Consider the following 1,114,628-nt stretch of genomic DNA (forward strand, 5'->3'; position numbering starts at 1 on the left):
CAAGACTACATTCTTCCTCCTCTGAAATTTAATGGTCCCATTCAACATATTTTACATCGGCCTCGTTTCTATATAAGTTTATATATGTACCAGTGCAGGCCAGTGTTACATGAGTCCCACCGCCGCCATGTGGTTTGAAACCCAAGAGAGTTGGGTTCTGACATTCTCTAGAGGCACAGTGAAGAATAAAAACTCACTGTACTTCCCATTCCTCAACACAGAAACTGCCCTTGTCCACGGTGGATTTGCCAGTGAAATTCCTCTGGGGGCAGGAGGAAAGGGGAAAGCCACACGAAGATCTCACAACTCCAGAGCACAGCAAATAATGCGGTATATATATATTTAGAAAACCATAATGCAAGCCTGGGGGGTGGGGAACCCCCCAAAACAAAAAAAACCATGTAATCAAAAGCCCATACCAGCCTGGGTGATCCCTGCTAAAGGACCTACAGATTCCGAAGGTATAATCTCTGCCCCTTAAAACTCGATTCAAACCACGACCCCCAGCAACATGCGACATGGCAAACTGGATGCGAGTTATGGCTCCAGAGTCCCGGAAGAGCGCATCTCCAAGCTGCTCCGAGGTCACGTGTCTTCTAGAAGGGCATTGGTGTGACCCAGGAGAGCCCGTCCAGGATACGTGCGCCTGTTTGCGCTCTGGGAGGGAAGGCGAGGTGGGATGGAGCTTGGCCGGGAAAACAGACCAGAGAGGGGTGGGAGGAGAGGGAGGGGAAGGAAAAGATGAACACGTCCCTGAACTTTCCTCTCCCCTCGTCCCACACACTTGAAATAGAAATAATAATAACAACATAAAAAACGCTTTACAACCACGATGATATCTCCCTACTTAAGTTGCCTCACTCTGGAGGGTATGGGGTATAAAGTGCAGACTGCGGCTACCGCCGCTAGCTTGTCTCGGGAGTAAAGGTTCTGGCCGGTGTGGGTGCGCGCGCGGGTGACCCCACCTTTTGGGAAGCCGGCTCCCGGCTCTTCCACGCAGTAGCCCCGGCTGACCCTCCCCCCTCCCCTTCCTCCTCTCCTCCCTCCTTCCCTCCCTCCTTGCGCGTCTGCTCTGCACCGGCCCCCGCGGAGGAGGCAGGCGGCAGCACCCAAGCCGCCGCAGCTCCTGCCCGCAGCGCGCTCGCCCGCGCCCGCGGATCCCACGTAGCCCGAGCGGCGGCAGAGGCGGCCCCGGGCCCGCGCCGCGCGCCCTGCGCACGGCCCGGGCTCGCTGAGCTGCCCAGCGCCGCAGGCGGCTGGGGAGGGAGGCGCGGGAGACGACGCGGAGACGCAGGGGCGGCGGCGCCAAGGTGACAAGCTGCGCACCTGGAAAGTTACCCGGCTGTCTGGTGAGGTTCGCGGGCGGAAGGTTTGGGCGCCCGGGACAGCGCAGGCGGGGGACGGGGTCGGGGCGCGCGCGTGTGCCTGCCGTGCGTGCACTGCGAGCTGTGCGCTTCCGTTCCACACCCCGCCGGTCTCGTGCATGTGCTGTTTGTGTGTGGACGTGTGCACGCGTTGCGTTTGCTTGGTGTGGCAGCCTTCCGTGAGCTCCCGGAGGCGAGGGAAGGCTACTTGATTTTAAGAAGCTTGGCTGGGGGCGGCAGGGGAGAGCTCAGCTCCAGTGGGGATTCCTCAGGGTTGTCAAGCCTTGAGCTCCGAGCAGAACGGCGGTGGAGACTGTCGCTCCGGGCGGGGGGCTAGGCGCTGCTGTCCGGGCGTGCGCTCCAAGCGTCGCCTAGCCCTGGGTAGCTGCTAGGAGACAAGTACTCGGGCAAGGACTTTATGAGTCCTTGTAAACTTGTGTGGGTGTTCTGTGGCACTCCCAGCACCGTGAGGCGCTTTCACATCGCTTGCTCTGTATTTCCCAGTGATGAAAAAACAAGAGCAGACAAACAGAAAACAATAAACCAGCCACTTAGGGGATGAGAGAGAAAGCAGTGGGTTCAAGTTGAAGAACTAGGGTGCGAACGCATGGCAGTTGAGGCCAGAGATGAGACTGGAAAGAAACAACTCGGGCAGAATTAACAAGTAGAAAGGTCTGATAGGAGCCTTGGTGTCCTGATCTTCACCTTGTTCTCAAAGTTCCTAGGGGCTTTTTTATTATAAAGGAAGAGAGCAGCATACAGCGTCCCCCCCCCCCCCCCCCCGCAGTTCCTTACAAATTATTGTCTCTTTTCTTTGCAAGTTTCTATTTAACTACAGGACAAGGTGCTCATCCCACATAGAATACAGTATCTGTTGCCAGCAGTCCTGTTTAGTGTGACACGGGAGAGTATGAACTAATACGGTGGAGAATTCTCTTTGGAGAATTAGAGGCCATCCTCCCTACTGAAATGTGTAACTGAGAATAAAATATACGAAACGATGGTACTCAGAGATCTCTCTCTTCCGTGTGAAATCGTTACCTCCAGTCCTCTGGAATCCTTGCAGAATCCTTACAAGTGAGGCTAATTCACCACACAGTGAAGGCGTATGTTGCTTGGATGTTGCCCAAATCTTTTGATCTCATAGTGTCTTGCTTCCTCTGGGCCGTTTTCCTATCAATTATTTCCTCTTCTATGTTTTCACCTACTCTATCTATCTTCACTGCTTCATTATTCCAGGCTTACAAAGACTCTCAAGTTTCCACTGTTCTAAAAATCCATTTCATGAACCAAGATACCATCTTGAAATCCCTACTCTTAGCATTAGCTCTTGTCAGCTCCTTTGTCATTGGCTTTCTATCCCAACTCTTGTGTGAAAGGCTAAATCCAGTGCTTTTCCCTCTGGTATAATTTGTTTTGATGTATCTGTGGGATGTGAACCGCAGCCTGCTTACCTCTTGAAAACCTTATCTTCATGGCCTCTGTGATACTTCTCCTCGATCTCTTACTTGTACTAGCATTCCTTCCCTGTCTTTGTTATTTGCTTCTCCTGCACTTCTATAAATAATATCCACAGGTATTTTCTAGATGTATTTATAGAATAACAGAGGCGTTCCTTTCTTTTCTCCCTTAGTGATCTCATCTGCTAATGGGACTTCAACCTCTCACCTCTGTAAAGCAGTCTCTTGCCTTGAGCTCTTTTTTTTTGCTACTATCTGCTACACATTTCTACCTTGATGAAATTCAGGCACCTTGCACTCAACATGTATAAATTCAGCCTGATTACTGTCTCATAAAGTGCACTCATTCCTCTGAATTAAGACAGTGTCACAGTACTCAGCCCATAGTTGGTGCTCTATTCAGTTTTGAATGAATGAATGAGTTAATAGTAGTGCCTTCCTCCAAGCCTTCTAAGATCAAAATATTGGGATTATTTTTTTTTAACCTCCCTCTGTGTGCACCCATTTAATCACCACATTGAGGGATTCAACCCCTGCAGGATTCCTCCCACCTTTGCCATATTTTACCGTGAATCCACTCACACCCTTTTCCACTTTTGCCAAAACAATAGCTTCTTCTTAGCATATCTCTAGTTTTTCTTTCAAATGTCATATAGGCCTAGACACTTTCTCTCCTCATGGCCAGTCTCCTGGGCCCTTTCATCCACTACTTCAGCTTCAGCCTCTACTTAGGTATCAAAGATTGCTACATATTTTCAGCTCCCCCCTTCTGGGTTTCTAGTCCCTCATATCTTACTGTCTACCGAACTCCTCCACACCAAAGTTTCCATGGGTCCTTCAAACTGAGTGTGTCCAGGGGCGCCTGGGTGGCTCAGTCGGTTAAGCAGACGACTTCAGCTCAGGTCATGATCTCACGGTCCGTGAGTTCAAGCCCCGCGTCGGGCTCTGTGCTGACAGCTCCGAGCCTGGAGCCTGTTTCCGATTCTGTGTCTCCCTCTCTCTCTGCCCCTCCCCCATTCATGCTCTGTCTCTCTCTGTCTCAAAAATAAATAAACGTTAAAAAAACATTAAAAAAAAAAAAAGCTGAGTGTGTCCAAAGTTAAACTCACTATCTTAGGCCTCCAAGATGCTCCTCATTTTGGTTAATGACATCACCTCTTACCCAGTTGCCACAATGGAAATTTCCAAATCTTCGTTCTCTTTCTTCTTATCACCACTCAAATTCCATCAGTTATAATCTCTTGACCTACCCATATAGAATTACATTTCTCTGTCTTGGCCTGTCTATATGATACTTCAGCACCCCAAAATAGCTGAATGGAACGCCACCACATTTGGCAGTGAACATATAGGATATGTGGCATTTGTAAAATTCACTATGAACATTCTGTTGGGTGGAGAGGCACTTCGAAGAGAATCAACCTCAGGAGTAGCTGAAACTGTAGCTCATATGACTGCCTGACAAGGGAAGATTACTCTCCAAACTAATATGTTGTGGATAGAGAAAAATGTCAGTAGATTAAAAACTGAGCCCCAGGTCATCAGTTACAAGGTCAGATGGGCAGATGCTTTTAATTGTGGCATTGATAGAATTGAGCTGTTCTCACAAGGGCAGCTCTGTGTGCTTTCCTTCAGGGAGAAGAAGCAGGGATTTACATACTTAGTGATGGTTAATTATTTTCTAAAAGAACTTTGTTGAAACAAAGTTAAGGATAACACCAAATGCATCAGTTTCATATAGACTTAGAAGACCGTGTAATTCACTCCTCTGATTTCAGGGTAAAGTACCCTTATCTTGGAAAAGAATCTATTCTGTGTTTCATTATTTATTAAAGGGAAGCAAATTGCAGCCTTACCTATGGCCACAACTTTTACCAAATCCCTGATGATCATGTTTTTCTCTTCTGGCTACCATGGAGATGATCCATTTTTATCTTGAGTTCAAGAAGTTCAAGACACTAGAATAGGGTTGGGGCTATGGCCTTATCCTGTCCTGAGCACCTTTTACTTGGGTTGGTGCAATAACCTCTTACTGTTTCTCTTCCTCTATGCTCTTTTCACTCCATTCTATATTTATAGCCAATAAAATTATTTTATTTTTCTCAAGGGCACATCTGACCACATAACTTGAAAAACACTTGACCTCCACTAAAATCCAGATACCATCACATGATATATGAAGTTCTTCTGCATCTTATTCCTGCATCGGACTTTTCATTTCTCATGACTCTCTTTCTCCTGTCATGCATTTCAGCTATTTCCTGGATATGCCGTCAGCCTTTTTGCATTCACTCCTTAATACATGTTCTTTTTTTTTTTTTAATTAATAGACTTTAGTTTTTAGAGCAGTTTTAGGTTTATAGAAAAATTAGGTGAAAAGTACAGTTTGCATATATTCCCCTGCCCCCCCATCCTCTATTCTTAACATCTTATATCAATGTAGTACATTTATTGTAATTGATGAACCAGAATTGATACGTGATTATTAACTAAAGTACCTAGTCTGCAAAAGGGTTCATTCTTTGTGTTGTACCTTCAGTGGGGTTGGGCAAATGTATAAGACATGTATCCACCATTACAGCATCACACAGAGTAGTTTCACTACCCTGAGATTCCCCCATACTCCGCGTATTCATTCCTCCCTCTCTCTCGCCAAGTCCCTGCAATCACTGATCTTTTTACTGTCTCTAAGTTTTGTCTTTTCCAGAATGTCATATAGTTGGAATCATGCAGTATGTAGATTTTTCAGATTGACTAATTTCATTTAGTAATATGTATTTAAAGTGCCTTCATGTCTTTTCATGGCTTCATACTTACTACTTTTCAGCCCTGAATAATATTCCATTGTCTAGATATACCATGGTTCGGTATATCTAGATATACCTTCCGTCTGTTCATTGAAGGACATCTTGATTGCTTCCAGGTTGTGACAGTTACGGATAAAGTTACTATAAATATCTATGTGCAGGTTTTGGTGTGGACATACATTTCCATATCAGTCAATTTAACACCAAGGAGCATGATTGCTGGATTATCTGATTATTTAGCTTTGTAAGAAACTCCCAAACTGCCTTCTAAAGTGACTATGATTTCACATTCTTATTAGCAATGAATGAGAATCCTTGCTGCTCCATGTTATCCCCAGAATTTGGTGTTGTCAGGGCTTGGATTTTGGTCATTCTGATAAGTGTGTAGTGGCATCTTACTGTTGGTTTAATTTGAGATTCTCTCATGACATATAACGTTGAACACCTTTTCATATGCTTACTTTCCACGTGTGTATCTTCTGTGGTGAGGTATCTGTGTATATTTTTGCCCGTTTTTCAACTAGATTGTTTGCTTTCTTATTGTTGAGTGCTAAGAGTTCTTTGTATATTTTGGATCCTTGTCCTTTATTAGATATGTGCTCTGCAAATGCTTCCTCCCAGTCTGTGGCTTGTCATTGCATCCTCTCAACAGTGTCTTTGCAGAGCAGATGTTTTAAATGCTAATGAAGTTCACCTTATAATTTTTTTCCTTTCATGGATTGTGCTTTTGGTGTTTTATCTAAAAAGTCATCACCAAGCCCACTTAGAGTTTTGCCTATATTGTCTACTAGCAGTTTTATGGTTTTGTGTTTTACATTTAGGTCTTTGAAATATTTGAGGATTATTTTTGTGAAAGATGTAAGGTCCTTGTCTAGATTAATGTGTGCACACGAGTATGGGTGGTTGTCCAATTTGTTAAAAAACCATCCTTTTCCCATTGAACTACTTTTGTTCTTTGTCAAAGGTCAGTTAACTATATTTGTCCGAGTCTATTTCTGAGCTCTAGTATGTACCATTAACCTATTGGTCTATTCTTTAACTGATATCACACTGTCTTGATTACTGCAAGCTTTATAGTACTTCTTTCTTTCTTTCTTTCTTTCTTTCTTTCTTTCTTTCTTTCACTCTTTCTTAATAACAAGTCTTAAAGTCTGGAGGTATCACCACTGACTTTGTTCTCCTATAATATTGTGTTTATTTAGTACGTACTCTTTGATCAATAAGTTTTTCTACTGAGTTATTTTGTTGGGTAATGTTAACAAGTAATAATAGCAATGTTTGATATGGTTTATCTCATTTGACCCTCTAATAAGTCTAAATGATATGTATAGTCATTGTATCTGCCTGTAGCTCTATGTGTCTGTCTATCTCTTCTATTATTGACACTTGAGCCCCACGTCATGCCCAAGGGCATATATATACTAAGTGAAAATGCTCGGATTGAGACTCTGGCTGTGTAACTTTAGCCAGCACTATACCATCTCCCATATTTACAGATATATGTATTTATATCAGACTCCAGATGGGGGAGAGAGAGAAATAGATATTATCTAGATCAGAGCCAAGATTTTGGTTTCAAACTACTGTAGAGCTGGAGGAAAAACAGACAACAAAACCTAATTCCTCCCACGCTGGCTGTCAGGTGTTAATCCACCTGCAAGAGCCTTCAGGGTTTTGCTTTTCCTGTGTCTTTTCTAGTTACTTCTCGTAATGACATTTCCGAAGTAGTTATCACATTAACGTAATAATAATTAAAAAAATTATGTAGGTTTCCTCTCTTCCTGCCAAATGCCACAATGCATTCTATTCCTCTTGCCTGTTTCTGGGTACAGAAGAATACTGCATTCACAGTGAGTCATGTTTTTTTATTGTCTTCAAAAACAGTTAGGCAGGCCCCTTTGGTTTCAGGATTACACTGCAATATGTGAAAACAGGTAGGGACAGTAGGAGGGAATTATGAAGCTTGAGGAGTCCTTGCAATCCTGTAACCTGGGCTGGGTCATTTGTGATGCTTTCTGGTCTCCATGTTTTGGTGGAGTTTCCCTTATCAGGGTAGATTTCCCTAAGATATTCCAGAATGACTTCTTTTCTTCATGGAAGAGATAAACCAGGTCGAGTTTAGGTTCCCCTAACCCCAGGGAGTAATTGGCATCTTTAAAGACTTCTTGTCTGGAAGGCATGCAGCATGCTAGACTTTGTCCCATCCAGCAATGATTTCTTCTGGAGGTTTCCTTGCACCAAGACACTCGATGCCTTGTCTCCAGCCACACACTGTGAGAGCTCCCCGGTGCCTGCTGTGTGCCAAATATTGTACAGGATACCTAACAAACGTAATCTTCATAATAATCCTATGAGCTGGGTATGACTTTCTAGATTGGAAAACCAATCTAGGATTCTAAGGCATTTGTAGAAGGCTACGCAGCCGGGAAAGGGCAGATTGTTTTCCTACCCTGGCTGGCTTGACTCCATTACTTATGTTAAATTCTGATCTTCGTCTCCAGGCTCATTTCCTTTTACATCATGTCTTGCCCCCTGATTCTAAGAATGACTCTATTAACCCACAGTTTCTGGATCGATGGAGAAACAGCTTCTGTTGCCAGCAATACATTCTCCTTGTGGCTAGCAATACATTTTTGAGAAATAGATTACCTATCTTAGTGACGAATATAGGAAACAGAATGAATCTAATTAGGTTTTGTGAAACCAAACACTTGTCTTGGCTTGAGGGACAAGAACATTTAAATGAGTGAACTAAGTAAGAAATCAGACTTAGTGTTGAGCCATTGGGGAACTTACTTATATATCTTAAATTAGTTACTTGAAAGATGAGCTAGGTACTCTCGTTTCACCCCTCTTTGGAATTCTAAATAGCTTGAAAGATTTACACAGTTTCTAAACTGTCTTCATGAAAACCAGAGAATGGTTAGTGTTTGGGGAGAATTTAACACCTACCTAATTGTGTTTCAGGTTTGTAAAATTATTGGATCAGGACAGAATATTTTGAACACCATACATACAGCAAAAATGTTTCTAAAGCTTTTCATGTTTAGAATGCTAGCCCTGTTTTCTCTGTCAAATTTATTGCAAATTCATGGAGTTATGCCCCTGATATAATACATGACAGTTAGGCTTTAGTAAACAATTGTTCTATGAATAAAGATTGAGTTAGTTTGGGGAGCCTGGGTGATTTAGTCAGTTAAGTGTCCGACTTCGGCTCAAGTCACGATCTCATGGTTCATGGGTATAAGCCCAACTTGGGGCATTGTGCTGACAGCTCCGACCCCCTCCTCCACAAGCTCACACACTTTCTCTTTCTCTCTCAAAAGTAAATAAACATTGAAAAAATTTAAAAAAAAGATTGAGTTAGTTTAATATTACATTTGAAGGTTTTTATGCTCATTTTTCTTTATAAAGCAGCTCCTTTTCCTCTGACCATTCCCCTCCTTCCATCCTGCCGTGGTTAGGAATGCTTGTCCATGGACCCAAAAAGCATGTCTGGAAGATGCTCACTGCTGCGTGTTAAAAACTTGTGCACACATTAATTTAAGAAACCTCTGGGGGCACCCATCTCATGCCTGTCATTCAGAATCTCATTCAAGTTCATTCCTAGGTCCCAATCTAACATCTTCTTTATTGCTTATTTGGGATACAGGGGTGTCCAGGGCCACGACTATGAATTCTAGTCTCCTCAACCTTTTTATATATTCTTAATGTATAAGAATAATAAATGCTGCCAAGTCAAGAGAAACTTAGAGATTAAACCTGCCACATCTCTGCTACATAGTAAGGCAATTCTCTGGAGGCCAATGTTTATTAATGACTACTTGGAACCTGAATTCTATGAGGACTATCTGGGTATTGCAAGATTACTTTTACAAGTACATTTATTTTCTGTTTGTACCATCCATCTTAGGTGATATGCATTGGCTACTTGGTTGCATCTGTTTGAGGCTTAGAGGCTATCTTACATCTTTCCATGTATGCCTTTATTGTTTTAGAGATCACGACTATTCTGGGAGAGCTAGCAATATCAGTCTAAGCATTTCATTTCTCCTTGAGTTTGAAATTTGGAGGGAGAGAGGGGCAAGAATGTGTGGCTTATATAACTACAAAGTTTCGTCTAGCTCTTTGGATATTATATAATGAGAGGTAATTTAAGCTTAGTTTACAAGTGTTATTATGCTTCTTGATTAAGGCTGTCAAAAATTGCACATGCACAAGTATGAAGTTTAAATAGGTAGCCTAAAAAGACTTAAACCTTATGGTAATTAATCAAAGCAGTATTTTCCAAACTCACCGTTTCAAGTTCTCTTTTGTGGTCTTGCTCAGGTCTGCTTAGTATCTGCAGATGATTTTTATTTTTATTATTTTTTAAGAACTTTTAAAGGGTTTATTTGTTTTTGAGAGAGAAAGAGTCAGAGAGAGAGAGACAGAGAGAGAGACAGAGAGACAGAGAGAGAGACAGGGTGTGAGCGGGGGAAGGGGCAGAGACACAGGGAGACACAGAATCCGAAGCAGGCTCCAGGCTCTGAGCTGTCAGCATAGAGCCCCACTCTGGGCTCCAACCTGCAAACTGTGAGATCATGACCTGCACCAAAGTTGGATGCTTAACTGACTGAGCCACCCAGGCGTCCCTCTGTAGATGATTTTTAAGAAATTTTCATTGAACTGACTCAGTAAATCTAAATGCCTAGTTTATCTTTCACTTAAGCAATAATGTCAATGAAATCGCAACTTTGTGGGGGCAATTATTTATATTTCTAATGAATGTTAAAATAAACACATAGCTTTGAACTAAAAAACAACAACAACAACAACAAAACATTCTGAGTCAACTAAAATCACCCTGATGATCCTGATTTGTGTATCACATTCTGAGATTTGCTGGATTAGTGACCATTTTGGGGACTTCACTGAGCATATTCTTAATAGGAAAAGAATGAGCTCTGCGCTCATACCTCATCATATTTTGGACAACCTTGGCTTTAGGATATAAAGTAAAAGAAGTCAAAGAATCCGCATGCCTCTGTTTTACTTTCTAGTAACTGCCACCCAGCACTTTTTAACAGCGAGCCCTATCCGAAATGCAAAACATGCTCGGTCCATAGAGCGGGAGCAAAGTGTTAATAAAGCAGTATCGACTCAGTCTCCTTCTCCAGAGGAGTGCAGATGTGCTGCTTTCTAACTCGGGCGTAGTTTCTCGCTGTAGCTGCACAGAGCGCTGACAGAGCGGTGACATTTCCAAGCCTCTGCTTCTGTGGCTGCTCATTTGTGTTGCATCTTTGCCATGCTGACTTCCAAATTGCAGTCTTGTTGTGATGCTTTTGACAGCTGTCCAAGGAGAACGACCAGAGAGAACAGCAGGTAACTCAGGCCACTTGTGCAAAATGCTTAGGTGTGACACCTGTGCCATCAAAGGGACAGGGAAGAATGAATCCAAGGCCAACTCATGGAGAGATCAGGGAAATCAGTCAATAGCTTTGCTTCCGGAAGCAAAGGGAATTGATTGCTTATCAAATAATGATGGCCGCTGTGTTTCTATTTATGAACCAGATCGGAATGAGGAGTGGTGGGGGCTGTGGGGTGGTGAAGTTCCACTATGTAATTGCCGGTTCTCTGCCCTCTCTCAGGTCCTTGAGCAAAATGGGAAATGGTTCAGTGAAACCCAAACATTCTAAGCATCCAGATGGCCACTCCGGGAACCTCACCACCCATGCGCTGCGGAGCAAGGTGACAGAGCTGGAGAGGGAGCTGAGGAGGAAGGATGCTGAGATCCAGGAGCGGGAATACCATTTGAAGGAGCTGCGGGAACAGCTGTCGAAGCAGACCGTGGCCATTGCTGAGCTCACGGAGGAGCTCCAGAGCAAGTGCATCCAGCTGAACAAGCTTCAGGATGTGGTGCATATGCAGGGAGGGAGCCCGCTTCAGGCCTCTCCAGATAAAGTGCCTCTTGAGGTCCACCGGAAGGCCTCGGGATTGGTCTCCCTCCATAGCAGGAGGGGAGCAAAAGCAGGGGTGTCTGCTGAACCCACCACCCGAACCTATGACCTCAATAAACCCCCTGAATTTTCTTTTGAGAAAGCAAGGGTCAGAAAGGACTCCAGGTAAGAAGTTCCCACACCCTTTTGACTCCAGTAGCTTTAAGATTATGAAAGACTAGGGTGATATTTTTTAGGCCGCCTCAGTGGAAAAGAGATAATAACCCTTTCAGATTTGGGGATAGAGGGACTTCTAAACTTGGTTTGGTTTGGATAAGCAAAACTTTTCTTTAAATCAGGAATTGCGTGTTAGCCAGACTTTGGTTTGTGGTGCGTATAACTGAGGAGCTGAGTTTATGAAAGTCATTTCCATTATCTTGAAAACCCTAGGGGAGTGAAGAGGTAGTCTTAGGGATTCTCCCCTTCTCTCTGTCTATAGGAGGGGATTTAAAGGTGTCCACAAATCACAGTGAACTATGAATACGTATAGCAAAACCTGCTTGCTAGCACTTAGTCAGCCAGCGTCATGAAGAAGGAGTAAGTTGGATCCTCCAAGGAGGAGGAGTCCATTCATTCATCTCATAGGTGAAGCTGAGTACTACCACCTGCCAGCCACTGTGTTAGATGCTAAGTGTATATTAGTGAGTAATAGGCACAGAGCCTTTCTCGGGGGGGAGATAGACAGTATACACAAAAACAGGGAGATGCTGTGTAATTATTAATTGGGATACATGATATGATGGAAAACAACAGGATAGTGCGGGTGTCTGCGATTAGGGAGAGAGAAAATCAATGGAAAGTATTACCATCCAATTTTCTTTTCAACTTCTGTTCTTGAATATCTCTTACTTAACTCTTCCTTCTCAACTGCAGTTTTTCTGCAGACAGAATTGGGATTCTCATGGAGGCCTGGCTGAGGAGGTGACTTTTATCTGGGACCTGAAAGAGGGAAAAAAGCATAGAGGAGGTGGAAAGGGCATTTCAGAGAGAGGGAACAATGGAAAGTTAGAATTAAGTTTGAAAATAAAGATTTTTTACAAGAACTTATGAAAGTTTATAATAGCATTCTTGCACGTGTGTGTGCACACATGTATGTGTGCATGAGTGTGCGTGCATGTGTACATTTTCTAACTGAAGGTTGAATTTCTTAAACAGGAAAGATGAACTAGAAACATCCCAAGTTAGGGTCTCATTTCTGCATTATTTTTATTTTATTTTTTAATTTTTTTTAATACTTATTTATTTTTGAGAGAGAGAGAGAGAGCGGGAAGCAACAGAGAGAGAAGGAGACACAGGATCCAAAGCAGGCTCCAGGCTCTGAACTGTCAGTGCAAAGCCCTATGAGGGGCTCGAACTCATGATCAGTGAGTTCACGACCTGAGCCAAAGTCGAACGCTCAACCAACTGAGCCACCCAGGCGCCCCTGCATTATTTTTAAGTGAATGAATATTTATTAGATAAAATTAAATCTTGTGCCTTGATAATGTCTTGGCTGAGCCTGAATTTCTCTCGGAAAATGCAGTATTTGTGAATTTAAAACAAATTTTAACTTACTCATAAACATGAGTCATATAAATCAACGTAAAACATCCGACTTAAACAAATAAATGATTAATTTTGACAACAGAATTACAAAGGGAGGTTTAATTCATCAATTTGTTGACAGTCACATAGTGAGTGATCAATAAATATTTGCTAAGGAAACAAGTCATGCTGGATTATTAATCATAATACTCTGTGGCTGAAAGAAATCTGATTAATGTTAGAGTTCAGAAGAATTTGTTGTAAGTCAACAGTTTTATTATTAGTTGGTTTAGAAAGGTCTTATCTATTCCCTTTGCAAAAGTAACATTTATTTTTAATGGTGTGATTTCAGAAATTATAAATGTTACAAACTTGTGCTTCAAAAATTGGATATCATCTAGTGTTCTCTGTTGATATAACAGATATAAGCATATATAGTAATATATATGATATTACACATTGTGCGTTATATTGTATTATATTGCTATTTCTGTTTAAGCACAATATATTATTTATCCACAAAAATCTTTCAAATAGGAATGTTATTGTATATCTGAGAGAAGCATGAAAGAATTTGATAGTCAATCATCTGCTTTGACCTTCTCCCTACATACTCTACCAGGTTTCTCTTGAGCAAAAATCATGTTCAATTATTTTGTTCCAGAGACTTGACCATCTTGAGACAGAACACCATTCTCCTAGTGTTAAGTGACTGAACAATCCAATATAAACATGTTCCTTTGTGTTTCTTTATTAGCTCCATTATAACCAGGAAAAGAAAATCAGTAGTTAGGTACAATTTCTAGAAAAGAAAATCAGTAGTTAAGTACAACCACCTATCTTAGTGAGAGGGACAAGGGAGGGAAGATATTAGAGCTCTTGAATAAGCATTGGCAGTGATTCCCCTCATCATAAAGGGAAGCCAGATGGGTACAAGTCTACATTGAGGTCATGATGAAGAAATAGGCTAATGATTTTTAATGATTAAGTCCTGAAGAGATCAGACTAGATCATCCCTGCCCTCATATTCCACATATACTTTCATAGAGCCTTGTGCTTCTGAATTGAAAAATTAATTAGAATTTGGGAATCACTCTTTTTCATTGATTGGTTTGTGCCTCAGGTTCTACAAGTAATGCCGTGCTCACCGCAAGTGTAGCTGCCATCTGTCACCATACGATGCTATTACAATACCATTGACTATATTCCCTATGCTGTACCTTTCATTCCTGCGACTTACACATTCCATAACTGGAAGCCTGTACTTCCCACTCTCCTTCACCCATCCCCCAGCCCCCTCCTTTCTGGCAACTAACTACCAGTTTGTTCTTTGTATTTGTGGGTCTTATTCAGTTTGTTTGTTTGTTCTGCTTTGTATTTTAGGTTCTACATATAACTGAAATTATACGATATTTATCTTTCTGTTGACTTATTTTACTTAGTACCATACCCTCTAGTTTCCACCCATGTTATCACAAATGACGAAATCTCATTCTTTTTTATGGTTGATATTCCACTGCACACACACACACACACACACACACACTCCACATCTTCTTTATTCATTCATCTATTGATGGACACTTGGGTTGCTTCCAATCTTGGCTATTGTAAATAATGCTACAGTAAACATAAGGGTGTACATACCTTTTCAAATTAGTGTTTTCATTTCCTTTGGGTAAATACCCAGCCGTGCAATACTGGATTGTAGGGATTTCTGTTTTAATTGTTTGAGGAACCTCCGTACTGTTTTCCATAGTGGTTGCACTGATTTACATTCCCACGAACAGTGTCTGGGGGTTCCCTTTTCTCTGCATGCTCACTAACTCTTGTTATTTATTGTCTTTTTGATAATAGCCATTCTGACTGGTATGAGGTGATATCTCATTTTGGTTTTGATTTATATTTCTCTGATGATTAGTGATGTTGAGCGTCTTTTCTTGTGTCTGTTAGCCATTTGCATATCTTCTTTGGAAATAGATTATGTGTTTCTGACTGGAACTCCTATCTTCTGAGATGGGGATTATGACCTAGAGAAGTTTGGGAAAACTATGTAGACAACACAGGACCTGTGTTCAGTTTTAGGGCAAGGCCACAGAAAATGAGAATGTGCCTGTCAGATTGAAGTGGGCACAATAGGGTCACTCTTAAACCGCACTGAACCAACAGTATATCATAGTCTTTTGTAGTGACTTGGCTTTGTACCTACTGACCATTTTTGAGCTTCTGAAGCATGCAATTATGTGGGCACATAGACTGTTTCTATAACAGGTACTCAGCCTTATTGAAGTATCATAAATCATGATGAGTCAGAGCACTCCAGTATGTCAAATGCTCTGATCTCTGATTTAAATTTATTATGGTAAACAGCAGAGGATTTAGAGCTGGAAGAACCTTAGAGATTGTTTCACGCTACCCCTTTTCTTGGAGAAGGGGGGAAGCAGGTGCAGGAGAGTTGCTGGTTATGCCATGGTAAGTGGCAGAACTAAGATTAGAATCCAAGATTCTTGACCTTGAAACCAGTTATTTTCATTTACAATCCTAGTACTTAGAACTCCCCACAAAAATCAAAGGCCTCAAGTCAGGCCAGTTTAGGTACCAGCCTGATTTATTTTGACATGCCACACTGCTTGGTGGGAAGAACAATGGTGCTTCCTGGCTTCTTCCAAGCATAGCTGAGCAGAACTTATCCATTGCATCAATTCACCACGTGCTGGATCCTCAGAGCTCGGGCCTGTGTGAAGAGGATACAGGGAATGGACTTGATCCACCTGATAGCATAGACTGTGGTATCCTTGGGGGGGGCATGAGTGGGTTCCCAAATGAGTACAGTGCTTCTCAAGACAGAACTGAATGTCACTGGCAAAGGAGGGTGAGGAAGAGTTCAGATAGCATTTCTGTCCATGTCTGACCTGCCTTGAGTACCAAGACAACCATGTATTCAGAGGTCAGGCCTTTCACTGAAATTGAATTTTCTGTTTATGTAGACATTGTTTAGCAAACTTCAGCATTGGCAGAGCAAAATTACAAGCTCATGCTGAATGTCTGGTGGAACACAGGCAAATTAATCAGAGACATCTGGCAAGTTGCTAGTATGACTGCCTTTCGCTAAGAATGCAAAAACTATCATTTGAAACCATTGTTCTTCCCTGAAAAGGAAAGATAAAACAAAGACTTGCCATCTGACTTCAGACGTTGACTCTAGTTTTAGGAAGGACAATTAGTTTCATTTGTCACTCCCATCCCAGGAGCAGAATAGGTAAAAGTGGAAAATGCTAGTGAGTCATCCATTTAAATAAGATCTACATCAAGGGATTGAGGAAGAGTATGGTTGTTATTATTTGTGTTTCCTTTGTAAAGCAGGGCTGAGTATTTGAATGTGCAGTATAGAAATGTAGCTCCTTTATTGGGCAGGAGTGTTTGTATGGAATGACTAAGAATAGTACTAATAATACCATTTTTATATCACTAATTATGTGCTGGGCACCATTCTGAATGCTTCACAAATACTGGATTATTTAATTCTCGCAACAAACCTATACGATAGATATGATTATTTTCACCCTGTTCAATACATGAGGAAACTAGGACATGCAAAGTTTAATTACTTGCCCAAGATTACACAGCTTTTAATATCAGAACCAGTATTCAAATCCAGAACATCTGCTGTCTCAAGTCTGTTCTAATGACTCCTCTATACCACTTTTCCAAGATGAAAATTACATTTTAGTTGGGAAGCCTTGTAAAAATTCAAATATATAATTAGAAATAGATGCTTTTCTAATGCTTTTTTTTTTTGTATGATTACAAACTGCTTCTGGCTATTGTTATTTCTCCCGGAAAATTATGCTTCCAGAAAGTGCTGCCCTGTTCTCAGTTCGCAGTAAAGGAAAATCTTGCTGCCTATGGAAGGGAAAGAAACTTTTTTTTTTTTACTTCCACGAAATAGCAACTTAGATGCTGCTTTTTCAGAAGTTCCATGTCTAGATTTCACATCAATAGATTATTAAATATTTTAAAGAACATATGTACAGACTTTTAATAATCAGTTGGATAGTTAAAAAATTTGTGCATATGCTTATAAATACTATTGCCTTAACTTGAGTCTTCTGAAAAGCAGAAAATGAAACTCCCTATGTAAGGAAAGAAAGAAGAGAAAAGTGTAGTTGTGGGGTGATCTGATAACAAGAAGCTGTGGGTGATGGCAGCCGGGTGATGTATCTGATGAAAGTTGTCAGAATGTTTGAAAACAGAGGTTCTGTTCTACAGAAATGGTGTGCATTTAGACACCCCAATCAGACCTACCTACTCAAGGATGAAGTAGGAAAACCGTTACTGGTTAACTGCTAGATGTCTGTTGTTTTCTCAATGTTATCTCATGGAGGTAGGACACTTGCCTAATGAGGTGAGTGTTGCCTTTCCATTGCGTCAAAGAAGATGAAATGAAAGTTCAGAGTCATTCAGCAATTTGCTCAAGGTCCTGGTGTTGGTAGTTCCTTGAACCAGGTTTTAAATCTGTGTCTGCCTGATGCCCAGTGTGTGTTCTCTACCACGATGTGCACAGCTCATACAGAAAGTGCAGCCTGCAGTGTGAATGGCTGCCCTTGGGGGTGTGTGTGGAGGGGAAGTGGGGGAGGGTGGTGCTGTTTAAAAAAAAAAAAAGAGAGGTAAAGAGTGCAGGCAAGTTGAGGAACCTGCCTAGAATTAGGTGGCAGTTGCCTGGACGTCTTGGTGAAGTTAAGTAGGTTTTGGCAGACTTTCTGAGTCCTGGCCCCAGTCCCTCTCACTTCCTGCCTCTGACTTTCCTTCTTTCTGTCTAAGAGCCAAAGGCCCTGGGCTCCTTCTCACTGCGCACCCACACTCGGGCCCTCTCGCAGCTTCTGTGATGATCTTCTGCTTGGTTCATAGCCCCTCTTTGTTCCTTCTCACTTGATCCTCAAATCTGTCAGTCTGCCAGTTGCCAGGTGTTAGGAAAAATGTTTCCTTAAGCCTCAGAACACGCTGGGCACTCAAGGACTCATTGCTGCGAACAGTCAAGAGTCCAAGTGCTTGTGTAAGTTCCCAGCGGACTCCAAGCCACCCCTCACCTTGTGGTCTACGTGCCTGAGAGTCCTAGCAGGTACTGTGATGTTCTTATACCACCCAAAGACCAGTAGCCTTGGCTCGCAGCTATGTAACGTCCAAGATTTCCTTTAGTCCTCAGGTTAACACATTCAATTCAGCAAATATTTATTGAATATTGAATTTCTTAATCATAGAAGCTCATTCTTTAATTTTGTTTTTCTTTCTCTTTTGCTTCCCTTTTCTGTATGTCTTTCTGTCTCCTCTCTCCCATTTCTTTCATGTATACTTTTATAAATTTTTTTAATGTTTATTTATTTTTGAGATAGAGATCATGAGCAAGGAATGGGCAGAGAGAGAGGGAGACAGAATCTGAAGCAGCTCTGAGCTGTCAGCACAGAGCCTGACATAGGGCCTGAACCCATGAACCGTGAGATCATGACCTGAGCTGAAGCCGGATGCTTAACCGACTGAGCCACCCAAGTGCCCTTCATGTAGACTTTTATTTTGTTCCCTCCAAATTTTCCTCTATTCTTAGTATGAGAGTAGTCAGTGGCCACCAGTACCAATCTCAAGTAGCCATCACAAGCCAGGCACACTGCACTATGACTGAAGTTAGAATTAACCTCATTTATTTTCACAGTAAACCTGCCACCTAAGTATCGTTGTCTGCAGCTTAGCAGGCATAAGTAACTAGCCCATGGCCACCATTTGTAGTGTAAAGCTGTTTAGCCTCACCTCGTTGTCAGGACATCTGCTACTTAATTAGAGCCACTCTGAAACCTATACTCATTTTATTTTGCTTGCTATCATATTAATTTATACAATATTTGTAGTAGTTTGTGGGTCTGCTTGGCTACAAATAAGTTCCTCCAGATGAATTTAGCAGTGCTTGCCCTGAACCACTGTCCTGAAAGCCTGAGCAGTAGCCTCCAGCGCCCCTCATTTACATCTTCAAAGTGCCTTCTAACTCGGTTTTTTCTTACAGACATTGCATGCCTTTCTGGACACTACCCATTTCCTTGCTAGATTTGCAGGAAGAGTGTAGTAGAAATAGTAGAGTCAAGAAAACAGTGAATTTTTTTTTTTTTTTTTTATCCTCGGGGCTTGTTGGATCAGAGGGAAGCATTGCCATTGACCTTTGCCTCCTAATGAGCACTGCAGCTTCCAGAGGAGCCTCCCTTTTCTTTCTGGAAGCCTGAGCAGCTCTGCTCCTGTCACCTTGTTTTTCTAGGGTTTGAATTGCAATAGAATTCTCAGGAAAGGGAAAATATGTGAAGCCCAGGATGAAGCTTTTCAGTTTTTAGACTCTTTTTGGAAGTACCTTCTCTGTGAAGATACATTTCTTGTATTTATCTTTTGATTAAAACTGTTTCCTTTTCTTAAAATCTCATTTTAAAATTATTTGTCTCCTCCCCTCCTTGACTCTCCTTTGAATTATTTTTTAGTTATAGACATTTTAGTGCAGTCTTGTTTGACAGGATTTTTGTTTGTTTGTTTGTTTTTATTTTGTTTTGTTTTGAGATCTATAGCCAGGAATGGACAGAGGATATTATGTATATAATTCATAGTAAAATGTGAGTGATCAAGAACTCTCAATTTCCATTCAGTCCTTCCAGGAGTAGATGTTTGTCATGTCAAATTAATTTTAATTGGTAAATTTCAGGCAGCAGTTTTTATCATCTTTCTGGGGTTTATAGATCAAGCTCTGGGAAATATGAAAGAAAGAAAGATCTGTAGCTTTGAGTTCCCTTTTTCTAGACTGGATGAGGAAAAGGGGGGTAAAAAGTGAATAGGTAATAGAAACTAGGGAAACCAAGGTATATTAGTTTTCTATTGCTGTGTGATAACCTACCACAAACCTGGCAGCTTAAAACAACACATATTTGTGTCTCAGAGTTTCCATGGGTCAGGCATTTAGGCACAGCAATTAGGTCATCTGCTCAGGGTTTCACAAGACTGTAGTCAAAGAGTCAGCTGGCTGTGTCCCTTTCTAGAGCTTTCTAGTGGAAGAAGCCCTCCTCCAAGCTCACATGACTGTTGGCAGAATTCAGTTCCTTGTAGTTGTAGGACTGAGGTCCCCATTTTCTTGCTGGCTGTCACCAGAGGCTTCTCTCAGCTCCTTGTGGCTGCCCAGAGTTCCTAGCCATATTCTTTTCCCCAAGCCCATTCACAGCGTGGCATGCTTCTTCAGGGGAAGTTGGAGAATCTCTTTACAGTTGACTAAGATGAAATCTTATGTTACACATATGGGCTGACCCTCCCATCACTGTTGCCATATAATGCTGGCAAGGATCAAATCACTGGTTCCATATCACTCAAGGTTGAGGATTATACAAGGCTTGACACCAGGGGGTGGAGATCATGGGGCCATCTTAGAATTCTGCATACTACACTAGGCCCTTGTGTTTCCCTGCTGTGAGATTCTCTGGCCAAGAATGTTGGCCATGCTGGGTATGTAAAGCTATGTATAAAAAGTCCAGAGTCTTGTACATGTGTGTTCCTAGTAGCATGTTGTGAGCTATTTATAGCAGCCAAAATGTGGAGACAACCCAAATGTCCACTGATGGATGAATGGATAAACAAAATTCCTTCTTGTTTTATGCTACAACATGAATGAACCTTGAAGACGTTATGCAAAGTGAGTAAGTCAGACCCAAAAAGACAAATATTGTATTAATCCACTTCTATGGCATACCTAGAGTAATCAAATTTGTATAGACATAAAATAGAGTTGGAAGTTGCCAGGGGCTGGGAAGAACAGAGAATGGGAGTTATTGTCTCATGGGTACAGAGTTTTAGTTTCGGAAGATGAGAAATTCTAGGGTGGTGATGAATGGTGATGATAATTGCAAAACAATGAGAATATAGTTAATGCCACTGCACTATGCCCTTGAAATGGTTAAAATGGTACAGTTTATATACATTATATACATTATATAATGTATATTTTGCCACAGTTAAAAGTCCAGAGTCTTGGGGCTGACTTGACAGCATTGCCCCAGTGGCCTGGCTAGGACATGTTTCAGGTTCTGTATGGTTTCCTGGGAGAAGGGACAGGGGAGTAATGATTTTGTCATTTCTGTATTTATTTGTAATATTGCGGCAGAGAATAAGATATGGAAAAGTCCTGTGACAAACGTTAATTGATTATTGTTAATCAATCATTGTTAATTATTTGATAGTAAATGATTCATTGCACAATGAACCTTCAATGGAGTCGTGTTCCCAGTGCAGTGGGAATAGAGGGAAAAGACAGTTTCAAGCTCCCTTGCATCTTCTTGTTTACAGCTGTAATTCTTAACCTTAAGTGCACATTGTGATCACCTGGGGAGTGGTAAAAAATACTGATGCTTGAGGTTCAACCACCAGGGAGTCCTATTAAATTGGTTTGAGGTGAGCGCCCTGGGTATTAGGATTTGTAAAATCTCCCCAGACGGTCGTAATGTGCAGTGACAATTGGGAGCCAGTATTTGTTATAGGAACAGGCCTCCCTGCAGCTGACTCCTGAAATGTTCAGTTTGATGATTTAAGAGCAATACTCATTACAGACTTTTAAGGGAACTATTTACCATTTCTACCTAATTACCATGCAGCACAATGATGATTATGCATATCATTGAGTGTGTCAGATTAACTTCCTTGTAAATTTTAGTTGTTTTCAACATTTCGTTATTAACCTCTGTTGGCTGATGCTCATGGGAATAGGATCATCTGCACACATTTAAGAAAGGGAGAGAGAAATCTTTGTTGTGAGCATGAAGTAACAGTGAACATGATTAGATTACAACAGTATTTAATTACATGGGCAATAGGGTAAGAAAGTTGACCGGAGAGTCATGCCCATTTTCTGATTACACATGGAATGACCTCATCTTTCACATGCTAGTTTCTCAAATAATAAACTTGTGCACTTATTTTTGTTTTCTTGTTGGTTTATTACTCAAAAGATATTTGGAAGAAGGAATTAAAGAGATGCTTCTATGCTTATTATCTGTGTCTTGTTTGGTAAGGTACTGACATTTCTTGTCTCCATCCTTGTCTCTGTACCCATAATTTTTAAACTAGGAGAAAGAAATTTTTTAAATGTATATTTATTTTTGAGAGAGAGAGAGAGAGAGAGAAGGAGAGAGCGAGAGAGCGTGCACAAGCGGTGGGGGGGGGGGGGGCGCAGAGAGAGAGAGAGGGAGACCGAGAATCCGAAGCGGGCTCTGCACCGTCAGCATGGAGCCCGATGCAAGGCTTGAACTTCAGGAACCTTGAGACCATGACCTGAGCCAAAGTCCGATGCTCAGCTGCCTGAGCCACCCAAGGAGGAAGAATTGGAATGTGCTTTAGCTTTCTTAATCTTGTTGAGTTCCTACTGTTTGCCAGGTGCGCTTATAGGTTTAGATAAATAAAAGGATGTTCAAGAAAGCATAGTCACAGCATCGGAGATTGCAGTCTCTTTGGGGAAACTAAAATGTATTGCAGTCTTGTGTGGTTCATATTCTAAGAGGTGGGTGTACAAAGAAAGGAGGGAAGGTACTATGCCTCGTGGGATCGGGGAAAGTTTCATGGACAAGAGGATCTTGAGATGGATTTGATTGGAGGAATGGCTGGCAGGGAGACAAGGGGCTTGGCCCATTTGGGGGCCTGCGAGTAGTTCAGTGGGCCAAGGGTGCTCTGAGCATGGGGAGGCCGAACAGGAGGACCGCCAGCAGTTTGACCGACATTGTGTAGGGTCTCCCTTAAATAAAGGCAGTCTTCAGTATAGTTTTTAGGGCTGTTTTGACTCGAAGGTTTTTATATTGCTGGTAACTTGCTGACTTATAAGAGTAATAGCTGTCCCTTAGGTAATATATTTTATGTGTAGGGCGCTGTTCTTAGAGGTTTACATTGTGAACACATTAAACTGTCATGGAAATCCTATGCCCTGTGGACTGTGTTTATTATCATTTTACAGCTGAGAAAACTGGAGATTAAATGACTTGCCCAGGGTTCTACAGTTCATAAGGGGCAGAATTAGGAATCAAACCCTGGCATTACAGCTTCAGATCTAGTGCCCTTGATAAATATGCTTTACAATATGCTTTCTATTTGTATATATAATTAAGCTATGAAACACCACATGGGTTGTATGGCCTCAGCTTCTATGCTCACAAGAAATTCTTGAGAGATGACAGAGAAGGCAGAGGCCACTGGCCCCTGCTTTGCACTGAGCCTTATGCAAAGAAGGTTGCAGGGTTACGTGCTATGACCCAACAAAAGCAAACAATGGGAACAGAGGCCTCTAATATTCAGGACCAGGGAAAGAAGATGGAGCACCCTATATACCAAGAACTGTTGGTGGACTTTGACAAGTTAAACTTCCCGAAGCAGCTTAGAGAACAGAAATGTATTGCTTCCAAGAATGTCGGTTATGAAAGTGGGGGATGTAAAAGGATTACAGGAAAGATCACCAATGCTGCCGCCAATGTGCACGAACTGGAGATCCAGACCTGCTGGAGGAACTTTGAACTGAACTGAGCCTCTTTTTTTCTCCCTGGTTTCTTTTCCCATTCCACTCTTGCCCTCCAAAAACGTGCCATGAGTACTGCCATTACCAGCTTCTACTGCTGCCATTTTTAAAGTATTTACTGGCAGCTTATCTTAGTTAGTGTGCATGATATTCCTAAAAAGTAGATCTGATTACCATGCTCTGTTCATGGAGGACAAGTGGGAAATTTGGAAAGGTTCAGTGACTTGTCCAAGGTTATACAGCTAGGATGTGGCAGAGCAGAGATTCGAACCTAGGATTATATATTTAATGTTTTATTTTTAGTTTTAGTTTTGAGACAGAGAGACAGCACGAGTGAGGGAGGGGCTGAGAGAGAGACACACATACAGAATCCAAAGCAGGCTCCAGGCTCTCAGCTGTCAGCACAAAGCCTGATGCGGGGCTCGAACCCACAAACTGTGAGTTCATGACCTGAGCTGAAGTTGGAAGCCCAACCGACTGAGCCACCAAGGCGCCCCAAAGCCATATATTTTTTTAATATTTTATTTTTTAAGGGGTGCCTGCGTAGCTCAGTCGGTTAAGCGTCTGACTCTTGGTTTCAGCTCAGGTCATGATCTCATGGTTTCATGGGTTCGAGCCCCGCTTCGGGCTCTGTGCTGATTGGCGTTCTCTCTCTCCCTCTATCTCTCTGCTCCTCTCCTGCTCATGCTGTCTCTGTCTCTCTCAAAAGTAAATAAACAAACCCTAAATTTTTTTTTGCTGTTTTTTAAAATTAACTTTTCAGTGAAGTACACAGATCATGAAGTGAACAAGCACAGGTAACCAACAAACAGATCAGGTAATAGAACATTCCCAGCACCACAGCCCCTCTTTCTCCCTTCTACTCTATACCCATTAAGTACCTCAAAGGCAGCCATTGTCTGTACTAGTATTATTATAGGTAACTTTTTGCCTATTTTTGAATTGTATTTTAATGGATTTAAAGAGTATGTACTCTACAGAATCTAGCTTGTTTGGTTTACATAGCTAGATTCATTTATGTTAATGTATGTAGCCGTAATTCATTAATTATACCACAGTTTATCAATTCTACTATTGTTGGGCATTTGGTTAATTTTGGTATTTAGCAATTTTGAGTGTGACTTCCATGAACATTTTTGCATGTCTCTCTCTCTGTATATGTTTACCTATATCTATATCTCTCTCTATATACACATTATGTCATGTATATATATGATTTGTGATGGGTATATATCTAGGAGTGGAATTGCTGGGTAGTACAAGGTGTCTAAGTTCACATTTAATATAGATTGTCAAGCAATTTTCCCAAGTGGTTGAACAAATATATACTCCCACCAGTAACCTATGAGTATTAAGTTACTCTGCATCCTCAATGGCATTTAGCATTGTCAGTCTTTTTCATTTTAGCCATTCTGGTGGGTATGTTGTGGTATCTTGCTATGGTTTGGGTTATCTTTTCCTTGATAATTAACAAGGGAGGGGCATCTGGGTGACTCAGTGGGTTGAGTATCCAATTTCGGTTCAGGTCATGATCTCATGGTTCGTGAATTTGAGCCCCACATCCGCCTGACAGTGTTAAGCCTGTGTGGGATTCTTTCTCTCTCTCTGACCCTCCCCCACTTGTGCTGTCTCTCTTTCTCAAAATAAGTAAAGGAAAAAAAAAAAACAAACACACAAACAAACAAGGTGAGCCCTTTTTAGAAGTATGTATTTTCCATTGATGTCTGTTTTTCCCCATAGCTCTGCAGTATAACTGTTGTCTTAAATTAGGTATCTATGGGGGCACCTGGGTGGCTCAGTCGGTTAAGCATCCGACTTTGGCTCGGGTCATGATCTCACGGCTTGTGAGTTCAAGCCCCGCATCAGGCTCTGTGCTGACAGCTCAGAGCCTGGAGCCTGCTTCAGATTCTGTGTCTCCCTCTCCCTCTGCCCCTCCCTGCTTGTTCTCTGTCTCTCTGCCTCTCAAAGATAAGTAAACATTGAAAAAAATTATAAAAAAAAAAATTAAGTATCTATGTATGTGTAGCTGGGTTTTTTTGACTTTCAATTCTGTTCCCAAGGTCTTTATTGTACATTCTGGTGCCAAGAGTATCTTCTCTTAATAATTTTGATTTATAATAATTCTTGGTACCCATTATTTTAAGTCTGCCAACTTTGTTGTTGTCCTTCAGTGTTGTAATGGCTATTCTTCGGCCTTTTATGACTAAGAATTTTAGAATCAGCTTGTTAATTTTCATAAATTTTTTTTTTCAGAATGTCAATTGGGTTTTAATAGACCTTGATCAATTTTAGTAAAATTGATACCATTAAAAAATTGAGTCTTCTCATCCACATCTATGATATATGCTTCCATTTGTTTCTTTTTCATTTCTCTCAATATTTTGTACTTCTCTGTGGGGGTCTCACACACTTTTGTTACATGCAACCCTGTATAGTTGATTTTTTTATCTTGTTAAAATGATGTAATTTTTAAATTTTCATTTTTAATTATTTGATGCTGGGATATAGAAATATAATTGAATTGTTTGGAGAGCTTGTATCCAGTGAGATTGTTGAAATAACTTGTTAATTTTGATAGTTTACTTGTACATCCTTTTGAATCTCTCACTTATGCAACGTGTCTTTAGAAGGAATGGCAATTTTATTTCTTTTCCGATGCTTACATCTTTTATATTTTTCTTTTTTTTTTCTTTGTAATTATTTTTCCCACTCACCTTATTAAATTTGCTCAGACTTCTGGTTCAGGGTCAAATTGAAACAGCCCATTTCTGATATCTGGAGGGAAACTTTCAGTATTTTACCGTGTGAGATAATGATTTCTGTTTTTTGTTTTGTTTTGTAGATAATGTTTTATAATTTTGTAGATAATGTTCAGATTAAGGACATTCCATTCTAGTCTATTCCTAATTTGCTAAGGGCTTTTTTAAAATTTAGAAACCGGGTGGCCTGGCAGGCTCAGTCAGAGGAGCATGTGACACTTGATCTTGGGGTCATGAGTTTGAGCCCCACATGGGGTGTAGAGATTACTTAAATAAAACTTAAAAAAATAAAATTTAGAAATCATATATAGGTGTTTAATTTTATCAAATACTTTTTCTGCATCCAATAATATTTTGCAGTTTTTTAATCCTTTATTCTTTTTGTGTGGTTAATTACATCAGTTAATTTTCAGTGTGATTTAGAATACTTACTTTACATACTTGTTTTGTTTTCTGACTTTGCACTTACCATCATTAGGGATATTAGCCTTTAATTTTTCTTTCTTGTGATGTGGGTTTTGTTCTCAGGCTATTCTCATACTATAAAGTAAATTCGGAAAAATTATTCTTTTTTATTTTCTGGAAAAGATTATATAAGATTAATGTTATTTTTCCTTAAGTGTCTGGAAAACTTAGTGGTAGTGTCATCTGGGTCTAGAATTCCTTTTGTGAGATATTTTTATCTTTTATTTAATTTTTTAATTGCTAATTTTTACTTCTTCTTGTGTCAGATATGGTTTGTTGCATTTTTCTTGGAAGTTTTTCATTTCATCTAAATTTTCAAGAATTGGTTACACTATCCATTCATTTTTTTCATATCTATAATATCTATAGGGATGTCTCCCTTCTTATATTTGATATTGATAATTATATGTTAATATATATGTTTATATGTTAAATTATATGTTATTTATATGTTAAATTGTATGTGAATATTAATAATTATCAACACATAAATTGTATGTGTTGGTTCTCTTTATTGTACTTTTTTTTCTGTTTTACTATTTTCTGCTTCCATTTCATTGTTTATTTCCTTCTCCCTTTTCTGAGTTCACCTTTTTTTCTAGCGCTTTTAGGTGGACACTTAAGTTATTCAATTTTATCTTTCTTCTTTTCTAATGTATCTCTTTAATACTGTAAGTTTCTTAGCGTGATTTATGTGCTCCTCACAATTTTTGGCATGTCACATATTTATCATTTATTTCAAAATATTAACCGATTTTCCTTCTAATTTAATCATTGATCAGAGGGCTATTTAGAAATAAATTGCTCAAAAAATGTTCAATTTTCAATTCACACTCAATTCTCAAACATTTGAGAATTTTTTGATTATGCTTTGTTATTGATTTCCCTAGCTTAATTCTACTGTACTCAAAGAACATATTTTGTATTTTTGAGACTTGCTTTATGGCCCACCATATGGTCAACATTGATGAAGGTTTTTGTGCACTTGAAAAGAATGTGTGTTCTGAATTTGTTGAATGCAATCTTTTGAAATATCAGTGAGGTCAAGAAATTAAGTTTGATAGTCAATTGTTTAGAACTATGTTCTAACTAATTTTCATCAACTTTTTCCATTGGTTACTCAGAGGGATGTGTTAAAATCTCCTAATTGTGGATTCATTTATTTCTTCTTTTATTTTTGTCAAATTTTTTCTATATTTTGAGGCTATTTAATTAATTGCATACACATTTAGAAATATTTATATCTTCCTGATCATACCAATATGAAATATCCCTCTCTATTTCTGGAAATGTAATTTTTTTGCACTCTACTTTCCAGTATCAAGAAACATTTTCTTCATAATTGGTGTTTACATAGTATAAACATCTCTTTCTACCTTCTTACGTTCAGCCTTTCTATGTCATTATGTTTAAAGCATGCTTCTTATAAGTAATACACATTTTGTGTTTCCTTTTTACTTTATTTCATTTTTCAATCTGACAGTCTTTAGTGTTTAGTGTTTTTGTCTCTAAGTAAATACAAGTATTTGCATTTAACTCTAACATAATACTATTTGTTTCTTATATGTTATACTTCTTTGGTTTCTTTTTAAATTAGATGTATTATTAATTTTTTAAGAGAGAGAGAGAGCAAGTGGAGAGGGAGAGGGAGAGAGAGAGAGAGAGAATCTTAAGCACCTGATGCTGAGCTCAATCCCACCACCCTGGGATCATGACCTGAGCTGAATTCAAGAGTCAGATACTCAACTTACTGAGCCACCCAGGATCCCTGAATTAAATATATTATTATTCCATTTTCTTTTCTGTTAGCTTCCATTGAAACATTATTTGGCTGATCTTGTAGGGGTTACCCTAAATTATAACATCTTCTGTAATTTATTAAATTTCTAATGTAGATTAGTACTTGCATCACTTCCTGTACCTTAAATTATGTTTACTGCCACCCTTCCCCCTCCTCACAACTTGGCTGTGGTTCTCAAACATTGTATTTATCATACATTTTATTTTATTTTATTATTTTTTATTTTTTATATGAAATTTATTGTCAACTTGGTTTCCAAACAACACCCAGTGCTCATCCCACCAGGTGCCCTCCTCAATACCCATCACCCACTTTCCCCTCTTCCCCACCACCTATCAACCCTCAGTTTGTTCTCAGTATTTAAGAGTCTCTTATGGTTTGCCTCCTTCCCTCTCTGTAACTTTTTTTCCCCCTTTCCCCTCCCCCCTGGTCTTCTGTTGAGTTTCTCAGGATCCACATATGAGTGAAAACATATGGTATCTGTCTTATTTCACTTGACTTATTTCACTTAGCATAACACTCTCCAGTTCCATCCACGTTGCTACACGTGGCCAGATTTTATTCTTTCTCATTGTCAAGTAGTATTCCATTGTATATATAAACCACAATTTCTTTATCTGTTCATCAGTTGATGGACATTTAGGCTCTTTCCATAATTTCACTGCTATAAACATTGGGGTACAAGTGCCCCTATGCATCAGCACTCCTGTATCCCTTGGGTAAATTCCTAGCAGTGCTATTGCTGGGTCATAGGGTAGATCTATTTTTAATTTTTTGAGGAACCTCCACACTGTTTTCCAGAGTGACTGTACCACTTAAACACGGCATTGCTATTATGCTATTACTTCTTTATAAAGACAAGCTTTCTTTAGTCATCCACATTATTACTTTTTCCATTGCTTCTTTCTAACGTCTATTAGTTTCCATCTGGGATCATTTTGTTTGTGTGGAGCTCTCCACTATTATGAGTCTGTTGCCAATGGAATGACATTCTAAAGTGTATTCATTTCACTTGTATTTTTAAAGGCAATTTTCACTGGGTAAAGATACTGGAAATAGGCATTTTAAAGCTTTTTGGAGATATTCCAAATATCTGGCTTTCATTATTTCAGTTGAGGAGTAAGTCAGTTATATTGTTGGTTATTTGAGGTAATGTATCTCTTCTTTATCTGCATTGTAGATTTTTCTCTTTTTATTTGGTTTTCAGCAATTTGACTATGATGATCCTAGGTATGGTTTTTTTAAAGATATGTTTTGTTTGGAGTTCATAGTGTATCTTGTCTGTGATTCAATATCTTTTCATGGATTTAAGAAGATTCTTAAATATGATCCCTATATATATTGTTTCAATCCAATTCTTTCCTTTTCTTCAGGGAAGAAATTACACCTATGTCCAAATTCTCTGTGATGACTCATACGTCTTCTATGTTTTGTACTGTTTTTGTTCTTGTTGCACTATTTTCCATCCTATATTCTCTCTAACTGCCTATGTAGATATATTCTACCTGCTTATAGTATTCAGTTTCTAATCCTTTTCAGCTGTGTCTTGCAGATTTTAAATTCATCTGTCGAATTTCAAGCTTCAGATGATGTATTTTTCAGTTCTGGAATTTCCATTTGATTAAAGCAAAAAAAATTGTGTTCTCCACTGATAGTCTCCATTTTGTTTTTGATTTTATTAAAAATAATTAAATACAATTCTATTAAAGTCTGTCTGACACCTACAATATCTTGGTCTGTTAGGTCTGTTTCTGTTGTCTTTTTTCTCTTGGTCTTCAGTCATTTGGTCTTTTCTCCTGCTATGTCTGGTAACTTTTGATATTTTGCCAGATACTCTTTAGAGAAAAACTCTAGAGAAAATTTGAGTCTCTAGATTTTGTGAACATCCTATGGAAAACACTTACCTTTGCTTTTGGAAGGCAGGCTAGGGGCAAATCATTTTAACCAAAATAGGAATTTGTCATTTTGAAGTTGGTTTTCAGTCTTTTCCTGAGCTAGCCTCTTTTGGGCTGCTGTATTTACTCATAGGTTACAGCCTTGCACTTGTCCCATCTGAAATCTTGGATGTTTACCAGGATTCTTCCTTCATGGGGTGCCTTGAATATTGACTCTGGTCTTCCCGATCCTTTGAGACTGCCAAAATTCTGCTCAGCGCTGACTACAAATCAGCAAATGCCTTGAAGGGAAAAGCAGATACGAATGTCAAGCTCATATTATCTCTCTCTCTCTCTCTCTTTTTAATGTTTATTCATTTAGAATAATAGAGAGAGAGAGAGAGAGAGAGAGAGAGAGAGATAACATGAGTTGGGGAGGGGAAGAGAGAGAGGGAGACAGAATCTGAAGCAGGCTGCAGGCTCTGAGCTGTCATCAGAGCCCCATGTGGGTCTTGAGCTGGTGAACCGCCAAGATCGTGACCTGAGCTAAAGTCAGATGCCCAACTGTCTGAGCCACCCAGGTGCCCCTATATTCTCTAGTGGATCATGGCTTTTCAAGCTGTTATGTTGATAGGTCTCCAGTGCTTTCAAAGCAGGTTTGCAGTATATTAATTTAATTAGTTTTTGTAGTTGTGTGAGTAGGGAGAGTTGTTCTGATAATAGCTTGCCTATCATAGTTGTAGAAGGAGCAGTAAAGTTCATACTTGTAGGCACTGCTATCTGTTGCCTCTTAAACAGATAATTCAAGAGAAGACCCAGTCCTTCAAAGATTTATAATCTGGTTTGGAGGAAAAGTCATAGAGACAATTCTTTTCTAATAATACAATATTATAATATGGTTATTCAGTAAATTAAGTTTAAAGAATATGAGGCCATGGACCATGTTTAATAAATTTTTATATCCAAAGTAAATGTTTGATAAAATTTTTGAATTTAATAGACATGAATATAATACTCTAAGAGTTTAGAGTAGAGTTAGAAGATTGTGTGAACTATAGCATCCTTGCCTGGATCATAATGGGATAATTATAAGGTTTGGGCTGGTTGAGGGGAGAAGAAATGAAGTTAAACTGGAGGAGAAAACAGAGGCTAAGCCTAAAGATAAAGCTGGCAGGCATAGGAGACAATGAAGATACCAGCCTGTCTGTAGCAAAGGGTTTGTTTAATGAAGTGAGTACTAGATGGATGGAGTAGAGCCATGTGGTGGGAAATGGTGAATACCAGATTGTGGGATATTGATTTTCTTCTATGGGCAAAAGGGTTTTCAGACTACTTCCATGGAATGTTCATAGAAGTTAAGCCAAAAGAAGAAGTAAATATAACAGACATTGAGGTTTGGGAAACATTGGTTTAACAGATTTGTTTACTGAAATATTTCTTTGAACTCTGAAAGTATGCATTGTAAATTTCCAAAATTGTTCAAACTCAGCACACTCTTGCTTATAAAAGAAGAGCCCTTCCTGGAACATATTTTGGGAAATTAGGATATGTGGGCATTGATGAAACACTAGCTGGAATGTTACAAGATCATGGAAGGCCCATGAAAGATGGGGCTTTCTTGGTACTGTTCACAGTTCTACTGCTTGCTCTGAGAACATGTAGCAAAAGTATTTTCTCAGTATATATTAAATGAATGATTTTTTGGCTTTAGAGGATAAAGAAAAAATGAGATCAGAATTAAATCAGTTTTTTTCCGCAAGATTAATCTGATAATATAGTATAGAATAGAATATGAGGGAAAGAGGCTAGAAGCTGAAATGTTAAAAAAGAACGTATTAAAAGTTTTCCCGACCTAAGATTTTTTTTTTTCTTGGACTGTGGCGACATCTTTGAAAATGGAAACTAAAATGGATAACAATATTTTGTAAAGAGAAATGACAAGATTTGGTGATAAATTAGTTGCAGGAAGAAGTAAGTTTTCAAGGTACTCAAAAGAGTTTGTATGGCTCTGAGTCACTATAGGGCAGAAGGAATTTCTTCATTGTTTTCTAAATGTAGCCTAATGATCTGATGGATGCGGTTTTGAAGGAAGTATCCAATCCCGTGAAAGTTTACTTTATGTCTACTTTATGTTTGAGAACTTTCTGTGTAGAAAAATAGCACAAGTTTTGAAACAGTAAAGCTAGTGATGGGAAAGAGTTTGAATGAAAGATGCAGAAAAAAAAAAAACCCTGTTTTTAAAAATCATGCTGAATTTGGGGCACCTGGATGGCTTAGTCAGGTAAGCGGCCAACTCTTGATTTCAGCTCAGGTCATGATCTTACAGTTTGTGAGATCAAGCCCTGCATCAGGCTCTGAGCTGACAGCAAGGGGCCTGCTTGGGATTCTCTCTGTCCATCTCTCTGTCCTTTCCCTGCTTGTGCTAACTCATGCTCTCTCTCTCTCTGAAAAATAAACTTAAAAAAAAAAAAACTACATAAAAAAAATCATGCTGAGTTTGACTGAAAGCAAGTATGTTGTGCAGAGTCTAACTTAGCCCACAAATTCACTTTTCTGCCAGCTCAATAATTCTATAACAGCTGCATATAAAGTATGTTGATTAAAACATTTGAAAGTTATGGTAATTAAGATTGGGTAATTATTTGAAGCTACTTCTCTTCCCAAAGAAAAGAGTATTTCAGGATTATCAACAAGAGGGCCTTGGATTTGAGGAATGAACAGGTTATGAGACTGGAAATACATATTCTGTGTAGTCTAGATATGCTAAGAGTCAAAGTCTAGGAAAACCCAGACTACTACCATCACCTTCTGTGTCTGATCTAACCTAGTGAGTCCCAAGGGAACTGACTGCCTTGGCTCAGAAGAGGCAGGGGATGGAATGGAAGCCATACAGGCTTCAGACTCACAGACTTGGATTTAAATCCTAGAGGGAATAAGTTGCTTGCTTTTTAGGCTACTTATCCGTAAAGTAATAATAGTGATTATTTCACAGGATGGTGGTAAAGATTAAATAAGATATAAAATAGCTAGTACTATAGGCACTATGCATGCAAATATACATGAATAAATGAAAATAAAACTGAGTACTGTGTTGTAGTTTCTTAAATACACCTTCTACCAACCAACCAGATTTTCTTTCCACCTAAAAAAAAAAAAATCATGTATCATGTTATTAACATTAATCTAGGGATCTTGAGAGATGCTACACTTGTGATGATGGCAGCCAGGAGTGATAATAAAATTGATGTAATACCAATTACAGAAAACTATTCAAAAATACTTTCAAAGGTTTTACATGTAAAGTAGGGCAGTTACATGGGTCAAGTGTTGGTGGGACTAGAAGAACAATTTGTCCTTGCTGGAAAAGTTGTAAGTACTAGAATCTAAATGAGGTAAATCTAAATAGCAAAACATGGTTTTCATTAATTGTAACGTAATCTCTTTTTGCCATTACACCAGCGAGAAGAAGCTCATTACAGATGCCCTTAATAGAAATCAGTTTCTGAAGAGACTGGATCCTCAGCAGATCAAAGACATGGTGGAATGCATGTATGGTAGAAACTACCAGCAAGGGAGTTACATTATTAAGCAAGGAGAACCAGGAAACCATATCTTTGTGCTAGCAGGTGGGTTTCACAGGTTTTTCCAGTTCCAGTTCTTACATAACAAATATTTTGCCTATTGCCTTATGATTTTTTGCAAACATTTATAAAAATGCAAAACCGGTTGCTCTGTTTGTATGAAACCATAACAGAACGAGCTCATGAAATAGTAACATTGTTGACCTAATCGTAATGGTGATAATAATATTTACTGAGTGCATTTTATGTGTCAAGCATCCTACTGAGCACTTTATAGAGAGATCTCATTTCATCTTCTCACCAACTCTGTTAGGTAAGTGCTGTTATCACCTTATTACTAATGTGGACTTTGCCACAGAAAAGTTATGTAACTTACGCAAGGCCGCAAAGCTCATAAATGGTGGAGGTAGAATGCAGATGTAGATAATCTGACTCGTGTCCGTACTTCTAATCACAATGCCACCTACCCAGCAACTGCAAAAAAGGTGTTTCTATTTAAAATACTGCTGCTTATGTTGACATTTTTAGGTTGTTGTAGCCGGATAAAGAAAACAATTGTTTTTGTGGTTCTGTAAAATATTTGGGTTATATACGAATGCTTTCAGAAGATAATTTAGGTACATGTAACCAACATGTGAATCAAATGGAATGCATTAAGATTAAAACTGGTGTCTTTAGAACCATTTAAATGGTCTTCTCCATATACAATTATAAGAACAGGTTTACATGCTGGGTAGATTTTAATAATCAGATAGGCAAAGGATTTCTTAAATGCATACCAAATGCATGCCTTATACTAGTACTCAAAAATGATTTTTGTTAGATATAGAGACAAGAAATTATATGAACAGGGTGTATGTTTAGTGAACACCTTCTCAAATTCTCAATTGCCCCAACTTTTTGAGTTTTAGGGAAAAAGTTAAGGTGGCTTACCCAGATGGAGTGGTAAATTGAGACATGCTGTGGCCTTTTATTTTATACTGTAGTTCCTGGCAACCTAGGAATGCTTTCATGATTCTTGTTTCCTTGGGGGCCTTAGGTGTAGGGCAGAAGTCGCCATTCCAAACAAATTAATAAATATGTATTGTTGTGTTTATACCATATAAAAGATTGTTTCCATATGCTCTGATTCCTTAGACATGCTATTTTCATAAATATTGGTGTTTATTTGCCATAAACGTCTCTGTAGACACCCCTAAAATTATACAGTCATTCTCAAGAAATTATTCTCCCAAGAATTATTCTAATTCTATGGTCTGAATTTAGCCAACCTTCAAGTTTTTGGGGACGATAATCCAGGGCAGTTTCCCCATCTTTCAACTTTTCTCTTGGCCATTTCATTTCTACTTTAGCAACACCAGAAACTCTGGCATGAAAAAATAGATCATTAACTCAACAAATTTTTATGGAAGCTGTTAGGAAAAGATGAGAAACTCATGTCAGCCCATCTTGTTCCTTGCCGATAACTCCAATGAAAGACTAGGGAAGAGAAGAGTTAGAACAGAAGCCAGCATCAGTACAGTCATTGACATCAGGGTTACAGCACACATGGAAATGAAAATTGGACAGTTTTTTATTTGAATAAATTATGGTGTTATCTCAGGACTGACTTGCCTGATTTAACTGATTGGGCAAATTAGTTAATTAAAAATCTCCCTTTTATAATATATGGCATGAATAGCAAATATTAAAAGCATATTTAGCTTAAACTTTGATATTCCATATAATTCTTTAGTATTTCCCAAGTCCCATGGGTCATACTCAAATAGAAAAAAAAACTTTAAATGCACTGAGACCCATGATACAAACTTGACGGTACCACTAAGTGGTTTCAGTGGAGTGGAATTTAGTTGTAATGAGAAATTATTAAATTTTGTATTATATCTGTAGGATTTGGAGCCAATGCAGCTTTTTTTCTTACTATAATGTAAGTTCTATCAGAATAAGTAATTTAAAAAATTTCCTCAACATTTTTATTCATTTTTTGAGAGACAGAGAGACACAGAGTGTGTGTGGGGGAGGGGCAGAGAGAGAGGGAGACACAGAATCCGAAGCAGGCACCAGGCTCTGAGCCATCAGCACAGAGCCCAACGCGGGGCTCCAACCCACAAACCCGCGAGATCATGATCTGAGCCGAAGTAGGCTGCTTACTGACTGACCTGCCCAGGCGCCCCCAGAATAAGTATCTTTTGTGTCTCTTTGGCAGTTGTACCAGTTCCTGCTACAACATAGGTACTCAAATCAGATTTGGTGAATGAATGGCTGGGCAGAGATGATTCAGAGCTGCTTAGTGGTGAACTAGGAGAAGGAAAGATGAACTCTTCAAGGGAAAGAGAATAACCCACCATTTTTTCCCCCTCAAAGAATGGAGGTCTCTTTTGCATGTAGCTTTTTGTTAGGTAAGGTTTTATTTACACTCATTTTCAAAAGGAAACGAGAAGAGAATCACTGGGGCCAAATAATTGTGAGGAGGTGGCCTCAAATACTGCCTCTCCCTTTCCTTGATAGGCACTCTTCTTTCTCATTTTTATAAGACTTTATTTTTTCTAGAGCAGTTTTAGGTATGCAACAAAATTTGGAAGGAAATACAGAAAATTTTCCATATACCCCTTGTCCCCACACAGCCACGGCCTCCACCATTATCAACATCACTCACCAGAATGGCGCCTTTTTTTTTTTTTAAATCAAGGATGAGCCTATATTGATATATCATCAAAGTTTACCATAAGTTGCTGTTGTACCTTCTATGGGTTTAGAGAAATGTATAATGACATTTATCCATCGTTATAAAATCATGCAGAGTATTTTCACCATCCTAAAAATTCTCTGTGCTCTGCCTGTTCATCTCCCCTGACCCTATCCCTGGCAACCACTGATCTTTTCATTTTCTCCATAGTTTCCCCTTTTCCAGAATGTCATATTGCTGGAATTATGCAGTATGTAGCTTTTTTAAATTGAATTCTTTCACTTAGTTGTATATGCACTTGAGGTTCCTCCTTGTCTTTTTGTGGCCTAATAGCATCTTCCTTTCTTTCTTTCTTTCTTTCTTTCTTTCTTTCTTTCTTTCTTTCTTTCTTTCTTTCTTTTTCTTTCTTTCTTTCTTTCTTTCTTTCTTTCTTTCTTTCTTCTTTTTCTTTTTTTCTTTTCTTTTCTTTTTTTTTTGAGCAGCAGGCAAAGGTTTATTAGAATACAAGATTAGAAAGGAAGACTAGTAGGAAAGCTCTCACTCTCTTTCCAGAGAGGGGACATTTGAAAGTGAATGCCCCTAAAGCTCATTTCTCTTGAGTACTGAATAATATTCCATTGGCTGGATGTACCACAGTTTCTCTGTTCATCCATTAAAGGACATCTTTGTCATTTCTAATTTTTGGCAGTTTATAAATAAATCTGCTGTAAATATCTGTGTGCAGGTTTTTGTGTGGATCAGAGGTTTGAACTCCTTTGGGTAAAATGCTAAGGAGGGCAATGGCTGCATTGTATGGTAAGATTATGTTTAATAGAAGAAAGTGCCAAACTGTCTTCCAAAGTGACTGTCCCGTTTTACATTCCCATCGGCAATGTAGGAGAGTTCCCCTTGTTCCATGTACTCACTAACATTGGGTGTTGTCAGTGTTCCAGGTTTTTGTCATTTTACTAGGAGTGTGGTGGTATTTTACTGTTGTTTTAATCTGCATTTCTCTGATGACGCATGATGTGGGGCATCATTTCACATGCTTATTTACCATCTGTCTATCTTCTTTGGTGAGCATCTGTTAAAGCTCTTTGGCCCATTTTTTAATCAGATTGTTTGTTTTCTTGCTGTTGAGTTGTTAGGGGTTTTTGTATATTTTGCCAAACATACTTTTATCACGTGTGTCTTTTTGCAAAAATATTTTCTTACAGTCTGTGGCTTGTCTTCTAATTCTCTTGATACTGTTTTTCTCATGCACTTTTCTTAGCAACTGTCATTTATTACTTCATGTCAGTGATTGAGGGTTTAGACAACAATGCAGGCATGGTGAAGTTACTTACCCAAGGTTACACAGCCAATGATTGGACAGAGCCAGGCTGTCTGACTCCAGGGCCCATGCAATTCTAATTATGACAAGTTAGTCCTTCTGTTAGTGTGGACAGCTAGGATGTGTTTTCAAGACATACAGTAATTGTTGTGTTCCTTGGACAAAAGAAATAGTTTTATGTGCTACATTTTCTTGGGGTAGAATGAATTTTAAATACAACACTTGCCATCCACTGCTTCTGGAGAAGAACTTTGTAGCAATGATAATAACATTAACAATAGCTAACATTAACATAGCATTTTCTGTGTGTTAGCCATTGTTCTAAGTTCCCTACCTATGTTAACTAATTTAATTCTCACAGCAACTGTCTGAGGTGAATATTATTATTGTTATTATTATTATTATTATCCCCATTACCGACAAAGAACCCCAGGCAGAGTAGGGAACCCCTTTCTTTCAAAGTGATCAGCTAATAGAGAGTAAGTGGGACAGCTGCTTTTAGTCTACACTGTCAACCACTATATTATAATGAGAATCATAAGAGATCTTGCCTGTATGCTTTGTGTACCTTCTGATTGTCTTACTTTTGTAATTTATTTGGATTATTTGTGTTTTTTCTTAAATTCTGCTTGACAGAGGGTCGACTAGAGGTGTTCCAAGGGGAGAGATTGCTGTCATCCATCCCTATGTGGACCACTTTTGGGGAGCTAGCCATTTTATACAACTGTACAAGAACTGCCTCTGTGAAAGGTAACGGGATGAAAGGCTCTATTTTTGAATCGTTACACAATGTTTATGGCAATCTAAGTCACTACTATTGCCTGCTGAGTATTTCTGTCTCCCATTGTGCCCCATGTGCTCTTGTTAACAGAAATGCTATGCTTACAAAAGAATTTATTTTGAAGCACTTGTCTAAATAATTCAAATTTAAGAGAACTTTTCCTTCAGGTACCTGCATATGAAATATGAAAATGGCTTTATATTACTGAATTATTCCAATATTTGCTTTAATTACCACTTCACTTTTTTTTCTGTGTAAACATCTGCCTTTGGTTCATCCAGAATGTTAGCTTTTCATTCTCTGTGATGTTCTGAACATATTATAAACCAGAAAAATTAATGAAACCAATGAAAATATATAAATAGCCAAAGGGAGGTGAATTAATTAATGAGAGTTTTCCTGAGTGACTCCTGGGATTAGTTTAAGGCTTCTTGTTTTTATTGACATTATTCATGGTTATCTTGGGCATGAATACTTAGATGTGTATCTCAGTGTTTAGGACTGGGTTAAGTGTCTCAGAATTGCTGCAGTTTTGATTAAAAAATGCAGATTCTGGGGCTTCACTCCAAACACAAATCAGAATCTCTGGCAATGGAGCTTAGGGATCTGAATTCTTTTTAAAGTTTTTTTTAATGTTTATTTATTTTTTAGGAGGGGAGGGACAGAGAGGGAGGGGGACAAAAATCTGAAGCAGGCTCCAGGCTCCAAGCTATCAGCACAGAGCCCAATGCAGGGCTTGAACTCACAAACTGTGAGATCATGACCTGAGCCGAAGTCAGATGCTTAACCTATTGAGCCACCCAGGTGCCCTGTATGGATTTGTATTTTTAACAAGAATGTCAAGATAAATCTAATTCATTCCAAAATTTAGTAAACCAAAGCTTTGGATTTTGATTTATTTTATAGGCCCTCATTACTTTTTTTTTTTTTTTAAATACAATTGTAACTTCATCTAGATTTTTTAGAGCTGCTACTTCTGCTCTTCTTCCTGTTTAGATTTTATTCTTGCTTTCTATGTCTTTCCTATAAAAAAATTGTCTCAAACACTGTTTTGCATAATTTCTATGAAAATGATTTGTATGTACTTTATACAAAAGTAACCATAGAGATCCTTAAAAATGTATTGGCTCTCGTTAGCTACAATGTCTGAACAGCATAAAAATACATAAAAACATACTCATACACTCAGATCTTTAACTTTCAATTATCTACTTGTGAATTCTTCACTTTCTGGATTAGCTACAGGCTGGCTGGTTTTCTCTTGTATCACAGCACAAATCTGAAATACATCCTGATGATGTAGTATGTAATTAGGAATTGCAAACTAATTTTGATATCATCCTAAGCAAAACATAATTAGAAAGGAAATCTTTTGCTACTCACTTCCAAATCATGGTTCATTTCAAAGCCAAAGATGATTTTATAAAATTACCCACTATTTATATCACTGCTTCCTTCCATTTGCATGTTAAATAATGCTATTTCCAAGAAATATCATTTGATGAGAATATATGAAAAATTTATCAATTAACATTTTGGACTGTTTTCTTAATGTGGGGCTAAACAATATTTTATTATTTTCTTGATTTTTCTAAAGCTATTACCAATGTTAAAACTTGGGCACTAGATCGAGAGGTATTCCAGAATATAATGAGAAGGACAGCTCAAGCTAGAGATGAACAGTACAGAAACTTCCTCAGAAGGTAAGAATAACGCATTGTTGGAAAGAGTAGAAGATGGTGTAGTTATATTGTGGATATGTTGGTTTTATCACAATAATTACTTTACTAGAGCTTTCCTCATTTAAGCAATTTCCACATGACTAAACCAAAGGAACAAAAGTATTCCCTTGCAGTAAAGGCCACTATATTAAAAAAATATATACTTAATTCCAATTAGCCTTGCACACTGATTTATTTATCTTTCACTAATTTTGCCCTTGTATTGATGGAGTCCTTGTATATAGTATAGAAAAATGTGTGAAAAGTCTTAAAATATTCATCTGGGTTGCTCAGTTGACTTTGAAAGATAGCCTATAATTTGGAAGTGGATAGCAAAAGATCATCTTTCTAATAATGCTTTGCTTAGACTAATATTAAAATTAATTTATTTTGCTATCTTTAATTGCTTTACCTGAGACATTATTGTTCTCATTTATATAACCACACCATCTTCCAAATTACTATTATTTGTAACAAATTAACTTGCCAGAAATGTCACTGTGTGTGTCTTGATGACACAGATCCTTGGAACATATTTTGTGACCTGTTCTGTGCCCCCAACAACTTGGGTACATCAATTTAGAAAGAAACAAATACCTATCTAACTGAAAAAGTCAGTTATGCGTATACAGAGTTTGTTTGTTTTTTTTGGAGAATATACATTCTTTTTTTTATTAAATTTTTTAATTTTTTTAATTTATTTTTGAGACAGAGAGAGATAGAGCATGAACGGGGAGGGGCAGAGAGAGAGGGAGACACAGAATCGGAAGTAGGCTCCAGGCTCTGAGCCGTCAGCCCAGAGCCCGACGCAGGGCTCGAACTCACAGACCGTGAGATCGTGACCTGAGTGAAGTCGGACGCTTAACCGACTGAGCCACCCAGGCGCCCCTGGAGAATATACATTCTTTAAACTATTTCTGTGTTATTTTTTTGGGGGGGTTGACAATCTCTAAAGCTTCAATACATACTGTAATGAAAGGTTACCCATGCTAAGTGGTAATAATAATAAAATATCCCACAATTTCCAAAAATAAATTCTAAGCTCTTTTTAATATTAGTGATTTTACTTTGCATAACTAGCCTAGTATATAGCAAGGACTCAATAAATATTGATCGGATGTCTTTTTAATCATCAGTAGAACATTGTAGGCGTTGAGGGTTTTCCTACAGAATCTTGCTGATTTGCCCTCCCCAGAGATAATATTGACTCCCGGCAGAGAGCTGCAATAATGATAAGTAAGTGCCTTACCTATATGCCAACCAATGCCTTAGCTATCATGTTGTGGGCTCTACCTGAGTATAGGTAATCTAAATATCCAGTAACTGAGCAATACAGGTCAGCATTTAAAGCTAATGAACTACACTCATGCAAAGGCCAAAGGGGGATAAATAACTCAACCAGTCCTTGTGGGTTGCCTCTGAATGTGTGAGATAAAACTTGAATTACTAGGGATAGCATTTCATTCCCTTGGAGTCTAGAGTGTTCTGTCTCAGTAGAAGGACCGTGGAGAATTTACTAGTACATAAACCTTCTTTCCTTTTGTCTTCCTTTTGTTATCTGATTCATCCATTCATTTAACAAATACTTATTGCTAGGCGCTAAATATTGTGGATTCAGTGGTGATCCAGATAAACCTTATTGCTTTTTTTATAGTGGGAAGACAGACAAAAGAGTTTTCCTCATATCAATTTCCTCACTAATCCCCAAAAGTGATAGTTTATAGAAGAGAATTTTCACTAACATTATAGACTCCCATTTGGACCAGAAGTAGAACTTTCACAATGAAGAGTATGTTAATCAATGACAAGTTCTGGTTACCATTTTACCTTTTCATTCATAGGAAGGTAGATTAGAAACTCTCTTTGTTTCATAATATACAATGAGCTCTTTCTTTTTCCATTTACATCTTTTCATTTTGAAGTATGTGATATCTAGAAAAGTTACATAGTACATATGTAAGTTTTAAAACATAATAACAAAAGTGCCCAATCTAAGAAGTGGAGCATTGGCAAAATGGAAAGTTCTTTTCCTGTGGTCCCCATTCATTTCCCGGCCTCCTACATGCGTCTCCATGGAGTGGCCTGTATTTTGAAGTTTAGAAATCATTCCTTGGTAGTCTTTATTACTTTGTCTCTAGCTTGATTTAATTAACCTATTTTTCAACTTTAAAAAGTGTTATTTTTGCAACTCAACTTTTTATTCAATCTTTTTTTTTCTATTTCATCCATCTGGTTAAGTTCAGTCATTCCTCCTGTTTTAGAGTTTGGTTATCTGACTCTACTACAGTGTATTTATCTGTTCTCCAATTGGGGCATGTTCTGCAGTTACAAATGATTCTGATACAAACATTCTTAGCCACGTGTCCTGGCCACGTGCCTCCCTGTGAACATGCCCAAGGATCAACTAGAGCTATTATTTTAAAAAATTGGATCCAATTATGTATTTTTGGAGTAGCATCATTTTTTCTTTAGGGGTGTCAAATTTTAGATGGTAGGAAATATGTTTTTATCTTACAGTAATTATGTCAACGGTCCCGAGTAAAAATGGGTAAAGTAGAGGAGAAATTTCTCCAAAGGAACAATTTAATCATTTGATTGGCTAATCATACTGAGTGGAATTTCTGATGTTTTTTCTCAAGTAATAACTTTCAGTAATCCATTTCATTCCTGATATTATTACTATATGTAAAAATGTTCCTATTACGTGCCCCTGGCTACCATTAATTTTAAAAGTTGGTACAGTATGATTAATAATCAAGATGATTTCCATGCTAATTCCTACATTCCCCCTGGATTCAGCCTTTACTTAATTACACAGATTTAGATGAAAATCATATCCTCCTCTGAAAGCAGAGCTCCTCACCCATGCTAATAAAAGACATACTGAGATGTGGCAAGAAACACATTTCTGGGTGTAATTCACTCTGAAAACCAACAACAAATATAAAGTGTTTTTTTCCTTCCAAACAGACAAAATAAGATTTTTTTCCCTTTTTAGTATCTTACTGTCTTTACTTATTTGCCTGTGATAAATATCTGTGATTACACGTGGTTATATAATTTCAATGTATTTGAAATTCAGTTGTTTATGTGTGATATATTTTGGAGGTTTACTTTGGAAAAATTAAAGTGCATTATATATTTTTTAGATGCAGGTAAAGGTTTTTTGAACTACATAGAAGTGCATATTTAATTCAGGAAGATAATCAAAGGTTTCTTTTTAATTTTGAAGTGTATCCTTGCTGAAGAATTTACCTGAAGATAAATTAACCAAGATCATTGACTGCTTGGAAGTGGTAAGAAATTTTAAAGGAAAAAATACATTTTATTAAACGACTTTATTTAAAAATTTTTTTTTCTTAATGTTTTTATTTTTGACAGAGAGAGACAGAGTGTGAGTGGGGGAGGGACAGAGAGAGAGGGAGACACAGAATCTGAAGCAGGCTCCAGGCTTTGAGCTGTCAGCACAGAGGCCAACGCAGGGCTTGAACCCACAAACTGTGAGATCATGACCTGAGCTAAAGTCAGATGCTCAACTGACTGAGCCACCCAGGCACCCCTTATTTAAAGACTTTATAATTTAGTTGTTATTAGCACTGTAAATGAAAAAAAGGAAAGGATGGTAGGTGGCCTGTCTGCAGAGACCAGGAGCCTTTTTCTATTGTGTAAAACCTTAGACCAACTCGCAGGGAATTAAGGGGCTGGGATCGGTTTAGGCCACTCTTCTGAAATGTATAAAAGGAAATTGGATTTGCATGTGTAAAATGACACTTGATTTACATACTCTAACCTTTTTAGTATATTTTGTGAAACTAATCTGCCTTACTCAAGAGGCATGTGATTTTCTGCAGTTAACATCACAATCCCCTGTAGAGTTTTCCTAGTATAAAGGAGTCAATGATGTTTCATTAGGTAATGGTGTAGAGGAGGATATATTGGAGCTTTAGGGGACAGCTTTCTGAATCAGGCTATGAAACAAGTCCATACTTGAAAACTCTACACCATGAAAAGACATTTTAAAACCCTCTGCATTTAAGAAGCACTTTACCTATTTTAACATCTAGGGGAAAACAGCATAATGGAATGTGTTCAAAAACTCATATGAGGCATCACCCAGATGGTTGGTTCTAGTCCAAGACTAGCCAAGTTTTTTTGTGAATAAATCTTTTATAACATGTACCTTGGATTCTAATGATATGCATTATATGAAAACCTCTTCAGATTTCAGAGATTAAAATTCAAAGCAAGAAATTTCTCTCTGATTTTTGGTGTGTGTGTGCGGGGAGGGGGGGGCGGGGGGGTCAATTTCATTGAAACCAAAATGGCTTTAATGGAATTTGAAGGAGGTAAGGAATAATAAAGAAGTCACATGTTGACTTTAAGTGTTTATAAAGCTGTTCGCAGTGGGAGATATAAAAGTCTCTGCAAGACTGATTGTTGACAGATTCATGCCTCTGTCAATCACAGTATACAATGCAAACTAATATCTGTTGAGAAGGGAGCACTGACCATTTTATCCTTAAGTGTAAGTGACACCAGTAATGTTTCCATTTACAATTCATGGAACCTGTCCAGCAGTTTATCAAGGACAGGCCGTGATGACACAGTGCCTGGCCTTGTGTCCCCAGAGTGTTCAGAAATGAAGTCATTTTCAAGAGGACTGCTTGCCCTGCATCTCTTGGGATTTTCCCAATGTAACATAACCCAATCACAGATGTTACAAATTAATAATTCATCCTAATTTCTGAGAGTATGTGTTTTTTTTAAAGCTGGAGTAGCCCTATATTTTTTTGGTTAACTGAGAAAATCTGTTTTTAATATAATACTAATAGAGTAGATTCACCAGAGGGGGATTCCATGCTGACAGCAAATATTAAAATTTAGTATCATTAAAAATAAATGGTAAATTAGTCATATTTATAGCAGCCACAGGCAATAGCTGCAGAATATATAGATGGGGCACAAGTCCAGTATTAATTAACACACAATTTGAGTTTGAAAGTTCCCATCTTTTAAAACACCCTAGAAAGGCTTTATTATATCTCTGCATTTGCAGACAGCAGCACAGTTTATAAAGGGCTCTTTATTCGTACCTGGCAAACAAATGTGTCTCTATAGCGTGTGAAAATTCTCAAATGCAAAAGTGATTAACAAGGGAGTAATGGGATCTATTTAGCACTAAGAAAAGCACATAATTTACCAGCATAGCTTGGACTAATGACCCGTCAACGGGGTCCTGACAACAGCCAATCACTAATGCATTGGAGTTATAACAGAATGCCTGCTGAGTTCCAGGACCAGCTGTCCCACAAACTGGCTCCGTGATCTTTGACAAAAACAGGCTGAATCTGGCTTAAAGTTTAGGAATTGATTTGGGAGGGTTTTAACTTTTGTGTGGGGGCAGGAAAGGGGTATTGGAATTTCCCACCACGACGCAGTTGATCTGAAGTGTTTGTTAAGACTTTGACTATTGAACATGTAGACCAATGGCTCCAATTATTCAGTGTTCCAATTACATATCTTGCTTTAGCTTAAATCACCCAGCCCTTTCAATTCTAGAGGCAGACATCCCCTTTAAGCCTCCTCTTGTGTTCTGATGGGAAAATAGTACCAACATATTTGAGAATTAACTGATGAACATCACGAAGCATGATACAGATTTCGAATGCACTGAAAGTGTTAATGGTAATGAAAATGATAATGTGAATTCTGCACCCACCAGTTGTGCAATATGGAGCACAAGAGTGGAAGGAGTCTCTGTTCACACATACAGGAAGCATGGGATTTGACTGTGGTTGATTGAAATGTCACCTCACTCTTTGTTGCAGAGCTGTGGTATGTGACCCTGTGGCCCCCTGTACTGAGACTCTGACATGCCATCTTTCATGAAACTGGGGGTGTAGTAGGAGTGGGGTAGGGGTGGGGTCATGTAGAATGTTGTTGCCCTTCCTTACTCACATCACCTGTGGCGCTGCTTAAAAGGCAGATTTCCAGGTACCACCCGTACTTACCGAATCAGAAACTCCGGGATATTGGCCCAGAAATGCACACTTAATACGTTACTTGATTCTTATGCTTATTAAAGAGAATATTTGAGAACCACTAGTTTAAAGTTATGAATAGAATACATATATTTAGAGCCTTGCCATCTCTTCATTCAGGAATTTTCCATTTTTCATAATTTAAAAAAATCTGGTTTTCTTTCTTATAGTTCCTGCTAATACCTACAAAACCAGAGGGTTTTCTCATTTTAATGATTACATCTGGAGTCATAAAGAAAGTTGAGATAATTGTGGATTTTGCCTGTTTATGGACCAGTTAGCTAGAGGTGGGGCAGCTAGGTGCAATAGAAAGTCCACTAGTCCGAAGTCTGGAGATTAGTGTTTATGGTCACGCTTCTTTCACTAATAGCTGTCAATTAATTGTGGTAAGCATTAGGGTTTTCTCATCTACAAAATAAGGGTGAGTAGTCCATATCTCTAAGGGCTCTTTCAGTGTTTCAGTTACAGAATTCTAAACAGTTGGCTCACCCAAGTTGGAGGAATTTCTGTTGGTTTTCATTTTGTGGGCTCTAGTTCCTTGGAAAGAAGCAATCTGCTGCTAAATTTTGCCTGAGTGGTTGATGAGGGCCCACCTGGTCCAATTGTATTTGTTTTAAAATTTCTAAAGTGTTTTAACTGTTGTACTTGGGTGAACAAAAAAATGTCGGTAACGACCCAAATAACTGTATCCAGTTTTTTAAACAACCAACATGGGTTCATAGTCATATGATGTGGGGAGTGTGTGTGTGTGTGTGTGTGTGTGTGTGTGTGTGTTTGTGTGTGTGATACATCTGATTGTGCATCATCAATACTTCTTTGTAATGAAGATTTCTGGCCACACATTAAAGACTCTAAGGAAGTCTTAGGCTTGCGTTTTGGTCTTTGTTCTCCATCACCTTTGGTTTTTCTTCTGGTTTTCTGTATACTGTTTATAGGCATTCAAGTTCTAGCATTTCCTAGATATCACAGAATGAGCATTTTCTTTACAGTGAAAACCTCTTTGCATCATTCATTAGCTATTGCTTTTGTATAGTTTTCTTCTGACCTTTACCTCTTAGTCTGCCCTGGTATTGATTTCCTTATTTTTCCCTCTTGTTATACACTCAGTAACTACTCTTAGGGTTTCCTGCACATCTTTTTTAAAAACATCTTTTTCAGGAGTGCCTGGGTGGCTCAGTCGGTTAAGGCTTTGACTCTTGATTTTAGCTCAGGTCCTGCATGATCTCACGGTTCGTGGGATTGGGCCCTGAGTCTGGCTCTGTGCTGACAGAGAGGAGTTTGCTTGGGATATTCTCTCTTTCTCTCTCTCTCCTCTGCCCCTTTCCCACTCGTGCTGTCTCTCTCTCTCTCAAAAATAAATAAATAAACGTAAAAAAAAACATCTTTTTCAGACTCTGGGTCATAGCTCATTAGTAGATCATGAAATTAATTTGTAGGAACATTTTTTAAAAGTATCAGAGTAGTAAGTATAAGTATTATTTGAATATGTTTTAATTTTATATAAATGTCTATATGTGTGCATACTCCCATACGTGTGTTTGGGTGTACAGGTAAAATGTATTTCTTACTGTAGGTCACAGTAAAAAATGCTTGAAAATCATTGCTCCCCCAGATAGGATCTATGGCTTCTTGGTCCTATAAGGGACCCCTTTGCAGTGTAACCACAGGACAATAACCACACTGTTTGCATTTCTCTTTTTGGTCTTGGTGACCACCCTGGCTAGACTGGCTGCACTCCCCAGTTGGCAAACACTGGCCAGTCTAGCATCATAGCCAGTGCTTACCACTATATATTTTTGGTCTGACCTACATCCACAGCCTTTTCTGATCTATGAAGTTACTGTCAACACACTGGGAGGTATTATTTATCTTCCTCCCAAGGTTTTGGGTGACAAAGAATCATCCCTAGGAAAAATACCACTAGGAAGGTTGCCCCTTAAGAAACAATAAAGCTCTTTCTCAGTGTTCCCTTTTAAGCTTCCCATTAGCTTCTCTGACTGACAGGAATTAAAGCCTCACATCTGCACACACCACACGCTTTATAATAACTGAAGAACAACCTACCAGCACTTCAGAAATTCTCCATGCTCTCGAGGTGCCTGGGTGGCTCAGTCGGTTAAGCGTCTGACTTTGGCTCAGGTCATGGTCTCATGGCGCGTGAGTTCGAACCCTGTGTCAGGCTCTGTGCTGACAGCTCAGAGCCTGGACCCTGCTTCCGGTTCTGTGTCTCCCTCTGTCTCTGCCCCTCCCCCACAGGCACTCTGTCTCTCTATCTCAAAAGGAAATAAACATTAAAAAAAAAAAAAAGAAAGAAATTATCCATGTTCCTTCTGTTCCATGTTCTGAAGGGACTAGGAGAGACTATAGAGCAGACTCTCTGAAACAAGGACATCTAACATGACGCCAACCTTCCTAGGGAAGAGGAATGAACATTAGCTGCATAACAGATGCTGAGCTGCAGTGGCATGGTCACTCACTCAAACACCAAGGCTCATGGCCATCTCAACTGCAAAATTGAGCTTGGAGGTGGTGAAGGTTTGTGATAAAGCTAAAATAAGAAGGAATGAAGAGTTGGAGTAAGCACACTGTGATGCAAAAGACTCAAAATCTCATTTTGCAAATAAAGTAGAGGTTTGTCTCTTGCTCACATAACAGTCCAAGGAGGATAGTCCCAGTTGGCTATACAGAGTCATTCAGGAACTCAAGCTAAAGGCCTTACGATCCTCTCCCAAGATCTCTCTGTGAAGACACATGCCTGATACGGCTCATAGACCTGGCACGGGGGGTGGCACACATCACTTCTGTTCAGGTTCCTTTAGCTAGAAGTTAATCACATGGCCACAGCTACCAGGGAGGCATTTTACCTGGACAGCCACGTATACTGTGGAAGGCTTGGACAACTGGCTCCCAGCCTCTTTCACAGGGATTAACCATCAACGGGTGCCTAGCATGTACCAAGTATGCTATCAGGTGCTTTAAATACCCTCTTTCAAAGTTAGGTGTGGTAGGTCATACAGTTTTAATTTTATAGCAAAGTAAACTGAGGTTCAGAAGATTGAAGTGACAGCCTAGCAAACCATTATCATCTTCCTCCTCAACATGGCAGTTATTAATTATTTACTATGTTTCAGGTGCTTTCAATGCATCAAAACATTGTCTTTTATTGGCTTATTGTGGTAAGGCAGAATGGACTCCCCCCCCGCCCCCCCCCAGTGTCCCAGACCGCAATCCTTGGAATGCGTGAATATGTTATGTCACCTGGCAAAAGTGACTGGGCAGGTGTAATTAAGGTTCAGGACTTTAAAATAAGGAGATTATCTAGATGGGATGACTATAATTACATGAACCCTTAAAAGCAGAGAATTTTCCCTGGCTGGAGTCAGATTTAGCATAAGTGGAAGTCAGAGAGATTTCAAGTCTAAGAAGAATTTGATGAGCCATTGCTGGTTATGAAACGCAGGGGGCTCTGTGCATGGACTTAAGAGAGATCTTCAGAAACTAAGAGGCCAACAGCCAGTACAGAAATGAGACCTTATCCTATAACCTCAAGAAACTGAATTCTGCCAACAACCTGATTAAACTTGAAAGTGGATTTCCCCCCAGAGCCTCCAGAAAGGAACACAGCCTGACACTTCTGAGTTCAGTCTTGAGAGACCCTTGACAGAAAAATCCAGGTGAGCCATGCTGTGCCTGGACTCCTTGACCCACAGAAACTGTGAGATGATAATGAGTGTTTTCTTTAAGCCACTAAGAAATGTGTGGTTATTTGTAACAGCAGCAATAGAAAACTAATGTGCTTCTCTAAATCTTTGAAGGTAAATGTTCTTATTTGAACTTTATGCATTGTTTTTTCCCTAAGATATGCATCTTTCCATATGTTGAAATATCTTGTAAGATGTATGTAGTGCTATGTAAATAAAAGATAGGTTTAGTCATATTAGAAGTAACATTTATTTCAAAAATGTAAGTAGATTTTATTAGTCAGTGACCAAAATAGATACTGAAATACAGCAGACATAAAAGTGGCTTTGTCTGGATTTTGTTTTTAAATCTAAAAGAAAAATAAGAGAGAGCTATGATGTTAATTATGCCTTTTTAAATAAATGAAACAGGCCCATTTTTGTAGAAATAATTAAGAGTTCCATTTTGGTTCTATGACTTTGAGACAATGTTAAAGTGGAGTAGAGGTGGACAGTCTAATCCATCTTTCGTTTTCTAAGAGACTGTATTGCTCTATCAGTCTGACATATGGATGAATGGCTTTTCCCTGCCCAAGAATTCTCTGATTACACACACACACACACACACACACACACACACACGAGGGAAACAAAGAAATATGTGACAGTTTGAGATTCATGAGGATAAACCTACCTTGAAGAAGAGAATTTACATGTGAAAAATTCTAATGTTGATATTTTATGACGACACATCTTTGAAAAGAATCCATAGGAAAGAGCTACTTCCTCTGTCTGTAGAATTTTCCTAGCCTTTGCCCTTCAAGGAATTAGAAGTTGACGCTGATATTCCTAATGTCTGCTGGGGATAATATTTTCAATTTCTTAGATATTCTTTTTCTAAACACTAGGCCCGGTTTCAGGCTGTTACAGATCACTGAACAGTTTGTAGTTAGATTCTTTCAGTGAAAGCCCACCTGGATGTCAGTGATTATTGTCTTGCTTTTGTTTCTCTGCATGTTCTTTAGTCTCCATGCCTGAAAATCAGTCTTTCTGGTGAGTTCTGTGAAAGACAAAAAGAAATGCAGGTAATAAGGCAAAAGTCTCTTTACTTGTCTACAGTTTATGACTGCAATGTTTAAGAAGATTACAGTGACAATAGGCAACAAAGAAAAGCAGCAGGCATGGGACGCTCATTTCAAAGACATGGGGAGTTCTGTTACATTTATGCCTTCATCTGGATGTCGCCACTGGATTTAACGTTTTCTTTTTCTCTTATCCCAATAGGAATACTATGACAAAGGAGATTACATTATTAGAGAGGGCGAGGAAGGAAGTACCTTCTTCATTTTAGCAAAAGGAAAGGTAAATATGAATTAAAGCTTACTTAAAGTAAATCATGGAAGTCTTTTCACATTAGTTTGCCCTGCACCACAGCACTGGAAAGTCTCTGCATTGAACAGGTAAAGGAACTTCTGCTCAGAAGAGTTCCTTGGGGTTTGGTCTTAGCCCTGGGTTTGGGGGCATAGGAGAGCTGTTCTGGGTTCTGGCTGAGACAGTAACTTCTTAGTGACCTCAGGCAGGTCCCTTGACTTTCGTTGTGTTTAAAATGACTAGATTCTTTCTCAGATCCCTTTTGTCTGTGATTCCCAATCAAATCAATGATCCAGGATCAGGGCTGGAAATTTTTTCCATCCAGCAGGGGTGACAAGCAGCAGGTGGAGGAGAATGAACTTGTCAGTGGAGGACAGCAATGGCTGGGCATAAAGCTGTAGAGAGGGCTCGGAACTTCAGTTCATATACCATAGCTCAAGTTGGTTTGGGTGCTGATGAAAAATTTATGCTAGTATATACAGTAGATTTTTCTCTTCACTTAAACTGTGAGTGGATAACATGTTGCCAGTTGTTCCTATGTTGACTCTTTACAATGTTGCTCAGAGATAAAAGGCATTTGTGAAAGACTGAAAAAAAAGAGTGAAACCTTGAGCAACTGCATCCATAACCTGTCCGGTTTTTACAAGTATTCTTTCTTCCATGGAAGTGTTTATCATCAGGCACTGCCCTTTGTAAACTGGTTGGTTGTCGAACCTTGAACTGGGCCCCCAGTGAAAGAAAAAAAAATAACAAAATGGTTTCAAACCTCAGAAACTCTTCAACACTCAGAACATTTTTTTTTTTTTTTTATCATTTCTCTTCCACCTGGACCTGATGCTTTCAGAATTTCTAATCAACAGGAAGCAACCCTTGTGATTATGTTGAATTGGCATAAGACTAGCCACATACAAGGAATATTGAAGTTTTTGTTTGGTTCTGCTGTGGGACTTCTTAAACCTTCCTGGGCCATGGATCACAGTGAGACACCCATGAAAGTTATGACCCTTCTCCATATCCACATTTTACATCTAGGTTTAGGGGGTAAAACAGAGGATTCAACAAATCAGTCATGGACACTAGATTCAGAATTCCTGACACTTAGCCTTATTCTTGATTAGTTTGTCAACTCTTTGGCTTTTTGCCATAATAAAAGTTCCCACAGGAACATTAGGATTTGCTTTGAATATTCCTAGGAAGGAATTGCTAGATTCACATAAAAATTTTTTTAACTTTGGGAGGTGGGATTTGAATGGAGAATCTTTCTCTTACAGATGGGGAGTCATTTGGTCATGTTAAGTCACAGGATTTCTCAGTCCCTCCAAGTGAATTGCCTGTAGTAAGATCGTCCTAAGTGCCGCAAAGTTAGAGCAAAGGCTCTTCTATTTCCTTCTTTCAGTCAAGTTTATATAGATTTGGAGGGTCTGGTTGAATGAATACGTGCTCAGATTTTCTTTTTTTCCCCCTTCTCTTTATCTTTTTAATTGTTTAACATCATGTAGGTAAAAGTCACCCAGAGCACAGAGGGCCACGATCAGCCACAACTGATAAAAACACTGCAGAAAGGAGAATACTTTGGAGAAAAAGCTCTTATCAGGTGAATCCACAAAGTCTATACCATACTTAAAGAATTCTTTTGTTGTTTTGCATGTGTAATTACTCATTCAGAGTTGTCAAATTGAGCTGCCAAATTAATGTCAGCAAATATCCAGGAATTAAGAAAAAAAATAAATTGAATTCTGAAAAAAATTCATTCTCATGCAGGAAATAAGTACACTAACTGCACAGAAAAGAAATGGGAAAGGCTTAAATTTGCTAGTGAAAATAAAATTGGTATCCCATTCGAATCTTTAGTTTAAAAGAGAGTCACAGAGGGGCGCCTGGGTGGCTCAGTTGGTTAAGTGTCCAATTTAGGCTCAGGTCGTGATCTCATGGTTTGTGAGTTTGAGCCCCATGTTGGGGTCTGTGCTGACAACTTGGAGCCTGGAACCTGCTTTGGATTCTGTGTCTTTGTCTCTCTGTGCCCTTCCCCTGCTCACGCTCTGTCTCTGTCTCTCTCAAAAATAAACATTAAAAAAAAGTTAAAAATTTAGTCAGAGAGATTAAAGACATGAGAATTACATTTTTTTTAAGAATGAATTTTTATATTTCCAAGGTTTGAAATGTTGCTGTTCCCCCTTTAAAAATTATCAAATAATAACTTTCCATGTTTTTTGTGCTTTTAAATTACTATGTTAAAAGCAATATTTTCTTAAGGATTTTTATCAGCTCATTTTGCAAGTTTCAGAAACAATCAAAATAGTGTGTAGGAAACTTCTACCTGACCCTTAGGTCTTTGGAAATATGAGTTTATCTACTGTTGATCTAACTTATGGAAGAAATATTTATAAAGATAAATCAAATGTCTCAGGAGATGCTATGTACTTCCTGGAATTCAGAAAACAACTTCAAGTCTAAAAACACCACATTTTAAAAAATATAAATCACTTTGTAAAAGATCAAATTAGAGTTTTGAGCAATACTGTTTGGAGTTACATATGTTTTTAAATGAATACTTGAAATTAGTTAAGACATCACTTAAACTTTATATTATTCCTAAATGGTTGTTATTTCAAATGTATGCTTATAGAAAATGAGTATTATTTCTGTTCATTTTCTTCCTTTTTAATTTTTGTCATGAAGTCCCAGTTCTGCTGATTTGTTTGTCATGATAATATTAAGTACAGAGCAAAGAAAACATGTTCATAAATTACTACAAGACAAATTTGATTATGTAAAAATTATAAAGCTCTTATTTTCAAAGGAAAAACACATAAACTTAGTAAGTTAAATTATGACTACTTTGTAAACATTTTAAAAATGGAATTTAAATGCAAGTAAAATTTTTTCTTTCTCGTTTTCTAGCTAGTAATTAACTTGTTTCAATAACATGGAAATTGTCCTTTGTAAAATTTTTTTGTTTGTGACTGAATACAGATACATTCATGTAATATAATTATGTAATTTTATTATTCAAAACTTCAGTGTATTTGTTTTTAACATTACTAGATTACTTTTTTCGTACCTCCCAGCGAAACAATTAAAGTTTGAAAGTGCAGAGAACTTTATAAATGTACTACAGCGTCAAAATAGCTGTTGAAAGGAAGTATATTGTCTGATTTTGCCGGATCTGCAATGATTTACTCTGTATGTCACAGCTAGCCAATTACAGTGTTTTCCACTGAGAAACATGGGAATTCATATTTACTACAGATACCCAACTCCCTAGGCATTTGAAAGCATGAAGCTAAAATCAGTGAACAGGAGCACTGAATACAAATGCTTCTACATTTTTGTGCATTTTTATGCTATCAGTTTTTAGGGCCACTGACTGTGACTCTATATTCCTTATATTCTGTATATTTCCATGACTTGACATTAAATAGTCCCAGGAGTTCTTTCAGCATTTTTTGTACAACAGTAAATCCATGGCACTTACACAGTTATTATGAAAGAAACATGTGTATTTATAAACACCTAATATTTATAAAGTGTTTGCAGAGAATATTCCTAGTCAGTCTTGACCCTCACAAGTGAAAGGGAGGCCGCATCATTCCTTTTTTTGAACTCACAAATCAAATTGGCTCATATCCTAGATCATATGTGTATGTATATGTACATATATATGTACACGTATATGTGTATATATGTGTATATAGATAGATAGATATAGATGTCTCCACACATACACATTGAGTAGTGACTGCTCAGCTCCCAACTCAAAAGCTCATCAACCCGGAATGTTTTTGCTGATGTCTTCTGGCAAGGACCCTGTAGACATGTCAGGAGCTGTGTTATGTCAGAAGGACTCTGGATGTCACCTATGTGAATAGGGGACTTCTTTGGAATGAGAGATGGGCCACCGAAGTTTTCCTGTCCTATCACCAAAGGAAGATGAAGGAACTGTATATACCATGTGGTTTGCATGTTTGATGAAGTCGCTCAGAGCAGGCCCAATATGTTTGTTCCTCCCAGTTACCTTAAATGAATCTCACAGCACTGGGTACCATATGGGGGTACCATTTTTCAGTGTCTTATTTTGTAACTAATAGAGGGAGGAAACTCATATAAATAAAGGTCTCTAAAGAAATACTTTACCTAATGCTTGGCCTATGGTATTCATTAGGTAATTAAATTTGCCGTCACTAGATCATATGCTGTAATTCACTGAATCTAGGATATCAATTTTGAGAGGCACCATTATATAATGTACCTCTGAGAAAGAAAGACAATGCTATTGATTACATTATGATTCATCATCAATTGTAGGACATGCTCTGATTTCAGAGATTCTAGTGAAAAATGTACATCTTAGGCTTTATGCAATTAAAGTATTTTAGTGTTTACTTAATCTTTGGGTGATACGGCACTAAAACCACTTTCTTTGGGTTTTATTCTTTTTTTAAGTTTATTTATTTTGAGAGAGGGTGAGAGAGAGAGAGAGAGAGCAAGTTGGGGGAGGGGCAGAGAGAGAGACTCTCAAGCAGGCTCCCTGCTGTCAGCATGGATTCTGATGCGGGGCTGGATGCAGGGCTGGAACTCATGAACCCTGAGATCATGACCTGAGCCGAAATGAAGAGTTGGACACTCAACCAACTGAGCCACTGGTTGCCCCTGGGTTGTATTCTTGATTGGCTTTTTTATTGTATATTGATTACTTGAATGTTTTTCCAATAAATTTGTTTGATTAGTTAATTTCAGGTTTTGGCTGCTTATTAATTAGCAATTCCCATTTGATCAGAGGAGAGTTATTTCATTTTGCTGACACAAAGCACAGAATGAGATTTCATATGCATTTGTAGTCACCAGTTCCTCTCTATTCCTGTGCAATTTGCCTTCTTCTCTGAATTCCTTATTGAGATAACCTTTATTGGGACACATTTCAAATCCTTTTTTGGAAAGGGGTGGAGTATGTTATGATTAAAAAAAGCAGTCTTTGGAAGGTTTAAATGATGGTGTTTCATAAAAAAAGTAGCAGATCCTCTAATAAAAATGGATGTGTAATTTCTAACCATAGAAAATTGACTTTCCTGGTTTTGTCTGCAGTGAGGATGTCAGATCAGCTAACATCATCGCCGAAGAAAATGATGTCGCATGCCTGGTTATAGATCGAGAGTGAGTATGCGGATACTGTCTGGGAAGGCAGGCTATTGCCACCTTTGAAGACTTGGCCTTCTGTTACTCCAAGGGCCCATCTGTCTTCTCATTCATCAGCACTTAGAAATGCTGGCCAATCCTCAGCTGCGAGTATATTCTATTAAAATTCATGGGGAGGAACTGGGCCTTCTGATCTGAATCTGTCTGTGGCAGTGGCAGATGCTGGCAGGCTAAATATTTTGTGTGCAAAGTTTGTACATAAATATCAGCAATAGACCGATTTAAATTCTGCATCTTCTAGAGAAATAAGCTTATTAGTACTCTTATAGATTTTCTCCCATACGATATAGTGAACCATTCCATAATTTATTTCTAAAATGCTGTAAGCAGTCAAAAAATTTTTTTGAACAAAACCTCTGTCTCGGACATGATGTAAAATACTCATTATTAGCTATACATGTATTTCCAGAGAAGGTTTAATTTAACATTTGCAGTAACTTGCAAGTGACGGCTGTTAATATTAATTTCTAAATGTCTCAGGTTATTTTTCAGAAAAAAGTCTTACTTTGTGTCCTTCACTCACTTCAGATCATATTTGAATCTGGCCCTTTGAATCTCTCACTAATGAGTTGAATATTGATCAGTTATCCAGATATCATAAAAGGAAATGCAAATATACCAAAGCTAGGCCGTTGTCTAAGAAAACTCATAGTAAAGGGCACCTGGGTGGCTCAGTGGGTTGGGCTTCAGACTTTGGCTTAAGTCATGATCTCCCAGTTTGTGGGTTCGAGCCCCACATCGGGCTCTGTGCTGACAGCTCAGAGCCTGGAGCCTGCTTCCAATTCTGTGTATCCTCTCTCTCTGCCCCTACCCCGCTCTTGCTTAGTCTCTCTCTCTCTCTCTCTCTCTCTCTCTCTCTCTCTCAAAAATAAATAAACATAAAAGAAATTAAAAAAAAGAAAACTCATAGTAAAGTCAAAGAAATAGGGTATACCCATATGAAATATTAGCAAAAAATAGTAAAATGAAGAAGTATCACAAGGGAGTATGTTGATTGAACATAACATTCATTGAATCAGGGGTTTAGAACTGTAATGAACTTTAGAACACTTTTTAAAATGTTTGTTTATTTTTGAGAGAGAGAGAGAGAGAGAGAGAGAGAGAGCAAGGGAGGGGCAGAGAGGGAAGGAGACGGAGATCCCCAAGTGGGCTCTGTGCTGAAAGCTGAGAGCCTGATGCGGGGCTTGAACTCACGAAACCGTGAGATCATGACCTGAGACATAGCAGACACTTAACTGACGGAGCCACCCCGGTGCCCCAGAACTTTAGAACATTAAAAAAAATCTTTTTATTGTGGAAAATTTCACACGTATTAAAAAGCAGACAGGATGGTATTATGAACCCCATAATGCAAGTCCAGAAATTATCAATTAATGCCTTATCTGGATCCCTTTGCCACCCTCTCTCTGCCTTCTCCATACTATTTTCAAACAAATTGCCAACATAAAATGATTTCATCTATAAATTTTAGCAGCATTTCTAAAGGATAAATGTTATTTATAAGGCATGACCACAATAACATTAACATACCTAAAAAGTTAGCAATATTCCTTTTTTATTTATTATTTTTAAACGAGGCATAATCAACACATATTTAGGTGTACAACATAGTGCTTGAATATATGTATATATTGCAAAATGACCACCACAGTAAGTCTAGTTAACATCCATCACCACAGATAGAACAATAATCCTTAATATCACTGAATTATTTTAATCTCTGTTTTATGGATAAGAAAAGAAGTCCCAGATCGGTAAAGGGTTGTCCCAGTGATGCTGTCCTGTGTTGGACCAGGAGCTACTGACCGGGTGTCCTGACTTCCTTTTGGAGTTCTTTCCACTGTGCCATTTGACTCCCATAGCATGTATTCAGAAAGAGGGGAAATCACGACGTGGTAAAGTGGGCAAGGTTTAATTTTGTTAAGTGTGGACATGGGGCTTAAAAATTAATAGGCAAATAGGAAATATAGAAGTCACTCCAGGTGAAGTAAAACTTAGAAACGAAGGCATAGGGCTAGAAAGTGCACAATAGGTTCAGATAAAGGTAATCTTTGGATGCCAGCTCAGAAATGGAAAATACATGAGTATGGTATGGTCCTGATAATGCATTGCTTCGTATGAGTTCATTAAAAATATATGCATGCACTGAATAGCATTAGCTGTGTGGTAGAATCTTATAAATTGCTCTGAAATGCTAGGACTAAAAATACGAGAGAAAGGAAGAATTCCTTTCCTTTTTCTTCATTGTAATCACACAAGCAAATGTTTATACAATGTCTCATATATTCATAATCCCTGAAAAGGATGCAATTATTTTATAGAGTTAATATATTATTTGGAAGTTTATAATTTTAAAATGTTCAACTTACATGTTGATTCTCTAATAAAGTATTAGGCTCGATGAGACTTAAAAAGTTACATGCATTTCTTCTATCAGTGAGAGAAGCTGAGTCTCAGCTGTAACTGGGTTGACCTACATCCTGGATTTCCTGGACAGTCTGGTTGGCCCAGCGTATTTGTTATTGGCACCACCTTTCAGTCAGAAAAGTATTCAGTCTGAACTGAAAATGATACGATCCTGGTAGCTATGACTAGTAGACTAAGTTAAGATCCCATGATAATTATCCCATAGTACCTTATCTACACTTATATCATCATTCACATTTTATTGAATTACTTTATTTAACATCTGTCATCTCACTGTTCTATAAACTTCATGAGTCCGGAAACACTGACTTGTTCACTGCTGTTGCAGTGCCAGCAAATGACATAGTCCTTGGCAGACGGCAAGTGCTCCACATGTTGGCTGAATAAAGGACACCATCCTTGCAATGAAATACAGTGACTGAAAGCCTTTGGCTCTTTATTTCTTCTTTCCTAATGCGTTCTTTCAAAAATGCTTAGAATGAATACACTGCAAGGAGGAGAGTTCAAGTTTTCCTATTTTTAGGTATAATGAAATGTGCAAAATGGCAGTATCTCTAAATATGTGGAAAGTGTTATTTGTGACATCTTCATCATTCTTTGGTTGTTGGGAAAGATCTCAAGGAGCTGATTATGTCAGAATGAACCATCAGTACCATCAAAATGATTATAGGCTGTTTGTCACAGCTAGAATGTTGTAGCTGTTTACATTTACTTTAACTCTAAGTTGTGGAGAATTTCTCGGAGCCTGTGATACCAGTATCAACTATCTTTAAAAAAATGAGATTTGTTTACGATACTTTAATTAGTTTAACAGCAAGCAAAATAATGGTGATGTATAGAATAAATAAAAGCAAAACAAAGTGAGGTGCCTGGGTGGCTCGGTCGGTTGAATGTCTGACTTCGGCTCAGGTTGTGATATCATGAACCACGAGATTGAGCCCTGCATCAGGTTCTGTGCTGACAGCTCAGAGCCTGGAGCCTGCTTCAGATTCTGTGTCTCCCTCTCTCTGCCCCTCCCCTGCTCACTCTCTCTCTCTCTCTCTCTCTCTCTGTCTCTATCTCTCAAGAGTAAACACTATTTTTTTTTTTTAAAAGCAAAACAAAGTACAAGAAGTATTTCCCTTTTGCTTGCAAATTTCACCCGTTGGATATTTGAAATTTCGTGGCAGTGCTCTTTGTTTCTCACTATTCTATCAGTCCATGGAGCAGGATAGAAAAGAGTGGAGAGTAGATCTGAAAAGAAAAATGGAAAATACCAGCACAGTATATAAGATATACTTAATCATGTGAATGTATATTGGGGTCAGTTCAACATGGGGAGAGGTCTTCAGGGCTAGGAAAGCAATAAATGGCAACAGTACAGTAATGAGATGGCTCTGGTTTATTAGTTTTAGTTGTTTTGAGGTAAATTCTCATTCCTTTAATTTTTTATGCCCAAGTGCTTAAGATTTACCAAGAAGATTAAAGCGTAGTTTCTAGAAGGATACTATATTGCAGTAGGCAAGAGAAGCACCCTAAAAAGTCACAAATCAAGGTAGATTGTCGAATGTAAGGGCAGAGAAACATTGAAAAGATAATCGAGAAAATATATTTCACTGGTGAGGAAGGGGATTCTTTATTTTTCACGTGCAGTGCTTTGTATGAGTTCCCGCAGACAGTTTGGTGGGGATGGGGAAAGTAGATGGGGCAAGGTCAAGTCTGATCTGTGAAGGGCGAGAGAGGGCAAGGGAAGATATTGGCGGGGCCTCAGAAAACTACCAAGATAAAGTAAAACATGTAGATTTAATTATGAAGAAATGTGAAATGAGGAGCATTATCGAGGGAAAAGAAAAGATAAATTTTTTCCTTGATTTTTAAAATAAATAGCTTAATTTGATGAAGCAAAGTTAGGAAAATCTGCAGTCCATGTAACCTGTTGACTCAGTAAACAGATTATGTAGACTACTTCCTGTCCACTGTCCTCTGGGGGGAAAAAAATTGCTGGTAAACCTGAACCACAAGACAGAAAACTCCAGAAATATTTTCTCTTTTCTTTGTTTTCATAAACTCACAGGATAAATTATATAACTTCTCCATTTATGGCAACTTTAATGTAATATAAATTATTGAAATTATTGAGAAACCATTTACAAAGCCATGAATAACCATACAAATGGTCTTTTATGAGCTTGAGAAAATGTCAGGTTACAATAGTAACTGTTTATTTTATTCACTTAGGACATTCAACCAAACAGTCGGGACTTTTGAAGAACTCCAAAAATACCTTGAAGGGTATGTGGCAAACCTAAACCGTGATGATGAGAAAAGACATGCAAAGTAAGTGGAAGAACGTTTTCTTAAGCCTCATAGGACTTCCAGCAGTAGATGAAAGAGCACAGGAGTGTGATTCGCCATGTACTAATAACTTTCTGTGTGCCATCACTAGAAAATTTGGGGGAGTTCTTTTAAATTGATCTTCTACAAAGAGGATGCTACTTAACACTACTAGTGTAGATATTATTTTAGTCTGCAAGTAGTCAGCTTTGAGTAGTAATGTTAGGGAGACATTTCCTGATAGGCGGCCTTGGGATGGGAGTCTATGTCTGATGACTTAGCTCAAAAGGAGATTAATTCAGAAATGGAAATGGAAACCACACAAGAATGCCAACGGACTAGTGTAAGCCATTCATTCTGATTCCAGGTAGACAGCTGGGGTAGCATCAGAATTATTTCAGAATATAAAGGAGTTATTGCCCAGGGGTGTGTGTGTGTGTGTGTGTGTGTGTGTGTGTGTGTACAGGAAGGAGTTGGGTAATAATAATAGTAATAATAACAATAATAATGATATGGTAATATTGATGAAGAATTTTGTGCTTAATAGAAAAACTACTTTGTAAAATTAAAATTTGAAAATCCTTTACATTTTATAGAGTAAATACTTAAGAATATATTCACTTAAGAAGCTGGAGTCAAAAGTTCTAGAAAACTAACATTTGAAGTAAATGAGAACATTCAATCAGAACCTCAGAATTTTTTTGCTATGTGGTGTTTTTTTGTTTCTGTTTTTGTTTTGTTTTGTTTTTGTTTGTTTCCTTTTGGCAAGGAATGTATTTGCAGTTTTTATGTCAAAGGCCTTTTGTAGTAAGAACAATTTATGAATATATAATCCAGAGCAGTAAACCTTAATTAAAAGAGAAAAATGAGTATTTCCAAATAATGATACTTAGCTACAAAGTAGGAATGTATTTTTCATGTTTGACTAAGCAGTTATTCTGGTTCATCCATGGAAAGCTTCGAAACCTGACAAAAATAGCAAAACACAGCAAAGATTCTCAGCGTGGCATTCTCCTGTATGTGTAGCAAAGGAATGGCTCACTGGTTTTATTTCCTCTCGTTGATTCTTCAGAAACAACAACAACAACAACAACAACAACAAGAACAGATTTATTGAGATATACTTTAAATACTACACAATTCAGCTCTTTTTACCTCTCATTGATTCAGTTTGACATTTGTCTATTAATGTGTGTGTGTGTGTGTGTGTGTGTGTGCGTGTGCAAGTTTTTTGTTTGTATGTTCTATTGTTTTTCTCTCCAGACATAACTGAATCTGATCCTCTACAAGTTGAAACAGCTTTTGTAGCAAGCATGGGTAGTAATTACTGGCAGAAATAATACTATTGTTAAGAGTGGGATTTAGGTGTGGCATGACCCTGGCCTGACTAAAGGAGTGTATGCAAAGTTTCGCTTTTCTTATGCAGGAGATCCATGTCTAACTGGAAGCTGTCCAAAGCACTCTCTCTGGAGATGATTCAGCTGAAGGAGAAGGTGGCCAGATTTTCCTCATCATCCCCATTCCAGAACCTTGAGATTATTGCAACACTGGGCGTTGGTGGGTTCGGAAGAGTTGAGCTTGTAAGGGGTTTACGTTTCAAGCATCTGAGAGAAGCCTTTTGACTTTTTTTGTTTTATATTCCAGGGTATCTTGGAGGAATATATGAATTGTTATTGCTATCTTAAATGTTGCTTTGAGCTGAAATTGAGAAAGTAATTTTTCACTCTGTGTGTTGTATAGTAGCAGGTCTGTGCTAATAAGTAACTTGTAATCATATAGGTCGTATTGCAAGCTTCTTGCATCACATCCTTTTGTGATTTTTTTTCTTGATTATAATTTTTGGAGAATGTACCAAGTGAGCACTCCCAGAGGCTATAAAACATTAAAAATGTATTTTCTAACAGCAAAATGTATACACACACACACACACACACACACACACACACTTATGACCCGTTAACTATATACTAAAGAAAAGAAGAATGTGTCCAGGAGAAGTGCTATAGAAATAAAATCTTTAATATTGTAGTTTACACAACTCTACCGCCATGTCTGTATTTGGCTTTCATTATCTTATTTTGGGATTGCTCAAGATTTTCCATCAGAAACGAAGAAAAGAAGATGAATTTAAAGAAATATTTAAAGAGCAGCCTTCTGTAGTGGTGATCAGGACACCTGGGAACTTATCCTGATTTGGGCTATATTTTCCACATCACCACCTCTCTGAGCTTTATAACTGGCTTCCAAGGAGTAACAGAGTGGTATTGTCAGATCAAGTGCTCTGAGGAAACTGTAGAATGGAGATCTGTGACCTTACTGGGTACAGATGGCTCTGAACCCTTGGCAATTACCAAGTCCTTCTTCGTCCAGCAGATTTTTCACGATTCACTGTACATTAACCTCCGGGAACCAGGCTGACACCTTCATCTGCTGGATGGCCCTAGACATGAGCAGATCTGACATGCTGCCAGGAGACCTGGATAGTACGCTCCATACCCAGTCAGTACTTCCTCTCTGATGGGTGAGGGGGAAAGAAACTATTTCTTGATAAGCCAAAGAATATTTGGCTTTTTTTTTTATGCCATACGGAGAGACAAGGGCACTATCCATCTGCAGTGGTATTTTTCACCGAAGATCCTGGCAAAAGGATTGAGTTAACAATCCTGAGATCTGTTTTTTTTTTTTATATAGTTAGATGATAATAATTGAAACAATAATTCCAATAATTGAATAACCCAATAACAAGCCATAGTTGAAACAATAATTCCACCACTGATTTAAAAGTCCTAGGCAGCACCAGCGGCAAATGTGTGCAAAGTATGGGGTGCAGCCATTTCTGCGCAGTTTCGTTTCTTGTCAAATATAGTCTGCTTATGGAGTCTTAAGCCTATCTGAATAAACATCTCTTAAATTTTTTTTTATTTCCTTTCAAGGGAAAATTTTGTTTGTCCATCTAAAGCAGCAGGCTTCAAAAGAACTCCCTGCACCGATGGAAATGTTCTATCCCTCTGCTATCCGGAGGGTAGTGACTAGCTGGATGTGGCTGGCAAGCTTTTGAAATGTGCCTAGTGCAACTGAGGAACTGGATTTCTAGTTTTAATTAATTTTACATTAAATAACCCCATGCGACTACTTGCTGTTGTATTGGATAGCACAGATACGGGTTTTGATTGAATATGTTTTGTTTGGAAAATCAAAGAAGTGAATCTTCAGACAGAACAATTCTTGGCAGTTCTGGTCAACGTTTTTTAGATCACACACTCAAAAGTGAATAGATTTCTAACCATTAAATCTAAGTAGAGGGTTTTTTTTTCTTGTGTTAATGCAAAGATTTTAGGGCCATGTTCCAGATACGTGAACTCTTCTGGAAATTACAATGAAAGGGAAGGGTATACACCTGAATAAAACTTAGTGCCCCGAGGGATGAGTGGTTGAAAGGTCACATACCATTTAAATATGAAAGAATTTTAACTCTCACTGGTTACTATTGTTTTATATAGACGTTACAAATCTTTCCTACTAAGTTAGTTTTGACGGATCTTTCTCTTCTTACTTAGGTTAAAGTGAAAAATGAGAATGTGGCTTTTGCTATGAAGTGTATAAGGAAGAAGCACATCGTTGACACTAAGCAACAGGAGCACGTTTACTCAGAAAAGAGGATTCTAGAAGAGTTGTGTTCTCCCTTCATCGTGAAGTAAGTGAGCATTTGGCCCCCGGAATTTGGACTGTAGGCTCTTTTGAATGTTTTCATGCAAGAGAACAGAAGAGGGAGAGAAGACCCCACTCTGAATTCTCCATCCCTGTCACAGCAACAACACACAAAATGTTAGAACTTTGAGGTTTGGAGTCAGGAGTTTGGATTTTTTTATTCTTAAGTAAATCTCAGGAAAATTGTGTGTGTGTGTGTGTGTGTGTGTGTGTGTGTGTGTGTGAATATAAAATTATTGTGGAATAATTTCAACTGATTATTTAATCCATACCTACGGCAGAACTTAGGAAGCAAAGAATTCACATGAAGCCCTCAGAGGACATGCTGTTGGTGAATTTCTGCAAGAGGTGGCATTTGGGCAAATGGAGGTTACCAGTGAGCAACAGAGCGCAGTCCTAGCAATGCCTAGATGCTGAAAGATCCATCTCCTAATAGTCACTGTTCTTTCTGTGGTTATGCCCAGAGTTTAGAAGAGATATGTTATTCTAGACCACAGCTCTCTTTACTTGTGATTCATCAGTTGGTGGTGTAGGCCAGTCAAGACATTTATTTTCATACATGTCCTGACCTCAGAGTGTAGCTTTAGTGATTCCTGGGTGATATAAAGTGCCCCTATAACGAATAGAATTTATGTCTTTTGATCAAATGTCTTGAGAGAATCTTCCTGCCTACCCGTATTCCCACACCCATTTTCTTTCAAGACAAAAAGGTTTGAACCCAGGCAATGCTGGCAATAGAGTCATCCAATTATTTTTTATGTTAACTATGTTTCCAGAATGCCCCCCCCCCTTTGATCAATAATTCATTAACAAACTATCGTGAACAGCTTTGGGGCATGGATTGGATTTTATTCCTGTTCTCATTTCTAGCTCTTTGCAGAATGCTTGGCATATAGTAGGGCAATAATAACATAATAATCAATGTTAATAACACTTATTCAGAAATTAACATGTGCTAGACACTCTTCTTAGCAAACTATGTGGTTATATATATATATATATCTCACCTATATAATATGTGATATATATATTTAAAATATTTTTATTTATTTTATATATTATGTATGCAGATATATAACCTACATTAAATTAATGTATAATTAATTTATAATCAAATGAATATACATATATTCATCTGACCTTTATGATATGAGGTAAAAGTAATGGTTGTCCTCAAGAGCAATAAGAAAGCTGGGTTGCACAACTAATAAATGGTGGGTCAGGGATTCAGACCTAGGCATCTTGGATCCAGAGCCAACACTGAACCACTTTATTAGATTGCTTCTGCTGTCTGCACATGATCTGGCCAGTAAGCCTTCACCCACTATTGAAGTATGGCACCCTACCCAGGTCCCACATCGGGATTGAGGCTGTCGTTCCTACACCGTCTGGGAGTGTCGCCAACTGAGGACTCTAGCTCTAGCTCAGTCCTTTCCTGGCCATTGCTTTAAGGTAGAGAGAGCCACCTTGCCCAAGATTCTACTCTGTCTCCAGATACATCCTGCATCCAATAATGGCAGAGCTCCTTGAGGCTGAGGCTTTTGTTGAAATAAGAAACTAGAATAGCCCAAGTCTCCTGCTGCCCAAGTGTGTCTTATTCCTCCCCCGTGGATGTTGTTCCCAAGTACACTTCCCACTAAACTTACTGCTTACAGGTCTCTGTCTCACAGTCTAGTTTTTGAGACCAACCAGAGGACATAAGAGACATAAGACATGGGCATGAAGGCAGCTCATAAGGAGACATATGCAGAGGTCTCTGGGCTTCTGGAGAAAAGACAGACTGTATTTGGTAGGTGGGATAATGAGCTTGGTCTTGAGGAAGGGATAACACTATTGCAGTGAAACTGAGATGAAGAAGGTTACTCTGTGTGGAGAGGGAGGGCAGTCTGAAGAAAGGGGTTAACATGTGCAAAACAACACAGGAAGAAAGATCAAGGAGGATTTGGAGGGAAGTCCCATGTAGCTGTAGGATGTTTGGAATGAGATGAGCACCAGTGTTCTAAATGTTATTGGTGATGTTCTTAAGCAACTTTAAAAAGCTTTCAAAAATAGATTTTTAACGATAAACATGTTTTTATGTGTCTTCACAGATTATATCGTACTTTCAAGGACAATAAGTATGTGTACATGCTTCTGGAGGCCTGCTTAGGTGGGGAGCTATGGAGTATATTAAGGGACAGGTAATGGAAAAGGATTATAAACAATAACCTGTGTTCTCACATCTGATCTAAGGGATGATCTACTTTATTCATGATCTACATCTGATCTACTTTATTCATGATCATTTAAAGAGATAGAAGGTCATTACGAAATGGTTCTAAGAGAATATTATGACTTGATAAAATAGTAGTGGGGGTATTTTCTTAGCTAACATTATAATTATGCAATAGACACCCTGTAAGGCAGTCACTGTCATTTCCATATTAGGGATCGAAGAATCCCAGGCTTCAACAGGGTGTGAACTCTCCACAATCACATGGTTAGTGTGAGGCAGGGTGGCTATAAGCCGAAATGTTACTGATTCTGAATCTCTCCCAGGGAAATGAAGAAAGGGGGTGGGGAACATGAAGCCCCCACTAAAAGCAGAGTAAGATTCCTGCGAAGATTCAGTTTTACAGAAGGGGTGATTCCTACATAATTGAAACCACACATATTTATTGAGTACCACCAATGGGGCAAGGCTCCATTGTGGGCAGTGTGGACATTTTCTAGACAATGTAGACTTTTCTAACCAGAAGGATAAAAACTATAAATTTTTCTCCAATAAAGTTTAGATTTTATTTGGGGAGATAACATAATGCGAAGTTTTAAAACGTTCCATTATTGCTTTTAAAGTTTATGTATTAATTTTGAGAGAGAGAGCACATACACGCATGCACAGGCAGGAGGGGGGCAGAGAGAGAGGGAGAGAGAATATCCCAAGCAGGCTCTGCACTGCCAGCACAGAGCCTGACACGGGGCTCGATCTCGCAAACCGCAAGATCAGGACCCAAGCCTAGATCAAGAGTCTGAGGCTTAACTGACTGTGCCACCCAGGTGCCCCAAAACATTTTATTATTTAGTGTGTACGCTACATATGACAGAAGAGTTGGCAATTTGTAATTAAATGCCAAATGAGTGTTGACGATTGTAAGCTCAGAGGAGAGGAAAGATATAAAAATGTGATGACAAAGGAAAGACTGGAACTAAATTCTAAAGGTGAACAAAATTTGGGAAGGCAGAGGGGAAGGAAAACCAATGTAAAATATGACAGGAAGGCAGAAATAGAATTATGTCTCTTTGTGGATAATTTGGAGCAGAATTATCCCAGCAAAACGGGATGGGAAGGTAGTTTGCATGAGATTGTGGAGGTTAATTCCAGGCCACACATTTGGACAGGTATTACTTGGGCCTGTGGGTCTTAACTCTGGCTTCTTGTTACAATCAAGTGGAGAGCTTTACAAAGTCACAATGCTGGGCGTTAGTGCCAGAGGTTATGATTTGCTTCATCTTGGATGGAGTCCAGTAAATGATTTTTAACTGTCTCTCAGGCAATTCTAATGTGCATTCATAGTGGAGAATTACAGACCTAGGTAATAGGAGACTTTTGAGTATCTGAGAAGAGATAGATGTGTTTGTGTTAGGAACATATTTTTGGATGGATCCCAATGGGGAAAACCTGGAAGGGTGCAAAGACTTGTGCATGATACCTACAAAAACATTTGTGTCCTCCATCATTGCTTCCACTGGCAAATCTGCTTAGGAAGGGAGTTGCTATCTGTTAGGCACTGTGTCTGATTCTCAAAACAAACCGTGATGAGTAGTAAACCCATTTGACAGAAAGGGAACTGAAGCTAGGACAGTCACACAACTTGCCTGAGGACATGGTGATGGAAGACGCCGGAGTCAAAACCAGTTTCTCTTATTCCGAAGCCACACCCTTCTCTTACTGCGTGCAGCAAATCACTGACACATTTTAATAACTAAGTGTGTAAACCCACGGATAGTGCTGCCACAGGGCAACTCTAATATCACTGAGCTACACTAAACAGGAAAGAGTTACGACCCTGTTCCTACATGGGTTATTGTTACGTGCTATACCAACAGGAAATGAAAATGATCACTTGAGTCATTTTTAAGTCAAGCAATAAATTACAGAAATCTGCTTTAAGCTGCCCGTTAAAGTAGTTGTATTTTCTCCAGAGTTTGCCAGAAATGTCTAAAAAAGGCTAATTTTTCTTACGTTTCTATTTTGTGTGTTCATATATGATTACCAGAATGGTGTTTGGTTGTAGACACTTTAATTTTAACTAAGTACTTCTCGCTTGCACCAAGTATCCCCCTAAATTTCTTTAGTGTAATTCATTGGTGGTACAAAATGCTACTCAGTGTTGATACCCTACAAAGCATTCATGTTGTATACATTTACCAAAGCAATAATTGACATGTAGAATAGATAATAAATATGTGTGTCTAGAGCATTAAGAGGGAAAATGATTTCATTGCAGAGGCAGCTTTGATGAGCCCACCTCCAAGTTCTGCGTGGCTTGTGTAACAGAAGCATTTGATTACCTGCACCGACTAGGTATTATCTACAGAGACCTGAAACCAGAAAACTTAATTCTAGATGCTGAGGGTTATCTTAAATTGGTAAGACAAATTCTGTAACTTACAGTATCATAAGAGCTATTTTCTAAACACAGAGTTGTGTCATAATTGCAAATTTGTTTATATTTTTGTACACTGGTTATTTTTACCATGGGGGATATGCCCTGTGGTATTGGCACCATTAACACAGAAGTGTTACGAGTACATTCTTTTTGGCTTAGAAATTTTATATTTCAACCATATTTGTGATTGCTACAAAGGATTCACTTAATAGAATGCCTATAAATTGGATTCTGTTAATATTTTTGTTTAATGAATTGAAGTAGGTTTTAATACATTCCTGCTGTATATAGGGACTGGTTCTAAGGAATAAGGAAAGAAAATGATTGTCTTTCTTCTGTCCCGAGATAGCCACTGTCTGTATAGGGAGAAAAGATACGCATATGACAGGCTTTCTTTTTTTTTTTTTTAATCTTTCTAGGTGATTCTAAAGTACAACCAGGACTGAGAATCACAACACTAGACTCTAGGCTTCTTAAGAACAGAGACTTTCCTTGATATCCGTCTTTATAATCTCTAATGCCTCACATAAATCCCCTGGCAGGTCACACTACAAAAAAAAAAAAAATGCTACCAATCACATAAACTGCTTTCAGTGTGAAACTATAAGAGAACTGGGCAGTCATAATTGAGGAGAAACCAGGGCACTTCGGACCTCAGGAGGGAACCCCATCAGGATGGAGAGCCCAGGCTGAGTTTTCCTGAGTTTATTTTGTCAGTTTGTCGGGAACATTAAACCATCTCTGAATGTAACATTTGCAAAGATACTAAAAGTTTCTCACGTCAAAACTTTTATATATGGAAATAATAGCTACCATTTTATAAGCAGTTTAGTGTGTTATGTGTAAAGAATTGTGCGAAACATTTTGCAATTAATATATTTCACAATTGATGAGATGGGTTTTATCACCCACATGTTACATAGAATAACATGTAATTTAGCTTATTCCTATTTAGCCTCAGGAATTAAATTTATTATGTGTAATTGCTAAGTGATTCCCCTCCATAGTAAAGGAGTAAAATAAGTCCTTTCATGTGAAATCTGGTGTATTTCCAAGAAACATTTTGATCCATTCAAGCTTTATTTTGTCTGTGAAAGACAGCTTTGAGAACTGGTGAGGTACTAACACAGGCCTCAATCACTCCTCTTTCTTCACAATTCCTTCGTTGGCTATGCCTCTTGCAGCTATTTAGGGAAACTCTTTGGAACATTCTAGAACTAAAGCCATTATGAGTTGTACAGACTATCCATTCAATTCATTCCTTTTTTTTGTAGTTTTTTTTTTTTTTTTAAATCTATCATTTAAAATATGATAGCATATGGGGCGCCTGGGTGGCTCAGTTGGTTAAGTGGCCGACTTCGGCTCAGGTCATGATCTCGTGGTCCGTGAGTTCGAGCCCCGCGTCGGGCTCTGGGCTGACAGCTCAGAGCCTGGAGCCTGTTTCGGATTCTGTGTCTCCCTCTCTCTGACCTTCCCCCGTTCATGCTCTGTCTCTCTCTGTCTCAAAAATAAATAAACGTTAAAAAATTAAAAAAAAATAAATAAAATATGATAGCATATTCATTATTCACAGACATGGAGGTCAGTAAATATTTCTCCTGTTTGCCATTGTTATCCATCTAGCTAACTCATTTGCCAACTAGTTACATGAAGAATGACAGCTAAAGCTAAATCCTTTAGAGATTAAGACATAAATTTTCAATATTTCCATTTCTGGCTATATATCAAACTCGATGTACTGAAATCCTGTCACTACCAAGTGTCTAAAAATGTGGATAAAACATGAAAAACAGTATTACGTGCATGGCTGACTTTATCAGACAGCACTAGGATTCCCCTGAGGTGGGAACCAGGCTTGAGCAGGAGTATAGCAGAGAACTCAAACAAGGAAGCTGCTGTCTTGTGGGCACCCAGCAGTCTAGATGACCTAGAAGTTGGATTTTAGTAGCTTCACCTTCTGAGAACAGGAGACTAGGTTTTGGACCTAGGAAGTGTGGGAAGTTGAATCACAGAACATTTATAAGAGCCAGAGATCACACAGATTACACTCTTAGAAAATTAGAAAACAAGGAAAAAAGGATTTAATTTATAAAGACAGAGTGCATGCAAGAAAACATGCTTTTCTCATTATTGAGCATTTGGTAGAAGAACAGAAGAGTCCCCTTTAGGAATTCTTGGCTATAGGCTCGTCTTCATGGAGGTTGGGTGCTCAGTCTTCAAAGATAGAAAAATCTATGCAAGAATTTTAAAATGGATTCATGTTGGTAGCATGCTCAGCTTTTCAAGAATCAGTGGACATTCTCTTTGGATGAATGTACTCTTAACTCAGAATACAAAGAACTCCCAGAGATAAAATCCTAGAGAATATGAGCTCACATTTAAAAAAAGACAAAACAAAAAGTATATATGATGGAAGAAAGTACCATGAGCATTCCTTGGCAGGCATATAAGTGCCTCATATATTGGAGTAATCAGACGCAGAATGTAAAATTGATACATCAAATGCCTTTTAAAACATAAGACAGAGAATTGCAAGTGAGTAAGGAACAGAGAAAAAATCCAACAGGTTTAGAAAAAAAACTAATCGATAAAAATTCTATTAAGGACTTAAGAATATATAATTAAAATTATATATCCAAGGAAGTTTCATTAATGGTGGAGTTGCATGCATTGGACTAATCTTCTTGTTGAGATTAATTATAATATACATGTAAAAATGTGTGAATGACAGCAACAAAAAGTAAATATTCAGAGCTTAAAAAAAGGGAACCATGCTGGGTGAAAAAAATCCACATTGCTACAGCTGTTTCCAGCTATTCATTTCAGGACACACTTCACTGTATAACGCATGAGGTATAAATCTTTAGTTAACATCATACCTAACAGTGAAATAGTGAACAGTTTTACATTAGACTGTGAACAAGATAGGTATATGTCTCCTACATTTTTTTTTCAACATCATAACAGAGGTCTTAGCAAATGTCATAAACCAAGAAAAAGGAATGAAAGGCCAACGATGAGAAAGGAAGAAGTTACCTGTCTTTATTTTCAAACAACATGATTGTTTATGTAGAAAAGCCTAAAGAATCTACCAAAAAGGACTAGAAATATTAAGCGTGATTACCAGTTCAAAGTCAATATATAAATAAAATAAGTCAAGTAAGTCAATTAAACCAATTATATAAATAAAAACTGTATTTAATATACTAACTTCAAAAATTTATAAATGAAATAAAATACCATTTACAATAACATCAAAAGTTATAAAATAAATTTGAATACACTTAACATGTAAAACTGTGTAAGACCTCCACTGAAAACCACAAACTATTGCTGAGAAAAAAAATATAACTAAATGGTAAGGTATAAATGTTCATAGATTGGATAACTCAATATTTGGCAAGATGTCCATTCTTTCCAAATTACAAATTCAAGGCCATTGTGATATAAATTGGAGTAGGTGCCTTTTTAGAAACTGAGCCATTTACTTGAAAATTTACATAGAAACACAGAGTTTAGAAAAATTAATAATCACTTTGAAAAAAGAACAAAATTGAAGAATTTATATCTGACACTATAAAGCTACAGTAATCAAGAGAGTGTCATGATACAGGATAGACAAATAGCTTAATCTAACAGAATAAAGTCCAGAAATAGACATATAAAGTCAGCTGATTTTTAGCAAAAAGAGAAAAGCCAAGCTTCTCAACAGACAATGCTGAAACAACTGGATATGCATATGTGGAAAAAAAAATGAACCTGACTCCCACTTCACACAATACAGAAAAATGAATTCAAAATGGATCAAAATAGACCTATAAAGGTCTATCAAAATAGACCTATAAAGCATCCAAAAGTAAACACACAATAATATCTTCACAACATGAGGTAGGCAGAGATTTCTTAGAATACAAATAATAGTAATCTTAAAAATTTTGTGCTGCTATAATAAAAATTCATAGACTGGATGACTTAAATAACACGCATTTATTTCTCATAGTTAAAGGCTGGGAAGTAACAAGATCAAAGTGCTGGCAGATCTGGTATCTGACTGGTCAGAAACCACTTCTAGACTGAAAGGTGACTTCTCATTCCTTCAATGAGAGAGAGAGAGAGAGAGAGAGAGAAAGAGAGAGAGAGAGGTAGACACACACAAACAGGGCATGGGATTGGGAGGCTCTTTTCTTATAAGGGTCCTAATTGCATCATGAAGGCTTTACCCTCATGACGTGATTACCTCCTAAAGGCCCTACCTCTAAATACCATCATATTGGGGATTAGGGTTTATACATGCAAATTCTGGGGAGACACAAACATGCAGTCCATAATAATTTGACTTTATCAAAATTAAAAACTTCTGATAATTAAAAGACACTAAAAAATGAGTAGGCATGCCATAGACTGAGAGAAAGTATTTGCAATACATATTTAAATGACAAAGGACTTGATTGTATTGGAAAATATATAAATAACTCCTACACCTCAATAATAAAAACACAACCCAATTTTTTAAAAATATTTATTTATTTATTTTTGAGAGAGAGAGGAAGAGAGAGGGAGAGAGAGTTTTCCAAGAAGGCTCTGCATCATCAGCACAGAGCCTGAGGTGCGGCACAAACTCACAAACTAAGATCCATGACCTGAGCTGAAATCAAGAGTTGGATGTGTAACCAACTGAGCCACCCAGGCACCCTGAGACAACCTGAAAAAAAAAAAAAAAAAAAAAAAAAAAAAAGGTCAAAGATCTTGAAAAATTACTCCACAAAGGAAGACACTGGAATGATTAATGAGCCATATCAGTTGTCAACAAGGAAATGCAAATTCAAACCACAAAGAAGAACCATTTCATATCCACTAAAATGACTATAATTTAAAAGACTGACAATACCAAGTGTTGGTGAGGACTTTCTCCTAAATCTCTAGTGGAGAAAGACTGAAGAATAATTTGTCAGTTTTATAGAGTCAAGCATACACCTTATCTATGACAAAAAAATTTGACTTATGGGTGGAAACTTCACTCGTTGGTATTTATCTAGAAAAACTGAAATCATGTCTTCAAAAATCTTGGGCAAGAATATTCATAACAGCTTTATTTCTAGAAGTCCCCAAGTCAGAAACAGCCAAAATGTCCATAACCAATTAAATGTATAAAGGTAAAGGGATAGAACATTAAGGAAAGGAATGCTCTTCAGTGACATAAAAGAATGAATTACTATAAGCAACAATATAAGATGTAACAATGTAACAATGAATTTTAAAAACCATGTTGACCAGAGGGAGTCAGATACAAAAGAGTATCTTCTGTATGATTACATTTATTGATATTCTAGAATAGATGGTAGAAATCAATACAATGAGTGCTTCTGGGAGAGGCATTTGACTGGAAAGAGGCATCCTTCTGACCTATTGGGTGTCTATATCTTGACTATATGGTAGTTGTGGTTACATATATAAGCTACATAAAAATTAAATGAACTATATGCCAAAAATCTATGCTTATTATCGTTTGTAAATTATATGTTAATTTGAAAAATGTAATAGGTTAAATGTCAGATGATTAACAAAGAGAAAAACAGTTCACTGAAAGATAAATTTAAATAATTTTCACAGAATGTTGCATAGAGAGACAAAAAAGATGAAAAATAATAAAATACAATGAGAAGTTCTTAAAGTTTTGAACTGGAGTCCAAGATAAATGTAATATAGAAAGTGAGGGAAAAGCAATATTTAAAGAAACAACATCTGAGAACTTTTCAGAAATTATGAAAAACACTAATCATCAGGTAAAGGAGCCCCAACAAATCCCATCTGGGACAAATTGTATATGCTGTAGCTCTATCTTTGTGTAACAAATCACTCCAAAATGTAATGGCTTAAACCAACAAGACTTGTTTATGATCTCTCACAGTTTGTGTGGGTCAGAATTTGGGGAGTGGTTCAGCTGGGTGGTTGTGACCTAAGCTCTCTCATGAATTTTCAGTCAAATGTTGGCTGGGGATTCAGTCACCTGGAAGCTTGTGTAGGACTTAACCAGGGCATCCAAATCCAAGGTGACTTACTCATATGGCTGGGAAATTGATGTTGGCTGTCAGTTGGGGGCATTATGGGCCTCAGTAATGGTTGAATGTCTTCACAGCATGGCAGCTGGCTTGCCTCAGAATGAGTCATCCAAGGAAAAGCTACGATGCCTTTTAAGACCTACTCTCAGAGTCACATCTCAGCACTTCCACTATATTCTGTTGGTCACACTGGGCCAGCCCTGATTTACTGTGAGATTTATTGTGGCAGAGGACAGCAAAAACAAAAAGAGTATTAAAAGCTATCAAAGAGAAAAGACAGTTTACATATAAAGTAGTAAAAATTAGGCTTTCAGTTGACAACGCAATTGCGACAAGAGAATCCATAACACAGTGAGAATTTTTTAAATTCTGACAGAAAATAACTGATAAACTTGAATTGTAAATCCAAGGCTTTCAAAAGGGTGAAATAAGGGCATTTTTAGTCAAAGATGAAGGGTGTTTACCACCTTCATACAAAGGATGTGCTTTAAGGGAGATGAAAAGTGATCCCTGATGAAGGGTCTGAGATGTCACCTTAGAAAGATGGTAAACATGTTAAGTCTTTTAAAATTATGGTGTAAAGTAATCATTCTCATTCTGCTATATACTCTTGAAAATGAGAAAATGCCAAATAACTGAACAACAGCAGCATGAAAACTGAGTGTAGGTATAATTGGAATTAAAGTAGGAGACAATGTCAGTCATTTTAAAAGAAGACAGCAAGAGAGAACCAGGAAACCCAGGAACCAATCCAAAAGAAAGTACAAAAACTGAGAGTAGAAAGAAATCTAATATGTGTAGCCTGCTTTCCAGATTAAAAAAAATAAAGATCATCAAATAGGTTTAAAAATAAAAATCAGGGGCGCCTGGGTGGCGCAGTCGGTTAAGCGTCCGACTTCAGCCAGGTCACGATCTCGCGGTCCGTGAGTTCGAGCCCCGCGTCGGGCTCTGTGCTGACGGCTCAGAGCCTGGAGCCTGTTTCCGATTCTGTGTCTCCCTCTCTCTCTGCCCCTCCCCCGTTCATGCTCTGTCTCTCTCTATCCCAAAAATAAATAAACGTTGAAAAAAATAAAAATAAAAATAAAAATCAGTTCCATCAGGTTTATAAGGGACAGACATGAAGCATGAGGATACAGAAGGCTGGAAGTTAAAAGGATAAAAAAAAATGATGTCTGGAAAATAGTCAACAAATGTAAATGCAGATTTCATTGTTAGGAAAGAAGTGATGCTAGAGATAAAATCTTTACCCTTTGATGATATGAAAGATAATATGAAAGTCCAGATCTTTTATTTGCCCACCAAAATGCTTCAAAAATAAGCAGAATTTGAAAGACATAATAAGGAGAATTGAACAACTGTAGGAAATTTTAATATACCTCTCAGAAATTGATGGAACATTCAGACCGAAAGTCATTAAAGCTTTAGAAGAGGTGCACAGCACAATTAATAAACTTGATCTACTGGCCTTATAGAATATTATTCCCAAGAGTTGAAGAATACGAATTAATGAAATTTGAGCATACACTAGGCCATTAGCAAGTTTCAGCAAATATGAAAAATAGGAATTAGGTTGTCGGCTGGCAGCCCAGCTGAGCTGTCCCACTGAGGGTTCCTGAGGGGACTGCAATAGAGGTGTGTGTGTGTGGCGGCGGGGGGGGGGGGTGTGCCTGGTGACAGCACAGCAAGAATGCACATCTGGGTAATGGACACTAGGCGGTCTAGCCTTGGACATCAAATACTCCTTGTAAGGCTGACCTTGACCTCATTCTACAAATTTTGATTAAATGGTGTTTCTCGTCTTCCTACATCATTTCTTGGCAATATCTGTGAGGAATCAGGTATCTAAGGACAGCAAGAAAGGAATGGCCTTTTATTTTTTCCAGCAAAGCACAACCAATTAAAGCCTGGAAAATAAGGACCTACGTAAGAGAAAGGTCTGGGTTTTAGAAGTGTCTCTGTAGAGGATGTAGGGATGTGCCTTTCTGTGATGATTACAGAGGATGAATTTGTAGGATGTGAGGCATGAAGACTTCATTCTACTCTTCTTCCCCAAGAGGAAGAGATTGGCTTCTGCCTGAGATTGCCAGCCAGATTTGTTCCCAAATGAATCCTACCTGGGCCAAGCTGTCTCTCAGTAAATACACTGAAAGGAGATTAAGGATTAGCAGATATTACTAAAAGAACATGAAGAATCTCACATCACCATCTCTGACCCGTCCATCCAGTAATTTCCTGTATCTTTCTCTACTTTCAAGGCCAAAGAAAGCTGATGAAGGCAATAATGGTTAAGGGTCTTACTTCTGGTTATCATGAATGAATCAAGGACAATGTTAAGATGCAGGACAGTAGTTAAAGAAAAGCCCACCTGTTCTCAGTCCAAGCAGAATTAGTGTAGTAGTTAGCCTTCTTGGGTTTGCTCAGGAGAAAACTTGGTAGTCATCCAGAAAATCAATAAACATTCTCTATGGTCGTGCTATTAACTCATCACTCATCAGTAAATGTTGTATATGGTCGTGCTATTAACTCATGTGAGTAATGCTTCTCATGTGGTAATAGAGCAACTTAATCTTATAGTGAGTATTATATAGGAAAATACAATGTAGAGCATATTACACATTGATACTGTTGCCTGCTTCTTTACGACCTGTCTTCCCCTCTATTCTAGTAGCCCCATGAGGATAGAAACTTGTGCTCTGGTGCTTACTGCCAGACTTAGCACATTGCTAAGCATATAGGAATGAATGAAAGATTCCAAAATAGGAGCATAAAAGTTTTGTTCACTGATATCAATGTATTTAAGGTAGAAATTAAAAGCAAACAAAAAACAGGAAGAAACCGACAACAAAAATCATAAATCATCTCACTGGAATTTTAGGGATATTTCAAAATAAGTGAAGAAGACACTTTAATGAATATTATAAAACAGAGTTGCACAATAGATACTACATATCAACGCATGTGGGTTGTAACTAAAATGATAGAGTGATATTTATAGTCTTAAATGTTCCAACTAGGAAACAAGAAAGGCTAAAGAATTAATGAGTTCAGCATTCAACTTAAGAAGATGGAAACGGGAAAAACAAAATAAAGCCAAAGAAAGGAAGGGAAAAAATAAGCATATGACTCAATAAAATATGAAATAAAAGGGATACAGAGCCAAGGTTGATGTTTTGAGAAGACTAATAAAATTAACCAACTGGAAGTATTGATCAAAAGAAAACAGAAGAGATACAGACAAATACCATTATGAATGGACATAATTTCAGTTAAAGCAGAGATTTATGTGGTTTAGAAAGTATTTGGGCAACTTTACTACTGCATATGAAATATGTATTTATTTATGTAAATGCTGTATATATATGAAGAGTTGGGTTCTGGTGAGAGCTCTTTCTGGTTTGCAGATGGCTATCTTCTCACTGTGTCCTCACGTGGCAGAGAGAGAGAGAATCTTTCTTGTGTCTCTTTTCATAAGGGCACTAATCCCATTCATGATAACTGGCCTAATTTGTGGCCTACTTACCTCCCAAAGGCCCCACCTCCAAATGTCATTATATTGGGGTTTAGAGCTTCTACATAGGAATTTTGTAGAGACCTAGATATTCAGTCTATAGCACACCACATCCAGAAGATTCACTTCAAGGACTTATAATTCTAATCATATGTGAATTCTTTCAGAAAGGAGTAAGAGATAATTTCCATCTTGTTCTGTGAGGCTAGTATGAACTTGGTTCTCCAAAGGAAGCTCCTTGGGAAGGCAAATGAATGTCCCATCTAGCCATCCAGCTCGTAAATTTAGTGTAAAAATCAAAAGTAAAATATTAGCAAACTGAATACAAATTATAACAAGACATCATAACAAAACTGGATATATCTCAGGAACTCAAGCATAGTTTAACATTAAAAAAAATCTATTAAAGGGGCACCTGGGTGGCTCAGCCGGTTAAGCATCGGACTCTGGCTCAGGTCACCATCTCTCAGTTTGTGAGCACGAGCCCCGTTTCAGGCTCTGTGCTGCCAGCTTGGATCCTGGTGCTTTGGATTCTGTGTCTCCCTCTCTCTCTGCCCCTCCCCCCCTCTCAAAAACAAGTAAACATTAAAAAATTAAAAAAAAATTCTGTTAAACCAAATCACCATTTTAATATATTAACAAAGAAAAACAACGATATAAACATCTCTGTAGATGCAGAGAATTTTTTGATATGTTTCTACATTCACCTATGATAAAATCTTAGCCATTAGGAATAGAAATAAATTGTATTAACCCAATGGAAGATAGGTAACAAAAATTTGGAGCAAACACCACGCATAATGATGAAACAGTAGAAGTATGCTTTTAAAAGTCAGTGAAATAAGAGCTTCTGTGTTTTACTGGAGGTTCTAACCCAATGCAGGAAGATATAAATAAAATGGAAAGATTGAGACATAAACAACAAAACCTATTTTCCTATGTGACAGGATTATATAGAAATCCAGAGTGTAACAATAAATTATTAAAATTAAGTGAAGAGTTTAGTATGATTCTGATACATGATTAGTAATATGAGAACTAAGTGTGTTTTTAATTATCAAAACCACAGTTGATAAATACAAATTCAAATACCATTTTTAAAAAACATGTGAACATATATATTTTACATGATAGAAATAAAAATATAAGTCTAGGACTAAGTCTAACAAAAACGTGTAAGAGCTTTGTTGAGGAACTTAGATGAATTCATAGAAAGACGTTAAAATATGTAAATTAATAGGCTCATTCTCTTTCTTCTGGGCACAGAGCTAGACAAGGCACCCCATCCTTCCTTGTGGCCAGGTGTGGCCCTGGGGCACAGTTCTAGCTAATGAAGTGTGAGCTGACATGCTGTGTACCATTATCAGACCTAGGCTGATAGTGATCCCTGCACATGATCTTGATGCAGTCTTTCTGCCTTGCGGCCAACAAATGCCGAGATTTGAAGTTGGCAGAGCCATAACATGGAAAGAGCCCGTGTCCCTGTCCCAGTGCTTGAAGGTCCCCCTACTGCTCAAGAAAACTCATTATGAAAAGAGAAATAAATTAATGTCGAGCTTTAAGCTCTTATACTTTCTTAGATATGTTTGTTACGGTAGCTAGAGCATTAATTACTATAACTCAGAAAGAGGTACTAGGTTTAAAAATAACAAGACTCGGGGCGCCTGGGTGGCGCAGTCGGTTAAGCGTCCGACTTCAGCCAGGTCACGATCTCGCGGTCCGTGAGTTCGAGCCCCGCGTCGGGCTCTGGGCTGATGGCTCAGAGCCTGGAGCCTGTTTCCGATTCTGTGTCTCCCTCTCTCTCTGCCCGTCCCCCATTCATGCTCTGTCTCTCTCTGTCCCAAAAATAAATAAACGTTGAAAAAAAAAAAAAGAAGACTCGACATCACAAAGATACGAATAGCCTCCGAAATGATCTACAGATTAGATACACTTCCAGTGGAATTCCAGAGAACCTTTCCTTGAAGTTTGGAAAACTGATGCTAAAGTTTATCTAGAATAACCAAGGGCCGAGAATAGGCAAGACATTTCTGAAGACAAATAAGAACAGGGTGGGAGGAAACTCTCTCAGATATCAGAACTAATTATAATGCTGTAGTTCAAACTAATTACTAATGTGGGGGGAATGCGAATTGAAACCACAGTGATTCGATGCTTAAAAATGGCAAAAATAAAAGTCGATATCACTAAAGGATGCTGAGCAACAGGAATGCTACACATGCTGCTGGTGAAGGGAGTGCTAATACAGTAGGATCCCTAATGAAAGTAATTTGACAATATGTCGTAAAATTGAAGACACCGCATCTTTGGCCTTGTACTTCTCCCATTTTTCATCTACATCTGCTAGGTAACATGGAAGATGATGCTAATAGAAGCATTTCTATGATAGCACACAATAAGGTTTAAGACAAATGCCTGTTAGCAGCGTAACAGACCAAAAAACCATTGCATGTTAATTCAGTGGTGTATGATACAGCAGTGAAAATAAACACACGCCAATATCAATCGAATTCACAAGTATAATTTTAAGTGAAAATGGGCATTTTGTGCAAACTAAATATAGGGTTTTTCTAAAATTTTTAGAAACAAGAATTTATTTTACTTAAGGATTCTATGCGGTATAATTAGAAATGAATACGAGTACCTGACCAACACAAAAGTCAGGATAGTGGTGGCCTCTTGGTAACACGCAGGAGGACACCAAGCAAGGAGCACACAGGGCTTCTGCATTGGTTCTACTTTGTTAACCTGGTGGTGGGTACAAGGGTGCTTTTATGCCCATGCTTTATAACCTGCATGTATGTCACCTTATTTTATATGTATTGAGTTTTTCCTAACTTGAAAAATAAAAGGAATCATCAGGTTCAGCTATATTCCTTTTCCCAGACCATTATCAGCTGGATTTATTAAGTAACAACTCAGCTTTTCCCACCAATGTGCTTAAAATATGCTGCTTCCTTGCCCTTAAAAGTTGTCTGCTTCCTCATCAATTTATGTAAAATGGGAAGGCTCCCTTTGAAACCTGGTTCAAGTCTCACCTCAAGTATCCATGACCTTCCAATACTTTAATTTTTTCATCTTTAACATTGAGGTGATAGTCCCTAGCTCACAAAACTGTTGTAAAGATCATACATATACATTTACATATCTTACTGAAACCAGTGTTAACAGTTATCTCTCCATGCAGCTTTTTTCACCAAACAGGTGTTGAACATATGCTGTGTTATAAATGCTGTAGGGGCTACAAAATGAATAGGACATAATGCTTCTCTTCAAGGAGCTAGATGTACTCAACACACAACTAGATGATGCTGCATGAGGGATGTAACTGTGGAGTATAAACAATGTTAAAGAACTTCATAGGAGAAGAGAATTAGTTCTGTAAATGCAAGAAAAGCTTCAAAGAGGTGGTGGCATATAAGATGAGCCTCAAAAGATTTTTTTTCAGTTTGTGCTCGTGCACGCAGAGCTCCTCTTGACCTTGCCCACTTACTAGTAAATGCTCTAAGTATTTCAGGTGAGTCACAACACCCCCATAAAAATGGGCTGTTGCCATGAAAGACTCATCCATTCCATACCCTAGCCTCCCTCACTCCCTGTTCCATACAGTGGAAGCCATCCACTGTTGCCTGTTTTAGTGGATGGACGTTAGTATCGCAAGGACGTGAAATCATCTTTGGTTATTGCAGACAGGATAAACAGATTCCATTTTACCCTTGTCTAGACTTGGGCAAAGTAAGTGACCTGAAAATTCCACATAAATATTTTTTTGGAATGTTATGTCCCCATGAATCATTTGGCTTAATTAGACTGGTCATTTTGTATCCACTTTTTATGTGACCAAGAGAACCAATATCTGACAAATTTACTGACCCGGAGAGAAACTTCTGGGAAAGAAGCTAATACTTACTGGACACAGGTCCAGCAAGCCACAATGCTAATTTTTCTACTTCTGAATGATGCAATCACCGCTACAGGTTTAGAAGCATCTTAAAACCTTCTAGTTCATTAAAATCTTTGGAGACTTAATGCTTTTGAATTCCCAGCATAATGTAAGCTGTTTTTAATAATAGAAATTTAATAGAGACAAGGGAAAGCCTGTGTGTAGCTTCTCTGGATATTCTTCTTGAAAGCCCAGTTTTGTTAGAATTTCTTTTCTGAACAGTGGGGGTCTGTTTTCTTGCCTTCTAGAATGATTGTTTTAAGACATTAGGACATGCATCACCCTTCTTTATCCTCCAGCAGTCTCTTAGACAAAAAACAAATCTGAAGCTCTTTCTGGGGCTTGCCAGACCAACACATAATCTGCCCTCATCCACTGTCTCTCTTCCCCTCATGCAGGGACCCAGCCACACTGGCCGTCTTGCTGATCCTTGAACTTACTATGCATGTTCCCAAATGCTGGGGCCTTTACACTCCTCTTTCTCGGTCAGAATTAGTCTTGCTTAGATTTTTATAGAGCTCTTTTTCTTATTTCACACAGATTCCTGCTGAAATCTGCTCAAATGCTACATCTTCAAAGAGCCTTTTTGTAGTCATCCTATTTAAAGTAAAATTCCTATTGATCTCCATACCTAACTCTGCCAGATGTTTCTTCACAGGATATGTCACTATCTGGCATTATTATATGTGATCTTCTATTTTTATGCATATTCTCTTCTTTCTCTTGAATGTAATCTCTGGGAGAAATGGGGCTTTGTATCCTGGTGTTTGGTACATATTGGTATTCAGTAGATACTCATTGACTGAATGAAGGAAGAAGCTTACATTTCTGTTGCCCAGAAGAGATAGTGTTAAAAGAAGACTGAGGCTTCATGGTGGAATCCAGAGTGGTACAAGACAGAGGTGGTATGAATGTCTATAGAGAATACACAGAACTTGACGTCAGAAGATCTGGGGCCTTCTTTATTAGGCACGTGACTTTGGATGGGTCTGAGTGTGGATTTCCTCTGACCAAATGGATTAAAATAAAGTTGATGGGATCAAAGGAGAGAAGTGGTAAGTTTTCGTAAACCTTAAAATCTTAATACAATTATTGCCATCTCTGTGGGCCAATATTCAAATATTACAAAAGCAAACCCAGCTGTTCGAATTAAAATTCCCCACTTTCAGGGCTGGAAAACTCTCCTAAACATCTAATGACCTTCCAGTCATTTTGAAATGGAAAACTTAAATACAATGAAACAAAAAATGAGTTGAAAGGCTATTACGAAACAACAAAATGTAATATTTCCATATGTGCATGCACACAAATGCAATTATAAGCATTGCTTTCTTGTCTCTTAAATTTCAGTCTTTATAAAATTAGCTAGGATTTTCATATCAGTTCTTTCTCTGAGGAATAAGTAGATAAGCTAATCTCAGCTGGTTACAGATTTTAATTTCATAATATACTCAGTCATCCCTTAGATATCATCTTTATGAGTCATTTTGTATAGATAAAACAGTAAAAGCCAGCTTCAAATTAGGCTGTTTAAATTCCCTTTTTCTAATAAGGAAATCCTTGCTGTTGTATGATAAGTACTAAAAAGCATTAGTAAAAAGCTAAATTCCTAAGAGATTTAGGGTAAAACAAAGACTTTAAGTATTAATAGTCAAGTAAATAAACGAGGGCTGGGTTCTCTAGTTCAGTGACATACGCTTTTAGGTGAGGGCCTCTTTTGATATATTAGCCTTATTTTCTTTTGGCCGATATTATTGCCATATTATTGGGATAGTCCATGCATAATGAAACTATTAACATGTGCATGTTGAGGCCCAGGTATAATTTGTGTCTCTGTTTACTTCAGAGAGGTGGAGGGTGGTTTTATTAAAATAATATCTGTATGTATTAGAGATGAAAAGTACATGCTAAATAGCCCCTGTGGACAGAAACCAACTGTTTGTTTTGCAGGGCAGGATGTCAGTCATATACACTGCCTCCATTCAGTGAGAGAGCCTTCTGTTGCTCCGGCCTTCTTTCCTGTCTCTATTCTGTGCACAGAGTTAGTTCGTTGAATAGAGTCTCAGAGAAGTGGAGGGCCCTATTCGGAAAGGATGGATGAGGGTAGCACTAATTCATTACCCTAGGAGAGTTCCTGATCCTTAGTCAGGGCCAGGCTCAGATATTACCTCCTAATGACATCTTCCCTAGTGGTCTTCTCCCTTATGTTCCAGAAGTCTGTGTTTCTGTCCCTCTGTACAATTGTCTACTGTGTCATGTATCACATAAAATAATATTAATCACATATGTATAAGTATTCCCAATACTCTGAGTTTCTCCTAGTCAGCTCTGTATCTGTAAGCCTAGCACAGAGCCTGGCCGATAGTGGGCGCTGACTGTGTCTTTCCAGAACAAATAATTTCGTGCAGGTGCTATTCACCACTGACCTCCCTCAGAAGGATTGAAAGTGTACACAGTCTGGCCAAAGTTGAGATGAGATGATCCCAGCTTTTTCTTTGGAATGCCAAAATGTAAAGGGTGTGGACATTGTTCATAATGGTTTTTAAAGATTGATCAGAATTTTAAGACCCCCTTTCTTTTTTTCAATAATGTTCCCTTTCCCAAACTCTGAATTCTGTTAGTATTTTTCTTTTTATGATGGAGCTTGAAGTGCACCAGGGCCGATCTCTTCCCCTTTCTTTTCTCTTCCTGATGAATATACCACCACTGATTGGAAAATTATTTGTCTGCTTGCTCTGAGCTTCACATTTGTTGTAATCGTCTACTCTTGCTAGCCATTCCTCTTATCCTCTAGGGGTCTTGGGCATAGAGGGTGTGTGCATGGAACTTTCTCCAGTGTAACTAGATTCATACCTGGACCTACAAAAGAATACATGAGAGTGTCAGTGTGGTGTGTGTGTGTGTGTGTGTGTGTGTGTGAAGGGGAGGATGGAGGTATAGACAGAAGATAGGAAAAGTCAGAGGGAGACTTAAAGAACATGAGTTTTATGGTCTCTGAAAATGTCTTCGACATTCTTTCCCAGGTTGACTTTGGATTTGCTAAGAAAATAGGATCTGGACAGAAAACGTGGACATTCTGTGGAACGCCAGAGTATGTAGCTCCTGAAGTCATTCTCAACAAAGGACATGACTTCAGTGTGGATTTTTGGTCCCTGGGAATTCTAGTGTATGAGCTCCTCACTGGCAAGTAAGTACATTCAAGTTCACAGAAGTGCCAAAATAGTTTACTAATGATAAAAATATATAATTTAAGAGTTTAACATTTTATAAATGTTTTTGATTCGATGTGATGACTCTCCCCGTATGTATGTTTTACATGTAGCATGCTTGCTGGTTTGTAACGTGGAGAACACATTCAGGAAGGTACAAGAAAAGGAATACAGAATTTCTATGGTCTACCTAAAATGGCAAGGCCTCTTTTCATGGATAACATACTAAGGGTGTGAAGATTTTGGTAATCCTGTTTTAAGAATAAGAAAAGGAATTTCAGTTGTGGGCTGTTATTATTTCCTCTTGTATATATTTTTTGTAGTTGAGAAAATAGTAATCATATTTCAATTAAATCTGTTAAAGAATGAAACTGCCTTTAGCCATGCTTTTCCATCTTCCCAATAAATCATTAACGAGAAAAGCTAAGAGAAAGGAAAATTACTGGATTTAAATTTTAATCTCCTTGTCATCTGCTTTCTAGAGGTGCTAATGAACAGACACCAGACACAGCAGGAAGTTTAGCAGTGAAAATTGAATTATCGTTCCTGGAGGGATTAAAGGGCTATGTTAATGAATCCAAGATCCCAAATACTCAACACACATGCACACGTACACATACGTGCACATGCATTTATACCCACACGTGCACACACACATATATAGGCTTTATGTAATACTACTTCACGTTGTGAAACACTTTGCAAGTTTACAAAGCACTTACATGTGTGTTATCTAGTTTTGCTTTCATAAATCTATGTGGAAGTTAAAGAATTTTTATTATTTTATAATTTAAATCTTTATTATGATTATCTTATGATTTAAATTTTATGGATTAGAAAGCCAGGCCCGATGGCTGCCTGCTTAATATCAGGGATTTGATCCCAGATCTTCTAACCCTAAATGTGACACACTTTCCATTCCATGCCCATGCCTTATACGTATGTGTTTCTATTTTTTTAATGTCTATTTGTTTTTGAGAGAGAGAGAGAGCATGTGCATGGGGTAGGGGGAGGGGCAGAAGGAGAGGGGGAGGGGACAGAAGATCTGAAATGGGCTCTGTGCTGACAGCAACCAGTCTGATGCAGGGCTGGAACTCACGAACTGAATGGTGAGATCCTGACCTGAGCCGAAGTTGGACATTTAATGGACTGAGCCACCCAGGTGCCTCCATATGTGTTTTTAATGTAATGCATGGACATACACACAGGATTCAGTTCAGTTTTCTGCCTCTGTTTCAAACTGTTTCGATCATCCCTATAAACTTTTATAAACAAATGTTGTCAGTCTTATATTCAGGGAGGATTTGCATATGGAGTGACATAGGAAATACTGGAATGAGTTTGTTGACGGGGATTCACGTCTCTACACATACTTAATGAGTTTCATATGGGGCGTCTGGGTGGCTCAGTCAGTTGAGTGCCAGACTTCGGCTCAGGTCATGATCTCATGGGTTGTGGGTTCAAGCCCCACGTCGGGCTCTGTGCTGACAGCTCAGAGCCTGGAGCCTGTTTTAGATTCTGTGTCTCCCTCTCTGTCTGCCCCTTCTCAGCTCACACTCTCTCTCAAAAATAAATAAACGTTATGTTTATTTATTTTTGAGACAGGGAGAGACAGAGCATGAATGGGGGAGGGTCAGAGAGAGAGGGAGACACAGAATCTGAAACAGGCTCCAGGCTCTGAACTGGCAGCACAGAGCCCGACGCGGGACTCGAACTCACGGACCGCAAGATCATGACCTGAGCTGAAGTCAGACACTTAACTGACTGAGCCACCCAGGCGTCCCCCCCCAAAAAAATTTTTTTTTAATTTTTTTTTAACATTTATTTATTGTTGAGACAGAGAGAGACAAAGCATGAACAGGGGAGGGGCAGAGAGAGAGGGAGACACAGAATCTGAAACAGGCTCCAGCCTCTGAGCGGTCAGCACAGAGCCCGATGAGGGGCTCGAACTCACGGACCGTGAGATCATGACCTGAGCCGAAGTCGGACGCTTAACCGACCAAGCCACCCAGGTGCCCCCAAAAAAAAATTTTTTAAGAAGAGTTTCTTAGGGGCACCTGGGTGGCTCAGTTGGTTGAGCATCCGACTTCAGCTGAGGTCATGATCTCATAGTTTGTGGATTTGAGCCCCAAATCGGGCTCTGTACTGACAGCTCAGAGCCTGGACCCTGCTTCGGGTTCTGTGGCTCCTTCTCTCTCTGCCCCTTCCCCGCTCACACTCTTTCTCTCCCTCTCTCTCTGTCTCTCTCTCAAAAATAAACAAACATTAAAAAACAAGTTTCATAAAATCTTGAACTTTTACACTAAAGATTCCAATGTCAGATTACCTGTGGGCTATAGTCACCTCAGTGTCCACATACATTAAGCACACAGATACAGAAGATTATATTATCTGTATTCATTTTCCAATATTAGTTGCTTAAGATTTTTTTTTTTAATTTTTTTTTTCAACGTTTATTTATTTTTGGGACAGAGAGAGACAGAGCATGAACGGGGGAGGGGCAGAGAGAGAGGGAGACACAGAATCGGAAACAGGCTCCAGGCTCTGAGCCATCAGCCCAGAGCCTGACGCGGGGCTCGAACTCCCGGACCGCGAGATCGTGACCTGGCTGAAGTCGGACGCTTAACCGACTGCGCCACCCAGGCGCCCCAAGTTGCTTAAGATTTTGAAGAAAAGAAGAGAAAATTGTCCAGACTGTCATTCAGAGAGAAAGTTTCTTAAAGTCTTGGGACACAAGGAGTTCTGTCTCAAGAATTTGTTCTTCATCCCTCGGAAATTTGCCAGCTGCATTTCTAAGAGACACACGTGGTTCTTGTAGGTAACTAGAGAATATACATCTCAGTCTTTATCAGCTGGAATAAACGGCTGCAAGGAGTAGGGAAATCAAGGGAGCGAATAAGGAAGAGGGGAACCTCAATAATGTGGATTTGCTAAAGTGGCTTTGAGCTGTCAAAAAGAAGTTGAGAAATTATTTTTGTAAAGTTTTCAGGGTAGGGCAAGAGAAATGTTCATTTTAAGTGACCCGAACCCTAGAGTCAGAAGGTAAATGAAAATGAGAAAAGAACTGAAACAAACCAAAACACAACAGACACAACATAGCTGTAAATACGTAAGTATTGAAAATATAGTGATACCTTTTGTTTCATCCCTCATTTTCTTTATAAGCAAAACACAGACTTCTGTTTCACACTTGGTGCACCAACCTAACTTCAGGTTTATTACTAAGAGTGGGAACTCCTAGCAGCAAAAGTTCTCAAGCATGTCCAAGATATTGGCAGGGTAGTTCATGAAAGTCATCTTTGCTTTTCTGTTATCCAAATTCAATGGCCAATTCTCAATGCTTTCTTACTCACCTCAGGAACACTTTCCTTGAAATATTCTCTTCACGTGGCTTCTGGGACCTCCCTTTCTCTCATTTCTTTTCTCACACTGGTGGCTCTACCTCAGTCTTCATTGCTGGACCCTTCTCATCCTCCAGCCCTCTCAGCATCAGGCCGCTTCAGTCCTTGATCCCTTTTCTGTCTACTCACTCCTCAGTTGGTATCATCAAGCCGGAAATATCATCTGATGATGCCCCAGAATCATACCTCCAGCTCTGACCTGTTTCCTGAATGCCAGACTCCTAAATTCAGCTGCCTGCTTAGCCTATTTGGACATCTACAACATAACTCTATTTGGATATTTCATAACCTGCTCTGTACCCCTGCACCCCCACCTCTGGCCCCCACTCCAGCTTTTCTCCTCTTGGTGAACGCTAGCTCCATTCCATAGGTCAAAACACTAGCATCATTCTTGAATCCTTTTTTTCTCCCACACACCACACTCACCCCATTAGCAATTCCTGTTGGCTTTACCATCTAAATAGATCCAGAATCCAACCACATCTCACCACCTTCACTTCTACAATCCTTAGTTCAGGCTACTGGGCCTTACTTCCCCTACCACCAGCGCTGTCACGGGTCATTTTTGACACTTTTTTTTTTTTAAAGCTTACTCTGACTGCTGTAAACTCCATCATCTGACTCAGAACATATCCCTAGGCCCTTACCATCATCCACTAGCTTCACATGATACGGCCCCCATCTCTTCTACTCCCCACCTCCTTGCTTACTCATTCTGCCAGCAACCCTGCCCTCACTGTTCCCAGAACATCCCAGGTCCCGCCTAACTCACGGCCTTTGTACCTGTTATCCTGCAGTCTTTTGCCTGCAGATAACAAGTGTGGCTCATTCCTCCCTCTCTCCACTGATACCGCCGCTCAATTGTCAACTTATGAAAGAGGCTTTTCCTATCCACTGGGTCTAAGAAAATCACACCTCTCTCTGTCACTCTGTCTCCTCCTTTATTTTTCTTTTTAGTGATTATCATCACCACCTGACAAATTATCTCTTGTGTATGTGTGTAATTTGTTAAGTGATGTGAAACTAATGAAACTATTTTCCTGCATATATACATATACTTTTTATTGAATGTCAAAGGAGAAAGAATGGGGGAGGGTGGAAGGGAGGAAAAGAAAAGAAACTCAGTTGTAAATGGATCTGAGAAGTTGGTCCTAGTGTCGTGTTTTGGCTTTTCTTCAGCCCTCCCTTTTCCGGGATTGACCAAATGATGACCTACAATTTGATTCTCAAAGGAATTGAAAAAATGGATTTTCCCAGAAAGATAACAAGAAGGCCTGAGGATTTGATTCGCAGGCTTTGCAGGTGAGAATGAAAATTAAAAGCCCTAGTTCCTGGGGAAGGTGTGAAGTGTTCTCATTTCTGTTTCCATGCATTTTAAAATTAGGTATAGGTTTACTTTTTGTACTTTTCTATGTAGCTAAATCATATTTAAAGAAAGTCATTTTCTGTTTTGTACTGGGAATTTGAGTTTACTTCATGTTTCAGAATCATAGTACCTACTTACAGTTTAAAAGAGATCCACATTTTTCAGCTCATCTTTGAGAATCGCCTTTATCTGTTAGAGGGCAAAATGAACCTAAGTTTAATAAAGGATTATCAACTTACCACCTTGTTATTTTGAGAGAAAATCAGTGGTGATGATCAAATGTTCCTAAAAGCCCTCTCAGCCTTCATTTTAAAAAACAGTACTTCTCTAGCCTTATTTTAAATTATTCTAAATTTCTGTTTACCCTTAAAAATAATTTATTGGAGAACAGAAGACTTCTGGACTTTGTGTTTTAACTTTATTTTGTCACTGTTTTCTTTTTTTTTCATATTTGAACTTTTTTTTTTTTTTAATCATTACCATTGAGTAAATTTAGGATGTGAAACCTAACTGTGGGCTGCTGACAAATTTCTGCATGTTTCTAAGATTCCAGCTCAGATGTAAATGATTCTTGAAAGCTTTCTCTGGTTTCTTAGCAAAGTTGGTAAGATAGCATCCTCCTGTTCTTTTAAGCATTTATTCATAGCTCATTTAAAGCACTGGGGTATGTACGTCTATATACATACACACATGCCAGAAAGGGGCGTGTGGTTTTCATCTCCCTTTACTCAGCTGCCTGGTCTGTGGATATTGTTGAATAATGAATGAACAAATATATATATAAAAAATGTTAAATTTTAATTTAAAATTCACTGAGGCATAATTACTATAAATTGCCTTTTCAAAAAACAATTTTTTTTTTTTTTTTTTTAGGCAAAATCCAACGGAGAGACTTGGAAATCTGAAGAATGGAATCAATGACATTAAGAGACACAGGTACGTAGCTAATTCTCTGCCAGAAAAAAAAAAAAGAAATTTATAGAAAAAAAATGAAGCTTCTCTCAGTAGGTCACAAGGGTCCCTTTACGGATGCTCAGTTTCTCCTTTTTGGTGGTTTTCTTTTTAATTTGTGTTTTACTAGTGCAGTTACAATAATCAGTCTCATTTCTTTACTGTTGGAAATTCACATCAAGAATGTGAATCACGTCTTTAAGTTATAGTGACTTAGCTTTTTATACACTGCTATTCTTATTTTTTAGTATCAACTTGGATTCTATAGACGAATTAATTTTTAATTTTGACCTTTGATTTATGAGTAAAGTACAATATAGGCTCTGTTGTCAATATTAAAGAGAAATCAACTGTTAAATAGTGTTCTTTTTTAGTTTTAGTAATAATATGTATTTATTTTAAATATAATTTTCCTCTGACTAGCTCTCCAAATTTTGAAGCCTAGTGTTGTATTTCACTTTTGGGGTAAAGTACATTGATTTCCACAAAACCTCAAACAGTGTTTTAGCCTTATACAATAATCTAATATGCATCTCTTTGGCTCTGTGGATTTCTAAAGCTGGTCTTTAGAACCATTGGTGACTTGCATGAGTTATCCTCTTTGATGTGGTTGCATATGAGGAGTTAAAGCCTTTCAGATTTTTTTTTTTTTTTTTTTAGAGAGAGAACGCAAGCAGGGGAGAGGGCAGAGGGAGACAGAGAGAGAGAGAGAGACAGAGAGAGAGAGAATCTTAAGCAGTCTCTGTGCTTAGCGTGGAGCCCCATTTGGGGCTCAATTCCATGACCCTGGGATCATAACCTGAACTGAAATCAAGAGTCAAACGCTCAACTGACTGAGCCACCCATGTGCCCCCAGATTTTTTTTTTAAATTGATGCCTAGCTAAATCCTGCAGTCCTCAAGATGTTTTAATTTTCCTCATGGTATACAGATATAAAATATCACCTGTTGATAGTACTATTGATAAAAGAAAAACTAAATTTGAGAATTTCATCATTGAAAACATGTGAACCCGCTAAAGTGTTTTCTGTTCAGAAATGAAAACACCTCTCAGTATTTCATTCCTATCTGGATTTTTTTTTTTTTTGTACTGAAGAAGCAGAGGCATATAAATGCAGCATGGAAATAAAGGGAGAGAAGCTTCTGAATAGAAACACTATTCATTTTGCTTTAACAGTAGTGGTGCAGCTTCAAAAAAAAAAAAAAAAAAATCCCCTGCTGCCAGCCCTGCTCCATCTATTCATGAACTTACTTGAAATAAAGCCATGTATTCAACATTGTAAATTCATATTGGGCCTTGCCTTAAGGGTGTGTTAGGAGGGAGGGAGGATGATACAGACTCCTCTGCGCATTTAGAGACATCAAAATGCTTTTGGTATTTTATTGTTCTTTGTGATCCTTTGGATTGCCCTCAGTGTCAAGCTCCTTATTTGTCTTAGATTCCAATTTATCTTTCTTTCTCCATGCTGTTATCACAATTTCTGTTCTCATTATAAAATGACACATAAGCCCACTATTCATATTAGGCAAACAAGTGTCCTGTCAGTTAAAGTCATTCTTCCAGTATTATTGTCCTCCTTTCTCTCATTAAAGAAGCGTCTTCAGTTTTGCTCTGGGATGGTTGGGTTAACAGGCTCTGGTTTTATCTTTTATTTCTTATTTACCTGAGGCTCATTTAAATGTGGCTGTCAAATTGTGATTGGATGCACATACAAATTGATACTAAAGGCTTTTCTCACGTCAGCGTGGTAATGAAGAATTTTGAATTTCCTTCCCTGTGGGGATTAATTTACCCACTCTTCTTAACAGGCAGGGTGTTCTTTGCCGCATTAGGGTACAGAGTGCCGCACATGAGATAGAGGTCAGTAATGAGATGTACCAAATTTACACAGTGCCGTTCAGTGAGCCCCAGGAGCTCAAAGACATCATTTCATCTGATTTTTGTAGTGCTTCTTATGATACAAAGCTGAGGCAGGGGGGACCTGAAAAAGAGATCTCTCCCTGCCTTCAAGTAGGAGGGTTCTAAAACCTTCCACATGTCTCCAAGGCTTAGAGCTTCCCTACTCAGTATATTCTTGGACTTAAAAAGAATATCTTTCTGAAATTTGCCATCAGATTTTCCCACTCTTCTCTAAAGTAAAACATATGCTTTTTTCTTAGAGAACCATTCATTTTAAGTTTGTATTTAAAAACAATACAGTTTAACATGGCCTGTTGTTGGTTGTCCGTTCTGAGTTGTCACCTGAACTAAAAATAATCAGAGCGCCTCCCTCCCCTATTTCTGAGCTAACTTATAAACTAGGCACCGATCACGTCTCCCAACACCTATCTGAAAAGAGGGATAATATATTTGTAGGGTGCAATTAAATCTTTCCTGCTAGATAGGGGAATAATTTGTTTCAGGTATCTTAATGTTACCCTTAATAGGTCTAGCCACTAAAATTACTTTCAAAGAATAGCTTCTACAGGGCTTCTAAAAATGAAGAAGCAATTTATGTGCCATTGCTGCTAATATTTTTTTGGTGAATATTTTTCCCACATGAATGCATGCTGGCACTGGCATTACTTAAAATGTGGTTGGTGTCAAAAGGCCAAGTGTTAAGTGAATGGCCACTCATGTTAAGTAAATATTGCCATAAGTCAAATTGTAACAAGTACTCAGCGAAGAATGTATAGGCTCTTTGATTCGGTAGAGTAACAGCAGTGATTTTTATTAATATTTATGGAGTAGCTTCTGGGTAGAGAGCACTGTAAAATATGTTAAAAGAAATTGTGGCGATATCTGGTGGCAAAAGAAAAGAATCCACATAACTGTGCACCTAGAAATCCCTAAAAATGGAGCCTCAGTCTATGCATAGAAGCTGATGGGTGGATCAAGGAGAGGACTTCTGTGGTTTTGTAGCAAGAACAGAGGAAGCCATACAGTTGGGGCTGCTGTCTGACTTTCACTCTTTGATTAGTGTCTCAACAGCTTTCACTAAAATGGCCCTTTTGGTTAAGAATGCCATCTGAAATGGAATGTACTAGAGCCTTCCCTCTGTTTATAGTACTTTTTGTCTTGCTAAGCTTAGACTTGGAATGGGGAAGCCAGAGACTGAATGAAGACCAACTCCAGGGGTGGGAAGAGATTAGAAAAGATGGAAGAGTGTAGGGAGCCTGGGTGGCTTAGTCAGTTAAACATCCCACTCTTGATTTTGGCTCAGGTCATGATCTCACCATTTGTGAGTTCTAGCCCCGTGTCAGGCTCTGTGCTGTCAGTGAAGCCTGCTTGGGATTCTCTGTCTCCCTCCATCTCTGCCCCTCCCCAGTTCATATTCTCTCTCACTCAAAAATAAATAAATGAACATTAAAAAAAAAAGATGGAACAACATAACTTCTGGCGTGGCTCACAGACAGGAGTGGAACAGCCTCCCAAAATCACCCAGCCTTTAGCCTCCCATCTCTACCAAGGCCCTGCCGCATCACGGCCCCCTGTGGTCATGCTCCACACAGCAGCCAGAATTATCCTTTGGAAGTGTGCTTAGATTCCGTCATTTCCTTAGAACTTTCTTTTTTTTCTTCTTCCTTTTTTAAATCTTTTTTTAAGTTTATTTATTCAGAGAGAGAGAGAGAGAGAGAGAGAGAGAGGCACGAGCGGGGGAGTGACATAGAGTAAAGGAGCAAGAGAATCCCAAGCAGGCTTCTCACTGACAGTGTGATGTCACTGAGAGTGACTTTTTTCCTCTTCCTACTTCGATTTGACACATTTTATTAAGTTTGCTTTTTTAATTTATTCTGAGAGAGAAAGCAAGTGGGGATCGGGAGCAGAGAGAGAGGTAGAGAGAGAATCCCAGGCAGGCTCTGTACTGTCGGTGCATGGGGCCTGATGCAGGGCCGAAACTCACAAACCATGAGATCATGACCTGAGCCAAGATCAAGAGTCGGACGCTTCACTGACTGGGCCATCCAGGTGCCCCTTGCTTAGAACTTTCTAATGGCTTCCCATTAAGCATAAAATCCTGATTCCATACTATGTTCTACAAGGCTTACGTGGCCTGGCCTCTGGCCAGTTCTCAGAGACCTTATTTTTTGTTCTAGTTTCCTCTCCATTCACCACCCTTCAGCTCATTTCCATCACTTCCTTTCATTTAGGGCCTTGCCACGAGTTTTCCCATGGATCTCCCCTCTCTTCATTCCAGCCGGTCCTAACATCCTATCTCAGTCACCCGCCACCACGTTATTCCCTTTTATCTTCCTAGTCCTTACTAGTATCTGAAATTAAGTATTAGTATTGTTTATTTGTTTTGTTTATTTCCTTGTAAACTCCTACAAAAATATAAATATCCTAAAAGCAGGACCTTTGTTTGTTTGTTTGTTTGTTTATTTGTTTTTGATGCCTGGGACCAAACTGATTTTCCATAAATTGTGCTGACGAGCTTTTCAATAGAAAAGATCAGTGGGTATAGAAGAGTATTATTACATGTTCCTTATAAGATTCCGAGAGACAGGATACATTATTTACATCCAAGAGAAGCAAGGCCTCCTTACTTCTACTGTTACATTTCCAACCCACCAAGTTTGATATGTGTCCTAAAGACCAGATCATTACATTTATTTATTTATTTATTTATTTATTTATTTATTTATTTTCTTCTTTTTTTTTTTTTTTTTAATGTTTTTATTTACTTTTGAGAAAGAGAGATTGGGAGAGAGCAAAAGCAGGGGAGGGGAAGAGTGAGAGGGAGGCAGAGGATCTGGAGAGGGAGGCTGACAGCACAGAGCCTGATGCAGGGCTCGAACTCATGAACCATGAGATCATGACCTGAGCCAAAGTTGTACACTTAACTGACTGAGCCACCCAGGCACCCCCAGATAATTTTATTTTTAGATTAATGATGTGGAAGCAATAAATAAAAAGAAACTTCATCTGGCTATCAGCTTAACCTCATTACAGATTATTGTAAAATACCTTTTTATCTTGGAGCTTTTTGTATACAAATCACCAAGAGCACCACCAAGGTGGAATGATATTCTAAGACATGATAGGAAGAGGTTATGCATAAGTGTCTTCTCTTGAAGAGTCATTCAGTTATTCAACAAACATTTATTGGGGCGCCTGGGTGGCGCAGTCGGTTAAGCGTCCGACTTCAGCCAGGTCACGATCTCACGGTCCGGGAGTTTGAGCCCCGCGTCAGGATCTGGGCTGATGGCTCAGAGCCTGGAGCCTGTTTCCGATTCTGTGTCTCCCTCTCTCTCTGCCCCTCCCCCGTTCACGCTCTGTCTCTCTCTGTCCCAAAAATAAATAAACGTTGAAAAAAAAATTAAAAAAACAAACAAACATTTATTGAGCCTGGTTTGATGACTAGTCTTGCTCCTAGTGTCAGGGACACAGAAGGAAAGCAAACAGATGAAAATTCTTGTCCTCATGGAGCTAGCATTCTAGCGGGGAAGATAGGATGAACAGGATAACTAAGTAAAGTATATGGCAGATACATCAAATAGCAGAGAACTAAAGCAGGAAGGAGGATAAGAAGTGGGGTGGGGGGGTATGGAAGTGAGATGTTATATTGGATGGTCAAAGAAGACCTCACTAAGAAAATGATCTTAGAGAAAAGACCTGACAGTATTGAGGGAACAAACCACATGCAAATCTGGGGAGAGAACCATCTAGCTTTGAGTGCAAAGGTCTGCAAGTGGGAGCATCTCTGCCTTGTTGGAAGAACGAGGAAGAAGAGAGGAAGGAAAGTAGGATGGTGGTGAGGTGGGGTATGGGGTGGTGGTGGAAAGGGTGGTGTGCAAGGCCTTAGGGGTTACAGTGAAATCTTGGCCTTTCACACTGAGCAAAGTGGGAAGCATTGGAGGGGGGGTGTTGAACAAAGGTCTGACGTGATCTGACTTATGTTTTAAATGATCACACTTGCTGCTCAGTGATTTCCTGTGGACAAAAGCAGGAAGACCTCTTGGGAAGTTATTGCAATAATACAGGTGAGGAATAGTAGTGGCTTGGCCCATGCTGGTAGAGTGAAGGTGATGAGAATTTTTCACATTCTGAATTCAGATAGATTTTGAAGGTAACACTGACAAGATTTGCATTTGGACTGAGGTAGAGATGAGAGAAAGGATAACTCCAAGGTCTTTGGTTGGAGCAACTGGAAGAGTTGAGGCCAGCTCGTTGGGGGAACATTTGGACCTCCAGTGTGGGCCTGCTACATGCTCGATGCAGGTTAGACACCTACTTAGGAGATGGGGAATAGCAGCTGTAGCTATTAGCCTGGGAAGCAATGGAGAGCTCTTGATTGGAAATAGAAATGGTTAACCAGTGTATAAATGCTATCCAAAGCTATAAGACTGAATGAGTTTACCCAGGAAATGAGGGTAGTTGAAAAAAGAAGGTTCAGGGACTGAGCCCTGAAGCATACCGATTTCCTTTGGAAATAGCAGTGGGAAAGGAGGGACAGCACCCAAAAAGGTAGGAGAATAACATGTCTTGGAAGCCAAGTTAAAACAGTATTTCAGGAAGCCTGAGTGATGAACCATGGCAAATGCTCATAGGTTAAGTAAGACAAAAACTGAGATTTGAAGACTTCACAGGAGTGAAGGGGGTGAATGCTGATTGCATTCAGGAGAAATACAGGTGCAGTCAGGAGAATATTGGTAAGTAGAGGGATTAGATCATTCTTCCAAGGAGTTTTCCTGTGGTGGGGGGAGAAAAATAAAGTGAAAGTTGGATGGGCACTCAGGTCAAGGGAGGGCATTTTGGGGGTGCCTGGGTGGCTCAGTTGGTTAAGCGTCTGACTCTTGATATTGGCTCAGGTCATTATTTCAGGATTCGTGAGTTTGAGCCCCACGTTGGGCTCTATGCTGACAGTGTGGAGCCTGCTTAGGACTCTCTCTCTTTCTCTCTCTCTCTCTCTCTCTCTGCCCCTCCTGTGCTCTCTCTGTCTCTCTCTCTCTGTGTCTGTCTCAAAATAAATAAATAAAATTTAAAAACAAAGGGAAGGTGGTTTTGAGGTGTTGGAAGAAATAAAATGCCCCCATACTGATGGGAACGATCTAGCAGGTAGACATTAAAGATTCTAGAGAGAGGACAATGGCAGATACATGCCTCTGAATAGAGACGTCTCCAGATCAAGTACCCGGTGGAGGAGCTGAGCTGAGCTTACCGAGTTAACCCTGGTGCACCAGGGATGCAAGCACGTGGATGTGGGCAGGCAGGCAGATATGCTGGTAGGGGATTGTGGCAACTCAGTTTTTTTCAGTGAAACAGGAAGCCAGGTCACCATTTGGGAGTGAGGATGGAGGTGGGGAAGGTTTCTGGAAGTTTGAGGAGGGAGGACCAAGTATGAATTATGAGTCTAGGGGAGTGTGACAATGGGTGGGACAACAGGGAAATCTAGACCAATTGCTGGGCAGCATTAACTGCCCCCTTGAGGTTAGTGGGCATGGATTTAATGTGACAGCAGACAACCAGACAGACATGCATTTTTCCACCAGCCACTTGCAGCTGCACTGTCGTGGGTGGGGAGAGGGCAACAGAATGGACTGACAGACACCTTGATATGTTAAGAGTTGATCTGGCGAGTAATATTCCTCTGTACTGTTTTTACTTCTCAGGTGGTTAAATGGTTTTAATTGGGAGGGACTGAAAGCGCGGAACCTTCCATCACCTTTACAAAGAGAGGTATGGTATCTACTCTACTCCATTTGTTCTAGTTTCTGTTTTTACAAGCAGAATATGGGTGTCTTTGTGTGTGCCACAGTTTAGATTTTTTAATCGGTTTTTAAAAGTCAGTGAAAATGTCACAGCAGTTGTGATTATAGGGACTAAATAGCATTTCTTATTTGATGGCGATTAGCTCAATTCTCAGGAACCAGTTACATATAAATCTAAGTCCCCATGTCGTTGGTGTTGGTCAGACTGACAAAGGGCTCTAGAAGTATATAATATGAATCATACGTATTATTTAAAATTTTCTAGTTAGCCATAGGAAAATGAAACGGGTGAAATTAATTTTAATCACTACAGCGTATTAAAAACTTGCCGTTTTGATGTGTCATCGATATAAAATTTTAATGAGATGTCACGTTCATTTTTCCATACTGTTTTTGAAATCCCAAGTGGATTTTACAGTTACAGCAATCTCACTTTGAACTAGCCACCTTCCACGTGCTCAGTCACCACCTGTTGCTGGTTGGACAGCCCAGCTCTAGAGAAAGCAGATCATCTGCTAACTTGCAAGGGGAAGAATGACTCAGGAATGATCTAGGTCAACACCCTACAGACTCTATGCAGTGTTCTCGTTACTGGAATTTTAAAGATCTGTGACTCCCTCGTACATTTTTAGATTGACATCTCAGTGTTTTCATCACATGCTTAAATTATTGTGAAGGATGTGATTTCTAGTTTGTTGTAAATATTGACATTTTGAAGTAAAACATTCCTCCTTTAAATATATGCAATGTGATCTAAATACCAGTGAGATTTGATGCCCATCAGCCACTTAAAAAATACAGACAGCGGGGCGCCTGGGTGGCTCAGTGGGTTAAACATCTGACTCTTGATTTTGGCTCAGGTCATGATCTCATGGTTCCTGAGATGGAGCCCCACCTTGGGCTCTGCGCTGACAGCTCAGAACCAGCTTGGGATTCTCTATTTCTTCCCCTCTCCCCCCCACCCCACCTTATGCTCTCTCTCTCTCTCTCTCTCTCTCTCTCTGTCTCTGTCTCTCAAAGTAAAAAAATATACTTAAAAAATAAAAAATACTGACAGCAATATTACATAATTCTTTTTTCTCCCTGAATTTATATTTTTATATTCCCATCCTATTTTCCCTAAAAAAATTATTTATGTAAAAGTATTCCTATGCTTGCCAGTATTTGAGTATTCTTTAAATGCCTTCGAACTATAGTTTTCTAAATTTTAAAATCCCTGTGAAAAAACAGAAATTTCTGTGACAACATAAATATTTCTTCTGGATTCAGTTATAATTACATTTTTATAGCATTGAGTATCAATCAACAGAAATATGTTATAAAATTTTAAAGTAAGTATTTAACAAATATTTCCTGAAAAGAGAGAAATGTCACTTATTAAAAAAATGGGATCAGGGGGTGCCTGCATGGTTCAGTAGGTTGAGCGTCCAACTCTTGATTTTGCCCGGGTCATGGGATCGGGCTCACTGGGCTCAAGATTCTCTCTCTCTCTCTCTGCCCCTCTCTCCCACTCATGCTGTGTCTCTCTCTCTGAAATTAAATAATAATAATAACAATAAAATAACAATAAAAGAATGGGAATGGGTTCAGGGTCCACATCAATTCTATTCCTTTTTAAAATTATATTGGGTGGCTCAGTTGGTTAAACGTCTGACTTTGGCTCAGGTCATGATCTCACTGCTCATGAGTTCAAGCCCCGCATGGGGTTCTGTGCTGACAGCTCAGAGCCTGGAGCCTGTTTGGGATTCTGTGTCTCCCTCTCTGCCTGTCCCCTGCTTGTGCTCTCTCTCTCTCTCTCTATTTATCTCTTTCTCAAAAATAAATAAATACAAAAAATATTTAAAATTATATGGATATAAATGCTAAGAGCTGTGTTCACATAGGTAAGTGGGAATGGAAGGTTTTATATTAGCAGTGTTGCTTTGAATACCTTATGAGTGATCTCCAACCTCCTCTAAAAACACATTATGACCTTCCATAAGTAGTATTTGTACTGATTTATCAGCTGAGAGTCCAGTTGTGTACTTTTAAATTTTGTTTGCAAGCAAATAATTGAAAACCATCTGATTTGCAAAATAGGTTAATCCCAGAATCATTTCACTCTTTGAACAGGGTCAGTCATATTTTAAATTGACCCTTTGGCATTCTGGAAACTTTATATGGGTCAATTAACTGTATAAAAATCCACTTTTATAAAGTGGAAAAAGTATTTAAAAGTGGCAAATTTTGATTTTTTAAAAATATTTGCTGTTAAAATGTTTTTCAATCTGAAAAAAAAAAAGATATAATTTCTACCACTTTTTCTTTTGGATGTACCTCCTCAGGCCAGGAAGCTTCTATTGAATGTAATGCAGTGACCAGATCCATTGAGGCTCAAAAACGATAATTGGTAGGGGCGCCTGGGTGGCTCAGTTGGGTGAGCGTCCAACTTCGGCTCAGGTCATGATCTCGTGGTTCATGGGTTTGAGCCCCGCATCGGGCTCTGTGCTGACAGCTCAGAGCCTGGAGCCTGCTTCGGATTCTGTGTCTCCTTCTCTCTCTGTGCCTCCCCCACTTGTGCTCTGTCTCTCTCTATCAAAAATAAATAAATGTAAAAAAAATTTTTTTAATGATAAATGGTCATCTTTTCCTTACATGTAACTTACCAGTGGTTGCAGTATAAAATCGTTGTTCAAATATAAGAAGAATTACCTGTATATAATAGCTTGCTCAGTCAACGTTCTCCTCACCTTTGGTTTAATTCTTCCTCTATTAGCTCAGTGGACCCACAGACCACAGCTACTTTGACAAGTATCCCCCTGAAAAGGGTGTGCCTCCAGATGAACTGTCAGGCTGGGATAAAGACTTCTGACAGAAGAAAAGATGATTACTGGCCGATACATACAGAAGAAGAATGTAAGGACCAATAACCCAGTAGTGATCATTTCTCTCTTTGGAGTATTATAATATCTTTTGGAAGACCATTAGGGAAGAGGAATCCCTGGCCATGAGCTGGGTGGACGATGTGGCTATGAAGGTGGTTCTGAATTATAATGTCTCATTTAGATGCTGTGAATTATTCATGTATTCTATTCTTCGCTTTTCTCAAATGCTGAAGGCTATCCTATTCCCCTCTCCACGGTCTGAACCAGTTGTGCTGATGGGGCACCATTTTCTCTGCAATCTGTTGCTCCATCCCAATCATACTTGTCTCCTTTGAATCCTAATAAGGTTTAAAAAGTGTCTTGCCTTTGAGCAACTAAGTCACGCAAATGGAAGGAAGAACAGGGGTGAGCTTTAGAAGGCTTCCCCTGTGACAGCAATTCCAAGTAAGCATTACGGCATCTCAAAGTCGTGGTTTGCAGAAATCTTTGTAGTCCATACAAGCTCTTGATTTTCACCTGCATTCCACCTAAAAACATGTTAACATGTTTCTGGTGCTGGTCTGGGAAAGGCAAGTTTAAGTATTAGTGGTACCACTTCCTAACATAAATGAGTTAATTCATCCAGCCAGTAATTATATTCCATTGGGGAACTTGGAAAAAATAAAGCAAAAAATATTTTTCATTCTCCTGTGACCATCTGTGATACCTCAGAGACTTTTCAAAAGCCTTGTTAAAAGTAGTTATAATGTGTGATCAGGTGATGGGCCTTTGGAAAGGTTTTATCTTATATGCTAAATATTTTCCCAATCAAAGTAGAAAACGCACAGGCACAAAATCGTGAAGGCTTTTTCTTCTCATTAAATATGGAGGAGAATAATTTCTAATGGGTCAGGTTGCTGACTCTGAAACCCTGAGATATTTTGGCCAGTTCTATGAATGTTGCTGTTAATCAATCAAGAGTATAGAATAACCACAGTTAATTTTTAATGAAAGTCCCATTGACTAATGTTGATGCACTGTAATCACTGTTGCATCAATAACTTTTTAAGGAGATTTGAGTCATGGATGTGTTTATAATTTTAGATTTTTGAGGTAGGCAAGCACCTCGAGAAGTCATAGGACTTAAGTAAAAGGGACATCCAGGATGTGCCCTTCTGTCTTCTCACAACCTTCCAGATGATGAATAGACTAGTTTCAATGGCATTGGATGCCAGTGCCTAAGAAGTTTACTAGAGAATGTTTTTATGTATCGACCAAAATCCTACCAAATGGATGGGAAGCAGACTTTCTCTGTATCTTTTTGATCTGGCAGAGTAAAAATAACATCTAAGTTCCTGCATTATTCAAGCTTCTGGTTATATTTTCACATGCTAATGTTCTATGGGAAAAGCAACCTCTACCCACTCTCCACCCATATTTTCAGCATTCAGAAAGAGTCAGCTATATGCTTCCTGAAAAGTCAAACCAGTTAAGTGAGGCCCAACCCAAGAAGGTGCATCCTTAACAAACTGAATTTCCACATTTAGAGAATCCTTTTGCTGAACCAAAGAATTTTTGTTTCCTGGAGTAGTATTTTTAAAGATTATGTATTGTACATAGACAAAGCATTTTTAATAGGATCAACATAACCTGCTTAATGAATTTCTAAGATTTTTAAGAGATTTTTATTTGCATTTGGTTTGTAAGCATTGTATGTTTTTCATGTATATATTTTTAAATTGCCCACCTATAAATGTAGAAAATTTATGCATTCGATGGATATTAGAATTATATAGTTATAATAATAATTAATATTCTCGAAGGAGATCAATAGTTGTAATTCAAAAAAGACTTACATACATACAATAAAAACCAACTGAGAGTACTACAGTTTTATTTTGCCTGTGATTGGCCATATCAGTATACAATCTCCACATTTGATTTTATTTTGTTTTCTTTACAGTACTTAATAAAGATGAAGAAATGAACCATCATATAATCCCAATAATTCCACTGTTTCCTAGCTGGGTGACCTTGGGAAACTGAGTTCACTACTTTGAGTAGAGCACTAGCTTTCTCACCTGTAGAAGAAGGCATGGTAAAGTGGTACCTACTTTAGAGGCCTGTTAAAGGCCTTAACAAAGACACCCAAAGAGTACTTTGCTGATATCTGTGAAATAATCAATGCTGCATAGGTGGGAGCTACTGTTACCGTCTCTGGTAGAATTAAAGGGGACTTAATAACCATTTAGTCTTGAACCTATGTATCATTGATATCTGTATGTACAGTTGTTCCAATTAAAATCAGTATTTATCTTCTTCTTTTAAATCATGAAGTAAAGATGAAGAATTCTCACCAAAATGAAGTGCTTTATTAACAGCTCACCTACATTTCTAAACTCTAATTTTTAATGAATTAAGGACATATATGTGTATATATATTCTTAGAAAATACAGCCCATCGTATTCCTGATCATTAAATCATTCTTGTTCTCTCTTTTCCAAATGCAAGGTTAAGTTTTCATTCTTGAGGCTCTTCTCTTTGGGGCCAACTTTTCACAATTGTAGTTTCTGAATATTTTCTCTAAATATGAAAATGTCTGGAGAGAGAAGAATATAATGATGAAAAGTAAGAGTTTTGAAGTTAAAAAGATCTGGGTTTGAATTCTAGCTCTGCCCAGATTTGTGTGAACAGTGAACCATATCTTTATTCATCTGTAACTCAGAGAGATATACATGTACAGCTTTGGAGTATTGGGCCAGAATATTAATACTTGTAGGTCACTGATAATAACCATTTGGAAATAAATATATACATATATTTCTTTTGGCATAATAATAAATCCTTGTTCTTTATTGCTAGGCATTGTGCTAGGGGTATTTACATCTTTTATCTGATTCACACAAGATTCTAAAGTAATCATAAACGTACTGACTGTTGATTGCCCTCAAAGCTAGACATTGGCTTCCATATACATTTCATTCACAATTTCACTGTTGTGGTTTTTCATAGCTTAGTCCCAGTTATTATGACTATATAACAACCACAATTTAGTTGCTTAGAACAACGGTCTTATTATTATCCTAGATTCTGTGGGTCAGGAATTCAAACACACAGAGAAGATGGCTTGTCTCTGCACCACAATATCTGGGACATCGGGGGGAAAGACTCATAGACTGGGGTAACTTCAATAGCCGGAACCTGGAATCACCTAAAGCCTTGTTACTCACTATCTGGAGCCTAGGCTGAGGACACTCAAGACTAGGACTTCTGACCAGAGTGCCTGCACATGTCCTCTCCACAGCTTGGATTCCTCACATTGTGGTGTTCTTAAACTAGTCAGACTCCTTTCATGGAATCTTAGCGTTTCAAGAGCAAGCATTCCAGGAAACAAGGGAGAAGCTATATATTTTTTTATGAACCATCCCTGGAGTCACATATTCTGTTGGTGGAAACACTCAAAGCCCACTCAGATTTGATGAGAGGGAACATAGACTTCACTTCTTAATGAAGAGAGTTTTAAAGAATTTGCAAGCAATTTTAAAACCTGACACAATCCACTTTCTGGTCCCAGGTGAGTTATACTATTATATACGCAAAATAAACACATTCCCTCCCAAGAGCCTCCCTAAAGATATAATTTCATTACAGCATCAGGCACAGGCTTAAGATCTAGGATCTTGTCATCTAAATCCATTCCGGTATGGATAAGGCTCCTCAGGTGTAATTCCTTGGATATATTCTTTTAGGTCAAAAAGTATGTGAACTAAGTAAACAAACCGTCTATCAGCACACTTCCAACATCGAATACTAAGACCATCAAAGGATAAGCCAACAGATACTTGCATTCAGAGAGAAGACGGGAGGCACAAAGCAGTTACTGGTCCATCGAATTCTGAAATCTGGTCTGACACATGGTACCTTTTCTCTGCTTAGGGCTCAGCCAATACTCCTGGTGAGTTGTTCTCCATGGCTCTTGGCCTCATCTTGTAGAATCCTGGTTCTGCCTTTTGAGTCATCCTTCCTTTTGCATAAAATATGGCTGGTATTTGCAACTGAGCAGACTTCTTAGCTTGCTTGCAACTGTTTGGTGGTAGACTTGAGTTTTTTTTTCAATTTGTCTGTCTCTGTCTCTTTATTCCAAGTTGATATGTTTCCTTTAAAAATTTTGTGAGTTTCCTCTGTATAGATCTTTGATTCACTCCATTAGACAAATGCTATATTCACAAATCTTTCCTGTGAAGATGCTACAGGGAAAATAATTCTTAAAAGTTCTCTTTTAAAAGAGGGGGTGTGCACAGCATATACTTAATATGCTCAGAAGGCCTTTGATCCATTTGAAAGGGCCAGGTAGATAGCTTCAAAGATGGCTTTTAGTGATCACCACTATGGCATTCATATCCTTTTATAGTCCTCTCCTCTTGAGTGTTAACTGAGCCTACTGACTTCTTTCTAACAAAAAGAATAAAATAAAAAATCACTTCTAAAATCTGATTAGAGAGTGACTCTACTTCTATCCTGTTCACTGCCTCTTGCTCTCCCATTTGCTTGCTCTGACGGAAACCAGCTGCCATGACCTGAGCTCCTTTATGGAAAGGTCCATGTGGCCAACAGCCAGTGAGAAAATGAGGCCCTCAGTCCCACAACCCACGATGAACTGAATCCTGCCAAAGACCACAGGAGTGAAATTGGAAGCAGATTCTCCTCCAGATGAGACTGTAACCCTGACCTACACCTTGATGTTAGCTTAATGAGAGTCCATGAGTCAGAGTAGCCAGATAACAACTCCCATATTCCTAACTCACAGAAACTGTGAGTTAAGAAGTGTTTGTTGTTGTTGTTGTTCTTAATATTTTATTTATTTATTTTGAGAGAGAGAGAGTGCATGAGTGGGGGAAGGGGCAAAGAGAGAGAATCCCAAGCAAGCTCTGTGCTGTTAGCTCAGAGCCCTATTCAGGGCTTGAACCCACAAACTGTGAGATCATGACCTGAGCCAAAATCAAGAGTTGGATGCTTAACCAACTGAGCCACCCAGGCGCCCCAGTGTTTGTTGTTTGTTCCCAACTAAGTTGGGAAGGAAAAATGGTCCTAAAGTGGGGAAAACAAGAACTACATGGACATCTGAAGACAAACTCAGATCCCTAAGGAAAAAGTACAATTTGTAATGACAAACCAGAACTCATGAGGACAAACTGGAACCCATGTCTGTCTTTCATGGTTGCCAATTTTGTCATACGGGTGGCCTACAGGATAAGCTGCAACCTTATACCATATACCTGGCTTGGGATTTGCAGATGTTGAAGGCTCAATCTGGCTGGAGCTGGAGGAACCAGAGACTGGCTCCTGCCTTTCACAAGTAGGTGACAGGCAGATCAGCAACAGTGCATGAGCTGCCAAAGTGGCTTGGTCTTACATGACCTCCAGAGTATAAATACGGCTGCTACTCACTTTTGCATTTCAGATCTTCGGCAGCTTTCTTCTGTGGCAAAGTCTATCTCAGAACCATACAGAGAAGGTAATCCTGGGAAACACTTTGTTTCTGGCTTAGCTATCTTGACACAGTACAAAGTCACTCATTTTCATACCTAGTAAAATATATGGTATATAATTGTTATTATTATAGGATATATTTAGTTTGAATTTTTAAGTTACGAGATTTTCTTCCTCTCTTTCGACCCAGTTGAGTTATCAAAGTGTACATAGAGACAGGACACCCGACCCAGTTGAAACCAGCAAAAACAATTTGTCTTCAGATGATTTATAGGGAAATTCTAAATTGAAGAAGAGCTGGAGTATTTTCAATTTTGAAAGACTTAAAACCAAGATTTTTTGTTTACTTAATTGTTGGTTACTACATTAAAAATGGTATAATGAAAAGTAACATGAATTTGTTTTGATACATAAAACTTCCTCAGTAAGGAAGTAGATATGCATTGAGAAAAGGAAGAAAAAAGGCAGAAGAAAATATGACGTGATAGAGGAAAAACACCAGCAATGCATCAATCCTGGAAACCACGTAGAGCAAATGGGGCTTCTCTCAAGGGGGATGGGAGAAAGCCAGGCGTCACACCAGAAGACAAGCTGACTATGAGTCAACTATCCAACCCTACTATTTAAAATTCAGGAGGATGCTCAGATTGCTAAATGGATCATAAAACGCAAGATCTGGAAAGTTGCCCTTTTCTATATTCTGCTTGGCCTGTCTCTTTCAAAGTCTGTGCTCAGTTTTGCATTTAGGAAGGATAGTCGAAAGATTAAAGTATGCCTAGAAATATTAAAAATTCAATCCACGAGTCAAGGCCAAAGAAAGTAAAGAAAGACTAATGAAAATACACAAATGAATATTTTTCTTTTTGAGAGTCCATAAGGATCAAAGGGAGTAAGGGAGATCCTCTTATTCTAATGGATAGTGACTGTGAAGAAAAATATTTCCTATATATCTTAGTTAACTCATTCATCAAATATTTATTGGGCACTGTTCCAGGCACTCCTAGATGTTGAGGATACAGCACAGAGACAAAAATCACGATCCTAACATAAACTCATACTTACTAATAATTAGGTTAACAGTGATGATCTCTAGGTGGTATGATCGTGGATATTTTTCTTCGATGTTTTCTGTTATGTATTAGATTTATACTTTATAGTAAGGAACAAAATTTACTTTAAAAAATAAATTTGAATCAGATAAGCTAGATATCAGAAAGGTCATTGAAGAAAAGGACTGTTGAACACCAACTACACATTTCACTGTGTCACATCACTTTACAGGAAGCTGACTGACATACCATGTCAGGCCTCTCCAGCATTAAGCGCCTACTTACTTAATTCTTTGAGTCAAATTTTTACAGACTCCCTTTGTTCCTTACCTCTCAATTCTGATGTATTTCCACATGTTGGGATGCAAAGTAAGCCTTCCAGTTGAGAGGGGCAGGTAATTTACTTCTTTCGATGGTTTTAGCTGTTTTTGAAAAATACAGTAAAACCTTGGATTGGGAGTAACTTGTTCTGCGAGTGTTCCGCAAGACGAGCAAACGTTTCTAATAAATGTTAACATGATAAATGAGTAATGTCTTGCAACACGAGTAGTGCGTGATGTCAGATGTCACATGATCACAACTGAGCCAATGGTTCTTGAAATTTGCTTTGATATATGAGTGCTTTGGATTCCAAGTGTGTTTCCAGAACCAGTTATGCTCACAAACCAAGGTTTTACTGCTTTTGCGCCTTGTTTCTCTACCTTCTTCCTTATCCATAGATAAGGCATCTCCTGACACAAAATTCTCTCTGTTAAATGCCTATGTGTGAATCAGTTAATTAATCAACTGATTGATTCTCAACAAATATCTGACTGACTACTTTCTGCTAGACACTGGTGTTCAGCAGTAAACAAGATAGGATCCCTTCCATCATGAAGCATGTATTCTCATTGCAAGAGGATAACAGTAATTTATTAAACAAATGGAGCACATTACATAATTGAACTCAACATAAAGTTTGGATGTACGTGGAAAAAGTGTAAATTAAAAAAAAATGCATCTGTAGCTGATCTCATCTCCTTTGAGCTTCCACCTACTGGTTAGTGGGAGGGACGTTTCAAAAGTCTCATCTAGTTTAAAGTTAATCCAAACAAATAATGTGAACAGTCTCTCCAGGACAGTGGTTCTAAAATTTTGGTGGGTATCAGACTGTGATAGGAAATGATACAAAGCCTAGGCTCCATTCCACTTCCAGAAGCCTGTGCCTCTGTGGGCTTTAGTAGCTCCCAGATGGTTCTGATAAACCAATCACCAAGTATGAGAACCATTGCTCTATAAAATGCTCAGTCTCTCTTCGGCTAAAATGCTCAAATTCTCATTTAGCCTCTCTCCTAATTTTATCCCTGGCCAAAATGGAGGATGAGTCAAAGCTCTAGGGCCAGATAACTACTTGGTTGCTATTTGCTTGTTGTTTGGGGCAGAAGTGTATGGCGGGGGAAGGTCATTATCTGTCCTCTCTTAGGGCTGAGACAGGCCCTAAGTCCTCCGTCGATGCTTCAGGTTCCTCTTGGTTACTGCTGGCACTAGGGGCTTTTGGGGTTTGACGATGATCCCTTCCATGTGTAGCTAAGACCTGCTTTTCAGAACTCAGTACAAAGCCACCTGCTTCCTACTAAGGTAATTCCCTCTGATAAGCTTCCCTGGCCAGACCTACAGAGTTCTAGGTCCTGTTTTTACATGGCACCCTTGTAGAAGGCAAAGGGTCTCAGGATAACTATATAGTTCTGGGCCTCATACAGTGGGCTATGCTGTGCCCCCATGGTTACTATCTGTGTTTAGCTTGTGATGAGACCCGAGTGGGGGAAAGAGGGGCTTCCTCTCCTCCCTCTTTCCTTCTACAGTCCCCACCGGGTAGAAAAGGGCAGGCTTCCTGGTCTTTCTCTTCTTTCTGAACTTCCCTATGTACATAAAATTCTCTGATCTCTTCCACAAAAACCTGGTCTTTTATAAGCTAAAAGAGATAGAAGAACTTAGATAATCCATTTTCAGGACCAAGCGTGCCTTTTGAATTTCAAAAGCTTAATGTTACCTAAGACTTTCTTAGTGCAACCCTAACTGGCATTAATCCTAATCAGCAGGTGGATGATTCTAGAAAGGGGCCAAGATTTATTCGCAGAAAGGCAAAAATAAGATCACATTAATAACTTAAAAGGAGAATTATTTTCCCTTTGTGAAAATGAACAGGAAACTTTCATGACAGTGATAAACTCTATTAATATAATTAAACAGGCTTCTTTGACAGAGTGGGGCTGAGAAGAGGTGAGAACAGCTTTGCGGCTTTGAGTAAGTGGCAAGGAAATGCTTTCCTGGGTAGGTGACATTTGAGCTGAGACTTGAATGGTGAAAGGAAACCGCCTTGAGACAGTCTAGGAAAAAGTGTTCCGTGCAGAAAAATCAAATGCAAAAGCCATGAGGTATTAATGAATTTGGCATGGTTGAGAAAAGAAAGAAGTCTTGTAAGTTTCCAGTATAGTGAGTGCTCAGGGAGGTAGGCAGGACCAGATTGTGAGAACCTCATAGGCCACAGTAAAGAGTTGGGTTTTTATCCCAAATGAAATATGAAGCCATTTGATTTTTTTTTTTTTTCTTTTGGAGCAGGGGAGTGACTTGATCTGATTTATGTTTTCAAAAGATCACTATGGTGGCTGTGCCATGATGGAGCGTAGACTGGGGAATAAAGGAAACAGGCAGACATGTGAGCAGGCAGTTGAATTATTCAATTCAGGGGAAAACAAATGGAAGCTGGCTTGGACCAGACTGTCACCTGGGTCAAGTACAAGGAGCAAAGGGTGGGACTTCTGGAGAGAGGTGACAGGATTGGATGTGAGGCATGAGAGAAAGAGAAGAAGCAAGCACGGATGATTCTTGGGGTTTTCAAGGTTCTAGGTGAGTAAATATACATATACAGGTATATGTATGTGTGCATATATGTATATGTACATGTAAGTCTATATATGTGTCTAGATATATAATGTAATTAAAAATATCCTTTCCTCTAAGAACAGTTTTCAGACTGTGGTCTCAATTATTTTTAGGTAGGGTTGCTACATATTGATGATCACACTGTTTGTTCAAGGCAGAAAGAAAGGATTGACATTTTAATCACTTCCATGAAAGGTGGTGTGCCAAGTACTTGATACATGTTATCTCACTTGAAGTTTATGCCTGGGCTTTATGAAGTCATTATTTCTACTACTTTATTCGTGAGGAAACTTTTCCCTGGAGGGAAAAGAAACTAACAGACTTCAAACATTTGTTCAATGAACACTTTTAAATGACCTACCCGTGTGTGTTATATTCCTAGTTGAGGATAAGAATGGGTATCCTCATTGCCGTATACTATGGCATTAAGACCATTCACTGGAAAAATAAGTTTTAAACGCTCCTTGTTGTGTGGTCTATTTTCTTGGTGCAAAGCTAGCCTTTCATTCATTAAGTTCAATCAGATATAGCACCTGTGGCCAAAAATCTTCTCAAGCATACACTATATCAATACGGTGTCAGTGAAAAGTAGTTAAAATATATCATGTACAAATAATGTTATTATGGTTTTAGATGGTAGAGTGTGACCAGGGTGGGGGTATTTAAACTTAGTTTTTTCTCTCTCTTCATGCCAAGTTCAACTTCTGCTGCCTTTGTGTTTTTCTTTGTAGCAAAGCAGAGCTGGGGATGCCAGCTCTTCTATGCAGCTGCTCTAATAATGGCCTACAGTTGTTAGTTACATCACATCTTTCTTCTGCAAGAGTCTAAAATATCTCCCTTCTATGGGTAGACCCAACCCACAGACTCCAATGCGGCTTTCATAGCACTCCTCGGTTAGCTTTTCTGCACTTTTTTCAAACTTAAGTTCACTTCTGGGTATCCCCAGAAGGATTGGGCTATCAAATTTATCTCCTATTTTCACATAGGTCTTATTGGCACTTTTTTTTTTGCTTCTATTCCTTGCATTCATGGTGTGCAAGTATGAAAATAAATGCACAAGATAATTTTTAATGATAGCAAATATATATTCAAAAGATTTCTGACTACTCAGGAAAGTTGCCTGCAGAATCATGTTTATTCTTTCCTCCAACTTCTCTATAGATGAAAAGGGCAACCTAAGGATATGTGGAAACAAATTGGAAATGCACACAAGCCAAGTCTGAAAATACAGACCAGAAGGAATGACAAGCAATATCATTTTGGTTCAAAATGATGTACTGGTATTAAGAGAAGAAATTTATTTTCTTGTAAACTGGGGATGAGGGATAATGCCAAAAATTTGGGAATACGTGTGTAACCTCCCCCCCAAATTACTTTAGGCACTGAGGGCAGCACACATTCAGAAGAGTAAAATCTAGTATGCTTGCTAGATATTGGGTCATATCTCACACCTTCCTCTTCCACCTCCACTTGCCAGACTCTATTTATCTGCTGTTTTTTCCTACCTGAATTAAAACTCACTGCTCCTATAACTCTTTAATCAAACTCTGGGCATTCATATTTTCAATTTCTACTATATTAGAAGCTTTGGTACTTTGCACTAAACTTGTCTAAAACACTGGTCCTCATCCTTCATCCTCCAAATCTTGCTTCTCGTGTCATTTCCCTATGGAGGGGGCAAAGAGCTGTTAAACTCAACCTCCGTGGCTATAGAGGCCAACTAGCTTATATAAAGGCTCAAGTATAAATTCAGCAGTTCCAATTTAATACTCTGTTCGGGACTTCCGTATTCTATCTCCCTTTATTCTTCGCAGGTGGTCTATACAATCAAACCTTGACCACTCCATTCCTTTGGCCCATCAATTCTTTTTATTTTTTAAATTTTATTTATTTATTTATTTATTTATTTATTTATTTATTTATTTATTTATTTTTAAATATGAAATTTATTGTCAAACTGGTTTCCATACAACACCCAGTGCTCATCCCAACAGGTGCCCTCCTCAATGCCCATCACCTACTTTCCCCTCCCTCCCACCCCCCATCAACCCTCATTTTATTCTCAGTTTTTAAGAGTCGCTTATAGTTTTGGCCCATCACTTCTTACAGATGACTTTGCCTCCTACTTGATGTTAAATATCACCTGTATCACTGTAACTGCAAGTCCCTACCTTCAGACCAGACCTTCCTGCTGAATTCCTGACCAGTAGGCCTCTGATGGTATTCACCTAAATTTTCTAGTAGCGACAAACTCAGTTCAAAACCGAATGCATCCTCATGCATCTCCATATCTGTTCAGGTTAACGCCGTTTCTTGCAGGATTATTTGAGCTCTTCAGCATTGTTCCTCTTGCCTCTGGCCTAGATTTCTGTTGGTTAGCATTTGTATTTTTGTTTCGTTTAAATTTGTCTAATTTCATTTTGCTTAAAAGTGCTTCATCCAAATTAAAACTAACTTTGATGTTGAGTTAAATTTTAGATAAAGGGTCTTAAGGGTCATCCAAGAAGTGCTTATTGTGTTCAAAGTAGATTAGAAAAAAAAAATTAAGCACACAATGCAATAGAACTAGAACCAATAGTAGAGTAACCCCCAAGTATTCGGTAGGAAGTAAGATTTGTTTTCAAAATGACTCTATAGTTTTAAAAATAATGGGCAGCCTGAGTGGTTCAGTCGGTTAAGCGTCCGACTTCAGCTCAGGTCATGATCTCACGGTTTGTGGGTTCGAGCCCTGTGTCAGGCTCTGTACTGACAGCTCAGAGCCTAGAGCCTGCTTCAGGTTCTGTGTCTCCCTCTCTCTCTCTGCCCCTCCCCCACTCTCTCTCTCTCTCTCTCTCTCTGTCTCTCTCTCTCAAAAATAAAATTAAAACATTAAAAAAAATTAAAATGACTTCAAAATATAAGATTTCATGGGGGCACCTGGGTGGCTCAGTCAGTTAAGCATCTGACTCTTGATTGCAGCTCAGGTCATAATCTCATAGTTCGTGAGTTTGAGCCCCACATCAGGCTCTGTGCTGATGGCACAGAGCCGCACAGAGCCTGCTTGGGAGCTTGGGATTCTCTCTCTCTCTCTCTTTCTTTCTCTCTCTCTCTCTCTGCCCCACCCCTGCTCATGCTCACTCTCTCTCAAAATAAATAAATAAATAAACATTTAAAAAATATATATGATTTCATGGTAGAAATTAATAAGAGCATGAGCAATACATTTGAAACACCTGTGGGATATAGTTAAATAGTACCCAGAGAAAAATGGTTATTCTTACGTGGACTTATTAAAACACTATAAGAATTGAAAATAAGTGAACTCCATATTCACCTCAAGAGGCTAGAAAAATAAAAAAAATAAATCCTACCGATTACAAGAAATTATTTTATTGATTAAAGCATTACTTAACACAAGAAAAAAAAAACCTTATTCCTTATTACAGGCAAAAGTTAATTTTCTTAAAAAGATCGTCATAACAGGGGCACCTGGGTGGCTCAGTCAGTTAGGCTTCTGACTTCGGCTTATGATCTCGCGGTTTGTGAGTTCGAGTAAAATAAATAAATAAATAAATAAATGATCATCATAACAGGAAACAAATATGTAAGATTGACCTAGGAAGAAAAAGAAAACATAAATAATGATGCCAGGACTAAGAACAGGAATAACAGATTTGGGTTAATGTAAATGAGAAAATAAATTACAAAGGTAGTTTCCAAGAGCATGTAAATTACTAAAAGTCAATTCCTGTAGAATTAGAATATCTGAGTAGTTGAAAATTAAATGGTAACCACTTATCTCCACAAGTCAATCAGCTTAGATAATTTAATAGTGTTCAATAGACAATTCCGATGACACTGAAATCTTTCTGTACAAAGAATTTCTCAATTCACTCTCTATAACCATGATATCCAACTACACAACTGTTTTGTATATAACAACAAAAATGTGCACCAATTTTATTTATAAAAATGGATGCAAAGTCCTAAATAAGATATCATAATTCAAATCCCAAACTATATTACAAGATTCACTGTACAAGGTAGAGTTTAGCTCGTAACTATTTGGGAACGTTTTAACGGAATTTGTAAGATAAATGTATTAATGGAAAAATATATAATCATATTGATAGGCAATTTTTAAAAGATAAAATTTAGGATCCAATTGGGAAAAATCTCTTTGTAGAAGATCAGTATTTTTCAAATGAAACTGAAAAATTGTTTCTAAAGTTGATCTGAAATAGTATATGCAAAAGAAAAGTAAAAAAATTTATAACTAAGAACCTTATTAATAATCTCATCCTTGTGAAGAATTTACAACTTCCAAGTCATTCTCATCTGAATTATTAAATTTGATTTGAAATGTAGATGGGACCCATACTGCTGCTCCTTAGATCAAGCCACCATTATCTTTTATGTTGAGTATTGAAATCGGTGCCTCACAGTCTCACAGCTTCTACTTCTGGCCCCATTCATCTATTCTCAATACAATAGCCCAAGTGATCTGTTAAATATAAGCAAGATTACTTCTCTCTACAGAACTATAATTCCCATCTCTTTCAGAGAAAAAGCCAAAATCATTCTTTCCCTATAGCCTAACCCATTCTACCTCCACTTCTGTTAATTCCCTCACTTCCTGTTCCAATTATTTCTCCTGCTCTCCTCCAACCACACTGGGCTTCTCACTCTTCCTCACATATGGAGGTTATACTCCAATCTCAGGCTTTTTTCCCCGGCTCCTGCCTCTGATCCATGCCTTTTCCTCATACATTTACCTTCTTTAGACTTTGACTGACTTTTGATTTTGATTTCTCACCTCTTCAGTGTGGTTTTTCTTGATGACTCTCTTTAGAATTGCAGGCTCCTTGGTTCTCTTTATCCTTCTTCCCCTTGCCACTTTCTTCCACAGCATTTCTTGCTCTCTAATATGATACACATTTTATATATTTGCCTTACACGCATCGCCTATTTTCTGTCTTACTCCAGTACAATGTAACCTTGATGAAGACAGGCTGCTCTATCCCCAGTGTCTAGAACAGTGCTGAGCAGATGTGAACTCACAAGAATTTCTTAGATAAATGTCTGAGTTACAGATGAGGTAACCGATCCCAGCATGGTTAGATAACTTCACCTATGGTAGCAAGACTTCATTAGAACATCCATCTTCCTACTCTCTAATCCAGTATATTTTTCCAACTCCTTTTTTATCACTATGATATCCATATCATAAATTTGAATTAAGTGTGAATTTGTTTAGGTTGTTTGTTACTTTTAGATACTTTCAAGTGAACAGATTTCGTGTTTTTTTTTTTTTTTTTTTTTACAAAACAACCACAGAATTTAGAGTATAGCTTTAATCTGTTCATTTCTCACAAATAATTCCTTTTTAGAATTTTACTGCTTTTTTTTTTTTTAATCGAAGTTACAACCTAAAGAAGACCCAAGAATGTTCAAATTAGTATATTGAATAGAGGAGCACAGTAGACCAAGTCGTGTATAGATACACAAATGCTATTTTTATGAATGTAATGAGATGTATAAAGGTTCTCTAGAAATGCCATGATTTGCAGAAAATTCAGGGGATGTCATCTTTAAATATTTATATGAAACCCTCAATATTATCCAACATTCTGACTTTCACATCAAGCTGCAAGACCCAGGCTGTCCTTGTACATTTTTGCCGAAGACTCATTATTTATCAGGGAACTAAAAGAAAATAAGGGTATTAGATTAGTTTTCAGCTGGAACTGTATACATTAAAAGGACATCTGTAGGGATAGGTGATATTACATATTTTTAAAGTATTGAAAATATACCTGGGACTTTTGTTTAACCTGAAATTTTCCCTAGTCCTGGAGGTCACGCATAAGGCATTCCTTTACTGTTCAGTTAAATAAGTGATTATTTTCCCAAGTTTGTCTTTTAAATGTCTCAGTCATTCTGAAGCTTAATAATATAAAGGTTGACGGAACTGGAGGGTATTATGCTAAGTGAAATTAGTCAGTCAGAGAAAAACAAAAATCATATGACTTCACTCATATGAGGACTTTAGGAGACAAAACAGATGAACATAATGGAAGGGAAACAAAAATAATATAAAAACAGGGAGGGGGACAAAACAGAAGAGACTCATAAACATGGAGAACAAACTGAGGGTTGCTGGAGGGCTTGTGGGAGGGGAGGATGGACTAAATGAGTAAGGGGCATTAAGGAATATACTCCTGAAATCACTGTTGCACTATTTGCTAATTTGGACATAAATTAAAAAAAAATTCAAAATAAAATTAAAAAAATAAAAATAAATACATGAATAAATAAATAAATAAAAATAATATAAAGGTTAATGCAGGGGAGCTCTGTCATATTTGTTACAAACTTGAGCTGTTTAGAGGGGAACAATAGTATTTATACTAATACTAACATATTAGTATAAATCTGTGCGGTGATATTTTCTTTGTTTCCAAATGAGGATTAGGTTGACTTGACTGATGGGAAGCCTCCTGGGGAAGCTGGGGTGATTCATTTTGTACAAGTAAAGCGAATGATCTTGAATTTTAAAAAATGGGAGTGCTCAGGTTATAGCTGCCATTCTTTGTTCTATTTGTCTTATGTTTAGCCGTGTCTCATTTGTGTTTCTATCTGATGGCTCAAGGAAATGCAAGTCACTGCTAAAAACTGCACATTAAAAAATAAAGCATAAAAAAGAAGGGCAATTGCAAAATTTGCCACATTCTCTGTGAAAACTGACTGAAAAAATAAATAACGTGACAAAAGCACTCTTGAATATTATTTCCTGAGAAGGTTTTATTTGAGCAAGAGATGAAGAAGAATTTCCATTCTGGATCCATCTGGCATTTAATCCTTTAGATAACATTAAGAGGTATACCTATGTCTTGATTTTTTTTTTTTTCCTATCTCCTTTGGGCAGAAATATCTGACTAAGAACAGAGATGCAGAGAATATTCTTTGTCTTTAAAAATAATAAAGAGAGAGAGAGAGAGAGACAGGAGAGAATAGGAGGGGGAGAGGGAGAAGGGGGTCCAGGAACACCTAAAATGCAATTTCAAATGTTTACTGAAGAGCCTCACAAATGGATAATTAGTTCACAACAAAAGAGACAGACAAAATCCTTTGATCTCCAGTCTTGTCTAGAATTGACCCCACTGGAAGCAAGGGCCACCTAAGAGCCGGTTCTGCACAGTGGCGGCGCCATATTCTGCTTAACCCGAGGGTCACGGGGTACGCTTGGAGGCTAGGATGCACTTTAGCATGCCTTCTTCTCTGCAGGCTAATAGCTGGACTCCATCTAGTGGTCAGAGTAACAAACTGGGATTTAGCTGCTTACATAGACCAAACCAAAGCAAAAAGATGGATGCTGTTCTTGAGATTTGACTGTTGCTGTTGTCCGAGGGTCTGAGGTGACTAAATAAAAGAACAACAAAACACAGAGCCTCTGGGTCCTGGTATCAGATACTCTGATACCTCCTTTTATAGGTAGGAGCCTGTAGTGGCTGAAGCCCTGTAGGCCATGCAGGGTTTTTGCTCACTCTGATGGTTTTCTGAGATGCATTTTCTTGTTGTGTGACACAAGGAAGAGGGCAGAAACAGTAGTGGATGGAGTGTCGGAGAATTGTTTCTGCTATGTGACTCTGGGCGGGTCTCTGGAGCTAAATATCTGTGGGACAGTTTCCTGGTATCTAAGAGGTAAGACATAGAGCTTTCCTCCATTCATCTACTTAATAATACCTGCCAGTCCCACGCCTGGGTGCTTTGGGGGCTCAAGGAGCTTACAATTGAAGAGCATAGATAGATAAAAGTTTAACATATGCATCAAAAATACATTATAGAAGGTGCAAAGTTCGGTACTGGAAGACCACAAGAGAGCTCCAGACAGAGTTGTCTAACTCCTTATAGGTGGTAGGAGTGAGAGGTGACAGAGAAAGTGAATGATGCCTGTGTCTGTGACTGTCCATGTCTATATCCATATCCATACCTACTCTCAATGTGTGCTTTCATATAAAACATTTATACATATACTTGCAAAAGCCAATTTTAAATTTTCAAAATCAATAAAAGACAAATGACCACCTGGAGAAAACATTTGGAACATGAACAGCAGATAAAAATTTCATATTGCTCATGTATTCTTACAAACGAACAATTTAAAAAACAAACTCCTGGGGCGTCTGGGTGGCTCAGTCGGTTAAGCATTCATCTTCAGCTCAGGTGATGATCTCATGGCTCATGGGTTTAAGCCCCACACTGGGCTCTGTGCTGGCAGCTCAGAGCCTGGGGCCTGCTTTGGATTCCATGTCTCCCTCTCTCTTTGCCCCTCCCCACTTGCACTCTGTCTCTGTCTCTCTCAAAAATAAGTAAACATTAAAAAAAATTAAAAAACCACAAAAAAACAAACTCCTTAGTCACAAAGTGAACAAAGGACACGAACAGGTCACTCTCAAAAAACAACTACACATGTTTAAAAAATCCATGAAAACTGTATTTAAGCTTACCAACAATTAGATTAGTTCAGCCTTTAAATAATTCAATTAGTGGGGTGCCTGAATGGCTCAGTTGGTTAAACGTCAGGCTCTTGGTTTCAGCTCAGGTCATGATCTCACATGATCTCTATCTCTCTCAAAATAAGTAAATAAACATTAAAAATAAATAAATAATTAAATTAGCTTGCATTACTGATTAATTAACTAAAGTTAATTGTTAATAACAATAAGTTAAAATTTCTTATTAGAGCAGCAAAGTTTAAGATGGTTGAGAGTCCCTAATATTGAATGTGCTGTGGGGAGAGCAGGCTTTTATGCACCGATGACGGAAATGTACTCATTGATCTGAGTAAAGCTTAGTAATGTGAATCAACATAAAAAGATTCAATTGTCGGGGTGTATCTAAAAGAAACAACTGAATAGGCAACTACACAGAAATGTATTTATAATAATGTTCATTGTAGGATATTATATAATAGCAAAAAAGAAAAAAAAAACACAGCAAATACCAACCATAATAAATAGTTTGCTATTTAGGAGTGGTAAAAATAATTGGGGTATAGCCACAAAGTACGCTGCTAAATTGTAATGAAAATTTGTGCAGATCTGCATTTATACTGTAAAAAATATTTATACTATGCTAAGGAGAAAATAGCTTACAAAAAATGTGTACAGTGTGCCACAATTTTACTGAAATAATAAACTGCATATGTACATGAATTAGCATGGGGAAATATCCAGAAAGATATAAATTAAAACATTACTAGTGATTATCTCTCAGTAGTGAAATTATATTTTCCACTTTCTTTTTATACCTTTCTCTATAGTCTGTGTGTATCCCACAATTATGATAGATTACTTTTATTATCGGATAAACCAATTAAGAAATTTTTATTGAAGATGAGAATAAAGCCTGAGCAACTGGGACAAATTTCCGTGAAAATCTCTAACTGTGCTTTCTACAATGTTTCCTAATCTGAAAGTATAATTTCCTGCTTCGGTTTATAGTACTGCAGAGGTAAATAAAGGGACTAACAAAAGAGATGTATCTTTCACAGGCCATAAAAGTTCCATTTCACTGGTGAAAAATTCTCTCTTCTCATATCCCTTAGGCACTATATTAAGTCTCCATATGGAAGGAGGTAAAAGGGAAACTTGCAAAGACACAAAGACTGTCTCTGAAGGAGGCAGACTAACCAAGAGGGCTTGCATGGTCGGGACACACACCCTCTGCCTGCAGTCATCTGCCCATGTGCTGGTGCATGTGCTGTCGCCGGGTTCCCATGGGCTCAGTGACATCTGTAGGCCTCCTATCTCTATACTCAAGGTTCAGGTCCTGAGTGTCTCTGACCAGTAGAATGATTTCCACGGCTTCTCTGAGGACAGTCTTTCCTGGTCTTTACTATTGTTGTCAAACTTACTGTCTGCTGCTGCAAGGAGCGAGACATACTTGAGTTTGATTCATAGCATTACCATTTCATGTATTTGTGATCCCTGTGCCAGTAACTGAACTCTCTAAAATTTCAATTTCCTCATCTCTGGAGCAGGGATGATACCCTTACATCTGACTCTTGGGAAGGGTGATGTGACAATAGCACCCGGCACTAGGCTTGGCACATAGTCAGGTTTCTAGAAATGAACATTAAGCCGTTTCTGTATGTTCAAGCAAAGCAGATATTAACCCCCATTCAATATAAGTTGGATGACCGTCCAGTCTATCAAACAAGTAAGATCATTCCTGAGAGTGAAAGGCGGGGGAGTTCTTCGGTTATGCTGATGCGAGATGTGATCTGGGAGCTGACCTGGGCAAATTAAGATGGATGGCCATTCTGGTTCTTAATTTGATTCCCTTGAACTGTACAACATTCAGGATGGTTAGTGCATTATTATCAGCACTAAATGTGAGTGAGTGCCTTATGGGATGGGGGCCAGGAGAATCTGATGATGCCCTGAGCACATATCTATGGTGCACTTAGGTTGCATTACCGTTATTTGCTTGCGTGTCAGCGTCCCCATGGTGTGTTGTGTGACTTTACATCCCTGGTGCCTAGCATATTGTATGTGCTCAATAAATGTTGATTGAATTTATGACCAGATGCCCTGGAACTATTAGTGTCAGATGCCAGGAAATGGCTCCTACACTATCCGGGTGGTTCCTGGCTGTAAGCCCAGCTTCCTAGCAGTTGGATAATTGCACCCTGATGGTCAGCCAGAGGCAGCAACAATCATCTCCACTACCTGTTGGGTCAAGAATAAAGGTTTCTGACTGCTGCTCTCCTGATGCTGTACTGGGACTTTCTGAGGGGGAAGGACCCTGGCTTTTTTGGCATTGTGTTGTCTCTCTCTGCTTTACCTGCTGAATCACCTGTTGAGTCCATTAGACTGTGAGCCCTTTGAGAGCAAGCAGCAAGATGACCTTGCTTATACTTGTATTCTCAGCTCTATAAGAGGGCACAGGGCCCAATAAATATTTGTGGGATGAAAAAATTTTGAAATGGTAATAGTTAAATAGTTATGAAATAAAGAACCAAAAATTAAAAAAAAAATTGGAAAGAGTATTGTAATTTGCATATAAATTTGGAAAGTTCATTTATCTTTGGGCCTCATTTCCAATATCTACAGAATGGGAATAAAACCCTCACAGTGTGAAAAAAATATCTCACAGTGTGGCCTCAGGTATGCCAGTTGTCACCAAAATGTATAAAGTGTAAGTAATATTAATAGCGCAAGTCTGTAAATCATAGTGGCAATGCTAATAGCTTTGGATTCAAATGCATCAGAGTTCAAATGGAATCTATCTACCTATAATTAACTATTAGAGTTCGAACATTTTAAAATATAATTTATTGTCAAGTTGGCTAACATACAGTGTATATAATGTGCTCTTGGTTTTGGGGGTAGATTCCCCTGATTTATCGCTTACATACAATACCCAGTGCTCATCCCAACAAGTGCCCTCCTCAATGCCCATCACCCATTTTCCCCTCTCCCCTGCTGTCCCCCACCCATTCAGCAATAGCCAAATTATGGAAAGAGCCTAAATGTCTATCAACTGATGAATGGGTAAAGAAGATGTGGTTTATATATACAATGGAATGCTACTTGGCAATGAGAGAGAATGAAATCCTGCCATCTGCAGCAATGTGAATGGAACTGGAGGGTATTATGCTAAGTGAAATAAGTCAGTCAGAGAAAGACAAATATATATTTTCACTCATATGTGGAACTTGAGAAACTTAACAGAAGACCATGGGTGAAGGGAAGGGGAAAAAATAGTTACAAACAGAAAGGGAGGGAGGCAAACCACAAGAGACTCTTAAATACAGAAAATGGAGTTTGAACATTAACTTGGCTTATCCAAGTCTCAATTTCCACTGCTGTAGAGATAAAACTAGATTTTTAAAAAATGTTTATTTTTGAGAGAGAAAGACAGCATGTGCGTGAGGGAGGGGCAAAGAGAGAGAAGGGACAGAGGATCTGAAGCGGGCTCAGTGCTGACAGCAGAAAGCCCAATACAGGGTTCAAACTCACAAACTGTGAGACCATGACCTGAGCCGAAGTCAGACGTTTAACCTACTGAGCCACCCAGGCACCCCCAGATTAAGCTATATGTTGTGAAAGGAAATTAGTATTTTCTATTGCTTAATAAAGATATTATTACCAATATTACTATTCATATCAAAGGTTACTTTACAGTCTTAGAATTTTATGAATTTGTTTCCATTATCTACATATCTATTATCTGTAAAGCAAAAGAGTATTTTTTATTTATAAAATATTTAACATTCTTATTCACAATTAGAAAGCCAGGAAGGTTTATTAGATTTGTATAATTGGGGATTGAGGATAAATTGATAGATACAATGTATAGAACCCAATAAATACTGAAAGTTCTTATACAGTACACAAAATACCTCCACAGGATTCATAATGTTGGAATAAACTATGAACTGTGGGTAAGTTTTCATGCATTACTGTGGATTGCATTTATTCCTCACCATATTATTTGGGGGTTCCCATGGATGCTAAAAACCATATGTAACTCATTTACCTGGCTGATTTAAGAGGAGTTTGATAGCTTCCAAAAGTTTCCACTCTCTCTTTTTTAGCCAGAAAATCAGAATGCAGGTGCATCAGAGAGACTGGAAAGAGTTTAATGTAGATTTGTTGGGTGGGGGAGAATACTGGAAGAAACACTTTCTGTAAATGTGTGTGTGTGTGTGTGTGTGTGTGTGTGTATGAACTCACAAGCATCTCTGTCTACACACCACACATAAGAAAGAGGTAATAGAATAGTGCCCTTCCTGCATTCAATGAAAAGACTCTGACAAAGAATCTTAACAACTTACTCTGAGCCATGGAATAGTTTCAAAGCAGGTGCTTAGACCTCTTTACTCTCTGGTCCTTAGAAGTGTCTCATTTGCAAAGTCTACTTAGTTTACTAATAAGTCCAGTTACTAGTTTCTCAACCAGAACTTGTGAACACTTCTCAAACTTAACACTTTATATATCCACATGGTATTATATTATCATCTTTATTACTTATCACTGCTCACAGTTTCCACTTATAAAATCTTACTTCAGTTATTACATTTTTACTCAAAACTGGTTGTAAGCAAGAATGAATAATTCAGCACTCATTTTCATTTATCCATTCATGTCTGGAGATGGGATACTGGGAAAAAACCCCAGGGCTACGTACACATTTTGGAAACATAACTAAGATGTATTTCACACATACGATCCCATCCTCAGTCCAGAAACATTAACACTTTCAGTCTGTTGACACAGGCTTTTGTGCGCTGGAAAGTTAAGAAATGCTTTTTAGAAAGGTTTTAGAAGAAAATAAGTGCCCCAGAAAACAGAAAGCAAGAATGTTGTCTGGGTTGTAGAGACCGAAGTTTTCCCTTCTAAAACAGAGACTCTGGACAAACACTCAACATTATGTGGAGAAGCAACAAGACTTGAAATTGATGCCTTTGTCTAGTTTATACCCACAACTTTCTTTTTCAGCCTTGAGAATGGCTGCCTTTCTGACGTAATTATTTTTAACTGTTTATTACCTATTTTGATAGCAATCTATCTCAAAGGAAGGAGGACTGGTGATATATCTGTATCTTATAAAAGGGACTGTCACCTTTTTGTAAGATACAGATATATAATTTTAATAATATTACGCTTTTTTTTTTCCAGAACATTTACATGGTTTTAATCAGCGCCTTTCATTTGGAAAGTCATTTGCTTGTAGAAAACATATTGAACAGAGTTATTGTCAAAAAGGAATTGAGATAACTTGATGGAAAACAAGATAAAATGGTTTAACAGTATTTAACTTCAGCTTTCTATCTATTATAATCATTATCATTATCATCAGCACCATCATCTATTAGGTACATGTATTCCAAATGTTCAGAAAGGGCAAAGGACCAGTTTCATGCAAAAGTGGACTTAATGAGTTAGGAATAACTGTGGAAAAACTTAATGTTATCATACAAAGTTGTTTAGAGTCAACAGAAAGGCAAGTTACAAGTGTCCTGCCAGGTAGGGCAGCCCAGCTGGGTTTGAATGGTAATTAACATCTGTATTACAAATAGCAAGTGAGTAAAACCTGTACCTTGGGCCAGGACTAATGACTTGAGGCAGCTTTTAGGTCACAGAGTGATTAACATGTAGTTTTAAAGAAGTATGGATTCTAAATTACAGTTTATAATAACTTTTCACTTTTATTAGTCACAAGGGCGCTCGCATCTTTCATTGATATTCAAAGCCTACATATTGGCTAAGAATCTACTTATTTGATAGTACACCTTGTTCAGATAATGGATATAAAATAGAAAACATTTTCCTGAAGACTCAGTGAAACTGCTTCCGTTTATCCCTTAGATCAGCACTGTCCGGGAGAAGGTTCTATGATGATGGAAATGTCCTATATCTGCCTTGTCCAATCAGATAGCCACTGGCCATGTATGGCTATTGAGCATTTGAAATGTGGTTTGTTGGACTGCGGAACTGAATTTTTATTTTTATTCCAATATTAATTAATTTAAAGTTAAATAGCTCCATATGGCTAATGGCTACAGTATTCGTAAAGCTTTAGATTCAAGCTCTCTTAACTCTTTTGTTGCTAAGGGCATTTTTCTGAATGGTTTCACGCTATCAGATGCTGGACCTTTAAAACCTTGGCCAAAACTAAAACTCAAGCTTCCTGTCCTCCAAACTACTGAAGAATTTCTTATTTAGATTCCCTCCACTTGCAGCCACCAGTGTTTTGGTCCATTAATGAATAAGTTACCATCTAGGACCTCTTGTCTCTAGCAGTAGTCATGATAACAGTCTACCGATTCTCAGGGGTTCAAAACAAGCATCTTTTCTCTTTTCTCTTTCCTTTCCTTCCCTCTTTTTTTTGTTTTAAGCGGATTTACAATCAAGCTAATTATTTTTCATCAGTTGTAAATATCTAGCATGTGGCTCTGTTTTTTCATGAAGGCAATAAACTTAAAAGAAGACCTTTTCAGTAAGTACATGTTCAATGTGTAGGTTCAATCATTTCATTTTTCTTTGTATCCTAATTCATATGTGTTTTCCATCATCTGTATATGCCTGATAACCACTCTGGAGGCTATTCGACCTTCTCACAAATTCAAACCATTATTCCAGAAAGCTGCAAGAGACCCGGGAAAGAATAATAATGAAGTCTAAGATTCATTAAGATCTTTTAAATTTAAAATACGATATTTTAATTTAACTCAGCAGACTCACGTTTATGTGATTTGTCCCTTGTTCTCAAAGCACTGGGTCATTTTCTTATGTGTCTCAGGTGATTTGAAGCAGAATTCAGTAGAGGAGTCTGCCTGCTACTAGACAGAAATATCTCATCTTAACCGTGAGCCCTAGATATTGGTTTTCTAACTAGAGAGACTGGCGTAGGATTTTAATATAACCTCTATAATGCTCTGCTAGGGAAAATGGGAACTGCTGACGACATTACAGGCAACTATAACTTCAAAATGCTCTCATCCCAATGTATCACAGCTGAAATTTCTCCTCGCAACATGTGGCTATCCCTTGGAAGTATTATAAAGTGAGTTTCATATTAAAGGCAGTAGAAAGCACAGCTCCAAAGGGCTCAGTTATCTCTTGCCGCACACCCCTGGCCAGGCGGGCCATCCTCTCCGGCATTATAAAATCATCCGAACGTTACTAACACCTCTGGGGTTTCTGATTCATGTTACCGACACCAGAGTGTAGGCTCTAGATTCCGCACAGCGTTTTTCTTACTGGTTCAATTGGCAGAATTTTGATATTGTGTAATTAATTTCTTCCATTTCTAACAAGATAATTTAATGAAATTACATATGTTGGACCCAATGTTGAAAGTATGTTCATGCACACGTATGTCAGTGTTTATAGCGATGGAAAATCTCCAGAAAGCAGGGCTGAAGTCCTAAAAACACCAAGATGTTTCTCTTAAGTAATTCCATTTTGGGAAAAGCTCTGTCACATGGTTCTTGCACATAATTGCCTCACCTCTGGACTGCTGCATTCACATCTGGCCTGAGCCCTCATGAGGTGGGGGTTGGTTTTGACTGTAACCTGATGGCAGTTTGCCCATGTTTTGAGTCTGAAAATGTAGTTGGTTAATATTTTGAGTCAAGGGGTTGGAACATAACCATACCTCGCTCCCTGCTTCAGTGACATTGCAGTGGAGCCAGTGTGTGTGTGTGAGATATTGGGTATGGGCTGGGATGAAGGGAATGTGGGGGAGGAAAACACCTGCTACTCTTGGATTTTAACTTCTTCAGGGCTGGATTTCTTATTGCCCTCAGAGCAGCATTTCAATGTCCCAGAAGGAAATGAGAACAAAATGAAAATCAAGTTGTTGCAAACTAAAATGGACAACATTGAGGGTGGGGGGGAGGAGTGGGCTTCATATTTTAACCTTGTTAGTTACAGCAGCCTCCTATCGTTTCACAGAATAGACTTCTCTCTCCTATAGGCTGCAGCTCAAATACCCAGACCACTATGGGCTTGGACTCAAGGAAGAGCAAAGTTGGATTATTTTTTGCCACATCTTCTGAGTGTCCAGGAGGAAACAAGAATAATAAACAGGGCAGAGGAATTCTTACAAAATAGCTAACTGACATGATCAGTGTATGTCATATTTGCTCCTTTTAGATTTATAATAAATGTTCATTATAATCAAAAATGTGATAGGAGACAGTTCATATAACAATTTATGTTAAGGGAGTCACTTTTACCTCATTCCCCACCTTTCCATAGTGGGGCTCCATTTCTACCCCACTTGCTAAAAAGGTACAGTGGTCGAAGACATGCCCTGCTCCATCCTCCTCTGGGGCTTCTCCCCCCATGGGAAAGGAGCAGCTACCCCAAATAGTGAAAGAGTGAAAATTGGCCATCCACCAGGTGGCTCATATTTCTCAGTAGGGCCAGGGTAAGATTTAAGATTATAATAAAAGATTATAGTCTTGTTCTTTTGGGCTCTTCACACTTAAAGGGATGTAGGGAAGAGCATAATTTCCCATTATGATAGCACTGTAGGAGTTGGAGGAGGAGGCTTTTAGTGATACCTGACTTCCAGTTTCCCCATACAGGGAACAAGAGTCCTGTGTACTCCCTTCTAGGAAAGTATCGAAGCAATATTTTTGGTTCCTGTCTCCATCCTTTCTTTTTAAGGCAGACCGCTTACCCGACTGATGATGGGGAAAATGGCAACATTTTCTGGGAAGAAAAATGGCAACAGTTCAGTCCCTACTTGACTTTTCCCTTTTCAGAATTATCTACTCAAAACACACCTGTTCCATCTTCCAGGACCTTAGCTCATCAGTCTCCACATCCCCTGGGACTGGCCTACAATTGGGCAGGAAGTTGAACTCAGGCAAACAGCCTCAGATCTAAACACTAACCAAATATTGCCATTATTAAAATTTATTTTTTTTGTTCCCTGATACCTTTGCCTACTTCCTCAGTATTTCTCAGAACTCTCAGAATATTTACTTTGATGGCTTTCTTTAGGAAGAGGCATCTGAAGGAAAGTGGAAGAGAACAGGACAATCAGAACAAGTCTACTACTACTGCTGGAACCCCAGCTATGACACCAGTATGGCTCTTACCTTGGTTAAATCAATTATTCTTGATGGATAAACTGGGGATAATGCTGAGACCATCCTTCTGAGTTCAAATGAGGACTCATTCGTGAAAGTGTATAAAGTACATTTAAGATACCAAAAAAGCTAATGTTATAGAACATTTACTCTGCATTATGAATAGTTATAAGTGTTTCACATGTAATAAGTAATCCTTTCAACTCTGCAAGGTAGGCTCTGTGTTTCATTCTTATTGTACACACGAGGACACTGAAGTATGGAGACGTTTTATAACTTCTGTAAGTCCACACAGCTAGTACTGACAGAGTTGAGATTCTGATGCAAATAATCTGGCTCCAATCCTGAGCTCGTAACTTCCGTGATGCATTCTCTTTACAAATAGTGGTAGATAAATTTGGTTTTTGTTTGTGTTTTAATTTTATTTGAATACTGTTGACACGCGATGTCACATTAGTTTTGGGTATACATCATAACAATTCGATGAGACTATACATTATGCTATGCTCACCACTGGTGCGGCTATCATTTGCCACCACACAATGCTATTACAATTCCATTGACTGTATTCTCTGTGCTGGACCTTTCCTCCCTGTGACTTATTCATTACATAACTGGAAGCCCATGTCTCCCACTGCCCTTCACTCATTTTGTCCATTCCCTCTGTCCTTCTGACAACCACCAGTCTATTCTCTGTATTTGTAAGTCTGGTTCTGCTTTTTCTGTGTTTGTTTGCTTTGTTTTTTAGATGAATCCAGCTCTTAAAAATTATTTTTTGCTGTTAAAATGAGAAGAGGAATGCTTCAAGTATGTTTATGAAAGAGACAAGAGTCTGGCAGACACCCATCACACAACAGAAGCGAGACAGAATCTATGACCTCCTTCCAAGTTGAGGGATGGCGACCTATTTCCTCAGTTCTTTCTGATGTTCTTCCCACTTCCCCTTTCATTATTGCTCTTGTTGCTGTTTTTTCCTAAGACATGATCAGGACTGAAATGCTTAGGAGTTGTGATTAATTAAGTAAGGATGTTTGGATCCTAGAATCTAAGGTACTAGAGCAAGAAGTGATTTTAAAGACCACCTAAGAGAAAGCTGAGGCCACCAGGAGGTGAAGAAACATAGCAAAGCACACAAGCCCAGAGCTGAGCAATGCCAGGGCTAAAGTCCGGGGTTACAGCGAGTGCAACTGGAAAATACAAATATTAGAACCCAAATGAAATTTTAAAAAGTCATACTATGAGAACATCTATTTGTATGTGTGTGTGAACAAAAGAGCATGACGAAAAGATTCGTGGATTCTTAATTTTGTGTGTTGTGAATCTAAATGTATAACCCTGTGGCATTGTGCTTTTTCTTATTGTATACTCTGGTTTTATTGGTTGATGTTCACTTGAGGATAGTTACATATAGCTAACCTCCAGTTTTGAGACTGTGTACAATTTAGATACTGATGCTCTGTATCAACAAGCACATCTCCACCAACCGTGACAGTTTTGTGCAATGTGAGCTAATCCTGGGTAATACTAAATAATTTTTAGGAGGATGCGGATTTGTGCTCAAAGTTCTTATTCTCTACCCCAATCTCCACCACATCTTCTAATAGCCACAAAGACCAATCGTAAGAGATTTTTCAAGGCAATCCTCTGGCACAAATACCGAGTCAACCTATTACAATAGCAACTCCTTTGCAAGCCCCTCTTAGTCACAGAACTGACCACCTTGATGGTATGATAACCCAGTCAATATTCCTCAAAGGCATTTGTCATCCTGGTAATAACTAGCAGTGCCAGGATCACACTGGAAGTCAGTTTGATCTCAAAGACCATGTTCTCTCCATAATGTTACAAAGGGCTCTAAATACCAATTTTTCCAGTAGTTTGTTGTATGGCCCCGGGAATTCTCAGAAGCTCAGTATCTTCACGATTCTTTTTGGTTACAATTTACAGACACTGGCTCAGTTCTGCTTCAGAAGAGTGAGCATTTTATGGAGTTTGTAGGAATATCTCATATAATCCAAGGACAGGAAGTACAGTTTATGAGAGACAAGAACAGAAGCCATAATATCATCAGGAAACAAGGCAGCTACTCTCCTTACTCTGTGAAACTCCATGCTTAATCTGTGCCCATTTTTTTTTCTCTGAACACTGGTTTTTAAACTTTTTCACGTACCTGGTGCAAAAGAGTTACAACCCTCTTCGGCAGCATTGCTGCTAAATATCCTCCCAGCTTTACCAATATTGTTTCAGCTTTTGTTCCATGACCATATTTGTCGTGTGTCAAGGAACCCATCCTTGTTGATGGCAGCCAGATTTTAAAGGAGGGCATAATCAGCAGACATCCAAATAGGTATAAACTATAGTATATCTATATTTCCCTCTTTGGGAAATGAGAAGACTCGATTTGATAATAATAATAATAGTAATAATTGATAGTAACTAAGTCTTTATTCTATTTCAGGCACTTGGCAAAATAATTCACACATCTTATCTTATTGCACCTTGTAACTACCTTATGGGGCAGGAAGTTTATGCCCCATTTTAAAGGTTTATTATTTTTGAGAAAGAGAGAGAGAGGGCACGAGCAGTGGCAGAGCAGAGACGGGGGCACAGAGGATCTAAACCAAGCTCTGCACTGACACCAGACAGCCCAACACGGGGCTCAAATACACGAACTGTGAGATCATGACCTGACCAGAACAGGATGCTTAACCCTCTGAGCCACCCAGGTGCCCCATAGATAAGTTAAATGGGGCACAGATAGGTTAAGAAATTTGGTCAACATGACCTCTAAAGTGCCTTATAATTCCAAAATGCTATAGATTTTAGTTAAATATCACAGTCTGAATAAATCTGATATACATTAAGTGAGTGAAAATAATATGAAAATATATTTTACTTCTTGATCTCAGGTCATTCTTTTTCTTAAAGAGAAAGCTAGTACGTACACAAAAATAATGCAATATAGTTTGATGATCAGATTAATTAATTTAAATACTTATCATCCCAAAATGTACCTAGAACATGGTGATAATAAATGATGAAATACCAGGGGATCAGGCACCCAGAAAAAATATCTCCAATGAAGAAATGGGGACTTTGTGGTTAAAGAAGAAATATAAAACCAAACGCAAAAGAATTCAAATTGAGTTACTCCAGTTTGGAAGACATGTTTTCACCTCCCGGGTGTGTTTCTGTATTGTTCCACAATGTAACCATGCTTTGTTGACCATGGGTTATGACGCTCCATTCATGGCACCATTTGTAAATATTTAACTCTGTGCCCAACCTTTATAACCTCTTTTCAAATGCAGCACAGTTGAAAAAGTTTTACAAATGCAGTCTTTTCCAATTGTAGTAGAAAAGAATGGGGAAACATTCAATTAAGTAATTTTTATTTTCATACTGTATAATGAAAAGCTCTCCATTACTGGAAGAAAATGATACAAAGTCAGCAAAGCTTATACATCAGTAGTGAAGTGCTCTGCACAGTTTCACTGCAATGTGCCCCTTTAGTGGATTTGACTAAAGAACCAAATTTCATTTTACATGTAATAACTATAGTAAAAAGAATTTTTCTCACCATTTAAGGATGAAAATTACCATTATAGAAAGACAACAGTCATTAAATAAATTAAAAGCATCTTTAAAGTTTTCCATATATATATATAATATATATTTTAAATCGCCATTAACTGTACAAGCATTAAATTCTGGACTAAGACATTTACAGAAACTAGTGTGAAAAGCTGAAAAGAAGGCTTGGTTTTTAGAAAAGGGGTGGTCATTTAATCGCCTATATACTACATTAAAATACAATTCTCCAGGGGAAAAAAAGCTATACAGAGCAGTCAGATTTATCCCACATTTCTTATTTAATTTTAGACCTAATCTTATACATCAGGCGTGCATAGCTATTCTTTAAACCAACCTTGATTCAACAAGAAGTCAATATCCAGATACTAGTTATTTGTTAGCGCAGAGAAAAGTGAAAGGAGAAAGACTAAACTGAATAATGTAATTATAGAAAGAAATTATGGAAGACTGATAATTGTATTATACACATAGAATTGTCTATAAAAATATTAAACAGGCGACAAGAGGCTTTTTTTTCAGAAATAAAAACATCTATCTTAAGTGAATAAATGATCATCAGTTAATATATAGCTAGGTGAATGTAAAAATGTATCTGGAGTATTACAGTCCTGACATCTGGGGAGTCCAACCTTCAAGTTTAAATTCCACAACCCCAAATCCTGTAAATTGTATACATTATCTACACAGCTTACAATCAGATACTTTGAAAATACTATATTGACATCAGCAGCCCCTGAATTTGAGTTCAAGAGAACAGTTATTGAAAAAAATTTCGTTTTTAAGTGACTCTGTGTGTGTGTGTGTGTGTGTGTGTCACATCTAGGAGTGGGGGTGGAATGTCAGTTTGGAAAGAGAAGCGGGGAACAGGAGAGAAGAGGGAGAGATAGGCAAAGATGCATGATTTAGGAAATGGCATTTCTAAACATAATTTCTTTTCTTACACCATTGCCATTTTTATATCAGGAGATTTATAAAAAGTCTATGTAAAAATTATGCATATACCAGTACCTAAGAAATTGTGAAATAGTCGCTTAATTTTCCAACTATTTCAAGTAAATTTTTATTAGTTAAAATATCATTTCATTTATTTCAACCCCCTCGACTGAAAAGAAATCTTCCTTTATTTTTGGGGAATAAAACTTTCCCTGTTTATGTCCTCAGTGTGGTAGTGAAATGATGGTTATGAGGCCACACAGCCATAATGACTGGTCAAAAAATATTTTGATTGCTAAGAGACTCCCAAGATGATTCACTGTGTTGCAATTTTGTTATATAAGTTGCTAATTAAAATAAAATCTTAGTTATTACTCAGAAAGTTTTATTATTGAGAGACTTTCCTGGCCATTGTAGGATTTAATCTGTAGTAAGTAGGCATCAGTTAAAATTAAGAAAGGTAACAAACAGATATCTAGATAGAAGACTGAAAAGTAATGCTGGGAATGGCTAGAGATGTTGGTTGATATATCTCTAGAGAAAAAAGCTAAATTAAGAATTTCCTCATATCTACGAACAAAAAAGAGGTTTCTTTATTGAAAGATGGTATGACTAGGATAAGATGGCCACACACTGGCTCACTTCTATTACATAGTTTTGCTTTCAAATTTTTGATAAAGTTTGTTTGTTTGTTTGTTTTTAAATGTTTATTTTTGAGAGAAAGAGAGAAGAAGAGAGACAGAGAGAGAGAGATGGGTGGGAGAGGGAGGGCAGAGAGGGAGACACAAAATCTGAAGCAGGCTCCAGGCTCTGAGTTGTCAGCACAGCGCCTGATGTGGGACTCGAACTCACGAACCATGAGATCATGACCTGAGTCAATGTCGGACACTTAGCCAACTGAGCCACCCAGGCACCGCTCAAATTTTTGATAAAGTTTATTAAGAGTAAGTCCCTTACCTATCTCAGTTTGAATATTTAAAATAATGCTACCAGAATAAAAAAATTAACTCTAAGAAACCATAGTAACTCAGGCACCAGAACTTAATTTATTAGTTCTAACTAGTGTGTCTCATTCATCGAGTTCATATATACTCACACCAACCTCTGTGTCCTCCAAAAGTGTCAAAGCGCTTCTTTCATGGTAATCATCTTCAAATGGATCTCCAAAAATAAGTTAGAAATTTAGAAATATGACTTAAACCACGGGGAATTCCATACTCACCCCCAAAGGCTGAAGACTAGAATGTTCTTGCCTTTGGTTTATGAACAGAGATATTTGTAGTATTTTTAGATCTATTGGTATCATCCATTTAAGGAAGATGTGTACAAAGTAGCTCATATTCTAAAACCCAAACTTTTAGGGTCAGAAAGTTCTTCTGGCTCAACTAGTCAACCTGTTCATTTTACCAGTGAAGATGCTAAGACACACAGTTAGCACAGTGCCTTTTACAAAATAAATGCTCAATAAATATTTATTACATGATGAACCACAATAGGTAGCTATAGGTAGAGACAGAACAAAACCCCACGCCTTCTGATACTTCACAGCCTCTGAAATGGCTTAGTTGTCTCTCATCAGCGGAGACTCAACCAAGAGGAGGGTTGGCCACAGATAGGACATCAACAACCCATGGTCTGAAAACATCGTTGTCACACATGTGAATTCGGAGAAAGAGAGATTTTTGAAACATGTTTTCTAGGGCAAGGTGTAAGAGGATAGTTGTGACAAATGGAAGTGGGGAAAAAAACAAAGTGTCTATATTTGACTTCCTTTTTTTGGTGAATAATTTTTAGTGAGCTTTGCTAAAGTAGATTTCATGGCTGAACCTTGATCCATGTGAAAAGGTGCCTGGACCTGGACGTGGCTGAAGAATGATATTCAACACGTGATGGTGATTAATTTGGTCATTTCAAGAAACCTCCAATATTCCATCCATTTTTGAGCCTCAGGTATTTATGGATTGCTTCATAAGAAGTAAAAGCATATCAAGAGAACCCAAATTTTTATTTAATTTAAAAAATTTAATTGAATTTTTGAATTCAATTTAAAAGAACAAATGAAGGTATTTGTGAAAAAGAAGAGGAAGTACATGTGGGTTTTTGAAAAGTGGGCTGCAGGTTCCCTTTTCTAGGAGGCAATGAAATGAAAACAACTGTATTTCAAATTAAATGGCTGGGCCAAGTGGTAACTCTCTGCATATGCTCTTGGATCACTCTGTCCTTTTTGGTAAAGTTCTTATAATTGAATGGTGCTTGCCAAAACATGAAATGGAAAACACAAAGAATCCTGTGTAGATTGAACTATAAAACCATGTTAAGCAAACCTTCCTAGAGAGGGGACAGGCACCTGGCAATGTACACACATACATATACTCTTAACACTCAGCCCACACTCTCCACTCACCTATTCATACAATTACACATGGAGGAAAAACACAGGTAAACAAGAGTCTTAACAGATTTGAAGATAAACATAAAAGTTGGTTGGGTTATTTAGCACTTGCTGAGTCGCTCAGGAATCTATGGCAATAAATCTACTTCAAAATATGAAAAATTTCTATTCTCTATGAGTAGAGATAAGTGATAAGCTATTGGTGTTTTTCCAACCTATTTTCAAAGCTCCTTACAAAAATAAATCAGTGTGTCCTCTAATAGCTCTGAAAAAGAGTTTCAGTGATCATTTTTCCTTTGTGAATTTTTTAAAAAAAGAAATAAATGTCCATAGTTATGAAAATCCTGCATTTAGTTACATTCAGAGACAAACACAGTCCAGTTCTCCTTGATGGAAATCGTCAGTCTGTCTGCTCATTCTCTTTGACTATAAAAAATCTTTTGGGATGAAATGCATTGGCAGTGCAAAACAAGGGTGGGGGGGAGAGTCCATTAAATAAAGTAATGATTGAATTAAGCACCCAGATGAGTTCTTTGCCAGGTTATCTGCAAGCACAAGACTCTACTGTCATATTAGGATACACTTTAAGTACCACGTTCTTATTCTCATCAAAGAATAAGATACTGAGTGAGGACATCTTTTCTGGCACACAGCAAGGCTCAGGGATTCCAGGAACGACGCCCACAGCTCTCACTATACTCTGGATGGTAGCATGGTTTGATGGCTTCAAAGACTAGAAAAGAAATGGGAGAACATATAAGTTAGGTGGAACTCCTTTCCCACTCTTCACTGTTCATCCCTAAGGTACGTACGCAACGAATTCGTTTCAACAACTTTATAACGCTCTGGCATCATTACCCGTTCAGCACGATCTCCTATACCTTCATCACCAACATGGTTATCATTTATTAAGTACCTGCTACGTGCCAGGCATGTTATATATAGTATCTGTGATCCTTATAACAAAACTACCATTTTTAAATATTTTACAAATAAAGAAATAGTCTCAAAAAGCTTAAATGACATGTCTAAGGTCAAACAACTAGTAAGTGGTAGAGTGGGTATGTGAATCCAGTTATCTAAGCCGGAATCACTTAACTAAAAACAATTTAGTTGCCAAACAGGGGATTAACACACTCTAGGGTGTTTTCAACAACAGGACTGCAACAAAAACCATTTGTTCTTGATTCTACGCTAATCATAATGAACCCTAGCAAACACCCTATTTAATTAACATAGACATATTATTACCACTGCTATAGCGATAGTTATACTTTGTTGTTAAAATACAACCAAGCACATCAAGGAGCACTGATTTATTTAGTAGTCGCCACCAGGATGAACTGGACGGTAATCACTCCACTGTAATTATTCACCTCTTCTTCGGAGCACAAATCCTGGGGTTAAGAAGATCACCCCATTGGCCACTGGGGGTCACTGTTGCTTCATGGGTTCAGACTTCAAGGCAGTCATGTTAGAAGTGTTCCAAGTGTGGGCCATATATATCTTCTGGGAATATTCTAGGGGGCCGAAGGTTATCTCATGGATATCAGAAGTTTGACCAAGGAAGAAAAATTTGTTCCTGAGAAAATGCCAAGTGGAACCATTAACATCCATGTGAGGCAAGTGGTTTTCTTTAGAGTGCCAAACAGCTCTGCTCAGCCTTAAAGGACAGTCACTTTTCCAAGCCCAGAATGTTCGGGTATTGCCAGAGTGGCATGAACTTCTTCAGGAGAGATGCCACGCTTTTCAGCATTAGTTTTCCCCAATGTCTCTCTAAGGCAGGTGAAACAAGTTTTGTTTTAAATATATTTAGAACCAGAAATTTGGTAACTTGCCAGAGATCACATGTCAATTCAGAAGTGGGATTTAGGCCAAAACTCTGGGTTTTTAATTTCAAGACTTCAAGCCATGTTTCTCATGGCTCAGAGGCACCTCTGAGTTGATATTTTAATTTCATACCCCTAAACCTCCCAGTACGGGAAACTGGAACAAGTTAAAAGGTTAAGGTACATACAAATCAAGGGAGAAGCAAATAATATAGAAAGCTGGCATACCACTAAAAAAAAAAGAAAGAAAGAAAGAAAAGAAAATGGATTATTTTTGTTAGACAAAGGGCAAATCCGATTTGCCTCATCCCATCTTTTAACTTTAATTAAAGAAATTATCTATACATTAGACTTTAAATTTATTGTGAAGGGCCATAAATCATTTAAAAAATGGTCTTGATGAGGTGCAACTTTTTTTTTTTTTACTCTTTCTTCCTAGAAACTTTAAGTATATGTTGAAAAGAGTTGTTAACTTTCACTCAATTAGCTTTGCAAAGCAAGGTATTCTCCCTTTAAGAAAAGGAAGTCTATGTTGTTCTATTTCAGGTATCTTGTGCCTTGCAGCATCGCCAAAATCTGTGTAACTGACACAAACTGTAATTGGTATTGTACCGTAGAGATCAATAACCACTGTCGTTATTTCATCAGTATTGGTAATTTCCAAAGAAAATTTTTGCAGCCATCCACTTTTCTCTATTGATTTATTCCTAAGACTCAGTGATCCAAACAGCTTATAATAATGTCCCAAAGGATTTTTTTTTAACCATAGATTTTCTGACATTATTCTGTGACTTTTTATGTCTTAATGACTCCTATAATATTTAAATTTCATAAGAAGTGCATCTATTTAAGTAGAAGAGGTCTCGAAGGATAAATACTGCTCTGCATTGCTGTTCTCCAGTGCCTGGAACAGTATATGCTCTGGGCACTGAATATTTACTAAATGGATGAACTACTTCTAAGAAATATCTTACCCTCCATCATACCTATTTCTGTGGAAATAATTCCCATCAACAAAAATAAAAGTTTCTGTGCAAATGACCCAGAGTAGATACGGAAAATATTCATGGGTGTTTCCTAGGAAAATTCCTGTCCTTTTTTTTTTTTTTTTTTCTTAAGCTCTAACTCACAAATGATAGATTCAGAAACTATGAACAGTCTCTGGTGGGCTCGCTGGAATTCAGGAATGGGCCCTTGATTCTGAGTTGGTGTGTCTTATCAGACAACTTCAATTTTCTAGGGAGTTTCCCCATTTGACTCACTATGGAATCCTCTGATCAGGCTGCCATTACCAGGAATCATTATGTCATGCACAAAAGATTCATGCACTAATTGCTCATTTGAAGCACGCTGCCAGTCTATAATTTGTTTGTTTTTGAGTTCAGATCATGCTTCTCATGACTCTCTTAATATAGCTTAATAAATTTGTCCATCCCAACTGCAGTCTGTGTTATTTCCCTCCCTAGTCTCTGTTTTTAATGCGAGTAAAACATGACTTTAACATCAGTTGAGGTGATTTTTGCTTAGGTAACTCAGTGCATCAAAATTTAGGATTTTTGGGTCATCTTTTCATGACCAGGGATTGGAATTGGAAACCCAGGAAAGTAATTTGAGGGTCTATCACTTTGAAGTCATTACATGTGAATTTCTTCTTGATATAGGATATTTGGCTCAACGTGTTTAGATTCTTTGCTGCCCAATTCTATTGTCTTTGCTATCCTTAGCTTCCGCACAATTAACTCCATTCCTCTAATCCTTCTTGGTTCTCTCACATCTCGGTCAGCAACAACGGCTCAATCATTTTCATTTCATTTGAAAGCTCTGTTTTCCATCTCCGCTAAGGTGGTGAGGGGGAAGCAAAGGCATACGACTTGGCCTTAGCTATATGGGTATTTTTCATCTCATGGCAGAATTCCAAGGGTCTCTCCCTGGGAGAACAGATTGGCTGTAGGGGCTAGAAATCAGAAAAATCCATGCGGCCGTGTCTGTGAATGAAATCTGCAGTGGTCCGGCCCGCACCTGCCAAGCGGCGCCTGATGTCCTCGAGTTGAATTTGATTACAAATGCATTAGCAAGGGAGAGTGTGTCATCAGCTAAGAGCCTTCATTCCTGACCTGGGCCATGGGGTTTTGCTCCACACTCTCCCAGTCCAGCCCACATGGGTGTGATAGCCCAGAAACTATCTAATTGGAATCAGTGAAAGGGCAAAGCCTGGAATTTGGGAAAGGCAGCACACAGCTGTTCTGAATTACAGAACAGGTTGTCGACTTTTGCAGACGGAGAGCCCCGCCATATAGAGCAGGCTTTCGAGAAGGAGGCCAAAAGGAAGGAGGGCCAGCAGAGGAGTCTGGCCTGGGAGAACTTTTCTCTGGGGCAAAATGTATATCTAAAGTCTGAAAGTTCTTTGGCGCCTCAGTTATTCCACATGTGTTTGTACTGATCTGGTCAGAGACCTTATTTTCCTCTGTTGCTTCGACTGTATTTTTCTCTTAATAGCTCGCTCTGGTTACCATGTTGGAAGCTGTACTAATAATAGCAATGCTTATTAATTACCCCTAACATAGCAGCTTCGTATTGCTTCATGTTACCCATCCTTTTGGTTATCACACCACCTGAAAGCCACAGAGCCTGGAAGGCCGAAAGGGAACCACTAGAAAGCCTTAAAAGTTAAGCCGATTCTCACAAGGTGATGAGAGACGGAGAACTCCATGTAACAGCCAAACTTCCACTCTCAACTTGGCAAAAAGAAATCTCAGGCTCAGAGAGAAAACTCCACACTTCTCCCTGTTATGTCTCCCTGGAGTTCTGATGCCATTCCAAGTTTTGACAAATATTATGATGAGTTCAGTTGTTGCAACCAATGCTGTCCTGATTCTATTACTCTCCAAAGAAACGTTACTGGAAGAGCTTATAGGCTGTTGAACCTGCAGGGAGAGTCCTATTTTAGGCTTTGTGATGTTTGAAAAGGGAGTAGAAACATTTGTAAAACTTTTCCTTGACTTACATCTTTTATTCTCTTGATCCCTTTCCCCATTTGGTCTTCCTTCAGCCCCCTACATTGAATTTTCTGTTCTCCTCGGTCTCAACAATGACCTTTAATACAAATATTAATAGCAAATACTTATGGAGCGCCTACCATGTACACGGTGTTCTACTGTTTTGTTTACCCACTGTTGTTATTATGTAGAAACTATTGTTTTTATCATGTACTATTGTACCCATTTCAAAATTGAGAACACTAACATACAGCTGACCCTTGAACAATGTAGGTTTGAACTGCATGGGTCCACATATATGTAGATTTTCTTTTGGATAAATTCAGTAATGCAAATGTATTTTCCCTTCCTTATGATTTTCTGAATATTTTCTTTTTTCTAGCTTACTTTATTGTTAAGAATACAATATAGAATACATGTAACATAGTAAATCCATGTTAATCTACTGTTTATGTTATTGATAAGGCTTCCGATCAACAGGTGGCTATTAGTAGTTAAGTTTTAGGGGAGTTAGGACTTACTGATGGATTTTTGACTGTGCGAGACATCAGTGCTCCAAACCCCCGTGTTGTTGTTCAAGGGTCAACTGTATGAGTTCTCCCCCAAACCACATTTAGCCCTCAATTTTGCTACTCAAAGTGGGATTTGTGGTCTAGCAGCATCAGCAACACCTAGGAGCTGCATTGGATACGCAGAATATTAGACTATATGCCCGGAACCACTGGATCAGAACCTCCGTGTTCCCAGGCAAACTGCAGCCGCATTACAGTTAGCAAGTCCTGCTACAACCAAGCATGTACATTTAATCATTCTGCTGCATTAACACACTTCCCTCCTTAAACTTATCTGTTACTCTTAACTTATCCCTATAAGTTTTATTTTTAATTTTAATGTTTATTTATTTTCCCCCAGAGAGAGAGCGCAAGTGGGGGAGGGGCAGAGAGAGAGGGGGACACAGAATCTGAACCAGGCTCCAGGCTCTGAGCTGTCAGCACAGAGCCCGACGTGGGGCCCAAACCCACGGACCAAGAAGTCCTGAAGCTGAAGTCAGAGGCTTAATCGACCGAGCCACCCAGGCACCGCCCCCCCCCCCATAAGGCTTTTAAATAATTATTCTTTGCATCACTGAGAACCATCATGAAGAACTACCAAAGCAATGGCAGGGTTTTGCATAGTCAGAGCAAGATGGAAGGGGTAAGACGGGGTAACTGTGGCAGAGCGGAGACCAGACCAGGTCTCCAGAGTGGGTAGTTGAAAACTCACTGAATAGCTCCATATTGTCATGGCTCCCTGGGTAGGAAAATTTGGAGTCAGGAAGAAAAATTATTTCCCCAGGCTACATAGAAGAAACTACAGTTTACGAGTGTGAGAGATTATTTGCAAAACTCACAGACCCACTTAAAATCAGTCATCCTGGATTCAGAGACAGATTGTGAATTCATTTTGTCTCTCAATGCCACAAAGCAACCCACACTATAAAGATTCATCACTGTTAACATTCTGCATCTTTGTGGCCTGCTTTTCAATGCTATCCCAGGGCGTCTGGGTGGCTCAATTGGTTAAGTGTCCAACTTTAGCTCAGGTCAGGATCTCATGTTTTGTGAGCTTAAGCCCCATGTCAGGATCTGTGCTGACAGCTCAGAGCCTGGAGCCTGCTCGGATTCTGTCTCCCTCTCTCTCTGTCCCTCCCCCACTCATGGCTTTGTCTTTCTCTCTCTCAAAAATAACTAAACATTAAAGAAAATTAAAAAAAAATAAATGCTGTCCCAATTGGCAAAAGTTTTGTTTGACAGTGATATACCCTTTATGAATACTTAGACAAGATAAGGCTGTTTATATCATAGTAAATGTATATAATTCTTATTTTGTGTTTAGATTTAAAGAACATGGAGTCGACAAAAATCCTTGGGAGAGACAAGTCTTAGAAGATGTAGAAAACTTTTTCTTCTGAGACATTCTAAGAAGAAAACGCGATTCCAATCAAGTTACTGGCCCGGAGGCTGACCTGCTTTTGTTCGGCCAGACCTTTATGCATGTGTTCCATTAAACATCCCAATGAGCATGACACTAGAACATGAACATGATAATTTAAAGATCTATAAGTAGAAGTTGCTCACTCTTTGAGGCAAAAGATTTTTTTTCTCTGTTATTATGCAACAGCAAAAGTTGATTCCCCTCAAGTTTTGAGAAAAAGAACAAAAAAAACCCATCTCTATTCTTTCTCTGAATTCTATTCCTACAGCCCCTTTTCATTGTATGTCAGAGATTCAAACTGTTATAAGCTAAGAATAGAGGTTCAGAGATAAGCCTAACTGAAGGCCAGAGGGCACCACTGTACTTTACTAACTCTAAATTCAAAGAAAATAGTCACTTGGATTTGCTGTGCAAGGCAGTGGTGGGATTGGGGAAGCTTCTGAGAATATATTCGTCAGGATACTGAGTACTGATACGATACAGTACAGTTTCCACTGATTTTGGAAGAGACACAGGTAAGCTCTGACCGGATGAAGTAAATTTTGGAAGAAGCTTATAGAGTCCACGTACCCTATGTTACCTTTGTTTTTGATGTTTATTAGGGAAGCAAATGAAATAAGCATCTGGTGGATTTCATGAGGTGAGTTTACCTGGCCCAACCCTGATCCTGACTCTGGTGGGGCCAGTTCATCTCATGAGAAACTATCTGTCAAAAAATTCTGCACAGGGCATCGATGCAATTAGTCCTTTCCCTTCCTCTTCCCCATGACATCTAGTCATTCTCTGAATATCCTCTCCAATATCAGCCTTCTGTCGTTTGCGGCTTGCTTATTGTGGGCAGATACAGATTTGCCCCCAGCTGAGTAGACCACATGGCTGATTGCACTGTGTTTGGAAGAAGCACAAAACACATATTTTACATTTTTTCTCATATCCTTCCTCATACCGATACTGACTTCATATCACCTTAGCAACCATTAAAGAAAAACCAAGCGTAACCATTCTTGCCTAGTACACGTCAGAAGGCAATAAATAAGTGTCCAGATGGATTTCGTAAATGAAAACACACTCTCGGTCAGTGTGTCTTTCTCCTCTACGGAAACAGGAAGTATAGGACAGAGAACAACGGCTACCTTTGGCATGGGGAACTGGCATGCTCCGGAGCAATAATAGGCATCGAAGGATTTGGGGGAGATGATCCATTCACTCCAGCCAATATCCGCAAAGTCCACTTTAAGGTACCGCCTGGCACAATTGCGCGGTTCAATCCACTGCTTTCTTCTGGCCTTCTTCAGGGTCTGCTCATCAAACTGGAGAGTCTGGCTCTTCTGGGGGGGTCCCTTTCTCTGTTTCTTTTTGTTTTTAGTCTTCTCTGGGGCCTGAGTCTGAAGGGTCTTGTAAGGCTTTCTCTCCTCCCATACCCCGTCCTCCCTATACTGATATTCTGCCCCAGGAAGCTCGTTGTTCTGCAGAGGCAGCAGGACCCCAGCCGAGCGCTTCCTTCTCCGTTCAGTAGAAAGGGCAGCCTTGATATGGCCGTCCGGTCTAGGCACAGCTCCAATGGGGAAATTCCGGTGTCTCTGCAAGCTTGATACCACACTCTCCGGCTCAGAAATGGCAGCATCGTTGGCATACACCAAGATATAAGGCTCGGGGAAGGGCAACATCTTCTTTGGCAGCTGGTGTCCTTTGGAGGTAATGTTAAATCCTATGAGGAACTCTTCATTTTCCTTGGCCCTTCTCAAGAGCTGAGTGATGTCTTTAGACAGCCAGGACCCAAGGTCTCGATGAGATTTGGCTACGTCTACTGAAAGGTGACCGAGGTGTTGACTTTGGTTTCTGTCAGATTTGAGGATCCACGCAGAGAGATCAATCAGAACGTGTTTCCTCTGAGCATGAGGTGAGCATCCTCGGGATGCCGGACAACTCAGGCTGATGTTTATTAGCTCTCCAATATAGAAATACAGTGTGGCAGATAAAATGTTTTCAGACTTGGTTAGAGAAGTCAGGTTAAAGATGTGTAGTCCTTTGCTTCCAAGGGTTCCTAGGAAGGGAAAAAAAAAAGAAGAGTAAACAAGAGTAAGCAGGAACCCTACCTGCCACCACATACAAAAAGAAACTCAAAATGAGTTAATGGCCTAAATATAAGAGCTAGAGCCATCAAATTCTTAGAAGAAAATATACAGGTAAAATCTGCCTGGCCTTAAATCTGGCGATGGATTCTTAGATAATGACACCCAGGATATGAGCAGCAAAAGAAAAATGGATGAAGAAAATATTTTCAAATCATACACCTGACAAAATGTGGTATCCAGAACATGTAAATAATTCATACAACTCAACATCAGAAAGTCAAAGAAACCAATAAAAAATGGCCGAGAACATCAGATAGACATTTCTCTAAAAAAGATATTTAAAGGGCCAACATGCACATGAAAAGATGCTCAACATTAGTAATCACTGGGGAAATGTAAACAAAAATCACACTGTGGTACCATTTGACATACACCAGCCTAGCTATAAGAATGAAAAACAGGGGCGCCTGGGTGGCGCAGTCGGTTAAGCGTCCGACTTCAGCCAGGTCACGATCTCGCACTCCGTGAGTTCGAGCCCCGCGTCAGGCTCTGGGCTGATGGCTCGGAGCCTGTTTCCGATTCTGTGTCTCCCTCTCTCTCTGCCCCTCCCCCGTTCATGCTCTGTCTCTCTCTGTCCCAAAAATAAATAAACGTTGAAAAAAAAATTAAAAAAAAAAGAATGAAAAACAAAATAAGTATTAGCAAGGATGTGGAGAAACAGGAACACTTTACATTGCTGGTTGAAATGTAAAATGCTTCAGCTGATGTGGAAAAGTTTGACAGTTCCTCCAAAAGTTGAACATAGAGATATCATGTGAGCCCACAACTCTATTCCTTTATAGACAAAGGTAGTGAAAACAAGTATTCAAACAAGTACATGTACATGCATGTTTACAGTAACACTATTCACAATAGCCAAAGGTGGAGACAGCTCAAACCTCCATCAACGAATGAATGGAAAAACAGTGTTCTATCCATGCAGTGGAATATTAGTTAGCCATAAAAAGTAATGAAGTGATACCTGCCACAATGTGGAGGAAGCTTGGAAACATTGTTAAATGAAAAAAGCCAGCTACAAAAGGTCACATATTGTATGACTCCGTTTACATGAAATGTTCCAGAACAGCTAAATCCGTAGAGACAGGATGCAGACTGATGTTTTCCGGGGGCTGGAGGCATGCAGAATGGGGAGAAACCTCTTATTGGGTAAGGGGTTTTATTCTAGAATTATAGAAATATTTTGGAATTAGGTAGACTTGGTGGTTACACAACCTTGTGAAGGTATCGAATGTTGCTGAATTGTTCACTTAAAACATAGTTTATTTCACGTTATGTGAATTTCACCTCAGTTAAACAAACAAAAACGATAATAGGAGTAATTTTAAAAGCTAGAGAAAGATTAAAGCAAGGATTCGCCGTTTTTACTGATTTGCTTTTTCCTTTCCTGAAGCACTACAAATGTGTGTAAGTTGTAACACAACAGTAAACTTACTGGTATGAGAGCTGAGAGCTCTGGCTTTTCATTACGTAACTACCAAGAACTAGTCCTGTAAATCTGGCACAGGATTGGAATATCTTCTTATTAGTGGGAGTGTATAGCCTACTGGTTACAAGCATTGATGAGATTAGATTCACCTTGATTCAAGTCCTGACTCAGCCACTTTGGGCAAGCTAGTGTTCTCATTCATAACATGGAGATTGTGTCTACATCTACTGCCATCGGCATTAAATTAGATGTGTGTAAAGCAGTTCATAAAGCACCCAGAAAGGGTTTCTCTAACTATAATTCATTATTGTTATTAGTGTATTATGGGATTATATCTTCTTCTACCTGCCTCACAAAGTTTACAGTGCAGGATGGGGGTAGGTGAGCAAGACCATCTAACTCAATATTCAGGTAACATGTGCGGAACAATGAGCCACACATTCAAACGTGTCATAAAGAATTAACACTGTTGCGGAGCTTGCCTGGAGTTTATGACCTCTCAAGAATTCAAGAGTTGAATAATTTCTTCTTTCGATGAAATTACTGACCTGGGTCAAATTGTGTTCCAAGTCTTCAGAAATGAGAGTAACAGAACAAGAGATTGATTAGGAAGGGAAGAAGTTGGTTCCTTCTCTTCAGATCATCTACCAAATTAGTGGTAAGGCTGAGGTTAGACTCAAGAATGCCCAGTCCTGGGACCAGCCACCAGAGCCCGAGTCCCCCTCCGTGCACTTGTTCCATATACATACTGGTTTCAGAAACATGTGCGCACTTGTGAGATTATGTTCTTGATCAAAAACATATTTCAGTAAAAACAAAACATTTCTACAAAGACGTGGAAACTTAGAATGAGTTCCCTAGGTCCACAAGCACAAGGGAAGTGCAATGGGAAACATATTTTACTCATTTTTAACACCGTGTGAAGGAAAAGGAGGAAGCTGCCATTTGTGCCCATTTGTATAATCCATGAGACCAGGATAATATTTTACAGACCTTTACAACAAAGCCATGGCATCAGGGTTGTTCAGAGACTCTAGCCTTAATTCGTACCAGTCACTGTAGCATATACTTTTACCCAAACTTCTTGTAGCAGATGGAAGTTTAAAATGGAAGGAAGAAAAGTCTCTGTTCTAAGTATGTGGCAATCGAATGGTTGCCAAACAGACATCCTGGCAGGGAAAAAACGAACTACATGGGATCTGGGTGGTAGTGTCTTAATGGGTAAAGTAATAGTGCTCCTTTGCCCAACAGTTTGCTTCAAAATGTATCCTCCTCCTGGAAAAAAAAAAAAAAAGTTCCCTCTTTCAAACTGTTTCCAGACACCTTGTGACCTGCTGTTAAGCAGCCTCCACCCCTGTGTCTAATCTTCAATATCCTCTCGTAAATGCTTCAGAATCTGTCAGGCTGCCTCTTGTGATGGCTCTCATTTTAGTTCAGTACACTATTTTGAAGTCAAAGCCCCATGGCCCAGGCCCAGCTCCACCACACCCACTAGCTGTCCTCAGGCAAATAATCTAAGCTCTTTAAGCCTCAGTTGGCTTTGTTATTATTTATTTATTTATTTATTGACAGAGAAAGACAGGGGAAGAGAGCGAGAGAGAGAGAGAGAGAGAGAGAGAGAGACAAGAGAGAGAATCCGAAGCAGGTGCCACACTCAGCGCGGAGCCCGACCCCCCGGCTTGATCCTACGACCCTGGGATCATGACCTGAGCCAGAATCAATAGTCTACGCTCATCCTGATTGAACCACCCAGGCGCCCTTCAGTTTGCTTATTTGTAAAAAGAGTCCAACAGCATCGACTGCAGAGGTGTGCAAATTAATTGACAGAATGCAGGCAGAGCTTGCAGCACACAGAAAATCTCAATGAATGTTAGCTAACTAGAACGGTCTGTCCGATATGGTGGTGACTGGCTATTTAAGGTTGAACGGCAATGTGCTGTTCAATGTAAAATGCACGCTGGATTTCAAAGACTTAGTACAAACATGAATGTAAAATATGACATGAATGTAAGTTTACATCGATTGCATATTAAAGGATAATATTTGGATGGATGGGGTTAAATACTGTGATAGATACTGTGATTTAAAATAAGAAATACATATATTTGGTCTTTGTCCTGTGTCTGTCACAGAGCTCCTAAAACCCTTGGAATTTCCTAGGTGATGAGAACTATACAGGTGCCTTTTGTTATGTTAACAAGGTGAATTTAGAGGACTGGTGGGGATGGGGCTGGTTGCAGGGGAACCAACCCACTGATTAGAGGGTTGGCATTTTTAGTCCTATCTCTGATTCACAAGGAAAGAGGAGCCAGAGGTTGAAGCCATCACCAAAGGCCAATGATTCAATCAATCGTGCCTATATGATGAAGCCTCCATAAAAACCCAAAAGAATGGCGTTCGGAATGCTTCCAGGTTGGTGAATACATGGAGATTTGGGGAAAAGCAGCGCGCCTGGGCAAGACATGGGATCTCCACACCCTTTCCCCCTACCTTGCCCAATGCATCTTTTCCATCTGGCTGTTTCTGAGTTGCATCCTTTTATAATAAACTGGTAATCTGGTAAACAAATACATTTCCTGAGTTCGGTGAGCTGCTCTTGCAAATTAATTGGACCCAAGGAGGGGGTCATGGGAACCTCTAATATGTATGTAGCCAGTTGGTCAGAAGCACAGGTAACAACCTTGGCTTGTGACTGGCATCAGAAGTGGAGGGTGGTCTTGTGGGCTGAGCCCTTCGCCTGTGGGATCTGATGCCATCTTCAGGGAGACCAAATTGAATTCTCAGATACCCTGCTGGTGTCTGAGAATTGCTTGCTGGTACGGGGAACTTCCTCCCCTCTCACCCACACCAGAAACTGGGTACAGAACATTTTCAATATAATCGTATGTTATTCAAATTAATTTCACTTGTTGCTTCTCATATTTTTAAGTGTGGCCACTAGAAATTTAAAATTACATATGTGGCTCACATTTGTGGCTCAAATGAAAATTTCTGCTGGACCATGGCAGTCGAGGATAACCACCACTTTTGTAGTCACATATAGTCCAAAAGGGAAGAAAAAAGGCATTTATTTCTTTCCAAGTGCAGAGAAGAACTAGGATTTTGCTAAACATGAATCCTTAAACCAAAAAGTGAACCGGGCAAAAGATTCCCTTCTTGGAATGCGACATACTTTCCTTTACCAAGAACATTAGATAAAGATAATTTTGGTGGTTACTTTTTAATTTTCCCTCCAGCTGTAGCTAATTGGTTCAATCTGCAGTCAAAAGTCTAAGGTTAACAAACTGCTCCAAAATAGAGTTAAAAGAGTTAAATGGGCAGTTTAGCGACAGTGCTTTATGGCATAGCGATTCTACACATAGCTTCAGTTGTGTTATTTGGGTATCTCACATGGTTATCCACTACAGCCAACAAAGAACCAGAAGCAAAGCAAAACCAATGTTTCGGTTTAACAAACATGGGGGTGTCGAACACCTCCTAGGGACTGGACCCTGCCCTGGGTCTCAGGGCTGCACAAATGGCCGCTGCTGTCCACACTGTGGCAGGGGGGAAAAGACCGATAAGCAATAAGCAGGTAGTTAGGCCATGATGATGCCACTTGCTGTCAGAGGTGTGCACTACATTCTTGGAGTAGCACCAAGGGGGGAGCAAGTAACTTTGCGCATGTAAGGGGAAGAAGGATACACCGGGAAGAGTTAACCTTTGAACTAGACTTTTAAGAATGAAGGGAAAAGGGGAAGTTGGGGGTGGGAAAACGGAAGGAGCATGTTCTGGCAGTATGCAATACCGGAGGTATTTGCATAGCGATATTTCCAATGTTTTAAGTAGACATTTATAAAATATCCCAAATTAATCTAGATTTTTGAAGTCCTAACAGACATCTAAGCTGCCGAAATTCAGAAAAGGGATGGCCAATTCTAACTACAGGATGGCCAGCTCCTAACTACAGGTGCTGTATTATGCCCGGCACTCAATGTCTTTGCCATTTCTACCAGGCCAGGGGGCGCATTAGCCCTGGCTGTTCGAGATGACCTCGACTCCCTCTTTGTTCTAATAATAAGCTACAAGTCTCAGCCATTTCGCCAGAACATTTTTTGACTTCTCCAACCCATACTTTATTTTTGCCTTCTTTAACCTTAAAACATTTAATTTCTGTGCAAGTTAATGCTCCTTCCCTCCAAACGCCCCATCAAATGCTTAGTATTTACAATGGATGAAAACAGGAATAAGAGAGTCGTGCAGAGTTGCATGGAGTTGAGTGGAGAGGAATAACTAAGGAGATAAATACCTCCCTGAAAGTGGAAATAAGTGATAATATGTATTCAACCACTCTCATGCTTTTTATCTGATGGAGTTTTAAAATTAATTTAACTTTTCCAAATTAGAGTCTTCACATACTTAAGAACAGGGGTTTCGCAGTAGGCGTCTTGCTCTTTTCCCTGGGTAGTTGAGTCTTATCTACAGACACAGGTATATATGTTCAAATACCAGTAAATGAAAAATGCTAGAGTGCTTGCTTTTTCTTTTCTTCTGAACTATTCTGATACTTAGCTATCTGGAATTATTGAATTAGAACCCCAAGGTACACTTTCTGATTAATAAGAACAAACTGACACACTAATAATATAAAAAAACAATGGTGGGTTTTATCAGGTGAAAAAAAAACAATAGTTAACGAATTTTCAGGCTGTCTGTAGTCTTCAGGTACCAGGAAGCATTAACTGCCACACCAATCTAACTATATCTAGAGTTGCATGCTTAATTCTGGGTGTTCTCATTTTAACCAATTTATTGATACAGAAGAGAGTAACCAAGATGTTGACGGGTCTGGAAACTGTGTCTTACAAGTTTGAGTTGAATAAATAGAGAATACATGGTCTGAAGGAAGAAAAAAAAAATAGTTTACCAACGTTATGAAAATTGTTTGCAAATAAGGGGCTGAAGAGAGATTGGGGTTTTTCTTTCCAGGGTCAAAGATGAGAATGAGGTCTAAAGGTGAGAGTTGAATGGAGGCAGTATCCAGGACAATATGTAATGACTTTCTAAGTGTCTAGTACGATAGGGATACCCTTCTGTGGGACTGAGCAAACATAAGATAGTCCTAATTCAAGACTATTGCAGGAGGATCTTTTTCTGATATGGAGGGTGTGGGAGATGCACTAGATAACCTCTCAGATCCCTTGCAAGGAACTGCAACAGGCTTTATTTTCAGCTCTTCCTAAGGAAACGTTTTTGATGCCAAAATATAACTACCAATAGGTGGTGCTGTTTTCTTACTGTTTTCTGGCACTGGCACAAGCTTGGATTTTCCTTGCTTGGGAACACATCAACTGCAGTCTAGTTAGGATTTGCCATTGGCATTATAATTTTTTGAATTTTCTAAAATCATCATGTCTGTGAATTTAAAAAGCCTCCAGAAGTCAGGTGAGTTTCAGCCACACGCCTCTTCGAACACCTGTCAGGGTTTTGCACCTGCTGCTGTTTCTTCCTAGAATGCCTTCATCTGCCCTGCTGTCCTTGATAATCCAGACCTGCTTTGTTAAGGCAGAGAAGCGGCACCACTCTTGAGGCACGCTTATCATGACAACCCACTCCTTCGGTTGGAATCCCGCTTCTAATACGATTTTCATCATACTGTCACTCCTTCCTAAGACCAAGAACTCCTTAAAGGCAAGGTCACCTGTAGTAACTTTTATCAGATTCGTCAGCCCCAAGCATAGGGCTTAACTCTAAAGCAGTACTCAGTAAATGCTGCTGTCATGAATAAACAGACCGAGTCCAGCCTATTCATTGTAGAAATTCAAAAAACGAAGCACCAGCTAGGTAACATTGATTTTGGAGAGAAGCCCAGGTCTTCTATTAACTATATAGAATTTTTTAGGGAGTTTGATTAATAGATAAAGGCAGAGGATTTATTTCTGTTTTTATCTGAAGACAAAGCATCTAAGCCTAATAAAACCAAGGACTCAGTAGGAACCTGTAACTTAGGACAGGCCGTGCTATGGCAAGGTTCAGCTCCTGTCAAGGAGTAGCTGAGGCGGTGCCCTGGGAGTGGTAAGTTCACCTTCATGCTGGCCCATGCAGAATGTTTTCAGAGGGAATTAGGACATATAATGGAAAGCTTTCTATGTAAAGTCTGATTTTAAAACAAATAGCCTAAATGAAATCTTGATGATTAGTTAAATCCCCAGAAAGCAGGAAAAACATTGTAGTAATACAGAAAATACGTAACTAAGGACAAGTATTTTTCCCCCCACTTCTTTCTCCAAAGTACAACTGCTAGAAATGCCGGGGTGCCTAGGAAAGAGTCGCATACACCTGCAGCCACTGGCTGAGTGCTTGTGGATTACTGACTCCAGACTGCTGCTTCTCTCTGCCACCTTCAGCTCTCAGGCAAAGGCAAGATGGAGACTTTCTAAATAGAACAGAAAGTCACAGAATTTTGTTTTTCTTGCAGAGTGCCGTCAAACGACTGAGTTTTATGGGATTCCAAGACAACCATTCTCTATGTCCAAAGTAAAACATGGCCAAAGATGATATAATGTAGGTTTCTCTAGAACAGCAAAATGTTCATTAATCAGTTTATCTACTCTTAGCCTCTGCCCAAGGGCATTCCTAGACTGTGAGCTCTCAGAGGGCAGACCCATGTCCTAATAAATCTTTGAACTCTTAGTACTTTGCACAGTCTGGAGTATTTATATCCTGAAAAATATTTGTCAGATGTGTTGAATGAACAACTGTGTAAACTCACCAGATTCAAAAATGTTTCCTACTTAACACCAAAATGAAAAAAAACCAACTTTCAAGTAGTTTCAACTTCCCAAAGTCAGCAGAAGCCCTTCTTGGGCTTACGTACCATATGGCGTTATGGCGTTTCCTTTCAGCTCATCAGGAAAAAAGCATTATTAGAACAGTTGTATATAAAGCAGAATAGCATTGCCATTTGACACGTACATAGTAAAATGCCTCATGGAAACTTCTCTCATGGCAAGTTTATTTTTAAAGGATCTTTTGCCTGGCTAATAGCTTTTCTACTATCTCTTCTTATCTAGTCCCCTGAACATCTAATTCAGCTCAACTGAAATATTTACTGAGTGCCTGCTATGTGGCAAACTACACCAGATCCTCAGAACACAAGAGTGAAATGAGATATGCTCTTTGCACTTCAGAGACTTGCTTTACACATTCCTCTTCCATATCCCCCTTCTAGCAGGTCTATTAGGCTCCAAACTCTCTGAAACTATGACAGAAGGGTAAGAAGTCTTTATTAACTTACTTGAAAGCCCACTCCAGAGAAAAGACTACCTTAAAGATGCTAATATACCTTCTAAAGTGAAAGAAGCCTGCTATTATATAAATTAATAAACCATTTGTCCACAGAAAGGTCACTGAAAGCACTAGATGAGATCAGGTCTCACACGTGAATCAATCCTGGATTTTAGAAGCTGGTTATAAGATACTCAAAACCTTAGGGACATGAGGTTAGACAAGTATGTCTCGAACATGCATCAGAATCACCTTGATGGCTTGTTAAAATAGAGATTTCTGCGTCCCACCCCCAGAATTTAATTCAGATGGTCTTGGGTGGGCTGGAGAATATCCAACAAGTTCCCTGGTGACACTGACACAGCTAATACAGAGACCATCCTTTAGAACATTTAACCTCACTACAACAAAGTGTAGCCGTGCTCACTCAGCCATCAAGGCCAGGACAGAAATAGTACCTTCTTGAATGTGGGTTTGGGGTATTATGGATTGTATTACAAGAGGACTATCACCTGTTTATATTTACATTGTTGTTGTGTGTTACAAACAATTGCACGTGAGCCCCATTTTATGTATGTTTATGGCTTTGTGGGAAGCTAGAGAGAGACACCTTTTAAAATATTAAAATATCTCATTTATACAGAGCTTCTAAACTTTTAATGCATTTTCCCAATTGAGTTTTACCATCTGTCTTTGAGACTGGCACAGTAGGTATGACTTAACCATTTGATAGTTAAAGAAACTGAGACTGGCAATGTTAGATAACTTGATTAATTAGCAATTCAAGCAAGGTTAGCCTTTAGATCTCTTAACTCAGCCTCAGGTAATAGAAAAATTAAAGTACCAGGAATCTCTTCTTTGCTTGAAAACCATTTACCGTAACCCATGCCTAAGTGTAGCCGTTACACTTAATTCAAATAGTCTTTAGTTTAATTCCATGCAATATTTTAATTTTAAATTTTCTTTGAAGGAAAAGCAAATAAGATCGTATTGGGTCTCAGTTGATTTACCTGTAAAATCAGATGATTGGACAAAGAATCTTGCATTTCTACAACTATTGGATGCCTTTACTTTATAAAAGGAATATTTAAAAGAACTCACTCAGTAGAGTAAGAAATACTTACTGAAGATGGTAACCGCGTAGCATCAGTTTGTCCCCAAATTTTATTCCTAGTGGGCCCAAATAAAACCTAGGCACTGCATTTACTGTGGTTCTGTTGCCAAGAAAAGATGGTCTGAAAGGTAAGTCCATCACTGAAGGACTCAATAAACACACTGCTCAATTAGCTCTATGACTTACATGCATAGGTGTTTGAAATAAATAAAGAGGCATCTATGCCTTTAAACATATCATCCCGGGGTGCTTGGGTGGCGCAGTCGGTTAAGCGTCCGACTTCAGCCAGGTCGCGATCTCGCGGTCCGTGAGTTCGAGCCCCGCGTCGGGCTCTGGGCTGATGGCTCAGAGCCTGGAGCCTGTTTCCGATTCTGTGTCTCCCTCTCTCTCTGCCCCTCCCCCGTTCATGCTCGGTCTCTCTCTGTCCCAAAAATAAATAAACGTTGAAAAAAAAAACATATCATCCCTAAAAAGTGTTTTACCGAAAGTACTGTTTCAGGTACCAATATGCTAGGACACAACCACGACTAATATGTGGTAGACCAGCAACTTCACGCATTTCTAAACAGTCCATATATGAGCGCTCTTCAGTTACACTGTCATCATTTAGTACTGTCCAAAGTAGATATTATCCTGGTATACTCGTGTCACTTGATTAATACTATGTCAGTGTTTCCATTACATAATTCTATGTTCATGGGCTCATAACCATAACAATGCACTCTGAACTGAAACTTGGCATAGGAAGTTCAAGCTGAAACTGTTTGTGATGCTAAACTTATTTCCACTACCACCACTAAAATCAAGTTAGTAAGTTACTAATTACTAGGATATACACATTGAATAGATGGGAAAACCATCCAAATTTGGAGAGAAAACTTCTGATGCTGTAGCAAAATTTCCTGGGTAACAAATAGAAAGTATATGCAAAGTTGCTCAGTATTTTTCACTAGGCTTTTTGATAGGTACGATTTTTTTTTTTTCAACGTTTATTTATTTTTGGGACAGAGAGATACAGAGCATGAACGGGGGAGGGGCAGAGAGAGAGGGAGACACAGCATCGGAAACAGGCTCCAGGCTCTGAGCCATCAGCCCAGAGCCCGACGCGGGGCTCGAACTCACGGACCGCGAGATCGTGACCTGACTGAAGTCGGACGCTTAACCGACTGCGCCACCCAGGCGCCCCGATAGGTACGATTTTTATTATGTCTAATAAATACAGCAAACATTGGTGATTATATAAGGGATTTGATAGGTGTCTTGAGTGTTTTTTTTTTTTTTTTTTTTTTTTTTTTTTTTTTTAGTGTCTTTCATCAAGATACTACTGGCGATACAGTTAAAGTTATGTGTGTAATCTCCAGTGAATTTTTCCACAAATAAAGTAGATTTCCTTTTAAAAGCATCATACTAGCTGTGAACTAATGCAGATCAAGTCCAGAGAAGACAACAATGGAGAATTCATAAAGAAACTGGGAAAATGGGAATTTAATAACAGAGAGATTCTATGATTACATTCAGAGAAGTTTAAAACATGAAAGCAGGAAGATGATATGGTGCCAGTTGGACCCAAGTCCAAAAAGTAAAAATGGAAGTTGCCATCCTGACATAGGTATTAAATGGGAAATGAGAAACGAGACCATTTCAGTTGTGATATTTACTCACATTTTGCATATCTTCCTTTCCTGGGGAATTAGGAAGTGTCCGAACCAGTGTTTCCCCAACTAGATATCTTAGAACCATAATTCTCTAAAATGCTCTCTCAGAGGGAAAATGATCCACTCTTAGGAGGACTCACTATCATTTAAAGGCCCTGAGATTCCCATAGCAAATTAGAATGATAGTTTTTTCCCCCAAACTTATTTGACCATGGGACCCAATTTTATGTAACACCTGTTAACATCTTCCAAAGACACTTTAATAAAATTTTCTCCTAGAAAATTAGACTGGAATATTAGAAATAATAGGTTTTGAGCTGAGCTCACTCAGTATGTTTGAAAAATTGTCTGGTAAATACAGTGTGACATCCATTTCTTCTTCCATGTAAGGGGGGTTGAACTTGCTCTCTTTAAGGCCTCTTCTACATACAAACTTGTATAATTCCAAAATGCCTAAGAGCAGATTTGACATTCATGTCCCTATTTAATTTTTAGAGAGATCTAAACTGGGTCACTCAAGTGCTCATAAATATCATTGCTTGCATAAGATATACATGACCACCTTAATATATTCTTAATTATGTATATATTTTTAATGTATAAATATTTCCTGAGTGAATTACCTACGTAGGGGATGTTTTTCCCACTGACCCTCATGGTCTCTTGGCTTCTTTGAGTGTGTCTAACTATACTGAAAAGCCAGATTTAAATAAATTTTTTTCATGTAACTCATTCTCTTTCTCTTTTCCATTAGTATGGATAATCAAGAATTCATGGTATTATGGATTTTTAAATGTCAGAGATTGTAAAGCTGTCTTGCCCATTACAGTAAAAACTTCATTAAGGGCTGTCATGTATTCAAAGTAGTATGTAATTCACAGCAGCCATGTATACACCTCCCTTCTCCAGATGTACTGTTGTCTTTTGAATACAAACGTTAGATAACCCGAGTGCTCTTTAACTTCAAGCCTAGTTTCTAGGTGCCAGAAATTTTAAGGTAACTACGTTTTAATAACGTTATTATATTCCCTTGCCATTAAACCCATTAAAAGTGATGTTCTACCACTGGCCCGTGCATTTTACAAGGATGGCCCTACTGGAATGCTCGATTTGCCCTTAACTCTATCTTTTCCAAAGGTTTACATTTTAGTCTCGCACTTCAAAATCACATCAAATGATAATCCTTTATTTTTAAATAGTTTTGGTCACAGTAGGAAAGACGCTCCCTTTCTCATTGAAGGAAAATATTCACTTTTGGGTCCGGATTACCTCAATTTTCCAGTCTGTGTGATTTTTTTTAAAAAGGTGACACACATTCACCGAAATGTCATCTTTTTGTAGGTACATTTCATGAATTAAAGTAATGATACTTTCCTAATAAGAACATGTGTGATTTAATCACTTTTCCTAAAGAAGTTAAATTTGTGAAGAGGAAATATAAGAGTAAGTAGCTATGGGAATAATGAGAAACTAATGAGCACAAAGCGTGTACCCTAAAAAATCAGGCCAGGAGAAAACCTTCTGTGAAATATTCTTCTTTTTACACACAGTAGCCACGGACAACCTAGACTAAGATTAAAATAAAAGCTGATTTCATATGCCTCTGGTGTTCCTACAAGACGGTGTGTTTTTATAAATCTAAACTGCTCTGTCGTCAATAGTTTTGTAAATTACTTCTTACAAAGGAAAAGATAAAACCTATCTTTATGTAAACCCTTACACATCACAAAAAGACTTATGAGTGTTCCAAACTTACGGTTTTGGCACACCCACTGCATAGCATTGAGGGAGGAGAAAAGGGGTTAGCAGAAAGTGTATTTAGGATGAATGCCACCCACCATCAAGTAATGGTTTAAGTAGAAAGTAATCAGAGGGATACCACAGCAGCTACATTTCAACCAAAGATATTCTAGGTTTAGAACAATAAATAATTTTAATCAGGTATGTTCCAAGGAGCAAATAGGGCTCTAAGGCTATAACTCAGCCTGAATAAGCACTTGGAAAGTCTGCCTGATCAGCAGCCACTCCACATACACAGCACACCATCTGACCTTCCACTAAAATTTGTAACATCGTTGCTATAGAGAAGCCCATGTGCTGTGAAACCTAAACACCATGGGCTAGAAAACATATCTGATTTATTAAAGCAGACAGCATCTTTCACCTATATCAGAACATACGTCGCAAGACAAAGAGAGTTATGGAAACGTTGATATGGACAGAGGAGAGGGGCACACAAAAAAAGCCTTAGCACCTTCCCCAAATCGTGCCTTCTTAGAGCCAGAACTGCCTTATAATAAGGTCTTTTTAGTGTGTTAGTAACTAAACACTCTTGGAAGGGGTCCAACATGAACCACCTCTCCAGGAGTCTCCGATGCGGTAACATGACACTTAAGCTTCCACAAAAACCAGTGTCTACGTTTGATGAATAAGTCATTAAGACAGTCTCTAGGATGCTAAAGGGATTACCTTCCTTATCAGGGCACACAGCCTTGTATATATGCTTCAAGCTGCAATTCATCATTTCAAGGGAACTTCTGGCCTCCGTATCAGAGTTTATCATTTGATGGTATGAGACCAGTGAGACTGATAAGGGACACTGAAATTATAATGCACAGAATGAGCGGAAGCCCAAAAGTCCAAGGGGCCTGAGTTATTCAAATCCTTATCCATCTCCCACACATGGTTCACTCAGCCTAAAACAAACATACAAACAACTATGCAATAGGTATGAATGAAGCAAACTCACAATCCACTTCCAAACCCTGTGATTCATACTAAAAAATGAAACTTGTTGATAAAAAAAAAACATACTATATGTCTCTTGGGTGCTTTGGCTACTCCCTAGGAATATCACACACACACACACACACACACACACACACACACACTATCAAGGTAAGAGCGACTTGAGTATCTTCATTTACTGCCACCTGCCTTGCCCACCCAACTTCTTTCCAATTCCTGTTGTTCCCACGCTGCTCCTTCACTGAGCTCTGCTCTCAGAGTTGCACTGAAATAAACAAGGCATTCGCTGGTCTAGTCAGCTGTGAGGATAGGCTCAAGTGGCTGGCATACCAGGGAGAGGGCAGCCCTTTACACAGTATGTTCATGGTTTTAAGAAGAAGGTGAAATCTGGTTCAGCTCAGACTCTAGCTAAAGACTCTGCATTAGAAAGCATAATTCACATTTATTGTAAATGTCATCATGCCTAGGAGCTCTAGAGTGTATTTACAGTGTCAACCTAGGGCTTTCCTTGATGGATGCTTTGGTTTTCCTTTTTTTCCAGGAGTCCTACATATCAAAGCTTCAGGAGATTTCTTTCTAGTGATTCTGACAGAATGGATAGAGCATGAGGCCAGGCCTCCTTACTTGAAGATTCTTGGCTATTTTTCACCGGTTCACTGAAGACAGGCTTTGCAAGTTACATTTCCCTTTATCGTGAATGTAGTGAACAAAAAAGCCTGATGCGTCTTCAAAGCATATAAACCAAGTCAGTGTCCAGGAAACTTTCCCTCAAGCTGTTAGCACAAGGGAGGCAGGCTGTTAGCATAAGTTATTCGCTTCACCACAGGGGACAGGAGAAACCTTGTTAAACCATGGATCTCAGTCCGCAGTGATCTGTGTGTTGAAAAATGGGATGAGCAGATTTTCATCGGCGGATTCCAAGAGGTGTTTACATCCACGCTGTCCACCCCCGCCCCCCTCAACTCCTCCCAGGGTGGAATAGGTACAACCCCTATTTGCCCAGATGGGTTTTAAATAATCAGAACACCAGACCACCTGGGTTCGTTTGTGTGTTTGCCACCAAGGGACTATCAGATAGAAAGTGTCAAATACAGTAAACACAGAGAACTGTGCAAGTCAAGAGGGGGTGCAAGGTCTGGAGAAGCGACTGTCTAAAGGGCGAGGGGAAGGCGTCTAGTTCCAGTGTGACTTTTCTCTCTGGTGCCTCGGGTTGGCATAAAATGACAGCTGCCTTTAGGTAGACATGGCTAAAGCCCAGTCCAAGGGAATTTCCGCTGGCTGGCTTAAGAAACATCAGCACGAGGGACCCCGAGAGTGCTTCAGACACCCAGCGCCGGAGGGCTCCGCTGGGCAAGGGATAGCCCCTCACCCTTTTCCAGGCAGTTCCTCCAACCCACCCCTACCTACCGGGCTGCTCAGCGCCTTTCTTCTCTCCAGATCTCCCTCTCAATTCAGGCTCTAAAACTGGGATTACTCGCTGGCGAAACGCGGGGTGTGACGGGACCGAGGGGCTCGGTGGGCGGCTGCACAGGGTGAGGGAAGGTCTCTAGGTCGCATCAGAGAGAGGAGAGCAGACAAAGAAGCTGTGTGTAAGTGTGTGTGTGTGTGGGGGGGGGGGTCCCAGGAGAAACCTGCGGCGGGACCGCGGAAAGGGGGCGTCTCGGGCACTCACCTGATGCTCCGGCTCGAAAGCTGCGAACCGTGTTGCCTTCGCGCAGGGGTGGGGGGCGCAGGGGCTGAGAGCCCCGCTCGGAGGACCGCTGCGCCCGTTCCGCCTCGGCCCTGCCGCCGCCGCTGTACCTGTCATAGAGCCGCAGCATGTGCTCCGACACCTTGTCGTGTGGCTGCAGCACGGGGCCGGGGCCACCACCTGCCGTGCGGTCTCCTGGCACAGCCCTGTGCGGCTCCGGGACATTGCGCGTCAGTCCCTCTCCCCGCGCCAGGCTCACGCAGAAGCAGCCTAGCCACAGGCACAGCAGCCGGAGCGCCCCAGCCATAGCGACGTCCCGGCGCCGCGCGTCCGCTCCCCGCGTGGCGGGGGGACACGCCGAGGGCGCGAGGGGCCCGCGACAGAGCGGAGGGTTGAACTTCAAATTAGCCGGGGCGAGGGCGCCGGGGGCTCCAGGCACTGCTTGAGCAGGACACCGGCAAGTCGCGCTTTTTGCCCTGGCCGATCTCGGACCGGCAGGTGGGCTCTTCCCGGGCAGCCGCGCGGACCTCCCCGGGGCAGGGCGCTGCTGGAGCCGTCCTCACTGGTACGCCGAGAAAGAGCTTCAGTCACGGCGTGTGTGGCCGGGGTGTTTTCAGGATCTGTCTCTATCCTCCCTCCCCTCTTTATCTTCCAGAAGAGCCAGCCTAAGCGGTGACGCTGGGGAAAGCACCAGCGCTGCGTCCGGCGCACTGACGGAGCCCGGGTGCGCGCAGCGGTCCGGAGGGCGCTCGATTGCCTTTTCCAGGGATTGGAGCGGCCGTGGTGCGGCAGGTCCGAGTTTTGAGTGTGTGTGTGTGTGTGTGTGTGTGTGTGTGTGTGTGTGTGAGAGAGAGAGAGAGAGAGAGAGAGAGAGAGAGAGAGAGAGAGAGAGACTACTTCGTTCTTTGGCTGATCCGTACAGTCCGCAGCCAATCTCGCCCCGTCCCTCGCAGGCAGCTTGGACCCTGCTATAGCCGGGAGAGAAGGGAAGGGGGAAGTAACCAGCAAACCAGCAGGGGGAGAGAGAGAAGAGGAAGTAGGGGTGGGGTGGTCGGGAGAGGAGGAAGAAAAGGTAGGAGGGACAGAGTATTTTTTAATCCCCTCAAGAATATTGGTTGTGTCCCGGCCTTCAAGAGGGCAGAGGAAAGCAAACTTCCTCCTGGCTTGTTTCGCCTCTGATACCAGACAAAATCAAGATGGGAACAGCATCCTTGCCTCCTTTCCTGAGCCTCTCCTTATCTAAGTTGTGGACCCTACACCTGTGCCCGGTGGCCACCTCTTCCGGTCTCTCTGAGGGCTTACCCATCTACCCTTTGCATCTCTCCCCAGGAGATGAGTATGTGTGAGTCGGTGCATCTCAAAAACTAACAAGTAAACACACCACAACACACACAGTTCACCACTTCATTCCCCTTTAAAGGGGTTTCTCTGCAGGAAGGTGGGTGAGGATGAAACACAAGTACCTCTGGGAGATCCAGGAATCCAGAGCAAGCTGTTAGGGTTGCTAATTCTGAGACCTTTACTCACTCTCTCTTTTCTTGGCTGTAAAATGGAGGTTGCACTATTAGTTAACATTTTACCCCATACTTCTCATGCCCTAAGCACTCGTTGTTCTTTATATTGCACCTGTATTTTTTTAAAGCACTCTCTACCCCCAATGCGAGGCTCGAACCCACAACCCTAGGATCGAGAGCTGCAAGCTCTACCAACTGAACCAGCCAGGCGCCCCTCACCTGCATTATCTTTAAAGAATTTTCACAAGGAAGTCCATTTTACAGATGAGGAAACTGAGGGAAAAGGACACTCCTAGATGGCACAGCTGAGCTCCAAACTCAGGGAGTCTGACTCCTGGCCCTTACTGTTAATAATGAAATTAGCATTTAAATTGACTATTCAGGGACACCTTGGTGGCTCAGTAGGTTAAGCGTCAGACTCTTGGTTTCAGCTCAGGTCATGATCTCACAGTTTGTGAGTTCAAGCCCCTCACTGGGCTCCATGCTGACCGGTGAGTGTTGATAACTTGGAGCCTGCTTGGGATCCTCTCTCTCCCTCTCTCTCTGCCCTTCCTTTGCTCTCTCTCTCTCTCAAAATAAATAAACTTGAAATAAATAAATTGGCTTTTCAATGTGACAATTCTGTAAATATTCTTAGCAGGGAGCCTGGCCTGGTGGAGTAAAGCCAGCAGCCAATGTCTGTTGCAGCTATCTGTCCCCTCCTTTGTAGCAGAGTCAGGCTTATCGAAAGGAAGATAGGCTCCTGGATCATACTGGCCTTCCAAATCCCAGTTTTTTTCTTTGAAGGGGAATAAGGACACATCCTTTTTAGACTTTTGTTCGGATGAAATTGGAAAGCAGTGCTGAAGTGGCCAGCACACTGACTAGCCTTTAACAAGGGCTCAATCTCTTTTTATCCCAAACTTATCCCAAAGGCAGAAGACTACATTCTCCCCTCTCTGTCGCTTCTCAGCCCCTTGCGGTTTGGATTTTGCCCCCAGCCATCCCCAGAACTGTTCTGCAGATAATAACACACACTTCAAGGGTGGTTGGGAGGATGGAATGGGATCGTGTGTGATCTTTGCTTGGCATAAAGAACATAATAGCTTTTGTGATTAATAATAAAGACCCAATTGCAAAATTTCAATAGGCCCTGGGAACTCTCTTCTGCGGATTTTTCCCTGAGAATCTCTGGTTCTTTTCCTCTCCTTTCTGCTTTCCCTCAGCTCTGTGAGTTGCCTCCTCCTTCCTCCTCTTTCCATTGTTCCTCACATCCTCATATTCTTCCCTGGAAGATGCCAAATTGAGAAGAAAAATCTTCTTCTGCCTTGATGGTCCCCTCTGATCTTTAAATACATAGTCCTGGGTCTCCACCAGCCCCACTCTGCGTCATCAAAATTTCATCCCTCTCCCCTTTGTAACCATCCCTGAAACTTCTCTTCCATTAGCTTTTGTGTATATATCTATGGCAACCTTTGTTACTCTGCACTTGACATAATTCTTCATTTGTAGAAGCTATGCTGTGGGGTGCTCGGCTTGACAGCCTGTCTCCAATGCCTACCCTTCCACTTCTTCCTAGATGCATGTACTTTCCCTTTCTTGTGCTTCCATTTTCTTATTTGAGCCATAAGTACGAAATAATAGTTCCTGTCTCACAAGGCTGTTGTAGAGAATCATCGGGCAGTCCATGTCAGGAGATTAGTACAGGGCCCACCACATAGCTAAGGCTTCAGAAACTTCAGCCATAAGCTAAGATAATTGCTTGTATGTTTCCGTGTAAAGCCAAGGCCAAGCCACATCCACCTTTATATTTCAGTGACCAGCCGTCACATTCAGCATAAACAAAGTAACAAGGAGATGATAAGTAGGTAGAATAACCCCTAGCTGGGACTCTCAGCTGTAATTGCAAGGTTGGAAAGGAAAGTGTAGATGAAAGCCAGCAAGCTGAAAAACACTGGTGGCAACCAAATCCTGGACCGAGAGAGGCTGATTTGCAGGTAGCCTACACCCAAGGAGACAGAGCAAGGGATGAAACAGATGAAGCCCGCAGCCTCATGTCCGGCAATGACAAATAAATGGCATCCATGCCAGACCCTCTGAGTGACCTGCTGGGGAACTGAGAGCAAACTGATTTGGAATTCATAGTTCCTTCATCAGAACATCTGGAGATGCCATCTTGTGATACTTCAAGATCATAGCACAGTGTTTCTTTTATCAAAGGCCACAGAATCTTAGGTCTGGATGGATTAACTAGTCTCTGCATGCTGGCATCTTTAGATGCCTTCTCCCCGAAGGAACAAATCCTAGGACTCCTAATTCTGGGTGAGCATCTGGCTTACTTGATGTATGGAGGATTTAGAGCTATTCAGAAACAGGAACTTCAGAATTGAATATAATGGTGGTACAAGTGCCTGTGCCTGATTTTTTTTTTTTTTATTGAGTCTAATTAATTTAAATTTGTTTTATATTTCAGTAATAAGAATTTCCCTATTTCATGCTGGAGAATAAGTGTTACCACTTCAGTCAACCAGTGAATCAGAGGACACTTATCAGCCCTTTTTCCTAAAAAGAAAGGTGAAGTAAAGAAAGGCATTTTTATAATTAAAAATCACAGCAAACACTAATTTGGAATTTTAGTGGATTCCATTGAACTGGGCTCTATTTGAGACCACAAAATCCTGTGTGTGTGTGCTTATGTGTATTATGTGTGTCTTTCAGTTCCCTTAAGCACTTTATGCCTTTATTTCCTAAAAATTCCATCAAAAGGCTGCATTAGCAGTTGGGAGAATATGGAAGGAGAATGTGTCTTAGGTTTGGGGGAGTTTACCTTCTAGTAGGTGAACCAAAGAAGCCCACATGGGACAATTAACAACTAGTGGGAGAGGGATTAATCCAGTGTTCAACCATGTTTTGTAGACCATGTGGCAATTTGCTATGTCAGTAAGAGGAGGAGATGAGAGGGAGATGGAGTAGCCAAGGAAGACTTCCTGGCAAAGTTGGGGCCTTATTCAGCCTTGGAAAATGGGTAACATTTTAGAGTCAAACATAAAGGACTTGCAGTTTAGGAAAGAATAGCAGTAAGAGAGGAGCCGTAGAAGTGAGAATGAGCTGGCCATGTTACGAAAGCCATGTCCCTTGGGACAAAGGCTGGCCTGACTTTACAGAGTATATACCCTGGACCGCACAGGAAAATAGAGATGGGATGCAGTGTGGAATGAGTTTATGGAGGACCTGGAATGCTTGACCAGGGGGAAAGAGGGAACTTTAGAACATTTTTGAGAAGAGAAGGCTTCCTAATGTCAAATTCTCCAAAATGGTCTGGAAAGTTTTAGTAACTAATGAATGTCCTGCCTCTGGAAGTATATACACATAAGGCAGATGACAACTTAAAGACAGTTTAGGGCTGATTCAGATATCAGCAGGCTGATTGAAGATATTTAATGTCTTATTAGCTGCAAGCTTATTTGGGGGGGGGGTCAATAAAATATATACCTATATACAAAATTTGTATCTGTATCTCTCTGTCTATTTGTATATATCTCATTGACAGCGGCTTAAATGCACAAGAGTTTATTTTTCCTCCTGTTGTAAGAAGTCTGTAGTGAAGGAGCTGTTGGTATCTGTTCAGTGGCTTGACAAAAGCCATTTGTAGTGTTTAAAGGACTCAGGTACCATTTCTCTCTTTCTTGCTGCCTCAGGGTCGCCAGATGCCTCTTGCAACTCAGCCATCAAATGCTTGCTCAAGGAAGAAAGGAGAAGGAAAGGGGAGGTACCAGGTATATCTTTTCCTTTTCATCAGGAGAAGCAAAAGCTCTCTCAGAGCCCTGGCAGGTATCTCTTGTATCTCACTGGTCAAAATTCTATCACATTTGTCACCTCTACCTGCAAGACGCTTGATTTCCCAGTCCCCCTTTCCTCCTGTCTGCACAATGCCACTGCAGGTAGGATCTGCGTTCAGTCTCCAAGGAGGAAGGAGCAATGAAAACTGCGAAGTAACTAACAGAGTCTTGCATAAGGACCCTTCCAACGTGAACAGTCTATATATCTTATAACCCATTTATGAGTCATTTCCTATTCTGCTTGTAAACTTGTTTAGTTTTTCTCCAGTCCCAAGCCAAAAACACACATCAAAACTTTTTTCCTTATCTATTTCACAGACTATCATCCTATCACTTTCCTTTCCTTGATCTTTGAACTTCTTTAAAAAGTTGTCTACACCTAACATTTCACTTTCTCGCTACCTCTATCACATCGCTTCATCTGATTCCAAACCATTGGTAATTTGATCGTTGTACTCACACTGTTCTTGTGTTTGGCACTACACTTCTAATCACTAAACCAACAGCTCCCCACCACCAAGTCTTCATCCTTATTTATCTTGAAGGGTTTGACACTATTTACCACCCTTTTTTGGAAACTCTCTTCCTTTTTATCTTATGTATGTGACGCTATTCTGGTTCCTTCCTATCTTTTTGATTATTCCTATCTTTGGTTCATTCACTCAACAAATACTTAGTGTCTGCTGTATTCTTGACACTTGACTTGGTGTTGAGAATGCAAAAATTAAATAAAATGGCCCCCGTCTTCTGAAAACTTAGCTGGGGGGATAGGAATACTGTCACTTAAGAAACCTTAAGATAATATTGATAGGTTGCAAAAGGCAGAGGTGCTAGGAGGAGGAGATGATGCTTGAACTGAGATTTGAAAGTTAAGTTGGTGGTTTTCCAGGGTTATTTCAGCTAGGATATTCCAGGAAGAGGAAGTTTCAAGAGCACAGAAATGGGAGAAGCCTTTCCTCTGAGATCCTCATTCAACATCATACCAATCATTTTCTCCAATTATTCTTCAGCTAACTCACTGTAGCCATGCATTTTTACTTATTTACTAGGAACTCCAAAAATGACTTTCCTAATCTAAACTTCTCTATGAAATTTCAGACTCCCGTTTTTTATAGACTTGTGGCTATGCTGTTGGCATCACAAATTCTGCGCATCGGAGATGAAACTGATCATCCCCCCACCCCCACCTTATTCTGGATTTCCATTCTTCTATGAAGGTGGCATTATTGTTTCAGCCATCCAGGTTTCCCATCTCACCTCTCTCTGACCACTGTGTCTAATCCACTGCTAAGTCACATAGAGATTATTTCTTTGATCACTCTTCCATCTGTCCTCCTTATTTTTATTGCAAGCTCTTTCATTAAGTTACTCATTTATTCTAATCTAGACTAGTTTGATAGTCTCCCAAATGGCTCCCAGTTCCTCTTCATTCCACCTGTATTTGATGTTTTTTTGTTTGTTTGCTTTTGTTTTTGCTATATAACAGGTTAGCACAAACTTAGGGACTTAACACCCATTTATTATCTCACAGTTCTGTGAGTCAGAAGTCCAGGTGGGATCACCTGGCTTCTCTGTTCAGGGTCTCACATTCAAGATGTTGGGTAGGTGGTGTTCCTATTTGAACGCTCTAAGGAAGAATTCTCTTCCAAGCTCATTCACATGTTAGCAGAATTCAGTTTGTTACAGTTTCAGAACTGAGGTCTCATCATCTTGCTGGTTATTACCAGGGCTTGTTACCAGCTTTCAGAGGCCACCTGCCATTTCTGCCATGTGGTCCCCTCTATCTTCAAGCCACCAGTGGATAGGATCTTACATAGTACATATAGTACTTCTAATCTCTTTCTCCAGAAAGATATCCCATCCTTTTAAGGGACCTGCCTGAGCTCAGGCCCACTGGGGATAACCCCCCTTCCTCAAACTCAATTTTGCCACATCACATAAGCTAATTACCAGAGTGATAGTCCATCATGTCCATAGTTTCCTCGTGCAGAAGACGGAGGCAATTATGCAAATGACTAAGAGTCATTTTAGACTCCTGCCTGCCATAGCAATCATGTAAATACTGCCACTAGATTTATCTTCCTAAAACTTAGTTCGGTGGTATTTTAAGCTTTCTGAAAAAGCAATAAGTAGTTACTCATTACCAATTAGATTTAAACAAGACAAAATCTCCGTTTAGTATTCGTAGCCTTCCATGATCTGTCCTCAACCTAGTTTTCTTGTGTATCTCTACTCTTTCCCAATACTAGATGGTCCTTTATTACCTTCCCCACTTGTTATTTTCCTATGCCTGGTTTGTGCTCCTCAAGACCCATCTGAAAATGCCACCTTCTTTTATGAAGTGAGTCCTAATCAGTCCAATGTCTTGTGAACTGCATTTAGTACTTCTCATAGCACTTGAGAGACTCTGTCATGTGCTACTATTGTTTACTTTATAAAGAAATGGCTGCTTCTCTAGTAAAACCCAGCTCCTTCAGGGTTGGCAGTAATGGGAGAACATCCACCTGGGAAGAAGGGCTGGACTCTTATCTAACTCTTCATCCTCGGAGATTTTCCATCTGTCTGAGCCTTCTGTGGCTGATTCCATTTTTTCCTACCGCGCTTCACTAAAGGATTCTGCTACTCTTTTCTCACTTATTTTGGCTAAGTTTTTGCACACAGCTCATCCTTACTTTTTGATTTTTGTCACATAGCTGAGGCAAGCCTAGAGCTTGCAAACAACAATTGAATAAAGGTTCATGGAAATCGACATGAGGAAATCAACACACAACCCCACAGTCTGGCTTACACTACATTTTTGCTCTTGGTTTTCTGCTTTTTGGGTCTTTTTCTTCCTGGCTCCTGTCCTATCATTATTTTGCTAACAGTTTTTTAACTGAACATCCTCTATGGACCAGAAATTCTTTCAGGTGCTGGAGATAAAGCTGGGAACAAAGTGAATGCTTGTGTTGTTTGTTTGTTTGTTTGTTTTTTAAAGAAAATCTAGGGTTAATACAGTAAGACCCAGAGAGGGAGAGGCAGGTGATTTCTCTGTCATTTGTTCATAAATATTCACTGAGTGTACATCATAAGTCATTCACTATTCTAGAAGCTGGAGATATAGCCATCCAAAAGACTTTGAAATCCCTACCCTTGTGGAGTTTCTATTCCAAGAGAAATGGACAATAAACCCAAACCAAAAAATATATAAGAATTTCACAGAATTACCATGAAGATAATAAAACAAAGTGGTAGGATCAAGAATGGTGTGGATATGGGGAAGGGAATGTTGGCAGAGGTGGTGTTCCAGGATGGTGAGGTGGTCAAGAGAGGCCTTTCTGAGGATCCAACATTTGAACTGAGACCTGAATGATAGCAAAGTCAGCCTTAAGATGGACTGGAAGAAAAATGTTCCAGATCCTAGGAAAAAAATGAAACGGAGAGCCTGCTGAGCCCTGTCCTGTGATTGAGGATCTCCCACTTTCTTAATTGAAAATAATTAGACACTCAAAGGGTTTTACTCAAAGCCTTGGCCCTGTTCTCTATCCTAAATAAGAAAATCAGACTGGAATCTAGGGCATAGACTTGGGGTTAGGAAGAGGTGGAAGCAACACATTGATCTTATTTCTTATTGGATGCAAGAACCTGGGAAACAGGGACAATCATTCATCTACCCCCATTGCCTTCCCCTAATATCCTTATACCTCATTATATGCTTAACAAATAATTGTGGGACCGAATCCAATTGAATAGCGAGTGATAAGATGGAGGGGTGTTATATCAAATATCTCCCACCAAGAAGATTTGTAGTCCTATGTAAATATACAGACTAAAAAATATGTTTATCTTCCTATAATATGAAATGATTTGACTTTAGTCTTCACTTCCTTCCTTTTTTTCTGTATTCTTTTAACTGTTTCTCAACTTTTCAAGACTTTTTTTTAAAACTTTAATGATATTAAAATTAAAGATGACTAAACAAATATAATAAGGAATAAGAATTAGCTCCTTGAGGGCAGAAACTGTATTTTATGTATTTTCATATTAGCTGTAATCATAACAAATAAATAAACAAAACCAAAATTGGTATCTGGGGTATATCTTCTCAGCCTTCCTTTTTCTATGCCTAGAGCATAGAATATTTGCCTATGTTAATTATATCTCTATAATCATGCAGTATTTTGACCTTTCCTGTTTAATTGAAAAGGAATTCTATTGTGAGCGACTGGATTTCTTTTTTATGCTATTTTATACTCTGCCTCCTAATTAACATATCAGAACACACACACACACACACACACACACACACACAGATTATATAACTAAATGACATGCCTAGTCATATATCCCCTTGTGTTACTCAATGCCACCTATACTGAAAATTTGTACTGATAATGGTGCTGTGAGAATTTACAACTACACCTACCCTGCCCCCATCCCAACCCACCAAAATGAAAAGGATTTTTAGGGATTGTACCTATAACAACTGCTATTCTTCTCCTGGTAGAACGTTTTGTGTCTTGCTTACATGACAGCATGAGAAATTTTGCAAGCCCACCTTGCAGGCTGTTCTTCCACTGACTGTTAATTTAGCCCTTGTGATTTGATGGCTGCAGCGTCTCCCCAGGTGATGTTCAGATGTTCTCCCCATGTTGTCAGATTCTTGTCTTTTGGGAAAAAATTATTACTTTAAAAAAGTCTTTTCTTCTTACAATTCATCTCTCCTTTCTGTCCCGCTGTTTTGGCGATCCCTTCCTGAGTTGGGTTTCTAAAAGCCTAACACTGAAATTATTCTGTGACTAAGCAATTGTGCCATACATAATTCCACTCCTATTTCCATAGCATTTTTCCAGGTAATCATGTCTCCCAACTCCATTAAATGCAATGTTGAAGTACATGTGGTTCCCTGTTTTCCTCTCTCTGCCTTTTGCTGTCAAGGTCAAACCCCTCTCTACCTTCTCCCGCTTTCCTATTCTACTTCCTTTTGTTCCTCTTCCTTCCCACCAACGCTTCCCCTAAATACAGCCCAGGAGATGGCTGGCAATGGGACTGTGGACTGAAGAGGTTACTGACCATCCAGTAACCTGGAACTGAAAGGCACAAGAGGGAGGTGATCTCATTTGTTACCTCAGCAACCCGGGGACCCAATCATTGCCATGGTTGCAAGCATCTGCCTTTTCACCCTGAAGGTTTCCAGGTGTAGCTGCTCAGACGACCCATGTAAAACCTTAACAAGATCAATTCAAGTTGTTTAGGCATGGTGACGAGTGCTTTAAAAATATGGACACATGGGGGTGTAGAAATGATAAATATCACCACTGGGAACTAATTTTATTCTTTACTTTTGCTTCAGGATTTCCAGGTGTTTTTCTGTCGTTTCTTCCTTGAGGGAAGTCATTTTAAACTGCCCCTGGATATCTGCCCACAGAAAAGCAAACAGCTTGCTCTGACCACAAATGATCACCACCAACTCCTCCACCCTGTTTTTCAATTTTTGAACTCTAGGGTAAATACTTGCCTTATAAAATTAAGAGCTAGATAACTCTGGCAAGGAGCCAGGTCCTGTGAACCAAATCTTTTACTGGCAATGAAGAGTGATTGCATCAATGCTATGTAAATATTTCAAGTATCTGTGTTGTCAATCCTAGTAACTACTGCTGAGCTGTGAACAGAGCAGGAGTATCTGGACGGTGCTAGGTGACCCGAGTAGAATTTGGCTGAGCAGGAATTCAGATTGAATGGAAGCTGACAGACCCTAAGCTCTGCGAGACCAAGGGTGACTGCTTTTCCAGTTTTGTAATCCCCACATTTACGCTAAGTATGCGACACATTTTCAGCGAAGTACATATTTTGGAGGAAATGCACATAATTAAAAAGGGATTTGTGATTACCTTTGCAGCTAGGTCAGTATATATCTTTGAATTCTAAGGAACTGACGAGGAACAGCCTCAAGAATCTGTTGCTGTCCTGTGGTGGTTGTTCTTGCTTCAAACGACTGGTGCAAATTTCCTCCTAAAATGACACACAACTAAAACCCAATGTTTATTCTCTTCAGATCAGTAAATTCCAGATTTTAATGTTTTCATAAAGCCTTCCTAAATGACTCAAGACCATTATTACTTGATACATAAACACATGAGAAGTGAACTGACCACATAAAGTGGGCATTTGTGTACATTTGCATCTCTATGTCAAACATAGCTTCTTATGGCTGGGATAACTCTTTGCCTACAGTAGGTATTCATTAAATATCCTTTAGAAGAGCGGCTGAAAGAAGAACACATAGAATCAGTGACATCCTAATGCTGTCACCTAGGATGGCAGAAAGATGCAAAGAGAGGCTTCCTTTTTTTTTTTTTTTTTTTTTTTTTTTTTTTTTTAAACCCGGGCATAGTCTATTATTATGTCTCTGCAGCCTCAGCAGAGTTGTACAGAGGAACTTCAAGTTGATAGAAATTTGTTTCCTTTTTGGGGTGCCTGGGTGGCTCAGTCGGTTAATGGTCCAACTTCGGCTCAGGTCATGATCTCGTGGTTCGTGAGTCGGAGCCCCACGTCGGGCTCTGTGCTGGCAGCTCAGAGCCTGGAGCCTGCTTCGGATTCTGTGTCTCCTTCTCTCTCTGCCCCTCCTCTGCTCATGCTCTGTTTTTCTCTCTCAAAAGTAAACATTAAAAAGATAAAAAACGAGGGGCGCCTGGCTGGCGCAGTCGGTTAAGCGTCCAACTTCAGCCAGGTCACGATCTCGCGGTCCGTGAGTTCGAGCCCCGCGTCAGGCTCTGGGCTGATGGCTCAGAGCCTGGAGCCTGCTTCCGATTCTGTGTCTCCCTCTCTCTCTGCCCCTCCCCCGTTCATGCTCTGTCTCTCTCTGTCCCCAAAAAAATAAATAAATGTTGAAAAAAAATTAAAAAAAAAAAGATAAAAAACGAAGAAATTTGTTTCTGTTTTTGATAGTGGAAACACGGTACTAATTATCTTTCAGTGGTGTAATTGGAAGGGGTAAAACGTTCAATATTTTTCTCTGTGCGTTCAGACCTTATACATAATGTGTGGTTGCCTTCTCCAGAGCTTTGAAATGATGCATGCCATAAAATACAGGCAAGTGATTATATAGCAAACCTCATGGCCTAAGTTCCTAGTTCCCGCTTTCCTCTTGAGTCACGTGTAATAGACTGGCTATGTGAAATTACAGAAAATCAGATTAAGTCCTAATGAAGAGCAATGGCAACCAGGAATTTGCTGGTGGTTTCAGATTGTTCCCTTTCCCCACTTCAGGTTGGAAGAGATCTTGAGTGTTGTTGAACTTGGAAATGCTGTGGAAAATGTCATCCTGCTAGGTGAAAGAGATCCCACCTGGTGGCAGTTTGGATTGTATTCTCAGCACATTTCAGGAGACAATACACTTGCTAACAATACTTGGGCACAAAGAATGTAGTTATAAAATGCTCAGGCAGGACCCCCTCGGTCCTGATGTCAGGTAGTTTTGGGCACCAAGATGACGCTTTCGTTTTTATTTCTGTCCTTATGACAAAGTAAAACCTCAGTGTACTGGTTGATGTAGTAGGACAGGAGGCTTCTCTCTGGGGATGGAGAGTACAGGGGGAAACGGCCCCCCCAGTAGTCGGCTTTGTGAGCTCTGAGAAGAGAACAGACTCTTCATCAGCGAGTTAAAGAGCTCCTTTCTTTGGACTCTTGACATTCAGCCAGTTTTCAGGATCCCCCTAATAAAAGGTAGATATTCCTGGGAAGGCTAACACCTTGAGCATTATCAACTGGTGTCAGTTAACACTTTGAGGGAGACTTTGGAGAATTGCTCAAAGTTGGTAGAGAAAGAAAGAGAAAATGGAACCAGCACCTGGGATGAAGTATTGCCTCCCTGACTCTGTCATCCAGGATCAGCCTGCTTTAGTCTCCAGAACAAGTGGACTTCTGTCTTACCTCAGTGGCCTTGGGGAAGTCATTCAACCAAGCTAGTTTCTAGTTTAACTGTTAATTGGAGAGAGTGATTATTCTTTATCTCATGAAGGGTGTTTGGAGAATTTATGGTCTATAAAACATTTGCCATTTTCAGTGTGAGGAAGTTCATAAGTACAAAGTGTTATTATTAGTTTTATTATAGGATTGGAAAGGAGAGCCAAGTAGCACCTCAGAGTAATATTCTGTGGAAATATTTCTCTTTACTTCTGCAGACAGGAGGCCTTTTGTATCTATTTTCCATGTCATGGTAGAAGTCCTGCTAAATACTGAGTGTAGATTAGGTCCTGATCTAGAGGAGATGTTGTTGGCATTTATTACCTAACACAGGTGTTTTATGGTGTTTCTTATCAGGGAGTAATAATGGCCAAATGTATTACTGAGCCCTGCTCAAAGTCAGTCTTGATAGGAGTTTTTAAAAATCCTCTGAAAAAAGTGGGAAGGCCTTCTCTTCCACACCCACAGTCATACGATTATCCTAGTGCACAATGGCAGGCCTCACTCATATTCCTGCCAGTTTAGAACAATCGCTTGCTTACATTCTCTAGCTCTTTCCACACACAGAAATAGGACAACAATATCCAAGGATGGCCTGGGGTCTTCAAGCTCCAGGAATCTATAGTGACTGTTCAGAGCCTAACATCTTTAACATTTGAACTCTTCAGTCCAGAATTTCAGGGCCTCTTTCAACAGCATCATTTCTATTTACATTTTTCCATAAACTCAACACACCTAACCATTTTCTAGCAAATGGCCTGCCTTTGTGTAAACTCTATGACTGTAAGGACAGTTATGGCCTCAGAACCATGAAAAGCATCTGGTTCACAGTAGCTGTTCAGTAAAGAGTTATTGAATGCATGAATAAATGATTTAAATCCTGAAATACTTTTCCTCATTCTCTCTCGTAATCTGTGTTCCTTGAATTGTCAGAATCTGGCTCAAAACCTAATTCCTTCAGGCAACCTTTTAACTCCGTGTGATACATCTTTGGACATGCACTGTATGTATAATACTATGACCTCCTTGATTGAGCCCACCTGATTATATATGCCATTCTACTTATTTATTTTTCACTTTTTTATTTATGAAACATGTTTATTTATTTATTTTGAGAGAGGGAATGAGAGCACACCCACTTGTGCACAAGCAGAGGAGGGGCAGAGAGGGAGAGGGAGAGGGAGAATCCCAAGCAGGCTCCACACTGTCAGCGCAGAGCCTGACAAACGATGAGATCATGATCTGAGCCAAAGCCAAGAGTCAGATGCTTAACCGACTGGGCCACCCAGGCACCCCAGTTTGTCCTCCTATTTCGACTCCATACTTAAGTTTGAATTTAATTCCCCCAAGCTGCTGTTTTATAAACGCGAGTGTTTTATTTATATGTAAGGAATTCCTTATATGTAAGAGAATGGGCCTCAGTGTCAGAAGCCAGCCTTGTTCTTTTGCCTCTCCAATTGGGATTTTGAGTAATTTGCTGAACCTCCCTAAGCCTTAGTTCCTCTATATATTACACATACACACATTTGTACATAATATTACTAAAATACTTGGAGGATTAAATTAATAAAACCATTCTCTCAAATCTCTACCGTTCCTTGGGAGTGGAAGCGGGTTGCTAAGTGATTTCTGCAAAGATTTGTGCATAGAGGGTATAGTATTATCGGGGAGAAACAAGGTTAGGAGAGGATCTTTGCAAAATTTATCTTGTGGTCCTGAATGAAAACTTTAAAGAATGCCTTAATGTTTTCTTTTTGTTTTAATTCTTGTTTTGTGGACTCTTTTACAAAACCTGGTGTCCTTAGCATAGTGTTTTTGAGGCATGTATATGGCATAGCATGTATTCAGTACTTCATTCTTTTTCATTGCCAGGTAAGATCCTTTACATGGATATACCACATTTTGTGTATTCCTTCACTTGCTGATGGACATTTGGGCTGTTTTTATATTTTCATTATTACAAAATAGAACTGCTCTGAACATTTGTGTACCAGTCTTACCTTGCATTTTATGATTTCCATTTATAGGAAGTACCTAGACAGGCATGTCCATGGAGACAGAAAGCAGATTAATGGTTGTCAGGGCTTGGGAAGAGTGATGGCTTAATGCGTATGGGATTCTGTTTGGGGCGACACAAAGATACCGCAAGTAGCTAGTGGTGATGATTGCACAGTGGTGTGTAACTTTAGATTGGTTTAAGCGGTAAATTTTATGTTATGTGTACTTCACCATACATAACCACAGCCTAGTGTAGTGCAAAGTTAACATAGTTTGACTTGTTATTGACTGGATAACTTATGCCAACAATAATTGGAAGGATCCTGTAAATCTGTGTAACACTAATATTCCCTTTCACCATGCAATCTGCTGCAGGGAAGAGATACTTTAATTAGGGTGACCAACTTGTGTTGGTTGGCTCAAGTCTATCCTGACTTTAGGGCTGAAATGTCCATGTCCCACACAATCTCTCTGTCCTGAGCAAACCAGGGTGGTTGGTCACTGGATTAGAGTTCTCTAGAGAAATACAACCAATAGCACGCACACGCACACACACATACCGATAGATATCGTCTGTAGATCTATCGAGAGATTGATCTATCAAGAGATTTCTCTTAAGCATCATACCTGGTTCAGTGTAGGACTCAGTTAGCGTTTAGTATATGGTGGCTACAGAGACGGTAACAGAGTCTAAGAAATTACCACGCACTGAGCACTTTCACAGGCTAAGTATCGCGCTAGTCACTTTGATCCCCATAACCACCTGATTATGTTGTGATTGTTAGTGCCCCCACTTAATCAGTGAGGTAACCAGACTTGGGGAGGTGGTTAACTGAGATTCCAAGGTCAAACAACTAGTAAATGGAAGAACCCATTGGTTTGAACCCATGGTTTGAACCCAGCCACTATGTTCCTAATCCTTCTAGCGCATTGGCTATATGGAAAAATGAGTAGAGGTTAAAGTCTCTAGATGAAGCTCATTTTGAATAATTATTGAACCTGTTATTCCCTAACTGGAAGGCCTTGGTCAAATTATTTAAGTTTGCTAGGTTTCTATTTCCCTATATAATGACTGAGTAACAGTCATTATAGTCAATCCTCATCATTTGCAGATTCTGTATGTGCAAATTCACCTGCTTGCTAATATTTATTTGTATCCTTAAAATCATTTTTTGGCACCTGTGCAGTCATTCATGGACGTGTGCAGAGTGGTGACAAATGTGATGTGTCCAGTGTGCACATTTCCAGCTGAAGTGGGACAAGGAGACACTCTGCCTTCTCATTTCGGCTTTCATACTGAAAACAGGTGTCCTTTTCAGTCTGTTTGATGCCACGTTCTTTTCACATTTTTATGCTTCTTTGTTGGTGATTTTGCCTCTACTATGGCCCCCAAGCATAGTGCTCAAGTGCTGTCTAGTGTTCTTCAGCATAAGAAGGCTTGAGGTGACATATGAAGGAAATACATGAGTTATATAAACTTTATCAGGCATGAGTTATACTTGATTGTTGGCCATGAGTTCAGTGTTAATAAATCAACAATTTATAGAAGATAAGGTGTCTTTAAATAGAAATATACATAAAACACGGCTATGTATCGATTGGTTAATGAAAATAACTGAACAGAAGCTTGCAGGAACATAACCTTATGTTTCTTTCCCCAGGAGCATTGGTTTTCTGTCCTCCAATACAGTGTTTGTGGTGACTTTACAGAAGGTGACTATTGTATAACAAAGAATTGACTCTATTTCTTAAGATTATTTATAGATTAAATAAGATAATCTAATGTGCTTGACACAAAGTAGAAACTCAGCAAATTGTAATTAGATTTCTCGCTCTTTCAAGCTACTGTATCACTTCGTTTTATGTTTAAGTTTATTTATTTATTTTGAGAGAGAGAGAGAGAGTAAGAGCAGGGAAGGGACAGAGAGAGAGGGCAAGAGAGAATAACAAGCAGGCTCTGCACTGTTAGCACGGAGCCTGATTGTGAGGTTTAAACCCACGAACCGTGAGATCACGACCTGAGCCAAAATTAAGCGTCTGATGCTTAACCGACTGAGCCACTCAGGCGCCCCTCGCTTCATTCTATTTTAAAGATCATTTAGTGCAAATCTTACTAGGTTGTTCCTATACGTCATTTCTAAAAGGTACCTTTGAAAGTACATGGTATAAATGAATACATAAAATAGGTGAAGGCTATTAAGAAGCACAAACTTCCAGTTATAATATAACTAAGACATGGGGATGAAAAGTACAGCAAAGGGAATGCAGTCAATGATATTGTAATAACTTTGTATGGTGTCTACCTACACTTACTGTGGTGAGCATTACCTAATGTATATAATTGTCAGATCACTATGCTGCACACCTGAAACTAATATAATATTTACATCAACTATACCTCGATAAAAAACAAAAATTGAAAGGAAAAATACATGCTATAAACTGTATCTCAAAGAAAGAGAAGAAAACATTTTTTAGAATGCTATAGTTGGAGGATATATGGCAAAAACTGTTGCCTCTTAGACCTACTGTAAATCCTCATGTGTAGATAAATAGTACCTCATTTTCTTCTTGGTCATCCCCGTGGATCGTGAACAGCATTTAGTACAAAAAGGATGTTTAATAAAGTGAATGAGTGAATGAATGAATGAATGAATGACTGCTACCCAGGTTCTCAGAGGGGTGTGTGCGTGTGTATTTAGATAAAGCACATTGCTCTTTTTATTCAAGGTACATAGCTAGTGGGTGGAGGGGCAGGTTAGGAAAATACTGTTCTTTCGGATCCAAAGTTATTTACATTTTATCCTTAATCTTTAGCCTCTAACATTAAATGCGGGATCCTTGAGACCTAGTGTGTTCTGACAAGGAGATCTGCTTTATGAAAGGTGGTGAGTCTGTCCGAAAGTCGATGTCCTTAAGAATAAATAAGGGGTCATTCTCAAATGTGTTTTTCTTCCTCCAACACTTACTTGTTTTTGGTGTAATGAAGGATATCTCCACGAATTGTAAAACAAACCGTTGGCTCTAATGCAGCCTATGTTAACATTAAGGATCTTACTGATGAATTTAAGATAAGTAACACGGAAGCCTAAGAACTACTCTTGACCCCAGTGCCTGGAAAGCTGTGAGTGTTCTGACATGTCTTATCAGTTACCACCGGTTTGAGGAAGAGTTACTGATTTCTTGGTTTTCTGTAGTTCTTAGAACGACTTAGGTCATTTACATTAAGAAATTATTCTCTATCACGTGGGCTTTCTTAACTGAAAATGTCTCATCATTTTACAATCTTTCCTTCCTCTTTTATCCTCTGTCTCTAATTATTTCCAAGTTCTTCCAGTTCTGTTAAAGGTCTCATCCATTTAAAAATAGTCTCATTGACATCGCTCTAATTCACATTTCTTTGGAGAACGATGTTAATGCAGCTCAGGAAACTCAGGAAACAGTTTCCCAACCTTTCCAATTCTTGATTTTCCTTCTCTTCCATCCAGTTTGTATAGACCTAATCCACAGTCTTTCTGCAGTATGAATTGATTCTGCCTTTCCTCTGATAAAAACACATTTAATGGTTCCTTGTCATCCATTTGATGAAGGATGAAAGGTCCAGGTAACTCAGGGTATAACCTTTAGGGGAGTCTCATGAACACGTTTCTACGAGCTGGCCATAAAGCTTACGCTCTATCCCTTCTTTGCTCATGGCTCTATCCCAGGATCCAGCAGGGCCTGGGGCATAAGGAAACACTCATGCACTGTTTTTGATTGAACAAATCAATTAAAAAACAGATTTTTAAATTCTATTTGACTTGGGTTTAACTTCTAAATGAAATATGTAGTTCTAGGACACTTCATGTCAAGGTACTGGAGTCACATACGGAGGTACTTTAAGTCTAAAGGAGACAGGAAGGTAGGAATTTAGATCCAGCTCTGCTTCCCGGACAACCTACAACACAGTCAAGTTTCCTGAACTTTTTGCCTTCATACATTAAGTTGTCCCGAAATAGCAATGGTGCATGGATGACTGAGTCCATGAATATATCTAGTTTTTTGTTTGGTTGCTTTTAGTTGTTGTTTTTATTTATATTCCAGTATGGCTGAAGTGGGGAAAGGCTGAAACAATGGGAGTATGACTATTTGGTTTCCTCCTATTTCTTCCAGGCCCAGTCCTAGTGAGTCTCCAGTTTTCTCTCCTAACACCATTCAGTGGACACAAAAGGTGAGTGGAAGCCTCTCCACTAAGTATTTCATAAACTCAGCTTTTTCTGCCTCATCTCCATTGCATCTCTAGTGATTCTGCTATTCTGCCCTGTATGTGGGTGCTCTAAGACTTTTATTTCTAAGCCAACTTTTACTATTAGGGGAAGGAGTAGTGGGTGCCTATCTCACCAGGTGCAGTATCATTTCACATTATGAAGGCGGAATAGATCAGCTTTTCCATATTTGCTTCTATTGGGAAAAGTCTTTCAATCCTCATCAGTTGACTTCTCTACCAGTTAAATCTTGTGAATCCTTCCTTGGGTTTGACAAAGGCTGGGCTCAGCTGTGACTTTTTAAATCGGCTCTCTCGAGATGTCCATGCTGCCCTTTTCTACTTCTTTCTGACCCTTTTGTCCCTGCCCCTCTTCCTTTCCTCCTGTCCTCTCTGCGTGTTTGTGTTCTTGCCCAACATCTGCCCTTGGACCACAGGGCAAGTTCCGCTCTGGGTATTGTCTATTTTTTTTCTTTCTTTCTTTTTTTTTTTTTTTTTTGCAACATCTCCCTCAGGGCAATAAACACAAATTTGCATTTCAATAGCAACTCCTGGTTATGTTTAAGAAGTACCACCCACAAATAATTAATATCTTAACACAAGAAACTCTGTGGTTCCCCTTTCTGATCAGTCTTTCCTCTGCATTCAGAAGTGGCGCTACATCTCTCACACATTGCTTGCCATGAGTGCAAGTGAAGCTTGAAATAGCCATGTTTGACTGTGCTTTTCACACACCTTGACCTTGTGATGAAGGTTCTTTAGCTCCTGGTTGAAACTGCTCTCTCTCACCTTTTTCCTCAGAGACCACACCTTGTTCCACATAAACCACCTAGTGCTTAACTTACACAGGGAAGCAATGCTAACTCCCTTCTCTCACTTCACATCTGCAGACAATCCCTGGAAACCATCAGAAGGAAAGATAATTGAAGATTCTCCAACTTCCTTCTGTAGGAATGTTTACATCTCCTTTTTTTCATTCTCCCCTTAACTTCATGCCCACACCTCTAGATACGTAAAGGTAGACTGAGAGGGACAAATTCTGTGTAAACATACCTGTGGCTTTTCACTTTTTTCAAGGAAGTGAAATAAAACTTACTTGTGTACATCATTTGTAAATTCCACAGTACTCCCATTTGAAATTTATAATAGCCCTTTGGGGTAGGAAGGGACATTAAATTATAATATTATGTCTCTCTATATTTCCTGAAGGAAGAAACTGAGGTTTAGAGAGGTAAGGTAATTAATTGCCAATTTGCCAAAAACCAAAAAATTAAAAAGCACACATAACACATATGATTTTGTAATGTCTATCTTTTTATAGCTCAGGATCAAACTCATTATTTATTCATCCGGCTCACATTTCTTGAATTCCTACTATGAGTGAGGTTTGGTGTTGGGGTTGGTTGGGGTGTGCTTATGTTAGATCGTGTGGCTTAAAGTTGTTCTGCACATGTCTGAATAAACCTGTCTTCCTCCCCCCCGCCCCCCCTTAATGCTTTGACTCTACTTAAGCACCACACAGTTGGTTCCTGCATCCTATGCCATCTGTCCTTCCATAACTGGAGAACTAGTTTTCTAACAAGTGTCAGTTATGATCTTTGTAGCTGTTTACTGTAACGATTCCTTCTCAAGAATTAATGGGTTCTTATTTGTTGGACTCAGATTTTCTTGCTCACACACTTTTCCAGATTATTCCTTGTATTTAGGTTGTCTTTTGGGGAAAAGAAGAAGTCATGCATAATTATTTCCTATCCCATTAAAAATATGGCATATTGACATTTCATTTGCCAACATTTTATTAGACATTAAAAATAGGAAATAAGATACTAAATAAGTATCAATACTTAATAGACAAACCAAAGAAGAGAATAGCAAACATGTCGTTGTTTGTTTGTAATTCTTGAAATACTTGAAATGTATTACTTGTACATGTGATACTTGAAATGTATTACTTGTACATGTAATACTTGAAGCAATTTGGTCCTGGTGTAACAGGCAGTTTCATTCATTTAAAAATATTGGAAGGGGCGCCTGGGTGGCTCAGTCGGTTGAGCGTCTGACTTTGGCTCAGGTCATGATCTTGAGGTTTGTGGGTTCAAGCCCCCATCGGCTCTGTGCTGACAGCTTGGAGCCTGAAGCCTGCTTCAGGTTCTGTGTCTCCCCCTCTGTCTGCCCCTCTCATGCTCATGCTCTGTCTCTCTCTGTCTCTCAATAATAAATAAACGTTAAAAAAATAAAAAAAAAAATACTGGAGACAAAGGGTGCCTGGGTGGCTTAGTTGGTTGAATATCCTACTCTTGATTTTGGCTCAGGTCATGATCTCGAGGTTATGGTTTATGGGCTCCAGTCCTATGTCAGGCTCTGCACTGGAGCCTGCTTGGGATTCTCTCTCTCCCTCTCTCTCTCTCTCTGCCCCTTCCCGGCTCGTGCTCTCTCTCTCTCTCTCTAAATAAATAAATAAACTTAAAAAAAAAAAGAGAGAAAAAAATTATATATATGGAGATAGGTAATGAGGAAGATGTGATAATGCCGTCCGGAAGGGTTTTCCTTTAAATGAGCAATTAAAGTTATAAAATATTGGCAACAAGAAATTGATAAGAATGTGTTCTTGTTAAGTTTCTTATACAGCAATACAGTAGTTATACATTATAAATTAAAAGGTAGAAGGTAAGATAATTTTCTAGGAATGGGTTAAATTACATCAATAAATCCATAGTTCAAATATAAATTGTATACCCTTCTTATAGTATAGAGCCATTTTTGAAGTAAAATGGCAATATCTCTGTATTGGTCTCATCTAACGGTCAACTAAATTGTTTAATAGTCAGCTTAGATAAAATACTGAATTAATTTTTAAAACAATTTTTTTTTGTTCATTTTTGAGAGAGAGAGAGAGAGAGACAGAGCAGAGCATGAGCAGGGGAGGGGCAGAGAGAGAGGGAAACACAGAAAACGAAGCAGGCTCCAGGCTCTGAGCCATCAGCACAGAGCCTAATGCAGGGCTCGAACTCACAAACTGTGAGATCATGACCTGAGCTGCAGTCAGATGCTTAATCTACTCAGTCACCCAGGTATCCCACTGAATTAATTTTTATTGAGAACTTAGTATGTGCTAAGGGCTATCCTAAGAACTTTACATTTGTTGCCTTTCTAAATTATTTTAAAAACCTAATACAAGACCTACTATTAGTCTTCATTTTATAGCTGAGGAAACTATGGCTCTGTGGGGCTAGATTGCATTCCCTGGTTCACACAGCAAGTAAATAGCAAATAGGGACTGTGTCAAGAACCCAGGCAATCTGGTTTCAGAAACATTAACTCTTGCAATTGATTCCTTCAAGTCCAAGTTCTGTGAAACACATTTTGAAAGGAAACCCTCACAAAGCCCACTGATGGTAGATGAAGCAAAAACTTATTCTAACCATGTTTTCTAACAAAAAACTAGGATACGTAGTTTGACAAATACTGTGGCGCATGGGGACTACTACTCAGTAGAGTAATTGCCTGAGGTGAATAGGACAGGATGTTTGAAGTCAAGGTTGTCTCGGAAAACCTTGGGAGATGTGGTATCATATATATGCTCTTCAAGATGTTAACCATAGACCTTATGCATTAGGTGCAGATTTGACATTGTTCCTCTAGAATGGAATACTATTTGATACTCTGTTTCAAGGCGGTGTCAGTGTTCATCTAGTCCTTCACCTAGAACTGAGTCACTTAATCTGTTGACTTGGTTGTAATATTTAAACTCTTGATAACACGTGAATTGATAGAATGTTACTTACCTGGTAGAGCAGGAAACTTAAAATGGTTGTTGTATTATTTATCATTAACTTTAATCTAGACGTGATGCAGCATTATGGTATATTTTCCCTGGTCAAATGGAATGTTTGCTGAAGATTTTCTTAAAAATGAAATATTGTAGGGGCGCCTGGGTGGCTCCGTTGGTTGAGTGTCGGACTTCAGCTCAGGTCATGATCTCACCGCTCCTGAATTCAAACCCCGCGTTGGGTTCTGTGCTGATGGCTCGGAGCCCGGAGCCTGCTTCAGATTCTGTATCTCCCTGTCTCTCTGACACTTCCCCCGCTTGCGCTCGGTCTCCCAGTCTCTCTCAAAAATAAATAAACATTAAACAATTTTTTTTAATGAAATATTGTACACTGGTTGTTATTTAGCAATTAAACATAAAATCAAGGCAAGGCGAATGGGGAGAAAAGAGACATTCTTGCTCTTTTGTTTACAAAAAAAAGAAAAACATTTCCAAAAGAAACATTGCCCAGTTCCATACTCCAATAGAGGTTACAGCTTCCTAAATCACTTTTTTTGGAAAATTCAAATAAATCTGTCTCTATTTGAAATTTCAGGATGTTGTGTAAGTCAAGTCTTCACACAGAAGAGAAGCAGCAGCAGAAACAGAGCTTGTATGTGGCCCATTGTCATTCTTGCAGGCCCTAATCTCCTGCCGTCACTGATTTTTTTTTTTAATTTTTTTTAACATTTATTTATTTTTGAGACAGAGAGAGACAGAGCATGAACGGGGGAGGGGCAGAGAGAGAGGGAGACACAGAATCGGAAGCAGGCTCCAGGCTCTGAGCCATCAGCCCAGAGCCCGACGTGGGGCTCAAACTCACGGACTGTGAGATCGTGACCTGAGCTGAAGTCGGACGCTCAACCGACTGAGCCACCCAGGCGCCCCGTGCCATCACTGATCTTTAAAGGAATCTTTTTAAAATAAATGTGAAAAGTATAAACTAGTTCAGCTTACTTGAAAGGCATCTCCAGCATCACCAGTGATACAGTAAAATACCATGAAATAGAAAGTCTAGATTCACTTAGGTTCTGGTGATTCTGAAAAAATGTATCAGTAAAAAAAACCCATCCAGACACACCTCAGGAGGGATGAGATAACTAGGCAGAAAATGTTATATGCTTACATCACACTGTTTTATCCAGTTGGTTGTATATGTATTCCCAGTGATAATTTATGTGTAGAATTTAGAGTATGTAATTTTAAGATAATCAGTGAATGAGGGTGAATGCTATACTTATGGAAATATGACAAGTGGATATTATAAAGACAATTTCTTTTTTTTTTTCAGCTCACTCTCCTATGTATGTGACAAATACAATGCAGAGCCAGCTGTACCTTTAATTGTTACATTCACAATCTTTTCTTTCAAATGTCACCCCCCCAAAAAAATGAAATGAAATGAAATAAAATAAAATGCCACCTGAATGTGAAGGTCTTTGTTCCACCAAAAAAATAAAAGTAGCAAAAGTAATCACATGAAATATTCTTAGAAGCAATGGCAGGGTAGATAAGAGCGTGATCTGGGGCCCCAGTGCGCGTGCTCAAACCCCAGTCCTGCTGCCTGTCATCATGTGACTCTGAGAAATTTACATGGCCCTCGTGTGCCTCAGTTTCTGCATCTGTAAAATGAGGCCAATTAACAGCACTTCCTTCAAAGGGCTGCTGTGAAGATTAATTAAAATAACACAAGTTCTTAGAACAGTGTAAGTGCTACCTGTTCAAATTATCTGCAAAACTATTCCCTGATGAAGCAGATTGCAGGTGTGCAGTCACAAAAGTGTCTCATTTTCTTTTCTTTTTTTTTTTTTTACAAATTTTTCTAATGTTTATTTATTTTTGAAGGAGCAACAGAGCGTGAATAGGGGAGGGGCACTGAGAGAGGGAGACACAGAATATGAGATGGGCTCCAGACTCTGAGCTGTCAGCCCAGAGCCTGACATAGGGATCGAACTCACAAACTGCAAGATCATGACCTGAGCAGAAGTCGGGCACTGAACCGACTGAGCCACCCAGGTGCCCCAAAAGTGTCTCATTCTAATTGAGGTATGTAAGCTGTTTCTCCAGAAGCTAAAAACAAGAACCATAGCCTAGTCAACGTTATTGCACCTGATGGATGAAGAATATATCAACAGGTATATTTGGTATTGGCCAGGGGAGGCAAAGAACAATTTATTGGTGCAAAATTCGACCTGGCTGCCATAAATGGTGCTGAGCAAACTGGTTCTCCTTGTCAGGTTGAGTCCCACTGTGGAGACAGACTAACATGACTCCCGAGTTAATCCGAACCCCTTTGAGCTTACTCCGTGCTCACTCACTAGGCCCCTTGCTGAGAGGAGTTTGGTTTCTTCTGTGCTGGGAAGGGAATAGACTGGCCAGCCAACTTGAGTATTACAATGTTCTTGGCATCGAGATTTCTTGTTATAATTCTTTCTATGATTGCATTCTGGGTCATATCGAGTTCTTGTGAGTTTTACTTAGAAAGACTGTATAATGTGCAAACATTTTCAAATTTGAATGTATGAAACTATCATTCAAGAAATTTTGTTTTGAAACATACTAGATTCTTGTCCCTTTTGCTTCCACAACACACACACACACACACACACACACACACACAACAGGATTTGGCTGGAAGGTCTGGCCTGAGGTTGAGGAACCTATGTTATTTATTAATAGACACCCCAAGTGATTCTGATGCAGGTAATCTTAGACCCCACTTTGTACTGGATTATTGAGGAATGTAACTTTACAGAGAGATCAGGGTTTGAAACAAGCTCTACCTTCTTCTAAAGTCTTTTGATTTGGGAGCAAGTTATTCAACATTCCTGCGCTTCAGGTCCTCGGCTTGTGAGATGGGGTATATTGCAGGGAAAGTACCTAACATGGTCCTCGCGTGGCAGTTCTTATGACTTTATCAATGTGTGGTGGACTTTCAGAACTTATTCATCTCAAGGAGAAGCAAAGGATCTATCAAAATGCTCCAGGGGCAGCTGGGTGGTTCAGTTGGTTAAGTGTCCAACTTCAGCTTAGGTCATGATCTCACAGTTTGTGGGTTCGAGCCCCACTGTCAGGCTCTGGGCTGGCAATAGGGAGCCTGCTTGGGATTATCTCTCACCCTTTCTCTCTGCCCCTCCTCTGGTCATGCACTCTCTCTCAAAAATAAATAAACATTTAAAAAAATGCTCCGAGGGGCGCCTGGGTGGCTCAGTCGGTTGAGCGTCCGACTTCAGCTCAGGTCACGATCTCGCGGTCCGTGAGTTCGAGCCCCGCGCCGGGCTCCATGCTGACAGCTCGAAGCCTGGAGCCTGCTTCCGATTCTGTGTCTCCCTCTCTCTCTGCCCCTCCCCCGTTCATGCTCTGTCTCTCTCTGTCTCAAAAATAAATAAAATGTTAAAAAATAAAAAATAAAAAAATGCTCCGAACTATGAATGCTCAAGACTAGAGCTCAGAAGAGAGTGACCCCACCAAGAAGCCTGCCCCCTTCAGAGGTCCTGTCTTTTCTATGCACTTATTTTAAGCATCTAACCCACAGTGAGTGCTAAATGGATATCAAGTTCCTTCTCTCAGGCATGGGCAGTAGCATCCTTCCTGAGACCTTTTACTACGTATCCCTTCATTTCAGAATTTGCAACTTGACCAAGTAAAGTTCCAAAGCACACGGTGGTACCTCACACTTTTGTTCTATTTAGGGGAAACAGCTCTCAAATTAAAGTTAAAAAAATTGTCTATTTTTCAATCTTACCTCTGCAGCTAAAAAAGTAAACCACAGCCTGGTGATGCTTTTATTTATATTATGGAGTTTTTCAGCTGGAAATAAACTTAAAATCATCTGGCCTTTGTCTAATGTAAAGATGAAGACACTTAGAGCTGTGTCTTGATTCCTGTTTCTTGTCCTTTCTGTTACTCTATTTTTTTAATGGTCCTCTGGATAGATGTGTCACAGCTACTCAGAGCGCTTTGAGCTGTGAGCATGGGTCGGGAGTGGCAGGTTACACATTGACTGGGTTCTGTCCCCGGTAAGGAGTGGCCGTGTGAGTGACTTTAGACAGCTTTGCTGTGCTTCCCAGATGAGAATCTGACAAAGTCCAGGCACTTTGGATACCACAGCATGCTGACAAATGGCTTGACAAATGGGAGATGTAAAGAGGGTGCTGGTGGGTGGGACAGGAGGCTAATTCTCCCCTTGGGAATATTGTAGACAAAAGCTAAGGGCTACAAAACGATTCCTGAGTATGTGACTTTTTAAAAGCTTCATTTGACTTAACTGGAATGCCTCTTTTTGTCATGAGTTATTTTGTGTTTCATTTGATATGCGTTGGCAACTATCAGAGGATTGGTCCTTTCTATTATGAAGGCTAAGTTAGAAAATTATTTTAGTTTTAGATGGTGAATTCATTATGGAAATAAGAGGAAGTGTGCTTTGTCTATTCCTTATAGCATTATAATTTTTTTCTCTGTAAGGTATTGGGAACTGAGAATTATATGCATAAGCGTTTAGACCTTAAACTTGGTTTGTACACACTGAGAAGAACCAAGGTTCAGCTTGATACCCCAGAAATCAATTTTTCACTCCAAGCTTTTCTTTAACGTTTATTTATTATTGAGAGAGAGAAAGAGAGAGAGAGGGAGAGAGAGAGAGAGAGAGAGAGAGAGAGAGAGAGAGAGAGAGAGAATGAGCAGGGGAGGGGCAGAGCACAAGAGAGACATCGAATCCAAAGCAGGCTGCAGGCTCTGAGCTGTCAGCATAGATCTCGATGCAGGGTGTGAACTCATGAACCGTGAGATCATGACCTGAGCTGAAGTCAGACGCCCAACCTTCTGAGCCACCCAGGTGCCCCATCACCCCAAACTTTTAATAGGAGTATTAAAAATCCATTTCACCCTCACAACACACTTTTGTCTACTCCTGATTAATGGATCCTGATTCTGTGACTAATTTTTTATATCCTATTTGGCCAAACTACTTTCCAGAGAATGAGGGATGAATTATGTGTGATCTGTAACATTGGCAAACAGTGCCATGTATTATTTCAGAGCCTTGATGGAAGGACAACAATAAGATAGTAGTGGGGACGGGGAAGACATGAGAAGGGAGGAAGGATAGAAGAAAGGATAGGAAGGCAGATAGGAAGTCAGAAAGGAAGGAGAGATTGAAGTAAGAGGGATAAAAGAGAGAGGGAGAAAAAAAGACAAACACCAAGGAGAATGAATAGTTTGGCTACATTAAGGGCTAATGGGAAATGGTGGTTTCTGGGAGAGTGAGGGCTTAGGTTAAGTAGGGGGAAGATCATGGGAGAGGCAAAAACTCTGTTCCTGCTCATCTCTATCTTTCTAGGAGTAGGGGCGCCTGGGTGGCTCAGTCGGTTGAGCATCCGACTTCAGCTCAGGTCATGATCTCCCGGTCTGTGAGTTCAAGCCCCACGTTGGGCTGTGTGCTGACAGCTCAGAGCCTGGAGCCTGCTTCGGATTCTGTGTCTTCCTCTCTCCCTGCCCCTCCCCCGTTCATGCTCTGTCTCAAAAATAAACAAACATTAAAAAATAATTTATCTTTCTAGGAGTCAGTACAGATGCTACCAGACATGTCTCCCCGATGGACATATTTATTGACACCTGTCTACCACATGACTATTCCTTTGTGTTCTGCTCACCTACTCCCGGTAGAAGCATCAGGGGACTCAAGAACGTCTATGTTTGATTTCCTTAACTCAGTCTCTTGACACCATTCAGTGTGCTCTAGCAGAAAAAAAGTGGGATTTGCAATGTAACATATCAAACTAATGGCACACGTCTTCCATATGTCTACAATGTGATCTTGCACAAATTATAAAACCTATGACTCAGTTTCCTCATCTGCTGAATAGGGATAATAATTGGCTCTTAGAGTGGGGTGCTGGAGGGGGCTTGTACCAACTCATGAGAGACCAGAGTGCCCATCTGGTCCTACGTTAGTAGATTGAGACTGAAATATCAGTAATGAAAATATTCACACTAGAGACATTGGCAAAGACTACAGATTGAGACCCTGCTTCTTTCCAGGGAACCTATTGTTAAACATGTATTAGTACATCTCTGCTTATGGTAAGATAATAAATAGTTTCTCATCAATTGCAGGGATGCAATATTAATTTTCCTTTACCTGAGCAATATTTATAGAATAATGTATCTGAAAACTTTTTATCTCAACACCCCTAGATAAAACAGAATGACCATAAATTGTTATTTGGAAACACCCTTTCATATTATTATCTCCATACTTAGTTTATGGAATTTTATGTATAATTCTGTTGTTTTCTGTCTGTTTCTCTTTCAAGACAGCTCAAACGAGATTAGAACAAATTCACCTCTTTCCTCTAATACTCCTTACACGATGAATAATACAATGTTCTGTGGAGATCATTATAATATTGCATTTTAGTGATGATTTTAAATGTGAGCATACATAGTTCAACATCTTTTTGTTTGGTTTTTGTTTTATTTATTATTTATTATTTTTTAAGTTTATTTTTGTGAAAGAGAGAGCACAAGATGGGGAGGGACAGAGAGAGAGAGAGAGAGAGAGAGAGAGAATCTGAAGCAGGCTCCAGGCTCTGAGCTGTCAGCACAGAGCTGGATGCAGGGCTGGAACCCACTAAGTGTGAGATCATGACCTGAGCCAAAGTTGGATGCTTAACCGACTGAGCCACCCAGGTGCCCTGTTTTTGTTTTTATTTTTGAGAGACTGGGGGGTGGGGGTAAACATGTGAGTGGGGGAGGGGCAGAGAGACAGGGAGACAGAGGATCCAAAGCTGGTTCTGAGCTGACAGCAGAGAGTGTGATGCAGGGCTCAAACTCATTAATCGAGAGATCATGACTCCAGCCAAAGTCAGAGGCTTAACTGACTGAGCCACCTGGGCTCTCAGTTCAATGTCATCTTTAATGGGTTTCGATGAGTTACAAGCGTAACATGGTAAGTTGTATGGGTTTAACATATATAAAAGGCAGGAAAAAACTTTCTTGAGAGAGATGGCCTTTGTGATCTGTAAAATAGGGTCAGATCTCCCTGGAAGGAGGTAAGAATAAAGTATAAGATAGATGGGTCAGAGAAGTCTTAACTGCATGAGGAAGGGCAGAAACCTGGGATACAGCTGGAGAGATTTGTGTGGGTAAGGAGTTTAAAATACAGTTGGAAGGTCAGGCTGAGACTACATCTTAAAAGGCAGACAGAGGAGTTTGTACTTCATTCGCTGCAAGAGAAGGGCACTGGAGTAAAAATCATCAGAACTCTACTTAGGAAGACTGACTAGGTAGTGTGAAAGATGAAATGGGGAGAGAGCAGACCGGAGAGTAGTATAGGTCTCCCCTAGCCTTAGCTGACTTGTCTGCCCCGTGTGGACAATAAATAATGTCCTCCTTTAGGGGTTATTGCCATGATCAGAGGCAGTCATGGTTGTAAAAGAAGCACATGAGCCTGGCATCAGATAGATACCTAAAGGACCCTCCCTTCCTTCCAACTCTGTCTTCCTATAGTTGACTTTTTACATTCCCCATAATAATAGCATACTTCAGACATAATTGGGAGCTGATAACATACAACTGGGTGGAAAAGATGCCAGTAATCTGTAAAGACACAGATGGAAACTGTTTTCCTTTCCAACACTTAAGGGCAAGAGAGAGATGTGTGGGAGGCAGACCTGCCATAGAAATACTGTTCTAGTATGTAGGCTCTGATTCTCAGCACTCACGTAATTAGCACATCTTGACAGGGTGAAAGCGGCCACCCAGCCTCTCTCTTTGAAGGGGCAGAGGTCAATGACAGCTGCTGCTCGGGCCTTTGTGGGGGGTGGGGGTGGGGATATGCTGCTTGAGACCAGCTGGGGGAAATAGATCCGCGGGAAGAGTGGTCACTCAGTGATGAGAGCTCCGTTCCTTTTTCTTGTAAACAGTGAACACCCTTGAAGGCCCATCTGCACTGTTCCAATACATTCTGCACCTGGGTTTTTGTTTTCTTTGCTGAGGAACAGTTGCCTGGTATGCACCAGGAGTCCCCATCTGCCTCACAGATAGTCATGGAGCTCTTGACTGTGTGCATTTTATCTGAGAATGAGTTACTCAGTTCATCCCCACTCCAAACAAAAGTCTCCCCCTGGCCCCAAATCGCAATTCTATGAATGTTTCAGTGGCAGAATTCTATTGTAGTGTCCGGTAAAAAATTATGTACCTGCACACGATGTAGAAATGATACACTTCTTGCCTGGTCATTTAATTAAAGTCTCCTACTTTTTCAGACTTCGACTTCAGATTTTTTGGCAAACTTCAGTGTCTGCAAAAACACTGTTCCTCCGAAAATTCCAAAACACTTTACATTTGTCACTTGGTGAGAAATACTGAAATTTGTATTTTGTGAGTTCAAAAAGCAGGAAACCAAAGAGTCAAATACTTGCCAGCACCCTTTTGGAAAGCCAGAGGAACAGAGGGGCAGATAATTTATGAATCCGTAAGCGCCCCAATTCTAATTCAGCCTACTAAAATTCTTTACAATGTCTTTTTGTGGATTGTTCCTTCCTGCCCAGTTATTGTTGCATACAGAGTATATGCCTTTCTTAAAAGGCAGCAGCATCTGATGGAGGGGTGCTCTTTTGCCCTTTCCTCAAGGAAGGGAGAACCAAAGAGATTTCCTGTCATACCTAGAAATTCCATCTATTAACTTATTATTCTGAAAACATGTCTGCCTAGATCACTGGAAGTGGCTGAGCAGAGCTGGGACCCCAGTCTAGAGCTAAAGAAAGTAGTCTTTTAAAGAGAGTGGACTTAATGGACAACAATTTTTGCTACACTGTACCACTTGGTGGCAAATCCTCTAGCTAAGTGTAGGCTGATTCCTGTTCCCCATTCTGGGTCCTAACAGCACTGGTAGTGCGATGTGGAAATTGAATTGAACTCTCTCAGCCACTCCTGGCGACTCCGAAGTGCCTTTCCACAGTGAAGAGGGCACCACTGAAAAGCAGTTCACAACAGGTTTTGACGTTTACTGCCCAGTGTGCTTAAATGAACACACCAATTCCATGAAGACACGGGTGACAGAAAGCTTGCGTATGCTTTTGACAGAATTTTATTTGGTTTGTCCCTGTCCAAGTATCTTTACCCTTAAAACGAGGGCTATTATGTACCTTACAGAGTTGTGGTGAGAGTTAAGTGAAATAACCCTGGAGAGTTACCTGGTGAGTACTAGCTTGTCAATTAATGTTTGTTCAAAGAGTGACTGAATCAGTCAGCAACCAAAATACAGAGAGTTTCCCTGAAATGCCATGACTTGAACATTGCCTTGCCCCAAAAGGGAGAATTTTAAAAATTTTAAATTATTTTACAAGAAAGTAGACAAAATTGTTTTATAAAATATGTGTGTGTGTGTGTGTGTGTGTGTGTGTGTGTGTATGCACAAAACTTTCTTCCAAAACTTTCTGATAAAAGGTGACTCACCTTTTGGAAATACTCTAAGAGTGGATTATCATTGTAGGTCCTGGATACAGGTCTATTATGAATGCAAGAGGCCACAGTAATTCAGTCTAATTATATATTTTTTTCCCTTTGAGCAAGGACTAGGTGGGTTTTTTGTTTGTTTGGTTTTGTTTTAGAGATAGTGAGCATGAGTAGGGAAGAGGGGAAGCAGGAGAGAGAGGAAATCTTAAGCAAGCTCCACACTCAGCAATGAGTCTGATGCAGGGCTTGATCCCACGACCCCGGGATCATGAGCTGAGTTGAAATCAAGAGTCAGATGCTCAATCAACTGAGCCACCCAGGGGTCCCTGATGACTAGGTTTTTTGAGAACTCTGTAGTTGTAGATGATGAGACATAAAGTGTACAGACTACTCAGTGTTCCTTAGATGTTTAAAAATAAAAATGTGGATAATAATGTAAATTTACCCCTGAGTATTTTGAATAATTAAATAGTCCATTCCATGTTTAAGATTGCTTCCAGGATTTACAAGGTGGGAAACTTCATTCCATCATTAAAAAAAAGCTGTATAAGTGGAAACAGTTAGGATATATGATGAACATACAGTCTTTTAAAAACAAATTCTCACGATCTCGCGGTCTGTGAGTTCGAGCCCCGCGTCGGGCTCTGGGCTGATGGCTCGGAGCCTGGAGCCTGTTTCCGATTCTGTGTCTCCCTCTCTCTCTGCCCCTCCCCCGTTCATGCTCTGTCTCTCTCTGTCCCAAAAATAAAAATAAACGTTGAAAAAAAAATATTTAAAAACAAATTCTCCAAACTCTATCCGTCATGGTCAGATACTTATATTTCACCAACAAAATTCATTAGAAGACAAAATAAACTTCTGTATAGTATAGCCCAGCCAGCCCAACTCTGTGATATAATTCATTTTGTAGATGTCACAATTACAGAACAACTTTTCATGTGTTTCAAAACAAAGACTCCTAGAACAGCTCCCGATTTAGTCCAATTAGGCATGTTTTTGGTTTATTTGTTCCTTTGATGATAATGTTCCTTGCGTTTGACCGTGCATCTTATACATCATTTTCACTACGTTTCTCTCTTCTACATCCCTGTGAAGTGGGTTCGTTATGAAGAGGGAGACTCCGAGACTCTGAGAGGCTGTTTGTTCTCACCTACGTGCCTGCTGTGACTTGGCAAAATCAGGGTTAGAACCCAGGTCTCCTGACTATGAGTTCAATGCTCACTCACTCTGCAAGTCTGTAGGTCTCTCTGTGGCTTTAAGAAACTGGCTTCGGATACGGATTAAGTGAGTTTTAGCTATAAAGAGGAGGCACCGCTCAAGCCCCGTATCAATTCAATTGCAGAAATAGTAGAGGAACAGGTACTAAGCAGGTTGGGGCAAGAAAAATAAAGGAAAAGATATATCTGGAGTAAGACGAGAAAGAGGAAAAAAAAAACGGAGGAGACAATGGATGGAGGAGGGGGAAGAGAGGGCCACTTATCAATTTTCAGATCACTTCTTTGGATTCTGTTGCCTTCCACACCCACAGCTCTTATGACACCTTCAGGTGCTTCAGCCATGTTCTTCCATAGAACACTGTTCCTCTTTCATTGCGGTATTTACCACACTACATTACATTACTTGTTTAACCATTTCCTTACTTTTTGTTAAGCCCCGTAGAGACAGGTGATGTCTTTCACACCATTAATATGGATATGCAATATGTGCTTACTATACATATTTTGAATGCATTTATAAATAGGGAATAGTATCATACCTTGCACGGCTTGGATGCCACTAAATTTTGGTCACGTCTCTTCTACAGGCAAAAGATCTTGAAGCTAGGATGCTTGCTTGAAAGTGAATCTGAAATGGTTGGATCTTCAAGGAGTTGCCACTTACATTAATGAAATATTTGCTATTATTCAGAAAATGTAATGGATATTAAAGACTTTAAATGAGACTAGAGGACAAGTTCCTCTCTGTTGAGGTGTAATTTTTTTTTAAATTTTTTTTTAACGTTTATTTATTTTTGAGACAGAGAGAGACAGAGCATGAACGGGGGAGGGGCAGAGAGAGAGGGAGACACAGAATTGGAAGCAGGCTCCAGGCTCTGAGCCATCGGCACAGAGCCCGATGCGGGGCTCGAACTCACAGACCGCGAGATCATGACCTGAGCTGAAGTCGGACGCTTAACCGACTGAGCCACCCAGGCGCCCCTAGGTGTAATTTTTTTTTAAATGAATGATTGCTGATTCTACTCCATTTCTTTATAGTAAGTTTTCAAATTACATAATTGGCCATGATTTGCATTACAGCCATCTTAGAAAGTGAGTTTATTTCATAATACTGAATCTGTTTGGTAGTGGAAAGTTTATTTCTTTTTCTTCACTAATTTGATTAGGAAGCCCATTTCATTCTCTTATGATAATAATGGCTCTAATGCTTTTGATCTGTGCCCGAGGTCATTTATACCTAAAGAGCCTTTATGCATCTTTTCTATCTTGTTTCACTTCCTGAGTTTAAAGACGATCTTTATTAAAATATCAGGTATTTGAATAAGAAAACAGGTAAGGAAAAAAAAGGTCTTCCTGAGAAAGAGTTTCTTTAATTGAGTTTTATGTTAGAACTTGTAAGAAGTATTTGAACTCTATAGAACCCTAGGGCAATTCTTTAAGGGCTTCTCTGTCTCCCTACTATTTAAATCTTACTTAAACTGGAGGATAGGCACATGTTTTTAGAAGATGGAAAATCATAAACTGCAACTCTTCAGCTTACTCTGTATGTGAATTTCTTTCACTAAATTGTATAATATGAATCACATTATTAACATCAGACTCAAGTAGCTGTTTTGTTTTTCTGAAGCTTAGGACCCATTTAAAATTCTGACTTTTTGGGATAGTAATCCCAGTTCACATGGTGAATAGTCCAGAAACGTTTCTAGCTAATGAATAAGTCTTGAAATCATATGAAATTTGAAAGACAGCTGTGTGTATGTCTGTGACAATGCATTTTGAATTGTAAAAAATTTCTTTTAATGGACATCTTCTGATTGTGCATGTTAATATGGAGCCCTCTACACAGAGGCTAGACAATTGCTAGGCTGGTATAGGGTCTGGAATTTCTGAAAAAAAAAAAACACAGTTTTAGCCTAGCCACTGTCCTACCTCCACGTAGAGGGCTCCATATTAGCTTACACAATCAGAAGACACCCACTGAAGGACATTTTTGTAACTCAAAATGTATTTACATTGTTCAAACTTCAAACAATGTAAACAAATATACATTGAAAAGTGTTATTCCAATTCCCACCTATCTCATACAGATGCACTATAGGTAACCACTTCTGTTAGGTCTTGTTTTTCTGTTTCTAATGTGTGCTTTAAGAAAGAGCATCTACTATTGGGGTGCTAGAGTGGCTCAGCTGGTTAAGCCTCCAACTCCTGGTTTCGGTCCAGGTCATGTTCTCACTGTTTGCGAGGTAGAGCTCCACATCGGGCTCTGCACTGATAGCACAGAGCCTGCTTGGGATTCTCGCTCTCGCTCTCTCTCTGCCCCTCCCCTGCTCTCTCCCTGTCTCTCTCTCTTAAAATAAATAAATCCATTAAAAAAAAAGAAAGAAAGAAAGAGCATCTACTAACTGCTTAGTGTCAGGGATGCACTAGTAACAAATTACAGTCTAGAGAGTGAGGCAGACAGCAAAAACTCACACAAATAGTAGAATTATTACAAATTGCCTTACATTTCTTAAATAAAATAATGGGTATTGAGAGGTCAGTGGTTCTCAAACCTGAATGGGGAGCAGAATCACTTTTTTTTTAAAGAGTACTAATAGATCTACACTGTAAAAATAAACTATACACTATAGAAAACTATACAGTAAAAACACATATATTCCCCAAGTGCTTTTCCCCAAAGGTTAAATTGTAATATGTATAGGTATTGTTCAAGATATTTTATATATAAATTCAAACAGACTTATAGATACATATATAATGTTAAATATGACTTGTTATCTCAGAATTTCTGCTGAGGCTCCAAAAGTCTAGAACAATAAAATAGGTACCAAGTTCTCCCTTCATAGTAAAGCAAGATACTAGATTGTCTATATAGGGTGTACTCAGAAGCCTTAAAGTTTTGTGTGGCCACTGTTGGCTCATTATCCATTACAAGGCTATATACAAAAAGAAGCTTGGGAGAACATTTCTGGAACATTGTGTTTCTGTTTATGGATTCCTTTCCTCACTGGGGTGGGGGGGGAGTGGATTTGGGGGATCTTTCCTCTTCATATTAGCCCAAGTGGGAAAGCATGTTTTGTGAGACTTACTGACAGATTGTGACCTGTGTCATCTGGAGTTTGGAGGGCACAGGAATCCTGACTTGCGTTTGCCAAGTCAAGGGCAGTAGACTCTTGAGGGACAGAGATGAAGAGATGATAGAGGGTTGCAAGTGCCTATTTTCTGAGGGAGGAGATGTGGACAGAGGACAAATGTGGGCGGGTGAGAGAAATCCTATCAGGAATCATCTTAAAATGATCTCATCTAAGGGGACTGCTTGGAAGGACCATGTAACCTCAATAGAAGATTGGACCCTCTGAGTCCAAAGGCTGAGGGAATGACCTAAGCAACCAGCCAGGGAAGTATCCAGAGACCAGCAGTTGGAGGTCCCCAGCCTGGACACTCTGATCTCAAAAGAAGAAGAGTATAGTGATTGTGCAGCCGCCACAGCCAGTGGGGACCAATGCCAGATTATAACTGCACAGCCACCTACAGCTGTGTCCCTTCCCCTTAATCATGTCTCCTTTAAAGCTCAACCTTAGAAAGATCAGAAACAGTGGTATTAAGTGGTGAGAGGAAGACGATTATAGCAAGGAGACTAGAGAAGGAGCTAGTCACTTTCTTCTGTTCCTCTCCCCCCCCCCATTCTAGGCTTCTAAGCCTCAAGCCAGCTATAGTCTTGGGGTTCGGGAAATGGGGTGTTATTTTATTTTAACGTTTTTACTATTTTACTTTTTACTTAAAAACTATTTTATTAACACCTATTTTATGCAAAATTCATACTTCCAGTGCTCAGATTTTAGGGAGGGGATAATTTTAAGTTAAATGTTTCATTGTTACCCTCAACTAGTGTTGGTAAAACTGGATCTCACCTCCAAAAAAACCCCTGATTTTTGGCATTGGTCAATTTTGTGGTGTAAATACTTCCATTATGTCTAATATCAAGCTACCAAAGCTTTAACAACCAGTGTGAAAAACCTCTGAATAGTAGACAAATTTAAAACGAAACTGAGCTGGTGCGAGCTCAGTTGACATTGTTTTTGAATAAGCAGAGAAGAGAAAAACTATAGGATAAGTTTATCATTATGGAGTCTTGGGTGGGGATTGGTGGGAGCAAGAGAACAGGCCCAGAGAATGAAGTTAGCAGGGAGTGATAAGAAATAATTACATATCTGTATTAGGGTTCTCCAGAGAAACAGAAACAATCAGGACATCTCTTTCTCTCTCTCTCCCTCTCCCCCTATCTATTATAACGAATTAGCTCATACAGTTATGGAGGCCTAAAATCTGTGGCTGGCAAGATAGAGACACAGGAGAGCCAATGGTATGCTTCCAGCCTGAGTCTAAAAGTGTGAGAACCTAGAGAGCCAATGATGTAAGTTTAAATCTAAGTCCAAGTCAGAAGACAATAGAAGACCTATGTCCCAGCTTGAAGACAGCCATGCAGAGAGAAATTATTCTTTCTTATCCAGCTTTTTTGTTCTACTTAGGCCTTCATTGGATTGGCCGAGACCCCCACACATTAGGAAAGGCCAATCTGCTTTACTCAGTCTACTGATTCTGATAGCAATTTTATTCAGAAACACTCTCATGGACACATCAGAAATAACGTTTAACCAAATATCCGGACACCCCTGTGGCTAGTCAAAGTTGACACATAAAATTAACCATTACAGTCTTTTTATTATTGAACTCAGCTCACTAAGTTTAAGTATCTATGGAACAGGATATTAAAAGTGACATCCCGAATGTTGGCTAAAGCTGAAAGCTGAAAACAATAAGAGATAAGTATTCCCATATTCTAAAGAGAATTGCTAAATTGATCTCCTCTTTTTGCATGGTAAATGAACTTGTCTCCTCAAGTAGCAGGATTTATATCCAGCATATAGAGGGATAAATTATAATTTAGAGAGATCAAGTTTCTAAAGAAATGTAGAGAAGTAGAAAATATTTTGACTTTTCTTTTCCCAGAGAGAAGAAGAGGCTGTTTCTTTTCTCAGCCAAATAACAGCCTCTAAGTCAAGAAACATTTAGGAGGCTGGGCAGGCATGTATTGGAATTGACTGGGCTACAGGATTATGCACTGAAGTAGCCATGGGCCCTGACCAAAGCATCAGGTATGACCTCAGTGCATGTTCCCTAGTGGTGGGGAGTCTAGGTTGCAATAGGGATTAGTGATCACTTCGCACCTTGAAGATCCTGAAAGTGGGAAGCTAGCAGGTTGAGGAAAGAAGGCCACATTTGGGTAAACTGCCCATTAGCAGGGAAGTAAAGCATGTTATTTCTTGAAGATAAAGGAGCATGTAGGATGGTGGCTAGGTCTAGGCTGTCTTGAAAGGAGCGTACCCCAGTGGGCTGCCTGCTGGGCCAGGGCACTCCAACTAAAAGGGGCTCTCTCATAATTTTTAATGACAGTGTCCCAGTCTAAAGGTTTTGAAGCATAGAGCTAGGATGTAGCTCAGAATATGTATTTTTAAAAAGATTTTCCAATTATGGCTAATATATTAGGCCAAGGTTAGATGCTATCGGATTTGTAGATGGTAACCTGTTTGAACATTCCTCTACAACAACCTGCCTCATCACTGCCTCTCTACAAAAATAAACAATCTAGAAATAGTACACTTTTTCAAGCTTCTTGGAGACCACATATATAAAAATGCAAATGAGAATATACATGCAATTATAGACATGATTTCTTATTTCCCTTACTGCTCGAACAAGCGCATACTCTGTGACTTCCAAATATAATCTTTTTCTTTAGCATATTGGTGTTAAATTGCTGTATTCCTGGGAACTGACAATCAGCTACTCAGAGAAGTTGTAACTGTCCTCACTTCCACCCTTGTTTCAGAAATTAGAGGGATTGAAGTGCAATCACATATAGTTGTTTTCTGATATTTTCTTCCTAAGTTTTAAGTTGATTTCACTCTAACATTTCAGCATCTTCTCTCCTTTTCAGTGGTCTCAGTTCAACACACACAGCAATCATGTCGCAAAGCAGAATATAACATATAAATGGTGTACACACATACTTTTCTCAGGGGAAAAGTATACGTGTTTTAAGGTATAATTCTTTTTCCTGCATTTCAAAATATCACTCATACTATAAAAAGAACGGCAGTAGGGTTTAGCAGAGCAAGCTGTTACAGATGAGAATAAATCCTCTCTGGCCTGAGTACACATCCTCACTGAAGCCAGCTCAGTTCTGACAGCCGTCTGGAGAGCTGAGCTTCCCTAGGTGCTTTGGGGTGAATGTAATTCCTGACATTGCTTTTCCTTATTACCATTTTGAGATACTGCCCAGGGAGATGGCCAAGATCCGTGCTTTTAGGACACACGGCTGGCTTCGGTCATTTATTTATTAGCTTTGATTTTGAATCTATTGTCAAGGTCTATCTCTGAAAAGTTGGAGGAAGTGAGGAGCTTTCTTAGAGGTTAGCCCATGTGACCGCCCAGAGATCTGGAGCAGGACTTTCCGGAACTGTACAAAGTCTGGTTGCAAGTTCTTTTCTCCAAAAAGAAATCAAGAAATAAAAACCATTAAAATACACACAGATCTATATCTCTGTATTGCTTCTTTTGAATAAGGGAACGTCTTAGTTTGTTTGTTTTTGTTTTTGGTTTTTCACGAGAAGAGATAGATAAAGATCCCTATTCCCTTAGTTCCACATGCCATCCTTTCCCTTCTGTCTTGAAACCAAATTCCAGCCTGCTGACACTGTTCTCCTCATTTCTTCCCCCTCAGATTCCTAATCTGGTGTCGTGATTTCACAAACAGTCCAACATAATAAAAGATTCCACTGATTTCCCAATATGGGGACAGTGACACATATTCACACCCAGACCACATCCAGTTCAGAGTGTGATGATCATATGTGTGTGGATCCTGCAGAATTTTTGGTGTTCACATTTTGTACTGGAACAGAAATATTTGAATGTGTTCAGATTCTTAATTTCGCTCTAAGAAAATTTAGCCCTTGGCCTTCTGGAGTTAATTTACTACACGTATTGTTTCCATCATTAAGGGTAATATGACTGACCTATTGCAAGTGTTTGGATGGACAAACTGGCAGGTTTTGCCAAACTGCCTTTTCTACTTTCTATTGGCAAAACACTATACAAGTCTCAGAAAGCCAGAGACTAAATAAGATTTCAGAAATGAAGCTTTGTTATGCAGACCCTATGTAATGCTGGCCCCAACACAGGGAACTAGACATGAGCCTATTTAGAATATTGCCATCCAGTGTCCAAAAGATATATTACAGTTCTAGCTTATCACCTGCCACTAGACCAAATGGATTGCCATGTTCTCGAAGATGTGCAAAGCTAAGTGCCCTTAAAGTATAACTCTGTCTATGGCCTACATTTGGACTCAGAAATGAAGAGCATTTGCTAGTCTATGACCTTGGGCACAATAGCCAGTTACTTACAAAGCTAAGGGTTAGGCTATGGATGTAGTCAGAGATGACTGCCTCAAAGTTTCCTGAACTTTCCCGGATGTCATCTTCTTCAAGTTTTGTGAGTATTAGAGCACATAGTATACAAAAATACTCTAAAACAGTGCCTGGACATCGTAGGTACTCAGTAATATTAATATCTTTTCCTTTTGCCAAATAAAAATATGTAGAAATCCTTCTAAGGGGGTGATACAGAGGTCACTTGCATGCACCTTGTTCTATGTATTAATGACATGTTTGGGCAAAATTTTAGAAAACATTTTAAATGACCCATCATATTAAATTATAAAGTTTTAGCCCTTGGAAAACTTAAAGCTAATAAAGGCACTGTGTTAATACATGTGCATCAACACAACAAAACATATTTTTCTCCCGGGTCCCCTGTGAACTCTGTGCCACTTTCAGCAGGTTTGATGTTGTTTAATGGATGCCACCATCACTCTCCTAGTTTCCCAGGCTGGAGGTCACTGGGGCATCTATAGTTTCTTCCCACCTCACTCCCAACAAGTCTCTCAATCATGTTAATACTGCTTCCAAAATACGGCTAGCATTTGTTTCCTTCCTTCCAGACCTCTGTCACTGCCTTATGATTCTTGCAGGATTACTGCGGTTGCCTCCTAGGTGACTCCCCTGCCTCTCATCTCTCCAGTCCAGTCTACCCATGACATTGAGCAATCCAATTACACCCCTGCAGAAGCTTAAACACTAACCAAGCCTCTCATTTTTTTTTTCCTTCTAACCCCATGTGATCTAATCTAGACACAAAAATGTTCTTCCTTCCATTTTATCTTACCTCAATCCTATTGATTATCCAAAAGTTTCCACACGGTTCTCCTGGGTTTGTCAAAAGATAATACAAATGCATGGGTAGAGTGTGTGAGACCTTTTGTGATCTGACTTCTGTTTATCTCTCCTTCTTCATGCTTCACGCTTCGCATCCTGCTTCAGATATTTTGTGTCAGCAGGTCTAATCCCTTAGAGTTTCTCAAACTCATCCTGTCCTCTCTTAAATCCTTTTATTGTAGATGCCTCACTTTTGCCTGGATGTTTCCTTCTTCAGGACTTATCTCAGCCATCACCTTATCTATCCAGCCTTCTAGATGTTTCTTCTGTAGACTATCAAATAATCTGGTGAAAACTTCTGTCATACTTTTTATCCCACTTAATTCAAATAATTTAATTATTTATTCCTACTATGATATTCTCAGTTCTCAGAAATTCTTGGAAGTTCTCAGAGTCAAGTCAATTGACCACAAGTCAGATCACTGGAAACAAATTATCAAAAGTCAGTTAGCTCCTTAGTGAACTAACCAAGTTTGAAATGGCTTAGAATTTCGGCTTCTTAAGGGCAAAGCCTTATATTATTAATTTAGGTGTACTCAATTCCTATTCTAGTGCCCAGCAGAGCTCTCATTCAATAAATGATCTCCCTAATATAATTTAATTACTAGTCTCTTTATGTCTCCAAACATTGTTAGTTCCAATGGCAGTGATTTTATTTTTTTCATGAAAAAACCATTTCCCAACAGTCCCATTTTAGAAGCAAAGTCAATATTCTGTAAGAATAATGAAGACATTTTCATGTCAACAAGTGATTCTCTTTTCCAAAAATATTGAGCCAGTTTCCTTATCCTTTTTCTTTTTATATGATTCCCACTTCAGCCCATATAATTTGCATTTTCTTTGGCTAAAAAGTCCCGCAGCCCAGGAGGACATTCTGAGAACTTTCATGTGGTTATCATTTCTCGGAAAATCATTCCCCTGCATACATATGTTTGTCACGTTTGTCTTTCTCTGTCTGCCTAGGGCTCTGGGTTGACATTGTTTAAAGACTACAATGTTGTCATTTTCAAAATCAGAAAAAATAAGCAAATCAGAGGATGGGGAAACAAACATTGGAACATCCTTAAGGATCCATATCAACCATAGGAAAGCTATCAAGACTACAAGTATTTCATGGCCTAAAGATTATCTATAGCATTTATTGCATTGTATGTCATTGATAGACCCAGATGATACTGTTGCATCAGAAGATTTTTATGATAGCTGTCTTTCTATGACCATAACATGATATTTAGTCATTAGTACCATAAAGATAATTCAATAAAATTTGTTTCAAAAGTCTGAAGCACTCTTTTTAAAGAAGATCAGGTATATTATACTAGGCCCTCTTTAAACTGGTCAAGAGGAGATGACATAAAATGAGTGTGTTTTCTACACTTATTTATTCATTCCTCTAATGTTCCTCTGTTCTAACAAAAGAATTCTTGACTATTTATTTAGTGCAATGACCTGGACTCATTCAAAGATAAAAGTCAAGATTCTTGTTGTTGAAAAACTAATAGATGTAATAAGGACAAGGCAACATTTTTGCATAAAGAAGATAGAAACTAAAACAAAATGAAGAGATAAATGGTAAAGAAAGCACAGAAGAGAAAAATGACTCATTTCTAGCCACAGAAATCAGAGAAGGCCACTTGGAGGAGATGGAGACGGATTTCAAATTTGAAGGACGACCAGAATTTCAGCAAGTGGAGATGAAGGGGATGCACATTTCAGAAAAAGATGTGCCTAAGCACAATGGTGGGCAAGTAAGGCTCTGATTTGGGGAATGGCTTATAGACATTTCTTAGGTGTGTAATGGTGAAGGAAAATGGTGGAAGATGTCTGCAATGAAAGTATAAAGTCTTTTGTATGTAAGGTAGAGTCATTTGAATTATACTTGGCATGTGAAGGGTGGCTACAAAGTCTTGAGTTGGAATAAGGGAGTAGGGATGTTCCTAAATTGATTAACCTAGCAGCGCATGCGTATTCACTTTCATTTGCTGCTGCACCAAATTACCACAAACTTAGTGGCTTAAAACAGTACAAATTATAGGTCTGTAAGGCGGAATTTGAGGCAGGTCTTGCTGGGCTAAAATCAAAGCGTTGGCAGGACTGCATTCCTTTCTGGAGGCATCAGGGGGGAATGTTTCCCTGTCTTTGCTTTTTCCAACTTCTAGAGGCTCCTTGCATTCCTTTGTCTCATGGCCCCCTTGTTCCATCTTCAAAACTATGCCCTTCTGATCCTTTTTATTTAGTCACATGACTAGTCTCTGATCACATGACAAAAAATTTCTTGATTTTAAGAATCTATGATTAAGGTGGGCTCAGTTGAAATCCATGATAATCTCCCTATCTCAGGGCCCTTAGCCTTAATAACATCTGCAAAGTTCCCTTTTGCTTTGTCAGGTGACCATCACGGGTTCTGGGGATTAGGACATGAACATCTTTGGAGGCCAGTATTCTGTCTTCCACAACGTAGATGGGTCGATGCTAGGAGGAAACTTGTCCTGAGTAACTAATGAGGCTGCATTTGATCTAGCCTAGGCAAGGGATAGTACAGAACTGAACTAGGGTAGTGGTAGTGAGAATAGGAGACAAAGAAAGTGTTGATACAGGGATCAAAGATTTAATAGATGATCTCTGAAATGAAGTGATAGTTCCTGGGTATTGACAGGAATAGAAATGTCAGGAGAAAGACAAGGTTAAGAAAAAAAACAATTATGAATTCCATTTTGAATTTGTTGAGCTTGATGTGCTAGTGAATTATTCAGGCAGAAAAATTCAACAGGCAGTTGGAAACATGCATCTGAATCTTGGGAGACAGGTTGAGGCATATAAATATTATGGTAAAGATGTAGGCCCCTATAACATGGGACTACATATACCTCTCTTGACTATGTGATACATCAACTTAGATATAACAACCTTACATAATGTTTATCATAAAAATTTAAAAAAACAGATTGCATCTTGTCACGTGAATGCAATTAATGGAGCAAAATTGGTAGTTCCCATATCAACTTATAATTTATAACATACTCTTATTTTATGTTCTTAGCTTTCACACTGATATGTAAAAATATGACTTGGCCTTTAATATTTTTGCCCTAAATTTCACTAGATTTAGTCAATTTCTTTGGCATTTTAAAAAAGTAGTTACTTTTATTTCAAAGAAACATTTGAAAATCTCAAAGATTGTTATCTCAATGTAAGATCAGGGTATTGAGGTTTGCCTCTCGAAAATGCTAACAGTGGAGATAGGATCATCTGAATTTAATTTGGGGGTTTAGTCACCTCTTTCCTGGCCTTCTGCCTGTGCTGTTCTGCCATTGCTTACTGATGTTCCACCGAAATGAACAGAACATTAGGACATGTTTTATATTGGGCAATAGGAAGAATTCTGCACTTTGGGGTGTTTTGAATTGTTCAGTATCCATAAAAACGACAGCTGGAAAAAGACATTAGTGCTAGAAAAAGAATGTATCATTTGAAGATGACTTTAACCTTATAAATATTTTCTTCTTTCAATATTTAATTGCAAGGGATTGTTTCAGGTATTCTATGAGTTAATTTAGCAAGGATGGATAGTATCCCTCTTCTTCATGTGAGGAAGCTGAAGCTTGGAAAATTAAATTATGATTTACTTAAAATAATTCTGCTAACATGGCACATGAATGCAGGTCTCCTGAGTCCACAGTCATTGCTTTTTATATTATACTATAGCTGTCTCTCAATCTTAGAAGCACAGTTCAAGATTAGAGAGTAATGCTGCTCGTGGCTGTTTGTTTGTTGTTTGTTGTCTGTTCCTCACTGGAAGGTAAGATCCCGGGGTTAGGGACTTTGACCATATTGTTTGCCACTCCAGTATCAGGGTGTAAGAAGATTGCCTGGCACATAATAAGTGCTTAAAAAGTAAGTATTTGCTTTCAGGGCACTTGGGTGGTTCCGTCGGTTAAGTGTCCAACTCTCTATTTCAGTCTTGGCTCAGGTCATGATCTCACAGTTCATGAGTTCCAGCCCTTCCCTGGGTTCTATCTACACTGATGGCATGAAGCCTGTTTGGGATTCTATCTATTCTTCTCTCTGCCCCTCCCCCACTTGTGTGCTCTGTCTAAACAAACAAACAAACAAACAAACAAACTTTAAAACTTTTAGCAAAAAGTATTTGTTCTCTGGCACTTCATGTTCTAGGACAGTTTCAGATGTAGGCCTTCAGGTGTGATGAGCTGCACACTGACCTTCGTCAAGGGGATGACTGAAGGAGGGCTCACAAACTAGTCCTCAGCCTATGAGTGCGGTACTCTGGTACGATACTCAAAACTATGTGACGTTAGCCAGAGAACGATGAAAGAGACGTGCCACTAAAAAGCAGCTCAGAGTAATTAAAGAGCTTACGTAAACTGCAGGGGGTATATTATCAGAAGATGAGGTTGGGTCTTCTAAGGCTAAGGTCAGTGAAGGTTTCTGGAATGTGTTGGCATCTATGGTGGTGGAGAACGAAGGCATATGGTACCTTCTTGCTTGCATTTTTATAGCTATGGCTGGGCAGAGCTATGGTTAGCAATAACAGTTGCAGAATAATTTGGAAAATGTGTCTTTAGGTGCAGGTATCCAAAATCATAAGTTTTTATTACTTACATTTCCAAGAGCCCCTTGAAGTTTTTTATTTGCTTGATCTGCTTCCCCTACCACCCCAGTGTATGTATATATGACTTTCTAAGTTTTCAGCTTCCTTAGTACACTTTTGAACTTACACCAGAATTCCTCATTATAACAGTTAATGCTTCTTAGAGTGATAATTTGAAAGGAACACTTACCAATTGAAAAATAATTGACAAATTAGGGGCACCTGGATGGCTTAGTCAGTTAAGTGTCCAACTGTTGATGTAGGCTCAGGTTGATCTTGATCTCCAGGTCTGTGAGTTTGAGCAGGTCTGTGGGATCTGCGCTGAGAGGGGGAGTCTTCTTGGGATTTTCTCTCCCTCTCTCTCTGCCCCTCCCCCATTCTTACTCTAAATCTCCCTCTCCAAAATAAACATTTAAAAAACAAAATAAAAAATAAAAATAACTGGCAAGTTAAAAACTAAGAATTTGTTTCATAAGTTCACTGATCTTTTAACTTTGACTAGTGCAATTTTTTTTTTCATTTTTACATGCCAGCTATGGAATAAAGACACTGCCAAGAAAAAAGACAGAAATTATTTTTCACTTTTAAACATTACTTATTACATAATCAGATTAGCAAACACCTACTTATTTGATTTCCTGAAAGAAGTAACCACAACATATTACTGGCTGAATGTTTATATTTCTTCAGCAGGAAATTATTTCTGAGAAAAGGAAATCTTTCAAATGTTGGGGTTTGTTGTTGTTGTTAAAAGCCACTTCAAAATTAAATGACATATTATGCTTCCTTAGAAAGTGACAGTTGTGATCTGTAAAAAATAGTCATTATTAAAATAAGATAATATTAAAATCAGTGATAAGGATTGGGAGAGCCAAATCTGGTCGTATCCATGGATCCATTTTCCAAAGGGTACAGATAGAGCACATGAAATGTTAGAGAAATTAAGAGTCCAAACTAGCCAGGTAGAGAAAAGTAAAACTAAAAGCAGAGACTGAATGACTTGTAACATCACAGTGACCAGGTACCCACTTCTCAGGCTTCTGGAGGCTGAAACCCATCAATGAGGAGACACTGCTTGATTGCTTTATGTTTATTTGCTGATCATCCTTAACTGATAAACAGGTTCCATATTACTCTGCCAGTAACTTACAATTTAAAGCCTTCAAGGAGGCTGCTATGAAATGCTCTCACACTAACAGGAACTGCCACAGGTTTTCTAACCCCATAAACAGGAAAACACTAAACCTAATAGAGTCTGGAGGGAACTACTGATCAAAGGCTGGTGAAGTGGGTTGAGAAACATAATTTGTCCTCAAAAGCAAACTTGTCAAACTGAAGGCAGATCTGGAGGTGGTTCATGAATCTACTCTCGTGGCCTCACTACACAAAAGCCTGACTTATACCAGTAGTTCTCCATTGTGACAGTTTTGCCAACCATGTGATTTTAGGCAGACATTTTCACCTGGCATAATTGTGGAGGAACTGCGACTAGCTAGAGGCTAGGGATATTGCTGAACATCCTACAATTCACAGGATATTCCCACTACAATAAAGAATTATCCAGCCCAAAACATCAGTAGTGCTGATGTTGAGAAACCCTGATCTATACTAACTACAGAATTGGACAGGGGTCTCTCTACTGTATTGTCCTCTCCTTTCCCACCTTTATTTATCCTTTTTAAAGTTTATTTATTTATTTTGAGACAGAGAGAGAGAGGGAGAGAGAGCCAGTGTGAATGGGGGAGGGGCAGAGAGAGAGGGAGATCGAGAATCCCAAGCAGGCTCCATGCTGTCAGTGCAGAGCCCGACATGGAGCCCCGACTCACAAACCGTGAGACCATGACCCGAGCTGAAATCAAGAGTTGGATGCTTAACTGATTGAGCACCCCGGCACCCCCTACCCACCTTTATTTTAAAAATAATGTCATCGTTTGTCCAAATAAAGTATTTCTTGAAACAGAAAGCTGAAAATGCACAGAAGTCTTGGAACATCACTAGCACTGGCTCCTATTATTACTCTTTGAGATGGCTCTTAAGGCTTTTAAACATAACTTTAAGGCTCTGAAGAATACAATTTAAAAAACACTGCTCTCTGACATGGCTACCACTGTTCTAGCACCCCTAAATAACTGGAAAAGAAGAAGAGGGGCTCCTTATAGTGGTATTTTTGTGGGCCCCATGTATAATACCCTTGGGAAGAGATAGGAATAATTTTGGTAAAACTGTCTGCCAGGAATATCAATTGTCATGGTATCCTTTGGCGTTTGGCATCATGAGCATATGAGAAAGTCCCACCTCAGTGAAGGAGAGCTACGCTATAGACATGATTTCTAAGGACAGCTGCATGCATTCTGGTGTGGTTGAGGAACAGTTGGGAATAGAAAATCCAAGCAACATCCAAGTGCAGAGTGAGTGGAGACAATGGACATTTCACCTGCTGTGGTAGCAAGCACAAGGTTTAGATAGACTTTACTTTATAGGAGAATTAATTAAAGAGCTAAAATTTATTAAGTATTTACTATGTGACAGGTGTTAGTAAAATTCTTACCTTAATTGCCTTTTAATCCTTATATGCTCCTGAAATTTGAAAAATTATATTAAAGATGATGTAAAAAAAATCATTGTCAACCGTAAAAAAAAGGAATGAAGATGAGCTTGCCCTAAATATATTAAAAGCTGTAAGAATAAAGAAATTAAAGCATGCAGTGACCCAGGAATACATAATATAGAGACACTAGAAATAAGCTAAAAAAAAGGAGTGAATTTATAATGATAAATTTGGGATTTAAAGTTAGTCAAGAAAAAATGGATTATTTTGAAAAATACTGGGGCAAATGAATAGTTACTTGAGAAAAATTTTTACTAAATCTCTGTATCATTCTTTATATCAAAGTAAATCTCAAATGGACAAAAACGTACATCTAAAAAATGACCACAGTCGTGTCAGAAGAAAATTTAAAAGTAATTACTATCTTGAAGTGGGGAAGTCTTTCTGTCATGAAGTACAACAGCTATGAATAAAAGCACCATTGAACTTGACTACTCAACACTTAAGTCCTTTTGCACAAGAAAACTTACCGTAGAAAACCAAATCACAATAAACTGGGAAAAACATTTGCATCACATATATCAGAAAAAAAAATGAGTTCTTCAGTATATCCCAAACTTTTCCAAATCAATTAGAAAATAAAGAACATAAAAAAATAACATCAAGCTAATAGGCAAAACCTAAAAAGATAGTAAAGGTATTAGATAAATATACAAAAATAAGCTTAAACTCACTTAAAATGAAAGAAATACAACTTAAAATTGCAATGGAATACAAATATTTACCTATCAGAGAAGCAGATATTGAAAAGATTGCTAATACCTATTATCAATGGGGGGAAGATGCACTTTGGTGTTCACTTTAGGGTTATGAACTGGTGCAACATTTTGGAATGTCAATTGGATAATATCTCTCAATGTTTAGACACACCTGCCTTTTGATCCAACAGTTCCATTTTCAGGAATTCCTCCTACATATATGTTCACTTCATTGCACATAATACATGGAAAAAAATGTTAACAAAATCATAGTTGGTGACAACAGATACTTAAACATCATCAATACCAGAGTGGTTGAAACATCATGGTACATCCATACACTGGAAAAACATGCAGTTTTCAGAAAGACTGAAATATGTTCACGCCCATTGAGTCTTCATTTTGTTTAAATGCCTAAAACAATAGGTACCCAGAAGGCTCTTAGTAAATATTTGTTGAAGCGAGTGGATGACCCTATTCTATGTGTGGAGCAACAGGGAACTACATAGAGTGATGATCCCAAGTATTATAAAAAAAAAAAAAAAGCCACATACGCATGCATGCATCCATGCGTGCACGCTTGCACGCACTCACAGAGTTTTCTGGAGAAACAAACTGTCAGCAGTAATATCTTTTCTGCAGTGGAATAAGTATCAGGAAGCAGGGCTGGACGTAGGGTGAGGTGAATAAGGTACCCAGGGTACAAATTTGAGGAAGTAGCCTGAGATGGTCTCCTTAAATTGTGTGTTAGTTATCTCACTTGTCTTACCCTATCCCTGACCTGTGAGGAAGGAACTTCACTTTTATCTATGTTTTCAATTCTGTTTGAATTATTTCCTATGTGAATGCAACTGTAATTTTGTAATTAACAAGAGGAATAAACAAGAAAAAAAAGCTTCACAAAATTAGAATTAATTGGGATTTCATGGTATAAGAGGACAGAGGGTGATATTGAAACATTTTAAAAATAGAGCTAAGAATAATTGTCATAAATGTTGCTACAAAACTAACTTTAATTTTAAATGAATATTATTAATAATAACCAAGCTTTATGCCACCAGATTACACTAATAAACACTGAAAAATGTTGGGAGTGGTAATGAGATGGCTACTCGTTTATCAGACAAATAAAAACAGAAATAAAGCAGGGTTGATATTTTGAGTTTCAGGGAAGAAAAATAGGATTCAAGTTTTAAGAAAAAGGAAGTCGAAGGTTCTTTTCCTTTAGTAAAGGTACAATCCATGCTGACAATACCCATGGAGAATAGCAAAAGAGGAATTTCAAAATCAATTAAGCAAAAATTGTTAGATTTACAAGCATTAAAACTGTTTTTGGTAAAAAAAAAAAAATCTTGGTCACATCTTTGTTAGCCTTTGATGCTCCAAAACACATGCATTCATACATATGTACATACATACATGAATTTATATATAAAACAAGAAATACAGGTCTTGGATAATATGTTATTAAAGCTTAAATACATATTAAAATAAACAACATGCAGGTTTTTTTCAACCATCTGTGAAACATTAAATTAAAAAAAAATAAAGCTAACTGTAAGCTAAGTTACAAGAAAATAAGAATAAAATCCTCAAAATAGGGACTGTAAAGGCAAGGTTCTTTGGCAATAATGCAATAAAATTAGAAATCATGCTCAAAGCATAGATAAAAGTAAATATGTTTACTTTGAAATTACAACAAAAACCAGCAAAAATTTTGCTAGAGGCGAATGCAAATAGTGCAAATATGGAATATGTATAAAATAAGAAAAATGAGAACAATAATTCTCAAAATTTGTCTATTGTGGCCAATGGTGTTCTCAGAAGGAAAAATTTTGTGTTAACGGGTTTTGTCATTTTTAAGAAGCAGAAATAAAAATAAATGACTAATTACATTTCAAAATTTGGGGAAAAACAATAAAACACGCATTGAAAAAGGCATGAAGAAGGATCTGATGAAAAATAAAAATAGAAACAAAATTAATGCAAAACAGAATCTGAATCAATTCAAAAGCAAATGGTAGGTACTTTAAAACCAAATCTCTTATAATTAAGAGAAAAGGTATAATTAAGATAAAAGGTATTTTAAAAATAGGAATTAGACATTTGATATGACAAAAAAGTACACAAGGAATATATTATAAATTCTGTACCATTCTATGAAAACATATGAAAAGATTTCAATGAGGTAGATTATTTTTCTGAGAAAAACTTAACATTCAAAATTGGCTCAATAAATAGAAAACAGTAATTTCTCTAACAAAAAGTAATCAAAATTTTGTCTTCTGAAAAGCTTTGAGCCATGTGGTTTTACTGTTGAGAGTTATGTCAAACTTTAATAAAAAGATAACCCAGATATTTACATAAAAACTTTTCTGAGATATGGAAAAATCCAAATTAACTTTGTTTTTTTTTTTAAAATCTGTTAAAGATAGTATTTTTTAAAAAAGTATATTACTTTAAGAGAATGAAGACAGAAGCCATAGACTGGGAAGAAATATATGCAGAACAAATATCTGATAAAGGCCTCGTGTCCATAATTTAGAAGGAACTCTTAAAACTCAATAATAAGAAAATAGGGGGAAAAAGAGAAGAGAGGGAAATAAACCACAAAAGACTCTTAAAGATAGAGAACAAACTGAGGGCTGATGGAAGTTGGCAGGTGGGGGATGGGCTAAATGGGTGACGGGTACTAAGGAAGGCACTTGTTGTGATGAGCTCTGGGTGTTGTATGTAAGTGATGAATTACTGAATTCTACTTCTGAAACCAATATTGCACTATATGTTAACTAAATAAAATATAAATAAAAAATAAATTAAAAAAAGACAATAAAAAAAAAAACTGTGCAAAATATCTGAACAGATAGTTTACCAAAAAGATATACAGATGGAAAATAAGCATGTGAAAAGATGCTCGACATCAGATGTTGTTAGGGAATTTCAGATTAAAACAACAATAAGATAACATTACACACCTAGTACAATGGCTAAATTTCAAAACACTGACACCACCAAATGTTGTGAAGTATGTAGGACAATAGGAGCTGTCATTCACTGCTGGTTGTGTAGCCACTTCGGGGGACAGTTTGACAGTTTCTCACAAAGCTAAACAGTCTTAAAACCATATGATCCAGCAATCATATTCCTAGATATTTACTGAAATGAGTTGAAAACCTACGTTCACACAAAAACCTGAGCATGGATGCTTATAGAAGTTTTACTCAAAATTGTCAAAACTTGGGAGCAGCTAAGGTATCCTTTGGTGTATTGATAAACTGTGGTACATCCATCCAATGGGATATTTTCAGTGATAAAAAAAACATGAGCTATCAGGTCATCAAAAGAATGGAGGAAACTTAAGTGCATATTGCTAAGTTAGAGAAGCCAATCTGAAAAAGCTGTATGCTGTATGATTCCATAAATGACATTCTGGAAAAGGCAAAACTACAGACAGTAAAAAGGTAGGTGGTTGTCAGAGATTAAAGGAGGTAGAGGGGGAGAGATGAGTAAGTGGGGGGCACAGAGGATATTTAGGGCTTCTGGTAGACACAAAATAGTATGTATCTATCAAAACACATAGAACTGAACAACACAAAGAGTGATCCCTAATGTAAACCATGGACTCCAGTTAGTAATTTTGCAATATTGATTAATCAATTGTAATTCATATAGCACACTAATGCAGGATACCAATAACAGTGGAAACTAAGTGTGGAGAAAGGAGGTATATGGAAACTATATTTTTCAGGTCAAATTTTCTGTAAATCTAAAACATCTAAGAAAATAAAGTCTATTAATTTCAAAAAAAATGTATAAAATTCAATAGCCAATGTCCATAAATAAATTAGAAAAGAAGGAAAAATAAAACAACTATATATATAGAAAGCATTTTCATAAACAGAATTGCAAAAGTCTCAAATAATAAATGAGTAAACCAATTTGGACAGTTTATTGAAGAAGCCACTCAAGAAGCATTTTTTTTACCTGGAATGTATCTCAAAATTTATACATGCAGCATATCATCTAATTTTATTTTATTTTATTTATAAAAATAATTTCAATTAATGGCAAAACTTCGTTTGGAAGGAAACACTGACGTCCATTTCTGGTTAAGTCTCAAAACAAAATTGGGAATAGGAGTATATTTCCATCCAATATTAAAATATTAATATTAAATCGAGTCAACATCATACTTAATGGTTTCTAATAAAGTGTGTTTATAGTACGAGTTTCAAGAGATTTAATAGTACATATTTCTTCCCAGCTCATAATCCCTCTTTCTCTAGAAACAGGCCCTTGAGGAACAGGGATGGACCTCTAGGTGTTATGACTACCTTCTGACCTTGACCACTGCTGATTGATCCAGAGATAGACACCTGACCTTCCTGAGGCTGATTAAGTTTGCTCTCCTGACAGACAGAGACTGGGAAGTAGTTGTAACTCAGCTTTATAACTGGAAGTGTGTGCTAGTTAGACTTCCAGAATTCCTTTTTATTTTTCTTTCCTGAGTCTTGATTTTCAACTCTGTTGGATTCTAGTACATTCTTCTTTCTGTTTAAATGTGTGAGATGTTTTTGTGTGTGCGTGGCTTGCAAACAACAAAAAACCTCAAGTAATACAGACACTAGTAGGTGTTTTATGGTGAAAATGGGGGGATGTTGATTAGTGGACAATTTGGGAACTTAGATTATTAAACAAACTGAAATCTCTTTATTTTGGAACTTCTCAGAGTCAATAATAGGTCACTTATTCAATCACAGAATTTTTCTTGGAAGAAGATACTTTTAAAAGACTAGTATGCTATGGAACATACTTAGGACAATACTTCCCAAGTGGTATTCCCAATAAATCAGCAGCAGCATCTCATGACAGTATGATTCCAGAAAGTCTTGGCCAATTCATGTAGCATCTACAACAATCTATTGGTAGCTGAGGGGAAAATCCATTCACAATAGCAGCTGCAACAGGAACAATAAAATCATAATATCCCTCAGATTCCTTTTTATTCCAAACTAATGGATTTCTTGAGGGAAGCACTTATTTGTTGTTATGCCCCTAGAAATGTATCTGGGCCGCACTTGGTCCTTCATAAATAAATGAGTATATATTTCCTTTTAATTTCCTTGAGATTAAGAAAGTTTATGGTTACTATCTGTGGTTGAAAGCATATTATTCTGGGAGCTACAATAACATTGAAGAAGTTGGTCATATATCAGGTAGCTTTGATTATGTAATTGTTTATCCCAGACAATTGTGTTATAAAACAGGAAGCATACAAAGAGAATATTCATCCTATTGCTACTGCTGCTTTGTCTTCTGTTGTCACCACCAGTGAAAAGGGGAGAAATGAATTGCTGCTCTATGATTGAGTACCTGAGCATCCCAGACTTCTCCCTTTCCTCTCTCCCACACTCTCTGCTCCATTCAACTGGATGGATTGCTGTGTCCCAGAATTACCTGCTTTTCTGAAGATTCTCATTCATTCACAAGGTTACATAGTGGCTGTAATTGTGGGGAATATATTCTGTACAGTCTGACCATTTTAGATTTTAAATTTTTAATAGGGGCTGGGCTCCTGAGTAAAGCTGGGTCAAGTGTCCCTTCTCTGGGATTCTGGACTTGGGGAAAAGAGAGAGGAGAAGGGAGGGAAGGGATGAGGGAGGGAGAGAAGGAGACAAGGAGGAAAAGAGGGAGACAAATGAAGGAAAGGAGGGAGGAAGGAGAAGAGAGGAGAGGAGAGGAGAGGAGAGGGGAGGGGAGGGGAGGGGAGGGGAGGGGAGGGAAGGGAAGGGAAGGAAAGATGGAAGGAAGGAAGTTGTGTGTATGTTGAAAGGCAGTTCTGTTGGAAGAGAAAAATGATGCACTGAGGAACACAATAACGAGATAGAGCAGTAGTTCCCATAGTGTTCAACTTTGATTATGATTATATGATTTTTCCTAGGATTCAGACATATTCCTTTCTTTAGCTCTGGGAGACACCTCCATGTTTTTATAATAAAGATTCAAATTGGATTTCTGTCACTTGCAAGCAGAGTCTTGGATAATACACTTAAACTGTCATTTGGAGAAAATTACACTTAACTTACAAAGCTATTCTATTCAGCTGAGGGAGTCTATAAATAGATTAGAAAAACAGCAAGGGAAATCATAGATGTTTTGGATTTTGAAGAGACCTTCAAGAGCCAGAATCTGGAGAGATAAAGTGATTTGGCCAATTACCATCATCAGTTTGCCAAATAGTCTGGTTCTTAATGCTCTTTACTTTTTATTGCATTGCTCAATTTCTTGTTTCATTTCCTTTTGGTCGGCTTGCTCATTCTTTGGTCCTGTGTCTTTGGCGCACTGCTCTTCTGCTGATTCTCACATACATTTCACATATTCCCTTTCTTTGGCCCTGCATTTCACTGTTAGTATCAGGTTAAATTACTTTCTTAGTGTATCCTGTACTCAAACATAACAGTTCTCTAATTGCTCTCTATTCTTTACTGGGTTTAAGTCACCTTAATGAGCTTCCATGAAGGGAATTTCTAGTCTCCAATAATTGCATTAGTTTGACATTAGAACTGTGACCTCAGAGCAAAATAAGACATGAGAAATATACTCGATACAGTCAGATGCCACTTAAATATTTATAGGTGTTGTGACTCTGCTGATAGAAATATGAAAACAATGCAAAAACAGAATGAAACCTTACATAGATTCACTGAATTTCAGTTGACCTGGGTGGATACTACAAACTCAAAGCAGACTGTAAAATCAGGTACAACAATATGTGAATCCAAGGCTCTTATACAGCAAGGCAACCCACATTTGAAAGGCATGACATTGGAACCCTCAGAGGTCTAGACGTGGCTTAGCATTGGCTGAAAGGGTCTAATCATGAGAAAAATATCCTGGATATTTTTGGTCTACATCCCAAGGTAAGGGGTGAATCGTATCCCTACAGAATTCATGGTTGAGGTCTTATCCCCCAGTCCCTCAGAATGTGACTGTACTTTGAGACAGCCTTTGAAAGAGATAAATTAAGATGGGGTCATTAGGGTGGACTCTAATCCAATCTGGTGTTCTCATAAGACGAAATTTTGCTATGTGAACAGACACCAGAGATACCTACACAGATGAGACCATGAGAAGAAATAGCAAGAAAGATGCCATCTGCAAGTAAAGAGAGAGGCCTCAGCATAAATCAAACCTGCTGACACCTTAATCTTGGTTCCAGTCTCTGGAAATTTAAGAAAATAAATTTATGTTGTTTCAACCACCCAATCTCTGGTATTTTGTTAAGGCAGCCCTAGCAAATGAACACATCCCATAATCCAACTCAAATCTCCATGCAGTACTTACTAGAAGTAAATTCAGCTCAGAAGCTAATGTAAAAAATTATTTGTGATGAAATAATTGATTTTTTAGAGTCTTAGACCTTGGGATTAATGATAGGAATAGTCTGTAAATATATTAAGTATTTTAAATATTTTATAAATACCCATACTTAAAAATATTTAAAATAGTTAAAACATTTATGAAACACTGGCATATACTCTCCAATTTAAATTGTGATATTTGAATAATTAATTTAGACATGATTTCAATTAAGTTTTATAAATTTACAAACCATACTGAAACTTTTTTTTTTTTAATTTTTTTTTTCAACGTTTATTTATTTTTGGGACAGAGAGAGACAGAGCATGAATGGGGGAGGGGCAGAGAGAGAGGGAGACACAGAACCGAAAACAGGCTCCAGGCTCTGAGCCATCAGCCCAGAGCCCGACGCGGGGCTCGAACTCACGGACCGCGAGATCGTGACCTGGCTGAAGTCGGACGCTTAACCGACTGCGCCACCCAGGCGCCCCCAAACCGTACTGAAACTTTTAAGAGAACATGAGTCTTTATATTTATACATTTAAATTATTAAACTTACAAAAGTTATGTATATGTATATGAAGGCTTATTTGCTAGTTAAATTTTGAAATAATTAGAAAATCGAATGTAATGGAGATCACAAATAAAATTTAAAATATTTAAAGAAATTTAATTAAACTATAAAAGAACTCATAAAATGACAGTAAAAAATTTCACTGTCTATAGATAGAACAATAAAATTTATGCAAATACTTAGAATATAAGTAACTAGAGTTTTGAATTTATAAATGTAATAAATCAAATACTTACTTTATTTCAAAATAATCTCAGAATTACAGAAATAGTATAGCACAAAGACCTTTTCCCCCCGAAATATTTATAAATAATTTGCTGACATGATGCCTGTTGACTCCCAAATGCTTTAGTGTAATTTCCCAAAATCAAGGATATTTTCTCATATAACCACAACATAATCATCAAAAGTAGGACATAGACATTTTACATTACTACATTTTACATTACTCATCTTCAAAAAAATTCGAATTTCACCAATTGTCCCCAAATCCCCTTTATAGGATAAGAATGTAATTCAGAATCATGGGTTGCATTTGATGATCACGTGTCTCTAGTTTCCTTCAATCTGAGACAGTTTCTCAGTCTTCTGTTTTCAAGAACTTGACTCCTTGAAGATTTCAGGCCAGTTATTTTGCATAATGTCCACAGATTTTTTTTCCTGAGTTTTCTCTTGGTTATATTCAGGTTATGTAAATTTGGCAGGATTATTACAAAAGTGATGAGGAGTTCCTGTGTTCATATTACTTGGTGGGGAACAAATTCAGTTTGCCTCATTACTAAACACATTCTCTTTGATCACTTTTTGAAAGTGGTGTCTTCCAGGTTTTTCCATCATTCCCTCTATAACTAATACATGTTTTGTGGGAGATACTATGTAAATATCCTGTTCTTCATCAAACTTTGCTTTTATTCCTTTCTGTGGATCCTTATGGGCTCATAATTTCCTGCTTTCTGTTGTTTTCATTATTTTGATGCCCAACCTTTCTCAGGTTTGGCCAATGGGAACGTTTCCAAGGTGGATTCATTATTCTTTTGACAAATCCCCTTCATTTTTCAAGAACTTCTTTGATTTCTGGTACAAAAAAAATTATTCTAGCCTTTGTATTTTCCCTGTCTCAGCCCAGGACATTTTCCCAAGGATTGCTATTTCCTTTTGGTAGAAAATGGTGGTGACAAACTAAGATCTGGGTGCTATATGTGCTCATCCATATAGGGTGTTGTTGCTTTGAGGCCCTCTCTTTGAACTGAGTGAGGGAAGATGTATATGTACATACATTAACATACATTCTGTATCTGTTGTATATATTGAAAATGATAAGATCACACCAAAATATCCCATTCTAATTTAACACCACTCTACTCATTCTGAGTGGATCTACCATCTCATGTCGGGCCATCAGTTTCCTGCTGAATACACCTTGCTCACCCCATTGGAACTCTGACACTCTGCTCTGGGCTTTCCCATTCCCACATAGTGAGCAGATTTCTACCTTGCTTGGCCCAGCTGATTGCCTTAGTACTAGGTTGTTTAGAATGGGAAGAGAATAGAAAGAAGAAGAAGAAACTAATATTAATTGTTAAACCACAAGTGACCTCTGAATAATATCTTTTCTGCACAAAAGCCACCTGCAAGGGCACATTAGGAAAGCATGCTTTTCTCTAATGAAGTCCTCACTTCTCTAAAATTTTTCAGTTTCTCTTAGATTTCATTGTCATGGGGTTCATATTGTCCAGGCACATAAACATATCAAACACTTCATTCATTTTATACATCATGTCATGGGACATTTCAGAATTTATTTACTCATTTAGGTCTATTGAAAACTTTGTATTTATATTTTTTTACTCTTGTTCTTCAATTTCAGACCTCTTATCGATATTCAACAAATTTAGTAGACAGCACTGCCACATGGTATGGGTTTTGGTCCACTATATTTGGCAACAGTAGGACCTGGAACATTTTTGTTTTGGAAGATCTGAGTTACAATATAGTCACTAATTACTATATCTTTAAAGTAGCAAGAAGATTCTCTCCCATGAACTGTTGCAGTCAGCTTCAGTATTTAGGGTAAAAATTTAAAAAAAAAAACTCAAATGGGATTAATATCTATACCACACAAAGACAGTCAAGATTATGGTTTTCTTTCTAATTTCTTTATCAACTTTTATTATTCTAATTTGTCTTCCAGCTACAGAGCTCATTTATTATTCTAATTTGCTTCTGGTTACAGCATTCATTTAAATTTAGCAAGCCCATTAGGGGGGCCATCTAGCATGTTGGTAGTTAAGTCTTTCTTCTGGAAATGTGGTCAAAAATGACAGCTTGAATGTAGAGGTCTGTCTGGATAGGGATTCTAGTAGAGTTGTCACCTGGGGGAACCTAAAATATATAAATCATATTGTCAATCAGTCCAGTCCATACAGATGATGGGCAGTAAATGAATTTTCTTCTTGCTTCAATGTTATAGTAAACAGAACAAAAAGTGCTATGGCCATGGAGACATTTTCGTGTTTCCTCTCAGATTCTTTTTCTTGAGAGTAGTGATAATTCCAATCAGAAGCTTTAAGTCCCTGGGCTGTGACATTGCTGAAAATATCTAGGGTCAAAACAGTCTCCAAGGCTCATGCTTGTCTAGACTCTACTAAACCCCAAGGGTCACTAACTCTGTAGAATTTCCAGTGAAGGACTTTGTAAACGCATGTGATCACAAGTTAATAAAACTAAAAGAATTCTATCCTAATTTCAAAAATTATCCAATAAAAAATGAACTCAAGTTTGGAATTGATTCAGACTAGTGGAAGTACCTGACCATAGTGGGTTTAATGAAAAGCTTCTGCTCTGTTTTAAAAACTATCTGAACTGCTTTTCCCCACCTTCAAATTATAATCTGTGAAAAAAGATTTGCTCCTTTTACCTTATTCAGGATAGTCTGATAGTCAGGCTTCTACAGGGCTCCTGTGGGAACGAGTATTCACTAATGTGGTATTGATAAGAGAGTAGAGAGAGATTCTGAAAGAGTTGGTAATATCTACAATTAGCAAATATTATTCAATGCACAAAAGAATGAAGTTACTTGCTCTTTCTTCTTATAGGAAGAGATGATAAGACATTTAGATGTGGGACTGGAGGAAAGTTTTGGTCCTGCCTTGTTCTTGTGGTACTAATTTCTTATGCTAGAGAAAAAATATATTGGACCCATCTCTTATTAAGTAGAGTCAGCAAAACTGTAAAGACTGAAATGGGCAAATAAAAATAGTGGGTGTCCTGAGTGACTCACCCAGCCAAGTTTTTTCTGCCTTTCATTATTTTTTGTGTTATTTTACAACTCTTTAAGATGTGGAAAACTTGATATAATGCAAAATATTCTTGTCTAAAAAGATGCAAATTAATTGTACCCAGTAGAATTCAATTAAGTAGTCCCCTGCATTGAGTCCTATTTTGCATCTATTTGTAAATTAACTTCAGTTTTTCTTATTCCCTATATATGTTTTGCTCTTAGAATTCTCCTCTGAATTGCTTGCAACTTCCTACTGGTTCCCTCTGTAATTAGTAAATTAAATAAAATAGTTGGCACATTCATTTCATATCTGTATGAGAGTCATATCATTTTTACATGAGAGTTATATCCTTTTAAGAAAAATTATTTCGGAAACTACAATGCCCAGTGGATTCACCTGATGGCTGAGGAACCTGTATTGTTGGAGGAGTGCTGTACCTCATGCATGACATAAGTCAGGGCATTTCTTGGCTCCAAGAGGTAAATTCTCTGTTGTAACAGAACTTTCACTTTGCTGATCCTCTATTTCTTTACATATTTTCCATTTTACTACTTTTGTGTTTTGTTTTTGTTTTTGGAACTTTTACAATCAATAAATTATTCCCTACTGGTGACAGTAGTGATTCAGAATTGGGATTTGTGGCCAAAATTTTGTGATCTCTGTAAATGGAGTAATAGATTATAGAGATTTATTCTTTCTTGGATGTAAGACAACAGAGAATCTGATTTATTAGTATTTTATTTTATTTGTCTACTTGTGTATTTTGAGCTCAAATTAAGAATCTGGTGCTTATCAGGAAAGGAAACAACTTTTTGATATATGGACTGATAATTTCTTTGTTTACTTTTGGCCTGTGGCTAATGTTAAAATTCCAGGAAAATGAGGAAATCAAAGTTTTGATACTTGATATATGCTATATGTAAAAGGTTATTCTTATAGAAACTCAGAAATATTTCAGACATTTAAGTTCATGCAGTTAAGGTAAATTTTTGGCAAATTAGACGAGTCTAATGATTTTGGTATAAAAAAAATCTTATAGTCTGATTTATCAGTGTTGGGTGTAATATAAGCTTACATTCTATTCTGCTTGGGTTTGCTTTTCTTAAATTTATTCAGGTATACTGATCAAATAAGCTAACATTATTCCTACACAATATTTAAGATAATGAAAAATGTAAATTTGTATTCAACAAAATCAAATCATTATTCTGATAACTTTATTTCAATGGTAATTAGGTTTTATTTTTAGTATGTCAACTAGAAATTAATTCCCAAGATCTTTATAGATAACATAAAACCTTGGCCTGCTATCAAGTTGAATTATATAATGAATATTCATTTGATATCTAGATAATTTCTAAGATAGAATACTGATCATTTAATGCCTAATTATTAGGCATCATTTTAAATTTATATACTTTTGCTTATATCTCATGAAACATTCCCATTTTGTCTCTTTAAAAAGGTATGTATGTGGCTGAAGAAAGTTGCAACATAAACTTGGCTTTCTGTTAAAATGCTTTTGGAAGAGAGACCATTGTTAACTTTCTACCTCTAGTTTTTTCTATGAAATAGAAGTTACTTTACACTATATATTAACTAACTTGAATTTAAATTAAAAAAAGATGTCCTACACACACAATATTGCCATTGACAAATACATAATTTTATTATTTCCTTTCAAAAAAAAAACCCAACGAATAAAGCTGATAGGAAAAACAACAGAAGAAATAGAAGTTACTTTGGTTAAGTTTCAATTAATATGAATGACTGAGTTTACACTAAGTAATAGGGACAGACTAATACCACTGTCTATGGGCTTTTGTATTCCAAAGAGAAAGTAGTTTTGTCTTATAGAGGAGGTTTTAAAGTAGTGGTTTTATATATACTTATACACTGTATAAATACATACAATAGTGTTTTTCAGGCCTTATTTTTTTTTCTTTTGCTCCTTTTCAGAACCCCTATACAATCTTGAGACTTACTGGGGACTCCAAAGAACTTTTATGTGGGTTATAACCAACATATTGGAAGTTGAAATTGAGAAATTTTAAAATACTTACTGATTCACTTGATGAGAGCAACGATGAATGTGAATTAAAATGTTAACAGAAATAACATCTTAATATTAATATAAAAATTATTTTGAACTACTGGATACACTGAGAATTGCTTTGATAGAAAAATCAAAATAAAGGGAAAATTTGGAGATAAAATTTACTTGCCTTGGTTTATAGTCCTTGAGTTTGTAAAGAAGTGATGAAATGTACTAAAATTTTAGTAATGCTTGCCTTATCTTGGTGGGCTTGCTTTCTTTATTTACTGGTTCATTCCTTTGCCTACTATACAAAAGATTTTTTTTTTCTTTTTGACCTTCTGTGTAATCTCTAGATAGCAAATATTCTGCATCTTATAAGAATATTTTCCTGTGCTTTATATTGAATTTATTACATTCTTGATTAAGAAAAAGAAAGAAAAGAGCAAAGAACAAAAATTCCTCACTTATAAAAAATAAGGTCTTTACAATCATTTTAATGTCCATATTTATTTAAAATGTTTTATTATTTTAAATGTTTATTTAATTAAATATATAACTCTGTATTATATGATCCTATCTTAATAAATGTCCAAATATCCTCTGACAATTTTTTTTTCTAATTTTTGCTTTCCCATCATTGGATTCTAAGTATAGAAAAAATTAAACGAAACTTTACACCTACTTTATACTTACTTTCCATGACCATTTAGTTATTTGCATAGGTTCCATTAGAAGCTGTTAATTTATTTTTTTTTAATCAGGGTGTAATTATACAAATGGAAAAACCAAGGTTTTGCTTGCAATGTCGCATTTGAAAATAATGCTCACTTAATCAGGTAGGAACAGCCATTCTTCAGGGATTAAGTTTGACTTCACTTATGGAAGCAATGCCTACAAAGCCCTGGCCTACTTCTTGGCTTAGAAAGTCTAAGAATATTATATATTAAATAGATGTAACCTTAGTATATTTGGGGGACCTTGAGAAAATAGGAATTTACCCAAATTTATAGGTATTTCAGGTGAAATACGGTGGAGAGCATTTCTTGGGCTTGGTTTCCTAGCCTCAGGTCAACAAATAATAGAGGGTTTTAAAAACCCAATTTGAGATTCTTTATGAAAATTTCCAGACACAATTTAATTTAGTATTTGTTCAAAGTTGTATGGTTTTAGAGTTTACAAAGGAAACTTAAGGTGTCCTATATGGTAAAATAACACTGTCACTGCATTTATGTAAACAACCAGGCAAATCTAATGGCACCAGTCTTATTTTATAAGAATAATCATTCTTTGAATTCATTATGCTAAAAAGAGGAAAGGAGACTGTCAGAAAAAAATTGAGAGAGACTGCGAAATGGGAAAAAAACAAATAGCAGCTATCATGACTACTCACTCATGTAGGTTTTCTCATCTTTAACTGGTATTACAAACCTGTAAGTTGTAGAAATCTGATAATAATGCAAATAATTCATGTCCATATAAATGCAAAGTAGTGTTCCTTAGAATGCACCTGATTTTTGCATTGATGTTGACAGGCCAGTTTTGTGTCTATTTGTAAATTCATTTCAGAATTTCTTATTCCCTTTTCACATCACTGCCCTTTGAATTCTTCTTCACACCAATCATAACATTTTACTGGTCGCCATTAATTAATGAGTTAAAAATCTTTGACGCATGTTTATTTTATGTCTATATGAGAATCACGATTCTACCTTCTTTTAAAAATTATTCCTTAACAACACATAATAAGAGTTCTAAAAACAATTTTACATATACAACAACAATAAATGATGCCATTGGTTGAGAAAATTCAGTACTTAGGAAAAACTCTGATTTCAAATTCACAGCACTGTAAGGAGCTAAAAGACTTCTACTTGAAGGTCATTACTAGTTCCCAAGAGAGATGGGACTCCTAGCCAAATATAAAATAGAAGTAAAACAAGTTATTGGGATAAGATCAATAGGTATAAATTACTGAGAAATAATACTTGATGGAACAAAGTAAAAAGATTCCAATATTACTCCATAAAATCCTAGAAAAATTACAGATTTAAACAACATATCAAGGAAACCATAAACTAATCTAGAAGGAAATATAGGTCAATATTTGTTTCAGTCTTATGTAGAAATCTTTTTAAATATAGAAACGCAGAAGAAATCAGAGAGGGAAATTAATGGTTTGAACTATAAAGTTTAAAGTAAAAAAAAAAATTTAAAGGAAAGTTTATAAAAAACTTTATAAAAAAAGTAAAAAACTTGATAAAAAAAGTAAAAAAACTTTATTAAAAAAAGTAAAAAAAAGTTTATAAAGTTTAAAGTAAAAAAAACCATTAAGTTAAAAAATAGATAGCTAAAATATAATATGTCACTAAAAAGTATGATAGCCAAAGGTTTACTACCTTTTATATATAGAATACTTAAAATTCAATTAAAAAAAAACCTTACTAAAACTCTATATAAAAGTGTGTAGAGGACAATAACAATTACAGAAGAAATATAATGTGCTGACATGCATATGAAAATGTTCATCCCTAATAACAATAAAAAAGAAAATGAAAATGACTCCAAATAAAGGTGAACTATAAAATCAACAAGCTTAAAAAGTATGCAGAATAAATAGGGCATGGTGAATGGTCAGCCTTCAATAGTTTAGTAAACTGATATTGACTCATGCAAAGTAGTTTGCCAGTATCTCTATAAGGCTTTACTATATATGTATCTATCTTTTCATGAAACATTTTCCAAGTTAAGAATCCATCTTAAAGATTAAATCAGAAACTTAGTAATAGACAGTTGTTATTTAAACTTGGAGAGAAAAACAGAAACCAACCTAAATGTCCATAAATGGGAAATTCCTATGTAAATTATGACTACTTCATAGGAGAGAATATTATTTACATTGGTTTACAGCTTGTTTTTTCACTTAATGTATCTTGAACATTTACTCATACTAGGACCTCAACCTCACTAAATACAGCTTTATTCTTTTTTAAGACTCAGGTATATTATTTCACTGAGCTGATGTACCATAATTTATGTAACCATTGCCCAGTCATGGGCATATAGATTATTTCTAGCTTTGAACTATTGCAGGGAAAAATGATATTCTTTTAGGACGTCCACTGTTTCTAAGTTGATACACAAGGAAGCAATATTCATTCACTGAACACCTTATTCATTGGCACATCAAACACATTTTCTTATTTAATCTCCACAACAACCCTTTGTGAAACGGTTGTTTTTATGGATTTTACAGATGAGAAAATAGAGGTAGAAAAGTGCTCAGAGAGATTGAGCAATTTGCCCTAATCACAAAACTGATAAGACCTATTTAAGTCTTACTCATTTTCCCTATTTAGGCCCCTCTCAAAGGGCCTTTCCCTGCTTGAGTCCTGGTAGTTATTCCTGTCCCTTTCCTACTCCTCCTCTTGTTCTACCAGCCCCTTCCAACTGCTTCCATGTATTTTGGAGAGTCCTCAGGTCTTCAATTTTTAAGTGGAATTCATTAAAAGATTTATGATTTCAATATCCTAAACTATTATTATGCTACTTGGTGTGTATGACCATATGTGTTTTTTTGTTTGTTTGTTTGTTTGTTTGTTTAGCCAAATACATGAAATTTGTCAGACTTTTGAAATAAGTTGTATTTCCCAAAAGATTAAGAACCTATCCTCTGGAGCAGTGTCATGTGCTCGTAAGGTAGTTTTCTGGGGTACCAAGTTGGGGCTACCATTTGTTTGATTGTGTTTTACACTGAGATATCCCAGCCAGCAAAAACAATTGAGAAGTTGTCAACAGTGTTATTTTCCACTCTTGCCAATGGCCTTGATCACTGTTCATGCTATTGTGTTCCATGTTCCAATAAACTTCGACATCCCTTACTCTGCTTTGGGATTTCAGTGCCTCAGAAACTCTAAGCATCTGCTGGGGTGGAGAATGGTTAAGAAGGAGCCGTGGGAGTTGACGACTGGTTCAACTGTTGAGACCCAGAAGAAATCATGCTCCCTTTGAATTAGAAATAATCCCTTAACTGTGGTTTTGCACCTGCAATGACTCCATGCCTGACTCATGGGTTTTCTGGTGTCTGTTTCTTTGTCATTAACTATCAGGTCTTTGAAATCATAGAGGAAACAATTCTTTTGTTCTTATTTATTCATTTCATTCAGCCAGGAACCTAACCTTCCACTCTTTCTAAGGCTTCTCATTCTAATTTGTGACAATAAATTTTGCAAAAAAGTGAGCGTGAATTGGGACTAAACCTCTCGTTCAAATTTCTCCTTTCTCACTTCCTTGTTGGTCTTATTATACCTTTGGTATAATGTTTGATTAGGCTGCCATTCTAGTTCGAAGCTTAAAGCAGCATTTTTTTCTTTGTCATGTATGTTTTATTGGGATATGTTCTTTTCACTGAAGATATTCAACTTGGAAGTGTTATCATTTATACTCTTATTACTAAGCACTAATATACAAACAATAATTCAAAATTTTATATTTAACCTTTTTCTTTCCTCCAGCTCACCTTTCTTGTCCCACACTTCATATATGAGTTCATACATTGGACACTTAACAACAATGTGCTTATCTCTGGGGGTTGTTCTGTAATACTGCATATAAAATTAAAATCAGTTTTTCAGGTCAAGAGGAGGGCATAGCATTTAAGTTTTAGGAGTTCTAATTCATAAAAGCTAAGCTCTGTTATGTAATTTTTAATGTATTCCTCAAGGCCATTGATTTTAGCAGCAGTTTGTTGAGTAAATACTTAATTTATATGTGGTAGACTTTCAGTTCAGGTATACCAGGTGATTGCCCAGGGGAGAAAATGTTTAAAAGCTTCTTAGTATGTGGGTGTTTTAGGGCTATAATCAACCAAACATTCAGTAATTTGGGCAGCAAAACCAGAAAGTTGGCAAGGCCTCAGCTTTACTTAATAACTGTGCCTGTGCCACGGTTAAAAAGGAACATTTACAAGAGGCCCCGGAGGAAAATCTAGGAGCCAGAAGAGTGGTGTTGGTAATTCAGTGTCCCTTGCTCTATTACTTCAAGTTTGCGTGGGGTTTGAGGGAACACTGTTGGAGACTTTGAGGAAACCATACCTTTGCTTAAACATATTCTATTCAGTATGGGTTGTTTGTTTGTTTGTTTTCCCTAAATATCCAACAGGAAATACATCTGAACTCTGTAAAAAGACAGATTGTAAAATTGCGAACCTTCACTAGGAGGGTGGAGCCTCAAGAGATTAACTTCGAATCATCTGCGGACAGCCTGTAGAAATGTTATGGGCCTCCATTTTGAGAGGAAGAATTTCAATCCTGTGACAGGCTCCCTCTCATTTTAATGCAGTCAGTGAACTGGGAGGGAGCATTAAGGAGGCAATTAACACCTTTCTTACTAACAGCAGCAAATACTTGGGTGGGTGTTGCTGGGAGGAACAGAACAGAGCAGAGCTGTGATAAAATACCACTATAACCTTCCTCTAGATTGACCAAACAAAAATATGTTTTTATTGGTAGGAGTTATTTTTAATCTTAAACTTTGTTCATATAGATATTATTTTGCTCATAGAAAAAGAAAGAGAATGTCTTTTTTTAATCTGAATTAACATACCATGATGACCATACATTTACTTTAAAAAAATAATAAAAATAATAAAAATATTTTTCTCGTTCACCCATGGACGTAACATATCACCACTGCCCTGACACCCAATGTCACCACTCCAAAGTTCAGCGAAGAGCCCCCAGGTTTAATTCACCTACCAAGGAGGGAAAAGCACCAGAGTCAATTACTCTGGTAATTGCTAAAAATAGCAGATTAGCTCTACATATGTTTCTAGTGCCTAAGATCCTAAAATATTTTAAAGTTAACCTCAAAAGTTTCCAGGATTATTTTTGGCCCTACTATTCATTTCTTTAGCAAATATTTAATATTCAATTTATTCATTCCACAGATGTTTACTGAGCATCTACCATATGCTAGCACTGGAGATACAACGGTAAAGTGACCAGAAATGTTCCTGCCCCATGTTTCAGTTTATGCTTTATGAGTTTCTGCAGCATATATTGATTCATTTGAGTTTCTGAACAAACCTACCTGACAAAGTGATTCTTGGTGAGCTAGTGATGGCAGCAGTTTATCCATGGAAGCATCTAGTGTGGTCAGTCATATTACCATGGAGGTTATCCAGAAGTCTTTGGTATACGGTCTATACTTTCTAGTCTGCAGTCTCAGGAATGTGTAATTTGGGCTACTTAAAATTAAGACTGTTGAATTAAAACTTGTTTTAGAGGAGCAAAGTTTGATTACTTTAGGGGCATACAGTAAGGTGAAACCAACAGCTCATAAAGTATTACTAATTTACTAATAAAAGAACAATGGATATGGAATCCAGCTAATCTGTAGGATCACCTGAGGAAACATTTAAAAGTACGGATTCCTGAACCTTCCCACAGATCAGTTCAGTTTGAATCATTTGGGGTGGAGTCTAGGGCTCTGATTGGTCAGTGTGCGGAGAGGGAAAGGGGAAATCCTTTAATGAATTGACAGAAATCGCTCCTAATGAAGCCATCGTGGGTTGGACACTGATGAGGAGCACTTACGATAATAGTTTGCATTTATTATCACATTTTATGTTTGAGCAATTACAGTTTTCAAAAGGACAGGTCTGGATTAGGGGTGTCCTGTTGTACAGTGAGGAGTATTGATGTATAAAGAGAAAATAAATACATTCTGCTAAGTCAATGTACAGTCTGCATTGCACGTGCCTTTCAAGTTCTGTGACACTCAGGATGGATCCAGAAAGGTTTATTCTATAACAATGTCTTTTGTTTCGCCAATATCCTACATCAAATAGAAGCCACACATTTCTAAGATATCTTAACATGTTTTTTGTTTGTTTGATTGTTTACCAGCCATTTATCAAGTGACTACACTCAAGTGTACTTTATTAGACATTAAACAAAAATAATTAAAGGAGACTCTGTCCTATGAAATTTCATATTTTTCATACTGATTTTGTTTTGCACACCAAGGGAATTTCGCCCGCAGAAGAATAACATCCCCTCCTTTAAAAATTGTTTAATCATTTTCATACTCAGAAATTCTGATTCTAAGTCATGACTCAAATGGTACAGATTCTCACTGAACCGTGTAAAATGACAAACAAACAAACAAACAACAATTCCCCCCCCCAAAAAAAAAAACCCTATTGGATTTGGCTTCTACTTAGAGTTCCATTTTCTCTCAGATTTTCTCTGCTATTACTCTCCTTCCTGCACCTTGATCTCAACCCTGGTTGCACATTAGAATCATCTGGGGAGCTTCTGAAAGGTAGAGATGCCCAAGCCTTCCACTTGGACCAGTTAAATTAGAATCTTTGGAGGTGAGATCAGATGTTATGTATTCTAAAATTTCCTTGGTGATTCTGACAGCTGGTGCATGCTCACAACTCCTCTTTAACCCAAAGGGGCTCCTCTCCCTTCTCATGCAGCCCATGCCTGGTCCTTCCCCACCCATGTATATGAGGCTCCCTCCTATTAGAATATCCCTTCTATTCCAATCCTCACGTCCTCACCATACCCATCCCTTAAGATCCATTTCAGATGCTATCTCTTTCATTAACTCATTCTTGAATGCCTTAGAGCCAAAGTAAATTGTGCCTCTTCTCAACTCCTTAGAACTTTTTCTGTCCCTCTCAGCTCATTTGTTAGGTTGCCATTTCTGTGCATATTATATTTTCCCACCTACCCATCAATGAACCTGTAAGCTTTTTAAGGGCAAGAAACCCACCTTTCTGATTCATTTTTGAATCTCACAGTGCCCAGAAGTTACTCAGTAAACATAAGATTAGGAAAAGGAGGATGAATGGAAGGGATGCCTGGGTGGCTCAGTTGCATAAGCATCTGATTCTTGATTTTGGCTCAGGTCATGGTCTCGTATTTTGTGAGGTCAAGCCCTGCATCAGGCTCTGTGCTGACAGCACAGAGCTTGCTTGGGATTCTCTCTCTCTTCTTTTCTCTGCCCCTCCCCTGCACATTCTCCTCTCTCAAAATTAATAAATATATTTAAAAAAAGGAGGATGGAAGGAAAATTGAAAAGACAACAGACTTACCAATGTTCATTAAGCTCACATTTTTCTCTATACTTGTCCAGCACTAGCTCATATTCTCTCTCTTTCCTGAAGGTTGGGGTGAAGTGAGACTTCTCAACTACTTTTTCCAAACATATGCATTCTCTAAGTTTTCTCTTTGCCTGAATGATCAGGTAGTTGCAATATTAAAAACTTCAACTCAGAAACTTACTAACCACAGCAGGACCCCTATTCTAGGCCTCTTGGCTTTCACCTGGATTGTTGTTATGCTGGCACCTTCTTTAGTTTGTCCTCCTTAGTCTGTCCTAATGTACACCCTCTCCTCCCTTTAAAACATAACTTTCATCCTGTTATTTTCCTATAAGATCTTTGATGTATCCTCATTTCCTACCACGTCCAATCTGAGATTCTCATCAGCACTGCATTCAAGTCTTTCTATGCTTCATTCCCATGATAATCCTTCTTCAAGCCAATACGTCAGCCAAATCGAACCAGTGAGGTTTTCCTCTGTCAACCTTATCTTTGCTAACTGGGGTCACTCCTGGTATTGCCTGCCTCACCATCTCTATGAGTTCAACTCCTAATCATTCTTCAAGTCCAATTAAAAGATTACCTCCTCTATTATCATCTAACCATCCCCAACCCTGTCCTCTATCATGCCCTCTCTACCGGCTCCTACCCCGGATCAATAATCATCTCTTCTTCCGTAGAATTCCCAGAGTATTCCTCTTTTTGCAAGATATCACTTTCTGCCTTATGCTTATGTTTTTTAAAAGCATGTATTATTTTTCATATGTCTGTTTCCCTAAAAATATTAGAAGCTTAATAAAGGGCAAGGGTTGAACTCTTGCTCATCTTTAGATCCCCTATGGTGTCTCATAATATTTACATTTAAGCTCCATTACTAGTTTCTGCTAATAATGAACTATGTGACTTTGAGTAAGTAATTAAACATGTTTGAGGCAATTTACTCATAAATTAAAAGCATGTTCTAATTCAACAGTCTTTTTTTTTTTTTTTAATTTTTTTTCCAACGTTTTTATTTATTTTTGGGACAGAGAGAGACAGAGCATGAACGGGGGAGGGGCAGAGAGAGAGGCAGACACAGAATCGGAAACAGGCTCCAGGCTCTGAGCCATCAGCCCAGAGCCTGACGCGGGGCTCGAACTCACGGACCGCGAGATCGTGACCTGGCTGAAGTCGGACGCTTAACCGACTGTGCCACCCAGGCGCCCCGTAATTCAACAGTCTTAATTTGAGATAGTTTAAATTATATATTCCTGGGTTTGCACAAGAAAACTTGAAAACACATACCAAAATTAAAATTTCTGTATAACCTTTACAAAACCTAAAACTACGGTTGCAAGAACTGTTTCTGCTGACAAACTCCTGCAGTTGTGTTTTCCCAGCTTATTTGGATTAATATAGAACGAGGTGGCTATTCCCATTCTGGCTATCATTGCTATCTCAAGTATCAGAGAGATAATCTGCTTCCCAACTTTTAATTAGCGTAGGATTATTTTTGTGTGTTTGAGGGAATCATTCAACCATTTATTCCATGAATACTTATTAAGTGTCTATTAACCAGGCATTTTTCCAGGTGATGGGCTCTCACATTTAGTGAATGGAAGAGGGGAGAGGAGAAAAGCTGGTGACATTAAGGAAGATTTTTCTTTTCTTTTTTTTTTTAAATATTTATTTTTGAGACAGAGAGAGACAGAGCATGAACGGGGGAGGGGCAGAGAGAGAGGGAGACACAGAATCCGAAGCAGGATCCGGGCTCTGAGCTGTCAGCACAGAGCCCGACGCTGGGCTCGAACTCACAGACCGTGAGATCATGACCTGAGCCGAAGTCGGAAGCTCAACCGACTGAGCCACCCAGGCACCCCAAGGAAGATTTTTCTTATTTTTAATTGTTTTATACAATCTGTCTCTCCAATTAGTAGATCAGGAAGGTTTTAGACCACCTAGGTTATTCTAAGACTCAAGGAAACTCTCCCATGGTTGATGCTTCCTAAAAGGAAAAGAAAAATGCCTATTTTTTTTTCATTTGTCCAGATAATGTAGGGAGTGAGTGCAAAGTGCTTCCACTCAATCCTTCTAAAGATAATACACTGGAAACATTTTGGTGGGTGTGAATCACTCAGACAAGCATTCTTCATTCAAAAATAGAAACTAACTTTATTTGTTCCAGATGTTATACAGCTGCAGGGAAGTTAAAGCCAGTGGTCCTGTTTTCAATGCAACCAAACTCTTATTGCATTTGGAATTTCTTAACCAATGAACTCATATTACTTGTTCTAAGATCTGCACAATTTTCTTTTTTCCACTGTTACCGTTCACAAACAACTATGTTTCGTGGGAACCACTTTTCAGAATTAATGAGTCTACATCTGTCTTGTGCAAAGACATCCTGTTTATCACAATTTCCACCTTTCATTTATCTTGACCTTTAAAAATTTTAAGCATAAAATATTGCAAAGAGATCATCTGAAGGAAAGGAAAAGGAGAGTTGAGTTGTATTGTTCTTACAATATTTTAGAGTACATTTTGGAGTTATAAGTTATGGTGTTTATTTTAGCAAGAATTTCAAATAAAATTATTCATAACAATGTTGAGTATAAAAATGTATCTTATCATTGTGCATTTGTAATTTAAAAAACTTGACAACTTTTTTTTTGATTCTCCTGTAGGCGTGTCTACAACAGATACTGTATGGGTGCACGTAGGAGAGGTACATGATAATTTCATATCTAATCCATAAAAATCAAAATATATTTGAGAACGCTTATGTTTGAAAACAAGAGTGCTAGATCTCTTGAGATTATTGTCTTTTTATGGAGAAGCTTTTCTCAAATTGTGGTTCATAGATCATCTGTAGCAGAATCTCACTGGCTGCCTGTGAAAATATGTATGTCTGGGACCAGTGGAGTCAGAATCTCCAAGAACTGGGGCTGTAGAGGGACCCTAGAGATCAGGGAAGAGCAACAACAACACTCACATCTTCCATTATGAACTAGAAAACCCTGAGAAGTTAAGTGAATTTCTCAAGGTCAGTCAGTTAACAGTAAAGTAAGGCATAGAATTTTGCTTATTGATGCTGAAACCAGCATTCTTTTCCATTAGGTCATCTATTAGTTTTATCTTCAAAGAGATAAAATCAATATAAAAATTAAATACATATAAGTATCTAAATATTATCAGGTGTCCCACCAATAATTTTTTTATAATTAATTCTTTTAGTAATTCCTTCTTCTCATCACTAATTAACTAAACCCTTGTTCTTTCTCCAGGATTTGGAAATACCTTTCCTTCAGACTCATCATGAATCTTTTGAATTATAGTCAAATTATAATCAAAACCTTCCTCCCCCAAAGAGGAAAATGTTGTATTTCATGTATTGCTGACTAAATCTTTGAAGTATCATGATTAATTATTTAGGAAATGAGTGTTTTAGTTAAGTTATTTAAACCATGTTCAAATAACAATTTGTATTCAATAATGATTCCACAAAGACTATAAAAACTGTAATTCATGACATACATTCTTGAAGTATATATATGCTGTTAGTTAAAACAGAGCCTTAAAGCTTAAAGTAGTTTAAGTGTGATATCATTCAAAACTGATTCAAAAATTTACTTCACACATCTTAATGAAGCTGTTAATAATTTTATATCTTTAGCCCTCTCAAAGTCTCTGCAGATGTAATTTATTAACTTTCCTGTACTTTGCCTCAATTTTGACACTCATTTGTGATAAGGAAAGGGGCACCACTAGAGAGAAGATGTGTTGGTATTCATAAATTCATACTAAATATGGCCCCAATGATTTTCAAGTTCAGTTCTTCATTTTACTAATGAGAAACCTGAGACCAAAGGGGAAAAGAAAAAAAGGAGTAGTGTTCTTTTTTTTTTTTTTTTTTTTACTTTTATTTATTTAAGTAATCCCTACATCCCATGTGGGGTCTGAACTCACAACCCGAAGATCAAATGTTTTATGCTCCTCCTATTGAGACAGCCAGGCACCACAAGAGAAGTGTTCTCTTGAAGGAGATAGTGTTGTGTCAGAAATGCTAGCTGTCTACCCAAACCTCTTTTCTCCCTTTTCCAGAACTTCTGATTTCAGCTAAGTGTTTGACCACCCAAATAAAGATTCCATTTCCCAGCTTTCCATGCAGATAGATATGGCCATGTGACTAAGCTCTTGCCATGGAACATAAGTGACCCTTTGTGAAGTAGCTTTTGGAAAACTTCCTTAAAAGGTACTGCGGGGGTGGGGGGAAAGGGGGGATGTCCTTCGTACCTTTAAACTCCTTCCATGAATTCTGTCTGGGATGTGGTTGTTTTGGCTGGATTTCTGTTTTGGCCCATGAGGATGAGGTCCACCTTTGCCTATAGACTGTGGAGCTGCCATTTTAGATTTGGAGTCACACTATCTAGACTCACACTTAAGAGAGAAAGAAGCTTCTATTCTGTTTAAGTCACTGTGTTGGGGTTTCTGTTATTTGGAGCTATATCTGATTGCAGACAACAATCCATTTCTTACTACAAAATTTCATTTATTCATTTTTTGAGCAATTTTTTTAACATTCTTTGAGTTATTGGGCAATATTTATGAGCAAGAAATTACACTAAGTAGATATGAAACAAAAATCATTTTGTTTTTTCAATTTTAAATTTCTAAGAAGTCTTGGAAAAGTTTTTAGAACCAGACTCCCACTTTCCTTTGGTCCATCCTTGCCCTTATCCTAGGCATATCATACAATTCCTATTTCTTTCACTATGAAGGATTATTTTTCTTGACTTGGATTTTAGACTGATGCTGTCATGTGAATAACATGTTTTTCAGAAGTTACAAACAAGATGCCTAAGCAACTCAAGCACAAATGACTTTAAGTTTTAACCTTCACCTCCAAACATATGACAAGCCATGATTAAAAGTCATGATGCAAACAGTCTTTGAAAATATATAAATATTTGTCCTTGAACAAATTCAAAATACCATGGGACATGTCTTTAAAATATTCAAATAAAATATATTTTCTAAGTTACCACTTAGAAATACACTAAGGGCAATACTGTTTTCAGTGTTAGTCACATACAAAAAGGGACGTTAAAATTCTGGGAACATTTGTGAGGTGAGAGTCTCCCTTCTGTAAATGATTCATCTATCCACTTAGAGCAAAAAGTACTAGACATCCCCAGGATCAGAGCACACAAATGCATTGCTCACTGGCTCCCTGATCTAATTTTGCTGGTAGGCACAAAGAAGCATTCTCACTTGTGAGTTCTATTTAAATTCTCTCAAACTCTTCCTTATTGATTTTCAAAAATTTGTTAAATTTGAAGGTTTTTTTTCTTTAAGAATAATGCATGCTCTACATTTCAACATAGTCTTTTATTTCTAGATTCAAATACTGAAGAATGTCAAATATTTAATAGATTTTTTAATAATGGAAGAAATGCAACAAAATTTGGAGAGATATATAAATGTAAAAGCAGTCTTACCTTTGGATCCACATTGAGAATTTTTCTGTCTCTTTTGTATTTGAAAAGTAAGCCTTCTAGATTATCAGCAATCACTTGATAATTGGGAGTTGAATTCCAAACAGCAATATGACTGTCCCAGTTGTAAAAGCTAGAAAAATAAATATCTATTAGAAATGTATATGTATGATATAATAAATTGACAAATATATTTGAGAAAATATTTGAGGCAATTCAGTTTCAAGATAAATGAACTGCATCATAGTTTGTAAAGCCATGGAAGACACATGTGTCATTAAAATTCTTGCAGAAGAGGGGGGCCTGGTAGCTCAGTTGGTTAAGCATCTGACTCTTGATCTTGGCTCAGGCCATGTTCTCACAGTGTGTGGGATTGAGCCCCACATCGGGCTCTGCACTGACAGTGTGGAGCCTGCCTAGGATTCTCTCTTCCTCTCCCTCTGCCCCTCCCCTGCTTACACTCTCTGTCTCAAAAATAAATAAATTTAAAAGATAAAATTCTTGCAGAAAAGATTAGGCTGGGCTATTCTCAAATTCTTTGAATACATATTTATGACTATTTTGTATAATATCCTCATTTGGACACTCTAGGCATTAGGTTCCTATTCCAGTATTCTATTCCCTAGGAAGTCGTGGAGAAAATTGACGCATTCTGAATCTACTTCTTCCAGCTCAGATTCTTCAGGGTCTTAAGAGTATTCAGGGTATTAAGAGACTCTTTACTGGAAAGAAAGGCAGGCTAAGTCACCTCTTTTCATTCAAAACAAATTAATTCATTTCTTTCAGGCTTTATTTTTTAATAATATGTTTCCCAGGGAGCGAGGAAACTCTGCGAGTTTGAGAGGTTACCATAGGCCAGACATGACGTGATGTATTCTATCATAACACCCATATGAAGCTGCTCTCATTTCACAGACAAGGCAAATAGACTAGGAGGTCAGCTGGCATGGCTGAAGCCCTGTAACGAATACATCATAGGACTAATATTTCAACCCAGATCTGTGTTTCAAAGCACATGTGTGTTCTTTCTACTGCTCAACATTGCATACATTTTATCCTATTCCTATTTTTTGTGCTTGATCTATGGAAACCTCCCACTTTTTTTTTTATGTCTTGCTTTATACCTATTTGTCAAAAATTAATATGTTACTTAAGATGAGTTGTAAGAATTCTCAATATATTAATTTCACAGATCTTATTCCTATTAACACAATTCTAACAGTATGTTAGTATGTTCAAATGTTAACATGTTTCTCATATGTCTAATATTATCCTGTATCTGTGTTGTTTTGCCCTTTATTATTCCCTTTACTCATTGATTAAATGCACTCTGAATGAGTGTTTTCTGAGGCATTAATTTTTGTGCTATCACCTGAAAACGTAATGTTTACCCTCAAAGTTTTCACTACTTAGAAGGATTCACTACATCGATCATATATTTATATGATTGAGTGCATATTAATTAGAACCATTTTCTCTCTCCCCCTACTACTTTTTCTATGGTCAAGACACAGGAATACCTGCCCCTTCTGAAGCACAGAGTTAGGAAAAGTGGTTTTCTAACTATCTTTGTGTGCTCAGTCTGTCCTCCCCAAGAGAGCAAGAATGACTATTTGATTGGTAAATAGAGGAAAGATGCTGAGTACCCATGACTTTCTACATCCTTACTTTACCTACCCTTCAAAAGTGAAGTTTATCATGGCAGGCTCAGCCCTCAATAGGTTGATATTAAGGTAGCAGCCTACAGCACTGGTGATAAATTCAATACAGTGGTGAAGGTATTAGGAGCCAATCTGACTATGCACCCAGGCTATATTCTCAAATTCTGTTTAATCCATAATTAAGATAATTTGACCTCCACCTAACTGGCTATTCAGTTAAAAGATTGCTAAATTAGAATAGGGGACATGGGTGTGATTCAAAATCTCATATATGTCTCTCTAAATAATTATTTATGAGACATATAGATAGGGATAATCCCAGTAAAATGCTTGAGTCATAGCTGTGTTTAGAGTGGCATGATTCATATCACACATTCCTGTCTTCTTGCTCTGATCTCAAATTAAAAATCTTATTAAAGTCCAGGCAGATTTTATATATATATATATATATATATATATATATATATATAAAATATATATTTATATTTTATATATATTACATATATATGTACATGCATATGTATGTATATGTATATAATACATATATATGTATGTGTAATATATATATATGTGTGTGTGTGTGTATATATATATATATATATATATATATATATGTTCTTTATACAAAAACTTAATTTGGGGGTTGCTTAGTTAGTTAAGCCTCCAACTCTTACTTTCAGCTGAGGTCATGATCTCCCGGTTATCACATATTGAAAAGAATTTCCTTCTTGTTTTAAGGCTGAATAAATATTCCATTGTATGTATAGACCACATTTTCTTTAAAAAAATTTTTTTTTAATGCTTTATTTATTTTTGAGACAGAGAGAGACAGAGTGTGAGCAGGGGAGGGGCAGAGAGAGAGCAAGACACAGAATCCGAAGCAGGCTCCAGGCTCTGAGCTGTCAGCACAGAGCCCGACGCAGGGCTCGAACTCACAAACCGGAGATCATGACCTGAGCTGAAGTCGGACGCTTAACCGACTGAGCCACCCAGGTGCACTTACATTTTCTTTATACATTGATCTGTGCATATACATTTAGGAAGTTGCCACATCTTTGAATAGTTTCTTCTGGACTGCGTATAGTTGAGTTTTTGTTTGTTTGTTTGTTTGTTTTTGTTTTTAGATGCATTCAGCCACTCTGTGTCTTTTTACTGACATTTTAATCCATTTACACTTAAATTATCAATGGGAAAAAATTACTTGTGTCATTTTATTAATTGTTTTCTGATGGTCTTAGAGTCTTTTGCCTGTCTTCTCTCTTGCTGTCTTCCTTTGTGTTTTGTTGATTTTTTTTATTGATGCGGTTTGAATACCTTTTTTTTCCCTTTTGTGTATCTTCTATAAGTATTATTTTGTAGTTACCTTGGGGTTCACATAATATCTTATAGTTGTAATAGTCAATTTTAAACTGATAATAACTTAAGTTCAATCACATACATAAAATCTACATTTTAACCTCTCCCCTTCATGAACTTTGTATTATTGTTGTCATGGTTTACATCTATTCATAATGTGTTATCTTTTAATGTTATTTTTAGTTCTATTTTAACTTTTAACTTTTATAGTAGAATTAGGAGTGATTTGCCCACCACCATGACAGTATGTATTACATAAAATAGTTTCCTACTAAACAAAATGCTTTTGTATTTTGTTTAGCATCCTTTCATTTCAACCCGAAGGACTCCCTTTAGCATTTCTTGTAAGCAGAGTGATGAACTCTCTCAGCTTTTCTCTGTCTGGATAAATCTTTGTCTCCCTTCATTTTGAATGACAGATTTTCTGAGTATGCTTTACTAGGTAGCTTTTTTATTTTCTTTCAGCACTGTGAATATATCTTCCCACTCCCTTCTGGCCTACGGGGGCTGCTGCTGAAAATGTGCTGATTGTTTATGGGAAAGGGGGTTTCTTGGAGGTGACAAGTCATGTTTCTCTTGCTTCTTTTGAAACTTTCTTTGACTTTTGACGATCTGATTATAATGTGTCTTGATATGGATTTATTTGGATTTCTCTAATTGGCATTCTTTCAGCTTTTTGGATCTGGATGTCCATTTCCTTCCCCAGATTTAGAAAGTTTTCAGCCATTATTTCTTGAATAAATTTTCAGATCTTTTATCTCTCTCTTCTTCTGGGAATCCAAAAATTTATATATTGGTCCCTTGATGGTATCCACAAACACCCTAAAGCTTTCTTCATTCTTTTATATTCTGTTTTCTTTTTAATCCTCTGACTTAATTATTTCCAATGATCTGTCTTTGAGTTCACAGATCCTTTCTTCTCTTTGATCTAATGTAATGTTGGGCAAGCAGACACAACCCACAGCTGCCTACTTCTTTCTGGGAAAGGAAATGTTGGAAGAGGACTTGTAGAAGTCAAATGGCCTTTTTTTTCTTTTTCTTTTTGGTACAATTAATATGTTCTTTACCTCCATGGTTTCTGTATCGTACATTTTAATATTTTCTATCTCTTTGTTGAATCTCTCACTTTGTTCATGCATTGTTCTCTTGACCCTAGTGATCATCTTTATGACAATTATTTTGAATTTTCTTTCAGGCAAATCGTGTTACTCCATTTCTTTAGGGTCAGTTTCTGGAGATTTATTTTCCTTTTTATTTTTATTTTTTGGAACATCTTTGCTTGACTCTTGATTTTCTTTGACTCTCTCCATTGATGCCTATATGTTAAACAAAGCAGGCACCTCTCCAAATCTTCATGGACTGGCCTCATACAGGAGAAAACTGTTACCAAGAAGCCAGGCTACAACTTCTAGAGTCCTCTTCCAACATTTCTTTCCCCAGAGAGAAGCAGGCAGCTATGGGTTTTGTCTGCTTGCCCTGTAATGAGCAGGGGGGCATTATTCTATGGTGCTTACTAGCCCAAGTCACTGCCTCCCTTCTTCCCTAGGTAGATAGGCTGTGCTGGTCTTGAGCTCAAAGACTGGCAAGATAGAAGTCAGTCCTCTGGAGAGCCCTCTCAGAAAAGTTGGGGGTTTGGATATACAAACCGACTCCTTCCTCCCTTGGGAGAAACTGAGAATTAGGAGTTTCTTTTTGATCATAAGGTGCTGTGTCAACAGTAAGAATTCTGGTAGAGGGTATCCCAAACCTCTCTACTGGGTTTGGTCAGTCTGGTTTTGCATTTTTCTGGGGTGCAGGGCATTTTATTAGTTCCTGGATTTTTCACAAATTGTTGCTGAATCTGTATTTGCAAGGGGAGAGAGGGTTCAGAGTTTCTTACTCTGCTATCTTGCTGATGTCACTAATCCAATTATGTATTATTCCTGAATTATTTTTAAGTGGCAAAGTACTTGTCAATGAAGAATGGGTTAATGCATATCTCAAACTTAATTCCACTCCCTTTAAGACACCTATATCCAGATCCACACTCTAAATGTTGTCATAACTCCTAACTCTTATTGAATTTTTATTGTCTGTTATTATTCTTTGTTAGTTAATCTACAATGCTATTTTTACCTCATTGAAGCCTTGAGTTCCTTGGCTCACTCTTTTTATCCTAATTTACAACAACTAATTTCTTTACTTATTCATGATTCACTTGCCAATAATCACAACTTTATTGCTCAATTGACCCTATTTATATTGAAAAATACCAGCTCAAAATTGATTCAAATGTTTGTCTTCTCTGTTTCTCCATATGGTCTTCTAACAACTCTTGCTGAAACAACTCTATCACTGATGTAATTCTAAATTCCAAATTTCTAACCCCAGTTGGATTTCAGGTGCTGCAGAGCAATTTTTTTACATGTCTCTAGTTATCTTTCTCTATCATTCATTATATTGTTCCTGTCTCCTATTCCTCCACTTTCCTCCTTAGTCTCAGAAGATGAGTTATCTCTTACTTCACTAGAAAAATAAAGAACATCAATGGAAACATGATCAATATCCTGTTCCATCAGTAGCAAATTTGTTTATATTGACAATGTCCCCTACCTCCTTCCATTCAACTCAGAGGAATAGGTGCACCTCTTCCTTTCCAAAGAAAAAATCATATCCATCTATATTCTAAATTCCATCCCTTAATCCCTCTTTAGTTACTTCAAATAATTATCTAAAATTTTTCTGATATAATCAAATTCAGTTCATCATAAATTTTTCCCCAGAACCAACAAACACACGCCAATGATCCCAAGTAAACAAGAAAAGAAAGAAGGAAGGAAAGAAAGGAAGAAAAAAAAGAAAAGAATGGAAAAGAGAAGAAAAGAAAAGAAGTAGAAAGAAGAGGAATAAGAGAAAGGGAAGAAGAGAAAAGAGATTTAAAAATTTCTCCAAACTCAGATTTTCTCCAGGCTGTCACATTTTTCTCCTAATACTTATAATTAAACCCACCTCCCTTATGCCAATTTACCCCACCCTCTGCTCCATCTCAGTTTTCCCATCTGAGTTGCTAATCCACATCACCTGCTTAATTGTATTTACTGGGATAAACCACAGACTTCTCAATCTCAACATATCAAAAACTGAATTTTACTCTCTCACCTTCCAAACTTATTTATCCTTGCTGTACTCTTTCTATTTTTTTAAAGATTTTCTTAATGTTTATTTATTTTTGAGAGAGAGAGAGAGACAGACAGAGACAGGGTGCGAGTGGAGGAGGGGCAGAGAGAGAGGGAGACCCAGAATACGAAGCAGGTTCCAGGCTCTGAGCTGTCAGCACAGAGCCTGACATGAGTTCAAACTCAAGAACTGCAAAATCATGACCTGAGCCGAAGTCAGACACTTAACCTACTGAGCCACCCAAATGTACTTTCTATATTATTAAGTGGCACTCAATAAATGTTTATGGATTAAATAAATCATATATACCCATCTCTACTATTATTATTTATGACCCAATTAATAATATTAATTTCAGTTATTACAGAATTAAAACAAAGACGAAGCAAGAAAAAAATTATTTTAAAAGGAAATTAAGAGAATTGATCTAGAACACTGACCCAGTACTTAGGAAATCTGAAACCTGATGCAATGATTTCAATTTTCTCTCATCTGAAGTCAGAAGTTGAACTGCATATTTCAAAGACTCTTTACAATGTTATGATTATAAAAGCCTCTTTTGATTCAGTGAGTTCTTACACATTATTTTGATTTATGTCTCAGTCAGTGTTCACAACTTAAAAATACAGAACAAACATAGTATATCCATAATAGATAGAAGAAATTCTGAGGTAACGTATATAAAATTATTTAAGCTTTTGGAATAAAAGAACAATTTTCCATTTACTCCTTATGATAAATATATTGGAAATTGGGTATTCTAGTATACAGGTATGAGTGTACTTATACACAACTTATACAAGTAAACTGTGATAATAAAGTGATAAGGGGACCTCATGTATATTTTTTGAAACAATTACCTGTTTGTCATTTATTTTGCATGATACTTGTTGATACCAGAGAAAATATTCTAATGACATCACAGGGCAACAGGGCTTTGGACCACCAGGGGGAGTAAATTTCAAAGTCATTGTCCAGAATACCTTTTTTGGCCTAGTTTTGTTCACTACCTTCCTTTGAATGAATGGAAGGGACATAGTTATAGAAATTATGAAAACACAAAATGCACAATGTTATTAAAGATTTTAAAAATTGCATTAGAATATATTTAGAGGCAAGCTAAGGTCTTCGGGGTGAATACAGAATAAACATAATGATTGTGACAATTCCAGTCACCAGTATGTAAAGCACAGAGAAAAAATGAAATCACTACCATGTAAACATGAGATTTGACATCACAGAGAACATATCACTGGAATCGAAGCTATTCTTGTCTAAGAGATTTTTCCTATGAATACAATCAACAGTTTATAAAAATTAGAAAGGAGTTTTGTTTCAATCTCTATTAATAATGGACTCTTTCTGGATTTTATATAGTTGGACCAATAGAGTTTTACAGTGCCTAAGACTTGCATATGGTTATAAAATTAAAACACATTCCATTTGAGATAAAAGGAAAGAAGGTATATTGATAAAATATAATTTGTAGGACAGAGAAATACTCCTATTTAAAGGAAATTTGTAAAAACAGAAAGTTAAAATCCTACCAAACTAGTTTTTGTTAAATCAAAAGATTTTATCAAAACCTAAAAAAATCAGGAGATTTCATATCAACCATGGGGACACTTAAGGGTTAAACACTATTGTTTCCTTTTTTTTAAATCTCTGTATAGACAGCCTATATGTAAGATTGCCTGATAATTTTACTGTCCAAACTAAGATCCTCTTGGAGAAGGTAGGGGTTGCTACTAATAATTGTGCCAAGACAATAAGAATAAGCTCAGATGATGCTGGACAAGCCAAGATGTATGGTCTCCACACCTACAAATCTAAAAATTTAAATGTTGCTGTTTTAGGGGCGCCTGGGTGACTCAGTCGGTTGAGCGACCAATGTCGGCTCAGGTCATGATCTCATGGTTTGTGAGTTTGAGCCCGTCGTTGGGCTCTGTGCTGACAGCTCAGAGCCTGGAGCCTGCTTCTGATTCTGTGTCTCCCTCTCTCTCTGCCCCTCCTCCACTCATGCTCTGTCTCTCTCGGTCTCAGAAATAAATAAGCATTAAAAAAATTTAATAAATATTGCTGTTTTAGAGTTGATCCACCCAATGTTCATGTAAAATGTTTCCAAAGTTCTGCCACAGATTTGCCAAAAATATGATAAAGATATTTAAACAATGCTAAAACATGTTTTCTTATGGTTGATTTTTAAAAAAATTTATTGCTGTGGAAAAATTACATTACATGGAATCGCAATTGTGGCATAGAGACATGAATTTTAATCTAGAATAATAAATATTCTTGTTATTTTTTAATTTTCCATATAAAGCAAAGTAGTAAAACATTCTATAATACCTAATTTCTGAAATATCATGTTCCATGTAAAAATATATGTTTGATCAATTATTTTGGTTGGTGAGAATATGAAATCTAAAGTTTAGTTTTTCCATAAGTTAGTTTACTTGGTTAATGTTCATGGCTATACATTGCATCTCTAAATTCAACAAGCTATGTAATAAATGCTCATGCCAGTTGGGAAAATATAGATAATTGTTGAACAACACACTGTAACTATTAAGATAATTGGGAACATTAAAAGCCCCAGTGATAGATAGTCAGAAGGGTCATTCAATTCCATTCAACACAATTTCAAGCATCTATTTTGTGCCAGGAATGGTCCTCAGTATTTAACAATAAGAAACAAAAAAATAAAAAACAAAAGAACAGTTCTTACTTTCAAGGAACTCATAGTCTATGGGACATCAAAAAGGTAAACAAAAGATTATGAGAGTATGAAAAATCATACAGTAGAAATTTATGTAAGGCACTTTTGGACTGTAAGGGTCAGAAAAGAATATATGTATTGGTCAAATGTATTTCTAGTGAGCGTTTCCTGACAGAAGGCAGTAGAGCCAAGCATTCTAGGTAGAAAGGATAGTAAAAGGTAGATTTTATAAGAAATGAAAAATGTGCATACCTCAGTATTCACCATTATGAGAAATTTTTAGTCGTACACTGGAAGGTAAGGCAGAAGGTAAATTGCTGTGGGTTTAAAATTAAATATGAAATATGATTCTTAACTGTCTCCTACTAAAAGGCAGAAACTGTGTGTGCCTTCCCTTTGGGGACACAGTGTGCTCAGTGAAGCATGGAGAGCTAGTGAGGTTGGCTCTCCTATCATCTTAAGGCACAGGGGTACAAGGGGGAGCTCACTGCCGGTAGGCCACCATTTTTAATTTTCACTTGTGCAAGAAGACAGATTAGCACCTGTCTGGCATGCTCACCATAGCGCTTTGAACCAAAAGTATTGTGTCAAGTGGATGGACTGGTGGTAGAAAGCACCGAGGGAGAGGTGAATGGAATATAATACCTGATACCTGACTAATTGTAATAGATTCCCTAGGGTAGAGAATAATGTAGCCAATATATTTCTTAGGTCACCACCAGGGAGCAGCTTGTTCTGAGGGACCCTTCTTACAGGCAAAGGTTCTGAGGAAGGATTTCATACCTCTTTCCATAATCCTAAACTGTAAGCTGGCCTCCTCACTGGGGACCCCAGCCCTCTGGCGGGGCATCTCGAATGCTTTATTGCCAGCCCCACGCAGTGGAAACACAGTGGGTAATAGTAACAGATGAACACATCATCAGATTTCCCCCATAATAGGACTGTGGAAATAGATTTACAAGTTATACAAACTCTTTCTGATTTGTCAATCAGAGCAAGTATAAAAACATTCTGGAGCGCCTCTCAGTTACAAAACCTAGAGCGAGAACCTCAAGCTCAAGCAAGAATGCCAGCAGGTAGTCCCATAGCAATTGGCCTATATGGCCATTTGTGGTAAAGAGACTGAAGAGGAAACACTTTTCCAAAGCAGAAACTTGAAGGGATGGTGCAGGGATGGAGTGAGGTTCATAGTGAGCCCTCCCTTAATCTCATTCTCTTTCTGATATTATTGAAACAATAGCTGCTAATTTTGCATTGATGTAGTGCTTTATCACTTACAAAGAGCTTTCACTTTATACTCTTGTTTAACGTCCAAAACAATCACGTGAAATAGGGTATATATGTATGTACATATTATAATAATAATAATTATTATTAAATTATTACTTTATAGAAAATAAAATTAGAGCTACAGAATGTTCTAGATATTATGTAGCAAAATCAGCATTCAGCCAGTGATTTTAAGATGATTATTTCATTGTTTGTCTTTACTAACTATTACTCTATGTCAGGTTTATCAGGCTAGGCAACATGCTTATATCCCATGCAAGCAGTACAGATTCTCCCCTGGGAGCAAACCATGAGGAGGAAGGCAAGGAATAAACTCCAAATAGGGAGCTTTTTGAGCCAAATTGTCCCTTTAGGGTAAAAAAGCAGCTAAAAAGGAGTTATTTCATCTCATGGGGTGTGAAGAGGCACTCTTCTCAAAAAATTGGGCCTAATTCACCATGCGCATTAGAGTAGGATTAGAAACCTCCGAGCTTTGCTTGAGTTCACCAGGCTGGGTGTATGTAGGGTGTGTTTATTAAAATGCAGCATAGGTTTTCTGACCAAGCCATGGTGATAACTGAAATAAAGCCTTTCTGTGCAGTCTATTTATGTTTGAGAGTCCCCTCTTGGCACACTATAGATATTGTAATGGGTGGATCTTGTAGGAACAATTGCTTATATCACGGTTATCACCTGAGTGAGACAAAGTGTTCTCTGAAATGAACAGAATCAGAGATCTGGTCTAGGACATCTCTAAATATGTGGCATCATTCATGGAAATTTTGCCATCTGGATTAAAAAGGTGCTCCCCATGTTAGGTACCATCTGCTGTCTTCCTCCCACCCAATTAGGCCATCTAAGGGGTTCTACTAGGTAAATATTTAAGAAAATAAGGCTTTTGGAGGGTTTCTCACTTCAAAGTCCTTTGTCCAATTTTTCCTGCAGGTTAAGAGAGAAATATTGTCTAGATGCCACATGCTCTAGCAAGGCAAGGAGGTGAGAGAAGTATCTGTGAAGTCACGTTAATTAATTCACTAATTCATTCATTCATTTTTTAAGAGAATAATAATGGAGAAGATATACTATATATATGTATATGTAGCAAAATCAGCATTAATCCAATAAAATCAGATATACTATATATCTATATATACAAGATATGCTATATATATATATATATATATACTATCTACATATATGTACATATATATATTTCAAGCATATGTATATATATATATATATTTTTTTTTTTTACACGGTTTTACATGTTTGGGATAGAATGAGGAATAACATACAGTTCCTGCCTTATAAGTTCACTAACAGGAGAAAGCAGATAATTCAAGCAATACAAATATGCCTGAAATTTGATGGGAAGACAGAGGAGAGAAACCTTACTCTGACTGAGAGAAGTTCAAAATAGCTCCCTAGATGAAGTGACACGAGGCCTGAATCTTAAATAAGTGATAGGAATTAGCCAGGCAGAGGGATGGCATCAGGGATGGAAAAATGGCCCTCCAACTAGATAAGACATCATGAGGAATCACGCTGTGAGAAGTGTAATGGAGAATGCTGGGGGTAGGGTGGCCAACAATTCAATATCAATTGAACAGAAAGTTCAAGTAGGTGGGTGAAAAACGAGACTGAAGACATACCCAGGAAACAGGTCACCGAAGGCCTTATTTATCACACCAAACAATACTATCTTCATCCTGTAAGCAATGGGAATATCTGAGGATTATAAATAAGAAAGTGGCAGGGAAAGATATGCAGTTTAGATAGACTATCCTGGCAGTGAATGAAGAATGGATTTAAGGAGATGGCAGTAAAGAATGCTAGAATCCAGGTGACCAGTTTAAAGTATGTTTCATTAATCCAGGCTAGAACTGAAAAGTATTATAGGTTATGGGGTTGCAGAAACATAGACACAATTAGGGTATATATAGCAGACAGCAATTCTAGAAGTCATTACTAAGAAGCATTACAGATGACTCTTAGGTTCCCAGCTTGAGGAATCGGATGGGTAGTGATACTAGAACTTAGGAATGTTAGAAAAAATGCTTTTTCTGCAAGCCTCCATGACGAAAAAGAATTTACTTAAATACACCTAGCTTTTTGCTCTACTGATTCGGTGAGAACAAGAATAGTGGACTGTGAATAGTCCTTATGAACTTACACATATCCTAATTGTTTACAAATGCTATATTTTCTTTCTGTATTGGCCCTTATATCATTATATAATGATCTCTTTTTGCATCTTATTATAATCTATATTTTAAACCCCATTTTGTCTGATGTAAGTATAGCTGCCTCTGCTTTCTTTTAATTTCCATTTGCATGGAGTATCTTTTTCTATTCCTTCACTTTCAGTCTGTGTGTGTCCTCAAAGCTGAAGTGAATCATTTCTAGGAAACATATAGTTGGGTCTTGTTTTATTTATTTGTTTGTTTGTTTATTTATTTATTTATTTATTATCTTGTATTCATTCAGACACTCTAAGTCTTTTATTGGAGAATTTAGTCCATTTACACTTAATTATTGATAGGTCTGGACTTACTAGTGCCATTTTGTTTTCTGGCTGTTTGCAATTCCCCTGTTCTTTTATTGTTTTCTTACTCTCTTCCTTTGTCATTTGAAGATTTTCTGTAGTGGTATGTTTAAATTTCTTCCTCTTTATAATTTTTGTATTTGTTATAGGTTTTTGTTTTGTAGTTACCATGAGGCTTACATAAAACATCTTTTATTTATAGAGTTTATTTTAAGTTGATAAGAACTTAACTTTGAATGCATACAAAATGTTCACATTTACACACTCTCCCCTGTCTCATTTTATGTTTCTGATGTCACAATTTACATTGGATATACATAAGTGAAAATCCCAAGAAGGAGACAGAGAATTGCATACAGCTGTAGGAGGGGTTAGGATAGGACAGTACCATAAGGACAAAGGGAAATAGAAGGTGTGAAAAAACATAACAAGTAGATCCTTATTACCAAATGCAAGCAAGGAATAAGAAAATGAAGCCAAAACATGATGGTTATTATTGGTAACTTTCCTTAGGGGAAAGGGGGTAGCATGCATTCAAATTGTAAGATTAAAATTCTGTTCTTTAAAAATAACAAATGTTCTTTGATTTATCATATTCTCTCTATCCTAGAAGGTCTTGGAAACTCAAATTTTGTGAATATAAAATATATGGAGCTATTCCATCAGCAAACTCTTCATTCATTTTTACATTTTGAATATTAAGATGCTTTTTCAGCTTATTGGCCTTCCTATGAATAGTCACAAAGTCTACATTGTAATTACCATACTTTTCTTTCATATCTGTAGATAGGCTTTTGGAATTATAATTTTTTATTCATGTGATGGGTAAAGACTTTCATTAAAAGGCATGTTAGCATATTGGAAAAGGGAATCTTGGTTCCTAGAGATCAGGTAGAGAAGTTGGGAAGAATACACAGGGGGTAGGTATGTTGTGAGGAATACTGACCACTCCTTCAGGCTCAGGCTGTGTAATTGTGCTTTGAGGTGAAATGGCTCTGAATGTGTATAAGCCAAAAGAGATGTGCAATTAGAGAATCATATTATAATGAGTATTGTGAAACAAAGTTTAGCAATGTGGAGCTGTGACGGAGCAGCATGTCCCTGGAGGTGAGAATATGGAGATATATTAGCTCCAGGTCATTAAAATGCCTCTCTTAAGTGGACAGGAGTTTTACTAGGCAGATTCATTATCAAGTTTTGATGGTAGTGCTTATCTAGGAAACAGGATCATTTGGTAGATAAGGAAGATGATTTTGAGAAGGTTGAAGTTCGCTGGTAGGTGCCTGGGTTTCAACAGGGATAACTTGCTACGTCAGAAAGGGGATTTCTTGGTAATTGAAAATGGTTTTGTGAGTTTGTGTCCCTCAAAGGATAGTAACTAAGACTTATCTCTTGGTAACAGGTAGACGTGGTTGGCAGAATTAAATATATCTACTGTGATCTCTACCCTCTGCTGTTGTATCTGCAAATATGTTACATTCTGTGTTAAAAGGGACTTTGCAGATACAACCAAGTATATAAATTAAAATAGGAGAAAATCCTGGATTATCCAGGAGGGCACAATGTAATCACAAGAGCCCTTAAAAACAGAACAGGGAGGTAGAAGAAGTCAGGGTAATCCAAGGCATGTGAAAGATTTGATGCTCTGTCGCTGGCTGTAAGTTGAAGGCGCAATAGGGACTTCGGTTCTATCATTAGAAGGAACTGGATTCTGGCAACAATCAAAATGGGCTTGGGAGAGTCTTCTTCCCCAGAACATCCAGAAAGGAATCTAGTCTGCTGACAAATTGATCTCAGCCTTGTGAGACCCTGAACTGAGAATCCAGCCATACCATGCTAGACTTCTGACCTGCTAACTATGACATAATGAATGAGTGTTATTTTAAGCTGCTAAATTTGTGGTAATTTGTTACTCAGCAATAATAAGCGAATATATTAGACATCATGGAAGCTTTGGAGTTACCTTAAGGGAGCGAGCTGAAGAGGAAATAAACATTTATGACAGGATACTGGGATGGACCACAGGGTCAAAATTTATTTTGAATGTTAAAAGGAATGTGACCTCATTTTGTACTCAAGATTGGGGAAACAGGAATATAAGATATAATTAGAATGTGATCAAGGAGAAATAACAAAAATAACACTGAAACAACATAGACTAAAAGCATCGAGAGTCCACATAATAGAAAAACAACCTGAGGCAGAAAGAGAAGCTTAAATGATTCACAGCCTTCTCTGGAAATTTGGTATTTCTGTACATAATGTGGAAAACTATCTCTAAAAAATGTCTGTCTACTTCAACTGTACAGAGCTAAGCCAAGGAAAGAGGTGTTGTTTCTTCTGAGCCAGAACTAAATGGGGGCAGCTATCTGTTGGGGTCCGTCGTGGTGAGGGTGGGAAGAATCAAAGAGGGAAAACATTAAGGAGAAAGAATTAGAACCGCTCATCCAGCTATCCCTCTTTAGCTGACACGTCTCTGTCTGAAGGTCTTCTTCATTTAAATAGTAACTGAGATCATTAACTTATACTTGTTCCATAAATTGTTACACCAAAACCCTTTGCACTACACTACAATGCTATGCCATCTTTTCCTTTGCAACTGATTCTGCTTCCCCTTCCTTTGCCAGTTTTTAAGAGTGAAACAGTAGAAACAATGTCTTATCATGTTTATGAATCATGATTTGATGGGTATGAGTCATCAGCACGTGATACCACTATCCACCTAGTCACCTAAGCTGGGAATGTGGGTCATCTCAAGCTTTTCCCTCTCCCTCACCATGCATCCTGTCTTTCATCAAGTCTTAGAGATTCTACCTCCTAATCTCTCATGTTTATCTGCTTCCCTCCAAATGCTGCATCATACACCAATTCATACCTGAATTAATACAATAGCTTTGCAATCAGCTCCCCCTTTTGTCTTCATCCCCTCTCAGCCTTCATCCCCTTGCAATTACGATTATCTTTTAAAATATCAGATATTACATCCTTGTTTAAAATATTTCCCTAACACCAGTGGCTTTCTAAACACATTCTGTAGCTCAGCATACAAATTCTCCAAAACCTGGAAGCTGCCTCTCAGGCCACCCCGTGCATTCCCAACCCCAGATTTCTCTTGGGCTTTCCCCCGCTACGTGCTGGAGGCGAGGTGGATGGGGGGGATGGGTTAAATGGGTGATAGGCATTAAGGAGGGCACTTTTCGCGATGAGCATTGGGTGTCCCGTGTAAGAGATAAATCACTAGGTTCTACTCCTGAAGGCAAGACGACACTGTATGTTAACTAACTTGAATTTAAATAAAACAAAAACATAAACAAAAATAACACGTCATTTCAGGCCCTGCCAGGGTCTCCCTGTAAGACATCCTGTTTTCTTTGCCTAGATTGCCCTCTCCACATTTTTTTTTTCTATCTAGCCAAGTCCTACTCAGTCTTCAAATCTCATATCACACATTATCTCCCATGGGAACCTGTGACCCTCAGCTAGCCTAATTTACATTCCAGTGTCTGGGATGAATAGATATTCTACCATAGAAACTGAAGCTCTGTCCTGTAAGAATTGATGTACTATTCTGCTTCTCAGCTGAGTTAAGGGTAGAAACCAGGCCTTATCTGATTATTCCTAGAGCAGTACCTGGCACTTGTTTAGTTCTAACAAATGTTCAGATTATTCCTCTGCTATCCTGAGACTGCCATGAGGGGTGTGACTTGATATTCATCTTCAGAATCAGCTTCTCTCCTGCTCTTGTGTCTGCTTTCACCTTCTTTCTCCTCTAGTCTTCTGCCGTGCTAAAAGCTTGGGGTGAGGACACTTACATCAGTACAAAATAGTTTGTCTCTTCTTCCATTTGCCAACACCATGTATCTCTAATTGTGGGGTATCTGCTCTGTCACTATAAGAGGAGATATTTTTGAGTAGACAGTGAGACAGTTTCTTGAATCTCCTTCAACCATATCATATACTCAGCAACCTCTTGTTTGTACAAAGCATAACTCCCTTGACAGTATGATGGACAGATTAAACACACCACTGGAAGTGGAATAGCAGAGAACACACTGCACTTAAAAATCCATTGTTTCATCCTTAAGAACCTGGTAAGATATGCCAGCTTGATAATACATGATAACAAACATAAAAAGGTAAACCAGCAATATTTTGTTCGGGACTAACAGAGGAAGAAGTTTAAGAGAGAAAATGTGCCATAAAAAACCTCCAATTATAAAATTCTCTTATAAAGTAATTTAAAAAATTTCAATGGTCCTAATTAAATATGGGGAGAGGACAGAAATAGATAGACCACAGAAAATAAATAATAGCCAACAAATAATTGAAATGAGGATAAGCTTTGCTAATGGTAAAAGAAATTTGAGTAGGGGCACCTTGGTGGCTCATTTGGTTATGGGCCCCACTTCAGCTCAGGACATGATCTCACAGTTCGTGAGTTTGAGCCCCTCGTCGGGCTCTGTGCTGACAGCTCAGAGCCTGGAGCCTACTTTTGATTCTGTGTTTCCCTCTCTCTTTGCCCCTCCCCCACTCTGTTTCTTTGTCTCCCCAAAATAAATAAATAAACATTAAAAAAAAAGCAATCTGAGTAAAATGAAATGTTTTTGTCTTTCAAAGTGAGGAACAATTAAAAAGCCTACGGGCGCTTGGGTGGCTCAGTTGGTTAAGTGGCCCGCTTAGGCTCAGGTCATGATCTCATGGTCCATGAGTTTGAGTTCCAGCCCCGCGACAGGTTCTGTGCTGACAGCTCAGAGCCTGGAGCCTGCTTCTGACTCTGTGTCTCCCTCTCTCTTTGCCCCTTCCCCACTCACATTTTCTCTCTCTCTCTCTCTCTCAATAAATAAATAAACACAAATAAATAAACATTAAAAAATATATTTAAAAAAAAGCCTACCAGCTAGGGAACCATAAGATAAGCATTCTCATTGATAGCTCATGGGAGTGCAACTTACTCATTTTTGGAAAGCAATTTGACAACATGCATAACAAGCCTGATAACTATTCCTATTACTTGACCCTGCAATCCCACTTGCAAGAATTATAGACAGGGATATACACACATAAAGACTCTTCACAGGATCATTTATAATGGTGATGGTTTGAAATTCACCAAACTCCCATTCTAGGCAATCAGAAGTCAGGATTCTGATTTAAATTGGGTCTGTAACAAGCAGTAGCAACGAGTTAGTAGTGGGAAAAGGCTGACTGGGAGGTGGAACTTGGGGAGAATACTCATTTTTAAACAGAGGATGTTGTGTTCCTTTCTTGAATTGCAAAATCAAATTTGTGGGCCACAGCCAGAATGAAAGTATGGAATAGCATAGAATACAATGGAAAATATCAGAAGGCACTTCACCGGGAAGGTGAACAAAAGTTTCACAAAATACTTATTTAGTGTATTTATTTAGAGACTCAGTTCACCCCTTATTCCCCTTTTAAAAAATGTATTGTGGAATATTTCAAACATACCTAAAAGAAGAGAGACTAATGAATCCCCATGGGCCCATTTGCAGCTTCAACAATTCTTCACAAAGGGCCCATTGGAATCATCTCTTTCCTCCCACAAACTCACTCCCATCAACTAGATTATTTTATGTCAAGTCTCAGACATCATATCTTTTCATCCAAAAAAGAACTTCAGTGTGGATTGTGTGGTTTTGTGATATAATAAGAAATATATATCTGGTCTTCATCCTGTTCGAGGCACCGAGCTCCTAAAACCCTTGTAATTTCCTGAGTGACAGGCTGAGAGGAGCGTCTGTTCTTCACAATGAGCTCCTTCCAACCACGCCTGAGTTTATGCCAATGAGGCGACTCTTGGTGGGGCCTCAGATAGCTTCAGGATAGGAGCTGGTTGTCAGAGGAAACAACCATGTGATTAGCGAGTTAGAACCTTCAGCCTGACCCTCCCATCTCTGTAGAGGGGAGAGGGGCTAGAGGGCTAGAGATGGAGTTAATCGCCAATCTTTCATACGTATGTAACGAGACCTCTATAAAAACCTGAAACAATTGGGTTTGGAGAGATTCTGGGCCAGTGAACACATTTGCATTTCATGAAGATGGTGTACCCCAAATTCCATGGGAACAGAAGCTCCTGTGCTCACAGCCTCCCAGACATCACCCTATGAACCTCTTTCTTGGCTGTTAATCTGTATTTTTATAATATTTTTTTTTATAAAAGCCCTGTAAGCATAAGTAAATTTGTCCTTGAGTTTTGTGGGCTGTTCAAGCAAATCATCAAACCCGAGGGTGGTGGTGGTGTGGGAACTCTTGACTTTGTAGCCACTGGACAGAAGAGTGGGCATCCCTGAGATCCATTGCTTGCAATTAGCATCTGAAGTAAGGGCAGAGTTGTGGGACTGAGCCTTTCAGAAGTGTCGTGAGCAGGGTCAACAATCTTCCTTTAATCTTTCAAAGATCACTTTTAAAACTGTAACCACATTTTATTATCATGCCCTAAAATTATAATTCTGTAGTATCACCAAGTACCCAGTTGGTATTCAAAGTTCACCAACTATCCCATTTATTTCTTTTCAAGTGTGGTTTGCTCAACTCAGAATCTAAACAAGATCCATATTTTGTAGGAGTCCTGAGATGTCAATCAATGGAGGACAAAGAGCCCTCGCATGCTCTAAGATGATTTCGAACCAATGTGAGGTAAATGACCCAAGAACAGCATAAAAATAAGATACTGACAGCTCTTGTAATTGATGTTCATGTAGAATTTTCAGAGAGAAGATAAAGTGCTTAGACTGTAATAAGATTCAGAGTTGCATATATACAGTAAGAGAGCAAATGCATTCATGAACACACCTACATGTGCAGTTGATCACTTGCCAGTCCTTGTCACTTTTGAAGGAACTTCTCCCTTCTTATAATATCACAGAGAAAAGGGGCAAAGATGTTCCTGAATCTTGGTTTCCTGGCACTGAGAGCAGCATATATACACTATATGCTGTTTTCTGTATATCCTGAGAGCAAAAGTAAAGGGTGAAAAAAGACAGTGGTCAGTGTGGTGACAGGGTCACAGCTTGGGACTCAGTTGGATGCAACTCCAACTCCCCAAACTGGGGGGAAGCCTGAGAGTGTCGGTAAGCCCCCATTCCTACCTGGCTGGGGTCAAACTGTTCTTTAGCAAAAGTTCTTTGAAGGCAAAGCCCACAGCAACCATGAAGGAAACCCTCCTTGAGTTAGTGATTTGTTTTTTCCTTAGGAGAAGGTTTTTTTAAGGAAAATGTAAATGTTTTGCAGCTTTTGTCTTTGTTTAGAAAGTAGCAGGCAAGCAGCTGATTAGACAACCTACATCTGACCTACAGTCACTGACCTGGTGAGCACACAATTTTGCCCAATAGCCAATCTCCTATCTCTTTAATATATATTTGTGTGTATGTGTGTATGTTACATATATGTATATTATATATGCTATATTTATATACCTATGAAATTTATATTTATAATATTTAAAATATACTTATAAAATTTTATAATCATAATATTTCTTTACAGTTTTTTTTTCTTTTTGAGAGAGAGAGAGAGAGAGAGGGAGAGAGAGAGAGAGAGAGAGGGAGAATGAGTAGGAAGGGGGCAGAGAGAAGGAAAGAGAGAATCCCAAGCAGGTTCTACACTTATAGTGTGGGTTCGACGCAGGCAGGGCTGAATCTCACAAACCGTGAGATCATGACCTGAGCCCAAATCAAGAGCTACCCAGGAGCCCCTATATTCATAATATTTTAACATTTATAACACTTTAAGATTTTGAGTTGAGAACTTAGGAGGGATTTCAATTTTCTCTCTTATACTTCATACTCTTCTACAGTTTACATATTTTCCACAAGAGTAGGCATAACTTTTAAATCCAAAAAGAGCAAAAGTGTTTCTTTTATTTATTTATTTATTTTTAAATGTTTTTTTAATCTATTTTTGAGACAGAAAGAGACAGAGCATGAACAGCAGAGGGGCAGAGAGAGAGGGAGACACAGAATCCAAAGCAGTCTCCAGGTTCTGAGCTGTCCGCACAGAGCCCGACGCGGGGCTCGAACTCATGGAGTATGAGATCATGACCTGAGCTGAAGTCGGACGCTTAACTGACTGAGCCACCCAGGCGCCCCAAAAGTGTTTCTTTTTAAATGGAGGAACTAGAAAATCCTTTGTTATAAGATGTGTATTGAGTAGATAAATAAAATACTAGGTTTTCTTTTGGCTCTAAACATCTGTCTGTGATATGCTTTGTAAGATTACATGAAAAACCTTGGGGTAGAAACTGGGGTCAATTTTGAGAAACAGTAACCTTTAGGTTTTTATCTAGGATAGTAAGAATACACATGAAATCCACCTATGAATAGTTAAGCTATTGTGCTTTCAAGAACAATATTTACAATTACCCCTCAAGTTTTTAGTCATGAAATCATAAAAAAAAAACAATTGTGTCTGTTTCCTTACCTTTTATAATTCACAAGTAAAACTGAGAGTGTATCTGCCAACTGTATATCTCAAAAAATCTGTGCTATTCACAAGTATATAAAATAATAAGTCACTCTTCAAAAATAGTAAGCAAAGCTGGCTATCTTGTAAAAAGAACGTCATCACTGCTAATGTTAGAAAAAATGACCTCCTTGAAAAATATCATCTTTTCTTGTTGTTTTAGTTACTGTTTATATGTTGAAAGTTCCATATATATTTCCCTGCCCAGTCATCTCAGAGATTCAGACGTACCTATCTATCCATGGTGTTCTAGATATTCCACACCATTTTATTTTTTTTTTATTTTATTATTTTTTTTTTCAACGTTTTTTTTTTTTATTTATTTTTGGGACAGAGAGAGACAGAGCATGAACGGGGGAGGGGCGGAGAGAGAGGGAGACACAGAACCGGAAACAGGCTCCAGGCTCCGAGCCATCAGCCCAGAGCCTGACGCGGGGCTCGAACTCACGGACCGCGAGATCGTGACCTGGCTGAAGTCGGACGCTTAACCGACTGCGCCACCCAGGCGCCCCATTCCACACCATTTTAAATGCAACCTGCGCAGAACTGATCTTGATCTTCTCCCTGAGCTACCATCACCTTGAATTTTCTATCTCATGTTTGCCAATTCCTGTTTATTGAGACACCCCTGACTTTGACTTGGAATCATGTTCACTTCTTCCCTGTCCTTATAGCCCATTTACATACAGTGCTGCCAATTTCCCTCCGTAAGTATTTGTCCCATTGGGCAGGCCCCTTGTCACTTGTCCCTCCACTACGGCCCTAATCCAGGTCCTGAGCAGCAGCTTGTTTGTCTCCTTGCCTCCTGTTTTATATCTATTCAATCCATCTTCCTCACAGCCTCCAGGGGTGTTTCTCACACATGGATTTAACCATGCAAATCCCTTTCAATGACTCATTATCACTTATAGCAGAAATTCCAACCTTCTTAATTTGGTTTGCATGGCCCTTCATGTTCTACTGCTTTGTGTTTGAGGTTTATGCTGTAGCAACCCTGAACTGCTAATAGTTGCTTTTTTATAGATCACGTTATTTATTTATTTATTTATTTTTTTCAGTTTTATGCCTTTGTTCATGCTGTCCCCTTGGCTTAAATCCTATTTCCCTATCGTCCATGCTTGGAAATGCCTACACATTCCATACGAATAAGTTCTGTCAGCACCTCTTCTGGTTAGTCTTGCCTTTCTCCCACCCAAATTCCCTCTACAGTTTCCTTTATACTTGGATATGCCCTGGGTAAATCTAGATCACCGTATTTCCAAATTGTTTTATGATTATCTCTCTATGTTGATTATCTCTCTATGTTCCTTGAAGAAAGGAATTGAGTCCTATTTTAGCTTTCATAGAATCACCTAACACTATGCCCAATGCATAACAGGTTTACAAATAGAAATTTAGAAAATAAAGTAATAAATCACGTGTGGGAGGGTATACTCACTTCCTGGGGATTAAGGATATGATTTTGGGTTTGGTGCTTGTCTTTGTCAATTAACAGAGGGGGAAACTGTCACAAATATTTAGACTCAAGGGAGGCAAATATACCTACAGGAAATAAGAAAATGGTTGTTAATTCATGGGGAACAGAATTAGTTAATAGAAGGAATTTGTATTTTTCATAAGGATTTGGTCGAGTACCCTTCAATAAGAAAATAATATTTTATTGGTAAATTGGATTTTTAATTTCAGTCGTATTTAGAAAATCAGCCACAGGCCAAAATAGAAGTCTTCATCCTTATTTAACAACATCTCAGACCTTCCTTTCTTGAATCCCCCCAAGTGCCCCCTGCCAAAGTAGTAGAAAATGAGGTGAGAGTTCACCCCCTGCTGCAGAGAGAAGTCATAGGCATTCAGAAGACCTCTTGAGATCATTAGTAAGCAACAAAAAGAAACTGGAGGTTGAGGCATCACTATTTTGTAGTAAAAGGTCACATGTCAAAGGACAGTCTGGCTCAGAGACATCACATGGAAAGGAGCTAAAAGGAGGATGTAATACAGGAAGCAAAAGTAGGAGAAAAGGTTAGAATTTGAGGATAAGAGAGCATCCATGTGGCATACCCTCTCGAGACCTAAGGACATGGTGTGAAGACTTCAGTCATGAGTCTTGGCCCCTTCTGTGGTTCAAAGAAGCAGGTTAGGTGATGGCAGTACAATCTAGCTAGAACCCTTCACGACCCCACTCCCATTGCTTAGTTTAGCTTTGGTTCAATTTGGTTCAGCCAGGAAATGCTTCCATCTCCAACAGGATCCAGTATGTATTCAATGGAAGGAAGATAGATGAGTCATGGGTAACTGAAGAGCTAGTTACCTGGCTCCATATTAGTCTCTGGGTATTTACCAATCCTCATGATGAACTTTTTCTCAGGAAAGATTTCTGATCGGGATTATTTGTCTTGCTCCATAGATGTAAAGGAAAACATAAAAGAGTAGAAGTAACTTTGATGCAAGATCCGAAGGTGGCGATATGGGTGAGAAAACACATTGTATAAGAGTAATACTTTGAGGATAATAGATACAGCACAGGGAATATAATAATCAATGGTGTTGTAATAGTGTTACATAGTGACAGATGGTAGCTACACTTGTGAGCTCAGCATAACATATAGCTTGTGGAATCCCCATTTTATACACCTGACATTGCATGACACTTATACTTCCAAATAGATTAATGGACTACAATGCAAACTATAAAACAATGGAAAATATATAAATGATGTATAACGACAAAAAAGAGTAGTGTTTTTCGTAAAAGGAGGTTCTGCATGTCTAAATTTTTCAGAATTTTAATTTTAATTTATTTACATTAATTTTATTTTTTTTTTGGTCATATAACGTATTTTTTATTTAAATTCAAGTTAGTTAACATACAGTGTAGTCTTGGCTTCAGGAGTAGAACCCAGTGATTGATCTCTTACATATGACACCCAGTGCTCATCCAGAAAAGTGCCCTCTTTAATACCCATCACCCATTTAACCCACCCCCATCAACCACCTCCCCTCCAACGACAGTTTGTTTTCTGTAAAGAATTTTTTAAAACAGTTCAGATAATTCTCTAAGATAGAAATTATGTTTGTGGCCCACATTGTGAAGCTGGGTGAAGTATGCTAGCGGGCCCACAGATAGGAAGAGCACATCAAAACCCTGACCGTGTAAGTGATCTGGGGTAGGCATCCAATTTTTGGCACCCGAGGCACTTGGGTTCATGTAAGAAAACTACAGTCACCTTAATTCTATCTGTATGGTGATCTTTGTAATAGTAGGACCTAACATTGGTCTGTAATTAATAGAAATTACTACATTTTCCTCAAATGAATTCAATGTGCTGAGAGTATGTGTACCAGATAAATTTGGCCTGAAACAATAGAAAATGATGTCCACCTAGTAATGAAATAATTCAAACATTGAATTGGTGAGTCACGGACTCAGAAGAAAAACATTTTCTTGTGTAGCTTTGAAAATGGAAAAACTGCTTAACTTTTAAGTAATGGATAATTCAACTTTACCTGAGGATCTCATACTGATGGTGGAAAATGGAAAACACTGCAATAGCCTGAAACTATAATAGAAAATTCTACCCATTTGAATTATAATGTGCTGAGAACTGCAGATGACTGCATTTTTGCTTAGACAGGATTGTGACCAGGGGCTAAATTCTTGAACTTCATGTACCACATTTGTCCAATAAGTTGAATTAGAGAGTTGTATGGTAATTCAACATGGTTATTAAAACATATAGAGGCTAAAATACTGATATAATATATTGGATTAGAACCTGCATTGTGGAATCTAGAAACCATCTAACTAGGAATATTCTCCTTGGCAATTTGCTCAACTTGGAGCATGCTTTAGGAACTAATATTTAGAACTAAATTCAGGTCCTCAGGGTTTTGGGTTTAGTGCCAAACTGTGTAAACTACAGACAGTCCTTGGCTTTTGCCCAATCACGTTAAAAAAAAATTTTTTTTTAAATATTTATTTATTTTGGAGAGGTGGGAGGGGCAAAGAGAGAGGGAGCCACAGAATCCTGAAGCAGGCTCCAGGCTCTGAGCTGTGAGCACAGAGCCCAATGTGGGGCTTGAACTCACAAAGTTGAGATCAGGACCCGAGCTGAAGTCAGAGGCCTAGCCAACTGAGCCACCCAGGCACCCCTTGACTATTCACGTTATAACTAATAGTTACATGTTCTGTTCTGTGGGGCTCTCCCCTCGCTAGCTTGATTGAAAGAGGGGCTGCTATTGTGGCCAGACACCTCAACTACCATCACAGTCTACAGATCTTTTACTTTCATGTACCTTACTTACAGATGGACCCTGTAAATAAAACTTTCATCCTCTGAGACAGTTCCCTGAACCTAGAGCTTCCCTGATTTAGCAGCTGCCCCTGAAACAACCCAAACACCAAACCGTTAGATTTGTAAGATTCCATCATCCTCTCCTCCCTCCTTCCCTCTGCCCTTCTTTCTCTATTGGAGCTGCAATTGTGCAGCCTAAGTAGGGTGGAAAAGTATCCTTTTGTTTTGGGGTGGGGGAATATGTATTATTGGCAGCAAAACATGTAAATTTATAAAAACATGTTTTACAAACCATTATTATAAATTAAAGATAGTTATCAGTTTGTCATTGAGAGTTTAGGCGTGCCTGGGTAGTTCAGTTGGTTGAGCGTCTGACTTTGGTTCAGGCCATGATCTCACGGTTAGTGAGTTTGAGCCCCTCATCAGGATCTCTGCTGTCAGCATGGAGCCTGCTTTGGATCCTCTGTTTCCCTGTCTCTCTGCCCCTCCCTGCTTGCACTACCTCTCTCAAAAATAAACATTAAAAAAAAGTTCACACACACACACACACACACACACACCCCAGAAGTAATACTATCAATGAATTTACCTAAGTGCAATATATAACACTGTTGGAGAAAGTATAGTAAATGTTTCTAATAGCCAGTTTGCTAACTTCTGGAAAACAAATCTTATGTAAAGTGGGGTCTACAAGGATAAGCTAGATATGATTAAGTCATAAATCACAATCTATTATTTATTAGCTTTTCCTTCACTTTAAAGTGGGGAGAAGGGTGCCTGGTGGCTCAGTTGGTAAAGTACATGACTCTTGATCTTGGGTCATGAGTTCAAGCCCCACATTGGGTGTAGAGATTGCAAAAATAAATAAATAAATAGATAAATAAAGTGGGGAGGAAATTTGCTTTGTTATTCATAGCCTTGGAAACCAGAAATTTATCTCCTAATTGGAGTCAAGGCATGTAGTAACAAAAGAGAGGTAAGCAAAGTACTTGTTTTAGGTTTATTGTGAAATCAACTGAATCATTATAGGCCAATTACTGGGAGATTACCCAGTGTTACCCAGCTGCTTTATCCATGAGTGGAATAGAAAAGTAGGACATAATAAGAGACTGACATTTAAGGTGAATGAATCAAGAAAATCATGTTTGATTTGCATCTTCTTAAGAAGCTTTTCAAAAATGTTTGCAAGTTAGCAGAGTTAATGGTGCAGTGTATAGCACTGGGCAGAATAGCAAGAAATTTAATTTTACTTCTAACTGTGCCGAAAATCTGAGCTATACCTTTCCCAACAACAATTTTTACATCTACTCAATAAGGGATCTGGTGATTTCTAAAGTGCCCTAGAATGCCATAATTTATGTTTTCATCTAATTAATTCAGAGTAGTACTGGTGAATGGGTTGCTACCTCAGAAAATTGTGTGTAGAGAAAATTGTGTGATGTGTTCTGGAAATTGCCTGTATCATGGAACAAACAAAATCATAATGTGTTGTGTTTCTAAAGCCTATTTCTGCTGTATGAAATCTTTCCTCAAAATGCAAAAGGCCCAGATTCTTTGGGAAATGTGCCATGAAAAGGAAATGAAAGCATTAGCCTGGCAACTGCTGGTGGGGACTATTGAACTATTTGGAGGCTTGTTTATGTGAAGGTTAGCCAAAATCCTGGTAAAGAATATGGGCTGGAGTCCCCTCAAACACAACAGTTTATGCGAGGCTTCCAATACTTGTGTAAGTAATTACACAAGAATAGCTTCCCTTGCATTATTATGATATTTCTAATTCCTTTTCAAATCTAGAAACCAAAAGGCATTCAAAATCTAAAACAGAGAAAATATTATTAGTTTTTCTTTTATTAAAGTAAGATTGACACGAGGATAGAGTTTTGAACAGTAACATGTTTAAAAAGCAACTAAACTTATCCATATTAACCATGTCTCTTTTTGTCCAGACTTAGGTCTCCTGCTCAGATCTGCTGTTTGTGAAACTGTACGTTATTTTTCAACAGCCTCCAGGACATTGTTACTTGGATGTGCCACCTTCATCATAAAACAGAAGTCCAAAACTTACTCATCATCTCCCCTTGAAAGCTTTTTTCCTTGTCCATTTCTTTTAGTATCATCTTGGATAGGAATCTTGGTAGTCATCAACCCTTCCCTTTCCATTTCTAATATCATTTTATCCAGTTTGTCACCATGCTTTTTCTGTCTAATAACTTCTTCCTTGCAAATGCTGTTCATATGAACCATTTTCTCTCTTCTTGCTGCTCTATGCTCATCACTATTGAGCAACACCTGGATTAAATTGACTTCCTAGCTGTTCTCCCTATTTCTAGCCTTTATTTTCTTGAAAGAACATATTACTTCATCCCAGAATTTATTTCCTTATATTGTATCATTTATCTTCTCAAAAATCAGTAATAGCTCCATCTTTACTCTTAAATTAAGTTGGAACTTGGCTGTTCAGCTTGACTGTCAGTCAGTGTCTTTTATAGTTTATATTCCCTTATTTATATAATCCAAACAACCATTATTCTCCTTTCAGCTAGCATTTTCTGGAACCTGCTCTGACTACATTGAAAAAATAAAGAGTTTATTAAAAATATCAAAGGAAGAGTTCCCAGAACTCACACAGGATTGGAAGCAGTTCATGTTCTCCCCAGCCAGCAGGCAGAGAGACCACATAATACATAGATTATTGGGAAGAATCACTGGAACAGCCTCGACCTAGATTTGAGGCTATTTGGACCTGCCCAAACACAGTTTAACAAGACCTCATTGATTCTGAATAACTTAGTTACATTTTAAGACAAAGTGCAACATTCTTTAAAGGAATAAAGTATCCAGAACCCAAAAATGTAGAATCCACAGTGCCCACTATCCACTATCCAGTAGGAGACAATTATAAAATGCCTAGTCTATATTTTATAAATATGCTCAAAATTTACATGGTAAGAAAAGAATATTGAAGGTATGAAAATAACCAAATAAAATCTTAGAGAGGAAAAATATATCTGAAATAACAAATACATTTCAGGGGATTAAAATTAAGATTAGACACTGCAGAAAGTAAAAAAAAAAATAGTGAATTTGAAGACATGTCAATAGAAACTACCACCCCATCCCATACACACACAAAATAACAGAAGCTTAGTGAGCTAACATATATATAATTGGTGTCCTACAAGGAGAGAGGAGAGAGAGATGGAGAATCCAGGAAGGTAGTAGAAAGGGAGTTCTGAAAAAAATACTTGAAGAAATGAAGGCTTAAATTTTTCCAATTTAATGAAAACTACAAACCCACAGATTTACAGTTCAATGAACTTCAAGTAGAACGAATACCAAAAAAAAAAATACACCAAGGTACCAGTGTACCCCAAATTATGAAAAATATATCAAAGTGTGGAAAATCAATTACAAAAAGAAAAAAAAATATTTGAAACCAGATAAGAGATACATGGTGTGCATATATAAAAAAGGGTAAGGATGATAGACAATATCTCATCAGAAACTATGTAAGCTGGAAAAGCAATGGACTGACATCTTCAAAGTACTTAAAAAATCGTGTCACCTTAGAATTCTATCTATATTTATCAAAAATAAAGGTGAAATAAAGACACTTAAGAAAAAAGATAATTGAGAGAAACCTCCAAGCCTTTTTAAATAATTTAAATAAATGGATCAAAGCAAAAATTGCAAGAACATTTAGAAGATATTTGAAATAAATGAAAACGAAAAGAAATATATAGAAATTTGTAGGAGGATACTACAGCAGTGCTTAGAGAAAGATTATGGCAATAAATGCTTATATTAGAAAAAAAATCCTCCAATAAGTGATCTAAGAAAAAAGGAAATGATAAAGATAAACGTATGCATCAATAAACTTGAGGGCAGAACACAACACAGAAAATCTATGAAATTAAAAAGCTTGTTCCTTGAAAAGATCAATAAAATTGAAAAGCCTCCAGTTGGTTTGATCGAGAAAAAAGTGAGAAGACATATCCTACAGATAGTAAAAAGGGTAATGAGGAAATATTATGAGCAAATTTATGTAAATAAAATTGACAACCTAGATGAGACCTGACAAGCTCTTTGAAAGGCACAAACTATCGAAGCTTAACTGAGGAAGTAGATAACCTGAAGAACTCTATATAAGTTCATGCAAAGATGTTCACTGCAAGAGTGCCTGCATGGTTCAGTTGGATAAGCATCTGACTCTTGATATTATTGGCTCAGGTCATGATCTGACAGTTTGTGAGATCAAGCCCTTCATGGGGCTGTGCTGACAGCGTGGTGCTTGCTTGGGATTCTCTCTCTCCCTCTCTCTTTGTCCCTTCCCACTTGCACTCTCTCTCTCTCAAAATAAATAAATAAAAATAAATGTTTTTTTCCTCGGGGCTCCTGGGTGGCTCAATCAGTTGAGCGTTGGACTCTTGATCTCAGCTCAGATCATGATTTCAAGGTTCTTGGGTTTGAGCCCCATATAGGGCTCTGTGCTGACAGCGCAGAGCCTGCTTGGGATTCTCTCTCCCCCTCTTTCTCTGTCCCTCCCTTGTTTGAGTGCATGCTCTCTGTCTCAAAATACGTGAACTTAAAAAATAAAAAGATGTTCACTGCCATTTGTCATTAGAGAAATGTAAATTAAATCTACAATATGCCACTACATTAGTGGTTCTCAGTAAGGAGGAGTGTATTTACCCCCAGGGGACTTTTGGCAACGTCTGGAGACAATTTTATTTTATTTTTTTTATTTTTTATTTTTTTAAAAATTTTTTTTTCAACGTTTATTTATTTTTGGGACAGAGAGAGACGGAGCATGAACGGGGGAGGGGCAGAGAGAGAGGGAGACACAGAATCGGAAACAGGCTCCAGGCTCCGAGCCATAAGCCCAGAGCCTGATGCGGGGCTCGAACTCACGGACCGCGAGATCGTGACCTGGTTGAAGTCGGACGCTTAACCGACTGCGCCACCCAGGCGCCCCTGGAGACAATTTTAATCATTACAACTGGAGGGGTGCTACTGGCATCCTGTAGGTAGAGGACACCTTACAATGAACAGAACAAAAATTCTCTGTCTCCAAATGTCAATAGTGCCGAGCTTATGAAAACTGATACACACACACACACACACACACACACACACTAAAATAGCTAAAATTAAAAAGACTTAAAATACCAATGTTGGCAAGGATGTGGAGCAAAAGCAACTCATAAAATGATGATAGAGGGGAACCTAGGTGGCTCAGTCAGTTAAGTGTCAGACTTCAGCTCAGGTCATGATCTCTCGGTTTCAAGCCCCACATAGGACTCTGTGCTGACAGCTCAGAGCCTGGAGCCTGCTTCAGATTCTGTGTCTCCCTCTCTCTCTCTACCCCTTCCACACTTGTGCTCTGTCTCTGTCTCTCTCTCTCTCTTAAAAATAAAAAAAAAAAACATTAAAAAATTTAAAAAAAAGTAAAATGCTAATAGAAGTGAAAAATGTTGCACTGTCTTTGGACAAAAGTTTGGCAGTTTCTTATAATGTTAAATATGAACGTACTGTATTCGATGATCCCACTGATAGGTATTTACCTAAGAAGAATGAAAACTTACATCCACACAAAGATTATCTGTTTTATTCAGATGTATCTATTTTATTCAGATTTTCTACAAACTGGGAAGAACTCAAATGTCCATCAACTGGTAAATGAATAAACAGACTATAGATTAGATACAGATATAGATGATATAGATATAGATAGATAGATATATAGGAACACTACTAAGAAATGAAAAGGAATAAACTATTGATACATGCAACAGCATGGATGACTCTCAAAAGCATTAATCTAAGTGAAATGAGTCATAAACCAAAAACCACTTGCTATTTAATTTCATTTATATGAAATTCAAGAGAAAGACATACTATAGGACCCAAAAAGCAGATCAATGGGGCTAGAGTGGAGTTGGTGATTGACTATATAAAGGGGTAAAAGATCATATCTCAAAATAAACTGATTAAATTCAAAAAAGAAAGAAGAAAGAAAGAAAGAAAGAAAGAAAGAAAGAAGAACGAAAGAAAGAAAGAAAGAACGAAAGAAAGAAAGAAAGAACGAAAGAAAGAAAGAAAGAAAAAAGGAAAGAAAGAGAACCTGTATGCCAAACACGGGAAACTCCTCTTACAGCTAGGAATTTCAGAACCACTTAGCCTCTGTCAAAATCAGGAACCCTCCTTCCCAGGTAGGAAGCTGCATCTACAATTTCAGCTCTCTCTGCCTCTTCAGCCATAGTGCACACCACCAAATTAGATGCTCACCACCTGCCTCTTCTCCACAAAATCACTTCCACATTGCAGTAGGGAAGCCTATCATTTAGTGAGAATCCCAGCGGTCTGAAGTGTGAGCAATGTCTTTTGTTAGCTATCCAAATTCCACAGTACATTAAGGCATGTTAAATAGAAGTTGGAACTGAAAACAAATGAGCCATTCCAAAGTATCCACCACAATTCCTTAGCTCACCTTCAAGCAGTGACTAGCTCGTCTCTGCCCCACTTCACATGTAAACTATTTATTTTCTTCTTTGTCATCTGGGATTTCTCCCTTGCTGCCTCCCAAACTTTCCCTATTCGATTACTGTTATGTCCCTCTTTCTTTTTCTCTGGATCCTTACTATCTTTCCAAGTCTACTCCCAGCCTTTCTTTCTGACAGTACTGTCCTTAGGGCAGGGAAGCAGAGCTAATATCTCAGGGGCCCCCATGCTTTGGAGTGCCTTTCTAAAAAAATCTCTAAGTTCCCTTTCAGTGGTACCTAGTGATGGGAACCAACTGTGGTAGTTAGCCCTATATGGGTGGAGAATCAGACTGCAACGAGACCTGTATTCTCCCTGGTCCTTGTTTTTCCCTTCCTGGTGCTCTCTGACCCTTTATCCCTGGCTCCTGCTTGTGGAGTCTACCAGAAGACGCAAAGAATCTCCAGAACCCCCACCTCTGGGGTCTTCAAAACCCTCTAGCTGGGCCCCTATTCCAGGAGGGTGGTTTGGTTAATGGATGGCTCCCACTGGCTGTCACAGCATTTCCTTCATAGGATCACAGGAGATTGTGCTGCCAGAGGCTGAAGTCGGATTTTGAGTGATTCTCACTTATGTCAGACACAAGAAGTGTTCAGGACAACAGGTACGTCAGCTGTCCCCGGTGTTGGGACTGCACCTTAATCAGGTCTGTAGCACCCCACACCCTCTACAGGCCCCAGGCAACGAAGGAGGCAGTGTTCCAGGGGTGGCCAGGCCTGTCTCTTCCATGGGCTTTCGACACTGTTGCTCAGTCAGGCCAGTTGGTTTTTCCAGTTGAAGTCCTCTCTGGGCTCTGATAAACATGATGACATTGTGTTCTCCTGGGTCTGTCTGAGGTCATGTGGGCCTAGGAAAGCACGAGGTCTTCACTCGCTCTGCCCATGAGCCCCCCACTGTTCTCCTGGTGTGAAAGTCAGGGTGTGACGATAATTTGATGCTTAAACATTCTTTAACTGCACCCTAAATATGAATTTTGCAGTGGAGACAGAATAAGATCTTGGAGAAGAGGCACTGTATCTTAAGTATCTTTTGCATCTTTTGCTGCATCTAGCTTTCTATTAGGCACAAACATGTGCTTATTGTTTGTTTTTTCTCTGACAGATTGATTGAAAGGCCCACAGAATACTCAATATTCTCAATAAATCAAACATTCCATTTAAGGGATCAGATGCTTAATATTTCCTCACTAAATAAAAGAAGCTATTAAATAATGTTGACTTATTACCCTAAGGTCAGTATTCCTCAAAAAAAGAAAATAAAATATACATTTTTTTTTTCCTTTTCGCAATTGCAGACAAATTTTGCCCTTGAGATTGGGCTCTAAGTCTTTTATAATGTCAAAGACTAAAACATTTTTTGCATAGTCTGAAAAAAAACCAGAACAGTAAGTGAATGGGTTTCTTGAATGTAAGATAAGCACCTCTTCCTTTTTTGTAAATCATTGGCCCCTTGAAGTACTTATTATAGCATTGTGCTGATCCTGACAGAAATAATTCTGACTTCCTTTCTCTGATATGCGGTATGGTTTTGGAGGTTGGTGTGACGTACTTTAGAAGGACATGAAAGTCATCATGAATTAGTAGGATTGACCAGAATGTTATTGCAGTCAAGTTTTTTCCTAACGACCCTAAGCCTGACATCAATTTGGATGATGAATGCACTCAATTTAAATTTCCTCTTAGCATATAGACAAATTAATGGTAAAAAAAAAAAAAAAAACAACAAAAAACAAAACAAAACAAAAAAACTGGAATAGTTACCTGGTTCCAAATCTATCAAAATACTGTTAGTAGTAAAACTAAACCAAAAAAAAGTTTTGATTCTCTTTCTTTAGTCAACACATTCACTTGTATGTTTGATGTGAAAGTTTTTGTAAACTGATTTGTTGTTATGTCAGAATAATGTCTTTGTGAGTTTTGCAGAATACATTGGGAGGAATGTGTGAGTGAAGAAGGTGGGGAATGGGAGAAAAAGTAATGATAATAGAGAAAAAAAAGATATAGAAGATGGATTAAAAAACCCAAAATCAAACAAAAATAAGAAAAAACCTTGAAATAATCAAATAGACCAGAAATACAAGAACACAGAATGAGACAAACAACTTGTGTTTTATTTTATTTAAAGATTTTGAAGTGTTCGATTGTAAAAAACTAAGTATTTTAAATATAAATATTTTAAGAGTAAAGTGTTAAATTTGAAATGAGTCAAGAAATTAAAAGTTAAAGGTTAGGAAAAGTTTATGAAGATAGAGGGCTCTTGAACATGTTGTTGAATTATCCAAATTGCTTTTTTTTTTTTTTTTTAATTTGGAAGTGCTTCTGATAATCTGTCTTGAGAACTAGAGAGGATGGGAGAAATGTTGCAGAGAACTCTGAGTTCATATTTCCCAGGTTATTCTACTTACAGAGTAGCCAATAATAACAATGACCTGTTTTAATGAACATAATAACTTCTATAAAATAAACTCTCTATTTGGAGATAAAGTTCAGATGTAAACTTTGATGTACCAACTTGCTAGTCTAAGAGGACTTTTTATGATCAACTGTATATTTCATGTATTAAACCTTTTCTTTGCATATTTAATTTTGATATAAATATCAATCTGTGAACTTTTTCAAGCATGGATTAATTCAAGCAATTATTATTCAAATTATACTCAGTAAAAAATAGGTTGTTTTATTTCCAAGTATGGTTTTAAAAAAATTCAATTATTTTACTATATTGAGCCATTAAAAAAACTGTTATTGTTGCAAGCCTGTTTCAGGAAAATACTGAAATTATATAAAGGGTTTAAAGCATACTGTTTTCTATATCTTACATAGTCCATTCTTCCCTTTTAGAATCACAGAGGCTTTATAGTTTTAGAATATTAAAATATTTCAATCTGTGAAAGAGAATAAGAATTTTAAAAAATATGGTAACTTCTTTTTCCACTTGGATTTTAAGAGAGGCAAGGTGTAATGAAAAAAAAACTTCCTCAGAATGAAAAATTTCAAACTGCAAAGCATACACTGTATATTAAATTTCTAGTTTAAATGTTTTCTGGGACTCCAACATGGCATAGTATTGATACTATTCCTTTGGAATATTAGACCATCATATAGATTCATTTCTCACATCTGTTTAGAATAGCAAATTATGAATTTATCATTAAAATTGTTATAATAATTAAATTACAAATTTTAATCTGGTGCAACAGCTGAAAACTGAATCTTGTAACAAATGTCCAGATAAACTTTTCTAGAAAATATTGAACTCTTTTTTTTTTTTTTACTACAATTATGAACCACCCTGGACACCTATTGACATCTGGTGCCTGTTGAACCTAATATAGTTAACTTTTAGTATTCAGGTAGGAGAAAAAATAAAAGCAATTGATAAGATACACTTGGATTCAAATCAAGAACTGTCACTGCAGATGTGAATTTTAAGTAAGTGATGACAGGTTTTGCATTTGTAAAATGGGGGGAGAATTGTGAGAATGACAGAAAGTTGTGTAGGTAGTTTGGAGAGCACAAAGGCCTTAGCATGCTGTGAAACTACCCAGAGTTTGGGAGGTGCATAAGGTCAGTGTTAGCATATGACTCTCATTACCTGAGGGTTCATATCAGGTGGAACTAAGGCAGAACGTGCACGTGTGTATGTGTGTTTGTGTGCCCACAGGCACATGAATGTGTGTACATTTAAAATGCATTTCCAAACATTTGGATTAAATCCAGAGCTGTGATTTTGGTATAGATCCAACACAAGAGTAAAGCAGTAATGATTCAGGTGAGCATTAATACCTTAGGGTAACATTAACCAACCCATTTTAGCATTTGTATCTATTGACAATGAAACAACCTTAGCAATATTACCCAAGGCATGGTGCACTCTAACCAACAAGGCAATGTGGCTTGCACGATTACTTCCAAAGGACATTTTGATCTGGAGATGTAATGAGAAGCAGCACTTTGGGAAATGCTTTCTCTCTGGTGACTCTAATGTGTAGGGGCAGGGGCATCACCAAAGCAGAGTAGGCAAGAATAAAATTCTGGCACAGAAGCGACTCTATCTTGGATCCGCTCTCCACTGATTTTTTCCTAGCCTTGTTACTTAAGCAGGTAGGAATGTCATGCTAAATCCATATTCTTAAAAATATTAAAGAAGAAGTGGGGGAGAACAAAACCTGGACCCAAAAAAATACTTTTTGAAGTTTAAACACTGCGGCACATCCTATAGGCAAAATAAAGTGAGCATTATTGACTTTGTTTTGCAGCAAGTTACACAACTTTGATAAATGTGACCCACAGATCTGTCCACCACTTACATTCAAGCTGTCATTGGATACAGATGTAAAATGTCTGAACCGCAACACTACAGTTCATTACACACTAACTTAGTGGCTATCGTGGACCATTGAGCCAACAGAAGGGTTCGTCAGTTGAGAAATTCAAATACCCATGAAGAAGACACTTCAGGCTTCCTGAGGAAAGTTTGAAAACACTTTGCATTTGCTTGTTAATCTTGAGATTAAAAAAAAAAAAACACATACACATAATGAAAATCACAGGGATGAGCGCTTTGCCATAGAGAGACTGCACTGAAAGCCAACGGGAACTAACAGAACTATTCTTCCATTTGCTACAAGGTGCTGGGACACAGAGTCCCGTCAGCTTCCTGGCAGATTTCTCTAGGTGGACTTGATGCTTTTTTGGCACACATGTAGGTGAGGGAGACGCAGATTGAAAACACCGTCAGATTTTCTTTGAGATCTTACTGCCGTGCACATCCAAGTCTTTAGAATTCTAGTCTTTTTAGAACAGTTATACTTTCTGGTTAAAACTATTTTAATGATTAGAAGGAACAATGGAAATCAGCCCAACAGAAGGAGCAGGAATTAGATGGTAGTCCATATTTATGGGCAAACTCCCCGGTAAGTTTGGTGTAACAGCTGTTTTCTTTTTCTCCTAGCTTTTACTTTTTTAAATTTTTGTAATGTTTATTTATTTTTCAGAGAGAGAGACAGAGCATGAGCGGGGGAGGGGCAGAGAGAGAGGGAGACACAGAATCCGAAGCAGGCTCCAGGCTCTGAGCTGTCAGCACAGAGCCTGACGTGGGGCTCAAACTCACAAGCCGTGAGGTCATGACCTGAGCTGAAGTCGGATGCTAACCAACTGATCCACCCAGGCGCCCCCTTTTTTCCTAGCTTTTTGCCTGAATGGACTAGATGCAAATATATTGCCCATTAACTTGATGGGTTAAAATGATTCAGTGGTTGAAACAGAAAAGTTGGCAGTCAAGTAATACGTAGATTTGCACTGCAACCAAAGATAATTGTTAGTTTAATTAAGCTTTTCCAGTTTTGTTTAATCTCAAGAAATAGGGACCTTACTATAAAAACTATAGGGGTGGGGATACCGTGTCTTTTCAAAAGTGTTTAACTTAAAAAATTTGGATCATATTCTCATTACAAACTTTTCTCATGCAAAATTTCATTAGCTCACACGTACTTTTAGATATCATAAAGCTTGGTATTCAAACAAAAGCTTATCATATTGCAAAAACACTTTTTATTCGTCTCCCAAAGTAAAATATTTCTTTCCTCATACTTAGCACGTGCTTTTTATTGCCTGTGACAAAGGCTTAAGATACTCATGTTTGCTTCTTATGACATATATCACAGGGTTCCCTGTGGATCAATATCAGTTTCACTGCATACCAAAAGGTTCAGTTCTTCTCTCTAGGATGTATACATGCATGCTTTTTTATTATTAGGCTTTTGTTTCAAATCTCAATGTGTTCTCTTGAGAACCACAAGGCTGACCCACAGGGAATCACCAAGGGTGGCTCTCCTTGGAGCAGGTTGACCTGAGGCCTAAAGAAAACATGCTGACCAACTCCCCTGTCCTTTTCATCTGGGTCCATCTCTAATATCGGTCCCTCCAGACCTTAACACACCAATTGTGAGGAAAGTCAAACCTCAAGGAAAAGTCCTTCAAGGAAAATGTCGGGGGAAATAGCATTTCCTTTGCTAGGGTATGAAACAAAAAGGTGAAATTATCCAACTTAGAGTTTCTTTAAAAAAATTTTTTTTAATGTTTATTTTTGAGAGAGAGAGAGAGAGAGAATGAGCAGAGGAGGGGCAGAGAGAGAGGGAGACATAGAATCTGAAGTAGGCTCCAGGCTCTAAACTGTCAGCATAGAGCCTGATACGGGGCTCAAACCCACAAACCATGAGATCATGACCTGAGCTGAAGCCGGATGCTTAACTGACTGAGCCACCCAGGTGCCCCCAGCTTAGAGTTCCATAGCATCCAAGCAAAAGGGACATGCCTGCCAATTTGACCAGGACCTTGAGGTGGGGTGGGGAAAGGCAGATGTCCTTATGTCTTCCTCTTTACTCCAGCAAGCCTCACTCATTGACTTGCTAATATGTACTCCAAACTCTTTTAAAAAGCTGAAACTGTTTCCAGTCTGAGTCTGAACAATTTTCTCAGAAGCACTGTTTGGATCCAGTGTTCCTCAGACAAAAACTGTTCATACTTCCAATCAGATCACAGCATTAAACCAGATAACACTTAGCATCATGCTTCACAGACAGAAATAAATGTAACATTTCCAAACACAATATATTCAAAACTTGGAAACTCTTCTATGTTACTTTAAGTTCATAGACAATTAGATAATTGCACCTCACATTTGTTGCTCTAAATAGAATCTAAAACATACATATACATAATTATGAGAATTATTTTAAAATAACATTACCTTCATGAAGTGTGTCATCAAACAGTGACAGATTTTTTTAGTGTATATGTCTTTGAGCAGTTCAAAGAATGCTTCTCCATGCTCCTTATCAAGTATGAATTTAATTTTAATCTTATTTTCTATGAATCTCTATATAAATGAAGGAAATAAAAGTTTCTTGAGACCAATGACTATGTGTTACATTATTGAGTCTGTTATAGATAATCAACATTACTTAATGGATTTCATTGGGAACTGACTGACAGGTACCTCTCAGATATATGTTTGAGGGACTTCCTTGAAATAATTATTGTAAACAAGACTTTCTCAGAGCAATTGAAATTATTTTGTATAATAGCATGATTAAATATTTGAAAAAAGCTATATTAGGATCTACATATTTTATCTATTTATTTTTACATTGATATCAGCTTAAATACTGCTAATATTTACATCAATTCTATACATCTCAATATCTATATCTCAGTATCTATTCCTATATATATCTATGTACCATTAGTAGTATATATCTATATGTCAATATACCTATATTTACCTCTATATTGACATCAATTTAATATTGGTAATTACATACCTCCTCACATATAGGAACACTAGAAGGCTAAAATTCAAATGATAGTAATATCTCAGAATGGTAAAATCAGGGCTGATTTTGATTTCCTTTATACTTTTGTGTACTTTCTTTATTGCCTTCATAAAAGTAAATTATCTTTATAATTACAATAAAAATGTATTATAATAAAAATTTCTTATGAAAAAGTTCTTTACATTTGATTTCACTTTTTTCTATGCAACTGATAGAACTAGACATTTGTCCTTCTGGATAATCAGTAGAGGTAGCTTCCTCCTTTTTTTATTCCCCATTTTCTCTGGAATTTTAGGCTCTTTGTTGGGCCAGAAGGAAAAGTCTCCACTTCACTATGCAGGCTAATGATACAGGTGTGGACAACCATAAGCACTCCTTATCCCTGACCCATCTGCGGACAGACATGATTTGATTTCTAAGCTCAGGGTGTCCCCGAGTGGCAACAGTCATCAAAACAGAAGATGCTTTGTAACACTGTACTGCTTACCCTACCCGAAAATATAGGAAACCTTCCAATATCACCTCACCAAAGATTTAGGTTTTCTCACTTTGTCTTAGCCCATAAATTCATTTAAAAGGCTCATCTCTGTGGCGCCTGGGTGGCCCAGTCGGTTAAGCATCCAAGTCTTAGTTCTGGTTTGAGTTATGGTCTCATGGTTCATGGATTCAAGCCCTGCATTGCGCTTTGCATTGACAGCACAGAGCCTGCTTGCGATTCTCTCTCTCCCCCTCTTTTTCTGCCCTTCCCCTGCTGCTGCTCTCTCTCTCTCTCTTAAAATAAATAAACTAAAAAAAAGTATATTAAAAAGAGACTCACCTTTGAGGATTTCTAAGAATCTAGTAAGTTATAAATAATGACCTGGTTTTACTGTAATCCTTTATAAGAAATTATACTAAGACATTTAAATAGCCTTAATTTCTTTCCAACATAATAATATTCCTTGACAGATATTTATAATACACATACTTACATAGCATTTTTATGTATACATATAAGTCAATAAGCCACTGCCCTAATGTCCTACATATTCCATTTTACTCTGTAGAAATAATTTATTCTCTGATATGAACAGTTATAAAATCAAATCGGAGGTAAAAAGCAGTGTATCGTCTTCTTCAAAAATAACTTCCCAAAGCGTGCATTTATACAGGGCGATATTCTCTTGAATAATTTCTTCCGTGGTTAGCAAACCGACCATTTCTTTTTTACCAAAGACCGATGATATATGCCAGTCCTAACTAGAGATCCCCTAAATCTATTAAAAAATAAATTACTAAACTGCATCCTCTGCCACGAATTTACTACAGGTGTGTAGACGGTTGGGATAGATCTTATCATCCTGTCCCCAGAGAAATAAAAGGCTCTGGGTTCGTGTCCTTCTGCTCCCCCTGCCTTAGGAAAAATATTCAAACTTTCCCACAGAAGAAATGGGACTTGAGGGAGGCACCTGAACTCAGATGAAAAATATCACAATTTTACTATCTAAAAGCATGGCTCTTGAATGTCACTTTTTAAGAAAGGCTGTATATACATGCAGAAGTGTATAATTTTAGAGATAGGTGGGAAGAACAGAGGAGGGGCAGAGGGAAAACAAACATCAGCCTAAGATAAAAGCTATCTGGCTAACTCAGGAGGGAGGGGAAGAATTCAATGGGCAATTCTTAAAAAGGAAACATGAAAATTATTCTGAAACTTTAAAAGAAGAATTAATTTAGAGTTCTCTTTGGACATTAGGCCTCTGGCCATAGTCAAGATAAATTAGGTATCTATGTGTGAACGAAATGAGAGAGTTGGACAAAAACCTGGAAATGGTCAGGCCAAGAGGACAAAACATGAATAATCAATAAATCTATTGTCCAGTAACCTGTTATTCTAGACAGTGGGACCAGATGAAAATTCACACAGTGACACAATTTCCATGGGTTTTTACAGTTCCAACTAGATAAAACAAGCTTTCATATACCTGTGGTCATGACAAAGTGAAGGGTCATGACAAAGTGAAGCCACACATCTTTCTTAAAAAAAACGTTTACTACCTTGGATGATAGAACAAACTCCTGCCGCTCTTTTTTTTTTTTTTTTTTTACCTTTAGAAATACCCAGAATGTCTAAGAAGAGTATCTTGTAACACCCATTACATCATTATACTGCTTCATCCAGAGAAGAGAATGTTTCTATCAGATCCTGAGAGCTGCCAAAAAAATCAACGCTTTGATAAAGCAATGGATTTCAAAAATGATAACTGCTTAAGATGTGATGTGCTTATGTGTGTATGTGTCTACGCATGTTCTAGTCTGATTCTACAAAAATAGATCCTATACCCGAAATTTTGTTTTATAATATTGAACTGGGTATATTTTGTTTACCTTTCCACATCCCTTTCCCACCTTTATTTGTGCCCCCTAGGGAGAGTCCTGCCTCAGTAGCAACCTTGCCATCTGATTTGTGCATAGCTGCTTACTATGGCGAGGATTTGTGATTTTACTTACACTGTTCCACAGCTGAACAATGTCCAGTTTTAGGGCCAAAATTATCCTGTACTTCACAGTTTTTTTCTCAAAATATAGTTCATATTATAGATGGTCTATGAAAATTTACATTTGTGCCGGCCTTTGTAAAATTTTTATCCTACTTTTTTTAAAATACCATCTTTACCACTCACTGATAGTCAATACTCCTTAATAAAAAATTTTAACAATGCCTTAATATATAGATGCCTATATATAAATATAGATGCCTTCTATATTTATAGATAGTCTATATCTTCTATTATAGGTTGGTTTTCATGCTAGGTACTTTACATGCAATACTATATTGGTCATATGATCCTCAGCCAATTGAGGAAGGTATTATCAATTTGTATAAAGATGCAGATAGTACATAGAGGTCAAGATACTTGCCCAGGATGATAAAACCAGAATTAGAAATGAGGTTTGAGTGATTCCAAACCCCAGGATTTTCAAACATAAGGTGTGCTACCAGATTAGGGTGTTGTTATTTTAATATTTCCCCCTACTATATTCATTATGCAGTTATAGAATGTGATAATAAGAGAACAACATAAAATAATTGATTTACAATGCCGCAGGATGAAATGATTTGATTGCTTTCCAATTCTTTTTTGCTCTTACATCTCTTATCCTAAAAAAAAGCTTTTTCTTACTTCCCATATCTTTCTTCCATAATTGACTACTGTTTTCATCTACCATATGAATGCACACACAGACTGTAAATACACACACACACACACACACACACATTTCTTTCATTTCATTTTCATTTATTTCTTTTCTCATCAAATTTCTACAGTTTTCTACCTATGTTGTTTCTCTTTTTCCATCTCCAAGTCACCTTTTAATCCACTACAATATAGTTTTCTCCTGACCCAGTTCCACCGGCACATGACAGAAACAGTTCTTATAAAAGTCACTGATGTTCTCCACGTATCCATATATAATGGATATTATTAAATGCTCATCTTAATCAACAGATGGCACTTCTTCACCTTTCCCCTGCTTTATTGAGCTGTAACTGACATGTAACACTGTATAAGTTTAAGGTGTATAGTATGTTGATTTAACATAGTTTTGTATTGCAAAATGATTACCAACCATAGTGTTGGCTAAGACTTGCATAACATGATACAATTAATATTTCATTTTTGTGATGATAAAACTGAAGAGCTACCCTCTTTTGAACTTTCAAGTATATCATACAGTATTCTTAACTATAATCATTAGGCTGTACATCAGATCCTCAAGACTTACTCATCTTATAGCTGGAAGGTTTTACCCTTGACCAACAGTTCATGTCCATTCATCTGTTCATGGACTCTTACGCTGTTTCCCTATCTTGGCTATTATGAATAATTCTGCAGTGAACATAGGAGTGCATATAACTCTTTGTTATCCTGTTTTAATTTCCTATGGATATATACTCAGAAGTGGGATTGCTGGATCATAGGACAGTTCTGTTTAGTTTTTAATTTTTTGAGGAAACTTCTACTGTTTTCCATTACTTCTTCATTCCTGAAATACTTCTCTCTCTTGAATTCCATGATATGACAGTGTTCTGCTTTTCCTCCTATACCATTGTGCCTCCCTTCTCAGTTCAGTTTGTTGGGTTCTATCTGTCTTCCAAACATCTAAAATTTGGGATTCTCACATTCTGCCTCTTCCTAGTTACTAACATTCCTTCCCAGAGATTTAAGCCCTACATTTCTTTTGAATTACTTTCAAATTTGTTATCTCCGGACTTTCCAACTCAAGACATATCTCATAGATAACTCAAACTTAACATATTTGTAAAATTAGTGACAATAAAAAACGTGTCTATTGCATGTACTATATTCTAGTCACTGTTATAAGTTCTTTAAATCCACAAACTCTAATAATCCTCAAGTAACCTTCTTGGGTAGGTATAATTACTAGCCCCAATTTATAAACAAGGTCATATGATAAGTTAAAGGGTTTGAGTGATTTCCCTAAGATCATAAAGAGAAGCAAAGGGGTTGTTTTGAATTAATTTATTTATTTTGAAAGAGAGAGAGAGCGTGCACACAAGTGGCGGCGGGGGGGGGGGGCAGAAAAAGAGGGAGAGAGAGAGAATCCCAAGCAGGCTCCACACTGTCAGCACAGAGCCTGACACGGGGCTCGAACCCACAAACCATGAGATCATGATGTGAGCAGAACTCAGACACTTAGCCGACTGAGCCACCCAGGCACCCCAGGAGCAACAAAAGTTTTAGCCCAGTTCGGTTCCAGAGATCTTGCTCTTTAACTACTAGACACTGTATGATCTCTTTGCCTAAAATCAGATTTTCCTTTCTCTTCTTGTGAGAAGTTATGAAGCACTCTCATCTTTTATAAATAAGCCTAAATTTTACCTATCAAGGGAAGATGCTGCCCTTGATCATCTTGTCTACAGCAGCTCCTACCTGATGATGCTCAGCCTTAGCCCCCCACCCCCCGTTCACTTCCTTGAAATCATTTATTAAAAGTTGTAAGTCACGCAATTTACTCATCACTTTTGTCAGATACCATGGACTGTTATGCTCAATACTCTGACCACTTTCTGGTGTGCCTTCCAAAACGCAAAGGTGAGAGAGCTATGACGTACTTTTCTAAGGTTACCTCACAAGTGGGTTTTCATGTGATTTATTTTTCACCAATCAGAAGCTCTCATGGGAGCATTTGATTTGGAACTAAGTTATGTGGGGGAGACACAGAACACGAGGAACAATTTTGCTCAAACAGATCGTGGCAGAAAAAGCACAATTCTAGAGAAGTCAGGTGTGGCAGAAGATTCCAGATGGTGCGGCTCCTGATTGTTGCATGAGCATGCTCCTGGAGCTGTCAGCAGTGGTGGAAGCTTCCTGATTGTGGTGGAGTCTGTACCTTTGCCAGCTCAGACACTGCAGTGTGGCTTACTCAGTGTGGGTGTGCAAATTCAATCCAGAGGCTGTTTCCTCAGTCCTCCAAGTGATTCTGTGAGCTATTTGTAGCCGTATTAAATCTCTGCGTGTTTACACCAGCTTGCGTAGACTCTGTTGTCCGCAACTCAGAACGCTGATTAACACACCTAATAACTCTTGGGGTCTCTGTTATCTACCAGAATATAAGCACTCCAAGAGAAGGTATACTTTTTGCTGTCAATTGCTGAGGTCTCGACGCCAGGGACAGCTTAACTTGTGGTAGGTGTTAATATATAATCACCGGATTTCATGGCAAAGTTTTAGAAAGACATAGCTTCCCTTCCAGTGATAGAAACTGCTTTAATATACCTTCTAAAGAACTTTCTGCCAGCCTCCTTTGCTCTTTCTCTATGTGTATTATATTTCATTTCAGCCTGGTCCTAGAATATGACATATATAGCGATTTGAGAGAGCTGAATATCAGTTACTCGCTGTTTCTAAATTTGTCATGTTTCTGCTCATATTTAGAATACCCCTTTAGAATACCTCCACTTTTCTATTGGGCAGACTCCTACTCATTTTTCAGGGACAAACTGAATTATTTTCTTGCAGCAGCCTTTCTTGCGCTTCCCCAAATATTTAATTAATTGCACCTTAATCTGTGTTCCTATAATACTTTGTAGATTTTTTATAGCATTTCTAGAATAATAGGTGACATTTTATTATTCTCAGTCACTGTGTTATAAATACTAGGTGAAATAAATGTATGGGTAAAGATCCTGAAAAAAACATAATGCTTGTGAAGATGTGCTATGAACTCACAAATGTAAGTTATTGTCTTTAGTATTACATGCAGAAGCAGAGAAATATTATTGCTTAATTTTATTTATTTCTCTTCCCAGGTAGATAGACTTCCAATTTATTGCATTTATCTTTTTTTTTTTTTTTTTGCAGACTTATTTGCCTTACACGTGACCTGACTTTTGAACAGACTAGCCAAGAAGCCCCAGGAGGCCACGTATTAACTGCATGGCTGACTTGAGGAGTAGATGAATAGCAATATTCAATCAGGGTACTTCCTGAGGAAATTGAGGAAAAATTCATTTGGAACTAGTTTATTCCTGCACACAAACATTACAGGGGCACCTGGGTGGCTCAGTGGGTTGAGTATCTGACTCTTGGTTTCAGCTCAGGTCATGATCCCAGGGTCACAGGATCAAGCCATGCATCAAGCTCCTCACTGAGAGTGAAGCCTGCTTAATACTTCCCCCCACCCCATCTCTCTCACCCTCTGTGCCTCTCTCCTACCTGTGCACACACTCTCTCTCAAGTTAAAAAAAATTATGATACTATCCTCAATCAAACATAACTACATCATTTTTACTTCCTTTTTTTCTTTTAAATGAATTATACCCACTTTGAAAATCATACTGTATTCCAAGTACCAGAAAATAATTACTCTGGTCATTTGGAGAGTTTTTTTTCATAGTAGTTAATATATTAGGTGACTCATATTCAAACAACATAAATGTTTATTACTTCCAATATTTTCACTTTCTTTAGAGACTTCGTTAGCATATGTTAGAGAGCAGGTAATATTTTGAATTTTGAATATTTTGTTTGAAATATTTAGCATCTGTAATATTAATACCACATCTCCCCACTGATTTCTATTTTATCTTTGTTAACAAACCAACATTTACATCAAAAATAAAATTAAAAAATGAAAGAAGTAATATTTACAATATTAAACATAAGCCAGATGTGGAAGCATGCTTTTCCAGATTAAACATTTACTGTGTTGGCAGGAAAAGGCTTTCTTCCTCATTCATCCAAGTAAGTTTTGTTTGAATGGATTCTAGTCTCTTATTCCTTTACCCTTTTCACCATCTTTCTGTTGCTTTGTTTACCTAATAGTGGTTTTTCCTTACCACATTGCCTTCCATAGTTCTGCACAGCTGCTTCCCAGATGAGCTAAATAACTCATTTTCATCTTTAGAAGAGTTTAAACTACGGGCTAATCCTAGATGGCTTGTATAGAAATAGTGACTGAAATCTCTTTGTGACAGTTCTCATTAATACCTTTTTTTAAAAGAGAGCATTCAAGGATATTGACTATAGAAAGACACCAAGAATAATAATCTGGTTCTATATCCTTCAAGTCATAGGTATTCCTTGAAAACTAGTGAGGATGAACCTAAATTTATGAAGAACATAAAGTATGCATTTGGAAAATAAAGCAAACAAACCTTTCCAGCAAAATGAGAAAGTTTCTAATTTTGTTCTTATCTATTACAGGTAGATTAACCAACTTCTATGGAGTATTTTACCCAAATGCCTTTAAAGTGGCTTTAATCAACATGAATTGAAGAACCAAGGCAAAAATTCTTGCTTGATGGACTCTCTTTATGTATTCACACATGAAATGAAAATATTCAAGATTTTTCAAGTTAGGTACCTCAATATAAATGTCAAGCTTTTCTTTTTTCCTTCTTTCCTTCCTCCCTCTTCCTCCCTTTCTTTTTTCTTTCTTTTCCTTCCTCCCTCCTATCTCCCTTCCTTCCCCCCCCCGCCACTTTCTCTCTTATTTCCTTTTCCCTTTCCTTTCATTTTGTTTCCTTTCTCTTCCACGTTCATTTTTCTGCACTTTCTTGATAGTGCGTCATAGTCAAAGGACTTAGGCACCCAGCACACCCTATGATTTAAACAGGAAACTCACAAAGGTTTGGCATTGCAGACTTCCAGTCAGATGGAAAATAATGAACAGAGATTATGGGAGTTAATAAGAAGGGACGTTGGCATTCCCAACGAACTGCCTTTTCGTGTTGGGCTTGTGTTTTTCCTTTCTTTATTAGAAGGTGGGAAAGGGAAACAAGAGGTTGAATTCTGGGTTAGGACTAAATAAGCTACACTGCTTAAGAAAGTGCCATAATTCCATTTCATTACATTTTGGCACAGGTGCGTGCACGCGTTACCGGGCTGTAAGGTTGGTCATGAATAGAATTACACAGCTGAAGGGTTTATCTCCTATTCTTTCTTTAAAAAATTGTTATGCAAAAATCAACCATAAATAGTGGTAGGAAATAAACACGCTTGAGAGTTAAAAGAAGAGCAGTGTTGGCAGAGGGGTTTTAAATCCATGTAACCAAATTATTTTTTTAACGTTTTATTTATTTTTGAGAAAGACAGACAGAGTGTGAGCAGGGGAGGGGCAGAGAGACAGGGAGACACAGAATCCGAAGCAGGCTCCAGGCTCTGAGCTGTCAGCACAGAGCCGGACGTGGGGCTCGAATTCACGAACCGTGAGATCATGACCTGAGCTGAAGTCGAATGCTCAACAGAGCCACCCAAGCGCCCCAAGTCCATGTTACCAAATTAGCTTTCCTTCTGCTGTGCCTTTATAGATGTATGGGTGATTGAATATTAATGACTCAGAATATTAATGTCTTAATAAGCCTTTACTATTTGTGTGTGTGTGTGTGTGTGTGTGTGTACGTGTGTGTGTGTAAGAGTTTAAATGAATACATTATACTGCTGTTTCTACATGTAACATCTAATTTTGCTAACGTGGGAAAATCGGGCAAAGAATTATGTTAATCGCTCCTGAATTCAAATGCTCAGGAGAACTGCAGTTAGGTTTGACTACTTCAGGTGAACACGGTTAGGACTGGGTGTGAAATCTTCAAATGTTCCTGGATTTTCCTATAGAGATAATCAAAGATCAAGCATAATTGACTCAGGGTTTCTGTTTCATTCTTCTCAAGTTAGTCGATGGATACAAATTGAGAGATCATCAAATTGAACTGAATTATTTAGTTATTTAAAATGACTCATTTTTACTCCTAAAAGTAGGGGTAGGGGAATTGCAAAATAATATACGGATCGTTCTTTTCACAAGAGAATCCTTAACATCAATTTGATTTTTCAAAATGTCCTGGTTTTGAAATTTATGGGACATTTTGTAATATTAAAAAGGAAATCCTATATTGTTTGAAGAAGCTGGTTTACCATTTTGCCTTTCAATTTCTTAAAATTGGAGACGAATTTAATAATGAATTTTATAAGTAATTTGGCAGTTGAAGTTTTAAAGTTCAAGCATAAGCTTCGTGTCTCATTGCCCAATGCGTTCCTTTTACATAACAAACTGGAACCAGGAAATTCAATAAAATAAAGAAAATCATTTCTATACTAACGACAGCAGGAAATTCAGAGACTCTGTACATATCACACATGATACTCTTGGATACTTAGGAAAACAATAAAAGCAAGCTTATACTCAAATTTTAATTACTCTCTAACTTTCACTTCATGCTGTGAGACCGAATTTGATTTGGAAAACACCTATGAAAGGATTACCATGTTATCTGACAGTTTCAAATCTAGTAAAAACTCTGTCCTACCACCAAAGCAAATTCTGTGAGTCAATGGCAAATAACCAGACTTAACATACAATATAATAAAATCATATAATACTCTTTTGACAGAATTGCTATAGTATTAACAACCAGTTCAGTTTCAAAATTACTGTGCCAGATACCCAGGGTTATTAAAAAATAAATATCAACTCCAAGTGCAAGGAATATACAACTTTTCTCTCGTATTGGAATTCTCTTTCACAATGCTGTTTAAGTAAATATTGTAAGTGAAAACTTCATTCCTGAAAGTTTTCAAAATTGGGTTAAAGATTTCCTTAGTAAAAATCACTCGTTTCATTACACTTGTTCGTGTAATGAAGTTTTAGTAAGTCCCTGCCATGTGCCAGGCCTTAGATAGGCATGAGAGGTACAACTGTAATATAAACAGGAACATATTGCCCCACATTTCCACAGAAGAAGGCTTCTGTAGGAGGGGTAACTGATTTGAGGTGTGGCAATCTGACTTCCTTTGAGCCAAATATTCCCAGGGGTAAGGGTTGCTACATTGAAAAGTCAGCACAGAGCTACTTGGAACTTGTTTTCTTTTGTGCAATGCCTTCAGATGGCGGCCTGTTAATGAGATAGGGCTGCTGGGAGTGGGGCCCAGAAATCTGGTTTTAACAAGCACTTCAGGTGATTCAGGGGTGTGGTGAAGTGTGACGACCACAGCTCAGAGCAACTTGGTCAGGACACTCAGTGCTTGAAATTATTGGACCGCCACTGACAGATCTGATACTTTCGGCTCCAGCAGCCTCTATTTTTCCCTACTTCTCTCTCTGCTCTCTCATTTATGCAGACAGCATGATTGTGTAAACATTTAATGCACATCACACCATTCCACTGGTAAAAATTCTCCAGTGAGTTGCTTCCTATTTTACTTGGAATAAAAATGAAGTCCTGGGGCACCTGGGTGGCTCAGTCAGTTAAGTGCTTGACTCTTGATTTCAGTTCAGGTCATGCTCTCCGGTTTGTGAGTTCAAGCCCTGTGTTGCCTTCTGCACTGACAGTGTGGAGCCTGCTCAGGATTCTCTCTCTCTCCCTTTCTCTCTGCCCCTTCTTCTTTCTCTCTCTCTCTCTCTCTCTCTCTCTCTCTCTCTCTCAAAATAAATAAATAAACTTAAAATAAAATGAAATCCTTACAATCTGTAAGGCTCTATGTGATTGGGATTCTGTTACCTCCTTGACCTTGTTACCTAAACTGTTTCCCATGGCCACTCCACTGCAGCCACACTGCGTGGCCTCCCTGATGTTTCCCACACAGACAGATTCAGGGCCTTATGTCCTCCGCCTACAAAATCCTTCTGTCTGGTCTCTCCGTGGCTCAATTTTTCAGGTCTCTGTGCAAATGCCAGCTTAACAGTGCAGTGAGGCCTTCTATGGCCACCTTAATTTAAAATGGCAACCAGAAATCTCCTTCCCTGTTTTATTTTCCTGCACAGCACTTATCTTGCTCTAGCATTTCATATCGATGTTGAATTTGCTAAACTACTTAACATAAATCTATATAATATATATGTATTTGTATGCATACATATAGATGAAGAGATATATTTGTCATTGGTTTATTTTCTGTCTCCTACTACTGACAATAAGCTCCATGAGAAAATGTTTACTTTTTTTCTGGCAATTGTTGTAACCTCAGCCCTAGAACTTGGTAGGTGTTCAGTAACCATCTGTTGAATAACTCCCCATGGGGATTATTGTGTTAGTTACTTGCCAGTTATAGCTATGAGAAGAGAGGAGGTACAGATATTTGGCACCCAGAACCTCCAGCATCATGGTTGTTCCTGTGTTGAAGAGCTTACAGTAAACGTGCCAAAATCAAGTTGTATCTGATACAAAGGAAAAGAGGTGGACACAGTGATATGGAATCATATTGGTGAAATCAGTCCAGAGAATTGAAGAGTTTGGAAAAGAAGGTCACACTTGAATTGTGTCTTCAAGAAAAGGTTTGCTCAGGGGGACCTGGGTGGCTCAGTTGGTTAAGCATCTGACTTCAGTTCAGGTCATGATCTCACAGCTCGTGACTTTGAGCCCCACCTTGGGCTCTGTGCTGACAGCTCAGAGCCTGGAGCCTGCTTTGGATTCTGTGTCTCCCTCTCTCTCTGCCCCTCCCCTGCTCACACTCTGTCTTTCTATGTCCCTCAAAAATAAATAAACATTAAAAAATTAAAAAAAACACACACACAAGAAGAAAAGGGGTTTGCTCAGTGGAGAATGTGGGTACAGGTATTTCTGGTAGAGGGTCATGTAAGAGCATGATGTATCTAGAAAATGGTGAGTAGTAGTTCTTTGTAATTAAAGCATGAGGAGAGGTGGGTAGACCCATGAAAACAGACAGGGAAGTTGATGGGAGTTTTTAATTTAACTTTGGAAGGTTTTGATTGTCTTGAATCTTAAAAGAAGTTTAAGTAGAATTCTATCTTACTGAATGCTAATCTCTACTCCTGAAGTTTGAGATGATTCTTCTAAAGTGAAGAGTAGAATTTCTGGGGGAAGTGGAAAACAGGGTGGGAAGAGAGCCATAAATCTCTCTGTTAAGTTCAATTTCAGAATGGCTCCACAATTTCTCCCACGGGAAGTACTGTAGATAGACCCCACTCTCCATTTTCTTTGCATGTTAACTCAGCCACCGACCAGAGACAATGGTATAGTTTGATATGTGATTAAGATAATTATTTCAAGCAAGTGGACTAGTTTTGCTTGTCACTGGTTAAGCTAGTGCTGCTTTTAAAATAAAATGAAGCAAAGCAAAATACAGACACTCAAGTCATATGTACAGATAGATAAATATACAGCATGCTGGACTCTTAAAAGAATCTGGACTACGGATTAAGAGACCTAGGACCTAATAACCTTTCTATTACATCCACTCTTTTGTGCTTAAGCAAGCCATGAATCTTCTTCTCATTTGTGAGATTTACACTCAAGCATCCTTACATTTCTAGATTTCCAATCATCAGTATATTTCTAGTATTCTCTAAGCTTCAAGTGTTGGGCTTTTGAACAGAATCTACCTGGAATGTATTGACTCATATGTATTTTAAAATTAGAAACTGATCTTGCCTACTACTCCAGAGAGCAAGGTGTATTCCCTGAGGCATCACGTTATCTTACTTTTTGATTTTGTGATGGTCACAGTTATGGCATCTGAATGAACGTGATCATGGTGAGTCCCTACTTATTTTATTAACTCAGTGAGATGGCTGTCATATAGCTGGAACAGCAAAGGTACAGGAGGGTGGAGACATCTCTTTGATGTCCTCAAGTTTCTTTTTGTTACATACAACAGAATTAATTTTTCAATAGAAATAATGGGTTTGACATTTTGTGGAATGGCCCAGTTTCTCTAGGAAAATGGTTCTGAGTTTCAAGCAATAAGCAAGTGTAATTTTGGTGCACACTGGAAGTTGTCTGTGATCCCTGATAACACTACACTAAAACTTTAACTCCATTTGATGAATTCTGTTATAACAAATACCATCTTTTCTCCTAATTTAGAAAATTAAATGAAAAAATTCTGGATATGAAGGTTAATTTGCTAATAACCTTTCTTTTAAAAATGTAGATTTTAAACAGGAAATAGACAAACAAATAAGTTTGTACAAACACATAAATGTTAGTTCATATTAGGTTAGCTACTATAAAAATTTTGCCAACAAAGGAAAATAAATATTTTCAGAGGAGATATTTAACAATTCTTCTTTAGCTTGGGGTCAAACTGAGCATTACTAATAATGGGACAAGTTGACATTAGGTATCTCATGATATGATGCAATATATAGTTACTCACCACTGAAACTCCTTGGTGAAAAAATATTTACACTTAATACAATCACTCTTTTAGACATATCTTCCAGTTTCAAGAAAATACAGAGACAAGAGAAACAAGTTAAAAGATACCACAAGGAAAGAATCAGACAAATACATAATGTGGGACAATGTAAAAAGCAACTGGCTTTATCTCATTAAAAAGTCAATGTCATGACCAAGGGGGAAAAAAATCTTGTTGGGATGTGCAGGGGAAGTGGCTTAGATTAAAAGGCAGTCAAGAGCCATAAGCGATGCAATTTTTGTACACTGATTGGATGATGCATCACAAAACCACTTATAAAACACATTTTGAAACAATTAAGACAATTTGAATTTGAGCTGATGATAATAGGAAATAATTACTAATTTTCTCATGTATGATAACGGTGATGTTGTGTAGGAGGATATTCTTATTCTTAGGAGATTCACGGTGAAATATTTAGGGGTGAAATCTGCAAGCTATTTTAAAATGGTATACACACACAGCAACATACTAAAGAGAGTAGAAGCAAATTTGGAAAAATGTTAACAACTGTTTAGTCTAGGTTGTGAGTATATTGGTATTTATTGTACTGTTGTTTGAACATTTCCAAAGTTAAGATAATTTTTATAATAAACGGGAAGTGTTGCATGACGATTTAAATGTATTTAGTGCCACTGGACAGTGCACTTAAAAATAGTTAAAATGGTAAATTTTATGTTACATATGTTTTACCAAAATTTTTAAATGTTGGAAAATATCTTGCATAAAGAATAATCCTGTCCTAATCACAGTATTGTTGACAATAAACTAGAGGTTGTCTCAGATCTGTAATTATTCACTTAAGGTTTACCCAGAGCATAATTTTTTGGGAAGCACATTCCAGACAATTAAAGAGACTATCAAATGATAGCTCTGATAGTTTGATTTTTTTTTTTTTTAACAATGAACCAAACAGGGTCTGGATAAAATTCTACAATAGAACAATGCAGGCAGATATTTCAGTGGGTGTTTGGTAGGAACAGTTAGTTCTAGTATGTTTGGGTTTTATATAGACAGGCAGGAGGAGGTCCATCTGAATCTAACTTTGGGGACCTCTCTTCTTCATCCTTGAGGTTTCCATGAGAGATAGGACTTAATGTTTAGCTTGGGATAAAGAGAAACTGAAATGAGTTAAGTATTGGAAAATTAAATTTATTTGTATAAGAATTCCAAGTAAATATTACAAAAATTATGTGAACCACAGTTCAGAGGATATGAATAGATTCTAAAAGTATCCTGGGACATAACTGAGGTTCAACAAGTCAGGGCCAATTTTTCCCTAAAGACTTTTAGGCTGAAGCCACAATTAAAGGCCACTTTTAGTTCTGTCCAGAGCTCTTCCACACACAAAGCTGTGGGACGCTGTAATTCTTACTCATAGTGACTGAAAATAAAAGCCTGGTTAAGTACAAAGGGCTGTTTTCTGCCAAGCTCAATGAAAGGAGGAAGTGGCAAGGGTGGGTACAGGATGGCTGAAATTCCCCAGTCTTAACTGTGGATAGCGGGATTGCTTCAAGTTCTGCAAAACAATCCCAAATTAGGTCTTGTCAAGTCAGATACACATCTGCAAAAGAAATATACAACCTGACAATGACTAGGATATAGAGATGAGACCAAAGGGAAAATGATATCTTTTCATGACAGAGTCCTAAAGTAGAATCATGTACTGATTAAAAAAAAAAATCATGGCATTTGGGGTTCCACAGATCTCTGTTTGGTGCTGAATTTCTAGTTGTGAAAGCAAATGTATCTGTGTGGAACTTTGGGTTAAGCCAATTAACACCTCTACGATGCACATTGTTTGAGGTTAGAAGATGAAAAAAAAAAAAAAAATCCCTAAGCCATAAGGCTGCAGTGAAGAGTAAGTGAAATAATGCATATAAATTATTTGTATATTTTTATGAGTTCCCTGTACACAGTAAGTGCTCAGTTAACTTTTATCAGCATCATAATTATCTCTGACTTTGAGTACAGCCTCGTACAGTGGCATGGAGGAACCTGAGTGGGTCTAAGGGCTGGAATTCAACTCATCCAGAGTGGTAGAGCAACACAGGGCATGACTGGACTGACGGCAAATATGACTCCTAAAATCTGAGAAGTTAATTTAGGCCAGGAGTCAGAAACTCAAATGCCTGCAAGAATCCAGGCGGTGCTAGAAATAGGTAACTTAAGGGGGATAGTGCAGATGCCAGTTTGTGTGAGTGGTCAAGTCCACGACTTTGTTAACCTGGTGAGAACATACCCCATCTCAGGAGGCAGCGGCTATTTAATTCTAGATCATGTTGAAATGAGAGAATACGGGCTCAGTGTGGGAAGACTTTAATTAGTTTTTAAGAGAATCTGAATCCAATATACTTTATGTGACGTTTCCTGTTTCTAAAACACTGAAACAATTATTTAAATACATTGTATAGGCCAAACAAAACATGTCTGCAGCCAGACACTAACTGGATCTTTGGTCTATGGCTTCTTACATCACGCCTATCTAAGATTAATATTGGTTCTAAAATCAGGATGGGATTAAACCTCTGGGTTGAGGACAAGTAGACAGATATACACATACCCACATACAGAGAAAGAGGTGGGGGGGGGGAGAGAGAAAGAGAGAGAGAGAGAGAAAGAGAATTGAACAAGAGCCACATATGTCACTGTAAATTTTCTAGCAGTCACACTAAGGAAAAAAAAAAAAAAAAAAAAAAAAAAAAAAAAGGAAATAATTTTAATAATATATCTCATTTAACCCAACATATCATTTTAGCATGCAATTAATGCATATCTATTATTCAGATAGTTAATATTTTTATAAAAAATCTTCAAAATCAGGTATGCATTTTACACCTGGCATATTTTATTTCAGAGTTAGTTACATTTAAAGAGCTCAACAGCCACAGCACAGGTCTCGAATATGCTTCTCAAACTTTAATATGCATATTGAAATTTGGGGGATCATGTTAAAGGCTAATTGTGATTCACTGGTTAGCGTAGAGCCTCAAATGCTTTATTGTTGATGCTACTGGTCCATGGACTACACTTTGGACATCAAGGAGCTAGAGGGTTGTGGAAAGTCTCCTTCAGTCGGAATTCTTTTTCACTTAAAGTATTCCCTCTCTTTCAAATTCAGTAAATATCTGTTAAAGAGACTAAACTGATATTCTACTAGTTAGTCACCATATTTAGATGTGGAACAACATTAATAACTTTAAAAATAGGCAATATTTTACATACCTCTTGCAGAAGAACTGAGTCATTTACTCCTTTTTCTTTTAAACATGAGAACCTGCTAATCTATTACCAGATGGTTTCATGAGAACGCACTTAGGCACACGGTAAGCACAACTTTAAATTCTAACTTCAGAAGTTTGGCATGTTAAATATTTTCATAAAACAGACAATGGGATTTCAAGGGAAATTTGATAAATAATATCTCAAAGCTTGAGTATTTAGGGGCATTCCTAGGTCAAGGGTATGAATATTTCATAGACTCTCCAAAGAGAAACACGAAGAAAACTTTTTCATTTCCTCCTGACCATTCAACTTGAGAAATAGGTAGTGCTCTCTAGGCAGACCTTAGATCTTTGTGGACATGATGTGGATACATAAATATGGAAACATAAGCAGCTAAATGTGGAACAGAATAGAAATCAAGGATTCTACATAGCGCAGTTATGCTCAGAATACAAAAGCTTTTTTTTTTTTTTTTTAAATTTTTTTTTTTCAACGTTTATTTATTTTTGGGACAGAGAGAGACAGAGCATGAACGGGGGAGGGGCAGAGAGAGAGGGAGACACAGAATCGGAAACAGGCTCCAGGCTCCGAGCCATCAGCCCAGAGCCTGACACGGGGCTCGAACTCACGGACCGTGAGATCGTGACCTGGCTGAAGTTGGACGCTTAACCAACTGCGCCACCCAGGCGCCCTACAAAAGCTTTTAAAGCCAAAATAGTGTTCTGGAGGTGAGCAGTGAATTACAGTTGCTAAGAACTTGCTCTCACTCACCATTGTTTCTCTCGTGAACTTTACCAAGTGGTTTACCTATTCTCTCCTCTCTCAGATGGTAAGAATACTGTGTGTTGAACAACTAAGTTATTCACATATGCTGACCGGAAGGTATTGAATCTTAAACACGTGGTCAGGATGGACTGACAAAACGTCAAGTTCCCAGGGCCCTTTCTTCTGCTGCATTTCATAATAGCCTCAGCTGTGATATTTATATTTTCCACAACACAGGATTCCAATCATAGAACTAATGTCTCTTCCTACACAGAATAAAATAGCATGTCAAAAGGTAAGTAAATATAAAGGGACTTTTATGAAATCTTCAATTTTAAAGTCTTTGTTTTAGTTCTGAATTGAACTAAGTATGGAACTACATATACCAAATATACCCCCCCCACACCGGTAACAACTGTTTAGTCATTTTTTTTTGGCATGAAATCTGTTGAGTTAAACATCTAAAGTTTGATTGTGATAGATGGCTTAAGTTAAGTTCATGTGGTAAAAATTATTCAGTGGGATCATTAGAATAGAGATAACTTTTTTAAAAAGTCAGAAATTATCTAGCACTGAGGAGGAAAAAAATGATAAAACTCACTAATATGTTAAAAGAAATTTTAAAAGGCATAAATAAGTTAAGTAGATAAATGGAAGATTTAATAGCATAGAGATGCCAATTAATTGTACATTGGTGACAACTCAAAAGCAATTCCAATCAAAATTACAACTTTTTTGTGTGTGAACTTCACAAACCAATTCTAGAATTTCTATGTTAGAGTAAGGGACAAGCGTAACCTAAATGCTTCTGAAGAAGAAAAAACCTACCTTTCTTCATGCCAAGAATTATTCCTAAAATATACTAAATGAGCAAGATCCTATTATTTCAAGGAAAGACCAATAAAACTAAAGAGTGAGCCCAGAAACAAGCTAACATGTACAGAACCTAACTTATGCCACAAATGGTGTAGCAGATGTGAGAGAGATGATAGTGAACATTTCAATAAATGTTCTAGGACAAACTATGAGTCATATAGGAAAACAATAATAAAAAGTAGACCCTTGCCCAATAGCCATATATAATATTAAATCTGTCTGGGTTAAAGATGTAAAAAAAATAAAAGCAAAACCATACTCTATAGGACAATATCATTGTGTCTTCCATAAGGACAAGGATGGTTAAACAAAACACAAGAAAGTGCAAACTTCAGATGAAAAGAAATATATTAATGAAATATATTAATCTGACTATCAAAACCTCTGACTTCTGACCATCAAAAGTTAATGTAAAGGAAGTGAAAAGAGAGTTGCACATGGGAGGGTGGGATTTCTCAATACATACAAGAGACAAAGGATTAATCAATGTCCAAAAGATAAAAAGAATTCACAATCTATAAGAAAAAGAGGAATAAATAACTAATAGAAAAGATGAGGAAAAGTCTTGATAATTCACAGAAAGGAAATTTGAACAACCAATAAAAGATACCCAGCCTGATCAGTAATTACAGAAATGAAAGTTAAAAACCACAATGAGAGATCTTTTATAATTCACTACAGGGGGAGGAAAAATGTGTGTTAACTATACAGCACTTCTGGTGGGTACAGATGAGTATAACCACTTTGAAAACAATTTAGCATTCTCTGTGTACTCTTTCGTGTTTTTGATTTTGCATTTTTTTCATAAGTATAGGAAAATAATCAAATATTTATTTTGTTTTTCTGCATGAACTGAATTCTATTTTAGGATAACCAAATAAGTGATGAGGAAAAATTATTCTCTGTGGAAGAATTCTAGCTAAAAATGAGGAACAAATGACAGTAGTAGAGAATTACCATTATACATTCCTTGGTAAAAATATTTAGATACATTTCATTATTATATGCTAAAACCATTTGGGTGAAATGATGGGGAACTTTATTGTGCAGTGATCAGACTGATACCACCTGAACCCACTCATCAAGCTCACAGAGCTTCACATATTAAAAATTTTTACCTAAAATAAAAAAAATTGAGCCTGGATTTCATCAAGCTGGCTGACAGGAAATAGAGGGATAGAGGTGGGATGTAAAACAACAGCGTAGAGTGATCAGTCACATTTAGAATACGAGACATTTCTTAGGATAAATGAAGTGGTTTCTCCAACAAATCAACAGCATAAAAAATAAAAAGAAGGAGGGGATTGCTACATAGGAAAAGAATTGCAGAAGATAGAATAAGAAAACACAAAATTATTTGGATTTCGATGTGGTTAAACCAACTGTGAAAAAATAACTTTAAGACAATCAATGAATTTTGAGTAAGAACTAACTATGTATTAGATGATATTAAAGAATTATTAGTTAGTATGACAACATCTTGATGTTTTCTGTTAAAATGTTATCAGATAAAGATTCATACTGAAATATTAGTATGAGCAATTCATATAGGTGAAATGACACATTTTACATTTGCTTTAATATAAACAAAGATGTTTAGGTTATAGAATCTAGTATTTTTGGTAAGTTATTAGTTATGGAGTGGTGGTGGAGAGGAAGAGGTCTAGGATAACATCTGGATATGCCTTGGGTTGCAAGGGCAATGCCATTATCCAAGGCAGGGGATACAGAAGCAACAGCACACTTCAGAGATTAAAACAAGTTTAATTTTGAAAATAAATTTTAGGTGCTAATGAGATACACAGAAGGTTCTCTGAAGTAAGCAGTAGGATACATGAATATGAAATAAGAAGAGAGATCTGTGTTAGGGTTGTAGCTGTGAACACAACTCAACTCTAGAAAAGTGATCAAATTACCCAGGAGAATGCACATTATAAGAAAAGAAGCCTAAGGATGATCTCTGGTGAATGCCAACATGTATGAAATAAACAAGGGGACAGCTCAATGAGGGATTCTGAAAATAAAAAGGGTATTTGAATAGTGTTGAGAAGAAAGGCTGATTAATCAGCATAATGATTAATCAACACTAACCAAATAAGGTAGAGAAGTTAAGTAAGAGAAGAACTGAAAATAATCCACAGGGTGTTGAAGTTGGCAGTCATTGGTGCTGTTTGCAGGAGTCATTCCATTTGAATAATGGTGGCAGAGAACTAATTACTGTGGGTTAGCACCTACCTGAGGAGTGAGAAATGGAGACACTTGTTATTTTGAGGAGCTCAGATAAAAACTGAAAGAGAGGGAGTGAAATAGTTCGAGTGCAAGGAAGATTTCCTTATTTGTTTATTTTTTATATTTTTAGTTTATTTTTTATTTATTTTGAGAGAGAGAGAAAGTCAGGGAGGGGCAGAGGGAGAGGGATAGAGAATCCCAAGCAGGCCTTGTGCTGTCAGCACAGAGCCCTGATGCGGAGCTTGATCTCATAACAGTGAGATCATGACCTCAGCCAAAATCAAGAATCAGATGCTCACCCGACTGAGCCACTCAGGTGCCCCAAGATGATTTCCTTTTTTAATATAGAAATGGCTTCAGCATGTTTAGAGGCAAGATAAAGGGGCTAGTTGAGAGAGTCAGTTTGAGAATTTTTAAAAACAGGGAGAACAGATGAAGTGTAGCTTCAGTGGAAAGATGGATGGAAAGCATCAAAAACATGTTGAATAAATTAGCTCTAAACAGAACAAGTTGGTATTTTTTCTCTGGATTTGTAAAAATGTTGTGAGACTAGATATATGTATAAAGGAATATTTCACTTGGTAAGAATAAACTATCAATTCTTCTTCAAGAAATAAATCTATTTCTAAAAGTAGAGTGTGCAGCCACCTAAGGTCAGACGTATTTTGCTTCAGAACTGTCACCAGAAAAAAAGCCTGAGTCATTCCTAGGGCATATATCCCTTATAGTTCTTGGGGAAGCATAGGTCTCGCTGTGTTGGAAGAATGTGCACAGGTTTGCAGCAAATTGGCCCTCTGAGAACTGGGCGAATGGACAAGACAGCATGGTTGTAGGCCAAGAGTCAGGAGAAGTCATATTCTGAATGTAGATGGCAGGCCCAGGGGCCAAAGGCTGCCGGAATGGAATTGTGAGTGAAAATAATCAGAAGGGTACTCTGAGGGGAACACTGACTAGTGAGGAAGTCTATTTTGGTTGACAAAGAGAAAGAATCAGTTCGTAGTCTCTATGTTTAGACTGAACGTAATATGTGAAAAGTGAGGCAAATCATATATTGAGAGGAGTCAGTGTCAACAGTTGGCAACAAAGGTCTTGAGGATGGGGTGGAGGTTTAGAATATTTCTGGATATTTTTTAGAATATTTCTGGATATCCACACCTTGGTGAAATTTCCTAAAATTTCCCCTAGGAGAATCCAGGAATTTGGCTACAGGTGCATTAAAAAAAAAAAATAAATAAAAAAATAAGTCCGTATCAATCTACTTTTGATGTTAGCAGGATAGATACAGCCAAAGCACAAAAAGATTGGAAGAGAGGAGTTAAATGACTTGTAGGTGAGATAAGAAAAGGTGGGTCCATTAAGGTGATGATGAGTTAAGAAGTCTTTAGAAAATAGCAATAGGATGCATAAAAATGGCAGGAATGTCAGAGGAGCAGAGTGTTATTTATTGTAAGTGTCAAATAGTCTGGATACAGTGGAGAGTTCAAGTAGAATACTGCTACCACTTTTGAATTCTATGGAAAGTAAGAGAATTAAAAAGTTAGCTTGAGAGCTATTCAGAAGAAGATAGAAGGGCTGATCTGTGAATAAACTGACGGTATAGAGCAGATCATCTGTGATAGGTTGAGGTCTCCAGAGGAAAGGGCAGGGGTCAACAGTAAAAAAGAATGTGGGTGGGGAGGAATCCCAGAATAGGCCAGTGATGAGAATAAATGAGGGTGAGCTAGTCAAAGGCTTGTACTTTGGTTGGTGGCCAAAGAAAAGAGGGAGGAGAATGTGTTAGATGGACTGTTCCCGAGGCCCCTAAGCAGACCAAGTCCCCAGTGGGCAAGAGCTTATGAGATTAGCCATTTTTAGGCTCTACTTATCATTTAAAAGGAATGTCACTGAAAATTTACTTACCTCATCTCTGAAAAGTTCTCTTCCTCAGACTGTTAATGGAAAAAGTACATCTATGATCATTCCCCACTTAATTTTTTTTATTTTGTATTCAAACCAACTTATCATATTCCAAATGCATATGTATATGCATATCGACACAGATATATATATATATATATATATATATATATATATATATATATATACTTTAGAGACAGAGATAGAGAGAGAGAGAGAGATACATACACACATATCTATATAGATATATATAGATATCTCTACTCCAGGCACGATGTAGAACATAAAATAAAGATCTTTTACCATGCCACTGAGGAGCTTGTTCTCTTATTGAAAGTGTGAAGAGTGCATATAATTTACCTCATATCTGTGGGTTTTGGAAGAAGTCTTCTTTTTCCACTAAAATAGACTTCAAAATCTTCAATCTTTAGTCTGTGGGCATAGTCAATGTATCCTGACACTTCCTGCCCATGCGAGTTTTTGTCACGAATAAAGATCACGGTCTGGTAGAACACACAAAAGATGGAGAATAGAAAGAGTAAATGAACAAAAGTTATTTGAATACATTGCATATGATAATGAAAGCTAGAGATTTGGGGCGTTACATGTATCAGACCCTATTCTTAAATGCTTTACATTTCAGCCTCGCCATGATCCTAGGAAGTCGGTATGATTATTTACTCCTGACAAATGAAGAAATTCATTACAAGTTAACTTCATATTCATATAATGTGCATTTACAATAATTTTATATGACAATATCAGTAAATAATTTACAGAGGTCTTCTAAAGGGCAGACATTAAGTATTTGTAGTATATTATTTACTTGTCCCCCAATCCTATGGTCTTCTTGATGTCATAATTTTTTTAAGTTTATTTGTTTATTTTGAGAGAAAGAATGGAAAAGAGAGAGAGAAAGCATGCACAGGAGTGGGGAAGGGGCAGGGAGAGAGACAGAACCCCAAGCAGGTTCTGCACTGCCAGTGTAGAGCCTGATGTGGGGCTCGAACACAAAACCACCAGATGGTGACCTGAGCTGAAATCAAGAGCTGGATGCTTAACCAACTGAACCACCCACAAGCCTCTTGTCATACTATTTTTTTTTAGATGGGAAAACTGAGGAACAGAGAGGTTGAGTACTTCACTCATGTTCTCACAGCTAGAAATGGAAAATTGAGATTAAAACTCTGGCTCATGTGATTGTCTTTCTAATCACTACATCATTTTTCCATCTGAATGCTTATATATTTTCTGTTATACAGATATAAATATCTGGTTCCTTCTCATGACCATGAAAGTCAAAAAATCTCTTTATAAATTAAAGTCACCTTACAAATTAATTCCATAAGTCAAAATAAACAGCAAGTACATATTTCTCATTCATCTTAATTCTTGAACAATATTGTTATTCACCTACTACATGTTAGGTTCCACTGTAAGTGCCAAGGACACAAGACAGTAAGTATCCTGGCCTCTCAGAACTTATGTTCTGGTGAGGGGAGACAGATGAGATATGGAAAGGAAAAAGTACTTCTGGAGAGTGATAAATGCCATATAAATAAAGCAAATAAAGAAGCAAATAAAGCAAATAAATAAACAAAGCAAATAAAGAAGATGGTTGACTGGAGAATGAGTTGCTTGTGGTGAAGCTTACTTCAAGTAATCAGAAAAGACCTTGGGGAGGTTAATTTAAACCATGACTTGAAGTCTGAAGGATGAGAAAAAGTTAGCCATGTAAAGATCTAGAACAGAAGCCTCTCAGGCAAAGGGAATACCTGATGGCAAGGTCCTTAAGTGGGAACAAGCTCACGCAAATAAAAGAACTGTAATCTTTTCTCTATCGAGCCAACGGACATTGATCTCAAGTTCTAAGAGAAAAACAAAACAAACAAGTGAGGAAACAAAAAAATACAACTGTAACTGGAAGAGTTCTTGATGTATTTATTTCCAAATTGAATTCAAACTGCAGAATTTTATGGCAAAGTTCTACATTTGGAAGAAACAATAAAGAATCTTCCTTTTCCTCTCCAGCAATCATTAGATGGTTCCTTGTTGTATCTTTGTGTAGTCAATTATAGGAAGTACTAACATGGGTTACCTTAGACAGCAGAGCTTCCAGAAAACTAAAAGAATTTTTTCCCAGCTGAACCTGAGGAAACACGTTGCTAACAGTTTCCCAGTTGAAAAGCAGAAGAATAAGCCATGGTTTACTGCTAGTTGCTAGTTTGCTAAATTTCACCTGCCTGCTGTGATTGTTTGGCATTGAGTGCTAAGGATACTGTGTTGAGAAGGATTCTGAGGCACATTCTTGGCTTAAGGACAGGAAGTATGGTGACGGATTAGTACCATTTCCCATAGATATGGCAGAAAGAGCTAGCATTGTCATTCCTGTGCTCAGACTTACATAGATTCAATCCCTAGTCCTTTTCATTTTCACCATATAACTCCAGTTAAATTTAGATTTCTCCATGCTTTTAGCCACACAGTTTTTAGCTTTTGCAGCACAAATTCTTAAATGGATGGTATCTCAATGAGACTTCCTGGGACTATTACACTATTAAACCCATACCTAACATTGCTTTCCCTGCTTAAACAACACTATGTGCTGTAACTATCGATGTTTCCTATGCAGTCCTAAAGGTGCTTGGAATCTTTATGCCATCAAGGTTGCTCCTGATGTTAGGCAAGTCATACAGGCAGAGAGAGAGAGAGAGAGAGAGAGAGAGAGAGAGAGAGAGAGAGAGAAATAAAAAGTCCCAAATAAGGGGCGCCTGGGTGGCGCAGTTGGTTAAGCGTCCGACTTCAGCCAGGTCACGATCTCGCGGTCCGTGAGTTCGAGCCCCGCGTCAGGCTCTGGGCTGATGGCTCGGAGCCTGTTTCTGATTCTGTGTCTCCCTCTCTCTCTGCCCCTCCCCCGTTCATGCTCTGTCTCTCTCTGTCCCAAAAATAAATAAACGTTGAAAAAAAAAATTAAAAAAAAAAAAAGTCCCAAATAAGTCCTCTACTTTAAAATGGAACTCTATTAACAGGGGGGAAAAAAGACTCCTCTGTCTGCCTCTGTCTTTGTCCCTGTCTCTCTTTTTAAATGAGATGGGCCAGCCTTATTTTTTCAGCAGGATGGCATACCAAATATTGTAACAGACCTTCCTGCTGAAAAATACAAATTCTGGGTAATATCTAAAAAGCAACTTGTAACATGCGTTGATGCACGGGCAAGAAAACGAGGAATACTAGAGTCAAACACTTAGTGAAACCAGACCCCCAGAAAGGAAAGCAGAGCCCTAAAATCATCTTTGGCCTGCAGGCATGTGCCCAACCCCAGGGAATCTCAGCAAGAATTTCATGATTTGGGTGGTTGGAGGGGACCGGAAACAAAATCCAGCCTTTCAGGTAGAGAGACTAATAGGACTTATTGCCTCAACATAGGGCAGAGAAATAAAAGGATGAAAACAATCTTCCATGTGTCCAGAGAAAAGAAGAATCATTCCAGAAGTATACATCCAGAGAAAGTATCTTTCTAGTGAGCAAAATATAGACATTTTCAGACCAAAGAATGAGACTTTTCTTTGATTGACAAAAGACTCTTGCTCAGAGAAATCCTAGAGGATGTCCAGTTGACCCTTGAACAACGTAGGTTTGAATGACACAACTCCACTTGTATGTGGATTTTTTTTTCAATAACTACAGTACTGTAAATGTATTTTTCCTTCCTTATGATTTTCTTAATATTTTCTTTTCTCTAGCTTACTTTATTGTAATAATACAGTATATAATACATACAACATACATGATATGTGTTAGTTAACTGTGTCATCAGTAAGGTTTCCAATCAACAGTAGGCTATTAGTTAAGTTTTTGAGGAGTTAAAGTTGTATGCAGATATTTGACTGCGTGGTGGGGTTGGCACATTTAACTCCTATGTTGCTCAAGAGTCAACTGTACTTCATGCAAAAGAAAGTGACTCTAACTGAAAGGTCAGAGATAAAGAATAGAATGATAATCAAAAAAAATAGTACATATATGGAAAAAATATAAACAAATACTGACTGTGTAAAAGAATAATAGTAATGTCTTCTGTAATATAAAAAACAATAATATGTCTAAAATTTTAAAACAAACATATATGTTAAAATGTTGGAATGTCCTTGGATTTTTAAGAATAAAGGCAGTTATATTGATTAATTCTAGAATTTGATAAATATACATGTATAAATCTAGGACCACCATCAACAAATAGAAAATATGATCTTTAAATTATTAAAGGAAGAAAAAAATGAGGAGAAAGTGATCAATCAATGAAACAGAGGGCAAGAAGGTAGATGAAAAATATGGGAGAGGCAGGAAAAATCCACATACAAGTGGAGCTGTATAATTCAAACCCACGTTGTTCAAGGGTCAACTGGACATCCTCTAGGATTTCTCTGAGCAAGAGTCTTTTGTCAACCAAAGAAAAGTCTCATTCTTTGGTGTGAAAATGTCTATATTTTGCTCAAAATGTAATGAAAGTGGTATGGGCTGAATTGTGTCCCCTCAAAATCCACATGTTGAAACCCTATCCCTCAGTACCTCAGAGAATGTATTTGGCCATATGGCCTTTAAAGAAGTTATTAAATTTAAGTGAGCCCATGAGGGTAGTCCCTAATCCAATCTAACTTTATAAGAAGAGGATATTTGGACCTATAGACATCAGGGGTTTGTATGCAGGGGAAAGACCATGTGAAGACTTAGTAGGAAAGGGGTACTGGCAAGCCAAGGAGGAAGGCTTCAGAAGAAACCAGCCCTGCTGACATCTTGATCTATCTTTGACTCCTAGCTTCAAGGACTGTGAGAAAATAAATTTCTGTTGTTTAACCACCCAGTATATGGTATTTTGTTATGGCAGCCCTAGCTAACTTATATATATGGTAGTAAATTAAAGTAGTTAAGTAATGACAATGTAAATGTCTAAATGTTTAAGTTAAAAAACAAAGGTTCTTAGAATGGATAAAAAATATGATATAAAATGTACAGTTGAAAGTTAACTGTTTAAAGAATATGCATACGAAGATGTCCAAAAGAGGGTTGGTATTAGCATATTAGTATGAGAAAAATGAGTTTGAAGACAAAAACTGTTCCTAGAGATGGAGAGTCACTAGACAATGATAAAAGATTCAATACAGAAAGATAGAACAATTATAACCTTGAACGAACCTTTGAAAACATAGTTTCAAAATATGGAAAGCAAAAATGGATAGAACTACAAAGATAAATACACAAGTCATCAGCATCGTGGTTAATTTATCTCTCACCTTAGGTTTCAGATCAACCCATAAATTCCATAATCATTCTAAAATTAATATAGATTGTAAAGAATTAAAAACACAAGCTTGAGTGCTCGGTTTTTACCTTAGCCAAATACCTAAACATCTCAATGTTTTGCGGATAAAATGACTGATGGTCTAAAATTATATATATATTTAGCCACGATTTCACTATTTTATATTATTATATAAAACCTTCCCATGTGAGTTAAAGACCATTGTTCATGGGAATCTGAAGTAAATTATTTCAAATCCCACTTCTCCAGCCTCGTGAGAGTTAAGTGGATGCTCTGTGATTTTTGTGACTCCTGGGATTTTTCTGGAGCTAGAGAACTTAAGTCAGGCCAAACTGAGTATAAGTGAGGGTTCCTCCAGGTTCACTGTATGTCTTTGAGTGGGTTGTTCAAACTCTTAACACCTCTCTATATTCATAAGGCTTATGCCCTAGGTTGGTTCCCGCAAAATCTACGGAGCTTCTACCAAACAGAACTAAATACCTCCAAAACAAATAGAGAAACAAACAAACAAAACCAAAATAAACAAAAGACAAAAATCCTGTTTGGACCTAAGCATTTAGTTAGCTAAGCCTTCTTTAGCCTCTTCCTTCTTCCTGTTTCTCCTTCAGCTCTATAGAGCAACAAAATAATCTCTTTCGTTTTGCATGGAATTGCTCAGCTCATAAATCAGGTGCTGTCAGAGGCTTACCTTCTGCCCTATGCACTCAATTTGTTAGCAACATGCAAATATTGCTTCTTTTTCAATGGGGGATTTCTAGTGATCATTGTATCTATAATTTCTTTTCTTTTCCATAGAAACAAATCAGTTCACTGATGACTTTCCAAGTATGGCTACATAGGTGTAAAAGTATATTTTGAAAGACTTTTTAGTAAAGTAAAAAAAAAAACTGCTAAAATAAAAAAAAATCCTAATGAAGATGCTTCATGAAATCATTTTTAAAAGTTGATTAAAGCTATTGATGTGTAGTAATTGGTGACAGATTGTCAGGAAATTACAACTTAACATTTAACTACAGAATTACATCATTATAAAAGCACAGTGCAGATAACAGGAAAAAATAATAAAACAGAAGAGGTAAGAGAGAGGTGTAGTATTTGACAGCTGGTTGAAATGTTATTGTCTCATTTATTTTTTATTATATGAATTGTCCAAGAATTAGAATTCAGTTAACTAACACTCTTGACTAATACATTTAATGTATTCATCTACGAAATGTATATTTTCCCCTAAAGTGGACACTAATTACTCCTACTATTAGTACCACTAGGTATCATTTCTTAAGAAGACACTATGCTCTGAGCAAATAGTAAAAGCTTTATATTCATTATCTTTTTTAATTCTCTCAAACATGTATAATGGCTAGATAGCATTGTTTTCCTCATTTTGTAAATGTAGGAGTTAAAACATTGAGAAGATTCCCTTCAAAGACCTGCAACCAGAGAATGAGGTACCCACATCATACCCAGGATGCCTTCTCATGAAGTCCATGTTTTTAACCACTCCATGGTGGACACACAGACTGGGATCCAAACATGGCCTTGCCATCTACTTACTTCGTGACACTGATAAAGTCATTATCCTTTTTTAAGATTCAGTGTCACCTATTACAAAATGAACATAACAGCTGCTTCTCAGAGTCGCTGTGTGAACTAAAACCATTTTTGCTAAGCGATGAACAATGCTTGGCACACGGTAAACATTCTGAATATTGTCTATTGCTTTTTAAAATTTTTATTATTACCATTACTATTGCATTTATACTATGCTAAGAGTTTTATCAGTTCCTTAGGGATAAGGAAATGGAATATTTTTATCAGAATTCCATTGCCTGGGTGTGTATAATTATGTTGCAGGACATGGTTCAATTCATTTGTTACGTTCAGTCATTCTCAGTTAAAGCTTTGGATGTATTTGGAAGTTAAAATTTAAACAATTTTTCCGGATACTATTATATGCAAACAGGATGGACCCAATTGACAATAAAATCATAATGCTGGCATCCAGAATGGGCAGAATAGGCTAAGAGAACTTTTTTTGAAGAATTAGCTTAAATCAGCTTGACTGTGATGCCTTTTAGTAGTTGCAAGCTTTCTTATTTGGAGCCTTGTATTGTTTCACTAGGAATTATCAAACGTTATAAATAATTGGGGCACTTGGGTAGCTCAGTCGGGTAAGTATCGGACTCTTGATTTTGGCTCAGGCCATGATCTCACGGTTTGTAAGTTCAGGCCCCGCATCAGACTCCATGCTGACAGTGTCTGCTTGGGATTCTCTCTCTCCCTCTCTCTCTCTGTTCCTCCCCGACTTGTGTTCTCTCTGTGTCTTTCAAAATAAATACATAAGCTTTAAAAAATTATTATAAATGTTTTAAGTTTCTCTAATAACACTTTCCTTTAAAAAAATAACAGCTTTATTGAGGTATAGTTTACATAACATAAAATTCACCCTAAAGTTTTAAATGCACAGATCAATGATTTTCAGTAAATTTGAAGGGCCATGCAACACAGTCCAGTTTCTAGAATATTTGCATCACCGCAAAGAGATCCCTTGTGCCCATTTGCAGTCATCTCTGTTCCCACCCCCATCCCCCGGCAACCACTAATCTACTTTCTGCCTCTATAGATTTGCCTTTTCCGTATTTTTCATATAAATGGAATCATACAATATATGGTCTTTTTCATTCTAATATTTTTTTTTATCACAGTTAATTTCCCAAAAGACACATGAAAACTATAAGGGCTCTTTTAAATGATGATGTTATGTTTATAAAAAGGCAAACTTCCAAAATGCTCACTGTCCGTAGATAAAACCGTTCAGTCCTCTTTAGAACAAGTCAAAGTATAACCAACACAAATACCTCAGTCAATCAAATGATATTCATTTGAAGCCATGAACACTGGTTTACATTTATTTGCAACCTAAGCAGAAAACACTAGTTTTTGTAACAATGACAAAAACTACAAGAACAAGCCTTTGATAAATATTAAGATACAAGTATTCCTGATTTTGAAAAGGGTTCTGACACCAAGGAGAATAGGAAATCTGAGATTTTATGAAGAAGGTCTGTGACCTCAAGTGTGAGTCAGTGTTAGTTGAAAAGACTTATGGAATGCCTAGTCAGGTCCTCATTACTTCTCATGTGTTAGGAAAAGATGAATTAAAGTACAATTTCGACCATTAATATATCATTTGGATCTTTGGCTGCTTGTCTTTTCCCAGAAGTGGATTAAAATACAAATTCATAAACTTGTTATGAGTTGAGTACATGTGTTGCCTGATTTTTCTTGCCAAACGCTAATGAGGAGACATAAACCTGATACACTGAAACGGGACTTTTTCAACAGTGAAGCCAAAGTCACTTGGAAAAAAAAGAAAAAAACATTGCAAGCAGTTTGTTGCTAAAACTGAAACACCCATTTCAGGGTATGAAAGCTGTCAAGCAAGCTAAGTTCTTGTACTGCCCCTCTGGGATGGTCAGTATGCTCCCTGAAGGAGAACAAGTGAAGAAAGAATTTGTATCTCCTGTAATTTTAAAACTCTTGGAATGCTTTCATGAATCATTAGTTTTAGGGAATCTTCTCCTTTCAGAAGAGAAATGACTCTGCAAAGGGAGTCTAAGTTCTGACAATCTTTTGTAACATTTCAAAATGTCTGTCCTTACATACATTTCTCTAAAACAAGCTCCTTTCTGAAATTTATACCGATAATTATTTTAAAATTCTATATCCTCTTACGTGATCGCAATTGGACACATTTCTTTTTACTTACACACACAATTCTCGTGGGTATGTTTAAGAGAGTTCTTTGTTCTTCCTGTTGGGAGACTTAGGCTGGAACCAGCACACTTTTGTTTCTATACCCTATTGGCCAGAGCAGGTCAGAGGCCAGCCCAGATTCCAGAAGCCGGGAGAGGAACTTCTTGATGGGCGGAGCTACAAAAGTGTCATTGCAAAGGGGCGTGGATAAAGGACAAAGTGGAGGATTGTGGCCCCTTTTTAATCTATAGTTATATACCGTAAAGAACCTAGGAGTCGGGCATGTCGCAGGTTTACTCATTTTGCAACAGTTGGAGATTCGATTTCTGAGAGGAATCATGGACTCATAACTTTTTTCACTCCCACATTATATAACAGATCCATATCTGAAAAGGTTTTTTGCATTACCAGTGAGGTTAAGAATAATTTAGGAATATTTGGCCCCACTGCTAGTATCCAAAATGTTCTGGAAATTCTAGTGAATGAAAATAATACTAAAAGTACATATAAGCTCTAAATACATGAAAGGAGAATAGGAAGTTATTATATTTTGTATTAAAGGGTAATGACTTAGAAAATCCAAGACAGCTAACTAAAACACTTCTAAGACCACTCAGTAAGTTAATCCAATTCAAAATATCTATGCAAAAATAAAAAATAATAGCATGGTTTAACACTAGCAATAACCTACTAGCTACTGTGCTATCAATATCTATTTAAATGATGCTTTTTAAAAAATTATAACATTTGGGGTGCCTGGGTGGCTCATTTGGTTAAGCGTCCTGCCGACTCTTGATTTTGGTTCAGGTCATGATCCCATGGTTCGTGGGGTCGAGCCCCGTGTGGGGTTCTGCACTCCAGGCTCCATGCTGACAGTGCAGAGCCTGCTTGGGTTTTCTCTCTCCCCTCTCTATGCTCCTCCCCTGCTCAAGCACATGAACTCTCTCTCTCGAGAATAAATAAATAAATACATTTTTTAAACAAATTTAAAATATTGTAACATTCCTCCAAATATTTTTCACAGTTTTTTTTTCTAAAAAAATAATAAAAATTAAACAAAGAGGCTACACTGCTGAAAGGAAAGTTATTATTATACAATAAATGTACTGAAATTCTAAGCAAAACACCAATGGAGCATTTCCGATTACTTAAAGCTCTACCTTGAAGAGTAAGTGGTTAACACTATCTAAGATAATTTTTAAAAGGAAAAATAAACAGCAGAACTTGTACTACTAGATATAATGCTATCGTAACTAAATCTTGTATCATTGGTAAAGTGATAGATGCATAATGGAAAGTAATAACTTCAGAAATACCCCCATACATACAAATGCACACAGTATACATGTTTTTCTATAGGGTGATATTTTTAAATGTTCTACAATGAATATCTATTCTTCCTTTAACAACATGATCCCAAAATCTTGTCTTCAAACATACCACTCTCTGACCTCCATCTCCTGGTCTTTGTAGCTCACACACTCTGGAAGCTCCATTTCCACAGTGCTTTCAGATCTTTGGAGCTGCTAATCCATTAAACCACCATGTTTCATTGTTTATTACCCTCTTCACATACCCCCCTGTTTATCCAGCTTACGTTCCACAGTGCAGCATCATAATTGTTCACTTGCACACCCTTTCAAATTCCTTTCACACATCCTTTCGGTATGCTCACTGAAAAAAAGCCCAACATTGTTTCAAACCACCTTCCCTCTCAGTATGCTTTTGCATAGCAACAACGGAGTTTGGCTGGAGAAAAAGAAAACTATGATGACTAGTCTCACAAATATTAACACTAGCAGCATGAGCTCCCTGCAGCATTTGACTATAAACTCTATTGGCCCTATATAGTCCTTGCATATTGACTGACTATGGTAATTTTCTTCCTCCTGCAACCTGATTTTTTTTTATATTCTTTCCTCAAACTTTCAAAAGTATCCTTTTTCACACTCAATAGTTCTCTCTTTGAAAATAGAAGAAATCAGAGCAGGGCCCCTCATCTTCCTTCAATCAAATCAATCTACGCAAGTTAGATTGAGGATCTACGTGAGGATTTGCGTTCTTCCGTTTGTCCTGTTGTGAGAGCTGTAGTATCCAGGCTTCTATCCAAGGCCAGCCTGTTGTTTTCCACATTGAACCACAATGAGTAACCTCTCTTGTTACTCTTTAATCATTGATGTTTTACCTTCTGTAATATCATCACTACGGACATATAAATATACTGTATCATCTATTATTTGAAAAAAAAAAAAAACCCAGCTAGTTGCAGTCCCAAGGTTTTGCTTTTCTTTACAATTCTTATGATCTCCTTAGCCATTCAAACAGGTTTTCCTGGAGCACTCTGATAAATAGTTCTGTCTCTCACATCTACTATTCCATCTTGCCAAATCCCATGGTCAATTCTCATTTTTAATTTCACTTGAACTCCCTGCAACATTTGACGTAATTGTTCACCTTCCTCTTTCCTGAAACATTTTTTTTTCGTGTAGTTTCAGGGACATCATATATTCCCAAGTTTTTCTTTTGCTTCACCAATTTTTTCTTTATTGGATCCTTCTTTTCTTTCTAATGTCCAAGTTTTATAGCTCTCCAAGGCTCAATCTTCATCTTTTCTCTGTCTGCATTCACTCACCAATTGATCTTATCCGGTGTTCCATAGCTTTAAGTATCAGTCTTAGTCTCTCATGAGCTTTAGACTCATGTGGATAATTTTTATAAAAATCTTTATCTCCAGCCTTGAGGTTTTCCCTGAATCTCAATCAACGTTGTATGTGTTTTTGTCTACCACATCATTCTAACTGGATGCAATCTGGACATCTTGGTTTGCAGAACCATACCATCATTCTGTAAATCTGCTTTTAATTATGCCTCCTACAAAAGCAAGTAGCTTCAACATCAAAATGTAGATGTCTCTGCATTAACCCTGATTTCTCTTCTACTTCCCACATCTAATAAATCACCAAGTTCTCTTGATCATACCTTTAAATATATATTTCAAACTATGCCTTCGTTTTCCATAACCATTGCTAATATCAAATCAGATATCTGAAATAACAAACCTTATTGTTTTTCTGCTGACCTGTCACAACTACCTTCTGGGACATCGTTTTTCACTCCAACCACCTTCAAAAATATCCCAGAATTTCTGCTGTAGCACAGAAATCTGAATGTATTTCTCCTTGTTTTGGTAGTTATTTGGAGTCTGAACTGCTAACCTCTTTAATATTGTAGATTGTCCATGATCTGATGCCAAACTACCAGTCCAAGCCCACTCTCACCTCCTCTTTCATGTAACCCCTTTTGTGCAAGATATTTGCTTAATTTCTCACTTACTATTTCTTTGTATTTAATAATGCATTTATATATTTTCAAAGACGCAAATACTACCTCAAAGCTTATCTAGAAATACAATTTTATCTTCATCACTCCTCCTTGATCTTGGTACCTGTTCCTCACAAGAACCCCATTTACTTTTTCAACTGTTTCTAAATAACATATTAATACTGATACTTCTTACTTTTTTTCTTTTTTTACCTACTTCCTACTGTGGAAGATGATTTATCTCTATTACCTTTCTCCTTTTTCCTCTCAAACCACTTCTAAACCTTTCTTCTATTCAGCCCCCCAGTAGAGCAATATTATAATTTTCGGTTAAGTGATTATGTATTGTTTACAATTTTAGTACCATTTAAACATTACCACAACTAAGCCACAGAGTTAGAGAGGTCAAGGTGTTTATTCCCCCAGCTATGATTACTTTCCTTTCTTCAAAACTTTTTATTTTCCAGAAGTTTAATGACCTTGGCTTCCCACCCCCGAAGTTTTCTATGAACCTATCACTAATCCATTCGAAAATTTTCAACACAACTACCACTGTCTCCTCAATGCATTCATAATGCAACCATTTTATTTTTTCTCGGAGACTTACTTTTTGGAGTTCAATCTTCTTTCACCTATATTTAATTTCTTTCTAGTCTTCCACCAGAATTAACTACCATTTTTGGGAATTCTCTTCACAATTATTTTAGGAATCTCCTCTGCTTCTCACATGCGCTCCCATAACATTTTTTCATTTATTTCTTTATTTAGAGAGAGAGAGAGACAGAGAAAGCAAACAGGGGAGAGGCAGAGAGAATTGGGGGCAGGGAGAGAGAATCTCAAGTAGGCTCCGTGCTATCAGTACGGTGGCCAACACCGGGCTGGAACTCATGAACTGTGAGATCCTGACCTGAGCAGAAAGCAAGAGTCCGACTCTTAACCGACTGCGCCACCCAGGCGCTCCAACAATAACAGTTTTTAAAATGTTTCTATTTTGTACCTACTACTTTGTAGTATTTGAGTACTTTGTAGTATTTGAGGTCCTTGTAGGCCAGAGACTGTATCTAATTAACTTCGTATGCTTTATCTAACTTCGCATGCTTCATATCTCTCCTGGTTCTTAGTTTATGGTAGGTTTCCAACCAGCAGGTTGGAATTCAGTTGATTAAATAAAGTCCAGCAAGATCATCTGCCAATGTACTATTGATTTAATTATTCTTCACAGAAAGTGTCCCCATGCAACAGAATAATTGTGGTGCTAAAAGCTAACTTTTTATGAGTGTTTACTGTATGCCAAGGTCTTCTCTCGTTTAATCCTAACAAAAGTTCCGTAATATAGGTAATAATAATTATTAATTATATTGTTCACTACCTATAATATTATTCATTATTTATATTATTTATTTATTATTTATATAATTTATTATTATAGTTATTATAGATACTATAAATATTATGTTTTATTATTGATAATATTATTATATTATTAATTATTATTAATTATACATACTTATCATGAATTCTATTTTATAGATTAGAAAACTAAAGCACCAGGAGGTGTTTGGGCCTAGGTTCATATAGTTAGTGTGTCATCAGAATTCTAACAGAAAACAATGGCAACACTTGTTTATTAACAAAGGAACTAATGGATGATGTACTGGGTCACCTCAAGGAATACTGCATGTAGCTGGGACTACTAGTAGTGAAACTGACACCATCCCTGCCACTGGCCTTCTCCTTATTCCTTCAAGTAGGAAAGCTTACCAGAATCCCAAATGGAGAGAGAGATACACAGATTGAGAGCATCCTGGAGAAGAGAAGAGACCTTATATCAAGTGACAAAGAGCTGGAGGAAATTCTGCAAAAGGAGGGCCAAGGGAATAAATCCTTCCTGCAGGAGCTCCATGCTGGCTAAATCTAACTGGGGCCAGATCCCTGATACCACATATGTACTCCCATAGAAGCAGCCTCCCTGGGTAGAGAGTAGATTGGAGAAAAATGGAAGAGAATCTGAAGTAGCAAAACAAAGGTACTAGGAATTGTAATGGTAATGCTAGGATTTGTACCCAAGTATTTGGTTTTTTGCCTATGCTCTTACTACTGTGCTATGCTTGTGGGGTGGCAGGCAGGAAGAGAGGGTCTGTCTTCAATTCAGATTTCAGAAACAAAGTGATTCTTATGAACAAAGGAATTCTTATTTCCTTTTCAAAATCAACATCCATCTTGCAAGGAAAATGCAACTGTTTAGGAGAATAAGAGACATCTTGGAACCTAACACAAAAATGACTACAACATTGCATTGGCATTCTCATTAGCAAGCAGATAGGCCCTGGGTACATAGCAGAGTGTATTGCTTTGTTTGGATCAAAGGGCTCATGCACAAGCAAAGACTAAGCAACCAGGAATAAGAAAAGCTTCTCTCAATGGGATACTAGCATCCTATGACATGCAACAAAGGATATGACCAGGCCAGAATAGAGTCTCATCAATTAACAGGTCTAATTATGGGCTAAAACCACTTCCTTGGTATGGAGCAACTATATATTGATATCTGAATCCACTTTGTAGGCTTTATAATTGATTGAATATGAATTTGTAGTAAATTATTTATCATTGTCATTATGGACTGACATTTGTCCATCTCAAGAAATCCTTTCATTGTCTCCGTACAATTCTCAATTAAAAAAACCCCTCATTTTTGTCTTTTAATACAGACTTCTGAAGAGTGTAAATTATACTATGCTTTAGAGGGGATAATTCAAATACAGTAAAGCCTTGGTTTGTAAGCATAATTTATTCCAGAAACATGCTTGTAATCCAAAGCAATTGTATATCAGAGAATTTCCCCATAAGAAATAATGGAAACTCAGATGATTCATTCCACAACCCAAAAATATTCATATTAAAATTATCACAATATTGTAACATAATACAAAATAATAAAGAAAATACAAAAGAAAAAGAAAAATAAACAAATTAACCTGCATTTATCTTTGAAAACCTTTGTGGCTGGAAGCAGGGAGACAAGAGAGAGGAGGGTTATTGCATAGGACAACTTTCACTATCACTAAAGGAATCACTGCTATCTATTGGCTCGATGGAATCTTTTTCTTTTTGTTCAACTTTAACAAGGGACCTATCCAATAACGCTCGCTTTTGCCTCTTTTTGGGCATTTCGCAGAAATGTGACATTGCATTACGATCACCCACAATCTCGCAACAAGCGAGCAAGCGCACGCGCGAGAGAAGAACCATTGGCTCAGTTGTGATCATGATCATTGATCACGTGATGTTTGGCATCACACACTACTCGTATTGCAAGACATCACTTGTTTATCAAGTTAAAATTTGTTAGAAATGTCTGCTGGTTTTGTGGAACACTCGCAGAACAAGTTACTTGCAATCCAAGGTTTTACTGTATACTTAAAGAGAGATCAGGAGGCACCAGGTGCTGTCCTCGGTCCTGGAGATATAATGTTGAACAAAATAAGACCTTGACCTCATGGAGTTCACAGTCTAGTGAGAAAGACAGACAACTTCTCCATTCTGGAAATCTGGAATAAACTTCCTCTCCTTTACTGCTTGAGCATTTTCTCCTATCCTTTGAAACTCATCTTGGAATATTTTGTGGACAAATCCATCTCTCTCTTACAGTGTCCCCACACAAGCCATTTCTTATCTCCTCCTTAAATGATCACACTGTATCTTATTGGTCTCTTGACTGATTTGTCTCCCTATTAGATTGTGAGCTGCTTTGTGATCAGGGATGCTATAATGTGTTTTGGTTCTTCCATAGCCAAGCCTCATGCCCAACACAGAGAAGACACACAATAATGTTAATTGATTAAATGCATAAACAAACAAAAGAAACAAGATAATAAAAATATCTTTTTTCTACCCACTTCCGATACGTTAATCTCAAAATGGGCATGAGTCATCTACATGATTGATGGTGAAAAGTATAAAGGTCACACATTATTGAAAATCCTCTATGTGACAGGGACTTTACTTGTATGTATGTTAAGTAAGGTGGTCATTTTTATTTCCATTTTTTAAAATCATATACGAAAAACATTAAATATTTTGCCCAAGGACTCACAGTTAGTTAGTCGCTGAGTTGGAGCTTTGAATGACAGTTTATTAACTTACATCTTTGATCCCTCCATTATACCAGTCTGCATTCCAGCAAGCATGGAAGAATGTCTCAAAATTAATTGTGAGTTGTTGCTATGACAACGAGCACATTCTCTACGAGGATGTCATCAACCTTATTTATAAATTAAAAACATAGCAGGGTTTGAAAACTCACACTGTCCTTACCTCCTCTTCTATATATGATTGTGCAAGATCTAAGGAAATGACTCAAATTCTTATTTCACTTTCTTTGTTTAATCACTGAGGGCTTCCACTTGAATTCAGGGTGACTTTTTTTCTTTAACCTATAGATACAATATCAAGCTCTTTAGTTGATGGAATAAACTTTTAAAAACCTGTAATATAACTAGAGTAAAGATCAAAGGAAGTGACTATTTTTCCCATAGCCTTAAATAGACTTCTAAAATGTTTAGGTTTAGGAAAAAAGACTTTTTAAGTGATATGCATTCATTTAAATTTAAAAATAACATGTGGTTGTTTGGGGTTGGGGGGAGGCACAATGGAAGAACTTTGAACAGACCAGCATAAGACACATAATAGGCACTCAATAAATATTTGTTGAGTAAATAGATGAATGGCTACTTGAATTAAAGAAAGTAGGCATGACAGAAAGTCATGCTGATTGCTATCTCTTCTTGCTTAAATTATTGGGGGGGGGTCCCATAAGGGGCATAGAAAATGCAAATGAAAGTGGGAAAGTTAAGAGGAATGGCATGGTAATGAACAAATAAAGAATGTACAGATAAAACAATGCGAAAAAACAGTTGTGGTTTGGAATTGCTTAAAGGGTACTGGTGAAACTCAAAGAATATAAAGAAGTCTTCATGTTTTCTGGGACCAAATATCTCCAAGTGACACTGCCTGGAAATGATGCCTTTCTGGTGGGAACTCTAGGGTCCATCCGAGGGTTTTAATAAGCGTCTCTGGGGGCCCTGGGTGATTTAGTCGGTTAAGCTTCCCACTTCGGCCCAGGTCATGATCTCGTGGTTCATGAGATTGAGCCCTAAGTAGAGTTCTGCAATGATAGCTTGCAGCCTGGAGCCCGCTTCAGATTCTGTTTCCCTTTCTCTCTGCCCCTGTCCCACTTGCCCTCTGTCTCTCTCAAAAATAAACATTAAACATTAAAAAATTTTTGATAGGTGTCTCATCTCTCCTTCCCTCACCCAAAACAGAGGTGGTGGTGCCTCACCCAGCAAACAGTGAGGAAATGCACAAGGGAATACTGTAGTATTACCAGGAAGGTAAAATGCAGGGTGATCATGTAGGGAGTAAAACGGTTATATAAAAGATAGTTGCTATGAAGGTAGCAAAGTTCTACATATTATTACTCAGTGCTGAATTAATTTCAGAGATATTGAAAGGAGAGTAGGTAGTGACCAGTTTACTATTAAAGGAAGATACCAGGCCATTCATTTATTCTCACATTTAATAAATACTTATTGAGAGTCCATGAGCAAGTCACTGTTCTATAAACTGGTGATAAATGGTGAATAAAATAAGACTTCTGCTCTCAATACATTGCTTTTTTAGTAGAAAAAGAAAAAAATGCATATGTAAGCAAATAATTATAAGTAGAGCTATTGTACTGTGAGGGCAATAAAATTGATATTAGTTAGAAAGGGCTTAGCTGCTTTAGACAGGAGATTAAATCAGGCCTCTTGGAGAAGAAAATGTGTTTTGTTGTTGTTGTTGATTTATTTTGAGAGACAGAGATGGAGAGAGAGAGTGCACATGTGAGCAGGGGAGGGGTAGAGAGAGAGAGAGAGAGAGAGAAGGAGAGAGAGAGAATCCCAAACAGGCTCCATGCTCAGCCCGGAGCCTAACGTGGAGCTTGATAAGGGCTCTGTCCCACGAACCATGAGATATGACCTGAACTAAAATCAAGAGTTGGTCAGTTAATGGACTGAGTCACCCAGGAACTCTGGAGAAGAAAATATTTTAACTGAAACTTGAATAACGAGAAAGACGTAAGAAATTGCAAGGGAAGAACATTCTAGGCAGAAGGAAAAGCAGGTGCGATGGCCCTCATACAGGAAATAGCCTGGTTTGTTCAAGAAACAGAAAAAAAAAAAAGTCAACGTGGTTGGATTACAGTGAGAGCAAAGAAGGAGTTAAGGAAGGAATGACCTGAGATAAATTTTGGGATCAGGAAGTAGCCCAATTCTGCAGGCCAAATGGGCTCAAAGAATGGCTTTCGATTTGATATAATTGCAATGGGAAGACATCAAGTAGCTTTATGATATCCCATGGTCAGATTTTCAAGTTCACTGGAGATTTTGAAAAGTGTCTTAAAGAAGGCAGTGTGGGGTTTGAGCAGATGATGCTGTGATGGGAATGAAGGATAAAACAGAAGGGATGACTGAGATGTGCAAATAGGGTGAAGCTGTGGCCCAAGCCCTTCAGGGTGAGAGGGCTGCTACAGCAAACAGGAACACAGGAGACATATAAATTCTATATGTTTTTGTTTTAAGCAGTGTGTTGACATTCAACCTACATGACGGCTAAAGAAATGATAGTAAAAGTGTATTTAGCTAGAATACCCCAGGGTCTCAAACCTTATCCACTACCCACTCCTGCAAAGAATCTGAAGGAAATAAACTTCATGACCACTTGGAGGCTTTGTTGTCAATGCCTGGTGTCACATCGTAAGGACTTAGGCTCAATCACATGAAAAGACCCTGTTATTTAGGTGTCTGAACTAAACTACAGTCGAAGATCATATCTGGCTGAAAAGCTTCTTCTTCCCTCATTCCCTTTGTGCTCACACCCAACCTTTGGCTCTTGTTATTAAAATCTAATATTTACTGAATGATGAAACGGGGTCATGCACTGTGTTAAACACCTTATGTGCATTATTTCATCTAATAGTGAACTTACTAAGCAAGCACACTTATCACATCCATTTTACTGATTAGAAAACTGTGACCTAAGAGAAGTAATTTTCCAAAGTTATGTGACAGAGCTGGAATTAGAAGCCAAATGTGTCTGATTCCTGAGCCCACTTTCTTCACCATTACACACTCCTGCCACTCTGTCATCCTCAGGGCAAAGAAAGCCAGTGATAGGAGAAAGGAAAGAGATGCCAACTGCTCCTTTGTGGCTGGGATAGAACTGGTAAATATTTCACGTGGACAAGTTCACCATACAGTAGGTGGTGGCACCAGGATTGGAACTCAGTAATCCATGGATATCACCCAAGAGCACGCTGCAGCCTCTTCTCATCTATGTATAATCTATGCTTCGGTCTAGAGGAAGATTCAGCCAAAGTCGCCTAACTTTCCCTCACCAGCAGTCACCTCCCTCATACCACTCCCAAGAGGAAGTGATGGGTCAGGTTCAAGGATGAGTGTCTACCAGAAGAGCCATGGGCTGCTGTTCCTTCTCCTTGCTTGCACACTGAGAAAGACTGGGGTGAATAGACTAGGCTAGTTCCCTCTTGTCCTATGAAAGAAATTCTGGCTTGTATTCTTGCCCAGACTTTCTCATCAGACTGGCAAGCAGAGATTTTGGAGAGCTTGGTTGAAAAGGAGACAAGATGTCTTCTTAATCTACTTCAAGCATCTTAGGTTACTTAGGATAAAATCTAGTATAGGCAAAAAGGCACCCTGTATGTGGTTAGCTTAGCTCATGATGGGTCTACTTTGGGATTTGAAACAAAAGTCTCATTTTAAAAGAAAGTACCCATTTGCCTGGATTATTACCTTAGAGTCCTATTGGGGAATGTTGTCACACTAGTTTTAGTTGTCTGGTATTTAGATCAAAATATTTGGATTTAGATCACAATATTATCATAATACTGCCTTAGAATTAACTTACATTTTCATTTGGTAAATTTTCAACTACTTACTTGGTTTCTTAAAAATCTTATTAAAGGACTCTATTGTGACAGAAATTGCTGAACCTGTGAGGGCCTGTCTGCTCATCTAGGCAGCATAACCATATAGTCAGGGCTGTGTTAGAATATCAACTTAAGGGGTTGTGTATCTGTATAGGGACCTTTGTATGGTCACTTTGAACATCAGGATTTTTGAGACAAGTGCTCTCGAGGTGGTTATTTCCTCTGAGACAGGAAGAGTTCATGACCTTTATGCCAGTGAGACCACAAAATGAAGGCTAATTGAACAGCTAGGTTTCAATTAAGATGTTTAACTCAGTCAAAGATGATGCACTGATTCCTATGGCATGTAATAGAGTTAAATGAGCACTGGTCAGCAGCTCAATTATTCAACATATATTTATGAAGTGTTTATTGTTACTGAATGCTGGGCACATGAATGAACAAAACACCAACCTTGCCCCCAATATTCCTACATTCTAATGCATAATTACATATTTCTCCTTCTCGGAAACATTTCATTGCCACGAGTGGCAGTTTGGTATAGTGGAAAGAATCTAGACTGGGTGGGACTGAAAACATCAGTGTCTACTCCCAGTTCTGCAATTAGCCAGCTCTATGACCACAGATAAACAACTTGAGTTCTTCGTGACTCAATTTCTTCTTCTGTAAAAGGAAGGTGGAAGGATTGGTTAGACATCTGAATCTAAAAATCTAAAAGGCAAACACATTTTCTGAGGCTATTTTAGTTTGGTATTTTCCAAAAACTCTGGAATAACTTGTGTGCTTAATAAATATTAAATAAAAATAAAATCATCTTAATCCTCTTCTTCCTTTGCTCATAAATCCAGAGAATCTTTAAAGAACTCAAAACTTTTATGTATCATGCTAGGGAAAAAAAAATCAAACAAACTCTGAGAATAAGCATTAGATAAAAAGAACTTCCCTTAATCCTAAACTCTCTGAAATCCAAAACATGCAGGATGTGGTTTAAGGGTAATGTGCAAATACAAAATTGTGATCTCTAGACTTAAAAAAAATGATAAGTGTGTGTTTGTCTTTGTTATCTGCCCATGTAAAATCCTTCTGTTCTTAACCATAATAATTATGCCAAAATAGCATTTAAGACAAAACATCAACTTGTTTTACTTATATTGATGTCAATTTAAAATAGCAAAGTCATCCAGATCCTTTCTGCCTGCATGATTTGTTTAAGCATTTTTAAAGTTCATCAAAATGGTAAACAGCTTTGATAGACTTAGCCATACAAGCCATACAAGTAGGCTGTATTGCATTAATTAATGAAGATTGGAACATACCACATACCATCTAGTTAAGGTTACATATTTTGATTATGAGAAATATTAATTTGCATGTGGATCACTCAAATCTGAAAGGTCAAATTTGTGAATTTTTCATAAGCTATGTACTTCCTGTTAACATCAACAAAAAATAGATTAAGGGATGAGCATTTTCAATTTTCCTGAGTCAAACACTTAAAACCAATAAGCTTTTGCATAAAGGTTTTCACAAAAGTTATCTTCTTTGCAACTCGCGACAATCCTGTGAGGCAGTTTTGTCATCTGTACGGTGGGGACAAGGATAACAAGACACGTGAAGCTTCAGAGTGAGTCTGGTTTTTCCTTGCTGAGATCATGATCATTCCTGAGTGTTTCCCAGGGACATCAAAGTCTCAGAAGCAAGGAAGGCAAATGAGTTGCTCTAGCGTAGCACTGCAAAGCAAAACAGCAGCTTTTATTACCTTGAAACACATTCGAGGGAATTTTTATCATTGTGGGCTGGGATGATCAGGATAGGCTTGTTAGAAGATAGGAATTTAATGAGTTTTGATGAATTTGTGAATTTGAGACAAGTGTCCACATACCTAAGAAAATTAGCAGATGGGAGTCTGCTAATTTTCTCCAACACGTAGGCAACATATACAGCTAAGATGTTAAAAATGAATCAATAAATTGGTGACAATAAAATTTAAAGAAGTGCAAAAAATTATAGGTAAAATATTTCCTACTTCTAATTTTGGCTGTTTTCCCCTTTGGACAGGTATTGATAAAACCAATCTCTCCATCTCAGCTTGCTAATTTATAAAATAAAGTAATTCTTTTTATTCACCTCAAAAGAGATCATCTAACAAGTTACTAAACCATACATTTTAAAATAGTACTATTAAAAATGATATGTACCCTACAAGCTACAAGAAAGAAAAATGAACGCATGTGTCCATTGATAGATGAATAGATAAAGAAGATGTAGTACACACACACACACACACACACACACACACACACACACTGGAATATTACTCAGCCACAAAAAAAGAATGAACTTGCCATGCAACAATGTAGATGAAGCTAGAGTGTATTATGCTAAGTGAAATAAGTCAGTCAGAGAAAGACAAATACCATATGACTTAATTCATATGTGGAATTTAAGAAACAACAAAAAAAATGAGGAAGGATAAAAAGAGACAAACAAACAAACAAAAACCAGACTCCTAAATACAAAGAATAAACTGGTGGTTGCCAGAGGGGTGGTGGGTTGGTAGATGAGTGAAACAGACAAAGGGGATTAAAAGTACACTTATCTTGATGAACACTGAAAATGTGCAGAACTGTTGAATCACTATATTGTACCCCTGAAACTAATATAACACTGTATGTTAATTATACTGGAATTGAAAAATTAATTAATTTTCAAAAAAGAAAAAAAATGAAGTAAACAGTCCCATTTACAATTGCATCAAAAGGAATAAAATACCTAAGAATAATATTAACCAAGGAAGTGAAAGATCTGTAGACTGAAAAGAATAAGATATTGATGAAAAAATATGAAGAAGATACAAATACATTGAAATATATTCATACTCATGGTTTGTAAGAATTAAAATTGTTAAATTGTTCATTGTACCCAAAGCAATCTACAGATTCAGTATAATCCTTATCAAAATCCCAATAAGTTTTTCACAGATATAGAAAAAAAACCCTATTTCATTTTTTCTCATTGCCACATAGTATTCCATTGTGTATATATACCACAATTTCTTTATCCATTCATCAGTTGATGGACATTTAGGCTCTTTCCATAATTTGGCTATTGTTGAGAGTGCTGCTATGAACTTTGGGGTACAAGTGCCCCTATGCATCAGTACTCCTGTATCCCTTGGATAAATTCCTAGCAGTGCTATTGCTGGGTCATAGGGTAGGTCTATTTTTAATTTTCTGAGGAACCTCCACACTGCTTTCCAGAGCGGCTGCACCAATTTGCATTCCCACCAACAGTGCAAGAGGGTTCCCGTTTCTCCACATCCTCTCCAGCATCTATAGTCTCCTGATTTGTTCATTTTGGCCACTCTGACTGGCGTGAGGTGATACCTGAGTGTGGTTTTGATTTGTATTTCCCTGATAAGGAGCGACGCTGAACATCTTTTCATGTGCCTGTTGGCCATCTGGATGTCTTCTTTAGAGAAGTGTCTATTCATGTTTTCTGCCCATTTCTTCACTGGGTTATTTGTTTTTCGGGTGTGGAGTTTGGTGAGCTCTTTATAGATTTTAGATACTAGCCCTTTGTCCGATATGTCATTTGCAAATATCTTTTCCCATTCCGTTGGTTGCCTTTTAGTTTTGTTGATTGTTTCCTTTGCTGTGCAGAAGCTTTTTATCTTCATAAGGTCCCAGTAATTCACTTTTGCTTTTAATTCCCTTGCCTTTGGGGATGTGTCGAGTAAGAGATTGCTACGGCTGAGGTCAGAGAGGTCTTTTCCTGCTTTCTCCTCTAAGGTTTTGATGGTTTCCTGTCTCACATTTAGGTCCTTTATCCATTTTGAGTTTATTTTTGTAAATGGTGTGAGAAAGTGGTCTAGTTTCAACCTTCTGCATGTGCTTTTGTAGCAACGTGGATGGAACTGGAGAGTGTAATGCTAAGTGAAATAAGCCATACAGAGAAAGACAGATACCATATGGTTTCACTCTTATGTGGATCCTGAGAAACTTAACAGGAACCCATGGGGGAGGGGAAGGAAAAAAAAAAAAGAGGTTAGAGTGGGAGAGAGCCAAAGCATAAGAGACTGTTAAAAACTGAGAACAAACTGAGGGTTGATGGGGGGTGGGAGGGAGGGGAGGGTGGGTGATGGGTATTGAGGAGGGCACCTTTTGGGATGAGCACTGGGTGTTGTATGGAAACCAATTTGTCAATAAATTTCATATATATATATATATATATAAAAAAAAAAAAAGAAAAAAAACCCTAAAATTTGTATGGAACCACAAAAGACCCCAAATAACCAAACCAAAATGAAGAAACAAGAACAAAGTTTGAAAGCATCAAATATTATGATTTCACGCTGTAATACAAAGCTATAGTACTCAAAGCAGTATGGCATTGTCATAAAAATAGACATATAGAGCAATGGCATAGAGTAAAGAGCCCAGAAATAAAACCATGTATCAATTAATTTATGATGTAGGAGTCAAACATATACAATGGGAAATGACAGACTCTTCAACAAATGGTGTTGGGAAAACTGAACAGCCACACGCAGAGGAAGAAATTGGACACTTATATTACATACACATACATACACACATACATAACTCAAAATGGATTAAAGATTTGAAAGTAAGACCTGAAACCATAAAACTCAGAAGGAAATGTAGGAGGTAAGCTCTTTGACATAGGTCTTGGCAGTTATTTTTTGGATTAGACTCCAAAAGCAAAGGCAAAAAAAGCAGAAATAAACAAGTGAGACTACATCAAACTAAAAAACTTCTGCACAGCAGAGGAAATTGTCAACAAAATGAAAAGGCAACCTACAGAATGGGAGAAAATAGTTGCAAACTATTCATCTGATAATATTCATATTCATATTCATATTATATTAATATTCATAACATATAAAAACTCATACAACTCAATTGAAAAACAAACAAAAAGCTCCCCCAAAACAAAATCCCTGAAATCCAATTAAAAAATGAACAGAGAAACTGAAAAGACATTTCCAAAGAAGACATACAAGTGGTCACTGGACACTTGAAAATGTACTCAGCATCACTATTCATCAGGGATATACAAATCAAAACCACAATGAGATATCACCTCATACCTAGTCCAATGGCTATTATCAAAAGGACAAGAGATAACATGTATTGGTGTGGGTATGGATAAAAGAGAATCCTTGTGTACTGTTGGTAGGAATCTAAACTGATGCAGTCACTATGGAAAACTGTATGGAGTTTCCATAGATTAAAAATATAATTGTGATATGACCCAACAATTCCACTTCTGGGCATTTGTCTGAGGAAACATAATCACTATCTTGAAAAGATATTTGCACTGTAATGTTCTTTGCAGCATTATTCACAACAGTCAAGATGTGGAAACAACCTAAGTGCCTAAGTGTCCATTGATAGATTAAAGAATAAAAAACATCATATATGGTCGCTTAATTTATATAAATATATAATTTATATGTATATAATGAAACATCGTCAGCCACAAAAAAGAAGGAAATCCTGCCATTTGTAAGAACATGCACAGACACTGAGGGCATTATGCTAATTGAAATAAGTGAGACAGACAGAGGCTAATACTGTCTGTTCTCTCTTATATATGTAATCTAAAACAACCCAAAAATTATAAAACAGAACAGATTGGTGGTTGCCAGAAGTAAGGGGTTGGGAATGGGCAAAATGGGTAAAGGTGGTCCAAAGGTACAAACTTCCAGTTACAAACAAGTTTTGGGGATGTAATGTACAACATGATGGCTATAAGTTTTAAAATTATTAGGTATCCCTTCTTTAGGAAAACAACAATTCCAGTATAAAAATTACCATAACAATAATGATTCTTAAAATAGTTGAAAGCTTAGAACTGTATTTAGCAGCATTTTACAAAGGTAAAATAGTTGGATAAGTAATGCTTTAAGGACTCTTTGAAACATATAAACTACTAAAACTGAAACAGGAAGAAATGGAAAACTTGAACAGATCTATAACCAGCAAAGAAAATGACTCAGTAATCAAAAATCTCCAAACAAAAGTCCAGGACCAGATGGCTTCCCAGGGGAATTCTATCAAACATTTAAAAAAGGGTTAATACCTATTCTTCTCAAACTATTACAAATAATAGAAATGGAAGAAAAACTTCCAAACTCATTCTATGAGGCCAGCATTACCTTGACTCTAAAACCAGACAAAGACCTCACTAAAAAAGAGAATTACAGGCCAGTATCCCTGACGAACATGGATGCAAAAATTCTCAACAAAATACTAGCAAATCCAATCCAACAGTACATTTAAAAAAATCATTCACCACAATCAAGTGGGATTTATTCTTGGGATAAAGCGTGTTTCAATATTCACAAATCTATCAATGTGATACACCACATTAAAAAAGAAAGAATTAGAACCATATGATTCTAATCATATGATCCTCTCAATAGATGCACAGAAAGCATTTCACAAAGTAAAATATCCATTCTAGCTAAAAGCCTTTAACAAAGTAGGGATAGAGGTAACATACCCTGACCTCATAAAGGCCATATACAAAAGACCCACAGCTAATATAAGTCTCGATGGGGAAAACTGAGAGCTTTTCCTCCATGGTCAGGAACAAGACAGGGATGTCCACTCTCACCATTGTTATTTTACACAGTACTAGAAGTCCTAGCCTTAGCAGTCAGACAACAAAATAAATAAAAGGCATCCAAATCAGCAAGGAAGAAGTCAAACTTTCACTATTCACAGACAACATGATGTTTTATGTAGAAAACTGGTAAGACTACACTAAAAATTTGCTAGAACTGATACACAAATTCCGTAAAGCCACAGGATACAAAAATCAATGCACAGAAACCCATTGTGTTTCTGTACACCAATAATGAAGCAGCAGAAAGAGAAATCGAAGAATCAATCCCATTTACAACTGCACCAAAAACCATAAGACACCTATGAATAAATGTGACCAAAGAGGTAAAAAGATCTGTATGCTGAAAACTATATAAAACTTACGGGAAAAAATGGAAAATTTCACAAAGAAATGGAAAAACATTCCATGCTCATGGACTGGAAGAACAAATATTGTTAAAATGCCTATACTATTCAAAGCAATCTATACATTTAAAGCAATCCCTATTAAAATATCACCAGCATTTTTCACAGAGCTAGAACAAACAATCCTAAAATTTGTTTGGAACCACAAAAGACTCTGAGTAGCCAAAGCAGTCTTGAAAAAGAAAAGCAAAGCTGGAGGCATCACAATTCTGGACCCTTCTAATTCTATTGCATAGCTGTAGTAATCAAGATAGTATGGTACTGGCACAAAAACAGACACATAGATGAATGAAAAAGAGTAGAAAATGGAGAAATGAACCCATAACTATATGGTCAACTAATCTTCAACAAAGCAGGAAAGAATACCCAATGGAAAAAAAGACAGTCTTTTCAACAAATGGTGGTGGGAAAACTGGACAGCAATGTGCAAAAGAATGAAACTGGACCACTTTCTACACCATATACAAAAATTCAGAATGAATGAAAGACTTAAATGTGAGACAGGAAACTATCAACATTCTAGAGGAGAACACAGACAGCAGCCTCTTTGACCTCGGCCACAGCAACTTCTTACTAGACATGTCTCCAACAGCAAAGGAAACAAAAGGAAAAATGAGCTATTGGGATTTCATCAAAATAAAAAGCTTTTGCACAACCAAGGAAACAATCAACAAAAGTAAAAGGCAACCTTCGGAATTGGAGAAGGTATTTGCAAATGACATATCTGATAAAGTGTTAATGTGCAAAATATATAAAGAACTTATCAAACTAAACACCCCCAAAACAAATAATCTAGTTAAAAGTGGGCAGAAGATGTGAGTAGACATTTTTCCAAAGAAGACATAGAGATGGCTAACAGACATACGAAAAGATGCTCAACATCACTCATCATGAAGGAAATACAAATCAAGACTACAATGAGCTATCACTTCACACCTGTCAGAATGGCTAAAATTAACAGCACAGGAAACAACAGATGTTGGTGAGAAGGGAGAGAAACAGGAACCCTCTCACACTGTCGGTGGGAACGCAAACTGGTGCAATCTCTGTGGGAAACAGTATGGAGGTTCCTCAAAAAGTTAAAAATAGAATGATCCTACCATCCAGCAATCACACTACTGGGTATTTACTCAAAGGATACAAAAATACTGATTTGAAGGGACAGCTGCACCCTGATGTTTATAGCAGCACTATCAACAATAACCAAATTATAGAAAGAGTCCAAATGTCCACTGACTGATGAATGGATATATTACATTTTCTTTATCCATTCATCAGTCAATGGACACACACACACATGTATGTATATGTGTATCTATGCATATATCCCATTATAAATATTCCATTATATGGAATATATAAATATAATGGAATATTACTCAGCCATCAAAAAAATAAAATCTTGCCTTTTGCAACAATCTGGGTGGAGTTAGAGTGTTATGCTAAGCAAAAGAAGTCAGTCAGAGAAAGATAAATACCATATGGTTTCATTCATATGTGGGATTTAAGAACAAAACAGAGGAAAATAGGGGGAAAAAAAGAGAGGTAAACCATAAAATAGACTCTTAGCTATAGAGAACAAACTGAGGGTTGCTGGAGGGGGTGCCAAAGGGGGGGTGAATTAAATGGGTGATGGGTATTAAGAGGGGCACTTGCTGGGATGAGCACTGGGTATTGTATGTAAGTGGAGAATCACTAAATTTTACTCCTGAAACTAATGTTATACTATATGTTAATTAATGTATTTAAGTTAACATTTTGGGGAGAAAAGAACTCTTGTTTTAATTGAGTAACTTTAGAAAATACAGTTAAGATAAAAAAAATCAAAAAGGCTGTTTTCTAACAGCAATGTGAAATATTAAAGCCTCCATCACCAGAATTAGGTTGTAGGTTTTTATATAGAAAGACTATGTAACAAGTACGGTAGGCAAATAATGGCCTCCCAAAGATGTCCACATCTGAATCTCTGAAATTTGTGAATATGACACCTTACACGGCAAAGGGACTCTGAGTTTGTGATTAAAGTTAAGGACCCAGAAATGGAGAGATTATCCTGGATTGTCTGGGTCAGCCCAGTATAATCACAAGGATTCTTAAACACTGTCATCAGGGAGGGAGATTCGACTACCGAAGAAGGGTCGGGAACACGTAACATTACTGCTTTGACTATAGAGGAAGGGGACCCTGAACCAAGGAACGTGGGCCACCTCTGGAAGCAAGAAGAGGGATGAAAAGTGATTCTCTCCATGAGTCTGTAGACAGGAACTCGGTCCCTCTGGCACTTTGATTTCAATTCAAGACCCAGGGAAGATTTCTGACCTACACAAGGTAAGATAATAAATTGTGTTGTTTTAAGCTTCTTTGTGGTAATTTGTTGTAAGCAGCATAGAAAACAATGCAGCAAGAAATTTAGATTACTTAACTTACTTTTGTATTAGAAGGGGTCAATTAAATATTTGTTACAACCAGGGATTAGAAGAATGAAATGCTATGATTAATTATATCTAGGCTTAGTGCAAAACGTGCTGAGCCAATTTCAGAGTTGCAAGAGTTAATGAATTAAGTAAATGGGCTGACTCATTGAGGGACAGCAATGTCTCTGCTGCTAAATATATGTGTTTCTAAAACTGAAAAGTAAAATGAGAAAAATAAGCAAAAGTTATATCATGCAGTTATGTGAGATCATACAAGGGAGTTTTCCCCATCAACTTCAGGTTCCTAAAAAGTGTTCTCAGAAAAGGGTACGAATTTTAATGACACTAAAGGATGAGGAGTATTTTATTTAAAAAGGAATTAGAGCTGGCATATTTGTTTCCTAATGCTGCTGTGAAAACTTTCATAGATCCTGAGGCATCAGGCAACACAAGTTTATTCTCCCTCAGTTCTGGAGTCTGGAAAACCCCAGATCAAGGTGTTGGCAGGTCTACACTTCCATTGCAGGCTTTAGGGGGACAATCCATTCCTCCCCTCTTCCAGCTCTGGTAGTGGCATTCCTTGGCTTGTAGCTATATCCCTTGGACTTCTGTTCCATCTTCACATGGTCTTCTTTGTGTGTGTGCCTGATCTCACTTTGTCTAACACTTGGGTTTAGGACCCACCTGAATAATTCAGGAAAACCTTTTCAAGACCCTAATATAATTATATCTACAAAACCTTTGCAATATGAGGTGATATTCAGAAGTTTCAGTGCTTAGGACCTAATATCTTGGGGGGCCACTATTCATCCAACACTATAATTGATTCCTGGAGTGCTGGTAACTGCCTTTTTAAAAAATATGGATACCACACTCAGTTGTATTTACTTTATAAAATGTGTCTGACTCCAGACCTGCTGAAAGAGAAACTGCGCTTTAACAAGATCCCAAAGGGACTTCTGTGTATATTAAAATTTGAGAAGCACTAGTCAAGAAATATTTTAAGGTAACATTGTCTTAACGTACGAGTGGTCCAATGTGGTGCCTGGAAGTGAAGGAAGATTTGGCTCCTGCTCTGTGTGAAATGTGATAAGGGGCTGGTCTGTGAATTGAACACCAAGATTAGTAATACTTTGTTAGTCCAATATAATGGGCATGAAGTTGTCACACACTTATTCTGAGTATCTGTGTCACAGCAAGCCCAAATGGAGACTAGTCCAAGAAAGCCACTGAATTGTTTGGCTGAAATGTGCACAATCTGATTGGACGCTCAGTGGAAATTCTCTTAGTCAAAATTAGGAGCTCCCAAAACTCTTGGCCTCTCATAAGGCATTAGCCGTTGCAGCATAGGTAACAGCATATTAACCCTGGCAACCATCAAGAGTTTTTTGTTGCTGGACACCCTCTCCTAAAGAGCTTTAGGGTCTGCAGCAATCCTTACAACAACCCAGGAGGTAGGGAGGCACTTCACAGATGAGGGGACCATGGCCTTCCTTTGCACATCTGGCCCTCATCACTTCTTCCTCAGTAGGACCCTGGCTCGTGCAACACTGTCCAGTGCCTTTAATCACAGAGAGTCTTAGAAATCCTCATGGGCATATCCATTTGGTAAATATTTATTGAATACTATGTAATGTGAATGAACTGGGAATACACATCCACTTTGAGGAAAACGAAAGGCAAAACAAAGCCCAAAAGCCAAAAAACTGAGTATTCTCCTTTAGATACACATACAGTTAGCAAACAACTATTTCCCATCTGAAATGACTGAAGGAGCTTTACTTTAGTGCTTCTCTCTTCTTGTGGATCTAATTTGTGAACTTACCACTTCCATGTACTTTGTAATGTGCTACTGATTTGGGATCTTCTCTACCAGCTGCCATTTCTTACTCTATTTTGTGCTAAGTATTAAATCTTTATTTCATCAAGAAGGTTGAATTGGAGTTGTCTTGTTTATCACTGAGCAGTAATGTCAGTGCTAGGGGAGAAAAATGTTTTGTTTTGTTTTTTTCCCACCTCTACACAGGCAGCTTTTCCCTTTGTTAGAATAGGTATATTCCACCAGAGATTTAGTCTACTAGAAATCTAGGTACAGATTTTCTCTACAGGGTATGTCCCACCGTCTGCTCGTATTTGAAATTCCATATTCGTGAAAATATCTCCAATAATCAAGCAGTCATTCCTATCGGGGGAGAATCATAATGAATGCATGAAACATTGAGAGAAATCCCCAAACACACCTTTAATCAACACGCCGTATGTTTCCTTCAACTTATTAGAGTCGCCAAGTGGTAACAAAATTGTTCCATTTATGTTTTGCCTCTTCTCTTTCCCCTCCTGATTTCATCATAGTAGGTTCAGTACATGGTATTTCTCTCCCCATTCACAAAACGATTGATAATGTAAAAGTTACAATGAAGCATCAATCTGGAAAGGGCAAAATGAGTGTATGTGTGTGGGAGTAGGGGGCGCATTACATGGGCTCATAGCTCCCAAATAAATGTTAATTTTAACTATCAATGTTTAATATATTTTAGGTCCAAAAACATTAACGTGTTTGTCTTCACTACAACACTCTGAAATTAAAATGATAGTACTTCATAAAATGGAAGTTTATGGGCTTGTAAATTGTGCCCTTTATTATCTGAAATGTTTGACCCAGTTTCGGTTACTATGTTCAGTAAATACTGCAAATTCTGTTCTTCATAACCATGTGCTAATTGGGTAAAATAAAATATTGTTGGAATATATGCCAAAGAAAATATAATTGACAAAAGTTATAAACTGACAAAAGTTAAAATGTAGTACTGTCTTCCAGTTATGAATATTTCACATTTAAACTCTTTTATTTAGAAGACTCTTGGAATTAGAAGAATAAAAAAAAGCAAAACAAGTCAAAAGTCAAAGAGAAACACCTGATTTTTTAAAAAATTAGAATTTTTAACTAGATATTTCTAAATGGTAATAATATGCCAAATTTCTTGAAACAGTTGAGACATACAATCTTGTTACAATGTAAACATAAAATGGTGACTTTTTTTTTTTTTTTAATTTTTGTGAGAGAGAGAGACAGAGCAGGAGCAGGGGAGTGGCAGAGAGAGAGACACAGAATGAGAAGCAGGTTCCAGGCTCCAAGCTGTGAACTGTCAGCACAGAGCCCTAGATGGGCTTCAACCCACGAGCCTTGAGATCATGACTTGAGCTGCAGTTGGATGCTCAAACGACTGAGCCACCTAGCTGTCCCAAAATGGTGATTTTTATGGTGGAATCTCTTTGATAAAAATGTTTACTTAATCTCACAACAGATATCTGTAACAGAAAACATTCTCTAGGTAGGATCTCAACTTTTATGATACTGAACATTGTTCTGGAAGTGAATTAAAAATCATCTACTTAACCCTTAAACAGTCAAGATTAAAATAAACAATCTTACGTTTTTACATTATAAATTAAAGCAAATTAAGAAAAAATTAGAACTTTATATTTGCTTTAAAATGGAATATTTTTGAAAATTGTATATAATTTTTTTGTGATCAGGAGCCACAGTCTTTATCACTTTTTTTTTTTTCCCTGAGCCAAATTTCATTTTGGTAAATACATGTCTTGCTTTTCTTTTATTTACCAATGTGCTTTTATTTTGGTCAACAAGTTTACATGTACCGTGTTAAGTAATGCAAATACTTCCAATGCGATATATATATTAGGAAATGGTAAAGCGAGACATAATTTAGATTTTAAAAATTCCCTTGGGGTATACTTATTGCCTCTGAGAACTGACATCAGGGTGCACATCATAGACCACAATATGAATGGTGCCCCCTGGAGTTATGCAGTGAATATCCTGCATCACTGTATATGACAGCCTTAACTAATGGACACATGGGAGGCCAACACCAGTGGGGGGGACTTAAAAGTCCATGAGCATTAACCAACAAATATTTTGGAGCATCAAAGGAGTAGAAATCCATTCATATTGTGCTCACTGTTCTGACACAGAAAAACAAATCTGACACATGTTTTCTGTGCAAGCCTTATTTGGAAAGAGATCCTGTAATCTTGCCATGGCCTAGATTTATTATGAATGGGCATAGTATCATTCTGACATGCAAAATTGTTTGGAACACTATTAATGAGTACCAGTTCCTGCTGATTCAAGGAATTGTGTTCTCTCTTTCATTCAATAGTAACTAATTCAGGAATGATGAGAAATGAAGTATTATGTTTTTAAACAGTTAACAAGAAGGAACAGAAAACTATTTGATGTTAAAATGGTATATACTCAATGGGTAGTATCAGTGTTACACATTTGGAAGAGTAATGATATAGTTTTTATTATTAAAATATCTATAATATGAATGGAGATAAATACCATAGACTAATAGTTGTGAAAGTTTATTGTATAGAAATACCATTTGGGAAGCCAGCTCAAATGAGGTTTCTGGGCCACACTCCCAGATACTCTGATTTAGAAGCATGGGAATGGACCAAAAATTTGCATTTTAATAAGCTCTCCCAGATTCCTAATGCCAGCAATTTTGCTCACCCATTTTGAAAAACAATGCCATAAATTGTATATAATGGTGGCTCATAGCCCTAGCATCTCTGAGAAGTTTAAGAAAAATACAGATACTTCTCCCTGTATTTACTTCACGGAATGAAGTCCAGGCATGCCTAGATTTTTTTTAAAATTCTACAGGTGATTTTGGTTTGCAGCTATACTGAGAAACACTAGTCAATAGAATTAACTTCCATTTGCTGTTTATTATTATTATTATTTTTCTTATTTTTTTTAACTTGTTTTATTTTTTTTTTTTAATTTACATCCAAATTAGTTAGCATATAGCCAACAATGATTTCAGGAGTAGATTCCTTAGTGCCCCTTACCCATTTAGCCCATCCCCCCTCCCACAATCCCTCTCATAACCTCAGTTTGTTCCCATATTTATTGTTTTAAATGTTTATTTATTTTGAGAGAGACAGAATGAGTGTGAGCAGGGGAAGCACAGAGAGAGAGACAGAGAGACAGAGAGAGTCCCAAGCAGGCTCCGCACTGTCACCACAGAGCCCAGTGCGGAGCCCGATCTCATGAACTGTGAGATCATGACCTGAGCCAAAAGCAAGAGTTGGCTGCTTAATCAACTGAGCCACCCAAGTGCTCTTTTTTTTTTTTTTTTTTTTTTGCTGTTTATTACTAAATGCTTTTAATAGTTGACTTATTTAACCTAAGAGAAATAGTAAAACTTCTTTCAACATTTAGATAATGAAACTAATAAATTAGATAAAACATCCATTTCCACTAAAGTGTTTTACAAATATTTTCATTATCTTGATCTTCTTCCCAATCCATCCTCTCCTATTTTTCTTCGGTAAATGCCCATACCACCTACCCAGGTAAAGAGAAATTTCCTCAGTACTAGATATGCGCATGGATTTGGGAACGAACAGCCTTTGATTGCAGCCTCATTTTTGCTATTTCCTATCCACATATTCCCTAGCATTTCTAAAATAGTAAATATCTAATTATTGTGATAATTACATGAAATGACTTACATTACATGTAACATGTTAAATGCAATCCCTTGGCGGTGAAGAGCCTTTTAATAAGTTAGCCATTGTCATCTTCTTAACTCCGTGCTCTTCCCATAGATGGTCACCATTTTCTGACTCTTCCACTTGTTAATTAGCTGAAGTTATCGCCCACTTGTATCCATTCTTCTTTTCACTACCTTACTCCAGCCAAATCACCCCTTACCTGGATTACTACAATTTTCAGGCATACTCCTTCTAGTTGCAGCCAGGGACATCTAACAGACCAAATCCCCACTAAAGTCCTTCAGTGGCTGACTTTTACCCTACAGAGAGTCTGATCTTCCTAACGTGACTTAGTAGATACTCCTCATTCTAGTTCCTTCCCAAACCTCCAGCCTTGCCTCTTCTTCTGTGCCACACTTTAATTTCAGACTATATTGAACATTTTTCATTCCCCAAAATGACAGACTCTCTTTCTAGACTCTCTTTTGTTTCTGGGTCTATGTACAAATATTCCCTCTGCCTAAAACCACATATCCATTTCTCCTCATCTTCTTTACTTTTTTCTGGAAGGTTATCCTGTCCCTAGGCTAGGCTTGATCATTCTTCTATGGGCTTGTCTCCATTTAATACACGCCATATTTTATTATGTTTACTCACTTGAGTTCTTCTCATACTATACCATGGGGGTCTGGATAGTTCTCACAAACATTATTTGACAACTGAGACTCTTATAACATTTTTTAAAAATTTGATACTTTACAAAAAAAAAGCAAATATATTCTGGAATAGCTGGATGACTGTACATTTTATCATCTGTATTTTTAATGTTTTATTGTAAAATATACATAACATAAAATTTGCTATCTTAACAATTTTAAGTGTGCAGTTCAATGGTATTATGTATACTTGTATTGTTGTAAGCCTTCACTGCCCTCCATCTCCAGAACTTTTAATCTAGCAGAACTGAAACTTTATATGCATTAAACAATAACTTCCCATTCGCTCCTTCTTCAGCCTCTGATAACTATTATTCTACTTTCTGTCTCTATGATTTTCATTACTCTAGGTACCTCGTATAAGAGGAATGGTACAACATCTGTATTTTTGTGGTTTAGTTTACATACTGCTTTCAATGTTCCCCATGTTGTAGCATATGTCAGAATCTCCTTCCTTTTTAAGAATAATAATATTCTGTTATAAGTATCAACCACATTTTGCTTATCCATTCATCCATTGATGGACACTTCCGTTGCTTCCATGTTTTAGCTACTGTGAAAAAATGCTGCTATGGACATGGGTATACAAGTATCTACTTGAGATCCTGCTTTTAATTCTTTGGGGTATATATTCAGAGATAGAATTGTTAGATCATATTGTAATTCTATTTTTAGTTTTTTCAAGAACTGTCACTTTATGGTCTACAACGGCTGTACCATTTCGATTCCCATTGACAGTGCACAAGGGTTCCAATTTCTCTACACCTGTTAACATGTTATTTTCTGGTTTTGTTCGTTTGTTTTTTTGATAGTAGCTATTCTAATGGGTGTGAGGTTGTATCTCATTGTATTTTTTTACCTTTATTTATTTATTTATTTTGAGAGAGAGAGAGAAAGCACATGAGCAGGGGAGGGGCAGGGAGAAATAGGGAGAGAAAGAATCCCAAGCAGGGCTTGGAGTAGGGCTTGATCTCACAAACTGTGAGATCATGACCTGAGTCTAAATCAAGAGCCAGATGCTCAACCAACTGAGCCACCCAGGCACCCTTATCTTATTGCAGTTTTGATTTGTATTTCCCTAATGATTAGTGATGTTGAACACTGTTCATGTCCTTATTGGCCATTTGTATATCTATTTTGTAGAAATATCTGTTCGATTCCTTTGCTGATTTCTGAATTTATTTGTTATTTTTTGGTGAGTTTTAGGAATTCTGTATATATTCAGGATATTAGTCCCTTATCAGATATGTGACTTGCAAATACTTTCTCCCATTCTATAGGTTACCTTTTTATTCTACTTATAGTGTCTTTCAATGAACTAAATTTTTAAATTTTTCCAATTTGTCTATTTTTTCTTTTGTTACCTATGCCTTTAGGGTCATATCCAAGAAATCATTAACAAATTTAATGCCATGAAGATTTTGTCCTATGCTTTCTACTGAGAGTTTTATAGTCTCAGCTCTAACATTTAGGTCTCTAGTCCATTTTGAGTTAACTTTTGTATATGGTGGTAGGTAAGGGTCCAATTTCATTCTTTTACACGAATATCCAGTTTCCAGTACCATTTGTTGAAAAATCAAACAAACTATCCTTTCCCCCATTGAATGGTCTTACCATCCTTGCTGAAAATCATTTGACTATATGTGTGAAGGGTTAGTCTGGGCTCTTCATTCTATTCCATTAGCATCTATGTCTGTCTTTGTACCACACTATTTCTATTACTATAACTTTGTAGTAAGTTTTGAAATCAGAAAGTTCCAACTTTGTTCCTTTTCTAGGTTTTTTTTTTTAAATTTGACATTATATAATGAATTTTAGGATGGACTTTTCTATTTCTTCAAAAAAACATCATTGTGACTTTGATAGGGATTGCATAAAGTCTGTAGATCACTTTTGGTACAATGGACATTTTAACACTAAGTTTTCCAACCCATGAACATGGAATGTGTTTCCATTTACTTATGTTTTCTTTAATTTTTTTCTGCAATGTTTTATAGTTTTTAGTGTACAAATTTTTTACAAGTTAATTCCTAAGAATTTCATTCTTTGTGATGTTATTGCAAATGGAACTGTTTTCTTATATTCCTTTTCAAATTGCTAATTATTAGAGCATAGAAGTATAATCAATTTTTGTGTATTGACTTTGTATCCTGATATTTGGCTGAATTCATTTATTAGTTCTCAGAGATTTTTGTGGAATCTTTAAGGTTTTCTACATATAAGATCATTATCACCTGAAAGCAAAGATAATTTTAGCTCTTTGTTTCCAGTTTGGATGACTTTTATTTTTTGCCTAACTGTTCTTACTAGGACTTCTAGTACTATATATTTTTTTGTCCCATTGAATAAAAATAACATTTAATTTTTGAACATTGATGTTTCTTTCAAATTTATACCATTATCAAAATTATATAATAATCATCTTTCTATGTAAACTGTTACCTGTTTTTTGAGTATTTTTTAAGTTTTTATTCAAATTCCAGTTAGTTAACATACAGTGTCATATTAGTTTCAGGTTTACAAATATAGTGATTCAACACTTCCATACATCACCTGGTGCTTATCAAAGTACACTCCTTAATCTCCATCATCTATTTGACCCATCCTCCATCCACCTCCCCTCTGGTAACCATCAGTTTGTTCTCTATAGTTAAGAATATGTTTCTTGGTTTGCCTCTCCCTCTCTTTTTATCCCTTTGCTCATTTGTTTTGTTTCTTAAATTCCACATATGAGTAAAATCATATGATATTTTTCTTTCTCTGACTTATTTCTTAAATTCCACATACGAGTGAAATCATACGGTATTTGTTTTTCTCTGACTTATTTTGCTTAGTATAATTCTCTGTAGCTCCATCTATGTCATTGCAAATCATATGATCTTATTCTTTTCTTACAAGTAAGTAATATTCCTTGTATATATGTACCACATCTTCTTATGCATCCATCAGTCAATGGACATTTGGGCTCTTTCCATAATTTGCTTATTGTTGATAGTGTTGCTATAAACACAGGGTGCATGTATCGCTTTCAATTAGTACTTTTATATTCTTTGGGTAAATACCTAGTAGTGCAATTGCTGGATTATAGAGTAGTTCAATTTTTAACTGTTTGAGGAGCCTCCAAGCTGCTCTCCACAATGGCTGTACCAGTTTGCATTTCCACAATAGTGCAAGAGGGTTCCCCTTTCTCCACATCTTTGCCAACACCTGTTATTTCTTGTGTTGTTGATTTTAGCTATTCTGACATGTGTGGTGATATCTCATTGTAGCTTTGGTTTGTATTTACCTGATTATCAGGGATGTTGAGTATCTTCCCATGTGTCTGTTGGCCATGTGGATGTCTTCTTTGGACAAATTTCTATTCATGTTGTCTGCCCATTTATGAAAATTTATAAACAAGCAGAAAAATTCCAAGAATTATACAGTGAACCCTCAGACACCTGGTGTGTAGGTCCTAAAACTAACATTTTTGGAAGAGGCTATCCAAATATTAATTATATGACTTGGTAGCTGGGTAACCGTGGGCACCTTACTTAACCTCTCTGAACCTCAGTTTCCTCATCTGTAAAAGAAGGATAATGAAAGGACTTACTCTATGCAATGTTGTAAAGATTAAATGATATAATCAATGCAAAGTACTTAATCTACTACCAGACACAAGACTGATATATTCAGTCAGTGTAAGCTATGGTAATCAATATTTGTTGAAAGAAAGAATGGAAAAAATACATATAATAAAGTTCCTGAATTTTCTAAAGGAAATTTAACATCTATATTTCAACTGTTGGATATAGAACAGAGGTATCTTTACTTAAGGACAAGCATTCAGAAGAATATGAAAACAGAAAATTTTCTTAATCGCTGAACCAATATGCCTATATAAGAATTGTACCAACCCAGTTATTTGCCACTTAAATTGTTCTGGTTACATGCAGTAAAACAAGGTCTCCAATATGTCCCTTGGATTTCTTTCATAAAAAAAACATAAAAGGACAAAATGGGGGAAATACTCTAGTCTCTGATTCACTAATATGTAGCAGAGACTAATGGCCAAACTGATTTCAATTGTCTGTTGCAGCAAAGAGGGGAGGTATGGGAGGCAGATGAAGACCCGAACTAGGGTGAAACAGGCAACAGAAAGGTCTTGGAACAACCCAAACTAAGACCCAAGCCTCTTGCTCTCTCCAGGTTCCATCCCAGTCCCTCAGGAGTCCTAAGGGCATGTGTTTAGGGTTAGGGCGAGGGGGGAGGTGCTAAGTAGGTCCAGGTGGGATTCTTTAAGGCAAATTCGCTTTTCTCCAGCTTCAGTTTTCACATAGTTTCTGCAGCTGCATTGCTGCGTAAACCACAGCTGGTATATCCTCTCCTGCTCAAGAGTGGTTTGGACGACAGGTTTTCCCTGCTATCTGAAAGTAAGGTGTTCCTACGAAAGCCCTGTAAGCTGATACAGCCTAAAGTGAACAAGCAGTTACCATTACTTTATAGAGAAACATTTTGAGCCTTCCCAGACCCCCCAAACATAACCTCTGTTACGCTTTTCTCATCTTGCTAACGGATGCACAAAACAAATCAAGATAAAGCACAGGTGCTCACAGACACAGTCCAAAGACATGATGGTTTGATGCTGAGACTCTGAGCGTAGTTGGGAGGAGGAGATTGGCAGGACCACTCTCCTACTCAGGGGGGAACACTGCCTCTATAACTTGCTGCAAAACAAACGCTGAATGCTATTTGCACTTTTCACCTTTTTAGGAAAAGTGAAAACTCAAACAATTGTCTTTAGATTTCCTTTGATTAGCGCAAACAGGTACTGATGTAGGTCTTTCCTAAAGGCGAAGCAATGTAATACGAACTTTCAGAAAGCAGGGGATACCTGAATTCGTAAGACTTGATGCAAGTGATTTTAAGGAACATCAGAAAGATGCATTTTGCCAAGGAGAAAAAAATGAGATAAAAGATTTTAATATGCTAGGATCACTAAACCACAAATTCAGAGGTAGTACCCAAATTTTTAGCCATTTTTCTCACTGAAGATTAGTGTATCATTGACAAATTCATAAGGAAGACGTATACAAGATAGGTTGCACAATTTTGTAGAAAGAGCATACTGTAGTACAGGTTTGGAATCTAGTATCCATCTTTACTCTGTCCCTATTATATGGCCCTTACTTATATTATGTTACATCTGTGGGTTCAGCACTTTTCTATTGTTATGCCCTCTCCTACGTCTTACACAGTTTAAAAATATTGCGAATTTAGTCTCATGTTTTCGAACCTGCACAATTGTAAAGATCAGCTTTCCTTTATTTCTTCTATCGTGAATAAGCATTAGTCAAAAACACTGGGTGTACTGAATATTTTAAATCCCAAGCAGGCTCCTTAAAAAAGTTAATTATTGTATTTGAATATATTTGAAATAACTTAACTTTCATAACATGGTGCATGTTATTATATATACTCCTACTGACCCATTACCAACTTCAATCGTATTTTCTGAATTATTTAGAAAACTATTTCAGACTTGAATTCATGGAAGAAAAAAAGACCTGTGTTGTCAATTCCAAGAAACCCAGTTCTGAAAAGTTTTCAAATGTTAGTGAAGGCTTTTTAGGTGACTTGAATGCACCTGCTTGATCAGACCTTCAACAAAGTATTTTTGTTGGCAAATATGTAATTTGTGAATAAATAAGAAGTTGGATCCTAAGAAACTGTAATAATAAGCTCCATGCCTTAAAGTCTTTGCGCAAAGGCTTGCTTGCAGTTTCCACCAAACTTTTGCAAAATTAATTGCAGCAAGTCCAAGCGCTTGGGATACAAGGGGATGAGTGCATACAGAGGCCTTTTCACACGTTGCTCCCCACAGTCAGCGGTTCTTTTCTTTTAGCACTCTTGGCAGTCCAGCAGGCCCTCAGGAGGGTCCTTGGTAAACTTTGTTCGTGTGTGTGTGTGTGTGTGTGTGTGTGTGTGTGTGTGTACTGAGCTGGTGGATGGCTACCCATCCAGCCCCAGTCAAAACGTTTCCCCTTGGATGAACAATCCCGCACTGTGAGTGTTCTGCAGGTGTTTGTGGGTGTCAGCTGGCCTCTGTTTATTATTGGTGTGCTGTGTACAGGGAGGCTGAGCCGGCCATCAGTAACAACTCTCTGCAAATGGGTCAAGGAAATGAAAATAAAGCCTGTGCAGCGGGAACTTTTAGGGTCTGGGGTTTTGCTGGCCAACTCTGCCTGAGTTCCTCTTAAGGTGCTACTTTAAAATTGCTGCTTGTTTGACTTGGATGAGACTTCACATGGCAAGGCACTGTGAGATATGTGAAGGGGGTGCAGCTGGAAGCAGGTGTGCTTGCTCCCTCTTCATTTCAGCTTTTACCAGAAGAACACATCCCCTGCTTGGTTTTGAGGCATTTCTCTTCCTCAGAAGTTTGTTTGTATAATTTGTTTTCCAAAAATGGGGGAGGGGTCCTATTTAAAGGAGTTAGGAATCATTCGCATGATTTTGAAGTATTGTGTATTTCAGATCTATTGCTCATAGTTGAACAAAAAGAAACAAACATCTTTTAAAATTTGAAATCTTTTCCTTTGCAGCTTACATTTTCAGCAACCCAAGAATAGGAATGGAGCTTCCTTATCAAGATTGCTCTAGGGGTGCCTGGGTGGCTCAGTCAGTTAAGCATCTGACTTCGGCTCAGGTCATGATCTCAAGGTTCGTGAGTTCAAGCCCCGTATCAGGCTCTGGGCTGACAGTTCAGAGCCTGGAGCCTGCTTCAGATTCTGTGTCTCCCTTTCTCTCTTCCCCTCTCCCACTCACACTCTGTCTCTCTGTCTCTGTCTATCTCAAAAGTAAATAAACATTAAAAAAAAAAAAAGGTTCTGTGATGCATTTCCAAATACCACTTAATCCAAGGGAAGATCACTGGTTTACCTACAAGGCTGACTCACAGTCACATATGTAAAGTTTAACATCTTAACTACAATATTCAAAAACAATTTCTGCTCAAGGAATTACTCATTCATAGAAGTCACAATTGTTTTATACTAAATCAGTTCTGTCATCTTTTATTGCCATCTTTTCCTACGATTACTAATACTCGGGACTCTATTCACTACACTTAAAGAGATGTGATAAAGTTAAAAGTGGTTCAGCATTATTAGTTTGCAAATCTTTTAACTGGCTCTCAGGGCTTAAATATTTTCTGTCTAGTAACATATGTTACCCCAAATCATGGAATATATCATTTGAGAAGTTGCTCTTTATTATGTTCATAAAATCTATAGTCAGTCATAAACATCTTCATTCATTCATTTATCCACTCATTCACTAGGCATTTATTGAACCACTAATCTGTGCCAGGCAATGTGCAAGGCAAGGCAGTGGGGACACAGTGGGAATGATACCACACTTGTACTTCCACACTGACCCACTACAGCTAGAGGGACGCTTTTAAAACATGAGTTGACCACATGGCCCTCTGCTTCAAACTGCTCCAACCACCACGAAGGCTGGCTCCTCACTCCCTCCCCACTCTCATGTCTTACTCCACCCCTCCACTCACTCTGCTTCAGCAACACTGGCCTTCCTGCCTCAAACACACCAAGTATCCATCCTTAGCTTCCTGTTCTACAGACTTTGTACATTTCTCTGTTATCTCCATGGGTTTATCTCCTGATCTGATTCACTTCTCCCTGATCTCTACTTTGGTCTGAACTCCTAATTATGTTAAGTTTCATGAGGGCTGAGTTTCTCATTTCAATTTACTCTCTTCTATTCCCTTTGTCTGGAATAGTCCTTCATATAGTAGAGATTCAATACATACTTGTTCAATGACTGAAGGGACGCATGAATATCTGGTCTTTAGTCCAGTTAGAAAGAGTGATATGTGAGTAAATAATCATATCACCGTAAATCATTAGGGTGTTATGTTATAACATGTTACAGTGATCATATAATTGTCTATATTTCTTAAAATGCAAATTTACTAAAAGGTAAATCCACATGATATTAAAGATATGTTGAGAAGTCAAGGAAAACATTTTTTTCAAGTTTTCTCATGTTACTAATATTTCTTTTGGCTACTGTGATACAGCCACTTCCATCTGTAATTCTCTGATCACTTAAACTGTCTGGAGTCCAAAGGAAAAAAAAAGGAAAGAAAGAAAGAAAGAAAGAAGAAGAAAGAAAGAAAGAAAGAAAGAAAGAAAGAAAGAAAGAAAGAAAGAAAGAAATAGATGAAGAAGGGAATGGGGAGGTAAGAAAGAGAGAGGACTCTCCTCCTCCTTGCTCCCCCCTCCTCCCTCCCCTCCCCCCTTCATCTCTTCTCCCCCCCTTCTCCCTCCCCCCCCTTCACCTTTCCCTTCCTCTTCCTCGTTCCCTTCCCTTCCCTTCCCTTCCTTCCCTTGACCTTCCCTTCCCTTCCCTTCCTTCACATGAAAGGAATCCAGGAACGACACCAGTTTTTTCAAGCAATTTTCAGCTTCTTCTCAAGAACTCTGGCTACAATTTTGGAGTTAATCTCAGGAACACTCCTCCTCAGGCTTTGACTATCTATGAGAATGGAGCCTTTTTAAAAGTCTCTAAATAGTAGGAGCATGATGTTGACAACATTGTTGTATTTGTGTTTCACTTTTATATTAAGACTCTCATAGTACTTACTTAAGCTAAAAGCTTTTTTGGATTTTACAAATTGGGATGTTTCCCAATAGATTTTCCAGTTTGGGAAAACAGAAATGATTAAGGTCAGTGTTCATACAAATCGTTCTTGTAGCCTGGAAATGAATAATTCTATTGCTCCCCTACTTATTCTTATTGAGATCATAAGTTATGTAATTTCCTCCTTCACACCATAAGCGATTATTTTTTCTTTTGACTTGTCTAGACATCAAGTTAATTTTGACCACCTACCTGGCTCATTCAACCTGAAAACTTACTTGTTTCTAGTGGATGTGTTTAAGTGATTAATGTAGCTTTTGTCTGACTCCATTCTCTTGACAGTCTCCAAAACCAGTTGATTTGATCTCTTCTTTCAACCAACTCATTCTTGACACTCGTACCCAGAAGTCCTAGGTCACCTGCACTCCATTGCTGAGGCTTGCCTTTAGTCGGTATTTTTATACTGAAGCTGTTCTAGAAACCTCCTGTGACTTCTCTGAAGCCCGCAGTTTGTTTTCACTCTGAATTCTTTGTTGCCTACTTGAAGCCTTCATAAATCCCACACAGCTTCTTCTTCTGAGGATTGATTGCTCAAATTTTATCATTTTCAGCATTTTCTTGCCACACATTATATCAATTTTATACACAATGATTTCCTAATACACCTAAATCAAAGAAAATTACAGCCTTCCAGTTCTTACGCTACATGTGCCCATCAGGGTTTGTAAGCAGTCTGAGTTACATGTACACACGTCCCAAGCATAGCTTACGACATAGTGAGGTTCAAGCATTTCCTTCCTCTCCCAGGCCATTTGCTCTGAGAGACAGCCTCTCAGCTCACCCCCCTTCAATGTGTGTCAGTAATTCAGGTATTTCTTTCTTCCCTTTTTTTTTTTTTTAAGAACTTTAGTCAGTGATTTTTATTTAATTCAACTGAAATAATACCAAGATGACTTAATAAGTCAACATTTAAAAGGGTGGGTAAAAGGACAACACTTCAAAAGGGGGGAATGTGAAGCCGGAGAGAGGAGAGAGGAGAGAGGGGGTGGCTTGTCGTCCAGTATTTGCCATGACAGTATATACAATCCTGCTTAATTTACTGGCACAGACTTTTTTATGGGTAATATATTTTCCAATTCCAAATCAAGGGCTACTAGGTAATATTTTTAAATAAAATTGTATATATTTAAGATGTACGTGATATACATACACATAGTGAAATGATTATACTAGAGTCAAGCTAATTAATATGTTATCTCCTCACATATTTACCTTTTTTTTTGTGATGACAGCACTGAAAATCTACTTTCTTAGCATATCTCCAGTATTCAATACAGTATTATGAATTATAGTCATCATGCCTGTACATTACATCTCTAGACTTATCCTATGTAACTTCAGCTTTGTACCCTTTGACCAAACTCCCTGTTTCCTCTACCCTCTCCACCCCCCAGTCCCTAATAACCACCCTGTTGTACTCTCCGCTTCTCTGGCATTTTTGTTTGTTTTGTTTTGTTTTGTTTTGTTTTAAGATTTCACATATAAGTGAGATAATACACTATTTGTCTTTCTCTGGCTGACTTAAAATTTAGTTATTTCTGATTTTCAAAGTTAGGATTCTGTTTGGAGAACACTAAAATCATTTCAAGGAAAATGGTACATTTCTATGGTCCTAGGTGACATTAATATGATAATTCACTATTTTTAGTTCCTTATGTCAAAGTGTTATCAAGGCTATCCAAATCTCTGTTTTGATATGTCTCTTTGATCGATCTACCTTTTCCAATTTCAGCAAATTAGTGTGCATCTAGATTTATTGTCTTTTCTTAATGAGTGTAGGGGATTTTATATTACCTGGAAAGAATGTGAGAGAACCTAATGATATGTTAAAGAGAAGACTAAGGAAGCATGTGTGGCTGACTAGGTATAAAGAACAGGATAAAGCTATAATAACTTTATTATTCTATTGATAGCCAAGATACTGTTTGAGCAAGAGAAACAAATATAATACACTCAAGTACGTATAAAATAATTTTGCAACTGAAAAAGTAGTATTTCTTTTTTTTAATTTTTTTTAATTCATTACAATGTTTATTTTTTTCAATATATGAAATTTATTGTCAAATTGGTTTCCATACAACACCCAGTGCTCATCCCAAAAGATGCCCTCTTCAATACCCATCACCCACCCTCCCCTCCCTCCCACCCCCCATCAACCCTCAGTTTGTTCTCAGTTTTTAACAGTCTCTTATGCTTTGGCTCTCTCCCACTCTAACCTCTTTTTTTTTTTTTTTTCCCCTCCCCCATGGGTTCCTGTTAAGTTTCTCAGGATCCACATAAGAGTGAAAACATATGGTATCTGTCTTTCCCTGTATGGCTTATTTCACTTAGCATCACACTCTCCAGTTCCATCCACGTTGCTACAAAGGGCCATATTTCATTCTTTCTCCTTGCCATGTAGTACTCCATTGTGTATATAAACCACAATTTCTTTATCCATTCATCAGTTGATGGACATTTAGGCTCTTTCCATAATTTGGTATTGTTGAGAGTGCTGATATAAACATTGGGGTACAAGTGCCCCTATGCATCAGTACTCCTGTATCCCTTGGGTAAATTCCTAGCAGTGCTATTGCTGGGTCATAGGGTAGGTCTATTTTTAATTTTCTGAGGAACCTCCACACTGCTTTCCAGAGCGGCTGCACCAATTTGCATTCCCACCAACAGTGCAAGAGGGTTCCCGTTTCTCCACATCCTCTCCAGCATCTATAGTCTCCTGATTTGTTCATTTTGGCCACTCTGACTGGCGTGAGGTGATACCTGAGTGTGGTTTTGATTTGTATTTCCCTGATGAGGAGCGACGTCGAGCATCTTTCCATGTGCCTGTTGGCCATCCGGATGTCTTCTTTAGAGAAGTGTCTATTCATGTTTTCTGCCCATTTCTTCACTGGATTATTTGTTTTTCGGGTGTGGAGTTTGGTGAGCTCTTTATAGATTTTGGATACTAGCCCTTTGTCCGATATGTCATTTGCAAATATCTTTTCCCATTCCGTTGGTTGCCTTTTAGTTTTGTTGATTGTTTCCTTTGCTGTGCAGAAGCTTTTAATCTTCATAAGGTCCCAGTAATTCATTTTTGCTTTTAATTCCCTTGCCTTTGGGGATGTGTCGAGTAAGAGATTGCTACGGCTGAGGTCAGAGAGGTCTTTTCCTGCTTTCTCCTCTAGGGTTTTGATGGTTTCCTGTCTCACATTCAGGAAAAAGTAGTATTTCAAAGGAATTGTAATATGATGGTTTGTTCAATAAAAGCCCTTGCAAAAAACAGAAACAAAAACAAAAAAGTGGCAAACTATTTGGGCCCAAACAAAAGAAAATCAAAAACAAAATAGTTATCCTGTAAAATTGTACATGGGTTATACACAGATTAAAGATGGTCAAAATATAAAAGGAAAACTATAAAACACTAGAAGAGAATAATGGCACTAGAAGAAATCTGGGATGGTAATGCGTATACTGAGCGTGGCACCAAAGTCATAAATGGGAAAGTCATTTTATTATAAAAATTTTCTCTTAAAAACTTGATTTCCAAACATAGATAAAATTAAGAGGCAATGAAAAGTTTGGAAAAATATATTTTGGACCTACCTACAAAAATATTTTTGAATAATAAATCATTCTAATTATAAACAGTGTGCCAGATTTGTCCTAAATGCAAATCATTGATTGCCTCTTCTCTCATAATGCTTCTAGTCCAGTAAAATTAAATAAGATTTTTATTTTATTAAGCAAATATTCACACAGATGAATATATAGTTAGAATAGTGTGAGGAAAAAATTGCATGATGATATAAGAAATAATACCAAGGGGCACCTGGGTGGCTCAGTCAGTTAAGCGTCTGACTTTGGCTCAGGTCATGATCTCACAGTCTGTGGGTTCAAGCCCCACGTCAGGCTCTGCGCTGACAGCTCAGAACCTGGAGCCCGTTTTGGATTCTGTGTCTCCCTCTCTCTTTGCCCCTTCCCCGTTAGCGCTTTGTCTCTCTTTCAAAAATAAATAAACATTAAAAAAATTAAAAAAAAAGAAACAATACCAAGGGAATCTAATTTGTCTTTGGGGATCTAGAAGACCATGTTAAGGTAGCTGCATTTGCAATGCAATTTTAGCATATTCATACTAATATAGAACCACTTAATTTTAATTCATATATATATATACTTACAAAACATAGAATATGAACATTTCCATATTTCATATTATCACTTATGTCAATCCTTACATTAAATATCCTGTCATATTCCTAATATATAGGGAAACCTTCTGTGTAATAAGAAAACTACATTTAACCTGACTGAAAAAAATGGGCCAGCAAATATGAATATGTAGCTCATCAGAGAAATTTACAAATACCTAATGTAAACAATTCTACACCAAGAAACATATCCTAAGGAAATTATCATGAGTCTGCACTAACATGTATTATGCACAAAGATATTTTCTGTAGGATCATTTTAATAGCTGAATTTTTACAACCAAAAGTCTATAAGTAAATACATCCTGTACTGTTTCACTGAACCATCATGCAGCAATTCAAAAAGATATAAAGATAGATAAGATGGAAAATATTCATAATCTATTAAGCACTTTTGGTCAATGATTTTATTTTTGAAATAAATATATAGAAAATGTTTTAAAAAGTTACTTTTAATGAAAACATTTATATAAAGGAAGAAAACTGGAAGAAAGTATACAATACTTTGGACTTAGAATGGATTAGAAAGCTCATTGTCTTAGGGGCTCCTGAGTGGCTCAGTCAGTTAAGCATCTGACTCTTGGTTTTGGGTCAGGTCCTGATGTCACGGTTTGGTTCGAGAGATGGAGCCCTGTGTTGGGCTCTGTGCTGATAGCACAGAGCCTATTTGTGATTCTCTCTCCCCTCTCGCTCTGCCCCTCCCCTGCTCTTGCTCTCTCTTTCAAAACAAACAAACAAACAAACTTTAAAAGAAAAAAAAAAGCCAATTGTCTTAGATTGGATTCCCCAGTAAGCAGATTCTGAGATGAACATTTGCAGGGAGGAGATTTTGGAGGGTGTGTTCTAGAGATCGCCACTTGGGAAGAGTGAGGGATGCAAGACTGGGCAGAGAGAAGTTGAACTATAATGCAACTGTAACAGATGCCTAAATTAATCCTCTGGAGTGCTCTGGAGCTGGGATGGTCTGCAGAGAAGCCTTGATTGAGGTAAAGGGGACAGGCCTTTTTAACCCTCATTCCTAACATGGCCACTGGCTATGGGCTGCTCCCAGGGACAGGGTGTAACCTGGTACAAAGTAGCTTCTTTTGGTTGAGGGCACTCTTGGGAAGGGACTCAGTTGCTGGTAGTTGGGGAAGTGATGCCCTGGACCTGAAGGAGAATGGAGAGAATACCACAGCATCTGTTATACTGATTGCTTCTTGTTGAGAATTACATGGTATCTGTACAGAGTTATCCAAGGTCTAGAATCATATTCATTATTGAATTTATCAATTTCTCCCTTAACTATGAGAAAAAGGGAATGGATTTACATTAACACAATCTGTAAGAGAGTCATATACACGTCAAAACTCCAATTTATTAATTTTCACTGAGATATATAGCTGCCACAGGGACCAACTTTCTCTGCTAAGTTGGAAAAAAAAATCTCCTTTGAAATCTACTTGATATTAAAAGGTTTCTTCGTTTGTATTGTTTCAGGAAAAAATGATGGTATTAAAAGATATCTGCTTTCAAATGGAGACAGTCCCATTATGCCATTTTTTATATTAGAAAAGTTCATTTTTCTTTCCTGCTCAAGATACACTGATAATTCCTTTTCATCAAAATTTTTTTCCAGACTTAATGTAGATTCTACAATTTATCTTTCTTATTGTTTACATGTTGTTTACATTGTTTACATTGTTACATTGTTACACTGTTTACATTTACATTGTTACATTGTTTACATGGAAGAATCTTATTCACAACCATTTATAAATCATCTGCAGGGTGAATTGTTCTTGGGGAAATTTTTCATATATTTTATATGAATTGTTATTCCAAAGAGGGTGTTTTTTCTGTAAATGTATTTATTTATTTTGAGAGAGAGTGTGTGTGAGGGGGAGAGGGGCTAAGAGAGAGGGAGAGAGAAAACCCCAAGCAGGCGTCATGCTGTTAGTGCAGAACCCCATGCAGGGCTTGAACTCATGAACCATGAGATCATGACCTGAACCGAAATCAAGAGTGCATCGCTTAACTGACTGAACTACCCAGGTGCCTCAAAGAGGCTGTCTAAAAAAAAAAAAAAAAAAAACAAAAAAAAAAACCTACTCTCAAATTCTGACATACTCTAATTCATTGACTTTCCAAGTTGTTTTGTATGAAATTTTTTGTCACAAAGGAGTTTTATGATCACATACGCAATAATTTTCTGAGTTCAAAATATTTTTCATTGATAGATTATCTTTGGAAAGTAGCAACATCTTTCTCATTTTAATGTTACAAGTATTAAAAAGTATTTTATTGGGAAAATTATTCACTGTGTTTCTTTATTCCTACTCTCAATTCTAGTTCAATTACGACTCCAGAGGGAAACATTGTTAAAAATGTGATGTACACCTTTCTAGTCCTTTACCTCTACATTCACATTTATACATATACACAATGATCAAACATAAGTGTGACCATAATTTACAAATAATTCTACTTGATATATTTTATTTTTAAGACTGGAGAACTTCTCAGGGCTCCAGAGTATGCTTATGGCAAATTCATGGATAGAGCATCTATTTTAATAGATAAATTTAATCAATTCATGTTTCTTATGATTGACAATATGTTTGCTACTTTATTTTTCCTGTCATCTTATTAATTTTAAACCAATGCCTCATCAGGCCATGCCACCACTTATTTAATATTATGTTTTCCTCTTTCTTAAATTCATTTCATGTTGGTATGCAAACTTCTTACCACAGTAATTTTAAGTAATTACAATAGAAATAGTTTTTACTTAGTGACTTTCTGACACCTGACTCTGAACACTGTTTTCAACTTTGGAAATTTCTTCTTTTTATTTCTTTGTTAATTTCTTTGCCTGCATTTTCTTAGTCCTATCCTTCCAGAACTCCTATTAGACTCCTGCAAGAACATGTGACTTTCTATTTTGTCTTTTGATTTCTCTTTTATATTTTCCATATTTGGATCTTTTTGTGTCACATTTTAGAGATTAGTTTGATCTTTCAGCTCATTAATTCAATCTCCAAATATATCTGTTTTGTGCTTCAACCTTTATATAGGAAGCTGTATTATTTAGATGACCACATATTTCAATCAGGGTTCAACTGCACTCTGGCTCGTTAAAGCAGACAACATTTAATAGATAGATAGAATTCGATGTTTACAAAATGATCTGAAAGTTGGGATGAGGAGTCTGTAATTGAGAAATCCAAAAACAATTCCCAGACATGATAGAACTGGCCAGGGAAGGGGCAGACGCTTTTGCTTTGGTGGAGAATCTTCCACCACCATTGCTGGCTCCATGTCCAAATGCCTCAGCCACAACCCAGAGATAAGGTGCCATTACGTGATATCTCTGCTGGCTACAAGACTACGCAGCCTCAGCCCTGACATGGACCAGGAAAAAGAGGTCACATGCTGTCTCTGAATGCCCTTAAAGCCAGAGAATAGACACCTGGACATCTGCTGGAGCTGCCGCAGGAAAGTCGAATGCCTCCTACTTGCATTTGCCAGTAGATACAACAAAAGCAGCAAAAGTGTGGCCTCCACCTCAGCACGTTCTCCTCTGCCTTCCAAACCTCGCACATTGTGCTCTCCTTGTAAGAAGCTAGCTAGGTCCCACACAGAACCCAAGTGGTAAAGGAGTTTGAGAAACACAAACTTCCCAGTCCTAGCATGCAATAGAGTGTGCTCCAAAGGAGTTGGAAGAGAGTCACGAGAAAAGATCTGCAACATTGGCCACATCGTATTTTTAATTTTACAGACTTTTGTTTCTCTCTCATAGTAGCTTCACTTTATTTTATAGATGCAATATCCTCTCAACTCTAAGTACATTAAATGCCAATTTTAAAGTTTTTCTCTGTTTTCACTATGAACTCTTTCTGGTTGCTAAATCTTCCATTTGTTGAGTTTGGCACTTCTCTGGGGCTATTGGTTTTCATCAAATTTTGGCAAGTTTGGTTTATTTGCTTCTATTTGTACTTGATAACTCCAGTTTGCCTTTGGTGAATGTGTGGGGGCAGATTATGTATCCATTTGAGATGTATGTTTGGCATGTCTACTGGATTTTATATCCCTTGGGGTCACTACCTTGATACCTGGGTAAGAATTTTCAATGCAGACTTTAACCTAGAACAGTCTTGTTCCTTAATATTTTTCCCTTTGACTGTCCTTATGGAGATAAGAGGTTACCTCAAGTTTTGCCCTGCTTATTTTTCTAGGGTCAATATTCACTTGGGAGTTCCTCTCAGCCAAACTGTTTAATTTATTAAGAAAGGAAACCAAGATTTTTTTAACTTCCATTTTAAATGAATAGCTGAAAGCAAGTAAAAATCACTAATTTTGCTAAATACTCCAAGGAAGTTTTTTAAATCACATACTTAAGAGTTTAAACAAGTTGGAGACATTAAATTATTCCCAAATTACAAAGAATCTCAGGGAAAAAAAAAATCATACGAACACAAAACTCACTGGGGAGTTGATTTCTTACATATTTTTCTATGGAATGTGTGTTCTGGCTCAAGTATTCATCTTTCATTGAAACTCTCCAAAGGCCTTCAAAATCCACTATAAATATGGAAAAACCTCTCTCTTATGGGTTTACTAATGACATGATGACACTCATGTCCATCTGTGTTTGATACCAAGTGCCAACATCAAGTGCACTTCCAAAGCATGAAATAGGCACGTGCTTTTAACAAGTTCGGGGGGTCGCTGAGGAGCATGTGTGGATGTCTCAATACACATTTTAAAAGGAAAGGACATCATTAGCTCACTTGTTTAAGGGAAGTGATGAAGTGTAATAGAGTTCAACCCATTCAAACATACTTTACAAAGCTTTGAGCAGCAGAGTTCTTCTTACAGTTCTGGGAGAGAGCAATGACAGAAGACAGAAGAAAAAATAATTATGCTAAAAAGAAGTTCGCAGTACTTTTGAGAGGTAGCTAATATATATTCAAGCACCATAGATTGGAATATGTAGAACAAAGTGCCCTAACTTCTCCAAACACAATTAACTAGAAAAGAGAAAATAAACAAAGATCAATTATAGCCTATCTTTATTTAGTAATACCAATAAATTTAGACAAATTGATTAATTTCATAATAAGCTAAGGACTTTTCAAATACTTCTTCAAATTTGCTGGGCTTTTTCTTTTTTCTATTCTGGATAAGAATTATACCAAATATTTGCCTGCATTGGGTTTGGCCTCCAATTTATATTTACACTTGTATCAATGATTTGATGGTGTTATTTTTATTTGTCTTATTGGTTTGTCTTATAATACCTATTATGAATGCTCACATATCTACTTCCCCCAACCCCCAAAAGAGATGTTTAAATGAACTCCAGTTTCTAGACTTCTGAATTCTCTGTGAATTAATCAAAGTGTTAAGCCATGTAAATTCTGTCTTATTTGGCACAGATATAGTTGATGAGCCATAGGTTTTATTTACAAGCCCAGAAGGCTTATTATTTGGACAAGAGACCTACCTCTAATAAACACATTAGGAGAAACAGAAGATATTCTTTCTATAAATACATAAGGAGAACTACGTGACCCCATTGCTTACTACCCTATATACAACTCTCCTTGATTTTCACAAAAATTCTTTAAATGAGAACAGTTTTAAGAATAAACTTGTACAGTCCACAAAAATTCCTTTATTCACGGAAATCTGCCTTTCATAAATCTAGCTGTTGAATGATAGAAAATTGCTTCTTAATTTTTTATGTCAGAGACCCAAGACAATCATTATTCTCATATATATAATGACAGTCTAAAATTTGATGATATAAGTTTTTTTTTTGTTCTAACAAGTATGCTTTAATTAAGTACATAGATTCTTATATGCATGTCAACATTTGGGCATACTGGAAGAATAAGCATTTTATATGCCTGTTGGATGCAATAGCTTAACAGGTGATGAGGGTTTTTCACATTACTCTTATATCATGAAGTATTCAGTTAAAATGTGTTTTAAAGCAACGCAATTTCTCCTCTAACATTTTCTGAACGTCGACTAATAGAACACTGTGATAGAAAATAACTCTTCATGAGAAATGTCAATAATCTTTTAAAGAAATGTTCATAGGCTTCAATGAGTATGCCTATAAATAAATATATTTATTAGTGATGGTGTTAGACTCAAATGTGAAATATGAAACCAACATACACTGTAATAATTAAGACATAATTCACAAGCATATTTTAGCTAGTCTTTAGGATACAGTGATCTGAAACTTATTTATGTAAATTATGATCAACTAAAGTATTTTCTCTTGTAACCATTCCATTCTTAATATGAATGCTCTATTTTTCCTAGGTGAAAGTTTTTATGAGTTTGAAAACAATATAACAACTATTCCTGCTAATCTAACCATATTGATTGCCCATACTGTACCGGAAGGTCCAGATTAGATTGTAAATCTCTGGAGGTTTTTCAAGCCCTCTGTAGTGCCGTGAGAATGGATGGCTTGAGAAATACTTGGTAAGTAAAGAAACAGAGCAAGTGCAGGTTTTAGGGCTTCCACCACTTTTCAGAGCCTCCTTTTTCAGTTTAAGTGACATCTCATCTGGGAAGCCTTCCTTGTTCAATTTCAGGATAAAGGAGGGAATTCTCTTAGGTAATATGCAACCCCTCTGCCTACAAGACTCTATCAAAACACTTGTCATCCAGGGGCATCTGGGTGGCTCAGTCGGTTCAGCGTCCGACTTCTGCTCAGGTCATGAACTCGGCGTTTCATGAGTTCGACCCGCGTCGGGCTCTGTGCTGACAGCTCAGAGCCTGGAGCCTGCTTTGGATTCCGTGTCTGCCTCTCTCTCTCTCTGCCCTTCCTCTGCTCACGCTCTGTCTCTGTCTCTCTCTCAAAAATAAATAAAAATTTAAAAAAATAAAAACAAACAAACAAACTTGTGACCTGCCCTTTCAACAGTATCAGCGCATCCACACACCTCTGCAGTCTCGGGGGAGGTAGGGACTATGTGTCTAGAGAAGTTTTTGGCACATACCAGGTGATCAGTAAGTGTTGAGGGGAAAAAAAAAAATCAAGGCAGTGGAAAAACAATTCCTGCAGCTGCGGCCCAAGTTATCTTACTGGGCACAGATGATAGACCTATTTTTACAAGCTTGGTTTTTGCAATTTTGGGATATGGGAATACATTACTCTCCGTCTCATTAAAAAGAGACTTCATCTCCCACTGTTGAAACCTTGTGGCTGCTCTTGTAATTCCCTTTCATATAATTGTTTTGTTTTTCTGCTACTTCGCATATTGCATTTTTATGTATTGACTACCTCCTATAATCCTACTTTATTCCAGATCTGTTAAATTCCCTGATTCTTTCCAAATTTCTGTCTTTGTATTTTGTTACGCTTCTACATCTGCTCTCCTTTTCATCCATTTCTGACCCCAGGCCTACGGCTTACACCAAGATCAACCTCTTAAGTATGAAGTGCCAGATGCCTTATCTTCAATCTTTGAAGTCCCGTAAGTCAGCTCTCCGACAGTGCAGCTTCTCAGCTCGCTGCCCTTTGAGCAGAAAGCAGACACGGTGGACCCCGTGTTGGCAGGTCACTTCCCTTAGTGACCACAAATTTGCAAGTCAGCCAGGTGTGGTAAAGGGGACAGTCTGTAGCTGCAAAACTGACCAGGCCATAAGGAAATGAAACCCCTGGCCTTAGTCAGGTCCTTGAAACACTAATTATTAACAATTCAATGAAACAGTCACCAATGCAGCCATCATATTAACTAGATGGCAAATTTAGGTTATCCATTTTCAAGCACGCATTTTTACCTAATGAATAAAAAGTTTACATGAGAAACAAATGATGATCAGACCTGAAAACAATTTATACAACTAAGTCGTGTTTTAAAGAAGAGCTGTACTGCGATGGCCACATATTACATATAATGTTTAATTGGGGAATATGTTATGTTTTTGCAATTGGTGTTGGATACACATGCTTCTGGCTATCAGTGTGACATGATATCACTGAAAAGGTGTTTAAGTATACATTTTGTATATGTTAAACCTAGAATTTGCATGCTAACAATAGCTTGGTAAAAGATGGTTGCAACTTGAATAGTTTTTTGGCAGATTTTTCAACAGATGTAGAGAACCATATTTTTCATACAGTTCACAGGCGATTTGGATCAATCAATTAACATTTATCATAGCTTAGGGTATTAAAATTACCATCAGGGGCATAAAAATGTGTCGGGGATCAGTTTTCATCCTTATGAAGTTGAGAGTCCGGCTGTGGAACCAAGGCATACACACGTGTAAAAGCAACGAGGTAAGTACCAAATGCATGGGGCAGATGGCTCATTTCAACAAAGGTTCAGCACAGGGTGTGTTCGTTGTCAGGCTGGAGTGATTTAAGCAGTGAAGGTTTCACCACATAGGTGGGAATGGAGCAGAGACTTGAACGATGGGTACAATGATGTTCACATATTAGTTTCCAGAGGCTGTCATAACAAATTGTCACAAACTGGTGGCTTATAACAACAGGAATTTTCCCCCTCGTAGTTCTGGAGGCCTAAAGTCTGAAATCCAGATGTGGGCAGGGTTGGATCTTTCTGGAGGCTTTAAGTGAGAAACTGTCCCATGCTGCTCTCCAAGCCTCTTGCTAGGATTCTTATGTTGCAATGATCCTTGGTGTCCCGTGGCTTGTAGAGGCAACCCTCTAATCTCTCTTCTGTCTTCACACGGTCTTCTCTGTGCCTTTCCGTGCCCTGTCTTCTTTTTAGAAGGACATCTGTCAACAGACTTACGACCCACCATAAATCCGGCATGATTTCATCTCAAGATTCTTAATTAATTACTTCCTCAAGGCTGCTATTTCCAAATAACATCACATTTTGAGGTTCAGGATGAATGTGAATTTTTTCATAGGTGACACTGTTTAACCCACTGTAGATGGGCAGACTAGTGCTCACAGAAGCAGAGGACTCTGATTAAGTTCCTTCAAGAACCAGGTGCACAACAAGTATGTTATCAGAAAGTAAGATCAGTCCAAAGAGTATGAAAATTCAAAGAAGTAATTAAACCTGCTTGCCAGATAGCATACTTCCGGAGGAAAGGTTCAACGAGAGGATGCACAGTATGTGTACTCCAATAAACAACAGCAATAAAATAGCTATCAATGTGTGATTACTTATTTGTGCCAGGCACTGTTTTACATATAATATTAATATGTTAAATTTTCACCAAAACCCTGAAATGTGGGTGCAATTATTAAAGTCACTTTATAGATGAAGGTATTGAGCCCCAGGGTTGTTAAACCACTGGTTGCCAGTCACATAACTGGTGAGTGAGGTGACTGGACCTCAAACCTGGACAATCTGAATTTAAGGACCCATGGGCAATTCCCAACAGGATACTGATATGGTACAATAGGAAGGGACACAGCTAGAAGAGGAGTTTGGAGACACTTTCTGAGGTTTGTGAAAGCCAGGTAAGGGAATCTGCAAGGAGCGGGAGTCACTGAAGTATTTGAAAGGATGTGTGACATGATAAAAACAGGAAGGTGGGAGGATTGTGCTAATGGTTTGTGTCCAGGAGAGACTGAAGAATGGGGACCTTGATGCAGTCTGTTAGGAGACATTTTCACTAAGAAGCTTCTGCAATAAATAGTCCAGAGGTGATAAAAGCCTGAACTAGGGCAGTGGCAATTATGACTCATTGCAAACATATGCTGGAGGGAATAATCCTGGTAGTCTAGAGATACCTCTTTCCCCTTTTCTTTCTTTCATAGAATTTAAAGAGTCTCTCTATGCAGCCTTTAAGACAAAATATGAAACATTATCCTAGACCACCTGTATGGTTCATTCTGTGGAGAATTTTATTTCCCTAAAAGTTTCACTTCTTGTCACCTCGATCGAAACAATGCAATCCTCCCGTTCCCACCCAAAGGATTTAGCTATAATACACTATCAACAAAATCATGAGTGATCCCTTCCCATGTAATTACAGGGTGTGCCACTGTACAGATGTCTCCATGCAAAGCAGGAATAGCCTGCAATTAGCCAGAAGAATTCTGCAGCAAATGTGGTTACAGGCAAAAGGTTTACTCTAAATTTGACAGCTTGAGCTATAGCTATAAATAGTTGGTTGGTTTTATGTTTTTTGTTTTCTTTTGTGTGTGTGTGTGTGTGTGTGTGTGTGTGTGTGTGTTGGTCTTTGTCAAGGATACTTTTGCTTCATCCGAGTGTTTTCTGCAAAATAGTGTTACAGCTATAGATGCCATATGTAAAAGCTGTTTTTGCTTTGGATTGGTTTCTCCCCACTCAAAATGGTCTGAATAATCCATTATAAAAAGGTCTCTGCATTTTCCCTGCATCTGGAAGGTATGCATATGAATTTATAACGCTTATGTGAGGCATAAGTCAGTGGCTAATCCATCTGATTGTAAATCATGCGACTATGTACCATGACCACATTAAACTTAACCACAAATAAAAAGGGAGAATGGGCTGTAACCTATAATTGTGGCTCTTAGAATCAAGACGCTCACAAGCATTTAGTCCTCAATGTGTCGCATGTAAGAGATGCTTGAAAAATCACATTAGTTAATGTCTAACATGTGCAGCACATGGACTGGCAGGTTAGCAGCATCTAAATGCTTATTTTACGGAAAGACAGAAAGGATCACTCTATGCTCGGTGCAAAGGCATTAGGGCCGGCTAACGTATACTGAAATCAAGATGTTTACTTCACACAACTCTGTGAATTCCCTGCACATCAGAATTAAGGGTGTATTTTAGAGCATTACAAAGCATGCATTTGAATTCAGAATTAAGTTCGATATTTCTGTTCATGAAATTATGGGGCTATTCTGGCGGAAAATAACTTAAAATACACATCGACAACACATAACTATGTTTGGTACTTCCAACCCTTTTGCGCGCAAACGCTTTCACAAAGGTCATCCAGGGTAGCAGCAGATTATGATCGCTGAATGCCAAATTCCTTCTTCGAATGTAATTTTGATTAGTAACCAAAAGGACTCTGAACGAATATGGTTTTGTCATAATGGTAAACATATGCACTTAGAAAATGTTAACAGCCAAATTAATTAGCTTAACTCAATATTTCAGCATTTCAGTATCAAAATGGAAAAAAATTAAAATATAATTTTATGAACTTTAAATATTTCCATATAAAATCCTTTAATTTATGTCTAGCAGTTTTTAAAGTTCCATATTATAAAATGTACTGCTTTCCCCCCCACCCCCACCCCCACTGCCCAGCTTTGTTTTCTTTGTTCCTCACTAGCTGTTTAAATTGCACAGGGTCCATGGGCAGGTTCGCTTCTTGGTCTTCCTTGTTTGCGACATCTGCATGCAAATTTTAGAAATAGTGACTCAACCAAGGAGTTCCCCTCACCTCCCCTGCAACACCCCTGACTTTTAATTATGACCCACAGTGAAATGGAGTATGTTTTCATTTTAACTGCACGATACATCAATACTGAACTGAGGCTCCCTAGCATATAAGCTTTGAAATGTTTGAAAAATGTCATCCATCAGGGGAACGCAGAAAATTACTACCAGAATGATTTTTTTTTAATGAATGCTTTCTGTCATGTTTATTCAGGGTGAAAGTCAAACTGACTCAATTTTTGTATTCAAGTCATTGAATTTTTGAAAGCATTAAATAAATGTCCCTAAATAATTTCTGATCTTCCTCTGGTATTTCTTTGTGATAAATGAGTACAACCTAAACTGTGTATGGTAAGGCATAGTGCACTATCTATTAATCACATCACAGCTGGCAAATGTGTGTATTAATTCTGAATCTAAACTAACACCAAAGTCATAATGTATTCCTGTGTTGTGATTCTTGAAATGGTTGCACATTTGCAACATACATAACGTTTCATTGCAAAGATAATTCTTTATTTAAAATATTGCTTTGCCCCCACCACCCCCCCCCCCGGGGCGGCTCAGTCAGTTAAGTGTCTGACTCTCAGTTTCAGCTCAGGCCATGATTTCATGATTTGTGAGTTTGCGCCCCTCATAGGGCTCTATGCTGACAGTGCAGAGGCTGCTTGGGATTCTCTCTCCCCCTCTTTCTCTGCCTTTCCTCCATTCATGCTTGCTCGCTCGCTCTCTCTTCTCCCTCTCTCTCAAAATAAATAAATAAGCTTAAAAAAAAATTGTAGGGGCACCTGGGTAGCTCAGTCAGTTAAGCATCGACTTTGGCCTAATGATAACATATGCAGTATGGTCATCCTACAGCACATAGAATGTATTCAATAAGTCACCAAATTCAAACATTAAATCAGGCAGCACGAATAGTTGATTACCTTCTTCTTTAAGAATGCACAGAGAAAAGTGAGTCCATAACCTCCCTTAGTTGGTATTTAGTATTTTATCGTTCTGGTGTTTAAGCTGCCCTCCTTCTATCTAATTTATTATTATTTCACATGTTATTCACTACTATAATTCCCCCAAATATGTCATAGGATCCTGTGCTCAGATTATTATATCTGCTTATGCTCTCAGAGCTTTTAGCATACTACCGTGCTCTGGATAGGTATTCAAAAACTAATTGCCACTTCATTCGCTAAAAGCGTGTTTGCTTTAACTTAGTTTATGTTATTAATTAAAGAGATGTGGAATCTACTTTCATGAAGCATTATAATTCAATGCAAAGGTCCTATTCATATCACCTTCCTCTGAGAATTTGTGGTTCTTTTCTTTTTTTAAATGTGTGGTGACAAAAAACTGTACTCTGACAAAAGAGTTACAAAGAGTACAGCAAACGTTTGTGATTTTGTATCTCTCAATATTATCCAAAACCACCCAGTCTCAAAATTTCTTTTTTTTTTTTGAGACCTAAATATTACAACCTAAATATTACACCTAAATATTACAACCTGAAGCTTATGTTTGTATTCTTAAAATGAAAATTCCATTAATGATAATGAATAGTTTAGCTTCTGTGTACTTTAGATCCCTTATCTGTAAAATGGGAATGATGGTAGTAGGATTAGTACAAAGATTAAGTGATACTACAGTAAACTCTCAAACATAGTAGCAATCTTCTTTTTTTTTTGATCATATTTTCTAGAAGTTTGGAAAATGTTCAATTTGTCAAGGTCCTTTGGAATTTCATAGTACTCTAAGACATCATTGTTCCTTGAACTGATCTACAGATAAGTTATGTGAATAAAAATAGATAAGGAACACGCATAATAAAAACAACTCAGTAGAAATAATATCTAGAGAGTAGAGATGAATGGGAGAGGCAATGATGAATGGTCAGTTAAATTTATGCATCATCTGCATGAAAATTTCACAAACCACAACAGAGGGCTGTGTAACTGCTGTTGACCCTTGAACAAGGCAGAGGTCAGGGGTACTGAGTCCCTGCACATTTGAAAATCCATAGATAAACCCAGACTCCCCCCAAACTTAACTACTAATTGCCTACCGTTGACCAGAAGCCTTACTAATAACATAGAAAGTCTATTAATACATATTTTGCATGTTACTTGTATTTCATACTGTATTATTACAATAAAGTAAGCTAGAGAAAATGTTATAAAACTCACTAGGGAAATACAAAAAATGCAAATACAAAAAATACAAAAAAAATTGTAAAAAAATCATTTATAAGTGGATCCAGTGTACTTCAAACTCATATTGTTCAAGGGCCAACTATATATGGATAAGAGTAATGTAAGTTTTCTTTTGGAAATTTTATTTATCTATTTTGAGAGAGAGAGAAAGAGAGACAGAGGGAATATGCATGCACACTCATGCTAGAGAGAGCTGGGTAGAGGCAGAGAGGGAGAGAGAGTATCCCAAGCAGTCTCTGTGCTGTGAGTGTGGAGCCCAACGATGCAAGGCTTGAAGCCACAAACTGTGAGATCGTGACCTGAGCCAAAATCAAGAGTTGGATGCTTAACTGACTGAGCCACCCAGGCACCTCAAGAGTAATGTAAATTTTCCCAAGTTCAATCATGTTTGCTAATACACTGACAAAACGTATGCTTCCATTATACGCACAAAATGATTTACAAACCATTAAAAAAATTTTAATCTTTATTTTTGAGAGAGAGAGAGAGAGAGAGAGAGAGACAGACAGACAGAATCCAAAGCAGGCTCCAGGCTCTGAGCTGTCAGCACAAAGCCCGATGCCGGGCTGGAACTCACCAACCGCGAGATCATGACCTAAGCAGAGATCGAGGCTCAACGGACTGAGTCACCCAAGTGCCCCTACAATATCATTTTAAAGGTATTTTTCCTAATGTTTCAAATGATTCCACTATTAGATGTAAAGGTAAAAAAGAGGTCAGCGAATTCTCATTCATGTAGGTGGGTTGTGGGTGCTCTAGGTAACTGAATATTTTAGTTACTGGAGCGTTGTTATTTCATAATTTATGCATTAATGATCAATTGTCATGTGATTAAAGTTATAGCTAACACTCATATCATTTAATAGTATGCAAAGCACTGCTCCACTGCTTTATATTTATTAACTGTATCCTCACAACAACCATGTGAGAAAGGTAAGCTATTATTATCTCAATTTTACAGAAAGGAAAACTAAAGCACAGAGAGGTTAAGTAAGTTGCTCAAGGACTCACTGCTAGTAAGTAGAGACAAGATTCAAACCCAAGAAGACTGACACCAAAATCACCGCTCTTACCCTCTACACTGTGTTTCACAGAGTCAGAGTCAAAGTCAAGCATAAAATACCTGGGTTAATGAGACAACCAACTTAAACCTGTTCAGATCGGAAACTACGCATCATCTTCGGGACCTCCTACTCCCTCAGACCGACTTGAAAGTGATCCGTAGTGTCCACTCAGCTCTACTGTCAATCCACCTTTCAATGCCACCTGCATGATCACTACTTTGGTTCAAGTCCTTATCGTTACGTGGATGGCTGCAAAAACCTCTCAGCCGGTCTCTCTGCCTCCAATCTGTCCACTTTTGATTCACCTTCCAAACTGTCAGCTCAATGGCATGGACTGGCTGTATTATTCCCCTGCTTAAAATATTTGCTATTTTCTGTAGCCAAATCATTCTGGATAGTAGCCACTAGACCAGTGTGCCTATTAAGCACCTGAAATGTGGTTGGTTCTAATTAAGAAGTGCCATGAGTGGAAAATACACATGAGAATTTAGTATAAAAAATGCAATATGGCTTAGTAAGAATTTTTGTTTTGTTAAATATTGAAACAATATATTAGATGTATTGAGTTAAATACAGTGTATTATACTCTGCATATTAAATATTATTAACATTAATTTTACAAACTTTTTTTTTAATATGCCTACTAGAAAATTTTAAATTACATGTGTAACTGATGTTCTGTTTTTATTGGACAGAATTGATCCATAGGATAAGTGTAAGCTTCCTCTTCTCTGGTTTCTACCTTTCTTTTCAACCTGTACCTGATCAGTGAATCAGCCTATGTTCTGGTCTGTGATCCAGCTTGGTATATACTTCATGACCCGGCCCGTGATACTCTTAACATACGTTCAGATTTCTAAGTACTCTAATCTCTAATCTCTAAAAGGACAGAGATCCTTTTAACCTCTGATTTCCTTGGTGAAATCCTAGTAATGTTGCAAAACTTATTTCAATATTTTACTCCATGAGATCTGCTCTGACCTATCCAGACAGCATCGGACACTTCACTGATGATGTTCCCACGTCTAGATGCAGGTTAACGACTTCCCTTACTGCACTTTACCGTAATCACTGGTGCACACTTACTCCTACAACAGACTTGAGTTTTCCTACAAACTGCAAACACACTTAATAAGTGTTTATACAACAAAATAACATAAATGGAATTTGAAGTCAAACAGATTTGCTTTCAATTATGTCTCCATCACTGATTAAATATGTAAATTTGAAAAATTTATTCGGACTCTAATATGCAAATGATATAAGATATTGGGCTGAATCTGTGTTTATTCTATTACATGCCATTTGATACTCCTTTTTAAAAATATATCCTTTATATTAGCTTCCTTGCCATTTATTTAACCTTTTGTCAATTAGAGATGTTTCCAGGATTTACAAATAAAGATGTCTCCAGGTTTTGGCTTAAGGTTAATGAGAAATTTCAGTAAAAGTTACATGAAGGAGGGTTTAGTCGGTTAAGCGGCTGACTCTCAATTTCGGTGCAGGTCATAATCTCACGGTTCATGAGTTTGAGCCCCATGTTGGGCTCTACGCTGGCAGTGCAGAGCCTGCTTGAGATTCTCTCTCCCTCTCTCTCTGTCCTTCCCTGCTCGCTCGCTCTCTTTCTCTCTCTCAAATAAATAATAAACTTAAAATTTTTTAAAGAAAAGTTACTGAAATTATACAAATTAATAATCAGGTGCCATAATTTAAAATGACAACTTCTTGCATATTATTTTAAATTATGCAATTTTCTAAATGTATGAAATTCATTATAGTTAAATGGTCATGGAATGCTTATACTAAAGAAAGGCTAAGTGAAAGGCAGTATAATCTTTGCAAATTATACTTAGGGAGGGAGATGGAAAGAAATGAAAAGAAGGCATGGTGGGGCTCATTTCAAATATTGATCATATTCCCAGAATTTCTTCTAAATACTGGTGGTTTCAAATATCAAAGACTGTTTTTGATGGCAGAAAGAGTGGAGTGCATCTGGGAATTTCTAAGATGGTGGAGGGAAAGACAAATGCTCATAGATGACCACTAATGAACCGACATCATAGCAGCTAATAATGAAACCATATTAAAGGCAAGAATTAAAGGACCCATAATTCTATTATTATTTTAAAATGAAATATGATAGAATAAGAATAAGAAATGAAAAATAAACAATACCATAATTATATATACCACAACTCAAAGCACTCACCCACTTCTAAAAACATATATTTTGAGTAAAGCCAGGCCTCAAAATGGATAAAGCATAAGTGTTGTAAAACCTCTGTTCCATTGCATTCAAAATATATTTAAAATTATTTACTCCTTCTTCCATTCCTATAATCTCTGCGTCTTGTCTTTCTGTGGTAAAATAAGCCACGTGTTTGACATAAGAATGTTTTCAAATTCTTTAATTAAAATGATGAGTGAAACAATCATAGTTTGATAAGTTTTAAGCTAATTCATTTTGAAAGTTTAAATCATGTTTTTAAAAATATAGTGTTTTGCTCTTTATGCTAATTTGTAACTTCCTGTTTCAACAACAAAAAATGGCTTTAGAGAGACAACACAACATGTTTCTCTGACATCAAAAGTGCTTGCAAAACACTGTGCTGAATTAGTTGAAAATGAATCAGAAACATAAGGATTGCATTCTATTGAACTTCACAGAAGCTTGAATGTGAGAAACCAGAGTGCTTTGGGCAGAATGGGATTTGAGATTTACTTAACCCATTCTTGTGAAAGTTAGAGGCACCTCTTTCTGCACAAAGGTTTGCTTACTTCAATTTGATCAACAATTTCTTTTGCTCTCCTTTGTCCTTCTTCCCAGTTGATGTTCTAACTATACAGAAGTTGAGAAGAATCCGCAAGCAACTTACAGGTGATAACTAGAGCATGACTGACTCCCTCCCCCTTCATGGTCTCTTCTGCTCACCATGCTTCAGAAGAAGCAAGAGATTCTGGTTTAATAATTCATAAAACTGACTTGGAATGAATATTTTAAAATATAGCCTTTATTCTCTCTTACATATGTGAATTTAATAAACAGCCTATCAATATCTTGTCAACCACTTATTTAGTTTGGCTGACAATGCATTTTTATTGAATTTTACTTCATAGAAGATTTATTTTCAGAATAAAGTGATAAAGATACATATTTTATTGATAAAATCAACCCAGTAATAACATTTGTTATTATTCACAGATTCGATTTCATAATGTCTTTTTGGTGGGTACAGGGAGATAATCATTGCAGGTAGAAAATTCTCAAAACCATAGTTTCCAAAACTAGTTACTCATTTAGAAAAATGAAAATCATTTTTGAAGGTCAAAATTCATTGTTTTGTTGTTGAACAAGAAACAAGTATCGTTCAATTAAACAGTAAAAAAAAAATAAACAAATTGTTTATCATTAGATCCCTACTACTACATAAACATTATGGAAGGACCAAGTTCAGAATCTCCTTCTGATGCACAGCTAAATGTATGCAAAACATCAGATGAGCAAGTTTTCAAGACCAAGAGTTGTACATGGATATATGTTGATCTTACAAAATTCAATAGCCTACACACTGGGTTGTGGAAGGAATACATGCAGAAAACCTATTTGAATAAATATTTCTCAGCAGGCTTTGTTTCTGTAGGGATGTAAAGAAAAGTAATTTCAGGTATGATTTACTTAACAACCCTTGACTCTTTGCTTATCAGTACTGTCTCGGGGGGTGGGGGGGCTATCAGTACTGTCTCGGGGGGTGGGGGGGCTGGATGGCTGAGTCTGTTGAGTGTCTGATTCTTGGTTTCAGCTCAGGTCATGATCTCACAGTTTGTGAGTTCAAGCCCTCCATGGGGCTCTGCACTGGCAGCACAGAACCTGCTTGGGATTCTCTGTCTCCCTCTCTCTCTGCCCCTCCCCCACTTGTACTGTCTCTGTCTCTCAAAAGAAATAAACTTCGAAACAAAAGCATACTGTCAAACACTGTAAAAATAACATTTAAATGAAGCTTAAAACTCATAATCATTGTAATGACAGCATCAAATATTGACACTATGGTTTCACTCAGAATTTTTTCACTTCCTACTCATTTCTAACTTCTCTAAAGGTTGCTCAATTCTTTCACTATCTCTGGAGTTTTTCTTTTATATTTACTTGGGTTGTCTATAACTCATGGTTTAGAATTAAATCCAAAAGTATAATAATCCTACTGCAACTCAGTCAGATACTCAAATTACTTATGAGACCAAATTAACCTAGATATAATTGTGTTTTAAAGTTCTATCTGATGCCTACAAAGGCTTTACTGTCAATAGGGTGGAACAGAGATCATGGTCTTTTTAAAAATGTTATTACAGATCCAACTCAGTGCTACCAAGGAGCTAGATTTTTAATTAAATTTAACTAATTAAATTTTAATCGTAATATTCACATGTAGTTAGTACTGTCATATTGTCTAATAAAAATTTCAAGCCCCACATACAAATTATATATGCTAACATGATAACACTAAATAATAAATTCCAGATACAATTTATTGTGACATCAGGTTATTAATTTAAACTGATTTGGTGTGTTTTTCATTTAGTAGCCCTTTGCTGAAGTTGTTTATGTTTTGATAACTCTGCTCTTCAGTGTTGTCTGCCATGCTTACGCTTCCAGGAACACACGGGAATAACTAAGATTTTATGCATTTCAAACATATATTCTCTGAGGGAATATCGTCTCAATTTCCTTTTTCAGGGAGATTCTACAGTTTTTATGAATTATTTATGTAGGTAGTAATACAGCTAAGCTCCTTGGATCTTCAATAATTGGTTTTTATTCCGGACTTATTTATTCTTTCTTTAAAAAATTAATGTTTATTTTTATTTTGAGAGAGAGAGAGAGAGAGGAGAGCGCAGGGGAGGGAAACACAGAATCCAAAGCAGGCTGCAGGCTGCAGGCTGCAGGCTCCAGGCTCGAAGCTGTGAGCATAGAGCCCAACATGGGGGCTCAAACCATGAACCACGAGATCATGATCTGAGCTGAAGTCGGACACTTAACCGACTAAGCCACCCAGTACCCCCAAGACTTGTTTCTTTCTAAAGTCAGCTTACATATATTGAAGGTTTTGTAAAAGTAGTAAATCATGTGTTCCTTTCAATTTATCACCAATAACATTTCATTCCCTGATTTCATTTAAGTTCTAATATGCATGGAGGGCTTATTTATACCTTATCAAAATACATAATATGCCTCAGTAATTGCTACAATTGCTAATACATATTGAAGATCTTCTATGTACAAGAATGGTAATAAATACTTTACATTGGTTATCTCACCTAATTCTCATTACTGCTTTTGAAAGTGTCATTATCACCATGGGTATCCCTTGAATAGGAGTCAGGAGGTTAAATATTTGCCCAAGTTCACACAGCTAGGAAATAACAGAGCTAGGATTCAAATCCAGTATCTCTGACTTGAAAGCCCACAGATTTAAATATTTTTATCCATGAAACTCTCATCATTAATAAGAAAATTTTATCTCTATATTCATGAAATAAAAGACTGTCTCAGTAACACATTTCCTTTCTCTAGAGTATAATAAAACTTTGAGTCAGTCAAAAATTCAACTTAAAACTTTGTTCATGTTTCCTTAAGCCAATCACTGAAACTTAAGAGAGTTTCCCTCCTGCAACCTGCCCCCCCCGCCCCAGGTAGGATGAGTATATGTTCAACATTATAAATTAGAAAACTGCAAAGCCTCAGTTACATAGTGTGTGGCTTAGGATATATTCAAAAACAAGTGTCCCATTAGAACTTTATCATAAGGACAATTTCTTGCTATTTAAGATTTGGGTGAAATATTTCTAATCTCATCATTAAATAAACGTTCCTTCCTCATATGTAATGGTTGTTATACTTTAGCAAAAAATGTCAGTACATCACGGGTGTTCTGATTGTGGTTCAAGATGGGTCTCAGTGTTTAAGAAAAAGGAATTCATGCTGTGACATTAAGACAGAGAGTTTCAAATCCTTTAGAGTTGTGAATCTGTGTTATGCTGTGGCCATGAAACTTCAAGATAGGGTGTGAACTAGAAGACGGTACAGAAGTTTCATGTGACTTTGCAATTGGTAAACATATCTCAAGGAAATCTATGCAATTAAAATGGAACCTAGTGATTTTTAAACTCTGAAATAGTAAATAAATTATAGTAATGCTTCAATAGAAATAATACTTGCTCTTACTTTATGGACATAAAGAACTGTAACAAGAATCCACATGCAAAGGCAAGGAAATTTGGATTTGGGGGAGAGAATATAGTAATATAGAGTCTGACTTTTTTGTTGGATAATCTTGAGCAAGTCTCCTACTAATTCCTACAAAGGAGATAAAATGCTAGTAGATATATTAATACTTACTTTTATCTGCTCATTACAAGTTGAATATGTAAAGGTGGAAGGTACATTTTTATTTCTTAAAAGGCATATCAACCCTTGGGCAAGTGGTCTACACCGCAAAATAGTTGGATGAATAACATACAGAAAGAGTTAAGGTAGCTTTAACATATGGGAACAGATGAATAGATTACCATGCCTCATGAAAAAGACTTTGCTGAAATGTAGTAAGTTCTACATTTTAAGTAAGAATTGTCCCTAAATCTGCTTACTCAGAGTTATTTTCTTGGGCAAATCTCTCTTATTTAGAGTTTCTGTTTGCTTATCTTTAAGGTCATGATAAAAAATGTATGTTCGAGAGCCTGAAACATAGCACATGCTTAATGATGTTGATTTTTCATTCATAGATGGTAAAAAGTAACTGAACATTGGTCTATGGGTGTGTTTAGGACATATTACTTTATCAGAGTATTAATAAACTCATCCCCTAATAATCCTATATCAGATAACTTCCTGTCAGTATTCACTTACGAGGTTATCTAAAGTAAGTTGAATAGGTTCTAATTTAAATCAATTGCCATTTCTTTTTGTTTTTTTTAATGTTTTTACTTATTTTTGAGACAGAGAGAGACAGAGCACGAGCAGGGGAGGGGCAGAGAAAGAGGGAGACACAGAAACCGAAGCAGGCTCCAGGCTCTGAGCTGTCAGCACAGAGCCCGACGTGGGGCTTGAGCTCACGGACCATGAGATCATGACCTGAGCTGAAGTCAGACGCTTAACCGACTGAACCACCCAGGTGCCCCTCATTTGCCATTTCTGAATGTTTATATGCTTTCCTCCCTAACTCCCCACCTAAATACACTTAAAATATCTGTTTATTCTTGGTACCTAAGTCACTCCAACATAGGAGTAAGATACTTCCAAAGGTATGCCCAGTTTCCAAGATTTCAGTGGCAAGCATTACCTCAATGACATCCTAACCACCTGACAGCCTGAATCACCTTCCTTACCATCCAACACTGGTCAGAACAGAGCCAATTGTATATTTCTATTGGAAAGATAGGTGTTCACCTGTATTTTCCTAGAATTGAAGACTTTTTTTGTAGTAAAATCCCTCAGTATTTAGTGTGCACATATGTAAACCTCCAGATGGAAAACTAACCTCATACTATATGTTAATCATTATTCAAGAACTGTACTTCAGCCGCCCTCAAGTGACTCGGCAACGTGCCGAGGAGAGCAGATACAGGAGATGAAGAAAGTATTAGACGTTTATGTTAAGTCAACCACATTTAATTTAAAGGCTTACCCATTCCAATGAAACCAAAGCTTTGAAAATTCAAGAACATATTGTATAACCCTAAACCACTTTTAATAAACAAGGACTTTCCAGTTATGGCAAATCATGTTTCAGAGGCCTATTATGTGTCCTCTGTCTTCTACATAGCGGCTTTCTCTTCTCCCTGCTTCTCCTGCTCCCCACCCCCTACAGAAACTGGCCAGTATAAACTGTGTGGTCAATATGGTTATAACATAAACAGGAGAGACTTTTCAAACAAATTTCTTCATAATTCTAATAAGACAACCACTTACTAAGTACTTAAGATGTACTAGCCAATAAGCTCATCATTACACCTACACACACACCAAAACCCAGAGAGGATTATATCAACACATATGTATATATGTAATATATATGTCATTACATTAATTTAATCTTTTCAAAATAAGCAGATATGGTGGGTACTAGTTTTTTTAATTTTTTTTAAATTTTTTTTTAACGTTTACTTATCTTGAGAGGTAGGGTGAAAGCAGGGGAGGGACACAGAGAGAGGAAGACACAGAATCCAAAGCAGGGGCTCCAGGCTCCAAGCTGTCAGCCCAGAGCCCAATGCAGGGCTCGAAACCCACAAACTGTGAGATCATGACCCTGAGCCAAAGTCGGACGCTTAACTGACTGAGCCACCCAGGTGCCCCTGGTGGGGTTCTAGTTTTTAATCCTTAAAGGGAGATGAGGAAAACTGAAAGACCGTGACAGTTAGAATTAGTTTACCCAATGGCTAGTTCATATCCTTTGTGCACAGTTCCTGTGCATCTCCCAGGTCTGTTAGCTTTGATTTTTTTAGCACCAATTGCTTACTGAGTATCAGGCGCTGTGCTCAAGTACTGAAGTACATATAAAGACCTGAGACCAAGTGTTTCCCTTCAAGGAGTACACAGTCGAGTTGGGGAAATTCTACCCTGTCTTACATTTCCTATGTTTAATTAAAACCTGAAACAGTGATTCTCACAGTGTCATGCCTCGATTATCAGTACCAGCTTCTCCTAGGGACTATTAGAAATGCAAACTCTCAGGTCCACTGAATTTAAATTTAGGAATCTGGTGTTTTAACAAGCCCTCCAAGTTATTTTGGTGCATAGTAAAGTTTGGGACCAGTGGTCTAAATAGACAGGTTGGAGATACACATATTGCCTAACTTGGAGATGTGGGAGAAGGCTTCCACAGGAACTGACACTTGGGTGAAGTGCTTCTAATCTCTCTCCCTGTGCCAGGGAGGATTATACATCTTATTTCCAGGCAGAAGGGACAAAATTAACAAAAAGCAGAAAGGGAAGAACGCCATGTGTTTGACATCCCTAGAAATTGGAAAGTCAGAGGCAGGGATGGCAACAGAGAAACAAAGAATAGACTGAGTCCAGAGTCTATGTGTACACCTTGAATATTTTAGGCCTTGTCTCATAACAGCGCTTGAAATAAGGGCCGTAGCAAATAACTTCAGTAACCCAATGTGAAAAGGAGCTGGAATTAGGCTCCTGATGGTCCCATGGGCTAACTCTTACTGACCATGGCTCCCTGGAGCAATCTAATTAACAGATCATTGTCCAATCAGGGAGTGCCAGGAGAGAAGGAGGGAATCAGAAGGAAGCCCCAGACTTGAGTGCTTTTGGGTAGGGCTGAAATGTCTGGGACCTAGCTGGACTTCGACAAATTTGACCAAAGGTGACGGAGTTGGAGTAAAGGGAAGGAAGAGAGGTGGAAAGATGGAAAAGGTGATTTTAACTAAAATTCTGGTTAACTCTATTGTAAATGAACGACACACACAACAACAAAAGAGAAAATTTAGATTAACCACATGGATACGTATGGCTATCATATAGTTATTATACTCAATTCACAGACCGGGAGGTAGGACATTCTCTTTTCTTCATCATGATCTAAGATACTTGTGACAATGACAGGGTCAGGGATCAGCTCTGCACACTGTTCTAGCTCTTCGTGTATCCTCACAGCAATCTGTTATTTACGAGGTTGGGAGAGTTATTTTATAATCATCAAACCCATTTTATAGGGACAATCTCTGAACAGCCTACTTGTCTATTTTATTGATCAACTGTGTCAGAAGGACAACCTTCTTCTTTGCACAAATAGAATAAACATTTTGAAGAGCGAAGGACTGCACTTGAAGTAAATATTTTGTATTAATCACTGGGGAATCTGGGTTACAGAATGTGGCCGCCTTTGAGAATCGGTAGCACTGTAGCAACCAAAAAACACTTTCGAACTCTGGGGCCTCCAGTGGCTGAGGTACAGCTACAAATTTAGCATTCCCTCATTTTAAGCATTCCAAAATATTTTAGTGATTGTCTTGATAGGATTCCAGTAAAAAACAGCTGTCAAAATGTATCATATATTTGCAAACCTCCTACACAGCACTGTTACTATAATTGGTTGAGGTTTGTTTTTTTTTCATTTGACTTTAAAAAGGTTGTGGAAAGCATAATTTCGGTTTGGTCAAACTTTTATTAATGTTCACAGGAGAAATACAGTCCATAATTAGACTTCAGTTTTAAAGTATTTCATATTTGAAAAACAAGGCAAGCGCAGAGGTGGCCATTTTTCTTTACAGCTTCATTAATCTGAAAGTCAAACCCTTGTGGACTGGAGTTTGCGCATAGTATTGCAAATCACCACTTTTAATCGTTGTATCTGCTCCATCAATAGCCAACGTAATTGGTCAGCAGTGTTTTCATTGTTTTAAATAGCTCCTTCCCCACCTCCTCCTATTCCACTCCAAACTATGACTTAATTGCACTAGGGTTATCCTTTTAAAGCCATGACACTAAATAGCCTGGGGCACTATAGTTCTTTCTGCAGAAACCATAGTCCACTAAACAGAGGTCTATTTCACTACCCACACGTCGATCATGAGTGTCTTAGAATTCAGGATAACTAGTTTACTGGTTAAAACAGAGCCAAAAACAATAGCAATTCCAAACGGCAAGATTTTCTAGAAAATATGTGGAGGTCCTTTCTGACATTAGAAAAGAAAAAAAAAAAAAGCAAAAACTTATGAGTTTTTTTTTTTTTTTCATTATTCTGTTCTGCTTGGCCCTGAACATTAAATTTTGTTGCCAGGCTCAAGACGGGTACCTCAAAAAATATTATTTTACTTCTCTGAATTACTTTAACTGTGTTTTCAAGCAAGGCACTTTCCTATATTGATGAATCCAATTATAGACTCTTCCAATTAAAAAAAAAAAAAGTTACACTGTGGAAAATATTAACTCCAGTAATCGCCAGGGAAAATATCTGTTCATATGGCTTTAACAGGCAGCTCTATATGCCTCATAGATCAGAACTTCTATCCTGACCCTTTGCCCTCCATGCAGCCAAATGATTCTTAAGATCTATCAGACATTGCCATCTCCTTGTTATCCAAACATGGTTGTCTACATAAGCATCCACAATTCCATATTTTCACTATTTTTAGTAAACAAATATTTGTGGTACTGAATACATGGGCCTAGCAGGGAGTTGCCAAGGTGATTATAATGTGAATTGAAATTTGGCCATGGAATGGAGAGGAAATAGTGGATCCCAGAGATGCTCTGCAAGAATTCTAGACTTGATGGGTAAGAGAACATCTTAGCTCAAGGACAGTGGAAAATGGGAAAGTACAAGGTCATATACAGATATCCATGAAAGAATAACCTTACATTTTCAGCAGGGAAATTTAACACATATAAATAAGAACCTTAGATTAAGGCAAAAAGAAAAATAATTCACAGATAAGAAGCAAACATAAAATGCTAAACCTCAATATAAGGAAAATATTTAGACTTTTCTTTTGGGTGGTCCCACATAGTTTCTCACTGAAAGTTAACACTGAAATTGGTAGACTGTATCAGCCAATCTGATTCTGCTAAAATAATCTTTTAAATAAAGTGATTTGATACAACTTGTCTTCTTAATCACAAAGCATTTACCTATTCTGTAATATGGAATCTGCCATGTGAACAGCAAGGCCTAAACACACTTAAACAGCTATTAAACTCTTGACTTGATGAACTAAGCAAAGCCTTCTAAATATTATGTTGGTCTCCCCACCAAAAATCAATATGAGAGGATGAAAAAATACAGGCTGATTGGGGTACTTGGGTGGCTCAGTTGGTTGCGTGTCCGACTTTGGCTCAGGTCATGATCTCTCGCAGTTCATGAGTTCAAGCCCCACATCAGGCTCTGTGCTGACAGCTCAGAGCCTGGAGCCTACTTCAGATTCTTTGTCTCCCTCTCTCTCTGCCCCTCTCCTGTTTGTGCTCTCTCTCTCTCTCAAAAATAAATAAACATTAAAAAAAATGAAAAAGAAATATAGGCTGATCAAAGCAAGAAAAAGGAAGACAAAGGATGAATATTAGTATTCAGGGTATTTGGTGAGCTATTTTTTTTAATCCATTAAAAATGTGCTCTGCATAAGATTATTTTTCACTTTACTTATAATTTGCTTCTGTCCAAATAAGTTGGTTACCTACAAGTGTAGGGATACTGGTTGTATTTGCCTCTATGAAACTTCTTTGCCCTTCTCTGCCTGGCTGTGCTCCCTGAAGGCTGGCCCTGATTGGTTTTGGCCAATGAAGATGCCAGGGATGTTGTTCCATATGTCATAATTACACAGAATCGCTAATGAAAGTCTTTGCAAGAGATGCTGCTTTAAGCCTACTAATATTGTTGAAACAAAGAATATTTCAGTGTAAGTGGTAGAGGGAAACACTAAATGAGTTTTATGTTTATGGTTTTATATCATTTTATAAAGAAAATGAGTTGCTGAATATGTTATAATTAAGTAATAATGTGTAACTTTTACTGAGTTAACAAAAAAAGCACTGCACTGTGGTTAGAGAACTGTTCTGGAAGAAGACTGGCTAGGTCCCAAATCTTGTTTCATCATTTAGTAATGTAACCTTAAATAAAGTACTTAAATATTCTAAGCCTTAATTTTCCATCTATAAATGGATATAGTAATATACTCTGTGTGGTTAGTGGTCCATATGGTCCAATGGGTCCCTGCCTCCTGATATTCCCATCCTTGAGTAATTACCTCCTACACTGAATCCAGCTAATTTATATGACCAGTAGGGTGTTATGTAAGTGAATAGTATCACATAAATACATTGAAACTTTTGTCTGTATTGAATCATTCACTCCTCCATCTTGACAGTAGATTCTCCAGCCCCAGTCAAGTGTTCATATATCTGCAATTCTAAATGACATTTTAACTGAAACTTCATGGAGATGATGAGCCAGAATCATCAAGCCGCTCCCAAATACCTGACTTAGAGAAACTAGGAAATAATAAATCTAAGCATTCATATAATTTGTTATGCAGCAATAGATAATTAATATCCCCTGACGGATGAGGTTGTAAGGGATTAAATAGAATAATTGTGTGAGGCTCATAGAACAATATCTAGACTATAATGATACACAAGAAGTATCAGTTATATTCCTGAGGGATATAATATCTATCTCTATATATAATAGATTATATAATATATATCTATATTATACATAGATTATAATATTAATCTAAATAATTTAATTTTGTCATAATTGATGTAAAATTTAAATATACTAAAGCACATAATTTTATTATAATTTATATAACATCTGTATTATAATTTATATAATTAAACCTCATATATTTAACATTCTTATGTTTCAGGTGTCAGAAAACCTAACTCAAACTGGTTTAAGCTGAACCCCCCTTCTAGCAACCCCCAAATAAGGAATTCGTTGGTTCAAGTAACCGGAAGTACAGGGGGAGAGCTTGTCTCGCAAAGTGCTAGGTTCAGGGGCTTAAGCAATATTCCCCTGGTCTTCAGATTTTTGCTCTCCTCCTAGTTATTTTAGTTCTCATGCTCCTCACAGACAGATGACTTTCAGCAGCTTCAGGCTTACCTTTTCTAGGTTCTAGTCCAGTGGGAAAAGAAGTGACTTTTCTTCCCAATATCCCAGAAAATTCTCACTGTATCCATTTGCTCTGACTGGACACCAAATGTCTCTGACCCAATCGCAGAGCCAGGGTTAAGGAGAGCATAGTTGGCCAGGTTAAATCACACACTTCCTCTTATGAATGCTAAGCTAAAAGGGAAGGAGGAGGTGGCTACCAGAGAAAACCAGGGTCCTGGCGTCTTCTGGTTAGAAGGGCAAAATGGGTGCTGGGCAAAAATAATAGATATCTGCCATGCCTCATATCAATTATATGAGTAATATGATAAAATGATCACATTCCATAGAGGACAATAAGCACAGAGCTTGAGTGGCTTGCCTGCAATTGCACAGCTACATGTGGAAGATTCCAGAGACCTTGTGCTACACCACATTACAGTATTACCTCTCTAAGCAATCCTGTGAGTCATTGTTTTATTGTGGACTTGGCAATTTGAGTTTTTACACATTTCATCTGTTCCACTCTCTCTATCCTAAATTATACTCCTGTTCTGTATAATCTGATCAATTTCTTCAATATCCTATCTCCTCAACTATGGAACCTAATGTGTGAATCAGATAAAACACCTCAAACTGGCTAGGCTGTCGAAAATCAATGTGGAATCTTGTTATCTAAGCCTTTCACTACAGTTATTGGATGAATAGTGAGTCTTAATAAATTCCCTTCAGTCCTTTAAGATAGTCCTGTTCTAGCTCCTAGCAGACTAGATTGAGGGCTGTGACAGGCAAGTTTTTGTTGGCTATCCCTTCTGCTCTTTATGAAATCTATTCCTTGAAGATTAGATCTCCAAAACAAAATGATCTATAGTCCTAAACTATTACACAAATATATCAGTGATTACCTACTCCTTCATTTAATATATCAATATCACATATCTCTTTTGAAATTTACTCTCCCAGGCTCTTTTGAAGTACCACTTAAAAATTGTTAGCAATCGTTAAAACCACTTTGTTAAAAGCAATCCTAAAATTTGTATGGAACCACCAAAGCCCTGAATAGCCAAACTATATTAAAGAAGAAAACCAAAGCGGGAGGCATCACAACCCCAGACTTTAGCTTGTACTGCAAAGCTGTAATCATCAAGACAGCATGGTATTGGCACAAAAACAGACACATAGACCAATGGAATAGAATAGAGACTCCAGAATTGGACCCACAATGTATGGCTAACTAATCTTTGACAAAGCAGGAAAGAATATATAATGGAAAAAAGACCACCTCTTTAACAAATGGTGCTGGGAGAACGGGAAAGCTACATGCAGAAGAATGAACTAGACCACTGTCTTACACCATTCACAAAAATAAACTGAAAATGGATGAAGGACCTGAATGGGAGACAGGAAACCATCAAAACCCTAGAGGAAGAAAGCAGGAAAAAAATCTCTCTGACCTCAGCCGCAGCAATTTTGTTACTTGACACATCTCCAAAGGTGAGGGAATTACAAGCAAAAATGAACTTTTGGGACTTCATGAAGATAAAAATCTTCTGCACTGCAAAGGAACACAATCAACAAAACTAAAAGGCAACCAAAGAATGGGAAAAGATATTTGCAAATGACATATCAGACAAAGGGCTAGTATCCAAATCTATAAAGAACTCACCAAACTCCACACCCAAAAAACAAATATCAAGTGAAAGAAATGGGCTGAAGACATGAATTGACACTTTTCTAAAGAAGACATCCAGATGGCCAACAGACACATAAAAGATGCTCAATGTCACTCCTCAGTCAGGGAAATACAAATCAAAATCACACTGAGATACCACCTCACACTGGTCAGAGTGGCCAAAATGAACAAATCAGGAGACTATAGATGCTGGAGAGGATGTGAGAAACGGGAACCCTCTTGCACTGTTGGTGGGAATGCAAATTGGTGCAGCCCGCTCTGGAAAGCAGTGTGGAGGTTCCTCAGAAAAATTAAAAATAGATCTACCCTATGACCCAGCAATAACACTGCTAGGAATTTACCCAAGGGATACAGGAGTACTGATGCATAGGGGCACTTGTACCCCAGTGTTTATAGCAGCACTTTCAACAATAGCTATATTATGGAAAGAGCCTAAATGTCCATCAACTGATGAATGGATAAAGAAGTTGTGGTTTATATATACAATGGAATACTACTTGGCAATGAGAAAGAATGAAATATGGCCTTTTAGCAATGTGGATGGAACTGGAGAGTGTTTTGCTAAGTGAAATAAGTCATACAGAGAAAGACATATCCATATGTTTTCACTCTTATGTGGATCCTGAGAAACTTAACAGAAGACCATGGTGGGAAGGGAAGGGAAAAAATAAGTTAGAGAGAGAGAGAGAGCCAAACCATAAGAGACTCTTAAAAAACTGAGAATAAACTGAGGGTTGATGGGGTGGGAGGGAGGGGGAAAGTGGGATGATGGGCATTGAGGAGGGCACCTGTTGGGAGGAGCAACTGGTGTTGTATGGAAACCAACTTGACAATAAATTTCAATTAAAAAAAAGAGAAAATTTTGAAAATGGAAAAAAAAATAAAGACTTTTACTAAGGCTTCCCCCCCCAAAAAAAAACCCCAATTTTTAAGTTATTCAAAATCAAAAAATACTAAAATGGTTCTGATGATAATAAATAATTTCCCTCTATGTCACTTTCCCGAAACAAAGAGAATGGTATTACTTTTCCCTCAAAACGCATTCTTCGTTCATCAACAATAGAAGATATTCAGGGGCATCTGAATTTCACTCTTCTCTTCCTAGTATCTCATACTAGGGCTTCTTTGAACTTAATTAAATATAAATCTTCTTGAAAGAAAAAAATGTGGTGTGGATAATATTATCTAAACATAAAAAAACATATAATTATGTATGTGACAATTATGTAATGCACATTTTATATAAATCTCTTATGGAGAAGGCTGTCACAAAGAACCAGCATAGCATAAAATAACATGACTTTGGCGGACAATTCATAGGCATAACATACTTAGCAAAAATAACAACATATCAACTCGTTTTTTTCTTTAGATTTTTATTTAGACCAACTACATATTTATTTCTACCATAAATACAGACTGCATCCACCTCATCACTGCCTGTGTAATCACTGATAGGCTTAGATAATTACTTTTATATTTGTGTTCTTTTCCAGATTCAGTTCTATAGGCATATATAGGGTCGACTATTGAATTTCCATTAGCAGAAGTCATTAGCAATAACTATGCATATGATTCAACGAGACACATTTTTCTAACTGAAAGTCTGTTTTTTTTTAAATTTTTTTAATGTTTATTTATTTTGAGACAGAGAGAGACAGAACATGAATGAGGGAGGGTCAGAGAGAGAGAGGGAGACACAGAATCTGAAACAGGCTCAGGCTCTGAGCTGTCAGCACAGAGCCTGACACGGGCTTGAACTCACGAACCGCAAGATCATGACCTGAGCTGAAGTCAGACGCTTAACCAACTGAGCCACCCAGGCACCCCCTGAAAGTTTGTTTTAACCGTATGAGGGGGATTACTGATTTCAAGAAAACTATGAACGTCTGTAAGAATCATTTGCTTGTTTCTAAAGCTACCCAGAATTCAATGATGTTTCCCTGAACACGGAACATATCACATAATTTTTAGGCCTCATGCTGCAATGCTGTAAACATTTAGTTATTCATTCACAAAAACGATGGGGTGGGCCATATATGTAGTATGCTGTGCCACTTGCTGTGGGTGGGATACAAAAAGAATTTTGCCTAATATTATGTAGAGGCAAAGATGAGACTGAGCAATTGGCATTGCCATTCAAGAGCTGTGATGGCACAAAGAGACCATCAGCAGTGATAAATCTCAATACAAGGGAACAATACAAGGGAACATATGCCCAATGATGTATTGATGTAGGCAACAGCTGCCAGAGATGTTGGTGAGAAAAACAAGGGGTTTGGGTGAAGTTAGGGAAGAAGGTGGTTCTTAAAAAACCTTTTAGAGTCTTTTTGTTGTTTGTTTTTAATGTTTATTCACTCTTGAGAGAGAGACAGAGAGAGAGTGAGAGCAGGGGAGAGGCAAAGAAAGAGAGAGGGAGACACAATCCAAAGCAGGCTCCAGGCTCCGAGCTGTCAGCAGAGAGCCCGACGCGGGGCTCGAACTCACAAACCGTGAGATCGTGACCCCAGCCGAAGCCAGCCACTCAACTGACTGGGCCACCCAGGAGCCCCTAGACTTTGTTTTAAAAGTGAATAGTATATTAACTAACTAAAATTTAAATTTTAAAAAAGTGAATAGGAAATGCAAATATGGAGGAGCGGTAGATGAAAATTCCAGGTAAGAACAAAATGTCAGAAGCAAAGCACAAAACGAAAAATCATGACAACAAAAATGGAAATATGGGGAGGAGGAAAGGAGGGCCCAGAGGGGTGGAACAAGGAAGAAATAATGTAAAAGTGGAGTAAATGGAAGAAGTGTTTTCAAGCTCTGTTCCACAGAGCCTGGAACTGAGTCTTGGGATTCTGGGCTTTTTTTTCAATATTTATTTTTTTTCAATATTTATTTTTATTTTTGAGAAAGAGAGAGAGAACACATGTGGGGGAGGGTCAGAGAGCAGGAGACAGGGAATCCAAAGTGGGCTCCATAGTGACAGCAGTGAGCCAGCCCGATGTGAGCTGGAACCCAGGAACTGCAAGATCATAACCAGAGTCAAAGTGGGACACTCAACCAACTGAGCCACTCAGGTGTCCTCAGACTATTTTTTTTTAATACCTCTTATACACTGGGCTTTTGCATATGCTCTCTTCAATGAAGAGAATTACTGTTTTATACACAAATAAGTAAATGAGTAAGTAAACAAACAAGCAAACAAATAAATAAAAGCCAAAGATTGAGAAGATGCTATAATGCTGAGTAAGGAGTGACAAGAAGTGGGAAATGGTGTGCCAGGGGACCAGAAAGGAGGGTATGCGTCATTGGGGGTTTGGGAGGGGAGGCGGGTCTGGGAAAAGCTAGAAGATAAAAAGGTATGTGTGCTCTGTTATAGCACATATAGAAACAGTATCTGAATATAGACATTTATTATCTTGAAGGGATTCAGGTGTGTGGTGACAGGGTCTGGACCTACCTATGGTGACACAGAGAAGCAATGATAGATTCAAGGGGAAGAGAAGGCAAGTAACTCTTATTATCCCTCCAACATGGTGCTAGACAGCTGATGTGCCTGGGTTCCTTTAATTGTCATACAAGTCCAGTAAAGTAGGATATAAAGCTGGCTAGGAACTGGCCAAGTTGTGACCTGAATTTAGAGTCGCCAAAAAAATAGATATTCTGTGACAGAACTAGATAACAAATTAAACAGAGATGTTGACTCAAAAATTCCCATTGAGTGCCCACTTAGAAAATATGGAAAAGCTGAAAAAAGGAAGATATTTGTCAGGATATGCAGCGCATATTTTAAGAGCATAGACACTGGGTCAGAATGCCTAGCTCAAGTTTCACCTTTGCCCCTGGTTTGCTATGTGACACGGGGTGAGATACTTAACCTCTCTGTGCCTCAGTATTTTCATCTTTAAAATGGAGATAATAAACAGTGTCTACTTTCTAATCATGTTCTGAGTACTAAGCGAGTTAATATATGTGAGATGCTTATGACACTGGGTATATATTAACTACTACGTGTTAGCTATTATTTTTATAAACAGTTCATTTAAGACATAGCATCTGTACAAAAGCATAAATGCATGGGTTAACCTATACATGTGGCAAAACTGCATTGACCTAAATACACGTACGACGATGAATGCAAGTAAAATTGAGGAAATCTGAGGAAGACTGATGAGTTACATCAATGTCAATATACTGGTTGTGATATTGCAATATAGTTTGTAAGATGTTAGCATTAGAGAAGAGTGTAAAGGGTAATATTTCTTATAACTGCATGTGAATCTCTATCCCTTTATAAATCTGTGGAAGAAATGTGTGTTGCAATGCACTGGTTTATGTGAATGGAAGGATTTCACGTGATGTGAAGAGAAGAGTGATCTATTATGGCCTTAAAAGCAATTTGTACCATCAATGTGTGAAGAAAGGAGGGAGAAGTAAAGTATTGGGAGAAAGTGGGGGGGAGTAAATAAGTCATTTTCTATGACAAAAAAAATCAGGTTAACTGCTAGTGGAGACTGGAAAATGGAGAAAAGATTCCATAGTCCCAAAAGCTGGTGTAATCTGTTCAGTGCACAACTGCACCCAAATGAGGGATCAGCAAAGGCTGGAACTCGGACCCCAAACATGTGGCCTCCACTAGAGGAAAGGGCCTTTTGCCTATTGATACAAAGTAGCAGTTAGAGCTAGTACAGGGACAGAGTAAGACTCCTCCTGTCCAAACTGGGGTACAAAGCACCGTCTCTGTTGGACCTCAGCTAGGAAGCCTTGGACAGTTTCTACAGCACAGATAAAGAGGAAATTAAGAAAAAAAACAAAAGAGAGAAAAATCTTGATCCTTTATAAAGGGACTGAAACTCTAGAATCTAGATATATTGTTTTGACTTTCCATGTTTCTGAGGAAATACATGGACTTAGGGCTAATAAAAGAATGCCAGAAATGCCTTTTTTGGTATGAATTGTAAGCTCATTTGTTCAACTCAAGAAGCTAAAAGCATTTTTTGTCTTTTCTGGTACATTTCTGGTAGTCTTTTTAAAATTTTGGCTTTTTATTATTATTATTTTGTATGTATGTATGTATGTATGTATTTGTTCCCATCTCTCAACATTTCTGGTAGTCTTTTTAAAATTTTGGCTTTTTTATTATTGTTATTTTGTATGTATGTATGTATGTATGTATGTATTTATTTATTTTAATGTTTATTTTTCTTTTTGACAGAGAGAGACAGAGGCAGAGCATAAGTGGGGAAGGGCAGAGAGAGGGAGACACAGAATCTGAAGCAGGTTCCAGGCTCCGAGCTGTCAGCACAGAGCCCGACGCAGGGCTCGAACTCACAGACCACAAGATCATGACCTGAGCCGAAGTCGGAGGCTTAACTGACTGAGCCACCCAGGCGCCCCGGAATTTTGGCTTTTTTAATATAGAAATGTTCTAAAACACAAGTATAAATATAGTTGTAAAATGGATTTCCTATATCCATTGACCAGCTTCAAAAATTATCAAATGGCAAATCTTATTTATCCATAAAACCACACCTCCACTGAATTCTGAAAAAGGAAATCATAAATGTCATATTATTAATGTGTGTATCATTCAGTTTATGTCTCTAAAAATTAAAGTTTTTTTTTCCTAAAAGTTTTTAATGTTTTATTTATTTTTGAGAGAGAGAGAGAGAATGGGAGAGGGGCAGAGAGAGAGAGGGAGACACAGAATCTGAAGCAGGCTCCAGGCTCTGAACTGTCAGCACAGAGCTGGATGCGGGGCTTGAACCCACAAGCCATGAGATAATGACCTGAGCCAAAGTCGGATGCTTAACCTATTGAGCCACCGAGGCACACCTCTATTGCATTCTTAATGTCATTATAATTGTATTTATCAACTTTAGAATTTTCAATTTTTTCATCCATTATACTTCCGTGGTGAGTTATCAATACTGTCATCTCTTTTCTTACATATATTAATCAGTTATTTAAAGGTATATACCTGGTGGGGAGCCTAGGTGGCTCAGTGCGTTAAGTGTCCGACTTCGGCTCAGGTCATGATCTCACAGTTTGTGGGTTCGAGCCCTGCATTGGGCTCTGTGCTGACAGCTCAGAGCCTGAAGCCTGCTTCGGATTCTGTGTCTCCCTCTCTCTTGGACTCTTCCCAACTTGTGCTCTGTCTCTGTCTCAAAAGTAAATAAACATTAGAAAAATTTAAAGTATATGCTTGGTAACTTTAATATCTTAACCACTTTAAGGTCCCTTTCTATTATTTGGTTTCTTTTCTTGCTTTTCTGTCATTTGTTCCATCTCTCAACATTTCTGGTAGTTATTGGTTAAATGTTAGGTGTTGAGTATAAAAAGATGTAAAAGTTCTGGATAAAAGTTATTTTCTTCCAGAGAGGATTTACTTTTGTCAAGGTGTCAGTAAAAACTGATATAAATCAATGACTTTTATCTCATCAAAGACTGAGATGAATCGGGCTGCGTGTTACTTTTATAGAGGCATGTCTCTTTTGAGTTTTCCCTTGGAGCACATAGCACAGCTTTTCAGAGGTGTCAACTGAAACAGAGTTTTCTGGGGCCCTTTCTCACTGGTAGCTCTAAAATCCAATATTTATCCTTCCAGCTCCATGAGAGGGGCATCAGTTCTGCTTCACATGCTAGACAGTCTCTGATAAAACTGGTCCACTCTGCCATTGGTTATGTAAACCAATGAGCATGTTGTGCACAGCAAGTCAGATTCGGCAACTGATTCCTGCATTAGGCCATCACTTTCTGTGCTATGCCCGAAATCTGGTTAGTACTTCATGGGGGGGAAATGTCCGAGAAAGGTGGCTCATCTAAATTTTTTTTCTCGAGTGTGGGGCCCTCGGAAGCTGGCTGCTTTGGTTGCTGGTTGATTACCTTTCAACAATGTATTTACTTACTTACTTACTTATTTATTTATTTGCCTTTTAAAATATTCTGCCCTTATAATTTAACTCAGTAGAATAGATGGTCTGATATAGATTATTCCATATTAGCCAGAAATAAAAATTTCATCTACATGTCATTCCTCCTTGTGATTATGGAACCTGTCTTCAACATAACCTCAAGATTCTTTGATAGCTTCCTTGATTTCTAAACATGTCAGGATATTCTATGTTTATCTCCTATGTTCAGAGGGAAACAGGTGTTGCATCTTGATAGACTTAGACTGGCTTTACTTGAAAAATAAAGACATGAAGGAGAGGAAATGCTTATTTATTTATTATTTATTTATTTATTTATTTATTTATTTTTAATTGGGTAAGGGTAGAAGGAAGCAGGCAACAATCCAGGTAAAGTAAACAGCAAATATCAAGCTTTGAAATGGGAGTTTGTGTAAGATGTTTTAAGGAACAGCAAGAAAGGCAGGATGGCTAAAGCAGAAGAGTAAAGGGGCCAGTAGAAAAATAAGTTCAAGTATAGACCTATGCACATGGTGTAAGACCTAAGAATTTACTAAGCATTCCTCAGTTTTCTGTGTATATTATACCATACAAATATAAACACTGCTAAACATTGAATGTGGGGGAGAAGTAAGGATTAAAGCTATCCTAGAAGATTATGTATAGATTATCTTTTCCAATTCTTACAACACTGTAAATTAGATAGTATTTCCCTTTTATAGATGAAGAACTTGATGCTCTGAGCTGTTAACTAAACTGTATCACAACTGTTACACAACTGTATCACAACTGTTTATTTAGCTGTTAACTAAACTGTATCACAACTAATAAGTGATAGAAGTAAAATTTGAATTTTAAGTGTTTTACATCTATATGACTTGGTAGAGATTGTCATTTTAATACCATTTTTGGTTTTTTGATTATTTGAGCTGTCTGAAAATGCAATCACCTATTTCTACAGTGGTTCTTAATTTTTTGAGGTCACTGACACTTTGGGAATTTGATTCAGTATAGACACTAACCCATATATTCAAAAATTCAACTATAATTTCAGGTGTTATCTGATCCTGAACCTCATTTAGGTACCCTTATGGCATCTATTACCTCAAGGTAAGAACTTGGGAGAGACTGAGAGTTTTCTGGTTCTATAAACATTCAAGTAGAGGCTGGACAACCAGTATAGCCTGCATTGTAGAGAAAATGGAAGCATGGATTGATGAACTTCTGGTGATGATCCTAAAATAACTGTGAAAATTGCCAAATTAGCATGATATATTTGTATGTTCCCTCTCTTGATCACCTGTACAAGTATACCCTTGTATCTTACACAGTCGTAAAAGCCTCCATCGCCTTGAGCATTTCATCCAGTGCAACTTTAAATTATTTCCATGGTGTTAGAGTTGGCAAGAGAGTGCTTTGAACCTGGTGGCAAGGATCTCCATCCAGGGGGAAAAAGGAGAAAAGAGATGCAATCTGAGCCAGAACCAACCACCATCTACTCTACGAGACAATTTCTTTTATAAATGCCAATATCCTCAAATGGCATCGAATTGTCATATTTATTTTGTTGACTCAGTTGGTTCCTAAATTGCAATTCAAATCACTTACTGGAATATTTTGATGTGTTAAAAATAATATCGAGGCAAACAAAGACTCATGCCTTTCTCACTTCATATAACCATTTTGTTTATGAATTTGCATCCCAGACAAACTTGCTTTATTTGGATGGCCAGTCTTTCAAAAATATTCTCCAAAAGTCTCACAGGCCCAAGATTTTAAACTTTTGTACAAACATATTTGTACTGATTTTTTTCACTTTTAGTGTTCCGTTGCTTCTTTTAGTTCATTTTCAAATTATTTCTTATTTTGAAGTGAAGTCTAGGGTGAAGGATATTTGGTTGGAATCTGAAGGAATATATTCTAATTTTATTCCCCAAACTGATCAACTAGACTATCTAAAAACACAGCAACTAAACAGAGCCAAATATCAAGAAAAAAAATCGGTATGTTACACACAGAAAAGGCCTCATCAGAAATTAGTAAATACGATGAATGAATACACAACACTCAATATCCTTATTTTATTATTAAATTTTAAATCACTTTTTGTTTATGATTATTAAGATAATGCCTACTCACTGAGAAAAACCTGAATATACAGAGAAGCATAAGGAAAACCTATTTAAGAGTCTATAATTCTACTACCCTAAAATATCAAAATTATAATACTTTCCTGTCTTCACTTATACCCTGCAAATATATCTCTATAGTACTTTATTTGAAGCATGTTTATGTAAGTTTTTTATAAGGTCATGTATATATGTTTATATAAATATATATGTTTCTATCTTAGTTTGTAATAAGCATGTCTCTATGACATTACTCTTTAGAACAAAGTTTTGAAATGTCTACATCATAGTTCACCAAATATAAACACTATTTTTCAATAAATCCTCACTTTGGATATTTATTCAAATATTTTATAAGCATAACTATGGGAAATACCCTTGTCCATAAATATCTAGAATCACTAGGTCAAAAACCATGGATATGCTAAGCTTTGACACGTATCACTAATGTCTCTGACTCTTTTCCAGAAGCATTTTCCATGTATGCAAGTGCTCACTTCACATCACTAATTTTCCAACCGTGCTTGTTAAATAATTGCCAAAATGAAATATGAAAATCATGGAGTTATCTTAATATATATTTAATTGCAGATGAATTGGAGCATTTTTCACATATTTTTTTGGCCATCTGTAATATTTTTGAGAATTGGTTTTTTAAGATTTTTGTCCAAAGAAACGTATTTTTTAAATATGTATTTATTTTTAAGAGAGAGAGAGAGAGAGCAAGAAGGGGAGAGGTAGAGAGAGAGAGAGAGGGAGACACAGAATTTGATGAAGGCTCCAGGCTCCGAGCTATCAGCATAGAGCCGGACGCGGGGCTCGAACTCACGAACCGTGAGATCATGACTTGAGCTGAAGTCAGACACTTAATCAAATGAACCACCCAAGCGCCCCAAAGAAATGTATTTTTTTTTAAAGAAAGAATGTAAATTTTACTATGTTTATAGATATATATGTATATTTATATTAGCAGAGAAAAAAGTTTGAAAGGATACATGCCACTGAAAGGGGGTGCTTGCAAGTGCAGAAAATTTTTTAGTCTTTATAAGTACCTTTGTTTTGTCTAAATAAGTTATTACTTTTGTTTTTAAAATATAAAGTATTATATACTTACCTGTGTATTTATCTGTGTAAAATTTTGGTGATCCTGAGGGTAACTTTTGTGCCTGGAGAAATTATAACCATTTGGATTTCTGAAATTAATATTAAATTTGATAAAATCACAAATACAGATTTACTTAAGGTTTTAAGTTCAAATTTTAGGTTATGTTGTATTTTTCATTATTCTTTTTATAAATCGAGTAAAATTTACAAAATCTTTCAAGAAATTTTCTGATTAATGTAAACTGGAAAATTTTTAATCTTTACCATTTACAAACTTGGTTAATTCTTTGACACTATTGACTATGACTCAAGTATAAATTTAATATATTGTCTCTTTTGAGTTGACCCTTAAGCAATGTGATGGTTAAATAGGGCACTGACCCCCACAACACACGCAGCTGAAAATCTGCATATAACTTCTGACTACTTCCAAACTTAACTACTAATAGTTTACAGTTGACTGGAAGTGATAACAGTTGATAAACACATATTTTGCATGTTATGTTTATTATGTACTGAATTTTCATAATAAGGTAAGCTAGAAGAAAGAAAATGTTATTAATAAATCATAAGGAAGAGAGAATATATTTATTTATGGTGCTGTACTGTATTTATTGAAAAAAATCCAGTGTAATTGGACCCACACAGTTCAAACCCATGTTGTTCAAGGGTCAACGCTAATTCAGTTACTCCCAGTTAGTAATTTGCTAAAGTACTTAAATAACTTTAGTAATCCTAATATATTAAAACTCTCAAATACAGTGACACCTAAGACTTGAAAAATTATTTTATAAGTTTTGACTTAGAAATTGTAAGTCCTAAAAAACTGCTCAGATACACATTTAATTGGAATCTAAGGCTATCCTGCCAAATGCTCTACTATCCCCAAATGCCTTATTAAAATAGTTAAAATATCAAATAAAACTAGTTGACCAAATTACTACCAAAAAAATCTCCATTTCTAGATTTAACAGAAACATAGTAAGGCTATGATGATAATTTACACTTTATCATCTATATTTTCAATTCTAATATTTCCAGAGATTGAAAGAAAATTATCCACCAAAGAAAAAAAAGAAAATTGGGTCACCATTTTTTTAATTTAATTTTTTTTTATTTTCTTAATTTACATTCAGGTTAGTTAGCATATAGTGCAACAATGATTTCAGGAGTAGATTCCTTAATGTCCCTTACCCATTTTGGGATGACCATTTCTGTGAAATGAAGGAAAAAATGGATTGCAAATATCCAGATGTATTTTTTTTTCCCTTGTCACTGAGGGACACATTGGGCTATTTTTTCAAGTCACTGTAACATCCATGACTTCAAATCCATATCTTCCAGATAGATTTGGTCAGCCTTATATCCTGGTCACTTTACCACTTGCTAGGATTGAATGAATCTATTCCCTCCTTCATACTATTCTGAATTTGTTTCATGTTCTTACAGTATAGCCAAGACACAATTCTTAGGATATTTCAATGATAAATGATTATATTCCTTAATCTCTCAGAGCTATGCTGATTCAGCAATTATATCATTTAAGTCATCCTAATGACAATTATTAAGAAAACAGTGCATATTAGGAAAATGTACTTTTTCATGCAGTAACAAATATTAACCTAATTATACATGGGATTTTAGTTTAATTATTTGCTTAGAGTCACTATTCTACTTAGCATAAGCGATGAGTTCCCTAAAATGGAAGCAACATTTGATTCAGAGCTAAATAAAATCAACAGTACCTGTTCCCCTCACAACTGTGTTCCTATGTCTATATGTGGTCAATCATACCCTCCTTTCTTTATATGCCCTGAAGCAATCTTGTGCCTGAAATACACTTTTTTTCTGGCAACTCTTGACATTTTTTTTTTTGAAACTTTTCTTCAGGTACCACTGATGTTCATATTTCCTCCATAAAGCAAAGAACTTCTACTAATTTCTTATTGGCCACTTATCTGTACCATCTGTGTGTTTGGTTGGTACCTTAGGTGCTTCTCTCTGTTCCAAGCCAGTAAAACTTTAGATTTTCATAACTTGTGTCATTCTTCTGCACTATAATTTTCCTACCTTCGATTAGCCAGAAATGATAGGTCAAAACTGGTCATGACAATTTCAAGGACTGGCCAATCATTGGTAGCAATTATAAAACATGTGGCAGTCATTGCTAATGGTCCTCAAATCTCCACTGCTCCTTTTTCCCATATTAAGAAAAATTTTGGCTGGATCTGTCATTGTTCACCAAAGACTAAACTTGTTAGAGTCCTTTGCAGGTAGGAATTGCCATTTGACTAGGTTCTAATAAAAATGAGATGTGAGAGGGAGCTAGTTATCTTCTTAAACAGAAATGCCCATGCCTCTCTGTTCTTCTCCTTGTCCATGTTGGCTAGAATTTTGGCAGGGGCCAGAGGAGTCATCTCAGAGTACATAATGGAAGACATGAATTTAATATGGCTGAGCAACAACATGGAAAGAGCATGGGTCCCCAGTGCCACAGGGCCACCATGTCAAAACTAGATCCTTATAGTGAGCCTGTTATGTAAGGGAGGGGAAAAAAAGTATATCCTGTACTCTACCATTTATTACCAGTTGAATAGACTTCTAACAAGTAATATAAGCTAAGAAGATGCAGTGATGTGCCACACAAATTTTCTTTGGTTGAGAACACATAATCGATTTTATTAAATTGAATTGACTGGATAGGAGAAAGAAAAATAGTTATATTAACTGCACCATTAACTACTGCAGTGAATGTTTATATATGTAAAATGTTTCTCTATCAAATACCTATCTTTCTGAGTAAATATGGATTTATCTCTTCATTGGTGAGAGGTAAATAAATTTGGCCTGTGCCTAATACTTTGAAAAAGTATGTACCTCTATGCTGGCTTTAATATGCTTATTAAATTAAGAAATATGCTTCAAAATAAGCCTAAGAGATGGTGGTAGAGCATAATACAAAGGGAAGAAACTTTAGAGCAAAAAGAGATCTGGATTTGGGTGATAGCTATGCCGCTGTGGCAGGCAGAATTCCGAATGATCCACAGGATTCCCACCTCCTGATTTGCCTACCTATTGTCGTCTCCTTTCTTTGAATGTAGATAGAACCTGAGACTATAATAAGATACCATTTCTATAAATAGCTATTTATCAGTTGACTCTGAGTGAATCAAAAGGGAGAAAATCAAGGTGAACCTGACCTAATTAGCCAAGCCCTTAAAAAAAAAAAAAACAAAAAATGACAGACCATTTCTAAAGTCAGAAGGAATGGAAGTGTGAGAGTTCATATGGTGAAGGGTCATGTGGCAAGGACCAAAAAGCAGACTCTAGGAGCTGACAGTGGTCCCCAATTGACATGTAGTAAGACAACTCCTCTAATCCTACTCCCACAAACAAAGGAACTGAATTTGGCAAACAACCGAGGGCAGTCAGAAGCAAAAATGTCCTTAGTTGAGCCTTCAAATGAAAAGGTGGCTGGCTAACACTTTGATTTCAAAGAAACACATTTTTGAAAGAAAAGAAAAAACAAATATTAAATATGTCTGTATGTATTTGTATACATTTATATTAGCAGGTAAAAAGTGTGAAAGGGCACACACCTTTAGAGGAGATGTTTGGAAGTAAAGAAATATTAGTTTTTATATGTTCCCCATCTTGTCTTAACAGGAGGAAGAGAGATTCTTGTAATGGCAGAATGCTTAGCAAAACTCTTTCCAATTAGGTGGAAAACTGAGCTTTTAATCAATAAACTTGGGCATAAAGTTGAGATTTCCAAGCAAAACACTGGAGGTGTTGCCTGGGTGCTTCTCGCTGCTTATAGTAAAATGTCAAAGAATTAATTCAGTCGTACAAAGGTTATTTCAAGAGATTAGGATTTGCCTCACACATCTCAAGCAAACCAGAGGACCTCTAAGAAAAGGGGCAAAAATGAAAGAAGGGGTTATCTTGAAAGGATCTGGTATGCCTTTGGTAAAATGGAGTTAATGCCATGAAAATCCATGGAAGGCCTACACAGTCCATAAAAATATTGTATCAGCAAAAACCTCTCAATCTTGGCCTAAAAAGGACAGAGGAAGTACAAATGAAAGACTTTGTCAGACATCACCCTCTCCCATTGTACTGGCAAGAAGCAGGCTGATAAATTAGTCAACTGCAAATGTGGGCTACTTTTCACAAAAAAAGGAAGGATGAATCAGAAGGTAAAACCAAGAACCCAGGGAGTAGAACCAGGAGCCACAGAGAACTATTCACAATCTTTAAAAACTAATCAAGAAACTCCCATTTACTGTATGGATTACAGAAGTGCTTTGGACCGGTAACTCCTTTTTATCTTCCATCTCCACTTTTTAAAATCAGAATGTTTATAGCTATCATCCCAAATGCCTGTCTCACCACTGCATGTTGGGAATGTTGTGCACAACTAACTTCTCTTTACTTTTATAGGTCCACAGATGGAGAGGAATTGTGCCCCAGGAGCTGTATTAATGGATTATAGTAGGGCCTCATCTGCCCCTCACGAGGACGATTTAGATGATGAGACTTTTTTTACTTGAAGCTAAGGAAATTTAGATACAATTTTGGACTTCACCTGATGAAATTATGAAATTTATAATTAGGTGACGAGATTTTGGACGACAGCTGACGATGTAATGGGATGAGTCTTTTCGGGATCTTGGGAGTGAATATATTTTGCATTAGGAAGGGCATAGCATGACAAACAGAACTGTATGAGGGCCACCATGACTTCTGCCCCCTGGTGTACACACCCTAGATAGTCACCTCCCTTCAAATATGGGTGGTTACTGTGCATATGAATATGATAGGATAGTTATTCATTTTTAGGTTAAGTTTTATGCCAAGTGGTGATGGGATTGTCATTCAGTGATTACCTGCCATCATATGAGACTCCAACACAGCAGTCAGTAGAATTATTTAGAAGTCAGAGGGATCAGCTCCTGTTGGCTTGGAAGAAAACCAACATTCACACTGTGAACTTCCCATGGGAGTCTGCTAGAAGGGGACTGTGGGCAAACTCTAGAAGCTAAGAGTGGTCCCCCACCAAGAGCCAGAAGACCTTAGTTGCAGGGACCTTAGTTGCAGCCATAAGGAAATATATCATGTCAACAACAAATGAGCTTAGAAGAGGTCCCCAAGCCTCAGGTAAGAATCACAGCCCTGGTTAACATGTTGATTTCAGTTTAGCAAGACCCTGAGCAGTGGACTCAGCTAACCTGTACTTGTATTTCTGACCCACAGGCCTGTGAGATAATACATAGGAACTGTTATAAACCACTAAGATCATGGTAATTTGCTGTACAAGAATATTAATCGGGGGCACCAGGGTGGCTCAGTCGGTTGAGCCTCCGACTTCAGCTCAGGTCATGATCTCATGGCTTGTGAGTTCTAGCCCCACGTTGGGCTCTGTGCTGACAGCTCAGAGCCTGGAGCCTGCTTCGGATTCTGTGTCTCCCTCTCTCTCTGCCCCTCCCCGCTTACTCTGTCTCTCTCTCTTTCTCTCTTTCTAAAAAATAAATAAAAACATTAAAAAAAGAAATTAATCAAGTATAGCTACTAATAAGCTATGTCACTCTCAGAAAAATTGTGTAACACACTCACTAAACCTCAGTCTCTGCACCAGTTAAATAGCATAGTTAGTAACACCTATGTCATACCATAGTGTGCTAAATAAAATCATTCTTACCAAGCGGAAGTAAAATGTCAGGCTTAGTAAGTGTTTAACAACACGTATATACCATTATTTCTAAGAAAAGTATAAAAACCGTAAATACACTTCCTTCAACTATCTTGACATTTATCAAAGGTTTAACCTAAAGTAGTCTAATGTGCTCTAATCTGTTACCCACCTGCTCTCCATCTTTGAAATACACTCCTGCACTTCACCTTCAAATGTCTCTTCCTGCCTAAAGCTTTACTTGAATCTCTCTGAAAGCCTTAATCAATCTGTTTTCGGAGTGACCACAGTATCTGCTATGTAGTTTTATTTAAGGCATACTTTATTCTACCCTATATCTGGTGGTTTGCATGGCTGCATTCTCTTCGAATGGCAGGATGTTTTAAGCCAGTTTTATTCTTCTTGGTATCTATGCCTTGGACCTTTGACTCCAGAATCTAACAAAGTGCCTGATACAGAGTAGAAACCTAATCAATATGCACCAAATTGCAATGAAACACCAGAGGGGAATTCTACATACTATACTCAGGTAATGCCACACTTTCAATTTCCTATGACCAAAAAAACAAAAACAAAAACAAAACAAAAAAACAAATGTTTTCCTGTGTATTTTGTAATGGCTAAAAATTGGACTAACTTAGGCAAGTCAACACAGAGAAGGCGTGGTAAATTATAAATCTATTTTCATGCTTCAAGTATGACTCTATCTTTAACACTGAACCAATTACATACTAGTACTTATGTAGTATGCAACACTCATATTTATAAATCTCAATTAAAAATCATGTTTTGCTCAGTATATATGAGTATAATATCTGCTTGATAGACCAGGTTTACATTTCCACTGATGTTTTCTTGCTACTGCTGAACAGTCTCTTTGACTTTAGGCTTTAGGGTAAGACATTTATACTCAAAATAGTAAACAGATTTAAGTTAGTATTAGGGGAAGCCTTCTTACTTTCAGGTATATCATGCAACTTCTTGAGAACATCTGTGGAAGCTTCTGTGCTTTCCAAAAGTTGCGTTTTAGAATGGTGTCATTATTAAAGTTTGGTTAATGATGATTCATCCTTCCTGAAACAAAGAAAATGGGTGCCAGTAATGTTGATGGCACTCTAGACCTTGCTTACTAAAAGGCTCTGACTTGCAAAACTGAAAGCATTAAGTATATTTTTATGTCCAAGGCAAACAAATTGTGCACAACCATAAATACCCCATTTTATTAAAAATTACAGCGTTGTTTTTTAAAAAATCAATGCAAATATTAATTTCTTTGGCAAAGATGCATATAGATGCAACTAAAAGAAAATGATGGTTAACTAGTGAAACAAATAAAAAACCCTAGAGTCTATTTTGATAAAGGAGAATTATGTTTGATAAATAGTAAAGGAAAAATCAAGTTTTCAAAATAATGAAAGTTATCTGATAATAGAGCAATAAATCAAGTGACGAAAAGAAAGAAGGATACAATTGAATACTGAAAATAATACTAAATAAAACTAAACTAAATAATTATTGTCATTATTATGTTATTCAGGGCTTATGGAAATACACCATGACTTATATCTCCTTAAAACTGAAATTTATTCTTTTAAAACACACACATGCACACACATAATTTTAACAAATTGACTCTCCACTTAAGAGCCTTAAATCAGAGAGTTAAATAAGAATGAAGCAATGGCATCAGAGTAAAAGAAAAGAACAAAGCAATGGCGTCACAGCAATTTGCAAAGCAAAATTTGATGAGATCTTGTAAAATTTCAGTTGCGCAGACTTCAAACACAAAACGTCATTTCTAGCATGAAATAATATTCCTGTCCAGGGTAACTCTGTGTGTGTGTGGTGTATGTCTGAAACTTACATAGAAATGTTAAAGTGGCATATTAGCTACAAAGACCCCAAAAATGTTACAAAACTAGTCTTTGGCCATTGCCAATGATTTCTTATTATAACTACGCAGAGAGGATAAAATTCAATTGTCTTAAGCACTTAAAAATGAGTAAGTTATTTCCTGTATCTATTCTATATCTGCATGAGTAGAATCTTAAACAACAATTTAGCGGAGTCCAGAATTCTAGTGGAACATTATTATCCTTATGGAAGTTGACCCTATTTTCTCCTTGTCTTTTGATCTCTATTTTGTTGGCATTTTAGACTATTGCAAACATTTTAACTTCTTAGCCAAATTGTTTTCACTTTGCAAGCAGGCTATCTGAGTTTTTTCTACAGTTGCTTTGAAGATTTTCTCTTTGTCTTCAGTGTTCTACATTTTCACTAAGTTGTGTCCAGGTGATGGTTAATTTTTATTTATCCTGCTATTAACTTGTGCTTCTCAAGTCTTAGGATTCCTGCCTTTCATCTATTCCAAATTTTCTTCAGCTACTGTTTTTCAAATATTGCCTCACTGCCATTCTATTTTGTCTTTCAGAAACTTACAGGTGATGTGTTGCACTATCTCATTATATTGTCTGTGTGTCAAAACCGCGTTCATAATTTTCAAGTTTTATATCTCTGTACTGCACTTGGGGAAATTTTTTCAATTCTATATCCCAAATTACTAATTTTTTCTTTGGTTTCTTTTTTAATTATTTTTTTTCAACGTTTATTTATTTTTGGGACAGAGAGAGACAGAGCATGAACGGGGGAGGGGCAGAGAGAGAGGGAGACACAGAATCGGAAACAGGCTCCAGGCTCTGAGCCATCAGCCCAGAGCCCGACGCGGGGCTCGAACCCACGGACCGCGAGATCGTGACCTGGCTAAAGTAGGACGCTTAACCGACTGCGCCACCCAGGTGCCCCTGGTTTCTTTAATCTATCCATTGAGATTTTTTTTTCTCCTTTCATCACAATGTCTATTTCATTTTATTTATTTTATTTTTGTTTGTTTAAAAAATTATTTATTTTAAGAGATGTACACATGCACATGTGAGCGAGGGAGGGGCAAAGAGAGAGACAGAGAGAGAGAATCCCAAGCAGGTTCCGTGTTGACAGCACAGAGCCTGACATTGGGCTTGATCCCACAAACCGTGAGATCATGACCTGAGCCCAAATCAAAAGTCTGGTGCCCAACTGACTGAGCCACCCAGGCGCCCTGCAATGTTTGCATTTCATTTTAGAAGTTCACATTAGTTCTGTTAAAATTTTAAAATTACCATTTCATAGTGTCTTGTTTCTAAAAGCCTAATTATTTTCTTTTTAAATCTATTCATTAAATTACCAATTAAAAATTTTAATCTAGTTATCTTGAAAATTCTTGAAACTAAGAACTCAATATACTAAGAATATACCATAAGAATATGGTATAATACGAATGCCTTAGTATATTTATGTCTACCAATTAATCCATATTGAATTTTCTTGATTTGTTTTGTAAATTTTTGTTGTGAGCTATTTCTTTTTTGGTAGAGGAATCATTTCCAGCCCAGGAGGTGTTTCGCACTTCTCTTTTATGACAGTGAAGTCAAGTGCTATCTCTGACTAAAGATGGATTTTATAATTTTTCAGCATGAGGCTTCCTAAATTACACAGAGCACATTTGGACCTCAACACGGACGGGCAAGTCCACATCTATCACTTAGCTTGTCCAATAGTCTTTTGTCCCCTCCCTACTCAGAATCTTGGGAAAAATAGGCAGCCGTTCTGTGCCATGAGGTGGGTTATCTCTAGATCACTCTTTCGCCAAGCATACAAGTCAGACTGAGTTCTCTGGAAGGGAGACTGAAGAAAAGTTGAGAGTTCAAGCTATTCGTTGGGAAGTGTCCTTTAGATGAACACCCATGCCAGGAAAGGGAAGGAAATACAATTAGATGGTGGAAGAAGTGGAGCTGAAATGCAGTTCCATTAAATGCATCTGCTTACTCTTTGTGTGGCTTTCGAGCTGGTGTGGACTTCTGTAGTTGTTTCCCACCAAGGAAACCGAGCCAGGCCTCTGTACCCCTGTCAGTCATTGGACGCTGACCGCCCTGAGAAAGGGGTATGGCTTTACTGAGACAGTTCTCTTTAGCTAGCTGAAATAATTTCTAGAGTGGGATGGCAACAAAAGGCTGTTTGCCAGGCATTCCTCACAACTGGGGTCATAAATCCTTTATTCCTGAAAGGGGATCCAGCAGCATTTTATTCACCACAGAGGACTTCAAGGGTCCCAACTCCTCCTCAGGTGAACTCCAAATGTTACCTCCTGTTCCCATGTGAACATGAAACTTTTGCTCTAACTCACTGACATCAAAATTAAAAACTCCATTCCTACCACACTCCATCTCCTACACCAGGACCAGGTGCATTAATAGTTCATGAGCTTCTAGTTCCTGTTTATAATTACTGGAGTCATCTAAACCAAGACATTTTTGGAAGTCCAATTACACTGGAGACAAGACTGTCCCAGGCAAAATGGGAAGTATATTATTTATTTCAAGTATCTTTCTTTCTTGTGCTTTTATACAGGGGGTCATTTTTTTGCTTTTTATATTCTCCCTACCCCTGGAATTTCTTCATATATATGTGGGAAGTTTTCCATTTTATTTTAGCCCATCAATTTGCAGGAAAGGAAATGGATGTGGTCAATTTTTACAACTTAACCTGAATTTATCAGAATTGTATCAAAGGTAATAGATGCCTATTTCATTATATTTTACAGCAAATTAATATCCAGCACCATTTATGAAATAATTATTTACCCATTGATTTAAAATGATACTTTTATTATACTTGAGTCCCTGACACATATAAACATGCACCCAGATATTCAAACACTGAAATCTATTCTCATATTTTTCCGTCACCTCCATTAATCTTCTTATCCATGCATTCTTTTTTATAATTTTATCTTCAATAATTAACCTGTGTCACATAGATTTGATATTTGTGGATTCGTGATTCATTTTTCTATACACGGTCCTTCTATGCTCTGCTAACATAGGCTGTAACTATTACTTAAAACAAATGTTGACATTGCCTTTAAAACTGCACAAAACTCCCGCCAGAAATTTGATTGAAACTTCACTACATAATTAGACCTGAATATTTTTGTTATTTTTCTAATTTGTCTAGACATTTTATATTTATTATTGAATTTTTTCCCTGTTGATTATTGTAGATAGGGAGGAAAACATTTGCTTTCTTTCTTTATACATTGTGCAGCTACCTACTTCATTGAATATACCTTTGGATTTTACAGCTTGGGTAATTGAATCTAAGATGAAACATTTTCTCTTTCCTCCCCCCGTACAAATATGTCATTTTTTGAATTTTGAATAGTACAGCATATCATTGTAACTAGTGATTAACCAGGCTGATAACAACCACAGGAAGTAATGCATGATTGTGGTTAGCAGTCTAATTCTCAGCAAAATTCCACTGTAGTTAGTTTACAGGAGAATCCTCCTATATTTTCCTTTGTATAAAAACAAAGACCACAATAGTGACCACCCAGAAGTAAAGGACTTGCTGCTAGAAGGATACGGAGAGAGAGAAAAAACTTTGCTTAAACACATGTTCTTGTTTATATTTTACTTAGACAAATTTAAATTGAGATTTTAAAATAAAATGCAATGTTATCTGACTTACATATTTCTAAAACATCTGCTGCGAGATAATAATAGCAATTAAACACATCAGAGGTACTTTTAAAATGACAATCCTCAGATAAATGAGTTACTCTCGAAATAAGTATGGAACCAGGAAAAAAAATATATATATATATTTATAACAATTTACCAAAGAAACATCAATTTGTCCATTACAAGTTACCTGTTTCTTTTGAGAACTCAGTATCCGAGTTCCTCTGAACTTGTCTCAGTTCTCCCAAGACCCCATACTCTCTCTTGATTCTGGGGCATTTCATGCCAGTCTCCTTCCCCTTCTTCCTTCCCCATCCATCACATCTGCCTATCCATCCATTTCCATGTCTCATTGCCTAGGAAGGTTTTACTGGTGAACTCTTCTCAAAGGACCTCAACTATTGTCTCCCACTTTTTACCTGTACTTCTTCCTACATTTTTATTCTAATACTTCTTATCTTTTGCACCTGAAAAAAAATTGAATTTTGAGGAAAGGGGGCATTCTCTCTTGTAACTTTATCTTCAATAATTAACAAGGAGCTGGACAAGTAGTCAATGCTTATTAAATAGCTGTAGACTAAATGAATGAATATGTAAATGATTCTTCAAAATAGCAGTGTGGTAGTTTTGCATTATGTCAACTTGGCTAAGCTGAAAACTGTTTCTCAGAATCACCTTTCCTATATAATTCCTGGTTAAAGTTAGGGAAGAGAGAAATGAGCACGTTTAGAAACTGGAAATTAAACAGCAGTCATTGCATTCTGAATGTCATTGTGGTTCAATATGGCGGAAGTAGCTGCAAAGTGGGTGATAGGTCTCACTTTGTCCTTGCCCTCCCTCACTCTGCTCCAGGTCTCCTTCCTTCCAGACCCCTAGTTACTCCTCAGCTTCTTCCAGAGTTACATGAGGTCTTATAAGGAGTCCTTTATTCCATAATTCTCACACTAGTCCTGCTTTTCTGATAAAACTGTGAGACACAGAGTAATAACCACAATTTCTCTCTTTCAGATTTTGTCATGCTTTGTTAAAAATGTTGGAGATAAAAAAATTAAGGTTATGGATTTCCTATGAGATTTTCATTGCAGAAAAAAAAATTGAACCAATTTGGAAATTAAAAAAAAAAACTCACAACAGCCTACCCTTATGAAGAGTTTATGAAATCTATAAAATAGACTAAATCAGGGTAAGCTAAATAAACAAAGATTTTTCTCTGGCCTTGGACACATTTCTTAGGCTTGTGAAGAGGCTCTCTGCAGCTGTGTGCAAACCTACCCATAACATAATCCCAAATAATAAAATATAAATATAAAACATAGAAATATAAATGTGAATCCAGATATATATATGTATAATATATTAATATATTATATGTAAAGCTGAAGAAGACTAGGTCCACATCGAGGTGAGGCAAGTTATGGGAAAATCAGGAATAAAATATGGAATGAAGTCATGGAATTAATTAAGTTACTAAATAAATGTTATGTAAATCATTGTTATTTCTATTTTTGTTAAATCCCTGTAAAACTGACTTCAAATAATTCCAGTGTGTCATGTTTACTGGAAAATCTTTCTCTAACAATAAGAACAATAAAACAATTCCATAAAGACATGAAATAATGGTGGTGTAAAATTGCCACGGATATACAATAGTCAATATTATTAATTTGATATTTTTTCTCCCTATTTCTAAATATCTATGAGAAAAGTGGTTGAAAGGAGAAAAATAAAACAAAACCAAACAAATAAAACAAAAGACAACTTTGGTCATTCTTCCCCTCTATAGCATTTAAACATAACCATAATCATAATTGCCCTCAGTTCAGAAGTTTTCAATGAGTATGGAATAATGTTCTAACTATAATGATGGCATCCACAGTTTTCTCTTTAATCAAGATTGCAAACTATTACTTTAAAATTTTGTTCTCATAATCGTAGGTACTGTCTACATTCTACATCAACTGTTGGGACAATAAGTATCTTGAGAACCAGGCCTACACATTCACCAACTCTGTATGCTCTTCTGAGCCTAACATGGGTCCTGGAACATAAAGGGCATTTGAAAAGATTTACTGAATTAAAGCGATTTGAACCATGCTGGAAAAAAAAAAAAAGCCTAGGAAGCTTTAGGCATGGATATGACACAAATCAATTTGTGTCTTTTTGTAGTCATGACTCTTATTTTTTTTTAATATAAATATATTTCTCAAAATAATTTGAGTTAGCTTCACTATTTTTTTTCCATAGTTAATTTTAAGAATAAGAACTGAGGACAGGACAAAAAAATATAATAATGTTTTTCTGCTGTTTTAATATTTAGAAGATTATAAGAATTCTTTTTGGCTAATATAATTTGCCCTGATTTTATCCATACTTGAGAAAGTTTACCTCTGTTTTCTGGTTATCTTTGACATATAATTTTCTCTATTTTTCTACCCTTAGAAAACACATTATGTTCACATGACTGACATGCATTGTTTTTTGGCAATCAAATTAAAATACTTTGGGAGGGGCGCCTGGGTGGCGCAGTTGGTTAAGCGTCCTACTTCAGCCAGGTCGCGATCTCGCGGTCCGTGAGTTCGAGCCCCGCGTCAGGCTCTGGGCTGATGGCTCAGAGCCTGGAGCCTGTTTCCGATTCTGTGTCTCCCTCTCTCTCTGCCCCTCCCCCGTTCATGCTCTGTCTCTCTCTGTCCCAAAAATAAATAAAAACGTTGAAAAAAAAATTTTTCAAAAATAAAATACTTTGGGAAGGGCAATGGTGTTATACCTGTATCAATCATGCAGGTCTACAAACTTCTGTCATTTGGATATCCTTTATTATCTCTGTTGGTTTATAGTATGAATATGTTATAAATCATAGGTCCATGAGTCCTCAGTTTACTACAACTGAGTTTGGGAAAATATGAAACTGATGCCATGAAAAAGTTAGAACTACTGTTTAACAGTGAAATAATGCTGACATTAATCTGCTAATATCTGATACTAGATTAGCAAACCAAATAAAAGGAATCAGCTCTGGTAAGAAAATATAGAAGCTTTTGGGATAGAAGTATTGTCTTGATATTAGAAAGACTGTAAAAGAATATTTGGTATAAGTAGGTGAGCTGTCAGTATATGCTTTGAAAAAATCAATGTAAATTAAAATAACATAAATTTTCTACTGAAATTATCTGTGAAACATTGCTATTCTCATTGGTGATAAACTCAATTGTTTGTAGTCATGGGAAAAATAATTTTAAAATTATTTTTAAATGAACTTTTGAACATTAAACAACCTTTTGGGTAATAAGATATTTTAAAAACTGAACTTTTAGTAAATATCTGATATTTTGTTTCTAGTTATAATTTTGCTTTTTAAAAAAGTTCCTTCCAATGCCTCTTAAGTGAGATAATGAAGAGAGAGCTTATTAGAAACAACTTACTAGAACACAGGAACCACCAAACATGGATAGGTTGTGAGAATAGAAATATGGTATTAATTTCTATGTGTGATTTGAGTAATCATTCTCATTATTTTAAAACTGCTCTTCACATGAAATGATTAAATGATTAAAAGTCCACCCATGTGTGCATCTTGGGGAGGTATCAGTATTAATGTCAAATAATGTCAAATAATGTCAAAATAATGTCAAATACATTATTTTGTAAATATCCGGTATATCTTAGGAAGCCATGAATTCTAGGATAAAGTTGACAATATCCAGCCCTTTGCATCATCTACTGTTAAGCCCACTTCTTTCCCTTTGAAATATTATAGATCTTGATCAATCTAGACACTTTATATACAGCAGAAGTCAGCAAACCTTTTCTTTAAATTGGCAGGTTATAAATATTTTAGGGTTTGTGGGCCATATAGTTCTCTGGCAACTACTTGACTCTGCCATTGTAGCAGAAGGCAGTCATAAATAATTCAAAAAAACAAATGAGTGTGGCTGTGTTCCAATAAAACTTTATTTATGGGCACTGAATTGTAAATGCCATATCATTTTCATGTGTCATGAATATTATTCTTCTTTGGATGTTTTTTAAAAAAACATTCAATACATGTAAAAAATCATTCCTAGCTCCTGCATATACATAAAACAAGTGGTGGGCTGGATTTGGCATATGGGCCATAGTTTGCCAACTCCTGATATAGGGTATAAGGTGCCTGTCAACTGATTCCATAACAATCTTGATTGATAACAATCTTGAGCTTACTGATGGTGGTCAGACATAAAAAATTAGCTTAAATACATTTTTATACTTAAAGAATAAACCATGGTAAGTTTATATAAAGACAAGTAGAAGGAGTGACATTATGTGAAGGCAACCAGATAAATATCTGAACTGTACCTCCTTCACAGAAAAAAAGAAAAAAATGGAAAAAAATCTGGGGCACAGAAAATAAAAAATAAAATTAACAAAGTCACACAGATGAATCTATCATGCTATTTGATTTTCTGTTGGAGAACTATTACAATTTATCCAAGATTAGCATACATAATATTTTCTATATTAAAACTATCCAAACAACAAAGCAGAGGCATATTAGTTCCCTTTAAAAACATAAAATTGTGGTGGACAACAAGGGGTTTAATAGAGAACATGTGTTTTCCCTTCATTCCACAAGCTTGGGTAACTGATATTTTCTTGAAGGTGGAGAGAGCCGAGTTCACACAATTCAGCTCTTAGAAATGCCTAATGAGAGAGACCATGGGCAGGATGGTAAAACTGCCCTAAACTAGACTAGCCATCTGTTACCAAAAGTACCAAAGGAAAGAGAAAGACCCCTCTGAGCCAGTCTTTTTAATTTATTCATGTTAAAGTACAAAAATACTTACCAGTAAAGTGAATGGAGTAGATGTTTCTGCTAGCCACAAAATCCTAATAAAGCTCACACTGCTTATTACACAACAATTACATCTTAGGAAGGGAGACTTTAACTTTCTTGAGCAATGGCAGAGATCTATCTAGGATTTACCATTAATTGTATTACGTTGGATTTACACTTCCCACTCAGTTTGATTTCTACTTTTATTATCCACTTATCATCCTACAGAGGAAAGGGTGAATTTCATAATTCAGTGGTAAAGTCTTCTAAACAGTCTTCTAAGTATTTGTTCTACATTATTTATGGCCCTTTAATTTAATTCCCAGGATACTTTGTCATAATATATAATTGAGAAAATACTGAAGAATGGCTTCAAAATCCATTAAATGAAGTGGAAAGAAGTACTAAATTTTAATGTCTTACCAAGAGCTTAACACTGCTCACCCATGATTTTTGTTTGGTTGTTTCTTTTCTTTGTTTCAGCTCACCCCAAAGTAGCCATTTTTGCATTTAACCTAATGCTTATGGTTGCATTTATCTCTCTCAAAGAGCAGATTAAATAACATCCCATTTTGATTCTTTCCATAAAGTAATCACACAAAAATTATAGGGAAATAACATCACTGCCCACTTATCTACCTATTCCATCTTTGAACTATTATAGACTCTACTCTATCTCATTTGATGATCATTGACCTAGAAAAATCTCAGAATGCCCTGATCCCTAGGACTAAGATTCTTGTTGTCTCTTGATAATAAAAGACTTAAAAATAAGTATCTGGTTCCACACAGAAAATAGAAAGAAGGAAAGAGCATTGTTGCTACCCCTATAACAACAACAGGTACCAATGAACATATAGAAGAACTCAGTTGAAAGTTTTAACAAATTGCTGCAGGCTAAATGTGGGACAGCAATAGAAAATAGAACGGTTGGGAACCATAGACACAAGGAAAATTCATACCATCTCTCAAGCTCTTTTCTCAAATAAGACCAATGAGAGTCATGAGAAAGCCTCCTATAAGGTACAAGCCTATTAGTATCTACGAATAACCACTTTTAGAAATGGCACAGACTGCCCAGATCGTTCCCCTCATTTATTCATGGGGAGAAAAAAAAGTCTTAAAATGGTGGTGGAATGGCAACAAACAGTATCACTCAGAGGGACCTTAAGAAAACTCATTGCAACAGGTGAAGGGAAATAAACACGCACACACACACACGCACATGCACACACACACACACCCGCAAGTGCACACACAGACACAGACACACACAGACACACACAGACACACACAGACACACACACACACACACACACACACACACTCCTTGGAGGAGAAGGAGAGTACATGCATGGCACAGACCTAAATCTGGGTTTGGGATAAGTCCACCAGATGGTCCTACTTCAATACCCATTGAAGAAGTGTTTGCCTAAGACTAGGTCTTAATCAGTTCAACAAAGAATGCCCCTGTCCCCCTCCTGTGGGTGGGTGAGAATCAGCAGTCTTTCTACTTTTGAGAAAGGGACAGAAGCTTGTAGGAAGACACTCTAAGGCACCATGCAAAGAGAAGACCTAAAGCTAAGGGTGGAGCATCCTAAAATACATACATTAGAGCAGAAAAAAAAAAATGAAAATCAACAGTCTTAAGCATTCATCTAAGAGAGACAGAAAACAACAGTAATATATATGAATAAAAATATAATGAAAGGAATATAAAAGATAAAACAATAGAGAGTAACATGGAAACAAATGTGAATCTTTGATTATAACAAAAATTATCCCCTGGTGATACTGATAAAAAAAGAATTAAAGCATAAAAAATCTAATAACAAGGTTGAAAAGGAACTGTACCTCAGATCACATAGACTTTAAAAAGATCGTATAATAAAAAGATCAAAATCATTTTACAAATAAGTTTATGCCACTAAATTAGAAAATATGTGAAGATATGGGGCGCCTGGGTGGCGCAGTCGGTTAAGCGTCCGACTTCAGCCAGGTCACGATCTCGCGGTCTGTGAGTTCGAGCCCCGCGTCAGGCTCTGGGCTGATGGCTCGGAGCCTGGAGCCTGTTTCCGATTCTGTGTCTCCCTCTCTCTCTGCCCCTCCCCCGTTCATGCTCTGTCTCTCTCTGTCCCAAAAATAAATAAACGTTGAAAAAAAAAATTAAAAAAAAAAAAAGAAAATATGTGAAGATATAAAATTCTCAGAAAAGCACAGTCTACTAAATTGACATAAGAAGAAAATAATTTCCTTGAATCCATAATATTTTTATTCAAATCAGTAGATACAAATCTTGTGAAGCTATTAGAACAAATAAGTGAATTCAGTAAAGTTGCAGGATTCAAAATTAATGTACAGATCTCTTGTGTTTCTATACACTCATAATCAATTAGCAGAAGGAGACATTAGGAAAACAATCCTATTTACAATTGCATCAAAAAAGATTAAATACCAAGGAGTAACTTTAACCAGGGAGGCGAAGGCCTGTACTTTGATGAAAAAAGCTGAGGGAGACACAAATAAATTGAACGATATACCATGCTCATGAATTGGCAGGATTTTGTTAAAATGTCCATACTACCCAAAGCAATGTGCAGATTTAATATAATCCTTATCAAAATGCCAATAGCATTTTCCATAGAACAACAATAGATAATCCTAAAACTTGTATTAAACCACAGAAGACCCCAAATAGCCAAAACAATCTTGAGAAACAAGAACAAAGCTGAAGGTATCACAATCCCAGACTTCAAAACATACTACAAAGCTATATTAATCAAAGCAGTATGGTACTGGTACAAAGACAGACAGATCAATGGAACAGGATAGAGAGCCCAGAAATAAACCCACATTTATATGGTCAATTACTCTATGACAAAGGGGGTAAGGATATGCACTGGAGAAAAACAGTCTCTTCAACAAATGGTATTAGGAAAACTGGTCAGCTACATGCAAAAGAATGAAACTGGACCACTTTATTATACCACACGTGCACATGCACACACAGACACACACGCACACACACACCTTCAAAATGTATTAAAGACCTAAATGTAAGACTTTAAAGTATAAAAGTCCTAAAAGAAAACAGAGACAGTAAACTCTTGGACATCATTTTTACTAATATTTTTCTGTATCTGTCTCCTCAGGCAAGGGAAACAAATGCAAAAATAAACAAATGAAACTACATTAAACTAAAAATATTTGCACAGCAAGCAAACCATACAAAACAAGAAGGCAACTTACTGAATGGGAGGAGATAAATGCAAGTGATAAATCCAAAAAGGATATATTATCCAATTAATACCCAAAATATATAAAGAAATCATACAACTCAACACAAAATCAATCAACAAACAATCCAATTAAAACCTAGGCAGAAGACCTGAACAGACATTTTTCCAAAGACATACAGATGGCCAACAGATACATAAAGAGATTCTCAACATCACTAATTATGGGGGAAATGCAAATCAAAATAGATAATTATCTCATACCAGTTATGATCACTAGTATAAAAAATACAAGAAATAATAAGCAAGGATGTAGAGAAAAGGGAACCCTTATGCATTGTTGGTGGGAATGTAAATTGGTACAACCACTCTGGAAAACAGTATGAATTTTCCTCAAAAAATTAAAAATTGAAATACTATGTAATCCAGTAATTTCACGCCTAAAGAAAATAAAAACACTAATTTGAAAAGATATATGAACTTCTATGATTGTTGCAGCATTATTTATAATAACCAAAATATGGGAGATACCTATTGTCCACTGATAGATGAATGGATTAAAAAGATGTGGTATACACACACACACACACACACACACACACACACACACACAATGGAAAAATTACTTGGTCATAAGAAAATGAAATCTTGCCATTTGAAACAACATGGATGGAACTAGAGATTATTATGCCAAGTGAAATAAGTCAGAGAAAGACAAATACCATATGATTTCACTTATATGTGGAACCCAAGAAAACAAAACAAATGAACAAACTAACAGAAACCAGAAACAGACTCATAAATACAGAGAATAAGCTTGTGGTTGCCAGAGGGGAGAGAGGTGGGGGGATGGGTAAAGAAAAAAAATCCCAAAACTTTTATACAACAAAACTCTGCCTCAGACAGTTTCATCAATAAACTTTATCAATTAATTTAAGGAAGAAATAAGGTCAGTCTTGTAAGAACTCGTTCCTAATATGGAGAAGAAGAAAATACATCCAAACTTGTTTTATGGAGCTAAAATAATCTTGATGCCAAAATCTGAAGAGAATATTATAGGAAGAGAACATTACAGGCTGATTCATTGATTAAATATAGCTGAAATATTCATATTCAAAGTATGACAAACCAAATCTAGTCATATATAAAAGGAATAAAATGTCATACCAGGTGTATATTTATTAACAATAGAAAATCAATTGATGTAATTTAAGACATTAACAGAATAAAGGGAAAGGGAATCAAATTCTTGTCTCAACATCTAGAACAAAGCATACATACATTTATGGTTAAATAAATAAATAAATAAATAAATAAATATTTAAAAAGTAAAATAGAGATTAGAAGGGAATATATATATATATACCTCTTTTTGGATCAGGTCAATTTTATTGATTTGAGTCCACTAGAAACATCTGTGCTTAGAAGGGAATATTCTTAATCTCATAAAGAAGATCAACAAAAAAATCTAAGTAAATCCTGGGTGCCTGGGTGGCTCAGTTGGTTGAGCGTCTAACTTTGGCTCAGGTTAAGATCTCACGGTTTGTGGGTTCATGTCCCATGCCAGTTTCTGTGCTAACCCCTCAGAGCCTGGAGCCTGCTTCAGGTTCTGTGTCTCCCTCTCTCTGCCCTTCCCCTACTCACACTCTGTCTCTATCTCTCAAAAATAAGTAAACATTAACAATTTTTTTTTAATCTAAGTAAATCTCATACTTAATGGTAAATCTTTCCCTCTGATATTAGGAACAAGAAATGGATGTCCACTATTAGCACTATATTCAAACTGTAGTGGAGAGCCTCATGAATAAAATTTTTTTTAAAAAGAAAAAAAAACAGAAGAAAGAAAGCAACAACTATGAATCTTAGAATGAACAAAATATATAATTTATTTGTACATAAGATGACTGTGTATATAGAAAATGCAAATGAAAACTTTTTTATAGTAAATAAGTGAGTTTACCCATCTGGCCCGATAATCAGTATTTTCAAAAAAATAAATTCATATTCCTATTTATCAGATACACAGAGTTAAGAAAATCTTCAAGTCACCATTTGTAATAAATAATAACACATCAAACATTTAGAAATACATTTAATAAACATTTTAAAGCATTATCTTGAGACACTAAATAAATCTTAAATAAATGGAAGGAAATATCGTATTTATGAATTGAAAGGCTCACTTTTAAATGCCCCCAATTTTCTCCAAATTGTTGTGTATAGTCAATAAAATTCAAAATCCCATCAGATTTTTTTTTTTGGTGTGAAAATTGACCAAATGATTACAAGATGGTTACTGATATGCATAGGTTAAATAGCCAAGACAACTTTGAAGAACACGACTGGAGAATTTACTCTTCTTAATATCAGGACTTATTATAAGACAAAATTAATTCAGACATGTGTGTTTGTGCAAGGACAAATAGATCAATGGAATAGAGAGGGAAGCAGAGAAATAGATCTATAACATAAAATAATCTCATTTACAAGAAAGGTGCCTCCAGTATCAAGGAAAAAGTGCAGTTATCTTAATAAACGGTCCCCAATTCAAAGGAAATCTGTTAAGGGGAAAAAATAAAACCTAACTTCCATACCTCATATTATATAAAAATCCATTCTAGGTGGTTGGCAAACATAAAGATGAAAGGTAACACAAGATAACATGGGAGAATATCTTCATGTCATTAGGAGAGGGAAACATTGCTTAAACATGGCGGGAAAAAGGCACTAACCATAAGAAAGAGATCATAAATTGTACTACAATCATATTGGGGGCTTTTTTAGATCAAAGACACCATTAGGAGAATGAAAACATAAGCTATACAGTAGAGATGAGAATTTCCTTTTTTTATGTTTATTTATTTATTTTGAGAAAGAGAGAGAGAAGGAGTGGAGCAGAGAGAGATGGAGAGAAAGAATCCGAAGCAGGCTCCACGCTGTCAGTGCAGAGCCTGATCCAGGGCTTGATCTCACCAATCGTGAGATCATGATCTAAGCTGAAATCAAGAGTGGGATGCTTAGCCACTGAGCCACCCAGGTGCCCCAAGATGAGAATTTTCTTAAAGCTCTAACTGATTACCACAAACCTATTGAATTAAGACAACAGAAAGATATTCTTTCAGAGTTCTGGATGACTAGAGTCTAAAATCAGTATCATTGGACTAAAATCAAAGTGTCAGCAGGCCCTAACTGAGAAACTGCTCTTTGCCTCTTCCAGTTCCTGATGACTGCATCAACTGTGGCTCTAAGTCCTGTGCCCGTGCCAAATCTCCCTCTGCCTCCCGCTTAAAATGATGCATGTGATTGTATATTTGGTCTACCAAGATAAACCAATGTAATCTCTGCTTCTCAAAATCCTTAATTTTATCACATCCAAAAATATTTATCATATTAGGTAACATTTACAGATTCCAGGGATTAAGACCAGATACAGTTAGGTGGCCATGATTCAGCGTACTGCACAATGTAACCAACTATGGACTCAAATCTAAATTATATAAAGAACTCTAATAAATTAACAAGATAAAGGCAATCCAAGAAACATAAAAGATACAACTTCATAAAGGAGAATATCCAAATGGTGAACAGATGAAAAAATGGCCAACTCTATTAGAAATCGTAAATGGAAACTCAAAATAGAATGGCTAAAAAGGAAGCTGACAGACCTCAATTTTGCTGAGACTAGAGAACTGCAAGTCTCACACTCTCCAGATGGAAGTAGGAACTATTTAACTGCTATGGAGAACTGCTGGTATCTTCCACTAAATGAGAAGCTAAGAGCAATACATACACAAGTCCACCAAAAGACAAGCGAAAGAATGTTCACAGCATCATTATTCATAAGAGCCCAAGGCTGGAAATCAACTCAAATGTCTTTCAATAGTATCATGAATAAGTAAATCATGGTGTATTTAATACAAAGGTATTCTATTTGTAACAGGTCTTACAATGCTCCACCCATATCTCCTTGTATCACTTTGCCATTTTCGTGCATGTGCTTTCATTTTCAACAGCCAACACTTGCATCTCTAGATCAGAAGGCTGTGCACAGAGAGTGCACATAAATCTTCATGTACCCTATAGGCGACCCTAAACTAATGAGTGACAGATTCAAGAGTACGTTTCCCAGCTCCTTTACCCCTGATCCAGACACCTCTGACTTGAAGTTACACTCTGCCCAGAGCTCCCCTGTGAGATGGACAAGCACCCCTCCTGAGAATTTTGCTTTCTATTGTACTCATGCCCTCCAACCTTCCCAAACCCACGTCCACTGTCCCCTACCATTTGTTTCCTGAAATTTTATCAGGAATGATAAAATCTCTTTAACACAAACTGTGGTCTCGGGTTTTGCTTCCGGGAGCATAGTTTAAGACATTTTCAAACATGAAAATTAACACACTACTGGTACACAACGACACAAACGGAGCTGAAAATAATAATATTGAGCAAAATAAGAAAAGAATACATACATAATGGTTTATTTGTGTAAAGTTCAATACCAGCAAAACTACCCTATACAGTTAGAAGTCAGGTTATTGGTTTGCTTTGTGGAAGAGGTTTAAAAAGAAGAATACTGCATCAATGATGAAATGGGTAAAGGAGTGTTTCTGGGATACGGACAGTGTTTTATTTCTTGATCTTGGTATTATTTATGGTGGTATGTTCACTTTGTGGTACCCTGAGACACAGACTGGGGACTTGTGCATTTTCTAGATTTAATAGTATATATATAAAGGTTTAAAAAATTAACAGCCACATAATTGCATAATAGCCATAGCATAGCCAAAGCTATAAATCTGTCCATGGATCCTCTGTTTTCTTATTTATGTTACAGAAAATATAAATTTAAATTTTAAGACTGTATAAATATATATTTAATATATGATCAAGTAATTAGGTCATACCTCAAGCATAACTAATTATTCACAACAAAACCATAAGCTAGATGCACATATAAACTCTGAGATGAAAGATCAACTTTAGGCAATAGTGTAACTTAGATGCACTTACTTTGGTAGCCTGCCATTTTGCCTAAAATTAACCCTAATGACATTTTTAGAAAATTCTGAATGTCAACTTCCACTGCACTAAGAATTATTACCTTGGTAGTATAACAGAATTGAGAGATGGATAATACACTTAGATACAGGAGATATTATAGCTGTTGGAAAGCCAAGTTTTAGAGATAACGAGCTTCCAAAAGTGTTTAGAGTTGCCTGGCCCCTCTGGACCAGAAGTGATAAAGAGGAAGCAAAGACAATTTCCAGCTACTTAATCATCTTGATTAATGAAACTACAGCTTCACCATCACCAGCATTAGCATTCTTGTTGCAATCTTCAACTTTGTCATCATCAGTATAAACCAGTTAAGTACTGCAAATTCTTAAGTAAAGCCTCTAGATTAAATCACAGTGTGTGTGACTTATAAAAAACTATTAGATTTTATCTTTTGCGATTTACTTATTTAAGGTGTCTAAGGTGGCTCTTTCCCTCTAATGACAGATGGAATTCTTCAAGTTGTTCTTGATATCCAAATTTACAGAGACGTCGTCTGTAATACAAGAGACTGGGTGGCTCATGAACAACATGAATTTATTTTTCACAGTTCTGGATCTGAAGTCCAAGATCAAGTCACTGGCAGATTCAGTGTCTGGTCAGTCCCTGCTTCCTGGTTCACATACGCTGTCTTCTCACTGTGTCTTCTTGGGTGGCAGAAGAGAGAAGGGAACGCTCTGGGCTCTCTCTTATAAAGGCACTTATCCCATTCATGAGGTCTCTGCCCTCAGGATCTAATCCTCTCCCAAAGGCCTCACCTCCAACTACCATCAATTTGGGGATTAGGTTTCAACATGAATTTGGGGGGTATACAGATATTCAGTCTTCGGTAGACGTGTTACATTAGTATGCAGGAAAAAGAAACAGTAATTACATTGTAAATAGAATGCTTTATCTTCTCAGTATAGAAAGAAAGAGTTGTAGACAATAGAAATGTAGTCTGAACTTAAACCCGTCTGATTACAAAACTGTAACAGCATTCCTTCTTTAAAAAAAGATTTAACATGTAACAAATAGGAGACAACTCAATTTAGAATGATTGCATACCTTTCTAGTTTTTCATTTCTGGGTTTATAACGTGTTAATGTTTTAAAAACTTGAGCATATAAATAATGGACTTTTGTTTTCATTTTAAACTAAACCTATCTAACTCTTGTGTATTTCAGGTTCTTATCCCAGAGTGGTAGCAAAGAAATAAAACTACAGGGAAATGTATTAGGGTACATACATTTGGAAATAATTTTGGGAAACAACCTATGTATATGCTTATAACTAAAACATTCTTTAGTACAAAATATTTCTTTGAATTGAATGTTAATGCAAAGAGTTTGTCATGTTTCAATATTCCTCTCACATAAATAGTAGCTAAAGACATCATATATAGCTTGCCTCCTCCAAAATTAATCCTACTTATACATATGACATTACATATTCAATATATTAAAAATTGATTGAAAATCCCCAGAGCTCTAAAACTCAAAGCTACCATTCTGTAATGACATGTATATGAATTTAAGAATATATACTCCCTCTATCAGAACCTATCCTAAATTTCTCTGGCTGGAATTAAATGTTCTACTCTTTGTATTCTCATTTGCTCAAAAATCCATTATAGAAATTTGAATGTGCCCCCCGCCCCCCAATTCTTATGTTGAAATCCTAACTCCAGTACCTTAAATTCAATGGTATTTAGAGATAGGGACTTTAAAGAGGTGATTAAGTAAAAGTGAGGTCATGTGGGTGAGCCCTAAGTCAATATGACTAGTGTCCTCATAAGAAGAGGAAATTAGGACACAAATACACAGAAGGAAGATGATGTGAAGACACCAGAGGAAGAAGGCCATCTACAAGCCAAGCTTGAGAGAGGCCCAAGAAGAAATCAACCCTGCTGACACCTTGATCTTGGACTCCTAGCCTCCAGAGTCGTGAAAAAAGAAATTTTTGTTGTTTGAAGCCATCCAGTCTTTGGCACTTTGTTACGGCAACCCTAACAGAGTACACAATACACTGTCTCTAGCCAGAGACCATTACACATGGGAATATTTTAGACACTGGAAAGTAGGGATCTCATCCTTTTCCTTCTGTAATACCTCTTCCTGTCTTTTTCTTTTGCCCTTTCTTTTTTGACTGTTTTTTTCTCTTCTTCTACTCCTTCCTCATGGTGTCTCTCACAGTCCCTGTGTATTTGTCAATAAAGTTTTTAATGAACAAAAATATGTCAACAGCAACTCTAATATTTAGAGAAGGCAAAGGAGAGAAAATAGTGGAGATACGACGGGGAAAATAAAAGTAATAATATAACCTAATATTTGCCAATGAACACATTTTAAAGGATAAGAAAATTAGAAAGGGAATGATCTCTCTTTTGAACAAAGCTCCCCACATACTTCAACTTTCTCTACTTTCTCTTACTCTACTCAAGTCTACTTGATAGACTTTTTGCTGGAAATTTATTATGCTACCTGGAATCCTGGCTTTCTTTTTTCCTCCCTTCTACTTTCTCAGGGCTCTATGATAAGTTGTCAAGTTAAAGGTGCACCAAACTCCTGGAAGTCTGAACATAGTATTAACTTGCAACATTCTTTATGATTTTGTCTTTCTTAAAGAATAGTTTAAGCATAGCCTAGCATAATCCAAAACACGTTTTGTTTCTGATGTCTTCACTACATGATCAAACCATGATATTGCCAAAGCAACTCACACATGGGCTGCAGCTTTCAGCATGACTTAAATCAAACACAAAGTCTGTCCTATAAATAACACTAATGGTTCCAAGCCCATGAGATAATGAAAGAAAGAATATAATTAATGACCACTGTGTGTTCTTATCTGAGAGACAGGTGCACTTTCATTGGTGTTGAAAAATTATGGCTGAGTTCCAAGATCATAAAGCCACAGGTGGATCCCTCTTATACAAGATTTATGATTCTCATTCACAGATTTCATTGTTACCATGCATGTAGTGAGCTTGATAATGGCATTATTTCACACATGAACTCAACAATTATACTTTCTCGTACATCAGAATGTTACAAAACCTAACTATGACTTGAGTATTAAGAGTAGAATACTCTTCCCACTTAAGTATGTAAGGTACTCAGCAATTTTTATGATCTAAATGTGTCAAACATGTTATAAATACTGTAAAGTGTTATTATTTAAAAAATATTACTAGTTTCAAATGTAATTCTACAAGGGTGGTGGAGATACTTTTTATTATAATACCATTTTGCAGTTTGAATGATTTAATATTTATATACCCTACTTATACAATGTCAGAAATATTAAATTTGAAAAAATAAGTCTTGATATATCAGATTTAAATATTTTATAGTACAAGCAAAAATTTCAAATGATTTATCTTCCTAAGTTTTACTTTAGTAATTGCTAAGATTTATTAATTGCTTACCATGTGCAAGGTACTATGAGTGCTTTCTTTCTTTGTCCTCACAATAGTTCTATAAAATAAAGTATTTTTTTATTTCTATGTTATACACAAGGAAACAGAAAACAAGGAGCTTGAATAGCTTTCATGTGGTGCAATGAAGATTCAAAACCAGACTGTAGATTCCAAAGCCTACTACCGAATAGTCAGCACTGTCTCACAGGCATTGAACACCATGTAGCATTATTATTCACAATTCTCTAACTATTCAATAAATATCTTAAAATAAATGGATGAATGTTCTCTACCTATTTAATGACATATAAATAGATCTCAAGCATATATGTCTGTAGAAATGTTGCCTATTAAGTAGTGAAGGTGAAATGGTTAAAGAGAAAAAAAATCATATTCTATAGAGAAAGAGGAAGCTAAAATAGTTAAATAGTAAGTATTATGGTAATCATAGCGCCGCATCATGTATGTGGACAGAAGTTTATTTGTAATATTGCACCCCAAATTTTTGCTAAAAAAAAAGAAAGAGAAGGAAAGAAACCTGCCATTGTTGCCGTATGGCTCAGAATGTATAGGCTAACCACATGGGCAAATGATCAGAACATATAATCCTTCTAAGAGGGCAAAGCTAGTCCCAAGGCCTATAAGCAAATAGTGGCAGAAATTCTGCACAGCATATTGATGAGAGGAGATCTCCTTGGGGATATGATAAAGTAAAATGTTGTACTTAAAATGAAGTTGAACAGATTCATAAATAATATTAAACATCTAATACCAAAATAGTGACAGTTCCATATAAATATGAAAAGAATATCATGATACATTTTATCCATTCAATAAAAATATATTGAACGGCTACTAAGTGCCAAAACAAGTGTTTTTCATGGAGTTTAAATCTGATAGAGAAGACAGACATTTACTTAGCAGAGTGAAAAGAGATGAAGCTGAAGAAGTCAGCAAGACTAAATTATGCCTGATGGTTTAAGCTATTTTAAAGCATTAAGGAATTTTTATTACCCAAAATGCATGGGAAATCATTGAAGGGGGTTACACAAGGGAATGACAAGTTAATATTTGCATTCTAAATAGGTAACTCTTCAATGTGAAGGAAGGGATGGAGTTATAGAGTAAATGCAAGGGGGCTAATTAAAGACTTGTTGGTATCTGTCAATGGCTTGATAGTGGCTTGAAAAAGGAAAATATTTAATAACAAAAAAAAGAGGCAGGATTACATACCCTAGTAAATAAGGGATGATAAAGAAAAGATGGGTACAAAGGATGATTCCCTCTGACTTGTACTTGAGGATGTATGGTGGTATGATTTACCTAGTTAGAGAACACTAGAGTGGTAGAAAGATTATGAGTTCATTTTTGGACATATCTGATTTCAAGTGACTGTAAGACATCCAGGTAGAATTATTATTTGGGTCTATAAATCAGAAATTTGGAAAGGATGTTTGATCCAAGGATATAAATGTGTAAGTCATCTAATATGGGAAGAATACCTGAGAAGGAATACATTGTGAGAAAAGAGGAAAATCTAGGAGAGGGAACTTTATGAATTTAATCATTTCAAGTCAGATATCATAGAGTTTAGAAAAGACAAAAACGCAACCGACAAATAAAATCAGTCAAGAGCTAGCTATGTCATGGAAGATAAGGGAAATAATAATTGAGTAATTAGTATATAGTCAACTATGCAGAATTCTACCAAGACATTATAGAAGTTGAGAATGTAAATAATGCAAAAAAGAAACCATAGCCAAGATTATTCTTATCATTGTCTATGGCTGCTCACTGCCCACAGATCTTCAGGGAGGATAAAGATAAAATTTAATTCAGAACTCTATTATATAACTATCAGATACAGATATCTCTCTATCATCAGTCTATCTATCTATCATCTATATATCTATTTCTTTATCTATCTCCAATGAGAAAAGATTAACAAATTGGATACATTCATTTTGAGAGCTTCTGTTCATTGAGACATCATTAAAGAAATGTAAGCACAAGCGATAGAGTGAGAAATGACATTTACAATCCATATAACTAACAAAAAGCTAAAATACAAAGTATGTAAAGACCACTTAAAAATCAACAAGCAAAAGAGAATTGAATAAACAAAATAACAACAACAACAACAACAACAACAACAACAACAACAAAAAAACTGGCAATCACTTCCACAACCTCACAAAAGATATATCCAAGTGGCCAGTAAACATATGAAAACATTGTCAACCCCATTAGAAATCAGAAAAATGCACATTAATACCATAATGCGGTACCTCTACAAACTCACCAGAACAACTAAGAAAGAGATCAACAATTGCCAGTTTGGGTGAGATTATAAAGCAACTTGAAGTCTCACGCACTTGCAGTGGGCATTTAAACTGTTACAGCTATTACAGAGAACTGTTAATATTTTCTACTGAATGTGAAACCACCCATGGCCTAGAAATTCTTCTGCTGGTTATATTTCCTGTAGTAATGTATGGTCCACCATAAAAGAAATGTTCATGGCAGCATTATTCATAATGGCCAAAACTGGAAACAACTCAAATGCCTGGAGTTTCCCTATCTCTTCCTGATCCTAATATTTCTCTTACAAAATCCTGCCCAATTTTAAATCATATTTCGTAAGAATTATGTCATCTCTTATATACATCACATCAAATCACTGAAATTAAGGCATTCCTCCCTATCCAAATCAGAAATAATTTTAAGTAGGTGAAGTTTATGTCAGAGTGGAACAGGCATGTGTTAAGTAACACACACATGGAAACAAAATCGTCACTGGTTGGTTCATAGCTTACTCTTTGCTACCCCAAGACCAACTACAGGGCTCATACCTGTGGAAATCTGGAAAGTGTCATTATGAGAATGAATCAAAAAGATGTGGATGAAGGAAAAAGAGAAAGAAAATAGGCATCAAACTTTGCTTGGAATTTTGACTTTTTTGTGTGTTTTTTTTAGGGCTCCAGATGAGTGCCATCTATAGGGCAGCGACTCTATTCAGTGAGAGAAGTCTCTATTGTTTTATCACTGTGATAAACGTGTACCTAATAGCTACTGGGTACTAAAGGATAGTGCCCTCAAACCACTGATAATCCCAGTGGGCAGATGAGAAAGCCCTCAGCTAACAGATGCATAGCAATAAAGGCATACCACTGTGCGGTTAAGTGCCAACTCTCTGCACTCTTGTTTTTTTTCTTTCCTTTTCATTCTTTTTTTTTTTTTTTAAGCGACTGTTCCTTGTCAAAGTAATTTGATTAGTAGTAAAATCACAGACTCTTGACTGTTTAGAACTATTGCCTTGGCAATGTATGTATGAAGGCTGTTTTCGGGAAACAAAGCTGCATGCTTGGGATATTGTCTATAGATATGCTGACGTCATGGCACCTGGATTGGAAACAGAACATGTGCTCATCTGTAAGCCAGTTGGACTTCAAACATAAGACTGCCATTTGGTTGCCTGCTCATTGAATAATTTCACTGAGGCTTTCTAGTTTCACTATGCCCCTCCTAAAATAAGTAAATAAATAAATAAATAAAATTAAATAAAGGAGGCTTCGATCCAAGAATACTTGTCTTTCTTGTGCATGTAGCCATTTTTCCCCCACCTTTTCAAAATTTGCTTAGGAATACTGGCTATATTGAAAGCCTCAAGGCTTATTAATGTTGACCCTATTTTGTTCCTATGAAGCAGTAAACAATGAGACTACCAAACGAGTCCATATTTTCTATGATTATAATTACAATTGTTATCTAGAATATGTTCAAGTTTAAGGCTCAGTTGAAATTTTCTAACTTGGGAAGAGCACATTCCTTTAATGGAGACATCAGTAAATAATACTTGGTTGTCATGCCACTTCATAATTTTCTAAGTATTTGATTTCGAGTCTATACTAGATTCAATGACTCCACACAACATTATTTATGGATGAAACAATTCTAGCTTATAGATGGTCCCAACATGAAATGTTTGCTCAAAATAATACAGATTTTAAGCAACAATCTAGCTAGAACTCAAGATTCTGGTCAAAATAACTTTTGCTCAATTTTTAATTTTTATTTGATATTAATAGTTACATTTTAATGTGCCAACCTACATTCTTTAGGCCTTAATTATAAAAGGGCATAATAGGATATATAGGATTTAATAAGTACTATTTTGCATCACTTGATTATTTGGTTCATTAATTGCACATCTTCTTTGTTATTTTTGGTTCCTCTTATTCTAATTGTGGGATCTCTTCTACTAAAACATGGCAACCTTAATTCCTAGAGCTGAAAAGGAAGTATTATGTGTATTTTATAATTTCATTAATTACTGATTTCTGGCAATTGTTTAAATTAATTTATTTCTGAGTTCATCTTAGAGTTCAGTGTCAAGAATTGATGTGATCATTAATATGCCCTTACACTTAAAATAAAATTTGAATAAGTTTAGTAAAAATAAAATCACTATCAAACTAGTATTGCATTTATTTTTTTAAGTTATTTATTTATTTTGAGACAGAGAATCCCAAGCAGGATCCATGCTGAAAGCGTGGAGCCCCACAGGGCTCGAATTCACAAACCATGAGATCATGACCTAAGCCGAAATCAAAAGTCGGACACTTAACCAACTGAGCCACCCAGGTGCCCCTAGTATTACATTATTAAAAATTAAAGAGATTTAAGGGAATTTCATTTTTAAATTTCCTAGTCATATACTCTGTGTATATTAAATTTTAACATTCTTTCCATACCTGATATTTTCTGAAACTTTAGTAAAATCTTAAAGAAGGCTATAATATACACATACAAAGAACTGTTACATATTGTTTGGAGCAAATAAATTTTTATTCTTATTGTATGTATTAGTTATTTCTTTTCCTCTCACAATAAATATTTATTCCCATTTGAATTTTCAGATCACTACCCATTTCTTTATATTCATAGCCTTAGAAAATAAGGTTGAGCTTCAACCAAAATGAAATAAGTCCTCTTTATATTTAGATATACTTTATGAATATATGGAAACTGCTTCAGTGAAAATGTCTAGAAAATCAAACTATTCCAGTTCTTTTTTTGAGATTATTATGACTCTATTACAATCGTGGAGAACAGGTTAGCTAAACTATGAAACAAAGCAATCAAATATTCAGTTCATCCAAGCAAAAGATATAAATCCCCTTTACCATTACAGGAGGATCAAATTATAACTGCAAAGATTTCCACAGTCTTTCTAACATGTACCAGTGCTGTCCTCACCTTTTTTTCTATATCTTTATTTACATTTCCATCTCAGAGGACTTAAACCATCATTCACCTGCTTCAGATAAACTTAAAATTGTCTTAGAAATAGGGATTTCTTCCAAAACCAAATTAAATGGAAAACAGGAAGAAGAAGCAGAGAACATTAAATTTCCTTTAGGCCCCCTGCCTAATTCTTCTTGGGCTCAGAGCCCAATTTCCATTGAGCCCATTCTGGTTTCTTTAAAACCATGGACACAAAGGCCAGTCCTTATTATCATGATCACTCAATCTTATTTAGCTTGTCATATTCCATAGACCATTTCCTAGTTTTTAGTTTTTAGTTTTTTTTGTTTTTTGTTTTTTGTTTTTCCTAATGGCCTTATTTTGCACGCAGGATTTGAATGGGCTTGATTAGGTTACTTTTCACAGGCTAACTGAAAAATGCATTACAAATAAGACTACATATTATCTCTTGCTATTTTTACTATCCATTTGAATAGAAGTCTGTGCAAACAGCTGTCTGTCCCAATACTAGATTATTTTCACTATAGAATTAACTATTGTTTGACTATGAATGTAATTTTAATCATTAGTTACTCAAAGATGATCACCTGACCATTCTCTGCTCCTGAAAGAAGTCATGTCAACCTGACTGATACCAATCTCTCAATTGATAAACAAACTTTAGCACTCTAAAAACTGACTAGATTTTTTACTCAGAGAAAGAGCTATGGTGTCATCCTAGTGAAACTATATGCAAAAATGTTACTTCCCTTATGACCATACATATTTTCAAATTAAATATTTTCACAAATTAAGTGGGCTTACTTCTGAAATCCCTCATTTTTAATACATTTTTATAAAAACCTATTCTATGCTCAACTCTTCTTATGTAGTACGTAATACTATTTTAAAGATACTATTTATTAATAGCTTACTATGTCCAGAAATTACTATATCAGAAAGTAAGCATGCTTCTTTCTTTTAATTCTCACAACACCCTCTAATGTGGAAAGTGGCCCTTTACTGATGAGTAAACTGGTTCTAGGAGGTGAATTTACTTGGCTATGTACAAAAATCTAATAAATGAATCAACCTGGCTCAGGTATAGGTCCTTTTTACCTTCAGTGACATTCCCAATTCTTTGCATTCAGAAAAGCTCCAGGTCCTAACTTGTATCTCAGGGTCTTTACTCCATGATTACTTGAGCCCAGATAGAATTGATAGCCACAAGACTGTAGAAAATTTGAATAAAATTTTGATTCCTTGGGAAATATCTTAGTTTAAGACACATACATCAAATGAAAACATATCAGACAAATCTTTACTGAGGGATGTTCTAACCAGTACTCCTCAAAATTGTCACGTATTCAAAAGCAGGGAAGCCAACAGAAGCCTAAGAAACATGATGACTAGGAGCACCTGGGTGGCTCAGTCAGTTAAGTATCTGACTCAGCTTGGGTCCTGATCTCATGGTTTGTGAGTTCCAGTCCCGCATCAGGCTCTGTGCTGATAGCTCAGAGCCTGGAGCCCGCTTCAATTCAAATTCTGTGTCTCCCTCTCTCTCTCTCTCTCTTTCTCTCTCTCAAAAATAAATAAATATTTTGTTTTTAAAAGAAAGAAACATGATGACTAAAAGTCTGTTTCCTTACGGGTGAAATGGGAGTAACAATAGGTGATTTATAGATCGAGGTTAGGGTGAAATGAGAGAATGGTATCAAGTCTAGAGGAAGATCTTCATATATGTAAGTTCTTAAAATAGATTGCTACCCTATTCAAACATGATTTTTGGGTACAGAACACCAAATTTTGCTTCCCTGCCTATAACCATCTGAAAACTTCCAGAGGGTATGTGGAACAAGGTAGAAATAGCTCTTTAATATGTCTCTACAAGATGGGCCGAGGCTCGTCCGGATGAATTAGCAAACACGGGTAGTGAGGTTAAAGTTACAGCACAATTACATGCAGTCACCATTTCTGAAGACTTGCCGTCTCACTGCTTCAAGGTCATGTTGTTCCCTGTGACTTAATTAATGCCTAACTCCACTGTGGAGTTGGCTTCAACACTTAGCATGTTTATGATCTTTATTTTAAAGTCAGTTTTTATCTGTCTTTTTCAATAGTTTTTAGCCAAATGAGCTGTTTGTCTTCATCTTGGTTGAAATGAACAACGCACTGGGAAACTCCTCTTCGCTGGTGTAAGCCTTAGTTCAGAATGCTTTTATTTCTCTATCAGAAATGTTTTGGGCGCCTGGGTGGCGCAGTCGGTTAAGCGTCCGACTTCAGCCAGGTCACGATCTCGCAGTCCGTGAGTTCGAGCCCCGCGTCGGGCTCTGTGCTGACTGCTCAGAGCCTGGAGCCTGTTTCCGATTCTGTGTCTCCCTCTCTCTGCCCCTCCCCCGTTCATGCTCTGTCTCTCTCTGTCCCAAAAATAAATAAACGTTGAAAAAAAAAAATTTTTTTAAAAAAGAAATGTTTTGTTATCCTTCAGGAATACACACTGCCATATATGAGGTGATCAACCCAACTCCCCAACCAGTCAAGTAGCATTTTACATAATATTTTTTAAAGAAAGTGATATGCATCTGAGATGATTTGGGTTCTTCTCAATCATGGAACTCACTTTCACAAGATGGGGAGAAATTTGAGGCTTATTAGTATTTAAATTTTTTTTCAACGTTTTTTATTTATTTTTTTGGGGACAGAGAGAGACAGAGCATGAACGGGGGAGGGGCAGAGAGAGAGGGAGACCCAGAATCGCCCATCAGCCCAGAGCCCGACGCGGGGCTCGAACTCCCGGACCGCGAGATCGTGACCTGGCTGAAGTCGGACGCTTAACCGACTGCGCCACCCAGGCGCCCCAGAGGCTTATTAGTATTTAAAAGGTTGGTCGCATTCTTAACAAATCAATGTACTTCTGTCAACTATATAAATGACTCGTAAGGAATAATTTACGTGCTGGGTGTATCTTGTCTGTTAATAAAGATTAACAAAGTGAGAAGACATTAGAAAGAAAAGAAAAGGAAGACCATAACTCGTAGGGGAGAGGCAGTGTTCATATGTAGAGAGGCAGGTCTATTTGCCAAAAACAGTGCCCTAATATGCAAATGTTAGGCTGGCCTGCAGTGGCAAAATGGGTACGTCATTTTTTTCAAAAATGGAGATGAGTGTCTATCCATTCATTCACTATTTTTTCCCAGTTCTTTGAACCACAGTAATTACCTCTGAGCTGGCTGCCACAAACCAAGATACAGAATACAGCAAGGATTCTAACCAGGACCTGAATGAGGCATGCTATCCTCGGATTCTTCCTGGGACATCAAGACAATGGAAAGATAGCAAGACCACCTCTGTTAAGGTCACTATATTGCTTTCTTTAAAATGAGATATCTCTATTATGAAGAAACTGCCATATTATTTTATTACCCTTTTCTCTTATTATCTTCTTTTATAGAAAATTATGAACATTCAGTCCTCATATGAATTACATAAGTAAAGTTATACATATCTTTGAGACATAAATGAAATAATCTAATCTACAGTTTGTAGCAAAGTACAAAGATATTATCTTTATGGAAAACTCACATCTGTTAAGAGTTGCAAACAGACTGAACCAAATTTCCCGAGGAACAGCCTGGGTCCATATTTACAATCTGGCAACAATCATATTTACTATAAATGATGAAAAAGACCACTTGTGTTGTACATGTAGTCATGAAAGACCTTTAGATACATTTGCTTTTATGGCTTCTGACATGTGGCAAATGAAGTCATATTTTATAGATTTCAATTCTACTCATTCTCAAATACCACCGAACAGCTGAATAGTCTCTTTTTAAGATCCCTACTTAGGCTAAGCCCAAAACTAGTTGGTAAAAACCAAGTCATTATATACTGTGGACTCCAAATTCAATTTACTGTTATTTTGCATTTAAAATCATTTATCTACATATATTAGGGGCCATCATCAAATGCTATTCCTATTTTATCAGAGGTAAAAAACGAACTGCAGGATCAGATAAATCTATCTGTGTGTGTGTGGAGGGGGGGCAGTGTTTATAGAAAATACAAATTTATATACAAAATAAGTTGACTTATGATATTTCAAACTTTCCTTCCTCTTAATTTTTGGTCATTTCTAACAACAAGTTATATGTCTATTAAGTAATAGCTCTACAAATACTTTTTGGTGAATGTTTTCATGCTGGTTTGAAATGGCTCCTTTAGCGTTTACATGCTGGGTTACGGGATTAGTGGGGGATATTCAAATGACGTGCCTGGGGTGCCTGGGTGGCTCCGTTGGTTAAGCTTCTGACTCTTGATTTTGGCTCAGGTCATGATCTCATGGTTCATGAGTTTGAGCCCTGCATGGGGCTCAGCACTCCACGCCCTGTGCTGACAGCATGGAACCTGCTTGAGATTCTCTCCCTCTCTCTCTCTCTGCCCCTCCTTCATTCTTTCTCTCTCTCTCAAAATAAATAAACTTAAAAAAAAAAGAATGATGTACCAAAAGTGAGCATTACTACTGTGGAGTGAAACCTAGTTATATCCACAATATATTAATTAACTCTTTGAAGTCAAGTGTACTCATAAATTTAAATGCATACTTAATAGTTATTTTTATGAGGTTTGGGGCAAAGATGTAGATCTTCTCTATAAGGAAGAATTGGCAATTATTTTATTTACCTAGATACATGCTTTCAAGAACTAATATTTATTATTTCTTTGTGTTTTTTTTTTTTAAATAAAAACTCACTAAATAGAAGTGTAAGAGTTTGATTTAGTTTTAGGGACAACATATCCTCTCAAATCCAACTCTTTTCTGCTGGTGAAGTGAACACAGTTCTATCTTGTTTGAAAATATTACCCACCTCCTGAACTTGAGAGAGACACCTGATGACTGAAATCCAACTTCATCCTAAAAATTAAAAATAATACACTACTGTTTGCCATTAACTGGTTGCTTGCTAATCTACTCCGGAGAAATCCAAATACTTTAATGATCATTAATAAAATAATGTTTGAAAACTGGCCTGAACCTCTCTATAAATGAAACACATTATTATCTAACTTAAATGCATCATGCATGTAAATACACACACATATACTTATATAACTCCAATGACACATACAATAAATATTTAAATTTGACAACAAGCTACACAATCAGGTTGAGTCAACCACACAATTAGTTAGATGCCACCACGTCAACTGACTTCACACTTTCTGGGTGAAATTTTTAAATACGTTATCGATAAATATTTTCCAAAACAGTACTGTCTACACATCTATCTGAATCACCTTTTCATAAACGAAGAACCAAGACAACTGAATTGCCATAAATGAGTCACATTTCCTGTAAGATGAAATATTGCCTCTGTTTCTGACATAAAATTGTCTTGCTTCGAGCTTTTAAATACAGAACACCGAGGCTGTCTACATGTCAAATTAAATTAAAACAAATATTTTTTGGCTTCCTGGGCATCCACAGTTGGTCTCCTATATCTCACTCTTATCTACGGCATTATCATCTTTAAAATTACCTCACTTGTAGAAAACATGTTCCGATCTTGATATCATTCTGATTGATTTTTCCCCTTACCAACTTCTAAAATAGCCCACTCAGTCTTTGACCCTTTTTTCTTCTTAGCACTTATAAAACACTGATATTATTCTTTCTTTTTCTCTTTTTACCCACATCACATGGGTGTTGCTTTATTATGAACTAAATTAGGTTCTAGGACAGAAAATTAGAGAATTTTTTAACTCCTATTATATCTTGATAGCCAGGCAATAAAAAATTGAGAAATACAAATTCATACTAGTTACATATGTTTATAGCTTGAATTAATTTGTCATTTGCCTTTTTTCATTTCTTTTTTTTTTAACTGTTGCTCAATGTTTTTACATAAACTTTACAATAACCATTTTAGTGGTGCATATTACAGGTAGGTTCACATAAACTTTACAATAACCATTTTAGTGGTGCATATTACAGGTAGGTTCTAAATTTACTTAACAATCCACTAAAACTGATTAAACTGTCTTCCATTTTCCACAAATGTAAATAATGCTAAAATAAACATTTCCTGATGACACATTTCTCCATATTTGTATATTTATCTGTCAACATAGGTATTCATAGGCTAATGGGTAAAGTGTCTGCATATTTTGTCTTCTTTTTATTATTGAAATAGAGTTCACACAGTTACACTAGTTTCAGTGTTCAACATAGTGACTCCACAACTCCATATGTTGTGCTATGTTCAGTAGCCATGACTTTATTCTATCCACCCAACTGTTTGTCTATGTTCATGTGTGTCTGTTTGTCATCAGGCTATGACAGATTTTTTATGATCTGTCTTCACAAATAGAATTTCACCCTCCTTGAGGGCAGGGAATTTGTTTTACCTCTTGCAGCAGCCTTTAGAAACTCAATAATTATTTCTTGAGTGAAAAAAAGGAAATTAATAAATAAATGTAATGCCTTTCATTAGAAAATGCCTTATTTTCAGGGCAGCTGGGTGGCTCAGTCGGTTAAGCAGCCGACTTCAGCTCAGGTCTGATCTCACTGTTTGTGAGTTCAAGCCCCTCATCGGGCTCTGTGCTGATAGCTCAGAGCCTGGAGCCCACTTTGGATTCTGTGTCTCCCCCTCTCTCTTTCTCTGTGACCCTCTCTTGCTCTCTCTCTCTCTCTCTCTCTCTCAAAAATAAACATTAAAAGAAAACAAGAAAATGCCTTATTTTCATAAAATTCATAAAAGTAGCTATGTACTTTCTTTTATCCCCTGTTATAGTCCTGTGTTAAGCTGTGAGAATATTAGCTGCTCATTAAGACTGGTGTAAGTTCAGGGGCACCTGGGTAGCTCAGTCATTTAAGCGTCCAACTTTGGCTCAAGTCATGATCTCGTGGTTTGTGAGTTTGAGCCCTGTGTCGGACTCTGTGCTGACAGCTCAGAGCCTGGAGCCTGCTTTGGATTCTGTGTCTCCCTCTCTTTCTGACCCTCCCCAGCTTGCACTCTGTTTCTCTCTCAAAAATAAATAAACATAAAAAAAATGTAAAGACTGGTGTAAGTTCAGAGTAAATTAGTGGTTCATTAGAAGTTTATTTGCATGTCTTTACAAGTTTTAATTTACATTCAATACCCATTCATAGATTTCCAGTTATAGTTCAGACTGGTAGATTTATGTAGACCTCAAAATTATTATATGCAGAATTTATTATATTATTGTCTCAAAGTTACAGCCACATACAGATGATAAGCAACCACAGTCACAATACTGATTAGTATTCCTGGGGTTTTGAAGATAACCCATACCAAACACTTGAATGAAGCTTTTAATTTATCAAGAGTTAGAAAACAAAGTTAAAATTACTGCCACGGGGCAGAAAATGATAAATTTATATTGAAGCTCTTCCTTCTTGCTTCCTTTCCTCAAAACATTTATTGAAAGTCTATTAAATAGCAGACTTTTTTCTCACAAAGGAATATGGAGAGGAATGAGCTCAAAGTCTAGAGGGATACAAAAAAGTGAACAGAAAATAAGAATGCAGAGTGATAACTACTCAGTGTGGGGGACCCGAAAGCAGTATCAAAGAAGACTTTTCTTAAGGATTTTGATCTCGATCTTGAAGTATAGAAGGGGAATTTGTCAGGAAAAAAGAGAAGAATAAAAGTTTCTAAAACTTTCTGAAAGTTGAAAAGGAACAGTAAGAATTAAAGATTATATAATGTTTCAAAAGAATTTTTGTCCAGTTGCTGTTTCTTTATTGGATAAGTAGATTAAAAACTAAGATGAATTTTCTAGCTAACTCTTGTGTATGATCTCACTGTCTTCTGTACTTTCAGTCAATAATGAAGGTAATTTCCTAATTATTAAAGAGCTGAGGAATCAAGGTTAATGTGTAACAGAGGAACAGGTAGCAGGTCATTCTATGCATCGGGAAACAGTGAGCAGAACTCATAGTACAAGGTGTGTGATTCTTAAAGCAAACTTCCAGAGTATCTATGGCTTTTATCCAAGTGGCCAACAAGATTTGTGGAGGAAAATCATGAAATTGAATAATTTCTTTCAAATATTCCACCCTTTCTGGCACATTTCCAATCAGGTTGGTTCTTTTCCTGCTTAGAGTGTCTATACTCAAAACACGCAATTCTGTTTGTTTTACTCCAGGGAAATCTTTGCACAGCATTTTTAAAGACAGATCACCTATAATAAAGAGAAAAGCTTATGGAAGCTTTAATTAATGAGACAGTTAAGATAGCAAACACATGACAAGCTGATAAGTTAAAAATTATAAATTATAAAAATAAATCAGGGCCACACTGAGGGCTGATAGAACTAAAAAAAGGTCAGGGATTTTTTTAGAATTCTATGCCTAGGAAATGAACAGGTAATAATCACGACATCATGAGGAAGGCAGGAGTAGCTGATGAAAATAAACTCGGACAAAAGCTTCCATCGTTCTAGGCCAATGAACTTAAGAATAGGAGATCACTCACTGTTTGATCTTGGTGACATCAAGGAATTTTTTTTTCTTTCCATGGGCAAATTGAGCTGGCCATGGCAGTGCTAAGAGTGATGAGGGTAGGCAGATGGAGCAGGTAGTAGGGGAACAGTGAGTGATAACCGGGATCAAGTGAAAACAAAAACAGAGTAAGAAACAGCTGCACCTGCACCCATTAAAGGCTGGTAATGGCCCCTGGGCCTCGACAGAAACCAGAGGCTCAACTCCTTGTAATTTGAAAGTTATTTTACAAGCCATTATTGTGCATTTCCTCATGCATGCCTTCCTTTTTATTGTCAGTGGAGGTTTCAAGGAAAATTGCCACAGGGCGTTTTTAAAACGCAAAAGATCTGGTGATTTTACTGTGCCTGCCTTTGTTTACCCACGTATTCCAAGGTAACATTTATTTTAGCAATGTGGAACCACCTTGTACCTACTTCCACATGGGACTTGATTGGCATTCTAAAGCTTTCAGAAGTTAAAAATAAATAAATAAACCAGGCACCTACCACTCTCACAAAGATTTTCCTTTATATTTTTTTAAGAGGGAAAGCAGGTGTCCTCTTAGAATACACACACACAGACAAGAGAGGCATGCAGAATTCGATGGTATACTCGCGAGTCAGCATATGTCATTACAATACAATGTGAGTGGTAGGTACAAAGCACAGAAGTAATGCAAGGGGGAGTGCTTGCACCTCAGGAAATCTCAGAGAGAAACTGAAGAACAATCAGAGATGAAGGGGTGGGCCAGGAAGAAGAAAGGCACATGAAAAGGCTGGAGGAAATTAAACATGGTGTGTATGGGAATAGCTAAGTAATTCAATATTTTATCAGTGCAATTAAACTAATGGTAGCCAATGAATTGCATGGAGGTGCGTGAAGAATGTTGCAGGTCTTATCTATGGCCCAAATTACCCCCCAAATTGAGCTGCTTCAAACAAAGTTTTATTATTTCACAGTTGCTGCGAGTCAAGAATCTGGGTCCAGCTTAGCTGCGTGCTGGCTCAGGGTCTGTCATGAGGCCGTAGTCAAGCTGTTGCCCAGGGATGCAGTCATCTCAAGGCTTGGCCAGGTCTGAAGGATCTACTTCAAAGCTTGCTCAAGTGGGCCACTCTCCACAGGTCACTCACTGGTCAGCTTGTTTGCCCTCAATCCCTTCCAGTGAGTGATCTAAGAGAAAGTGCCCAAGAAGGAAGCCACAGACTTTTTATAACCTGATCACAAGATGGCATACCATTATGTCTGCTGTATCCCATTTATTAAAAGTGAGCCACAAAGCCCGGCCCACTCACAGGGAGAAAATTGTCTGTGTGCATGAATATTACTAGGGGAGGATCACTGGGAGTCATCTAAGAGGCTGCCTACCACAAACACATGTGTATTTACTTCCAGGCATGGGTTAAGGTAACATTGCTCAGGCTGAGGACTTAGCAACCAGAAGAGTATTGAATTGGCCTTGGTGTAAGCCAAAGCCTTCACACAGAACCTTTTCTGTTGTTCCATGAGACCAAATTGGTGGTCTCAACTCCGCATATGGCTAGGAAATCGCTGAAAGCTTTGGAGCAGTACCCAGAGCTACAGACAGGGTAAAGATGCATCTACCTTCCATTTTTTATAATGTCAACCTCATCACTGAAGGGCGACAAGCCAACAATATCAACTAGCGATCTTTTTTATATAAGAAACTTGTCTTGGTTAATCAAAGTCATTTTTCCTTATCACAGGAAAAAGGAGTTGATCTTGTTTGGTTGTATATGAGTTGGGGGAAGCTTTTAGGCTGTGCATCTTTTAGAAACTGAGTTTACTATTGGTGCAAAAGGCAAAGCAAGACATTGGACAAATAAGCAGAAACTAGGAAAGACAGACTGTCTCTCACACTAAAGAGCTTAGATTTATGCTGTTGGAAACATCTGATCTCTGAAGGGGATTACATTTTACAGAGAGCACATTGACAGCTACGTGGAAAGAATGATCATTTCTCCAAAAGTCCTCATATTAGGGACTAGGGCAGCAACTATGATAGGGGCAGAAAATTCAGAAAGAGTAGAATTGAGAAATTTTTAAGAAGCAAAATGCATGGCACTTAGCAAATGACTAAATGTAGAGCATATGAAAGAAGAAAGGGTTTAGGTTACTTCTTGGTCTCCTATTTTTGTTGATGAGATCAACTAGGAATGCGGAAGGAAATCTAAGTCTGAAAGAAATGATAATAGGAAAGGATAAACAAAGGATATGGCTCTGAATAGTTTTATAAATTTAAGGTCAAAGTGAAATGAAAAAAAACTAAAATAACAATTGTGTTACTGGAAAAAAGTATTTATTATTATTACCATTTTTATTTTTATTTTTTAAATAAATTCCATAGCTCCATGCTGACGGTGTGGAGCCTGTTTGGGATTCTCTCTCTTTTCCCCTCTCTCTGCCCCTCTCCCTCTCCAAAATAAATAAATAAACTCTTTAAATAAATAAACAAACAAATCAATAAAATCCATAGTAACATCCTCAGTCTACCGTTTTTTTGGTTTTTCCACAATACCTTTTAGTCTATTACTCCTTTGTTGTTGGAATATGTGTAAAGTGTTAAGCCAAAGTTTTATGGACTTGAAATTAAAGAAAAAAAAAAAGCTCTAAGTTTTGAGAAAATAATAAGTCTACAGGTTTGGAAACATAAGGGGATAAAAAAGGATTTTACTATTGTTCAGTAAGTCATATCAGTTGGAAAGTTACTTACTGGGATTTGAATATGGAAATATTAAAGATAGTGTTCTTTCCAAAACCACCTGGAATTTTTTCTTGCTATTAATTTTTAAATTGTAATAGATCTGGAGGAAAATTCCTGACATTCATGGTTTTAGACATAGAAATTGTTGTTATTCATTAAATTAAATGCATAATTGATTTGAGCTTTCCTTAGGTTGCAAATTAACTATGACAAACAGATTTTTCTATTTATACATTTATTAATATTGCTACCACTTCAAAATAGTACAAGGAATTTCCTAACATATTTTATAAAATTTTCCAGACTGTTTATCAAACATATTTTCTAGACTGTTTTCTAAATATATTTTGCTTGTCAGTGAAAGCCTAGGAGGTCAGGAATCAAGACCTAAGGTGTCTGTCCCAAATCTAACAATAGAATGTACTTGGGCAATATTTTGAAATAAGCTTCTTCTATTCAGTAATAAAAATAATAGTTTATGATAATGACAATTAGTACATAATATTTACGGAGTTCTTCCTAAGTAACTGACACTATCTTATGCTCTTTATGTCTGTTACCTTTATTTCTTTTTTTTTTAAAGTTTATTTATTTATTTTGAGAGAGAGAAAAAGCATGAGTCAGGGAGGAAGAAGAGAGAATCCCAAGTGGGTCCCAACACAGGGTTCAAACCTACAAACCATGAGATCATGACCTGAGCCAAAGTCAGATGCTTAACCGACTGAGCCACCCAGATACCCCTGTGTGCTACCTTTCTTTAAGTTACTTAACATTTCTATGTGAGAAATTACTAGCCATATTTAAAAAATGAGGAAACCAAGGGCCATGCTTCCATAAGACAGTGGTGGAATCCAGATTTGAACTCAGGCAGTCTGGCTCAAGAGTCCATTACTCCTAACTGCCTCTACATATTTTTTTAAGCATTTTTGTTATTGTTGTTGTTGTCCTTAAAGCAAAAACATATAACAGTAGCATGTAAGTTAATACAATTAGTGTTCCACAATCTTTATCTTTTGGAAGAGTAAAATGAAGTACAAGCTGGTTAAATATTTTTCTGAAGATATTCTAGCTATTTTAAACTATTATAGTAGTAAAACAGTAAATAAAATATTCTAGAAGAAAAGTAAGAACATGTAGATACTTTCCTTAAATGACCTGGAATTCTGAGCTATGTCATATTTTACTAGTGATCAAATAAAAATATTTTTTTCTAGAAAGGATACATAGGTGTTCTTTCACATGGAAAGTAAATATTTTTCTTAAAATATTGAAATGTTATCTTGGAACATATAGGACATTGCTCTAACTCATGAAGATCTGTTTTCTTTTATTTATTTTTTACTTTATTTTTGCTGGAAGGCTGGGGGAGAAGTGTGGAAAGAGGAAAACAAGATTTTTTTTTTCCCCTGAACTAAATTACCAAACTGAAAGAAAAACAATACAATCATGAAAAGTATTCCTACATGAGAAAAGACCAATTGATAAACACATACCTGCATCCAACTGCTTATATAATACCCCATGGGTGCTGTGGTAACACTGTAAAAACATGGTTTATATCTTTGAAATATCAGATTTAATTTAAATCAATTTCAAGCCAACTACTTTATTCCACAACTGGTGAGTAACACAGCCAGTCCCCACAATGTTTAAGTTAGTGAAGAAATGGAAAATCAGGGAAAGAACATATGCTAGTCTTGATCTGCTATGAATGTGAAATGCCAAAAGCATTACAAAGAAAGATAGCTCATAACACATTTCAGCACTAGTGAAGTATGGGGGAAAAAAAAGTTAATCTCTTCTTGATACATTTTGTTTTTTCTTTTCCTTTTCATTCTCATTATTTGATGCTTACTTATCCAACTGTTAACACAGGTTGAACAAATATACTTGTTTTAATTTAAGTAAATTTAAAAGAAGTATAGCATAAAATAAATATGAGATAAATATATTTGGACGCTTTTAAACAGACATTTTATTCTCTTTTCAAATACAAGTTACATTTATCAAGTATAAATGATCCCATCACATTTATGGGTTAAAAGTTTTTAAAAGGCAAAAGAAAACCCATGCAAATACTTGAAACGTACAGGCCTCTTCAATATATAAAATTTAATGTTATCATCCTAGTTATGTCATAGGGGAAAAATCCAAGCTTCCAGTTAAATATGATAGATTGAACACATACTGTACTTATGCTCCCACTGGAAAGCCTAATGAAATAACAGTAAAGGCATACAAATTGTATAAATTCCTAAGGGCAGTCAGAACTAGGAGGAAACGAATGAAGAAGAGAGAAATCCACAAAACTGTAGAAGATGAAAAGCAGATTGTTAAGCCATAGTTAATACAACAGAAGAGATTAATACCCCAATGTTCTCTTCAGAGGGGAAAGAAAATTAAAGGCACTAGGTAGTTGAAGGCACGAGTAGATGTGGGGCCAAAATCAGAATTATGGGAAAGCCTGTATAAGGACCAGTTAGAACTACCTTTCATATCCTCCCTAACTTTGGCAGCAAGGAAAGTATCCTTCCCTCCCCAATTCTACAAAAGTTTTGAGAAGTTGAAAAATACAGGGTCTCTGGAACTCAGAAATCAAGCAGGAGCATCAGAAGCCATATTGAAAACAGGATCATGAAGTGAAAGTCAACAAACCTGAAGGTCTGAATAAGAAGACCCTGGTTGGTCCCTGGTTCCTTTTTTCTTTTCTTTTCTTTTCTTTTTTTTTTTTTTTAACTCTCAGGTTGGCAGTGAGGTCTATATTTGTCACCTTTTTATCTCCATTATGGGCAGAAGATTAGAGAAGTCTTTGCTGGTGAAACTGACCTCTGAAAAGAAAGAATAAAACTTGGGGAAGGTCTTCCCTAACTAATCAATGGCTTCTTCACTGGATACCTCCACGGTGAGGTACTGGTACCTTTGTACTTTTAGGAAAAGCCAGCCACAGGGATAAAACTTTCCAAATGGCTTTTTAGTGCTTTTTTTAAAAAATATAAATTAACCAAGGGTTCTAGATATTGGAGGGTGGCTTCTAACATGAAACAAAGATTATAAAGAAATCAAACAGAAAAGAAGATTCGGAGAAAATACAGTCAATGAAAACAAAATAAAAACCTAAATATAAATATGTAAAATTAATATATTCAAAGAGTTAAGAGAAAGTAGTTCATCCACGATATGAAAAAGAAACATATCAGAGAATGAGGCAAAACTTTGGGAAATTAGAAAAATGATGGAAATAAAATATTCAATAGCAAATATTCAGAAAGTACTTGGAGGAAGTGGTGTATCTAGGATGGGGCAACGAGAATGATCTTACCAGGGTGCAGGCAAGAAGGAGGTACACTCTGTGCAAAAAATTTAACAATAATGAAATGACTAAAAGTAGGATGTCTTTTTTTTTTTTTCTTTTAAGTAGGCTCCACACCCAGAACAGAGTCCAATGGGCTGCTTGAACTCATGACCCTAACTGAGATCAGGACCTGAGCAGAGATCAAGAGTCGGACCCTTAACCAAGTGAGCCATCCAGCAACCCCTAGTATGCTTTTTATTATTTTCCTGAACCAACAATTCTAAATAATGTCAATGATAAAGTATTAGTCACCAGTTTATGTGCAGGCAGCTTTTAGACATTTGTGGAAGTTGCTGTTGGGTATAAGAAATAAACCCAAGGAGACAAAGATATGGATGATATTAAAATGTCTGAAATTCACTGTGTAATGAAATTTTTATGTTTTGTTATTTATGTCATCATTTCTTTGTATAATTTTGCTTCCTTTCCCCTTTTTCTTTATTAAATTAGCTGGTCTAATTTGTCAATTTTTTTCATAGCAACAGATTTTGATATATTAGTTAGGTGGCTATTTTTCCACTGTCTACCTCATTGACTGCTATTTTTATATTTACTAACTTCTCCTTAAGGGCTTCTTTGGTTTATTTTGTTGTTTTTTATCTAGGCTTTTTTTTTAATTTTTTTTCAACGTTTTTATTTATTTTTGGGACAGAGAGAGACAGAGCATGAACGGGGGAGGGGCAGAGAGAGAGGGAGACACAGAATCGGAAACAGGCTCCAGGCTCTGAGCAGTCAGCACAGAGCCCGACGCGGGGCTCGAACTCACGGACCGCGAGATCGTGACCTGGCTGAAGTCGGACGCTTAACCGACTGCGCCACCCAGGCGCCCCTCTAGGCTTTTTTTTTAAAGGGGGTGAGTATTTAATCCATTTATGCATTTTATAATTTTTAACAGGTACCACTGACTTACATTAAAATATGCACATATTTAAAATGTACTACTTATGTTTTATCTGAGTAAAACCCATAAATCATCCTGACAGTATGGATAATCAATATCGTATCACCCAGTTAATTTTTTTTTTTTACCTTCTGTAACTTTCTTCCTTTCTCTCCCAACCCCTCATCCCAAGAGAATCACAGATCTGTTTTCTTTCAACGTAAATTAGTTTGCAGTTGTAGAATTTTGCATAAATGGAATCACCTGTGGACTCTTTTATCTGACTTCTTTCACTCAGTGTAATCATTTTGGGATTCATCCATGTTGTCACATGTATCAGCAATTCATTTGCCCTTTGCTAAGCGGTATTCCCTTGGATGTCTACACCACTGCTTCTTTATCTTTCAGCCTGTGAGTGGACATTTGGGTTGTTTCCAGTTTGGGGCTGTTATGAATCATGCTCCAATGACCATTCATGTACAAGTTTTTGTATGGGCATATCTCTTTCATGACTAACTAGGAAAATGGCTCAGTCATATGTTAGGTGTATGTTTAACCTTTAAGAAACTGTACAAAATTTCTCCAAAGTGATTGTACATTTTACATTTTAGCACTTCCTTAGTGAGACTAGTAATGTTGAACATCTGTTCAAGTAGTTCTTTGCCACCCATATGTTTTCTTTGGTAAACTGTCTCAAAAATTTTGCCTGCTTTTATTAGTGCATTATTTCCTAAGCATTGAATTTTGAGAATTCTTTATATATTCTGGATACTAGTGTTGATTCAGATATGTTTTGACTGTGTTATCTCTCAGTAGGTGATTTGCCTTTCATTCTACTAAATATCATTTGAAGAACAGACATTCTTAATTTTCATAAAGTACAATCGATCAATTTTTCTTTCATGGATTATGGATCTACATGTGTTAGAAAATCAATAATTCATCATTATTTTTGCTTTAAAGTTTATTCTATTTTAAAGATATTTTAAAATTTTTTAAAAATCTTTCAATTTACCAATGTACTTATCATTTATGTCTTTTCTTTCTTTCTTTCTTTCTTTCTTTCTTTCTTTCTTTCTTTCTTTCTTTCTTTCTTTCTTTCTCTCTCTCTCTCTCTCTCTCTCTCTTTCTTTCTTTCTTTCTTTCTTTCTTTCTTTCTTTCTTTCAGAGATAGAGAGAGAGAGAGAGAGAGAGAGAGAGAGAGAGCGAGCATGAGTTGGGGAGGGGCAGAGAGAGAGAATCCCAAGCAGGCTCCGTGCTGCCAGTGCAAAGCCTGATGCAGGGCTCAGTCCCACACACCACAATATCACAACTTGAACCAAATTCAAGAGTCGTATGCTTAACCAACTGAACCACCCAGGAACTCCTGATTTCTTATATTCTTTATTCCTTTGTGTAGATCCAGGTTTCTATCTGGTCTTATATTCCTTCTGTTTGAATGACGTCTTTTAACGTTTGTTGTAGTGCAGATCTGCTGGTGATGAATTATTTCAGCTTTTCTATGCTTGACAAAGTATCTTGCCTTCATTTTTGAATGACAGCTTTGTTGGGTAAAAAAAAATTCTAGGGGGACAGGTTTTTCCTTCAGTTCTTTAAAGATGTTTCTTCACCATCTTCCCATTTACATTGTTTCCTACCATAAATACACTCTCCTTTATCTTTGTTTCTCTGTATATAAAGCATTTATTTTCTCTCTCCTTGCTGCTGCTGCTGCTTTTAAAATATTCTGTTACCGGTTTCAAGGAATTTGATTTTGATGTCCATGATGTAATCTTCTTTATATTTCTTACACTTCAGGATCATCGAGTTTCTTGAATCTGTGGGTTAACAGATGCCATCATATTTGGAAATTTTCAGCCATAATCTCCTCTCATACTTTTTTCTCTCCTTTGTGAATTCAAATTACATGTGTATTAAGCTGTTTGAAGTTATCCTGCAGCTCACAGAATTGCTATAGACTTTTTCATTCTCTTTCTCCCTGGGCTTAATTTTGGTTAGATTCTATTGTTAATTCTTTAAGTTCAGTAAATGGAAGAAGTCCCAGTCGCCTAATGGATAAGGCATTGGCCTCCTAAGTTCACTAAATGGAAAAGTTCACTTTTTTCCTAAATGTCTAATCTAATGTCTAATCTGCTATTAATCCTATTCAGTGTATTTTTCATTACAAACACTGTAGTTCTTATCACTAGAAGTTCAATTGGGGTCGTTTAAAAAACATCTTCCAACTCTTTACTTAATATGTTCAGTCTTCCTTCTAAGTTCTTAAACAGATGGAATACAGTTATGATAACTATTTTAATATCATTGACCATTTATTCTATCATTTGTATGAATTCTGAGTCAGTTTTGTTGATTTTTCTCCTCATTCAATAGAAACTATTATGTGTAGTATTTTTCTGTTTCCTTGTATTTTGGATAATTTCTATTTTCTAATTTCTTATTTTCTAATTTCTATTAAATGCCAGATATTGTGAATTTTACCTTTTGGGGTAAATTTGGATATTTTTGTATTCCTATAAAAACTCTTGAGCTCTATTATGGAAAGTGGTCAAATTACTTGGAATTAGTTTTATCCATTCAATTGTTGTTTTTAAGTTTTGTTAGGTGGGGCCAGAGCAACATTTAACTACAAGTTAATTTTCCTTACTACTGAGGCAAAACCCCTTTGAGTACTCTACCTGATGCTGAGTCATGAGATTTTCCACTCAAGGTAGTGGTCTTGTGTTGGCTTTCAAACTTGTTCCTTTTTATCCATTCAGATAATCCACTCCCCTTACTCCAGATAAAATGCACATTGCCTCCCTGATACTGGGCTCAGTGCTTGAGGGGGACCCTCTACAGATATCAGATGTTGTCTCTCTGTGCAGATCACTCTTTTCCAGTCTACTGGCCAATGAACCACAGCTGCCTTGGCCTCTTGAACCCACCAGCTTTATCTGTTCAACTCATGGAGACTTCCAGGCTCTACCTGGTTTCTTTCTCTCTGCACTGCAACCAAGACACTTTCTCTGGGCAGCAATTTGGAGAAATTGTAGGACTCACTTCATTTACTTCCCGTTTCCCAGGGATTACTGACCTTTTCCCCTGATATCCAATGTTATAACAATCATTGTTTCATATTTTTTTAGACATTCATTTAGTTGTTTCATGAGGGAGGTAAATCTGGTTACAGTCACATGTGAAAATCCCCTAACTATTTTATAAACCACCCAGAGCTGGTGTTCCCTTCACCTGCTTCTCCTTCCAATTCTCCACCTGTGCATTAAGACAGCAGCAGCAAAAGTGCTCATTGATTTTTTTATTCCTTCATTTTTTTTGTGTGATAAAAACATTGAGTGCTTTGAAGTTTCTTCTGATTACCGTTTAAATATATGCCTTTGCTCCTGGTATGTAGTATCTTTAAGTATTATTACTGCTTATAAATTCTATTATTTCAGTTTATTTTTCTCTTTTCATCTAAGAACTGTTTAATAGAAGATTTTATTTTTAATTTATAGATGAAAGGATCTTTTTGTCTTCATTATGTCAGTAATTTCTAATTTTATTGCCCTGTGATTTAAGTGTTTTTGTTTTTTGTTTTTGGTAATATTTTCACTTCAGGAAAATAACTGATGTTTTATTTGTGACCTAACATATGGTTAATCTTTTGAATAGTAATCTGTATTCAAGTTCTTCAATACTTTTCAAACCTCCTTTCTGACTTCCATTAAATTCCCTAATAGTTCCCCTACCATCGTTGACTCTTGACAACTGTTCCAAAATAGTATATAGAGACATGTCTCCTATATGTTCCTACTGATGGAAAGAGCTGTTTTAAGCACATTCCTTACTGAAGAAGTCCTTTCCCTGCCACCTATATATTCTTCAATTCACCAAAAATTTATTGATCTTAATGTGGGTACCATAGATACCATGCTAAAGACCTAGGCTTTTGTCCCAGAGGAAGCATGGTAATCTGTCTTGTTTTTGTCTCCTTGAGTTTTACGAGAATCTCTTATGGTTTTGTTTTCATAGTTTCACACAGAATGTTCCAAGGACTTACTACTGCCATAGGCTGTTACCAAAATTAATGTAGACCTTATTTAGAAAAACTATACTGATGATCACCAATAACAAGATTGTATATCTTCGTCTTTTCATGTTCTCTCCTCCCTTTTCTGGAATTACAAAAACTCAGGCTTTAATAATTAGTAGGGCACTACTATTACCAACTTTAAAATAAAGGAAAAGCCAGAGAAAAATAATGTATATCAGCAAATTAACATATCATTATAATTTTAAAACTAAAAATGGTAAAAAAAAAAACTACAGTGATTAAAAATGAAAAGGTATTTGTGAAATGGGGAAGTCAAATGTTTCAACTGGAAGATAGCTGTGCTCCTAATATTTTATAAAAGTAAAACTTCATGATTAATAGAATTAAGTGAGATTCGGACTAACTTTACCTCAGTTTTTACTTGTACAAAATGGTGATGAAAAATATCAATCTTATGGGGTTGTTGATAAGATGAGAATTAATGAGTACAAAAGCTTTCCTGACACATAGCAAGCACTGGAAACATGGTAGTTCTTCTTTTCATTATTATTAATTCATTCTTTTATAAATATGGGAATGAAAAAAAATTAAACATGATCCTAAGACATAAATAACGTATAGGCCTTTCCAGAATACATTTTAGGGGAATTGAGATGTTTTGTCTACCAGTAGTTGGAAAGAAAGAGTAGTAGTCGTATGTGATTTCTGCTGACCTGAGTTTATTTCCAGTAACACACAGTGGTCACAACAAAGCATTCAAATATGACTTTGTATATCTCAAATGTCATGGGAGAAGCTGGAACTACACAGGAGAAAATCATTGCCAGACGTTCTGCTTCTCTTCTCTTACTTAAAAACAGCTAACTCAACTCATCCTTCAATTTTCTGCTTAAACATGCTCACTTCCTCAGTGAGGCCATCATTCCCTTTAGGCTGGACTCCTCTAAATGGTCCCATGCCCTAATCTCAATTTCCTCTTATCATAATATTCATCACATTTTTTCATAGTTATTTTTTAGTTGCACTTTTTCCCAGTATGTTGCAAACTCCATAAAAAGATAAGACATGTCTGTTTATTCAGTGTAGCCCCACCACCAAGCAGATAGTTTGACATAAGGTTGACAACTCAGTAAATATTTATTGAATAGATGAATGGGTAAATGAATAAATTCTCTAACAGAATGTAAATTTATGTCCAAATTTAAATTTAGGGCCAAAAGTAGTTCTAGAATCTGGTTCTGAAGCAGTCACCAAAGAACATGTAAACATACTTTTCCAAGGATTTTGATGGAATGAAAAAATGTTACTGGCATTCCCAGAGCAACCTCTTTATCATTGGTAATCATCATAGACACTTAGAGATCTTCTGGATAGTATCGCTTTGGAAACAGCTAGGACTCCTTCATCCATAGCTACACATTGAATGTATATCTATTCAGACTCAAATACTACTTTGTAGAGAACTATGTACCAGACTAAGGGCTCTGTGTCTCATCTTATGATTTCACTCAATAGCACAAACTTTAATGGGGCAGGATAATCATTTCTATTACAAATAAGAAAAGTGGCTACAAAAGGTATCATAACCTGAACAAAGTCATTTAGCTTGTTAGTAGAAGAACCAAGATGCATATACAAGATGGAAGCTTCCATGGTGGGAGCGGATGTTTTAGGGTAAGATGCAGTAATGTGATTATGCTCCACTTGTTTTTGCATATGGGAGTAGGCAGGTCTGAGCGTGTCATCAGTGAACTCAGCTGAAGCCCAAATGAACTGCTTATCTTAGGAATCAGATTAGAGCTATTCTTACTGACAGTCACACTTGCTGTCAGCCATTAGATATTTAAGCATCTAAGCTTAACTTTCCTCATCTGCAAAGTGAAAATACTATGTGTCTTGTTTCTTTCACATGGCAATTGGGAGGAACCATAAGATAACCATATAGAAGTCACATTGTAGTAATATAGCACTTGAGAGTTTTAAATGCTTTATGAGCACAGCTATTATCTCGATTCTCTTACTCTGTTCCTATTCCACCAAGTAAGGTTTGTTCTCTTTCTTATTTTCATTTAGAGTTTTATGGACTTACAGGTTACTACTCCTGCATTCCTTCAGCGCTATGAACATTATCCCAGAATGTTTAAAAAAAAGATAATTATTTTCAGATTCTGACATAATGAAAATCAAATCAGGTTCCCATAAAAATAACAACTGCTTACATTAAAGATTTGCTATTTCATGGTTATCATTAAAATGAATGCAACTTCAAGAAACTTTGATAGAAATAACATTGGGCTTGACGTTTAAATATAGCTCTGCCTTTATTACCATCACGGCTTTCAGTTTGAAATCCTCATCAATAAAATGGAAGTAATAAACTCAAGCCTTAAAATCATCAAATTCCATCAACTTGGGAATGGCAAAGTGATGAAGAGTTGAGGCTGTACTCACATAGTTCATACTTAAGCAAGACATACATCCAAAGGAAAATATGTAGTTTCTATATTTGAAACCAATTTTTCTTTTTAAAAACATTTTTTTATTCTGAAAAGCACTTGCCCATAATTGATGATTGACTAAATTGATGAGCAATTTCTCTGACAACACACTGTAGACTCATTTTGACTTTTCATTAAGTGCAATGTTTATGACAACCCTCAGGATTTTCAAAGGTATGCCATTTCCACATCAGAAACAACAACAAAAATAATTTACGCCATCACAGAACAGAAAACAAACCTTTTTGTAGAATAAACTGCTTGATCTTAATAGATCTACAAAAAGGTTTGTTTCCTATAGTAATCTATCAGTAGCAAACACACCTACATATTGCCAGGATTTGCAGGGAGATCAAAATATATCTGAGGTAAGCCAACTTGTCACTTTTTCTCCTCTTAAAGGCTGGGTCATATAGAGGCAGCAAAATGCTTTGTGTTTCTTTTACTGTGTTCCACCCAAACCACATAGCCAAGTTTCAGTTCCATGGTGTTTACATAGCGAACTTCAAACACCTATTTCCTAATTTGGATTGATCAGAACATCTTCAAAACATCTGCCCAACTTGGTACACTGCCCAGGAGGCCTAATAACTTTTGAGAAGAGAAAATGTGATTTATTGGCTTGGACAGGGAACTACCTGGAAAATTATGAGGTTTTAGCACGACTATCAGGACTCATTACTTTGCCAAGAGTAAGCCATGTGGAATTCAGTAAGAACTCTAGGCAGCTTTAAAATAAACTCTTTGATTAAATGCAATTATAAGAAATTGTCAGCTGTCAGAATTGATATGTTTCCTTGGAATATGTAAAAAAGTCATCAATGTCGGAAGTATGATTAGTAGATTTCCAAACCTGACTTCATTTTCCTACATGGTATGTTCTGGAAGTAATGGGAAAGACTGCTTTCTCAAAACTCTATCTGCCTTCCAAGTTCTGGGATACTTACAGTCTGATTTTCTCAACAGGTCTTATAAGACTTTCTAAAGGGAAGGGGAACATAGCAAGGTAAGGGGATAACATAGGAAAACAAATTGGATTACTGCCAACAGCATTAAAGGAGAGCATTTTCCTTGGTGGGTTCACCATAACTCCAGACCTATCCTTGGTGTCTTAAACTTAGAAATTTGATTTGTGAGCATTCTGGAACCATTTGTGGAACTAACTCACATTAACCAAAGTTACAGATATGTAATGGATAAAACTAGATTCTTTTTTAAGGATTAAAATGGAGAACTATAACTACCCATGTATCCAGGTACTTCAACTTTTATCCTGAGAATTCTCTTCAGGAAGTCTAACCACATGGAAGTCGAATTATAATCAGAAGTCTCCTTTGAAGGATAGAATCTGGAAAGGATTATTTATTATGTGACTTGAATGTTTAAATTCATCATACCAAATGACTATTTAAAAATTAGAAAGCAGAGGGGCACCTGGGTGGCTCAGTCAGTTAAGTGTCCGATTTTGGTTCAGGTCATGATCTCACAGCTCGTGAGTTCAAGCCCTGCATCTGGCTCTGTGCTGACAGTTCACAGCCTGGAGCCTGCTTCCGATTCTGTGCCTCCCTCTCTCTGCCCCTCCCCTGCTCTCACTCTGTGCCTCTGTCTCTCAAAAAATAAACAAACATTAAAAAAATTAAAAAAAATAAAACTTAAAATCTTGAAACCAAAAAATCCATCGGTCAGTCAATCAATCAATCAACAAATAAATAAAAATTAGAGTTAGTCACTTTAGGAAACCACCCTTTCCAAATACTCCTGAAACCTCTCTTTTCCCCTCTCTCACTCCCTCTCTCTAGCCCTCCAGGGGGAATATACCACTGAGTCACTAAAAAGTACAGCTTTTCAAATCAGTTTCTCAGATAACTTTTATTCCAAGAACTCAAGAAGACAACATTAGATCACAGATAACCTAGGGACAAGGATAAAAGGCAACAGGAAATAGGGTCAAGAGGTAAGAAATTCTGGAGATATATTTTACTACTTCAGGAGTCTTGTTTATTTGTTTGTTGTGTTTGTGTTTTTATAACTTCCTAAGTTTACTAGGGTCTGCTTTGTGGCTTACTTCTATTTGGGTATGAGCAATTTCCTTCCCTGCAGTTCAGGCACCCATCAAAATGACTGCAAACTTGGAAATGAAGTGCGTCTTTGAAGCAAGGGCAAAAGTCACAACACCCATTTACTTTGATTACTTCAAAAGAGAAATTTACTCAGTTTTTATTCTGAAAAGCATTGTTTTATTATTTTATGAAAACTTGGTTATAAATTGAATAAGCTTAATTGTATACCATAGTCATTAAGACCATAGCTCTAAAAAAGATCTGGCTTTTGGAGTCTCAGCTCACCCATTTCCTGGTTCTCAAGACAAGGTAATAAAAGAGAGTACCTAACTCACAAAGTTGTAGTAAGGAATGCACTGGAGCATGCCATCTCGGCAGAGTGCCTGGCACATGGTAAGTGCTCCATAAATTCTGGTGGCTACTAATGTCATCATTGTTGCTATTGGTGATGTCTTTGTGGGATTCTTCTCATATCCTGGAATTCTTCCCATAGTATAGAAAATAATTTATTCTCTATGGAGTAAGCACAGCCTCATTCAGACTGTTGGATCATCTCTTGCCTGGCCTCTTGCCTTAAAATCTAATAATTTTCTTCCCAAAATTGTGCATAACTGCCTATTGCACAACTGAACACGCAATTCTCCTGACTTCAACTCCTCAATGATCCCCTACATAGGATCAAGCCCATTAATAGGATCCTTATAGCCAAGCTCTTGCCCAACCCTCCAGTCTCTTCTTTTTTAGTTTATGACCCATCAACACCATTAACCTTTAGTCTTTTACATATTGTTCTGTCTCTCACCTCCATGCATTTGCTCCAGTCTCTCTGCTCTCCTCGAATACTCTCTCATCCCCTATCTATCAGGTTAGCTCCTACATATCCTTGAAGAGTCAGTTCTTACATCCTCTCCGAGCCCCCAACTCAATGGCTGGCTCACTACTACCCCATGGCATGCTTCAGTGCTTGGCACACTGTAGGCTCTCAAAGAATAAATGGATGAAATGATATCCCCTTTGATAGGATACCTAGGTACAGAAAGATGAGGAAATGGAGACACAAGAAATTTTCCACTTGCATGTTTGAAATACAACATCAGTCAGACTGTGAAAAACAGTCTTCATATATATAAACATAGCAGAACTTTTGGTACCATTTTTCTAAAGTTAATTTTATTTATTTTGTGTGTGTGTGTATGAGAGAGAGAGAGAGAGAGCGAGCAGGGTAGGGGCAGAGAGAGAGAGAGAGAGAGAGAAAATCCCAAGCAGACTCCATGCTGTCAACATGGAGCCCAGAACAGGGCTCGATCTCACAAACATGAGATCATGACCTGAGTCAAAATCAAGAGTCGGACGCTTAACTGACAGAGCCACTCAGGTGCCCCTCAGTGCCATTTTTTGAATGGTCAGTGGATCATTTTAGGACAAACTATTCACTGATTTGTTAAATTAATCCAGTTATTATAGAAGCACAAATCATTCCAAACCATTTCTATATCTGATTTTTAAAAAGTCTTTGGACTTTTTTAAATACAGTTGTTACTAATTTGAAAGTTTAGAGTACACTCATTTTAGTAAAGAAAGTAATTAGAAAATTTTTAAGTATGGATCTCATAGTCAGTCACCTCTACTGACTTACACATTTAATATGCTCAAGTCAAAATAAGACTTTTTCACACTGCCAAGACCAAAAGCCCAAGCTAGTCGCTAAGAAATGAAGATTGCCATTGTTAGTTGGTGTTCATCATACTTTTTATTATTACATATAACCTAGATTTGGGACTTAGCACCTACTGAAGTTTTTGTTGATACATAGGGCTAAATGTGGTTAACCTATTCTATCTCAGCTGTGCTGGTTTTGGAATATTAACAGTTGCATGAATGCAGGGTGTTTTTCTCAGTATGCTAAACAGCCATAATTCTAACAGTACTTAAGAAGCAGACGTTGGAAGATAATGGTATGGAGGACAGCATGGCTATTAACAAATAACCAAGTGCCTTAAATACATAAGTGGGGCGTGTTGCCAGAGATTTTTACCTTTAATATGTGAGAAGTGTGGTTATCTCATAACCATAGCTTCTACATATGTGAACCTCCCAGAAATTTGGCTTAATGAAGCTCAGGAGAAGTTTTTGAATGACATTTTGAACTAGGTAACTATTGCTTCCTCATTACTGACATTAGAATTTAACCACAGAGGATCCTATATTTTAGGAATGCAAGCAAAGGATGTAATTCGAAGCATTTAGGTGAAAACTCCGACTTGTTAATACTAATTAACATTAATCTGCTTTGGGGTGCCTGGGTGGCTTAGTCAGTTATGTGTCCAACTTCGGCTCAGGTCGTGATCTCGCGGTCCGTGAGTTCGAGCCCCGCGTCCGGCTCTATGCTGACAGCTCAGAACCTGGAACCTGCTTCTGATTCTGTGTCTCCCTCTCTGTCTGCCCCTCCCCCTATTCATGCTCTGTCTCTCTCTGTCTCAAAAATAAACGTTAAAAAATTTTTTTAATAAAAAAAAAAACCATTAATCTGCTTTAAGAAAACAGAATTCACGGACCTTGTGTTCTATAACGTCTGGGTGAAAAAATATCTGTTAAGACTACTAGAAGGGTCCAGTCTTGAAGCAGCTTCATCTTGATAAAAGGTAGCAACTAATTTTTCTGGCATAATTAGAAAAAATGTTAGTCTAGATGAGGACATCTCCCAGATGACTAAATATTTCTACTTTTTAGGTCTATACTTTTTAAAATAGCAATAGTAAACAAGAGTTGAAGGAAGTATAGTATAATGGGAAAGACCTTCACCCTGGGTTCCAGTTAGGTGAAAATTAGGACCTGGGCCTGGCTACTCACAAGCTGTGTAGCTTTAGACAAACCATTTGGCTTCTTTCAGCCTCGCTTTCATCATTTGTAAAATAAACATAATTTTATAAAATTACCTTGTATGGTTATTCTGACGGTTAGTATCAGGCACATAAAAGGAGCTCAATAATAATCAGTATTATTGTTCATTCTATCATTATATGTAGAGACTGATTATACATTATATGTAGAGACTGGAATTTTAGAGCCAAGGAGAAGGAGAAGGAAAAGAAGGAGAAGAAGGCGACAACACTAGAAAGAGAGGTACAGAGGCCTTAAATCCAAATGCTACCAGAGGCAAGCTAATTCATAAGTAAGGGGGACAAAGGGTGGAGTAGTGGAGCCCTGGTAGAATCAGGGAACATATAAATGCCTCTTTTTAAAATTTTTAAAAAATGTTTATTTATTTTTGAGAGAGAGAGAGACAGACAGACAGAGCACAATTGGGGAGGGGCAGAGAGAAGGAGACACAGAACCCGAAGCAGGCTCCAGGCTCTGAGCTGTCAGTACAGGGCCCAATGCGGGGCTTGAACTCATAAACCACGAGATTGTGACCTAAGCAAAGTCGGGCGCTTAACTGACTGAGCCACCCAGGTGCCCCCATATAAGTGCCTCTTTAAGGCTTTTATTCAAAATCTGTTAAGACACTACACACACACACACACACACACACACACACACACACACACAAACTCACTTCAGCTCTTCAAATTTGTTCCCAGGTCATCAGTCCATATATGGTCCAGCTTGATATTTCAACATGATTGTTTTAAAAGTGTGAAAGTCACTGCTGAGAGAGACTGTTACTTGTCCTAATCACTCAGCAGCTGAGTGGCAAAGCTGGAATCAGCATCTGCTTCTCCAGTGTGTTTACTCGAGCTTCTTTCTTTCAGCCCCAAGTTTGTCTCTTTATGGAATCCCTAAGAAATCTAATTTCCTTTTCCGGTTTCTGCATCTTGCTTTCTTTGGACAAAGTTAAATCCATTTTCCTCAACCATCCTGGCCGATGAGAACACAACTTCATCTACCTCCACATTGGGCCTCAAATAATGAGGCTCAGATAAAATGTTCTCCCAGCTCACATTCTTCTGATTTTTCAACCTTGAAGATAGAACTGAGTTTTCTTCCCTGTTGAAGCCTCAATTTCTAAATCCTCTATATTTCTTTCAGCTACACTATTATTACCACTGCCTTATGTAATGCAATCTTGATTTATCTTTCTCATTGTTTTGAGGTCAATATCTCTAGCTGGCATTGAGATGAATCTGATACTTGCCTAATAGCCACTGATTTTTATTGCTTATCAGAGATATGAGGAAGTCAGACATTTGTGTACTACTTATTATATATGGATAGCTGTAAAGAATAAGTATACAGGTTCTAGTATGCCCTGGCTAAATAACAGCTGTGATCGTTGCAAACATTCATTATGTACTTCATAACTGTCATAGGGAATTTCCATGTATTAATTCATTGAATTTCTACATTAGAAAGCAGGTGCGAATGGGCACCTGGGTGGCTCAGTCAGTTAAGTGTCTGACTTCGGCTCAGGTAATGATCTCGCGGCCCATGAGTTCGAGCCTCACATCGGGCTCTGTGCTGACAGCTCAGAGCCTGGAGCCTGCTTGGGATTCTGTGTCTCCCTCTCTCTCTGCCCCTCCCTCACTCACACTCTGTTTCTCTCTTTCTCTCAAAAATGAATAAATGTTTAAAAAAATTAAAAAGTAAAGAAAGTAGGTGCTAGGATTATTCCCACTTTACAGATGAGGAAGTTGAGGCATACAGACATTTAGCGACTGGTCTGAGGTCACACAGCTGTAAAACACGGAAGCCTGCTCCAGAGCACATGCCATTAATTATTACACTCATCTCTATCTTGAAACATATTTGTATTATTTAAACAAAAGTTTTATTAGGCTAAAAGAATTTTAATAAGATGAGAGTCCCCGTTACACATTGGCCCAAACTCTGTCTTTCTGTTTTCCTCAGATATGCCCTGAGCTAATACAATATTGAAACAATATAGCAAGACGTTGCACATTGCCACCAACATGAGTGAAACCTGGATCACCGTAAGAAATGTTGACTTCACAAACAAACTTCTTGATCAACCAGTCTGTTCAACCCTATGCCTAATGACCCCAAGAACCCAGTCTGTGTTTGTGTTCCATTTTATCTAGCTTGTAGATGACAGAACACCATGGGCCCTTTGCTGAATCGGACTGTCCAGCGTCTACAATACCAGGGGCAGGTGAAACAGACCCATTCAGATGAAGGAAGCGTTTTAACTTGGGAAGAAACTTGCTCAATAAATTTTCTTAATCATAGAAGTAGAGATCTATATCAAACTATGAATGAGAAGGGCAGCAATATGTAACAGTGCTTCTGATATTTAACCCAGATTATTTATATGTATTACAGACTTATACTTGTTTGCAAATCTGGCAACATTTTTTTTTTGTCTTTATGCTTTACAACAGCATCATTTGCTTTCATTTACCCGTACAACAGAGAGGCTGTAAGTCAAAATGTCTTTCCGAGAAGCCACATCCTTTAACAAATGTAAAACATGTGGAGGACTAAAACAGTTAAACTCTAAAAAGAAAAATAAGTTTTTCTAGCTACTGATGGATATCTAAATGCAAAAAGATTTGGCTATAGGAATGTATTCATTTTAGTTAAAACATTTATTGGGCTCATTTTGGTTTAGCATATTTTTTTCCAGCTATTGAAAAAAAAAAGTAAAAGTGTTAATAGCCATAGTATTTATAATAGTAAAAACAGAGTTGATATTTATTTTGTGTGGCTTTTACTGTTTTAAGGCTGATATTCTACAGATCAGATGGCAAATTAAACCATACCCTGGGTTCCTATATTAATCTTTAAAAATGTTTTTCTTTATATTTGAAAACAATGCCTATAGTCAATTATTTCAATATTTTTATGTTGTGAGTTTGTTTTTGGTAACTGAATGCTTAAATTCAAGGGCACTTTTTCATGATGTATCAGTGTTAAGTATTACTTGTTTTTAACCATACTATTATTTAGATTGTTTCTGTGAGTGAGTGATCATACAGAAAAAGCTTATACTATCACAATTTTGAAACTTGCCTAAATGACTCTCTCCATTGAAAGAAAGCTATTTGGACAGGTCCATATGTCCTGTTCTCAGTAGGTTAAAAATGCTAACATAAAAGGTATTTTATTCATAAATATTTTCACTACTTTAAAATAGAATCCTTACAACCCTTACAAGAAAAATACCTACCACCAGTCTCTCCCAGTTGAATTTCTCTATGAAGAATATAATTTGCACTGTAAATAATACATTGAATCTAATAAAGAAAATGCCAGGAATTATGTGGAATGTTGGACTCATTTTTACTTACATTAAGTAAAGCAGAATGAATTTAGAATACATTCACATAAGGAACAAAAAGACAAAGGACAAATCTGTTTCCTACTAGGATTGAACTCTTAACCTTGGAGATCTGCAAAGGGAACACAAATGTAAAAGCATAAAGCAAAGATAGATCAGTCCTTTCTTTCTAGCCAGTTCAAAAAGAGAATTTATTAAAAATCTAACAGGAAAACCTTGTGTATACATCTAACACTCAAATTGAAAATCACAACAAATGAAGCAACTTAAACTGAAAAACTTGCCAAGAGTTGGGTTTGCGGGTGAGTAGCTGCTACCTGGATATATACTAATAAATTTACCATTCCTAACTGCTATCAATACGGAGTCTGGATTTCCTGATTTGGAACCAATAGTCCCAAGCTTCAACTACCTGTTCCTCAAGGATGATGACAATAGATAGTTCCTGATTTGTGTTATGTGGACCATCAGCAAATCCCATCTCAGATTCCTAAAATTTTCTTGCCTCCAAAGACCACTCAGTCTAATTCATCCCAGCAAGAGTAGCTGTGGCAAATGACTACATGTCCAATCATACTTTCTCAAACTAGAAGAGATTACTCTTTTACTCCAATTTTGTATTTGCTACATAGATAACTATAATTGAGCAAGATATGTGACTCAATCAATATTCAAAGTTGGAAATCATGGGATCACTATGTAGACGAGAGACAGAAATAACGTTGAATGAGTCATCTGGGGCTCTAGAATTTATTTTCTACGCCTAGGACCAGAAGAGTGGGAACTAAGAAGCATTGTGAAATAAATCAATAGTAGGCAAGCTGAGCTATTGCGTTGTAGTAATGGTGAGGTTGTGTATACCCTAGACATTACACAATTATAACGGTCCAAATAAATGATAGCTAGGGCATGGCCTAAAGTAAATGTCAAAGTGAAGAAAGTAGATTATTGGTGATAATCAAGATTATCATTATAAAAAGATGAGATAAAGGACACCAGGTATGTTAATGAAGAGCATTGTTTTAAAAAGATACTAGAGGTATTGGAGATGAAGCAGTTTTGCATGACACACAGAGCAGCCTTATAACTGGGTAACTGCCATAGTTGTTGGGGAACCTAAATGAGTCGGGAAGGAAAAGAAATTATGAGATCAGCACATTAAGGTTGTCATATAAATGTCAAAGTTACTGAAAGCAAACATAACTGATGAGTGAAGAGAAAAACAGTGTTTGCTATTAATTTACTTGAAGAGGACAGATTCAGTCACTCTTTCATTCAACCATCTAATAGTTGGTGTAACTGTTAAGTTCCTTCTATTTTTCAAGGTCATTAAGTTTATGTAAATTTAGATATAAATGTGAGGACCAAATTTATATGTGGATATTATGGGTATCAGAAGCAGCTCACAAAAACTTAACTCTTAGAACTCTGTTTGACATAGAATTTTATTTTATAATATCACCTCTTTTTACTTGCTTTTTACTGTAAAATAAATAGAGCAGATATATAGCACCCTAGTCCTTGGCCTTTACTGAATATCTCTTCATGCACAGCAGAATTGCAGAACTGATTAAGTATTTTTTTAAAAATTAATCTGAATTGGAATCAGTTGTTGGAATCTAAACTCATTTTTTTTCCCTTTTTCTAGCCAAATTTACTTATCCAAATTATTCTGCTTCCAACAGTGCAAGTGATTAATTTTTGTAAATCCACCAGAAAGTCTCCTGGAAATCACGGTGACTATTAAAAAGTAATAATAAATAAATCTTATATAAGGGGATAAAATGTTTCATGGTTTTCTTTATTCAGTCAACATTTTCTAAATAACTATGTTCCAAGCATAGTGAAAGGAGTCTGTGCTTGGAAAATTCATGTTCAAGTCGTTGGACACAAATGTAAGCATGTAATATGAAGTAGAATGGAATAAAATAATATCAGAGCTATCCGGAACCTGTTGCGTAGGAGCAACTAAATCTGTTAGGAGAGTGAGGGAAGGCTTCATAGAAGAATTAATAACAGAAATGGTTTTTTTTTAATTTTTTTAATGTTTATTTACCTTTGAGACGGAGAGAGAGACAAAGTGTGGCAGGAGAGAGGCAGAGAGAGAGGGAGACGCGGAATCCAAAGCAGGCTCCAGGCTCTGAGCTGTCAGCACAGAGCCCGACTTGGGGCTCGAACTCACAGACCGTGAGATCATGACCTGAGCCAAAGTCAGGCTCTCAACAGACTGAGCCACCCACGTGCCCCAATAATGGAACTGGGTCTTAAAGGGTACAAGAAAAGATTGCAAAACATGTAAGAATCTCCTAGGTAAGAGAATGGTACAGGCATGGAATGCTGACAGGCATGTAATGTTTAGAGAATGATACAAAGTAGTTACAGCACTGAACTGCATGGGTGGTGGATTGGTATTGATGCAGAAAAAGACCTTCTCAAAACATAAATCTATAATGTTTTCCAACAGTTAAGACTCAATAGCTTACCCTTTCAGTTAGAATTAATCTAACTTCCTTTAAATTGTGCAATGCCTTGAATAATATGTCTTTTCCTCCTCATCTTGTGTCTCTCTTTTCCTCACATGCTATACTACACTTTAAAAAGGGCAGTCTGCAGGGGTCCCTGGGTGGCTCAGTTGGTTAAACTTCTGACTTTAGCTCAGGTCATGATCTCACAGTTTGTGAGTTTGAGCCCCACGTTGGTCTCTGTGCTGTCGGATCAGAGCCTGGACCCTGCTTTGGATTCTGTGTCTCCTTCCCTCTCTCTGCCCCTCCCCTGTTTATTCTCTGTCTCTCAAAAAGTGAATAAATGTTAATTTTTTTTTTAAAGGGGATGCTGCAGTAGGCAAAACAGGTCCTGCCTCAGGATCTGTGCACACATTGCTCCCTTAATTAGAGCATTCCATTCTTTGTATGAACATATTTTCTTATCATTTAGGTCTAAGCTTTGTGTTCATTATAGGTATGGATTCCCTATGCATTCAATATAACGGAGACCTTGATCATTCACTTTTGCAATTCTTGACTGTTTCTTCCCACTAGAATGTAAACTCCATTAGGAAAAAAAGATTTTTGACTGCATGGTTTACTGCTGTATCTACAAAGCCTAGAATAGTGCCTGGCTTAGAGAAGGTACCTTGGTAAATATTTTGAATGAAGCAATGAATGAATAGTATTAGCTATTACTGATAAATATATTACATATTTGAGAGGATTTTTTTTTTACTTTTTATTTTATTTTTGTTCTGCTTCCCAAACTAGAATGAAAACTCATAGAGCAGGAACTAAGTCTACCTTGTTCACCCTGTATCTCCTCATGATGACTAACACAGTTCTTGGCACCTAAAAGATGGTAAATATTTAGTAGTCAATGAAAAGAAATGGAGTTGTTGAGGAGGTAGGGAGAATGAAGGATACCAAAATAAAAATTCAGGGAGAAGAGTGGGGCCATTTTGCTGGTTCGTTTTATTCTGGAGAAATGAAAAACTGATTTAGATTAGACATGCTAATTAGACAGGCCTTCACCATAAAAGTTTAGAATATGAAACTTAAGTCTAGAATTCTTTAAGGAATATATATGGAATGTTCTGTGGCCAAAAACAAACCGAAGGAGCGAATAAGATGATTTTAGGAAATCAAGAATTATGCCCTTTTCAAATTGGAGGTCAGAAATGGAAATACACAAAAGGTAGATTGATTTATTTTATTGAAGGATACTTAGCTGTACCTTGATCTTATGAGATTGAATTTTTCTTAGGGGAATGATTAGTGTCTTAATTTCAGTAATATACACAGAACTATTATACAAGCATTCCACAGGTTTCATTTTCAACTCCAAGTTTTTACAATAGGCTAAAAAGAGCTTATTGATGGAAACTCCCACTAATAAACTGCCCTTTTCACAAACCTAGGCCAGTTCTGGCCTATATATGTATATGCACACACCATTATATAGCTTCTAAACCCACTAGGAGATTTATCGATAGAAAACCCTACATTAAAATTTCCAGAGCATGAAATTTATGATAAATAAATAATAAAAAACAAAGCTTTTAAATAATAACACTTAATCAACCTGAAAGCTAAAGATGTAGAGATATGTAATGGTCAAAAGAGAACTGCAAAGATGGAAGTCATAGAGATATTCTTTTTTTTTTTTTTTTAATGAAATTTATTGACAAATTGGTTTCCATACAACACCTAGCGCTCATCCCAAAAGGTGCCCTCCTCAATACCCATCACCCACCCTCCCCTCCCTCCCACCCCCCATCAACCCTCAGTTTGTTCTCAGTTTTTAACAGACTCTTATGCTTTGGCTCTCTCCCACTCTAACCTCTTTTTTTTTTTTTTTCCTTCCCCTCCCCCATGGGTTCCTGTTAAGTTTCTCAGGATCCACATAAGAGTGAAACCATATGGTATCTGTCTTTCTCTGTATGGCTTATTTCACTTAGCATTACACTCTCCAGTTCCATCCACGTTGCTACAAAGGGCCATATTTCATTTTTTCTCATTGCCACGTAGTACTCCATTGTGTATATATACCACAATTTCTTTATCCATTCATCAGTTGATGGACATTTAGGCTCTTTCCATAATTTGGCTATTGTTGAGAGTGCTGCTATGAACATTGGGGTACAAGTGCCCCTATGCATCAGTACTCCTGTATCCCTTGGATAAATTCCTAGCAGTGCTATTGCTGGGTCATAGGGTAGGTCTATTTTTAATTTTCTGAGGAACCTCCACACTGCTTTCCAGAGCGGCTGCACCAATTTGCATTCCCACCAACAGTGCAAGAGGGTTCCCGTTTCTCCACATCCTCGCCAGCATCTATAGTCTCCTGATTTGTTCATTTTGGCCACTCTGACTGGCGTGAGGTGATACCTGAGTGTGGTTTTGATTTGTATTTCCCTGATAAGGAGCGACGCTGAACATCTTTTCATGTGCCTGTTGGCCATCTGGATGTCTTCTTTAGAGAAGTGTCTATTCATGTTTTCTGCCCATTTCTTCACTGGGTTATTTGTTTTTCGGGTGTGGAGTTTGGTGAGCTCTTTATAGATTTTAGATACTAGCCCTTTGTCCGATATGTCATTTGCAAATATCTTTTCCCATTCCGTTGGTTGCCTTTTAGTTTTGTTGGTTGTTTCCTTTGCTGTGCAGAAGCTTTTATCTTCATGAGGTCCCAGTAATTCACTTTTGCTTTTAATTCCCTTGCCTTTGGGGATGTGTCGAGTAAGAGATTGCTACGGCTGAGGTCAGAGAGATCTTTTCCTGCTTTCTCCTCTAAGGTTCTGATGGTTTCCTGTCTCACATTCAGGTCCTTTATCCATTTTGAGTTTATTTTTGTAAATGGTGTGAGAAAGTGGTCTAGTTTCAACCTTCTGCATGTTGCTGTCCAGTTCTCCCAGCACCATTTGTTAAAGAGGCTGTCTTTTTTCCATTGGATGTTCTTTCCTGCTTTGTCAAAGATGAGTTGGCCATACGTTTGTGGGTCTAGTTCTGGGGTTTCTATTCTATTCCATTGGTCTGTGTGTCTGTTTTTGTGCCAATACCATGCTGTCTTGATGATGACAGCTTTGTAGTAGAGGCTAAAGTCTGGGATTGTGATGCCTCCTGCTTTGGTCTTCTTCTTCAAAATTCCTTTGGCTATTCGGGGCCTTTTGTGGTTCCATATGAATTTGAGGATTGCTTGTTCTAATTTCGAGAAGAATGCTGGTGCAATTTTGATTGGGATTGCATTGAATGTGTAGATAGCTTTGGGTAGTATTGACATTTTGACAATATTTATTCTTCCAATCCATGAGCAGGAAATGTCTTTCCATTTCTTTAAATCTTCTTCAATTACCTTCATAAGCTTTCTATAGTTTTCAGCATACAGATCCTTTACATCTTTGGTTAGATTTATTCCTAGGTATTTTATGCTTCTTGGTGCAATTGTGAATGGGATCATTTTCTTTATTTGCCTTTCTGTTGCTTCATTGTTAGTGTATAAGAATGCAACTGATTTCTGGACATTGATTTTGTATCCTGCAACTTTGCTGAATTCATGTATCAGTTCTAGCAGACTTTTGGTGGAGTCTATCGGATTTTCCATGTATAATATCATGTCATCTGCAAAAAGCGAAAGCTTGACTTCATCTTTGCCAATTTTGATGCCTTTGATTTCCTTTTGTTGTCTGATTGCTGATGCTAGAACTTCCAGCACTATGTTAAACAACAGCGGTGAGAGTGGGCATCCCTGTCGTGTTCCTGATCTCAGGGAAAAAGCTCTCAGTTTTTCCCTGTTGAGGATGATGTTAGCTGTGGGCTTTTCATAAATGGCTTTTATGATCTTTAAGTATGTTCCTTCTATCCCGACTTTCTCAAGGGTTTTTATTAAGAAAGGGTGCTGGATTTTGTCAAAGGCCTTTTCTGCATCGATTGACAGGATCATATGGTTCTTCTCTTTTTTTTTGTTAATGTGATGTATCACGTTGATTGATTTGCGAATGTTGAACCAGCCCTGCATCCCAGGGATGAAACCCACTTGATCATGGTGAATAATTCTTTTTATATGCTGTTGAATTCGATTTGCTAGTATCTTATTGAGAATTTTTGCATCCATATTCATCAGGGATATTGGCCTGTAGTTCTCTTTTTTTATTGGGTCTCTGTCTGGTTTAGGAATCAAAGTAATACTGGCTTCATAGAATGAGTCTGGAAGTTTTCCTTCCCTTTCTATTTCTTGGAATAGCTTGAGAAGGATAGGTATTATCTCTGCTTTAAATGTCTGGTAGAACTCCCCTGGGAAGCCATCTGGTCCTGGACTCTTATTTGTTGGGAGATTTTTGATAACCGATTCAATTTCTTCGCTGGTTATGGGTCTGTTCAAGCTTTCTATTTCCTCCTGATTGAGTTTTGGAAGAGTGTGGGTGTTCAGGAATGTGTCCATTTCTTCCAGGTTGTCCAATTTGTTGGCATATAATTTTTCATAGTATTCCCTGATAATTGTTTGTATCTCTGAGGGATTGGTTGTAATCATTCCATTTTCATTCATGATTTTATCTATTTGGGTCATCTCCCTTTTCTTTTTGAGAAGCCTGGCTAGAGGTTTGTCAATTTTGTTTATTTTTTCAAAAAACCAACTCTTGGTTTCGTTGATCTGCTCTACAGTTTTTTTAGATTCTATATTGTTTATTTCTGCTCTGATCTTTATTATGTCTCTTCTTCTGCTGGGTTTAGGCTGCCTTTGCTGTTCTGCTTCTATTTCCTTTAGGTGTGCTGTTAGATTTTGTATTTGGGATTTTTCTTGTTTCTTGAGATAGGCTTGGATTGCAATGTATTTTCCTCTCAGGACTGCCTTCGCTGCGTCCCAAAGCGTTTGGATTGTTGTATTTTCATTTTCGTTTGTTTCCATATATTTTTTGATTTCTTCTCTAATTGCCTGGTTGACCCACTCATTCGTTAGTAGGGTGTTCTTTAACCTCCATGCTTTTGGAGGTTTTCCAGACTTTTTCCTGTGGTTGATTTCAAGCTTCATAGCATTGTGGTCTGAAAGTATGCACGGTATAATTTCAATTCTTGTAAACTTATGAAGGGCTGTTTTGTGACCCAGTATATGATCTATCTTGGAGAATGTTCCATGTGCACTCGAGAAGAAAGTATATTCTGTTGCTTTGGGATGCAGAGTTCTAAATATATCTGTCAAGTCCATCTGATCCAATGTCTCATTCAGGGCCCTTGTTTCTTTATTGACTGTGTGTCTAGATGATCTATCCATTTCTGTAAGTGGGGTGTTAAAGTCCCCTGCAATTACCACATTCTTATCAATAAGGTTGCTTCTGTTTATGAGTAATTGTTTTATATACTTGGGGGCTCCGGTATTCGGCGCATAGACATTTATAATTGTTAGCTCTTCCTGATGGATAGACCCTGTAACTATTATATAATGTCCTTCTTCATCTCTTGTTACAGCCTTTAATTGAAAGTCTAGTTTGTCTGATATAAGTATGGCTACTCCAGCTTTCTTTTGGCTTCCAGTAGCATGATAAATAGTTCTCCATCCCCTCACTCTGAATCTAAAGGTGTCCTCAGGTCTAAAATGAGTCTCTTGTAGACAGCAAATAGATGGGTCTTGTTTTTTTATCCATTCTGATACCCTATGTCTTTTGGTTGGCGCATTTAATCCGTTTACATTCAGTGTTATTATAGAAAGATACGGGTTTAGAGTCATTGTGATGTCTGTATGTTTTATGCTTGTAGTGATGTCTCTGGTACTTTGTCTCACAGGGTCCCCCTTAGGATCTCTTGTAGGGCTGGTTTAGTGGTGACAAATTCCTTCAGTTTTTGTTTGTTTGGGAAGACCTTTATCTCTCCTTCTATTCTAAATGACAGACTTGCTGGATAAAGGATTCTCGGCTGCATATTTTTGCTGTCTAGCACCCTGAAAATCTCGTGCCAATTCTTTCTGGCCTGCCAAGTTTCAAAAGAGAGATCAGTCACGAGTCTTATAGGTCTCCCTTTATATGTGAGGGCACGTTTACCCCTTGCTGCTTTCAGAATTTTCTCTTTATCCTTGTATTTTGCCAGTTTCACTATGATATGTCGTGCAGAAGATCGATTCAAGTTACGTCTGAAGGGAGTTCTCTGTGCCTCTTGGATTTCAATGCCTTTTTCCTTCCCCAGTTCAGGGAAGTTCTCAGCTATTATTTCTTCAAGTACCCCTTCAGCACCTTTCCCTCTCTCTTCCTCCTCTGGAATACCAATTATGCGTATATTATTTCTTTTTAGTGTATCACTTAGTTCTCTAATTTTCCCCTCATACTCCTGGATTTTTTTATCTCTCTTTTTCTCAGCTTCCTCTTTTTCCATAACTTTATCTTCTAGTTCACCTATTCTCTCCTCTGCCTCTTCCATCCGAGCCGTGGTGGTTTGCATTTTGTTTTGCATTTCCTTTAAAGCGTTTTTCAGCTCCTCGTGACTGTTCCTTAGTCCCTTGATCTCTGTAGCAAGAGATTCTCTGCTGTCCTGTATACTGTTTTCCAGCCCAGCGATTAATTTTATGACTATTATTCTAAATTCACTTTCTGTTATATTATTTAAATCCTTTTTGATCAGCTCATTAGCTGTTGTTATTTCCTGGAGATTCTTCTGAGGGGAATTCTTCCGCTTGGTCATTTTGGATAGTCCCTGGTGTGGTGAGGACCTGCAGGGCACTTCCCCTGTGCTGTGGTGTATAACTGGAGTTGGTGGGTGGGGCCGCAGTCAGTCCTGATGTCTGCCCCCAGCCCACCGCTGGGGCCACAGTCAGACTGGTGTGTGCCTTCTCTTCCCCTCTCCTAGGGGCGGGATTCACTGTGGGGTGGCGTGGCCCGTCTGGGCTACTTGCACACTGCCAGGCTTGTGATGCTGGGGATCTGGCGTATTAGCTGGGGTGGGTAGGCAAGGTGCACGGGGGGAGGGGGGGCAGGCTTAGCTCGCTTCTCCTTAGGTGATCCACTTCAGGAGGGGCCCTGTGGCAGCCGGAGGGAGTCAGATCCGCTGCCGGACGTTTGGCTCCGCAGAAGCACAGAGTTGGGTGTTTGCGCGGAGCGAGCAATTTCCCTGGCCGGAACCGGTTCCCTTTGGGATTTTGGCTGGGGGATGGGCGGGGGAGATGGCGCTGGCGAGCGCCTTTGTTCCCCGCCAAACTGAGCTCTGTCGTCCGGGGGCTCCGCAGCTCACCCTCCCTTTGTCCTCCAGCCTTCCCGCTTTCCGAGCAGAGCTGTTAACTTATGACCTCCCAGACGCTAAGTCGCGCTTGCTGTTGGAACACAGTCCGTCAGGCCCCTCCGCTTTTGCAAGCCGGACTCGAGGGCTCTGCTTGACTGGCGAGCCGCCCCTCCGCCCTGGCTCCCTCCCGCCAGTCCGTGGAGCGCGCACCGCCTCGCCGCCCTTCCTACCCTCTTCCGTGGGCCTCTCGTCTGCACTTGGGTCCGGTGACTCCGTTCTGCTAATCCTCTGGCGGTTTTCTGGGTTATTTAGGCAGGTGTAGGTGGAATCTAAGTGATCAGCAGGACGCGCGGTGAGCCCAGCGTCCTCCTACGCCGCCATCTTCCTGCGCCTCCTCATAGAGATATTCTTGATGAGGGTGCTGTATATCTAGCCCTATTTAGGACATCACAAAATCTATAGACCATCACTATCAACATGGTGCCACAGCAAACTGCATGATTCTAAAGCAACGGGTGGCAAATTTTTCCTTTAAAATAACAGAGAGTAAATATTTTAGGCTTTGTAGATCAAGACACAAAATTGAGGAAATTATGGAGGTAATTATGTAACAATAAAAATTTTTATTGATGAAATTCAAACACTAAACATAGAGTTCAATTTTTATAAAATAGTTCTGTTACTAAGAATGGGATTCCTTGTTCTTTTCAATAATATTTCGCTTAATTCGGGTTCAAATATATTGTTCCCTATCATCAAAATCAAATGCAAATGTTCATCTGTTAATAGTGGCCTGCAATAAGATTTTATATATTTTATATTTGAAAATGTCTTTTCACTCATATACTGCCAAATACTGGTATCAATACACAAAAATATGATTTTAATTGAGTGCACTCATTACTTGGAAGGCATTTATAAAATTCCATTATATGGTTTTGATATTTCCCTTTTAACATGCTATTACATTGCAGATTAATCACTTTCAGTTGGAAGTTACGTGGAAGCTTCTCAGTAGCACAGTTAAATGGATTTTTAAGTATGAAAATTTCCTCTGTTCTTACATAGAAGCCTAAAAACCACTACTGGATCTGGAGTTTGAGTTCCTAAAATATAGCTGCTGCAAATTTGTGTGGAAATAAAGACCTCACTTTTCATTTTGCCTTCTGACAGCACAGGAAGTACATAAAGCAGCCTGACATCACTTCTATGTGGTAGGCAGGATTCCAAGATGACTCCCAAGATCCTCACCTTCTGGTATATACATCCTGTATAATCTCTGGGATGGCGAATAGGTTGGATTTTACTCTCGTGATCAGGCCTGACCACAGGAGCCCTTTACACTTGGTCCAGAGGTCAGAGATAGAGGAAGTCTGAGATTCCAAGGCTGAGAAGGATTTGATGCACCACTGCTGGCTTGAAGGTGGAGAGGCCATGTAGCAAGGAACTTGGGCAGCCCCCTCATGCTGACAGTGCTTCTTGGCTGAAATCATCAAGGATGCTTGATTTTCTGTCCTCTAACTGAAAGGAACTGAATTCTGCTAAGGGCAAGAGTGAACTTGGAAGTGGGTTTTCCTCTAGAGCCTCCAGAGGAGAACTCAGCCCAGCAGACACCTTGATTCCAGCACACAGACTGTGAATTGATAAATGGGTTTTGTTTTAAGCTGCCTAGTTGCTATTAATCTGTCACACAGCAATGAGAAAATAAAATACTGCATTCAAACAATGTAAGTTATTGTAGAAATGACTTTACTGCAGTACAATTTCACAAAGAAGCACTGTTTTGGTTGTAAATTTAAGTTGAATCCATTAAGAAACATTATCAAATGTGGGGCGCCTGGGTGGCTCAGTCAGTTAAGCAACCAACTCTTGGTTTCACCTCAGGTCATGATCTCATGGTCTATGAGTTCGAGCCCCACGTCAGGCTCTGTGCTGACAGTATGGAGCCTCTTTGGGATTCTCTCTCTCCCCCTCTCTGTCCCTCCCCTCTGCTCACTCATGCTCTCTCTCTCTCTTTCAAAATAAATAAATAGGGGTGCCTAGGTGGCTCAGTCAGTTAAGCATCTGACTTCAGCTCCTGACTCACGGTTTAGGAGTTCAAGCCCTGCGTCGGGCTCTGTGCTGAGAGCTCAGAGCCTGGAGCCAGCTTTGGATTCTGTGTCTCCCTCTCTCTCTCTCTCTGCTCCTCCCCTGCTCACTCTCTGTCTCTATCTCTCAAAAAAATTTTTTTTATTTTTTTTATTTTTTTTATTTTTTTTTAAAAAGTATAAGTTTAATGAGTTTATATAAATACATATATAGTCTAATAAATTCTTTTTTTTCCACTGTCCAGATTTTTATTAAGATGATCTGTGTCTTCTTTTTTTTTTTCACTATATGAAATTTATTTTCAAATTGGTTTCCATACAACACCCAGTGCTCATCCCAAAAGGTGCCCTCCTCAATACCCATCCCCCACCCTCCCTTCCCTCCCACCCCCCATCAACCCTCAGTTTGTTCTCAGTTTATAACAGTCTCCTATGCTTTGGCTCTCTCCCACTCTTTTTTTTTTTTCCTTTCCCTCCCCCATGGGTTTCTGTTAAGTTTCTCAGGATCCTTATAAGAGTGAAACCATATGGTATCTGTCTTTCTCTGTATGGCTTATTTCACTTAGCATCTATCTCTCAAAATTAAATAAGCATTAAAATAAATAAATAAATAAATAAACAAACAAACAAACATTTAAAACATTCTTTAAAAAAGAAACATTTATCAAGTTTGAAGCAAAGCTGATATCCAAAATCATTTCATATTTGAAATAGTGGTTCAAAGTTGTTCTTCCCATCTGTTAAACCATTCAACTGCTTCATGGTGGGGCAACTCAGAATATTCAGTTTTTATTTCTGACAAAAATTTATGGAACTGACAACGGGTAAAACCACACAGTGAGAGAAGTTCATCATTGGTCCAATAATACACTATAGATTCAAATATCTTCCACCAGGTATCTAGTAATGAATAATACCTTAAACACATTTTCATTTTCACAAACTATAAAGCTGCACAACTAATCCTTTCTCTGCTCTATACATATTTTCAACACCATTAGTTATAATATCTTGGCCGATTCCTCCTCAGGGTGTACTGTATTAGTGTTTTCTAAACTTCTTTAAAAATCTCTTGCCTTGGCCATGGTTGTTCTATGCAGACTATTCACAGGAGCAAATTCTTCAGCTGCTTAACACCTGGCATTGACCCCACCAGTAACAATACTGAGCAGTACTGGTAACATCTGCTGGTTGATCAATAGTCTTGGAAACCACTCAAAATCATTTGCTTTTGTTTTTCAGTTGACTGTTGCGTTGCTTCCAACATCCTTAATTCTTTCAGCAACTGTTCTTGCAAAAAGGTCTTAAGCAAGTTTATTTTCTCTGGATAAATTTCCTCAGCTACTTCAAACACAATTTAATTAACTCAATAGCAGCAACTTCCCTTGCTTGACTAATAAATGAGTGACTCAGAAATTTACTTTGGTTGCAGGTTCATTTTCATTTTTTACTTTTGTGCATGAACTCTGCTATGATGAGATATTCCATTGTAATTTTCTAATTCTGTTGTCTTCTTATGAGTTGGGAATACTGTTGATGAGTACTTAGTTTAGTGATGTTGACATATGTTGTATTACTTCAGTACAACTATAGAACCACTGCATATTAAAGACAATGCTTTATCAATGTTTCCTATGACCATACCATAGAACTTGAAAGACTACAGCATTACAACTCTGTCACTGTGATTAGTAGTACACTGAACAACAAAGCAAAGTGATGAAAGCACAATATATGGTCTCTGTGATGGCTACACAATTTTGTCACTGTAGTGCATCAACAGCCATAGTAAATATATAAACAGATGAGCATGGCTATATTCTAAAAAAGCTTTATTTATGCATACTGAAATTTGAATACAGTTTTCACGTGTCATGAAATATTCTTTTCTTTTGATTTTTTTTCAACCATTTCACAATGTAAAAACTATTAATTCGTAGGCCTACCAAAAACAGGCAGCAGGCCTGATTTCGCATGCAGGCCATAGTTTACCAGTCCTTGTTCCCAAGCTTAGATGTTTCATGCTCAAAAGCAAAACACGGTGAGCTATGGATCAGGGTCTCCATGTGTCACTACAGGATTCAGATTAAATGTGAATCTCAAGGGCACGAAATATTTGTTTCAGAAACATCACTTGCTTAAACCCTGATATAAGATGCATAATAAAAGAGTCCACCATTGAAACATCTCTTGATGTATCCCTGTAAGGCAGTGTTCTTTGACATGTGATCAACAGATCAAGCACCTTGAGGGGAGTACTTGTTTTAAAGGCATATTCATGCTCCTCCTCTCATTTTATTTCATTAGAAATTTACATTTTGATAAATTGTCCAGTTAATTTTTGTGTATACTAAAGTTCAAGCACAACTTCTTTAGGATGGATATATTTTGGTAAATATTATAAAGTGACCAAATCAATGTTTCACACTCCTACATGAAACCATGTGTGTATCTAGTGGTCTATAGACATATTATTAAAAAAAGAGAAATGTTATCAAAACTGTCTACAGCATAAACCCATTCAGTGAATATCCCCCAAAAAACTGGTACTAGGACAAAGGGAAACTAGGAAACTCAGTCTTACATGTATGCTAAACATACACACATAGTACACACATACAATCTTCTGTCCCTCCTTAGGAGACAACTTAATGTATCTATAAAATTTTTATAGCTCTCTTCTTATAGTTATTCAGGCTAGAATTTCATTATTGATATCTACGATTATAGGAAGTTTGTATTTTTATATGTTGGGAAGGTATTAGGAAAGAGTAATAATTTTAAATCTGATTTCAATTCTTATTTTATTCCAGAAAACCTTTCCCTTTGGCAAAACCCTTACTCTTTGAAATTGTGAATCTTGTGTTAATGGATAAGGCCAAGACTTAATATAAATGATTTTTCATTTAGTCCTTAGAAAATATAGAGGTTCTGGAATATTCTCATGTGTCTTAACTAAAATTTTCAATGTTTCAAGGATGTTCACACAAACTCAACTCTCAAATATGAGAAGAACTAAGTTAAGACATAGCATAGGGGCGCCTGGGTGGCTCAGTCAGTTAAGTGTCTGATTTTGGCTCAGGTCAGATCTCACCATTGGTAGATTCAAGCCCTGTATCAGGCTCTGTGCTGACAGCTCAGAACCTGGATTTGGCTTCAGATTCTGTCTCCCTCTCTCTCTGCCCTTCCCCCACTTGCACTCTGTCTCTCTTGCTCTCTCAAAAATAAATAAAAACATTAAAAAAAACTTAAAAAAAAGGCATAGCATAGACCACATAGTAACAAAGGCCAATAATGATGATAATTTTTTAAAGGAATGTATCTGGATATACTGGCTTATAAGAGCCCACATTCAAAGTCAAGTTAGGGTTATAAGGAAAGTTTAATCTGAATTTAGAAAACTCTATAGCAGCCATTTAAAGATAACATATACATTAGTATATCTTCACATATGCACTTAACATATTTGAGAAATTAGTACTCATCATTTCAAACGTAACTTTTTCTTTATTGCATAAATAATATTACAGCAATAGCAGACATTTTACTTTTTGTGTTTTTTTTCAGGCATTTTATTTATATTTTACTTTCTTCAGACATTTTAAAATATTTTTAAAACTCATACAAAATTCCACTACCTTAACAGATCAATATTCTCCTTCTACCTAGTCAAAATGCACTCATTTTTATAGTTGCCAGTCATAGTAGGAATAAATCTTCGCATCCTTGGAAAAACAAGAATTTCCCATGCTGCCTCATTATCATCATTAAGGGTCATTTATAATAATGACATAGAGTAGTTGAATTCTAATTATATTCAACAATCTCTAAATGTGAGATAATAAGGTTAATTGCTGATTTCTTCATTTTAATATGTCTTCATACAAGAACTAACTATGAGAAAACCAGCCGAGTGTTCCCAAACATGAAGTGGAGATTGGGGTTGGGTAGGACATAGCCTTCCCTATTAGGTCAATATAGTAGTTGTTCCCACACCTCTTACTCAGCAGTTAGTATGGCACCAAGTATGAAACTGAGTTCTTCCACACCTCTTATTCTGGGCACACAACTAGATTACATTCTCAGTTTCTCTTGCAAATAGGTTTGGCCATATGACAGAGTTCCGGATAATGAAAACATTAGCGTAATCAATGCACAACACTTCCGACTGGCCTCTCAAACTTCCCATAGCCAACCTCCATGATCTTTCTCATTTGCCTCTTGAAAGGAGAGAACTCTACAACCTTGGAAGCCACATCTTGAAGATGAAAGAGATTCCATCAACCTGGGTCCCTGAATGACTAAGTGGAATAGAGTATCCCCTACTTTCCAGTAACCGGGAATAGCTCAGGTCTGTTTTGTGAGCAAGAAATGAACTTGTAGTTGATTAAGCAATTATAAATGTTGTGGTCAATTTTTTGTAGCAATTACTATCACTCTATAATTATGTAACTGGGGAGATAGGCGAAGAAGAGGTTGTAGAGATTCTGGCCCTGCAATGCCTGTACCACTTCTGAGTTCAGTGTCATCACCCCACCTCTAGTCTCTCCTTACACCTCTAGTAGCTGTATGGAAGCGTTGAATCATTACATTGTAAACCTGACACTAATATTATGCTGTATGTTAACTAACTGCGATTTAAATAAAAATGAGAAAAAAATAAAGACAATAGTTCTATGCTCTCCCGTCTATAACAAAGACTGGGTGAGCCTTATCCAATGTCTATCAGCACATCTAAAAACTGGTATGATAACCATTTAATCCTGTAGTCTTAGTTCTTCTTAACTGACAACTCCATGTATAAAACCACGTATATCAATATCTTACAAAACAGACTAAGTTAGAATTGACTGAAATCTCCAAAACTGCTTAGTACATCTGCAGATACAGTTCTATCTAGGACAGGCAGGTCTGGTATTAAATTAGATAGTTTTGGCAACCGATATTTATCCTTTTTATTAAAATGAAAGGCTTGAAGAAAGGCATGCTGCTTCTGCAATTTCAGGAATGTTTGATCTTTTGCCAACAATAACACTGACATCTAATTAGGCCTGTTATCTGCTATATCTATCATGAACCCAGCCAGAGAATGTACCTACACAGCATTATGCCTTATTCTTAGAAACGAACAAAATAGGAGATTCCTTAAGTGCCACTTGCACCATCTCTATATGTATCTAATCTCAACCAGGTCTTCCATTTAACTTCGCATTCCTTAAATGCAGCTGACAACCTATCTTATTTCCTATGATAGCTCTTCCAGAACCTTTCTACTCTTTTAAGGGTCCAACCCCAACCCTGCATTTCTCATTTTCAGGAGTTATGTTACTGAGAAGATGCAGACCATCCTAATGAGTTCGCTCAAATTCTTCACCTTTTCTCCATCTGTATACCCTCATCTCTAGGTTCCTCCTTACTTCACACAGCAGAGGAATAACTTTCCTGTATCTCTCTGAAGCCTTATCGTCTACCTCCTGGACTCTAGATACACACCCACCCTTACCCTTGATTCAGTTTATTTCCACTTCCTCCAGATCTCCTCTCTCAAACTTTCTCATTTTCCTAGTACATACAATTTTTTCTCCCTCTCTATTAACTTATTTTTCTCAGTCTAAAGCAAAGTTCTACATATCCATAAGGATAAAAAAAAAAGATAAAGGAAATCTTCCTTGAGGACTCTCAATGTTATTCCATCTTTTTTTTAAACTAACCTACTTCTAAAAGAATAATCTATATTTTCTGCTTCCTTTCTTTCTCCAGCCACTGGTTTCTTAACTTCTTAATCTAGATTTATGAGGAAGTGAGCTGGATATTGTCAGCCGAAGATAGGCTAAGACAGCCATAGAAATAGAAGAACAAAGGCAAGACAAAAAGGCATGTTTGGAGGGGAATATAGTTGCTGGGTGGTAGAATTGTACAGTTACAGGGGGAGAATAGGGGAAAGAACTGGGAGAGTAGAATATGACAGAATGTAGAGGGCTCTGAATATAAAGGTCCATGTAGACTATTCAACGGTTTCACTGTAGTTATTTTTAAGCAAATAAATATGTGACAACCTCTAAAACCACCACAATACAAAATATACTTTAAATTGAGGGAAATAGGTAAGTAAGGGATCTTAGCTAATGTTCTTAGTGCCTGCTGAAGCAGTGTCCATGGGCTGACCTTGCATAACTATCTACAGGAAATGAAAGCTGACACAGATGTTCTAGATACTGTTCTATATGCTTTATGTCTATTAACTTATTTAATTCTTAAAATAAGAAAAGTTGCTCAGAGAAGGTTTTTTTTTAAATTTTTTTAATGTTTATTTCTTTTTGAGACAGAGAGAGAGAGACAGAGCGCAAGCAGGGGAGGGGCAGAGAGAGAGGGAGACACAGAATCTGAAGCAGGCTCCAGGCTCCGAGCTGTCAGCACAGAGCCTGACACGGGGCTCAAACCCACAAACTGCGAGATCATGACCTGAGCTGAAGTCGGATGCTTAAGCGACTGAGCCACCCCAGCACTCCGAGAAGGGTTTGAACTAAAATGGAAGAGGCAGTATGTGCCCAGACAGATGAGTACCTGGCTCATGCTCCTACCATCACACAATTTGGGCATTTCCTATGGCACCAAAATCTGCCACTTATATATACAACCTATCCTAAGTCTGTTAAATTTAGTAATAGTGTGCAGACAACAGAGGCAAGGAGTATTTTCACAAAAATGCTACATTTTAAGGAAAAGTGACCTGAGAAAAGTTGCTATATTTTTCCAATAGCAAACAAATGTGCATGGGTCAGTTTCTGGTTTTCCAGATCAGAAAGCAGATGGTATTGTTCTGTAATAGCTAACTAGAAATTAGATTGTTTTTCTGGATGGGAGGATAGGGCCAAGATTACACACTGATGATTACAGAGGGACAGATGGACAGCAACGGGGCATCAGTCTTCTAGATGTCAGAGAATTGAGGGGAACAAATGAACAGGGAAGAGAGGAGCAGAGACCAGACAAGATTCTGTAGATATTTGTACAAATTTCTATAGATATTTCAATTAGTTGATGAGCCATACTTTCTCAGAATTTAATTTAAATTCTTATTTCTTAAAATTTTCATCCTTGGTCATAAGAAAGATGCTATTCTTCTGCACAGGCCTAAAGTTATGCTGATTACCATTGTCATTTCAATAATCTAAGGGCTATATTAGCACTTCACTGTCTTTAAGAAGATATAGAGGACAAGCTAAATTATTATTTACTTAGGTCTTCCAGACACTGACCTTTCCTCCAAGATAACAGACTACTAGTTATAGATGGCAGTAGGTCAACAGATCCAGGTCCATCAGACAGTCTTTGGTCAGAAAGATTTCAGTTTTGGGGCGCCTGGGTGGCTCAGTCGGTTAAGCGTCCGACTTCAGCTCAGGTCATGATCTCACAGTTTGTGGGTTCGAGCCCCACGTGGGGCTCTGTGCTGACAGCTCAGAGCCTGGAGCCTGCTTGGAATTCTGTATCTGCCTCTCTCTCTGCCCCTCCCTTTCTTGTGCTCTGTCTCTATCTCTCAAAAATGAATAAACGTTAAAGAAATTAAAAAAAAAGAAAGATTTCAGTTTAATAAAGAAGAAAACTATAGATGTTAACTGGAGTTATTAACCTGTAGCAAACAAGACCTTTTAACTTCTTTATTAGGTAGACATAGACTATGTTTATGTTACGGGTAGGTGTAGATTCCTCTCCAGTTCCACTAACTCAAGACAGGAAATGGAAGGTAAAATAGGCTTAAGTAGAAAAAAGACAGCTGAGTATATGTAGAGCCAAAGGTTGATTTAACTATGAAGGATGGCCTTAGCACAGTTTATTTCCATGGTATCTTTCCAAAGAGTTAAGCATTTTTTTTTTCTCCTACTATGTAAATTTTTCCAAGGCTAGTACAGAAATACTCCATGAATCAGAATACAGAGTCAATTGGAATAGTTTTCGAGTTTTTCTGATGAGGCTTATTTGTTATATGACACAAGACTTGAAAACTCACTAGCAATTAACTAGGATAAAACACTTAATATAGGCAAATTGAATTTAAATTTCAAAGGTTTACTTTTCACAATACAAAATAAAAAATACTTGCAGGGATGCATTTGCTTCTTACTTAACAGAAATGGTGAGGCAAGATAGCCAGGAAAAATAAAACAAAACACAAACAACAAAACATTCAGTAACATTCCAGAATCTACCCAAATGGCAATAATTTTAAAAGGGATAAGTAAAAGTAGTTGTATGTTCTTATCTGGGTACAGTTTTCTAGAATGACCTAATCACCAAAGACATGCAGATTAGCCTGCACTCAGACATTTGCCAACACCTCAGACATTTGTTAAGGTATTTATCTCCATTCCACTTAAACAGCACAGCGCTGTATATTAAAGCAGAGAAATAATTTATCTCTTCAGCATTTCCAAGAGAAATTTTCTGTCCCATAAGTTTCTCTAATTGATAAATGTCTTTTTAACAGAAAGGGAAAAAAATGAATAAACCAAGTATGGATTTATGAAATGTATATAAAAGTGTTTCTAAGAAAAGAAAATTTACAAATGTTGGAAGATGGCCTCTCCATTGTGTAAAGCAAAAGAAAATACGAAGTATGTAATGAGAGCCTCCTAACCTTGTGATTCACTTGAGTAAATGAAAAAGGCTGAGGAGATTTTTGAAAGTATATTATAAAAATAAAGCTATTTACGTATGCATCTCTTCAAGCACCACTGTAGAGTTGTTCTACTCCACCTCATTCTCCCACCTGTTTGGAAAGACATGTCCTGGCAGTGTGTCCAGGACCTCATATCATTCCTAACCATATACAAAGTGAATTCCAGCTTCATAGCATCAAATCTCTGGGGAATAAAATCTAGCCACATACAAAGAACACAAACTGTTCCTTAACAAGATGGCAGGTCTTTGGCACATGATTTGGGTTTTGTTTAAACAAGCTGATTAGCAGTATCACATTGGCAAGTTCATTGTTTATAATCATTCTATTTCATTTGCCTATAAAACATAGAAGCACATATTCTGCTTTATAAGCCTGGTATGAATCAATAAGAATTCTTTTTTTTTCTCCCGAGTAAATACTGCATAGCTAAAAACAAGGGGAGGGGGAGATAATTTAAGTGCAAAAGATTTTAAAGCCCACCAACACTGCCATAAGAAAAAAGTTTCTGCTAACAATTACCCCATTAACCACACTCAAACTTTTGTGGGAAAAAAAAGACACACCAGTAAATCTCACTCTATATTCTGCCTAAAATCAGTGTAGATAAATGGACTCACATCTAGGAATATTACTTTTAATGTTTATTTATTTTTCAGAGAGACAGAGTGTGAGCGGGAAAGGGGCAGAGAGAGAGGGAGACACAGAATCCAAAGCAGGCTCCAGGCTCTGGGCTGTCAGCACAGAGCCTGATGCAGGGCTCGAACTCACTGACCGCGAGATCATGAGCCATAGTCAGACGCTTAATGGACTGAGCCACCCAGGCGCCCCTAGGATAATTATTTTTAAATATCACTTTTAAATCCTTCTTGCCGAAGGAGCTTTAGCACTTTCTCAAGAGAATGAACACATTTAGGTACTTTTGAAAAGCAATAGCTTGTTAAATTCGCTTGATGACTGGATGTTTGACAACTAAATATTAGGATTCAGACACTTAATACAAATAGTGTTTTTTTTTTCTATTTTCACAGAGGCAGAGCTATGGGAAATCTATTTTGTATAACCTCTTACTCATTCCTTTGTAACCCAACCCAAAGATTCCTAAAACATATCGCCAACTATTTGATGCACTTTATTTTCCCATTCATGCTCTCAATCCTAATCTCATCTGCCATTTTTAGGATCATTGTCTATGGTCCCTTTTATTTCAAGTATAGTAAGCAGAACAGTACAGTGTTTAGAGACATGAGTACTTGAGTACCAGGTAGTCCTGGGTTCGAGGCCACACACTCCACACTAGCCTTTCAAGTACTCATCCAGTACCCATCTTGCTTGGTTCTGAGGCTCCAGGAGAATAGTGCATATACATTCTTAGAACAGTGGCTGGCACAAAATAAGCACATCTTTCTATTTACTATGATTAATATTAGTTGTCATAATGATTTTTAAGTATTTTCCTTTCCTTTCCTTCTTCTGGCTTTGTATAAATTCAGTCTATACATATATTAAATCTATTCCATTTTTATTTAAAATATTTTAAAATTGTATTTAAAAAGTCTTTTAAAAAGGTTCTCCCTCTCTCTGTTGACTTCCATACTCTCTTTTTCCCCTTCTCATATATAACTTCTTGAAAGAATGTGTTAGACATCCTTTCATCACATTCTCATTTCATTTATTCCTGAACACATTGGTTTCTGTTTAGTACCTCAACCCCAGCTCTTTTTTTTTTTTTTTTTTTGATTTTTTTTTTAAGAAGGCAATCTTACCTACTCATGTTCTTCTAGCCAGAACCCTTGCGAGAACTGCAGACTCATCTTCTGGCTACACATTGCTACCTGGATTAATGACTGGCATGTCAGGCTCAATAAATCTTAATCAAACACCACCTCAGTTTTCAAATTTGCTTTGCCTCTTGTATTGCCCATTCTGGTTTATGACACCACTATCATCCATTTGATAGTATTAAAATCATAAGCATTATATTCACTACAAACTCTAATGGAAGTCACTAAAACTATCTGGATGTTTACTGTGTGCCAAGCATTGTTCTAAGTTCACAAATATTAACTCACTTAATGCTCACCAAAATCCTATGAAGTAATTACCACCATTATCTGGTGAAGAGCCAGCTTATGTAACTTGTCCAAGGTCACACAGCTAGTAAGTAGTAAAACCAGGTGTCCTGCCTGGAGCCTGTATATTTAACTACTTTACTGACTTTAGCTTGGAAGCCAGAGGGATGCTTCAGTTTCTCAATTCACTTCACTTCTTTTATTGAGTTAGTACCAAATTTTACTCATTTTAGCTCCACTATACATAGTAAATGGATCGCTTCAGATTCTCCTTTTATCTCACCTATATGATTGCCACATTCTTTGCTTCCAGTTCTTTCCAATCCATCTACCCTAATCCTGCCAAAAGGATCTAATATTAAATTCTGATGAGTTACTTTCCTGCTTCAATGGTTCCCGATAGCTTGGAGGATAAAAAGTAAGTTTCACTATACAAACACTGCCTATCTCTTCAATGCCAACTCCTGTCACTTTTATCCCCTCATATAATGTTCCAGGAGAATAGGAATCACAAATTGAGTCTAGGCTGTCTCCAGGGCTGAAGTTCAGTCATGTGTGATAACCTATCAGAGGCTATTGAGCAGGAGACTTTAGAACTTCCTGGGAATATTAAAGCCTAGGGGGAAAAAAAATAAATCAAGAACTGGGCAAAAAAAAAAAAAATGGGATAAGAGATTAGGAGTCAGGGTAAATTTGAAAGATAACATTATGAAATAAACTTCAGAAATATTAAATTTGAAGAGCCAGTGGTAAATCCATATGACAATATACAACAAATAAACTTGCACCAGTCACAAAGCCCTAGTTATCACAGATCAGGAATTGTTTCAAACATAGTACATTGACCATCTCTTCAACTCTGCTCTGTAACTTGACCACTTGTAACAACTGAAGAAACTGTAAAATATTAGCTAAACAGCATTTCTTATAACTCTCTAATGAAATGTAAGTCAGAAGAAAGAAGGTCACCTTCCCCTTGCCCATTTTGCCACAGTTTATTTCCCATCTTGATACTTGGTACCAAGTTCTCTCTGGTACTGCCTAGTGGAATAGTAATTGAGGTCTCTGCATCTGGAAGAAATGTGACAACTGATGGCGAATTCTTAAGTTTGGAAAAGCAGCTGTAGATAACATGGTATCTGTTGGAACAGCAATGAAATGCAGAGCAAAATGCTGACAGGCCACCCACTGCCCACCAGAGCAAATACAAAACTTATTTAGGACAAAGTTTTTATAAACACATTTGAGATAATACTGACTAATCTCAAATATAACTGTGTTGCTGGGAGTTGGGGGGGGCACATAATCAATTATACCCCTCTGGGGTCTGGGAGCCTAGGGCAGCTACTATAAAGAAGAGGCAGAATTAAGTGTCACTGTTAAATTAATTACTTGTTTGGTATCAATAAGCTTATGGGGACTGGGAAAATTCAAATTATGCCAGAGATATTACTTAGTAATTTCTCAAATACACTTGACATGCTTACTTTCTAACCCTTATCTGTGTTGGAATTATTTTGTAGTATATGTTGTGAAGTCTTGAAGGCGATGACCACCTCACCTAACAGAATGATTAGTACATAGTCAGCACCTAAAAATAATTTACTGTACTGGGTTGAATAAAAGTTGAGACAAATCCAATTAATTTAGCTTATTAAGAAATTCAAATTCAGTAAACATTCATTTATTCATCCATTCTTTTATTCATTCCAAAATGTTCACTGACTGCTAAGGACTAGGCTGGGTTCTGAAATGTAACTGTATGAAAGATACAATTGTGCCCTCAAGGAATCCACAGTGATAGAAAACAGGAATGGCAACTGCTAATTTGGGTACTTGCTGTAGACAGACATTATGTTCGTGTCTACAAATTAATCATCTCATTTTATTACCACAAAATAATGATGGAATTTGTGTTATTTCCCCCATTTTATTAAGAAATGTTCACTCAAAGGAGGCGCCTGGGTGGCTCAGTCAGTTAAGCGTCTGACTTCGGCTCAGGTCATGATCTCGCGGTTTGTGAGTTCAAGCCCCGCGTTGGGCTCTGTGCTGACAGCTCAAAGCCTGGAGCCTGCTTCAGATTCTGTGTTTCCTTCTTCTCTCTGCCCCTCCCCTACTCACACTCTGTCTCTCTCTGTCTCAAAAATAAATAAAACATTAAAAAAAAATTTAATAAAATTTAAAAGAAATATTCACTCAAAGATTAAAGTGATTGGCCAAAGTCACAGAGCTAAGAAGTTACAGAGTCTGAATTTCAACTTTGGGGTCTATGTTAGGTTAATGCTAGCATTCCTCAGCCTTTCATCATTTATCTATGACACCGACGATTTTTGTCATAGTAGGGACTATTTCCATTTAAATAGATTCGCTTTGGGGCGCCTGGGTGGCGCAGTCGGTTAAGCGTCCGACTTCAGCCAGGTCACGATCTCGCGGTCCGTGAGTTCGAGCCCCGCGTCAGGCTATGGGCTGATGGCTCGGAGCCTGGAGCCTGCTTCCGATTCTGTGTCTCCCTCTCTCTCTGCCCCTCCCCCGTTCATGCTCTGTCTCTCTCTGTCCCAAAAATAAATAAACATTGAAAAAAAAATTAAAAAAAATAAATAGATTCGCTTGGACGTTGCTACATTAATAATGTCTATGAACTTATTAGTTTGAGTTGTTTATTTGTTATAATATACCCTAAAGTACATAAATCTCTATCAAAATAAAAAGTTTGTCCTCCTATGATCCTAAATTATCTTGAGTGCCACTTTGTATGGACACATCTTGGGACACACCGCCTTACGTCATGCTACCTGATGCGAAATAGGAAGAAGGTCAAAGTGAAACCGGGTGTAGCAGCCATAAATCCTGCTTTTTGGTCTGCTATCATTTTGAGAAATCTAACAGTTACAATCACTCTTGCCCTCCACTATGGTTGTCCAAAGCCACTATTCAGCACTAAGAGGTATCCATGACCCATCCCAGGGAGTGGTACCCACTACTGCCATCCAAGGTCATTGCTAAGGTTTAGCCTAAATTTTTTAGGTTCATCACATCAACTCCAAAATGCCAGGAACCACTTGATTCTTATTTCAGTCTATCTCTTGCTGTTATTGCTTTGTTTTGTTGACGTGTTTTGCTTTGGAAATGGGGGTAGTTGTGGCTCTGGCGTCTGTTCGAAAGTTGAGACAATATAGTTCTATTATGAGAGTAGCAGGGATTAAACAACAGCAAAACCAGTGATTGTGCAAACATATTTGCTTCCAGAATAACCTGCAAACCTTAGACTATCCTATAAAGAAGTTCATCCTCTTCAAGGCCTCATTAAACCAGGATCTCCAATTTTGAGTTCTTTCACATAGATCATTTTTCTGAGAACTAGAAACAACTGCTTCAAGGAGTGCCTAATTTTTTTTTTTTAAGGAGTGCCTAATTTTTAAAGATTTAACTACTTTGATTAAAATCTTTATGAAAACAGTAGTCCTTTACATGTCTCAAGTGTACTAAACTTCGCTTCATCTTTTCCATGGACACAATAGAATGGAACTCAAATTTCTTCTCTGTATAAATGGTCACATATGGCTTGTGTCTGGCTACCTCCCCACACTCATCTCCTACTACTCTTTGCCATGCTCACCATAGTCCAAATACACTGAACTTCTCACTGTTCTTCATGTACATTAAGCTCACTTGTGCCTCAGGTCTTCACACTCTCTGTTCCTTCTGCCCAGAACACTTTCATCTGTTCTTCCCATTGCTCTTTGCCATTCAGACTCCCCTCAAACATCACCATCTTGGGGAAGCCTTTCATAACCACCCTTTGAAAGTTGTCCCCCATTCTTTACCATGTCCCTCAATTTTATTCCCTTTTGCATTTATCACATGATAAACATAATTTAAAAAAATGAAAATAAGTTTATTTTTTATTTATGTGTTTATTGTCTCTCTGAATAGAACATAAGTTTTATAGGAAGAGGGACTTCTACTCTGCTCTACATCATCAGTGTCTGCAATCTTCACCGTTTTATTTCCTTGCTATCTAGACATAACAGACAATAATTAATAATGAAAGAAGCATTTTAGAGACCAGGTGGTGAAGTTTGTAGATTCACCATACCTTCATAGGTCTTATGTGCCTTCTTTATCTTTCCGGCTCTTATACTGGTATTTGATTGTCATTTGTCACTTTTGACTGGACTGGACCAGAATGTTTTCCTCTCGCATGGTGTGGTAGGACCACGCTATCCCTCATAAATTCAGCTTCTTCTCCTTCCTGTATGCCCACTAAACAAATGAGTCATTTGAAATCAGTATATTTAGGACGTAGTGAAACAAGTTTTCCTTCTACCTTTTTAAACGTTCTCTCTCTATATAAGGCTTTTATCTGCTTATGTCCGAGCTTTTGTAAAATTTAAGATAAGAATAAGACCTTCTATATTTTCTACTGCAGTACAGCATGTGTGTTCTGCATTGCTTGATTTCTGGTGTAGTCAACTCTAACTCTCCAAAAGGAGAGGATCATTTGAGGATATAGTGGTGGGAAATAACACAAACTCACATCCATTTGGGACACGTTCTAATTCTGAAAAAGAGCATGTTGATGAATAGAATACAGCTTGTCCCTTCTGAGTAGTGAAGGTGTCTGCTGAAGATGGCGGTTGGACCTCACTTGCATGTGAGGAAGCTATCCTGGAATAAGGTAAGAGGGAAGCATCTAGGAGGTGAAAAAACAATGAAACCAGAAGGTCTAGCAGTCCGTAGATCATCACTAGACTTTACCCAGAAGACACGCTAATGGAACTGATTTTCTACTGTATCTGAAATTACCCATAATACTCCTCCCCACAGTCATCTCCTACTACTGAAATATTTCCCTAAACAAATAATGGGATATGGATGTGCTACAGAAATATCACCCTGTGTCCAAATATGGACACCATCTGCATATTTGTATTAACTTAACTCTCATCACATCTAAGTGTATACTTGGTTTGTTTTAATGATGCTACTATGAGACATTTCCAAATACTATAGAGTGCATAGGGTTTGTCAGCAAACCTCAGTGATCTGGTCACCACTGGAACAATTTTAGCCCCCAAAATCTGATCCCTGCATCTAACACAAGGCCAAGTTATGGTGACTCATCTAAGCTATTGCAAATGAAGTTTTTGTTTCTGCACGGAACTCTAAAACTTACAGTGTATTTATTCTGCACAATTCAACCAGAGTAGTTTTTTCACCTTATTTTAAAAAGGATCAAATTCAAGACACAATGAAAATAATTTCATCTAAATATGTGTTGCAAATAATCAGAGATATCTTAAAAAGAGTATACATGCTTTCTACCCCCAACTGACATTTATAAATAATGAAGACAATGATTTCTACTGAAAGCTGAAACTTTTCAAAGGGCTATTGCCAAGTTAGAATTCAACATATTAATTAAAAACCATTTTATCTGGCAAGTAATAATTGAGTGCACAAACACTGTGTGGAAATTGGCAACTCTTCTGCACACCTGTTATTACATATTACAAGGAAATTTAAATATTCTGAGTATTTGGCTGGTTATCAAAGTTCAGAGCAGCATATCAGTATATACTATTCTTTCCTACTAAGAAAAGTATATAAAACCACTGGAGATCAGCATTTGGCCTTGCAAAATAAAAATAAAAAAATACAGACTCCTCCACTCCCAGTCAGGTGGCACGAATGGTGAGATTTTTGCTTTTCATTAGAATCTGCTGGAAAAGAGCTGAAGAACGCCTGTCTTGTGAGACGTATGCATTGACCTCAAAGGGTGAAATGCAGGGCACTATTTATTCAGGTGAAAAAATACAAAGCTTTGTGTGTTGTTCAGCAGTGATCAAACAAAGAAGATTCCAAAGAATGTACTCCATGTGTGACTTTCAGAACTCAACTGTTGTATTTCCAATAGTAAGTAGTAAGGTAGAAACACCACTGCTATTAAGGCAGTGACAATTTTTATCCATAATAAATTTTCAAATAGAAGGTTTTAATAGTTTTTTGTGTATAATCAGAGAAATACCAGGAATGATTTCTTCTATAACTAAATTTAACTGTTTATGACAGCTATGAGGGAAATAATCTACTAAATTGAATGAATTAATTTACAAATTGTTTTTGCTAAAAAGTTTCTAATGATGGAAGGTAATAATTCTACATTTTGGATAGACTATAGATTACTAACAATACTCTCCATATTCTGTCATGTATATTTGATCAGGATGTCATTGTCAAGTTATTTACAAAGAATCTATTACATACTTGTTAGGTGATGGGTATAAGACCCAAACCCTGATCAAAGAATTTACAATCGTAATGCCTTAAGTCAGGGTAAATCACCCCTCTGTATATCCTTAAAGATTTCCGCAATCGCAAGCTAGTGATTTCATCCTTCATGGGTCTCAGTATGAGGATATTGGGGTGCCTGGGTGGCTCAGTCACTTGAGTTCCGAATTCAGCTCAGATCATGATCTCACAGTTCACGGGTTCAAGCCCCACATCGGGTTCTGTGCTGATAGGTCAGAGTCTGGAGCCTGCTTCAGATTCTGTGTCTCCGTCTCTCTCTGTCCCTCTCCTGCTGGTGCTCTCTCTCTCAAAAAATAAACCTTAAAAACATTTTTAAATGAGGATATTAAGACAGATCATTTACAAAACTCTGTTTAGGTATGAAAATTCTGAGATTCTACAATAACCAATTTCAAGAGTCCTAAAGCTGAAGAGATCATAGGTAGTGGAGCTGGGGTTTAAGATAGGAATGTGGAATCTGGGGCTTTAATAAATAGGTAGGTGGGGAGCACATTCCAGGGAAATTGAATTGGGCAAGCACAGGTTAGAGGAGAGCTAACAAACGAGTATCAGAAATCCAGTAATGGACAGACTTGCTCAAGTGGAGATGTACTAGGAGAGGAAGCAGGAGAGAGAGTTGAATGTACGTTAGGATATATGGTGGAATGACCTGATTATCCAGCCAGAGCTTCAGATTTTATTATAGAGGCGAGAGTATTTTCTAAGGCAAGGGTAAATTTTTTAAAGTATGCTTCATGGAGATTTATGGGACAGATACGTACAGGACGTAGGGACGTAGGAACAGGTATATAACATGTATCATTACTCAGGTGGTTTCAGGTGGAAGTGTAAAGGAAGGAAGGAACAGAAGAAGTGTTATACCATGCACATGGTCTCCAAATCACTCCATTATAGGGTGAAGATCTGTGTTGCAAATGTATCTTTGGAGAAAATCTGTCCATATTTCACTTGGCTGAGCAGATACTTTATATCATAGCAGAAATCCAGGCCCAGGAAAGGCTATATCCTGGATCAGTGGGTGACACAAAGATATGATCAGTAATTACATTTTCTGGAAATTTTCATACTCCTAAGAATTTGGGATGGTATCTATGTGCTGCCATTGCACCATGAACCCCACTGTTGCCAAACAACAGCAGTAAAATACATAAAATAGTGAAAGCTGGGGCAGCATTTCTGAAGCCAATAGGGTGACACAATTTTCCTTCACGCTTATATGATTAATGATGAACTACAGAATTACTTAGCCCTGATAATTTTTTAAGAAAGAGAATAATATTTGCAATGAAAATAAATAATTTTTATAACAGCCTCGGAAAGGAGCAAAAGGAAAGTACAGAAAGCTAGGGAAGCCTAAGAGTAACTAGAGCGCAGAAGGTTGCAAAATGTGGATTTCATGAGATAGGGAAAAAATCTAAAAAGGTTCTCTTAGGGGTTGACTCCAATAGCATTCAAACAAAATTTTCATCAAAGTTCTCATGGATTTATTTAATCCTCAACACACAGACTATATTTGGTTGGTTAGTGCAATTTGCAATTAAATGGTGAAAATGGTTCTTAGCATGTTACCTCTGGGGTCCTTTTTTCTAACTTAGTTCCCACAAGAAGATGAAAAATATTAAGAACCTGAATCATTCAGTATTACTTGTGCCAGACACACTATGTAGATCCCATGGCAGGCATATTTAATGAGGGAGTCAATTGCAGCCTCAGTTTTAATTTAGCCTTTCCCAGTGTCCAATATGTTTCTCTCAGATGAACTGGTCCACAGGGAGCTTCAAAAAGTCAGGGTGTGTGAAGAAAAGGAACAGGAAAATTTTCAGCATTATGACAGTTTTCTACAAGCTTTATTTTTTATAAAATTATGTCAACTGACTTCCATGGTTTAAATTAAGCAGAGCACAGGCACTTTAATTAATCAAAAAATTCCCCTTAATATTGACTCACACAAATGCTACCACTCCACTGTGGAGTAACATATTTCTGCGTTGTCCTACATATGGTCCAAATTAGCACCTGCATAGTTCAGTTATTAAATGAAAAACAGCTCTTTACTTGACCTATGGAGTTCTTGTATACAAGAACCTATCCAATAGCGTTATGTCTTCCCTTATCAGATGTGTGTGGTATGACATAATGAATGTAACACTTCAGTGCAATTGGCAAGATTTCAATTCCCAAGCATGGGGTCACATTTCCCGGCTCATTGTTTTGGAAGCAGACGTTATGCATTGGGTAGCTAATGGTGAAGCTCTGGGTTTTTTCCCTAAGAGATCTCAAACCAAATCTGAGAAACTAGTAACCTAAATTTAATAACAGTCCGAAAACTCATTTGCTGAACAAGAGCTTCTTAGAATAAGTGATGAAAACTCCAGAGAAATGTTAGGTGAATGCGTGGGGCCAGGCCAAAAGTCTCTTTTATCTAAAAAGTTATAAAAGACAATAGCATTACATAGAGTGTTTAATTTTGGTTTGGCGGATAATTTTCCTATTTGTTACCATGATAAAGCAACATCCAGCCCCAAATTTTAAATAATTTTATATATTTTTTAAATTAAATATAAATGTGCAAATAATACACGTCAATATCATTGTACTATTAATGTGAACTTCAGTATTTTACCATTTCTATTTATTTACATTTTTTTTCTGGACTCTAAATTGGGACAAATTAATATACATATATGTCAAAGGTGCCTAGGCTTCAGCAGAAGAAAACAGAGTTTTGAAACTGTGTAACAGACATAACAGAATCTACAGAAAAGTGTTGATCTATTTACTCAGAAAAAGAAAAAAAAGCACGAAGGTGGTTGTAATAAGAGTTTTTAATGATGTAAAACACTAGTGGTCTTGTCAAATAGTGGCTAAATCCTATCCACTGAGTCAAGAATAAGAAAAGTGGACTTCATTAGGAAACAGAATAAGTCTAGTTTAGATAATATTAATGACTTCCTGATTCTAAAGATTTAAATCAGCATATAGTAATTAGAAAAATTTAAACAAGATACCTCAGTGTAAATGACAGAAATAAAAGACAAACAAAAAAGTCTTCAGATGCCTTTGAACAATGAACAATGGCCATGTATACCATTGGAAGCTTACATTCTGATTAATCAGTTGTAGAAAAGAAAAGATATAACCAATTTGACATGATTCAAGTGTGGACAATGGCAATTAACAAGGATGTCACATAGCTCCCATACAGAACTGTATTGGAAACAACTGGAACTCCAACTTAGAAAATAAAATTCAAAAATAGATAGGATTATGAGATTCTGTGTTATAAAAGACAGACTTATCTGCCAAATAACAAGGCACTGGAACTAACGTGCATTCCTTGACACTTAAAGAAAAAAAGAGTTTTGTTTTTTTTTTTTTTAATTTTTTTTTCAACGTTTATTTATTTTTGGGACAGAGAGAGACAGAGCATGAACGGGGGAGGGGCAGAGAGAGAGGGAGACACAGAATCGGAAACAGGCTCCAGGCTCCGAGCCGTCAGCCCCGAGCCTGACGCGGGGCTCGAACTCCCGGACCGCGAGATCGTGACCTGGCTGAAGTCGGACGCTTAACCGACTGCGCCACCCAGGTGCCCCGAAAAAAAGAGTTTTATAATTCAAAAGAGGAAATGCATTAGATTTCCACAATAACACAAGAGTCCTCCAAACAAAAGTTTACTGAGCATCTGTGTAAGGCACTGTGTAAATAGTACATAAGCTCAATATCTCACAACTTTTGTGCTATTCCTACTTTCTGAAACTAAAGATATAAAAAAGTTCTAAAACACCTACCTTAATCAGTTAAGCAGGAAGCATATGGAACTCATTAATTTTAAAAGTTAAGCTAAAAATACAAATATGACCAGGAGATATTTCATTAAATTCAATGTTGATGGATCCATATTAGGTAACTTGAAACAAAGTAGAGACCTTCCATGTCTACCTGTAAGTTTTATGTTATAAAATAAATATCAGTTTCCCCTATTACACATCTCTTGACAATGACAGAATCAGAAAATGTATGTTGAGAAATGAAGGGGAACTTCTGTAGGGCTTCTGACCTTATCAAAATTTAGATATCAGTCACTGACTGATGAAGACCCATAGAGATTTAAAAATTGAATGATATAAATATTAATTTGTCAGTACAGAGGTAGATGTATTCAGAGACTCTTTGAGATACTTTCCACTTTTGTGAATCTATGTAAACAACAGTTCATAGAAGCTTTACATTTACATTGCATGCCTCCCACCATAATCATCACCACATCAGTGGTGCTATAGGGTAGCAAATTAGTTCTGATATTATCTTTGAGATAGGTGCTATACTAGAGGAGGAGAAATAATTTGACAAAATCTGTGGAGCAGATGAAGAAAAATGGGAAAAAAGATTTACAACCTGTAAATCAGCAGCCCTCATTGAATGAAGGATGAACTGATACATCGTAGGGAGGACTGTCTGGCCGAGGATCTCAGGGCTCTGTGCTTGGTACAAACCTGTTCAACATTCTTATCAACAACTGGGATGATGACAGTGGAGGCATTTTCTAATGGCAGGCTTCAAGAGCTAAGAGATTGGTGTGGGATGGCTGAAGTAAGATTAGAGGGATTCCAATAGGCCATAATTGATAGGGTGAAACTTGAAAACTGAAATCTAGGTAATATGCATAAAATGCTGCTTTGGAGTCTTAAAATAAAGGATAGGGAAGATCTAGCCAAAAAAACAGTGCCAGAGTGACCTTTGAGGAATGGACTTAATCTTCTAACTCTCAGTTCCCTCAGCTATGTGATGAGGTAATAGTAAGATGGGTACAAAGAATAAATGTGCTATGAATATAGAATACATAGTAGTTAGCAGTTAGTAAGGGCTTAATAAAGTTTAGCTTTACTGTTCTTCTCATGAAATATTTTGTAGAGGGTAATTAGAATCTTCAAACGTGTGACTCCATGACAAACTATCAAAATAAAACACAATGATGGGGTACTAGGGTAATTCAATCAGTTGAGTGTCTGACTCTTGATTTCAGCTCCGGTCATGATTTCATGGTCATGGGTCAAGCCCTATGTTGGGCTTTGTGCTGGGTGTGGAGCCTGCTTAAGATTCTCTCTTCCTTTCCCTCTGCCCCTCCCCTACTCATGCTCCCTCTGTCTCTCTAGAAAAAAAAACAAAACAAAACATAATGACAAATATCATGTGCTATTCAACAGAACACACTACTTTTCTCTAGTCATTAAAACTGTATTACTTTTAAAAATACAGAATGTTAGTAGTATTTCAGATCTTTTAAGGTAAAAGTGTTAAGCAAAATTTAGGGAGTAGAAACATGGACTTTGCAATGCAACTGACCAGCTGTGTCACCAAATACCAGTGTGATTATGGGCATGTTACTTTAGGTCTCTGTGCCTCAGTGTTCTCATGTGTCAGCACAAGTCTGGCTCACAGGAAGCACTCAGTAAATATTAGCTATTGTTACTGTTAACAATGTGTACTTATCATCTGAATTAAACAATTCCAACTGAAAGAGAATGGAAAGGCCTTTAGCAATACTTTGCATGTCTTCACAATAAGTCTTGCTTTAAACACAAAGAAACCAGACACAAGTGAGAAAATATGTATTTTGCAAAGCAATTTAATGAAGTTAAACTTTCATTATCTATCAGATAGTAACTATAAAGAAACTTAATTAGTTCCATATTTTGATGATCTTATTATTAATACTTGCTACTGATTAAAAACTTATTTTATGAAAAATCCTATACTTGAGACCTTCATTGGATATTCATTAAATACTAACTTCATGTCAGGGCTGGTGTCTAGAAAATTGGAAAGAAAGTGGTAGTTCTCCAGAATTGAGCTTTCCCCAGCCTTCCTTTTCTGCTAACCTGTCTTCTCCACAGTGTTTTCCCTTATGTTTTTTTTTTATTTGAAATAAAAAGTTATATGTTGTTAAACTGTTAACATCTGACAAAGCTATAATACTTCATCTCACATGTATTTACTTTTATCAAGAACTGAAATCTTAAAACATGGGACTGGATCCATCAACTCAGGTTATCTGTCCAGTTGTCCAAAAATCATCCCCCCTGCAGTCGTGTACACCTTATCTACATGTGTTGGTCATGTATGTTGGTTTCCTAACAAAAAGATGTTAGGAAGAGGGAATCAAAACCAATGCATTTTCAAGGGCAAGTCAAGATATTCACTCTTTAAGCTCACAAATCAAAATAAAAAGAGCTTGAGGATTATTGGACCTTAAAAGTGATAATGCTCCTTTCCCCTAATTCTCCTTGCAATTAGGCAAGAAGAAAATCAGAAAGTTGGATAGACTAAATCTGTTCAATAGATGGAGTATAATTAATATACCTAACTATCCTTTGTTTATGTGGAATAAACAAAGAACACTAACAATTTGAAAATAACCTTCTTCAAGACAGGGAAGTCAATTTGCTTCCATTTTTAAGTGGTTTTGTTTTAAAATAAAACTGAATCTATGTGTTTCTGAAACTTTCAGACTTGCATATTGACAACTAGTTTTTAAATGATTTGAGTACCTTTAAAAAATATTTGGAGACAGAGAAAGAGCACGAGGTGGGGAGAGATACAGAGGGGAAAAGAGAGACTGAGAGAGAGAAGACATCTTAAGCAGGCTCCATGCTAGGTGCAGAGTCCAATATGGGGCTTGACCCCATGACTCCAGGATCATGACCTGAACCAATATCAAGAGTTAGATACTCAACCAACTGAGCCACACAGACACCCCATGATTTGGGTATCTTTTAAAAATTTCTCTGATGGCTTTGAAAATGTGGGGGAAATGTCTAGGAAATAATGCATTTCCTTTCCTCCCTGCTTTTCAACAATGTCTGCAAACAAACCAAATGCATGGAGTTGAATATTAAAATAAGCATTTTGTAAGTACAATAATGAGATTTATAACTTTAGAATGAAAAATGAAACCTTCAAGAATCAACCTGCTGCTTGTGACAGAACTGAGGGATTAGTTAGTTGGATAGTTGCTACTACCCAAGGATTAACATGGCTTCCTCTGTGTTCTATAATTTCTGTTCTGGAAATTTTGCTAATAGAATGTTAAATAAAATTTTCTATCTGTGTCTCAGAATTTGGCTAATGACTTGACAGTGAAGATAATAGTTGACAAGTATTCCCACATTATAAGAGGGATGCTAGAAAATAGGATTTACTGGGTAGCTGGACAGATTCCCCTATCAAAGAGTCTCTCTTCTCTGCCCTAGGCCAAGAGAAGGTTGGAGAGTTATGAGGAGTTCTGGGGGCTCAAGCTTTCAGGTGGAAGGTTTGAGATCTGCCCTCTCTTCTTGCCTAGGATAGGAGGACTGCTTATTGGGACAAGAGGAACTGAGCCCCAACAATAATAGACAATATTATATAACATGTGCCAGGTGTTGTTCTAAACACTTTATACATCTTTAGTTATTGTATCTAAGTGGAGAGTACAATTCCAAGTCTACAAATGAAAAGCTGAGATATTTAATAACTTGCCCAGTGGCACAGTGCTTGTTAATAGCCCGTATTTATTTTTCTTTATGGCTGGTAGATTGTATAGTTGGAGAAAGAAACTGAACTGCAGAGATTAACCAGAAACTGCATCACTTGTATCAGGATGCTGTATAGAAGGTACCCCATGGTTGGGGTGAATGGGGGAGGTCCTCCAAAGAGCCCACCAGCAAAATCTATGAGATAATCTTTTTTACACCATTCATGACCAAAGAATTAGTTGAAATTGATGCTGAATACAAGAGCATCAATCACATAGGACCATTCTCCCCTCTGTCTCCAATCTCTCTTCTCGTTCTCTAAACATGAGGAATCAGATGAAGGTAAAGACAGGTTCAAAAGAATATGAAATAACAAAACAGATCATGGCTTCATACCACAAATGAAAGGTAAGACTTTATCAGATAATAATTAATCAACATTAAAGATTTGATTTAGACTGAACTGAATTTTTAAAAACTGAAAGAAAGTGAGTTTGAGTTACCATGAGACTATTTTTAATGGGTTAAAAAAATAAGGAAAGTTATGACTACAGTATTGTCCAGGGAAAAGGAAGGCATATTCCACAGAAGACATTTGAAAGCAGTAGATGGAGAAAAATAAAATTAAACTTGTTTGTATATTGCACTGAATTACACACATTCAACCAGCTAACTGCTACTTTTTTATATGTATTCTGATATCACCTTGTATCCCTATTCTCCACCAGTTCCTGACATTGTAAATTTCCAAGGGCTTTCCCAAAGCTCTGGACGTTTCTGGTACGCTAATGTTCTCCAGGTTCTTGAATTCTCCAGGGCTGCCTCTGCATTGGGCTACATGTATACAGGTATGAAAATTTAAAAATAAGCTCTTTGTCATTTTCCACACATAAAAATATTTCTCACACAAAGCATTCATGACCTTAGGGGACTTTACTGAATATTGGTAGCTACTGCTCAGGATCACATTATGCATCTCACACATTTTATCTTCTGTTAAATTACTTTTGGCTAATCCTACGCTACATTATATTACATTTTCTTTCTAATTTCATCCTATTTTTATGCTTCCTTCTTCCCTTTCAACACCTCAAGAATATTTCTCTTTTTCTCTACTTCTGTATCTCTAGGTCCCTGGGCAACTAAAGAAGTAGCCATCTCTAATTCTAGTCCAGATACTTGAGTAGAAAGGTCCTCTGCTGCCCAAGTTTCCAGCATTCTAGTTGTAAACTTTCCACTTCTCTACACTTTCCACTTCCTTTACTTCACTGGCCACTCACAATTTTTTGCCTCTAGTATTAACACTTTGTGATAGCTCTTGTTTACCTGACTCATTCCTTTCTGCACACCTGGATACAACTTGTCCTTCATCCTTTGTTAAAGTTCCATCTCATCAATCTCCTGGTTGATGGAACATTCATAAACATATGCATGTACAGAATCCACAAGACAGATTTACCTCTGTCACAGGACAGGATACACATAATACACATTCAATAGAGAGAAGGGCTATTTTTTCATAGTCATAACATTAACTAGGTTTAGGTAGGAAAAAGGAACTAAAACACTATCATGCAGAGTTTCCAAAGATTATATTCTCCATACAGTTTTAGAGTCAGAACACATCTTACAGATAATCCATTCCAATACCCTCAGTGTAAGAATGAGGAAACCAAGGCCCAGAAGGATTAAATAGCTTGTTGATGACCACACAGTTAGTTTGAGGTTAGAACCAGAGTCTCTCAACTTCTCAGACGTTATTCATGATTGTTTGCATTACACATTACTGTCTTTGTAATCTAATGGTTCAGATATTATTAACATCAAAAATATGCAATATTCTCCAGCACTAAAAAAAATGATAAAATACTAATTGCTTTTATTCTTATGGCAATTTGTGTGGCTAAGCAAGAAGAGGCCAAAAAATGTGGTTGAAACTAAAATTTATATGGCATCTCAAGGGACCCAGCATAGCCAAAATAGTCTTGAAAAAGAACAAAGTTGGAGGTTTCATATTTCCTGATTTCAAAACTTACTAGAAAGTAACCAAACAATGTGGTACCAGCATAAAGAGAGACGTATAGACCAATGGAATGAATACAGAGCCCAGAAATAAACCCTCACATGTATGGTCAAATGATTTTCAAGAAGGGTGCCAAGACCATTCAGTGGGGGAAAGGATATTCTTTTCAACAGATGGTGTTGAGAAAACTGGTTATCCACATGCAAAAATAAATAAATAAATAAATAAATAAATAAATAAATAAAGTTAGACCCTTACCTTATAACATATACAAAAATGAACTCAAAATGGATCAAAAACCTAAACATAAGATCTCTTAGAAAAGAAACAATAGGGAAAACTCTTAGAGGAAACAAAAGAGGAAAAGCTTCATGATACTAGATTTGGCAATGATTTCTTAGATATGAGACCAAAAACACAGGCAACAAAAGAAACATAGATAAATTGTATTTTTCCAAAAGTACAAATTTTGTGTATCAAAGGACATTTGAAACAGAATGAAAAGGCAGCCCACAGACTGGAAGAAAATATTTTCAAATCATATGTGTGATAAGGGATTAATATCCAGAATACATAAAAGAATGTCTACAGCTCAATAACAATAACAACAGTGACAACAACGAAACCTATTAACAAGTAAGGCAAAGGACTTGAATAAATTTTTCTCCAAAGAAGAAATACAAATGGCCAATGAGCACATGAAAAGATGCTCCATATCCTTAATCATTAGGGGAATGTAAATCAAAAACACAAGGAGATACTACTTTATACCCACAAGGATGGCCACCATCAAAAAGAAACAAACAGAAAATACATGTTGGCAAGGATGTGATTAAATTCGTGCATTGCTCGTAGGAACTTAAAATAGTATAGTCACCGTGGAAAACAATATAATAGGTCTTCAAAAAGTTAAACCTAGAATTATCATATGATCCCGCAATTCCACTTCTGGGCATATACCCAAAGTAATTGAAAGCAGGAACTTCAACAGGTATGCGTACACTTATGTTCACAGCCACATATTCACAATAGCCAAAAGATGGAAGCAACCCCAGTGTTATTGACAGATAAATGGATAAATGAAATGTGATATGTACATCCAATAGTACATTCAGCCTTAAAAAGTAATGAAATTCTGTGACATGTGACAACCTCAATGAACCTGTGCTAAGAGAAACAAGCCAGTCACAAAAGGACAACTATGACATGATTCCACTTATATGAGGTACCTGGAGTAGTCAATTTCAGAGGTAGAAAGTAGAACGATAGTTTGCTGGGGCTAGTTATTGTGAAAGGGAAAGTTTTGTTTAACGGGTAGAAAGTTTTAGTTCCGGAAGATAAAAAAATTCCTAGAGATGGGTGGTAGTGAGAGTTGCACAACAACATAAAAGTAATTAATGCCATTAAACTGTACCCTTAACAATGGTTGAAATGGCAAATTTTATGTTATATGTATTTTACCACACTACAAAATATTACCACAAAATAAAATAATTCCATTCGTGTCTTAGTAATCCTTAACCAAAACCATTCATTCGTTCAAGTTACTTACATATTCAAGGTCTCAAAGCTCCTGCTAAAAGCTGTGGGGGTACAAAGAAAATATAAACTGTACCTTAAAAAGTTATAAAATAGTAGAACAGAAAAAATCATCATATAAATAAATGAATTTCAGTGTAGCAAATGATATGAGAAATAATAGAAGATGAGTATCTAGGAACAGTAAGACTATACTTGCAGGGGTGAGGTTAGGACACTATATGAGGAAGAAATGCAGAGGAAAGACATGATCACAGGAAATTATGGTTTAAGTATGAGTATGGCTCAAGTATGGGCAGCTCTGTTTATGCATAGTACACCTCACTGCAAGGGTGGAAAGAACATAAAGGTAGATGGGCTGATAGTGGAGAGCCTTGAATACTGGACTATGGAAATTATAGGCAACTCAGTCAGGAGAAATGTTGAATCATTCTTCATCCCTTGGCACCTTTGATGTGAGGGACTCCGCTTCAGCTGTCCAGAAAATCAGATGATATCCTTAAGGCTCGACAGAAGGTATGATGCTTGCTGAGTGTGATTACTACTTCTTTTTGTTCAGCTCCTCCCTATTTGGTGGATTTACATCACGTGTAAAAACCTAGTTGCTAGAGAGACAGGAAGTGTATAATTTTGTTATTTTCCAGCTTTAGAATATGAGAAGTCAAGATCAAAGTGGGCTGGAATGGATGCTGAAAGAGACAATCTGCAGTAGGTTTTGAAAAGCTAAATTTGATAAGCCTCGGTGAATGTTGTGAGAGGTAAGGTGAGAAGGAAAAGCGTGTCTATAGGATGATGTCCGTGGTCCTAGCTTTTTCAAATGGTGGCGTGCAAATATGGGACGGGATTCAAGTTGGAATAGGGAAAAATGAAAAATGATAAGTTTCATTTTGGATAAGCTGAGGTTAAAGTATTTGAAGACAACTCAGTGGAGATTTCCAGTAGCACTTGATGATGGTTTTGGAGTTCAGGGGAGAAAGCTGAGATGAGGTGACATCTGTGAGCCTTGGGCATGAGGTGAAAACTTGAGGGGGGAAAAAGTACTCGGGGTAGAGTAAGCTTAGTAAGAAAGGCATACACACAAATATGAATAAAACACTGAGATACATTTAAAAGAGGCCAGTAGGGACATGAGAAATAGTACTAGGTCTAGGGGTGGGAGAAAGAGTTTGAAAGAGAAAAAAGCATACATGACTGATACTGGTAAATGCTACAAAAAGAATCCAATGAATAAAACTCCTAGAAGGGAACAACAGATTTAGCCACACTAAACAATTCTAACTCCAGATATCTCATACTTTTGAGACATACAAGTAATATAGTTTATAATTTAACAAATGTTTTACATTATATTTAGAAAATATTTTTGAAATATTGATAAAAATTCAAAATCATTTGCCACTTCAAAATTCATAACAATGAGTACCAAAATAATGCTCACACTTTAAATATTCACTTTCCTTCCAAGGCATCCTGCAGCATTTAGAATCCACAAGGCATAAACAAGGTAACTGTAGATGATAGATACGTTTTTAGCATTATTTTAAATAATAGATGCTGAGTGCAAAAGCAAGAGATAACTAATAGTTTTCTTTTTGTTTGGAAATTTTTTATTAAAAACTCCAAAGCTACATATTACAGTTGAAAGCATACTACAAAAAATTAGTAAAAATTTAAGGCAATAGTAAAGTACATTCAGAGCGGTAATATTTTCAAATATTAAAGTAATAATTTCAAAATAACAAGGAATGATTAAAAATTGAATATATAGGTAGACAGACACAAGAATTGAATAAAACAAGGAAAACTAATGAGAAGTCACAAAGTTCTAGCACTGTCCTAATAAGGAATATGTGGGAAGGAGCACCAAATTTTCAAGGCTTTGACAAGCACAAGTGACTATCATCAAAAGTAGGATTAATAATTCCAAGGGGTGGCATAAAAAAGACTAAATAGAATTTTTTAGAAACTTTGAAAAACAAACTTTTTTCTAGCTTTTGTCAGAAGCCGCTAAGAGTTTCCAAAGCATACAGGAAGTGACTTAAAATATATCTCAAAAGTCCCATAACATTTTGAACAGTATCAAACTGCAACAATAGCTGTTCTGCATCGATTTTTTTTTTAATTTTTTTTTCAACGTTTATTTATTTTTGGGACAGAGAGAGACAGAGCATGAACGGGGGAGGGGCAGAGAGAGAGGGAGACACAGAATCGGAAACAGGCTCCAGGCTCTGAGCCATCAGCCCAGAGCCTGATGCGGGGCTCAAACTCACGGACCGCGAGATCGTGACCTGGCTGAAGTCGGACGCCTAACCGACTGTGCCACCCAGGCGCCCCTGCATTGATTTTTTTTAAAAAAATGCCTTAAAAATGTTCAGTGTGAACACTGAAAAAGCCAAGGCGATAAAGTTACACTTTCCTTTTAATCTGAGCTGAGCACTGGCCTACGTGTATTCAAAATGATGTTGTGCAGTTTAGTGCAGCTGTTCATAATGAGCAGATAAGAGGAAATCATTACAGCAACTTCCAACCACCTGACTTCTACCTTCAATTGTAAGAGATTAGTGGTAGAGAGCGCAAAGATGGTTTGCATGCCCCTAATTGGAAGGGGTTAACAAAATGTAAATTTCTTTGTGATGTATGTGAATGTTGTCATAAAAGGCAGTTGGTTGGCAGCTTGCCAAGATTTCCTTGGGGGACCCCATATTTATGAATCCAGTAGCTAAAATTCACATAATTACAATTTCAATTTCACTTTGTGAACATTGTTGGGCTTCTTTTGTGCCTGATCAACTGAACAGCTGTGTGTTCAAGCTGAAGTGTCTACTCACGGTTTCAAACATTTTAAGAAAACAAAATGAGGATCATATTTGGGACTACTATTAAGAGGAAGAAAAAATATCCCATGCCCTTGGAAGATGAGGGGATTGCTCTTTCATTTGCTATGCAAGAACACATGCAAAGCATTTATGAAGCCAACACAGCTGCAGGACCCACTTACCATATCCATTGTCTACACAGTATCCTTTCTAGCTTTTACAGATTCACATTTAAGACACATAACATGTATTTCCCGCCATGATCCTAGAATATTTGATTTCAAGATCAGTAATTCAGTGATACTGTACAAGACACCAATGGAAGATAGCTTATCATAATATTTTTCAGCGTCACCTGTACTTCGGTAAAATCTTTCTTTATTCATCATGCTAGAGAGACAATTTGGCAAAAGTTAGGTTACTGGAAATGATAAATGCACAACTGATATGCCATCAATAATTTAATGAACAAAATATATTCTAGTAAATCAGTTTCATTGAAAATCTTGACTGTCTTTCACTAATTCTGAACAGAGGACAAACTCCTCGGGCATTATTTTTAAATAAAAGTAGTAAGTGAATATTGATAATTAGGTGGCATCACCTAAAATTCACACTTAATGTGTTTTATAAAAATATTCTATTTTGGGGATCGGACTAAAGGACTAGGAAACCGAAGTCTTAGAGTAGCTCTTACTGAAATAAATATCTATTATTCTTTTTTTTAATTTTTATTTTTGAGAGAGAGACAGAGCATGACTGGGGGAGGGGCAAAGAGAGGGGGGACACAGAATCTGAAGCAGGCTCCAAGCTCTGAGCTGTCAGCACAGAGCCCCATGTGGGGCTCAAACTCATTAACCATTAGATCATGACCTGAACTGGAGTCAGATGCTTAACCAACTGAGCCACCTGGGCGCCCATGTATTATTCTTTAAAAATAGTAACTCAATTCTCAACAAGATAATAGCAAATCGAATTCAACAGCATATAAAAAGAATTATTCACCATGATCAAGTGGGATTCATTCCTGGGCTACAGAGCTGGTTCAATATTTGCAAATCAATCAATGTGATACATCATATTAATAAAAGAAAAGATAAGAACCATATGATCTTTTCAATCGATGCAGAAAAAGCATTTGACAAAATTCAGCATCCTTCCTTAATAAAAACCCTCGAGAAAGTCGGGATGGAAGGAACATACTTAAACATCATAAAAGCCATTTATGAAAAGCCCACAGCCAATATAATATCATCCTCAATGGGGAAAAACAGAGCTTTCCCCGAGATCAGGAACACGACAGGAATGTCCACTCTCACCTCTGTTGTTTAACATAGCGTTGGAAGTTCTAGCATCAGCAATCAGACAACAAAAGGAAATCAAAGGCATCAAAATTGGCAAAGATGAAGTCAAGCTTTCGCTTTTTGCAGATGACATGATACTATACATGGAAAACCTGATAGACTCCACCAAAAGTCTGCTAGAACTGATACATGAATTCAGCAAAGTCGCAGGGTATAAAATTAATGTACAGAAATCAGTTGTATTCTTATACACTAATAATGAAGCAACAGAAATAGAAATAAAGAAACTGATCCCATTCACAATTGTACCAAGAATCAAAAAATACCTAGGAATAAACCTAACCAAAGATGTAAAAGATCTGTATGCTGAAAACTATAGAAAGTTTAAGAAAGAAATTGAAGAAGATATAAAGAAATGGAAAAACATTCCATGTTCATGGATTGGAAAAATAAATATTGTTAAAATGTCAATACTACCCAAAGCAATCTATACATTCAATGCAATCCCAATCAAAATTGCACCAGTATTCTTCTCAAAGCTAGAAGAAGCAATCCAAAAATTTGTATGGAACCACAAAAGACCCTGAATAGCCAAAGTAATAATATTGAAGAAGACCAAAGCAGGAGGCATCACAATCCCAGACTTCAGCCTCTACTACAAAGCTGTAATCATCAAGACAGCATGGTATTGGCACAAAAACAGACACATAGACCAATGGAATAGAATAGAGACTCCAGAATTGGACCCACAAATGTATGGCTAACTAATCTTTGACAAAGCAGGAAAGAATATCCAATGGAAAAAAGACAGTCTCTTTAACAAATGGGGTTGGGAGAACTGGACAGCAACATGCAGAAGAATGAAACTAGACCACTTTCTTACACCATTCACAAAAATAAAGTCAAAATGGATGAAGGACCTGAATGTGAGACTGGAAACCATCAAAACCCTAGAGGAGAAAGCAGGAAAAAAATCTCTCTGACTTCAGCTGCAGCAATTTCTTACTTGACACATCTCCCAAGGCAAGGGAGTTACAAGCAAAAATGAACTACTGGGACCTCATCAAGATAAAAAGCTTCTGCACTGCAAAGGAAACAATCAACAAAACTAAAAGGCAACCAATGGGATGGGAAAAGATATTTGCAAATGACATATCAGACAAAGGGCTAGTATCCAAAATCTATAAAGAACTCACCAAACTCCACACCTGAAAAACAAATAATCCAGTGAAGAAATGGACAGAAGACATGAATAGACACTTCTCTAAAGAAGACATCCAGATGGCCAACAGGCACATGAAAAGATGCTCAATGTCACTCCTCATCAGGGAAATACAAGTCAAAACCAGACTGAGATACCACCTCATGCCAGTCAGAGTGGCTAAAGTGAACAAATCAAGAGACTACAGATGCTGGAGAGGATGTGGAGAAATAGAAACCCTCTTGCACTGATGGTGGGAATGCAAACTGGTGCAGCCACTCTGGAAAACAGTGTGGAGGGTCCTCAAAAAATTAAAAATAGATCTACCTTATGATCCAGCAATAGCACTGCTAGGAATTTACCCAAGGGATACAGGAGTGCTGATGCATAGGGACACTTGTACCCCAATGTTTATAGCAGCACTGTCAACAATAGCCAAATTATGGAAACAGCCTAAATGTCCATCAACTGACAAATGGATAAAGAAGATGTGGTTTATATACACAATGGAATACTACTTGGCAATGAGAAAGAATGAAATATGGCCATTTGTAGCAATGTGGATGGAAGTGGACAGTGTTATGCTAAGTGAAATAAGTCAGGCAGAGGAAGACAGATACCATAAGTTTTCACTCATATGTGGATCCTGAGAAACTCAACAGACCAGTGGGGAGGGGAGGGTGGAAAAAAAAAAAAGTTACAGAGAGGGAAGGAGGCAAACCATAAGAGACTCTTAAATACTGAGAACAAACTGAGGGTTGATGGGGGTGGGGGAGAGGGGAAAGTGGGTGATGGGCATTGAGGAGGGCACCTGTTGTGATGAGCAATGGGTGTTGTTTGGAAACCAATTTGACAATAAATTACATATAAGAAAAATAAAAAATAAGGGCGCCTGGGTGGCTCAGTCCGTTAAGTGGCCGACTTCAGCTCAGGTCATGATCTCGCGGTCCGTGAGTTCAAGCCCCGCGTCGGGCTCTGTGCTGACAGCTCAGAGCCTGGAGCCTGTTTCAGATTCTGTGTCTCCCTCTCTCTGACCCTCCCCCGTTCATGCTCTGTCTCTCTCTGTCTCAAAAATAAATAAACATTAAAAAAAATTAAAAAAAAAGAAATATATCAAGCATTAAATCAGCCCAATGTACACCTTTAACTTACACAATGTTATATGTCAAGAATATCTCAATAAAAATTTTATTTAAAAAAACCAAATGTAAGTGCTAATGTTTTCTTTATGAACTCTACTGGCTTCATATTGCCCACCCCTAAGGTTTGTGCTTTGGAGACCGCTGATATGGATGCTGAAGGCACATTATGATTTCTGAACAGGAGGATGGTATCAACAGATCAATATCCTACAATGTTCACTCCGCATCAAAAATAAATTTAAGTTGGCAAAATGACAGATCAATAAGGAGGCCATTCGCTATTGTTAAAATGATTTTTACTACATGAATAATCTAGCTGAATAAGAACGAAGCCCTAAATTACAGCAGTGAGAGGGAAGGAGTAAAGGAAACAGCTGATAAAGATGCGGTCACTGGAAAAGGAGGGGTAAGGGAGGGAAGGATTTTATGGGTACCTCCTATGTGTCCTACTTATACTACTTGGCAGTAGCCCTGCAATTTATCAAGGCAGCACAGGAGGAGGAGGTTTGGGGTAAGTAGGAAAATTATTCATTCAGTTTTTAATATATGGTTGATACACAAGTAGAGCATGCATCTGAATGCAGAGGTGTGGGGTGGAGAGAAGAGGTTGGGGTAAAAATTAAACATCACCTCCCAGTTTTTAGTAGACAGCAAAGGCATGGGGCATTGTCTCTGAAGGCTATCGATAATACGAAACAAGGAGAGAAGAGGCTCTGTGTCTTATATTAATTACTTTCATATACAGCAAAACCTTGGATTGCAAGTAACTTGTTCTGTGAGTGTTCTGCAAGACAAGCAAACATTTCTAATATATTTTAACTTGATAAATGGGCAAAGTCTTGCGATATGAGTAAAACTGTCACTGGATGTCACAGGACCACAATTGAGCCAATGATTCTTCTCTCTCTCTCTCTCTCTCACTGTGGGATTGTGGGTGATCAGAGTGATCGTCTCCCATGCTCAGATGCTCAGTCTCATGCTGTGGTGTTTGGCAGAAATCAGTGATTTTCCAGAACATTGGAAGGTGCCCACAATTGGCACTAGTGTATTTTTTTGTCACTTCAAAGCACCTATGGACAGTCTTTTGCTTTTCCATACAAGAGTAAGCTTAGAGATGTTTTGCTTCATTCTAGGTCAGGCTCCTGCAGATACAGACCCTTTTCTCTGCTGCCTTATTGCCAGTTACAATAAACAGAGTATACGACAAGAGTTAATGAATATGGTATTGTAGTCGACATCCATGCAAGCATATACAATGGCCTCCATGCAGAAAAAGGTTGAAAAGAAAAGCAGTAAGAGAAGGAGATGATTACAGTGGAAGTTAAGAAGGAAGTCATGGGGAAGTACAAACGAGGTATGCAAGTGGCTGAAATTGCAAGATTTTATATGAAGTCTATGTCTGCATCTCGTCTGCAGAGGAGGGGGAGAAAAGGCAGAGGAATCCCTCACTTCAAATGAGATTAGGGAGATGTGGGAAATATGGGAAACAGTGCAAACTTTGGTAGCAAAGCACCACCCGAATAAGGCTGTAGCAGTGTGAATTATGAATCTGTTTAATGACAACGCAATGTCCCATTTCCATGAAATCCTCAAAAGGAGGCAAAAGCAAGTGTCATTGGATGGGTTCCTTGTTAAAGTTGCATGAAAAGAAAAAGATTCCATGGAGTCGATAGATAGTGGTGATTCTGTTAGTGATGGTGAAAGTTGTCCTATACAATGACCCTTCTCTCTTGTCTGCCGCACACCAACCCTGAAGGGTTTCAAAGGTAAGTGCATGTTAATTTACTTTTCTTTATATTTTGTATTTTATTTATTATTTTGTATTATATTACAGTATTGTAATCATTTTTATATGAATATTTTGGGGCTGTGGAATGAATCATCTGAGTCTCTATTTTTTCTGATGGAGAAATTCACTTTGATATACAAGTACTTTGGATTACAAGCATGTTTCTGGAATGAATTATGCTCGCAAGCCAAGGTTTCACTGTATTAATTTCTTAGACACAATGATTCTCCACTTGGAAAACATGGGGGCATGTATCTGAGACTCTATGGCAATAGGGCACAGGTAAGGCAAGGAAATTGGAGGTGAGTCAAGGTGAGAGGCTCAAATTCATTTGTATGCTGTTTGGAGAGAACTCTCCCAGAATATTTCTGCAGAGAAAACTCTGGGAAGCCAAATAAGGCAGACAGCCACCAAGAGGAGTAAGGGAAGACCAGAGACAGAACTGAGACACAAGGCAGGTGGGAGGCCAGTACAGTGTGGGAACGTGACGGGGAAAGAGGAACCACAATGTGAAGGGAGTGCCTGGAACACAGGACACATCCAGTAAGTCCTGACAGTTATTGTATTCACTTCGAACATTTTCATGATTTTTTAAATTAAATATAAAATATTTTAACACTCATTCAAATATAGCCTGTGCATAATGTATAAATAAGGAATGACATTTAAAACAAAAACCAAAACTGTGTAACCGCCACTTATTAAACATTTTCAGTGCCATTGCTGCCCCCTAATTACCCTGCCTGATCACATCCCATTCCCTCTCTCCCTGAGGTTACTACGAACCTGAAATTTATGTTTGTAATTTCTTGCTTTTCTCTATAGTTTGGCCAAATGTATAAATACATATTTTATATAATATTGCTCATAAAATTTTTATACCTGGTGAAATTTTACCCCATGCAGAGAATCCACTTGTTGAAATATTTTTGGCCCTGTTGAAGTCCTACATCCACTAACAACAGTATTTCATCATGTAAAATGTACAGTGTCATTTCTAATGGGAAACATTTATTGGCAGCCATGGAGTCAGTTTTAAGCTCTCATCAGATAAAAATGCAGTTGTGACAATCACAGCCTAATTTGCCTTTAGTGTTTTCAGAGACTCATTTATAGCAGTGATTTTTATCTGGTAGCATTAAATGAATGGCTTTTCATCTTCCTAGGAATTCTCTCCTCTGTATTTTCAAAACCACCCAAGTACATTGATTTTGAGCAGCATTCATTGTGGCTTTTGATTGTGAAAGTAATCCATTTCTTTTGGAGAGAATTCATTAGCCCCACAGTATTTTAAGGCTCAACCTTGCAACTTAAATGACTCTTCAAGCCCATAAATACATAGACTATTTACATAGGCTCTCTGACTTTATCCTGAATGAAACTGAATAATACATAACGGGTTAATATTTCAAAATTTACCCGAATGCCTTTCCCTTATAAATGCCACTTACTACAGCCCCCTATCACAAGCACACAACTCCACACACAGCCCCACCACCACTCCGCAAGCACATGTAAATGCACCTAACAGCCCAGACAGGGTAGTGTAATCTTTAGATTAGACTCAACAAATTATAAATATCTGCATTTCAAAAATGCCTGAAAGAACATATCAAAGCAAAGGCCAAGAGAAAAATACTTGTAACCTAAATGCCAAAGGCATCCATATAAGTTTGTAGAAAAGTGTGTAAGTGTGCAATTCACAAACATACACACAAACACAAGTAGCCAATGAGTGTAAAATATGTTCAATATCAAAGAAATTATTTTTAAGTAGAAAACTATAAAAATTAAAAAAAACAACAAACACAAAAATTGAACAATGGTAGTGCCCAGAATGGGAGAGTTTAGAGAAGGCAGACATATACACTGGATAGCAATTTCATAATATGAATCAAAAAGCCTGTATACCTGTCCCCTAAGACATGGGGACAAATATTTAGATCTCTGAAAATCCACACCCATGGTTACATTAGAGATAATCTGAACAGTGCAAATGCCAACCACAGATGACTGGCTAAACAAAATATGATACATCAATCTGATAATATTTGCATGAGTCATTAAGATCACATTCTTGAAAAATATTTAGAATATTGAAAGATAATGAAGGGATATTCTGAGTAAAGAAGTGATGTATTAAAGCAATTTTTATAAGAAAATAGTAAAAAAAGTAATTTATAGAGTTTTATGTATACAGAAAAGGTATATGTTACAAAGTATTTTGGGGGGGTGGTAAAATATAAGTATTTTTTTTACCTTACCAATGTTTCTAAAATATTTTTCTTTAAGTATGAATTCAAAATTGTTTTTAAAAATAAGTATCCTAATACACAAAAATTACAGCTCTTACTATATGCATGCTGATTTCTGCAAACTCTTGCAAGTATTAACCTTCCCAACATACTTCAAAATTATTCTGTATATATGATCTGTGTTCATGTTTTCTTATACCATACGTATTATAGAAGGCACTTCTGAACTATGAAGCTATTTTGTTGCAAATTTGTTTATTTACAAGCTAACTTCTCCACTGAAAGCCAGTACAGGACTAAAGAAAAAATAATTGCACTGTTTTTCCCTATTAGTATTTTCCCTTTTACTCATATATAAAACTGAAAGTCCATTTTGTAAGAAACATTCTTCAGTGATTTATGGAAGGAAACCCCTAAATGCCTAAAGACATTTTTCTTCAATGTACACGAAACTGAACCATATGACAACAATTAGGAATCTTTCAAAATATTTAAAAACCCAATTTTGGTGGCCTTTTAAGAATAATACAATCTGAGCAAACATTTCCTTTCTCTACACAACAAAATTGTATCTTTAGTTTCCCCTTAATTTTATTCAAGAATAATGATCCAGTTTTGATCTAAGAACTTTTTAAATTAATCTTTCACTTTAGTCAACTGCTTCCAAGATACTAACTTAATGGTGGAATTTCTGAATATAAGTAAAAAGGAACAATGAGGTCGAAGAAAATAAAATTTCCTTAATTTAAATTCCACCAACTTGAAATTTATTTTTGAAAATCAACAGTAATTGCTTTTAAAAGAAGGAGAACTGTTTTACTAAGTTTGTGAATTATTTTACATTGCACTATATCAGTATTGATGTATCTACCTCTGGTCTCTTCCCTCTTGAAACAGTGCCTTGTAACCAGTCCCAAAATGTGTAACCATCAAGTCAAAATGAAATGCCACTTTCTCCATCAGGAAGCTTCTCTACAAGTAGAATTAGTCATTGGTTGTTACAGGCTCTCTCCTAATATTTTACACCATCTTAATGGATGTTCCATTTCAGACTCAGGCCAACGTCAGTGGCTCAAGTAAGTCATTTGAACTTTAACGTTTCAATGCCTTGGAGCCTCAGGAGGCCCTCCTTCACCTGACTTCAGAACCAATAGCTCCTTCCCTTCTCCAGAGATATTTTCTGCTTCTCTTGTATTGCCCTTTGCTGGTCATTTCCTCTCTGTGATCCTTTCCCTCTGGCTATTTGTCAGAAAACTGCTTTATTTTTTTGAGGCCATGTTTAAACCCCACCTCATAGGAGAAGTCTCCTTCATCCCCTTAGTTGTGTTGATGTGGTGCTGTCCTTACTCTTATTTCTTGGGAGCCCAGACCGGGTCTGAATTGCATTTGTACATAGAGCATTTGACATATCTTTTGAAAAATAAACACTTGCCAGATGAAAATGTACATAGATCTCCCAATATATTAAAATGTGCTTTAGAATTTCTTACTTAGGTTTGCATTTATGATCTTTACTAATTTTGTAGTTAATCAGTGAAAACAATGAGGCTGTTTGGGGAATTTGAAAGTAGGAAATCTGAATAACATTTATTTTCATGTCTATTAGCTGTACTTTCCCACTTAGTGTTGAATTTTCTTTAGGTTATACAATATTAAAAATCATGACTCAATTAAGTTGCAAATGTTAATAGATTTTAACACCTTGTCTTTCAGTCTCAAAATCTTTCAATCATTTTGCTGCATATGCACAAAAGAGGAATGGAAGGAAATGTCACAGTTGAATTATAGTAGATGTCCTCTTTTTTAAATTTTCTTTTGTTTTCAATTTTTTTAATTTAAATTCTGGCTAGTTAACATATAGTGCAATATTGGTTTCAGGAGTAGAATTCAGTGATTCATCATTTACTTATAATACCCAGTGCTCAACACAAGTACCCTTCCTGATACCTATCACCCATCTAGCCCATCCCCCTACCCACCCCCCCTCCAGCAACCCTCAGTTTGTTCTCTATTGTTAATAGTCTGTTGTATGTTTCCCTTCCTTTTTTTCCCCCTATGTTCATGTTTCATTTCTCAGACTCCACGTATCAGTGAAATTATATGGTATTTCTCTTTCTTTGACTGACTTGTTTCTAAAATTCCACACATAAGTCAAATCCTATGTATTTGTCTTGCTCTGACTTATTTCACTTAGGATAATATACTCGATCTCCATCCACGTCATTGCAAAAGGCAAGATTTCGTCATTTTTGATGGCTCAGTAATATTCCATTGTATATACATACCACATCTTCTTTATTCATTTATCAGTTGGTGGGCATTTGGGCCATTTCCATACTTTGGCTATTATTGATAATGCTGCTATAAACAGCAGGGTGTGTGTGCCCCTTCAAATCAGTATTTTTATGAATTATAGTAGATATCCTCTTAACGGACATAATTAGACTGGAAATTAGACTGTTGAAAAAACAGTTGAGAGGATCATGAAAGATTATAAATTTAATTTTTAAGTAAAACATACAAAGGTTCACACAGTTACTATTTTTAAACTATAGATAAGTCCTTTTCTATGTAAGCGATTGCTCCTTAGTGCTAGTTAACATCTTTCTTACACACAGTATTCCAAAGCATCATCTATAAAGTTTAATATTAATTTCCTTAAGACATAACAGGAATTTAAGGATATCTAAAATATAAGCAACTTGCACATGAAAATCATCCAGATTTTTGACTTTTGTTTCCAATAATTTATAATTGGTTTTTCTAATTTAGCTATGATTTTAACCAAAACATTCCAAAGCATTTAGTGTACTTTTCTTAGAAACACTTCCTTTTGCTCCTGTATTTTACCTTTTTATGTAATAAGCAATTCAATTCCATGAACAATTACGTATTAAGTTTAATGTAATAGTAAACCTGAGAACAACTAGCATAAACAGGTTTGGAACAAAAATAACTAGCCCTTCATTAGCATACAGCACATGTAGAGGGGGCTGGTGTGCAAGGGCATGCACCCAACTATTTCACTAACTTTGAACATCTATCCTGCCATCGGCTTTCAGAGGAAATGGGTTATTTTATAGTCTAGTGAGTCACACAGTGTAGATTTAGAGGGTTCTGTTGTACTGATTACTTAACAATATTTGAACTCCCTATTAGAAATATAAAATGTAGAGAAAACATTAAATGTATATAAAAGATAATCTATAATATTATTTTACTACTTGCCATTAAAATATTAGTTGCTACTGTTAGACTATAAAGACAAGAGCATATACTAAACAGACATGACTAAGGTTTGTCTGGCATGTGTTTGAGCTCTATGCAAGTGAGTGAAGTTATAATTAATTAATTTAATTAATAATATTTGACTCCCAAAATATGCAATAAACTGTGCATATTCTAGAAGCACACTAATAAAAAGATCCTTTTTATTTCCTTTTTTGAACTTCTATTTTCGAGTTGCAGTCTCCAAACTCTTTCTTCACACATTTCTACCAATACAAATATCTGAGGATTACCTATATATGCTTATCTATTTATAGGCATATAATTATGTATATGCTTATATGTGTATACACACATGCGTCTAGTTGTAAATTACATTTATGTACATCTGTATGTATTATGCTTTATGAAATATGCACAATTTTGGATTCAACAGTTCTTTTACTTCCACCATTTTATATCAGGGAACATGTGTAAAAGTGAGTTTTTCTTTATAACATGACAAGTGTAAAGATACAATCATCCATTTGATTTAAAAAAATTGAAAGATGAGCCATATGCACAGTGATTGAAAGAGACAGTTTATTGCATGGCTTACACCAAAAACAAATATACCTATCTGCGTAAGTCAATAAACTGGTGGACACAAAATGTTTTATAACACATGTGAGAATGTTTTAAACTATATTTTAAGGAAGTTTTGTAGAGCCTTGGCAAAATCCTAGCATTTGAAGACCATTGCTCTCTGGTCTGAAGCATCAAGTACAGTGTGTGCCCAGATGCTGTCTGTGATATTTATTACTTGACAAATGTTATTTTAAGGAGAATTGTTCATACACTCGAGCAACAAACTATATTTTTACACTTTGCTTTCTAGTGACTTAGAAATATCTCTAGATTGAAAAAAATTGAAAAACCTAATTGAAATCCAGTTTCATATTTTTTTTTAACTTTATATGCTTCCAAAGCATAGTGTCAGATTGGAGAATACATTATAAAGCTGAAAAATTCATTAATCAATTCTGCATTTATGTTACCTTATTAGCGTAACTAAAAATGGCTTAGGGTTTGGAAGGAAAGAGAAAAAAGGGAGGAGGGAAGAGAGAAAGGGCAAGAAAAAGGAGAAAGGGGAAGGTGGAAAGAACAAACACAATATCAAGAGTTCTCATGTTATCTGGTGTCTACGATTCAGAGAACAGTGGAAATCATTGTATGTAATTTTTGAGAAACAAATACCATAAAGTTGTGGCATGTAACCTTGTTTTTGATAAAACCTTAAAAATTGTTTGGATTCTTTTTTTTTTCTAACCTTTTAAAGACACTCAAAAGTTAAAGTGGCCCACACAGAAGATAATAAAATGTATAATTTGTAAACATGCAACTGAGAATAAACCTTCTCTTGGAATAAATTGAAGCACTCTTGTTCTGCACAGTAGATCTATTGTAATCAGCTGATTAAAAATCAGGATAATCAGTCACCAGCCATCGTCAGTTTAAATTGAGTACTGGCTCCATACTGTTCTGTGACAATAAAGCCACAGGCATGGTGAAAGAATTTCCAGGCTAACTAAATATCACATCTGGGTAAAGCATGTCTACTCTTTCCTTTTTTTTTTTTATTTTTTTTTATTTAACAAATATTGCATGGGATGAAGGAATGTCAAGGCTAAATTCTCTAATACAGATGTAGAACACATGCATTTGTGCCAGCTCAAAGCAAGATTACAGACACTGGGGGCACTGTTGTGGTTTGGCAGTTAAAATCATCCATTTCATTAACTTGTGGTTCAAAGATACTACCGCATTTAGGAAAGGAGGCTGCCTTTTCGGTGACTAGTGTGTTAAAAGCAAAGTCCTAAACGCTCAAGAGTGGAAAGAACCACATGTTTGGAGATCATGCTAAATTTCAAATATTTCAACTGAGAGCAATTCAGTCACAGCACTGTGTTTTTCCAAACAAAAATTCTTTGCAGATAATGCTGACGAAGCGCTACCTTCATTTTTACTTGTTATTGTTTGTGAGGAAAGGTACAACTGGCACTTGACCTTCCAAGTCATTGAAGGACTTTAAAACTATGCCAAGTTAAAAGAAAGAGCCCCACACGACAGAAGTCAAATATCCCTTCCCTGACTCAAAAATAATTCAAGTGATGAGAAATCATTCCAATTACCCAGACAGCTGTTGGCTCTTCCTTTTTTTTCCTAGTTATTTTACATCCCAAATTGAAATGGCACACAACCCAAACGTCCCGAGTTCTGTAGCTATTTTCCCAACTGACTGCTGCATGGGGGTAGAGGGGTCCTTTAAAAATTAATTCAGCTTCTAAATACAATATTACTTACTTTGAACCAGCTATAAATCTAGTTACTTGCATTGTATAAAGTCAAACCTCCTGCTCTCGATATTCACATCATTTATTTGAATGATGATATTTCATCTATGCTTTCAAGACAAAATAGAAGTTACCTCGACAATATAGAGGAAAGTCTGTCCTAGCAGTATGATTTTGGGCTAGCATTGACCATAAAAATCACAGTTTTGGAGATGGATGAGAATTGTTCATTTTCTACATGGGGACATGGGTTATAAAATGCCCATGAAAAGGAGTTGATTAAAGGTGGGGATTGGGTTGGCATCCAGTGCCACTCTGCTACAGGCTGCTTCCTATCTGCACAGCTCTAGCCACACTGAACAGGTGCGGCATCAGGAGATTCACTATCACAAGTAGCCTACACACAAGGGCAAAGCACTAATTATCTCCAGTGGCCAATTGATTTTATTCTCTTGGTCTACTGAGTTTCCAAACTCATAAGTTCCTATAAACTCGTTGCACAAGTGTGGTTATATGGCAACATCTAAGAACACATCAGAGGAAGGGATGTACCTGACTCCGTAGCCACTCATGCTATTCATACCACGGCTGCTCTCACATTCTCTCTAACGGCTTTATAAATATTTGACACCCTAATGCCACTGTCCCTTTGTTATGTGTATGTTCATGTGTGGGAAGGTATAATTTGCATATTGTCTAGGGTGAAGTCATGTGTTAGGTAGAATAGTGGCTCCCAAAGATGTTTACATCCTAACCTCTAGAACCTGAGAAGCTGTTGGTTACATGGCAACGGGGAAATCAAGTTATAGGTGGAATTAAGTTTGCTAATCAGCTGACTCTGAGAGTGGGAAGATAATCCTGGATTACTGGGATGAGTCTAATGTAATATTAAGAGTCCTTACATGTGGAGGAGAGAGACATAACGGGGGTGGGGGGGGGGAATGGAAGCATGAGGAAGATTCAGCCCAACATTGCAAGAGGGATCAAAAGCTGAGGAATGCACATGGCCCCCGATAGCTGGAGATGGCAAGGAAACAGATCCTTTCCTTGCACCTCCAGAAGGAATGCAGCTCTGCCAATACGTGCATTTTATCCCAGTGAGCCCTGTCCTACCTGCAGAATCTTAGGATAATAAATTTGGGTTGTTTTATGTCATCAAGTTTGTGGTAATTTGTTACAGAAGCAATAGGAATCTAATATGGGCTGTGAGGAAACAGGTAAAATCAAAGCGGATCAAGGATGCTAATTATCAGACTGTCTGAAGGCTCACTGGAGGACAACTGGCTTCTGAACTCATTCTCAGGGCTATTGGCAGAATCAAGTACTTCATGGGCTAGTGGACTGCAGGCCTCATTTCTTTGCTAGCTGTTAAAATGTATCTTCACAACTGGATGAGTGACAGTTATCTCTCTGGTTCTCTCTTCTGCCTCTCTGTTCCACTTATAAGAACTATAAGGATTTATAAATTCATTGGGATGGCAAATGCTGGAGAATAATGATGGAAAAGATGGGGTGTTCAGCTTGAACAATGTCATGTTTGAGGTGTTTTGATCTAATGAAGAGGATCCGTAACTTAGTCTGGAACTCAGGGAGGAAGTCTGAGCTGGAAGACAAAAATGCAGGTAAGATTTCTGTGGGAGAACGTTGCGTGACAGATGCAATAGTCTTATAAGAAGGAAGACTTGATTAAAAGTGACAAACATTGATGAAAGATCAAAAAGAAGCTGAAAAATATTTCTGCATCTAATATCCCTTTTTTGCTCATATATTTTCTATGAATTAGGCATTCAAAAATTATTTCCTTTCATATCGAAGCATGAGAAATACTACACTATGAGACTAGGCAACTGGCCCAACATCACGCACTGACCCACTACAGGGACAGCTGCTGCCTCTGGCATAAAATTCTTCCAAATAATAGGGTGCAATATGTACTCCAGGAACAGAAGTTGGCATTCTCTAAACATTCTGCTTATCTGAATTAGCCATCATAAAACACTCAGACTAATACTTGTCTTCTTCACCCCAATTACCAATTGATCTGTAATTCCATGGGTATGTAGAAAGAAGAAGAGAGTAGTATAAAAAGTCCAAAATATTCAAAAAGTCAACATTTTTATTTTTTTATGAAAATACCCATAAAATTGAATTGTTAAGTCTGTTCATTTAGTTTTTAAATTACATATATATATATATATATATGTAATTAAAAATATATATATATACACACATATATTCATTATATCATCAGTGAAATGGTGAGAAGATCTATAAAACTAAAGCTGTTAATTTCCCCATTGCCTTTTGTTCTCAGCCCCCCAAAAGGCAACTAATGCTAATTAGCCTACTATGTATCCTTCTGCATTGTCTATTCCTAGTAATAACATGACACATAAAAATACACACAGGACACACATTTTGTTTGTTTCTGTAAAATCTGAGATCAAAATGAGCACATTTGTAACTGCTTTGCTCACTTGACAAAGACCTATTGGAAATCCTTCTAGTCCAATAGCTACAGACCTAACTTAAGTTTATTTTCTAATGGCTATATTATATAGCCATATATAATGCCATACATAGATGCACCATAATATATTCCGTTACTTCCCTAATTATGCACATTAGAAATACCGAAACTTTATCTTAGAATTCACATGATGCAAAAATCAGTATCTCACACAGATACTAAAGAGCCCTGTGCTGTCCAATGTTATAAATATCTTTCTTTTAAAAATTTTTATGTTTATTATTTAGAGAGAGAAAGAGAGAGAGAGTGCGTGTGTGCAGGGGAGGGGCAGAGAGAGACGGAGAAAGAATCCCAAGCAGACTCCATGCTGTCAGTGCAGAGGTTGCAGATCTCATGAAGTGAGATCATGACCTGAGCCAAAATCAAGAGTCAGATGCTTAACCAACTGAGCCACCCAGGCGCCCCACAGATATCTTTCAAAAAGATATTACATTATAACATGAAATTATTCTGGTTTCTTTTTTCTTTTAAATATATAATAAAATCCTGTTTTCCCGATCATTGATGAAAGGTATATAAACACCTCCTCATTCTTGGCTAATTTCCTCGATTCTTATTTTTCTGGAGTGAAGGAAAACCAAAGCAGTAAGAACAGAATTTCCACAAGTTTCCCCACTCAAATCTATCAATCTCTGCATCTACACTCTAAAACTCTGCTCCCTCCTTATCCTGCAGGATTAACCATCCACATTACTATCCAAGAGCTGACTCTCCAATTTGTAAGCTGAATGCCATTGCCTCTCACCTACTCGAAGACATTATTCTAGAATTCTTCCCTTTACTTACTCTATCGTCACTTTTCCTTTCTCTAGTGGATTCTTCCATCAATATTCAAATATCCTGCAATGTCATCCACTTCAAAACAGAGAAGCCAACAACCCTACGACCCTTCTTTCCCCTCACCACTGGCCTATTTCTCTATTCTCCTTTGTAGAAAACTCTTCTAACCAGTGGAATAATTGTCTATACTCATTCCCTCTTTTTTTTCTTGGCCCCATTCCACTCAGGCTTCTATCCTCACCTCTCTCTAAAACAGGTCTTAACAAAGTCACCAACAACTCCCATTTTGCCAAATCTAAAGACTGTTTGTCTTCCTCTTAATCCACCAACAGCATGTGGCCCCATAGATCCCTTTCTCCTTCTTTAAACAATTCCTGTACTTCTACTTCAGTTTAGCATCTCTCTGGATTTTTCCTCCTGTTTCACTCAGTCCTTTGCTGTTTCTCCACCAATGAAACGTAGGTTCCATGAGGGGAGGGTTTCTGTTTTTGTCTGTTTTGTTAACTGCTTAATATCCCAGCAGTTAAAAGTAGGGTCTGACATGCAGCGCCCCATATAGTAGATCCACAGAATGCTGGAAAAATTATTGACTTTTCACTGAATTACAAGCTACATCTAAATTTGGCATTATGGACCTCAAGAGTTTCTATTAATTTGTGAAATGCCTAGACAAAATTGATTATCTTCTTTCATAACCCAACATTCCTCCTGACTTTCCCTAGTTCAATTAGTAATGCCACCATTTATTTCCCTGGCCAACTAGATTATGCAGAACAGTGCTTAAATCCAAATTTAGTTACTTGTTAACTCTTATATGTTTACTATATCCCTTCCAGCTAGATCCCTCGGCCTCTATCCTTCCATAGCTCAAATTATTCTTCACATTGTTAACAGGTTAATCTCTCCTAAACAGAAGATTGAGATAATTTGGAATTTGTAAATGTTCTCAGTGCCCTAAAAGCAGCAGGTTAAATACAAACTCCTCAGAATGGCCTCCCCAGCCCGATAAAATGAACAACCACCGCCCTTCATTAGCTTCACATAGTTACCCCTAAATATCCATGAAACTGAACCATCTCTTCTTTCCTGAAGTAAATAATGCTTGAATCCAGCAGTGTCACTGATTTTACAGGTTCCTCTCCACCCCGAATGACCCCTTCATTAAGTACTTATCAAACTGTGCTTTGCTTGACTTCAGCTCAAACAGATTCTCTCTGTCCCATTTGTCTTATCTGACACCTCTTCCCTGTTCAGCTCAATGATACATGCACATCTCCCGCTGTGTGGCCATATCCACGTGGCGCTGGTTTTCTCTTGGCTTTCTTGTTAACATCATTTGTACGCTTGCATAAAATGGAAGCTGTGGCTAGATTTCTTACTCATATAGCACCTAGCACAATACCTTGCACAGAATATATGCATACTTATAATTTAAGGTGACAAACAGGGCAAACGTTGTGTCATATCCCGATAAATACAATTTTGAAATGAGATTTAGAAGAGAAACTATTTAGTGTCTACACTTACCATGGTGAGCACTGAATAATGTGTAGATGTGTCGAATCATTATGTTGGCCACCCAAAACTAATACTATATTATTGTGTGGCAACTAAGCTTCAATAATAAAAAGAAAAAAAAGGAAACTTTATGTAGCTAAATATGCTGATGGATACATTTCACAGAAATGACTGTTAAGTAATAGATATCATACTATAATTATACAGCAATTCCCTAGATATAAAGATTTAGTTGTAAAAATACGCTCTGATGATCCAGAAAACAGGAAGTCTTGCAAAACAAATCTCTGTATAACAAAATTACTCAAATTCATGCAATTCATCTGATGCCCTATTTAGCAAATATTAAAATTTATACCTCTGGTAACAAAATCACCCAGAAAAATTTAATTCAAGGACAGAGCCTATTTGTTTACATATTACTTTAATAATTGCACTGAAATGTAAAATATTTTCATCTGGATTTTGTAGGGGAAAGTAACTGATGATATTCCCCAATGATAAACTGCAGAACTTGTCATTTTATATACACAGGAGAGAACTAATTAATCGTGCGTAACCCTCTGAGACACAGAATATAAGCAATGCGCACATGGGAAGAAAATAATAATTTACTGGAAAACAGACACAGAGAAACAACAGAGTACAGTTAGACAAATGCAGTGAGTATTATAGGTGATATCTAGTGTCACCATTGGAATTCATTTTGGGGAATTATGCAATTCCCAGGGCTAATCCTGAAACTTAGTTACATGTTTCCCAGTACTCCATGGGGAAAAAAAATACATGAAGACAAATTTGGGGCTGCTGCTAAACTAACGACTGGCAATGGTAACACTCTGAATACTACTCTGTTTTCATAGGCTACTCAGTATTAATCCTGTGAGATAGTATTACCTTGTCCAAGGAAACTACCTGAACAAAACAGGTGGCTTATTAGGAAAGAAGGGTAAACCTGGTTGGATAGGCAAGCAACACTGTCTACTAAAATGACCTGGTCTCAGCCTACGGTTCCAGCTCTCATCTCCTGCCATCCTTGATATACTCACAAAAATGTCACTGGTATATTCCAGCCAGATCTAAGCACTTAACCATTTCCTGAGCTTGCTGCCAATCAGAGGATGGATTCATGGGCATACCTCCTAACAGCCATATAGCACCCTCGACTCAGAAGGGCCCACACTTGTTTTATTTATTTCTTATTGTGGTAAAATATACATAACATAAAGTTTACCATTTCAATCATTTTGTAAGTGTACAATCCAGTGGCATGAAGTACGTTTACACTGTTGTGCGACCATCACCAACATCCATTGCTGGAACTTTTTCATCATCCCAAGATGAAACTCTGTACCCCTTAAAAATCACTCTCTATTTCCCCTCAGCCCCTGGTAACCACTAGTCCACTTTTTGCCTCTTTGAATTTGAGTATCCTAGGTACTTCACATAAGTAGAATCATGCAACAGTTGTCCTTCTGCCCATACTTGCTTTAATGCTCTACCATCACTTCCTTGAAATTCTTAATAATTTTAGAACAAGTGCCCTTCCATTTTCATTTTGCCATAGTTCTCTCAGAAATTGTATAGCTGGTCCTCCTGTAATACTTATAATTCCCTACCTACATCTTCTCCACACCAAAAACATCTCCATGTCCTTCTGAGCTGTACTTAAATTTCATCTCTTCTGTGAGATGAGCAGATGCTTCTTAAGAATATCTCTTTTTTATATTTATTTATTTATTTATTTATTTATTTATTTATTTATTTATTTATTTATTTTGCAGAGACAGAGAGCACATGAGTGAGGGAAGGGCAGGGAGAGAGGGACAGAGAACTTGATGCAGGCTCTGCGCTGACAGCACAATGCCAATGTGGGGATTGAACTCACAAACCATGAGATTGTGGCCTGAGCTGAATCTTGGATGCTCAACCACCTGAGCCATCCAGGTGCCCCTCTTCAGAGTGTTTCTATTTTGCTTGTTAGTTAATGGCATTCTTCCCCTGGATCCCTTCTTTTTAAATCTGTCATCCCAGCTAGAGGTAATGTCTGTGTCTTATTTATCTTTGTATCTTTCAGGTCTGCTATAGCACCTGTGCAATGGACTAAATTGTGTCCCTCCAAAACGCGTATGTTGAAGTCCCAATCGCTATTGTGCTGAAATTTGGAGATGGAGCCTTTGGGAAGTCATCAGGTTTAGAAGGGTCATATTGGAGGTGGGGTCTGGTTCATGATGAGTTTAGTGTAGTTATACTAAGAAAAACCAAAAAGCTTGCTCTTATTCTTTCTGCTATGTGAAGGCACACTGAGAAGGCGGCCACCTATCGACCATACCAGCACCTTGATCTTAGTTTTTCAGTCTCCAGAAAAATGTGAGAATATAAATTTCTGTTATTTAAGACACCTAGTCTATGATACAGCAACCTGAGCAGAATAAGACAACCTGATAGAAAAGGAACGATTTGATATGTGCCCTGAATATAAGAATGGCTGCATACACCCATAGATGATTACCTCTGGCATCACTATTGGACTTTAAATTTAAGATCTTCAAAAGAACATCAAGAATTGTGATCCATAAATTCTAGTCATAACTGGAGCCAGTCACTGAAACTGTGAACTGTAACCCGGTGCTTATATTCTCAGGAAAGTGCTTTAAATTATCCAATAGGCGTGTACTAGTGTTTCTGATTCTGGAAGTCTCCAGCTCCTTTTCTTTGAAATAAGAATATGGCTACCTTACTTGTTTGTATCTTTCATGTAAATCTTATATTTTCATCTGAGGACCTGGGACTAGACCCAGGTGGGATGGCTAAGTAGCCTTCATAGCTTACAGTACACAAACACACATATCAGTAAGCCCTTTATTATAACTTAACCCTTGTCACACCTCAACAAGTTAACTGAATCAAGGTTCTCCAAGAGAAATTAGAGGGGTACTGTGCAAAGAAAGATTCCGTGACAGGAAGCCAGGGCCATTTGTTTCTGGTCTACCAGCCACGCTCCTACCCATTGCATAACTCTGATGAGGTTCCCGGAGCCTGTTTCCTCAGCTATCAACACAAGAGGATTTGGTGAGGTGAACATAACAAAAGTGAAAAACTTCCCTCCCATCTAAATGCTAAGGGCAAGTAGAAAGTAAATCAAAAAGGAATTTTCTTCATTGCTAGAAATCAACCATGATATTTTAAATTAAATATTTTAAGATAGTCACCTATATGTGACGAAAGACAAAACACACTGTACTGACTTTCTAACAGTGGCCTCTCCAGGGAAGACTAGGAAGTAAGGCACTATGACCTTTAGTTGAACTACTGCTTGGACATGTTATTTTTTAAAGGACATGATTGAGATTATACACTTTCGTTAATTATTCCTTTTGCTACTCTTTTAAGTCATCTAATAAGCTTGTTCTAGTGTTTTTCTTAGCTCTTTTCCTATGGAATGAAACTACCTTACTTGTTTCTGTCTTTCCTTTCAACCCTGTATTTTCATTTGGGGACCAATGACAAGTAAACGAGCCTGGCTGGTGAAGAGCTTTACATAAAATGAAATGCTATAGTGCTGGGAATTCTTTAATTTTAACTTTAAACTTGATCTTTTGGTTGCTTGACTGACCACCTTATTATTACCTGTACTGAAAAAGGTCCCATAGATACTGAATGTCTTAGGTCCACAGACCAAAGACAAATGTTGCCATTGTGTAGCATGGTATAATTTGTCAGGTAAATGCACAGGCATTGACAACCATTTCTTTCCGAAATAAGAGAGTTTCACAAGAATGAAAATGCATGTCTATCACTTTTTACTGTACATTATATCTATTATACCTTGCTGACAATTATACTTTTTTCAAAGTTTCCCTCTATTTTATTGGAATACAATTTAGAGAATGTTATCTGTAATTTTTTATTGACTTTCCATACTAACATTTTATTCTTTATTAAACATAATATAATATAATGGGTCTTAGCTTCTTGATCTTTAAAAAATGAACAGAAGTAATTTATGAGGGAACTACAGCATCCACGAATGGCCATAATCTTTATTGTTCATTGGAGATTTAGAGCAAAGTTTAAACTGTTTCTTTGATAGACACATTGTATAAGACTTTTTTTTAACTTTAATTTTTCTTTTTTTCTGGCATATACTCATACCTACTATAATGAGTCAGATAGTATATATATATTTTGTGAGCTATACAGTCTCTCTTACAATTAATCAACTTTGCTATCGGGTGCAAAAGCAGCCATAGACAATGTGTAAATGAGTGGCAATGGTTACACTCCAATAAAACTTTATTTACAAAAACAAACAGCAGGCTGGATTTGGCCAACAGACCAGTTTGCCAACTCTAGCTCTATCTTATTCTATAAGTGATGTTGTGCAAAACAAATACAAGATGTCAAGATATGTTTAGAACAACCTTTTCCATCAACTATGTCACTTTGGGCATGACTCTTAATCTATCTGAGCTTTTGTACTGATAATTTGAAGATGTTTGTTCTAAGTGAATGTTATCAAACCCTAATATTTCTTTGAGTATGTTACTTGAGCATGTCCTGACTACTCATGAACAAATACTAAGAAGCTAAATGCTAAAACATATAAACTTTTTTTTTTTAATTTTTTTTCAACGTTTATTTATTTTTGGGACAGAGAGAGACAGAGCATGAACGGGGGAGGGGCAGAGAGACAGGGAGACACAGAATCGGAAACAGGCTCCAGGCTCCGAGCCATCAGCCCAGAGCCTGACGCGGGGCTCAAACTCACGGACCGCGAGATCGTGACCTGGCTGAAGTCGGACGCTTAACCGACTGCGCCACCCAGGCGCCCCTAAAACATATAAACTTTTAAAAAAAAAATCTTTTTAACATTTATTCATTTTTGAGAGGCAAAGCACAAGTGGGGGAGGGGCAGAGAGAGAGGGAGACACAGAATCCGAAGCAGGCTCCAGGCTCTGAGCTGTCAGCACAGAGCCCGATGCGGGGCTCGAACCCACAGACTGCGAGATCATGACCAGAGCCAAAATCAAGAGTTGGATGCTTAACTGACTGAGCCACCCAGGGACCCCAAACATATAACCTTTTTTTAATCTTACAAGGTCTCTTTTGCAAAATATTTTTTTATTGCTGTCTTTTGAGAAGTGAACTTGTAGAATCACTCAATAAAATTTCTGAGTGGTTATAAATGAAATACTCCATTCATCCACAGCTAAACTTTTAATATTGAAAATAGTCTGCGTATGATCTGCCCGTGATGTCTGATACCACTTGAACAGCCAAAATTAAGTCAGTTATTCTGCCCAGCCAGGCAGACACTCATTTTTGCCTTCCCTAATTCCTATTTGTACCTCTGAAAAAGGGAGTGAACTTTCAGGAAAAAAAAAAAAATGGGCCTTCATTTTCTGACCCTTCTGAGAAATATTAGTGAACATGGTACATGATGATTGAGGTAGAACTCAAAACGTTTGTCATTTTGGTAATACTAAAGAACTCCAATTAGCAGAAATGCAGGTAACATTTGTTTTTTTCGTGGTACATTTCCTTTGGGTGTTAGCAAATTTATGTGAAATTTCTGCCACACAATATATAATTTCTATTCCACAGAATGTGAAACTACCCAATCATCAGTAGGGTCATATTGGAAAGAAGATCTAAGATCTCTAAGTTTGCTGCAGCTGCCTACGGTAGTAAAGTTGAATAAATGAGGGCCCACGGTCGTTAGAATACCACCAACGGGCAAATGAATGCTTGCTGCTACTTTCAATACTAATATTGGTCATAAATATCTGCGTTCTAGCAAATTACTACTATATTACATGAGAGGAAACAGAGGACAACTGCAAAAATGTAAATAAGTATGTAAAATACTGAAATAACCTGTTTACTGTATCTTTAAATTTCTCTCATTAATTTAATTATAAGAATAAGTCACAGAGGACAGTATTGAACTCATGATCAATTTTGAGTATTTATCTTAGCTTTTAATAAAATGCTGAATTTTGACAAAATTTTAAAAGGTAAATATATTTTCTTTGAGCATTATTTACCTTTTGCTATACATAAATAAAGTAGAAAAGTAAAAGCGGTTATTAGTTATAGGATACTTGTTAGTAGTAGGGTGAAAAAAGGGGGAAGGAAAGAGCAAATTCTAGATCTTTAACTCATGGTAGGAAGAGGTCATTCCAGATTCAATGAATCTGTTTCATGAAATGCACTTTTTGCAGGGAAAGCTGCATATGACAATCACTATTTTACCTGTTTTCAGCTTAGTGCTATTTATATTAAACATCAATATGAGTTGGAATGTCATACATAAAAATTTTTCATAAACTCACAAAATTCATTTACTATTTTATAATTCTGAATTATAACATTTTGTAAAGCTAGATTACTCTAAGGATGCTTATATTAAGAAAAGTACAATTTATACAATTAATCAATTCATATAATAAATTCCTTTGGGGGATAGCACAATAAATAATTTACAATGACCTCAGTGAGATACATAATATTAACAGTATTTCACTCTACACATTTTGTTCATTTCAAGTTAAACAAAGGGCATCCTGCATCTTTTATATTTTAGTCATTCTAATTTAACTGGAATTCACTAAATGGAACTCTTTGTCAACCATAACTTTAATATGACTGCCTTAAATGATAGTACGTAATGTTCATAATGCTGTCTCCAAAGAACTGAAAAAAAATCCCTAAATGCTTTTAGAATCTTAGAAAATTCAACTTAGGAGGTCTGATCTGAGTGTACTTTTAAGCACAATTTAATAATTCAATTACAGTAGTCTACTAAACAAAAAAGTGTATTTTGTCACACATATTCAACCTGCATGCTCTAAGACTATGCTGCTTTATAATAATTTAAATCAAAGTACAATGCTTTCAACAGTTAAGTGGGAAATGTTAAAAATAAGAGCTAACATTAATATAGTATTTATAAAATGAGGAGCCACATTCTTTTAAATATGCCATTGTATATATAACGAAAATAATACTCTGACGGAGATATCTTCTTTATTTTACCCATGAGAACACTGAGGACCAAAGAGATTAAGTGACTTGCTTGAGACTGGCCACAGGACTGATGTGAACTGAGCTCCATCCAGCACTAGCACTTAGACCCCCTACTCTTAACCATTATGCTGTTTTGTTTCAAGCATTTTCCTCTCAGTGAGCAAGAATTTACATTCAATTTTTTTTTGTTTTATTAGTTCCATGATTTGCCATTCTGTTCTCCACATTATTAAAAATGTTTAAAAATAGAAACTATCAAACGATGAAGAAAAAAACCCTGTACTTAAGATAATTATTTTCAGGAAATACTGCATATAATACATTAATATACCTGGTATTACTGTACAAATTTGGTCTCTGTGTAAAGTATATAATCATTACAGTTAAAAAGTAATTATTCTCCCTTGAAATTCATAAGAAAGTGAAGGAGCAAGATTTTATTATTTTAATGGCCAGCTTAGTTGTGATCTTAATTAGGTGAAAAGAAAATTCAGAAGGGAAAGTATCTACATTCCTGACAGTATCTTGCCATGTATAAAACCTTAAAATCATGGCATAATCTAGTAAAATGTGTCAAAGAATGGAAAATTAAATCAAGTCATAAGGTTTATTAAAATTAGCATGGTAATTTTTCAACTGTAATTTAAAAAGGTAAGCAGGCATGTTCACATTTTCTTGAGAAAAGAGAAGTCTACTAACAATGCATATGATTTACACATTTTTCAATTTTAAGAGAAAGAACAGTGTTAAGATAGACACTTAAAATTTCTTTTGAAAACAGCATTTTAAATGAAAAAAAATGATATTTAGCATATATATCCTTTCAGTAAATGTTTATAATATCTTAATTGTGATATCCAATAAAAGTCACTCATATAAATTGTCCACTCATTATAGTGAGTTTCCAACATGATACAGACTGTACTTATTGAAGTTATATTATTCACAAAGTAGATAATCTTCAAACTCTTCTCTTTTGTTTTTTTCACAAATCAAATCAATGGGTTAAAAAATTCTATCAGTGATATTTTAGAAAATATTTAAATTTCTTTACTTAAAAATACATTTTTTAGTTCTACTATCTTTAAGTGTTGAATGTATACAAAGAAACTTCCAAAAAGGTATTTCCTCATCAAAAAACTATTTTATTTCTCATTATATGCATGAAAAGTGGTAAGTGTATATATTTTCATGTGTAGGTCTATGTAAATTAGTCTGCTCACACAGCCATTATTATTGATCTCTATTTCTTTCATACTATTGTAGTTATCACCATATTTCAACCATTTGTTCACTTCTTTATTGTCCATCTCTCCTATGGAGAATTAATTTCCATGATGTCGAGACTTGTAGATACTGTCCAATATTTCATTACCAGCAGCTAGCTGATGCTTTATAGCTAGGCACATAATAGATGCTGAATAAATGTAGATTCATTGAGTCAATAAGTTAATAAACTAATATGGAAACGGGGTAATAAATAATTAAGCTTTCATAATAACAAGGCATACTTGGCCTTTGTGAAGGGAAAACTGTGTTGTTTTAAAAATAATTTTGATACAAGAAGATGATTTTTTTTTTAATTTTTTTTCAACGTTTATATATTTTTGGGACAGAGAGAGACAGAGCATGAATGGGGGAGGGGCAGAGAGAGAGGGAGACACAGAATCGGAAACAGGCTCCAGGCTCTGAGCCATCAGCCCAGAGCTCGACGCGGGGCTCGAACTCACGGACCGCGAGATGGTGACCTGGCTGAAGTCGGACGCTTAACCGACTGCGCCACCCAGGCGCCCCAAGAAGATGATTTTTATAAAAAATTGTTTACATTGTAGAGGTACCTGGGTGGCTCAGTATGTTAAGTGTTCAACTCTTGATTTCAGGGCAGGTTGTGTTCTCACAGTTGGGAAATTGAGCCCTGCATCAGGCTCCCACTGAGTATGGAGCCTGCTTGAGATTCTCTCTCTCCCTTTTCCTCTGCCCCTCCCCTGCTTTCTCTCTCCCTCTCTCTCTCTCTCTCTCTCTCTCTCTCTTTCTCTCTAAAAAACAAAAAAAAAGTTTGTATTGTAATGAAATAATTTTTTAAAAATGAACTACAACAAGAAACTATAGAGAAAATGGTCTGAATAACTCCCAGTTTCCCAAAATGAGTATACTATTGTTAACATGACTTAAAAAAAATCATAATCCATGATGAAATGCATTAAAAGAAAAAAATACATAGGGCACCTGGGTGGCTCAGTCATTTATGCATCTGACTTTGGCTCACATCATGATCTCATGATTCATGAGTTGGAGCCCCAATCTGGGCTCTGTGCTGACAGCTTGGAGCCGGGAGCCTGCTTTGGATTCTGTGTCTCCCTCTCTCTTTGCCCCTCTTCCACTCACATTCTGTCTCTCTCTCAAAAATAAATAAACATCAAAAGAAATTTTTAAAGAAAAAAAAGAGAAAAAATTGTTGAAAGAAAATTTATAAAAATTGACTAACCAGAAGTCAATATGTTCATACAAGACAGAATTATGATTACTTGCTGGAAGAAGGCAGAGGGAAGTATCTCCTCATTTTCAAAATGAAACATATATACCTGAACATCTGAGCTACTAGGATTTTATATACCAAACAACATAAGGAAAGGATGCTTGCTTCATGGCAAATCATTAAAAGGGGAAAAAGGCTTATAGCTAGGAATCCACCATATATTTTTCTTTTTCATATTAAATTTTATCAACTATTTATTTCTAGCCCTATACTTAAATTCATAGTTTACTCTTCATATTTATGAGAGCATCTATTTGAAGTATTTGCATTGAAACTCATGAAATGTATATAATTTATTAGCCAACAATACAGATGTAAATAAAACTTGAAAGACATATTAAAAACTATATCAATAAATATTTGACATAAAATATAGAATAACAACAGAGTTTACTATTTTATCTGCTAATCTGGCAACTTTCAATAACCACAAAATCAATACTTTTATTCTTGAAATTAAAGTTAAAAAGATAAGCCTATTGACTATGATAATCATTTAACATAACAAAGGCTAAGCTAATTGATGTGCAAATGTTGTTTTATAATTAAACAAGACTACTTTAATACAGGAAGCAACTATATTTTATGAATAGCCCTACAACCTATCATACTTCTTTTATGCTTTCTAATTTTAATATTTTAGCAGCCTAAATGGCATCTTCCTGTCATTAATGGGAATTGGTGAGGGTCTATTCTCATTTTAAACATAATTAATCTTTAAAGTATTCTGTGCTAAAGTAATATGCTAACATAATTCTTAAGTATATTTGGGTAAAAAAAATAATTGAAAAAATAATTTACAAGTCTTCCTATTCCTGTCATTTATTTAATGGAAAACCTACCACTAATCAAGTAATTTCATTTAAGTACTTATAAAAATACCATGCAGGTATGATCAATATGTTACTTAATGATAGATGGATCATATTTCCCTCTATAGTAATAATAAAAAATGAATAAATAATTTAAATTCCATGTACTAAATAATTAAATATATATGCTGAAAACTTCATCATTTTATCTTTGTCCTTTAAATAAGTCCCATGGCCTTAATGAAATTCATTTTCCAAGTCTCTCTCAAATTTTTGACAAGTTTATCCAAGTAGGAAAAAAATTAAAGATTTTAAAGGAGGAAAAGCAAAATATAGAATCCAGTTTCCAAAATATGAGGACAATTCATATTTTCAAATACAGTGCAAAGGAAACTATTTTGTAAGTTGTAAGGTTTGAGGAAACTAAAAAAGTTACATTTATAAGCAAACTCTTAGAAGATAATACGAATTCTTAGACTGATTTATAGTTGTGATGTACTGTGCTTGTATATCATATGTCTTAGCAAATCAAGTACTTCTACAATTGCAGTATTAAAATATCCCTAAAATTTTCAACATATTGCATGACCCAATTTAATTTTTTTTTTAATTATCCTAAGAAATTGTGTAATTTGGTATGTGTTTAGAGTCAGGATTATGATTGTCAACCATCACTAAACTGTAGATCTGTTGGAGTGGTTATCAGAGCTTTTGCTGTTAATTTTACGTCTTTTATTAGCTTTGTAATGAACAAAATATGATTATATAAATAATATAAACATTACCATTGTCACTGAAGTCTTTTCTAAAGTATCCTAAAACATAACATTTCTTAAAAATTCATCGTTTCATAATTCATTTAAAGTTTGCACTCTCCTTAATTTAGTCATCACTCAACTTAGAGCTTTCTAAAATTATGCTACTTGCCAGTTTATAAAGTAGAAGACAAATTTAGAGTGAGTTGTGAATTTTCCTTTTAAGACATCTTTAAAGATGTTTCTGGTAAGAGCTAAAATAAGCTGGGCATATGCAACTTTCACAAACGTAGAGTGATGAAGATGAATCTGCAATGATCTTACTCTAACATTAATCAGTGTTTTCTTTTTCTCTGCCACAAAGAAAAAGCAAACAGGCGCATACACAAATGTTGATTTTGTACCGCTACTTCCCTTGGCTTCTAGAAGTCAAAATTGGTTGGAGCCTCCCAATCTATCCTTTACATATCATGATTGTTTTATTATGTTTTATTATATCTCCCATCTCTCCTGTCTGTGCTGCTTTTGGAATGAGTTCCTCAGTTCTATTACCCAGTTCCCTAATTTTCTCTTAGTCAATGCTCAGTCTAGAATTTATTCCATCTGGAAGTTTTATTAATTTCAATAAAAACAGTTGTCACTCCAAAAGTTTCACTTGGTTCTCTTCTTGCCTAATTATTTTTATTTCCTTTCTCCCTTTTTTTTTTGTTTTATAACTTTTGTTCTTTTTTCATAAGTACCATTATCAAATATTCCCTAGAATTAATTTCATCCTGGATGCATTCTTGTGAACATTCACCTCGTCTATTGGCTGTGTTTCTTAACATTACTTTGGAATGTACTTAACATGTACTTTGGAATTTTGGTTTGCAACCTCATTTGAATGAAAGGGATATCCCCTCTCCTCCTTCCTTTCCCTCTCTCTTTTTTATTATAAGCCTTCCTATTCCTCTGTGTTTTAGTTCCTTCCACTTAACCCCTAATGAGCTAAGTCCACAGCCAAACCATAAAATAGTTCCTTCTTTATCTGACCAGGGATAACAGATTCAGTCACTACACCAATGGGCTACCTTAATCACTTCCAATTAAAAAAAAAAAAAAAAAAAGAGGTATTGGTGATTTTACCTACCTTGGCTTACAGTGTCTTACAAAGCCATCATTCCAGGTTCGTAATTACAATCATTATCTTAACTGCCTTTTCTCAATGGAAGTGGATTAGGCAAGAGTCACTCCCATCTCAGACAAAGCAGAAAGCTCACAGTCTCTAGTTTCAATTATTGCATAGAAATTTTTTAGACCATATGATTCAGTAGCTGAACCCTAGCAGACCATAATTTTAGACTTACTCTAAACTTTATATTTCTGAAGTAAAGAGAGACTGATATTGCTTTTTAGCCAGCTATATCTTTTAACAATTTTTTTTAAATGTTTATTTTGAGAGAGAGAGAGAAAGTGCAAGCAGGGGAGAGGCACACAGAGAGAGAGAGAGAGAGAATCCCAAGCAGGCTCTGCACTGACAGAGGGGCTCGATCTCATGAACTGTGAGATCATGACCTGAGCCAAAACTAGGAGTGGATGCTTAATTGACTAAGCCACCCAGGCACCCAAGCCAGTTATATCTTTTAGATTTTCTCTATTTTCATCTTTCACTGTTGTTGCTTAAAGCAGAGTTGGTGCTTTAAATATGAACTCTTGTGCTATTCCAACCAGAAATGCAAGCTATTTTTTAAAATATATTGATAAAGAAAAATTGAAGGCCAATGAAGTTAACATAGTAATGAATGAGATAGTTTTAGAGAAGATATCCATACAAGTATCATTATCTAAGAAAGAAAATTTTGGCACACTGAGATTCAGAACAGACTGCTTATCAATATTATTTCATCTAACTCATTTGTGGATGGCCTGATCCAGATAACAGGACCACAGGGCAAGGGAAATCATTCTGTGTTGATCTGAAAAGGAAAACAGCAGCCTACTGTGTAGTTCACGCTACACCTGAAATATTATATTCCTATTCAATGCTACTGCCCTTTATTCATCGTAAGTCCTCTCTCGCCTGGACTTTTGCAAAAGTCTCCAAATTGGTTTCCCATTATCAGTTGTTCTTCTTCCATAACCAGAAAAATTATCAGTCTAATAAAAATTATCATGACAGATCTTTGCATTAAAGGATCCAACTCAGAGCACCTGGGTGGCTCCGTTGGTTAAACATCTGACTCTTGATTTCTGCTCAGGTCATGATCTCACAGTTCTTAGGATCAAACTCTGCATCAGGCTCTGTGCTGATAGCATGGAGCCTGCTTGGGATTCTCTCTCTCCTTCGCTCTCTACTCCTCCCTGGTGCTTGTGCATGCACATGCTTTCTCTCTCTTTCTCTCAAAATAAATAAATAAACTTAAAAAAAAAAAAAAGATTCCAACTGTTTTCTTAGAGGAAAGGATCTGACTTCCCAAGCACAGCACTGGTACTCTAGGCCTTTGCCATCTGATCTCAACTTACCTCTACAGTGTTAGCTTACAGTACTGACCTCAAGTGCCTTCTTTGTTCACAAAACATTCTTTTTTAAAACATTTATTTATTTTTGAGAGAGAGAGTGTGAGTAGGGGAGGAGCAGAAAGAGACAGGGACAGAAGATCTGAAGTGGGCTCTATGCTATTGAGACCCTGCTAATTGAGCCTCTGTCAGCCAAAACATTCTTAACACAATGTTTCACTCTAAAACTCTAGATCTTTCTCCCTATTGGCTCCTCTACCTGAAATATTTTCTCTTTTCCCCAATACATTCCTCTCAGAAGCCCCCAGCTCTCCTAATGGCCTAGAAAATTCATAATTCCCTAAAAAAGGAGACCAAATGTCTTCCTTTTCTGAATGCCCAGCACTTGATTAACACCTCATTTGAAGAATTTATCATGTTGTATTAATTATTTGTTAACACATAATGATCACTAAGATCTTCTAGTGAAAATCCTTGTCTCATTCACTCCAGGATACTCATGTTAATTATTAGTTAAGCTTTTTATTCGGTGAGTCCAAAATAATTTTTAATGGAAATGATATTTAATATTTCATAAGTTTTCATAATGTAACTCCTCTCTTAAGGGGTGTTCAATAGTCCAAGCCTACTCCTGGGGAAAAGGAAAGATGTAATCTTCATATGGCGACATTCACAGCACACATTTCAAAGCATCTAAAAAAAAAGTCAGCATGGCTTCACAACTGTAACTGGATCCTCGAGAAAAATATTTTTCATGATATACCAAATATTTAAGACAATAATTAAAGGAGGGAAGCACTTTACTGGAAGTACTCACTGGGGACCAGTAGAAAAGGGTGTCATTGACTTTGCTAAAGGTCACTCACTTGGTGATGAAGTAGACGGAGCTGTTGAGAGAGTGCAGAGCCTGAAAGTAGCAGCCACAGAAATAGTAGCTTCAACTTATTTAAATATTCATTGTAGGCCAGGTGCTCGGCATACTTGTATCATTTAGTTTTTGTTACAGACAACCCCCAAAGGCAGATATTATTTCTCTCGTTTATACACCACGAAAATACAGCTAATACAGGATAAATAGCCAAACAATCACACAGCCAGAAAGTGGGTAAGCCAAAATTGGAATCCAGGCCTACTGTATTCCAAAGTCAGTAATCTCACTTCCTGCAGGGAACAGATTTAAGAAGGCAAAAGACACAGGAGACGTTATCGGTCGGTCAGTATAAAGCTGATTAAACATGACCTTGAAGAGCTAATTAAGTCAAGCAATGAGAATGATGACAGGAAAAAAGAGACCAAACTGAATTTATCAGGTTGGCATCAGGAATCAAGCCGTCACCTTGAACCAACAGTAACATAGCTTAAATTCACTCAATTGTAGATCAAACACTAAATACAGAATACAAATGAAAGATTTGTTAAATTCATGTTAAATTCATTTGCTAAATTCATGGACATCTTTGGAAAAAATCACAGTGACTCTCAATCACAAAGCCTTTTCAGAAATCTTCATTGCGATTTCTGAGAATAGAACAACATCTCCTTCATCACCATGACATCCCCGGCACCTCCACAGTCATCCCTTTTCAACAAATTGTTCTTTTCATTCTTCTCCAGAGTCACCCACTGATGAGCCAACCATAAATGAAGTTATTCATTGTATTATTGTTCTTACCAAAAAGTAAGGGTAATGGGAAACATTCAATCCTAAAGATTCTTGTTCATAAATTCCCTGCACAGCCTTGATCACTGTGCTCTGTTTTCAGTTGTTAAGTCAGGTAGGTACTAATGGGAGCATTTTTTTTTTTGCATCACTTTCCATAAATGTGACTCAAAATATATAGCATTTAATATAGAAGCAGTATGAACAAATACAATCAGTATGAACAAATGCAATGAAGTAAATAAACATCACATGCATAAAAATTGTTTCCACAACTCTATGTTATTCTCTCCATGCCTCTGATGGTTGATGATATTTTTCAATAACATATCAATATGTTCCTATGAAATTAGAAAATAGTAATCTTAAAGATTATTCATTTTTACAGTAAAAATGCACAGCTAACAGCATGATGGCAAATGTCAATATTGCCCCTTGCAATAAAGAGATATTACACAATCACTGGATGAGACACAATCACCCTGGAATATATGCCTCGATATAAAATGGATGTGTGAACAGATATTTAAAAAGGGAAGTCAAATCAATTGTCACAGCCAGTGATAGGAGTCTGGAAAGCAAGAGTTTTAATAGGTGCTTAGTAAATACCTATTTGCAGTGAGTTTTGAGATGAGGGAAAATATACTACTCTTCAAGAATATTAAATATCTACTGAACATTTAATTACATTCTAGACACATAATATATGTAAGGCATCTAGTTAGGTCACTGGAGCATAATCTATCATAAATACATGCCCCCCTCCCCGCCCCCATTGGTTTCTTTTTTTCTTCTTTTGGAATCGAAGAGTGTAAAAAGTTCATGGAAATGAGTCCCTATATGTTTTTCAACACTAAATGTATTCAGAAAATCCCATGCGTCTTCAGCAGGAAGTTCAATTACCAAAAAATGTAAGAAGGAAACAGAATATCAAATCTAAAGAGAAGAGCCTTCAGTGCCCTCTGAAAGGGCCCCACCTTGAGCAGGCCACTGCCACCTTGTGGCATTTTGATTCAATGAGTTTTGATAGGTGATCCATCCCTAACTTATCAAAAAAAAAAAAAAAAGTGTGAACTGGAAGGTAATCTTTCGCAAATATTTACTTTGAGAGTAAACAAATTCTATCTGGACTTTTCATGCTGTCAAAATAATTTTTTTTTTCTATATCTTAGTTTGTGTTTTCACATGTTCACAGAAGTCAACTAATTACCTTCCAATAAATAAAATATTCAACCACTTAAAATTGTCCCCGATTTCTGAATGGCTTGAAAAAGTGGTAGGTAACTAAAGATCATTTTAGTCATTGTGTTATTGCGATTTATAAGAAATATATATATTTGGTCATTCAGATGACCAAAATAAATTTCTCTTACATATTTGGTCTTCACCCACAGTTCCTGGCTCACAGTTTCCAAAAGCCTTGGAATTTCCTGAGCTAGAAGAGCAATGGGAGCATCTTTTATTATAATATTTATTGGTCATCTGTCCTCTTCTTGAATATGCCTCAGGTCCATCAAGCTGAAATGGATGTCATGTCATTCACACAAGTCCCTTTTCCACCATAACTGAGTTTATGTTAATGAAGTGATTATGTTAATGAAGCTGCCTGGGGAACCAACCACAACCAGAGGACTAGAACTTTCAGTTCCACCCTAGATTTCTGGAGAGGTAGAGAGGCTAGAGGTTGAGTCAATCACTAATAGCCAATAAGTTAATCAGTCAAGCCCATGTAATGACACCTCCATAAAAACCCAAAAGGAGAGATTTCTGAGAGCTTCCAGGCAGAGGAACCAGAATGCTTCCAGATGCCATCAAGCCAGGTCCCAAGCCCCCAGAAGACAGAAGCCTCTTTGTTCAGAGCTTCACCCTATGTATCTTTTCATCTGGCTGTTGATTTGCATTCTTTAACATCCTTTATAATAAATCAGTAATCTAGTGAATAAATAGGTTTTCCTGAGTTCTGTGAGTCATTTTAGCAAATTAACTGAACATCAGGAGGAGGTCATGGGAACCACTGATTTAAAGTCAGTCGGTCAAAAAAAAAAAAAATTAAAAAAAAAAAATAAAGTCAGTCGGTCAGAAGTACAGGTAATAACCTGGGCTTATGATTGGCATCTAAGGTGGAAGGCAGTCTGTGGGATTGCCCTTTGCCTGTGGAATCTGATGCTATCTCTAGGTAGACAGTGTCAAAATTGAGTTGAATTCTTGGACATTCTGTTGGTGTCCAAGGATTGCTTGTTGGTATGGGGAAATCTACTCATGCACACACACACACACACACACACACACACACACACACACACACACACTGGAATTGGGTCCGGGAACCCAAAAGAGTAGTAAATATTATACACTTAGATGTCACACTTCCTCTCTTTTTTAATGAATAATTTTAGTATGGCTTCACATGTGCTTTAAATTAAAATTTTATTTCCTTTCTACTATTGGAGTATATTTATTTTGAGTCTTTAATAGCCTGTTTTATTCATAATATAGTATACTTTACTCTGATTACACTAAGTAAAAGTCCATTTGTTATAGCTACCTCCTCCTCAATCAGACTGGACAAAAAATTGATTTAATGATTTTTTTTTTAGTTTATTAGTAATAAAAGCCATGGAAATAATGAGAGTTAATGTGGCTGATTTGGCTGCAAGACCCTTCAAAAAGTACTCCTTCCTTTCTTCCTCAATTATTTTCATATGATTTAGATTTGTGTTTCCATTTTATCTCCTAAGACTTCATTGGTATTTACTTCATATCATCTTACCTCTAAGTTATTTTTATTTCTATTTATCTCTATTTTTTTTATTTTTTAATGATATTTTTAAGTTTATTTATTTGAGAGGGAGAGAGTTACATGAGCAGGGAAGGGGTAGAGGCAGAGGGAGAGAGAGAATCCCAAGCAGGCCCCACTCTCAGCACAGAGCCCAACATGGGGGCTCACCTCAGAACCTTGAGATCATGACCTAAACGAAATCAAGAGTCAGACACTTGACTGACTGAGCCACCTAGGTGCCCTACCATATTTCTTTTTTCCAGTAAAGGCCCTCACCTTTTTTGTATCATGGTAAGCCTTTGAATATAGGAATATTTGACCACAAACTCGAAACAATTATATTGAAGAATCATAAAATTACTCACTTGGTTGTTCTCAAGTGTCATGTATCTGTTTGAAAAAAACTGTTCACTTTCTTTACTTACATGGCATGAGATGAAATTTTTGTATGTTGTAGATATTTTTTTCTTTAAAAAGAGATTGAATTTATTAAATACCTCGTACTTCTTAATTCTAAGAAGTTTACCTTGCTCCTCCACCTTTTATTTTTTCTTCAAAGATCTGAAAAACTAAAGCTTATTTCTTCCAGACTTGACTTTCATCCATGACCATGAGATGCTTCATATGTAATCAGAGATTCTTAACCCTTCATCATCACTTTGTATGTATGAGGACGGCCAGAAGGCCTGGGCCCATAAAGGATGACTCTTGTCTGGTTTCAAGCTTGGCATCCAAAATGCACAAATGAAAAAAAAAATTAAATTCAAAATGCACAGATGAAAGCTTACAGTTTACTTGGGAGAACACACAAAAAAAACCTGACATGGACATGGGATTTTTTTTTTTTTAATTTTTTTTTTCAACGTTTTTTATTTATTTTTGGGACAGAGAGAGACAGAGCATGAACGGGGGAGGGGCAGAGAGAGAGGGAGACACAGAATCGGAAACAGGCTCCAGGCTCCAAGCCATCAGCCCAGAGCCCAACGCGGGGCTCAAACTCACGGACCGCGAGATCGTGACCTGGCTGAAGTTGGACGCTTAACGACTGCGCCACCCAGGCGCCCCTGGACATGGGATTTGATACACAATACAATATGACATTTTAAAATAATTTTATGTGAGGTTAAGATGTGAAATAACTGAGGTTGTATTGACCAGTTAAAGGAAATAGCTCCCCTTTTATGGAGACGGTTAGTAACTAAGTAGTGTATAATTAAGGCTAATTACCAGCTCCTTAACAGCTGAAGAAATGGAGTTGAGGGTGACCCTGAGGGTGCTAAACTCTGAAGAAGGTACTGAGGGTCCAGATATCCACAAAGCTAAACTCACCCAGCTAAACCTACTCTACTCCATGATCACAAGCAATACTGTGGTTTCTTCCAATAGTACCCTAAAGGTCTTGAAGAGGTTGCTGAGTGAAATATGGAAGGCATAAGTCACTTCTAAGCTATTTTTGCTAGAAGTTTCAAAAATTTCACCTCAGGAGGAATCAGTGGTGTCATTTTTCTATTTCAAAGTAGACACATTGCAGTTGGGTATTAAAATATTCCCAAAGCTTTACTTTGTGAAAAAGTTTGACTTCCAATAGCCCATAATACTTTGGTAAAAATAGATGGAAATATTAGAAAAAGTAAACACGCTGTTTACTTTGCACTTGTACAAGTTTGATTTCATATCACTATTTACCTAGCCAATGAACAATATTTGCCTGGTAAATAGCCAGTAATTTCCAAATTCTGCACTGTTTTTGCAGTTCCCTAATCTCAAATCAGAGTTCCCAAAGCCGGGTAAGCTAATTTGCTCATATTAATAAATATTAGGAGCTTTGGTCCTCAGTATTAGCCAAACTTTACTGGCTATACAGAGGACAGGAAAGTGTTAATGCAATAAAAATATAGAAATTTTCAAATATATTATTAAAATACAAATGAAGTTTGAATACTCCTTACCACTGAAGAAATCCATAATATAACATAGGATTTAAAATAGAATTAGTTGAGGGGCACCTGTATGGCTCAGTCAGTTAAGTGTCCAACTTCAGGTCAGGTCATGATCTCGTGTTTTGTGAGTTTGAGCCCCACATCGGGCTCTGTGATGAAAGCTCAGAGTCTGGAGCCTGCTTCAGATTCTGTGTCTCCCTCTCTTTCTGCCCTCCCTCACTCATGCTTTGTCTCTCTCCCTCTCTCTCTCTCTCTCTCTCTCTCTCTCTCTCAAAAATAAATAAACATTAAAAAAAGTTTTAAATATAATTAGTTGAAAAACATTTATATATATCAATGAAGTAATGGGAAAGTTGAGGCTGCAATTATACTGAAAAGGATTTGGTATAAATGCAACAAAGGAGTATCCTGAACGTTGACATAAAAATTATGTTTTTCTCTTCTGATCAGAAATCATTTCAAAACACTTCAACTTCAAAAAACACTTTAATAGTATGTGTATGCAGTGCTTTTATATAATTCTTGGTAAATGGGATTCATTGAAATTCAGTGCTTATAAGCACATTTAGAAAGAGCCACATTGCCAGTAACTGTCAGCATTTAATTTTCCAAGTTTAGACAAACGAAAGCATTGTCCACATCTTCTAATTTCTCTGTTAAACAAACTATACTAACCTTGCCTCCTAAACTTTCCTTAGTGTAGTCAGACTTCCAAGAACACAGAGAACACATGCTTCTCCAGCAGAAGACCTGGTCCCCATTCTTCCCAATTACCCACATCAAATCAAAGCCGCCATCTCTAATTAGACTATCTGTGATGTCTATTACAACAATATCTTCTTTTGAATAGTAGTGCCTTAATTGAGAGTCGGTGCCTCACCATTGGCATGAACTGTCTGTCATCCCTATTAAATATACAGCCACTGGGATCAGGTCATTATGAGTCACACAAATGTACCTCTTAGGACATCTTCTTCAGGAACACACTTTTCATTTGTTTTGAATGACCCTTAAGATTTAAAACATTCTAGGGGCACCTGGGTGGTGCAGTCGGTTAAGCGTCCGACTTCAGCCAGGTCACAATCTCGCGGTCCGTGAGTTCGAGCCCCGCATCGGGCTCTGGGCTGATGGCTCAGAGCCTGGAGCCTGTTTCCGATTCTGTGTCTCCCTCTCTCTCTGCCCCTCCCCCGTTCATGCTCTGTCTCTCTCTGTCCCAAAAATAAATAAAAAACGTTGAAAAAAATTAAAAAAAAAAAGATTTAAAACATTCTAAGGTAGCAGTTAATTTTAATAAAAATTCTTCCCATTAAGATAGAAAAAATAGCATAGTTTCAATGCACTCTGACATTTACATTCCTTTGGGGTGAATTTAATTTGTAAGTGAATATGTTATATATATAAGAGAAGAAAAACTGAATACAAATTACAAATGTATTTAACAACTAAGACAGGGACCCATGAACAATAGCATCAGTTAACAAAACCCAACTCCATATTAATTGGGAAACAACTATAATACTTAGAATAATGGGAGAGAATGAATCAAACATGTGCCTGCCTGCTTTTCTGCGGCAAAGGTATAGGGAAGCACAGCCAAAATGATCCTTTACAAGCTGAAGACAGACTTATTTTCCCCATCATTTTTGTCTCCATCAACAGTATTTTGGTCAAGCATTAATCTTTGCAGGTGCAGATCGATTGTAAAATGCAGTCACCTGCAAAGCGCCATCCTCTTACAGTACAAAGGGAAATGATGTTGAACTGAAAGGCAGTGGTTCTCAGACTCTGTGCTCTTAAGCCCCAATCCCTGATGACTTCATTCAGCTTTCTACAAAAGCAATACGGGTGATTCTCATGCCGGTGATGTGTAGGTTGCTTTTGTAAAATACTGCAATGTGGTATGTGTGAATATCAGTAAAACATAAAAGCCAGCTGAAATTTGGGGGCCGGGGGTGGGAGATGGACAAGTGGTATTATTTGCCCTATTATGTAGGTGACACCTACATAATGTGACTGACACCTACATAATATCGGAGAGAAAAATGAAAAAAAAAAGGAATGTGGACTTATTATAAATTGAGTTGAATGAATCATTTACACTTATTTAAGACATCATAGGTGCCACATCCATTTCAGAGGTAAATAATTCAAGCAAGGACAATAAAATATGTAAAATAGTTATCTTTAATTATCTTTAGAAAATGAGAAGTTCCACAAAAGACATGATGTCAATAACTTCAAAGATCTGTATATTTTAACCATTTCTATGGATCTTCCTAAAATGAACTCTCTACTTCTTGTTCCAACAAATATGCAAGACGTTTAAACTTGTATAGGTGACTTACGTCATCTCTGTGAACATTCACCACTGACTTAAGGTAAAATACCCTGAATTAATATCTCATATCTGCTTGTTATTTACTAGCCTTGGGGAAGTTGCCTGCCACATGTCCTATGCCTTAGCATACTTATTTGTGAAATAGTAATGTACCTCATGAAGGGTTTGAGGGATTAAAATATGATAACACATGCACAAGAGCCTAATAACATATCCAGCATGTCACTGTTACTTTTCCCTTTTCTCCTTAGCTGTTAGTCTTTCTTTTATAACAACTGCATATAATTCTTCTAATTTGATGCTTCTTACCCTCTAAAGGTAAATAAAACAGGTAAATAAGCTTGTTAAGAACCATGTATTAAAGAGAAGTCTTGGAGTGAGAGCCCAAGGCCACAGTATTAGGACTTGGGAAGATCAGAGGCATTTCATATTCAATTCAGAGGACTGAGAGTATTCAGTTCAACCTCTATTTAAGTGGAAGTATTAGTTGACACTTTAAATTAAACTACAAATGATAAGGAGAGCCTGGATGGCTCAATTGGTTAAGCTATCAACTCTTGATTTCAGCTCAGGTCATGATCTCATGGTTTGTGAGTTCAAGCCCCACATCGGGCTCCATGCTACAGAGCCTGCTTGGGATTCTCTCCTTCTCTCTCTGCCACTCCCCTGCTCTCACTTTCTCTCTCTCTCTCTGCATCTCTCTTTGTCTCTCAAAATAAATAAATAAACTATAGAAGATCACTTAGTATAAAGATGATTTGGGTAACAAATAGAGATAATTCAAATTTCACAAAGTATTTATACAGATACAGATATTTGACAAAACATAATATTAAATAATAGCAATTTATTTTTAGCCTTACGTGTGGATGAAGTTGTTTTATAAGTAAGGATATTACTTGATTAGGCTTGATAGACACTTTAGTTTTTTTCTTATCAAACCCTAATGTAATCATTTCTGAAGAAATTAAATTCACATTGTGCTTTTGAGATAAATTATTTTTTTTAAATTTTTTTACCATTCATTCATTTTTGAGAGACAGAGAGAGACAGAGCATGAGTGGGGGAAGGGGCAGAGAGAGGGAGACACAGAATCCGAAACAGGCTCCAGGCTCCGAGCTGTCGGCACAGAGCCCGATGCGGGGCTGGAACTCACGAACTGTGAGATGATGACCTGAGCCGAAGTCGGATGCTCAACCGACTAAGCCACCCAGGCAACCCTGAGATAAATTCCTTAATAACAAGCTGGGTTAATCCATCCTTTTTACCAAGTTGTATGCTCTTTTAGTTTACTGTGTTTGTTTGTTTTCTCTTTATGGGAAATAAGAAAAGGGAAGACAGGGTAAAAAACAAGATATAGAAATAGAGGAGTTAAATACTTCCTGTATGCTCTGTTAAAATAAAAAATGTTTTACTAGCAATTGTGGGTAGCTAATTGTAGTCATGTATTCTTAGTTGTATCACTAATCTAAAAACAACTGGCATATACTTTCTCCTTGAGAGATATCAACACCAACAGCAACAAACCATTAGAGCATGACCATCGTCAGCGATCTGTGAAATTCACACAATATTCATTTGTTCTCTAGTTCAGTTTTAGGGCATTGATGAAAACTTCTCCCCTCACACTCAGGTATATGAAGCCACATACATTTGTTTTTAAAGCACTCTCTTTACATACCACCTGGGACAGTGTATGGCTATGGATAGTAATGACACAATTAAGTTATTTTCATTGTTTAAGGCAAGATCTACCATCATGAGTTGTAGCATTATGGGTAAGGCATTTAGTCATCTGGCTTTCCTCCTTTGGCTAATGGGGAGTTAAGAGACCAAGTCCTCAAAACTTTCAAGAGAACTCAAGAGAGTTTGCTCAGTGGAGTTCAAATATCAGGCTAAGAACAAATTGCAACTTTGATTTGAACTCTGCTTCCTACTAATGTCTCAACCCAGGTGTGGCCTGCATTTGATAAAACATTAACTTTGTTCTCAATGTAAATAAAATAGTGGCTGCCCAGGTGCACCTGCTGTATGGTATTACAGGCAACCACAAAGTTATCAGAGCGTAATGTAGAAAAAATAAACAGAACAAGTGTGCTAAGGGGCACATTTAGATTGCCGTTGTAGATTATGTATACAGCTAAATCTTTCTGTCAAATAAGTTTAATGTAGTTACTGAAAATAATGTATAACTCGCACGGAAGCTAATTCCCGCCCCCCCCCCCCCGCAACATTTTGATACCATTCCTCAAATTAGGTGGATATTTTAAAAATATTCTCAACAATTACATAACTGGAAGGTATTTAAAAGTACTACCGAGAAAGGAAAACAAAGTGTTGCTAAGTAAATATGGAATAAGCTATGCTTCCTTTTAATTTCTTTTGTGCAATGACAGAATGATAGAGAGTACTGGGAACATTTATTACTGACAGGTGTAATTTCACCCCTACTTGAAAGGCCATGACTTTAAAAGGAGATGAAAGCCTCCAGCTGATGAATGAGGGAAGAAAAGTCTGACAGGAATAACATGACTGTCTCAAGGGAATTGAGTCATGTGGTCCTGCGGTTTACCATTTGGCCATGAAGTTACAAAGATTTACAGTGTGTTCTGAAGGGGTTTGGAACCCGTTTATTTGCATTGACTTCTGGAGAGCTGATAGAACAACTTAGTGAAATTACAAACAGTGTGACCAGCTCATCCTGCAATTGATAATGACATAATGGTTATAGGCCACCCAGAGTAAATTTAACCATGACTGATAAAACCCATGTGCCAGCAAGTTTCTGGGCTAATAACAAGATTTAGATAGTAATCTGGGTATAAAAGCCTTTATAATTTTAACAAAAACCATAGGTTTACATTTAGAAAGGGGCTTATATCACTTTTGTAGATTTTGTAGTAGCAAAAATAAGGTCCCAAAGGACTTTTTAGCTTTAAGCCCATTCTGACAAAACATGAAGATCAAATGTCTTTAAGTTATATTGACTAATTAAACCAACGGACATTCTGTACGATTATTTTTAAGCTGATGGGCTTAGAAACTGAGTCAAGGAATATTAAAATTGTAAAGGAGATAGATATTAAGTATTAATTACTATAATGTAAGGAAAAATGGATGAGAGTCATAGGAAATAAACAAGATAGAACAAGAGATAAAAACAAGAAGTGGCTATTGGTCTGCAGGCCTTAAAGTAGCATAACATTTTGTTAGAATTTACTCACTTTTGGGAGAAAATATTTGAAGACCATGTACCTGATAAGACATTAACATCCAAATTATATAAGGAATTCATACAACTCAATAGCAAATAAATAACCTAGTTAAAAAGTAGGCAAAGGCACTGAATAGGCATTTTTCCAAAGAAAACATACAGATGGAGAACAGGTACATAAAGATGTGTTCAACATGACTAATCATCAGGAAAACACAAATCAAATTACAATGAGATATTACCTCACACCTGTTAGAATGGTATTACCCAAAAGTCAAGAGATGATAAGTGTTGGTGTGGAGTAAAGGGAATCCTTGTACAGCTGTCGGTAGGAATGTAAATCAGTACAGTCATTATGAAAAAAAAAGTATGGAAATTCCTCAAAAAATTAAAGGTAGAACTACCATATGATCCAGCAGTCCCATTTCTGAGTATATATCCAAAGAAAATGAAACCTGGATGTGAAAGAGATATCAGCACTCCCATTTTCATTGCAGCATTATTCATAATAGCCAAGATATGGAAACAACTGAAGTGTCCATCAACAGTTGAATGGATAAAGAATATATGGTATATGTGTCCCATTGTATGTATGTAATTTACATATATTATTCATCCATAAAAACATTACTATATTATTATATCATTCGCCCCCTAAAAAAGAAGAAAATCCTGCCATTTGTGACAATATGAATGAATCTCACTGGCATTACGCTGAGTAAAATAAACCAGACACAGAAAGACAAGTGCTGCATGCTCCCATTTATGTATGGAATCTAAAAACAATCAAACACACAGAAGCAAAGAGAAAATGGTGGTTTCCAGGGGCTGGGGGTAGGGGGAATGGGAAGATGGTCAAAGAGCACAAACTTAGTCATACAATGAATAGGTTCTACGGCTCTGATGTGCAGCCTAGTAACTGGAGTTGATAATACAAGTAGTGCAACTTGATAATGCTTCCTAAGGGTAAATCTTGTGTGTTCTCTCTCTCTCTCTCTCTCTCTCTCTCTCTCTCTCTCACACACACACACACACACACACACACACACACACACACACAGTCACAAACAAAGCAACTATGTGAAATGATGGATGTGTTAATTAGCTTGTTAATTACCTTACTATAGCAATCATTTCACAACGTATATTATATCAAACCATCACATTGTATACCTTAAATATATACAATTTGTCAACTGTATCTCAATAAAGCTGGAAAAAGGTTGCTCTCTTTTCCTTAAATGTGTATCTTTCACTACTTTAGTACTATGCCCAGTTGGGGAAACTGAGGGTTCAGATGAGTTCGGGGCCATTCATGCCAGTGAAACCTGGGTAATGTCTTCTATAAACAGAAACCAGACCCTCATTTCCTTCTACACCTTACTGGTATTTATTTTTACTGGAGCATCTATTAAATTTAAAAAGTTGTTAATGTGATCAGAAAGTGGGGCTATAGAGAAAGGAAAACCAGAATCTCCTCAATTAATAAATTACTTAGAACTGCCTCACAAACAATAAGATTAAATAAGTATGCAAATTGTCTGAAAATCCATAGGTACTAATGAGTATTATTCAGTCTTTTGAACTTCTTAAGAAATTTCCCATGAGCAAAATGGTGCCCATATAGGACTAACAGAAGGATAGAACTACTAAAATGCATTTGGTTTGTTCAAACACTGCTTAGAATTTTTGGCTTTGTTTCACCTTATCATTTCGAGGGTCATTTATGGACTGTTCAAACAAAGTTATTTTACCAGACAAACTGTATTAGTAGGTACAGGGACACAAAAACTCATAGAATGTAGCATACAAACATGCAAATATATAGATAGGTTAGCTGTCATTGGAAAGCTACAAAACATAGTTACACATAAAATAGAAATTATAAAAAAAACTCCAGAGGTACCAAGTAAAAAAAGAAAGCACTGCAAAATTAAATGCATCATGAAAAAATCATTACAGCATTGTTTGATATTTACCTAAAGTTGAAAACTTATGTCCACGCAAAAACCTGCACAGAGATGTGCTTTATTCATAATTTTCCAAAACCTGGAAGCAACCAAGATATCCTTCAGTAGGTGACTGGATAAGTAAATTATGGGACAAGCAGACAATGAAATATTCAGAACTTAAAAGGAATGAGCTATCAAGCCACACAAAGACATGGAGGAAACTCAAATGCATATTATTAAGTGAAAGAAGCCAACCTGAAAAGGCTACATACTGAATGACTGTATGACTACCTTTTAGCTATATGTCATTCTGTAAAAGGCAAAACTATGGAAACAGTAAAAAAATCAGAGGTTGCCAGAGATTAAGGGGAATGGATGAACAGGCATAGCACAGGGGATGTGGGGGCAACGAAAATACTTTGTATGATACTATATATGTTATTGTATATTTGTTAAAATCTGTAGAATGTACAACACCAAGAGGGGGTGGTAATGCAAAACTATGGACTTTGGGTGTATAACAAATATACCACTCTGGTTAGGGGGGATGTTGATAATGGGAAGGCTGTACACGTGTGGGGGCAAGAGGTATATAGGAAATCTCTAAACCTTCCTCTTAATTTTGCTGTAAAACTAAAACTGCTCTAAAAAACTATTGTATATTTCATTATTACTGTGGCCCACTTTGAAAGAGAAAAAAAACAAGAAATTTATTTAAAAATAAAATTAGCACTTATTACTCTGGATTGCTTAAAGTTAATCTAATATTAATGAACTATCCTATTGAAATAATCCAACATTAAGAAAAGTAAAAATCTTTACACTTTAAACCCTATAAACCAAACTGTGGAACATGTCTAAAAGGATATTCTCCAAAGTAACTTTCTTCTCTCACTACATAGCTTCCTGACCTTGGAAATATTTGCATACACAGCATGACAAAGTTCTTAAGATTCTTTAATACAGTTAAATGAGATCACAGAAAATAGTACTTTGATAGCTGTGGATATCATTCAGATTTCACACTGAAGTTTTGCAGTGTGAATAATTATACACAAGGCAAGAGTCCTATTTCTTTACAAAGTCACATTAACATAATGCAAATCATTTTTCTTTTCCTAACATGACCTTAAGTTTCTGGACCTAATAAGGTACTCAAATAGCAAATAGGTTTAGTATTACAAAAGCAAATGTATGTATTTTAAAAGCCTTGGAAAGTTTTCCAGGAAATTTATCCATGCATTTCTTTATATTGAATTATAAGCCCTGATTTAAAAGTCTCTCACACTATGTGAACTTCAAATATATAACTAAAATAAATTTAAAATGTTGGTAAATCCCAAGTCATATGAGAATTGAATTTTATCATGCAACATTTTCACCCAAAATTTCCTTTTTCTCTCTCCTTTTCAGCATCCTCTCTCTTTCCCTCTTTCTATCTCTCTATATAGACATATATGTAATATCTATGTGTATATATGTGTATATATATTCATATATGTATGTATATTCATACATACACACATACAAACACACAAACTCTGTTAGCTGTATCTAGTTTTATATAAAAATTCTAACCCATTTCTGACCTCAACATGATTATTCTATTTCTAACTATTATTACTCATTAAATCTCTGGCTACATCCCATTAGGTAACATCTGCTTTCTATCAATGCCAAGGAAGACAGGTTCTTTAAATAAACTTTCTTAAAAAATAAGAATAAGAATGTAGGAGCTGTATGGATCTTTAAAAAGTGGAAATGTAAGTTCTTTTATTACAACCAAAATGAGGTTTTTCAATATGAAAGGTTTCCATTTACTCCAAGAAAATTGTGGAAAATATCAACATCTGTACATTGCAATAAAAGCCCTACTTGTAACTGCCATTCATCAAGCCAGTGAGTAATTCGGAAAACAGTAGCAACAGACCTTGGAGTGCAGTATATGTAGGATGAAGCCAAAATGTTTTTCTAACTTCTAAAGGAAACTTCCATGAGCACTACTTTCTGCCCGTTGCTTCTTCAAGGTATGAACAGCATTGAACCCCTGTTGATTTAACTCCAATAAATTGAAAGGAAATCCAAGTGAGGCATGTCCCATATGTTAACAAATCCTCCTATTAAAATATAATTTGAGCCTCATTCTCTCGTATTACAGGAATCAGTCATTGGTTGGCCACAAATATATATATGCGTGAGTGTAAGTATGAGAATATTGATAAAGTAAATGAACAACCTGCTATTAATTATCTGAATACTTGATTTATTTTCCTTTCATGAACTCACTTTCTAATGTTGGTGAAGAGAGACATATGACCCAAGAAAGAAGTTACTGAGAGATAGGCAGAAGAAGCAAGAAGCTTACAAACTGAATAAACTATTTTCTAAGTATTTAGATTTAACATTTGTGAATGGTATAAAATTTAAGATAGTTCATTTCTTTAATGTGAGTGTCTCAATCGATTGGAATTATGAAAACATATGTGTGAATGTATGTGTGTGTGTATATATATATATGTATATATGTATACATATATATATACACACACATACAGAAATATTGACACAGTTACAAAATATTAGAATCAAAAAGAAATTTTAACTGGAAAATGTTTTATAAATGTCTCTGCTACATTACATGCTAATCTAAAATAAAAATAGGCAAATCTGCTTCATAAAACCATTACATTGTTATATTACATGGGCTCCTAGTTCAATGTAATTTCCAAGCTTCCGCCACTATGATGGATTGATGACTGTAATTACATTTCCATTCCTACGGCAGCAGGTAATAGAAAGTAGGTATTCACCTTCACTTGCTCAGTTCTCTCTGCACAACTTAAATTACAAGACAAGCCCTTGAAACAATTTTGATCTAGACACTCATAGCTTTAACCCTGCACTTAGAAGCCCAGCTATATACATGAGCCTGGGTTTTCTGGAACATGATCCAAAGTTTCCTGATTCTGAAGTCAAAAGTACTGAGATTCTTGTAGCTCAGTGCCTTTTTTCCTTTCTTATCATTCATCTTAACATATTTCTCCTATATTTATACCTCTAAACTTCTTGTTCCCATCCTGCCTCCCCTCTCTCCATCCCTCCTTCTCTTCCTTACTTCCCCCCCCCCTCTCCCTATCTCTTTCTCTAGATCTACCCTGTGTGTGTGGGGGGGGGGCACTCCCTCTAATTCTCTTCCTCCGCTTTTTGCTTTTAACAAATGCCAAGCACCCAGACAAAGTAGAGAATATAGTGACAAATAAGATAGGCACGGTCTCTATCCTTATGGTGCTCCTTGCTTCTTGTCTATCTGAGAGAAAGACTGAAAAAAATGCAAGTGTGATTAAAAAAAAAAAGTTGAAGGTAAGACAGGACCATACAATAAAAACATTTAACATTCTATTTGTTATATTCTTTCTGATACTTGTTATATCCTTCTATAACATTCAAGCTGGCCTCTTAAAAAGTCCGTAATATTTTAAAAAGTACAGAAATAAAAAGATTCAAAAGCACAACAGAAAATTAGTAAGTAAAGGCAATCACAATCTTCACTGGGAGGTCCCTGTTCTCATTCACTTAAGTAAAGGAAACTGTCCCCAAAAGACCAGCCTTCCTGACTTCCTTCCCTTTTTTCCTCAGTCCTTTCTTCTTTCCTTCTACATTTATTCAATGCATACTATGTGCCAAAGACACAAAATTTCAAACAGTGATTATAAACATTATGTAAAAATTATTATCACAATTTACATGCACAAATAACCCTGCTAGAAATTTTTTTACAGGAGACCTTACATAAGAAATATACATGTAAGTGATGAGTCACTAAATTCTACAACTAAAAGTAATTTTACCATATATGTTAAGTAACTAGAATTTAAATAAAAATTGAAATATATTTAAAAAAAAAAAGAAGGGCACCTGGGTGGCTGAGACAGTTAAGCAGCCAACTCTTGATTTTGGCTCAGGTCATGATCTCATGGTGGTGGGATTGAGCCCCGCATCAGGCTCTGCACTGACAGCACAGAACCTGCTTGGGATTCTCTCTCTCTCTCCCTCTCTCTCTGCCCCTCCCCTGCATTCTCTCTCTCCCTCTCTCTCTCCCTCTCCCTCTCTCTCTCAAATAAATAAACATCAAAAGAAAAAGAAATAGATATATACAGCAAATGTTTTTTATGTTAATTTTTAAGCTTATTTACTTATTTATGAGATAGAAAGGCAGGGAGGAGCAGAGAGAGAGGGAAAGTCAGAGAATCCAAGCAGGCTCCACAGTGTCAGCGCAGAGCCTGATGTGGGGCTTGAACTCACGAGCCATAAGACCGTGACCTGAGCTGAAATCAAGAGTTGGCCTCTTAACTGACTGAGTGACTCAGACACCCCAGCAAATGATTGTTACTTTTGTAACAGCAAAAAGGAAAAAGGAAAAAAATGCTTATTGCTTGGGATACAGATTAAACAATTAAAGTGTATCCACCCATAATATCTATAATGCAATATTATATACTTTTAAAAAGACTGAGGCAGAGCTACATGAATTAATACCACAAGCTAGTTCAGGTATATTGCTATGTGGAAAGAGCAAGCTGCAGAAGAATGCAGATAGTAGAACCACATTAGGCAAAATACAGAAAAGCATGTTTAAACCTGTATCTGTAATTTTATTGACAGGTGTATTTACACTTCCTTATCTGTCTATAACTTTATACCTATCAGTATAGCAATGGCTATATATCATATATAAATATATATGTTATAATACACATATATGTGTGTGTATTTCTAGAAAGATTTATAAGATAGTGTTAGTTGCAGAAGAAATGGTGAGGTTGAAGAATGAAACTCCCATGTTTGAAATATACACCTATTATTAAGACATTTATTTGCTTACATACTCATTTGTTTGTTGTTTTTTTTTTGTTTATTCATTAGCTGGAATAGTTGGAAGCTTCCTAGACTCTTCTTTGAACCAGTGGAGTGGTCCTTCTTAGGATTACAAAAGAATGATCTGGCCACTACTGCCCTAAGGCGATTTCTGTGGACTGGTAAAAAAATGTCCTTCCCTGAAAACCATGGTAAACAGGGATACTGTCTATGAAATACACAAAAGAATGCAGCATGACTTTTGCTTCAGCACTCAATATGTTAAATATTTTGAAAAGTGCCATTAAAAATTATAGATAACAAGGGTGGATCTGGGTGGTAAAGGATATACAGATGTTTTCAGTGTTATTCTTGTGTCTTTTTTTTAGTTTGAAATTATTTCTAAGTAAAAAGATTCAAAAACAAAAAACAAAACAAAACAAAAAAAAGCTAATGATACACTATCAAGTAGGAAACAACAAACTGGTGTTGTTGTTTTTAATATAAAAACAAATGTCCTCTTTTCATTTCGTTTGCAGGTTATATTTAGAGCCAGAAAAAATACCACAAGTAGAAAGCTCATTCCTGAAAACACATTCCTGACATTTGTTTCTATTTCTTTCACTTAAAAGGTGATGTAGTAATATCAGTAAGAGTATTTCATAATGTTATTTCCTCTTGGGTATACAATCTAGTTTTTCAGTTTTCCAGTCTGTATTCAAAGTAAGATATATTAGTGTAACTTCCTTTATGTTTAAGGAAAAACGATTATTATGAAAACACTTTAGGAAAATCATTTTGGTATTTTCCTTCTCCTCCCATTAGGCCACCTTTTACCTTTGGAAAATAAAGTCATAGACATGCTTATTAAGCATTTGGTTGAAAAGTAAATGTTCAAAAGAAAATATATTTGCGCAGAAGTATCTCTTCAATGAAAATCATCTGAGTCCCACTTTCTAAAATATGAATAAATTATTTTAACATGACCTCAAGGAGAATTATAAACAATCATCTCTCTTTTAATTGAGGTATGAATTTTACATAACTCAGGCATGAAAAATGTAGCTTTTAAAGTTTTTCTCTATAACTGAACTTAATTTACCTTGTGAGCCCCCATTTTCACTGGTGGCAAAACATGTGATCTTGCCAATGTAAAATAAATGCAGTTATTTTTTTCTAGTTTAAACACATCTCTGAGGGAAGTATTTGGTTGGCTCAGAATTCTCCTCGCCCCCATTCTCCTTCTCACCCTCCTAGGGTTAACATTTTTCCTTTTGATATTGCTGGTCAGATTTCAGGGCACAGGCATCCAATCCAAACTCACTGACGTCTTTCCATCCTGCCTTTCTATGTGATACACAATTCACACTTTTGTGTAATTCATACTCTGGTTTTTGAGTGTTGTCCATGCATTCACCTTGAAACATGGGTATTTCTCTTTGCTCTCCAGTTGCCAAGCCCACCCAGCTCATTGTCAAATGATATTTCCTCCCCATAAAAATCTAGCTTTTGAAATATAAGCTTTTTTAACATTGTGAGTCTGTCCAAATTTTTCTTTAGATTGGGTCCTCCCCTTCTCTAGGACAAGCCCTTGAAAGAATTAAGTATGGTGAGGATGATTACAATGGCCTTAGTAAGTGAAATCCTTGGTTTAAATCTCTAAATTTAGTAATTTTACACACATGCTCCTTTTGAAGCAATCACTTTATTTTTGTGACCACACCAAGTAATGTATTGCTAGAAATTTTGAAAATAAATGCACAAAGAACTGAAGAAAGACAAATTAAAGCCCCATAACCACCACCTGGAGATGATCAGACTTTTGTGAATAGCCTTCTTAGGTGATATAATAAGATAGATGGGGCTTTTTGTTCTTGAATTACATATCGACACCATTTTTAAGACATTGTGTATTTTCCTGAAGCCTCATTAATAGTTATATAATATTCCATCGTATGGCTGAATCATTATTTAAGCAATTCTCGACTGTTAGAATTTAGGGTGCTATCGGAGAGGAAGATGGCGGCGTAGGAGGACGCTGGGCTCACCGCGCGTCCTGCTGATCACTTAGATTCCACCTACACCTGCCTAAATAACCCAGAAAACCGCCAGAGGATTAGCAGAACGGAGTCACCGGACCCAAGTGCAGACGAGAGGCCCACGGAAGAGGGTAGGAAGGGCGGCGAGGCGGTGCGCGCCCCATGGACTGGCGGGAGGGAGCCGGGGCGGAGGGGCAGCTCGCCAGCCAAGCAGAGCCCCCGAGTCCGGCTTGCAAAAGTGGAGGGGCCTGACGGACTGTGTTCCAACAGCAAGCGCGACTTAGCCTCTGGGAGGTCATAAGTTAACAGCTCTGCTCGGGAAGCGGGAAGGCTGGAGGACAAAGGGAGGGTGAGCTGCGGAGCCCCCGGACGACAGAGCTCAGTTTGGCGGGGAACAAAGGCGCTCGCCAGCGCCATCTCCCCCGCCCATCCCCCAGCCAAAATCCCAAAGGGAACCGGTTCCGGCCAGGGAAATTGCTCGCTCCGCGCAAACACCCAACTCTGTGCTTCTGCGGAGCCAAACCTCCGGCAGCGGATCTGACTCCCTCCGGCTGCCACAGGGCCCCTCCTGAAGTGGATCACCTAAGGAGAAGCGAGCTAAGCCTGCCCCCCCCCCCCGCCGCCGTGCACCTTGCCTTCCCACCCCAGCTAATACGCCAGATCCCCAGCATCACAAGCCTGGCAGTGTGCAAGTAGCCCAGACGGGCCACGCCACCCCACAGTGAATCCCGCCCCTAGGAGAGGGGAAGAGAAGGCACACACCAGTCTGACTGTGGCCCCAGCGGTGGGCTGGGGGCAGACATCAGGACTGACTGCGGCCCCGCCCACCAACTCCAGTTATACACCACAGCACAGGGGAAGTGCCCTGCAGGTCCTCACCACACCAGGGACTATCCAAAATGACCAAGCGGAAGAATTCCCCTCAGAAGAATCTCCAGGAAATAACAACAGCTAATGAGCTGATCAAAAAGGATTTAAATAATATAACAGAAAGTGAATTTAGAATAATAGTCATAAAATTAATCGCTGGGCTGGAAAACAGTATACAGGACAGCAGAGAATCTCTTGCTACAGAGATCAAGGGACTAAGGAACAGTCACGAGGAGCTGAAAAATGCTTTAAAGGAAATGCAAAACAAAATGCAAACCACCACGGCTCGGATGGAAGAGGCAGAGGAGAGAATAGGTGAACTAGAAGATAAAGTTATGGAAAAAGAGGAAGCTGAGAAAAAGAGAGATAAAAAAAATCCAGGAGTATGAGGGGAAAATTAGAGAACTAAGTGATACACTAAAAAGAAATAATATACGCATAATTGGTATCCCAGAGGAGGAAGAGAGAGGGAAAGGTGCTGAAGGGGTACTTGAAGAAATAATAGCTGAGAACTTCCCTGAACTGGGGAAGGAAAAAGGCATTGAAATCCAAGAGGCACAGAGAACTCCCTTCAGACGTAACTTGAATCGATCTTCTGCACGACATATCATAGTGAAACTGGCAAAATACAAGGATAAAGAGAAAATTCTGAAAGCAGCAAGGGGTAAACGTGCCCTCACATATAAAGGGAGACCTATAAGACTCGTGACTGATCTCTCTTTTGAAACTTGGCAGGCCAGAAAGAATTGGCACGAGATTTTCAGGGTGCTAGACAGCAAAAATATGCAGCCGAGAATCCTTTATCCAGCAAGTCTGTCATTTAGAATAGAAGGAGAGATAAAGGTCTTCCCAAACAAACAAAAACTGAAGGAATTTGTCACCACTAAACCAGCCCTACAAGAGATCCTAAGGGAGACCCTGTGAGACAAAGTACCAGAGACATCACTACAAGCATAAAACATACAGACATCACAATGACTCTAAACCCGTATCTTTCTATAATAACACTGAATGTAAACGGATTAAATGCGCCAACCAAAAGACACAGGGTATCAGAATGGATAAAAAAACAAGACCCATCTATTTGCTGTCTACAAGAGACTCATTTTAGACCTGAGGACACCTTTAGATTCAGAGTGAGGGGATGGAGAACTATTTATCATGCTACTGGAAGCCAAAAGAAAGCTGGAGTAGCCATACTTATATCAGACAAACTAGACTTTAAATTAAAGGCTGTAACAAGAGATGAAGAAGGACATTATATAATAGTTACAGGGTCTATCCATCAGGAAGAGCTAACAATTATAAATGTCTATGCGCCGAATACCGGAGCCCCCAAATATATAAAACAATTACTCATAAACAGAAGCAACCTTATTGATAAGAATGTGGTAATTGCTGGGGACTTTAACACCCCACTTACAAAAAGGATAGGTCATCTAGACACACAGTCAATAAAGAAACAAGGGCCCTGAATGAGACATTGGATCAGATGGACTTGACAGATATATTTAGAACTCTGCATCCCAAAGCAACAGAATATACTTTCTTCTCGAGTGCACATGGAACATTCTCCAAGATAGATCATATACTGGGTCACAAAACAGCCCTTCATAAGTTTACAAGAATTGAAATTATACCATGCATACTTTCAGACCACAATGCTATGAAGCTTGAAATCAACCACAGGAAAAAGTCTGGAAAACCTCCAAAAGCATGGAGGTTAAAGAACACCCTACTAACGAATGAGTGGGTCAACCAGGCAATTAGAGAAGAAATCAAAAAATATATGGAAACAAACGAAAATGAAAATACAACAATCCAAACGCTTTGGGACGCAGCGAAGGCAGTCCTGAGAGGAAAATACATTGCAATCCAGGCCTATCTCAAGAAACAAGAAAAATCCCAAATACAAAATCTAACAGCACACCTAAAGGAAATAGAAGCAGAACAGCAAAGGCAGCCTAAACCCAGCAGAAGAAGAGAAATAATAAAGATCAGAGCAGAAATAAACAATATAGAATCTAAAAAAACTGTAGAGCAGATCAACGAAACCAAGAGTTGGTTTTTTGAAAAAATAAACAAAATTGACAAACTGCTAGCCAGGCTTCTCAAAAAGAAAAGGGAGATGACCCAAATAGATAAAATCATGAATGAAAATGGAATTATTACAACCAATCCCTCAGAGATACAAACAATTATCAGGGAATACTATGAAAAATTATATGCCAACAAATTGGACAACCTGGAAGAAATGGACAAATTCCTGAACACCCACACTCTTCCAAAACTCAATCAGGAGGAAATAGAAAGCTTGAACAGACCCATAACCAGCGAAGAAATTGAATCGGTTATCAAAAATCTCCCAACAAATAAGAGTCCAGGACCAGATGGCTTCCCAGGGGAGTTCTACCAGACATTTAAAGCAGAGATAATACCTATCCTTCTCAAGCTATTCCAAGAAATAGAAAGGGAAGGAAAACTTCCAGACTCATTCTATGAAGCCAGTATTACTTTGATTCCTAAACCAGACAGAGACCCAATAAAAAAAGAGAACTACAGGCCAATATCCCTGATGAATATGGATGCAAAAATTCTCAATAAGATACTAGCAAATCGAATTCAACAGCATATAAAAAGAATCATTCACCATGATCAAGTGGGATTCATTCCTGGGATGCAGGGCTGGTTCAACATTCGCAAATCAATCAACGTGATACATCACATTAACAAAAAAAAAGAGAAGAACCATATGATCCTGTCAATCGATGCAGAAAAGGCCTTTGACAAAATCCAGCACCCTTTCTTAATAAAAACCCTTGAGAAAGTCGGGATAGAAGGAGCATATTTAAAGATCATAAAAGCCATTTATGAAAAGCCCACAGCTAACATCATCCTCAACGGGGAAAAACTGAGAGCTTTTTCCCTGAGATCAGGAACACGACAGGGATGCCCACTCTCACCGCTGTTGTTTAACATAGTGCTGGAAGTTCTAGCATCAGCAATCAGACAACAAAAGGAAATCAAAGGCATCAAAATTGGCAAAGATGAAGTCAAGCTTTCGCTTTTTGCAGATGACATGATATTATACATGGAAAATCCGATAGACTCCACCAAAAGTCTGCTAGAACTGATACATGAATTCAGCAAAGTTGCAGGATACAAAATCAATGTCCAGAAATCAGTTGCATTCTTATACACTAACAATGAAGCAACAGAAAGACAAATAAAGAAAATGATCCCATTCACAATTGCACCAAGAAGCATAAAATACCTAGGAATAAATCTAACCAAAGATGTAAAGGATCTGTATGCTGAAAACTATAGAAAGCTTATGAAGGTAATTGAAGAAGATTTAAAGAAATGGAAAGACATTCCCTGCTCATGGATTGGAAAAATAAATATTGTCAAAATGTCAATACTACCCAAAGCTATCTACACATTCAATGCAATCCCAATCAAAATTGCACCAGCATTCTTCTCGAAATTAGAACAAGCAATCCTAAAATTCATATGGAACCACAAAAGGCCCCGAATAGCCAAAGGAATTTTGAAGAAGAAGACCAAAGCAGGAGGCATCACAATCCCAGACTTTAGCCTCTACTACAAAGCTGTCATCATCAAGACAGCATGGTATTGGCACAAAAACAGACACACAGACCAATGGAATAGAATAGAAACCCCAGAACTAGACCCACAAACGTACGGCCAACTCATCTTTGACAAAGCAGGAAAGAACATCCAATGGAAAAAAGACAGCCTCTTTAACAAATGGTGCTGGGAGAACTGGACAGCAACATGCAGAAGGTTGAAACTAGACCACTTTCTCACACCATTCACAAAAATAAACTCAAAATGGATAAAGGACCTAAATGTGAGACAGGAAACCATCAGAACCTTAGAGGAGAAAGCAGGAAAAGACCTCTCTGACCTCAGCCGTAGCAATCTCTTACTCGACACATCCCCAAAGGCAAGGGAATTAAAAGCAAAAGTGAATTACTGGGACCTTATGAAGATAAAAAGCTTCTGCACAGCAAAGGAAACAACCAACAAAACTAAAAGGCAACCAACGGAATGGGAAAAGATATTTGCAAATGACATATCGGACAAAGGGCTAGTATCTAAAATCTATAAAGAGCTCACCAAACTCCACACCCAAAAAACAAATAACCCAGTGAAGAAATGGGCAGAAAACATGAATAGACACTTCTCTAAAGAAGACATCCAGATGGCCAACAGGCACATGAAAAGATGTTTAGCGTCGCTCCTTATCAGGGAAATACAAATCAAAACCACACTCAGGTATCACCTCACGCCAGTCAGAGTGGCCAAAATGAACAAATCAGGAGACTATAGATGCTGGAGAGGATGTGGAGAAACGGGAACCCTCTTGCACTGTTGGTGGGAATGCAAATTGGTGCAGCCGCTCTGGAAAGCAGTGTGGAGGTTCCTCAGAAAATTAAAAATAGACCTACCCTATGACCCAGCAATAGCACTGCTAGGAATTTATCCAAGGGATACAGGAGTACTGATGCATAGGGGCACTTGTACCCCAATGTTTATAGCAGCACTCTCAACAATAGCCAAATTATGGAAAGAGCCTAAATGTCCATCAACTGATGAATGGATAAAGAAATTGTGGTATATATACACAATGGAGTACTACGTGGCAATGAGAAAAAATGAAATATGGCCTTTTGTAGCAACGTGGATGGAACTGGAGAGTGTAATGCTAAGTGAAATAAGCCATACAGAGAAAGACAGATACCACATGGTTTCACTCTTATGTGGATCCTGAGAAACTAAACAGGAACCCATGGGGGAGGGGAAGGAAAAAAAAAAAAAAGAGGTTAGAGTGGGAGAGAGCCAAAGCATAAGAGACTGTTAAAAACTGAGAACAAACTGAGGGTTGATGGGGGGTGGGAGGGAGGGGAGGGTGGGTGATGGGTATTGAGGAGGGCACCTTTTGGGATGAGCACTGGGTGTTGTATGGAAACCAATTTGTCAATAAATTTCATATATATAAAAAATAAAAAAAAAAAAAGGAAAAAAAAAAAAGAATTTAGGGTGCTATCAATTTATTTTTTCTAAATTAAAAAAAACAATGCACTGAGACTTCCAGGGAAGATGGTGGGGTAAGAGGACCCTAAGGTCACCTCATCCGATGGGTACAACTAAATAAAATCCACATCAGTGTAAATAAACCAGAAAACGACCCAAAGACTGGCAAAACAGACTTCTCCACAGCTAAATGTAGAGAAGAAGCCACATAGAAGAAGGTAGGAAGGGTAGAAACAGGTCCAGAGCTAAAAAAAAAAAAAAAAAAAAAAAAATCATAGGACTGTCTAAGGGAAGGAGGGATGCTTCAGGCTCAGAAAAGAAAGAGGAATGGACCCCACACTAGGCACCCCAGTCATGGGAACCCACAGAGGGTAGACAAATCCCCAGAACATCTGGCTTTGAAAACCAGAGGGGCCAACTACAATCAGTGGGACATAACACCAACACCTGGAACTTTAAAAATCAGTGGGCTCTGCTCTGGGAGAGCCAGGAGGGTAATAAGAAGCCCAGTCCCTGCCCTTAAAGAGACAGCACAACAAACAGCTACACAGAGATACCAGCATAGAAGCAGTTTGAAAAATGCCTGAGGTCTACAGGATGAAGATTTCTTTACTAATCTCAGAGCCTTGCTGGAGGGACAAGGATTTGGGGGAGATTTCTCTTAGAACAAAAGAGCCCATGGCCACCATTTTCCCTCCCACCCCAGCCTAGAAACACAGACACTTTAGAGAACCAGGGTGATACAAATGCTCTCTACCTAGCTTGCTAACAGCACATCCTGTCCCTGTGCCCTTTTGTGGATATGCCTCCTCCATCCTGGCCTGGGAAGAAGGTTCCCCTGGTGGCTGCAGGTCCCCTCCCACAGTGGACTGGCATGAACCTTGTTGGCACAGCGTGTCCTGTCACGCTCTCCTGCAGATGGCCCTGAGACAGAAGGTTTCTAAAGGTGCTCCAGCCGCCCCCACCCCCACCCACAGAGACCTGTGCAAACTTTACTCCCTGCCCTCTTCTACAGACCTGCCCCCTCCAATATACCTTTGGCTACAACCTATCCAAAGCACTGACACAGGCCTGGCAGTGTGCAAGCAGCCCCAACAGGGGACAGCGCAACTCAAAAGTGACTCCTGCCCAAGGGTGAAGGGAAGATAAACACACAACAGTTTGACTGTAGCTTTAGCAGTGGGCTGGGGGCAGATACCTGGTCTGAGTGCAGATTCTGCCTGGTAATTAAATCTGTTCATGGGACACCACAGGGAAAGCTCCCTGAAGTTCAATGCTACTGTATTTTTGGCAAATGCCTGGTCTGACTCAACTCAAGCCCAAGGTGGCCCCAGACTGGCCCACTAACAACACAGGAACTAAATCCTGCCTGCAACAGGCAAAGAGAGCCAACTGCAGACAATTGGACTGAAGGAAAAAAAGCTCAGCCACAACAGTAGGACATAAGCAACACACACAGGAGACATACCCAAAGTGGTGGGCTCTGATGAACAGGGGATGTGCACTGCTGGGCCTGACAGGACCTCTTCTTCATAAATCCACTACTTTCAAGAGCAGGAGAGGTAGCTGAATTTTCTAACACATAGAAACAAATAGAGAGTTAGACAAAATGAGGAGATAGAAGAATATGCTCCAAATGAAAGAACAGGACAAAATCTTAGCAATGGAACTAACTGAAACATAGATAAATAATATGACTGATACAAAATTTAAAGTAATGGTCATAAAGATATTCACTGGACTTGAAAAAAGAATGAAGGACCTCAGTGACACCCTCAACAAAGAGACAGAAAACATTTTAAAAAATAACCAAAGATGAAGAACTCTATAATTTCATCTTCATTTAATAAGAAATTAAAAACACAGTAGAGGGAATAAATGTAGGCTAGAGGAAGGAGAATGGATCAGTGACCTGGAGGACAGAGCAATGGAAAGCAATCGAAGTGAACAGGAGAAAAAAATAATAATAAATAAAAATAGACTTAAGGAATTCAGCAACACCATGAAGTGTAATAACAGTCACATTATAAGGATCCCAGGAACAGAAGAGAGGGAAAAGGGGGCAAAATATTTACTTGAAGAAATAAGAGCTGAAAAGTTCCCAAATCTGGAGAAAGAAATAGAAATCCAGATTGAGGTGGCACAGAGAACCCCCAACAAAATCAACCCAAGAAGGTCCACACCAAGACACATAGTAATTAAAATGGCAAAATGGAGTGATAGAGAATTTTAAAAACAACAAAAGAAAATAGCACAGTTACATACAAGGTGAACCTCATAAAGCTATCAGTGAATTTTTCAGCACTTTGAATGCTAGAGAGGAATGGCATGATATATTCAAAGTGCTGAAAGAAAAATACTTACAAGAATTCTCTATCCAGCAAGGTTAACATTCAGAACAGAAGAGATAAAGGTTTTCCCAGACAAACAAAAGTGAATGGAATTCATGACCACTAAACAAGCCCTATAAGAAATGTTAAAGGGGACTCTCTGAGTGGAAAGAAAAGACCGTAAGTAGGAGTAAGAAAAGTTGGAAGCACACAAAAGCAGTGAGATTAAGTGTAACTATAAAAATCAGTCAAGGGATTCACAAAGTAAAAGGAGGCAAATTTTGACACCATGTACCTAACACATTGTGGGCAGAAGAATAAAGAATGAGTTCGAACTTAAGGAACCATCAACTTAATATAGACTGCTATATACAAAAGATGTTATATGTAAACTTAACGGTAACCACAAATCAAAAAACAGTACTAGATATGAAAAAAAAAAAAAAAAAGAAAAAAAGAAAGAAAGAAAGAAAGAAAGAAAGAAAGAAAGAAAGAAAGAAGAGAATTCAATTATATCACTAAAGTAAACCAGGAAACCATGAAAGAAGAGAGTAAGAGAAGAAAGGAACAGAGAAGAACTACAAAAACAACCACAAAATAAGGAACAAAATGACAATCAGTACATACCTAACAATGTTTACTTTGAATGAAAATGGACACTCCAATCAAAAGACATAGGGTAACAGAAGGTATAAAAAAGCAAGACCCATCTATATGCTGCCTAACTAAACTGAGTACGGAGCCTGCTTAAGATTCTCTCTCTCTCTCTCTCTCTCTCTCTGCTCCTCTCTCCCACTTGCATGCTCTTTCTCTCTCTCTCTAAAATAAAATTTTAAAAACCCTATGAGGTGCCTAGGTGCCTCATTCATTTAAGCCTCTGACTCTTGATTTTAGCTCAGGTCATGATCTCACAGTTTGTGAGTTCAAGCCCCACATCAGTTCAAGCTGCACCATCAGCAGATTCTCTCTCTCTCTCCCTCCCTCCCTCTCTACTCCTTCCCCCACCAACATAAAAAAAAAAACTAAAAAAAAAGTAAAAATAAATAAAAATAAATAAAATCATGAAGATTGCACCAAAAAAATAATAGAACTCATAAACAAATTCAATAAGATCATAAGATACAAAGTCAATATACAAAAATCCATTGTATTTCTATACACTAATAATGAAACAACAGAAAGAGAATTTACAAAATACAGTAAAACCTTGGTTTGTGAACATAATTCATTCTGTAAACATTCCTGTAACCCAAAGAACTTATATTTCAAAGTAAATTTCAAGAACCAATGGCTCAGTTGTGAACATGTGACATTCAGCATCATGTACAACTCATATTGCAAGACATCGCTCGTTTACCAAATTAAAATTTATTAGAAATGTTTGCTCATCTTTGGAACACTCGCAGAACAAGTTACTTGCAATTCAGGGTTTTAACTGTAGTCCTATTTACAAGTGCATCAAAAATAATAAAATACATAGGCATGAACTGAGTGAAGAAGGTGAAAGACCTGTACTCTGAAAACTATAAAACACTGATGAAACAAACTGAAAAGAACACAAACAAATGGAAAGATATTCCATGCTCATAGATTGGAAGAACATCTTGCTAAAATGTCCATACTACCCAAAGCAAGCTACAAAATTAATGCCGCAAAAGACCCCAAATAGCCAAAAAAATCTTGAAAAAGAAGAACAAAACTGGAGGTATCACAATGCCAGATTTCAAGTTATACTACAAAGCTGTCATAATCAAAACAGTATGTTACTGGCACAAAAATAGACAATGGAACAGAAGAGAAACCCCAGAAACAAACCCACAATTATATGATCAATTAATATTTCACAAAATAGGCAAAAATATACAGTGGGAAAAGGTAAGTCTCTTTAACAAATGGTGTTGGGAAAACGGGACAGCAGCATTCAATGAATGAAACTGGACCACTTTTTCACACCATATACAAAAGTAAATCCAAAATGGATTAAGGACCTAAATATGAGACCTGAAACTATAAAAATCCTACAAGAGAGCACAGGCATCAGCTTCTCTGACATCCGTTGTAGCAACATTTTTCTAGATACGTCTCCCAAGGCATAGACAACAGAAGCAAAAATAAACTATTAGGACTACATCAAAATAAAAATCTTCTGCACAGTGAAGGAAACAATCAACAAAACTAAAAGACAACCTACTGAATTGGAGAAGACATTTGCAAATGTCATATCTGATAAAGGGTTAGTATCCAAAAAATAAAGAAGTATATGACTCAACACCAAATAATAATAATAATAATAATAATCCAATTAAAAATGATAAGACATGAATAGACATTTCTCCAAAGACATCCAGATGGCCAACAGACACATGAAAAGGTGCTCAACATCACTCATCACCAGGGAAATGCAAATTAAAACCACAATGAGATATCACCCCACATCTGTGTTTTATGGCTAAAACCAAAACCACAAGAAACAAGTGTTGGCAGGGATGTGGAGAAGAACGAACCCTGGTGCACTGTTGGTGAGAATGCAAACTAGTGCAGCTGCTGTGAAAAAAGTATGGAGGTTCATTAAAAAATGAAAACTATAATTACCATATGATACAGTAATCACACTACTGGATATTTACCCAATGAATATGAAAACACTAATTCAAAGGTATATTGCACCCCTATATTTATAACAGCATTAGTTACAATAGCCAAGTTACGTAAGCAGCCTAAGTGTTAGACTGATAGATGAATGGATAAAAGATGTGGTGTATGTATGTGTGTATATATGTGTATATATATATATATATATATATATATATATATATACAATTATTACTCAACCTTAAAAAAGAATGAAATCTTGACATTTGTAACAACGTGGATGAATCTAGAGAGTATAATGCCAAGTGAAATAAGTCAGCCAGAGAAAGGCAAATACCATATGATTACAGACATGTATAGAATTTAAGAAACAAAACAAGCAAAGAAAAAAAAAAAAAAGAGAGACAAACCAAAAAATAGACTCTTAACTATAGAGAACAAGCATGAGCACCAGAGGGGAGGCGGGGTGGAGGGGATGGGTGAAATATGTGAAGGAGATTAAAGAGTATGTTTATCATGATGAGCACTAAGGAATATATAGAATTTTGAATCATTATATTGTACACCTAAAACTAATATAATACTATATGTTAATTATACTGGGATTGAAATATAAAAATTATAATATATACAAGCAGGATATATACAGGAATTGTTTTTAAGGAAATATTTAAAAAGGTAATATAAAAATATAAAAAATATATAATCAGTATCAACCTAAAAAAATGCACTAATACTCCAATAGCTAATTCCTTAAATACATTTTTAAATATTTCCTTGAAAACAATTCCTATAAGTGGTTAAAGGATATACATATTTTCTATTTATAGCCATCTGTTGCCAAAATGCTCCTATCAATAGTAATACGTGACCATCTCTGACTCTCAACATTAAATGATAGTTATTATCATATAGATGTCCAATTTGAGAAGCAAACATTGTGTCTCATTATTGTTTTAACTTACATATTCTGCATCATGCATTTATACAGTGCTCACCGGACATCTGAGGATTTTTTATGCCCACGTATTCCTCCGCATTCCTAAATTTTCTATTAAGAAATACAACTTTTTAAAATTGATATGTAAAAGATGCTACATACAATTTTCACATTTGTCCTCTTGTATATTAATTTTTCATATAGAGACTTTTAATATACCAAAGCCTGATTTTTCCTCAAATTATAATTCCTTGCCTCCAACATTGCTGGCGTTTGTGCCATCCTTACAGATCTTTTTTACCCTAAAGGCATAAAACATTAGCTTACACTTTTGTGAGCACAGGGGTCATTAGCGCATGCCACCAGCACTTCACAGTGCAGACAGAAATGGGGGTTATCAAGGGAAAGCTGATAAGCAGAGAAGCAGTAGACCACACACCATCTCCAGCCCTCAATTCTCATTGCCCACGGCCCAGGTCTGTGTGCACACGACCAACATTCCAGCAGACAGGAAACCTGAGTTAGCAATACTTCACATATTTATGAGTCTAAGGGGCACGGGGATCTATTTGATCTGTAACAGTGGAGACCACCTTGTCAGGGGAGGGCTTTGGTGGAAAGGGGCAGTCTCGGGTCCCCAGCAGCTATTCTTTTCTTCTACACTAACTCAGACTTGGCTGAGCCAGCTCTCCGTGAAGCAACTGAATCAGAAAGAGATTAGCCATCAGAGCCACTGGATTTGTCTCTCCTCAACCTAAATCTAATGGTTGATTATTTTTATATTTAAACTTTTATCCTGGTATTCTCTGGCAGAAGGCAAAATCTGATGATATTTGGTCTCCCTATCAAATTTTCTTAGGAGTAGTTTTACTGATTTTTCACTGAGTTCTCCTGAACTTTGGAAGAAATGACATCAATGTCCACTACTGACACTTTGGATTCTTCCTTTCCATGTTTATATATTTTTATGTATTTTGTTATGTTGCTTCTTAGGCTTGCACCTCTAGGATAATCTTACACATCCGCAGTGATTGCCGATGTTCTTACCAAGTATTTTAACTTTAATAAGCACACATCTAGGGTTCATTCCTGCCTTCCCCTCATTTACATTTACTTAGAACTTCTTGACTAAAAGCAAAAAACTGTGTTGTGGTACCCATATTCCTTTCCTTAGACATGGAAAATTTAGTGGTGCATTAGTCTCTTGACTAGGTGGAGCCAATCAAGCAAAAGCTGTAAGTATGAAGTGGAATAGTGAGTCTATGTAAAAGTCCACTCTGCAGAACAGAATTTCCTTTAGGCTAATTTAATTGCTCCAAATTCTAGGCTGGGAAAAACAAACAACAATGGAAAACCCATTTGCTTCCATCATACATCTGATATGATTTTTTTCTTTTTGAAAGTAAATGTCATTTTCTTATTCCATCTGACTTTCGAGTCTTCTCTCAATCAGTTCCAAATTTAAGCGAGGAACAGAGAAGTTATATATAATGTCCGCAAACTCCAACATTATTTATTGTTTATTTACTCATATGCCATTTACACTCCAAAGTGTACAAAACATCGTTATGTTTTCTATCAAGAAAAATTCACCAAATGAAAAATTTCAGCAAGTATCCAAACCCGATAAACTTAAAATGTAGGCAAAAATAAGTCATAGTAGCACATTAAATAATGCTGTATGAGAAAACAGTGAGATTAGAAGCTTAACCTGATTTATGTTATTATATCATTGAGATGGCTATAGTAAGCTGTCACCTCTTTGAGTCTCAATTTTATCATCTGTACACTAAAAAGAATAGAACCTTGTAAGCTTTTCCTGGTGGTTCCTCCAATCAAACATCTGAAAAGGTTGCTACTTGACATATTAATGTCATGTGTAAATCTTATTTTTTTTTAATTTTTTAAAAGTTTATTTACTTTTTGAGAGAGAGAGAGAGAGAGAGAGAGAGAGAGAGACGGGTGTGAGCGGGGGAGGGGCAGAGAGAGAGAGGGAGACACAGAACCTAAAGCAGGCTCTAGGCTCTGAGCTGTCAGCACAAAGCCTGATGCGGGGCTCAAACCCACGAACTGTGAGATCATGACCTGAGCTGAAGTAGGATGTTTAACCGACTGAGCCATTAAACCTTAAAAGTAACTAATATTTATTAAGCACTAACTACAGATACCATACTAAGCACATCACGTATTTCATCTCATTTAAAGCAACCCATAACTCCATGAGTGGGAGCCATTGTTACCCACATTCCACAGCGCAGGGAACTGAGGTCCTGGAAGGGCATATTATTTTCCCAAAGTGCTCCAACTAGTGAATATCAGAGCTCAACTATGAACCTAAAATTCTGACTCTAGAGCCTACCATCTTCACCACAGAGTAAGCCTAAATCATTTATAGAAACTGTCCTCCTTATATCTTGGACACTCCCAACCCTTTAGGTGTTTTCCATTCCTATTTTTAAAAATGGGAATTTTTTTAGTGGTGAAAGCATAATAGACAATCACAGCATGCAATAGTAGTCATGAGAACTATCATACAGACTTGATGAAACATTATTAATTTTGCCATATTTTACAGCTATAAAGACTGAGACAAAGCTTGTTTTTCATTTCATAATAGCACAGGGAACCCAGTCTGTATTATCATATATTTGTAAAATAAATTTGCACTGTCAAGGGAGAAAACTGACTTAAACAGAAGGTGATTAAATGTTTGAAAATAATTCAAGGCACTCTACCATTGAAGTGATTCCAAAAGGTGACATGGATGTAATATAAGAACTACATTAGAGCTCCAGGATTTAGCAAAAGGGTAAGAGCGGAGTTCATTCACGTAGAGGAAGAGAAAATTTTCTTTGGACTAGTTATATCAGATAATATGTTTGTTTAAGGAAAAATAAACAGGTGGGAAAAAGTTCTGCATGCCTAACGTGGAAGGAAAGCATATTTGTGCGTAATACATTGCAGAAACTGTTTTAATACAGCTCATTCTTTCAAAAATATTGCCCTCTACAGTGGCCAAGGTCAGTTTGAATTTAGGTAATCTGCTGTATATAAGTGCAGATCATATATGTTAAACTGATCTCAGAGGTATTTGACACCCTACCTTTTGAAAATATTTTCTCTGTTTATTATTCATGGATTACTAATTTTTCCCTTTGAGATGTGGTAATCTTTAGCTTTTTGTTTTGTTTTGTATCCCAATTTCAAGTGTATAACATCCAAGTTTCCTACTGATAATCAACAACCTTCATTCCTTATTGCTAAAGGCACATGTTATGATTTGGTCACATGCCGTATAAAAGCACTACTGTAAATGTTTCAGGAATAAACGATCCCTTACAACCTAAACACAAGTTTCAGACCTCAAAGACTTCCTGGGAGTGTAACAGTAGTAGCTTGCAAGAACAGGAGCAGCAGAACCTTATTTTACGTGAAATTCATAACAACGCCATCATGAGGTGCACCTAAGAGAGTTTTGAGTCTGTATTCATTGTTAACAGGGGTCTTTCAATCCAATACCTCTGCAATTTGGAAGTCAAACTTTGTGAACTAGCGGGGGGGAAATAGGACCAGAGATAAGGGAATTTATTTCTAGACCCGTCTGGACCACTAACTGCATGGCTTATCCTCTAAAAGACCTAGTGTTCTTATCTCTCATTACCAATTCTCTGTATAAAAGCAGAGTATCAAAGGTGGTTCACAGGGCATAAATGTTAGTTAGGCACATGCTTGTAAAAAGCCAAATATCATCACTGCTAGTTAAGAACTTAGGAAAGTGTCTTGCAACAATGTATAGTGGTATCTTTTAAGAAACAGTGAGATCGCAGGATATAATTTAGGAACAAATTCTTAAGGAAGTTAAGATTATAGTGCCGTGGTTCAACAGCAATGTAAGGGACAGACCTAGAGATGATATACAAGGTGAGTTGGCAGGGATCCGTAATTCATTTTATGCTCTTCATAACATCTAAAACAGTGCACTGCATAAAATAGGCACTTTGTAAATGTCGCAACTGAAATGAACACATGCTCAGAGATGTTTCCTTCTTAAATTTGGCTGAATAAAAACTACTGTGCACCAAGTTTGTACTTTCACACCGTGGAGCTGGCTAGAGGTCAAGTGTGACATCTGGGCATGGATCATAACATTTTGTGGATAGTGCTTTTTGCAGAAGTGAAATAAATTGACACTGGAAGTAATTTACTCTGACAAGAATGAGGCCAAGGTTCCAGTATTAGGTGCCCCACTACAGACTATATGAGGTGAGAATTCAAAGAGAAATGGCTTTTCTCAAGATTTCCTTCCTAGAAACACTGAGGAAATACGACCTGGATGACTGAAGTTTAGATGTAATTGAACAGCGTTTCTCAAACAAGGTTTGAAACTGGGAGCAGTGTCAGCTAAAGGAGCAAGGTCCCTGGTGTACCAGTCACAGATTTCTGGACATGATCCTGTAGGATCCAACATTTGCTATCAGCCACTTGCCTATCAAATGTACCAACGTTGAATGTGTGGATGTATGAGAGATAGCAAGCATGGTACATTAATTACTTAGGATTCCAAAATATTAGGAGAGGCTGGGACAAATGACCTGAATAACATGAAAGCATCATAGAGTGTTTTAAAAAAAAAAAGGAAACTGCTGTTTTTATAAGCAAACTCATGAATTCTTTTAGTGCAGAATGAAGGGCTTGGCTTAATGATAATTCAAATTAAAAATATGATGTTCTGGCTTACCATAACATTTTAGTTAAGTTTATATCCTGACTTGATGGTGGCATAAGACAATACAATCGGGATACACTACTACAGGTAGTGTCTAGATGACAGAAATCTACAGTATACTGTGTTCCGTGTTACTATATTGTAGCCTACACTATCATGTAGCAAAGTAATGAGCCTAGTTTCAGGTCACATATTGGAGCTCCAATATGGGCTAATATTAGACCCATATTGGGTCTAATATGGGCTAATATTAGACCCATATTGGAGCTCTAATATGGGCTCTCCCCTCAAGTTATTCTCAACCTGTGCTCATGTATTTAGCAATAGTATACAATCTCATAGCTTTAACGAACATCTGTACACTCAACAAGCCCCAAACTTCAACTTTGATGGAGACTCCCACTCCGAAGTCCAAATTTTTACATCGATCCCTATTTAACATGTTTGCTGAGATGTACAGTAAGCATCTCAATGGAATTTGACCTCTATTTCACGCCACACACGCAAAAAAAGTAAATGCAGGTAAAAAATACATCTAAATATAAATAATACAACTTCTAGAGGATATCATAAGAGTATATATTTGTGACTTGGGGATAGCAAAGATATCATAAACAGGACAGAAAAACTCCACCTATAAAGGAAAAACAAACTAATAAATTGTACCACATTAAAATTAGGAACTTTCATTAATAGATTGAGTCAAAGTAGAGCTAGAGAAAATATTCCTAAGCCAAATAATCAACAAAGAGTTTTAATCCTGAACATATGGAAAATATCTTAAATTGTTAAAAATGAAAAAACACAGTAGAAAAATGGACAAGAGTCTTGAATAGACATTTTTCAAAAGAGGATATCCAAATGGCCAATGAACATATGAAGACCTCATCAATAATCAGAGATATGCAAATTTAAACCACAATGAGATAACATCACGGAGATATTTAAAATCTCTAAAATAAAAAACTAAAATACTAGGGGCACCTGGGTAGCTCAGTAGGTTAAGCATCTGACTTCTGCTAAGGTCATGATCTTGTGGTCTGTGAGTCTGAGTCCCTAGTAGGACTCTGTGCTGACAGCTCAGAGCCTGGAGCCTGCTTGGGATTCTGTGTCTCCCTTCTTCTCTGCCTCTCCCCAACTTGTGCTCTGTCTCTGTCTCTCTGTCTCTGTCTCTCTCTCAAAAATAAACAAACATTAATTTTAAACATTTTTTTGAATATTTATTTTTGAGGGGGGGGCGAGGGGTAGAGAGAGAGGAAGACACAGAATCCGAAGAAGGCCCCAGCTCCAAGCTGTCAGCACAGAGCCCGACGCAGGGTTCCAACTCACAAACCATGAGATCATGACCTGAGTTGAAGTCAGGCGCTTAACTGACTTAGCTACCCAGGCACCCCTAAAAAAATATTTTTAACAGAAGTATCAAATGTTAAAGAGACTATGAAGTAATAGGAGATCTCATACATGGTTGCTGGGAATATAAATTGCTCAGTTATTTTGAAAAGTGACATTATCTACTAGAGTTGAACATAAACATATTTTATGACCTAACAATTTCACCTGTAAATGTACATCCAATAGAAAATCATATATCTATGTGCACAAGGACATGTACAAGAATGTTCACAGTGCCATTACTCACAGCAGCCCCAAACTATACACAATCCACTGTCCAGAAATAGAAAAAAATAAAAGAGAAAAATAAATTGGATTACATACAATGGAAAACCACAGAGATGAAATAGTATATACTACAATACACACAATAACATGGGTGACTCTTACAAACAAAATATTGAGTTAAAGGAGTCAGACAATATGGTTCTATTTATATAAAATTTCTAAAGTGACAAAACTATTCAATGGCATTAGAAATTAGAATAGTGATTATGTTTGGGGTTAGGGAAGTAGTGACTAAATGGGCTGGAAGGGGCTTATATGATCACCTGTAATGTTCTTTTTTTTAATTTGGGGGTACTGATAAATGGTTTGTTCATTTTATGGTAATTTATGCAGCTGCTCATTTATGAGTCATGTATTTGTATCTGTATGCTATACTTTGATTTTTTTGAGTTTTAAGGGATATTGAAAATGGGGGAGCAACAAGAAAAATTTAATGAGAATACTGAAAGCTTAAACAGTGATTGAAGGAATTAGAAAATTTAACTTTAAAAAGCCCAGAAAATTCAAAAGAAAAAAAAATGAAAGTTCTCTTCAAACATTACACTGTGGCAACAGCATTATTTTATATTGCTCAAGAAGAGGAATATAAAAGAAGGTAGATAATCCCAGCACTATCAATGATTAGAACTCTCTGAAATAGAAATAAGCTGCAAAGAACTGAGCTACCTATCATTGAAAATATTTAAATTATTGAAACAGAGGCTGCATAGCCATCTGCCAGAAAAGCTGAAAAAGTTATTCCCAGTTGAAAGAGAAGCTGAACAAGATAAACTCCACTTTCTTCATTTCTAAGATGCTATGGCTCATGATGAAATCGGCATTAAAGGTATTTGTCCCTCTCTCCTTTCCATATTCACTCCCTTTCTCCCTCTCCCAACTCCAAAAAGATAATAATAGAAAATGAGATTTTTTTTATTTTCTCAATTCTATGCCATCCAGGTGAATCACACCAAGACCTGCAAGTATGACGGGAACCCTCGCCTGGGGCCAGGTATCGAATGCTAAGTATTTCATTCCCTGCCAACACTTCCCCCAAAGAGGAAAGTGTTTTGGAACTGGATGTTCTTCCTCCTCAAATATTTTTCCAAGAATCTTGGAGAACTCCGTCATCTCAGAAAACACACAGGAAAATATGTGCATGATTTCCCTTGCTAGATAATTTAACTATTTCATACCTGATCACAGATGCCAAAGTGGCGTGCAATTTCCTTTCAATGACACACCTTCATTGCTTAGGTCTATACCCCCGTAAACAACATCACTTTATTGAATTTTATATTTATTTTGACATATTAGTTTTAAATACTTAAGAGATAATTTTATTTAATCACTCTTTTTCCCATCCAATAAGGTACAGAAAGCATTTGCATCAAAAAGTCACCTTCGTAATGGCTTATCAAGTAGCATCTATAGCCAAGCCACCCAGACATAATACCTAAAGAGTTCCTATATCATTTGATACAGATATTACTTCTCCTGTTATTCCTAAAAATCTTTTAACAATGGGAACATCTGCTTTACCAAAAATTCCATTAATGAACAAAACTTTTTATATAGGTATATGCAAATTACATACATACATGAACATATTATGCTTATATCAAACATTAGATTCTTGGTAGTAAGCAGATAGTGACATAATTCTACTTTAAAAAATAAAGAACTGTAATTGTTGAGAATTAAAATGTATCTAGCATTATTAATAAAAGACGTACAGGCATAGTTGAGCTTATTCATGGAGGAATAAAGGAAGGACAAGAGAAAACACTGCATCCAATAAGAAAATCAGTTTTATCAGCTAATCCATGGAGAAGCTCAGAACTCAGAAATTATAGTTACACAGAAGTCAAGGAGTGAGAAGTGGGGTCGAGAAGGTCAAACAAAAATACACTCCACCTGCATGAACAGAATTATCAATAGCCCGACAGCCATGCCCCTTAAATGCCCAGAAAAAAGACTGAAGATTACGACCTAGAGAAACTGAACAAAACCCCTGGAGAGAATGCGAGCAGGCACTGGGTGTCACAGAACAAAGTCTTCCACGTTTAAGAAAGTCTCTGTCTAATGGCAAGTTTCCTGACCAATCATACATAGGTTAATGCAAAAGCTGTCAGAGCTCACAGTCAACTTTTAAGTTGCCCTTTTCTTAAATATGAATGAATAACCAAGGATCACTGGACATTTGAGGAAAATCTTGCAACAAATACATACAAGAAAAGATTTAGCCTGGAAGACACAGAAGTAATTTACGAAACAGAAAATTAATGAGCAAAACAAAACAAAAAACTCTAGTCTCCTCAGAGATCACTTAAGAACAAATACTAGAGTGAAGGCACATCTGCTAACAGTGATATGTCTTTCAGCCTGTTCATCTCAAATGATAAGATCAGGACGGAAAAGGAATAAGAGGAATAGGTAATCAAAGTTAATAAATTAATCACAGACACTGAGGCAATTTTGGAAACTGAAAAATACCCAAATACTTAAAAACGAACAAATTTTAGATAATTTATGGGTCAAAATAATCAAAGGAGAAATTAGAAAGTAATTTGTACTGCATAAAAAAATAAATAGCATGGAAATGAAAACGTGACATATCAAAATATCTTGTGGACTAAAACAGTGCTTAGAGGGCAGGGTATAGCACAAAAACACCCATGTTAGAAAATAAGTCTCAAATCAAAAACCTAAACTTTCATCTTAAGAAACTAGAAAAAGAAGATCAAGTTAAACCCAAAGTAAGCAGCAGAAAAGAAATAATAAAGAGCAAATATCAATGATATAAACAACACAAAATCAATAAAGATCAATGAAGCTAATAGTTGGTTCTATGAGAAAATCAATAAAAGTGATAAACCTAGGCCAGACAGCTCAGGAAAAAAGGAGAAAACAGAAGTCACTAGTATCAGGAAAGAAAGTGGATAGCAGTATTTCCCTTCAGACATTAAAATTATAAAGGGAATACTATGAATGACTTTATGCCAAGAAACATGACAAAATATGAGTAATAACACAAAATAGGCATTCAACAAAAGACAACTATCTTTATAATTGTAATTGTTAACACTGCAAAAGTTGGTTAAACATGAAGAGAAATAGAGATTTAAAAAAAAAAAAAAAGAATGAAAGATAAACTGACCCTTCTGAGATTTTCTGCCCATCTCTCAAGATCTAAAGAAGAATGTAAATGTATTTGGCCCTTATGCTAAATGAAGCAGTTATTCTTGCTATCCTGACTGCAATGAAGACATTGGTTCAAATCTAGTCCCTTCCCTTAAACATCTCTACTCAGGATGAGTAAAAATACAGACCCGTAATGGTCAGATATGTAGAACTGGTCCAATGAAAAGCACATACCAACATATTTACTGCTTGGGGAATTTTTTTTTTTCATCTAAAGGAACACAACCTTGTGAAGACCCAGCTGTAAAATATACCATTCCCCGGGGACTCAAGAGTAGGCGACAGGAATGGGAAAGTCCAACTCTGGTTCCTTTTAGCTATCACATCTAAACAGAATACTACTTCAAAAGCTTAGCTGTCAAGAGCATTGAATTAATTCATAGCATACTGGAGTTAAGGAGGAAAGGAGAAATCAACATGATTGCTAAATTTGTGTTGGTGACCCAAACCTTGCTGAGATCATACATACCAATGTCTTAAAGTTTGTTTGTAAAATTAATAGGAAAATCCTTTGAATATGATGCAATACAATTTTCTCTTAATACTAAAAACATTAAATTACAATTGTTAGGTATTACAATTTTCTGCCAAGTTCACCATCACGTTCTGAAAATTAGATTTTGCCATAATGCTCATAGAGTAATGAACTACTCATAAAGAGTGATCACAAGTTGTATTCCTCTTATTGCTCTGAAGGTCAGCTCTGTTATTTATTATAGTACAGTCAACATCTCCTCTGACAGCTGATTTTCACTAGAATCTTCCTTATGAGGACCACTGTTAGTTTTAAGAAGTGAAACTATTTGTTGACAGAAGAGCTATTTAATTCATTCATTTCTAATAAAATATTGCATTTTATTAGAAAAAATAATTTTTCTTTTTCATTGCTGTTTTGAATCATTCACAATTTGAAAGCCATTGTGTTTGTTAACATTAGGCAGCCAGAAGTTTTTAGTTTTTAAATTTATGCATTTGAAGAAAAAAATATTACTATCATGCTGCATCAAGGATCAAATACTTTCATGAATATACTTGGCTCTCACTACACATATCCAAACCCAAAACAATCTATAAATGTTTCTACAGTTATCTAGGGAAGCAGATTTTACAATTTCATTAACAAGACATTTCAAAAATAAAAGCGCTTACCATATCAGCACATACAATAATTTTACATTTTATTGGAGCCACTCTATTTTGATTTTCTCTTTCCAAAATTTGTAGCGATTTTTCAATAGTTCTTAGTTAACCTTTAAATTGCTGTGTGAAAACACGGTATATAGAAGTGGACTGAGAGGAAATGATAGCTTTCTTAGACGCCCATAGAGCATGAATGCATAGACTCCAACTTAACCAATGCTTTTTGTGGTTTCCTCTGGATGGATGGAACTGGAAGCTACTGTTCTCACAAAAGGATTCTGTGTTAGAGATAAACCTTACTAATTTTAAGATTGTAGTCAAGGTTCCTTGGCTGTAAACCAAAAATTGGACTGTAAGCAAAATGAAGAATTTTTGGAATGGTCCTGCAATATATCTCTCCCAGATTTATAATTTGTTTAATGTTTCTTTATTTCTGAGAGAGAGAGAGAGAGAGAGAGAGAGAGAGAGAGAGAGGGGGAGGGGCAGAGAGAGGGAGACACAGAATCTGAAGCAGGCTCCAGGCTCTGAGCTGTCAGCACAGAGGCACAGAGTGGGGCTCTTACCCACTAACCGTGAGACCATGACTTGGGCCGAAGTCGAACGCTCAACCAGTTGAGCCACCCAGGTGCCTCTATCTCTCCCAGATTCAAAGGCAGTGTTGAATATTTCATACATAGGAGTAGATCAGGGACTTCAGCAGCTGTTGGTCATGAACCATGTCTTTAAAGGGGTTAGTGTCAATGATTCCTTGGCTCTCTAACTCACCATTTCTAATGTTCCTTCCCAATCAACAGAATCCAATTGGCCTAGGATAAATCAGTTATCTAAGAGGACAGGAATAGGCAGGACACACATGGCCTCTAGAGGGCCTCTTCTGAATCTGAGTTCCATTCCCAGAGAAAAAAAGAATTCTAAGTTGTCACCCCAAGATTTGCCCTTTTGGCTACATTTTTTATTTATTCTTTATAAACATTTTACTTGACATAATAAATTCACTGGTAATTACTCATTTAATTTTTTTTCCAAAAATAGTTCCCTGCTTCCATTTATGACTATGAAATACTTCATGCATAAAGAAAATTATAAAAGAGGCTAACACACCTAACACTTATTAACATAACTACCATAATTAATACTCAGGTATCCAACATCCAACTAAGCAGATTACTCAAATCTTTCTATTCTCCCATACTGGCACCATAATTTGTGTAGAAATAAGACACATAAGAGCCTATTTTCATTTCTACTTCCCCGTTACCCTTCTAACCACCTCCTATCTTACACAATGGAACGACTTTCCAAAATTCAGTGTGTATTATCCTTATGTAGTTTTTAAAAAAAATTTTTAATGCTTACTTATTTTTGAGAGAGAGAGGGAGAGAGAGACAGAGCGTGAGTTGGGGAGGGGTAGAGAGAGAAGGAGACACAGACTCTTAAGGAGGCTCTGGGCTCTGAGCTGTCAGCACAGAGCCCGACCCAAGGCTTGAACTCAGGAACTGTGAGATCATGACCTGTGTCTAAGTCACAGGTTTAACGCGTTTAACTGACTCAGTCACCCAGATGCCCCAATCCTCATATAGCTTTTATGATTAGAACATGAGATTATCTATAAAAAAAGACTGTCAATTATTTTGTATGGTTTTTAAATTTTTAATTTTAAGTAATGACTTTTGTTGTTTACTGTATTCTAAAAATGTTCTAAGCACTTTGCCAGCAGTGGTTCCTTTAATTTTTGTCCATTTTACTAACTTGTTATTGTCACTAATCCAATGGGCAGATAAGGAAACTGAGATATAGAAAGGAACAGCACTTGTCAGTGACTGAGGGAGGGTCATCCTGCACATATCATTCAGAAACATGCCTTTTTTTTCTCTTACATGATGTTTTTAAGACAATCCACACTGATATACAGAGTACACCTACTTTTCACATTGATTGCTGTGTAATGTCCCATTTTATAAATGGGCCACAACTTGTTCTCATGTCTATGAACACTTAGGTTCTTTTGCTATATTCTAAGTAATGCTACAATGCATGTGCTTGGAATTACCTTCTCATACATGATTGACAGTTTCTCACAGATACGTATCTACTAGTTTAAAGATTATGCACATCTTTCTCTTTATCAGACCTTATTAAACTGGTCTCTGAACTCTGCCTAACAATGTACGAAATGTTGAATCACTGAACGTGATTTCTTACTTCTTCACATCCTCACCCGCATTTGGCAAGATCTGCCATTTTATTTTGTTTCTTATCTGTGTATGTAAAATATATAACTCACTTTAATTTTCATTTATCTGATTACAAGTACAGTAGAGCATGAATCGATTCATGTTCCTGTGCCATATTGTCTTAGCAAGGGTAGCTTTTTAATATGTTATTATATGATAAGACTAGTTATCTACAACATTACTCCTATTTTTCAGTTTTCCCATTATTTTTAGAAAGCGTAGCATATTCATTTATTAAAGATAACTAATGGCCTTAATTATGAAATAATTTTTCTGTAATTAAGTCCTTTGCTTTGAGAATAGGACATAGCAATAATATACACATACATATATGTGGCAGGTACCATGACCAATAACATGTTGCTTTCCTTCTGCCACTCAGATGGACCATATTTCCCAGTCTTCCCAAATAAGTGTGACCATATGACTGAGTCCAGGACAGAATACTGTAAACCAGATCTCCAGTTCTGGCCTGTAAAGAATCTTCTGAATGATTCTTCTTTCTCTCTCCCTTGAGTGGTTCTCAATATCCAGAGCATTTTCAGAAGCTAAGGAATAAAGATAATGGAGCTTATCTACAATACAGGTCCCTGAATAAGTACATGAAACAGAAAAAGCCCTACTGTGAGTTTAACATGGATAAGCAACTGAGCTAAAGTGAGAAAGCAATAAATTTTTATTATATTAGACCATTAAGATGTTGTTTTCTTATGTAGCTCATTTTACCATAATTAATACTTCACGTGTATATTATATATAATATATACATGATTATATATATAATTATATATATAAAGAATTATAGATATAATATACAGAGGATTATATATTAAAGAAGGATTATATGTATATATATGTATGTATATATATATATATGTGTATATATATATATATATATATATATATATATATATATAATCTTTTATCTGAAAACTCTGGAGCTAGAATTGTTTTAAAACTCAGAATATTTTTCTTTTAGCAAGGTAATATGGTAGGTATACATATACAAATCAACATTCCCAGGTAAGCCTAGGACAGCATCCAATAACCAAACACATTACTTTTTCTGCAATGAACCAAAGGGACAGCCACACTAAATGAGATAAAATCTATAAATAGTCTCATTTCAGATCAGGTTTCATTGCCAAATTACTCGGTTCCAAATTTTAAAAATTTCTTTGGTTTTCAGAACTTTAAGGATTTTAGATTGGTAGTCAAAAGGAATGTGGACTTAAACGTCACATGAACTTTATTGGAGCATTTGCTATGAGTAAATCAGCAGGACTTTTACCATTTTTGCCCTTATTTTTGTTTACAAAGAGGAGCAATGCATTCTTAGGTTATTCATACTTCTATTAATGTCTAAACAATCCTATTACATTTCATTATTAGACAAATAGCTAAAGTCACTTGTTTGCGTAGAACTTTGGGAAGTATAGCAACTCAATAATGTGACCAAGCAATTCATTTTTCAAATTTTAGCGACTTACGTCAATTTTCTTCTTTTTTCTATTCCACAAGTGCCCAAAAGCATTCAGATAGACAAATGCCATATGATTTCACTCATATGTGGAATTTAAGAAACAAAACAAATGGGTAAAGAGGGGAAAAAAGAAACAGAGAACAGCAAACCAAGAAACAGACTCTTAACTATAAAGAACAAACTGATGGTTACCAGAAGGGAGGTAGATGGGAGGATGGGTTAAATAGGTGATGAGGATTAAGGAGTGCACTTTTTGTGATGAGCACTAGGTGATGTATGGATGTGTTGAATCACTATGTTGTATGCCTGAAACTAATATTACAGTGCATGTTAACTAAACGGAATTTAAATTAAAACTTTGAAAAAAAAGATTGCACTAACTTTGAAAATGCTCAGTGTTTAGAAAGTAGTAAACTATATTCCCACTCCTATGACCACAGCTTTAATATCCACAAACATGTCTTTCATGAATGCATTCTGACATGATGCTGGTTCTGAATCATGAGTAGATTCGCTGCCTTGATTCTGTCAGTCCAACAAAACAGCACCCATTACATATGGGAACATGTACTAGTGGGTATAAGATTTAAATGGAAAAGTTTATTATATATGCAAAATTTCTGGACCCAAAAACCATGTTTGCACTTATGATTATTTGTAAACGAAGAGGACTTTGCAGTAAAATACGTTTTATTTTAATTCAAATAGCTGTTCTCATTTTAGAAATGGGACACTAAAGAAGCAATTAAAGCTTCATATAAAAATGATTGATAAATTCAAATATCTTAAACAAAAATACTTTTTTGCGTATATACAATTACATTATTGAAAGAGTAGCATTCTTTTCTTTCAAAAATGGCTAAAACTAACCTTTTGCATCTGCAGTGCATGTTGGCAGTGTCCCTCCCAGATCCCCTTTCCCAGGCTGGTGCACCCAGCTCCAGATGCTGCAGGTGTTAATGGCTAATGGTTCACACCTGCTCTCTCCTCAAAAAGAACTGCCCTTATCTGACCTGAGCCACTTTACTCCCTCCTTCCCCAACCCTCTTGGCAGCTGATGATTAATTGATAGACACAGGAAGGGGGAAGGAGAATGTATATATAGCACACTGCCCCTCTTGCCTCCAGGAAAAGCAAACTCTGAAACAATTCATGCGCTGGTGCTTCCTGTGTGATCAGAGTGAAGCTAGATTTCCACTGAAATCACATCTCTGCCCACTTTTGTCTTCTATACTATCATGCTTCCATCATGCCCTTAACGGGTTTCATGTGAGAGACCTTTCTCATTGAACTCCTTCCACTAAAATCTGCATCTTAGGCTCTACTTCTAGGGAACCAGAAGTAACAAAACACATATTACAATTTATTTTTTACAGAATACATATTCCTTATATTTTATTAAACACCTACTAAGTATTAGTTTATTTGTGCCTTAAACATTATACAATTTTTTCTAGAAATATCTCAACTGTATGAAAACGATTGCCTCCATATTTTGGGTAGGAACACTCAGGGTCTGTACAGTTGAAATAGTGTTTAGTGTTTAGAAAGTAATGGTTAGCCTGTAATAAGTGGGAAATCCAAGAATCAACCCAGATTAACATGGCTCTATAACATCTGCTCTTTCCAAAATTTCTCACTATCTCTATATCATATTTTTTTTATCTAGGAACTAAAGAATTAAAGATCTATTCAACTATACTCTTTTCAGTAAAATGTAAGTTGATGTGCATTTTATTTGCCAAACACTGATGTCATTTGTTTAAAATGAAGGTACCATTGAATGAGTCATATAATTTCCATAAGGGTTTATTAATGGACAGGCACGGATTCAATTAAAAAGGAAATAAACATCTGTATAGTACCTTCATTTTCTTGAAAGGGAACATTTTATAGAAGTTGGAAAATAGCAAGGAGGGAAAAGATCATGTCAGCACAATGTTACTGGTCATATACAACGCAATCTTATGTTTCATAGAGATTTCAACACAGGAAATGGGTATATTAGGAACTGCCTAATTCATAGGTTTTCCTTACCCATGTACAGTGGTTTCTTTGAATGACTCTGAAGGAAAAGTTGTAAGCAGTGCTTTTATACCAGCTTCAATAATGCATATTTCAAAGCCCAAACTAGTCAGCCATGTAACTGTTTACACAGTCAACATTCAGTGGGAAAATAAGTGTCAACAGGTTCCACTTTCTCAGCCCGGAACAGCATGTGACCTTTCATTACAATCCTCATGAGTCTCTGATTAGGAAGGGCATATTTTATTTTTGTTTTTTTTTTCCATTCAATAAATTCAGGATTCTTAGTTTACTACCATCTGAAAAAGGATAACTCACCCCAACCCATCCCCACTCTGCCACTTAGCCACTTAAAAGAGTTACATAATCCCTATTACATTAGAAATAGTGTAGGGAGGGTCAATGTCTTTTCCATCTTTGTTTATGGCAAATGGCAAAGTGGTTTGCAGAGAGTAGAAAAGTAATAAAGTAGACTGTGGTTTCCTATAACATAAAACAAAATCCATTACGTAAAGTATTTGTTTTAATATTCTGATTTCTATAATATCTTGCTAATGGCCACCAATCTTTAGATCTCTAACAAAATCTATATCTGATTGTCTTAAGGAAACCTTTCAACCATCTTTTCTAAAAGGAGATGCAAAACCATTCAGTGCTTCCCTTGAAAACTATTGCATGTTTTCTACAATTTCTTTTTTATTCACTATTGTAGCTCTAGCAACACTATAATTTTCTTTTACTGCAGAAATCACATTTGTTACATATTTGTCATGTATCATGTAGTGTACCAATTTTCTTTTCTGAATTTTCTCTTCAATAATCAATATTATGATGAGGGTATTCTTTCACTCCCTATACTATAGAACAGGGTATTTGGCTTGGAAAACTTAGCACAGACCTTTTGTGATCTGTAATACTGGGGAAGCAATAAATCTAGACCTTGAATCTAGTTCTTATCCACCTCTAACTTGTATGCTCTTAACCACTCGAATACAGTAAATCTTCTAATGCTAGGATCACACTTGTCTCCCCATTAAAAATTATCAACTGCTCATGCCCTACTGAATCCCCCAAATAGAAACACAAGAATAGTACTCAACCCCCATTTCCTACATCAAAACAAATAACACGCTTTGCAGTTATCTCCAAAATTACTGAACTCCATCTTTATCCACTATTCATTCTGTCATTTCTTTATCCCAGCCTTTTATTATCTATTATCTAAAATGTTATAGTGGCCTTTCAGTTGGCCTCCCTTCTCTTATCTTGTTCCCCACTCCTACAGAGATATTTATTCCCACCTACTGCTGCCAGTGTATTCTTAAAATGCATGTCTGATCACATCAACCATTTGTCTAAATTCTTTGAGTGTTACTCATCATCTACAGAGCACTGTCTATGCTACTGAGCACAGCACAACAGAGCCCTTAGAGATGGCTGTTGCCTATCTCTTTGGCTTCCTGACCTTTTACCCCACATTAATTTGAGACATATTTACAAGGTAGAATTGACTGGGCTTGGTGACCAAGTGGATGTAAGATCTGAGGAGTAGAGGAGGAAAAGAAAATTAACTTCAATGCATACAAATGTAAGCATCTGAGGCATAGCGATGTGTAGATAAACACTGGAGTAGATTTTAGGAGATCTTCTTTCTTCATATAGAAGACTATGAAACTATAGAAGACTATAGAAACTATCTTTCTTCAGATAGTTTAGTTATATACTTAACATTTCAACAACTTCTTTTGTCATAACAACTCAAACTCAATATACCCAAAAGCAGATCCATGATCTCTTTTTGCCCCATTCCTGATCTTTGAGTGCACCATATTTACCCATCCATCTCTCCAGCTGCAGAGGCCAGTTATCCATGTCCACGCCCTTTGTTTCAACCCTGGTCTTAATTATATCTTGTCACCACATCCTTTTCAATATTACCTTCTAAATATCTCTCAAATCAGTTCTCTTTGTCTTCCCTCTCATCTTCCTGATCCAAGCTATTATTTCATCTTTTCTAATCTGATCTTGCATGTATTGGCATGTATCTTGCATGTTTTATTCTCTGTGTAGTTCATTCTCCATACGAAAATGTCCTAATTATTTTGTCTGAAAATCTGATATCATCTCCTGATCCATTTATATGCAATGAGAGATTTTTGTGTTTTTCCTTCATAGCACCTGTCACAGTTGTAATTTTGATTTTTTGTATGCTTACTTGATTATTGACTTTCTTTCCCAAGCAACTTTTAGCTTCATAAGGCACTTGAAATCCATTTGTTTCTCCAGAAGTCAGTATAATGCCTAGTATAGAATAGCTATCACCATTTAATGAATAATTGAATAAATTAATTAATAGACGTACAGCAGTGGATCCATGGGGCTGGACGTATAGGATCTGGATGATTCCAAGGAAAAATGTGCATAGTGGAAAGGATGCAGCTTCAAGTAGAGTTATAAGGTAGTCAGCCCAAGAAAGAGAATGAAATCAAAAGTCAGAAGAAAGTAAGAAAACTAAAAGATAATTATATCATAGATACCAAAATAGGAGATAAACCTATTGATAAACCATGTAAAGAAAGCTCAGAGTAACCTAGAAGGAAATAGAAAACTATTGTCTCACACTGACCCATTTTACTTCTTTATTCTAATTTCCACCTAGTATTTTCTTCACACAATCATCACATTTTGACCATTAAAATTTTCTTTAGTCTCTAACATAGACATGAAATGTTCTCAAGATATTACATCTTCATTCAAGCAACCTCTATAATTTTACCATTTCTGTAAAGGTATTTTTGGACATTGCAAGGGAAAAAAGAACACTCTTAATCTCAGCTTCATTTAAATATTTAACTTATTTAACACTTTCACTGATTTTTCTAAGAAAATGATTTCTCAGAAATCATTGTGTGACTATTTCACATGAATATCTCATGTATTCACACAATACGCTTAGTTATCTGATTTTTTAAAGTTTTTATTTAAATTCCAGTTGGTTAACATACAGTGTAATATTAGTTTCAGGTGTACAATATAGTGACTCTACACTTCCACACAATATCCAGTGCTCATCACAGCAAATGCACTCCTTAAGCCACATCACCTTTTTAACCCATACTCCCTACCCACCTCCCTTCTCATAACCATCAGTTTATTCTCTAGAGTTAAGAATCTTTTTCATGGTTTGCTTCTCTCTCTCTCTTTTTTCCCGCCTTTGCTCTTTTGTCTCTTAAATACCACATACGAGTGAAACTATATGTTACCTGTCTTTCTCTGACTTATTTCCCTTAGTGTAATACTTTCTAGCTCCATCCATATCATTGCAGATGACAAGATTTCATTCTTTTTTATTGCTGAGTAATATTCCATTATATATATATTTTTTTCCATAATAATATTCCGATATGTATATATATATATATATATATACATATATACATGTATATACATATTCTTTATCCATTCATCAATTGATGGGCATGTGAGCTATTTCCATAATTTGACTATTGTAGATAATGCTGCTATAAAAATCAGGGTGCATGTATCTCTTGGAATTACTACTTTTGTATTCTTTGGGTAAATACCTAGTAGTACAATTGCTGGATTGTAGGGTAGGTCTATTTTAACTTTTTGAGGAAACTCCATACTGTTTTCCAGAATGGCTGCATCAGTTTGCATTCCCACCAACAGTGCAAGAGGGTTCCTCTTTCTCCACATCCTTGCCAACACCTGTTGTTTCTTATGTCATTGATTTTAGCTATTTTGACAAGTGAGAAATGATATCTCATTGTAGTTTTGATTTTATTTCCCTTATGATAAGTGATATTGAGCATCTTTTAATGTGTCTATTGCCATCTATATGTCTTCTTTGGAAAAATGTCTATTCATGTCCTCTGCCCATTGTTTAATTAGATTATTCATTTTGGGGGAGTTGCATTTTATAGATTCTTTATATATATTGGATACTAACCTTTTTTTTAAAAGAGAGAGAAAGTGCACAAGTTGGGGAGAAGACAGAGGGGGAGTGAGAAATAATCATAAGCAGGCTCCACACTCAGCATGGAGCCTGACACGGGTTTCTATCCCAGGACCCTGGGATCATGACCTAAGCCAAAATCAACAGATGGACGCTCAACTGACTGAGACACCCAGGCTCCCCTGACTACAAACCCTTTATCAGATATATCATTTGCAAACATTCGCTTCCATTCTGTAGGTTGCCTTTTAGTTTTGTTGATTGTTTCCTTCACTGTGCAGAAGTTTTTTTTATTTTTATGTAGTCCCAATATTTTATATTTGCTTTTGTTGCCCTTGCCTCAGGAGACATATCTAGAAAGAAGGTACTAAAGCTGATGTCAAAGAAGTGACCACCTTCTCTTCCAGGATTTTTATGGTTTCAGGTCTCCCATTTAGGTCTTTAATCCATTTTGAGTTTATTTTTGTGTATGCTATAAGAAAGTGATCCAGTTTCATTCTTCTGGATGTAGCTGTCCAGTTTTCCCAACACCATTTGTTGAAGAGACTGTTGTTTTCCCATTGGATATTCTTTCCTGCTTTGTCGAAGATTAATTGACCATATAGTGGTAGGTTCATTTCTGGGTTCTCTTTTCTCTTCCATTGATCTATGTGTCTGTTTTTGTGCCAGTACCATACTGTCTTGATGACTACAGCTTTGTAATACCGCTTGAAGTCTGGAATTGTGATGTTTCCAGCTTTGATTTCTTTTTCAGGAATGCTTTGGCATTCAAGGTTTTTTGTGGTACCATACAATTTTACGATTGTTTGTTCTAGCTCTGTGAAAAATGCTGGTGGCATTTTGATAGGGATTGCATTAAACGTACAGATTACTTTGGGTGGTGTAGACATTTTAACAATATTTGTTCTTCCAATATATGAGTATGGAATGTCTTTCCATTTTTTGTGTCATTTTCAATTTCTTTCATCAGTGTTTTACAGTTTTCAGAATAGAGGTCTTTCATCTCCTTAGTTTATTCCTAGCATCTTATTGTTTTTGGTGCAACTGTAAATGGTATTGATTCCTTAATTTTTCTTTCTGCTGCTTCATTATTGGTGTATAGAAATGCAACAGATTTCTGTACATTGGTTTTTGTATCCTGCAAATTTACTGAATTCGTTTATCAGTTACAGAAGTTTTTTGGTGGAGCCTTTCAGGTTTTCTGTATATAGTATCATGTCATAGAAGGAACATACCTCAACATAATAAAAGCCATATATGAAAAATCTCACACCTAATATCACCCTAAATGGGGAAAAACTGAGAGCTTTTCCTCCATGGTCAGGAACAAGCCAGGGATGTCCACTCTTACCACTTTTATTTAACATGGTACTGGAAGTTCTAGCCACAGAACTAAGACAACAAAAATAAATAAAAGGCATCCAAATTGACAAGGAAGAAGTAAAACTCACTATTTGCAGATGACATGATACTGTATACAGAAAACCTGAAAGACCACCAAAAATCCATAAATTTATGTCCATCTACACATCAGTGTGATTTGCCTCAGAGTTTCTGGATATCTAGAACCAAACTTACTTAATTTTTTTTCCAAGCATTTATCATAAACATCCACTTAATGAATGCCTCACTGTGGTGGTAGTGTTAAAAACTTCATTAGCATAAGCAATTAGAAAATTACACTTTCTCAGGAAACAATAAATCTCCTTATAAATGAGAAAGAAATGGTTAATTATTTTAGTTTTTAAAGAATTTTTAAATCTTTAATATAAGAATCATGAGGTAGAAACATTTTCATACATGCATGGAACACATTAAAAATAAATTTAGGGGCATCTGGGTAGCTCAGTCAGTTAAGCATCCAACTTTTGATCTTGGGTCAGGTCATGATCTTACAGTTCATGAGATTGAGCCCCACATCAGTCTCTGGGCTGACAGAGCAGAGCCTACTTAGGATTCTCTCTCTCCCTCTCTCTCTGCCCCTCCCCACCTCAAAATAAATAAACTTAAAAAATTTAATTTAATTTAATTTAAGCTAAATTAAATTAGTTATTTTAGTAGGAAACATTGTATCTGTCATATGAAGCACTACATACTTAATAAAAATCCTTTTAACATTTTGTATATGAATTGTACATAAGTCTCAATGTTTTGTCTAATCTAAAACAAGAGTATTTGCGGGCAAATGTAAGGAAAGGATGTGTGTGTTTTTGTATAAAGTATTTATATATGTATATATATGCATATTCACAAATTATACATACACTTATATGCAGTATATACTACATATGAAATTCAGAGACATTCATAATATTGATTATTGAATTAAATCAAGTAATCTTCAGATTAATACAAGCTTTACTTAAAAATGATTTATCTAAACAATATTTAAGTCCATAGCATCTGACCCACTGATTCACTGAAATCTTTATTTATTGTTTTACATGTTTATTTATTCTTAAAGAGAGGGAAAGGGAGAGAGTGAACACACAAGAGCAGGGGAGAGGCAGAGAGAGAGGGAGAGAAAATCCCAAGCAGGGTCCGCACTGTCAGCATGGAGCCCAACGTGGGACTCAATCTCATGAACCATGAGATCAAGACCTGAGCCAAAATCAAGAGTCAGGCACTTAACTGACTGAGCCAACCAGTTGCCCCTCCACTGAAATCTTTAAAGGAATTCTATTTCCAAGAATTTGTATTCTTTTAGTAACAGTTATACAAACTTTTAATTGTCATAAAACGCTGTTCCTTCCCAGGTCATAAAGCTAAGACTACATGTCTATGCAGTAGGTCTGTAGAAATGGTATGAGTGTATATAATAAGCAAGTAATCCTATAACTTTAGCATTGAAAGTATTAGGGTGGAGGCCCACTGGGAAGTGGGGACAGAGAAGAATGATGTTTCCCCAAGCTCTAGGCTCTATAGCAGAGTAAATTCAAGGCCTAAATGGAGAAAACTAGAAAATCAATTTTGCAATTAGTTGACCAGAGAGAGAAAGAGAACACCCAGAACAAGATTCAATTACACCAAATAGCATTTGAAACCTGGGATCACCCAACTTAACAATAAAATAAAAAGTTGTGAGTGTGGGAAAGTAAATCCAATCTTTTTCTAATTTCCTAGATGCATTTAACAAAAATTACCTAAGAAAATTGCTATGGAATTAGCCCTTCAAGCCTTATTAGGCCATGCAGATCAATTATGTCAGTTCTAAAACTATATCATAATTTTTCCAGCATGTACTTTCATTAAAATGAAACAAAAAGAGTAGCAAGTGAGCCTCTGGGTTGAAATTCTCCATTTATTTTGTACTCACTATGAGAGAAATACTAATGCTTAGGAAATAGTCATGTCCCTTGGAGAGTTCAGACCTCATAAAATTCACATATAATTTCTGCTGACAGCAAATTAATATAGATTCAAATCTCATGAATATTGTATACTTTATAGGACTACTTTTTAAAAAGCATATCCATTTACTAAATGGCTTTTAAATAAGCTTGTGATCGTCATAATTAGCTTTGTCTAAAACATGTTGTATTCTCTTATAGTTTTCTATAAACCCATTTGGAGTCTGCTTTAAGCCTAGAGTAGGAAATAGAAAATTAAGCCTTAAATGCCACTCTTGATATAATGATATGTATTCTGCTGATTACAATAATACCACAAATTCAAAGGCCCAAATAAATGACCATGTTATTTTTGTGTCAGCAAACTATGAGTCTGATAAGATTCCAATTTCAAAATCAGTGACCACCCATCCAACATACAATGTTAACTCTTTAGCATACTCAATAAAAGTTAAATCTGATGCCTTCTCTAGGGAAAAGACAAATCCATAATGACGTAATTAAAGATCATTCAGAGCAATAATGCAGAAAAAATAGATACACTCATAGCAGAGCTGTCTCATCTTCCCAAACTCAAATTCACCAACCAACTTAGCTGGTGTGCCTATAGATCTTTCTTCCCTCCTGCTATAACTTTACAAATGGCTTCTGCCCCTCTCAAAGACAAACCCTTCCCTAGTGTTCTGGACCCGATCTTCCTTTTAAGGACTTCTTTTCATCAATCATTTCCTTTTTCTCCTACACCATCAATACCCCTCTCTCTACTGGATCATTCCTATTAACATAAAACATGGGTTAATATTATCCATCTAAAATTAAAACACAACAAAACAAACTACTTGGACTCCAAGCCTTATTCCAGTGACAGTGCAAAAATCAATAAAACAGTTGTTTCTCCCTGTATTACACACTTTTTTCTTTTTTCTACCTACTCCAATGAGACATTTACCCATTCCCATCACTGAAACAGCCCTTGCCAATGTAACCATATTTACTTAGCCAAAAACAATGTCAAACTATTTATCATTTGTTGTGGGTTGAATCATGCCCCCCAGCTGTCCAAAAAAGATATGTTGAAGGTTTAACCCTTGGTACTTATGAATGTGACCTTATTTGGAAATAAGGTCTTTGTATGTATAATAAAATTAAGATTAGATCATATTCAATTGGGGAGGAGGATCCAATATGATCGGTGTTTTTATGAAAACAGAAGACAGAAACACAGGTGCAGAAGGAGAATTGTGTGATAATGGAGGCATAGATTAGAGTGATAGGTCTACAAACCAAAGAACACCAGTGATTTCCAGAAACACCAGTAGTTAAGGGAAAGGCATAGAAGAGATTCTCCCCTAGATCTTTGGAGAGAACTTGGTTCTGCCAACATCTTCATTTCAGACTTCTGTGAAATAAGACTTTCTGTGAGAAAATAAGTTTCTGTTGTGTTCAACCCCCCAGTTTGTAGTAACTTGTTACAACAGCCAGGGGAAACTTAGGCATCATCTTATTTGACCTCTTGGCAGCATCTGACATGGTGAGCATTCTTTCCTTTAAAATTGCTTCTTCTCCCATGTTTGTAGCATTGCTCCCACTTGACTTTTCTTCTAGTTTTCTCCTACTTGCTACTTCTCAGTATTGTTTGCTGGCTCTTTCACACATTCCAGATCTCTAAATGTTGGGGTTTCATAAAGATCTATCATTGGACTTCACTTTTCTTTACCTATACTCTCCGCCTAGTAAATATCTGCAAGTCCATGACTTTCCATACCATTTAGGTATAGGTACCTTTCAGATTTATATTCTAGCCAAGACTTCTCCTCTAAGTTCTAAATCCCTATACATAAAAGACCAATCAACTTCTCCACTTGAGTACCTAAGAGGCATTACAAAATTAACACTGCCAGCACGGCACAATTTCATTATTGATTCTGGAAACCAGCATTCCTCAAGAGTTCTCCTGCCACAGTGAGTAGCAACATCATCTACCTCTTGTTCAAGCCAAAAACCTAGTAGTCATCTTGCTTTCCTTTCTTTAATATTCTACATCAAACACATCAATTAGCCCTTTCTGTTCTGCCACCAAAACACAGACAGGATTCAGTAATTTCCCTCTATCTCTAATAGTACCACCTTGTAAGAGTTTCACCTCTTGCTGGTTGATTACAAAAGCTCCCTACCTTACCTCCTTGCCTCTGTGCTAGGCCTCCTTTGCACATTTTCCACCCCACACAGCAGCAGTGAGATCAATCTTTCTAAAGTGTAAACCAGATTAGGGTTACTTCTTTAAGTTACCTATCAACTTTCTAGTTCAAAAATAGAAGAATATAAAAATTAAAATTAAAGAACAAAATCAAAATTCCTTAAAACCTTTATGTTCTGGCTGTGACTTCCACTCTGACCTCATCTGTCTCTACAATCCCTTTCAAAAATATATTCCAGCCATTCTGGTCTTCTTACTGTCTTTGAATATGTCACAATTGCTATTATCTCAGGAACTTTTAATATGCTGTACCTTTTTCTTGGGCTATCTCTCCCTCTCAAATCATTATCTGTTTGGGGTGTCTCTCCCTTCAAATTCTGTGGCTATCTTCTTCACTTCATTCAAGTCCAACAGATGTCACCTCCTCAAAGTGATTTTCCTATATACTGTAGCTAAAGCAACCAACTACTCTCTACTCAATATCTTTTTATTCAATTTTATTCTTTTATGTTTTCCATAGTACCTATCCAGAGCTGAAATTAATTGTGCCACTTTTATTTTGCTTACTTATTTTCTATCTCCTTCTCTCAACTATAAACCCTTTAAGGTCATGGATTCTGCAGTACCTCAGTGTCCCAGGGACTAGAACAGTTCCAGGCATGAGCAGGTGCACAAGAAAATGTATTGAGTGACTGGCAAATGGATGGGAGGTGGGTAAGAAAATACATAAGTGTATCGTTTAGGAGGCTATAATAGCAATTTACTTAAATAGAATGGTAGTTTGAATCAAAGTAAATGATAGTTGAGAGGGTGAAAAGTGAAGTGACTTGATTTATATTTAGGAGAAATTAGTGGTTCGTTCAACATGAGTGAGAGAGAGAGTAGGGAATCCATAGTGACTGACATGCTTCTATCTGGGTAAATGAGCGGATAAGTCTGCACTCATTATTAAAGGAAATTGCAATAGGAGAGAAAGACTTAAAAAGATATTTTTGAGAGGAAGTATGCCACTTTGGTTAAAAATGTGGGTTTTGGGTCTCTAAAGCTATTTGTGTTTGTTGGTCTAATGTCTAACCATGGCCATTTTTTTCAACCTTATGGAATCAAATTTCCACCCTTACTATAGATGGAATTTTTCTTGTCAAAAAAAAAAAAAAAAAAAAAAAAAAAATATATATATATATATATATATATATATATATATATATATATATATATATAAATCTGTATGGATGTTTTTTTAATCCCTGTCTTGTTTGATCACTAATGATCATTTGTTCCTTCTTGTAAGTCCTTATGATGGATTCCTGTGCCATCACATTCTTTTGCCTTTATTCCCATCTTTTTAGCTGCTCTTTCTATTTAGAGTCAGGTAAATTTCAAACTTTTCTGTTGTAATTTACAAGGCCTATCAGAGTTTACTCTTTATCCATATTTCCAACTTCACCTCTTAAACGTCACTTGTCCAACTCCTCCAAGAATCTCTCTAATTTCAAGTCCAGGTTAATTCTATTCAATTGGCTGACCAAAATATGATCTTTTCTCTCTCTAAAGTATAGTGAGGATTTTGTCCGCCTGTAAAATTTTCAAGGGCCCTGACAGTGAGAAAAATTCCAACTACTTTTTGAGAAAACTTTAGTAAAATAGACCTCCTTATACACATATTTTTCTGTTGCTATAAATTTTTCATCACACTACTTCTGAAGATTTTTCTGTAAGTCACATTTGCCTTTTTTCATCCTTGACTTGGAACATTTTAAGACTGATATTACTACAGAAGACTGATATTACTAGTATTATATTAACAAAAGGTGAAAGTAAATATGTATTCCAAAAATATTAACACTTTTACATATATTATCTAGCATACATTTTAATATAGTAATAATATATTATCCATGGTGATTAAAAATTATGCTTCATCATGTGGTTTGTATCACATCTCCAAATGTAGGACTACAAGGCAGACTACAGGACTATCTTCTGAAGGCAGTATGAAATCAGGTAGGCATAGGGCAAAACTTGGGGGACAGTAGATGATGTGACTTGGTAGAGCATACCAGGAGGCTGAGCTAGAGCAGGTATTTTCAGCATAAGACCAGCACAAAGAGTCGTGCATTTTCTCTACAATAGATATATAGGATTCTATTTTTTATTCACCATTTGGGTACTTCCACAGTTGTAAGTGGGAATAAATTTTTTTTCTATATAAATTGTATAATATATAAAACAAAGAGCCTTATTATATCCCTCATGAATTACTTCTCAGGGAAGTTATTAAAATGTATATTATTGACACCAACTGTGCCTTTAATGTATACATTTTTAGGATGTAGGTACTCACGCTCACTTTTCCATTGTGATTGTCTTCTTCTCTCACTGCCAGAGTCTTCAGGAAATTATCTTGCAGGTCTTTACCAGCACTTGTTAATGTCCTGCAAAATGCAGGTCTTCAGTTATAATATATTAGAAAACAAATATATTAAAGGCACTCAGGGACCAACAACCGCACTTCTTTATTCCAAGTGACAATTCCTTATAACACAAAAACTACACACAGAATCATTATAAATCATACACAATTATTATAATTTACTACATTCCTCGATATAATTTTATACAGTTATAGAATCTTTACAAATAATTGGAATCAAGTGCATAAATAATATATACATCTATATCAATACTCAAGCCAGAAACAGTTAATTTCATTTACATGCCCATTTTATTCTTTTTATCATACCATGCAAATTCAATGTATTTATACCTCTCATTACCCACAATAATTTTAGATTGCCTACAATTTACATATAATTTATTCACTTAATATAAGAAAATTAGAACACTAGAAACCTAATCCAATTCCCTTACTGGGATAAAGCATTAATCTTAGCTCTATGAGGATATAAACAAAGCAAAAAAAAAAAAAAGGAAACTAAGTTGAGTTATCTTTGTCAGATAAAAAGAAACAGGGGTGCCTCTGGCTCAGTTAGTGGAACATACGTCTCTTGATCTCAGGATTGTGAATTCAATCCCCACATTGGGTGTAAAGATGACTTAAAAAAAATAAAATCTTTAAAAAAAAGAATTCAAGAGAAGTAATAAAATGAGTAAGGTGGGATGTAATATACAACACGGTGTAACTATATTAACTATAATTAATAATACTGTATTGTATATTTGGAAGTTGATAAGAGTAGATCTTAGAAGTTTTCACCACACAAAAAAAGAATTTATAACTATGTGTGGCAATGGATGTTAACTAGACTTACTGGGGTGATCATTTATATACACATATATACACATATTGAATCATTATGTTGTACATCTGAAACTAATATTATATGTCAATTTTGTCTTGATAAAATAAATTTTAAGAATTCAGGAAAGAGGGGCGCCTGGGTGGCGCAGTCGGTTAAGCGTCCGACTTCAGCCAGGTCACGATCTCGCGGTCTGGGAGTTCGAGCCCCGCGTCAGGCTCTGGGCTGATGGCTCGGAGCCTGGAGCCTGTTTCCGATTCTGTGTCTCCCTCTCTCTCTGCCCCTCCCCCGTTCATGCTCTGTCTCTCTCTGTCCCAAAAATAAATAAACGTTGAAAAAAAAATTTAAAAAAAAAGAATTCAGGAAAGAAATGGCTATTCCTGGAACAATTTTTTTTTTAAATATTGATGATATCAGGGCACCTGGGTGGCTCAGTCGGTTAAGCATCTGACCCTTGATTTCGGCTCAGGTCAAGATCTCATGGTCATGAGATCAAGCCCTGTGTCAGGCTCCACGCTGAGTGGAGCCTGCTTAAGATTCTCTCTCTCCCTCTCTCCCTTCCCTCTTCACTTGTGCTTCAAGCTTGACCAATGCCATTTCACCTCATGAGATTGTATGCCATAAACAGAGAGACACAAGAATAAAAATCAGTTGGGGTTATAGTGTCTGTTTTTAATTCCTACTACATAGCTACATTCCTACTACATTCAGCCTTTTCTTCCTATCCATGATAATAGGTATCAGTACTCCTCCAATAAATTCATTTTTTTGTTTAGTTCATTAGAATTAGTTTCTATTGGGGTGACTGAGTGACTCAGTCGGTTAAGCGTCTGCCTCTTATTTTCGTCTCAGGTCATAATCTCATGGTTGTGAATTCAAGCCCTGCATCAGGCTCTGTGCTGACAGCATGGAGCCTGCTTCACATTCTCTCTCTCCTTCTCTCTCTGCCCCTCCCCTGCTCACTCTGTCTCTCTTTCAAAAATAAATAAAGTTAAAAAAAATAAGAATCATTGATATATATCATTGATCAATTATATAAATGATATAAGGTTGTGAGCAACCAAAACCAACTATCTTAATTAGACAGCCATTGTATTCCAATTAAGATAAGCTATTCAATTAAGATACTCTAGAGTCTTAAAGGTTTCCACATAGTAAGTCTCCCCACACCTCCCACCCCAAACACACCTCATTTTGTTGTAAATCCTCGGATTATTACAGATAAATTATAGTCAAATTTGATTACCAACCTCAATCCCACAACAACCAAGGTAACATATCATTATCCATTTTGCATGCTTCCTTTAAATTTATCTTCTATAGTTTATGTATACACTTGTATAATCATAAAAACATACATAATATCATTTGGTGAGTTGTTCAATTTATTATATATTTTGCACTTATTGTTTTATTCCTATTGTTGTTATTGTTCCTGGGAACAGATGCTTATGAGAGTGCCGAGGAAGATCAAAATTATTCCCAGGTATATCAGACATGAAAAGCTGGGAGAACAGTATTTAGGTACTATCTGTTAATGAGAAAAGAACTCCTGATATTCTGCCAGGCCTGGCTCTCTTGTTAATGACTGAGGTTTTTAACAGACATCTAGGCCAGATAGGAAAAAGAAATAGTAAGAAGTAGAATTCTTGCTGCCCCTGGGCACTCACTATAACAACACTGACCTCCCTTTTCCATAAAAATTAAGCCCTAGATTTTAGCTGTGCATGAAGCTTCCTGGAATAAAGACTGCATTTCCTAGCTCCTCTTGAAGCTAGGTAGGTCTGTATGACTAACTTTTGCACAATGGATTCCAAATGAAAATTATATAAAACTTCTTAGAGGAGGGAAGGTACACTTTCTCCTGTAGCTGGAGAGCAATATAATGACTGTTGCTTGCTCCAACTGCTATCTTGACTTAAATTGGAGGCCACCATTATGGAGAAACAAGAGAAAGAAGCAGCGACCCTGACACCCCGGAGCATCAGTCAGCCTAGATGGGTAATATCTCCACTGCTGAAATATGAGACTGAATTTACATTTTGTTTCAGATACTGTTTGGGGGGGGGGTTCTATTATTTTTCACTAAACCTAATCCAAAATAATATATTCACCACATGAAATTTGCTCACCCTTCTGAAGAAAGATGCTGTGGAATTGGCCTGGTGATCAAATTGGACTTTAACCTTATTTGCAACAGTCTAAAGATTTCCCAGGGGACTGTATTATTATGTAATTAAATTATTTTTTAAAGAGTCAGAAAGTTAAGTCTTTTAAATGGAAGCATGAGGTAATGACAATTAAGCTGATATGTAAGATGGGACATCAGTCTTTAATTCCCACTCACCAACTGATTAGTCCAAGTCACCACATTTTTCTGAACCTAGGTTTCATAATGGACTAAATAATCGCTAAGCCTCTAAGCACCTGTAAAACTTGTGATTTAAAATGATCATACTTGGGGCACCTGGGTGGCTCAGTTGGTTGAGTGTTCCACTTTGGCTTAGGTCAGGATCTCACAGGGAATCAGGAGTTTAAACCCTGCATCAGGCTCTCTGCTGTCAGCGCAGAGCCCGCTTCAGATCCTCTGTCTCCCTCTCTCTGCCCCTTCCCTGATTGCACTCTTTCTCTTTCTCTCTCCAAAATAAACATTTAAAATAAATAAATAAATAAGATGATCATACTCTATCATCAGTTAGCATATATCCTTAATTTGCAATTAGTCTAAAAGTGACTATTATACTGACATTATATTAAGATCATGCTGCTCTTTTTTTTTTATTTTTAAGTCTTACATAGACTCGTATCATTTCCTATAACCTCTATGAGAAATATAAAAGTATTTTTGTTACATAAACTGGAAACAGAAAGGATAAGATCTAAAGCTCCTAAGCTATATGCACCAGAGTAAAAACGTTATATAAATAATCGATTATTATACCATGCTACATCTGAGAACCGGAAACTTCTCAGCAAGGGGAATTATTGAGCAAGAAAGTTAATGCAGTGTGTGGTAAGGAATCCTTACATCTTTAACCTGCATACTCTTACTTAACTAGATTTATTTAACAGTCAGTGACCTGAGACAACTTGCTTAAGTAAATATTACAAAAGGAGTCACTTCCTCAAGAAGTGAAGTAGGTCTGTTACAAAATATTAGGGTTATAAGTTTTATAAAGGCAAATACTTCATCTTTGTCATTTACACTCCACTATACTTTGAAAATGGATTAAAAGATCTATAGATGATTTAATTTTTTACCAGCCATGTTTAATCATTAGCTAATGAATTTTATATAATCACACAAGAGTGAATCTAAATATATTCTTAATCCTCAACAATTAGGCTACTGTTTTTATGATTTAGTTATATTGTTTGTGTTATCACACATATTCGTATTACTAGATTAACACTCAGAGTAAATTTTAAAAAGAGGAAAAAAATAGAAAACTGTTAAAATATAATATTTCCATAAGTTATTTTCTTGAGTTCGCTCATTTTAAAGATTATAAATTCTTTCAGTAAATATTCATGAGCTATTAATCATCTTAAAATTTTAAATGTAAAATTGAAAGTTTTCTAATAAGCAAAGTTTGAAGGATCACTGGAATGTGTTGTAATGAGCAGTTTCTGAATAAGCACTGAATCAAATTTGAGATTAAATCGGTCTTAATAGAAATACTTTTTTTTTATCTATTGGGAGTCTTTGTACTAGTCTCTATGCTAGGTATTTTGCAAATACTTTCAATTACCTTCAAATCAAGCCCTAAGGGAGGACATGTTTATTTCTACTTTAGCAATAAACTTGATTGTAATCAGGTGGCATCAGTTTATAACTTGAATATCACTAACTCCAAAGTTTTATTCTACTATACTGAAGCCTCACAATATATCAAAACATCATATTGATATCATAATATTTTGACAGAAAACAATGAGAATTCACTGGTGAGATGAAACCTAAATTAACAGGAATGGGGATTGACCTTCATCAGAAGGTGTCCCTAGGAATTATCAGGGGCTGGTGGTCTTGAAACCTCTGTGGAAAGCTAATCAGCCATAATCATCATTCCAATCTAGCCTAGAATTCTGATCAACCACTTGTTCAGAGGTAGCTTTGATTTTTTTTTTTAATCAGTAAAATCTAGCATAGCCCTATATTCAATAATTCTAGAATTTACTAGAATTCAGTAATTCAGCTCATCTGCACTTGTTTGAATATGTGATTCAACTTCTCTATGCATCAGTTGCTTTGTAATGATGTTTTTGTATACTTATTTTGGAAAAATTTAGTGGAGAGTAAAGTCATCTCACCAGTCAAATATTATCTTTGTAGGAAAGTAGCACACATCTATGAAAATCAGTTTTCAGAAATACCTTTATTTCCATGGATAAGGTTACCGACCAAGCTATTTGTATTTGTAGGGCCTCAAACAATACAAATTTTGGTTTTAGAGGCCAAAATGGAAAATTGTTTGCAACTTTGATTAAAGATATGATTTGATTTATCAGTGTGTATATTTGTAGACAATTTAGTTGAGTATTAAATATGGGAGCTATATTTTTTATTTTTTAAAAATATTTATTTATGGGGCGCCTGGGTGGCGCAGTCGGTTAAGCGTCCGACTTCAGCCAGGTCACGATCTCGCGGTCCGTGAGTTCGAGCCCCGCGTCAGGCTCTGGGCTGATGGCTCGGAGCCTGGAGCCTGTTTCCAGTTCTGTGTCTCTCTCTCTCTCTGCCCCTCCCCCGTTCATGCTCTGTCTCTCTCTGTCCCAAAAATAAATAAAAACGTTGAAAAAAAATTAAAAAAAAAATATTTATTTAATTTTGAGACAGAGAGACAGAGAGAGTGCAACAGGGGAGGGGCAGAGAGAAAGGGAGACACAGAATCCAAAGCAGAGTCCAGGCTCTGAGCTGTGAGCACAGAGCCTGACACAGGGTTTGAACCCATGAACCATGAGATCATGACCTGAGCTGAAGTCAGATGCTTAACTGACTGAGCCACCCAGGCGCCCTTGGGAACTATATTTCTATTGCACTTTTATGTAGATCACCTGTTGCTTTGTCTTGTACATTTTCCCTAGGACAATACTTTTTTTGTTTGTTTGTTTTGCTTTTACATAAATTAGTAGGAAAGAAAATCCTACTTTTCCTCAAATCATGTTTTATAAATGTTTCTAACATTGATAAACATCTTCACATTCCTCCTCTCAATGTATTATTGTATACTTTGCTATGTATAATCAAGCTGGGCTGCTATAACAAAATACCATCGATTGGGGGTCTTAAACAATAGAAATTTATTTTCTCACAGATCTGGAGGCTGAAAGTCCAAGGAGAGGGTACCAGCATGGTCTCCTTCTGGTAACTGCTCTCTTAAGCAACTCACTGTGTTTGTACTAGTATCTCACTGTGCTTTTATTTATGTATTTATTTGTTTATTTTGAGAGAGAGAGAGCGCGTGAGCAAGTGGGGGAGGGGTAGAGAGAGAGGGAAAGAGAGAATCCCAAGCTCCATGTCACAAACTATGAGATCATGACCTGAGCCAAAATCAAGAGTTGGACACTTAATCAACTGAGCCACCCAGGTGCCTCTCTCACTGTGCTTTTAATCTGCATTAATCTGATTACTTTTGTTTTGTTATATACATACTTTTTTTCTAAATTGTGTATCCTCCAAAAGCTGCATGGATACCAACATTTGTAGAGAAGGACTAAAAGCAACTAATGAACAATTTCAAGTCATTTCCTTTGAGCATTAATTTAACAAAAGAATCTACCTTTGATATCTAAGGGATTATTTTTTAAAGATCTAAAAGGGAAAAATAGTTGAGCTAAATCCAATGTGTGGTTTTGAGTCTCTTGTATTTTCTTGTAAACTATTCTTAGTGGCTCTTTCTTTCTTTCTTTCTTTCTTCCTTTCTTCCTTTCTTCCTTTATTTTTTTTTAATTTAATTGAAACAAGCTTCCTTAGGAGTCAGGTGTATCAGGATTACATTTAGAGAGATTTATAGTTTAGGAATTTTTATACTACATACTGTGATCTCCATGGAATTTCCAGGAGGTCATCAATATATATTCTAATAACTTTCAGAGAAGAAAAAAAGGACAACTTGACAAATGAGATTCATTCATTGGTAAGAAGGAATGAGAATCAAATTTCCATTAAGATAAATGGTACCACTTGTCCCCTGCCCCTTTTCTATATGAAAGAGTTTATAAATTACCAAATGTAAAGCTATCAGAATCTCCGGGAAGAAGTTTCAACTATTAGAAACACACAGAAGAAAAATAAGAAGTGCTAACATGCACACTAGACAGCTGTTTCTTTTCATATGCTATTTTGAGGAAAAACTAAGTGGGAGTCCTGAAAACTGTGCTATCTTACATCAGTCAAACTCTACTCCCCTGGATAGAAACTGGTGCTCTTCTTTGAAGGGAAAAAAATGGCCTGGCTTCTGTCTGAGAAAGTATCCCTGAACTCCTCTTCTTTTGGTATATCTGGCAAGTTTGTCTAGTTAATTCCTAAACATGGTAGGTTAAGATGTTCTCACACTTTAAGAGGGATTAAAAAAAAAAAAAAAAAAAGGTTGCTTAGACAGTACATCAATGTTATTAGTCTCTAAATGTGATTTTATTCTGAAAACACATTCAAATATAACTTTATTTTTACTCTCTTCTAGGAGGTATCTAAACCTTTTATCTGACTTGAAATATACTTCCAGATCTTCTGGCTATACAGTGAAAGCCAATAAGAAAGCAAATAAAGTAAGCTCTTATTTGCTATCCCTGCGTCCAGACTCTTCTTTACCTGTGGGAATCCTGCCTCATCATTCCATAGAACACTGAGCAAGTAGGCTTTAGAAAGATGAAGGCCTTCAGGCTCAGCATCTTTAGACTCTACATGCCTAATCTCAATGTGTGTGTCTCTAGTTAATAATATTTCTAAGATATTATATAAAGAGGTGTAGAATTTGATACAATGGAAGAGGGCCTGTCATAAATGAGGGTGGTGGGCTCCCATCAGAAAAGCATACAGATAAGGGGAGGGACTGTAGGGAAGAAGAGATGTGTCGATGTGAGACTTTGGGAAGAAAGATACCTGAAGAAGACTGTTAGGAAGGCTTGCTGCGTTATGCCCTCTGTATAAACTCCTGTGTTTCCTCTCTAATAAAACTGGCAGAAGCTCTTAACTAAGAGGTTAAGTCTGACCTCTAGGGATAAAGAGAGTTTAGAAACGAGACAATATTAGAATGAGAGACAGAAACAGAGGCAGAAGGGGAAAGGGGGGTGGATGGAAGTATCCCAGACTATGGTGTCATCTAAGGAAGGTTCAGCAAGGCCATATCCATATCTTGAACCAAAGTCAGCCAATACAGATTCATGGGTCCACCTTACTATCCTGGTCACACTCAGTCATTGGGAGAAAGCAGCCCAGGGTGGGGAGGTGTGGTTTTGGTGCAAATGCACAACAGGTTTCAAAGAGCAGCATCCGAAGGGTTACACTTGCTATATAAGATGTATTCTTATCACAACCACAATCTCTCATCCAAACCCAAACTCTCCAGGTTCAAAAACACCAACATAATAACTTCATTTGTTTTATCATAAATATAGTCTCAAAATAAAATTGCCAATATTATCATCAACATTATGCCTACTGAAAACACTTTAAGACTTTCTGCAGATCTTTTTCTCCTTAGGGTATATACTTCTAGGGATAAATGGCCAGATTACTGTGCTTTAAATACACTTCACATAGAGAAGTTTCTTACTTTATGCTATGATACCAGCTAGATACACAATTAGGTTCATTTGTTGATTTTGTTTTAATTTGAAAGATATTTCCAATTCAGCCTTATAGTTACATAAAAATATTCATAATTCTAAAACCAAATCTATAATTTATAGTTTTAGAAGTCTAGTTTCCATCTCCCCCAGTTCCATCTACCCTATTCCATTCTCTCCCTTCAAAATAGAGCATCATTTTCTTTTAATTCCAGTTAACATGCAGTGTATAACATAGTGATTCAACACTTCCAGGCATCACCTGGTGCTCACCACATGTGCCCTCTTTAATCCCCATCACCCATCCACCCATCTCCTTACTAACCTCCCCTCTGGTGACCATCAGCTTGTTCTCTATAGTTAAGATTCTGTTTCTTGATTTCTCTCTCTCTCTCTCTCTCTCTCTCTGCCCTTTGTAGAGCATCATTCTTTAATTTTTTTTTTTTTTTTTGAGAAAAAGAGAGAAAGTGGGGGAAGAGCAGAGGGAGGGAGACAGAGAATCTTAAGTAGGTTCTGTGCCCAGCGCAGAGCCAGATGGGGGGCTCAATCCCACTACCGTGAGATCATCACCTTACCTGAAGTCAAAAGTCGGATGCTTAACCAAATGAGCCACCCAGGTGCCCCTAGAGCATCATTTTTAAAAATATCCTCAAATTGCTTTTTTAACTGTTATTATTTTTAACATAAGCATATCTATTTGTCATCTAGCTAGCTATGTATTTACTTCTATAAATAGTAGTCTCCTACACATTTTCCCCAACATTGCTGTTTCACTTAGCATTATATTCAGGGAACTATACCATAGGAATAAGAGACATTTATAACTACTTTTTTTAGTTGCATAGTGCTCCACTGTAGGAATATATAACAGTTTAGTCACTTAGCTACTGACGGTCATTGGTTTGCTTCCTGTTATTTGCTATGATAAATATTGCTTCAGTGTTTAGCTTTATGCATACGTCATTTCATATTTTTGTCACTATATTTTTGGGATAAATTCCTAGAAACAGGATTACTGGTCAAAGACTACATGAATATTTTATTTAGTTAAACACTCCCAAATTACCCTTCAATGGGGTTGGGGCACTTTGCAGTCCTCCCTACAATTTACAGGAAAGCTACTTTCTGCACAGCCTTATTAACAAAGTTGTCTGTAAAGCTTTTAGATTTTTGCTGATCTAATACATGAGAAGCTATCTCAGCATAACTGTGTATTTATCTTATCATAGACAAAAGTGAACATATTTTCACACATTGAGAGACCATTTGCACTTCTTCTTTAAGCTGTATGTTTATACCTCATTTTTTCTATAGTATTATTGGCCTCTCCTCTATTTTCTTCTTTCAACATGAAGAATTTTAGCTCTTCTCTGTGATATAAGTTGCAAATATTATCACCAGCTTTTCGTTTGTCATTCTACTTAACTTGTGCTGCATTTTACCATGAAAATGTTTTATTTTATATTATTAATATGATCTGTAAATGGTATAAAGCATTCCCTTATTATAGATTTTGAATCACTTACCAATTTTCCATCATGTTTTCTTCTAGATCTTGAAAGTTTTCTTTTTTTATTAATTTGGTATAACATTTATGTCTCTAATTCCTTGGCAATTACCCTGATGCACTGTGTGATAAATTAATCCTATTTTAACTTTTCCATTTGGGTATTCAATTATCCCAACACCAATTATTTAAAACTCTATTTTTACCACTCACTTTGAGATGATGTCTTCTCATATACATTTGAGTCTATTTCTGTGTTTTCAATTTTGTTTCATTGCTTTGTCTGTTTGTGTATCAGTACCACATTAGCTTGATAACAGAAGTTACATGTTTTAATATCTGGTAAAGGTAATCCTTCTCGTTGTCTTTTTCAGGGTGTTTTGTTTTGTTCTGTTGTGGATATTCTTGCTTATTTGCTTTTTCCAAATGGATTCAATAATTAAATTATCTAGGTCATGAAAAAACAAACACACAAACAAAAAAACCCCTCAAACACTGATGACGATTTTTCAGGATTATTTTAAATTTCTAAATGTCATAGTTTGTGATTTTAAAGATGGTTGCCTTGACTAGAATGCTATGAAAGACTGGAATGAAACTGGAGTTGCAGCTTCTCTGTGTCATGGTAATCCATGTGTACACTGGCTCCTGTGGATGTGAACTTGATATTGCCATACTTCTCAAAAACAGGAACATATTCTTCTTGCCATACCTCCAGTCCTATGTTTAATTGATTCATTAATTTAATTAATTAAATGTTGTATTAGATTAAAACGACAAGTTTGATGAGTGTGATCATCAAATTGATCTCATAAAAACTATCATACTTTGTACCACTTACTCTGTTTTTGTCTATAATGACAGTGAACCTCTACTGTGGCCTATTTTGGATAGTTGCATTTATCTATAAAATTTATATACTTCATCTAATAATATTTACAAATTTACTCTCATAGTGTTGCATAATCTCTACTGATTTTTTTGAAGTCTTGTTTTAATAACTATACCCCATCCTAGTCATTTCTCATTCTATGTATTTTCAATGTTTTCCTTTTGTCTTAGTTGAGTTAGCTAGTAGTTTGACTATTTTGTTGATTTTTTTCCCTAACGAACTAGCTCTTGGATTTATTTGACATTTTTTATCTTACTCACTTATTCAGATTTTTAAATTAATGTCTTCTTTTTCTTTTCCAGGATACTCTGTAGTCTTTTCCTACTTTTTGAATTGGGTGCTTAATTCATTTGTTTTTATTTTTTTCATTTTTATTTATATAGATATTTAGTGCTATATATTTTTCTCTGAAAACTGCTTTAACTATATCCCATAGATTCTGACAGTTGTATTTCCACTATTCTTATTTTTAAGAAATTCTATTTATTTGCTTCCCCTTTGACTGAATAGTTATTTAATTAGATGTGTTTTTTTTTTAATGTCCCACTTTAAAAGACTTTTTCATTGTTGTTGTTATTGATGTTGTTTTATTGAATTGTGGTCTCTTTGTAGTTATGGGAAGGGGAGCAGTTAAGGGGATTTTTTTTTTTTTTTTTTTTTTTTTTTTTTTTTTGGTGTCACTGTATGTCAAGAGATAGTCCAATTTGGAGAATGTTCCATGTGGACTTCAAAAGGGAAAGTCTTTGTTATCAGAATTTAGATTTGATTATATATTTATAAAAATACCTAATTAATTGTATTGTCTTTTATTTCTTTAGTAAATATTTGTTGATTACTCTGTTTGGATTGAGTGAATGTATTAAATCTCCTATTACTGTTTCTGCTATTTATCATTTCCTCTACTGTGGTTTCTACTTTATAAACCTGTGTTATTAGGTTGGGTAATTATTAAAACTCTTATTTCTACAATTGTGAACTATAACTTGAAGCCTTATAATTTGTCCTTCATTGTCTGTTAATGCCTTTTTGACCTCAACACTAATTTGTTGGATATCAAAATTGTAACTCTTACTCTTTTCTTTGTGTTTATCTAGAATATTGTGTTCTTCTATTTTTTATTTTTTATTTCTGTGTTTCTTTAAGTTAGATTTCTCTGTATAAAATATAAACTACTTTGTGTTCATGGTTCAATTAAAATCATTTATACATATTGATGTGATCAATAAATGAGGCCTCAGTTTTCATATTGATATATATATATATATATATATACACATATACACATATATATGGATATGGATTTCTATTGTATCATAAACATTCACGCACACAGTTTTTCACTAAGAAGTCTATGTTGTTACATCTTTCTCTATATATTTCATGGCATAAACGGGTTTGTATGTTATGCAAATGATTATATGAAACTCTTGTCCTCTCTCCCCCTCCCTTTTTTTAGCTAATATTCATTGTTTCTACTATGAAAATATTTAATTTCAGTACCAGCATTTATTCTTCCATTCTTTCCTATTGCTAAATATCTAATTTGAAATACTACACCTTTTACTCTCAGTTAACACCTATACCGCAATTAGTAAACTTACTCTATTTTTCACATACTTTCCCTTATTTTCGATAGTTTCTGTATTATCAGTGCACATATCATTTTTATACTATGCTGTCTCCCTTATATCTAATTTAGTCTTAGTTTTACAGATAAATATGTATTTAATGTTTACACAAGTCCTTTGGAAGGTGTCTTCCCAGTCATTTTGGGGGTCTGAAATACATTCTCCAATTCTTCAGGAAGGGTTCATGGGAACAATACTTCCCAAGTTCCCACATGCTCATGATAGCATGTTTACAGCCTTTATACATGAAGTTTAATTTGGCTGGATATAGAACCTTTGGCTCATATTTTCTTTTCTTGAGTCTCTTAAATGTTACTACACTATTTGTGGGCATAAAACATTGAAAAATCTGATGACAACCTGAGTGTCTTTCCCAGTAAGTCTTGGCCTTTTTGCCTTTATTCCTAGGGGCTTTTTTTTTTTTCTTTTTCCTTAAATTCCATTTTTCTAGACCATGTCTTGTTGGCTACTCTGTGTTTTTTCCCAGAAAGTTAATGTTCCCTTCCAATGTGTAATTTCAAGTCTTTTATTTCAGAAAGTTTCCTTAAGGTATAATGCCTACTTTTAACTCCTTTGCTTTGCTTTTTCTTCTCCAGGGACTTGTTATACATGTTCATTATCATTTCATCTAGTCTTAAATATCTATTACTTCCCTTCAAGCCCTTTTAAACTCTTCATTCTGAATAATATTTTTTTTCTCCTTTTTGTCTACTACCCCTCCTAAAGCACTGTGCGTGGTATTTATTCACACCTATTTTCCTTTTAGTTTATTCTTTACTTAACAAATGTATTTTTTCTTTCTAAATTTTCCTATGTTCTGTTAGTGCTCTAGCTTTTATAATAATGGGAATCCAACTTTTTTTAAAACTTATTAACACTGTCTACAAGCTAGAACTATATACAAGGTGATGTCACTCTGACTGATGTCAAATACAAGCGTAAAACAAACAAAAAAGCACTAGACAAATTCAACATTGATGAAAATGTCTAATTGCTGCCTTTGACCAATTCTTGGCAACTCAGAATGAACCAGAATGAAAAAAAAAAAAAGAAATAACAGTATATAATGTAATATGATTGCTGTGGGGTTTGAGATAATTCATGCAAGGCCCTTTTCACTTCACAGGGCACATGGAAGGTGCTCAGTAAATGAAACTATTTTTGTTATCATTATCACTACCATCATATGATGGAGGAGCAAACAGAGATAGCTGAGGTGGTAAATTTTGGGTTATGTACTTTAACACTTAAATTCTGAGTCTCTTGCTGGGCTTCTGGGAAGATGGCAACAAAGGAGGACGCTGGGCTCACCACGTCCTGCGAATCACTTAGATTCCACCCACACCTGCCTAAATAACCCAGAAAATCGCCAGAAGATTAGCAGACCGGATTCTCCGGAGACAAGCATAGACAAGAGGTCCACGGAAGAGGGGCCACTCCTGAAGCAGATCACCAAAGGAAAAGCAAGCTGAGCCTGCCCCTCCCGCCCCTGTGCACCTTGCCGATCCACCCCAGATAATACGCCAGATCCCCAGCACCACAAGCCTGGCAGTGTGCAAGTAGCCCGGAGGGGCCACGCCACACCACAGTGAATCCTGCCCCTAGGAGAGCGGAAGAGAAGGTACACACCAGTCTGACTGTGGCCCCAGCGGTGGGCTGGGGGCAGACATCAGGTCTGAATGCGGCCCCGCCCACCAACACAAGTTATTCAAGACAGCACAGGGGAAATGCCCTGCAGGTCCGCACCACTCCAGGGACTATACAAAATGACAAAACGTAAGGATTCCCCGCAAAAAAAAAACAAAAAAAAAAAAAAAACAAAACGAGGAAATAACGACAGCTAACGAACTTATCAAAAACGATTTAACCAATATAACAGAAAGTGAATTTAGAATAATAGTCATAAAATTAATCGCTGGGCTTGAAAACAGTATAAAGGACAGCAGAGAATCTATTGCTACAGAGATGAAGGGACTAAGGAACAGCCAGGAAGAGCTAAAAAATGCTATTAATGAGCTGCAAAATAAAATGGATATGACCACAGCTCGCACTGAAGAGGCAGAGGAGAGAATAGGTGAACTAGAAGTTAAAATTATGGAAAAAGAAGAAGCTGAGAAAAAGAGAGATAAAAGAATCCAGGAGTATGAGGGGAAAATTAGAGAACTAAGTGATGCACCTAAAGAGAAATAATCTACGCATAATTGGTATTCCAGAGGAAGAAGAGAGAGGGAAAGGGGCTGAAGGTGTACTTGAAGAAATAATAGCTGAGAACTTCCCTGATCTAGGGAAGGAAAAAGGCATTGAAATCCAAGAGGCACAGAGAACTCCCTTCAGAAGTAACTTGAATCAATCTTCTGCATGACATATCATAGTGAAACTGGCAAAATACAAGGATAAAGAGAAAATTCTGAAAGCAGCTAGGGATAAACGTGCTCTAACATATAAAGGGAGACCTATAAGACTCGTGACAGATCTCTCTACTGAAACTTGGCAGGCCAGAAAGGAATGGCAGGAGATCTTCAATGTGATGAACAGAAAAAATATGCAGCCGAGAATCCTTTATCCAGCAAGTCTGTCATTTAGAATAGAAGGAGAGATAAAGGTCTTCCCATACAAACAAAAACTGAAGGAATTCATCACCACTAAACCAGCCCTACAAGAGATCCTAAGGGAGATCCTGTGAGACAAAGTACCAGAGACATCACTACAAGCATGAAACCTACAGACATCACACTAAACACATATCACTCTAAACCCATATCTTTCTATAATAACACTGAATGTAAATGGACTAAATGCACCAACCAAAATACATAGGGTATCAGAATGGATAAAAAAAAAAAAACAAGACCCATCTATTTGCTACCTACAAGAGACTCATTTTAGACCTGAGGACACCTTCAGATTGAAAGTGAGGGGATGGAGAACTATTTATCATGCTACTGGAAGTCAAAAGAAAGCTGGAATAGCCATACTTATATCAGACAAACTAGACTTTAAAGGCTGTAACAAGAGATGAAGAAGGGCATTACATAATAATCACAGGGTCTATCCATCAGGAAGAGATAACAATTATAAATATCTATGCACCGAATATGGGAGGCCCCAAATATATAAAACAATTACAAACATAAGCAACCTTATTGACAAGAATGTGGTAATTTCAGGGGACTTTAATACCCCACTTACAAAAAGGATAGGTCATCTAGACACACAGTCAATAAAGAAACAAGGGCCCTGAATGATACATTGGATCAGATGGACTTGACAGATATATTTAGAACTCTGCATCCCAAAGCAACAGAATATACTTTCTTCTCAAGTGCACATGGAACATTCTCCAAGATAGATCATATACTGGGTCACAAAACAGCCCTTCATAAGTATACAAAAATTGAGATCATACCATGCATACTTTTGGACTACAATGCTATGAAGCTTGAAATCAACCACAGGAAAAAGTCTGGAAAACCTCCAAAAGCATGGAGGTTAAAGAACACCCTACTAAAGAATGAATGGGTCAACCAGGCAATTAGAGAAGAAATTAAAAAATATATGGAAACAAACAAAAATGAAAATACAACAATCCAAATGCTTGGGACGCAGCGAAGGCAGTCCTGAGAGGAAAATACATTGCAATCCAGGCCTATCTCAAGAAACAAGAAAAATCCCAAATACAAAATCTAACAGCACACCTAAAGGAAATAGAAGCAGAGCAGCAAAGGCAGCCTAAACCCAGCAGAAGAAGAGAAATAATAAAGATCAGAGCAGAAATAAACAATATAGAATCTAAAAAAACTGTAGAGCAGATCAACGAAACCAAGAGTTGTTTTTTTGAAAAAATAAACAAAATTAATAAACCTCTAAACATGCTTCTCAAAAAGAAAAGGGAGATGACCCAAATAGATAAAATCATGAATGAAAATGGAATTATTACAACCAATCCCTCAGACATACAAGCAATTATCAGGGAATACTATGAAAAATTATATGCCAACAAATTGGACAACCTGGAAGAAATGGACAAATTCCTAAACACCCACACACTTCCAAAACTCAAACAGGAGGAAATAGAAAGCTTGAACAGACCCATAACCGGGGAAGAAATTGAATCAGTTATCAAAAATCTCCCAACAAATAAGAGTCCAGGACCAGATGGCTTCCCTGGGGAATTCTACCAGACATTTAAAGCAGAGATAATACCTATCCTTCTCAAGCTATTCCAAAATATAGAAAGGGAAGGAAAACTGCCAGACTCATTCTATGAAGCCAGTATTACTTTGATTCCTAAACCAGACAGAGACCCAGTAAAAAAAGAGAACTACAGGCCAATATCCCTGATGAATATGGATGCAAAAATTCTCAATAAGATACTAGCAAATAGAATTCAACAGCTTATAAAAAGAATTATGCACCATGATCAAGTGGGATTCATTCCTGGGATGCAGGGCTGGTTCAACATTCGCAAATCAATCAATGTGATACATCACATTAATAAAAGAAAAGATAAGAACCCATATGATCCTGTCAATCGATGCAGAAAAAGCATTTGACAAAACTCAGCATCCTTTCTTAATAAAAACGCTTGAGAAAGTCGGAATAGAAGGAACATACTTACACATCATAAAAGCCATTTATGAAAAGCCCACAGCTAATATCATCCTCAATGGGGAAACACTGAGAGCTTTCCCCCTGAGATCAGGAACACAACAGGGATGTCCACTCTCATCGCTGTTGTTTAACACAGTGTTGGAGGTGCTAGCATCAGCAATCAGACAACAAAAGGAAATCAAAATCATCAAAATTGGCAAAGATGAAGTCAAGCTTTCGTTTTTGCAGATGACATACATGGAAAATCCAATAGACTCCACCAAAAGTCTGCTAGAACTGATACGTGAATTCAGCAAAGTTGCAGGATACAAAATCAATGTACAGAAATCGGTTGTATTCTCATACATTAATAATGAAGCAACAGAAAAAGAAACTGATCCCACTCACAATTGCACCAAGAAGCATAAAATACCTAGGAATAAATCTAACCAAAGATGTAAAAGATCTGTATGCTGAAAACTATAGAAAGCTTAAGAAGAAATTGAAGAAGATACGAAGAAATGGAAAAACATTCCGTGCTCATGGGTTGGAAGAATAAATATTGTTAAAATGTCAATACTACCTAAAGCTATCTACACATTCAATGTAATCCCAATCAAATTTGCACCAGCATTCTTCTCGAAGCTAGAACAAGCAATCCTAAAATTCATATGGAACCACAAAGGCCCCGAATAGCCAAAGTAATTTTGAAGAAGAAGACCAAAGCAGGAGGCATCACAATCCCAGACTTTAGCCTCTACTACAAAGCTGTAATCATCAAGACAGCATGGTATTGGCACAAAAACAGACACACAGACCAATGGAATAGAATAGAAATCCCAGAACTAGACCCACAAAAGTATGGCCAACTAATCTTTGACAAAGCAGGAAAGAATATCCAATGGAAAAAAGACAGTCTCTGTAACAAATGGTGCTGGGAGAACTGGACAGCAACATGCAGAAGAATGAAACTAGACAACTTTCTTACACCATTCACAAAAATAAACTCAAAATGGATAAAGGACCTGAATGTGAGACAGGAAACCATCAAAACCCTAGAGGAGAAAGCAGGAAAAAAACCTCTCTGACCTCAGCTGCAGCAATTTCTTACTTGACACATCTCGAAAGGCAAGGGAATTCAAAGCAAAAATGAACTATTGGGACCTCATGAAGATAAAAAGCTTCTGCACTGTAAAGGAAACAATCAACAAAACTAAAAGGCAACCAACGGGATGGGAAAAGATAATTGTAAACGACATATCGGACAAAGGGCTAGTATCCAAAATCTATAAAGAGCTCACCAAACTCCAAACCCAAAAAACAAATAATCCAGTGAAGAAATGGGCAGAAAACATGAATAGACACTTCTCTAAAGAAGACATCCAGATCGCCAACAGGCACATGAAAAGATGCGCAACGTTGCTCTTCATCAGGGAAATACAAATCAAAACCACACTCAGATATCACCTCACACCAGTCAGAGTGGCCAAAATGAACAAATCAGGAGACTATAGATGCTGGAGAGGATGTGGAGAAATGGGAACCCTCTTGTACTGTTGGTGGGAATGCAAACTGGTGCAGCCACTCTGGAAAACAGTGTGGAGGGTCCTCAAAAAATTAACAATAGACCTACCCTATGACCCAGCAGTAGCACTGCTAGCAATTTACCCAAGGGATACAGGAGTACTGGTGCATAGGGGCACTTGTACCCCAATGTTTATATCAGCACTCTCAACAATAGCCAAATGTGGAAAAAGCCTAAATGTCCATCAAGTGATGAATGGGTAAAGAAATTGTGGTTTATATACACAATGGAGTACTACGTGGCAATGAGAAAGAATGAAATATGGCCCTTTGTAGCAACGTGGATGGAACTGGAGAGTGTGATGCTAAGTGAAATAAGCCATAAAGAGAAAGACAGATACCATATGTTTTCACTCTTATGTGGATCCTGAGAAACTTAACAGAAACCCATGGGAGAGGGGAAGGAAAAAAAAAAAAGAGGTTAGAGTGGGAGAGAGCCAAAGCAAAAGAGACTCTTAAAAACTGAGAACTGAGGGTTGATGGGGGGTGGGAGGGACAGGTGGGTAGGTGATGGGCATTGAAGAGGGCATCTTTTGGGATGAGCACTGGGTGTTGTATGGAAACCAATTTGACAATAAATTTCATATATTAAAAATAAATAAATAAATAAATAAATAAATAAATAAATAAATAAATAAAATAAAACAACAACAACAACAACAAAATTCTGAGTCTCTTTTGTCTTCACCTGTCTCTCCCTGTGCACAGATCAAGAACATATGTAAGCATCCCAAGTAGGCTAATCATAAAGTGTCCATATAGAGCAATGCTTTTTAAAAGATTTAGTGGACATTGTGTTAGATTGTAATTTCCAAAGGGAAGCAATATTATCTCCCACTCTACATGCTCTTAAGCATTGTTCCTATGCCGTCCTTCCTAGCATGAGGAGTAGTCTTTTTTCCTCTACCTCCTTAAGTCTGATTACTTTGAACAATAGAATACAGGGAAATAACATTGTGACAGTTCTTATAAGCCAGCCATGCTGGGAAATGTCCAAGCTATATGAAGAGATCCTGGAGAATGAGCTGCCAGTTGGGGAGAGAAAGACAGGCAAACAGAGAGAGAAAGAGAGAAAGAGAAAGACTTGTAGAGAGATCACTCAGGCCCACATATAAGTGAAGACGCCATCTTGGAAGTGGACCCTCGAGCTCCAGCCCCATCAGATGTTACCAAATGAGTTGATACCAGCTGTCCAGCCAAGCCCTTCCTGAAGTCCTAACCCAAGAAATGTGAGCAAAACAAAATAGATATTTAAAGCTGTGGTGTGTTTTGCAGAAGCAGAAAACCACAACAAATATTTATTTAGAAGGTGTAGAATAAAATTTATTTCCTGTGAAAAAAGGTATCAACCTTTATTTTATGCTCAAAATAAATGATTTTTACATGCAATAGATAGAAAGCCACATTTTGTTTTAATTTATCTTTCATTTCATAAATTTGTCTATCATTCATAACTAGCTATTCATTCATACATAGTCTAAGAATAAAACTGCTGGATATAGTAATAAACTCTTATTAAAAATGTATTTAAATATTTAAAATCAGCTTTCATGTTAGCAAAATGTTTCCCTTTTTTATGACTCTTTTCCTCTCTGCAGTTTCCTCTGTAATACTCTAGACCATACAAATACTTAGACATAGTAGAAAACTCTAAAGCCTAGAAAATAAAATAAACCACTCATTTCTAACAAAAAAGCATTATGGGCCATGACATGCTGGTTGAGAATTTCACCCAACTGGATCAGAGTTGGTGGCACGATTATATACATATGCCATGGAAACATTTTACAGATGAGGGCCAGGAAAAATGTATTTTTCATTTCCATTTTAGGACACTCTCTACTTCAGTGAAAGCAGAATCTATTTATATTTTCCCAATTATAAAATCAATCAAGTGTGGTAATCTGAATTAATAGCACCATATTTCTAATTCAAGCCAGTAATATTTTAATATCCTTTTGATGTCCCAAGCAGTATTGTTATGTTGCCTCAATAAAGAAAACCAACTAGATTCTATTATTTTAATGACTATTTGTACCTACAGACTTCCTCAAAAGGCACAAAATGTCATTATGTTTTTATCCCTAATTAATGATTTCAGCTCCTTTAAAAACATTACTAGACACATTACTTATGTGAAAAGCTTTTATATATAAAAATTCTAGTTATAGTCATGTGAAGAAATGTGAGGTTTAATATTGGAAGAATTGTACACATGAATTTCCATGTATAAAACTAAAAATCATTCCAAGAAAAAAAATTTTAACACAGGATATTATTTATAGTACAGTTAGTTAATATCTCGACATAGAATATACATAAATTAGAAATAACAATGTATATGTTATCAGAATAAATATATTTTATTTATGTATATCTTATCTTTCTATCGTATTTTTAAATTTGAAATTAAAGATTTTTAAAATGTGCTTTCCTTTATAAGAAATAATTGGATTAGGAAGTCATTTTTTAAAAGCTCAGACTTAGTCATTTTGACATTGTTGGCATGTTGTCAGCTAAAAAATCTACTATAAAAATTTGATTGCTACTTACATAATCTAATGTACAGGAAATGCCTTTGTAAGAACCTTAATACCACATATTTTATTGTTTAATAAAATGAACAAGTAATTGTAAAAACTACACTTACTCTAAGATATTTGAACCTCCACAGAGTAAATGATTTAAAAAAAAATATTATTATTGCTCACATACTTCAGTTGAACAGTTTCCATGGCTATCAGAATTTTGGCTTACACTGGAAGTCCACACCTGACCAAATATTGGCACGAATGTTTCAAACAGTTAACAGAGCTACCAGCAGCGTGGCCCATGTCACTTATCCAGCATTAACTGTGTGTATATATATATATACACTGTATGTGTATATATATATACATATACACACATATACATATATATAAATATATGTATATATTTTTTTAAAATTTCTTTATCAGCTTTCTGCTAAGTTTATAAAACCCACCACTTCCAAAAAGGGGGAAAAATTTTTAACTGAGAAGCTCTCCTTAAGTGGTTATAGCATAGTTCAGCATAAAAGAAGAGGTAATTTCTGTCCTTCATATTTCCTATTTTTAGAAATGTGTGTGATACTTTTCAATATGTAGAAAATCCAAATGATATACTTTGCTACGATTCTGAATCATATGGAAAGTTAAGTTAGGGACAGTGTCCATATTAGAGTAAGAATGGTAGGGATTAAAAGAAGAGGGATGGAGCCAAACTCCAACATTTGTGATATGACTAATTAATAACAATAAATAATAAAAGAGAATCTATTTTTAAGCCACTTAAGAAAATATTACCAAACCAAAGGTCAAAAGATATTTGAGCATTAAATTGAGACTTGACTAGGGGAGCCTGGGTGCCTCAGTAGATTGAATGTCCGACTCTTGGTTTCAGCTGAGGTCATTATCTCTTGGTTTCATGAGTTGGAGCCCTGCATCTGGCTCTGTGCTGACAGTGCTGAATCTGCTTGGGATTCTCTCTCTCCTTCTCTCTCTGCCCCTCCTCTGCTCACACTGTCTCTGTCTCTCTCAAAAATAAATAAGTTAACTTGAAAGAAAGAAAGAAAGAAGAAAGAAAGAAAGAAAGAAAGAAAGAAGAAAGAAGAAAGAAAGAAAGAAAGAAAAAGAAGAAAGAAAGAAAGAAAGAAAGACAGACTTCACTATAAAAAAGTACAATCTGCCTATATCAAATCAGCCAAACATATGTAGATAAATGTATATTTAAACGTAGGAAGGAAAGAATTGTATATGGTGACTCAGGATTCAGTGATCAATCAAAACATAAGGTGATAACGTGCACTTAATATCAAGCAATATGTATTAATATTGGCTAAATATTTACTAGATATAACATAATTGTCATGTCTTTCATAATTTTATATGTCACACATGCCTAGTATAGGCTTAACCTCAATAAATTATTGTTGAATAAATAAAACCTAATGTGATGGACAGATTAGGGTAGAGTGTGTGAAACTTTAAGTAGCTTCATTTGTTTTATCCTATCATATACAGTCATTATAATATACTAAAATTATAATGGCATTTTATAGACTTAAATTCTGCATAACATAAAAATGAATATGTTATTTAATGAACCAGTAATGTGTAAGGAGTTTGAATGGACAGAGAAAAATTTCACAAAGAATAATATGTACAGATAAATTTTCTTTATTTTACTTTACAGCAATTAGAAAGTGGACTTTATAATATACAATTTTTTTACTGTTTAATAAAGTTATTAAAAATTATATTGTGCTTCCAATGTTTTTTCCCAAATCCCTTCTCCTCTCAATTCCTGCAACACATAAATACACACCTTCATGTTCTTACACCAGATAGTAATATGAGGAGAATGAATTAAGTAAATCATCATATCCTTATCAGAATCCTAATGCATACAAATCCACAAAGAGAGATGGTAGGGTTCTCCTTGTGACAATGAGACAAAAACACATTATAGTCATAAAACCTGAGCCTTTCATATCTTTCCATAATGATGTAGATGGATATTTTTAGAGCCTAGCTCTCATGTTTGCTAATGGATTTGAAAATTATTATTTTCCTTATGAATATGCCTTCTGTCCTTGATTCCCTTTTTCTTCATTGGCCAATGGCTCAGTAGTGGCCTAGTACCATGACAATATCTAAACTACCTAGAGTGCTTACCACATTATTTTAGAGTTCCCATAAATTCACACAGAATCCCTTTATTTTTTCTTTATAGCACTTACATTTATTTTTGAGTTTAATTGTTAAATGTCTATTATCCTCACTGGGCTGAATCTAGTGAGACCAAGAACCTTATCTATTTTGCTTAACTCTGTCTACCGAAAGAGTAGCAGAGTGCTTCAATAAATGTCTGTGAACTGAATGAATTATATGAATTACCTAATGCATCAGTTACTCTGGTAAAGGCTAGAAGAAGAAATGTGATAATGTCTAGTTCCTCCCCTTAAAAAGTTATAAATGTAATGGAGGAAGACAGAACATTAAACAGATAATTAGAGTTTGATAAAAAGCTATGAGGCATAGTGAATACCAAATAAACCTGTAGAAATGGTGTATAATACTACATCAAAAATATTCTAAGGTTCTCTTAACTAACATAATGCTAAAAAGGAAAATACTCATATATATCTTTAACACATTTACAAATTTGATTGAACTACCCTATTTGTTTCTTTGAAAAAATGTTTAATCCTCATAATGGTCAGAACAACCACAATGAAGCAACATGGAAACAATGAATTCAAATAAACTTAATCATGTTTGTATGGAGTACACATAAACAGAGAAACTATAGCTCTACATTGTATAAGGAAAGTTAGGGGAAAACTGCATGTATATTATTTCTCACAATTATATTTTATGTCATGTGAAATAGTTATTTTCCATTCATATTATGTCTACATCACATAAAATAATATATGCATCATGTTTTTTTTTTGAAAAGGCAAAATATATTACTAAATGTCTTAGAGGAGCAAATTTCTCTTTTATAACAAGGTTTTAATTTGACTAGGACATAAAGATCAGAGCAAGAATTGAATCATCTGATTTTCTGATCCTTCTCTGTGGTTAGCAGCTGTGATAATTACCAAGTATAAAAATCCCCATCAGAGGAACATATGAGAGCTTTGCAAAAGTTGAAAGGGTTTTTTAAATAGTTCCCTGCTAATCACTACAAAGGTTTCTTATATGGCACTGAAAAAAAATCACTTGGAGCCATTTGTTGTGTATTAAGAACTCTTCATTATTTCTGTCTCAAGTATATAATATTTACTTTACATCATGGAAATAAAATCTACATACAGAGAACATATATACTCCAACCCTCTTATTTGAACCAGAGGTTTTTTAGTTTGCTTTCCGTGTGTAGGGTAGTGCTGGATATCCCGATGTATGATCACCAACTCTGTCTCTTCTCTCTTTATTACACACAAACAGACTTTGTTTGGTTTCCAGCTAAAGTTGCTCATTAGAGAGTCATTTTCTTCTAATCTCTTTGTGTCATCAAAATAGTCACAAAAGTCTACATTTATAATTGCAGTGTACAAGTTAGGTTGCCAACTATTATTTCTGTCCTTGTTTGGGATATTGGAATTATACAGTCTTGTATTATTTACTTAACCTGCTTCTCCATTTCCTCATAGGGTACAGTAGCTACTTATACTCAAACCAGAATTATTTTATTGATATTCTCACCTAATTAGCATAATTAAATATATCTTCAACTATTTTTGTTGACATTCTCTATTTATTAAAAGAAAATTCAGGAAAACATAGACTACTATAAATTCACCATATTCCTCAATGTTCTTAGTTGCATACAACAGAATCCATTCTGGATAGCTTAGCATAAGTGTAATTTATCAAAGGATCTTAAGGAGCATACAGTACTTCAAAGGTCAAAAATCCAGACTCAGAAACTATTGTTAAAAAAAAAAAAGAAAGAAACTATTGGAAAATGCTCAATCACAATGAACTGACTGCCTTCGCGAAAAATAATATTGGCTTGTATCATAGCTTATATCAAAAATACTAAGACTAAATTCCAGAACGTTCTCCACTGTTGCCCCAAGAAATAGATGCTTTACTTATCAAAAGAGATATTCCCAGTGTTCTTGCTTCCATCACTTTGGACCCTTCCAAATCCAAATCTCTTGCAAAGCACTGATTCATCAAGCTGAAGTCACATGTTTATGCCCTAACAGCAACAGAAGCTAGGAATATGATCTCTGGCTTCTATTATAGGGAAGTGTTCTGTGTTTTCTTAAATTTTGTATTTGCCTATTGGCACCAATTAACCACAGAGCCAAATTACCAGCCAAAATTGTTTACATCTCCTCCATGATCTAGTTTTCATGGGCATATAAAGATTATAGTACAAAAAAAAAAAAAAAAAAAAAAAGATAAACCCTCCACAACCAACTGGAACTGTATACTCCCAACCATCTCCTTTATCTAACTCTTACATGTCAAGCCAATATTTCTCCTGTCCTAAATCATCCAAACCCACATACTGAACAACTAGAGACCACCTGTGTTTCCCAGAGCCTGCTGATGTTATTCAAACTAGTCAATCCTAAACATTTCCTTTGCCCTGCCTTGTCTTTCCCATGGAAAACACAATAAAGGCTCTGGCTCATGCTCTCCCCCTCACTCTTTCTTCTGCTTGCTGACAAAACCTGGTGCTTCTCCATGTGGCCCTGCACAGCATGTCATGCTCCCTTCCCTTCAGAAAAGTAAGTAATCAATTTGTCTTTCAAAGGCAGTTATTTATGTGTCTGTTACCTATCATACCAAATTGAAACAAAATCCAGAGTACAAATTTTAGAACAGAAGTCCAAGGCATATAAGTCTGACGAACCGTCCAAATACAGGACAGGTGTTCTAAAGATGTTGTATAGCCACAAATATGATAAATGACCAGTAGATCTCATTTGTAAAGGAGACCATTTTATTAGTGTAAAGTTTTCCATTGTTAAATTTAGCAAGAGAAATTGTAGACACATACCAATTAAGGATACTTCCCTCGAAAACCACCAATATGTCCTTTCAAGTTATCCTTGATTTGAAGATATCTACAGAGTTGTGAAGCTGACTAAAAACCTACTAAGAAATTCCCAGTGGAGAAATGTAAACTCTACTGCATATGCAACAGGTTTTAAAGTACCTTAATCTAAGAGTTGTGGAAGATATAGCATTGTTCTATTAGTCTTTGTTAATAAAATACTATTCAACTGGTGAATATATATATATATATACAGAACATATACAATGATTCAGAATTGCCTGGTGGGATAATTATGCAGATTTGCTTAAGTAGAACAAAACTACAGAATCATAAAATCAGAGGATCTAAGGATTACTACTCAGTATAGGAATCCACTTAGTGACATTTTGAAAGGCAGTACTTCATATTCTGCTGCAATATTTTCAATGGCAGAGAATTTTTGAAGGCAATTTATCCCACTGTTGAACAGTTCTGATTAGAAAATGGTCCCTAACACTGAGTTTAAATTTTCCTTTCTTTAAATACCACCTACTGCTTCTAGTTTTGTGTTCCCAAACCCTATAATTATGTCTGTCCATCAGACACATCTTCAACTATTTGAAAATAGCTTTTATGTGATCACCTTAGGCCTTAATTTTTTATGCTAAATATCAACAGTTCCTTAACACCTTCAACACCCACAATGGTTCTAGAGCTCTTATTAGTTTTATGACCTTCCTTGGAATGCCCTCTAATTTGTAAGTATTTCCTACCAAATTAAATTCTCACAATTCAGAATTACATTCTTCAGGTAATCAACTGAGGGTATGGGAAACCATTTGTGTTCTATATTTGTAAGCACTAACATCATGCTGTTGACACATATAGATCTTAAACCCTGAAGTCACTTTTAACTAATTACCCAAGGTATCTGTGAGGTTCAGTCACATCCCATTAAAGCACAAGGCTAAATGAAGGACAACCAAGCTAGCAAATTTATCAAAACAGGAAAAGAGTTTTTAAGTTTCTTGTCCCTGAGAATCGAGCATTAATTTCTCCCCTTCACTCATTTACCTAAAATCGGTGGTTTATATCCCAAAACACAGCTAAGGACTTAACTGAAGCTCCTCAATCTAGAGTTGCTGAAATTGAACTCTTCTTCCCATTTGGAAAACTGGGACAGGGTCCTCTGTCAGGTCTCACATTCTTCGAAAGGACTCCTAAAGCAGAATGACTGTTCTGTTCCATCTTCTAATATATGTGAGTTGTGGGGGATGAGAAATGAGAATTAGAAAATGTTTCACTCCTAACTTTTTATATTTTTATGATGTGTATTTTGCCTTACCCAGCTTGAAGATGTTTCTCCTTAAAGGGAAAGGCACATACACAAAGTGGCTAAACTATGAGTCTCTTTCCTCTGTCTTGTAGTTATCTCACATCATCTCATCCAGGACTGGCACAGGAATGGGATGAAAGTTCTCTTTCAATCCTTATTATTTTTATTACTCAGAAATGAAGTGAAAACCCCTGCTGAATCTAGAATTCTAAAAAGACTTCTTGATATTCTTATAAATTTATCTCTATTCCTATTGTCCAATGGTTTTAATCATTCTTATATTAAAAAGGGGGTACTTCACAGTGAACTAAAAATGTTGATCAAGAAATTCATTTATTTTTTGTAAACTAGAGGATGCCATTCATAATTTTTCTTAAAGTATCTTTGACCCATAACTGTGTTAGTAAAAGAAAATGTCTTTAGTGACATTTGTTTTACATGAGCCCATGGTTAACTTTCTGAAATAAGAAGAAAATGTCTTTTAATTGTAAACATAAAAATAAAAAAGTATTATTTTTTTGTAGTCAACTGATGGCTGCTGCTAAAACAACTAAATTAGGCCTAAGCTAGAGTTTTCATGCTAAGCCCCATGTTAGCAAATCAAAACTTAATTAAGTTTCTATGCTTGGCTCTCGCAGAAAAGGAAGGACTACATTAACCATTCAGCACCTACCTGCTTAGTACATGTTACCTGACCTTGCCCTAAGACTTCCCTTCTCTCCACAAAAGGGAAGTAACCTTGCCTTAATCAATCAGCAAATGCCCCATATAAACTTATTTGTCCCTGCTCACTTTCAACTATAAAATCCTCTCACCTTATACAACTCTTTGAAACTCCTTTCTGTTTTCTAGACTAGATGATTCCTGACTCATTGATCACTCAGTAAAAGCCAACTAGATCGGTAAATTGTGGAAAATTTAAACAATACACTAAATCATCTATATTTCTATAGATAAAAATAAGTAAAGTAAATTTGTTAAACTCTAAAAGAATCATTAAAATCTTAGATAATTTTCTAATTATCAAGATTAGCTGTGCATTGTACTTTTTAACTACCTAAGACCAATCCAGCATAAACTACAAAAGCTAGATGAGATGAAATCATCTTACACAGAAATGTTATAAAAGTAATCTGAACTTTCTAAACCTTAATAAAATAAGAAAACTTTGGTTGATGTCTTTACAAAATTAGTTGTTTGTTTAACTTGTGGATAATTTATGCTTTTAAGGAAAATTTCTTAACAATACTTTATTTGGTTATTTCTGATGTTATAAAAATAACAAATTCATTTTCTCAAAGGTTTGAAAACCAGAAATAAACAAAAATAGAAAAATAAAATGCCCTTTAATCCCACCTCCAAGAAATGTTCATTTTTTACTGCTTTGGGCAATACTTTTAAATACATAGCATTCAGATGTTAACACCTTTTCTTTTACCCATGACAGATACCAATAATTAATCATGGCATTTTATCGCAGTGATCATACTATTTGTCTATGTAAAGTAACCAATCCAATTAATATTTATATATATTTCCATTGTCATTGTTGCTGTTGTTGCTGTTGTTTTTATTTCTTACTTGTGATGTCAAGAATATATTCCCAGGTCATGAAACAGTTTTTTATAACACCACTTCAGAAGACAGCTTAATATTCAACTCTACATTTTATTGTGGAAAGCTTCCCAAGTATTTTATATTATAAAAGTCTATGAGGAATAGGAATTCATTTGCCTTAAAACACTTCTAATATGTATTGCTTAATTGTTGTTAGGTTTTTTGAAATATTGAAAGTCTGTGAGAAATGATTTTATCTTACATATTCAGTCCCTACACTTCTCTAATCCTCTTATGAGGTTTCTCTGAGGCAGGAAACCCAGTAGCTTTGTTTTGACAACAGTTAATGCTCTTCTATAATTAAAATTGCAAAAGGTATCCACCCTAAAAAGAAAAAAAAAAAGTAGTGGCAAAAACTTCCTTTCTAGCTTGAAGAGTCAAAAATAAAGTTTAAAGAAGAGTCTGGGACATTCCTGTAAAAGAATTTATAAACAGGAATCCTAGAATTCCACACCTGTGCATACTAATAAATGTTAACAATATTCATTCAGCTTTGTAAAGAGTAAAAGGCAGACAGACTTAGGGAACCATACTCGAATAGTGTTTTAATCTTTTGTTTAGCCAGGTAACCACTGACAGCTTAAATTACCCAGCTCCTATTATGCAAATGAAACTGAAGCCAGAAGTTGTGCACCTGTGCTTGCCTCTGGATTTAATATTTCTAATGAGTTCCTAAATCCTGTTCTACAGACAAACCTGTGAGATTGCTCAACTCAGATTACAGTAGAGCAGGTGAAAAGCTTTTCAAATGGAGACAATACTTTCAAGGAATTCAATACGGCATAGTATACGTAAGATTTAGACACTGTCAGATGGGAAAGAGACACAACAAAAGTATAATAAATTATTAAGATGTTTGTTAGTACTGAGATGCTTGGCCCAGTGACATTAAAGTAATGAGAAGAAAAAGGGAAAGAATAGTACTTAGCTATTCACAAAGTTTCTCTTTGTGGGAGGTCCTTTGTATCTCTCCGCAGCTGCCCTTGGTGTAGCCCTGTCAGATCTGTGGTCCCCTCTAGCTCTATGTTCTTCCTGTTTCATAAGCAGTGTGTTCAACTCCCACTTTATTTGCAAAATTGCTCACTGTGTTAGTCAAACATAAGAGCCTCTGAATATCAATGGAAATAATAGCAACAACAATGATAAAAGCGGTTAACATGTAATTAGCTCTTACCACCTACCAGACATAGGCTACAGGATTTCAGGGCATGTACAAAATCTACCTATGTCATTTATTCTTGAAAAGAAACTAGTGAGAAAAAAATTATCATTAATCTTATTTTATAAATGAGGAAACTGAGGCTTAGCTGGATTAGCCAACTGACCCAAGACCACATAATGACTAAGGCACACAAGCAAGAGACAATCCTAACTCTACCAGACACTACTGAGAAGTGAGCGAGCAAGATGAACATGCCTTTCCAATCACACAAGCCAGAATGTTGCAAAGAAGTGAACAAAAGCCAAGAAGTTTACAATGGACCAATTTCTATTTTTAATACCATGTCCCCTTCTGGCAAATCTTTTCCCAACACTTACCAATAAGTATCCAGAAAAGAGTCTCATTTTTCTTTATGCTGATTTCTGTCATTTAACAAACACAAGTATTTAACTATACAGAACAAATTGATGGTTACTAGAGGGGAGGCTGGTGGGGGGATGGGTGAAATAGGTGATGGGGATTAAAAAGTACATTTATCAAGATGAGCACTGAGTAATGGATAGAATTAGGTGAATCACTATATTGTGCACCTGAAACTAATAGAAGACTGTATGTTAATTATATTGGAATTAAAATGAAAATCTTTTAAAAAATAAATGCAGGTATTAAACAGTGATAAGACATTCTCTAAATAACCAGATCTCTGACATTAAATACTCAATGAGATTTTAAAATGTCTCAAGGGGCACCAGGGTGGCTTAGTCAGTTGAGCATCTGACTCTTGGTTTCGGCTCAGGTCATGATCTTGTGGTTCATGAGCTTGAGCCCTGCGTTGGGCTCCACACACTGACAAGCATGGAGACTGATTGGGATTCTCTCTTTCTTCTTCTCTGTCTGCTCAAGATCCCTGCTTGCTCTCTCTCTCTCTCTCTCTCAAAATAAATAAATAAAACTTAAAAAGTAAAACATGTCTCAAGTCTAAGCAAAAAGAGAAAAAAAGTCAGTAAGAGAAAGTGTTACGTCACCTTTGTCTCAAAAAGTCTTTCTTAGAGCCTTATCAGGGACTTTGTGTACCTGTGCTTGCTTCTCACATCATAATAGCCAGAACTGAGTCACATGGCCACATCAAATTGCAAGAGAGGCTAGGAACATATTTTTAGCTGGGCGCACTGTCACCTTGAATCACATCAGAAATATATTTTTAATGACAGAGAATTGATATTAAATAGGTCACTATCAGTTGCTTCTCATAGACTGGTCTTTATCATTTTTCTCTGTAGATTTTGAAAGATGACAAAACACAATAATTTAGTATTATAATTATAAACTTGAAAAGTATATCAGCTGCAGGTGGTGCCTATTATCCTGGGGTGGCAGTTGAAAACAAATATTTGAGCCATGAGCTAAAATACTAAAAACTAGTAAAATTAACAAGCACTTAGTTTCATACTTTAAGAAACATTTAAAATTATGCTCTAAGCATTAAAAAATGTATAACATGAGGTATAAAGGTAAAACTTTTAAATAATCCATGATATCTTTCTTTCCGTCACATTTCACATCCATTTTTTGAAAGCTACCTTCAAACTACGTCTAGAATCTGGCCATCGCTTTCCATATCCACCCTTTTACCATCATGGTCCACGCTGTCCTCATCTCTTGCCTACATTATAAAACTAGTCTTCTAACTGGTCTCTCCAACTCCCCTTTGTCTCTCAACACAGCAACCACAGCCATACTTTCAAAATGTAAATCATTTATTCACCTCTACTTTAAACTATCTAAAGGATCCCAATCTTTTTCAGAACCAAATCCCAAGTTTATATATTGACATACAAGGCTCAATGTGATCTGTGCTGTCATGCCACTGATCTTGATTCTCATTTCCTGTCAGCTCTCTCACTTATCCACTCTAGCCACTCCTTGAAACACCTGTCCCCACCCCAGGGTTGCATGGGTGGCTCAGTTGGTTAAGCATCCAACTTCGGCTCAGGTCATGATCTCACGGTTCAGAGTTCCAGCTCCCATCGGGCTCTGTGCTGACAGCTCAGAGCCTGGAGCCTACTTCGGACTCTGTGTCTCCTTCTCTCTGCCCTCCCCACTCACTCTCTCTCAAAAATGAATAAACATTTTTTTTTTTTTAATTTAAGAAACACCTGTCCCTCTCATGTTCTCTGCTCATGCTTCCACTCTGCCTGGAGCACTTTCTTCCCAAATGTGCTTTGCTTTCTTCTTCACTTCTTCCTAACCGTATCCATTAGGCACTGCCTGACATGCTTTGGTGAGTGACAGTGCACCCTTTCTTCTCTAGCACTCCTTACCTACCCCTCCTCCTTCCTTTTCCTCCAGTGCATTTATCATCATGTAATATACAATACATGGTCTTGTCACTCATGTATTGTCTCTCTTCTCTCCACAGAGTAACCTCCATGAAACCAGGGACTTAATTTTTTGTTCACTGGTGAATCCTTGTCCCTGGAACATTGTTGGCACACAGGAGGCACTGAATATTTTTTGAATGACTTTATAGACATCAGTATTCAAATAGAAAGATAAAAAGCTTAATTAAATGATTTCTTGGGGTGCCTGGGTGGCTCAGTGGATTAAGAGTCTGACTCTTATTTTCAGCTCAGGTCATGATCTCAAGGTCATGAGTTCAAGCCCCACATCCGGCTCCACACGGAGCATGGAGCCTGCTTAAGATTCTCTCTCTCCCTCTATTTCTGCCCCCCCCCCACTGTTTTCTCTTTCTCTCAAGAAAGAAAGAAAGAAAGAAAGAAAGAAAGAAAGAAAGAAAGAAAGACTTCCTCTTTTGTATGTGATTTCTACAAATGATACTCTCTAGAAAATACCATCTTGGTAGCAGGGCACCCAAATTATTTTTAAAGTACCCTAAAATCATTTCACTTGACTGTTTCGGAAGTACCTTATACAAAAATACAGACAGTCTCCACCTTATAATGGTTGGACTTACTATTTTCAACGTTACAAGGTACAAAACCAATTCAATAGAAACCATACTTTGAATTTTGAATTTGGATCCTTTCCCAGGCTAGCAATATGTGGTACAATACTCTCGTGATACTGGGCATCAGCAGTGAGCAACAGCCATGTGATCACCAGGGTAAACAATGGATACCTATACAACCATTCTGTTTTTCACATTCAGGACACTATTCTACAAATTACATGAAACATACAACACTTTAGTAAAAAAAAAATAGGCTTTGTATTAGATGATTCTAAACAATTGTAGGCTGATGGAAGCGTTCTGAGCACATTTAAGGTAGACTAGGCTAAACTTTGATGTTCAGCAGGTGTATTAAATTCATTTGGATTCACTATATTTTCAATTTACAGTGGGTTTATCTGGACATAACCCCATAATAAGTCAGGAAGATCTGCATGTACTATTTCTGAAAGGAATCTCCGATATTTACATGGCATTTTTGCTGCTCTGCATTTCAAATTTTGAAACACTGTGATCATAGGTACAGATATATTTTCAAATATTTTTGTGATGTCATTAAAATCACATTCCAAAGCAAACATCTGGAAGTTCCAATTCCTTGTGTACTTCATATAAATATTTTCACCACACTGGTGAATGTGTGATCTGCTCTGCTAACCCACATGCGTTTAAAAAATTAGTATTATAGTCTATGGGGGAAAATATCTCAACTTGGTGATCTATACAATCTCTTCCCTCAGGCCACATTTATTTTTCCCTTAACATCTTCAGATACTGTTTTCAAACCAAGAAGTTAGGTGTTATAAATTTTGTACCATATTACAAAAAGGAAAATCTTCTATCTTTTTAATATAGTTAATTTGTATATAATTCACTTTCCTTCCTCTGGGCCCAGAGGTCTGCTCTATTATCTCCTGTACATGGAGGTCAGCGCTATGATCCCTTTGCCCTCTAAGTTTTTCTTATAATCTATCTGGTTGCCAGGAAAAGGAAGGCATTGTATCCAAACAGTACCAAGCACAGGTAAACAAGGAGTTGTTACCTTCACACTAGGCACACAGAAAAGAAAAGAATTAAACACAGCCATTCCAAAATAGCTCTTTAAAACAATTCTCTTGTAAAATTCAGGATAAAAATGTGTTCATGGAAGCCACTGGAAGGACTGCATTTCAACAATGATTAACGTGTCAGTGAAACCAAAAAGCCAGCTAACCCTACTTTAAATAAGCAAAACTATCATCACAGGCTGAGAGGAAATGAACAAGCTGACACAGACATACAATACCATTTAGTACTTTTTTTTTTGAAAGTTCACAGTATGCTAGCTAATGTTTAGAAATAATAATGTTTAGAAATGTTTAGAAAATAAGGACACAGTCCTTATATGATGCAGGACATTCTAAAAATGAATCAGTGAAGGCTTCTCAAACTGTTTATATGACTAAGCTGAGACCTGAGACCTGAGTCATATTTATTCCCAGGAAGGGAACTGGGACAGAGTCTCTGAGGCAGAGAAAACAGCACACACAAAGGACCAGACAAAAAAATATGGTCAGAGAGAGGGGCAAGTGACTGACTGCAGCCTGAAGAATTAAGCAAAAGAGAAGAAGAAAAGCAAGCTGCCAGCAGATCTTGGAGGGTCTAGGGGTCACCGAAACGTTTCATTGAGTTTTAGGAAGATTGTTTTGGTTACATGTGGAGAATAGATGGTGATGGAGATATTCTAAAGGCAAGTGAAAACGCCTGTGGGAGTAACCCACACAAGGTGGCTCCACAACCTGAAATAAGACAGTGGATGAAGAGATGTGAATGCATTTGAGATCAAAAAGGTAGTAAAAATGGTGGGACTTAGGAATTGTTTGGGTAGACAAGGAAAGAAAAAATGGTAAAAATAAGGGAGGGATATTGCTCTCTTTCATGGGATACTGGGCAGATGGTGATACCATTCACTGAAATTTAAATACCAGAAGAGTGAGACCTGGAGAGAATTGAATTTAGTTTACAATATATTGACTTTGAGGCTCCTGTAGGATATTCAAGGCTAAAATCCAGGAAGAATTCTGGTCTCTTCTCATCCAGTCCATGAGCAAATCCTATTGGCTCTTACTTCAAAATATATCCAGAATCCAACCTGACCACTTCTCATCATTTCCTCTGCTCTGATCCTGGTCCAAGCCACCACATCTGTCTCTGGGATTACTGCATAGTCTCTTAAATTGGGCTTCTTGCTTTCTCCCTTGTCCTTTCACAATTGATTTTCAATATAGCAGTCAGAGTGATCCTTTTAAATTTAAATCAGATTGCGTCACTGCTTGGCTCAAAGCCCTCCAATGACTTCCGACCTCATACAGAATAAAATCCAAAGGCCTTAGCATGGTAAGGTCATCCCTGCTCCCCCATTCCTGCATCTGACTTTGCCTCCCTCACTGTGCTCCTTCCCATGCCTGACAAAAGCCAAGCATGCTCCCATCCAGGGCTCTGTACATGTTCCTCCTTCAGTCTGGAACACTTTGTGTAGGATATCTGCATAGTCTGTTCCTGTATTGAGAGTCACTTTATAAGGGAGGTCTTCCCTGATAAACCTACTTTGAACCTATCTAAAATATCACCCTGCCCCTTTCTATCTGTTTAATCAACCTTACTTTCTTTATATACTTATTACTACCTGAAATTATATTATGTGTTTATTTATGTATTGATTGCCTTTATGGAATGGAATGGAATGGAATGGAATGGAATGGAATGGAATGAAATGAAAAATTATGAAAAAATTGGTCTCTATGATCACTATTCCTATCACTTGGAAAAACACCTGAGACACAGTAGTTGCTCAAAAAATATGGTCTGAATGACTTTAAGAGGAGATATTCAATAGACAGTTGGATATATGAGTATGAAAAGATCCTAGCCATGGATAGGTTGAAATATAGATTTGGTGGTCCCCAGCTACAGTAATTAAGAACATGAAAGCAAATGTTTCTCTAGCATTTAAGTGCCCAATAACAACAGAAGAAAGGCACAAATACAGAGAAGTCTCCAAAATCTGGATGTTGGGATTCCACCTTTCTCTTCCAGGTTTCATTCTCATATTTGTTTAATTCTTCTAGATATCTCTACCTATCACAAAAGTGTCCCTGCTAGATTGCTCCTCTTCTTATCACACCCCCCCATAGTTATGATGCTTTATCAAATCTAGTACCTAAATTCTCTCTTTACATCTTCATCACCTCTGCCAGTGCATTCATTCAATTATTCGTCCAACAAACATTCATTAGCTATCTATTACACTATACTAAGATATGGGAATGCCAAGATAAATAAATCAACAAACACATAGTTTAGTGAAGACAGGAATGTAAATAACTAGAATGCAATGTGATGCACTGCAATTGTAAACACAACGTTGCACAAGAGAGGGTGTGAATTCACATTTTGGAAAGGAGGGTTGGTAGCGATTTGTGAATGTCTTCAAGGTAACGAGAATTGCAACACAGTATGGGGGGGAACACAGAGTATTTCTGAGGGGGAAAAAAAGTCAGCTTCAAAGACAAGGGGGGGGAGGTACAAAACAGTACAGTATCTTGTGCTTCTGGAAGTACAGATAACTGGATATGTATGGCTCTAGCATACAGTGTAAAGAGGTAGAGTGGCAGAAGCACCAGAACTTAGTAATTATCAGCAATAAAACAAGAAAGATTTTCTTTTTCCTAGAGAAAGGGAATGTTGTCAAGGATAGTAGGTTGAATTCTCTGAAAACCAGACTTGCGATTCTGAACTTGAGGTGTAGGAGGCTTACTGGTGAGTGCTCTCGTAACTGCTGTAAAGCAATGAGAAAACAGGATTGGGCAAAGGGAAAATTAACTATAGTGTGGTTGCAACAGGGGTCTCACAGAGCTAGTACACAGGTCTTCAGAGTGGTACAATTTGACACGAGGAGACCGGACATTTATATGCTGTCATCAACTGGTTATTGGATGTAGGCTGCACCCAAGGTATGGGTAGTAGGGCTGGGAGGTGGCAGTTAACCTTGAGCCAGGCAGTTTCCTTCTGCAAGGGCAATTTCTGGAAAGAACTCCACTGCAAGGCTATAGCAGCCATTACTCTCCTCGCAGCTGGAGAATAATGGCCTTGATCTTAAGGGGGACTGCTATAAACTGAATGTTTGTGCCTATCCCCCACCCATGTTCCTTTGTTGAAATCTCATCCCCATTGTGGTGGTGTTTGGAGATGGGACTTTGGGGATGATTAAATCGTAATGGTGGTGTCCTCATGAATGATATTAGTCTCCTTATGAAAGAGACCCCACAGAGCTCCCTCACTTCTTTTGCTATGTGAGTACAAAATGAGAAAACAGCCATTTATGAACCAGGTGGCTGTCCAACCTAACACTGAACCAAACACTGAGTCTGCCACTGCCTTAACCTTGGACTTCCCAGATTCCAGAGCTGTAAGAAATAAATTTCTGTTTATAAGTCACTCAGTCTATATTACTTTTATTATAACAGCCTGAACAGACAAAGATGGGGATCTGACCATGTCTCCATGATGTCTACTACAAATTGAGGCACTAAGACATTAGATATAGAATATTCCACAAGCCATGACTATAAAGGATATGGGCTAGAGGTGGACACAAGAAAGACCCCATAAACACAATAAGGTTGCAAATACAGGAGAGAGGATCCAAAGCTCAAAACAGGACTAGGAGCTCTAAGAACTGGATTTAAGTACAAAGATTAAAGGACTTCTAGTATAAGATGAAAACTATTTAGCAGTTTCTCATCTATCCTCCCCTCCCCCCACTGCCACTCCCATTAACTTATGAGAATAATACACAACAAAGTGGAAAATACATCTATACTAGAAACCAGGAATCTTAATCAAAACCTATCAGACTCCAAAAACTGTCTATTAACCACAATGTGGATGGGGCTCTGAATCAGGAAACAGGATCAAACAGGAATTTGGGGTGGTATCTACCTACTGCAACTTGTAAGCCTAATTCAGACATTAGTGATATGTCCATCAGGAAATTAGTGATGTGTCCAGCAGTCATTCCCTTCTTCATGGTCTGGATGACTCTTCAATCACTCTTCACTCATCAATCTTCTTCCTTAGGTAACAACAGCATTGAGTGTCCCTTCTTTTCAAGTTGACACATACTGTTGACAAAAGCAATCATAAGAAGCCACAGAGACCTAATATATTCTGAAACAGAGGGGTGACACTAGGCAAGTAGAAAGGTGTGGCTGGAAGGGCAGAGGTGAGACTGGTCATGTGGTGTGAGTGAAAAAGAAAGCCAATCAGTCCAGGCCTGCTGGGGCAGTGTGGATAAGGGGAGTAATAATTATTCTGTGAAAGATGTGGGGAATGGCCTAATAATTCTTCAAACTTCACCCTCTATTCTAACTTTGCATGCTGTCCTCTAACCAACAGAAAGTCATCAAAGGCTTTTGAAAAAGGTGGTCAGTGATGAAAGTGGTATTTTAGGAAGACTAATAAGGCCCTGTGGCCCTTCTTTTGCTTCTTCATTTCCAATACCTACAGATACACAAACATTGTAAGGAAAGATGCAAAAAATAGAAAAAGGTCTCAGATAAATTCTTATAATACTCTCCTGTCTCTTTCTACCTTAATTTGTCATGAAAACTGCTTCCAATATGAGTAGGATATTTTTTTATAGAAACAAATGTTACTATTAAAATTAAAAAATCTTACTATCAAGTCCTCAGTGAATTTTAGGACAAGAAAGCATGATTTAGCACTGAGGAGCATATTTCTGAACAATGATGATGAGCTTATGTAAATATAGGACAAACGGGGCAAAGTCCTCCAGTATAGGACAAAGATATAGGAAATAGCAGAAAGCTACTTTCACAGGAAGGAAAGACCAAATTAGGTAAACAGGAAAATAGGGCTGTAGACCACTGTAGGGTAAAGTTGCCCAGAGTGGAGCTAATTAGCAAAAGAAAGATGTCTTGTTGACCCTGAGATAGCATGTTCTGTCTTCTGGTACCCTAGGCCACTTTAGATAAACACAGGTGGGGCTTCATGTTTGCTGTAAACAACTTTCCACCCAGCGCCAGAATCTTGTTTTGTATTGACCCAAAGCCCTAACAGGCATATCTCCAAAACCCCCTTTTCCCCACACCCATGAGTTAATGTTTTCATGATTTCCTTGTCTCTTTGTGTACACCTATTATGCTTCTAAGCCTTCTGATCCTAATAAAAATGGAGCAAGGACCCTTACTGGGGGCTCTTGTCTCCTCCCAGACATTAGCTTCTCTAGAATTTTCAATCTGGCATCCTGCTCCCTTGCTGGACAAGAGAGAACTCCAGACCCAGAGTCTACGACATGTAACAAGCAAATAATAATTACTAATATTTCCTGAATATGCTTAGCATAATCTAGGTACTCTGATAAAGCACTTGGGTGCATTATCCCATTTTATCCTCACACAGTAGATGATGTAGGTACTAAATGAACAAAATGTAACTTGAAAAATTTATGTACCTGTGCCAAGGTCACAGAGCTGACATCTTATCCTTATACACTATACTTCAGAAAGAGATTGGAAAAGTTCAAAATACTCTTTTTGCTTAATTAATTGTAACATCTTAAAATGAAAGCCTTATATATGTGTTTATTTAAGAACTAGATATTAGGCTCTTAGAATGTGTACAGTGCTAAACTGAGAACTAAAAAAGATATAAGATGGGATGCAATAGAAGAGCTAAGTTAAATCCATTCTGCTTATATGTCAGTGTGTTTATGTTTATTGATTAGTTTACATTAGAATCATAGTATATGCCTTATGACATAAGGTTATAGAATAACCTTATAACAGAAATAACACAGGACTAAATGCAGCAATTAAATAATGGAAATAACTCATTTTATTTTAACTTATAATTTGAAAATATAGGGTGGGTACAGATATAAAAAGAATCTTTAGAATATTCAGAAGGTTTCACTTCCTTTTTAATTGCTAAGACAAAATGATATTAAAAATGATGTATAGATTTTTAAATTTAAATTTGTTCCTTAATAAGTATATATTAGAGACTATGACACTAGTCTCTAGAGATTTATGACTTTGATTTAATATGTATTAGTAGAATTTGCATAAAATATTCATTTTAACTGGGTAGTAGAAAGATTTGGGGTCCTAAGGGAATAAGGAATTATTTTTCACTTTGAACTCTGTTCTTTTTTTATATAATGAACTTTCTGCTTTCTGTGTCAAAAAGTAAGACTACTTTTCAAGCCACTTTCCAAATGAATATATTTTCTTTTTTCCTTTTTTTTTAAAGTTTATTTACTTATTTTGAGAGAAAGAGAGAGAGAGAGCAAGCATGAACAGAGGAGAGGGAGAGAGAGAATCCCAAGCAAACTCAGCACTGACAACAAAGAGTCTGATGCCCCAATGTGGGACTCAAACTCATGAACCATGAGATCATGACCTGAGCCAAGAACAAGAGTTCAACACTTAACCAACTGAGCTACCCAGCTACCCCTAATGAATACATTTTCTTAAACTCTTGATCAAAATTGATGTTATTCATCTCAGTTGAAATTTTCTGAGCATTTAACTGCAGCCTTGTTGAGACTCTGTCTTAGTCTGTTTTGGGGGCTATCACAAAATACCATAGACTGGGTACCTTATAAATAAAACACATGTATTTTTCACAGCTCTGGATGCTGGAAATCCAAGATCAAGTCACCAGCATTGGACCCTCTTCCTGTTTCATAGGTGATGTCTTCTCTCTGTATCCTCACATGGTGAAAGGGGCCTTGGGATCTCTCTGGAACCTCACTTATGAGGCACTAACTCCATTCATGAGGACTCCACCCTCATCACTTAAGCACCTCCCAAAGTCCCCACCTCCTAATAATATCATCTTTGGGTTTTTAGGACTTCAGCATATGAATTGTGAGGGCACAGTATCCAAACCATAATCGACCCCAAGCAGAGCACTCAGCTAAGCTATACCCAGACTCCTGACCCACAGAAATTGTGCACAGTACATAACTGTTAAGTAGTGAACGTATGTACTATTCTTATTTTAAAATCAGTCAATATTAAAAACCAAACTTAATGTACCCATATCTCCTTTATGACTACAATTTTCTGAATTATCTCTTTGATCAATTATTACCTAAGATGATAGATAGATAGATAGATAGATAGATAGATAATTATGTGCTAGGCATAGTGCTTCATGATGAGGCCAAATAGTAAGCAAAACCAAAAAGAGTCCCTGCCTTCATAAAGCTTGCTGTCTAGTGGAGGAGAGAGAAATTATTCATTTAATCATATACTCACTAATAACATGGGGACCACTATAAATTCTAAGAGGAGAAATTTGTCATAAGTGGAACTCATAGAGGTCAAAAAGTGTCTCTGAAGAGGAAGTTGGATGAAGATGGAGGTTAAGATATTTTTTAGTTTGGAAGGAAATGCCTACAGAGACCCTGGGCAAGAGGAAGCAAAGGATCTGAAAGAAGCCAAAATGACTGTAGCAGAGACATTAAAAGGGAACAGTGAGGGAACAGACCAGTGATCTAGCTGGAAGTGATTAGATTATATAGAGGTCTTGTAAGTTTTGATAAGTTTTATCACATTGCAAGGAACTTTTGAAAGACTTTGAAAAGATTTAATTGAGAGTGGGACATGAACATATTTGCATTCAAGGAAATCACCTTGGCTATGTGGTAGAGAGTTGATTAGAGAAGGCCACATTAAATACAGACAAACTCATTAAAGAAGATACTGGAATAGTTGAGGTAAATGATGATGACAGGTTTTAATAAGTTCGTGATAAAGACTGAAGAGGTGACAGAAGGTGATATATATGAATAAACATGCTAAGATGAAATTCACAGATATTGGTGATGTGTTGATTTTCTAGTGGGGCAATAACATGCTAAGATGACCCCCAATAAGTCATGCTTTTATATAATCTTCTTTCCTTGAGTATGGGTAGAACTTATGACTTGCTTCTAACCAACCGAATATGCCAAAAGGAATAGGATTTCACTCCCTTGATTACATTATATCATAGAAGATAGTCCTAACACACTGGAAAAGAGAGATTCTTTTGAGGACCTTGAAGAAGCAAATGCCATAATATGAAGTGTTTATGGAGAGGGCTAGCTGGTAGGGAACTGTGGCCAACCTCTAGGACCTGAAGACAACTTCCACCCAATAGCCAGTGAATAGCCAGGGCCTTCAGTCATATAGCGACAGGAAATGAATTTTACCAACAACCAAAAAGAGCCTAAGGTAGATTTTTCTCTAGTCAAACCCTCAACTGAGAATAAAGCACTGCTGACACCTTGACTGCAGCCTTGGGGGCATAGCCTCGGCAGATCAACCAGCTAAGCTGTGTCCAGACTCCTGCCCCACAAAAACCGTGACACAATAAATGTGTGCTGTTCTAAGCCGCTAAATTTGTGGTAATTTGTTATATGGCAATAGGGATCTGGATTGCATAGCCAGAGTATAAGGATAAATGAATGAACAAGCAATGGTAAACACCCAGATTTACAGGCAGGAATTCCACAATGCATTTTGCTTTGGGCATGTTGAATTTGAAATTCCTTGAGACATTGAAAAGGCAGGCCAGTTAGACAATTGTATATATGGGGCTGGAGCTCATGAGTAGCCTCGGGCTAGATCAGTAGTGACTTTGCACCTCAGGAACATTTGACAATGTCTGGAAACATTTTTTATTGTCACAACTGGGGGTTATTACTGGGGTTGAGTGGGAGAAGCCAAGAATTTGAAAAACATCCTATAATCCACAGGACAGATCTCCATGATTCCCTGAAACTCTGGGCTACATAATTTATACATTTATATATCGATGACGTATGTATGAGTCAGTGGGCATGGATGAAACTATCTAGAAAAAAGCATACAGTAAAACATCAAGACAGTTTAGGATTGAGCCTTCAGGAAGGTCAACATTTTATGGCTGGATAGAGAAATATTAATCTGCAAAGGAAACAAAGATGGAATTGCAAGAAAAGTAGAAGAGAGAGTACTATATTACACAAAGGTTTGAGTTCTTCCAGAACTTGTCCTAGGTATCTTCTCTTCTAGGCTGTACTTTCCTTCAATGATCTCATCCACTATTGAGTTGCAAAAGAAGTGAGTGTTCCAGGGTTAATCCCAAGCCTTGGCTGTTATAAAACTCAGTGGTGCATGATTTGATTCCCATTACCATGTTCTCAGATATCTGTGGATTAGTATGAAAAAAAATCACCCACGTTGATTTCAATCTTTAACTAATAAGCCGGGCCAATAAAAGCACTCGCCCAATAAGGAACACATTACAGCATTTCATCATTAGTGAATAAGTTTATGTTTAATTTATCAGAGTCCCCATGGTCTCAGAAATTTAAATCAATTCTTCTCTTGGTCTTTACTTGTCCAATATAAATCCAAAATATTTCATCCATTTCAAAGAGAAACCTACAAATGACTCTTTAACTCTTCTTTCACGTCGTAGAGGGGTACTCAAACAGGATCCTCAGGCAAAATAAAAATGAAGTCTCCTGGAGGCCAAAAGACACCCCTGAATTTTACTGATCTTAATGACTGCAGTAATTTAAAAAATGGCTGATCAATTGTCTTGTTGTAAATAAATGTGTAAAAAGGTGTTCAACAACAAGTCTGGAGGCGGGAAATTCAGTTAGGTGCTGTTATGGGTTGAACGGTGTCTCCCCGTCCCCTGCCAAAAGATATGATGAAGTCCTAATCCTAGTACCTCAGAATGTGACCTTATTTGGAAACAGGGTCATTTCAGATATAACTAGTTAAGATGAAGTCATATTGGAGTAACCCAGTGTGACTGGTGTCCTTATAAAAGTGAGAAAGAATGCCATATGAAGGTGGAGGCAGAGATTAACATAATGCATCTAGGAGCCACAGAACACCAAAGGATTGCCAGCCACCATCAGAAGCTATTGGAGAGGCATAGAACAGGTTGTCCCTCATAATCCTCAGAAGGAACTAACTCTGCCAACACTTTATTTTCAGCTTTCTAGCCTTCGGAACTGTGAGAGAATAAATTTGTTTTAAGTCACCCAACTTAGGGTACTTTGTTAAGGCAGCTCTAAGGAAACAAATAAAGGAGGTCAGAGCAGTAATATAGAAGAGTGGAATTAGGGAAATGGTATTAAAGGTGAATAGGAGAAAATACATTCCAGAAATATTTATGATGTAAAATTGGCAGATGTTAGCAAATTGACCAGAAATTGGGAGCAGCGCTGTGGAAAGGGTCCAGGATGACTCCCCGTTTGTATGAGAGATGTGGTGAATCCAAATGACATAATGAATATTGAGGTATCTACTTCAAGGGGGGCATGTGTTCATTTTTCAATGGATTTAAATGTTAAGGTAAAGGAAAAGTTAGGGGATTCAAAAAATAAATTTTAGGAACACTGGGCAGGTGGTAGGTGTCCAGTGAAGTCACCCATCCTGGGGCAAGTGATCATCAATGAGGATCTTAGTGTCACCAAGTTCTGGGAAGACAGACAGGCAACCGTTTCTAGTGGGAAAGCTTAATATGTTCTGGTAAGCAACAAGGCTGAAGAATCAGGGTTCCAGGACTATCTATGTCTAGACATAGACAATCAAGGTCTCATCCTTTCATATACAAGACTGACCTCAGTCCAGCCTTAAGAATCATGGTTCTTTGGCCGCATGAAGTAGAACTTCAAGTTGGGAGAAATGAGAACTGAAAAGAAATCAGCATAGGACTTTAGCTTTTAGAATCTACTCTGTTCTTCTTCTTCTCTATTCTTCCTCCCATGACCCCACGACTGTTCACTTGCCAGGTACAGTAAGTAAATACTACTATAGAAAAAGCATTGAATCTGGAGATGTTGAATTTCCAAGACGTTTGTCTTTAATTATTAAACTGACATTTGAGTTTTATATAAAAGCCTTTGAAACCTAAAGTGACAGTGAGGGGAGAGATTTTTGAGTAAGAGTTGGTATGACTTGGCAGTCTTTAGCTCATATACTACAAGTTAAAACTTACCTTATCTACTTAAAAAGCCCTTCGTATATTCCTCTTTCTCCAACTCCTATTAATTTCTGTGCTGGCTTTAGGTCTCATTTTAATACATTTGTATTAGTCTAATTTCTACTATTGGACTAAAAACTCCTGTAGGGCTGAAGATACATCATCTATAACTTTATTTTTGGCTCCAAAAATAGCACAGTGCTTTGAGGAAGCTGATGTTTATTAAATGTTTGTTAAATGACTGGATTGGTTTTCAAGGTTACCCAGCCTAATAAGTAAAAGACTGGGTCAGGAAATTATCTGGTGTCTTACTCATTTTGGATGAATTTCAGCTGCTTCAACAGTGACTTGGGGCATTCCTTGCAGTTTGCTCAAAATGATAAATAGTCTCTAGTTTAAATACCATAACTAGTATTTTTGTCATTCTCTATTTTGAAAATATCATGTCAGGCAAGATAGATTTCCATCTGAATGAGCATAAATTACAGTACTGATAGTACGGATTTGTTCAAGTGTATACTGTGATAAAAAACAGAACTGAGAATGAGATTTAAAACCTTAGGTCCATGTCCTGCAACCACTAGATTATGAAATTTTTCCCCCTGAACTTATTGTACCACTTATTTGTTGTATTTACCTTTTATTTCAGGAAGTTTTACAAGTGGTAAAATAACTTCAATATTTTATTTAAGCAATTTACCATTTTAAGAAAAGCATATAAAATATTTGGCACAGGGCAAGAAATTTTATGCATGTGAAAATAAAACCTGCTTTTGTCACAGCCAAAGATTATATGTCATAAAACTAATTTCAAGTATAAAAACATTAGTTTCATTTAACAGAAATAGAAACCATTGCAATTTAAATCAATAGTAAATTATTCAAGTGAACATCAATTTTGTGATAGTCATACAAGAATTAAAATAAAATTTATCTTTTATTGTATCTAAGTAAGATCTGTACCAAATCTGATATCATTTGGTGAAAGTTTTACTTACAACAACATATACAAGAGACTTTTTTGTCAGGGTAATCCCTCAGGAACGAAGCTAAAACCTCCATTATTTCAGTTCCTAATCTGTAACTTTTTGTACTATTTTTAAGTTTTTAAGTGATCCTAATATATTTTTTTAATCTACATATTTGGTGTTATGGCAAAAAGTTTCTCTCCGTTTCTTTCTTTACTTACAGAGTTCCTTTTTTCATTAACTGATAAAAAAACTTAAGTTGGTGCCCCACAATTCATGTGCATAGCCCTTTGTGGTATATATTTTCATACGAGTCACAGATCCATTTTGGGTTTTTTTTTATTCATTTTCTTTCTTGTTTCTAATATATCCTTACTTGCTATACGGGCCTCAAATCATTCGTGGAATAAGTTAGGATATAATTAATTTATAATTTTTAAAAGCCAGCAGAAAGTCTTCTTAAATGTGCATGGTTATAGCCCTAGTTTTCATATTTTAAAAGTTGTGCTGTTATACTATCTATTAAGTTACTTTTTAAAAGTAGTATGATTAGGGAATTTTATGCTAGCCTAACCACATATCGCTGAGTAGACCCACACAACTGAAGTCTCATCTTCTCATATAGAAGGCTGACCTCAGTCCCTTGTGAGCTTGCATGCCACTGGGGCATGATTTGGTGAAGCTATTGCCTGGGGGGAATGTTTAATAATGATACCTCAGAATTTTTTCCCCATTTTATTGGAATATAATTGTCATATTACATTGTATAAGTTTAAGATGTAAAAGGTGTTGATTTGATATGCTTATACATTGTAAAAATGATCAATGCTGTAGCAGTAACTAAGACCCCCCCCAACACTTCACATAATTACTATTTCCTTTTTGTAATGAAAACATTTAAGATTTAGTCTCTTAGCAACTTTAAAGTATATAATACAGCATTATTAACTATAGTCATCGGGATGTACATTAGATTCCCAAAATTGATTCATCTTTTAACTGTAAGTCCATGCCCTTTGACCAATATCTCCCCATATCCTCCACCTTCCAGCCTCTGGTAACCACCATTTTACTCACTGTTACTATGAGTCTGGCATTTTAAAATTATACATATACGTGATGCCATACAGTATTTACCTTCTATGCCTGACTTATTTCACTTAACATAATGCCCTCAAGATCTATCCATGTTGTCCCAAATAACAGAACTTCCTTCTTTTTCATGGCTGAATAATATTCCATTATTCATTCCATATATATATACCACAACTTCTTTATCCATTCATCTGCTGATGGCCACTTAGGTTATTTCTGTATCTTTGGCTATTGTGAATAATGCCACAATAAATGTGGGAGTACAGATATCTCATTGAAATCCTGCTTTCATATCCTTTGGATATATACACAGAAATGGGATTGCTGCATCATACAGTGGTTCTATTTTTAATTGTTTGAGTAACCTTTGTATTGCTTTCCATGGTAGATGCAACAGTTAACATTCCCATCAACATTGCATAAGGGTTCACTTTGCTCCACATTCTTGTTAACACTTATTATTTCTTGTCGTTGATAACAGCCATTCTAATAGGTCTAAAGTGATATCATTATGGTTTGATTTGCATTTCCCTGATGATTAGTAATGCTGAGAACCTTTTCATGTACATTTTGGCCATTTGAATATCTTCTTTGGAAAAATGTCTATTTAGAACTTGTCTGCCCATTTTTAAAAATCAGATTGTTTAGTTGTTTTTATTTTATTATCATTAGTAGTAGTAGTAGTAAAGGTGTTTAATTTCTTTATACATTTTGAATATTTCCCCTTTATCAGATATATGGCTGGCAAATAATTTCTTCCATTCCAACTCATATAAATATATTTTTTTCTGCTTCAAGAGAGTGCTGAAACTTCCCTGGAAACTTGGACTTCCAGAAAGTTTTTCTTGTCTCTCTGAAAAGGACTACCCAAGTCATTGTTCTCCAGGTGCTCCAGATCACTACCAAAAGGGGCTGGACCTGGTTCACAGACTACTTCAGGCTTCACAGCTGGTACTGAGGTCTGCCAGGCTATTACCTGATGCACAGATGGGCAAGACTCTTTCTGGGTCCCTTGGCATATGTTGCTGGATCCCACCACTTCCCCAGAGGCACTTCTTTCCATGGATGAATGGCAAATTTTTGTTGTTATGGGGGGAGAGGACAAAAAGGAGGGACATCTTATGTGGGCATGATGCTGATATCACTATCTTCTTGAGAAATGTTTGGACATTTTTATGTTAAAGGCAAAAGAGAGTATTTTAAGGGGAAAAAAAAAGAATCTTAAACAGTAAGTACATTATTTAGACCAGTCTTAGTAAAACATAACCCTCCCTAGAATGTCAAAGAAGGTTATCACAGAAAAATGCCGATGGAGAACAGGACTTGGTGAACTCTAAAATTCTGCTGCTGGATATACCCCACCTGGCTGGTACAGTCAATATTTTGGTGCTCAGAGAAGATAAAATGAGATAAGGAATGCCCCTCCCAGAACATTCTTTTAACCAGGTTTACTCCTGTCTGGTTGTGCTACATAATGCAATTAAACAATTAAACATATTAGGTTCTCCAAAGAGAGTAAACACATAGGTTTAATAAAGAACATTTAAAGAGCTTTAGAAGTCAACATGTGCGTCTTTCATGATGTCTCCAAATACCTGTTGCTGGCTCTCCAATGAGACCACAAACTAGTGATTGCCTAAAATGGAGACATGGAGGCAGGGAAGGAGTAGAAAATCTCTCTTGTATGCCTCTCTGTCCTGGCCCATCCCAACACTCACTAACTATAGTTCTGTCATAAAACTATGTGCTCAGGGCTCAAAGTGAGTCTCCAGGAGCAGACTGACATGTAGGTTATAGGGTTCTTAACCCACTCTGCTGTTTCAACTTCTAGTATGCAAACACATTTGTAGGCCCATGATGTTTGGCACTTCTGCGACAGTGTTAACACGTGTTTGCCTATGATCAACTAAAATCCCTACATTGTCTAGTCCTGAACTGTTCTTCAGATGTCTCACACCAAATCACCACTCTCACTGTGCACTTAGGTGGTTGACTTTCAGAACATGAGGCTAAGATTGCAAATTAGGCCATATATTAATTATATCTCAGTGTTTGGGGCCCATTCCAGTCTGTCTTCAAGTCTTCTGAATTCTAATTCAAGCGTGTTAATTAATCCTCAAGGTTGACCGTCACTGCAAATATATTTGTTCAATAATTATCAACACAGTGCTCTTTATGTACTAGTAACTATACAAAGGAGTGGCATTACAGAGATGAAAAAACACAATTGATTTTTATTGAAACACCAGCACTGACAAAACTTTTTACTCCTTTACAATCAAGGTATTTATGTTCTATTACTACTCTAGCCCACATAGCCTGTTGCTTTATCCACATTGGACTTTTCAGCATTCACTTTCTTGACAAGTATTTTTATACTTGTATGTAAATCTTTGTGCATGCTACTTTTTTATGCTTATTATAACCTCCCTTCCATCTTTTCTAAGTAAAATCCTACTCATTTTGTCAGGACCTAGCTTAAATCTAACCTAGGCCATAGATGACTAATTCTGAACTACCTGAGGGTCTCATATTCTCATTCACCTGGGTGGGAAAACGCAATGGCCATATTAAGCCAGCTTGCCTCACAGAGTGCCATTATCTCTCCTTGATCACCACCCAAGGTACAAGCTTCTTCAGTCATTTTCTCTCTCTTAAATTCATATCTATACTATTCTGTAATTTTGTTCACCTGACCAGGCACTTTAGTGTTGTCCTTCTTCTTAAAAAAAGTATACTACTAGAAAAAAAAAATGTTTTCATGAATAATAAACTGACCTGCATTCTGAACATCTTCATTGAATATTTTCTCTATGTCTTTACTTTAAATTCAAATGTCGTTCTCCCATATAAAACTCACAAGTAAAATCTATTCATTTTCTCATATTCTGTTTTATGTTGGAGTCAAGATTGTCATCATTGTCCTAAATCCTCAATGATGCCTCCAGATCTTTATACCTACAAAATTCTCTGAGAACCTTTGATTTTTATGGGCTTACGAAGCATTCCAGCTGTCTACCCTCTATCTCTCATCACTATTTATCTACCAATCTCTTGGTCATGCCCCCACATTCCCCAAAGGCTTCTACACTTCTCTCAGCATCATTTCCGGTATACCAACTGCTAATGTCATCTTGGGCGTCTCCAAGTCCAAAAGGACAATCTTGATTTCTTAGTTCCTCCACTTCTTCACCTTCAGCGAACCTCACTTCAACTCCATGTTACCATCTAGTTCTCATGTCCATGACCTGGGTCTTGTAATCACCCATAAATGATATACCACCAAACTCTGAAATTCAAACAACCACAGTACAGCTGTCCATTACTCTAGCTCCACGTTTCAACTTTTCTCTCTCTTTTACTAGGTGTTAGATCTCAGCAAGGCAACCAGTTCCTAAATGCTTCTGCATTCTCCCTACCAAATAGCCTACTCACATCTCTACTTGATTTCTTCTCATATTCAACTCTCTAGCACAGTACATCAATCACTCTTACCATGTCCTCAACTCCCTCAATTGTCCCTATACCACACACCCACTGATTTAAGCTGAATGTCTGCCTCCTCTACCTGGACAGTTGAACTGTGCCAGAGAAAAGAAGTAGTACAAGTCAGTGTCAGTAGAGGTCTGTGGCTCCAACACCAACACTCCAACACTGTTGTCTAGAAATATTTCCAGGTTTCACTTGTGAATGTTCCCTTCCCATTCCCCATGTGGCCACTTCAAAATATCTCCACTCATCTCAAAGCTCTGGGTACATCCTTGTTAAATATCAAATAATAACCTGAATATCCCACATCAAAAATTAAAGCCAATAAGATTTACAGATCTACAAACAGTGGCATCTACATGCATGTTTTCTGTCTTCCCTCTTGTTACCGTGGGAAAGGGATCTGGCCACCTTGAAACATGTCATTGATCTTCTCATGGTATGGGTCACACCTCTGACAGCTTTTCATGGAATGAACTCTGTTAATTCCATTGTCTATTTTCAGGAGGCTTTCCACCAGCATTTCAACATATTCTGATCTTTCTCATCTGCAACAGAAACCCTTATTCAAGCTAGTTTCCTTCCCACTCCAAAATTAAAATTTTGAAAGTTTGCGGCTCACAGGCTTATGTTTAGATACCTCTCATTTAGTCCTCAACACATTGTGAAACCAGACATTTCACTCAAATACCAGATCTCACCAAAGTCACAAATAGTTTCTGGTTGCTAAATCCAATGAAAATTTACCTGTCTTTCTCTTAACCTACTCACTCATTCAATAAATATTTACTGAACCCTTATTTCATCAAAGCCATGAACTAGGTGCTGAAATAGAATTATAATAAATAAACACAATTGCTGCCCTTGTGAATATGAATTCTGATAGGTTACTCTGATAATATGCTAACCACACACTGAAAGGTGGACTTCCTAAAAAAACATCTTTACACTCCCCTCCTCGCTGACTTTTAAACCTTGTAAACAGATCCCTAACAAGTTTTAAGATGGCAGCTATTTTCTTGAAGGTCAGAGATGACCAAATTTCCTGTTTTTCCATTAAGCATCAGATCTTGCTCCCCTATAGCCATGCACAGACTTTTGACTTTATATTCTTTCTTGTATTATGACCCTATACATTATCTGACTCATTCTTAACCATAAGCTCCCTCGGCACAGGTTTTATGTTAAATTATCCTTTTGTTCTTCCAGAGCCTTACACATATAAAGATTTCCAAAATATTGTTAAGTAAACAGATTATCAGATAAATGGATATGTGTGTCAGCACAAGAAAATGACTTAGCATTAAATACACAATCACCACCCTCCCCCCAAAAAAGAAAGGCAGTTTTCTTCAGTTCTATAGATTCTATGAGGCAAAGGAATCATTTATTTATTTACTTACTTACTTACTTATTTTTCAATATATGAAAAGGAATCATTGAACAATTTATGTTTTCACATTTTGTTTCCCTAACTTCCTGTGACACTAAATTTTCTTTTTATTCTAATTATAAAGTTAAGCAGAAATAAATTTAAACCTCTTCTGTCTTAATTGTTGGCACATAAACTAATCGTAAGCATTCTGAAGAGGAAAATAGTACAAAACTGTAAACTTTTCAAAGACTGAGGCAGGGTATTCAGAATGCTGCTAAGTTTTTGCCAATGTTTTAAATAGAAGGATTGTGCCTATAGAGACAAAATGAGCTGAAGAGCATAGTAATTATCTAGAAAATCAATTAAGACAGACAACTTAGATAATAATGTTAGACTCTTCTGCAACAATATAGTGTAGAGGATCATTTGTGTCAACAACAATCTCTGTTTTTATCATAATTTCATGTTTTAATAGTCTCTACATACAAATATATTTCTAGATGTTTTTATCCCTCAGGAAATCTTGTTTTATGAAAAAGCAACAAAGGGAAATTGCAACAACTGATGTCTGGTTTAAAAACATCTCTCTGGATTTTAAAGTTAAAAAATGGTTCAAAAGAAAATACATTTAGATCATTTTCTTACTCTGTAGAATAAACTGCTAAAATTACTGCATGCAGTCTTTGATGTTTGAGTGTTACATTAAGAGACATTTAAGCAAAGAAGTTTTTGCAGAACTTTTCCCTTTCTTTTAGAATAGACATAGTCCTGAGTAGGCTGAGGCAATTCATTAATATTTTGTGTCTTTTATATCACAAAAACTGTTCTGTTTAACTTAAATTTGGAAACAAGATAAATTATTCTTTAATACAACAATGTGAGATATTACATTGCTGGGTTTTTTCCTTTATTCCATCAATCTCAGTAGTTATTGACTTTGAAGTGGCCATGCTTTTATTTCCACTAGACTTCTTTTGTCCTAAAAGGCTATAATTTGATACCCTTTTTTAACAACTAGAATCTATTCAAAGAAGTAGATGAAACCAAGAGAAAAGAGTGAGAAAGGCAGGGAAAGTATCACCAAAGATGTGGTTAGGAATGACAAAAAGCCTTAAAGTTTAAGGCTTTGATGTGATTCAGCTGTAGCCTTAAGGGACTAGGGGGCTTTAAACAATCATTTTAATTTAGTAGAGGCTTGCCAGTCCCCTTTTGGTAATTCACCTGAATTAGTCCATTTTAATGCCAATAATTCTCTTCCTATTGACTTAAAGAGTTAAAGACTTTTAAAATTCTGATCCACTCTATTGTTGTCCTTCTCTTTCCCGGTGATGCTATTATGGACACTTAAAGTTTATTATAGCTATTGGTTACCTCTTAGTTAAATTATAAAATTGGCTTAAGTGTTATTAAATTCCTGAGAGATTAATAACATGATCAAAGAGCAAAACCCATCCCTTAAAACATAGTTTTCAAACTTTGGTTTTAAATTATCATCTGAAAAGTTCATGGTCTACTGGTGTCCTAAGCTCTCCTCCTCTATAACATGGTGTATTTTTTAACTGATATTAGGTTAAAATCACAAGCCATGTCTCTGACCATGAATGGAATTTGTAAACATAATATGGAAAGTGTATTTTTAAGGAGCTCCAGAGTGATTGATAGGTTTTCAACAGTAATTCTATAGTAGAAATTCATTGGAAAGCCATTCAACATGACAAGAAATTCAGTTTTTTCATGGTATTTTCCTCTCCATGTTGTCTCTTTTTCTCCTTCATATTTAAACCTATATGGGTTAAAGTTTCTTAGGTAGTATCTTACAGAGGGTAATTTAGGTACCCTCCTTTAGGGTACAATTCTCCTTTAGGTACATATGTATTGTGTTTAACCTAATAAATGTGGATAGTAGTGATCAGATATGCCTCAAGCAAGAATATTATTATTCTCATTGTGGCTTGAATAACTTTTTAAAAATGCTGTTGACTTATAATAAATTTTCTTTTAAGTTAAGAAAACTTAATTGCTCCCTGCTCATTCAATAAATGTCTATTAGGAACTATTGCATAGCAGGGATTATGCTACATCCAGGGGACCTTTCTGGAAGCCAAGGGTTTTTACTTGGGGATGAAACTATCTAACAATGGTATAGCTTCTAGAAGATACTTCTTCAGGTCTACCAAATCACAATACAAACTCTTTGCATACTGCTCACATTAAAATCAACAAAAATAAAATATTAGAAAAACATGAACTTACATTTTAGACTGTCGTTTGAATAAAATGTGCTACTAAGCAGTAATATGTTTTTACTTTAAAGAGTATGGACTGCAAAATATTTGGCGGAATGCATCACAAAGGGGCACCAGTAAGAATGAGCAGGCAGAAGAACTGACACTTGCTAACTGAATCTAATTTTTGGCACTACTTGTGGTTCATAGCTGTTCCCTGAAATGTTCCAGAATGTTTTAGGTTATCACAACACTTCACAAGCAAGTTCCTTGCACTGGGTAGAATGTGAATATGCTTTATTTAAACTAAAACACGGTATTTGTGAAAATCACAGAAAATGTTGTGGCTTATTATGCTGAGACAACTGTTATAATCTGAGACTATCCAAAGCCACATGCATGTGGTCTCCTGAATATCAAGGGAAATAATAATGTGTAAGTCTTCCACAATTTCAAAGTTCTAAAATTTGAACACAGCTTAGGTTATAATTGGAAATATTCTTGATCTACTATTTATTTTATGTTTTCAATTAATTACTTCAAAAACATGCTATATATAATTTATTTTAATCATTATCACTAATCATTCAGATAGAGATAGCAAGAGAAAAAGAGAAAAATTAGAAAAATGCCAAACGTGGAACCACAGGTCATTGAAGTTTATCTTGTAGAAGCAAGTACAAAGCATTGTTTTGCTCAATATCATTATTGGTTAACATCAAATGCATTTTGCTCAACTTTCTTGGTCTTGATATCCAGAGATTGACTGACTGACTGATTTTTTTACTTGCACAAAGGCTCTACTCTAATTTCTCTGCAGCTGTATGTTAGTTAACATATTGGTTGAGAATTAATGGTGCTTATCAGAAGGTTACATTACAACGCCTGCCCAAACTTGTTTATTTAAATCTTATGGCCCAACTACTTCTCCCTAAAATAGCTCTTGCGAGGCTATATTCTGAGTACTCTTCAGAGTTTCTGTGGGCATTTTCTAGGCCTGGCTTTCCCAGAGAATGTCAGTGGAACACCTCTGAGAGAGGAAAACTGGTTACAAAGCATGTATATTACTCTGGCTTTACTCTCAGTTATAGCTGTGTTAGCATCCTCTTTGGCCTCAGGAATAATGTAAATGCAATTGGTGCACATGTGTATTGCAGTTGTGTTAAAAATGCAGAAGCTGAGTTTGAACAAATTTTGAAAATCTCTCTACTATCAATTCTGTTTAAAATTCACAAAACTTCAACTTTTATAAAACAAAACCAAAACCAAAACAAAACAAAACAAAAAAACCTGTGTTGAAGACAGCCAAAAGGAAGTCAAAATGAAATAGGTACACTTCTATTTCTTGTATTCACCTTGCATTTATTTAGCACATACCCTGGGAGATACAGTGGATAAAGACAGCCCACAAGATCTCTGTCCACATGTCTCCTGTCCCCAAACAATATTCAAACATGCAAGATAATTTTAGATACTGGTTTAGGAAATAAACAATAGGAAATAAATAGTAACTCAGAGGCAGTGACCCTAAATAAAAATCACTGGTGTTTACCCTAGTTTCTAGATTCTTCTCTTTATCATTCAACGATACTCATGTTCACTATTAGCTCTAAGACTATCACCTCTTTATAGTCAGTGTCACCCAAGAAGGTGTCAAGTCCCGTCTTCTATTACTCATGCCTATTAAAACCAATCAAAAAGGACAACTCAAATTTCACTACTTCAGAGTAAAGGGGCAGGTTTTTTCCATCAAAGGAAGGGAGTCCCAGGTACAGCTTAGTCAATCACACCGTAGTGTGTATTTGTTTATGGCGTGTGGTCCTAAGTGCTAGTCAGCAAAGAAAAAGGAATTTGAAACTGATTGTGAGGGTAAGAGCAGGCAAGAGGTTAAGAAGTTCTTATTTTAGCACCTGAGACAGGACACACAGAGGAAAGTGCTAGTGAGAAGGGCTTTAAACAGTGTAGGCAGCTTAAAGGTACCATATTGACAAGAGTGACTGAAAGCAGAGAGTATCAATACAGGAAGAGACAAGAGTGCAGAAAGAGAGATGGGATACGACAAAAGGCAAACATCAGCAGCTGCACTATTTTTACCAGTCCGTGCCTGTGAAGGTATTACTGAACGGTGTGGTCTGCCTTCTCTCCCCTTATCCATTGAGAAAGGGGCAAGAGTAGCAATGGTTTTGGAGGAAACCACATACGAGGATGTGGATATTCTTCACATGTGCATGCTGTGTGTGTATACGGGTGTGTGCGTGTGTGTGTATCTTTAACCGTCACATAAACCCTATGAAGTTAGTACTACCATAATTTGTTTCATAGATGAGAAAACTGAGGCATAGAGAGAATGGATAATTTTCCCCAACATCAAACTCACACAACCAGCAAGTAGGTGAGCTGGAATGTGAACTTATGCAGTCTGGCCTTGGTGTCTGAGCCCTCAAACTATAATACACTATAGATATGAGTACTGGGGTTGGTGGTGGAGACTGTGAGAAAGGTACAAATATTTACTACCTGCTAACATTTAAGTCTAAAGTGTAATTTTCAAATTTGTACATTAAAACTATAAGTTCAAATATTCCATGGCTGAATTTAATAAAAATTTTAATTACACTCTTTGACTTCATGTAAGCATGCAATTTTTAAAATAAAAACATGCAATTCAAACCAACAAGTTTTGTGCTTTATTTTCACTAGCAAGTTTTTGGCATGCTTTTAAATACTGGAAGGTGTTAGAATGTGAATGTGGCCTTAATTCTGTGCTATCGTGCCATTACAGTAGTTCTGGAGAGCTAAATATTTGTGATTGTATTTAAATTAGAAAATCTGTTCATTTTTCTTGTACAATGACTTTGAAGCTACATGTTAAAGACTCGTAGCAGCTGGTTCCTGATAATTTTTCAGTCTTCCAAGATACATTAATGAGACATAATGAGGTAAACTGGATTTTTACATAGTTATGCTTATGAACATATATTTTACCTGACCTATTCACAAAATACTATATCTAAAAACTATAAGCATTACAAAATATTTCAAATTCCATATTTAAAAAAATGTTTATTTTTGAGAGAGAGACAAAGTATGAGTGGGGGAGGGGCAGAGAGAGGGAGACACAGAATCTGAAGCAGGCTCCAGGCTTTGAGCTGTCAGCACAGAGTCCAACATAGCACTCAAACCCATGAATGGTGAGATCATGACCTGAGCCAAAGTTGGGTACTTAACCAACTGAGCCACCAAGGTGTCCCGACAAATTCCATATTTTTAAATAATAGCACAAAAGGGCAAGAAATCCCAAAACATTTTAACAATACTAGCTACTCCACAGTACAAACCAAAATAGAAACATTTTTTTCTTGAATTTTGTACAGAGTTTGGTAATAAATTACCAAATAGTAAAATTCAGAATAGTCAACAGTGGCGTGCCTGAGTGGCTCAGTCGGTTAAGCATCGACTCTTGGTTTCGGCTCAGATCATGATCTCATGGTTCGTGGGATTAAGTCCCACACTCTGCACTAACAGTGTGGAGCCTGCTTGGGATCCTCTCTCTCCATCTCTCTGCCCCCTCCCCGACTCTCTCTCTCTCTCTCTTTCTCTCTCTCTCTCTCAAAATAAATAAACATTTAAAAAACAGTCAACAGTTTTGAGTGGTCTCTAAGCACTAGGCATTGTTCTAAGTATAATAATCAACTTAATCTTTGTAACAGCCCCATCAGGTAGTTCTTATTTTACCCATGTTTCAGATGAGAATACAGAGACTGCATGGCTGGTACATGGTAGAACTGGCATTTGAACCCAGGCAGTGTGACTTCTTCAGCTTCACAGCTAGTTCCCTTCCTATGGTGCCTCACTACTAAGTGGCTCTTGTTGTCTCACACACGTAATGCAACTTCTTCATTAAAAGCCTTGAGGATTGCATCTTTATCTGGATCCATAATATGGTGCTATACTGAGTACTACGACTTAGAGCTGTTTTTTTGTGTGCTCCCTAAACGTGTTGCTCCATAAGTCGTTCTCTGTAAGTTGGGTATGATTTTTCTTTTGCAGGACACAACACTTATTAGTATAACATGTTGTGTCACCCTCTCTCACTTTCTTCAACCTAGAGGATATTTAGTTAATCAATATCAATCAGGGAGATGGCTGATGGAAAGGTGTGGCTTTCATATATATATATATATATATATATATATATGCATATATATATGTGTATACACACGTATATATATGCATATATATATTATACATGTATTATAATACACACACACACACATACACATACACTAGTGTATGCAGTGTAAAATGTGTGCCTGCCATCATTATCAAGTAAAGTCGAACTTATTATTATTTTCCACTTCCGTGATTGCAATTACCTTTGTTTAAATCTGACTTCCCACATATAAAAGGGTTAGGAGTTGAAGCTGAATAATTTGACTTATCCCATTTCCTGAAAACTCTTATGGGGTGGGAAGAGGTTTTTTTTTAATCTTAAAAAAAAGTCTATTATAAAAGTTGATCAATAATTTCCTAAACTTAAGAAATATTAAAAACTCCACACCTAGGCCTCTATGAATCTCTAAGATTTCATATGAAATCTTTAGCCTTAGTAAAGCAATTTCTATAACAATCCCAAGAAAAATTAGATTAAAGTGATTCCTGAGTTAATACAACTTTAAAGAGAAGAGGACCTGTTATTTTATGCTTGGTTTGACTACAATGATTGAACATACCATCAAGATCTATAAAGATTCTCTTTGCTCAACATTTAGGTCACATGATGGGCTTGAAGGTCACTAGTTTTATAAATGCCATATATGATTTGTTTGAAGATTCTGGTTTTTAATACCATCCAAAGGAAAGAAGCACAACTTAGTGCTGTACAATAAACAATTTCATTATCACATCCATAGCCACTACCTTCATTATTAGTAACCACTGACCTACAAAAAAATAGACATCAAAGTATCAGTTGTATTCACTTTAGTGGAAAAGATGAACAAGTACTTTTGAATACTTCAATACACTATAGTTACATTAAACCATGATTTCATTCCCTCAAAGAAAAGATTAGCCCTATTAATATATATATAATCACTTTATATATTCAGAAAATTTTACGTACACATCAGCACTGATTACAGATATAATGCACACAAACATAAATTATTACATGCTATGGACACCTCCTATTTTGTATGTCAACAGTAACAACCACCAATATCAACATAATGTTTCCTATGTGTCCACAGCTCTAATCTTTTCACATATACTAAGTTTATTCATGAAGTAGGCAGGTACTTTTACTATGGATAAGAAAAGACAGAGATTAAATAGATTGCCCCCAGGTGATATACAGATAAGTGAAGTGGGATTTGAACTCAGATAGTCTAACTTTAGCATCCCTGATCATAACCACCACATTATAGTGCTTCTCCAACAAACAGATATATTAAAGATTAGGCCAAAATATTATACAGATGGGTAATATTGAAAATTCCTATTAGCTGAAAAAGGTCCCTCTCAAAGAAGTACTAAATCCATCTCCCCTCCACTGGTTAAAAAGGGGCCAGAAGGTTGGAAAGTTATCCATTATCCATCAGACAGAATACAGTGTTGAATGCCTATTTTTCTTTCCTTCTTTTTTTAAGTCTATGTATTTTGAGAGCTAGAGAGAGAGCACCAGCAGGGAATGGGCAGAGAGAGAGAGAGAGAGAGAGAGAGAGAGAATCCCAAACAGGCTCTGTGCCATTAGTGCAGAGCCTGATGCAGGGCTCAATCCCATGAACCATGAGATCATGATCTGAACAGAAATCAAGAGTCAAACACTTAAACAACTGAGCCACCCAGGTGCCCCTGAATGTCTGTTTTCCTAAGACAGCACTAAAAAGGACAGGATTCTAGCAATCAGTGATTAAGCTAATACAGAGTTTTGAATCTACCATTATACACACTACAAAGAATAAACAGTTGGAGTGTTACACATTTTGCAAGCCTTGATTAATTCACCTTTTGTTTCCACAGATTTATTATGAAATCACACTTACACTATCTTGAATAATCTTTCTACCTAGAATATATTAATGTTATTTTAAGATTGCAAGCTTTTTATCTTTTTTCGTTATGGTGTTATACATCTTAAAAAAAGAAAAAAGAAAAATATCTTGGTAACAGCACCAAGTTAAAAAGAACTGAAACACACACAATGTGGTATCATAGAAAGATACTTGGTCTTTGTCTCTGATTCCTGGCAAGGAGCATCTAAAACCTTGTACTTCCTGAGTAGTAGGGTTGAGAGGACTGTCTTCTTTTGTACACAACAGCCACTTTCAAACACATCTGAGTTTATGCCAATGAGCTGGCTTTGTGGGCCCCTATTCAGGGGGGAGCTGGTTGCCAGAGGAATCAAGCACCTATTTAAAGGCTTGGAACTTCCTCACCTCAGATCACTAGGGAGGGGAGAGGGCCTGGAGGTTGTTTTACAGCCAATGGCCAGTGATTTAATCAATCATGCCTACATAGAACCTGCATAAAAATGCCCAAATGACATAGTTCAGAGAGCTCCTGAGCTGGTGAACATGGAGGTGCTCGGGGGATGGGGTGCCCTGAGAGGGCGTGGAAGCTCTGCACACACCCTACACCCTCAACAAACCTTGCCCTGTGTATGTCTTCTATCTGGCTGTTCCCGAGTTGTACTCTTTATAGTTAGGCAGTAGTTATATAAAGAACTTTCCTGAGTTCTGTGAATTATTCTAGTGAATTACTGAACCTGAAGTAAGTAATCAGAATCCCTGAATCTGTACCCAACTAGGGAAAAATGTGGGCAGCCTGGTATCTGAAGTGGGAGAAGGCTTACGGAGTTGACCCCTTAAACTTGAAGTCTCACTCAAATTCCAGGTAGTTAGTGCAAGAATTACGTTAAATTAAATTGTAGGACATTGAGGGTCAGAATTGATCAAGAGGGGAAACACAATTGGACACACACACACACAAATATCAGCAGTTCCTTTTCATCGAGGAATTTTATCATTATAAAAATGTCTGATAGCTTTTATATCTTGCAGCTGGCTGTACACAAGAAATGTCTGATAATTGTCAACATCCAGCTCCCATGTGAAAAATAAACTCTGTACTTAATAAATTAGATATTAATGCTGCCCTATATATCAAATAAGACTTTAAAAAATATTTAGATTTACAATTATAGCATCACTCTGAATTTCTTCTGGCATATTACCGAGATAACTTTTTTATCCATTTTTTTTGAGCAAATTATAGACTCCCATACAGTTAAGAGAAATAATACAGAAAAATCCAGATTACATTTTACCCACTTTCCCTGAGGGAGTACTATCTACAACTACAGTATAATATCACAATCCAAATATTAACATTGTACATCACACCAATGTTATTCAGCTTTTCCCAGTTTTGTATTCAGGTGTATTGGTACATATGTACATGTGTGTATTTAGTTCTATACAGGTTTATCAGAGGTATCTCCCTGTATGCATCACCTATTCAAGATACTGAATAGTTCCATCACTGTTAAGAATCCCTCCTGTTACCCTTTTATAAACATACTATGGCCCTCCTGCCCTCAACCCTTCCCTTGTCCCCAACCTCTGATACTCACTAATTCATTAGCTAATGCATTTTGTCATTTCAAAAAAGCTCCATAAATGGAATCAAAGCATGTAACCTTTGGTGATTGGCGGTCTTTCATTCAGCCTAATTCCCTGGAGATTCACCCAACTTGTTGTATGAATCAATAGGTCTTTTCTGTTTTATTGCAGAATGGCATTTTATTGCAGAATACTATATAAGTATGTACTACAGTGTGTTTAACCATTTACCTGTTGTTGAAAGACATCTGGACTAATTTCAGTTTAAGGCTATTACAAAGAAAGCTGCTATGAACATTAGTGCATAGGAGTTTATGTGACTATAAATTTTCATTTCTCTGGGATAAATGTCTCAGAATGAAATTACTGGACTGTATGGCAACTATGTACTCATTATATAAGAAACTGTCAACTTGCTTTCCAGAGTGGCAGTACAATATTACACCCCCACCAGTAGTAGTGTGAGTGGTCTAGTTTCTCCATATCCTCACCAGGATATGGTGCTGTGTTTTTTTAAATTTGCCATTCGGATAGATGTGCACTAATATCTCACGGAGATTTTAATTTGCATCTCTTTGATTACTAATAATGTTGAACATTTTTCCATCTGTATCGTCTCTTCATTGAAATGTCTCTTCATGTTTTTGTCCATTTTCTTTTTTTTTTTTTTTTTTTTTTTTTTGATGATCAAGTTTACCTTATATTGAATCTTGAGGTAAATTAGATTGCTGGCATTGCTGAGTGCTGGTAAAACACCTTTGTTTTTTTGTTTTTTTGTTTTTTTTATATATATGAAATTTATTGACAAATTGGTTTCCATACAACACCCAGTGCTCATCCCAAAAGGTGCCCTCCTCAATACCCATCACCCACCCTCCCCTCCCTCCCACCCCCCATCAACCCTCAGTTTGTTCTCAGTTTTTAACAGTCTCTTATGCTTTGGCTCTCTCCCACTCTAACCTCTTTTTTTTTTTTTTTCCTTCCCCTCCCCCATGGATTCCTGTTAAGTTTCTCAGGATCCACATAAGAGTGAAACCATATGGTATCTGTCTTTCTCTGTATGGCTTATTTCACTTAGCATTACACTCTCCAGTTCCATCCACGTTGCTACAAAAGGCCATATTTCATTTTTTCTCATTGCCACATAGTATTCCATTGTGTATATATACCACAATTTCTTTATCCATTCATCAGTTGATGGACATTTAGGCTCTTTCCATAATTTGGCTATTGTTGAGAGTGCTGCTATGAACATTGGGGTACAAGTGCCCCTATGCATCAGTACTCCTGTATCCCTTGGATAAATTCCTAGCAGTGCTATTGCTGGGTCATAGGGTAGGTCTATTTTTAATTTTCTGAGGAACCTCCACACTGCTTTCCAGAGCGGCTGCACCAATTTGCATTCCCACCAACAGTGCAAGAGGGTTCCCGTTTCTCCACATCCTCGCCAGCATCTATAGTCTCCTGATTTGTTCATTTTGGCCACTCTGACTGGCGTGAGGTGATACCTGAGTGTGGTTTTGATTTGTATTTCCCTGATAAGGAGCGACGCTGAACATCTTTTCATGTGCCTGTTGGCCATCTGGATGTCTTCTTTAGAGAAGTGTCTATTCATGTTTTCTGCCCATTTCTTCACTGGGTTATTTGTTTTTCGGGTGTGGAGTTTGGTGAGCTCTTTATAGATTTTAGATACTAGCCCTTTGTCCGATATGTCATTTGCAAATATCTTTTCCCATTCCGTTGGTTGCCTTTTAGTTTTGTTGGTTGTTTCCTTTGCTGTGCAGAAGCTTTTTATCTTCATAAGGTCCCAGTAATTCACTTTTGCTTTTAATTCCCTTGCCTTTGGGGATGTGTCGAGTAAGAGATTGCTACGGCTGAGGTCAGAGAGGTCTTTTCCTGCTTTCTCCTCTAAGGTTTTGATGGTTTCCTGTCTCACATTCAGGCCCTTTATCCATTTTGAGTTTATTTTTGTGAATGGTGTGAGAAAGTGGTCTAGTTTCAACCTTCTGCATGTTGCTGTCCAGTTCTCCCAGCACCATTTGTTAAAGAGGCTGTCTTTTTTCCATTGGATGTTCTTTCCTGCTTTGTCAAAGATGAGTTGGCCATACGTTTGTGGGTCTAGTTCTGGGGTTTCTATTCTATTCCATTGGTCTGTGTGTCTGTTTTTGTGCCAATACCATGCTGTCTTGATGATGACAGCTTTGTAGTAGAGGCTAAAGTCTGGGATTGTGATGCCTCCTGCTTTGGTCTTCTTCTTCAAAATTCCTTTGGCTATTCGGGGCCTTTTGTGGTTCCATATGAATTTGAGGATTGCTTGTTCTAATTTCGAGAAGAATGCTGGTGCAATTTTGATTGGGATTGCATTGAATGTGTAGATAGCTTTGGGTAGTATTGACATTTTGACAATATTTATTTTTCCAATCCATGAGCAGGGAATGTCTTTCCATTTCTTTAAATCTTCTTCAATTACCTTCATAAGCTTTCTATAGTTTTCAGCATACAGATCCTTTACATCTTTGGTTAGGTTTATTCCTAGGTATTTTATGCTTCTTGGTGCAATTGTGAATGGGATCATTTTCTCTATTTGTCTTTCTGTTGCTTCATTGTTAGTGTATAAGAATGCAACTGATTTCTGGACATTGATTTTGTATCCTGCAACTTTGCTGAATTCATGTATCAGTTCTAGCAGACTTTTGGTGGAGTCTATCGGATTTTCCATGTATAATATCATGTCATCTGCAAAAAGCGAAAGCTTGACTTCATCTTTGCCAATTTTGATGCCTTTAATTTCCTTTTGTTGTCTGATTGCTGATGCTAGAACTTCCAGCACTATGTTAAACAACAGCGGTGAGAGTGGGCATCCCTGCCGTGTTCCTGATCTCAGGGAAAAAGCTCTCAGTTTTTCCCCGTTGAGGATGATGTTAGCTGTGGGCTTTTCATAAATGGCTTTTATGATCTTTAAGTATGTTCCTTCTATCCCGACTTTCTCAAGGGTTTTTATTAAGAAAGGGTGCTGGATTTTGTCAAAGGCCTTTTCTGCATCGATTGACAGGATCATATGGTTCTTCTCTTTTTTTTTGTTAATGTGATGTATCACGTTGATTGATTTGCGAATGTTGAACCAGCCCTGCATCCCAGGAATGAATCCCACTTGATCATGGTGAATAATTCTTTTTATATGCTGTTGAATTCGATTTGCTAGTATCTTATTGAGAATTTTTGCATCCATATTCATCAGGGATATTGGCCTGTAGTTCTCTTTTTTTACTGGGTCTCTGTCTGGTTTAGGAATCAAAGTAATACTGGCTTCATAGAATGAGTCTGGAAGTTTTCCTTCCCTTTCTATTTCTTGGAATAGCTTGAGAAGGATAGGTATTATCTCTGCTTTAAATGTCTGGTAGAACTCCCCTGGGAAGCCATCTGGTCCTGGACTCTTATTTGTTGGGAGATTTTTGATAACCGATTCAATTTCTTCGCTGGTTATGGGTCTGTTCAAGCTTTCTATTTCCTCCTGATTGAGTTTTGGAAGAGTGTGGGTGTTCAGGAATGTGTCCATTTCTTCCAGGTTGTCCAATTTGTTGGCATATAATTTTTCATAGTATTCCCTGATAATTGTTTGTATCTCTGAGGGATTGGTTGTAATAATTCCATTTTCATTCATGATTTTATCTATTTGGGTCATCTCCCTTTTCTTTTTGAGAAGCCTGGCTAGAGGTTTGTCAATTTTGTTTATTTTTTCAAAAAACCAACTCTTGGTTTCGTTGATCTGCTCTACAGTTTTTTTAGATTCTATATTGTTTATTTCTGCTCTGATCTTTATTATGTCTCTTCTTCTGCTGGGTTTAGGCTGCCTTTGCTGTTCTGCTTCTATTTCCTTTAGGTGTGCTGTTAGATTTTGTATTTGGGATTTTTCTTGTTTCTTGAGATAGGCCTGGATTGCAATGTATTTTCCTCTCAGGACTGCCTTCGCTGCGTCCCAAAGCGTTTGGATTGTTGTATTTTCATTTTCGTTTGTTTCCATATATTTTTTGATTTCTTCTCTAATTGCCTGGTTGACCCACTCATTCGTTAGTAGGGTGTTCTTTAACCTCCATGCTTTTGGAGGTTTTCCAGACTTTTTCCTGTGGTTGATTTCAAGCTTCATAGCATTGTGGTCTGAAAGTATGCATGGTATAATTTCAATTCTTGTAAACTTATGAAGGGCTGTTTTGTGACCCAGTATATGATCTATCTTGGAGAACGTTCCATGTGCACTCGAGAAGAAAGTATATTCTGTTGCTTTGGGATGCAGAGTTCTAAATATATCTGTCAAGTCCATCTGATCCAATGTCTCATTCAGGGCCCTTGTTTCTTTATTGACCGTGTGTCTAGATGATCTATCCATTTCTGTAAGTGGGGTGTTAAAGTCCCCTGCAATTACCACATTCTTATCAATAAGGTTGCTTCTGTTTATGAGTAATTGTTTTATATACTTGGGGGCTCCGGTATTCGGCGCATAGACATTTATAATTGTTAGCTCTTCCTGATGGATAGACCCTGTAACTATTATATAATGTCCTTCTTCATCTCTTGTTACAGCCTTTAATTGAAAGTCTAGTTTGTCTGATATAAGTATGGCTACTCCAGCTTTCTTTTGGCTTCCAGTAGCATGATAAATAGTTCTCCATCCCCTCACTCTGAATCTAAAGGTGTCCTCAGGTCTAAAATGAGTCTCTTGTAGACAGCAAATAGATGGGTCTTGTTTTTTTATCCATTCTGATACCCTATGTCTTTTGGTTGGCGCATTTAATCCGTTTACATTCAGTGTTATTATAGAAAGATACGGGTTTAGAGTCATTGTGATGTCTGTATGTTTTATGCTTGTAGTGATGTCTCTGGTACTTTGTCTCACAGGGTCCCCCTTAGGATCTCTTGTAGGGCTGGTTTAGTGGTGACAAATTCCTTCAGTTTTTGTTTGTTTGGGAAGACCTTTATCTCTCCTTCTATTCTAAATGACAGACTTGCTGGATAAAGGATTCTCGGCTGCATATTTTTGCTGTCTAGCACCCTGAAAATCTCGTGCCAATTCTTTCTGGCCTGCCAAGTTTCAAAAGAGAGATCAGTCACGGGTCTTATAGGTCTCCCTTTATATGTGAGGGCACGTTTACCCCTTGCTGCTTTCAGAATTTTCTCTTTATCCTTGTATTTTGCCAGTTTCACTATGATATGTCGTGCAGAAGATCGATTCAAGTTACGTCTGAAGGGAGTTCTCTGTGCCTCTTGGATTTCAATGCCTTTTTCCTTCCCCAGTTCAGGGAAGTTCTCAGCTATTATTTCTTCAAGTACCCCTTCAGCCCCTTTCCCTCTCTCTTCCTCCTCTGGAATACCAATTATGCGTATATTATTTCTTTTTAGCGTATCACTTAGTTCTCTAATTTTCCCCTCATACTCCTGGATTTTTTTTATCTCTCTTTTTCTCAGCTTCCTCTTTTTCCATAACTTTATCTTCTAGTTCACCTATTCTCTCCTCTGCCTCTTCCATCCGAGCCGTGGTGGTTTGCATTTTGTTTTGCATTTCATTCAAAGCGTTTTTCAGCTCCTCATGACTGTTCCTTAGTCCCTTGATCTCTGTAGCAAGAGATTCTCTGCTGTCCTGTATACTGTTTTCAAGCCCAGCGATTAATTTTATGACTATTATTCTAAATTCACTTTCTGTTATATTATTTAAATCCTTTTTGATCAGCTCATTAGCTGTTGTTATTTCCTGGAGATTCTTCTGAGGGGAATTCTTCCGCTTGGTCATTTTGGATAGTCCCTGGTGTGGTGAGGACCTGCAGGGCACTTCCCCTGTGCTGTGGTGTATAACTGGGGTTGGTGGGCGGGGCTGCAGTCAGTCCTGATGTCTGCCCCCAGCCCACCGCTGGGGCCACAGTCAGACTGGTGTGTGCCTTCTCTTCCCCTCTCCTAGGGGCGGGATTCACTGTGGGGTGGCGTGGCCCGTCTGGGCTACTTGCACACTGCCAGGCTTGTGATGCTGGGGATCTGGCGTATTAGCTGGGGTGGGAAGGCAAGGTGCACGGCGGCAGGGAGGGCAGGCTTAGCTCGCTTCTCCTTAGGTGATCCACTTCAGGAGGGGCCCTGTGGCAGCCGGAGGGAGTCAGATCCGCTGCCGGAGGTTTGGCTCCGCAGAAGCACAGAGTTGGGTGTTTGTGCGGAGCGAGCAATTTCCCTGGCCGGAACCCGTTCCCTTTGGGATTTTGGCTGGGGGATGGGCGGGGGAGATGGCGCTGGCGAGCGCCTTTGTCCCCGCCAAACTGAGCTCTGTCGTCCGGGGGCTCCGCAGCTCACCCTCCCTTTGTCCTCCAGCCTTCCCGCTTTCCGAGCAGAGCGTTTAACTTATGACCTCCCAGACGCTAAGTCTCGCTTGCTGTCGGAACACAGTCCGTCAGGTCCCTCCGCTTTTGCAAGCCGGACTCGGGGGCTCTGCTTGGCTGGCGAGCTGCCCCTCCGCCCCGGCTCCCTCCCGCCAGTCCGTGGAGTGCGCACCGCCTCGCCGCCCTTCCTACCCTCTTCCGTGGGCCTCTCGTCTGCACTTGGGTCCGGTGACTCCATTCTGCTAATCCTCTGGCGGTTTTCTGGGTTATTTAGGCAGGTGTAGGTGGAATCTAAGTGATCAGCAGGACGCGTGGTGAGCCCAGCGTCCCCCTACGCCGCCATCTTCCCCTCCTCCCTCCATTTTCTGTTTAGACTATTTTTTTAACTGTTGAGTTTTGGAAGTTCTTTATACGTTATGTATTTTCTATGACTAGCAGCTTGCAAATATTTTTTTCCCAACCAGTATCTTTTTTACATGGGCTTTTCCATAGCAAAAGTTTTTAAATTTGAGAAAGTCCAATTTATCCAGTGTCCTTTTTATGGATCACATTTTTTATGTCATATCTAATAACTTTTGAATAGTCCTAAATCCTAAATATTTTCTCTAAAAGTTTCATACTTTTACATTTTACATTTAATTCTATGATCAACTTTGAGTTAAGTTTGGTAGAAGATGTGAAGTTTAGTTGAGATTATTTTCTTTTTCTTTTTTTTTTACATTTTTATTAATTTTTTAAGCCCATGGATATATTCAATTACTCCAACCCTAGTTGTTAAGAAATTACCCTTCCTACATTGAAATTTTTTGCATGTTCATCAAAAATCATATTGAAAGAATTAAACCTGTACCTCCTTCACAGGAATCTTGTATGCCAACTGGCACACCTTCTTATTCCTGTGAACCAGTTGAAGACCTCAAATTTCTCTTTAAATGACAATAAAACACTGTAGGAAAGTTAACAAAGGCTTTTTATTCAGGCTTTTTCTTAATCTTTGACAAAGCAGGAGAGCATGTCCAATGGAAAAGACAGTCTCTTCAGCAAATGGTGCTGGAAAAACTGGACAGAATGAACCTGGACCACTTTCTTATACCACGCACAAAAATAAACTCAAAATGGATGAAAGACCTAAACATAAGACAAGAAGTCATCAAAATCCTCAAGAATAAAACAGGCAACAACCTCTTTGACCTCGGCCGCAGCAATTTCTTACTCAACACATCTCCAGAGGCAAGGGAAACAAAAGCAAAAATGAACTATTGGGGCCTCATCAAGATAAAAAAAAAAAAAAAAAACTTCTGCACAATGAAGGAAACAATCAGCAAAACTAAAGGGAAACCGACAGAATGCGAGATGACGTATCAGATAAATGGTTAGTATCCAAAATGTATAAAGAACTAACCAAACTCAACACCCAAAAAAAAAAACCCAAAAAACAAACAAACAAACAAAAAACCCCAAATAATCCAGTGAAGAAATGGGCAAAAGACATGAATAGAAACTTTTCCAAATAAGAACATCCAGATGGCTAACAGACACATGAAAGATGCTCAACGTCACTCATCATCAGGGAAATACAAATCAAAACCATAATGAGCTACCACCTCACCCCTGTCAGAATGGCTAAAATGAACAACTTAGGCAACAACATATATTGGCGAGGATGGGAAGAGAAACCCTTTGCACTGCTGGTGGGCTGGTGGACTGCAAGCTGGTGCAGCCGCTCTGGAAAACAGTATGGAGATTCCTCAAAAAATTAAAAATAGAACTACCCCACAACAGCAATTGCACTACTAGGTATTTATCTAAAGGATACAGGAGTGCTGATTCAAAGGGGCACATTCACCCCAATGTTTATAGCAGCATTATCAACAATAGCCAAAGTATGGAAAGAGCCCAAATGTCCATCGATGGATGAATGGATAAAGAAGATGTGGTGTATACACACATACACACACACACACAATGGAATATTAGTGATTAAAAAGAATGAAATCTTGCCATTTGCAAAAATGTGAATAGAACTAGAGTGTATTATGCTAAGTGGAATAAGTCACTCAGAGAAAGACAAATATCATATGACTTCACTCATATGAGGACTTTAAGATACAAAACAGATTAACGTAAAGAAAGGAAGCAAGAATAATATAAAAATGGGAGGGAGACAAACTATAAGAGACTCTTAAATACAGAGAACTGAGGGTTGCTGGAGGGGTTTTGGGTAGGGGAGATGGGCTAAATGGGCAAGGGGCATTAAGGAGGACACTTGTTGGGATGAGCACTGGGTGTTATATGTAAATCATAAGTCACTTAATTCTGTTCCTGAAATCATTATTACACTATATGTTAACTAACTTGGATGTAAATTCAAAAATAATAATAATAAAATTTTAATACATATAAAAAATCACATAAAGCATATTTTTGTGGGTCTATTTCTGGGTTCCCTATGCTATTCTGATCAATATGCCCTTCTACCCATAGCAAACTGTCTCCATTACTTATCTACATAGTAAACGTTAATATTGGATAGAATGGATCTACCCACTTTATTCTTCCTTGTCAAGATTGTGCTAGCTGTTCTAGCTTCTGGGCCTTATGTATAAATTTTAGAATAAGCTTATCCTTATCTAAAACAAACCTTGATAGGATTTTGACATGTTTATTATGTTGAGCCTCCCAACCCATGAACCCAGTTTTGCATCCATTTATTTACATCTTTCTTTCATCAGCAGTTTTTTTTTTTAAGTTCATTTATTTATTTTTGACACAGGGAGAGAGAGAGAGAGACAGAGAAGACCACAAGCAGGGGAGGGGCAGAGAGAGAGAGAGAGAGACAGAGAGAATCCCAAGCAGACTCTGCACTTCAGTGCAGAGCTCAATGGGGGGCACAAACCCATGAACAGCAAGATCATGACCTGAGCCGAAATCAAGAGTCAGATTCTTAACCAACTAAGCTACATAGGCACCCTTTTGTCAGCGGTTTTAAACACTTCCAGCATCCAGATCCCTAGCATGCTTTACTTAGCGTATAACATTCTTTTTTTTTTCTTTTTTTAATTTACATTCAAGTTAGTTATCATAAAATGCAACAATGATTTCAAGAGTAGATTCCTTAATGCCCCTTACCCATTTAGCCCCTCCTCCCTCCCACAACCCTTCCAGTAACCCTCTGTTTATTCTCCATATTTAAGAGTCTCTTACGTTTTGTCCCCCTCCCTGTTTTTACATTATTTTTGGTTCTCTTCCCTTATGTTCATCTGTTTTGTGTCTTAAAGTCCTCATATGAGTGAATTCATATGATATTTGTCTTTCTCTAATTTTGCTTAGCATAATACCCTCTAGTTCCATCCACGTAGTTGCAAATGGCAAGATTTCATTCTTTTTGATTGCCGAGTAATACTCCATTGTATATATATACCACATCTTCTTTATCCATTCATCCATCGATGAACATGTGGGCTCTTTCCAAACTTTGGCTATTGTTGATAGTGCTGCTATAAACATTGGGGTGCATGTGCCCCTTCAAAACAGCATACTTGTATCCCTTGGATAAATACCTAGTAGTACAATTGCTGGGTCATAGGGTAGTTCTATTTTTAATTTTTTGAGGAATCTGCATACTGTTTTCCAGAGTGGCTGCACCAGTTTGGATTCCCACCAACAGTGCGAAAGAGATCCTTTTTCTGCATCCTTGCCAACATGTGTTGTTGCCTGAGTTGTTAATGTTAGCCATTCTGACAGGTGTGAGGTGGTATCTCATTGTGGTTTTGATTTGTTTTTCCCTAATGATGGGTGATGTTGAGCATTTTTTCATGTGTCAGTTGGCCATCTGGATGCCTTCTTTGGAGAAGTGTCTATTCATGTCTTTGGCCCATTTGTTGACTGGATTATTTGGTTTTTGGGTGTTGAGTTTGACAAGTTCTTTACAGATTTTGGATACTAACCATTTATCTGATACGTCGTTTGCAAATAACTTCTCTCATTCCATCGGTTGCCTTTTAGTTTTGCTGATTATTTCCTTTGCTGTGCAGAAGCTTTTTATTTTGATGTGGTCCCAATAGTTCATTTTTGCTTTTGTGTCCCTTGCCTCTGGAGACACGTTGGGTAAAAAGTTGCTGTGGCCAAGGTCAAAGAGGTTTATAAAATCAATGAACAGAAATCAGTTGCACTCCTATACACCAATAATGAAGTAACAGAAAGAGAAATGAAGGAATCTATCCCATTTACAATTGCACCAAAAACCATAAAATACTTAAGAATAAATCTAACCAAAGAGGTGAAAAGTCTATACACTGAAAAACTATAGAAAGCTTATGAAAGAAACTGAAGAAGACATAAAAAATGGAAAAATACTCCATGCTCCTGGATAGGAAGAACAAATATTGTTAAACTGTCAATACTACCCAAAGCAATCTATATATTCAATGCAATCCCTACTAAAATTGCATATATCATCTTAACTTGCCAAAAGTTTTTAATCATAAAAAGATGTTGGATTTTTTACTTGAATAGTTTTTAGTCTTCCATCTTGATTTACTTTTAGTGCTTCTGAGTATATCTCTTTATATGGTTTTTGTAGTGTTGCTCTCAGCATTACAGTCTATACATGTGATTTATAATAATTTGCTGGTATCAACATTTTTCTACTATCAGTTAAGTGTGGACATCTCACTTCAAGTCCCTTTACCTTCATCACTTTTAAATATCATTGCCTTGTGTGTCAAATGGTGCTCTAATTTTGTTACAGTCTTTAAAACATTATTTATAAAACCCATGAGGAAAAGGATAGTCCATTATATGTAATCATACTTCTGATATTTCCATTGTTTCCTTTCTTCGTGCTTCCTAAGGCTCCAATATTTTTTTCTTTTACCAGTTCCTTCCCAAATATTCTCTAAGGTGCCTCTCATTCTAATATTCTACAAAACCTTTCAAGAAAACAGTGAGTTAAAAGTTGGGCACTCAGAGAAATAAACATTTTTAGAAGTCTGAGAGAGGAGACCAAGCTGGTCTGAAGCTGAGGTCCTGACTGGAAAGACCACACTAGGAAGCTGAAGAGAACAGAGTATCTATGAAAAAAGAGTAATGGAGCAAATTTTATACCCTGCAGAATTATGTATTGGACAAAACAATTTAGTTTTGTTTAAATTTATAAAGAACTTTACCATTCAAATGAACTATCCTAGAAAGTCTTTTATTAAACATTATAGGACACCTACAACATGCCAGGAGCTGTGCTGGGTGATGGAGATGCAGAGATAAGAAATACATGGTCCTTGTCCTAATTCACGATTGGCTCAGACAGGAGTACCTAGAAGCAAAGCCTAAGATGGGGATTCTGGTAATTGTGTACTGTTAAAAGAATGTTCAGAGGAAAACAATAGTGAGGGGAGTGAGAGGACAGGCCAGAAGGTGAAGTAAGACAAGGATGTGAGCTCAGCTATAGTCTACATTAGTCTGATTGAAAGAAGACCAGAAAGAGCTCTGCAGTATGAATGACATCACAGAGCCCACCTTAAGGCAAAGACTGAACTTTTGTACCTCTGTAACAGCACAGTTGTAGGGAGAAGGCCAACTGTGGGCCATTAGCAGCCAGCATTCATAGCAACCAGAAGATTGCCAAATTGTCTGGGAATAAAGATCTGAGTGGGTACCAACAGTATCCACTGCAATGGTCTGGGATAGCAAGTAGATGGTAATCAAATAATAGTGGAATTTGGTATCATGGTTCAGACAGGTACCAAAATAACCATAAGAACAAAGAGGAGGAGGGGTGTCCAGCTGGCTCAGTCAGAAGAGCATGTGACCCTTGATCTCAGGGTCATGAGTTTGAGCTCCATATAGGGTGTAGACATTATTTAAATAAATAAAACCTGGGGTGCCTGGGTCTCAGTCGGTTAAGCATCTGACTTTGACTCAGGTCATGATCTCATTGTTCGTGGGTTCGAGCTTCACGTCCGGCTCTGTGCTGACAGCTCACTGCCTGGCACCTGCTTCGGATTCTGTGTCTCCCTCTTTCTCTGTCCCTCCCCTACTCATGCTCTGTCTCTGTCTCTCAAAAATAAATCAACATTAAAAATAAATAAATAAATAAATAAATAAATAAATAAATAAATAAATCTTAAGGAAAAAAAATAACAAAGAGGAGGAAAGAATAAATTCTGTCTGGGGCAGCTGAAGAAGGTTTCCCACATAGTTTGTGGGAACCAGTGGAAAATGAAAATGTGGGACACTTTGTTCAAAATCATTAATCACTTCAAAATGATGACATGGCACTAAACCAAGAACAGAGCCCTTCTAAATGTGGGGCTCTGTGCAACTGCATAATTCACTCACCCATGAAGCTGGCTCTGATGAGGAGGAATCTGTGAACAATGAGGAATCAACAGGGTTGTGAAGGAGATGAGTTATAAGTTCCAATCTGTATTTCTCAAAACAGTTTCCAGAAGCAGGGCAGAAGATGATTAGGGAATCATCTTTGTGATAAATTCATGATGTTTTCTAGGCCATTTAAATGCCTCATCACTGGTCTCAATGAAACAAAATGTTCAATCTTCATCATGTATGGTGATTTTGTTGCTGATTAGTTAATACTAACGTATGTAATAGTCAATTCTATGTGAAGAAATAATTATATATCCTTAATGAATAACGTTCTAATGAACAATGTTCTTCAAATTATTTATGACCTGATAAATTCTGTACCTAGAGACGAATTTTCAGAAATAGGCAACTTTGTAAGAGCACAGTACAGAGTTCCAACATTCGCACTCAGAGGTCAAGATTGAAGATATATCTAAGGAAAATTGTGAGCGTATGTAACAATCTATTTTTGACTATAAGCCACACTCACATGTCAAGAGAACAAAAATTTTTTTTGTATTTTTTCAGTTTTCATTTCATTCTAAGTAAAAGCCTACTTCAGATAAAAGCAAATCGATCTTAAAACTTTATTTCCTCTGTTGTTAATAGATACATTTAATTCTGCCTTCTTGACTCAAGTTTTTTCTAAAATGCTTTCATATAAATCCGAGATTTAACAATGTATTTTAGCATGCCATAAGCTAATAAAATACAGAATGTGATGCTATTACTTTTATAATAAGGTATTTCAAACTAAAATGATATAATTTCACATCTTTGGAGTACATGGGCAAATATGTTTAATATTTAATTTACATCAGCAATTTTTAGGCAGCTATTTCCAACCACACTATATCCTGTGGTTTAAACATCTTCCCTCATTCCCTTTACTAGTCACCAAGATCAGCATGAAAACATCTGGGGTCAGGAAGTTATCTTCAGGATTTACATTCATAAAACGCTAGAGCTGACCTCTAACTCTGGAAGTTTGTGGTTCTCTTTTTAAAAATTACTCCCAATCATGTCCCATATTTCACTGTTAGAAATTTGTCACTTGGCCTGTTCTGGTGTCTAGAGAACTGTGTTCCAGAGTAAACCTACAAACATTGAGGGGAGGAGACAATTTCCCATGAACTTGGGAATTACCCAGTGTTAGATCTGAAAGCCTAAAAATCTGAGTGTGGCTTTTATCTACTTACTCTAAGGCACAACAGATGGGAACTTATTTACTCATGGTGCTTTTGTGTATATGATGAAGAGTATCTAGATTCTCCTCTTGTACAGATCTCAAATGACTCCAAGGTCAGGCAAATCCCAATTCTAGAATTCCTGTAGACATTATTTTTGTCAATTAGAGCCTTACAAAGTTCTCCATATGCCAGCCAAGTGGTCCCTGGAATGTAGCTAAGTAAGCAATGATCACCTATTATCATGTGATTATGGTGTCTAATGAGTCAAGTCAAGGGTATATATTAGTTAAAATTTTGAAAAAAAAAAAAAAAGAAAGAAATGTGTGGAACAGGTATGCATCTCCACACACAAATTAAGTTGTGGGGGAAAAACTTTATGTAACAATTTCATTTGTAAACCCATTCAAAATCCAGCTATTTTTGCTTAGGACTGAATCTAAGTGCCAAGGGTCTTGTGTAGTGTTAAAAAATAGGTTTGGGAATACTCCTTGGCATGATTTGTCCATGTTAACATTCTCTGAATCTTATCTCTTCTGTGGTCCGGTCCTTGTAAGATAGTCTGTTGAGGTCACAATTCAGTCAAACCTAGTAATTTTCATTCATAAGGTCCAGTCCAGAAACTCACTCTGCTATTTTCATAACCCCACCAGATGCCTGAAAATTTTTCATCACTTCAGAGCAAGATAGTCCACGGGAAAGTTGTGGGTCAGCCTTGGGCCATTCTGCTCAGAGATGTTATGTAGCCCTTTCTACTATGAAGATTAGCCCCTCCTCCACAGGTCTTGGGCCCTTCCACAAAGGTAAGCTCTAGGTCTCCTCTGCTCTGGAATCTCAAAATCCTCTCTGGGATCTCTATTGCTCTTTACCTGGGCTCAACTATTAGAAGGAGATAGTCAGGGGACATGAGTCCTTTCTCTACCATCTCCCAGACTGGATCAAAGCCCTCATTACTTCTCCTTTGACTTCCTCCCATCTCCATCACCATACCCTTCTGAAGTAAATATTCTCTTGCTTTTCACTTTATTCTCAACATTTTTGAGTAATCCCTTCTCCGGAGAAATGAACAAAGACTTCCTAGCATACTGAATAGTGGAGGAACCAAGAGCTACCAGACAATCTTGGGGGGAAAAATAGGTTATACTTTAAAATATTATCAACTAAGAGCAAAAGAAACTTGGTCAGCTGGGAAAATGGTGGAGTAGGAGGACCCTAAGCTCCCCTCATCCCACAGATACAACTAGAACACTCACATCAGTGGGAATAACCCAAAAAACTATCCAAAGACTGGCAGAACAAACCCCACAACTAAAAGTAGAGAAGAGGCCACATCAAAGAAGGTAGGAAGGGCAAAAGTATGGTTTGGGAAAACAATCTGTGGCAAAACAATCTGTGGCTTATGGCAGTGGGGAGGAAGCTGGTGGTGCAGAGAAGGGCAAAAAGCAGACTTTCACACTGGGGAGTCCACGAATGGGGTGAATGCCCATGACATTTGCCTTTGAAAGTGAGAGGGGCTGAATTTCGTGAGTTCTTACAACCAGCAGGACTTAGAGCCTGGAATTTTAAAAATCGGAGAGCCCAGCTATGGGAGAGACTGGAGGGCACTAGGAAACAAAGTCTCCACCCTTAAATAGTCAGCACAACAAACAGCCCATGACGTGACAGTGTAGAACTAACAGTTTGAAAAACGCCAAGGGGCAAATGAGACGAAAAGTGATTTGCTCATCCCAAAGCTGGTCTGGAGAGACAGGGGTCACAAGGAGACCCTTCCAGAAACAAAAGAGCTGGCAGGCACCATTTCCCTCCCCTAGGCCCCAGCATAAACAACAGCCACCTGTGGGAACCAGCCAGGCACCAACTCTCGTTACCTAACTTGCTTGTACTAAGCCTACCCCTCCCCATGCTTCTGGGGATCTACCCTTCCCCGTCACTCTTGCTGTAGTCCCAGAACTGTGGGGCCCCTCCTCCAGAAGACCTGAGCAAACTGCCAACACCACATCTCCCCACCTGCACATTTGTGGGACTTCAGTTCCAGTGGTGGCAGGGGCAGGTCTCATTTCACAAACAGACCACAACACCTTGCTTAAAACATGCCTCATCCCTGCTAGGGACCAAATACTGCCCACAATAGGCAAAAAAAGCCTCTGAAGACAGCTAGACTGAAGGAAAAAGAGGCCAGATCTGAACAGCAAGGCACACACAACACACATAGGAGACACTTACTGAAGGGACAGGCCCTGGGGAACAAAGGACCTCTTCTTCATAAGGCTATTATTCTTAAGAACAACAACAACAAAATAGCGGATTTTCCTAACACAGATAGAAAGCAGAACAAAGTGAGGATACAGTGAAATATGTCCCAAATGAAAAAAACTAAACCAAACCACAGCAACATACCTAAGGAAAACAGATATAACTAATACGCCTGATAAAGAATTTAAAGTTATGATCATAAAGATATTCACTGGATTTGAGAAAAGAGTGGAGAACATCAGTGAGACCCTTTACATAGAGATAAAAAAAAGTGAATCACAAATCAAGAACACAATACATGAAATTAAAAATGCTCTTAATAGAATAAATAAGTTAGATGAAGCAAAGTAATAAATTAATGACTTAGAAGACATAGTAATGGAAAGTAACCAAGCTGAGCAAAGGAGAGGAAAGAAAATTATGCAAATTGAGAATAGTCTTAGGAAACCCAGTGATTCCATCAAATATAATAATATTTGCATGATAGGGATCTCAGAAGAAGAGAGAGAAAAGTAGGCAGAAAATTTATTCAAAAAAATAAGACCTGAAAACTTCCCTATTTAGGGGAGGAAACAGATATCCTGGTCCAGAAGGCACAGTAATTCCCCAAAAAATTCAACCCAAGGAGGTCCACACCAAGACATGTAGTAATTAAAATGGGGGGAAAGTAGTTGTAAACAAAAAAAAAATTAAGCAGCAAGAGAAAAGAAGACAGTTACATACAAGGAAAACCTCATGAGTCTATCAGTGGAATTTTTAGCAGAAACTGCAGGCCAGAGGATACATTTGTAGTGCTGAAAGGAGAAAACCTGCAGCCAAAAATATTCTATACAGCAAGGTTATCATTCAGAATAGAAAAAGAGATAAAGAGTGTCTCAGAAAAAAAAAATCTAAAAAAGTTCATACCAGTAAACCAGCCCTACAAGAAACATTAGAGGGGATATTTTAAGTGGAAAGGAAAGACCATAAGTGAGAGTATTAGAAGTAAAAAACACAAAACCATTAAAAATAAGTATTTCTATAAAAATAAGTCAAGAGTTTCATAAAGTATATATCTAAAGCATGGTGGGAGAGTAGTAAAGAATAGGTATGAACTAAGCAACCATCAACTTAATATAATCTGTTATCTGCAGAAGATGTTATATACCAACTTAACAGTAACCACAAATCATAAACTAGTGTGTGTGTGTCTGTGTGTGTATACGTGTGTGTGTGTGTGTGTATAAAACTAGTTATGATTACTTAGTTTATTATATATATACACATATATATTATATACATACACACACACACACACACACAAAGAATAAAGAGAAAGGAATCAAGTATATCACTAATGAAAGCCAACAAACACTATGAAACAGAACAAGAGAAGAAAGGATTAGAGAAATTGTAGAGAAACAACCACAAGACAATTAACAAATAGGCAATAAATACATATATTTCAATAATTACTTTGAATGTAAATGGACTAAAGACTTTAATCAAAAGAAATAGGGTGACAGAGTGGATTAAAAAACAAGACCCATCTATATGCTGCCTACAAAAAGTTATTTCAGGCCAAAAGACACCTGCAGATTGAAAATGCAGGAATGAAGAAATATTTACCATGAAAACGGTTGTTTAAAAAAAAAGCCAGGGTAGCAATATTTAAATTGGGCAAAACTGACTTTAAAACAAAGATTATAACAAAAGACAAAGGAGAACACTATATAACAATAAAGGGGACAAGCCAACAAGAGGATATAACAATTGTAAATATTGATGCATACAACATGAAAACACCTAAATACATATAGCAGCTAATAACAAACATAAAGGAAATAATTGACAGTAATAAAACAATAGTAGGGGATTTTAACACCACATTTACATCAATGGACAATCATCCAAACAGAAAATCTATAAGGAAACAGTGGCTATGAATGACACACAAGACCAGATGGATTTAACAGACATATTTAGAACATTACATCCTAAAATGGCAGAATATACATTCTTTTCATGTGCATACAGAACATTCTCCAGAATAGATCATATATTAGGCCACAAAACAAGTCTCAACAAATTCAAAAATATCAAAGTCATACTATGCATCTTTTCTGACCACAATGCTATGAAAGTAGAAATCAACCACAAGAAAAAACCTGGAAGGCACAAATACATGAAGGTTAAATTACATGCTACTAAAAAATAAATGGGTCAACCAAGAAATTAAAGAAGATATAAAAAATTACGGGGCACCTGGGTGGCTCAGTCGGTTAAGCTTCCAACTTCAGCTCAGGTCACGATCTCACGGTCTATGAGTTCGAGCCCCGAGTCGGGCTCTGGGCTGATGGCTCGGAGCCTGGAGGCTGCTTCCGATTCTGTGTCTCCCTCTCTCTTTGCCCCTCCCTCATTCATGCTTTGCCTCTCTCTGTCTCAAAAATAAATAAACGTTAAAAAAAATTTAAAAAAAATTACATGGAAACAAATGAAATGAAAACACAATGGTCCAAAATTCTTGGGATGTAGCAAAAGTGATTCTAAGAGGGAAGTTTATAGCAATACAGGCCTACATCAATAAGCAAGAAAATTTTCAAACAATCTAAAGTTACACATAAAAGAGCTAGAAAAAAAAAGAAAAAACAAAACCTAAACCCAACAAAAATAAGGAAATAATAAATATTAGAGCTGAAATAAAGGATATAGAAGCCAAAACAAAACAAAACAAAATAGAACAGATCAACAAAACCGGAACCTGGCTCTTTGAAAAGATCTACCACATTGATAAACCTCCAAAAAAGAGGTTAACAGAGAGAGAGAGAGAGAGAGAGAGAGAGACCCATTTAAAAGAGAAAGAGAGAGAGAGGGCTCAAATCAACAAAATTACTAATGAAAGAGGAGAAATAACTACCAGCACCACAGAAATACAAACAATCATAACAGAATGTTATGAAAACCTATATGCCAACAAACTGGACAACTCAGAAGAAATGGATAAATTCTTAGAAACATATAAACCACCAAAACTAAAGCAGAAGAAATAGAAAATCTGAACAGAGTAATCACCAGCAATGAATATGAATCAGTAATCAAAAAACTTCCAACAAACAAAAAGTTCAAAACCAGATGGCTTCACAAGGAAAATATTTAAATTCTACCAAATTCTACCAAATATATAAAGAGTCGAATCTTATTCTTCTAAAACTATTCCAAAAAATAGAAGAGAAAGGAAAATGTCCAGATTCATTCTATGAGGACAGTATCACCCTGATACCAAAACGAAATAAAGACATCACAAAAAAAGAGAACTACAAGCCAATATTTTTCATGAATATAGATGTAAAAATCCTCAACAAAATATTAGCAAACTGAATCCAATAATATACTTAAAAAGTAGGAAAGCACAATCAAGTGGGATTTATTCCTGGGATGCAAGGGTGGTTCAATATTCACAAAACAACCAATGTGTGACATCACATCAATAAGTGAAAGGATAAAAACCATATGATCATTTCAATAGATGCAGAAAAAGCACTGAACAAAGTACAACACCCCTTTATGATAAAAAGCCTCTGCAAAGTAGGTCTAGACAGAAAATACCTTAACAACAAAAGCCTTACATGAAGAAGCCATAGCCAACATCATGCTCAATGGCAAAAAACAGAGCTTTTCCCCAAAGGTCAGAAACAAGATAAGAATATCCACTCTCACCACTTTTTTTTTCAACTTAGTACTGGAAGTCCTAGCCACATCAATTAGAAAACATACAGAAATAGAAGGCATCCATTGGGGCGCCTGGTGGTTCAGTCTGTTAAGCATCCCCAACTTCAGCTTGGTCATAATCTCATGGTCTGTGGGTTTTAGCCCCACATGGGGCTCTGTGCTGACAGCTCAGAGCCTGAAGCCTGCTTCAGATTCTGTGTTTCCCTCTCTCTCTACCCCTCCCCTGCTCACGCTCTTGTCTCTGTCTCTCTCAAAAATAAACATTAAAGAAAATTAAAAAAAAAGAAAAAGAAAAAGAGAAAGAGAAAGAAATAAAAGGCACCCAAATTGGTAAGGAAGAAGGAAAACTCTCACTATTTGCAGATAACAGAATACTATGTATAGGAAATCTAAAGATTCCACAAAGAACTGATAAATGAATTCAGTAAAGTCAGAGGATACAAAATCAGTGTACAGAAATCTGTTGCATTCCTATACACTAATGATGAAGCAGTAGAAACTGAAATTAGGAAAACAATTCCATTTACAATTGCACCAAAAACAATAAAACATCTTAGAATAAACTTAAGAAAGAGGTGAAAGTCCTGTACTCTGAAAACAATAAAACACTGATGAAAGAAATTGAAGATGACACAAAGAAATGGAAAAGACATTCCATTCTCATGGGTTGGAAGAACAAATATTGTTAAAATGTCTATACTACCCAAAGCAATGTACACATTTAATGCAATCCCTATCAAAATGCCAACAGCATTTCTGATAGAGTTAGAGCAAACAATCTTAAAATTTAAGAGAACCACAAAAGATCTCAAAAAGCCAAAGCAGTTTCTAGTTTTGGTTTCTTTAAAAAAGAAAATCAAAACTACAAGAATCATAATTCCAGACTTCAAGTCATATTATAAAGTGGTAGTAATTAAAACAGTATGGTATTGGCATAAAAACAGACACAGAGACCAACAGAATAGAACAGAAAACCCAGAAATAAATCCACAATTATATACTCAATTAATCTGCTACAAAGGAGGAATGAATATCCAATGAGACAAAGACAGTTTCTTTAACAAATGGTGTTGGGAAAACTGGACAGTTGCCTGCCAAAGAATGACACTGCACCACTTTTTTCACCCTACACAAAAATAAACTCAAAATGGATTAAAGACCTAAATATGAGACCTGAAATCATAAAAATCCTAGAAGAGAACACAGGCAGCAATTTCTCTGACATCAGTTGTAGCAACATTTTTCTAGATATGTCTCCTGAGGCAAGGGAAATAAAAGCAAAATTAAACTATTGGAACTACATCAGAGTAAAATGATTCTGTACAACAAAGGAAACAATCAACAAAACTAAAAGGCAACCTAGTGAATGGGAGAAGATATTTGCAAATTATATATCTGATAACGGATTAGTATCCAAAATATATAAAGAATTTATACAACTCAACACACACAAAAAAAATAACTAATTTAAAAGTGGGCAGAAGACATGAACAGACACTTCTCGAAAGAAGACATACAAATGGCCAGCAGACACATGAAATCATCAGGAAAATGTAAACCAAAACCACAATTAGATATCATCTCACACCTGTTAGAATGGCTAAAATTAAAAGTACAAGAAACAACAAGTGTTGGCGAGGATGTGGAGAAAAACAAACCCTCTTGCATTGCTGGTAGGAGTGCAAACTGGTACAGCCACTGTGAAAAAAACAGTATGGAGGTTTCTCAAAAAATTAAAAATAGAACTATCCTACTATATAGTAATTGCACTACTGGGTATTTACCAAAAGAATTCAAAACCACTAATTCAAAAGGATATGTGAACCCCTATGTTTACTAGAGCCAGGATATGGAAGCAGCCCGTGTCCATCAGCAGATGAATAAAGGATATTATTCAGCATAAAAAAGGATAAAATCTTGCCATTTGCAATAAGATAGAGCTAGAAAGTATAATGCTAAGTGAAGTCAGTCAGAGAAAGACAAATACCATATGATCTCATTTATACGTGGAATTTAGAAACAAAACAAGCATGCAAAGGGAGAAGAGAGAAAAAAATAACATAAAATAAAATATTATCAACTACAAATGATTTCATGTAATGTTTATGAGCTAGTCAGTCAACTTTATATGAACACACTTATTTATACACATTTTTAATAAAATACTGCTGAGCCTGAGATAACTTACTAAATGGTTAAAATGTGCATATAATACTTTTTAAAAGAATTACTTTTGTGTTAATTTTTTTCATGTGTATTATATAACTAATTAGAATGAAACTATGCAATGGCATTTTCTATCCCCAACATTATCAAGAAATGGTAGCGCCACACATTTTTCAGATAGCCAAAGTGACCATAAGCATTTACAAACCAAGTTTACCTTAGCAATTTTATCAAGGTCTTCTAACATACATTACCCCTTTTTCCTTCTTGTTAAATAAGGAAATAAGAGTAGACATGAAGACATGCCCCCTAAAATATTTTCCAAATACCCGTGTTGCTTCAAAGACTTTTAAATCTTGGTAATTTATTATAAAGTTTAATCTCTGAACAATACATATAGTGCTGACTGCACTATATGTAACTAACATTCTTTCACAACTAACATTCTTTCACAAGCCATCAAAGTGCCAATAAATGTACACAATGTGTGGTGATCTATCTGGAGACATCATGAGACTTTCAAAATATATGAAAATGTGAAACAACTGGACTATGTTAAAATGATATTCTGTTGTATATGTTTTCAGGAATAAATGAAAAGTAATTTTTACTTTGCTTTTGATTTTACCACATGGATAGTCAGCGTTTGGTTTTCATCATTACACTTAAGTTCTATGTGAAGCCAGCTGGTACTTAAGGGAATATAAGAAGTTAGATTCATCTAAAACAACTTACTTGACCTCTTTTCTCAAAAGAGAAGCAAGATGGGAAAATACAGATCATAATACTAATAAATACTATTGAAGATATTGAACTTGAATATCATCTAGGATTTCAATCTGATAATGGGCAACCAATCAACAATTAATTCCCTGAGATACAGAAAATATGGTCTGAAAATTCATCAAACTGTAATGAGAATATTATTACAAACATTTACTAATTGATAATAATCAAGTTGCCAAGATTGCCAATTTTAATCCAAAGAGAACTAGTATACTATCACACCATGCATTTGAGAAGAGCTTTGAAAGCATTAAACAAATCTTAACTTCCAACAAAGATAGTCTTCAAGAATTGGATGAATAAAAAATATTATTCCTTTGATTCTGGGGGAATTCCAACAGAGAATATATATGTGATTTATTTATTCAATAAATAATTATTTGAATACCTATTATGATGCAGGCACTGAAGGTATGGTGGTAAACACTCGGTCTTTGCCCTTCATGAGGGCCCATTTAAAAATACAGGGATAAGGTACAAAAATATGGGTTAGTCTAGAATGCAATGACTGCAACTAAGAGGTGCAGCTAATTCACTCTTGATTTGGGGGCAGGAGGAGAGAGACACCTTCCTGAAGATGTAAAGTGTAAATGGGACTGGAAGAATAAAAAAAGATTACACGGTGAAAAGGAGAACATTTGCATTTTGTTTTATGTTCATTAATTTAATAAGCACTGTCATAGCCCCAGCACTGTTCCAGGCACTGGAAAACCAACAGGGAAAAAAACTAGACTAAATCCCTGTCCTTGAGGAGCTTTCACTCAATGTGGAGATAAACTATGAACATATCAGCAAGTAAAAACACTAAGTCATATGGCAGGTGGTCAAGGTCAGCCTAAATGAGAAGATGAAATATAAGCAAAGATGCAAAAGAGGTAAGAGGATGATCCATGACGAAGGGTATGATCTGGAGGAAGAGTGATCTAGGCAGCAGGAACAGCAAGAGCAAAGTCCTTCAGGTGGAAGTGTATGTGATATATTCAAGGTCAGTGTGGCTGCACTGAAGTAAGTAATGGGGAGGACTAATAAGGTCCAAAAGGTAAAGAGAAGCCAGTTTAGGTAAGGCTTTTGTAAAGCCATTGTGAGGATTCTGACTTTTATAATGAAGGAGATACATTGCGAGGTTTGGGTGGAGAAATGAATTAATCTGATTTAATATGATCAATCTGGCTGTTAAGAAATGAAAGTGGTGGGGAAACCAGTAAGGGCACAGAATCAGGCAGAATAGTTCAGAATCTATATATCGTATATAATGTTGCAAATTAGAAATGATAGTATACAGAACAGGGATGTAGCAGTGGAGGTGGGGCATAATGACTCAATTCTGGGTGTGTGTGTGTGTGTGTGTGTGTGTGTGTGTGTGTGTGTATAAAGTTTTTATGTACTTATTTTTTAGAGGGGTGGAAGGGGCAGAGAAGAGAATCTCAAGTAGGCGCCAAACTGTCAGCAGGGAGCCCAACACTGGGCTGATGCAGGCCTCGAACTCACAAACCATGAGATCATGACCTGAGCCGAAATCAAGAGTCAGATGACTAACCAACTGAGCCCCCCAGGCCCCCCAGGATATATTATAGGGGTAGATCGTACATGATTTGCTGACAGATTTGATTTGGCATGAGATAAAGATGGATCAAGGTAACTCCAAGATAACTTGGTCTGAGCAACTGGATAGATGGATTTTCCATTTTCTAATATTGGCAAACCTGTGGGAGAAGGTTTGGAAATGGGGGAAAAGGTCAGAAGTTCAATTTTAGACATGGTAGGTTTGAGTTGCCTGGTAGGTAACTGAGTGGAGATGTCCAATAGGCATCTGAATATAAAATTCTGGAGTGAAGGGGAGAAGTCTGGGTTGAAGGTATAAATTTGGAGGTAACACCTTGTAGTTGGATATGAAGAGGTCAAGGTCTTAGCTCTAGAGTTACCAGGCATTTATAAGTATGGAATAGAGGAAGTAACCAGTCAACAAGACTGAGCAGGAATGACCAATAAGGTAGAGCAGAAACTAGAGGGAATATGGTTTTCTGGAACAGTCTTGGGAAATAAGTAAGATATTATTTCAAAAAATAAAAAATAAAGTGATTGTCTCCAGAAGTGCCTGAGTGGCTCAGTAGGTTAAGCATCATACTCTTGATTTCAGTTCAGGTCATAAACTCAAGGTCCTGAGATTGGGTCCTGCATCAGGCTCCATGCCTAGCATTGGAGCCTGCTTAAGATTCTCTCTCTCTCTGTCTCTCTGTCTCTCTGTCTCTTTCTCAAAAACAAAACAAACAAACAAAAAAAAGTGATTGCCTCCAGCTGACCAAAACTACAGATCAGCCATTGGGAAAACAACATGGAAATCAATGGTGAATGGAACAAAAGCAGATTTGGTGAAGAGGTGGGGATGGAAGGAAGCTTGATTAGAATGGGTTCAAGAAAACCACTGCAACTTTATGATAGGAAAAGCAATGGCATGTGTCTCTAGTCACAGTATCTTGCATTAAGACCATACCAGAAAACATTGTTAAGAAACTACGTCTCCTGCTAGTAAAATATAGTCAACTCCAAGATAAAATGGTAATTCTCATTGTCACAAATCCAGCTACAAAATGCCTCATGAATTTTTTAACAAGTGAAATGTCACATTTCAGTATCCTTTCATTGGGAATTTAGTAAAGGGAGGCTTTCTTTAGGAACCATGCTTTTAATAACTTAAATGAAAACATTGGTGGGGCGCCTGGGTGGCTCAGTCGGTTGAGCGTCCGACTTCAGCTCAGGTCATGATCTCGCAGTCCATGAGTTCGAGCCCTGCGTCGGGCTCTGTGCTGACAGCTCAGAGCCTGGAGCCTGCTTCGGATTCTGTGTCTCCCTCTCTCTCTGCCCCTTCCCCGTTCATTCTCTGTCTCTCTCTGTCTCAAAAATAAATAAATGTTAAAAAAAAAAATTGGATAAAACTCATTAGTTCAAGGAATCATAAAAACAAAACATCTTGTGTACTACATGGTGCTTATTAATAAATTTGAATATAATTTTTTCTAGCGTGAGAAATAATGAGAGGAGTTGAATGCAGAAACTATAACTATCTCAAGTACTTTGCTGTAAAGGGTAATAGTGAATTGAGATGAGATCAAAAGTGAAATATGGGCTCAAGATAGTAATTTATAAGATGAGAAAAATTACACCATATTTTTCCACTAGTGTGAATGACCTAACAGTGAGAGAAAGTTTATGTTGAAAGTAGAGAGTGAGCCTACAGCAATGCCCTTGAGTTGGCAAGAGAGGATGATATCTAGTATATCAGCAGAAAGATTAGCTTTAGTGAGTTCACTGATCAAAACAGGAGAAAAGTAAAAATATACGGGTTCAAATGTAGATGGAATGTTTTAGAGGTAGTAGCTGTTATAATTTCTATTTTGATTGTTTCTATTTTCTCATTAAGATGGGAAGAAAGGTCATCAGCTGAGAGTGAGGATCATGGAGGAGGGTAGATTGAACAAATGAAGAAGATATGAAAAAATATATATATCTAGGAGAGTAGAAGAGCAAATGGATTAGGTAAATGTAACAGACCTGCCAGGAAGCACTAACAAGACATCTGGCTTAGTGATCATGAAATTAGAGTGAATTTCAACATAGCATGCATTTTCTTGGCATGCTCAGCTCCATAGGTACAGGTACCTATTAAGCAGAAAACTGGGTTTTACCAAGTCTGGGATTTTACCAGGTGACTATGAAAGTGAGAAAGGGGCAAAAAATAATAAACTGAGGAAAGGAAGATATTGAAATCACCTAGAAATGTTTTATAGAAACTGATATAAACCACAAACTTCTGTCTGCAAGCCCTATCAAAGTATAGATGATGTCCAGCTACTATCTACTGAATTAACAGCAGCTGAAATAAAATTTTATTATAGAAGAAAGCTCAGAATTTAATGGTAATCCACATCAGCCTTAGTTTCCCACTTTCTTTCATTCTTTTTTTTCTATCTCTGTCTCACTCTGCCTCTCCGTCCCCCACTACATCCTCCTTCCCTCTCTCCCTCTCTGTCTTTGTGTGCATGGATGTGTGTGGAGAGGCAAAGAGAGAGTATTGTTCTTCCAGTAAATTTACTTTAGTCGAATGAGCTGAGATCAGTGTTAAAAAGATGAAGAGAGTCTGAAGAGAAGATTCCCTTGATACTGCAGGACAGGGGCATTACAAGGTTTATAAAACTAAGTTCTTACTGCAACATTTCCTTCCTTATTTTTTACTACATTTGACATAAAACAAATCAAAACAGAAAAATTGCTTATACTGGACCATCCATTTCATAGAATTGGTTGTCATCAAAAAAAAAAAAAAAGAATCTCTTTCACCCACACTACAGAAAAATGACTGTATAGGAATCACGAAATGGTATCGTTATACAGCCCTTCTCTTGTGAAGCAATGTATTGAATAGATAAGAAATTTATTTGGATATTAATACTAAAAAGGCAGAAATGTGGCAAATTTCAGAATGTAGGTAAATGAGTAAGAAAAAATCAAACTGATAGTAACTTCTTTCCCCTAGAGAAATAACACCTTTTTCTGTACAATCTAAATATATATTTTTTTTAATTTTGTTTCTTCCTGGTGTGCTGTAGACATGACATAATTTTTAAGGTCTCAATTATGGATTATTCTTGTATACCAGCTGAGACCTATTTTAAAAATGTATCTAGCTAGTATAATTAAAGTTATTTTTGGTCTAATTATAGTGTATAGTATGAAGACAAAACTGTTATTTTAAAGTGTCATCTATCTTTACATGGAAATCAGTTGTAATATATTACTTTTTAATCAAGGATATGCAACATAAATCTCTAATAAGAGAAGCATCTGGAACCTAAGAGTCCAGAAAAAAAAAAAAGGTCGTTACAAAGGTTCCTGAGGTTTGGAGTTTGGCACTCATAATACGCTTCTGTTGTAAAAGCATCACATGGTGGGCTTGTGAGGAAGAGCAGAAGTATAAGCACCCAGTCCAAATAGGAGGCCAAGGTGGTGGCTGTCTATGGAGGAAATGAGGTGACTGAACCATAGCAGTAGCAGTGAAAATGGGTAGATGTCAATGAATTTAAAATCGCTTTTTGAAGTGAAATCAACATGATTTTGTGATAGCTTAGATTTCAATTTAAAGTGACTCTTCCAAAAGAAGACTGAAAAGAACCAAGAAAGCAATGCTTCTAAAGCTAGTATGATAAAATTGATGCAACACTCTGTACTACGTGGAAAAATTGCTTCAATTCTTTTTACAGGATTTGGTTCTAAAGGCTCTTAAATACACTAGTAACATTTTCAAGTGAGTATTTTTTAAAATATTTATACTTTAGGAGCAAATGGGGTAGGAAGACCATGTGATGCCCCTAAGAATGCCGCTCCCACCCTAGTGCCCAAAATTTGTTCTTCTGAAATTTCACTATGAACAATACCTTCAGGCATCGGTGGCAATGTGAGAACCTGAGCTTATGCGCAGCTCCTGTCCCATACTCAAACACATTATCTGTGTAAACAGAAGAGATAAACTTCCATGAAAGAATGTGTGTAGATATAAGATGCAGGAGTGTCAAAATCTCTAGAACCAGAAAAAATAGAAAAATCTGAAATTGGGTTTAAAGTGATTCCATTTAACCTGAGAGTAAATTCAGTTCTCAGTGAAAATGCAAATAACCTTGGAAAGCATAATATATTTATCATCTAAAAATGGAAAATATTGTTAGATAGACTTTAGTTCATAGAATTGGAATAATCACCATTGGCCATGCATGGCCACCTTTTCCCTTTTCCTTCCTTCCTTCCTTCCTTCCTTCCTTCCTTCCTTCCTTCCTTCCTTCCTCCTTCCTTCCTCCCTCCCTCCCTCCCTCCCTCCCTCCTGCCCTGCCCTGCCCTGCCCTGCCCTTTCCTTACATTACACCGAACCTACATTAACTAAACAATTAACTCTAGAACAGAAACACTGAGAATAATTCACACTTACCTATGTGTTATTTTCTTATCCCATTGTCTTTAATTTACTTATCAGATAACTGAGAGTTGAAGTTTATGAGATTGAGATAAAGAATAGCTGGGTTTAGAAACAAAAGAAGAGATTTGGGGAAATAATGAAGGAGAAAGAGGAGAAAAAAGCCAAGTTTTATCTGCTTCACAATTCAGTTAAGGACTTCCTGGATACTGTATATAAAAACACATCAGTTAATATGTTGACAACTAATTCAAATGACAGAGAAATTAAAATTCATTCCCCAAATTTTCTTTTCCTGCAAAATCATCAGTAGAAAATAAAATAAGGCTGGTAATAAAATTTTCATTCAATGTATTACTTAGAAATAGTAAACCATAGACTTTCATTTAACTAGCCTAGTCCCAATGAGATTTCCCCTCCTTCAAGAACACTATCTCAACTACAGTATTTTTCCATGCATGCAACCCGCACTGATTCCAGTAATAATCATCTGACTATAAAAAATAAGATTTCACACATCCAGGAATCTCTTTATAAAGATATGGATTTTAAATAGTCTCACCTGGATTTAGCATGGGAAAAAATTCTTAAAATAAGAACTGATGTTAAAATATATGTATATCCCATTACTCAGTCTGGAGATTCACAAATGGCAGTGCTTTTACATTCAAAGTCACAATCAGTTAAATGCCATTTTTTATCACTTACATCTAAAAAGCATCTCCTCTACTGACTTGGTAAAAAAAAAAAAAAAAATCATAAAATGAGTACATTCAAATTTATCCACTAGTAGAAACCACTAGGCAGACTTTTTTTTTTAAGAACACAAATGTATGACCCCTAGGATTTCCTCCTGAGGTAATAGAAAAATATTTTTTCTCCACGTAGTATAAACCTTAACCCTTGAGATAAAGTATCTTCTAAGATTTCACATTAAAAGAGGGCTATTTTCAGTTCACATATATAACCACACATGGTTTTACTTTAATAGGCACCTTCTTTTATTGCTTAGTATCCAAGTGTTTTGGCTGGAAAATATGACATGGTGGTTGAGCCTATTTTTGCCATTATTTGTAACAATTTTCACATTTTATAAAATGACTTCAACTTTAAAATTTTTTACAGTAATAGCCAATTTTGCATTGTGAGTTTTAACAGTTTTATTCTATCATTCCTGGCCTCTGTTAAAACAAGTGCAACTGCACATGACAGAAGGTGATGAAAGTTCATGTCCCACCCCTGTAACAATAGGATACTATTTCACACATCTATTAGCACCTACACAAGTAAATTAATAGAGAAAAGAACATTACTTTAACAGGTACCAAGTTAATTCCTCCACTCAGAAAAGAACTAGATTATGTTTTGGTCACTACCCATATAACCCAGCAGTTACAAGGCAGTATTTTTCAAGGAGTATGAAAGAAACAGAAGTTGCAAATTCTAACTACCTAGTCTATTACTGCTCTAGGAAAAATTATGAAAAAGATAAGATGTATTTCCATCACTTTTTATGTATTTCCTCATCATATACATATATATATATGTATACATACATATATATCCTAACATCATATACATCTTTTATATACACACACACACATATATATCATTTCGTATATATTACAGATATCCCTTCCTCATCTTCCTCTTCACTTCCTTTTAGATCCCATACAACCCTTTCTAAACCTACTTAACTTGACCTTGACAAAAAATGCTCCATGATCCCTCACTTCTACAGTGCCTTCTTATCCCCTATTCTCCACAAACTTCCAAAAATCTCAGAAATCAAGGTCTTAATAAACTAAAACTATAATAGTTTCATGTTCTGCCTCTCTAGTGATGCACATGTTTTAAAAACAGAAGCTTCATTTTATTCTCCCAATGGCATTTTAAGAAGAGATGAGTCATTCCATTCTTCTAAAAAACAAAAACAAAAACAAAAAAAAACAAAAAACAAAACAAAACAAAAAACTATAATGGTGATATTTTAAGTAAAATTTAAGTAAATATTTAGGTAAAAATTAAAAGTAAATAAGTAAGTGAAAAAGTATTAACAGTAAAGCACAAAATTTAAGTAAAAATGCTGGGCAGCTGTCTACTTTGTATGTTTTTAAGGCTTTCCCTGGATATAAGCTCTAGGAAGGAACTTCCATATGTCCAATGTGATACATCCTGTTGTTTTTTTTCTTTTAATCCACCCAAGTCTAGTCATCTTTCTAACTTTACCTAACCATCATCAAACTACTAGATTTCATCATCTTCCCAAGACATCAATTTATATCCTTTCCAGGCATATCCATCTGCTCTCCACACTGCATGCACAGAATGATCTTTTTTTCTAAGTGCAAAACTGATAACATCCAATACTTAAAATGATTTCCCTTATTCTTACAATATAAAACATCCTTCTGATCTACAAAGACCTACTTCTACTACCCCATCTCCTCTCATGTTCTCTCTTCCTCTCTCCGTCCTGATCACACCAGCATCTTTCCCTCAAGTTCACCAGGTTCTCCCCACAATCTGGTTAATATTTACTCATCTGTCTCATCACAAAGCATCTATCACTTCCTCAGGGATGCCATTCATAAATTCTCAAACCAAATCAACCTCTTCCCCATGGTAAGCACAAAAAAATGCCACATGCCACTCCTTCGTAGCACTAGGCATTGTTTGAATTATACAGCTATTTGCATGGCTATCTGATTAACATCTTTCTTACCCACCATTCTTTGTGTAAAAATCACAAGAGCACAAGCCTTATTTCTTTGCTCACCAATTTCTCACTAGTTCCTAGCATTGTGCCTAGCACAGAGTAGGTACTCACCAAATATCTGTTGAATGATAAATGGTTCTGATGCATAATATGAAATGCCATCCCCATCCATTAACTAAAGCCTAAACTGTAACACTTAGGCATCTCTTTCACCTCAACCTAACAATATCTATTTTTTTTTCATTTATCTTGTGGTCAGGAGAAAGGTGAATAGCACAACTTCTGCTCCCAAGAGGCTTGTAGTCTGAAAGTGCTTGAAGATGTATAATAAAAAAGTGACTACAACAACTAAGAAATTAACTGCTTAATAGAACTTAGTCACTGTTCTAAGAAATAAATATATATGACCCTTACAACAAGCCTATGAGGGAAGTACTATCATTAACTCATATAATATCACATAGGTAATAAACAGAAGAATCAGGATCCTGACTTTGGGTGGGTCAGAGCCACTGCTTTTAGCATCTCTACAACACTGCTTTTTTGTAAGAATGCTATGATAAAAACATAACAAAGTCATATCAAAAGTTCTTGAAAACCCATGGGGTATAAATTTCGCAGAGATACAATAATATTTCACTGGGCCTTGCACTCACCAGGACAAAGAAAATGTGCAACAAGGAGGACAACCCAAAGCAAAGAGAATAGTAGAAAACAAACAACAAAGTCTTAAAATGTGCACTTATCTTTTGGGACTAACAAATTATATCAGAGGGAGTTCTAGAAATAAAATGAAAATTTTAAAAAGAAAAGAAAAGAGATGAGATGAGAAGAGATGAGAAAAGAAGAGAGGAGAGGGGAGGGGGTGGGGAGGGAGGTGAGGGGATCGTTGAGGGGGTGGGAGGGGTGGGGAGGCGGTGTTTCAGGGTGTCTTCCTCGTCTTCTGCGCTCTCTTCTCGTCTTTGCGCCGTCTCTTTTCTGTCTTTCTTTCTTTTTTTGCTTGTTTTTTCTTTCGTGTTCGTTCTTTCTCTTCGCCGCCCGCCCCCTTCCCCTTCCCACCCTTCGCCCTTCTTCCCTTCCCGTCCCTTCCCTGCCCTTCCCGTCCCGCCGGCCCGGCCCTGGAAATTAAGGCCAAGATATGAAGAACTTTGAGCCCTAGACTAAAGATTTTAACTTTATTTTGTAAATGATGAGAGAGCACTGAAGGATTTTAATCAGAGATAGCTACTATAAGAATGATGTTTGCCAAATTCAGTTTCAGACAAGTATAAGAATCTTGCTTGTGCCTCTTCATGACATCATATCCATCACTGCCTTCAAATTCCACTTCAACTATCAGTTCCTGCAGGAAGCCTTCCCTAACAATCTTTTCCAAAAATTTTAGATTCTCCCTTTCATTTTTTTAAATTATTTTTTTATTCCCATAGCTCCTCTAATGCCTACCACAATTCATAATGATCTTTCATGGATGATCCAGGGTCATGAGCTAAGGAAGAGTAACGTATGCATACAAAACTGAGAGTCATTAGTAGTTGAAGCTGTAGAAATAAATGAGAGACAAAGAAAAACAGACCAAATAGATGCAAAAAAATGGATGTGAGATACCAGCAGAATACCATCAGAGTAAAGTTAGGGAAAAGTAGATCCAGGGGAAATAGCCCCCAGAAGGATCCACGGAGGCAAAAGGAAAGCTAGGAGAGAATTACAACGTGGTAGGCAGGAATTGAGATAGTATCAAGGAGGCATCAGACTCAAGTGATAAATGCTATACTGATATCAGGCAAAATAAAGAAGGTGGCCGACAGCTTTGGTTTTTCAGTATGAGAGAAAATTCATTAAGGCAGGTGATTTTCATCTCCTATTTATGAAAATATAAAGCATAATGCTCTATTTTCCTCTTATTTTAGTTAACAAATTACCTGCTAAATGGATATCTGCAAAACCTCAAAACAATACAAGTTCCCAATGTTGATAAAATTAGATTCTGGCCCATAATGGTCTTGAATTAAGTTGTGGTTTGCCAACACCACACAAATGTGACTCATTCGTCTAAGAATTTCATAATATAAAAATAATGGGAGAGGGATTATATCATGGCCTTTTATAAAGTCAGTCATTCTTGATCGAGAATAATTACAGTGGACCACCCAAAACATTCAAGTATTTCAAATTATTTGCCATGTAGTAAAATATGGGGCAGTTGAGCAGAATCAAGACAATGAATTTTAACTGTATCAAAATGATCAGAATAATTAAAATCTATCCTGCAAAATAAATAGATGAAATAGGTGAAGGGGATTCAGAGGTACAAACTTCCAGTTATAAAATAAATAAGTTGCAGAATTGAAAAGTACAGTGTAGGGAATATAGTCAATGATAGTGTAATAATGTTGTAAGGTGACAGATGGTAACCACACTTTTTGTGGTGAACAGTGTATGACATAGAATTATCAGATCATTGTGTTGTACACCTGAAAATAGTAAAACACTGTGTGTCAACTATACTTCAACAATAAAAGTAAAAAATAAATTAAAAAATATTTTCCAAACTTCATAATCATATGAAGTACACTTCATATACTTTGTTTTTTCCATTATGTTATAAACAATAAAAAATAAAGGAGATAAATATTACACAAAAATAATGCCAATCTGGGGCTCTTGGGTGGCTCAGTGGGTTAAGCATTTGACTTCAGCTTAGGTCATGATCTCGAGACCCACATTGGATGAGCTCAAGCCCCATTTCAGGTGAGCTCGTGCCCCACTTCAGGGGAATCCTTCATGGGATTCTCTCTCTCTCTCTCTCCTGCTCTCTCTCTGCCCCTCACTCACTCGCACCCTCTTTTTCTCTCTCAAAAAATAAAAAATGAATGAAAATAATGCCATCTTTGAACACTGTAGAAATTTTTTTCTGTGATTAAAAATATTGAGACAAGTTCAAACTCAGAACCCTATCCAAAGTCATATGAATAGATACCCCTTTAATGTTTAATTTTAATAAATTTACATGCACTTATATTTACTTATTTATACTTCTATATTGAAATTAATTAGGAACACAGTACTTTAATTATGAAAAGTAGGTACCTACTGAGAAAAACTGAACCCACTATTAATTCCATTTTTAGTAACTTTGTTCCCATTTAAAATAATTTGAAATTCAATAAGCAATAACTCATGTTGTAAATACAAATGTCCAAGGGCAGTGATAAGATAAGCTAGACTTATTAGGGCTTAGGCTATGTTATAAATTAACAGAAAGGTAGAATTTGAATGCACTGATCTGTACTTGCTGTGACCACATAATTTAGAAGCTTCAATGAGCTTTATTAGAAACCTATTTTTAAAACAATCAGGTTTAGCTCACTGTGCTTTTACTTATTTGTCCACATTTTATTTAAGTAAATAAGATCACGTTCCATTTGTTTATTCCAGTAATTTTAGAGTACTTAGAAGATTCAGGAAATCTAAAATGCCATGGTGAGCACGTAGACAGCCTGATGGAGGGAAAAAGTATTTTAAAAAAAGAACTAAAACCACTTCCTGTGGTTAACATTTTAGAACCTAGTCCAGAAGAGTCAGTACCAATATAGTGGGTTTGTTGTATCTTCTTTATGAGCATCAGAAACAGACTTGCACTGGTGCCACGTTTTGAGTAGGACACATGTGTGAGACAGATGAAGCTTGTAGATCAGATATAATTAAAAACTCATTGAATACACCACAAAATACCACAAATATTAAACTATTTTGGAATTAATTTACTATTGCTTTGATAGTAGCTTCAAATAAATAGCTGGTTAATCTAACAAATGAGAAATTCAGTATATTGAACTAGGAGAATTACTGGAATTTAAAATATGGCTTGGTGTAGTCTAGTTTTATCAATACTATAGTACAACCTACACATATTCAAACTTAAGGATTTTATTATACTAAAATACATCAGGTTCTTGTCCATGAAAGTTAGGAAACAGCTTTTAAATGAGCTCTCCCAAGATGAAATTAAGAAGTCAGAAGAGAATGGAGTCAAAGATTGAATACTGAATGAAACTACTAGACATTCCCTGCAGTGAAAGAAGACCACCTAAAGGAGACTGCCCATTAGGACACCACTCTCTCATAGTTTCCCACCATATTCTTCTGGGAATCCATTCTCAATAATGCCAAAGGCTTCAGAGAGATTAGCTAGAATAGCAGTATTAAATGACCAAATGGATTGATTAACTAGAAGTCACAGGTGATGATGGCAGGAGCAGTTTTAGTTGAGATGGGAATTCAACCCAGACAGCAGTGGTTTTAGGACTAAACAGAAGTTTAAATAAGAACTCCCCTACACCAAAATAAATTCTGAAATTATTTCAAAACACAAATGCATAAGCTACTCATTCAAACAATAAAAATAAAGAAATGAAATTACTAAAATAAATTATGTAGATCAAGGTTGGCTATTAATAGCTATTATACATCCATAAAATATGAGATGTAAAATGGTATGGTTTAAGGAGAAGTGTATGATATGTTAGCACCATACTCTAGAATGGGGATTTTAATCAAATAAATACTGATTGTAGCTTATTATTTACCTTCAAAAAAAAAAGAGCTATCAAGAAAGGATAGAGAGAACAACCTAAGGGTCCCTGTGGCCATCATATATAATATATATGTACATATCATGTATAATATATATGTGTATATATAATAAATATATAATATATATGAAATATATTATTCAGACTTAAAAAAGAATGAAATCTTGCCATTTGTGATAACATGGAAGGACGTCGAGGGCATTATAAAAAGAGAAAGACAAATACCATGTGATCTCACTTATATGTAGACTCTAAAACACCACCACCACCAACACCAATAGCTCATAGATACAGAGAACAGATTGCGGTGGTTACGGCAGTTAGAGTTGAGGAGTGGGTAAAATGGATGAAAGGGATAAAAAGATAAACTTTCAGTTATAAAATAAATAAGCGATGGTAATGTAAGTTACAGCATGCCAAATACAGTTAATAGTACTGTAATGCATATTTGAAAGTTGCTAAGAGAGTGATTCTTAAAAGTTCTCATCATAAGGAAAATTCTGAAACTACATACGGTGGTGGGTGCTAATTAGACTTACTGTGGTTATCATTTTGCAATATATGAAAATATTGAATTATGATACTGTATAATACACAGCATAACATATATTGGATAGTGGATAATATACACTATAACATATATTGTATATTGTATACAATATATACAATATATTATTGTATATTGTATATTATTGTATATTGTACACATGAAAATAATGTCAATTACATTTTAATTTTACAGAAAGAGATAGAATTAAAATGGCCAAAGCAGCTCATGTACCTAAACTCTTTCATGAACCCACCCACTAAAATTAATACAAATTAAACAAAAAATACTGTAAATGGGCTAAATTCCCTTAACTATCAGAGATTTCCAAATAGATGGATATGTAAAAAGAAAAAAAACCCACATACATATACAATTAATAAGAGACATACCTAAATCAAAATACAAAAGGTAAAAATTAAAGGGATAAAAAAAGTACATGAGATAAATGTTAGTGATATGTGCAGTAACGTAGAAATGTGAATGTCTGAAATATTAGATTCAAGGGTTAATCATTACATGATAAAAATAATCTCTGAGTGGTCTAGAAAGCAAATTCAAGTCTGAAGTATATTATCATTATTATATATATTATAGGAAGAAAATAGTATCCCTAATGAAATACAAAGTGCAATAACAATCCTAAATGAAACATGGTATGTCTATATTATGATAGTGCCATTAAAAATTATCTTACATGAAATCACTTTCTTGAAGACTTATCCATACTATGTTCACTGACACATTCTTCACAATACCCAAGGTATGGAAACAACTCAAGTGTCGTTCAACAGATGAACGGACAAAGAAAATGTGACTTATACATACAATGGAATATTATTCAGTCTTACAAAAGGACGGAAATCCTGACATTTGCAACAACATGAATGAACCTAGAAACCATTACGCTAAGAGAAATAAGCCAGAAAGACAAAACATATACCATATGGAGTTACTTACATGTGGAACAAAAAGAGAAAAGAAAAGAAAGGAACAAACAAACAAACTTGTAGAAACAGAGAGGAGAACTGGTATTGGTGGCTGCCAGGGCCAGGCATGTGGGAAAAATAGAGAGAATATGGTAAAAGGGTAAAAACCTTTTGTTATAAGATACATTTATAAAATGGTGACATAGTGGATAATATTGTATTATTTAATGGAAATTTGCTAAGAGAGTAGAACTTAACTGTTCTTCAAAAAAAAAAAGGCATATATGTGAAGTAATGGACATGTTTTTTTGTTTCTTTCAAAATTGTTATTTAAATTGTAGTTAATTAACATACAGAATAATATTGCCTTCAGGAATAGAATTCAGAGATTCATCATTTACATATAACACCCAGTGCTCTTTCCAACAAGTGCCCTCCTTAATGCCCATCACCCACTTAGCTCATCCCCCACCCACCTTTCCTCCAGCAACCCTCAGTTTGTTCTCTGTATTTAACAGTCTCCTTTGGTTGGCCTCCCTCTCTGTTTTTATCTTACTTTTCCTTCCCTTCCCCTATGTTCATCTGTTTCTTAAATTCCACATGAGTGAAATCATATGATATTTGTCTTTGACGGACTTATTTCACTTAGCATAATACACTCTAGTTCCATCCACATTGTTACAAAAGGCAAGATTTCATTCTTCTTGATTGCCAAGTAATATTCCAGTGTGTGTGTGTGTGTACATACATATACCACATCTTCTTTATCCATTCATCAGTTGATGGACATTTGGGCTCTTTCCATAATTTGACTATTGTTGATAGCGCTGCTATAAACACTGTGGTGCCTGTGTCCCTTGAATCAGATTTTTGTATCCTTTGGGTAAATAGCTAGTAGTACAATTGCTGGGTTGTAGGCCAGTTCTATTTTTAATTTTTTGAGAAATCTCCACACTGTTTTCCAGGCTGGCTGCCCCAGTTTGGACTCCCACCAACAGTGTAAGAGGGTTCCCCTTTCTCTGCATCCTTGCCAACATCTGTTGTTTTCTGAGTTGTTGATTTTAGCCATTCTGACAGGTGTGAGGTGGTATCTCACTGTGGTTTTGATTTGTATTTCCCTGATGGTGAGTGATGAGTGATGTTGAGCATCTTTTCATGTGCCTGTTGGCCATCTGGATGTCTTCTTTGGAAAAGTGTCTATTCATGTCTTCTGCCCATTTCTTCACTGGATTATTTGTTTTCTGGGCGTTGAGTTTGAATAGTTCTTTATAGATTTTGGATACTAACCCTTTATCCGTTCTGTCATTTGCAAATATTTTCTCCCATTCCGTTGGTTGCCTTTTAGTTTTGTCGATTATTTTCTTTGCTGTGCAGAAGCTTTTTATCTTGATGAGGTCCCATTAGTTCATTTTTGCTTTTGTTTCCCTTGCCTCCAGAGATTTGTCTAGGAAGAAGTTGCTCTGGCCGAGGTCAAAGAGGTTGCTGCCTGTGTTCTCCTCTAGGATTTTGATGGTTTCCTCTCTCACATTTAGGTCTCATATCCGTTTTGAATTTATTTTTGTGTATGGTGTAAGAAAGTGGTCCAGTTTCATTCTTTTGCATGTCGCCATCCAGTTTTCCCAACACCGTTTGTTGAAGAGACTGTCTTTTTTCCATTGGAGATTCTTTCCTGCTTTGTCAAAGATTAGTTAACCATAGCGCTGTGGGCCCATTTCTGGGTTTTTTACTCTGTTACCCTGACCTATGTATCTGTTCTTGTGCCAGTACCATACTGTCTTGAGGACTACGGCTTTGTAATAAGCTTTGAGTCTGGAATTGTGATGCCTCCAGCTTTGTTTTGCTTTTTCAAGGCTGCTTTGGCTCTTCAGGGTCTTTTGTGATACCATACAAATTTTAGGTTTGTTTGTTCTAGTCCTGCGAAAAACGCCGGTGGTATTTTGATAAGGATTGCAATAAATGCGTACATTGCTTTGGGTAGTATAGACATTTTAACAAACGTTTGTTCTTCCAATCCATGAACATGGAATTTTTTCCCATTTCTTTGTGTCCTCTTCAATTTCTTTCATAAGTGTTCCATACTTTTCAAAGTACAGATCTGTTTTCTCTTTGCTTAGATTTATACCTAGATATACCTAGATTTATACCTAGATATACCTTAGATTTGTATGTAGATATACCTAGATATCTTCGGAAAGATATCTGAGCGAAACACTCAGGTTTAACTTTTGAGGATAATATTAGCTGTGGATCGTTCATATATGGCTTTTCTGATGCTGAGGTATATTCCATCTATACCCACTTTTTGAGGGTTTTTATCAGGAATGGATGCTGTATTTTGTCAAATGCTTTTTCTGCATCTACTGAGAGAATCACATAGTTGTTATCCTTTCTTTTATTAATGTTGTATATCATGTTTGATTTTTGAATATTGAACACCCCTCTGGACATGTTAATTAACTTAAGAGTTGAACTTTTTTAATAACATAACATATACATGTATAAAATTACTGCCTTTGTAATGACATAATTTCATTTGTAACTTTTTATTATTTAAATTTAATTTTCTATGGTATTTTTATAAAGAGGATGTTTTTCCTGGTTAATTAATTGTGCTTATGTCTCCATTTTAGGAAAGACAAATTATTAGTTTTTATAGTGCCTGAGTAGTTTGTCAGTCTCCTAGCAAAAAGTTAATTTGGATATTTACAATGTTTTTCCACAGTAAAATATTCAGACATGAAATGCTTTGTGTAATATGCTTAATTTTGTCTACTATGGATGTTATTAAGCTGTGGATTAAAATTATTCAACTTTAATAAAAATAATTGCAATATGCTTTTCAGGAAGGACCACACATTTAATGTAATGATTTTAATGAGAAAGACTTTAAAAAAAATTCTAAGGATAATTTTGCGGTTTAAAAATAGAATTAATATAGGCTGGACACCAGGTTTTCTATATATTTATATGTTCATAAAAATAGCAGTAGTAAATGGACTTAGAATTCTGAATATTATTTGATAAATATAGTCAAACAATAATGAGCTTTGCTCAGTTTTTAAAAAAGAACTCATCTGGAAAATGTATTATGCAAAACAACACATATAATATGCATACAAATATAACAGTTAACATTCATAAATAGTACATAAGGTTAATAAAGCCATTTTCTTTCTCTATTTGAAGAAATGTTTTAGTGTATTCAAATAAACACAACATAACATAGCCCATATATTTGCATAATTACTTTGAGAAACTTTTACTTTTCTCTCATTCTCACCAAATTTCACTGGTTAATATCTTTGACAATCCATTGTCAAGAAGAATTAATGATAGGGATGTTTGTGAAAATTACATAAGCATATAGTGCCTCATGATAAACTAATTCCTTGGAATATCCAGGGAAATCATTATAACCGGTAGGAAATGAAAGGTGGAGAGTTTTATGTAGGGGGAAGCAGAGGGACTTGGAAGTATGTGTAAGGAGCCAGAAAGCAATACAGTTTGGTGTAGTATAACACTGGTTGCTAGTCTGAATAGTTTCACTGGGCTCTGGAATAAAGTGCTGTCTGTAGTTGTCTGGTACCTGCTGGAGTGATTAAGGCAGGAGGATAGTACCCCAGAGTGTGAGAGCCCTGTGAGAGCCTAATAAAAGAGGTGGTTGAGAGGATAGTCTTTGAATCTCTAATTTTTAAAATTTTTTAATGTTTGTTTATTTTTGAGAGCGAGAGGGAGACACAGAATCCAAAGCAGTTATTCACGTATTTGTTATTGTCTTTCATTTCCCTGAAATGAAATTTTCAGGAGGATTATCACTTAGCCTGTCTCTCTTTCTCTTTCCCATTGTTCTAATCCCACCCCTATGTTCTAGTGACTACAATATATACAGTCAATATTTGTGGAATAAATGAATATATTAATGTGTATGGTAGGCTTAGAAACATCAAAATGATCATCCAAGGCAACTAAGAGTCTTAATTCCACTATATCTGATTCCAAGTCCACCAATTTTCTCTGGTATAATCTGAAGAGAGATGAGTATCTGCTTCACCTCATACTTTAAAAAAAAAAAGATCACAGTTTTATACAGTAAATTTTATTATATGTTGTTAAGGCATATAAAGGTAGGCTAGAATTTATGGATGTGGTGTTCCTCCACACTGGTAAAATTCAGTGTTAATTTATGTTTTAAGATGAAGGTAGCAAGAGGAAGGAGAAGAAACAACTATTTCCTTTGCTGAAACCCCAATTTTCTTCCTGAAATATATACATATACATATATATATGTGTATGTAGCTTACTATCATTGTGAAATTTTTAATGTGGGTAAAAAAAAGCAAATTATAGTCAATTTCTTTTCATTTATAGGAAAATGTCTTTATTTTGTATTTAAGTAATCATATGATTCATATCAATTTTTCTTTTTGTTAATTTTCTCAAAGCAGTAAGGAAATTTTTGTTAGTAACAAGTGACTTTTGTAGATTTCCTTACTAGACTTTGACAAATAAGGCAAGTGAAATAAAACAAAATATGCTAGTTTTAAAGTTGAATAGAGTATCAAATGAGATAAGTAAATACTCATTATTCTAAAAGTAACCATTTTATAAATAATATATATTCATTATGGAAAGTAAAAAGTAAGTGAAAGACTCCACCAAAAAATTGCTTTAACTAATACACAAATTTAGCACTAAGTTGCCGGGTATAAAATCAACATAGAAAAATCAGTTGAATTTTTTTTAAGAGTTTATTTATTTATTTTGAGAGAGAGAGTGCAAGAGGCTGGGGGCAGAGAGAGAGAGAGAAAGAGAGAGAGAGAATCCTAAGCAGGCTTCACATTGTCAGCACAGAACCTGATGTGGGGCTCAATCCCACAAATGGTGAGGTCATGACCTGAGCAGAGATCAACAGACAGATGTTTAACCAACTGAGCCACCAGGCGCCCTGTTGCATTTCTATACACCAAAAATAAAGCAGCAGAAAAAGAAATCAAGGAATCCATTTCTTGGAATCAATTTGGTATGTTTACAATTATACCAAAATCAATAAGATATCTAGGTATAAATCTAAGCAAAGAGAAAACAGATCTGTACTTTGAAAAGTATGGAACACTTATGAAAGAAATTGAAGAGGACACAAAGAAATGGGAAAAAATTCCATGTTCATGGATTGGAAGAACAAACGTTTGTTAAAATGTCTATACTACCCAAAGCAATGTACGCATTTATTGCAATCCTTATCAAAATACCACCGGCGTTTTTCGCAGGACTAGAACAAACAAACCTAAAATTTGTATGGTATCACAAAAGACCCTGAAGAGCCAAAGCAGCCTTGAAAAAGCAAAACAAAGCTGGAGGCATCACAATTCCAGACTCAAAGCTTATTACAAAGCCGTAGTCCTCAAGACAGTATGGTACTGGCACAAGAACAGATACATAGGTCAGGGTAACAGAGTAAAAAACCCAGAAATGGGCCCACAGCGCTATGGTTAACTAATCTTTGACAAAGCAGGAAAGAATCTCCAATGGAAAAAAGACAGTCTCTTCAACAAACGGTGTTGGGAAAACTGGATGGCGACATGCAAAAGAATGAAACTGGACCACTTTCTTACACCATACACAAAAATAAATTCAAAACGGATATGAGACCTAAATGTGAGAGAGGAAACCATCAAAATCCTAGAGGAGAACACAGGCAGCAACCTCTTTGACCTCGGCCAGAGCAACTTCTTCCTAGACAAATCTCTGGAGGCAAGGGAAACAAAAGCAAAAATGAACTAATGGGACCTCATCAAGATAAAAAGCTTCTGCACAGCAAAGAAAATAATCGACAAAACTAAAAGGCAACCAACGGAATGGGAGAAAATATTTGCAAATGACAGAACGGATAAAGGGTTAGTATCCAAAATCTATAAAGAACTATTCAAACTCAACGCCCAGAAAACAAATAATCCAGTGAAGAAATGGGCAGAAGACATGAATAGACACTTTTCCAAAGAAGACATCCAGATGGCCAACAGGCACATGAAAAGATGCTCAACATCACTCATCACTCACCATCAGGGAAATACAAATCAAAACCACAGTGAGATACCACCTCACACCTGTCAGAATGGCTAAAATCAACAACTCAGAAAACAACAGATGTTGGCAAGGATGCAGAGAAAGGGGAACCCTCTTACACTGTTGGTGGGAGTCCAAACTGGGGCAGCCAGCCTGGAAAACAGTGTGGAGATTTCTCAAAAAATTAAAAATAGAACTGGCCTACAACCCAGCAATTGTACTACTAGCTATTTACCCAAAGGATACAAAAATCTGATTCAAGGGACACAGGCACCACAGTGTTTATAGCAGCGCTATCAACAATAGTCAAATTATGGAAAGAGCCCAAATGTCCATCAACTGATGAATGGATAAAGAAGATGTGGTATATGTATGTACACACACACACACACTGGAATATTACTTGACAATCAAGAAGAATGAAATCTTGCCTTTTGTAACAATGTGGATGGAACTAGAGTGTATTATGCTAAGTGAAATAAGTCCGTCAAAGACAAATATCATATGATTTCACTCATGTGGAATTTAAGAAACAGATGAACATAGGGGAAGGGAAGGAAAAGTAAGATAAAAACAGAGAGGGAGGCCAACCAAAGGAGACTGTTAAATACAGAGAACAAACTGAGGGTTGCTGGAGGAAAGGTGGGTGGGGGATGAGCTAAGTGGGTGATGGGCATTAAGGAGGGCACTTGTTGGAAAGAGCACTGGGTGTTATATGTAAATGATGAATCTCTGAATTCTACTCTTGAAACTACTACACTATATGCTAACTAACTTGAATCTAAATTTTAAAAAAGGAAAAAAAAAACTAATGCTTTTTATCTAAGAGAATAATGGCACTACAACCTGGAGTTTTGGCAAAGAATGCGTACAGGTCTTAGAAGGTGGGATACAAAGCCAGATATTAGAGATAGAGCTTCCTCCTTCAGTAGTCAAAACTGGACAGGGGTTCTCTGGATCCTTCTGGTTGAAGAAGAAAATCTGCTTCTATAGAATTTGCATCTCAGAAGTATGATCTAGAGAACACAGCTAGAATTTTGCCCTAAGGAAGACATCCTTGGGGGTTGAAGCCACTGGCATTAAAGGCTTCATCTAGAAGCCAAAGTTAGGGAGAGGACTTTCTGGAGAGGAAACCACATACATTGTTCCCATTCTCACTAATAGCTTGTGTACACAAAGTATCTAAATATTATTTACACCAAGGAAGCACAAGTTATTTAGTAGTATGTTATGAATTCATTTTTAGTAAACACACATACATTTATAAGTACACAAATGTGTGTGCCTGTACTATATATATATATATATATATATATATACACACTGTGTATATATATATATATATATACACACACTGTATATATATATATATAGTGTGTGTATATATTATATATACATACACACACTATATATATATATGTATTATATATATATACACACACTATATATATATATACAGTGTGTATATTATATATATATATTATATATACACACACTATATATATATACAGTGTATATATATATATATATGTATAGTGTGTGTATATATATATATATATATGTATAGTAACTAATCTGCCTAGGTTAGAACTCAGTGGCTATGTTCCAATAATGATACTTTACCATGAAAAATTAAATTTAGCTCATTAGTGTCTAAAGTATTATCACATGTACCAAACATTGTAAGAAATGAAATTTTAAAAAGAAAATAAATTAAAAAGGCTTTTACTATGTTATATAGAAGTGAATATTATTGATGCTAAAATATATTAGGCTAAAGTTTAAAAATTATCAATATTTTGCCATATTTGCTTCATCTATCTTTTTGTATTTTTTATCTCCCTCTTTTTTTGATATTATTTTAAAGCAAGTTATTCAAATAATGTCAATGTTCCCCTTTATATTTCCATAGGTATCATAGAAAAAGACATTTTCTTACATAATTACAATGACTACACCTAACAAAATTATCAAAATTCTATTGTATCAATAGAAATTCTATTGTATAAATTAATATCAAGCCTATAATCAAATTTCTCCCAATTATCTTCAATAATATCTTTTAATAATCGGCTTATTAAAGTGAAGACGCCAACAAAATCCACCCATTTGATTTTCAAATTCTATTTTAATCAAGAACCATCCACTCCATTCTCACCCACCCATCCATGATACTGACTTGGACAAATTGGATTGGTTGTCCTACGGATACTTCATATTCTGAATTTTTCTGCTTACTGTCTTTTTTAATTCAGTTTGTGCCTTTATCCCCTACATATTATAAAAGCTATAGAGTTAAAGGCTCTGTTAGAGTCAGGTTTGACTTCTTTAGCAAGATTACTTCATAGGCAGTTCTGAGAAATCCTTACAGCATCATATGAGGGGCACATAATGCCTAATTATCTCCCTTTAGTGATACTATGCCTGGTTATTATAGCCTGGTGGTTCCACTATAAATCTACTTGTCACTCTTTTCCTTAATGGTTTCAGCTTTCAGTGAAACTACTGACTAATTAAATTCTCCAAAGTGATTGCAAATGTGACTTGCTAATGTTGTCATTCTTTCTATATTTCTTAACTGAGATTTTTGTATAAAGCCTATTCTCCAATAAACTGAAACCATTTCTACTCTGAAATACATTTTTCATAGGATAAACAAGGCAAATATTCATTTTCCTTTATGTCAGCTATACAAAAATATATGCACTAAAAGAGCCAAACACTTATCAGTGAGTAGATTAGCATATGCTGAAATTTATAACTTTTCTTTTTATTAAATTTTCTGTAATAAAATTGTATTCAAAATGGAAAGCTAAAAATAAAATTTGTTATATAAACTTTCTGACAAGGCAGAAAATCTTACAAGGAAAAGTTTCAGCTTATAGCACTGTAGTTTAAACAATTCTGGCCATCAATAATTCATTTATACTCATTCAGATAAAAGTATTAAGTTACATTTATAAAACACATTTATTAACACAACAATGCATCTTATTAGCTATCGTTAGTGAATATGATTCAGATGATCTTAGTAGAAATCAATTTTCATTATTTATTTATTATTAAATGTTTATTATTTATTTTGAAGAGTGGGGGAAACAGAGGGAAAGAGAGACTCCCAAGCAGGCTCTGCTCTGTCAGTGCAGAGCCTGACATGAAGTTCGATACCACAGCATTATTTACAATAGCCAAGATATGGAAGCAGCCCAGGTGTCCACCAATGGATGAATGGATAAAGATGGTGTGGTGTGGTGTGGTGTGGTGTGGTGTGGTGTGGTGTGGTGTGGTGTGGTGTGGTGTGGTGTGTGTATGATGGGATATTACTCAGCCACAAAAAAAGATAAGATCTTACCACATGTGACAATGTGGATGGAGCTAGTGGGTACTATGCCAGGAGAAACACATCAGACATAGGAAGACAAATACCATATGATTTCATGTATATGCAGAATCTAAAAAATGAAATAAATGAATAAACATACATACAAAAAGCAGAAACAGACTAAATACGGAGTATAAACTGATGGTTGCCAGAGGGAAGAGAATGGGTTGATGGGCAAAGTGGATGAAGGGGAGATACAGGTTTCTAGTTACAGAATGAGTAAGTCACAGGAATAAAAGGCATAGCACAGGGAATATTGTCAATGATATTGTAATAACATTGTAGAGTGGCAGATGATAATTATACTTGTGACCATAGGATAACACAGACTTGTCAAATCACAACGTTGTACATTAGAAACTAATGCAACATGTGTGTCAACAACACTTCAATAAAAAAATCACTATACTATTTTAATAACTCTTCCGTATTTGAATAAAGAATTTGTTCCTTTAAAGAAAACTTTTCAGACTGTTATAAAAACTAATGCTTTAGGGGCACCTGGGTGGCTCAATTGGTTAGGCATCTGACTTCAGCTCAGGTCATGATCTTGTGGTTCGTGAGTTCAAGCCCCATGTCGGGCTCTATGCTGACAGCTCAGAGCCCAGAGCCTGCTTCAGATTCTGTGTCTCCCTCTCTCTCTGTCCCTCCCCTGCTCACACTCTGTCTCTCTCTTGAGAGAGATCTCAAAAATATGTTGAAAAATAAATGCTAGAAAATTAAAAAAAAAACTGTTTTCAATACTACTGCCAAAAAAAACATATATTATAAATGGTACTGAACAAAACAGCACTTTGAACATTCAATTGTCCTAATTATTTAAGTATAAAAGAAAATGTTTTTACAGGAGATTCAAAATTTACTTAAGTAATTAACAACAACAATAACAGGGGTCTTTGATCACAAAAGTATATGTTTGGGATAAAAGGAACAAATAAGGGGGAAAGTTTTAAGAATGCTACTTTTTAAATATGGTCAACATTTGATGTATATTCTTTAGATCAGACTACTACAAATGACCCTTTTTGTATTTTTAAAAACTGACCTCATATTTCATCTAGTTATAACCTACGCTTTCATCTCACTTAAAGACACATCATAAAAGTTTACAGAGAAACTTCATATATGATGAAGACAAAATTAAGAATGATGAAGAGATTTTAGTATTTTACCCATAATCCAATGATGAGAATGAAGAATAAGAAATCATCAATGCAACTCACCTAAAACATAGTTAAAAAGAAAGAGAATACTAAAATTGCACCTGCTATATTAGTTTGCTATTGCTGCTCTGACAAATTACCAGAAACATGTGATGTAAACTAACATAAATTTATCATTTTACAGCTCTGTAAACTAGGGCCTAAGAGAGAATCCATTGCCTTGCCTTTTACTCATTCTAGGTCATTCGTATTCCTAGGCTTCTGGTTTCCTTCAATCTTCAAAGCTCGAAAGGGTAAGTTGAATCCTTCACACACAGCATCATCAGGACTTCGTGTTCTGCCTCTCTTCCATTTTCCAAGACCCCTGTGATTACACTGGAAACTCAGGGATAATCCAGGATAATCTCCCTACTTTAATGTCAGTGATTAGCAATCTTACTTCTATCTACACCTTCATTTCCCCTTTGCCATATAGGTAACATGTTTACAGGTTCCAGGGATTAGAACATAGATGTCTTTGAAGCTCCTGCTTTGGATTTTACATACACACTACTAAATATACTTAAAAGACAAAAGTCAAAGTGATATTATCATTCACTGAGAGCTAGTGTTCAGAGAGAAACCTGGTTCAAATTTCAGCTTTGGCACTTACTGGCTATTTGATTTAGTATATTTTTGAAATTATCTGGGCAATGTTTTCCTCATCTAAGAAAGGGAGACAAAAATACCTCATAAAGATTATTGTGAAAATAAAAGTAAGTCAGGTAAAAGAGTGTACACAATGCTCAACTTAGAAGTCCTTCAAAGAAAACACGAGTTAATGTTATTAGACTATTAAAAAATATATACTATTTGCTATCTCTTCAAACTTCTGCCCAGGGTTAAGACTGTTTTCCTTCATAATATTCTTTTCCTTTTTTTTCCAATTTTTCATGTTTATTTACTTTTGAGAGAGAGACAGAGCACGAGTGGGGGAGGGGCAGAGAGACAGGGAGACACAGAATCAGAAGCAGGCTCCAGGCTCTGAGATGTCAGCACAGAGCCCCACATGGGGCTCGAACTGATGGAACTGCGAGATCATGGCCTAAACTGAAGTCGGACGCTTAACCAACTGAGCCACCCAGGCGCCCCTCCTTCATTATTTTATACAACTTTATTCCTTACTGTTTGACTATCTTGAACAATTGCTAAAATGCATATGTCACTATAGCCTGCAACCAAGATATTTTATTAACTTTATGTGCTTAAACGTTCTCATTTCTTGGATGATTTAATAAAAGATCTCTTAAGGGTATTATAATCTTGAATGGTATTTTAATCTTTCCCGAAATAACATTTTATAGGTAATATTATTATTAGACACATGACAGAAATATCACCTAAAAAAAAAGTGGCAGTCCATGGGATTTTACTCTGAAATTCCTCTCATTCTCTGCTATCTGTTCATGGTCAGAGAAAAGGCAGCTAGAGCCAGTGCTGGTATTACTGAGTTTAATATGTACTTATTTATTGATCTAGTACACATTTCTGGTAAAAGAATTTCAAGCATCATAAAATCTTTCCTTAAATTCTGTATTCCCAGATAGTTGCCACCTGGGCCGTTATAGAGCCATTTTACAAGATTCTCTGATTCTTCCACATCTTTTATTACTGTCCAGCTTTAAACAGTAATCCTCTCTCATACAATCACTCAGAACATGTGTGTTCCCAGATCTTCAAATCATTTTCAAACATAAATATTCTGTCTTTTCACTTCTTGGAATGGGATCTCTAAATTAAATGCTTGATATTGAATATTAGCCATGACTTAGATCCTAAATATAAACCAGGATTATACTGGAAATTTCTTAGTTGAACAGAATAAGTCGGGGGTGGGGGGCAGAATACATGGTAACAGAATTATCGTTGTATAATAACTGGTAACAATAAATATATAATCATTCAAATATATTTTCTATTTTCAGGTTTGGAAGCAGGAACACCTACATTTTAGCTGCAGCTCTGCCAGTAAATAGCATGTAGTTTTTAAACAAGTCACTGTTAGGTTTTGGGGTCATGCCTGGTTTCCTCAATCTGTAAAATAAGAGAAGAAAGGCTAGGTCTCCAAGTTTCCTTCCAGTTTTAAATTTTTATCCGCACTGAGCGGCTGCAGTCAGTAATCACAATTCTCTCAAGAAAAAAAGAATTCATATTCATAAAATGATTCCTGGGTACTTTGAAGAGCCAGTAAAATAGATGAATTTGCTCTTTCAACTGAGTTCTTTAAAAATGCCTTAAACTGAGCACAATATCTGTAGTAAGTTTAAATTGTGTTAATTAAAAATTCAACAGGCCTCGGGCACGTGGGTGGCTCAGTGGGTTAAGCATCCAACTTTGGCCCAGGTCATGATATCCTGGTTTGTGAATTCGAGCCCTACATCAGGCTCTGTGCTAATAGCTCAGAGCCTAGAGCCTGCTTTGGATTCTGTGTCTCCCTCTCTCTCTGCCCCTGCCTCTCTCTCTCTCTCAAAATTAAAAATTCAGCATTAAAAATTATTTAATAAATAAAAATCCAATAATCCCTAATATAGACAGATAGATATACACATAAATAGGTATTAAAATATTATCTTATTGGAGGCGCAGGAAGATGGCGGCGTAGGAGGACGCTGGGCTCACCGCGCGTCCTGCTGATCACTTAGATTCCACCTACACCTGCCTAAATAACCCAGAAAACCGCCAGAGGATTAGCAGAACGGAGTCACCGGACCCAAGTGCAGACGAGAGGCCCACGGAAGGGGTAGGAAGGGCGGCGAGGCGGTGCGCACTCCACGGACTGGCGGGAGGGAGCCGGGGCGGAGGGGCGGCTCGCCAGCCAAGCAGAGCCCTCCAGTCGGCTTGCAAAAGCGGAGGGGCCTGACGGACTGTGTTCCAACAGCAAGCGCGACTTAGCGTCTGGGAGGTCATAAGTTAACAGCTCTGCTCTGAAAGCGGGAAGGCGGGAGGACAAAGGGAGGGTGAGCTGCGGAGCCCCCGGACGACAGAGCTCAGTTTGGCGGGGAACAAAGGCGCTCGCCAGTGCCATCTCCCCCGCCCATCCCCCAGCCAAAATCCCAAAGGGAACCGGTTCCGGCCAGGGAAATTGCTCGCTCCGCGCAAACACCCAACTCTGTGCTTCTGCGGAGCCAAACCTCCGGCAGCGGATCTGACTCCCTCCGGCTGCCACAGGGCCCCTCCTGAAGTGGATCACCTAAGGAGAAGCGAGCTAAGCCTGCCCCCCCTCCCGCCGTGCACCTTGCCTTCCCACCCCAGCTAATACGCCAGATCCCCAGCATCACAAGCCTGGCAGTGTGCAAGTAGCCCAGACGGGCCACGCCACCCCACAGTGAATCCTGCCCCTAGGAGAGGGGAAGAGAAGGCACACACCAGTCTGACTGTGGCCCCAGCGGTGGGCTGGGGGCGGACATCAGGACTGACTGCGGCCCCGCCCACCAACTCCAGTTATACACCACAGCACAGGGGAAGTGCCCTGCAGGTCCTCACCACACCAGGGACTATCCAAAATGACCAAGCGGAAGAATTCCCCTCAGAAGAATCTCCAGGAAATAACAACAGCTAATGAGCTGATCAAAAAGGATTTAAATGATATAACAGAAAGTGAATTTAGAATAATAGTCATAAAATTAATCGCTGGGCTGGAAAACAGTATACAGGACAGCAGAGAATCTCTTGCTACAGAGATCAAGGGAATAAGGAACAGTCACGAGGAGCTGAAAAACGCTTTGAATGAAATGCAAAACAAAATGCAAACCACCACGGCTCGGATGGAAGAGGCAGAGGAGAGAATAGGTGAACTAGAAGATAAAGTTATGGAAAAAGAGGAAGCTGAGAAAAAGAGAGATAAAAAAATCCAGGAGTATGAGGGGAAAATTAGAGAACTAAGTGATACACTAAAAAGAAATAATATATGCATAATTGGTATTCCAGAGGAGGAAGAGAGAGGGAAAGGTGCTGAAGGGGTACTTGAAGAAATAATAGCTGAAAACTTCCCTGAACTGGGGAAGGAAAAAGGCATTGAAATCCAAGAGGCACAGAGAACTCCCTTCAGACGTAACTTGAATCGATCTTCTGCACGACATATCATAGTGAAACTGGCAAAATACAAGGATAAAGAGAAAATTCTGAAAGCAGCAAGGGGTAAACGTGCCCTCACATATAAAGGGAGACCTATAAGACTTGTGACTGATCTCTCTTTTGAAACTTGGCAGGCCAGAAAGAATTGGCACGAGATTTTCAGGGTGCTAGACAGCAAAAATATGCAGCCGAGAATCCTTTATCCAGCAAGTCTGTCATTTAGAATAGAAGGAGAGATAAAGGTCTTCCCAAACAAACAAAAACTGAAGGAATTTGTCACCACTAAACCAGCCCTACAAGAGATCCTAAGGGGGACCCTGTGAGACAAAGTACCAGAGACATCACTACAAGCATAAAACATACAGACATCACAATGACTCTAAACCCGTATCTTTCTATAATAACACTGAATGTAAACGGATTAAATGCGCCAACCAAAAGACATAGGGTATCAGAATGGATAAAAAACAAGACCCATCTATTTGCTGTCTACAAGAGACTCATTTTAGACCTGAGGACACCTTTAGATTCAGAGTGAGGGGATGGAGAACTATTTATCATGCTACTGGAAGCCAAAAGAAAGCTGGAGTAGCCATACTTATATCAGACAAACTAGACTTTCAATTAAAGGCTGTAACAAGAGATGAAGAAGGACATTATATAATAGTTACAGGGTCTATCCATCAGGAAGAGCTAACAATTATAAATGTCTATGCGCCGAATACCGGAGCCCCCAAGTATATAAAACAATTACTCATAAACAGAAGCAACCTTATTGATAAGAATGTGGTAATTGCAGGGGACTTTAACACCCCACTTACAGAAATGGATAGATCATCTAGACACACGGTCAATAAAGAAACAAGGGCCCTGAATGAGACATTGGATCAGATGGACTTGACAGATATATTTAGAACTCTGCATCCCAAAGCAACAGAATATACTTTCTTCTCGAGTGCACATGGAACGTTCTCCAAGATAGATCATATACTGGGTCACAAAACAGCCCTTCATAAGTTTACAAGAATTGAAATTATACCATGCATACTTTCAGACCACAATGCTATGAAGCTTGAAATCAACCACAGGAAAAAGTCTGGAAAACCTCCAAAAGCATGGAGGTTAAAGAACACCCTACTAACGAATGAGTGGGTCAACCAGGCAATTAGAGAAGAAATCAAAAAATATATGGAAACAAACGAAAATGAAAATACAACAATCCAAACGCTTTGGGACGCAGCGAAGGCAGTCCTGAGAGGAAAATACATTGCAATCCAGGCCTATCTCAAGAAACAAGAAAAATCCCAAATACAAAATCTAACAGCACACCTAAAGGAAATAGAAGCAGAACAGCAAAGGCAGCCTAAACCCAGCAGAAGAAGAGACATAATAAAGATCAGAGCAGAAATAAACAATATAGAATCTAAAAAAACTGTAGAGCAGATCAACGAAACCAAGAGTTGGTTTTTTGAAAAAATAAACAAAATTGACAAACCTCTAGCCAGGCTTCTCAAAAAGAAAAGGGAGATGACCCAAATAGATAAAATCATGAATGAAAATGGAATGATTACAACCAATCCCTCAGAGATACAAACAATTATCAGGGAATACTATGAAAAATTATATGCCAACAAATTGGACAACCTGGAAGAAATGGACACATTCCTGAACACCCACACTCTTCCAAAACTCAATCAGGAGGAAATAGAAAGCTTGAACAGACCCATAACCAGCGAAGAAATTGAACCGGTTATCAAAAATCTCCCAACAAATAAGAGTCCAGGACCAGATGGCTTCCCAGGGGAGTTCTACCAGACGTTTAAAGCAGAGATAATACCTATCCTTCTCAAGCTATTCCAAGAAATAGAAAGGGAAGGAAAACTTCCAGACTCATTCTATGAAGCCAGTATTACTTTGATTCCTAAACCAGACAGAGACCCAGTAAAAAAAGAGAACTACAGGCCAATATCCCTGATGAATATGGATGCAAAAATTCTCAATAAGATACTAGCAAATCGAATTCAACAGCATATAAAAAGAATTATTCACCATGATCAAGTGGGATTCATTCCTGGGATGCAGGGCTGGTTCAACATTCGCAAATCAATCAACGTGATACATCACATTAACAAAAAAAAAGAGAAGAACCATATGATCCTGTCAATCGATGCAGAAAAGGCCTTTGACAAAATCCAGCACCCTTTCTTAATAAAAACCCTTGAGAAAGTCGGGATAGAAGGAACATACTTAAAGATCATAAAAGCCATTTATGAAAAGCCCACAGCTAACATCATCCTCAACGGGGAAAAACTGAGAGCTTTTTCCCTGAGATCAGGAACACGACAGGGATGCCCACTCTCACCGCTGTTGTTTAACATAGTGCTGGAAGTTCTAGCATCAGCAATCAGACAACAAAAGGAAATCAAAGGCATCAAAATTGGCAAAGATGAAGTCAAGCTTTCGCTTTTTGCAGATGACATGATATTATACATGGAAAATCCGATAGACTCCACCAAAAGTCTGCTAGAACTGATACATGAATTCAGCAAAGTTGCAGGATACAAAATCAATGTCCAGAAATCAGTTGCATTCTTATACACTAACAATGAAGCAACAGAAAGACAAATAGAGAAAATGATCCCATTCACAATTGCACCAAGAAGCATAAAATACCTAGGAATAAACCTAACCAAAGATGTAAAGGATCTGTATGCTGAAAACTATAGAAAGCTTATGAAGGTAATTGAAGAAGATTTAAAGAAATGGAAAGACATTCCCTGCTCATGGATTGGAAAAATAAATATTGTCAAAATGTCAATACTACCCAAAGCTATCTACACATTCAATGCAATCCCAATCAAAATTGCACCAGCATTCTTCTCGAAATTAGAACAAGCAATCCTCAAATTCATATGGAACCACAAAAGGCCCCGAATAGCCAAAGGAATTTTGAAGAAGAAGACCAAAGCAGGAGGCATCACAATCCCAGACTTTAGCCTCTACTACAAAGCTGTCATCATCAAGACAGCATGGTATTGGCACAAAAACAGACACACAGACCAATGGAATAGAATAGAAACCCCAGAACTAGACCCACAAACGTATGGCCAACTCATCTTTGACAAAGCAGGAAAGAACATCCAATGGAAAAAAGACAGCTTCTTTAACAAATGGTGCTGGGAGAACTGGACAGCAACATGCAGAAGGTTGAAACTAGACCACTTTCTCACACCATTCACAAAAATAAACTCAAAATGGATAAAGGACCTGAATGTGAGACAGGAAACCATCAAAACCTTAGAGGAGAAAGCAGGAAAAGACCTCTCTGACCTCAGCCGTAGCAATCTCTTACTCGACACATCCCCAAAGGCAAGGGAATTAAAAGCAAAAGTGAATTACTGGGACCTTATGAAGATAAAAAGCTTCTGCACAGCAAAGGAAACAACCAACAAAACTAAAAGGCAACCAACGGAATGGGAAAAGATATTTGCAAATGACATATCGGACAAAGGGCTAGTATCTAAAATCTATAAAGAGCTCACCAAACTCCACACCCGAAAAAACAAATACCCAGTGAAGAAATGGGCAGAAAACATGAATAGACACTTCTCTAAAGAAGACATCCAGATGGCCAACAGGCACATGAAAAGATGTTCAGCGTCGCTCCTTATCAGGGAAATACAAATCAAAACCACACTCAGGTATCACCTCACGCCAGTCAGAGTGGCCAAAATGAACAAATCAGGAGACTATAGATGCTGGCGAGGATGTGGAGAAACGGGAACCCTCTTGCACTGTTGGTGGGAATGCAAATTGGTGCAGCCGCTCTGGAAAGCAGTGTGGAGGTTCCTCAGAAAATTGAAAATAGACCTACCCTATGACCCAGCAATAGCACTGCTAGGAATTTATCCAAGGGATACAGGAGTACTGATGCATAGGGGCACTTGTACCCCAAAGTTCATAGCAGCACTCTCAACAATAGCCAAATTATGGAAAGAGCCTAAATGTCCATCAACTGATGAATGGATAAAGAAATTGTGGTTTATATACACAATGGAATACTATGTGGCAATGAGAAAAAATGAAATATGGCCCTTTGTAGCAAAGTGGATGGAACTGGAGAGTGTAATGCTAAGTGAAATAAGCCATACAGAGAAAGACAGATACCATATGGTTTCACTCTTATGTGGATCCTGAGAAACTTAACAGGAACCCATGGGGGAGGGGAAGGAAAAAAAAAAAAAAAAAAGAGGTTAGAGTGGGAGAGAGCCAAAGCATAAGAGACTGTTAAAAACTGAGAACAAACTGAGGGTTGATGGGGGGTGGGAGGGAGGGGAGGGTGGGTGATGGGTATTGAGGAGGGCACCTTTTGGGATGAGCACTGGGTGTTGTATGGAAACCAATTTGTCAATAAATTTCATAAAAAAAAAATATATATATATATATATATATATACATGAAAGTACGTGCACTATACTTTGAAGTGTAATTGAAATTTCATAATTAAAAAAATATAAACTGCAAAAAAAATAAATAAAAATAAAATAAATATTATGTTATTGCTATGAGTTTTGAGGTATTTAACTGGTGGGAATTTACAATTTTAGCACATTATTTTGTTTTTGTGGCATATAGATATTTTCCAGAAACAATCAGCCATGAACTTCACCAGAGCATCCTCATTTCACTGAAGTACTGACATCTGTGTCTGGACTATTTGTCTTTACAACTCAAGCCTAAAATCCTCAGAAGATCTGCTGGCTGCCTTTACTGATATTAAGCTTTTTCAACAAAGTGTTGCCTCTCGTTAGAAGTATCTAGGACCGTGCTTTTCCAGCTGCCATACATGACAATGTCATTATCTTAGAACATGCCATTTCTGCTTACATGGCTTAAAAGGACCAAGAGTCTAAATATGTTTTTTTGGGCATTTTGATACTTTCCCAGACATAATGAACACATTTGTGGCCATCAGTCGATCTTTAACGAGAGCATTTATTTATTTAGAAGAATTATGAACTGAATTAATATAGCATAATTTTGAAAAATACCTCATGGACAAATGTATCTGATATTGCACTCTTTGTAGGTTAAGTTGAGCTACAAATAATGAGAACAAATCCAATACCAGAATTTCACAAGTTTTTCTGCATATACTGTAATTGGGAATTCATTTGAATAGGAATATGGTATCTTTGGAATGTAATTTTTTTGAAACAATCAATCCAATAAACAACAGCTAGCAACATCTTCACTTATCCACCTAAACACCTTTATCCTTGAAGTACTATGTAGTCCATAAGAAAGCATGGGGATAATTTTTGTAGAAAGAATGCTGTTAAAAGGCGTGTGCACATACGTATGTATAAATATATATATGTGTGTGTGTGTGTGTGTGTGTGTATTTAAGAAAAATGCCCTACTACATAAATAAAAGATCAACCAGGTATTGCCCAGATCTATATTAAATTGCTACAGCTGAGTATAACCATACACACACAAAAATTTGGTTCCAGCCATTAGCAGATACTTGGCCAGCATAAATCAGAACATATGTTTTAGCTTTATGGCAAGGGGCTGCTAGTCTTTTGTCACTTGGTTCTCTTAAGGCTTCCCAAAATGTGTTAATGTTCCAGGTGTCCACTTAATTCAGTTAGTACCAATATAAAGATTTTTCAAGATATAGTCTAACTTTATTGAACTAAACAAGTTTATTGGACTGAAGTGATACAGCTCTCTATTATGTTGCAACAAGTTCTACGTGACTACTTACCATTAAAATATCTAGTTCAAATTTATTTAATTAATGATTAGTTTACAATGTTCTCTATTATTCAAAATAGACCAATTTTCAAAACAAATAATTCATTACTTTATCAGTCCACGGCAAATGTTTGTGCTTTTGACCAGGAATGTGTCCTGATCTTACCTGAAAGTTGAAAAGACCCATTATGATAGAAACATTTACTTAAAACTGAATTTTAATTCCACAAAATATGAAAGCATTTTATCTGCTTTTCTTATGCACATTAGCATATTAAATTGTCTGAGAAATCTTGCAATAAAGAAATCAGTTTCATTTTCTTTAACTCAGCATTTCCCAAATTCATTTGACTATGGAATCCTTGTATCCCATAAAAGATATTAACCTCATGCAGAAAGTACTTGCCTTGGGGTGAAAAAGATACCTCCAAGTCTTCCTTGTATACTTCATTTCTAATTATTAAATAATTTGTTTTCAAAATTTTCAAATCTGTATTTTTTTTATTCTAAGCTCTCTATGTCTCATTCTTCCCCGTCCTCCTTTTAACAGAGGCTATTGATGAACTGGTAACTTTAACATCAACTTTTATATAATCCAATTCAATGCAATAAATATTCACTAAGGAACTGTGTTTGGCATTATGAAAATGTTATACTGTCCTTTACTTTTCACTTTGGTAGACTAAATAGACTGAAGCCCCACTATTGGGTTTTCCTTTATAAATCACAATTTATACTCATCTGATCATCCTTCTGGAATCTAACCTTTTCAAAAGCATCTATAATCATTTTGAATTATAATAATCAACACTAGGCATATTAGTATAATTAATGAATCCTACTTCATGAATTAGGAGCCACCTTAATCATCAAGATTTGTCTGATATTACTGCTGTACACTTTCTTGTAACAAAAGTCGAGTTCACTATATCAACACCCTCCCCTCTCCCATCAAAAACTATGTGGGTTTTTTTGGGTTTTTTGGTTTTTTGGTTTTTTTTGTCTTATTTTTCCCAGGACACTCCACTATAGCAGTGTCTTTTTAAGCAAAGTATTTTAAACTCCGTAAGTAAGTAAGTAAGTAAGTAAGTAAATGACAACAAATTGAGACAAAGGGTTAAACCCACATCTAAGGAACATATAAAAAAAATAGAATCAACTCATACCCAACTATTGCATTACAAAACAAAATGGGGAAGATGGCGGCATAGGATGACGCTGGGCTCACCTCATCCTGCTGATCACTTAGATTCCACCCACATCTGCCTAAATAACCCAGAAAACCGCCAGAAGACTGGCAGAATGTGCTCTCCAGAGCCAAAAGTAGATGAGAGGCCCACGGAAGAGGGTAGGAAGGGCGGAGAGGCGGTGCGCACTACACGGACTGGCAGGAGAGAGCCGGGGCGTTGGAGGGGCAGGCCACCTGGCAAGGCAGAGCCCCGAGTCCGGCTTGCAAAAGAAGAGGGGACAGACGGAGTGTGTTCTGACAGCCAGTGGGACTTAACATCTGGAATGTTAAAAGTCAACAGCTCTGCTTGGAGACTGGAAGGGTGAAAGGACACCGGGAGGGAAAGTTGTTGAGCCCAGGAGGACAGAGCTCAGCTCAGTAGGGAAACAAAGGCGCTAGCAAGCACCATTTCTCTCTCCCTTCCCCCAGCCAAAATCCCAAACGGAACCAGTCACCGAACTTGCTTACACCGAGCAAACACCCAAAGCTTTGTTTCTGTGGATGCAACACTCTGATGGGTCTGCCTCCCTCCTGGTGCTGTAGGGCCCCTCCCGCAGGGGACCACTGATGCAAAGTGAGCTAAGCCTGCCACTCCCGTCCCTGTGCACCTCCTGGATCCACCCCAGCTGATATGCCAGATCCCATGGAAGCAGCACCACAAGCCTGGCAGTGTGCAAGTAGCCCACACAGGGGCCACACTGCTCCACAGTGAGTCCTACCCCTGGGAGAGGGGAAGATAAGACACACACCAGTCTGACTGTAGCCCCAGTGGGCTGGGGGCAGACATCGGGTATGACTGCTGCCTGCCCACCAACATAAGTTACCCCCTAATGCACAGGGGAAGTGCCCTGCAATTTGGAGCCACTGCAGGGACTACCCAAAATGACGAAATGGAAGAATTCTCCTCAAAAGAAACTCCAGGAAGCAGCGACAGCTAACGAATTGATCAAAAACGATTTAAGCAATATAATGGAACAAGAATTTAGAATAATACTCATAAAATTAATCACTGGGCCTGAAAAAAGCATAGAGGACAGCAGGGAATCTATTGCTACAGAGATCAAAGGACTAAGAAATACTCATGAGGAGCTAAAAAATGCTGTAAATGAGATGCAAAATAAAATGGAGGCAGCCATAGCACGGATTGAAGAGGCAGAGGAGAGAATAGGTGAATTAGAAGATAAAATTATGGAAAAAGAGGAAGCTGAGAAAAAGAGAGATAAGAGAATCCAGGAGTATGAGGGGAGAATTAGAGAACTAAGTGATGCAATCAAATGGAACAATTTCCGTATCATAGGAATTCCAGATTAAGAAGAGAGACAGAAAGGGGCTGAAGGTGTACTTGAACAAATCATAGTTGAGAACTTCCCTGATCTGGGGAAGGAAACATGTATTGAAAGCCAAGAGGCAGAGAACTCCCTTCAGAAGTAACTTGAATCTATCTTCTGCATGACATATCATAGTGAAACTGGCAAAATACAAGGATAAAGAGAAAATTCTGAAAGCAGCTAGGGATAAATGTGCTCTAACATATAAAGGGAGACCAATAAGACTCGTGACAGATCTCTCTACTGAAACTTGGCAGGCCAGAAAGAAATGGCAGGAAATCTTCAATGTGATGGACAGAAAGAATACGCAGCCGAGAATCCTTTATCCAGCAAGTCTGTCTTTCAGAGTAGGAGAGATAAAGGTCTTTGCAAACAAACAAAAACTGAAGGAATTCATCACCACTAAACCAGCCCTACAAGAGATCCTAAGGGGGACTCTGTGAGTGAAATGTTGCAAGGACCACAAAGTACCAGAGACATCGCTACAAGCATGAAACCTACAGACATCACAATGACTCTAAACCCATATCTTTCAATAATAACACTGAATGTAAATGGACTAAATGCTCCAACCAAAAGACACAGGGTTTCAGAATGGATAAAAAAACAAGACCCATCTATTTGCTACCTACAAGAGACTCATTTTAGACCTGAGGACACCTTCAGATTGAAAGTGAGAGGATGGAGAACTATCTATCATGCTACTGGAAGTCAAAAGAAAGCTGGAATAGCCATACTCATATCAGACAAACTAGACGTTAAAGGCTGTAACAAAAGATGAAGAAGGGCATTATATAATAATTACAGGGTCTATCCATCAGGAAGAGATAACAATTATAAATGTCTATGTGCCAAATATGGGAGCCCCCAAATATATAAAACAATTACCCACAAACATAAGCAACCTTATTGATAAGAATGTGGTAATTGCAGGGGACTTTAATACCCCACTTACAACAAGGATAGATCATCTAGACACAGGATCAATAAAGAAACAAGGGCCCTGAAGGATACATTGGATCAGATGCACTTGACAGATATATTTAGAACTCTGCATCCCAAAGCAACAGAACATACTTTCTTTATCGGGTGCACATGGAACATTCTCCAAGACAGAGCACATATTGGGCCACAAAACAGCCTTAAGAAGTACAAAAGAATTGAGATCATACCATGCACACTTTCAGACCACAATGCCATGAAACTTGAAATCAACCACAGGAAAAAGTCTGGAAAACCTCCAAAAGCATGGATGTTAAAGAACACCCTACTAAAGAATAAATGGGTCAACCAGACAATTATAGAAGAAATTAAAAAATATATGGAAACAAATGAAAATGAAAATACAACAATCCAAACGCTTTGGAATGCAGTGAAGGCAGTCCTGAGAGGAAAATACATTGCAATCCGGGCTGATCTCAAGAAACAAGAAAAATCCCAACTAAAAAACAGCACACCTAAAGGAAATTGAAGCATAACAGCAAAGACACCCCAAATCCATCAGAAGAAGAGAAATAATAAAGATCAGAGCAGAAATAAACAATATAGGATCTAAAAAAAACTGTAGAGCAAATCAATGAAACCAAGAGTTGGTTTTTTGAAAAAATAAACAAAATTGATAAACTTCTAGCCAGGCTTCTCAAAGAGAAAAGGGAGATCAGGGTGCCTGGGTGGCTCAGTCAGTTAAGCATCCATCTTCGGCTCAGGTCATGATCTTGCAGTTCGTGAGTTCAAGCCTCGTGTCGGGCTCTGTGCTGACAGCTCAGAGCCTGGAGCCTGTTTCAGATTCTGTGTCTCCCTCTCTTGCTCTGACCCTCCCCCGTTCATGTTCTGTCTCTCTCTGTCTCAAAAATAAATAAACATTAAAAAATTTTTTTTTTAAAAAAAAAGAGCAAAATGTTAAAAAAAAAAAAGGGAGATGACCCAAATAGATAAAATCATGAATGAAAACGGAACTACTACAAGCAATCCCTCAGAAATACAAGCAATTATCAAGGAATACTATGAAAAATTATATGCCAACAAACTGAACAACCTGGAAGAAATGGACAAATTCCTAAGCACACACACACTGCCAAAACTCAAACAGGAAGAAATAGAAAACTTGAACACATCCATAACCAGCGGAGAAATTGAATTAGTTATCAAAAATCTCCCACAAATAAGAGTCCAGAACCAGATGGCTTCCCTGGGGAATTCTACCAGACATTTAAAGCAGAGATAATACCTATCCTTCTCAAGCTGTTTCAAAAAATAGAAAGGGAAAGAAAACTTCCAGACTCATAAGCCAGCATTACTTTGATTCCCAACCCAGACAGAGACCCAGCAAAAAAAGAGAACTACAGGACAATATCCCTGATGAATATGGATGCAAAAATTCTCAATAAGATACTAGCAAATCTAATTCAACAGCATATAAAAAGAATTACACACCATGATCAAGTGGGATTCATTCCTGTGCTGCAGGGCTGGTTCAACATTCGCAAATCAATCAATGTGATACATCACATTAATAAAAGGAAAGATAAGATTAAGAAAGGATGCTGAATTTTGTCAAATGCTTTTGCTGCATCCTGTCAACTGATGCAGAAAGAGCATTTGACAAAATTCAGCATCCTTTCTTAATAAAAATGCTCAAGAAAGTTGGGATAGAAGGAACATACTTAAACATCATAAAAGCCATTTATGAAAAGCCCACAACCAATATCATCCTCATTGGGGAAAAACTGAGCTCATTGGAGCTCTCCCCCTGAGATCAGGAACATGACAGGGATGACCACTCTCACCACTGTTGTTTAACATAGTGTTGGAAGTTCTAGCATCAGCAATCAGACAACAAAAGGAAATTAAACGCATCAAAATTGGCAAAGGTGAGTAAAGCTTTCACTTTTTGCAGATGACATAATATTATACATGGAAAACCCGATAGACTCCACCAAAAGTCTGCTAGAACTGATACATGAATTCAGCAAAGTCACAGGATACAAAATCAATGTACAGAAATCAGTTGCATTCTCATACATTAATAATGAAGCAACAGAAAGACAAAGAAACTCATCCCATTCACAACTGCACCAAGAATCATAAAATACCTAGGAATAAACCTAACCAAAGATGTAAAAGATCTGTATGCTGAAAACTATAGAAAGCTTAAGAAGAAATTGAAGAAGATACAAAGAAATGGAAAAACATTCTGTGCTCATGGAATGGAAGAATAAATATTGTTAAAATGTCAATACTACCCAAAGCTATCTACACATTCAATGCAATCCCAATCAAATTTGCACCAGCATTCTTCTCGAAGCTAGAACAAGCAATCCTAAAATTCATATGGAACCACAAAAGGCCCCGAATAGCCAAAGTAATTTTGAAGAAGACCAAAGCAGGAGGCATCACAACCCCAGACTTTAGCCTCTACTACAAAGCTGTCATCATCAAGACAGCATGGTATTGGCACAAAAACAGACACATAGACCAATGGAATAGAATAGAAACCCCAGAACTAGACCCACAAAAGTATGACCAACTAATCTTTGACAAAGCAGGAAAGAATATCCAATGGAAAAAAGTCTCTTTAACAAATGGTGCTGGGAGAACTGGACAGCAACATGCAGAAGGTTGAAACTAGGCCACTTTCCTCACACCATTCACAAAAAACAAACTCAAAATGGATAAAGGACCTGATTGTGAGACAGGAAACCATCAAAACCCTAGAGGAGAAAGCAAGAAAAAACCTCTCTGACCTCAGCCGCAGCAATTTCTTACTTGACACATCCCCAAAGGCGAGGGAATTACAAGCAAAAATGAACTGTTGGGACCTCATCAAGATAAAAAGCTTCTGCACTGTAAAGGAAACAATCAACAAAACTAAAAAGCAACCAACGGAATGGGAAAAGATATTTGTAATGACATATCAGACAAAGGGCTAGTATCCAAAATCTATAATGAGCTCACCAAACTCCACACCCAAAAAACAAATAATCCAGTGAAGAAATGGGCAGAAAACATGAATAGACACTTCTCTAAGAAGACATCCGGATGGCCAACAGGCACATGAAAAGATGCTCAACGTCGCTCCTCATCAGGGAAATACAAATCAAAACCACAGAGATACCACCCCATGCCAGTCAGAGTGGCTAAAATGAACAAATCGGAGACTATAGATGCTGACGAGGATGTGGAGAAACGGGAACCCTCTTGCACTGTTGGTGGGAATGCAAACTGGTGCAGCCGCTCTGGAAAACAGTGTGGAGGTTCCTCAAAAAATTAAAAATAGACCTCCCCTATGACCCAGCAGTAGCACTGCTAGGAATTTATCCAAGGGATACCGGAGTGCTGATGCATAGGGGTACTTGTACCCCAATGTGTATAGCAGCACTTTCAACAATAACAAATTATGGAAAGAGCCTAAATGTCCATCAAGGTGATGAATGGGTAAAGAAATTGTGGTTATATACACAACGGAATATACGTGGCAATGAGAAAGAATGAAATATGGCCCTTTGTAGCAACGTGGATGGAACTGGAGAGTGTTATGGTAAGTGAAATAAGTCATATATAGGAAGACCAGATACCATATGTTTTTCATTCTTATGTGGATCCTGAGAAACTTAACAGAAGACCGTGGAGGAGGGGAAGGAAAAAAAAAAGTTAGGGAGAGAGCCAAAGCATAAGAGACTCTTAAAATCTGAGAACACACTGAGGGCTGATTGGGGGTGGGAGGGAGGGGTGGGTGGGTGATGGAACATGAGGACAGCACCTGTTTGGATGAGCACTGGGTGTTGTAATGGAAACCAATTTGACAATAATTTCATATTTAAAAGAAAGTATCAAAAAAACCCACAAATATAATATCAAGATCCAGCGGAAAAAAAAAAATGGTTTCATTAGGTCCACATATTTATCAGAACTTAAAAATTAAGTCAGTCTCTTTTGACACTGAATTTCCAGTATTTTTTTAGGCTTAGATTGTTTTTCAAAATATGTACAGATTTTTATTTGACAAATGCTTACTAAAAATATTTTACTGATAATAATTCATTATTTAATTGCTAGAGGATTATGCTGACAGAAATAAAGAATTTTTAAACTTTGATTTATGTGCATTTTTATTCCAGATAAGTATGACAGAATAATAAAAGGAAGACTACCAAACAACAAGCAAAGACATTAGAATAAAATAAATGCTGTGGGGTAGTGGACTGAAAATGGAGTCAAGAAGAAAAATGAATGATAAATATTTTCGATTGTTATAGAACAGTCTGTCTGGGTATTTAAATGGAAAACAGTGGGATATCACCTTCTATAGCATTTAGTTTCCATTGGATAGAATTTTTAAAAGGTGACACACATACATCAGGTGTGACATCCTTTATAATAATTTAAATTAGGGTGAAAATATTAGACATAAACTTTAAAAATATATGAAGAGGTATATAGTTTTTTTCAAGATCTTCAAGGAGGCAAATGAATGATATGTTCGAAGACCACCGACTTAGAAAAGTGGGAGAATAAATAAATGCACTAGAAAAATGTATCAGGATTTCTGGAGCGCTAAGGTCCACAAAAGTCTAGTTTAAAATGAGGCCAGTCACTTTTGCTGGTTTTTCTCCAGCCATGCTCAGGTCTACAAGTGCAGGTGTGGAGAAAAAGGAGGGTTGGATTTAACCAGAGTTGGAGTTTCACCAGACAACAATAATAAAGCAAAAAATAAAAGGAAGTGAGCTGATAGTGTTGGGAAGGCAGTGATTATAATGATAGCCCATGGAATCTAAACTAGTAGGGAGGGAAATGGGAGAGTGGAGACCAAAGGGATAGTTTAAAAAGGTACAGGAACAGTGGGCTATCAGGCTCATGGGAGTCAGAGAATAAATCTAGAGAACTAAGAGCTGTGGAAAGCTCAGTGGTAGTGCTGTGAAAGTGAGCTGCTTGAAGTTGAGATTCTGGAGGGTTTGCAGATATCAGTATATAAGATCCAAGGTCTAAGGATGGAAACGAGATGCATACCGTTGGTTGGTGGACAAGCTCATTGGAAGAGAGTGAGTTGCCACACACGTGTTCCTGGACCAGTTTGAAAGTAAAAGCAGCACTATGGTTTCTATTAGTTATAATTATTAACATAAGCTCCATGTTCTGTTCTGTTCCCTACTCAATTAGGTTTTAGGGACCCTCTAAAGCCCTGTGCATGATTAACCATTAAACTTTGCCCCTTTCACTCTACAACCTTGTTTGAAAACTACATGACTTACCAGGTCCCAGATTAGCCCCTCACTGTCTGAAAAGAATGCAAAGCTTCAGATTGTTTCAGGCTCCCCGTCCACGGGGTTTCAAGAAACTCATCACCCCTCCTTCCATGGATTCACCTCCTTCTCCAATAGACTGTAACCTAGGCTCAAACAGGCCAAGGCAGCTTTGGGATCAATCCCTGACTTCTCATTGGACTCTGGGTATAAAGCTTTCTTTCCTTCAAAACTTGTGCCTCAGACATTGGCTTACCAAGCATCAAGTGTAAAGTTTGACAAGTTTTGAGTTCGGTAACAAGAGGAGGGCTGAAATACTGCCGTAGACAGACTGGAAGTTTATATCCATGCCTACTGAATCCGGAGAGTCAGAACAAGCATTGGGATTGTTAAATTAATTAACAGGTCATCGGACTGAGATGAGTCTAATGCCAGAAGGCCTACACAAGTAGCAAACCAAATCTAACCTATGAATGCCTCAAGATTACAAAACCTAGGGACAACCAATCACAAACTGCCAATTAGGCTTTAAGCTTACAGTCAGTCAATAATTTCCTTCTTTGCTTCTGCCTTCTCTATAGAAGAGTCTGTCTCCAAACTCCTGTTGATGGAGCACTTTTAATCACTTCCGATTTGGCACTAACCAATTAAAATTGATCTTTGCTCAAAAACTTGAAATTTTTTTAATGTTTATTAAAACATTTTTGACAGAGAGAGAGAGAGAGAGAGAGAGACAGAGCATGAGCAGGAGAGGAGTGGAGAGAGGGAGACAGGCTCTGAGGTGTCAGCACAGAACCCAACGCAAGACTCAAACTCACTAACGGTCAGATCATGACCTGAGCCGAAGTTGGATGCTGATCCAACTGAAATGTCCAGGCGCCCCCAAAACTTGAAAATTTTAATATGCCTCAGTTTAACTTTCAACAATAGGAAGAGACTGACAGATCCAGGAGACCAAACCCAAGTCTAAAGATAACATCAAGACATATGGTGGTGGATGGTATGGTCTGAAGACATGACCTTCAAAGCTGGGAGTTTGAGTGAGACAGAGGAAAAGTATCTGGAGACAGCAGTCCCAGGGGTATAAAGGTATAAAACTCACCACCACTCAAGAGGGTTGAGGGGAAGATAGTGTCCTTGATGAAGAGCCAGCTGGCAGTGAAGAGAGAGATCAGAAAAGAGCTTCAGAGAACACAGTGGATGGGACCCAGAACTTGGAAAGAGACAAGAAATACAGCCAGAAAGAGGGATACATAAATGAAGTGAAATTCCAGGGAATAAGGAATCCTGGAAATCCTGAGTTCCTGTATAACTGACACAGTGAAACAGAACAAAAGGAGATTAATCTTGGTGTTATTGTGGGGGACTATTTGGACCCCCAGAGTTGGTATATAGATTATTTTAAAATGAAAACATTTGAACCAAAGAAGAGATGGAAAGAAATCTTATCTGAAATTCACTTACACAATTAAAGTACAGCCTCCCTTGGGGCCCTGGGGCGTGGCTGCGGACCTTAAGCGTCCGACTTCAGCCAGGTCACGATCTCGCGGTCCATGAGTTCGAGCCCCGCGTCGGGCTCTGGGCTGATGGCTCAGAGCCTGGAGCCTGCTTCCGATTCTGTGTCTCCCTCTCTCTCTGCGCCTCCCCCGTTCATGCTCTGTCTCTCTCTGTCCCAAAAATAAATAAACGTTGAAAAAAAAAATTAAAAAAAAAAAAATAAAGTACAGCCTCCCCAAAATAGAACTACCTTTAACACGCCTCCAAAGGAGTTTCCTATGAATTCAGCTGCCAAGAAGACAGACTGCCCATTCTTATCAGCATCAAAAAGTCCAGCAGAAATTCCCACACGTTCCCATGGAAGCTCTAAACCAATTCTCCCCTTGGGAAATTGGGTATGTAAATCTTTTCCCTGTGGCTATTGAGTTGTTCCTCACTGGCATGTATTCCTATGCCTGTAAACACATACATAAACCTTGTCTTTTCTCCTCTTAATCTACTATCAATTAATTTGCAGGCCCCCAACCACTGGACCCGAGTTGGAAGTGAAAAGTTTTCATCCCAACACTATCAGGGCAGAGAGCGGAGGGTGGTGAAGTCATGAATGTGAAGGGGAAAGAGGGAATAGGGAAGGAGGGATCTTTCTACCAGCTTGGAGAGTTCAAGAATTCCTTTGTTACTCCTGCCATTGATGCTTTAGAGGCTGGAGGAGAGACAGCTTATTAGAGCACTATGTGGGTCTCATTTTATATAATTCATCCATTAAAACACAGACCACTTGGTCTCACCAGGAACTACAGACAGTTTAGCACCCTCTTTCTTTTCTGACCTCTAGAGGATCTTACTCTCTTGGCTTCCACCTTGCCACACTGGCCCTCTTTCTCAGGCTCTTTTCTAGACCAGCACCCTCTCCAGGTGCCTAAATTTTGGAGTGGTCTAGTGCTCTGAACTTGGTCCTCCTTCCTTCCGTCTCTATCCCGGGGGCCTCTCAACTAGTACTCTCGCTTTAAACACCAAATATTCATTGTCGAGGTTTATCTGTTACTAAATGTACAACTCTAATCCTGACTTCATCCTGAGTCCAAAACTTCGTCTTGACCGAACATCTTCACTTGGACTATAGAAGGTATCTCAATTTTAACCAGTTCAAAAGATACTCATTCCCTGCATGTCCCCAGAACTACCTGTCTCAGCTTTCCACATCTCCCCATCTCAGCAAATGGCACTACAATTTACCCAGTTGCTCAGGCCAAAAGTAAACTAGGTATTTCAGGATTCTCCTCTTTCATTCACTCTGCATATCAAATCCATGAGTATAACCTGCCACTCTATTTCCAAAACAATAGTCCCTGATCCTGTCAGCCTCTACTACCTCCTGGTCATTTCTTGCCTGGGGTACCGCAATACCTATTAACTGCCTGCTTCTGTTTCTCCCTACAAAGTTCCCTCCACACAACAGTCAGTGGCTTGGGGGCACCTGGGTGGCTCAGTTGGTTAAGTATCAGCTCAGGTTGTGATCTTGTGGTCCGTGAGTTTGAGGCCCGCTCGGATCCTGTGTCTCCCTCTCTCTCTCTGCCCCTCCCCCACTCACACTCTGTCTCTTTCTCAGAAATAAACATTAATTTTTTTTTTTTAAAGTCCGTGGTTTTGTAAGATGCAAAGGTGTTCACAACTAGTACCCTGATTTAGCTCTAAGTTAAGTACTTTGCAAAGTCTTCACAGGGCCTCCAAGTCTTAGAACACAGAGGCACCTAGTATGTCTTGAGTTTCCCCTCCTCTTACGGGCCCTCTGATCCTCTGCTCCAGCCCTGCAGGCCTTCTCACCAGTGCCCATTGTGTCACCCTAGGCCCCTCCCAGCTTTGGTCTCTTCTGCCAGGACCCTCCAGGACCGTTGCAGGGTTCAGCTCTGTCCAAATTTCAAGCCTCTGATGGACCTTCCTTGAGCACACGAAGTAAAATAACCTGCACCCCACTCAAGTCAACATCATCACCTCATTCTGCTTCATCGTCTTCATAGCATCAATCACTGCTTGAAACTGCATTTCCAAAATTGATTTCTTTACTCACCCGTTACCTGTCTTCCTCACTAGAATATAAGCCCCATGAACATGGGCACCGTATCTTTTCCATCCCTGTATCCCAAAAATCTAGGATAACTGCTCCATCAACAAATAATGTTGTTGAAGAAATAGATTAAAAAAAATCATCGATTTATAAATATGGTCTGCATTTTCATTCCTTTTTGTTGCTTTAAATACTAAATCTCAACATCTACTCAATTACACAACTCAATTTAATTCTTCTCTGCATACTGCAAAAAATTTCTAACTTGACCTGTCTTCTGGCCCCATTATATAATATAACACCATATTTATTATTTTAATTTTTTTAACATTTATTTATTTTTGAGAGACAGAGCTTGAGCGGGGGAGGGTAGGAGAGAGAGGGAAACACAGAATCCGAAGAAGGCTCCAGGCTCTGAGCTATCATCACAGAGTCTGACTCCAGGCTTGAACCCACCAACTATGAGATCATGACCTGAGCCGAAGTTGGATGCTTAACTGAGCTACCCACTACACCACTAGGCACCTGCACCTATAAAACCATATTTAAATAATGATCATTGTATACTGACAGTGAGATGCAGAAAATTGTTTCAAAGTCAAATCTGAACATACGTGTTATCCATTCCGTCCACCATGTCAAAGAAGAAAAATTGAATTTGTCTTAAATTGTTTGTTTTTGATAGATGAATAGGGCAATTATTTAGTACCTTATTAAGCTTCAGAAACTGACTTTAAATTTGCGGTGCCATCCAGGAAATTTCCAAGTAGAAGAAACAGATTCTAATTATAATCACTTTCTCATATCCATTTTAAAAATAAAGAACATTATTTGTCATGTAGGTAACCTCACTTCTCAGCTTTTGAAAAGATTCTAATTCAGTAAGTTAAAATATATACAAAATCATATTATCAGAGAAAATACGTAACCAAACATTATTGTTCCAAATAAAAACATTATTTTTCTTGCTCTTACTACTCAGCCTGTTCTTTTGCCAAGATGTGAGATAGTCCTCCTCCCTAAAAGAGTTCCATGTTGGAATTTATTTTTTATTAATGTTTTTATTTTATTTTATTTTGAAAGAGAGAGAGAGAGAGAGACAAAGCATGAGCAGGGGAGGGGCAGAGAGAGAGAGAGGGAGACAGAATCTGAAGCAGGCTCCAGGCTCTGAGCTGTCACCACGACGTAGGGCTTGAACTCACAAACCATGAGATCATGACCTGAGACGAAGTTGGACACTTAACTGACTGAGCCACCCAGGCGCCCCTGGATTTTTTTTTTAAGCATGGGACCATTTAAACATACCAAAACTATAAAATTTAAAGTTAAACTTCAGAGCCACTTGGAAGGAATAATGGTACTGGCCCTCAGCCTCATTTTATTCTGTTTTACAAAAATATGTTTTTGGTTTGGGAAATTCACATATGCTCTACCTTCTGCCTAGAATATTCTTTATTTATCCTGATCCTTACCTGGCTGGCCCCTGCTCACCTGTCAGGTCTCAGCTTGGCCGGATGTCCCCCTCTGTGCAAGCTTTCCTGGCCCCACAGCCCCTGGGTTAGGGGTCCCTCCTGTGGATTTCCAGAGTACTTTGAACTTCCCCTTCTCATATTTATTTCTTGTAGAGATTGATTTCCTTGCCTCTAACCCCTAATCAATTTTAAGCTCCTTTGGGGGCAAGAGCTGATGTTCTTCTTCAGTAACATATCTGTTGAAAAGCATAGTCGTTTTTTCATAATCAGTGAATTGTGTACCAATTAATCACTTGAGTCACACTAACTGTTCGTGAAAATATCCACAGTACTCGTTATTTCCCAAGAAATCAAGAGGTGAATGCATTCCACTATTTATTCATCAGGTTCTGACAGCAATGGTATATACTTTGAGGAACAGATTCATTTTGCATCAAATTTTTCATGAAAAAGGTAGCACCCAAAAACTTTACCACTGCAAAGGTGTGCTATTATAGATTTCTTCCGCTTCACTATATTGCACATGAAATCCAAGAAACCTAAAAAAAAAAAAAAAAACCCATCATCCCCCCCACCTTTCCGGTTTGCTATCTGCTTTATTAAATAACTCATTTTCAGTCTATGATTCCTATTTTCCAAGGGATGCAAATGGGGGAAAATATCTTAAGTCCATATGAAAGCAGCAAGCTACATGAAAACAAACCCCCCTACTCCACCCCCTTTTTAAAGTTCAACGGTATTTACAAGACATAATCGATTCCAGTTTAGGATTTAAGAAAATGTCTGTGTAATGTTCTCAAGTGAGTGAGATTCAACAAACTGATTTATAGTAAATTCCAAGCCTCGGACTCCTAAGTCAACATTCTAACAGTGCTAGCTAGTGAAAGTGCAGGGGCAGCGTGGCTTGCCATGGCTGAAAGCAAACCGAAAGCCGTGAGTGAGGGATGGCTGCGGGGTCATGTGCTGCCAAGGCCTCAATGTAAACACAGGTGTGTGGGAAGGAGCGCGCGGGCTCTCCCATCGAGCAGCTAAAGAAACACTGGCAGTCACGCTGTGGAGCCTGAATGCTACATTTTGAAAATAGATCATTTTTGTGAAATGGACCCCTCTTATTTCACATGTTAATACATCCTCAACTTAAATGGGTCATGAAGCACACCGGAACCTCCTATCATTGTTTTCTATTGAAAAATTAAGAGATTGGAAAGCCGATCTTTTTTTTCCCCTGCTGAGCATCTCCCTGCTGAGTCAAGTAGTTTGAAGTTATTACCACCTCATTTGCTGGCATTTTGCAAGGATTCTTTTTACTGTTGCGTGGAATTAATGCCGCAGGAGGATTTTTCCTGCCAGAGTCTGCTAAATGGCATAGCAGTGCTTCTTAAAGATATATTATGAATATGTCATACATTATCAATAAGTTTATAAATATTAATAATAACATTTATCAACAGATTTGGGTTTGGGGGCATTTGTTTTTATTTTTAGGGTTTTTTGTAGTTGTTGTTTTGGGATTCTTTTTTTTTTTTTTTTCTGGAGTGGTAAGAGGTTGGTTTAGTTTTCTGATATAGCTGTCTATTGTTATCAAGAATAGAGTTAAAATAGTGTACGATAACCTTTAGGGTAGCCAATGGTTATGGACATAGGTTTCGAAAGCAGACAGTCTGGATTAAATGAGTCAATACACACAAAGCACTTAGCAGAGTACTTGTTAATCGTGTAAAGTAACTATTACTATCACTATTACCTTTTTGTTATTAGTATCAGCTTATTTCATTTAGAATTCCACTTCATTTGACATGGTTTCCAAACTGATTGTATGAAATGACTGACTAAAAAATGCAAATAAATTTATTTGTAATTAGTTTCTCTACTAAAATATAGTATTTCCCCTAATCCTTTCTTCTCAGTTTTAAATTTTTTTAATCTTGATTTATTTTTGAGAGAGAGAGAGAGAAAGAGACAGAGTATGAGCGGGGGAGGGGCAGAGAGCGGAGAAGACACAGAATCCAAAGCAGGCTCCAGGCTCTGAGCTGTAAGCACAGAGCCCGATGCGGGGCTCGAACCCACGAACTGTGAGATAATGACCTGAGCCAAAGTTGGTCAGTCAACCAACTCAGCCACACAGGTGCCCCCAGCTTCTCAGTTTTAAACATTTCTCTTGAGGCAATGTTCTGCTGGATGAAAGGTGGCACTTTGATAAAAACTGTCACAATGCATTCTTGGGCCTCATTAATAACATGCCATGCTATCATTCCTGATTCACAAAATAATGACAAATATTAAGTCAACATAATGTTCTCATAAAATCAAAAGAACTATCATATGCCCAACTGAAGCTGAAGAAAACAAAAAGAAGCATGGGCCATTAAGTGACATCAAGCGATTCAGTAATAATACATCCAATAATGATTACACTTGAAAAAGGTATTTAAAAGGATCTCATTTCCATTTGTGGTAATATCTACATGAAATGAATACCACATACTGAATGACAAAATGAACTTGATTTCTTAAAACACTACCCTAAATGTTGTTCTGGAAGCCAATATATTCAGAAAGAACACTAGCAAGACAGGGAAAGAGAAGGTAGACTGAGAATCTATTTATTCCCTGTTTACTTATTTATTCAACAAATACTATCTACGTGGCCAAAATTTTATGTATGTAAGCTTCAATTTGCAGAGTGCTTTGTTGTGTACCATGCATTTTAACATACATTTTCTTATTTGGTCTTCATAAGCTATTTGAGAAATGAGGGAACCAAATACATGGTAGGTCCAAGGTGGCAGAGGATTTGTGGTTGGTTTTCTTAAACACTATCTAGTGCTCTTTTCACTACGTGGTCCTGGAGAAGAATTTTTTCAAAGGAGAGGCTCAGCCTGAGTGAGTTTGTGACCACAGAAAAAACACAGAGACATCTGTTCAGCATGGAGACTTTCCTGATATTCCTAGCATTCTTAAACAAAGTTATTTTGTTAAATCACATGATACTCCTAGACTTTCTTCTCTCTTTCATTTTTTACTAAGACAAAAAAAAAAAACGGCGTGAGGCAGCTTATAATTAGGGACTTATATAAAATAAAGTTAATTTTTAAAAAACAGGTGACAAGAAGCATGCAAGGAGAGAAGTATATTATACAAGAAGCCTAACATAACTGATACGTCTAAATATCAAATTTGGCCCTGAGTATCCTAGCAGCCAAAGTAAAAATGAACACATGAAAATTATACAACTGACAAAAATGAATAAGAGCATTTGTTTCTTGAGGAAAAATAAGAGCTCTTTACTGACATTAAATTTTTAAAAGGAAACATCTCGCCTAATCTCTTTGGTTGGAGACTCACGGACAATGCATTAAATGATGCCCTTTCCTAACATTGCAAACCAGTGTCCTTCCATATACCGTCAACATTGTCAGGATAATTATTATTGTTTTATGCAAAACAGTGCAAAGTTTTTATGCATTTTCACACAGACTGTCTTTTGCACTACATGCTCTTATTAAGTTGTGGACTTATAATTACATGCTTTTTCTCACTTAAAGATGAGAAAATGTTTATACAAATGAGAAAACAGTAGCTTGCCCTAGGTCACATCAATAGTAAATAATTATGCATTTTACTCAGAAATATTCATGCACAACTTATTATCCAACACCCACATTATTTTTCAGATAAAATGATAGCACTGAACTGGCAGTCACCTCTATGCCCAAGGCCCAGAACAGTTATTCTCAAAATGTCAGCAGGCATCAGAGTCACGCAGAGGGCTTGTGAAAACAAAGATCTCAAGGCCCCTCCCTCAATCGGAATTTCTGATTCAGTAGATCTGAGTGTAGCCCCAGAATCTACATTTGTAACAAGTCCCTATGGGATACTGATGCTGCTGGTCAGGGACCACATATTGAGAACCACTAAGTCTAAAATTTGAGAGCTTCTAAATATATACCACACTGAACTCGCTGATTGCTTTTTCTCAGTCATCCAATTTATCTGGTGAAGTCCCTGAGATAAAGAATAATGGAAGGGGAGCTCCAGGTGATATCTAGAAATACCATCCCTTCCTAAACCACACTTACCAACGAGTTTTCTAAAGCTAACAAAGGAACCAAGGCTCACTTTGGTTCTCACTGCCTTCTTTTAATAAGACGTTGACAATGTCCACATACTTCCTTTCTTCAATCTTATTTTGTAAGTGAAAAGTCTGGATTACATAGAAGAGCTTAAAAAAAAAAAAAAAAGGAAAAAAAAAAAAGAAGAAAACCCAAACAGGTAACATTATGCCTATGTGGTACCCACTTTTTCTTTCTGTGCGTTGGCTCTCATTCACATCTGTATCATATCACTTGGCATTAAGATATGCATTATTTAGTCTGTGTTACATATTCCAGAGCTGGAGGGCACATGAGAAAAAAGCGTTCTCCCACACGTTGAGCAAGAGGGAGGATGCAGGTACAGAAGTTGTGGACTTACAAGCTTGCCAGGTTGAGACTAGGCAAGGAACTGGGGACAGCTTTCTGGGAAGAGATTGGGGAGGCAGATGAGTTTACAATAAAGGTAGGGAGGGACAAGTTGGAGATGGGGAGGGTGGGTTAGTCCAGACAGGAAATCTGGAGGAAATGAAATGAGAGAAAAGGAGAAAAACAGAGGCAAGGTTTGCATTTTAGGAAGTGGTTGAGTGATACCACCGAAGTATTGGCTTAGAGTGGCCTTAGCTGCTCTACTCCAGGTACCATCAACGTGCCCAAATCCGGCTGGGTGGCGCAGGGAGGAGAAAGAGGCCCTGATGGTCCTCGTTTGCCTGTGTCCATGGTGTAAATGTGGAAACACTCCCACCTTGACCAACTTCAAGCTGTCAACAAATGACCTATCTGGGAAGAGAGAGTCCTAGTCGACTTGCCGGCTTGTAAAAGCTAGCTCCAGCACACCCAAACCCACCTCAAATAAAAATACAACCTACGAGACAAAATAATGGGCTTGTTTTTCAAACACAGCTCCAAGACAATAACTCTACAGACTTCTTCACAGCTTTCAGCCAGAATGTTGATGCTAAGGTCCTCCTGAGTCGAATGGAGAGCCATCTCTCCTCTGTAACTGATAGAAGCATAGGATTAAATTCATTCAAGTTCCTTTGTTTAGAAAGCCTGAGCATGCAGTTGTTTCTTCTTTTGGTCTTGACAGACATCTCTAGCTGGTCTCATTGTACATATACCCTGCAGCTCAGGGGCTGGGGTGATATAAAACTGCAGTAGCCTGGGATGCGAGAGCATTTGGTGGGGTGGTAACGATTACTTGCTGTCAGCTACAGGGGGCCAGATCGGCAAAAACAGAATTCAGGAGCTGAGAGATTAAAAAAAAAAAATGCTGCCTTGGGCTGACTCCCCAGGGTTTGGGCTGGGCTGGTGAGGAAGATAAGCCCCTCTACCTCAGTTGAATTCAAGGAACTAATATTAAAAGCAATGGCTCCAGGAGCAGAAAGCCCTCATGACCAGGTACCAGATTTCCAGTGCTGGTAAACACTCCAGAAAAGGATCATACCTCAAAACTGAGCCCTCAGTTTAACATTTTGCATTATGGTTCTAGATACCTTGCACCTATTTGAGACAGTTATGACTATTCTTGAAAAAATACTTTTGAGTGAAATCTTCAAATTTCCTTTCTTCAAACATTTATAAGCAATTCACGTAGAAGCTTTAGAACCTTTAAATACTTGGTTCCTTTGCTTTGAAAGAACGTAACAATGAATATTTATGGTGGGATTTCCCTGACTTCCACTTGTTATTTCTTCCCACAAAAAAAAAGGTTTCAGAAAGATTTTGTCTCAAAAAAAGCTTCTAATTTGTACTTTGACTCATTTCCCCCCCCCCCCCACTTATGTAGATGCCATTCAGGTCTTGGATGATATTCCATAAAAAGCAGATTATTTTTTGTGTAATTATTAGCTCATATGCATTTTTAGTGACCAGAAAATGATTCAGGTTTTTTGAGGCACTCTGAATTATTTTCAGGTATCATCATTTAAGTTTAAAAAATTACAGCTGGGGACCTCAAAATTTGGAAGTTTTGAGCCCTCCTCTGGACCTCTGAGAGAATCTGTTTCTTCCCAGAAATTGTGGCTGCTGAATGAAAGAGTTTACATTCGTCTGTGTGTGAAATACAGCTTGACTTGCCTGGCTGCAATCTTCAGGGTTGTGAATGTTAATCATATGAAGTGTTTATTCATTAGGCATTCCTTTTTTGTTTTCTTTGGGGCTGCCTGTTTCAGAAGCCCTGCTCATGTATGTTGAAGGGAAGAACAGGCTACAGAGGGTTAAAACACTGAGGAAAAGTTCCAAAACGTGTGTGGGAAGGCTGTGATTTGTTGGTTTGTGCGTTGGTTTGTGGTATTATTATTATTATTATTATTATTATTATTATGTATCATTCTATTTCTTCCCTTACTTTTCCTTCTCTTTCACTCTCCCCAGAAGGGGGGAAGGAGCACAGGAATCTATTTAAATTTCCTCATTAAATAGCAATACTCTTTACAGTGTAGAAGAGATGGGGGGGGGCGGGATGTGAAAGGATATGGAAAGTTGAAGAACCCAATTCCCTCAGCCCCTTCCCTGGGATCTGTGGGGGTATTTGGGGATTTTTCTTTCTGCAACCCTTTACCGCCTCTTTTCTAATGCAGTACATTTGCCCCTTACTGACTCTCCCTTCATGGGAACTATGGCCTGTCAACACCATCACCCTCCTCACCTGTCAGCTTAGTCTATACCTCCAGCAATTCTACCTGAGTTATCTAAACCAGGGTATCAGATAAGACAGAAACACCAGATTCTACTTTTGTCTTTTCTTGAATTGCATCTGCTGGAAAATAAGGTCCAGTGTATAAGTGGTAGTAGTTTAACAAAATAATCCGGACCCTGAGGTTCCACACACAGTCAGGAATTACAACTTTTATTCTGCTATTGACTGTAAATAAAATTCGATCAGTACTGGAAAACAGCTTAGTGATGAGAAAGTAATTTTTAATTGGAATTATGAATGATTTATTTTAATACTATTTTTAACAAAACGATTAGCCTCATTACAGAAGAGGAAAAAAAAATACTTGTCTGTTTTATCTTGCCAGAGTCGAAAATTAAATAACTGGAAACATAAAAGATAGACACATTCTGTGCAGTTCACAGAGTCCTTGTTTTTCTGTTAATCAGTAATATCCCAGGTACCTTTTTAATACAAAGATCACGAGAAGATGTCAAAATATTATGACAAGGTGGAAGAAACTATAAAATTTCTGGATTTTACAGTTTTTATGCCATTTGGTCCAACTCACAGAAAGCTTAGCATTAGAATTGATTAAAAATGAACTATTTTAGTATTACTAACTTTATCTGAAAATGGCAAATGCACCAAAAAAAAAGTGTGTTTAAAAGGAAAGGTTAGAAAAATAACAGAAGTAAAACACAAATGAAAAGTTTGCTAGTTTGCAGTTTATTTTTTAAGTCTTTGAAGTTTGGAATCCTGGACGATATACCTCATCTGTAAAGCTCTGAAATGTTGGGAGCAAAGTTTTCAAATATTGGGAAATTGAAAGGCACTCGTTGTTTTTAAGGTCCTGCATCACACACTGTGAGTGCAACATTTAGCATTGCCATGTTTTGAGTGGCCAATGAGTGTCACCTTTTTTCTTTTTTTTTACCTCTAGGTAAAAATCATCCATTTTCTCAGTAAATGCTGAACAGAGTAAAATGCATAGAAAATACATTCACATAGTTTTGTGTATCTTGAAGCATGCAGCTGCATTCAGTTTCCTTTAGCTTAAGTGCTAGTAACATAAGTAAATATTACAGTAAGCAATTTGCAGCACAGTGATGTGAAGGATCTCACAACCTCCCACATTTTAGGTAGTTATAATTTGGTCTTAATATTGGCTCCAGGCCTAAACTTGGCAAAGAAATTCTTGACTGGAGTGAGCTATTTTATTTTATTTGATATTATTTTATATTATATTTTTATTTCATTTTATTTTTTGTAGTTTACAAAATAAAGTCAAAATTAATTTTCTTGTTATTTAGTCAAAAGTGGCCAAAACTAACATGGTATAGGGAGTATTTAGATATTAGACACTTTTTTGCCTGTCTAATTTAAAATCAGTTTTAACTTGAAAAATGAAATATTGCAGACATTTATAGAGAATGAAGACCAGGTCTGACTGGCAGAGCTTTAATGGATGTGCATGTGAGCCGACACATAGAGTAATAATGCTACCTACTAAGCAAAACATCACTTCAATGAAACTCTACTCTGTTTCGTATAATGTTATTTACTGAACTGTGGCCCCTCAAGATTCATATGTTGAAGCCCTAATGCCCAGTGTGACTGCATTTGGAGATACAGCCTTTAGGGAAGTAATTAAGATTAAATTAGGTCATGGGGTGCCTGGGTGGCTCAATCGGTTGAGTGTGCAACTTCCGCTCTGGTCATGATCTCACGGTTCGTCAGTTTGAGCCCTGCGTCGGGCTCTGTGCTGACAGCTTAGAGCCTGGAGCCTGCTTCAGATTCTGTGTCTCCCTCTCCTTCTGTCCCTCCCTGCTAGTTCTCTCTCTCTCTCTCTCTCTCTCTCTCTCTCTCTCTCTCTCTCTCTCTCTCTCTCTCTCTCTCTCTCTCAAAAATAAACAAACAAAAAAGATTAAAAAGATTAAATGAGGTCATATGTGTGGGGCCTTAACCTGAGAGGACTAGTGATCTTTTAAAAAGAGAAAGGGACACCAGATGGATCTCTCTCTCTCTCTCTGTCTCTCTTTCTGCGTGTGCACTGAGAGAAGGATGTGTGAGGACACAGTCAGAAGGCAGCCATCTACAAGCCAGGAAGAGGGACTTACCCAGAAACACCCTGATGGCACTTTGTCCTGGACTTCTAGACTCTAGAACTGGGAGAAAATAAATTTCTGTTGTTTAAACTACCCAGGCTGTGGTATTTTTTTTTTTTTTTATGGCAGGCTGGGTAAACTAAGATGTGTAAGATATGAAAAAAATAGAAGGACCTAGGATTATTTCAACTAAATATCTAATTTCACCTAAGGTCATTTTCCTTTGTTTGTGAAATTCTTCAGAAAGTTTCCTCTGATCATATCTCATGTTCTTTCTTCATATAATTTTATAGCATTCATTCTTGATTGATTCATTCCACCTATAGCAATAGTTATTTGCTATAGGTGATTTTCAAAGTTTTGCATTTCTTCTGAGTGCTTCATCTGGTGTTTCTTTTCCTCTGTTTTATAAAGCTGTAATAAGTCTTACATTAAAAAGTTGTGTTTTTTTAAATGTTTTAGTCTTTTTATTCCAACTCAGTGTTGCCAAACGATAGATTTTGAAGATTGTTCCTGTCCCACTCACCATTTGGGGAAGAGCAGGTGATTTCTTTCCTCAGATCTACAACTTGAAAATAACCTGATATGTGTAGGTCCTATTCTACTTCCAATGTGGCTCAGATATTCACCTTGTCCTATTCTGTTGTCCTCAGGAATTACCATCTCCCGCCCTCATTACCATATTCTCTAGTACTCTAGATTTAAGTGGGATGTTGAAGAAAAAAACTAAACTAAAATTTTTGGCATATGCTGTTATTAAGATTTTGCTTTCCATTGAAAAGAAAAAACTTAGGAAAAGGAGGAAGTTTCCTTGGTGATAGGTTGATGAGCACACTTTGGACATGTTGAGTTTGAAGGATCTATGGATCATTCAGAGGCATCCCATGAATAGTTGAATAAACAGATCTGAAACTGGGCAGACGTGGGGGCTGTTGTAAATTGGAAACCCGGGGTGGAATGAGATCACTTAGAGTCTATAGAGAAGAGAGCAAATAAGTACTTGGTAGCATTTGATAAATTGATAGTGCGAGGGGAATTTCAGAAAGGTAAGGAGAAAACCAAAACAATGTGCCAAAAAAATATGTTGGGGTGGGGATGGGGGAATGACAATAGTGTGACATTCAGCAGGGAAATCAAGAAAACTAAGTCCTGAAGAATGCTGATGTAATTTTAAGAACTACAAAGTCTTTGCAACTTTAGCACAAACAGCTTAGTGGAGTGACTGGGACAGAAGTCTAGTGAGAGCAGGTTGAGAAGAAGAGTGCATATAGACAACTTCTCAAGTTATTCATGAATAGAAGAGAAATGGAGAAGGAGGCTGAGGAGCTTAAAGGTTGAGGAAGTTTTATTTACTTGATCTGTTCTTCATTGGAACAGAATTGACTATATACTAAGGAGAAAAAGTGTCAGCAGAGAGGATGATGTTGGAAATGTTGGAACTATAAGAAAGGAAATGCATTTATCTTCTCATCCAAGTAACTTGTTTTGAATACCCACTGTGTGTTATGCACTGTGCTTCATATTGGGGATCCAAGGAAGGGTTAAATGAGCACAAATGCTGCTCTGTTGAGAATCCCAGATGGGCCAAAGTTTTTATGAAGGTAAATGAAGTGAGGATCCAATCGGAATCATTAGCCTCAGGGAGAGAGAGAAATCTGTTCTTTCATAGAAATGAGGTAAAGTGAACATGATGAATGCAGACATGTTTGTAGATAGAGGGAAGGGGACAGGAGTTTGAAGAAGTTCATGCTTCAAGGTCTTTCTAATTCTATGGCATAGGATAAAGTCATATGCCCAAATGAAGATGTTCATAGTAAAGACTCAATTATTGAAGGAAATGAAAAAAAGAAGCAACATGATACACAGCATGATTGCCAAGCACAACTAATAATCCAGCTAAAGCTGAAGATGGTAGATTTGAGTACAAATCCACATGATGATGTAAATTCCTCCAGCAGCTCTCAGTGGTGGACCAAAAATGGGAAGAGAAAAGGCAGAGATGTAGATTTATCTTTGGGTTATGAAAACACTCAGATAACACTATGCTGTACCATGTTAACAGAAATTGCAATGATTTAACACAATAGAAGCTTATTTCTCATTGATTTGAAATGCTTCAGAATAGGAGTAGGGATTTATTCATAAATTTACTTAGGGAGTCAAACTAGTAAAGAATCACCCAATCTTCAGCCTGCAACCCCCAAGAATACCGTGGGTGTTGTCATCCCACCAGCATATGGGAATGAGAGAGAAGGTCATAGCAGAGCTTAATATAGGCCAGACCAAAAGTGGCACACATCATTTCTACTCACAGCCCATTGGTCAGGCCTCAAATACATTCCAAAACCTAATGTAAGCCTGTGTGCTAAGAAGAAAGAAAATAGGTTTTGGTGAACAGTGAGCCAGTTTCTTTCTGAGACAGGGTGGTTTCATGAAGATAAATGGATAGATAGACAGATGGGGGAAGGAAAGAAGGAAGGAAGGAAGGAAGGAAGGAAGGAAGGAAGGAAGGAAGGAAGGAAGGAAGGAAGGAAACGAACAACGAATGAACAGGGGTAAAGAAAAGAGACAGACTAAGAAGTTGAGAACACAGGCAAAGGAAGATTAAAGTAGTAATAGAAAATGAAGCCAGAAGGGGAAGAAGAGACTTGAAGCAGTTAAGGGACTGAGATTAAGATTGATGAGTAGGGGTGAGAAAACTGAAAAATACTGGAGATTATAACCAGAGGTTAAGACAGTAGAATTTTGGAGTCCAAAGACAAAGGAATGTTTGGAATGAGGGTCCAGGATGCAGCCACTAGCAGGTTACTGTAAGAACTGTGAACTTTCAGAGCTGTGTGAACCACAGCAAGTAATGATGAAAAATGACAGCACTTGGCCTGAAAAGTAAAATTGGGACCCAAGTGCCAAAGTTCTTGACAAACACCAGAGATGAATTAATGTGCCAGAGAAGGATGAATGGATGTCAGGAATAAGTCTCAAAGTAGAAGGAGGATTTTTACTGGAAGATGCAGGAAATGATCCAGAAAATCAATAGGGAGTTACAAGCCCTGTGAAACGTGGGATGGATAAGTAGTCTCTGTTGTAGATGGTTGCCAGAAAAATCATGTCCTCAGCAGGGGGCCTAGTTTCAGTTAGGGCAAAGATGTTCCATGAAGCATTTCATGAAAAATGAGTGTTATGGTAGAATGTGGTTACAAGAGGCCATGGAAGACACCTGAAAATGACCCATGGGGCAAAGAAGAATTAGCAAAATAGTGTTGGCTCAGAAGAAAAAGTAGAACTATAAACCTTGGGTTTGGGGGAAGTAGCCTAGGAATCAAGAGCAAGGATGAGAGGTATGATGGTCCTACATAAAACTCTCGCACATAGACTTAATCCAGTGCCTCCTGGAAGTCACAAAAGAATGGCATTTGTTGTCTCCAGCCACATGGGCCCAGGAAGCTAAAGGCAACCAGCCCCTGCGTCACACCTGCAGTACAAAATCTGTAGTGTGGGACTCTCCATTCTAAGGGCCCAGGCTCCCTAGGCCCACTGTGCCCAGTACTACTGAAAGGGCGGGCCTACGCCCGCCGACTCCATCTTGTTCTGTGTCCTTCACCTAGACTACGCCTCCTCCCCTTGAGTAACCTCCCGCTCACCCGGTCAAACTTCCTGATCAAAACACGCCCAGCGACCTGTGTAACAGGACTCCGACCCTTCCCCAGCCAATCAGCTGAGGCCACAGCCATTACCTCACCAACTGCCCCTAGGCCCCAATAAAACCTTTGTGCTTTCGAAACCTGCTCTCTCTCCCTGGTATCTCACCGCTGCCACGGTGCAGGTGGGGGATTGAGCTCAAGCTAGCTCGAATAAAGGCTCTTTTGCTTTTCCATCGGACTCGGCTCCCTGGTGGTCTTTGGGGATCACGAATTCTGGGCATAACACTACTCCAAAGTGGGGATAGATCCCTTCCTACTCAAAAGATCTCACAACCTCTATCCTACTAAATTGAGAATAAATTCTGTTATGCATCTTTCCTTATTTTCAAAATAAGAAGAGCTCTCTCTTTCCCCTTGAGGACTCCAAGCAGAAGCCCTAGGAAAATAAATGACACAAGGAAATGTAAGGACCAACAGATAATATCTTAATAAGTTAACTTACCACATATTGATATATTTATAGCAAATGAAGTATTGACAGCACTCTAGGTACTCAAGAATATATTAAAAGTAAGAATATTTCCTGCTCCTCCAACAATTCAACCAAGCCAAAGGAATTCAGCGGGTAAACATCTGTCACCCATTCAATTTTGCTTAAGTGTGAAAACTCAAAAGAATATGTTTTTAAATACCACCAACACGGAAACCTCTTTGACTCCGTTCCCCTAACTAGGGAAATTACCAAAAAACAACTTTCCAACATACCCCAATAATGATTTTGGTTTCCAGAGATGCTATTAGAACATAGGCAAATAACAAAGAGAGTTACTCAATTTTCCATGTGACTTTTGGCCGGGGTGGGGTCAGGGGGCAATGCTGCCTGTGGATCATCAAACAGTACGACCCTTGCCTTTCAATTCAGTGGTTAACTGAATAATTTATTTCTACTTTGCTTACTTCAAAGTTGTATTTGAAGTGGCTACATTTTGGTAATGCAAACTACTTGTGCAGAACTTTTCCATTTTCATACACTCTCATAGGCTCATAAAATAATAAGAGTACTACCACTACCCATTTGCAGATGGAAACATTTTTATAAAAGCCTGTGGAATGGCTGATAACTGCCTCCTCCTCAAAATACTTTCCTCTCCTGGTATCCAGAACACCATATCCCCTTTGTTCTCTTTCTGGCTCTAACCCTTCTTTGCCTCTGCAAAGAACGTTCTTCCTTATCACCCAAACCTCTCTGTGTTCAGGTGTGCTGCAGGGCTCATACCCTGTACCTCTTCTCTATCTTACCAATTCACGTGATTTTAAATACCACTGTATTTGTATGCCTCACACATCAATCTCTCTAACCTAGAACTCTCCACGGAACTCCAAAATGCTTATCGCACCACCCTCTCCATCACCACTTGGGATTTCTACACAGCACCCCTAACTTGATAGGTCTGAAACACAAACTTCAAATTGCAACTCTCCATAAAATCCTCCTCCTTCTGTCTTCCCTAATGGAAGACTTCAGGAAAACACCCGGACTCATCCTGGAGTCTTTCTCCTCTTCACACCTTACATTTGATCATCAGAAAAGCTTATTTTTTCCACTTTCAAAATACATCCAGAACCCAGAGACACCTTACCACCTTCATCGTTACCGTCCTGGTGCTTGTGGCATTATCCCTTGCTTGGCTTCTTACAATAGCCTCTCCCTGAGATCCCCATTTCCATCTTGATCCCTTCTGAAATCTAATCATATTACAGCCAGAGAGAGATCCCTTACATGAGTTTTTGTCACTCCTCTGAGCAAAGCCCTTCAATGGTTTCATATCTCAAAAGGGAAAGCCACAGTCTACATTATGGCCTGTCATGAATCTGTCCCATTAGCTTTTTTCCCTGGCCTCATTTGCTTTTAAATCACTCCACGTGCCAGATTCAGCAGCCTCCTCCTGATGTCCCAAACACGCCAGGTTTGCTATTGCATTAAGGTATTGGCTTGTTTCTCCATTTGCATGGAAGTATCTTTCTCTGTATCTATCCTTTCGGCTTGCAACCTTGGTTCCTTTTCGCCCAAATGTCATCTTCTAAATGAGGTCTTGCCTGTGGATCATCAAATAGTACAATCCTTGCCTTTCAATTTAGTGGTTAACTGAATAATTTATTTCTACTCCGCTTAGTTCAAAGTTGTATTTGAAGTGGCTACATTTTGGTATGATGCAAACTACTTGCGCAGTAAAACTCTTCCATTTTCATACACTCTCATAGGCTCATAAAATAATAAGAGTACTACCACTACCCATTTGCAGATGGGAACTTTTTTATAAAAGCATTTTTAAAACTACAACTCCATATCCAGCACCTTATCTCCTTTACATGCTCCCCCCACCCCCGGAAAGCACTTATGACCATGTATTCTGTATTTTGGGTTTTTTGTTTGTTTGTTTACTGTCTATCTTCCCCAGCTAAAACATGAACTCTGTGAACATAGAGATTTGCATATTTTTATCATTGTTTTAACTGCTACTTGGTGCTTAGAGTAATGACGGACACAGAGTTGATGCTTGATCAATACTTGATAATGAATGAATAAACCATAATTCATTGACATGTTCATCACTGAATATTATATACTAGTGACTGCCAAAGTTATATCTGAAAAAAAATTAACTAAAAAACTTAAACCCATTTCAAGGAAGTGCTTATTCCCTGGGGCTGCATGTTACAAAATGAAATAGATCACTCGATATATTTTTTTTTCAACTCTCTAGGACTTTTTCACTACTTTACTGGTCCTACTTTTGAAATCTATTACACTACCTTTAATTTTTTTTTTTTTTTTTTTTTTTTTTTTGGTTCTCCAAGTGTTGCTATTGCATGCATAGCATTGTATCATTGCTTTTAAGAATACTGAATAAAGGGGCACTGGGGTGACAGCTCGTTAAGCATCCAACTCTTGATCTCAGCTCAGGTCATGACCTCACAGTTCATGAGATCAAGACCCATCGGGCTCTGTACTGTTAGCACAGAGCCTACTTGGGATTCTCTCTCTCCCTCTCTCTGCCCCCCCACCCCCGGCTCTCAAAATAAATAATAAATAAACCTAAAAATAAAAGAATACTGAATGAAGTGTAAAGTACATATGAGTACATGGTGGAAGATTTCACTAAAATGCCCATATAATTTGAATAAATATCAAAAATTTCTATGTAATTTGAATAAGTATCTGGTTCATTTGTACCCATGTGTGCATCTATGGGCATGTTTACATATTTTTCTTAGTTTTTTCCTTATGTTTCAAGCTTCCCTGAATACCTACTGAACCATAGTTGTCTTTAGGAATGTGTGCATGGGTGATGGTAGGATTTTTTGGGTGATGAGCAGGTTCTAAGGCTTGAGAATGCCTATATCCCAGAATGCTGAGATATTTGACCTGGGCACCAACCCCCAATCCAGACTTCTGAAGGGAAGAACTCTCCAGTATTCTGCCTAAGGGGGTAGATACTCATTGTTAAGTATTCTACCCATCATGTGAAGTATAAGATTATTGTGACCTTTCACATACAGATGTCTGAAGCTCTTATTTTCCAACTCACTCTTCACTCCTGTGACTCATCAGACGTGGTGTTCCTGAGCCTTGAATATGTTCAGGATTCACCAGGACAGATAACTCCTTCCTGAGCTCTGGCCCCTCTATTCTGTTTCTTCTGATACCTCTTTCCAAATTGTTTTCTGTCTGCCAGAGAATTGTTGAAAATGGTCAACCATTAACACTCACCTCCTGTTATCTTCATGATGATGTGTTTATATGTTTTAATCCCTTTAACGGAGGTGTCTGAGATGGTAAAGGACACAGCACCTGTGATTACTGTGCCATCAGGAACCAAAAATCTTCTCTGACCTTTAAAGCTGCTATAAAGCCAAAATGCTAGGAAAATAGCTAGGTTGGTAAAAATGAACCTCAGGGATACAGGATTATTTTTAAGAGATAATTTGAGGAATAAGTATATGGGAATTGTTTAAATCACTCTTCAGAGCATTTGGAAACTTGGTTAAAAATTTAGATTATTGGGCCATGCCACTGACTAATTAAATAAAGATTTATAGGACACATGCACATGAAAATCTGAGGGCAAATGATATATGAGAACTCACCTCTTAGTCTGCATACTCTTAAAGGAGTTTAATTGCTCCTGTCTGAATGTGCAGAAAATATGCCATTGCCTCTCAAAAATTGGAATTTTTGTCTTATGCAAGGTTCAGTAGACCAAACATGATCTGTTCTAACAGTCTTTATGTTTTTAAAACTTTTCCTTGGATATAAATAAAGAAAATGGATTGAACTCTCACTGCTTCCTCCAAAACCCTGCAGACTAGTAGGTGAGTGCATGTTACGTCAATCACATGAAACCTGGTAAGACTACAGTTTCTATGAGACCTACTCAGGGTTTACACTGACTCTCTGTGTCAGGCATTTTAATAATTTGTGCCAATTTTAGTTTCTCCTCTGTTCTCAAGCCCTATGGAAACACCAGGGGCTGCTTTAATGTAAACATTCTAAGTACCAAATGTATCACACAGCCATCTGTTTTTACTACCCTTTCTCATGGTGTCTCTGACTTCAACTAATAATGCAAACATCATTTTGAAATTAATCAACAGAGTAGTGTGAATTGTTTTAAGTTAAATTAACATCTCTGAAGATGACTAATGGAAAACACCAACGTGGACAGATGTTTTCATTTGGGGAAATGTGTTATATCCCTTCAAACAAATCCCATAATCTATCCCCACAACTTCTACTGCTTAACAAGTAATCAAGTAAAATGTAATAATTTAATTACATTATTTTGCAAACGTATTGTTGTACCACATTGTTCTCATTCAGCTTAGTTTTATGGCCCTTTTAATGTTAACAATATTAACAATAATAGCTCCAGCTCCAAAAGGCATTAAATTTCTGTCTTCTAGAATAACCAACTATCAAATATATTTTACAACAGTCTTTTACCCAAAGAGCAGCATGTTAACATAACTCAGCTAGTTCCATACAGGATACCTGTGGCCTTTACAAACCTAGGAGCCCAAAAAATTCTCAAAAGAGATTCTAAAAGGAATTTTATCCTCTTTGCTTTCCCCAAAATGGCAGTAGCCAGAAAAACAACTAATTTGGAATCACATATCCTATCATTTATTCTGTTGGGTGTTTGAATAAGATGATTAGCTAAGGGCCTGTTTGCCCTAACAGTATGATGTAATTGACAGAAAGATACCCACAGAGCCACATGAAGGCTACATCTTCCTTTAATGTAAGGAAACGATCCAGGTTACAACATACGGCTACTATATACATGGAGGGTGACATGGCAGAATTTCCAAGCACAGGGCAGCCTTCCCAGCCTCAAGGCCCTGCAAAACATCTATCATCGGGATAATGTCTCTGTGGGGTAAAAATGTGCTAAGGCCTTCTAGAAATTACTTTTATATTTCTTCTGGTGGGTTTATACTTTCTATCTCCATCAAATCTTCTTGGGCCACTAGGCACAAATGGATAGGTAACATCCCTACCACACTCCTGAGTGTTTACTGAAAGGCCTGGTGGAAAGTCAGTTTCCTAAGAATAGTTTTCCAAACACGAGGTCTGATGAGATTTAATCTTTCACTGATTCTATCAGATCAAAGCAGTCAGTCTTAAACTCCATCTTCTCAATAGTATAGTGTGTTTAGAGACATGGGTGAAGGTAAGAGAGAAACTAAATTAATCTAAGCTATCTATCACTGGAACTTTCTATCGTTTAATCGTGTAAGAGTCCAAAGAGGAAAGGAATCAAATATGTTGTCAAAGATTGAAAACTAACTCTAAATCAAGCATGTTAAAAAGTTGGTTTAAATGAAAGTAGTTATTTCTGTAGATAATTAGAGAACAGTGTACCAGACGGAACTATGTGTTCTTTATCATTACTGAATAACATAAAATCCATTACTTCACAAAATATAAACTCAACTAAATATTTGAGAATGAGCTCTTGACAATAGTCTCAATTGTATTGACCCCTATGAAGGGCTGAATTATATCCCCCAAAACTCCTATTTTGAAGTCCTATTCTCCAGTATCCCAGAATGTGACTCTACTTGGAGACAGGGCATTTACAGAGGTAATCAAAGTTAAAGAAGTTATATGGGTGGGCCCTATTCCAATCTAACTGGTGTCCTTATAACAGGAGGACATTTAGACACACAAAGAAATGCCAAGAATGCTTGTGCACAGGCAAGAAGGCAGCCATCTATGAGCCAAGGAGAGAATCCTCAGAAGAAACTAACACTGCTGGGGTCACCTGGATGGCTCAGTCAGTTAAGTTTCTGACTTCCACGCAGGTCATGATCTTGTGGTTCGTGAGTTCAAGCCCCACATTGGTCTCTGCGCTGACAGTTCAGAGCCTGGAGCCTGCTTGGGATTCTGTGTCTCCCTCTCTTTCTGCCCCCCACCCAACCCTGCTCAGGCTCTGTCTCTCTCTCAAAAATGAATAAATATTTTAAAAATAATAATAAAGAAAAGTAACACTGCCAACATTGTGATCTCAGACTTCTAGCCACCCAAACTACGACAAAATAAATTCCTGTTGTTTAAACCACTCAGTCCGTGTTACTCTGTTTTGGCAGTCTGAGCAAATTCATACAATCCCCATTTACTCAACAAATATTACCTAGGCAAGAAATTGGCTGAGCAGGTGCTAGGTGTTGGGGTGGGTGCAGCTTTTGGAGATAGCTCCCCTTCCAGCTGGTTGGTGTATTATAGAAACACTTTCAACATGTTTCTCGATTAAAAATTATATAAAAATCGACGAGGCTTTTTCAACTCCCCACCAAGAAGTTATCATCCTTTAATCTATTTTAGATTCACCTCATCTGTTTTTATTCAGATGAAAAATTATCCAGCTCATTTAGTCTAACTTTCTGTTGCCTCTTCACCTGACTAGTTTGAAACATGCTGCGTTTTTAATCCTTATAATTCCACAAATTATTGATTCACTCTCCTTCCCCACTGAATTGTATAGAAGTGACTCACAACTTTTTTAATGACACACATAAAAATAAAATTTTCATGATAGTGAATTTGGCAGTGTCTATATGGGGCTTGGTGCAAAAGTACTGTATTTTCATTGTATTTTTATAATTAAAATATAAATAAAATACAAAGTATTAGAGAAGATTTTAAATATTGAATATCAATAAATTTTCCAAATTGTTTTCAAAATTTTGATAAAAAATATGAAATTTCTTCTACAGACATAATGCTTTAGTATATGGTTTTATGTTTGAAATGGCTATACCAAATCCTTACCAAGCCGTTCTAATGATAATCGCCTTCATTTTTTATAATAATATCAGTGATAAATTTTGTTCACACAAGTAAGTGGTAGCAAATGAATATATATTGCCTGTATTTCAATTGTTGAAAATGGCTCTTTTACAGAATTACCACAATTTAGGGGCACCTGGGTGGCTCAGTCAGTTAAGCATGTGACTTCAGCTCAGGTCATGATCTCAGGGCTCGTGAGTTCGAGCCCCACATTGGGATCTGCACTGCTTTAGAGTCTCTCTCATTCTCTCTCAAAAATAAATAAACATTAATACAAAAAAAAAAAAGAACTACCACAATTCAGACAGTTATATCAGGGTACAATCACTCCTTGAAAATGTCTTTCTTCTATTTTCATGACAAGTATAAGAGTGAACATTCTTGTGGTAATACTGATCCTTAAACTTCAAGTGTTTTAAAATATTAAAGATTCTCCTCAAGCCACACAATTGCCTTGCCCCTCTTAGTTCTTTAGGATTCAAACTTCTTCACTGACTCGATCAGTACCCATTAAAATATTTAGATTAAGCTTCTCAGAAGCTGAAAAAAACCGTCAGTCAGTGCCACTATTTTGAAAGCCAAAGACAGTCCCCTTAAAAAATGTGCAAAGTGAGACACTAGTCCTTCCTCTTCTTTCCACTTCTCTTTCACTCCCTCTCTTTCTCAAACATGCACATACAAAATTAGTCAATTATTTTATAACCCTTGCCTAACTCTCCTTGGGCAACCAATGCACTTTGGTATGAAGTAGTGCTCTGATCAAATTTCTTTGAGTCAAGTTAAAAACAGTACTTTAACAGCTTGGATTTTATTATACTCACTGGTTTTATAAGATCTTTCAATATGTACTGTAGATCTATAGACATTTATGTGAGCATCTCTAATGTTAATTAAATAATAACATTATTTAATGTTAATATTGAAACGAACTCTTGGTGTAAATCACCTATAGCTTCCTGCAACCAAATGTAACCTTCAGTGCCCAAAGATCTAGTGTTTTCCAAGTATTTTATTCACTTCAAGTGTCCCTTTGCCACTTTGAACATTTTATTATCAGTAGTTGAATACACAGTTTCTTGAAACAAATAACATTCTTCCAACCATTCATCTGCAGAGATTCTAAACAGTATGACATTAGGTATAGTTACCACTTGTATGGAATCACACATTTGCAATGAAATTTTGATGTACTAATTTTCTGAATTCATGTTTTGTCTCTTATGTTTGATACAAATGTCAGTGTACTTACTAATAGCAATTATTTGAAAAGGAAACATTTCTATTCCCTTCTTTGATAGTATTGATTAGTTTTTATTAAACCAAGATTTGTAGAAGAAAAAAAAAACAAAATTAAATTTATATTGTCAGAGTTAGGATGACCTTTGGAAGCTGGACATAAAACAGATAAGCAACAGTGCCTTTCTACCATTCCTCAGACACACAGGGCCAAGTCCAGTCTCAAGGCCTCACGCTTCCTGTTGGCTTTTCGTAGACTTCTTCCATCCAAGATACCCCAAATAGTGTCAAGATTTGCTCTCTTCCTTCAAATTTTTATTCAAATGTTATCTTCTCAGTTTTTGTTCTCAGATTACAAACCCCCTTAGTCTCACTACTCCCGTCTTCCTTTCCCCTGCATTAATTTTCTCCTTAGCAGTTGCCACCATCTAACATAGATTATTTCATTTATTTATCTTATTTATTATCTAATTCACCAATTCACCGGAAAGCAAAGCTGTTTTTTCTGGATTGTTCACTTCTCAGTACCTACAAGACTACCTGGAACTTACTACATGCTCAAAACTTAGTTGATAAATAAAGGGAAGAATGAATACAAAGTCAAAGAAGTGAGAAGAAAATACAGAGAAAATGGTGTCATTTGAGCCAGAATGGGGACAATGACAATAGTGCTGGAAACTGTAAGAGACCAAGTCAGATACGTGGACAAAAAATTAGAATGTTACTAAAGACTTTGGCAAGAGTTGTTTGGGAGACCATTCTCCACAGGTCTCTCATTTCTGCAGGTACTGATAGCAAAGATACTGACTGTCCTTTATTCCAGAATATATTTTCAAGCATGTTTGTATAGCGAACATCCTTGGAAGAACTCTGGAGTAAAAGGCAGGTTTGCTTCCAACTTTGTAAGATCTAGTGTCTCCCCTCTGGAGCAAAAGGCAGGCATCCTTACTGCCCATTACACAAAAATTGGGGTTCTCTGCACTCAGGATTCTTCTCCTGTAATGCAACTCACTGAATGTGCAGATATCAACTCACCCTCTTTGTACAGTTCCCTTATGGGAACTGGGACACAGAGAACAGGTGGGAAAAAAATGCTAATACTCTGCTGCTAACGTAAATAATAAACTGCCCTTCATCTCTGATTCAGGAATCTTGTTCCCCGTAAGCATCTATAAAACTACAGCAGGCTAACTTACAGTGTGCAAGTAGGGTAAAATGGCAAACCTTTTACAGTTTTAGAGAGATGGCAGAATGACAGGATTTTGTTTAGGTACTAGCATTAGCAATGATATAGTCATTTACTTCCATTCAATATGATACCAAATCGCACCTTAGAAACGTCACTCAACTTCTCCTTTACCTAAATGATATTCATAAACGCATAACATCTGTGTAGGATAGCTCACTATAGTCATTTATCTGGCATTCATAATTCATGGCTACAGCAATATACCCACTGTGGGTAGCCATATGATCCCAGGAGAAGAGAGATAATGAAGCAGATTTTCCCAGACAGCCTGAAATATGAAAGAAAGTTGTTCTAACCAATCCTTAAAATCAAGAGCAAGAAATAAATGCTTATTTTTATATGCCACTGAGATTTTTATATTGTTACATGGCAGTAACTACATAATACAAGACCCAAAATATCAACACTCTCAATGTAATAAAAGTTTATTTCTCCCTTGTCCAATAGTCTTGAGGTAGGCAATACAGGGCTAGTAAGGTGGCTCTGCCATACAAAGTTACCCCCAGGACAAAAGCTCCTATCGTGTTGCACCTCCACAAAAGAGAATTCTGAAGTCCCATTGGTTAATGCACCCAGTTAAAAGTGTCTCCTCCCTGGATGATGTCTAGGCCATTCCACTGAACAAGGATGTTGAGCCTGATGACTTGGCAAACTGTAAACTAAGACACAAGTTTATCTGTCCCCAACACAGTCCATACTCAAGGCTTGTGTAGAAAGTGAATATGGCAGGGGCGCCTGGGTGGTTCAGTCCGTTAAGCGACCGACTTCAGCTCAGGTCATGAGCTGGTGGTTCATGAGTCTGAGCTCTGCGCTGGGCTCTGTGCTGACAGCTTGGAGCCTGGAGCCTGTTTTGGATTCTGTGTCTCCCTCTCTCTGCCCCTCCCCCACTCTTATTGTGTGTGTCTCTCTCTCAAAAATAAATACACATTTGGGGCGCCTGGGTGGCGCAGTCGGGTAAGCGTCCGACTTCAGCCAGGTCACGATCTCGCGGTCCGGGAGTTCGAGCCCCGCGTCAGGCTCTGGGCGGATGGCTCGGAGCCTGGAGCCTGTTTCCGATTCTGTGTCTCCCTGTCTCTCTGCCCCTCCCCCGTTCATGCTCTGTCTCTCTCTGTCCCAAAAATAAATAAAAATGTTAAAAAAATAAATAAATAAATAAATAAATACACATTTAAAAACATTAAAAAAAAAAAAAAAAAGAAAGAAAGTGGATACGGCAAACTAAACTGTTCCTGTTGAGTAAAGGGGGATTGAGAAACACATAGCAGTCATTGGGCTGTGGTGATAATCAAATCCTGCTATGTAGGAGTTAAAAATATTCCAAGTCAACAATGGAGTAAATCCCTTGGTTAGTCTCATCTGAAAGTCCCTGATTCTGCTTTCTGGGAGGAAATGTCCATTTTCCTCCAAAACCCTAGGTGCTACCCTCTAGAAGGTGCTTCCTATCTTTTGTCTTCCCTTGTCATGAATCAAGTAGGTATTAACAAAAATTGCTCTTCTTGGAGACTGCAATGTTTTTGTAACCTGATCCTTGTTGGTCCAGATTGGGCAGCCCAGGGATTTCCTAAGGAGTTGAACAATTACAGGTTTTTGCAGGCCATGTTGTTGTTCTTTAGCCATACAATTCCCTCAAAACCCTAGCAAGCTTCCAGGCAATTTGTTTTGGATTAGTTCCATATGTAACTATAGCCAAAGATCTAATCTGGATGTAGTTTTTAAGCCTAAAGATGCTTGTCTTTTTCTTATTACTTCGTGTGCTTTGATTACCCCCTCTCTGGATGGAAGCTACATCCAGGCTATCTGAAGGATTTTGTTTGGGTGGAAAAGCAATACCCTTAATTTGATTTCACCTCTGGACAGGCTCCCAGATCTGGCAGGGCACTGAGCTTATCTTCTACTAAGGCAGTTGCTTTGAAGCTACCAATTATAACTTTGGTTTGGAGTAGTACTGATGGAGTTGACTTTCTCAACCCTTAAAGACCTCAAATTATAGGACTCTCAGTGAAATTATTTTGTTAACCTGGCACAAAGAACCTTTCTTAACAGAACTGTATTTCTTTTCACCTCTGCTTACAGACTGGCTAACTCTTGAGTTCATCTCTGTCACAAGATTTTGCTGGGACAGCAAGAAGCAGCCAACACACATCAAGATTCTGCAGCTTTCCTATGATTTCCCCTAATGTTATTTATAGCTTCAGTTACCATTTAGTCTGCCTTCTAAAATATTGCAAGCAACAGTTATATCAATGCTCTGCCTCAGCATAGCAGCACTTAATCCGCTTTCCAATATATAAGTCTCTGCCTCCTGCCTCCCAATTGCCAAACATACTACACCATTCATATCTAGCTTATGTCACTTTATGTGCCTCACTTCTGTTACCAAATCCCATCTTAGTTAGGATGTAGGTTTGAAATGTGTAACGGGAATGTAGTCACTCCATAGCCACAGGTCCTGCTACAAAACAAGAGTCCTTTCTTTAAAAAAAAAAAAAAAAAAAGAGTTTATTTTTGAGAAAGAGAGAGAAAGAGAGAACGAGCTCAAGCGGGGGAGGGCAGAGAGAAAGGGAGACACAGAATCCAAAGCAGGCTCCAGGTTCCGAGCTGTCAGCACAGAACCTGATGTGGGGCTCAAACCCACGAACCGTGAGATCATGACCTTAACTGACTGAGCCACCCAGGTGCCCCAAGAGTCCTTTCATTATAGGAGAAGGGGAGCATGGATTTCAGGGAACAAAAAACAGTACTTGCTATAACCTTAAAACAAGTGACATTATTTATTTGGATCTGAGATATTGGTGTATTGTGAACAAATATTTATAACATAAGAACTCAGTTGACTGGAACATTATTTTAAGAGTAGCTGCTGGTCAAGAGTGCCTGTGTGGCTCAGTCGGTTAAGCCAACTCAGGTCATGATCTCACAGTTCGTGGGTTAGAGCCCTGCGTTGAGCTCTGTGCTGACAGCGCAGAGCCTAGAGCCTGCTTCAGATTCCGCGTCTCCCTCTCCCTCTCTGCCCCCCACCCACTCATTCACTGTCTCTCAAAAAATGAATAAAAACATTGAAAAAAAATTTTTAAAAAAGAGTAGCTGCTAGTCTAATGATATTTATATTTCACCAGATGTAACATCCAAAATATAAATTTGGGGAAAAATAGGTGTAAATTTACAGTTTACCTTTTACATTAAATGCCTGATACATAATAGACATTTGATAAATAATTAAGTTAAAGGATTAATGAACTGACCAATTAACAAATATTGATTGACCATTTGCTATAAGGGCCACATAACTGTGTCAAGGCACCAAAAAGATTAAAAAAAAAAAAAAAAGTACAATATATGGTCCTATAATAGAAGTTGGCAGGATTTTACTTGATACTGACAATGCAAAGTAATGGATATATCTAATAAAAGTAAAAAAATAATACATACATAAATAATAAATATAATAGTATAACATATAAATGATAAATATAATCATAAAGACATTGTCAACAAAAAAGACTTTCTAAACTAAATATTTTTTCTGAAAATAATTTTGTAATTTCAAAAAATATATAAAAGTTATCTTCTTTTTAACTTGATCTGAATAAGAAAGTCACTCCTAGGGCAAATGAATTAATTTGTATTTATTTACCAAACTGGTAATCAAATACTCCATACTTAATATTTTAGTAAAAAGTAATTACACATTTAGCATGAAATTGTGACATGCAATTATTTTGCTTAAAATTAGGATGTTTCTCAAGTAAACTAAATCAATAACGAACAAGTGGACTATTTATTTACAACCATCAAAACCATTTGTGCTTTTACATGAAGAATAAAATAGTTCATTTATAGTTTTGAGAAACTGAGAAAATCAGAAATTGAAGCAGTACTTTTTAAAGATATTCTTCTCACTTTATTTCTCTTTTCTACTCTTCCATTTCCACAAATACTTCTCTTTTCTACTCTTCCATTTCTAGAATCAGAATTTAGCTATCACCACAGATCATTTTTAGGAATACAAAACCAGAGACATTGGGATATATTATTTAGAAGGCTATCCATGCATTAAGTGAAAAGATTTGTCTACCTACATATAAGATGCTTGTTTTAATCACTCAGGTACAGGACACATCCATATCATTTCCATGAAATAATACCTGAGGAAAAATTACTCGCCCTTCTTCAGCCTTTTATAATTCTTTATTTCTCTATAGTTTTGCAGGGAACTAACAGATGAACAGAATAAATTCAGGACAATGGGTGCAGGAAAACGACAGCTCAGTCTTTGCCATGCCACATCAAGAACAGGTATTTTTTAAAGTCTCCTTGATAAGCATAGATTTTTGTTCCTTGAGTTGCACAAGGTCATGCAGTGCTTTACCAGACACATGAGTAAAAAAGCTGAGAAACATTTTTACTAAAACTAAACATTGATCAAAATATTCTGGCAAAGATGGCAAGCTAGACATACTCATCCCCCTCCATCCCACTGCTGATTCCCATTAACCTGAACAAAAGTATATTTTAGAAAATGGGGTGGACATTGTGTAAGAACCAGAAACTTTGTGCCAAAAACTACAAAGACTCTTTCAGAAATATCACAGATGTAACAAATGAAAAAGAAGAACTAGGTGCTAATTTCTAACATTTTTTTTGTTTATTTATTTATTTTGAGTGAGAGAGAGAGAGAGAGGGAAGGGCAGAGAGACAGCAGAGAGAGAATCCCAAGCAGGTTCTTCGGTGTCAGCATGGAGCCTGACGTGGGGTTTGAGCCCACAAATTGTGAGATCATGACCCGAGCTGAAGTCAGGAGTCAGATGCTTAACTGACTGAGCCACCCAGGTACTCCAGCTAATTCCCAACATTTTATTATCGTAAAATAGTTTCTACCTTTATTTGCTTTTAGATTTTCATATATATATATATATATATATATATATGAGATTTGGACATTCCTTCATTCAACAAATATTTATTGTGTTCTTTTCGTGAACTGGGCTGTGCTCCAGGCCTTGACATTCAGGAAACGTCCTTATCCACATAGGGCTTACAATTCACCATCACGGAGAACAAGGAATGATTCTGTGAATGTAGCACAGTATCACGGGAAGTAAAGGAGGGCCATTCAGACCCACGTGGGTAGGCAGCAGCGGAATACTCACTATAGGAAGGAGACCGTTCCCAAAATGGAAGAACTTCCGCAGCCACAGATGAATGGCATTCAATGGCTACTGCACTGCCAGCAGCAAAACTCAAACTGCAGGGCTAATGGGCAGTGACCTTAGAAGTAAAGAGGCTTTTCTTGGATGTCCAGGCATCCAACACCTCAGGAAGACTAGACACAGACTTTCCCCATAACCAAGTGGCCACCAATCTAAATAGAGAGCTAGGAAAAAAAAAAAAAAAAAAAAAATATATATATATATATATATATATATATATATATATATAGCCCTAACTCAGTGGCTTCTCCAAGCCTGTTAAGAAAAATGAAGAAGAGGAGGAAGACGAAGAGGAGGCAGAAGAGGAGGAGGAGAGAAGAAAGAAGGAAGGAAAGAAGGCGGTAGGAGGGAGGAAGGAAAAGGGAAGGAAAGTACTAAGGAAGAAGGGAGGGCAAAAACCCTGCAGGGATGTGGTTCCTCTGCTACCAGAGCCCCACATCGCATTTGGGACACACTGTGTGCCAGGTAAGATTCCAGGTTCTGAACAAAACAGATGAACATTCCTGCCCATGGAGTTCACATTCTAGTGAGAGACGAGCTTGCAATAAGTATGGAATAAGTAAAACATATAGTACGTTAGGGATAAAAGCAGTGAAGAAAAACTTAGCAAGGAACATAAATAAGGAAGAGATAGCTGTTGTGGGGGGAAGGGGGTGTATTTTTTAAATGGATTGGTCAGGGATGGTCTCACTGAGGTGAGTTTGGAAACAAATATGAAAAATGTGAGGGAGTGAGCCATGAGAATATCTGGGAGGTGAGATTTCCTGCAAAAGGCCCTAAGGCTGGATCCTACCTGGAGCATTGGAGAAACAGCAAGGAGGCTGGAGTGGCTGAGTTGGGGAAACCAGGGGTAATGACATTAAAAAGGCTATGGATTAGAGATGGGTTAGTAGAAGAGGAAGAGAAGTGAATGATAACTCTTAGACACTGGGCTACAGTTAGCATTTACTGAAATGGAAAAGCGTGCAGGACAAGCTGATTTGGGAAGGACAACCAGGAGATTATGTCTATCAGATATGCAAGAAGACATATGGACTAGGCTGGAGATCCGGGGAGAGTTCCGAGTTGGAGACTGATGAGCAGGCAGTTGTCAGAGCAGAGAGTGGACATAAAGCCATGCTAATAAATGCAACCACCAAGGATGCAAAGAACACAAACAGGAAAAATTCAAGGACGGCCTTGGAGCACTTCAACAGTAAAATCTGAAAAGATGAGAAGGAACCAGCAAAGGAAATAGAGAATGAACAGCCAGAGAAGAAAACCTGGGAAAATTCCACAGCTGAGTGAAGCCAGTGTTGTAAGGTAGAGAGAAGGATCAGCTGAGTATGCTGTTGTTGGAAGTCAAGTAAGAAGAGGACTGAGAATTGGCCCTTGGATTTGCTTGTTTTCTTTCCTGTCTTCTCTCCTGCTGTAATGTAAACACCATTGTGGCAGGAATTTTTTTCTATCTTAATCATTAACAAATTCTGAAGGGCTGGAACAGTGGCTGGTACATAATTCATGTTCAATAAATTTATGTTAATAAATGAATGAGGGGCACCTGGGTGGCGCAGTCGGTTAAGCGTCCGACTTCAGCCAGGTCACGATCTCGCGGTCCGTGAGTTCGAGCCCCGCGTCAGGCTCTGGGCTGATGGCTCGGAGCCTGGAGCCTGTTTCAGATTCTGTGTCTCCCTCTCTCTCTGCCCCTCCCCTGTTCATGCTCTGTCTCTCTCTGTCCCAAAAATAAATAAAAATGTTGAAAAAAAAAAATTAAAAAAAAAATAAATGAATGAATCTCAGTTATGCCTATAAAGATAAAAATCTAAGATAAAATAAAAGGAAAAACATTTTCTGATGGTAGATGAAAAAAATGTACAACTTTGCTATAAAGCTTCAGTCTCTAGGTGGCACCAATTTGAATACAAAATTCAGAGAGTGATAGTATGTAGGAAAGAAAAACTTGAAAATAAAACATAAAAATTTGCATTCCTAATTTGTTTTAGCATCCAGATTATTTCTTTTGCCTATCTACACCTTGAACGTTTACAAATGGCCACTTTACATCATGCTTTACAATGACACATTACAAATTATAACTCTTAATCCCAAATCAACTTCTTTCAAAATGCTGTATTTAAATTTTATTAAAAGCCACTGAAGAAGTCCACTAGAATCACATTAGGTATTCAGCATTCCATAGCCTGCTCACACTCCTAAGATCAAATTTCAGACGCCCACTCATAATCAATCCGAGTTTATCCTATCTGAAGGTGGTATAAAATTTCCATAAAGCAGAGTTTGTAGTTCAAAACGACATAAAATTTCAACATCAGAGCTGCCAAAATAAATGAACAACTGAAGAATGTTGATGGCAGGGGCGCCTGGGTGGCTCGGTCAGTTGAGTGTCTGATTCTTGATTTCGGCTCAGGTCATGATCTCGCAGTTTCGTGAGTTCCAGCCCAAAGTCAGACTTTGTGCTGGCAGCTGGCAGTGCAGAGCCTACTGGGGATTCTCTCTCTCTCTCTCTCTCTGCCTCCCCTACTCACACTATCTCTGTTTCTCTCATATAAATAAAGTTTTAAAAAAAAAAAGTTAAAATTAGAATGTTGATGCATAGTAAGAATGCAACAGTATCATGTCATTAAATGACATCAAAGCAAAAATATTTCTAGGAAGTTCCTACTTAGGTTTTATACTGAGATAATGTAATAAGGTATTTCTATACCAATATCTTACAAATATTGTAATTGTTATATAAATAATATAAAGACATTTCAAATTCTCAAAGATACAAATTTAGCATGTATAATTTCACACCAATTTCCTTTTAACTTTTTTAATGTTTATATACTTGAGAGAGAGAGAGCAGAGGCGGGACAGAGAGAGAGAGACACACACAGAATCCGAAGCAGGCTCCAGGCTCTGAGCTGTCAGCACAGAGCCCGACCTGGGGCTTGAACTCACAGACCGCGAGATCAGACACTCAACCGACTGAGCCATCCAGGCGCCCCAATTTCACACCAATTTTTATACAAAAAACTACTGAAGTCTTTCAATTAAATGTGCCCTATTGCTTCAACAAAGCTACTGAAGAGTCATCTTATTCAGATAAATGACTCTAGAGCAATTGGTTAGTCCTAGCTGATGACTGATTTTATAATATTAGTTGAATATTGGGTGGGATACATGGAAACCTACCAGAATTTTCCTAGGCGATGTGCCAGAGAGAATTCTTGTCAAGAAAAACAGCACTGTGATTTCAACTCTGAACTCTGAACTGTACATTGTGTGAACTTGTCAAATACTCATCCCACAAATAACCTCATGCTCTTTCTGAAAATCTTGCCAAATGCAATGAATCTGATTTAGTAGGGAAAAAAAATGTTTAAGGCCAAGAAAAATACATGCATTGTTTATAGAATGTCAATAATTCTGGAAATATTAGTTTACCTCTATACATGATTTCACTTTAAAAGAATGTAGTATTGTTTCTGTTGAAATATTTTTACCATAATTAGTTCATTTTTCTCCCAAGAAAACATTTTCTTCATATGTTACTACATTGGCACGTTGTTTTCTTAGAATAACTAGTTCATTTGGTGAAAATATGATGCTACTAAGGTCAAGATTTCAGATTCTGCAGCCCCAGCCATGCCCCATTCCCATGCAGATTACTTAAATTACTAAAATTATACCCTGTGACCTAAATTCTGCCTACATCACTTTAAAGAATACAGAAAAGGACAGTCCCTACCTGTTTTCAATGTACAATAGACCTTTTATAACAAGATATTGGCTGGATAGGAATGGTAGCAGAATGAAAGTAGAATTTTCGTGGAATTAAAAATCAAACTACAGATAAAAGAACAGTCATTAAATGAAGGGAAGTGTAATACAGAGCCAAGGAACAGCATCAGAATAGATATCAGAAGTAATAAGAACAGGGGTAACTCGTAGGGCTTCTCAATAAACTACCAAAATTTCATCTCTTTAATTTGTTATGTTTATTGGGCCACTGGCTTCTGCAGTAGATTGTTGTCTAGCACATTAACTTTACTAACTATCTTTTGAGAAATGTAAAGTTCAAATTAAGAGCTATCCCTTAAAAATCACCTGATGGACTTTTTTTATGGTATCTAATATATGGCAAATAGTCACTACTTAATAACCATTTGTGAATTAATATAAATAGATTTAAAAACAAACACATCAGGAATCTGAAGCATTAATGAAAAAATAAAGTTTGAATCTGCTAATATAAAAAAATAAACAGTATGACTTCCCCTCCCCTTTAATACAAATTCTAAGCATTATGGGTAACTGGAATAAAAAAATAAATAAAATGTACTAAATGCCTTCATCAGTATATTATAATATATCTTCCTATCTTGTTTAAATTCCTAAATTGCCATTGAACACAGCACCTTGATTTGGGAAAGGAAAAACAAAATGGTAGCAACCTCCTGTAGAGGAGTGGGCCTTAATCTTTTATGGGTCACATAACTCTTTGAAGATCTAATTTTAAAACAATGAGCCCTTACCACAGAAATGTGCACATCTTACGCAAAATGCCATACTCAATTTTGGGACTATTCATGCCATTCATTAAAACCTGAAAAGGTCCATGGGATCCAGGTTAAGAAAACCTCCTTTAAAGGAGATGAACAGTAAAGTTAAAGATTTGTTATTATCTCTAAAAAGCTTGGAAGATTAATTACATCAGTGCATACTATAATACACTATCCAATGTAGACACCAAATAAATTACTTTTAATTTTTATTTCCCAAGATAAAATTGGCTTCAATAGGTATTAATAGACTAAGAGTTATTAATTGGTGATATGCATAAAACACTGGAAAGGAATTATGAATTTCAATAAACTTAAAGTATTAAATTATGTAGAATTATATGATTACGTGCTAAATCAAAGTTAAGCAAGTATTTCTTCACCTCAAAAATTATGAGAGCTTTTATTATATAAACATGCAAAAATAGCATTTTCTTGACTTCTTTGACCGTAAAGTCTCCCTTTCTTCAAAATACCTATTACCTCTTGTTGAAAATTACTATGATAAGCGTGGTTAGGAGCTACAGTTGCTTTTATTAATACTGAATTTTGAATGGAAATAAATGTACATTTAATCTACATTTTATTCCTCTGGAAAGAAACCAAGCTATAAAAATAAAGAAAAGAAAAGTGATGTATCTGAACACTTGCCTTAGAAAGTTTCTTTAGAACAAAAAAGACAATTTTGCATACTCCTACATAAAGAAGGATTAGCTCTGAATTACCTGAGAGAATTCGGAGAGCAAGGTAGGGTCACAGGTAACACTGAGGCAGTTTGAGCCCAGCAAAAAAGGATCCTGCTGAGGATGAGGGTGGAAAACTCATCCCACATATGGTAGACTGTAACAACACTGAGAGATGGCACCAGGTTTTACAATTCTTCCCCCTAATTGTCCTTTAATTTCCTCTACTTTTTTGCAGACGCTATTTAGCAGGAAACTTGAAGCAAGGGTACAAATATTGAAAAACAGAAACTAATTTTTAAAACATTATATTTATTTTTGGAACACATTTCATACATTTTTGAGAAAGAATGCCAAATCTCTCACGGTTCATAACCCACACAAAATGAGAAAGCTATCTTATGAGAAAAAAAATGACAAGAACTAAAATATTGCCCTGATCCTCACTGAACTAACCCTACTCCTATACCCCAGCTCTACCAAGAACGCTAACTATTTTATATTCCTGAACTCAGCTAAATGGCATTGGTATTACCCCATCTATAGCACTTTACCTGCGATTTATATTTTATAAGTAGTACATAGGGTAGTTCAGTGGTACTTATGCTAGAATGAAGCAAGGAAGAGGTAAATCTGCTTTTAAGTAACTGATGGTTGAAGCAAAAATTGTAACACTGTCTGACGGATTTAAATGTATATAGAGAAGATAAATAAGACAAAAACATTATAAAAAAAAAAAAGGAGAGTAAAAGGATTAAGAAGTAAGGCTCCCATATTTCACTCAAACTAGAAAAATGATTACACCAGTACATTGTGATAAATTGTGCATATATAGGATACGTATATACATGTATAATATTGAGAGCAACTACTAAAAAGCTATCTAAAAAGACACGCTCAAAAACAATACAGATATGGGGCACCTGGGTGGATCAGTCGGTTAAGCATCAGACTCTTGATTTCGGCTCAGATCATAATCTCACAGTTGTGAGATTGAGCCCTGCATCAAGCTCTGTGCAGGGCATGGACCCTGCTTGTGATTCTCTGTCTCACTCCCTCTACACACCCCCTCAAAATAAAATAATTAACTTAAAAAAACAGTACAAATAAATCAAAATGAAATTCCAAAAAATGTTCAAGAAATACACAGGACACAGGAAAATGAATACAAGAAACAAAACCACAAACAAAACAAAAAGTAAAATGGCTGACTTAAACCATAACATCAATGTATACATTTTATGTAAATGTATGAAACATATCACTTAAAAGACAAAGACTGGAAAAGTGAAATAAACACTGTGGACTCACTATAAGCAATCTACAATAAACTTACTTCAACCATAACAATATAGGCCAGCTAGAAGTAAAAGAATGGAAAAAGATATATCATGCAAACATTAACCAAAAGAAAACAGTAGTGACTATATTAATATCAGATAAAACAAACTCCAGAGCAAAGATGACCAGAAGCAGAGAAACACATTTTATAGTGATAAAAGGGTAAATTGACCAAGAAGACATAACAATTCTAAATGAGTGTGCACCTGACAACAGAGCAGCAAATTATGTGAACCCCAAACAACCGAAAGGAAAAATTAGTAAATTCACAGGTATATTTGTATACTCCAGCATCCCTTTTATCAACAACTGAGAGGAAAGAAAAACAAAAAACAAAAACAGAAAATCAAAGACAAGAATTTAACAACACTATCAACCAATAGAATCTCAATGTTTATAGAACATTCCTCCCAACAACAGCAGAATACACATTTTTCAAATGCTTAAAAAATATATACCAAGAAAGACTATATTATGAGCCATAAAAAAAATCTCAACAATTGAAAAGAATTTTAATCATATGCAGTGTGTTCTCCAACAAAAGAATTAAACTAGAAATCAATAAGAAAGACAACTGGAATATCTACAAACACCTACAACTAACCAACACACTTCTAAGTAGTAAATGGATAAAAAAGGAAGTCTCAAGGGAAATTAAAAAATACACTGAACTAGGGGCGCTTGGGTTACTCGGTTGGTTAAGTGTCTGACTCTTGATTCCAGCTCAGGTCATGATCTCACTGGTTCATGAGACTGAGCCCCGTGTCAGGTTCTGCACTGACAGCGTGGAGCCTGCTTGGGATTCTTTCTCTCCCTCTTTCTCTGTCTCTCCTCTGCTCACATGTCCACTTTCTCAAAATAAATAAACTTAAAAGTATTTTTTACATACATTGAACTAAGTGTAAATGAAAATACAACATATCAATTTGTGGGAGACTGCTAATATAGTGCTGTGAGAGAAATTTATAGCATGAACTGAATACAGTGGAAAACAGAAAAATCCTGAAATCAATAATTTGAACTACCACTTCAAGAACCTAGAAAAAGAAGAACAAAATACACCCTAAGGAAGCAGAAGAATGGAAAAAGTAGAGAGCATACATCAATGAAATTGGAATAGAATAAAAAGCCCAGAACAGGCCCACACAAATACGTGTAAATAATTTTTGACACAAATGTAAAAAGCAATTTGATGTGAAAAAAATCACCTTTTCAATAAATGATGCCAATTAGATATCCATAAGCCAAAAAATGACACTCAACCTAAGTCTCATTCTTTATACAAAAATTAGTTCAAAATGGATCACAGATTAAAATGTAAAGTATAAAGCTATAAAAGTTTTAGAAAAAAAACAGGAGAAAATCCTGGGGATCTAGGATTAAGCATTGTGTTCTCAGACTTGACACCAAAAGTATAGTCCATTAGAAGGAAAAAATAACAAATAGGAATTTATCAAAATTAAAAACTTTTATTCTGCAAAAAACTATGTGATAAGCATGAAAAGACAAGCTATAGTCCAAGAGAAAACATTTATAAACCAGGTATCTGACAAAGGACTAGTATCTAGAATATATTTTAAAAAAAAATTCTCAAAACTCACAATTAAAAAAAAAACTAAACCAAACTAAAAAAATCAAATTAGAAAATTGGCAAGACATGGGGTGCCTGGGTAGTGCCGTCAGATGAGTGTCTGATTTCAGCTCAGGTCATGATCTCATGGTTTCTGAGTTCGAGCCCCACATCAGGCTCTGTGCTGACAGCTCAGAGCCTGGAACCTGCTTCAGATTCTGTCTCCATCTCTCTGCCCCTCCCCTGCTCATGCTCTGTCTCTGTCTTTCTCTCTTAAATATAAAACTTAAAAAGAAAAAGAAAAAAAAGAAAATTGGCAAGAGACATGCCAACGAAGAGGATATACAGGTAGCAAATAAGTACATGAAAAGACATCCAGGATCATTAGTCAGTTGGAACGCCTGAAAGCCACAATGAGAGATCATTGTATACCTACAAAAATGGCTAAGACAAATACTTGTAATACCACCACATGCTGTCGACTATGCAGACTCTGGATCACTCATACTTGCCTAGTAGAAATGTAAAATGGTACAGGCACTCTAAAACGTTTGGTACATTCTTTCAAAAACTGAAATGTAATTACCATATGACTCAGAGATCGCACTCCTGGGCATTTATCCCAGAGAAGTAAAAACCTACATTCACAAAACAACCTGGACACCAATGTTTATAACAGATTTATTCATTATAGCCAAAACAACCCAGATATCCTTCAATGGGTAAGTGATTAAATAAACTGTGAAACATCCATACCATGAATAACTACTAAGGAATAAAAAGAAATGAACTTTTGATGTACACAATAACCTCAGTGAAGCTCTAGAGAATTATGCTGAATTAAAAGAGTTTTTAAAGAAGAGACAACAAGACCAAAAGGGAGTCACTTGTGCTAAGTCTTATGTCACCAAACTGAGAATGAAAAAAAGTAATCCCAAAAGTTACATATTGCATTCTCTCATTCCTATAACACTCTTGAAATGACAAAATCACAAAAATGAAGAACACATTAATAGTTGCCTACAGTCATTATGGAGGGAGTTGTGGTGAGGAGAGGGTGTGGCTATAAGAGGGCATCAGGAGGGATCCTGGTGGTGATGGAACTGTTTTAGATCTTGACTGCATCAATGTTATTATCATGGCTATGATGTATTACTTTTGTTAGTTACTACTGACAGAGATGAGTAAAGGGCGTATGAGATCTTTGTATGATTTGTTACAACTGCAAGTGTAAACATCTCAAAATAAAAATTTTAATTCAAGAACATTCACCTGAAGAACACTAAGGATGTTACCAGTCTTTATCCACAGAAACTTAAGAGATGCTTGTGGAAATCAATACATGAACCCTAGTTTCTATACTCAGCTCCATCACTTATCTCAGTTATCTCGGTTTTCTCTCTGAGTTCTGTTTCAACCAACCTATTCTGCCAAATGCTCAGTCCAATTCTGTGCTTTTACTTTACTGTATTTCACGTCTTCTTCCAACAATGCAGTGCAGTCCAGAAAGCAAGCAAGAAATGTAGGTTTTGTTTTTTTTTTAAGCATTTGCTAATCCTTCATCTTCTACTGCAAGTTTTCTGTTCTAAATACATTTTAAAATCCAGAGAGTCATGAAGACAGACCTGTCAAAATAAACACCAGACCATGAAAAGCCAGTACTTTCTAATAGGTGTGGTGTGCTGGTACATATCTACCAAAGAGCTTTGGGGGGAATGGTGGAGGATTTTGTCGAATTTGTCAACTTGTGAATATTCCTGCCATGTTCTATTTCAAGGTACCAATGAACTTGGGAAAAGATAGGCACAATTGGCTCTTGTGATACCAAAGACCAAACAATGAACAGGAAACTTCCTAAGATTTTGACCTTCAAGCCTTAAAATTTGTGATGAAACTAGCAGGTTTTAATGAATTGAAGTAAACTTATGTGTTTTTTTTTTTTTTTAAGTTTATTTATGTGTTTTGAGAGAGAGAGAGCAAGAGTGAGAGGCTCTACCCTGTCAGCAGAGTCTGACACGGGGCTCAATCCCAGGAATCATGAGATCGAGATCATGACCTGAGCTAAAATCAAGAGTTGGACACAACCGACTGAGGCACCCCAACTTATGTGGTATTAAATTAATTAATCAAGAAGGCCATTACACCAAGGTGGTGCTAATGCCAGGATAGCCTGCATAAACAAACCAAAACCTAAACCTGTAAAAGCCTCATGGTTACAAGACAATACACTAAGGACAACCAAACACAAACAGCCAAAGTAGGCTTTAAGCTATAGCCTATCAAATAATTTCCTTTCTCTGCATCTGCACCTTCTCTATGTAAGTCTTTCCCCTGGCTCCTGTCCAAGAAGTATTTCTAAGCACTTCTAGTTTGGCACTGCTGGATTCAAATTGATTTTTGTTCAAGTAAACTCAAAATTTTGTATATGCCTCAGTTTATATTTGAACAGTGGTCACTCAAAATTGGTCATTTTTTCTAAACATCTCTTGCTTAGTAGCCTCTAATGATTAAAGGTAAGTCAATGCTAAGACTCACTATCAAAATACATGGAAGACAAAATTAGCTTCATAATGAATTCAGCCACATGTATAAACACCTACATCAAGGAGGAACAAACCCAGTTATTTAAGCTGAATCAAGTCCACACTTGTCCTTGGGTTTTCCAACCAGGGCCTCATATTAAATGAAGATGGATTAAGAGATAAACATAGCATTCTAGAGGCAGGATTAGCTGAGTGTCTAGCTGAATCATGAAATGAATGAAATGCCCCCTCCTTTAAGTGGTAGGATAAAGGACTGAAGGAAGGTCTACACATCTGTAGTAGTCCAAAGGAATTATGCTGCTGGATGCTCCTAATTTTTCTGCCCCAGAAATGCAAAAGTGGTGATGTTTATACAGTTTCTACCCAACCCACATAGCTTGAAAGCTTCTACTTCATCAATGAAAAATTACATCTAACATCACTTGTATTAGTTAAAAAAAACCCTCTCTTGCAGATTCAGATAATTGTCTCTCTCAATGCTAACTTCCCTTAGCCTGTGGATTCCTTATTAGATCATTTCAAGTGTTAACAAATGTAGATTAAAAATAACTTACATATACATAAATAATACACTTTCTATGCATATGTATTTAAAAGAGTTTAAAAAAAGAGACAAAACCAAAATGGAGTCACTTGTGCTAAGTGTCATGTCACCAAACTGAGACTTAACACCTAATTTAATTAGTCTCAATCTTCCCCATGAATGGACCCTTAAACCAGTCAATCTGGAATTTCCTGGTCAGCACTCATGAGGTAATCTGCTTAACAGATCCCTCCCATCCCCCAATGAAGGTGACCTTGCCCCAATCAGCCCTTTGCTAGTAAGACTTTTATGTCACATCTCCTTCTCTATAAGCCTTTCATTGTCTATAGCTCTTCTAAGTTCCTTTCTTTTTTTTTAATTTTTTTTTTTAACATTTATTTATTTTTGAGATGGGGGAGACAGCATGAATGGGGGAGGGTCAGAGAGAGAGAGGGAGACACAGAATCTGAAACAGGCTCCAGGCTCTGAGCTGTCAGCACAGAGCCTGCCTCGGGGCTCAAACTCACAGACCATGAGATCATGACCTGAGCCGAAGTCGGACGCTTAACCTACTGAGCCACCCAGGCGCCCCCTAAGTTCCTTTCTATTTGCTAGATGGGCTGCTGCTAGATTCATAAATCAAAGAATAAAGCCAAATAATAAAGCCAATAAAATAAAGCCAATAACATCTTTAAAATTTACTCAATTAAATTTTGTTTTTTAACAAAGGAACTTATAGACAGTATAACAAAAATCACCTTTTAGATCTGTTGCACTATTTTACTTCAGGAAAATATATATATATATTTATATATATATTATATAATATATATGTAATATAATATAAATTATATAATATATATATATATATATACACACATACACACAACCGTGAAATCATGACCTGAGCCAAAATCAGATGCTTAACTACTGAGCCACCCAGGTACCCTGTTATATATTTGTTTAAATACTGGAATATATCTGGTAGAAATGTGCCTTTTCTTTAGGAAAAAGCTCAGGAGAAGCTGGATTAGCTTCAAGGAACTGAAAATAGCATGCTGGTTTATTTGATTCACACATTAAATAATTCCCAACCTACTTAAACAAATTACTGGATTTTGATGAGAGACCATAAGGCAAACTGAGGGCCAAGCACAAGCTGGCACAACTCCCCTACCGCCCCCCCCACCCCTGGCCAGGTGGGATATGTGTGATATTCCTCAGGCACTCCTGGCTGCCCAAGAACAAAGGACAGAAAAGAAATGGTTAACTGATAGTCTCCATCAGTTTACAAATACCTTAGTAATATTACAAGAAAAAGGCAATCATCAATAGCCTAATCTCCAGAAACCTATAGACTCAGTTTCCTGGAGCCCCAACATCCCCCTCCCCTCCACAGTGATGTGGGGAACAAAGGCAAGAAGGAAATGGCAGGTAAAATTAAATTTCCTATAACCTGCAGCCCATTGACAAACACTTGAGGCAAATTCAGAGTGTAACATTTCTCCCTGAACCCCCTACCATCTTAATGTTAAAGCCTTACTAGAGGAAAACAACCTTAGACAATGGCAAGGCCTCAGGTATCTTAAGAGGCCTCTTTAGCATATCAAAGTCCTTCTGGAGGCCACCCTTTTGCCTTTACCTCCCCCAACTCACTCTACAACCCCAGTGCTGAGTCCTGTCTCCATGCTTAAATAAAATCACCTTTCTTGCACCAAAGATGTTTCAACAATTCTTTCTTGGCCGTCAGCTCCAAACCCCCACGATTCCAAAATCTCATCATTCCCCACAGCTATCCTGTTAAGAAGTGGTAAAGTCAAGGTTCTAACTCAGATATTCTAGTCCCTAACTCGACTCTTAACTACTACCTACTATTTCTATGATTAACAAGCCCTTCAGGCCCATCTCCGTGGAAATTCAGATTTAATAGGGCTGGGGCCCCCAAAATCTACTTTAGTAAGGGGCCCTGCCAGGTGATTAAGAACAGGCAAGTTTGGAAAATTCCACATTATGCTGAATCTCTGAAATTTCTAACATATATGTAACCAAAACTCTAACATATATGTAACCTAAACTCATATTCTGGCTTAGATTCACTTTTTTTTTTCTCCTATGAAGATAAAAAAAGCAGATACTCTCTCATCTTATATTCTCCACCTTTTGGAAAACTGTCAGAGAACTCCATACCCTAATAGAAAGAAAATATCCACAGCTTTCTAGAAAATATAGCAAAACATAATATAATGTATTTAAATATACAGCAAAACATGCAGTAAAAATAAATGAATAGGAATAAAATATTTTTTCCTCTCATAATTCACTTCAAAAAGATAACTGAAATAATCATTATTAAATAAACATTGCATATGTTCAGGTAAACAATTGTGGAAACAGTTAATATGTTAAATGTCAGACTACTGTTTTTAAAAAATCAAATTTAAAAAAAGCTAAAAGCTCTAGAAACTGTTAAACTGTCTTTGGTAGTATAAGGGAGAAACGATCATTTTCCCTCTACCCCTCTAGGTTCTTGGTTGAGATCCCACTATAATAAAAGAAAAATTAACAGGAGAAAAACAAGTACAAGTTTAGTATCATGTATAATCTCTATTTACTTGGGAGATACCCAGGAAAACTGAGTAAATTCCCAAAATGGCCCAAGCCACCACATTAAATACCACCTCCAGCTAAACACAAAAAGGTGTTGGACATGGGGGAAGCCAGTTATGGTAGGTTATCAGGCAAAATACAGTAAACAAGAATAAGGTTTGTTATGTAGATTTAGGTCAGAGCCTTCTCCTGTGATAAGTTTCTTGAGGTTTAGCAACCTCCTCTTCTCATTACAAATGAGAAATTTGTAAGGCTCATTACAAATGAGCCTTACAAATGGAAATTTCCCTTAGAAATGTAAAAGTCCCTAATACAAGAGTAATTTCTACTTGGTTCTCAGAGTTTTTTGTCTGCTGTTCTGTAAAACTGAACCAGGTCAATATAATCCTTATTCCAAAATGGCATATTTTGAGTGGCAAATTCTGTTCCCCTATAGTGGTCAATTTTATTAAACATACTAATGTTATCAAAATATTAGTATACATAGCTGTTGACTAAATAATCCCTTTCTTGTGCTTGGACAAAAATCCAATTTCATCTATAAATTTAAACACACACACACACACACACACACACACACACACACAGCATTTCTAGTGAGAACAACTTTCATCCACATTGTTAACCAGACTTTTTCACTTTAACCTGAGAGTCTGCTATTTTTATACAAAACTATAATCATTCCCCAGTGTAAAATCACCCCCCCAGGCCATTCAGTGGCTTAATTGGCAACACTACCTTTTTACTAACAACTGCACAATAAAGGAAATGTTTTTAAACAGTGAATACGTAACAAGGCAACATGTGATTAAAATTCAATATATTATCTCTCTCGAATTTTATTACTGCAGGTGCAGAACACAACTGTTCAGAGGCTTCCTAAGGCCAAGGTTCCCTTTCATTGAAAACAATTCTATTTATACACCTGTGTTTACAAAGATTCTAAGTGAAAAGATCTAGGAACAGAAAATGGAACAAGAAAGTACCACTAAACATTGTCTTCAGGAAGCCTGAATCAGTCCTTCTCGAAGGAAAATGTAAAAGGAGATTTCAAGATGGAACAAGCAAGCCTAGCTAAGAGAGTTTCCTTTAAAAAAAAAAAAAGGGTTGGGAAGCCATAAAGGCGTAGGAATTTATGCTCGTCCTCATTGAAGGAACTATGAACTTTTTGAACCTGCAAGCTAGCAACAAAGCCCCCAGCCTGGATTTAGCATCTCCCTCACCATGGCAACTGAATCATCTGCATTCTTCACTTCCAAAGGAACCAATTCAGTTAACAAGCTTCAATGCATCATTTGCATATTAACCCAACCAATCCCAACTAACTTAATTTCAAACCCTGTTTTGTAAAGGACCTAAATGACAGTTACACTAGCCGAGGTTCACTCTGCCCCCTCTCCGCCTTCCTCAGAACCCAATTGGCATTTCTACTGAAATCTGTGTTTCCTGAATTGCAATTCTAACTACCCCCCAAAAATGCCTCCTTCCTTAAATTTCAGGGAATCCTTTCTTGATTGATAAAAGGAAAAGGTGAGAATAATCGACTTAGCGAAGCTATCCCCAGAACTACACATGCTCTCAGAAATTTATATGTACAAATAAATGTGTTAGATTATATGGGGAAAATGTTTTTTTATCATTCCCCCAGGGGAGAAATAGTTACGGGGAGCAAGAGCTAAGAGTTTGCACCATGTCATGTCTAACACAGTTCAGGTATGTAAGAAGTATCTATTATACATTTAACAAATATTTGTTGAGTGCCTAGTAGATGTGCTGAGTATACAAGATGAAAACGATGTGAGAAATTATGGGCGTGGCTGTGCAAGAGATATAAATAAATAAATAAATAAATAAATGACTAATAGATAGGAATACTAAGTAGAGCTTACAATCCAAATACTATTAGAAAGCATACTGTACTTTGACTATCTAAAGTAACAAAAAGTGCTATAAGAATTCAAAGATGAGGAGAAGGAGAGGTACACTGTGATGCGGTGAAGACTTTTAGAGTGTCTTCCCTATTCCTGACCTCAATTCACTTGCTTAAATCTTTTTTTTTTAACTTAGAAATTTAAACATGTAGGGAGAGTAGTGTATTAAGTCCCCAAGCATCCTTCACTTAGCTTCCACCATTATCAATGCTTTTTGTCAATCGTTTTATCTACCATCTCCCATTCTTGCCCACCCCTCCATTATTTTATTTTTTAAAACGGTTTTTAATTTTATTTATCTATTTTGAGACAGAGGGTGGAGAGAGAGAGAGAGAGAGGCAAGCAAGCAGAGGAGGGGCAGAGAGAGAGGGAGAGAGAGAATCTCATGCAGGCCCCACGTTGTCAGCACAGCACCAGACACAGGACTTGATCCCACGAACCTCAAGATCATGACCTGAGCAGAAACCAAGAGTTGGACACTCAGCTGTCTGAGCCACCCAGGTACCCCTCCCCACTCCTCAAGTATTTTAAAGGGAATCCCACACATCTTATGATTTCATACTTATCTGAAACAGATACAGACATAGAACACATGTTGATCCATATACATATAATACTATTATTACCCATAACAATTTATTATAAAACTGAAATTCTTAAACAAATTTCAAATAAAATTCCTTTGAACCATACAATCCAATCTTCCTGCAAATGATTTTTAGCTACTTAGTTTATATGGACTTTGTTATAGAATTTAGTTTACTTTTCAGTTTCTCAAAAATCGTTTCAATCTTTATGCGACCGTGAGTGTTGACACAAGAGTGTCCCAGATCTGGCAGAGAGATTTCCAAGTGGTTTAATTTTGTTTAGTTCTCCACAGAAGAGGGGGCATTCTTCCCCATACCTCCACCACCTTTTTAGGTGTCCATGTCCATACGCAGTGTCTTGGGTAGCTTACAAGTCCTCAGACCATTAAGAGAGGTCCTGTCCCTCACCAGGAGATGGGTATTGAACAATCTCAAGGAACAGATGGCACCATTCCTTTCTGGACAATCCCTGGACAAAGTGCTCGTTCTGACTGGGCTGCCCCTAGAGTATACAACACCCCTGTCAGGTAAACTATCTGATTATATAATGTATTAAAAAATGCATGAGGCTGTATGATGTTTAGTGACTGATGACGACAATTTAGTATAATGGGTAGAGAAGAGGTGCTTTAAGTTTTTTCGTTGTTTTTGTTTTTTTTTTTTTTTTTAATTGGCCAATTAGTGCAGTGACAATTCTCCTAAGTCTAGGTATCATGTCTCCTTGAACAGATCCAGCAACTATCTTTTCATCTTCTTTGTTATTAAGTACGCTATTCTTGGTTCATTTCCTTTTACCATTCCCTTCAGCAAGGGAAAGGTGGGAATTATTACTTCCAATGCCATGGCTCTTTGAAAGTTGTTTGCATTGGGACGCTATAGATCTTCTTGTCTCTGCATTAACCATAATTTAACATAGTACCAGTCCTTTCATGCTGATTACTGCATTTCCTAAGAAGCTGCCTCATCCCTGGTGCTAACCATGAATGCTGCCAATCACCGACCCTCAAGAGATAACACTGTGCTTTACTGCTGATAACCACAAAAACAAGTCTTACCCAGAGCATGCAGAGAAGTGTGAATGATAATGCCTTTTCTGGTCATGTCAAATTTACCTTTGGAATTTTATAACACAGAACAAACATCTAATAGTGCCTCTTTATGAACTCTTTAAGCTATAATCACTGCACTGCTAGCATGAGATCACAGAGGTTAGGAGAAGAGCCATAGGCAGAGAGAGAAGAATCCCACTGGAGCAAGGAATGTCCCTCTCTCTTCCAACCTGCCACAAAACAAATTAGGAGAACAGGCGCCCACATAGAGGGTATCATTGGGAGAAACCAGTGGTGTCCAAAATAGTTTCAAAAGTCCACAGAAGGCATGGGCATGGCCACTCAGAAGACTGCCTGTAGAGGGGTGGGTGGACACCCTAGACGTCAGCAATTGCGGGGGACGGTTACCTGACATTAGGGTGCAGTAGCCTGGAGGCAGCACCACAGTTGCAACACGCTGACAAGTAACCTGCACAATCAGTTCCAACCCACAGCTCAGTCTCCCATAGCCCTAAATTCATAGGGCCAACTATCGTTAACTATAGTCACCACACAGTACATTACATCCCCAGTACTTATTTATCTTAGAACTGTAAGTTTCTATCTTTTGACAAACTTTCTCCGATCATTCCTCCCTTAACCCCTGCCTCAGGTAACCACAAATCTGATCTCTTTTTCAATTGGTTTCATTTTTTAAATTTCTTTCCTTTTCTTTAGATTCCACATATAAGTGAGATCATGCAGCATTTGTGTTTCCCTGTCTGACTTATTTCACCTAGCTAAGTTCCCTTGAGATCCATCCATATTCTTGTAAGAGGCAAGATTTTCTTTTTTATGGCTGATTATTATTCCATCGTGTGTGTGCGCACGCACGTGTGTGTAGATGTGCATGCATGTGTGCGTGAGCACATATACACATATATATGTAGGGTATATATACCACTTTTCTTTAACCCACTTATCTGTTGATGGACACTTAGGTTGTTTCCATGTCTTGTCTACTGTAAATAATGCTGCTATAAACATGGAAGTACTATTCTTTCTTCAACACAGTGTTTTCATTTTCTTTGGATATATTCTTAGAAATAGAATTATTGGATCATATGGTGGTTCTTTTTTTTTTTTTTTTTTTTTACTTTTTTGAGGAACTTCCACATTGTTGTTCATAGGGGCTGTACCAATTTATATTCCCACTAACAATGCATAAGAGTTGCCTTTTCTCCACATCCTCATCAACATTTGTTATCTCTTGTCATTTTGATGATAGGCATTCTAACAGGTATGAGGTGATATCACATTGTGGTTTTGATTTGCATTTCCCTGATGATTTGTGAGGTTGAGTACCTTTTCATGTACCTGTTGGCCATTTGAATATCTTCTCTGGAAAAATGCCTATTCAGGTACTTTGCCCATTTTTTTTTTAAAGTAAGCTCTATGTCCAGGGTGCCTGGGTGGCTCAGTCAGTTAAACACCTGACTTTGGCTCCAGTCATGATCTCACAGTTCGTGAGTTCAAGCCCCCAGTCAGGCTCTGTGCTCACAGCTCAGAGCCTGGAGCCTGCTTCAGATTCTGTGTCTCACTCTCTCTGCCCCTTCCCTGTGCTCATGCTCTCTCTCTCTCTCTCTCTCCCCCTCTAAGATAAATAAACATTAAAAAAATTTTTTTTAAGTAAGCTCTAGGCTCAACAAGGGGCTTGTACTCACAACCCCAAGATCAAGAATCACATGCTCTACCAATTGACCCATCCAGACACCCCTTCTTTGCCTGTTTTTAACTGGATTATTTGTGGGGGTTCTTTTTGCAATTGAGTTGTATAAGTTTCTTATACTTTATGGATATCAATCCTTTGTCAGATATATGATCTGCAAATATTTTTTCCCATTCTGTAGGCTGTGTTTTCATTTTGTTGATCATTTCCACTTCTGTGAAGAAGCTTTTTAGCTTAATGTATCCCCACTTGTTTTTATTTTGTCGCTTGTGCTTTATGTGCCTTATCATTGCCAAGACCCATGTCAAGAAGCTTTTTTCTTATATTTTCTTCCAGGAATTTTATGGTTTCTGGTCTTACATTTAAGTCTTTAATCGATTTCAAGTTCATTTTCGTGAGTGGTGTAAGATAGAGCCCGGTTTCATGCGTTTACATGTGAATATCCAATTTTCCCAGAACCATTTATTTTTTAAATATTTTTTAGACTTTATTTACTTGTTTTAAGAGAGAGAGGGCACACGCAAGAGAGAGAGATCATGGGGGAGGGGCAGAGAGAGAGGGATAGAGTCCCAAGCAGGCTCTCTGCTATTAGCAGGAAGCCCAATACAGGGGCTCAGTCTCACCAACCACAAGATGATAACCTGAGCCGAAACCAAGAGTCAGACACTTAACCAACTGAGCCACCCAGGTGCCCCCAGCACCATTTACTAAAGCGACTATCTTTTCTCCACTGAGTATTCTTGGCTTCCTGGTCAAGTATTAGCTGACTGTATAGAATACTTCCTAAAATCATGTTTTCAAGAAGGGCACACGGGTAAGAATGTTTTCCAAACTTTGGCACATGTGCATACTTATACTGGTCTTTACATACAGATGACAGTATGGGTTTCACAGAAATGACTATGAGGCCTATCTTATATCCACTCTTAATAGAAAACCTATCTTTCTGGCCTGGATACTTGTACTGTACATGCATGCCAGACAAACATATCTATCACCTACTAATATTTTATTCTACTTAATTATTTACATGGCCACCGCAGGGTATTGGCTGCCTGAAGGCTATGTCTTCCTCATTATTGAATCCACAGTGCTCAGTCCTGGCACAGGATACTTACTCAATAAAAAGTGGTCAGATAAATAATTGAGTTAGTGAATTCCACTTAAAGACAAAAAAATAACACAATGGAGAAAAGCAGACAGTTGAAAAAGTGCAAGACCCTGGAAGTAATCTCGTCTGTAAGGAACTTAGGATCTCTATATGAATGTGCTGGGAGATGCACTTAGAGATGCAACTCACTACCATGGTGTGGGGAGTTAAGTTGACAATTTTTTTTTTTTTTTAATTTGGGTAGCACTGGAAAAAGCAATGCTTTTAGATTACTAAAGGAAAAAATTATTTATTTCTTAAAATAAAGAGGCCTATTTCCCACCAGGTATGTTATACCAACAACTTTACAGGACACTGAATCAGCTCAGGTCAACAGTATAGATTCAGGGAAATGAGTATCATTCCAGAGTCACTGCATTCTCTGGTTCCTCAAGCCTTGGACAGGTGTAAGGAAGGCAGCATTTTTTTCCCCACTCTCTTAGTATTTAGGGAACAAATCATATGCTCTTCCATAATTGCACACCAGCCCTTGGGACCACTGCCTTCACATTTTTGTATTTTATCTAAAATAGGGGGGGAAAAATCTTTGACATTCATTTCTCTGAGTTCTACTAATGAATGATCTCTTAGAAGACTATTCTAAATGATTGTTTCTATGGCATGGAGCTTTGCTGAAAATCATAACCTCTAAAATTAATTTATATGTAGAATTAATACCCTTCCATATACAGTGACATTCTTTCAAATGCCAGGATAAAGTAGAAAGATGAGAAGAGTGGATTTGTTTTTTGTTTTGTGTTGTTTCTGTGTAAGAGATGCCCTCAAGAACTGGATACAAACTACCGACCCACCCACCACAGGATCTGCATATGATATCAAGGACTTCCCAGACCCTGGAATGTCAATTCGCAGAGTAGCCTCTCCAAGGAGTATAGGGAATCCAGGCACAAAACTTGATTTGGTCTATACTAAATTATTTCCTATTTTTTTTTCCTCCTACTTATCTTTCTTTTCTGAACATCTTAAATATGGGGAAGATAAGACAGAAATAAAAATTCCAGGGGCTACAAGTAATCAATAAGTGCTAATTTAGAAAGCTCTGGACCAAGACCACAAAATGTCCTAAAGTAGATAATTGGTTTACTAATTTCTCAACACAGAAACCAGTTTGAATTCAAACTGGTTTAAAATCTAATTTTAGTTATTTATTCCACAAATGTTTATGACAATCTACAAAGTATCATGCTAGGGATTAGTGGGAAAGCAGAAAAACTAAAATAGAGTCTAGGTCCTCAAGGACACCATAATCTAATAAAAGCTCCAAAAGCCTGATATAAGTAATGATAATCAAAACTGAATGTGATTTATCATGTGAAAAATACAGATAATACACTGTCATGAGATCCCAGAAGAAAAAGAAAATAAGAAAATAGGGCTATCTTGGGATATCAAGAAAGACTTCATAAAGGGCACCTGGGTGGCTCAGTTTCAACTCTTGATTTCAGCTCAGGTCACAATCTCACAATTTGTGAGATCAAGCCCCATGTGGGGCATGGTGGGGGAGGGATTCTCTCTCTCTCTCTCTCTCTCTCTCTCTCTCTCTCTCTCTCTCTCATGGTGGGGGAGGGATTCTCTCTCTCTCTCTCTCTCTCTCTCTGTCTTCCTCCCTCCCTCCCTCCCTCTGTCCTTCCCTCCACTGCTTGCTCGCACTCTCTCTCTCCAAATAAATACACTTGGGAAAAAAAAAAAAAAAAGACTTCATGAAGTATTTTAACTGGGCCTTGAATGATGGATAGGATTATATATGAGGAGATTAAGAAAATGGCCATCTTAATGAGTGGAACAAGAGTGCCTAGCACAGAGAAGGCCCCAACACAGAGGTATTCAGCAAATGAACAAATAAAGGAATAAGCAAAGGCAAAAATAAAACAGGGAAGTCCAAGGCCTGGTGGGGCACAAGGAGTAGTTTATTTTGGTGAAAATAAATATGAAGAGGTGTTGGGGTGGAATTAGATAGAAAAATGGGCTGGAGCAGTGAGTGAGAGGAAGCTATTAAAGGGTTTTGAGCTAGAGAGAAACAAAAGTAGAGCTGCATTTGGGGACAACAGGACATAAAATCTAAGGGCACGGCCATGGAATCGTGGGGCACATCATAACCACTCTGACAAAACTTCCCTCCATCACAACATATTACCGAATCTTGAGTACAAAACACTGGGAACACTCTCAATGTAATGGAACATGAAATATGATTGGATTTCAAATTGCCAGCAATTATGAATCTAATCCTTCTGTAATAGTAAAAATGACTTATTCTTGTCAAAATATAATCAGAATATGCTGAGTACCTCCCCCAGGAAAGAGCTACCACTATAATATCAGAGCATTTATCTCCTTAAACTCACATCCCAGAAAGGGGCTAGTTTACTGTTGGTGAGCTATTGTGATAGAACTTCTGCCCCAGTGCCTTCTTTTCTTGAATGTTAATGTTATGGGCCTTTACCAAATCTCCAGGCTTCAACATCTAGACACAGGAGATCAATACAAGTTAATTTTTAAGTCAGTAATTATAAAACAATGATGCAATTTATAAAATATCTTTACATACTATATGGTTTGCTCATTATAATAATATCACCTAAGTTACTAGTGGCAGAATGAAATTTATGGAAACATCTTGAAATGTTATAAATAAACCTGCTATATTTCTTTTATTTCTGATGGGCAGATATATGTATGTAGATTTACAATTCCAGACAAATAAGTAGCCCTGTGGTTTACACATATGGTGAGATTTCTGTGTTATCTCTGTCTGCTTTTAACACATTTTCAGCCAAATGTCCTAAATTATAAACTTTCAAGAAAAGAACAGTAGGCCCTTTGTCAAAACAAAACCTAAAAAAAATAAAATAATGTGAAAATAAAAATAATAAAATATGTATGAGGTAAATTACAATCAGAACACAGAGTCTTAACAAATCTGTGATGTAACAAAACCACAATTTTAAATGGCTAAGTCAAACAGACCATTATAAAGACATTCCATAATTAAGATTCTTCTAATAGAACTTTTTAATAACCCCGGGGTGCTAGGGCTCCTAAACCATGGGTATCAACTGGTTTTCTAACATTTATACTAATGACAATTTATACTTGCTTTCAGCAACTTTTTGAGAAAGAAATGTTTTTCGAAAAGCCAATGGAGAATGAGAGGCAGGACACAGACTAGGAGAAAATATTTGCAAAAGACACATCTGATAAAGGACTGTTTTCCAAAACGTATACAGTAAAACCTTGGATTGTGAGTAACTTGTTCTGCAAGTACACTGCAAGATGAGCAAACATTTCTAATAAATTTTAATTTGATAAAGGAATGATGTCTTACAATACAAGTAGTACATAACGCTGAATGTCACATGATCACAACTAAGCCAATGGTTCTCCTCCCTCTCTCCCTCCCTCCCTCCCTCTTTCTCTCTCTCTCTTTCTCTCTCTCTCTCTCTCTCCTCTCTCTCTCCTCTCTCCCTCCCTCCCTCCCTCTCAGTGCAGGATTGGGGGTGATCATCTCCCATGCTCAGCTGCTCCATCTCAGGCCACAGTGTTGGCAGAAATCAGTGATCTTTCAGAACGTTGGAAGGTGCCCACAACTGGCACTCGTGTATTTTTTGTCATTTCAAAGCACCTATGGACAGTCCTTTGCTTTTCCATATAAGAGTGAGCTTAGGAATGCTTTGCTTCATTCTAGATTAGGCTGACTGCAGATATAGACCCTTTCCTCTGCTACCTTATTGCCAGTTACATTAAATACAGTACATAAGAGTTTATTAATACCATACTGTAGTTAACATCCATGCGAGCATATACAATGGCCCCATGCAGAAAAGTATTCCATTGAGCCAATAGATAGCAGTGATTCTGTTAGTGATAGTGAAAGTCCTACACAATAACCCACCTCTCTCTTATCTCTCTCCCACCAGTCACAAAGGTTTTCAAAGGTAAGTGCAAGTTAACTTGATTATTTTTCTTTATATTTTGTATTTTCTTTGTAATTTTATATTATATTACAGTATTGTAATCATTTTTATATGAATATTTTTGGGTTGTGGAATAAATCATCTGAGTTTCCATTATTTCATGGTTTTTTTGTAAAGTTTTTTAAATGTTTTAATTTTTTTTTGAGAGATGGGGAGACAGAGCATGAGCTGGGGAGGGACAGAGAGACAGGGAGACACAGAATCTGACACAGGCCCCAGGGTCTGAGCTGTCAGCACAGAGCCCAATGTGGGGCTTGAACTTGTGAATCATGAGATCACGACCTGGGCCGAAGTAGGACACGCAACCGAATGAGCCACCCAGGCCCTCCATGAGTTTCCATTATTTCTTATGGGGAAATTCACTTTTATATACAAGTGCTTTGGATTACAAGCATGTTTCTGGAACAAATTATGCTCACAAACCAAGCTTTTACTGTACACAGCTCTTATAACTAAACTCAAGAAAACAAATGGCCTGATTTATAAAATAAGCCACAGACCTCAACGGATATCTCATTAAAAAAGACATAGAGATGGAAAATAAACATATGAAAAGATGTTCCACATCATGTCATCAGAGAAATCCACGTTAAAATAATGAGATACCACTCTACACTTACTAAAATAGCCAAAACCCAAAACACTGACAACACTAAATGCTGAAGAGGATGTGGAGCAAAAGGAACTCTCATTCATTGCTAGTAAGAATGCAAAATGTCACAGCTACTTTGAAAGAGTTTGGCAGTTTTTTTACAAAACTTAACATATCCTTACCCTGTGACCCATCAGTTGCACTCCTTGTTATTTACACAAAGGAGCTGAAAAGTTTGGTCCACCCAAAAACATGCGCGTAGATATTTATAAATGCTTTATTCACAACTGTCAAAACTTGGAAATAACTAAGATGTCATTTAGTAGATGACTGGATCAACAGACAAGCTGGTACATCTAGAAAATGGAATGAAAAGACACAGCAGAAACTTAAGTGCATATTACTAGGTGAAAGAAGCCAATCTGAAAAGGCTACATACTGCATGATTATAATGATGTGATGTTCTGTAAATGGTAAAACTATAGAGACAGTAAAAAGATCAGTGGTGGCCAGGACCTTAGGGGAGAAGAATGAATAGGCAGAACACAAAGGTTTTTAGGTAAGTGAAAATATTCTATAAGATACTATAATAATGGATACATGGCATTATATTTTTGTCCAAACCCATAGGATGCATGACATCAAAAGCGAACCATAATGTAAACTATGAGTTTAGGGTGATTATGATGTTGTCAGTATAGGTTCACCAATTGTCCATTTCTTCTAGGATGTCCAACTCATAATATCCTCTTACAATCCTTTGTATTTGTATTTTTGTGGTATCAGCTGGTACTTCTACTCCTTTATATCTGATTTTATTTATTGAGTCCTCTCTTTTTGTCTGGATAAGTCTGACTAAAGGTTTATTAATTTTATCTTTTCAAAGAACAGCCCCTGATTTCATTGATTTGTTCTATGGTTTGGGGGGCTTTTTTTAGTCTCTATTTCATTTATTTCTGCTCCAATCTTTATTATCTCCTTTCTTCTACTGGCTTTGGGATATGTTTGTTCTTCTTTTTCTAGCTCCTTTAGGTGTAAAGTTAAATTGTTTGAGATTTTTTTTTTTTTTTTTGATGTAGGTCTCTATTACTATAATTTTCCTTCTTGGAACATCTTTTGCTACATTCAGATTTTGGACTGCTGTGTTTTCATTTGTCTTCATGTATTTTTGTTTTGTTTTCCTGCATGATTTCTCAGTTGACCCATTCATTGTTTAGTAACATTTTATTTAGCTTCCATATATTTTATTCTTTCCAGACTTTTTCTTGCGATTGATTTCTACTTTCATATTGTTGTGGTCCAAAAAAAATTGTGTGATATAATTTCAATCTTTTTGAATCTGTTGAGACTTACTTTGTGGCCTAATGTGATCTATTCTAGGGAATATTCTATGTACACTTGAAAAACATGTATATTATGCTGTTTGGGGATGGAATGTTCTGAATATATCTGTTAGGTCCATCTGGTTCAGTGTATCATTCAAAGCCACTGTCTCCTTAATAGTTTTGTCTTATGATCCATCCATTGATATAAGCAGGGTGTTAATGTTCTCTACTATTAGTATTACTGTCAATTTCTTTCTTTATGTCTATTAATAGTTGCTTTATGTATTTTAAGAGCTCCCATGTTGGATGCATAAATATCTGCAATTGCTATATCCTTCTGTTGGATTACTCCCCTTTTCATTATGTAGTATCCCTCTTAGTCTCTTGTTAGCCTTTGTTTTAAGGTCTATTTGGTCTGGTATTAGTATCACTACCCCAGCTTTCTTTTTACTTCCATTTGCTTGGAGAATGTTTTTCCTTCCCTTCATTTTTAGTCTGCATGTGTCATTGGGTCTGAAGTGAGTCTCTTGTAGGTAGCATATAGATGGGCCTTACATTTTTTATCCAGTCACCCTATCTCTTTCGGTTGGAGCATTTATTCCATTTGCATTTAAAGTAATTTTTGATAGGTATGTACCATTTGCCATCCTGTTACTTGTTTAGGGTTATTTTTGTAGTTCTCTGTTCCCTTCTTCTCTTACTCTCTTCCCTTGTAGTTTGATAGCTTTCTTTAGTGTTATGCCTGCATTCCTTTCTCTTTATTTTCTGTTTATCTATTATAGATTTTTAATTTGTGGTTATGATTAGGTTCACAAATATCTTATGTGCGTAACAGTCTATATAGAGTTGATGGTTGCTTAAGTTTGAATCCATTCAGAAAGCACTAAATGTTTACATCCACCCATGTTATGTATATCATACTTTACATCCTTTTATTTTGTGTCCCTTGACTGATTTTTATAGGTATAACTGATTATACTGCTTTTGTGCTTTAACCTCCACATTGGTTTATAAATGACTAATCTACTATTTCTATTATATATTGGCATTTACTAGTGAAATTTTTTCTTTTCCTAATTTTCTTACTCCTGATTAGGGCCTTTTCTTTCCACTCAAAGAATTCCCTTTAATGTTTCTTTTTTTTTTTTAATGTTTATTTATTCTGAGAGAGACCATGTGTGCATGGGGAAAGGCAACAAGAGAGGGAGAGAGAGAATCCCAAGCCGGTTGTGCACTGTCAGCACAGAGCCTGATGCCAAGCTTGATCTCACGGACTATGAGATCATGACCTGAGCTGAAATCAAGAGCTAGACCCTTAACCATGGGAAATTTCTATATCTCCCTCTCAATTTAGCTATGAACCTAAAACTTTTCTAAAAAATAGTCTTTCTGTGTGTGTGTGTGTGTGTGTGTGTGTGTGTGTGTGTGTGTGTAAAAACCAAATTCAAGAATTTATTGCACTTTTACTCAGCCATAAAAAAAAAAATTGAAATCTTGCCATTTGCAACGACATGGATGGAGCTAGATAGTATTATGCTGAGTGAAATAAGTCAGAGAAAGACAAACACCATATGATTTCACTCATATGTGAAATTTAAGAAACCAAACCGTCAAAAGGGCAAAAATGAGAGAGAGAGAAGAGACAAACCAAGAAACAGACTGTTAACTATAGAGAACAAACTGATGGTTACCAGAGGGGAGGTGGGTGGGTAGGTGGATGAATAGGTGATGAGGATTAAGGAGTGCACTTGTTGTGATGAGCACCAGATGTTGTATGCAAGTGTTGAATCACTATGTTGTATGCCTGAAACTAATATTACAGTGCATGTTAACTAACTGGAATTTGAATAAAAACTAAAAAAAAAAAAAAAGAATTTATTGCACTCTACTTCAATGAGTTGAGATAGGATTATACACAAATTAATAATCTACTACACAATTGGCAGTAGTTTTATGCAAGTGGTAAATGTTTATAAGAGGATTTCTTTATCTCATTTGCAGTATAGATTTGTTTGGGGGGAAACCGAGAAACAGAAAAATAGTAGCAACTTCTATGTCTCTTTAAGTCGTGTTTTAAACCTGAATTTCACATTAGCTAATCCAGAAAAACTGCAAAATTTTCATTAGGTGTTGTCATAGCCACAACTGTAATATTACCAAGTAATATTAGTGATAGAGGTTATATTTTCATTCTTAAGTTGACTTAAGTCATCAAATACTTATTGCACAACCACTAGACTTTTGTTAGGGGAGTTTGTTTGTTTGAGGAGTGCAATTTTATTTTAGTTTTTTTATATTAATTCCAGTGAGGTTAACATATAAGTTTCAGGTGGACAATATAGTGATTCAACAGTTCCATTTATTACTCAGTCCTCATCAAAATAAATGTATTCTTAATCCCCTTCACTTATTTCACCCATCCCCCGACCCACCTCCACTCCTGTAACATCTGTTTGTTCTCTGCAGTTAAGAGTCTGTTTTTTGGTTTGTCTTTTTTCCCCTTTGTTCGTTTGTTTTGTTTCTTAAATTCTACATATGACTGAAATCATCTGGTATTTGTCTTTCTCTGACTTGCTTATTTCACCTAGCATTATAGACTCTAGGTCCATCCACATTGTTGCAAATGACAAGATCTCATTCTTTTTATAGCTGAGTAATATTCCATTATATATATGTATACACCACACCTTCTTTATCTTTTCACCTATCGATGGAACTTGGTCTGCTTCCACAGTTGGCTATTGTAAATAATGCTGCAATAAACATAGGAATGCCTATGTTTCTTTGATTTAAGTGTTTTCGTATTCTTTGGGTAAATACCCAGTAGTGCTATTACTGGATTGTAGTTCTATTTTTGATGTTTTCAGGAACCTCCATAGTGTTTTCCAAAGTGGCTGTACCAATTTGCATCCCAACCAACAGTACTCAAAGGTTCCTTTTTCTCCATATTTTCTCCAACACTTGCTGTTTCTTTGGTTTTTGATTTTAGTCACTTTGACAGGTGAGAGGTGATATCTCATTATAGTTTTGATTTGCATTTCCCTGATGATGAGTGAGGCTGGCCATCTTTTCGTGTGTCTGTTTGCTACCTGTATGTCTTCTTTGGAGATATGTCTTTTCATGTCTTTTGCCCGCTTTTAATTGGGTTACTTTTAGGGGGTGTTGAGTTGTACAACTTCTTTATATATTTTGGATATGAACCCTTTATCAGATATGCCATTTGCAAATACTTTCTCCTGTTCAGTAGGTTGTCTTTTAGTTTTGTTGGTTGTTTCCCTTGTTGTGCAGAAGCTTTTTATTTTGATGTAGTCCCAATAGTTTATTTTTGCTTTTGTTTCCCTTGCCTCAGGAGACCTATCTAGAAAGATGTTGCTACAACCAATGTCAAAGAAATTAACTGCCCGTGTTCTTTCTAGGATTTTTATGGTTTCAGGTGTCACATTTACATACTTAACCCAGTCTGACTTTATTTTTGTGTATGGTTTAAGAAAGTGGTCCGGTTTCATTCTTTTGCATGTTGCTGTCCAGTTTTCCTATCACCATTTGTTGAAGAGACTGTCTTTTCCCCATTGTATATTCTTGCCTCCTATGTTGAAGATTAATTAACCAAAAAAGTATGGGTTTATTTCTGGATTTTCTATTCTGTTCCATTTTTCTATGTGTCAGATTTTGTGCCAGTACCATACAGTTTTGATTACTACAGCTTTGTAATATAACTTGAAATCTGGACTTATGATACCTCCAGTTTTGTTTTTCTTTGTCAAAGTTGTTTTGGCTATTCAGGATCTTCTGTGATCACAAATTTTTGGAATGCTTATTCTAGTTCTGTGAAAAATGCTGTTGGTATTTTGACAGGGATTACATTAAGTCTGTAGACTGGGTAGTATAGATATTGTAACAATATTTGTTCTTCCGATCCATGAGCATAATATGTCTTTCCATTTCTGTTAGGTGAGTTTTATAAAAGTTTGACATGGTCCCTGTCTTTATAAGTTTACTGATGTATTCAGATTCATTTAATACAACTATTACTGCAGCAAATCTGTGTTCCAGCCAACAGTCTGGGTTGGAAGGGTCATATGGCGAACCCAACAGACCAAGATTCACCCTTCATAATCCTTAACCCAAACATACATGAAACTATTCACATGAAATATATATGCCAAGATGAAGAGAATTAATTAAAATAAATATGTTGAGAAAATGAAACTCCTGTAAGGCACCCCATGAAGAATTTCATGTGGATATTGGGGGTGAAGAGAAGACTAGAAATAGAAGTGGAAGATGCAACTTTTTAGGATATCATAAATATCCTTCAGAGGATGGGTTAAGAAGGGTTCCATGACACAGCATTCCGTGTATATCTGTTTTATCTTGTGGAGTTACACATAAGATTTCATTTGCAAAAAAGATTCTGCTGAAGGAAAAAAAAAAAAAAAACTTCGAAAATCATTGACCTAATTACTGTGCTTCATTTTATTCCTTACACTTGAAAAACTACTTTAGAACTACATAAAAATCCTTTGGTATTGTGGGAGAAGTATTAAACCGGTTTCTATTTAAAAATTAAATTTGTCAGTCAGAGTGGCCAAAATGAACAAATCAGGAGACTATAGATGCTGGAGAGGATGTGGAGAAACGGGAACCCTCTTGCACTGTTGGTGGGAATGCAAATTGGTGCAGCCGCTCTGGAAAGCAGTGTGGAGGTTCCTCAGAAAATTAAAAATAGACCTACCCTATGACCCAGCAATAGCACTGCTAGGAATTTATCCAAGGGATACAGGAGTACTGATGCATAGGGGCACTTGTACCCCAATGTTCATAGCAGCACTCTCAACAATAGCCAAATTATGGAAAGAGCCTAAATGTCCATCAACTGATGAATGGATAAAGAAATTGTGGTATATATACACAATGGAATACTACGTGGCAATGAGAAAAAATGAAATATGGCCTTTTGTAGCAACGTGGATGGAACTGGAGAGTGTAATGCTAAGTGAAATAAGCCATACAGAGAAAGACAGATACCATATGGTTTCACTCTTATGTGGATCCTGAGAAACTTAACAGGAACCCATGGGGGAGGGGAAGGAAAAAAAAAAAAAAAAAGAGGTTAGAGTGGGAGAGAGCCAAAGCATAAGAGACTGTTAAAAACTGAGAACAAACTGAGGGTTGATGGGGGGTGGGAGGGAGGGGAGGGTGGGTGATGGGTATTGAGGAGGGCACCTTTTGGGATGAGCACTGGGTGTTGTATGGAAACCAATTTGTCAATAAATTTCATATATATAAAAAAAAAATAAAGACTAGAGATGCGGGCATATCACAAAATAAAAAAAAATAAAAAAATAAAATAAAATAAAAATTAAATTTGTAATAATATTCTTCTCTAGTTGCATTTTCCAGACCCATCCCACGACACTAGAAATGCCCAATCTTTTCTTTCATTCTCTTCACACCCCACTCCAAGAAGGCCACTGGGTCTGCCTGTCGGAGAAGATACTCATGCTCATTAAGAAGACAGTGGACCAAAGACTACTTCCTTAGCTAGAAGTGACTGGATCTGGGTCAATCACATTCCACTACCACCACCACCACCCTGGAAATTTGCAATTGCATTCACTCACACCTTTTATCCATGTCTGGTTGCTTGAACAGAAAAACACATAAGGCTGCAACAGTCATTTTATGGCATCGACACAGAGTAACAGAGAAGCAGTTTGTAGTTAAAGACAGAAAAGAATAGCACAGACATGTATACAAAAGCAGAAATGAGTGACTGTGAGACTCTGGAGAAAAAAAGGAAGGGAAAGTAAACTTCATTTCTGACTTCGGAGATCCTGGGTTCTGATGCCTCATGTGACCTAACTCTAAAACGGGCTTCTGTTCCTTTTATCCAGAATTTCTAAGGCATCCACTCTCTGGAGTTCTCCAGTATCTTAGTCCCCCAGATTTTCCTCCCTCTTGTTTCACTCCTGTAGAGTGAGTTTCAGCCTCAGGAGTCTGTGAGTACAAACAGGGCTTTACTAAATTAGTAATAGGCTACATTTGCAGGTATTATCCCATGTCTGTATAGCTACAAATATCTCTAGCTCCTGAATCCCACCCTGGGAGGTGTCACAGATAAGCTCACACACAGCCTTTTTTTTTTTTTTAATTTGAATTTCATATTTTTACTGAAAAATGTAATAACACAATAGTAGATTTAAAATGCATACCTGAAACAACAAAGAGCAAATCTGTTAGAAGAAAATGACATTAGTGTTGTGGAGGAACTTAAAGAAATCTTTCAGCATTTTTTAAAAATGTTTCAAGTTTTTGTTTAAATTCTAGATAGGTAATATATAGTATAGTATCCATTCCAGGAATAGAATTTAGTGATTCATCACTTTCATATTAACACCCAGTGCTCATCACAAATGCCCTCCTTAATACCCATCACCCATCTAGCCCATCCCCCAACCACTTCCTTCCATGAACCCTTAGTTTGCTCTCTATAGTTAAGAGTCTCTTATGGTTTGCCTCCCTCTCTTTTTTTTTTTCTTTCTCCTATGCTCATCTGTTTTGTTTCTTAAATTCCACCTATGAAAGAAATCATATGGTATTTGTCTTTCTCTGACTAACTTATTTCACTTAGCATAACATTCTCTAGCTCTATCCATGTCATTGCAAATGGCAAGATTTCATTATTTTTGAAGACTGGATAATATTCCACTGTATGTATATGCTACATCTTCTTTACCCACTCATCAGTCAATGGACATTAGGGTTCTTTCCACAGTTTGACTATTGTTGATAATACTGCTATAAACATCAGGTGCATGTGCCCCTTTGAATCATTATTTTTTATCCTATGGGTAAATACCTAGTAGCACAATTGCTGGGTTACTATTTTTAACTTTTGGAGGAGCCTCCATACTATTCTCCAGAGTGGCTGCAACAGTGTGCATTCCCACCAACAGTGTAAGAAGGTTCCCCTTTCTCCACATCCTCGCCAATCACAAGAGTCTTTTTATCTTCCCCCATTCTGGTCCCTCTTGAGAATGCCTACTGCTTGCGTAATAATCTAAGGGTAAGACTTTAGAGTCTGGCCAGTAGCATAGTCAATACCCAAGTAATGACACTAATGTCTGGATCTGTACTTGGGTCTATGCTTGCTGCCCAATTCTGCTCTTCCCATTCTCTCTTCAACCCATTCCAATTAGACTTTTAGCCATATTACTGATGTCAGTGTATACAAGGCTTTGGGATGAAACAAGATTATTCAAATTCAAACTACCTTCTTCTCTAGCCTTCTAAAATCTGCTGATAAATCTTAGTTATAAGCCTAGAAATGTTTAAGGGTCTATTCAGCAGTCTTAAACATACTATAATGCACTCATCAGTTCAATATACTTAATTTCCTGTTTAAATACGTCAATTGTTTTATTGGGTAAAAAACTTTCCCAATATGTAAATAATTTTTATATAGTTAGTATGTTAAACATATAAAGGTCAATATTAACTCCTCTTAAGTGTTCCAATACAGTAGATAAATTTAGAAACATACATAAAAATCACAAATTGAAACCCATTTCTTGATTATGCACTTTAATTTGAAGTTACTAGGCTATCATTCCAAAAGGATGAAATTTGCTCATTTTAAGCAAATACAATACTAAATATGAGAAGATTCTTCCCTAACACACGAATATTAATGCTGTAATTTTGAGTCTTAAACACTTTCACACTCTATTTTAAATATTCTTGAGGTTGACAAATGCATACCTATTAAAGAAGACAATCACAATAAATTAACTGAGATTAGGCAGAGGTTTGATAAGGGTGAATAGACACATGGGTGGATATGTGTGTGTCAAGGTGCCATTTCCCAGTGTTCACAATCCAGCAAATAATTAAGATATACATCTACACATTTCTGCATTCTCCAGAATTCTCAGTAGTCAAAAGCGGCTGAAAAGAATGCCCCTATTTCCTATGCTGCACATTGTGTCCACATGTCTCACAGGCATTCTGTTTAATACAAATCTTTTAGGTCTCTTTCCTAAAGCAAGGTCCACGGCATCAAACTTGCCAAATGAGAATGAATCTCTCCCTCCTCTGTGCTTCTGGAATATGTTGTTTATACTTCTGTACCAGTTAGCACCTTCTGTTTCAAGCAACATATTTAGTTCAATTTATGTATTACTCTCCTCTCTGAACTGCAAATTCTTTAATGAAAGGGGCTGTTTCACGCTTAACTTTTATCCCAAAATGTATCATGCAAAGCACAGTTTGTAGTAGCTTATAACAAATATATATTTATTTGAATTACAAAGATTTTATGATTACTGTTTAATTAGTGAAAAATAAGAACTGTATGTTGATTCAGACCAATAATCAGAAATAAAGTGCAAAGAGCTTCCGACAGTTGAAATGACCATTACATGATTTTGCACAGGCAAGCGGTCTCAAATAGAGAGGCAGCACAGTACAAGGCTAAAAGCATGGTCATTAGATTTCTCTGGGCATAAATTCTGACTCTTCCATTTACTAACTGAGTGGCCTGGGTAAGCTATTTAACCTCTCTGTGATTCACTTTCTTATTCCATACAGGGCCTAATAAAAGCCCCTAGATGAGATACGGTTATGAGGATTAGATGAGATAACTGTAGAGCATCTCCATTAATACATCATAGTGGGCACCTGGGTGGCTCAGCCAGTTGAGCATGACTCTTGATTTCAGTTCAGGTCATGATCTCACGGTTGTGAGATCCAGCCCTGCATCAAGCCCTGCGTTGGGCTCCATGCTGGGAGTGGAGCCTGCTTAACATTCTCTCTCCCTCTTCCTCTGCCCTGCCCACTCACACTCACATGTTCTCTTTCTCTCTCTCTCAATCAAAAACAAACAAACAACAAATAAATGTCATAGAGAAAGCAACCCACTGCACAGAACACACCAGAGATGATGCCCTCTGTAGGCAGATAGCAAGTGTTCAATAAATGTTATCCACTATTATCATATCAGTATAAAACTGTTCTCTCAGGGGCACCTGGGTGGCTCAGTCGGTTAAGTGCTGGACTTCAGCTCAGGTCATGATCTCACAGTACATGGGTTCGAGCCCCGGGTTGGGCTCTGTGCTGACAGCTCAGATCTTGGAGCCTGCTTCAGATTCTTTGTCTCCCTCTCTCTCTGCCCCTTCTCAACTCATATACACTCACTCACTCTCTCTCTCTCTCTCTTTCTCTCTCTCAAAAATAAATGTTAGAAATTAAAAAAAAAAAAACTGTTCTCTCACTTTACTTTTACAAAGTAAAAGAAGTCTAAATTATGGAATGCAAAATAGAAATTGGGTAAAAGGGAATTTTATCCCAGAAAACAATTTTCAAGGACTCTTAACATCTATTTGCTTAATACACTTCCAAGGATTAGATCAGGATCAGATGGTATTATAGCAACAAAACAGTAACAAAAAATGGTGAAAGAATTCACATTTCTACTACCCTAACAAATTAAGAGTGCACAGTACACAGCCTCGGGTTCTTAAAATTTTTCTCCATTAGCCTGCTTCAGATTCTGCATCTCCCTCTCTCCCTGCCCCACTCGCACTCTGTCTCTCTCTCTCTCAAAGATAAACATTAAAAAATAAAAATCATTAAAATTTTCTCCATTAGAGTACTATTTTTCTAAAAAGAAAATCAACACTTTAGTATATTAATTGCTCATTTTTAAATTTTAAAAATAGATTGTTTATATCCCTTTTATGTATCTAGATTTTCCCAGGATTATTTTTTACTAGAAATAACGAAGATTTGTAGTGGATTAACTGTAAACAAACTTTAATAAGTGATAAAATTAAATAAAATAATGAGTGAGGACAATTAAGAATGAGTAAATTAAGCATGAATTATATGTATAAATTGCTATTTATTTAAATTTCCTCCAAAGTAGTTATATTATATTATCATTCTGTGTTTAACTCAATTGTGGAAGTTTGCAACATCCCATGTATTTCATGCTTTCACAATATTTCATGTTTTACAATTATAATTGCAAAGTGCTTACAGTTCATGGTATCACCGTTCAAATGTCCTAATTATGGATCAAATGGCCAAAGGAAAGAATCAACCTTGGAGACACACATTGCTGATTTGATGGAGGGGAGCAATTTATTCTTTTTAAGTTTTTATTTTAATTCCAGTTAGTGGGGAGCCTGGCTGGCTTAGCTGGTAGAGCATCCGACTCTTGATCCCAGGGTTGTGAGTTCAAGCCCCACGTTGGGCATGGAGACTACATAAATAATAATAATAATAATAATAATAATGATGATGATGATGATAATTCCAGTTAGTTAACATACTGTGTTATGTTAGTTTCAGGTACAGTGATGCAACACTTCCATACATCACCCAGTGCTCATCACAAGCTCCTTAATCCAGAGGGGTGCAATTTAATTATGACACATATCACAAAACATCACCAAATTTACCTCAAACCTAAGTCTTGGTCCTCATTCATTCAACACATATTTTCTGATGTTCTCCTAATTGAGATATTGCTTTTTGGAGCCCATTCCAATTCTTAAAATAACAAAAGCTGCCAGTATCAATAGACGATGCTTCTAAATGTGTGTAACTTCTCCTCAGAATAGAAAAAAGAGACAAGAAGGCCAAGGTTTGAATTCTGCCTTTCTCACTGACTCACTAAAGGACCTTAAATTAATGACTAAATTCTCTAAATTTCATTCTCCTTATCTGCAAAAGGAGAAAGACACCACCTCCCTGTGACTAAAATAATTTAGTGCAATGCCTGACTTCCTATATAACGGTGACTAGTATAATTTCCTGAATGATCACTGCAGGTTCAGAAAACTCCAGGAAGAAAGACACCATATACTACAGTTTTTCAAATAAATGAGTGAGAAATACTTTCTCATCTCTGGTCTAACCACTAGTATCTACAGAGTTGGGAGGAGATCAGATACTTAAAGGCAACACCAGATAGATCTTTGAGCTCTGCCTCTGCTGAATTCTAGTCTAGTTTCTATCCTTGCATAAATACTCCTATAAGACTATCTTCCAGGTAACTCTTCAAGATTGGAAACAACATGAATAGAATCTCAGAGCTGGACAAGTTTCAAAAAGAGATATAGGGTAGCTCCCCACTGAGGTGGAAGGAGACTTAAACCATCCAAGGCAGATGGCTATCTATTCCTAGTTTTAAAGATCTCTAAGGATCAAATTTCCCATTCCTTGGTTACCTGTTTCAATGTTTAAACCCTTCTTTATAGTTATGTGCATCTTTATGACCAACTGAACTTTTTCTCTTGCTTGAATTTAAAAGTATTTCCTTTTATTTGGTCTCCTGTGGAAGTAAAGAACATCTGTTCTGCATCTTCCATATAATGACCTTTCAAATACTTGAAGACAGTTAAATCACTCCTTAGTCTTCCCTTCTCCAAGTCAAACAGTCCTGATCCCACTGAGCCCTCTCTTAGGAGCTAGTCCCCGTTCCTTACATCACTTTTGCTGATCTTCGCTGGACCTTCTCCAGAGTCTCCATATTCTTTGCCAAATGCAAAGACCAAAATCGAACACAGCAATAATGCCAAATAAAGCAGAAGGATTACTTTTCACTTCGGTATCCCTCTCTTGATAAAACATTCCAAGTGGTATGCTTGCCCTTTTTTCCAAAATATATTGCTGTTTCTAATTCTCTTTGCTTTGTAATCATGTATACTCTCATGGTACCTTCCTCCAAGGCTTATATCAGATCTCAGGTGCTTCCAATAATTACTCCCTGTCAATAAGAACCAAATTTGGAAGAGCACATCTTCAGAACATTTTTTACCTTCTATAAAAGATAAAAGAGAAAAGCTGTGAAAACAAAATCCAAGTGCAGACAATTCATGAAATAACCATCAACATTTACATCTTGATGACATTTTAGGAACATGTTTTCTTCACATGTTCATAGAAATCCATCTTCTTTTAATTTAAGAATGATTCAACTGACAGACTTTGTACGAATATCTTGTAAACAAATAATAAAACAAATAAAGAGACTAAAGTTTACGGAAGGCTTTGTCAATAAATTTCTGAAAATGGTGAGTCCCCAGTGTATTTTAAATCTGGTTTAAATTTTATGATTTTAATCTACACACTATAATAAAATACACTGTGACAGATGGTAGCTTTACTCATGGTGAGTATTGCATAATGTATTAAAAAATACACATTAAACATACATTTTCTGACACCTGTAACATTTAAATGTTTCAATGTATTTATTAAGAGATAGGTTTCTGAGGGCTTTAGGGTTGCCAATAACTAACTTTGTTTATGTTGAGCTTTTATAAATAACTATATTTGAAATCACCTGAAATGTCTCATTTTTTCCCTCTTTCTGTTCACCATCATGAAGATACCTGTGTACAAATTCTCATTTCATAAGCATGTTAAGCCAAAATTACATAGTGCCGTAACACATATATTTATCACCTGTTTATATTTTTAAGCCATTGCTTAACCATTTTATTGCCTAGGAATGCTGAAATTGAAAGATGTAAAAAGAGAAGTATCACAATGATTAGAAGAGAAACAGTAAAAGCATGTAGTCATTTTAGAAATTCAATTTTTTCTTTTAAGTAGGGGATTTTCTTTCCAATTTCTTCGATCTCTTCAGAGCCTCTTCTGGGTGTTGCCATTCTTCACCATTCTCTCAAAGAGCACTGCACAATCTAGGGAATGTGTGGAGGAGAGGACAATATCCTTTTCGGCTGTAAACATGTGTAACTTACTCTATGAATCCTAATAACTTCATACTCAAGTTAATTTCACATTCTGTCAAAAGACATGTTATGTTAAGGAAGAAGGCAAATTACAAACTGGGAGAAACTACTCAAGTACATGAAACTGAAACAAGTTTAAATAAAATATTCCTGGGATATTACTCAGCCATTTTAAGAGAATGAAATCTTACCATTTGCAATGACGTGGATGGAGCTAGAGCGCATTATGCTAAGTGAAATAAGTCAAAGAAAGACAAATATCATATGATTGCACTCATATGTGGAATTTAAGAAACAAAACAGATGAACATAGGGGAAGGGAAGAAAAATAAGATAAAAACAGAGAGGGAGGCAAACCATAAGAGACAAACTGAGGGTTGCTGGAGGGGAGGAGGGGATGAGTGAGATAGGTGACGGACATTAAGCAGGGCACTTGTGATGAGCACTGGATGTTATACGTAAGTGATGAATCATTAAACTCTAGTCCTGAAACTCACATTACACTATATGTTAACTAACCAGAATTTAAATAAAAACTTGAAATATTAAAAAATTAAATAGGGGTGCCTGGGTGGCTCAGTTAAGCATCCAACTTCAGGCCATCATCTCACAGTTCATGGGTTCAAGCCCTATGTCAGGCTCTGTGCTGACAGCTCACAGCCAGGAGCCTGATTCAGATTCTCTGTCTCCCTCTCTCTCTGCCCCTTCCCTGCTCATTCTCTTTCTCTCTCTCTCAAAAATAAACATTTAAAAATTTTAATGATAAATAAAAATTAAATAATTAAATAAAATATTCCTACAAATAAATAAGAAAAACATAAATAACCCAATAACCTTTGATTAGGGAACACAAATCAAGACTACAATGAGAAACTAATTATAAAATATTCAAATGGTAAAAATAAAACAAATTCTGACCATACAAGCATCAGACAGGATGTAAATTCAAAAAATATTTTACTAACTGGTAGTAGGAGGGCAAATTAATGCAACCACTTTGGAACTAAGGTGAAACATTAACACACCCTACAACTGCTACATTCTACTGTATGGCCAGGAGATACTTTTGCATACGTGCATTAGGAGACATGGTCTCTTCGTAACAGTTCTGTTCACAATAACAAAACCTTTGAGCAACTTGAACCCCACTAACAAGAATGTTTAAAAGACTCATTGGTACATACTCAACAAAATAATACGCCGAAGCCAAAAACTATAGCAACACACAACAACGTGAATGATTCTCAGTAATAAAATAATGGGGCGCCTGGGTGGCTCAGTCGGTTGAGCAGCTGACTTCCGCTCAGGTCATGATCTCATGGTCCGTGAGTTCGAGCCCCGCGTCGGGCTCTGTGCTGACCGCTCAGAGCCTGGAGCCTGCTTCAGATTCTGTGTCTCCCTCTCTCTCTGACCCTCCCCCGTTCATGCTCTCTCTCTGTCTCAAAAATAAATAAACGTTAAAAAAATTTTTTTTAATAAAAAAAAAGTAATAAAATATTATGTGAACCTAGGTCCCAAAAGTGTATATCTAACAATATAATCTCTTTGTAAAGTCAAGACAACTGAAATTTAAGATTTACTTTGTAAGAACACATATAGATATAAAATTATATAAAAAGGAAAGCAAGGGGATGAGAATGTGGAATTCAGGATGCTGGTTAATTTCTGATTTCAAAAATGATTCCAATTATTACAAAAACTGGGCTAATCTTTCATACACCATCTCTCTACAATCTTGCACCTTCTTTCATCAAGAGGTCCATTTCTCCACCCATTGAACCTGGACTGGCCTCATGACTTGCTTTAGTGAACAGAATACAGAAATGAGAGTGTGCCAGTTACAGGTCTCGGTCTCTCTCCCTTAAATCCCTGCCTCCGTCAGGAGAACATGCCCAGGACCAGCACTTACTGACCCACAACCCTGGAGGTTAAGAGGTCATGTGGAACAGAGTTGAGTCATCCTAGCCAAGGCCATCCAAAACCAGACAGTCCCAGACAACTCACCAACTCACCAGAGACTCAAGAATAAGCCCAACTAAGGTCATCTGAGCCAGTACCATAGCAGCAGGACTGAGCCCAGCCAACCCATACACTTGTGAGCTGAATAATTTATTGTTGTTTTAAGCCACTTAGTTTTGAGGTGGTTTTTAATGCAGCATTTTCATGATTCATAACACATATACTGCAGTTGGAAGAGTCAGGGCTCTACTCTGTATGTTTTTATTGTTTTGTGTTCTATTCATTGTTTTAAGCTACATTTCTGTTTATTGACATTATACATGTACCGACAATTTTAACTGTTCTGTTGTATTTCATCTTAATGATCTATCAATTTACTTAGCCTCATTATTCTATCATGAGGCAGCACTGCAAAAGTCACTCTGATTTTCAAAATAATAACTTCAAGTAATACAAAATTTTACTATCGTTATGTTTTCCACTGTAAAACCTTAACCTCATGGATGTGGTATAGCAACAGACTTTAGAAATATTCAGACCCCTCCCACTAACCAGCTATTTGATCTTGGGAAAGTAACTTAACTTGTCCGCACCTCATTTTCGTCACCTATATGATGGACATGAGTACACTTATCTTTCAAGGTTGTTGTGGGAACCACATGAGATGCTGGTCCACCGTTTTTATATAGTAGGTAATCAACAAATACAGTCATGTTGTGGGGGGTTTCACAAGTATTGACTTAGAAAAGTCTTTTCCAAAAAAAAGTTTTTCCTTTCACATTCTGATAAATGTGAATGATACCTAACACTTAGTTTCATTTAGTAATGAATGGAGTATGATCTGACACCCACTGGGAAATCAACACCACATGCCTTTACCTGAGGTTTAAGAATCTATTAAGCTAGGTTTTTTGACATTTTGGAAGAAAATTTACAAGATCCATTAAATAACCTGTGTGCTGACATCCCTATGTTTATCCAAAATAATTTCTCTTGAGGCACCTGGGTGGCTCAGTCAGTTAAGCATACAACTTCGGCTCAGGTCATGACTTCATGGTTTGTGAGTTCAAGCCCCGCATCAAGCTATGCACTGACAGTGCAGAGCCTGCCTGGGATTCTCTCTCACTCCCTCTCTCTCTGCCCCTCCCCATTATGCACATGCATGCATGCCCATTCTCCCCCTCTCAAAATAAATAAACTTTTTAAAAAAAATAATAAGTAAAATAAAATCATTCCTCTTGGGTCTGGTATGTGGTTACCTTCTTTATTTTTCAGTTCAGACATGACATAGCCTGATGAGTAGGTATAATTTTAAAAAATCACTCATAATGCCATAGTTTTGGATCAGCTAAAAAAAAGGACATGAGTTGATATCATTAATAACTACTGTCAAAGATATATACCATTATTGTATCAAACTTATAATTAGTACTTTTTCAGGAGCTGAAAAAAGGCTCTAAAATGAAGAAAAATAATATGCTATTCAGGAAATCACAAAGGAAATTCTGAAATGTGCTACAAAAGAATGAACTTTGAGGATATTATGTTAATGAAATAAACCAATCACAAAATAGACGATACTGTATGATTCTACTTCTGTGAGACATCTAGAGTAGTCAAAGAGAATTGAGGTAGAAAGGTGGGTACCAGGGACTGGGGGAGGGGGAAATAGGAAGTTTTGTTAACTAGGTATAGAATTTCAATTTCGCAAGATGAAAAAGTTCTAGAGATTGGAAGCACAATAATGTGAATATACTTAACACTACTGAACACTTAAGATGGTTAAGATGGTATATTTTGTATAATGTATATTTATACTACAAATATAAAATTTATATTATACATACACATATATGTGACATAACCATTAACCGGCAATCTAACTTAGAAGCAGTTTGCCTAGGGGCATCTGGGTAGCTCAGCTGGTTAAGCGTCTGACTCTTAGTTTTGGCTCAGGTCATGATCTCATGGTTCATGAGTTTGAGTCCCGAGTAGGGCTCTGTGCTGACAGTACAGAGCCTGCTTGAGATTCTCCCTCTCTCTCTCTGCCCCTCCCCTGCTCTCTCTCTCAAAAAATAACTAAACTTGAAAGAAAAAAAAAAGCTTATAAAAAAAGAAAAAGCAATTTGCCTAAGAACATAATTATACATAGAAGTAAGTTTTTAAAAGATATATGTGGGTGTAGGTTGTGGTAATATGATTTTTAAATTTTTTTATTTAAAAAGAGTTGACATACAATGTGACATTAGTTTCAGGTATACCACATAGTGATTCAACTTCTCTATATGTTACGTTGTGCTCACCACACATGTAACTGCCATCTGTCATCATATAGTGCTATTGCAACACCATTGACTATATTCCGTATGCTGTACCTTTTAATCCCATGATTTATTCATTCCATAACTGGAAAACTGTATCTCCCACCCACCTTCACCCATTTTGCCAAACCCCCCCACTCACATCCCCTCTGGCAACCATCAGTTTTCTCTCTGTATTGATAGCTCTGATTCTGCTTTTTGTTTATTAATTCATTTGTTTTTCAAATTCCACATAAGTGAAATCATATGGCATTTGTCTTTCTCAGTCTGACTTATTTCACTTAGCATAATACCCTCCAAGTCCAACCATTTTGTCATAAATGACAAAATTTCATCTTTGTATTGCTAAGTAATATTCCATTGTGTGTGTATATACATACATACACACACACACACACACACACACACACACCCCACATCTTCCTTATCCATCCATCCCCTGATGGACAGTTAGGTTGCTGTTATACCTTCGCTATTGTAAATAATGCTACAATAAGAACAGAGATGCATACAGCTTTTCAAATTAGTATTTTTATTTTCTTTGGGTAGATATCCGGTAGTAGGATTACTGAATCATATAATAGCTGTACCGATTTACATTCCCATCAACAGTGAACAAGGCCCGATGTATTATGGACTATGTATTGTGATTTGTCAAGACATTGGTCAAGATGATTTGAACAAGAGAATAAAGATCCCTGCTCATAGGGAGCTTCCCTGTAGCTGAGGAGAAAGATTGCATATATTAATCAATCAATACAGACAAAAACATATTAGGTGTAAGAGCTCAGAGAAAAATAAAATAAGCAATGCTGTAGTAAGTAACTGGGTGGCTGATTTAGACAGACAGTCTGAGGAGACTTCTACTGAGAGGTGACATATGGACTGAGATCTGAGTGACAAAAAGGAGCCAGCCACACAATGATCAACTAGACAGAAGGCTTTCCCAAAGAGACCAACCAGTGCAAAGTCTATGTCAGGAACAAGCTTCACGTTCACAAAGGAGAAAAAATCAGAAATATTTTTAGAAAAATATTTCTTGAGAAAAAGGAAAAGGATTAAAAACAGCAGAATCATTTTAAACCTTTTCATAACAGTCCTGGACTCCACAAATTATCACCTCTGGCCCTTGTGCTTGTTATAAACAACAATCCTCATCGAAAGGAAATGTTTTGTTGCACCTACATAAACAAATTTTATTTACTGCTGTGGGCTTTTCCAAAACTATTTAGAAATAGAATATTATAAAATTACAGAAAAAAAAATTTAAGAGTCCAAATTATTCTTAGGCTGAGAAAGTTTGTTATCATTGTCCAAATCCAGGTGCAAAAACATTTTTTGCTAATGTTACCAATACACTACTTAGAGAGAAAAGCTACCCAAACACACCTGCAGCTTTTCAAAACTGATTTAATACGGTGTTAAAGTAAACATATTAAGGACATGAATGTTAGTCATCAAAAAGCTCTATTGCCCAATTTGCTACCTAGAGTGAATGCAAGCTACTCCGTTTCCGATAAGGATAAACCTGCATTTTGTGACTTCTTTTCCAAAGTCTTAGTGCTTATAATGTCACTTTAAAATTGGTTTGGTCTTATGACTTACACGATTGAGAACACACAGAATAATGTACAAGGAGGAGGCTATGTTCTGAAGATATGGCATTAATGCCATATTTCATTATATGAGGTGACAGAGTGCAGGGATAAGAATCCAGGCTCTTAACACCACACTGCTAGGGCTCTCATTCTACTCCTGTCACTTACTGGTTGCTTAAACTTGTATGTAAACTCTATACTCAAAGTTTTTCTATCTGGAAGATTGAACAAGTTAAAACATACAAAATGCTCTACAGTGCCTGACACACAGCAGCAAATGATAGTTATAATGATACTAATTATTATTATACACAAAATACACTCAGATCAGTCTACTGTCAAACTATTCACTCCCATCAAAGTTTACATATCTAAATATATATATCAACATATGGACATAAAGAGAATATATAAAGTAAGTGAAGGACAAAATGAAAAAGTCAGCATTACTTCAAAAAACATGAAATTTTAATTTTTAAAATCAAGTAATTCTATGATGATAATTAATTTCAAGGATGTGCCATGCATTCCTGTAATCTTATGGCAAAAACAAACAAATGAACAAATCCCTCCGGTTTAAAAGAAAATCTGTTTTTTTCAGAATGGATAAGTTATGCCAAGTCAAGAAATGAGCTCACATCTGGAAACTGTTTCAACATTTAAATTAAAAAGGGGAATCATACTAAACAGATCATTTGTAATCACTTTGATTTGGATAATCCTACTAGTATATACATTAGAAAGAACTTACTGCATATTACCCATCTCTAAAATTAATACTGATGCTAATAAAACTCATAGTACAAATTTTTAGACCTCATTATCTAAATGTTATAGACATGAAACATTACATATATAAAACACATTTTATTTTCTCAGTGGGTGTTTACAATTACCCTTGAAAACATGTTTGAGGCAAAGAGGGGTATTTGATGTTATGATGTAGTGAACTTTTTCTCATGAGAAACTGGAAGAAATCCTGTTTACTCAAGCCCTGACACCTATCCATAGTACTGATTACTGAGTACTGATAAATGGACATCTCTAACTCCAAATGGAGCAAAGGACCATTGTGGTGGGCTTGTGACATCCTCCTCTTAGATCAAACACATGGTTTTCTGATTGTATTTTAAAGACATTTCCCATTAAATAAAAATTAAAACAAACAAGAAAAATAACTTGGCAACTAAGCAAATTAATAATTGAATATGCTTTAAAAATTGAGAGCAAAATGTATTATCTTGGCAAATATCTACTGCTGTATTTACTTATTTTCCTCTCAGTAGTGGCTCTAAACACATTAAAAAAAGAGAGGGAAAGGAAGAGAAGGGAAAGAGAAAGAGTTGTACGTGTGTTTGTGTGTGTGTTGTGTGTGTGTGTGTGTGTGTGTGTGTGTGTGCCTGTGCATGCATGCCAGGACATGTGTGCAAGCATGCACATAAACCTGTGTGTATGTAGAACATAAACTTTTTTTCCAGGCTATATCATATACCATTTCCATGTTCACTGATTGTAATGAATACAGTAACCAGGAGTTAAAGGAAGTTATAGATTGTTAACAGTAATTATTACTACAGTACTAAACCAATGACTTGATAAAAATGAAGTTTGATAGGACTGAATTTACTTTTCAATCTTCATTCAACTTGGTAAAAATGGCAAAAAAAAAAACTACATCCCACAGGTTTATTTAAATCACTCCATTTCTTTTGTAAGATGTCTTCTCTGTTAATTTGTAATAAGTTAAGATTCATTAAACACAAACTATAAGATTCTCACTTAAGGCATTATCCTCAGGAAAAAAAATTAAATCTGACTTAAATCTCTGATAATATATTGTTAAAGTAGAAAATCACTGTAGGCTGGGAGCCACTCTGCCTGGATTTTACTCTTCAGCTAGGTTCTAGCATATTTCTTTGTGCCTCAATTTTATCATTCATGAAATCACTTTGAAAACTAAATAAATACTAATAAAATTATTTTAGTACTAACTCTCTGAATTTTAGTATGTGTTCAATAATGTTAGCTATTTATATTATCAATTAAACAATGGAGGCATAAATTAAAAATGCTTTAACTGAGTTAGTCAATGTAGTACCAGAATATGAGTTACCCAGGCAATAGATCTTGATCTCTCAGTGACGAAAACAAGCCTTTGTCCTCCAATAACCATTTTCTGCCAAAGCCTTATCATTCCAGTCATCCCTGCTACCCTCTCACAGCTAAAACCAAACTGCATTCCACTTATCCTTCCTCCATCATATACCATTGAGTTTTTGCTCTGGTTTTTGTCCACTCTTGCTTGGCCTATAGGTCTAGTAAGGTAAGGATTGTTCTGTTTTTTAGTTCCATGAGTGTAGGACCATAGATATGATAATTGAGTGTGTTTTAATAAATCCTTAGACTCTTTAAAGGGGCTTATAAAAGATTTATTTAACCCCAGAGGTGAAGCAGGGTAGTGGGACAGGGAGCTGGTTAGAAGGTGAAGCCCTGAACAGAAGAGCTGTTTGTTTTACGATGATACCAGGTAAAAGTGATTAGCAGATGATATTGGTAGAAAAATCCAAGAGACAATCCAGATAATTTGTCATCTAACTGAATCCAACAATTAATAATAAAAATGATAAACATGACCAAGTTGAGTTCATCCCAGGAATGCAAAAATAGTTTAGTATTAGAATATTCCTCAAATACTTTGTACTACTTTAATAAAGGGAAAATACCATATGATCATCTATCTCCATTAACTGCTTATAGAAGGGAACTTTCCATGTCAAACACACACACATACACACACACACACACACACACACACACGCCTGCACACCACTATAAACAGAAAAACAGCAGACACTATCCCTTTAAAACCAGGAACAAAAGGAGAAAGCCCACTATCAACAGTTCCATTCACCCGTGTACTGAAGTACATTATAAGTACAATAAAAAAGAAGAAATTAAGCAAGTGATTGGAAGAAAGTCAATATAACATCATTTGCAAATGATATGACTACCTACATTGAAGCCCCACTATCCTAAACAATCTAGTAACAAATTATAAGAAATATAGTATATAAAGTGCAATTCACATTACTGTAAAAATTTAAACATTTTACTAAAAAGTATATATTTAAATAAATGTACTAAAGGAAGAAAGCAAGGGAAATATATATTCTAGGATAGGTGTGTACAGGGACCAAATGTAGGCCACCCCACAATGGGCCACTTTGGTATGAACATTATTTTGAGTTAAACAATCCCAACCCAGCAGATTCAGGGAAAAAACTCTTTACCTCAACTGTCTGCTTTACCAGGAAGACAGCTATTAGAAGAGATTCCTCTTTAAGAAAATTGTCTGCATAATAGGGCAACCTTTGTTTTCCAAACATCTCTGTTCACCTTCCTGCAACAGTCTTTCTCCCCTTTGGGTCCTCAGGCCCCTCCCCCTCTCCTTAGCTCATATAAGCATCATGTTGCCTCACTGTCTAGAATTTCCATGTTTTTGTGGATTCCCCATACACACACTATCAAATCTGATTTACTCCTATTAATCTGTCTCAGGTCAATTTGGTTCTTAGTCCAGCTAGAAGGACCTTGAAGGATAGAGGAAATTCTTGCTCCCCAACATATGTGAGGAGGAAGAGAAATGGGATTAAAAATGGGAGTTGTAGAAGGAAAACACTTAAATTTTTTTTCACTAAAGAGGAGCCTAGCAGGGACTCATGGTAATAGTGTGCTATGAAATGAGAAGCACAATCAAATCAATTCTATGTTCCTGAGGTCCTTAAATTAAAAAGGGAGTAAGAGACTTGACATCAACTTTGCTTTCTGAAACAAATACTTTCAATGTTCTGGACTCATGTGCTAATTTTTTCTGAACAATTTCCTTCCCTCCCTCTATTCACATCTCCTAAACCATGTATGAAACTTTTGTCCTGATTGACTACTAGATAAGTATTTTTCCTCTCATCTCTTGAGATGGGTACCACAGCCAGTGCATTTCTTTCAAGTTCACTCCAGCACCCAAGCAATCACAGTAGTCAAATATGCAGACAAAATGAGTTCTGAGGCACCAATAGTAACAACTGACAGTTTCATTCATAGATTGTGAATGAAACATTGCTAGTTTAATGCCAGTCTTTATACAGATTGATTTTCTAATAATAACATCATTAGAATACTTATGAGTAATATAGAATCTACTGAATAATTTTGCTGTGAATCCTAAAAATAATCTTCACCATAAAAATAGAATATATAGGGCGCCTGGATGGCTCAGTCATTAAGCATCTGACTTTGGCACAGTTGGTGAGTTTGATTCCCACATGGGGTGAGCATGAGCCCTGCTTCTGGTGAGCATGAGTCCTGCTTTAAGTGTGCTTGAGCCCCACTTTGGGTGAGCCAGTGCCCTGCTTTGGGTAAAAACACAAGCCTCAGATGAGCCCCACTTCTCTCTCTCTCTCTCTCTCTCTCTCTCTCTCTCTCTCTCCACCCCTCCTTCTCTCTCTCTCTCTCTCTCTCCACCCCCCCTTCTCTCTCTCTCTCTCTCTCTCTCTCTCTCTCCCTGCCCCTCCCTTACTTGCTCTCTCTCTCTCTCCTAAAAAAAAAAAAAAAAAAAGAATATAGGCCCCTATGCCTATGTCTAGCAGGCACCTTTTATATTCTGAGTTAAGTGTCCTGGTCCTCTGGTTAGTAGAAAAAATGAGTAAGCAGGTAGGAGAACAGATTGATGTGTGTGTGTGTGTGTGTGTGTGTGTGTGTGTGTGTGTGTGTGTGTGTGTTTACTTGAGGTAGGGAGATTATAAGTAATGAGTAAGGGAATACGTAAAAAACAGAAAACAATTCCTGGGAGGAAAAGAGTACTAGCTAGGTATGACATTTTTAATAAAAGTCAAAGTCAAGCAGAGTCAACGTCTCTTGAGCCTTAATAGCCTAACAATACTATGAAAACCTTCCTAATCTCCCACCATATCATACTGAATGTCTCAGCAGATCAGCCTCAACTGGATATCCAAAGCAGCACAAGAACAATGTCAATTTTTGAGAATCTATGTCTTCTTGAATTCTAATGAGGAAAAGAAAGCCAGGAAAAACAGAACAATTTGGATAAAGAGAAATAAAAACAGCAACATTTCTGATGACTAACATTAAGTTAAGACAATTGCTCAGCATATTTGCTTATAAGTAGTAATAAAAGAAAATTTCTGGTAGGTGAAATCAGGTAATTTAGTAGGATTTTAAGAAATGTAAAGGATAAGAATTCCTACTGATCCTTTGGGGCAAGAGTGAATCGCTTTTTCCTGTAAAACTTGGTATTATTACAACTATAAAACGTTGATGGTGGCATGGTTCACTCTGTCATCCTAGGTTGCCATTATCTAACTCCTTAGAGGGTAAAAGCAGCTCAGCTGTGATGGGGCTCAGGACACACTACCCCAAAATACAGCACCTTGGCATTCTGAAAATTTTAGGCAGAAGTGGAAGGTCACTCTGACCTCCTCCCTCCTCATTCTTCTTCCTTGAAGCGGTCATAAAACCCTCAGGTTAGAGGCTCCCTCCCTATACCCAAAGGAAAGGAGCATAGTTTTCTCTGAAGGCAAAGGACTGCCACAAAGAATCCCAACAAACAAGCCTCACTAAGTATCCCCCAGTTTACTACAATTAGCTCATACTCCATAACCTATCACTTTCCTCCACTACCATCCATTTTTTGTCAGACCTAGCACAAAATATTCCAGTGTGCTTCTTTGGGTCTTTCTTCCCTCTTGAAGGCTCCTGTGTCACATAAAACATATTAAATAAATTTTAATCTTTTCTCCTGTTAATCTGTGTTTATCAGCTTAATTTTCAGACCCATCCAGGGACCCTAAGAGGATCAAGGAAAATTCTGCCTCCCCTACACTTCTTAGAACCAGGAATATCTACATTTATGGTCAATGGTTTTGTTGTTCCAGGTGGAATTATATAATGTAAATATTTTCCTCTTGGAATTATCTTCCCAAATCTAGCATACGTTTCAGGCCCTAACCTCAACCTCAGCTTCATTGCATTTTTTCAACGTTCATATTTTATTCTCTCCACCTTTCAAAATCTTATTGCCAAGAGATTCATATTTCCCATGCAAACCACCTCAAATTCTTTTTGTAGGAATGCAGATTTAGACAGCTGATAGATAAAGGAATGTAAAAGGGTAGGGATGAGAAGATGTTGTGAAAGCCGTTTCACAGAAGCATGATGTGGCAACACAGTAATAGAAAATGAGGAAAACTGAAGTTGAGCAATGTGGTGAGACATTGCAATACACCAAGTCAGTCTAAAGAAAAACTGAATTAGCAATGTACAAAAGGAGGGGCAAATGTATGAATGTGGGAGCAAGTATAAACAAGAGTCAACCGTATCCATCGTTAACTGCTTTTTAAAATTGCTTACCAAGTAGACTTAAAATGTAAAGCTTCTAGATTAAAAAAAAATGGTATTTGTGTATGGGGAGCAGACAGACCTGTAAGAGAACAAGAATGGGAGGGTTTTTTTTTTAATTTTATTATTGGTTTGACAACATAATATTAAAGGACAGATATGGAGCTAAAATCCCCGAAGAGAAATCAGGACTGCAGATCTGACTCAGGATAACTGAAAACCTAAAGGTGGTTGAGATGAAAAATAGTGAAATACAAGTGAGGTGAAAATACCAAAGAACTGTCCTTGGGGAGAGATCCAAGGTGGTGAGAAGAAGGAAGCAGAGACTGACTGCAGAGATAGCAGACAACAGCAAACACAGAAGAAAAATGGTAGGTTATAAGGTAATAAAAGTCAAAGGAAGGGAACATTTCAAGAAATCCCAAACTGCTGTTAAAGGCATCTGCAGAGCTCAAACAAATCCACTCAATCTGAGAAGAGAACCTTAAAACTACTTACAAAGGGATTAGGAATGACTACTGAATGCATTAACAAAATTTAAGCCAATAGCTAAATTAAGAACAACCACAAAAACAGAATCTAAATAATACTCTGAAGAAAAGGGCTATGACTTTTTTAAACATGCCAATTTTACTTGCTTTTTAATTCATCATTAGCTGATCTATCATCAGTATTGCATTTTGTCTACATGGTTTTCTCTGTGACTCTATTTAGGTTTATTTTAAGCTCAAAGAGGCTAAGATGTATAACTAAATGTGGCAATAGTGACAATACGTCAAATACAAAAATAATCAGTTCATCTAAGCAATGGGTCTATTTGCTCCCTGAGTTAAAATTAATTGCACTTATGAATATGTTCATATGTGTATTCACCAAAAAAGTAGTAATATACATTTGTTGATAGATAAATAGATAGCTATGATGTTTCTTGAAAAGATCAACAACATCTATAATTACTTGCTTGTTGGAGAGAGGAAGAGAATGAAAAAAGAGGGAGAGAGGGTGAGGGGATGAGAGAGGAAGAGAGGAAAAATTCAGTGTGTAGGTCTCAGTAATTTAAAATATCCAACTAATTGGGGCACCTGGGTGGCTCAGTCGGTTAAGCATCTAACTTCGGCTGAGGTCATGATCTCACAGTCCATGAGTTCAAGCCCTGTGTCGGGCTCTGTGCTGACAGCTTAGAGCCTGAAGCCTGCTTCGGATTCTGTGTCTCCCTCTCTCTCTGCCCCTCCCTGCTCACACTCTGTCGCTCCCTCTCTTAAAAATAAAATAAATATTAAAAAAATATTTTTAAACAATAAAATATCCAACTAATTGATAGTGAGAATTTATTGATATCACATAATTTGTAGTCTCAGCTAATGTCTGTGAAATAATCTTTTGATTTAGTCACACCTTAATTACATGAGAGAAGAGCTCTATCCATTATTTTTGCCATAGATATTAGGAAAATGTTGCATTTGAAATGGTTTCTCAATAACAAGTTCCATACAAGCATTTATTCAGAAGAATTATAATTCTACAATTGTAATTCTAATAAAACTTGAAGCAAAGTCAATTATCTCATAAAAATAAATAAAAAGAATTTAAGAAGAATTTCTGACAGTATTCATGGTTATGTAATTGGATATAGGAATTTAATGAGAAATTGGAAGATATTGCTCTTATAATTAGTAATAAAATATACTGTAATTAATTACACTGTACTTTATGTGCATAAAGTAACAAGGTATCACTTACAGTACTTACTCCTTACAAATCTAAGAGATAGAAATGATCCACCTTTTTTATTTATTTTTTATTTTTTAATGTTTATTTACTTTTGAGAGAGAGAGAGAGAGAGAGAGAGAGAGAGAGAGAGAGATGAGAGAGGAGAGAGAGAGGGAGACACAGAATCTGAAGCAGGCTCCAGGCTCTGAGCTGTCAGCACAGAGCCTGATGGGGTGGGGAGCTTGAACTCATGAACCATGAGATCTTGACCTGAGCCAAAGTTGGATCCTTAACCGACTGAGCCACCCAGGTGCCCCATGATCCATCTTTTAGGTGAAAGCATTGACGATGATCACTTGATCAAGCTCATAATGCAGAAAATGGTAACTGTCAGAACGAAGGCTAAGCCAACAGACTATTAAATGTTAAATTTCAGTCATACGGCAGACACAGAGATGCACTGCTGCTAGAAAAAGAGCAAAAGCATGGGAGAGAGAAAGTGAACCTGACCACCTGGGCACAGATGTGCAGAGACTGCTGACACACCGCATGTGAATCTGAAAACTGAACTCTATACCCAGCAACAAATGTCTTCCAAAAGCAAAGGAAAAATACTTTTCTCAACAAATGATAGGGGAGGAAAATTCACTGCTAGCAGACCTGTACAATAAGGAAGCTTAAAAGAAGTTATCGAGTTAAAACTTCCCTCTCAAATAGAAGTTAGGAGGCACACAAAGAAATGAAAAGTACCAAAAATGATCAAATGAGGATAAATGTAAAAGAATGCATTTCAGGGGTACCTGGGTAGCTCAGTTGGTTAAGCAGCAGAATTTCGTTCAGGTCATGATCTTGCAGTCTGTGAGTTCAAGCCCTGCATCAGGCTCTGTGCTGACAGTTCAGAGCCTGGAGCCTGCTTCGGATTCTGTGTCTCCCCCTCTCTCTGCCCCTCCCCTGCTTATGCTCTCACTCTTGCACACTCGCTCACTCTCTCTCTCTCTCTCTCTCTCTGAAATAAACATTAAAAAAAGAATACATTTCATTTTGAATCACTTAAAAAGATCACAGTCTTATTAACAATGTACTATAGAATTTTCAATGCACTTAGAAGTAAAAACGTATGGCAAAAATAGAACATACATGCGAAGAATGAATGGAACCCGGGCAAAGATCTTTCACACTATGTAAAGGAGTCATAACATTATTTGAATGTAGACTATTAAAAGCTAAAGCTGAATGCTACCAACTCCAGCAAACACTAATTTTTAAAAGAGCAATCACTAAAAAAAGAAAGCTTAAAGAGGTATAAATAAGTCAAGTATGAGGTTAAATGGAATCATTTTTGAAAACTATATTTAAAGGAAGGCCGGAAAAGGTAAAAATCTGACACAGAAACAGCAAGATGATAGACTTAAAACATATATATAATTATGAAAACATAAATCACCCAAATATACCAATTAAAGGCAGTGCTTGAAGACTGAGTTTAAAAAAGCAAGATTCAAATATATGCTGTCCATAAGAAATCCATCTTAAATATATAAATATTGGTAAGTTAAAAGTAAAAGTAGAAAAATATACCATGCAAATACTATTTAAAAACTCAAGTAACTCTGTAAGTATCAGACGATGCAAACTTCAGATAAAGGAATTACTATCAGGGATACAGAGAATAGTAAAAAAGAAATGCTATGGGAGTCATTTCTTGACTTTTATGTCAAGAAAACATAGAAATCATGAAGTGTATGCATCAACACACATAAAGCAAAAACAGATAAAACTGAAAAAATATACAGAAAAATCCATTATTATAGTTGGAGTCGGCAATACTCATTTCTTATTAATTGACAGAGCAAGTAGACAGAAAATCAGTAAGAATACAGAAAGCCTGAAAACACAATCAAGCAAATTGACCTGTCTTTTGTAGAATTTTCCACCTACAACAGCAAAATGTTTTCAAGCGAACCTGGAACAGTCACTGACATAACCCATATTCTGGGGCAAAATAACATATCTCAGTACATTTTAAAAGAATAAAACCATACAGAATATATATTCTCCTTTTATAATAGAATTTAACTAGAAATCAATATCAAAAAGATATTAGAGGGGCACCTGAGTAGCTCAGGTGGTTAAGCGTCTGACTCTTGATTTTCGGTCAGGTCATGATCTCAAGCTTTGTGAGACTGAGCCCCAGTTTGGGCTCTGCAGTGACAGCATGGAGCCTGTTTGGGATTCTCTCTCTCCCTCTCTCTCTGCCTGTGCCCTGCTTGCACGCATGTGCTCTCTCTCTCTCTCTCAAAATGAATAAATAAACTTAGAAAAAAAAAGATACTTAGAAAAGCTATAATATTTGGAAGTTAAACAAATTCAAAATAACTGGGTCGCAAAGGAAATTTTAAAATCTTTTGAATTGAATGAAAATCAAAACAAACATCAAAATTGTTGAAATGTAGCTGAAATAGTAACAAGAAGAAAATATATAGCATTAAACTTTACATTAGAAAATAAGAAAGGTCTAACATCAATATCTAAGATTCCACCTAAGACCCGAGAAAAAGAAAAAAACTAAACCGAATGCAATCTGAGGTAATACAGAGCAGAAACCAATGAAATAGAAAAGAGAAAAATACTAGAGAAAATCATTCAAGTTCAAAAGCTAGTTCTTTGAAAAAATTAGTAAACTTCCATATAGTTAAATTAGGATCAACTTACTAACATGAGGAATGAAAGAGGGAACATCCTTACAGATTCTACATATATTAAAATGATATAACAAAAATGATATAAAAATATGAAATTTTTGTGCCTGTATGTCTGATACACAAATGTAGTGAAAAATTTACGTGAAAAATACAAACTACAAAATCTTACTCCAAAAGAAATAAGTAACCAGAACTTCCCTATTATCTACAAGAAATTAAATTTGTAGTTAACAGGCTTCTCATAAAGAAAATGTCAGGGACAGGTTTCACTGGTAACTGCTATCAAACAATTAAGGAAGAAATAATATCAGCTCTACATATTATTTCCAGAATATTTGAAAGATAAGTAAAACTTCCCAAGGCACTTTATGGGACCAAAACTACCTCAATACAAAATGAAGAAAACACATTTACAAGGGGAAAAAAAAAAAAAAAACTGAAGACAATCATCCTTCACAAAAATGGAAGCAAACATCCTATTGGCAAGTAGAATCCAACAATACATACATGGTATGGTAAATTTAACCCAGAAATGCAAGGGTAATTAAACCATAAAATTAATCAATGTAATTGACTTTAGCAACAGACTAAAAGTGAAAGCCATAATATCATTTCAATAAATAGAAAAACATCACTTGAAAAAATCTGACTTTTGTTTATCATAAAAAAAAAACCCTCTTAGCAAAGTAGAAGTAGAATTTCTTCACCCTAATAAATATCATCTACAAAAAACCTATAGCCAACATAATAGTTAATAATGAAAGAGAAAATGTTTCTTAGGGTTGGGGAAAAAGTAAAGATGTCTATTCTTTCTACTTTTATTAAGCATTATCTTCCAGCCTTTACGTAGTACATGAAGGAGAGGGGAAAAAAGCATACAAAAAGAGAAGTAAAAGTTTTTATTGATGTTCTTCTACAAAAAAAGATCACACACAAAAAAATGCTACTAGACATAGTAAGTTGAAGAAAGTTATGACACAAGGTCACTACAGAAAATCCATTTCACTTTTATATATTATATATAGCCAATTGGAAACTAACATTTAAAAGACAATACCATTTAAAATAGCATGACAAAGATGAAATTCGAAGGATTAAATCTAATAAAACATGTACAAGATTTATACATAGAAAACTACAGAATACTTCAGAGAGAAATAACCAAGATCTGAATAAATGGAAGTTATACAGTGTTCATATGTCAGAAAACCCAATATGTTAACATATTATTCTCCCCAAATTTATCTACAGATTCAGATAATATATTGGTTGGTCTATTTGTACAATTTGACAAGATTATTCTAAACTTTACATGGAAACCCAAAGGACCTAGAATTCAAAACAAGTGTGTTTTTTTTTTTTTAATATTTTTATTTATTTTTGAGAGAGAGAGTGAGGGAGAGGCAGGCAGAGGATCTGAAGCAGGCTCTGTACTGATAGCAGAGAGCCTGACACGGGGCTCGAACTCATGAACCACGAGATCATGACTTGAGCTGAACTCAGACACTGAACAAATGAGCCACCCAGGCACCCCTCAAAACAAGTTTTAAAAAGAAGAACCAGAGGGGCGCCTGGGTGACTCAGTCCATCGAGCGTCTGACTCTTGATTCTGGCTTAGGTTACGATCCCAACGTCATGGGATTGAACCCTGCATTGGGCTCCATGCTGACTGTGGGGCTTGCTTGAGATATATTCTTTCTCTCCCTCTCCCTTTCTCTCTCTCTCTCTCTCTCTCTCTCTAAAGAAAAACAAAAAAGAACAAGATTGGAGGACTCGTATTACCTGATGCAACATGATAATGTGTTATTTGCACAATGATGGACACATATAGGTCCACGGAATAGGATAGAAAATCCATTAGAAATAGACTCATACATACAGTCAATTGATTATTGGCAAAGGTGTCTTCAAAATCCAATGGAGAAAGGATAGCCTTTCAACAAATACTGCTGACAACCGGAAATCCAAATTTAAAAACAAAACAAACAAAAATCTTTGACTCTTACCTTGCAAAACATAACAAAAAAAAAAATCGCAAGGAATTATATACCTAAAGGTAACACCTAAAATTCTAAGAGTCCTAGAATAAAATAAAGGAAAATATTTATGACCTTATAATATGCAAGTAATTCTTCGGGCATACAAAATAAAACTAAATGATTAAAAAAAACGGTAAGCTGCACTTAATCAAAATTAAAATCTTCTACTGTTTGCAAAATACCATTAAGGAAAAATATGCACAAAAAGATAAAAGAAAACATTTACAAAATGTATATTTGCCAAAGAACTTATAACCAGAATATATAAAGAGCAATTATAATCAATAATAAGAAGACATTTCACCCAAGAAGAGATATGTACGGCAAAGGAGCACATGGAAAGATGTGCAACACTCTTAGTAAGGAACAATACCCCAAAACTGTAATCAGAAACCATTACACCCACTACTTATTAAACTGACAATACCACGTGTGTTATCAAAGAAGTGGGACAAGTGGAGCTCTCAGACATTGCTAGTGGGAACATAAAATGATACTTTGGAAAGTAGTTTGAAAGTTTTTTATAAAATTAAATAGACACCTGCCATATGAATCAGCCATTCCACTCTTGGGCACTTACCTAAGATAAATGGAAATATGTGTTCTTACAAAGACCTATTTGTGAATATTTACAGCAGGTTTGTCAGAAAAGCCTAAAACTAGAAACAACTAACTATCCATCACTGGAGAATGGATGGATACACATATTGTTGTCCATCCATAAAAAAGAATACTACTTATTAATAAACAAAAAGAAAGATACATGCAACTCCCTGGTCTCAAAAACCTTAGTGAAAAAAAAATGGCTACACACTATATGATTCTATTTGATATGACATTCTGGAAAAGGCAAAACTCTAAGGATAGAAATCAGAGGAGCAGCTGTCAGGGACTGGGAGGAGGGCATAAATACAAAGGGGTATGAGGAAACTTTTGGGGGTGATGAAGACTGTCGTGAGAGTCTCACTACTGTATATGTTTGTCACAACTCATCACATTAAAAAATGTAAAAACACCAATACATCCAACTTTCACAAATGAATTGTAAAATTAAAGGACTTGCTTCCTGAAAGGAATTCAAGAAATATGGATAGCTGATTGCTTCCAGTTAATTTTTTTGGTTAGCCTCAACAAATAAGTAGATGTCATGCTGTTCTCAGGGTGGCCTCCACAGACAATGGTTCGAAGATCAAACAGTCTCCACCAAATGTGGGACCTCTCTAACAGGTGATCTGCTGGGCAAACATTCCACTGATGTGACAGAGTCTCTGCCAGGTGAGCATTAAGGTCTAACACCTCTCTGGTCTAATCTTGCTTCCACCTTTTCTTTTTATTACCTCCCAGTTAACCTTTTGAATTCTTAACTCCACCTTTGGGCCTGCTTCCTACAAAGATAAGTCTCTGTCAGACTTTACCTGGAATAGCCTGAGGAAGCAGGCAGTGATATGGGGAATGGGGACCGTATCTCTCACCATGAGCCCTTTAACAAGGAGATCCACAGCCCTGGAGGTATTTTCAGACAACCCCAGCACAAGGTAGTGATCCAACTGTTAAAAAGTTCATTCACATGTGGAAAACTGGGATGCTGTATAATTTAAGTGAAATGCCCTAGCCAACGGGATGATTCAGGTATCTGACATGTATGGGGAATGATAAATATGAAAATAATGCAATTACAAATACTTGTTGCTAAATTGCATTGATGCCCTAAAGGTTGATAATGCAAAGTGGAGGGCAATTAACCAACAACTGTAACAAAATAAAAAAGCCACAGAGTTTCTTTGCTAGCTTACAAAGAAGTCCTCACCTCAGGCAGGGGGCAAGCAGAACATGAATCAAGCAGGGGATTTGATAGTCACAATGGCTCAAGTCCAAAGACAGTGGGACATTTAGCAGGGGCAGGTCTATACACCAAAATCAGAGTTCTGATTGAGTAACCCAGGATTCTGACACATGGGATGCGAACAACTGAGTAGAGGTTCCTGAAGATTCCGACCTCCCCAGACCTCTTCTGAGCCTGAAGAAGTGATCTCAACCTCTCCATTAAGAGCTATCACACTCCTACCACCAGCAGCAGCAAAGTAAAAGGAAAATACAGAGGTCTTTCTCCCATGGAACAACGTGTGTCTACCTCAGGAAGTGTCTCCAATTCTACTTCTGGTCACCAGGTCTATAAAAGATTAGGTCACAGCCAGGGACATGTTAGGTCTGATAAGAGAGGAAAGGGGAATTACCTGAAAGGAGCCACAAGACCTAGATAGCACCTACAAGCAGGACTGGGGAGAGGAATCTAGACCAGAAAAGCCAGAAATAAAACTGAATATATCAGCATTTGTTGACTTGTGGCACTCTCTCAGACCACAGGACATGGCATTTTGACAAGGACCCCAGAAAATGGTGCAAACTCACTGGCTCCAAAAAAACTAGAAACAAGCAATGACCTACACTGACTATGGTTGAAATGCCCACATTGCATAGAGAATTCTGAGGAAAGGTTAAAGGCTCAGGAAAGTGAGCATGCTAGAATAGACATATTATCTGAGGCCAGAAGATGCATCAAAGGATTATGGTCCATGGAAGGATTCAGTCACCAAGGTCATCAGAAATACACTGGTCAGAATAGAACCAAACTCACTAAAAAAGAGATTCAGTGGCTCTCCTCTGCGGGCCAGGGTGAATGTAAAGAGCCTGTCATAAATGTTGACTTGCTAAAAGGAGTGGGAATAACAGTGCCTTAAACTACTAAATATACCCCAAGAACCCAATACTCAACCTGTGTTGCAAACAGTTAAGGTCCGTCTCTCCATCACCTGTGGAAATAAACTGACCTTCTCTGGGCACCTGGGTGGCTCAGTCGGTGTAGGGTCCAACTCTTGATTTCGGCTCAGGTCATGATCTCATGGTTAGTGAGGTCAAGCCCCATGTCAGGCTCTGTGCTGCCAGTGAGGAGCCTCCTGGGGATATTCTCCCTCTCCCTCTCTCTCTCTCTCCCTCTCTCTCTCTCCCCTCTGTCCTTTCCCCACTTGTGCGTGCCCATGTGCACTCTCTGTCTCAAAATAGATATTTATTTCAATAAAAAATAAATAAACTAAACTTCTCACTACAAATGGAAATTCTCCAGAACTTATGATGGGAATGCCTCATTAATATACCATGGCCACACCCTGGAGAGCAGAACATTCAGTCTCGACAAAAAGTTCACCAACTAAACTATACCCATTCCTTCTTCACAACATTTAAAGCCTCTGCCTTATGGCCACTATACCAGCTGCCATGAATCTCAGTGCAGGACAGATGAGAGACGATGTTTACATGATAATAAAGCAGAGATGGTTTTGAAGCAAAGATTGTGGGAACTAGGCAGAATGAAAAACCCACTCACTACCACACCACCCCAGAAAGTGTAGAAACAAGTGGCCTCTAGCTGGCAGGGCTTTAGGGGGAAAAGTCTCAGCAAGAGAACAGATGCATGTTAAGACAAAGAGGTAGAGAGAAAGATCTGTGAAGAACGGGAGTTTGTCACCAGATTGAGTTTGTCACAGGATGTGTCCATCTCCACATACTTCTTTGCCTGGTTAATTCCTACTTATCCTTTAAGAGTGAAGTTAGCCGTCATGCCTTCCGAAGAGCTTGCCCTGTTCTTCCCATCCACCAAATCTTGACTTAGTGCCGCTTCAGGGTGTCACCACAGCGCCTCTGACGGAATGCATTATTTTCTGTCCTATTTGTTTTTATTGAGCCACAATTCACATGCCATAAAATTCAAACTTTTAAGGTGTGCAATTCAATGTCTTCAGTGCATTTACAAAGCTGTGCAATCATCTCCAGTATCTAAGTCTGGAACATTTTATCAACCCCAAAAGAAAACTCATACCTATTAGCAGTCATTTCCCATTCACCCTTCCTTCCAGCCCTTGGCAACTACAAGTCTCCCTCTGTCTATGCATTTTATGCAATTACCTACTTTGGACACTTTATGTAAATGGAACTACACAGTATATAGTCTTTTTCTCTCACTTCTTTCACTTAGCCTGATGTCTTCAAGGTTTATCTTTGTTGTAGCATGTAACAATATGTACTTCACTCCTTTGTATGGCTGAATAATATCCCATTGTATCTATATGCCAATTTTTTTTTTTTTTTTTACCCATTGATCAGGTGATGGACATTTGGATTATTTCCACTATTTTTAAAATTTTTTTTTTGTAACTTCTATTTATTTTTGAGAGACAGAGCATGCATGAATGGGGGAGAAGCAGAAAGAGGAGGAGACACAGAATCCAAAGCAGGCTCCAGGCTCCAAGCTGTTAGCACAGAGCCCAAAATGGGACTCGAACCCATAAACTGTGAGATCATGACCTGAGCCGAAGTTGGACGCTTAACCACCTGAGCCACCCAGGCGTCCCAGGATTATTTCCACTTTATGGTGACTATGACTAATGCTGCTATGAACATTAGTGAACAAGTTTTTAAGTGGACCTAGGTTTTCAATCCCCTTGGGGAGACGCCTAGGAAAGGAATTGCTGGGTCATATGGTAACTCTGTGTGTAACATTTTAAAGAGCCCCCAAACTGTTTTCTGTTTCACAGTCCCACCAGCGATGTAATCATCTCTCATTTATCTAGTGCTCAAATTTCTTAAGGGCAGGGATTGTCCTATGTTCTATCATATCCCCAGCATTTAGCACAGTGCCTAATGCAATATAGTTGTGTTATGAGTATTTATAAAGTGAATGAGTAAATAAAAAGCCCAGAATAATTTTTTTTTTTACCTTATGCCCTCTTTTGGAGAAATCCTTATCAAAATACCCCTGCATCACAGTGCTCCCTCCCAATATCTAACTTTCTTCTCTCTAGACTCCCCCTCTGAAACTAATCAAAGTAAATAACTTACTTTTAGGTGCCATCACTTGTTTTTTTTGTTTTGTTTTGAGAGAAAGTGTGTGAGGGAGAGGGACAGAGAGAGAGGAAATAGAATCCCAATTAGGCTCCACACTGACAGCATGACCCCATGACCCCAAGATCATGACCTGAACTGAAATCAAGAGTAGGACACTCAACCAACTGAGCCACCCAGGTACCCCACCATGGGTGCTCTATGATTACCAGACCAGAGGATTGGGATCTACGTGGGACTCCTCACCTGCACATTAGATAAGTTAATATAAGGTAATCTGATAGTAGAATCAAGCGTTTCCATGTTGGCACCAATTGGCAGACGGTCAGATGTTCATGTGTATTTTTCAAAGTGATTCTCCAGCAAATCTAGGCCCAGGGCATATTTGGCTCTAGGTCACCCTCTGCTGGCCCTGCTGTCAAGAAACTACAATAGACCTGGGAGGGAAAGGAGCAAAGTGACTCCCAGATGGGGCAAGAGGCAACATATGGGGCCCATCCCATTACAAAATCACTCAGAGAAGATTTGCAGATGAAAGGCCTTGGGATTCTAGCAACACTGGGTGGGGATTAGCCTCCCATGGTGGGTACTTAAGCAGCCTGATGACTTTCAGTTCTGGCCAGTTAAAGAGACTATTGCATGGAGTAAATACTCACTTTGATCCTCAAACACAAAATGGACATGTACACTTGCACTTTAACCGTGGCCCACTCCTCTTACTATGAAATAGGGCACAACTCTAATAAAATATGAATATATTTTAATTCCTTATAAAATCTCACAAAACTCTGTCCACTTTTGCTCCTGATAAACATTTACTGATACAGAAAGAGAAGACTCCCCTGGTAGTCTATATAAGACACATCACATTGTACACAAATACTTGGCATCATTTCAAATTTTTAAGAATAGAAGTCCTGCGTAACGATGTTGAATAAATTATCGAACTTTTATGTAAATTACCTGTGGTAAACAGAATGCCCACCTCCCAGGATGCCCATGCCCTAATTCCTAAAGACTGTGAACATGTTACATTACATGGAAAAAGGGACTTTGCAGAGGTAATGAAGGTTATAGACCCTAAAACAGGGATATTATCAGGATAATCTAGATGAACCCAGTATGACCACATAAGCCCCTAAAAGGAGAGATTTTTCTCTGGTTGCAATAAGGAAAGATGCTGCAGAAGGAGAACTCAGAGAGATTTGAAGGGCAAGAGAATCTTGACCTCCTCTTGCTGGAAGGGGACCATACAGAAAGCATGAGGAGCAATGTGGGCAGCCTGTAGGACCCCACAGCCCAGCCCCCAAAAGACCAGCCCCCAGAATGACAGCTGACAAAGAAATGGGGGTCTCAGGGTTCCATAGTCACAAGGAACTGAATTCGGCCAACAACCTGAATGCGTCTGGAAGCAGATTCATCTTCAGAGCCTCCAGAAGAGGGCTCAGTCCAGCAAACACCAGGATTTCAACCGTGTGATGTACTGACCAGAGAACCCAGCTGAGCCACTGTACTCTTGACTTCTGACCCACAGAACACTATGAATAAAAACATTTGTGTTGTTTCAAGCCACTAAGCTTGTAGTAATGTGTTATGGCAGCATCAGATAACTAATACATTACCAGATGTCGATATATTAAATCCCAATATTCTATGGTAATGAAACACAGTAACTACTAGAACAATCAATTAAAATCGCACACTCCTGGAACTAGTTCATGTTCCACTCCCAAGCGTTATGTGCTATAATAAACACATGAGAAATTTCTACTCATAATTTTGGGGTAGTTTAAAATTATACTTAAGAATAATACACCAATTCCTAAGTAATTGTCCTCTCCAACATTTACAACATTAGCATTCATTTTTAAAAGGTAAATAGATAATTGCTTTGTCACATCTTTTTTATTTTATTCTTTTTTTGAGAGAGAGGGAGAGAGACAGAACATGTGCGCAGAGGAGGGAGGGAGAGACAGAGAGAGAGAGAGAGAGAGAGAGAGAGAGAGAAGAGAGAGAGAGAGAGAGAGAGAGAGAGAGAATCTTATGCAGGCTCCACACCCAGCACAGAGGCCCACATGGGACTCAATCTCATGAGCCTGAGATCATGACCTGCGCCAAAATCAAGAGTCGAACGCTTAACCAACTGAGGCACCCAAGTGTCCTGCTTTGTCACATCTTTCAAATTAGCTTATCAGTTGATATAGTTCACTTTAGGTGTACATCTCTTTTATAATATGTTTAATATACTTAATTAGATTCCTATTTTATGTAACTATATATTAGTCACATTAACAAAAGCCAGAGACCGTTAATAAAGTTGAATGAATCAATGTTCACAAAAATGTAACAACATAAATGATGCCAAAGATGTAAAGGTCTCAAAAGTACAAAGAATTCTAAAACAAAAGTCACTCATATTCTTTACCATATAAATACATAAAGCCTATAACACTGCCTTACTTTTTAACAAGACTTTCAGTATAATGACTGTATTTTGGGACTTCTACTTCTTAAGTTAGTAGCTCAAAGCTACATGTGGCTTCCTGCAAGCATGTCACAGTTCCTTCAGTCCCTGGTCTGCAGAGCACATGCTGAGGATATTCTCAGTTCTACCTGCTCCGGCCCATGTTCCTAAATGACAACAATGCCAGCGAGATTGGGCTTTTACAGAGACTCTACAATACAATATAAAACCCAGGTTGGAAACACAGACACTTACTTTTTCTGAGTTCTTTCAGCCAGCCTTGCAATCTCTATAGCTGCCTTCCTTGCTTCAAAATCTTCCCTTTTCACCACCTCTCCGGTCCCCCGGTAGCCTAGCTCCACCAACTGGCGAGCCAGGCCTTCATCCTAAAGAGAAAAATCAGTTGTAAGATTTGTGCACGAATTAGACATCTTATTTTATTCGATATATGCTGAATAAAGGAAAAAATCAGAATTATTTTAAAATGAGACATATTAGATATGAAAACTCAGAATCCTTTCTAACAATACTTTCATAAACATCTGATTTGTCATCCTTTTCCCACAGATGTAAGATGAAGAGGAAAAAAAAAAGGAAATAACATCAGTCACTAGATTTTCTCTAAAGGATTGGAGGACAAAAGTCTGTTGTGTTTTTAATCCATTTACAAGAGCAGCTGTAGGTAATTAATAGAGTATCTTTAAAACAATAAAACTGGAGACAATAGTACTCATACAAGAAAGACTTTTTTAATAACCAATTGCACAAAAAGAGAATTGGGTTGCTCTCATAAAGTTCAACATTTTAGAGACTTCCTTCCTTGAGGTCAATGAACTGATGACACAGAGCATTAAAACTTCAAATACAAAATAAAGAGCAGATGAATTTCCTATTTAACTGGAAAGATATTGTTTCCATATAATGTTGGTACCAATAAAAACAGAAAACTAGAAACCCAAGAAGATGGCAACAAAAAAGCTTCACGCTGAAAAAAGTTTCCCCACAATCCTTTAGGCCTTTTATATTATAGCTACTTGAAAAAACGTTCCACACATTTGTGTCACTTGCATAGCGTTTTCAAAAACGAATAAATATTATTTCCCTATTATCTGAAGAGGTGTCATCTTACATTAGGTTGCTGATATAAGGACTAAAGTATTACATTTCAATATGTATACATTAATAATATTCTTTATATCGGGGCACCTGGGTGGCTCAGTCGGTTGAGCGTCTGACTTCAGCTTGGGATATGATCTCAGGGTTCATGAGTTCGAGCACCATGTCGGGCTCTGTGCTGACAGCTCAGAGTCTGGAGCCTGCTCCGGATTCTGTGTCTCCCTCTCTCTCTCTGCCCCTCTCCCACTTACTCTGTCTCTCTTTCTCTCAAAAATAAATAAAAACATTGAAAATTTAAAAAAAAATAATGTTCCTTATATCATCTTAGTTAAATGTGACATAGCTGAACTATAGTGAAAACAGCATAGATAGATAGATAGATAGATAGATAGATATGTATGTATCTTTTTGTAACAGACACTTATTGAATACATCACTGTTGAATGAAAGAACCATCTGACAGGATTAAATGAGAAAACTTAAGATGCCTGGTTAATAATCTGTTCACCCCTCAGGGGCTGTTTTAAAGTTCCAACTATTGGGAAGAAAAAATTTAGACACTACCAACCTAGAAAACTTGCTACTGTCCTTTGCTAAACATTAAAAGCAAATACAGTTGACCCTCAAACAACAAAGGATGAACTGTGCAGGTTCACTTATACACATATTTTTTTCAATAAATATATTGGAAAATTCTTTGTAGATCTGCAATAATTTGAAAAAATTCACAAATGAATCATGTAGACTAGAAATAATGAAAGAATCAAGAAAAAGTTACATGTGTCATAAATGCATAAAATATAGCGACATACTGGTCTATTTTATCATTTACTACCATAAAACATACACAAATCTATTGCTAAAAGCTAAAATGTATCAACACTTACAGACTGTACACTATCTTCTCATTTGTCATGTCTGGTGTTAGTAACACATATCAACAGTGTTCTGTATTCTGTAAGACAATATTGATGTAGGTACCAACAGACAATTCATCTTGTAAACAGTTGAGGTAAACTTATGGTTTGGATACATACCATACTGTAAGTGTATTTTCTCTTCTCTGCTGTTCTTGACATTCTTTTCTCTAACTTACTTGATTGTAAAAATAAAGCATATGATACATATGACATACAAAATATGTACATGTGTATGTATGTTTAAGTTCTCTGTTCAACTGTTTATGTTCTCAGTAAGGCTTCCAGTCAACAGTAGGCTATTGGTAACATTTTGGGGGACTCAAAAGTTATATACAGATTTTCGACTGCACGGAGTTTGGTGCCTCTAACCTTTTTGCTGTTCAAAGGTCAACTGTAGTGAACTCTGTGTAGTAATGAAGATACGTCTGCCAAGCTAATATAGCCCAAAGCACCAGATCTTGGGAGGGTTATTTGTCTTTTTTCTGACTTGTTCCCTGCTTATTATATGTGTTATTTTTAAGCTCTTTAGTGTGAACCACAAAAACTAAGCAAATGACTCCACCTAGTGGAATTAATATTTAATAGAAACAAAAAAAGCCAATGATTTTAGATGTGATTTACAAAAGAGATGATTTGAGTATAAGTTTGCATAAATCTGTTACTAAACGTGGGCGTATGGGAAGAATTCTCAGCTAAACTCTGTGAGACTGTGGGGGTTTTCCAGAAGAATATCAATGGCTTGTGATCAACACAGTATTTTACATAATAAAGACCATTAAAAAGTTGTTGTATTAATTTCATATATTGGAGTGAATTGTGCATTTCTGTGTGCCTTACCTGGGCCACACAAAATGATCTGGGTAGTTCTACACTCATCTATGTTAATTTATATTGTAACAAGAAACAAGATCTACTGAGAAAAAAAGGAGAAAGCTCAAGTTGGTTGCCTCACCAACCATTACCACTAGTAGAATCATAAGTCATCTGTCCACTTTATTTTTTTAAATGTTTATTTTTGATAAAGAGAGAGACAGTGTGAGTGGGGGAGGAGCAGAGAGAAGGAAACACAGAATCTGAAGCAGGTTCCAGACTCTGAGCTGTCAGCACAGAGCCCCACACAGGGCTCAAACCCACAAACCGCGAAATCATGACCTGAACCAGTCTGACGCTCAACCGACTGAGCCACCACCCAGACGCCCCCATCTGTCCACTTTAAATGGTCAATTATCTTTAAAGAGACAAAATACTAAAATATTTTTACTTATTCACATATTAAGCGTTTCTGGTGCTTTTCATTCCTTTGTGTAGATCCAAGTTTCTTACTGATATGATTTTCCTTCTACCTAAAAAACTTTGACATTTTTTGCAGTGTGGGTCTGCTAATAAATTATCTTGGCTATTGTTTGACTGAAAAAAATATATTTCACCTTCATTTTTGAAAGAAATTTTTGCTAGATTAGTGTTCCAGGTTGACTTTTGACTTTTCAACACTTTAAAGATGTCATCCCATTGTCCCAAGCCTTGTATTACCTCTGAGAGGTACTTTATTTTACATAACGTATCCCTTCATTTTAAATTCCTTTAAGATCTCTTTATCACTGGTTTTCAACAATTAAGATAGCCCTTGGATTGGTTTCTCTGTGTTTATTCCACTTGGAACGCATCATCTTCCTTGGCTCTATGGATTTACACTTTTCACAAAATTTGGAAACTTTTTAGCCATTATTTTTCCAAATATAGTTTATCCCCTACTTCCCTCTGATTCCTCTGGGATTCCACTTACATTTATTTGGAAGGGCAAAAAGATGATAATTTTTTATAAAACTCTAATGGTTTTGACTATAACAGTTCATCTTAGTAAAAATACGTGATTAGCCATGATAATCCAAGTATATAAATATGGCAATAATCTTTTTTTAAGTTTATTTATTTTGAGAGAGATAAAGTATGAGTGGGGGAGGGGCAGAGAGAGAGAGGGAGACAGAGGGAGAGACAGGGAGAGAGAGAGAATCCCAAGCAGACTCTGTAGTGTCAGTGCAGAGCCCACTGCCTTGAACTTACCAACCATGAAGTCATAACCTGAGCTGAAGTCAGATGCTTAACCAACTGAGCCACCCAGGTGCCTCAAGGCAGTGATCTTTTATTAATTGTCAATGTTCTTTGCTCATGTGATCATAAGTCATTATTTCTGGATGCTAGCAGTTTGGAGAGAGCTAGCTATGAGGAGGAGTAGTGCAAAACAGAATCCAGAGATGGCTTGCCCTTACGGAGAAGGCTTCCTTACTATACATGAACTGCAAAACAACTTGTGGCAGAGCAGAGGGCAGCAATTAAGTCTGTGGAAGACTTAATTCTGACTGGATGACTATTCTCCTGGAACAAATTTTAGACATCTCTCAGCTGCTGGGAGGGACACCTGGTCCCGAGGACGTACAATGGAATGGTGCCTTCCAGCTGATGCTGTGGCCTTGGACCTTGGCAGAGTTGGACTGGGACGGCAGGGTTCCATCCACCCCAGAAGTCCACAATACTGCTCAGGGTCCTACCTATTCCTAGAAGGCTACAGATGTGTGGCCTGGCATGCACAATTCACTACTGTAAGAGCCTTGGGGCTGTACTGTCCCCAGTCTTGGGCCAGAGCCCACTGCCACCCCCAGCCTGGCTGTCCCCCTGAGGCAAAGCACCTCTTATACTGTTCCTCTAGTGGGGTGAGGGGTAGATGAAGACTGGGATTTGGTGTCAGGTGGCAAGAGCTAGACTCTGAACAGGTGAGTCTGGAACAAGGGGAAGCCGGCGTCTGGGGTGCCGAGGTGTTTCTCATCCAAGAAAGGAAGGAGGACGGGAAGGAGGAAAAAGAAAGGAAAGAAAAGGAAGGGAAGAGAAGAAAGGAGGAAGGGAGGGGAGGAGGAAGAAAGAAAAGGAAGGGAAGGGAGAGGAGAGGAGAGAAGGGAAGGGGAGGGGAGGGGAGGGGAGGGGAGGGGAGGGGAGGGAAGGGAGGGAAGGGAGGGAAGGGAAAGGAAAGGAGGGGAGAGAGGAAGGGGGGTAGGCAATGAGGGAGGCAGGAAGAAAGGAATGCAGGAAGGGAGGGAGGGTGGCTTGGTTTATGGCCACCCTTGACATTGTCCTGAGAGTACTGAGGCTCCCTTCACTTTTGTGTCTTTTGTTATTATGTTATTTACTGCTGGAGAAAAGAGTTATTATTGTAGTTCAATCTTAGATTTCTTCACTAAACTCACTGATTTGTTCTAATAGGGTTCCAGTTAATTTTCTTGTATTCTTTGTATCATGGCAGATAATCATACTACCTTTATAATAATAATATTCTGACTCCTTCTTCCAAGTATTTATGATACTTTCCTTTCATTGTAGCATTGCCACAGCCAGATCACCAATAAAAAGTTAAGAGTACTCGCAACCATTTTTATCATGTTTCTATTCCCATGCTAAACTTTGAAATGTTTAACCACTGAATATGAGGTTTACAAGTGTTTGCTGTATACTCTCCATCAAGTTATGAGGAAGTCTGAAATTTTATCCTATGCTTTTTATGCATCTATAGAAGTTATAGTTTTTCTTTTTAATGTCATGAGTTCATCCTTGCACTCCTATGATAAATCACACTAACCTTACTCTGATCTATTATTTCTTAACATATTCTTGGATTCATTTTATATTGCTTTTCATCCAGTTTATAAGGGAAATTAGTCTTTAGCTTTCTACTTTGTGCTATCCTTTCTGAATTGATGTCAGTATAATGCAAGTCCTAAACAATTATTTAAGAAAAGTACACCCTTGGGACACTTGGGTGGCTTAGTCAATTAAGCATCCATCTCTTGGTTTCAGCTCAGGTCATGATCTCATGGTTCGTGAGATCGAGCTCTGCGTCAGGCTCTGCCATCAGAGCCCGGAGCCTCCTTGGGATTCTCTCTCTCCCTCTCTCTCTCTGCCCCTCCTCCACTCACGCATGCTCATGCTTTCTCGATAGACAAATTTAAAAAAAAAAAAAAAAGAAAATTATATCCCTCACTTTTTTAGTGTTAATTATACAAGTCAGATATAAATACATTCTCCCTGTGAAAAGTTAAAAATGGCAGATGCAGTGAATTTGTATTCTGTCAACTTGGCTAAGCAGAAACTCAGTTTCCCATAATTTCCTCTCCTTTGGTATGTACAGGTTAGTTTGGGCCATAAAAGACGTCTGCAATAGATTTGGAAGGCACAAGAAGCAACCGTGTTGTTCTAGTTCCCACAAGCTCTTCTTCAGCTTCTCCAACTCCTGGGCCATGTTTAGCTCCATAACTGAAGATGCCAGCCTCTCCTGTAGGTCACCCCCACACCACAACTGACGGCCTGCTACAAGTTCTAGTTCATCCTTGCAGGTCTCTCCGTTTGCCCCTGTTCCCCCCCGTTTCTCATGTGCCTTTGCTTCCGGGCTGTGTGTCCTAGTGATTTCAGGCTTCAGCACCAGACACCAAAGAAACAGCCCTTCACTCACCGTTTGAACAGTTCTCTTAACTGTATAAGGTCAAATCTCGGCACAAAATCATCTATGTGAACACACACACACCTATACGTATATGTATTGTGTAAGTGTGCATGCATGCGTGCCTGTGCGTGTGTTCTGCTTCTCTGACTGAACCCTGAACCACAATCAGCTGCTGGCAATGATTCCAGAGGAAGAAGAATTGAAGGATGGGCTTTCTGATTAGTTCTGGGTGATCTGGCACAGGATCTCTGATCTCATTAAAGGCATTAAAGGCCCTGTTCCCAGTGTGAAGGAGTCCAATGCAGTCCCTGGGATGCAGAGGCAAAAAGATACCTGCCATGAAGACGAGGCTTTGGGTAACCAAGTGTTTGCTGCCATCTCTGCTGCCGGAGGACATTTTACTGGCAATAAGAAACACGACGGGGTTGGTTGCCTCTCAGTTTGCTGAGGGCATTGGGGAAAAATGAGCTCAGGACTTGGGATTAGCCAGACACTTGGTAGCAAGTCAGTTAAGGGGGAAACATTTGGTATAGTTTCATGATTAAAAAAAAAAAAAAATTCCCATAAGTGACAGTCTGCTATATATATGCAACTTTTCATATAATTATTACGCTTAGTATCTATATAAGAATTCTCTCTGTTAAATTTGCTCATTGTTCTGTAAGATTTTATCTATTTCTTATTGATTCACGGGCCTTTACTCTAGATAGTAGGTCCTGGTTGATTATACATTTTGCAAATACTTATTTGCAAGTAATTGCTTGCCTTTTGACTTATTTATGACATATTTTGTCATGGAGTTTTAAATTTTTGGCAAGGAAATTATATAACAAACCTTAATAAAATATAGAGAAAATAATTCCATCCATGTATTTACTAGGGAAAAAACAAGTTTGAAAATGAACAGCTAACCATTCTACTTCAAGAAAGTAGAGAAAGAATAGCAAAGGCAACTAAATAATATAGAAGTAAAGAATTAACAAAAACGACAGGAAAAATAAAATTGAAATTAAAATATATAAATCCAGTAAGCTTTGATTGCTTAATGAAAGTCAAGAGCCTATCCTTTTAAAAGACTAATAACATGGATAACATTTGGCAAGATTGATGGTAGAAATAAAGAACATGCAAACAATTTTAAAAATCAGAAAAGATGGGGCGCCAGGGTGGCTCAGTCGGTTGAGTGTCTGACTTCAGCTCAGGTCATGATCTCACAGCTCATGAGTTCGAGCCCCGCATAGGGCTCTGTGCTGACAGCTTGGAGCCTGTAGCCTGCTTTGGATTCTGTGTCTCACCCTCTCTCTGCCCCTCCCCCGCTCATGCTCTGTCTCTGTCTCTCTCTCTGTCTCTCTCTCTCTGTCAAAAATAAACATTCAAAAAGAATTTTAAGAAAATCAGAAAAGAGCCATAAAACAGACAAAAGAAGACTATACAAATTTATAGCAATAAATTTGAAAAATTATTTGAAAATATATGAAGTATTTGCTCAAGTTACAAATTCAGAAAAGACCAGCAGGTCGTTTTAGAAGTCCCTCATTTCCGCCCCAAAAAGTCTTTCCTTTGCACTTCCATTTGAATGCTAAATAACTTAGTCAGTCCAGGCAGGAAACAGATGACACATTTAAATGTAGTAATTGAAGGAAATTGAGTGGCTGAGTTAATTAACAAAGGTATAGACCGGGTTAAGAGAAATCCTAGAGAGATAATGAAGCACCCTGCAGCTAGCAACAGCAACAAGCTATTAACGGCCACTAACTAACTAGTCCAATGAGGTAAGAGGAGAGAACAGTTAATAGAGCCCAGGGAAACAGCCGTAGGGGTAGGGCCCGAAACTAAATTGTGGCTTTTTGTAAGAAAATATCCACTCCTAACCTACAGCACAGTATGGAAGGAGTCTGGGGGTGGGGGTGGGGGGGATGTCTAACTTCTCTCTTCTGCTGGCTTCTAATTTCTTGCTGGTGCCTCTTATTGGCTAAACCCAACTGGCCAAAGGGAAAGGGGGCCCAGTTGAAACAGGCAACAGAAATCAATCTCTGGGGCACAGAACAAGGTAGGGTATGACAGCATGTCAATCTCAAGGGCCAAACGGAAAATATCTAACACAGCCAGGGAAAGAATTCTAGGTCCAAAATAAAATTTTCTAGAAGTTTAAAGATATTTACTCCTTTTTCCTTTTAGGAATCGCTACTGGGAATGCAAAGTCTAAGATCAAGCTGATTTATAGGTACTCTGTAGACACTCTGAATTATTTTTTCAATTTGTATAAAATATACAAAATACAAAATTAACCATTCTAAGTATATAGTCCTGTGGCATTAAGTACATTCATACTGTTGTGCCATCATCATCCCCATCATCACCAGAACTCTTTCATCTTACAAAACTGAAACTCTGTACCAGTTAAACAATAACTCCCATTCTCCCTTTCCTGCAGACCTGGCAATGACCTTTCTACTTTCTGTCTCTGTGAATCTGACTACCCTAGGTACCCCATAAAAGTGCAATGACACAGTATTTGTCTTCTTGTGGCTAGATTATTTCACTCAGGATAATGTCAAGGTTCAACTATGTCGTAGCATGTGTCAGAATTTCCTTCCTTTTAAAGGTTGAATAATATTTCATTGTAGATGTAGCACATTTTGTTTATGTATTGATCCATCAATAGATACTTGAGTTGCTTCCACCTTCTGGTTATTGTGAATAATGCTGCCATAAACATAAGTATACAGGGGTGCCTGGGTGGCTCAGTCGGTTGGGCGTCCGACTTCGGCTCAGGTCATGATCTCATGGTCTCGGGGTTCGAGCCTCGTGTTGGGCTCTGTGCTGATAGCTCGGAGCTTGGAGCCTGCTTCGGATTCTGTGTTCCCTCTTTCTGCCCCTCCCATGCTCACGCCTCTGTCTCTCTCTCAAAAGTAAATAAACATTTTGGGGCGCCTGGGTGGCGCAGTCGGTTAAGCGTCCGACTTCAGCCAGGTCACGATCTCGCGGTCTGTGAGTTGGAACCCCGCGTCGGGATCTGGGCTGATGGCTCAGAGCCTGGAGCCTGTTTCCGGTTCTGTGTCTCCCTCTCTCTCTGCCCCTCCCCCATTCATGCTCTGTCTCTCTCTGTCCCAAAAATAAATAAACGTTGAAAAAAAAAATTAAAAAAAAAGTAAATAAACATTAAAACAAACAAACAAACAAAAAAAAACATAGGTATACAAATATCTATTCTAGTCTCTGCTCTCAATTCTTTTGGCTGTATACCCACGAGTGAACTTGCTAGATCATATAGTAATTCTAACTTCAATTTTTTGAGGAGCTGCCATACTGTCTCTACAATAAGTGCACCATTTTACACTGCCACCAGTGGTGCAGAGTTCCAGTTTTCCATATCCTTGCTAACATTTATTACTTTCTGGGTTTTTAATATATTTTTTTAAGTCTTATTTATTTTGAGAGGGGTGGGGGGGGGAGAGCACGAGCAGGTGAGGGACAGAGAGAGAGGGAGAGAGAAAATCCCAAGCAGGCTCTGCACTGTCAATGCGGAGCCCGATGCAGGGCTCAAACTCACAAACTGCGAGATCATGACCTGAGCGGAAATCAGGAGTCGGACGCTTAACCGACTGAGCCACCCAGATGCCCTATTTTCTGGGTTTTTTAAATGGCTATCCTGAAAGAGGTGAAATGGTATATCATTGTGGGGTGAGTTCTTTTAGTTGACAATGTTACATTAGTTTCAGGTGTACAACTTAGTGATTTTACAAGTTTATACATTATGCTATGTTCACAAGTGTGTCCCATTGCATCTACCCCATTATACCATGATAATATCATTGATTATATTCCTTATGCTGTGCCTTGTATTCTCACATGACTTATTCCATAACTGGAAGCCTGTATCTCCCACTCTCTTTCACCCATTCTACTCACCCCCCACCCCCCTTCCCTCTGGCAACCATCAGTTTATTCTCTGTATTTATCTGTCTGATTCTGCTTTTTGTTCACTTTTTTTAAAAATTCTACTTATGAGTGGAATCATGTTATTGGTCTTTCTCAGTATGACTTTTTTCACTTAGCATAATACCCTCTAGGTCCATCCATGTTGTTACAAATGGCACAATCTCATCCTTTTTCATGGCTGTGTAATACTCCTGTGTGTGTGTGTGTGTGTGTGCGCGCGCGCACACACGCACGCCACATTTTCTAGATATTAACCCCTTATTAGATATATAATCTGCAAATATTTCCTCCCATTCTATGGGTTGCCTTTTCACTCTATTGATAGTGTACTTTGGTGCACAAAAGTTTTTAATTTTGATGTCATACAAGCCAATTTGAGTTATTTTTGAATTACCATTTTATTCTCAGAATTATAAAATTCTACCACTATCTACCTAGGGATGAATCTTTTTCATTTATCCTGCTTAACAGCTAATGTGCTTATCTGCAACACAGAAAAATTTTTTCATTATTCAATTGATTATCACCTTCATTTTCTGTATAATTTCTTTCTGGTAAGTTTATTAGATAGATATTGACCATCATGAAACTATTCTTTCATATTTTCTTTCATAGAATTCTTTCTTATTTTCCTCTTTTTTTTTTTTTTTTACTATATTCTGGGTAACTATATCACCTTTAAACTTCCAGATAATTAATTTGTCCTTTAAAAAGGATTTATTCTGTTAGCCATTTCAAAAATGCTATCAATTATATTTTTAAATTCTAAGAATTCATTCTTGCTCTCTGCTCCCTTTTCATAGCAGTCTATTATTTTGCTTATAGATTTGATAGATATTTAAATGCCTCTGAGATAGAAAATTAGAATTTATTTAAAGTTCTCTCTGGGTTTTAAGTGTTTTGTTTGACATTAGTTACCCTCCTTACTCACCTTGGGCTATCTCTTTCGTGCTATTAGGTTTGCTCAAACATCTGTAGACACACATGAACAGAGGACTAGATTAACTGATATGGACATAAGTGTGGATTCCCTCTAGTTGTACAGACCTAGTTCCCTAATTGGACTCACCTCGGAATAGGTGAGCTTCGGCAGTTACGTGTAAAAGAGACTCCACTTGAAGATATGTGGGCATGAAGAAGGAAGCAAAGGTGGGTTATAGCCCACCCTCTCCAACCTAACTGCTGAAATAAGAAGGGCTTGGCAAGGGGCACCTGGGTGGCTCAGCCAATTAGGCATCCTACTCTTGATTTTGGCTCAAGTCCTGATCTCAAGGTTTGCAAGATTGGTTTGCAAGATCGAACACTGCATTGGGCTCTGCACTGACAGTGAGGAGCCGGCTTGAGATTCTCTCTCTCCCCGTCTCTCTCTCTGTCTCTCTGTCCCTCCCCCCCAAATTAAATCAATAAATAAACCTAAAAAAAGGTCTTGGCAATAATAAGTGTAACTCTTCCCAGATTTTATTTTTCTCTTCAGCACCTAGTCTGAACTTCTAGCACTATTTAGTTACTCCGAGCTCAGTTCTGATTATCTCTCAGGCCCCTTTACTCCCTCCAGGTCCCCTTATTAGACATGTATTTCACTTTCTTTGGAGAACAGTTCTCTCATTTATTCTTGGGTTAAATACTGCCAAACGTATATGCTACGTATAGCGTGTACCTCTGCCTTAGCTATGTAGAATTAACGTTCATATCTAGCACATGAATGCATTTCAAAGAATAAGCACTTTTCAAACCTTGCAATCAATATTTAAGTAAGCATGTAAGAAAAATCTTGCTAACATGATCTGTGGAGCCCAAAAATCCACCACAATGCAGAATTATGCTGTTGCAGACACGGGGTTTGGGGAGTTGGCTACAAGATGCAAACCCTTCAGAGATTCGGCTGTGGTTTGGCACCACCCAGTGGCGCCTGTTCTGCCTGGCCTAAATAGGAAGGAGGCATTCTGGGGCTGAGTCTTGGCTCCCCGCCAGCAGAGTCTCCAGGGCTGTGCACCTTTAGTCGGCCTGGTCTGGCAAGATCCCAGGGCTATAGGGATCCACCGTTCACCTCCTGCCTCTCAGGACCTCTCAGCCTGTTATTTTCCAGCCCATCCTGGTTCGCCTCCCCGAAGACAAGAACTCTCTGCCGCCCCCACTCCATTATCTCCCCCACCCCATCAAACACACACCTTTAAAGACGAGGGGAGGAAGATGGTTGCTGAGTGGAAGACAGTGGCCAACCCCATGACGTCTAACTTTGCAGTATAGCAGGATCTTTTTTTTTTTTTTACTCTCAATATTAGTTGTGATTCGCAGCTCGATAAATATCAATCGGGAATATGCCTACATATTCCTGTAGTGCCTACCCATAATTAAGGGTACGAGAGTGGGGTGGAGGTTTATGGGCCCAGATGCCCTATATGACACCAGATACACCAGGTGGTGTCGCCACTTGCCCTGGAAGGCTACTCTCCTCTGTTCTTTAATACAAAGTGGCAAAGCAAAGAGAAACAGCGTGCCAGACCTGCATTACAGCCCAGCACAAGGGTCTCCGCAGGTCTCCGCATCCAGCCACCTCCTCGCAGGCAATGACTTTGGAAAGAATGGGCCGGGAGGCCTCATGTGAGAGGGAAAGACAGATTTTGAAGACTCCCTGCGGGCGTGCGGGCGCACCCGCATGTTTCCACACGGGCCGCCACCTCCAGGGACCCGAATTCTGGCCGGACTGAGGCCGTACGGGGCGGGTTCAGGACCCGGTGATTCAGCTCCCCGCCCCTCTGGCGCCGCCGTCGGGATACTGCGGCGCCTGACGTCGCCGGAGTCCACCGCCAGGGGGCGACCACTACATGAATGGGGGATCGGGAAGGACTAAGAGGAAAATGGGGTCCACTCTGCGGTGCCGCAGTTCTTACCTCCAGGTAGTACAGGTCGACGGAAGTGATCTGCGAGTCGAGGAAATCTTCATAGGTGTTGAACTGAGTGACTATGTTGTCCACGGCCGTCAGCCTCTCTTCCTGGTCCATCGTGTTGCCTTAGCCGAAGCGTCCCTAGCGACAGAGGCGCCAGCGTCAGGTCAGGAAGTTCCACCCCCTTCGTGTCTTCTTCCCGATCAGTTGGGAACCGGTGCGGAGCCTCGGAAGTTAACCCCACCCCCACCCCCACCCCCACGCCCCGTGTTCGTTACTGAGTTTCGTGTTTCCCCGTGTAACTCCTAGGAACGCGGTCTCAAATTACCCGCTTCAAATTCAAGCCTGACACCCGTCAGCTGATTCAAACCTTGGTGAAACGTGGAGCCACGTGAGAGATGCAAATTGCAATCCAAAATTAAATATTATGAGACTGCCAGCATGTGTCGACAAAATATTCTAGATCAGCACTCTTAATCTCATTCTAACGCAATGTTATGCGGACAAAAATACCGAGGTTAGCACTCAAGAAAGTGAAGGTCTATTTTTGCAAGAAGTGTATCTCAAAATTGAAGTCTTTGGAAATGGTCTTGTATCCAAAAACAATAATAAAATATTTAATGATTTGTTACATTATTTTAAAAAATAAAACTTAAAGGCAAATTATTATTAATGTTTGGATATGAGGAAGAATTTATGAATTTCCCAAATGAAAGAAATTCAGTGAGAATATCTTTGAAAACCTCTTTTGGCCCCAATTGCTTGTTTTTTAAACTTGTTTTTTTTTTTTTAACTTTCAATAAGCACACAATGAAAGACCTTGCCTTTGTTGAAGCTGCCTTTTTTAAAGGGTAAGTAAGATATCTGTGGAAAATTAAAAAGTAAATGTTCTTACTAAAGACATTCCCCTTAGAACAAAGTTGCATTTTTTAAAATGGATTTAAAGTAATCTAAAGTGGCAGCTGGTGAAACCTCAGAATTCTTATTTGGATTTTAGTATTTTACAAATCATATTTGCAAATTAACACACAGTACAATACTGAGCCTCTGGTAGTTGCTCTTTAAGTACTTACATAATTGATTCTGAAGATTTTCAGGTGTGCTAAAAAGATTTCTTTTAATGAAGATATCTGGTAAGATACTTGGCAGTCAGCTTTCACAATTTAAAAAGGTCATCTCAAAAATCACGGTGTCACAAATGTACAAATTTTAAGTGATGTGGGCACAATAATCTCTAAGATATTACCGGCTTATTTTTTTTTTAAGTTTACTTATTTATTTTAGAGAGGGAGAGAGCAGAGGTGTGTGGGGAAGAGGGACAGAGAGAGAGTACCAAGCGGCCTCTCCGCTCAGCACGGAGCCCAATGAGGCTCAATCCCACGACCATGAGTTCATAATCTGAGCTGAAATCAAGAGTCGGACACTTAAGGGACTGGGCCACCCACGCACGCAGAATCACTGATTTGTTTTTTAATTAATGAATTATCTCTTGAAATATTTTAAAAGGCATTTTGGACATTTTTTTTAACGCAATTTAATCATTGCATTCAGGAGACCAGAAAGGATAGAGAAACCCTGAGCACTCAAAATACAACAAAAAAGAGGGATGCCTGGTACAATGTGCCTACTGTACTGAGTAGAGCATGCAACTCCTGATTTCAGGGTCATGAGTTGAAGCCCCATGTAGGGCATGGAGCCTCTTTAAAAAAAAAAAAAGACAAAAGTACAACAACAATAATAACAACAATAATAACAACATTTATTGAACACTCCCTGCACGTCAAGCACTGTGGTAAGTGCCAACAATGAGTTACATCCTTAACTACTATTTGTGCTACAATTAACAACCACCAACAACTTAACATCATCTAATATCTGAAAAGATATGAAAATTCAAATAGCCCAAGAATGAAAAGAAATCATTCTTGCAACTTAAGACATTCTAATAAGGGGCATAACTTTCAATATTCTCTATTGTCTAGAGAAATTCTATAAGTCACTCCTGAAAGAAGCATTATTTAGTGTGAATTGAGCACAAGCAAAGGCCTGGAAAAGTTTCAGCCATTTACTGTATACAGAAAATACAAGTATTTGCTTTCTTGTAATATTACTAAGACCTTACGATGTGCCAGTTCTGTTCTAAATACTTTCTACGCATCAACTTGTTTAATCATGACAACAAATCCACTAGAAAAAATAGCGCTAGCATGATTCACAACATAGAGTGAATCTAAATGAATTGGTTTGAAATCTTAAAGATAAAAATAGCAACACAACTTATGAATCCTGATTTCCCACAAAGGGAAGCTAAGGTAAGTAGAGGTTTGAAAAGCCACATGGAATTCATTACGAAAGTTGTTTTTTTGTTGTTTTTTAGAAAAAAATATATATATGTTTTTTAGAAAAAAATATATGATATATTTATATATATCCAATTGAGAAAGGCAACATGAACTTAGCACAAATAACAGGAGCAAAAGGGATGCATATTCTAAGATGTGGAGGAAAGAAAGATCAGGTTCTGCGTAGGGGAAAGCTGCACATTGTTTTGATGTTATGAGGGGTCCCCTAAGAAGTGTAGAGGAAAAGAAGGTTCCCGGAGGAAGAAACTTGGTCGGGAGGCTTTGAGTGCTAGGTTGAAGAGTTTGCAAAAGGTAGTAATCATGTCCTTGAAAAAGGCTAGGCTACAATAACAATGGCTTTGAGTGATGATCATGCACTACTGAAAAAATTCTGTCTTCCTGTCAAAGTGTCTGGGTGCCTATATTTATATTGATTATATTTGCTTTAAGGTCCTCCTCCATCAAGATTTCATCACTTTCAAGCAGCAGTAAAGCATCTAGAAAATCTCAGGTTCGTTAAACTATAGCACTTTGATTACAAAGGCCTGTATTTTAGTAAAGTGTGCGGTCTTTGTTTGAATATTATACTATTATGATCCATTGGGACTGTGCATTTTCAGTGGAAACCTCATTAAATTTACTATTTGGTAAACAAGTCTTTGATGAGGTAAGCTCTAAAGCACCCAAATTTAAACAATTATGCAAATACTTTCAGCCAATGAGTCTAGCTGTGTCTCCTAACTCAAAACATTTAGGGTGATTTTCAACAAATAGGTTTCTCTATGAATATTTAAAGAGAAAAAGAAAGTTTAGAAGTTTAGCCTTGTTCCTTACAGAAAGGCTTGAATTATTGTAGGTTTAATTCAATTGTCTTTTGTTTAACTTTCAATTTAAGTTCAAAACTACTTTTTGACAAGTGCCTGAGAAAAAGACAGTAGGAGAGAAATTAATGAGCTTCAGCAAGTCCCTATTTCCAACTGCAAAGTCTTTGTTATGATTGGGAAATACTTTATTTTGGAAAACAATGCATTCCTACTTAAAGTCTGGGATTTTTAAAGATTGAAACCTGGAATTTAGCCACAAATCCCAGCAATTTCATTCCTTGCAAAAGGACCAGCAAGGAAAAAATTTTAAAAAAATTAAAAAATAAAAATTTAAAAAAAAAGGACCAGCAAGGATTATGTATATTCACAGTAAAACTCCAAAATGTAAATGAGAATAAATATGTGGTATGTGAGAATAACAGGATATATGCCATATTTAGGTTGGTGTTGAGTAGGAAAAAAAAAAAGCACAAGGGTAAAACAAAGGTCAGGAATGTAGGAAAAATCTAAGTATAAGTGTGTCTTTAAAATAAACAGGCATTGGTACTGTACTTACCCGGTAGAACTATGTAAAAGAATTTCAGGGGTGCCTAGGTGGCTCCGTCAGTTAAGCAGCTGACTTCAGCTCAGGTCATGATCTCACAGTTCAGGAGTTCAAGCCCCACATTGGGCTCTGTGCTGACAGCTCAGAGCCTGAAGCCTGCTTGGGATTCTGTTTCTCTCTGTCACTCCTCTGTTCAAATTCTCTCTCTCTCTCTCTTTCTCTCTCTCTCTCTCTCAAAAATAAACATTAAAAAATAAATAAAAAGTAAAAGAATTTCAAATTAAACTCTACAGTTTTCTATTTCCAGCTGTTCAGCAATATACTATGGTGTCTGGGAAAATGAATAGAAAACATACTTTTGGTAGGTTGACAAGATCGGAAGCAGAATGCCTTGCTTATTATGTTGATGGGATGCTAAACACTCTGAGTAAGAACTTGAGGCTCTATTAAGATGGACTTAACACATTATCATCACTTAAGAAAGAAAAACACATGCTTGCTCTAATAAGATAAGAAATTTGTGTGTGTTGTTGCCCAATTGCTTATTAAGTTTCCGTGGATTGCAAATGAGCACTATTGCTTAATCATGAACCAAGGAGAGCTCTTTTGTGCTTTGTAGTAATGATGACATTGAATTTATTTAAGATATTTCTTGTGATGAGATCACTGGACCTTCACACCGTCTCAGTTATTCTAACGTGCTGGAGTTCTGGTTCCACAGCTTCTCCGTCTGGAGACACAATGTTTTCCTATGCCATAAGTCCCAAGTTTTCTCTTCTCTTGACTGTATCTAACAGTGTGTAAGGAAGGATCCAGAAGAGAGAAAGACAAGTCCCAGGAGCAGGGTTGACAGGTCTTAGCAGCTGATAAAAGTTGAAAATTACTACTGTGCTATGAGATAGATGAGAGATGTCCTAGCTACAATCATCTCTTTGGACCAGAGGAAAACTTGGCCTCTCAATGGCTCTTAGAAGGTTAGTCTAACAATTTCACTGAAAAGTCCCTCAACTTGTTTGTCTACATGGGAATTAGGATCTACTTATAACAAAACTTCCCTTGAGTGGCCAGTCTCAGAACACATCACGTGGAAATAGAGGGCCACCGCTGCCGATGCAAAGCTGCCTATTTCAAGTGGGGGTACTCAGCACTGACACCACAGTCCTAACTGTTTTGTCCCTTCGATTCACTCTTGTTTTTCTACTGTGCCTTTCCCTATTTTCTCTTCTGTCTTTAATCCTGCATCCTCCTGTTTCAAAGCAAGTAATCTAGACTTCTATTCCACAAAGGAATAAAGTAAAAGCCATCAGATTAGATATCCTTCATTCAGATACACAAGCTTACTCACACCTCGGTTCTTCTTCCCTTTTGTTTCAAAGGAAGAGATTTACATCCTCTTAGGCCTCTCCTTCTGCCTTCCCAGGATTTCTTATTTTGATTATCCCCTCTATCATTACTTTCTCTCTCTTCTCCTTCCTTTCACTTCTCTCAAAATCCACCCCCCCCCCCGCCTCTCCCCAGCCTCTTTCCCATTTTAAAACCAACCAAAGGAAATTAAAAACAAGCCTCTCAACTCCACCGCCCACTTCAGCTATGGACTCTCCCACCTTTCATAGCAAAGCTTCTTGAAAGAGTTAGCTTCAATCACTCGCTCCCTTTTCTTACCTTCCACTTTCTGCCCAACACATTTCATCTAGTTTTACACACAGTTCCACTGAAATTTGTTACCAGTCAGTTATGACTTCCTTGCCCTTGAGGGTCAATGGACATTTTTTTTTTTTTCCTGTCCTCATACTACTTTGATTCTCAGGTGCACTGGGTCTTGTGAGCACTCCTTTTTCTTCAAAAGTTTCTTAACTTCCTCGCATTACTTAGCCTTGAGACTAGTTGGTTGGTTTTCCGTCAGCTTTTTTTTGTTTGTTCATTTTTTAGGGTTTCTTTTTGCTGGCTCCCCTTCCCCTTAACTACTTTTTAAATTTTTTTTTTTTAATGTTGTTTTTTTTTTTTTTTGAGACAGAGAGAGACAGAGCATGAACAGGGGAGGGTCAGAGAGAGAGGGAGACAGAATCGGAAGCAGACTCCAGGCTCTGAGCTGTCAGCACAGAGCCCCACGCGGGGCTCGAACTCACGGACCATGAGATCATGACCTGAGCCGAAGTCGGACGCTTAACTGACTGAACCACCCAGGCGCCCCCCTTAACTACTTTTTAAAAATTTAGAATGTCTCAGGGTTCTCTCCTAGGCCTTTTTCCTGCCTCTTTACCGTCTCACTTTGAGATCACACCCAGGTCCATAATTTTACTTCTGGCCTACACGCATATGGTTCCCAAATCTAGAGACCTAGCCGGGTTACCTTCTTGAGCTCCAATGAAACATCCAACTTCTTACCAGATACCACTGGATGTATAACGTGTATAAAATTGGCTTGTTTCTCTTCCCCTGCTCCTCATCTTGCTCCTACCCCAGGGTTCCCTCTGTCACCATACGGCCTCCCCTTCTTTTGGTGGTTCTTGGAAAAAATCTGGAAGACAGTCATGACCCTTGCCTCTCCTTCACCCCTGAAATACTCAGCCTATTATTTTAGTCTCCCAAGTATATCTCTTGTAGGCTTCGATTTCTTCTCAGTCCCGTTGCCATTGCTTCCTTGACTAAGCCAGAGACTGACACCAACACTCCCGAAATAGCCTCTTTCCTGGTTTCCTTATACCCCACTGGCTCCATGCTACTCGTCCCAGCGTAATCAGTGATTGTTTAAAAACACTGATGTTATTTCATCATGTTCCTCTGACAACTTCCATTGTCTTCCCATTGCCCTTAGAATAATATTTTTTTAAAACATGGCTTACGAGGCCCTCCACATTCTGACTCTCCTCTGACCCCTCCGTCTCACCCATGACATGTTCCAACTACACTGGACTGCCTTCAGTTTTTAAAGAAGCCACAATTTCTTTTGTCACTGGATCTTTAAATATGCTGTTGGCAGCCGGTGATGGCATTATAGATTCTGCGATCACATTGTGAATGTGGCAGGTGGAGGATGTACTGCCAACACTGACCTGAGGCATGCTGTTTTGCTGCCTACGTCTTCTGGGCTGCCATGGGCAGTGGTGTAGCTCCCACTTTGGGTCTTTTTGGACTGTTGGGGGCATCTGTCTAAACCTGAATCTTCTGTGAAAAACCTTAATCCGACACAACAAATCTTGAGTAGCTCATGCCCTGCTCTTAATAATTCTGTCTCTTGTTGGTTCAAAACAAAACAAAACACAACTTTTTTTTTTCAACTTTTTTTTAACCTAGTCACTGTTTACAGTTGTATGCTAAAAGCCTGAAATACTGTCTGTGCTGTGGTGTATGAGCATTGCCAATTTTATATTTATTGCAGTGAAGAAGAAACTAAAAATATATGAAAATGAGGAGCATGTCCACGCTCCGAAATCCGTGTGGGTGCATGTGGGAGAAGTGAGTTGGGGTCTCTGGAAAGGAGGCTTTTTGGAGTGGGTCTCCCGCTTCTCTTTGGTGTTCCTGCTTGGGGATCACTGCTGCTAGCTGACTGGGCCTCCCCAACAGAAGTTTGTGACTCTGCTTTGGCAAAGTTTCCTTGACTAGTAGAACTCATTCTGTTTTAGTGCATATTTCAATATAAATGTAAACATTTCACTCAAAAAAAAAAAAATATGCTGTTGGCCACTACCTAGAACATTCTTTCAAAGTACACATTCTTTTAACTATTAGTTCCATTTTACAGATATTGGTATAGACAGAAGTATAGAGATGTAGTAATTGATCTTCTCTTATATATTCCCAGAGCAGTTTCTACTCCCCTCATTGTTATGAACATCTCACTTATAAGGTATTTGCAAAATGTCTGTACTCCTTGTTAGAATCTATACACATGAGGGGCGCCTGGGTGGCTCAGTTGGTTGAGCATCCGACTTCAGCTCAGGTCATGATCTCACAGTCCGTGAGTTCGAGCCCCGAGTCAGGCTCTGTGCTGTCAGTTTGGAGCAAGGAACCTGCTTAGGATTCTGTGTCTCCCTCTCTCTCTGCCCCTCCCCCACTCACGCTCTGTCTCTATCAAAAAATGAATAAACGTTAAAAAAATAAAATATTTACAAAAAAAGAATCTATACACATGAAGGCAAAGATTTTATCATCCCTGTTCACCTCCATTTTCTCAGCATCTGACATCACACCTGCAATATACTGGGTCTTCAAAACATTCGCTGAATAGGGGCACCTGGGTGGCTTAGTTGGTTAAGCATCTGACTTTGGCTCAGGTCATGATCTCACAGTTTGTGAGTTTGAGCACCATGTTGGACTCTGTGCTGACAGCTCAGAGCCTGGAGCCTGCTTCAAAGTCTGTGTCTTCCTATCTCTCTGCCCCTCCCCCACTAGCGCTCTGTCTCTCTCTCCTTCAAAAATAAACATTAAAAAAATTTTTTTAAGTTGCATAAAAAACCATTTGCTGAATAAAAGTTTCCTGTATGTTTTACTCATTCACTTCTGGAAACTACCAAGTAAAAGGCAATACACTCAGTGTGAGAACTATAAACAACCTAAATGTTAGCACCCAAGTTTTAGAAAGGTGCTTTACATTACTAGCATAATAATAACATAAGACAAATGATATTTTTGAAGCACTATGCAAATCCAGAGCAGCTAAAAGTCACTTCTAACTGGAAGATTCAACAAAAGTTTAAAGCATAACATGGCCTTTGTAGTAAATTTGAAGTATTGAGATAGGAATATGGGACTCTGAATAAATGTGACATGGTCAGAAGCTGACCATGGTGAGATTTGTCAATTTAATAAACTCCAACTGTATTGTCCAAGTAAAGGAGAATCAAAAGAAATGTTTGGAAAGAAATGCTAATCAGGGGCGCCTGGGTGGCGCAGTCGGTTAAGCTTCCGACTTCAGCCAGGTCACGATCTCGCGGTCCGTGAGTTCGAGCCCCGCGTCAGGCTCTGGGCTGATGGCTCGGAGCCTGGAGCCTGCTTCCGATTCTGTGTCTCCCTCTCTCTCTGCCCCTCCCCCGTTCATGCTCTGTCTCTCTCTGTCCCAAAAATAAATAAACATTGAAATGCTAATCAGAATTGTACTTTGGAAAGATTATCCTGACAGCAGCAAATGACTGGAAGGTTGGCAGAAAGACCTCTTAGATCTAGAAGAGAGGAAGGAAGGGAGTCGGAGTTGGAAAGTAAGTGTAGGAAAGACAGATTCGAAAACTTGGGGGAAGGAATTCTATAGAGCAGTGACTGAGTTCAAGTTTAATACCTACTTTTTACACCTGAGTAAGATTAAAAAAGATTTTCATTTTCAATCAAACTTACACCGGCTTAAAATAAGAAATACATCAATGTGGTTGGTTTTTAATGAAAACTTGCTGATACTTAATAAATTCAAATAATGAGGCACCGACTTGAAGATAAAAAATTCAGATGAAATTTCAGAAGAAAATGAAAAGTGACATCTTTAAAACCCCAGATACAAGGTGGAAACAGGCTGCCTCTCTGAGGAGTATATTTAGCCCCTCTAAAATACGCAGTGACCTCTATAGAATTCCTAAGAGGAGAGGCTGGATCTATTTTAAACCACTGTCTTCTTTCTAGCCTCTGAGTACAATGTCAGAGCTCATTAGATATTCAAGTATTTTTGCAGCCATGGTAATAACACAACCTGTTACAACTAAGCCAATATAAAAAGGGTCTGGAAGGAAGATCACTATACTTCACTAGCCTCTCTAGAAGAAGCATTAAAGGAAGAGACGCCAATTCCATTAAGAGCTAATTAACTCATTGTACTTGGCTTTGCTTCTCCAGGATCTCAAACATTCTCTGACTGCAGATAAATTAAGCACAATAATTACAATAAAAGACATTTTGAGGGGCGCCTGGGTGGCGCAGTCGGTTAAGCGTCCGACTTCAGCCAGGTCACGATCTCGCGGTCCGTGAGTTCGAGCCCCGTGTCAGGCTCTGGGCTGATGGCTCAGAGCCTGGAGCCTGTTTCTGATTCTGTGTCTCCCTCTTTCTCTGACCCTCCCCCGTTCATGCTCTGTCTCTCTCTGTCCCAAAAATAAATTTAAAAAGTTGAAAAAAAATTTAAAAAAAAAGACATTTTGAGCCATCTCTCCCACTGACTCTTACTTATCAAAGCAAAGGTAAAACTTACTCACCCAGCAATAATTTAACATAACCAAATCAAGCTCTGTGCTACTCTAGGCCCTGAAAGTACAATCAAAAATAAAGTCTGGTCCTTTTTATCTTCAAGGATATTGACATTTTGGGACAGGAGACACAAAAGGCGTGAACTGGTAGTTGATTGAGTGAAGAAAAGTAAGACAAACTAAGCAGGTTTGGGGAAACAACTTTGTAAATAAATGAGAAAATAAAACTTTATAGAAGTTATGATAAAAATGTTTGCAAGGTACATGGGATGGGGTAAAAAAAAAAGTTTTCTATGTGGGAAGGACAGACTTAACAGAAAGAATGCAAGCATGTTTCATCTTAAGAAATCAGAAAATCATTTTGTCTTCTCTAAAAGAATGAGTTTAGGTTGGATGATCTCTGCGATCACATCTAGCTTCAAAATTCTGTGATATTCTGTTATAACGTATGCGTTCATTAAGCGTTTACGTCTAACCTGGAGGAAGTCTCTGAGAAGGAAGGGAAACAGTGGAGTCATTATCCTATAGTGCACTTTGATGGAAGAAAACACAGACTGTATTAAATGACTACAAATAACAACGTGCTTGGCAAGATGACCATATTGTCTCAGTGTGTCTGATCTCTTGTTCGAAAAAAACAAACGTCTATTTCACATCTTTTTTCCATTCAAAATTGTCACCTTCCTCTCCCTGTCTTTCCAACCCCTTGACACTCTCCCCATCTGCCCATTTATCCATCTCTACCTAGCAGTTTCACTTTTAAATATAAAAACAGGTAAAATGAATATTATTTTTAGGAAAATGCAGATATCACTAGAGCTAACCCTCGCCAAGTAATCTGAACAGTCAATATTTTACTATCTTAGAATATGTTTTTGAAGAAAAGTTAAAAGATTTTATAAATGGGCACTAGTGTCATTTGCCAAAATGATGTTAACATTAGCCAAAGGAACACAAAAGTATTGATTTCAATAACCAAGAGTGAATATTTCTGGCAACTACAGTGTTTCAGCAGTAAATATTTTAAATTTTTTTTTTCAACGTTTATTTATTTTTTGGGACAGAGAGAGACAGAGCATGAACGGGGGAGGGGCAGAGAGAGAGAGGGAGACACAGAATCGGAAGCAGGCTCCAGGCTCTGAGCCATCAGCCCAGAGCCTGACGCGGGGCTCGAACTCACGGAGCGTGAGATCGTGACCTGGCTGAAGTCGGACGCTTAACCGACTGCGCCACCCAGGCGCCCCAGCAGTAAATATTTTAAATGCACACTTAATTTAACGGACAGAACACAAATGTGTACTTATGTGACCATACTAAAGCATCCCCCCCGTGTTGTCTTTTCTATCAGGACCTCATTAAGATTTTTACTTATCAGATTTTTTTTTTAACTTTCTCCGAAAACTTCTCCTTTTCCATGTCCATGCAGAATATCTACTATCATGTGAATATTCTAATATATAATTACTGGCCCACATCTGTGGGGAAATAGGTGCAACTTACATAAATGGGTTAGAAAAAAGCTTAGGGTGGAAAGTCGCCACCAAGAGGCAAAAGTACTGGAGCTTAGCTAGCGAGATACTGTAATAGGATCACAACTAACTTGTTATATCACCTGCAGGAAATTAATTTCCATGTGATGCCAATATCACAAATTCCAGTTGCCCCCCACCCCCAGACCCTTTGCTTCTTACACACACAAGTTAATGATTACTGTCTGATTGTTTTCTCCACGTTCATGTGTGTAAGATCTTGTTTTCTTCACATGGGTAATACCTTGAGAGCTCATTAAATATGGAGACAAAACCCCTCTTTGGGTCTCTTGTCTCCTCCCAGACATTAGCCTCTTTTGCATTCAGTTCTGCATCCGCCCTCTTGCTGGACAAGAGAGAACTCTAGACTCACAGTCTGCGACACACATCTTTTTTATTTTTTCAAAATTGTTACTATCCTCAGAATTTCAAATTTCTTTGAAAACTGTTTTCTCCCAGGGCACATCAGTGTTAATGTCTCTGATCTGCATTATAGAACATCGAAACAGAGGAGGTAATGATAGCAACACAACTGAAATGGCTGTGACTGAGTCTGATAAAATTAAAGTTTTCGTAAAGACCAAAACGTGAGGGGCACCTGGGTGGCTCAGTCAGTTAAGCATCTGACTCTTGATTTCACCTCAGGTAATGAACACATACATGGTCACGGGACTGAGCCCTGCTTGGGATTCTCTCTCTCTCTTTCCCTCTGCCCCTCCCTTCTCCTGCTCCTGCTCTAATATGCACTCTCTCTTTCTCTCTCTCTCTCTCAAAAAAAAAAAAGTTAAAAAAAATCAAAACTTGAAAATGTGGCTCTATGTGCATGCTTATCCATAACCAAATGCATTAATCATAATTCAGGCCTCTGCTTTTGATGCCATGCATAATGACCCATGCTTCTTAATGTTTCCTCTTTCCATTTACTATTTGGTTTATGAGTCAATTATTGGATTTTGAGGGGTTTTATAAAGGACTGATAATAAAAATTGATTGCAAAGTACTCTGAAAGCCTCTCCTGATAACTGTTCTAGAGAGAAAAACAGGTTTTTACTCTTCATAACGTTTCCCAGTAGATTGTGTATTCCAGAAAGAGTGTACATGTAACATAAATTCCTAAATTTTCTTAAAATGTATTTTAAGGATATTGTCCTTTACTTCAATTAAAAATCTAGTATTTGCCTTGAAGCATTACTGCACTGGGAGCTATCAAGAACAATAACAGTATTGGTAATTATTTTGATTAAATTAAATCACTCAAAGTTTCCAAATAGTTACTAATACACAGAAGGGGATCTAATTTCTAATTTAGAAGAGACTAAAAATAACCTAAGTAATTTCAAAATAAAATTTAAACTCCTACTGATTTCTGGAAGTTTGGCCTGCATAATTATTCAAGAGTAAACTGTTATTTTTATAAAATACTTGAACACTGTTTATTAAAGACCTATATAATTTATTGACCATTATAGTATACGTGATTACATAACCAATTTGTTCCTCCACATGTTAATCAACCTTAATTAATAGCTTTTTTAGGCTAATGCAATTTTTATATAGGTCTTTGGATACTAACAGAAAAAGAGTAATTAAGCCATTTGATAGGTCAAGAAAAACTATTTAAGACAATTTTCCTGAGAAGCCAACACATAATAACACAATGCTGATTTGGATTTTAGAAAAGTCAAGGTCTGGTTGTGTCTATTTAATTGGGAACCATTATCAAATCCTGTAACTCCTTTGTATCTTACTGTATCTATTGAGAGACGCTGGTAATAAATTCTAGCTTCCTTCAAGTCATACTAAACAGGGAAGTTAATTGAGAGGTATCAGCTACATAAAACAGGGACCATGTTTTCTACTTTTCATTTTAAAATTTTTTTTTTCAACGTTTATTTATTTTTGGGACAGAGAGAGACAGAGCATGAACGGGGGAGGGGCAGAGAGAGAGGGAGACACAGAATCGGAAACAGGCTCCAGGCTCCGAGCCATCAGCCCAGAGCCCGACGCGGGGCTCGAACTCACGGACCACGAGATCGTGACCTGGCTGAAGTCGGACGCTTAACCGACTGCGCCACCCAGGCGCCCCTACTTTTCATTTTAAATCATGAGCCCTTAAATCCATGAGGCACTGAAGACATCAGATGACAGCTGCTTCCAATCACTGTTCAGGTTCTTGGTCCAGAACCAATTGCCCTGATTTATACACTATGTTCCGATCAGTTTCTAACCTTTTTATTACTGATGACATTTGTCATTCTTCAATTTATAATCTAACTTGGCCTTTCTGCCAGATATTTTATCCTGTTTTTCCAGTACGACCTTGACCATCGCTTCCGGCCTGGATTTTTCTTCTACGTTGCTTCATCTTTCCCAGAGTTATGCATTTAGCCCAACCTCCTGTGGGTGGCGCTCCTGCCTGAGTCTCCCCAGCCTGAAAGCAGGATCCAAGGGCTGCTTCTTCGTCTGCCAGCAGTGCCCTGAAGAAACAACTTTCCCCACAGGCAAAGGCCATGATATGGTGTGGTGGGAAGGGCATCAGGCCTGCCAGACAAGAACTCCCCTGGCAGCCTACCTGAGATTCCAGCCAAGGATCATAAGTGTTGCTCTTTAAGATAACTTTGTTTTCAGAATCCGTATCCTCCTAACTGCCATTCCTACCTTTTTCTATTGAAATAATTGTTTTCCTACGTGATTATTGAGAACTCAAGGTTTCTTAAGATTTCAACAATTGTGTTATAGCAGAACAGATGGTGATCGGTAAACAAGATTTTTATGTTTCTTGTAATCTGTCTCCCCTTTATTCTGTTTTAGTACTGAGAAAGAAGTAAGTATGTACGAAAGTTTTCCTCTCACTAACAAGAGACTGTACGTGCACCAGGGGAGAGTGGCCCAGGGGTGATGGTAACAGAAGTGATAGAAACTAAGCAGAATGAGAAAAATCCAAATGGACCCAGGGAACAGTATCAAGACTGATCCTCACCAGATGATTCGAATTCCTAAAATCTGGGACGTACTGAGTTTTTGTTTCACTGTGGAGGTTGCTTTCCTTACACATGCCTTCTGAGCAGAAGTAGATTTTAACAAGATTAAGCCTTCTGTTGCCTGGAAAAAAGAATACATTAATTGGTAAATAAATCATCAAAATACGTTTAATTAAGTACGTAAGCTACTTACAGAAGCACAGCACTTTCTGGAATAAAGGGAGTCCTAGCCATGTTGATTTGGGGTCAGCAGGGATGAGGTGCATCGAAGGAGAGGGTCCGGTCCCTCTCCTTGAGGTAGCCCATGGTTGCTGGAGGACTAAGAACGGCCTGTAATAAACATGGGGATATACTGGGAAGAAATCACCAATATTAAGAGATGAATAAAGGAGAGGTTAAGGGGAGATCTTCATCAACTTTACCATTTTGGCAAGGTTTACAGTTCATTTGTTCTAAAGATATGTGTTCCTTGCAGAACACAGGAAGAAACCATGGAAATGTACACATAGGAGGATGTCTTATAAAGAATAGTTAATATGTACTCCCAGTCCCAGCCTCAAAATTCGGATGGCCTGGAGTCCACTCTCCCTTCTCCTCATATTCCTGATGCACACACATGAGGACACCCTAACCTGAAGGTTTCATCTGGCTCCAAGACCAGCCTGACCACCCCATACACCTGCAGTGTGGGGACCCTGTTAACAGGAAATTCTGGAATCCTAGGTAGCTAAAAAGAAGGGATCCAGGTCTGGATGAACATGTTCTTTTGGCCACTTAACTCCTCAAATTGGGAGGGGCAGGGCAAGAAAAGGCAGGTACCCTTAAAAGTATGGAAATATAGCCTCTTCCTTCCCATCCCCCCACCAGTGACATTACCCTAGTGTTATAAATACATGTGCACAATGTTCATTTAGAGTGACTTTCAGTTTAGTTCAAGACATGTACAAGATTTTATTAACACCACCTAGAAAAATAGGGAACATCTCAGTGAATGAGAAAGCACTGTATTAAGTGTGTAAGTATGGGTAAAAATTGAGATTTCTTTAGAAGAAAGGTCAAATGTGTTCACCTCTGCTCTTTGGATCATAGAATAATCAAGTTTACAGCTTAAAGATCATGTTTCATTTTGCAGAGAAGAGTGAAATTGAATGAGTTTCAATATCTAGATAGTATCTTGTACCTAGTAGCAGTGTATAAATATTTACTGAATGATGAAATTATTACCCAAAACTAAAGAAAGTGAGAGAGCCAGGAGACTCCTGATTCCCCGTAAGTTGTTTTGCAGTACCTATCCCTGTGTTTTCCCCAGCCATATTCAACAATGCATTAAGACGTAATCATAGCCTCATAGGTCCAAAAGCCAATATGTGAAGGGACAGGGGAAAGCAAAAAGACTCTTCTCCCAATCACAGGAATATGTCTTTGTGCACTTCTAGTTAAGAAGAACACCATAGTTCCAATCCTTTTAAAGGGTATAACAAAATGACCCTGGCAAAAAGGAAGCCATGCTAACCGTCTGCTTAAAAGGGGCTAGAAGAAGTATTTTAGCTTCTTTAGCCCAAACACACACAAAAAAGATACTGAAGCATACCCAAGTGTACCTAAAACCTCTTTCTTCTAGCGAATTATTGGACAAAAATCTGGCCTACTATCACTTCCTGGTTCCCTCAGCAAATGGCCTGTGCCGATTTTATTTTATAGTATCAAACATTTTATCTAAATACAGTAGTTACTTGAGACAGAGGACTGGATTCAGTAAGTCTTTTATTAGCAGTCCATTGTTTAAAAAAAAGAATACAACTACAGATCGGCTAAAAGCATGGAGTCATTCTCTACGAAACCAATGTTCCAAATGTAATTCCATCTGCTTGATACTTTGACATTTTAGGTCTGGAAAAGCACAGGGTGAAAGATGGCAGAGAGCAGGGAAATTTTAGTTCGGAAGTGCAACAGCTCACTTAGAGCTTCACGAAAGCAGAACACAAAACCACTGTGACTAATACATTTTTCAGATGTATTAAGTAGAAAGGCTCAGAGGCAAAAGAGAGACAAGAGGCAAACACAACTGGCTCCTGCACCAGCTCTTCAGGATTCTGGTGTGATGCCCTAAGATTATTTTCATAGCTGGGCAAGAATGATAGGTTGTAAATGTATAACTCACTGGCAAGACAATACTTTCTGAAAATAGTATTTTCTACTGAGATATCAACAACAAAAAAATGGATATAAGGGTTACAGCAACTGTTTCTCTAGATAGGGTGCACCTGTTTAAGAAAGAAAAATGTCTAAAGAATTTGTTCTCCAATTTCACATCCCTTGACCTTTGCGACCATTCACTTCACAGTGCTAATAAGGGACAGCCCAAAGTTTAAATCAATCTGTACTTGGAAAGTATATTGGATGTTTATTCATCCAAACCAGATAAAGTTCTCTTCGAAAAGCAGTCAAAACTTTTCCTTATTTTGCACAAATATAACTGGAAAATCCATATTGAAAGGGCTAGATACGTACTATTAAAAGTATGTGATTGTTGCTTACAAAATAATACCTTCTTTTTTGGTAACAGCTTTACTGAAATACAATTCATGTATCATACAATTCACAAACTTAGAGTGTATACCAATGGATTTTAGTATATTCACAGAGTTGTACAACCAATCAACACAATCAGTTTCAAAGCATCATTATCACTCCCAAAAGAAATCCTATAGCCTTTAGTTATCACCCCACCCACCTAGACTCTGAGCCCTGTCATAGCAAACTACTAATTTACTTTCTATCTCTGTAAATTTACTCATTCTGAATATTTTATATGAATGGAATCTCATAATATGTGGTATTTTGTAGTTTTTCTCTTAGCATAAAATTATTATGGTTCATTTATGTTATAGCATGTATCAGTAATTCATATTTATTATTGACTGAATAATATTCCACTATATGTATTAAATCACATTTTGTTTATCCACTCATTAGTTGATGGACATTTGGGTTGTTTTCACCCTTTGGCTATTATGAATAATGCTTCTATGAAAATTAGTGTACGTATCTTTACATGTATATGTCTTTATTTCTCCTGAATATATACCTAGGTGTGGAATTCTTGGGTCAAATGACAGCCCATGTTTAACTTTTTGAAGAATTGCCACGTTGCTTCCCAAAATGGTTGTACCATTTCACATTCCTACCACCTATGTAATGAGGATTCAAATTTCTTTACATTCCCACCAAGACTTGTCATTATCTGACTGTTTGCCCATTTCGTAAATGGTTTATCTTTTCAGTATTGAACTGTAGGAGTCCTTCCTATATTCTAGATACCATCCCCTTAGCAGATGTATGATTTGTAGATAATTTCTTTTATTAACAAGAGTTGTCTTTTCACCCTTTTGAGACTGTCCTCTGAAGCACAAAACAATTTAATTTTGGTAAAGTCTATTTAATATTTTTCTTTTGTTGCTTATGTTTTTGAAGTGTATCTAAAAAACCATTGTCAAATCCAAGATCATGAAGATTTATCCCTATGTTTTCTTCTAAGAGTTTTATAGTTTTAGCTTTTTTTAAAATATATTTGAGAAAGAGAGAAAGAGAAAGCACACGCATGAGTGGAGGAGAGGGGCAAAGGGAGGGAGGGAGAGAGAGAGAGAGAGAGAGAGAGAGAGAGAGAGAGAGAGAGACTCTTAAGCAGGCTCCACACTCAGCACAGAGCCTGACATGGGGCTCAGTTCCATGATCCTGGGGTCGTGACCTGAGCTGAAATCAAGAGTCAAATGCTCAACCAACTGAACCACCCATGCACCCCGGTTTTAGCTTTTATACTTTGGTCTTTAATATATTTCAAATTAATTTTCACATGCAATATTGAAGTAGTAGTCCAACTTCATTCTGTTCAAGGTGGATATAGAGTTGTTTTAGTGCCATTTAGCAAAAATACTCTTTTTCCCATATTGAATAGTGTTGGAACACTCACTGGAAAACAATTGACCAGAGATACCTGGGCTGATTTCTAGACTTTCAATTCTATTGATAGATCTATATGCCTATCTTTATGCCAATACAATGTTGTCGTGATTACTTTCATTTTGTAGTTGGTTTTAAAATTGAGAAATGTAAGTCCTGCAACTTTTTCTTTCCCTAATATGTCTTGGCTATTTTGGATACTTGGCTTTTATATATGCATTTAGGGATCAGAATGTCAGTTTCTACAAAGAAGCCAGCTGGGATTCTGATAGGGATTGTGTTGAATTTATAGATCAGTTAGGGAAGTATTGCCATATTAGTAATATTAACTTTTCCAGTTCATGAACACAAGATATCTTTCTCTTTACTTAATTTATTAGTTTCTTTTTAGAATATTTTATAGTTTTCAGAGTATTAGTTTTTCATATATTTTGTTAAACTTATTCCTAAGCATTTTATTCTTCTTAAATTTTTTTTTATTATTTATTTATTTATTTGAGAGAGAGAGAGAGAGAGAGAGGGAGAGAGAAAATATCTTAAGCAAGCTCCATGGTCACCAAGGAGCCCGATGCAGGGCTCAATCACATGACCCTGAGATCATGACCTGAGCCAAAATCGAGTTGGACACTCAAGCGACTGAGCCACCCAGGCGCCCCAGGATCTTATTATTATTTTTTTTTTCAACGTTTTTTTTTTATTTATTTTTGGGACAGAGAGAGACAGAGCATGAACGGGGGAGGGGCAGAGAGAGAGGGAGACACAGAATCGGAAACAGGCTCCAGGCTCCGAGCCATCAGCCCAGAGCCTGACGCGGGGCTCGAACTCACGGACCGCGAGATCGTGACCTGGCTGAAGTCGGACGCTTAACCGACTGCGCCACCCAGGCACCCCAGGATCTTATTGAATGAAACTGTTTTCTTGACCTTATTTTTGAATTGGTCACTGCAAGAGTATATATAGTAGAATATAAATTCTTATATATGCATACAATATGTTGACTTTTATATCTTGATCTTGTTGCCACAACCTGGCAGAATTTGTTCATTAGTTCTAATAGTTCCTTGGTGGATTCCTTAGTGTTTTCTGTATACAATATCATGTCATCTCAAATAAAAATAGTTTTACTTCTTAGTAATGCTTTTTAAATACTAATTCACAATATTTTAGCATTAAATGAAACAGCTGAATGTATTATGACCAGATGTAAGAACTTAGACAAGTATCTGGATTTTTCCTTTTTATCAAAATCTACTTTCTACTAATGTATAATCATCTCTGATAAAACATTCCTTTAACCTTCTTTTTGTTTTCTGTTCTTTAATATAGATTAGACAATTGTTTCTTCTGCCCACTTTACTTCTTTACAATAAAACTATTGCCTTGCTGCAAAAATAGAGATGTAATACCATTTATTTTGAAACGATTATATTATTTAATCAGTTGCAGGGTCACTAGTCTTTTTTTTAATATTTATTTATTTTGGGGAGAGCTCAAGCAAGGAAGGTGCAGAGAGAGAGAGAGGGACAAGGATCGGAAGTGGGCTCTGTGCTGACAGGCTAACAGCAGTCAGCTTGAACTCACAAACCCCCAGCTCATGACCTGAGTCCAAGTCAGACCAACTGAGCCACCCAGGTGTCCCAGGTCAGTAGTCTTTGATTCAGTAAAATAAACTTCTTTATAAAATGACTTTACACAGAAATCAAAAGTACAGAAAAGCGGGGCGCCTGGGTGGCGCAGTCGGTTAAGCGTCTGACTTCAGCCAGGTCACGATCTCGCGGTCCGTGAGTTCGAGCCCCGCGTCGGGCTCTGGGCTGATGGCTCAGAGCCTGGAGCCTGTTTCCGATTCTGTGTCTCCCTCTCTCTCTGCCCCTCCCCTGTTCATGCTCTGTCTCTCTCTGTCCCAAAAATAAATAAACGTTGAAAAAAAAAATTAAAAAAAAAAAAAGTACAGAAAAGCAACATCATATCACTGTGCAGTAAATTTGTACCAATATAAGTAAAACAATAGAACATCCGTCCACAAAAGACCAATGAAATGTTTGATGTACGTATCCCCCGTATCACAAAATGTAAGTAACTGCCACATACGGCACCTTTTCCCGTCCACGTAGAAAACTGCTTCGGTCATCACTTTGCAACACATTGAGTAGAAAACTACAGCATCTGGCACAAGACTGATACAAAGCAATAAAACTTAGTGAAGAATTATTTAACGGATTCTGTAGATACTGAGGCTTTCAACACGTCTCTCTGTCTCTGTACAAAATGCATCTATCATTCCCATATGGCTCTCTTTATTAGGATTACGTTTCTGAGGCACTCATTAAAGAGTTTAGCTGATGTGTTACCCCAGAGGGGATTGAGGTCAGGGGCAACCTCTTGACCCCAGGATGCGGTCTCCAGAGCCAAGGAATATTTCAAGGAGGGAGACCATGAAGTTTCCCTAAGAAAATATTATCTCTTTTAAGGAGTTTTATCTAGAAGTTAGAAGACACACAGAGATGCTGCAGTTAGGGCAAGGTTAAAATCTCTCATCAGAGACAAATAGATTAACCTGCGACACAACTTTAGTGCTGTGCTATTTTGTATTATGTGCTTGTATAAAGGAACTATATATAATTGCAGGAAAAGTTTAAGCAATTAGTCTTCTAGTCTGGCTGGCTGTATTTCATATTTTTGACAATTACCCACTCACATTTTTTCAAGACAAAGGTTTAACTGTTATAAAAACAGTTATTGAATGTATATTAAAATTTGGCAGGGCTGATAGCCTATGTTATCACTAATTCATAATAAAGCAAACCACAAGAATGCTTACTTACAAGTGACTTATCCGAACATGCCCCCATAAACTATATTGAAATGCTGTTGATTTTAATCTCTATGGAGCACTGGAACGTCCTTATTAGTAAGAAGGTAGGGAAATCAATCTAGAATTGAGTTAGCTATTATGAAGAATGATATGAATTTTAATCTTGATCTGCTTTTAAGCTGAGATCTACCCTTTTGTGACTGTCATATTGGATAAATCACAGAATCTCTCTTAAAGAGAGATTCTCAAAAAATCTCTCTGTTTTTGTTTGTTTTATTGGTAAGCTAAAAGTAATGAAAAGTACTTAGTTTATGAAGTATTTTCAGGATAAGATGAGAAAGTGCACAATAGAAAAATTCAGTACAATGCTTGCCACGGGGTTCTCAAATAGACTTTGCTTCTTAATCCTGTTCTTAACCTATCCGAAAATCTAAATAATTTATGTCTTATATTCACATCTACTTATGATTAAGAACTAATAATACACTACAGTTTCCTCATTTACAATATATGCATTGATACTGTCTACTAGTAATGGAAATGAAACACTTTAAATTAAACAAAAAATAGGGGCGCCTCAGTAGCTCAGTCAGTTAAGCGTCTGACTTCCGTTCAGGTCATGATCTCATGGTTCTCGAGCTCGAGCCCCATGTCACGCTCGACTGCGCAGAGCCAGATCCTCTGTCTCCCTCTCATTGCCCCTCCCCCACCCCAATCCCCCATGAGCTCTCTCTCAAAAATAAACAAACAGGTTTTTTGTTTTTTTTTTAATTTAAAAGATAAATATACAGGGGCGCCTCGGTGGCTCAGTTGGTTAAGTGTCCAACTTCGGCTCACGTCATGATCTCACAGCTGGTGAGTTCCAGCCCGGCTTCAGGCTCTGTGCTGACAGCTCAGAGACTGGACCCTGCTTCAGATTCTGTCTCCCTCTCTCTCTGCCCTCCCTTGCTTGCGCTCGGTCTCTCTCTCTCTCTCAAATATAAGTAAACGTTAAATTGTTTTTAAAGATAAATATGTAATAGGGATTATATTTTATATATACTATATAGCTATAAAGTACATATATACTATGCTATATATATTTATATATATAAATACATATTTATATATATAACTATATATTATAGTATATCTATTTAATGCATATACATTTTATGCATATATATAATAAAATTTCCAACTTTTATACCTTAGCATTTGGATGAAGGACTAGTAGGTAACAAACCACAGCCTACATTGAACCATATGCCCCATTAATTCAAAAATTGCTATTCTGGCTAGGGCATGTCTTTTTCACAGGCACTAGGAACACACTAGATGAGACAGGACAAGTCCATTTTATCTATGTATCACCTAGAGCTCTTAGCATAGTACCTAGGAAGTCGTAAGAGCTTGAAAATGTTCAGTAAACAAAAATTACATCTCACACCTGATGAAAGATAGGGAAAGATGATAAGGTAGATTAAAATGCTAAAAATACAAGGAAAATGTCACATTGGATATGCTATAAACATAAAATATTTTACTCTAGTAAGTATTGTTGAAAACTATATATTGGTACAATAGTAACTTTACACAATTTATAAATAAAGATATAATATCATGGATATGGGCTCAAATAAGTTTTTATTAATAGGGTTGGTTTCAAAGGGTATGGAGACTTTGGTGGGGGTGTTCAAGTATTTCTCAACCATACACCTATATTTCTATCTACCTATTGATCCATTTTTGTCTTTAGCTTGAAATTTCTCTCACTTGAAATTTTTCGTTTATATTTAGATATGATGGAAGAAGAGAGCAAGAGGTATGATTGTCAGTGGGCATAAAATGAAATTTTAGAAGTCTCCTAGGTATCTAATTCCCCAAGTCTCATAGAGACCACACACATTATACCATAAAGGAACTCTATTTGTCAAACTCTTGATATGTATTTGAAATACTTCAAAACTCATAGTTGGAGAATTTATCTTGATATGCCCTTTGCATCTCTCTTGCTGAAAGAAAGCAATCACCTTCTTATAAGTCTTCAATAAGATTTGTAGAGGTTTTGGTTTGTCAGTTTTCAAAAAAGGATAACTGCCTTTACTTGTAGGTAAGCCCAATACCCTAATTCATCTACTTAGGGATCTTTTTGTTGTTACTTTTCTGTCACAGATTGTCCCCTACATAGATGGTCTTTCATTATCAACATGAAATATCAATAGATTTATATATAATTATAATGTAAATATATTATTTATATATGTATACATAATACAATAGATTATATAATTTATACTTATATACAATACATATTATCTAATTATATATAACATGTATAAGTATATATGAATAGGAAATTGAAAAGAAGATAAAATGTAACTTACAATGTGTTAAATAATTGTTATTTACCACTGCTTCAAATAATTTTGATCTCACTGATATTATTTTACTTTTTTGTTAAAGTCTTGATTAAAAAAAAACTTATTTTGAGAGAGAGAGAGAGATTGGACATGAACAGGGGAGGGGCAGAGAGAGAGGGAGAGAGAGAATCCTGAGCAGGCCCCATGCTCAGCACAGAGCCCAACATGGGGCTCGATCTCAAAATGCAGACATGATGACCTGAGCCAAAATCAAGAGTCTGACGCTTAACTGACTGAGCCACCCAGGTGCCCTACTGGTATTATTTTAATTGAGAGCAACATGATTATTTTTTTTAACTTGATTTGAACCTTTGAGGTACAGCAATTCAAGACTATGGCTTTAAATGCAGTGCGTTTTAAAATATGATTTTAATGAAAAATATTCTTTGCAAGCCGCATAGATCCAAATGAGAGAGGTGCAACATAGGCTCTGCTTACTGAATCACAATATCATTTTTCAATCCCAATTATATAAAAGATTTTTTTAATCCAGCATTATATCTCTATCTTCCCTGAAAACAATTGGTTATTTTTTCATGCTAGTTAGAAGGTACTGTGCATCTTTAACTAGAGGAGGTCTTGTTTTCTCCAGCCCAGGACTTCCTACTTCACCCTCTAGTCCTGGAGCACCTGACTACCTCCAAGATCATCTGTCAGTGAAAGAGAAGAGAATGGTTTTTCTCTCGAGGCTGCAAAAGTGAGGAGGGGGTACATACGTATGTATGTGTGTGCATGTACGTGTGCATATGTGTATTGATAGACATATATGTGTATCAAGGTTTGTTTAAAGAATATGATCGAAAACTGGCATTTATTGGTTGACCTGTGCCTCAAAATGAAAGTTTATATGAAACTCTCCAATGAACTTTTCTGAGTTAATAGTTCTCAGAGATATGCTAGAGTAAGAGGGAAAGAGGGAGGGTAGGAGGGATGGGAGAGAGATGGGAAAAGAGAGATGTTTTATGCTACAGCGGAAGAAATATTTACAACATTAAAATGCAAAAAGGATAGACTGCAGCAGCAATAAAGGTAGAGGCCATATCTATCTCCTTCCTAAGTACTCCATTTAGAATCTGATCCTTGTATGGTTTCCAAATCCAGCTGTTGAAACCAACCATGATGAATGGACCGTAATAATTGTGTGATACGCTTCATATGGTACCTCTCAGAATTGCATACGATCTGGAGCATCATTTATAAGAGGAAAAGAATGTGCTTTAGCCAAGCCCTTCTCAGCGTATAAGTTGGCTTCAAGAATAAAAAGTAAAAAAGAATCATGAAATCAAACATAAACACCTCGAACAGTAGTTGAAAATAAAGGCAGCCAGGGAAGCTTCTTACTTTCCATGGCCAATTCCATTTCTTTCATCAAAACTTGACTTTCCAGGTAACTTAACAGATTGTACCTGGTGTCATTTGTGATTTTTCAGTTGGAAGAGGTAAAGTGGACATTCTCAGTTCATAGTGTGAGCGTAATCTGGCAACTTCTGCATTTCCCTTAGAACATCCATAAAGGTATCGGAAAGTGAAAGGTTAACTTTAATTTTAAAAAAAGTCAAAGGAATAACACTCAAAGGTTGAGATCTGTGGTGCATTGAACTAGGTTGTCTCTTAACAATATATAAATGTAAAAAATGCCCACTTTTCCTGAAACAAAAGAAACCATGAGTAAAGCTTTTATTTTTAAGCCGGAAGGAACCTTACTGGGTGGAACAGATAAAGAAACAAGTGCGGAGCATTTAAGTTATTTGACCTAGCGGTATGGCTTGTTAGTGGCAAGGCAGGTGCTCCAGTGCGAATTTCCTCACTCTGAGACCAAAGTTTCTTCCATGAGCTTCACTACTTTCCCCTCACACAGAGGATAGTTGTAAAGGGGCCACGGGCTCAGTTTAAAGGTATACACCCCTACTGTATATGGGCCCAGCAGACCTTTAAAGGCTGCTAACAGGTCACAGTAGGAACAATGGCAGTAGCGTTGCAATGTACATCGTCTCCTCATCATGACAGGTCTGGTAACTCAGCTAAATGACAGCTGTTATCATCCAGCCCTTAATTAAATTTAGAAAATTTAAGAAAATGTGACTAACTTTCTGTCATGGTATTTTAAGTTTTGCAGTGTTCCAGACTTCAAGTCTCTACAACAGTGATTGTCAACACAGGGGCGCCTGGGTGCTCAGGCAGTTGAGCTTCCAACTTTGGCTCAGGTCATGAGTGCACAGTTCATGAGTTTGAGCCCCACATCCAGCTCGCTGGTGGAGCCTGCTTCGGATCCTCTGACCTCCCCCCTCTCTGCTCCTCCCCCCCTCAAAAATAAATAAAAACATTAAAAATAACAATAATAATTCTCAACACGGGCCACCACACTAGAGTCATCTGACGAACTGTTAAAAATATGGAACTCTGAGGCCCCACCTCAGGACAATGGAATAAGAATGGCTAGGAGGTAGCACAGGGTGGGGGGTTTTGTGCGTCTTTTTGGGTATTTGGTTTTCTGCTGTTTTCAGCATAAGCCATTTTGGAACAGCATTTTTTTTTTTTAATTTTTTTTAACGTTTATTTATTTTTGAGACAGGGAGAGACAGAGCATGAACGGGGGAGGGTCAGAGAGACAGGGAGAAACAGAATCTGAAACAGGCTCCAGGCTCTGAGCTGTCAGCACAGAGCCCGACGCGGGGTCCGAACTCACGGACCGCGAGATCATGACCTGAGCCGAAGTCGGACACTTAACCGACTGAGCCACCCAGGCGCCCCTGGAACAGCATTTTTTAAGTGCCTCCAGTGATTCCAATGTGCAGCCAGGGTTGAGAATCATCTGGACTTCTGTCCTCCTGTTGCTTTTCATTGTCCTTATGAAAGACTCTGGTGGCAGTGACAGACCAGTCATAACTAAAATCTCAGGTCAATGTACGTTCTACCCTTTTTGGTCCTTTCTTGAAAAAATTTGCTCGAGGCCAGTGTTGTCAAACTTTCTGATTCATCAGAATCCCGTGGAGGGCTTGCTAATACACATATTTCTAGGCCCCATGCCCAGAGTTTCTGATTCAGGAGGTTTGGGGTGAGACCAGAGAATATGCGTTCTGTCAAGATCTCAGTGGGAATCACACTTTGAGAACCACTACTCTGAGCAGTAGGTAAAAATCTACCAGGTTCCTTCTTCCCTAGTGGTCTTTTCCCACCAAAAGCAAGATTCTTCGACTACTAGGTCTCCCGAGTCCATCCCTGCTTCCCTTCTGATCAGTGCCTAACCTCTAGCAAATGCATTTGCATCTCAGTAGCTATAGAAAGCTTCTAGCAGATTTTACCAGCTGGACTCTTCCATTTGCTTTTAGTTCTTAAAAAGCAACTCTCTTTTCCTTGAAACATTTCAAAAACATTTGAACTGAGTGACTTTCTTAAGAAATGATATTTTCCCATAAACGATGCGCAATTGTGGTTATGCTACAACGTCTTTAGTGCATGCCATGCAGACATGAGAGGACACAAGTATGTACATTTGCTTTTTCACACAGTACAAATAAAGGGGTGAACACCCCCCCCCCCCCGCCGCGACTTTCCTTCCTCCTTCTGAATGCATTAATTTAAGGAACTCACTGCTGGTAAGTAGAAACTGATGCCCAAAGCCCGTGGAACACCGAGATAAACTTAAATCAGGAAAAACTTAAAATTTAAAATAGAAAAGGAAGACATTTACCAAGCACATACTATGGGCCTGAGCATTAAGCATTTTTAATTCACAAGACAGCAATAGTTAGTAAGCCCTCCAAGTGATTCTCAGGCAGGCTAACATTTTGAGAACCACTGACCTGAGGAAATATTTGAATGCTGGCATTTGCACAGAAAAAATAAAAAGCACTTTGGGGCTTCAACAGGTCTGGGGGAGGTCTCCTCTGAAAGAGAAACACCTGACGAGGGAAACGAGGTAGCTGGGAACTTGGGGAGAATAACCGTTGGGGGGCTGAAGCAATGAATAGAGGAGAAATGCACGGCGGTCACCTGCTTTGGGTGAGCTGCGTGCATTGCCCTCTTGTGGGTTGTTAGGGCAGAGTATGGTAGGAGACCCCTCCCGGAGAGGTAGAGGAGGGATGTTTTAGTCATCGCCTTACTGGTGACTTTCAGGCTGCCTTCTTACCCCTGGGACTCCACCATTGTGAATGGTCCTCACAAATGTCAAAAATCTAAATGAATTTATAGATGGGGTTAAGAATAAATCAGGTTTGGGAGGAGAGGTGGGTGTGGCAAAGCAGGGGATGATGGAGGGAGGGTGTTGCCTGAGTCAGATTCAGACTTCATTCTGATAGTCCCTTCCTAGCTGGTGATCTCAGGCAAATTACTTAATCTAACTCAGGTTTTGTCCTTATCTATAAAAGGGGATAATCATACCTACCTCAGAGAATTGTTGTGAGGATTAAAAGAGATAATGACCTGCTTGGCACCCAGTAGGAACTCAATTGTCCAAAGGCAGCTGGCAGACCCAGCTCTCCCTCCGGCATAATGGAAGCAGTCCTACCTTTTTCTTAAGTAGAAGCTTTTCTCCATGGGTTTTGCTTTTCATTATCTGCTTTGTCTTGTGTGAATAGAAATGACCAGAGAGAAAGAGCTGTGTCCTCCCCTGAGAGTAGGTGGGAACTGGTTGCATATCAGCTTGTTCTCTCATCCTGCTCCCCAACCTTCCCAGGCTCTCCCCTCCAGCTCTTGTGTGGGTGGGGGTGGGGATGTTGCCACAGGCATGTTTATGTACTCCTCCAACACTCAGCTCTGCTGGAGGAGAATCGGTCTTAATTACTCATTTACCTAGCATAACTCAGCAAATCTGTGTTTTAAGGAGAATTATTCTATAAAGACCTTCATGTCTCCATTTCCCATTTGGCCTCAGAAAGGTGACATGGACTATTCAGGATAGAGGAGGTTAGGTCACATTTTTGTTTCTTCCATCCTGTTTTGGATTTGTGAATTTTAAAAGTAAACGCTTACAAGGCATGGATGAATTCTGCATGCCAGCTACCTGTCAAGTGTAGCAAGAACTCAGGCAGCTACTGCATTAGGTTTTGGTTTAAAGCCACTCTAAATGATTTATTGTTTTTAAATTATTTATGTGGCATTATTCCTTTCTTGTAAAATGCAAAAGTGCTGTCAGGAACAGCACGGCAGCAAGGTTATGAATGGTACTACAAGTAAATCAAGGTAATTAGAGGCTTCAAGTTGCAAATACTGACAAGTTCTCCACCAGCCACCACTTCACTGATGATAATAAAATTTGCATGATTTCCTGACATTATACTCACCACATATTTTCACTGCACGCTCACCGTAATTACTTAGGGCATGATCTCACACTCATGGCAAGCAGAACTCTCACTGAACCCAGCTGTGACTATTACAGATGCTTAGAAATGAAGCGGGTGGAATTAAGGGAAGAGTTCCCTACATAGCTTTAGGGATCTGTGATGTATCAACTGAATTTTGACAGCTCAGAAAAAGGAAAATAATCTCCACTAGTCCTAAGTCACAATCAGGTCAAATTATAGTGAGAATAAAGGATCTCAAAGACAGGATTTGGGTCCTGGGTTTTGTGACTATTAATTTCTACAATTTGGGTTCTTTGTTTGTGGGTGTTTTTGTTGTTGTTGTTGTTGTTGTTGTTGTGGTTATTTTGCTGTAATAAAAAAAATCAAAGGTTATTTTAATCCCTGATATGACAGGATATATAGGCATGACTCTAGGTGTGATTATGGAAAGAAAACTTCTGTGTTCTTCATCAAGGGTCAGAATGGACAAGTCATAGGAATTCAATACACTAAAGATCCCACGGACACCTCTTAAGGTATGAGGTAATTAAAGCAGGTCAATTCAATACCTGTAATCCATATCTAACCTCTCATTTTGTCCAGTTATTCCCCAGGGTTCAGTGCACCCCTCATATATGCCAGCACATGAATCCTTATATTCTCCGTGCTCAGGCTCAGAGAAACAAACTTACATCTGACCATTTGCTCTTTTCTAAGCCCCAATAGAGAAGGGAACATTTAGGTTTTGAACCATGCAATATATAACAGAGTTCCGAGGATGAATATACCGTGTAAGCTAAAGCTAGGAATACAAACAGAGAAACCAAAGCTGATTTGATTCTCATCTTTGCCTTGTGATCTGAGGAGATTGATATAATCCCTCTGCCTCTGGTTTCATCAACCTGAAAAGTGGGAAATCACTCATTCACGTGAAGTAGTTGTGAGGGCTGAAGAGATAGGGCAAAAGCACTGGGCACAACACCTGGCCTGTAAGAAGTAATGGTCAATTATGAAAGAAAAGACTATCAATTATCCAGAAGTGTCCTATTTCACAGAGTTTTTAGTAAGTCTACAGAGACTAGAAAACCTTACTGTGGAAAGTTAGTGTCCGAGTTAAAATTAGGAAATAGCAAGGAAAGGCACTTTGTTTTCTAGATTTTAATAAAACTCTCTCAGGTGTGAAAAGAAGGAGGCTTTTAGGACTGAACCACCTCTCCCCACACCATGGAAAGCAGCAAGTGTCATGGCTATATAAAGCAGCCTCGTTGAGACAATTAGATCTTAGACTTTGGAAGTTACTGCTCCAAATCATAGTACTCCTAAACCCAGAGTACCCATTTATCTACTGGTAAATCCTTAAAGTAATGAAATTCATGAAAGATTCCTCTATCTTCTCCTGGCGCTGGTCAAAGTTACAACAGTTGTTACTGATGTTACCTCCTGTGGAACAGTTACAATGCAGGTATCTTTTCTTTGCAGGAGCATGTTATGGGGGGCGGGGGGAGGGTCACTTTTGTAATGGTAAGCCATATGAACTTGTAGTAACATATATGCAATCTTTAGAAAAGTAGAATAAAAGTCCATTGTAAATAGTTTGTGTTAATTACCCTAAAAGATTACATCAGCCTCTGCGGTAGGTTTACTCGTCTTTAATTATATCCATTTTTAGACCAGTAGTAACTTATGAGATTTCTGGAATGTGTTTAGTAATCCACTGAGGAGACTGACTCAGAGTCACAGAAGAAAGATACTCAGAATGTCCAATTGCCGTGACTGTTGACCTCTATCATTTGTTACCCACACTTTAACATGAATAGAGAATGCATCAAAAGTACAGTTCACTTAGCACAATAGCAAGCATGAAGCTATTATGTAGATATGACATATTTTATGTTGAATCACATGAGTGGTCGTAACTTCTGCTAAAAATATGCATGTCATTTTTCTTAAAGTGCCCTTTCCTTTGCCCCCTACTGTATTTTGAAGACAAAACAGACCATCTTTTGTAGAATTCAACAGTTTACTCATTTTGTTGTTGTTGTCCTTAACAATAGTGTTCTCATTTCCTCAACTCAAGATCTGTGGAAAATGAATCCTAACAGCCCTCCCGGAGACAAGATCACAAGCTTTCTGAATGAGTACCTCACTATTGAATGTATGGCTTATCACTGCAGTATTTAAGCACATCGTAAGGTCATTTCCTGTGAGTGTTATTACCATGGTTTTCCACTTCTGTGAGATTTTGAACAAATGACACAAATTCCAATTAATGTGGCAGCCAATCAATCAACATGTTTACAACTAGTAAGTTTTACGTATTTTTTTAAAAGCTTACATTTGGATAGTGCCTTTGAGGCAATTTAATCCAACTTGCTGTACCTCAGTGTATACATTTATTTTTTGCCTTTTTTTTGGTCATTTTTGTGTTTATAACTGTTAGATTTTTTTTCTCCCTTTCTTTTCATTTGGAAAGAATTCACTCTCAGAAGGAATAAAAGAGTCTTAGAAATGAGCTTAGGGGCGCCTGGGGGCTCCCGACTCTTGATTTCAGCCCAGGTCATGATCTTGTGGTTCATGATTTCAAGCCCCATGATGGACTCTGTACTGACAGTGTGGAGCCTCCTTGCAATTCTCTCTCTGCTTCTCTCTATGTCTCTCCCCGACTTGTGCTTTCTCTGTCTTGCTCTCTCTCAAAATAAATAGAGAGAGAGAGAGAGAGAGAGAGATGAGCTTATATATCAGTAGATTAATGGTAGCTCAGCTAAGATATGTGACCTATTTTGCGAGTCACATTGAAAAAAAAATTTTTTTAATCTACTGGGAGAGTTTAAAGGTTTTGCTTATCTCTACCTTGCAATGATCTCATCCGCTCCTTCTACTCCGGAGTGGAATGAGGTTGAAAGACCTTTGACAGTTGGCCTATAGCAGCAAAGGAAGAAATGTTTGTCCATTTTTTTCATTCACTCAATTAACATTACTGATCAAATTAACCATGTATTATTGTCATCCTCTCCTCCCTTGTCAGTAGTCTGTAACTATTAGATTGTTCGTTCCTACGTGCACCACATTCAAAAGTTTCAAGAACTGTGTATTCTTACAAAAGACTTTTTCTTGTGCCTCTCTGTGCACTAGGACCTTTCTTTCTTTCTTTCTTTGGTTTTCATGCTTTTTTATTTTCTTTTTTGAGAGACAGAGAGAGACAGAGTGTGAGCAGAGGAGGGGCAGAGAGAGAGAGGAAGACACAGAACCTGAAGCAGGTTTGAGGCTCTGAGCTGACAGCTCAGAGCCCCATGCAGGGCTCGAACCCATGAATGCAAGATCCCGACCTGAGTCGAACTCGGACACTCAACTGACTAAGCCACCAGACAGCACCCCCACTAGGGCCTTTCTAAAGGGAGCTTGCAGAAGTCTCAGAAGTTTTGGTGAAAGAACAGAGTTCTCCACGATTTACAATCTGAACAGAGGACAGCTCTACATGCAGCCAATCTGGAAAGTGAGCTGAAGGGGAAGCAGCAGAAAACCTAGCTGAGATGGTTAATTTTATCTGGAAATTAGACTGGGCTAAGGGATGCCCAGATAACTGATAAAACATTATTTCTGAGTGTATCTGTGACAATGTTTCTGGAAGAAAGTAGCATTTGAGTTGGTAGACCAAGTAAAGAAGATAGCCCTACCCAATTGGATGGGGCATCATACAATCCATTGGGGGCCCACAAAGAACAAGAAGATTGAGAGAGTATAAATTCAATCTCTCTGTTTGAGCTGGGGTACTTCTGCTTACAGATAGCAGATTATGGGATTTCGAGGCCTTCATAATTACATGAGCCAATTCCTATAATAAATCTCTTAGATAGATAGAGATATATATCTTTGGATATAGACAAATATAGACATAGACATAGACAGACATAAATATAAATATAAATATCCTGTTTCTCTGGAGAGCCCTAATACACCTGCTCACTTTGCAGAGGAACCTTACAAATCATCAAGTTAAGCCCCATTAACAAGTTCAAACCCTTCTAGTGAATTCATGGAAGTGCTGAGGTCAGGACACAGACCTCCATCTGCCAGTCTCAGTTCTTCCCATTATAGAGCAGTGATGCCAAATGGCTCCCAGTTTTGGCAACAATATACACGAAACAACCAAAGGAAGAATTAAGTCATCCTCAGTCATTTTTACATATCTGCGTGTAGTACATGTTTGAAAAATATTATCTAATAATAAAATGTGTGGTTCCTTAAAATAATAATAAAATGGGTTTTTTATATATAAATCTATTTTTATTTGCGGCTGACCTATATGATTTGAAACTGATATTATTTAATAATGAATCTATATTTGACCTACAAAATGAAATAAAGCATGGAGATTAGGCAATTGTCAGCCCAGTTTGCTGAGTCCAGTAATAAGGAAATACCGCTGAAAATTTGAATCCTTACTGCATTGTTAGTGGTAGACATCAGACCTAAATTATCTAAGTCATATCCTCACTTCTTTTGCCACAGCAAATATTACACAGCAAGACGACTTCATTTGAACACGATCAGATTAAAGATGGTTGCCAGAGGTGAAAACTAAGGATGAATATCAGAAGATACAAGACAGAAGTGTGCCTGGCACAGTAAATAAGAACACGTTGCGACTTATGCATAATGTTTCAATCTTTTTGCTTTATCTGTAAAATCAACTTTTCTAACTCTGATTTTCTGGGAGGATAAAAGAGCCATTTCTGATATAACCCAGCATATGCAATTTCTAAAACTCACTGCAATATGCAGAATTGTGCAGTAAAGACCCCGGGACCCATGAGAAAATGGGGCTGGGAACACAGCACTCAAAACTTCACGAGAAACGCGTAAACGAGGATAGAAACCTAATAAAAAAATGACAGTACAGTTCATGCATGTTACATAGTTAAAAAATACATAAATACTATAATAAATGTGGCATTTTACCTTTACGAAGATCTTATGTTTGTTGTTGTTTACTTAAGCTCCCAATGTAACAGAGAAAAAGAAAGGGAAAAAAAGTAAGACAAAACTTTTATCACAAAAGAGACGATGAAAAAAGAATAGAGAACAGAGAGGATGAGCGAGAAAAAGGCAGAAGGGAAAGAGGAGAAAAAAAATTAAAAGGAGGGAGGGTGCTGGCTGTGGGAAGAGTTGTAGCTTGTGAGTTATCGTCAAGCGGTTTGCCTTAGTCGGCTAGTGCTGTCATAACAAAATAATGCAGAGTCAGTAGCTTAAACAGAAATTCATTTTCTCACAGATCTAGAGGCTGAAAGTCCTAGATCAAGGTTCTAACAGATTTGGTTTCTGGAGAAATTCTCTTCCTGGCTTCCATGTTGTTGAAAAACTGACCTCTGTGCTCAGGAGCTGAAATATGTAACATGAGGAAGCAGAGTTTGTGGATAAAGAAGGAAGATAGTTTATTGCTTTGCTGGGCAAAGGAGGCTGCAGCAAGCTAAGGCCTTCAAAACTGCATACCCGCCAGGAGGAAGGGGCTGGGGGCATTTATAGGGAATTACAGGACCTAGCCGGTTTCGACAGGAATTGCATATGTGTGGCCAGCCTCCTGGCTTGTTTTCAGGGTGGTACAGGGGTTCCAGAAACAAAAGGCTCAGAAAGGAGCAGGAGAGGTTGGCGGAAGAGAGGAAAAAAGTTAGTGTAAAATCAAACCTGGCTGAATCATCAGTGCAGCCATTTTGATTTTTCACTTTATGCTTTTAAGTGGTTTCACACAGACAAGTGCCTTCTTACTTTGTCTTCACGTGGCCTTTCTTCTTGTGTGGGGGGGAGAGGCAAGAGCATGAACTCTGGTGGCTCTGCCTCTTACAAGGATACCAGTCCTATGAGATTAGGGCCCCACTCTTATGACCTCATTTAACCTTAATTATCTCCTTGAAAGCTCTATCTCCAAATATAGTCACATTGGGAGTTAGGGCTTTGATATATGAATGAGGAGGGGGGGTGGCGCACAATTCAGTCCATGACATGGTTGAAAGAAATCAGGTGGAAAGTCGTAAAACCAGACGAGGGCAGGTGTGGCTAACCGACCTCATGAAGCAGGTGTAGTATATGTTGTGTATTCCTATGCTGCCTCATTTAGCTGAAATGCCTAGTATTTCTGACAGAAGAAATCACATAAGCAAACCAAAAATTCACATCATGCTCACATTGCTCCATTACATAGCAATCACGTGAGAACAAATTAATATGCTCAAAGCAAATGCTATAACACAGCTGGCTGCATTCATTCAATCAATAAATATCGAGTATTCAAGGTACTTACATTCTACTGAGGGCATGACTCACATTCCCCTGGGGAAACCAGTAAACACAGGGAATACAAGATTATTAAGGAGTGTGAAAAATGACCTAAAGAGAATAAGATGGGGACGGAACCGAATAACTTGGGGAAGAGACTCTATAGACAGAGTGGTTAAGGAAAGCATCTCCAAGGAGAGGAGTCAGTGAAGAGCTGGAGGGACAGCAGCCCAGTCCGCTGTGGTTCGGACCCTGAGGTGCACGGAGAGCAGGAGATGTGATAGGAGAGCGAAGGAGGGACCAGATCCAGTCTAGTGGGCTGGGAAGCTACTGGAGTGTTCTCAGCCAAAGAATGGCATGATTTATGTTTTACAAATTTCATTCTGACTTCTCTATAAAATCTACGCCAGTGGGAAGAAGAGAGACCAGTTGGGAGGCTGTAGCATTGGATCAAGGTAGAGAAGAGGGTAGCTTGGACTGAGGTATAGAACAGAGAGAAGTGGTGAGATTTAGAATTCATTCTGAAGGTTTAGGCAAAGGAGTCACTGGGGGCTTGGATGAGGGTTATGAGGAAAAGAGAAGGCACAAGAATGATTCCTAGATTTTTGGCTCAAGGCACTGAATAAATAAATCATCATGCTGTTTATTAACCTGTGGAAGTCAGGAAGATTAACCGGTTTGGGAACAAGAGTTGAGTTCTGGACATGCTAGGTTTGAGATTCTTGTTAGACACACAAGTGGTAATGTGGAGTAGGCAGCGAGCTTGTGAACCTGGAATTCTGGGGGAAGTGGGGGCTGGGGATTTAGATTTGGGGAGTCATTAGCACAGAGAGAGCGCTTAGAGCAGAGGTGAGGTCACATAGGGAGTGAGTTCAGAGAAAGAGAACAGAAAAGAGCCAGAAACAGCCCTGGGGTCCTGCATGGTTTAGAGACCAGGTGGAAGCAGAGTTAGACGAAGACACAAGGACAGAACAACCACGGAGCTACCAAAAGACGAGGAGCTTGTGGCACTTTGGAAAACTTGTAAAAAAAAATATGTTCCCTGAAGGAGGAAGTGATCGACTCTCAGAGACTTTCAGACCGGTTAGTCACAAACTGATTACATGCCCTGTATTATTTTAGGACATATAGTCCACGTGCTTTGGTATAATACATATACACACACACAGACTCATAGCTAATATCTTGTGCGGTAGAGCCAAGAGTTAAACCTCGAGATCACACGTGGAATAAATAACATTTTAGGGTCTGTATAGCCACTGACACTTCTGAATTTGTCATTGCTTAGAACAGGAGAGTCTTGAAATGTGTCCCCCCGAAATGTGAAAGATCTTTCCAGATCCTCTTCTTGTTCCCCTCTGAGTTTTCCTTTTCGTCCGGGGTTCCCCGTGGTGCTTATCGACCAGAATAACTTTTCCTAGAGAATGAATTTCCTGTAAACAATCTGTGGCGGAGAATAGCGCTCAGGTTATCTGGGGAGGGCTCTTGCGTTATACCTGTAAATAGAGTGGCCAAATGTAATCAGTAAAAATACAGGATGCCCGTGCAATATTTAAATATATCACACTAAAACAGCATTCGCTTTTTAGCTAGTTTATTACCTTTTCACTTTTTAACGGAGCCTGTTGTATTTTGTCTGCATCCTCACCGATTCCAAAGTGGGGAAGGCAGGGTAGAGGGAGAAGGTGATCCTGTGCACAGTTACGACAGAGACTTCAGCTGATCCTAGCAGTGCTTTGAAGCTAGGCTGGCCCTATATGTGTTACAGACTGCGGTAAGTGGGCCAGACCATTGTATCTCTGAATCAGCCAGTCATTGGTGTCAGGGTGCCTCTGGAAATAGGAGTAACCTGGGACAGGACAGGGTGGTTCCGCAAGGTCCAGGGACGCAGCCTCCGGCAGCTGGGAATGAGTGTCCCGGAACTGAAGAGGAAACCTGCACAGAGCACCGCAGTATCCAAAGTTCAATGCTAACGCTTCAGAAGCTATTCATTTCTCTTTATTTTTTTTTAAAGTTTTTATTTATTTATTTTTTTATTTTAGAGAGAAAGAGAGAATGAGAGAGAGAGAATCTTAGGCAGGCTCCATGCTCAGTGCAGAGCCCAATGTGGGGCTGTGTCCCATGACCCTGGGATCATGACCTAAGCCAAAATCAAGAGTCAGCTTAACCAACTGAGCCACCCAAGCACCTCTCATTTCTTTTTAGATGATTTCCTTCTATATCTAAATAGATAAGGTAGTTAAATACATTCTGCAAACAAAAAGTGCTAAACTGGAACGTGCTGTTCAAACATAAGGTGGTCGTAGTAGTTATTATAGTCACGTCACTAACGCTAATACTATTGCCTGCTGAGCCCAGCCCCTCCACCATAGGATGTATGGGGCTTATTTCTTTAACTGTACATCTTCCCATTTAGACTTTAAGCTTCTTCTTCTTTTTCTTTTTCTTCTTCTTTCTTCTTCTTCTTCTTCTTCTTCTTCTTCTTCTTCTCCTTCTTTCTCCTTCTCCTTCTCCTTCTCCTTCTTCTTCTTCTTTTTTCCTAAGTAAGCTCCATGACCCATGTGAAGCTTGAACTCATAATCCTGAGATTAAGAGTCACATGCTAGGGGTGCCTTGGTGGCCCAGTCTGTTGAGTGTCTGACTTTGCTCGGGTCCTAATCTCGCAGTTGACAAGTTTGAGCCCCGCGTCAGGTTTGTGCCGACAGCTCAGAGCCTGGAGCCTGCTTCAGATTCGGTGTCTCCCTCTCTCTCTGCACCCCCCCCCGCCGAACTCATACTCTGTCTCTCTCTGTCTCAAAAGTAGATAAACGTTAAAAAATTAAAAACGAGAGTCACATGCTCTACCTACTGAGCCAGCCAGGCACCCCTACACTTTAAGCTTCTTGAAGGAAGAAACCATGCCTTATTTCTCTCTGGTTACCCAACCCTTTGTACAATATTAAGTGTACAGTAGGTACTCATCCAATGTCCATAGAAAACAAACAAGCAGGAAATAAATACGCAAGCCATCCAAATGATAATTTATAACAGCTAGACCCACCCTCCATTAGCTGACATGTCATTGTCACTTTTCCTCTTATTCTCTCTAGTGATACAAAACTGGCTCTACTTTCTCTGGCCTTTGGGTGTCTTTATTAAGCAGTTAGAAACTTGAGCAAACCCTGAATCATGCAGCTCATCAGATATTTACTTGGTGCTCTATTGTTTTGATGCCCAACTCATGACATGTTTTAGAGAGTTAAGGAGGCATGGATCCCTTCCCACTTCGGTCCTCCCTTTTTGGGAACTTTGAGGACCCTTCCTACAGGGCAGACAACATTGTAGTTGCCTTAACCATGAAAGCCTGGTGAGGAGTACAAGAGGCCTCTATTTCTCTCTTAACCTGCAACCTCACCTCTTATGAATGCTTCCTTCCATTAACCCTTGAGTGAGTCACGCTGATGCCTGACGATAACCCACTGGTGGACATGCTTCTCCTCCCAGAATGAGTGTTGACATGAAGAAGTCTCCAGATCCCCTACAGCCAGACCAGTGATCCCAAATTTTAACCACATTGGATCCTGCCTGTACATCCTGCCTCTGGCTCAACACCCACCTTTCCGCCCACGGCACAGAGCTGTGACCACAGAGGCAGATACTTGCAGGGTGGTCCCTGAACACACCCTCGGGTCAAGAGACATGAAATATTTATTGACTGCAGGCCAACGTTACAGGCACGCTGTCTGAAACCACTGCAGGGGTGCCTCTATAACACCCAAGGTAGACAGGGCAACATTTGCCAACTCCCTCAAATGTCCTGGGGGAGGTTCGTTCGCACTAATCCTAGCAGTGCAAAAAGCAGCAGCTGTTCTCAAGGGGAGTCTGATACAATCCTTTGTTCAAGACAAACAGTGGGAGGTAGGGTGTTATTATTATTTTTTTTAAGGGCTAAATTGTTAACAATTTTCCAGCAAACAGGTAAAAAGAGAGCTGAAAATTTAGGGGAGACCCAGGGCCACATTTGCCCCTTCATTTTTTAATACACGCACTTGTTTCTATCCTGTGTATGTCTCTGTCTTCGGAAATAAATCAGACTCTGGCAAATACAAATCAGTTTTTCCCATTTCTGAGAAATATTAAAATTAGATGGTCACTGATCTTCCCATCATAGCTATCAGGCCAAGGTTGGTCATAACCGATGGAATTTGAAGTCTCTCAAAAAGCCTACATTCCATTTTCCTATGTTCTATCAGACCCCCAATTATCTCTTAATGAACACAGAATAATCTTACATCTTTGTCAATAATCAGTGGAAAACATGCTATAAATTCTAATAGGTGAGCCAAAGAAATTGGTGAATACTCCCAAAGCGCATACTGTCACCTACAGCTTAAGCTTTTGAGTCTACCATGGGAAGTCGTATCCTGACTTATTAAATTCCTTTGACAAGAAGTGTCATTTTCAACTCACTGAGAACTGGATGTAACACACAGAAGATATGATCCATTGCCCTGATAATAGAAGCCAGAGTATAAGTTTTCTCTCACACGGGTCCTTTATTTAGTTTTATTCCTAGAATTCAGCACAATGGCAGTGTACTTTAAAGGGTTAAATGAACATTGAATGTTTTCATTAGAAATGTATTAGAGATTCCTGCCATAAATTGTTAGCAACCAAGAAACCATTATTCATTTAGTTGGGGCAGGCTCCTTTGGACTGGGGAGTTTGCTAGACTGAGTTGATTTCACATCATTAAACATTAAACTCCCTTGACTAGTAGAGAGATCTTGTGGTTTGTGCTCTGGGCCAGCAAGCTGGGATGTGTGTCTCTTTCCCATTTAGTATCTCGCTGTCCAGATGGTAAAGGCTGAGAATCTCAGACAACAGGATTTCTTTTTCTTTTTTAATGTTTGTTTATTTATTTTGAGAGAGAGAGACAGAGAGAGAGAGAGAGAGAGAGAGAGAAAGTGAGCATGAACACGCAGGGGAGGGGCAGAGAGAAAGGGAGAAAAAGAATCCCAAGCAGGTGCCATGCTCAGCGCAAAGTCCCATGCCAGGTTGGATCTCATGAACCATGAGATCATGACCTGAGCTGAAACCAAGAGTTGGACGCTTAACTGACTGAGCCACCCAGGTGCCCCTCAAACAACATGATTTCTAAGGTGAAAACTGACTCTCTTTTAGCCGATCCAATTTTATTATCCAGAGATATGACTAACGTGGCAACACATATGGGTGTGACTTTCTTTCCTAATCATAACTGACAAGAGCTGCAGGCCTCGAAGGGGAGTTATAGGGGTCATCGACGTGACTTCTATTCTGTCACTACTTCAACAGAAAACATATTTTTACCTCTTTGCAATGCATCCTTATATGCATAAAAAAGGCTAGGCTGAGAACGTACAGCTTGTACGCTGCTATTCCTTTCTAAAATGTAAACTTATTCTGTCCCATGCTCCATTAGGATGTGACTGTTAGGGAGGTCTTGCTATATCCTTTTGGTCCATTCAACATTCTAGCATGCAGTTACACTTACTCTCAGGGGCCCTTTACTGGGGAAAATGTAGGACAACCAGCAAACTTTAAAAATGTAAATATGTAACCTGTGTCAAAGTATGGAAAGGGGTTATGGAATACATGCATCCTTCAAAGAGAGCCCTATGGTAAAATGAAGTGTTGCTGTGGAAGCAGAGACATAATTGCACTCCAGAGAGTAAAAGACATTGTGTTGCCTCCTCAGCAGAAATTCACCTCCGTTTATGAAAATCTGATAAATTTTCCGGTTTCCCACAGAGAAGATGACGGAGAATTTAATGAGAAACACATTGGAACCAGACCTGTCACCTTGTGATTATGTATTCACTAATCTCTCGGTAGGGTACAGCAAACGTCGGTCTTCTCTGAGAGAGTTTATCTGAGTTGAGGGGAAAAAACACTTCTAGAAATAAATTACCAAAAAGAAACGTCTTCACTCTCCCACTGATACCTACTGACATCCCACTGGACTGCTTGTTTGGCCTGCAAATAGCAAAAGCATCAGGATTTGCACAGTAACCTATTTTTATGATTACCAACGACATTGAAGTTTCATACAATGAGTACTTTCTTCATACTTAAATGCAGCTTGCATGTGCCTGGCATTTTTAGTTTGGACTCAGGATTTGTGTTTGAGAAGTCCAAGTACAGTGAGAGGGGTAGCAGGTGTTCCTTTTCTTGCAGGAGCCATTTCCTCTGTCATATGAACTTCTGTTATCATTATCTTCATCAAATCTTACTCAGCACTATATCCATTCCATAAGCATTTTTGAGCACCTGTGCTCATATGCTAGGGACCTATACATAAATATATGCTAGGGACCTATGCTAGGTCATATGCTAGGGACCTATACATAAATATAATTATATACCAAGTTCTGGAATAAGTAGAATATCCCATAGGCTCCACGGAGTCTTTAAGTCAGAGAGACATGTCATTCAAAATTGCTATCCTCTAAGAGTGTTTCTGAAGTTCTTTTTATCAGCCTGAACTTGGGTTGGGTAATGTACAATGAAGGCAGATATACTCGTTCCAGAAATTCAAACTCTGAGCGTACATTGATGTTAATATCCACAAGGAACATGCTGAACAAGTATTGAGCAAATAAAGAAATGTTTCACTAGTTGAATAACAAGTATTGAGCAAATAAAGAAATGTTTCACTAGTTGAGATCCTGTATAAAGCAGGATCTCAGAAAATACTAAATACTAAAGTAAGGGAATGAGGAGGAAATTTATGTCACAAGCTATACTTATTTGGAGGAGTGGCATCAGGACGAGATTACTCATATTCCTTTATGAATTTCTAGGAGGCTTCATGGAGAAAGTGGGATTTCACTCAGAACAGAGATGTTGAAAAATTGTATGTTTGACAAGGTCTTAGAACTATTAATTATCGACAAGGATACTACTCTGACCATTCCCCTCTGGATTCATTCAAACTTGCAAAGTCCTTCATAAAGCTAAGCCCAGAGTTGATCCCCATTTTGTAAATCTCTTGATCCAATCTCATGCTTAGTTTATTTTTTTTTAATCCAAGGCAGATATCTCTTATAAAAATATCTCTGTTTATCACCTCATTGACAATTTTTTTTCATGTGGTTATCCAGTGTAATCTGCACATCAATTTTTAGTTTTATCCGAGAAGGAACCATGTCCTTTCTTCAGTACCTCGACATTTTAAGACTTGTTCGATCATTGATGACAAAGCAGGAAATGACATTAAAGATCATATGATGGATGATAAAACAAGGCCTAGAGAGTAATGTGGGGTAGATATACGGCAGAGCCAGAAAAAAAAGGATAATTTAACAAAATAAAAAGTATGTAAGAGCTCTTGATCTCTGATCTACTCTTTTATTACATAAAATTGCTTAAATATGGATGCATGATTTGTAGCTCAATTGTCTCATAGTGTTTCTGAATGTTGTTTGTGATTCTTACATGTAAGAGTGTCTCCATGACTCAGCTAAGGCTGGGTTCTCCTCCCTTCTCTCTCCTGAGACTTTCCAATAGGTAGAGTTAGATGGAGAGCTAACTCTTTTCTTCAACTAATATCTACTTATATGATAATCATATCTCAAAAACTGGTTAGTACAATTGGACTACTAAAAGAAAAATTAGATGAGTCATGTCTCAAAGCTTCTCTCAAAACCTTTTAAAAAGATTATTGGCTTAAAAATAGATTTCACATGATCAACATTTAGATATAGCAATGAAAGAAATCTTAAAGGAGGTATAGAATCTCTTCAACAAGTGATTTTCATTTGCTTCTCATTGTAGCAATGCCAGCACAGTGCCAGAATTCAAGGTTTTGGTTAGTGCAATATTTTCATTTTGTTACTGAAAATGTGGGAAGTCATAGTTGGTTCCTCCATCCTATGGAAGGGCAAACATGTCAAGGTAAGAAAATTATTCAGTTTTCTAGTTCAAGATCAATTTTATAAAAAATTTACCTGGCAGATGGTTTTGTTTTCAGTCATAAGAAATAAAAGCATCTAAAGCAATATAATTATTATATTCAGAAATAACTTTTGTTGGTATCCTTTATTATCATCACATAATTTTGAACCTCTGGCTACTATAACTCAGCAAATGAACTAAGATAATTTATATACATCCACCCTCTCAAATTAGTTTTGTCAGAAACAAGTGATGGTATTATTTGTGAAATAAAACCACAGTATTATTACATCTTATTGGAACCCTCTATTTACTTCTATAGATGTTCTAAATAAAGAATATCTTAAATTAAACATAATATAATTAATAAAACTGAATTCTCAATAGGAAGGTATTTACTGTCTCCTAGGCAAATTAGGTTCCTAAATTTTAATGTCAAATTCATTGACGTTTTTAGGTAAATGTAACCATGATTAAACAACTGTATTTGATGTTAGACGGGCCAAGTTACTTAAAAATTGTCGAAAACGACGTAAGCAAGGACCCCCTTCAAATGTTCTAGGTATTAGTAAGGAGTTACATTTATACGTGTTTTCTGTACATGAGTTCATTCAATTAATTAATTTAGGTAACTTTAAGCTTCAGTGAGCATTAATTAAATGTAATTGTGTATGGCCAGTAAACTGAAGATAAGTGTAATTTAATTTTTTTTTTAATTTTAGCTTGGCTTTAAATTTTGAAATTAATGAGTCCTGACTTGCATGATATATATTTAGTAACTATCCTACTTTAACTTTCATGTACTAATCAAATCAAACTAGAGTACAAGATAAGCTATTATTTTGCAGTTTAACCTAAACTACCAGCAGCATCAGCCTAATGTAATATATGCATTAATTTAGTTTGTTGTTAATCATCATTAATATCATCTTTTCCTTGCCCATTTAGGAACACATGTCTACTGTTCTGTTTTACAATTTTAATTTTTCATGTGTACTAAGAATTTGATACACGGTGTACAATTCTTAACAATATATGAGAGTAAACTAGAGGGTTGTTTTCAGCTTTGTACTGTGTATATAAGGTGATATGCCAGCTGGATGAGAGTTGGACATATTTTGTTTCCAAAACCCTGTTTCATTTAACCCAAGAGAATTTTAATTTATAAATTAAATAAAAATTTTGTAGTATCTCATTTGATATGTTTTAAATCATGTATTAAATGCAAACAATGTCTAATCAGACTATTGGCTTTATAATAAAACACAATACTAGAGTATAGGCATGATGATTTCATTGATGGGTGATTTCATATATATTATATGTGTATAGTTTATTTCTATTTAAATAAGGCAATCTACTTAAGTAGTAGTAAGTTCAATTGTGATAAATTGCTACTTTGCATTTGTGTGCCAAAATAAACAAAACTTTAGAAAAGTTTGTTAGTATCCTTTAAAAGAAAAGAAGCATGCTTAAACATACAACAGAAACTTTCTGTGAATTCTTCTGCTCTTCCTGTGAAAGACATACTTCTGAGAATTAGCTGTACCTTTTTTTACAGGCACATTTCTGATATAAACACTTATATTTTATAGAACTCCATAGAAATGATTACCCAGGAAAGTAAATAAATTACATAAATTCTCTTAAGTCAAATTTTCTGTGATTTATGACCAACATTCAGTATGCAGGTTGAGAATTAAAGTGCTATTTTCAATCATCAAATTCCCAAATTAAATTTCCCCTATTGCACGGCCACCTTTTTTAAAATATACATCAGAGAGTATCTATTCTAAAGGGCAATCCATTCATTGGAATGGTTACCTTTAGGACAGCAAACTCAAAGGGTGTTTGGCTGAGTAATAAGAATATTTTTGACAACAGAACTTGACGTGCATAACTGTTACACGATTCATCTTCTTCGATTTTCCATGTTTTTCTGCTAAGTGGGTTGCTCCCCGTGGATCTATACAGTGGGGATAGCAGAGGGTCATAGAAGAGGTATTTTTAAGCACTCTGGTTTCATAGTGTGTGCTTGATGGACAGAATAAAATGTATTCCTCCAGCTGTTCAAGAATGAGGGCAGGGGAGTAGATAAAAGGAGAAATGAAGGCAAGACAGAATCAGATCCCAGTAAATGCTTCAGACTTAGTGTAGTTGTGCCTCAAATCCTTTTCCTTACCTCCAGTGTATAATACCATCAAAAAAATCCTTAATTTTCTCCTTACTCCTAAGCCATTATAGCCCAGCCACCAAAGGGGTAGGATTCCACATACTGTCATGAATTTACACACACACACACACACACACACACACACACACACACACAAATCTAAGCTGAGCTTTTGGTGCTATTGAAGAGAATTTAAGCATTGTAAGAGGATGGACTAAACTTACATTATCTGAGGTATGGTAAAAAATAAAAATAAAAAATGAAAGTGCGATGAATAAGAAAAATGAAAAAATCCACATGTTACAAATGGGCTATAAACACATTTATATTCATAAACTGCATTCAAATGGTTATGTCATATTAATTAAAATAAAAGTAAGAAAATATGCTCAATGCAGAGGTACTTTTTTTAAAAAAAACAACAAAAAACAAAAAACAAAAGTTAATAAAATACTTTATCTGCATCAAAATATTCTTTGGAAACCAAAAATAAAAATGTATCATGTATGTTCTTTCAGGTTGATCTGTAAAAGTCAGAAAAATACATAGTCCACGCTGTTTAACTTTCTCAAAATACAGAGTATGCACGAAGCATAAAGCAAAAGGCTTTATGTCGTCCTGACTGAAGCAGTGTGCTCCCTATGTTGGACAAAGAATTCCAGTTCAGTTCCTATCAGAAAACAGTTTTGTTTCAGTCGCGCTGAAACAAGTGACTGGACTTCACTACGGTGGAGTGTAGCTGCAGGTGTATCCGAACGTTTTTCTTCAGAGCCGTAAAGACACCCGTGGAAACTCCTGAGGCGAAGGCATGGTTTCTCACAAGGCCAAGAAGAATATTATCCAAAGCGAAATTTGAGTCTGTACTTCACGGTGTTGGGACTTTTCCGAGGTGCAGAAAGGGGAACCTTTGGCTTGACAGGACTGGGTGGCTTTTTCTTCTCAGGAACAGTGACTGTGAAAGAAAGTTCTGGCTGCTCTAGCTGCTTGAATCTTGGCAGAAAGTGGGTAGAGATGTGCTGGGGTTTAACCCGCGGGCTGCAGCCTCGCTTAGCTTTCCCTCTCTTGTTGAGGGCCACATACCATTCCCGGCCTGCTGGCTCAGTTCTGTGTATTGCTGAGGCATAGGTATTATAGCTGTTTTCTTGGAATCGCTCCCTGAACTTGCAGTCATCGGTAAATTTGGCCTGGTGGGGGGAAAGAAGAAAAACTTGTAAATAGTAATAATATTTTCAGCATGTAATAAAATGAGGTCTTATACTGTAAAGGAAAACCAAAATTTCCACTGACGGAAAGCTTCCTCCTCCATTCTCTCTTGTAAAGACATATTGGCCTCTTTTTCTTTTAAGTTTTTTTTTTTATTTAGTTTGAGAGAGACAGAGAGAATGTGAGTGGAGGAGGGGCAGAGAGAGAGGGAGAATCTCAAGCAGGCTCAGCACTGTCAGTGCAGAGCCCAATGTAGGGCTTGAACTCAGGAAACTGTGAGATCATGACCTGAGCTGAAATCAAGAGTCAGACAAATGCTTAACTGACTGAGCCACCCAGGTGCCCGAAGACATATTGGCTTCTTTTAAAAAGTTGCTTTAAATTACTATTTTCATTTCTATCTTCCTACTTTATTCATCTTTGTAATGCTGATTTCTGTTTACTGTATACTTAGTGAAATAACATCAATGTATCTAAAAATGATAACAGGAACCCTTAATATGTTGAAATTCTGTTATGGTTTTTAAATTACTTTGAGATTTGCAGTAAAAAAATAACTTCTAATATTTTAATATTTTTCCCCTCTTAAGCCATCAAGAAAATAAATAGAACTGAATTACTAAGGAACAATTGCCTGATAAAACATGAATGCATGTTTCGAGAAATGGGGTCATATTATTCTTTTGAAATAAGAGTACATTTTTCAATGTTATCAGTGTGATTCATGGTGCTGAGAGAGGGGTAGCATATGGCCCTATTAATATTGCATGTGTTAGAGTTCTTTAGGAAAAAATATATCTTCACACAGTGATACAGGAGAGAATATTTGATGCCAAGAAGAAAAAATTACTTTTGGAGTCACGAGCAATACTTCATCCAGATCTCTCTCTCTCTCTCTCTCTCTCTCTCCCTTTCTCTCTCTTCCCCTCCACAGACACAGACATAGACACACACACACACACACACACACACACACACACACACATAATGTCTGCCCTTGAAATGTTCCCAGAATAGTGGCAAAAGCAGACAAGTAGACATCCGTCATGGCACAGCTTGATACAGGGAATGAGGACAGCGATATGCAGAGGGAACAATGACAGCATAGCGGAAGGGAATCTAAGAGGATGGAGGCGGCTGGCAGAGGGCAAGGAAGTTTTCCTAGAAAAGGTGACATCTGAGCTGGGTCTTCAAGTACAAGATATTAGCAAGGTGACATGAGAAATGATTCTCAGGGAGCAGGAACAGTGTGTTCACAGGTCAACATGACACTTACTATAGGTAGTAAGTAATTCAGTATGACTTCCAGGTAGGATTCATGGTAGAAGGAACAAGAGATAAGGCTGACAAAGTAGGCCAGTAAAAGCTCGGAAAATGCTTAGTTTGCTCTGGTTGTAATGCTGATGACTTCTGCTTACTGTGTACATAGTGAAATAATATCAATGTATATTTAAAAAATAGGAACTCTTAATATATTTCAATTATGTTACTGTCTTTAAATTACTTTGAAAATTCTAGTTAAAAGGTTAAGTTTTAACAGAAGATTCTGTTAAGGAATTAAAAGAAGATGGTCTGGGGGTGTAGAGCATAAGCATGCAGACAGATCTGTGATCAGATACCAATTCTGCCAATCAATGTCTTAGTGTCAGGCTCCTTATCCACAGGTCTTTTCCACAGGGTTATTGTGAATACCAAAATGTTTTTCTAGGAAAAATATTGGTAGCTTTCATCAAACCCAAAAGAGGCCATAACTCTCAAAGGATAAGAATTCCTATCCTAGATCATTGGGTTTCACAATTTCAGGGAGCACCATTGTATAGAATTCCTCGGCTTGCAAATACCAAATACACTGATGTCTATATAGAAAAACACTAAATATATATATGATACACTTTCCATATCAGACCAAGAGATACTATACTAGAATTAAAAGTTATTTTTTCTTACTTTTTCTAATAATGCCAAGCTTTCCTCTGCAATACAGATCACAACGCTATTATCTGAAAGTCAGAACTGCAGAAGGGAATCTACCTAGATCTACTGTTGACAGTCATATGAATATTTTGACTTGTGCGAAGTAGAGACAATATTGGAAGACAACCGATTTCAGAGCACTTCCAACAGAGCATTTATGTTACATACGACGGTTAACCCGAGTTCCTTACATTCAAGTAGAGTTCAATCAATAAAGCTCTTTATTTGGAACTATGAAGCTATATATCTAGAATCTCCACAAGTCTACTGGTGATTCCCTGGATTTGATCTCTAGCTTCTGGAAACAGATGTTTTAAAGAACTATCGCTTATGGTATTCCTGTCATCTTGTCATACCCTACCAGCCTATGTCTAGGCCAAGGGAGCTATGCTGACATCACTGTCCTATTTTTCTTTTTTTTTTCTTAATTTTTTTTTTGACGTTTATTTATTTTTGAGACAGGGAGAGACAGAGCATGAACAGGGGAGGGTCAGAGAGAGAGGGAGACACAGAATCTGAAACAGGCTCCAGGCTCTTAGAGGTCAGCACAGAGCCCGACGCGGGGCTTGAACTCACGGAGTGCGAGATCATGACCTGAACTGAAGTCAGACACTTAACCAACTGAGCCACCCAGGCGCCCCATATTTTTCTTTTTATTAAAAAGACTTTCTTACAAGTCAAATGTAGATTTTCTTATAGTTACTAAGCTCTTAAAAGGACTTAAATGCTTTCCCATTTCATTAGATAATCCTAAAGTTTTATTTAAAATAAATGCCATATGGGGCGCCTGGGTGGCTCAGTCGGTTAAGCGTCCGACTTCGGCTCAGGTCATGATCTCGTGGTCCGTGGGTTTGAGCCCCGTGTCGGGCTCTGTGCTGCCAGCTCAGAGCCTGGAGCCTGTTTCAGATTCTGTGTCTCCCTCTCTCTGACCCTCCCCCATTCATGCTCTGTTTCTCTCTGTCTCAAAAATAAATAAACATTAAAAAAATTTTTTTTTAATAAAAAAAAATGCCATAGCCATTTGTAATGTTTTCTGCTACATAAAAGGATAAGCATTTTAGGAAGGTATAGGGGGCTTAATCAAACAGAGTAGCAGGTATATTTACCCTGCCTCATTTTTTTCTTCAAATGTATTTGAAAAACATTTTTAAAGACACATAATACATTATACCCAAAACCTGACTTATAGTCCTATTTTGCAAAAGTCTATTTTCTGAAATAGAAATAGCAGTGACCACTTTATCCAATTTTGACAGGTTTTTTAAAGTGTACTGCATTATTTAACCTTTTCTTTACTGGCACAAACACACACACACACACACACACACACACACACACACACACACCACGGTGAATTAAACCTATAGCAATTCCATCTTAGAATCTTCAGATGAGTGAAAGCTCACCGACTCCACCTGCTAAAATCATTTCATCTAAAACCATTCTCTTTTCCTCCTTAAGATTCACGTCCATAGTTCTTTCTTAACACAAAGGAAGGCTATTTGGGCTCTAGATTTTCAAGAGCTACTTAACTGTCACCCAGGGCAGAGATGTTCAGAACCTAAGGACCCACACACCACGTGTAACCCCACAGCCTTTCCAAAATCCCGCATTAGAATAGGAGTAAAGGCGGTCAGACTGTTTTGGATTTCTTAATTGACTTCTAAATTAATGTTTTGTCTGAAAAATTCTTCCAGCTGTGATGGAACAGCACCATTTGAAACAAAGATTTCAGCAAATTTTTTTCACCAAGAGATCTGGTTTCTTCTTGAGGGGATTGACTGTTCCTGCCACTATTCCTGGCTTTGTTCATTCAGACAAGACGGTGACCCTAAACAATGAATTTCAGCTTCTAGTATCATGCGTGAACCAGTTTTATAGCAAAGAGTCACTAAGCAATATAGTTCTTAGCTACAGGTGTTTGAACATATAGATGTTTACCATTACACAGTTTTGTATAATAAATCTTCCAGGCTACTTTTAACTTTTTAAATCCCCTTTGAATTATCAGAAGTCCTTTGGCAAAATATATACTTTAAAAAACTTTTTTAATGTTTATTTTTGAGAGAGAGAGAGAGAGAGAGAGAGAGAGACAGAGCGTGCATGGGGAAAGGGCAGAGAGAGAAAGGGAGACACAGAATCTGAAGAAGACTCCAGGTGCTGAGCTGTCAGCACAGAGTCAGATGAGGGGCTTGGACCCACAAGCCGTGATATCATGACCTGAACAGAAGTCGGTCGCTTAACCGACTGAGCCACCCATGTGCCCCTGGCAAACTATATACTTTTAAAACAATAGAACTACATTGTTTCCCTAGAAAGAGTGACATTGACATAAAGACTTTTTCTATAGTTGAGGTGGGAGATAGAGAGGTGAATGAAATTTCAAAGAAGCTATTGAAAGCAGGATCCCCGTTGCCTCATCGTGCTAGCACCATCAGCCACAAGACCGAACATAAAGAACCAGTATCTTGGTTTCAAATTCATTTTTTACCAGTCTATTCCACAGATCTTTTTGACTATGTATCACAGGCCAGGCACTGTGCTAGTTGCCACTTTTATGATGAGAAACAATACAGACATGGTCCTGTCCATGTTCCTTGTTGAGCTACATTATATGTTTTGCTCCTTAATTTTCTTTTGATGTTTATTTATTTGGGAGAGAACATGCACACATGCAAACACACATGTGCGAGTGTGAGCAGGGGAGGGGGAGAGAGAGGGAGAGAGAGAGAATCCCAAGCAGGCTCTGTGCTGAGAGCCTGAGGTGGGGCTTGATCCCATGACCCTGAGATCATGACCTGAGCCGAAATCAAGAGTCTGATGCTTACCCAACACTCAGTCACCCCTCTCCTTAATTTCTCCTTGATCTTGCAAGTGTAAAAACAAGTTACATTCAACAAATCAAAACTGCAAAATTAAAATGAAATGTTCAAGCCAGCTAATTCTTATGTAATTTAATATAGTCCTAATGGACAAAACAAATAAACCTTAAACAAATTTAACTTTTTGCTTGGATAGCCTAATAACTCAGAGTAAGGGAAAGAGTGCAGTTAAGGAAAACATGAATTTTGGATTAGAAGGGTGCCGTGCCTTGATTCTATTCACCTCTTCACACGGTGAGAACACACAATGGATGTTTAGAAGAAAGGTCAAATTCAGTTCAAAGAAGGTAAAATTTTGGTTAACCGGGATATTTTAAAAAAGACTAATTCTGCGTTGTTGAAATCTGAGTGTCAAGTAAGCCAAACAAAAAATTCTTTCTGAAAAAATATTTTTCAAAAAGCTTTCTGAAACCTCTCAACATAGTTTTGTTCCTTAGTACATATCGTGTTGTATGATGAGTGAGGATCCTGCAGTGAATGAGTTGAGTCTATGCAAACAAGTACCAATTCTCACTACGCGCAACAACACAAGTAAATACGTAACATATGAAAGACGTATGGAGAGAGGAGTGAATGTGCACCAATGTGAGTATAATCCTTGGAGTTTGTGGGGGTATTAATCAAGTTTACTTCTTTATTTCACTTCGTTTTCTTTGATTTGCCTCCCTCTTTTGAAAAACCTTATGAAGAAAATAATTAACCAAATACAAATAATTAAAATGTCATTGTGGGCTGCAATATTATTAAATAATTAAAATATTATTATAGACTGCGATAAAAACAATTATAAGCCAAATTGTACTGTAAGCAAAGTTTCCTGACTGCATGCATCCCTGCTTCTGGCTCCCTACCTCCTTTTAGTGCTTCTTGGTTCCTGTCCCTACTCCCACCTACGGGGCTGCCCGGCCAGGTGCCCTTAGCCGAGGCTGTTTTGTGTGGTTGTGCTTAAAGCTCCCTGAATGAAGGAACCCACCTTTGGTGGTGATTAAAGGCTGAAAGGCAGCCCCTGCTCCCATCGCTTCCAAGCGGAAGAGCCCAGTGCCGGGCAACATGCACCCAAAGGGCTGCCTTTTACTCTTTACTACATAGGCTTTGTATAGGTCAGTTGCAACCATACTATGCTATCTCCAGGGCATGGCCTATTTCCTGCTTGGCACTGGACATCTTTCCATTATATATCTCAGTTCTTCATCCCGAGTGACTGAGGGAATACACAAGTTGGATTTCACAATAAACCAGCCTGAAGTAATGTAATGAAGAATCACAACCACAGGATTTGTTCCCCTCCAAACTTTACGAACTGACTTAAAATTAGTTGGGGAGCCAGTTCAAAATGCAAATTCCCCAGGCCCTATCTCCAGAGGTTATGTCTTTAGCAAATCTAAGGTGAGACCCTGGAATTGCATCATTAACCAGCACCCTGTGTGATTTGATGCAGGTGAAGTAAGAGTTTTCCCTCTGATGCTTTTAACAGCTCAAAAAGAGGGGCTATTGAGGGCTACTGTATGCACCAGGGGTTTTGCATCTATTAGTTCACCTTCACAATAATCTCATGACTAGTAGGATGCTATTGTCTAATCCTCCAGTCAGAGAAATAAAGACAAAGATTCATCTAAAGCCCCATGTTTACCAAATGCCAGGGTCAGCACCTGTGACTTAAATCTCCCATCTTCTGATTCTTAGATTCCAGCTCCTTCACACTATTGAGACCCAAGGGCATCTCCTAGATTTCTGTATAGTCCTACTTGTTTTGAAGTTGCCGATACTGACAAAAATGCTGATAAAACACAAAGCCATTCCCCCAACTATTGGAGAAATAGAACACCCTCTCTCGCTGTAGGCTGAAATGAAGCTGCAAGTTAATTCATGGCACCCAGATTTTCGCAACAAAATAGGCTCTCTAGCTCGGTCAACATAGTGTGAAATTACGGGAAAACCGGCATTTACTGTAAAGGCAGCACCCTGACCCCAGTTTTGAGACTGAATAACTGGACACTCAGTTTTACTACGTAAATTGAAAGCCTTTAGAGGGCAAGAGAAGTTTCTATTCAAATGCCTTTAAAGAGATCATGGTCTTGACTGGGAGAGTGGAGTGCTTAATAGGTTATTTTTTTATGATAATGATGGTAACTATTGCTCAAGCGTCCATTTCCCCTTTCAGTAAACATGCCCAGCTCTCCGGGCTGCTGACTCCTGCTCACACTGCCCCCAGCGCAGGAAGTCCAGTCCAGACTCCCATCCCGGGCAAGCCAGCTGGCACCCTCTGAAACCAGGAAAGGAAGACGTTCTAGTCCTTGCTTAGGGCTGATCAAGCACACATTCCATGCCTGTTTCGTAAACTCTGCAATTAGCTTTCCTTCCAAACATGATCCCCTAAAACCCTGAGAAACAAAAATAATTCTACCACATGCTTCTCTCTGGACCTTTAAAATAAGCTAAAATGTTTCTTCCCCAATAGGTAATGTGCTATCATCCATGCTTTACGAAAAGGCAGAAAAAAAAAAAAACATTACAACCACCTTTTCCAAGATTTACATTTTCTTTAGGAAAAGAACAAGACGCAACAGGGGTCTAAAAGTGTTATGAGATTATGATCATTAAGAAATCCTTGCCTCTTTAAGACCTTGAGCCTGGGAATTTTGCTTTCAAATTAGGTTTCTTGCAAAAAAGGAAACTCTGGAGATAAGGGGCTCTTGTAGGCACAAAAAGTGCCTAAAAGTGGACCTAAAGGAAAAAAAAAAAAAGGTCAGTGATAAACAGGATTTGGGGCTGGTCTAAATATCTGAAGGGTGACAGCTGCCTGACCCCCAAATCAGAAAGTTGTCTTCTAAGAGAGGAGACAGGATCATCAAACAGCTGCCTGAGAGCAAATTAAGGAAGATCTTTTCTAAATTAAATGCTGAATACTTCTCAGGCACTATTCTAAGTATTTTATATGTATTATCTCATTTAAACTGCGCAACTATCACAATAGATCATGATTTTAGTCTTTGTCCTTTTACAATTCATAAAACCACAGAAGCGAAAGATTAAGTAAAATGACTAGTTTAAATTTAACTAGAATGACACAATCTAACTATGCTTGTAACCACCACACTTGAGGTCTCTCACTCCTACATCCGCACCCACCTCATATAAATCCAGAAAGGTGCTCTATGGGGATTTCCATAGAGATAACAAACCTGAGGAGAGAGCAGGAACAGAGTGAGGAGGGAACAGGAACAGACGAGCAGTCAGAGACAGAGACAGAAAGAGAAGGGTGCTCTTTTCCACAAGGTACCTCAGCCTGGAATGAGTTCAAAAGGACAGTGGAGGTCTCAATGAAGGCTCTGACTCACCCTCATGGCTCTTTGGGAAGCAGTCACCTACTCCCACTCTCGAAGATTCCCAACACATCTTGAAGAAGGAGAAGACCATATATCTTCACCCTTGTAAAGAATGCTGAAAAAACCTGCATGGTAGGAATCTGGCTGCACTGTGTATTTGAAGTATACTAGTAAAGATTTTAAGGAGAGCTGCATATAGATTGCGACATGTGTAGGTTGAATGAGTCAGGAAGCCATGCACACTGAATTAACAAACTTAGCACACGCAAAAAAAATCAGTACCAATATTGCCTAAGTGTACCCATTCTGGGCTCATACTTTGGTTTGCCATTTTTGCGTCTACTGATAATGAAGCATTTTATAAATGAAATTTTTCAGTGAGCAAAATATAGCTCTCTTCTGCTTTGAAAGTTCATTTTGAGAGGCGTTTCCTATGTGGCGCATCATCACATTGAACCACCAATGTGTGCAAAACTCTGTGATAGGTTCTGTGGCAGACACAGAAACTAAAGACACAGAAATAGATGGGAAAAAAAGAGTCTGAACAGAGCTTGCGTAAGATGGGGAGGCGACGTGCGAGCAAAATATTGTAAGGATGTGCCACAATATTTATTCTTTGACATGTAGTATAAAAATATTACTAAACTGTGCGATTGTTAATTCCTATAAAATAATAGGTGAAAACAATGTAATTGGTTCCAAACAAAATTTAGTATCTTCTCTCAACTAAATTTTACCTACAAAGCATTGTAGCATTTGCAGAGAAACAGGATGTTAAAAGGATTGTTCTGGTTCAATCACTTGTTAACTGTGTTAACTTAACAAAATTATTTAACATCTCTAAGACTCTTTCCTCACCTAATCATGTAATGAGATAATGTGAGTGAAAGAACTTGTAAAGAACTATGCAAATGCGTTGTCTGTGCCCAGCAACTAATTTTTAATATTCTAATTGTTACTATAAAAACTAAGCTGAGAATCTATAATTATCCATGAATATTTCTTAATACAGTATGGAAATTACTTCCCCCAGAATTATATGAATGCTTCATATTTTTGGTTCATATTTATTTTATATATAAAACCTTAAAAGTACTCTATTAGCTTAAAATTTTTTCCAGTTTTATTGAGGTATAATTGACATGTAACATTGTGTAAGTTTAAGATGTACAATATGATGTAAATATACACATATATATAGAAAAATGATTATAAAGGTAGGCTTTAAATGCCTCTGCACAGTTACTAGTTTAAAGCAACTCACAAATTATACATTTAATCCTAAAAATATAAAGGTTTTTAGCGGTTTTAGTGACCATGCAATTTTGTGAAAATCAAGACTAAATCAAATGATTATATCTAAAGTTACAAGAATAATTTTTCAACGTGTTTAACTAGAAGAAAACAGGAAGAAACCATCTGGGCATAAAACTGATAATTGCTAGGATTAATACTATTTCCAAATTCAACTTCCTTAAAAATAAATCACGTTATAATTTAATTAGGTTTCCATCTAGAGAAAAAGTGCTAATAAAAGCTCAGATAAGAGAAAGCGGGCTTGGACAATAGGTTTAAGAAGAATCCACATAATCATAGGGCTTAATTTTTTTATCTACAATTCAGCTCAAAGTCATTAGAACGACTTTAATATCAAAGAGCTTCAGTGAGTGACAAGAGCAAGACTTGCTTTGTACTGTTTAAAAGTCATTATTCCATGAAATAACTTTAGCCTGCCAAGATGAGAAAGAATAACAGATGCTGTTTTTGCATTATCTGCATTATTTCAGCCAGCCAGCCTTAGACATTTGGGTCAAATTTCTGGAAATTTGTTTCTTGCATTTGACAGAGGAATCATGTATCCTCACCTCTCAGTGTGACCTTTCTAATTGGCATCCATTTGTAATGCTTCGAATTCTGTGGCAATTACCCTGAAGCTGGCCCAAGTTTGGTCTATTTTTTGCATGTACTAGGGCATAAGTCAGAACAATTAAAAAATTAAGGTGCTTACCCAAAACAAAGCAATAAGAGAAAGTTTCTTTACATGCACCACACTTTATTATGATGCTTAGATTCCAAAAGTGTTTCAATTTTTTAATAATCTTAAAGTAGACTGGGGGAAAGGATTGTGTTCAGATGCGTTTGGTCATTGTTTTCTATTCTGCATGCGGATTTTTTAAAATCAATTTTTTTTTTATAAAATGGCATGTCCTACTTTTCCACAGTGATGCAGAAGTTTGCCTCTTAAGATAAATAATCAAAGAGTGATTACTTGATGAAAACTATAGTAGAGCTTGCTAGAATACAATAACCACCTCAGAAAATGAAGTAGGTAAACCTTTTTATAATTCTTGCAATGGGTGATTAAAGAGATTAGCAAAGGTTTTCCATTTATCTCAACCAACTGAGTTTTAGAATCTATTATATTTAGTTTACCATATAACAGATAGTATTTCTTGAGCACTTACAGTGTACCAAATACTGTTTTAAAAGCTTTAAATGTATTATCTCATTTAATCCACAAATAACTACACAAATAGCTTGAATTCTGCTACCCCCTCCAAGAGGTATTAAAAAATCACCTTGAGATGCTAGAAAAAAGAAAACTGAAATTCTTACAAATTGAACCAAGTGAAATTCTCACTGAATTTTTTAAAGTTCTATAGGTAAAAAATCATAGATAGTAAGTTTCAATTGATTACACTCCTAGCTGAAAGTTCCTACATACTTCAAACACTAGAAAAGTGATATTTCTCCAACTCATTCAGTAGGAATTAAAGAAAATAAGAAGTGGAGGACTAACGCTAAATGATAACTACTTTGTACAAATGACCTAATATGACAAAGCTACCGAAAGAGCCTAAGTCACCTTTAAGTGCTGTGCATATGGACCTAATACAAGTAAACCAAACCTGTGAGTAGAAAAACGAAGTTAAACATATCTGTTATCTTTAAAAAGTTTTGATGCTTCCCAAGTAATCAGCATTTTTGGAAAAAAAAAAACATAGAAATCTTTAATTTGTAAATCAGTTACAACACATATATGTGGCTTGTAGAAATTTTTGAGTACAAAATTAGTCTTCATAATTTTGAGAAGTATTCTATTTAATGCAACAAAAATACAAAATGAGAGTTCCTCAAATGAATAAATTCAATTTCTCCAAGAAACAAAAATCTTCTCATTATTGGTTTCTCTCCATAATTACTGATGTGAAAATAGGTTATATTACTTTGGCCTAATTTTTGACATCATGAATAGCTTGTAAAATTGAATAAGAACCTAATCTACTAAAAATGCACACACAGCCACCATAAACATGTACATTTTAAATGTTCTATATTATTTCCATGATATTTCTCCTCAGTTGGGCCAATTTCAATAAATGAAAAATGGCAATCAATTTGAGAGTGCTATTTTCAAATACATTCATCCTTAAAAATTTTTGTGGACTGTATATTATCGTTTCAAGTAAATAAAATATAAAAATGGTTACTTGCAACAACATGTACAATCACCTTGGTTAAATGTACATATAATTAAAACACACACACACACACATTAAGTCCTCTGAGCAAACTGTCCCTCTACCAATGTAGAAAATCACTTCATTCCATTCTACAAATGTGAAATCTCTGTAACACCTTGAACAAACATAAAGTGGTTCTACTTACACTTGCATGGAGTTTTCCTTTTTTTGACATCGCTAAAAATTTGTTGCTGAAAACTCCTCGTATTCCTACAATCCCCTGAGACACAGCAAATATTTCCAAAATACCTAGGATGACAGAAATCCCAAAATAAAACACAGACTCCTCTATATACCATTGTGAAGAATTAAATTTCTACACAGATTCTTTTCATTCTTTATAGTTTTGATTTAAAAAAAACCCAGTATTTAACATCCTTATTTTCCATAACATTCATTATGTTAAAAAAGAAAAGCCTAGCAGTCAAGTGTTCATTTAAAATAACAAATTTTAATATTCAAAAATTTAGTCCTGGTTCATTAATAATTCTTTTTTCCCTTACAAATAATAAGTCATTTTTAGTAAACAATGTTTAACAATAGAAATAATCTTCTCAAGTTGTAAAGGAATCAGAAATTTCTTTAAATGTTTTTCAAAAGAATTCCCATCCATTGTTTTCTATCAAAGATAATATAATGCTTTTAATATTGAAGCTCATAAAGTTTGGACCCAATACTAATAGAAACTTGAAAGCCAGAGACAAATAATACTTACTTACATGAACTAAATCTCTCTTCTCAAATTGTAATAACTATACAAGTACAAATCAATATATACCATATTCAATCATTCAGTGAGTAGTTCATTTAAAGACTACACATAAAAAGTTGTTGAAAGCATTATAAATAATTTGGGATTATTGGCTCAATGAGTGTTTAATGCATTATGGTTTGAGACATCTTGTATTTTAAATGGCTTTTCTGGCAAAAAAAATTAATAAGGTATTTTATTACATTATTGTTTATATTTAGTATTTCATAGTTAGCATTATCAAGTCAACATCCCTCTGTCTCCTATAATAATTTGAAAGTCCAGGGGCGCCTGGGTGGCTCAGTCGGTTGAGCGTCCGACTCCGGCTCAGGCCATGATCTCGCGGTCCGTGAGTTCGAGCCCTGCGTCAGGCTCTGTGCCAACAGCTTGGAGCTGGAGCCTGTTTCGGATTCTGTGTCTCCCTCTCGCTCTGCCCCTCCCCCATTCATGCTCTGTCTCTCTCTGTCTCAAAAAAAATAAATAAACGTTAAAAAAAATTTTTTTAAAAAAAAGAAAGTCCACATCCACTGTGTCAAGAGAATCACATACCACAGTTTATAGAGTATTTTAGAAGATGAAATTTATAGTCTGTATATAACTGGAATTCCTGCCTGTTTGTCGTAAACTCATACATAATGTTATATGAACATGAGAAAATGGTAGTGCTTTTTGTTAATTGCGTACATCAAATTGCAAAAAATTGGGGGGGGGGACAAAATAATATGGTTCACTATAGCTAAAAAGAGACCTGTCCTAGGAAGAAAGGAAGGAAAGAAAAAAGGATGGAAAGGAGAAGGGAAGAAAATCTCAATCTTTCAATCTATTATATTCTGAACATATATACTAATTAGGATATCTTAACAGTATTCTGCTGAACAGATAAATTCACCAGATTTTCTTAAAATAGCAACCTCCCCTGCAGTATTGGAAGTACATATAAAATTATTTCATTTATTAAAAAGGTAGTATTGAGAATAACCATATATATAAGATATATAAATACATATATATGAATATATTCATTGGGTACTTTTTTGCACAATGTGAGCTTATACTTATAAATATAGCAAATACTGCTGCTTATTTATTTATTCAACTTGACTTCTTACAAGCACTTGATTAGAAAGTTCATGGGGGAAAAGGGTAGCAGAAGAACTATTGTTTCTGTTAGAAGAGTAGTTAGTCCAGAGTAAATAAAGCACATCTCAAGAAAACTGCCACTACCACTTTTATTAGTAGATGTTTCTTAAAAAAAAAAAAAAATTATTAGGAAGGAACTAGTTTTGCTTTTAGGAAGAAATTCCGAAAGAAACTGTCATCTCATAAATTATTTTCTTCAAAATGTTTTCAGAATGCTCTTTTCAATAGATGTTGCCATATAAGTTATTTGTGATGCGCACCCAAAGATTTTGAAGCATTGCCATTTTATCAAATAGTGACAAAGCACCCATAATGCTTTGTAAAGTTAGATACAATGTACAATGCAATATACTGTAATAATATAATTAATAAAGCATAAATAGAACATGATACAAAGTTATATATATACAATTACAGAATGATATTAAACACAGCATTGATGATTTTAGATATTTGGAAGATGGGGGTTATGATTGTGAATGCTGTGTAAACATGTGTTAAAAAGCAAGAAATGGAAACCTGATGAGTTGTCTAAGTGTGGAACAATAGAAACAAAAGAGATAATATGGGATTGGTGGAAAAGGAGAGTCAGTTGTATGTTTTCCCCCAATTTACTCATGGTTCTACATTGTTAGAGCGTTTTTATTCCATTCTACAGAAAAGCATTTGACTTTGTAAATGCAAACCTGCGTGTTAGTGAAAAAATACACCATAGCATAAAAGATAAAATTCTTATTGGATACATATGTTTATAGGTTAATATTTGAAAGATCAAGACAAAGGCTCTAGAAATACTTGTTTAATGGGAGCATTAATGCTTTGTCTATGTGAGCTACAACTTCTGACCATAACATATTCTATTTTTAGAAAAACCTATTTTGAGTCATTTAACTTGTTTCCTAACACACTGTACATTCTGTGTGTATATGTTGTGTAAACTTTCCATTGTGATAAATTAGATGGGAGAGATAAGATAATATATGTAAAATGTTCTTATTTTATTATATACTGCATGGTTTCTTTTCTTGCAAGTTCTACTATAAAAATGATATTTGTCTGAGAATGAATGGATTTTATAATTTTTTTAAAGTTATATTTAATTGAAAGCTTAAAAATATACCTTCACATATATTATTCTATTTAAAATTATAAAGAATGCAGGAAAGATAAAAGATGAGATCAGATAAAATAACACATAAGGCAACTTTGGGATGATCTTCTAAATCTTAACATAACTATGATGTAATATTGGGAATGCTATTAAGATCATAATTTCCAAAGTAATTTCAACAGTAATTTCACAATGTCTTTTTTACTAGAATGTTGGAGCAGATTCTACAAGCCCTACAATTCAGCTTCCTGACCCCACCTCCAAGAGATCACACAATTATTGATTTTACTATGCCAAATCTCAGTAACTCACTAAAGAGTCCTAAATATTTTAAACCCATATGCATTAAATCACACATACAGAAATCCCAGAAAACATTTCTCTAAAACTAAATTTTTCTCAATTTCAGTAATTTCCTGACTTTTACTAGGATTCAATAACAATAAATTTTATCGGAATTTACAATTCACATTATGGATACCAGGATGGTATCCCTAAAGCAAAATTCTGGAAGGCTAAGTGTATCTCACAGACCATAGATAGCCAATACATGTTTGCCAAATTGCATTGTTTTCTTTGACCTTGTCACTACCTCTCTTTCCTTTCTCAGGACACCTGCACATACACACAGACACATATGAGCATTCGTATGGACACAGGTTTTACTTTCCTGCAATTCTGGTCCTCTCCTACTTAGGAAGTGGGGCAAGGAGAGAGGATCAGTATAATTATTTCACATTAAGGTGCTAGAGACAATGTGTTATCTTTCCGAGGGAGTTCACATGTAAGAGGATCAAAAGAAAAAAGCAGTGCTGAACAGAAGGAACCATTTTTCTCTTGGTGTAATTTGGGGGTTGACATCTAGATTGAAGGAGACAAGAATTTATACACACATTGTTTAATCCACTTACTTGCAAGCATGGGCATATATTACCAAGTAAGTTTATTTCAAGAAGAAAATATATGTCTACATTTTTACCTTAGTCCCCTCCAGAGTTTTTAATACAACAGGACTCTATTAATGGTGGTTGATAAAATTACGCAGATTTCTCACTTTCCCCATTTCTTAGTAAATAACATACTAGAATGACATAGATATCCCATGTTCAGAAGCCCATTTGAAAATCCTCAAAGAAAAATCATTTAAAATGGAAGTTTCTCTACTTGTGTTCACATAGACACAGATGTCTGGGTATCATTATCAAATCTGAGTCTTAAAATGCCCAGTGTAGCAGACCTTGATGATTAAATCAGCAATAGAAAATTTCCATTTGAGTTTTTCTATTCAGTAGATACAGATTCTGGGGGACTATAGAAAGGTTGATTCTATAGGACACTAAAATTGATAGTGAACTTCAGTGTTTAAAAATTAGTAAAATTGAGGATTCAATTTAGTCAGAATATATGATTGTAATTTTCCTATTTTGTGTGAACTTTGGCTTTGTGCAGCCATAACCTTCAACTTTTGCTCCCTGAATTGAGAATTACTTGACTGCCTATTCTTCAATGGCCCACCATAAGTCAACAGAAGCATTGAAACTAAACTTGAAAGCTCATGAATTAAAGCAAACCCTTTGTTTCTATTCAATAATTGGATTTTATCATCTGTCTTGTCTTGTCCATCTTTCTTCATTCTTCCCTCGTATTTCTTCATAATAAGGTTATGAGCTTGATTATTTTTTTCTGTGTCCAAAACTTGGGCTAACTACTGTATAAGAGAAGGTAAGGACATATTAAGTAGTATGCCTTAACCAAATAAACTGTGTTTCAAACTTTATGGCCTGAGTGTACTTCTGATGGTGAAACTAGAAAACATTCACAGTTTGCCGAAATTTTAACATCAAATGATAGTTGTAAAACATATGTATATGTACAGATATATGTATCTGTCCTAACAAACATTACAGAAAATTACTGAGTTTAAAAGAACCATTTAGACTGCAGTTTGGTGGCAAAGTTTTGACTCTTTCTGAAGTAGCATGCTGTGACCAAAAAAAGAAAGAAAAAAAAAAAACTGTATGTTCTCTATCATTGCCAACTCACAGACAGTAAAATGAGATGATGAGGTACCTCTATGGTCCTTTTTGGTCCAGCTCTCAGTGTCTCTTGTGAGACTTACACAATTGTTTCCTTGTGTACTCTAACCAACAGTCCATGACCAATGCTTTAGTTTATGTATGTGTCAGGAAACTGTCAAGTGCTGCTTTCAAAGAAGTAGATGACCAGCCAACAATTAGCAGGCTTCTGATTCTCTTTCACAGATATTGAGGGCAGAAACTCATTTGAAATTTCCAAATTACGTGCTCCCCCACTACACATGACATATTTCATAAATTCCTCATCCACCAGTGGTAGAAAAATCATAGTTAGTAGTGTTGGACACTCCAGACATCACAAAGCAGAAAATCGCTGTGATTTAAACACTTAAGTTATGGTTTTCTCTGCGTAAAACAGCTATGGAAGGCAAAAACAAATTTTAAAAAATCCTCCAACTCCCAAAAGCAGTCGAAATATCAAGCTTGATGAATTAAGTAGCCTATTATAGGTGCATGAATGAATGAATGAAGAATGAGTGAAGAATGATGGCAAACCATATGAAAGATACAGACTAAACCCTGAAAGCCTATTCTAACCTGGAATGAATTAGGAAAAGTATTAAATTAAGGAAGTTTTATTTAGGCACTGTTTTGTAAACATCCCTGTTCTCTTTAAGTATCTTTCAAAGTGGATTTTAAAATAAATTGTACCTTGGAAAGAAAAGATATTGGTCAATGCCTTCTTTAGCTGAATGTATTCTTTGCTGGTGGGTTCTCAATTTCCTTTCTCTGCTTTTCTAGAACTTCCCCTCTGGCAAGGCCTAAGGTGCAGAATCTTTGTCTTTTCCAAGGGAAGAGAGAAATATCTTGGGAATGAATCTGGTTTTCAGAGATCCCTACTACACCAAAACCCACCAAAGACACATTCTTTTATTCCCCTGAGCCCCAACCTGCAGCGTGGTGCATGCTAACTTTGTGTCTTCCCTTGGGAACACGGAAGTTATCTACTGCTGGTGCTAATTTCCTGGGTAAACTACAAGAGCAGAACAGAAAAAGGTTTCCTGAAAAAGACAGGTGGAAAGATTACTAGAAGCGGGGAATGAGCTCTGGTGTCTGATGGACTCAAGAGTTGGGTGGGGGGAAATGAGAGAGACAAAGGGAAATACTGAAATTAACGTGATTCTCCCTGCCCCTGAAATCTTGGAAAATTCCCCTTCACCCTAACAGACCTTGCCCTTTATCTCCAAAGACGGTGAGTTGTTTCATAAAAGTGAAATGAACCTTGAAACGTAGAAACAGCCTCCTCCACGGGGCGCGTGGGAGGCCCCGGGACGCGCTGGGGCACACTTGGAGGAGCCCCCTCTCTGGTTCAGGGGGTTACCACGTGTAACACCTACCACGTGTAACACCGCCAGCTGGAGCAGCATAGCTCAAAAGACGGGTGTGGGGCAGGGGCGGGCGCGAACCGGCAGGTCTTCCACATCCCGCTTCCTGTCCCCTCCGGAGGAGGCTTGCCAGCGGGGTACCCCATGGACGCGACACCTCCAGCCCTGCTTGGCAAGCGGCTCCCAGATTGCCTGCCCTGCTGGGGCTCCCGCGCTCCTCTGCAGCTCGGGTAGTCAGAAGCCCACTGAATGGCCCGTAGGGCTGTGGGTTTGAAAGGAAGCAAGCTAAGTACACCTGGGAGCTACCAGGCGGCCACACGGAGCCAGGTGACCGTACGCAGCGCGATCTCCTGGCCCCGTTCCCGCTCTTCCTGATTATCTCGCAGGCCCCTGCTGTGTCTATCTGTTGGATTAACCCCTGCTGGATGAGCGATCTGGCCCTACCGAGGAAAAGCCTCAAAGAGATCGCCCCGGTCTCGCACACACCCCCAAATCATCTCTCCCCTTGGTTACCTAGAGGCGGTGAGAGGAATCAGAGGCGGGGCAGCCAGCGAAGGTCTGGAAACACAGATGGCGTGGAAGGAAAGAGGCAATAGGAAGAGGGGGAAAGACAGCTAAAGAGAAAACTCAGAAAGAGAATGTAAAACTTAGCTTAAAAAAAAAAAAAAAAAGCTTAACACGATGTACACCTGTACGGAATTGAACCTCCTCTGACCTTCTTCCAAAATAAAGAACTTTTCCTTAATCGTCCTTGGGGACCAAAGGCTGGCCGCTTCCTAACAAGGTGTTGTCATGGTCTCAACATACTTAAACGTTGCTAAACCCAACTCTGGAATTAATAATTCGAATGTCTATCACGTATCCCACTCTAAATGTGTCCAGTTTTCCAGATCGCTGTCTTCTTCCAAGCAGGGGATGTCTGATCTCTCCTATATTCTATATGTATATAATGTACAAATATGCATATACAAGAGACATAGACGGATACATGGATGTATCATGTACCTTACTTTGGGGTTTATGGTGGCAGTTGGGGGGACCGGCATGTGAGATCTGATTCTTCTTTTGAAAAATAACTGTTCAGTTATAGGCAAGGAAAGGGGATGCACTTTGATGCCTCATGAAAAATGTTAGCCTAGTGAACAGAAGCAGAAGGTAAACAGAAACTAAAGGAGCAAAAGATTTTTGTCTTCTTCTCCAGGCACCGGCTGGAGGCTTCTCTTTGGGACCCGGGCAAACTGGAAACCAGGTACCTGTCTTGTGCGCCAGACTCTGGTAGCCTACACCTCAGGAATCGCCATTCCTCATACCCACAAGAGGGGTGCGCGTGTGCGCGCCATGTAGATGCACCTTCACCCAACCCGCCCCGCGGTTCCGAGGGACAGCTGAGTCCCAGGAGCCAGGGCTCCGGAAGGTGCGCCTGTGGGCCAGGGAATAGCCTCTGTCCCTCCCGAATCCCCCCATCGCCCGCTTAGGACGCGCTTTGCCAGGAGGGCAAGCAACTTACTTAACATATTGGCTTCATGGGAGCCATTGACTTTGCCATCCGGGTAGATCTGCAGATGGAAACCGATGCCCACTCTGCAGTAGAGGCTGCCGGTCCGGCGCCCCGAGGGGCTCCACTGGAAACTGCTCTGCTCCAAGCCGCTTCCTTGGTTGCCCAGAGAAGCCGAGGGGGAGGAGGAGACGGAGGAAGAAGAGGAAGACGTCGTGCCCCTGCTGCTCCTACTGCTGCTGGCGCCCGCCGGGTTCCGACCGGTGGCTGCGGGTCCGGGTTGCCCTTTGGGGGCGAGGTGCTTCTCCCCGTGAGCCCAGGCGCTGAGGATTAGGTGGCTGAGGAAGAGGAGGAGGAGGAAGGACAAGCTCATTCTTCCAGCCGCGGGGGTTCTAAGTGCATCTTGTAGGGTTGGTTCTGGGCTCCGTAGCCCCCGCGCGGCTGCGTGCCTCTGGCGCTGCCCCCCTCGCCGCACCGGGTGGACATAGCCTCGGGGAAGAGAGGGAGGGAGAGAGAGAGAGGCCACTCGAATGGATCTCGGCGCAGGAACTGGGATATTTATAACGCCAGTGATCTCACTGCTTGGTGCACGCCTGCGAAGCTTCCCCTCACCCGCCGCTTTGTGTACTCTCTGGCCGGTGCGGGGAGGGAGCTTCGCGGTCCCGGGGGCGGGGGGTGTGGAGGAGGGAGGAGATGGGAGCGACTGAGTGGGAGGAGAAGCCGGGCGGAGAGGAGCTGTACCCCGACGCTGGGCACGCGCAGACCGGGGCCACGCACCCCAGCAGTTCTCACGCGCCGCACGGCCACCCTCCCACCGGAGCCAACGGCGCGGAATTCACCTCCGCGCGAGCATGGGAGTCTTCCAGGGGGCAGCAGCCGAAATGGGGGGGGGGAGTGGTTTAAACGTGGAAGTGAGTTCCTGGACTCTCCCACCTCTGCTGCACGCCTGCGTCCCCGGAACGCACTCTCGCCTACCCAAGACCCGATTTCCAGGTTCCCTTCCCGTTGCCCCGCAGACCCCGCTAGCACAATCCTGGCCCCGGGAATCTCTCCGGAACAAAGTCCGGCCGTGAGAATCCCAGCGCTTCGAAGTGCTTGCGGTGGGGAACCAAACCAAGATTCGCAGTCCAACTTGGGAAGCCTTTGGTGTGGCGCGGCTGGAGGAGAAGGCTGTTGTTGCCTCTAATGTATTTAACGGGTTTATTTGGTACTCAGAGAGCCGCCCTGAGCCATTAGGCCACAATTCGAGTTGCTTTTCTATTGGAAACTCTGGGTCACGCTAAACATTATGCCGAATTTGTTTTTCCGTATGGGAAGTTTTCGGTCTGTGTCCGAGAGGGTGAGCGCACTTGCACACCTGCGCTCACAGCAGGGCAAGAGGGGCAGGTCTGGGCACCAGCACATGTGGCTGACTGTCCAGTTGTCCTCTCTCACCCCAGGATCCCCTTGGCAGGAAGGATTAGCTAAGGGCTCGCTGCGGCTTACTCAGAGCTGCAGTTGACTGAAAGATCGACCCCAATGAATGATTAATGATGCGCGCTCTGGGTTTCAGGAAACCTGAGAACCGAGAATTTCCATGTATGCAATGCCCCTTCTGTCATTTATCTGAGAAATATACCTGACTTGCATTCTTGGGATATTTCTGTCCGAAAACATATTTGGAGCTTTAAACTACACTCTGATACATTATTCATTGGTCATTTTAATGAAAAGGCCGTGATTTTGACCTAGAAGGTCAATTCACATAAGCCAAGGTTGATGTGAAGATGCGGCCTTATCCATTATTGAACACCCATTTAAAGGTTCCTATCTCGATAATGAAAAGCTTATAAAACGCGTGTAGATTTTTCAGGATTGGAAATATTCCATGACTAGAATACTTAACATCAAGGCAGCTGTGACACAGGAAGTCACCTGTGCAGTACAGTGAAGCCACTGTGGGGAAAAAAAGGTCGTATCACAAATGGGTATGCATAACTTGAACACATGCCACTGACACACTATGAAAGATGCTGTTCGGGGCTGAACGCCCTTTCTCTTTCCACTGTCCTAGTCTCAACCTCTGTGCTTCCGGCTTTAACTAGTGTGGGCAGGCAGACATTGGGAACAGACGTGGAGTCCCTCAGAACGGTGTACTTTACTGAAGTAGTCTCTTTCCTGAGTGAATGATTATGGGATGCTAACCTGAGCACTGTGCCTTCTGCAAGGTGATGCCCTTGGTTCTGTGACAAGCTGTCAATTAAAGGCCCATAGTGGCGCTGGATGCCATCAGTAAGTTCCCTTTCCTGTCACACAGTCTATCCCATGCTTCAAGGGGCGAAGATTTTCCAAACAAATCCAGTTGCTTGTTTCTCCTCCTCCTCTTCCCTAGGAGTCTGCTGAAAGAGCTGGAGTATCTCCTGCCCCGGACTCACTGCTATAAGCCTCTTCCCCAAACCTGGGGAGCCAAAAACCACTCGGCTGAGCTTCTGGAGACTGAGATTTGGCCTTTTGTCTGTCTTTCTTTTCTTTCTTTCTTTCTTTCTTTCTTTCTTTCTTTCTTTCTTTCTTTCTTTCTTTCTTTTTTCTTTCTGCTTCTCAAGTTACACCCCCATGGAAACAACCGTTCTTGTATCCATCCCTCTCTTCAGCTGCAAGATTCCGGGAGAAGATCAAACTTTTGCCTAGGGATGACCCAGGAAAGCCAAGACACTTGCTTGAGCCTCAGTCCACCTAAACCTGGTGGCTGGCAAGTTTCACTTAGACTTCCTCTGGGGTCCGAGGGGAAGACTTGAGGAAGAGCCAAGCGTTTACGACAGAAGTGACCGACTCTTGAGGGCAGGGATTGAATTTGGCAGCCAGAGTCGGTTCTTTTCAACTCTCCTGGATACTGGGGCAGAAGTAGTTCTTTTTTGGGGGGGGGGGATGGCGGAGAGGGGGGGAGTAGTGCGGGCTTAAAACCGAATCCTCGTGGCGTGCGCAAGAAAGCAGGGTGGAGGCCACTGAACTTTTAAAATCTATAAAACAGGATTAAACGTGTATTTGAGTCGTTAAAAAAAAAAAAAACACCTGCAGGAGCTGAACAGTGAAAGAAGACTGACAATGCACGTGATCGGGGCGCGAAACCGGCAAGCCGCCTCCTCCACAGCTTGGCAGAGGCAGGAACCATCACCCTGCGCTCCTGGGCTGCGCCGGCCCTGACCCGCGCCTTGCCTAACCCGCGCGCGGTTCGTCCCGCTGCGCGTCTGCTCACAGCAACTGTGCTGTCGGAAAAATGCTCATTTCACCTTCTCGACTACTCCGGGCTATATACTCCTCCAAACTCCACTCAAAGAGAGTGCGAGTCACTTTTTCTCTGGTTACTTCCGGGATCATCGAAAGCCCCCTGGCTGGAGACATCCCTGTGGTCCACGCACTAGCCTCGGAGCCTGGTCAAGGTCTCCTGGGCGCTGGCAGACGCGCGCCCACGGCCAGTACACGGTGCTGTCCTTAATTCCCCCATTCTCCAGGCCCCGAACGCGAGGACCAGGAGAAGGTGTATGCCGCTGGCTACCTGCAGAGGTAAAGCAAACGGTCCTCAAAGACTAGTTTCCACTCATCGCCACCCGACGTGGAACCGAAAAACGAATCCACAGGTTAGTGGGTCCCACCACTTATGCGCCGGGTTCTCAGTGCGCCGGTGTCAGCTAAGTCCTCCACCCCTTTCCGGGTTACCTGCCACTGCCCCCATCAACCGGAAGTCACTTTCTGCAGCTCTTAAATCCTTCAGCTTCATGGTCGGTGGCCCCGCCACCTCAGGACCACCTCTTGTAGCCCCAGCACCTGAGCTTTCTTTCTAGGCCTTTCCTAGTTGTGTCTGGGAAACCAGGTGGTGAATTTCTCTTACGTCTTCTGCAGCTCTAGATATGAACCAGTCACTCGCGACAGGAATCATAAGCTGTCTCCTCAGGCTGACAACCAAAAGCCTGAGAGAGAGAGATCAGGGCAAGAAAGTCAATGCCTAAGCTTCCCTTCACCAGAGGGACATGCTCACTATTTACAACCTTCCTCTGGTTGTAAACAGAGGCCAGAGTTTCCAGTGGCCAGCACTGGGAGGTAAGGCAGTGCCTGGTCCATACTACCTGTATGGTGCTGAGACAGGGGAAGGACAAGAGGTAAATACTGGGATAGGGTGCCAGCTCGAGTCCTGCGAGGCTCTCCAATCTGGGAACCAGAATGCCACCCTGCCACCAGACCTGCACAGGCTTTTGTTCAGAGAGCCTCAGTGGCACCAAATCTCTGTTCTGGAGGTACCACACTCTGTGAGATTTGCCTCGTCTGAGGTTTGTTACACAGGCAAGCAAGGATGGATTTTCTTTGTTTGATCCAAGGACACAAGAGCCCAGACGTTTTCAGAACGTTTTCATGAGTAAGCTGCTTGAACCTGGCCCTAAAGCACCCTGTGGCCCTCCCTCTCCATTCCTGCCACCCTTCCACACACTGAGAGACTGTATCCAGATAGATAGCAGGACCACTTTTTGCTAACCAGGTCCCCGATGACCCTGCAGTGACTTCTAGTTCCATACAATGTTTAATGGAGGCACAGTGGTATTGTGGGAGGAGTCAGGAGTTGACCCTGTTGGGGCCTTCAGTCTATGCTCATGCCAGGACCCTCTCTTTCCTCCAGGCCTGGCTTCTCACCAGCCAAGTTGGCAGCAACTACATAACAAATAGCCTGTGGCTGAAGGAGCAGGGAGCAGGCTGAGAAGGGTGGGAAGGCACTGTGTGGGAAGGAAACAAAGACAGAGTGCACAGACAGGGTGGCAATGGTGTGGTCAGAAATTCTGCAGGTCCTGAGATTAGAGCTCTTCCTCTGTCTCCAGCATCTATTACTTCCCTCTGAGGAGGCAGTTGTTTTGAAATGGCCACAGGCAGCTGGTCTTTTCTATTTCATGTGGAGTCAGAAAGCAAAGCAACTTTTGCCAGTAGAAGTGGGTCTTTTGTGATCTGAATTGACTCAATGAAATCAGTTACCTTTCCTAAAAAAAAAGAAAAAAAAAAAAAAAAAGAAAAGCTCAACTATAAAGCTCAATTCAGGTGCCCTCCAACTAACCTAGTGACTCTTTTGGTTTTAGCTTCTGATAAATCCCTGAGCTGAATCCCAAAGCACTTCCAGGGACCCAGGTCCCTTAGCATGTAATATCCAATTGCAGGGAAATCACTGCCCCTCTTCCTGTTGGAAAATGCCCCTAGCGACAGAAGATGAAACATGTGGTTCCTTGTGCTTATTACACAAGAGTACAAAAAATATGTATATTTTTAAAGATCATGTCACCATCCCTTCCCCAAACAGGGCCCATTCTGCCCTTTGTAACAGGTTTTGTTCCTGGCACATTCTGCATTTAATCATGTTTACAGAGGCCATTCTGAGCACATTTGGAGAGACGCGATTCCTCAGTCTTATTTCCCCACGCAAAGTGTTTGGTGGTAAGAAGAGTGGGGAATCAGAGACTTCTCATCTATGAGAGGAAAAATGGTGAAGCAGCATTCCTGCTCTTGGAATCACCCTCACATTCTGGATGTTTGGTTTGTATCCAGAGAGACAGGCCATAAGCAAATGGGCACTCATTCAAGAAAAATGAGGGCGGGGGATCGAGAGAAAGGAAGCACAGTGTCCTCTTCTAGGACATCCTTCTTGTGCCAAATGAGACAGGAGGGAAGAGAACAGAAGTGAGACCAAGCCTGGTACCAGTAATAAACAGATAAGAAGCTGCTGAAACCCAGAGCGCATGGTCTATCCATTCACCAGCCCAGTCAAAGGCCATTTGTTCGGAAAGTAATTTGATCAAAACTGATTTCTCAGACTAAGTCTGAAAACAGTCCACACAGACTAAGTTCTTTTCTCCAATAATAAGATGCTTTTTCCCCCCCGAGTGTTAAAGGGATAAGGGGACCAAAATCGGAGATGAGACTTTTTGACTGAGAAGTACGCGGAGTTGTAAAAATATCTTCAGCAATAGCAGGTGGATGTTTTGATTTTTAGTTTTTTTCCAAGAAAAGTTTAGGTATCATATTCTAGAAGAATACTCCTTGCATACTTTTGTAAAATCTGGAATTTTCTGAGAAGTCCCAAACCAAAAGCTGTTTAAAACAAACAAACAAAAAAAGCAAATAAATAATAAATAAATTAAAATTAAAATTAAAAAACAAAACCATGACAATGACAAAAAAGCACAAAGAAAGTATCCCATTCCTGTGACCTTTAAGAGAATTATTTGTGAACGGCCCTTTTTGTTTCTTCCTCTCCCCACTCCCCCCACTGCCCTCTACATTGCAAGACTGCTAACTCAAAAATCCTGGACCATTCTTTTGATAATCACAGTATAAAAGCATTCAATAATCACAGTATATAACAGCTAAAATTGTACCCTCAGCACCCATGTAAATGTATACAAATGAGATTTAAAATGAAACAGAAGGCCCTGACACATATAATTTATTTTGAATATTGTGATTGTGTATGCATAATATAAAAGTCATGTTGATAAAGTCCATGAGAAAAAGTGTCTTTGCTGTTGGCCCATACCAGATTAAAGCAGTGACAGGATCTTTAGCTCCTGAAAAGAAATGACATACTTACAGATTAAAAAAAAATTTTTTTCTTAATGTTTATTTATTTTTGAGAAACAGAGACATAGAGCACGAGGGGGGCGGGCAGAGATAGAAGGAGACACAGAAAGCAGGTTCCAGGCTCTGAGCTGTCACCACAGAGCCCAACGCGGGGCTCGGACCCACGAACATCAGGATCATGACCTGAGCCAAAGTCGGACGCTTAACTGACTGAGCCATCCAGGCGCCCCACTCACAGATTTTTTGTTTTAAAGAAAGATATACTTTATGCAAACCACTCTAGTATCTGCCCTATCTGTGAAGCTCCTGTGTAGTCCTTAAGTGAGGGGTTGAGGAACATACACGGTATTGTGATCAAGACTTTTCTTGGTTGTAGATGAGGCAATTTCCTGATGGGAGGCCAGAGGGGCACACAGCAGAAGTTGGTGCTATAAGGAAGGTCACAACTAAATGTATTGTGATTCAGTTATGCTTAGCTGTGTTTCACTTTTCTTATGGGTATGTATGGTCTCCAATTAATTATAAATTCCTCAAAGGCAGCCTCTTTTCAGCATACATTGCCTTGTAATCCCCCAAATACACAATAATGTGAATCCTACATGAGGATCCTTATCAAGAAAATTTCTCCCCAAAAGAGATAAGAATGTTAGCATTTAAAAGTACATTGCACATTCATTTGTTTTGTTTTTTAGATTCCGTATATAGGTGAAATCATGTGCTATTTGTCTTTCACTTAGCATAATACTCTCCAGGTCCATCCATATGGTTGTGTATGGCTAAATTTCGTTCTTTTTTATGGCTGAGTAATATTCCACTGAGCATATATACCACATTTTCTTTATTCATCAATCGGTGGACACTTCTGGGTTGCTTCCATATGTTGGCTGTTGCAGATAACACTGCAATCAATATACAGGTGCATATATCTTTCCAAATTAGTGTTTTCCTTTTCTTTGGAAGCAGAAGCAGAAGCAGAATTACTGGATTGTTTGGTATTTTTATTTTTAGTTTGTTAGGGAGCTTCCATACTGTTTTCCCTACTGGCTGCACTAATTTACTTTCCCACCAGCAATGCACAGGGATTCCCCTTTCTCTACATTCTCAACAATAGTTGTTGTTTCTTATCTTGAGACTAACTGTTCTGACTGGCTTCGGATATGTCATTTGCAAATATTTTCTCCCATTCAGTAGGTTGCCTTTTTGTTTTGTTGGTGGTTTCCTTCACTGTGCAAAAGCTTTTTAGTTTGATGTAGTCCCAATTGTTTGTTTTTACTCTTGTTTCCCTTGTCTGCAGAGATAGATCCAGAAAAATGTTGCCAAGGTTGATGTCCAAGAGATTTACTGCCTGTGTTTTCTTTTAGGAGTTTTATGCTTTCAAACGAAAAACAACAGAGAGAAACAAGGCCTACAGATATGGAAAACAAAATCATGGTTGTGAAAGGGGAGAAAGGTGGGAGGATGGGTAAAATGGGTGAGGGGGATTAAGAGATACAAACTTCCAATTATAAGATCAATAAATCACAGGGATGACAAGTACAGCCTGGGGAATATGGTCGATGATATTGTAATACACTCATTGTGGTGAGCATTTCATAATGTATATAATCGTTGGATCACTAAATTGTACCCCTGAAACCAATTTAACATTGGTTGTCCACTATCACTTCAATTAAAATATTTTTTAGAAAATTTAAAGAAAGAAAAAGCATCAGACAAGAAATAAATGAAGCTATTTTTTTTTTAAGTACATCGCAATGCTGGAGGATTTGTAGTCTGTGATTTCCTCTACCAGGGGGATGAAGGACTCCAGAGAGTGTGAGTGTGGGTGTGTGTGCGTTTTCATCGTTTGCATTACCATAGCTCTTAATTACAGTAATCATTTTCACAAATGGGCTTTGTTTTCTACTCTGGCTCCTTGGCCTTTGGCAGGCAGCACCAGGCAAACACCTGTTGTCTGGTTATATAGAGAAACACCTGTCAGTGGAGCCACTAAGTACTGACATAGGGGTTGTCATCCAGAGTCTTGGGAACCTTTGCTATTAGTCGGCAGAAAGGAAGGAGCACCTGCTTAGGGCCCAGGAGGGCTGAATGATTGCTCATTGACTTCTGACAGAAGATGTCAATGAATCCAGTCCTCTTCCCAGCCTACTCCCAAGAGATGCAGCCACAGCTGCAACATCTGTTAATTAGTAAAGGAAGGTGGTCAGATTCAAGGAAAATTCCTTTTTAAAGGAAGCTGTAATTTAACAGATATGAGGACGTTGAGGCATCAAACTCTAAATGGCTTCCAAGGATGAATATCCAGTCGATAAGAGTAGAGGAAGGAAAGCAAGAAGAAAAAAGAGACAATGGAAAGAAAAAATGGGACAAAGAAGAATTTTTCCATATGATACTCTCCTTCAGAAAATCACCATTGTGAGTACATGGGGGTTATGAGCCTGCTTCTATGTAGAGATAGATATATCCAGTCTAATAGGCATCACTAGAAAAGTCAGGGTCAGTTCCTGAAGCAATCAATTGTTCTTTGACAGTTTACATATTTAGATATGGCTTATACCCAAACATGGAGAATGAAGAGAAAAAAGTGATGGAAAGGTCTGGGAAGAGGGGAGGGAGGAGATACGAAGCCTACATTTTACAAAGATAGATTTTTAAAAATGTTTATTTATTTTGAGAGAAAAGAGATAGAGAGCAAGCCGGGGAGGGGCAGAGAAGGAGGGGGACAGAGAATCCCAAGCAGGCTCCGCAGCTGTCAGCACAGAGCTCGATGTGGGGCTCGAACCCACAAACCGTGGGATCGTGCCCTGAGCCGAAACCAAAAGTCAGATGCTTAACCGACTGAGCCACCCAGGTGCCCCTCAAAGATAGATTTTTAGCACCAGTATTTATTTATCAATTTCCTAACCTTCTGTTCCCCATGTCCCAGATATAGAGAAATCCATTCCAGCTCAGAGAGATATCTTGAACCTGACTCATCTCATAAAAGATTACCCACAGAGCTGGGCATTGTAAGGATGGGGCTGTTGTGCCTCTCCATTTGTATCTGTCTCCAGCTGGGACTGTTCGCCAGGATATTCTGTGGGAGGAGCTGCCAGCCCGAAATCCTCCTCCAGACGGAGTTTTCTTTTCTCTTCTGCTGTGTTGTCTCTCACAAAACCACTCTCCTTTCCTTACATTATGATTTTTTCTGGACTTGGGAGCTCTCGTGGCATTAGATAAGTAATGCCAAAGAGAAAAACAGAGGAGGGGGATGGGTACAACTGGTAGGAAGGAAAGCAGACAGGAGAAATGATTAAGAGGACTTTTAATTTTGTATTCATTTGTGACTTTTCTCTGTTCTGCACCCACTATATGCAATTCACCAGGAACTCCTTTTGGCTTTAGCTTCACCAGGCATGTAGAATCCAAACATTTCTTAGGATCTCCATTGCAACCACCCAGGTTTAAGGCGTCATCACCTCTCTCCTGAATGGCTGGTCTCCCTGCTTTTGGCCTTGCCTCCCTACAGTTTATTTCCAATGCAGCATTGTAATCTTCCTAAAGATTAAAGTCAGTTTGTGCTACTCTTCTTCTTAGAGCTACCAGTCGCTTTTGATTTCACACTTAAAATAAAAGCTAAAATCCTCCCAGTGGATTTTAAGCCACTCCCTGATCTCCAGGCTTACTCTCTTCAGACCCTACTGGCTTCCTTGGAGTTCTCCCAACTCAACAGCTACATGCTTACCTTAGGACATTCACAAAGGTTACTTCCTCTGTTGGGATTGCTCTTCCCCAGCATATTTGTCTGACTAACTCCTTCAAGATTTTGTTCGTATATTTCCTTCCTTCTCAAATGTCACCTGACCATGTATAGTACGACACCGTCCACACACCCCCTAACACCCACGCTGCTTTTCTTTTCATTTTTTTCACAGCAGTTATTTAAGAAATAGCTCTATAGCTCTTACTCTGGGTCAGCCATTCTTGCCAGGTATTAATTCATCTAATGCACATAGCAACCTAATGGAGTAGGCACTATTGTCTTGTCATCAGAAAACAGAGGCACAGAGAGGGTCAACAGCTGACCCAAGTCACACAGGCAGGAAGTGGCAGAGGTAAGGTTTGAACTCAGTCTGTCTAGGAGCAGTACCTCAGCAAGCATGCTTTCTGTCCTCCTCATTTTCTAACATACGGTAGGATATACTCTGCATTATGTTTATTGTTTACTGTTTTACCCTGCTAGCATGGAAGCTCCATGAAGCGAAAGATCTTTCTTCTGTTCACAAATATTTACCAAACACCTAGAATGATGCTTGACATACTGACGCCCAACAAATATACACTGAATGAATAAATGAACTTGATAATTGAGAGTCTGCTCCTCAGTGTGAGACACCTTATTTCAGACTTATTACTGAAATACCCACTTCCCAGGCACCTCACTTTATCCTCTATGAGCCTTCATGTAGAGCAGAACAAGGAGAAAGGACATTCTAGTTCAGGTATCTTATTTAACTCTACAATTTGTATGTATGTATGTATGTATGTATGTATGTATGTATGTATGTGTGTATTTAGAGAGGGAGCACAGGGGAGAGCCAGAGAGAGAGGGAAAGAGAGAATTCTAAGCAGGCTCTGCACTGTCAGCACAGAGCCCGATGCAGATCATGACCTGAGCCGAAATCAAAAGTCAGACCCTTAACTGACTGAGCCACCCAGGCACCCCTCACTCTACAATCTGTGAATGAGTGACTGCCTCAGAGATGCTGCTTTCATTTCCCTCTTAATTTTTTTCCACCTGAAGTTCCCCTTCCAATTCCACCTACCCTCTCCATTTCCAGTTAGGGGCAGGTAGATGTGAGAGGGCATTAGTGCAGAAAGGAGCAGGGGGCTCACTCTCTTTCTTACACATACGTACTAAATACCAGTTCACCTTTCCAACCTGATTTCCTGTAAGAACTTTGTAGGAAGGACAACACACAGAGAGAAGTGTTTGGAGCCAGAAAATGAGGGCTATGTGGCAGAAATGTGGCTGGTGCTTTGTGGTGCCCACACTTAACAAGACAAAACAATCTTTATACAGCCAAATTTCTTAAAACTTCAGCACCATAGAGCGGAAGACTGCAGTGCCTCAAAACTTAGTTCATTTAGTAAAGACACCAGGGGGAGCGGTGGAAAAGACCCCCCAATGAGAACCAATATCCCTGAATTCCAATTCTGGGGCTCACCTCTGCACATACACACACACACAGAGAATAACAAGGAAGCCTTAATTAAACCTGAGAGGCTCATTTTCGTTCTCTGTAAAAACAGGGGTAATAACTTCTGTTCTGATGTCCTTTGTTCTGAGAAGTAAGTAAGAACACAGGTATGACTATGAATGTGAAATCATTACACAAATTTAATTTATAATTATTATTACACAAATTTAACTTATAAATAAAATTATGTAATTATAAAAATTATAATTTTTATGTTAAATTTGTCAAAATAATGCATTTCCTTAATATACAAAAAGTCTAACTCATGTATGAGTATAAAAATATAGATTTTTTTTTGAGAGAGAGAGAACGTGCATGAGTAAGGGAGAGGGACAGAGGAGAGAGACAGAGAAAGAGAAAGAGCATCTTAAGCTGAAATCAAGAGGTGGACGCTCAACAAACTGAGCCACCCAGGTGCCCATAGTATAAAAATATTTAAATCAGTTCATCTTGCCTTTGGAAAAATGCAGATAGTAAAGAAAGTAAAATGAATGCTCCTCTATGCCATAATTTGTGGCAGGAGAATTTGGTTCAGTCTCTGTTTACAAGTTCAGGTTGTGACTTTCTACAGGTATTTCAGCAGCTGAAAGGCAATTCCAATGCACATTCGTGAATGATAGAATAAATGAGATTTATCTGCCTTATTCAGAAGAACTGTAAAGGAAAGGAAGATAATGAAAATAAAGAAGCCTATCTGCATTTTCAACTGTTTTCTTCAAATAGTGATCCTTTTTCTTGCTAGAATTATATTTACATGAAGCCAGCAAGAGTCAATGGTGTGCCATCTTTTCTGACCCTGAGGCCTCTGGCAGGTGCAATGGTTTGCAGGGTGTAAGGATCTGTTCAGATGATTTGTCCACCCTTTAAAAGAAAGCGATTTTCCTTTGGATTTCCATATCAGAATACCTTTGTAGCAGCCACCTGATGTCATGGTGGTTAAAGCTCTGTGTCTTAAAATCAAACAAATAATCTCACATTGACTGAATTGAGTAACTTCACACAAGCTGAGGTGCTAGAGATCACTTAAAACTAACTTGAACCTGTTTTCATCTCTTTTTCTCCATTTCTAAAACTGAGATACAAACCTGTTAGCTTTAAGTGTGTTTCTTACACATGATTAAATTTTAAAGTTTAAAAAAGTATTTTAGAGCCTCAATTCCATTAAGTTTCATCTGTAATGTGCTTTGATTTGTTGGAGAAAGATGAGCAACAGGATTGTATGTTTAATATAACAACATTAAAATGAAAGCTTTGGGACATGTCTAAGATTAAAAATGTTAAAGGTCAGTGTATTGTAAGGAAAATAGAATCATAAAGGAATCATCTATTTCAACAGCAAAGTTTATGTTCTTTGTTACCAAGGTAGAGCATTTTGAAACATTTGAAATTGTAATTTAAAATATTGGCTTTGTATTAATTAATAAAGGGAAGGAAATCTTGCACATCCCATTGCAATTGCTTCATCCCTAATCTTATTGTCATTGAAAACGGGATTCGTAATGAACCAAAACCCTGGGGGAGGATGATAGCTTCTTAAAGGTAATCACAAGAAACTACCTTCTATGTAAATGCTGGGAATCAGGTCTGAGATCTCAATAAGAATTGACACAAGACACGGGCATCCAACAGTAAGAAATCAGCATGCACCTAAACATCAGAATTAGAAGATGCTTGGGTGAATTCCTCACCATTACTCCTCTCCACAAGCACAGCTGGCCTTGGCACATAAAACACACAATCAGTCCTCTCCAACCTGAACAAGGCTCAGAACACTACCTAGCTCTGCAACCTGGAGCAAGTTTCTTTCTTTTCTTTCTTTCTTTCCTTTCTTTCTTTCTTTCTTTCTTTCTTTCTTTCTTTCTTTCTTTCTCTTTCTCTTCTTTCTTTCTTTCTTTTCTTTCTCTTTCTTTCTTTCTTTCTTCCTTCCTTCCTTCCTTCCTTCCTTCCTTCCTTCCTTCCTTCCGTTTAATTTGTTTATTTTGAGAGAGGGAGAGAGACCACAAGCGCACCTGGGAGCGCACACAGTAGGGGAAGGGGCAAAGAGAGAGAGGCGGAGAGAATCCTAAGCAGAGAGTGCAGAGCCCAATGTGGGTGGGGCTGGATCCCAAGAACTGTGAGAGATCGCGACCTAGCCCAAAGTCTGACGCTTAACTGACTGAGCCACCCAGATGCCCCTGGAGCAAATTTCTCAACCTCTCTGGTCCTCACTCTCCTCATTTGTAAAACAGAGTCAGTAATAACCTCTGCTTTTTTGATTATCATTGTGAGAACCAAGGAGCTAATGCATATAAGTAGGGCAGTATTATTCTTTTCTGGCACATTGGGTTCCTCAGTACCATTAACCACCATGCAATCCCTTTTTTTCTTCTTAGAGAGTTTAGAGAAAAATCATTTTGGAGGAGAGGGGGCATTCACATTTGGATGCAAGTCAACAAATGCATCTAAGTGGATTTTTCTAAGTCCGATTACTTCAATTCTGTAAAAGGTAGAGAAAATGTTATTTAATCTGAGTGGTAAAAATCCCAAGGGATTTCCTTTGTCATAAATATCAGAGACAATGTCATCAGATGACACATAGAGAAACGACAGGCCTCCAATTTAACAGCAATGCTACACAAGTTTTGCAGGGTATGCAATAATTATCTTTCATATCTTCCCATAACTGCAGTGATGACATTCAGGCACTTATATCATGTGTTCTACCAGTGAGTATTGCCATATCTCTTCTAGATAACAAAGACACCTGTCATGGAATGCCAGAATAAAGCCTTCAAATAGCACTACATTTGTCAAATCAGTATGTTACAAAACATATTTTTCTTCTAGGGATTTTCCTAGCCTGTCTAAATATTAAAGTCATACTAAAGAGTCCTTCTTGTGTTAGAAACCTAGAATATTCAGACAAAGACAAACAAAAGCAAACTTTCTATTCACAAGGGGAAGATTAGAATTTCCAGGAAGCACACATAATCCTGTGCACACTTACATTACTTTTGCTTTTCAACATGAAGACAAAGAAGCAATTGGACAACAGCAGTCAATACTCTATTTAATTTATATTTTGTTTTCATTTCATTTAAAAAATTATAAATGGTAAAATTCATTATTTTTGGTGTACTGATCTAAGTTTTGACGAATGCATAGACACACAACTATCACCACAATCAATATCGTAATTGGGTTGTAGTTGGCCCTGAGATGTCATGCCATATAAATGATAAGGTGTAAGTGATTCTGTCCTTTAAATGAAAAACATGAAGAAGGGGAGGGGAGTGTTCCCCCCACTTCCCACAATTTTCCTTGACTTATTTCTTCTTTTTTATTCCTTTATTTATTTTAAAAAATAGCTTCAAAGCTGCTTTCTCCTAACAGCCTTCCCTGACTTATCTCCCACCTCAAATCCAGATTAGGTCCTTCCATGATGCATTTTCAAAGTATTCCATTTATTTTAAAGTATCTCTACTTATCACAACTGTGCCTATACAGTTTTTTTCTACATAGCTTTTTATGGGATAATTAGTCTAATGTCTGTCTCCTACACTATGTAAGCTAAAAAAGGAGCGAGTGTGTGACTGGTCCTGCTAGTCTCTCCAAAAACAGCATGTGTTTCAATCATTTTTTCAGGCACTAGGTTAAAATAAGCCTAGTTATTTTATCAAAGTTTAAACGACACTGCACCAGCCTTCCCCTAAGGGTTAGATAAGAGCTGTGTGAAAGTAAAGATCAGTGTGTACAACTAAAAACCAGCAGTATGATTTACAAAGTACATAAATAAAGTTAAATGTGGAAGCCTTGTTTCCAACCAGCAAATGGCATAAGACCTGCCACCTGTTATACTCCTCCTAGGATTAGACTCTATACTTAGCTACATTTTTGAGTAGCTTTCACTGGACAATAAACTCTAAACCAGGTTAGTCCACTAAAGTTGATATGGGTTCAAATACTGGCAAGAAAGGCAATCTAGATGCTAGCAAAGGCTGCTTTCACTTTGCTCTCCTACAAAGCAAGGAATCAAGGGGTGTCAAGGTTATACACCACAAGAGTTTATAAGGGAATGTATGTGATCATTTCTTCTTAGTTCCTCATGCTACTGTGTGTAAAGTGGGTTGGTTTATTCAGTCCCTTAAAGAACCAATCAGGTAAGAGAACCCAAAAAATCATACGGCTTCTGCCTTTTATACTTTTAGGCCAGGGGTATAGGCCACATAAGCAGCCAAGATCCTATCAACTGGGAACAATTAAATGTTCCCAAGTTCTCTTTCTTATGTCATCATCAGATATACAGCAACCCAGCTATGGCCTACCATGAACTCCATGAGAGCAGGAACTGTGTTTATTGTAGTCACTTTTTGAATTTGTATTCCCTAGCATTTGTATTCCCTGCAACCAAAAAATGCACTCAGGAAATATTTATTGCATGAGTGAAGAAATGAATGAATGAATGAATGAATGGGTTCTGGTTCTACCTCTGCCATTGATTAACCATGTGGTTAGCTAAATTACTTAGTTTATCAATGTATCAGGCTTTCACTGTAAGATGTAAAATGTATAAAAGCGATTAGATAATCACTAGGATTCTTTTAAAAACAAGACAGATGTCATAAACAAGATCAACAAAAAAAAGTCACTTATTTCTACTGTTAATCTTGGGTATTACTGACCATACTGCAGCTTATTTCAACTAAATTTCATTAAAAGACAGAAAGAGTAAGTTTTAGTCCTGGCAATGCTGATTATTGGAATGTGGCTCTGAACATATCACTTAAACTTCATGGACCTTCATTTTCTTATATATAAACTTAGGAGAAGAATGAGAATACTTCTGACCTTGTTTTTATCAACATTTGATTACTCTGGTTTATTTCAGATGTTTTATTTAAAGTTGCTCTTTTTTTGGTGAAAATCCTTGAATTAATGTCTTTTAAATGCTCTATTTCCAATGATTCTCTTTAAACTTAAGTCAAATTAACAAGTCCTCTAAACCTTATGAAGAGGATAAATATCATGGGGAAAAGTTACTTCCAAAAAAGACAATAGAGAGTAGGTGTAGAAGTGGGAGAAACCAAGCAGAGGGGGGAAAATGATATCCTAGGAGATGGGGATCACCATGCCTGCAGAAGGATTAGGGTAAAGAAACATGATCACAATATCCTTGTGACAGGAAGAGAAAGAGTGCTCTAACTTACAAGGGTGGATTAATCATCATTTCATCTCTCAAACTTTCCATTTTTTTCTTCTCTTTGAGACAATTTTGATTCAAGCAGAACAATTTTACTTCTCCTAGGACAAATTGCTTTCATTTCTGCGAACATTTCTTTTAGCCTTTGGAAGAGTGCCAGAGATCCAGGATTTCTCCAGATTTCAACCACATTTCTGACACTGTGCATCCAATAAGATATGACACATGGACATAATGGGTTCCTAGAGGTATATTTTTAAAAAGGAAGAAAATGAAACATCTTTGTTACAACTCTTGTAGACTGACAAAATCAGGCAGGATCAAAATACCATTTATTGTATCTTTCACATTTAAAAAAAAATACTGTTTTGCATTTGATGAAATAAAGGCACAGAGAAAGTAGAAAACATGCCCGTATTCAGTGCATTAGATTAGGGAAAAGATTAGATGTGACTTTATGGCTAGAAACTCAAGAAGGTCAGAGATTCCCTGAAAAGAAACTAGACCTGTATATGGTCGCATATAATTCATTTGAGGAAGAAAAAAGTGAGGCATTTTAAACAAACTTTCTCTTAAATTAACTTTCTTAGATCTCAGGCTTGAAAAAAAAACACAGTGAAATAGGAGAAGGGGCACAGAACAATACAAAATGTCAATGAGTGACAGAAAGAACAATTTTTGGAAAGATAAAAAGCAAAGTAAATCAAGACAATGGAAAAGACGTTATTTTTGAAATGACACTAATTTCTAGCTTTCTAATGGACATCGTCAGCTAATCTTTCAAATAATTCTAAACTTTACTTGTCCTGTCAATCATTATCTTTATCTTGGTTTTGATCAGAGCCTGAGACAAGGATTGGGTGTAGATAGTTTATTTGGAAGATGATTCTACAAAGCAGAAAAGAGGGAATTGAGAGAATGAAACCAGATATGGGGAAAAGGCCAAAATAAAGGTGGTGGGGGTAGATTACTGAACTGGTTACCAGCATCATTAGCTGGGGTTCAGACCCAGTGGGGACATGCTGGGCACCCTGTAGAATCTGCATCAAAACTGTCTCACAAAAGCACGGGAAGATGGAGCTCTTACTCCCTGATTCCTCTTCCTCTTCCTTCCAGGATGCATCTGTGTGCTGATTGAGGGTGCTCCTGCCTTAGAAGAAAGCCCTGAGGTAGAAAAGCAGAGAGAGATATAATAGTTCCCATTTGAGATGGGACCCTGGCAATGCACGAGGAACTGCTTCATCCAGCACTGCCGAAATCATTTGGGCAAAGAAAAGATGGTACAAAGTATCACAGTATCTGTTGTTCCTCCTCATATATATTGGCTTTTTCCTTTAATGCAGTCACACTCTACCAAGTTATCCAAGGCAGAATGCTTTGAGGGATAATATACTTCCCCATCTACCCTACCTAGTATTGAGAAGTTTTGCTCTTTCCACACTTTAAAAAGTTTATGATAAAACACGTGTAACATACAACTTACCATCTTAATCATTTGGAAGTGATGTTAGTTCAGTAGTGTGAAGTACAGTCCCACTGTTGTGAAACAGACTTTCCGAAATTTTTTATCTTGCAAAACTGAAACTTTATACCCACAAAACAACAACTCCACTTTTTCCTTTGCCTTTTGTACTAAAGTTGGGGGAACAGGCCACATCAACAGCCAAGATCCTATAAACTAGGAATTCTTGCTACTCTGCAATTAGATGTTTCTAAGTTCTCTTTCTTATATCATTTTTGAATACACGGCGGTTTGTTCAAACAGGATGAAGGTCATTTTAATTTTTTTCCAGTTTTATCGATAAACAATTGGCATACATTGTTGCATTAGTTTAATGTATATAGCTTGATGGTTTGATTTACGTATATCGTGAAATGATTACTATAATAGGTGCAGGTAACACCCATCTTTTCACATAAATATTAAATGAAAAAAGGAAACAAAATTTTCTCCTTGTGATGGGAACACTTAGAATTTACTTTCTTAACAACTTTCCTATGTATAATAGAGCAGTGTTAGCTGTTGTCAAGTTGTACAGTACATCCCCAGTACTGACTGGTATGGGGACGCTTGTACCTTTTGACCACCTTCCTCCAATTCCCCCTCCACCAATTCCCACGCCACCCCACTCCTCCACCTCTGATAACTACAGTCTGATCTCTTTTTCTATGAATTTAGTTTTCTTTTTTCTAAAGGTTACACATATAAGTGAGATAATGCAATATTTGTTTTTCTCTGCCTGACTTATTTCACCAAGCACCATGCCTTCAGGATACTTCCATGTTGTCACAAAGAGCAGGATTCCTTTTTTTAATGGCTGAATAATATTCTTGTGTGTGTGTGTGTGTGTGTGTGTGCACATCACAACGTCTTTATCCATTCATCCTTTGATGGACACTTAGGTTGTTTCCGTGCCGTGGCTATTGTGAATAATGCTGCTAAGAAGATTGGAAGTACAGATAATTTTCTGAGTTAGTGTTTTTCCTACCTTTGAATATATTGCCAGAAGTAGAATGTCTGGATCATATGGTAGTTCAGTTTCCATACCGTTTTCCGTAGTGGCTGTGCCAATGTATAATTCCAGGGGGAAATCCCGCTTGATCGTGATGAATGATTCTTTCAATGTGCTGCTGAATTTGGTTTGCTGGTATTTTATTGAGAATTTTTGCATCTATTCATTAGTGATATTGGCCTATGATCTTCTCTTCTGGTAGTGTTCTTTTCTGGTTTTGGTATCAAGATAATTGTAGCCTCATAAAATGAGTTTGGGAGTATTTCCTCTTCTTTAATTGTTTTGGAATAGTTTGAGAAGGATTGATGTGAATTCTTTAAGTGTTTGGTAAAATTCACCTGTGGGCTGGTCCTGGACTTTTCTTTACTGGAGATTTTTTTAATTACTGATTCAATATCCTTACTCCTAATTGGTCTATTCAGATTTTCTATTTCTTCTTGACTTAATCTTGATAAGTTGTATATTGCTGAGAGTTTTCCATTTCTTGTAAGTTACCCAGTTTGTTGGCAATATAGTTGTTCATAGCAGCCTTTTACAATCTTTTGAATTTCTATGGTGTCATTTTAATGTCTCATTTTTCATTGTTAATTTTGTTGATGTAGGTTCTTTTTTTCCCCCCTTTGGTTGGACTGGCTAAGAGTTTGTTAATTTTGTTTCTTTTCAAAGAACCAACTCTAAGTTTGGCTAATCTTTTCTATGGTTTTTCTATTCTCTCTATGGCATTTATTTCTGCTCTAACCTTTATTTGTTTCTTTTGTTCTTAACTTTGATCTCAGTTTCTTCTTCTTTTTCTAGTTCATGATGGCATAAAGTTAGGTTGCTTATTTGGGATCCTTTTTGCTTTTTAATGTAGGTATTTATTTCAATGAATTTCCCTTTTAGAACTGTTTTTGCTGCATCCTACAAGTTCTGGTATGTTGTGCTTCATTTTTGTCTCCAAAAACATTTTTACTTCTCCTTTAAGTTCTTCTTTGTTCATTGATTATTCAGGAGAATGTTGTTTAACTTCCATGTGTTCATGAATTTTCCACTTTTCCTCTTGTTTTTTATTTCTAATCTCATACCAGTGTGGTCAGAGAATTTACTTGATTTCAATTATTTCAGTCTTCTTAAATTTGCTAAGACTTGTTTTGTGGCCTAACATAAGGTCTATCCTAGAAAATGTTCCATGTACATTTGAGAAAAATGTGTATGTTGCTTTTGTTGGATAGAATGTCCTGTTTATGTCCATTAGATCCATTTGGTCTATAGTGTTGTTCAAATTTGCAGCTTCCTTATTGACTCTTTGTCTACATAATCTATCCATCGTTGAGGTATTAAAAGTATTATTGGGGTATTAAATCCTTCAGTATTGTTATAAAGTCCAGAAATATTGTTATATTTCTGTTTGTTTCTTCTTTTAGCTCTGTTACTTTTTGCCTTATAGATTTAGGTGCTCCAATGTTGTGTGCATAAATATTTACAATTATTACAGCTTCTTGATGTATTTACTCCCTTTATCTCTATATCCTTATCTCTCTTTACCATTTTTACTCTAAAGTCTATATTGTCTAATAAAAGTATAGCCACCCTTGCTAGTTTTGGGTTACCATTTGCTTGAAAGGCCTTTTTCCACCCCTTCATTCTCAGTCTACGTGTGTCTCTAAGGCTAAAATGAGTCTCTTGCAGGCAACATATTGTTGAATTTTGGGTTTTTTTATTCATTCAGTCATTCTATGTGTTTTGATTGGTGAATTTAATCTGTATATGCTTAAAGTTATTATTACTATGGCCATTTTGTTCATTGTTTTTTTAGCTTTTGTAGATCAGATCCATTGTGCCTCATTTCTTTTTCTGCTATCTCTTTTTGTGTTTTGATGTCTTTGGGGATCAGTATGCTTCAACTTTATCATGTTCTTTTGTATAATGACTGCAAGATTTATCTTGTGGTTACCATGAAGCTTACATGAAATACCTTAAGTTTATAATACCTTATTTTAAACTGATAACAACTTAAATTCAATACAATTAATATGCTTTACACTCTTACTTCTTCTCCTCCACACATTTTAGGTTATTGCTATTACATGTTTTTATATTGTGTAATTAATAACAGATTATTGTATTTATGGGTTTTTTTTTGCTACATTCTTTTTTTTAACTTTTCAACTAGAGTTGTGACTTACACACCACTGTTACCATAGTGCAGAATCTATGACTATATATTTACCATTGTCAGTGAGATTTACACTATTTTTTGTGTGCTTCTATAATGTTATTTAGCATTCTTTTACTTTCACTCAAAGAACTGCCTTTCACATTTCTTGTAAGGTAGGTGTGGTGGTAATGAATGCCCTCAGCTTTTGTTTGTTTGGGAAAGTCTTTATTCCTCCTTTGTTTCTGAAGAACAGCTTTGCTGGGTATAGAGTTCTTGGTTGACAGTTATTTCATTTCCATATTTTGAATATGTCATTTCATTTTCTCCTGGCCTGGAAAGTTTCTTTTGAGAAATCTGCTGTTAGCCTTACAAGGGTTCCCTTGTATGTAACTTCTCTCTTTTCTCTTGCTGTTCTTAAAATTATTTCTTTGTATTTGACTTTTGACAATTTAGTTACAACACGTCTCCATTTTAGCCCTATGAGGGTTCAACTTGTTTGGGATCCTTGGGGCCTCCTGAATCTGGATATCCATTTCCCTCCCAGGGTTCAGAAAATTTGCAGCCACTATTATGTTAAATATACTTTCTGTCTCATTCTATTTCTCTTCTTCTGGAATTCCCATATTGTGAATATTGTTTCTTTTTGTTGTGTCCCATAATTCCTATAGGTTTTCCCAGGGCTTTCTTTACTCTTTTTCATTTTTTCTTTTTGCTTTTCTGACTGGGTAATTTTCAATGCCCTATCCTCCATGCCACTGATCCTTTCTTCTCCACGGTCTAGTCTACTTTTGAAACTATCTATTGGATTCTTCAGTATAGTTGTTTTATTTTACAACTCTAGGATGGTTGCTATTGTCCTGTCAAACATCTTGTTTTGTTAAAGCATTGCTTTCCTATTTTCATTTGGTTGTTGGTCTGTGTTTTCTTGTAGTTCAGTAAACTTGTTTAAGAACATTATTCTGAATTCTTTCTCTAAAAGTTCATAGATCTCCATTTCTTTAAGGTCAGTTATAAGAACTTTATTATTTTATTTTGATGATGAAATATTTACCTGATTTTTCATGATCCTTGATTCCTTAAACAGGTATCTGTGCATTTGAGTAATAGAACTTCTCTTCCAATCCTTATATGTCTGCTTTGACGGAGGCAGTTCTTCACCACTCAGCTAGTTTAGGTTTTGGAGTATGGCCACTGATCATGTCATTGGGTAGGTGTGGCCTGCTAGTATGGTCTATTTGGGGGTAAAGTAGCTCTGAGGACAGAGATGGAGGAGATAAGCCACTGGCTGCATAGAATTGCTTGCTTGGTTCCCTACCCAAGTGAAGCTGTGGTATGAGCTCTAGGGTTGCCTGGATTCTCTGGTCAGGCTTACTAGACAGTCACGACTGAATACTGTATTCAGTAGTAGGTGGAGCTATGGGTCCCCTGGCAGCAATAGGCCAAGGCCCAGGAACTGTACAGGTCATTGTTTGGGAGGTTAAATCAGGCTTGAGTGTGCACTGAATTCCTTGGTCAGGTGAGGCCACCAATTTTGTTTTACAGATGGGGGAAGCCACGGACAATGCTCTCTGTTCAAGCAGCACTGTAGGTAGAGCTGTTGAATGGGCAACATGGCTTCCCATGTGCTTCAGTTAGGTTCCCTGGTCAGGCTGGCTATTCATTTTTTTAATAGATGCTTATTTATTTATTTTTTTATTTTTTTTAATTATTATTATTTTTTTAACGTTTATTTATTTTTGAGACAGAGAGAGACAGAGCATGAACGGGGGAGGGGCAGAGAGAGAGGGAGACACGGAACTGGAAGCAGGCTCCAGGCTCTGAGCCATCAGCCCAGAGCCCGACGCGGGGCTCGAACTCACGGACTGTGAGATCGTGACCTGAGCTGAAGTCGGACCCTCAACCGACTGAGCCACCCAGGCGCCCCGAGATGCTTATTTATTTTTGAGAGAGAGTGACAGAGACAGAGCACCAGCGGGGAAAGGGTGGAGAGAGAATGAAAAGCGGATTCTGAAGCAGGCTCCCAGGCTCTGAGCTGTCAGCACAGAGCCCAACACAGGGCTCAAACTTGTGAACTGCAAAATCGTGACCTGCACAGCACTTAACCAACTGAGCCATCCAGGTGCCCCTAAAGGTTGTATTCAGTAATCAGAGGGCTATGAATTAGATTCCTTCCCTGAGTGCAGTGGAAGAAGCAGCTCTAAAACTGGTGAAGCTCTTTGTTGTCTCAACTCAAGCTGACCTACACCCCAAGTTCTCTGGCCACACAGAGCCACTGGCTTTGCTCTACAAACCATCACTCTGTTGGCCCTTCTATTGGCTTGTGTGCTGGTGGGCTGCATAGCTTCTAGGAGCTGGTCAAATGGGGCTGGAAGATTTTTTCCACAACAGGTGAAATTATGTTTCAGCCCCTTGCCTGGACAGGCCATAGAAGGGGTGTTCCAGGCTAGTCTCAATTTCTCAAACAGACTTCCTATTTAGAAGGGGCTAGGATCTACCCTCAGCTTTGGCTATGAATTAATCCCAGCCTGTGCAGAGCATGGGGAAACCACCATGCTCAATACTAGTTTTGCTTGGGATGGAGGGTTGGGGGGAGGCAATCTTTTCTGCTTGTCTGCCTCTTGGCTTAAGCACTGCTGGGCCACACGACTTCCAGTTGTTGCCAGCCACTCTGGTCAGATGGAGCAAGAAAACACTGTCCACGGCAGATAGGGCTGTGATTCAGCATCTTGGCTAGGCCTGGGCAAACTAGGCTCTTGAGCCAGCCAAACTCCTTGTTTGAGGAGTGAAATCAGGCAGATCTGCAACCCACTGAGTTCCCTAGTCAGAAGGTGCCCCCAGTCTGTTTCTGCAGATAAACAAAACTGCTGGTGGGGATTACTATGTGGGCACCACATGTATCAACTCAGTCTGCCAAGATCCATGTGCAGGTTGTTGCAAGCCCCTCCTCTCTTCTCTGTCACAGTTAGGCTCCCAGTGGTTGAGCCCTGCAGATTCCTCTGCAGTCCTCATGGTGTGAGGTCAGAGGTTCTGCGAAGTGACCCAGAGTGCTGGGGGAGACTGGTTGTCTTTCCTCACTGTAGGAAATGGAGGCTCAGGGGAGACCTCTCTGAGTAGCGCTACACTGGTGTGGGGAAGGGACAATAGGGTCGATATACAGCAGCTTCTCTTACCCTTCTAATACAGTCTGTCTGGTTTCCTGAGGTATGGGGGGATGGGGACTACTTCAGCCTCACCCCTGTGTTCTAGGAGTCCTTCAGTGGTGTCTTGTTTAGTAGTTGTTACTTGTTCTTCTTGTGAGAAGGAGAAAAGTCAGGAAAAGCCTCTGTCACCATCTTGGTGATGTCACTCTCCCTTCTTTTAATTTTTTCTTTAAAATAATATAACTTTGCACTTAAATATAATTAAAGAAACCATCAAAAAGTGGGGGAGGGGAAATCACTTATGATTCTGACGCCTAGCCACATTCATAGTCAATAATTGTGCTCTGTTTACTTTGTTATTTCTTTTAACAAGTAGGTTTATTTTCCGCATGATTATAATCACACTTTATGTATGATATAGTTCCTTTTTTATTTTAACATGGCAACCACAATCAAATTAAAAATAGATAATGATAACGTCCTACATGTAGACAAAAAAAAAAGATCAACTGCTCAAGTACAATTGATAGAGGATCTATGTAGTTTCTATTAAAGCATTCATGAACACAACACACAAGGAAGAGATGTGGGGCTGTTAGTTTGCCACGACTTCGAGGTAAATCTCTATTGAAATAAGCTGTCTAATATCAATTGCAATATTGGGACACTTTAAGAAATAAATGGATAAATGTTTCCAAGGCAGGATAACATATTTTAAGATAGAAACAGAGAATTACAGCCAATGTGGTGTAAAAGATCTGAGAATATTATCATTTGATTGAAAGATCTGGGGATGGTTAGCATAGAAAATAGAACTGGGAGGACTATATCTTTTTTGGAGTTATAATTTTTTGACAATGTTTATCTGGATGCGTTTCCAATTTCAACTCAAATATAAAAATGACTACTTAAAAAAACAACAGTGGCCTCATTGACTTAACTTTGTTAGAGTTAATTCTTACTAAGATTCTTAATGATTCATGTATGAAATCCAGGTACGTTTGTCACTGTGACTGGGAAAATGAGTGTAATTTCCAAATCAAAGAAACCCTAGAAGCACATACTGTTATAGAACAGCATAGATTGAACTTTACAAAAAAATATGTTTTGTGTTTTTAGCTATTAGATCTTTTACATTGAAAGAGAAATGCAAATATATTCAAGCAAAAGAGATGTATATGTTTTTAATATATATAATCAATATTGATGTGAAGTATGTTCTTCCATGTTTTTTAAATCGTATTTCAAACATATATCTTCAGATATATATTTGAGTTGCTCCTTGTTTGTTTTAAGAAATGAGACCTTATAATACACATGGTTGTGCTTCCCTCACATAAAAATATACCAAGGGCAGCCTTCTTGGATTACGTAGAGATCAATACATATAGATCTAATTAATTTTTTAAATATTTGCTTTATGTTCCATAGGAAATATACAATTAATATGTTTTTATGGCTATTTCAGTTATTTCTAGTATTTTTTTTACCATAACTACTCACAATGCAAAACATCCAAGTGTACTTCTGAGTTTATGTCTATGAGATAGACCCCCAAAACTGGAATAGGTTTAGATCAAACGTGAAGTGCAATTTCTGTTTGAGTAAATATTGATTACTTTTCAAAAGGTAATATTGCTCCCCACAGACCCCTCTAATAATGCATGAAACTCTTGAGTCTCCAGTTCTACAGAAACATGGCTATTCTGGATCTTACCTTTTTGTAAAGTTGTCTTCAATTATTTAAAGGGATTTCCTAATGAGATAGAACTATTTTGTGTAATTCTAGAGTGATAGAATTAGTATAAGTGAAATTAGCTGTTAGCCTGGTATAATTTTTCTAGCAGTTTGAGCTGTTCATAAATGCAAAAGGCTGCCTTACTGAGAAATCAGGTTACTGTTTCTGGAAGCTGTGCTTTGGAAATAACCTGGTTAAATATAATCCTTATAATAGTTTATAGTTTACATAGCACATTTGTATCTTTTGATTTCTTTTAATCTTTGGAACTCCCTTAATCCATTCTATGCATATACAATTTTTTTTTAATCTTGTTTTCTGAAAATTTTTATTGTTCTCAAATATATTATTTCATTGACCTTTTCTCTCTCCCAGCCCCAATTTTTCTCTTTGGCATTTTGGGAAAACAGAATATCATGGGGCCCGTCATTTATCCAGAAGTATGTCGTATATCACCACTATCCTAACTGTATATCTTTTATAGATTATATACCAAATCAACCTTCACTATAAAATCTGAAAGTTTAGTTCAGACTTACTCAGAAGCATACTAGATATCTTTGATTTAAACTTATTTCTATGCCCTAGCTAATGTCAGAGATACCGGAACCAAACTTTTGCAATATATATCTCCCTCCCTCTCCCCATAACTAAATTTTGATATGAAAATCAGGGAGAAGCCTTTAAAAATAAGCTTACTAGAGTACTCTCAATTAACAGATTTTATTTTGGCAGAAGTTGCCGTTCTTAGAAAGCCAGGGAAAGAAAACATTCTTAGAACGGTAAACATCACCGATCCCAGAATTTGGTGGTTAAATATCTTGGCAGCAATGACACGAGTACACCATCTCAAGGACAGGTGACATGATATTTCCCAGATGTCACTGTTTAGTTGTGTCACTGTCCAGCAGCAGCCACTGATTAGGAAAAAAACGCCTTCCTCCCCCTGAAGGAGCATGGCCAGCACTGAAGGCAGTAGGGGAGATGTTGGCAAAGTACCGGAACAGGTGGCAGCAGCAGGTGTGATAGGCGAGAGATGACAAGGGCACAGAGTGTGCTGTTGGCAAGCTGTCGGTAGCCAGAGTTCAGGAACTACTGATAGCAGAGAAAGAGCAGAGATGGTGGCATGGGGCTAGAGGAGCAGGGCAGAACAGACTGTCATAGCAGGATGACAGGTACCCCCGGAACAAGCACAAACAGGGAACGTGATGAGAGTGGAAGCGGGGGCCTGCAGCCCCAAACTGGCTAGGGAGGATCACACCACGATGACAGGGAAGCCTGCGGTCCTCCAGAAGACGTGAGAGTCACTCGAGCTCACGTGCCAGAAGGCAGCCCGCACACTGCAGCCACCGCGGAGAGAAGAAAACAAAGAGAGAGGAAACTTAGGGATATTTTATTTTCTATTTATTGATGATGCTGCTTTTTTTTTCCACGCAAGGAACAATGATGTGAGGGGAGCATCTGGGTGTCCCCAAATAGTCTAAGAACCCAGAGTTCTTAGCTTCAGAACCAGAGATTAAACATCTTGTGACGGCCCCAATTCTATAGCCATTGGAGACCACATATCATGATGGCTAATTATAGATGATTGTAAAATGCTTTCTCATACAATTTAATTGAATAAATATTACTGATGTCAGATTACTGCATAAAAGTTCTGTACAATAGGGAGCCACTGAGGACTGCTACCTTGCTGGACTGGGATACTGCTTTGACACTATGTGACTACACAGTGTGAAGACATTTAATTCAATGTGATAGAACTCCATCAATAGTTTACTATGTTCGCTTTGACAAAGAGTCTCACAAAAGAAGATATTCCTGGAGAAAGATAGTATTCCAAAGTGTCAGTTCTGCTCAAGGAAGAGTTGAGTTGCAAAGCAAAGTTAAGCTCCAGTAGCTATAGTATAGTACGTTTTCTGATACACTTAATGATAATTTTAAAGGTAATGGTTTTTTAAAATTCATGATCTAGCAATGACAAAATTGGTTTATTCATTCAGAAAAATTTCCTTAGTGCTTACTTTGTGCCAGGTGTTATTCTGGTTGCTGGAGATGTCATAATAAATAACAACAAAACGGCCATGACCTTCGTGGAACTTTCGCTGCAGTGAAAGGAGGCAAATGATAAATAAATATACCATGAAAAAATATTAAACACAGCAGGATGGGGATATTAGGTTGGAGAATAGAATGTTGTTATTTTATGTAGAGTGGTCAAGTGCAGCATTTCTTTTTTGACAAATTGTCATTGGTCAGAGACATAAAGTGAGCAAGCCATGCAGATATGAAGAGAAAAAAATATTCTGGAAAAGACAGGCTTGGTGAAATTCATTCAGGAAGAACAAAGAGGTCAATGTGATGGAAACAGTGAGAGAGAATTAAAAGCAGTAAGGAGAAAAGGTCCGAGGTTGCAGATGATGATAAGGATTATGAATTTTATTCTGAGAGCTAAGGGAAACTGTTGAAGGGTTCTGAGCAAACCATGTGGTCTGAATGAATTTTCCAAAGGCTCACTCTGGCTGTTAGATAGAGGATAGGCTGTAAGGGACACAAAGGTCAAAGCTGGAAGTTCTACTAGGAGGCTAATTGAACTCATACGGTGCCGGGATGATATGTCTGATGATGTGTGTTGGACTAATGTCTTTTCAGTGGATGGAATTGAAGTGGTTGGGGGCTGGCTACATTTTGAAGATAAAGCAACGGGAGTGGCTGATGGATAGAATGTGTGGATTACACGGGAAACAGAGGGAGCCAGAGAGCATACCAAGATTTTTGAACCAAGCAATTTAACAGCATGGATATGCCATTAGCAGAGATAGGGAACACTTGACTGGCAGAGCAGATTTTTTTGAGGAGAAAATCAGGAGTTCTGTTTTGTTTATTGATTGGGTAACCATGTGAAGATGTTAGGTGTTGATTGTAAAAGTCTGGAGTTAGAGAGAAATCAGCGCTAGAGATATAAATTCAAGAGCCATGTGCATAAAGATGAAATTTAAAGTCCTGGGACCAGATGAGGTCACCTAGGAAACTAGTGTAGAGAGAAGAGAAGTGTAAAGACTTCAACGTGAAGCTGTGAGTAAAAAAAAAAAGAGCAAAAGAGACAGACAACCACCACCCAGTGAGGTCAAGGAAACACTGAGATAGGGGCGAAAATCCCAGGGAAGAAATTTCAAGAAGCAGGCAGTGATCAGTCATGTTAAATGTTGCTGGTTACATCAGATGAAAAGTAGGAATTGACCATTAAATTTGACCACATGATGTTCAACAGCAGATGGGGAGAAAGCAAGCTTGATTACAATGGGGTCAAGAGACAATGAGAAAAGAGGACTCTGGAGACCTACACTCATTCATGAATTTTGTTGCTCAGGGAACCAGAGAGTTAAGGAGGTGGCTGGAAGAGAAAAAAAGTTTTTTCAGATGAGCACTGTTAATGGTATGATGGGAACAATCAGGTAAGAGGAAAAACTTGGAGATATGAAAGAGGGAGGGGAGAGGTTACTATTCACAGCAGGAGAGGGAGTGAGTGAAGTAACGGCAGGAAAGTAACCCAAAGGTATAGGATGTGAATATGCTTCCTCTTTCTCCTTTTTGTAAACTGACAACTCCCGGTCGGCTATACCAACTGGAATGAGTGAAGAGGGGAGAGTATGGAAGGGACCGAGAGTAGGGAAACTGAACACCTGAGAAAGGAAAAGGAAGGAAAGTGAAACCACTGAGGGAGGAAGTGTGAATGTGAAAAGGTATTCCAAGCATTGGCGTGTCCCCACTGAAGGAATGGAAAGTGAGCAGAAGGAAAAGAAATTGGATTTAAAATAGAAACTGGTCATCAGAATAAAATTTAAGGAAGGCAGCAAGCACTGAGACCTTTGTTAAAACTTACCTAAGAATAGATAGCTTAGAAGCTCTATCAAAATCGTACAAATATAATCACAGAGATATTTTTAAATATTAGATATCATATAACCATAATACCATATAATATATATGTAAATAATTTCCAAGAAAAAAAATAATTTCCAAGAAAGTTAAACAGGTGATATATTCAAAAATGGAATACATTTAGGATACTACTGTGCTGCTGTGTGAATGGGAAATGTTGATTCATTTGGCCAGCTGTTCAGCTTGAATGGCTTTCCAAATTCTTTTTTTTTTTTAATGTTTATTTACTTTTGAGAGAAAGGGAGAGAGGAAAACAGAGAGTCTGAAGCAGGCTCCAGGGTCTGAGCTGCCAGCACAGAGCCCGAAGTGGGCCCCGAACCCACAAACCATGAGATCATGACCAGAGCCAAAGTCGGATGCTCAATTGACTGAGCCACCCAGGCACACCCGACTTTCCAGATTCTTATATGTTGCCATGACCAGAAAGAATATCTGGCAGCGGTTCTGATTTCAAGAATGAATATGTGCAACTTAAATTTGGGGGGAGAAAATTTATTCAGCATTTTCAAGGAAATCGGGGGCTTGGGGTTGGTTTCATGATGTTTGCACCCATGTTTTGTAACAGTGAAATGCTGAGTTCTGCTTGACAACAGAGGCCACTGCAAAAGGGCCAGGCCTGATCACTCAGCCCCCTCTTTCACTACCCTCCACATTTGACATGGAAAACAAGCACCTGCAATTTTAAAATGTACAGGAATAAAGAATAATTTATTAAAATTTTTTTTAAACGTTTATTTATTACTAAGAGACAGAGAGACACAGAGTGTGAGCAAGGGAGGGGCAGAGAGAGGGGAGACACAGAATCTGAGGTAGGCTCCAGGCTCCCAGCTGTCAGCACAGAGCCTGACATGGGGCTCGAACTCACGAACTGTGAGATCATGACCTGAGCTGAAGTCGGTCACCTAACCGACTGAGCCACCCAGGTGCCCCAAAAATACTTTATTTTAAAGTTATTCTATTGTGATTTTATGTTTTTAAAGTTTATTTATTTTGAGAGAGAGAAGGGGGGGAGGGAGAGAAGGAGAGAGAGAATCCCAGGCAGGCTCCACACTGCGAGCATAGAGCCCAGTGTGGGGCTCGAACCCTGAAGCAGAAGATGATGACCTGAGCTGAATCAGGAGTCACTGCTTAAAGGACTGAGCCACCCAGGTGCCCCAATTCTATTGTGATTTTAATGGTATGTAACTGTAATAGGCTACAAACCCAAATGACTGTAATAGCTGCAAAATGGCTATTTTGTTTGTAATGAAGGCCTGATATTCCCTCAATTATAGACTTGGCAGGGGCAGGGTGGGGAAGGCTAATGTATAATTTCTAGAGAAATTCTTAGAAAAGTTTAAAACGAAGAAGAGGGGAATTGTATGTATTAAATATGTGCTATTTAATGTATTATTTGTTAATTTCTGTACATTGGTAGATCGTTCCCAGGGTTGCCATGAAGATGAAGTGAAAAGTATGTGAAATGCTTTGGTAAATATAAATACGAAAGACGGTTTAGCTCTATTATTATTCATAGTGCTCCTGAAATAAGTCATTGTAAATATGCATTACTGATAGTTCAACTAAATGAAAACATTAAATGATAAAATACATCTGAAGAAAGATAATTCGGTTCCTGCACATTTAGAGACAAATGAAGTTTGGAAGACACTACAAATACTTAAGGAAGAAAACCAAGGAATGTTGACCAATGTTTAACTAGTGAAAATATTTACTACTAATACTCTTGTAAGGGGATAATGGCCATCCCAACACAGAAACTTACGATGTTTACTCATGAGGAAAAATTTGTGTGGAAATGCCTTGTATTTGTAGAACATATTTCAGAAAGAACAAGAAAAATAGACACACAATAGTTTTGTTAGAATGTGCAATGTTGATAAATGATTTTGTAAAGACGGGGTAGTGTGGTAAATAGGCGTAGTGTCTCAGATAATTTATATGACTGACATACGGCGATGTGAACTATAAATGAAATGAAAACAAAACAATGTAAAATAAAATAAGAGGCCAGTTGGCAACTGAAACTGTACAAGACGAGTGTAAACGGTGAAGGAAGATTTTCTGAAAAAAATTTCCTTGGAAGATTGAGGGAAAAGGGGAAAGAGGTGACGCAAAGCAGAACAGATTGGTCCCACTGTGTATGTAAGCCAGGTGTCTGCCTGACTGATTTCAGGAACATTTCAAATAGGGTCACTTTCACGGGCATGACCTGTGCAGTTGCACAGGGCTCAAGACTCAGAAGTGACCCACTTGGTTTAAAGCTCTGCTGTTGCCATCCTGAAAGTCTTAATTTTATCTTTAAAATTATGTTTTGGAAATGAAGTCTGACACAACATTGGAACATGTGAGAGAGCAGAGGAGATATCCCCGACACGAGTGTCCACCTCTGTTCCTTGCTGCATCAATCACATATTGTATCTGTGATGCCCGTGAGCATGCGATTCTGGTGGCCCCATGATGCAGGGGAGTTCCACGAGGCTCAGAGCCAGTGAGTTTGTTATGTCTAAGACTAAGTAAAGATGGGGATGAGGGCAAGTTGCTGACAGTCCCGGGAGGCTTTCTGGTTGAACTAGAACTTACTTTGAATGCAGAAAGAAGGCAATGTTAGTGTGTTACCTTCCTGTATTAGCTGACCACTTATGGTGAAAATAATGACATAGAAGAAAAAGGAAAGATGGGGCCATCCGCAATTCTTCTGGCTTTCAGTCTTCCTTACTTAGCAGTAAGCCAAATGTCGCAAGTATGGGCAGAATGTGTACCTATCAAGAAAGGAAATAAAAACACTTAATTTTGTGCAGATTTCCACTATTCTGGTAGGAACAAAATACACACACACATGTACATGGGGCACAAAATAGAGTTGTATAATTTTGGTGCTTCTATTTATAAGTTAAATGTCCTTATATTTACATTTAAAACAGGCATTGTATAATACAAAGACTAATAATAATATTTCTGCAGTGATTTAAAATTTTAATTTCCTTGGATCGCCTAGTTAAGCGTCCGACTCTTGATTTTGGCTCAGGTCATGACCTCACGGTTCATGAGTTCAACCCCTGCATCAGGCTCTGCACTGTCAGTGCAGAGCCTGCTTGCTATGATCTCTCTCTCTCCCTCTCTCTCTCTGTTCCTCCCCTGCTGTGCGCTCTCTCTCTCTCTCTGTCAAAACAAGTAAAATAAAACTTAAAATTTTTAAAAATTTTCTTTACTTAAAACATTAAATGAACATTAAATAGTCATGACAGTGTTGAGAAGAGAAGCAGAAGGAAAGGGAAACATTTATATTTCGGTACCTTTAATGGCATTTTTTTCCTGCGTTTTGAACAGGAGACCCAACACTTTCACTTTGCACTAGGCCCTCACATTATGTAGGCAGTCCTATCCCGACGTCTGGGCCACATCCCTCCCATCACCCTAAATCCCCCTCCACTTACTGGGGCCTTAAGTTCTGCTAAAATAACACAAGAATTGGCCTTCTACAATGACAAAGAAGCTTACAATGCACAAAGAAGTATAACAGGGAGAGCAGTGGACTTCACTGGAAAAGAGGAATCCCCTCCCAGCACTGTTACCACATATATTTGGGGAAGTTACATGTTTGGCCCCTAATTTCCTCAACTGTAAAATGAGCTGAATTATCTATCTGTAAAGCCACTTCAAGCTCAAGGGCATCCATAATTAAATCCATATAAAGCATGTGTAAATGGCTAACTTGTGGAACTCGGCAGATCTTGAGATCACTTGAAAAAGACCCTGATGGCTGAAAGAAGGAAGCAAGCCTCTAAGCATGAACTGCTGCATTCTTTGTGAGACCAGCCCTGCGAACGAAACACTCAGAGGTTTTATGATGAAGTCAGTGAAGAATGGAAAACTCTGTGTATAAAACACCTGCTGTGCCAAGTGCTTTTCACGTTGTTCCTACATTGTTAGGAAAGGGATAAGGTCTTGAACCTAGGCTTGGGTGCTAACAAATACCATACTCTTTCCACTGTAGCAGAAAAAATGTTTTTTGGTTAGACAATGAAATGATAAGAAATAAAATGTTCAAAAGTTAAGTATGCAAGTAACTTGGGGAATGAAACTTACGTGTTCATTCCACTTTAGCCTCAATCAGGTGATCAATCAGGAGTTGAAGAAGGACATTCATGATGATGGAAGTAACATAATTTTTAATGTTTTGAATAACAATAGAAAGGAAATATATAAAAATCAGAGTAAAAGATATAAAATCTGTATATATTTCCAGATATTTCATTGTACTCACTTTATGTACATTTTCATATTACCTTAGAAGCTGTCTTAAAATTTAGAGTTAATTAGAGCAATGGCTATGGTCCTTTTGAATTCATTAAACAGTGTTAAAACACCATGATTGTGTTGATATTCTTTTCTAATATAAAAGAAACTTTCTAATCCTACAATTCTTTTGTAAATATATCTAAAATATGTTCTTTGTAAACCAGCCTGAATTAATTCTAAGTCAATTATTCCTAAGTCAATTTCTTTAGAACGTTGTTTAATGGAGGTTGTTTTTTTTTTTCCTCCTACTCTCTCGATCCTACAATCAATGCAAAATATAACTGGAAAAGTTAAACTTTCATCTTAAAAACATCCATAATTTCTTCATTTTGTCTGGTGGAGAACTGAAGACAGAGGTCACTGCTTGCCTACATTCTCAAAGCAAGTTAGGAACACACTTCCAAGTTGTATACTTCTTACATTATACTGGAATAATTATTTCTGCTTGCTCATTTCCACCCCAGCTAGCTATATAACTTGTGACCCAATCCTGGCAAGTTGATACTCAGAATATTCAGGTGAGCCAAATTAGCAAAGATTATGTGATGTTGCACATACATATCCTTTGACTCATTCATTCCTCATTGTCCAGAGCAACACCACTGTGAACATTGGCAATGCAATACTTATTTATGGCTAACAGCCCTCCTTATGAGCAATAACTTTTGAAGACTGTGAAAGAAAACCATTTTTGGTTCCCTCATTTGTAATATAGAGCAATGTTACTTAACTGGAATAACTCACTGTGTTGTTCTGAGGTTTGAATGAGGTAATATGTGAGGCAGATTTGCAAATTCCAAAAGAATCACTTACATGCAAAGTAACATTATGGAAAATAAAATCACAAAGCTTATAGTTACATATGAGACTGCTGGAAATTATAACGTGTCTGTATTTCAGTGGCGTATGGGAATAAAATAAAATCTGGTGTTTTGGGATGTTTTCGGAAAAATAAACTTGGATAAACATCTCATTGTATTATTTCTTGTGGTCAATGAGTGATGTGTATTACTCTTCGACATTCTTTCTCTCTGTATTACAGCTAAAAATCTCCCAATCAAGAAATATTTTATTTTTAAATCTTCAACTGAACTATTTAATCTCTTCAAGCTAGAATCTCTGTTGTCTTTCCTTTCTTTCATCTTCTAAATCCACTCTCTCCAGGATAAGACAGAAGAATTCCAGCTAATAATTGAAGAAGAAATGTTAGAATTAGAATGGCACCATTTTTCAACATTTAATGAAATGATGGATCAAGGCAATACCCATCAATGATCATTATCATTCCTAAATAAATCAGCCTGATAAATGACTCCTGACGCAAGTTTACAATGCCACCTATGAAGAATTCTGGTCAAGTCTATAGATTTAACTGCCAGTTTACAGGAAATCAAAATGGCAGAGAAACATAATTTACTGACACCACAAGAATACAACCAGAAAAATCTGGAGTGTATGAAATTTTATAGGACAAATGGCCCAATTTCCTCACAAAATCAGGTGTGAGAAAAAGCAAATGAAGAATTTGTACATATTAAAAGCTTTAAGGGGCATATAAATCAGGTGCAGTTTAGATCTTAACTCAAACAGATTGTAATATTAGTAAGAGACAATTAGGGAAACTTGAAAATTGATTTTGGTACTCGATGATGTCAAGAAATTATTCCTAATTTTTAAAATATAATACTGTTTCTGTTTGTTTTAAAAAGATCTATATCTTTTAGAATTACACACGGAAATATTTATGGATGAAATTATTTCCCATCTGGGACTTGCTTCAAAATAATCTATTCAAGGAGAGAGTAGAAAGTTGTAGATGAAAAAGAATTGGTCGTGTGGCAACCATTGTTGAAGTTGGGAGATAGTTACATATGGGTTCCTTATTCTATTTCCCATATGTTTGAAGTTTCCCATAATGGAAAATGCCCCAAATTTAATAATTTGCTGCCACTATTTCTACCACCACTAGCCCAGTAAGAGCTACACTCACCTCGCACCTGAATGATTGCAGTGTCTCCTAACTGGTCACACGGATCCCACTTTTGCCCCACTTTACAGTCCATACTTAGCCCAGCTGCTAGAGTAATTACTTTGGAATTTAAGTCAGAATCAAGTCACTGAAGCCAGAAAAGAGTTTCAGTAAAGAGAAACCTTGGGAGGTTATTATAATAATCCAAGCCTGAAATCATCATGACTTGGACCAGGCAATTTGGTAGTAGAAATGATGAGAGGTACCTTGCATTCTGATAAGTGTTGATGTAGAGCCAACAGGATTTGTTGATAGATTACATGTGGAATAGGAGAAAAAGAGAGGAATTGAGGATAACTCCAAGGTTTTTAGTATGATAGATTGTGATAATAGAATTGCAAATATTTTATGAAGAATAATTACATTTTCCAAAACCAAAAGTAATTTAGTAGGCAGAAAAGCATTGTTTTACATTTTTAAAGATCTCTTTACTCCCTGGATTAAAAGAGAGCTGGATTCTCATATCTGCGTTTGGTCGGTTGAGATAGTGCATGTCCCATAGCCTCTGAAACACTCCAATCCAGTATAAGAAAGTGACATCTGAGATAGTGTTGACGTTGCAGCCTCCTGAAAAGTGTCTCGGCATCTCTGAGCTTTCAGAATTGCCATTGTACACCACTGATCAATTTTTAAGTTCAAATATCTGTTTCTACCTCTAGAATATGGGAATGACAGTTGAATCAATTCCTCAGATTTTCAGAGGCATGATCTCCCTCCAAATTTCAATATTCATTTTCTATGCCTGAAACAGAATAAGCAGTCTTTAACTGGTTTGTTGATTAAATTTCAAGCTCCCTATACTCTCATTGGTTATAAATATTCATTATAAAAATGTCAAGACCAATATCAGACTGCCTCTTAGCTGGTAAATCTTAAGCACCAGTGTTCTTACGAAAAGACTTGACAACGTATTTATTATGTAGTTTAAAATTGTTCTGTACTTGTTATTTTAATCAACACCAGTGATATATTCTTTATATCTTTGGCAACAGATTTCACTGACAAGCAACCTCCAAAAAAAGGACTTCGATGAAGAGAAAATCTAAAGGTTAGCTGTTTCAGCTGCCTCCAAATATTTTTCTGGGATTAGCCCCAGCTTCACTTACATTGAATGTCTAATAGACTAATTTATATTGGTATATAATTTATTTGGAGTACTGGGCAACAGAATAACCCATTATAGCTCAACACTTAGAAAATAGTGATTTTTCTATATAACAAGAACAATATTTTACTATGTTATATCCAAATTTAAAATTAATGCTGTGTTCCCTAACTTAATGAAGGGTGACTGTTAAAACACCTTAGCAAAATCATAATGATAACATATTAAAAAATTTCCCATTAAAGCCAATAAAAGACATAGATGCCCAATATTCCTTCCATTCAACATTTTCAAGATCCTGGTTAATGAAATAAACTGGGAAAATAAATAAATAAATAAATAAATAAATAAATAAATATCTCAGGAAGGAAAAAATAAAACTGTTATTATTGGATGATGATATAATCACTAATGTAAAAATCACCCAGGAGGATTACCTGAAAAAATATTAGAATTTATCATTAGAATTAATCCACTGAGGTAGACAGACACAAAATCAATCTTTAAAAACCTGTAGCTTTCAGCCCTAGGTGCTGTATATAAGTGATGAATCACTAAATTCTAAACATGAAACTACTATTACACTGTATGCTAAGTAACTGGAATTTAAATAAAAACTTAAAGAAAAACAAAGAAATATCTGTAGCCTCCTTTTATATAAGCAATCATCAGAAATGGCAAATGAGTAAAACGCTCCGTTTATAATATCAATAATTATACCATGACTGAGATTAAACCTGGAAAGACCAGTCTATTAGAAAAATAAGTTAACTGAAGGACATTTATGACATAAAGATTTCAGCGATATTCATTGATGAAAGGAATCAATATGCCATTTCTCTTCAGATTAATATGCAAATTCAGTGCAATTCTTGCTTTCAATAGAATTTTTCAATAATTGTAATAAACCAATTTTCAAATTAACACGAAAGAGTAAATGAGCAAGAATAGCAAAGATAATTTTGACAAAAAATGAAGAAAGAAAAATTTTGATATGCCAGTTAGCAAAACATGTGTTAATTTTTTAAATGTGGTGTTACCCAGGAATACACTAATAATAATAATTAATAATAATAATTAATAGCAAAGTGCCAAGAAATAACTCTGTGAACATAAGGAAATTTACATTATCATATAAGTAGCATTTTAAGTCAGTCGGAAAATATGAACTACTCATCAAATGGTTTCAGGATTGTTTGTTATTCATTTGGGGAAAAAATGCAATGAGATATGTACCTCACACATGAAAATAATCCTTAGAAAATCTGACTACTTAAATAATAATTATAACAACAAAACCAAAAAAGAATCAGAAGAAAATACAAGGTATAAGATAAATGTATAAGATATACCTTTGTTTTGAGGGTAAGAGCAGTCTTCTTAAGCAAGATACCGAAATTAAAGTCACACGAGAAAGAATTGATGAATGAACAGTATCAAAATAAAAAAATCCTTCATGACAGAGAAATCATAAGCAAAACTAAAAATCAAGAGATGGACTGGAAAAATATTTGCATGAATATAGCCAACAAGCATTTGATATTCAAAATATATAAAAATCTCCTAGAGATTGGTAAGAAAAAGCAAATCAAAAAATGGGCAAAAATTATAAATAAGAAGTTCACAGAAGAAATTACAAATACCCAGTAAATGTATGGAAAGACGAGGAACCTAAATAATGGTAACAAGGAGGCAAACACAACTTCAAACAGGAGATACCATAGAAATGACGAAAACTGGAAAGCCTGATCCTGAATGCTGACCAAAGTGCAGAGAACCTACTATTCTCCAATTGTTGCTATTTGAGAGGACATTTTTTAGGACTCTGGGAGAGCTAGTTGGCAGTGTCTACTAAAATGTTCAATGCCTCCTTTTAATGATTTAGCAATGCTCTTCACAATACCCACCGGAGTGGAACGCTTGATCACGTGCAGATGGATAAACACAGACACATTGCTTCTAAGAGAGACAAGATAGAAACAAACAGTAGTTCCCTAGGAAGATGAGTAGTTAAATTATGGATATGTACATTTTCAAAGACATTGTCCCCTAGTTCAAAAGAATGACACAGATTTATAGAAGCTGACATACAAATAACTTCAACATCTATTATTGAATAAAAATCAAACGTCTAAATGACAGAAACAATTGTTCAATGTTTCACGACATTTATTTTAAAAAGTGTATATAAAGCAAAATGGTATGGTATATATTCTAGGTGTACTCACATTTGAATGTAATGTAAATTTCTATCAAAAGATCTGGAAAAATACACAGGAGTTACCTTTGGGAAGGTTGGGAGATTAGGGCTAGTAAACATTGCAGCTTGCAGCTTATCTGCAATATTTCAGTATTTCACACGAGAAAACTATTTACGAATTATATTCAAGCATGAAAATAACTTTAACAAGTAATCCTATTAAAATTATGTGTATTATATGTATAATGATTTAAAGCATACCTGGTGTTTTCATCCTCTTGTTTTGTTTTCAGATTTCAAAGATTTTCTTCCATAAGAGCTTTTCATAAGTGGTAGAAATTATGTTAAAGTGACCTCTGTTCTAGTGTGTGTTTAGATAAGTTAGCAGTACATGAATGATATAAAGAGATAGACATGCTTTTAGAAGGCAAGAATAAATCTCTATGTGATTTCCTTATAAATGTTTCCATTTCATAGAGAAATGAGATATTGCCGAGTTTTAAAACTGCTGATTTGGGGTAAATTTTAAGAATAGCTAAACAATGTTTTAAAACAATACAGTTACAGATATAGGAGAGATATAGTGGGCATGTTTTTCAATAGGAAATGGGGAAATTGTAACCTTATACCAGGTGTCTTAGTACAAAATACACAAAACTATAAATACACAAAGATATAGATAGATAGATAGATAGATAATGTAATGTTACTTCTTGCACAAGTAGTGACACTAACAATGTAATAGCAGCCTGTGAACATGTTTATGCTATTCAAACCCTTAAGCAAAGGAATAAAAGATAAAGTATATCAAATATCACATTGTAAAGTCATTGCTTTTTAAATTTTTTTTTCAACGTTTATTTATTTTTGGGACAGAGAGAGACAGAGCATGAACGGGGGAGGGGCAGAGAGAGAGGGAGACACAGAATGGGAAACAGGCTCCAGGCTCTGAGCCATCAGCCCAGAGCCTGACGCGGGGCTCAAACTCACGGACCGCGAGATCATGACCTGGCTGAAGTCGGACGCTTAACCAATTGCGCCACCCAGGCGCCCCAAGTCATTGCTTTTTAAAAAGTAGTTCAAAACATACCTCTCATGGATTACAAGAGAAATTAAATCAAGAAAGATGAAACTCAGAGATTCGTCAACAGGTGTTAATATTGGATATTTTTCTTCAGCACTAGGGTTTGTGGCAAGGAGCAGAAACTGAATGGCTGCTTCTAAGTCCTAAGAAGGCTGGACATCTCCAATTCTTTCATTCTAATACAGCATTGTGGGTTTGAGCCCCACGTAGGGCTCTTTGCTGACAGCTCAGAGCCTAGAGCCTGGTTCAGATTCTGTGTCTCCCTCTCTCTCTCTGCCCCTCCCCTTCTTGCTCTCTCTCTCTTTCTCTCTCTCAAAAATAAATAAACATTTTAAAAGTTTTTTAAAAAAAGCTTGGGAAATAGACACATGTTGCTAGTGTTCAAATAGTGACATTGAAAAAATAATAATATAGATTCAATTAGGTATCCAAGAAAATCATTTAAAAAGTCACAGTAGAAAATATATTTGATATATAAGAATATATGACCCCAGTGTCAGAAAGATTTCTGAAAAAAACAACTTTGAGGAATAGCAGAAATTTTTTCTGGGAAGAAACGAAATTTCCAACAGTGGAAACAGAGACATGAAAGATTCAATGACGGGAATCAAAGCTAAATTTTTCTGTTTTTAAGGGAAGTAAGTTGAAAAGTGACCTCTAGTGGACTAGCCTTCTATATAAAGCTGGCTTTTTTTATTTTGAAAAAAAAAACTAAAAGTTTTTATTATGAATGTAAGTTGCTGAGGACATGGAATCTGGATGGTGTATTTAAAAACACTGCAACATTGTATTTATTGTGATTGCTTCCAAAGTTTTAAAAGCATTATTACAAAAGTTCACGAATTCCCCTGATATGTTATATATTTAAAATAACATAAAGTTTAAAAAGGGCTTTTCACATATGGAATAGCACTTATGGGCCAAAAAAGCATCTTCAGTATGATTAGGACAGTTTAGATTCAGGACACGTGATTGGTGAGATCTCATTAGCCCATGCATTTGTGGGCCTGATATTTCCTTTCTTTTACCTCCCACATTGCTGGTCAATGGCACACCTCCGCAAGACTGACCCCACGGCATACGCTGGTTTCTTACATTCTAAAATAAGGCTAATCCTCTCCAGGAGCCCAGATCCTCTGCTGAATAAGTGCCATAAACCAGCACCCCTTGTTTTCCAACTTCAAGATCTTGAAGGAAATTTGTTAAAAAGCACAGATTGGAAACGAAATAGTGATTTATAGTACTCTGATGAAATAGTAAAAGTAGAAGAGATCCTCACCACATTAAAGATGAGATTTCTCTTTGAAAAGCACAATAAAATAGTTCTTTAAAAAAGAAGGAGAATCATTTTTTAGACAGCAAAATAAGTAAGATGAAATTCATTGAGTAAAAAGAAAGTGTACTCAGAAACCATGTTTCCAAGTAAACATAGAAATTCTGTGCAAGTTCCAAAGAGCATAGAAAATTCCCTGAATAAGTCCTTTTACTTTTTCTAAACCCAAGAAAATTGTCAAATCAGTAATCACCTTGAGATTAGATTTTTAGAAGGAGAACTTGATAGGTCTTCCTCAACTAATATAACATAATTTTATAGGACTACTGAGATTTCTGTAACTGTTGAAAATCTCTGCTAGTTCAACCCCACACCCATTCAAAGAAATATTAAATGGAATGAAGTGTCTAAGCTTAGTATTACTTTCACTTACTTTTCATATACAACTTCCAATTTAATTCGGGCTGAAACTAAATTAAACAAGGATTGAATTTTACCCTCTGATCCCGTGTTTTGTTCTTTCTCTTTCCTCAACTCTCTTAGAATGGAAACTACAGAACCTTGAGTTTTCTATCCTTACTGGTTCAAATTCTTCTGGCACCTAGGTAATCTAGAAATAAGGAGACTCGAAAGGCTATTTAAAGAGATAGCATAATTCTTTTCCAAAGTCAAACATAGATACTTGAAAATATCCTCTATAGAATCATTTTTAGAGCTCCAAAATGATAATATGTTAATAAAATCCATGCTTTCATTATTTTTGAATACAGACTTTGTAGCGACCACTTGGTAATTTGTCTCACCAGTGTGTACAAATGCTCAGAATGTATTTTACTTCCTTAAGTAGCCAGCTTATCAGGACCTCCCACGCTGCTCGCTCTGAGCATGAGTGAGCAAACAGGTCTGGTGCTGTGCCCTACAGGCCAGCATTCCTGGGCTCCACCAGACCACCAGGGAAGGGAGCTCCCTCGAGTGGTGAGCTTCCAAAGGAGTCTGGGGAGTGGATTTTTCCCCAAGATATTTAGGGGAGATAGGGAATCTATGCTGACAAGTGGAGGAGCCCTTGGTTCAGACTCTGACTTCTTTTTTACTTTCTCACCTGCAGTTCTCAGGAAATGAAACAGTTTATATCCCAGGATATCTCCTTTCATAGTTTCCCAACAACATCCTCTTCTTACAGAAAGAAAGGAGATGCCTCCCTTTATTCACAAAAGGCAGAAAAGAGTTGACAGCCGTAAAGTTGAGAAACCACAAGAAAATGGAAAATTCAGAAAGGCCTATAAAGGGGAATTACGAAAATAACAATTTTCATGTATCTAGTGCCTACTATGTAGACCTCCATGCTTTTATCTGCAATCTTGATAACAACCCCGTATGGTGGTCAATATTCTAGCTTACAGGGGAGAAAACAAGTTCAGAAAACTAAGCTGGCTTGCCAACAGGACACATCGCAACAGAACACTACTGAGTGGTAAGGCCAAGGCCTTTCTGACCCCACGACTCCTTGTTTTTGCTGTTCATCCCAACATAGCCCAGAAAAGCAAGGAAGGGGGGTGGTCATTCCTTAAGTCACCAGTAATCTCAATGTCTGAATGATCATTTTTATTAGCTGCCTAGCCAATAATTCTAGACCCTGACTTCAGTTTCGTTCCATCTGTGATCAAAAAAAAAAAAAAAAAAAAAAAAAAATCAATAACAAAACAAACTAAAATGAAGACTTGTGACTTTTCTCAAGCCAGCTAGAAACCAAATGCATCCACTTAAGCACACAGAGATAGTAAAGATATCAGATATGAACCCCAAATGAAGGCTCTATCTCTAAGGCAGATATGGAAGGCATTCAGGTACCTGATGTAGCCTGTCAATTAATATACTTTTTAGAGTGCAGCAATAAGAGGTCAAAAAAATTGTCCTGATTTGAGATTTTAAGAAAGAAATGAAGACTTTGAATCTCTGAGGCATTTAACTCTTAGAACACTAGAATATTCTACGCTGCTTGCCAAATGGATGTTTGGCTGAATACAAATAAGTTTGTTATCATACATATGCATAAACGTGTACAACAGAATTGAGGGTTAATAAGACATTTTACACCTAAACAGACCAATATTTTGTCTGAAACAATCATTGTCAGTTTTGCCTATATTTCTGGGACATTTTACCATCTTAGCACTCTGAATTCTAAATACCAGCCATATTTCCAAATTATTTCATTATATTGCAAACTCTTTCAATTATGAGCCAGAGAAAATGCTTAGAATTTAACATGTATGACTTCAGAAATCTCTTCTCATTTAATGTGACAAAACCTTTAACTTTCTTTTTTTATGTTTATTTATTTATTTTTGAGAGAGAGAAAGAGAGAGCATGAATGGGGCAGGGGCAAAGACAGAGGGAGACAGAGAATCCCAAGCAGGTTCCCCTGAGCTCCACGCAGGGCTCGAACTCACCAACCGTGAGATCATGACCTGAGCCGAAAACAAGTGTTGGAAGCTTAACTGACTAAGCCCCCCAGGTGCCCAAACCTTTAACTTTCTTAACTCCACTTCCTTGGAATGTGTATCAGGTGAATGGGCATTTAGATAATAAAAAGAAAAAAAAATCAGTGTAGTCAAAACAAAGTTACCCTATAGAGAATCCTTTCATGAGGCTGCACTTAGGATTCCTTCATTAACTGAAATGGAATATTTTAATTTTAGATTACTAGAGAGGGGATATCTCACCATTACATATGCTATTTAGTACTGTTGCAGTACAATACAAGGAAAATGCTATCTTTTTTTTTTTAATTAATGTTTATTTATTTTTGAGAGACAGAGATAGAGACAGAGCGTGAGCAGGGGAGGGACAGAGAGAGAGGGAGACACAGAATCCAAAGCAGGTTTCAGGCTCTGAGCTGTCAGCACACAGCCTGAAGCGGGGCTCAAACCCACCAGCTGTGAGATCATGACTTGAGCTGAAGTCAGATGCTTAACCAACTAAGCCACCCAGGCATCCTGGGAAAATGCTATCTTTAAGAAAATAATAATAGTAATCAGTTGACAAATGTATGTGGCAAAAAAAAAAAAAACAACAGATATATTAAATTATGCTGAAATTTAAGTGGTAGATCAATCTTAGAGGGTTTTTTTCAAACCTACTGAAATTGCTTCCTTAATGACATGTGTCATGATCTTTAATTTGTCCTTTTCCATCCAACTGTTATTTCAGGCATACAGTATCCTCTTCCAGATTTTATTGCTAAAGCTACCTACCTAAGGAATTACAAGACACATAATAAGCTGGCAACATTGATAATGAAAGTGATGTGAGGCAGCCATATAATCTGATAGAATAAAGAATGTTTCACTTTATTCACTGATTTTTTTACCTCTGAAATTAGGTAGATCTGGTTACTAAACTATTTGTATTAAAAAAGCAATAGAGTAGAGACAGTTGTTCATTCTAAGAAGGCAGGTAGTTTCCAGCTTGGTGTTTGAGACTTAGAACATTATTTTTCTGCTGTGTTGCTTGTTTAAAAAGGAAGTAAATAGATAAATGGGCAACAAATACTACAAAATGAATCTGAGAATAAATATTACTAAAGAGAACATACAAAGAGTTTCTAGGAAGCAAAAATGAGACACTAGAAGTCTTCTCTGTTCCTCCTAGTTGTTAAAAGCAACTTTCCCAGACTTTATTCAAAATAAATGTGCTCTGGGAAATTAACTTTCATTCTTACTTTCTTCCTTCCTTCCTTCCTCTCTTTCTTTCTTTCTCTTCCTTTTCTTTCTTTCTTTCTTTCTTTCTTTCTTTCTTTCTTTCTTTTCTTCCTTCTTTTTCTTCTCCCCCCTCCCCCACCCCCTTTCTTCTTCTTCTTCTTCTTCTTCTTCTTCTTCTTCTTCTTCTTCTTCAATGGGATAAAAGAAGGAAGAAAGAAAGGAATTTACTAGAAATCATATAATTAGCTTTCTTGAGTACCTTATCTCTGGACAAAGTCTCAAACAGAAGTTTGATATCAATCTTTCCTATGTCCTCTATTTTATTAGTGCTTGTATAAATGCAGTTTTTCACATCTAATTATTTAAAAGTTGAGTGAATCTAACAACCTACCTTCCTATAGTATTTCATGACACCTGCTAGTTTAGCATACTTCCTTATGTCCCATAGACATATTGACATTTTCACATGAAGCCCCTCCTGTTTGAAAGGGAAAGACTTCTGTGTTTATGCTGTAGAGAACAAGATTGTATCCAAGAATTTAAGTTAATAATGTGATAAATTAAGCTCCCAAAATCACATCATTTGAAATACGACCTTTCCAGAGGGCATACACATAGTAGGGTTAACTACTTAAGGCTTGTGACATTCTTGGAACATACCAAGGGCTATTAAAAGGGAAGTGTCCTTAAATTCTCCTTTCCTTTCCTGGCCTATGGCAAGAAAGACTTATAGAATTACCAAGTGGTTAATGCCATCCTTCATGGTTATTAAAGGTCAGCAACAGTAAATCAGTTAATAGCAACCTTCTAAAAGTTTAGGACAGGAAACAATAAAGGATGCTATAACCAAATAGAAGCTGCAAGGATAACTTAGCTGGGTAGAATGTAATTGCAGAAATTAAAATTAGCCAGGTCACCTTACTCTTAGGGGGGAAAAAAAACAACCCTGGGAACCTGGCAACCAAATAAATAGATGGGAACTTCCTTTCCATTAACAAGCTTCTTTTAGTTCTGTGCTGCAATGTTATTCCAAAGACACACACCTATTAACTCACCAACACTGTTCCCTAAACTAAGTTGGGTACTCACATAATTCTTAAAAAGACCCTGAGCTTAATAACTATAAGCATGTACTATAGATATATGATCTGATCATATTATAATTGAAAATATCTGATCAGTTATGTAGTTCAATACCATTTTTTCTCCGATAAGGAAACAGGTCCAGAGCTGTGGCTCGTCCAAGTTTAATCATATAGTCGTTTGCTATACTCCTAACCTTCTGTGCATAGTAAATATTCATTATATTTGCCTGTAAATACCTTTGTCATTTTAGCTAATTGTCCTTGAGAAAGATTATGCTCAACTTAACCACTCATCATATAACAGTAGCATTTGTATATGAGTAGTTGCTAAATAAAAATAAAGAATACATAACTTAAAAGTTAAAAATAATATAGCAGCTAAATGTGGAAGACATCATTTAATTAACAAAGTGTAGTTATTCAAGATCAAAGAACATTTTTAAACATTTCTTGTACTAAGCATTTTGTGGTTTAAAAACTGAATGACAACCAAATGATTCAGCCTATTTTCCACTAGGTGGCAATATATCTTTTTCTTTATAGTCTAAATATGTTTTTCCAGGGTATGTTGAAAATACTTGAGTAGTTTCTCTTTGAGTAGACCCAATTGAAAATTAAGACTAAGGAAATATTAAGAAAGAGGCATGAGAAATTAGGGATATATTGGATAGGTGACAGGGTTGTCTTATAAAACGCAGAATTAAAATTAAAATAATAAATTCTGTTTCATGTATACTCATAATTAAAATTTACACTAAATTTACATGACCACATTAAAAATTTGGTGGTAATTTATTGTTTAATTAAAATCAGGCTTGCTATTTATGATTAGTAGCCAAAAGCCCTGGAAATTTTCTTAGTGCTGTCAACTTAAAACAGCATTCTCAAAATTAGGTCATAGTATTTTAAATTGCGTTACTTATTTCACAGCTTATCTTTAATCAGGACTGTGAAAAAATACTCATTAAATCATTTTCTTTTTAGTTTATTTGTATCCGTGCAAGAGATAAATTGGTTCTGAACAATAATAAGACAAACTATTTTCTTTAAAGTCAGGTTTCTGAAAACTATTCAACTAATGTATTTGTTGCTGGGGCCATCATAGCACAACACCACAAACTGGGGGACTTAAACAATAGAAATTTATTCTCTTACAATTCCAGAAGCATAAAAGTCCAAGGTCAAGATGCTGACAGTGTTGGCTTCTTTTGAGGCTTCTCTTTTTGGAGCAGATTGCAGCCTTCTCCTTGTATCCTTACATGGTTGTTCCTGTCTTGTCTATGTCCTAATCTCCTCTTCTAAGGACAGCAGTTATACTGGATTATGGTCCATCCTTATGGCCCTCTTTTACCTTAATTACTCCTCTAAAGTCCTCATCTCCAAATACAGTCACATTCTGAGGTACTAGGGGCCTAGGACTTTCACATATGAATTTGAGGAGTATGAATATGAATATGAATATCAGTCCATATTTCTAAACAGAGGTATTGTGGTATAGAACCAAGAATCCCAGATTAAAAGTCAGAGTTCTAGACCTAAGGAAATACCTTAAAGATTATCTAATCCACTGATTCTCAACCCCTGCTGCACAAAAGAACTTTTAAGGCACAGCTGCACCTGGTACCCCATCAGATATTCTGATAAACTGATTTGGAGTGGGACCAGTCAAGAGTATTTTTTAAAACTTTCCTTGTGTTTCTAACAGAAGACTAGAGTGGAGAACCACTGGTTCAGATATTTCCCAAATGTGGACAGTGAATCACCCAGAGAGTTTATTAAAATGCAAATTCTTATACATAGGCCACTGTTGCCTTCATTCTGAATCTCCAGAAATGGAGCCAAATCCATTTATCAAGTGCCCTAGTAATTATTATAACCCAAACGTCTGAGAAGCTCTGATCTAACTCTCATTTTACAGGTGAGAAGACCGGAGCTTGCAGAAGTTAGTTCATGCAAGGTCACTCAGCTGGGGAATGGCAGAGCCAGAAGCAGATTAGACGTTCCATCTCCTGCAATTTAATCGAATTATTTCAGCAGGATTCTCTGTGCTAATGAAGAACTGTAGGGACCTAAAATCATCTTGTAGCTCTGGCTCAGTTTCAGGTTGTACCTATCTTTCAATTTAGGCATATCCTGACAAATCTAGAAGCCCAGTAGGCTAGGACAAGATTCTTATAGCTACGTTTACATTTTAAAAATGCATTTCAGGAGCCCATAACCTGGTCAGGGATAACAGGCAACATCAGAGTTGATGGGTTACCGTGGGTGCTGCACTACATCTGGTGCTACGAGGCTCTTCTGGTCCCACCCCCTCGGATTTAGATCTGAGTCTCTAATGGCGATGGTAGTACAAGTTAGCAAACTCAGTGAGATGAAGCCAGCAGAGGAGGGGTCTATTGCCGGGGCACCAGTAGCTTCTGTAGTCCGAGCTGGTGGCTGGTGGCTTAGACTCACTCACCATCAGAAAATAGCAGTCTCTGTGTAGGCATGGGCTGTCAGAGAAGCAGCAGTGGTTGCCTGGGAGTTGGAACAGGGAGCAAACTGTTAGTTTAAGAGATTGTCAATTCTGTTGCTAATATCCATTCAAAATCCATGGGTAGAGAGAGTCCTTAGGAGTTTAGTGTCAGAGCCTGATGGGTGAAGGCCATGAATGGACATCTACAAATAAGTTGTAACACAATTTTAGAAAACCCCAAATTATTGAAAACCCCCCAAATAAAAAGCAAACCCCTCAAGGGGTGATGATCCATGAACATTTAAAAATCTTTCCATAGGGGCAGCTGGGTGGCTCAGTTGTGAGCATCTGACTTTGGCTCAGGTCATGATCTCACGGTTCGTGAGTTCGAGTCCCACATCAGGTGAGCTTGAGCCCTGCTTCTGGTGAGCAGGAGCCCCTCTTTGGGTGAGCCCTGCTTCTCTCTCTCTGCCACTACTGGGATTCTCTCTCTCTGTGCTCCTCACTCATTTGCACCCTCTCTCTCTCAAAAAATAAGTAAAAATAAAATAAAACAAAATAAAAATTGTCCATAAAGATTGAGCTTAAAAGTTTTCTTAAACAGAGGCTTTCTTATGAATTTACGCATGTTTTGTTGTTGTTTATACAAATGACCCAGGCCTGAACGGGAAAGAAAGAGCAAAATGTTGACATGTTATCAATCACCAGGAATTAAAAATCGATCTGAAACAAAGACAGAGCATCACTGAAGATTGAAAAAACAACAACAACAACAAAAAAACTTTTACTGTATATTTATAACACTGTAATTCAATTTAGGCTCAGTATTTCAGAAACATAGCAAGGTTCTAGACTGAGGTACTCTTATATTTTAATTTGTTTCCATAGGGCTAATTATGGCTTAAACCCTTTGCAGTGTTTCTCAAAGTGTGGATCAAGAACCACCTGTTCTGGGGGTGTCTGGGTGGCTCAGTCAACTGAGTGTCTGACTTCTGCTCAGGTCATGATCTCACAATTTGTGAGTTCAGGCCCCACTTTGGGCTCACTGCTATTAGCACACAGCCTTCTCCTTCAGATCCTCTGTCCCCCTCTCTATGCCCCTTCCCCACACTCTCTCTCTTTCTAAAGTAAATAAACATTTAGAAAAATCTTTTAAAAAAGAAAAAAAAGAACCACTGCTCTAGAATCACCTAGGATGATTACTTAAAACACAAGATTCTGGAACCCTAATGAGATCTATCCAATTTCTGGAAGTTCATCTGGGAATCTGCATTTTTAACAGTTAGTAGATGATTTACAGAGACCTCTTACCCAAGGAATATATTCCTCTATAATGTCCTATAGACATTATTGCTTTTCTGGGAAATATTACTTTTCTATTATCACTACTCTGTGAGCTCTTAATATCTATTATTTCCAATGAAAATTTCTGAGAATGGGAGTTTTGGGGAAATTACCTTCTTTTGGAGTTGTTTCCTTAGGGCCAAGGAAATTGTGAAGTCATTGTCAGAGGTCCTCTCTCTTCAGTATCTTTATCTGTCTTGCCAGTTGACCATGCTCTTGGATCCCTGAGCAGGCTGTTGTAAAGAGTTATGACAGCGACTCAGAAACTGTACATATTAAGCATTAAATTCTTTCTCCTGAAATGTGTTCAAAGGAAAGCCACCAACCCAGAGAAGAGAGAAATCTGTGGTATCTGAAATCCCAAGTCCTTCTTTCTGAACTGTCATAAAATTGGCTTAATACTGGGTCACCTGGCTGGCTCAGTCAGTAGAGTACATGACTCTACATCTTGGAGTTGTGAGTTCGGGCCCTATGTTGGGCGTGGAACTTACTTAAAAAAAAAATTGGCCTAATATCAAAATAAATGTATTTTGAATATTTAAAGGATTTAAGAAATTCAGATGTGAGCTGCTGGCAATCATGTAACTTGATGAAACTTGTTTTACTGTGCTATTATCTTTAGTATGCATGGAATTCAATTTTTGAGAGGTAAGTTTTCTAAATATCTCTCTGGTTTTATGTTTAGGCATGTTTGGAAGCTTAATAAATACTTTCAAGTGCAGCCTCAAAATAAAAAAAAAAAAAAAAAACTTCTGATTTGGAAGTCGTTTTAAGCATTATCACCCCAGGAAGAGAAGTTCTGCTGCATAACAATGCCTCGTTCTTCTTTAGACAGTTCCAAAATTAGAAATGAAGCTCAAAGTAAACTAATGGAGGGAAAAATACCTTCATGTAAATTCAAACGTTTTTTCTTTGCTATTTACTCATACCAGTGGGAATTTGGTATGCCACCCCTTTGCTGGAGGGGAAAGGACTAAGGGGGAACTAATAAAGCCTAAAGGCAGAGGCAGCGGAAGAAGGAAGTTCTGAGCTGGAACTCAGAGAGCAGATTACATGTCTATGGGAATAAGCTTCATGGCAGTCACTATTTACCTCTACCAACTCTGCTAAAGTAAATAGTTTTAGTACTCTCTCCAGCAGCATTTTAGTACTCTCTCCAGCAGCATTTTAATGGGAACTTCTAATTTACCCCTCTTTCTAAGAGTGACTCTGCAATAATAGTCCCTTTATTTTCTTTCCTCCATCCTCATTTGGCTCCCACACTGAACCCCTGAGCCTACAGAAGCTTAGGGATACTAAGAGTTTTTAACTGAATGATTTTAACTGAATGATTTCTGGGCTGGGTGTCGCTGTTAGGCTATGTTTGTCTTTCTCAAAGACCCAGTGAAATCTTGCCAGAGGGGAAAACAGATCTTAATTCATTTGTTTGTCTGGGAGAAAAGAAGTCATCAAAAGCTTTTTTTTTTTTAAAAAGTTTCACACTTCACAAAAAAGTAACTAAACGCAGAAAAAACTACTCTGAGTTCTACAAGGGATGGTGTAACCCTGGCACACCCATCCAGAGATGAATCCCCAGACAAGAGTGTAATCATGCTACATTTCTCCAGATTTCAACCCCCAGAGCAGATGTGCTCTGGGATCCCGGTCAAGGGTGAGACCGTTTTCTGGATTCCTCCCCTGAAACCCACACTTCTGCTTTTCTCCAGAGGCGGGGAGAAGGATGAGAAGTATGTGGAATTGGTAGCTGGACATCTGCAGACAAGTGAAGGGATAAAGAACTGATAGTTATGTTTGTCCCATGGCTTTTTCTTCCAAATGTAATTCCTTTTCTTGGTTCACACACACACACACACACACACACACACACAAAATCTTAATATTTCTCTGAAGAGTTTATTTCTTGAAGAATTTGGGAAAAAGAAAAAGATATTGTATGTATCCTTCAAATCTCTTTAAAAGCCAGGAAATGTATAATGAAATAATGCACTGTCGCTTAAGATCCATTTAAAAACACTAGGAAACTTGAGCTGGAGTCAGGGGTCCCTGCCAGATCAAAACTCAAAATCAGACCAGCTGTTACTCCCACTTCTGCTTAAAAACAAGCAAAGATCACTAAAGGAAATTAAAATCACAAAAGATTTCTTATGGAGGTAATAAAGCATCCTAACCACCTAAGGAAAGTAAGTTAAGGCTAAAAGCATATCTCTTTCACCAACAGGGAAGACAGTCATATATAATAAATGAAAAGCTTCTACGTGAATGATTTGGTTTGCTATTCAAGACACAGTTGTGTGATAAGACCAGAGGTGGTATTATTCACAAGTTCAAGTAAAATAAACTGAGACGCATGCATGGAAAGGCCACAAATTTTGGAGCAGGCCGTCTGACTTAGAAGTCATTATTCTTTCCATTACCATGTATTAGATTCATCTTTTTGTTCCAAGATGACAGCCATACTCACCACACAATCCTAAAACACGAAGGAGTGGAGCCCTTAGCAGGCTTCTTCTTGGGTAGGTTGTGAGAATTAATCCAAATCGACAAATGAAAAGTACTGAAAACAATGCCTGCCTGTTGTGTGCCTGTGTATGTGTGTACTAAATTGGATATGTACACTGGTATATGTAAGTATATATGTGTGTATATAATATATATATGCCATGTGTAAAAACATGCATACATATATATTTCAGTACACACACACATACACACATAGCTTGAAAAGGGATAAGTAAATAATAATGAGTATAACCAGGTTAGCTATTTACATAGGACACTTTACCAGACCTCTAATCCTACAGATTTTAAAAAAAGAATTTCTTTATAGAACTTTTTCTTCAGTTTCCTCATCTACCACCACTGGAGAATAGATGTGTTTCTGAAAAGTTTTAAGTTCTTTTTTTTTTTTTGATTTATTAATGTTTATTTATTTTTGAGAGAGAGAGAGTGAGCAAGGGAGGGGCAGAAAGAGAGGGAGACACAGAATCCGAAGCAGACTCTAGGCTCTGAGCTGTCAGCACAGAGCCCAACTTGGGGCCTGAAGCCACCAACCGCGAGATTGTGACCTGAGCCAAAGTAGGACACTTAACCAACTGAGCCACCCAGGCACTCCTGAAAAGTTTTAAGTTCTAATTTAAAGTAAGAAAAACTAAAGTTCCCTTAGGGATGGGATCTGTGAAGTAGAGAGTCAAAATGTCTGTTCTCCCTGCCCCACCAGATTACAAAGTCAGGGGGCATTCAAGCCCACTAGTCTAAGAGATGGCTTCCGGCCTCAACATTCTAGGCCTCATGGCCGACCTGTCAACCAAAATGCATGTGGAAGAGAAAAAGGAGGTGGCCCAGCTTCTCATTCCATTTCCAGTTCATAAAACTTCTGGGCAGGCTAAAATTCTTACACCTGGCGAGGTGTTTTTGCGCCTCCAAGGGAAGACAATGACATTTCCAAGCAAGGCCAAAAGCATATCAATTCAAAAGCCAGGCAAACTGCTTCTTCTCCTAGGAAGAACTTGTTGTAGAAGTGTGTGTGTGTGTGTGTGTGTGTGTGTGTGTGTGTGTGTCTAGGGGGAACTGGCACGTGTCCATCTCTTTGAATCCCCAGATCAGGTGTGGGGGAGTCCTCAATACCCAGTAAATTGACAGTAAAGTCTCCTGTTGGGCTGGTGCTGCTCCCAGAAAAGTCGGTTGCCTGGATGGCTGAGAATCAGCAAGGGCAGGCTTCTATGAAAACTCCAGGAATGTCTCAAATCTTCAGAAATGCTTGAGACATGGAGGTGAGGAGGGATTGAGGTAAGGGGAGACAGAACACACCACGGTAGGAGCCAATAATGATTTCAGAACACGGGACTGGGCAAGGAGAAAAAAGAAAGAAAATCTAAATCAAACCCCCCGCCCCCCGCCCCCCGCCCCCGTCCCCCACCTCCCGGGGCCGGATCCTTGCTCGCGCGTTGGCCCCAAGCTCCGTGAGTCGGCAGTGGTCTGCCCCAGGGGACCGGTCTCTGGCTCTCCGCAAGGTCTTGGCTGTCAAAGGGGTGTGCACGGATAGTGGGTGGAAAGAGAGCGAGAGGTAGGAACCTCCGGATCCACCCGGGTAGGCCGCTCTAGGGCTCGGGTCCTCGGAATCGGGATGGGCGGGGGAGTACTTCCTGGACGGTTACTGGTCACGGCGCCTAAGGGAGAAGCTGCGGGAAGGGAAAACTTAATAGAGGACGGAGAGCAAGCGGTGCATCGCAGTTCAGAGATTGGGGGTGGGAGGTGGGAAATGCAGAACTAGGGCTAGAACACCTGTCCCCCACCCCCACCCCGTCCACCGCGGCGCGGAACTGCGGCGGCAGACGGGTGCTTGGAACTGGCGCGATTGGCGGCCACTGCAAAACTCGAGACTCTGGGCCTCCAAGAGCCGAATAACCTAGAAGTGGGCCCGGGACCTTGGGAACTTTTCTCGGGCGGGTCGGGTTTCGGTCTCCCCTCTGAAACGCCTTGGAACAGGTGCAGGATCTGCGTGTCTTCTGGGGCCCTTCAGTTGCCCAGCCTATGGGCGTAAACTATACCCTGCAAGCAGATCCTGGGAAATACAGGCGTCCCCCCACCTCTCCCCGCCCTTAGCCTACCCCACTGACAAAAGCCAAAAGAGGAGAGGGATTCGGAATCTGCTCAGAGAGCACGCTTGGAGATCGAAGGCCCTAGGCACCGGCATTCTGCCCCCGACTGGGACAGAGCAGATCCTGGAGCAGAAACCGGTCGATTTCCCTTTCCCCGGTGTTTAGAACCTTCGGTCTCAGGGCTGTGACCTCAGGCCACCTGCCTGAACTTCCGCTGACCAATACAGCTGCAAGCCTGCATGACCTTGTGACCTTGTTACCTTTGCAGCTGTGAGCAGACATCTATGCCCCTGGCCTCAGTGACCTCAGCTAGCTGGGCAGATGGGTGAGGCTATGGAATCTTAGAAAGTCTCATCTGAGAAAGTTCAGACGTGGAGAGAGTTAACATACATCAGAAAGCTTGAAAATGCAGCATTAAAATGAAACATTTCTCAGTTTGCCTTGGCTGAAGGCAGACTAGCTCTGAGCACCCTTCCCCTAATAATTCCCGCCAAAAAGATCTCATGGGCAAATTGATCAGCACAGGAGCCCAGCCCTCAAGTATCTGCTGTGAACACACCTACCTGCATTGCCTGGGCCGTAGCTCAGCCAAGATTGAGCATTATTCCTGATAGTGTGACTAAATTAACAATCATACAAAAGAAAACACAAGGGAAATCTACACATATCCTTCAAACTACATGTTTCCAGACTTTACAAAAAGCAGCATCTACTTACCTTTTTCTAGACCTAAGTTCATCTCTGAATCCCCAATAGGTAACAAAGCCAGCTGATGAAGAGGAGATTCTGGACGACTGGAACAGAAACATAGGGGCATTTAAGTTTTGGGGGGGGGGGGTTGTTTTGGAAAGTGAGGCCCCAAGCAACCTGTGTTGTTTGTTGGTGGGCTGGTTTTAAAGATATTTTGCTCGAAAGATCCACTAGCATCTCAGATATGGACAATTTAGTTAGCCTCTCAAGCATTGTGATTTAAGGATCTCCTGAGGCCCATGTTTCATTTGTCTCCAAATACCTTTCTCACTTCTTGCCATTGAATTTGCTTCATGACCATTCTTGGTCTTTTCTCTACACATTCCCCTTTAGATTTAATTGGGACCCGATTAGCCCATTAGCAAAAATAATTCCCCATTGCTAGAAGTAGCTTAACCTGCCTCACTCATTGTGTAGATGAGAAAACCAAGATGCAGCTAAATCAAAGGATGCCAGTAATGATGCAGAGTCATGTTAGTCACGAATAACAGTTAGAACTGAAATTTTGGTCTGTTCTCATTCCACTTTACTGGGGATTAGTGTTTCACATCGTCCAACTGTTGCCTGTGAAAACTGAGAACAGGCCTCAGAGTAATGTGGCATAGAACAGTACTTAGATGATAAGAAAGTCAACCTACTTTTCTGCCAAACAGGGTTCACACTGTGGATACAATTCTTTGCCCTACCCCTGGTCTTTGCTTGATCCCTGCCCTAATCATAACTTTTTCTGTGGTCACCTTAAGATAATGAAGGCTTTGAAATCTTTTTAGAGGGGGAACCATTGAATGCCTTCAGTGAGACAATATGCAATTTTCATTCTTCAGACTTTTTCACAGATGTCCTTCTGACATAGGGGAAGGCTGGCAAGATGTGAAGAAAGAAAAAATAGGAAAGAATACCTCCTGTGATAGATAAACCAGTGTAGTATTTGTTAGGGGAGTGTTTGTGGATTAATGGATTAAATGCATGCTACTGTAAGAACTAAAGGTTCATCATTTATTTGGTTTTGCACCTAATGGTTGCTGAAGAACTTAACTAAGAATTATCCATATATGAAGAGTACAGAGAGACTTTTCATAAGAGGAGGAGCAGAAAGAGGAGGAGAATTCTCAGATTCCTCTGTATGGTAATTCTCCAGGACTGGTCCCCACCCCCCCCCAACTACCACCCCACAAAGGCTGTGCAGTGCAGCTGCTCAAGCCTTTAGAGGGAAAGCTGAGCCCCGCAATACATAGACTATCATGGTCATTTCACCTTGGTTTCTAAAGAAACTCCCCCATTGGGCCTCCTAATAGGTAGTGACAGAATGCTGAAGGACTCTAGAGGACAAGATACTCCTCCATGTAGGCATCACTTAGTAGAATTAAAGTGGCCCTTTCATCTGGCTTCTCTGATCCAGGCCTGAAAATTGTCTCTGGCCACTCGTGAAGATGCTAATTACCCTACTGCTGAAAAGAATGCTGACATCCCACTGACAGGCTAGCTTCATGGCAGACATCTTTGTCTAAATGATTTGTCCTTATATGAAGAAGACCACCACTTTCCAGCTAAAGATTTTCCCAACAGTAATCAAGCTTTGTCTTCTCCCTTTTAGGCTCAGTATCGGCTTAGGGTGAATAAATATAAGTGGGACGGGATTAATTATCCCTCTTTTGCTATCATCTCCTCCCTCAGAGACTCAATGAAAATAGGTGGTCTCTACTCAAAGTGTAGCCCTGAGCTACAAAACAAGTATTTAAAAACACTTTCCAAATAATTGCTTTGAAGAAAATAGTCATTTATTGTCAAAGCATCCAACATACCTGGATAATCTATAAAGTTTAATAAATCTTTCCAGGGATAAAAGAAACACATAACTATTCAGACTCCATTTCACTGGCACAAAATTACACTTTGTATTAAAAGGAAATACATATTTACATAATGATGACATTCTTCATTGAAGTCCATAATCATTTCATGATACATGCACTTCCCCCTGGAAACTTAAATTGAATGGTGACCCCTTTTTATTTATTTTATTTTTTTGTAAGAACACAAACTGTCATCAAGAAATGCAGAAAGCATCTCACCCTCCTCCTTTACTTTATATCTAAAATAAATTTTGCCCTTACATATAATTATTACATCTAAACCGTAAGTGCTTAATAATTTAAGTAGAAACGTATGACAAATGCATCAATATGTTGCAATATATGACATTTTTAAAAATGTACTTTTGTTTTTGGAAAGTGAAAATGCGTGCATTCAAAAGAAAACCCCTCGAATAACCCACCCAATCAAAAATCCACCATCCTGTCTTGTATGCGTGCGTGCGTGTGTGTGCGTGCGTGCGTGTGTGTGTCTGCGTGTATAATGCAGGTCTCGGGTAAACAGGTCAATGAGAAGGTTGGGGTGGCACGTGTATGTGTGTGTGTGTGTCTGTCTTTGGGTGCAGTGTTTCAGGTCACAAGGAGGTGGTGGATGTCCTCGTGTGTTTTTCCTGTAGGTGGCTTGACTGTGACTGTGCGCGCGTGGAAAGCTAGGGTCCTTTCCGTGTCAATTATGCGAGGTCATGTGCCTGGAGAGGTGGTGGCGCTCCCTGAAGGACTCATTGCAAATGGGGCACTTGAGTTTCTCCTCCCGCCGCCGCTTCACCAAGGGCTCCATCGCGTACTCCTTTTTGTGATGCGACCGCATGTGGTACACCAGGTCGGAGGTCATGCGGAAGGAGGCATTGCACTTGGCACACCAGTTCTGCGCGGGCAGACACAGCGAGGTGAAGGAAGGCGGCAGCAGAGTGAGCGCCGAGGGCAGCTGCAACTGCAGGGGCCCCGCGGCCGCCGCGGCCGCCGCCGCGGCGGCAGCGGAGCTCTTGGGCCAGAAGGCGGTGGCGTAGAGGAAGGGGTTCTGTTTGGGCAGGCCGCCGCCGCCACCGCTCGGCAGGGCCCCGCAACCTCCGTTCAGGTCCGCGGCCCCCTGGAGCTTCACGGCCAGAGGGTCGGAGGCGGCGGGGTAGAGTCTGGTGGGGCCCACGCCGTCCCCGGGGTGGCACGGCTCGAGCGCGCTCAGCTTCTGGCCCAGCACCAGCGGGGACAGCTGGGAGAAGGAGCGCGCCGGCTGCGAGAAGGCGCTCTTGCGCTCGTCCGACGCGGCGCCCTGGCCGCCGCCCGCTCCGCCGGAAGCCCCGGCGCCCGCGCCGCCGCCCGCCCCGTTGCCGCCCGCGCCGCCCAGCTGCGGCACCGAGGTGAAGGCGCTGCCCCGCGCCGGGCTGCCGCCCTCCAGCCGGCCGGGCAGCGGGCCCCCAGGCCGCGGGGCCAGCAGCTTGTCGGCGCCTGCCGGCGAAGCGGCCACGGGCGTGGAGGAGCCGCCGCCGCCGCCGCCGCCGCCCGCGTCCTGGTCTTCGGCGGCCGCGCCCCCGCCGTCGGCGGCCGCGTCCTCCTGCAGACCGGCCGCTCGAGCCGCCTTCTTCACCTCCACGAAGGCGCTGCGCTTGGCCTCGCCCGTCTCGGGGCTGGGCGGCGCGAAGAGGCGGCCGTTCTCTTCCAGGCTGAAGTAGCTGCCCGAGGCGCGGTACTGCTGCGGGGTGCACACCAAGTCCTCCTTGGAGGCGGTCAGGGGCCGCTCGGCGAAGCGGCCCCGGCCCCCCGCCAGCCCCACGCCGCCGCCCCCCTCCGCCGCCTCCTCCGGGAATTTCCTCTTCCCCTTGCCGCCGCCTGTGGCGTTGCCGTCGGGACTCAGCTCCGCCTCCTGGTGGCCGCCGCCGCCGCCGCCGCCGCCGCCACCGAGGCCCCGGACGGGGGAGCAGCTGTTGCCTCCCCCCGAGTTTTCGAGCTCCCGGGCCAGGTTGTGAAAGTCCGTGGAGGGCTTGGCGCCGCCGCCGCCGCCTGCCGCGGGCTGGTTACTGCCCTCGGGGGAGGGGGCCGGGTAGTGGTGGATAGGTCCGGCTTTGCCGAACTTGGGGCCGGGGCCCAAGGGCGCTTCTTGTTGCTGCGGCTGCTGGTCTTTGCCACCGCCCCCGCCCCCGTGATCCTTGGTGCCCACGCCGCCGCCTTGCTCTTCTTGGGGGCTGGCATCAGCGCTGTGAAGTCTCTTGGGGCAGCGGAAGCGCAGATGCGCCACATAGGGGAACTCAAACTGGAAACGTTGGCTGCATTCCAGGCATGTGTAAGGGGACGACCCTGCTTAGTGAGAAAACACCACACACACACACGCACGCACGCACACACACACACGTGCGCGCGCGCACACACACAGGCACACCACAGGATTACTAAGCATCGTCTCCAGACCAGTTTGCCATCACCCTTTTCACAAATCCGCCTTCATCTCTCAGGACCTGAGTGCCTGAGAAAAGAGTATCCTGTCCGACCTGATCTAACTTTCCCTCCTGATTTGGGGCGCGGGGGAGGAGTGCAGTCTTCAAGCCTAGTGTCCCCGATTCATCCTCACCTATCTGTCCCACCTGAAGTTTCCCTGCCCAGTCGCCCTAAGGGAGGAGAGACGCCAGTGCGCCCGAGGGAGCCCCCGCCTCTCCCTGCGTCTTCCCCGCTAGCGAAGGGCCCCGTCGCAGGTCGCGAGCCAACCTACCATTCATTTTGCTGTGGGATCTAGAGGGGCAGAGCAAGAGTAACTCAGTCAGTTCTTTCCCGTACCAAACTAGTAACTCCTCGTCTTTGGCAATCCTGCGGAGAGAGCGGTAAAACAGCTGTCCGTTTTTTATATAGGCTTCAAGGTTCTGTTCCTCTTTATCTCTGGCTGATTGGACGAGACGCAGCCACATGAGACCTTCCGAAGAACCATTTGCTGCTGAGGTGTCTACCTACAGTTTGGAAAAAAGAAAGAATACAAGGAGGTAGGGGATGGGGGTGGGGGGTGGGGGAGACTCCTGTGAGAGAATGAAGCCAGAGGAACCGGACCATTTCCTCTATGTTATTCTTTTCCAGAGAATTATCTGAGCTCAAGCTTAACCAAGACCCAGGTCGGCACCCATCTTCGTTTTTGTAACCAGGAGGCAAGATAACCGTCCTTTGAAACACTGTATCAATCATATAGATGAAACTGTAGTTTTCATATATTGGTGAGGAAATTTTTCCTTACAACTTAAATTAGTATTAACCACTTGAGAATGCACTTCTCAATTATCTCACATTACACAAGTGTGAGGGATTTTGTCTGTTTCTGGAAGTTAAAAAAGCAAGTTTAGATCTTAGAAATTATTCTGTGGCATTGATTCATCCTCCTAATTTTGCCCTAAACAATTAATAGTTTTTCTTTGGAAAGACAGAATGAGAGAGGAATTATATCTTGAAACTCATACAAATTTAATGCTGTTTTATTGTCAAGCCATTAACATCTTTATTAAATACAAATTCTGGGTACTAGCTAGCTTACTAGAAAGAGTAACATTTAGGAGAAAACTAGGCCTCCTAGGTTGGAACACAAATGCAGCCGATGCTTATAATAAAAGAACTTACAGAGAGTAGTTATTATGCAAACAGCTTCAACCCTGGTTGAAATCTGCCCCAAAGTTAAGGAAGTTGTGTTTATCACCAGGAAAGCCTAGGACTGAGGCAGCAATTTAGATATACCTGGTACTCCGAATCAAATTTTTGTCATTTATTCCAGAAATCAGTTGCCAATAATTTGAGTTTAATTTTTGTTTTTCTGTTTTTAATGTTTTGATCTGTTAAATAGGATGTCTCACATTATTTCACTTTATACATTCAGAACCTATCTCAGCTTGTCATTTGAATGATTCTTAGTCAGTTTTCAACAGGGCATTACCCTCATACCCTGTGCACCACTGGCCAAGACTTACCCGGAAGATATAGGGGACTGTTCTCTTGTCTGTGGACTTGAGCGCAATGAAAGCTATGCTGTCATACAGGGAAGTATGGCTCAGGATGCAGGGACCGAATATAGCATTCTCAGGGATGTCGCAGGTGGTGTAAACGCTGGTAAAAATATCTGTGAGACATTGCTGGACAGCCTTGGCATCTCCATCCCAGATGCCCCGCTGGATGCCTGAATCCTCCATCACTGGAGACAGATACACAGGACAAGGAAACAATTTATATTACTCCTCTTGCCTCTATGAATCCAGGCAGAACATTTCAACTCTTAGACAAAATTTTCTTGAATTTGCCTGATTTTTGCATAGCCTTTATTTCCAAAATAAAGCCAGTGGCAGATTAAGTCTGGAGCATTTTGAAAATGACAACTAAGGAGTACTTTCCTCTCCTTCCCACCCCTCACTCGCTTTTTAAGATAATTGGAAGAGTGGGAGGTCAGAGTGCACTGCTCTCCAGAAGGAAAACAGGGCTAGGAAAGAGAGATCGGGTTTTTGCATCAGCTTGGGGGAGGATGGGCCAGGATTTGGGACCAGATTGGGGAGAACAATAGGATTTTTTCTTTTTTCTTTCTTTCTTTTTTCTTTTTTTCTTTCTTATTTTTTTTTTTTTTTTTTACTAGCATATAGTTTCCTGACTGAAAATAACTTTCAACCCTTGGGAGAAAGCTCTTCTTCTCTCCTCTTGTTTATTGAACTGAGTGGCCAGGAGTTGATTTGTTTTGTTTTGTTTTGTTTTTTTTCTTCCAAAGAGGGGAGCAGCCTTAGTGAGCAAGCAGAGACAGCCGAGCATGGCGAATGGATTTCAAGTGGAGTGTCTGGGCCACTGATTCTGTGTCAGCTAACCTTTCTCTGCAGCCTACAAGAGGGGACGTATGTCTGCTCATTACCATAATCCAACACTGTCCCTCCGAGGCTTTAATTAAAAGCAGCAAGCAGAGGTAATTATTTTTTTCTCGACATGCTTATTTATGGATGAGGGTGAATCCCAGTTACCTTGTTATACAAGGGGGTGGATTGAGTTGCATGTACCTCATGAGGTAGCACGTATAGGGCAGGCCTGAAGTGTCCCCTGGTTGAAATACTGTGTGTGCAGTGACTGGTGAAATCTCCCTTCCCCAGATATGACCCTGTCTGGGCAAGAGGGGGCAGCCCCACTTGTGTAGACCTCTGTGGGCTCTCCGACTAATCCACAGCAATTTAGAGAGTAATGCCCTGATGGAGGGCTCTGTATTAAACTGTCATAAAGAGACATTTTCCTTCCTTGGCCACGGGACACCCTTCCAAAACTTGTCATTTTTAAACAAAAACAAAGCAGGAATTTAAATTTTAAACTGGCCTTGAACTAACTGCCTTCTTAACTCTGACTGATTAAAAGACTCCCCCAAGTTGGTTTTTCCCTAACAACGTCGAGATAGGCAATAATTTATGTATGCTTTGTATAATTTAAGTAGCAGGAAAGAGTAGACCTAATTCTTTTCCTGAGTAGCTGTTCATTATGGAATAATATTAGTAATGTCCATTTTTATCCTAATGTCTATTAACCAATTAATCTTGCAAATGTGATTACAAGGTAGAGCTTTTTTTTTTTTTTTTTCCTTTCCAGCTAACAGAGCATGAAACTTTGGTCAGCCTCTTTTTCCATTCACTCCGCTACATCCGGCAAATGTCAAGTATTGGGCTGTATCTGCCAGACAGAAATAAGAGAAAATATCCATAAAGTAGAAACTTACTTTATCACAGCATCTATCTCTGGGCATCTTTTACCCCACACACGTAGCCTTTCTGACCTCTAACTGCAAATTTAAATACGTTAAAAAATAAAAAGCCTGCAGAACCTCTCATCTCCTTTTCAACGGAATCCTATTCTCTCCTTTTCAGTTTCCTCAATTCAGCGTTTTATGCCTCAATTTCTCTCCTCCTTTTAAAAGTCTCTTTCACACAAGCGTTTCATTGTGCCGGGAGGTCGCCCCGTCACTTCGGGCAACAGCAGGGACGCAATCATTAAAATGCATTTCTACCTAACAATATGGTGAAAAGATCCTCGCTACGCCGCGCTAATAGGGGTTCGCGTCGCTGCGGCGGCCGCCACGAGCCTCGAGCCGGCCACAATAACCGCTGGGCGAGAGCCCGGGCTCGCCGGCCGGCGTGCGGTCGCCCGTGCACCCAGCCGCTCGGAGCTCCGCCGCCGGCTCCAGGCCCCGCGCTCAGCGTCCGGGGGGGAGGGTCCTCCCCAGAGCCCGCGGGGCTCGCGGAGCGCCCGCGGCTGCCGCCGGCCGCTCGCCCTCCCGATAGGCAGGCATTGTCTGGCAGCCGCGCGTTCCCCAGTCGCTCGCTTCTCCCGCAAAGTGCTCCCCACCCGCTCCTCCCTTTGTATAACCGTGTTGCCGGGAGAGATCCCTTCTCTTCTGGTAGATGACGAGCCGGACGGCAAAATTTTCCACTCTCCCCTAGCAAACCTGCCTTCCTCCCCATCCCCCTCCCACATCAAAGCACGGACACTTACCAGGAATAAGGTCAGGAACGAATCGCCCAAATAAGGCCACCTGGAACCGGGAGAGGCAATCGAGTGCTTCTTTTGCCTATTGTATCAGTGCATTTCCATGTCAAGAGGTGTTGATATTGCTGTCTCGTAGGCTGTGCCTAAAGAGAGGAGAGAGAGAGGGAGAGAGGGAGAGAGAGAGAGAGAGAGATGGAGAGATGGGGTGAAAGAGATGAGGAGAGAGTAAGAGGGGTGAGAGCGAGAGAGCGAGAGCGAGACAGCGAGAGCGCGCGGAGAGAGTTGTACAGATGGACCCGATGCAGTGACTGACTGGCACGCAGACACACACTTTTTGTTTGCCGCACATAATCTGCCCAATGACGCGTGACAGCCCACGTCCCCTCCCTTTAACTCTTTGCTGGGCTGGGCGCTCCCTCCGGCGCCGCCTGCCTCGAAGCGGTCTCTCTGGCCTGCCTGCGCCCCGCAGGTCCTGAGCTCCCCAAGTGGCAAAGCCTCTCTGGGCGCAGCCTGGCCCGCATCCTCCTAAAGCTTCGGCCCTCTGGGACTGTGAGGAGGGGGAAATCAGTGTCGAGGTCAGAAAGGGGAGTACCAAAAGACCTGGAGCGGGCCTTTCTCCGTTTCTCTTGGCACTTGGAGGACCTCTGGCAGAGAGCTGGCCACCCAGCGCGCGCACGGACCCCGCGCGCCTTTCCCGAGTCTGAGTTTGGCGAAGGGGAGGAGGGTTACGGATTAGCCCCGCGGGATTCTCTGGCCACTGAGCCACCGCTGATTTGCGCAGCTAGTTGCCTGGGGGTGATAAAACGGCGCCAGCTCTCCCTTGGAGCGCTCACCCTACCATGCCCTTCCGAGCAAGATTCAGAAAGGATGCGCTTTGGTGAGAACTTGGCTCTGTCTCCCCCCGGATCCAGAGATGGGGTGAGGATGCTGGAGCGCGGACGCCACCAGATCGCAGCAGGGGACTTACTGGGGGCTTCTGGTCCCAGAACTCGAGTACCCGGGCGGGGGGGAGAGGTGAGGGGGAGAAGGGTGGGAAGAATCCAGGTTACTAGGCTCAAGCAGTCCCAGCTCTTCCGCTGCCTGGCGAGCTCTTCGTTGTCCCGGAGGGGGTCCCATGTTGGGGGCGGCCCGTGTTCTAAGACCTCGGAGGGGGGTAGTCAAAGTAAAAATTATTACCGAGATGGGCTCCGGAGAGCAATTCACGTGCAGCCGGTGGTGGAAGAGCGGATGGGGTTGCCGCGGCCGTCTCGGGAGCCTCGTTTGTGCGCTAAGCCACTTAGAGGCGCTGGCTTGCCCCTTTAGTGCAGCAGCTGAAGCTAATGACTTGAGGACTTTAACAGCCTGAAAGTTGACTCCTTCCACAGGGGCCGCAACACATTTTCGCTGGGGGATCTCAGGGTTCTCTTTCACCTTTCAACTACCAAATCCTAAGGGAAGAAAGACCTTTAGTGTATAGACAGCTCCACTCTCTCAGCCCTACCCACAACACCACCGCTTTGAAGGGGGGCAGTATGTTAGCTTTAGGATGAATCAGATTGTGTAGCCGGCTTAAGTGGACCGAACAGAACCACGACTTAGGAAGGACACAGCCTCGGTTTTTGTTTTTTTTTTAATCCAGGCTGCAATAAGGTAAGTGGTTTGGGGGTTGTCAGAGAGTACCTTAAAAGGAAAGGGTGCATACAGTGTCTGACCCTCTCTCAACTTCGAGACCTCCCTCTGGCTCCCAGTGGGACAGCGAAGAACGTGCCCTTCCTCGCCGCACCCGCAGTCCAAGGAGGCCAGGGAAGGTTTTTGCCGAGGAGAAATAAAAATGTGGGAGTAATTTCCGACTACGTGAGTTCTCTTCTTAAAGTCTATCTCTCCCCTACCCACCCACCGCCATTTCCACCCAGTCTTGGTTAGCCCCCTTCCCCGCCCCCCCCCCACCCCGACACAAGTTCCGAGTTCTTCTGATCAGACCGGGCACCTGCATCGGTGTAAACTGGGACTCCGGCAAAGAAGGGTTGCAAAAGCCCTATATATTAGGCAAAACCCTATACATTAGGGGGGATGAGGGGAATTTCCAGGTTAGCTACTGAGTTTCAAAGCTTCTTAAACGGGAATTGTCTTTCATCTTAACCTATCATTTCTTTTATGCATGTATGAACACTTTTAAACATTGTGGTAAAGGGCAACTCTGACCAAAGCTCAATGTTGAGGGCTTTCACAAGTCCATATAAAAGAATCTGAGTGTTTTAGCCACTAGTTGTCTTATGACTGGATGCTTCATTCATATATCCTTTCTCTCTCTCTCTCTGCCTCTCTGTCAAGAAAGCATCTCTCCTTCCCCTATCACTTGTTTTAAAAAAGGGTGGAAGAATTAGAAATGTCAAAAAAAAATGCTTCAAACATCTGGAAGAAAACCTGCAGGGAAGAAGAATAGTGGCCAGACACTTAAGTGAATTCAGAGAAAAAAAGGAAAAAGAAAGGGCAGGAGGGGCACTGATGTTAACAACAGCAAGTTAAGATAAAGAAGTAGCCAAAAGAGAGTTGTGGTCTCTTAGAGAGGTGTTCCAGCCTGACAAAGTGACAGAGTGTGTGTGTGTCTGTGTGTGTGTGTGTGTGTGTGTGTGCAGTGCCCAAGACCCTTATTCCATTAAACTGTTGATCAGAACACTCCTTGGAGCCTCCTTTTGCTGTTATACAGAGTACAGAAAGTGTTCCTTTCCCAGGAAGAGTCATCTCTCCATTCAATTCCATTAAAAAAATTCTCCTACATATTGTAAATATAAAAGCATCCACTTCAGTGTGTGGGCACTTAGATAACCTTAAACTCTAAGTGGAAAACATTTTTCTTTCCGTTGGCCTTTCTTTTCTTAAATATACAGGACACTTAGACTATGTCTCCTCTGAAGTTCTGAAACCTAAACTCCAGTTTGTATAAAAATTAAAAAAAAAAAATGCTTCTGACACTTAAGTTGGGTGTGGGGAGCTTGACTGTCCAAATCCCAAGCTAGAAAATAGCTAAGATTCTATATATCAGTGAGGGGAGAGATGTATTGAGAATCTGGTCATCAGATACTTGTTCTCAATTCCCCTTTTCTGACCCCTAATTAAGATTTCCCCTACTGATTTCAAATTAAAATCCCCAAATAAAAGAATTGCTAACATTCTATGAATCCAACCAACTCTCTATCTTATGTATTGAATGACTGCTATAGCAAAAAACAACTATGGGTAAGATTAAGCTCAGCATTCCTACTTTGAGGGTTTTCCAGTATTTTAAGTGGTGCACATTTTGCCTGGTAATATAAATGGTCTTAATGACAATTATTAATAGGATGTAAAGAAAATGTAGAAATTACTTTTATTTCCCTAGAAATTTATGGGCTAAAATGGTGCATAAACTACTTTGAAATCACTCTGCGTTATTACTTCCTGGAATCACTGATACTAAATGGAGGATTGAGGCATTTATTCAGTTGCAAACAGTATTATAAAAATGCATCTCAGTCAATAGTTTGATCTAATTCACATGGAACAATGGGTTTATATTTGGAGCTCTTTTCCCTGGGATTTTATTTCCAATTAAATAATTAGAGAGACAACAATGAAGAGTGAAGGTATGTTCACCTTGCTCTGCCTTAGCAAGGCTTCCTGCAATTATGGTACACACACACACACACACACACACACACACACACGTAGACAACTGCAGTATTGTTTTGGAAGAGAAGGCTGGAGAGATGTTGATGAATGATTCCGGAGGTGGTGCCTTTTATGAACTAAGTGAGAGGGTGGAGAAAGTGTAAGAAAGGAAATCTGATTCTTAGAGAGTATTAGAATGGAAATGCCCTTTCTCCTTCCAGGGTAGAGAAATGGGGCCCCCAAATACCTCAACTTCAGTTGATAGGAGGCTGGTGAAGTCTCCAAGAATAACTCACTCAGGAGGATTATTACCCTTTAAGAATGAAAGCACATTATTTTGCTTTCTCTCTTCCTTTCCAAGTCCTGGTCCATCCCCCTCTAATCCTATTTCCAAAGCACTCCACCAGCAAGTCTCAGTTGCCAAAAAAAGAAAAAAAATGCAATTCATGGTGAGAGGGAAAATGCACTGGGAGACAAGAGGATGGTCAATGAAACAGACTGTGGAGACTTTTTCCTACACTTACTAATTTCACACAGGGAAGTCTCTGGATGGGGCTGTGAGTGTTGGGGGGAGGTACAGAATGGAACTTCATGGAGGGGTATTGCATTGCACAGCCTTATCTTGGAGAATAAGAAATGTTCTAAGGGATAACTCAGAGACAAGAAGAGGCATACTTGCTGACTGGGTAAAAGTTTACAGGGATGGGGGGCACTTTGTTTTGTATAAGTGTACATGGCAATCTTAGTTTGGGTCTATTCCTTGCCTAAGTACTATAGATGGTTCATCGGGGATAAAGGAGTGAATGTTTGCCAGGCTGGTCCAGGGACAGCCAGACTCTCAAAGGATGGATAATCCTGTAGCCTGGGAGGAGGGACTCCAGTCTCTCAAGTTCAGAGATCATTACTCCTGACTCACACTTTTCTTGCTTCATCCTGTTTCTCAATACATGGTAGTTGTTTTTTAATGCTGCTGCTCTACTACAACTATTCTCATTATGATTATAACCTACCTTTCTCAAGCTTATAACTCTGAGGGATCTCAAGTTCCCCTTCCCCTTCTTTTGGGAGTTCAGCTCTGAGCTGGATAGCCTTTGAGGACTTTGTGTAATTCATTTCCTCTCCTGGATCTGAGTCCTAGTTAACTGGCTTACTAGCTTCTGAGTATGACTTTTAGCAGGGCTGGCAAACTGAGATAATATTGGAGACAACTACCACAAATCTGAAATCAGTGCCTCATGCTCATCTGTGTGACTGTGACCTGTGAACCAAATCCAATATCCAGCATCTGACCCGTTAGGTTCTCCCAGCTTTTATACCACTCCCCATATAATATCTAGAGAGCTGGCAAGGACTATCCCAGTTTTGTCAAATCTGTAGGTTACAATGTCCTTCCTAGACTCAGACACCACAGTGCTTGAATAGGTCTCAGCAGGAGGAGAAGGGTGGACAGAAGGAACTATAAGTAGGGCCACAGTCACCACTCCAAGCTTCCTCACTCCCTGATCCCAGCTTTCCAGGCAGACTGGGGACCAAGGGCTGTGGAGTGGTCTCAAATGGGAGAGAGCATCAGATTTTAAGAAGACTGACTCTAGGCCTTAGGAATGTCACCACGTTGAGAGGTCCTACATCAAATTTCTTTACGCAGCCAGGAGAAGGGACATTATCCCAACACTCAGTACTTGAATCTCACCTCTTTATCTCTCTATTTTAGGCTGTGTATGATTCCTGAGTTAAAAAGACAGGTGCTGATTGACTTACAAAGGGTTAATACTAGGAGAAATACCTAGCATCTGATCCCAGCTAGTTCTCTGAGGTATGGACTTTGATTTTAAATTGGGCTGCTGGGGGATGAGCAGCATAAACATTCCTCTCCTGGGAAGGGGGTCCAGGAAGAATGCACACATGCCCAGGACTTTCTAGCTTGGAATCTGTCCATGGCATACTTTCCTGAAGGCTAAAGAGAGAGGCAGACATCTGATTTTCTCTGAGGAAAAGGGAGGCAAATAAAGGGGAAAAAACTGAAAAAGATTTGGGGGAATAGATATCAGTCAGTAACCACACAGCACCAAATCATATTGCTTTGCTACAGCTTTGGAAATATAGTTTGATTTCTTCACAAACTATGCTCTCATACCTAAACTGCTCCCCTGGTCATATAACATATTGGACTGTTTGAGTGAAAACCATCTTTCATGATTTTGATTCAAGCATCATAGGCACTTAAAAACTACCAATGTAAGTCTTTCTTCAATTCTAATACTTGGAGAAGTGGTATCTCAGAGAATTCAAAGATCAACTTGCCACAAACAGCAGTAACTGCATGACTACTATAAACAATACTGTAGATACATTACCAAATATTAGAAATAACATGCAAGGAGATTGAAAGTTATATTTGTTCTCTTGCTGATTGAAAGGCCAGTTCCCAGACTGATTTGATAGTCTTCTGGTAATATAATATAAACATAACCAAGATATAATTCGTAATATCTTCTAAAGTTTTGAGGAAAATTCATATTTTAAAAATAAATAATATCCAGAAATATCAAATAAATTATTCACAAAATCCTAAGAAAAATAGATATATTGAATATAAAGACCTGGATGTTGAGGTTTCCCAAAGGCCTAGAATTCAGTTTAGGTCTGAACAATTTTTATATCTAATCAGATACGGTTCTCTAGCATGTGTGTGTGTGTGTGTGTTTAAGCTGGTTGGGAGTGAATATTGTTGAGGGTAGCAATTAAAAAAAAACATTCAGGACTATCATTTTTCTTGGCTCCAAGTTCACAAAGTAGGCAGGTGCTCCTTGTTGTATGTTTTCACGTAGGATAGTTCTGGAGAAGATAGTTTGTGTGAAGTCATATAGAAGAGCAATTGTTCCGGGAGAAGCCAAATTGAATAGAGTTCTAAAGAATAGATTTCCCACGTATGGTTTTAGTATCTAGTGCCTTGTGTGTGTGATCAGATGCCTCATAGCATTATCTACATTGCAGAATCAGTTTACCCGGGGTTCTAGGAAGTTACTGTCTCAGACAAGTGGGGATCATCTGAATGTGTGAAAATATCTTGGGGAAAGTCAATGTACTGAGAGTGTGGCTGGTTCCATGCTTTATGCCTGCTACACGCAGACAATTTCTGATGTCTGGAGTCCCTGGTGTCCATGTCTTAGTAAAGAGCACAGCGACAAAGCTGAGCGCAGAGAAGGCCAATGACAGACATGGGGTTCGATGTGGGCTAACAAGGTCACCCTGGGAGAGACTCAGAAGATTACCCTGACAGAATCATGAAGGGAAGACACGGCTCCCACTATGTTTGGGATGAGTCACCAAAGAGTATGGAGCCTCACACTAGACAGGACCTGAACAGAACAAGACTTGCCACCTTCAACAGGGGATCTCTCTTTTAGAAGCAGCTCACGTAAACCATGAACGTGAGGGACGGGGTGGGAGGGAGAAGAGGCCACGAGGTGAGCTGGGTGTGCTCCAGACACGCCCTGGACTGAGCAGGGAGGAAGCGCCATGTTTTCCATAGTCTCCAGTCTCCTGCTGCCTCCCTGGAATTATTGCCAACCCTTGTCTCCTGCTAGGCGCCACTTGCCTCGCAGAAAGGCGTCCTGAGGGCTGGGCGTGAGGGAACAGCAATGCTCTTTTTACCACCACCCTCCTCCCAGCCCGCTTCGCACGTGCTTTGGTAGGCAGTGTCCGCCCCCCCCCCCCCCGCCATGCACCCACCCCCTTTCCAGAGGCACGGGTCTGCATTCTTATCTCATATATGCAGGGTTGCCGGTGACCTCTCTCAGCCTTGGTTTTCCTCCTCAGCAAACTAAATCTGCAAAGAGCTGCCTCCTGGGTCGCGGTGAGGACAGAAAACCAGGGCGAACGACTTTTGGAAAGCCAGTTTCTGAGCAGATGGTAAGGGATAACTTCCAAGAGCCGGGGTTAGTTTCATTTCAGTCTTGGACATCCCAGAGAGGTCGCAATACCTTTATTAGGGAGCATTCTTTTGACTCACAAGTCTGGAGAACTGACCCAAGAAGGACCAACAACTCAGGTTCAGGCCCCAGCTCCACTAGGGGAGCTAAACTCTCTGGGTTCGAATCCTGGCCCCTGACCCCGGGCAGGTAATTTAACCGGTCTGTGCTTCAGGCCTCCATCTGAGAACCGAGAGTGGTAAAGGAAATTGTATTCATAAAGTTATCGAGAGGGGTGAGGTGATACTTAGCGAGTGCGGAGAACAACACCTGGCGCATATTAAATACTTATTTCAGTGCGGGTTAATGCCACTGTTAGTAACACTGCCTGCGTTTCCTTTTTAAAAAATTTGGGAGGGGCGCCTGGGTGGTGCAGTCGGTTGAACGTCCGACTTCAGCCAGGTCACGATCTCGCGGTCCGTGAGTTCGAGCCCCGCGTCGGGCTCTGGGCTGATGGCTCAGAGCCTGGAGCCTGTTTCCCATTCTGTGTCTCCCTCTCTCTGCCCCTCGCCCGTTCATGCTCTGTCTCTCTCTGTCCCAAAAATAAATAAACGTTGAAAAAAAAATTTAAAAAAAAAAATTTGGGACTTGTGCACCCGCTTTTAAAGCCGCTCAGCGAAGGCTACAGGAATTCTCGAAGTTTCTAGGGAACCCGGAAGGAGGTACTGGAGGATAGAGGCAGGAAGAATCTGTTCAGTTATTCAGGGATCGCTGCTACTGAAGGAAGGGCCCGAATGTTAAAAGCAGGGGCGGCAATCCCCATTCCCTCCTCCCCTTTACAGAAGAGGCAGCACTTTTGTGCCAGGAGGCTGATTAGACTTCCATCCCTCAGTCGTCAGGGGGTCCTTTCCTTAGAACTGATAGCGGCGCCACGTTAGAAACGCAGGGATGTGAGGGCAGCAAAGGCTGAGGCAGTTCCACCCCGCACGTAGGACAAGCAGCACGGGATGCCTCGCGGGTTAACTCCAGAGCTGCAGCCAGAAAGCCAAAGTGTGGGTGGGCAGAGAAGCCCGGGGCACCAAGCCGCCGGTCTGATCGGGGCCCAGGGCCTCTGAGCGACGCTGCCCCTTTTCTGCCTCGAAGGGCGGCGGCTCAGCAGCGTGCAGGGCAGCCGCGGAGCTCCCCTCCACACCCAAGTCTGGGGAGCGAGGTGGGCCGCTGCCCGGGGGACTTCGAGCACAGCGAGTTCTCTCACTCCCACTGCCTGTGGCCCCGCCCCGGACGCCCGCACGCGGGCTGCGCGCGGAGCATTATGGGCCTCAAGGCCGACGGAGCCCCTGTCGGGGCCGGGGCTGCGGTGCTGAGCTTCCTCCCCGGGCCGCCCGCCGCTTTCGCGCAGCCGCGGCCCGGAGCAGGCGCGTTGTCCACCCCCACGCCTGTAGCCTCGAGCTCTGGGAAATCTCCCGCCCAGGCCGGGGCCCGGTGACAGAGGTCAGTTGTGGGCTCCTTATTGCTCTTTCTTGTGAAGGATCCCAGGGGTGGTGGTTAAGAGCTCCAAATTTGGCTTCCCAAACACTCCTATTAGGAATCTACTAGCTCTGTGTCTTTGAGCGAATCACCTAACCTCTCTGAATTTGAGTGCCCGCATGTGTAAAATAGCAAAAACAACATTTATCTCACAGGGTGGCAAGAGGAAGCCGGGGTTCAGATCCCAGCTGGACTTCTTGCTCGGGCTAGTTAGCCTCTCTGTGCGTCTGTTTCCTGTGAAGGAAGGGGATCTGTGAACTAGAGAGAATAGCGTTTGACTCAAGAGGGTTATAATTAAATGTGATAAGCCTGGCAGAGCATTCGGCCTAGCATGCAGCAGGAGCCCAAACAGTTAATTACTTAAAGTATCTAAGTGCGTGCCACTTTGAAATCTAGATAAATGTAATTTTTAAATCTTGCTTTTCCTGCTTCACTTTCCCTCATTTCAGAGAGAAACAGTGCACAAAGGTGTGTGTGGGTATTTGGGGTGATAGTACCCACAGAATTGGGAAGAATTAGCTTGTGGCCAGAAGCTGCATGCCTTTCCTTCCTCCTAGCTTCTCCTCTTCAGTTTCTAGGGACAAGGTAAAATAATAGGAAAGGCAGAGAAAAGGAGCTTGGAACACGAAAGATTCTCAACAAATGTTTCTTGAGTAGAAAATGTCGTTTCAAATGTTAAGAAGATAAGGGGTCTGATGTGGAATGGGAGACCCACGACTGGATGTGGCTTCCATGTCTCTGTGCCCAACTGCCAGTAGGCAAGTTGGGAGCATTTCTGTCTTTAGTCGTGGCCCCTGGGAGGGGGAGACCTAAAGGAGGGGTAGAAGAGAGGGTGGCACTGCTCTAGGGAACAGGTTTGGGGGGCAAGAGGAGTAAAGGTGCAGCCTACTGCATACGGAGAAGGGCTGCATTCCTGCAACAGACAGAGAGCATACCTGACTCAAGAGAGGTAAAACTCAGGTGAGGGGAAGAAAAGAGAAAAGACGCAAGGGTCAGTCATCCTGGGGTGCGTTAGACCTTCAGCGGAGTGTTGGAATCTCTATATTCCCCAAAGCTTGAAAATTCGAGGAGGAGCCCCAAAACTGTCATTCCCAGACATCCCTCAATCATCCTCGCAGCTCAGACCCTTTCAGAGTGGGGAGCATACCTACATCACCATATGCCTCATCAGGGCCCCACTCCTTCAATACCAGTGACCTCCTCTGATTTTTCGGATGGGAGCACTTACATCCTTTTTTGTTCCCTATAGAGAATAGCATAATGGAGGATGATGTTTTACCCAGGAACTAACAGGACGTCCGGGAAAACCTGGCCCCAGACAGCGTTCAAGACCATTCCCTTCTGCTTTTTTCCTGAGGGCAGAGAATGCTGATGCAGCAACAGTCACCTAAGGTATTTCATAACCTTCTGGCTCTTAGTCTCCTCTCCTCTCAGACTGACTAAGAAGTGATGTTAGCAGAAAAGAGAATACAATAAAATAAAACCAATTCCTCAGTGTTTTGACCCCCCCCTCCCACCACCAGCAAAAGAGACAACTGGTGAGAAGGAGCCACAACTTGGAAAAGATTTATTTTTCCTGGCCATAAATCTCACCCCCTTGTTCCTCTGCCCAGCGAAGCATGATAAAGTCCTTTTCCATAAAGTATTCAGTATTAGAGCCACAAAGCTCCCCCAATCAGTAGCCATCTGCTTCTACCATAACTGCTGCTCCCGAAGCAGGGAAAGCAGCAGCAGAGAAAGGGCACCACTGTTAGGCTGCTGGACAAATGAGGAGACTGAATAGCTTTGGTTTTCCTTGTGTATCTGTATCTATAGAGACAGGAGAAGAAAGGCCGCATTATATTGATACAACAATTGTAAAACAAAACACGGAAGAGGCATCTAAAGGGCAGTATCGCATGCATCAGGGGTCCCCAGATAAAAGGGGAGCTAACAGATTTATAGAAACCTTTAATTGGTTTTCAATTGAAAGCTAAAGAGGCTGGGGCGAAGCTGTGAAGAGTGGCGAAGTGCCCTCCTTCAGCCGTCTGGGAGGCGTGATCGATTTCATGGAGGGAGAAAAGAAGAAGGAACCGTCCTGCGCCTCTGCGAGAGCAGGGAGCCACGCCGTGTTACAAGCTTTTCTCTTTGGCTAGGGAGTTATGATATGATCATAAGAACAGAGTCTCTCAGTCTCTCTTTTTCTTCCTTCCCCTCCCTTCCACCTTCCCTTCCTCTCACTTTCCCTCAGACTGGCAGACAAGTGGAGAGGGAAGGAAAGGATGCACAAGCAAATCTATTGATCTTCCGAAGAAATAGATCCCAGCCTAAAAACACCCAGCTTTAAATCTGTTCATCTGCCAGGAGGGAGGCCCCTTTGACAGGAATAGGAATCCCACCCTCACCCCACCCAAATCCTCTCCTCTCTCTTTTTCTAGACTCAAACAGGAAAAGCAAAGAATCTCAGGAGACTCTCCACTGCGGTAGTACAGTGAGAAGTCTTTGCTTGTGCCCACTGGGGTTATTTCAGAGCAGACGCTCCACTCAGCCCGCCACGAGTGCCTTAACCCCTTCCGGCGCAGCCCATCGCGGCTCCAACCGGGCTCGGTTGGCAGTGCCCCACCCACACAGTACCCCCCACCCAACCGTCTGTCCATCCGTCTGTCCCTACGGCTGATTTTTTGACCCGACCCTCCGTTATCTTCTTCGATTTCCTAATTAATCGCAGATAAAAGGCAATGGTGCAAATTACAATGATGAAGGGCTGGAAGATGGTTTTGATCAAAATGGGAGAAGGGAGATATGATTAATTGGACATGAGAATGAAATCTCAAGTGCGAGGAACAGGCCTCAGGGGGTCAAACCCTGACCCCTGAATGTTGTGGGTGAGCCCTTCTGCCTGCTTTAGCGCCTTCATGAGGAGGTAGTCCCTCAGATTAGGTCACTTGGGTCCCAAGCCTGTGGAGGAGAGAGAACTGGGGTTCCTCTGGGGCTTCCAAACTCTCTAGGTGTCTGCTGCCCAGCCCACTCTCCCCCCTCCCCGGACATACTCTGCTGCTGCCCCTGCAGAATTTCGGGATCCCTGGCCAGTGATTCCACTGTCCAACAGGTACGCCTTTTGGCTGAAGTGCACCCCGTTATTGCATAAATGCCTGGCAAGTCTCTCACAGTTCTCCTGTCTTTGAACATTCCTCTAGTGAGTGGGGCTAACTCTTTGTGAAACTGCAGGAAAACAAGTCTAGTAGGTCAGAGATGGTATTTGTTCGTGTAAGGGATTAATAGAGCCCCTGTCTGATGCTGCTTTCCAGAATTACATTCGGGATTAAAAAGCAGACACGGCACGGGCACACATTTTGCATTCACTGGTGGCTGTGATTAATGTTTCCGAGGGGATTTGTGCTGGGAGCTTACGGAACGTGCTCTCGGGGGTCTAATGCCCATCGGCCGCGGCGCCGGGGTGAGAGGAGGGTCTGCGGGCACGCGCCAGAGCACGGGGGATTAGAGAGGACCTCAGATGGGCACAGGCGCCCGGTGCGGTGGCCTTTTAGTGCCGCCCCGGCACCCGGCAAAACTGCTTAGGAGGAGGAAGCTGTGAGAACTGTCCCGGGGGACGGACTTGGGGTTTTTAGGGATATGTGTAAAGGGAAGATGCCCTCGAGTGGCCTGACTTTTGGGTGGGAGAAAGGGGCTCAGTACCAAGCCTCTGAACTTCATACATCTGTCCTGTGAGAGGAGTTCGTTCCCCACTCCCGGTTCAGGGGAAGCGCTGCTCCCGGACGCGTCACTCACCGGCAAATAAAGAGTCGCCCGGCCCTGGCCCGTGAGAGAATGACCTCAACCCCTGCCGCCAGTCTCAGGGCTGCTGTGTCGGGCACTCAGAGGAGCATCTGTGGAGAGGAGCCGGAGTCTAGGCTTGAAATGCATCCCCTTCCCCAGCATCCCCCCGCGGGCAGCCAAACCCTTCCCCGAGCGTGTGCAGGGACGAAGGAAGGAGAGGAAAGTTCCAGAATGTAAGGAGGGACACGGAGGGTAGGAACGGAACCTGGCAGGCAAAGTAAAAAGAGAAGCAAATAGGAAGCGAGAGAGGGTGGTAGGAAGAAGAGGAGAAAATGGGGAAGGGGGCGGCCGCAGCTGCTGGACATTACCGCTCTCCGGCAGAAGGGGGCACTCCGCCCGCCGAGACAGCCTCCCACTGGGCTGCGGCGGGATCCCCAGCAAAGCCCGCCCTCCAGCCCCGGCTCAGGGGAGTTGGGCGCCCCCTCCTGGCAGCTGCACGGTCGCTCCCCGCGGTCTTGCGGGTGCTCCGGTCCAGCTTCTGCTCGGCCAGGACTGGGAGGTGGTGCGAGGAGGAAGGCCAGGGACGGAGAGTGGGTGTGAGGGCGCCACGAGAGTGGCCCGGCTTTCCAGTCTTTTCCTGCCCCCTCCGCTGCGGCTTCCTCACCTGGGGCCTGCAAAGCTGCTTCCCCGTGAGCGCGGCTCCCGCGTGCCCCTCCGCGGCGGGGCTCCCGTCCCAATCAGAGCCTGTGCAGCAGCCTGCCCTCCTCTCAAAGCAGTCCATCCTGGTCTCTGCCGCAGCAGCTGGGAGGGAGGGAGGGAACGACCGCCGGCTGCTGCTGGGCGGCGTCTGGGGGCCTCGAGCCCGACGCGAGGAGCCGCCATCTGGAGCCTCGGCAGCGGGAGGGGTGCGGGTGCGAGGGAAGGGGCCTGGCGGCCGGGGCTCGGGCCGAGGCGGGCAAAGGACGGAAGTCTGCGGCGCGGGAGCGGCCTGAGTGCTTGCGTGTGTGGCGGAGAAGGAGAGAGGGGTTTGGCCCTTGGGGAGGAGGAGCAGAGGCCTGCCCCTGCCAAGGCCCCCGAATTTCGGGGCGGTTTCGATTGGCAGGTCTAGCGAAAGAGCGGGGGACCCAGTAGGCAGTTCCTCCGATCCCCGTTCCCAGCCGTTTCCCCCGGGAAGGGAGTGTGGAGAGCTGGGCGGGGTGGGGGTGAGTGGGGTGGGGAGCCAAAACACACCCGCTGTCCGTCAGAAGTGTTTTTCTCATTTCCCTTCCCTCCCACTTTGTTCATCCCACTTCAGGAAACATTCCTCTCCAACGGCGTGGAGTTTTGGACACCTACACATTGAGACAACTACTCAGCCAGGACGTGGGATAGTCACTGATAGGATATCACCCTTGGGGACAAATACACTCTAGTTTCCAGTGGACGGTGGAAGAGGAAGGGGATGAGGTGAAGAAAACTCTTCTTGGACATTTAGCATGGGGAAGGAGAGAATGGGGGAGGGGTAGGAAGTGTGGTTCCTCCCCTTTCATTTCAGATCCTTCCAGTGTTTTTATATCTTCAACTTAAAAAAAAACTCCCGAGTTTGAATGGGAGAGGCCAGCAAACTCAAGGAAGGAAAAAGGTGTGATGAGTATAGGAGAGAGCCAAGGGATCCGTTCAGGGAACTCCAGCTCTCCAGAGATGCCCTCAGCCATAGGTTTTAGCCTAGTGTAAGGGGAGCTGATTGGGTACATCTGCTGTGGCGGGAGATCTGAATTAAAAAAAAAAAAAAAAAGACTCCATGGCATTAAAACATTAAAATATACTCCCCTCCCCCAGCTGTCTCCTGTCCGGCAGAATGGCATTATGTAAAAGATCTGGCATGTCACCCAGTGGCACATCTGGTAGGTGTAGATGGCATTCATTAGCACAGGGCTTCTACTCTGCAGCATGCCAAAGCCCTGACAGAGATACCCGCTGCCAATCATTCATTCGCTGCCAATCCCTGAGCGCGGCCGGGCGGGATGGCTCCCTTCCACCCTGGCACCAGGACTGGAGGAAACAATGTGTTGAGATATGAAGAGATGAAAGCGGAGCTGAGGATGCAAGGCACCCAACAGATGTATCCCGTGAGGAGATAACGGTGCGAAGAGTCATTTAGCAAGGAAGCATATGCAGGATCTCAGGAGGGAGGCTCGGGCAGGGGTCCGCCTGACTAGGACTGAACGGAGGGAGGGGCTGGGGAACCCCTTCAGAAACCTCAAAGTTGAAGTTTCTTCTCTGAATACAAAGACCACCCCCCAACCCTAACTGTAAGACCCTCTCCCCATCCTGTGTGTACTCTGTTCATCTAACCAGCTCTGAAAAGATGAACTCAGTCCTCCCTAAGGCTTTTGGTTACCAACATAAAGAGAACCTTTAAAACCTGCTGTTTTTAATGTTGCACCATTCTCTTTGCCTTGTAATTTGAAAGGGGAGGGAAGCTGTCAGGCTGTCTACTGAATTTTAAAACATATAGTGTGTTGGGGGGCACCTGGGTGGCTCAGTCGGTTAAGCGTCCGACTTCAGGTCATGTCTCTCAGTCTGTGAGTTTAAGCCCCACGTTGGGCTCTGTGCTGACAGCTTGGAGCCAGGAGCCTGCTTCAGATTCTGCGTCTCCCTCTCTCTCTGCCCCTCCCCCATTCTCTCTCTCTCTCTCAAAAAACAAATAAACATTAAAATTTAAAACATACGGTGTGTTGGGACCAAAGTGTTTCATATATTAGCAACATGGATGAAGAAAGAACTCTAAAGGTCTTGATTCCTAGCCTTTCAAAGGGGATAAAGATGAACAAAAGAAAGCATAAGGGATTATTAAAATGGCAAAAGATAGATAAACATAAAATCTAGGATAAAGCTTGCCTCTGAGGTTGTCCTTTTTCTTAGTCTGAGTGCCGATTACCTAGCTGGTTAGTGTATTGTTTTTCTTTATGACATGTATTATTTTATAAATATTCTTTTCATCTACCCAATATTTAATAAAGCAACAACAAGAGTCAGAGGTTTGAGGGTTTGTGGAATGAAATTTTTAAGTTAAGTCTAACAGTTCTTTATTGCATATGTACTTGTATATAATATATAAAATTATAGTACTCTTTTTAGTGTAAGTATATACTATGAAATGTTTGGGGCATTCTTATACTGGTTCATGGTCACAACATGATTGCTATAATTATCCAGACATCACACCATTGTTCTAAGCATGAAGAAAGGGACGGGGCAGAGAAAAATAGTTCTTTCCTTTTATCAGTAAAGGAAAAACTCATTTTTCATTAGCCAGACCTGTGTCACTTGCCTACAGATACCTGCAAAGGAGTCTGGGGAAATTAGCCTCTAAAGTGCAGAAAGATAGGGATAAGGGAACTAGGAATGGTAATGGAGTTGTAACGCAGGGTGTCTGCCAAAAAGTCAAAGGCAAAGAAGACTTAAAATTAGCACCAGGCAAAAGCAGATTATCAGGTTTTATCATTGTTTTAAATAAGAGTCTTTTGTTCTCATTATAGTTATTAAAGCTTATCAGGGATACTGTACTTGAATTAGTGATTTGTGAACTTAAATTATGCTTCAGAATAAGGGCTCAAGCTTAATTGATATATTCGTAAAACAGTTGATATAAAACCTTGTTTATATTTAAATAAAATTAATCTTTGGAAAAAAAGCATAAATAGAATTTGTTTACAAACTTAAATGGAAAAAGGAACATGGATTTTGTTAGGACTAGAGTTTTAATACCAACTCTGATACTAGATGTGTGACTTTGGGCATTTTACTTGTCTAAATCATATGTCCTAATCTGTAAATGGGAAATAATAGAATCTTGCAGGGTTATGGTGAGGCTTAGATAGGCTTTATTTATTATTTTATTTTATTTTATTTATTTCATGAGAGAGAGCACATGAGTGGGGGAGAGGGGCAGAGGGAGAGAGAGAATCTTAAGCAAACTCCATGCTCAACATGGAGCTCAACATGGGGCCAGATCCCTGAGACATGGGATCCCTGGGACATGGGATCTCTGGGACACTGGGATCATGACTTAAGATGAAATCAGGAGTCAGACGCTCAAGTGACTGAGCCATCCAGACACCCCAATAGGTTTTAAAATGTAGTAATTGTTAGGGACCCAGCAGGAAACAGAATTCAGTCCAAATGAAGAGACTATTTAAAAAGATGTGGGCAAAGTTATGGGAGTAAATGAGATGATGAAGCATACAGAAACAGCTTAGTAAGCAACTCTTTGGAGAGAAATTAGTGTTTCTGGGCTGCAACTGTGAAGGAGTGGCCCAGTGAAATAGAGATACAGCTACTGCCAGAGAGCAAGTGGTATAGCAAAAAGGAAGCAGGAAAGAATGCCAGTCTCTCTCTTCTCAAACATTCCAGTTTCATGTTGATATCTTCCATTGGCCAAACCCAACAGGAAACTAGGTGGCAAGGTGTTGGAACATGGTGATGAGTCTGCATGGCTCAGCTTCTGAGGACTTCGAGCTAGGCATAGAAGGATGCAGACTGAATCTCAAGGAGACAAATGGAGAATAATCAGCACACAGTTGTTATTAGTCATAAATAAGATTCTCGGAGAACCCTCTCCGCAAACATTTTTTCAACTGAGAGTAAAAACAGGCTTTGCAAACGTAAGCATCCAAGTTTTTAAGAATCATCTTTCACAGCACTTTGGCTGAAAGGTTCCTACTGGCACTCATGAAAGATTTCCTGAGGTCTTGGCAGACTTTGCAAGCCAAGACCTAGAGTAATTGGAGAGTACGCCCTATGAACTTCCTTTGGGCATCCCCAGGTCTCTCATCATTTTGTGGCTTCCTGTGTCAGGATCAGTCTTGCTAGGCCTGGTTAGTCACTTGCTGACTGTTACTTTCAAGGAAGCCAGCCAGGCTTCAGCAAAAGGTGACTACCTCATAACGTATCAACCTCACAGCAACAGGAAGTCCTACTAACTTCTCCCCATGAGTTCAGAGTCTTTGTGGACTTCAGACTGTAGTAACTTTTCCTCTTTCCAACTTTGCCATCCCTATCCTTTCCTCCTAAACCTGAATTAACCAACCCAGAGATAAAATGATAAAAGAGGACAGTGGTAGAGACACCTATTTTCTTCCCTAATTTTAGATAAATATTATAACTAGTATCACAGTCTTCAGTATTCACTCTGGATATTAACAAACAAAAGCCTCATTTCTGAATTTCTAGAAGCTAAGAGTTTGAGAAATTGAGAGTACTGATAATAAAACTAGCAGTCACTGAATGCAAACTGATGCAGGCACTCTGGAAAACAGTATGGAGGTTCCTCAAAAAATTAAAAATTGAGCTACGTATGACCCAGCAGTTGCATTGCTAGATATTTATCCAAAGGATACAAAAATGCTGAATAAAAGGGGTACATGCACCCCAATGTTGTAGCAGCTCTATTAACAATAGCCAAATTATGGAAAGAGCCCAAATATCCATTGACTGATGAATGAATAAAGAAGATGTGGTATAAATATTACTTGGTGACTAAAAAGAATGAAATCTTGCCATTTGCAACAATGTGGATGGAACTACAGTGTATTATAAGTTTTGAAATAAGAGAAAGACAAATTTCATATGATTTCACTCATATGTGGAATTTAAGAAACAAAACGGATGAACATAGGGGAAGTGAAGGAAAAATACGATAAAAAACAGGGAGGCAAACCATAAGAGACTCTTAAATACAGAGAACAAACTGAGGGTTACTGGAGTGGAGGTAGGTGGAGGGATGGGTTAAATGGGTGATGGGCATTAAGGAGGGCATTTGGTGGCATGAGCACTAGGTGTTATATGTAAGTGATGAATCACTGGGTTCTACTCCTGAAACCAGTACTACGTGGTATGTTAATGAACTTGAATTTAAATTATTAAATTTAAAAAAATACATTACTTAGGAAAAAAATTAGCAGTCATTATTTCAGTGGAGAGAAACAAATTAACTCTAGAAAAGTTAGTGAGAAGCAAGCATGAATACTTTAATAAGTACCATATACAACTAAACAATGCAGGTAACTGAAATAGACCAACTTCTGACATGACAGAATGGGGAGCTCTATTGAACCATCCCCCAGTGAAACTAGTGAAAATTATATATATACAAAAAATAGTCCTTTAAAGGACTGCCTGAAGGCAAATAGCAAATGAAGAAAGGTCTATTCAAGAAAATCTATGAAAATTTGGTAGGATCAATTAAAGTCTGTGGTATTTGAACCAAGAGCACTTCCCACCTGCCTCTTACCAACTCAGTGGGACATAGACTCAACTGCAGACTGCTGCAACCAAGAACATAGCGCTCACTTTATCCTCCAGATCCGAACTGGAGGATTTCTTTTTGTTTTTGCTTGTTTGTTTGTTTGTTTTTTCAATTAAGAGCAAGATTTCTGCTTTTCTAATCTTGCCCCTAGCTTACCTGTCTCAGGTGAGTGTGGTCAGAAGGTCAGAACTTCCTTTTTCTGCCTAAGCCTTACTTGTGGAATAGAGGTTCTACTTTGGGTATGGTGCTTTGGGAATCGTGGGGCCCTGGTGTCACTCAGAAGCTTGTCATTGGCCCTACCCCAGGAGACCTAGTTCAGAAATTTTGCCTGTGGGTGGAGGGGGGGGAACCAGTCATGAAGCAGATAGCTACTTATCTCTTCCTGAAAGAATTGATTTCATTTGTAATAGTAGTGAAGTTTAAACCTAAGGGTGACTTTCAAGAACTGTATAGGTTGTGAGGTGTCTCTCTGGCTCAGCAAGTAGAACAGGTGACTCATGATCTCAGGATTGTGAGTTTGAGCCACATGTTGGGCACAGAGATGGCTTAAAAACAACAATAACAATACAACAGTATAAGTTGTGACAAAAGGTAATTGGAGGGGATTTAGTATAGCCAAGACTGTAAGCCAGCTAGTTTGTATGAATGAACTTGGGAATAAGAGTTGGGAGGAGTCTTCCTGGGTTTGGCACAGAGATCAAACACTGAACTCAGAAACTATTCTTTCCAAGGAGCTACAATATGATTGAATTAGTTTGTAGAGGAATTCTGCTCCTGTTTTTTTCCCTTTATTTCCAGCTTTATTGAGTTTTAATTGATAAATGAAATTCTATATATTTATGCCATGTAAGGTGGTGATTTGACATACATATACAGTGTGAAATGATTACCATAATCAAGTTAATTAATACATCTATCACCTTATATACTTACTTAATTAGGTGAGAATGTTTATTAAGATGTACTCTCCTTACAAATTCCAAGTATACAATGCAGTATTATTAGCTGTAGTCACCATGCTGTACAATACATCCTCAAAACCTATACATCTTATAAGTTTGTATCCTTTGATTAACATTTCCCTATTTCCTTATTCTCACCTACTTGCAACACCTGCCCTCCCCACCCCTGCTGCCAACAGCCCCTGGCAACCACCATTGTAGTCTCTGATTTTATGAGTTTGGCCTTCTTAATTTTTTTATTTTTTAATTTTTTTTTAGTTTTTAAAAGATTTTATTTTAAAGTAATCTCTGCACCCAACATGGGGCTCAAACTCACAACCCTGAGATCAAGAGTCATACACTCCACTGGTTGACCCAGGCAGGTGCCTCAAGTTTGATCTTTTTAAAATTATCTAAGTGAAATTATACAGTATTTGTCTTTCTCTTCTGGTTTATTTCACTTAGCATAATATCCTCCAGGTTCATCATGTCAAAAATGGCAGGATTTCCTTCTTTTTGATGGATGAATAATATTCCTTTTTTTTCTTTTTTGTCTGTGTGTGTACCACATTTTCTTGATCCATTCATCCATTGACAGAGACTCTAGTTGTTTCCATATCTTGGTTATTGTAAGTAAGACTGCAGTGAACATGGGAGTGCAGATATCTTGCAAGATACTGATGGTTTCCTTTGGATATTTACTTAGAGGTACGATTGCTGGATGTTATAGTAGTTCTATTTTCAATTTTTTGAGGAATCTCCATACTGTTTTCCATTATGGATATACCAATTTACATTCCCACCAAGAGCATACAAAGGTTCCTTTTCTTCACATCCTTGCCAACACTTGTTATTTCTTCTTTTTGGATAATGGCCATGCTAACGGGTGTGAGGTGATATCTCATTGTGGTTTTGATTTGAATTTCTCTGATGATTAGTGATGTTGAGCATCTTTTCATATGTTTGCCTCTTAAGCATCTTTTTTTGTGTACCTATCTTCTCAGGTCTTTTCTTCATTTTTAAATCGGATTATTAATTTTTTTGCTACTAAGTTGGATGAATTCCTTCTCTTTTTGGTTATTGATCAAATATCAGCTAGATGGTTTGCAAATATTTTCTCCCACTTCGTAAGATGCCTTTTAATTTATCTTTTCATTATTTTCTATACAGAAGATTTTTAGTTTGATATAGCCCCAGTGTTTATTTTTGCTTTTCTTGCCTTTGTTTTTAGTATCATATCCAAAAAATCACTGCCAAGACTGATGTTAGGAAGCTTTTTACCTATGTTTTCTTCAAGTGGTTTTAAGGTTTCAGGTCTTACAGTTAAGCCTTTAATCCATTTTGAAATTATTGTGAATGGTGTAAGTTTGTGGTCCATTTCATTCTTTTGCATGTGGATACCCAGTTTTGCCAAAATCATTTATTGAAGTGACTGTCTTTCATTGTGTGTTCTTGGCACCTTGTCAAAGGTTAGATGAAGTATATGCATGGGTTTATATTCTGTTCTATTGGTTTATAAGTCTGTTTTTAGGCCGTCGCTATACTGTTTTGATCATTATAGCTTGGTAATAGAGTTTGAAATCAAGAAGTGTGATGCCTCCTGCTTTGTTCTTCTTTCTCAGGATGGTTTTGGCTATTCAGGATCTTTTGTGGTTTCAGACAAATTTTAGGACTGTTTTTTTTTAATTTCTAGAAAATGTGAGGGCGCTATTGAAAACATTAGGGCAGGGGCGCCTGGGTGGCGCAGTCAGTTAAGCGTCCGACTTCAGCCAGGTCACGATCTCGCGGTCCGTGAGTTCGAGCCCCGCGTCAGGCTCTGGGCTGATGGCTCAGAGCCTGGAGCCTGTTTCCGATCCTGTGTCTCCCTCTCTCTCTGCCCCTCCCCCGTTCATGCTCTGTCTCTCTCTGTCCCAAAAATAAATAAACGTTGAAAAAAAATTAAAAAAAAAAAAGAAAAGAAAACATTAGGGCAATACTCCAGGAATTATTAGAATTTAGCACCTGGATGTGGTCAGGAAAATGTGGAAGAGAATCTTACTTTTACCACTGTCATTCCAGAGTAACTATAGGCCGTGCCACCCTAATCACAGAACATCAGAGGCTTAATATTGTATGTGTGTGTCTATGTGTATGTTTGGGAGGGAGGATAATAACAACAAACCTGAGGCAGGGAACTAATTCCCAGAGTTGCTACAATGAGGTGTCTAAACTGTTTAGTTCCCATTAAAACACTACAAGGCATGAAAAGGAACAGGTAAGTATGACCCATATACTGGATAAAAAGTAGGCAACTGAAAATGCCTGTGAAAATGACCAGATGTCAGATTGAACAGAAAAATATTTAAAATGTTTAAATATTTAAAGTACCCATTACAACTATGTTCAAAGAACTGAAGGAAACCATGACTAATGTAAAGGGAGGTATAATGACAATGTTATATCAAATAATATAAGGAAAGAGATAGAAATTTTCTTAAAAAAGAAATGGAAACTTTGTAGTTCAAAAGTGAAATAACAGAGATAAAAAAATTCACTGGAAAGGCCTAACTGTAGATTTGAACTGGCAGAAGAAATAATTAGTAGACTTCAGTATAAATTCATAGAGAGTGTATAAGCTGATGAACAGAGAGAAAAAAAGAAGGGAGAAAAATTAACAGAGCCTGAGAAAAGTATGGGACACCATACTTAAGTGTACCAAAGTGTGTATAGTAGTAGTAATATCACCAGAAGGAAAAAGAAAGAGGAAGAAAAATAAGAAATAATAGCTGAAGAATCCCTAAATTTGTTGAAAATCAATAACCTACACATCCAGGAACTCAATGAATTTCAGTAGGATAGATGAAAAGAGACCCATAATAGGCACATCATAGTAAATACGGTGAAAGTCAAAGGAAAGGAGAAAATCTTGTAGGCAGAAAGAGGAAAATGACATGTCACTTATCGGAGAACCTCAATAAGATTAAGAGCTGACTTCCCAGCAGAAATAGTGGAGGCCAGAAGGTTATGGGGTACCATATTCCATGTGTTCAGAGAAAAATACAAGCCTGCTTGGTTAAACCAGCTCTCTGGGAGCTATTCCCACATAGCCCCCTGAGTGGTGTGCCATGTCTTTCTCTTATCACTCACTGTTTTGTGAGTATAAGAAATATCTTTAAAGTATATACATCTCTCTATGCTTTTATTTTGTGTCTGTACCTGACTGATCACCAGAAAAACTCATTTTAAGTAATATAATTATTCCTTATAATGTAACACCATATACAAAATTTAACTCAAACTAGATCAAAGAACTAAATGTAAGAGCAAAAATTGGAAAACTGTTAGAAAAAAAACATAGGGGTAAAATCTTCATGACCTTGGATTTGGGAAAGGTTTCTATGACATGGCACCAAAATCACAAACAACAGAGGAAAAAAAATAGATAAGTTGCGAATTGGCAAATCGTATATCTGATAAGGGTCTTATATCTAGCATATAGAAAGAACTCTTACTACTCAGTAGTAAAAAATTAAATAACCCAATGAAAAATTGACCAAAGGATTTAAATAGACATTTTTCTAAGGAAGATAGAAAGTGGCCAATAATCATATGGAAAGATGCTAAACATTATTATTCATTGGGGAAATGCAAAGGAAAACTTAAATGAAATGCTACATCACACACACTAGTGTGGCTCTAGTAAAAAAAGACAGACAATAACAAGTATTAACAAATATGTGACAGTTTCTCAGAAAGTTAAACATAGAGTTATGTCATCCAGCAGCATTATTCATCACAGCTAAAAAGTGGGAACAATCCAAATGTTCATCAACTGATAAATGGATAAATTATTTTATATTCAGAGAATGGAATAATATTTAGCCCTAAAAAGTAATGATGTACTGATATAAGCTGCAACCTGGATGAATCTTGCAAACTTATGCTGAGGGAAATAAACCAGACATAAAAGAACAAATATGCTAGGACTCTATTTATATGAGTTAATTAGAGCAGTCAAATTCATGAAGAAATGTAGAATAGTTGGGGGAGAAGGTAGGGAAGTTACAGTTTAATGGGGTATAGAGTTTCATTTGGGGGTGATGAAAAAGTTCTGATGATAGATAAAGATTGCACAATAATGTGAATGAACTTAATTCCACAGAATGGTACACTTAAAAAGGGTTGAGATGGTAAACTTTATGTATATCTTACCACAACTCAACACACTGAAAGTGAGGAAACATTTTCTGATGGAATTTTCATTGTGGAAGAGACTAAAGAGACACCTGTGGTGGTAATATACCTATATTTTGCTTCAACTGGTGAAATATTCATTCTAAGTAGACTGTGAAAAGATGACTAGTTATCTTATATCCTTAGAGCTGTTGCTAAAAACGCTATGCAAAGAGAGATAGTCAGAAACATAATAGATAAATTGAAATGAATACCCAAAAACGTTTACATAACCCAAAAGAAGTCAGTAAAGGGAAAACAGAGTAACAAAAAAACAGATAAATGAACAAAAAGAAATAATAAAGTGGTAGACCTGAATGCAAACATATCACTAATCACGTTAAATGCAAATGGCCTAAACACATCAATAGAAAATACAAACATGGTCAGAATGGATAAGAAAAAAAAAAAAAAAACATTAACCAAATTTATGCTATCACAAAGCAATCATTGCAAATATAATGACATAGATTGAAATTAAAAAGATAAAAAATAATACCTGAAAACATTAATCAATAGAAAGCTACAGTGACTATGTGAATAGCTCACATAGATTTCATAGCTAAAAAGTACCAGGGATAAAAAATGATCATTTATCATAATGATAAAAGGGACACATTATCAATAATTCATACAGTCTTAAATCTGTATCCACCTAATAACAGTGCTTTATATTACATATGACAAAAGTGAAAGCAATTACACAGTTATATTGCAGATTAAAAAACTCCTCTCACAGTAATAGTTGAATGAATAGAAAGAAAATAAACAAAGGTGTAGAATAATTGAACATCACCATCAAACAGTGGGACTTAATTTTAACTTCTGGAACACTCATCCAAACAACAGTAGAAATACTTCTTTCCATATGTACATGGTTACTAAGGAAAAACCAGATATCAGAAAGATAGTAAGCAAGAAACAAATAGGAAAATTTCCAGACACTTATAATTTAAACACATTTCTAAATAGTCCATGCATCAAATTGGGAATTTTAAGAGAAATTAGAAAATATTTTGAAATGAAGGAAAATAAAAATGCATAACAAGATTTATGGGACAGAGTTAAAGTACTTAGGAGGAAATTTATAACATTAGATGCTTACATTAAAAAAGATTAAAGTCTCAAATCAATAGTCTAAGCTACTTTAAACTAGAAAAGGGAAAATAAACCCAAAAGAAGGAGAAGAAAATAAGAAAGATAAGAATAGAAATAAAAGAAATTTAAAAAATAAATAGAAATTATAATCAATGAAAACACAAGCTGGTTCTTTGAAAAGATTAATAAAATTGAGAAGCCTCTAGCAAGACTGAGAAGGAAAAGGCTGACTATAAAACGATGGACAAATCTATGAGATTAGATGAATGCCAATTCTGTGACAACCACAAACTACCAAAACTCACCCAAGATGGAATAGATAGCCTGAACAGTACTATAACTATTAAAGAAGCTGAAATCATAGTAACAAACAAACAAAAACAATCTTTCTGAAAAAGAAATCTCCATGCTTACATGGCTTAACTGGTGAATGTGCTAAATGTTTAAAGGAGACTTAACAGTAATTCTACACAATTTATTTCAGAAAATAAAGGAGAGGGAAATATATCACAATTAATTTTATGAGACAATGTTCTGAAACCAAGACAAATATAGGAAAAAACCAAACCAAAATATTTCACAGATCAATAGGTCTCAAGAACATAGACACAAAGTCCCCAGTAAAATATTAATACGTTGAATCCAACCATCCAGAAAATGAAAGTGACACTAAAGAAAAATGGGATTTATCCAAGAAATGCAAGGCTGGTTCAATATTTGAAAGTTAATCAACTTAATCTACCCTATTAACAATTTCACAAAGAAAAATCCACATAATTGTGTCACTTGATCCTTACGTAGTATTTGATAAAATTCAACATCCATTTTTGATAAAAATTCTTTGCAAGCTGGAAATAGAGAACTTTTCATAAAAGACAACTACAAAGAATCTGCAGCTAATATTGTACTTGCTGGTGATAGAATGTTTCCTATGATTTTTTTTTCTTTTTTTTTTTGGTACAAAAAAGGTAGTTTTATTAAAGTACAAGGACAGGACCCCTGGACAGAAAGAGCAGCACTGGGATTGTGAGGAGTGATTGGTTTTATATTTTTAAGTTGGGAGGGGTAGAGATAAAGGAAGTTTCCAAAAAGATTTTCATATGTTAAAGAAGACTTATAGTATAGCTGACTATTGTCAAGTTAAGGTGTTTTTTTTTTTTTTTTCCCTCTAGGAAGGCATTGAGATAGTTGGGAGTTCCTGGAGGAATGTCATACTCTGCCTGTCTCAAGTATTTGTCAATGGGCTGCAAGTTGTAAAGAGATTTCATTTTATCTACATTTTCTTTTGCCTTTGTTCTCCACGTCAGTCCCCTCTGAACAATTTTGACTCTTAAATCTTCAAGGTTGTTGAGAGTGGAAAGTCTTATCTTCTCTAACTTCTTCCTGCTGAGTAGGGGCATGGAGTTGTCCCTACCTATGGCTCAACATTGGTCAGTTGGGGAATTTTTATATATAGGAGTTACCAAATGCAGTGAAGTAGTCTAGGCACCAGGCAGGGAGACACTGGAAAAGAAAACAATATAAGGTTAATATTATTATTATTCCTCATAATATTATGAGGAAAATAAAGCCCAATTAAAAAAAAGCCTTTCATCATTGACCAAAATTTTCCTCCACTCCAGGAGTTTAACTAATCACTAAAGAACAGAGACAGAGACAGACAGAGAGGGAGAGAGAGAGACAGATCGATCATATAAAGCACCAATTGGAGTATTTATATCTTTTAACAATCCTGTTACATTTTTGTGATAATCTGGAATATATACACAGCATTCTGTTTTTATGATAGCATATGTTCCACCTTGTGCAGCAGTTAAAATATCTAATGCCATTTTATTTTATAAAAACTGCATTAAGCATTTGTGTTACTTTAGTATTTAATAGGGAAGTGCTATTTTGAGTGTAATTTGGGTCTTTGAGTGTGTACTTATTAAGAGCTTCCATGTGCCAAGTGACGTGCTCTAGTCCTTCATTGTCATTTGAAGAGAAGTTTGAGGTCTTCCACAGATTCATGGCAATGAGAAGGCATGTTAGCAGTCACACTATATTCCAAGTTTGCACTGAGGGTCGGAGTCCAGATGAGAAGACTCAGGCTGCATGTTGGGCACCAAAATAATGTGATTTGATGTAGCTTAGGGTCTGGAAATGAACTGTCAAGAAAGAATTGTTGAGATATTTTTGGTGCAAAAAGAATGGCTTTATTAAAGTACAGGAACAGGACACATGGGAAGATAGAGCTGCGCTTAAATGTTTCCTATGACTGGTAAAAGGCAGAAATGTCCACTTTCATTATTATTATTGAAAATCATCCTGGCAGTCCTAGCCATTTCACTAAGGCAGGCAAAAGAAATTAAAGATGTTTGGGGTGGAAAGGAAGAAATAAACTGTCCCTGTTTGTAGGTGACATTATTTCCAACGTAAATGATTTCCAGGAATTTGTTTTTAAAATTTTAGGACAAATGTATGAGTCAAGCAAGGTCACTGAACACAACTTCATAAGGTCAGTACACAAAACAATCATTGTGCATGTTGCCAATGAACTATTAGATACCAATTTTTTTTAAACTTAAAGAAGTTTCTGACAAAAAGGGGAAATGCCTATGAATAAATCTAACCAAACTGTGTAGTATTTATATGCTAAAAACAAAAATGCTGACCAAAAAAATCAGAGAAAATTTCAATAATAGAGAGATATGCCTTACTTATAGATTGAAATACTCAATATAAGAAAATTGTCAATTGTTCCTAAATGTATGTATAGATATAACACAGTTATCAAAATTACAGGGGGATATTTTGTAGATATAGACTAGATTACAAAATTTATATGGAAAGACAAAGGGAATAGAGTAGCTAAAACAATTTTGAAAAAGAAGAATAAATTTAGAGAATTTATATTACCTGAATTCTAGACTTACTATGAAGCTACAGCAATCAAGACAGTGTGGTATTGGCAAAAGAACAGACAAAAAGAACGGGATAGAGAATACAGAAATAGACCCATAGAAATAAAACCATTTGATTTTTGGCAAAAGTATAAAATTTATTAAATAGGGAAAGAACAGTTGTATCGACAAATAGCGTTGGAACAATTGGATGTTCATATCCCCCCCCAAAAAAAAAAAAAACCCAAAAAAACAAACAAACAAAAAAAAACCCAGAAACCTTTCCAAAAGAAAACAACTAAATTTCACACTTTATACCAATATTCATGAAAATAGATCAGCTCTACATGTAAAGCCAAAAACTATAAAACTTGTAGAAGAAATATAGAAGCAAATCCTCATGATGTGGCATTTAGCAAAGTGTTCTTAATCATAATGTCAAAAGCATGCTTGATAAAAGAAAAAATATAACTTGGATTAATAAACAGCCTTTATTTGGGCAACACTTTGGTGAGTTTGAGCATGAGACTGTCCAGAGGCCACAGGTGGGGGCCATCACTTGGAAGAGGGCAAGGGAACTTGTAAGGGTTGGCAAGTAGGAGAGGTGAGGTCATTCAGCAGCCCAACAGAAGGATTCTCTAGGTCAGAGAGTTCTGAAGAGTTTCAGCACTTTAGGGTCTTTATCTTGTCTGTGGCTAATACATGTATGTAATTGTATGGGGTAGCAAAGCAGGCAAGCTATTCATGGCTAAAAAATCTGCTTATTTGGGGTAAGTTTAGAACAGTTGGTTGTGTGAAAATTTGAGTTTGACACTGGTGGGATTTTGAGTTAATGAGTCACAGTCTGCTGTTAAGAAGTAAACAACATAGAAGACAATGCACAGAGGCCATCTCTGGGTATATAACAACTGGGTAATGGGTAGTGGCTAGACGAAATTTGAGCACATAGTAGAAAAATCTAGATTGCCTTGAGGAGACAGTTGGTCGAAAAGGCAATTCTGGTTAAGATTCAGAAGGAAAAGAGGAACACATTATTGGAAACTGAAGGAATTTTATATATAACTGGAGGAATTGTTATATAGTGGTATAAAACTTGGCTGCATTGTGCTCTACAGTTGTGGAGAAAACAGAAATTGTAAATGATGTAATTGAATATGTTGCAGAAGAGTTTCCAAGCAAAGTACTGAAGATGCAGGCTGGTATTTTCTTTCTGCTTAGTATAATGCTAGAGGAAAGAGATAAGTTAAGGAAGAAGCTGTGAGGAAAAAGGAGCCAGCACTTGATTTTGGAAGTTCTTGGTCTATCCAGATTTCAAAGGATGCTAACATTAGGAAATTCACTATCAAGAAAGTGTGTTCTGGAGAGAGAAGACCAAGTGTATGGCTGGATTAACTTGCTGAAACAATTAGGGTGTAACTCATGGATCCACTCAATCATCTGAGTAGAAGGCAGGAGTGATGGGGTTATCCAGGAAATATCTAATACTGTAGACCCTGTGACATACATGAGAGACCCACATGTCTTTTGAGAATCTTATATCAGCAGGAACACTGCTAACTTGGACTGAAAGGGGCAGAAACAGGACATAATGAGAGAAAGCTGTTGGGCTTCCAAAATTACTCAAGCAGGAAATTGCAACTGCAAACATATGCTACCCTTCAGGAAAAAGTAATAATGATTCCAAGGGTAGAGCCACTGCAGGTTGGTTGTACAGAAGCCTATGGAGTCTTAGTGGGCAGAGCATTAAGACAGGGTATTATTCACAGCCCTTAAAACTTAACAGAATTTTTCATTATGTATTTCAAACTTACCTGGGACTAGTGACCCCTTTATTCCTTGCAATGACTCTCTTACTCCCTTAGGGAATGGGAATGTCTATCCTGTCTATGTCTAATGTTTATGCCTATCCCACCATTTTATTTTATTTTATTTTATTTTATTTTATTTTATTTTATTTTATTTTATATTTTGTTTTATTTTAATTTTATTATTTTATAAGTTTATTTATTTATCTTGGGGGGAGAGAGAGCCTCATATGTGTGAGGACGGGCAGAGAGAGAGTGCAAGAGAGAGAATCTCAAGCAGGCCCCGCACTGTAGCACAGAGCCCAGGTCAGGCCTTGATCCCATGAACTGTGAGATCATGAGCTGAAATCAAGAGTCAGAGACTTAACCAGCTTAGCCACCCAGGTTCCCCCCACCATTGTATTTTAAAATAGAAATAACTTCTTCTCTTGTTTTACATGTCCACAGAAAGAAATTTTGTCCCAGGATGGATCATATTCAGAATGTAACTCATACTTGATGTAGATGATGAGATTTGGGACTTTTGAGCTGATGATATTTAGATGAGGTTTGGGACTTATAATTGATGCTATGAGTTGAGACTTTGGAGGATGTTGGGATAGAGTGAATATATTTTACATGTAAGACAGATGTGAATTTTAGGTGGCAGAGAACGGGTTGTATTGGGTTGAATGCTGCTGCTCTCCAAAAAATATGTCCACATTCTAGTCCCTAGAATCTGTGAATGTGATCTTACTTGGAAAAAGAGATTTTCAGATGTAATTAAGTTAAGGATTTGAAGATGAAATCATCCACATTATGTGAATGGGCTCTAAATCCAGTGTCAAGGGTCCCTTTTATAAGAGGCACACAGAAGAGAGACGTGATCAAAGGTGAGGAGAAGGGCATGGAAAAAGGGAGGCAGAGATTGGAGTTATGTAGCCACAAGCTAAGGGATTCTTGGATCCATTAGAAGTTGGAAGAGACCAAGAAGTTTTCTCCCTTAGAGCCTTCAGAGAGAACAACACCTTGATTTTGGACTTCTAGCCCCCAGAACAGTGAAATAACTAATTTCTGTTGTTTTGCTACAGAGTTTGTAGTAATTTGTCATGGAAGCCCTAGGAAACACATATATGGTTTTAGGTTTAGAGCTCTGTCAAGGGAATCATGCTAGCATTACAGAATAGTCCTGATGTACATTTAGTTTTTTTGGGTAGGTGTGGGATCCTGGGATTCTTGGTTCTGGAATAATTAGGACATGAAAAATACAGCCCTTAGTTTACATAGATCTCTTCATAGACCCCATACAGAACAAACTCTTAGGAAAAGCTTAAGATTCTATGTCACATACAATTATGCGTCTTATTGGGCAACATACAATACTTCTGAAAGAGGTATCTTGTTACCAGACTTCCAATTTGGGGTGGGATTGTTTCTAGAATACAGGAATACCTGGAGATAGCATCAGATTCCACAGGTAAAGGGCTCAGTCCCACAAGATGCCTTCCACTTTAGACGCCATTTGCAAGCCCACGTTGTTACCTGTACTTCCAAACAACCGGCTATAAATCAGAGGTTCCCATAACCCATTCCTTGGGTTTTGATGATTTTCTAGAACAGTTCACAGAAGCCAGAAAAACATTTCACTTACCTGATTACTAATTTATTACAAAAGATATTAAAGTATATGAATCAACAACCAGGTGAAGAGATACATGGGTGAGTCCTGAGCAACGGAGCTTCTGTCTTGGAGCTTGGCTCCTGGCATTGATGGCATGTGGACTCATTCTGGCTCCCGAACTTGGAAACTCTCTGAATTCCCTTCTTTTGGGTTTTTATGGAGGCTTCGTTACATGGTCATGATTGATAACTCATTGGCTGTTCATGATTGATTCAGCCTTTAGCCCTTCCACCTCCGCAGAAATCAGGGGGAAACTAAAAGTTCCACCCCTCTGGCCATAATTGGTTCCCTTGGCAACAGTTCCAGTCTTAGGTGCTCCAGAAGTCACCTTTATTAACATAAATTGTGGTAGAATAGGAGTTTGTGTGAATAACAAGATACCTTTTTCAGCTTTATGGCTCTGAAGCAATTTCAGGGCCTGAGAAGAAGAGACCAAATATTATAACAAAAGATGCTCCCATTACTCTTACAGCTCAGGGAATTCCAGGGTTTTGGGAACTGTGAGCCAGGAACTGTGAATGAAGACCAAATATATATGAGAAATACATTTTGGCCATCTGAAGGATCAAATATATATATTTTTTATAAATCACAATATCACAGTTGGCTATGAGATTTTGTTTGTTTCTCTGTTTTTTTTTTTTAAATTTTTTTTTCAACGTTTTTTTTTTATTTATTTTTGGGACAGAGAGAGACAGAGCATGAATGGGGGAGGGGCAGAGAGAGAGGGAGACACAGAATGGGAAACAGGCTCCAGGCTCTGAGCCATCAGCCCAGACCCTGACGCGGGGCTCGAACTCACGGACCGCGAGATTGTGACCTGGCTGAAGTCGGACGCTTAACCGACTGCGCCACCCAGGCGCCCCTGTTTCTCTGTTTTGAGAGAGCTAAGTATTCAATTATGTTGATTTTAACTTTAGAGTCTTTCTGTGTCTAAGAACAAAAACAAAAAATCCCTAGATGCTAGCTGAAAAATCTCAATCAAAAATCTAAATAAGTATTGCAAAATAATTCCTAATATTTGAATTTTCTGTTTTAACCTAGATTTTAGATGTCACTGACTATAACCTTCATGTTAATTAATTTCAATCAAATGGAGATTATGATTTTAACAAGAAATGTCAGAAAGAATAAGATAAGAAAAATATGTCAACTCTCACTATTCACGTTGCAGCCTTTAGCTCCAAAATAATAGAATGAAAGGCTATCTAAATTTATTCATACAAAACAATTACTTCCCATATCTGATTCATTACCATATAGCCATGTTAAGTCATGGTAGATTCACTTCCTTTATTTGCTTTCTCTGAAGGCATTTTTTTTCACTTTACTGTTTACTGCTTGTCCAATATTTTGTTTTTTCTACTATTCTTTGTTCAAACTGCAAAAATCTGAAATAGAAATATAATATAGAAGTATAGGCATCAGCTAACATTTTCTATGGCATATGGTACTTCAGATGCCATATGTACCAGTGTTTAGTGATTCTGGCAAAGAGGCATAGAATGGTGAAGTCCAACTGCCAGGATTGCTGAAAACAAATATGTAAATGCTCCAGGGCTTTTGTTATTCATAACATACCTCTAACACAGCACATACAATATGCTGTTCATTCTGTAACTAGTATAACTAATAAACCACATTTTCCTCTCTAATTTTTTAAGGCTTCTCCAAGTTTGTGTGGTCTTCTGCCTCTAACCTTGAACCCCATTATTGAACTCTGCCTTTCATGAAGCTCATATTAATGAAAGAAGCCTAGGAGAGTGCATCCGTCCTTTTCAAGGGCATTTATTTATTTTTCAAATTAAAATCCAAAGTCTTCTGCGGCTTCTTCTGTGGAACAAAGAAAATGCACTGGGCATGTTCTCTAGACAGTCATTAGGAGAAAGCAGCTAACACCAGGAAAGGCAAATTTGGGCAGAAGAACAGGAAAAGTTTCTTTACTGTGAGGCTGTTTCATGATCTTCCCAACAGTGACATTCTCTACAGGATGTAATGTGAGAGGAGGTCTGTGGATATAATTATTTTGAAAAAGGGATATAGCAATAATTTTAATAATTTTTAAGCTGCTACATGCATTCAAGTCCATGTAAGATGATCACAATTTAGAGAATAAAAGCTGACCTTGTTTTGTTTTGTTGGTTTATTTCTGCTGATTTAGACTTGGCTAATGGGAGGCACACCTAATCTCCTTTTTTCTGTTTCATAGATAGGCAATCCACACAAAGTGGAAAGAATAGCAGACTAGCAGCTAGAATCCTTAGAGGTCATTACTTTCCATTTGTCATCAGACAAGCTGTTTAACCTCTTTGAGCCTGTTTCCATATGTACGATGAGGATAATATCTTCCCTGGGGATATTAGTGTGAGGATAATATGATATAATCTTTGTGGAAGTGCACTTATCTAGTATTATTATTATTAAAAAGAAAACATCTGTAGATTTGCTGGTAGTTTAGAGGCCTAAGGAGGCTTGTACTACTTACCACTGCGTGTTTTTCTATGGACACAAAACCTAGAAGGAAATTGGAAATAGAAAGTTGTGAACATGCCAGTAAGATGGGAAGCAATGCAAATGACTTTTGCTGGGTTTACTTTTTTGGGTTGAATCAAGTGAAATTGCCATTTTTATAGGTCAAAGTGGTCTTAATATAGGAAATTTCACTTGGTTCTTCCTAGCTGTTTTGATGGATTCCCGATGATAACAAATGTGCATAAACACACACACGCACACACACACACACACAGACACACACACACACACACCCTGGCACCCTTTCCTTTCAAGCAGTAACTAATAACTAGAAGAGCTATCTGATTTCCATTTCTGCTTAATATCTTCTTCCCTTTCTATCACCCCCTCCTCCCCAATTAGGCATCAATTTTTCAAAAGTGTATTTATTTATTTTGAGAGAGAGAGAATGCACGTGAGCACAAGCAGGGAAAGAGCAGAGAGAGAATCTCAAGCAGGTGCTGCACTGCCAGCACGGAGCCTGATGTGGGGCTTGAACTCATGAACCGTAAGATTATGACCTGAGTGGAAAACAAAAGTCAGATGCTTAACCAACTGAGCCACCAGGTGCCCCAGCACCAAATTATTTTGATTGTAACTCTGAACTGTCTTGCAAATGTGAACCTCTCATTTCTACTGCCACGCCTCAGTCCATGTCTTCATTTCTTGTCTAGATTACTGAAATCTTTCTATTCAGTATTCAACCTAGCAATTCTCTGTGGCAGCAGCAATGGTAATTTGAGGGCATATGGAAGGTGCGTGAGAATGACATGCAGGATCAGGAAACTGTCTCTAGATTTAGTCTGAGATTGAAGATATAATTATGATGAGATGTTAAGGACATTAACAGAAGGTGGGAGGAGAAACAGAATGCTGAGGAGTGGGTGCTAAGAGCTCTTCAAGAGGAAGATAAGATCAGGAATCAGGAAGCTCTAGGACAAGGTAACAAAATCTGTATTAGAACAGTTACCCAAATTGCCCGTTCTGTAATCTCATTGTCAGCCATTGGGATTGGGGGATAAACCTCTTCTTACTTCTAGGTAAAGATTGGAAGGATTGTTTCTCCAGAAAACTTGAGAACTTGATTTTTCTACTGGAAAAATAGATGGAGTTATGTTAAAGAGGACCCTATGGAAAAATTCTCAAATGGGGCTCGAGGTCCCTGGAATGCTAACATGTAATAATAACTTTTCTTTCTCATGGGTCTACAGTTAAGACCGGTAAATTCTATTTTTGTTAAACAACATGTATCAAAGTTGCTGAGCTCTTTTTTTGAAATGTTCCATCACTGAATTGAAAGAAAAATGAATAAAATTCCTTTTTTCAAAGCTCCTTTTGTTAGGAGTTATACTCGATTAGTATTTTGATATGTATATATCCAGATATAAGATAAGGAAAGACTTCTCTTTGCTTTCCACACAAAACAAAGAGAAATTACAATTGAGTTTTACTACAGGAGAAATAGTTCCAAATTTCAGCCTGGAAAAAATAATAAAAAATACTAAGTATAAGAGCACTTTCTCTCCTTCCAGATAGGGCATATTGGACAAACATGCAGAGAATCAGCAATTAGCAATCCCTCTATCATTGGGCCCTGATTACTGAGAAAATAATGTTAATTCTGGAACCATTAACAGTTAAAAAGTCTTATCTTCAGAGATGCCTGGCTTAGAAAAGAAAGCATCTTCAAGTTCAACAGCAACCGTGACAAATAGTTATCATGATTTTATTATTGGCCTAGGACTTGTTAGAGATATATGCTCTTCTAGACAAGTCCTTCAGTTAGAAAATAAAGGTATGAGTGGTGATGAAAGCTTTCAAAATAATTTGTCTCTGATCATTCAAGGGAACCAATATAATGCAGACATACTCCAGGGAATGGTATCATCTACCATTGATGATAACAATTCTCAAGTGAGACTAGATCATGATGCCTGCTTAGATCTTAGGTAAAAAAGACAGACTTCAAAAGAAATACAAAGTAACCTCAGGAAGTTTTAATAAATACATTTTGAAAAATTCAGAAAGGACAGAGACAAATGCTTCATAATAAAGTAGAGCTCCTGAGTAGAGAACCTAGGACAGACATGTGAATCAATGGATCAATTAGTTAATCAATTCAATACCCTAGAACCAGAATCTATAAGAGACACTGAAGATGGAATATAAATATGACACAGTCTCAACTCTTAAGGAGTTTGTAGTCTAATAGAAGAGGAAGAAGAGAAAGACCAAAGACTATAATGTGACCCATTATAGCCTAGGTAAGAGGTAGAGAGTGATTCTGCCTGGGTGGTCAGAGAAGGATTCCCAGAAGGAGAATTATCTGAGCTTGGTCTTCAGAGATGAATAGTAGCCTGTCAGAAAGGGAGGGAAGACATTACAGTCAGAGGGAACAGCATGAAGCAGAGTTAGAAAGCCTGGAAGAGTTACACTGGAAAGAGCAAGAAATAAAATGTTGGGATTTATAGAAAATATGGATTATAGAAAAGAAAAACTAGGGAGATGAAGAATAAAATAGAGATTTGGAAATTTGGAAAATATAGTAATTAGATTTGATTAGTAATTTTTAAAGTAAGGAAATTATCAATGGCACAGTTTTTGTGCTCCCTCAGCTAATAGGTACAAAGCATAAATTGGCTTGAAATTGGGATAAATTGGGCATGCTCCCCAATGACAACAGGTAGTCATATATTTGTAATTCTGATTTTCCCCCACCTTCTTTATCCCTTCACTCCCTTCATCTCCTGACCCTCACTTGACTAAATATCTCTGTGGTTAATTTATATGGCATTCTGGCATGGTTAAACAGCTGGGAGTTTCAGGAGCATCTAATTTTATCACAGACTGCTATGCATGATTCCATGAGTTATACCAGGGGCCTTTCTTGGATGCCCCTACATTGTTGATCATGCCCTTACTCCAGACTGATTTTGCCCATTCTTGAAATGACCAAAGTAAGGAAATATGCAGGTGAATTCTGGTCAAGAAAAAAAAAATTAAGAGGAGGGGCAATGGTATCATTTTCCGTCATATGCAGAGGGAAATGAGTGGGGTAAAACTTTTGACTACCTACGGGAAAAATAGAAGCTTATCAGTATTCTTGTATTTTATTTTATTTTTTTAACATTTATTCATTTTTAAGAGACAGAGGGAGACAGAGCGCAAGGGGGGAGGGACAGAGAGAGAGGGAGACACAAATCTGAAGCAGGCGCCAGGCTCTGAGCAGTCAGCACAGAGCCTGACATGGGACTTGAACCCGGGGACCGCAAGATCATGACCTGAGCTGAAGTCGGACGCTTAAGTTATTGAGCCACCAAGTGCCCCGATATTCTTGTATTTTAAAACATACTTTCTGTTTTCACTATGACTGTAGTGGATCACTTTCTACGACATGCAAAAGTGATGCTGGAAAATACATTTTAAATAGAGATAAATACCATAGTAAGGAGGTAGTATTTTAGCATTATTCCATCAACATAATGTATTTTCTAAGTAAATAATTATTGATCATTATAATAGCTCAGGTAAAAATGTTGCCATTAAAGAATTAAAATATTTTCTATATATCCATTTATGTCTATATATTTTATAGAATATTGACATATATGTGCACATGTGTGCACACACACACACATGCACAAATGCACACAAACATACACAATGTAGTTTAGGAAAGCGTCAAGCCCCTTTCTGACAAACTTGCCAGCAGAATAAACAATCTTGAATATAATGAAAAGCTTGCCAAGTCCTGTCAGAAAACTCTTGTGGTTCAATGCAATTCTCGGATAGTGAAGAACCACTAAAATAACCCCTTCACTCAGACTCCTGTGATTCGCTGCAGGGAGCCTTCATTGCAGTTGTCACTGAAAAAGCAATCAAATTTAACATATAGATACAGGGAGTGGAAGCATGTGAGTGTGTGTTATGTTCTTGTGCATGTATGTGTTAATGTATGTGTACAGAGGAACAGCTGAGGTCTTTGCTCTAGAACAATGTATGTGAATAAAAAATGTAGATGAATAATTGGCAGAAGAGGTCTGTTAGGATTTCGGTGTCTTTTTTTTCACTCAATAGAGTTTGAACTTTATTAAATCTAATGGAGGTTTTCATTCAGGTTATATTAATGGATTTTTAAGTCCACACTTAATAGGACAAAATAGTCACATAGAATAGTATTTTTCAAATGACAGGTTGTGATCATTAGGAGGTTGTAAAATCAATTAATAGGGCTGTGACCAGAATTTTACAAAGTGAACTTGAATAGAAAACAAGGAGAGTATATATAACATATTGAAAGTGTAAGTATTGTGTGTGTGTGTGTGTGTGAAATGTGTGCGTGCATGTGTGCATTTGGTCATGATCTCCACTTTTAAAATGTGGCTTATAATTTTAAAAAACCCTGATATTTGCTAACTGTATTGGTCTGTCCAGGCTGTCTTGACAAAATACCATAGACTGGGTGGCTTAAACAGTAGAATTTATTTTCTCATAGTTCTGGGGGCTGGTAGCCTGAGATCAGGGTGCCATCATAGTTGTATTCTGGTGAGGACTGTCTTCTTGGCTTGTAGTCAGTTGTCTTCCTCCCATGGTGGAGAAAAGGACAGAGAGAACAAACTTTCTGGTGTCTCTTATAGTGATATTAAACCTGTATCATGAGAGCCCTCAAGACCTCATCTAAATCTAATTACTCTCCCAAGGGCTTCATCTCCAAATACCATCATATTGGGGGTTGAAACTTCAACATATGCATTTTGAGGGGAGGAGCACAATTTAGTTCTTAGCACTGACATAGAGTTTGTATCTTAATTTTATGCTCAGTTTACAGTATTCTCATGCTGGAGACTATGAACTCTGTGAAGGCAAACATTAGATATATTTCATCTTTATACCCTCCACTGCCTCAGGAATGTCATGCATTTACTAGCAGATAAAAAATAGTTATCAAACAAATGTTGAGAGCTCCAGATACTTGTATTTAAAAGGATAATAAGATAATAATTTGCACTGAGATGGCTTTTACTACCTTTCAGAGTGCTTTACATCAATGATATCGCTGATAATTCAGAACTATTCTGTTAGAAGGAAGCAAACAGAATGTTGTGTTAATAAGTTTAATTATTTTTTAAGTGTGCTCCACGTTACAGTGGTACACAATAAGATATTATTTAAGTAGGGGTAGGTTAAGTGTCTCACTCTTTGTTTTGGCTCAGATCATGATCTCACAGTTCGTGAGTTCGAGCCCCACATGGGGCTCTGTGCTGACAGTGCACAGTCTGCTTGGGATTCTCTGTCTCCCTCTCTCTCTGCTCCTCCCCTGCTCTCTCTCTATCTCTCTCTCTCACTCTCTCTCTCAAAATAAATAAATAAATATTTTAAAAGGGTCTATTTAAGTAGACCCTAAAATTTGTGTTTGTGAGGGACCCATGTTTTGTGTTGTCTGAAGCTTGTATAATTTTGGAAAACTTCACTAAAAACAAGAATAAAAAATAATGAATAAAAAATTAGGTTACAAGAGTGAATATTTGTTAGAAGGAAAAAATAAATTGCAAAAATTATAAAAGTTGACAGATACCATGAACCTCCTCAGATCCAGGAAGATATAAGTAATATGAGTTTTTATCGGTGGCTGGCACCTCTATAATACTTTCTGCTTTTTTGGTTGCATATGCTTTGATTGCCTCTCTTCTGAAAACATTTTTAAGACCCTTTCTAGTAAGAGAATAGATAATTTCTTTAGCATAACTGATTGATTTTTCTCTTTATTATTGATAAGTAAGATTCACAGAGTGCCTGATTTCACACACAGTTAAACTTAGTATTTGGAGTACTGCTACAGACTTCTGTCCTTCAAATACATGGATTCTTATATGTTATATGAAGTATAATTCCATTAAAAAGACAAAAAAGTTATTATGGGTTTATAATTGTATAAATTGCACTAGTCAATGCACATCTGAATGGAGATAACTTCTGTTTTAAGTACTCATGATAACTAAATCCTGTTTATGATGTTACGTAGCTGATGTTAGTAGAGCTTTCCACAGGTTAGTTTCTTGCTGAATACATTTTAAACTCATAAATTGTATATATTAAATATGTCCAGATACTTACATATTATTATTTTTTTTTATAAATTTTACAAAATACATCACTAGAGGAATATATTTCTAAAGGATCCCTCAGGAGCTTGGAAAGGGTTCATGCAGAGGGGGGATCTTGAAGCTTAACATTCATTATCTTCATAGTAAATCCAACTCTACTTTTATTAGATATAGAAAAGGACCATTCTTTCTTTTAGTGTATTTGGTATAATTGGTTCTATGACTGCTTAATTGTATGTCCATTTCCTATTGTAGCAGGATAGAATCTTTGTTCACTAAGGTCTACATAGTCATAATCTATCTTATCCCATATAAAGAGGGTGTCTGAGATGGCTAACTGTCCACCAAAGATCCATGCTCCCTTTTGTACTAATTATTTGCCTATTTGTTCTTCCTTGCTATGGTCTGTGTTGCAGGGGCTCTATTCCTTATCCACTGAAAAATGCATGCATATAACATCTCATTTTAATCCTCTCAACTACTGTATGACGTAAATGTCATCATATTTTCCATTTTATATATGAAGAAACCAGGTAATGGTGAGTAACTTGATTAAAGTAAGAATAATGTGTCCAAGTAAATAGTGAAATTAGGATTTAATCACAATTTGACTCTACATCTTGTTCTCTTAATCATAATACTCTTCACTAAATATTAATTCTCTTATAATAAAAGTTATTTAAAAATTATATGTAAATGTCAGAATTATTAAGAAACTCTGACAGAATACACAAACTCAACATTAGTTTGCAGTCTAAGCATTTCTAATTAAGCCAGTATCAATTATAAGCTATGCATTTTCTGGAGTTGAACGACTCACTTAGGATAAATAATCACTGAAAAGAATTTTCAGGCATTCTCAGAAGATTGCTACACAAGTTTCTTACCAGACCTTATGTAGAATACTTTCTCTCTGCTACAGAGGGTTTTTTTTTTCCTCAAAATTATTTCGGTTATTCTAGTTCCTTTGCGTGAGTACATACATTCAGTTAGAATTAGAAATTGTCAATTTAAACAGAGAAGACTTCTGAGCTATTGATTGGGATTCAATTGAATATTTTAATCAATTTGAGAAAAATTGACATCTGAACAATAATTGAATGTTCCTGTCTATGAATATGGTATATCTCTCTAATTATTTAAGTCTTTTAAAACTTCTCTCAGCAGTGTTTCATAGTTTCCTGTATATAGGCTTTGCCCATTTTTTTTTGGTCACGTTTATCCCTAAATATTTCCTACCTCTGGTTACTATTGTAAGGGTATTGTTTTCCTAATTTCAATTTCCGAATATGTATTGCTAGAATATAGAAATAAAATTGATATATATAGATTGATCTTGTATCTTGTGACTTTGCTTTAGCTCACTTATTGGAACTAATAGTTTTTTTTTGTAGATTCCTTAGGATTTTTCACATAGAGCATATGTCTTCTATAATTTTTTTTTTAAATTTCTTCCTTTCCAACATGAGTGACATTTATTTATTTATTTATTTATTTATTTATTTATTTATTTATGTTTATTTTATTAATTTTGAGAGAAAGAGGGAGAGAGAGAGAGAGAGAGAATCCTAAGCAGGTTCCACATTGCCAGCACAGAGCCTGATGCAGTGCTAGGACTCATGAACCACGAGATCATGACCTGAGCTGAAATCAAGAGTCATTTAACCAACTGAGCTACCCAGATGCCCCAACTTTTATCTATTTTTATTGCTTTATTTCACTGGCTTGAATCTCCAACAGAATGTTGAGTTAAAGTGCTAAGAGTGATCATCCTTTACAAGTTTTATTACAGGTAAAGTAACTGGTCATTCACCACTAAGTTTTAAATTGGTGATAGATTTTTCATAAATATCTTTTAGGTTGAGGAAGTTCCTTTCTACCTATAATTTATAGAGAGTTTTATTGTAAGTCAGGGTTGAATTTAGTCAACCAGATTTTTTTTGCATCTATTTAAATGATCATTTCAGCAATTTGATTATTATATTTTGGCATGTTTTTGTTCATTTGTTCTGCTTTGGGTTCATTAAGTTTGTTAGGTTTGGGGTTCTCTATTTTAGTCCAATTTGGAAAAAATTTTTCCACTGTTTTTCAAATACTGTTTTGTCTCCACCTCCTTCTCTCTTTTTGGGGACTCTAATCACTTGTGTGTTTGATCAGATTACAAATGCTCTGTGAATTTATTTTTTCATTTTCTTTTCCTTTTGTATTTCATTTTAGAAAGTTAATATTGTTATGGCTTTGAATTCACTGATATTTTCTTCTCCAGTGTCTAATCAGCTGTTGATCGCTTTCCATCTTTGTTTTTTCTTTTCAGATATCATATTTTAACATGTCTAGAAATACAGTTTTTTAATAGATACCCACTATTTCTCTCATCATGGCTATCTTTTTCCTTACTTTTAAAAATATGTGTAACTTACTTATATTAACAGTTTTAGTATTCTTGTCTGCTAGTTCCATTATTTATGTCATTTTTATGTGTGTTTCATTTTTATTCTGGTTATGTGTCATGTTTTCTTGTTTGTGTGCATGCCTTGTAATCTCTTTGTGTGCATGCCTTGTAATTTTTTTTAATTTTTAAAGTTTATTTATTTATTTATTTTGAGAGAGAGGGGAGGGGAGGGACAGAGAGAGAGGGGGAGAGACAGAATCCCAAGCAGGCTCCACACTATGGCACAGAGTCTGATGCAGGGACCAGTCTCACGAAGTGCGAGACCATGACCTGAGCCGAAATCAAGAGTTGGATGCTTAACCAACTGAGCCACCCAGGTGCCCCATGCCTTGTAATTTAGATTAGAGGCCAGGCATTATGAATTTGTATTGTTGGTTGATGGATTTTGATTTATTTTTTTAAGTAATGTTAGATTTTATGCAGGTACACAGTTAATTAGTTGTATCCTTTCAAGGTTAATTTTTGTAAGTATAGAGAAGAGAACCTGTTAGTCTGGGACTAATTTAGTCCCACTACTAAGATGATACCCTACTGAGAATTCTTTTTGAAGACCATATATTGTGAAATCTGTTCACTCTGACTGGTGAGAAGGCAGACTTTTCCAGTCTTGTGTGAACTCTGGAATTGTTTTGCCTCTTCCTCTTTGGTAGTTTTTCCTCCTGACCTTACATAGTTTTCTCTTATACATTTGCAGATCAATACTCAGCCAAAGACTCAGTGGGATCCATCTGCAAATCTATGGAGCTCTTTCTATATAGAGCTTCCTTATCTTCGTTACTTTGTCCAGCAAATTATATAGTTGCTTTAATCTCTATTCCTGTCTCCTCAACTAGGCAATAGTGATGATCTTTGTTTGGGTTCTAACTTCCTGCTTTGTGGGCTGGAAACTGCCTCTAAGCAATAAGCTGGTGAAAATGCAGGACTCAGCTTGTTTGCTTTCCACAGTCCTGTGTTGCTTGTTGTCCCATCTGAAAATTGTTTCTTCTATTTGTCTGTGTTTTTACTTGTTAAAGTGGGAGAGTAAATCTGGTTTGTATTTCATCTGGTCAGAATTTGAAGTCTACAACATTGTTTATAATGTCTGCATAGTATTCCATTTTAAGGGTGTACTACAATTTAACTAGCTATCTATTTTGGATATTTACATTTTCTAATCATAAAAATTCTTATGTATAAATATTATGAAAATAATTATTCATACATGTTCCAGACTTCTTTAATTTTTTTTGGATAAAATTTATGAGTCAAAGAATATAAAAGCCAAACTTTTTTGTAAACTGAATGGATATTACTTAACCCCTCTTAAGTGCTGGAATTCCTTAGGAACTCACTAAATAGCAGTCTTCTTCACTACCTAATTTGTTTTTATTTTATTATTTTTTAAAAGTTTATTTATTTATTTTTGAGAGAGAGAGAGAGAAGGAGGGAGACAGAAGGAGGGCAGAGAGAGAGGTGGGGAGAGAGAATCCCAAGCAGGTTCCACACTGTCAGTACAGGGCCCGGTGCAGGGCTTGATCTCACAAAGTGTGAGATCATGACCTGAACTGAAATCAAGTCAGATGATTAACTGACTGAGCTACCAAGCTGCCCCTTCACTCCCTAATTTTTTAATAAACATGCTATTGCAAAGGTGTAGGTGTAGGCCAAAAGAGCACCTCTGTTGCCTAGGTAAGGTAGCTCATGTGACGTCTAAGTAGGCCAACCTACTATACTCAAGTTGAGTAGAATTGCCCAAGAACAAATAATGCTGGAGTATAAGGAGCTTCACTATATGGACAGAGTTTGTCTCTTAGCGAGTAATGGGTGGCATGTTCCCAGCAGAAGGGTATTAGTAACAGGTTTCCAGGAGGAAGCAAGAAGGAACTGAACTGAAAACACTCCAGTTTATTCTTCCCAAATCTATCAATCAGGTGAGTTTTTTCACCCCCTGGGGAAGATGGAGTGAAGTTTTATAAAAGACAACAGCAGTTACAGTAATTAAGGTCTTATAATACGGAAAAAAAAGTATCGGGAATGAGTAAGAAATGTTTCTCTGCTAAGAACATGTAATAGTCATTGATAATGTACTATATGCCAAGTTAGCAAGTATTATTTCATTCAATTCTTACCTTAACTCTATGAAGTAGTATTATTTTATAGGACAGCTTGAAGATCTGTAAAGGGATTTACTCAGTAGAGTTCACAGTATTTCTCAAAGTGTGGTTTGCAGGCCACCTGTGTCAGAAGTACCTAAGTAGCTTTTAAAACTCTGGTAAGTAATACAATTTCCAGAATATGTGGAAAATATGACTTTTATAAAATTTTCAGACAGCTAAATTTAATTTATGCCTAGAGCTATTATTCCCAATAGATGACAGAAATATTAATTTAATGACATTTAGTTAAAACCAGGAATTCATGGGGCTGCCTGGATGGCTCAATTGGTTAAGCATCCAACTTCTGCTCAGGTCATGATGTCCCGGTTTGTGAGCGAGCCCCAGGTTGAGGCTGTGCTGACAGCTCAGAGCCTGGAGCCTGCTTCAGAGTCTGTGTCTTCCTCTCTCTGCCCCTCCCCTGCTCACACTCTGTCTCTCTTTCTCAAACTAAACATTAAAAAAAAAAATTAAAAAAAAAACAGGAATTCATGGATTATTCAATCATTGTAGGTTTAAATGTATTCAGATTCAGAGTTATGCTCTACCCCTTTTCCTCAAGCTGTATCTAAGTTCCAAAGTTATTTTTTAAATTTTTTTAAATGTGTATTTATTTTAGAGACAGAGCACAAGCTGGGGAGGGGCAGAGAGAGACAGAGACAGAATCTGGAACAGGCTGCAGACTCCATGCAGGGCTCGAACCCATGAACTGTGAGATCATGACCTGAGCTGAAGTCGGATATTTAACCAACTGAACCACCCAGGCGCCCCCAAAGTTATTTTTTAATGATTCCACCAGAGGTTTGGTCTTAATTGTCCATTAAAGTTCTTGATATTTGCCTGCCAGGAATTTCACATTCACAGATAATTCTATTCTCCTTCTTCAAGGTTTCTGTTCTTCTAATGGGCAGATTTCATCTACTCTTGGGCTGGGGTGGGTGGGGAGGGCTGACTTTTATCCAAACTCCATGGTCTATGTTATAATACTTGGATTTTACTGTTCAAAATAGCACTTTTTTCCCCTTTCAAAGTTGTGGGCCCTGTGGAATTAAAATTTTTGTCAAACACTAATAGATCCTTGTTCTCGTTAATTTTTTTGTCCTGAGAAAATGCTGCCTGACTGAATAGGGGAAGAACAACAAGAAAATTTGGTGATGGGAGTGATAAATGGGGAGAGAAACACCTCAGTTGTTATCTCAAAATATTAACTTCTTTTGTGAAAATGCAGAAGGATATTTTGAATCACAACTTCAGGGCCTGGGGCCTGGGAACAAGCATTTTGGCAGGGTCCCCAGTTTGGATACTGATCTCACATGGACTCCAGAAGATGTTGAGGAGGCAGGAGATGACCTAGTGGGTGTCATAATGATGTGAATATTTGGCTGCTCAGACTGGACATAAACATTTACTCAGATTTATCGGAATGTGTGTGCTGCAAAGCCTTCTGTACGGTATTTTAGCTTTCAGTCCTTTTTCTGTTCTTTTCCCTGGATCTCTGCTTCTTCCCTCTCTATGTTCAGTATTATTTACCTAAGGTTCTACTTCTTCCCTCTCCTAGTTGTGGGAAGTGGGTTTGAATGGGGTAGGAAGATTAATAGTTATTGGGCATCTATGATGTTCCAGAAACGTTATATGATCTCACTTAATCTGCACAACATTCAGTTAATTCTCAGAAAGGTTAAATAAATAAATTGTTCAAGATTGCACAGGTAGCAGGTGGCAGAGCTAGGATTAAAACCCAAGCCCATCTGGTGTCAAAACTGGGCTTTAATTACTTTATGTTGCTTCTGTCCTTGACAGAGGCGGTAGTGATACCTCTGATTCCCTCCTTCTCAACATTTCCCCTACTTCCTTGCCATATGGAAGGCCACATACTCACTTTTTATTTTTCCCATACTCATTATCATATTGAGTCTGTAAAATAAATTTTATGTTATATTGTCTTTTCCGTTTTAGATTTCCAGTGATAGTACTCTTGTTTATATGGCACTTTACAGAGTACTCTATAGTTGTGATTTAAGGCATCTTTATACTGACATGGCTTTGAAACTCAGGCTAACAGTTGTGTGGACAAGTTAACCCCTGAGATCTCCACATTCTTCTTTCAGTTTCTGCATTATTATCCATGGAGGTTTACAAAAATGTGTGTGTGTGTATATATATATATAGGCACCTGGGTGGCTTAGTTGGTTGATTGTCTGACTTTGGCTCAGGTCATAACCTCCTGGTTTGTGAGTTCAAACCCCATGTTGGGCTCTGCACTGACAGTGCAGAGCCTGCTTCAGATTCTCTGTATCCCTCTCTCTCTGCCCCTCCCCCACTCTCTCTCTTTCTGAAAAATAAATGTTAAAAAATTAATATATATATATACATATATTTAAAATGTAAGAAAATAAATAAATAAATATAAACATATTTCTTCCTCTGAATGAACTTCTTCAGATCTAAGGAATGTAAAGATTTCCTTTGTGTTAGATTATCTTTCTTAGTAGTATTTTGGTTCACAGTGGCTGAATTATGAATTGTTAAGAGAAGACATAGGGAAACTATAGGGGAGGTGAGAGAACAAGAGTTTGCAGAAAGAAGGAGAAGGGACAGGGATAGCTATTATTTGTTTTTTGGCCTGTTGGCCTTTTCAGTTTCCCTGAGGTCCAGCATCCTTTAGTCCACAGTGTCGCCTCTTTCCTGGGCTCAGGTGGGTGTGACTGGCTACATCTAAGGACTCTCCTGTCTGTGCAGCCTGCTGAGCTGATGCGTGGACCTTCCTCTTTATATCTCTAGAAAGTGTGAGTGTATTCATAGACTTCTTGATGTGCTTGAAAAATTAGATACTGAAAGCATTCTTCCCTTAATGCATGAGGTTAAGTGTGGATTGAGTTAAATCTATATAGTTGAAGTGACATTATCGTAAAAATTTTCCTCTTGAGCCCTGCTTTGCTGGATACTATGGATTATGCCAGAGCAGAATCTAAACAAGCCAGTTAAAACTGTCTCAGTTTCTTGGTTTAAAAGTTTCATTTTGTGTAATTATTCGGACATTCCAAAGTTCAGCTTTTTCTGAGGACTCCTCCTCTCCTATCCTATTGGAAGGATGATACCTGGATTCAGGAGAAAATGTCATCATGGTCATGGAAAATGAGAAGATTTAGCTTTGTGGGGCTTTGGGTTTTCCCTGGGTTCTGAGCAGAGCCCCTTGTCCCTCCTCATCATTGGCACCCTCATGGAATTGCCTGCAGAAGTCTGGGGCTAATGAAACCTGTGGTCTGGCCTCTTGGTGTGGTCAGGGCACAGTGATCTTCCACTTGTAGAAGTGCTCTGCCTTAACTCTCTTGGTGGAATTGCTGACCCCCAACAGCTTCAACAATGATGATACTTACTTCTCATCTCCATCTAGTAGGCCTTCTGGCTCTCAACTTTACTTTACATCACAGTTTCTAAATTCCTTATGCATTCCACAGAAAAAAGACTCAAAAATGCTACACCTTGCCCCTTTACAGCCCCCAAGTATTGCACCACAATTTTTAATGTCCCTCAGTTATCCTGTGTTGATTATGGGCATCTTAGCTGGTGATCTGCTAGACTTTTGAATGAGAAAGGAAGAAATTTCTTGCTTCCCATTCTGCTTATTTGTATATCTCATATGCATTCCTCCCCAGAAGCAGCTCCAGAAACAAATATTTGAGTCCACATATTTGGGATAGGATCCATGGAAACATCAGTAGGGGAGAGAGGAAATGAGACCAGGAAGGGAAGAAAGCTGTTGAAGAGTACATTATCCAGCGACTTATGATGTGATTTTAAACAGAGTAGAAATAAGGCTCAGAGTTGTCCCAGCCAAGGTAGGAGGGGGTTGGGATATTTATATACTATGTGTACCAGTCATTGATTGAGGGTTGATCTTGTGGGACATTCATTCTCAAGAAGTTTGTGTTCACTGTGTGTGGAGGCAGAGCAGGCTTTGATGGCCTGAGAAAGCCATCAGGCAAAGAGATGGAAATGCCGCAGCTAGAATTCAGGCTGGCATTATCGGGTACGGGCATCACTCCTGGACCTTCTTGATACACTCATGACCCAAGATGAGTTTACTGGGTTCTGCTGCCGATTCTTCAAATTTGTGGCTCTGGTCACAGCTTCAAAAAACCAAAATAATACTAAAACCCCAAGTAAAGTAGTTGACATAAAAGGGCTAGTGGAACAAACTACAGACCCCATTTCTGTATTTAATGCTGTGGTTGTAACTGAAATGTATCTATTTTCCTCCTCTGTTACACATTGTAGATTCTTCTCGCCTATGGACAGCACTTTGCTCATCTAGATTGCTCTCTCAAGTATTCCAAACCTTCATTTGTGGGGAGTCTGAGCTCCTAGTCACTCTACCTTTGTGTGGCTGTGGTTGCTGTAATTTTTCTGTTTGTGGTTACCATCAGGCATCTAGACACTAAGAGGTGCATCAGTGAGTGCCCTGAATCCCAGACATATTTTCCCTATTTGATGTCAGCCAGTGTAGTGCTGGAGAATGATGATCAGGTAGTGTAGTAACTTTTCTGTCAGAAACAGCTATGTGGCAGGTGGAGCTTTAGGTTTATAGGAAAACTTACTATATACCCTGGTAGAAAAATTCACCCCCCAGGGAATCATGAACTCTATTTCTGCAGAACTTAAATTGTGCAATGGGAAGCACAAATTCCCTCAAATGGCATGAGAGGCCATTCCCACTGCCATGGATTCAGCACCATATAATGGCCATTGTTTCAAAGTGTATGGCTCACCTTGAAGGATAGCCACTAGTGCGCAGGGCATCAATCCTATCTAGCAATTGGCTTCAACTTAAGAGGTCATTCCTGTATTCTGTGAGGTTTGCAGCTTCTGGAGGATGCTGTATGTGGTAGAATAGGGGATCCACTAGTTATGTCTTAGTTACTTCATTATAAAAAGTTTGCATTGCGTTAGTATTATCTCAGTTTTTATAGCCCTGTAAATTTGGTGTATTCCACCTTAATCATTGTAAAATTTCTCTCATGAGTGGTTATTAAGTCACTCTGGTGAAGTATAAGGGGGGTTACTCTTATATACGCTTGTAGTGTGCAGGCTCCTTCCTCAAGGAGTTTGGCCTCCCCTTTGATCAATGGGCTCTGGGTCTAAGAACGGGCCTGGATCTGGAAGCAGGGTGAAGGATCATGACATTTAATTGCAGTGGCTGACAGCAACCTTCTGCTTATTTTCTCTTGATCTTTTTTGGTTATACAGATTAAGCAATACCCATATTATCTGTCAAGTTTGCCTCTTGGAACTCCAAGGTCTATTCCCTGTTGCCATATGTTCTTTGTGGGCAAGGACCCCTCATTGTCATCCCAGCTTCACTGCTTATGTCTATCTTGCTTCAGGAAATTAAGTGCTACCACCTGGCCTCTCCTATTTTAGAATCCTGTCTTCCCCTCTGAAACTAGGGGACCCAGTTCTATTAGAGCATGCACCGTTTTCATTTCTGACTTAAAAAAGAGCAGCCATCTCTACTCAGTGATGCCAGTGCCTTCCTTATTGCTTTAATGAAAGAAGTATCCGTTAGGCCCTTATGAGGAACACAGCTAATGGGTTCTGTGGTCATATATATATAGTAAATCCATTTTAATGTCCATTTCTCTGAGCCTTTTGACTCCAAAATTAATACTTTACCAAGGTAATTCTATCTGACTTAGTATAGGTTACTATCATCTCCACATTTCAAGAAGCTGTCCCAGCAGTATTAGGATTGGCTCAAAGCATTTTTGTGCCTAGTGTCCTGAGTCGCAGGAGAATGTCTGCAGATCAACAAACTTAAAACTGCTTTATATCTGCTCCTCTCACACCTTAGCCTTCACATCCATTTTGGGGCATCCAAAATGGCCCCCAAATGCCCCCATTTTCACATCCATTTTGTTCGTTTCTACAGGTACACATTAGTCAGGCTCTTTGGCCTTTTTTGTAAACAACATCTTTCTTCCCAACAGAGATAGTACTTCCCAGTGGAAGTCCTTTATAGACTTCTTTCTACACTTAAAAGCAGTTTTAAATAGGCAGGGTTTAGAATACAAAGACTTTGCACAATAGATCACTGAAAAGCTGCTGAATCACGGAGAATATGAGATGCAAAAAATTATGAGAAACAGAGAGGATGCACAAAAAGATTGCTTAATAATTTTTATTGACCAGATACGAGTTTGAATTCTTACAGTTTTGTAGACCTGAGCTGCTTAGGCTAAATCAGGAAGTTTTTCATTTCCTCTTTAGAAAACTAAATGGTGAGGTTTACTTACCTGATTGCCTTTCATAATAGCAAAAATTCTTAGTGGTTTACAGAACTTCATTTTTAAAAAGTAAGAGAGTATTAAATTAAAATTTTGAAACTTGATTCTAAAAAGGATTTATTTTTCCATATGTTTCGCTAAAATTTAACAGTATCAGCACTCTGTCCTACAAGAGCACAAATGTGCATATTCCTAATGCTAAGAATTTTGTGTGTGGTTTTTTTTTGGTTTTCTTTGTTTTTTTTTTTAAGTTTATTTACTTGAGAGAGAGAGTTTGCATGTACGTGTGCATGGGGGAGGGGCAGAGAGAAGGAGAGAGAGAATCCTAAGCAGGCCCTGCGCCATCAGTGCAAAGCCTGATTAGGGGCTCGAACCCACAAACTGTGAGATCATGACCTGAGCCGATATCAAGATTCAGACGCTTAAGCGACTGCACCACCCAGATGCCCCTGAGAATTTTGTTTCTGACACTATTTTCCACTAAAAGAATCACATCTGCTTAGAGGGCATCTATTTCCATGTCATAGAATAGGAGAAAATTAGGATTGGGAACAGCAGTTCTGAAACATACCATACAGTTTTTTTGGTGAGAGAGCAAAGACATTTTTAAGAATGTCAGGGGATAGGGGCACCTGGATGACTCAGCCCATTAAGCATCCAACTCTTGATTTCCACTTAGGTCATGATTCATGGGTTTGTGAGATCAAGTCCCACATTGGGCTCTGTACTGACAGTGCAGAGCCTGCTTGAGATTCTCTCTCTCCCTCTCTCTCTTTCCTGTCCTCTGCTTCTGTGTGCATATGCACTCTCTCTCCCTCCCTCCCTCTCTCTCTCTCAAAGTAAATAAATAAACTTAAAAAAATTTCAAGGATAGAGATTAAAATGATAAAGAAGCAATGTAATGACATTCAAATCATGAAAATTTGAGCATCAAAACACAATAGGGGCACCTGGGTGGCTCAGTCAGTTAAGCATCCGACTTCAGCCTCAGGTCATGATCTTGCAGTTTGTGAGTTCGAGTCCTGTATCTGGCTCTGTGCTGACAGCTCAGAGCCCAGAGCCTCCTTCGGGTTCTGTGTCCCTCTCTCTCTGTCCCTCCCCTGCTTGCACTCTGTCTCTCTCTCTCTCAAAAATAAATAAACATTAAAAAAATGTAAAAAAAGACCACAATAAAAATTATTGTTAATTGACATAAATTGAATGTGTGAAAGCCTGTGAGTTCATAATGATATTCCATAAAAAGCTATAACAATGAAAAGTTTGAAAACTAAAAAGGAAGACAATGTAGTAGAATAGGATTATTTTTTTAAAATTTATTTTAGTATGTAGAGGAAAGCTTTATTCTTTCTACTAAGCATATGAGTTTTCAATATAGAGAACAGTGAGTAAAACAAATGATGAGTACTGATTATGGTTACCCATAATACTGGTGTATGATCCATGGTCATACACAATAACCAGGTAGAAAGTAGAAAAAATTACCTGTGTATCCTGAGATGACAGATTAACCAAGTGTCCTACAAAGGAGATTTACCTTCACATTTCACAAAAGAAGATTTACCTTCTTGAGCTAGGTGATGAGACTTCTAGATGGCTCTAGTGATTATAGTGAGATACAGATATCAGTAAATTTCCAATTGTAAGTGTCTTTGAAGATGATCCTCATCCTCTAGTATTCACGTCTTTGTGTAATCTGACCCTGCCAAGTCACTCACATCTAATGAATAGATTAAAACAAAAGTGATGAGGTATCATTCCCTAGACTAGGTTTTTTATTCTTTTTTCTTTTTTAGATTAGGTTTTGAAAAGACTTGCTTTCATCATTCACTGTCTCTCTCTGGCTTTTTTGGCTTTTTTTTTTTTTTTCTCTGATGAAGCCAACTGCCAAGTTGTGAGCTGCTCTATAGCATTCCCAACAGCCAGTAAATACAGAGATCCTCTATTCTACAGTCCAGGAAGAACTGAATTCTACCAACAGCCAAATGAATAACTTTGAGAGGTCATTCAGTTGAGCCTTGTGATGACTGCATTCCTGGATGATACCTTGATTACAGCTATGTGAGAGACCCTGAACCACAGGACCCAGCTAAGCCAAGCCCAGAATCCTGACCCACAGTAACTGTGAGATAACAAATGGTGTTGTAAGCCACTAAATTTCAGAGTGATTTGTTGCTTGCTAATGAATAATTAATACACCAACAATGATAATGCCAAAGAAATGAAGTTTAGGTGCATCCTTGTCCCATGTCCAATCAGGATTGATCGGCAGATGATTCAGAATTTGTGACCTGGGCTAGAGACAAAACTTTTTCAGTTGTGTCTGTTGAGGTTTCTACTAGGAAGATATGTATGCTAACTAAACTCACTGTTAACCATGTCTAAGAATAAGAACATGCATTAGGATGGGAATAAAGCTAACAAAGAAAAAAATGTAAGAATTTTAAATACCAGAAAAAGTTTAACTGGTTTTAGTGTATGCATTTTTTCTATTTCTTAAAAAGTTTAAGGCATTAAGGGATTCTTATATAGTAGATTCTAATATAATGGTATATGAGATTCTAATGGGAATAGACTTAAACTGAGTTTTAGAATGGTTTGAATAAATAAGTTTATAGTCAAGGTTCAGCGAATATAGTGTAGATGTTTATAAGAATGTTAATCTTTAATTTTTGAAGGGTTATTACATATTTAATATTTCCATTGGATAAATAATTTGGATGTTAGGAATATTTTTTTGATATATTAAAGCTCCTTGAACGTTAAAAAAATCTATCAATATTAGTTATTAACTGAGGATTTCTAAAATTTTAAATGCCTATGAAATGTCAATGCCTCTTTAAGCTTTCTTCACCTATTATAAATGGGAGTGAATTCTAATGACTTCCAGTGTTATACTTTCATTTCAAAGTAACTCACATTCATATCTAAGAGAATTTCTCAATTACCTTTTAATGGTAATTATTGAAAGTAGATGACATTAACTACTGGTCAAAAATCAAAGGTGAGCATCTTGAATATTAGCTATGTTACTGAACTGGATATTGTTATGGGGGAAGGCCAGCCCTCTAGCAGAATCACACAGAAAACACATAAACTTTTCTTTCCAGAGAACAGAAAGCAAATGCTTTCATCCAATGACTGTGTCATTTGGGTGAGTGTTGCCTTCTGAGTGTCTAGACTGTATCTGGACTGTGTCCATTTGGGTGAGTGTTGCCTTCTGAGTGCCTTTTGGGTGAGTTTGCATTTCTGACTGTCTAGGAACCCCAATCCAAATGTATGCAAGGAACTCTAATTCAAATGAAAGAATTCAGATTAACTCATTCTTGAGTCATTTTTTTAGGTAGCTAATAGAGGGCTGTATTTACTTTGTAATCTCTCATGTTATCCTCAAATTCACCCTAACAAGTACTTTATTTTTTTCATAGAAACTAATTGTAGACAGTGGTGAGGTTTGTAGGAGATTGTGTGATATTTCAGAGAGTGACAATTCCAGAGAAACTTCTTCCCAGTCTATTGGGGGTGTGTAGTTTTGCTTTCACCCCACTCCTAAAGTCTCCTTCTACATGGAAGGTATAGGCATACCTCAGAGCTATTGTGGGTTTGGTTCTAGACCACTGTAATTAAAAGCAAATATCACAATAAAGTGAGTCAAACGATTCTTTTGGTTTTCCAGTGCATATAAAAGTTATGTTTACACTACACTATCACCTACTAAGTATACAATAGCATATGTCTAAAAAACCCCAACATACCTATCTTAATTAAAAAATACTTTATTGCTGACTCCTCCCACCAACCACTTCTCCTCCAACCAGTGTCACCCTCCTCCTCCTCCTTCTCCATGACTTCCTTCAGTTATTGCCACTTGTCCACCACCTCGACCTTGGGGGCCTGCACAGTGGCTCCCTACGCTTGGGGCAGGAGGTGCCTTCTGCATGCCCAGCTGCCCCATGGGCTCAGACGGCCTTGGCGTGTGTCTGTGTTCTTCGCCAGCTTGATGTGCTTATCCTTTGGGGCTACGGCGACAGCTTTGTTGGAGGCTGGCCGGGTCCTGCGGGCTGCTGGTGGGCAATGAGATCACCAGACACAAGCTCAACAGCCACCTGGCCTCCTGCCTGGACATGGTGTGCCCCCTGGAGAAGACCAATGGCAATCTGGAGGTGAAGATCCACCAATGGTACCAGAAGCAGGTGCTTAGGCCGCCCGCCACTGCAGCTACTACCTCAAGACCATCAAGGACCTGCGGGACAAGATTCTTGGTGCTACCATTGAGAACTCTTAAGATTGTCTTGCAGACTGACAGTGCCTTTCTGCCTGTGGATGACTTCCCAACCAACTTAGAGACAGAGCAGACCAGTCCATGAGAGCTGAGGCTGACATGAACGGCCTGAGCAGGGTGCCTGCTGAGCTGACTCTGGCCAGCTCCTGGAGATGCAGACTGAAGGCCTGAAGGAGAAGCTGGCCTACTTGAAAGAGAACCACGACGAGGAAATCAGTGCCCTTCGGGGCCAGGTAACTGGCCAGGTTAGTGTGGAGGTGGATTCCGCTTTGGTCATGGACCTTGCCAAGACCCTGAGTGACATGAGAAGCCGATATGAGCTCATGGCTGAGAATAGCCAAAAGGGTTCTGAAGCCTAGTTCACCAGCCAGACCCAGGAGCTGAATTGGGAGGTGACTGGCCATACAGAGCAGTTACAGCTAGGCAAGGCAGAGGTCACTGAGCTGTGGCTCACTCTCTAGGCTCTGGAGATTGAGCTGCAGGCTCAGCTAAGCATGAAAGCTGCCCTGGAAGACACACTGGCAGAAACAGAGGCCTGCTTTGGAGCATGGCTGGCCCAGACCCAGGCTATGATCAGCAGTATTGAAGCCTAGCTGAGTGATGTGCAGGCAGACACTGAGTGGCAGAACCAGAAGTACCAGCAGCTCATGGACATCAAGTCGGGGGTGGAGCAGTAGATTGCCACCTGGAAGGCCAGGACGCCCACTCTGACAACCTGCCCACCCCCAAGGCTCTCGAAGTCTGGCAGCCTGGTGGGCTTCCTGTTCTTCTGCAGAGGGGCTCCCCTGGGTAGGGACATGGGAGAGGAGGAACCCTATATCTGGATGTTCCCTTGACCTGCCAGTAAAGCTTTTTGGTTCAAAAAAACCACACCAACTTTATTGCTAAAAAAGTGGCAAACATTATCTGAGCTTTCAGTGAGTCGTAATCACTGATCACAGATCACAATAATAAATATAATAATAATTTGAAAAAAAAAGTTTGAAATATTATGAAAATTACCGAACTGTGACACAGAGACATAAAGTGAGCAAATGCTGTTGGGAAAATGGCACCAGTAGACTTACTCAGTGCAGGGTTGCCACAGGTGTTTAGTTTCTGTGAGGTGCAATAAAGTAAAGCACAGTAAAAGGGATACGCCTGTATTTAATTCATGAGCTATTCATGGCCTCTGCCCATGCCCTTACTCCTCCATTAGAGAAGAAAAAGGAATTTATTTGGAAGTTGAGTTTGGAAGGAGAAACTAGGCAAGCATGGTTTATTCCTCTTGACTCCCATTTTTCTTGGGATCTAGCTTTACAGAGAAAATGCACTTGTGGTTTGACTCCTCCTGCCTTAAGTTTTATGGTGGTAGAGCCTTCCCCTCAAGGTGCTTGTGGTGATAAGTTGTTCCCTGTGATTGAATGAGTATGAGGAAAGCTCCTGGCCTGTGAGCCAGTGTAAGTAGTAATGGAGATATTTTGATTTCTGTCTGTTTGATTCCTCTTTGTTTTTCCCTTAATTGGAACAAATTATGGTTATGAAAAGAAGGGTGTTCTCTATTATTCCTAACCCAACATTGTCTGACCTTTAAGTCACAGAAGTGGTTTGAAATTTCCTCACAGACTTTCCCCTTTTGTGTATACTTACAAATATTAGTGAATGTAGTGTTATGTAACTTCCTAATGAATGTAGTTCCTTTTTCCACAAATCTCATATCTACAGTTAGATTTGCATTTTTTTCCAAATCAGACATACATTTCCACAACTTTGGTAGGATTGTGACATACTTTTTGTCATTCTTCTATGATTTTACTTCCTGACAAAATCATTATTTTTAAAATTTATTTTTTTATTATTTGTGTGTGTGTGTGTGTGCGCGCGCGTGTGTGTGTGTGTGTGTGTGTGTGAGAGAGAGAGAGAGAGAGAGAGAGAGAGAGAGAGAGAGAGAGGGAATCCCAAGCAGGCTCTGTGCTGACAGATGCACAGATGCACCATACAGATGCACTGCTGTATATCCCAAATCTGTGGGATCATGACCTGAACTGAAATCAAGAGTTGAATGCTTAACTGGCTGAACCACCAAGGTGCCCCCTCACAAAATCATTCTTTTTTTCTTTATTTTTCAAGTTTATTTGTTTATCTTGAGAGAGAGAGAGAGAGAGAGTGAGAGAAAGAGGGGCAGAAAGAGGAGAGAGAGAATCCACACTGTCAATGCAGAGCCCAACGTGGGGATTGAACTCACAAATTGTGAGATCATGACCTGAGCAGGAATCAAGAGTCAGATGCTTAACCGACTGAGCCACCCAGGCACCCGGTCACAATATCATTCTCAATGGACAAAAGTTATTTTTTTTTTATTTGTTAATGACGTTCATGTTCCCTGTGGTTAACTTTACTGACTGTTAATATGACAAATTGCCCTTTTTTCGGGTATTAAAATGGACTGTTCAATGACAAGTATTTTGGTAAGTCTGATATACAGATACTGCGCTAATTTGGGTTCCCTGAAAGCTGAGGCTGACAGAAGTGCTTCGGCTGCTGCTAGTTTATTTGGCTGGGGCTGGAGAGGGTGTTGTGGTTAGAGGTTAGGAGAGTGAGGCAGGAAAGAAAAGCCTATGAAGTTTGTCTTATTGAGTTGGTTTCTGCCGTATGTACCTGGAGCTCAGTTCTTCCAGAGGTCCTCTGAGGAACCATATAGAATGCACTTAGAATTGTCCCTCCAGGCCAGGCCATTTGTCTAGTGAAATTTCCTGCTCAATTGATGAGAGTCACCCTTGGGAGAATTAACTCTCCCCAACTTCTGGGCTGCCTCCAGGCAAGCAGAATGAAGAAAGGTGGAGTGATGCAGCAGGGACTTGAGGAGGGTGGGGACACTTGCAGATTGCTCCAGATCTATCTACCACAGCTACAGCTAAAACCCCAGATGGACTGAGGAGATGTGGCACAGGGCTCTATAAGCAGCTGCTTCCAGTGTTATTCAGAAAATATCTGAAACCATTCACTCCATTCATCCCATCAATCAGTACCTTGACTGTTGAGCTGATATGACTAAACAATTGTTTGCTTTTTCATAAATTAAAGTTAACATGCTTTAAGTCCTTCAAAATTCCAGTCAGATACATCTGCATCTTTATGTCTGTTTATATTTCTCTCTAATGACCTAGTCAAGACTTCCTATATATTTCACTGACTTTAAGAATGTATATTACTTGACTAACAATTGTGTGTTGATATTGACTAAAAGTAACATCAATTCAATTGATTCTTATAAGAAAACTGCTCCTCCTTTAGCCTTGTAAGTGTGTACCTCTGGTACAAAAGTTGGGCTTGTCTTTTGATTTCAAGATGATGACTATCCTACTGTGACTTACTTCACAAGAGTAAAGTCATGGCTGCGTAGGTCACAAAGTACATTTCCTCTTAAATGGTGCTATTGACAGGGAAAGAGGACTATCTCCAGGGAGGGAAATGAATTAGAAAGTTTGGGTTATTGAGTGGTAGGTGGTGAAGAGAACCTCTTGGAAGCCAGGCAATCTGGATAAGATGAACAACTTAAGCTCCAGAAAAAGAAAATCATTATTTATGGTCCAGATTCTCTATATTCAAGTTCTTTTCTTTGTATCTTTTTTCTTTTGTTGTTTTCCTGCATTAAATACAACCTTGTTGAAATGTTTTAGTTCATTCTCCATCATGCTTATGACTATTAAATAAAGATTTGGTGTTCACAATTGGCCCTTAGTGTTAAGGGGTAATAGTGTTTACATCTGGTGTACTGGTGGTGGTTTGTGAGCAAGTTAATCTCCAGGAAGAATCTCCAGTTCACACTGTGGCGATTTCCCCTTCTTTGTGTTTGGTTAAAGAACAAAGTACCTGCTACCTACTACCTTTGGGTCTCACTATAAATAATTAAGGGTCTCCTTATTTATTGTTTTACTTCTACACCAGTTGATTTAATTAATGTCTTCAAGCAAATCTTTTGTATTGTTATAACAAATGTAGAGTTTAATTTTTTTCCACAAATTGTTTTATTTTAGTGATCTATTTAACCATTTAGTATTAGGGATTCGTTCAGAGGCTGGTCTTATTAACATCTTTATAAATGATGTGGAAAAGGAAGTATACACAATGAAATTTCTAAGCTCTTCTGGTTAATGAAATGACAAACTGATGGGGATAAACTGCTGGAAGACCTCATGAAGCTACATTAGTGGACAGAATATTGATAGATGGAGCTCAGAAAGGACAAAGATAAAATAATGAGCAAGTGCATTTAGGAAGAAAATAGTCCAAAGTATACTTTCAAGGTGATGGGCTTGGAGTTATCCATTACAACTCAGGGTTCATTGTAGACTCTTCTCTGAGAACAGTGGGGAGTTTGTTAAAGACTGATAAAATTCTGACAATCACCAGGAAGGGAAGAGAAAAAAAGAAACGTAGTATCCTCTTCTTACAGAAAATCGTGGTGTAGATGTACCTGTTATTCATAGTTCTGACCACTATATTCAAGAATATAATAAAAAAGAAAGCACTAAAGGGTAAGACATCTAAAACAACCAGGAAGAATGGCAAGGTTGCCATGTGACTGTAGACTAAAAAGATATAAACTCTAATATAGAATGGCATAGTTTGAGAGAAAATAGAGCCAAAACCTTCAAAATATTTAACGATTCTATTTTGTATATGAAAACTGGTTAACTCTCTTAAAGGAAACAAAGCAAAGACAAAAACTAAAGGAATTTTTAATTGATAGATTCAACAGAAAGTGGATTTCTGAAACTCATTTTCTGGAGAGAGAGTTCTTGATGAAAGAAGAATTTCCAAAAAGATTTTGATAAACTCTTGTAGTATGCATTTAAGTTGTTATTTAAGGGGGGAAATGATGATTGTGGATTCATATCTAGCTTTTAAGCTGCATATTAGTATCTATATATGCATTCTTACTACCTATCCTTTGGTATCCATCAGAGGCAAGAAAGAAAAAGGCAGCTGCTAAGAGCCAATAGTTTCATGAGTTGAGAAGTTAAAAATGGAGACATATAATTAGTACATGAGTTTCTCACACATCTGTCACATCATATTGTTTAGTTACTATTGAGACAAGGCAGTGAACATCTAACAGATTTAATCTTTGTAAAACAGAAACAATTCTCAACATTTTTCTTTCTTAACCAAATCAATGAATTCTCATCTGGGGGGAGATTAGCCAATATTAGCAAAATCTCTGCTGAAACAACCTGAAAACTCAGAAATTTATTTATGATTTGAGTTTACGTGTTTAAAATTACTGGACCACAACCATGACTGTTTCAGTACTGTTGATTTGCAATACCTAATTAAGAGTACCCTGGTGTAGAATCAGTCTACACAGTGTGACTGGCACTTTGTAATATTCAAAGACAATATAAATGGTTAATTTGATAGCCATCCATAGATGGAGTCTACTTCTAAGAAAATTATACGTTGCTAGCTACAGTCTATTCTCATTTGTCTACTAGATTTTTAAGGATGAACAATAGTAAAGAATGATGTAAAAATGATGTAAAGCGGGGTCAACAAACATTTTTTGAAAAGGTCCAGATAAAAAACATTTTAGGCTTTCCGGATCACATGCACTTAAGCTTTGCAGAGCAGTTTGTTAAAGTCTGTTTGCTTAAGAATACCCTGATTTTGCTCTTTTTTTTTTTTTAATGCAAGTACTCAACCCCCCTGTGGTAGCACTAAGACATCTCTAGACAATACATAAAAAGATAGGTGAGGCTACTTGTTCCAATAAAACTTTACCTCCAAAAGCAGGCACCAGGCCAAATCTGACCTTTGAATTAGCTGACATCTAAACTAAGGGGAAGCTGAGAATAATGAAACATAACTTATGCAAGCTTTCCAAAGTAAAGGCATTAAATAGAAGTATCTATTTCATAGGTATCCCCTTAATTTAGCTTATGTATATGGTATACCTTTACTTTTAAAACTTGTTCTGCTCTGCCCAGCGTTTTATGTTGACAAGAATCTGGGATTTGCAGAGAGATGGCCTGGGCTCAGGCCCTGTTCTTACACTTGCCACCTGTGTGACCTTGAGCAAGGGGCTTAACTTTTCTAAGTCCTGGTTGTTTCTTCATAAAATGGAGCTATAATAATGATTAGCTATGAGAATTAAACGAGATAATGTGAATGTGAAGGATTTTGTAAAATTTACCTACAAATACTTAAATACAGTAACAGTTACTATGATTACTGTCCAGGGTTGCTGGCCATTTTTCTCTTTGTATATCTTCATAAGTTTATTATCTCCATGCGCTTTCCCTAAGTGAGAAAAAGCCTATCCCACAGAGGGTCTTTCAATATAATATACTTTATGAAAATAATTAAATTATCCATTAATAATAAGCTTTTTAAGAAATGTACATTTGTAGAGAAAAAGAAACCCCACAGTTTATAAAAACAAGAAATAAGAGGAGTTATAGTAGCTGACATAAATGATAATAGGAATTCAAGAAGAAAAGAATATTAGAAGGTGACCAGTTAGAGCAAATAAGTGGAAGAGGAAAGATAAGTCAAGGGGGCAAAGCCAAAAGAGGGCTAACAGTGGGGGTTTAGGAGGGAAAGGAATTTGAAAGGCAAAGTTAAGCCAAGTAGGTTTTGTTCAAGGCAAGTATTAGAGTCTGCAGGCGAAGCACTGTTTAGGAAGTGTGTAGCTCTGGGCTTATTTGTCCCTATGACCAGTGTGACCATTTGACTTCTACACTCTGTTCTAGTTATTACACTTAGGACTTTTCCATTTGTATCTGTATTTACTGACAGGCATCCAAAGATAGGAACCAGGGAAGCATTTAAAATAATAGTCCACAGTTCTGTTGGTTCTGTATTTCTAATCAGAGAAAGCTTCCTTGAGAAAAATGACGCCCGTGTGCCCTGACTACAAAATGAGTTAAGGTAAATGAAGATTAAACAGCAGACTTGTTAATCAGGATTTGGGGTAGACTTAAATTTTCACAGTCCATTTTCTCGCTCTCACTTTCTCGCTCTCTCAAGCCTGTATTCCTGCTTATACATTCTCACAACACACATCCACACCCACGCACGCCTGTCATACTTTCTCTACCCAGATGGATGAAATGGACTGAAGTTGGGTGCACCAATGTGTCTTTTATAATCAGTATTCACTGTCTCAGAGTCAGACAAATGAGGAGAAAATAAAGAACATACTTTTTTTGAAAACAGAGAAATGACATTCCTATTTTTCTTCCTGATATGACTCAAACTAACCTATCCAGCCAGGTACCACGTTCACATTAAGTGGATAGTCAGTTGTACCATCTGGCAAACAGAAGGTTAAAAGTATGACTGTTTAAGGAGAAACAAACAATTCAAGAGCGTTTTATTTTCATTTCAAAAAAGAAGTATTTGAAATATGTCTCCTCGTCCCCAAACATAGTTATTTTCATTCATTGGATTATATGTGGATTTGGCTATACCAGCAAAAATATAAAAACACACTGAAGAACTGTATCTTATCTTTTGTTAATTTGGATTTTTAGTGGATTTGGAAGTTTGGGCTTACTGGAAAAAGAAGAACAATTAAATAGTGGGAACAAGAAGATTAGGAGTGCTTTGATATGTGAGAGAAAGGAATTAATTGCCTTGTTGGAAAAATGTTGAAAATTCTATGAAATACTATTTAGGGTTCCCAAAGATAGAAAACCTTCTCAGAAAAAAAAATTAAGATCAAAGTATTAATGACATTTTCATATTTTTTTTTCTGAGTTTAGGAATGGAAGAGGATATGTTATGGATACTTCCTAAATATCCAGGGGGATAGTGCACGTTCCAGTGGCAGTAACATCTCTGTTTGATTTTAAGCAATTTAGGTTTCACTCTGTAATGAAAAGCAGATTGAATAGGACTCTCCTCCAGGCCCCAGATCCCCCATCTTAATAAGATAAATCATTCTGTTTTGTTCTTTTACAGAACTTCTTCCCCCCCTCCCTGCCCTGATTCCAAGCTTATTTAAACCCCTTCTATGCAAAGGAAAAAGATTCCTAGGACTATGCTTCCAGTATATGTTCTTCCAAAAAAGAGCAAAATAGTCCATATAAGTTTCATTATTTTTAACCCAATTGATAGAGAAATAAAGAAGAAAAGACATAAGGGTTAAAGGTTTCCCCCAGAACTCTCCTCACCCTAGGTGGACAGGTATATAATCTGACGTTGTAATTCTATTTTTATAATAGGTTCACGTCTTATCCCCATCACCCCACCTCACTTGTAGAACAGTAGTTTCCAAACATAGCAAGACCCTTATTTTAACCAGCAACTAAAGTGAAGACTTGAAGGTGTGACCTGAATTGGATTGAAATTGCTTCTCTCTAGCTTGCCTTTTAGATAATTATAGATACCTGAAGTAATCAAACACATGCACTTAAGCTTTGCAGAGCAGCTTGTCAAAGTCTGTTTGCTTAAGAATACCCTGCTTTTGCTCATTTTTTTTTAATGTATTACAGAAGAAACACTCTACTGTGGTAACATATGATGAAAGTGACTCTGATTTCGAATGTAAATATATGCAGGGTGTTTTAAACCGACAGCATTTTGTATGAAAAAGTACTTTTAAAAATATATACTGTATTTGAAATTCAATCGACAGAGAATAAAACAATAACAATCATTCTATTGTAAATTTTAACATGTACATTGAAAGGATATTCACTCAAGGATGTAATTTTTTACTTTGGAAGAAAAGAGTGAATATGTTACCCAGTTATTTTTAAATACTTGGCCATGAAGTGAAGCTGGTTGAAAAATTGGCTTTTCATTAGGTGGAATCATATGAAATTGCTGATTTTCAAGTTTTCTAACCTACATATAGAATAATTCCACATGGTTCAACCTAAAATATAAGGCTTCCTCAAAGTAACAATGTCTCTTCGAAAAAGGGATATTCTTTAAAGCAGTAACCCTTTCATGTTTTTTTTTTTTGTATTTTGAATGGCATCTAAAGACTTAGATGACTTACAATTTATCAGAGATATATTTATTCCTGCAATTCCCCAGGGCTATTTTTTGGAAATTGTATGGAAAATTAAAAATCCACATGGATTTAAGACTCTAAGCTCACATTTTTTAAAGTCTTGAATATACACATTGGTTTTCTGGGACAATTTAAAACGTTTTGTTACATTTACACACCCATAAATCCACCACCACAATCCAAATGTTAAACATTTCCTTCACCCTACTTTATGCTCCTTTATAACCAAAGCGTCGCATCCCTAGCCAACCACTGATTTGACTTCTATCATTATAGATTGATTTTACTTTTTTTTAAAGTTTATTTACTTATTTTGAGATAGAACCAGTGGGGAAGGGGCAGAGAGGTAGTGGGGGCAGTTTCCAAAGCGGGCTCTGCACTGACAGCAGAGAGCCGGATGTGGGGCTCGAACCCATGAACCGTGAGATCATGACCTGAGCCAAAGTCAGATGCTTAACCTACTGAGCCACCCAGGCACCCCAACTTCACCTTTTTTTTTCAAAGTTTATTGATTTATTTTGAGAGAAAGAAGAAAGCGTGTGTGTGTGTGTGTGTGTGTGTGTGTGTGTGTGTGTGAGCAGGTGGGGGTTGGGGGGGAGGGAGAGAGAGAGAATACTAAGCAGGCTCTGCACTGTCAGCCCAGAGTCCAACTTGGGCTAGATCCCACAAACTGTGAGATTAAAACCTGAGTCGAAATCAAGAGTCGGATGCTTAACAGACTGAGGTTGGTTCGGTGCCCCTAACACCGAACCCTTTTGTTCTAGGCTTCATTCAGCATAATGCTTTAGAGATTCATCCATGTTGTTGTGAATATCAATGCTTCATTTCTTTTTATTGCTATGTTGTAGTCTTTTATATGAATATATCATAATTTTGTTTATACATTTACTTGTCGATGGGCTGTTATTAGTTTTTTGGCTATTGTTAAAGATGCTGTGAATACTTGTGTATAAGACTGCATGTTTTTATATTTCTTGAGCAAGTACCCAGGAGTAGACTTGTTGGATTATATAGTAAATGTATGTTTACCTTGTAATAAATTACCAAATTATTTTTCAAGGTGGTAATGCCATCATCTTTGTTTCATAGCTTCTTTGTTAACTTTCTTATTGCTGCTACAACAAATTATCATAAATTTAGTGGTCTAAAACAATACATATTTGTTATATTACAGTCCCGGAGATCAGAAGCACTAAATTAGTCTTCTGGCGCTAAAGTCAAGGTGTCAGTAGGGCTGATTCCTTGTGGAGGCTCTGAGGGGAGAATCCATTTCCTTGCCTTTTTTATATTTACTTGAATAATCCAGGATAATCTCTTATCTCAAGATCCTTAAGTAAATCACATATGTAAAATTGCTTTTCACAAATACATTAGTAGTCATAAATTCTGGAGATTATACCCTGGCCATTTTGGTGGGCCATTATTCAGCCTACCATACTTGTAATACTTGTAATCAAGTAATTTCAACTAAAATTACTCATTCAGCCAAAACTCTAAGGTGTGTAAACATTTTTTGTATAACTTCCCAGGCTTAATAGCTACTTGCAATTGATGATTACTGTGTGCCAAACACTGTTGCATAGAGTTTGCAAAATCACAGGATGATGTAGGATCAGATTTTTTGTTTTTTTTGTTTTTTGTTTTTTTGTTTTTTTTTTTTTTGTCATTTAAAAGAGATGAAAGTGTAATCAGCTGGTGGAAGATGGAAATCTAAGATGGCCCCAGTGGTAAGCTTTAGTGGTGCCAGAAAGGGCCCTACTTACTTACATTTTGGGGAGTCTAAACCTCAAATGGAAGGCAAAAGTCTGATGAGGTATGTGGGGACCTCAGAGCAGATTGGATCATGGTGGAGTTCCATGGGGCTCAGCCTCCAGTCTGCAAAGTTTAGAGAAGCCCCAAATCCAGCATCATGCCTGAGTGGTAGATTGGCAATGCTGGAAAAGATATCTGATCAACAGGTTCAAAGACAGCCTCTCAGAGCCCTGTGACACGCTAGTGAGAGAGGCGAGAGTGGAATGTAGGTTCATAATCCCAAAAGGGGCAGATGGTTTATCTACTAATGACCGGAGGCTATGACAGGACAGGTTTGTCAAAGACAGGACAGGCATCAAAACAGAGTGAGCAAAACACTCACCATTGGGCAAGTGAAGACTGAGCCTGGCACACTTCATAGATATTCCTGGCCTGATACTGGAGACATAATGTAAGCCTCATAGAACTTAGATTATCCGTGGTGGGGAGGGGAAACAAGAAAATCATGAAATAATAGATTTTTAAATCCAAAGAGATCGAGGCATATCTGGGGGTGACTGAGCCCCCTTGAATTGGGAAGATTAAATTTCCCATTAAAGCACATGTGAGAGTTAAGTGAAAATCATTTATAGAGAAGCAAAGGTTACGTTTTAGCAAGGCTGACATGTTGCTTGAGAGCTTCATGCTTCTTAAATAGAAGGTATATAAAAACACTTTAACAAAGATGATGCAATTGCCAGGCGTGATGACGATTACTTGATCATAAATATTGTTCCTTGAGATTTCAGATTCTTTGTTCTTAGGATCATCAGGAGTGTTGGCTTTAGAGATTTTTTTTTTAGAGGTTAATCTTAGATTAACCTCCCTTAAGATCACTGGGAGGATTGTAAGCGGTAGTATGTGTGAAAAACCCATGGAAAGTCCTATTCTCATATGAAAGACCATTGTTTTCATTTTTTAAATGACAAAGCCGTGTTCTCTTAACTGCACGGTCCCTTTCCTTTTCTATAATATCAGATACGTTATCTTTCTAGTCATAAATTCTCCTTTCCTGCCCCAACTACTATAGGATGACAACATCACATGATGTTGAAAAGGAAAGCGCTCAGGTTCTTCTGTCTTCAAGCCACACAAAGCCAGGGAATATTAGGTGTCTGACTAGTTGTTAATAACAGCTTGAAAATGTGAGTGTCTCTGGGCTGTGAGTATTTTCTAAAGTTCATCATTTTGGCAATTTAATGTGAGATATTTCATAGGGGAGGGGTGGATATAAGAAGATGCAGTTTTAGCCTCCATTTCTTGTTGATTGTAATCACGTTTGTCACTCACCTGCTTGAACTGCTAAAACCCTTTAGGAGCCTGATTGTAGAAGCCTCCTGTTAAGTGGAAAAAAGTCTCCCCTGCCTCTTAGCAAATCATGGTAAACATGTCAACACGTTATGGGATGTGGTAAACTTTGGAATATGTGAACATCTGATGAGAAGATCTTTTTGATCGGAACTTTTATGTTGGTTCAATAGGCAGGACTAGTTATCCACTTTGTTTACTTTCAGGTATCTGAGACAGTTATACACACATGCTGCGACTTGGGGTCACCTCTCTGCGAAATGTATGGAAACACATTTAACACATGGGCTTTTGAATCTCCCCGTCAAACCCGGCACCTCTCCTAGTATTTTAAATGGGAGGTCCTGCCTCTAAGATGGTGCCTAGATATTTTAAAATAGACACATTAAATCAAGTACAAAATGTGGTTAGATTTTTTTTTTCCCCTGGGTGTTTGCAGCACATTTGTAAAAGTTGTTAAAAGACTTGTTTTGCTGAATTTTCATTAGCACATTCTTAGTGAGATAGTAACATTCAATATCACTGACAAATGTATTGGGCATCTCTAGTAAGATTTTTTCTAATTATTGGATTTGTAGTGATTCAGGAGTTGGCAGAAATTCTAAATACTAATAATTTAAGGAATCTAACAATTACTGTGATGACCCTAATATTCTAAATAGTAATAACCACAGCTACACTCATTGAACATTTATTATGTTCCAGGCATTATTTACAGTGCTTTCCATGTGTTGCCTTACTAATCACAACAACCCTCAGAGGTAGGTACCACTATTATTCCCATTTTGAAAGTGAGGAAACAGACTTTGTTAAACACTTCTCTAACTTACAAAGCTAGTGAGTGGTAAGCTATAATATGAACAGAGTCAGTCCAGTATTCTTAATCACCATCCTAATTAAATTCAACTTCCTTTAGTCTTTATTTAATATTTTTAATTAAGACTATTTTTTTCACAGCAGTTTTAGGTTCACAGAAAAATTGAAGGAAAGGTACAGAGGTTTCCCACATACCTTTGCCCCCCAGGTATACCCTCACACTTTATCAATATCTCTCACCAAAGTGGTACATTTGTTACAACTGATGAACCTACATTGACACATCATAATTACCCAAAGTCCATAGTTTAAATTAAGGTTCACTCTTGGTATTGTACATACAAGGGGTTTAGACAAATGTGTAATGACATGTTTCCATCATAATGATATCAGAATATGATACCCTAAAAATTCTCTGTATTCTACCTATTCATCCCTTTTCCTCAACCCTGGTAACACTGATCTTTTTGTTGTTTCATAGTTTTGCCTTTTCCAGAATGTTATTTATTCAAATTGTATAGTATATATATCAGCTTTTTAGATTTGCTTTTTCACTTAGTAATATGCATATAAGGGTCCTCTATATCTTTCCATGGTAGGATCACTCATTTATTTTTAGCACTAAGTAATATTCCATTGTTTGGGTTTACCACAGTTTATTTACCCATTCATCTACTGAAGGAAACGACTTGGTTGCTTCCAAGTTTTGGCAGTTATGAATAAAGCTACTATATAAACATCCACATGCATTTTTTTTGTCTGGATGTAGTTTTCAATTCCCTTGGGTAAATACCAGGAAGCACTATTGATGAATCTTATGATAAAAGCGCATTTAGTTTCATAAGAAATTACCAGATTGTCTTGCTAAGTGGCTGTACCACCTTGAGTTTTCACCAGCAGTGAGTTCCTATTATTCCACCTCCTTGCCAACATTTGGCATTGTCAGTGTTCTGGATTCTGGCCATTCTAATAGGCAGGTAATGGTACCTCATTATTGTTTTAATTTGCATTTTCCTGATGACAAATGATACGAAGCATCTTTTCATCTGTTTATTTGCCATCTGTATATCTTTTTTGGTGAGGTGTCCGGTAAGATCTTTGGCCCATTTTTTAATTGGGTTGTTTTTTTATTGTTGAATTTTAAGCATTCTTTGTATATTTTAGATAATAGTCCCTAACCAAATATGTTCCCTCTCACTCTGTAGCTTGTCTTCTCATTCCCTTGGCATTGCCTTTTGCAGAGTTCAAGTTTTTAATTTTAATAAAGTCCAGCTTATCAATTATTTCTTTCATGGATTATGTCTTTGGTGTTGTATCTAAAATGTCATTGCCCCCAACCAAGGGCATGTAGGTTTTCTCCCATGTTGTCTTCTAGGATTTTTATAGTTTTAGATGTCACATTAGGTCTGTGATCCATTTTGAATTAATATTTTGTGAAGGGTGTAAGGGGACTCATTTTTTTTTAAATGTGGATGTCTAGTAGTTTCAGCACCTTTTTCTTTTTCTTTTTTGCAGTTTTATACCTTTGTTTGACAATCAGTGGTTAGTTCTCATCCCCATGAACTGTCTGTGGATTTTTGTAAGTGGTGACGGGTACATAGGTAACCAACGTATAGAGCTTATTTGGTGAATCTTCATCCTCGTTAAATTTTCTGGACAACTGCACATGGAAAAGGTAGGGAACATTCCTTATTCCTTTGGCCCACACAGCTTTGTTGAGTGTGGTGTCATTGCCTACAGCTGGAGTTCCCATCTCCTTCATGGCAAATTTTCATACCTCTTTAAGTGACTGAGGGGCCGCTTCTTGAAACCCACTCCATGGATGCACTTGTGAACATTGATGGTGTATTCTCTGGTGGCAGAATGGCTCTTCTTCTCACCAGGCTTCTTTGTGGGAACCATTCTGCCAGCCTGGTTGGAAAGCTCAGCACCAATTTGTTGAAGACACTATCTTTGCTCCATGTATTGCCTTTTCTCCTTTGTCAAAGATCAGATGACTATTTATGAGGGTCTATTTCTGGGCTCTCTATTCTGTTCCATTGATCTATTTGTTCTTTCACCAATACTACACTGTCTTGATTACTGTAGCTTTATTTATTTTTTAGTGTGTTTTTACTTTAATTAATTATATTTTGGAGAGAGAGAGAGAGAGAGCATGTGCACAACAAGTGGGGGAGAGGGGCAGAGGGAGAGAGAGAGAGAGAGAGAGAGAGAGAGAGAATGAATCTTAAATAGGTTCCATGCCTGGTGTGGAGCCCGGTGTGGGACTTGACATGAGGCTTGATCCCATGACCCAGGATCATGACATGAGCTGAAATCAAGAATTGGTGCAACCAACTGAGCCACCCAGGTACTCTTTCTTTCTTTCTTTCTTTCTTTCTTTCTTTCTTTCTTTCTTCCCATGTAAGTTTTATCTTTGTTCCTCTATATGTAAAATGTTTTTCTCCTCTGGATTTTTCAGCACTTTTTTCTTTATCTTTTTAAAAATTTTGTTTTGTTTTTCTTTATCTTTGATTTTATGTAGTTTTAAAATGATATGCCTAGGTACAGCTTTTTGGTATTTATCTTGCTTGATGTTCTCTGAGCTTCCTGGATCTCTGGTTTGCGTTCTGATATTAATGTGAGTCAATGGTTATTATTGTTTCAATATTTCTTCTAGTCCTTTCTCTCTGTATTCTCCTTCTGGTGTTCCTGTTGCATGTATGATACACCTTTTGTAGCTGTCTCACAGTCTTGGATTTTCTGTTCTACTTTCTTTTTGTCTTTATTTTCTGTGCTTTTTTATTTTCACAGATTCTACTGATATCTTCTAGATCAGAGAGTCTTTCCTCTGCTGTGCCCAGTCTACCAATAAGCTTGTCAAAGGTGTTCTTTATTTATGTTACAATGTATTTTATCTCTAGCATTTTTTTTTTGTTTTTTTTCTTAGTATTTCATCTCTGCTTGCTCATCTGTTTTTACATGCTGTCTACATTATCCATTACAGATCTCAGAATATTAATCATGGTCATTTTAAATTCTTGGTCTGGTAATTCCAACATACTTGCCATGTCTGGTTCTGATGGTTGCTCTGTCTGTTTAAATTTGGGGTTAATTTTTGCCTTTTGATATGCCTTGTCTTTTTTTTTTTTAAATAACCAGACATGTTGAGTACTGCTATAAGTAACCTTTGTATAACAAGTGCTTTGCAGTCTATGAGTAAGCCCCAGTCTTTTAGTGTGCCTGTGCCTTTGAACTGTGAACCCCACAAGTGTTTCTCAGTCTTTTCTCTCCCTTGGTTGGGATGGGATGTCTAGAGTGGGCTAAGGTTGGGTATTAACCCCGTTTTCATGTGGAAGGCTGAAGCTGGCTAGAGTTCGGTATTTCCCAACTTTTCCCAGAGCCAGTCAGGCTGTGACAATATCCCAATAGGGTAGGCTCTGGTTAACTAGTTTCCCCAAAAGGAAGAGTGCTCTGGCATATTTCCAAATGATTTATTTTCTTCTCCCCTTGCTGGAAGTGCAAGAGGATTTTTCTCTGATACTTACTATGGGAACCTGGCCAAGTTCCTACAGGTAAATCTCAGAGTATTTTGGGGTCCCCCTTATCACTGAGGCCCCCTGGAGTTTTCACTCTCAGTCTTGTCCTCACTGACCCTCTAGCAATTTGTTCAGTTACAGTTCTTTCTTCCTTGGTGGTTTCCTCTTAAGAGTCTGTCCTCTGATAAGCCACAACTCCCTGTATTCATCTGCTTGTCTCTCCAATCTTGGGGACCACTGCCCTGTGTCTTCCCTGTGTCTTCCCCTTTCTTCTGGATCCAATAAGAGTTGTTGATTTTTCAGTCTGTTTAACTTTTTACTTGTTAGAATGGAATGGTGCCTTATGCATGCATAAGGGGCTAGTTATACATAGAACCAAAATCACAAGTCTAAACTCTATTTTTTGTTTTCCTTTCTTTTTTTTTCCAATTTCCCCTAATTCTATTTCTTGTTCTTCCTTTCTTTTTCCCTATATCTTTACCACCTCCTTTCCTCATTTTTACTTGCTCATTTTACTTGTCCCTCCTATTCCCTTTCTCTTTCTCTCTTTTTTCTCTTCACCTTACTTCTTCTAGGGTTACATTTTCCAAGGTGTTCTAAATGTAGAAAATGTATCACTAAACAAGCATAAATGTTGGTTAAACTCAAGGTTTAAATTAGGGGCTCTTAAAGAAGAGAACAGATTGGAATCATGAGTTCTAACATTGAGAGAAGTGAGGGGGGAGATATTTCACCATTTGGGTTGAAGCTTCATCCAAAGGTATTTAAGACATTGAATTTCCATTGGTACTCAATGTTCTGATCCCAAATATCATTTTTTCTTCTCCGTTTTGTTTCTACAGGGGAGTTAGTAGGGGGAAAATGCAAATGATAAGGCAGTATGTAGATGTGATTCATTAACCAGAGACTGGTTTAAAATGTGAACAAACCTGAGAGTGGGAAATGACTCACCCAGGGAAATTCTCTCATGAAAGAAGGAAAAACATTAGCTGAAAGATAGGTGGCCTTTGGAAAAGTTGTTAAAGATCTTCAATAGGCAGAATACCTGGGAGGTTTGAACCAAAGTTCTCTTGTTCATACCTAAAGTTTGTTTATAATTCTCTTCCCTATTTTAAAATACAAAAATAAACTATAAACAGGTAATAGTCATACAGAGCATCTTGTGTAGCTATGAATTACTTTATCTTCATAGTAACCCCATGAAGCAGACACAGATATTATCTGCATTTTTAAGATAAGAAATCTGGGAAATTAAGTATCTTGTATTCTTGTATCTTGTATTCTTAATACACAGCAAGGATGTGACAGAGCCAGCATTAAACAGAGGTCATCTAGCTGTAGAACCCAAGTCTTAGTTCATTGGGCTGCTATAACAGAATAGCATAAATTTGGTGGCTTAAACAACAAAGATTTGTTTCTCATAGTTCTAGAGGCTGGGAAGTTCAAGATCAAGGCACCAGCACCTGGGTCATAGACAGCCTGTTCTCCATGTTTGAGCTCACCTCCTGGCTGCTCTCCATGTGAGGACATAGTAGAAGTGACAAGAGAGCTCTGTGGGGTCTCTTTTATAAGGGCATTGATCCCATTTTTGAGGGCTTTAGCCTCATGACCTAATAATTTTCCAAAGTCCCCACCTCTAAATACCATCACCTTGGAGATTAAGGTTCAACATTAATTTGGTGAGAGGGCACAAATATTTAGTCTTTATGAGCCCACCAGCATGCACACTTTTTAAATATTGCTTTAATTTAATTTAATTTTTAATATTGCTTCCCATTATCAGTAAATGACTAACTTTTATCAATAAATGACTAACCTCTAAATACCATCACCTTGGAGATTAAAGTTCAAGTTTGTGTGAGAGGACACAAACATTTAGTCTTTTTTTTTTTTTTTTTGGTGTCTTACTCATTTTTTTTAATTAATTAATTAATTTATTTATTTATTTATTTTTTATTTTTTAATTTAATTTTTTATTTTTTTAAATTTACATCCAAATTAGTTAGCATATAGTACAACAATGGTTTCAGTAGTAGATTCCTTAGTGCCCCGTACCCATTTAGCCCATTCCCCCTCCCACAACCCCTCTAGCAACCCTCTGTTCTCCATATTTATGAGTCTCTTCCGTTTTGTACCCCTCCCTGTTTTTGTATTATTTTTGCTTCCCTTCCCTTATGTTCATCTGTTTTGTCTCTTAAAGTCCTCATATGAGTGAAGTCATATGATTTTTGTCTCTCTCTGACTGACTAATTTCACTTAGCATAATACCCTCCAGTTCTATCCACATAGTTGCAACAGGCAAGATTTCGTTCTTTTTGATTGCCGAGTAATACTCCACTGTTTATATATATACCACTTCTTCTTTATCCATTCATCCATCAAGGGACAATAGCCTCCATGGCTATTGTTGATAGTGCTGCTATAAACATGGGGGTGCATGTGTCCCTTCGAAACAGCACACCTGTATCCCATGGATAAATGCCTAATAGTGCAATTGCTGGGTCGTAGGGTAGTTCTATTTTTAGTTTTTTGAGGAACCTCCATACTGTTTTCCAGAGTGGCTGCACCAGCTTGCATTCCCACCAACAATGAAAAAGAGATCCTCTTTCTCCTCATCCTCGCCAACATCTGTTGTTGCCTGAGTTGTTAATGTTAGCCATTCTGACAGGTGTAGGGTGATATCTCACTGTGGTTTTGATTTGTATTTCCCTGATGATGAGTGATGTTGAGCATTTTTTCATGTGTCGGTTGGCCATCTGGATGTCTTCTTTGGAGATATGTCTATTCATTTCTTTTGCCCATTTCTTCACTGGATTATTTGGTTTTGGGGTGTTGAGTTTGATAAGTTCTTTGTAGATTTTGGATACTAACCCTTTATCTGATATGTCATTTGCAAATATCTTCTCCCATTCTGTTGGTTGCCTTTTAGTTTTGCTGATTGTTTCCTTCACTGTGCAGAAGCTTTTTATTTTGATGAGGTCCCAGTAGTTCATTTTGCTTTTGTTTCTCTTGCCTCCAGAGACGTGTTAAGTAAGAAGTTGGTGGGGCCAAGATCGAAGAGGTTTTTGCCTGCTTTCTCCTCGAGGATTTTGATGGCTTCCTGTCTTACATTGAGGTCTTTAATCCATTTTGAGTTTATTTTTGTGTATGGTGTAAGAAAGTGGTCCAGGTTCATTCTTCTGCATGTCGCTGTCCAGTTTTCCCAGCACCACTTGCTGAAGAGACTGTCTTTATTACATTGGATATTCTTTCCTGCTTTGTCAAAGATTAGTTGGCCATACATTTGTGGGTTCATTTCTGGGTTCTCTATTCTGTTCCATTGATCTGAGTGTCTGTTCTTGTGCCAGTGCCATACTGTCTTGATGATTACAGCTTTGTAATATAGCTTGAAGTCTGGGATTGTGATGCCTCCTGCATTGGTTTTCTTTTTCAACATTGCTTTGGCTATTCTGGGTCTTTTCTGGTTCCATACAAATTTTAGGATTATTTGTTCTAGCTCTGTGAAGAATGCTGGTGTTATTTTGATAGGGATTGCCTTGAATATGTAGACTACTTTGGATAGTATTGACATTTTAACAATATTTATTCTTCCTATCTAGGAGCATGGAATCTTTTCCCATTTTTTTGTGTCTTCTTCAATTTCTTTCGTAAGCTTTCTATAGTTTTCAGTGTATAGATTTTTCATCTCTTTGGTTAGATTTATTCCTAGGTATTTTATGGTTTTTTGTGCAACTGTAAATGGGATTGATTCCTTGATTTCTCTTTCTGTCGCTTCATTGTTGGTGAATAGGAAAGCAACCGTATTTCTGTGTGTTGATTTTATATCCTGCAACTTTGCTGAATTCATGAATCAATCCTTGCAGTTTTTTGGTGGAATCTTTTGGGTTTCCCATATAGAGTACCATGTCATCTGCGAAGAGTGAAAGTTTGACCTCCTCCTGGCTGATTTGGATGCCTTTTATTTCTTTGTGTTGTCTGATTGCAGGGGCTAAGGCTTCCAATACTATGTTGAACAACAGTGGTGAGAATGGACATCCCTGTCTCATTCCTGACCTTAGGGGGAAAGGGTTCAGTTTTTCCCCATTGAAGATGATATTAGCATTGGGTAGTTCATATATGACTTTTATGACCTCGAGGTATGCTCCTTCTATCACTACTTTCTTGAGGGTTTTTATCAAGAAAGGATGCTGTAATTTGTCAAATGCTTTCTTTGCATCTATTGAGAGCATCATATGGTTCTTGTCCTTTCTTTTATTGATGTGATGAATCAATTGTTAATTGTTTTGCGGATGTTGAACCAGCCCTGCATCCCAGGTACAAATCCCACTTGGTCGTGGTGAATAATTTTTTTAATGTATTGTTGGAGCCGGTTGGCTAATATCTTGTTGAGGATTTTTGCATCCATGTTCATCAGGGAAATTGGTCTATAGTTCTCTTTTTTATTGAGGTCTTTATCTGGTTTTGGATTGATGTAATGCTGGCTTCATAGAAAGAGTTTGGAAGTTTTCCTCCCATTTCTATTTTTTTGGAACAGCTTCAAGAGAATAGGTGTTAACTCTTCCTTAAATGTTTGGTAGAATTCCCCTGGAAAGCCATCTGGCCCTGGACTCTTGTTTTTTGGCAGATTTTTGATTACTAATTTGATTTCCTTACTGGTTATGGGTCAGTTCAAGTTTTCTATTTCTTCCTGTTTCAGTTTTGGTAGCGTATATGTTTCTAGGAATTTGTCCATTTCTTTCAAATTGCCCATTTTATTGGCATATAATTGCTCATAATATTCTCTTATTATTGTTTTTATTTCTGCTGTGTTGGTTGTGATCTCTCCTCTTTCATTCTTGATTTTATTTATTTGGGTCCTTTCCTTTTTCTTTTTGATCAAACTGGCTAGTGGTTTATCAGTTTTGTTAATTCTTTCAAAGAACCAGCTTCTGGTTTCATTGATCTGTTCTACTGTTTTTTTTTGGTTTCAATAGCATTAATTTCTGCTCTAATCTTTATTATTTCCTGTCTTCTGCTGGTTTTGGGTTTTATTTGCTGTTCTTCCTCCAGCTCCTTAAGGCACAAGGTTAGGTTGTGTATCTGAGATCTTTCTTCCTTCTTTAGGAGGGCCTGGATTGCTATATACTTTCCTCTTATGATGCCTTGCTGTGTCCCAGAGGTTTTGGGTTGTCGTGTTATCATTTTCATTGACTTCCACATACTTTTTAATTTCCTCTTTAACCTCTTGGTTAGCCCATTCATTCTTTAGTAGGATGTTCTTCAGTCTCCAAGTATTTGTTACCTTTCCAAATTTTCCTTGTGGTTGATTTCAAATTTCATAGTGTTGTGGTCTGAAAATATGCACAGTATGATCTTGATCTTTTTGTACTTACTTAGGGCTGATTTGTGTCCCAGTATATGGTCTATTCTGGAGAACGTTCCATGTGCACTGGAGAAGAATGTATATTCTGCTGCTTTAGGATGAAATGTTCTGGATATATCTGTTAAGTCCATCTGGTCCGGTGTGTCATTCAAAGCCATTGTTTCCTTGTTGATTTTTTGATTAGATGATCTGTCCATTGTTGTGAGTGGGGTGTTGAAGTCTCCTACTATTATGGTATTACTATTGATGAGTTTCTTTATGTTTGTGATTAATTGATTTATATATTTGGGTGCTGCCACATTTGGCGCATAAATGTTTACAGTTGTTAGGTATTCTTGGTGGGTAGACCGCTTGATTATGATACAATGCCCTTCTCATCTCTTGATACAGTCTTTATTTTAATGTCTAGATTGTGTGATAAAAGTATGGCTACTCTGGCTTTCTTTTGTTGACCATTAGCATGATAGATGGTCTCCATCCCCTTATTTTCAATCTGAAGGTGTCTTTAGGTCTAAAGTGGGTCTCTTGTAAATAGCATATAGATGGATCTTGTTTTCTTATCCATTCTGTTACCCTATGTCTTTTGATTGGAGCATTGAGTCCATTGACGTTTAGAGTGAGTATTGAAAGATATGAATATTGACATTATGATGCTTGTAGAGTTGGAGTTTCTGGTAGTGCTCTCTGGTCCTTTCTAATCTTTGTTGCTTTTGGTATTTATTTGTACTGTCTTTATACACTCCTTTCTGGCCTGCCAAGTTTCTGATCTGCAAACCTGATCTGTCTTCCCTTGTAGGTTAGGGACTTTTTTTCCCTTGGTGCTTTCATGATTCTCTCCTTGCCTGAGTATTTTGTGAATTTGACTATGATATGCCTTGTTGATGGTCGGTTTTTGTTGAATTAGTGGGGGTCCTCTGTGCTTCCTGGATTTTGATGTCTGTGTCTTTCCCCAGGTTAGGAAAGTTTTCCCCTATGATTTGCTCACATAACGCTTCTACCCCTATTTCTCTCTCTTCCTCTTCTGGGACCCATATGATTCTGATGTTCCTTTTTAATGAGTCACTGATTTCTCTAATTCTTAAATCGTGCTCTTTTGCCTTCATCTCCCTCTTTTTTTCTGCTTCATTATTCTCTATGTTTGTCCTCTATATCGCTGATTCTCCTCGCCCCATCCATCCTTGCTGCTGCTGCATCCATCTGTGATTGCAGCTCAGTTATAGCATTTTTAATTTCATTCTGGCTATTTTTCACTTCTTTGATCTCTGCAGAAAAGGATTCTAATCTATTTTCAACTCCAGCTAGTATTCTTATTATCATGATTCTGAATTCTGGTTCAGACATCTTGCTTGTATCTGTGTTGGTTAAATACCTGGCTGTCATTTCTTCATGCTCTTTCTTTTGGGGTGAATTCCTTGGTTTTGTCATTTTGAAGGGAGAAAAGGAATTAATCAGGTAGAAAAATTAAAATTAAAAAAATAAAGTTAAAGAAATATTAAAATTAAAAAATTAAAAACACACACACAAATCAAATAAATGATGCTAGATTTTAGGTGTGTTTTGTCTGGGTGTTTAAAGTGGTTTGACAGATTAGAGAAAGAAAAGGGGGGGAGAAAAAAATTTAAAAAATTAAAAAATTAAAAAAAGAAATCGTTTGAGACATTGACAAATGAATACACTGAAGTAGACTAAAATGAGATGATAGGAGTAAAATATAATTTGAAAAAAATATGCACTAAAGTAAAGAATAAAGTAGAAAAAAATTAAATACAATTAATAAAAAATAAAAATAAATATGAATCTTTTCCTTTTCTGTATTCAAGAAAAAGAAACGAAAAAGAGAAAAAAGATAAAAAAGAAAAAAAAATAAATCATTTGACAATTTGAAAAAGTGAATACACTGTAGTAGACTAAAATAAAATGATGGAAGTAAATAGAATTTGAAAAAATTTACATAAAAGCAAAAAATATAGTAAGAAAAATGAAGGAAAATATTTTTAAAAGAAATTGAAGGTAAAAATGAAGTTTTTTTGTTTCTGCATTCAAGAAAAAGAAAAGAAACAGAAAAGAGAAAGAAGAAAAAGAAAAAAAGGAAATTGTTTGAAAATTTGAAAAGGTGAATACACTGAAGCGGACTAAAATAAAATGGTGGAATAAAATAGAATTTGAAAAAATTACACAAAAGTAAAAAATATAGTAATAAAAATTAAAGAAATGACATTTTTAATAAAAATTGAAAATAAAAATGAGTTTTTTTTCTCTTTCTGTATTCAAGAAAAAGAAGTGTAAAAGAGAAAAAAGAGAGTAAGAAAGAAAATTGAGTAGATGGACCTGTTAACAGATTGAAGTAGGACTGAAATTATTTCGTTTTCCCCTAGAAGTCAGTCTATGTAGTGGTTTATAGTCCATAACCTAAGCCGGTGGTGAGACTTGTGTTCTTGAGAGCAAAGTTGGCCCAGTTGGGCGGGGTTCATGTAACAGCTCCATTCTCCACTAGATGGCACTTGTAGCCTACTGGGGTGGATTGTTGTGGTGCTCGTAGGTGCCAATGGGCATGTGTGGGAGCAGTGAAAATGGTGCCACCCAACTACCCAGTCTGTTCTCCTGGATCAGCAATCGCGCACCCGTTGTCTGTCTTCATCTTTCGTCCACTCCCCGCTTTTTCACTCTGTGACCAGGCCCCAGGCAGTATCTCTCTCCTGAGTTTTGTCTCAGATGTGGCTGTTTTCCCTGGCCCCTTACTTCTGAAGGACTGCAGCTTTGACCTGTTCTGCCACTCTGCAGGACAGTCTCACCGAGCAATGGCTGAATGAGCAATGGCTGAATGTCAGCTGCACCCAGGAATGCTTGATAGATCCTGCTGGTGCCAGTGCCCCAAGACTATGGCCAGATGCCAGCTGCCCCAGAAAAAGTTCATGAAATAGTGTAGCAGCAGAATTTCAGGAATTATGGAAAATCACAACACACATCTGACACCAGGCTTCACCCTTAACGACCTTGTTCCAGCACCAGCAAATGTGGCCATTTTCTGGGGTCTGCTGGGACCAGGTGGCTTCAACAGTCTCTGCCAAATGTCCTTCCAACAGTGTAACCACTTTTCCCCATGTGGCCAGAGAACCTCCTGGACCCTACTTAGCTCCTGGGGATTTGCCCTTCCCATCAGAGCACCACCAGATATCAAGCTGCAGAGTTGCAGCCTTTGCGCTTCCCTTGTTTACACTCTTGATGGAATTTAAATCCTCTCCTTTCTTCTTTCTCCCTTTTTAGTTTAGATTCTGCAGCTGTTTCCAATTTTCCACTTTCTCTCCAGCTGCTTTTGGGGAGGGGTGCTTTTCCCATATTCTGCCCCACCCCCCCAGTCTCCATCCTCTCTCTACTAATAAAAGCACCTCCTAGGGGCGCCTGGGTGGCGCAGTCGGTTGAGCGTCCGACTTCAGCCAGGTCACGATCTCGCGGTCCGTGAGTTCGAGCCCCGTGTCAGGCTCTGGGCTGACGGCTCGGAGCCTGGAGCCTGTTTCTGATTCTGTGTCTCCCTCTCTCTCTGCCCCTCCCCCGTTCATGCTCTGTCTCTCTCTGTCCCAAAAATAAATAAAAAACGTTGAAAAAAAATTAAAAAAAAAAAGCACCTCCCTTCCTGCACCTTCTCGTTCCCCAAGTTCTCTTCTCCGTGCCGCGTACCTGCTGAATTCTGTGGTTCAGGTTGTGCAGATTGTTGTGTTAATCCTCCAGTCCATTTTCTAGGTGTGTAGGATCATTTAGTGTTGGTCTGGCTGTATTTTGTGGAAGGGAGACACACAAAAAACTTCCATGCTGTTCCACCATCTTGGCTCCCCGCCTGACAAACAGTTAGTCTTTAAGAGCCCACCAGCATGCACACTTTTTAGTATTGCTTCCCATTATCAATAAATGACTAACTTTTTAGTTAAGAGATGAGAAGATAATAATGTCTTTTACTCTGATAGGAAAGCTATGAGAAAGGATAAGAGAGATTGAGTGACTAGAAGGGAAGAAAAGGGAAGGTGAGATATAGTGACAATTGAACAGAGGAAAAGGGTGATAATATTTAAAATAAAAATAATTAGGGGCGCCTGGGTGGCTCAGTCAGTTAAGCTTCTGACTTCAGCTCAGGTCATGATCTCACAGTTTGTGAGTTAGAGCCCTGCATCGGGCTCTGTGCCGACAGCCCAGAGCCTGGAGTCTGCTTTGGATTCTGTGTCTCCATCTCTCTGCCCATCCCTCACTCACACTCTTGTCTCTCTCTCTCCCTCTCTCTCCCTCTCTCTCTCTCTCTCTCTCTCTCAAAAATAAAATTAAAATTAAAGTAATTAATAATACAATTTAACACCAAGAAAATAAATAATCTGATTAAGAGATGAGTAGAGGACCTGAATAGACGTTTTCCCAAAGAAGACATACAGATGGCCAACAGACATATGAAAAGGTGCTCAATATTACTAATCATCACAGAAATTCAAATTAAAACTGCAATGAGATATCACTTTACACTCAACAGAATGGATAAAATAAAAAACAAGAAATAATAGGTGGTAGGATGTGAAAAAAGGAACCCTAGTGCACTATTTGGATTGCAAATTGGTGCAGCCACTGGAAAGCAGGCAGTATGAATGTTCCTCAAAAATTTTTAAATAGAATTACCATTTGATCCAGTAATTCTACTATTGAGTATGCACTCAAAGAAAATGAAAACACTAATTTGAAAAGATGTATGCACCCCTGTGTTTATAGCAGCATTATCTACAATAGCCAAAATATGGAAGCAACCCAAGTGTCCATTGAAGATGAATGGATAAAAAAGATGTTACACACACACACACACACACACACACACACACACACACAGAACTTGGACTATTACTCAGCCATAAAAAAGAATGAAATCTTGTCATTTGCAACAACATGGATGGATCTAAAGGGTATCATGCTAAGTGAAATAACTCAGAGAAAGACAAATACCATATGATCTCAGATGTGGAATTTAAGAAATGAAGACCATGGGGGAAGGCAAGGGGAAAAAAATAGTTACAAACAGAGAGGGAGGGAGGCAAACCATAAGAGACTCTTAAATATAGAGAACAAACTGAGGGTTGATAGTGGGGAGGGTTAGGGGAGAGGGGAAAATGGGTGGTGGGCACTGAGGAGGGCAGTTGTTGGAATGAGCACTGGGTGTTGTATGTAAGCAATGAATCATGGGAATCTACCCACCAAACCAAGAGCACATTATATACACTGTATGTTAGCCAATTTGACAATAAATTATATTAAAAAAAATAAACCTGCAAAAAAAAAAAGAAAAAAGAAAACAAATGGACAAACAAAACAGAGACAAACAAGCAATACATACATACATACATACATACAACACCAGACTCTTAAATACAGAGAACAAACTAATGGTTGCCAGAGGGGAGATGCGGGGGGAGGGGGGGCTGGTGGTGGATGAAATAGATAAAGGGGATTAACAGCACATTTATCTCGACAAGCATTGAGAAATGTATTGAATTGTAGGTTTATTATATTTCAGATCTGAAGTTAATATAACATTTTGTTAATTATATTGCAATAAAAATTATACTTAATAATGTTTCTTATGGTTTTTTTTCTGTTATAGGAACTTGGTTAGGCAGTTTGTATATATATATTACTTCATTAAATCCTCAAAAATACCTTATAGCAGGTGCTTTTATTTTGGTTATTTATATAGGAAGAAACAGGCATAGAGAAGATAAGCAACTTGCCCAACATTGCACAGCTAATGCATTGCAGAGCTAGGATTTGAACTCAAGCCTAGATGTCATTTTTCTTCAACCACTTTACTAGGCGGCTTAAAAAATACCCTCATAATGATAATTTGGAGGTAAGTCTATCGGTGTGTAAAAGCACCAAAATAATCATCTTTTGGGGTCTCTGACATTTTACTTACAATTTAATAGTTATAGTCTAAATAATCTGTACCCCTCCCAAGATTTTTTATTGAGAATCATGAGATCAAACAGAGATTAGGACGCTCATATGGGGATAGCTGTCTTAAAATTTTAACAGCGGGGCAATAATTTATAATATTCTGTCAGTCTTAATGACCATTCTCCCTTCTCCCTGCCTGGTGAACATGTAGTTATAAATGAATGAATGAGGCCTGTGTTGCTGAGTCAGGATGGATGCTCAGCTGGAGAGTGGACAGTATGACCCAGTATAACATAACAGAAGGACTTGTTGGAGGGAAGAGATTATGGAAACACAAGAGTTTCAAAGCCAAGAGAGAGAAAAAGCCTGGACCTGGAAGGCAGGATATAGGTTGTGCTAGAGGTGGGTATAGTATCACTGTGGCTTCTGCTCAAGTCAGCTCTTCGTGATTTTAGATAGATGAAAGGATCTTGGTCTTTCAGAGACCCAGAGGACTAGAGGCCAAAGGCAATATATATTATACAAGATGGGTTGAAGCAGAGTCTGAGTTCAAACTTCATGGTTTAGACTAAAGCCTATTTGTTGAAAGAGCAATACCCCCTGGTGGGGACTACAGAATTCTCTGAGTCCTCTAAGAAACTTGGGTCATGTGGAGTGGTTTGCTTGTGGAGTGGTTGACTACTCAGGATCCCAATTATGAATACCTTCAGGAAATGTTATTCTTATGTGTCAGCAACATTCATTTGTTTACTCAACAAACATTTGTGTTATCATACTGGCAAAATGAGGTGGAAAGATAGACTGAAGGAGGTTAGACCAAAAACAAGAGAACAAAATATCAAGATTATAAATCACCTTTATCAAGGTGAAGATAGAGATCATGTTTTTGTCAGCATTGTAGGTCATTTAAAGATAAAACGTTTATCAGGGGTGCCTGGTGGCTCAGTCAGTTAAGCCTCCAACTTCAGCTCAGGTCATGATCTCATGGTTTGTGGATTTGAGCCCCGCATTGGGTTCTGTGCTGACAACTGGGAGCCTGGAGCCTGCTTCGGATTCTATATCTCCTCTCTCTCTCTCTCCCCCTCCCCTGCTCATTCTCTGCCTCTCTCTGTCTTTCAAAAATAAATAAATGTTAAAACAATATTAAAAAATAAATAAAGATAAAGAGTTTTTCTCCAATTTTCTAACTTAGGCTGTTTGATGAATTTGTGCTTGAATATTTTTTTCAATATATGAAATTTATTGTCAAATTGGTTTCCATATAACACCCAGTGCTCATCCCAAAAGGTGCCCTCCACAATACCGATCACCCACCCTTCCCTCCCTCCCACCCCCCATCAAACCTCAGTTTGTTCTCAGTTTTTAAGAGTCTCTTATGCTTTGGCTCTCTCCCACTCTAACCTCTTTTTTTTTTTCCTTCCCCTCCCACATGGGTTCCTGTTAAGTTTCTCAGGATCCACATAAGAGTGAAACCATATGGTATCTGTCTTTCTCTGTATGGCTTATTTCACTTAGCATCACACTCTCCAGTTCCATCCACGTTGCTACAAAGGGCTATATTTCATTCTTTCTCCTTGCCACGTAGTACTCCATTGTGTATATAAACCACAATTTCTTTATCCATTCATCAGTTGATGGACATTTAGGCTCTTTCCATAATTTGGCTATTGTTGAGAGTGCTGCTATAAACATTGGGGTACAAGTGCCCCTATGCATCAGCACTCCTGTATCCCTTGGGTAAATTCCTAACAGTGCTATTGCTGGGTCATAGGGTAGGTCTATTTTTAATTTTTTGAGGAACCTCCACACTGCTTTCCAGAGCGGCTGCACCAATTTGCATTCCCACCAACAGTGCAAGAGGGTTCCCGTTTCTCCACATCCTCTCCAGCATCTATAGTCTCCTGATTTGTTCATTTTGGCCACTCTGACTGGCGTGAGGTGATACCTGAGTGTGATTTTGATTTGTATTTCCCTGATAAGGAGCGACGCTGAACATCTTTTCATGTGCCTGTTGGCCATCTGGATGTCTTCTTTAGAGAAGTGTCTATTCATGTTTTCTGCCCATTTCTTCACTGGGTTATTTGTTTTTTGGGTGTGGAGTTTGGTGAGTTCTTTATAGATTTTGGATACTAGCCCTTTGATATGTCATTTACAAATATCTTTTCCCATTCCTTTGGTTGCCTTTTAGTTTTGTTGGTTGTTTCCTTTGCTGTGCAGAAGCTTTTAATCTTCATAAGGTCCCAGTAGTTCATTTTTGCTTTTAATTCCCTTGCCTTTGGGGATGTGTCAACTAAGAAATTGCTACGGCTGAGGTCAGAGAGGTCTTTTCCTGCTTTCTCCTCTAGGGTTTTGATGGTTTCCTGCCTCACATTCAGGTCCTTTATCCATTTTGAGTTTATTTTTGTGAATGGTGTGAGAAAGTGGTCTAGTTTCAACCTTCTGCATGTTGCTGTCCAGTTCTCCCAGCACCATTTGTTCAAGAGACTGTCTTTTTTCCATTGGATGTTCTTTCCTGCTGTGTCAAAGATGAGTTGGCCATACGTTTGTGGGTCTAGTTCTGGGGTTTCTATTCTATTCCATTGGTCTATGTGTCTGTTTTTGTGCCAATACCATGCTGTCTTGATGATGACAGCTTTGTAGTAGAGGTTAAAGTCTGGGATTGTGATGCCTCCTGCTTTGGTCTTCTTCAAAATTACTTTGGCTATTTGGGGCCTTTTGTGGTTCCATATGAATTTTAGGATTGCTTGTTCTAGTTTCGAGAAGAATGCTGGTGCAATTTTGATTGGGATTGCATTGAATGTGTAGATAGCTTTAGGTAGTATTGACATTTTGACAATATTTATTCTTCCAACCCATGAGCACGGAATGTTTTTCCATTTCTTTATATCTTCTTCAATTTCCTTCATAAGCTTTCTATAGTTTTCAGCATACAGATCTTTTACATCTTTGGTTAGATTTATCCCTAGGTATTTTATGCTTCTTGGTGCAATCGTGAATGGGATCAGTTTCTTTATTTGTCTTTCTGTTGCTTCGTTATTAGTGTATAAGAATGCAACTGATTTCTGTACATTGATTTTGTATCCTGCAACTTTGCTAAATTCATGTATCAGTTCTAGCAGACTTTTGGTGGAGTCTATCGGGTTTTCCATGTATAATATCATGTCATCTGCAAAAAGTGAAAGCTTAACTTCATCTTTGCCAATTTTGATGCCTTTGATTTCCTTTTGTTTTCTGATTACTGATGCTAGAACTTCCAACACTATGTTAAACAACAGCGGTGAGAGTGGACATCCCTGTCGTGTTCCTGATCTCAGGGGGAAAGCTCTCAGTTTTTCCCCATTGAGGATGATGTAAGCTGTGGGCTTTTCATAAATGGCTTTTATGATGTTTAAGTATGTTCCTTCTATCCCGACTTTCTCGGGGGTTTTTATTTAGAAAGGTTGCTGGATTTTGTCAAAGGCCTTTTCTGCATCGATTGACAGGATCATATGGTTCTTATCTTTTCTTTTATTAATGTGATGTATTGCATTGATTGATTTGCGAATGTTGAACCAGCCCTGCATCCCAGGAATGAATCTCACTTGATCATGGTGAATAATTCTTTTTATATGCTGTTGAATTCGATTTGCTAGTATCTTATTGAGAATTTTTGCATCCATATTCATCAGGGATATTGGCCTGTAGTTCTCTTTTATTAATGGGTCTCTGTGTGGATTAGGAATCAAAGTAACACTGGCTTCATAGAATGAGTCTGGAAGTTTTCCTTACCTTTCTATTTTTTGGAATAGCTTGAGAAGGATAGGTATTATCTCTGCTTTAAATGTCTGGTAGAACTCCCCTGGGAAGCCATTTGGTCCTGGACTCTTATTTGTTGGGAGATTTTTGATGACTGATTCAATTTCTTCACTGGTTATGGGTCTGTTCAAGCTTTCTATTTCCTCCTGATTGAGTTTTGGAAGTGTGTGGGTGTTTAGGAATTTGTCCATTTCTTCCAGGTTGTCCAGTTGGCATATAATTTTTCATAGTATTCCCTGATAATTGCTTGTATGTCTGAGGGATTGGTTGTAATAATTCCATTTTCATTCATGATTTTATCTATTTGGGTCATCTCCCTTTTCGTTTTGAGAAGCCTGGCTAGAGGTTTATCAATTTTGTTAATTTTTTTCAAAAAACCAACTCTTGGTTTCGTTGATCTGCTCTACAGTTTTTTTAGATTCTATATTGTTTATTTCTGCTCTGATCTTTATTATTTCTCTTCTTCTGCTGGGTTTAGGCTGTCTTTGCTGTTCTGCTTCTGTTTCCTTTAGGTGTGCTGTTAGATTTTGTATTTCGGATTTTTCTTGTTTCTTGAGATAGGCCTGGATTGCAATGTATTTTCCTCTCAGGACTGCCTTCGCTGCATCCCAAAGCGTTTGGATTGTTGTATTTTCATTTTCGTTTGTTTCCATATATTTTTTAATTTCTTCTCTAATTTCCTGGTTGACCCATTCATTCTTCAGTAGGGTGTTCTTTAACCTCCATGCTTTTGGAGGTTTTCCAGACTTTTTCCTGTGGTTGATTTCAAGCTTCATAGCATTGTGGTCTGAAAGTATGCATGGTATGATTTCAATTCTTGTATACTTATGAAGGGCTATTTTGTGACCCAGTATGTGATCTATCTTGGAAAATGTTCCATGTGCACTCGAGAAGAAAGTATATTCTGTTGCTTTGGGATGCAGAGTTCTAAATATATCTGTCAAGTCCATCTGATCCAATGTCTCATTCAGGGCCCTTGTTTCTTTATTGGCCGTGTGTCTAGATGATCTATCCATTTCTGTAAGTGGAGTGTTAAAGTCCCCTGCAATTACCACATTCTTATCAATAAGGTTGCTTATGTTTGTGAGTAATTGTTTTATATATTTGGGGGCTCCTGTATTCAGCGCATAGACATTTATAATTGTTAGCTCTTCCTGATGGATAGACCCTGTAATTATTATATAATGCCCTTGTTCATCTCTTGTTACAGCCTTTAATTTAGTCTAGTTTGTCTGATATAAGTATGGCTACTCCAGCTTTCTTTTGACTTCCAGTGGCATGATAAATAGTTCTCCATCCCCTCACTCTCAATCTGAAGGTGTCCTCAGGTCTAAAATGAGTCTCTTGTAGACAGCAAATAGATGGGTCTTGTTTTTTTATCCATTCTGATACCCTATGTCTTTTGGTTGGAGCATTTAGTCCATTTACATTCAGTGTTATTATAGAAAGATACGGGTTTAGAGTCATTGTGATGTCCGTAGGTTTCATGCTTGTAGCGATGTCTCTGGTACTTTGTCTCACAGGATCCCCCCTTAGGATCTCTTGTAGGGCTGGTTTAGTGGTGACGAATTCCTTCAGTTTTTGTTTGTTTGGGAAGACCTTTATCTCTCCTTCTATTCTAAATGCCAGACTTGCTGGATAAAGGATTCTCGGCTGCATATTTTTTCTGTTCATCACATTGAAGATGTTCTGCCATTCCTTTCTGGCCTGCCAAGTTTCAGTAGAGAGACCGGTCATGAGTCTTATAGGTCTCCCTTTATATGTTAGAGGATGTTTATCTCTAGCTGCTTTCAGATTTTCTCTTTATCCTTGTATTTTGCCAGTTTCACTATGATATGTCATGCAGAAGATCGATTCAAGTTACATCTGAAGGGAGTTCTCTGTGCCTCTTGGATTTCAATGCCTTTTTCCTTCCCTAGATCAGGGAAGTTCTCAGCTATTATTTCTTCAAGTACCCCTTCAGCATCTTTCCCTCTCTCTTCCTCCTCTGGAATACCAATTATGGGTATATTATTTCTCTTTAGTGCATCACTTAGTTCTCTAATTTTCCCCTCATACGCCTTGATTTTTTTATCTCTCTTTTTCTCAGCTTCTTCTTTTTCCATAATTTTATCTTCTAGTTCACCTATTCTCTCCTCTGCCTCTTCAATCTGAGCCGTAGTTGTCTCCATTTTATTTTGCAACTCGTTGATAGCATTTTTTAGCTCCTCCTGGCTGTTTCTTAGTCCCTTGATATCTGTAGCAAGAGATTCTCTGCTGTCCTTTATACTGTTTTCAAGCCCAGTGATTAATTTTATGACTATTATTCTAAATTCACTTTCTGTTATATTGTTTAAATCATTTTTGATCAGTTCGTTAGCCATTGTTATTTCCTGGACGTTTTTCTGAGGGGAATTATTCCGTTTCATCATTTTGGATAGTCCCTGGAGTGGTGCGGAACTGCAGGGCATTTCCCCTGTGCTGTCTTGAATAACTTTTGTTGGTGGGCGGGGCCGCAGTCAGACCTGATGTCTGCCCCCAGCCCACTGCTGGGGCCACAGTCAGACTGGTGTGTGCCTTCTCTTCCCCTCTCCTAGGGGCGGGATTCACTGTGGGGTGGCATGGTCGGTCTGGGCTACTTGCACACTGGTAGGGTTGTAGTGCTGGGGATCTGGCGTATTAGCTCGGTGGATCGGCAAGGTGCATGGGGGCGGGAGGGGCAGGCTCAGCTCGCTTTTCCTTAAGAGATCCGCTTCAGGAGGGACCCTTCGGCACAGGGAGGGAGTCAGACCCGCTGAAAGGATGGATCCGCAGAAGCACAGCGTTCGGTTTGCGAGGTGCAAGCCAGTTCCCTGGCAGGAACCAGTTTCTTTGGGATTTTGGCTGGGGGATGGGCGAGGGAGATGGCGCTGGTGAGCGCCTTTGTTCCCCTCCAAGCTGCACTCTGTTGTCCGGGGCTCAACAACTCTCCCTCCCGTTATCCTCCAGCCCTCCCGTTCTCTGAGCAGAGCTGTTAGCTTATAACCTTCCAGATGTTAAGTCCCGCTTGCTGTCAGAACACACTCTGTCCGCCCCTCTGCTTTTGCCAGCCAGACTCGGGGGCTTTTCTTTGCCGGCAGCTGCCCCTCCGCCCCGGCTCCCTCCCGCCAGTCCGTGTTGCACGCACTGCCTCTCAGCCCTCCTACCCTCTTCCGTAGACCTCTCATCTACACTTGGCTCTGGAGAATCCGTTCTGCTAGTCTTTCAGATTCAAGACTAATTCAAGAATCTTTCAGATTCTTTCAAATCCATTCTGCTAGTCCGCAGGACGTGGTGAGCTCAACGTCCTCCTACACCACCATCTTCGCTTGATTTTTTTTTAATGTTTATTTATTTTTGACAGAGAGAGAGAGAGACAGAGCATGAGCGGGGGAGGGGTAGAGAGAGAGGGAGACACAGAATCCAAAGCAGGTTCCAGGCTCTGAGCTATCAGCACAGAGCCCGATGCGGGGCTCGAACTCACAGACCGAGAAATCATGATCTGAGCTGAAGTTGGACGCTCAACTGACTGAACCACCCAGGTGCCCCTGTGCTTGATTTTTAAGGAACAAACTTTTGACTTGACTGATCCTCTTATTGTATGTTTATTTTTATTGTATTAATTTTTTCTTACATGTTTTTTCTTCTCCCCACCCCGTTATTTATATAGGCTGTTCTTTTCCTCTATAGGAATAGGAAAGGGATGCTTAAATAATTGAATTTAGCCTTGCTTTCTTTTAAGGTCATAATCTCATATTTAACTGTATCCATGAATTTTGATAAGTAGTATTTTTACTGTTACTCATTTAAAATATTTTCTTAAAATTTTTTTAATGTTTATTTATTTTTGACAGAAAGAGAGAAACAGAGTGTGAGTGGGGGAGGGACAGAGAGAGGGAGAGACAGAATCTGGAGCAGGCTCCATGCTCTGAGCTGTCAGAACAGAGCCTGATGCAGGGATTGAACTCAAGAGCTGCAAGATCATGACCTGAACCAAAGTTGGACCTTAACCTACTGAGCCACCCAGACTCCCCTCATTTAAAATATTTTCTAACTTTAAGATTCTGATTTCTTTTTTAGCCTTCAATTGTTTAGAAATGTATTTATTATTTTCAAACACACACACACACACACACATATATATATATATATATATATATATATATATATATATTTTATTATTGGTTTTAGTTTCTTTCCATTGTGGTCACATTTATACATAGTTAGTGCACAATTTCTGTTTATGGCCCTGCATATGGTCACTTTTTGTCAGTGTTCTATGGGCATCCAAACAGATTGTGTATTTTATAATTGGTGAATACAGTGTCTATTTTTATTTGACAATAAGTCTATTTGTTAACCATGTTGATGAAATCTTCTATATCTTTCCTAATCTTTTGTCTGCTCATTCTGTTAGTTGCTGAGAGAAGAATGTTATAATATCCTACTATAGGTATTGACTGATTGATTTTTCTCAGTTCTATCAATTGTTTTCATGTTTAGAATTATTGTATCTTCCTGATAAATTGACCCTTTTATGAAGTGTTCTCATAACACTTGAGCCCTAGTAATATTTTTTTTCTGAAAAGTGTTTTTGGTTTGATATAAATAGGCTATACCAGCTTTCTTTTGGTTAATGTCCACAGCATATATCTTCCTTGTTTTATCCTGTTACCTTCAATATTTTCATATCTTTAAATTTGTTTCTCTGTAGGCAGCAAATGGTTGACTTTTTTTTTTTTTTAATTTCACTTTGACAATCTTTGTCTTCTGGGGGAACATTTAAGCCATTTACATTTAATACAATTACAGATGTATTTGGATTTAAATCTGCCATATTTCTGTGTAATTTCTATTCATCCCAACTCATCTATTTTTTTATCTCATTTTTTTCCTTCTTTGGATTGATTCCATATTTTTTCTATTTTTCTAATTTCTCTGTTATATTAGTAGTCACACATTCTTTTACTATTCTTTTAATGATTACACTAGAGATTAAGGTATGCATCTTTAAATTATCAAAGTAATCTAAATTAGTACTCTTTTCTTTTTTCTGCCTGATACAAGAGCCTTAGCACACTTGAATTCCATTTATCCTCCCTCACGATTTTTATGCTATTGTTGCCATCTATTTTCTTTTATTTTTTTAAATGTTTATTTATTTATTTTTGAGAGAGAGAGTGTGAGTGGGGGGAATGGCAGAAAGGGAGGGAGACAGAGAATCCCAAGCAGGCTCTGTGACACCAGCTCAGAGCCCAATGTGGTGCTCGAACTCATGAACCATGAGATCATGACCTGAACCAAAATCAAGAATTGGATGCTTAACTGACTGAACCACCCAGGCCCCTGCCATCTGTTTTAATTAGTAACAAATATTAAAGTTTACAAAGTATTGTTTTTGTTTAAACAGTCAAAACGTGTTTAGAATTAACCACCTAATTACCTTTTTTTTGCTTTATTTTTTTTTTTGATTCACTGAAATTCTATCTAAGATCATATCCTCTCCTCATCCTCAATACTTTCTAGAATTTTCTTCAGTGTGGATTTGAAATAAACTAATTCTCTGTTTATATTTGTCTTAAAATAATTTATTTCTCATTAGTTTTTGGATGTTTTCTCTCAGTGGCAAATTCCAAGTTGGCAGTTACTTTCTTTGAAACTATTCCATGGTCTCTGGTTTCTATTATTTCTATTCATCCTTCTCAATTTTCTCTCTTCTTGCCTTCTTGGTTCTCCAGTTATACATGTGTTAGATTTTTCTTCGATGGATCTTTTATGCCTTTAATGTATTTTCTTTATTTTTCTACTTTTGTCTCTCTTTGAATCGTTTCCTCTGACTCACCTTCAAGTTCATTAATGATCTCTTTACCTTATCTGCTTATAAACCCCTACATAAAGTTTCTAATTTTGGTTAGTGTATTCTTCCTTTCTAAAATGTGCTTTATTTGTTTCTCTGTCAAAATTATTTTATTTTCTTTAACATATCAAGCATAGTTATTTTAAATATTTGACATCTCTGTGACTCTCTTTTTATTTTCTCATGTTTTTCTTGAATTTGATCAGATTGCTGTTTTGTCTCCTTTTTTCCTCTTTAATTCAAATTGCATGTCTGACATTACATATGGAATATTGTAGAGATAACTTCAGGCCTAAGAGATAGTGTCTTTCTCCAGAGAGATTTTACATTTACTTCTCAGATATAGGGACACTTTCCTATCCCTTTAAGTCAGTCAGAGATCAGGATAATTTGAAGCTTGACTACAAAAGACTTATTTTCCCTTCAGCTATCACTGATATTTTTCTAATATTCTGAAAACAGTGCCTTAACTCTTGCTGTACCATCTGTCCCAAATCTTCAATGGCATCCAGTGTCCAGAATTTACAATTTCAAATTACATGGTTGGTATTCATAATTCTCTTAAATATGACCGTTATTGACCTTTCCAGTCTTCCATTTTTCCCCAGAATGTACTTTCATTTTGTGAAAACAATTTCTCTAGTGCCCTAGGGATATAGTCACCCACTGTCTTATTTCTGTGCCAGCATCCTGTTGACTGGAAAACTCTTCTTCTTCCAGATTTATCCTTTGCACTTAGAAGTCCTACTCCAAATTTCATCATGTTTGTGAAGTCACTTTTTGTAATCAAGCTCATAGCATTGTTGCCTCCTGTGGATTATTCCCTCACCTTTTATTTGGCAAGTATAATGCCTTGGTTATAGGGCTAGTACAACGAGTGGCTTATTTTCCCAGCTAGTTGCAGTATGAATTCCTTAGAGCAGGTACTTTGATTCTCTCACCTAATTACTTCTGTAGCATCTAAAGATTTAATGTGTGATAGTTATGAATATAATAGTTGCTTCTATAGTACAACTGTATTTAAAATTTTTTGTTGTCGTTGAATGCTTATTTATTTTTGAGAGAGAGAGAAAGACAGAGCACAAGCTGGGGAGGAAAAGAGAGAGAGAGGGAGACACAGAATCTGAAGAAGGCTCAGGGCTCTGAGCTGTCAGCACAGAGCCTGACTGGGGCTCAAACTTGGGAATGGCAAGATCTTGACCTGAACCGACGTCAGACGCTTAACCAACTGTGTCCCCCAAGTGCCCCAATACAAATGTATTCTAAGCCTCCATGGTTTTCTTAATATCTGATAAGGTTGTTTGGTCCTGAGTGTATATTATATCCTGAGTCAATTTTTTTCAATTTAAGTAAGGTGAGAATTCCTTCTAAAAGTGTTCTTATGGACCCTAGAGATGAACTAAACTATTTTATCATAATGATTCTTTAATTAAAACAAAAATATTGGGCATAAATATATAATGTGTATATAATACACAGTATAATAGTATATATATTATGTATATATTATACATATACAATTAGTATACTATATTATATTCTACATATAACATATACCTACTATATACTATTGTATATGTACATTCTTCAAACCTAAAAATCCCCCCAAAACTTGTCATCAGACTTTGAGGAGTTATATCTACAGATTCAGCTTGACAAACACTTTCTTACTTGTTCCTTTATTATCAATTTTTTTAATGTTTATTTATTTTTAAGAGTGACAGAGTGTGAGCCTGGGAGGGCCAGAGAGAAAGGCAGACAGAATCCGGACCAGCCTCCAAGCTCTGAGCAAGTTGTCAGCACAAAGCCCTACGCTGGCTCTAACTCACAAACCTTGAGATCCTGACCTGAGTTGAAGTTAGATGTTTAACCTACTGAGCCACCCAGGCACTCCTTGTTCCTTTATTATTAAAATGTCACGCATTCTCAATCCTTTATAAAAAGCTGTTCTTTTTTTTTTGTAATGTTTATTTTATTTTTGAGAGAGAGAGAGAGAGAGAGAGAGAGAGAGAGAGAGAGAGAATGAAGGGGGAAGGGCAGAATGAGAGAGAGAAAGGGGAACAGAGGATCTGAAGCGGGCACTGTGCTGACAGCAGTGAGCCTGATGTGGGGTTCGAACCCATTAGCTAAAGTTGGACGGTCAACCAACTGAGCCACCCAGGTGCCCCAGAAAAGCTATTCTTGATTGCATGCCTAAAGAGCAGTATGTCAGTATTCCAGTATTTTCAGAATTCCAGAACTTCTTCTAGTTTTAGTAGCTAGAATAACAAATAACACTAATATCTCTTGATTTTCTTTTTTGTTGGTAGAGCGTGTACTTTGGTTCTTTGTTACACATCCTCTTTGCCACATATAATATTAGCTGTTGCTACCATGTTTAGTTTGTTCCCATAGGCTCAGACTCCTCTCATGTTGATAGCATTTACTATACTATACTATACTATTTCTACTTTCTTCTTCAGGGTCTTCTCTAAAGTTATGGCAACCTACCTGTGCTTCTTGGAGGTATGGGGATATTAACATTCTCAGGGTGGCTGTCTTTCAAAAGAGCCACAGCTAAATGATCCCATCTCTTGTTTCTTGAGTGGAGAGTTTTGTGAGTCTTCTGTACATAGCTAAGAGGTTCTGGGCAGGGGACTGGGCGGGGGTGGGGGGGGGTGGGGGGTGGAGCTGAGCTCCTGTCACCTAGAAAATGAACTTGATTACAAAACTTTGTGTTGGGTTTGCTCCTCCCCTAATGCACTCCCCTATAACTCCCTCATTTCTGCTTCCAGAGTTTATTTTCTATATAAACTACCTCAATCTGTGTCCTTCTCTGGTGTCTAGTTTAGAAAACCCAAATTAAGACTGTTAGATAGTTTTTTAAAAATGAGTTTAAGTATGGACTCCAACTATATTCAACAGATATTCACTGAGGTCTACAGTGTTCCAGGCACCACTCAAGTTTCTGCTGGAGATGAATGAAGAAAACAGACTAAAGGTATCCCTTCATTAAGCTCACAATTGTAGCAGAAATCACAATCAGGTCCTCAGGTTTTTCCATAGCAAGTGAATCTGGATTAGGTTTATGAAGGAGCAAAATTGGAGAGAACGATTGGAGAAGAAATTGGAGAGAAAGATCTAGAATTTAGGTAGAGAAAGGTAGAGAAAGAAAAGCAGGAAGCCACTAGATTCCTGGAGGGACAGAGACATATTTACAATTTGTTAAAAGTTGGAGACAAAAAGGAGCTGAGCCCAGCTCTGCCTGTGTCACTATTCTTTACAAGGGTCATGCCTAGTTAATAAATAGATGCTCAATCTTTTTTTTTTTTACTTTATTGCTCAATTGATAGTTATCGATCCATTTACAAGTTGAAGTCCAGATTCTAGTGCTTGTACATGTAATTTAACTTCTCTGTACTTATTTCTACGTGTATAAATAAGGATAATAACAGTACTGACCTCATTGGATTGTTGTTCAGTGCAAATAAAAGTTTATGAGTGGAAAGCTCATTTTAAATTATAAAGCAGATATGAGTATCAGTTGTGGGGTCTGAAGTGCAAAAGGATATAGTATCTGTTAAAGATAGGTTAGCAGACATATGTGCCAGAAAAATTCAAGGTTCATATGGAAGGTTCTGTGACCACTGAATCAGTCATATTTTCCTTTTCCACCTCCAACTACTATACAGTTGGGTCAAGCTACTTGTTAATTTTGACATCTGATAAAGGTATTATCAGCTTACTGTGGCTTATAGTCTATCCCTAATCTAAACGATGCTGTGTTTTTTTGTTGACAATGATATTGTCATTGTAAACGCAAGGAAAGCAAGAAAGAAACTGCCCTTTTAAGAATAACCATATAATGGTATTCTTTCATTTGTAGACCATGGTGGACAAGCCTGAGCCTCATCGATGTTAAACAGCATGGCTCTATCACTATGCATGTTTTCTTTCTTTTTTCCCCTGCGTGCTTGAAAATGCCAAATTAGAAGAGAAAACAGTATTCATGTGAGCCATTGTCCTCAGAACTATTAGGCAAGCGAATGAGTATTTCATAGACTTAACGTGACAATGAATTACATGTCCAAAACAGGTTGTGTGTGTGGTTTAGCAAAACAAAATTAAGAGTCATTCTAGGGAAGGACATTGCCACAGCTTTGGCATAATTAGGAATCATCATAATCAAATACAGGAAATTGGCACATCTGCTTTTCAGGCTGTTGATCCAACTGTGAGGCTGCCTGTGCACACTGGCACAAGCGGTTCTGATGCATCTCGATGTGTTCTGCAAAGCTGTCTTTGCATAAATATTTACATAATTTTCTCCAAACGCCACTATAAGCAGTTGTTTTTTATCACTTTTTCTCCCTTGGGTTATTATTTCTTCCCATCCCTACTCCTGGTGAAGGAGTGATCATTTGTGATTCTAAGCGTTTCTCTTTCTTTAAGAGAAGTTGAGAGGAAAATCGGGGAACCTGAGAATTTTATAAAATGACACTGAGATGGGAGCAATGCGTTTAGTTTGGCATGTTTTTCTAAGTATGCAAAAAGAAAAACTAGACACAGCCCAGCTGCGGAGAGTGCAAAGGAGAATGACGAGAGAGAAGTTGGGGAATCCACTCGGGGTCTGAGACTGATAAAGAACACAAAGTCAAATTAGGTGAGGTGGAATAGCATGGCCTTGAACAAGTGATCTTCCCCTCCCCCCATTTGTTCTGTAAGTAAAGGTTTAAAAAGTCTTGTACAGAAGCCTGGGTTGAGTTCTTATACTTTCAGTCACTTAGCGCTGACAGATTCCTTTTCCTTAAAGTGATCTAAAGGATCTCTTTTGTCTCTCCTAAGTTTTGATGTTCTGTTTTACATTTCCGACGTATTTTTAAATGATACATATTTTTTACTTAAAAAATCCCACTTAAAACATCTACCATCTTTTCTATTTTTCAAGCATTGTTTCACTTACCGATCTACACAAGCATTCTATTTTTATTATTGTAAATTTTATTAATAACATCTAAACTGCAACAGATAAAATATTTGATAATATTCTAAATATTTGTATGTATTCTCCAATGTGGAAGGCTTATTTGTCCTATATTAATATGAACCCTTTGCCTTTGAGGCAGATTTTTGCTGACATATCCTAGGGAGCTTGGGATATTTACGTTTGATGGTGGTGCAGGATACATTTTCATAACAAAATGATTGGAGGATTTACATGGGGAAATGATATATTTGTTTTTCCTTCCAAACGCATTGGAAAAAGGCTGCTTTTCAGCAATTTGGAAATAAGAAAAGAGAAAAGGTTCTAACTAGAAACAGGCAAGAAATATCCCTTAGTCATATCCCCTACTCAGGGGGATATTAATATTACATTAATATACAAATTCTGAACTATTGTCAGTTTTCAGTATATGTATATATGTGGATGCTAGATTGAATGTGTATAAGGTGCTTATTTTAAATTTTTTAGTGAGCTATACATAGTTTGATTATAGAATATAAATCACTTATTTTCAATGAATTCTTCTGTTATATTAAACCATATTCAATCACAAGAATCTCTTCAAGTAATATTAAAAAGGCCTTTTCCTCTTTTTAATCTGCCATCTTTATTGTTTTTTGTTCTCATGCTGTTTTTTCATGGACCCCAATAACTGCAGCAGCACCAAAAAATACCAATTAGATAAAAGGTGAGAAGTGCGCTGTTTGAAGACCTTATGCTAAGGACCTCAATTTGCTTTCTTTCACTCTCTTTTCTTCTGGTGTCTGTCTTATCCTTTCCACTCCCCTTCCCAGACTTCTTCATTCAGTTTTCCAGATGAGCTAGTGAAGGCTTCAGGTTCGTGACCACTGGGTGCTTTCATTTTGCCTGCAGAGGACTCTGGGAGTGTTAGCTGCCCAAAAATGATCCAATGAGTCAGCGTCGGATTTAGGAATAAAATCACGTGTCCAGAGTTTGATCCACAGTGTCATGTAGTGACAACTCATTCAATCTTTTGTAATTTTAGAGTTTATCCAGACTGTTTTCATATGATGCACAGGTACACCTGTGGATATTGTTATAACCCTAAAAACTCTTGCATACATATGATGATGGTGGTGGTGATGGTATTGTGTGCGTGTATCTTTACAAATCATTCTTGTTTGTCTATAAATGAGATGTTAAATTTTTCAAACTTCCCCTTTTCTTCTGAGAACTCTGGATTTTTCCTTTTTTTCTTTTTTTTTTGCCAGGTCCTGGGAATAAACACCTTATGTCTTTAACTGGTCATGGTTGTAATCCGATTTAAAGGCTGAGGAATTGTCTGCAACTTCTTTGATCCTATCTGTATCTCACAATCAGCTAGTGCTTTTAAATTTTTTCTGCTTGCATTTATCTAGGGCAAGACTTTTTTTAACTCCACATATGTCTTAGCATATTTGCATTTTATAATATAGTTATTATCATCCCTGTCTCTACTTAAAGCTAGTCTGAAAATATATAATGCATACTTCAAAGTTTGAGAGACAGTGTTGTGTGGTGAAAAGAGCTCTTTGCCAGGAGTTTTGTGTCCAGGGGCTGCAGTTTTTCATCTATAAGTGAGGAAATTGGACCGGAGAAAATTTTAGTCAACATTCACTGAGCAACTACCATGTGCCAGCATCTCTTGCAGGTGCTAGTAAGGAAGAGACAGTCTCAGAGCTTACGATGTTGTCAGAAGAAAAAGTCAATTCGTAAGCAATTACAATAAATTATAAAAAGACTCTATTAGGAAATTCACAGCATGCTAAGGGTGGATTTATTTTTCTCTGGAGAGAGCCAAGGAAAAATTCTTGGAGTAAACTACGTTTATGGTGAGAACACAGAGTAAAAGGAGCAGTACGACAGCGAGAGGTGGAATAGTATTTAAGATAGAAGTCCCTATATGGCCTAAAAAGACTATTATTGGGCCATTTTCACTGCATTTATATAGCAGTTGAGCAAATAAGATTACTGACCTTTTAGAAATATGCAACTTTCGGCTCAATCTGTAATGATAGATCCTTACTTATTTTTAATTTCCTGTTATATATTTCTTCTTCAAGAGCTCCCTCTGGGCCTGCTAATTCAGAAAAGATATATTCGTAATTTGAGCTACATGATTGACATAAAAGAATGTTCAAGCTGGAAAGAACCCACAAGTTTATTCAGTCTAGCCCTCTTATTTTGCATGTTTCTTTAAGACAGAGATCAGGAGACATGTCTACTAAGTTCTTATAGCTGGTTAGTGGTTGAGTTGGACTGAATGTAGTTTTTGACTCTTAGCTTAGTAGTGGCTCAGCCCTGTCAGGTTATCTTTTTATACCATGAGGATAAATAAATGTACATTTCCATCGTATTTTTTATCCAATACCAGAAGAATAAAATTGTAAAAAGGAATAGAGGCAGAAACGAAATGGGATATGTTTTTGGTTTATTTGTTTTGTTTTGTTTTTGGCTCTCTGGTTAGTGGTTTCATCACTGTGATAGTTATGAATGTGTTTCTAAAGTTAAAGAAAAATGGACCCATTCACTCTCACTTTCTTCAGGTTACATTTCAGTGTTATTTATATATATGTGCTAATATTTCAATTGGTAAATAAATATTATTTTAACCTAGAACAGCTAATATGATTTTTCCTAATAACATCTAATTTCTTGGTACTATCTTTTCAATTACAGTTTACTTAAATTCTTACACCAATTTGTCTTGCTGAATATGATAGTAGTTAAAGAGTTCAGGTTCTGGCATAATTCCTGGTTAATTCTGGACTCAGTATTTGCCAGCTCTGTGACTTTAGGAAAATAATGTAACTGCTCTCTATAATCCTATTTCTTTATCTGTAAAATGGAGAGGAGATCATGATGGGGATTTAATGAGAAAGTTTATGTAAAGCATTTAGCCTAAGTCCAGAAAAAGGTTCACTGTATGTCAGTTGTTATTATTGTTATGATTCATAAAAAGACAAGTTCTCAGTAAAAATATGGTTGGAGGTGGTCTCCAGAAACACTGCTCACAGGAGTATTTGTCAAAACAAATTAAAAAAAATTTTACATTTGTGGAATGGACCAAACTAGTTTTGATATTGATGTTACCACTGCTGTTGCTGGAAACCAGATTTAGTTTATGGGTCTTGGCTGCCAGATGAATGAAGTGGAGAGCCAATTTTGTACAAGTGGGCCCCACATGATTCCTGGGAGTGTCCGGAATGTGAGGAGGGCGCAATGTGTGTTACTGTTGCAAATCTCTCTTCCTGCCAGGAGTGACATTATCCGGATAGCTTGGCTCAGCCTGGTCATCCCACCCTACTGGCAGCAAGACAACTGTGAGAGAGAAACAAACAGCCTGGGCCAGGCAAAATAAACCACTGGGGAATGTGGGAAGCGGGTGCAGGGAACTCCTGGAAAGACAAATAAGACAAGCAAGAGGTTTGGGAAAGATGTGATAAAATTAAAATTGAAGTTGATCAACTCCATGGGATTCCAATTGAAAAGGGTGGGATAATACTTCTGAGATATTAATCAAGTTTTTCTTGGCATTTTCCATTCCCACTGTCCTTTCTCCTAAGCCCGTCCATCCTTCACGCCTCCCTCTTTGCAGACTGAATTGGTTGGTACCTGCCATGCAGATAGATGACACTGAGGACCAGATTCTACCTGTCCTTTCTTTACTCCCTCCACTCATATAAATGCCTTGGTACTAAAGAAACCCCTCTGATTGTAGCTGCACCCTAAAAAAAAGGGAGTGTGGAATCACCGGTATTGACTGAGATGTTTAATTATATCGGGGGCTTTCTACCCCAGTAGGAATTTAGTAGTTAGAGCTAAGGAAATAATATTTAAATTCTTGAACATCTGAGTTTGAAGATGAGATTCAAATGTGAAGCATATATAAATTATATACATTTTTCCTCTTAAATTTTCAGTGTCTATCCAAAGTAGACACTAGGTAGAATATCTTTAAAAGGATTCATATTCTTATAATAGTATGAATCTTGTTGTCTTCTCCAATGTCTCTCTGCCTGGTGCCAAGACTCTTTCACTGGTATAACTTCAATAAAATAAAATAAAATAAAATAATAAAGTAAATAAAATAAAATAAAATAAAATAAAATTCATATTCTTGTATTACTTGTGAACAAGGAAGTACAAGGAAGTTTTTCATGAGGATTTCACTGCTGTTCTTTATAATCATGAATCGTAATCATTTCCTGCTGAAATGAACTAAACCTCCACCTGAGGGATAGCTCTTTGTGTTCATTCTTTCAGCAAACATTTATTGAGCACCAATAATAGGTCAGGCAGCATGTCTGGCACTGGGGATATACTGAAAAGAGCATATAGGGCCCAAGGAGAGGGATTGTTTGCAAGTAGTCAAGCTAAAAGTCTATGTGAAATAATAGGGAAGTATGGATCTTATAAGTAATTGATAAGTAACATAAAGTTATTTAATAATAGACTTGAATGGATAATCTGTAATTTCCTCTCTCAATCAACATTCCCTTTCCCTAAATAGCCTTGGAGAAGGCCAGGATCCTGAGAACTCTGTGGGCAAGTGTGTTCTCATTGGTTGATCTGGCTTGCTAATTTGAAGTGGAAGAATTCACCTCTCAATCACTCACTTAACATTCCGGTACATTTTTGGAACAACAGATAATTTTGGAAGCTGCCAAGCAGATGGATGAATGGTAACTGACTTAGCAGATCTAGGAAAGCTGAAACCTAAGCCTACCAATAAGTTAATTAAAATTGCTGAACCCTGGAAAGACTCCCAAATTGAAACCACCAGGTACTCCTGAAAGTAAGAATGCAGGGCAGAGCTGACAGCATGAACAGGTTGATAGTGTTATAAGGAGTTCCCATTCCTCCTTATTCCTACTTCTCCCCATGCAGAAGCTTGGAGGTTAACTGGTTGAGTCATAGACGTTCTCCTCTTGGAGATATCAGATACCGTTAAGCATGGATATGCTGGGGAGACACCATAATAAATATGGGGGAAATGTGAAAGTCTACATTCTGAAAAATGAGACCTTCAGAACCCCTTTGCATGGCGTTCTTAACATCCAGAATACTGGAGGATAACTTTATATTCCTCAGGCAGGAGATTGTAGGATTCTTCTCTGTAAAAACATAGCTCATGAAAAAAGACCTACAGATATTATCAGGAATACAGCTTTTCTGGAATGGAAAGATGGGGGGAAGGAAATGTTTGCATGTGAGGCAGTGGTATAGGGAGTTAAATCCCCTCTTTTATAGCATGCAATCATTAACAAAAAAAAATCAGGATATATCACACACAATAAGCATGTTACTTGTAATTACATAGTATTGAAAACATAGAGATAATAGCAGAAAATGCTGCTTATTTTCAAATATTTGAAAATGTATTTGTCAATTTTTCTCCTTCTATCAAGGATTGGGAGTTGGGTAAGTAAAGGAGAAATGTGTTACTTTTTAAAAAATAAAAATATAAAGACAATCAGTAGAGTGCCATGAAGTCAAATCTGGATTCAAGTTTTAGCTTCTCTACCTATAAGCTCTGTGACCTTGGTCATATTGCTTAAATTTTCTAAACTTTAGTTCTTTCCTTGGTAAATGGAAAAATAGGATCAAGCAGACAGTAAGCAGTCAATAAACAATAGCTACATTTTAGGGTTATTTTGAATATTAAGTGAAATAGTATATTTAAATAGTATATACACAAAAAACTTAATCAAGACTATTATGACAATATTTTGTGAAAGATGGGAAGAAAAATCAGAGTAAGGAGAGGAATAAATATTTGGCTCTGAGTACACACACATACATACGCACAGACAGTATATAAAAAGAAGGAGAGGTGAGTGAGGAGTAGAACCAGATTAAAAGAAAGAATGCCAATTCTAGAAAGAACGATGAGAGATAAATTTCCTAAATAATATTTTGCTGTATCACCTTAACTCCTTTGTGGAACAAGGTGGCATGTAAATAAATGTGAAGAATTTACTGAATATCTGCAATGTGGAAGGCACTATTTTTAATTACAAAATTACATAGCTGTTACATTTAATATATCTTTTCACTTTATTTTCATAATTGCCCTGCAAAATACATAGGATAACAGTTCATAGTTGGAGGTAAAAAATGGGGAAGAGTGGTAAAGAGAAAAGGAAACTGTAAAAGTTGCCTAACCATTAGCATAGCTATGGAAGCAAAATAGAAATAATAATTTTGTTACATCTACCTATTTTTATAATGCAGTGCGACAATTTGTTTCTCAATTTTCAGTGAAAAATACAATTGCCAAACGAGCTAAAATACTAATATCACCTGCTTTGCACATTCTCTTCCATGTAAAAAAACCCCAAAAAACCAGAAAACATTTCCATGGAGATTCAAATGAGTTGGTAGAAATACATTCAGAACGGTTATGGGATGTTTTAAAAAGCTCATATCATCAAATTATGACACACGATGTCCCCCAACACACTCTAAGGGTATATTTGCCAAGCAACCAGAATGTCCATGTCAGCTGGCCAAGTCACCTTCATCTCTGGGTGGTGCTGAAACTACACTGACAGAATTGTGTTCCTTGACTTCATGCAGACCATCTGGTGACATTTATTCTTTAGCTGTATCAGTACAGTTGGTTAGGTTAAAGCCTTCTCTTATATCAAGTCACATTCCAGGCATGCCTTCTTGAGTATTCTGTATTTCAAATGACAGTTGGAAAACAGTTCTGCAGGGATTAAAAATGAGTAATATATCCATATGGTTTTCTAATATTCTTTTAAGTGCATTAAAAGAAAACCCAACAATTAACTAAAATGAACTCGAGTTCGTTTTGATAAGAATGAAGCTAAAGATGATTAATCTATTGGATTAAACAAATCTGCCATTAGAAGCGTAGGTGCTAGTGTCAGAGTATAGAATGCACAGTCTGTGATATTCTTTATATTGTGTGTACATTTAAGATACTATCAAACTCTTTTAATCACCACCCTTATGTTGGAAGCTTTGTTTGTCTTAGCTAGTGAAATGTCACTTCAACAAAACCAAAAGAATTTTAAAAAATACCCACATGCTTAGAAAGCAGAAAATAGCAAAATGTGGGAAAAAAGTCATCTTTGCAAGGAAAGGTCGGCAGAAACATATGGATCCCAAGTGAAATTAAAATAAGGTTTCTGTACAGACTAGATACTGTGGCAGATAACGATGCCACAGGCCAGACAGAAGGTTCCCAAGGCCCCAGGCTGCTTTCTAACTTCTGCTCGGCTGAAGACTTTATCCAACATTATTTTGGTGATAACACTTGTTATACATCCTCTGGATCCTCAGATGCTAAATCATCCTGTATTAGTCTTCATCCAGGAAACCTAAAGGCCAGCCATATTTCATCATTTCTTAAGTTTCAGTGATTATAAAACAGCCATCTGTACATGTCTGGAAGCATATTTTTATTTGGGTTATTATTTGATAATGTACAGACAATCCAGTCTCCAATCCTCTCTAATGTGCCTACTTAAAAAAAGTCCATAGGAAATTCTTAAATGGTTATATTTTTTATATTCATATTTTATTTAGTTGAAATGTATACAAGACTTCTTGCCTGCATATTAGATAGGAAAATTACATGGGATGACAAAGAATATGTTCATTGAAAACTATTTGACTATATTATCTCATTGATTTATTTATTTATTTTTAGTGAAGCAAACTGCCCATATGCTTAGAATTGGAGACCATATATAAGCATTCTGTATTGAAAGCTCTTTGGAAATTTTCCATCTAAACACACTCTTTTACTCTTGTTTAATTTAATGTATTACCTATCAAGTTTTATCTATTAGATGCTTTTATTACCAATCAGATTCAAAATAGGGAGAGAGTAAGTTCAATGCTGTAAACCCCTCCTCTTAACTACAGACTTTTGAGCTTAATGGTCAAGAACATCTGATCGTAAGCCACCTGCAGCAGATGCCTGGCATGCTGACATGAGATGTTTATTCTTTGAGATTAAGGCAAATATGCAAATACTGTTGGCCAGTTGGAAATGGGGTAGAAAGGTAATACATTAATTTATTAGTGATCTAAATATTAATGTGAATGTTTAAAAAATCAGATTATTTTCTTTTAATGAGGAAAGCTTGATGAGCTTGTTTGTCTAGAACAAAGACAGCAGGAGTGAGTACTTCAGTGGGAGCAAGGGACAGAGCAGTTGAGATGGAGCATGGTAGAAATGGGAAGTGGGATAGAAGTTGGTAGAGAGTTGGAGAATGCTATTTAGGGTTACACCGTGCTAATCAGCTTCCTGGAAGGAAACAGAAAACATTCAAAAAGATAATTTAATAGAGAGATGATTTATAAGGGATGGGGAATGGATAGATCAGGAAGGAGAAGATTCTAGAAGCAGAGACCTGTGTAGAGAGGCTGCCTGAGAAGTTGTGCCCTTCAGTGGGAAGGCCATGTAGAGCAAGGACCAAGGCATTGTGGAAAGGAAAGGAAACTACATGTGGCATCCATCTAAAGACTTGAATTTCAGTCTCTGCTCCGCAATGTATACTAGCTAAGTCTGGATTTTCTATGCCTCAATTTTCTCATCCAGAAAAGATGAAAAGTAATTGTGAAGGTCGGAATATATAATTTGTATAAAAGCTCCAAGTGCAGCACCAGAGAAGAAAGTTTGGAAGAAATGAATGTTTAATCTCAAGAAGATGCAAAAATTAAAGGCACAGGTAAAAAGGAAAGAATACCTTCTTTATCTGAGGCAGGTCCTAAGGGCAATATATGGGAAGTAATTCATCTACATGCTCACAAGCAAATGTTTCAGAGACATATGTGTATAAATAGGGATCAATAAGTCAGCAAAGTTAAGGTGAGAGGACAAAGAGGGAGAGGAAAAATACTCCCCCAATAAAATCCAGAACTTTTTCCTGAATCATTAGGATCAAGAATATTAAATATCTGTTTTGCTAGTGGAAGTCTGACTATCCAATCATAGGGCTTATCCTCCTATATACTGGAAATGGAACAGCTTGTAGCTTTGAGTAAAGCGGTGATTGCAAATATATGTCATAATGCTTCAGAAATTTATTTCACATTCACATATATATATTTTAGTCTGCACTATTAATTTTCTTGGTAAGCCACAGAAGGAGAGTTTAAAACACTATTTTTTTTCTCCTTGTTTCCCCATGGAACTAGCTTTCAGTTTAAATCCCAGCATAGAGTAATGTATGAAGAATGTCAATGCACTTTATCTCCTACAAGATACTCTTGTAAGAAGGATTACTAGTTAAAAGGGATGATACGCTTCTTAAGTCTGCATCAGGGAAAAGAGAAATTATTTGTTTGATCTCATGAGTTTGGTATTGTGTTGTGATAGCATCTAACATGAATGCAGTTTAAAATTCTATGTGAAGTCCCTCTGTTTGGACTGTCAATTCAGGGTGGAAAACCATTTTGTTAGAAGTGTCAAGAATATGATGAATGGTGAAGATATCAACTGTGTTAGCTTATTTTTTTGACTGCCACATGATTCTTCTTGTATTATAGCATGTATGAACAAAAAAGGCATTAATTCAAAGACTAGAAATTCAATGAGTTTTAAACTAATCACCTCAAGGTGCAATGAATTTATCAGCAATATCTTTTACATATTGATGTCTGTGTGTACTCAGCTCCCTTGGTTTATATTCAGTATTTGTGCCACAGAAAGGAAATCATTAATGAATGTCTTTAAAATGCAAATTTGTCAAGGTCAGAGTTTCAAAAACAGTAGCTTGTTGGTTGAACTATGCACTGCGTTTTATTTCTCTTTAGTAGTTGGTTGGATTATCAATCAAGATGTTGACTATAATTGTTTAAAAATTAATCTATAAAAGCCATTTTCAGCCTTTTCTTTGTCTGATGTGAGAGAGGAGATAGGATAGGTTGGTATATACAATACAGATATTGCACTCTGTGGAACGGAGTTATCCTAAAGAATGTGGCTGAAAGCAGAATTTTTGCAAAGTGAATCTTGCTTCTTTGTTGACTCTCTACAAAAGGCGTTACATTTCTTGTGGAGGACACCTTCGGAAGTATCTTCCTAGGAAGTTCTCTTCCCGTCTCTGGGAAATGTCCTCTCACCATTAGGGACGGCACCCTGTCTGCCATGTTACATGTTCATGAGTGGTTACATGTTCATGCCTCAGAACTTGACCTGCAGTGCAGGGTGGACACCTGATCCGAACTAAATCAACACAGCAAAACCTTCTTGCCTGAGAATTTGATATTGGGACCTGACTTTCCAGGGTAGACTGTAGTCCCATCCATAAGTGCCATTACAATCCTCTCCTTAGTTTCCATGAGACATTTTATAGCTTAGCAATATTTATTTTTTCTTTACCTAGTTCACATTGGTATCTGATACTATAACCACATTTACCCCTTTCTTGGGATGATCTTCATGAATTGAATTCAAGACTATTTTAGAAATCGCAGACTTGCTATTAACTATAAAGATATTCTGGGACCCTATTCCAACAATGAGATTTCCCATATGTTGTTTCCCCTGTGCCTTCCCATCCTGTCCATGCACAGTCGCTCCATCTCCAGCTCTTTTCCAGGCACGTCTTACCTATGTATATTCCTCTGAGGTGTAGAAATTCCCTTACCTTTCCCCTCTTAAGAATGTCACTCTTCTGATTTTACTGTTAAATTTACAATTTTGAGTGAATCTAGGCTATAGTATTTCATTGAAGGCAAGATAAAAAGCAATGTAATAATACTATAGTTTATCTATTTTGCAAGTAGTTTTAAGGGCTCCTGCCTCCTCAGTGTCTCTCCTCTCTAACTTGTCTTGCCACAGTAACCTGAGTGTCCTTCCAAAAGCATAGCCTGTTCAAACCTCTCTGATGTTTAAATTTATTATCTTTACTTTTTCTACACAAAGATGTACATACACTAAAATGTTTTTACCTGAGGTAGAGGTTGGCAACCTTTTTTATTAAAGACCAGATAGTAAATACTTTAGGCTTCTGGAACATAAGGTTTGTGTCTCAACTACTCAACTCTACTATTGTAGCACAAAAGTAGCCACAAGCAGTGAGTAAACAAACAGGAATGGCTGTGTTCAATAAAACTTTATTTATAAAAATAGATGATGGGCAGGACTGACCTAAAGTATTCTATGTATTGGACCTTATCCAAATTTGTTTGTTTTGCTTTCCACTCTATCCCATCATGCACTCAGCACTCAACTGAAATTAAGTTTCTGTGCCCTTTAGATGCTTTATACATTCATTATTCTATGATTCTGTTCCCTTGGATGGGGGCTGGGGTGGGACACAGGGGAACTGTCATTTCCCCAGGCACATTTCCTATACATAATGCCTTTGCATCAACTTTTAAGATAATATGTGGTCAGCCTATTAAAAGTATGATGACAGTACTCCAGAGAAAGCATAATAAAATGCATGATTAAAACACAATGCTGGGGTGCCTGGGTGGCTCAGTGGGTTGAGCTGCCGCTTCTTGATTTTGTCTCAGATTGTGATCCCAGGGTCCTGGTATTGAGCCCTGAGTTGGGCTCTGAGCTGAACGCTGAGTGTGAAGCTTGCTTAAGATTCTCTCTTTCTCTCTCTTCTCCCCTCTGCCCCCCCCCCATTCACGTACTCTCTCTCTAAAATAGAAACAAAACCAAACGCAATATTAATACTATGATACAAGTAATACTATGAGACACCTAAGGAAGGTAGTGAAAAAGTTGTGCTTATTTTTAAAAATATGCTTGCTCTTGTACTCAACTCAGTAACTGATGCTATCCTTCTATCACTCCCCACCCTCAGATGGAAGCTGGTTATGCCTTTTCCTCCTGGAGCTTTCTTCCCTTTGTCTGCACTAATCTTAAAAGTACTACCTATCTTTTAAGATGCAGTTTAAATGCTCTTTCTTTTATTAATCCTGATCTCTCCAGCTAAGAGTAATTTCTCATTCTTTGGAATTTCTATTGCCCTCTATCATGTCACTTTACTCTCGGTCTTATGGTTATTTGTTTAAGTATCTTAGTTCAATCGGTAAAATATATAACTAGGGTATCTTTCTTAACAGACTCTGGGTATCCCAAAGATCAGTGCTTTGCAGAGAGTAAGGATTAAATAGTTATCTGATTAATACATTTAAAACATTTGTAAAAATGAATTTTCTCAATTGAAGTTCCATTTATTTGATGAAGCTATATTAACTCTGTAAAAAGATCAGGGTCAAAAGCAAACCTCTGGTTTAGTTATCTTTAAAAATTATCCTCAGGCACTTGTGGTCCAATATTATTGAACTTAAGTTGTATTTTTGCTAGCCAAATTTGCTACATATGAAACCCATTGGCCATTTGGGGATTGACAACTTTCCTACTGCTCCTTTCAAAGAACTTCCCAAGAAAACTGGGATAGATAATCTATGTGCCATATGTGCTGTTAAAATAAAGTTGGATATGCACTAATCAAGCGGTTTCCATGAGAAACACAAGGACTCAAACTATGAAAAATCTTTTTAATTGTAGTACTTATGGTAGGCACTCCAAATAGCAAAATTACATTTCAAACTTTTTTATCTAAAAAAATAGTTTATACCAAAGCTTAAATATCTTGGAGCAGAAACACTGTGACTGTTTAAATGTTATATAAAAAAGTTTGAAACAAGCAAAAAAAAAAAAGTTTTCTTTTTCATGTTGCCTACAAAATCTTTAAATTAGTGCTTAGCTTAGAAGAGACTTAATTTTTTTTCTTTTGCTTTATGAAAATGGTGGAGACAAAGGTCTAGGATGCCCCTTTCCCATGACGGATTGCAGGCAAGAAAACAAAAACGAACTTGAATTTCCCAGCTGAACGGATTAGCTAGGAACTCTGTCATTTAGGTATCATCCTTAGGTATAATTCCCAGGGTCATTCAGTCTTTTTCATTTGTTTGTTTCTTTTGAGGTGAGAGATAAGGAAGAATTAAGATTGAAATACTGTTAATTTTTAATGCACCCAGCATCTAAGGCCAGCTGGTTGAAAATTTGAAATATTTATCAAAAAGACAATGAGGATAGGGGCACCTGGGGGGCTCAGTCGGCTAAGTGTCTGACTTTGGCTCAGGTCATGATCTCACTGCTTGTGAGTTCGAGCCCCAGGTCAGGCTCTGGGCTGACAACTCGGAGCCTGGAGCCTGCTTTGGATTCTGTGTCTCCCTCTCTTTCTGCTTCTCCCCCACTCATGCTCTCTCTCTCTCTCTCTCTCTCAAAAATAAATAAACATTTTAAAAAAGACAAGGTAGATAGAAGTATCTTAAAAACTATAAATTGTTATCAAAATTCACTTGTATTATTTTCCAAGTTTTATACTATTGTAATACATAATAAAATAAATATTACAAGGATAATTTAAATTCTTCCATGCTATCCTGTATTGTAACCTCTTAAAAGTAGGTGTACACATGCAACTTGTTTGTTTAAAATAGCCTGGGAGAAGCAAATTGAAAGATTACTTATGTCCTTTGCAATTTTAAGCATTCCTAGCTGTAACTTGTTTTGTATCCCTTCTGAGTTGTCTGTTTCTATCTACAGTCATTCCCATTCTTTGAATTTGTTATTTAAAATTCCTACTTCTGTGTCCATAATCAGCTAAGAAGATTTGTACTTATCTTGCAAGATTCTCAAAGAAGTCGATTGGATCTTCTTTTTTAAAATCTAATGTCTCTTTTTCACCAGAGTATCTGAGTTTATCAAGGAGAAGAATTATGTCAAATAAATGCAAGGGGTAATTCAAAAATTCACAATTTCTTATCTTTTTTCTTCCATTTACAACCTTTTATTGCAATTATAGATGCCAGCAAAGTGACTAACTTAAGGTTCATAGAGATTACATAATGTTAGAAATTGTAGATGTCTTTGAAAAGAGAATGTAGTATAGCTTCTTTAAATGAAAGATATTTGTTAAGGAGTGTAAACAGCTGAGAGAGTCATGTGGATTGTTGAAGAAGGAAAGTGAAGGCCGAGTTCAGGAACAACTCTTCAAGTGCAGTCCACACTGGGCTGTAAGGGAGCTGCCTGCCCGCTCTGTGGAGATCAGGGAGGAGGTGGGCCAGGAAATCATCCAAAGAGTCCCAGATGCTGCCTCTCCCACACACCTTCGTTGCTGTGACCTGCACCAGCAAAAAGGATACTTCATGCCCTCATCTCTCCTCCTGAAACTTGGTTCTGATTCAAAGTCTGGCATAAGCATATATGGGTGGATTCTAAACCACAAGGAGACCTACCTATAGGGCAGTTTAGGAAATGCCCACATTAAGTTTTTTCTAGCATGCAGAAAAACATGGTAGAGGGGAGTTAGATGTCCAGTGAGTGCATTCATTGTGTCCTCCATTGCAGGCAACTTTTTCTATTCTGTTTTCTTTGATTCTCACTTCTTCCCTAGCTGGGATGTTGATGAACAGCAAAATGACTAGAATTTGAAAATTGGAAGATGAATCAAGTTGTGTCAAGGACTTATGAGAATAACTATTTTCCCATTTCCTAATTTGTAACTTCCTTATCTGATGGTGAAAAATGTAGCTTCCACTATCTGTATTTACTTAATTTATCAATCCTTCTGTATGTAACCACTTTCTTGTCACCACTGCTATCTTCCCCTCAACACTGATTCCTTCATCCTGCAGGAATTCTGACATTGTCACCACCCTGCACCCCCACTCAGACTCTGTCACTCTGTACCTGGCTGCTGCATTGCCTGGGCACTTTCTACACCCTGTGGGGGGGGGTAACATTTGCAAAAAAGTCCTCTCTATATTACTTGGGTTTCAGTATCCCCTGCCAGTCTGCTCCCTCTTCTGAAGCTCTCCTTACTCTGTTTGGGTTCAGCTCCACATCAAGCTGGTTCCCTTGTGCAGAATTCCTCTTCACACTGCTGGTTCTTACACCCTGCACTGTGCTACCAGCTGCCTTATTGCCCCACTCAGGTTCCAACATTCTGGACAGCTTGTCTTCCAGTATAGACTCTCTCCTCTCCTTTTCATGCTTTGATACCCTGCAGTGGGGGTGACATGCCTGCATGGAAGTCCATGCTTGGACTCCAGCTACTCCGCAATGACCATCCCTCTTGTACAGAAGTTCTTCTCTCCTCTCTTAGGCTCAGGAACCTCATACTGGACAGTGCTATGGCTACACACATGCACACATACACACTCAGAGATGATCTCCTCACCTGGGCCATTCTCTGACTTTCGGCCTGAATTGTTCTGTAAGGGAATGGAGAGGAACAGAAAGAAGAAATCGAATTTGACACCTGGAACATGATGTCAGGTAACAGGGGCACAAATGAGGTGAGACTCAAAGGTGCAGTTGTATATATGATAGTACAGTGACTATCATGGTTCCTCTGGAGCCTAGTGTATGTGAGGGACTTGTCAGAGGTAAGGATAGAGAGCTAATCTGTGCTGCTGTTGTGGAGGGCCTTAAATCGTTTGGAAGTGGTCTCTCATTGGCAGTTGTTAGGTAGGTGATTAATGTGATTGGCTTTACACTTCAGAAAATAAGTCACAATGAAGTGTATAGGTGTAGGAAGACGGGATATGACTATAATACTACTATAGAGGCATTCCACTGAGCACTGAAAAACTGATCTGGAGAAGGGAGACAGATACATGACGTTATCATTCCAGGACACCCTTCTGAGCCTGACCTAGTTTGTGAAGGTCTGACATTACACACGAAATAAGGCTTTCGTCAACCGAGCTGCCACGTCTCCTGGCTTTTTGTGGATGTTCTGGATGCTGTGGCTGCATCACCCAGATTCCTGCTTCAGAACTGAGGCACTCATTCCCCACAGCCAGGAGCTTGGCTGCTGACAGCTCCCAGCTGACGTTCTTCTTATACTGGCCCTAAGCCAGAGGAAGCTGCTTTGCCCAAGGGTATGCTTCCTCTGTAGGGGCAGCCCACATTTAATGACTGGTCCGTGAGGGGACACAAACACTGGCCGCATTGCCCCACTCAATTCAGGACCATTGTAAAAGACCATTCCGAACTCCAGAGCTGCCACTGGGGTTGGCTGAGACTTCCTTTGCAATTGTGCCATGCTTCAACCTTCCCTCTGACCATCCTGCTTTCCTCACCCCTCCAACATTTTGCTCCTGAGAGCATGCTCCAGTATACATCCTGCATGCAAATCTCAGAGTCTCACATCTGGTTCTGGGAAACTGGATTTAAAATACACTTAATCCCAAATGCAGACCCTGTTGTCATACATAGAGATGTTAATTTAGGAGTAATCAAACCTTCCCAAAACATTTCCTTCACTCTCAGGAACTAGTTCAGATACTGGGGAAATCTACTTGTAATGACTGTATTCTATAAAAGTTAAATAAGCTTTGTCACCTATAGATACTGAAGATTTATTTTCTTCCTCTGAATCACTGTAGATACCATGTAATGAATCACTCCACATGTAATGTGGATATGAATCACTTCCAGTGTGGTACTTAACTTCCAGGAGAGTCATATTTGTCATTGTGGATGTCATACAAAGATATTTACTGAAAACAATACAGATTATATGATTTAAAAAAAACTTAATGTTTATTTATTTTGAGAGAGACAGACAGAGTGTGAGTGGGCGTGGTGTAGAGAGAGAGGGAGACACAGAATCCAAAGCAGGCTCCAGGCTCTGAACTGTCAGCACAGAGCCTGATGCGGGGCTCAAACTCACAAGCTGTGACATCATGACCTGAGCCGAAGTCGGATGCTTAACTGACTGAGCCACCCAGGCGCCCCGATTATATGATTTTTTTTTTACACATATAGGATACGTGTATTTTATTTTACTTTCCTGTTTATTGTCATTTATTTGCCCTTTCTGTCAGTTGTTTGTGGGCTTTGGGGGGAGATGGAAAAAACTTGGTGATAGCATATTGGAAAGGTGAACTCCTGAGAACAGGGAATATAAGATTTGTGCTTAGAACATTAATAGTTACACAGTAGATATCAATAAACATTAATTAAAGGAAAGTCAGTAAATAAATAAATAGATAAGTAAGTAGATAAATAAACAAATAAATAAATAAGTAAATAAATAAGTAAATAAAATCTAACATGAATTCCATAGGAGCTCTGTAGGTAAAGGAGATAGACAATGATAGTGAACAGTTTTAATTATCAAGTATCAATCTCCAGCAAGTCTAACTGCATGATACTGAGTCTAAAATGTTTTTGAACTTATTAGCATATTTTATGTAACACGGTAATAGATTCTAACATGGAATTAGAAGTTTGGTTTGGTACAAATAGTAATTTTCAAAGAATGGATGCTTGCATGGATTGTGAAGCAAAATACTTCAGCAGAAATCCAGATAATTTGATAAAAGAGAATTATTTTAGATTTGTGTATCTAAATACCTCAGTCTAACCTCTCTCTTTCTGCTTAGACGTCTGCATTCTGCATCCTATTCTTGATTTGGAAAGTTACACAGGGTCCCAGCATGTCTGTCATGAGGCAAAAAAGGTCAGCTTGAAACCTTACCTGGCTAGAGTCCAGCTGACACACTGCCCGAGGGAGGCCTCTTACCTGATAGACGGGAACAGAGAGGGTTGCTGTCGATACTGCTCCTTCTTCATGGCTTGGTGAAATTCCCAAACCTTCCCTTGCTTACACTGCCCCTCACTATTGCTTGGAAACAGAGTGACCAACAGCCTCCTTTGCCATGGACCACCCCAGGGACTGCTCCAGTTTTAGCGCCGAAAGCCCTATCTCCTTGGACACCCCTCAGTCTGGGGAAAATCTGGACAGTTGGTTTCCTCCATAATTAATGACCTTTCCCTAATTTTTACTAGATGAAAGAGATTTGATTAATTATTGGTTTCTGCTAGGCAAGGCCAATTCCCTGCTTTATTATAGGTCTTCCATGAGCAAATGAGTGAAATGAAAAAAAGTTCCAGAACTGGGCTCAATTAATTACCCAAACAAATAACCAAAAGAATGGTAATATGCTTTAGTATTCCATCGGCTCTGCTGGTCTCATAGTCAGGAAAGAAGGACTAAGTAAGGGGACCTGAGGCGATCCAGGGAATTTTGAGGAAGAACAAGTTTTCAGTCCAAGATATTTTGTTTTAGTGTAGGCCTGGACAAGATAGATCCTTAGATTAGTGTGTGCGGTCCCAGAAGATGAGCAGGTTATGAGTCAAGAAGCTAGGGAAAAGAAAGCCAATAAATGTGAGTTTAAAATACTTCATCATGAGGATAGAGTACATAGTTGGCATCTTGTCTCTTATTTCCTCACCTTCTGTCCCCTTTTAAACCAGTTGTTATTACTTTCTGTCAGATTTTTCTCCCAGGTTTTATTCAGTCACATACGGATACAGTATTAATTGCTAAAGGTATATCATATCTTTTATTTTATCTTGATTAAAAGTTGAAAATGGAGACCTGTTTTAACCAACGGTGAACACTGAAAACCTCGACAAGAGATGTTAAAAAGCTGTTAATACAAGTTTCCTGAAAAGGTCAGCCTGTTTCAGCTTTGTTGTGGGAAGTCACGGAGATTAGTGTATCTATAGTTGGACCCAAATGTGAAACAAAAGGTGATAGCAAATCCCTGGAGACCTGATGGCTACAGAGGAATTAAAATTTCAGAACCTCAAGAAAAGATGAAGCCAAGGAGGAAGGAAAGAATTAGGATTCTTTTAATACAGCCATCCCTTTCCTTAGACTTTCTTCTGGAGTTCAATTATTTGAACACAATGTGTTTATTTCTAACAGAAGGCTAAATGATCTTCCATTCGTTCAGTCAACCACTTGTCCTATCAGTACCCTCCCTACCCCAACAGGTAAGAGGTGGTACATCCAGTGGATGGTCCTGGAATTTCCATCTCCAGGTAGCAAATATTTCCAGACTGTGGGTCTGTCTGTTTTTTCTGGTTTTTTTTTTTTAAATGCTTATTTATTTTTGAGAGAGACAGAGAGAGTGAGAGAGCGAAAGAAGGAGGGGGAGGGTAAGAGAGGGAGGGGAACAGAGGATCCAAAGTGGGCTCTGCACTGACAGCAGAGAAATCCATGCAAGGCTTGAACTTACAAACCAAACTGTGAGATCATGACCTGAGCCAAAGTTGGACGCTCAACCGACTGAGACACCCAGGTGCTCCTGTCTGGGTTTATTAAAGCTTTTGTCCATTCATATCCCTCAGTTAAGCTGCTGTAGGGGCGATGGTCCAAAGTACTGTTTTACTGTGCCCTGATACTGCAATGGTTCCTGACTGGCCTCCTTGCTTTCATTGTTGTTGCTTCCAAATACATTGTGGCATATCAGCCAGAAAGATTTTTGAAAAACATAGATCATAGTACTTTATCCTCTACCCCATCCCAGAGGCTAAACTCCTCTAATGCGCTTCTATCACACTTAATAGAATATAAATGTAATGTAATGTAAAATATCTGAATTGTTTATCACAATTTACAAAGCACCACATAATCTGCCCACAGCCTGCCTTTCTTACTTCATCTTTCCCACAAAGCTGTAGCCATACTGCTTTCCTTTCTGTTTCTTAAATGTGCTAAGCTAATGCCTATGGTGACCTGCAAAAGCTAGGGATTTCTGTTTTGATTCTTGGAATAGCTGGCTGCCTTTTGTTAGTCACCTAGTCATTCCCTGTCATATTGCCATATTTGAAATCTCTGCAAACCACCTGCTAATATGGACATTTACTTACTTTTGTCTGCTTTTCCTTCTCAACCAGACTGCTCTTGTTCTGTGCCTTCACTGTAAGTCCTAGAACAGTGCTTAATAGATAGTTGGTACTCAGTAAACCTTTTTAAAGTGCCTGGTTTCTATCCTCAAAGAGCTTACAAATCTGGTTGTATAACGAAGGTAATGTGAGTGAAAAGTTAAATGCGTATGACAACAAACGAGATGCTAAAAAGGTAGTATATGATTAAGTACTACATGAACTTTTTATCATAAAGCACCGATTTAAATAAAATATAAAGGAGGAGGGGATACTTCATTTTCCCCTTTCATCATACCAGTGAAACTGCAAGTTCTAAAAGCCATTTTCAACAATGGGGAGGTCACAGGTGGAGGTGATGGGGAGGAGACGGGAGGAATTGCAGAATGAGTAAGCAGAGAATGTGAGTGCCCTTGGACCTTCAGCCCCGGCCCAAGATTGACAAGGACGGCCTACCTTGCCAGGGGATGAAATTCTTAATTATTTGGAACTTGGGGGTAACGCCAGTTGGATGGAATATTTTGAGGTACAACTTTCCGCTCCTAACGAGTTCTGCGGAGGCTTCTCCTCCCTCCCCCCCCCCCTTTCTGCCCTCCGCCCCCGCCCGTTTTGGCTCTGCAAGTTGAAACTACAAACCAGGTTTATAAAGAGGAAGTTGCCTTAGGGAGGTAGACCCGCAGCAAGTACAGCTGCGAGGGCGCCGGCGGTAGTGGGGGTGGGGCGGAGGCCACCACCTCCCTTGGAATTGCTAGGCTTTGGTCTCGCAAACACAGAGTGCCTTTCTGCACAGCTGCTGAAATAGGCCAGGCCTGCAGGCTATACGGATATGTTTAGTATCTAGGGGACACTTGTTTTTGTAAACTCCTTTTCCCCTTTCAAAATCTGGCAAACGTTAGTCAACTTGAACTCAGGCACGAACCCACAAGTGTGCGTGTGTGCTTTCAGATCAGGCCCCGCCCCCGCCCTCAGACGCAGGCTGACACACAGAGAGAGACCTGGCCAGATCTTGCTCTTGGCCTTGATTGAAGCGGCTTCCCTGGAATCGCTAGCCCCAGGGCCCGCTCTGCCTCCTCCCCTAAAGGGGACCGCCCGGCTGCGCCGCGCCAGAGCAGAACACTGGGAAGAAAGTTTGGAGCGCGGGCGGGGGGAGTCGGGCCGCCGGAGGAAGGGAACCAGCGGACGGGGATCTCCGCTGCAAGTTTGCGCTGCCGTCCCCGCGTCCCGAGGGCGCCTGCCCCGCCCGGCACTGCAGCCGCCGGACATCAGCGCTCCGGGCGGAATGGGGCTTCGGGTCGGGGTCCGCGGCTGCCGCTAAAGGCTCGGCCAGAAGCCTGGAGCGAACTTCTCCTGAGCGCTGTCGCCGTGGGCCCTCATTGTCTGCAGGAACTCTGCGGAGGGGGAGGACTGGATCGCTCTTCCACTGGGATTCGTCAAGAGTTCCGGCGGCAGCTGCGGCGGTTGCAGTGTCTCCCTTTGTCCTCCTAGGACCTCCCTCCCTTCCTCTCTCCCTCCCTCAGTCAGTTAGTGGGTCCTGCTGCCCCGGGCGCCGGCGCCCTCGCTGCTCGCTGGCCCCCACCCCAGGGTGCGTCCCTGGTAACTCCTGCCACCTTAGCGTCCCCACCGAGTCGAGTCGAGGGGGCTGCGAGCAAGAGGCAGTCTCAGGCCCCTGGCCGCAGGATGGTGGCAGGGCTGTCCCTGGCCCGCAGTCCCGGGAGCTGGCTGGTCCCTGGGCTGTGGCTGCTGGTGCTCAGCTGTCCTGGGGGGCTGGTGAGCACCCAGGAGCAGCCCTCCTGCAGAGGAGCCTTTGATCTCTACTTCGTCCTGGACAAGTGAGTGCCGGAGGGAGGTCCAGGGTCTTCTGTTGGTGGCACTGGATGAGCTGTGGCTGAGGAGACAGAGAGAGATGTGTGTGCTCTCTGGGGAGGGGTGTTGGAAACCCGAGGACGGGTACTTTGTGCCCTGTCCAAAGGGCAAGGGCTTTCTTATCTGTGCCGGCTGTGTGTGTGTGTGTGCGTGTGCGTGTGTGTGTGTGTGTGTGTGTGTGTGTGTGTGTGTACGTGTGTGTTGTGGGCGGGGGGGGGGGGAGGTGATCGTAGGAGCCCGGAGCTGCTGGGCTCTCTGGGGAAGTGGGGTAGTCACTGTTTGCCAGTCTTGGGGCCTCTTGGGAAATAGGAGCGTGTCTCTTTGGGGTAGCCGTCTGCATCTCTGTAACCCAGACGGGCTTGTTCCTCGCCCCCCCGCCTTGGCCTCACCCCTCACTGGCTAGTTTGCCTGGTCTTCTCCTGATCACTGCGCTTTCATTGTGGCCAGGAAAACCTAGGGTCCACACACTCAGGGTGTTTTTCATTTCCTGTGAGGGGAGGTTGTGTTTATTTTGAAGAGTTGAGATCTACTCCAAACAATTAGGCAGGTGGTCCTAGAAGATGGCTTGATTTCCTTGATTCTTCTAGCGCCTAAGTTTTAGCTACTGATACACTTAAATTTTGCTTGAAGAGGAGGTCAGGTTACCCTATGTAAATATTTTTTGTTTGTGTTTTTGTTTTTTTCTGATCAGTTCGTTTTCATTTTACAGGTCTGGGAGTGTGGCAAACAATTGGATTGAAATTTACAATTTTGTCCAGCAACTTACAGAGAGATTTGTGAGGTATTTCTCCCACTTTACTTTTCTAGGCAGGGAGGTTTGAGGTGGAAGGAAGTAGACTGAAGTGTAAGGTATCCCTTTTTTGAAAACTTTTTAGGGAGAGTCTTTACTGAGATGTTGATTTTTCAGTGCCTCAAGATCATTATTACATACATGTAGTTATTAGGACAGCCCTTCAGTTGTTCAGGGCTTTTATCATCTGGATCCCAGAAATTTGGCTCAGGCCCTGGGGAAGCATCTTCAAATACTATTCCAAATGTCTTTTCCTTTCTGAATTTTCATCTGTTTTGAATTTAAGTTATGCTTTCTCATAATTTATCACATTAAACAAATTTTATGCTAATAGTGTCCATAATATATTTTTCTTTCCACACAGTTCTTAGCATTGTAGAGGTCCTCATTAAGAAAAAAAAAAAAGTGTTGGTAAACTTCAAATGAACATGTGTTAATAACCCACTACCAGAAAAGGCACTTGTGTGTGTTTAAAGAAACGAGTTGTGTTTACCCAATGTGTGGGTGTGTGGCTGGTTTAAAATTTAACTGTTCTATATATGCAATAAGCCTTACTAGGAAAGACTGGTTTTCTCTCCTATAAAAAGCATAACTGCTATGAAATCCAGCTTACTCTCTTATTTAGAGGTAACTAGAAATTAGCGGCATCTCTGTTTAAAAATAACCCCAGGACACCAGGCTTTTGAGCCTTCTTTTTCCTTCTTTTTTTAAAGGAAAAAATGCAACGAGCAAATGCAAGTTTATCAAGATAATGCAAAGGACACAAAAAGGAGTGTATCATTAAATATTGCTTCTTTCAGTCTTGTTAGCCCAAATGTTTTCTGTAAAACAGGCTTGGATGATCAAAACATTTTGAAAGTCATGTTGCAAGTAACTTCAAACAATCTGTAGAGGCCTAGGCAATCCTTGCTTTCGGTTATTGGCAGCAGTAAACTTATCCCTATAAAAATGTATGCTTGTCCATGTTCAATCATCAGTCTCCTGCTTAAGAAGCCAAGTATAACACTCTCATTTCTGGACAGGGTCTGAAGTAAAACTGTCTAGGAAAGAAAAATAAATAAGCCCTATATCTTTAAATGTTAAAGGCAGTAGAGACAGTTGTTTATAAATTTTCTCATTTAATCCGAGAGTGCAGAACGTATCACACAGATTTTGATCGAAAGCAACGGATCCTTTCAATACAACGTTTTTAAGAAATGGGGCCTTTATTTATTTGGTCTGGTTTGCACGTTGGAATTCTGTAATACACAGTTCTCTGGCTCAAATTTAGTTGCTTAGTTACTGACTCATAAAACATTGTAGGAAGTGAATAAAGGGTGACTGCTGCAGAGAATGACTTCAAATATGGATAAGTCTTTGAGATCATTCTGATCTTCAGTTTACAGATCTTTGTTTCCTATGGGCAGTTTCAGGTCTTAGTAATAGTTGCATAGAGTATCGTGGAGTCAAGAACCATTACATGAGAGAAATGCCTAAGCTTAAAGGATGTAGCTAACTGGGGCAGGTGTTGCCGTATAGAAATATGATGTTTGAGACTTGGGCAATTGAAAATGTCTAATCAAACTAATTGCTTGGTCTCTTTCACATTGTCCATGGCACTCTATAAGTATTCTTACTTCTAGATAGCTTTTGTTTGAACTCCTATCGTAATTGTGGTGATTAAATCAAACCAGCTGCTCCGTAGCCCTAAATATTGTTAATGACAATCACTCAGAAGGGTCTGGCTTCCTTTAAGGAGATGAGGTAGAACCAAGAGAAGAAGTGTTTTCTACAAAAGGATTTTACATTGGCCTAGAATTTATCTTTCTAGTTAGTCTCTTCCTTAAATGGCCCTATGGGTCATGGAGGATTGCTTGAGTGCTGAGAAGCACTGATTGAATCCAAAATGACTTATGCAGTAATGTTAGGCAGAGTTAGTGTATCTATTTAGGGAGTTCTATTTAAAAGAAGCCTGGACCATCAGAGTCCGATTTTAACTGAGACTCCATAACTATATATCTGTATTGTATCAATATTTCTTTTAAAAATGTTTTAACTGCCTCTTTTCTTATTTTGCAGCCCTCAAATGAGATTATCTTTCATTGTATTTTCTTCTCAAGCAACCATTATTTTGCCATTAACTGGAGACAGGTTAGTGCATTATCATTTCACTGTAGACTCTTAGTAGAGACTAATCTGGAAGGAATGATTGATATTTCCAAGTGGTGATTCGGGCCTCTCAGTGGACTCAAACAAATGCACAGACAATTCAGCTCTCTTCACTAATAGAAAGGAAAGGAGGTATGCGTAATATAAAAGACCAGATAATCTGAAAATCAATATCATTCGTATTGTCCATGGAATGTACAATGAAACCCAGATCTCTGCCTTAGTGGTGTATTTGCTGCTTTCTACCTCTCTTTTGCTATAAGTAGTTCTACATCTTTCTTGTTTAAATGTAATATATTAATCGACTAGGAATTTGCAGAACATTAGGGAGGAGAGAGATATAGATCTCTTTGTATAATTACTAGATTCAGGAGACATCACAGATCTTCAGTCTTATGCTGAGGTCCACCGATGCTGAATATATTTATCCTTGTAAAGGAACTTGCTACTTTTATTTATAATGTATATACATATAATATTATATATAAATTTATAAATATATACAAATAAAATATATATTATATGTTTAAATATATATAAAGATATATAAATACAAATACAAAGATTATACATGTAAATGAAAAAATATATAATCTTGTGAAAGCTGTGTTTTGCTTAATATGCAGATTTCTGAAAAGTTATACTTGAATACAGCTTTTTTTATAAATTATTTTTTTCTTTAAAAATGTCAAGAGAACATAATTCTTATTTGTTTGTTTCAATTTTTTATTTAAATTTTAGTTAAGGAACCATAATATTTAAAAGGACTCAGGGAAAGAACCTATTTATACTTCACAGAATTAATTTGGAAATTATGTTTATATATATGTACATATACATATAAAGAAGTTTATATACATATATATATATGTAAAGAAGTTTATATACATATATATATACATATACATAAAAAGAAGTTTATATACATATATATATATGTCCATGTATATATGTATATAAACTTCTTTTTTCTTTTTTTTTTTAAATTTATTTATTTTGAGAGAGAGAGAGCACGAACATGGGAGGGGGAGAGAGGGAGAGAGAGAATCCCAAGCAGGCTCCATTCTGCCAATGAAGAGCCTGACGTGGGGCCTGAACCCATGAACCTGAGATCATGACCTGAGCCAAAACCAAGAGTTAGATACTCAACCGACTGAGCCACTTAGGTGCCCCTAAGTACATAGATATATATGTACATACAGCCCCTAAGTACATACATATATATGTACATACATGTATATACATGAATGAACTTATAATTTATTTGTGCTTTAAGTTTTACTTTTTCTGGAGAGGAAATAAGCTCTGTAGGTGAGGAGTCCAGCTTATGCCTTCAGTCGTCTCATCAATACTTTCCTTCCATACTTTCTTGTATGCATCTGTGTGCCATCAAGAGCCAGAGCAATAGTAGTCCCTTATAACCCAGCTACAATAGCTTTCTATACCTGGTGATTTAATACTCTTTGCCTCCATGAGAAGAAATTTTGTTCATTGCCCAGCTTAATTTTCAAAGAAACAGCTTTGGATCCAGATAGTTCTAATGGAGTGTATTCATGAAGAGAAAGAAAGAACAGTGTTAACACTTATGGGGTGCATATGCAGGGAAAAGCACTTAGCATAATGCCAGACACATAGTAGACTCTCAGTAATTGTCACCTGCATATGTTGTGCCAGGTTCTCTGTTAGGCACTTTACATATGGATCTTCCAGCACTTGGAAGATGAAGTGTAGTCATTGGTCAACAAAATTGGTATTGCTTAGACATGCGTGGAAATGGTTTAAATCGTTAATCTAAATTAGAGATTTTTCCTTTATCACTGGTTGAATCTAATTGAGGAAAGGAATGGGATAAAGAGGCTCCTATTTCAAGAGGCAGCATAAACATAAGCATTTTGCAGTTAAGAGTCACTGAACCAATGTAGTAGCCAAATGGTCATGGGCAAGATACTTAATCTCTTGATGCCTCAGTTTTGTCCATTTATTTGCGTAATGATGACAATGATGATTGTGATAACAATATCCGCCTCATAAGATTGTTGTGAGAACTAAATTCAGTGAATGTGGAGAATGCAGGACAGAGTCTGGTACGTTTGTATTCAGGAGATGAAAGCTTTGTTGTTGTGATTATTTATTACTATTATTATTGTTTGGATCTAGGGAATATGTAGTATTTTAGTGGTTAGCGAGGAATTATGCTTATTTAAAGGGACAATTGTCCTGCTTGAAAGGATTTATAATATTCTAGGAGAAATTTCAATAATGCTACTTGCAACTTATATACAGTTTGCTCCTTTCTCTCTTAAATAGGGATACATTCAGTTTTAATGAATTGCACTATTTGCGACATGCTGAACTAGTATGGGATGGCAGAAAGTGCACTAAGAGGGCCTAGGTTACAATTACAGCTGTCCCACATACTGATTTAGAGACTTGGGGCAAGTCATCTACTCAATGTGTCAGTTTTTATGTCCATGAACTTCGGATATAGTTGGCCATATTTTTTTTCTCTTTTTGTAATTTTTATTATTGATTATCTGCTATTTTCTTAAGAGAGTTATGAAGGTCAAAATAAGACATTGCATAAAAAAGTACTTTGTATATCACAGGACAAAGGATATTATTTCTTAGTTGTTCTTTCACTGATTTTATTTTATTAAATCAGTAACTTCTCAAATTTCTGTGGTTCTGTGTATTTGGATATAGGGTCACCTGTCATCTATTACACATTCTCTGGTGTGTGGAAATCTTTCACATATTTAGATGCAAAATCACTGAACAAATGTTTCCGCTACTATTGTGGATCTTTGTTTCAAAGCCTAGAAATTGGAATTCTACATGTAAACACTCTTGATGTCACATATCACACTCACAAAGAGAGCCGGGCAAATGGGAAACATGGCAGATTTCACAATTTTGGTTCTGTTGCTCATAAATCTACAGTACAGTGATTATTATGAGAAGTACTGCTTTTATGTTTTTCAGAGTATTGCTAAATATTTTCAGTAGAGATGAATCAAGATTGGAAGGCAGTAAGTCCTTATGATAGTGCAGCGTCTTCTTATGGGGTTTCAGCATGGGGTCCACTACTATGCAAATACATGAATAGAATAATAAACTTGGCAAGAAGGGATCAGTTATACATTTTGCATACTCATAATATAAAAACTTTACTCTTTTAAGTGTTTCAGTGAAATACTTTCTTCTTTTCTCTCACCCCCATGATTTTTGTCCTCTGTGTATCTGTTAGCCCATCCTTCCACCTACCTACTTACCTGCTTGCCTACCTTATATATGATGTACTGAGCATTATGGGCTCTGGGACCAACACAGAGATGAAATAATCTAGTGTGTGTGAGAGGAAGGAGTGTGCACATACACATAAATAGCTCAGGGCTGTATCATAGGATCAGATAGGAGAAAAGTGCCATGTTGATTCAATATGGACAAATCCAGCCTCCCAATAGTAGAGATTTGAATCAGGACTAATTTTAAAAGATATTTTTTTGCTATTAGGCTGCATAATTGGGGATGGTGAACCATGCTCACTTCAGTTCAATGTGATCTTAATGATGTAAAAGTGATTTAGTTGAAAACATTTAGTGAACAGTTATTATGTGCTAGGCAGTGTGCAAAATGCTTTCCATTCATTACCTCATTTCATCCTCATATTAATACATGTAATACATACTATTATTATCTTAACTTTACAAATGAGGAAATATCAGCTAAGAAACGTAATGTGGCTTATCCAAGGACATACACTTAATACGTGGGGAGCAGTATATTAGCCAGAATGCTCTTTTAAAGTATAAAGTAGAGCATGTCACTCTCATGCTTAAGGCAGTTCTAATGGCCTAGAAGAGGAGGCACATGTCTCCTGGTGGCCTAAAAGCCCTACCTGATGGCTTTACCCAGTCCTCCTCTACAACATTGTGTGCCGCAGTTTAGCCCACAGATCTTTCCATTCCCTGAGGTGACTGAGCTTGTTTCCAGATTACAAATTTTGTTCTCCCTCTGCCCCAGAACTTCCCCTGGCCAGCTCATTCTTACCATTTAGGCACCATCCCATGTGTCCCCTTCTCTAAGACCCCTAGCCTACAGGATCAAGTCTATAGGAACCCTGGCCCTCCTCCCCAGAAATCTGTCACAATACTCTATTTGGTTATCAGTTTTTGAAATTGTTCTATTAATTAATTAATTTTTATCTCCATCACCCTACCATAAATTGTGAGAGAGCAGAGGGGTCTTCTTTGTCTTGTTCGTTCATATATTCAACACCAGAACAGAGCCTGGCACACAGTAGACGCTCAACAAATACTTGTTGAATGAATGGTTGAATTGGTCTGACACTAGAACCTGAATTATTAAGTACTGTCATATATTTTCTTTCTTTGAGAAATGAGAAATGATGACTTGGATTTTCTTTCCTATTCTTATAGATCAGTTATAAACATTTCCAACTCTCTCTTTTTGAATATATTTTTTAAAAATTTAATGTTTATTTCTGAGAGAGAGAGAGAGAGAGAGCGCGTTCATGAGTGGGGGGAGGAGCAGAGAGAGAGGCAGACACACACTCCAAAGCAGGCTCCAGATTCTGAGCTGTCAGCACAAAGCCTGAAGTGGGACTAGAACTCACCAGTGGTGAGATCATGACTTGAGCCGAAGTTGGACGCTTAACCGACTGAACCACCCAGGTGCCCCTCCGATTGTCTTTTTAATATATTTGTTCCCCATATTAAAAATAAATCATATAATTGTTTGACCTGAGAAGTTTCCATAGGCAAACTTACAGAAAATTAAATAGAAGTCATTTGATTAAGTTTAGATAATATATACATTTCTGTTATTTAAAAAGATTTCTTCTAATTCCTTAAAATCTGAGTTAAAAATTTACTTGTAATAAAATAGCCCTTCATAAGAATTGGGAACTTATAAATTGATTCATTTATTTTTCACAGAAATTTGTCAGTATCTGTAGAAGGTTAGAAGGTTCCTATCAGCCATTCTACTTTTTAGGACCATGTTCCACTGAAATACTAGCACCAGTGTGCAAAGATAGGTATGTGCAAAATTGGACACTGCAGTGTCGTTCATAATAGTGAAAAACATTCAATCTAGATGCTTATCAATTGATACTGTAATTAAAACATATATATATAGAATGGGATACTATGTAGTCATTAAATGAATTGGAAAATCCATATATATTAACATGAAAATATATTTAAGATACATTAATTGGGAAAAGCAGGAACAGTCTGCTAAGTGTGATATTATTTTTCTAAAATAAAAACAAAAAATCTTTAACTGTTTTTACGGTGTGTGTGTGTGTGTGTGTCTGTGTGTGTGATCATAAATGCATGGAAAAAAGTCTGGAAAATGTGCAACAAACTGCTAAGGACAATACTGTCTTCGCAGTGAGATTCAGGGTGGGGAGAATCTTAATTTTTTAATTTCCATACACTTTGGTTATTCAATTTTATTTCAACATTAATTTATTATTTGTAAAAATTTAAATAAATGCTCAAATTAAAAAAAGGGGGGGGTTAGTGAGAAAGCATTTGGGAATAACATATCCAATTGCTACCTTGGAGGGTCCTGAAAGCTCCTTGTTAAAATGAAAACACCAGGAGTGGACCTTGAGTCAAGTAGACATGGAAACTATATACTAGTTGTGTACCTTGGGCAAGTAATTTCATCTCTTGTCGGCCAATTCTTGTCTGTTAAAAGGAGCTAATCATTTCTCCCGTAGAGCAAGGTGGGGATGATTAAAGACATATGATGCATGAGAAGGCCTAACTGATGTTGGGTGGAAAGGGGTCTCAGGCTGAGATGGGATTTGGAGGTTATCAGTGTATACTACCATCATTATTTTCATCCTAATGTGCAAGGATTCTAACAGTAGTATGGAGACGTCAAATGAATTTGTTCTAAGTGACACGGCCAGGTAGGGAGAGCTGGGATTCACGCCCAGGTCTGACTCCTGAGTGTAAGCACTTAACCACTGCATTGCCTCAGAATTTCTATGTTCCCTCTTCCCCACATCTCACAATTAGTCAGAATGTGTCATAATTCAAAGACGCATTCATCTTCCAAATTTACTCTGTTCTCTTACAAACTTTTTTGCAGTTTATCCGTCATGCATTAGGTGAGAAGTGACTATAATTTTTTGGTTGTTGCTAATTATATTAGGGAAGTAATTACTTCTGCTTACAAAAGTAAGTTTTGGCCAGACATTGTACTAATCCTGAGAGGTCTGGGCAAGATAGCAGCTCAGATTCTAGTCATGGATGTGCTAATAGTTACTTTCAGTGCAGTCCTACATCTGCTTTATATTCTAGAAAATTAAATACATTGTTACTCAGATCTGGGAGACAAACCCGCATACTGAAGTGGTTAAATGTAGAGGTCAATTTCTCATGCCTCAGTAAAGCATAGTGAAATGGCATAAAAATATACACAAACTGCAGCGAGTATGGACTTCAGGTGTGAACCATGTAGCATACATTAGTAAGTGTAGACTAAATTGGAGGGAATGTTTTTCACAAAAAACAGATTGTGCAGAGCATCTTGTAAGCAGATAGTTTTGAGTCCAGGACTGTTACCTTGGATTCTTTGGTTTGGACTTTGGGCCATGGAGACATTGGCATTTGTTGGTCTTAGAGTGACATGCTAAATAAACAATGAGCAAGTTTTTATATAAAGTACAATAAAGTTAGCTAAACCTGTTAGTTCCTAAGATATTAGAATGCATTAGCAATGTTTGTGCTTAGAAGATAACTCCTTCTCTGCTTTGTAACCTTTAAACATTTTTTAAGTTGAGGAGCTAGTAGAGAGCAATTACTTTTTTGCAGTTTATCCTTCATGCAGTAGGTAATATAGTAGTATATAATAACATGATTAAATAAAGTGGGTATATTTCAGTGAATGAACAGATTTTCCTTCATTATTTTTTTCTAATTTTATCAGCTTGGTTAATATCGTGTTTTGTTATTATTATTTTTTTAATGTTTATTTTTTGAGAGACAGAGACAGACCAAGCATGAGCAGGGGAGGGGCAGAGAGAATGGGAGACACAGAATTCGAAGCAGGCTCCAGGCCCTGAGCTGTCAGCACAGAGCCTGATGCAGGGCTCGAACTCATGAACCGTGAGATCATGACCTGAGCTGAAGTCAGAGGCTTAACTGACTGAGCCACCCAGGCGCCCCAGTATCATGTTTTATTAATGGAAGGAGGCAGTAAAAGTAGTAGATGGAGTTTATTGAGCACTTACTATGTGTCAGAGATTTTGCTAAGTGCCTTATATGCAATAGCTCGGGTAGAGTACTAAGGACTAAAGTGCTAAGTGGATTGTAAATTATTGGTAATTTGTAGAGATGTAAAATAACACGTTGAGAACAGTGTTTCATATTCTACTCAATCTGCTAAATTTTACCTTCTAGAAAATATTTAATTGGGGCACCTGGGTGACTCAGTAGCTTGAATGTTCATCTCTTGATTTTGGCCAAGGTCATGATCCTGGGGTCGTGGGATAGAGCCCCACGTTGGGCTCTGTACAGAGCGTGAAGTCTGCTTGGGATTCTCTCTCTCTCCCTCTCTCTCTGCTTGAAAGCATGCTCTCTCTCTCTCTCTCTCAAAATAAATAAACATTAAAAAAACTGTATAATTCTATGTAATTGGCTGATCATCACAAAGTTACTGTATCACTACATTTTGTTCGCAGTTACTATTTATTTCAAGAATTAATGTTCCTGGCTAATAATCTCTTGAGGACAAACAGAATTGACGTATGATACAAATATTTATAACATTTATGCATATGCACTTATCTAAATTGGCATTTGGTAGCATAAGTATATGAAGCTTTGTAGCTTTTGTGGAGGATTGTTCTGTGGCTTCCATTTAAGTAAAGAACACATACAAACATATATATATATATATATATATATATATATATATACACACACACACACATATTTAAATACATAATTAAATTACATATATTTAAGTTTATAAATTCATTTAAATATAAAGTTTAAAAATCTGGTGTGGGCCTATGGCTGACTTAAACCAATAGAGTTCAGCCCATGAAAACATGGAACTAAGCCTTAATAAGGCATGGGAGTTTCCTTTCTTGTGCTCCTAGTAGCCAGCTGTCATATAAAAACTTTGATTACCTCAAGACCACCATCGTAAGAGGAAATCCAACCTAGCCATGTGGAGAAGAGAATGATCAACAGTCCTAGCTGAGCTATGCAATAGCCAGCACCAGTTCTGACTTGTCAACCATGTGAGTGAAGCATTTCAACTCTTCTAGCCATTCCTACTTCCTAGCTGACAATGTGTGAAACTTAGGAACTGCCCATTCAATGCACAGGATTATGAGGAATAGGAAATTATGTTTTTTACACCACTAATTTTAGTGTAGTTGATTATGGCCAAAATGGAAATGTGACTGAGGTAGGTGCCAAATGACCTTGAAGAGATTGATAGTGAAAACTGGAAGGGCAGTGAGCAAAATTGTTAAATTGGAGGTTGAAGCAGAAAGGACCATTGTCCTTTGGTGGTAATGTGCAAAATAGAAAATGTACATAATTTGATACATGGGGATCTCCTAAAATTTTTAATTTTCTTTTTTAGTGTTATTTTTCAGAGATAGAGGGAGACAGAGTATGAGTGAGGGGAGGGGCAGAGAGAGAGGGAGACACAGAATCCGAAGCAGGCTCCAGGCTCTGAGCTGTCAGCACAGAAACCATGAGATCATGCCCTGAACTGAAGTCAGACGCTTAACCAACTGAGCCACCCAGGCACCCCAATCATAAAATTTTTAAAGGGCTTTTTTTCAACTTGGATTAAAAGAGATAGAGATTTCAAAATGAGAGACTTCTGGGCTTCAATTTTATATGGGCAGGAAGGAATCACACGTGGTCTACTTGCGAAAAAAGAATGACTCAGAAAGTAAGACCAAAGCCCAGAGGATGGAGCTGAAAGCCACAAAGATACAGTTCCCCTAAGTAGAGTTGAGCCCTAATCAAAGAATTGGGAATATCCACACAGATGAAATATGACACTTCTGGTACCAATTTCTCTTTTGATTCGTGACAAAACACCCCAAAACTTAGGGGCTTAAATAAGAACAATTTTATTACCATTAACGATTCTGTGGTTTGAGGGCTTGGCTGGGAGGTTTCTCTGCCCCATGTGGTATTACCTGGTGCTGTAGTCACAGAGGCTGGTTTGTTTGTGTGTGAGGCTGGTTGTTGATTCTGGAGCTCAGCTAGAGCTGTTCAATGGAATAACTTGATTCTCCTCCATGGGACCTCTGAATGTGGCATAGTTTCTAACAGCATGATAACTGGGTTCCAAGAGAGAGCATTCCAAGAGCAAACATTACAAGATGAAGGAAACAAAATCCCTGGTTTTCTTAAAGGTTGGACTTAGATGTCCAACAACATCACTTCTACCTTATTCTATTGCCAAACGGTAACGGGAGTAGACCAGATTCAAGGGGAGAGGAGATAAATGTCATCTCTTGATGGAAGAATGGGCATACATGAGTGGGAAGGAATTGACAGAGGTCATATTTGGAGATTATCTACTAGGGATTTTATAAAAAGTAATAATGAAATTCCAAGATGAATCTCTTCTGAAATAAATATGTTAAGTTAGAGAAAAAATATAAAACTTGTATATAACCAAAATAACAAATGAGATAGGTGATTTTGGTGCTAGTCTTCAGATTCTAGTATGACCCATAATCCATCTCAGTAATTTTAAATGCCAAGTGTCCTTTACTTTTATTATTTATTATTACCCTTTTCCTCTCATTCCTTTTGTTGTTTTCTATATATTAAAATATTTATTAACAACATTAATACATTCCCTTTTGTTATTTAAAAAAAATTTTTTTTAACGTTTATTTATTTTTGAGACAGAGAGAGACAGAGCATGAACGGGGGAGGGTCAGAGAGAGAGGGAGACACAGAATCCGAAACAGGCTCCAGGCTCCAAGCTGTCAGCACAGAGCCCGACGCGGGGCTCGAACTCACGGACCGCGAGATCATGACCTGAGCCGAAGTCGGCCGCTCAACCGACTGAGCCACCCAGGCGCCCCTCCCTTTTGTTATTTTAATATTACCATTATGTCCTTCTTGAGTTATGTTAGAATAGATTGGCACATTCTGCTTTACCTCCATGATTTTGGATGGTATTATTAAATTTAAACTCTCAAGGACTTAATAATTAACAATATGCAGAAATACTTTCTTTCTTTTTTTTTTTTTAATTTTTTTTTTCAACGTTTATTTATTTTTGGGACAGAGAGAGACAGAGCATGAACGGGGGAGGAGCAGAGAGAGAGGGAGACACAGAATCCGAAACAGACTCCAGGCTCTGAGCCATCAGCCCAGAGCCTGACGCGGGGCTCAAACTCACGGACCTCAAGATCGTGACCTGGCTGAAGTCGGACGCTTAACCAACTGTGCCACCCAGGCGCCCCCAGAAATACTTTCTAATACAACGAGGGGATGGAAGTTTTATTAATTAGAAATGACTGAAAATTTAAAAAAAATCTTAAAAATTTGTGCTATAAAAGAAGAACATTTTGAGATTGTTGGTATTTGACTTTACTCAAGAGCCATAGTGAACCTTATGCATATGATTTGTAGTTCGTGTGATTTAATGTACAGTTTTAAAATGGTGTGTTTCATCAGGGACGATTAAAGGGATAGTTCTCAAATGAGGCTTATAAACCATGACTAACAAAGCTGATAATTCATGCTTATGTTCTCTTTTATGGATAAAGAGATAGTACAGTGAATAGACATAAAGTTGGTATTGATAATTGAATACTTATGTGCCATGCAGTATACTAAGTGTTTTACATATAACAGTATCTTTAATTTTTATAACAACTCTACTATGTAAGTACTACCACCACCCCCATTTTTCAGGTGGGAGAAATGGAAGACTAGAGAGGTTACATAACTTACCCAATGTTGCAAGACTAAGAGGCATTAGGGCTGGGAACTGAGGCCAAGGCCCCATTGCTTGACCTGTATGCTACATTCATTATTTGATGCAGAGTGGCATAATGAAAGAATTGAGGGTTGGCTTGTGGATGACCCCACTCCATCCCTGACACATTATGTGAGAAGAGAATAATAACTAATGTCTACGTAGCACTCACTTTGTACCAAACACATATACATATGCATTATATGACAGGTTTTCCAGAAGAGTAACATAGCAATGAAAATGAGAAACTATAATGAAGAGGATTTGTTTTGGGTGCTAGTTACTTTCTTTCTTCTGTCTCTCTCCTAATACCCTCTCTGACCAGTCACTTACTTCCTTTCGAATGCTCAAAGGTGCCAAATAACATTATGTTGTAAATATCATAGTGGACACCCAATAAATACGTATAAAATGAACGAATGAAAACCTAACTGGAGCAGGCATTATTATTTACATTTTATGGATATGGAAACTGAGCTCCAGGAGATTAAATAACTGCTGGTATTATATAGTTCGTTAGTTACAGAACCAGACTTGGAGTTCATTTTTAATTTGCTCTAATCCTTGAGTCTTCCTACCTCATTACATAGCTTCCCATTTAACTTCTTTCCAGGAGTTCACTATAACTCTTTCCTCTCTTCTTTTTCCTTTTCCTGCTTTCTGGTTTCTATATCAAAATGTTCAACTCTCAGTTTGCTGGGTGAGCGCTCCTTAGAATCAAGGAGAAAGTAGACAGGGTGAACAAAATCCTACTAACACGGGAAATGACTAATACCAACTTAACAACAATAGTAGCTACAGCTTACTCAGTACTTATGTGCCACTGAATCCTCACAATGGCCCCATGGGGTAGATATTTTCACCTCTATTTTACAGATGAAGAAACAAGATAGGGCTTGGAATTAATCTGTATTATCTCTGGCTGTAAGCTGTACCATCTGAGAAAGTATACTGTACAATTTAAAAGATTATCCTAGGTACCCCCCAGCCCCTTCAGTAGAGGACTGACTGGCAAAATAGTTAAGGAAAAGAGCATTCCAATAACATGCAAAGGTTTTTAAATTAGTTTAGATTAGAAGTTCTTAATTCTGGCTGCACATGAGAATGCTCTGGGGAGTTTCTAAAAAATACCTGAATCTTTCACAAAACAAGTAAGTTAGAATCTCTTCAGTTAGAGCCCTGAAGAGATTTTTTTTAAGCCCATCATTGATTCCAGGGTACAGCCACGGTGGAGAACTAAGGTGCATCTGTAGAGATGTGTGTGGACTATTTGTGAGCCCTTCTCATATCACCACATAGATTCAGTGTTCACTTGCGGTGGGTGCTCAGCAGGGGGATATAGATTGACTAAAATCTGGAAAGAGCTTTGAAATCTGAAAAGTTCAATTACCATACAGATATACTGTATAAACATAATGTCCTTAGTCACAGGTAAAAGTTACTTAAAATAAAAAAAAAATGTGCCTCATTTGTGTTAGTTGGGCAAGTTAGAATTCTTTGCCAACCATTTTATTATGCCCCTATTTACAATATATATTTATGTTTAGTTATGACATCTTGAACACTTTTCAAAATCCAAAGTGTTCTATGCGTGGGGAAAAGCCATTGATGTAGCACATTATATGGCAGCTGTAGTTGCTGTGTTTCCTTTCCTTCTCTTGTCTTTTTGTCCTTTCCCTTCCCTTTTATCTCTTCCTTTCCCTACTCAGCAGAGAAATTTGAAAGATACTAACAGAGTGGAAAGTGTTATTTTATAGATTTAAAAAATGAGTCTGTGTGTTTTTGCCTTTCTTCCCTGTCCCTCTCTCTCTTTCTCTAATCAGTATAATTACAACATAAAAAAGAAAGAGTTGATTATACATTTTGGCCCCCTGATTCTCAACAAAAAAATCGAGCTTTAATGTCCCATTTTACTTGTTTCAAGTCTCTTTCCAAAAAGTATTTGAGGCGTCACTGAACATAATAACATTGCAGAAAGATAACAACATAAAAAAAAGAAAAGTTAAGATCTTGCGAAAGAGGATGTAGCAATAGGTTAATCATAGGAGCGTAGCAGAATTCTGTGAATGAGTAAGAAATTTACCGTGGGCTTCCCAATAATCAGGGCAAGAAACAGTTCACGTAGTTGTAGTTAGCAGAATGGAGGAAGTATGTAGCGATTACTCAGGGATGACAAGAAACTTCTGCCTCGAGACCTTATAGGGGACATTATGTGTTATGATAGCAGTGCCCTTGACTACCGCTTCACAACAAATACCAAAGTAGTTTTGGTATCTCTCTTCCTGTAGTTGAAGACCTAAAGTTAAAACCAAACTTGGTGAGCATGATCTAAGATGCTGTGGGATTTGAGCTTTGTAATGTGTAAATATTTTTTTGTTTTTATCATTCCTCACTTGCCTTTTTTTTTTAAAGAGTCTCCTTCAAGTCTTAGTGTAGATGAATGAGTCCTGTTTTTAACCTTCAACATCATTTGCTTTCCCCTAAATTAGCTGTTTACGAATAGACAAATTTAGAACTTCTTTTTAGTGGCTTTGGATTTTTTGAAGCCCTGAGATCTGCCCTGTCTTGTTTTAGCTTTCCTTCCCCCTAAAGTGATACTTGTTGAGGCAGTAGAGGCTGACAGACTGTGTGGTTACACTGGAAGGAGATAAGACCAGGGCTCATGTGTGTTGATGTTGACTGTGGGCAAGAAACGCTTTTCCTCTAGGGACAGTGCGGCTGCAAAAGGAATGATGGAATTCAGTGCTATGTAGAATGTTATGGTATCAGGTGTGGGTATGGATAGAAAAGCCAGGGGCACTCTACTTCTAATGAAATGAGCTAGCTGAGACATCCCTTCCAAAAAAGCTGTGAATTCCACACTGGGCAAGTTCATTTAACTTAGAGTTGTCTGCTGCTGTTGTCTGGTGTCTGGTTCTTAGAAGTAATTAAAAGGTGAAGTGAATCTAAGCTGAATGGAGAGGGTGATTTTTACCTTGCAGAATCTGTGTAAACTTAAATTTCAGTTTTCTTTTTCATTTCCTTTTTGGTAGCAAACAATGCTTGAAGCCATGCTACCACTCATTTCTGGGAAGCATCAAATAGTTGGTTTTTGTCCACATTGAGACAGCATCAGCTTTAAGTTGTTTCTGTAGACACTAAACATAAATATTTAGGTAAAACAAGCTTATAAATTATGTGATTTACTCCATCATCTGTGGAATTAGAAATCTTTTTCCTAGGACAGATTGAAACATTTATTGAACACTTACTTTGTAAAAGGCATTATAGGGGCCCCTGGGTGTCTCAGTCGGTTAAGCGGCCGACTTCGGCTCAGGTCACGATCTCACGGTCCGTGAGTTCGAGCCCCGCGTCGGGCTCTGTGCTGACAGCTTGGAGCCTGGAGCCTGTTTCGGATTCTGTGTCTCCCTGTCTCTGACCCTCCCCCCTTCATGCTCTGTCTTTCTCTGTCTCAAAAATAAATAAACGTTAAAAAAAAATTAAAAAAAAAAGGCATTATAATAAGCAGTAAGTGCAGAGTAAGGGGATACATTATAAATGATAGACACAGTGATAGCCCACTGTAAACTTGCATTCTAATTGAGAAGTTAAAATATGAGATTCAGTTAAATTAAATTAGTTACATTATTTCGAAGTAGAATGTTTTTGAGAGCCAAAGTGTTCTTTAAAGTAAAAGTTGAACAAGGGTCTATTTGCGGTACCTTACAAGAAAGAGTGTGATTAAATTAAAGATAGGTTCAGAATAGGCTGATTTTATTTTATTTTATTAAAAAAAATTTTTTTTAATGTTCATTTATTTTTGAGACAGAGAGAGACAGAGCATGAATGGGGGAGGGGCAGAGAGAGGGAGACACAGAATCCAAAACTGGCTCCAGGCTCTGAGCTGTCAGCGCGGGGCTCGACGCGGGGCTCGAACTCACTGACCGTGAGATCATGACCTGAGCCGAAGTTGGCCGCTTAACCGACTGAGCCACCCAGGCACCCCCAGAATAGGGTGATTTTAAACCAGGTATTAAGAGAGACAGAGATGGTAGGAAGAGATGACTGAATCAGGAAGGAAGAAGATTAAGATCAAACTTTGAAAGTTGTCTTGTGTTTTTGGAACATTTCTTGAGATGGAAAACTTGTCTGATAATAATTTTCATTGCCATATCAACATATAATCAAGAAGTTACTTTTAAAACATGATTGGAGCTCTGGTAAATGGTTCATTTATTTCAAGTATTTGATATACAACATTGCTGCATAAGTTTTTTGTTTTTTTTTTTTTTTTTTACTATTTCTGACATGTTTTAATAGTGTATTATACACACACACACACACACACACACACGTTTATGTATGACTCCAGTAGTTCCTTGATGTTCAGATAATTCACTTTTTATAATTAATTTTTCATCTATCATTCTTAGTAGTGCAGGTGCTCTTCATGTTTTATTTAAAGTATTACATTTCAGGTGCGCCTGGCTGGCTCCATTGGTTAGGCGTCTGACTTCAGCTCAGGTCATGATCTCATGGTCCGTGGTTTTGAACCCTGTGTGGGGATCTGTGCTGACAGCTCAGAGCCTGGAGCCTGCTTTGGATTCTGTGTCTCTCTGTCTCTGTCCCTCCCCCCCATTTCTCTCTCTCTCTCTCTCTCTCTCTCTCAAAAACAAACATTAAAGAAAAAAAATTAAAAAAAAAAGTATTATACTTCAGTTTACCATTGCAAGGCTCTTCTGTTTAGAAAGGTATTTTTCTTCGCTTCTTTTTAAAAACTAAAATTTCAAAAACAATATGTTAAGATCTCTCTTCTGGTCTTTTAAACTTAAAATTTTTAAATGAAATTTTAAGTTTATCTCATATTGTTTTTGTAAAGTTGTTATATTTATCTCACATGACTCTTACAATTTCTTTATTTTTCAAGGGGTCTTTGGAACCTGTATTTAAAAAACCCTGAAAAAGGAGTCTTCTCTTACTTAATACACATAAAATAGCTCTTAATAGTGTAGTCATACTTCATTTAGACATACCACATTGGAACACTAATTAGTCATGATGGAAAAGATTCTTCTATAGTTTTTCATCTTTTTCATTTATACTGCCTCTTGGAAGAATCCATTATCATCCATCTGTCCATCCATCTACCCATCCACCCATCTACCCATTTATTCTTTCATTTGTTCATCAAATATGTATTACTACCTGCCGTATTCAAGACAATGAGCTGTCCAGTGTTCGGATGGGTGAGAAGTTACAAAAATGACTAGATTCTGAGATATTTGACTCTGGAAACAAAAATGGAGAATGTTGATTTCTATAAGTTGAGGATTAAGTAATGTGCCTTGGAAATTTGCAAATAACAAAGAAAATTTTCAATGTGTAGGGAAGTGGTTAAGTGCTTCAGAAAGGCTTTTTTCACTTCAGCTGACCTCCTCAGTCCTTGTTTATTTTGGATGAAGGAAAATGTTTTAACATTTAGTAAAAAATACGATAGAAATTATCTGTTCTCAGTTCAAAAATGCCTAGAATATCCCTAGATTTTTCAAGATGTTTCACATCATCAGTACTTTTACTTTTTGTAGTTAAAATATAAATGCTATTAAATACTTAAATAGCGAAAAGTATGAGAAGTTATCTGTCCTCAAGGTCCATGTTCTTTCCTCTTACTGAAGAAACCTGAGTTGTAATACTGCCATATTTTTTGATAAGTGCTTATTGTGATCTTTGCTCATTTTTCTTTTGTTTGATGTTATAATGCATTATTTTTCAGGGGCAAGATTAGTAAAGGCTTGGAGGATTTAAAACGTGTTAGTCCAGTAGGAGAAACATACATCCACGAGGGACTAAAGCTAGTAAGTTCTTTTACATTTATAAGCATAGGGGAGAATGTTTTCTTATTCTGTAATACAATAAACTGTAACTCTCTAGTAAAACTCAAAGGCCCCATTACATGTTTATCTTTAAAAGTTTTTAAACATGCTTTTGTTATTCTAAGGATGAGACTAACTTACCATGGTGATAAGAAAACTTTGGATGGCATTTTGCTTTTTAAGGAATTTTTCATCTTCTGTGTGATTACATTCAGACTAGTCAATCAAAGCTTAAAATTTATCTCCTTTAAACCCAATAGAGGAGTATATGCACATTTCAAATAAAATAGTTAACCCAAAATACCCTGTTTTAAAAGTCAGTCTATAATATTTTGATTTTGTCAGACTCCTAAATTCAGCTTGATGGAGCATGCTGGTTAAAAGTTAAAATTCTTAGGGGCGCCTGGGTGGCGCAGTCGGTTAAGCGTCCGACTTCAGCCAGGTCACGATCTCGCGGTCCGTGAGTTCGAGCCCCGCGTCGGGCTCTGGGCTGATGGCTCAGAGCCTGGAGCCTGTTTCCGATTCTGTGTCTCCCTCTCTCCCTGACCCTCCCCCGTTCATGCTGTCTCTCTCTGTCCCAAAAATAAATAAACATTGAAAAAAAAAAAAAAAAAATTTAAAAGTTAAAATTCTTAGTTGGATAATTATTCTTCATTTTCAGGCAAATGAACAAATTCAGAAAGCAGGAGGCTTAAAAACCTCCAGTATCATAATTGCTCTGACAGATGGTAAGTTGGACGGTCTGGTGCCATCATATGCAGAGAGAGAGGTGAGTATTGAACTGAACCTGTTCTTTATACCCCAGTGTATTTTGCTGTGTGTTTCTGTATGGATAGCCTGATATTTGGATAATTCACCTCTGTCTCTCTCCCTCTGTCTTTCTCTGTCCTTCTCTCTCTCCATAGGCAAAGATATCCAGGTCATTTGGCGCTAGAGTTTATTGTGTTGGTGTCCTGGACTTTGAACAAGCTCAAGTGAGTACAGCAGATCTGCAAACTTTAATCTAAATTGTCCTAAGGATAGCTTATCAAATTTTTTTCACTGATGACTTACTGTGATGCTAACCATTTGCCAAAGGTTTTCTATAAGGTGGCCGTATGTCTTGAAAGCTGCATCAGTCATGTCTAGTTTTGATAGGTTTCATTACTGAAAACAAAACTCTAAATTTCGTGACTATTCATTTGATTTGAAGGAACTAATATTGTAGGATATACATTTGGATTAAAATAACATGAATGCTCCTTCTTGAACTCAACTGACAGGATTATTATGACAGTCTTATAGAGGTATTTTAGTTTGATTGAAAACTTGACTCTTAGGAGTGCAGGGATTTGGGAAAACAAAATTTTTTAATTAAGTTTTGAGGGCTTATATATTATTATTTTTTTTTTTTTCTGCTCACCAAGATGACTTTGCATTTAAACTTTTGGTTGAATGTGACATAGGACTCCTGTGTCTCATGGCATTTACAGCTAGCAGAGCTCTGCACTGCTTTGAGATTCAAACTTGGGACCAATGTAAAGGGGCTGTGGCTGATTCATTTCATTGTGATACATTTAGAATGACACTGGTGCCGTCTCCTTCAATTCCTGACAGGCTACCCTGGTGAATTAATCTGTAGTGTAATTTTTCAGATGAACATAACTGAAACATAATGAAGTGTATAAAATCTTGTATGTCTCAACTACCCGTTAATTAAATGTTCCTCCTTTTACTAAAGCTGGAAAGAATCGCTGATTCCAAGGAACAAGTTTTCCCTGTCAAAGGCGGATTTCAAGCTCTTAAAGGAATAATTAATTCTGTGAGTATTTTTCTGGGAGTAAGAAAGGCTCATAATTTTAGATACATTTTACAAATGTTGGCAGTAATCTTGATGTCCAGTTCAGGTAGTCATTGTGTTAAAAAGGAAGTTTGTTTGGTACTGTGAACACAGCATAATTCGGAAGATCTGAGATTTTGTTTGTGAGATTTGGTGTTGATTCTTAGACGTTGAACTCGGTGAGCCTGGGTTTGTGATTTCAAGTTTAAGATCTTAGACAGCCTGAGACCCTTATATCCTTTGAACGTGGAGTTCCTCACTGTCTTGATATCTGGTAAGTTTTAAAGGATTTATGGAGGAAGTATAAAATAAAAATTTGGATTGGAATTTGTGTGATTTCTCCCTCCTCCAAATACGGTGTTTCGTGGCTGTCAGGCACCTTGCCCCAGCGGCCGAGTATTTGACTGCTGTTGTTGTTCTTTCCGTTTTAATGATTAATAGTTTCACTGGAGCTCGTAATATTTCTGTTTGGAATTCAGTTGCTCTGTCTCTGGTGATCGTTAGAATCGAGGCTACCCTAAAGAGTATGATGGGAAGTGGGATGATGAAATGTGAAGCAAAACTCCTAGGCTTTCACTGCTGAGGTTTATGTTTCATTTTACTGCCTTTTGCTAGAAGCACTAGGAACAGTTGCTATTAAGTATTTATGATATTTTGGTAAACACCATCCTAAAATGGAAGCGAGTAATATATAGTCTCTAAGCTAGAGCCTTTCCTTTAATCTTTAGGTATTTACTGAAGGGCGGTGGGGTGGGGGGAAACAACTCAGTGTCTTCGGATGTTTTGTTCTGGCTTTTAAAATTTCTCTTTAAAGATCATTCATGTGTTTCACAACCAGAGTGAGATGGATTGATTTTGTTTTTAAGTAGCATGCGAGTTTTTTTTTCCCCCCTCACTCATGGAACTTTCCAAGGAAAAAAATACGATTTGGTTCTATCACATATCGGTACTTCTAGTGGGCAGGCCGAATGTAAATACAGAACGGAACAGAGATTTTGTTATTTTAGGAGTTTAATTATGCTTAGTATTTAGAAAAAATTGCAACGTAAAAAACAGTAAATATTTTTATACTTGGATTCAAGGTAAATACTCTGCAACTGTGATTTGTTTTAAAATACAGAAACATGCATGGTCAATGCAAAAGGGAGGATAATTTGATCCTATAAATAAACAAACCAGCAGATTGTGTTTTAAATAGAATTTCATTGTGCTTGGGAATTTGCAGTTATTTTTATAATTATACTGGGAAGGAGAGAAGACCTCTCTGGATTATTTTATTTGGAATTTTTTTCTCTGTATAAGAAAGGTTCACTTCAAAAGACTAATTGGTTTTTTAAAACTCTTTGCTTATGGGCTATGACTGCATATTTCTCCTGTAGGAAATTAGTAGTTGACAACCAGAGAAGATACAGTTGTTGTTTTATTTGTTTAACTTCATTTATTTTATTTGTATTGGGGAAACTTTAGAATGGAATTTCTAACTGCAGTCTTTCTGGCCTGGAGTTCTTGATGGACTTTAGCTTGAGTAAGTTATGTGGAAAGAGTTAGCATGAAATTAGAAAGACTTGTGTTATTTTAGCTACAGATTGCAAACAAAGCCTCTTGAGTTTCATCTGGTGGAGGCCGATGGGTATAGCGTTCATTTTAATACAGTTCCACTTCAGCTATTTTGTCACTAAAGGAGGAGTAAATTCTCCTCAGGGAAGCCAACCTCTGGGGAAAGCCTGGAAGTAACATGGCAGAGTTGACAGGGGGACAAATGGAGTCATCACAACCAAAGTTAATCTCACTAATGGTTGAGATTTTTATCAACATGATGATAGCTTGGGATTTTTGCTTACTTTGCAGAAATTTAAGGCAATTCAAACACTTTATCTCTCTTCAAGGCAGAGGTTGCCTCATCTCTGATAATATACAAAAGCTGTAATTCTGCCTTCGATTTGAATTGCACTTTATACTGACCAAGTACCATGTTATCTTCAAAAAATTATATTTGGTATTTAAAACAAATATACTGTATCTATTTCAGGGTAAGGGCAGAGAGAAGAGACGATCTCTTTATTCTTTATGATTTACCAAACTAGTAGACAAAATTGTGCTGTGAAATGTATTTATGCAAAGCTAAGCAAATATAAAAAGTTAGAAAATTTAACTCTTTCAGATGTCTGGTACTTTGATTTTTTTTTTTTTTAATATTCATTTTTGAGAGGGAGAGAGAGAAAGAGACAGAGTATGAGTGGGGCTGGGGCAGAGAGAGAGGGAGACACAGAATCTGAAGCAGGCTCCAGACTCTGAGCTGTCAGCACAGAGCCCGGCAGGGGGCTTGAACTCCCAGACCACGAGATCATGATCTGAGCCCAAGTCGGATGCTTAACCGACTGAGCCACCCACGTGCCCCCACATGTCTGGTACTTTGAAGGCAAAATATTAGTTAAATTGAGAGATAATTTCTTTTTCCTGCGAGAAGTTCTTCAAATACATCTGGCTTTATTGCCAATGAATGAATTTCTTTGATTGAGAATTTCTTTGAGAAAAAATGTAATGTGTTTTTCTTGCTTTCTCGATCCTCTCTCGCCTGCCCACCAAAATCCAGTGACCTAGATGGTCTGGTCCCTTATTGTATACCACGTTTTGTTAAGACATCGTTTGTCTAAAATCCACTTCTTAATCAGCAAGGATAGGTGTTTCATTTTGGAGCCTTCCTTCCTGTAATTAAAAAAAAAAAAAAAAAAAAGAAGAAGCTCCTTAGCAGTACTGTCTTCTGTAACTTCAAAAGCCAGGGACTGAAAAAGGCCTTTGTTGTGAACATTTTGCATGTTAACAATATAATACCTTCTCTAAGATTTACTTGATTCAGAAAATCATTTTAATGTTTTAATTTGGAAGGGAATGAATCATTTCAAAATTTTTAGACTTTTAGGCAAACGTGATATGTGACATTTTTTGGAATATGGGTTTAATCTCCAATCTTAATTAGGGATATTAAGGTTTAAAATTCATTATTGTCTCAAGTAGATGCTGGTAAAACTTTCCTCTTGTTCACCTCTTTTCCCCCCCATTATCTAATTTATTCTTTCATTCATTCATTGAGCTCGAACATGCTTACGGCACTGTTAAGCTCAGAAGAAGGGACATAAACTTAAATAAGACAAACTCTCTGTTTCTAAAGGAGTTTGAAGAATGACGACTTGGGGTTTGGAATATGGTTTTCCCCTTGCAGGAATTGCAAAATGCGCAGACAAGGAGGCGGGAAACTTCAGTGAGTCACTCTAGGTGATAAAAAGGAATCCTATCATGCAATTTGTGTTAAGATGCCAATATGGCTAGAGTAAAGTTAACAGAAGGATGGGATAAGTTTGGATATGTTAAGTAACGGAAGACTTTGGGTGGTGGAATTTGAACTGTGCTCTGACAGTTGGAGTAAATTAGAAACAAGGAACACAGAACTTCAGAAAGAACCTGGGCTGAGTGGCTGAAGCACAGGAGGCAGTGTGTGGCCTGGCTTGGATTATGGAGGGATATGAAGGATATCAGGCTGGATCCAGATTCTGGAAACTCTTAAGTGTTTGAATGGGGAATTGGCACTTATTTCATAAGTAATTGGGGAATGATGGAGGAGCAGTTTGGGGATGGGATTGATATGATAGCTGAGAACGTTTAGGAAGAATATTCTTGCAGTAATGGATAGGATAATTTGGAATATGGAAAGGTGTGCTGAGATTGGGAATAGGAAGACCTGAGTATGAGTTCTGACTCTGCCACTGTCTTGCTATGTGGCCTGGTGTACTTCCTAAGTGTAATCTCTGATTTTTAAAATTCTCATCAAGTCAAATGGGGACAATTCTATTTCATTGGGTTGTTTTGTGAATAAAATGAGACAATGATTAAGAATGATCTAACTCAGAAGGGTTGGGTTTTAAACCATTTGGTAGGCAACTAGGAATGGCAGGAAGTTGGGACCGTATAGGATAGGTTATTGATCTTTCTGCAGGACAGTCCACTGAGAGAGATGGCTAGAATTCTAAACAATCAGTGTCTTAGAAGAGCATGACACTGATATGTGAGAGGATCAAATCTAGCAAGTGGGTCGTAAGCACAAGGATTTCTAGATGGTGTAGCTAACCAAAGTCAGATATTTGGCTGTGTCCTAGTTCTGAATCTTCAGGCCATGGAGCTAGGACCCAGCCAACAACTGGGAAAGGAGATTCAGTATTCCCATGACAAAAACTTTTTTTTGGTAGAATGTCATGTAGAATTTCAGGACCCTGCATTCAGAAAAGAGTCACAGTTCTTGTCAGGGAACTTCTAGTGCTATTTAGTGATTCAAAGTAGAAACCTAGCTGTTACGGGGGGGAAAACCATCTTCAGTGGACCATAGTTCCTTAGGACTTATTTTAGGTACTGAGATTCTAGGTCTTTCCCTATAAAACTAGGTCAAGGACCACAAGGAAAACATGTAATAAACTCTCTGCCCTGGTCAGAATCATGTCAGGAACAGGGTGGGGCAGAACCTCCAGGGATAAAATTGTTTTCTCTTGCTGAGCCAGTCTCTAATGGGTCTGGAAAACATTAACTGCTGTTATTATTGTGATGGCAGTGAAACTGGAAATAAAAAGGTACATTTGGGAAACCTTGAAAGTTAATAGAACCTGAGAAATGACTGGATATAGGGTGAAAAAGACAGGGGAATCGAATATAACTTGGGCATTTTGCCCCCCATCTGGAAGCAGTGAGAGTGAAAGCTGTTTTTACAGAGGGGCACAGAGTGCTAGAGAACACACTGGAATTGGATAGAGGGACAGAAGAGAAGTGGGACTGGGCTGGGAAGTCCTTGTGGGGAATGTCCCTTTGGGAAGTGGAGGTCCAGCAAAATGTTCAAGTCAGAAAACTTCAGAATTGAGTCATTGTTCCTCCTCTTGTGTTTTCTCCCCTCCCGTTGCCTACAAACACAGGACATAATTCTTCTGTTTTCCTCTTTAGATTATCTTTAATATGTTAGAATGTTAAACAATTATTTTTGGTTTCTTGGAAAGGTGATTACCAGGCTTTGATTTGAAAATGAATTTTGAACTAGTATTCGAACTAGTATAGGTCAGACTGACGTGTGAGTACCACATGCGTACTGGTTCAGTGTTTCATAATGCAGTGCTTTGGATGGTAGCATTCAAAATAAAATAACACCTCAGATTGGTGAATAATATGGAAAGAATAAAAATAAAAATTCTCTGTGGAAAACCCCCCTCTCTCCTTTTCTTTTCCCCTAAAAGCAAGGCCATGGGATGTTATACTCTTTGCAATTATTTCAACAATTGTTTTATAGAGTACCTCAGAATGTATTAAGCAGAAGAGATAAATCAGTTGTGAAACTGGTTTTATAAATAACCCTGATCCAACAGAATTAAGAACACTATATCCTAGGTGATGGCAGCTAATGCCAGAGTTCCTAAGTACCTAACGGGGAAGTATGGGAACATAAATAGGAAGGAAATGATCACTCATACGTGTAGGACATTTAAATAAAACTGTAATAGGTTGTTTATAAAGGGGGAAAAAGTGCAATACACATTTCAAAAAATAGCTTCATTCATAGTACTGGAAATGTAAGCTTCATCTGACCTTTGCAGCCAAATTGTTTTTTCTCAGTAATGTCTATTGTTGTTGTTTTGAAAAGTTTCTAAGAAAGGTGTCTACATTATGTTTTAATGAGATGAGAAGACACTGCAAAATTGTTTTCTTTACAGGCAAATCATTTTCATAGAAGAGGTACCTAATGAACATTCTGATAAGACCTCAGTTTAAGTGATTTTAGCAGGTTCTGCTACGAATGTTGACTGCTTAGTTGTGAAAATCTCTATAAAATCATGGTTTGATGAAACAAATCTAAAGTCTGAGCTAACTGTAAAGATATATCCACAGGAAAACCCCAAAACTGGTAGGATTACTCAAAATTGGAGACCAGTTTCTAGGGCTCTTTTTAACAAAAGATTGACTATAATATGAGGCTCACAATAAATCAGCTTCTTCTGGGCTTCTATTTATCCAAGAATCTTTAGTACTGAATATAGATGAGGTGTCTCATTATAACATCTTTCACATTAATGGTAGGAAGGTTGGGACTGTATTTCCTCCTAATCCTTTTTTTGTCTAGTGCCTAATATAGCACTGGGTAAATAGTTATTGGTTAATTTATATTTATCAATGAATGGAAAATAAAATCAGTGCTTTTTGAACATATTTTCATAGTTTTATAATATAGTTATGGTGTATTTAAAGATTAAAAAAACCAGATTTTTTCTTTGCCAGAGAATATTTTGAATTAACATGATTCCATATAACTTTTATTTCATCTTCTTATTTATATTCCACTGTATTATGACTTTGTTTACAAAAACCACATTCATACTAGCTTAAGAGGAAAAAAAAGTTATTGGCTGATATAACTGGGTGGTGCAGAGGGAGGAAATTACCTCAAGTACAATTGGATCCAGAGAATCGGTCTATGTTCTTAGGATCTCTCTTTGTAAAATTTACCCATGATTTTATTAGCCTCATACTTTTCTTGTTCAAATGAGTGTCCGATGAAGGTAATTGCCAAAGGTTTCAGGGTTGTATGGGCCTCAATTACCAAGCATATTGGAAAGAGAGAGCTATTGTTCTGGGGCATCAGTATACTCTGTCCCAGATAAGGACTCTGAGTGACTCAGTTGAGTCAAGTGCTCATCCCTGTCAACATATTTGGACCAGCCTGAGCATCATGCCTACCCCGTGATAAGAGATTGACAGCAAGGTGGAGAAGGAGGAGGCATCATGATCCATAGCATCACTCAGACCACATGGACTGGAGAACACTTTCTCATTAGAAAGGAAATACTGTTCATAGACATGTTAAGGGTGAAAAAGTGTTCTGGGTAGGGAAAAAAAATCAATAGCTATTATAGTCCACTATATTCAAATACCTTTAAATATTTTTGACATCTATTCTTCTATTCTATTCTATTCTATTTAAGACAGAGAGAGTGCAGGTGGGGGAGAGGGACAGAGAGGAAGAGAGAGAGAATATTAAGCAGGCTCTGTGCTCAGCATGAAGTCCGACACAGGGTTTGATCTCATGACCCTGAGATGATGGATGACCTGAGCCAGGATCACAAGTGGAATGCTTAACTGACTGAGTCACCCAGGCACCTCTGACGTATATTCTAATTAGACACTTCATTCCTTCCAGATGTTAATTAACTAAAAAATACAAATAGAAAATTTGTTTTAAGTTATTCATTTTATGTACTGAAATTTTATAATCTTATCTTGATGTCCATAGTCCAATGCTCTGTTTGCATTTGCATGATAATTTTACTTGATAACAATATTATTCTTTTTCTTTATGTGGTTGGAACTATAGTTTAAGAAAATCAAACCTACTTTGAATAAATACAGCTTTGTGATATTTTGTGAGAAAACTAAACTAGCCATAGCATTACATAGCCAAACTCAAGTGCCAGAAGGTTGTTTTTTAACATCAATCTGTTGGGCTACAAAAGATGACCTTTGGAGGCTTACCTTTTCTTGAAAACAAATTCAATCAAGTAGAAGGACATTGAAAAGGAGGCTACAGTGATTAAGATTTATGAATTAAATGTACCACCAATATGAATTATAATAGATAAATGCATGATTTCTGAGTTATATCTTATTTTTACCCAAATATAATAATTCTCAATTTATTTGGAAGCATTTTTTTTTAAACTATGTTTAACACACGTTTATGGTGTTGGGTTACAAGGATAGGTATGGTACCCTTGACTTTTCTGAGTTGACTGCTTTGAGGCATGTTTGTTTGACTGTAAAACTAAATAGAAGAGTTGATAAGGCTTTTTTTTTTTTTTTTTTTTTTACTATTCTTGTTACATAGGGAAATATTTTATTTGCCACTATGGATTTTAAAAAATCAAATATGACAAATATAGACTTAGAATGACAGATGGATTTCATGTTTTAGTTAAGAAAACAAGAGAGTGGGCAAATAGGACTAATATGAAATAATACATGTATCAGAGTGAAAAACTTGCTGGAACTCAATTTCTTTAGATTCTGAAACAAATAGTTCATTTGTTATAACTTTATCCATAACTTCAGTGTGCTTTTTATGGAGATTCTTCATCCTTTAAGAAAGCACTAAATGATTATTCTGAGTTTGTGTTGACTAAAAAAAAAAAAAAAAGATGATAAGCTTTTGTTTCAAATCACAACTATTTTTGGCAGATTTCTATGTTGTAGCAAGAAAAGAAGACTTGCTAATATGAATCGTTTTTGAAAATTGTAGTTGTGAGATGCGGAGGACCTAAATGTCATTTGGGGTTTTTGTTTCACAATTTGTGATATGGGCATTATTTTCACCAACAGTATAATCAGAACGATTCATCTGTTATGTTTGGAGCTGAGAAGAGTAAAAGGCAATGATTATAACTCACATTCTTCCTTAGATTTCTTAGAGTAAAAGTTTGTTTAAAAATTTGTCACTTGTGCTTATACAACTCGCTTACTTGGAAGGAAGAGAGAATCCATTTTTAGCAATGGGCCAGTGCAGAATGAGCTGTATTGAGCAACTGGTATTTTGAAGCTTCAAGCACTTTTTAGAAATGAACTCAACCAAAACATGTGATTACAAATTACTTTTTTTTAAAGATTTTATTATTTTTTTTTAAGTTTACTTATTTATTTTGAGAGAGAAAGAGTGAAGTGTGTGAGCAGGGGAGGGGCAGAGAGGGAGAGAGAGAATCCCAAGCTGACTCTGCCCTGTCAGCCCTGAGCCTGAGGCAGGACTGGAACCCACAAACTGTGAAAGTGTGACCTGAGCCAAAATCAAGATTTGGACACTTAACCGACTGAGCCACCCAGGCGCCCCAAGATTTTATTATTATTTTTTCAAAGTTCATTTATTTGTTTTGAGAGAGAGCAAGAACAAGCAGGGCAGGAGCAGAGAGAGAAGGAGACAGAAGATCTGAAGCAGGCTTTGCACTGACAGCAGAGAGCCCTATGTGGGGCCCAAACTCATGAACCATGAGATCATGACTTGAGCCGAAGTCAGATGATTAACTGACTGGGCCACCTAGGCACCCAGCCACCCAGATTTTATTATTTTTAAGTAATCTCTACACCCAATGTGGGGCTCAAACCTGCAACCCTGAGATCAAGAGTCACATGCTCTCCTGACTGAGCCAGCCAGGTGCCCTATGATTACAAATTATAATTGTTTTTCATTGATGTATCACCTCGTAAAGAAAAATATATTTGATAGGGATGTTTGGCAGCCAGAGAGAAAATAAAGATCATCTGAACACTGAAAGCTAAAAAGCAAACAAGAAAAGACTGTGAAAACATCCTTACAATTGTTTTAGCTGCTTATTTTATACAAATATATGGTTAATTACTAAGGCTTCATTTTGTTGGGACCTTTGGAATAATGCTGTTCAGTGATTTTTCCTTATGAGATAGAAGCTTGGAATCCTTCATATTAGGATGAACTCCTATAGTGTTTAAAACTACTCCCTGAGTAAGGAAAAAAAAATGCTTGCTTTTTTAGACTTATTCTTATCCTTATAGATATTTTCTGACATGTTGTATGTCATGGAAATTCGCGGTTTCTATCTGTTAAAGATACACCTTGGATGCCTGTAAATTATCTATAATGTTCTACTGTAGATGATGTTATATACCCAAAGTCAGTGTTAAAATTTATTGCTAGGATGAATATTTTTAATTTTTAATGACGTTTAAAAAATGTTATAGATGTTTGGGTAGCAGTTGAATTTAAGTGTAATGCAATATTCTATTTTGGGGGAAAAATCTCTAATATTTAGAATAGACCTTTAAAAATGAGATCACAGAGGAAACCATTCAGTGGGATTTATTTATTTATTTCTCTTTTCACATATCCTATCTAGAATTAACCTTCTTTTCTTAAGAAAATAACATATATTAGGGACACTGGGTGGCTCTGTTGGTTGAGGCTGTCTCTTGGTTTTGGCTCAGGTCATAATCGCACAGTTCGTGAGTTCAAGTCCTGTTCAGGCTCTGGGCTGGCAGCCGGGAGCCTTCTTGGGATTCTTTCTCCCTGTCTCTCTCCCTTTCCTTCTGCTCTTCCCCTGTTTGTACTCTCTCTCAAAATAAATAAATAAACATTAAAAAAAAGAAGATATGTATATTAAATTCATGTTTCTTTTCATGTTGTTTTATTTTTTTTCCATTTGGTTTGCTGCTTTATGGGTGCGATTGATTACCAAAATTTGTACTATGCAAATAAGCTTTCTCTTCATGTGTGTGACTGAAGATGTGATTTGATTAATTCAAGTAGCACCTAATTAAGCTCTGTATTTTTTTGTATGCTTAACTGTTCAGTGTTACACACTTCATTTATTTGTCTTATAGTCAAAATGCTCATGATTTTTATTAGAAAGTTTTACAGGTACTCTTTCAATTAATTCAATAAACATTAATTGAGCAGCTGCTATTTTTAATATATTGTGCTATCTGCTTTTTATATTAGATTTGTTTTGAATATATGGCATTATCATTCATTAGAGAAATGTTTACCTAGTTTCTTCTGGAATGGGCTCTATTCTATTTTCCAATATTATAACCTTTCTATTGCCATTTAGAAATTGGAAAAAGTACAGATGTTAAAATCTATTTTGGTTTTTAGTTGTGGGAAATTTTTCTTTTTTTTAACTGAATGCTTGATTCTCAAATCATAAAACCTAGATATTTAACATAAACTTGAGAGACATGGTATGTCCTAAGTCATACTTTGACTTCATTTCCCCATCTTAACTAATTTCTGCTAAATTTTATCTTGGGTATATCTCAACCAGGGTTCTCCACTAATTAATCCCATTTTATCGTAAAGGCCAGAAGAAAAAGGCCACAACTATATACATTGTATGCATTTTTTTCAGGCCATAATATGGCTTTCACTACTTCTTCCGTGCCCCATATCTATAATTATAGCCTGTGTTCATGATGTAAATATGTTGAGGAATTTATAAGATCTCATTACACGGTTTAATATGCTTCTTAAAATATCTAAGAAAGAAGAGATAAAATATGATGCTGTCTGGTTATTTCTGTTGTAGATGGTTCCTAGATAATGCTGTCATTTTACCTGATTATTATTCCATACATATAAAGAACTGATTGTAACTTTAAAGACAAACAAGATAAGAAATCGCTTTGTAACCAATGAGATTCTTGAAAGAGTTGTGTCTGACTTAGCAGTTGTCCTTACCTGTGCTCCCACAAATATTGCCGGTTCTAGCTTCAGGATACATCTCTGCCACTTGTTACTTTATATGTAAATTTGGCCTACCGTGAAATCCTGCAACCGGACCACATGACATTAGATGTAGATTCAATCCAAATTAATTTGGAACATGCCTGGAGTAGTCAGGGTGAAACACCATTCTGGTGCTTCATTCAAGTAGCTCTGCAGAGAAGCGACAGCACAAAGGGATCTACTTTGATCTTCTGCCAAACATCTATAGTCTCAGAGAGGCCAGCAGGCACAAGGTCAGAGCTGACTCCTAAGGCTGCATCTGGTCTTACTGCTAACCGACAACCAACCCAGAGGGAGGCATAAATAACCTTATCTATTCTCTCCCCCTCCATTGCCCAATAGAGAAATTCCATGAAATTAGTATTTACAGTGTACATGGAACTAATGAGAAATTTTGATTATCAGAATTGTGCAGATAGTGAATTAAAATTATATACAACCAGTTAGCAACAGAAAAATAATGACAGTTTGTAAGAGTGAATGCTATTGTTCCACTTGGAGTTTTACCCCAAACAACTTGGAAGAGGGGAAATATTTAGGTTTTGACTTTATTATCATAATGCATGGCAGACTTTTTATCATACATTTAAAAGAAAGCATTCAAGATAAATACATTTAAAATTCTTTTTAATGTTTATTTTTGAGAGAGAGTGGGGGGGAAGAGGCAGAAAGAGGGAGACACAGAATCCAAAGCAGGCTCCAGGCTCTGAGCTGTCAGGACACAGCCTAACTCGGGGCTCACATCCACGAACTGTGAGATCATGACCTGAGCCGAAGTTGGACGCTTAACCGACTGAGCCACTCAGGCGTCCCAAAACAAACACATTTTAAATAGGACAGAAAGTTTTGATAACGAGAAAGGACAGTGACTGTGATTATAGAGATTAAATATATAAAACCATCTTTAGGCATTTAATTCACAGTTTGGGACAACATGTTGGAATGTAGAATTTTTACACAAAGAACCAGAATTTAGAATTCTATGTATTTTAACTTCTTTTCTATTATAGATTTGCACTGGCTTATAAACGCAAGTCTTGCAGATGGCCTTGTGTATACCAATGGCTACTTTGCTTAGATCTCTCTCTCCTGGAAGTTCATACCTTCATCTCCTACCCAGCCTGGCCCTGTGGGTGCAACTGTAGGTTACAAAGTTTTCACAAATATAGGAGGGAAAGAAACCAAGATAAAGAATAACAGAGGAACAAGTCTCTGTCATGCAGACATATAAGCAGACCTCATTTTCCGATGTAGGCATCCCATTTTAGAGAACATTTTCCCTCATGCTGCTTGCATTTCTTGCTTTACTAAATGGTTGTGCTACCTGAATTTCCATATGTAGGGATTTTTATGGGTAAAAAATTTCTCTTCAAGGTATAACCCCATCTAGGTTGTTTGAAAGGCCATCATTTCATATATTTATTTATGTATTAGCATGAATAAGTTCATGAAATGAGAACAGCCTCATTGAAATAGAATATTTTGGGCAGCAGAAAACCTGGACAGTGATGGCATTTAGAAAAGGGATATCTGTGTGTCTAGTAACCTAGGTGACACCATGAGTGAGGGAGGCACAAGGACTAACTTACTCTGTATCAAAAATTCTCCTAAAGCCAGTTCCACATCCAGAAAAAATGGAGAAAAATGAAAGAAAACAAAGCAAAAAAAAACCCAGCCTTCTGCCTTCTGGCTCCAAATGTCCTTTCTGTTCCCAGGACTCAGGCAAGTTCTAGAAACATATGAAACCGAAATACCCTTCAATGCCATTGACATATTACTTTTATGAAAAAAAATATGTGTTCTATGATGGAGTAACAAGTTAAGTTTTCTAAACACAGTTTGATTTTAGTTTTCCAAGTGCTTCTGGTGCCCTCAAACCAGAGTTAGGACCTTTTGTGGTTCTAGTATAGCCTCTCATGTATTTTAAGTTCTGGATTATGCTGAGAAGTAAGAAGTACAAGTGTTCTATCTGTACAAAACACATTTGAGATAGAAAGCGATAATAAAATAAGACAATAGAAAGCAAAAATAAATCAAAAGAGAGAGGGCCCTAAGCATTTGCATATCCTATATATTACTAATTGATAGGATGATCTAAAGTTTTAACTTATTCAAAGTCAGTGGAATTCGAAATTTTAAATCTATAAAAACCCCATCAAATGTAGATGAGGGGCAGCTGGATGGCTCAATTGGTCGAGTGTCTTACTCTTGATTTTGACTCAGGTCATGATCCTAAGGTCTTGGGATTGAGCCCCGTGTTGGGCTCCATGCTGAACATGGATCCTGCTTAAAATTCTCTCTCTGGTTCCCTCTGCTCCTCTCCTCCACTTGTGCTGTCTCTAAAATAAAAAAATAAAAATAAATAAATTTAAAAAATGGGGGTGAAAGCTTCATGGAATAGTTTTGAAGATAAAATATAACATAAATTTTACTTGTTTTTCATGTTAAGATAAATTTGTTGAAGTATAATTGACAGATAACAGACTGCATATATTTAAAGTGTACCATTTGATAAATGTTAACAGATTTTTATGTATAAAGTATCCATGGAAATACCACCACAATCAAGATCATGAACTTATCCACCAAAGTTACCTCCCTCTTTGCCCTTCCCTTTGTTCCCTGGCAACCACTGATCTGCTTTCTGTCACTATGGAATGTCCTTTGTATGCATCCAGAGTCTTGGAAATATTGGTATCTATTGACACTGACCAGTAATTAGATTTTTAATAATCTTTGGGCCTATATGCATAC

The 1,114,628-nt window shown here is 37.8% G+C and overlaps 6 protein-coding genes, 1 long non-coding RNA gene and 1 pseudogene across 10 annotated transcripts; 4 read left to right on the forward strand and 4 right to left on the reverse strand.

The window, feature by feature from the left end:
• Nucleotides 1–1,287: 1,287 nt before the first annotated feature.
• Nucleotides 1,288–105,384, forward strand: PRKG2 (protein kinase cGMP-dependent 2). The gene is made up of 20 exons (XM_030313603.1): nucleotides 1,288–1,349; nucleotides 11,262–11,735; nucleotides 34,053–34,219; nucleotides 38,809–38,922; nucleotides 40,551–40,656; nucleotides 43,907–43,970; nucleotides 51,680–51,757; nucleotides 53,266–53,360; nucleotides 56,849–56,917; nucleotides 61,604–61,702; nucleotides 63,126–63,279; nucleotides 65,257–65,393; nucleotides 67,498–67,587; nucleotides 69,895–70,036; nucleotides 86,590–86,753; nucleotides 91,356–91,478; nucleotides 92,416–92,478; nucleotides 100,086–100,152; nucleotides 102,940–103,079; nucleotides 104,991–105,384. Exons 2-19 carry the CDS (start codon nucleotides 11,275–11,277, stop codon nucleotides 103,033–103,035), a joined length of 2,289 nt encoding a protein of 762 aa, XP_030169463.1. The 5' UTR covers nucleotides 1,288–1,349; nucleotides 11,262–11,274; the 3' UTR covers nucleotides 103,036–103,079; nucleotides 104,991–105,384.
• A 31,267-nt stretch (nucleotides 105,385–136,651) lies between these two features.
• On the reverse strand, nucleotides 136,652–162,147 carry BMP3 (bone morphogenetic protein 3). The gene is made up of 3 exons (XM_030313604.1): nucleotides 161,823–162,147; nucleotides 144,940–145,850; nucleotides 136,652–137,740 (listed from the first exon to the last, which is right to left on the reverse strand). Exons 1-3 carry the CDS (start codon nucleotides 162,145–162,147, stop codon nucleotides 137,549–137,551), a joined length of 1,428 nt encoding a protein of 475 aa, XP_030169464.1. The 3' UTR covers nucleotides 136,652–137,548.
• A 58,103-nt stretch (nucleotides 162,148–220,250) lies between these two features.
• On the reverse strand, nucleotides 220,251–828,945 carry CFAP299 (cilia and flagella associated protein 299). 2 transcript variants are annotated; one of them, XM_030313606.1, is made up of 6 exons: nucleotides 828,775–828,945; nucleotides 815,675–815,805; nucleotides 588,645–588,729; nucleotides 301,302–301,444; nucleotides 238,938–239,067; nucleotides 220,251–222,410 (listed from the first exon to the last, which is right to left on the reverse strand). In XM_030313606.1, the coding sequence occupies exons 1-6, from the start codon at nucleotides 828,883–828,885 to the stop codon at nucleotides 222,315–222,317; spliced, it is 696 nt and encodes a 231-aa protein (XP_030169466.1). In that variant the 5' UTR covers nucleotides 828,886–828,945; the 3' UTR covers nucleotides 220,251–222,314. The 2 variants fall into 2 exon arrangements, with proteins under 2 accessions (XP_030169466.1, XP_030169465.1); XM_030313605.1 differs by having other exon boundaries at nucleotides 588,639–588,729.
• A 45,605-nt stretch (nucleotides 828,946–874,550) lies between these two features.
• On the reverse strand, nucleotides 874,551–895,211 carry FGF5 (fibroblast growth factor 5). Of its 2 annotated transcripts, XM_030311921.1 has the most exons (3): nucleotides 894,808–895,211; nucleotides 887,023–887,126; nucleotides 874,551–875,152 (listed from the first exon to the last, which is right to left on the reverse strand). In XM_030311921.1, exons 1-3 carry the CDS (start codon nucleotides 895,166–895,168, stop codon nucleotides 874,805–874,807), a joined length of 813 nt encoding a protein of 270 aa, XP_030167781.1. In that variant the 5' UTR covers nucleotides 895,169–895,211; the 3' UTR covers nucleotides 874,551–874,804. The 2 variants fall into 2 exon arrangements, with proteins under 2 accessions (XP_030167781.1, XP_030167782.1); XM_030311922.1 differs by lacking the exon at nucleotides 887,023–887,126.
• Nucleotides 895,212–952,961: 57,750 nt separating this feature from the next.
• On the reverse strand, nucleotides 952,962–973,138 carry PRDM8 (PR/SET domain 8). 2 transcript variants are annotated; one of them, XM_030313608.1, is made up of 7 exons: nucleotides 973,014–973,138; nucleotides 972,362–972,459; nucleotides 960,705–960,955; nucleotides 959,535–959,671; nucleotides 956,999–957,219; nucleotides 955,768–955,999; nucleotides 952,962–955,358 (listed from the first exon to the last, which is right to left on the reverse strand). In XM_030313608.1, the coding sequence occupies exons 5-7, from the start codon at nucleotides 957,215–957,217 to the stop codon at nucleotides 953,737–953,739; spliced, it is 2,073 nt and encodes a 690-aa protein (XP_030169468.1). In that variant the 5' UTR covers nucleotides 957,218–957,219; nucleotides 959,535–959,671; nucleotides 960,705–960,955; nucleotides 972,362–972,459; nucleotides 973,014–973,138; the 3' UTR covers nucleotides 952,962–953,736. The 2 variants fall into 2 exon arrangements, with proteins under 2 accessions (XP_030169468.1, XP_030169467.1); XM_030313607.1 differs by lacking the exons at nucleotides 960,705–960,955; nucleotides 972,362–972,459; nucleotides 973,014–973,138 and having other exon boundaries at nucleotides 959,535–959,725.
• LOC115512505 lies at nucleotides 955,966–959,020 on the forward strand. The gene is made up of 4 exons (XR_003968409.1): nucleotides 955,966–956,032; nucleotides 956,124–956,257; nucleotides 957,781–957,969; nucleotides 958,635–959,020. It is a non-coding gene; the product is annotated as an uncharacterized LOC115512505 (long non-coding RNA).
• A 41,425-nt stretch (nucleotides 973,139–1,014,563) lies between the features above and the next one.
• On the forward strand, nucleotides 1,014,564–1,015,794 carry LOC115513040 (annotated as a pseudogene).
• A 62,918-nt stretch (nucleotides 1,015,795–1,078,712) lies between these two features.
• LOC115513041 (anthrax toxin receptor 2-like) lies at nucleotides 1,078,713–1,099,736 on the forward strand. The gene is made up of 6 exons (XM_030314487.1): nucleotides 1,078,713–1,078,889; nucleotides 1,079,633–1,079,704; nucleotides 1,081,772–1,081,843; nucleotides 1,098,630–1,098,711; nucleotides 1,099,391–1,099,498; nucleotides 1,099,635–1,099,736. The coding sequence occupies exons 1-6, from the start codon at nucleotides 1,078,738–1,078,740 to the stop codon at nucleotides 1,099,734–1,099,736; spliced, it is 588 nt and encodes a 195-aa protein (XP_030170347.1). The 5' UTR covers nucleotides 1,078,713–1,078,737.
• Nucleotides 1,099,737–1,114,628: the final 14,892 nt, after the last annotated feature.

This window comes from Lynx canadensis, chromosome B1, assembly GCF_007474595.2.
Source record: "Lynx canadensis isolate LIC74 chromosome B1, mLynCan4.pri.v2, whole genome shotgun sequence".
NCBI classification, from domain to species: domain Eukaryota; kingdom Metazoa; phylum Chordata; class Mammalia; order Carnivora; family Felidae; genus Lynx; species Lynx canadensis.

What these genes read in the sequence shown, in the direction of transcription:
- PRKG2 (XM_030313603.1), top strand. Translation starts at nt 11,275, where the DNA reads ATGGGAAATGGTTCAGTGAAACCCAAACATTCTAAGCATCCAGATGGC. An exon ending in AAGAACTGCCTCTGTGAAAG is followed by an intron (nt 38,923 to 40,550) that starts GTAACGGGATGA and finishes ATTTTTCTAAAG; the next exon opens with CTATTACCAATGTTAAAACT. An exon ending in GATGAGAAAAGACATGCAAA is followed by an intron (nt 61,703 to 63,125) that starts GTAAGTGGAAGA and finishes TTTCTTATGCAG; the next exon opens with GAGATCCATGTCTAACTGGA.
- BMP3 (XM_030313604.1), bottom strand. Translation starts at nt 162,147, where the DNA reads ATGGCTGGGGCGCTCCGGCTGCTGTGCCTGTGGCTAGGCTGCTTCTGC. An exon ending in CTTTCGAGCCGGAGCATCAG is followed by an intron (nt 145,851 to 161,822) that starts GTGAGTGCCCGA and finishes TTCCCTTCCTAG; the next exon opens with GAACCCTTGGAAGCAAAGGA. An exon ending in GCCAGTTCCCCATGCCAAAG is followed by an intron (nt 137,741 to 144,939) that starts GTAGCCGTTGTT and finishes TTTCTTTTCTAG; the next exon opens with TCTTTGAAGCCATCAAACCA.
- CFAP299 (XM_030313605.1), bottom strand. Translation starts at nt 828,885, where the DNA reads ATGGACCAGGAAGAGAGGCTGACGGCCGTGGACAACATAGTCACTCAG. An exon ending in TCGACCTGTACTACCTGGAG is followed by an intron (nt 815,806 to 828,774) that starts GTAAGAACTGCG and finishes TTTTCTCTTTAG; the next exon opens with GATGAAGGCCTGGCTCGCCA. An exon ending in GCTGAAAGAACTCAGAAAAA is followed by an intron (nt 588,730 to 815,674) that starts GTAAGTGTCTGT and finishes TGCATTTTGCAG; the next exon opens with GACATTAACAAGTGCTGGTA.
- FGF5 (XM_030311921.1), bottom strand. Translation starts at nt 895,168, where the DNA reads ATGAGCTTGTCCTTCCTCCTCCTCCTCTTCCTCAGCCACCTAATCCTC. An exon ending in CCATGAAGCCAATATGTTAA is followed by an intron (nt 887,127 to 894,807) that starts GTAAGTTGCTTG and finishes CTGTCATCCTAG; the next exon opens with GTATTTTGGAAATATTTGCT. An exon ending in AAGGAAAACTCCATGCAAGT is followed by an intron (nt 875,153 to 887,022) that starts GTAAGTAGAACC and finishes TCCCCCCACCAG; the next exon opens with GCCAAATTTACCGATGACTG.
- PRDM8 (XM_030313608.1), bottom strand. Translation starts at nt 957,217, where the DNA reads ATGGAGGATTCAGGCATCCAGCGGGGCATCTGGGATGGAGATGCCAAG. An exon ending in CAGTCCCCTATATCTTCCGG is followed by an intron (nt 956,000 to 956,998) that starts GTAAGTCTTGGC and finishes TCCAAACTGTAG; the next exon opens with GTAGACACCTCAGCAGCAAA. An exon ending in ATCCCACAGCAAAATGAATG is followed by an intron (nt 955,359 to 955,767) that starts GTAGGTTGGCTC and finishes CTCACTAAGCAG; the next exon opens with GGTCGTCCCCTTACACATGC.
- LOC115513041 (XM_030314487.1), top strand. Translation starts at nt 1,078,738, where the DNA reads ATGGTGGCAGGGCTGTCCCTGGCCCGCAGTCCCGGGAGCTGGCTGGTC. An exon ending in TTGCCATTAACTGGAGACAG is followed by an intron (nt 1,081,844 to 1,098,629) that starts GTTAGTGCATTA and finishes ATTATTTTTCAG; the next exon opens with GGGCAAGATTAGTAAAGGCT. An exon ending in CATCATATGCAGAGAGAGAG is followed by an intron (nt 1,099,499 to 1,099,634) that starts GTGAGTATTGAA and finishes CTCTCTCCATAG; the next exon opens with GCAAAGATATCCAGGTCATT.